Source organism: Calliphora vicina, chromosome 3, assembly GCF_958450345.1.
Source record: "Calliphora vicina chromosome 3, idCalVici1.1, whole genome shotgun sequence".
NCBI classification, from domain to species: Eukaryota; Metazoa; Arthropoda; class Insecta; order Diptera; family Calliphoridae; genus Calliphora; species Calliphora vicina.
In genome coordinates, this window is record NC_088782.1 from 37,011,914 (window position 1) to 38,118,327 (window position 1,106,414).

Sequence of the window (1,106,414 nt, forward strand, 5' to 3'; positions counted from 1 at the left end):
AATTTGGTACACTAGTTTCATATAGAAAAGCTAAATATTAAAAATGGTTCATATCGGATAGTCCCTAGGGGTACCTTCCATACAAGGGTCCTTCCAAAATAATGTTGTAACAGTCATACATTCTTAAATGATGCAGAGATCTTATTTAAATTTTGCATATGTTAGTTCCAAGTTCCCAGATATCATACTACAAAGTATGAAGAAAATGGGTCCATATAGTCCACATATAGGTCCCTTTTTGAAAATAGTTTTATCGTTCAAAACTCACATAAAAATAAAATTATAAACAAGTTTTATATAAACCCAAATCTATCTGTTAAGTTTCATAAGGATAAGAGCATAATTGCTCCTATCCCCCATATAAAAAGTAAAAGTAAAAGCCTAAAAGTATGCAAAACCTTTTATTGTAAATATTAATAAAAACAATACGTGATTTTTATCACAAAATTTATAAGATTGTTCAGCGATCACAAAAAGTCGTAGAATTTCTTTACATAAAATGAAAGAAAATATTCCAAACTTTCATTTAGTAGTAGTACTAACACGGAGGTAGACCGAGCTAACTTATTTTTTTTTTTGTAATGAAAACTTGCTCAGATCTCTTAAACTATATATGTAGTTTAAATATTTGTTTCTTTCCTATTAAATTTTAAATACTATATTTTAATAAAAATGTTCTAAAACTATTGGTAGTGTAACCATATTTATTGTATAAACAACTGAAATGTAGTAAACTTTTCATCAGTTTTCGTTGTATAATATTTAGACAACTTTAACACACTCTTTTTTATACAAAATTTTAGTTTTTTCGAAAACAATTCATGGTTTTCTACTAATGAAACATTTCTTTACAGAATTGCATCATTAGATTTCCAAAAAAAAAAAAATGTAAAAAATATACTTTTTGCCAAAACAAATACCACTGTGCGCCGTCTTTTTGGAACCTTCTTCTCCAAATGAGTTGCAATGACATGGGGAATAAAAAGATCACGAATAGTTTGCATGTAGCGTTCGCCATTCACGCTAATGTTAGCACCGCTTTTGGATTTAAAGACAAATGAGCCGAAGACGACTTTGATATGTAAACGCACCAAACATTGATTTTTTCGGGATGCCATGGTGTCTCATAAGGATAGGGTTCTCTCCAAAAATGACAATTCTGCTTGTTTACATACCCCTTAAGCAAGAAATGAGCCTCAACGTTGAAGATGATTTGACTTGACGAATATAAGTTTGGCGAACTGAGCTCGAATTTTGAAAATAAATTTCCACGATTCGTAAACTTTGTTCTGGTGTAAGTGTTTTCTTGGTGATTTGCCAAAGTAAAAAAAGTCAAACACACTTTATTAGTATGACAGCACTGTTTACAGTTAACCCTATCGTAAATTCTATAGAGTGAGTCGAAAATAACTTATACTTGTGTTAAGTTAAATAAAACTTAAACCGTTCAATATAAAAATTCCCAAAAATACGTAAATTTATTCAAATATTGTACAAATTCATAACACATTAACATTTTGGCATATTTATTTATCCACTTTTTCCGTAAGTCCTCCCATTAAAGATTTTATAGTTGCTTTCGTTACCATTCTGGACGAGGTGGTCCACTTACGCTTAAAATCGGCCATGTCCTGGGATAACTTTCCTGTCTACTTTAATTATTTTTTTACAAGAGCCCAATACCTTTCCACAGGCCAAAGTTCTACATTACTGTTTGAAGGGCCTTTTTTCCATAGTGGCATGATGCCAAATCGGGCCAGAAATATGAAGGTACTCTGTGTTGTATTAACAAAGGTTAAATCCGCTTTATATTTCTGTGTTTATCGTGCATGATGTCAAAAATGATTGGCTTCTTTTGCCACAGCTGCAAATGGCTTGCCACACAAGAAACTTCTTAAACATTACCTCGTCCATCAGTCACATAAAAATTATGACTCTGAACTTGTAAAAAGTCTGCCAGTACATAAGTTTCATCATCAATCAAACAACAGGTGTATTTTTTTTTATAAAATTGACCTCAATTTTTTCGCTCGTTCTTGTGCTTCTGGACCTTTCGGAACTTTATACGACTTCAACCCAGCATTAGCTATGGCTCTGCGTAGAAAAGAATCAGAGCATTTAACTTTACGAGCTGCTTTTCTTTTAGAAGTGTTCGTTGCTATTCAAAAGATTTTTTCGACTTCTGTTGGCTTACCCATATAAGTTAGACCTTCTTTTCTTCCTGATCCAGGTTTTATTTCAATGGTTAAATCTTGCTTATACTGTTTAATGGCTTGTAAAACTTTGTGACAATGAACCTTCAGATCTTTTTTAATTTTTTATAAAGTCCATAGGATTTTTTTTGAAAAGTTTTAAATATTTTTTTCACGTACTTTTTTTGCGGTGACCATATTGACCGAAATAACAGTTGAAAATTAATGATTTAGAAATAATAATATCTGAAAAAAATAAATTTATTTGTTGGATCAAGGATAAGTTTTGGCTGGAATAGTGTGTATACGTTTTTTCCGACTCACTCTTTATATTAAAAAGTGACATAAGGTGAAAAATTTGACCTTTTACCTTCACGATTTAGGGATTAACATTTTCCGATTTTAGTAAAAGTTTCAGAGTATATTTAGAATTATCTGGACTATAATATTCTGAATAAGTTTTGCTTAAAATTCATAAGAGTAAGGAAATAGAGCTCATTCGAGTAAAAATTGCCAAATAATTGGTTTTTCTCGAAAATTTCAAAATTTAAATCGCAGGTACGGAAAAACTATAAGAGATATTTCCATAATTTTTTCACATTTTTATTCCCTATTATATTCTTAATAAATCCCATTGAGATGATCAAAAAAACTCATATACAAGTAAATATGGATATATTTTAACTAAAAATGAGCTTTTATTTTAATATTTATCAAAATATGTTAATTTTGTTCCTACCTTTCTTGTTCTAGTTGCCTGAGGCACGTTAATGGCCTGGCGAATTTTTAATAACTTTAACATTTTTTGACCAATTTCTGTTTTTTATGTCTCATTAGAACGACAATTACGTTCACATTTCTATTCTTTTAAATTAAATTGCAAAAGTAATTTTTTAATGGCAAAATTTTTACAAAAACTGAAAAAAATGCATTTTTCCCCTTGTAAATGCATCTCAAAACTTCGGCGTGCCCAACCGATTTACCTAAAATTTTTTCAGGATGATTTTTTTACTAATGTTCACCAAACTGGAGGGTGAGAATGGCCAAAATCCAACTTTAGTTTATTAAGGGCCACCCTAATGACTACACCATGTAACAAGACTATGCTTGAGGAATTCAAATAGAACTGATTGGTTTACGTTCAATGGGTTCCTGGTACATTAACTAGGTAGAATGACAGCAGTCGAACACACGACACTATTTAGTATTGTCAAAACTTTTGAAATTCCCTGCCACCAAACATAGACTAAGAAAAGTTTCTGCGAATAAATTCTGCATGATATTATAGGACCATTGATAATTTTAAATTAATTTAAATTCGTATATTACATAATTTTTAATTATGTAATATACGAAAGAACTTTACTAATTCAGTGAGCTCCGAAGGATTTAGTTTTTGAGATATACATCAGTAACTGGATAGTAACTATAATGAAATCGAGAGTTATTACTGCACGTTTTGGGTACTGGGAGAAATTGATATATACATCACCAGTTGTATAGTGACAAGGTTGAAATCGATAATTATCACTGCAAGTCTTGGGAACAGCGAAAAGTATAAATAAGTTAGACGTTGGTCCTCTCCAAAGGCAGCTTGTTGTAAACTAGGTTTTCATTGCTTGTGTGGAGGATGTGGTATGCTTCCGGGAATCTTTTTGGTCGTTATAAGCCAAATCGTGACTAATGCCTTAGGAATGATTTGCAACAAGGCAACAGCTAGGAGTTTAACCGACTGAACGTTTCCTATCATTCAGGTTTGAACCTTAAGCTGGATAAGTGAATGTACTAATATTGTCTAATGTATCTTTGGTGGGCCGGAAACATGTTGTGGATAAACTGTAAAAAACTCAGTGATCTGCTGCTCTGGATACTGTAACTCACTCTTTTAACAAAACTCTGATTAGATAACGTCTCTTAAGTATTATGATAGGATGTTCAAAGTTCTTATTCCTGGCATACGAGAATAGATGAAATAAGTTATTATACGCTGATGGTTCTAAGACGAACTGTATGGATAATCTGGTGTTATCGGTGATAAACTAGAGTTAAAATTTCCAATACATCTTCATAATAAAGTTAGTGTCCAAAATATTAAGATATTATAAGTTCTGCCCGAAAGGAAAATTCTTGGGAACACTTGTATCAAGGTCCACAGTCAGTACGGAATTATGTTAAATAAATCTCACACCACATCTTCAAAGTTAGTCAGGTAGTTTAATGATAAGTTGTCCAGCTGTCATGCCCATTCAATTGAGACTATTGAAAACAAAATCTTCAGGCACAATCTTGAGAAGGCGGACATATGTTGGCTTAAAATTAAGTACATATAATGCAGGAAGAGAAGGTGAAATGTGTACCATGTGACAAGCAATTCTTAAATAGGAAAGTAGGTTACTGTAGCAGCTGCCGAAAAATTGGAAACAGTTTTTCACCTTCTCTGTGAATTTTCTGCTCTTGATTTGTTAAGACATAGACATCCTAACGTTCATATGCTGAATGATCTGTAAGAGGTATCGGGAACTAGTCTTTGTGATCTTATTAGATATCTGAATGCAACAGGTTAGATGCTCTAGTGTTCTATTCACTAGCATCCGGTTTTCAACTAGCGTCTAATAGTGAACTGAATTCAACGATGTCATAAAGTGGTGTGGTATTGTCGAAATGTGGTTATATCGATTCTGCATGGTTTATTTTATATTCATCTCTATCAAAACCTTTTTCAGGAATTTTCAGTTTCTTATAAAACTAAAACATTTAATTTAAAACGAATTATTCGAAAATATTTACCATAATTCATATAATTAATATACACAATTGGTATTTAAAGAAGTAATAATAAAATATGAAAAAAACAAACCAAGATTAACATTTCTGAACATTTGCAATAATGCGCATAAAAACCAACAATAACATTAAGTGATCGCAACTAAATATGTGTGTTTATGTGTTTTTTTCGTTTATAAGTGTCAATAACTCTGTAAGTATTAGTGTTAAATTATGAAATAAGCCAAAAACATTGTAGAGTCAATTCTTAAAACGAAAAAAAAACCACCGACCAACATTTGCAAATTGAAGAGCTGCAAAAAAACCATAAAGCTCGCTTGATTAACGTGTAACGCCCCTGGCAAATTTTGGTTGACCAAAAAAATTGACTACAACTACCAGAGACATACATTTGCAGCAAAAAGATCATGTACATAAGTAAAATATATTAATAAAAATATTGAATTTAAATTTCAGCAAAAGATGAGACTGGTTGCACCGGTTGTGTGGTGCTCACATACATACCCAAACGTACTCTACGTGTCTGACTAACTGACAAAACAAATGGCCAACATGTGCATTTATTTCCAAAAAATATTAAATTTTGTAGTTTAATGTTAAGGTAGGCTTATCAAACAATCGAACACAAAAAAATCACCCGAAAAAAAATTAAATAATATTAAACGACAGACTAGACTGGTGGGTAAGTTGAGAAAAAAAAAGTAGCCAACTTAAAATATTTACAACATCTCTTGGTTGCTTGGCTGCTGCTCCAAAACATCGAGATTAACATGGTGAATAAACTGTGTGTTTCAGATGACCTTTGAATATGTATTATTTAATACACACGCTCCCTCACTCACTCACGTAGTGACTTACTCACCTACATACATAGATACTTAAAGTGAGTACACAAGATTTTGAAGTTGCAAGCAAGCATCTGTTTGGTACCAGAATGGTTTTGCAGGGGACTGAATCTGGCGAATATGGTGCTTGTAGAAACATAACCCTATATTGTCTTCTAAGAGCAGCACTTCTTAATGGACAAAGCAATTGATCTTTCTTTTAAAGAGACAAAAGGATAGCTTTCTCTTCAAATAGGATTAAAGGATAATACAATATGATACTACTATTGTGTTTCTTTTTCAAGTATTAATATAGAAATCTTCGCACCTTCTTGGCTTGGAGATCCTATTAACGTCCTGATGTAGCAGCAGAAAATCGCTGATCTTTCGCTACAGTCTTCAAATGACAAAAACAACATGTAAGAGTGCTATATTCGATTTTGATTGAAAACCAAAAATTTGTATAAAAAAAAAAACTTTTGGTAAAAAAATTGTGTTTTGAAAACAAATTTTGACAAAAAAAACAAATTTGGGTTAAAAAATATTTTTCCCGATTTGGACCCGTTGTCGGTCCGATTTTCTTTATCGTTATATACATCGCTGTAAATAGGTTTGAAATGCCTATCATTTGCATATGTACTAGGGTTGTCAATTATTCGAGTTTAATATTAATAGACAGTGCACAGTGGGGCAGAATCAAATTTGTTGGAAATAAATCTGGCATTTCTAAACTTCTGGTTTGTCCGGCATAAAATTTAACGTGGGCGTAGACAAGGAGTATTCGAGTTTAAGTTATTAAAATGGACCCTAGAAATGCTGCAGGGGCTGAAAGTAGGATACCTTAGACATGTAACATATTTAAACACCTGCAATTTTTTGTTTCCCATCGGATTACAAAGATTTAAATACTTTTGGAAAGCGGTCGTCTTGAAAAGACATGCTATTTAGACATGCGTGTGCTATTTATCTCTTATAATTTCCGAGTTATAGCAATTTCAAAATTGAAATTTTAAAATTTTGCAAATTTTTGTTCCGCTTTTTTTTAAATGCAGCCCGTACTTTTGGACCAAATAAATTTGATTTTTTTTAGTTAGACAACTAAATTACCAATAATATGCAAAATACTTCAGAGCAATATCAATTATGGATCAAAAATAAACGATTTTCAATTTAAAAATTAAACAAGTAAGAAGGTATGGTCGGTCATGCCCGACTCTAAGTAAAAGAGCAAAAACATTTTCTTTTAAAATATCAATAATTTATATTCGTGAGTGATTTTCGGAAGTGGGGTTATATGGGAGCTATGATCAATTATGGACCGATCACCTTGAAATTAGGTCGTGTGATTTTTATGTCTTAATGAAAGTTATTTATGTTCAATTTTGTTTATATACCAACATTTTTAGGAGATTTATGCACGTTTAAGTGATTTTCGGAAGCGGGTCTATATGTGAGCTATGACTAATTATGGACCGATCGTAACAAAATTTGTTGACATGAATTTTGTATATATGAAACTTATTTGGAGCGAAATTTGTGTAGATATACATATATATAAATTAAACATTTATGACCGATAAAGTCCAATTTCGAAAGGACATTTGTATGGGGGCTAGGTGAAATAATGGACCGATTTCATCCAGTTTCAATAGGCTTAGTCCTTGGGCCGAAAAAATTATATGTACCAAATTTGATTGAAATAACTTTAAAATTGCGACCTGTACTCTGCGCACAAGGTTTACATGGACAGCCAGCCAGACGGACGGGCGGACATCGTTTAATCGACTCAGAAAGTGATTCTAAGTCGATCGGTATACTTTATGGTGGGTGTTAGACTAATATTTTTGGGCCTTACAAACATCTGCACAAACGCATAATACCCTCCCCACTATGCACAGTGGATCCGCCCATAGGCCAAAAATAAATAAAACGATGACAAAATATTTAGACAAAATGCATAAAAATTGTCTCTTAGATATCCAATCTTTTAAATGGTAAACCGGTTTTTGCTGGAAATCTAACGGGACTTTTTAAAAATAAAATTAAAAGCATGAGCAAATATTCATTTGCAAAGCGCAGCTGAACGCTGGATTTGCAAACGTGCACTTCAAAACGGTCTTGCAATTGCTGTAGTCTACAAAATTAAATTATTTTCAATGAATTTTGAAGTTAAAGGTATTTATTTTATCTTTAGAAAATAATAAAACTAACTTGTGTAGTAATTCTTGTGAAATTAATGTTTTAGTTAACCTATATATTTGTTACGTTTTTGTATAACTTCATTATGTTTACTTAAAGTTTTAGATGTGTTCCCCCAATATTCCCCCGTAGGGTTTTTTCTCATTGTATTTATCAGATTCTTAAGATAATAAAAGTGATGAAGTTAGTTGCGGAAATTTGCGGATGGGCGTGTAATCTTTAATATACTAACTCGCCCCACAGAGGGATGGCTTCATACTTTTTTTTGCAAAAATTATAAGCTGTGGTCGTAGAGCGCTGAAATTTGGCACAGAGAATTATATGGATTAAGTTAAGAAAAAAATAAAATTTTATCAAAATCGTCCACGCCCAACGCCCACTGCCCATGCAATCCAAATAGATTTTTTCGCATAAAATTGTTTATATCCAAGCAAAAGTCTAGAAATTTGGTACATATATTTATTGAAACCAAAAAGGAACTCATGCTGAGTTTCAATAAAATCGGTCACGCCCACCGCCCACGAAACTCATTCATAGATTAGAATTTTTTGGATATTTCGTTTATTATTCGACAAAAAATTTTTAGTTTTCATCCTGTCCCGAAAACAATTATTTTTTTTAATCGAAACAAGACACTCCCACCTTTCATTTTATTAAAAAAAGAGCTTGGGGGAAAGTGGGGCTACATTTTTTTCTCCATGGAAAATCAAAAATACAATAATTATTAGAGACTTATAGATTTGGGCATATCTTCTTAACTGTTATGGTATCCCCATAATTTTTTTTTTATTGATGTGGAAATGTTATATTTTTCAAATATGTTAAAGGTAAATGGTATATAAACCACTGAATTGCGTGAAAATATAAGTAAATTTTTGCTTAACACCCTTGCAAGGACTTTACTAGCATGGACTTTTTTCATCTTTAAACATTTCTCTACAAAACTGCGTCATTTGATTGTTGAAATTAAGTGTTTGAAAAATTGACTTTTTGACACCAAAATCCCTCTGTGCGCCGTCTTATTTTTGCATCGGTACATAAAAATCTGATCCATGGAGCTGAGGTAAGCAAGCATGTAGTAGTGTCAATAGGCGAATTGTCGGAGGAAGATGCTGAAGCGAAAAATAAGCATATAAAACAGTTTAGATTGCAACATACCCGAAAAATATCGCGCATATAACTTTGTATAACTTTTTAATTTAGTTTTTTTTTCAGTGTATAATTCAAATGAATTAAAATGGAATAAAAATTAACTAAAATTGTTTAAAAGAAACGAATTTTCATACTGAAATATTTTATTTCAAAATTCATAAAACAAATCTAAAAGCCAATTAACCCTTGAAAAATCAAAGGGCTACTGTGGCTAAAGTTGTTAATATTTTTTCTAAAAAATTTGCGGACTTTAAGTTTTTCGGGCATGCTATGAGGTGATAAATTTTGAAGACCCTACCTTTTTTAGTTTTGAAGATATTGATTATTGACCGCTTGTTCATATAAGGGAAACCACTGTGCTATGGTGGTGTAGGGTATAAAAAATAGTAGATTTTTGCTGTTTTTGGGCGAAAAGGTGACTTAACTCTTTTTCTATTAAAAAAAAAACTTTCTTTAAGAAACAACTTTATGTTTTTCTGTTAGGTATTTTTACGGAGAATATTTTTGTATATCATTCAAATATGTCTCCCCTAAGCCTTTCGGAATTTGACATATTTTTTATTAAAATTTTAATTTTGGGCCACATTTTTACGGAAAATATTTTTGTATATCATTCAAATATGTCTCCCCTAAGCCTTTCGGAATTTGACATATTTTTTATCAAAATTTTAATTTTGGGCCACATGTTCTAAAATCCCAAAGCTGGGATTAGAAAACGGAAAGCAGCCTTGGAAACCTTGTTAAGTTCCATATTTATCCCAAAAGTATTTTCCCAGCCCCAAAGGAAATGTGGACCCTATGGGCAAAATTGTAAAAAATACCATTTTTGAGATTTTCGCTTCAATCTTTAGGAATTGAGGGATTCTCTTTGAATTTTTGACAACTTTTTTTTGCACTTTGTTATTTAGAATGACAAATTTAAAAATCATTGAAAATTTCTTTGAGTTTTGTTAATAAATAAAGATTTTATTACATATTACATATTTATTGAGTTTCTAAAACTTAAATTTGTATCAAAATTTTAATAGGTTTGCAAATATTAGTAACAATTTGATCCACATTTATTCCGAGCTAATTTTTTTGTTTAAATAGGTTAATTTTTGGTCTTCCAAAAAAAAATTCAAGTCAATAAATCAATTACATAGATTCAAAAATATACCACTTTAAAACTCCGTCATTGCTTTTTCATCGGATCGGACCTGCCGTTCAGAAATGCCGTTATCATGTTCCTGTAACGAATGCCTCTCAGTCGCTGCAATTTCGGCCCCATCTTCAAAAAAGTAAGGCCCAATCACGCCGCCTCACTGTGGTTTCAAATCAAAATCTAGGTGGAAAAAATTATTTGGCGCTCTTTTTATATAGAATTGGTGTATCCGATTCCAAAAAAAATTTTCAAAAGATCAATATAAACTTTTTTTCAAGTTACAATAGGGTCTAGATATATAAGTATCATTAATAAAAAAACAAGTAAGAATCTTCTATACCCTTCACCAAATTATACTTTAAAATAAATTTTTAGGTAAACAATATTTAATTTTTTTTTGAATTGTTTTTTCCAAATTTTTTTTAAAAAAAATTATTTTTTTAGTTTTTAAATTTTTTTTAATAAAATTTATGACAAAAAAATGTATTGATGAAAAAAAAATCGGGTTAAAAAATATTTTTCCCGATTTTGACCCAATGTAGGTCCAACTTACTATAGCCTTATCTACATCGTTGCAATGAACTTTGAAATATCTATCATTAGATATCCATATTGTCAATATTAATGACTTAGTAATCCAGATATAGATCAAAAATAGGTCAAAAATCGAGGTTGTCCCGGTTTTTTGCTCATATCTCCGTTATTTATGGACCGATTTTGCTGATTTTAAATAGCAAACTTCTCGAAAGCATGTCTGACAGAATTATTATAGATTTGGATCCCGAAGATATCTGGGGTCTTCAGAAAATTGGTTTCAACAGACAGACGGACAGACGGACAGACAGACGGACAGACGGATATGGCTTAATCGACTCCGCTATCTATAAGGATCCAGAATATATATATATACTTTATAGGGTCGGAAATGAAAAATGACCATAATCGACACCAGACAGTTGCTCGTTATGTGTGCATTTGTTTCTTATGGATTGCTTGAGGATGTTCTTAGCCCAAAATTGTTTGTATTCACGAAGCCATTCAGATGGAAATTCGCTTCATCAGAGAGATGACTTTTTTCGGAAAATTTGCATTACCCATTGAACGAATTTCTGGCGCTTTCCATGGTCTGCTGGTTTAAGCTCCTGAGTAAGCTGAATTTTGTACGAATGAAGGGCGAATTATTTTATCAAAATTCGTTGCGTACTGCTTCGTGAAATTTTAAGTTGTAGAGAACGATGCTGAATTGATGTTTTCGGCGACACTCTCTTTTACAGCAACAGCAATGTTTTCCGGTACGTTGACTGACAGGAGTCTTAGTGCCCTTAACCGCTCCAGTTTCTTTAAATTTGTTGACCACTCTTCGAATCGTTGACACATTAAGTGCACTTTCTCGACAGAAAATTCTTTGAAGTTTGCAAGCGATCTCAGCACAACTTTTAAAATTTTTTTAATAATTTTTCATATTATAGGTAAACAAAACTGAGTATGCGTGGCTTTTTTCTTATATCCCATCCATTTGTGGGCCGATTTTCCCGATTTTTAATATCAGGACTTTACCCGATATACTGACCATATTTGACAGACTGACATAGCTATATCGACTCCGATATATGTAAGGATCAATAATATATATACTATGTTTAACATGTCTTTAGTCGGCTTTCTCATTATAACACTTTAATTTGAATTTCTACTCAAGTGATATTTCTTCGTGCAGACACTTTACCGCCTTTTCAAAACACCATCTGCCTGAAACACTTTAATGCATTTGCAGACACAGAGTATAGAAGTCACAAAAAAGGCTTAAACGATTTAAACCTGCAGTAGCCGTGTCCAGTGAGGTTATGACAGAAACTAACGAACAAAAAAAAACATAGACCAACAAAATAAAAAAATCCAAAAAAAAAACATTAAAAGAATAATATTTTTTGGCTATTCGTTGTTTGTATTTTATGTCACATAAATCATTTGAAAATAAGAAAAAAATTATTTTTTTTCTACTTCTACGTGATTAAGATGATGAGCATGATGCTATTAGCTGGAATATTTCTTCAAGTTTAAATACGAAATAAAGTTTAGCTGTAGACTGGTGTGGTGGTCGTTCTTGTTGTTGTGGGAGGCAACGGTTTGGGGGTGGTGGTGGTGATGATGATGATACGAGTATTATTGTCGTTGTAGCATTTTAAATGTTATCATAATTATTGTTGCTACCAGCATTAACTTTATGTACGTCTAATTGCCAAATACTGGATACAGTGGAACCTGCCTTGAGAAAGTCCAATGTGGCAAGAGCTGTGTGACACATAGCGCCATCCTGTTGAAATTTCCGTTTGTGTTTCTGAATCAGATAATTAGTTAGCTTTTATCGGCAAACAACTTGCAACATGTGTAATTCTCATAGGCTCCACTGTAGCAACTCTTGACTGATAAAATTTTTACTTTTTTTTCTTCTGATTATTAGTGGTGGTGGTGGTTGTGGTGTTTGGACTAAGTATGTCTAGAGATGAGTAGGTTGCTGCTTGTCACCACAATCATCATAATTCCAATGACATGCACTTAAAATCCATACAACATAGTATAAGTAGAAGCTCATACATATATAATTGCCTACTTACCATATTTGTATAAAATTTTCATTCATCTATTCAGCGAATTGCATTAAAATCTAATACGTATCGATTAATATTGCAAAAAAAGAAACAGCAGCAACAAAATAAAATAAAATAATTATTATATTATTAAAACTAAAGAAAAATTAAGCAGCGTCATGATTTGTAAGAAGTACTAAGTATTGTTGTACTTACAATAAACATTTGTTTGAATTAATTAATTTTTCTTTAATTAAAATGTTTATTTATTTATTTTGTTTGATAAAGATTTCATAATATTGTGTTGTGGTGATTGGTGGCTGTATTTTTGTTAAAATACTCAAATTATTACATAATCCCAGATCTTTTGTTCCAAAAGAAAATACATACAGATTTGTTTGTTTGTTAGTCTTAAATTTATGATGATGGCTACAAGCAAAAACTATTCTAAATTTTGTTTTTAATTTACATAAATTAATTTTTATTATTTTTAAATTTTAATTTTTTTTTTATTTCAAAAATCTAACTATACTTTTATCTAAATGTATGTTTATGTATGTAGAGGTGTTTATAACTTGTTTTATTTGATTTGAACGCTTCTTTATTTAGAAGGTTTTTATAATTTTTGGCATTTTTTCTGCTCATTTTGTTTGAGTCTTTGGCTTTAAAACAAAAGATTTAAGACACAAAAAACTTGTTTCGAAGTTTTTTCTACAAGAAACAATGGACAGTGGGGTCAGTCGAAAAAAGTGGTAATTAATCTGAATGTTTTAAATTACTGGACAGATTGCAAGATGATGTATGAACGATGATGTATTGACTTTAATAAGCTGAAATTTTTTGACTACTCTGTTGGAATATAGGGGACATAAAGGGTGTACAAATATGGATAGAATTCAAAGAATGAAACTTTGTTATAAAGCAAGTGAGAAAGTAAAAAAAAATCCTATTAATTTCACTAGAATATTTCCTATAGTTTTAAAGATATAAAAGTCAAAATTTTGAAATTTGCGTTCTTAACCTTGAAATTATTTTACTTTTCGCAAATATCTTCGATAGCGGTTGGTCCAATATTTTTCTAAAAGTATACATATTCTTATTTTTACTTAATTTTATAATAGCACGTCAACAATTTTTTTCCAATATCTCAATCCGACTAGTCGTGTCAAATAATCAAATTCAAAATTTTTATATAAGTTTGAAAAAAAAATTTACAAAAATGTCGTTAATTGTTTTCAATATTTCGCTTAGATTTTTTTAACAAAATTTTAATATTTTTACATACAGTGAACCTCAAAAGTGAGTATACACCACAAAATATTTAATTTTTTAAGATAAAGAAAATCCTAAACTTTATCCATCGATTAAAATTTAAACGTTTAGGTTAGATGGAGATTGGGCAGAATAATAGAAAAATAAAGATTTAAGTCGGACTATATTGATTTTCATGATCTTAAAAAAATCAAAAAAATCTCTGGCGTTTACTCACTTTTGAGGCTGTGTATATGTATGTATTTGATAAGAAATGGCATCAGAAATAGAGATGCTAATCGGGACTGATTTTTTAAAATCCCGGGGTTCGGGATTTTCGGGAAATCTAAAATCCCGAAAATTATAAGAAAGAAACGTAAAATTAAATTTTTTATTAGACACTAAAATGCATACTATGGTTTCATCTGCCATTCTAGAACGAATTTAATTTCCGTCATATGCTGCTGCCGAAAAACATCTTTCACATTCCATCTTTCACACTGGCAAAACCGTTTGCAAATACTTATAAAAAATCTGCAAGTATTTTCCACTTGTTCCTTCAGAAATTAAATGATCTATTTCTTATCAAAGTTACAAATCTACATTATAATTTGGTTTCGTTATTGTTATTTGGGCTTCTTACATTTATTAATAATATCTTTTAGCCTTTGAGCAATCGAAATATTTTTATTTTGTTCGAGCTCCTCAACTGAGATAAAATCAATTTCGTTTGAAGATGATTTAAATTGAGTTTTGTTAGATAACTTACAATAAAAACGTGTTGAATTGATTTTCCAGAGCTCCAATCAAGGAAAACCAAAAATAACGCTTTCCTTTATTTACTATGTTGTAGCAGGAGTTGAGCTTTAAAACTTTGCTGAACATCACTTTACGATATTCGGGCATGTAGAATGTCAAAATGCATGAAGAAGGCACACAAAAATACAAATTTTCCCTATTTATTTATGATTTTCGGGATTAGGAAAATCCCGGTATTTAAAATTAAAAAATCTCGGGCTTCGGGATTTAAGAAATCCCGAAAAACCCAGGATTTTCGGGAACGGGATTCCCCGTTTAGCATCTCTAATCAGAAATGAGTAATAAGAACATTTTCAAACGATATAGACATTCACCCTAATTCAGCTTATGGTCAAAAATAGTGAATTGTTTAAAAAAAATTCTAAGTTTATCATTAAATTAATTAAATTTCAGAACTATTGGGTGTATAACTTAAAACATGTTTTTAACAATATATGTGTATTCATTATTATGCCATTGTTAGCTATGACCTTTTCCCATCTTTCTGGCAAAATATTGTTACGTTTTTACCTTTTACATAAATAAACCGTATTCCTTTAATTGCAAATAAAAGTAGTTTAAAATTGTAATATATCTTTATTTTTTCAAATTTACAGATCAATACAAATAGTCACTTTCTTTTAATGTACACACTTATATTACACACTTTATAATGTACAAGTATACACTGGTAATACAGTTGCTGTTACTTCTACCAGCTTCTATTATTTATACACAGTGTCATATTCTAGAAGCTACATGAATTATCTAACGGACAAAACAAGAAGGTTACACTTCCACAGCTTTCGCCAGCCTTAAGCTGAATTCACCCATGAGTTTCTGAAACATTTTTTTTTTTTGAGAGAGATTTCAAACTACATATAAAAAAAAAAATGTTCCGAACAAAAAATTTTTCAGAAACTCATGGGTGAATTCAGCTTTAATGTTCATGTTAGCAGCTTTGACAGTTAATGTTGGCAGCACTGTGCTACCAAGTATATTCTTATGAAAATGTATACAAATGCTGTTGGATGTGGAAACCAGTGTTAAAATCGTTAAATTCAAAGTGATAGTGCAATTTCGTAACAATATGGATTTCGCGCCAAAAGAACTACTCATCTTTTGAAACCAAGAAAGAATCAAGCCAATATCGAATACTCTGTTCGAAAGTGAAGCATATCCCGGAGGGATCGTTCAGCATCGTTCGAAACAAATAGTAGCCGAACGGGCCAAGGTCTAGCCTATATGGCGGGCGAGGCAAAACTTCCCAACCACTTCTTTCTAAATAGTTTTTAACACGTATTACATCATGTGGAATAGCTTTGTCATGATGGAATAATTAGGCTTCATGTCTGGATTCTGAGCGTCTTTCAGCCAATTCTTTCTTTAAAACAATCAGTTGCGTCCGGTACATGTTCCCTGTGATGGTATGGTCAGCTATTAGCATCTAATATTAGGTATCTCTTGATACCACCAAAAACAGAGCATTACTTAAGCGCCATGGATATTTGGCTTTGGTGTCGACTCTGCTGATTGGCCGGATGTAAGTAATGATTTGACAAGTAATGATTTGCTGCAAAAATGATTTTCTTTTATAGCGTTTAAGACGGATTTCGGACATGCAAAGTCTCTCGGTTTCAATTCGTATGATACCCGACTTCCCTACTTTTGGATTCATCCAGCTACTCGCAAACGTTTTGAAATTGCTGCTTGAGTAGCTCCCAATGATTTAGCAAGCTCTTTTGAGTTTGTCAACAATCTTCATGGATTTGGCTGGTCTTGGCGATCTTTGTCTTTCTTGCAAAGATCACCACTTCTGAATCGAACAAATAATCTCTCGCACGTTGAAACCGATGGAACACATTTACCATAAGCTTTGGTGAGCAATCGATGTGCTTCAGCGACACTTTTTTTTCAAATTAAAGAAGTAAAGCAAAACTTCCCGCATATGACGCTTTGTTGACATACAATTCGACATTATCTACGGTTTTTGTTTTCACTTAAACGTTCAATAACTAAGTGAAAATAAATTACCGAAAAACAAAAACCGTGTTCAAAAGATACGCCATTTATTGTAAATCCCCTATTATTAAATCATACTCCCAATATTTTCAGTGCGCTTCTAAATATGTATTGACCCGTCAATAAGTCCGTGACTTTTTGAATAAAAAATTATTTTATTTTTTAACATAGTCTCTCTTGACACTTTGTCCAACGTTAAAACGGATAAACAAATTCCCTTCCAAAAAATAAGATTTGTTGTGGTCATCAAAATAAGTATTTGTTTCTGAGATGATTTCATCGTTGGAGTCAAATATCTCTCCGCAGAGCCATTTCTTCTGGTTTTGGAAGCAATGCTAAATGCGAAGAATAGGGCGGATGAGGGAGCAATTCGTAGCCTACAAGTTACGCAGTAGTCTGCTATCAATGGCTGTCAAACACAAACTAAATGACACAGGAAAGCGGTATTTTTGGTTTTCCTTGAAAATCCTGGGAAATCAGTTTTTCAAAATTTTTTTCGTAAGTTATCTAACAAAACTCAATTAAAAATTGTATGAGGATAGAGTTTTGCTACAAAACTTACGAAAAAATGATGAAAACCTGATTTTCCAGAGTTCCACTCAAGGAAAACCAAAAATACCGCTTTCCTTTACTGGAGTTGAGCTTAACAACCTTGCTGAACATCACTTTGTGATATTCGGACATTTAGATGGTCAAAATTCATGAAAAAGGCAAAAAAAATTACAATATTCCCTTCCAATCGATATATCTCGAAAACGCCGGGACTACCATTTCTCGCACTGTGTAATTTTTCACGACTAAGGCGATTGAGATAAAAAAGCCAAAAAACTTTTTAATTATTATTTTCGAATTCAGTGGAATTAAGAGGATATTTTTAGAAACATATTTGGACAACCACTACCGATGATGATGTAAAGGTTGGTAGAAAGATTTGGGTTCACATAAAACGTTATGTACAATTTCATCACGATGTTCAAGGGGAACTTAGTATTTGGACTTGGCACAAATGTTGACCGATTTTCGCCATACTTTACAATATAATTTCAGAGTACTTAGAAGTAATTTGTGCAAAATTGTCTGCCGCATAATCAACATATTTATAACAGCTCAAACAGTATTCCGGGAGGTAATTTGTATGGGGCTTAGGTGAAATCATGGACCGATTTTGCACATTTTCAATACCAAACAAACCTTATCAACAGAGAGTATTGTATTTTCAATAGATAGCTAGATCGTCTTACAATTTCACAAGGATCCAGAATATATGAGGAGCCGCAGAACAAAAAAGGTACTATTTTGAAAATTTAAAAATTTTGAGAAATTGATTTTTTCCAGAAGATTTCAACCCAAATATTATAAAAATACCAAAAAATCAATTTGTAAAAAAAATTTGAAAAAGTACCTTTTTAATGCGGCTCCTCATATATACTTTTTTGGGTCTGCGAAGAATATTTCGATGTGTTACAAACGGAATGACAACGGAATGACTCCGACTTAAATCGGACCAGTATTTTAGAAAATTTTTCGCTATATACCACTGTGCAATGTAAACTTTCCAGAAATTTTGTTTTAAGAAACAAAATTTATAACAAACTAGTATGGCTTTATTAAATAAACATAAAACCATATGAAATTGTTATTAAATACCAAAAATGATTATTTTATTGGCTTTGTTTTTCATAATAATTCTCGTAATTATTTTAGTATTAATTTTAATTAAATATAAATTTAAATAATTTGTATATTTTAAGCTTATTATATAAATAGTATTATTATGACACCTACAATTAGTTGAAAAGAAATAATCATAAATTATGAGCAAATTCTGCATATTTCATAAATTGCTTTTGTATTTAATATGTATTTGCCATTTAAACACGAACTTTTTCAAAACAAAAAACTTAAATGGAAGTCATGACTTGAGGTAATTGAAGTACTAGCTGATGGTATTTAGTAGTTATCCATCAACACTTGTTAATTTTCTTTAGACTTAAACTTATTTAGTTGGTCATTAAGTTAATCCCCAACAGTGGCTAATTAATATGGTTGTCATTTGTTGCGGAATTATTTGATTTATGAATGAAGAAGAAATATATTGTATAGTTTTTTTTAATAAATCTTAAGTTTCAATAAAAAGTTTTAGAAAATTAAACAAAATTGCTAATTTAAAGTGATTACTGCATCCATTGCAAAAAAAAAACATTTAAAACCTCCAAATTTTTCTTAAACTACATAGCGCCTGATCTTTTCGGCCACTGCTACTAGCCTTGTATGTTAAGCTATTCATTACTTTTTTTGTTTTTTTTTTCTTTATTAAGAAACACATTTCAAGCACGCTTCTTTTGTCCGAAAAGTGTTAATTTGGCCGTAATAAAACATTAGATTTCAATTATAACTTTTTTTATATTTTTCGTTAACAATTTACGACCTGTGAATAAATAATAAACATTTTTGTTATTTGTTATATTGCCTTTTAGGATGTCATTTAACAATCTTAATAAAATTCAAACATTTCAAAACTCATCATCTTTTGTGACCACAATTTTGATTATTTATTGCTTAAATAATAAGTAAATTTCATTAACACTTTATTTATAATTTTATATACATTTTTTTGTAATTAAATATAAATATTTCTAAATCGTTAATAATTGTCATGTGTGTAGCTGTTATATAATTTTACATTCAATCTGAAGAGGAACTTTATTGTCCAAAGGAATGAGTGAATACTTGTCATCTTACTATTGTTCTAAAAGCTGTATTTAATGTTTATGGAACGAGTTATTTTTGTTTACCTTACAAAGTAGTGATTAAAATTAATTAAATACATCAAAATGAATTATTAGTTTTGTGTACATATTTCTTTGATTAAAACTTGTTTGAAATAAACAGTTATTGAAAGCGAGAGTAAAAGCATTATTACGTACCCAAAATTGTTAGACACTTCACCTTTTTATACTCTTCGCTATGAGTGGTAAGTAGATACATCTATAAGTTAATCATTCCGTTTGAATTTCTACAATTTAATTTCTACAAAATGTATATATATTCCGGAAATTATACGGATGTCGATATAACGGTGTCGGTCTAAAAGTATTTCTTTATGGTAGGGTTGAAATACGTTTTCCAAAGACTCCAGATATCCTATGGACCTACACACGCTGTATCACTAAATCAGATATATTCATGATAATATTAGTATTGACAATCAGCCAAATAGTTTAAAATATGGCTGAAAAAACCCTTACTACCTTGATTTATTTACATATTTTTCAATATATCTCAAATACTAAGTTCTGTATTTAGCATTGCGTTTTTTTTTTGGAAATAATTCGGTATCTCGGGCAATGTTAGAGTTATTGCTACGAAATATCACATGGTTGGAGCTGAGGTATTTTCGAGTTGAATAACGTTTGTTCAGCTTCGTAGCACTGGTAGGGGCCAGTGCGTAGCCCCTCAAAGTTCATCAGCTCATACTTTTTTTCCCAAAAAAGCCCATATATTTTTTCCTTTGTAGAAAAAAATTTTCTTCGGGACTATATACAATTTTTATATGATCCGGAAATAGAACCCAGACCTATCAAACTTTGCCAATTTAAAAAACAGCAAGTATATTCACCAAATTATACATCAAAATACAAATTTTAAATATTTTTAGGTAAACAAAATTAATTTTTTTCCAAGTTGTTTTTTTAATTTTTTGGAAAAAAAAAATTTTTCGAATAGTTATATTAATTTTTTTTTTAAATTTTAAAAAAAAATTTATTTTTTTTTACCAAAAAAAAAATTCGGTTTAAAAAATATTTTTTTCGATTGAGAAAATAATTCTCAAAAATTCATTTTTTTTTCTGAGTTTTTTGGTATATTAAAAATTTGACAGTAGTCAAATTTTTATAAAACATTTCGACTAAAATTATTTTTTATCGTTCAAAAAAATTCGAACATTTTTTATTTTGTTTTTCTTAGTATAAAGTGTTTTTAAAAAGTCCGTGAAAAGATTAGTGCCAACTTTTTGCCACAACTTCAAAAAAAAAACGCATTTTAAAATAAATAGGTCTAAATTCACAATTTTTACCTAAATTTTATGTATTATAGAGTAATAATGTTAAAGTAATGTTACAAGCGATATGAAATAATATTAATATCTTAAATTCAATTAAAGAAATATTGAAAATTTGTTATATGGAAGTAAAATTGGGCACCACATCTTAACCAGAGTGCGCTAATATTATATAATTTTAAGCAAGATAAGGTAATATGTAATATCCACCTATTTTTGTTACTTATCTCTCTCAATATTTTTCTTATGGATTATTTATGTATTCAAAATCAACAACAATCAAAAAATTCATAGAATCTTATCATTTTGTAATATATTTTTGTGCACTGCATTGCCGACTACTGCATTACCAAAAGAGAACACTACAACATGAAGTTAATTACTGTGAGTTATGTATTTGTAAGATTAGTGTGCATAACAAATGCAGATTTTCATGATTTTTAGATCAATTATGTAGTCAAAACTAAAAATTATATTTTTGGCATATATGGTTGGTAGGCGTGTCCTTGGTCCGATTTTTTCCAAAAATTTAATTTTTATTGCCATACCAAATTTCAAAGCTCTATGACAACTCCTTCTATTTTTGTCCCATCGTTATATGAGGACAAAGCACTGTGCGTCGTTGCAAAGTTGCAATATCTATCATTAGATATCCATATTGTCTATATTAATGACTTAGTAATCTAGATATAGGTCAAAAATCGAGGTTGTCCTGGTTTTTTCTTCATATCTTGAATTTGAATAGGAAACTTCTCGGAAGCATGTCTGACAGAATTATTGAAGATTGGGATCCCGAAGATATCTGCGGTCTTCAGAAAATTGATTTCAACAGACAGACAGACGGACATGGCTTAATCGACTCCGCTATCTAAAAGGATCCAGAATATATATACTTTATAGGGTCGGAAAATTATATTGTGGAAATTACAAACGGAATGACAAACTTATATATACCCTTCTCACAAAGGTGAAGGGTATAAATATCGGTTTGAGTAAAAAATTCTAAATAGGCAAATCACCGATCCATGAAAGAGCTCCATATTTGTATAAATATATATGCTTCTTAAATAATTACAAGGTTTTTTTACTATTACACGGCAAATAACGTCACAATAGGTACTTTTCAAAAACTATTCAGTTTTTAGAACACATTTTCCCATTTTAGGAAAATAAAAAATCTCAAAGGTTATAATGCTATCGATTTAAGAACAGTTCAAAATTTCGTTATGATTTTGTTAACCCCCTGGTTATACCTGATAAATTTTTATCATGATAAACTTCAAAATGGTTGTCTAGATAAAAAGTTATCAGTCTCCATTTATTATTATTATTGCTTCGTTATGATACAATTTTTAGTGCTTTTGCTTAGACAACTTTGTCTTGATAACAAATGTCATTTATTGTTATGATGAATATTTGTCAAGTATAGACAGCGGGTAACCGTTAAAATTTTACATTAATTCAAATTTTATATTTTTTTTCATGGATAATCATGAATGCATGCATTTTTTTATTACAATAAAATATCAATCTACAAGTAATAAGGTTTTTACCGATACCAAATACTTATATGGAGTTCGTAGTAATATAGGATTGAAGAGTGGGTAATGTGTGTTAACCTATTGGATATTTATTTGGAATATTAGAGGGTGGGTCAATAAGAGCAACACTGCTCCTGTAAACAGGCATCTGTCAATTGACTCCTGTCAAAATTTTAACAAGCTGCGTTATTTAGGTGTTCTCATGTAGCAATTATGTTTCGTTGGAGTCCATATAGTTATTTTTAGTTAAATAACGGTATTCATAAAGTTACAAGTACAAAACGTCATAAGTATTTTCTGTTAAACTCGATTTTTATCGAGTATTCGACTCTTTTAGTTAATCGACCTTTTTTTGACCAACAAGTCAATTTCGATTTTTCGAATTTCGATATTTTTAAAAAAAGGTCCCATTTTGGAAAAAAGTTCGATTTTGCCAAAAAAAAATCAAAAATTGTATGTCTTGAGTTACAAAATATTTATTTCGATAGATATCCCACCCGCATCCCACTAAGCGACCAAAAACCTCTTAAAGGATGGGCCCTTAGGTACATTTTGAAAAAAGTAAGAGTTCGCCAAAAAAAAAAAGTCAAAAATTGTATGCCTTGAGTTACAAAATATTTATTATGATAGATATCCCACCCGCACCCCACTAAGCGACCAAAAGGGTCTTCAAGGAAAAAACCTAAGCTTTCTTTTGAGCAAAAAAAATAATAAAAAAAAAAAATTTGAAAAAAATAGTCAACAAAGTTTTTGATTTTGCAATAAAAATAAAAAATTTTATATTTTGAGTTACAAAACATTTGTTTGATAAATATCCAAGCTCCAAGTGGGATGCCCACTAAGCGACCAAAAGGGTCTTTAAGAAAAATATCTAAGCTTTCTTTTAAGAAAAAGAATAAAAAAGGACCCATTTTGAAAAAAAGTCAAAAAAATTTTTGATTTAGGAAAAAAAATGTCAAAATTTTTTTATTTTTAATTTTTATTTTCGAAAGATTAAAGAAATAGATATTTAAACTATTTGGGACACATTTTGCTAAGAACATTAGGTAATAAGTTACATGGATGAGAAAAACAGCTGCTTGGCCAAATTGTCAAATTTTTACCCCATCTAACTCAGAGAGTTCTCCATCGATTTTGTTGAAAAATTCTGTCTACTATCCAATAGAACTAACCTTGGTGGAAATTTCATCCCGGAAGACATCGAATTCAAAAGTTGGTTGACTTGACATGAAATCCCCCATAAATAAAACATTTTTAAAATACATTCCAAAACAAGCTTATGATTTTTTGAAACTGAATTATTCAATACATTTGCTGATAAAAGTGCCTAATCGAAGTGCCCGAGAATAAAATAGAGTTGCTATATGAGAACCCCTGCACATTTTTGGTGTATTGATTCCTTTTAGTACATTTCATAAGATTATAGCGAAAAGATACAAATAATTCCAAAAAAAAAATTACAAATTTTATCATATTATATTTAAATAGTATGTCAGCTTTTAAGTAGTTTCACCACAACGTGCATTGTTTAGAAATATAATTCGGAATTGTTTTCATAGTCAATAAATTATTTTGAAATTGTAGATTAAAACCAAAACAGGCAGCTTTGATATGAATTCTCCCTAAATCTATTAATGGATAAGAGATTTTTATTAGTTAGACAAACATTTTCTTGAGAAACTATAAATAGTGTTTATAAATTTTATTGGAGCAATAAAAACAAGTTATTTGTTTATAAATTTATTTTGTCGCATATGATTTACCATGGGAAAATAAGAATAAACCTTGATAAAAAATGCTGCAGAAGGCCAAGAAAGACGCATTTCAATAACTCAGTTTTGCTGATAAACATAGACAGACCTTCTAATACCATAAATTTCTTGACAATTGGTAATGAAAATATTACCTGTTTCTCAACAGAACTCTATACAAAACCTGTGAAACTGAAAAAAAACAACTTAAATAATAAACTATTGATTATATTTATTAAAACTCTTATTAAGTAGCGAATTCATTTATCTATGATCTCTCTCTTAAATTGAAAATAAAAAAAAACTAACACTTGTTGCACATTTTTTTGTTGTTTTCACACAAAATACAAACTAAACATTTCAATGTATTTTATTTTCCCTCCTCTATAAAACTGAAGAACTTTTTAGCTGCAAAATTTACGTTTTTTTATAAATATTTATTGACCACAAACATTGTTAAAATGCTATTAGAGTAAAAATTTTAGCAAAAAAAAACAACATAATAATAATTTGAATATTTATTTATAAATTTTGCAAACAAGTACAGCCACAATTGCCAGAGCTTTGGGTTTAAAATACATTTTAATCAATTAACACATGCGGACAAGTGACCTTTACAAAAACTAATAATAATTGAAACTAGTATCGGTGGATTCATAGATATATTCATACAAAACTACTAATATATAACTACTAATCAAACATGTGAGTAAGTACCACCAATAAATTCCCATCGTAAGCAGTGTCTGCCATGTCCATATGGTGCTGTCATTGCAATTTATACAGATACAGATTGAAAATGACAGTGAAGATGATGAAACTGCGTTTAATTTTCTCACAGAGCTTAAATTACATTGGAGCCACCTACGTTAGTCACCATTTCTTTGCTGTTGCGCCTGCGCAGAGTGTTGTTTCATTCATTTCTCGACTCTTACGCTTGCCTCTTCTCTTTGAATGCAAATCGATTGAAATGTATTTCAATTGAATTTTTAATTGTTGCTTTTTTATATTGACAAAATAGTATAGTTTTATATAAAGCTTTAAAAGAATGAGATGGTTCAGGGGGTTTATAATGTTTTTCAATAAATATATGGACAGAATATCTGTTAATGGTTATTTCAATTTGTCAATTTGATTTTCCTTCAATTCTACTAAACACTTAAAAAACCATTAGTTTTTTTTATCATCTTATCTAATTTAGAGCTACTTTTAATAAACAGCTATTGTATCTTCTTACAATCGATAACGAACAAAAGTCATTAACATTTTTAACTTTATGGTTTTCTATTGACATTTGCTGCTGAGTAACCTGACAGCCAAAACTAACATATTATTAACTATTAATAATTGTCATTATGTTATTTATTTAAGAAAAACAACATTTTTTCTAATTACCCAGAAGTTATCAAAAACTATAGATAGCATTTGTGTATTTATTACAAACGCTACCTACCATTGTTATAAACTTAATATACTTTCCTAATTGCTAATAAATAAAGTCTTAAATAATTAAGCAAATTAATGAAAAAAAAAATTTATAAAATAATTTGTAATGTAAACAAATACAAAGTTAACATATTTATTTAATTTGTTTTGGTTGTCGCTTTTTGTTATTATAATAACAATACACAGATTCAAATACAGATGCCCAGATACAGATAGATGTAAACAAACAATCAAACAAAAATATTAACATTTAAGTGCATATGCAAATAGCAATCGTAATAATACAACAAGTTAGGGAGCAGAGGTGGTCAAACCCTAACCAAGTGATACCCTACACCAGTTGCGATAAAGATATACCAGCAGTTAAGCAAGTTAACAATGTATCCATTATAGACAGTAATTGCCACTAATGTCTGACCACCTGGCTGACTCCAATTTATATATTTTGGGTTATTTGAGGTACATATGCTCTTTGTAGCGCAGAGAGGAGTCAATTGGTAACTTTATACATTCCAGGTAATCTAGCTTGAAGACAATAGCCACTTAAGTGTATCTAAGTAATCTAGAGAGTAGTTACTTTAAACGTTTATTTTGCACTGCACTTTAGAAAAAAGTTATTTTACCCAAAATATGTTATCTTTTGGGAAAGTGTCGGAGCAAGGTTTGTTTACAAGCAATATGATATTAGACTATCTATGAGATATCCTTTTAGGGTCCTTTTAACGTTTTTGAGGTCAATTAGCAGTCGTCAATATTAAAATTAATAGTTATGTAGCTTATCAAGTAACTAGTTAGTTAGCTCGTAAGGTTACCTTATAGAACTTGAAAAGCGACCTAATGGGGGTTGTAGGCCTAGGTGAGGACATACTAAAACCGTTTTCAAAGATTTTGAAACACCCTCAAAATTTTGAGATATTTTTAAAAAACTGTTTTTGGGTAGGTCGTAGTACTTTAGTACCTCTATTTCACACATTTTTAGACCGATTTCAAAATTTTAAACAATTATGGATAGACAAAGAAGCTTTGCATAAAATGTATATCGAAAAAATTGCGTAAGTTTTTATAAAAAGTTTCGCTTTATTTTTTTTAATAATTTTTCAAATTCAACAATGTTATTTTAATTTTTTTCTATAAAAACCTATTCTTTTTTGCACAGTGTTTTAAAGACAACTTTATATGGGAAAAAATGAGATATTACTTGTTAATTTCGGTTTATATTTGCAAAAGTTTTTAAACTTTTTTGAAAAAAGTTCGAAAAATTTACCTTGTAAATTAAAAATTTTACAAATATTTGTTTTCTACAGTTTTTTGTTTTTTTTTATTCATATGCGCTGGGAGAGAAAATACTAAAAATGGTGTTAATTAAAAGTTGAATAACTTTTATAATTTTAATCTGATTTGAATAATTAAAACCATGTTTTATTAAGAACTAAATTTCCTATATATGTTGGTATAAAATTGTATAAACTTTCATATCAAAATAAGTAATGAAAAGCGACTAAAATCAAAAAAGTTGATAAATTTTGTTTTTCTTTTAGATATTCTTAAGAAAAACAATACTTATAACTTACAAATGTATAAAAAACTGCACGCAATTTTGAAGCGTAATCAGTTTTCTTTCCAAACCCGTTAACTAATTTAAAGTCAGACAAAAACTGACTGAGTTACAGATCGATAAGTTGACGAACATCACTGATAACGGTTTTTTCAGAATAACTTCTGAATTTTAAATTTTTTTATGTACTCAGCAAGACCTATACCCACGCTAGGGCGTTTTCCAAGTTTTTTCCCGACCTTTTTTGATTCCGGGAATCGGGAAATTTTTTTCTACATTCCCGGGTACCAGGCTATTCCCGAAATATATAATGATACAGTAAATTAGGAATATTATAGCCAAATTTCATATAAAAACTTGCTGTTATAATTATTAAATATCAGGGCTTCGAATTAATTAATTCACTAAAATCTTAATCCGTAATTAAAGAATGTCAGCCTTTCATTCCATAAATCCATTTCTAAAATTTAAATTTTTAGATTCATTCCAAAGCCTTTGTTTAAACTGAATTAATTTTAAAGTTAATTAATAACTGAATTTATTCAAACTTTGAATGATTAAATTTTTGTTAAATCAAATCATTTACAAAATTAATTGAACAATTGTCTTAAGCCTTTTTGAACTAGATTTGCATTGAAGAAAGATTTAATCATTTAATAAATTTTTTAAGCTATTTTGTTATGGATTTGAAGAAGAAATTTAAAGAAATTAGAATGATTCAATAAGAAATAAATTCTATAAATAATGAATTCACCTTTTAAATTTTCATACGAAAAACCCCAAATAAATAATAATACGCCGAGATATAAGCAAAATACTGCAAACAACTTTTCACTGTTTTTTGGTTAAAAAAATAGAGTTCTATCTTGTTTTCTATGTATTTTCGTCAGTTTTTAATTCCCGGGATTCGGGTAGTGAAAAATTAGCAAAATTCCCGGGAAATTTGTACCGGGAATTCCCGGGATAAAACCCTAGACACATAGTAACAAAATTTGGTGACATGAATTTCGTATATATAAAACTTATTTGGAGCGTAATTTGTGGAGATACATATAAAAATTAAACATTTTTGACCGTAAAGTCCAATTTTGGAAGGACATTTGTATGGGGCCTAGGAGAAATAATGGATCGATTTCAGCCAGTTTCAATAGGCTTGGTCCTTGGGCCGAAATATCTTCAAAATTGCGACCTGTACTCTGCGCACAAGGTTTACATTGACAGCCAGCCAGTCGACCAGCCAGACGGACGGACATCGTTTAATCGACTCAGAAAGTGATTCTAAGTCGATCAGTATTAGACTAATATTTTTGGGTGTTACAAACATCTGCACAAACGCATTATACCCTCTCCACTGTGGTGGTGTAGGGTATAATAACTAGTCACGTAGCTATATGTAACTAGTTGCCACCCTAAATTGATATCCCGAAGATATCAATTTGATCATGGCTTAGTACCATCTTGTTAAACATTTAGAATCTAACTATGTACTAAACGTAATAGTACATATATGTACTATGTATATATGTAGTTTAGTACATATATGTACTAAACTACCGCTAGTATGCGAAAAGCATCTAAACAGAATTGGCCACTAGACAGTTTTTTGGGTGCTAGGGACCGTTTCTAGTCCCACTTTATTGACACATTAAAATTGTTCGTATAAGAAAAGAAGCGTACAATCTTTTAGGTTAATATAAGTCGAACGGGGCAAGTTCTGGACTATAAGGCGGACGAGGCAAAACTTTTTCTCGAAAATCGCAAAATTTATATAGCAGGTACGGAAAAACTATAGGAGGTATTGACATAATTTTTTTCCTATTATGTTGTAAATAAATCCCCATGTGATGATCAAAAAATTCTGAAATTTGTTTAACAAAATTTTTAAAAATTGTTGGTTATAACTACGAATAGGTTAACTGTATCCTATGAAGATAAAAACTCATATACAAGTAAATATGGATATATTTTAAGTAAGAATAAACTTTTGTTTTAAAATTTCTCAAAATATGTTAATTTTGTTCCTACATTTCTTGTTCTAGTGGCCTGAGACCGCTAATGGCCTGGCGATCTTTTTAAAAACTTTAACATTTTTTAACCAATTTTTGTCTTTTATATCACATTAGAACGACAATTACATGCACATTTCGATTCTTTTAAATTAAATTGCAAAAGTAATTATTTAATGGCAAACATTTTAAAAAACTGAAAAGAATTAATTTTTTCCCCTTGCACCTCAAAACTAAATCGAAAGTCGACACGGGTTGCCCTTCTTAGAACAAGCTAAACATTTTTATGGTGGTATTTTAGGTCATTACGAAAGTTTTCAGCTTGTACCGTTTCAACAATTCAAAAAATTTAATTCTAAGGGACACTCTATTGACCACGTTGCAAGAAACATTTGTTAAAATGAAATGTCCTAGTAAGATGATTTCCCATTTCTGCGATCAGTACGAACAAAAATTGTTAATTCAAACAGTAAAGCTTTTAAACAATACATCTGTTGATTTGTATCTTCTATGAGCATAGTGCAGTAAGTAAGTAAGTTCACTATAAAATGTCTTGCGGAATGAAACTTCTGTTGTACCAGCAATTTATAAATCACATCCACAATAGCATATTGTATATAAAAATGTAATATATAACCAAAGGCGCGGATCCTGATCAACCATTTTAGATCCCCTGGATCCGCGATAATTCCGATGGCGAAAATAGGAACCAATACTGATTTCGCATTCGAGCTCCATTAGTAGATAAATAAAACTCAGCTGTTGGACTAAAACATATTGAATAGTTTGGAATGCTCTAATTGATCGGGTTAGTATTTATAAAAACTGTATTACAAATTCGACTTATCAGAATCTAGCACTTTAAGCGTCTGCCTGCTACTCAACGACTGTAAAGCTGCAGTTGTCGGTGCTGCCAGTGTGGCTACAGATGATCATCTTAATGATAATAATGTGTTCATGTTGGCAAAGTTTAGTTTTGATGATGATGTTATTAACAGTTGAAATGTTGTCGTTATTGTTAAAAGTATTTCTGTATGCAATGATCCAATCATCTGGGTAAGTAGTTGGTAGAGTAACTACATCGCTGCTAGTGGTTGTAGTAGTAGTCGTAGGGGTATAGTGTAGTTTTACACTTCTTATATAAATTTCTATATAACGCGTTTATACATTTTTATTTCGGTATTGTTACTTTGTTTTCAATTTAATATGTAGTTTTCGTTATTGTTGCTGTATTTTCGAACGAATATGCCATGGACATCAAGTGCGTTAAATTGATAATCAGGTTTTATAATAAATTATCACAAATTTGACAATTTATATTTTTGTGTTAAGCACACACAATGAAAAAAAAAGTGAATTTTAACTTTTCAAGATCAAAGACAATCAATAAATGCTACACCAGACTGAACATCGGCTTCATCAGTAACATCACAATATTGTTGGGTTGACGCAGTAGGCCTCTCAAATACATCTGTGTACATTTACATGTCATGTCAAGTAAAAAATTCTTGTTTCAATATTAATTAGCAAACAAGACAGACAGACAGACCGACTTAGTATGTCATAATACGAGTTTAAGCCTCTCAACAAATACAGGTCCAGATAAGAATTTTTAGTTAAATTTGTTTTGTTTTTTTTTATTTACTTGACCACAATGACATGACGTAAGTAAAAAAAAATTAACATTGTAAATTTTTGATTTAAGCATAATAAAATACTTTGTTTACTCTTGTGTCTAAATTAATCTTTGTGGTGTCTTTCATTTCTGATCCATAATGATTTTAATGTCATTGAATTGACCATAATTTTGACCTGATTATTTATTCGGTTCTTTTGTTTTTTTTTTTTTTGCTGTTTTGTGAATATCATGGTGCTGTACCCAAATATTTGCTGCTGTTCGTACTCGTATTTATTCATTACCAATATTACAAAATTTATTATTATTGTTTTATTATTTATTAATATTCTTTGAAAATGCCAAATCATCTTTCTGTGGTATTATGCAATATTGAAGAATAGCAATTAACATTAATAACATTACAAAGTATATGTCTTCGTACATATTATATGCATTGTTTGGCGTAAAATCTTAAAAGTTCATTACCATTTAGGGGAGTTTCATATTTTGTCGTAGTAGATGATTAGCTGTCTAGTAGGATTCAAAAAACGTTTTTTTTTATATTGTAAATAAAAACTTATGAAATTTTATTGATATTCAAAAAACCTGGGCAGTTAAAGGTTAAAAATTTGCTCGTGAAAGTGTTAAAGTTGATTCCCAACTCCTTTGGAAACTAAAAATAAATATTTTTTAATTATCCTAATTCGCAAAAGTAAATCCCAAAATCAATATTTTGAAGTTAGATTTAAAAATGTCAAACCCTTATGAAATACGACTTTTTTTCCACAAATATTTAGGACTAATTTCAAAATATTGATATTAAAACAGGAATATTGAAGTATCTTCTTTAGTGTTTATAAACCGGTTACCAGGTTAACCGAAAAATTGGTTTTCTTCGAAATCTCGGTTTTTTGCGAACCAGTTAATTTGTAATGTTGATTTTCGGTTAACCGGTTTATCCGGTTTTTATCACTCGGTTAACCGGATTTTAAAATTTGGAACTAAAATTAATAAATCTCATGTTTTTGTGCATTTTTAATATTCATTGTATACTCATTATTGGTCTGATTTGAATCCTAAACTGCTGATTTACAATACAGACCTCTTTAGAATAATATTTTTAAGAATTACAATGATTCTAAATACACAGAAAAAAGTTTCAACATAAATATTATGAAGGCTTGAAAAATATAATTTCAATTTCATTTTTATTTTTATGTTGTTCAAAAATGTTTGAAATTTTTCATGGAAAATTTTTAGATTTTTTATGATTTTCAGCTACAAAATGATATAAAAAGCGCGAAAATGATTAAATTGATTTAAGAGGATGAAATACGTTTATATTTATGAATGTTTTATTATGTTTAATGATAATTTTTAAGTTTCAGATATTCTCCTTTTTTTCTTAAAATATTGGCCAATATATGGCTATTATGCAAATATTCTTGCACTAATTCATTATATAATACAATTATAATGCAATTTATTAAAAAAATTAAGTGAAAAAAGCAAAAATTTCCGTCATGTAAAATTTTATAATATTTATGAACATGTTCTTATTTTGAATGAAATAAGTTTGGGAAAAAAAAGTCAAGTTCGATTAATAATATTTATTACAAAATTCATTCCAATTATGAATTTCTTTTTTCTGTGTAGTAGAGGACGATGAGTTTACTTTAAAAACTTTTTCAGAATAAATTGCACATAATGAAACTACTAAAAATTAAATTCCGCATAATTCTAGAAGTTAAGCTAAATCTTAATAATGATTCATTAAAAACTTAGTGATGATTTTACAAAACGTTGAATTGAATTTGATGTACGTACCTTCTTTCAATAAATTTTACTTCATTAGTGTGTTTAGTTCTGAAAATTTTATTTTATTATTCATTTTGTTAGCTTAGTGTACAAAGTCCTTTTCAGAAATATTACAGGAGAGACAAAAAATGTTCTAAAATCCATGATTTGAAATATTTTTGAAATCTGATAATGGAGTTTTATTATTTGGTATAATGTATAATGACAAATAATCAAAGCTAAGAAGAAGTGCGTTTGCATCTTATAGGTCCTTTTTTTTGGGACTTGTGATATTTTCTGTTTCATATCAGAAAGTCGAGGTGATAATAAATTTTAAAATTTTCAAATATTTAATTAAAAAATTCATTTACATTTTTTGGTTGAAATTTAATGAATAAATCAATAATTAAAACAAGTATTGTATATTTAGTAACACATTTATACTCAATTCCATTTGACTTAGTGACCTTTTGTGTATTTATAGTTATTTAATATTAACCATTCCTGACTACTAAAAACTACAAATTTTAAAGATGTATACTTTATAGGACATTTTATGTTTTCTACACATATATGACGGTTAACTGGTTTTTTCGAAGTCGTTTAACTGAAAAACCGGTTTTTTAAAAAAGGCAAAATTTCGGTTAACCGACAAACCGGTTTTTTATTAACACTAATCTTCGTCAACTGTGTAGAGAGTAATTAAAAATTTGAGAGAGATTGGAGAGAGGTGATGCTAAAGACACAATATCAATGTCGATGCATCAATTTTGCATCGCAGACAAAAACTACAATTTTAAGAAGCCTATTGTTGCACAGTGGGGTGGATCGGAAAAATCTAATAATATATCTGTATCTTCTAAACAACTGTTCCAATAGCAAAATGATATATAAACGAATAGTGCAGAAGGACATAGAAGAATAGTGCAGAAGGACACACCCTGTTATATTACAAAGTGAAATACACAGTGTCAAAGTGGACTAGCTCAGGTTTGCAAAACTTTGTAGAGCTCAGAACTTGTACAAATATAGACAGATTTCAATGAATTTTACTTTGATAAAGCGAAATAAAGTAGCTGTCTCTTATATTTTGAAAGATATTTAAATTTAAAATTTTCGTTATTTGCCTATACTTTATTTTGTTTTTCCCAAATATAATCGGTAATAGTTGTCCAAAATGTTTTCTAAAAATATCCTTTTATTTCTAATAAACCCCAAACTAAAGCGTAAACATTTTTTTATAATATTCCAATTGTTAACGTCAACAATCAAGTCAAACATTTTGAAATCAGATTGAAAAACGCATAAATTTTGTCAAAGATTTAAAAAAAATTTTGAATTTTTACATATTTGATAAGAAGCCTCAAAAATTACGAATAAAAAATTTGTAAATCGAAATAAACGTGCACCTCACTTCATGTGATAGTCGAAATCAATGATTTTTATACCCTACACCACCATAGTGGGGAGGGTATTATGCGTTTGTGCAGATGTTTGTAACGCCCAAAAACAGTAAAAGTATGCCGATCGACTTAGAATCACTTTCTGAGTCGATTAAACGTTGTCCGTCCGTTCGTCCGTCTGGCTGGTTGGCTGGCTGTTCATGTAAACCTTGTGCGCAGAGTACAGGTCGCAATTTTTAAGATATTTCGATCAAATTTGGTACATATTATTTTTCCGCCCAAGGACGGAGCCTATTGAAACTGGCCGAAATCGGATCATTATTTCACCTAGACCCCATACAAATGTCGGTCCGAAATTGGACTTTATCGGTCATAAATGTTTAATTTATAAATGTTTCTCCACAAATTGCGCTCCAAATACGTTTTATATATACAAAATTCATGTCACCAAATTTTGTTACGATCGGTCCATAATTAGTCATAGCTCCCATATAGACCCGCTTCCGAAAATCACTTTAACGTGCATAAATCGCTTAAAAATGTTGGTATACTCACAAAATTCAACACAGTAAACTTTCATATAGACACAAATCACACGACCTAATTTCATGGTGATCGGTCCATAATTGGTCATAGCTCCCATATAAGGCCCACTTCCAAAAATCACTCAAAAATATAAATTATTGAAATTTTAAAAGAAAAATGTTTTTGCTCTTTTACTTAGTGTAGGGTATTATAAATTAAATAATTCTGACCATATAATCACTACAAATTTTATTTTAAATTGTTTGTTATTCGGGAGTGATTTTCGGATGTGGGCCTTATATGAAGATATGACCAATTATAAACCGATTGACATCAAATTGGATAGCGTGATTTCTTTCTATATGACCTATTTGTGTTGAATTTGATGTAGTTACCAACATTTTTAAGAGATATAAATCTTCGTTGAAGTGATTTTTGAAGTGGACTTTATATGGGAGCTATGGCTCATTATTAATTGAACCGCAAACAGTTTTAAATAGGTTTTTTCCTTTTATATAAAACTTATTTGTGATATACCTTCAATAATCAGATATTTATGACAAAACTTTCTATTTCGGTAGGAGATTTGTACGGGGAAATTTTAAATAATAGACCGATTGCAAAGAGTTTCAATATTCTTCGTCCTTTCCCATGTATGTTCCAAATTTTATCGAAATATCTTCAAAATTGCCACCTGTACTTTTCCTATAACGTTCTTATGGGCAGACAGACAGACGGTCGGACGAACGGACAACGTTCAGAAATTAATTCTGAGTCAATCCGTATACTTTAAAGTGATTTGACTTCTTTAATTTGAAAAAAAGTGTCCAACAAAGCTTATGGTTTTAACATGCGAGATATGGTTTGTGCGGTTCAGAAGTGGTGATTTTGACACGGGAGACAAATATCGTCCAGGCCAGCCAAACATGTTTGAAGACCAAGAATTGGAGGCATTACTCCATGAAGATTGTTGTCAAACTCAACAAGAGCTTGCAAAATCATTGGGAGCTACTCAAGAAACAATTTTAAAACGTCTGTAAGCAGCAGAATTCATCAAAAAGCTTGAAAATTGGATACCACACGAATTGAAGCTGGTAGACCCTCAAAAACGATTTTGTATGCCTAAATGCTGCTTGAACGCTATAAAAAAATCATTTTCGTACCGAATCATTACTTGCGATGAAAAATGGATGCATTACAATAACCCGAACCATAAGAGATCGTATGTGAAGCCCGGCTAACTAGCCGAATCGACATTAAAGCCAAATATCCATGGCCCTAAGGTAATTCTCAGTATTTATGAGGTGCTGAAATATGAAAACACCATCACAGGGAACCTGTACCGAACGAAACTGATTGGTTTGAAGAGAGCCCAGAATATGCGGCCAGGCTGTTAAAAACTATTTAGAAAGAAGTGGTTGGAAAGTTTCGTCTCAACCGCTTCATAGTCCCGTCCGACTACTCTGGGATACGCTTTAATTCAGAACAGAGTATTTGAAATTGCCTTGATTCGTTCTTGGACTCAAAAGATGAACAGTACTTTTGGCTCGGAATCCATATGTTGCAAACAAAATGGGAAACGGTCATAGCTAACAATGACCAATACTTTGAGTAAATTTTGTACAAATGTTTCAAAATCAAAGCAAAAAATTAGAAATTAGAATAAATAATTTATTTTGCTGATTATTTCCCTATCTTTTAACTGACGTTAGCTGATACAATGAACTAGTGTAGAAAAATATAATGATGGGGATACTTAGAGAAAAGTATTGCCTTTCTGATGTTATAATTCTTTTTTCCATAATCTATTGTTTTATTTTTGATTTTCAGCCAATCTTCTCCATTTAGTTGCTTAAAATTACACAGCAAAACCATAATTTTCGATATTTTAAACTATTTATGTTCAATTACATATTTAATAAAAATTTGATTGAAATCAACAATTAATTCCACTTAATTAAACAACTGTTCAAGAAGTGTCAAATACCATGATTAATTGATTTTTTATTTATAAAACAATTTAAAAATAAATTTAAATTTATTAACTACCAAAAAATCAAATAATAATTTTTTTTGTTTAAGGTGTTTAAGCCGTAATTAAATAGGCTCACGACATTTGATATCTGAAACTCACGAAAAAACAATTTAAAAACAAATTATTTTTCTTTGTTTAACAATTTAACTAGCTATGTTTTTATTTAATAAATAAAATGCCCAATTAATTAAATATGCCAATTTTAACAAAAAACAAATAAATACAACAAACAAATCTATTTTATGGACATTTCAACATTTAAAAGATTTCTTAGAAATAAATAATAATAAACAAGAATTAAAGCACAAAAACTTGTAATTCTTTAATTATTTAAATTAAGAGCTTTGATTATAGATTTCTTATTTGTTTTATTATATTATAATAATTTAATAAAAACTTATTTTTAAACCTTGAGCGCATAAGAATCTTAATTATAAAATCACTCCTTTGAAATGAATGTGAAATATTAAGCAGGATGTGGAGTTCCAAAGGTGTGTTGTTTGATAATGACAGCTGTCAAATTTATGATCATTCACAAATAATTTGCATACATTCGATTCGGCCATATTTATGAAATATTCATAACTGTTTTTGTAAAGAACAACAAATACACACACACGTTTTTATCTACGTCAAACTATTGTCGTATTTATTTTATTGCCGAAATGTGTTTGTGTTCAGTTTTTGCAGTAGGTAGCTTTGACCGTAATTGATGGGAAGTTGAGGGGAAATATTGGGTGGAGACTTGAGACTAAGGCGGTTTTATTTCAGTCCAGTTTTTCTTTTATTCTAAATTCTAAGTCCTCTGTACAACTGTAACTGTAGAAGCAACTTATTCGTAAAATTCTTATACATCAGAAGTATTCAAATTTCTCTCACAATAACACCCTCTGCGGTTAAATTTGACCTATTTACAAGCAGTTTTCTGTAAGCTTAGAGCTTCCTCTTTAGATATTTCAAATGTTATAAAAATCGGATCAATAGTTCAGAGTTCCTATTTGAAAACAACTCACTATGCCTTTGTTTTCCCACAAATTCATTACTCTCAGTCCATTGCTACTCTCAATGAACTCGTTTATGGGCTCTAGTATTAACATTTTCCCCTTCATCATTAACAGTGGTAAGAAATTATGTTTTTATCTCTGTTAAGGAACAAAAAAATTCCTAATTTTAAACTATTCAAAAAAGCTGGCAATATGTTTTATACTAAACTTAATTTTTTTGTTGTTTATTGTGTGGTTTTCTTCAACATTTTTATGATAAATTATTCAATATAATTCTTTTAAAAGGCAATAACAAAAAAACATTATGCAAATATTACGCATATTAAGAAAAAAAAAAACCAAATAAATAAAATAAAAATAACTTAAAATCCACAAAAAGATCACCAAAAAAAAAGAACGATCTTTTAACTAAAAATAAAACTTGTTCTTTTCTTTCATTCAGCCAGCCAAAATCAACCAACTAAAACATATGAAAAAACTAGCGAACACTAATCATGTTTTATGTTGATTTGTAGCCTCTTTTTTCTGCCTTAAACTGACGATCTTCATCAACATCATCAAGCCTGAAGATGGAACTGTTGGCTGGTGATGTAGGTAGACACGTTTTTAATTTTTTTTTTTTTATTATTCTTCAGATTTTAGTCGTTTTGTAGCATTTAGTTATTTGGATACTGGTTCTACACCAACATTTTATAGATTTTTAAATATATTATATTATTTAGTTTTTTTTTTATTTATAAATCTATTGTTTTATACAAATAAAAACAAAAAGAAAAAACGAACAGAGAAACAATCACGATTTCAATTTTGAGGGCATTCATCGTTTACCATTTAAAGTAAAAGTAATCGTTCACAAAGTAAAAGTTGTAGAACAATTGTTAAGATTTTTAATGGATTCGATCGATAGTTAAACAAAAATACTAGATCATTCGCTTATAAAATTGAAACAGCTGCATTAGTTAGAATAAAGCATATGCAGATACAATTTTAGCAAAATAGATACATAATTTTAAAACACAAAGTCGCAAACAGTAGAAGATTTTGTGTAGACTTTTTGGGTTCTGATTATAAATAATAAACCAGCTTTTCCATCCAAAGTATTCACGTTTATTAGAAATGTTGTACACGTTAGTCCAGAACTAACTGGATATTTGAGGCAAAAAATAACCTTTAGAGAAAAATTTTACTTTTCCATGTCTGAGCTTCATATCCCTGCCAAATCGTCCAACTAAATAATTAATAACTGCGTAAATATGGCAATTTGAATGAAATTATACTCAATCTGTGATCACTCATATTTTCTACCAAAAATCGATTTTTAATATAAAAAACTCAAATATCTTAAATCGTTAATATCTTCGTAAATACCGCGATATGAAGGAAAATAAGTTAATTCTAATCAAAAATCGAATTTTATTATAAAAAACTTAAATATCAAAAATAAATTTTTAATATAAAAAACTCAAATATCTTAAATCGCTAGTATCTTCGTAAATACTGCGATTTCAAGGAAAATAAGCTCAATCTGTGATCACTCATAATTTATATCAAAAATCGATTTTTAATATAAAAAACTCAAATATGTTAAATCGTTAATATCTCTGTAAATACTGCGATTTCAAGGAAAATAAGCTCAATCTGTGATCACTCATATTTTATACCAAAAATCGATTAAAACTCAAATATCTTAAATCGTTTATATCTTCGTAAATACTGCGATTTCGATTAAAACTCAAATATCTTAAATCGTTTATATCTTCGTAAATACTGCGATTTCAAGGAAAATAAGCTCAATCTGTGATCACTCATATTTTATACCAAAAATCGATTAAAACTCAAATATCTTAAATCGTTTATATCTTCGTAAATACTGCGATTTCGATTAAAACTCAAATATCTTAAATCGTTAATATCTTCGTAAATACTGCGATTTTAAGGAAAACAAGCTCAATCTGTGATCACTCATATTTTATATCAAAAATTGATTTTTAATATAAAAACTCAAATATCTTAAATCGCTAATATCTTCGTAAATACTGCGATTTCAAGGAAAATAAGCTCAATCTGTGATCACTCATATTTTATACCAAAAATCGATTTTTAATATAAAAAATTCAAATATCTTAAATCGTTAATATCTTCATAAATACTGCGATTTCAAGGAAAATAAGCTCAATCTGTGATCACTCATATTTTATACCAAAAATCGATTTTTAATATAAAAAAATTCAAATATCTTAAATCGTTAATATCTTCGTAAATACAGCGATTTCAAGGAAAATAAGCTCAATCTATGATCACTCATATTTTATACCAAAAATCGATTTTTAATATAAAAAAATTCAAATATCTTAAATCGTTAATATCTTCGTAAATACAGCGATTTCAAGGAAAATAAGCTCAATCTGTGATCACTCATATTTTATATCAAAAATCGATTTTTAATATAAAAACTAAAATATCTTAAACCGTTAATATCTTCGTAAATACTGCGATTTCAAGGAAAACAAGCTCAGTCTGTGATCACTCATATTCTATATCAAAAATCTATTTTTAATTTAAAAAACTCAAATATCTTAAATCGTTAATATCTTCGTAAATACTGCGATTTCAAGGAAAATAAGCTCAATCTGTGATCACTCATATTTTATATCAAAAAATGATTTTTAATACAAAAAACGATTTCAAGGAAAATAAGCTCAATCTGTGATAACTCATATTTTATACCAAAAACCGATTTTTAATATTAAAACTCAAATATCTTAAATCGTTAATATCTTCGTAAATACTGCGATTTCAAGGAAAACAAGCACAATTTGTGATCACTCATATTTTATATCAAAAATCAATTTTTAATATAAAAACTCAAATATCTTAAATCGCTAATATCTTCGTAAATACTGCGATTTCAAGGAAAATAAGCTCAATCTGTGATCACTCATATTTTATACCAAAAATCGATTTTTAATATAAAAAAATTCAAATATCTTAAATCGTTAATATCTTCGTAAATACTATGATTTAAAGGAAAATAAGCTCAATCTGTGATCACTCATATTTTATACCAAAAATCGATTTTCAGTATAAAAAAATTCAAATATCTTAAATCGTTAATATCTTCGTAAATACAGCGATTTCAAGGAAAATAAGCTCAATCTGTGATCACTCGTATTTTATACCAAAAATAGATTTTCAGTATAAAAACTCAAATATCTTAAATCGTTAATATCTTCGTAAATACTGTGATTTCAAGGAAAACAAGCTCAATCTGTGATCACTCGTACTTTATACCAAAAATCGATTTTTAATATAAAAAACTCAAATATCTTAAATCGTCAATATCTTCGTAAATACTGCGATTTCAAGGAAAATAAACTCAATCCGTGATTACTCATATTTTATATCTAAAATTAATTTTTAATAATAAGTTCAATCTGTGATCACTCGTATTTTATACCAAAAATCGATTTTCAGTATAAAAAGTAAAAGTATAATATCTTCGTAAATCTTAATTTTTTATATCAAAAATCGATTTTTAATATAAAAACTTAAATATCTTAAATCGTTAATATCTTCGTAAATATTGCGATTTCAAGGAAAATAAGCTCAATCTGTGATCACTCGTATTTTATACCGAAAATCTATTTTTAATATGAAAAACTCAAATATCTTAAATCGTTAGTATCTTCGTAAATACTGCGATTTCAAGGAAAATAAGCTCAATCTGTGATCACTCATAATTTATATCAAAAATCGATTTTTAATATAAAAACTCAAATATGTTAAATCGTTAATATCTTCGTAAATACTGCGATTTTAAGGAAAATAAGCTCATTCTGTGATCACTGATATTTCATACCAAGAATGGATTTTTAAAATAAAAAAGTCAAATGTCTAAATCGCAAATATCTTCGTAAATACAGCGATTTCAAGGAAAATAAGCTCAATCTGTGATCACTCATATTTTATATCAAAAATCGATTTTTAATATAAAAACTCAAATATCTTAAACCGTTAATATCTTCGTAAATACTGCGATTTCAAGGAAAGTAAGCTCAATCTGTGATCACTCACATTTTATATCAAAAATCGATTTTTAATATAAAAAACTCAAATATTTTAAATCGTTAATATCTTCGTAAATACTGCGATTTCAAGGAAAATAAGCTCAATCTGTGATCACTCATATTCTATATCAAAAATCGATTTTTAATTTAAAAAACTCAAATATCTTAAATCGTTAATATCTTCGTAAATACTGCGATTTCAAGGAAAATAAGCTCAATCTGTGATCAATCGTATTTTATACCAAAAATCGATTTTTAATATAAAAACTCAAATATCTTAAATCGTTAATATCTTCGTAAATACTGCGATTTCAAAGAAAACAAGCTCAATCTGTTTTCGATCGATTTCTAATATAAAAAACCCAAAGATCTTAAATCGTAAATATATACGTAAATACTGCGATTTCAAGGAAAGTAAGCTCAATCTGTGATCAATCGTATTTTATACCAAAAATCGATTTTTAATATAAAAACTCAAATATCTTAGAAAGATAACATAAGCAGTAAATACTGCGATTTCAAGGAAAATAAGCTCAAGCTGTGATCACTCGTATGTTATACTAAAAATCGAATTTTAATATAAAAACTCAAATATCTTAAATCGTTAATATCTTCGTAAATACTGCGATTTCAAGGAAAATAAGCTCAATCTGTGATCACTCGTATTTTATACCAAAAATTGATTTTTAATATAAAAAACTCAAATATCTTAAATCGTTAGTATCTTCGTAAATACTGCGATTTCAAGGAAAATAAGCTCAATCTGTGATCACTCATATTTTATATCAAAAATTGATTTTTAATATAAAAAACTCAAATATCTTAAATCGTTAGTATCTTCGTAAATACTGCGATTTCAAGGAAAATAAGCTCAATCTGTGATCACTCATATTTTATATCAAAAATCGATTTTTAATATAAAAACTCAAATATCTTAAATCGTTAATATCTTCGTAAATACTGCGATTTCAAGGGAAATAAGCTCAATCTGTGATCACTCATATTTTATACCAAAAATCGATTTTTAATATAAAAACTTAAAAATCTTAAATCGTTAATATCTTCGTAAATACTGCGATTTCAAGGGAGATAAGCTCAATCAGTGATCACTCATATTTTATACCAAAAATCGAATTTTAATATAAAAAACTCAAAAATCTTAAATCGTTAATATCTTCGTAAATACTACGATTTCAAGGAAAATAAGCTCAATCTGTAATCACTCGTATTTTATACTAAAAATAGAATTTTAATATAAAAAACTCAAAAATCTTAAATCGTTAATATCTTCGTAAATACTGTGATTTCAAGGGAGATAAGCTCAATCAGTGATCACTCATATTTTATATCTAAAATTAATTTTTAATAACTCGTATTTTATACCAAAAATCGATTTTCAGTATAAAAAGTAAAAGTATAATATCTTCGTAAATCTTAATTTTTTATATCAAAAATCGATTTTTAATATAAAAAAACTCAAATATCTTAAATCGTTAATATCTTCGTAAATATTGCGATTTCAAGGAAAATAAGCTCAATCTGTGATCACTCGTATTTTATACCGAAAATCTATTTTTAATATAAAAAACTCAAATATCTTAAATCGTTAATATCTTCATAAATACTGCGATTTCAAGGAAAATAAGCTCAATCTGTGATCACTCATAATTTATATCAAAAATCGATTTTCAATATAAAAAACTCAAATATCTTAAATCGTTAATATCTTCGTAAATACTGCGAATTCAAGGAAAACAAGCTCAATCTGTGATCACTCATATTTTATATCAAAAATCGATTTTTAATATAAAAACTCAAATATCTTAAATCGTTAATATCTTCGTAAATACTGCGATTTCAAGGAAACAAGCTCAGTCTGTGATCACTCATATTTTATATCAAAAATCGATTTTTAATATAAAAAACTCAAATATTTTAAATCGTGAATATCTTTGTAAATACTGCGATTTTAAGGAAAATAAGCTCAATCTGTGATCACTCATATTCTATATCAAAAATCGATTTTTAATTTAAAAAACTCAAATATCTTAAATCGTTAATATCTTCGTAAATACTGCGATTTCAAGGAAAACAAGCTCAGTCTGTGATCGCTCATATTTTATATCAAAAATCGATTTTTAATATAAAAAACTCAAATATTTTAAATCGTGAATATCTTTTAAATACTGCGATTTCAAGGAAAACAAGCTCAATCTGTGATCACTCATATTTTATATCAAAAATCGATTTTTAATATAAAAACTCAAATATCTTAAATCGCTAATATCTTCGTAAATACTGCGATTTCAAGGAAAATAAGCTCAATCTGTGATCACTCATATATTATACCAAAAATCGATTTTTAATATAAAAAAATTCAAATATCTTAAATCTTTAATATCTTCGTAAATACTGCGATTTAAAGGAAAATAAGCTCAATCTGTGATCACTCATAATTTATATCAAAAATCTATTTTTAATATAAAAACTCAAATATGTGAAAACGTTAATATCTTCGTAAATACTGCGATTTTAAGGAAAATAAGCTCATTCTGTGATCACTGATATTTCATACCAAGAATGGATTTTTAAAATAAAAAAGTCAAATGTCTAAATCGCAAATACTGCGATTTCAAGGAAAATAAGCTCAATCTGTGATCACTCATATTTTATATCAAAAATCGATTTTTAATATAAAAAAATTCAAATATCTTAAATCTTTAATATCTTCGTAAATACTGCGATTTAAAGGAAAATAAGCTCAATCAGTGATCAATCATAATTTATATCAAAAATCGATTTTTAATATAAAAACTCAAATATCTTAAATCGTTAATATCTTCGTAAATATTGCGATTTCAAGGAAAATAAGCTCATTCTGTGATCACTCATATTTTATACTAAAAATCGAATTTTATTATAAAAAACTCAAATATCTTAAATCGTTAATATCTTCGTAAATACTGCGATTTCAAGGAAAATAAGCTCAATCTGTGATCACTCAATTTTATACCAAAAAAAATCGATTTTCAGTATAAAAAACTCAAATATCTTAAATCGTCAATATCTTCGTAAATACTGCGATTTTATGGAAAATAAGCTCGTTCTTTGTTTACCCAAAAAAACGATTACTATTAAAAAATAAACACAACTTTGTAAATAATGCGATTTGAATGCAAATAAGCTAAAATTTCATGTAATGCAAAGGAGTATTCAGGAGTAAAAAAAATCAATGATTTTAATATATTCTTAAATCTCTTCATTAGGTGGAAAATATGCCTTCGTATGCAAATAATTGAAAAGTCAATTAAAAAGATGGAAAAGTTTATGATGTTATTTAGCGGTCTGTTTCTCGATATCGTAATCGAACGAACGTTTGTGACATACTACTAACTTTAGTATCTTTATTTTTCGTTCGAGATCGTGGATCATGCCATGTATTTATATAAATATACTTATCGCTCTACAAGAATATCTAAAAAACAATTTCACTTAAATAACAAATAATCTGACTTTTCAAAATATTTTTTTCGTTTCGCTCTGAACAAAATACTCTTGCAATTTTAGTTCTTAAAATATTATATAATTAAGTAGAAAAGAAATACTTAAATTTTATTTAAATACTAGAAATGAAATAGTGATCTAATTTGTTTTATACTCTCATTTAATTATGTTTTACTCTTTTTATGAAGACATAATTAAAAAAACATAAACTTTTTATACCCCACAGCACCAAAGATGAGGGAATTATTCAAACATTGAATTTATAAACGCAATATTTGTATATAATTCTTTATCTAGCTTTAAACTTAAAGAATAATTAATGTTTTTTGTTTATATATATATTTCAGATAACAAGGTCTTTCAGGATTTCCAGTATTTAAAATTTTGTTGGAAAGGCAGCTAAACTTATGGCTGCAATAACAGGTTGGTCATTAAATAAATTCAAATTATTTATGGATAAACTGAAATAGAAGAATTAATTAACATTTATCAAACGGAAATATTTAGAATACAAAGAAAATAATACATTTTTAATTGTTAATTCCTACCTTTTAGCAGGTTTTGGTTCTGTCGTTTAATTAACAGACCATCAATATTTAAATTGTTTTATTTGATTTTTTTTTTTTTTTTGTTAAAATTTCAATTTGTGTTTTTATTATTTTGCTTGACTACTTGCCTGTGTACTGGTGATTATTCTAACTGTTCTTGCTTTAATTATTAATTTTGGTTCCTGTTTTATTTATTGATCCACCAATAAACGGTATATCAATGGACTTGTTTATAAAATAAATAATTTTTATGACATAAATTTTATGAGACAAAGAATCGAATTTTGTTAATGTATTGTTTCATAATTATAGCAGCTTTACTGAAATGTAGGAAAAAAGTAAAATTTATTAAGAAATACTTATCATTTCATCTAAATTAATTTTATTGTAATGTCTACAATTGTAGGCAAACCAATTTTCAGTAATGGTCCTTCGGCCATGTAAAAAAAATAATTGAAGATATCGAAACAGTGTTCGGGTTCAGCATATTTTGAAATATTCAAATACCTGTTTGGCACATAATGATGCCGATTAAACTATAATAAATCCATCTCCATCAATGGTCCTTCGGTCTTGTAGTTGAATGCATATAGTGTAAGAGTGAGACAAACTTACGGCTGCAAAATCTCTAGTTTATTCGAAGTTTTTTTTTTAATGGATCATTTTGGGAAATTTATATAAACTTGACACTAAGGCAAAGAGAAATTGTTTACATTCGAATACTTACCTAATGAAAGGCGTAAAAATCGTCAGTTTTTCTCATTAAAATACTTTAATTAAACGGAATATTTGTTACCAAAAAATACTATTTTATAAGCTAAAAGGTTTATCAAAAATATTCTGACATAAAGGTCATTGAAACTTAATACAATACAACTGAAACATTGCCCTTATGTCCTTCTAAAAACAATACACAAGTCTTAAACATGCTAAATTCAACAGCGGAAATACTTAAACAGTATTAAGTATAGGTAAATTAAACCATAGTAAAAAAAATCATATTTGTTTAAAGTTAAACTTTAAAAACTATATTTTACATACAGGATTTTTTCACAGGCTAAAATCTCAAATGAAGAAATACTACAAAAAAAACGAAAATATATGAAATTAAATAAACAAAATATCTTACACACGTGTTAATGATCTTGGAGGTCATCACGATTTTAAACCAGTTCCACAGAATAACAATTATGTAATGGAAACTGTGGGATTTAATCACACATCTTGCATGGAAAAGAAAAAAATCGGAAATACAATGAATACAACTTCCAAGAGAGCAGACAGTCAGGGTACGATCTCAACAAATTCACAAATATCTTTAATTCAGCCACTACTTTGTAGTATAAAAGTTTGTATATGAGATTAATGATTTGTGTGAGATCAATTGTACAAGGAGACCTCATGGGATGCCTGCTCTGTTTTTGTTGATTCTAGCTTGCAGTAGCTATAATTTTTAATTCATTAAAACTACCCAAAAATATATAGTTGTTAGACGTTCACAATAAATACAATCATTTATACATATTTCAACATACATTTAGATTAAGATTTATAACAAAGTCGTTGAACTTCCTATACTCTAACTCATTCAACTAACTACTTAAATACCGCAGCATCATTTCATCCAAATTGTTAAGTTGTATAGAAAAACATAAATTATAACACAATAACTAAATGAATTGAAAAATTTACATATAAATGGAAATTTATCAAATGAACAAGAAAATAAATTGTAGTATTTTATTGTAGCCCTACAGTTGGTATTTAGATAATAATAGAGGTTTGTTGCATACAATAACAATCCCATAACGAGCAATAACTCTTTCTTAACACCTAGGAAATTTCAACATATTATGTAAACGATTCTAAATTATCGATTTGCATTAAAAATTGAAAATCCACTATATTGTCGGTGAAGATCATTTTTGCTGTTAGGGGTCGATATTTTTATCCAGCAGCCATACAAATGGAGATCTTAAACAGATGCCGGCCAAATTACCCTAAGAAAATTCGCTTATAAACAGCGGGTAGAAATTCATATGAAAAATAAACCAATCTTTGACCATAATTTGCGGTAAATATTTATTGGGCGAGGACATTTTTTGAAATACGTCAGCTTAGAAAACGCTTGACTGTGCAGAGATCTAAATCAATCACCCTTATCGTGGTTGGCGTAAACGTCTTATGCTATGTTCACACTTTATTAATTTTAAACTTTTTAATTATGAAATTGTGAACATTGATGAATTATTTAAGGTTTTTTAAGGAAAAAAAAAACTTCTGTCAAAATTTATTTATCGGTACTACACTAGAAGGTGGCCGATGCTACATCATCATCAGTTTGAGGTATGTTCAGTTGATCCTACGTGATTAATGAAGTGATTAAGATTTAATCATGTCAATTTGAAGTGATTAACAAATCATTTAAATGTATGGATAACCATCTCGATTTTGAAGTGATTAGAGCTTAATCACGTTTGAGATGATTAACTCTGCAAATGTGAACATAGTATTACACCTACGACAGTTTAGTACTGGATTAATGAAACAGTTTGAATTTTATCTTTAATCTATTACGAAACTGTCGTAGGCGTAAGACGTTTACGTCAACCACGATAAGGGTGAATATGATCATTAGATCATTAGTGTAATGTAAAATGTCATGACTTTTTGCTTCGAAAAAGTAGAATTTTGTGCCAACAAAGCGATATAAGCGGGAATGCAGCTTGACGTTATAAAAGAAAATCATTTTCGTACCGAATCATTACTTGCGTTGAAAAATTGATCCATTACGATAACCCGAAGCGTAAGAAATCGTATGTGAACCCCGGCCTACCAACCGAATCGACACTAAAGCCAAATATCCATGGCACTAAGGTAATGCTCATTATTTGGTGGGACCAAAAGTGTTCTATCTATATGAGCTGCTGACCATCACAGGAACCCTTAATGGAACTCAACTGATTCATTTGAAGCGATCGTTGGCCGAAAAAGGCCCAGAATATGCGATCAGGCATGTAATAATAATAACAATGATACCAATATTTCATATGGTTCCTATTCGAGATATATAAAAAAATTAGGACCATTTTATACTTGATCCAGCTCACCAAATACTAGGGTATTCAATTAATCGGGATTCTGGTTTAATCGGTTAATCGAGCAAATAATTAATCGAGGTTTAGATTTATTCGGTTAATTTAAAATTATTCGATTAACCGAATAATTTCTATTTTAATTTTAAATTGAAAATACAACAACGAATTTTGTGTACAAAAACATAAAAACCAGCAAATAGGGTATTTGAGATAATTTTTGTAAACATAACGCCTATTTGCTGCAACAACGTCATAACTCAAAATCCGAGTTTTTTGAACTGAGTAATACAAAATATGCGCCGTTCTATAATATTTCATATAGTTTTATCAGTTTTCAAAAAATTCAATTTTTTTTGTGTAAGAGTGTTTTTTTTTTGTTGTAAACATCAAAATTAAAATTTATGTGTTCTCGTATATTTGATAAGTAAAAATTTGAGTTAAATACAGATTTGAAAGATATTAACATCTACTATTTATATTTCTGAAATCGCATGATTTGTTGAAAACTTATTTAAGAAATAGTAAAAAACGTTTTTCTCGAAACGACTTTTTTTGAATTATGACATTGTTGCAGCAAATGAGCGATGTATGAGTTTTTTAGGGTTTTAGTGAGATCTTCTGAAATAATCTTTAATAAAAAGAATATAATTTTAAGATGTTTTTCTTTAGATTTAATAAAACTTTTCTTGGAAAAGTTGGAGAAATCAAATGCATGATAAAGAATATTCCTTTTTGGATTGTTTTAGATTTTGATTAATTAATCATTAGTGAATGAACGACATTATTCTTGACAGGTTGTTGTAGAGTCTTCTTTCACTGATGGATCTGATGTTTCTGTGGGAGCAAAGCATTGTACTCAGGTCATATTTCTAGCCTTTGTAAGAAATCTGGGTATTGTGATACTGTAAGAGTGCGGTTTTGGATCTATGAGTGCTTTTCGAGCGTCTATCGAGAGTAAAAAAGGGACTCCACTTGATCAATGCTAATTTGAAGGTTTTCAAGGATAGAATAGGGTGGAGCCATCCGAATTTTTAAACTCGGAGCATAAGGCCATCTGGTTTTGAACATTCCCACCGAATTTTCAAAAGAATTCAGTACAGTTGTTACATTTTCAGTACTTTTGACATGAAATGATAAAATTTTCAAAGTATTTTTTTACAAATGTTCATCCTGATCTATCAAAATAAAAATTGTTTAATTTCCAGAGATCACCTTCTTCAATTTAATAACTATGTTGTCATGTTGAACAGTTTGTTCAAAATTTTTTCTGGATTGCCGCATAATCAACATTTGTATGGGAGCTAGGTGAAATCATGCAACCATATTGCTCATTTTTAATATCAAACAATCCTTATCAACAAAGAGTATTTGTGGAAAATTTCATCCAGCAATCTTTTTTTGTTTGGACCATATCGTGTTTTCAACAGACGGACGGGCATAGCTCGATCGTCTTAGCATCTTATGAGGACCCAGAATATATATACCTTTGTGGATCTGCGATAAATATTTCGATGTGTTACAAACGGAATAACAAAATCAATATGCGCACATCTTTTTTGATGATCAAAATAAAAACAAATAATTAATGTTTTCTCATGATTCCATTATGACATGTGTAGCTGATATTCTAGTCTATACCTACCAAAATTATTTTGAATTTGCAATGAAATCTTATCGTTTTTACTTTTTAATGTTGTACGCATTTATATTTATTTTGATTTAGCATTTCCTATATAAAAAGTGTGTGTATTTTTAACTTAAATGATTTAATTTTTTATAAAGTTTATACTAATGTTCATTTTAACCTTATAAAATAAAAACCAAAGAAACAAAGACAACTACCATGATTACGGATCGCAGCAAGATTTACAAAGAAGCAGCTGAAGATCATCATCAGCAGCTTCTTCGGAAATGAAGAAGATGAAAAAGAAGGTGATGAAGTTGTCAACCACTTTATGATAAATTATGTCAAGCATAGCAAAAAAAATTTAGCAAAGCTAATAATGGTATGACAGTAATCAGTTTTATACCGCAATTATGTCTCAAATAACAAAATCATCTCAGCACGATCATACACTAATACTCAGGTTTAAATGTTGCACTGATACAAAATCATTCATAAATAATTTTCTGCTTTTGAAAGGTTTCCTTCCTTCCTCTACTACCTTTATAATCGTACAACATTTGTTGGCATTTTATGAAAATTTAACATTTCCGGCCCAAAAGTACATAAATACATAATATCATGAATGAAATACACGCAAAATAAGAAAAATTGTGGAATTAGTTACGGCTTGAGTTATTTGTGCAAATAAATTATCTGTACAATTCAAACCATTTTTGAAATCTCATTAGTTCCGTGTATTTTTAAAATAGTTCTAAAATAATCATTTATTTATATTATACGAGTATGTGTTTTTAATACATACTTTTCTTGTTTGTTTTCATTTAATATCTCATATTTTTATTTTTTGGCAAAAATATTTGAAAAATGTTTATTTTTGGTAATTTGTATGTTAATTTTCTCATAGCTTTTGTGGTCTTCAAAAACCGGAAGGAGGACTATTGTTTTTTTTTCGTTTAATAATTTTATGCAGTAGTATTCACCTATTACTGACATTTTCTGGTTTTCATTTGAATAGGAAATAGTAGACATGATTTTGTTAAGAAATCATAAATTAATTTCCATTTATGATTTCTTAACAAAATCATAATAAAGTGATTAAAATCAACATTTACTTCAGATTTCGATCTATTAAATCCTTGAAGTTCTTTTTCTAATAAATCTTAATGTATTGTTATCCGTATATTTAAAAGCTTTAATATTACAAGGTTCCTAATTAGCTCTAAATATATGAGAACACCTTTGTATATATGTCTTGATGCTTTTATTATTACTTGTTCTCAACAGTTTTATTATTCTAGAGTTAGTGTGTTACAGATCTTCCAATACTTTTAAAAACCACTCTCCAAATCTAGTAATCAAGGTAACGCATTTCAAAATATTTCAGCATATGTTACAGTAGAGCGGACACTTTGAAAATCATCCCTTACATGACTACTATTTTCATCCAATCAATTTCAAAACTAACTTGCAACAGGCTATGATCTTGATCCACATAAGAATATATGTTCCATCTGTCCGAACTCCCAATCAATATAACGATTGTTTCGACCTATTCCTCATACGACGACTCTCAATAATTAGATGTACTATTATCTTAGAATTGCCAAATATTCAAGGTTACACATTCAATTCTGTCTGACTGTTAAGTACATTACGGAATTTGAAAAGTCTAGAATCATATCAAAATAAAGACCAAAATTCATCTCATGAATTTGATATCTTCTAATGAGGAGTTTTAACACCATTCTCCTTAATTTAACATATATCTTTGCAGTAAATAATACTTTCCCAGCTTTAACCTTAGTATTCGTTGATTAGCACCTACCCACTAAAGATTGTGGCTTCTTTTTGACACATTTTAGAAATACTTAAAAATTTATTTTCATGTACATACTTCGATAAAAAGGCTTTTTATATTCTGAAATATAAGGGAATAAAGAAATTTCTGTTGCTACTCCCACCAAACTTTATGTGAACATTCCCGATCGACTATGGCAAATGGTTCGACAAATGTTCATCTTCAGTTTCGAAAGTTCGAGGACAACATTTGTCTTATCGGTCTGCTTCCTTTGAAATATTTTTTACCACAGACCTGTCTTGTATCTTTGGGATATGTTTGTTAATGGGCGAAATTACTAATAGAGTATTCGACGAGATAAGCGCTTCGGCTTTCGGCTGGCGAGATAAATTCTTCAACTCTCATGGGCTTACAATCCGACAAGATTAATGCTTCGGTCGTCTAACGACTAATTATCTGTAAATATAGTTATGGATGCAATCCGAGGAGATAAATTATTCAGCTTTTGTCAGCTAACTACAACTTATTGACCATGACTAGGTAATGAGTACAATCCGACGAGATAAATGCTTCGGCTCTCGTCGGCTTACAACATAGTGAACTATGAAAGAAGCTTAACTGGGTATTTATTCAATCTTCAATTGAAGATAAACTGGAACAACATAAATAACTATAACTATAGCTATAGCTATGCTGGGATTTCATATGGAACTACGAATTAAGCTGAACTGGGACTTTATTAAGATCATTAATTAAACCTAAACTGGGAATACATTGAGATGTTAAATTTAAGCTAAACTGCAACTTTATTATTTTAGGAACATTATTGTTCACCATTGCGAAATTTCGCAAATTTACTATAAAGGGACTACATAGGGAACTTCAAATGAAGCTAAACTGGGACTTTATCTTCATTTAAAAGCTCGGATCAGATAAGGATCTATTATTAAATCAATAATGAAATTACATAGGGAACTATGATTGAAAATATACTGGGACTATATCGACCCCTTTGCGCGAAATTATCGTATGTTACAAAAACCAAATTTTACGGGAGAGAGTTATTATTATTAAATTTCTTTGCTTTAGCTAGTATCATCAATACCAAATTTTAAATGCGATACAATAACCGATTTAGTAAATTAAATTTCACATACAATAAAATTAACTTAGTAATATTTCCATAAATACAGCGAATATTGGTATATAAAATTTTACTAAGTAAAAATGTAACATACGATAATTTCGCGCAAAGGGGTCGATATAATGAAGTACGAATGATTATTAACTGAGACTAATAGAGAACTATACAGAGAAGACTGTTTCGATTGTGATAATCTAATCTTAATCATTTAGTATTAATGAAACATTTGTACAATATTTATTTATACAAAGTATTGGCCATTATTAGCTATAAACTTATCCCATCTTTCTGGCAACATATGGATTCCGAGACAAAAGATCTGCTCATCTTTTGAGGCCAAGAACGAGTCAAGGCGAATTCGGATACTCTGTTCTGAAGTAGAGCGTATTGTGCATCGATCGAAATAAATATCGCTTTAAACGAATCAGTTGCATTCGGTACAGGTTCTCTGTGATAATCTGGTCCTTTTGGTCTCACCAAATACAGAGCATTACCTTAGCGCCATGGATATTTGGCTGTGGTATCGATTCGGCTGGTTGCCGGGCTTCATTACGATCTCTGAAATAGAGAAACAGATCGAACTCCTTTTTTCGATTCAATGCCTAGGAATTATCCTAAACCTATCAGATATTCCAGCAATTTTGTTTAGTTTAGTAATATTGTTTAATATTACCCTCGGAATTTAGCAAAGGTGTATGGAAGGCTAAATTCTAACTGAATATATAACATTAAAGGCAAATTGAAAATTGTACGTTGCCCTATTGTCTAGAAGAGGTCAATAAATATTTATTCTGAAACTTTTTATAATACATACATATCTAATTTGAATCAACATCTGATAAATATATCGAAAACATCAAAATAACTTAACCCATTCTAACAACCTGTACAAAAAATATTTCTGAAAAATTTCACATAAATTTATTCATATTTATTTTGCAATAAATAAAATCAAAAATAATCAAAAAAAAAAAAACTTCCTGTTCATATCCACATTTCAATCTTAAATTCTAGAAAATACAACACCCATTGTTAGTTTTGACAAGAATCGATCTAAATTTAAATGTTTTATTTTGTTTTTCCAGTTTTTCTGTTTAACTATAAAATCATTATTATTGCTGTTTTATTTAAAGATTAGAATCTGTAATTTATTTTAAACACTAAAACTATTTAAAGATGAATTTTAATTTGAAATAATCAAATAAAAAAAACAAAAATAAAAACCGGTATAATTTAAAACACGCAGCACAAAAAAAAAATAAACCAAAAGACATTCTTACTATTTTCGTCATTGTTGTGGATTTAATAGTTATCAAGGTTGTCTTATTAGCCGTTGTGGGGACCAACCCAAAACTAAAAAAAAAAAAACAGTTTAAGAAAATAGAAATAATGAACATACTTACAACGAGTATAATAAGTATTAAGCATTTAATGATAAGAAATCATTTCGCTTTGCAGCATTAAAACAATTAAGTAATAAATTAAATAATAAAACGAATTTGAAGTTATCTTTCTTTGAAGAAGTCTTTGTATTGAATTATTTGCAAATGACATTTTTTAGTTGGGGGTTTTTATGTGAGCGCAAAATTTCAAAGAGTTTTGTATTGAAAAAGACCGAATCGAATTTAATGGTACCTTATAAATAACTATATTGATTTGATTCTTTAGTATTGAATTGAAGGTTAAAATATTTCGCTGGGTTCCCGAATTGAATCTTGGTATTCGTTTCCTTCAGAATGAAGGAAATAATATATCTTGTTCGCTCCTTCGAAGTTTGAAAAGTCGAGCTGAAATTATTTTAAGCTTTATGCAAAAGTCTTCTAACTTAATTTAGAACTTTCGCACGATGAAATCAAATAACTGTTCTCTTACCAAACTGCTTCCAAGTAAGCACTATTTTTGCTGCGATATTAATGCACGTTTCTTCATATAATCTTGCTGTGAATTTTTTACAGCAAAATTAATTCAAATTTATTATTCTAGTTCACATTAAACATTATTTATATTTCAACTTCATAATAACCATTTATAAATAAAAATTTAATGACAATTATGTATGTACGTCATTTGTATGTCAGTTGTAAAACACTCTTTAAGGTGTGGCATCTCGACTGCAATAAATATTCAATATGTATGTAGGGTATCCATGAAAACCTGACCAATAAAAATGATTTAAGCTAGAAAGAAAAAAAGACATTGGTAACAATACTAAATAAGTATTTAAGGCAAAATTAACTAGCATATAATCATATTTTCGTATAAGATACATTGGCTTAATTGAAATTTTATGAAAATTACTTGTCCGATTTTTTCACATCTTCTAAACTTGTTTCATGATTTCTAGATACTAAATAATAGACGAAAACCATGCTCACCTCGAAAGTAACCAATTTGTTGATTTTACCCCAAAAAAAATAATAGAAACGAAAAAGTAGAAAAAAAGCAGAAACACAATAACAATATATAGACATAAATAAACTAAGGCAGTTGATAAAAGTCTTCTAGTTTGTTCACAATAAATTTATTATGCACATACTGTGCGACAAGGAATATTTGAAACAGAAGAGAACAAATCATTATAACCAAGTCCTAACAAGTAAAAGTGCTATCCAGCTGTCATTCGAATATTCGAAGAAAAAAATTATTATTATTCGAATGAATACAATTTTTACAGTTTAAAATAAAAACTTATTCGATTAATGATTGTCGAATAATCGAATACTCGAGCAAATAAAAATATCTCACCATTAATTCATAATGTTAATCAAAATTGCTCATCATTGAAAAATTTTCTAGAAATTAATATTTCAATAGATTTTGAATTAAATTTTGTTGCAACAAAAAAACCTTGTGAATAATATAGATCTGAGAAAGGATAAAGTATCTGTAATATAATAATAATGATTTTGCCAATAATGATATACAATTAAGATATAATTAGTAGGGTATTCATTCGACTAATGATGGTTCGATTAATCGAATAATTTCTTACAAATAATTTAAAAATAGCCATTTTCGAATAATGAATAATTCGAACAATTTTATGTAGAATAATCGAATAAAACGAATAAATGTTCATATATATTTAAATTTATTAAATTGCTTAAAATTTCTCATAATTCCAAATTTAATTCAGTAATAATGACTCACAAAAATTGTATTGTTTCTGAAATTCGACAAATAACTATAATAAGACAAAAGGACTTTCGATCACTGTAGAGTGTTCCGATAGCTCCTTCTATAAATATATAAATATATAAATATTACTGCAAGAAGTTACAATTCTAAAAACAAATCTTTCAAAATGTTTAACTTAGGACTTGAACCAATGAAAGTAAAAGGTACAGAATAAAATAATTGTTATTTAGCTGGCTAAATATTAGAAGAATCGCAATTGATAATCAAAATATTAACTTAGATTAAAGTGGAGTTGAATGTGATGGAGAATGTGATTTTGAAACGGTCGTCTAAAGTGATATTAAGGATGACATTTATAATGATTACATTGAAATAGATGAAGGCCATGATCTAAAAATATATGTATATAAGTGATGTTATTAACCGCGTACGTAAGTGTTGCAAAATATTTAATAAATCGAATGATAAACACAAATATTGCAAACTAATGTTTTGTTGCAAGAATAGCATGGAGTTCGTCTTATACATGATTTTGAACATCGTTGAACATCTTTGTCTAACATGATAATAAACTTTTTGCGTATTTGTAAATGCGTTAATCATGCACTGCCTGACTTCAAATTTGCCACGTTCACTGACAATGATATCAAACTTTGGACAGATTCCCTTTATTGTGTAATTCCCCAAGACCACTTAAGTAATGATTCGGCAACGTTAATAGAGCTTGATGTATAATACAATTTGTTATAAATAATTTAAAAATAATGAATAATTAATTTACTAAATAATTAGTTACTCAATTTAAAACCCGAATTAATGAACGACCTAAAAAAGTTCTTAAAACGTTTATATTGTATTTGAATTCAGGATCATGTCCAACTAGCTCACATTTTTTAAAGCATAGCTCCAAAACGGAAGATGAAGGGATTGCTAGTCAATTGTTTTGTAGATTGTTCGGGAGTTAATCTGATCAGAATATTTCTGTTGAAATTTTAATGATGGACTTTGTTTTCCAATTTTTTTTAACATTATCAATACTTGAATTGTTAACTTTAACGTTATTTTTTGTTTTTCTTTAACAATAAAATATTAAAAAACAGACATCAAAACTTCATTCTTTACTTTTCTAAAAAAATTTAAATTATTCGAATAATTCGATTAATTTTAAACGTGTGATCGAATTATTCGAAGAAGTTAATATCTCTTATTCGAATTATTCGTTTTATTCGAACAAGAGAAAAATCGAATAATTCGAATACCCTAATAATTAGTAAACTATTTTCTTGAAAATTGTTTTTAAATTGTTTATATTTTATAGGTCTAGGTGAAATCATGGACCGATGTTGCACATTTTCAATACCAAACAAACCTAATCAACAGAGAGTGTTTGTGGAGAATTTCAGCCCGCTAACTCCTTTCAGTTGGGCCGTATCGTGATTTCAACAGACAGACAGACGGATGGACACAGCCAGTTTGTCTTAAAATCTTATGAGGAGCCAAACTATATATACTAATGTGGGACTGCGACAAATATTTTGATGTGTGGTTATAAAAATTAAAATGTTAACGCTTGTAACTATTACGAGTTAACGTGGGACCGATTTTAAAATGGCGGATTTCAAGGAAATTTTGTTTTCGATCACATACTTTTTACACTTCTAACTGCCATTGCACCCCACACCATCACCGAGCACCACCGTGTTTCACTATTGCTTTTAGATGCTTTAATTGCAACGCTGTTTTTTTCTTTTCGTCACACAAAACATCTTCCATCTGACCCAAAAATATTAAATTTACTTTCATCAGTAAAAGTAACTGTTTTCCAGAAGTCGTCTGATTTATTTATATATTTTTTGGTATAATCTGAACCTTGTTTTATATTCAGTGGTGGCTCGGTGATGGTGTGGGGTGCAATGGCAGTTGGAAGTATGGGAAATCTTATGTTTGGGGAAAGTATGATGGACAAATTTTGTTATTTGAATATTTTAAAAGAAAATTAAAAAACTATCACCACTAATTTGGTCATACAAGACGACTATCAGTTCTTGCACGACAACCACCCAAAGCCCACATCTATGGTTGTGTGAGAATGGTTCCTCTACAACGTTAAGGAAGTGGTGCCTCACCCTCCCCAAAGCCCAGATTTAAACCACATAGAACATATATGAGTTATTTTGGAGAAAAAATTCGCCACCTTATAAAAATTAATAAGCAAATGCTGAAAGATGTCATCGTTCAGGAATGATGGAATATTGGTTCAGAAACTACAGAAAAACTGGCTTTATCGATTAAACATCACTTAGGATACGTAATTGCTACTAAACGACACCATATTCAATATTAAGGACATCATACATCATCATAATATGCATTTTATAAATAGGTATGTATGTAAATTTTTTTTATAGGGTACGGACAATTTTTTGAGTTAATGTTTTGAAATATTTTTAATTTTTTGTTAAAAATAAATGTGAACTTTTTTTATTTTACTTATAATTGGCAATTTTTATAATAACTTATTGGACTTTTAAATACCATTTACTTTGTTCGAATCGAGTAAATATTTTTTGAATTATAATCAAATATATTTTCAGCTGTATGGGGTACGGACAATTGTTTGAGTCAGTGTATGTCAGACACCGTCTGAAGAAACCCCAGCACCTAAAAGTTTCCTTCACAACATCGAATATTTTACGATTCCAATGGACGTCACACTGTATTCACGTACCTAGAATCCAAAGGTTATCTGAAACTCCAACAGTATCGTTACCCATACGAAGAATTGATTGTGGTGAAATCTCAAGAAGTTTTATCGAATCATCCATATTCATTCTTGAGAGTTTAATTTAAGAAAGTGTTAGTCTATGGTCAAATGAATAGGAGTGGCAGATATTACTGTCACCCGCGAAAGAATAAATTGAAAATTAAAAAAGGACAGAACCCTGAGGGACTCCAGAGCAGTACGTCCACGAAGGAAACTAGAATTAAAACGAGAAAATTCTACCCCGAAACCGAACGAGATAAATTTCGAAACTAGTCCTTTATGCCACACCCGGGCAAATGTTTTCGAAATGTCGAGTGAAAAATGGTCAAATAAATATGAGTTACAGATATTACTGTCATTTGAAGTGATTGTTAGTAAATCATTCATGAAAATCAAAAACAAAAGGGAAGGAGAAGGAACAGAGCCCTGGGATACTCCAGAGCAATATGAAGTTCTCGGAGCAAACTCCATCTATTATTACCCTTATAGTGCGTCCACAAAGGAAACTGGAAATAAAACGAGAAAATTCTTCCCCGACACCCAACGAGATCAATTGCGAAACTAGTCCTTTATGCCACACCCGGTAAAATGCTTTCGAATTGTCGAGTTCGACTACCTTACTCTCTCCCATGCGGTTTATTGATAGGCACCATTGTTCTGAAAAAAACGCCATTAGGTCCCCAGTTAAATGACTACTGTGAAAGCTATATTTTATGTCATTCAGAAGTCTATTCGATTCCAAATAATCGAGAGCGACGCAAGATTGATGGGGTCGCCTTTTTTGGGTATTGGCTGGACGTTGGCAACAATCCAACAATGGGGAAAAATCCCAAATTGATATGAAAGACATAGAAAGTCTAATTGACATGTATATCACTTCTAAGGGATCTGTGAAAACTAATTCAAATATTTCTATGCTACGCCTACGTAACATTTCATGTCTATCGAATCAGCCAGTTAGAAACAGCAGATTCAATTCCAAATTATTTTGATTCTGCATCACTGTGCAACGTATACAAAGTTATATTCACTCAAGAATTGAAATCTAAGTCAAAGTTTATGCCTAGAAGTCCACAACCACTAATGCATTATTTTAGAAGATAGTTTATTACTGCATCAGCGAAATTCAGCCACATTTAAGTAAATTGGTCATGGAACATTTCAGCAAAAGATTGCCACCCATTGTGTGTAGATCATTTGCCAGATCCTTTTTACTTTATGATTCAATAAAAAATAACAAGAGTTAAGGAAAATATCACAGATATATTTAATAATATATTTAATAATATCACGGTTTCAGCTGGTTTACATACCAGCTGAAACCGTGACCACAACTTTTAATTTTATTCACAAAAGATAAGATAGATAATTCGTAGTAATTAGCTATATCATGCACGTTTGACTAGTGGAAAAATAAGATATATATATATATTATATATCAACGTATAGGAAATTGTGTCTTCTTTTCAAAAATGTATACAATTTTTAAAAATTAAAAAAGTTATTAAAGAAGTCTCTTTGTAAAAATGTGGGAAAAATGTTAAAATGTTATTAGGCGATATTTGCTTGATCTTTTGTTTATAACATCAAAAGTTGTAAACAGATTTTAATCATTTAGAGCTTGTTTTGTTTGGAGTTAGGGAAAATATCACAGATCTATTTAATTATATATTTAATAATATCACGCTTTCAGCTGATATGTAACTTCATATATCTTCTCTGTATAAATTATAACCTCTCACCCTATAAAAATTCTTTCATGTGATCGTTTTTAAAACCCGTGTTTTGATAAACTTGTTTACATTTTTTTCCAACTAATTAATTGCTTTGTTTAAACTTGTACAGCATTTAAGCCATAGACGATCATCATTAGATGACATCGACAAATTTATTTTACTACTTTATCTATAACGCAGCCACTTCTTTGACTCCTGCAGAGCAGACTGAGCTGATGCCTTCAAACTTGGCTTAAAAAGCGCAAAATTTCAAAGAGTTTTGTATTGAAAAAGACCGAATCGAATTTAATGGTACCTTATAAATAACTATATTGATTTGATTCTTTAGTATTGAATTGAAGGTTAAAATATTTCGCTGGGTTCCCGAATTGAATCTTGGTATTCGTTTCCTTCAGAATGAAGGAAATAATATATCTTGTTCGCTCCTTCGAAGTTTGAAAAGTCGAGCTGAAATTATTTTAAGCTTTATGCAAAAGTCTTCTAACTTAATTTAGAACTTTCGCACGATGAAATCAAATAACTGTTCTCTTACCAAACTGCTTCCAAGTAAGCACTATTTTTGCTGCGATATTAATGCACGTTTCTTCATATAATCTTGCTGTGAATTTTTTACAGCAAAATTAATTCAAATTTATTATTCTAGTTCACATTAAACATTATTTATATTTCAACTTCATAATAACCATTTATAAATAAAAATTTAATGACAATTATGTATGTACGTCATTTGTATGTCAGTTGTAAAACACTCTTTAAGGTGTGGCATCTCGACTGCAATAAATATTCAATATGTATGTAGGGTATCCATGAAAACCTGACCAATAAAAATGATTTAAGCTAGAAAGAAAAAAAGACATTGGTAACAATACTAAATAAGTATTTAAGGCAAAATTAACTAGCATATAATCATATTTTCGTATAAGATACATTGGCTTAATTGAAATTTTATGAAAATTACTTGTCCGATTTTTTCACATCTTCTAAACTTGTTTCATGATTTCTAGATACTAAATAATAGACGAAAACCATGCTCACCTCGAAAGTAACCAATTTGTTGATTTTACCCCAAAAAAAATAATAGAAACGAAAAAGTAGAAAAAAAGCAGAAACACAATAACAATATATAGACATAAATAAACTAAGGCAGTTGATAAAAGTCTTCTAGTTTGTTCACAATAAATTTATTATGCACATACTGTGCGACAAGGAATATTTGAAACAGAAGAGAACAAATCATTATAACCAAGTCCTAACAAGTAAAAGTGCTATCCAGCTGTCATTCGAATATTCGAAGAAAAAAATTATTATTATTCGAATGAATACAATTTTTACAGTTTAAAATAAAAACTTATTCGATTAATGATTGTCGAATAATCGAATACTCGAGCAAATAAAAATATCTCACCATTAATTCATAATGTTAATCAAAATTGCTCATCATTGAAAAATTTTCTAGAAATTAATATTTCAATAGATTTTGAATTAAATTTTGTTGCAACAAAAAAACCTTGTGAATAATATAGATCTGAGAAAGGATAAAGTATCTGTAATATAATAATAATGATTTTGCCAATAATGATATACAATTAAGATATAATTAGTAGGGTATTCATTCGACTAATGATGGTTCGATTAATCGAATAATTTCTTACAAATAATTTAAAAATAGCCATTTTCGAATAATGAATAATTCGAACAATTTTATGTAGAATAATCGAATAAAACGAATAAATGTTCATATATATTTAAATTTATTAAATTGCTTAAAATTTCTCATAATTCCAAATTTAATTCAGTAATAATGACTCACAAAAATTGTATTGTTTCTGAAATTCGACAAATAACTATAATAAGACAAAAGGACTTTCGATCACTGTAGAGTGTTCCGATAGCTCCTTCTATAAATATATAAATATATAAATATTACTGCAAGAAGTTACAATTCTAAAAACAAATCTTTCAAAATGTTTAACTTAGGACTTGAACCAATGAAAGTAAAAGGTACAGAATAAAATAATTGTTATTTAGCTGGCTAAATATTAGAAGAATCGCAATTGATAATCAAAATATTAACTTAGATTAAAGTGGAGTTGAATGTGATGGAGAATGTGATTTTGAAACGGTCGTCTAAAGTGATATTAAGGATGACATTTATAATGATTACATTGAAATAGATGAAGGCCATGATCTAAAAATATATGTATATAAGTGATGTTATTAACCGCGTACGTAAGTGTTGCAAAATATTTAATAAATCGAATGATAAACACAAATATTGCAAACTAATGTTTTGTTGCAAGAATAGCATGGAGTTCGTCTTATACATGATTTTGAACATCGTTGAACATCTTTGTCTAACATGATAATAAACTTTTTGCGTATTTGTAAATGCGTTAATCATGCACTGCCTGACTTCAAATTTGCCACGTTCACTGACAATGATATCAAACTTTGGACAGATTCCCTTTATTGTGTAATTCCCCAAGACCACTTAAGTAATGATTCGGCAACGTTAATAGAGCTTGATGTATAATACAATTTGTTATAAATAATTTAAAAATAATGAATAATTAATTTACTAAATAATTAGTTACTCAATTTAAAACCCGAATTAATGAACGACCTAAAAAAGTTCTTAAAACGTTTATATTGTATTTGAATTCAGGATCATGTCCAACTAGCTCACATTTTTTAAAGCATAGCTCCAAAACGGAAGATGAAGGGATTGCTAGTCAATTGTTTTGTAGATTGTTCGGGAGTTAATCTGATCAGAATATTTCTGTTGAAATTTTAATGATGGACTTTGTTTTCCAATTTTTTTTAACATTATCAATACTTGAATTGTTAACTTTAACGTTATTTTTTGTTTTTCTTTAACAATAAAATATTAAAAAACAGACATCAAAACTTCATTCTTTACTTTTCTAAAAAAATTTAAATTATTCGAATAATTCGATTAATTTTAAACGTGTGATCGAATTATTCGAAGAAGTTAATATCTCTTATTCGAATTATTCGTTTTATTCGAACAAGAGAAAAATCGAATAATTCGAATACCCTAATAATTAGTAAACTATTTTCTTGAAAATTGTTTTTAAATTGTTTATATTTTATAGGTCTAGGTGAAATCATGGACCGATGTTGCACATTTTCAATACCAAACAAACCTAATCAACAGAGAGTGTTTGTGGAGAATTTCAGCCCGCTAACTCCTTTCAGTTGGGCCGTATCGTGATTTCAACAGACAGACAGACGGATGGACACAGCCAGTTTGTCTTAAAATCTTATGAGGAGCCAAACTATATATACTAATGTGGGACTGCGACAAATATTTTGATGTGTGGTTATAAAAATTAAAATGTTAACGCTTGTAACTATTACGAGTTAACGTGGGACCGATTTTAAAATGGCGGATTTCAAGGAAATTTTGTTTTCGATCACATACTTTTTACACTTCTAACTGCCATTGCACCCCACACCATCACCGAGCACCACCGTGTTTCACTATTGCTTTTAGATGCTTTAATTGCAACGCTGTTTTTTTCTTTTCGTCACACAAAACATCTTCCATCTGACCCAAAAATATTAAATTTACTTTCATCAGTAAAAGTAACTGTTTTCCAGAAGTCGTCTGATTTATTTATATATTTTTTGGTATAATCTGAACCTTGTTTTATATTCAGTGGTGGCTCGGTGATGGTGTGGGGTGCAATGGCAGTTGGAAGTATGGGAAATCTTATGTTTGGGGAAAGTATGATGGACAAATTTTGTTATTTGAATATTTTAAAAGAAAATTAAAAAACTATCACCACTAATTTGGTCATACAAGACGACTATCAGTTCTTGCACGACAACCACCCAAAGCCCACATCTATGGTTGTGTGAGAATGGTTCCTCTACAACGTTAAGGAAGTGGTGCCTCACCCTCCCCAAAGCCCAGATTTAAACCACATAGAACATATATGAGTTATTTTGGAGAAAAAATTCGCCACCTTATAAAAATTAATAAGCAAATGCTGAAAGATGTCATCGTTCAGGAATGATGGAATATTGGTTCAGAAACTACAGAAAAACTGGCTTTATCGATTAAACATCACTTAGGATACGTAATTGCTACTAAACGACACCATATTCAATATTAAGGACATCATACATCATCATAATATGCATTTTATAAATAGGTATGTATGTAAATTTTTTTTATAGGGTACGGACAATTTTTTGAGTTAATGTTTTGAAATATTTTTAATTTTTTGTTAAAAATAAATGTGAACTTTTTTTATTTTACTTATAATTGGCAATTTTTATAATAACTTATTGGACTTTTAAATACCATTTACTTTGTTCGAATCGAGTAAATATTTTTTGAATTATAATCAAATATATTTTCAGCTGTATGGGGTACGGACAATTGTTTGAGTCAGTGTATGTCAGACACCGTCTGAAGAAACCCCAGCACCTAAAAGTTTCCTTCACAACATCGAATATTTTACGATTCCAATGGACGTCACACTGTATTCACGTACCTAGAATCCAAAGGTTATCTGAAACTCCAACAGTATCGTTACCCATACGAAGAATTGATTGTGGTGAAATCTCAAGAAGTTTTATCGAATCATCCATATTCATTCTTGAGAGTTTAATTTAAGAAAGTGTTAGTCTATGGTCAAATGAATAGGAGTGGCAGATATTACTGTCACCCGCGAAAGAATAAATTGAAAATTAAAAAAGGACAGAACCCTGAGGGACTCCAGAGCAGTACGTCCACGAAGGAAACTAGAATTAAAACGAGAAAATTCTACCCCGAAACCGAACGAGATAAATTTCGAAACTAGTCCTTTATGCCACACCCGGGCAAATGTTTTCGAAATGTCGAGTGAAAAATGGTCAAATAAATATGAGTTACAGATATTACTGTCATTTGAAGTGATTGTTAGTAAATCATTCATGAAAATCAAAAACAAAAGGGAAGGAGAAGGAACAGAGCCCTGGGATACTCCAGAGCAATATGAAGTTCTCGGAGCAAACTCCATCTATTATTACCCTTATAGTGCGTCCACAAAGGAAACTGGAAATAAAACGAGAAAATTCTTCCCCGACACCCAACGAGATCAATTGCGAAACTAGTCCTTTATGCCACACCCGGTAAAATGCTTTCGAATTGTCGAGTTCGACTACCTTACTCTCTCCCATGCGGTTTATTGATAGGCACCATTGTTCTGAAAAAAACGCCATTAGGTCCCCAGTTAAATGACTACTGTGAAAGCTATATTTTATGTCATTCAGAAGTCTATTCGATTCCAAATAATCGAGAGCGACGCAAGATTGATGGGGTCGCCTTTTTTGGGTATTGGCTGGACGTTGGCAACAATCCAACAATGGGGAAAAATCCCAAATTGATATGAAAGACATAGAAAGTCTAATTGACATGTATATCACTTCTAAGGGATCTGTGAAAACTAATTCAAATATTTCTATGCTACGCCTACGTAACATTTCATGTCTATCGAATCAGCCAGTTAGAAACAGCAGATTCAATTCCAAATTATTTTGATTCTGCATCACTGTGCAACGTATACAAAGTTATATTCACTCAAGAATTGAAATCTAAGTCAAAGTTTATGCCTAGAAGTCCACAACCACTAATGCATTATTTTAGAAGATAGTTTATTACTGCATCAGCGAAATTCAGCCACATTTAAGTAAATTGGTCATGGAACATTTCAGCAAAAGATTGCCACCCATTGTGTGTAGATCATTTGCCAGATCCTTTTTACTTTATGATTCAATAAAAAATAACAAGAGTTAAGGAAAATATCACAGATATATTTAATAATATATTTAATAATATCACGGTTTCAGCTGGTTTACATACCAGCTGAAACCGTGACCACAACTTTTAATTTTATTCACAAAAGATAAGATAGATAATTCGTAGTAATTAGCTATATCATGCACGTTTGACTAGTGGAAAAATAAGATATATATATATATTATATATCAACGTATAGGAAATTGTGTCTTCTTTTCAAAAATGTATACAATTTTTAAAAATTAAAAAAGTTATTAAAGAAGTCTCTTTGTAAAAATGTGGGAAAAATGTTAAAATGTTATTAGGCGATATTTGCTTGATCTTTTGTTTATAACATCAAAAGTTGTAAACAGATTTTAATCATTTAGAGCTTGTTTTGTTTGGAGTTAGGGAAAATATCACAGATCTATTTAATTATATATTTAATAATATCACGCTTTCAGCTGATATGTAACTTCATATATCTTCTCTGTATAAATTATAACCTCTCACCCTATAAAAATTCTTTCATGTGATCGTTTTTAAAACCCGTGTTTTGATAAACTTGTTTACATTTTTTTCCAACTAATTAATTGCTTTGTTTAAACTTGTACAGCATTTAAGCCATAGACGATCATCATTAGATGACATCGACAAATTTATTTTACTACTTTATCTATAACGCAGCCACTTCTTTGACTCCTGCAGAGCAGACTGAGCTGATGCCTTCAAACTTGGCTTAAAAAAAAAACTTCAAATGAAATTGAAACTTATGCATTGTATGTATGTAGGTGCGTGGGTAAAAAAAAACTACAACTTGTAGCGAACAATAAAAAACTCAATTCATTCATTCATTTTTAAGATCATGCTGTGTGTGGTGGAGTGTGTGTTTTACTTCTTCTGCAAATCCATAAATGTTCAATCAATAAATAAACATCACGATCACTAGCATTTTAATGGATTATGTTAATAATAACTTATCAAAAGAAGTAGAGACATAAAAAAAAAACTAATGTCTATAAAAACAAACACCAACAGTTACCACAACCATACCAACGTCATTACTTAATTAGTTTGAAACAAGCTATTTTATGTTGTTTTTTTTAATTTATTTTTTATGCTGAATTTTCAAATCAATTCGACACAAAATAGTTCTTATTAATATTCAATCTCTTAAAGACGTGTATCGTTCAATGCTCTTTAAATGGTTTTTGTACAAATGTATGTTAAATTTAAAAACTGATGATGCTTGAGAGATCATGTATGCAAAATAAAGCAAAAATCCTTTTGAAAAGTGTTTATTTTAAGATTTTTAACCATCAAATCTGGGTTAATGTTCTTATGTTTTAAACATTTGTATATTTTATTTAACATTTTGCAGAAGTTGATTTGTCAATGAAAGATGAGAGACTGAATTTGAATTCAAATCCATAACATTTTTTACAGCGGCTCAATAAATTGTGGAGCTTGAAAGGTGATCTTGAAAAAAATAAAAAACATTTGGAATAGATCACGCCCATGCTTTAAATTAAAGTTAGGCCATTTAAAATGAGATCAAAAAAATTATTTCTTACTGAACATATGCAGCGGGTAAGGGACATTACAATATTCATGTCATGTTCAATCACACGACCTAATTTGAAATTAGAAATTTCATGACGATCGGTCCATAATTGCTCCCATATAATGAACACTTCCGAAAATCACTCATTTTAAAATAATAATGATAAATGCAAATGAGTCTCAAAGTTTTGTTGCAATCTATTTTACTGCATATTGCTGAAAGAATTGCTGAGATTCAAAAAGACGTTTTTCTAGCTGTAATGGACGAAAAATTTTCATCATGGTTTTCGAGTTTTTAAAATTAACCCCCCTCTAAACAATCCATCCAAGAAGACCCCTGACCTCCCCACCCCCTGGAAAAGAGGATAACATCATGACAAAGGTCAGGCAGCTCGCCACCACCCCCTGGGAAAAAAGGTAGGAATCAAAGTATTAAATTAGCAAGGTTCCTCACCACTACACCATATACACAGAGGGTGTTGTTTCTAGGCAACGACAGATGGCAACACCATTATCCTAGACCAGCTACAGCAGACCAATCATCTACTTAGTTGGAACAACATCCGATTAACGAAACTGACACAAGGCAATAATAACAATTGGCTGGATCTTATGGCAACATCCTACATGTATCCTTGGACCCGCTACAGCAGACCAATCACCTACTTGGCAGGAACAACAACCGCTTATCGAAACTGATACAAAAATAACAACAGTCTGGTTCTACATGAAGCGGCACGATACTCCAATAACAAGGAGTGCAATCTTACATGGAGCGAAAAACAACTCCAAACAAATCGTATAAGATGGAAGATGCTTTGTGGAAGCCAAATGCTCCCAAGAGGGGTAATGGAGAGAGAAAAAAATGGAAGCGTAGAAGGCAAATTTTTTAAGCTCCGAATTAATATTAAGCTGTCGATACTGCAGATTCATTAATATCCATATGAATTTTAAATAAGCGCTTACAGAAGTGGAAACGTTCCACACTTCCACCTGAGGTAATTGAACTATTATGTTGCAGTGAACCCATGGAAAAATTTCACCTTAGCCACCAAGACGATGAAATTGAAGAGGACCTTTCTGATTTAAATATACAAAATTAATTAGATTTAAGCAATTACTAAATGTTTTATTATAATTAAAATAAATGAATGAATACAATGTATTATGTTTGCATTAATGGTTGCAAGAGAGTTAATTTTAGGTCTTTAGTGGGTTAAATTACATTTTTTAATAGAGTTATTCTTACTTATGAAATTCCTTCAGGTTTTGATTTGAATATCATGATTTTGTAGTCGTTATTAATTTTGCACAGAAAAAGTGGTAGTGCATGGGAGGCAAATCCACCCAACTGTCCAGAACTTCGGCCTGTGAAAACGTATTGGCTTAAAGAAGACAGGAAAGGTATCCCAGAACCTGTTCGATTTTAAACGTTAGTGAACCACCTCGTCCAAATAGGTAACGGAAGCAACTACAAAATCTTTAATGGGAGGATTTCCAGAAAAAGTGGATAATCTGACAATATTTTAATGTTTAATGAATTTGTTCTAAGTTTTGTTTAACTTAATTATTTAATATTTTAATATTTTAATGTTTAATGAATTTGTTCTACGTTTTGTTTAACTTAATACAAGTATGGTGATAAGGTTATATGATTTTGGATTATATTGAATATAAATTATTAAAGAGAGTAACGGTTTTAAGAATCAATATTTATATTCATATTAATAATTATTATTTGTAATAAATTGTTATTATTATTATTTTATTATTGAAGCGTTAAACAAATAAAACCCATTTAAATAATTATATAAAAAACAATAGAAGATCCAACAAAACTTGTTACCTAAATTCAAAAAGGCTAATATGATTGTACATCTGTGATGTGCTTTAATAAGAGTAAAGTTCTAATTAAATCTAAAATTAAAGATAAATAATAACATTTATAATTTTATTGTTTTTCAATTGTTTTTATTTACCCATAGATTGCTAAAGAAATAAGTCTAAACTTGAAAGTGATGCAATTTCTAAAATTAACATTCATTGCATATAAATTAATGCAATTACTTCTATTTGTTTTTAAGTAATAAAAATCCCAAATAAAATTTCTAAACTCGTTCTAAATAATTTCAGCTCTTAAACGGGTGCAAATGGTAATGATTTGAACTAATGATATAGCAACATTTTTAAAATCCCTCCTTTGGAATAGCATTAAGATTTGTTAGTACTAAACTGTAAAATTATTTTCGAAAAACTATGCATTATTTTCATTGCTATATTTTGTCAAGAGTATTTAAAAACCGAAAACGAAAACATTTTTCTTTAATAAAAATGAAACATTCAGGTTTGATCTCAAATTGAGACTGATTTTAAATCAAACTCCTTCCGGAATTTCAAACATTTGATAATAATTCACAAATAATTTGAGAATAATAAGTTTCTCAACTACTCTCAATTTAATAAGTAACTTGATTTTCAACTTATTCTCCAATGTATTTCAAATGTGGATTGCAACTTAGTGTGAAATATTAATTTAATAAAACATGTTTCTTTTAGATTTTGTAATGTTCAGCACAATTATGTTTGGTGTTTTTAGGCTTTAATCTTTGATATATACATAAAATTTATGGGTAATGTATTCTCAATAACATATCGATATCTTTTTGAGAAAATATGCTCATGTTGTATGTCATAGGAGAGACATTTCAAAGCAGAGTCAGAAAGAATACAAATTATATAGAGATCAGGCATTATATCAGAGCTTTGAAGCAATATAAGTCCAAAATATAAATTTCCAATATATTCAAATGATTAATATTAAATTTTAATGTAAATTTTCGCCCCATCATTAATTCTTTATTGTTCTCTTCTTTTCGACCTCCACCATAGTAAAACTTTCAACTTAATATCTCCTCTATGTTCCGAGATATTGAACTTTGAAAATGATATCAACAAGGCCAACAGCTACTAACAACGCTCCTTATAGCTACATACAAAACGCTATATATCTTAATTTCCAGCAAAGGTAGAACCTTTAAATTTGGAGTACTAAAAGCAATTAAGATGGGCTATCGAGCAGTCTTTTCAGAAAAGTGCTACAGCTAATAGTTTCCGAAAACGAAAGGTGTTTATGATAAATTCCTCAAATACTTGAAGTGGGCGTGGCAGTGGGCGGTAAAAGTAAAGTCTGTGTTGATGTCCTGATTTCAACCTATACTATGGTGCGACTTCTAGCTTATTATCTCTACTGGTTTATGAGATATTAAGCATTGTCAATAATAGTTAGCAGGAATCCACCTACTATTTAATTATGTTCTCCTGGTGTTCTACAAAAATTTGTAATTATTGTTTTTTCAAAAATATTAGTTTTCTTATAGCTCCATTCGGATCATTATGTCGTTGGTTATAGCTTAGCTAGGATACTGTAATTTTGCACGCTTGGAGAAATTAAGATGGACTATCGAACAGCATTTTAAGGAAAGTGCCACGCCCCTTAGGTTTTATGATTTTAAAGGCGTAAATAGCATGTTATTAAAATTTTAATAGTGGACATGGCAATTGACATTAAAAATACAAGCTTTATTATTCTCCTCTTTTCGACCTCCACCGTAGTGAAACTTTCAACTTAATATCTGGTATAATTTCCGAGATATTGAACTTTTTAAATGATATTAACATGGTCAACAGCTACTAACAACGCTCCTTATAGCTACATATAAAACGCTATATATCTTCATGTCCAGCAAAGGTAGAACCTTTAAATTTGAAGTACTAAAGGCAATTAAGATGGGCTATCGATCAGTATTTTCAGAAAAGTGCCACGCCCAATAGTTTCCGAAAACGAACGGCGTATATGATAAATTCCTCAAATTCTTGAAGTGGGCGTGGCAGTGGACGGTAAAAGTAAAGTTGATGTTGAAGTCCCGATTTCAGCCTATACTATGGCGCGACTTCCAGCTTATTATTTCTACTAGTTTCTGAGATATTAAGCGTTGAATATAATAGTTAGCAGGAATCCACCTACTATTTATTTATTTATTTATTTATTTAAAAACTTAATAATAATTAATTACTATAAAGTTAGAGTTAGAGCACTAGCTACCTAGGCCATCAGCTCTTACCTACTATTTAATTATGTTCTCCTGGTGTTCTACAAAAATATGTAAATATTGTTTTTTTTCAAAAATATTAGTTTTCTTAAGCTCTACATTCAGATCATTATATCGTTGGTTCTCTCTCAGCTAGGATACTGAAATTTTGTACGCTAGGAGATATTAAGATGGTCTATCGAGCAGCATTTTAAGCAAAGTGCCACGCCCCTTAGGTTTTATGATTTTAAGGCGTAAATAGCATGTTATTAAAATTTTAATAGTGGACATGACAATCGACATTAAATGTATCATCTTTATTGTTCTCCTCTTTTCGACCTCCACCGTAGTGCAACTTTCAACTTAATATCTCCTCTACGTTCCGAGATATTGAAATTTTTAAATGATATCAACAAGGTCAACAGCTACTAACAACGCTCCTTATGGCTACATATAAAACGCTATATATCTTCATGTCCAGCAAAGGTAGAACCTTTAAATTTGGAGTACTAAAAGCAATTAAGATGAGCTATTGAGCACTATTTTCGAATCATTTTTATCAAAGTGCCACACCCCTTAGTTTTTATGATTTTAAGGCGTAAATAGCATGTTATTAAAATTTTAATAGTGGACAAGACAATGGACATTAAAAGTATAAAATTTATTGTTCTCCTCTTTTCGACCTCCACCATAGTGAAACCTTCAACTTAATATCTTCTCTACGTTCCGAGATATTGAACTTTGAAAATGATATTAACAAGGTCAACAGCTACTAACAACGCTCCTTATAGCTACATACAAAACGCTATATATCTTAATTTCCAGCAAAGGTAGAACCTTTAAATTTGGAGTACTAAAAGCAATTAAGATGGGCTATAGAGCAGTCTTTTCAGAAAAGTGCCGCAGCTAATAGTTTACGAAAACAAACGGTGTTTATGATATATTCCTCAAATACTTGAAGTGGGCGTGGCAGTGGGCGGTAAAAGTAAAGTCTATATTGAAGTCCTGATTTCAACCTATACTATGGTGCTACTTCCAGCTTATTATCTCTACAGGTTTCTGAGATATTAAGCGTTGAAAATAATAGTTAGCAGGAATCCACCTACTATTTAATTATGTTCTCCTGGTGTTGTACAAAAATATGTAAATATTGTTTTTTCAAAAATATTAGTTTTCTTATAGCTCCATTCGGATCTTTATGTCGTTGATTCTAGCTTAGCCAGAATACTGAAATTTTGTACGCTAGGAGAAATTAAGATGGACTATCGAGCAGCATTTTAAGGAAAGTGCCACGCCCCTTAGGTTTTATGATTTTAAGGCGTAAATAGCATGTTATTAAAAATTTAATAGTGGACATAGCAATTGACATTAAAAATATAAGATTTATTATTCTCCTCTTTTCGACCTCCATCGTAGTGCAACTTTCAACTTAATATCTGCTCCACGTTCCGAGATATTGAACTTTGAAAATGATATTAACAAGGTCAACAGCTACTAACAACGCTCCTTATAGCTACATACAAAACGCTATATATCTTAATTTCCAGCAAAGGTAGAACATTTAAATTTGGAGTACTAAAAGTAATTAAAGTGGGCTATCGAGCAGTATTTTCAGAATATTTTAAGCAAAGTGCCACACCCCTTAGGTTTTATGATTTTAAGGCGTAAATAGCATATTATTAAAATGTTAATAGTGGACATGGTAATTGACATTAAAAATAAAAGCTTGATTGTTCTGCTCTTTTCGACGTCCACCGTAGTCCAACTTTCAACATAATATCTCGTCTACGTTCCGAGATATTGACCGTTTTAAATGATATTAACAAGGTCAACAGCTACTAACAACGCTCCTTATAGCTATATATAAAACGCTATATATCTTCATGTCCAGCAAAGGTAGAAAATTTAAATTTGGAGTACTAAAAGGAATTAAGATGGGCTATCGAGCAGTATTTTCAGAAAAGTGCCACAGCTAATAGTTTCCGAAAACGAAAGGTGTTTATGATAAATTCCACAAACACTTGAAGTGGGCGTGGCAGTGGGCGGTAAAAGTAAAGTCTGTGTTAAAGTCCTGATTTCAGCCTATACTATGGTGCTACTTCTAGCTTATTATCTCTACTGGTTTCTGAGATATTAAGCATTGAAAATAATAGTTAGCAGGAATCCACCTACTATTAAATTATGTTCTCCTGGTGTTCTACAAAAATATGTAAATATTGTTTTTTCAAAAATATTAGTTTTCTTAAAGCTATATTCGGATCATTATGTCCTTGGTTCTAGCTTAGCTAGAATACTGAAATTTTGTACGCTAGGAGAAATTAAGATGGACTATCGAGCAGCATTTTAAGGAAAGTGCCACGCCCCTTAGGTTTTATGATTTTAAGGCGTAAATAGCATGTTATTAAAATTTTAATAGTGGACATGGCAATTGACATTAAAAATACAAGCTTTATTATTCTCCTCTTTTCGACCTCCACCGTAGTGAAACTTTCAACTTAATATCTCCTCTATGTTCCGAGATATTGAACTTTGAAAATTATATCAACAAGGTCAACAGCTACTAACAACGCTCCTTATAGCTACATATAAAACGCTATATATCTTCATGTCCAGCAAAGGTAGAACCTTCAAATTTGGAGTACTAAAAGCACTTAAGATGGGCTATCGAGCAGTATTTTCAGAAAAGTGCCATAGCTAACAGTTTCCGAAAACGGAAGGTGTTTATGATAAATTCCTCAAATACTTGAAGTGGGCGTGGCAGTGGGCGGTAAAAGTAAAGTCTATGTTTAAGTCCTGATTTCAACCTACACTATGGTGCAACTTCCAGCTCATTACCTCTATTAGTTTCTGAGATATTAAGGGTTGAATATAATAGTTAGCAGGAATCCACCTACTATTTAATTATGTTCTCCTGGTGTTCTACAAAAATATGTGAATATTGTTTTTTCAAAAATATTAGTTTTCTTAAGCTCTACATTCAGATCATTATATCGTTGGTTCTAGCATAGCTAGGTAAATGAAATTTTGTACGCTAGGAGAAATTAAGATGGACTATCGAGCAGCATTTTAAGCAAAGTGCCACGCCCCTTAGGTTTTATGATTTTAAGGCGTAAATAGCAGGTTATTAAATTTTTAATAGTGGACATGGCAACGGACATTAAAAGTATAAGCTTTATTGTTCTCCTCTTTTCGACCTTCACCTTAGTGCAACTTTCAACTTAATATCTTCTCTACGTTCCGAGATATTGAACTTTGAAAATGATATTAACAATGTCAACAGCTACTAACAACGCTTCTTATAGCTACATGTAAAACGCTATATATCTTCATGTTCAGCAAAGGTAGAACCTTTAAATTTGTAGTATTTAAAGCAGTTAAGATGGGCTATCAAGCAGTATTTTCAGAAAAGTGCCACGCCTAATAGTTTCCGAAAACGAAAGGTGTTTATGATAAATACTTGAAGTGGGCGGTAAAAGTCAAGTCTATGTTGAAGTCCTGATTTCCTGAAGTCCACGATGTTCTTTTCAAAATGAGTTACGACATAACCCCCTGGTCTATAAATTCAGCAAAGTCCGAAGTTATTTTCCCTGAATAAATGAAAAATTAACAAACTGCTTTTAATAATTTTTTTTGTTTATTTATTTCTTAATCAATTAGAGAACAATAAATTCTCTGCCATTACTATAGATAATTATATCTTTGTTTTTTTTTGTGGATTTTTAAATCTAAATAATTTGGTTGCTAATAAAATATTTAAATTTGAAAACTATTTACACAAACTTACTAACAAAATACAATTACAAAATATAACATGCACTTTAAAGCCTAAAAACTATGTATAATAATAATAATTATAATTACTATAATAAACTACAAATAATATTAAATTAAAATCATAATAAATGCTTAATACAAACAGAAAAAGAAAAGAACTAGTACAAATGAATGATGTAAGTATTGCGAACAAAAATACAAATAATTCGAATTAAATAATGAGGGTATTCAACATACAAAAAACAAATTTATGGCAATTTTTGTAAGTTGCTGTTGAAGTTTACTTTTTTCTACTTTATAATAATTGAATTTATAATTTTTCAATTAAAAATATTCGCTGCAGTTGCTATAGTTTATTTTGAGATTATTTAAAACTATTTACACTAAGAATGATTTAAATTATTTTCGTTTAATTAAATTACATGTTTAAATTTTACAATTTCCATTTTTTCTATGAAAATAAAGTCTTTTTTTTAATGTAAAGAATATTTGGGAATGTACTTATAGCTGATTTTGTTTATTTGGATATATCGGCAAATAATTAAGGCTTATGATCGTTTTTTTGTTTAACCATTTAAGACAGTCTCTTTAAATGTGAATATTTAACATACTTTTAGGGTTAAGTTTTTTTATAATTTAATTCGTTTGCCTTAATTATTCATTTTTTACTTATGTATTTACAATTTAAATAGAGAAAAATCACTAGATTCGTTGTGGTTTGCTTTCTTGTTTCTAAGATCACAATTCCGTTGAATATTCTTGAGGATTCATGGAGAATTTACGCCAACATATATGATCACCATTGACATCGGCCGCTGAGGGTGTGGGCTTTGAAACATTACGATTACTTTCCATTTTGCCCGAACTGGACGAACGTTTAACATAGTTGTTGGCATTGCCATGCGATCCACTGGATCTGGCCATGGGATTGCGGGTGGGAGCATACGATATGGATTCATTTGAGGGTGTTATTTCAATGCGTGTAGCATGTTGTCCCTCTTCCGAGGATAAACGTCTAATATAGACAATTTCTCGATGTTTGGTGGTCTCAGGATTGGTATTGCGCAATTCTACTTGACTACTGTGATGCTGAAGTCTTTGTGGTGGCTGTGGTTGTTGTGGCTGTGGCAGTTGGTTTCCCGTACGCGGTTGACTGCGCGATCTATGCGACTGTCTTACCGGTTTATTGTTTGGTTCACTGCTATGAAATGGCACAAATTGCTGTGAAATTCCTGGAAACTTATCGACACTAATGTCTTCTTCTATGGCCGAGTCACCAAATACCGAACCACTGTAGTTGGGCGAACTATTGCCAGGTGTTGAGGATTTCCAATTATGTTGATTGTTAGTGCTGCCTGGTACTACAACCCCACCACCGCCACCTCCATTGGCATATTTATTCGTTGTGGAGTATTGGCCCTTTTTAATGGAGTGTGTATAGTCTCTGGTGCCGCGTCTTCTCAAAGTGAAATCTCTTTGTCCGGTATCTTGGCACACGGAACGCCATTGTTTCCAGGCATGTCTAGCCAAAGGATCGGCTGGACCCCATTCTTTTGCAGATTTAGAGGCCTCACAAATCATGCCAAAGAAATTGTACTCCACTTGTCTGAATATTTGTATACAAGCTATAAATAAAATAACAAATAGCACAAATAATATGGGAGCCCATCTTGGCATAATACTGGCCAATACATCAAACTCATCATCATCAGAACACCACCACACCAAGACACCCGTCAATATGGCGGGACAGAGACACCACAAACCCAGCCAGATTTTATAAATAGGTCTGCCTATTGAAAATTCCAGATCTGTATAGATATTCTTCACGCCATATATCCAAGTCACCGCTATGAGTTCAAACACCAAAGCTGTTATCACCATAGTACCCACTATGCGGGAATCCAATAGTCTAGCTATATAGAATTTTGGAGCAGATAGTGAAATTATAGATGCCACTAAGCCCACCAAACTCATAACATAATTTGGATGGCGAGGCACTAATCTGGTGCTGGTATAAATTCCCACCACTATGGTTATAAAACAGGAAATCACCACCAAAACATAGATCATGGAAGGTATTAATTTCACCCACAATTCATAATAGGGTTTATCGTATAGTATGCGATCGTATATCGTGGTCAAAGGTTTCAATTCCTCTATCATATGGGCACCATTGGCCGAATGATCAAATTGTATCATAAATAATGTTACTGCAATGGCATTTATCAGCAGATTAAAGCATAAATACACCACGGAAGTCCTTACAGCATCGCCTTTATACAGAAACTTTCCCGTAATCATGGGTAAAACTCCGAAACCACAATTTAAGGCAAATATTACTTGCATTAGAGCACTAAACCATAGATTACTTTCGTATAGATATTCCATGGTAAAGCCATACAGGGGAGGAAAATAGGGTGTAGGTTTGTCCAGAGAATTATGTATCTCCCAGCCGGTAACACAGCACAGCAGCAGAAAACCCAGTAGACCGAAAATGAATAGAACTCTGCGAAGTACACGGCCATTGTGAGTACTGGAAAAGGAAATAAAAAAATATTTGTTATAATATCTGGCAAAACAAAGGATTTAACAAAAACATACCACAGCATCACCACCGCCCATAAACCAATCAAGCCAATCGATAATAAACCAAAAAATAGTGGATTTTCCCAGAATGGTGTTAGAAAAGTTTTCTCCATACATTCCTGGCCACTTATATTGCTCAGGGCATAACCATCCTGTAAGAGAAATAGCTTAATTATAATATAAACTGACTTAAGATGATTTTCAATAAGTTTTATACATACCGCTGCCAGTCTTAAATTACCCAGACACTCTCTAAAGGGAAAACTGTTGAATGAAAACATGCCAATGTAGGCTAAGGCCATAACAGCCTGCAGAGAAACCCATACCGTGGAGACCCAAGATGCAAAACGACTAACAATGCAGGCTCCTGAAAAGAAAACAATAATTTAGTAAAGTCAACCCATCATCATATCAGCCCAATTATGAAAAAAATTCTCCGGGAGATTTTTCCTTTTTCCTTTTCTCATTTTTCCTATTCAAATTCTATGTTAAAAAAAAGAAAAGGGAAAAACTCCAAGGGAATTTTTTTCATAAGTGAAATCAATTTTCTGTAATAAACTTAAAATAACTATATTTAAATACATATACTATTTATTTGTTTAAAATTTTTATAAAATTTGCCGGTCACTGCAAATTAATTTCTATTTTTAGAAACAATTTTCGTTGAAAAATCTTTCTAAATAATTTTCTTTTTTTCTATTTCAGAAATATAACGGAATTAATACTGCTTTCAGTAACCAAAAAAGCTAATAACCTTTAGAGGACTCAATCAAACAAATCAAATAAATTTCTGGGCTCCAAATTTCAGAAATATAACGGAATTAATACTGCTTTCAGTAACCTTTAGAGGACTCAATCAAATAAATTTCTGGCCTCCAAAATTCATGAATTCCAAAGAACACTAATTTTAAACCTTGGGTATTCCGATTTTGACAATATTCAGTTTAAACATTTTAATTTGTATTTTTTTAAATTTCAAAATTTAGAAAATTTACTTGGGCTGGTGTCGGATTTGATTCATTTAATGTGCATTTTTAGACTACATAATTTAAAAAATGCATTCAGAATGCATTAGGACTGTAAGTTCTAATATTTTTATTAATTTTTTATATTTACCACCAACTATTTTCTCTAAAAGTGTAAAGAAGACATCAGTATCTCTCAAATAAATCTTAAATTAATAAAATCGACATTAGCTTCAAAAGATTTGAACATTTAAAATAATAACTAATTTTTTTATTTTTGCAAAGATTGAAATCCCGAATAAAATCAGGAGTTTTTCGAAATTAAAAAAAATCCAAATGACATTAAAGAGAATGTGTTTTCGAATATGACCAAAATTGGAAGACCCAAGATATATGAATTTTAGTTTTGAATTTATTATTTTTAAGACATTTATGCTCGTTAAAGTAATTTTTGGAAGTGGGTCTTATATGTGAGCTAATTTCTGCATATATTAAACATATTTGAAATTTGTGTTCTTTGAAATTTAAGTCCTATTTCGGGAGGATATTTATATGGAGGCAATGTGAAATATTGCACCGATTTTAAACAATCTTTGTACAGAAAAAAACTAATGCACCAAATGTTAAAGAAATATTTTACAAATTATACAGGTCGCCTTCCAGATGCATGAATGGACATCGTTAAATTAACTGAGAAAGCGATTCTGTATACATTGATTCTGTAAACATCACTATCAATATGAATGACGATCTATAAACATTTCCATCAGTTTTTAAGTATTGAATGTTAAAGCTGCTACCATTAACATTGAAGCTGCTAAAACCTTTAGAAATAGAACATTCTAATTTTGTCCGTTAATTCAAGAAACTGCTGGAAGATGGCACTATGTATAAATAGTAGAGCGGGTTGCAGTCAGTTTATCATATACGCTGTTAGAATAAACATCAACTGTATTATCAGTGTATTATTGGACGTTAAAGAGTATGTATTTTAAAGTGTGATTATTTAAACTTTTGTGTTTAATTAGGTTTATTTAAAAGAAATAAACCACGGTTTTTAAAAGGTAAAAACGTAACAATTTATAAATATGCATGTTATTGAAATTAAAAAGATGTTAATTAACCAAAAATTAATTATATTAAATAATTGTTATGTTAGGAATGGTTTATGAAATGAATTGAATGAAAGATTTAATTGAAAGTTTAATTAAGATTTTAGGGAATTAAGCTTAAATTGAAATAATTAATTCAAATCTTTTCTTGTATGTCCCTGTATGATCATAATTTTATAAATAAAAATATTATTAAATATTGAGATTTTATTTTTAATAGTTATTTTACAAGTTTAACTAAAACAAGTAAGAGAGCTAAATTCGGCTGTGCCGAATCTTATATACCCTTCACCAAATTATACTTCAAAATACAAATTCTAAATATTTTTAGGTAAACAAAATTTTTAATTTTTTGGAAAAAAAATTTTCGAATTGTTATTTAAATTTAAATTTTTTTTTTTTTTTGGTGAAATAAAATTCGTGTTAAAAATTTTTTTTCGTTTCAAAGGTCTTTGAAATATCTATCATTACATATCCATATTGTCTATAGTAATGACTTAGTAATCCAGATATAGGTCAAAAATCGAGGTTGTCCTGGTTTTTTCCTCATATCTCAGCCAATTGTGGACCGATTTTGCTGATTTTAAATAGAAAACTTCTCGAAAGCATGTCTGACAGAATTATTGAAGATTTGGGTCGCAAAGATATCTGGGGTTTTCAGAAAATTGATTTCAACAGACAGACATACGGACATAGCTTAATCGACTCCACTATCTATAAGGATGCACAATATATATACTTTATAGGGTCGGAAATTTATATAAACTTCTCACGAAGGTGAAGGGTATAAAAATGGATTTTTCTACATTTATGAGTATGAGTCAGTAAACCGTATCTTAGTTGAAATACATATAAAACAAGTAAGAGTGCTATATTCGGCTGTGCCGAATCTTATATACCCTTCACCAAATTATACTTCAAAATTTTAAATATTTTTAGGTAAACAAAATTTATTTTTTTTCCAGTTGTTTTTTGAATTTTTTGGAAAAAAAATTTTTCGATTGTTATTAAATTTTTTTTTTTAAATTTAAAATTTTTTTTTTTTAAATTTTAAAATTTTTTTTTTTTAAATTTTAAAATTTTTTTTTTATTTTTTAAATTTTTTTTTTTTAAAAAAAAATTCGGGTTCAAAATGTTTTTTCCCGATTTTGACCCATTGTAGGTCCAACTTACTATGGTCTTATATACGTCGTTGCAAATGTCTTTGAAATATCTATCATTAGATATCCATATTGTCTATATTAATGTCTTAGTAATCCAGATATAGGTAAAAAAATAGGTCAAAAATCGAGGTTGTCTTGGTTTTTTCCTCATATCTCAGCCATTTGTGGACCGATTTTGCTGATTTTAAATAGCAAAATTCTCGAAAGCATGTCTGACAGAATTATTGAAGATTTGGATCCCGAAGATATCTGGGGTCTTCAGAAAACTGATTTCAACAGACAGACAGACAGACGGACAGACAGACAGACAGACAGACAGACAGACAGACAGACAGACAGACAGACAGACAGACAGACAGACAGACAGACAGACAGACAGACAGACAGACAGACAGACAGACAGACAGACAGACAGACAGACAGACAGACAGACAGACAGACAGACAGACAGACAGACAGACAGACAGACAGACAGACAGACAGACAGACAGACAGACAGACAGACAGACAGACAGACAGACAGACAGACGGACATGGCTTAATCGACTCCGCTATCTATAAGGATCCAGAATATATATACTTTATAGGGTCGGAAATGAAAAATGTAGAAATTACAAACGGAATGACAAACTTATATATACCCTTCTCACGAAGGTGAAGGGTATAATAATGAATTTTATAATGTAAAAAAATAATTAAAAATAATTTTGCCCTAGACAATTTTCAAACATTTTATAATTTTCTGTTAACTTCTTTATTTTTTTTACCGTATTTCATTGATAAATGAAAATTAACACTACGCTACCGCCAAAGGCATCAATTTGTTTTATTTAAATACAAAGCCAAAGTCGTCTATGTTTTTTATTAAATAATTTAATTTATGAATAAATTTTAGTTAAACAATTTTAATTATTTAAACATTTGAATTTATTGTAGTCTAGTGTATTTAACGGGCTTTTACACACATATACTATATAGTATTATGCATGTGTTAGTGTTTTTAACGTTACTAAAACACAGTTATAAAATGTGTAACATACTTTAAGGCGCAACGCAATTAAACAGTTTAATTATGTGGCAACATTTGTATTCTGTTTATGTAGATTTAATATGAATGAATTGTTTTATTTGTTTACTTACCTTTAAATATTGGCGATGACCTCCAGGTGTGGGCAGCTCCTTGTCCCAAAAATTGACCCACCGATATCTCCAACAGCACAATGGGTAAACCGACTAGAAATAATAGTATTAAATATGGAATCAAATACGCCAAACCGTATTTATCCATTTCACGGGGAAAACGCACAACATTGGCGTAGGTGACATTTAGGCAGATGCACAGTACTAGACCACGAAATATCGAACATTTTGTCTATAATTAAAAAAAAATATAAAAAAATTAAATAAACATATAGTTGAGGAATAAATTAAATATATAAAAATGTAATAAAGACTTATAACTTAATTAAGGCCAAATGTTTTAAAACATTATTTCTTATATAAAAAGTGTCAATGCCAATTTATAAAAAACACAATTCTAAAGTATATTTAAACATTTAACATTAAAAAAAATAATAATTTACAATATCAGAAATATAGCAAAATCTGTTTTAAATATTTTGATAAAAAATATTTAATATGAAAGACACAACTTGATTTCCTATAGTTTACAAAGAAAAACCTTTCCAATTTCTCTTGTGTTACACAAAAAAAAATGTGATTAATCTAATAGATCTCAATTAGTCACGTGAGGTCAAAGAAATTAAATTTGCAAGCTTAAAACTTAACTAAATGCTTTGTTCACATTAAATTAAAAAAAAAAGAATAACAAAATTGTGGTATAAATAAATTTAGTCATTAGAGAAAATGAAACACACAAAAAAACATAATGTTGCTACATTAACCCAGTTTAAACCTACAAGAAATTGATGAAAATGTTAAAATAAAATCTCACAAAAAAATCATAACAATAATGAAAACAACAATTAGTCAACTTTTACATACGGAAGTTCAAAAGTAAAACACTTTCAATCAAGTCAGCCAGAAATCAAATTAAAAGAAGCAAAAAGACTTTAATGCTTGCTATTTTAAGTAAAAGTAGTTTAAATAATCGAGCATTTAGTTTTAGCACAAAAAAAAACACAAAGTACTGAAAGTACTTGCACCAATTTTTAATGCCTTCAAACAAATTGTAATAAATATTAACAGCAATGAGAAAAACAAAGTAATAATTTCTCGTTTAATTGCCGTGTAAAAAAAGGTGAAATTTGTTTTGTGCTAAAATAACAAAAAGAAAAAAATTTAGCACCAAAAGTTTAAAGAAATAAAAATTTTTAAAATAACAATAAATATTTATAACAATAAATACATTTATGATATAAAAGAAAAACCTAAATAAATATGAGAGTATTTTTAAGCAAACAAAATGTTCATTACAGATGATACTTTTAGCAGTTAATGAAATTAAATCATATTTTAAGTAAATAATTTGTTTCATTAGTTTTGACCTCATTTTGTATAATATGTATTTATGATTATTTCAATTTGAATGTTTTTCTGCAACAATGATATAATAGATTTTTCTTAACCCTTTCACGACCATAATACTATTTGGATAAAAGTAATCATTTTGACTATTTAATGTGAATCAGTTAGCGGCAAAAAAACATATTTTGAAATTAAAACAAAAAAATGTTTAACGGATTTGCAACATGAATAATGATTTTATAACTTTTTTGTAACAAAAATGCATTTACCAGGCCGAATATATATCGCAATATAAAATTTAAAAAATCAATTTTACTATTAAAAACATTTTTGCACAATTCTTGAATACAGTATAAATATAAAACTGTAAATTTTCAAAGACAATAAAAAATAAATGCTATAACCAACCTTATTTGAATCTAAACACATTAATAAGAGACACTTTTACGAACTAATTAAAATGGCACCCATTCTTTTTTTCTTTGTTTAGTTATTCAATATTTTAATTTTGGGACACCGGTGTCCCCGTGGACATCAAAGGGTTAAATGCCGTAAATTGTTTGTTTATTTATTAATACATTCGATGAACAAGGAAATTGATGATTATTTTCTGCCATAAACTATTATAAAAATAAAATATGCATTTATTACATAAAAGTCTTATACAAATACATACTTATGTGATGGAAATATTATATTCTTCAAAATTGTAGCCCCGATGATAAATATCAATTAATTTATTATAATCTAGTCAACAAATGTGATAAAAATGTAAGGAAAAGTATCAAATTGGAATTTTAACAACACACAAAACGTAAGCAATAAATTCATCACAACCTTTTTCGGTTTCAAAATCGATTTCTATCACATACTTGAAAATTTTTTGTTTAAGCTATGGACGACAGGCTTCAAATTATTATAGTGAGTTACTGAGTGTCAAATTCCCAGGAAAAACTTAATATCAAATTGAGAATGTTTCAAAATTAAAACCTTTCTCAAATGTTAAACGTTTTAACCTGACAACAACAGATTTCTCAACAAAAAGAAAACATTTGAGGTTTAGAATTTTAATTCAATTATATTCAAATCCGCATCAAACACTGACACGTTGTGGATGCATTTGTTTTTCGACAATCACTTGTCTGTTGTGAGTTAAAAGCTTCTCGAGATTAATATCGATAAATTGTTGTAGATGGTATCCCATTATACGAGCTCCGTTCTTTATGCTACTCTATTCCTTATTTTTCGAAATTAATCACCCCTATCATGAAAAACATGTGAAATTTATGTTCCCATGAAATAAACATTTCCCTCGAAGGTAAAATTGCGATCGTGATATTCCCCTGAACTTTTCATTCACAATTGTTGATTTTGTTCATAACAGCTGTTTATTGTTTACAAAATTCCATTTAAAAATTCCCCAACATGGGGAATTTTTTCACGTGAACAAAAAATGGGAAAAAGGGAATATATTTCATGTGAAATATTGATTCGCGATAAGGGTGAATAATATTGAACTTCAATCATATCTTATTCTGTTGCAGATAACAGCAACATTTGTCATTAGTATTCATTCAATTATAAGCCAAGTTGGAGATTGGGGCAATGCATTGCAATGAGGAAAGACATGAACTATTCGCTTAATCAGGGTCTTTTGGCAATACCTGAAGGGGTCGTGAGAATAATATAAAGAAGCTCAAGAAGAACCTCGGTTCTTTTAAATGATGTAGGATCATCTGCTCGTCTTGCTATTCACATCACCTATGTATATCCATCCCATAATGGAATACAAGATACATGAGATATCGGTGACAGTAGGGTATTAAACTTCTTTGAGTAAATCTGCACTACTTTCGTAATGCAGTGGAATGTGTTTTGCTGAAATTAGGGGAACTTGTTTCTTTTCAACAATAAGTCATCCATTTGTGGACTAAATACATGCAAAAGTCTTTCCTGTCACTATCTATGTAGGGTAGATCAAATCGAATGTCCTCCAAACCATTAATCTATTTAATTTAGTTCCTAGACAATTTCGATCTTTCTGAGAACATATGGATTCCGCGCCAAAAGTACTGGTAATCTTTTAAGGTCAAGAACAAATCAAGCCAATATCGGATACTCTGTTCCACAGTGAAGCGTATCCCAGAGAGAGCGTTCTGCATCGATCGAAATAAATAGTATTCGCACGGGGCAAGATCTGGACTAAAGGGCGGGTGAAGGAAAACATTCCAACCACTTCTTTCTAAATAGTTTTTAACAGCACCATGGATATTTGGCTTTGGTGTCGATTCGGAAGGTTGATCGGCCTTCACATACGATCTCTTACGCATCGGGTTATCGTAATCGATTCATTTTTCATCGCAAGTAATGATAGCGTTTAAGCAGCATTTGGGACAGCATATGACGCTTTGTTGGTACAAAATTCGACAATTTGGAAGAAAAAATGTCTTTGTTGTATACACTATAATGTTCAATAACTAAGTGAGAATAAATGACTGATATGTACCCTTCAAAATTACACATACAGTTATTAAAGACAGAAACCGCTTTCAAAAGATACGCCATCTGTTGTGAATCAATTGGGGTATTCACACGGTGTGCTATCAATTCATATTGTCATAATGTATTAAAGTTTTACAATATTTTTAAATATTGTTTTTCCTCAAAGAAAAAAGTCCTAAACTAATAAGACTTTTTATGCTGTGACACAATTAAACAGTGTAAATCTAAGTCGAAAGGTAAAAACTATTCATCGAGCACTTGCAACGACATGTATAACGCCATAGTAAGTCGGACCTACAATAGTTAAAAATTTGTTAACCGGCTTTTTTTACAACAAAAAAATTTTCATAACATTTTTTTAAAAATAAATTTAAAAAAAATTTTGCATAAAACTTTTTTCACTAAAAAATTAAAAACTATTTTTTTTAATTTGAAAATGAAAATTATAAGAAAATTTTTAATTTTTTTTTTAAATTTTGTTTACCTAAAAGTATTTTAAATGATAATTTGGGGAAGGGTATAAGATTACTTGTTTCACTTGTTTTGGCATTTTTATTAAAAATAATTATAATTTTTTTTTTTTTTTATCAGCTGACTCAAATTTGAAATAGCACACAAACTTATGAGGGTTGCTCACAGCAGTCATATTTGTTCGTGTTATTATTTTATGGCATACGACATTACATTTTAAAACCTTAATAGTAACGGATTTAAATTAATGAAAATTTTGAATGATTCAATAAGGAATTAATTCTATAAAGAACAAATTCAGTACATTTGAAATACAAAGGAATTAAATCTATGAATTAATTCGTAATGAATTCATTAGCGTAATGGTTAAGAGATAAAATTCAATTTGAGTTTCAGTTTAATACAGTTTTTTTTTTTAAAAATGTTGTTATATAATTTAGAAAAGTGTTATTGCCGAATGTTAGAGTACTAATAATTTCACTTATATTAGCGAACAATGTAAAATATAAAACATAGACAAGTAAACATATAATTACAGTTCATTAAACTTGAAAAGAAAAATTAAAATTATTAACAATACATAATACAATCTCTTACAAAAACCGCACTACCACAAAACACTTCCCATTTCTTGGCAGATACGAGAGTTTGAAAAATATTCACTGCCACAACCACTCATATTCATTCATAATTATATTTGTAGCTACAGATAAAGTGGTATGTGCAAAAAAAAAGGTGTTAATTAATAATTTAACTTAATAATTAACAAAATTTTAAATAAATAACGAAATAATTTGTGATTTATTAGGAATTTCTTAGAGCTAGAGTTAGTTAGAGAGAATCAGACTTACTTTGCGATAATAACGAAATGGCACATCCTCGTGTACAACATAAAGATAATCTGCTAAATACTTTGTTGTGGGTATTTCCATTTTAGGACAGATTTTATAACGTTTAATATCAGTGGAGCATAAAAAATTGTCATTTTCTTGCATTTGGTTATTGGATATTGAATGTTCTCTGCGATTTCTAATGATTATAATAATTTATTTAAACAGCCAGCCAAATAATTTATGAAAGAAAAAACTTAAGAATTTGTCTGGTAAATACAAATTCTGTTATATTCAAAGTTGTTTTCTTCTTTTCTCTTTTCAATCTTTCTGTTTGAGTTTTCGCTTTATTTATGCAAAAAAAGTTTGATTTATTTGGTTTTCTTTCGTAACAGCATTTTTTTTGTTTTAATTTTACATTATTTTTTCTTATTTATTAAAGATAAATATTGCTGTTTGTTTTTATTTTTATTTTTCTACATCTATTGAGTAAAGATTTCGAAGCATTTCTTTGCAAGAAAATGAGAAAAAAAAATAAATAAAATTGTTGCTAATTAACGCCTGCACATTCACATTTGAGAAACCGGAAATATTTTTGATAAACTTTAGGTTTTTAGTTTTAATGAATATTTTAATTTAAAATTTATGTTTTTTTTGTTTGTTTTTGGGTTTATTGCTGGTTTTTTATTTAAATTTTATTTCAACCGGATGTTTTGACTTTTTTTTTGCTTAAAACACTTTACTTTTTTTCTTATCTACCAATATACAATATTAAGTATATATTTTATATGTTTTTTCCCATTATGTTTTATTACTGTTCAATCATCATTAATTAAAGAAAGAAAAAAAAACGAAATTTGGTAAATTTTTAAATGTTTTAAGTTTGAATTTGTTTTAAAAAAGCAGAACATTGATATATTTTATACCTCAGGGGTTTATACTTTCTTAACCATTTGATCAAATATCAGCAATTAACAAATCAGCAGGTTGTCATTTAATCACACCCAAGCAAAAAAGAATTTATTACTATAATTTAGAGTCTTTTACGTGTAGGCTTTTACTATTCATTTAAATAAAATATAAATTATTTTTTAATAAAAATATTCAACCTGAAACCTTCGAAGAAGCCCCACTTATGTTGCCCCAGTATTTTTGGTCAACAACAAGAATAAAGGTTAAAGGTTGAAATATTGCCCCCACTAAAACATAAGACAAATTTAGCATTCGAGAAACCATATTTAGCATTACTGGTTTAAGCCAAACCTGGAGATCACTGCATCAAAGGAACCCAAATTGTCTGCCCTTTCGAACCCACCCATTATCAGCTTATTATATACCGAGTCAGCATTAAATGATGATGATTTGTCACCAGAAATACAAAACCAAACATTTGAAATTAATATTATTTTCTGTTGATATCAAACGCAATTCTCAAAGGTTTCTCAAACCGAAACAGTTGGCAGAATTTCATGTTCGAACTGAATTTTAAGTTGATTTAAATTTTTTTTTTCCAATTTTGTATTCTGAAATGATTCTCAAATCTAATGATTCTCTTATCAAATATTATTCTCAAAGCCAAAACAAATCTCACTTATGACCGTATTTTCAACAAATAGATAGCTACGGTGTCAAATACCCAGTAGATAAATTTACATAAAAGGTAACTTAACATTAATTTAAAATCAATCATTCCTATCATGCATACTTTTCCTCCCGAAATGTCTTCCCTTTCCCTATATTTTCAATAGTGAAAAATTATTCGTGCTAAAATAAAATTCCTCTTATCGTGAATGGTTTTTTCCCATTAATTTATTCACATTATTTTTATACCCTTCACAGTCGTGAGAAGGGTATAGTATATAAGTTTGTCATTCCGTTTGTAATTTCCACAATATAATTTTCCGACCCTATAAAGTATATATATTCTGGATCCTTATAGATGGCGGAGTCGATTAAGCCATGTCCGTCTGTCTGTCTATTGAAATCAATTTTCTGAAGACCCCAGATATCTTCGGGATCCAAATCTTCAATAATTCTGTCAGACATGCTTTCAAGATGTTTCCTATATAAAATCAGCAAAATCGGTCCACAAATGGCTGAGATATGAGGAAAAAACCAGGACAACCTCGATTTGTGACCTATATCTGGATTACTAAGTCATTAATATAGACAATATGGATATCTAATGATAGATATTTCAATGACCTTTGAAACGACGTATGTATATAAGACACTAGTAAGTTGGACCTACAATGGGTCAAAATCGGAAAAAAAATTTAACACGAATTTTTTTTTACCAAAAAATTAAAAAACCAAAAAAAAATTTTAAAATTTAAAAAAAAAATTTCCAAAAAACTACTTTGGAAAAAAAATAAATTTTGTTTACCTAAAAATATTTTAAATTTGTATTTTGAAGTATAACTTGGTGAAGGGTATATAAGATTCGGCACAGCCGAATATAGCTCTCTTACTTGTTGCTGTATAAGTTCTTCTTATAATTCGAATATTAAAGTTTACAAAATTTATTTTAAGAGCTGAAATATTGCTCAACAATACAATGTATTGGGTAATTCCAGGGGTTCAGAAGCGTCCCGTAAACATCGACGAACAATTCGCTGGTGTTTGCTTTCCTCCTCTTGCAATAAAATTATTCTTTCGATTCTAAACATTTTGTACACTTTAATTTGTTGTAATTCTTTTGTTTTGTTGGGATTCCAAAAAGTAGCCGAATTATTTTACTGCATAAAAGTTAAATAGATTAAAAAAAATACTTTTTTACATTCTAAACGCCGTAGCAGAGATTCCCTAGATTCCCTCAGATATCAGAATCGAGGAAAATTATGAAAGATCACCACCACACTAAAGAAGTTATATTCTAAATAGTATCTAACATTTTTTAATTGGAATTTGAGCTCCTTTTTCTCAAATTAAAACATTTATCACCTAAACCCTTGAGAATAAATTCCACTTTCAAATCATTCTCAAATGTTTGACTTTTAAAAAGGTTACTGCTTTCAAATCATTCTCAATATGATAGCAAACCTGACCGCTTTCTGGGAAACTAAATTTGTGTTTATTTAAGTTTCTTTATTACTTAAACATTTACAGCCTGGCCCAAGATATCGAAAGAAAAATGAGTCGAAAAAATGTTTATGAAAAACACTCTGTTTTTAAAATTCTTTCGAATAGTTTTCATACAAATTTGTTCGAATCGTTTTCCACAGTGATTTTCGTAAAGTGGCAAAAATATATTTTAATTTTTTCTATAACCAAGGTGCCAATTACTGTGCTTTCCAAAATAACAGGTTTCGAACTGGTTCTTGTACGAACCCATTTTTATAGACTTAATTTGTCTAATAAATCAGCATCATATACAAAAATCTATGATTTATTTCCTGTATTTAACTTAAAGGTCATTTCTGAAACACCACAATCAAATTAGATTAAAAAAAACTTGGACAACAGACTGCTTTTATAGCGATTTAAAAATTTTTCAGTATTCAAAACGAATAACTTTTTTTGAACGATCAACTTTGAATGTTTGCGAATAAGTAGAACGATTATGAAGATCTTGCAATATCAGTTCTTATCAGGATCTTATGATCAGAAGAAGCAATATAGGAGAACTTTCAGGAAATTCTTACTAAAGTGACCGTCTTGCACAAATGGTTTCTGAAAATGTAACCCAAAATCGATATGAACAAAATTTGAACACACTGTTGTAATAAAAAATCATGTCATAAAATCTGAATTCCACCCACAGGGACTTAAAAGTGACATTGGTAAAGGAAGAGTTCCAGAGAGTCCGTCAGAAATATATTGTAAAACCCGATCCAGGATCCGTAGAGCAGATCTACCACCCCGCTAAGAAGAGTGCCAGTTAACCATGAAGGCTCTCTTGTTGAAGAGCAAATAGTTTTAATTTTAGTTATAAGATTTAAATACTTATTGTAAGGTCGATAAAAGACAGATTCAATAAATAAATGAAGCATTTTAAAAAAAAAATATTCTATTTAATTCCTGTGAAAATATTCCCGAATTTTTCATATATCTATGAAAACTTTTCACTGAAAACAATACACAGATCATCTGAGGCAAATGCTTTGTAAGCTGAAGGATTTGAGAGGCGATATTTTCATAGTTTCTCTTCGATCTTATAAAAGATATTCCAATATCGACTTCCAAACTTTTACAGTAGATAGCGGCCATCTATAGAATTATCTGTCATTTATTCTGTTTTTGGAGGGATATAGCGCTCAACAACACTTGAAAATGATAATTTTTTTTATCAAAATGGGTGTTCTTTTCGGTTAACGTTCCGAGAGCTTCGCCCATTTCTGGATGAATGCATACATCAACAAAAAACATTGTTATCCACTTCTGTTGGCCTGAATTGGATGTGACCACTAACGATATGTGGTTTCAACATGACAGTGCTACGTGCCACACAGCTCACGCTACATTTGAGATTCTACACGCACGATTTGGGGGCATCTCATTAGACCTTTTCTTATGAGGGTTTCTTGAGTCGCAGGTCTATGCTAATATGCCACAAACCACAGCGGTCCTCAAAGTTAACAAATTCAACCTGATTTTTGCCCCAGAGTCATGAAAATTTGACAGTTCGAATGCCAACCACACAGCGAAGCGATATTATATTCCATACATAATGGCAACATACGAATGGCATCAAACAAATAAAAAATGTCGGTGATAGAAACGCTTAATGAAAAACCCTTTATATTTTACCTAAATTTTCCTAACTTATTTGAAGTCTGAAGTTGTTTTAAAAATATATGTACATATATTTATTAACATTTCTTGGCGATAGCCTTCAATGCGCATTACTTTTTCACAGAAAAGAGTGATTGACACAAATGATTGGCGGAGTCGTACAGTTGTTTTGAAGTTCTACATTTATTTTTCCATCGCCCACACACAATTCAAAGCCTCATTAAATTTACTGTTTATACAGAACTAGTAATTTATACTTTGAAGATTATTTTTAAATATACTTAGAAATTCATCACTTTAAAACTTGATTTCCAAACTGAGACATCAATTTATCAAACATTCGTTAGTTAAATAAAATTTTTATGACATTTTGCATAACAAACAGTATTTTTTGAACGACAATAATTTCCTTACTACAAGTTGTCGCTTATTTAGCACAATATTTGCAACATTTTATTTGTATATTTATTAACGAATTTCAAATGAACTGAATAAAATTACAATTCAAAGTCAAGAACGTGTTGATAAATTTCAAACGAAATAACAAAATAAATAAAAAAAGCATTTGCACAATAACTTGAATATTTTGCAATATTTTAGGAAATTATTAAATATTTAACATAAAAAATAAACTGCATTATTATTTTATTGTCAACAAAAATACAATATCACTTTTTAAATTTTAAATATGTTATTTTTCTTTGTTTTAATTTTTAAATATCAAAAGATTAAAATTTGCATAAGAAAACGTTAATCTTGAGTTATTTTCTGGTTTCAAATAAATTCATTTTGATTTAAAAAAATAGCACACACAATATGGATATAATTGAAAAAAATTTATATATGTACGTCTCTAATTTTATAAGGACTGAATAAGTCAAATTATAGCAGGAAGTTATAAAAAATCAAGAAAAGTGATTGAAAATTAAATTAAATATGAATTTACAGCCTAACTTCATATTCTCAAATTTCGAGGACTCTAACGATAAAATTTTTAATAAACTCCGTCTAATGACGTAAAGGCTCATTTGTCGGGATATTTATTTCAGTTTTAGCAAAAATTCGCTTATTTAGCATTTATGTTTGCATTAAGTAATAATATATTGGTCTTGCAATATAGACTTCCTAACTTTGACAGTTAATAGCGGACATATTATTTAAGCTCCATTTGTCGAATATGCTGTCATTTGTTCAGTTTGTTTTGCCAAATCACCATGGACGGATATAGCGTTTAACAACACATGCAAATGAAACAAGTAAGAGAGCTATATTCGGCTGTGCCGAATCTTATATACCCTTCACCAAATTATACTTCAAAATAAAAACAAAATTTATTTTTATTTCTAAAGTTGTTTTTTTAATTTTTTGGAAAAAAAATTTTTTTGAATTGTTATTTAAAATTTTTTAAAAAAAAATTTTGGTTTTTTAAAATTTTTTTTGTTAAAAAAAAAATTCGGGTTAAAAAATATTTTTTCCGATTTTGACCCATTGTGGGTCCAACTTACTATGGTCTTATATACGTCGTTGCAAAGGTCTTTGAAATATCTATCATTAGATATCCATATTGTCTATATTAATGACTTAGTAATCCAGATATACATAGGTCAAAATATTTTAAAAATCAAGGTTGTCCTGGTTTTTTCCTTATATCTCAGCCATTTGTGGACCGATGTTGCTGATTTTAAATAGGAAACTTGTCTGGCAGAATAATTTATGATTTGGATCCCGAAGATATCTGGGGTCTTCAGAATATTGATTTCAACAGACGGACAGATGGACATGTCTTAATCGACTCCGCTATCTATAAGGATACACAATATATATAAAATTATATTGTGGAAATTACAAACGGAATGACAAACTTATATACTATACCCTTCTCACGAAGGTGAAGGGTATAAAAATTGTTTTATCAAAATTGGTGTTCCGTTCGGGCAACGTTGAGAGCGCTTCGCTTATTTTATGGTCGTCATAATCGTTTTAACAAGAGGACTATGCGCAGAGTAACAATGAACTAACACTGTACGATTATGAAACGCAAGATCTACCGAAAACATTGCCACTGACCATGAGAGTGTCACAAGAACTCGGACTTTCGCAGATCACAACTTGGCGAATTTTGCGTCGTGACTTGTGTCTGCAACCGTACAAAATATAACTGGCCCAGGAGCTGAAGTTAAACGACCATAAATAACAAGGTATGTTCACTGATTGGGCTGGAAACTCACCCTAATTTTCATTCAAAAAAATCATCTTCAGCGTTGAGGCCGACCAAAAGTATTGAATTTGGAACGATACCAATCCACATAAGACCTAAGAGCGTCCAATGCATCCCGAAAAGTCAATGTTTGGTGTGGATTTTTGGCTGGCTGGTCCATATTTCCTTGAGAACGAATCGAACGAAAACGGCGACGCTATAGGTCGAATATTACCAATTTCTTTTGGTCTGAATTGGATGATGTGGAAACCAACGATATGTTGTTTCAACAGGCGTAGCTACACACAGCTCATGCCACATTGGACATTCTACACGAGCGATTTGAGAGCATGGTCATCTCACGAACAGGTGATGTGGACAGGCCAATAAAACGTGCGATTTGACCCCGTTAGACTTTTTTTTAAGTTGTAGGTCTATGCTAATAAGCCACAAAACCCAACGGACCTCAAAGCTAACATAACCCATGTCATCGGTTAAATTAAGCCTGAATTATGAGGTAGAGTGATTAAGACATTCGATATTACCAACAAATTTGTGATTTGTAGGTCTTACTAGAAAGATAATTCAATATATATTACGTTTCCGTCATAATTTAATGAGATAATCAATAAATTCACAACAACGTTATTCCAAAAAGTCCAAATTTTTCTCTTGAAAACCAATTTTTAAATATCAGGGGTGGAATTAACACATGATCGAGCAAAATTTTTTAGAATTTTCGCTATCGCGATTATTTTTCTATAAGAAATATTATTCTATAACGAATGCGGCCCCAAATCCAGTGAATCAAGGGTTAGCATGGTTGCATTGCACTCTATTGAATTGAAAATTTTAATTTTTTCAAGAAATCATGAAAATGTTTTTACCCATTTCACTCATCTCAGTCCTTAAAACTCTTTATAAAAATCGAAAGTGGAAAAATACACTGAAATCGCCAAAAGCACTATATAATTTCTTTCATTAATGTTGATTTGTGGTTGATTTTTTTTTTTCATATAAAATCGATGACGCATCTTGGAGATGTTTATTTGTATTTTCTTTGATTGATGTAAAACTTGTTGGTTTGATTTTTATATTTTTGTTTTGTTTTATTTTATTTTTATTAACTAATAATATTTGTTGCTGTTATTTTTTTGTTTTTACAAATATTTTTCAATTTACGTTTTCGAAATAGCGCGTAAGTAAACTCATGACATTTTGAACTCGATTAAAAAAATGTAAAAAAACACCATGGCTACGCAATGTAACGCCTCAGACACTTTAACACTTTAATACATATAGGATACAGCGAAAATAAACCGCAAGTGCACAACGAACGATAAGAAACGCTGGCGCGTTTACAATTGCGCAGTGTGCAGCAGACTGACTAACGGGCTCCAAGAAAAAATTGTACTTGATATTCGTAGTTTAAACTTTAAAGAAATTCTTGAGCAAGAGTAAAATTTAACCAAATAACTAGCAACAACAACAACAACAACAAAATACACTAAATTGGGTGTCAGAGCAACAACAACAACATCAGCCCAAAGTAGCAACAATTTAACAAACTTTTAAGTTAAACTTGCTTAACACGTCTTTAATGCTTTTTGTTGGCCGCAACAATGTGTACTATTTTTTTGTTTTTGTTTAAATTTAATTTTATTTTCTTTCTTCTACCTTTCTTTTAAAAACTTTTCTTCTTTCTCTTAATTTTTTTATTGTGCTTCACTATTTTTTGGTTGCTTTAATTATAACTTTTTCACAATTTCTTTCTCAAACTTTGACGTCAATCAATTTGAACGTAATAATTCCGGTAAATTTACGTTTATTTGTTTAATTTATTAAAATGTTAGTATGTAGTTGAATTTAACAAAAGGCCCCGTACGATCAGACCAACACACGCTCTCTTTAATGCAAAACTAAATGTGCGTTTGAAAGCAACCAGAGCCCCAAGTCTAGGATTTGATGAAAAACAAACAAAAACACAATCAGCAGCTCCAGCAAAAACAACAGCAGCAACAATGAAAACAATCATATCGAATCACATCACATCAAACACAAATCTAACACACCACCAACAACCAACAAATGCCAAAACGTTGTAAACACTGAGCTAGCTTTGTTTTTGTTGAGCCAACAACAACAACAACAAAAATAACAGCATTCTCAAACCGTGTTTTGTTTTTGTTTTAATTCGCGCTCCACTCGCGCACTCACTCACCAACCATCATCAGTTTAACACTTTTTTCGTTGATCGTGTTGGCGTTTGTTGAAAACTCATTCATTCAGTTCGTTCGTTCGTTCACATTTACCTGAGTGCGCTTTGTTGTAAAGAAAAAGAGTACTTTTGAGCTTTGTTTTTGTTGTTATCTTATGTTTTTGTTTATATCTGTACTTAAAATATCTAATGTTTTGCCTTTAACAAAATGCTATTAATTGTACAGTGGTGGCAAAAACAATGGAACACTAAGTTATTTACATATCAGAAATCATTCTATATAGAGTTTCGTGTACAGTTTTAAACGAAACCAAAACCGAGATTCGTCAATTATTCTTTGTTTTATCAAACTGGATGTTCTGTTAACCTATTACTCCTTATTCATATCTTTTCTTCTCTATCTGACCCTCTTTTATTACTATTTTCAGGAAACACAAAAGGGTCTACTGTTAGGACCCAAGTAAGCTGCTCTTTTTCCTGTCTCTACCATACGACTGCCTATTAACCTAACCTAACTAGCCCATGTGACGATACTCATTCACATGAGATGCAAGATCATTCAACGCATCCCGAAAATGTCACAGTTTGGTGTGGATTTTGAGCTGGCAGCGTTATCGGTCCATATTAAGAATGTCGAATGTCGTATTAAGAATGTCGTTCAGGTCAACTTCTTTTGACCTGAATTGGATGATATGGACACGAAAGACATGACGGAAGTACGTGCCATGCAGCTCATGTTACATTGGACATTCTGTAAGAGCGATTTGTGGGCATGGACATCTCACGTGGAGATGATCTGAACTGGCCACCGAGATCGTGCGATTTGACCCCTATACACTTTTTCTTGTGGAATTTTCTTAAGTCTCAGGTCTATGCGAATAAGCCACAAAGCACAGCGGCCATCAAAGCCTACATAACATACGCCAAGTCATTGAAAATTTGTAATTTGTAAAAAATCTGCTATCATTTTCTCTATTCTTTCGCCAAAAAATACAGTTGTATCCGTACAGTTGTTTCATTGTAATGTATTGAAAATAAAATAGTTTTTTGCTTCTACTGAACATTTTAATATTTTGAGTTGACGCTCTTTAGAGGAAGCAGTGCGATATGTTCATCGGTTAAATAACCGATGCCGCCAAAACAACTATGGCCACAACAGACTTTCAACATAAGCTCTCCATTATTCAAAACTCCTTTATATCTATCTTTTCGGATAATAAAGCATCTGAATATTAGAAAAAATTACAACTTTTATTAAACACCAGATTACGGGGAGTTGGATCTCGCATGTAAGCAATCAAGTAGAATCGATTTGGTTCCGTTTTAACACACCACTCAATGAGATTGATGTACTAGATCAATACTAGATGCTAGTGAAAAGAATACTAGATCCAAGCAGTAGCATTGAAGTATTTAGTAAGGTCACCAATCAAGTTCCCGACACCTTAGATAGATCGGTCAGAATGACAGATAAGATGAAAAACTGTTTCCTCTTTTCAACAAGCCAGGCAGTTCTTTGACAGACAATAAATGGAAAGGAGAGTCCAAGTCTGCCTGGAGGCTTACCGATTGTTCAATGACTTTTTAACACTGCCATTATACTTAAATTTCCACCTGGAATCTATTCAAGAGTTTTACAGTATGTCTAATGACCACGTTTTTTTTTTATCGGTCCAAGTGGTATTGCTACAGTAACCGCACATGGGATATTTAAGACTGATATCTAAGGATCTGGCTAATTCACCCGTTATTACTTCTATAAACATGAACCATACTAGGGTAATGAAAGACTGGATGTGAACTTTGTCTGGAATTACTCACAAAAGCCATAAGACCCTGGTATAAAAATCATTTCAGCAATGAGGAGATGTATTGGCTAACTGGGCCTCTGCTACTCCGCTAATTGTTCCTGAGCTTATTGTAATATAAAGTGGACATCAATCGAATCACTGATTTGAAATATTGAGTTGCTGGCTACGATGAAAATTTCTGTTGACTCTCAGACATGAGTGAGTCTGCTATTTGAACACTACCGCAGTGAAAGTCATAGGACCAGTTTTAAACATAACAGAAATATTACCCTGAAGTAAATAAAAAAAAAAAAATTTTTAAATATCAAATAATCTATGAAGGCTACATCCTCAAATCCAAACACTAAAATAAGTTAATAAAATAACTCAATCAATCTTAACGACAAGATCCAATTCCGATTAAGTATGGAATAAAATATCCGACAAATGGCTATCAAAAAAGAACGTTTTTGGAATGGTAGCCCAGGGGTCCAACGAGTACTTAAAATTATGTTCGACAACACAAATTTAAAAAAAAACAAGTAAGAAAGTATGATCGGTCAAGCCCGACCATATAATATCCTACACTAAGTAAAAGAGCAAAAACATTTTTCTTTTAAAATTTCAATAATTTATATTTTTGAGTGATTTTCGGAATTGGGCCTTATATGGGGGCTATGACCAATTATGGACCGATCACCATGAAATTAGGTCGTGTGATTTATGTCTATATTAAAGTTAACTATGTTGAATTTTGTGTGTATACCAACATTTTGAAGCGATTTATGCAAGTTTAAGTGATTTTCGGAACCGGGTCTATATGGGAGCTATGTCTAATTATGGACCGATCGTAACAAAATTTGGTGACATGAATTTTGTGTATATAAAACTTATTTGGAGCGGAATTTGTGGAGATACATATATAAATTAAACATTTATGACCGATAAAGTCCAATTTCGGGAGGACATTTGTATGGAGGCTAGGTGAAATAATGGACTGATTTCAGTATCAATAGGCTTGGTCCTTGAGCCGAAAAAGTGCTATGTACCAAATTTCATCGAAATATCTTCAAAATTGCGACCTGTATTCTGCGCACAAGGTTTACATGGACAGTAAGCCAACCAGCCAGACGGACGGACGTCGTTTAGTCGACTCAGAAAGTGATTCTAAGTGTTAGACTAATATTTTTGGGCGTTACAAACATCTGCACAAATGCATTATACCCTCCCCACTATAGTGGTGTAGGGTATAACAAGTAAGAGAGCTATATTCGACTGTGCCGAATATTATATACCCTTCACCAAATTATACATCAAAATAAAAGTTTTAAATATTTTTAGGTAAAAAAAATTATTTTTTTTGCAGTTTTTTTTAATTTTTTGGAAAAAAAATTTTCGATTTTTTTTTTTTGTTTTTTAATATTTTTTTGGTGAAAACAAAATCGGGTTAAAAAATATTTTTTCCTATTTTGACCCATTGTAGGTCCAACTTACTATGGTTTTATATACGTCATTGCAAAGGTCTTTGAAATATCTATCATTAGATATCCATATTGTCTATATTAATGACTTAGTAATCCAGATATAGGTAAAAAATCGACGTTGTCCTGGTTTTTTCCTCATATCTCAGCCATTTGTGGACCGATTTTGCTGATTTTAAATAGCAAACTTCTCGAAAGCAAGTCTGACAGAATTATTGAAGATTTGGATCATGAAGACATCTGTGGTCTTCAAAAAATTGGTTTCAACAGACAGACATACGGACATAGCTTAATCCACTCCGCTATCTATAAGGATCCAGAATATATATACTTTATAGGGTCGGAAATGAAAAATGTAGAAATTACAAACGGAATGACAAACTTATATGTATGTATATACCCTTCTCACGATGGTGAAGGGTATAAAAATTAAATATTGTTGAGTCTAAATTTCATAGAGCTATGATAAAATATAGAAGCTTTGTTTCTATTATTTTAGACCTCACTGTAACAAAACAATAATAAAACGCCAAAGAGTCTAAAGTAGCTGTATGATAAAAAAAAAATGGCTTTGTTTCTGCTCTGCAAATTATTATGATTTTTTTCTTGTTTTTGTTTTTTTTTCTTTTGAGCGCTCTTTAATTTTTACACTCTACAAGAGTCAGTATTAAATACTCAGCTTAGAAGTTCATGTAAATGATTCATGCAAACAATATGTTGTATCAAGAAAATAATTTTATATTAAAAAAAGTTTCCATGGATAGCTATTTCCAGGGATAGCTATTAGAAATTTAGAATTCATGTAACAAATATTTTTTATTTTTTCTTAAGCTTTTTTCGGGATTTGGAATAGAGTTTCTTTACTAAATATGATAAGAACAACTAAATCGTTCGATTACCAAACAGTATTTGCTGTGGGAGTAATTTGAATTGTTTAATTTCTTAGGTCAAATGTATAAGATAGGTGTGGGGCATCTTCTATTCGTTGTTGCTTATTTTCATTATATATGCCACAATATTCATTCATTACCCTTTAGTGATTATTTTCTAATGTCTTCTTTTTCTTATATTGTTATCATATTTTTTTATAGTTTCATGTTTCTATTTACAGTGTTGGCTTAAAGTTAACGCGCACTTATTTACTTTTTGTTTTCATTGTTTCGCATTTAATGACCATCACACATTTTTAAGGCGTTGAAACATTATGACTCTCTAAAAGAAAACAATATATTCATGCTGAGTTAGATGTTCATATACATAAGTAGCAATACATAAGTTGTAGTAGATATGTAAGTAAATAACTTAGATACATATTACAGATACTTTTATAGCTATAATTTCGTTACAATTCGTTGAGTTTTCTTGTTGATTTTACAAGTGCATTCATTATATACGAGTACACTTTGTAGGAAAAACATCTGATATGATTCATATTGTTGTATGCAACATTAATAACATGTAGCACTGTTTTGTTATACAAAAATTTAGCTTTTATCACAAAGTATAAAAATATAAGCTGTTTTGTAAAATTTTGCAAAACAAAAGTTTGAAAGTGAAGAATTTTATAAAATTTTTAAGGCACTGCGGTTCTATAGAATTAGTAAAACTTTCAAAATATTAATTGCAGATATTTAACAGAGCCATAAATAAACTTTTTGAAACTCGTTGTTATGTTGGACCGTATAATACCCTATACCAGCTGTATTTATAGAGAATTTTTTTTCCCCCTGTTTAGGTCCATAGGTAGCAAACCGTTCAAAATTCAAGGAAATTTAACTACAAAAATGTACCTAAGATCTCAATAAAGAACTTTCTAGAACATATGAACCTCCTAGGAATAATTCTTAGCACCGCACAGAGGGATGGCTTCATACAGTTTTTTGCAAAAATTATAAGGAGGGGTCGCACACTGGTTCAAGGGCGGCATTAATTAATTTTTTTCATGTCTTCTGATCTACCTGATTTTTTCACAATTTGTAATAAACAATCTAATTATCATGTACCAAAAATATTAGGCTTATATCTTTATTACTTTTTTGCCCACAGACATTCAAAGGTGACCTAAGTGACTGCGTTTGAAATGACCGTATTATATATGCTACCTTTTATCGCTTCATGCTGTTAAAATATTCTTGCAATGACACTATAATGATTTTTTTTATAGAATTGGATGTTATAAATGATATATATGCAAATAAAAAAAATTTTGAAAATTAAAAAAAAAAATTTTTTACTACTATAAATTGTCCAAAAATATTTATTTTCTCCAACTTCTATGGATTGTACCTATTGATCTCCAACGACCTCTAGCCCGAGACTTATATCGAATTAAAGCCTGAAGTCTCAGCTAACGATTTATTAAAAATTCAGCTGCCCGTTTTTGCCCCTAAGCAATTCCGGTACAAAAAACAAAAAAAAAGTTAGGAAAAATTTGCTTCACAAGCATGTTATTGGGCATGCAATAACAGCTTTTTTTTTAAAAATAATTCGGTATCTCGGGAACTATTGGAGATATTATTATGAAATTTTACATGGTTGGAGCTGAGGTGTTTTCGAGTTGATTCGTAGTTGTTCAGCTTCCTACGGGTAACGGGGGCCACTATGTGGCCCCTCAAATTTGGTCACCTCGGATCTAAAATTTTTAAAAAAATCGACAAAAATCCATTTATGATCCGAATAAGCTGAAATTTAAAATATAAATAGTACTTGAGAAGATCTACTAAAAATACGCTTAGATTTGTAGGTTATATATATATATTTTGAAGAGATATTTAGGTTTATTGATTTATTTTTTTTAATTTTGCTCGATCTTGTTTTGGTTTTTTAGATATGGCGGGCCAACGGAGGGTCGAAATTTTTTTTAACAGCGTCAGCCATATTGGCGATAAAATTCTAAATAAAATAAAAACAACTTGGAGACAGTTATGTCATCCCTATAAAAAGTTACATGCATCCAAAGTTAGAAAATGTAAAAACTAAAAAAAAATTATAATATGGTGATTTTCCATGAAGAAAAATATAAATTTGAATTAATGTAAAATTTAAACGGTTAAAGATATCATAACAAAATTTGGAACTGATATAGACCCAAATGTCCTTAAATCAATGGCATTATAATTTTTGACATTTTTTATTTTCAAATACCGAAATTCCTGAAACGGGGAAAATGTGTTCCAAAAACTCAGTTTTTTTTAGAAAACTGCCTACTGTGACGTTATTTACCGTGTGATAGTAAAAAAAACTCTGCAAGTATTTAAGAAACATATAGGGCTATACAAATAGGGGGCCATTTCAAGGATCGATGCTTTGCCTTTTTAAAATTTTTTACTCAAACCAAAAATTTTTTTTTTAAATTGGCCAAGTTTGGATAGTTCTATGGAGTGTTATGTTCGTTTAAGTGAGCCAAATTTTAGTTTACACGCTTTTCCATTAAGTTCTCTTTCCGGATCATATACAAATTCTATATAGTTTCGAAGAAAATTTGTTTCTACAAAAGAAAAAATATAGGCACTTTTTTGGTAAAAAACGTAAAAAATACGGACTTTTTACATGTTCCAAATTTGGATGAGTGTAAGTTTTTATAGGGACGACATGACTCGTAGCAAGTTGTTTGTATTTTATTTAGAATTTTATCGCCAATATAGCTGATTTTGTAAAAAAAAATTTCGACCATCCGTTGGCCCGCCATAACTAAAAAACCAAAAAAAGATCGAGCAAAATTAAAAAAATAAATCAATAAACCTTAATATCTCTTCAACTAATAGAGATAACCTACATGTGTAAACGTATTTTTAGTAGATCTTCTTAAGGACTATTTATATTTTAAATTTTAGCTCATTCGGATCATAAATGGATTTTTGGCGATTTTTTTAAAAATTTAAGACCCGAGGTGACCAACTTTGAGGGGCCACGTACTGGCCCCCATTACCCCTAGGAAGCTGAACAACTGCAAATCAACTCGAAAACACCTCAGCTCCAATCATGTGAAATTTCGTAATAATATCTCTAATAGTTCCCGAGATACCGAATTATTGCCAAAAAAATACGTTTCTGAACCACTGTGGGTCGTAGAGCGCTGAAATTTGGCAAATAAAATTTTATCACAATCGACCACGCCCAACGACCACGATCCAAGTAAAAGTCTAGAAATTTGGTACATATATTTTCTGAAACAAAAGAAGAACGTATGCTAAGTTTTATTAAAATCGGCCATGCCCACCGCATACCGCCCATGCAATCCAAATGCAATACATTTTTGTGCAAAAATTATAAGGAGTGGTCGTAGAGCATTGAAATTTGGCACCGAGAATTATATGGACTAAATTAAAAAAAAAATTTAATTTTATCAAAATCGTCCACGCCCACTGCCGATACAATCCAAATCATTTTTTTCGCATAAAATTGTTTATATCCAAGGCAAAGTTTAGAAATTTGGTACATACATTTATTGAAACAAAAAAGAAACGCATGCCGAGTTTCAATAAAATCGGTCACGCCCACCGCCCACGAAACCCATACATAGATAAGAATTTTTTTGATATTTCGTATATTATTCGACAAAAAATGTTAATTTTTTTCATTCTGTACCGAAAACTTCCGAAAACTATTTTTTTTAATAGAAACAAGACACTTCAACCTTTCATTTTATTAAAAAAAACAGCTTAGCTCGGGGGAAGTGGGATACATTTTTTTTCATGGAAAATCAAAAATAATATAATTTTTAGAGACTTATAGATTTGGGCATATCTTCTTAACAGTTATCCCCATAATTTTTTTTATTTATGGAGAAATGTTATATTTTTTTAGGAAAATTATACATATATAAACCTCTGAATTGCGTGAAAATATAAGTAAATTTTTCCTTAACGCCCTTACATGGACTTTACTTCAATTTTTTAAAAATAAAATTAAATTTTTCTTAAAACTATAAGTGTACATTTCATCTTTAAACATTTCTCTACAAAACAACATCATTTGATTTTTGAAATTGAGTGTTTGAAAAATTTACTTTTTGACACCAAAATCCCTCTGTGCACCGGTACCGCGAAATAGCTCCCAAATGAAATAACTCCCCACGATATTTCGTATATTATTCGACAAAAAATGTTAATTTTTTTCATTCTGTACCGAAAACTTCCGAAAACTATTTTTTTTTAATAGAAACAAGACACTTCAACCTTTCATTTTATTAAAAAAAAACAGCTTAGCTCGGGGGAAGTGGGATACATTTTTTTTATGGAAAATCAAAAATAATATAATTTTTAGAGACTTATAGATTTGGGCATATCTTCTTAACAGTTATCCCCATAATTTTTTTTATTTATGGAGAAATGTTATATTTTTTTAGGAAAATTATATATAAACCTCTGAATTGCGTGAAAATATAAGTAAATTTTTCCTTAACGCCCTTACATGGACTTTACTTCAATTTTTTAAAAATAAAATTAAATTTTTCTTAAAACTATAAGTGTACATTTCATATTTAAACATTTCTCTACAAAACAACATCATTTGATTTTTGAAATTGAGTGTTTGAAAAATTTACTTTTTGACACCAAAATCCCTCTGTGCACCGGTACCGCGAAATAGCTCCCAAATGAAATAACTCCCCACGAAAAGATGAAATAACACCCAAAAAATTTTTCATACAACTTAGGACTTATTTCATTATGAAACAACTCCTAACGCATAGGGAGTTATTTCATAATTTTTTGTTGGGAGTTATTTCATAATGCAATAACTCCCAATGAAACAACTCCCAATGAAATTTTTGTTGGGTTTTATTTAATTTTATTTTGGTAATTAGGAGTTATTTCACTGTATTGGGAGTTGTTTCATTTTTGTTGGGTTCTACTTTGCAAAAGCAGAACCAATAAATATCAAAAACTGGCTTCACTCAGAAAATTTTTTTGCATTGTCGAAGGCCGAAGCAATTTATTTATGTAATCTAAAAAAAGGAAAGTTTTACTCCTCTGGGGTGTATCAAAAACTGGCTTCGCTCAGAAAAGTTTTTTGCATTGCCGGCCTTTGGCCGGTCGCTAAGGTTTTCCCCTCTGGGGTGTATCAAAAACCGGCTTCGCTCAGAAAAAATCCTTTTTAAATTGTCGGCCTTTGTCAGGTTGCAACGATTTCTTAATCTGGTGCGAAATGAAAATCAGCTTTCTGAAATATTATAAAACCTTTCTGCAATGCAAAAAACTTTTCAGAGCGAAGCCAGTTTTTGATACACCCCAGAGGAGTAAAATTTTCCTTTTTTAGATTACATAAATAAATTGCTTCGGATTGGGAATTATTTCTATTGGGATTTATTTCATTGCGAGTTATTTCGCTTTTTTGGGAGTAATATTTTTAAAATTATGAAACCGCCGAATATTGGGAGTAATTTCATTTTACCTTTTGGTAGTTATTTCATTTTTCAAGTTTGGGAATTATTTCATTTTTGATGGGAATTATTTCATAGGGAGTTATTTCATTGGGAGTTATTTCATTTGGGAGCTATTTCACGGTACCCTGTGCACCGTTTAGGTAGTAAGAAAAAACTAAAGGAATTAAGTGTTTTGGGCCATAAACTATTAAATTATTATAAACTAAAGCATACTTCTAGTCAGCTTTATTTTGCGATTTTTATCTTGAAGATGAAGTTTTTTTGAGTTTAGATGACAAGGGCTACAACTTTGCCTCAGAGAGTAAATCAAAATTCCGAACAGTTTGCAAGAAATTATCATATTTTTCACAAAAATTACACCGAGGCCCCAAATCTTCTTTTATAACTGGTGTCCGTATATGGTTATATTTCCATGACTTAAAAAATTAAACAGAAATCGTTAGCGTTAAAACTTTTTACAAAAAATTTTCGATTCAATTGTGAATAGTAGAATTTGAACAAATATTCGGATTATGCCAAAAAATTCGGGTTTGGCCAGTGATCGGTATTCGTGAAAAATTTAGCCAATTACCCAAACCCAAACATCTATAAAGAATAAAATTGGATTATGAAATTGAAAGAAAAAAATATATATTTTTTATTCTTCACCCAAAAAAAAGGGCGATCACATATGTTCCCACGTTTTTAGTTGATATTTTTGACCCGCCATTTTATTGCTATTTTTTCGTATTTTATTTTTTTGCCACAAATGTCTATGGTTTATTTCATTTTTTTTTTTAAGTTTATATGTTTTTTGATTTGACCATTTTTTGAAATCGGTTTAAATTCTCTCACTCTCAATTAAGGGACATCATGTATTCCAGAAAGTGTTACAAGCATGTGTAGTTGTGTTTAGTTACGCCTTCTGGTCTATACTACAACATCTTAGTGACTGAGAAGAGATGATTCTTTTTATATATATCTTCATTTTGGATGTTTTTTTTTAATATTATATTCCATATACAAAGCCGGGACATGTAAATTGAGTTTTTTCCATTGTAGTTCTTTAAATTATATTCAAGTAGTTGGTTGCAATTATTTGTTTAATCATTTTTGACGAAAGTTTTAAGTTCATTATTTTAACACAATTTATAAGGGGATGTGCTACAACCCATTGTCAAAGTGGAACATCAGACCGCCGTACTGATGTTTCACTGGAAACTTGTATTTATATCGTGTAATGAATGGAAAAAGCATAAGGGAATTCGTTGTTATGGTTGCAGATGCAGTTGAATAGAGATTTAGGACATTTTTTTAAATAAGCTCTAGGGTGGGTGGAATTGTGCAGGTCATCTGTGTTTGTCTGGCTGTAAATAGGAAATGCATTTAGAATGCGGAAGAAGATGTTATGTAAATGCAAGCTCATACCTAAAAGCTTTTATTACTCGTGTGCGTGTAGTTCAAGCACACTAGCACACATTTCACTATTTTAAGGTTGTACAAAAGAAAGCTTTCTGTTATAACAACAAGGATGCTGCAGCTATCAATGAAAAATGCAAATTGTTTTTTGAGGAAATTCAACTGCACAAATAAGCTTTCACAGATATCTGTATATTTAAGGGTTGTTAAACTTAAGGGTTGCAGGTGTATTTTTGCAAAATAAAATAAACAAATTAAATTTTAAATTACTTAATAAATGTCAGCAGAATTAAGTAATTAATAAAATAATTGTAATGTAAATTGAAAAAAATAACAAACTATATAGTTTTCTAACTGAGCGAAAACTATTTTGTTTATGTAGGAGTTGAACCTGGTAACTAAGGATTAAAAATGCTGAATTCATGTAACTGAAAAAGAAGTCTAAGTTGTAAATAAATATTTATATAATTGGTCAATTCACAAGGTCTCTTATCAAGTCATATTGTCATAATGTCCTAATATTTCACAATGGTTTTTATGGCCTTTCAAGCTAAAAATGTCCTAAAATAATACTACTCTGATGCTATGTTTATTGTGTTATCGTTACCAACCAGCAGAGAAATGCGCCAAATCCCTAAGTGTCGGTTAAGCCGAGCTACCGAGTCTTGATATATTAGGACATTATGACTGATAAGAGACCTTGTGAATTGACCAAATATATAAGAAGGAAACAAAAATTTTCTACTACTTATGTATAGGATTTTACGCATTCCAAATATGTTAAAACTTGGTAGAAATGGATAGCATGGTGATTTGGCAAAACAAACTGAATAAATGACAGATGCAGCTTCAACAATATGGCCGCTATCAACTGTCAAAATTCGCTATCTACTGCCACTTTATAAGAAATTTTGAAAACTAATATTTTTACGATTTTTTAGATATAATTTAGAAAAAGTAATATAAAATTATGTATTATAATATACCAAAAGACTGTAATATATTTTGTTGGGTGTATGACTTAAAACTGAGTTTTAAAAGTGGCATATTTTTGAATCTAATTGAGATATTGGCTTGAAATTTTTTTTGTAAGACCAAAAATTTACTTATCTAAACAAAAAACAAGTAAGAGAGCTATATTCGGCTGTGCCGAATCTTATATACCCTTCACCAAATTCTACTTAAAAATATTACTTTTTTTAAATATTTTTATTTAAACAAAATCAAAAATTGTTTTTAATGTTTTAAAATTTTTTTAAAAAAAGTTTTTTCAAATTTTTTTTTTTAAATTTCTTTAATTAATTTTTTTGGAAAAAGATTTTATGACAAAAAAAAAATTTTGATGAAAAAAAAATTCGGGTTAAAAATATTTTTTTTCGATTTTACGGTCTTATATACGTCGTTGCAAAGGTCTTTGAAATATCTATCATTAGATATCCATATTTTCTATATCAATGACTTAGTAATCCAGATATAGGTCAAAAATAGGTCAAAAATCGAGGTTGTCCTAGTTTTTTCCTTATATCTCAGCCATTTGTGGACCGATTCTCTCGATTTTAAATAGCGACCGAGCCGGAAGAATTTCGGAGATATTGATGTATGAATCGTATATGTAAGTTATTTGGGGGCTTCGGAAAGTTGATTTCAACACACAGACAGACAGACGGACATGGCTATATGATTCCGCTATCTATAACGATCCAGAATATATATACCTTATCGGGTCGCAAATGAAAAATGTGGAAATTACAAACGGAATGACAAACTTATATATACCCTTGCCACTCATGGTGAAGGGTATAAAAATAGTTTGAAATAAATGTGGATCAAATTTTCCTAATATTTGCATCCTTCAGAAACTCAATAAACTCAAATAATATGTAATAAAATCTTTATTTATTAAAAAAAACTCAATGAAATTTTCAACGTCTTTTAAATTTGTCATTATAAATAATAAAGTGGAATAAAACTTGTCAAAAAGGTCAAAAAGAATCCCGGAATTCATAAAAATTGAAGCGAAAATTCAAAAAAATTATATTTTTTTACAATTTCGTCCATAGGTTCACACATTTGCTTTGGGACTGGGAAAATACTTTGGGGATAAATAGGGAACACATCAAGGTTTCCAAAGCTGCTTCCCGTTTTGTGATCCCAGCTTTTGGATTGTAGAACATGTGAAATTTTTATAAAAAATAGGTCAAATTCTGAAGGGCGTAGGGGAGAAATATAGAAACATAAAATTGTTATATGTTCTTAAAGAAAGTTTTTTTTAATAAATTAAAATGTGCAAAAATCTACTATTTTTTTAATTTTTTATATTGAAAATCGTTTATTTTTGGATCCACAATGGATATTGCTCTTTTGGAGTCCATTCAGTCCAAAACTACGCACTATATTTTTAAAAAAAGCGGATCAAGGTATGGCAAAATTTTAAAATTTCAATTTTGAAATGCGTATAACTCGGAAATTATAAAAGATAAATAGCACACACAAGCATGTTTTTCAAGATCTAGCTATATCGCCATCCCTGGAGCATTTGTAGGGTCAATTTAAATAACTTAAACTCGCATACTCCTTGGTTACGCCCACGTCAAATTTTACCCCGATCGGCCCAGCCGTTAAGAAATACCAGAATTATTTCCAAAAAATTTCGATTCTGCCGCACTGTGCTGTGATGATTTTGACACGGAAGACAAATATCGCCCAGGCCAGCCAAAAAAGTTTGAAGACCAAGAATTGGGGGCATTACTCCATGAAGATTGTTGTCAAACTGAACAAGATCTCGCAAAATAATTGAGAGATACTCAAGCAGCAATTTCAAAATTATTTCAAAACGTTTGTGAGCAGAATAATTCATCCAAAAGCATGGAAATTGGGTATCATAAAAATTAAAGCCGAAAGACCTTGAAATATATTTTGCATGTGCGAAATGATGTTTAACCCTATAAAGAATCATTACTTGCGATGAAAAATGGAGCCATTGAGAAAACCCGAAACGTAAGTGAAGCCCGGCTAACCAGCTGAATTGAGAACAAAGCCAAATATCCATGGCGCTAAAGTAAAATGATCTGTATTTGGTGGGAGCAAAAGGGTCATATCTATTATGAGCTGCTGAAATCGGGCTAGACCATCACATGTTTGAGAATTTTTGCTTCACTCGCCTTATAGTCCAGACCTTGCTTCGTACGACTACTATTTGTTTCGGTCGATGCAGAACAGATTATCCGAAATTGCCTTTTTCCGTTCTTGGCCTTAATAGATAAACAGTTTTTTTGAGGCGGAAAGATGGGAAAAAGGTCATATCTAACAATGGCCAATACTTTGAATAAATTCATATTGTACAAATGTTTCAAAATAAAACCTAACATTTGAAAAAATTTCGCATTTTTAATCAATTTCTTACGTAATAATCCTTCTTAAGTACAAATTTATCAAAAAATATAAGAATTCCAATTCCAATTTTGAGCATTTTTCCCAACAGTACAAACTAAATTTTATGAAAACAAAATGCAAAAATTAAGGACATGAAATTCGAGATATCCGTCATCAAAGGACTGTAATCATCCAATTATCCTATTTTTGATAAAACTGTTATACATTAGAATAAAAAACGTTCAATGATTAATATTAGGCTAAGTTTATAAAAATATACACAAAAACGTAAATACATTTTTCTCAAATATATTCCTAAATTTCAATTATGTATCTCGAGAACACTCCATGTACGCATTCTGGATTTTATATTTCATACTAAAGTAAATTTTTTGGAAAATGGAAGATGTCTATTATGAGATATTCTTTGTCTAAGAACAAGTTATGTTAAGTAATGTTCAGATTAGAAACAGATTTCTTTAATAAAACTTGCAGATCTACGATTAATTAACTTTATTTCAGGTGTAAATGAAATAACTTTGAATCTATATATTCTGGAGAACTTTAATTTCTATGTATACCAAATATTATCGAATTCGAAGTTTCAAGAAGTAATTTTTTTCAGTTCATCCCATATATAGAAATAACTGCAAGAAACTATTATTTAATAGAACGCTAGATAGAACACATGAAAACTTAAAGAACATAAAAATAACTTTTATATCAAAAGAAATAAAATTTTAAAGATCTATAGACATGCAAGAGTTTGCTGACTCTCTAATTAAGTACAAGTAGGAGGTATTTACTTAAAAAAACGAAAAACATACACATTTCATTTTTGTATTTTTAATTATAATGATGGGTACGTTGTGTTTTTCTTAAGCTGCAAACTACAGTTAGAAATGGCTTGTTTAAACATTAGTTAACTTAACGCCATGCGGCAAAAAAAAAAGAGCAAAATTACATCAAATATTTAAGGCCCACTGTAATTGATTTTGAGGCTTCAGATTTTTGTAGAAATTACTCTCCGTTTAAACCTTATATTGTGTAACTTGCTTATATGCGTTTTTTTTCATTTGTTTGTTGCCAACATCGGCAAACAGCGGAAACATAAAATGTTCAAATTAACAAATACGGACTTGGAGTTTAAAACGCAAAAAAAAAATAAAAAAAAATTGTAAAGTACTCGTAAGCATGATTAAATACTTTTCTTTAAACATATAAGCATATTTTTATTATATTAATTAAATAATTTGTTTTGTTTGTATTTTAAAGAAAACTTTTTTTGTTTGGTTTAATAAAACAAATACTTTTTTTTAACATAAAGAGCTATTTTCAGCTTTTAACAGTTTAATGCAGAGGCGGTTCACACACTCACAATATACATACAACACATTAGAGGGCTGCTGCAGAAATTTTACAGTTTTCTAAAAAGAAAACTATTAAATACTACACTCAGTACAAATATAAAATATTCACACAGTTTTTTATTATAAATGATTGTAAATTTTATGACGTTAACAAAAAGTTACTATATTTTTAATAATATAGTTATTTAAGTAATTATAACAATATTTATAGAAACAAAGTTAAAAATATAAACGATTTTTAGTAACTTCGAATTTTCGAACATAATTTCGAAATTGTTCTTAAGAAAATCACAACATTTTTATTTAAAATTACAACATTTTTTTTTAAACATTTTATTATAGAGTTTTGTAAGTTTTTATTATAAATATTATAAAATTTTATTATATGTTCAAAATTTCGAAATTAGTTTTTATCACAAAAATTACTCAATTTTAAATAATTTATGTATTTAATTAATTTTATTGGAAGTTCTAAAGAAATTTTAAACATTTTTAATAATTTCGAATTTTCGAACTTATTTTCGAAAGTTGTTTTAACACTGAAAATCATGAAATTTTAATAACACTTATTTATTATGTTTTGTAAGTTTTTATTATAAATTTTATAAAATTTTACAATTTAAAAGACAAGTACGAAATTCGAACTTAATTTCGATATTCAATTTTAACTAAAAATTGCCCTATTATAAATAATTTATTTATTATGTTTTGTAAGTTTTTATTTTTTTTTTTAATTTCATAAAATTTTACAATTTACAAGACAAGTACGAAATTTGAACTTAATTTCGATATTCGATTTTAACTAAAAATTGCCCTATTTTAAATAATTTGTGTACTTATGTAATTATAACAATGTTTATAGAAACAATTTTAATGATTTTTAGTAAATTTCGAACTTATTTTTTCTACTTTGTTTAGAGCAACAAATTTAAACACTTTTATTGATTTTTATTAAGTACGAATTTTCGAATTTTAGAAAATTAATAAAATTTTCTTTAAACTCTTGTTTATGGTGTTTTGCTAGTTTTTATTATACATTTTTACAATTTAACACATGTTCGAAAATTCGAACTTAATTTGAAAATTAGTTTTTAAGCTAAACCAAACAAATTTCAAATAATTTTTTCACAATAGAGTAGAAATTTTGGTAATTTCGAAAATTCGAACTTAATTTCGAAATTTCTTTTATGCCAAAAACCACACAATTTATTTTAAAAGTAAATTTTTACTATAAATTTTTGAAATTTTATATTTTAACACTTTTTCGAAAATTAAAAAATTATTAAATTTTAAATAATCTTGCTAAATTTATTAAAAGTTCTAAAGAAATTGTAAAACATTATAAGATTTTTAGTAATTTCGAAAATTCGAACTTAACTTTCTTTTTATACCCTTCACCTTCGTGAGAAGGGTATATATAAGTTTGTCATTCCGTTTGTAATTTCTACATTTTTCATTTCCGACCCTATAAAGTATATATATTCTGGATCCTTATAGATAGCTGTCTGTCTGTCTGTGTGTCTGTTGAAATCAATTTTCTGAAGACCCCAGATATCTTCGGGATCCAAATCTTCAATAATTCTGTCAGACATGCTTTCGAGAATTTTCATAGTAGCATAGTAAGATGGACCTACAATGGGACAAAATCGGAACCGAATTTTTTTTTTCACCAAAAAAATTTAAAAAACAAAAAAAAATTTTAAAATTTAAAAAAATTAAAAATTTAAAAGAAAAAATTAAAATTTTAAAAAAAAAATTAAAAAATTTAAAATAACAATCGAAAAAATTTTTTTTCCAAAAAATGAAAAAAACAACTGGAAAAAAAATTTAATTTTGTTTACCTAAAAATATTTAAAATTTTGAAGTATAATTTGGTGAAGGGTATATAAGATTCGGCTCAGCCGAATATAGCACTCTTACTTGTTATATTTTATAAGGTTTTATAATAAATTAAAATTTTTACTAACTTTAAATAAATTTCGAAATTTGATTTTATCGCAAAAATATCAAAATAATTCAGGTATTTTAACTAATTTTATTATTAGTTCTAAAGAAATTGTAAAAATTTAAAGGGTTTTTATTATTTTCGATAATTCGAACTTAATTTCGAAATTAGTTTTATACTGGAAAAATACCAACTTCTATTTTTAAGAACTTTCTTATAAAGTTTTATAAGGTTTTATTATTAATTTTAAGAAATTTAAAAATTTTAACACATGTTCTATAATTCTGATTTAATTTCGAAATTTGTTTGTATTGCTAAAATTACAAAATTTCAAATAATTCAGGTATTTTAAGTAATTTTATTATTAGTTCTAAAGAAATTGTTAAAATTTGCTTGGTTTTTGGTAATTTCGAACTAAATTTCGAAATTCGCTTTATGACGAAAACCACACAATTTTATTTTAAAAACCTACTTAGAGCCAGTTTTTGACTTCGTATTTAAATATGAATTATATTTAAGTTCTATTTAAATGCGAAAATGAGTTTCTCAGTGCTTTTTTAAATGATACTTAAATGGCCGACGTTGGTCATTTAAATTCTATTTAAGTTTCATAAACGACCATATGTTTTTGACAGCTGACTTTTGTTGTTTGGTTTTTTTTTCACTCTATTGTAGTAAAAAAAAAAACAAACAACAGCGTCTTGCTAAAAAAAGCGTCTTGCAAAAACTACAATTCCGATGCGGGGCAATTGGAGCTTCTTTTGTGCATTTTCCTACCAATAATTTTATTGTTTAATAAACTTTTATTTCTTATTGGGCAAAATGTATCAATTTTTGTTTTGGTTGAACAGCTGTTTTAAGCAAAACTATCGATAAATTTTTGATATTTAGTAGTGCTACCATACTTTTATCTTATTTAAATAAGACAAATTATGTAGCACTGAAAAACTCAAACTGTATTTAAATACAACTTAATTTTAAGTTAAAATTAACTAAATACGTATTTAAATAACAAGTCAAAAACTGGGCATTATTGTGTTTTGTAAGTTTTTACTATAAATTTTTGAATTTTATAATTTCAACACATTTTCGAAAATTCGAACTTAATTTTTAAATTCAGTTTCTAACTAAAATTATTGAATTTTAAATAATCCTGGTTTTCATTAAATTTATAAAAATTGTAAAATTGACTAGGTTTTTAGTAATTTCGAAAATTCGAACTTAATTTCGAAATTCGTTTTATGCCAGAAAACTACTAAATTTTATATTTAAAACACGTATTTATTGTGTTCAATATGTTTCAATTTGAACATATGTTCGAAATTAGTTTTCATCTAAAAATTAACAAAATGTCAAAAAAATTCAGGTATTCAAGTAATTTTATTATAATTTCTAATGGAATTTTTAAAATTTACCTGCTTTTAGTAATATCCAAAATTCGAACTCAATTTCTAAATTCCATTAAATTTTATTTTAAAAATTCCAAATTACACAGCCGGAATAATTCATAAATTAGGAGATAAAACGTTATTGAGTAGGATCAAAAATATTAATTTCTACCCCTTTTACTCCTAAATTTGTAACGTTTTTATTTAATTTCTAAATTAATGAGATAATCTACTTATATATTGTAAATATGCATTTTTAATGCAATCTATCAATATATTGAACAGTTCATTGCGCATTATTTCAAAAGCAGCGGAAATTTGAAATAGTTTATTTGAGAACTGTAACTGTTATTATTAAAATCTTAAATTATTAGTTGCTCCAACATGTACCATTCACTTTTAATATGATATGCAAACCAAATAAAAATAAAAAACAGATACATATTATTAAAGCCAGATACAGATACATAGCCAAATTAGTACTTATCATAGATACGCAAGTACAAATACACAGAGATACTAAAATATATTAAATTACATGATGTAATAATAGTTTCGATATGGCTCAAAAAATAATTCTTTTTATCTATTTAACAATGCTTTTTTTCTCACTCATGACCAATAATGGTCAAACGGTTCAAAAGTTTATTTAAACGTTTCTTATTAATTGTATCAATTGAAATTATGCACCACAATTGTTTTTGACTTTATCTTAAGTAGTTTTAGCTGTTTATGGGCTAAATAACGTTTATCTACTTACTATTATTTTTTTAAGTTTTCAGTTTTTTGAACTCCTTAAGGTATTTATAGACGGCAATACTGAGTATTAACACTTTTCAAATTTAAAATATTATTGAAATCTTTAGGTATGTCAAGAAATCGTTTCGAAAAATACATTTCTTGTTTACGATAGTATTATAAATATTTTATTTGTTTGTTGATTGATATTTTTCTTCTAACTTTATTTTTATTTTATATTTTCTTTACATTTTTGTTTGCCTTATTTGTTTTTATAAACACATACCCGATACATATGAAAATAAAAAGTTTTTGAATTGTTTTAAACAAATTTTCAATACCGACCAAGGCGTATTAACAAGGTGAGTGCATAAAATCAGCTGATTCTAAATTCGCCGTAATTTAATGTAGACTATATGTCAAACTTTGTTTATGTTTACATTTTTTATTTTAAAAAAAGCAAGCGAGTATTGTAATTTAAAAAAATAAACAAATATTTTCTGATATTTAACATTTAAAAAATTGCTGTGAAAATTAAAAATAAAAAAATAATTTGTGAAATTTTGTGAAAATAAATAAATTTAATATTTAAAAGTGCAATTTAACAATTTAAATAAAAAATGCGCAGCTGCTGGCTATGTAAAAAAAAAGTGGAACGGGGAAATGGGACATTTTTTAATGTTCCCAAGGATGAGAAGAGGCGGTCAAAATGGGGTGAAATTTGTAAAATGCAATTCACACCAAATGCACGGATTTGCATTGACCATTTTTCATCCAAGCAAATTATAACGTCGGGCCGCAATCGTTATCTTCTGCCCAATGCAGAACCAATTGTACCGAATCAAAACAAACGACTTCAAACTAAAATTTTAATTCGCTTTTATTTTGTTTATATTTTAATTCGCCTTGATTTTGACATATTGTCTACATTTGAACAAAAACAAAATGCCTGTTGTTTTTGCCTTGTTGTATTTGTTGCCGGGACGCACTCACCTTGTTAATTCGCCTTGATACCGACCGTAAATCAAAAAAATCATTTGTATTTTTTGAAAATCTAATACAAATTTTGTTTAGACGATGAAATTGTATTATGATACTTGAGTTTTTGACAAATATTAATACTCAGTATCGCCGTCTACAAATACCTTTAGCAGTTCTCTGGAGTAAATACTTTTGTTAGCTATTATAGCTTTAAGCTTAAATATTATATGGTTTATCTGTTTACATGTTGATGACTATTTATGGCCAGTTGTTGCCAAAAAAAAATATTATTTCTATATAAAAATTGGTAATGAATTCTAAATCGGCTATCTAATAAATTTTATAATACTTTTATGTGTTATGAATTTTAAAATTAAGTTTGCCAAAAGTTTGTTTTTTATTGTAATTAATGTTAAATTTCCTATTTATAAAAATTATGTAGACATATTAAATAATTATGACCCACCATAATTTAATTTGTTATGAAAGAATAATTCTTTTTGTCAAAATCAATGAAGGAATAAAACGTGACAAAATACACTTGTAATATTTTTGAAATTTTGTTATGAAATTGTGTGCGAGTCATGTAAAAAATGTCCCACAACAAAAATAACAAAAGAACATTTTTTAAGTACGCACAGTGGGGCAGAATCGAAATTTTTTTGGAAATAAATCTGGCATTTCTAAAAAGCTGTTCTCATCAGAATAAAATTTGACGTGGGCGTAACCAAGAAGTATTCGAGTTTAAGTTATTAAAATGGGTCGTACAAATGCTGCAGGGGCGACGCTGTAGGGGCTCAAAGTAGGGTACCTTCGACAAGCAAAATTTTAAAACACGAGTCATTTTTTGTTTCCCATCCGATTTCAAAGATTTTTGTAATTTTGGAAAGCTTGCGTGTGCTATTTATCTCTTGTAATATCCGAGTTATAGGCATTTCAAAATTAAAATTTTAAAATTTTGCCATACCTTGCTCCGCTTTTTTAAAAATATAAAGCGTACTTTTGGACCGAATGGAGTCGAAAATTTTGTTTGTTAGTTAGACAACTAAAATACCAATAATATACAACAGATTTCAGAGCAATATCAATTATGAATCGAAAAATAAACATTTTTCAATTTAAAAATTCAAAAAATAGTAGATTTTTGCTGTTTTTTGGGCGAAAAGGTGACATAACTATTTTTTTATAAAAAAACTTTCTTTAAGAACATATAACAATTTTATGTGTTTCTTTAAGGTATCTATACCGAGAAAATTTTGGTATAAAAAATATGTTATATTTTTCAAATATGTCGGCATTACGCACTTGGGAAATTGACCTTATTTTTATCAAAATTTCAATATTGGGCCACATGTTCTAAAATTCTAAAGCTGGGATCAGAAAACGGAAAGCAGCTTTGGAAACGTTGATATGTTCCCTATTTATCCCTAAAGTATTTTCCCAGTCCCGAAGGAACTGTGGACCCTATGGGCAAAATTGTAAAAAATACCATTTTTGGGATTTTCGCTGCAATTTGTAGGAATTTGACCTTTTGAGGTTTTTTAATAAATAAAGAGTTTATTACATATTTATTGAGTTTCTAAAACTAAAATTTGTATAAAAATGTTAATAAAATTTAAAATATTAGAACCAATTTGATCCACATTTATGCATTAAACACATTCAAGACAGCAGGCTACCAACTTCAATCTGTCAAAAATAAAATGCACACGTTTATATGGAGACGATTATTTTAACGACAGCACAGCTACACGGCCACACGACTACTCATGCCGATGTAGCCGAATTAGGCTAATTTCTATTTTTGTCAACTACAAAACAGAAATAGTGTTGCTAATATAATAAGAAAATGTAAATCAAATTAGTGCTTAAAAGAATATAATTTTTTACTTAATTAAGAGAAGTTTCTGATAACCATATTGAAATAAATTAATAAAAGGTACATAATTAATTATAACCATATATATATTTTTACTCAAAATAATTGTTTTAGTCTTAATTACTTTGGAATTTTGTACGGTTATGTTTTATTAAAGTGGTACCACTGAATTATAAATCAGCTGTTTACTTTGTAGCTGTCATCTTTAAAATAATTCAGTAGCTGCCACACGACTACAACTGTAACCAGCAGAATTTGTGTTCGTGTAGTCGTGTAGCCTGTTGTCTTGAATGTGTTTAATGCATTATTCCGAACTAATTTCTTTTGAAAAAAATGTCAAGTCAATATCTCAATTAGATTCAAAAATATGCCACTTTTAAAACTCAGTCTTTCAAAAGTATTGCACAAATATATTGCAAGAAATATAAGATTAAGATTGAAAACAATTTTTGGTTAAAACAAGTAAGAAAGTATTGTCGGGCTTGACCAAGTAAATGAGCAAAATCATTTTTCTTTTAAAATTTCAATAATTTATTTTCGTGAATGATTTTCGGAAGAGTGATATGATGGGAGCTATGACCAATTATTAACCGATCTTCATGGTGATTAGATCATATTATTTATGTCTATATGAAAGTTATTTGTGTTTAATTTTTGTGTATAACAACATTTTAAGAGATTTATGATCGTTATAGATATTGTGGGCCTTATATGGGAGCTATGACTCATTTTGGACCGATCGCCATTAAATTTGGTTGTGTTATTTATGTCTATATGAAAGTTATTTGTGTTGAATTTTATGTATATACCAACATTCTTAAGAGATTTATACTCGTTAAAGTTATTTTTGGAAGTGGGCCTTATATGGAAGTAATGAGCAATTATGGACCGATCGCCATTAAATTTGGTCGTGTTATTTATGTCTATATTAAAGTTATTTATGTTGAATTTTATGTGTATTCCAACATTTTTAGGAGATTTATGCACGTTGAAGTGATTTTCGGAAGCGGGTCTTATATGGGAGCTATGACTAATTATGGACCGATCATAATAAAATTTGGTGACATGAATTGCGTATATATAAAACTTATTTGGAGCAAAATTTGTGATGATGCCTAGGTGAAATAATGGACTGATTTCTGCCAGTTTCAATAGGATCCGTCCTTGGGCTGAAAAAATTATATGTACCAAATTTTATCGAAATAACAAACATCTGCATAAACGCATAATACCGTCCCCACTATGGTAGTGTAGGGTATAATAAAATTTTTTAAAAAAAAAAGTTTTATGAAAAAAAAATTCTGTTAAAAAATTACTTTTTGAAGAAATAAAATCGTGTGAAAAAATACTTTTAAATCAGATTTTGATTCATTGCCGATTCGAATTTCTATGTCGTTGGAAGGGTCTTTGAAATGTCTTGCATTTTATATCCGGTATGTACATAGACAATATGTACATACCGGAAAATTATTTGATTTTTAAGATAATACAAATTATTAGAGTCCTACCTTAACCTTCTTTTTTAGCAACCGAACCAGCACTATAACCGATATATTGATATATCAGTCAATTTGTAAGTTATTTGGGGTCTTCTGAAAGTTGATTTCAACAGACACACGGCCATGGCTATATATTTTCCTTATTATTTATGTATTTACCACTCATGGTAATAAAGGATATAATAATATTCTAAAGAAAAAAACTATATTTTTTTATTTAATTGCAAACTAGAGTAGATTTTGGTACACACTTTATAATAAATATGTAAGTTTTGGACAAATAATATAAGTAATCATATAAATAGGCTAAAGTTTTAGTTTTTTACTTGCAAAAATTTTGAATTTATTTTTGAAAACGGCTTGCCTTGTCCCCCGATTACGAAATAAAATATGTTCTTTTGTTTAAAGAATTTTCTATAAAAATTTATTACATCATTTAGCCTAAAACTTTATATATTTTTGTTTACATTTAAACTAAACTTAATAACAAATAAATAAAATCCACGATTTGATAATATTTTGCACAGTTATTCAAAAACAAAACACAAAACACTTTATTTAATATAAACGTTTCTTTTCTTTATGATTATTTTCACAAAAACCTTTTTTGAATAAGAATATCATGACTAGTCTTTTCTAATTTCTTTTAATTTACATAATTCCTAAACAAAAAAAGAAAGGTTTTCATAATGAAAGAAACCTCTTTTCATCATTAGACTTTCAATGCAACAAATGGCCCATTCATATTGAAATGAAAAGTGTTTGTTAATTAGAAAGTGATTTTAATGTTAAAAAAAAAACTTTAAAACAAAAACACAATATTCAGCGATAAGTTATTTTATGAATTATAATTATTACTCGCATTAAAGTTTTATTACCAAATAAAATTTTTAGCTCGTAATTGAATATTGTTTAATGAAAAGCAAATGAAAAAAAATAAACAAACTTCAATAAGAAAAGAATTGGAAAAAATGTTAATAAATGCATACAATAAAATTATAATAAGTAAATATGAAAAATGTACTGGGTAAATGATACAATTGGGCCTTAATTAAGTATTATAAACATATAAATTTAATTGCACCCTATACCAAAAATATAAAAAGACTGGGGCCCTAGTTCCATTCTTTCTGAAAACTTTAATTCATCGGTTAGATTCACATTACCGCAAATAAATATTTATGTACAAGAGCTAGAAAACAAAAGTCTAAACCAGTGCTAGCCAGGAAGAGAACATTTTATGCACTTTATCTAGCCAGCTATTTATTGTGATTATTGTTTCTTATTTGATAATGTTTTAGAACTTCGTTGACATTCATGTTGTTTACATGTAAATGACTAATCATTTTCGGCCTCTGTTAGCTATGATAGCCGACCTCTGGTCTAAACATAAACTGTAATGAAACCATTAGATTTTAAGATTCATTTCAATTAATGATTTAAAAAACATGCAAGTTTCATTTCGATCTCTTTTTAAACACTTAATAGGTTAAACAAAGTTCAAATTCTCATGTTATAACAAGCAAATAGAGACTTAATTTATCAATTCCTTTTAAACTTTATGACCGATTACAGGGCGTAAGGTATCATACAATTGGTTTCTGACTGAATATATTTGTGTTTTGTATTATTTTTTTGTTTTAACTTGAAAAAGAAGCCAATCAAAATAGCCATAATTCAACAGAAAACAATATAGAAGTAAAAAATAAAAAAATAATTCCATTACAGCATGTAGTCAGTGGACGTACTTACATATGACTTGTTACTTACTACTACTCTTAAGTATTATACTATAATACCCCATGGTTAGTTTTTCAGTTATATGAGTAGATATCAACACGGGCGTGAAGGCAAAAAAAGTAAATAGAAAATACCAAAAAAAAAAAGATTTCAATTTCATTAAAGAAATGTATGTATGATGATTTCAACATTACAAATAATATGTAAAATACTTCTGTTGGAAGTAAAATAAATAAAATAAAAATAAAACTCACATGAAATGATTACACTCGTAAATACAAGAGAGCTTCAAAAGAAAATGTATTAAAATGTTGGTTGTCCCTTTCACTAAGTAGCGAAAAGCATAATTTAAGAAAGTATGAGTGTCTGAATTTGTGTAATTTTCATGGAGCCCCCCGAAGAAGCAGCTTAATGTTGACCAAAGATCTTATAGTTAATTGTATCATGTATGAAATTTAAAACCATTGACGAATACATCATACATCGCTACCAACATATAAAGGTGATTTATTATATTAGGGTGGCACATACATACATATTTACATGAAAAGTTTTCAATAATAAGTAAATTAGGTAGAGCCAGATTATGTTCTTTTTCACCCTAAATGTATTCAATATTCTTTTGGAACCTGATTTTTTCAGTTTATTTTAAGATGTCTTAATAGCTAACCACCAAAACCAAAGATGTTCGGACGATTTACTCCACATTGTGATTTAATTATACCCTTCACCTTCGTGAGAAGGGTATATATAAGTTTGTCATTCGGTTTGTAATTTCCACTATATAATTTTCCGATCCTATAAAGTATATATATTCTGGATCCTTATAGATAGCTAAGTCGATTAAACCATGTCCGTCTGTCTGTTGAAATCTGAAGACCCCAGATATGTTCGGGTTCCAAATCTTCAATAATTCTGTCAAACATGCTTTCGAGAAGTTTCCTATTGAAAATCAGTAAAATCGGTCCATAAATGGCTGATATATGAGGAAAAAACCGGGACAACCTCGATTTGTATATATTTTTGACCTATATCTGGATAACTAAGTCATTAATATAGACAATATGGATATCTAATGATAGATATTTCAACGGGTCAAAATCGAAAAAAATATTTTTTAACCTGTATTTTTTTTCACCAAAAAAAAAATAAAAAACAAATTTTTTAAAATGGGTCAAAATCGGAAAAAATATTTTTTAAGCCGAATTTTTTTTTTCACCAAAAGTTTTTTTTCGCTAAATATTAAAAAAAAATTTTAAATTTAAAAAAATAAAATTTTAATATAATTAAAAATAACAATCCAAAAAATTGAAGATTTTCTGTAGAAAATATATTTATATTGAAGATATTATATGAAGATATATATACTGAATATTTTCTATGGAAGATACTGTTATACTGATGATAAAATTATCTATAGAAAATACTGTTATATAAAATATTTTCTACAGAATATTGTTATATAGAAGATTTTCTATAGAAAATACTGTAATAAGCTAAATTTTCTATAGAAAATACAGTGGAGTCGGGATAGAGTGAACTAATTAATGCAAGGCCTGTTCACTTTATCCAATAAATTCACTTTATCGAGACTGAAAAAATTATAAAATATTCATAAAATTTTATGTCAAAAATGTACATTTTATTAAATTTTTATAAAGGAACAAATACATCATTAATGGTTGCTTGTTTTCTGTATGTACTTTTGGCATTTTGTACTGCTAAATCACGAAATTTGTAAAACTGAGATATTTGCATAATCATTAGTATTGTGCTCGCCCAGTCAATGGCTTTTTCAAAAATTTTAACAGCTTGAGTTGCTGCTTTATAACCTTAAAGCCAGCCTGCGCTTGCATTGATACCTCCTGATCGTGTAACTGCTCGTCTATTTTTTTTTTTTATTTTGCCTTAAGCATTTCTCCACTGACAGGCAAATTTTTACATCGCTGCTTTAAAAGTCAATGATGGAGTATTATTTCGACACTTTTATTGTGGCATAGAATTCCACTTTGTATTTTTTTAATGCCACATATTGTGGACTTTTCTACACCAAATTTATTTGCTAGAAATGTAACCCCCACTCCATTGTCCATATCTTTTATTGTTTCTTGCTAAACTTTTATAGAAAGAATTTTTTTTGGTTTATATAGCAATACAAAAAGTAGAGTCAAAAAAAGTCAAAAATCTCAGAAAAACCAAAACAAAAATAACGGTGTTGTATTCAAAATGTGTGTAAAAAAATAATGAAACTTAGTTTAAGTGGTACAAAAATACTAATGAGAGTCAAAACTGCCTGTAGACAAAAAATAACAAATAAAAACTTTTGATTTTAAATTTTTTGCAAAAATAAACTAAATTTCACTCTATAGAAGTAGGCGATGTTCACTCTTTGGAGTCTCCAGTGTACAAATTTGTGTGTTCATACTATTCAGTAGGTCATATTATCAAGTGTTCATTCTAACCCGACTCCACTGTATTGTTAAACCGAAGATTTTCTATAGAAAATACTATTTTATAGAAGGTTTTTTTATAGAAATAAAATATTGTTATTCCGATGATTTTCTTTAGAAAATAAAGTTTCTATAGAAAATACTGTTATACATAAGATTTTTCTAGAAAAAATTATGTTAAATTGAAGATTTTCGATATAAAAAACTTATAACACAAATTTTTTATACAAAACACAGTTACACATTTTTATACCCTTCACCATGACTATAGCAAGAATATATAGCACTGGTTCCTCTAAAGATAGTCAACTCAAAATTTAAAAATGTTCAGTAAAAAAAAAAGTTTTTTTTTAATACATTACAATGAAATTTGAAGACGGATACAACTGTATTCTTTGGCAAAAGAGTAGAGAAAATGATAGCAGATTTTTACAGTGGGTAGATATGACCACTGTACATTGATTTCTTGCAAAAAGTGAAAATTTAAAAATTTTGATTTGAAGCTTTTTAGAGGAACCAGTGCGATATATAAATTTGTTATTCCTACATTTTTCATTTGCGACCCCACAACGTATATATATTCTGGATCGTTATAGATAGCGAAGTCGATATAGCCATGTCCGTCTGTATGTTGAAATCAACTTTCTGTATCCCACAAATAACTTACATAAGTACATGATTCATACATCAACATATCGGGAATTTTCCCGGCTCGGTGGATATTTAACATCGGCTCACAAATGGCTGACACATAAGAAAAAAAACCAGGACAACCTCGATTTTTGACCTATTTTTGATCTATATCTGGATTAATAAGTCATTAATAAAGACAATATGGACATCCAATAATAGATAATTCGAAGACCTTTGCAACGGCGTATATAAGGCCAAAGAAACTTGGACCAACAATGGGCCAAAATCTGAAACCCCGATTCACCAAAACAAATTTAAAAATAAAAAATGTTGGCATACATTTTTTTTCGCTATTGTTTAATTTTTTTTAATTTATTTACCTCAAAATATTTAAAATTTTTATTTTAAAGTATAAGATTCTGCAATATTGTTGTTCAATATAAAATGGTTAGCTATAGCAGCAAATCATTCTGAGTACATAGGAATTTGTAAATTAGTCTTTATACTTAAAATACTGAAAATTGTTTGAAAGTCTTGGGAGTATCCTGGTACTTTTAAATATGAAATAGTATAAAAATAATTACCATCGTATCAACTTTATCATTCCTGATAGAAAACAAACAAAATATGTAGTACTTTAGCTTTAGAGAATTTTCGGATTCAATGAATTGAAATCATGCCAAAAGAATATTCAAACTAGAAAAATTCAAATAAATAAAACTGTGTTAGATTCATTAATTAACATGACATTTTTCATTACTTTTCTGAATTACATAATTTAACTATTTTACGTTTATAAGCAAGTACTTTTTTGGTAAATATGTACAGTTATTATCAGGGAAACCAGAAATATGCTCTATAAAAAAGCACTTTAAGCGTTTTAAATATGCAGTTAAAACTTTAAAATATGCTCTTAAAATTTAAAAAATAAACTTTTACATAATTTTTAACTGAAAAATATACTTTTATTTAAAAAATTCAATACAATTCATTTCTAAAAAGGTAAAGTAACATAAAATAAACAAAAATAACATGAACTAAAACAAGTATGTATAACAAAAAATAAATACAAAATAAAAACAATAAGCTATGAAAAGGCCTCGAGAGGTATTTTTTGATGATATTTTATATAAATATAAAGTCACTTCTTCAATAAATTACAAAATATTGACTAAAATTTTCAAATAAAAATCGTTGTCTATATGATCTGAAAACATTTTTATACATAGAAAATTTTCTTTCGACATCAACTGATGTTATAGGAGCAAATTTAAAAGACAATGGCCCATAATCATAGTCAAACACTAAAGTCGGTTCTTTTTAAAAACAACTTTAAAATAAAAACCTGCTTTTTATTAATTTGCAACCATAGTCAAAATTAAAGTATGTTTTAAATTGAATCGACTTTAACTGGGTGCCACCGCAAATGTAGAAAATGTTTTCATACAATATACAACAAAAAACAGACAAGTGGCAACGCTGAACAGCTGACATACAAAATTAAAAAAAAATCCAAAAAACGTAAACAATAAAAGTAACCGGGACATCTAAAGAAAGAAATTTGTTTGTTGTGGAAAAATGGAAAAGATAAGATTAATATCATAATTAGGATATTTTGGTACTAATTTTATTGATAACTGTTCAATAATTGCAAAATCTCTACCAATATCTTGTAACTTAAACATTTTTTACTTTGTGACGAACTTTTTTACTCGGCGAAGAACAGCTGATGCTGTTGTTAAACGAGTTAAAAACAACTTCAGCTAGTTTTATATTTAGAGTCGACTTCAGCGTCAGAAGTATACTTTAACTTGTCTATGATAGACCTAAAGTCCACTCTTAAGTAAAGTCGAGTTTAATTCTCTTAAAATGTACTTTATTTTTGACTATGATTATGGGCCAATATGTATTTCTTTAACACTTAAGTTTGAATTACGGTTAAGTTTGAATTAGAACTAAAATTTGATATTTAGATGGTGCATATTTTATATTAAAAAAAGCCATCTATTTTTCAATTTTGAATTTTATACAATGGAAGTAAAAACCTGTAACACAACAGCGAAAAATAAGTAAGACAAAATTTGTTTTTAATAAAGTCAAAATATGTTATTAAACAGTAAAATATGTTCTCAAAACGCAAAAATATGACATAAATATACTCTTAAAACAAATATATGCAAAAATATGCATTTAAGGGTAAAATATGCAAAAATATGCACTAACAAATCGATGCCAAAATTCTTAAATAGTTCTGAAACGTGTAAATATCTTATCCATGCGCTCATTAGACTCACCAGAAAAAACATGCATTTGCATATTTTGGTTTCCCTGGTTATTGTATTAGTAAAATGTCTAATCGTGTAGGGTGTCAGGGTATGAGTTTATTGCTATCCAGCAGTTAAGCAAGTAGTCAATATATCCTTTATGCACAATAATTGTCACTAATGTCTAATCACTTGGCTGACTCAACAATTGAAAAGTCAGTTGATTACTTTATACATCCCATGTAACCTAGCGCTAAGTCAACTGTCACTTTAGTGTCTCTAAGTAAACTAGAGTGTAGTCACTTTAAACGATTATTGTGTGCTGTTAGGTAGCTAGTAAGGTAACGGACTCAATGTGAATGTGAATCAAATAAGCTGACTGAATACTTTGAACCGGCTATTAGACAGCCTCACTGTAATCAAAAAGGGTCAATTACAGTTAAGTTAAAGGGTCAATTACAGGGTTAGGAGATGCACATGCTAAAATAACTAATCACGCATATAGTTATGCAACTAGTTGTCACCCTAAGTGATGGGTGAAATCACTGCTAGAACTGCTGGGTTAGTTTTTAATATTTTGTTGTTAGAACTACAACTATTGTACAATACGAAGAACTCACTCTTTACAAATATTTTTATTTGTTAATACTCGTACTTAGTTTATGTATAAATGTACATATGTGTGTATCTATGTAAGTATATTGTTCTTATTTTTGTATGTATTCAAGTAATATTATATTAACGTTGCCATTGTTAATTGTTGTTAATGTTGTTTTTTTTTAATATATTTTTTGTTGAATTCTCTACCTTGTCATTTTTCACACTCTAATTTTTTGCAAATATTTTTTGTCTGTACTGGTATTTAATATAAAGTTTAGTGTTTTTTTTCAGTATTTTTTTTAACAAATAAAATTTCAAAATTATTTCCTTTTTCTATTAATTAAAGTTAACAACGAGTAAGAAAAAATTCAATTAAAGCAAAACATATACAAAGTATTTGACCAACTTAATGATGATTGTCAACTTTAAAGGTGTAGAAAAATTATAAAAAAATACATATAAAAACATTATGAATAGATTTGAAAAACTTTTGTTATGAAATCTTTTTTTTTATTGTATTTCTGCGAATCACAATGAATGGTAATTTTATTATTTTATGAATAAAAAGTATTAAATTGTTGTTTTGTTTAGTCATACTATTGCCACTCACTTTCTCTAGAATTGAGGAAAAAATCACACATACAAAAGCGGTAATTATTAAATGAATGGTAAATGGAATTTAAATTAAATATTTATTTAAATAGAAATAAAAATTACCAAACCTTTGAGTTAACAGTTGTAACTTCTAAAACCTTAACATAAAACAATTGCTTCAAAAATTTCTGATTTAAAACTGATATTATGATTAACAAATCCAAAATATTGCAGTTTAGTGGCTCAATTTAAGCCTATTTTGAAATAAACTAAATTAACTTCGTTTTGCACAATAATGAATTTTTGAAAAAACACATTTATTAAGTTATAAAAATGCAAATATTTTGCAAAACTATTTTTATTTCAAGGTATCAACATTCAAGGTTGGCTTAAAAATTTCTACTTTATAATGTAATTTACTATTCTAATACGTTTGTAAGTAAAACTAACAAAACTTTTACTTTCTTTAGTTCTATATAAGCCACCATAATTATTCAAATAAATAATGAAAAATTCAATATTTATTTTGAAAATGTCTCATTGAAATTCCATAAACATAACTTATAAACCAAAAACTTTGATTAGTATGCTTAATATAGATATTTCTTGAAATAGTTGTCATCTGCTTATTGACCGAATTAAAAATTAAAAAAAAAAAAAAAAAAAAAAAACTTTAAAATGTCTGCATAAACAAACGAATGAATAAACACACAGACAGGCCACTTAATAAAAGCGTAAAAATAAATAAAATAACTACGAAAATACTACAGCACACCATAAACCTGTTGCGTATTTGTCACACTAATCATTACGACAGACAGACATTTAAACAAACAGACTGGCCGATATTAAACAAACTCTTGCTTATTTTATGTAGGTACCTTTGCTAGCTAGTACCCACTCAAGAAAAATACCTAAAAATAATGCAGATATCAGAATGTTCACCAACACTACGTGTAATAATTGAATTTGACGTCATTATTTACATACTTTAAAGTTAAATTGAGTTAAATTGTTTGTTGTAGTTATTGCGATAACATCGACACACCAACATTGAATTTAACATTTAAGATATTTACTGGATTTTAGTTTTTATTTTTTTTAAAAAAAAGAGAGCAACTTTTAAAGCTGTTAAAATAAAAACCGGCAAATGCTGTTAACTCAGCTTCAGGCGAGCAAAAAATATGTGAACAACACCATTTAAGGTTTATTAAACTAAAGCAAAAAACTTAAAAGCTAAAAATTGAAATTGACTTTGAAATTGAACATGTTTAATTTTATATACCATAAAATGTCTAAATATTATTATTAACTTGTTGCTTATTTTCCTGTTATATGAAATTAGAAAATTATTATGTTATTTTTTTCATTAAATATAGCAACGAAACGAATAATTTCGATCTAAAAAATGAATTATTGAACCGTGACTCTTCTGAATTCGTTAATATTTTGAATACATGTTTTCCATGGCCTTGCAAAATTTAAAGTTTTTCAGAATTTTGAAATTCGCTTTAGTTTGGTTTTTATATAGGTTCAAAATTCATATTTTTTAATATAAATATTGAGTCGGAAAAAACATATACACACTATTCCAGCCAAAACTTATCCTTGATCCAACAAATTATTTTTTTTTTTCAGATATTATCATTTCTAAATCATTAATTTTCAACTGTTATTTCGGTCAATATGGTCAACGCAAAAAAAGTACGTGAAAAAAATATTTAAAACTTTTCAAAAAAAATCCTATGGACTTTATAAAAAATTAAAAAATATCTGAAGGTTCATTGTCACACTGTTTTACAAGCCATTAAACAGTATAAGCAAGACTTGACCATTGAAATAAAACCTGGATCAGGAAGAAAAGAAGGTCTAACTTATAGGGGGGTCAGACGGCATGTATTGCTTGTGTACTGGGACATGTATTCGATACATATGGAATTCCATGTGTATGTCAAAATTCACGTTATACATACGATTCATAATTTCCACGTTCAAACGTACATATGTAATTGCATGTGACATAACCTCTATTAGTTTATATGTTTGTTGTTTTTAACAATATATTTATTTAAAACATTTTTAAATAACAATAAATATATTTAATGCAATGAAACTTATTTTGTTATGATTTTTCTTTACTCTTTTTTGTTTTGTTTTTTTTTTTTTATTTTGCACTCACACAGTGTTGTATTTCAAAATACAACACTGTTATACACACGAAAATAGAACATGCTCTAATTGCCAAAAATGTCACGAGTAATACACATGTATTTTACATACACAAAGTTTCATATGGATCACACGGTATGTATATGTTTACATGTGGAAAATGTCCCAATAAATGGCACAAGCAATACATGCCGTCTGACCCCCCTTTTATATGGGTAAGCCAACAGAAGTCGAAAAAATCTTTTGAATAGCAACGAACACTTCTAAAAGAAAAGCAGCTCATAAAGTTAAATGCTCTGATTCTTTTCTACGCAGAGCCATAGCTAATGCTGGGTTGAAGTCGTATAAAGTTCCGAAAGGTCCAGAAGCAAAAGAACGAGCGAAAAAATTGAGGTAAATTTTATAAAAAAAAAATACACCTGTTGTTTGATTGATGATGAAACTTATGTACTGGCAGACTTTTTACAAGTTCCGAGTCAAAATTTGTATGTGGCTTATGGACGAGGTAATGTTTAAGAACAATACCGGACTAAAAAACAAACAAAATTCCCCAAGAAGTTTCTTGTGTGAAAAGCCATTTGCAGTTTTGATATCAAGCACGATAAACAAATAAATATAAAACGACTTTAGCCTTTTTTTAATACAGCACAGAGTGCCTTCATATTTCTGGCCCGATTTGGCATCATGCCACTAAGACCCTTCAAACAGTAATGTAAATTTTTTACCACGGGAGGCAAATTCACCAAACTGCCTAGAACCAGTGTTTAAAAAGCTACGATAACTAACAAATTTTTAACTGTTGCTACAACTACTGCTTCAAAAAAGTGTATGTAGCGGTAGCAGTAGCATTTGTCTTTTTTCGTTTTCTTGTTTTTTTAAAACTACTGCTACCTTCAAAATATAAAACTCTTAACAGAGCAGTAGTAATAAAACATGAATTGTAAATGGAGTAGTAGCATAAAAATACAATTCATTGCTACTGCTCTATATCGAGTTTTAATTTTTAAGGTAGCAGTAAAGTAGCAGTTGATGCAGCAGTTAAGGTAGCAATAAAAGTAGTCAAAAAAGAAAATCTTCAGTCATAACACCAAAATTGACAGAATTAAACACTGTGTGTTGTTTTTGTTTTGAGAGAGTTTGAAAGAATTATTCGATTTTATTCGTCTCAGATGTTCGTGTTGCTAACAGAAAGATCGTGTTTTCTGTGTGTATAACAAAAAAGCCGAACTTTTGTTTACAACACGACTAACATACATAAATATACATTCACAACAACAACACATAATATACTTTTTTGGCTGAAGATTTTTATTTTTGACTTATTTTATTGCTACCTCAACTGCTACTTAGCTGCTACTTCAACTGCTACTTAACTGCTACTTCTTCTACTACCTCAACTGCTACTTCTATTACTACTAAATTTTAAAAGTAGCAGAATTAATAAAAAACTAATGACTGCTACATCAAAACTTTTTCTTTTTAAGGTAGCAATATAAAGTAAATTACTCTGCTACTTTTAAATTTTTCTTTTATTAGTACTACTACAACTACTGCTACCAAAATGTGAAGGTAGCAGTAGTAGTAGTAATTATTGACTCCGAGTTTTTATTAATTTTTTAACTAGACTACTTGTGTTTTTTCGTTGCTACTGCTACTTGTAGTCTAGTTTTTTAAACACTGCCTAGAACTTTGGCCTGTGGAAAGGTATTGGGATCTTGTAAAAAAAGAATTAAAGTAGACAGGAAAGGTATCCCAGGACATGGCCGATTTTAAGCATAAGTGGACCACCTCGTCCAGAATGGTAACGAAAGCAACTATAAAATCTTTAATGGGAGGACTTACGGAAAAAGTGGATAAATTTATAAATACCGGGTAATATGCCAAAATGTTAATGTGTTATGAATTTGTACAATATTTGAATAAATTTACGTATTTTTGGGAATTTTTATATTGAACGGTTTAAGTTTTATTTAACTTAACACAAGTATAAGTTATTTTCGACTCACTCTTTATATACCATAATTAGTCATAGCTTCCTTCCACTTCCTAAATCACTTTAACAAGAATAAATCTTTTAAATATGTCAGCTTCCACATAGAATTCAACCACACGACCTATTGGTTGTATGACTTACAAATACGGGATGTTATAAAATGGTTAGCTTTTATTTTTAAACATGTGTACAACATAAATTTATTCAAAGCAGATATTATCATTTCTAAATCATTAATTTTCAACTGTTATTTCGGTCAATATGGTCAACGCAAAAAAAGTACGTGAAAAAAATATTTAAAACTTTTCAAAAAAAATCCTATGGACTTTATAAAAAATTAAAAAATATCTGAAGGTTCATTGTCACACTGTTTTACAAGCCATTAAACAGTATAAGCAAGACTTGACCATTGAAATAAAACCTGGATCAGGAAGAAAAGAAGGTCTAACTTATAGGGCGGTCAGACGGCATGTATTACTTGTGTATTGGGACATGTATTCGATACATATGGAATTCCATGTGTATGTCAAAATTCACGTTATACATACGATTCATAATTTCCACGTTCAAACGTACATATGTAATTGCATGTGACATAACCTCTATTAGTTTATATGTTTGTTGTTTTTAACAATATATTTATTTAAAACATTTTTAAATAACAATAAATATATTTAATGCAATGAAACTTATTTTGTTATGATTTTTCTTTACTCTTTTTTGTTTTGTTTTTTTTATTTTGCACTCACACAGTGTTGTATTTCAAAATACAACACTGTTATACACACGAAAATAGAACATGCTCTAATTGCCAAAAATGTCACGAGTAATACACATGTATTTTACATACACAAAGTTTCATTTGGATCACACGGTATGTATATGTTTACATGTGGAAAATGTCCCAATACATGGCACAAAGCACAAGCAATACATGCCGTCTGACCCCCCTTTTATATGGGTAAGCCAACAGAAGTCGAAAAAATCTTTTGAATAGCAACGAACACTTCTAAAAGAAAAGCAGCTCATAAAGTTAAATGCTCTGATTCTTTTCTACGCATAGCCATAGCTAATGCTGGGTTGAAGTCGTATAAAGTTCCGAAAGGTCCAAAAGCAAAAGAACGAGCGAAAAAATTGAGGTCAATTTTATAAAAAAAAAATATACCTGTTGTTTGATTGATGATGAAACTTATGTACTGGCAGACTTTTTACAAGTTCCGAGTCAAAATTTTTATGTGGCTGATGGACGAGTTTAAATGTTTAAGAACAATACCGGACAAAAAAACAAACAAAATTCCCCAAGAAGTTTCTTGTGTGAAAAGCCATTTGCAGTTTTGATATCAAGCACGATAAACACAGAAATATAAAACGACTTTAGCCTTTTTTAATACAGCCAGAGTGCCTTCATATTTTTGGCCCGATTTGGCATTATGCCACTATGCAAAAAAAGACCCTTCAAACATTAATGTAAATTTTGTACCACGGGAGGCAAATTCACCAAACTGGCCAGAACTTTGGCTTGAGGAAAGGTATTGGGCTCTTGTAAAAAAAGAATTAAAGTAGACAGGAAAGTTAATCCAGGACATGGCCGATTTTAAGCGTAAGTGGACCACCTCGTCCAGAATGGTAACGAAAGCAACTATAAAATCTTTAATGGGAGGACTTACGGAAAAAGTGGATAAATTTATAAATTCCGAGTAATATGCCAAAATGTTAATGTGTTATGGATTTGTACAATATTTGAATAAATTTACGTATTTTTGGGAATTTTTATATTGAACGGTTTAAGTTTTATTTAACTTAACACAAGTATAAGTTATTTTCGACTCACTCTTTATATACCATAATTATTCATAGCTTCCTTCCACTTCCTAAATCACTTTAACAAGCATAAATCATTTAAATATGCCAGCTTCCACATAGAATTCAACCACACGATCTATTGGTTGTATGACTTAGAAATACGGGATGTTATAAAATGGTTAGCTTTTATTTTTAAACATGTGTACAACATAAATTTATTCAAAGTATTGGCCATTGTTATCTATGACCTTTTTCCATCTTTCTGGCAACAAATGGATTCCGTGCCAAAAGAACTGCTCATCCTCTGAGGCCAAGAACGAATCAAGCCAATTTCGAATACTCTGTTCTGAAGTAAAGTGTATCCTTGAGAGAGCGTTCTGAATCGATCGAAACAAATAGTAGTCGGACGAGGAACAGTCTGGACTATAAAGCGGGTGAGGCAAAATTTCCCAACCACTTCTATCTAAATAGTTTTTCAACAGTTATAGCAACATGTGGCCGTGCGTTGTCCTGATGGAATATTAGGTTTTCATGTCTGGCATGTCCCAAATATTCTGGGCGTTTTTCGGCCAATGCTCGCTTCAAACGAATCACTTGCCAGCAGCTCATAATAGATAGAACCCGTTTTGCTTCCACCTTTGGTTTTGCTTTGGTATCGTTATGGCTGATTGACCGGGCTCTACATACGATCTTTTACCCTCCGGGTTGTCGTAATGGATCCATTTTTCACCGCAAGTAATGATTCGGTGGAAAAATTATTTTCTTTTATAGCGTTGAACCAGAATTTCAGACATGCAAAATCGTATTTCAAGGTCTCTTGGTTTCAATTCGTATTTCCTCCCTTTGAATGAATCCTGCTAATCGCAAACGTTTTGAAATTGCTGCTTGAGTAGCTAACTCCCAATGATTTAGCAAACTCTTGTCGAGTTTGACAATAATCTTCATGAAGTAATGCCGCCAATTGTTGTTCTTCAAACTTTTTTGGTTGATCTGGGCGATCTTTGTCTTCCATGTCAAAATCATCACTTCTGAACAGCAAAAAAACATCTCTCGCACGTTGAAACCGATGGAACACATTCACTATAAGCTTTGGAGAGCAATCTGTGAAATTCAGCGACATTTTTTTTCAAATTAGAGAAATAAAGCAAAACTTCCTGCATATGACTAATCTTTCGTACAAAATTTTACATTTTCGATGCAAAAAATTAATGTTCAATAAATAAGAAAGAATAAATAACAGATATGTACCTTTCAAAATGACATATAAGTTATTAAAAACAAAATCCGCGTTCAAAAGATACGCCATCTATTGTAAATCCCGTATTTTTAACTCATACATCCAATATGAAAATTATTTTTTGAAAAATATATTTGGGGGATTCAAACGGTCTCCTATTAGGTCGTATTGTCATAATGTCATAAAATATATTTTTAGTTTAAACTAATTTTTGTTGGGTTTCAAACAACAAAGTTGTGAACTAATAAGTTTTTTTGAACTATGTCTATTAGTTTGTTATATAATAACACTTTTTTTGTTTGCAGCTCAACAAGAATTTTTTAAACTAAAAAAATATTTTACGACATTATGACAATACGACATAATAGCAGACCGTTTGAATCCCTCAATTGAAATAATTGTATAAACCATTTAAAAGTTATATACAATTGAAATTGAACGATTTAATAATAACATTCTGATATAAAATTTGAACCTCGATAAAAGACAAACCAAAACGAATTAAAAATTGTTAAGCAACTCCAAATTTTGTATGACCGTAACGATTCTATATACCAAGTTTTAACAACTTTGGAACATGTAAGAACCGATGCCTTGTCGAAAATTTCTGTATCCTCCCTATGCATAAAATATTATCGACAACAACGTAGTTTCTTAGCTCATTTGATTTTTTGAATATTATTAATATTTCAACTGCTGACTATAGGTTTTGTTTGTGTTCAATTACCGTAACAATACTTTTTTTTATTAAATATTAATTTAGTATTTTTTTCCAACAATAAAGTTGAATTGTTTGTTCCCTCCTTATAATTACGATTTGCATGCAAAAACAAAAATCAAAAGGCTTAAGCAACAAACTTGATTTTCTTTAAATCACTTGTATTTATGCACGTTGGTGGTGCTTTTTGTTTGTTTGTTTGTTGCGGCGATTTAATCTAAAATGAATGTAATTAAATTAACATTTTAGCAGCAAAAAATATTTTTACATTTTTTTAAAACATTTTAATAGTATTAATTTTAGTTGAAAATCATTGCAATTAAATATACTTCAATAGTGAGTGAAGTGACTCTTAAATATTTGAAAGCCACCAAAAGTGGTGGGTTTAATTACTGTTTAGCCTAAAGGTATGCTTTACAAAATATAATTATAAGTTATTATGAAGTTATGGTGAGTTGAAATAACAATATCAGGAATGGAAAAGCTGATAAGATTGTATTTTTTTTTTTTTGATACTATTTCATATTCAATTGTACCGCAGTATTTCTGCGACTCTTGATACTTTCAAGTATTTTAAGTATTTGAAATGACAAGATGAAATGTAAGTTTAAATGGTTGTAAATAATATAAAACATATTGCCAATTTATCATTACTTAGTCGTCTGAAAAATAATTATGTTTCAGTGAACAATACTCAAAAATTTATCAGCCCAATTTTTTTTTCATAATTGGGCTGTATAATTGCAATGAACATACAGATTAAAATAACCATTATTGTAGTGTAGATGTGTTAATCCCTTAAAAATAGTTTAAATAACCTCTGAGAACAAAAATAATCAATTTTAAAACTAAAAAATTTGCAAATATTCGTATTTTTTTCGAAGAAAAAGTTTTTTAAGAAACTTATAATGTACTAGAGTAACCCTACAATAATTTATTGGGTGTATGACTTAAAAATGCGGGATTTACAATAGATGGCGTATCTTTTGAAGGCGATTTTTGTTTTTAATAACTTATATGTCATTTTGAAGGGTACATATCTGTCAGTTATTCTCACTTAGTTATTGAATATTACAGTGTAAAAAACAAAGTTTTTTTTGCTTCGAAAATGTCGAATTTTGTACCAACAAAGCGTCATATGCGGGAAGTTTCGCTTTACATCTTTAATTTGAAAAAAAATGTGCCGCTGAAGCACAACGATTGCTCACCAAAGCTTATGATGAATGTGTTCAATAGGTTTCAACGTGCGAGAGGTGGTTTATTCGGTTCAGAAGTGGTGATTTTGTCACGGCAGACAAATATTGCCAGCCAAAAACGTTTGAATACCAAGAATTGAATGCATTTCTCTATGACGATTGTTGTTAAACTCAACAAAAGCATGTAAAATCATTGGCAGCTACTCAATCAGCTATTTCAAAACGTTTGCGAGCAGCAATATTCATACAAATGCAGGGAAATTGAAAACCATACGAATTGAAGCCAAGTCAAGTCCTTGAAATACGATATTGCATGTCCGAAATGATGCTTGAACATTATAAAAGAAAATCACTTTTGCACCGATGAAAAATGGATCCATACAATAATCCGAAGCGTAAGAGATCATATGAGAAGTCCGGCCAACCAGCCGAATCGACACCAAAGTCAAATTTCCATGGTGCTAAGATAAAGCTCAGAGCATTTGGTGGGAGCAAAAGGGTTATATCTATTATAATCTGCTGAAATCTGACCAAACCATCACAGGGAACCTGTACCAAACTCAACTGATTCGTTTGAATCCAAAAAAAACGCCCAGAATATGCTTCCAGACATGGAACCGTAATATTCCATTATAACAACACTCGGCCACATATTGCAATACCAGTTGAAAAGTATTAAGAATGAAGTGGTTGAGATGTTTTGCCTCATCTGCTTTATAGTCCAGACCGTGCATCTCCCGACTACTATTTGTTTCGATCGATGCAGAACGCTCTCTCTCTCCCTGGGATATGCTTCTCTTTGGAACAGAGCATCCGCAATTTAGTTTGATTTGTTCTTGGCCTCATGAAGATGAGCAGTTCTTTTGGCTCGGAATCCATATGTTGCCAGAAAGATGGGAAAATGTCATAGCTAACAATGGCAAATACTTTGAATAAATTTATATTGTACAATTGTTTCAAAATAAAAGCTAAACATTTTAAAAAATTACACATTTTTAAGTCATACACCTAATATATCTGTAGATATGGGGAAACCCCACCATCACAAAAGTGTGATTAGATATTTTTCGATGTTTTTTTTTTTTCTAAACCATCAGTGAAAGTAGGCCTTTCCAACGCCTGTATTGTTTTGTAAATCGGTTGAGGGTTTCTCGAGTTATAAAATGACGAATATTGCACAACTTATTATACCCTTCAACATGAATTTTTTTTTTCAACATTTTTTTTTTCTCACAAATTATTTTTCCTAATTTTTTTTTTTTAAATTAAACAAAAATTATTTTAAAAAAAATTTGGAAACTATTTTTTAAAAAAAAATTTGGAAAAAAAAATTTTAAAAAAAATTTAAAACAATTTAAAAAAAAATTAATAAAATTTTAATTTTGTTAAATAAAAGTATTTAAAAACAAGTAAGAAAGTATGGTCGCTCAAGCCCGACCATATAATACCCTACACCAAGTAAATGAGTAAAAATATTTTTCTTTTAAAATTTCAATAATTTATATTTTTGAGTGATTTTCGGAAGTGGGCCTTATATGGGAGTTATGACCAATTATGGACCGATCACCATAAAATTAGGTCGTGTGATTTATGTCTATATTAAAGTTAACTATGTTGAATTTTGTGTGTTTACCAACATTTTTAAGCGATTTATGCACGTTAAAGTGATTTTCGGAAGCGGGTCTATATGGGAGCTATGACTAATTATGGACCGATCGTAACAAAATTTGGTGACATGAATTTTGTATATATAAAACTTATTTGGAGCGAAATTTGTGTAGATACATAGATAAATTAAACATTTATGACCGATAAAGTCCAATTTCGAGGGGACATTTGTATTGGAGCTAGGTGAAATAATGGACCGATTTCAGCCAGTTTCAATAGGCTTGGTCCTTGGGCCGAAAAAGTAATATGTACCAAATTTGATTGAAATATCTTCAAAATTGCGACCTGTACTCTGCGCACAAGGTTTACATGGACAGCCAGCCAACCAGACGGACGGACGGACGGACGGACGGACATCGTTTAATCGACTCAGAAAGTGATTCTAAGTCGATCGGTATACTTTAAGGTGGGTGTTAGACTAATATTTTTGGGTGTTACAAACATCTGCACAAACGCATAATACCCTCCCCACTATGGTGGTGTAGGGTATAAAAATATTTTTAAGTATAATTTGGTGAAGTATATCTACAGAGTTCTTTAAAACTTCTTTCCATTATGAATTTTCAGCTTTGGGAGTTAAAATCAAAATTTCAACATCCTTTTCTAAAGAGTCACTGTAACTATTATCTGTTTTACAACATGGAAATATGAATATTAAAGTAAAATTTTTGGTAGTTACTTCATGTGTTACAAAGTAATGAATGGTACTTATTATTTTCATTATTTCAAATAAATAATAATGAATTGCTGGTAATGACCTAATAAAGTGCTTAACTATATCATTACTTTATGAGTAACTAATTTTCTGAACTAATTGTAAGTACATTTGTAAGCGAGACCCATTAATTAAAATTAATTTCAAATCGTCAACAAAAATAACTAGTGTTTCAGTCAAATAATAAGTAGTTATGCCTTGGCTATAGTAATACTTGCTGGCTTAGGCAAGTAGAGTTTTTGCTGAGTATTTTTAAGAGTATTTATTTTAAATTCAAAAACAATCAAGAAATAATCAATTCATATAGTATTTTCTAAAAAGTGGTTTCAATTATTACTTAACCAGCGAGTTCCAAAACATACTTGTTTTGAACACAAAAAAATAAAAAATCATTCATAAAAACGTTGCTAAACTAGTCAAATATCAAACAAAAAACAAATAGAAAACTTCTTTAGAAACATATTAATTTTAAAGCCAACCAAAAAAAACCAACGAAATTAAGACTAAATTCAAGTTAAATGTGATTATGATTGTAGGTTAACAGGTTTAAATGCAATTAGTGTTTAAAAAAATATATAATATAATTTGGTTTATGAGATAAAAAAATCTTTCACAAAAAAATACTAGTTCTAATAATAAAATTAAGGGGTTTCACATAAAATATTTTAGTAGTGATCTAAACTGTCTACCACAACTGCCATTAACCACAATTGTAACAAAAACTTGGTAATAAAACAGAGTTCCTAAAGAAATATTCGTATTTATGTACGTCAGTAAAATAAATAAAATAAACAAAATAATTTAATAAAACAATAGACATTTAATTGAAGTTTATGTACGGCTGATTGTATCTATTTAATATAACTACTGTGTCTACAGTGGCTCTATTGTATTTAAATACATTATGAACACACACACTTTATGGATGTTTCTATGTAAATTAAACTCAATATCATAGAAATACAGATTGTTTTTATTTAATTTTTTATTATTTTATTTTTTTTTATTTTAACAACGACTTTGACTTTGAACATCAAGTGTGAAAATACAAGTGCAATGAAAAGGGAAGTAAGTAAATACACAAGTAAGTATTTAATATGTTTAAATATTTTATTTATATTTTTCTGCGTTTGCAAAACATTCATAACAATTTGCGGTAAACTTGAAAACAATAAAACATTACAAACAATATGTGTAAACTATTTATACTCTTAATAGAAATAGTATAAACAAAAATCAAACAAAATAATTGCACGCTACACTGCAATTTATAGCAGTATTAGAAAGGCATTGGAATTGGAACAAATCGTCTTACCCCCACTGACAATACAAAGTTTACATTAAAGAATTAGGTCAATACCTCTCGGAATTATTTGGCATATATGCGATTTGACTTAAGGATTTGGGGATGTACAAAATTTGTTTCGGGCTCAAGGCCAAATTTTTAAATATTTGTTATTTATCATTAAAATACTCCAAAATGTTATGTATTTATCCTTTGACTTTAAAGAAACATCAGAAAACTATTTATTTAGAAATAGAAATTATATTGGGAGAAAAAAATATGGAAATTTTAACCCTTTTATGACCTTGGAACCAAAATTACGCATACAAATTTTAGCCAATTTTGACACCAAATTAATTAAGGGCAGATCCATGTAAAAGCGGACAGCAGTCGGATTTACCGACTGCAAGTAAGAGTGCTATATTCGGCTGTGCCGACTCTTATATACCCTTCACCAAATTATACTTCAAAATAAAAATTTTAAATATTTTTAGGTAAACAAAATTTATTTTTTTTCAAAAGTTGTTTTCTTCATTTTTTGGAAAAAAAAATTTTCTAATTGTTATTTTAAATTTTAAAAAAAATTCTTTTTTTTAAATTTTAAATTTTGTTTTTTAATTTTTTTTTTTTGGTGAAAAAAAATTCGGGTTCAAAATTTTTTTTTCCGATTTTGACCCATTGTAGGTCCAACTTACTATGGTCTTATATACGTCGTTGCAAATGTCTTCGAAATATCTATCATTAGAAAAATAGGTAAAAAATCGAGGTTGTCCTGGTTTTTTCCTCATATATCAGCCATTTGTGGACCGATTTTGCTGATTTTAAATAGCAAACTTCTCGAAAGCATGTCTGACAGAATTATTGAAGATTTGGATCCCGATGATATCTGGAGTCTTCAGAAAATTGATTTCAACAGACGGACAGATAGACAGACAGACGGACATGGCTTCTATAAGGATCCAGAATATATATACTTTATAGGGTCGGAAATGAAAAATGTAGAAATTACAAACGGAATGACAAACTTATATATACCCTTCTCACGAAGGTGAAGGGTATAAAAATGAAGATGTCAAATCCGAAAACAGCAGTCTTCTGTCCGTTTTGATATGGATTCTCCCTTAAGTAAATTATTTTCTTTTTAAAAAAATCCATGATTAAAGTTTTATATTAAATTTAATGACCATAAAGAACATTAACGGCCATTTTCACAATGTACGATTAAAAGTTAACGTGAACTTTAACCGCAAGTTAGGCTAATATGAATTTCACAATGTACGATTAATTCTTAACTGACACTATTTAACAATAAAGTTGCTGTTAAATATAACCGAATAAATTTCGCCGGTTAGCATCTTAATTGTAAGAAATATAATAAAATAACATGGAAAAACATTTATATTTTTGTAATATTTATAATTTTTAAAAGTGTAAAGCGAAGAAAAGTAAATTTTGCACGGGGTGATCCATATACCACACGGATATTGCACTTACAAACCAAACAACAAATGTGCACATTTCCTTGTTGGTTTTCAGTAATTGTTGTTCAGTTTGTTCTGTAAATTTTACAGTTAAGTACCTTAATATTTTTGAGTTTTATGCGTTTTTTTATTATACCACTAAGAAAACACAAATTATTATTTTTTATGCCGTCTTTTAGACAATTTTTTATATTTCAATCTTTCATTACACTATTTTTCGTAAACAAATGTATGCATTATTGCCATACTTTCTACTGAATGCTTTGGTTAAGTAATCAAATGATGGTGAAACGTAAATCGGTAACCGTTGGTTAAATGGTCCCCGTTAAACAAACCGACAGTTAGTTAATTTTCCGGTTAAAATGAAATAATCGTACATTGTGAAAATGGCCGTAAAGGGTTAAAATTAACTAATATTTAATATTTATGCCTACTAGAATATTTACGAGGGGGGGAGTATTGACCCCGCAACTTTTGAAAGGGCAACACTGCTCCTGTGAACAGGCATCTATCAGTTAACGCCTGTCAAAATTTTAACAAGCTGCGTCATTTAATATGTGTTTGACTGCCATTGATAGCAGACTTTCTCGTGCCTTGAAGAGAAATTGAAAAAAAGTGAAATTCGTCTGTTTAATAAGCATTAATTTTTGAGAAATAAACCCTCACTGAAATAAAGATAAATACTGTGAAAAATCTACACCATCTTTTTCAATGGTAAAAAAATGCTTTATTGAATTTCGTTGTTGCCGTACAAGGACGGAAGATTCCGAACGTTCTGGACGCCCAGTTAAGTCTCTACACTCGAAACAATTGAACAAAAATTACAATATGGTGTTGGCCGATCGGAGATTGAAAGTGCGAGAGGTTGTCGAGAATTTTTGAAAATATGAACGTATAGTGTAAACAAAAAAGTTTTTTTACTTCGAAAATGTCGAATTTTGTACCAACGAATCGTCATATGCGGGATGTTTTGCTTCACTTCATTAATTAGAAAAAAAGTGCCACTGAAGCCCACCGATTTATCTCAGAAGCTTATGGTGAATGTATTACATCGGTTTCAACGTCCGAGAGATGGTTTGTGCGGTTCAGAAGTTGTGATTTTGACACGGAAGACAAAGATCGCCCAGGCGAACAAAAAAAGTTTGAAGACCAAGAATTGTAGGCATTTCTCCATGAAGATTGTTGTCAAACTCAACAAGAGCTTGCAAAATCATTGGGGTACTCAGGCAGCATTTTTAGTAGGAAATTGGGTTTCATACGAATTGAAGCCGAGAGAACTTGAGAGACGATTTTGCATGTCGGAAATGATGCTTGAACGCTATAAAAGAAAAGCATTTTTGCACAGAATTATTATTTGCGATGAGAAATGGATTCATTACGATAACGATAAGCGTAAGAGATCGTATCGACATCAAAGCCAAATATCCATGGCGCTAAGGTAATTCTCTGTATTTGGTGGGAGCAACAGGGTCCTAACTAATATGAGCTGGTGAAATCTGACCAGACCATCACGGGGAAACTGTACCGAATGCAACTGATTCGTTTGAAGCTATATTTGTCCAAAAAACACCCAGAATATGCGACCAGACATGAAAACATCATGACAACGCTAGGCCAGATGTTACAATACCTGAAGTGGTTGGGAATTTTTGCCCCACCAGCCTTATACTCCACACCTTACCCCGTCCAACTACTACTTGTTTAAATTGATGCAGAACGCTATATCTCTGGGAAATGCTTCACTTCAGAACAGAGTATCCAAAATTAGCTTGAGTCGTTCTCGACCTCAAAAGATGAGCTTTTGGCTCGGAATCCATATGTTGCGAGAAAGATGGGGAAAATGTCATATCTAACTTTGAATAAATTTATGGTGACAAATGTTTCAAAATAAAAGCTAAACATTTGAAAAAATCTCGCCTAATCTCATGGCGATCGGTCCAACATCACTAGCTCATTTACTGAGTGTAGGGTATTAAATGGTTGGGCTTGATCGAACATACATTCATACTAGTTTTATTGTAGCACAGTGTAATTATTAATTTCTTAATACAATTAGAGGTTTTCATAGCCGTTGTTAGCCATAATTTAACCTTTTTTTTAAATATTTCAAACATGTTGTAGATCAACATATGCACGAGTACAAACAATTGTACAATTATTTGTTTAACAACCAAAAGATATACTTATTTATTAGGTATCTATTTACAAATTGCCATTAAGAAATAAATACATACGGTAAAAGCAATGAAGCTGATAATTTTCTGTTGTATTTTTATTTCTTGAGCTGTATGTATTTGATCAACAACCAAACACACATTTTTCTTTGTAATAATTTCAATTTCATTTACCCACAAAATTGTGTAAATTAGCCATTGAATCGATTGATTGCGCATATTTGAACTAGTAATTAAGATAAATTTACCAGAAATCAGCAGTAATGAATACAAACAAAATAAAACTGGGTGTTTTACTTTTAAAAAAAGTATCAAGTTCTTTTCTCATTTAACAAAATATTGTGCAAAATTTTTAACAATTTTAGGTTAGCAAAAAAAATACTATGACCCGGTTTCTTTATGTTTTACCTAAAAAAAACAACCTTGTACAAAATATTGTTTATGTTGTATTTATTACCATTAAATATTAATGTTCATTTAAAATAACAAGTGTAATTTTATTTTAGATTTAATAAAAATTTCATGTTGTCTTTTTACGCATCATTGTTTATTTAATTGCATCATTTTCTTTTCGGTAGCTTCATTTATTTCTAAGATATTTGTTTGTTTATGTTGGGGACGACGACACAGAGCGACAAAAATAAAACTGTCACAACAATATGTCAATCAAATGTCAAAACAATTTATTAAAGTTATTGCAAGTTATTACGAAAAGAAACATAAAATCTGAATCTAGTAGTAGTTGTAGTACCTAATTTATACAATTTATTTAAACAAATAAAACCCAAAATGAACAACAACAACAATGCGAACAAAAATATTCAATTTGTTTGTTAATTGAATAATTTAAATTATTTGCCAGCCAGACTGTATCAAAAAAACCCGTACATACATTTGAGAAACGCTTTTAAATAGATGACAGTTTATTACCACAGCATTAGGGGTATTCAAAGTAAAATCATGACTTGTCGATCAGCTGTTTTGCTAAACCTACTGATGTCGCTTTTGACTGCTACAAAACTTCAAATATTGAACCGTTATTCATTTTAGTTCTCATTGATCAGCTGTTCTGCTAATGTTGGTGATGTCGCTTCAAACTGATACTTCAAATATTGAACTTCAATGTGTTTCAGTCGACGATCGTTAGTGAAAAAAAAATTTCAAATCCTTGAACTAAAATGTACTCTAGAATTGTTTCATTTAAAACCCGTACTGCGTTGAATTGTAATAATATACTTGTCGCTAAACACTACTACAATACATGAGACGTCGAGTTCGAGTTCGAACCAAGCTTGAGCGAAAACTAGCTGATCCCGCAATAGAGTGTCAATAGAACTCAGTCAAAAGCCCTACATGTAGTTTACTAAGTAAGTAGTGATATCTCCCATTCGTCAATTTGGAACTAGTGCAATGGGGTGCGCAGAATTAATAACAAATATATAATGTGAAACTAGTGCGCAAAAGTTATGGGTAATGTTAAATTTTTTAAGTCATTCACCCAATAAATTAGGCTATTGTCGATCGAATTTCTAAGACACCACGCTGAAAAGGTCTTCAAAATAAATTTACTTGGTAACCGCGATATAGGAAAAACTATGTCAAAAATCTAGGTTTTCAGCCACTTATGGATCAATTTAGTTGATTGATATCTGATATATTTTTATCGCATGTGGGTCCGTTGGATATCTGGTGACTTCGGAAAAGGTACTTCAACCAACAACCAATCAAAATGTTTAACGAAAAATTAAATTAAAAAAAAATTAAGATAAATCCGAAAAATTGTGGAGAATTTATCAAATCTTTGTAATAGTAATCAAATCTCGATCGATATGTGAAACTAGTGCTTAAAAATTAATGGGTAATATTAAAATATTCTACATCCCCCTTAATACCACTTTAATTCCAAGTCCATATATATGTATTCATTGTCAATATACTTGTAATATATTGCTTTTATATCGTGCTGATATAATTTATACATTTTAATTGAGTGTAATTGGAGTGTGGACTTGATGTCTGTTTGGCTACTTAAGTAAAACTTTTGTTAATACAAATTGAAAAAAAAAATAAACAGTTGTTCTTGGGGTGAATTTACAAATGAAATGACTGAATGAATGAATGACAATAGAAATAATTAATTGATTGTAATAAATTACATGACTCTATTAAAATGTAATGCAGTTTTATGCACATTTTCCCACACTCAAGATGCATTTAGAGAAATTTGAATATAAAAAAAGTTTTAAACTTATAAACAATTTTTTTTTATTTATTTTAATGCTATTTGAGAAGTCTTTTAAAAGAAAAGTCTCAGGAAAACTTTAAGGCCCAACTATAATATGCATACACTAGTTTAAGTCAGCTTAAGCAACTGTTCGAATACATATAAAACGTAGATGACAAACAATAATGTACTTAAGAGAGTTTCGTCCAGTTTCGTCAAATTTTATTTGCTTAAGCAAAGAGCGAAGCTGGTCGCACATTCCGTAAGTTTGTTTATTGTATACAAAGAAAATAAAGAAAAAATGAAAAGGATGAAGAAAATTAATTTATTTTCATAAAATAATAAGAAATACGTATTTTTTTAATTACGTCTTGCACATAAATGTGCAAATTAATTTGTTTTAAATGTACATAAGTACATTATGGCCACCTAAAAGTTTCTTCGGATTTTCTTACGCATTTGACAGTCTTTTCGTTCGGTTTTGACATTAACTTAAGCTAGGTTATGCACATTATAGTTAGGCCTTTAGTCCCGTGACATGTGAAACAAATTAAATTAATTGCCCAATTCACAACTGGTGTTGTAGCGTTGTATCGTTGTATGTCGTAATTTTTTTATTAATGTTTTGTTTTTGTTTCGAAAAATTTGTTTGAAAAATATTTACGACATACAACGCTACAACACTACAACATCAATTGTGAATTGGGCAAATATAATTTATTGACAAGCTTTGTGACTAGTGCCTGCGGGAAATTGGTGTCAATTGTTTTTAAGCAGAGGTTGGCACTCTTGGCCACCAGTGTTAGAACTAAAACTGGTCCCCCCATCACGTTAAAATATTCAGAAGTTTTGTGTTAGGGCTATTATAATATTTAAAAGTAAAACAAGATCGTTTGGGTTAGATCAGTGACACTGTCAGAAATTAATTGTTAGAACTAGAACCCCGGAAGGATCAGTCACATAACTAGATCTGTATCAGTTCCCTTCCCCTAGGAATTGTAAATATCCAAAACAGAACAGATAAGTTTGGTATACATTTACTTTCTTATAAAGTTTGGATCTAGAACCGATCCCCATTTCATAGCAAATTGTTACAGAGAAGTTTTGAGTTAGTTCCCTTCATCCTAAGGGTATTATAATATTCAAAACAGAGCTATGAATTAATTAACTCAATTTAAGTTTTGTGTTAGTTCCACTTCCCTGTGTTATTTCCACAATTCGAAGCTCTGATATTTAATAATTATAACACTAAGTTTTTATATGAAATTTGGCTATAATATTCCCAAATTTCATATAAAAACTTAGTGTATATATTTTGGGAATAGCCGGGTACCCGGGAATATAGAAAAATTTCCCGATTCCCGGGAATCAAAAAAGGTCGGGAAATTAAAAACCCTACCTACAATGGGTCAAAATCGGGAAAAATATTTTTTAACCCAAATTTTTTTTCATCAAAAATTCTTTTTGGTAAAAAAAAAATTTTAAAATTTAAAAAAAAAAGAAAATTTGGAAAAAACCTTTTTAAAAAATAATTTGAAAAAAAATTAAACAATTTAAAAAAAATTTATTTTTTTAAAATAAAAATATTTAAGAAAAAAATATTTTTAAGTATAAATTGGTGAAGGGTATATAAGATTCGGCACAGCCGAATATAGTTCTCTTACTTGTTGGAACTAAAACCGATTCCCATTATTAAGGAAATAGTTACAGAGAAGTTTAGTCCTTCTAAGGGTATTATAAAAATCCAAACAGAGTTAATTAATTAAATTTAAGCTTCACAAAAATTTTAATTCAGAATTAAAACCTAACAAAACAAATTATTTAGCTTTTTTTAAATAGAATTTGTGCATAATGAAATTAATTAACCCTTGAATGGTTCACTTTTTGATAATTTAAAACTAATATAAATTGAGTGAAAATCTTTTTTCCTCATTTAGTTTTGTTCATTTACAAAATGAATTCAAAAAAATTAACTTAAGCCTAAATTGATTTGAATTGAAGAATATTTAATCATTCAGTACATATTTAAAGCTATTTACTAATAAGGAATTAATTCTATTAAGAATGAATGCTCAAAGGAATGAATTTAATAAAGAATTAATTCTCAAAGAAATGAATTCAATATATTTGAAGTACAACAAAATAAAGCCTGTGAATTAACTCGTAAAGAATTTAATAACGGAATGGTCAAGATATACAATTTAATTTCATTTTGAAAATAGAATTTAGAATTAATTCATTCGAACAAAATATATATGTTGTAGTTCCCTTTTCCCTAGGCATTTTAGAGCTTCAAACTTATGAGACACTTTCAGTTTCCCCTTCAGGAAAACCGCTTGATTATAACGGTAACCTGTAACAAATTAAGTCTTAAAACTATAACCCCCGAAGGACCAGGAATTTTAGAGCTTCCAGTTTCCCCCGTAGGAATTGTACAGCCTCAAACATATGAGAGACTTTATTATGAAAGTATTCACAATATCATTTTCATCTGAGTATTTGTGTTTAATTAAAAAAATTTCAAACAATTTTAAATTAAAAAAGAAATAAATTTTTTAAAGTTTTGAAATCCTCTTCTCTACTATTAGCAATGGTGTAATTTAAATAACACACACCACAGATTAGTTTCAATATATTATAAAAAAATAGCATGTTAAAACTTACCTGTTGATTTGATTCATCATCCGTAGCTGATAACAATTTAACCGTGCTGCCGTTGGCCAAATTAAAACTACTATTGACCGACAAATGCTGCTTCATGGGCGAAACACCAATGCGTGAAAAATTATGAAAATCACTGCCGGCGCCCACATCTTGACTATGATAATCCGAATGAATATCGTTAAGTGTATTATTGCTACCACTAATGGTAGTAATACCACTGGAACTAATGCGTCCTGAAGTGGCTGTTGTACGACCACTTATGGTGCCCACACCGCCGCTGCCGCCACCACCCACATCTCGAATGCCAGCACCACGACCAACAACACCGTTAGTGCTCATCAATTCGGTGGTCGTTATATTCGATATATAACTGCGTGTAGTTTGTGGCGAGGGTGTTATAGGTGGCACCATACTACCACCACTCATGCTGCCACCACCTTCTGCTCTGCGGCGCATATTAACCCAAGACAAACGATGCTCCTGTTTGCGATCCAAAGTCGTATTATTGCTGGCATATGGATCTTTTGTGGTGGAATTGTGGCCCATTACATAAATACTGGTGGCTGTTGAATCGCTGCGCATGCGCATTTGTTCCATTGGTTGTGAGGATGGTGGTGGTGTGGGCGGTGTGGGTAACGTTGACGGCGTTTTGCCTGCTGCGTACATTTTATTTAAATGTTGTTTTCTTTGTGCCGTTGTGGCTTTCAGCTGCTGCAAATGTTCATCAAGTGCTTCGTCACTTGTTCGGGTCTTAAACGATGGATTCATGATGTTGATGTTAATGTTAATGATGGGAGCAAAAACTGTTCAAATATACTCGCTTTATCAAAACATTTGTTTTTTTGTAAATCTGTAAAGAAATGATAAAACAAAAAGCCCAGTTATGAATAAAATATTGTTAATTAAATACACAATTCCGAAAAATGAATCACAATGGAATTATTAATACAGGCTAGCAGGTTCTAACTGACACACAGCCACAGTTTAACATCATACAAAAAGGTGTTCGGGGAAAAAGGTGGTTTTTGAACTGTTTTGAAATTCTTAAAATTGTTTTAGCGATAAAGAAAAAATAAACACCAAATCAGTGGCTTTATTGTTCCATTGAATTTTAAATGAATCACATAATCACAAATGTTCATGATAAATTGACAATGATAAATAGCGGGCATCGTACAAATAGAATTTTAATTAATACAAACCAACAACAAAACCTACATAAACATTAAATGTCAGAGAATTTTTCAAAACATTGAATTTTATATAATAGAAGAGTATTGTCAAATTAAAGCAGCATCTCTCTAATAGGGCTGTTAAGAACAACATAGAAATGTTAATGATCCCAGGCAGATATTTTGCATGCAAACAATAGTATTATATAACGGTTCCACATATGTACTATGAAATAGACCTGTTAAATCAAACTTTGATTGATAAAATACTATAATATTACGGGGAATTTGTGTTAATTGTTTTAAATTTACTAGTGCCGAGACAGGTCTTGTCTTATTATGGCAAAAAGTAAACAATTTATCAACAATTTTGTGACTCGTATAATAGTATATAGACAAAACAAAAGGTGTATCATTTCGATTCGGTTGTAAAATAATAATATATATTGACCATAGCCCCACATATAGTTCACTTAATAAACTAACTAAAATACTAATTATATAATAAAATGGGATAATGTTTTGGTCAAGAAATTTAATTCCCACCGCCACACAGAGGGATGGCTTCATACATTTTTTTGCAAACATTATAAGGAGTGGTCGTAGAGCGCTGAAATTTGGTACCGATAATTATATGGACCAAACTAAGGCAAAATTAAATTTTATCAAAATCGACTACGCCCACTGCCCATACAATCCAAATAGATTTTTTCGCATAAAATTTTTTCTATCCAAGTAAAAGTCTAGAAATTTGGTACATATATTTTCTGAAACAAAAGAAGAACGTATGCTAAGTTTTATTAAAATCGGCCATGCCCACCGCATACCGCCCATGCAATCTAAATGCAATAAATTTTTGTGCAAAAATTATAAGCAGTGGTCGTAGAGCATTGAAATTTGGCACCGAGAATTATATTCACTAAATTAAGAAAAAAAATAAAATTTTATCAAAATCGACCACGCCCTCTGCCCATACAATCCAAATTGATTTGTTCGCATAAAATTGTTTATATCCAAGCAAAAGTCTAGAAATTTGGTACATACATTTATTGATACAAAAAAGGAACGCATGCCGAGTTTCGATTAAATCGGTCACGTCCACCGCCCACGAAACCCATACATAGATAAGAATTTTTTGGATATTTCGTTTGTTATTCGACAAAAAATATGAAGTTTTTTTTCTTTTAATCGAAACAAGACAATCCCACCTTTCATTTTATTAAAAAAACAGCTTGGGGGAAAGTGGGGCAACATTTTTTTTCCGCCATGGAAAATCAAAAATAAAATAATTTTTAGAGGCTTATAAATATGGCCATATCTTCTTAACGGTTTATGATAGCCCCATAATTTATTTTTTGTATTTATGGAGAAATGCTATATTTTTCGAATATGTTAAAGTTAAATGGTATTATTAGGAAAATTATACATAAATAAACCACTGAATTGTGTGAAAATCGAAGTAAATTTTTGCTTAAAAAAAAAAAAATTCTTAAAACTATTAAAACTAGTGTACATTTCATCTTTAAACATTTATCTACAAAACTGCATCATTTGATTTTTGAAATTAAGTGTTTGAAAAATTGACTTTTTGACACCAAAATCCCTCTGTGTTAATAAACTAACCACCTCATTCCATAAAAACCTTTATCTGTATTTTTATTATACCCTTCGCCATGAGTGGCAAGGGTATATATAAGTTTGTCATTCCGTTTGTAATTTCATTTGCGACCCCACAAAGTATATATATTCTGGATCGTTATAGATAGCGAATTCGATATAGCCATGTCCGTCTGTCCGTATGTATGTTGAAATCAACTTTCCGTAGCCCCCAAATAACTTACATACATAATTCATACATCAATGTATCAGAAATTATTCCGGCTCGGTTGCTATTTAAAATCGGCAAAATCGATTCGATCTACAAATGGCAGAGATATAAGGAAAAAACCGGGACAACCTCGAATAATATAGACAATATGGATTGATTTGATATTTCAGTATATTGCAACGATGTATATAAGTTGGACCTACAATGGATCAAAATCGGGAAAAATATTTTTTTACCCGAATTTTTTTTTTCATCAACAGATTTTTTTGTCTAAATTCTTTTTCAAAAAAAATTAAAAAAATAATTTTTAAAAAACTTTTTAGAAAAACTTTAAAATTTTTTTTTTTTTTGGATTATAAACATATACACATAAAACCGTGGCCGAAAGAGTTAAAACTTAAGCACAAAAACTTAAAAAACCCTGGAGCCCTTGGTACTAGTTCTGCATCGGCAAATGTGTGGTTACAAATAAAATATCATTGATTACCCACCAACCTACTTCCAAGCACTTTTAACTGGTGCATGTCTTTACCTGGAAGTCAATTGATATTGTTTTTAATTTATTACAAACAATTAATTTAGTCATTGTCATTTCATTTGCAAAATTCACCCCAACAACAATTATTAATTTTATTCATACTTGAATTAATAAAAAAATTCTACTTAAGTAGACAAACAGACATCAAGTTCACTACAGTTAGACTCAATTAAAATTTATTAATTATTACAAGACAATTTGAAAGCACAGAAGAGAATACAGGAGGATTCATAATAATAATATTAACGTATCTGCGGTATCGAGCCTTCGCTAGTTATTCACTAATCTACTTGCCAGGCTTTTGATTAGCGAATTTAAAGCAGAGATGACACTAACAAGTTATTTATGAAATAGCTAGAGAATGGTGGTGCTGAAAAAAATACAAGATCGTCTCCAATTCAAACTAGAAATATTTACACATAGAGCGGAAAGTATAAAAACTCCAACACTTAGGTGTATGACAACTGAGTTAGGTCTTTTATAGAAGAGTTTTCGATCTATATGTCCACAGATTACTGTTTTATTCATTGAGCTATTTGATGATTAATTGGTCATCGTTCTCATCCACTTAATGTTGATTATGGTGATGAAAAGTAATGCATTATATAAGTAATACGTAACAGGCATCATTGTAAATCTACAGTAAGACCAATGAATGTTTCGTTATTGCTATTACAAAGCTATATATTTTAAGCTGATAGTTATAACTCTAGATAATTTTATTTCTTTTAGGCCTGTTTCACTAAAATTTTAAAATGTATTTTTTGTTTTCAAAATAAGAAAGAAAATGTTTGTTTCCATTTACTAAAACAGTACATACATTTTACTACCAAAAAATATGGTTTCAAATCATTGTTTAAAGTTCAACCAAGTGCAGCAAGGTTCTTATTAAAAAAAAAACAAAAAACAATTGTTTAATATTTAAATGGCTTAAATAAATATTATTTAAACAGTTGCTTTTCAATACAATATGAAAACAGCTGTTGAATATATAAAATCTTTAAATAAATATTAAAGTTTCTTTTTATTTACAAACTGTAGACAGTGACAAATCTTAAAAAATACTGATAAAACAGGGAAATTATATATAGAACATGAGTCAACAGGTTGATACATATAATGGAAAGTTTTAAAGTATTTTCATTTCCTTTCTAGATATTTACACTATAATGATTTGTAACAACTAAAGACAAGTTGGGCCTACTAAAACTAAGAGTCAAATGTGTCTGAACTTATCATTGACATCATCATCTCAGCAAGCCAAACCTGTGCCTGAAATTTTTGTACGAAGGTCTTCCAAGTTCCATGTTCTATTTAAGTCGACCACAGGTTGAAAAACAATTGACACAAATTTCCAGCAGGGCTATTAAAAAGTTTTATTTAACTTAATGAGGAAGTAAGAATTGTTTTTATACCACGCCTACTTTTATTTCAACAGTGAATCTGATATATTTGTATTTTTTATCGTTTATGCTTTTAACAAAATTCTTTGCTTAAATAATTTTTAAAATACTTATTTATCTGCCTGTTATGGTTTAAACCCATTACTTTAAATCTTCAACTAAAGTTACGCATTAAATTAAATGGCTTGCAAACCTTAAATAGAACTAATTAAGAAAACAAGATTGCAAATTAATGAGACTACAAAAATACATGTGTATAAATATGCCTAATCAATTAACAATGACCAAAACTGGCCACAAATCATTTAGTTTAAATAGTTTTTAATGGGTTTTTTATTTTCAATTTCAACTGAAATCAATTTAAATGATTGTTTTACAAATTGCAAAGAATTTATTTATTTGTTTGAATATTTTGTTAATTTTTGTTTTATTTATGTTTGTGTATTAAGTTTCCCAAGAAGTGAATAAATGGATGAGATATAAATTGTGTCATATTTGTAGTGTACTGAGAGAAATAAATATATGGCAGAATGAAAACAAATCGCGTAAGTATATAAAATGGTAATTTCGTTTGTATATTCAAAATATATTCATTTGCGATCATACAAAGAATATTTATTCTAGATTCTTATATTCTATTTAAATCAAAATTCCGCAGATCCCAGATAATATCTGTGGTACCCAAATTCTGTATTAAACTTTAGGCAATAGTTCGAGAATTTTATTATTGAAGATCAGCAATATATGTCCATAAATGGCTAAGATATGATCAAAAAACCTACGACTACATCCAGGAAAATCAAAACTTGTACCATGTACTTATTTCGAAGAGTGTATTTACTGTATTATACATAAATATATTTTTGTATTTTATGATAAAAAAGGTAAAAACAATTTGTGTTGTTCTTTCTACATCTACAAAAAATTAAATGATAATTTATTTGTATGACATTAATTACACAGAATTTTGATAAGTGATAAGATATGTACGCACTCATCTTTAAACATTTGAGATAAAAACAAAGTGTAGGTAGGTATTTTTTATAAAAATATAAATAATTTGTTTAAAATTTTTCAAAAGTAAATACTTTTACCCACCAAAAACTTACATTACAAAGTTATGAGTTACTTTTCACTACTTACATGGTGATTTCATTGAGTTATTTATTTTTTAAGAGATTAAAACAACAGATTGATTGAAGAAAACATTTTACAATCAATTTGGATTCGATTTGAATTAACAAAAATTAAATAATTCATGGATTATTATGAATTAATTCTGAATTTCGTAAACAAGTACTTGTATATTAGAAAATATGCCAGGCGTTACTAAATTACTTCTAAGTAATGCAGATGGTATGAATTATTCATTGAAAATTTAGTTGTTCCGTAATTGCAAGTCATTACCAAGTTTTTGCTTATAATTAATAGCAAATTACTGAAGATTTTAAAATAAATTATCTATAACTTTACCTTAACATATCTACTCTATTTCATGTTTCCAGCTACACTATTATAAAAAATTCAAAAAGTACCAGTCGAAGAACAAAAAAGTACCATTAGTTCTCCCCATGTTTGATTCTAACTTCATTGTGATGCACATCAGCTACCTTTCATGTCAATAAGTTTAATAATTTATTGTATAATATTCTAAAAATACCATTAGCAGAAAAAGTACCAATTTCCCTTTTCACTCTTGAACACCCATCAAGTTTGAATTTTCAAAATACTCCATTTTGCGGAAATTTTTTGTGAGAAACTATTCAAATTAGCCTGATTATCTATAAAGGGTGTGTGAAAATTAGACCTTCAGTTTAATGACATAAAATTATATAATTATTAAAGCCAATTGGATGAATATTAAAAATGTTGTTCTCTCTATTATTTCAAGTTTTATGTCGATTAGTTTAATAATTTATAATATTCAAAAAGCACCGTTAGGACAAAAAAGTACCAATTTCCCTTTTCACTCCTGAACACCTGTCAAGTTTGAATTTTTAAAATACTGCACTTTGTGGAAAGTTGATGTAATACAATAACGATTCGAAAATGTATTTATATTTTAAAAAAGTACCAAACTGGTTACCCGGATTTCTCTACAAGATATTTGAGTTTTTATACTACAAATCGATTTTTGATATAAAATATGAGTGTTTGCAGATTGAGCTTATTTGCCTTAAAATCTAAGTATTGATTTCAAGGAAAATAAGCTCAAAATATTAACGATTTAAGATATTTCAGTTTTTTATAGTTTATAAAAAAAATCGATTTTTAGTATAAAATATGATTAATTACAGGTTGAGTTTATTTTTCCTAAAATCACAGTACATACTTACGAGGTTGTTGACGATTTAAAATATTTGAGTTTTTATACTAAAACTCGAAAATCGATATGAGTGATCACATATTGAGCTTATTTTTCCTAAAATCACAGTATTTTGAGATTTTATTTTTTTTTATTTATGAGTAATCACACTCGAGTTCTAAATAGCACCCTGTTAGTCAATGTTTAAAATTTTATCAAAATTTCGAATAAAATGTGTTTTGCCCCCATTTTTAACCCTTTTTGGTACATTTTTGTTCCCATTGAAATGACAAAAATTTTATTTAAATGAATTTTAGTACATTAGTGGAAGTTCATAATAAAATATTCATAAATCTATGTCAATTTATAGAAAAACATTATTTTAAGAAAAAAAAGTACCACAAATAAATAATATTTTTACCCCTTAATTGTACGAATTTCCAAAAAGTACCAAACAGATGTTTGTAATTAGAAATAAAGAATGGAATTTGAAATATATTTTCATGTTTATTGGTTTAAAAGATGCATGGGTTAGCAAAAAAGGACCAAAATATAATTTTTTTTAACCCGTTTTCTTCGTTTTGTAATTGAAGCCTTCAAATATCCAAAAATCCCTTCTTTTAAGGATCTACAGTGGGAGAGGTATAGTCCAAATTACTAGGTTAAAAGTCTCCTACATATAAAATATTGAAATATTGAATATTCTGTATAATGACAAATTTTGTCTCAATTTCCTCAAGAACATATGGACATTAGTTTATTAAAAAAAATTTAAACAAATATATTGAGGAACAACTGCTAAATACCATATGTGGCATAGCACACGTTTAATAGTACAATAACCTGGCACAATTGGAACGTTCCATAAACACTTTTGAATTTTTTTTGTTTTACATTTATATTAACACACACCTTTAAGTATACAAATTCATAAAACTATGAGTTTGTCAATGTTTTCAAGAAAGTTTCCAAGAATTTTTTGTTTATAAAATTTGGACTGAAACAATACAGCAACACTTACTGACCTTATTTAACCCCTAAATGTCTAAACTTAACCGAGTGTAACATACTTTTTTTCTTATTCAATTGAATAACTGCTGAAATTACACCAGCCAGCCAGACCTTTTTCATATTGAAATTTTCGAAGTGACAGCAGAAGTCAACAATTTTAGGGAAACCAACAACCAGCAGATTCTAGTTATGTTTAGGTTGGTTTTAATGTATGTGCGAATGTTGTGTGGAAAGGGTGGGACAATAAGAAATGTGTTAACAGAATTCATTTGATTCTGTAATATCAAAAAAATATATATTTTTAATAACCTTTTCCATGAAATTCTATAATCTATTTGTAATTTCAAGATATTTTTTCTATAATCTATTTGTAATTTCCAGGTATTTTCCGAAGCCCCCAGATATCCTATTGAAATATTCATGTTATCTCGGATAATAATTTCTGTACACAGATAACATGTATGTATAGCAAATGAAAGGTACTTCAAAGACATTTACTAGAGTGAGGCTTTTTTAGGATGGCGCTTATTTTGCACTTTTCGGATTGCTCCCAGGGTCTAAAATTGTTCTCCGTCATAATTTAAGCAAGATCTTATAACGTTTAGACTAGAGTTTCCAAAAAACGAAGAAACTGAAAACAACGGTCTCGGTTTTGAAAAATTGAAAACCGGTCGGTCTAGCTTTTAGGCTAGTTTAATATATATGCGGATCTAAAATGCTCTTTTTATAGGTTAGGTCTGCTTTTTCAATTCAAATTGATCTTTTTGGAAATTAAATTATAACATATTGGGTGTATGACTTAAAAATGCGGGATTTACAATAGATGACGCACAGTGGTTTTCCCTAATTAATTTGCCACGTAAAAAACATAAGGTAGACATGTTATATATCAATGGATAGTAGATTTTGTCTACTTTTCAATAATGTATATAACTTTTGACAATTAAAAAATTCATGGAATACTTTTTTGAAAAATATGACAAAAAAATGCTTTTTATTGAGTTTTTGCATAGATACACATTTTTTAAATTATAATAACATTTTTATTTATGAATATTTTTTAATGAAATTTTACACTTATATAGATTTTTTTATTGAAAATGGAAAAATAAAAACAAATTTTGAAATTTGTAATCACGAATCCCGCAATTCCCAAAAAAGTATTGAAAAATTCCAAAAATGGGATATTTTCGTTTTTTGGCTATAATATCCACACCAGGGGCGGGGTTATCGGAACCCTTTACAAAATAATTAAGAACATATTGGGCCATCTAAAATGGGTTACTATATTTTGATATTGAATATGCGGTTTGAGAATTTTTGCCCTAAAATTGAATTTTACATAAAAAATAGGCGTTTTTGATGGACTTGGTCCCCTGGGTATCAAAAATTATAAATTTTTTTTTCATTTAAAATATTTGACGTTAATTTAGCTTTTCAAAAAGTATAAATTCATTATACATCCTCTTAGAAATTTTTTAGATAACTGAAAAAGAATAAAAGTACTTTTTTCTCAAAAAAATAGCGAAAATTCGCCTTTTTTAATTTTTTTTAATTCAAATGCATGTAACTTTGGACTCAGTCCTGGTTTTTAAACAATTCTTCCTTTATTTGATATATACATCTGTTGTGAATCCTATAAAAGAAAAATGGAGAAAATCGGTAAATATTTGGAACCGCGGTCATCAAAAAACTGGAGTAGGGTGGGTAAAAAAGTTGAAAATTTAATTTTCAAATGCGGAAATCTCCTAAGCTGTAAGAGATAATTGATAGCTACGACGAGAAGATTCTATATATGCAATTTTTAAAATTGACCATACCCGAGGTGACCTACTTTGGGGACCCTTGGCCCAGCTCTTGGTGGGCTCATGAGGCCCATATTCAAAACTTAAACTCGACAACACTTCCCTTAACTTAAACTCGACAACATTACGATAACCCGAATCGCAAAGTCAAATATCCATAGCACTTAAATAATGCTCTGAATTTTTTGGGATCAAAAGAGTCCTATCTATTATGAGCAGCTGAAATCTGATCAGATCATCACAGGGAACTTGTACAGAATGTAACTGATTCATTTGAAGCGAACATTGGCCCAGAATAAGCGGCCAGACATGAAACTGTAATATTCCATCATGACAACGCTCGGCCGCATGTTGCAATAACTATTAAAAATTATTTAGAATAAAGTGGTTGGGAAGTTCTGCCTCCCCCGCTTCATAATCCAGACTGTGCCCCCTCTGTTTACTATTTGTTTCGATCGATGCAGAACGATCTCATTGGGATACGCTTCACTTTGGATTGATTCATTCTTGGCCTTAAAAGTTGAGCAATTCTTTTGACTCAGAATCCATATGTTGCCAGAGAGGTGGGAAAAGGTCATAGCTAACAATGGCCAATACTTTGAATATATTTATATTGTACAAATATTTCAAAATAAAAGCTAAAAAAAATTAAAAAATCCCGCATTTCACATCGCAATGCAAAATAGTGCATTTGGCAAGTTACATGTTTCTATTCTGTAGCACAGTGTTATTAATTAACAAACTCTGAAACATTTGGTTAATTCACAAGGTCTCCTGTCATGTCATATTGTCAAAATGGTTTGAACATTTTGTTATTGCCTGTCAAGGAAAAAATGTCCTTAAATAATACTACTCTGTATGCTATGTTTATTGTGTTATCGTAACGAACCAGAGACCTGCGCCAAATGCCTAAGAGCCGGTTAAGCCAAGCCTCCGAGTCGTGAAATGTTAGAGACCTTGTGAATCGACCAATTGTGTACATATTAGTTAAATTTTGTTATAATCAGAACACTTTTAAAGTTTTAGCTGCTTCTTTTGTAATACCCTTTATTTCCCACAAGCAACTTAATGAGCTTCTTCATTTTTAATTTTCTTTTTTTTTTATACTTTAACAAACATAAATAACTTTTTACAATACACTCTCGCCTAAATACAGACTTTAGAGCTCTTCACAACATTAATAAACGACTTCATATCCCGACAACTGATGTTTCTGATGAAAACAAGAAAAGAAAAATAAAAACAGCAGAATGAAACAAAAGCTAAAAGTGTTTTAAAAATAGAGAAAGAAGTTTTAACAAGTCCAAGTGCAACCGTGCATAAAACTAATGATGATTATTAATGAAATGTTTTCTTTTAGACCATTTTCATAGCATTTTCGTTCATTACAATGGTGTTTATCAACATGCGCCAGTGGCTGGTAACCAGCAACAAGTTCATGGCGTAAACTTTTGAGAAACGCTTATAAAAAAATAAATTAAAATATTGTGTTTACTTGAGAATATAACATCAAATATATTCTGCTGGTAGTATTAGATATAATTCTGAAAATGTTTGCAAATTTTAAAAGTAATTTAAATGTAGGCATTTAAACCATATTTACTATCACTCTAACCAAACATTAAACATTAGTGTTCACCAAAAAAAATGAAAAGCAAACTTTGTACGAAAATTACTGTTGGTAAATATTAATAAAACTATTTCTAAAGCTACGTATACACTGTTGTCATATTCTTACAATATTGTCAGAAAATGTTCAATAAATGGTTAACACCCAAATGTTTCAACATAATTATGTTAAGTTCTCATGGTTGTGTTAACCATTTTCTGAGCATGTTCCTGACAATCTGACAACCGTGTGTACGTAGCTTAATATTATGGCCAGCTGTCAAACTTATATGTATATAAACTTAAACTACGTGTACACTGTTGTCAGATCTTACAACGTTGTCAGAAAAATGTTCAATAAATGGTTAACAACCATATGTTTCAACATAAGTTCACATGGTTGTGTTAACCATATTCTGACAACGTGTAAACGTGCCTTTATCACTGAAGAGTATAAAACGAAACAATTCCGTACGGAATTTTTTGTTTTCTTCATACCTTTGTGTAGCAGTCTAATACTGGATATTGTTCCCATGTGTACAGAATTTAAGTGCGTAATTTAAAATAAGTAATGTTAAGATTTAAACTAATATATTTTTTTATTATTGTACAGATATTCTCATCTCCTTCCGCCCCTGAGTGTAACTAACATTAGCACCTTAATTAAAATTATTTTTCGTTCATGCTGAAAAAACATCCGCTGTTGAATGTTTATCGTTAGAATGAAAAGTTATATAATAAAAATAATAGTAATAATGCTAAATTCACAGAAGCTGTGGCAATTAGACAGACAACACACTCACAGAAATTATAGCGATCATTTAGGATCATTATAAAATTATAGCACGTAATTATGAATGATGTCAACTACAGCAGCTATAATTTTGCAAATATTTTTTTTATTTTTTTGTAAATAATAAATATTACTTTTTAGTAATTAATTTTGAATATAGAGAAGAAACAAATTAGAAATGCGGAATTTTTTTCAAATTTTTAGCTTTTATTTTGAAACATTTGTATTGGCCATTGTTAGCTATCCCATCTTTCTGGCAACATATGGATTCCGTGCCAAAATAACTGCTCACCTTTTGAGGCCAAGCGAGAATCAAGCCAATATCGGATACTCTGTTCCAAAGTGAAGCGTATCCCAGAGAGAGTGTTCCTTTCCAAACTGCGAAGCGTTTTGCTTGTCTGCAGATACACCCATAAGTCTCTGGCGGGAATCGAACCCGCAACCCTCAGATTAATAGTTCAGCACACTATCGACTGGTCTATCGGGGCACCCTGCATCGATCGAAACAAATTGTAGTCGAACGGGGCACGGTCTGGACTATAAAGCGGGTGAGGCAAAACTTTCCAACCACTTCATTTTAAATACTTTTAAAAGGTATTGCAACATGTGGCCGATCGTTGTTCTGATGGAATATTACGGCTGCATGTCTGGCGGCATATTCTGGGCGTTTTTTGGCCAATGCTCGTTTCAAACGAATCAGTGGCGTTCTGTACAGGTTCCGTGTGATGGTCTGGTCACATTTCTGCAGCTCATTATAGATAGGACCCTTTTGCTGCCACCAAATATAGATAATTATATAGCGCCACGGATTTTTGGCTTTGGTGTCGATTCGGCTGGTTGGCCGGGCTTCACATACGATATCTTACTCTTCGGGTTATCGTAATAAATCTTTTTTTCATCGCAAGTAATGATTCGGTACAAAAATTATTTTCTTTTATAGCGTTCAAGCATTACATCGGACATGCAAAATCGTTCAAAGTCTTTCAAGGTCGTTCGGCTTCAATTCGTATGGTATCCATTTCATCCAAAAGCAGGATGAATCCTACTGCTCACAAAAGTTTTGAAATTTGCAGCTTGATTTACTGCCAATGATTTTGCAAGTTCTTATTGAGTTTTACAAAACTCTTCATAGAGTAATCCCTCCAATTCTAGGACCTCAAACATTTTTGGCTGGCCTGGGCGATCTTTGTCTTCCGTGTCAAAATCACCACTTCTGAACCGCACAAATCATCTATCGCACATTGAAACCGATGGAACACATCCATCATAATCTTCGGTGAGCAATTGGTGATGGCTTGGCCAACGTCACTCTCAAAGAAATATGGACCGATGATGCCGCCAACCCAAAATCCACATTAAACAGTGACGAGAAAAAGTCGCATATCAAGTCCACGTGAGATGACCATGCCCCCAAATTTCACTTGCAGAATCACTTGCTTGGTCAACTTCGCTCTCAAAGAATTATGGACTGATGATGCCGCCAGCCCAAAATCCACATTAAAAAGTGACTATTACGGGATGTATTGGACGCTCTTGGATCGAAAATTTTGTTTGTTGACGTACCCATTCATCCAGAAATGGGCCTTATAGCAGAAGATGATTTTTTAATGAAAATTAGGGTCAGTTTCCAACTGCTTCAGGGCCCATTTTGATAAAAAAGTTTTATCATTTACACGTGTTGTTGAACGCTATACCCGGCCATGGAGATATGTCAAAATAAACTAAATAAATGACAGCCAATTCGACAGATGAAACTTCAACAATATGGGCGTTAACAAAGTTCGGAACTTCCTAGTGGACGACCCTTTATAAGACTAAAATTATAAAAATTGGACAACTAATTACAAAGATATGCCTAAAAATATATTTCTTTGATTATTCTTCGAAATATAAGGAAACATGGTCCCACTCTGAAGTTTTTATGAGTTTTATGAGGCTTATAATTGAGGAATATCTTTTGAAAATTGGACGATATCTTTTTTGAGATATCATTTGTTCAGGGATAATTTTTTAAATAATTATCCTGTGTGCAAAACAAAAATATTTTTAAGAAAATATATTGAAACTAGGGTGCATATACATTATTATGAGTCCAATATAGTAGAAAATTGGATAAACGGTTAATAAGTTAAAAAGTTATATACAATTGAAATTGAGCGATTTTACATCATTCTTATATAAAATATAAACTTTGAATCTCGATAAAAGACAAAGCAAAGCGACTTTAAATAACCATTGTAGCAAGTTTTAATAAATTTGGAACGGAGCGTTGTTTAAAATGTCCCTTTTCTTGCTATAATATTTTAACTATTGTGAATGTTAGGGTTTTTAATGTTCTCACATTCACAATCATTCACAATTTTCTGATATTTTGGGATATGTTAGTACTAGATATCAGATTAAAATTCTGAGTTATGCCATTTTAAATAGTTAATTATATTTTGGAAATTTAAGTTAGTTTGCAAATTATTGTTTTGGAAATTTAGTTTAAAAATAATAATTTGACAATTTTACAATTTGCAAATGTAATGAATAGGGCTATTAAACATCATCATATACTGTGACTTGTAGAGCTATTTAAATGTTTTTTTCAATATCAAATACATTAATTTTTTTTTAATTTCTCTCAGTGTAAAATGCATACAACTTTTTTTTAAAATATTTTTCTGTAAACAACAATAAAAAAAGTAACGATGATGCATTTAAACAACCAAATAGTACATTAAAATAGCGTGCATCCAATTGCCATTGTTTCGAATTAACATTTTTTCCATTACAAATTTTATTTCGCACCACATTGTTCGTATATTTTTAAAAAATAATTTAAACTTGACCCGGTAACTTTTAATTACGATGTCAAAAAGTGAAAAAAACAATATATTATTTGAGTTTTATTGTATATTACAGCAAATAGATGAGAAAAAGAAGATGAACAAATTGAAATAGAACAAAAGACAATGTGCCAGTGTCAGCAAAAGCCGCTTTATTATTAATGCCTTTCATTGCTAGTTAATCGCTATTTGTTTAATTAATTTAATTAAGAATTTCTTTGGCTGTTATATTCCATAGCTATTTCTTAAAGCTTTATTTATAATAAGTTGTTTATTTTTAGTGCTAATGAATTATTCAAACAGCTTGACATTTGACAGATGACAGACACCCTTCGTTTAAAAAGAAGATGATGAAGAAGATGTGACATGACAATTAATTAAGTTTTCTTATAAGAAATTTTGTTATTTTAAAATGCGCAAAAATACTAAATTCTATTAACATTTTCCCACATCTCTTTAGATAGTTGTTTTATAATTGCTTCTGTTAAAAATTATTAGAGCTGAAAATTTAGCTTGAACAATTTGTGTATGAAGAAAATTGAAAACAAAAAAGAGTTTTAATTGGCAATTTGCAGTGTAAACAACATAAACTCACACACAAATAATGTCTGGAAAACGGTCATCTTTAAAAGCATTTGAAATCTTAAGTATAAACATACTTGATTAAAGAGGAATTTAATAATATTCGTTAGCAAAACTTGTTTCTAATCCTTAAACTAAAAGTTGTTGAAAGTTCATAATAAAATTGTTCAAGTTTTTTCTCAACCCCCTCAATAGTTTTAAATTTACATATTTACTACCATTTTTTACTTAAGACCCCATTGTGAATCGCGCTTAAAATCGTGAATTACTGACTTTCGCATTAGTCAACCGAAAACAATGCCTATTCAAGCCATCAAATTATTCCTTTACGAAAATAAGAAATCGGTTTTAATTTAAATATGTATTAAATAATAAATTTAGCAAAATAATTTAAATTTACCAACAATACAATATTATTATGTATCTTTATTCTTATTTAAATTTTCCAATAATTTGCGGACCCATTCATAAACGTTTATTGTAATCATAGAAAATTTCAATACAACAAATTCATCTTCTAAACCTTTGTTAACTTTAATATTTGTTTATAAATAAGACTGTTAAAATAAACAAACATAAATTATAAGATACTTTCTTTTTAACGTCATTATTATGCAAACTGAAATTAAAAACAATGATCAGATTTTGACGAATAAATAGCTAGATGATAGTATTTTCTGTAAAGAAGCCTAGCATAATTATTACTAGATAATTATATTTATCAAAGGAATAAAACAGTTAATACCATAAACCTATGATCTCATTCAAAATTTATATTTTTCATCGGTGCAAAAATTATTTTCTTTTGTATCATTTCGAACATGCAAAATCGTCTTATTTCTTAGATCTTATTTCTATTTGGTCCACATTGATGATATTTGGCTGTTGTAAAATATTGTTTTCAATATTTTGATTACATTTAGTATCAATAAATGTAAGACTAAATCATTCCAAAGTGAAATGAGAGTAGACTAGCCTGCAATACAAACACAATAAACTACCAGATACATTTGATCTAAAATTAATTGCAATTCTTTGAAATATGACGATAACTGGATTATATTAAGTCTGAGTCAATGATTCACTTTTGGAATTATCTCAAAATAATTATTGGCATAATTTGTTTTAGACTTCAACAAATACTTCAACCGCAATACTGTATTGATCAAATTAAACTTTACGATTCGAAACAAAATATGTACAATAATTCAAAATAACCTCAAAGAGTAATACATATACACAAATATTTCTATAGAAAAAACTTTTATACACTCATTTTTATATAGAAAAACTATTATACACACATTTTTCTATAGAAAAAACAGTTATACACACATTTTTCTATAGAAAAAACAGTTATACACACATTTTTCTATAGAAAAAACAGTTATACACACATTTTTCTATAGAAAAAACAGTTATACACACATTTTTCTATAGAAAAAACTGTTATACACACATTTTTCTATAGAAAAAACTGTTATACACACATTTTTCTATAGAAAAAACTGTTATACACACATTTTTCTATAGAAAAAACTGTTATACACACATTTTTCTATAGAAAAAACTGTTATACACACATTTTTCTATAGAAAAAACTGTTATACACACATTTTTCTATAGAAAAAACTGTTATACACACATTTTTCTATAGAAAAAACTGTTATACACACATTTTTCTATAGAAAAAACTGTTATACACACATTTTTCTATAGAAAAAACTGTTATACACACATTTTTCTATAGAAAAAACTGTTATACACACATTTTTCTATAGAAAAAACTGTTATACACACATTTTTCTATAGAAAAAACTGTTATACACACATTTTTCTATAGAAAAAACTGTTATACACACATTTTTCTATAGAAAAAACTGTTAAACACACATTTTTCTATAGAAAAAACTGTTATACACACATTTTTCTATAGAAAAAACTGTTATACACACATTTTTCTATAGAAAAAACTGTTATACACACATTTTTCTATAGAAAAAACTGTTATACACACATTTTTCTATAGAAAAAACTGTTATACACACATTTTTCTATAGAAAAAACTGTTAAACACACATTTTTCTATAGAAAAAACAGTTATACACACATTTTTCTATAGAAAAAACAGTTATACATACATTTTTCTATAGAAAAAACAGTTATACACACATTTTTCTATAGAAAAAACAGTTATACACACATTTTTCTATAGAAAAAACAGTTATACACACACTTTTCTATAGAAAAAACAGTTATACACACATTTTTCTATAGAAAAAACAGTTATACACACATTTTTCTATAGAAAAAACAGTTATACACACATTTTTCTATAGAAAAAACAGTTATACACACATTTTTCTATAGAAAAAACAGTTATACACACATTTTTCTATAGAAAAAACAGTTATACACACATTTTTCTATAAAAAACAGTTTTTCTATAGAAAATACTGTTATATGTATTTATATTTCTTATAAAGTAAATTAAAGCTTCCTTAAATTTGGAAACCTCGCCGGAAATGATTGGTTCTTATTTAATTTAGCTTACCACTTGGATTTTAAATAAATATCAGCACAGTAAGCTGTTTACTTTTATTTTGAATTTCTGTAGCTTTAAATTTTTATTTTATTTTTTTTTCATTCAAATTATATTCAATTTTAATTTTAGTATATTCTTTTCTTTCTTTTGTTTAATTTTATTTGTTAAAATTTCATTATATCCACTTCATTCTTTTCTGAAGTATTGTATGTATTTCATAATAATACTTGAATTTAATTCACATACACTTAATGAAGAGAAGACACAGGGCACAATAAATATTTTTATGGGTACATTTTGGCGTATTCCTGGAAACCGATATTCGTTTGGTATGTAGTTTGGTTGTATGTTGTTATGGATGGGTATTAAACAAAATCATTCACCATTAATTATATTAACTCGTATTACGTTATTCGTATTTGATTTATTTATTTACATATGACATTTTTTGTATTTAATTATTTTATTTTTAAATTTTTCTACCGGTTACAAAATTTTTTGCATTTCTCAAAACCGTTTCAGAAATAGAACTGAAAACAAGTCGATAAATTTCCAGCAACATCACCTGCAAAACAACCTCTTGATGAAAACTGCTACTACCGACGACTTAAACAAAAACTACCTGCTCATGAGCCGAATCAAATAATGAACGATAAATAATGAAGAGAATAATGAATGAAATATTAATAGAGTAAAACAGTAAGAGAAAAACTGATAAAGAGGAAGAGAAAAAAGTTAGTATATTGCAAATCAGGTATGGGAGATTGGTTATTTTGAAAAATGGTACTAAAATGTTATCAAAAAAGTACTTCACAGAGTTTAAAAGTTTCTATACTAAAACTAAACTGTTATACGCAAATCTTTCTATAGACAAAACTGTTATACACAAACTTTTCTATAAAAAAAACTGCTATATACAAATTTATCTATAGAAAAAACTGTTATACAATAAGTTTTCTATATAAAAAACTGTTATACACAAATTTTGCTATAGAAAAACTCTCATACACAAATTTTGCTATAGAAAAACTGTCATACACAAATTTTGATATAGAAAAACTGTTATTCACAAATTTTTCCATAGAAAAAACAGATTTTTCTATGAAAAAAACTGTTATACACATATTTTTCTATAGAAAAAACAGTTATACACTAATTTTTCTGTAGACAAAACTGTTATACACATGTTTTTCTGTAGAAAAAAACTGTTTTTCCGTAGTAAAAACTCTTATACACAAATTTTTCTTTAGAAAATACTATTACACACAATTTTTTCTGTATAAAAAACTGCCATCCATGCCATCGGTCAAAACTGTTATACACAAATTTTTCTATAAAAAAACTGTTATACACAAATTTTTGATACAAAAAAGCTGTTATACACAAATTTTTCTATAGAACAAAACTGTTATACACAAATTTTTCTATGGAAAAACTGTTATACACACATTTTTTATAGAACAAAACTGTTATACACAAATTTTTCTATAGAACAAAACTGTTATATACAAATTTTTCTATAGAACAAAACTGTTATATACAAATTTTTCTATAGAACAAAACTGTTATACACAAATTTTTCTATAGAACAAAACTGTTATACACAAATTTTTCTATAGAACAAAACTGTTATACACAAATTTTTCTATAGAACAAAACTGTTATACACAAATTTTTCTATAGAACAAAACTGTTATACACAAATTTTTCTATAGAACAAAACTGTTATACACAAATTTTTCTATAGAACAAAACTGTTATACACAAATTTTTCTATAGAACAAAACTGTTATACACAAATTTTTCTATAGAACAAAACTGTTATACACAAATTTTTCTATAGAACAAAACTGTTATACACAAATTTTTCTATAGAACAAAACTGTTATACACAAATTTTTCTATAGAACAAAACTGTTATACACAAATTTTTCTATAGAAAAACTGTTATACACAAGTTTTTCTATAGAAAAAACTGTTATTATATACTAATTTTTCTTTAGAAACAACTGTTATTTAAAATTTTTCACTTGAAATTTTTCAAAAGAAATTCTGTTATACCCAAAGTTGTTTATTAAAACCATATTTTATAAAAAAAAATCTGTGAAAAATATTGTCATATACAAAAATTATACAAAACTGACAATTGTATGAAAAAGTACCACGGTGCTTTTTAACATGAAGTAGTATCAAAAAAAAATACGATCTTATCAAGTTTCCCATGCCTGATGTAAGTGTAAATAACGTTTGTTATTCTCATGTTTTGTCTCATTGTTTGTTTTTTTTTTTTTGTTCATAACTGATGAAGTTATAGGTTAAATTATTTTAAATTAATTCTGCGTTGTTTTTCATCATTTTGTTTTGTTTTTTTGGTTCTACTGTGTTTCATTTCATTAACACTCGCAGAACACTTTCATGGTTTCGTTATTACTTCTGCTTTTCTTTATCGTTTACTTCAAATATAGGTATATTTTTCAACGTTTTTGTTTTGTTTATATCGTTTACAGACCCTATTGTAATCGTATGAATGCGCAAAAGAAGTCGTTTAAAACGCAACGTCAGTTAAATTGTGTCTGGATGGGAGTTGAGTTGTTCTGTCTTATTTGTTTGTTCTTTTGTTCAGGGGCAAACGACCACAAGACTAGCAGACTGACGGCTGTTAGACGAAAAGACGGACGAATGAATGACTGAACGGACCGGCGGAGAGACAGTTAATCGTCAACAGAAAATAACGTCTGTTTATTCAAACCTGAGTAAAATGCCGGTTGGTTGTATGTGGTAAACGGAAACAAATGTCGTAACGTCTTCAAATTTATTTATTTTTTTATTTATTATGTGGCTAAAAAAAGAAACACTAGTGCCGAACATTGCGAGGGTTAAGAACATTTACTTTCTCACAGTAATAACAAACAATAGGTACATGCATCAAAATGTAACAACCAGATCCAAGTAAGATATAAAACCTTATAATCTAGACCACGAAACATTCATAGATTAGGAATTTAATTTGATTAATCTGTTATACAAGGAAACAAATTCAACCAAATTTTACTGCTGAATATTTGTCTTCCCATTTAACTGTAGGATAATCCAAATTTAAACTGAATTCCTAGATTAACACCAATGATCGTTTGAAAGAAATTCATGTTACAAATGTCTAAATCACCCTATCAGTTGAGTCTCAGATCACTAGAATAGGAAATACATGGGAAATGATCTCCATTATATATATATTTTGAAAACTTCATCAGGGTCTTCCAAGACAGACTTTACAGTTGGTAACGGCCATATTGTTGAAGCTACATCTGTCGCTGTAATTTATTCAGTTTGATTTGCCAAATCACTATGGACGGATATAGCGTTCAACAACACGTGCAAATGATAAGAATTATTAAAATGACTGTTCGGGCAACGTTCCGCGCGCTTCACCAATTTTACGGTGAGGCACATTTCTAAATGTTTGGTACGACAGCAAAAAAAAATCGAATTTGGGACGATATCAATCCCCATGAGATCCAACAGCGTCCAAAGCATCCCGAAAAAGTCATTGTTTGGTGTAGATTTTGGGCTGGCGGCGTCATCGGCCCATACTTTTTTAATAACGGCAATGGCAAGAACATCATCGTCAACGGCGAGCGCTATAGCTCTTTGATTACCAACTTCATTTGGCCTGATGATATGTGTTTTTAATAGGACGGCACTGCGTCTCACACAGCTCATGCCACATTGGATATTCTGCACAAGCTATTTGAGGGCATGGTCCTCAACACACGTTGAGGTGATGTGAACTGGAAACCGATATCGTGCGATTTGACACCATTAGGCTTTTTCTTGTGGGGTATTCTTAACTCGCAGCCTTATGCGAATAAGCCGCAAACCACAGCGGCCCTTAAAGCCAACATAACCCATGCCATCGGTCAAATTCAGCCTTATTTAAGTGCAGATTCATGGAAAATTGGACATTGCGAATGAAAGCCACCCAACAAAACCAGAAGTGGTGATTTGAAGCCCAGGCCATCAAAAAAGTTTGAAGACCAAGAATTAGAGGCATTACTCCATGAAGATTGTTTTCAAACTCAACAAAAGCTATTCATTGGGAGCTATTCAAGCAGCAATTTCAAAACGTTTGTGAGCAGCAGGATTCATCCAAAAGCAGGGAAATGGGGTACCATACGAATTGAAGCTGAGAGTGCTTGAAATACGATTTTGTATGTCTGAAATTATGCTTGAAGGCTATAAAATAAAATAATTTTTACACCGAATCTTTACTTGCGTTGAAAAATGGATCCATTACGATAGCCCAAAGCTTAAGAGATCGTATGTGAAGCCCAGCCAACCAGCCGAAACGACACCAAAGCCAAATATCCATGGCGCTAAGATAATTCTCAGTACTTGGTGGGACCAAAAGAATCCTATCTATTATGAGCTGCTGAAATCTGACCAGACCATTAAGGGAACATGTACCGAACGCAAATGATTCGTTTGAAGCGAGCATTGCCCGATAATCGCCCAGAATGAAGTGGTTGGGATGTTTTGCCTCACTAGATTTTTAAATATTAATCGGTGAGTGGAGTTTCTCCCTGGTATGATCATTTGTCCAGTTGTCATCGGACGTTATTTTCAGGGTACCCATATGTAACACAGTTTCTATGACTTGCGAGCGATGCAGAACCATTATCATCGAGTTTTTATAAATTAATGAATTGAGACTGAACTAACTGTACACACAGCTCACTCCACAATTGATACATTTCCGAGTCGTTTAATGTCTTCTTTTGGCGATATGTAGTGATCGTCAAGGTCGCCCTATGATAATGCTTCAGACATTTTTCTTTTGAGATTTTTTAAGTCACGGGTCTATGTGAACATATCTTCCAAAATAACGTCACCTCTAAACAACGTTATCGAAATAATCCAAATTAGCGTTACTGTTTCGAATCGTTAGCTTATTTAAAAAGGAATGTTTTGCAGTTACCTCATTCGGAGTGGAAAGAGTTCTTTAAAAATAGCTTTATATGTGAAACACTTTGATATTTACTGATACATTGATAATCTTTATGAAGAGTATTTTAAAAGCAATTTCGATCATTTACATCTGAGTTGAACAATATAGATATGTTCAGCCCGAGTACTTGATCTCTAATAAGGATATGTAAGTCTTATTACCCTTCTTATATACCCTTCACCAAATTATACTTCAAAATAAAAATATTAAATATTTTTGGGTAAAAAAAAAAAAATTTTTTTTTCGAATTGTTTTTTAAAATTTTGGTTTGTTTTTTCAATTTTTTTTTTTAATATTTAGCGAAAAAAAAAACTTTCGGTGAAAAAAAAATTCGGGTTAAAAAATATTTTTTTCCGATTTTGACCTATTGTAAGTCCAACTTACTATGGTCTTATATACAAAGGTCTTTGAAATATCTATCATTAGATATCCATAGTCTGCTTTTACACAGGGCAAGTTTTCTTGCGCAAGTCTAGAGTTTATAGGAGAGAGAGGCAAGAAGAAAGAAGAGGGGTACAAACTTGCTTGTACTGGCAAGTCTCTTCAATTCTCTTTTGTTTTCTCATTTTTACTATGGCGTCTATTAGGTTTTGACATATAAAATTGAACACAGACTTGCTGTGTGTAAACAGTCGAGCAAGTTTAAAAGGGCATCGAAGAGACTTGCTTCAAGTAAACTTGCTGTGTGTAAAAGCAGACATATTGTCTATATTAATGACTTAGTAATCCTGATATAGGTCAAAAATAGGTAAAAAGTCGAGGTTGTCCTGGTTTTCCGATTTTCTCGATTTTAAATTGCAACCGAGCCGGAAGAATTCCAGAGATATTGGTATGAATCGTGAATGTAAGTTATTTGGGGGGCTTCGGAAAGTTGATTTCAACAGACAGACGGCCATGGCTTAATCACTTCGCTATCTATAAGGATCCAGAATATATATACTTTACAAACGAAGGTGAAGGAAATTTGTTTCAACAAAATTTAACATTATTTTCAGGAAGATTTGCAAAGAAAAAATATGTATGTTAAGAACTGAACTTTAGGAATTTAAATAACATAACATAACAATATATAATTTAATAAAGTGTTTATTTTGCTGACTTTAACATCATCTCTTCACACATTTAATTATATAAGATTTTATCAAACCATAATTTCCTCTCAATCGAAAAAACACATGTGTGAAAAATTAAAAAAAAATTATATATAATTTTTTATTCATTATAAGACAACAAAATCTTGACCCAGTGATAATGTTGTATTGAAAATATGCGGATATTAATAATTAAATAAAAGCAAATAAGTATAAAATAAATAAAGATATACAAAGCAAATGAGAATTAAAAACTAATCACAAGAAATACACTTCTAATATTAACGTGTGATTAGTTAAAAGATGAATGAATAACTGACTAACTGACTGTCTATTAATTTCTGAAGAGATTTATGTATTTCAATAGACGTGAATGTGCATACGAACAAACAGTAAAACCAAGATATTTAAATTATTTACATAAACAATTTGTTATTATCTATTTATTAAGTTAAAAAATTTCATTTTTTTTATTTGTCTAATGTTTTAGTGCAAAAATAATGATTATTTGTATTTAAAAAATTTAAATACCTAAACATTTGTTTAATATATCTGTTTGTACTCTATACAATAACCTTGATTTTAAACAAAATAATTATACGATTTATTCGCAAAAACACATAAATAGATAGATACACGATCGCACACGGTGAAAACAATTGAGTTGCAATTAAAAAACACCTTGTTTTATGCTGTTGCACAATGCAACATCTTTGATTTATAACTGATAAATGTGGTAAAGATGTTCTTCATGATTTAGGATGTGAAGCGTATAGGTATGAATAAGTAAGTATTATTTTTGTTTAATGATGAAATCCAAAAAAAGTCTATGTAATTTAAATATTAAAATAAAGATTCCATGCTTATTCACAGCATGCGGATGTAATTTAATGAAGTAATAAGAAAGAATATGTAAACGGTTATATTAAAAAAAGGAAGAGTAAACCAAATTATACTTTATATAAACATTATTGGGTGTATGACTTAAAAATGCGGGATTTTTCCAAATTTTTAGCTTTAATTTTGAAATATTTTAACAATATAAATTTATTCAAAGTATTGACCATTGTTAGCTATGAACTTTTCCCATCTGTCTGGCAACATATGGATTACGAGCCAAAAGAACTGCTCATATACTCTGATCCAAAGTGAAGCGTATCCCAGAGAGAGCGTTCTGCATCGATCGGAACAAATAGTATTCCGACGGGGCAAGATCTGGACTATAAGGCGGGTGAGGCAAAACTTCCCAACCATTTCATTCTAAATGCTTTTTAACAGGTATTACAACATGTGGCCGAATGTTGTCATTATGGAATATTACGGTTTCATGTCTGGCCGCATATTCTGGGTGTTTTTCAGCCAATGCTCGCTTCAAAAGGATCAGTTGCGTTCGAAACGGGTTCCCTGTGATCGTCTGGCCAGATTTCAGCAGCTCATAATAGATAGAACCCTTTTGGTCCCACCAAATACAGAGCATTACCTTAGCGCCATGGATATTTGGCTTTTATTTTCGATTCATCTGGTTGGCCGGGCTTCTCATATGATCTCTTAGGCTTCGAGTTATTTTAATGGATCCATTTTTCATCACAAGTAATGATTCGGTGCAAAATTGATTTTCTTTTATAGCGTTAAAGCATAATTTCGGACATGCAAAATCGCCTTTCAATGTTTCTCGGCTTCATTTCGTATGGTACCAAATTGTCCTACTTTTGGATGAATCCTGCTGCTTGCAAACGTTTTGAAATTGATCCTTGAGTAGCTCCCAATGATTTTGCAAGCTATTGTTGAGTTTTACAACAGTCTTCATGAAATAATACCTCCAATTCTTAGTCTTTTTTGTCTAGCCTGGGCGATCTTTGTCTTCCGTGTCAAAAACACCACTTCTAAATCATACAAACCATCTCTCGCACATTGAAACCGATGAAACACATTCACCATAAGCTTCGGTGAGCAATCTGTGTGCTTCATCAGCTCTTTTTTTCAAATTAAAGGAGTAAAGCAAAACTTCCCGCATATGACGCTTTGTTGGCACAAAATTGTTGAATTTGGGACGATATCATTACACATGACATCCTAGAGCGGCCAATGCATCCCGAACTATTCATTGTTTGGTGTAGATTAAGGGCTGGCGGCGTCATCGGTCCATATTTCTTTGAGAACGATGTTGGCCAAGCCATCACCGTCAAGGGCAAGCTCTATAGGTCGCTGATTTTCAACTTCTTTTGTCCTGAATTGGAATGGACATTCTACACAAGCGATTTGAATGCATGATCATCTCACTTGGAGATGATGTGAACTGGCCACCGAGATCGTGCGATTCGACCCCGTTAGACTTTTTCTTTTGGGGTTTTCTAAAGTCGAAAGTCTATGCCAATAAGCCACAAACCATAGCCGCCCTCAAAGCCATCATAACCCATGCCATTGGTCAAATTCCTCCTGATTTATGCGCCAGAGTCATGAAATATTGAAAATTTCAGATGCGATCTTAGACACACTTTGTTTTGTTTGAATTTAAAGATAGGAAATGCTTAGTGAAAGGCTTAAGAACTAAGTGTGAAATACAAACAAATAATACCATAAATCCCAACAAAGAAAAAAACCAACACAATAATAAAACTCCATATAAAAAAATATAATTATGAATACAGAAAACGAACAAAAAGAATTAATTCTCTTTGAAAATTACGCAAATTTAGTATAAATAAAATCGGAAATCCCCAGATAATGAGCACAACAGGTATGACGAATTGAAGGTATTAAAACAATTGAATTCCTTAGAAAACAGATTTAACGAATTTGTTGGTATGAAGAGAAAGAAATTAAAACAAACACAAAGGATTTATTATATATATGCAATGTTTTTTTTTTGTTGTGTTTTAGTCTTGTTATTTGAACAAATCACACGCATATTTTTATGGTTTTATCGTTTTGGATTTCCTGCAACCTTTGAGTCATACAAGTAGCACCACTAAAAATACTAAAAAAAAATGAAATTAGATACAGGTAGAAATGCAAAGAATGTGAAAGATATCAAACAGGGAAGATTAAGTTCTATTGAAGTTCATGTCCAACCATTAATCATATTTAATTAACTATTAGGCAATAAATTCTCATGTGTTTTAAATTTATATTAGTAAAAATATAGTTGTTTAATTAATATTTTAAATTATTAATAGAAAATTAAAAAATGCTTTCAAAAAATTTAATTAGCTTGTTTAAATTATAGCTCAGATTAGTACTTTAGTTAGGTTTTAATTTCACTTCAGTGCTTATAAAAGATGAATTCGTCGCGTGCTTCCTCGTTTCGGTGATCAGAATTGGCCTCCAGATAATGAGATTTAACATTAAGTATTTGATTTCTGTTAATGGGGTTATTTGAAATCAGAGGTCTGTGCCAACAAGCCCAAATCCACAGAGCATTGAAAAAGGAAAATCAAAGAAATTCCCACTGAAGGACATTTTATCCATGTGCTATTCCAAACATAATCATGTTAAATCAAAATGGGTTAAAAACGCGTAACAAAAAATCTTAATTCTATAATTTCTTCCAAATTTTATATTTATGCAATATACAATATAAATCTTATAATAAATCCATATCAGGGGGTCGATTCTGGTTCTGTGAAACGGTGAAATGAAAAGTTTTTCCATATTTTCATAGAGTTTCTGATTCTCGTTTAGTGAAAAAATTATAAATAAATTCAAATTTTTCATATGAAAAGAAAAAGTTGAATAAAACAAATTGAAAACGGGAATCGCAATTTGTGTAATTGTGAAATGATAATATACATAAGTGTGTTCGCGTACTTTCCAGTAAGAATTATCCAGTAACTTTAATTTAGAGCGTAAAAATACATTTAATCTCAATCTAAAAAAATATCCAAAAAGTACGCGAACAACAATTTGTAAAAATAAATTGTATTTTATTATAAATCAATTTTAAACGTTTGTTTTCTGTTATTTTACTTCTTTTCTTGCAAGACTTATAAATTGTATTAATTTTCAACTTTTTTGTTTTGTTTACATTTGCAACAATTTGTTTTAAACATATTTTTCATGTTGATATTGTTTACTGGACAAAAAATGTCCAGTAAAAATTATCATGTTCTCTATCTACGAACTGACACTTTTAACACTCTCTGCTCTCTCGTTACAAGTGAGAAAAAACGGAATCCTGTAACTTCCAGTGATAATTTGTACAAATTATTACAAATTATCAAGTACGCGAACACAACTAATATGAAAAGTTCTTATGAAAACGAAAATGAAAAGTTTTTTTCATTTCACCGTTTCACAGAACCAGAATCGACCCCACGTAAATTAAAGAAATTTCCCGCAAGTTTTTTATAAAATACAGAATAAATTCGTCACAAATATTAAAATATTTTTTATTAAATTTATTTTAAAACCAGATCTACACCTGGTATTATAAGCATCTAAATGCCATTTACATGTCGTGTGAATGGTATTTCAAAGGTCTTTCCAACGAGAAACAAATGTATTATTTAGTGAATTGTAGTACCCAGCAAGAACTTAGTAACGACATGTCAATACTGAGTGGGTGTATGACATTTATACAATATAAATTTATTCAAAGTATTGGCCATTGTTAGCTATCACCTTTCCCCATCTTTCTGACAACATATTAGCGATTTAACTAATTTTTCTACAATTCTTATTTTTTCTCAATATATATTAAAGCAGAATGCTATTGGTTGCAGTATACTTCCACTTGTCATTAAGTTCTAAATTAAACGTCAAGAGTCGTAAATACTTCTTTTTCGGCTAGATACAAATCCAACTTTCAAGGTGTACTTCGCTGTAATACTCCTACTTCTCATTATTGGTAAGAATCCATCTTTCAAATAATTGAATAAATAATTAGAAAATTCCTAATCCTTTTGTTTTTATTCATTCCTCTTCTTTTCATATTGTTTGTTATATTATTCTAAGTACAAAATCTAGACGATTTTGTTTCGGCTCAGAGAGTTTGAACATCTTATCCAATTATCCAGCCTTTCCCTCTGCTATTTTTTTAGGCCAAAAACGAATCAAGCCAATATGGGATACTCTGTTCCAAAGTAAAGCGTATCACAGAGAGAGCGTTCTGCATCGATCGACACAAATAGTATTCGGACCATGCAAGGTTTGGACTATAAAACGGGTGAGGCAAAACTTCCCAACCACTTCATTCTAAATAGTTTTTAACAGGTATTGCAACATGTGGCCGAGTGTTTTCATGATAGAATAGCATTTTTCGGTCAATGCTCGCTTCAAATGAATCAATTGCGTTCGGTTAAGGTTCCTTGTGATGGTCTGGCCAGATTTCAGCAGCTCATAATATATATGAACCTTTTGGTCTCACCAAATACAGAGCATTACCTTAGCGCCATGGATATTTGGCTTTGGTATCGATTCGGCTGGTTGGCCTGGCCTGTGATCTCTTACGCTTCGGGTTATCGTAATGGATCAATTTTTCATCGCAAGTAATGATTCGGTGCAAAAATGATTTTCTTTTATAGCGTTCAAGCAGCATTTCAGACATACAAAATCGTCTTTCAATGTTTCTCGGCTTCAATTCCTATGGTACCCAAGTTCCACGCTTTTGGATGAATGCTGCTGCTCGAAAACTTTTTGAAATTGCTGCTCTTGTTGAGTTTGACAACAATCTTCAAGGGGTAATTCCTCCAATTCTTGGTCTTCAAAATTTGTTGGCTGACCAAGGCGATCATTGTCTTCCGTGTCAAAAACACCACTTCATAACCGCACAAGTCATTTCATTCTCGTTGAAACCTATAGAACACATTCACCAGCGGTACTTTTTTCAAATTAAAGACATAAAGCAAAACCTCCTGCATATGAAGCTTTGTTGGCACAAAATTTGACAGTTTCGATGCAAAAAAACGTTGTTGTTTCCACTATAATGTTCAATAACTAATTGAGAATAAATGACAGATATGTATCCTACAAAATTACATATAAATAAGTTATTAAAAACAAAAACCGCGTTAAAAAGATAGGCCATTTATTTTAAATCCCGCATTTTGAAGTCAATTTTGAAGTCAATGAAGACAATTTTGTATATAATATTTTATCATAGAAAATTCTCTGTATAACTTTTAATCAATAGAACATTTTCTATGGAGAATTGTCTGTATAACAGTTTCATCGATAAGCTATATTCTGTATAACAGTTTGAATAAAGGTTTCACTTATATAAGATTGTGTGTATTTATATAGAAATGTTTTTGTATAATAGTTATTTCTATAGACAATTTCGTATATAACATTTTATCACAGAAGATTTTCTGTATATCAGTTTATTCTATACAAAATTATTTGTATAACAGTTTTTCTATCAAACGTTATGTGTATTACAGTTATTTCTATTGAAAATTTTCAGTATAACAGTTTCTTTTATGGAACTTTTTGTTTATGGGAATTTTTTCTACCAAAAATTTCTGTGAAACTGTTTTCTATAGTTTCTAATTCAGTCTATAAAGAATATTTCTACCGAAAATTTTATGTAAAACAATATTTTCTATAGAAAATATTGTTTTTGCTAGCAAATTGAATAAAATCTGTTTAAACTGGCGAAAAATGTTACCAAGTTTTTTTTATAATTTAATTTTATGACCAAGAAAACAGTTTAACATTTAAAAACCACCATTAATTGAGTACAATGCTGATGAAGAACATTAAGTCCGCAACTGAGATACAGCTTTCAACATTTCTTTTTTTTTTTACATTTAAAAAAATAAAATTACACTTTGTATAGAGTTCTAGATACGAGAACTACTAGTTTTAAAGCAGCGAAACATTTAAAGAGTTTGTTCTTAAATTGCACCACTTTCCATACAAGTTTTTTTCTTTTTTTTCTTCTACGTTTTTTCCATTTTAATAAGTTTTACGTGATTTTCTTCTTCATTCCAACGACTTACAAGTCTAATTGTAACTTCTTTTTTTTATGTGTTCTTTTACGTTTTGTGAAATTACTTTTATGTAGATGGTATTTAAGAGCACTTATTTGGTGGAGTTGGTAAGTTTTGGTAACATTAGCTAACGTACATATGGACAAGAGGAAGAAGAATTCTAATACATACATTTGAGTTTACGTAAATACATATGTATGTATGTATGTATGTTTTTTGTTGCAAATTTATCCAGTTCATTATTAGTTACTCGTAGTAACGCCTGCAGTCTTAGAACGTGAACGAGTTGTTAACTGCAAAAACAAAGAAGAAAAAATCTCAACACAATTTCCAAAGAATTTTTTGCAAAAACATGTTTATTTTTTAAAGCCTGAGAAGAAATCAACAAATCTGGCCAATAAAGTCCGATTAAGTGATGCGGTACATGTATCATGAACATAAAAAACGAAGCTTTAAAAATATCGAGACTTTCTACTAATCAATAAGTATCAGTATATGTTTGTGAATTAAGGACTCAATACCGATTCAAAACTAAAAGCTTTCTCTATTCACTAGAAATATGCTGCAAAAACTTAACAAAATACTTTTCAACGACTACTACATACGCTCTGCATTACTTAGAAGTAGTGTAATAATGACATCTTTATTATTGAATTATAAAGTACACTCCTGTGTCATGGAAAATGAAAAAGTTCATGTGGCAAATGACTTCCAAGCTTTTACAGGCACATACACTTTTGTCGAAATATTACATGACCATTTTGCATAAATATTATCTTTGACTTCAGTCCTCCAATGAAAGGATGGATGTTGGCTTTGTTGGCATAGACCTTTAAATTCAAATAAAGCTATAAAAAGAAATTCAATAGTACTAAATCACACGATCTAGGAGGCCAATTCTGATCAGCCAAACGAGAGAATAAAAATAAATGTATCATGCTGTAATCATCAATATCATACAATTTTGGGCAAAACGAACTCTGGTGTCATGTTGCCATATCGAGCAACATTTCCTGTTTGACATTTTCGAAAGTGTGTGATCCAATGATGCTTACAGCATAAAATCCGCACCAAACATTGACACCTTTTAGATGCCAACAATTTTCGAAAATCGCATGCGGGTTTGATTGGAACGTCAAAACTTTCATTACTTTTGAAATATTGTTCAACTGTGAAAACGCGTTATTTATTCGTGTAATGCTCGTTTTTTTACTATACCTTAACTGTCAGCTGTCAAACAATTTTTAGGTTGGCAACACTTTACTATACACACAGCTGCAAATATAAATTTTGGGAACCCATTAAAAAGTATTTAATGAATCATTTGTGGAATTAAAAATAGTTTGTTTCTTTTAAATGTTCAAACTTGGAGGCATTTAATTTAAACATTTTGTTCGAAACGACTGCGATTTGAATAAATTTTTTAATAGTCTGTTCTATTCTGACTTAAATCAGCAATCATCGTTTGAATTTATATCCAAAGTTGTCAATGTTGTGGTACTTTGAGTAGAATAATACAAAATTCAGCGTATATTTGAGCATTGAGAATTTATTTAATTTAAAAAAATTGCTTGACAAAAATTTGTATACCATAAAGTTTAAGGCATAAACAATTATTTTTTAAACCGTATTTGCAACCATATGGAAATTTTCCTGCCAAAGACCTAACTCAATTGTCAAAAACCTAAGTGGTGAGAATGTATAAGTGAAAAAAACTGATCCAAAATAAATTCAAAATATAAGCTAAACAGTTCTTAACTCTTAGAAGTGATGGCTTTCCACCCTATTAGGATTAGATCTACCAAAATTCCAAAATTTACCCATTTTTTCCAAATTTCCATGAGCCCCTTTTTAACAAAATGTTAAATTTCACTATTTTCAAAATCATATAACTCCGATCTGAAATAAATTCTGAATATGCGCTAAAGTGTTATATTTCTCTGAAGTCATAGATCTAGCACAATTCCAAAATTTACCCATTTTTTACAAATTTCAAAATCTTATAACTCTGATATGAAATAAATTCAGAATATAAGTTCTAAACTCCCTAAAGTGATGGCTTTCCACCCTATTAGATCTAGCACAAGTCCAAAATTTAACCATTTTTTTTAATTCCCATTTTTAACAAAATGTAAAATTTCACTATTTTCAAAATCATATAACTCCGATCGAAATAAATTCTGTATATAAGCTAAACAGTTCTGAAATGTCGGAAGTCATATCTTTCCACCCTATTAGAACTACATCCAGCTCAATTCCAAAATTTGCCCATTTTTTTCAAATTTCCATGTGCCCTTTTTAACGAATTGTTAAATTTCACTATTTTCAAAATCGTATAACTCCGATCTGAAATAAATTCTGAATATACGCTAAACAGTTCTGAACTCTCTGAAGTGATGGCTATCCACCCTATTAGGATTAGATCTAGCAAAATTCCAAAATTTTGCATTTTTTTCCAAATTTCATGTGCTCCTTTTTTAACAAAATCTAAAATTTCACAATTTTCAAAATCATATAACACCGATCTAAAATAAATTCTGAATATAAGCTAAACAGTTCTTAACTCTCTGAAGTGATAGCTTTCCACCCTAATAGGACTAGATTTAACACAATTCCAAAATTTATCCAATTTTTCCAAATTTCCAGTGCCCCTTTTTTAACAAAATATTTAATTTCACAATTTTCAAGATCATATAAGTCCGATCAGAAATAAATTCTGATTATAGGCTGAACAGTTCTTAACTCTCTGAAGTTATAGCTTCCATCCTATTAGAACTAGATCTAGCACAGTTCCAAAATTTACCCATTTTTCCAAATTTCCATGTGGCCGTTTTTTAACAAAACGTAAAATTTAACTATTTTCAAAATCATATAAGTCTGATCAAAAATAAATTCTGAATATAAGCTAAACACTTCTTAACTCTCTGAAGTAGTGACTTTCCATCCTATTAGGACTAGAGCTATCACAATTCCAAAATTTACCCATTTTTTTCAAAATTTCCATTTGTCTCTTTTTTAACAAAATGTAAAATTTCACAATTTTCAAAATCATATAACTCCAATCTGTAATAAATTCTGAATATCCGAAAAAGTATTTTGAAATCTTTGAAATCAAAGCTTTCCAGTATTCCAAAGGTCACTGAATGGAACCATAGTAGTGGGATATGTGAAATAATTTGGGATTCCAATAAATTTGAGATTAATTTTGAGAATACCATTTCCTTATAGTGTCATATCCGAGCCTATTTTCTAATTTACATAATGGCCACAAATCCTCTCCAGATTTATTTTTTTTAAAAAACTCAAATTTATTGTAATCCTGATCTTAAGATCGGTTCAAATATCCATCTATTATTTCAAATCGATTTTTTTTAATATTTTTTTTTATTCTGAAAATATGTATTTCAAATATTATGACTCTTAAGTTACTTAACAGTGCTCTTTTCGCTGCAAAATGGCCTGTGCTAAAAATGTGGTTTATGTCTGTGCTACATAGTTCAATTTAAATTTATCTTCATACACATCCATGTTACTTGTTATAGAGTATTTTACTCATTGTTGGGTTTGATCATCTTCAATTTTCCTACTAGTTTTGCCATAAAATTTTCCTTATTTTAATGCCAAACTAACATACATTCATCACATACAGCCACAACATTCAAACTCATACAAAACACTTAAGAAACTTACAAATACAATCATTTATATCTAGGTTTTTTAGTTTATCTTTAAGTTATGTATTGTTAAGAGTTGATTTTTTATTTATAAAATTTCACTTGTTACATTTTTTATAGGAAATATATGTAAAAGAAACATTCATTTAGTAGTTTGTAAATTATTCTTTCGTTTTTCATTAACCATTAGTTTATACATATTTGTTTGTAAATGAAAAAAATCTTCATGAGAACATTTTTGAAATTGAATTCAATTTGTTTTTGTTTTTTATAATTAAATATTAACATTGTTTTTGTGGGGCCTTACGGTAATTACAATAAAAATATAAGCTTGCATTTTCAAATTATAAAAACAAAAGTAAGTGCATTAAACTAATTAAAGTAAATGAATTCATAAATTCAATTAAAATTGAACCTATGACATTCAATTAGAGAATTGTGTCAGGTTCCAGTATTTTAGAGATAAACTTTACTTCTACTAACAAACAATTAAAATCCATTACACCAATTCCAACCTTATTTTAGCAAAATTGAATGAAATAAACATTTAGTTACACAACAATTACATGACATATCAGTTTGTTCTATTCATTCTGCATTCGAAACATGTCACATTCAAATTTCAATTTGCCTACAAATTGATTGAAAACAAACAATTTTATAATTTTTGTACGTGTAAAATTAATTGCACAAATTCAAAATTGAATTTTATGCATTTTTTAATTCTATTTCATTGTTTGTAGCTTTCGATTTAGCTTACTTTCGCAATTTTTTGCAATATTTAATGACGTCGCGAAAAAAAAATCACGTAATTTTAGACGATTTGTATTTATTTATAAACCAAACAAATCTTTCTACAAATACTTAAATAAAAACTATATAATTTGTTTTCCAGCTGTATTAACATTCGCATTCATCACATACGTATTTAATAGGGTGGTCCTTATTTTAATCTTGTCCTTATTTTTGACAGATATGTATATCGATCGCCAACGAAACGCACTGTAAATATCAAAATGAACGGTGGACCTATCATTGGAATTGTCCATAAAGTGCGAATTACTATCGAATTGAAATCTTGCACAAATTTTGCAACACCCTTTATATATCCTGCCCAGTTAATTTTAATTTGCTTTCAAATCAATATCATTCATTGAACCTGTGAAGGTGGCTGGCCACAAGGGCATGCAATACAATGACTTTTAACTGATTATAAATTATTGAAACTAGAATAAAACTTAAAATAAATACCCAGTAACTGAATGAGAAAACTAGATAATGAAAACAAAACAAAACAAAAAAATAATAAACTTTAACGATCGCCAAAAAAAAACATTGATCTTCATTTAAAACTACACTAGTAGTGCAGCACATAAACACTCGTGCATAATGAAGAAGAAAATACTATAGTAGAATGGCAAAACAAAAAAAAAACAACAAACAATTCACCAAAATAAAACTGGTTGAACATGTTTAAGGGAATCGTCACAAAATAAGTAGAGAAAAAATTGCAGTTATAACAAATCCAACAACAACAAAAAAACAATAACAACAGTAGACCCAGTGATGACAATTTCGTTAATTTTAATCTAAATAAACTATATTTCGTTTGCGGGGGAGCAAAAATTCTGAGGAACTGAATTCATTCGCCTACAACTTTTTTATTATGGCCCAGGCATTTTGGAGACATTTGGTGGATATTTTTTATTGCGGTCAATGAGTATATTGTGTTAAAGTCGATCCTGCGTAATGTGTCTTTGCTAAATCGGTCCCAAATATTTTATAATTTGAAATATTTTGCCACTCCCGTATCTGATAAAGCTTTCTTCATGGTATAGTTTGTTGAGGTGTGTCTGCGGTCTTTGTCGAGCTGGTATCTCCAAACTAGGACGACATTTTCCTCAGCGTTCAAAATGGTTCTGTATCCGATTTCAGTCATAGTGTCATTTATTGTTTTTTGACTTGGATGTTTAATGTTTTTTGTCCTGGAAAATACCACCACACCATAATATTGCCTTATTTGTGTACTTGTGGTCCAGTCTATTTAAAGAGAACAGTATTCCATTTCAATTTCGACCAGTTTAAATATTCTTTGACAAATTCTGATTTCTTATGAAATTCTAAGACGAAAGGAGCTAGTTGGCTCACAAGTACTCTATGTTGTTTGGTATTGAAAATGGGCAATATCGGTCCATGATTTCACCTATCCCTCATACAAATGTCCCCCCGGAATACTGTTTGAACAGTCATAAATATGTTGATTATGTGGCAATTATGATCAAATTTTGGAACAATTAGTTCTAAGTACATACTCTGAAATTATACTAATTATGGCGAAAATCGGGCAACATTTGTTCCTAGTCCCCAAACAAGGCCACCTCAGAACATTAAGAATGGTTACAGCCGAATATAACACTCTTACTTGTTATACCCTTCACCTTCGTGAGAAGGGTATATATAAGTTTGTCATTCCATTTGTAATTTCCACAATATAATTTCCCGACCCTATAAAGTATATACATTCTGGATCCTTATAGCGGAGTCGATTAAGTCATGTCCGTCAGTCTGTCAACTTTCAGAAGCCCCCAAATAACTTACATACACGATTCATACATCAATATCTCCGGAATTCTTCCGGCTCGGTTGATATTTAAAATCGGTCCACAAATGGCAGCCATATAAGGAAAAAACAGGACAACCTCGGTTTTTGACCCATTTTTTGACCTATATCTGGATTACTAAGTCATTAATATACACAATATGGACTTCCAATAATAGATATTTCAAAGACCTTTGCAACGACGTATTTAAGACCATAATAATTTGGACCTACAATGGGTCAAAATCGGAAAATATATTTTTTAACCCGAATTTTTTTTTCGCCAAAAGTTTTTTTTCGCTAAATATTAAAAAAAAAATAAAAAATACAAAAAAAAAAATTTTTAAATTTAAAAAAAAAAAAAAAAACAATTGGAAAATTTTTTTTTCAAAAAATGAAAACCACAAAACTTTGGAAAAAAAGTTTTTGTTTACCTAAAAATTTTTATTTTGAAGTATAATTTGGTGAAGAGTATATAAGATTCGGCTCAGCCGAATATAACACTCTTACTTACTTACACATTATTTTTGCCCTGCAGCCAGCGTTGCCGCTTTGGTCCAATTGGACCAAAATTGGTAGTTTCAAGTTAACAAATTGACTTTTGGTAGTTTGGTTGGTTTGTTCCGATATTTGTCGTATTTTGGTAGGCTACGATATTTCTGAATACATAAGTATTTTTAAGAACAAAATAATTAAAATAATAACGAAAGAACTACTTATATTAAGCCAAAATAATAAAACTACATATTTGCAAAATATGAAGATATTATTTTCTTAAATATTTAGTTTAGTCAGGTAAATGTGTATTTGTTTAGTAGTGTTGAGTTCAAAAAATGACAAAGGGCTCTCAATTACTTAAACGAGTTTTATGCTCGTTTAAGTAATTTTCGGAAGAGGGCCTTATATGGGAGCTATGGTCAATTATGAATTGAATTTTTAGGTGTAATTTATTTGTAAAAATGTTATTTAATATCTATATAAATCAAGCATTTATGACGGATAATGTCTTATTTCTGGAGGACATTTATATGGGGGCTATATGAAATACATGGACAACCAGCTAGACAGACGCATGGAAGGTCATCGTTAAATCGACTCAAAAATAAAATCTCGAAAACTGAACGATTTTAACATATTTATGATTGTAGTGTTATTAAATATCTTTCTTAATCTGGGTAATTTTATAGCAGCAATAATATAATTTTTAGTTAACTATTAATTTTGAAACGAATCAATATAGCATTTCTCAAATATTTTAAATTTGGTAGGTTTTGGTAGTTTTTAATTAGAAATTTGGTAGGAAAATTATTTTATGAGTGGCAACGCTGCCTGCAGCTAACAATTCGAGAACTAATTTCCAATTAAAGATTCGGGGAGTCATTTTTGACAATTTCTTAAATTCTCTTGTCTTGGAATAGTTTTACGAAGCCTTCCTGTTCAGCGTTTTTTTTTTTTTTTTTTTTTTTAAATTGGTCAAGTTTGGATAGTTCTGAAGTTCCTTAAATGAACCAAATTTAATTTTCTTTTATTCATAATTTATACGAACACTAGCCACATTTGAGAGTTTAGTGCCTTATTATCACCGATAATGTCCAAAATGGACTCTGAAGCACCGGCCTAGAGAGTTGTATTCCCTTTTTGGAACGGATTTAAGTAAGAAAATCAGATGCTATACCATTTTAAAGAACCAAGTCACTCACTTGAATGCTTCTTTCAACACTTGAAAAATATGTTTAGTCCAATGGACATTACACTGTATTCCGATGACCAAAACTTCTGATTCCTTAATAACCTCAAATTGTCAGTTAAAAAGACATCTCATAGACAGTCCAAAAAACGATTGCTTGTAAACTAACCTTCCTACGACAACACTCCAATAGATTACTTCTGGTAGTTAACATAACTACATTCTAAAGTGTAGTACAAAATAAAAGTTTAAAGTGACTACACTATAGGTTACTTAGAGACACTAAAATGACAATTGACTTCACGCTAGGCTACAAATAAACTGTATGAGAATTATATCAACACAATTTGTATAAAACCAGTTTTTATGAATTACTCACAAAAAAGTGCAGTACAAAATAAACGTTTAAAGTGACTATTTCTTATTGACACTTAGGTGACAATTGTCTTCCCGCTAGATTACATCGGATATATAAAGTAACCAGTTGACTTCTATCTGCACTACAAAGATCACATATATATGAATTGGAGTCAGCCAAGTGAACAGACATTGGAGACAATTACTGTTAATAAGGGATACATTGACTTAACTGATGGGATGTTGTCTCAGCAATTTATTGGCCGATTTTGCTAATTTTTAATTTCAAAATTCACATAGACAGTTTTTGATTTATTTATTTACACTAAATGTTAATCGATACCGAAAATGTAAAAAAACAAGAGTTTACAACACTACATGTATTTAAATTTAAAAATATGCATATTATATCCATTTGTACCTACATAGTAAGTAAATACATACATACTTATATAAATATATATGTATGTATGTATGTATGTAGATCTGTATAGATAGGTGCATATGTACTTACAATATCTGGTTTGATTCTGTTTTTGTGTTTTCTCCTCTTCTTATCATTCGTTAAACCAGGAAGCAAACTTAAGAAGCTCAATGTTGTCCTGGAGTCACATACTCGTACACAGATTCACCGCAACAGAAGAAAAAAACACGAAATGTACACTAAAGAATTTGAATGAATATATTGTACATATACTAACAACAATTTATTTTGCTGATTTATAATATTAACTTTGCTTTAAATAACAAATTATTTTTACTTTTTTATTATCGGACACAATTTTTTGCACTTGTTTTCTTTTACACACTTCCCATATTCTTAATTATTTTTAAGTAAAACTTCATAATGTGTTTAACATATATTTTTTAAAGACTTGATACAGCTATTAACCAAATTATTTTTTATTATTACATTCAAGTTGTTTTTTTTTAGTGCGCGCGCGTTATTCGTTTATTATTTTATCCGAATTTGCATACTTCTCGTTCAAACATTTAGAATTGCACTGAAGCGAAAATCAGAAAGTACACTTCAAGAGAAATTAAACTGAAGAGAGTTTTACAAAGAAAATAAAATTTTTGTAAGAGAAATGAGTCTCTTTTTTATTGATACTGTGAAGAATTGCCAGACTTGGGAATTTGTCACAAAATTTGGGGATATTAAAATTATTTTGGAGACAGACATTTAAATTCACTGCGAGATGTTAAGTTTTTCCTAATTAATTTGCCACGTAAAAAACATAAAGTAGACATGTTATATATCAATGGATAGGGGATTTTGTCTATTTTTCAAAAATATATGTATATAACTTTTGACAATTATAAAATTCATGGAATACTTGTTTGAAAAATATGACAAAATATGATTTTTATTGAGTTTTTGTGAAGATACAAATTTTTAAAATTTTAGGGGTTGGCTCACTAAATGCGAACGAACATTTTCTTTCTTATTTAGTGAGGCAGGCCCTAAATTGAAATTTTATTTATGAATATTTTTTTAATAAAATTTTACAATTATATAAATTTTTGTATTAAAAATGCAAAAATAAAAATATATTTTGAAATTTGTCATCAGAAATCCCTCAATTCTCCAAAAAGTTTTGAAATATCCCAAAAATTAGATTTTTTTAGTTTTTTGGTTTTAATATTCTCTTTATAAAATAATTAAGAACATACTGGGCCGTCTAAAATGGGTTACTATATTTAGATATCGACTATACGATTTGAGAATTTTTGCCCAAAAATTGAATTTTCTATAAATAAAAAACAGTTTTTTGGATGGACCTGGTCCACTCGATAACAAACAGTTTTTCATTTCAAATATTTTGTGTAAAGTTAGTAAAGATTTCAAATATAAATTCCTTATACATCTTCTTAGAAATTTTTTCTATGTAATTTTTGAAATCTGAACTTCCTCTTTGCGCATATCAAATTTCATTCAAATCGGTCTAACCCTTTAGATGTTACAGATTTATTTCCCTTTCATACACCAATATCTCCGGAATTCTTCCAGCGCGGTTGCTATTTAAAATCGAGAAAATCGGTCCAAAAATGGCTGAGATATAATGAAAAAAACAGGACATTGAATTTTACTAAGTCATTAATATAGACAATATGGATATCTAATGATAGATATTTCAACCTTTGCAACGACGTATATAAGACCATAGTAAGTTGGACCTACAATTGGTTAAAATCGGAAAAAATATTTTTTAACCCGAATTTTTTTTTCAACCAAATGTCCTTTTTTCGCTAAATATTTAAAAAAAATTTGAAAAACAAAAAATAAAATTTAAAAAAAAAAAAAACAATTCGTAAAAAAAATTTCCAAAAAATTAAAAAAAAATAAATTTTGTTTACCTAAAAATTTATTTATTTTGAATTATAATTTGGTGAAGGGTATATAAGATTCGGCAAAAAATTCAAATAACTCCCAAAAGTTTACCGTTATTAGAGTTATTGATTCTGAGTGAAATAACGCAAAATTTATTCTCGGTCACGCCTACTTTTGGGTGGGCGGGGCTATTAAGTTTCATAATATTTTGAACATTAAAACCCTAAAAACCAAAAAAAAAATTTCGTTCTTTGACTCAGAATCAAAAATTCTAATAACGGTGACATTTTGGACGTGATAGGAAATGTTGCTAAACCCGAATTAAGTGATGTTGTTTTAATTTTTTTTAGTGTGAATTTATTTTTTTAACAAATATATTTCATTACTTTTAACTTACAAATACAGCTTTCTACGAAAGAAATTTAATTTGAATTCCTGTATGTAGACTTTATGGGCTACTGTATAATTTATGGGGCCACAAATGATAGATGTAGATATTACAAACGGAATGACAAACTTATATATACCCTGCCAAAAAAATGTTGTTTTGATATATTGGGAGTATGATTTACAAATGCGGGATATACAAGAGGTGGCGTATCTTTTGAACACGTTTTTTGTTTTTAATAACTTATATGTCATTTTGAAGGGAACATATCTGTCATTTATTCTCAGTTAGTTATTGAACATTAACGCCTTGTGGACCAAGGCTTTAAATAGTTGAAAAAGTTTTATTTTTTTATGAAATATTGAAAATAGGGACTTCAGGAAATTATTTACAAAATTTTAACATTGTGAAGTACCGGCAAGGTACCGAAAGGGACCTGCAAGGATCCGAAAGGGAACTGGTACCGTTGGGTCAGCATCAGCCAAAAGATAAAAAAACTCATTGATTTTTTTTCTCATTTTTCCTATTAAAATTCAATGGGAAAAAACTCTCGGGGAATTGTTTATTCATAATTGAGCTGATACTCAGTTACTACAATAATAAGTATATATTAGAGTGACAATCAGTTGTATGGAAAAAATGTTTTGTGCCGGGTGGAATATGACACTAGGCCTAAAAGTTAAGTGCTGAAAATTTGAGCCAAATCGGACAACGATTTCTGGAATAAATAGGTGAAACTCGTTAACTTTCTGCATTGTTTTCTAGAAATATGTAGATTTATTTATATTAATGAATATTACAATAAAAAAAATTGGAAATTGACCCTGTATCTCCTTTTGGTCAAAAACTGTATTATCGCCAAAATTCGAAACAAATTTTTCAGTTTTTGTAAAAATTTTGCTACTAAATAAATACTTTTGCAATTAAATGCAAAAGAATCGAAATGTGTACGTAATTATCGTTGTAATGAGATATAAATGACAAAATTTGGTTAAAAAATTTTAAAGTTATTACAAATTCGCCAGACCATTAACGTGTCTCAGGCCACTTGAACAAGAAATTTAGGAAAAAAAATTAACATATTTCGAGAAACATTAAAATAAAAGCTAATTTTTATTTCAAACATATCCGTATTTACTTGTGTATGAGCTTTTGTCTTGACCAAAAAAAAAATATTTTTTTTAACGGCTGTTTCGAATCTCCATTTTCAAATTTTTAAAAATTTTGTTAAACAAATTTCGGAATTTTTTGAATAAAAATATGAAAAAAATTATGTCAATTCCTCTTAAAGTTTTTCCGTACCTGCGATTTAAATTTTGCGATTTTCAAGAAAAACTAATTTTTTGTCCATATTTTGGTGAATGAGCCCAATTTCCTTACTGTTGTAAATTTTAAGTAAAACCTATTCACAGTATTATAGTCCTGATAATTTTAAATATGATCTGAAAGTTTTACTATAATCGGAAAACGTTAACCTTTAAATCTTGAAGGTCAAAGGTCAAATTTTTCAATATTTGGAATTTTCAATTAAAAGATAGCGAAATGTTATATATTTTTGGGCCGATTTTAATGAAACCAGAGTCTAGTATATATGTATGTTTTCCATGTAAAAAATTTAAATTTTTTACGATGATGTACAAAGTAAGTGTAAATGCGTATGTCCTCCTGCACAATTCGTTCATACATAATTTTGCAATCGGATTAAAAATTTAGAAGATACAGATTTATTATCACTTTTTTCCGATCAAAGTCCCTCGAATAATATATAGGTAAACTTATGCAATTTTTCAAGTGTACAAAGAACGAGATAAGAAAATATCACTTTCTACAGTTAAAATCGGCTGCGAAAAGTAGCATTATTTTTCATTTAAATAAAATATTATTTCTTAATTTCATCAGTCTACTACAGAAGAATTTAATTAAGATATAATGATATGTAATTAATAAAATTAAAGATTAATGATAAAAATCAACTTCAAAAATATTTCGTTTTAGAACTGTGTTTTTATTTTAAAATGTTACAAACATAGAGAAATACACATAGAGGGGAAACTAGAAAAAAACTGAAACTAAAAATTACTCAAAATAATCACACATACGAATGTTGTTTTTGTTTTATCACATAGTTTTTTTAACAATACATTCTCACCATTTAGGTTTTTGACAACTGAGTTAGGTCTATGACAGCTGAGTTTCCGATCTGTTTCAAACCTAGTACAAATACAACTTGATAAACATCAAAATAAAATCCATGTTTTTCGGTGCTAGTGAAATGTGACATAATTTGATCTCTAATAATAGTTGAGAATAGAAAAAAATAAATAATCATTTATACACAGTTACTAAAGTATATGTACGATCGACTTTTTTGGGTATTTTTTAAAAAATCTATATATTTAAAAATACAAGGCGTGACTCTTGTATTTTTAAATATATATGTAAATTTAAAAAAAGGCCCAAAAAGTCGATCGTACATATATTTCAGTAACTGTGTGTATAAGGATATCGGCGACGCCTATTTATATTTGTACATATTTGTTTGTCTATACATCGGATACTAAGTTCTGTACCAGCAAAAAATAGTTCTCATTCGTATGCAAAAAATGCTTCTATGATAGCTACTTCCTGTAAAACTTACAGAAATGCAGCAATGATGCACTAATGTAAGGTAGACTTTTGCGATTTTTTTAAGCGGCTCATATCGAAAAAAAATCATGTCTTATAAATGCGCAATAGTATTTTTTTTTAATTCTAAAATAAAACAAGTAAGAAAGTATGGTCGGTCAAACCCGAACATATAATAAGAGAGCAAAAACATTTTTCTTTTAAAATTTGAATAATTTATATTTTTGAGTGATTTTCGGAAGTGGGCCTTATATGGGGGCTATGACCAATTATGGACCGATCACCATGAAATTAGGTCGTGTGATTTATGTCTATATGAAAGTTATTTATGGTGAATTTTGTGTGTATGCCAAAAAATTTAAGCGATTTATGCACGTTAAAGTGATTTTCGGAAGCGGGTCTATATGGGAGCTATGACTAATTATGGACCGATCGTAACAAAATTTGGTGACATGAATTTTGTATATATAGAACTTATTTGGAGCGAAATTTGTGTAGATACATATATAAATTAAACATTTATGACCGATAAAGTCCAATTTCGAGATTACATTTGTATGGGGGCTAGGTGAAATAATGGACCGATTTCAATAGGCTTCGTCCTTGGGCCGAAAAAATTATATGTACCAAATTTTATCGAAATATCTTTAAAATTGCGACCTGTACTCTGCGCACAAGGTGTACATGGACAGCCAGACGGACGGGCGGACGTACATCGTTTAATCGACTCAGAAAGTGATTCTAAGTCGATCGGTATACTTTAAGGTGGGTGTTAGACTAATATTTTTGGGTGTTACAAACATCTGCACGAACGCATTAAACCCTTCCCACTATGGTGGTGTAGGGTATAATTATTGATACTACGAATGTTTTAAAATCTATAAGTTTATTTAAAATTATAAAAGTTGATAACAATTGTCTTAAACAGGGAATCCCCTTTGTTGAAGGAAAAGTTAGCTTGTGATTATTTTGTTTATTGTGATGAATCCATATAAACAACTGATAAGAAATTGAAATTCTGCACATTAAAAATAATGCACACAAATGCATTACATATTTTCATTCAATCACCCTCTAAAATAAATAATTAATTTTAAAAAAAACAAGTAAGAGTGCCATATTCGGCTGTGCCGAATCTTATATACCCTTCACCAAATTATACTTCAAAATTTTAAATATTTTTAGGTAAACAAAATGTAATTTTTTTTCCAGTTGTTTTTTTCATTTTTTGGAAAAAAAAAATTTTCGATTGTTATTTTAATTTTTTTAAATTAAAATTTTTTTTTTTAAATTTAAAATTTTTTTTTTTTAAATTTTAAAAAAAAAATTTGCGGTTTTTTAAATTTTTTTTTTTGAAAAACAAATTCGGGTTAAACATTTTTTTCCCGATTTTGACCCATTGTAGGTCCAACTTACTATGGTCTTATATACATACGTCGTTGCAAATGTCTTTGAAATATCTATCATTAGATATCCATATTGTCTATATTAATGTCTTAGTAATCCAGATATATGTACAGTGGTGGCCACCAATTTAAGACATATACTTGAATTTTTTTCATCAATTGAATTTTAAGTGCGATAGAGCCAAAATAAAAGGACCTCTAAGGGTATGAAAAAGCAACCGCGTTACATAACTTTTTTTGTAAATTTTAACTTTCTAAATGAAAAAGCGACATAAAAGTATATAAAATGTATATTAAAAATCATATTGATGTTAATAAAGCAAATAAAAACAAAGAGCTGCTGTGCTGAATTGTTTATTTTATTTTCCATCTGTTTGTGCTTTGGCATTTTATACTTAGGTTTAACTCACCAATGATGCTCAGTTAAACCTAGATTATATAGCATATAAACAATAAGTGAGAAACACAATTTTTAGTTTAATTTAGGTTTAAGCGAAGAATGTAGATTATCTCTATCCCAGAAACTAGCTCTAAGGGTAGCTAAATAAATAAATGTTGAAATCTTTTTAATGGTGGTTTCTATCAAAAAGTGTTTAAAAATAAACTAAAATATGTTTATGAACATGTTTATAATACCGATTATAGAGTACAAAATAGAAACCAAAAGATTCAGTATAAAAGAGCAGAGCTTTATAAGGTAATCAATCAGTAGTCCAGCACCACTTCAACAATTTAAACGATTAAAGATTAAACGATTTAACTTGGTATGAGCGCGTTTCAATACTTTGTTATAATTTTGCTATTCAACTTGATATACCTTGATAACACACTAAGCTATGTATCCAAGGAAATGCAATTGGTAATCGAGAAGAAAAAAATTAAGGTTGGCTATCGATTTAAAACGGTAAAACTAATTATTTCGTTAACGGTATTTCGACATATTTCGGTAACGGCATTTTAATGACAACGGTAATTTCATCCCGAATGAAATTCTTTAAAAAATTAAAAAAAAAACAAAAATAGATTGATAAACTTGGTATCATAGATAAATACAAATAGATCGGAAACTCTCCTGTCAGTGACCTAACTCAGTTGTTAAAAATCTGTTTCAAAAAACTATGTGAAAACAAAAACAGCATTCTATGTGTGTGATTGTTTTGAATAATTTTTTGATCGTGTTTTTTTCTAGTTTCCGCTCTGAAATCAAAAATTTTTATACCCTTCAGCTTCGTGAGAAGGGTATATATAAGTTTGTCATTCCGTTTGTAATTTCTACATTTTTCATTTCCGACCCTATAAAGTATATATATTCTGGATCCTTATAGATAGCGGAGTCGATTAAGCCATGTCCGTCTGTCTGTCTGTCTGTCTGTCCGTCTGTCTGTCTGTCTGTCTGTTGAAATCAGTTTTCTGAAGACCCCAGATATCTTCGGGATCCAAATCTTCAATAATTCTGTCAGACATGCTTTCGAGAATTTTGCTATTTAAAATCAGCAAAATCGGTCCACAAATGGCTGAGATATGAGAAAAAAACCAAGACAACCTCGATTTTTTACCTATTTTTGACCTATATCTGGATTACTAAGACATTAATATAGACAATATGGATATCTAATGATAGATATTTCAAAGACATTTGCAACGACGTATATAAGACCATAGTAAGTTGGACCTACAATGGGTCAAAATCGGGAAAAAAAATTTTAACCCGAATTTTTTTATTTCAAAAAAAAAAAATTTAAAAAACCAAAAAAAAAATTTTAAAAATTTAAAAAAAAAAAATTTTAAATTTAAAAAAAAAAAATTAAATTTAAAAAAAAAAAATTTAAATTTAAAAAAAAAAAAAATTAAAATAACAATCGAAAATTTTTTTTTCCAAAAAATGAAAAAAAACAACTAAAAAAAATTAAATTTTGTTTACCTAAAAATATTTTCAATTTTTAAGTATAATTTGGTGAAGGGTATATAAGATTCGGCACAGCCGAATATAGCACTCTTACTTGTTATTTTTATAATTACAAATTATTTATAGAATATCGGTAATGGTATTTACGATAATATGTATATGTAACGGTAATTGCAGTTATTTCGGTAACGATATCCAACCTTAAAGAAACAAAATAATAAATGGATACTTAATCTAACTACTTATGCACATTTTAGGAAGGCTCTGGACTTGATTCTGATTTAATAACTTTAAACAATAATTTTCAATTAAATTCAAATCTTGATATCAATTTCATAAGGTAAATATTTCAACACTATTTAACATTGTAAAAATTCAAAGCAAATGTTCATATTTTTAGCCAGTTGGAAAAGGCAGTGGATTCTATGTTAATCACTCACATTGATTTATTGGAAAAAAGACTACAAAACTATAATGAGGCATTTTTTGAAAGAAACATTAAGACCTACATACAAAAAGGTTTGTACCTACAGATAAAATGAACAAAACAAAAGCAAGTAAGAGAGTTTAATTCGTCTGTTCCGAATCTTATGTGCCCACGTTCATACAGGTATTAATTTGGTTCGTCCGATTTGGTTAATTTTATATTTTCTGTTAATAGAATTTATTTAATTGTTATAGTGGTAAGTCTGAATATTCATAGTTTTTCATATATTTTGATCAAAAACTTTAATTAATTTTAAACTCGAACGTATTTGGACGGCATTTGGTTCAAAAATGTTTTTTGGTTGGACCGATTTTGTCCATTTTCAATACCAAATATTCAACGGAGAATATTTGAGACAACTTTCATCCTCCTAGAGGGATTAAATTCAGCATTAGTCAGTTCCAAATATGTACTCCTAAATTATAACTCAACATTTGAAGAATTTCATACTGAGTAGTTTTATTGATGCCCGTCCCGCTGTTCATGTAATCATTGTTATCAAACCAAATTCGTGCAGGGGTTCGCATGTAGCAATTCAAAACATCATAATTGTATTGTTTTTAAACTGATTTCAAAACCATCTTCTAAACAAACCATTTCTTTTTGTAATTTTAACTTGAAAATAATCATAATTATAGAAATTCGGGATGTTAATGAATTACCAAATGATGACAATGAAATCAATTGGTAATTACAAAAAAATCGACAATACTTATACCTAAATCTTAATATGCTTATATATATTTTTAATATACATACATACACAAACAGTTCAGATGATCGTTTGCCTGAAAGCTGCTTCGAAGTGAAAGAGTGTCGCAACTCTATATTCACCCTAATGATAGAAAAATATAGCGATAAACCATTTTACGCAGCATGTGATTTGGAGACCTTAAACAGCGGTTGGACAATAATACAAAAACGTCAGGATGGCTCCGAAAATTTCTTTCGCAATTGGACGGATTATGTCAAGGGGTTTGGTAAAATGGATGGAGAATTCTTTATAGGCTTAGAAAAACTGCATGCCTTAACCACATTTGGACCGCCGCAAGAACTATACATTATAATGGATGATTATGAGGGAACAAGAAAATATGCCAGATACGAAGAATTTAAAGTAGGAGCGGAAAGTGAAGAATTTAAATTGAATGTGGCTAAGTATTCTGGTACTGCCGGTGATAGCTTAAGTTGGCACAACGACTGTACATTTTCGACCAGAGATTTTGGCAAGAAAACCGATTGTGCTCAAGGTTATAGAGGAGGTTGGTGGTATAACAACTGTTTTAATAGGTTAGTTTCATTCATTTTAGATATTTATTGCATTTAATCAATTGTAAATCATAGCAACCTTAATGGCAAGTATTTATTTGGCAAATATCCCAAAACGAAATATGGCCAAGGAGTTGTATGGTCTGAATTTCGTGGCTACGAGTATTCTCTGAAATTTGTACAAATGATGATACGACCCAGACAGTCGGATGACTAAAAGTTGATTATTTTGGGAAATTTATGTTACTTTCTTTTACTTTATTTGTTTAATATCAATAAATAAATGTCTAAGATTTCTTATACATACAATAAAAGTATACATATCTGTACGTTTTATTCATTTAGTTGGAGGATTAATGGGAACGTGCTATATCTGAAAAGAAATTTAAAATATCTTGTATATTAAATTCTAAACTAATCATCGAACCGGCATAGCACTTTTGTATGCGCTCTTCTAGGAATTTGTATTGTACAATGAATTCCTCTTGCATGGCATGCCATACCACCTGCAAGAGGTTCTCCTCTTCGCACAAATGTTTCTCCACTTTTTTATAAAGATTTTCCAAACCCTTTTTCACTTCACGCGCCGGATATTGACTGATAACTTTGCGCAATTCCTGCTTGGAAAAAGCCATCTGATAACTAATTTCAGTTTCCTTGACGCCCTGGGCAATTTTCTGCTGAACACCTTCAAAGAACAGCTAAACGTTGAAAATGTATAATGATAGCATTTGTTTCAGTTTAAGATAATTGATTTCAAAACTTACATTTAGTTTTTCCAATGGTCTGCCAAAGTACTGTATAACATAATTCGTTAAGGCTTCGTTGTAACGCGACTTGGCCTCTTTCTTCAACTCATCCAAACTGGGCACTTTTAAACGGGCCAACAGCGAGTACATGTGATGATAATTTTCCATGCGCACTACTTGTTGTGGTGTTTTTATATAATCCTTAGCATGTGTATTGATGCCCTCGAATATGGCATTTATCAATTGTATATACTTTTCACCGTCTGTGCGCCGTGTTGATTTCCTAAAGAAATCCTCTGTCGTTTGTGAGAAGTACTCGAAATTCTCCACATACGGTAATATGCCGCATTTCGAACGTTTGGGCATTTTTGCATCACGTATCGATTGTAATTGTTGCTGCATGAAACGATCGAAATTACGTTTGACATGAACTAATACGGATGCGAAGGTCATGCTTAAAAAGGAATGTGTATCTTGGGCGGACATAACATGTTGATTTAAACGTTCCAATACATAAAGAGAATAGCTGAATGAGAAATGAATTAAATGAACATAGATTATATACAGTGGTTGACAAAACAATGAAAACTTTTCCAGATATTTCATTAGTGGCCTAAAATCTGAAATAATTTTTTAAAAAATTTTAACATTTTTGTAGTATTTTATTTGTATACTTTTATTAACATAATTTAACAAAAAACAAAGGACATAATTAATTAAATTCTAAACATGAGAAAACAAAATTAAAAGATTTCTTTATTACGGCATTGACAAAACAATGGAAACTTAGGTATTATTTTAACAAATATAGTCTAAACTTTGCAATAACTCAATATTTTTTATAACTGCTACACATCGACGATGCATTGAACCAATTAAAGAGTCAATGGTCTTATTTGAAATATTTTGCCATTGCCTTATAACCGCCTCCGATAAATCTTCCTTCATGGCGTAATTTTGCGTCCTTATTTTACGATCTACAATTTCCCATAGATTTTCTAAGGGATTGAGATCTGGCGATTGGGCATGCCACTTATAAACACGTACCTCGTTGGATTGTAACCACTCGGTTACAACCCTAGAGGTGTGTTTCGGATCGTTGTCGTGTTGGAATCTCCAAACTAGGGGCATATTTTCCTCAGCGTATGGATACATAACATCGTTTAATATGGTTCTGTATCCTATACCTGTCATGGTATCTTTTATAATATGAATTGGGCCCATACCTTGCCCTGAAAAACATCCCCATACCATAATATTGCCACCGCCAAACTTTACAGTCTTATTTGTGTACTTTGGATCTAATCCTTTTCCCTTTGGTCGTCTTACAAATGTTCTCCCAATTGTATTTGGATTCGTCGGAAAAGAGGACAGTATTCCATTTCTGTATCGACCAGTTTAAATGATCCCTGGCAAATTGTAAACGAGCAGAACTGTTCTTTTTAGAAATGAGTGATTTTTTCAAAGGACGATAGCAACCAAGACCAGCCTCATTTGTCCTGCGACTAACTGTTCTGGTACTTATTTCTAATTTTAGGATATTAACAACCTCTCGAGGAGTTATTTTTGGGAATTTCTTGAAATCTCTCGCTATTAAATTATCTTGTCTAGGAGTAGTCTTACGAGGTTTACCACCTAAATGTTGAGCTTTTACAGAACCGGTCTCACGAAATATCTTTATAATTTTTGAAACTGCTGATTTATTTATTGAATATTTGTCACATATACTTTTTTGTTTTAAACCAGCTTTAAAATCGTTAATTATTTTATTTTTTAAGTCTTCACAAATCTAAACTTTAGCCATTTTCGTTAACTTTGAAAAAAAGCAATTATGCGAAAAACTTAGAAAAAGAAATTGTGAAAAATTACCAGAATTTTAAAATAAAATAATTGTAAACAGGATGCTTTTACACCGTTCATTTAAATATTATTTTCGTTTTACACTTCTTCCTTGCAGAAGTTTAAAAGTTTCCATTGTTTTGTCAGTAGCGAAATAGTGAATATTTTTAATTTTGTTCCCTTTTTTCAAAATATAATTAATTATGTTGTTTGTTTTTCAGTTAATTTATATAAATAAAACTATACAAGTAAAATACTAAAAAAAAAATTATTTTAAAAAAATATTTTAAATTTTGGTCTACATATGGAATATTTGGAAAAGTTTCCATTGTTTTATCAACCACTGTATATTGTGATTAGTGTTTATAAACCGGTTAACCGAAAAACCGGTTTTTCTTCGAAATCTCGGTTTTTTGCGAACCGGATAATTTAAAATGTTGATTTTCGGTTAACCGGTTTATCCGGTTTTTATCACTCGGTTAACCGGTTTTTAAAATTTAGGTTTAAAATTAAGAAATCTCATGGTTTTGTGCATTTTTTATATTCATTGTACAAACATTATTGTTCTGATTTGAAACCTAAACTGCTGATTTACAATATAAACCTATTTAGATTGATATTTTTAAGAATTACAATGATTCTAAATAGTAGAGGACGATGAGTTTACTTAAAAACTTTTTCAGAATAAATTGCACATAATCAAACTATAAAAATTAAATTCCGCAGAATTCTAGAAGTTAAGCAAAATCTTAATAATGATTCATTATAAACTTAATGATGATTTTACCAAACGTCAAGTTGAATTTGATGTGCATACCTTCTTTCAATCAATTTGACTTCATTAGTGTGTTTTGTTCTTAAAATTTAATTTTATTATTCATTTCGTTAGCTTAGTGTACAAAGTCCTTTTCAGAAATAACAACGTTCCAAAATCCATAATTTGAAATATTTTGGAATCGGATAATGGAGTTTTATTAATTATTTGGTATGATTTATAATGACAAATAATCACAGCTAAGAAGAAGTGCGTTTGCATCTTATAGGTCCTTTTTTGGGACTTGCTACATTTTCTGTTCCATATCAGAAAAATTTAATGAATAAACCAATAATTAAAACAAGTATATTATATATTTAGTAACATATTTATACTCAATTCCACTTGACTGAGATAATAATTTTGAAATTTTTACAAAATAAAATGGACTTAGCGCTTTTGTATATTCATAGGTATTTAATATTAACCATTCCTGACTACTAAAAACTACAAATTTTAAAGCTGTATATACTTTATTGGACATTTTATGTTTTCTACATATATATGACGGTTAACCGGTTTAACCGGTTTTTTCGATGTCGGTTAACCGAAAAACCGGTTTTCTAAAAAAGCCCAATTTTCGGTTAACCGACAAACCGGTTTTTTAAAAAGTCGGTTTTTTATAAACACTAATTGTGATTCATTATTTAGTACATAGTTTAATTAGAAGGAAATTTAAGCTAATTTTAATAGGAAATTCAGCAGTGACAAAGTTAAGTAATTAACGTACTGATAGAAATTGCACTCACAACAATTGTAAAAAACAGCAAGACATCGTTTTCGTACTCAAAATGTCTAAAGAATTTAATGCTACTGTCGGTTATTTTTGTGTGAAACTGTCAGTTTAACTATTAGTTAAAACATAACCAGGCTTCGTGTTACTGGGGGTAAGCCCCATGACAACTGTCAATTTGGTTTATTTTAACCAAATTACTAATAATTGCTAATATTAAAATAGAAATATTTGTATTGTGTACTTACAAGCAATCAAATCGTTCAAAGCTTTGTATGAAATTAATAAGTTCCTGTTCCAGACAGCCGAACAAAGCATTCATTAGTTTGCGAACCTCTTCATTTATTTGACGATCAATTTTCTTTTGGGGAAATTGTGCTACAATGAAAAGAAATTTAAAGAAACAAGTTAGACACACTCAATGCCTAAATATATTAATTTAGCTTACAGCTAGTATAACTCATATACTTGAAGATAATTTCGGAGAAAAATAATGAGCTCAGTTTTTATCAGTTTATTTTCACGTATGTGTCATAAATTAATGAAATATTTCGTAAAAAGTGGAGTATACAACAAAAAACTTAGAATATTTCCTGCATGACTTTGGAAATTTTTACACTAATCGATGTAGAATTGTAAGCACTGCATCATCATTGAACCAATTTTTTTTACCCAATTTTTATACCCATCACCATCATTTAAGTTTGTCATTCCGTTTGTAATTTCTACATTTTTCATTTGCGACCCCACAAAGTATATATATTCTGGATCGTTATAGATAGCGCAGTCGATATAGTCGACATGTCCGTCTGACTGTCTGTATGTTGAAATCAACTTTCCGCATCCCCCAAATAACTTACATTCATGATTCATACATCAATATATCCGCAATACACCCAGTTCGGTTCCTATTTAAAATCGAAAAAATCGTCCTACAAATGGCTGAGATATAATGAAAACCCCATTTTTTTTATCTATATCTGTATTACAAAGTCATTAATATATACAATATGGATATCTAATGATTGATATTTCAAAGTCCATTGCAACGAGGTATAACGTTATAGTAGTCAGATCAAATTCGGGAAACATTTTTTTTTAAACCCGATTTTTTCACTAAATTATACTTAAAAAATTAAACATTTAAAATTTTTTTTTTAATTTATACTATTTTATAGTAAAAAAAAATTTATGAAAAAAATTTTTTTTTTTAAATTAAAAAAAATTAAATATTTACAATTTTAATTTTCAAGTATAATTTGGTGAAGGATATACTTGTTTTTATATAAATTTCTGAAGCTTTAAATTAAATTTTCCAAAAAAAAATTTTGGTATAAGGAAATTTAAAAAAAAAATGTTTTTCACTAAAAATTAAAAACAAAAAAATAAAAATTGAAAAAACAATTTTGATAAAAAAAAATTTAAATATTTAGGGTCATTATTACAACTTGCCTTTAAGTTCCTAATAGTAAAAGTTAACTTTAAACAATAAAAAAAGTTACCCTTAAAATTAACTTTTACTATTACGAACTTAAAGGCAAGTTGTAATAATGACCCTTAAAATTACATACCAAATGTATTATTTGGTGTATATAAAAGATTCGACACAGCCGAATATTTCTTATAACTCTCTTACTTGTTTTTTTATAAATTCTTGACGCTTTAAATAACTTTGAGACGTCGATATATACTTTATGGACCGCAAATGAAAAATGTGTAAATAACAAACGGAATGACAAACTTATAAATACCCTTACAAAAATAATAAAAAAAAAACATAGAAACCTACCATCTCCTGCTCCAGTGACCGATGAAGGTGACAGTAACAAAGATTGTGACATGTCAACACTCTTTTCCATCACATCTAAATTAGCGCTCTTTGCGGTGGGACTTATAACATCCATTTGAAAGAAATTAATACAGAATTTTTGTTCTTGCAGGGCAATTGGTTCCAATTCGGCTAAAACTTTTTCCAAAACTGCATCGAAACGTTCACGATCCGCTGAATCTACCCCAGGGCCCCACTGATCTCTATTCACGCCCAGAGTACCGTGGGGTACAGACGAAACCGCAGCTTTCTTAGAAGCGGAAGATGTGGAAACATCTAAATCTTCTCGGGAATTGCGTAATTTTTCCGAAATTTGTTTTTTAGCCTTTAAAAAAACAAATTTAATAACACACACTATATAACAAGGCAATAAATAAATATACCAATGTGAAAAAATTCCTTATATCACGATCATAAATTTTACTTAAGGATTTTGTGTAAACCGCCGTTAGACCATCATATTTAGTACGATCCATGGCCTTTATCCAATGCATTAATTCCGTATAGGGTGTTAGTTCATGATGTACAGACGAATGATTCGGCAACACCAGCTCGGTGCTCGACAGCGGCATATCTCCAATTTCATTGGACAAATGTATGAAAAGACAATTTAAATGCTTTATCACAGGCACTAAGAAACTCTTCTTCCAGTTTTCGAAACGTTTCATTTGATCTCGTACAGCCACCAGGCGCTGCAGCGAAGGATCAATATCACTATTTAAGGCGTGTTGTAAAGTCTGAGCAGCTACTATTGCTGCTTTGCGGCCTTCAGGCGTTTTCAAATCGGGTGCTTGCAATATTTGCTGATAGGAGACGGGAAAATCTAACTGGGACTGATCCAAGTCATACATACAACAGTATTATATATAATTTTTAAAAGTTTATTTATAATTTACTTACAATAATTTGACTTAATTCTTCCTTAAGCTTGATATTGTTATTATTGGCAATTTTAATCATGGCATTTTTGCCACCAATTTTTTCCATGGTCTCTTTAACGTGTCCCAAAATTTCCTCATATGAATCTAAGCGTTCTTCAAACTTGTCAGCTTCACCAATGGCTTTATCGATGTGTTGCATTAACATCATTACTTGCTTTTCGGAAGCTAACACAGATTGCATATTTGCCTGAAAGTACAGAGAGTTATTGTGAAGGTTAAAAAATACTAAATAAAATATGTATATTTTAATTCTTTGATTTATTTGAAGAATTGAATTTACTTCAGGCAAATCCTTTTCACTGGAGTTTGGTAAATAAATATACAAAACACAAGTTGTGTGCACTTATATGCAAAATGCTCTTAATATGTTATGGTTTTTTAGCTTGACTACTTTAAATTTTGTATGCATATTTAAAATATTTACCACTTACCCCATCTAAATCGTGTAATTCTTTCGACAACTTCTCAATTAACAATTCAGCATCTTTTACAGCGTAATCACATTCATTGAAGAGTTTTGACAACTCAGTGGCCTCCTTATCGGTCAATGCGGTAAATTCTGTAAATTCCATTTCTTCTTCGTCTTCGGTTTCAGCACCATTTTTCCGTAGTTCATCACGGCCGATGCCGTCTCGTACTGCTGAAGTTCCTCTTATACTGTCGCGACCACTTCCATCCATACCCATTAATTTTTCTGGCGATTTATCCAACAGCCAAGCTGGTGGTATATTGCGAAATTCTGCTTTTGCTCCCCGCGCATATTTATGGATTTGCTTGTACAAAACTGCTATGAAGTTTTGTCGTTCGTGCAAATTAAGAGCATACCATTTGTACAGTTTTTCCACCTGTACATCGAATTCATGAATATCGAACTGTTCACTGCGACCGTCCACCCATTTGATTTCATCCAATTGCCAAATACGTTTCTTTTTGTAATCACCATCTTTCTGTTCGGTCTGTTTGACCAGGCACACTGTAACTTGGGGTACAGGAGGCGGTGTCGTGGCAACACACAGATAGCAGGCCCGTTTCTTTTTGAAAGTTTTAGTTACCGTCACCACCGAAAGCAATCGTTCGCCGCACCCATTAAAAAGTTCCTTTTGCAGAACATGTTTAATGTTGGCCAAAGAGCCAATCGATAACATTTTATGTTGTATATGTTTTATTATTTAATATTTCTCAATTTGTTTACTATTAAAATATTTATGTATTAGCGACTTAAAAAAGAAACTGAATTTACGCCTCCAAGCAAAAATATGTGATAAATCATTGAAGAAAAAAAAAATATTTTCTGTTGTCAAAATGTCAGCTGTTTTTCTAACGCCAAGCTGCCATACATTTATTCGTATATAATAATAAGCAGAAATGGAATTTTTTGGGATATAATACATTTTGTGCATAATTTAGTATTAGTATTCGAAGAAAAAATTATTCGAATAATCAAGGAAATTTTTTTTTTAATTCTAATGAATGAAAAATTTTCAAACCGGACTACAGAATTAAATATACCTTTAATCCTTCTAAAACTTATTGAGCTAGTGCCTGAGTAAATCTCAAGATTTTAATGAGCCATATTATACCTAATACGTATTGGCAAATGCAGGTTAGACGAGTATATCTTACGAAAAATACCAACCACCTTACAGTACAATACATCAATGTGATAGTCAAAGGAATGTTTACTATGCAAGTATACTCCAAGACACTTTAAATGATCAACCAGTTCTACACCAATATTATTCAATACAATTTCAGGAAAAAAACGGGCAGTTAGCCCAAACCAAAATTTCTAAAAGATTTATGCTCGTTAAAGTGATTATGATCATATGGGAGCTATGACTAATTATGGACCGATCATCATAAAATTAAGTGACAAGACTTTCTTCAAAATTACGACCTGTACCTTGACCCCTGTCACATTAGGCAATTTAGTTGCCTAATGTGACAAAACTAAGAATGAAAGTTACAAAAATACTAAGGTGTGTCAAAATTGTCGTTGTTTATCGAAACATACAAATAATATTGTTACTAAATTCGTACCGACAATGGGTCAAAATCGGAATTTATATTCCTTACTTATATTTTCATGCATTTATGAAGCACTCTACCTCAAAAATAAAATCTCATGAAAAATTATAATATTTTTAAAGTACATATTTATTTTTTATTCCTTTTATATATACATATAAAAACTACATACCTTTATTTCAATATTATTAATTTCATTATTATTTAAATTAGAATACAGAGGAATACAAATTATTATGAATAAAATAAGAAAAAGAAATATTGTAAATTACTATCAATATGTATATACTATGAATTTTGTATTATGTTTTTTAATTAATAATACATTTTAAATTTTTATAAATTATACATACACGTATAATTTAGCAAAATTCTGAATATTTTATAATTTGTAAATGTATTATTAATTAAATTATTTAAATTACCATGGTAAAAAATATTAAAATTTATATTTTGTTAGAAAATTTTAAAAAAATGTATGTTTTATACAGTAAAAAATGCAAAGAAAAACAAATAAACATTTTTTTTATGAATTATCTAAAATGGTGGTGTATTGTTCATTAGTTTCCAAATACAGTAAGTCTGGATTTTCGCCCAACTCGAGGCTACCATGAGCTAGCAAGGGCTTATTGTTGACTGTTCTGGGCCACTTACGTTTTGGATTTGAATGGGTTAACATGTGACTCTTGAGATTGGTTGACTGGGCAAAACACTTGTGGCAACCTTCGACCGGACAGTGGTAAGGTCGATCGCCCGTATGTATTCGAACGTGGGTACGCAAGTTGAAGTCAAGGGAAAACCTTTTGCCACAACCTTCAAATGTACACTCAAACGGTTTTTCTCCCGTATGTACCAATTGATGACGTTTTAATTTTGAACTTTCTACGAATGATTTGCCACACTCAGCACACACATGAACTCGTGGACCATGTGTGGCGGAGTGTTTACGCATGGCTGAATGATTGCGAAACTCTTTATTGCAGTTTCGAAATGTACAGCGAACAACTGTTACAGTCCCTGAAGCAGCTGCAACTGTAGTATAGGGTGGTGCAGACGCAGATGTTGTTGCTGAGTTTGTATTTAGAGCAGTTTGAGACGTACCACAGAACGATTTTTTTATGTTTGTACTCATTGCCTTCCTCGAAGGCATGCTTTTCAGTTTGACCGAAGACTCCACTGCTGGAAACGGCTGCTGACATATTAATGTGTTGCTGAAGACAGTTGGAGCATGAATAAAACTGTCTTGTAAGTCTGCTTCCGTGTTTTGATCATCGGCTAATTGATATGGGTCTTGATTTGAACTAAAGTCATTTGATGTAGAGCTTAAAAAAGCCTCCTCAGTTTCAATATTTTCAATAATACTCTCGTTAGCCGTCTCCACTTCTTCGACAATGTCGCCCGTAAATGGATCGGGAACTAAAACATATTCCGCCGGTGATAGACCGTCATGCATGTGTAAATTACTACTAGATTCGGCCATTAAAAGTTGATTGACACGTTGCTCCTCCAATTCCAATTCACTCGATCGCAACATTTCATTAGATTCTAAGGATGTTGACTCATTTTTCATTGCGACATGATCGAGCTCATTCCCAATATTATCCTCATTATCTTCTTCATCTTCCGAATTTAGAGCAGACCATAAGGTAACATTGAATTCATCTTGTGTAATGCGTATGAGCACATTTGTTTGTTTCCAGCGTTTTGTTGTTTGTGATTTTTTTAATTTTTCATTCATTCTTTCTTTTCGTTCCTTATTTGTTTTACACGTATAATTAGGGTCGTCAGACTTTTCCTGTTTGATCACCAGAGGATTACTGTTGTCAAAGTGTTCCATTTTAATGTGACTTGCTGCTATCAGGTGGTTGGACGATATATCAAACTAATTATTTACAAAATTTAATTGAGCTGTAACATATTCCTCAAACAATTAGTTGGCATCCGAAGAGTCTGGTAATATTTCGTCTTAAGCCGCTTCAATTGCTTATATGCTAAGCATAAGATAATCGAATATATATATCTGTGTATTTTGTATTTAATACACTTTTTGTTTATTTGTTTGTGAACACCCAGTATATATTGTATCAATTTATTTTAAACGACAAAAACCAAATAATAATAAGAAAAGTAGTATTTAGAAGTAGGTTTTCTAAAAAAAAAAGAAAAATAGAACTGAAAAACGTAAATTACTTATTTTTTTTCGCGAAAACTATAAATTTGCTGCTGACATTAGGAAAATTTTTTTGTATTTTTTAATCTTCTTCTCAATAACTGACATTCACATTACATTGATAGCACGGAAACCAATACATTTCACAAACTCAAAATAAAAGCGTAGTAAAATTAACAACAACAATCCTTTTTAATATTTGATACAATAACCCCCTGTCTATACCTGATAAATTTTTATCATGATAAACTTCAAAATGGTTGTCAAGATAAAAAATTATTAGGTATAGTCTCCATTTATTGGTATTATTGCTTCGTTATGACAAAATTGTTAGTGCTTTTTCTCAGACAACTTTGTCTTGACAACAAACGTCATTAATTGTTATGATAAATATTTGTCAAATATAAACAGGGGCTAATACAAGGGATTTTGTAAATTGAACAATTATGTTTCATGGTCTGCTTGATCAATAAACTTGGAAATATGTAATTATTAACTCAACTATCAAATTTTTTTTCCAAACACCATATGTTCACGTGTAGACGTTAGAAACATTTATTTGCACATATATTTCGAAATAATTGCAAACTGTTTTTGAAGGAATGTTGAACATAAACTGTTAAATTTTCTTTTTACTTTTAAAATAGTGTTTTTAAAGTTGAAAACAATGATCCGCTATTCGGCCGAAGTTATTTCTTACACTGTGTCTACAACTGATATGAAATGCTTAACATTAACATGGTAAGACACATCATGTTAGCGTTTTTTCTCATATTTTAACATGGGTTGTTAAACAATGTATTTTAACAACTCTTTTGTAACATGAAATTACGTTTAAGCTTGACAGTAGTCATTTTGTTCAAAAATAATGAAATATGTATCTTAATATTAATATGAGTACGTTACTTTCAAGTTTTAATACATTCACACTTTTCCATGCCTGGAATGAAATTTGCTGTGAATGAGCAACCAGTGTTGCCTTTTTAGAGTTTTATAGAATTAATTTTCGATAATAAAATTTTCAAAATCATATATTTGATCACAATCGTATCATAAAAGCATTGATTCCGAAGTTAATCATAGGTTTAATAACTTTAAACGTTCACGAAGGTCAAAATACAATGCAGATTAATTAAATTACACATTTGCCTTCAACGCCAAAGTTTCATATTAGTTATGGTATTTACTGACGACAATACTGAGTATTAATATTTGTCAAAAACTTATGTATCATAATATGTACAATTCCATAGTTTAAACCAAAGTATACCGTTTAAACAAAAATTGTATTAGATTTTCAAAAAATACAAATACGGTCGGTATCCATAATTTTTTTAAAACAATTCAAAAGCTTTTTATTTTCATAAGTATCGGGTAGCTATTTATAAATACAAATAAGGCAAACCTATATAAAGTCTGCAGAAAAACATCAACAATTAACCAAAAAATTTCAATACTACCATGTAGTATCAACATTTCATTATGATTATGAAATTATAATACAAGTTTAAATAACTCGTAGTACGATTTGTATAAAACTAGGCCAAAAAATTGATGCTTTAACTTTAAGGGTCATTTAATTTTAACTAAAAATCTTTATATATTTAATCAGTTCAAAGAATCTGAAATATTTCAGATTTTTCAATGACTTTAATAAGTGCTTTTAAAAAATGTAACTTTGTTGTTTACATATTTTTATAGGAAAATTTTCAATATTTAAAGTGGATTTAATGTTTAAAATTTATTTAAAAAATGTTTCCGGAATTCATTTAAAAACTCCTCTACAACACATATCAAAATTGATATACGCCGTTATACTCCAAAGTTGACTTGTACAATGTACTTTGTTTTTATATCATTTTATCATGATATAAAAACAAACGGAATTTATTAGGGATAGTTGTAGATAGCGGAGTCGATATAGCCTTTCCGAAGCCCCTAAATAACGTTTATAATTGATATATCAACATATATATCCACTATAGTCCCGCACAGGTTACTATTTAAATTCGGAAAAATCGTCACGCAAATGGCTGAGATATAAACAAAAAACCAACACTACCTCGATTTTTGAACTATTTTTTGTATCTATATCTGGATTACTAAGTCATTAACATAGACGATATGAATATCCAATAATAAACCATTCCAACGACGTATAAAAGCCAAAGAAATTCCGGTCAAAATCGAGAAAAATATTTTTTAACCCCAATTTATTTTATTATCCACCAAATATTCTTTTTTCAGCAAAAAAACATTTTTTTCACCCACAAATTGTTTAAATCTTAAAGAATACATTGGATTCGGCACAGCCGAAAATACCTGTCCTTACATGTCTTTTCATAGATTGATTAAGCACTCTATTCGAAAAATAAAATCTGATGAAAAACTATCATTAAAGTACATATTTATTTTTTATTCCTTTTATATATACATATACAAACTACATACCTTTATTTCAATATTATTAATTTCATTGATCCATATTAATTAAATTAGAATACAGAGGAATACAAATTATTATGAACAAAATAAGAAAAAGAAATATTGTAAATTACTATCAATCTGTATATACTATGTATTTTGTAATAAAATTTAGTTTTTTTTAAATTATTAATTTAATTAATAATACATTTCCAAATTATACAAATTTTAAATTTTGCTAAATTATACATGGTAAAAAATATTAAAATTTATAATTTTTTTAAAATTTTAAAAAAATATATGCTAAAAACTTTTTGTTTTTCGATATCTTTACAGTTCTATACACACAGTAAAAAAAATTGCAAAGAAAAACAAAAAAAAACGTTTATGAATTATCTAAAATGGGGCCGTATTGTTCATTAGTTTCCAAATACACCAAATCAGGATTTTCGCCCAACTCGAGGCGACCATAACGAGCTAGCAAGGGCTTATTGTTGACTGGCCTGGGCCACTTACGTTTAGGTTTTGAATGGGTCAACATGTGACTCTTGAGATTGGTTGACTGGGCAAAACACTTGTGGCAACCTTCGACCGGACAGTGGTAGGGTCGATCGCCCGTATGTATTCGAACGTGGGTACGCAAGTTGAAATCAAGGGAAAACCTTTTGCCACAACCTTCAAAAGTACACTCAAACGGTTTTTCTCCCGTATGTACCAATTGATGCCGTTTTAATTTTGAACTTTCTACGAATGATTTACCACACTCAGCACAAACATGACCTCGTGGACCATGTGTAGCGGAGTGTTTACGCATGGCTGAATGATTGCGAAACTCTTTATTACAGTTTCGAAATGTACAGCGAAAAACTGTTACAGTCCCTGAAGCAGCAGCAGCTGTAGTATAGGGAGGTGCAGGCGCAGATGTTGTTGCTGAGTTTGTATTTAGAGCTGTGTGAGACGTACCACAGGGAGATTTTTTTACAGACGCATTCATTGTATTTCTCGTAGGTATACTTTTCAGTTTGACCGTAGACTCTACTGCTGGTGACGGCTGCGGACATATTAATGTGTTGCTGAAGACAGTTGGAGCATGTATAAAACTGTCTTGGAATTCGGCTTCCGTTCTTTGTTCATCAGCTAACTGACCTGGGTCTTGATTTGAACTAAAATCATTTGATTTAGTGCTTAACAGAGTCTCTTCGGTTTTTATATTTTCAATAATACTCTCGTTAGCCGTCTCCACTTCTTCTTCAACAATGTCGCCAGTAAATGGATCGGGAACTATAACATATTCCGCCGGTGATAGACCCTCATGTACATGTACCTTACTACTAGATTCGTTCATTAAAAGCCGATTGACACGTTGCTCCTCCAATTCCAATTCTCTCGATCTCAACAACATTTCATTAGATTCTAAGGATGTTGCCTCCGTTTTCATTGCGACATGATCGAGCTCACTCCCAATATTATCCTCATGATCTTCTTCGTCTTCCGAATTTAGTGCAGACCACAAGGTAACATTGAATTCATCTTGTGTAATGCGTATGGGCACTTTTGTTTGTTTCCAGCGTTTTGTTGTTTGTGATTTTTTTAATTTTTCATTCAAACGCATCTTTTCTTTTCTTTCCTTATTTGTTTTACACGTATAATTGGGGTCGTCAGACTTCTCCTGTTTGATCACCAGTGGATTACTGTTGTCCAAGTGTTCCATTTTAATATGACTTGTTGCCATCAGGTGGTTGGACGATATATCAAACTGATTAGTTTCCAAATTTAATTGAGCTGTAACATATTCATCAAACACTTCATTGGCATCCGAAGAGTCTGGTAATATTTCTTCAGTTCCCTGCACGACACATTCGGCCGTATATGCTGCTAGGGAGTCTGTTGATGACGAACTTGAAGGTTGCATTATTATTTGTGGCGGCATCGATTCAGGAACTGCATAGTATTGTATACTATCACCGGATATAAAGAATTCCCCCCGATCTACAACTATGTTACCCTCTTCATCACATTCATCGATGATTTCCTCTATGAGAAAACTTTCGCCAACCGTACAGCTGCCAATTTGCTCGTCCAAGTCCGTAGAATACGGCTGTTCTATTATCGTGGTACTAGTTGGTAAGATATGTGTGAAATACAAAGGTGAAGTTGTAGCACTATGTGATACAGGCATTGCGGCCGATGCCAATGACAAATTATTCACAATGGGTGCCGAGCTACCAGAGCCCAGGGCAAAATTGTGGCCATTCATCATTGTTTCCTTAAAAAAGAAAAACAAACTTTTTTAACTTTACTTTCCTACACTTTAGTTAATTTTTTACTGTTATTTACAATTTCCTTTGTTTTTATTTTTCACTTTTTCGTTTGCAGACTCGTTGCTAGAACGTCTGTCTCTGTATTTTTGAGGCTGCGACACAAGCGACCTTTCACTTAATTTCTTGGATTTTTGCTATAATTGTAAAATTAACACAACTTTCTGGTTTGTTTACATTTTATAAAAATGTAAATATTTTGAAAAAAGCCGGTAAAATATGGCGGAATTGTATTTTCCAAAATGGCTCTTCGATATATTTTTTATTTTTTCCTGTATATTATCTCTTCTTCACACTAAATGCCAAAATGCTAATTGGTGGGGGTTTTTTGATTAAATAATCCATTGTGAATGTGTTTACGAAGACAAAATCAGCTGTTTCAAACAGAGATGGGGTTTTAAAAGTTATATTTAGTGCCAAATTGATGTATAAAAAGTTCCAAAATGGGAGCGAATTTATAATTTTTGTTTCGCTTTTTGGTTTTAACAACTGTCAAAACTTGTTTTTACCCCCTGTCTATACCTGATAAATTTTTGTCATGATAAACGTCAAAATGTTTATCAAGATAAAAAAATATCAGGTATAGTCTACATTTATTAGTATTATTGCTTCGTTATGACAAAATTGTTAGTGCTTTTGCTCAGACAACTTTGTCTTGACAACAAACGTCATTAATTGTTATGATAAATATTTGTCAAGTATAGACAGACATTATTTGTAAACTAATAAGACAATACAGAAATCAAGAACAAAATACAGGCACAGTTCCTGAACCAAGGATCTATAAATCATTAACTTATGTACCTGGTTTATCAGAATGATTAGAAAGATCAAATATATTTGATAAAAAGAATTATAAAATGGCTCATAAAATGCATAATACAGTAGGAAAATTATTTAGCAAAACAAAAGATAGAATACATAAGTTAGATATGTCGAATGTAGTTTATAAAATTCCATGCAATGGAAACAATAATGAAACATGTAATAAAGTTTATATAGGTACAACAAAAAATAAACTTAAAACTAGAATAGCAGGACACAAATCAGATCAAAAATACAGAGACATTTCATCACAAAAAACAGCATTTGAAAATAATTGGAATAGTTTTGAATACAGAAAATAATTATAAACGTCGTTATATGTTAGAAATGTTACAAATTATAAATGTACCAACAAATCTAAGAATTAATTTTAAGGCAGATACAGATAATGTTGCTCAAAACTACAGACACTTAGTTTATAAAAACGGAAACAGAAGTTAAATATTTTTTTTTTGTTCTAAATATTTTTTGAATATTTTTTGTTTGTGTAATATTTAAAATTTTTTAATTTTGACAATTTTATTGAAATATTGAAAAAACAATTTGTTATTATAATTAATTTATTAAACTATTTTCCTGATGATGCTACACAAAGAGTAGCGAAATATTGAAAATAAATAAATATAATTATTTATAAAAATAGTGACCTCAAGCTTAAATAAAAATAAATAAAATTCAAAATATTTATTGTTTACATAAATAAGTAAAGCCCTCACTATTCAATTATCTACATTATATTAAGTTTAAATACTTATTTGTTTAATTTTTCATTTTGGTTTCTTGACATTTGTTAAGACCAATCGTTGTTTTTGTAAAACTGACACCACCGTGTATGAATTCGCCTTGAGTGCCATTATTACTTTTCAGAAAATAAAAATAAATTGGATCCCTATTTTATATACATATGGGCAATTCCACGAGAATGACAACCACTACTGAAAGAACAAAAACCATTGAAACTTTTTTTCAAGATGATATGAATAGTAGAAAACGCTAAAATGTTACTATCAGCCCAATTTCTCATTTTTCCTATTCAAATTCAATGGGGAAAAACTCCCGTGGAACCAACATCCGCGAAATTATTTATTCATAATTGGGCTGTATATGAAAGTATTTGATTCTGATTGTTTTTTTGTTTATTGAAACCGAATATATATTTTTTTCGATGATTTCGAAATTCGAATGATTTTCTCTTCGAATAGAATTACACAATAACCCCCCAAAATTGTTCTTACCTGGTATCCGGCAAAACTATTTATTTAGACACTTTTCGAAAAATGCAGAAATGCCAAAATAGTCATGACATTATCTTAGTGCCATTCTAAACGTAATAGTACCAAAAATTGACATAATTGTGCAACAAATCCCATCACTGGTTCGAATTATATGTCATTCACAATAACAAACTTTAACAAAGAACAAGTTGGCGTATTTACAAAAAATATAAACTTATTTATTGTGAAGAGCGAAAGCGGTGTTTTAATTAGAATTGAATTTATAATAAAATCTAAAATTTATTGATATAATGTCTGCAATAAAATCAGAGTACACTTATTGGCAAGATGCAGGGTAAGTAGTGAATAATTCACGAAAAAAATTTTTGGAACTTGGTCTTAAATCTTAGCTTAAACCTATGATACAAAAAATACATGATAGCGCATTCATGTTATGAAAATTTTATGTTTCTGCGCATCTACTTCACAGTAGTAAACAAGGCGAATTTATTTTAGATGGAGTCAGTCAAACAGTTGATTACTTTTTTTTCGCTTGTTTGGTTCTAGTCTCTATCAAAGCTTGTTTTTATATTTTAATATCTACATTTTCTATACTTATTAGGGTGATCGGCTCGGTTTTTAACAACCGGTTATAACCGGTTTTTTTGGTCAGGTCGGTTTCGGTTTTTTTGAAAAGCTCACATTTCGAATATCGAAGAAACCGAGTTATTCTCCTCGAATAGTCGGTTTTTTCTAAAAGTGTGTTTTCATGAGTTTTAGTGTATTAAAAACTTAAAAAACATTCAAAATTCAAAAAACTTTTTTAAAATAAATACTCTTAACTATTTTAGAAGACTTTTTATATTTAGACAAATGTCACAAGTGATCTGGAATGCCTGAAAACTTGCTCAATGCATTGTTATGTATATGTTCTACAAGTACACTGAGTGAAAGATCATTTTCAATGTCTAGTTTTATAAAAAGAAAAGAAAAACTGTGTTTTATTCCTAAGAGATTATTTTAACCTTCATAAGTTCTTCAAATGTACTGACGTTAACGATCTTCAGGTCAAATTTGACCCAAATAGAAAATAATTTTTTTTTGCGAATTTAAACAAAAAAAATCTAAAGAAGTTGTTGCCATTTCAAATTAAATAAATTAAATTTTTAGAAAAAATTAAATTTTAAATTCAAAATGGCCAAAATTGGGAAGAACTTATGAAGGATAAGAAAAACATAGCTTTGGTACAGCAAGTATGATGAAAAATTCAAGAGTTTTGATCCAGGTCAAATATGCCCAAAGACTTTAAGTCCAAAGAAGTTTATAGATATTTTTTGCCAATTTGAACCGAATACCTTGTGAACGTTAAAAGAAGTAACCAAAATTGTTTTTATCACTATTATTTAAATACCACTTATATTTAAGTAAAAATTAACTAAATACGTATTTAAATACGAAGTCAAAAACTGGGCATAAGTTATGTCCCCACTATTTTGTTTATACCTATCTATTTCAATGTAAAAATTATTATTATAGCATACATCAGGGCACACTAAGAAGGTGACAGCGATGAAACTGCTGATTATTTTTTTTATTCAGTTTGAACTGTCAATTCACTTGTGGTTGTTGTGGCGAAAAATACAACAAACCCAAAAGCAAAAACAACAACAGGCTACTTTGACAGTTCACCTACCTATTAACAAAAACAAAGTACCTGTTGTTTTTGTATTGTTGTATTTGTTGTAGGGATGCAGTCACCTTTCTAAGTGTGCTGGCATACATAATAAAATCAAGAAAATCGGCCCAAAAAGCCAGCTGACCAAAGTAAATTAATAAAGTAGACTCAGTAGAACAGCTGACTATTTTTTTTACTTTGGTCTAAACTGTCAATTCACTTGTGGTTGTTGTGGCGAAAAATACAACAAGCTCAAAAGCAAAAACAACAACAGGCAACTTTGACAGCTCAGACCTTAAACCAAAAACAAAATTGCTTGTGGTTTTTGTAAATGTTGTATTTGTTGTAGTACTGTCGCTACTTTATTAATTTACTTTGGGCACTGCTACACGTTCAATATATTTATATTAGCGGTATTCACAATGTGGCCTAGTAAAAAACAGAAAAGCAATTTATTGACAAACATTTCAATTTCTAATGTATTTTGTTTTTATTTTTTGATATTGTGCTGTTTTACTACATTACCAGGCCAAGTACTCTACATTGTGAATACCGCTATTGTGATATTTGTACTCAGAAATTAAACCAATGCAATGAATGCTTTAATTAAGATGTAAGGATATCAAAAAAAGTTAATTTATTATTGATTTATCAATAAAATTATTTTTAATACAGTTCGAAATTGAATATAATTTTATTGCTTGACTTTATAGGCGGCCTTTGGCCGGTTGCACATCTTCAATACTAAAATGCTACAAGTTTTTTCTCTACTTAAATATCGAAATTTTACCGTATTAGAAATATATGTAGATTATATGCAGAAAAAGTAGTCGAAAATTACCAACATCCAATAATACGCTAATGTACAATTCATTGATCCTTCAACTGAATATTAATCACTTCAGGTTTAGTAGTTGTAATTTTTCTACTTTTTTCATCGATATACTTATAGTTACATATATTTCTAAACATATTGCTTTCAAATTCATGAAATTAAATGCTTTGTAACATTTGTTTTTCTTCCGAAGGCGATCTGAAAAAATTACGAAACTTCTGGATATCGGATTATTAGCCGACTGCAAGTTTGTTGTGGGACCAGAAGACGCAACGGCTGAAACAATAATAGGTCATAAAGTAATGTTTATTTTGGAATCGCCAGTATTAGAACGAATGCTAACAGGCAACTTTGTCGAAGCAGAAAAAGACAAAGAAATACGCATTACTGATGTGGACCCGAACGACTTTAAAAACTTCCGTTATTTGGTTTACAATAATGATTCATCAAATCTTTCAAAGTTTACTTTTGAAGAAATTATGAATTTGTATCGTGTATCCGACAAATATATGAGCCTATCAATTTGTCAAAAATGCATAAATTTTTTGAAATCGTCATTAAAAGGTTTACCTTTAGATCGATTAATAACATTATTCGATTTCGCATGTGGCCTAGAGGACAAACATTTACAAGCTGCTATTGAGATGGTAATTGATTTTCGATGGTCGATTGTAGTAGGGACGTAACGAAAATATCGGTTTAGCGAATGTAAATTCAAATATGTATTCAAAATTAGAAAAAAAGAATTAAAATTAATTTGGCATACATGTAATTTCGGGTATTATGTATATTTTTTGAATTGTTTTATGTTCGTTTATTAATACATTAGTTACGTCCCTACACTATCAGCCCAATTATAAATAAAAATTCCCCGGGAGTTTTTTCACTTTTCTCATTTTTCCTATTCAAATTCAATGGTAAAAAACTCCCGGGGAATAAACTCCCGCGGAATTTTTTATTCATAATTGGGCTGTATATATATATAGTGTTAAGTTTACATAGGTACTTTTATTTATTTTGGAGCACTTTTAAATTGTATGTACAGTTGTGAACACGAAAATAGCAGTACCACAGGGTTTTTTTCTTGGAAATGGCGTACATTTAATTTTTGTAAAAATAATAATAATATAGGCTCTTGTATATGACAATATGTATTTTTTTTTATCAACATTGAAATAACAGTGCTGGATTATAGAGTGGAAACTTTCCTGTCACAGACCTAACTCAGTTGTCAAAAACCTAAGTGGTGAGCATGTATTAGTAAAAAAAAACAATGTGAAAACAAAAACAACACTCGTATGTGTAACTTTTTTGAGTAATTTTTTTGGATTGAGTTTTTTTCTAGTTTCCCCTCTATGTATATTTTCTCTATGGCTGGATTATTGAATTCATTTGTTTTATTTTTTTTAAGAAGTCAAAGAGTAAAGTTCAATTTAGTTAAATATTGTTGAATTGGTTGTATATTTAATGTTAAATAATGTTCTATTTTCGATAAATCCTGTTTTATTCTGTCTGCGCAATACATTGCTTAACGAACATTTTAATGTTAAGAAAATAAGGAAATTCTTTTCAGATATACAACTCAAAATAAAAAATTTAAAATATTGACTGCAAAAGGAAAACTATACCTCAGAACTATCCTAATATCGTCAGAATCATCAAATGTAATCCATTTAATATGTCAAGCAAATAAAAACAGAATTAAATTTAGAAGTTAGCGATATGACTAAGAATATTTCTAGATGAAAACATCGAAGATCGAAGTCCAAGAAGTCCATTGCGCAAAAAGCACAATATTTTGTAAATTGACGGATCAAAACTTGTTTTATTTGGAAGTTCAGGGTGTAGGCAATATATTCGACATCAGCTTGTCGAACACAGTACAATGTAAAAACAGTTAAAATATTTAAAAATTAGTGGTACCTACTTCTATTATCTTGTTCGCAACTGTACATAGTATTAATTACATATCGTCGTATCATTAAACAATTAGATATTGATTTTATTATTCACTATATTTATGTATATATTCACTAAATTTGTCATTCCATTTGTAATTGCCATATTTTTTTATTTGCGGCCCCATAAAGTATTCTGGTTCGTTATAGATAGCGCAGTCGATGTAGCCATGTCTGTTGAAATCAACTTTCTGAAGACCCCAAATAATTTACAAACATGATACATCAATATGGCCATAAATGGCTGACATATAAGCAAAAATGTGAGTAAATCGATTTTTTTTACCTATTTTAAAAAAAAAGTTCACCAACATTTGTTTTTTTCACCAAACATTATTTATAAATCTTTTTACACAGAAAAAAGAAATTCATAATTTGGAATGAATTTTTTAATAAATATTATTAATCGAACATGCTTTTTTTCCAAACTTTTTTCATTCAGAATAAGAACTTGTTCATAAATATTATAAAATTGTACATGACGCAAATTTTTGTTTTTTTTACGTAAATTTAATAATATTTTATAATAAATTGCATTATAATTATATTATATAATGAATTAGTTAAAAAATGTGTGCATAATAGCCATATATTGACCAATATTTTAAGATAAATCAACAATATCTGAAACTTAAAAAATACCATTAAACAAAATAAAACATCCATAAACATAAAAGCATCTCATCGTCTTAAAACAATTTAATCAATTTCGCGCATATTATCTTTTTTTGTAGCTGAAATCATAAAAAAATAAAAAAATTGAACAACATAAAAATATACATACATACATAAATGAAATTGAAATTATATTTTCAAGCCTTTTAGATTTAATATGAAAAAAATCATACTATTATTTATAAATGTTATGAATTGAAATCAATAAAATCAAATTATAATATTTTTGTTGAAACTTTTTTCTATGCACATATAAATACGAAGTAGAGTGGTCAAACCGGTTTTCGAATTATTCGAAAAACCGGTTATTTTCCAATTTTCCGGTTTTTTAAACCGGTTTTTACAAAAGGACGGTTTTCGAATTATTCGACAAACCGGTTTTTTTGTCTCGAATTATTCGACAAAATCGAATATTTTTTTTAATTTATTTTAAGATTCTGCGATTACTTTTAATAATTAGCGATTACTTTAAACAACACTTTTCATCTAAATGTGTGTTATGATTTCATGTTGAAAGCCATTAACAAGTTATACATCAAGGACTAGGTGCAGTCGAGCGTCATTGTCATTATTTCTGGCCCATTTTTGTTTTTTACCTTCGAAAATTTTGCGTCTCGTTCTGGCGCGTGTTTGATTTAGCTTCGTATAACGGTTCCTGTTCTACGTAGGTTATACCAACCGCGTGTCTTTTAAATTGGTGGATATCATAAAAAGTCATTGATACTGTACCACTGCCATTGCCACTACTGATTTTAATAACAAGGTTTAATCGTTCCAGCTTCCTATACGTAGATATAGGTTCAATAGTGACTCAGAAAATTTAGAAGCTCAGCTCAGTTTAACAATAAAAGATCTTCGAAATCCATACAAAAAAACTAGTATTGCAACAACTAGCGATTTATTTTATTTATTTATTTTATTTCTTTTAATATATTAATAATGTTTACATTTGTCTTATATATATTAAAGAGTTTAGAAACTTTGTTTCTTTTCTGCTTAGTAGTTAAATCTGAATTTTGTGAGCTTTTAGTAATTATTTAATATACAATAGGAAAGAAAAAAATTTACAAAAACCTTTATGAAACAGTGGTTTTAGGATAAAATGTTATACTAGAGTATATTGAGTATAGGATTATGACTAGAGTTCATTTATGTGTAAATATTGAGAGTATTGACATCTTCTGTTGAAATTTAGTGTTAATCTATTTAAAACCAGATTTTGATTACTTTGACAAATTTTAAAAAGTTTAAAAAAAGTAAATCTTTTATAGGTACAATGCTGTTACTTTTTTAATCAAAAATAAATTGAGGAATCGTGTGTCCTCAAATTATTTAAATTGTATTATCTTCTTGAAATATTATTTTAAAAAATACAACTAACTATTAGTATGTGTTAATATTATATTAATATACATACATATATCATTTCTTTTGATTTAAAATATTAAACAAATTTAAAGTGGTGTTAAAAGTTAAGTTAAAAAAAGTTAATGATTTTTTAATTAGTTTTAATAAAAAAAATATTTAAGCTTAATTTATACCTCAATTCATAAATTGACAAAAAATTTAAAAACCGGTTTCTGATTGAAAAAACCGGTAAAAATTACGCTTTTTCGAATTATTCGAAAACCGGTTTTTGGAATATGTCGAATATTTGATCACTCTAATCCGAAGATAAAAACGGCTGTCTATCATTAATCTAAGAATAATTGCTTGTCTTGATTAATTTTTGATTGCGAGATTTAAGAGAAGTACTTAAAATATATTGTAGAAGATGTATTGGGGAAAAATTGTTGGTGAAACAATATTTAAGGTGAAACAATATTTTGTGGATAAAAAACGCTGCTGAAAAAAAAAATATTTTTGGTGAAAAAAAATTTGGTAAAAAAAAATAGTTCAACAAATCGAGGTAGCATCCGAACCAGGGCTATACCCGATTTATTGATGTGTCAATCATGTTTGTATGTTATTTGGGGTCTTCGAAAATTTGATTTTAACAGACATGGCTATATCGACTCCGCTATATACATATGTATAACGATAGTCGAACTCTAGAAATTAATTCTATAAACAATGAATTCAATACCATGGAATTAAATCTAAGAATTAATTTGTAGCGAATTATTTAATGGAATGGTTGAGTGTAGGGATGTGCGAATAATCAAAAATTCTGATTAATCAATTAATCGATTGAGGCCAAGAACGAATCAAGCCGAAATTGATACTCTGTTCTGAAGTGAAGCATAGACCGTGGTCGAGCGTTGTCATGATGGAATATTACGAATTCATGTCTGGCCGCATATTCGGTGCGTCATTTTTCATCGCAATTAATAATAAAAAATATTATTTTGATTTGTGCAAATTGGATCTGTTTCAAAAATGAAAGTGTGCTCAAATTGTTTAAAATAAAGTGTAAAAAATAGAATTTTAAAGAAAATTTGAATTTCGTTTACATTTCTCTCAAGTGTGTTGAATTCACACGGTTCCCATATATGTATGTGAGAGAGTAATTTTAAAAAAATGAAAGTCGAACACTTGTTATACTTTGCTTTGAAAAATCAAAATTATTCAACAATAAATATGATTAATCGAATAATTGATTTATCAGTTAGATTAATCGCACATCCCTATTTCAGAGATAAAATTTTCTTTGATTTAAGAATTAATACTTTCGAACCTGTTTATAATGCGTATTAATTATATTTTTTTTTAGTGTATTTCTAATTGCCGAGAAGTTTTAATGGGCGATAAACTTAATGAATTGTCTTCGAAAGTATTTTACGACTATGTCCTTTTTGTAAGTAAATTGCCTACGCCTCCAAAACCTATTATTATATTCAATGCAATTGATTCATATTTTAAACATAACCGTTTAATGGGAAAGTATGAGAATGAAACCAACATGGATAAGAATGCGGACTTGAAAGACAAGAATGATGTAGATAATATTCATTCATTTAAAAGAATGCTTTTAAATTTAGTAAAATTTGATGCAATGTTGCCTGAGGAGTTTATTTCTGGAACAGAACAATCTGACTTACTTGAAGCTCAAATCAAGTTTGATATACTTTCCTCTTTGTGTACTCAAGATGTTGAAGAACCGCAAGATATGCCTCTTAATTACGGTTTTTAGTTTCAAGTTAAAAAATTTACTTTTGGTAGTTTGGTTGGTTTGTCCCGATGTTTGTCGGATTTTGCTAAGCTACGATAATTCTGAAATCATTAGAGCAAAATAATAAAAAATTGTATAATGTCAAAATAATAAAATTGTTTGCAAAATATGAATATATGAGAAGCATTATTTTAAATATTTAGATAAGTGTGGTAAATATATACATACGTAGTATTTAGTAGTGTTCGATTTAAAAATGTCAAAGGACTCACCAAACTCTTCTTTTTTAATAATCTTTATTTGCAGCTGTTTCTAGATTTCAGTTTCATTTGAAGCTGTCAATTTAGCACTTCAATTCTTTTAAAATTATAGTACATATAATAGCGGTATTCACAATGTAGAGTACTTGGCCTAGTAAAAAAGCTGAAAAGCTATTTATTGACAAAAATTAAAATTTCTATTGTATTTTGTTTTTATTTTTTTGATATTGTGCTCTTTTACTACATTACCAGGCCAAGTACTCTACATTGTGAATACCGCTAATGTAAATTGTGTGCAGCCTTGTTGAAAGAAATTGTACAGTGGTTTAGAAACTTTGCAATAATGCAATAAATCTAAACAATTTCTGCCGTTTTCGATTTTTCAGGATTTTTTTTAAACAAAAAAATTAGCTATTTTCACGTAAAAAATATATTTTTTTTGCTTGAATTTGTTATTGCAACTCCAAAACTACTAAGCCGATTGAAACGCAGTATACATATATGTGAAAAATGTGTACATAGCATGGGGAAAATGTTTTCAATATTTATTCAATCGAAAGAAGAACATTAACTACTCAATTTTATGTATATCAAACAAATAAGTTAAATTTTGTGAAAATGAGCAAATTCACTTATTTGTGAATAAATTCGAAAATAATCAATCGATTTGTATAATCGATATCTCAATTTGTTGCTTTTATATGCGGCTTTGCGATAAAGCAATAAACCTGAAAAATTTCTGCCGTTTTCGATTTTTCATGAGTTATTTAAAACACAAAATATATTTTTTGTTTCAATTTGATAATATAACTCCGAAACTACTGATCCGATTAAAATGGAATATATAAACAGATTAAATGCTATGTAAATTTGAACTTTTCCAAGTTTACTTCAATAATATCGGTCTAACGCTTTTTGAGTTATCATGAATTATGTGAAGAAACATCTAACAAAATTCAAAATTTTAGAAAAAAAAATTTTTTTAAAAAATCTATCCATAGAATTAAAAAATTTTACCATTTTTGTACTACTGGAACAACAATACATCAAAATTGTGTAGTGGTTTAAAAAGCCTCCGACATTTTTTTGATTTTGTTGCCCTGTGTTATTTATTTTTTTTAATTTAGCTCGATTATTTTGTTTTTTTATATATGGCGAGCATTCGAAGGTTCGAATTTTTTTTTCAAAATAAGCTATATTGGCGATAAAATTCTAAATAAAATAAAAACAACTTGCTAACATTTAAATAGTTTAAAAATTTCAACTTTTGGAATTGAAATTATTTTATAATACTTGAAATACTAATACTTTAAAAAAATTAAAACAATATTAATAATTATATAATTTATTTACATTTTCTTCATTAACAAAACTTCAGGCAAATAAATATTCTTCAATTTAACATCAACAAAATGTTCGTGCCTACACTTCAATATGGTTGTTTTGGAATTAAAATCATTTTTTTGAAAATTCAATTGTAATTTATCAGTCAGCACCTTGATATTGTAGTATTTACAATCTTCATAAAGTTCATTGTAGTTGGCATGCGCAGTAAGACGTAGTACGAATTCAACTGGTACTAAGAGTTGTTTACTGCTGTAAGCATTTGAAAATATCTCGTAAAGATTTCTAAAAATAAAAAAATATACAGAAATTATTATAAAGCAGCAAAATCTCTTGAACTATGCATGTACCTTCTTAGAATAGGTAATTTTAATGAGCCAATTGCACACAGTATATGAGGAAGTGTTTGAAGACCAGTTAAAACGCGATAGTAGTTACCTTGCATGTAGCTCAAAGATATTTTAAACACCAAAGAAAATAGTGTGTTAGATCTGCAAAAGAAATAGTTTTGGAAAAGTTATCATTCTGTAGCATGTAACATTAAATACCTACCTTATTTCCTCAGGCAAGGTGAGGCACCTCTTTAACGCATCCAATGAGCCTAAATTGAATATTTGATATAAAGCTTCCAGAAAAGCGCGATTATATATATCAATTAGTTTTAAATCATCGAGAGATATTTCATCGTAACATACTAATGCCCTTTTTAGGCACTCTTGTAGATGTTGTTCACATATTTTGGGATCGAAATTATCAACGGCTTCCTCACACAACTTATATCGACTGTAGCTTAGAAACATTATCATGGGCTGTAATAGCTTAATAGTCTGCTTTGCATTATAATTTTGCATAACAATCTCTTGTCGTACTGCTCTTAAACGGTCGAATATAAAATCGTAAACGTGATTAAATGATTTCCGTTTATCCAGTACAATGCTGTAAATATGTAAGTCAATAATATATAAAGTTTTTATAATAAATTTGTAATTTTTGGTAAAGAGTCCTACCGAATATTCGGTTTCTGTTTCGGATACATTTTTTTCAAACATAAAATAATTATTACATACTATGTATTTGATTTTCTTCTTTTTGGGAGATATTTAAATTCGAATTTTTTAACATAATCAGCCCAATCGTAAATAAAAAATCCGCGGAGGTTTTTCCCCTTCCTAATTTTTACTATTTAAATTCAGTGTTAAAAATGGGAAAAGAGAAAAACCTCCCGCTGGTTTTAATTCATGATTGGGCTGAATATATTGAGTTGTCACCAGGTGTTTAGAGGAAACAGTGCGATGATCTGTGGTCATATGGAAGAGTAGAGAAGTCGAAATAAGGGCGAATTTATAGAGAAAAATTCTATATTTACCAATACTTTGTTAAAAACATGTACGTTTGATGTCTAATAAATTTAATACCAATATGTTATGTTACAGATTTTTTTGTAAAAAACAATAAAAAAAAATACGTAATGTGAATATGTACTTCCAATTTTTGACGTTTCGCTGTTCTTCCATACGGACACAAACCAAATAATTTTATTATGTACATACGTTAGAATTATAATTGATTCCTAAAATCTTACTTACTCCTTTAACAAATATTCTGTGCAACGTTGTAAGCATCTTTCGGTTCTCATATCCTTTGACTTAGGTGTTTTTATACCTGCTGCAGATCGGGCAAAACACTTAACCAACGTACCAGGTACATGTTTTTGGCCATTTTTATATTCAAAGAAATTTAATAGTTTTTCGCGGGTTCTTCTACAAAGACATTTTTTAAACACATTGTATACACAAAATATTCAACTTACAATTTAAACTCAGCTTCAGGACAAAAGTCCTCACAAACACCTTGCACAAAATTCGGCATTGTTATGTGGGAAATGCAAAAAATAACACAACAAAATTTTTGCAATTCACAATAGTTCATAAAGAAATTTTGTTTAATAAATCACAGTAGTATATTTAAAAAGATGCCATATTTTATATATATTGGACGTTTAACCCTAATATTGTCAACACAATTGGCATGCAACTTACCAATTTTAAAGCTGGAATGAATCTGGGTATAAATCAAGATCAGCGAAACAGCTTGCATTTTTATAATTTCTTTGGTGTTGATAGCTCTCATAATTAGAAGCACAAAAACGTTAATATTTTTCCCTGCTCTCTTTTAGTTTAAGAGTTATATGAATTTAAAGTCAATACATATAATAGTATATTTCTCATATATTTGGAAAACAAACTGATCGTTATGGGTATCATTGAATAGTGCTTCACAATACCTTTAATACGATATATAATATGGTACAGTTTATTAATATTGTGAACCAAAAATTCCTTTTTGATTTTATATGACAGTACTTCAGAAAATTTTGATATACAGAAAAAGTGATTTTAGCGAAGCCGGTGTTCGATACACCCCAGAACTAAAAGTCCCTTCACCCGGCCGAAGGCCGTCAATACAGAAAATGTGAATATTAACAGAAAAAAAATTATGAAAATAAAAACTGTTACGCGGATCTTGATTTGTTCCTAAATCTGCAGTTTAAAAATTATAATAAACAATTTGTTGAGACATGTACTTTAAAAACTTAACATCTAAGACAAGATACAGTGTACTCTATCTTTGTGGGCACCTCTCTAAAGCGGACACGTCCCATAAACGGATACTTTATTAAAAAAAGCATAAGAGTTTTTGTTATGATTTTGACCTATTGGTTAAATTTTTACAAGAGTTTTTAATGCGTAATTTCGGTTTTTTCAATTTATTCAATAAACTAAACCGTTTTTGAGTTACGTGAATATATGTTGTGCAACCTCCTCCATTTTCGAAATAACGGTATATCTCGAAAATACGAGCTGACCTAAAAAAAACGGTTAGCACCACTGAATTCAGCGTACCCGAATAAGTTTAATCCACTGGATGCCCCGCTTGACAGTTTTTACAACTAGCACAGTGTAATCAATAACAATTATGTTAATATTTGTTACAATCGTTAAAATTAAGTACTTGAATTGGTAAAACTCAAAATAAATTCGTTTCGATAATTTGTATTGAAAACGACAGAAAATATACCAATTTGGAGTCTAATTAAAATATTTAAAGCAGTCAGTGAATTAAATCCGATTTTGGTATTAATATTCTCTTATTTGTAATAACTTATTGTGAATGATATGGCATCCACTTCCTCATGACATTTACCGTTTGTTTATAAGATGTCAGCTGATTGTTTTTTTTTTCATAATATTTTTGTGTTGTTTACAATAATTGCAGTTTAATAGTTTCTGTTTATAAAAAAAACAATAATTTTAATATTTTAAAATTATAAATAATAATAAAAACAAATTACTAACATATTAATGTAATAATCTAATTAATTATATTGAGAGGTAAGCTAATCAGTGATCGCCCTCTGAAATATTCTCAAAAATATCAAAACTTATATAATACAAGTTATTTCTTCTAAGGATGCTGTTGAAAAACTTTTTTATAAATGGACTAAAGACCCCGTCACTAATATTACTGCAGAAATCGATTGCTTTGCCAAGATTGTTCCTACACGAACGTTGTCTAAGCACAGAATTAGCGGCCGCTTTAAGGCCATTCTATTTTGCCGTACATCCCGATCTCTTTGGTCAGTATCCCGAACAGCGTTCTGTCAATGAAGATTCATTAAAACAATTAAGTTCGCACATGCAAATGCTGTATGAACGTAAATACCATGCTTTACGTGAAAAGAAAACATTGCAATTTTATATACGCGAAGAGAATGTAGAAGAACGTAACAAGTTTAAGTTAATAAAAATTACTTTGGACAATCGTTCACAAGATCCTAAAAAGATCATACAGGAATTGTTGGAATTGTGTAATTTATCCACCGATTATATAAAAAGTGTTAAAAGTACAATAGTTAAACCTGGTCAAGGAACCCCTTATGGAAGTGGTACAATGGGATTTAAACCGGCCCAAGATTATACGTATGGATCGGAATTTGCAGGATTTGAACAGGCATATTATAAGGTAAATTTAATATTTATTTAATATGGAATATATTAATATGGAACACCAAAAATATGCAGGGGGTCCATTCTCCATTTCCATAAAGTTCGGAAATACTTATATCTTTTATCGATCTCTTCGTTTAGTACTTTCTTATTAGCAAATGTAGTGAAATAACGATTTTCTTAAAGTTACAACTTAAATCATAAGTATTTTGTTTTGGAATTGACTTTAAAGATATATGCTTTAACTTTCAAACAGAAGATACTTTTTAAAAATCAGTTGGAAGATGGCTGTGTTACAGTATTTAAACTAATTTTAATTTTTTCACGCTCTAGTATATCATGGCAGTAAAATATCGTGTTCTTATTTTAGTGAAAAAACAATCAAAAGTAGCTTTCTAAAACATGAAAATAAATAAAAATAAACTCAATTAAAAAATTAATCAGTTATGTTAATTTTGGTGAAACATATATTTCTAATTTTTCCTATTCTTTTCATATAAATCAGTAATGCGCAGCCCATACCACAATTGTGGAAAATAAAATCACACGTATTCTTATGCTCTTACATTTTAGTAGTCGTTGTCCACTCAACGAGACAACTAGGAATACGCATGAGCACTGGTGTATGACTTTTTCTTTATTTTTTCAGTTTTTGTATTTGTGTGTTTGTCGGTGCACTGAATAAAATAAAGAATTGAATGTGTTGGTGAGAGTAAGTGTATTGGTGAGAGGATTTATTTTTGCGAACCTCTGATATAAATGATTGTGTGCTCTTTTCCTTAAACTTCTTTTTTTCACTAAAACAAAGTGATCGAAAAATGTATTTCCGTACTCTATGAACTCAAATAAGAATTGCTACATGAGAACCCATGCCAAATTGTTCAAATATATGTACATTAGGGATATAACTATTGACAATTTTTGCAAATATGCTAATTGGCATAGCATATTCGTATAGAATATTAAAAAATATAAAAAACCACGGTATTATTTTTTCGCGGTTGTTAAAAAAGTTCACGAACCAAACGCAATAAAATTTTTTCAATTATTTTGAAAAACTATATATTTTATTTTAATAATAACTGCGGACATACTTCAAAAGATAATTTTTAAATAAGGGAAGTATCCCTCATACTTGCAAAAAAAAAAAATGAAATTATTTATATAATTTTTCAGAGAAAAAAAAATTTGGTTTATTTTAGAAATTGGATGTTTTTGATTCCAAATGACCTAAAAAAATGATTTTCATTACTTATACAACATTGGCCATCACGTGGTGGTATGCCAAAAATATCGCCAAAATTAGTTATATGCCTAATGTACATACGCTTGAAAACAATCTAATTCAAAAACATTCAAACATGTAATACAATTTTTCGACTTTTACTTGTAAATAATAATTAATATATTCAAATATACGTATACAAATTTCAAAACAATATTTAACTGAAATATACACTTTTTATTTACAAAGGCCAAAGAAGAAATCAAAAAACCTCTCGATACATGGATTACCGATAATGCAGTATTGGCTAAAACTCGTTCCAAAGAACTAGAATCACTTAAAGCGGATGTATTTAAACTACAAAAAGTTCTTATTGAGAATTTAGGCTTAAAAGATGCACGCTACGATTGCGGTTGGAATTTTGAACATTATCGTGGTTGCCTTAAGACTCTTGAGCGGCTCGCCACCATGCACGAAGAACACATGAAACATTTAAAAGGACGCGTTGTTGTTTTTGCACCCTTTACAGGCATTAGTTTAGAGGGTCATGTCATGCTCTTCACCGGTGATGTTCTAAACAATTGGATTGAGTTCATTAGAAACATTCCTAAACACGATGCTTTCCTCAAGAAAATACCGATATACGAAAATACGCTTTCTCGGGTCTTAAGACAGATAAAAATTGGTCGGCGCAAGTTTATGCCCAAACAACAGGCTGTTGAATATGCTGGCCATCTAATGAAGGTGACAACGACACTGGGCGACTATTTGAGTGTAAAGAAATTTCCAAAATCTTGGCCAAATTCACTGCAGGAATACGAAATAGTTATTGAATCCGAAGCGGGGCCTCTGATGGTAAGTCCGACGGGACAACTGATAGCACCCGCTACATGTCCCGGTTTTATGTTAGTAGATTTTATAACTTCTAATTTAGACGAGGCCAAAAAGCGTAACAAAAAATACCAGGAGGAGAAACATATAGAACGAGACTTGACCAAAAAGTGTATTCAACAATTGTGTCTAAAATCATTGACAAAAGACGATTCTGTGACACCTGAGAAAATGATAGAATCATTAAAGGCTCTACTCAACTACAATTCCGAATTGTTTAAAGATTTGGAGTTGCATATAACAAATTATTACACCGTTTTAACAGATGGTATAGTTTGTATACCATGGGACTTTGATAAACGGTAGTATTTAATATAGTTGTAGTAGATATATTTTCAAGTTTAGTTTAATTTAGTTACGCGTTCCTGGTCCTATATTTTTATTATCTTGTTTGCTTTATGTTTGTGTATTTTCTTTTTAGAATCATTAAGCAAGTTTTAAAATTACAAAAAAAATAAAGAAATATTTATATACAGTGACAGTGTATACTAGAAAGAAGTCTTTTGCTTTTAAATGATATTAATTTTCGTTTTTAAATCCTGTTAGTTTTGATATTATGGAACCTGAAAGTAGGAAGTATACATAAAATAAGCTGCGAGTCACTGTAGATAAGAAATTATACACATTTCAATTAATTTTTTTTTTTTTTTTAATTTTCCTAATAAAAAATTACATGACAAAAAAGTTTAGACAGGGGTTCAAGTGTTTAGACAGGGACGAAGTGGTTCGATTTAGGTGAATCATGATTTTTTACATTAGCGTGTCTTTGGAGATCATGTTTATGAGGGTATTTAAACATACGGCTCATCATTCGAATGATTGTATAGAACCAATACAAGTTCGAGGAATCGACTATATTTTTTCATTGGTGTAAGACATGTTTTGTTATACATATTCATTGCGGAAGATATTTTTAAATATTTTCGAAAAAAGTCAAATGCACAATAGATATTAATAACAAAACAAAATTAAACATAAGTATATTTATTTCTATATTAAATCTAAAAACACTTCAATCTCAAATAATTTAAAATAAAAGTGAAATATTTTAATTCCCGTAACATAAACTAAAATTACATTTTAATTTAATCGAATTTATTAGAATGAATTGTAATATTGTTTAAAAGTCTTGAAAATTACATGCACTTTGAATTACATCAACATTTTTGCTGGGTTATTATAAATAACACCATAGATATTTGATTTCAATTATTTTTTAAAACTATGAAATAATTCTACAATGTGCTGTAACTAAATATTAAGAATTATTGAAATTTTTTTTGACAATATTCAAAAATCTAGTTATTCGTGTTTTTTTTTGCTTATGTATATCTGATAGTTTGATAAAACATTTTGATCCGTATTCTATTAAAATATAGTAAATATCATCGTTTTTAAGCATTATAGTTAAAAAGAATATTTCGTTTTACTTCATAAAATTGGCGAAACATTGTAAACTTTTAAGAAAACGATATTTCCTGTAATTGAAAATATGTTTTGATAATTTCTTTTTGGAATTTTATTCGCACAATAAGTTTTCTATATTGTAGTAAAAATTGCTGGTCAAGATTTTCAAAAATGTAAAACCAAAAATAATAAACGATTTTTGTAGTATGGTCGACAACAAGTAATAAAACTTCTGAAATATTTAATAATAATACTTGTGAATAGATTTAAATTACGTTTAATAATACATATATTTGATTTTAATTTGTTATGTTTTTATCATATTTCATTAAAGACAAATTTAAAACTAAGATAAATTGTGTTAATAAATAATTAATTTATTAACACAATTTCTTTTAACTATGTATGTAATTAAAATCAATTGCCCAACTAAACAACATCACTACAATCTTCCAATAACCATAAACATTCATTTTGTTTTGTATAAAAATCCTTAGATGGTCTTGTATACGAATATTTTTCCATATTACTCCAGTAGGCCGAATCACCACCACAAATATAAACGTTTTTGGTTGAATCTTGAATAGTGGCATAATTTCCATGAAATTTAATAAACCAAGAACTCGCCTCTGTCTGACTATACAGATTTTTCGTTATTTTCGAAATACTTGTGTTACTACTGCTATTATTAATATTATTAGCTAAGGGGGTATTCTTTGAAGTAGTATCTTGCAAATGTAAATAACGCCCCCAATATGGACTGCGCAAGGTATACAGATCATTGCCTAAACGATCAATCTCAAATGCGGCTTTCTTGCGATTTATAGGATTAATATTTTTTGCTATGAAATTTGTGCACATCAAATACGTTTGTGGACATTCATATAAATAGTAATTAGTTGTGATATTCCGAAGACACAGCTTTTGGGCAGCAAATATATTGCCCATGGATAATGGTAATAGTTTGGATGATATTTGACGTTGTGTTATCGAAATGTTTACAAAATCTGGTCGGGCTATTAACATTTCTAGGTTTTCGTAAATTCTATAAGGTGTAACTTCATTGCGATTCTTTAAATACTCCAAATAGGTGATATGATTATAAACAGCCTCCTGGGTTTGAGCATCGAAATCTAATAGATCTTCCGTTATCAGCCATTCATGTTCTATGCCATCCAGTTGCAAAAATACTCGAGGTATTGTTGTTTGATACAAATTATCCAGTTGCTTTAACTCCGCCAATAGCATTCTTATTGTTGAATTGTGTATAAAGTAACTTTGTAATATTTGAGCACTGTATTGCACTATTGATGTTTGTATTTCATGGCGTAGTCTTATTAACTTGTCACTTGTAAAGTTTTTCATAATACTTTCTAAATCTTTGTATAGTTCGATATATATAAATGGATTCGATTTGTTGTGATCAGTGTTCAATTCCTGCCATATTATTTCATATACAATTTCATGCACCGTTAGATTATTTGCTGCTGTTGCCATTTCTTGTAAAATATACTTCACATTCAAATTTGTGCTAAGGATTGTTTTAAATAAATATGTCAGCGATGTTTCAAATTCCTTTGCATCGATATTATTTTCAGTATTCAGTGGCTGAGAGTCCTCTAGGCGATTTAAAATAATATTCACTTCAATGTCACTCAGATTCAAGGACTTCAAAGAGCCATTAATAAGATTTACTATATTGGTAAAGTTGTTGGCAGGATCATTGAAATATCCTATATTCTGCAGGTATGCTGAAACATCCGTTGGTATAGATGTGGTGGCTGCACTTGCTGTTGAAACAACTAAACTTAGAAGTAGCGTTTTTAACCACCACATTTTCGTAAAATTTCTTATTGAATGTTCGAACGTATTCACAATTCTTTGGGTTTTATATTCTAACTTTACACTATTTGCAATATTTACAGTTCTTTGTAAATACTGGATCTTGGGTTCTTATCATAGTTGGTGCATATCTGTTTGTATTTACCAAATTTAATATCCAATATCCAACACAAAGGAAATATAATATTGACTCACTATTAATTTGTATGCCGTTGAACAAATAAATATGTGTAAGATATAGTAGCAATTACATATTATTATTTGCAAAATGTACACAGAGGAAAAAAACTGTTAGAAAAAGGGTCACATAGAGACAAGGCGTAATTGTCAAAAACCTAACTCTGGCAACAACAAAATACATGTTACTTTGGAACGTTTGAAGACCTCGCCCTTGCGTGTCGCTGAAGAAAGAGGTCCATACTGGGGTATCATAGTTGAATAGAGAACGACCGATTTCTTTGTATGTCTCTTGGAACATGATCCTCGTACCATCGAGAGCTTTTAGGCACTTCTTTCACTAGGAGTTGTTTTTCACCGTGGTGATATGTGTGCCTTCGATCGATATTTTTCAAATCTGTTAATGCGTTTTGTTTACTTAAATATATACATATGATTTAAAATGATTAATAAATACATTTTAGAAAGGAGTGGTAGCTAAAATTAACTTATTTTATTACATAATAACGTAATTATACTCAATTCTATATGACTAACATAAGGATGAAATAAAACGTTTACATACCACGGTGAAACAATGAAAACACGAAATGATTATGCAAACAGTGTATATTTATTCTAATGTTTTGTATTCAAATCCTAATTTTTGTACATTTTTGTACAATCTGATATAGTGCCACCAATAAACAGAGGTACGGACATTGATACATCGTCTTCGAAATTTCTACTGACCCTGAATATACATATATACTTTTGAGGGTATTCGATGAATATTTCGATGTGTTACAAATGGAATAACCAATCTTATTACCTATCACCAAATTATACTTCAAAATACAAATTTTAATATTTTTAGGTAAACAAAATTTATTTTTTTCCAGTTCTTTTTTTCATTTTTTGGAAAAAAATTTTCGAATTATTTAAAAAATTTTTTTAAATTTAAGAATCTTTTTTTTTTGGTAAAAAAAAATTGGTTTAAAAAATCCGATTTTGGCCCATTGTAAGTCCAACTTACTTATATACGTCGTTGCAAAGGTCTTTGAAATATTTATCTATTTAATGATAGATGTTCTCTATTGTCTAATGATTTAGTAATACAGATATCGAGCCATTTTGCTGATTTTAAATAGGAAACTTCTCGAAAGCATGTCTGACAGAATTATTGAAGATTTGGATCCCGAAGATATCTGGGGTCTTCAGAAAATTGATTTCAACAGACAGACGGACATGGCTTAATCGACTCCGCTATCTATAAGGATCCAGAATATATATACTTTATAGGGTCGGAAATGACAATCTCATAACCTCACGAAGTGTATAAATAAAAAATGCACATTAACACAAAAACAAACTGCCAGCTCTGTCTGTTTGTATTGATGCTCTAAATCATAGCATACTTTAAGGTGAAAATAAACGTAAATAATTTGTAACGCCCTAGAGTATGTGATAAATTGCCAAATAAATTATAATATAACAGGGCGACTCATATAATGGAATTTTGTAAAATAAAGTTGGTTTCTGCTCATTCTGATAGCCTGGTATTACATGAAAATTTTACAGAATTACTTTTTCATTCAAGCTCATAGCACCGACACAAACCACATGAATATATGAAATTTAAACCGGAATCCATTAATTAAACTCAAATATTTAATTTTTCAAAATATGTATATTTTTATTATAATAATTTGTTGATATTTTTTTTTTAAATTAAATTATAAACATAAATAATAAACATTTATTATAAAATAGACTTATTACAAATTGTATAAATCTTCTTCTTTGATTGGAAAAAAAGGGATAGATAAAAAAACATAAAACAATGTGTACAAAATGTTATTAATTTTGAAACAATAAAAAATATTTATTTCTTTTTCAATAATTTGCCATAAAAATGTAACTTAATTTAAAGTGATCTACACAACAGAGCTGTAAATGAATCATTCTTTTTTGATTTTAATTCATTATGAATTAGCTAAATTTTGAATTAATTCATTGAATTGAAAAAATGAATTGAATGAAATTTGAATCAATTCAAACGAATTAGCAAAAATGAATTTCAATTCATTTTCAATTCAAATGAATTTGTAAAATGAGTTGCAATTCATTTACAATTCATTTGAATTGAATTGATTTTGAATTAATTCAAATGAATTAGAAAAAAGAATTAGCAATTCAAATGAATGATTCAAAAATGTGTTGCAATCAATCAAATTCAAGAGCAGATCTCTAGGGGGAATGAAAGATTTCTCCTACCAAAATGAAAATATCCAGTACAAAAATTGAAAAGCTTTGTCCTGTATACGCGCCTGATCAATGAAAACATGGTGTTTGGAGTTTATTTCTTCAAGAAGAACTGATTTTTATTTTGAAACACACTGAACGACAAAACATATTTAATATTCAAGAAGCAATTAATAATTTTTGAAATTTTGTGACCCACGACCACCCAACAACAAACTTTTTGCTAATATTTATATTATATTTATTTCAAAAAAATAAAACTATCTTCCAAAAATAATCAAAAATCAGGAAAAATAACAATGTATGTAGTTCAAAACACAATTGAGTTTCATAAATAAGGCTAATTAGATTTAATTAGAATGCATCATTCACCTTAAACAACAATAGCTTTTCAAAATTATCATCTGAAAGAAATCCACGTTTAGGGATGTTTAGAATAGAGGCGTACGAAAATAATCTTTCAACACCAGCTGACGATGGTAACGGCGCATTATATTTAAAGGAAGACTTTTTAACCGTCGATTAATTATACTGCATACTTAATGACATTGAAGAATCTGCTAAATATGCTGCGAATTTCGCGTCGGAGTTGGAAATGAATTGCTAATTTTTTTTCTAATTCGTTTGAATTAATTCAAAATCAATTCAATTCAAATGAATTGTAAATGAATTGAATTAATTCAAAATCAATTCAATTCATTTGAATTGGAAACGAATTGCAATTCATTTTTACCAAATTCATTTGAATTAATTCAAAATCAATTCAATTCATTTGAATTGGAAACGAATTGCAATTCATTTTTACCAAATTCATTTGAATTGACTCAAATTTCATTCAATTCATTTTTTTGTGTGAATGATTCGCGAATTAATTCAAAAATGATTGATTCATTTACAGCTCTGCTACACAAGACTTTATGTAAATTGTATGTATATAAAAAAGAATACAATAACTGACTTAAATTACAGATTTCTTGTTTAATTTTCTTCTTTTAATTATTTATAATAATAACAATTTGTAAAAACAAGAAAAAAAGTAGCTAAACTTTTACAAATACAATAATTAACTGATTTTCAAAATATTTGTTTGTTATTATGATTTTTATTTTTTACATTATTTTGTGTAAAAGTTTAAAAATACTAAAAAAATAATAATAAAAAAAAATAAATAAGTTAATTCGCGTTAAACGTGATTTTACTTTGCCGTTAAGCAATAATGATATTAATTAATAAAATATTTATATTTATAAAAAAAAACAAGACAATTTTTTTTTAAAAATCAACTTATCAATTAATTATAAAAATATATGTATGTGTATATATAAAGTAATTGTATAAAAATATTATTAATAATATAAAACAAAACAAAGAGTGTATGTATTCTTCTTCAATGCCTTTTAATTGTTGTTGTTATTGTTGTTTGATTTTAAGCAATACTCATAGATTGATTGATTATTTACTGTCCCTTTTTGGAAAAGATTTCGTTTTCCTTATCGTTGATTGTTCTTCTTATTGAGGTGTTTGGCTTGATCTTCGTTTATCCTTTTCCTTTTCTTTCTCCTTATCGCCACCTTTGCGGCCAAATATTCTAAATACACCACTGCGACGATCTTCTTTAGATTTGCTGCCCTTAACGCCCGATACCGATGATATGGACTGAGCTTCACTTTCACTGGAACTTTCGGCTGAAACACGTGACAAATTTATTGAGTCGGGCTGTAATGACACTGGTCGATTGGATTCAAAGCGAGTGGTACCCCAACCTATGATTCAATTGTATAAATATAAATTAAATTATTATTTTATATTATTTCTTTAAGCGTTACGCTTTCAAAACTTTTTACATGCATTTATTTTAGTTTAAGCTAAAAGAAAAGCTAAATATGCTCTGAAATCTTGTAGAATTTTGCCTCATAGATATCTCTATTTAAAAGCAGACACAATTAATAAACAAATGTTAAAATGTTGCCATTGTGATATCAAAAATCTTAGTACAGAATTAAAAATTCATTCAATTCCCAATAAATCAAATTCTTAGCCTCATAACAAAACAAATTCTTTGAATAGAATTCATTCAATTTGAATTAATTCATAATGAAATAAATTGATAATAAAATTTATTCAACATTTGTTTGTTTACATTTTTGTTAATTCAAATCTAATCCAAATTGAATGAAAATATTCAATTCCCCTTATTCATAATCAATTTTTAATTTGATAAAAGGTTTATAAAACAAAATTTGTTTTATAAACCTGTAACAAATTTAAAAATTGATTATGAATAAGGCCTAATATATATATAATTGAAAAAAAAAAAATCAAATTAGTTATATTTTGTAATGGGTTTGAATTAAAGGTAACTTGAATGAGTCAATAAATAATTTATTCACCGAGGAATGAGTTCTCAAAGTAATGAATTCAATACGTTTGAAAAATTGTAATGAATTATTTAAGGGAATGGTTGAGATATAAAATTCGATCGAATTTAAAGTATTAAAGTAATGAGCATACGAATTGATTCGTATGAATTCTTTAATGAAATCGTTTATTCTTTCGTTACTGGATTTCACACAATTCCAGAAAAACCACTTAGAATCACAATGTGCTTAATTTTAGATTAACTAATCTAATTATTAATTGATATTGGATCTTCAAGCTAAAATCCTGACCTTAATACATCATAATTCAAATCATTATCAATTCCACAAATTCAGAGCATATTTTTTTTTAAAGTGAACTTAATTATTAGTAAAATTGAATTACTTTGTAAGCTTGTACGAAAATAGGATCGATTTATTTTAGAAGCTTTTAATAAATATCCTGGAAATATTTTTTTCAAAACCAAAATTATAGAAAGCATGCATAAAAATAAACAAACATATTCATAAAGAAAATATTAAGAAATGCACCGTCACCAAACATATTCCAAAAATATTAATAAAATAAGTAAATAAAAGTAACAGTTAGTAAAGAAAATAAAATAAAAACAATCGCATTCTCATATTTAGTGTAGTTTCAGCAAGTGGCTAAACTCTGTAAAAATTTGTATGAATACGATTGCAAATGAATGCTGAGAACTTTTGATAAATCAAACCAAAGTGGAGTAAGATGAAAATATTATGAATTTTGAATTATATTGTTGTTAATTTGTTAAAAGTTCTCAGTTTGTAATTAATGATGTTTTAGATTTTGAACCAATACCCTCATTATTATGATGATTGTTATTATTATTGATGACACTCATGTAACTTGGATTATTAATGGAATTATTTTCAGTGCTATTCGAGTTGGTTGTAAAATGCCACACTGTACGACTATGTTGCGAGGAGGATGATGATGGTGGTGATGCTGTTGTGGATGTGGATGTTGTGGTAGAAATTTGTTGATAAGATGTTGTTGTGGTTGTAAGACTATTGTTATTACTATTATAGTTATTGACTGGTTGGTGATGTTTACCATTGTTACTATTGTTACTGCTGTTGCTACGGGTAATGAGTACACTGTTTGTAATGGGACTATTGCTGCCCATGCTGGAATTCGAACTGGTCGAAATGGTTGAATGTACAGTACGCTTTGTTGTAGTTACTGCAGGTAACTGCTGTTGCAGGCCCGTAGCAGTTTCCATTTCAATGAATTTTGTTACCAAATCGGAACGACCACCAGTGGCACTGTGGCTACTACTGGCGGTACTATTGCCTCCTAAACTAGATCTGGGAGCTGCAATTATTTTGTGCTGATGCTGTTGTTGTTGTTGCTGCTGCTGTTGTACTCTCATATAATTTGCCTGAGGTTCATTGGCATGTTGTCCTGTAGCGGCAGCAGCCGCATTAAAAGCATTTATACGTTGTTGCACTTGAGCCTGATGCTGGTGATGGTTAGTATGATGCTGGCCAGCAGCAGCTGTAGCATCAGCTACTCTGGCTAATGGTGGCATTGTCGTTGGTAAAGGTGGAGGATTTTCTATACAGTAGGTTGTTGTTATGTAATATGATTTTTTTTTTGATTGTTTGTTTTTGGTTTGGAAATTGAAATGATATAATGAATGGTTGGTTGTAACGTTTATTGTTTTATATGTATGCATATATATAATAATAATAATAAAAAGGGGACTTGGACAGGGAATGTAAGGACAAAAACACATTTATGATATAGTTTTCTTTATAACAAAACATGACTGACGACTACACACTTTTGGGACATTGTACAACATAAGTACATACATATACAATATTTATTAACGAGCAAAATTTCATTCGAAAGCCTTACCTGATTGTCTAGCCTCACTATTGCGTTTTAAAACTACGACATTGTCATCATTTGAACCATTTGGTAATCGCGGCATACTGCCTCCAATAATATCTGAACCATATTCTAAAAAAAAATATACAAATAAATACTATATGATTTGTTTAAGATTAAAAATGGGTCTTACCCATACTGGTACGCATGACAACTAAATTGTCTGTACTTTGACGATTGGGTACTGGTGGAGGTGCACCTCTAGGTGGAATGGGTGGCTTGTGTTCAAATCCTACAGATCCGGTTGGCGAAGACGGGGAAGGAGGTTGCTATAAAATGATAAAAAACATATATTAAACATTTGTACAAGTAAGCGTGTTATATCCGGCAGAGCCGAAAATTTGTTTGACCGATTTTGACGCACGTCTGTCCGAATTTCTATGGCGTTATATACGTCGTTGGAAAAATCTTTGAGATGTGTATCATTTTTATGTGGCACAAATATTTTATTAAATTCCAAACTTACCTGTTGTTGTTGCATTTGTTTTTGTAAAAAGTTCATTTGTGGCGTAGCAGTTGAGCTTACTGAAATGCTGCTAGTCATAGAATTAGTACGGGATGCAGCACGTCTTTGTGAATCAGGTGATGAAGTACGAGAGCTAACTGGTGATTCTACACTTTGACCACTGGCTACTTTAATATCAGGGAAGCTGTTTGATTGTTGCTGTGGATAAAAACATTCATCATTTATAGAAAACAAAACTATCTAAAGAAAATGAAATCAAACTATACCTTCATGGATTCATCATAACTTAACAACTGTAGATTTGGTGGTAGACTAGCGTGGAATGATATTTTACGAACCCAATCGTTCATAATTTCCAATGAGGGTGCCTCGAACAAGAATTCTGAACCATCGGGTAATTTTAATCTGAATACGTATTTCTTCTTGGTATAATCTTCGGCACGTTCACATTTCGCGCCCAGAATGTTAACGGGTGCATTGGCGGTCTTTTGTTGCAAGAAATCATTTTCATCCTTGAAGAAGCACACCAGCTGGCCGCACAATACGGTATGGAATTGTTTCCAAGAGCGTACCGGTGCCTTTTTGCCGCCCGACTGTAGACCGTGTTTTCTCTCAAGCATACCTTGGATTTCTACAGGTGGCAAATCGAAACCTTCACCTTTCTGATTTTTACGGAATGATTGAGCGCGACGGCGTGTTGTAAATGATGGTGTACGTTTTGGTTGTTTTTGTTGGACTTTCATGGACTCGGCACGCTTGACATTTTGATCGGAGCCACGTCTCAAACGATCGCCAAAGATGTTGGACGAAGAACTCTTCTGTAAACCGTATTGATCGTCATCGTAGGCGGACACAGGTCTCAAAGGAGATTGTGTGTTCTGGTTGGGTGTATTGTTGGCTGAGCTGGCAGTAACAGTTACCATGGGACTCGAGAATATTGGAGTCTTCTCTTGGTTGTTGGCATTATTTCTATTTTCCATTTGTTTTTCAGCGCGTCTTCTTTCGTCATTCAGACGTTGCAGTTCTTTCTGCTTCAACATTTCTAGACGTTCCTTCTCCAAACGTTCCTTTTCCTTAAGTTTGGCCAATTTTTCGCTTTCAACTTGTTTGCGGAATCTCTGTTCTAGCAATGTTATACGTTTGATGGCTTGGAATTTCTCCTCTTGAGCTTCTACGGTCTTTTCGAAATCAGAGTGGCGTCTCAGCAGATCTTCAACTTGTGGTATTGAGTCACCGACTTTGGTATCCTTAAGCAAAGGCTCCCTGCTGACTATCCAATTTTCCAAGATATCAGCATCCTTTAAGAACATCTGAGTGTCCAAATTAAGTTCATAGATTTCCTTACGCTGCTGCAAAGTATGTTCCAATAGTTCGTGTCTTTGTTGTAGAACATGGATTTTCTCTTCGATTTCATGAGCCAGGAAGTGTTTTTCTCTAATTAGTTTTTCACCCTTGGCTTGGAATTTGGCAAAGGTTTCATCTCTTGCTCGTATCTCAGCTAGATGCTCTTTGATACTGGCCAACAGAGACTCGGCACCGGCTACAGTGTTTGCCAAATCAGGAGCCGTGATCTTGGCCAACATTTCATTGATCCAGGCTATTAAATCACGATATTCGTCAAAGTATGACTGCAATTGTTCGGCTTGTTGTAGTTTTTCCTTGCGTACATTTGATTTTTCTGTTACATCTGCCCAAGCTTCAATGGTCTCATCACGCTTGACTTCAATGTGTTCCTTAGCATCAGGATAGATTTCAGCCAAGTTATTAGCTTCGTTCATTACTGAATTGACTTGTTCGCGTATGGCCTCTAGTTCAGTTTCGAATACCAAATGCTTGCGATTCAAAGCCTGAATACTTTCTAAATCTTGGCCATAATCTTCGGATATTAAATTGGCTTCCTTTTCGTTAATTAAAGAAATAGTTTCATCGGCGACACGATCATAGACATGCACCTGTTTGGCACCATCTAAAGCATCTTTACGTGCCGATACCAGATCCTTAAGTTCATCCCACAATTGCTTGGTTTCATCACGTTTGGTCTTGATTGATGTTCTATAGGGATTGTTTTCCTTAATTAATTCATCACCCTTCTCCAAATGAGCCTTAACTCTGCCTTCGTTGGCCGTAAGATTAGAGACAAAAGTCTCGAATACCAATATCAGTTGCTCAACATGTTCAACATCTTCACCATAGTCTTCGGAAGCAGTAACAGCCATTTGGTCATTAATCCATTCATGTAGATCTTCAGTTTCACGCAAATACTCAAACAATAGTTTGCTTTCCTGGAGACGCACTTCACGGTCCTTGGCCAAACGTTGAAGTTCTTCATATTGACTATTAACAGAATCTTGTTTTGATTTAATGTTGGCACTATCAAAGTGATTGCGTTCCACCAAATTCGAAGCTAGTTTATTGACCTTTTCAATTGATGGCTTGAACGATTGCAATTCACGTTGTAAAACTTCCAGTTTCTTTTGATGCGACTGAACCGACAACTCATCTTTGCCATAGTCGGAAGACACAACAATTGGTCTCTTTTCTCTGATCCAGGATTCGGCTTCATTAGCTTCTACATAGAACATCTGTGATTCGACGGCATCCAAAAGTCTTAAACGGCGTATACTGCATAGTTCGCGTAGATTTACCAATTTGCTCTTAATGCGGTCACACTTGTATTGTATCTGTTCCAAAGCAAAGTGGTTATCGCGTATCATTTGATCTCCTCGCTGTAGCAAGGACTGTATCAATGGCTCTTGGGATAATAGTTCAGCTTCTAAGGCTTGATGTTTCTTTTGCAGTGTTTGGACGGCAGTCAAGGAGGTGCCTAAATCTTCAGAGCCGGCTATAGCTTCTTTTTCGCTCAGCCACTGTAGTTCGTCTTCGGCATCACGAAGGAATTGTTGCAGACTGAATGAGTCTTCCAAGTTCTCCCTTCTTATACCTAAGGGTTCGTGTAAAGTGTGATAGCGTTTTATTGTTGACATGGCACGCTCATGAATGTCATCTTTAAGGAAATGATCGGCTTGGAAGAATTCCTCATCTTGTTGTTTAATCAGTTCAGCTAATTCAGCATGATGAGCTACATCGGCCTCTAGGCGTTCATGTTTCTTAATTAGATTCGTAACTGCAGCCAAATCTTTGCCATAATCCTCATTTGATAAATGTGACTCAACTTCATCCATCCAATTGTTGAATTCGTCCACACTGCGATTGAAGGTGAGAGCTTCATAGGCTTGATTCAATTTGTCATTCTTTTCTTTAGAAGCTGACTTCAATTTCAACCAATCTGCCTCTAACATTTCCAACTGTTGGGCAATTTCATCCTTGGCATAGTGATCGTTCTTAATCAAACGTTCTCCTTCCTTGATCACATCTTGAACTCTGGAAGCATTGTTGAGCAGTTCACTGTCAAAAGCATTATGTTTTTGTAATTTGCTTTGCAAATTGCTGGGTTCTCTGTAGTTTTCGTCCATGGCTACCTGCATTTTTTGCACTAACCAACGATCGATTTCGTATAGACTTCTTAGGAATTCTTGAAGTTGTAGTGACTGTTGCAATCTTTGTTTTCGCTCCTGGGAAGAGTTATTTAGTTTTTCTTTCCTTCTCACCACATAAGCTAACTTTTCTCTTATGACATCAGCTCCATTGGGATCACCTTCCAGTATCGACTTGGCAAACTTTTCCAAGTCCGTTACATTGTCGGAATCCAAGAGTTTTTCGAAAGCTTCGTGCTTCTTTAAGAGTCTTTCGACAGCAGTGTATGAATCACCCAAATCATCATTGTTAAGGAAGGCCTCTTTGTTGGCCAACCATATTTCGACTTGTTCCACTTGAGCCTTGAACAATTGCAACTGATGGGCTTCTGTCAAATCCTTGGCTCTTTGACTCCAGGCTTCGTGAAGATTTTGATGTAAATCCTCCAATATTTTCAAATGTTGTTTGGCTCTGTCGGATTTATCGTTGTCCGATAATTGTTCACCCTGAAGTTTCAAGTCTTTGAAGGCTTTGTCACGACCATCAATTTCAACTTTTCTTTCTTGATGCAATTCCAATTGAGTTTCGCAATCGTTAATGGTCATTGGTGTGGGAGCGGCATTCATTTTCTTAATCATATCATTTACCCAAAGCTCCAGTTCACGTACATCGGACACAAATTTGTGAACCAAGTAAGCTTCATTAAGAAGTTTACGTCTTTTGACGGCCAAGTCTTGTAATTGCTTCCAGGAGAGTGAGAGTTCATCTAATTTTTGAGCAATATCCATGGCTCTTTCGGGATACTTATTTTGCAGAGTACGAGCATTTTGTTCGTGTTCGGATATTTTCTGCTTGACAGCGGACATATCACGTTCCAAGGCATCTTCGCGACGTATTAAGGTCTCGACAGCAGCTAAATCACGACCAGTGTCTTCAGAACTCATGGCTAATGCTTTCTCGGCTATACGTTCAGCGGTGTCTTCGACATCCCTATTGAATACATGGATTTCATTTGCTCCACCCAATAAAGCGCGATAGGCATTCAAAGCTCCCTGTAGTTGGCGCCATTTATTGTTAAAATCACGTCTACGTTTGTCAATGTTGGCAGATTCTGCAGGTACCTGGCCTTGATTAATCAATTTGTCAGCCAGATTATTGATATGCTTCACTCTCTGATCATCTACTCTCATATCAGAGTCAACGTCATCTAATTTACGCATTAGGGCATTGCAGTGTTCCAAATCACGACCAGTGTCGCTAGCTTGAACCATCATTTCTTTGTCTCTTATCCAGGCTTCAATCTTGTCTAACTGATTATTAAATTCCAAGATGTCTTGAGCCTCTTCTAAACCACGACCACGGTTGTCTAACTCATCCAAAAGACTCTTCCATGCTGATAGCACACGATCAATGGCTTGCTTGATTTCGGGTGAGGATTCATGTTGTTTGGAGAGGAGAATTAATCCCTTTTCTTGAATTTCCTTAATACGACCCTGATTAGCAGCCACTTCAGCTTGGAAGGCTTGGTGTTTTTGCAATTTCTTTATCTTTTCATCGAGATTTGAAACTTCGTTATAGTTGCCTGCATCAGCTTCCAATTTCTTTATCTTCTCATTAATCCACGATTCAGCTTCAGCACAATCTCTAACAAATTGGGCATAGAGTAGAGCATCTTCAAGTTTATAACGCCTAACAGCACAAAGATCTTTGACCTTTTGACGTCTAGCTAAGACACCCTGCAAAATAGTTTGAATATTTGCACTGTCATAGTGTCTTTGCTCGATAAGCTTACGACCGTGTTCTTGCAACAGTGCAACCTTATCTTCTTGGGTTTGTATGAGTCTTTCGAATTCATCATGTTTTTTGATTTGATTTTGTACATCTTCAACGGTTTGGCCGAAATCGGAACTAGATAAGGCAGCCTGTTGGGAACTGGATAGATTATCAATTTGCTTGGCATCACGCAAGAAGCAGAACAGATCGATTTTCTGTTCCAACATTATTTTCTTTTTGTTCCAGGCTGTGTGTAATTTGGCGCGTTCATCTAACATAGCTGAGCATTTCTCTTCAACTTCTGCGGCGGCATAGTGGCCGGTCTGGACCATGGAATCACTTAGCTCATTGAGGAGACGGAACTTATCTTCGCGTGCTTCAATTTCACCATAAATGGCATCATGCTGAATTTTAAGAGCTGTAGCACCGGCAGCATCACTGACGTGCTCTTCAGCCTGCAAGGCTGCGCGCAAGTTAGATGACCAAGACATAATATCCCTGACATCGGTAAGGAATGTTTGTAGATCATAACTGGCAGCTAAGCGATCACCTCTAGCACCGGAACGTTCCTTCAAATCATTCCAGGCAGCCACCACCTTGTCTTGCTGTTGGGCAATAGCAGCGGCATTGGAGGGATATTTAGCTTGAAGGCGTACCGAATCTTCAACAAGAACTTGCAATTGAGCTTCCAAAGCTACCAAATCGTTTTCAAAGCCCTCATGTTTACGTGTCAACGCCAAAGCAGAGTTCAAATCTTTACCTAATTCGGTAGAAAGAGCAGCATTTTTGTCTTGAATACGGAATAAGGCTTCAGCTACATCACGATGGAAACGATGAATTTCACCAGCAGCATGTAATTTTTGTTCTCTTAAGTTCAGTAACTTAAGGAGATTTTCCCAAGACATGTGTAATTGTTCCTGTCTCTTTTCGACGTCTGGTGCATAAGGACTTTCGGTATCAATTAGTTTTTTAGCTAACACTTCGCACTGCACTACACGATCAGCTCCTACTTCTACGCGGTGTTTAAGATCATCGAATTTGTTTTGCAACAATTGTAAATGTTCGTAATCTTGGCCATAATCCTCGGAAGAAGCCACCTGTTCTTGCTCTTTAATCCATTGTTCAACTTCATCTGATTCGATGAAATATTCGTGCATGTACAAGCTCTCCATTAGGCGAAGTTGTCGTTGAGATGCCAACTTATGCAGCGACTTTAGCATTTTTTCTATCAATTGCTGTTTGGCCGATAAGATTTTACTGTCTGGATGTTGGGCTGCTACCATAGCAGCACAATTATGACCCATTTCTGTAACAATTCCAGTGTAGGTGTCTAACTCCAACTCAATTGTTTTGTGCTTGGTTAAGAGTTTAGCGGCAGAATCACGGTCGCGTCCATATTCGGTAGATCTGAGAGCATTCTGTTTCTCTCCCAACCATGCTTCAATTTCACTGGCATCATAGAGGTACTGTTGAGCCTTCAACGACATATCCAACTTCTTACCACGTTCATTGGTGTTATATTCCAAATCGTTCCAGGAATCTTCAAGCTTGGTGCACAGATCTTTTACATTTTCTTTTTCGGGATGATTTTGCTGTACCAAGGCCTGGCCAGCTAATAGAGCCTTGTTGATCATGGGCTGGTGACCTTTAATTTCAGCTTCTAACTTCTTGTGTTTCTTGGATAAAGTTTGGGCTTGATGAAGGTTTTGACCCAGTTCCTTGGACTTGGCAGCGGGCAAATGATCGTTGATCCATTGGAATTCATTGTCCAGTTCAAAGACAAACTTGTGATAGTTAAGACTTTCCTCAAGTTCATCACGTCTCTTTTGCATAGGATCTCCTAGCAATTTGAATCTATTTTGTATATCCTTGGATTCACCTTTAATGTTGTCGGCGTTAAAGTGACCTTCATGAGCCATTTCTTCGCCGGAATTAACCAATTCATCGACCTTTTGCTCCCACACTGTGATTTCGGATTCCAACAGTTGGTGTTTGTTAATGAGGTCTTTACAACTTCTTAAGTCATTGCCCACATCCTTACTCTTCAATGCAGCATCCAATTCTCCCACTTTCTTCTTGGCGTCTTCAATAGCTCTGTTATGTTCACGCTGAGAAGCTGCCTGTTCCAGTTTGCGACCCTTATCTTCTGACAAGATCAAAAGGTCTTTCCATTTCTTGTTCAAGTCGCTAACACGTTTTTCCACTTCTGGTTTACGGTTGTTGGCAGCAACCAATTGCTCACTATCCTTGTTAATGTTGCGCAATTGACCTTCGTTGGCTCGGAGTTCGCGCTCAAAAGCTTTGTGTTTTTGTAATTTACGTGGCAGGTTGCTTAGATCGCGATAGTTCTCATCACCAGCTATTTTCGTTTTGTCTTTCAGCCAGGCATCCAAGTCATCGGCTTCAGCGGCAAATTTGTGGAAGTCCTTAGAGGCTTGCAAAGAGCGTTTGCGCTCAAAGGCCTTATCCTTAACAGCCTTGCGTTTAGCCAAAACTTGGTTGCGACGATCGTCAATGCTGTAATGTAAATACAAAAATTTAGAAACGCTTCAAATTACTTAGCACTAATAAAAAAAACACTTACTATTTGTCATCATAATGTTTGTTGGCGATTAATTTATCGGCATTATCAGAGAAACCTTTAAGAATTTTATCCTGGGCCATCAAACTCTTCTCAAAGTCCAAATGACGTTTTAAAATGGCTTCCACTTCATCTAAAGAGTTCTGTAATAAAATATGTTTTATATTAATGTGTTCGTATAGGGATTATAATTTATCATCTTACTCCTAAGTTGTTATATTCCAAGAAAGCTTCATGACTCTTCGTGGTGGCATCGATTTTGTCGGCTTCACGATTGAAAATTTGCAATTCCACACATTGTTGTAACCATTTTTGTTTTTCCAACCATCCTCTATGAATGGCATCTTGTTCGGCCTTTAGGCGATCAATGATCTTGACAGTTTCTTGCATATTGGGTTTACCATCTGACAATTGTTTGCCCAAATCGATGACTTCGTCAAATTCATTTTCATGTGCTTTAATGTCATCTCCCAAATCGTTGTGTTGTTTCAACAGCTTGTTGGCAGTTTCCACATCTCTGGCTGGTTCATCAGAGTTCAACTGATCCTTAACGGAATCAATCCAGGCCAATAAGGTCTTGGCACTGTTGTTGAAAATCTGTTGACCCACAGCACTTTCTATACGCGCCCGCAATTCACTGCTCTTATTGTGAACTTGACCCCACATATCTTGTACGTCTTGCTGGCGAGCTGTCACATTATCTCTTTCGGCTGGATAGGCGTTTTTCACTGAATTACCCAGGTAATTGACGCGGTTAACTTTTTCTTCGATGGGTGCTAATTCGCGTTCCATATTTTGATGGCGTCTTTGCAAGGCCTGTACGGTTTTCAGATCCGGACTTATTACAGCCGTATCCAACTGCAACATTTTTTCGCTCATCCATACTTTGGCCTCATCACAGGTACGATTAAATAACTCTACACTAGATGCTCCTTCTAAGCTCTTTTCCTTTTGGACCTTGGCGTTGTTAAGTCTCTGCCAGATTTGGTGGATTTGTTTTTGACGCGCTATTATCTTGTCCAATTGGGAATGACCCTGTCGGCGGAATGTATCCACAGCCGAATCGATTTCTTCAATGCGTTTCGAAGCAGCTGAAAGATCTGTCAAGAACTTTTCGAATTTACGTTTGGCATTCTCAACACCTTCACCACCCTCATCGGATTTAATCATACGTTCTTTCTCCTTCATCCACTTCTCGAAGTCATCGCATTCGCGATAGAAACCAAAAAGATGTATTGAATCTTCCAAGAGAGCATGGCGTTTTTGGGCCGTGTCCTGCAATTCGTCGTAGGTAGCGTTAATGCGCTTTTGTCTCTTCTCCACACTGTCGGAATTTTCATTAATACTGTTGACGGAAGTGCGACGTTTGACCAAAGGTTTAGGTGTAGCGACGGTGGGTTTTACACGTTTAACCGGCACTACCTGGCGTACCAAAATGGTCTTCTTGACTTTTTGCAAAGCTTTCACCTTCTCAGCCTTGGGCACTATACAGGTAACAGGGCGTGGCTCGATTTCTCGTACATAATTGGCGGGTACGAAACCTTCATGGCCATTCTCTTTGCGCACACACCACCAATCGTCATTGGTTTTGGATTTCAGAAGCATTACTTCGCCCTTTTCCATTTTCATGCCTTGACCTTCGAAGGGGAACATGGACCTGACGTGAGGTAACATTTTCGTTTCGGTTACCTTGCGATGCTCCAATTTCTCCACCCACTCATCTTCCCAAACTTCTTTGGGTACTAAGCGCGTTTCATTAACCCATTCCTCTTGCTGTTGTTGTTCGATTTCGGGCATTTCTGGCTCATTAGCCGATAACTCCAAAGTACAAATACCAGCTTTGATTAGTTTATCGGCTTGTTGGTTTAGATTTAGTATATCTCCCGAATAGGCATTCAATTCACCCTGAAGATCACGGTGCCTTTGCAATAAAGCCTGAGCTGAAGGTTCGTCATTGCCATAGTCTTTGGAATTGACTAAGGCCATCTTTTCATTTAACCAAGATTCGGCCTCGTTGGCATCTGTATAGAATTGGTAAGCTTCGGCAGCATCTTCCAGTTGTCTGCGACGCATTTCAACCAGTTCTTCCAATGCCTTCCAATGATCATCTAAACTATCGATTCTTGATTTAATTTCCGATGATCTGGGATGCTTGTCCGCTATCAAACGTTTACCAGCATCTGACATTTGTTGTGATTTTGACTTGCGGGATTTAATTTCATCTTCCAAAGCCTTGTGTTTCTGCTGCAAAGACAAGACAGCTCTTAAATCTTTGGCGGTAATGCCAGTTTTACATATACGCTGTTTGTCCACCAGCCAACCCTCCTCGTTATCATAATCTTCCATGAAATGATGGAAATTACGGGCTTCTTCCAAGCAAGCTCTGCGCTTGGCACACAACTCCTGCAAAACCTTGTAGGCCTCCTCCAATTCAGCTAGTTTTTTAGCAAGTACCGCGGCGTCTTTGTGTTCGGAATTTCTAAATGGCAAGGCCTGTCTGGTAAAACGTTTAATCGTTTCACCATACGTATTCACTTGTAGTTCCTGCAACGAGTGGGCCTGCAATAATTCCTCAACTCCCAGCAAATGTGGTCCCACATCTTCGGATCTAAATTGTATTTGCAATTCACGTATGGACTCTGTGGTGCTGGCAATTTCACGCAGCAAATTCATTAAAGTGCTCATTTGTGACAAATTCAAACGTTGATTCTCCAAGAGTTCCAACAATTTACGCCATTTATCCATTACCTCAGTTTCTCGCTTTTTCACCCTCTCCTTGCCGTGATAATTCTCACGCTCCAACTCATCAGCCATGGCAGTCAAGTCATTGAAACGTTCAACTCTGGCCAAGATATCGGCCGAAATTGCTTCATGCTTTTTAAGCGTGGCATCAACTTGCTTCAAATAGCGCGGATCCGACAGGACCTGTATCATTTCCTTTAAATAACCTTCACGCAAGACTGACTTCTTTTCGAATTTATAATTCAACTGCTCTAATTTCTCTTGACGCAACAGTTCTTCTCTTAGCGCTACTTCACGATGATGCTCAGCATATTCCAGCAATTGCCACGCCTTCTCAATATCGTTAACGAGTTGGCCTTCTTGAGGATTGTAGGGTGGCTGATTCAAAGCTTTCAATAAGGTGTTGATGGTAAAGTATAAGGCTTCAATTTCACTGCGTTCTTTATATCTGCAAGTAAGATTGAAATTGACAATAAATCATACTGACGTTTTAAAATTTAAATTAATCTCTATCCCATTTTTAATTGAAATTTAAAACCATAGATAACTTCACATTGATCGGAAACTCTCCTGCCAAAGACCTAACTCAGTTGTCAAAAACATAAGTTGAGGTTAGGTCTTTGTCATGAGAATTTTCCAAATTTCAATTTGAAATTCATTTGGAATTTTCTCAGGGCCCCATTTTATAAAACGAAACGACAAACGTTAAAATAAAATTCTATAGATAATATTCAAGTTTCAAACCCTTTTCCCAGTATTCTTCATACAAATTGCTTACGTTTCTGAACGCTTCGTTTTTCAATTTCATATGGAATTTTCTCAGGGCCTCATTTTATAAAACGAAACGTTAAACGTTAAACAAATTTTTTATTGTAAAATATTCAAGTTTCAAACCCATTTCCCAGTATTCTTCATACAAATTGCTTACGTTTCTGAACGCTTCATTTTACAAAATGAGGCCCTCAATTTCTATGAAAAATGGTGTAGTTTTCACGTCGATTAATTTATAAAAAAAAAACAACTACTACTTACTTTGGAGGCTTTTCTATGGTTCTGTATTCCTTAAATGCCAAAAGTTCCTTTTGAATGCCTTCCAATGAATTGGGAAAATCGCGCTGTTGCAATTCCAATGTCTTTTGTTTAATCCAACTTAGTAAATTTGTGGTTAAACGTTCGTAGTAAATTTTCTTACGATCAGCATCCATTAATTGACCCACAATCTGTAATTAAATGTAAATTGTATAAATTAGCTTGTTAGTTTTTTGTTAATAAACGAAACAATTTTAATTTATTGTAATTCATTAGTAAGTAATTTATTGTTATTAATTTAATAATGAAAAAGAAAACAAGAGAAATATGTATATGGTTATTTGTCTTCTTAAATAGACCGGAACTATTAATGCAAATTATTTTATGATACGAATATATTCATACAACTGCAAGCCATTTCAATTGAATGATTGTGGAGGTAAATTATGATCATCAATCATATGTACAGGCATTGTTGAATTTTACACCATTTTACATTAAATCAGATATATGAAACGAAACGGTGTAATATAACTCTAGGAATGTGTTTAAAGAAATATGTAGAAGAAAAGACAGCCTCTGACTTACATTTGCAATACGTTTTCCACTCTTCTGTTCATTCTTCATGCGTGCAAAGGTGTGATAATAAGAGGCCACATAGGTCAAGATTGATTTCTCATCAGGACGTGCTGAATCAATATCTTCAGCATCCAATAAACTATAAATTAAATAAAATTAAAATTTTTTTATTAACAAAAGAAACTTCTACTTTTGAGTTCAATTATAATTTACCTTGGTATGCCCAAATCATTGGCAGCCGTATCGAAGGCATGATTCAAATTATCAATATTTGAATTTTTCGAATTAACAATTGTGCTGTATTCAAACAAATCGGGACGGTGTGAGTGTATTAAAGCATTGAAACCCAAACCAGAACGCCACGAGGAGGTGAAATCTTGTATATTAACACCGGGATAACCATGAGTTTTACGCTGACACCACAACAATAAAGCATCTTTGGCAGAACGTTTTTCGGACGATTCATTTTCTTCGTCGACATCAATTTCAATTTCTTGAATTTGAAATCGTAAAATGATTGTCCAAATAAGACCTAATATTAAGCGGGGATTACCATCGACTATATCTTCGGCGCCAATGGATTCTAAACGGACCTGAAAAGTAGAAAAATAAAATATTTAATATGTTTTGCTGGAATGAATGTTAAATATTTGAGAAATAAGAAACACTTTATATTGGTAGCTCCTAAGCCATAGGAAATTTTTTACACATAGAAAACTGATTCGTAATAGCAACTGAATTTGTTGCCAATCGAATGATTCCGTTCCACACATTGAATTTTTCGGTTCTGCCAATAGAAAGTCATTTGATAAAGAAGAATTTCGGTTGAAGCAATCAAACTTTTGTTACCCCTTCTAAAGTTTTGTAACCACAACTCAATCATTCGATTGGCAACAAATGCGGTTGCTATAACGAATTTGTTTTCTCTGTGTATAGTCTGTAAGACATTTTTGAAATTATACACAGTGAGAGCTGAGGTGGTTCTGAGTTGATTTGTATTAAAATGGGGGCTAGTGGGCGCCAACACCCCCCCAAAAAAAAAACACTTCATCAACTTTGGCGGCAATTACAAAATGTCTATAAAATTAGCATGATTTGAAATGAAACAATTGAAATATTTAAAACAACAGCGCTGTTAAATTATAATGTTGGTGAGTGAAAAAAAAGAAAACCCTCATTTGCACATCTCTACTAAATACATTTCAGATTTTCTTAAAAACGTTTTCAAAACGCCAAAGCATTTAGTTGTCTTTTAAGTTTTAACAATGATACATTATTTCAGTCATATACTAACTAGTATTCGCCGTACAAAGCAATTAAAAGTCATTGAACTAACGTCTAGCATTTTAATAAGTAATTAACACCTCATTATAGGTATAAATACACAACTGAATGTATAAATTTGTTTATTGTAAAGTCTTAAAAATACAAGTGGCAACTCATAATGTTTCAGAAAAATGCGGCATTTAAAGATTAACGGAGCCATCAATCAGGTGAAAATATTCCGACCATATTTTGTACAAAATTTTCGAAATGTGGCCGTTAAACTTTCATTATTTGAAATTGAGTAATTGTTTGGCAATGAAGTTGTTCTCCCGTATAATGCTTCATTTAGGTCTCCACGTAGCAATTTTTATTCCTAAAACGTCTGACAACTGAACTGACAGCTTATTGCTTAGCAATAATTGCTCAAGCAATCAGTAAATATTACTACATGGAGACCTAGAGTAACACTAAATTGTCAGCTGTCAAACGGTTTTTGGTTGGCAACACTTTACTGTACAAATCTTGCGTGAATTTTTAGAATTTAAATCATTTCATAATAATATCCTTAGAATTAGAATTATAGAATGCGTTCTGTAAGAAAAACTATTTTTATTCCTACATGTCTGAAAATATCTATAATTCTTCCCGTTATTTAACAATTTCTCCAATTATTAAAATGATTTGGTTAATATCATAATTGAAATGAAGTAAAATACATAAATAGTTTCTCAATAAAATCTAAATTACTGAATCAGAACTTCGAATTAATTAATTCAATTCAAATGTATTCACTAAAATCTTAATTCAGAATTAAAAAAAACATAGGGCCTCATTTTACAGAACGACAAACGTTAAATACATTTTGTATGGAAAATATTCAAGCTTCAAACCCTTTAACCAGTATTCTTCATACAAATTGCTTACGTTTACAAACGTTTCGTTTTATAAAATGAGGCTCTTAATTCTTTAGTTTCATTCAAATATTTTTTTTTGAAAAGAATTCATTCATTGTTGAATTAATTCAGAATCAAATTCATTCATCCTTTAAATGTTAAAAGTTTTCTTAATTCAAACCTGAGTAAATTAAAATATTTATTCTTCATTTAGGGTCTCATTTTGTAAAACGAAACGTTCAGAAACGTAAGCAATTTGTATGAAGAATACTGGGAAAAAGGTTTGAAACTTGAATATTTTCCATAAAAATTTTTTTTAACGTTTGTCGTTTCGTTTTATAAAATGAGGCCCTTAATTTGTTTTGTATTAAATTTTTAAACATTTTCAAAATTAATAGATTTGAATTGAAGAAAAATGATTCAGTAAGAAATTAATTAAATAAAGTATTAATTCTCAAAGGAATGAATTCAATTTAATTATATGTTTGAAGTACTAAGGATTTAAGCTTATTAACCCCTATCGGCAAAACATGTGAAATTTATGTTCCCATGAAATATCCATTTCCCTCGAAGAGAAAATTGCAACGGTAATATTTCCATGAACTTTTCATTCACAATAGTTGATTTTGTTCGTAACAGATGTTTATTGTTTACAAAAATTCATCTAAAACTTTCACAAGGAGAATTTTTTCACGTGTTGATGATCAAGAAATGGGAAAAGGGAATCTAAATTTATTCAACGTACTGCAATTTTTGTATCCCTTCCAAAAAATAAGATTTGTCGAGGTCATCAAAATAGGTATTTGTGTGAGAGAGGATTTCATCGTTGGAGTCAAATTTGTTTTCGCCGAGTCATTTCTTTAGGTTTGGAAACAAGAAATAGTCACAATCCGAAGAATAGGACAGTTGAGGGAGCATTTCGTAGCCTAATTCATGGATTTTTGTAGTGGAAACTGCTCATGTGAGCACGATTGCGTTTGTGGTCGATTGTGAGCAAACCATCATGTAAAAAGCTTTCTCATGCCCGAGTGATTATTCAAAATTTCAACCACTGAGCCATGTGAGATGCCTATGGCTAACACAATATCTCGCACTTTCAAACTCCTATTGGCCAACACCATATCGTGAATTTTTTCTATTGTTTAGGGTGTAGAGACCTCAACTGGGCGTACAGAAAGTTCGGCATCTTCCGTGCTTGTAAGGCCACAATGAAATTCGTTCAACCACCATTGAAATTGATAGAGCAGAGTTCCAATAATATTTATTAAGCTTAGTCTTGTTTTGTGTGATTTTTTTTCCGCAAAAAAAAATGCTAAATCACCCCTATCGTGAAAAACAAATCCATTTCCCTCGAAGGGAAAATTGCTATCGTGATATTCCCCTGAACTTTTCATTCACAATAGTTGATTTTGTTCGTAACAGCTGTTTATTCATCCCTATCGTGAAAAACATGTGAAATGTATGTTCCCATGAAATATCCATTTCCCTCGAAGGGAAAATTGCTATCGTGATATTCCCCTTAACTTTTCATTCACAATAGTTGATTTTGTTCGTAACAGCTGTTTATTGTTTACAAAATTCCATCTAAAAATTTCCCATATTTTTATTTATTATTATAAATTTTTTAACGTGAATAAAGTTCATGAACGAAAAATGGGAAAAGGGAACACATTTCATGTGAAATATTCATTTGCGATAGGAGTGAATGAATGAAAACACGAAATTCCCTTTTTTAATTTTTTGCTGAAGTCACGCTTTAGTCTGCTATCAATGGCTGTCAAACACAAAATAAATGACGCAGCTTGTTTAAATTTTGACAGGAATCAGCTGACAAATGCGTGTTGACAGGAGAAGTGCTCTCCTTTCAATTAAGAGGTGGGAATTTCAACTATTGGAATACATTTAAAAACCCTTAATCAACTTGAAAGCCGAAAATATTCTAGGTCAATAAATATGATTTTATCATGGCTACAACTGTTGAAATAGATTTAAAAACATTAAATCAAATTCAAAACCACATTGACAGTTTATTTTTCAAATTAACTACCTATTTACTTCTGCATTGGATGTATCCATATGATTACAAAATATTTGTTTTCAAATTTTAAAAGATAGCTAAGTATTTGGAGAAGTAAAGTAAAGTATTTTACAGGATCGCAAAGTGTGTTCGGTCGGAAAAAAGAAATAATAAATCTGTATTTCCTAAACAACTGATTCTATTGCTAAATAATGTACAAACGACTGGTACAGGAGGACATAAGCTTTTCAGACCATGTTTATACATTATTTATTATTTACAATGAAAAATTACTAAAGTATTTATTATTTTTCGATCTTTTGCTGGCAAAAACAAACATGTCCAATTGTTTTTTTTTCTTCTGTGGACAATTAGTTATCTTTTTTTTCATGTTTCTTTTACGATTAAAACATGATTCCCACAATCATTTTCATGTGTACGTTATTAAAAGCTTTTGAAATTGTTTTTCATACAAATGAGCAAGTACAATATTTGCAAAATCTTATCTTTATGATGGGTTTAACTTTAGTGAACAAAAATAACAATTTACTCAATAAGCTAAATATTTGAATTGTATGCGAAAATATGTAACCATATGTGGAAATATGACAAGTATATATTTAATACTTGTATATAAACAATATACTATTTATACATATGGGCATTTCCACCCAAAAGTCCATCCAGACCAAGATGTATTAACAAGGTAACAGCGTAACTACAACAATTACAACAATACAAGAACAATAGTCATTTTTGTCTATGTAAAACCATGTAAACTATGAAAAAAAAATTCACAAAAACGCACTTTTATAAATGAAATAGTTTTTTTTAACACTTTTAAATATAAAATAATATTTTTAATCTTATAACAAATTTAAAAATGTTTGTAAATAAGTTTTTGACATTTCACAAGACAAAACATGAGTAGAGCAAAAAATAGTCAGCTGGCTTTAAGCTGCCACCTGGTTAAATATGCCTTGACCAGACCGAAAAATTAAAAGTTAATCAATTCAAATCATAATTCGCTCCAAATAAGTTATATATATACGGAAGTCATGTCACGTAATTTTATGATGATCGGTGCATAATTAGTCATAGCCCCCATATAAGTCCCGCTTCCGAAAATCATCATAAATCTCTTAAAAATGTTGGTATCCACATAAAATTCAACAGAAATAAGTTTCATATAGACATAAATTACGCGACCTAATTTCATGGCGATCGGTTCATAATTGATCATAGCTCCCATCTAACGCCAACTTCCGAAAATCATTTACGAAATAAATTATTGAAATTTAAAAAAAATGGTCATGCTTGACCGACCATATATAATATTTTGTCGAACAAATGTCACGTCATAATGGAAATGCCCATATGCAGTTAAAATATGTCTATTTAATAAATATTTGTGTTATCTTATGATTAAAAGTTATTTATAGCGTTACGTCTTAAAAAGGAATTTGTAAAAAATAAACCATGAAATAGTAAAGTGTTTAGTTTAAATCCATGACAAATGGACAGTTATAAAAAATGTTAAAGATGAAATGAAAATTAATTAAAAATTTCCTGGAATTTTTGCAAAGTTCGAAATCTTACAATTGCTAAATAAACTACCATTTATTATACAGTATAGATTAATAGATGACAACTTAAGCTTTCAGAATATTGTTTAAAGAGAAGTTAAATTTGAACATAAAATCCACACAAGACCAGACATGAAAACTATTTAAAAAGAAGTGGTTGGTATATTTTGCCTCACACCTTTATAGTCCAGACCTTGCCCAGTCCAACTACTATTTGTTTTGATAAATGCAGAACGTTCTATCTGGGATACGTTTCATTTTGGAACAGAGTTTTTGATAATGGCTTGATTCGTTATTGGCCTCAAATGGTGAACAGTTATTTATACTGTACAAATGTTTAAAAAAATCATGCATTTTTAAGGCATACAACCAATAATTGACTTAAAAACTTCAATAAACATTTGTATTTTAACAAATTTCCAAAATTATTTAAAGCCACAGCATAGAATTTTAATAATTTAAATGTATATTTATCTAGTCTAATATATAGTGCATGTCTGGAAACCATTATATCTTCTATACAAACATATTTCAGAAATGAAATGAAAAAAACAAGTGATCATTAAATATGATCCATCATTATGTTAGTATGACGACGTCGACGTCTGCATTGCAACCAGCCAGTTTTGGATGGTTTGCACTCATAGAAATTACAGACAGACATACTTGCTTGCCACTTTCACTTTTCTTGCCATTACATTGTTGGAAAAAAGTGCAATTTATTACTTGTATGTATTATTATTATTATTATTACTATTATTTTTCTCTCTCTTAATAAAATAAACAAAGACGGTGTTGAAGAGGTGGAGTTTTACAACAAAAAAAAAATAATAATAATAAAGTAACAGTCAGCTAAAAATATATAAACATTCTTTTACTTTTTATTTAATTTTTTGTTTTACTGCTTTTTGCCACAGTTTTGAGTTTAATTAATTACGTGAATTTAATGTGAAATGATTGTATGATAGGATGAGTATTTGTTTTTGTTGGAAAATAACACAATAGTATTGTAAAATAAAAATACATCTCGGTTTTAAGTTAAAGCTTTGTGTTGTATAGTTAATTAGATTTTAACAGCAGGTTGAACTGATGTGGTTTTTTTTTTTAAAAACATTTACACCCATAATAAAATATTGGTAAATTAAATAAAAATAAAAAAAACATGTCGTAAATTAAAAGGCAATAACAGTTTTGATAGATTTCCTTAGTTAAATTTCTATGTTAGAATATATTAAGTAAATTAATACTCTACAGACTATAAAAACTACACAGCTATAAAATATATTAAGTAGCAATTTTAATAAAGTGTTCAAAACTTCTTTAATTTTTTAAAAGCTAAATTTAATAACTGTATGCTACACCAAAAATATACTGGGGTTCTCATACAACAATTCTGTTTTATTGAAGTCCATAGAGTTCGGAAATACTAATCTAAATTTTTTTTCGTTTACTTCGTTTAGTACTAATTTTATTAAAAATACTTCAAAACATCAGAACAACGTTGGTTTGAAATTGATTTAAAAATTATTTCTTTTATTTAAAAGAAGACATATGTTTTAGTTTTCAAATAGAAGAAACTCTGCATTTTTACAAATCTTTCTCTGTTTAAAATGTAACAAGTAAAAGGGCTATTTAACTAAAAATATTTTTTGTAAATATTTTTTTGGAAAATGAACTTATAACAAAAAAAAATTTGTGATGAAAAAAAAATTCGGGTTAAAAAATATTTCTCCCGATTTTTACCCATTGTAGGTCCAACTTCCTATAGCTTTATATACATCGTTGCAATGGACTTTGAAATATCTATCATTAGATATCCATATTGTCTATATTAATGGCTTAGTAATTCAGATATAGATCAAAAATAGGGCAAAAATCGAGGTTGTCCCGGTTTTTTCCTTATATCTCAGCCATTTGTGGGGCGATTTTATAGCAACCGAGCCGGAAGAATTTCCGATATATTGATGTATGAATCATATATGTATGTAAGTTATTTGGGGACTACGGAAAGTTGATTTCAACATACAGACGGACATACGGACATGGCTATATCGTTTTCGCTATCTATAACGATCCGGAATATATGTATATACTTTGTGAGGTCGCAAATACAAATGTAAAAATTTACAAACGGAATGACCTGCCACTCATGGTGAATCATATCTGTTATACAAAAGAAACAATTTTAAAATTAGTTTCTAAAGAACATATTTATGATGTTTTGAAGTTGTAACTATAAGAATACCGTTAATTCAATAAAATGAAGTGATCGAGTTTGTTTTGTCAAATTCATGATGATTTAGCAAAACCAATTGAATAGATGACAGCCAATTCGACGGATGTGGCTTCAACAATATGACAGCTATGAACTGTCAAAGTTTGGAAGTCACTAATAGAAGACCCTATGATTCTTCATTGAATCAATAAAGATTACAAAATAGCTTAATCAAATTTATTGAATGATTAAATTTTTTATCAATTCAAATATATTACAAAAAGGCTTTAATAAATTTATTATTAATTATTTAAAAAAAAAAATTATGAAGAAAAATATTTGAATTCAATTCGGATTAGATTTGAATAACAAAATTAACAACAAGTTTGAAAAATATTTTCAAATATTTCGAAATTTCATATAGAAAGTATATTATTTTGACCGGGCTTAAACTATTTAAAAACAGGACAATAACAATTTTCAAACATAATAAATTAAGGGCAAAGATTTAGTTCCACATTTTATAAAACGAAAAAAATTCAAGTTTCAAAATGTTTCCCAGTATTGTTCAGGCACATTTTTAAACGACATTTCGAAAATGTCATCAATCTTTTGTCATTGCGTTTGTAATTTCTACATTCTCCCGGCTTGGTTGCTATTTAAAATCGAGATAATCAGCCCACAAATTGCTGAAATTTTAGAGAAAAACCAGGACAACCCCGATTTTTGTTCTAAAACTGAAACTAATTATTCGATTTTCACAAAGAAATAATTTTAAATGTACACTTATTTATAGACTATGAAAATGTTCAAAACATTTGACTCATTTGACGGGTTGAAATACATTATTTCAAGTGGATGTTAATTACTAAATTTAGTTGCGAGTGTAAGTAAAATAAATGTTAGTAGCTACTAGACAAGCAACTTAAAAACTTAGTCTAAGCTAAAATAACACTGCAATAATAAGTAAGTAATGAAAGTACTACACCATTTCCAATAATATTTCAGAAATTTCCTATTATATTGGGTGTAAAAATGCGTAAATTTTTAAAATTTTTAGCTTTTATTTTGGAACATTTGCACAATATATGATTTTTCCATCTTTCAGGCAACATAATTCCGATCCAAAATAACTGCTCATCTGTTGAGGCTAAGATCGAATCAATCCAATTTCTGATACTCTGTTCCAAAGTGAAGAGTAAACCAGAGAGAGCATTATGCATCGATCGAAATAAATAGTAGTCGGACGGGGCAAGGTCTGGACTAGGGTTCCTAATTTCCCGGACTTTTTTCTTTCCCGGCAGGAAATTAAAAAATCATTTCATTCCCGGGAATTCTCGGGAATTTTTTAACACAAAATTAACCAAAAACCAGAAATTATTTTCGAATAAATTGACTTATAATTGTATCAGGGTTTTAAATGAAGTATAAAATAACTATATTTGGTTGTACAATGTTGGTCTAGGGTTACTAATTTAATAGTTGCACTTTATCGGTATTGTCACAGTCGTAGTTTTAATCAGTATAAAATCAATAAATTCTTTATTTTATTAAAAAACTTAAGAATTTCGACTATGTTAAATCTGTAAAATATGCTTAGTTAGGACATTTTTAATATCTGATTGTAGATAAACAAATTTGAACCACTATTATTGTTATTATTTTCTCTAAATATGAATAATATTCATTGAATATCCCTAAAAGTTGTAATGTTAGGCATCTTAATAATTTCTTTAAGAGCATAAACTTTAAATTAGATTCATTCTTAATAACCAAATTTTTCTTGGCCATCGAAACGAATCTGAAAATTGTAACTTTTAGAAGAAAACTTATGAAGAAATTCCCGTAAATTCCCGAAAATTTTTCCCGCGTAGGAACCCTAGTCTGGACTATAAGACGGATGATGCAACTTCTTTGTGAATAGTTTTTAACAGGTATTGCAACATATGGCCGAGCTCTGTCTGATGGACTATTACGGTATCATGTCTGGCCTCATATTCTGGTTGTTTTTCGGCCAATGCTCGCTTGAAACGAATCAGTTGGGTTCGCTACAGGTTCCCTTTGATGGTATGGTCAGATTTCAGAAGCTCATAATATATAGGACCCTTTAGCTCCCACCAAATACAGAGAATAACCTTAGCGCTATGAATATTTGCCTTTGGTGTCGATTCGGCCAGTTGGCCGGTCTTCACATACGATCTCTTATGCTTATGCTTCTGGCTATCGTAATTGATTGATTTTTCATCGCATGTAATGATTCGGTGCAAAAATGATTTGCTTTTCTATCGTTGAAACAGTATTTCGGACATGTGAACTATTTCATGGCTTCTCGTCTTCAACTCGTATGGTACCCAATTTCCTGGCTTTTGGATGAATTCTGCTGCTCGCAAACGTTTTGAAATTGCTGCTTGAGTAGCTCCCAATGATTTTGCAAGCTCTTGTTGAGTTTGAGAACAATCTTCATGGAGTAATGCTTGTAATTCTTGATCTTCAAACTTTTATGGCTGGTCTGGGCGATCTTAGCATTCCGTGCCAAAATCATCACTTCTGAACCGCACAAACCATTTCTCGCACATTGAAACCGATAAAACACATTCACCATAAGCTTCGGTGAGCAATCGGTGTGCTTCAGTGGCACATTTTTTCAAATTAAAGAAGTAAAGCAAAACTTCCTGGATATGACGCTTTGTTGGCACATTTTCGAAGAAAAAAAAACTTTGTTGCTTCACTATAATGTTCAATAACTAAGCGAGAATAAATGACAGATATATACCCTTCAAAATGACATTTCTATTGTAAATCCCCAATTTTTTATTTGTATTTTAGAATTTTGAAAATATCTAAAATACAAAATTGTAAATTAGAATAAGAAATTTCTAATATAGGAGTAATTAGAAATTTCAGAAATGGAATGGTAAAATGGAATTTTCTGAAATTCAATTAGAAACTTCTAAAATACAATTGGATATGGTGTATAAATACACATGAGTTTCGAATGTATGTCTGAATTTATGTACAATGTATGATGTAGGTATGTATAAAGAAAATTACAAGTAACTGAGAAAAGTTAAGAGGAAAAGGAAATCAAATAAAGAGATAGATGGAAAAAAAAAACAAAGCAGCAAAACTTAAAACTATGTCACACGCCAACCTATAGAAATGCAAACAAACTAACAATAACAACATCATCATCATCACCAACATACATGGTAATTTTTCAATGAAAAACAAAAGGAAAAAGTTTTTCATTTTGATTTTCCTCTAACAAAAACAACACCAACTAAAACCCAAATTACTCAGAAGCCTGTAAAGTGTTGATGAAGTGATTAGAAAAGACAATTTCTTGTTGGTTTTTGCCTTAATCATCAGTTTAAATTAAAACAAAAAAATGCTGTTGTTACTGGGTTTTATTTCTCCTATTTTTTTTACTGCAAATTTAAATTATTTAACTATAAATCTTTATACAAATAAAAATATCTAAAAACATATACAAATTACGGGTATTTGTACGGTGACTGAACTCTTGACAATTAATGCGTTGCGTTATTTTTAGTTTAGTTTAGCTGGTTTTAGTTTTATTTTTTTATAAATTTTTCTAATCTTTTCCTAATTCTTTGCCATTTTTCTGCTGTTGTGTATCTTGTTTTATTAAACAATTTTCGTAACGGTGACATCTAAAACCAAGAGATGTGTATGCGCATGCGTACGTACGTACAATCCATGAAACTGAATATGTAAGAGGAATGAATACACTCGTATGTGCCAGGTCTTTTCAAAAACTCTAAACAAGTCTTTCACGTACAAATGGCCGTAAATAACTGCTGGGATGGACGGCCATTCTCTTTAACTATTCGAATTTAAAATTTGTATTTCTTTATGCTTTGAAAAGAATACAATTATCTGTTAGATAAACAGTTTTCTTCTACATTATGTTTCTAACATGTAAAATGATTATGTACATTCAGTTAGTTGCAGATTGATTTAAAGAAAAATATTCCCACAGAAGTTGTATTACATTCGATTCTTTCATGTATTCAAAAGGCAAGAATATTTACTTTAGGGAAAAGCATGGAAATATTACATGCGAAATATACAATTGGTCATTTCACAAGGTCTCCCCCTCCTATATGTCATATTGTCAAAATGTCCTAATATTTTACAATGGTTTGAAAATGTTGTTATTGCCTTTCAAGCAAAAAAATGTCCTAAAACAATACTACTCTGTATGCAATGCCTTATTGTGTTATCGTAACTAACCAGCAGATACCTGTGCCGAAAGCCTAAAAGTCGGTTAAGCCGAGCCGCCGAGTCGTGAAATATGACTTAAAAATGCTGGATTTATAATAGATGGCGTATCTTTTGAAAGCTGTTTTTGCTTTTAATAACTTTAATAATCATTTTGAAGGGTACATATCTGTCATTTATTCTCACTTGTTCAATAGAACATTATAGTGTAAACAACAATGTTTTTTTTTACTTCAAAAATGTCGAATTTTGTACCAACAAAGCGTCATATGTGGGAAGTTTTGCTTTTCTTCTTCAATTTTAAAAAAAGTGTCGCTGAAGCACACCTCTTGCTCACCATAGCTTATTGTGAATATGTTCCATCTGTTTCAAGGATCGAGAGATGGTTTGTTCGGTTTAGAAGTGGTGATTTTGAAACGACTAAAAAAGATCACCCAGGCCAGCCAAAAAAAGTTTGAAGACCAAGAATTGGAGGCATTACTCTATGAAGATTGTGGTAATGCTCTGTATTTGGTGAGAGCAAAATGATCCTATCTATTATGAGCTGCTGAAATCTGGTAAGACCACCACATGGAACTTTTACCGAATGCAACTGATTCGTTTGAAGTGAGCATTGGACGAAAAACGCCCAAAATATGGGGCCAGACATGAAATCGTAATATTCCATCATGATAACGATCGCCCACATGTTACATACCTGTTAAAATTTATTTAGAATGAACATGGAAAATTTTGCCTCACTCACCTAGAACTAGAATGTCCAAAAAAACCGGAAAATTTAAAAAACCGGTTTCCGGTTTAACCGAAAAAGTGTGTTCTTTTTAAAAAAATCGGTTTCGATTATTGTCTTTAAAAAAAACGGTTAAGCGGTTTCGGTTTTTGTCTTCAAAAAAAAAAAAACGGTTAAACGGAAAAGTGAAAAAAATCGAAACTGACTTGATTCGTTCTTGGCCTCAAAATTTGATCAGTTCCTTTGGCACGGAATCCATATGTTGCCAGAAAGATGGGAAAAGGTCATAGCTAGCAATGGCCAATGCTTTGAATAAATTTATATTGTACAAATGTTTCAAAATAAAAGCGAAACAATATAAAAAATCCCTAATTTTTAAGCCAAACACCCAATAAATAATGTAAAAAATAAATTTTGTAAAGTTTATATACATTTTTGACATAATGTAAAATATGTAAATTATGTAAAATTAGTATTGACACTCTTTTGACTAATATGGAAATAATGTATAAAAAAATTTAAAAGTTTATATATTTTTTTTATTACAAAACGTCAAATATTTAAATTATGTAAAAAAAATCGTTCTTTACAGATTTTACACATTTTTTATATAATGTAAAATATGTATAAAATTAAGTTTAAACCATATTTCCATATTGTCAAATAGGTAAAAAAAAATAGTTTGTCATAATGAAAACTGTAAATAATGTTTAAAACTGTGTTTACATTCTTTATACTAAGTTTACATTTGTAAATAAATTTCTAGACTTTTTACATAATGTAAAATATGTAAAATTGATAATTACACATTTTGTACTTATTTTACATACATGTGTAAATAATTTAAAAAATCAATTTTGTAATGTTTTCGTTTATTTTTTGCAAAATGTAAAGAATGCAAAAAGTAATTTCAAATGATTTTACACAATGTCAAATATTTAAATTATATACAAAATTTTTTTGAAGATTTTTACATAATGTAAAATGTGTGGAAAATTTAGTTTAAACAATATTTCCATAGTGTCAAATAGGTAAAAAAAATATAGTTTAACAATATGACAACTGTAAATAATGTCTAAAACTGTGTTGACACTATTTATACTAAGTTTACATATTGGCAATTCCATATCATCGTACGTGACATTTGTACGCCTATAGAGTGGAATAGATTTTGCAAAAATAAGAGTATCTGAAAAATAATTTGATCCCTTGATCTTTATGATCCCTTCAGAAGGTACTATATTTTAAAATAATAAAAAGTTCTTTCGAAATATTGTTGTCCAAAATATTGAGCGAAATAAGGGTATATCGTACGTGACATAAAACGGAACTCATTTTGAGGTACATGTAGAAATATGCGAAAATATTCGAATCGTGAGAGGCGTTATGTTTTCTTTTAATTTCTTACACTAAACGAAATATTTTTCCTTTACAATCCGTCATATTTAAATAAAAACAATCTTTGGATGATTTTATAATAAATAAAATTTAATATCGTACGTGACATACCGTACGTGACAGATTTTTTTCTTATAATAAAACAATATATATTCTGTAAATATATGTATACAAAAACTAAAAAAAATGAATAGAAAATATACATTCGGTTTCAATAAACAATTTGACAGTAGCAAAAAAACAATCAGAGTCAAATTCATTTCATACTACAAGCTAATTGGGAGCCTAGTTTTCGCCGCAATTTTATCCTAAAACATTAAAAAATTATATATAATCAGTTTAAACTATTATTTTTGTCTTTAAAATGTTGTAATATGATCTAAATACTTATAGTAACATTTTATTATTTTCTTCTATTCAAATCATCTTGAAAAAAAGTTTCAAGGGTTTTTGTGTTTTCAGTCGTGGTAGCGATTCTTGTGGAATTGCCCATATGTAAATGATTTAAAAAAATAAATTTTGCAAAGTTTTCGTATATTTTGCCAAAATATACGAAAAAGAATGCAAAAAGTAATTTCAAATGATTTTACACAATGTCATATAGTTTTTTACAAAATGTAAAGTATGTAAAAAGTAATTTTAACAGATGTTTACACAATGTCAAAACTGTAAATTATATAAAAGTAAGTCGTTTTAAAGCTATAATAAATAACTTATGAAAATATTTGTTTCTACACTTTCTGTACTAATTTTACATAATGTAATATTTTTATTTTACATTTTTTACATAATGTAAAATATGTAAATATGTTGGCATAATGTAAAATTTGCACTAATTTTACAATACAAATGCAAACATTTTAAAAAAAATTTTAAGTTTTTATACATTGTTGACATAATGTAGAATATGTAGATAAATTGTGTTAAATTCGTATTATCACAATTTTCACTAATTTCGCACATTATTTGTTAAAAACAGTAATTTTAAAATGTTTTCATATATTCTTTACATAAAGTAAAGTATGTAAATTATATAAAATTAATGTTTACACACTTTAGGCGAATTCTACATAATGTAGAAAATAATTTTGTAAAGTTTTTACACATTTTTTTTACATTATGTAAATTTCTTAAAATATTCTACATGTCAAATATGCAGCAAATAAAACCCGTTTGTTTTAATTTAAAAAAAAGATTCGTATAAAAAAAACTTATTTTAAATATTTCCAAATTTATTTGTCCACCAGTTAGCACAACACTGCTTGCTCTATATGCTACACACTTCATAGAATCTCTAACAACAACAATTTGTAAAAAGGGTACTTGACAAGAGTAAAATAAAATTTACTCTTTAGAAATGCAGCAGTTTTTTTTTGTTTCATTTTTATTGAAATGATAAAAAGAAAAGTAAGAAATAAATAAATCTATTTAAATACCTTGGTATGCAAGAATGCCAGACTCTTGTTAACATTTTCTATTTTATGTACACGCATGCGTCCATTATTAGGTTTTCCCAGCTTTTCACCTGATATAATTTCAAGTAATTTCAGCAATTTGACACCATCCGCTAAATCTGTGAAAAGGTCTTCGACCTCCATTTTTGCCTAGATAAAACAAAAATGAAAAAGAAAGACACATAGTTAGAATAAGAATAAATCATGAAATCTGATCAAATTTTTCTTTCTCTTTTTATTTGTTTGAATTTGCATTTCCGTTATTTTGTATTCTATTATTGTTGTTTTACTTACTTTTACAAGAAATGAATTCATCCATTTTGTAAAGGTTTTCTTTTGTATGTGTAAACGTTCTTCTTGTAGGGTTTTAATTCGTTCATTTTCGAATTTCATAATACCATCGCGTTGTGTCATGTTGGCTGTATTACGGCTGGTTTGTGTCTGTAATGAATAACCGCCCGGCTCATATTGTGATGCTGGAAAATATGAAAAAGAAATAAAATATTAAAGATTGGCAAAAATTAATTAATTTTTCATTATCGCAAACTGATATTTTAATAGAGATATTATAAGAAAACAAAACAGCTTTTTGTAATTATGTTGAGCCCTAACTGCTAAAATAACTTAAGTGCAAATCATAGACATTTACTATATTAAAACTTATTTCCAACTACATTCCTTCAATATTCTTATAATATAATATCATTAGTGAAACAACAAATTTCACATACAAAATAAATGGTAGTGAGGTAATATTCTATTTGTTTGTAAATTTAGCGATAAATTTCAAAAAAAAATATGTGACATACAAACATTTCTATGTAATTCAAAATGACTAAATATGTTTGTTTTCTTTCAAGTTACCAAGTACATTCAATTTCAAGGTCCACACACAAACAAGGGGTTTCTAAATGTATTTTTCTTTTGGAAATTGTATTAAAAATACTCTATTTCTTATCACCACAACAAATTAAGCATTTTTTTAAGGTTTTTCTATGCACTGATTACAATGTGGAATTTTTAAAATTAAAAAAAAACACACACAAAAAATATGTATTTAGGTAATAAAAATCAAAAAGATAAAATAAACAGGGGACTTAAATAACATATTCGCATTAATCAAAATGATTTAACGAAAAGGAATGCAATTTAAGATTACTAAGAACAAATATTATAAAGTACTTAATAATTGATTTATTTATAAAAAAATTAGAAAATTTGAGGGAAGATTTTGTAAATTCCAAAAATACAGAAGCTTAAAATTGGCAGTTAAACGAACCCAGCAAAAACATATTTTGCAATGTAATGAGTTAAAATGCTAATAAATTCACTCTTTACTGCTTATACATTGGCTTTTTAAGTCATTATTTTAACACGGTGATGTCATTGGAGCCAAGTACTTACCACGTTCGCTCACAAATAGGGACTTAAATAAGTAATCTATTACATATTGTCTTTGAAAAATTATTCTTCATTTATTTAGCAAGAGATTAAAAAACAAGTAATAGAGCTATATTCGGCTGTGCCGAATCTTAGATACCCTTCACCAAATTATACTTCAAAATATTTTTAGGTAAACAAAATTAAAATTTTTTTTTTTAATAAAAAAGTATTTTTAATTTTTTTTTTCGAAATTGTTTTTTAATTTTTTTTTTTTAAGTTTTTCTCAAATTTTTTTTTAAATTTTTAAATTTTTTTTTAATATTTAAAAAAATGTTGATGAATAAAAAATTCGGGTTAAAAAATATTTTTCCCGTTTTTGACCCATGGTAAGTCCAACTTACTATAGCTTTATATACATCGTTGCAATGGACTTTAAAATATCTACCATTAGATATCCATATTGTCTATATTAATGACTTAGTAATCCAGATATAGATAAAACAAGTAAGAGTGCTATATTCGGCTGTGCCGAATCTTATATACCCTTCACCAAATTATACTTCAAAATTTTAAATATTTTTAGGTAAACAAAACTTAATTTTTTTCCAGTTGTCAAAAATCGAGGTTGTCTTGGTTTTTTCCTCATATCTCAGCCATTTGTGGACCGATTTTGCTGATTTTAAATAGCAAAATTCTCGAAAGCATGTCTGACAGAATTATTGATGATTTGGATCCCGAAGATATCTGGGGTCTTCAGAAAATTGATTTCAACAGACAGACGGACAGACAGACAGACGAGCTTAATCGACTCCGCTATATATAAGGATCCAGAATATATATACTTTATAGGTTCGGAAATGAAAAATGTAGAAATTACAAACGGAATGACAAACTTATATATACCCTTGCCACTAATGGTGAAGGGTATAAAAAAGGCCAAAAATCTAGGTTTTCCCGGATTTGTGGGTCGATTTTGTCGATTTTAAATAGCAACCGAGCCGCAAGAATTCCCGACATATTGATGTATGTAAGTTATTTGGGGACTACGGAAAGTTGATTTCAACATTAGACGGACATGGCTATATCTACTACGCTATATATAACGATCCAGAATATGGGGGGTCGCAAATGAAAAATGTAGAAATTACAAACGGAATGACAAACTTATATATACCCTTGCCACTCATGGTGAAGGGTATAATAATGAACAAATATTTTAATCAATTTAACAAAAATGTAATCCTTCATAGGTTTATAAAGATTTAATTATGAATTTGGTAAAAAACTAATATCTAATTAAATGTCAGTCATTACCAAATTACTTCTAAGTAATGCAGTTTTGAAAGTAAGTTATTCAGTAATTGCGAGTTATTACCAAGTTTTTGCTGGGAACCTTCTACAATTTAAAATATATTGGATTTCAAACAATAAACAAACTCTGTTATTTGCTTTGAAAATAAAAATCTTTAGATTTGTTTGTCACATAATTTGTAATACAACAATGTTTGTATTTCAAGGATTCCAAAAATACGGAAGCTTGAATTTGATTTGTTAAATGAATCCAACAAAAAAGTTTCATAACTTTAGAAAATTTAAAAAAAAATATTGTTTTTCATATAATAATCTCCCAATAAGCATTTTTACTGGAATTCAAGTTGAAAGCAAGTGTAATTTAAGCCTTGAATTATAGTCAAGCAATTGAATTACAGTTGTATTACATTTTATTTCAATAGCATTCTCCATTAAAAAGGAAACATAAGTTTGATTTAAAAATTCAAATCTTAAGCTGGCTATTTAAATAGTTATTTCAAGAAGTGCCTGTGCTAGGGAATGCCCCTGAACTATTGATTTCAACTATATTTCAAAATGAACACTGTTTACGGAATAGCTATAGATTTGAGATGTGTGTGTCCAGGATGAAATTAATAAAATCTACATTACACAGATACAGTCTGATAGCTAGTCCAAAGTAGATGGCAATATATTTACTGGTTATAATGAGCATGCTAGCTGCCTATTTAAATAATTGTTTTAAAAAGTATCTGTGCTAGGAGGAATCTAATTTATCAATCTTAAAATAAGAGCAGTAAACACAATCGTATACCAGGCGTAAAGAGACAGGTTAATGTTGATCCTTAGTAGTTAATTGAGCTACAAATTGAAGGATTGTTTTCCAGAATTATCACTATCCAAACTGAAGTGTTTTCTAAAACCTTGCACTTAAAATTAGTAATTATACCCACCATCAAAATATTGGTCGTAGAACCAAAAAGTCCGTCTGTTGAAAACATGATATGAACCAAACGAAGGATGATAACTGGCTGATATTTTCCACAAATACACTCTGTTGATAATGTTTGTTTGGTATTGAAAATGGGCAATATCGCTCCGTGATATCCCCGGCAGAACATATACTAATGTCCCCCCGGAAAACTGTTTGAGCAGTCATAAATGTATTGATTATGAGGCCAACCTAATAAAATGAGTTCAGAGTACTGAAATTCTGTAAAGTATGGCGAAAATCGGGAAACATTTGTTTCTAATTCCCATACATGGTCCCTCTCAGAAAATGTCTTGAAGATTCATAATTGTTTTATAATAATTATTTTTTATTATCACATATTGATGGTGGGTCTAACCCCCAGTAACACGAAGTCTGGTTATGTGTTAACTAATAGTTATACTGACAGTTTTCATACAAAAATAATTTTAACCGACAATATAACTATTAGTTAACGCCTAACCAGACTTCATGTTAATGGGGGTAATAAGTATATTCGGTTCTGACGAATATAACACTCTTACTTTTTTTTTTTAATATTTTTGCATTTCAAAGTTCATTCCCTATGACATTGTGTTGATTTTGTTTTTAATAAATAAAACTAATTTTATATAAACTTATTTATATTGATGACGAATTCTTTGATTTTTAAACCTGCTCGTATCAATTTATTAATTTTGAAATTGCTCTATTTCACATTGAAATTTTACACGAAATTGTTTGTACTATCAGTAAAATTATCTAATCTTTCAATATGTATTTATTTTACACTTTACACTGTTTTAATCAAACAAATATATAGAAAAAGAAAACAAAGTAAAAAAAAAACAATTATTAAATCAAAGTGTTAAAAATAACAGGTGATTAACCCCAAATAAACTTGACAAATTGTAACGAAAATCTGTGAAAATGTGTTGAGCTATTTATATAATGTAACACGCTTTTGTAATTAGAACCCTAGTGCTTAATTTTTTTCAATTTAAAAAGAAATTTAAATTGAAAGCAAATGTTTATAGGTTCTAAGATGAGTGTGTAAGTGTCCAAGAACATTTCATCCCGTTAATAAACACAATCGTACAAAACATTTATTGTGGAGACATCAAATTGTAATTCTCAATTTTGACCCATTGTCGGTCCGAATTTTTATACGTCGTTGGAAAGGTGTTTGAAATGTCTATCATTAGATATATATTGGATTGAGTTGTGTCACTTTTGAACTGGGTGTGCGATACATATGTACTTTATTTTGACAGTGTTTATTCGTATGCTCTCATTTTGAGACACAAATTTTCTCATATTTCAATTTTGCCATATTTTTTGACAGCTCCTTTGCTTGAAGTTGTAATCGTGTTCTGTTTCATTATTACTATGCCATTTCTGTTGAGAAGGTTATTATTATTTTCAAATATTTATTAAATCACGCTCAAACGTTTGACATTTGAACAAGAGTATGATTTTGAAATGAAACCCAATTTTCTCTGGTTGAGTCTTATGGGAGTTGTGGGAATTTAGAGACCATGAAAAACAAGTTGTATATTTTTTAAGCAAAAAAAAAAAATATTTTCGTATTACAAACAATGAATAGGCAGCTAGCAAGCCAAAGAGCTAATTGTCTCATTGCAACCAGTAAATACATTGCCATATACTTTGGACTAGTTATCAGACTGTTTCTTTGTAATGTAGGATTTATTAACTTAATCCTAGGACACGCACATCTCAAATCTGTAGCTTATTCCTTAAAAATGGTTAATTTTCGAAGGCAATCCAAACTATTGATTTAGCAAACAATTAGATTTTAAGGAGAGATTTAGATCAATGTTAGTCAATATTCTATACAGTAAACAAGGAGCATAAATGGAATTAGACATTTTTATTGTTTTATTCTTTAAATACTTAAGTATTTTCTCTCTTTCTTTAAAGTTCTACACATAGATAAATACATATAGATCTCCTGTCAAAGACCTAACTCAATTGTCAAAAACCTAAGTGGTGAGAATGTATTAGTAAAACAAATTATGTGAAAGCAACACTCGTATGTGATTTTAATTTTGTTTGAGTTTTTTCTAGTTTCCGCTCTATGTTTCTCTATGGTTCTACTGAGAATTCAAAGCATGTATTTTAAATTTAAATAATTTGGAATTTTTCTTTAAGATTGTGGTTTTAATTTCAATAAAAGCGTAACAAATTTGTATTTATAGAACTTTAGTTGCGGCAAAACACTTTTACCGAGTATTATACAAAACAAATACCGCTGATAATGTTAATTAAAAACTTTGTGTTAAAAGTAAATATTTAATAAACATTTTCAAACAATAATTAGGAATATTACTCATTAATTTTGTATACTTTAAAGGCAGCTGCAAATAATAACATTTTTAAATTAACAGACATAATTTGAATATTTCAATTAAAAAGAATAATAAGAAACACAGCTTAAAAAGGGAGTGTAGAAATATAGATAGAATAGATTCTTAATAATGAATACAATCAAAAATTTCATAAAATGTTGCCTTAGGTCTTTGACAGCCTCATGCCATAGATAAATACACATAGATTGGAAAATCTCCTGTCAAAAAGCTAACTCAATTGTCAGAAACTTAAGTGGTGAGAATGTAAGGTAAAGAAAACTATGTGAAAACAAAAACAACACTCGTACATGTAATTATTTTGAGTAATTTTTTTGTTTGAGTTTTTTCTAGTATCCGCTCTATGTATATTTCTCTATGCCTGATTCATAGAGAAATACACATAGAGTGGAAACTAGAAAAAAAACTCAAAATACAAAATTACTCAAAATAATCAAAATTGTTTACTTATACATTCTCACCACTTAGGTTTTTGACAACTGAGTTAGGTCTTTGACAGCAGAGTTTCCGATATAATTTTAAAATGTTTGTATGAAAATATTTTCAAATATTTTTGGAATGTTTTTCATACAAAAAATTTTAAAATTATCTTCCTGTCGTGTTTCTGAATCAGGTTCTAGTTTATTTTTAAAAATATATTTAATTTGATTCTATGTATAAAGATAGTTACAACTTTATAACGGAAATTCTAGTTTATTATTAAATTTAATTAATGATGACTTAATTATTAAAATTTCTCACACAATGTTTACATAAATGTACGTAAAACTATAACATATTTATCAAATGTCTTGCGTAAAAAGCTGAAGCAGCAGCAAAAGCAGTAAAATGAAATTACTACTTTAAAATTGAAATTGAAATGAAATTAAAAACACAAACATTTAAACACCAATTCTTGCGTAATAAAAAAAAATAAATAAAAAAGATAAGAGCCAGTATTTTTATATGTATTTTAATTTACACTTTATATAAAATTTAATTCATAAATTTGTGTATGGAAAAAATGAAATATTGTCACATGGCTACACAGTTGAACATGAAAAAAAACCTATTGCTGTTTAATAAATAATGGATGTGGTTTATATTAGACAAGGCTGTTATTTAAATGGAATTACCCTAAAACTCCAGAGTTGTTCTGTTGCCAATATATTCCCCAATATTTTTGATGATTCCGAAGTTATCACTTCAGAAACTAAACCATTTTTTTACTCGTGTAAAAAGTTGTTAAAAAATAACAAAAAAGCTTTTGCAGGCTGCAATATTCTATTCTTAAATTTTAAAATTCAGACATCTTTTCTCAGAGAATACTCTGCAATAACATAATCTCTAAAAACTGTTCAATTTCAACTAGGGTTAGGTTCACAGGAATATTATTTTATTGTCTCGTAATCGTAATAAAAATGACTCGAAATAATTTGTATTCAAATCATTCCAAATTATTTTTTAAACAGAGTGTTTTTTATTAAAATTATTTCGATTCACTTTAATTTTGACATCGAGGATCAGTCACTTTGTCTTCAAACCTTTGTTTTAGAGAGGTAACTAGAAAAAAACTCAAACAAAAAATTACTCAAAAAATAGAGTGTTGTTATTGTTTACACATAGTTTTTTTTAACTAATACATTATCATAACTTAGGTTTTTTGACAACTGAGTTAGGTCTTTGATAGGAGAGTTTCCGAGATATAGGTATTTACCTATGATTTAAATCATTCCATGATATTTGTTAAACCATTGTTTTAAACAGTTTAAAGTTTAAACTTAGTTTAAAGTATAAAGAAAATCTCTCTCTTTAGTACATTTAGCTGTAAAGAGATGATTAATGAAATATCGAGGTTACTTTGTCCTCAAACCTTGGTTTTAAAAAGTTTATAGTTTAAACTTTGTTTTAAGTAAAATAAGTTTTAACAAGTAAGAGAGCTATATTCGGCTGTGCCGAATCTTATATACCCTTTACCAAATTATAATTCAAAATAAAAATTTTAAATATTTTTAGGTAAACAAAATTTTTTTCCAAAGTTGTTTTTTTCTTTTTTTGGAAAAAATTTTTTTTTTAATTATTTTTTTTTTAAATTTTAAAATTTTATTTTTTAAATTTTAAAGAAAATTTTTTTGTTTTTTTCAATTTTTTTTTTCGGAAAAAAAATTCGGGTTGAAAAATATTTTTTACGATTTCGACCCATTGTAGGTCCAACTTACTATGGTCTTATATAGTCGTTGCAATGGTCTTTGGAATATCTATCATTAGATATCCATATTGCCTATATTAATGACTTAGTAATCCAGATATAGGACCAAAATAGGTCAAAATTCGAGGTTTAAATTTTAATTTTTTTATTTTTTTTTAATTTTAAATCAAATTTTTTTTTTGGTGAAAAAAAAATTCCGGTTAAAAAATATTTTTTACACTTTTGATCCATTGTAGGTCCAACTTACTATGGTCTTATATACGTTGTTGCAAAGGTCTTTGAAATATCTATCATTAGATATCCATATTGTCTATATTAATGACTTGTTTTTTCCTGGTTTTTTCCTCATATCTCAACCATTTGTGGACCGATTTTGATGATTTTATTATTGAAGATTTGGATCCCGAAGATATCTGGGGTCTTCAGAAAATTAATTTCAACAAACAGACAGACGGACATGGCTTAATCGACTCCGCTATCTATAAGGATCCAGCATTATAGGGTCGGAAAATTATATTGTGGAAATTACAAACGGAATGACAAACTTATATATACCCTTCTCACGAAGGTAAAGGCTAAAAAACCACTGATAATTTAAAGTAACCCTCTCTCTCGCTCTTTACTCCATTTAGCAAAGAGTTGTGTCAAGAAAGAAGCATCCACTTTATCTTCAAACCTTGGTTTTAAAAAATGTATAGTTTAAACTTAGTTTTAAGTATAAAGAAGTTTCAACAATCACTGATAAATTAAGCTTAGTCTCTTTCTTTACACCATTTACAGATATGTTTCATAAAAAGATCAAGAAACAGTCAGTTTGTCTTGAAATCTTGGTTTTAAACAGTTTATAGTTTAAACTTTGTTTAAAGAAAAATTAAGAGTAAACAAACACTGATAAATTAAACTTATTATCTCTCTCTTTTTCTCCTTAACCTATTTAGCTGTGAAAGATCGAGGTTTGACTTCAAACCTTGGTTTTAAAAAGTTTATAGTTTAACTTTGTTTTAAGTATAAAAAAAATTATACCACCACTATTATATTAAGCTTACTCTCTTTCTTTACACCATTTAAAGATATGTTTCATAAAAAGATCAAGGAACAGTCAGTTTGTCTTCAAACCTTGGTTTAAAACAGTTTATAGTTTAAACTTAGTTTTAAGAAAAAATAAGTTAAATTAAAGTAACTCTCTCCCTCTCTCTCTTTACTCCATTTAGCTGTAAAGAGAGGTTTCATAAAAGTTTGAGAAACATTCACTTTGTCTTCAAACTTAGGTTTTAAAAAGTTTATAGTTTAAACTTAGTTTTAAGTATAAAGAACCACTGATAACTTAAGCTTACTATATTTCTTTACACCATTTAAAAATATGTTTCATAAAAACATCAATGAACAGTCAGTTTGTTTTCAAACCTTGGTTTAAAACTGATAAATTAAGCTTACTCTCTCTATCATTCTCTCCTTAGCCCATTTAGCTGTAAAGAGATGATTCATGAGAGATTGCGCACAAATTTGCACAAACTAATGAAATATCTTAAATGATGATTAATTTTGTATTGAATTTACTTAATATTATACTATTTGTATGATGTTTCTACAGTTTGTTAACTTAAAACCTTTGCACCATAGGTCATAGTTTGCAAATTGATCATTTTACTTTCAAATATCTACTATAAGGCAAGGTGAGTTAGGTTATTATTAAGATAATATATTTGTTTCACATCATTTTAACGTACCCAATGATTGACGATCATATGATATATAACGTTTATATTCATGTCTACTGAAATTCGAACGCATTTTGTCTAAAATTTTATTTACAATTCAAATTCAAAAAGACATTGATATTTTTCTTAAAATTCTTTGGGGAATCACTTTTCTTTTTCGGATTTTCTTCGTTATGTATTTATTATTTTCGTTTTTCTTTAATTCGCACAATTTTCTTATTTTTTTTTGTTCGTTCTTAACTGCCCGTACACCGATTAGCCACTGACGATCTTTAGATTTCTATAGAAATTTTAACGATTAAAGCTTTTTTTTGCTACTATTTGGTTGGTATTGGTAAGTGTATGTGTTTTTTGAGTCCCCCACCGCAGAAGTTCACACTCATACACTTTCATGCTAGAAATGTTGGAAAAAGTATGAAAATATTTAATATACGTAAATAGTACCAATAACATATACATAAATGTAAGTGTTTGTAGTAGGGGTGTAAAAGTTGGTACTTTTTTTGGTACTTTTGCAAATGCACAAAGTAGTTTTCAGAGCTACTAAAAAAATAACAAAAACTATTAGTACTTTAAACTGTTAAAAAGTACTTTTTTATAGACTTTAACTTTTACAGCTACAACACCAAAGTTTGAACCTCATCCGCCTGGCCAAAGGACAGAAATGTCCAAAAATCTTATCAAATATAAATAAGGACATGAAGAACATGTATAAAAGTACCTGGATATTAAGATGTAAAATGTTATGATCCTTCACGAAACTTCTCTATTGATATTTATATCCCCCAAAAGTACTATTTTTTTAATCATATTTAGAACCATTGCTACTCATTTGTATTAGTATGTGAAATAGCCTGAACTTATCTATAAACCATAATTAAGATATTGTTTAATATTATTTTTATTTCATTTCATTTTGTTGTTCAAAATTATTTTTATTTGCACTTTTAGAAAAAAACCACTAAAAGTTAAGTAAATATTTTTGTGGTGTTGTGTTTTTTGCTTTTGCATTAAGTACCCAAGTTTAATTTGGAGCAAAAACCTTAATTTTACTCTCTCTCTCTCTGTGTATCCATTAAAGAGAGAATTTGTTTATAATTTGTTTTATTTTTTATCATATCCATCATGGTTATTGATAAGTACCTACAGTGACAACGCAACAATAAAATAAAATGGAAATTAAAAACAGCACAAAACTATTTTATCATTTACGTACTATAATTTTATCTTATCTACAAATGTACTCACATTTGTATTGACTTAAAGCTTTAAACGCAATTTAACTAGATACTGTGGCACTTCATTAAATAAGAGATATTTAAGATATTGTATTGTACAATAAAACAAAAACAAAAGTTTAATAAAAATAAGTAAAAGTTATGAAATTATTATTATTGAAAAATCTGCAGAAAATACCTCATAAATTGAGGTAGTTAAGCAAATAATATCTGCAGTTATTTTAAATTTAAAGACTGTTTAATAACGTATTTTAAAATTCTTAACTTCTGTACCTCGTTTCTATAACCTGCAAGAAGTTTTCGAATCGATAGCATTTTAAAAATGTTAGGAGGTGTTTAGTTTTTAACAGGATGAATTATTGGGATTTACAATAGATGGCGTATCTTTTGAACACGGTTTTTGTTTTTAATAACTTGTATGTCATTTTGAAGGGTATTTATTAGGGTATTCGAATTATTCGATTTTTCTCTTGTTCGAATAAAACGAATAATTCGAATAAGAGATTTTAACTTGTCCGAATAATTCGATTACACGTTTAAAATTAATCGAATTATTCGAATAATTAAAATATAATAATTAATCAAAAATAAAGTTTTGATGTCGGTTTTTTATTATTTTATTGTTAAAGAAAAACAAAAAATAACGTTAAAGTTAACAATTCCATTATTAATTTTTCAACAGAAATATTCTGATCAGATTAACACCCGAACAATCTACAAAACAACTAGCACTAGCAAACCCATTAGTTTCCGTTTTGGAGCTATGCTTTAAAAAGCTAGTTGGACATGATCTTCAGGATACAAATACAATATAAACGTATTAAGAACTTTTTTATGTCGTTCATTAATTCGAGTTTTAAATTGAGTAACTAATTCTTTTTTTTTTCATTGTCAGTGAACGTGGTTAATTTTAAATCAGGCATTGCATGATTGACGCATTTACAAATACGCAAAAAGTTTATTTCCATGTTAGACAAAGATGTTCAACGATATTCAAAATCATGTATAAGACGAACTCAATGCTTTTCTTGCAATAAAACGTTAGTTTGCAATATTTGTGTTTATCATTCGAATTATTAAATATTTTGCAACACTTAAGTACGCGGTTAATAACATCACTTATATACATATATTTTAAGATCATGACCTTCATCTATTTCAATGTAATCATTGTAAATGTCATCCTCAATATCACTTTCGACGACCGTTTCAAAATCACATTCTCCATCACATTCAACACCACTTTAATCTAACTTAATATTTTGATTATTAATTGCGATTTCTCTAAATAACAAATATTTTATTTCGTACTTTTTATTTTCATTGGTTCAAGTCATAAGTTAACAATTTTGAAAGATTTGTTTTGCAACTTCTTGCAGTAATATTTATATATTTATAGAAGGAGCTATCGGAACACTCATCTACAGTGATCGAAAGTCCCTTTGTCTTTAGTTATTTGTCGAATTTCAGAAACACTACAATTTGTGTGAGTCATTATTACTTTTTTAAATTTGAAATTATGAAAAATTTTAAGCAATTTAATAAATTTAAATATATATGAACATTTATTCGTTTTATTCGATTATTCTACATAAAATTGTTCGAATTATTCGTTATTCGAAAATGGCCATTTTTAAATTGTTCGAATAATTATTCGTAAGAAATTATTCGATTAATCGAACGATCATTAGTCGAATGAATACCCTAGTATTTATCTGTAATTTATTCTCACTTAGTTATTGAACATTATAGTGCAAAAACATGGATTTTTTTTGCATCGAAAATGCTGGAAGTTTTGCTTTACTTCTTTAATTTGAAATAAGTGCCGCTGAATCACACCGATTTCTCACCAATGCTTATGGTGAATGTGTTCCATCGGTTGCGAGAGTTGGTTTGTGCGGTTCAGAAGACAAGGAAGGACAGCCACAAATGTTTGAAGACCAAGTATTGGAGGCATTACTCCATGAAGATTGTTGTCAAACTCAACAAGAGCTTGCAAAATCATTGTGAGCTACTCAATCAGCAATTTAAAAACGTTTACAAGCAGCAGAATTCATCCAAAAGCAGGGAAATTGGGTACCATACGAATTGAAGCCGTGAGACTTTGAAAGACGATTTTGCATATCCGAAATGATGTTTGAATGATATAAAAGAAAATTATTTTCGCACCGAATCATTACCTGCGATGATAAATGGCAAAATATCCATGGCGCTAAGGTAATGCTCTGTATTTGTTGGGAGCAAAAAGGGTCCTATCTATTATGAGCCATTGAAATCCGGCCAAACCATCACAGGAAACCTGTACGGAAAGCAACTGATTCGTTTGAAGCAAGCATTGGCGAAAAGTGCCCAGAATATGCGCCCAGACATGAATCCGTAATGTTCCATCATGACAACGGTCGGCCACATGTTGCAATACCTGTTAAAAAGTATTTGGAATAAAGTGGTTGGGAAGTTTTGTCTTACCCGTCTTATAGTCTAGAGTCTAGACCTTGCCCCATCCGATTACTATTGGTTTAGATCGATGCAGAATGCTCTCTCTGGGATATGCTTCATTTCAGAACAGAGTATCCGAAATTGGATTGATTCGTTCTTGGCATTCATATGTTGCCAAAAAGATGGGAAAAGGTCATAACAAACAATGGCCAATACTAAAAATTTAAAAAAATCCTGGATTTTTAAGTCAGATCTCAAAGTTTAAGTATGGCTGAGCCATTTTACGAGAGGAAAACTAGCCATTAACGTTCTACCGAACTTCTACGATAACTAATTGGATATTTGATCTGTGAAGATACAGGAGATTCGTGAATGGGTACAATTTACGGACATGTCTGAATTCTGAGCTCCATTTCGACTACTGGGTACCAGTCTCCGATCGACTTGAAGGATCAATTGGCTACCATAAAGAGATGAACTTTTGTTTTGGCTATCGATTATCTGTAAATGAGATAATTCAATGCAGATTCTATTCACATACTCCATCACTCAAATAATGCGTTGCTACAGAATGCAACAGACAGTAAAATTCCTTAATGAGGTTTTAGTAGATAAGGTTCACTCTCTTTGCAACGACTAATGGAAAAAAATATTGTTTGTGGAAACCAAATCTGTTGCCAAACGAATGATCCCGTTGTACATACAGAACTGTTAGGTTCGGTTCATAAAGAAAACCACCAACATTTTAATCACTCAATCTAAAATTTTGCAGCCAAAAATGTTAAATTCGGTCATTAAGGCTGAATCGTTCGATTCAAATTCGGTTGCCACAACGCATATGTTTTCTCTATATAGATTCAATGATTGTCCCAATCAATCTTCGCCAAAAGGTAGCAACATGAAATTTGGACTATAGGTCCCCTCTGTCTATGTAGATCCATTAAGAAGATAGAATTTAGGGGGAGAAAATGGGTAAATAAACCATATATCTTCTAAACTAATAAAATACAAACAAAATTTTCAATGCATCTTTATCTACATAAAAAGTGTTCGGTACTTTTGAGAAATTCAAACATTTTGGGGGGAGAAAACGGCTAAAAACTATATTTTGGTACTTTTTTAGAACCCTTTGATTATATTGAACTAATAAACATAGAAATAAATTTTAATTCATATTCTTTACTCCTTAAACAAATACCAAATATAAATTTGGTACTTTTTGAAAATTCGTACCCTTAACGGGTAAACAATTGTATTTATTTTTGATAAATTTTTCATAAAGTGATAATAAATGTATTAGAATAAAATTTGTATCTTCTCAATGTGGACAAAAAAGTACCAAAAAAAGGGGTAAAAGCGGGACAATACATTTTATCTGAAATTATAAAATTTTAAATAGTGGCTCCTCCAATCATTCAGTTAAAATGTTAGATTGGGCCAAATCCGTATAATCAGTTTGTTACTCATTTTATTGAGAAAATTAATGCAGGCAATAATCGTTTGAGACATATTTGTGTCACTAAAAAATTCGCCAAAATGGAACATTTTAATATGTCAAAAAAAAAACTGGACGGGCGTTCCAAAGAGAAAATAAAATTAGTAATATTTCTCCTAATGGTACTTTTTTAATATTTTAAATTATTTAACATACTTTTTTAGTTCTGTACATTAACTTAAAGCCACATATGAGGAGCCGCAGAACAAAAGGTACTTTTTCGCACATTTCAAATTTTTTGGAAAATAAGTTTTATTTATTTTGCCCCCTTAAAAAACTGCATGAACCTGGAAATGGTACATCTAACTGCCATAACTCACCACATTAAATTTTTCGTTTTATACTAGTGTTGTACGTTTTATTAAGTACACATTTTTTTAGAACCCATTTACTTAGTAAAAAAAATAAAAAAATTTTGATTGTTGATGACTTGATTGTTTCAGAAGATTTCAACCCAAATATTATAAAAATACCAAAAAACAATTTTTGATAAGATGCGAAATAGTACATTTTGTTCTGCGGCTCCTCATATATGTTTCATTTGAAAAATCGATTTTTAGTTAAAAATAAAGTGATCACAGATTATCATCCTTATTACATTTGAACCACTAGTTACCGACATCTGGCCACGTTTATGTTTCATTTAATTTTCATATGAAAAAATCTATTTTAGGTTGATAATATAAGTGATCACAGATTATCATCCTTATTACATTTGAACCACTCTTATAGCCAGTTTTATGTTTTAATTAATTTTCTTTTGAAAAATCGATTTTGTGTTGAAAATTAAGTGATCACAGATTGTCGTGCTTTTGCCATTTGGACCACAATTTACCGACATCTAGCCAGGTTTCAGTTCATTTTAATTTTGCTACGATTGTGCGGCGAAGCGCTCAGAAGAAAATATAAACAAAAATACATGATATTTTTTCTATCGACAGGAAAATTAAAAAAAAGAACCATAAAACACAATGCTGTACACAAGTAGGATTCATTCCCCTGAGAGAAGATTGAATTTAAAACATAAATTGCCTATATTTGATTACCAAAATCATTTCAATTTCATTGTAAATTTAAAATATAACACGAACATTTCACTTTCACTTAAATAACTTTGTACAGCTGCTGCAGCTCCTCAAATAACATAAACTTCCGTTTTTATCTATTCCATGTAACATCCTTTTCAGCAGCTACATAATGCACTTAAATAAATGTATTTTTGTACAATATTTTTTTAAATAATCAGTACAGTTTTGATCCTGTTTTACACATGTGGCTACGGCATTAGAAATGTTTAGATTTTTAACAACTAAATGTGAGAATGAACTGGCACCCGTTCGGTAAACGCAATGAAAGACAATTTTATTTTTAGTTATAAAATCTGCATCTGTTTAAAATGTAAAGAACAATTGCAGGCTATCTAATAAAATGAAAAATAATATAAAAAAAAAATAAACAAAAACAAAAACCCAACATGTGTAAAAATGTGTAAAATAGTACTTGATGTAGATGTAAACAAGATGCAATGCAATCCAATGTAATGCCTAGATACGCAAGCAATTCAATTTTTAAATAGCGCAAGTGCAGCGACCTTTAGGAGGTGTTTGTGTTGTCTTTGTCTCCTTCATGGCTAGATTTTCATTAGCATAATGAACTTGATACGACTACGTACGTATTTTAGTATGAGTACTTATTTTTAGGAACATTTTCTTTTTTTTTTGTTTCATGCCTGCCTGCACCCTGATTCTGATTCTTTTCCAAGAAGCCATGGAACATAAAAGAAAAACTATTTTTAGTCAAGTAGAAAACTGTATGTAGTTTGGTTTGATTTTTTTGTATTTCATAAATAACGGGTCTGCTTTAGATTAAACTTGTTGCAAGTATGTATGTGGATGATGGGTAAGTCGTAAAATATATACATATTTTCCTATGGACTCAAAGAGACAAACAAAAAAAAACTACCATGCTGGGGGCCTGCTATACAGCACTTTTTAAAGTAATTAAAATAAATGTACTTGTGTGTACACAAAAGATCATTTCATGTAAACTTAATTGCTCTTTAAATACATTTACAGGAAAGTAAAGAAATTTTATAAAGTTTGGAAAATTAAAGAAAAATATTAAAATATTTCTTTGTCTAACTTGAATTTTTTGAAATCCGAAAGATTCGATCATACATTTTTATTTATTTTACAAGAGATGGCGTATCTTTTGAGCGCGGTTATGGTTTTTAATAAATTATATGTCATTTTGAAGTGTACATATCTGTCATTTATTCTCACTTAATTATTGAACAATAGGGCTACAACTTTTTGCAAATATCAAAATGGCCCTAGCATACTTAGTCGGATAGACCATTGAAAGTTATTTAAAACATGTAAGAAAGTATGGTCAGTCAAACCCGACCATTTTATACCCTACACTAAGTAAATGAGCAAACACATTTTTCTTTCAAAATATCAATTGATATTCGTGTGTGATTTTCGGAAGTGGGCCTTATATGGGAGCTATGACCAATTTTGGACCGATCACAATGAAATAAGATCGTGTGATTTATGTATGTGTCTATGAAAGTTATTTATGTTGAATTTTGTGTTTATACCAACATTTTTAAGAGATTTATGCACGTTAAAGTGATTTTCGTAACAAAATTTGGTGACATGAATTTTGTATATATAAAATTTATTTGGAGAGGAATTTGGTGGAGATTCATATATAAATTAAACATTTATGACCGCTAAAGTCCAATTTCGGGAGGACATTTGTATGGGGGCTAGGTGAAATAATGAACCGATTTCAGCCAATTTCAATAGGTTTGGTCCTTGGGCCGAACAAATAATATGTACCAAATTTGATCGAAATATCTTCAAAATTGCGACCTGTACATTGCGCACAAGTTTTACATGAACAGACGGACGAACATCGTTTAATCGACTCAGAAAGTGATTCTAAGTCGATCGGTATACTTTAAGGTGGGTGTTAGACTAATATTTTTGGGCGTTACAAAGCGTATGGTGAATGTGTTTCACCGGTTTCAATGTGCGAGAAAAGATTTGTTCGGTTCAGAAGTGGTGATCTTGACACGGAAGACAAAGATCGCCCAGGCCACCCAAAAGATTGAAGATTGTTGTCAAACTCAATAAGAGCTTGCAAAATCATAAGAAGCTACTCAATCAGCAATTTCAAATCATTTGCAAGCAGCAGGATTTATCCAAAAGCAGGGAAATTGGATACCATACTAATTGAAACTGAGAGACCTTGAAAGACGATTTTGTATGTCTGAAATGCTGCTTCATCGCTATAAAAGAAAATCATTTTTGCACCCAATCATTACTTGCAATGAAACATGGATCCATTCCGATAACCCGAAGCGTAACCAAAGCCAAATATCCATGGGGCTAAGGTAATTCTCAGTATTTGGTAGGAGCAAAAGGGTCCTATTTATTATGAGCTGCTAAACTCTGACCAGACCATCATAGGGATCCTGTACCGAACGCTCGATTCGTTTGAATAGAGAATTGACCGAAAAATGCCCACAGACATGAAACCGTTATATTCCTTCATGACAACGCTCGGCCACATGTTGCGATACCTCTTAAAATATATTTCGAATAAAATGGTTAGGAAGTTTTTCCTCACCCGCTTAATAGTCCAGGCAGTGCCCCGTTCTACTACTATTTGTTTCGATCAGTGCAGAACGCTCCGTCTGTGGGAATTTTCTTTTAGATGGTAATATATTGAAATAGACAACCAGTTGGCAACCAGGTTTTTCTTCCCCCAAACTAAAATTGTTCAGCCTCAAGACAAAAAATCGGTCATTAAGACATGAACTAAAACAGGTAAAGCTACGTTTCCGCATACACCGTAATCGGCACTGAAAACGAAATTCCATACATTTGCACCGAAAAAAAGTTCGTTTCAGAAATCGGCAACGAAAATTGGGAATGAAACGGCACCGATCAGTAACGAAAAATCTGTCATTTGGGGCCGGAACGAAAACAACTTCAAGTGGGTTGTTTTGTGCTGTAGGAACGAAATTATTTTAATTATTTTTTTATTTAAAATTTAAAGAAAATCAAAATGAATAAAAAAAATAAATTTTCTTTATTGGAAGAGGAAATAATAATAGATTTTGTCAAAAATAATGAAATTCTATTTAATGTGAGACATCCGAAATTAAAAAAATAATTTCTTTTCTGTTTTATGCCGCAACGCACCCAACTGAAACGAAAACAATTCAGAAACGAGACGGTGACGGAACCGATTACGGTGTATGCGGAATTCCAGCTTAAGAGTGATATATTCTGCTGTACGGAATCTTATATATCCTTCACCAAAGTGTGCTTTAAGAAAAATATTAAAAATTATTTTTGTTAAAAAAAAAAAATTTGGTGAAAAAAAATTTGTATGAAAAAAAATTTTGGTGAAAAAATATTTTTTTTTAAATTGAAAATTTTTTTTTTAAAAACATACTGAAAAAATCTTTGTTAAAAACGAAGATTATATTCACCATGTAGTAGTGGCGGTTAAAAACGAATTTGGGTGAAAAATAGGTATATTTTTTTCACTTATTTTTCACCCAAATTAGTTTGTCAACAACATTTTTTTCACCATGTAGTAGTCGCGGTTTTTTGCTTACATCTCAGCCATTTATGTGACATTTTAATAGTAATTTAAGTTGGACTATAGCGGATATATTGATGTATCAATCATGTATGTAAGTAATTTGGAGGTTTCGAAAAGTTGATTTCAACATAAGGATAACGATCCAGAATATAAGTACTTTACATGGCTTTAAATTGAAATAAAACTCAGAAAAACGTTTTTAATATTCATCCAATTGGCTTTATTAGATCATTTTTGGCATTAATATTGAAATATGATTTCGGGCACGTGACCGCCATGGCTAGGCTGTATTTTGGCAATAATCTGTCGATTATTCGCTTTCAAGTTCTCGATCGTTTCTGGTTTTATGTATAGACCTGGTTCTTTACATATCCCAGAGAAAGTAATCTAATCACATGAACGAGGTGACCAGTTGAAATTATTCGTTCTTGAAATTATTCATTTGCCAAATGTTTCTCTCAGTAAATTGATTTGTTCCCCCATTTCCAAAATGCACTGCTGAAGTACTTAACCAAAGTGTTAATTTACCAATTCACTTAACGTATGTATTCAACATATTTGTTATAGTGTATCGTAGCATTATTTATCTTCACATTGACGTAGTAAATACATATTGTTAAGCAGGTGTGTTTGTATTCGTGAAAATTGGACAAAGTCAAGCCATACCCAAAACAGGGTGAGGTGAGTCTGTAACCTTGACTAAAAGTCACTTAATTTATTTATTTCATTGTACTAACATTATAACCTAGTTTAAAAAACTATGACCAACAAAGATGTACTCGTCAACTGAACAGGCAACTAGAATAAAGTGGGGTTTCAATAGGAAACTTAAATAATATTGTTCAAGGTCAAATATAGAATAAACTGTATTTAATCTTAATGGTTTTCAAAACCTGATGCTTTGTACATCAAATTTTCTTAAAATCATTCTTACAAAATCGAACATAACTTCGAATCTATACAATATATTGTCAATCGCATACAGAGAGGCCGAAGATCTTATCGTTGACAGTAGAGTATTCAAAAAGTTTTCGGATACATTTCTGTATCTGTACTTTTATATAACCACCACCAAAAAGATGGGGTGTATATTCTGGATCCTTATAAAATTCTATGTCCGTCCGTCTGTTGAAGGCCTGAAATTTTTCACAAAATATTTGCTGTTGATCAGAGATGTTTGGTATTGAAAATGGGCGAAATCGCTCAAGTAGAAACAGAGTTAGGGGACAAAATGTGAGACAACCTCCATAAAAAATTGATATTTTTTAAATTTTTTTTTGCAATTTTCTATAAATATATTGTAGATACAATATTGAACACACATTATGTATTCCTAAGATAAAATTTTGTCCAAAAAAAAGAAAATTTTAAAATTATTTAAAAAAAAACAAGCAAGAGAACTATATTCGGCTGTGCCGAATCTTATATACAGTTCACCAAATTATACTTCAAAATAAAAATTTTAAATATTTTTAGGTAAACAAAATTGAAATTTTTTTTCAAAAAGTGTTTTTTTTTTAATTTTTTGCAAAAAAATTTTTTTTCGAATTCTTTTTTTTTAATTTTTTAATTTTAAATTTTTTTTTGGTTTTTTTCAATTTTTTTTATACATATTTAGCGAAAAAAAACTTTTGGTAAAAAAAAATTCGGGTTAAAAAATACTTTTTCCGATTTTGACCCATTGTAGGTCCAACTTACCTTTGCAACGTCTTATACACGTCGTTGCAAAGGTCTTTAAAATATCTATCATCAGATATCCATATTGTCTATAGTAATGACTTAGTAATCCAGATATAGACCAAAAATAAGTAAAAAATCGAGGTTGTCCTGGTTTTTTTCTTATATCTCAGCCATTTGTGGACCGATTTTCTCGAACCGAGCCGGAAGAATTCCGGAGATATTGATGTATGATTTCAACAGACAGACAGACGGACATGGCTTAATCGACTCCGCTATCTATAAGGATCCAGAATATATATACTTTATAGGGTCGGAAAATTATATTGTGGAAATTACAAACGGAATGACAAACTTATATACAACCTTCTCACGAAGGTGAAGGGTATAAAAAAATTTCGAAAAAACTTTTTTAAAAAAAATTAAAAAACAATTTGGAAAAAAAAACAATTTAAATTTTGTTTAACTAAAAATATTAACAAAAAATTATTTTAAAGTATAATTTGGTGAAGGGTATAAAAGATTTGGCACATCCGAATATAGCTCTCTTACTTGTTTTTTTATATTTTATTTTTGTTTGAGAATGCATTTCTTTATTTGAAATAATGTTTGCACGGCAAAAAGCAGCTAAAATATGGCAATCACTTTCTCCATTATTTTAATTTCGCCATATTGAAAGAGAGAGATACAAACGCAATTTATATTTTGTAGTACAGTATATTTTGTTTTTGGTCTAAATAAAAAGCTATGGCAACGTTGTAAAAGTAACAAAGACAAACATTCACAATAGTGAACATATTCACAATAGTCAATGATTAAAACGTTTCTTATCAATGTGGGATACAGTCGTTCAAACGGAATAGCTGAAATAATCTGAGGAAGAGATTCTCAGATGATCGATTTAATTTTAGATTAGAAGACTTGTATGTTGCCCAAAATCTTTCATAAACGATGGTATTTTAATAAAACTCAACACAAATTAGTTTTGCACAAATTACACTACCAAATTTCATATGTATTGGTCCACAATTTGTCCTAGCTCCTATGTTTGTTCTTATATGTATCTGGTGTTGATTATATGTAATATCATTTAGGTAAAATAACAAATTTAAATCAACTTTTTTTTGTCACCAATTGTAGCTTCATTACCTTTATAAAATTTACGATTTAGCGGCAGTTATTAAACAAACAAAAAAAACCGATTAATTTCTTATCAATTTAATAACAACAAAAGAAAACAAATAATAACGATAACAGACTTTTTTATGGGCCCCTCAAATTATGCTTTAATAATTGTGGATAAAGAATTTTTAGACGGTTTAATAAAAACCAAATGAGGGTTAAAAAAAGCAAACGATCATAAATTAAATATTTAATTAGCAAAAAAAAAATAAATAACATGAAGTGAAATTAAGAAGGCATATTTAAAAGCAACAAAAAGTAAACAAATCAAATATTTCTAAAATATTTAACAAATATAGAAAGAAATTTGGGGTAAACAGCTAAGAGAACTAAATACAGTTGAGTAGGGTTATAACGAATGTCCCGGTAATAAATGAAATATGGTTTATAGTTCAAACATTTTCAGCCCCATTTAATCTTTTGGAGGTCCCTGGTCCATTGTTCGATTACAATCGACATACAGTTTTAAGTTTTTAATCCTTAATTTCCTAATTTTATATTATTCCTCTGTTTGTACAAATGTTAATATAGCTTTAAATTTAATAGTACTCACTAAATTTTTTATATCATTCTTGAACAGTTTAAAATCAATATTTACCTAAAAAGAGAATAAAAAGAAATATTAATTAATTTGAAATTAAGAAGTAATAATTAATTATTTATACATATTTTTCATAGTTTTTTTTGGGGGGTGGCGGTTGTTTCTGATACTTATTTGATAAATAGTTGCCCTTTTAGAGAGTTAGAGTTAGTTGCCATTTTATTTCTAAATTCTTTGTGTAACAATAGAAGTAACAATAGAAGTAATGAAACTGAGTTTTACTTCTTGAGTTGCTGATTATAAAAATATTTGCAGGTACTTTTTAAATACGTATTAACATAGTTCCACCCCCTGTGGTTACATGCGGTATTTTAAAAACATCTATTGGATTTTAAATTTTATTAAACTATTTACATATAAATTGTATTATAATCAAGTTTAGTAATAGCTATTAACACAGTATTATAAATAATCTATAATAATTTATTCAAAATTAATATTTTAGCATAATTTTTAATCATAATATGCAGAATTTATAGCCTTAAATTTTGTATCGGGAATTCATGAATTTTTTTTTTTGTAGAGTTAGGCCTAAACTTATTCAAGGGATATACAGAATTAGCACATAAACAAAGAGTTAAGTTGTGAAATCTTGGGTTCCTCTCTATGATTTTTTCATACATACATTGTTTTACAATCGAACATCAATCCATCCCACTCCTAACGCTCCCATTTTCACTCACGGAGATGTCAATTTTGACACCCCTCTAATTCAACAGAGTAGTTAAAAGTAACATTTTCTGAAAGCTTTGATCCTACTCTATTATTTTTATATACATTTGTTCAATTCACTACCAATTTATTAAGAATATATGGAACAAAATACAAAATGTAAAGATCTTTCATCATATTACAAAGTGGGCGTGGCTAATATTAAAAAAAAGTTAGGATTTTATTTTGAAACCTGTTATATAATTTATAATATGCAGGGATTTGAAATATGAAATAATATGAAAATAAATTGCATTTCAACTAAGACTATGTTTGAAGATGGACTCAGACATAAAGACCAATAACTGAAGTTCAACTTATACTACTTGAATATTGAAGTAGACTACATAAATGACTACGATTAAAGCTCAACTTAGAATAAATAAAGACCTACCATTAAAGCTTAATTGAGACAATGATTAATGTGGGACATAGATGGCCTACGATTGAAGCTCAACTTAGGTTAACATAGACTGCATAAAGATCTATGATTGAAACTTAACATAGACTATGATTGAAGCTGGAGTTATAATAAATAAACCTACGATTAAAACTCATAGATTGGAACTTAACATAGACTATGATTGAAGCTGGACTTGCAGTACATAAACTTAAGTTAACATAGACTGCATAAAGATCAATGATTGAAACTCAACATAGACTATGATTGAAGCTGGACTTTGATTACAAAAATACCTACGATTAAAGCTCAAATTAGACCTAATAAAGATCTATTATTGAAACTCAAAATAAATGCCTACGATTGACGATCATCTTAGAGTATAGACTACATTAAGATCTACGATTGAGAGTCAACTTAGACTATGATTAAAGCTGCAGTTATATACAAAGAACTAGAATTAAAGCTCAACTTAGACTGCATAAACCCATACGATGGAAGCTTATACTTGACTAAATACTAATACTGAAACTCAGTCTGATTTGACTGTATAAAGCCTACAACTGAAGCTCAATTAAGAATAAATAAAGACCTATCGAGAGTACAAATAAGTACGATTAAAGCTCAATATGGTCTACCTAAGATGTGCGATTATAGATCCAATTAGATTATGATAGAAGCTGTAGTTAGACTACATAAAGACCAACGATTGAATCCCAGCTTATACAAGGTGGCGCAAAAGTAATCCTCCTATCAGAAAATGCTATAAATTTTGCGATTGGCTCCTAATGTCAGTTCTGTTTTGACATTTGTGTAGTAAACACATGCGAAATACACGTTAATAAACAATGTTACGCTACACTGCTCCAGAACGCGGAATATTGCTGACTATTTATTTGACCAATAATCGGTCGGTTTTTTCATCAAAAATAATCATGAGTAAATAAGCTAAATTTACACTTCTTGGGCACTGAAAATCCGCGTGTAACCCACGAGAAACCATTACACCCGCTCAAAGCCACTGTATGGTGTGCTGTTTTCGCTGGAGGAGTCATCGGACCTTTTTTCTTCGAAGACGTCGCGGGCCAAACGGTTACTGTGAATGGTGAGCGCTACAGAGCAATGATCAACGAGTTCTTTTTGCCGCTACTTGATGAATTGGGATTGGAAAACATGTGGTTCCAACAGGACGGTGCAACGGCACACACTGCACGTGCCACAACCGATATGCTGAAGGATACATTTCCCGGGCGCCTAATCTCCCGTTTTGGCGATTTGCACTGGCCAGCAAGATCGCCTGATTTGACCGCTCCAGACTTCTTTTTGTGGGGCTTTTTGAAGTCGCGGGTTTACATATGTCAACAAGCCTCAGACTCTTGCAGCTCTTAAAGACAAGAATGTCAAGAATGTGAGGACCTATCACCGGAAGTTTTGGCCAAAGTGATGGAAAATGCCATAAAAAGGGCTCAAATGACATGACACATGACATCATATTCTCGACTTGATGTAAAAAAAATTAAAAGACCAAATAAAAATAATCCACAAGAAGAATCAAAGTTTTTAATTTTTTTTTTTAATTACGCCACCTTGTACTACAAAAACCCCTACGACTGAAGCTAAAATTCGATTTATACAATCAACCCGAATCCATATTTCACATGAAAAAATTATGTTGTGAAATTTGTAGATGGAATTTTGTAAACAATAAACAGCTGTTACAAACATAATCAACTATTGTGAATGAAAAGTTCATGGGAATATCACGATAGCAATTTTCCCGTCGAGCAATAAAAATTACACATCTGTGTAATTTTTTGAGTCATGGAAATATAACCATATACGGACACCACTACGTGATAAAAGACCAAATTTTTGGGGACCCATAAAAAAACGTGCATGACTTTGGGCAAAACTGGGAGGGAAACACGGGTCTTTCATAGTGGTGTCCGTATATGGTTATTTTTTTCGTGTCGCACTGTGTTATTGACCAGCAAAACTTAGGGCCTGATTCAGAAACACGAAATGAAAAAATTTTCAAAAATTATTTAAAAACTAAATAATTTTCATACAAAAATTTGAAAATTGATTTCTTTTCGTGTTTTTGAATCAGGCACTTAAATTTGTGTAATGTGAGCATTGACAAAACAGTTTAATAGCTAACATTTCAGATTTATTAAAAACTGGTTGACCGCCCGTTTCAAGTTTCTTCAAGTTTCTCCAACCCACCTGCACCTGCCTGTTCTTATTTATTTGCAAATAAAATATCTAAATTTGTACTGCATACTTTAAGGATTTTTTTATTACAGTTGACTGGACTCAAAAAAGCCGGTTTTAGCCGTAATTTTTTAATATTTTTTCTTTACAAACCATCTCCTGAAAATTTCGAATCGAATAAAAAAAAATCAGCCAAATCGCTCCAGCCGTTCTCACGTGATGACATTACATTACATAGATGGAGCATTACACGAGAGAGCAACAGTTTTCGATTATTTGAGCACAATTATACTAAGAAACGAAGCTCTTTACTGCTCTTGCCGGCTTTGTTGATCCTTAAACATTTATGGGGTTATTTGAATTCAAAGGTCTATGACAACAAACTTTCATAGAAATTTATACATTATTTAAAAGAAATACTTAACATATCAATACCACAAACTTCAAATCCTTCATGAAATGACTGCTTGAGGATTCTTTAAGTGGGCGAACTTGGAAAGTATTTTCAAAATTCTAATAATAAAAACTGATTATCATTCAAATGTATATTTAAACTTTAAATTAAAAGTCAAAACAAATTACTTAAAACAAATTTAAATAAGAATTTATTAAAACAATTATTCAAATCAAAAACAATTTAAATCTTAAACATTCCACAATTGTCTAGAGTTTTATGGTTTTATTATTAAATAGTTAAATAAATATATTTAATGGGTATTTTAAGTAAGTATGAAATTTATGTGGAGAACAAACAAACAATTTAAATAAAACTCCAAAAAAGATGGAAATCTAAAATTAAAAAAAAATAAAATTTAATAAGAGATGAGGTAATTTATATGTTTTTGATTACAGATTTTGTTTGAAATAATTTACAATTTAAACACAATTTATAAAAAAAAAAACATAAAAAATAATTGAATTTTTATATGTTGTGTTTTGAATCTTTAATTGGTTTTTAAATTATGTTTTTTTTAGAACATCTCTCCACATATAATCAAATATGTATTAAGTTTTTTTTTATATTTAACCGATAATTTATTTAAAATGCATAGTCTAATAAATTGACATGACATTTATGACGATTTTATGCTAAATAATATTCAATTGAATATTTATTTTGAAAATATTTTAGCCAAATTCGAATGTAAAACAGTTTTTACAAGCCATAATTAATGTCTGACGTTAGCTTAACAGTTGTTGCTTGGCCTATTTGGCCAATGAGATTCAGAAAAACATGTTCTTCTCTGTTGCTACTGAATGATCAGAATGATCATCTATTTTAAATAATTTTTGTTGGCCATTTTTGTTAAGCGTTTTAAGATAATATGCATATTAATTTAGATCTTATCTTTAATTTAGAACAATAGAAATTCTTTTTGTGAATGAATAAAGCATAAAGAAGTTTCTTTCTTTCTTTAGTTATTGGTAAAGAAATAAATTTAAAAACGGATACGATGAGTTAAATCTATTTGTATTTATTGTTTTTCAATCAAACATAGATCTCTCTGCGATCGTTCGAATTTTTACGCTCGTAGTAAAATTTGGAGCTCATATTAGACAAATAAATCCTACTACTGAATCTTAGTCTTCATAAAGACCTGAAACTGGTTGAAACTCAACTCAATCTAAATAAGGACCTACAATTTAAACTCTGATTTGAACGTATAAAGCCTAGAATTGAAGCTAAACTTAAAATAAATAAAGACCTGCGATTGAGAGTACAAAAAAGTACGAATAAAACTCAACTTGTACTACCTAAGAACTAAGATTTGAGTTCAAATTAGGCTATGATTAAGCTGTAGTTAGACTACATAAAGACGATTGAATCTCAGCTTCTACACCTACGACTGAAGATGAAATTCGACTGAATTTCAACTTATTCTCAATCTATAAAGATCAAAATATGCCGCCATTTGAGCTGTGGATGATTAACAGGTTAAAACAGGTTAATTCAAAATGGAACATTACACGAGATATCTCTGCCTCTAATCCCACAGGGTTGTTAAAAGTTTAATTTCGAACGAAACGAAAGCTTAGGTCCTACTCTATGATTTTACATACATTGTTTTGCACAGATCAACCCATTCTAAATTAATCGCTGCCACTGTGCCTCATTAACCGCCTGGTTAAATAAAGTTTAACGCAATCACAGCTCGTTAATCAAGAAATTCTTTTTGTGAATGAATATATAAAGAAGTTTCTTTCTTTCTTTAGTTTTTGGTAAAAATTTTAGTTAATTAATCAAACCAATTATGAATAAAAAATTTCCCGGGAGAAAAATAAGAAAAGGGAAAAAACCTCTGGTAATTTTTATTCATAATTGGGTTGAATAAGAAATAAATTTAAAAACGGATACGATGACCTAAATCTATTTGAATTTATTCTTGTGTAATCGAACATAAACCCATCGATCTGCGATCGTTAAAATTTTTACAATCGTAGTATTAAATTTTTACACCCTATAGCTCTCTCTCTCTCTCTAAGCCCACAGGGTTGATAAAAGTTGAATTTCACGAAAGCTTAGGTCCTATTATATGACTTTTATTGGGTGTATAACTTAAAAATGCGGGATTTTTTAAAATGTTTAGCTTTTATTTTGAAACATTTGTAAACCATAAAATTTATTCAAAATATTGGCCATTGTTAGCTCTTCCCTGGCAAAATATTGTTACCAAATTGTACTTGAATTCAAATATAACGATTTTAACGGCTGATTTAAAGTTGCATAAAGCTATTTGAAAGCAGTGCCTCTCAAACTGTAACATATCTGTGGGCATTATTAATATTAAATAAAAGCTTTGAGTTGATCATTGATCGTAAGTATGGCAATGCTGAATGTTTGCTGCGACTCGTATATTCGAATTCGAATATACGAGCTTTGACAGTTAAAGAACATTGTAGAAAGTTCACCAGAGATGGCGTGTGCTCTAGGCTTCGAAAATACGAGCTCTGACAGTTAAAAAACAATCTAGAGTACAGATGGCAGTGTTATAAATAGTGGCAGAGGTTGCAGTCGTTAGTGAGTTTATCAGAAACGCTATTTGAATAAACATCAACTGAGTGCCTTAAAGTGTGCTGTATTTTTCAAGTGAATTCGTGTACATTATAAAGTGTGTCTGTATTTCTGCGAATTTATAAACGTGTATAAAAAACACTGAGTGACTATTTAATTCTGTTGTTGTAATAAAGAGTTGTTACAATTTCAAACTACTAAACGGCTTTTATTTGCAATCAGAAGTATCCGGTTTATTTAAAGGAAATAAACCAACGTTTTGAAAAGTTTAAAACGTAATAATATGGATTCCGAGTCAAAAGAACTGCTCATCTTTTGAGGCCAAGAACGCATCAAATCAATTTCGGATACTCTGTGAATCGTATTCCAGAGAGAGCGTTCTGCATCGATCAAAACAAATAGTATTCGGACGGGACAAGATGTATTGCATAAGGCGGGAAAGGTGAAACTTTCAAATCACTTCATTATAAATAGTTTCTAACAGGTATTGCAACATGTAGCCGAGTTTTGTCATGATGGAATATTCAAATGAATCAGTTGCATTCGGTACATGTTCCCTGTAATGCTCTGGCCAGATTTCAGCAGCTCTTAATAAATAGGACCCTTGTGCTCCCACCAAATACAGAGAATTACCTTAGCACCATGGATATTTGGATTTGGTGTCGATTCGGCTGGTTGACCTGGCTTCACGTACGATCTCTTACTCTTCGGGTTATCGTAACGGTTTCATTTGTCAATGCATGTAATGATTCGGTGCAAAAATGATTTTCTTTTATAGCGTTCAAACATCATTTTGGACATGCAAAATAGTCGTCCAAGGTGTCTAGACTTCAATACGTGGATATTGGATATTTGGCTTTGGTATCGATTCGGCTGGTTGGCAGGGCTTCACATACGATCTCTGGATCCATTTTTCATCGCAAGTAATGATTCGGTGCAAAAATGATTTTCTTTTATTGCGTTCAAACATTATTTTGGACATCCAAATTCGTCCTCTAGGTCTAGACTTTAATTCGTATGGTACCCAATTTCCCTGCTTTTGGATGAATCCTGCTGCTCGAAAACGTTTTGAAATTGATGCTTGAGTAGCTCTCAATGATTTTCTAAGCTCTTGTTGAGTTTTACAACAATCTTCATGGTGAATGGCTCCAATTCTTGGTCTGTAATCTTTTTTGGCTGGTCTGGGCGATATTTGTCTTCCGTGACAAAATCATCACTTCTGAACCGAACAAACCATTTCTCGCAAGTTGGAACCGATGAAACACATTCCCCATAAACTTTGGTGAGCAATCGGTGTGTTTCAGCGGAACTTTTTTATACCCTTCACCTTCGTGAGAAGTTTGTAATTTCCACAATATAATTTTCCGTCCCTATAATGTAGTATATATATTCTGGATCCTTATAGATAGCGGAGTCGATTAAGCCATGTCCGTCTGTCTGTCTGTCCGTCTGTCTATTGAAATCAATTTTCTGAAGACCCCAGATATCTTCAGGATCCAATTCTTCAATAATTCTGTCAGACATGCTTTCGAGAAGTTTCCCATTAAAAATCAGCAAAATCGGTCCACAAATGGCTGAGATGTGAGGAAAAAACCAGGAGAACCTCGATTTTTGACCTATATCTGGATTACTAAGTCATTAATATAGACAATATGGATATCTAATGATAGATATTTCAAAGACCTTTGCAACGACGTGTATAACACCATAGTAAAATATTTTTTAACCCGATTTTTTTTCACCAAAAAAAATTTAAAAAACTAATATTTTTTTTATAAAATTTAAATAAATTTTAAATTAAAAAAAAATTTAAGTTTAAAAAAAAATAATTTAAAATAAAAAAATTTAAATAAATAAATTTTAAATTAAAAAAAAAAAATTTAATTTAACAAAAAAATAATTTAAAATTTAAAAAAAAAATAATTTAAAATAAAAAATGTTTAAAATTTAAAAAAAAAATTTTAAAATTTTAAATGACAATTCGAAAAAAATTGTTTTCCAAAAAATTAAAAAAAATATTTTGAAAAAATAAATTTTGTTTACCTAAAAATATTTAAAATTTGTATTTTGAAGTATAATTTGGTGAAGGATATATAAGATTCGGCACAGCCGAATATAGCTCTCTTACTTGTTTCAAATTAAAGAAGTAAAGCAAAACTTCCCGCATATGACGCTTTATTGTTTACACTATAATCTTCAATAACTAGATAATTTAGAATTTTTACGTTCGGAGTGTTTAATATTGACACCCTATAGCTCTCTGCCTCTAATCCCACATTGTTGTAAAAACTCTATGACTTTTACATACATTGGTTTTCATTCGAAGATCAACCCACCTTAAACTAATCGCTCCCACTGTGCCTCATTAACCGCTTGGTTAAATAAAGTTTAACACAATCACAGCTTCTTAATCAAGCCCAAATAACAGCAGGCCAAATGTTTGTTTTCTTTACTCTTAATGAATTTTTGATAAACGTTATTTTATTTTTTATTAATTTCAAAATTGTTTAAATATTTTTATTAAAAAGAAGAAAAAAAAAACAAAGAAAAGATATATAAACAAAAAAAACTGTGCCAAAACTAAGATCATTAATTTAAAATTTTGTTTGTATCTCTTTTCTTAGAGGAGATTCATTAATTTCTTTGAATTTAAACAAATATGTTGATTATTTTTTTTTATTAATTATTGAAATAAAAACACACATTGTTAAAGGCAACCAATTCTTTATTGCTAATAATTAAATACAGAAGTACTGCTGACAATGGATTTTGTTGCCCTCTAGGGTATTGAAATTTTATTTCTAACAATTATTAATCTAAACATTATTTTTTTAGGAACATCTTTTATTTCTCTATAACTTTTTTTGTAGCCTTTGCAATTTATGGGGGAATTATTAATCATTAAGCAAATTTGTGTGTTTGAGTATTAATATTTTGTTGTTTTAAATATTCATGTACTGAGTCATTATATTTGTTTGAATTTTTATTATTTGTCAATGTATTTTTAGTATCTAACGGATATTTTAAATTAACGGAAATATATTAGTTATCTTTCTCCCTAGAATAATGAGTTATTTGCGTTTGTTTTTTAATTATTTATTTTGATTTGAAGTTGGTTGGAGTTTGTTGCTCGTAAAGTGTGAAAATGTTGGGAAATTATTGACAGAGAATAATGACAAATTCGCTGTGCATACATTTATAATTACTTTGTTTAAATATTGTTCCCACGGCAATTGTATAATTCGCTAATCAACCGATCTTCCTTTACAAATATTTTACTTGGCTACAAATATTGAGGTTAACTGAAAGAATTGAAATAACTCTGTGCTGTATCAAAAAAAATACTGGCTTATTTGGATCTGGTTTGGAGAACTATTTAAAAAAATAATCCCAACATTTGCAGTTATAGTTCAAAACAACAATAATAACAAAATCTTCGTTGTTCCGAATTAGTTGTCCCCCAAATCTTATCTACAATGTCAAACACATCTTTAACACAAAAAAACAAAACTTGTCTCAAAATTTATTATATAATAAATAATAAACTCTTTAATTTGTGGCGTTAAGTAAACTGTGATGGATAAAACGACAAGATACCCATGACATCATCATTATAAAACCTAAATTACTTCTATAAAGAAATTGTTAAGAAGAATACACACCAAGTTTAAAGAAATTATTATTTATTTCGCAAAAAAATCAAAAAAAAATATTCAATGGTAACTCCCTACCGAAATTTATTTTTTTCTATTTATTTGAATGCAAACAATAACAACCAACAACTTAACGAACGATACAATAAAAAACAAATTTAAAGTATTCACAATTTTATGACATCATCTTAACGTACATTTTTTTTTTATTTCCAATTTCATTTTAACCATTGATCACTGTTTGGTGAGTGAATGAGTGAGTGACTGACTGACTGAGTTAGGGGGAGGGGGAAATAAAGCTGGGCTACATTATACTAGAGTTATAAAGTCAGTGATGTCAATTAAATATAATTATAAAGTCTTGATGTTAAATTTCTTTATTAATGCCAAAAAACTTGATTTTTATTTACATATATTGGGTGTACGACTTAAAAATGCCGGATTTTTCAAACTTTTATTTTGAAGCATTTGGCAATATTAATTTATTCAAAGTATTGGCCATTGTTAGCTATGACCTTTTCCCATCTTTCATATGGACATATGGATTCCGACCCAAAAGAACTATTAATATTTTGAGGACAAAAACGAATCAATCCAATATCAGATACCCTGTTAAAGTGGAGCGTATCCCAGAGTACAGATCTAGTCGGACGGGACAAGATCTGTACTATAAAGTGGGTGAGCTAAAACTTCCCAAACACTTCATCTAGCTATATATATAAAAATGAAATGGTCCATGTATGTAATGTCATCACGTGAGAACGGGTGGAGCGATTTGGCTGATTTTTATACCCTTCACCATGAGTGGCAAGGGTTTTGTCATTCCGTTTGTAATTTCCACATTTTTCATTTCCATAAAGTATATATATTCTGGATCGTTATAGATAGCGGAAGATAGTCCGTCTGTCCGTCTGTGTGTTGAAATCAACTTTCCGAAGCCCCCAAATAACTTACATACACGATTCATACATCAATATCTCCGAAATTCTACCGGCTCGGTCGCTATTTAAAATCGAGAAATGGCTGAGATATAAGGAAAAAACTAGGACAATCTCGATTTTTGACCTATATCTGGATTACTAAGTCATTAATATAGACAATATGGATACTAGGGTGGCTCTTAATAAACGAAAGTTGGATTTTGGCCATTCTCACCCTCCAGTTTGGTGAACATTAGTAAAAAAATCATCCTGAAAAAATTTTAGGTAAATCGGTTGGGGTTAAGACGTGCCGCAAGCCCTCTGAAGTTTTGAGATGCATTTACAAGGGGAAAAAATGAATTTTTTTCAGTTTTTGTAAAAATTTTGCCATTAAAAAATTACTTTTGCAATTTAATTTAAAAGAATCGAAATGTGTACGTAATTGTCGTTCTAATGAGACATAAAAAACAGAAATTGGTCAAAAAATGTTAAAGTTATTAAAAATTCGCCAGGCCATTAACGTGTCTCAGGCAACTAGAATAAGAAAGGTAAGAACAAAATTAACATATTTTGATAAATATTAAAATTAAAGCTCATTTTTACTTAAAATATGTCCACATTTACTTGTATATGAGTTTTTGTCTTCGTAGGATACCGCTAACCTATTCTTAGGTATGAACAAAAAAATAAATTTTTTTTAACGGCAGTTTCAAAACTCCATTTTTAAAATTTTAAGAATTTTGTTAAACAAATTTCAGAATTTTTTGATCATCTCATTGGGATTTATTAAGAATATAATAGGGAATAAAAATGTGAAAAAATTATGAAAATATCTCTTATAGTTTTTCCCTACCTGGGATTTAAATTTTGAAATTTTCGAGAAAAACCAATTATTTGGCAATTTTTAGGCGAATGAGCTCTATTTCCTAACTCTTATGAATTTTAAGCAAAACTTATACAGAATATTATAGTCCAGATAATTCTAAATATACTCTGAAACTTTTACTAAAATCGGAAAACGTTAACCCTTAAATCCTGAAGGTCAAAGGTCAAATTTTTCAATATTTGATTTTTTTACTAATGTTCACCAAACTGGAGGTTGAGAATGGCCAAAATCCAACTTTCGTTGATTAAGGTCCACCCTAATGGATACCTAATGATAGATATTTCAAAGACCTTTGCAACGACGTATATAAGACCATAGTAAGTTGGACATACAATGGGTCAAAATCGGAAAAAAATATTTTTTAACCCGAATTTTGTTTTTCATCAAAAATTTTTTTTTTGTCATAAATTCTTTTTCAAAAAAAAATTATTCAAAAAAATTAAAAAAAAAAAAATTTGAAAAAACTTTTTTTAAAAAAAATTAAAAAACAATTTGGAAAAAAAAATTTTAAAACATTAAAAAAAAATTTGATTTTGTTTAAATAAAAATATTTAAAAAAAATAATATTTTTAAGTATAATTTGGTGAAGGGTATATAAGATTCGGCACAGCCGAATATAGCTCTCTTACTTGTTTTTATTCGATTCGAAATTTTCAGGAGATGGTTTGCAAAGAAAAAAATTCAAAAATTCCGGATAAAACTAGGAAATTCTTTTTTTTTGTGAGTCCAGTCAACTGTAATAAAAAAGCTGCCTAAAGTATGCAGTACAAATTTAGATATTTTATTTGCAAATAAATAAGAACAGGCTGGTGTGAACTTGAAGAACTAACATTAGTAAATGCTACTAGTTTTAAATAGTTTTTAACAGGTATTGCAACATGTGGCCGAGCTTTGTAATGATGGAATATTATGGTTTCATGTCTGGCCAATATTCGCTTCAAATGAATCAGTTGCGTTCGCTACGGGTTCTCTGTGATGGAATGGTCCGATTTCAGCAGCTCTTAATAGATTCTACCCTTTTGCTCCCTCCAAATACAGAGCATTGCCTTAACGCCTTGGATATTTGGCGTTTTGGCTGGTACGCGGGGCTTCATGTACGATATCTTCTCATCGGGTTATCGTAATGGATTCATTTTAAATCGCAAGTAATGATTCAGTGCACAAATCATGTTCTTTTATAGCGTTGAATCATCATTTCAGACATGCAAAATAGTCGTTCAAGGTCTCTCGACTTCAGTTCGTGGATATTGGATATTTCGCTTTGGTATCGATTCGGCTGGTTGGCAGGGCTTCACATATGATCTCTAACGCTTTGGATTATCGTAATGGATACATTTTTTATTGCAAGTAAATTCGATTCAAAAATGATTTTCTTTTATAGCGTTCAAACATCAATTCGGACATGCAAAATCTTCCTTTTAAGATCTCTCGGCTTCAATTCATATGGTACCCAATTTCCTTGCTTTTGGATGAATCCTGATGCTCGCACACTTTTTGAAATTGCTGCTTGAGTAGCTCCCAATGATTTAGCAAACTTTTGTTGAGTTTGACAACAATCTTCATGCAGTAATGCTTCCAATTCTTGGTCTTCAATCTTTTTTGGCAGGCCTGGGTGATCTTTGTCTTCCGTATCAAAATCACCACTTTTTAACCGCACAAACCATCTCTGGCACTTTGAAACCGATGGATTACCTTCACCATAAGCTTTGCTGAGCAATCTGTGTACTTCAGCGGCACTTTTTTTCAAATTACAGAAGTAAAGCAAAACTTCTCGCATATGACGCTTTGTTGGCACAAAATACTACATTTTCGAAGCAAAAAAAACTTTGCTGTTTACCCTCTAATGTTCATAAACTAAGTGAGAATAAATGACAGAAAAGGTCTCTTATAATGTCATATAAGTTATTAAATACAAAAACCACGTTAAAAATATACGCCACCTATTGTAAATTCTGCATTTTTAAGTCATACTCCCTATAAAGGGTAACATTTTGGGGAATATAAATGAAAAATTATTCCAAAACTTGTATATTATTGACCTTCCGAAGTAAACCAATTTTCTCTAATCACACAGCTGCTTTCCAAAAATTAATACCCGTTTTTATACCCTACACCACCATAGTGGGGAGGGTATTATGCGTTTGTGCAGATGTTTGTAACGCCCAAATATATTGGTCTAACACCCACCTTAAAGTATACCGATCGACTTAGAATCACTTTGTGAGTCGATTAAACGATGTCCGTCCGTCCGTCCGTCTGGTCGGCTGGCTGACCATGTAAACCTTGTGCGCAGAGTACAGGTCGCAATTTTGAAGATATTTCGATCAAATTTGATACATGGGACCCAGGGACCAAGCCTATTGAAACTGGCTGAAATCGGTCCATTATTTCACCTAGCCCCCATACAAATGTCCTTCCGAAATTGGACTTTATCGGTCATAAATGTTTAATTTATAAATGTATCTCCACAAATTACGCTCCAAATAAGTTTTATATATACAAAATTCATGTCACCAAATTTTGTTACGATCGGTCCATAATTAGTCATAGCTGCCATATAGACCCGCTTCCGAAAATCACTTTAACGTGCACAAATCGCTTAAAAATGTCGGTATACTCACAAAATTCAACATAGTAAACTTTCATAGAGACATAAATCACACGACCTAATTTCATGGTGATCGGTCCATAATTGGTCATAGCCCCCATATAAGGCCCACTTCCGAAAATCACTCAAAAATACAAATTATTGAAATTTTAAAAGAAAAATGTTTTTGCTCTTTTACTTAGTGTAGGGTATTATATGGTCGGGCTAGACCGACCATACTTTCTTACTTGTTTATGTCCCAATATGTTCTTAAATATTTAGCAAAGGGAACTTTTCGACCCGACCTTGGTACCGTCAATAGAGACAAAAATCGAATTGTAAGTCTATAACAAAGATTTTATGACATTTTAAAAATTTATAATAGATTTTTAAATTCTTAACAATTGTATACATTTTTGAAAAGAATATCTCATCTTTTCCACTAGTCAAACTTATAGATTTCAAATCAACAACATACAGAAAATTTGCTGAATATTGTAGTTTTGTAATTTGTTTTATGTCACTGCATTGCCGACTACTGCATTACCAAACAATGAAGAAAACTACAAACTGCGAGTTATGGTTTTTGAAGCCATTTAGGAGACTAGTGGAAAAGATAATTTATAAATATTATATATCAAAGTGTTGGAAATTGTGTCTTCTTTTCAAAAATGTTTAAAATTTTTAAAAATTAAAAAATTTATAGAAGACTTTTTACAAAAATATGGGGAAAAACTCGCTAAATTGTTATCACTAATTATTACTAAATTACTATTATTATTCTGTTGTTGTATTTTTTTTTATATTTTTTACTTTAGTTACTCTTATGAATAAATAGTAAAACCATAAAAATCTGGGTGCTACGCATGCGTTGAGTTCAGCAATTTGTATTCGTTAGTTTTTTGTTTTTTGCGGGAGGTACACAGCGCCGCCGTTGCTCTTAGTAATTTGTTAATAAAACTTTTATTGTTGCTGTTTGTCGGTCGTTATACTTTGTTTTGCCATTGTTGTTGCTGTTGCCCTTTTCAACGAGCTACTGGATTAATTTAAATAAAAATATAAAGTTTCTTGAAATTTGTTTGTAGGCGCGTTTTATTTTGAACAGATTTTATTAGCACTCATTTTTTTATGGATATTTTTTTCGTACTTCAAAAAATTAAATGACAATACTCAAGTAACCACTCGTGATTTAGAAATGGGCAAACAAAAGGGAATAACGTGACCAAGGGTGTAGGTTTTTAACAATACTGAGGAGGAACCAGACTGAGCTAAAGAAAATGAGTTTCTTCCTTACTCCCGTCTTGACGAGTGGAAGGAAATTTATGTCCGCACATAAATTTGTCACGTTTGGACACCTCTTGTCAATGTTATGTTCCTGTCCACACCAGACAAATTTATTACATTTAAGCAGACCATTTAAAGTAGTATAAATTTGTTGTTATAACTTCTTAAGAATCAATTATTTAAATCGAAACTCTTAGCAAATCGTCAATTATTTCAATTTCCCCTAATAGTTGGTCATGTCAAGCCTTAAGCAATTGATCACGCTCAAGTTTAACAAGTATGGTAAACATTTATAAACTAAATCGTGCCTTTTCAATTGTTATGGAACAAAAAAAAATAGTTTGATAATAAAAACAAAACGCTTTAAATGAATCATAATAGATTTTTTTGATTTTAAAAATATTTAATGGACTTATACGTACAAATGAATGAATGGACACATTGAACTTGTCCATTCAAAATTTTTAGGCGTTATTTTTAATTAATTTTTTAATTGTTTTGTTAATTGCTGTTAAAGAAAATTCTCAATTTGGCGCCTATTAAAAATAATTTAAAAAAATTTAAAACATAAATTCAAATAAAGCTTAAAAATTTTGTTGCAGATTTAAGCTTTTAAATTAAAAATTTCGAAATTTTTTGGTCTAACCCAACATACATACACCCGCATTTGCTAAATATTTATTTGTTGTGTGATTATTTTGTTTAACAATTTGTTAAGGTTTGTTTTGTTTGAGATTTAAAATGTATTTCTTTTTGTGTCGTTTTTGTTTAGCTTTTGGGCTTAAACTGTCAAATAGTTTTAAAACAGTGATTTATTCTTCTTTCTTTTAGTTTCACTGGTTTGTATTTTATTTAATGATGATATCATTATTATATTTCTTTTTTGTTTAAAACAAAAAAAAAAACAGCACAAATGCCGTCAAATAACTGGTGTTGTTAAAAATAGATATAAATCATATTGTCTCAAAAGGTCGTTGTCAATATCTGGTCCTACTTTAGACATTTTTAAGGGAAAGTTTTCATAACAAATTCACAATATTTTCAATCCTAGTTATATTGAAAAATAATTGACTAATTACATAAAGGTTATTCATGAAATTTACTAAAAAAATACCTTTTATACTAAAAATTTTCTAAAGAAAAGACTGCTATATTTAATATTTTCTATACACAAGATTTCTTATAAACAATATTGTTATACACAAAAACTGTTATACACAAAATGTTCTATAGAAAATACTGTTATACACAAAATTTTCCATATAAAAATCTGTTATACACACAATTTTCTATAAAAAAAACTGTTATACACAAAATTTTCTATAAAAACACTGTTATACACAAAATTTTCTATAGAAAAAACTGTTATACACAAAATTTTCTATAGAAAAAACTGTTATACACAAAATTTTCTATAGAAAAAACTGTTATACACAAAATTTTCTATAGAAAACACTGTTATACACAAAATTTTCCATATAAAAATCTGTTATACACACAATTTTCTATAAAAACACTGTTATACACAAAATTTTCTATAGAAAAAACTGTTATACACAAAATTTTCTATAGAAAAAACTGTTATACACAAAATTTTCTATAGAAAAAACTGTTATACACAAAATTTTCTATAGAAAACACTGTTATACACAAAATTTTCTATAGAAAAAACTGTTATACACAAAATTTTCTATAGAAAAAACTGTTATACACAAAATTTTCTATAAAAACACTGTTATACACAAAATTTTCTATAAAAATCTGTTATACACACAATTTTCTATAAAAATCTGTTATACACACAATTTTCTATAAAAACACTGTTATACACACAATTTTCTATAAAAACACTGTTATACACACAATTTTCTATAAAAACACTGTTATACACAAATTTTTCTATAGAAAAAACTGTTATACACAAATTTTTCTACAGAAAAAACTGTTATACACAAATTTTTCTATAGAAAAAACTGTTATACACAAATTTTTCTATAGAAAAAACTGTTATACACAAATTTTTCTATAGAAAAAACTGTTATAGACAAATTTTTCTATAGAAAAAACTGTTATAGACAAATTTTTCTATAGAAAAAACTGTTATAGACAAATTTTTCTATAGAAAAAACTGTTATAGACAAATTTTTCTATAGAAAAAACTGTTATACACAAATTTTTCTATAGAAAAAACTGTTATACACAATATTTTCTATAGAAAAAACTGTTATACACAAAATTTTCTATAGAAAAAACTGTTATACACAAAATTTTCTATAGAAAAAACTGTTATACACAAAATTTTCTATTGAAAAAACTGTTATACACAAAATTTTCTATAGAAAAAACTGTTATACACAAAATTTTCTATAGAAAAAACTGTTATACACAAAATTTTCTATAGAAAAAACTGTTATACACAATATTTTCTATAGAAAAAACCGTTATACACAAAATTTTCTATAGAAAAAACTGTTATACACAAAATTTTCTACAGAAAAAACTGTTATACAAAAAATTTTCTATAAAAAAAACTGTTATACACAAAATTTTCTATTGAAAAAACTGTTATACACAAAATTTTCTATAGAAAAAACTGTTATACACAAAATTTTCTATAGAAAATTTTATGTATAACAGTTTTACACACAATTTTCTATAAAAAAACTGTTATACACACAATTTTCTATAAAAACACTGTTATACACAAATTTTCTATAGAAAAAACTGTTATACACAATATTTTCTATATAAAAATCTTTTATACACACAAAAATCTTTTATACAAAAATTTTTTGTGTTATACACAAAATTTACTATAGAAAAAACTGTCATACACAGAATTCTCTATAGAAAAAAGTGTTATACATTAAATTTTCTATAGTAAATAGTGTTATATACAACATTTTCTATAGAGAATAGTGTTATACACAACATTTTCTATGAAAGGAAACAAACTTTTTAACAAAATATTGTTTTATACACAAACTTTTCTATGAAAAATAGAAAATAAATGGAAATAAATCTGTAATTTCTAAACGTATACTGTGATTTTAATAAAATATACTTCAAATTTGTTTAATCTAGCAGTTTTGTAATATATTTTTGGTCACTGCATTACCAACTACAGTGAGACCTCGATTATCCGTAATGGTCGGGACCGGGAGCATTCTGGATAATTAATTTTCCCGGTTAATTGAGTACCAAATTTTGAGTAGGTTTTTAATACATATAGTTTTTCGATAATGACATTTAAAGCTTCATATTGCACTCTGATCCATCGGTTGGATCAAAGTCGTCCAATCCAGTACACTTACAATTTTTGACAAATCTAACTACTTAAATGCTTTTGTTTAGGAAAAAATTAAATTGTAGCAATTCAATCAAACCTAGTACTAAATATAATACAATAGTACTAAATTTTACATCTCTGAACAAAATGTAAACAAAACAAACAAAAACAAATCAATTAGAAAATGTCATGTCAACATCAGACAAACACTTGCATGCATATAAATCAAACAATTAATAAAAACAACTTTTCTCTCTGTTCACCTTTTAATCAATTACAAAGAAATTATTAAATAAATGCAAATTATATGTCAAATTGGAAATCTTTTAAAGGAATTGCACTGAAATTAATTAAATAATTATATTATTTAATTATTTTATTTCTCTATAAAAATCTGCTTTGTAAATTAGTTTAAAAAAATATAACTTTGAGCATACCCATTTACAATAAAATCCAATTGATGCCTTTTAAGTATTTAATATAAGATTGACAATTACCTGTAAAGAAAGAGAAAGAAAATAAAATTTATTAAAAAACTTTTCTAAAATTCAACTTTTAATACTTCAATTCTTTATTATGTATATTAATTTAAAATTCATAACATTAAGCTTAAAACTATTAATAAATTATTAACTAACCACATTTGTTGGAAATTTAACCAAAAACAAATATAAATAAATCTATAAATAATTAAACTATTAGCCATACATTTTAAATATTAATAAAAATTTAACACTTTATAAATGCGGTTTAAATAAATATCGATTTCATAATAACTTAAGCAAAAATATAGAAATAAATATTTAAATTTAACCGACAACTTGCATAAATAAGTTGGCAGTCAGTTACTACTATTTTAATTTATAGAAAAAAATTATCAAAACGACAAAAACTAACAAAAATATTTAACAAATATGGTTAAAACATGACAATTGAGGCTATAAATTAATATTATGGAATGTTTAAAAAACAAACGTGGTTCATATAGAGGCAAAAACACATGCATATTAAGTACTACACTCAAAAAATAGTGTAAAAAACTATTAAAACTAATATAGATAGAAATATTTAAAAGGGCTACTTCAATTTAAACACTGATTTAAACTCGAGTTTTGTTAAACTTATTTGCAATATGATACAAGTTAAAACAAAACATCTGTAATTTAGATTTTCAATTAGCAAAGAAAAAGCAAAGTGGTTCGATTTTGTTTATTTGAACCTTTATTTAAACATTTCACATGAAATCTATTAAATATATTCAACATTAATTAAAATTTCTTATAGAATTAAATTGTTCCTATTACTTACATTATTTCTTGAGTGTTTGTGAACCATAGATTATTTAATAAAATTCCATTATTTAATAAAAAAAATTTTAAATTTTATTGTATTTATTGTTGCACATGATGTAATATTTATAATATTCAATAAGTAAATTGTTTGTGTTTGGTAAATTCGTTACAGAATAATAATAAAAAAAATTTGTTTAATAAAGTTTAATAAAGCTTAACGAATTTTGCCTTCAAAATAAATTTTACACCAAATAATTGTAATAATTAATTAATAAAAACAACATAATTTATAGTTATTTATGATTATTTAAAAATTTCTTTAAATTGTTTTTAATTTAAGAATGTTTAAAAAACTAACAAAGAAATGGTAAAAATTTAGAACAGTTGTTAGAAACATAATAGTCCCCCGACTTATGAAAAGAGGCCTAATCAGTTAACTGGCCGTCATGGGATAAAAATTATTAAAGCCATTAATTAATTGCAAACCGGGATTGTATCTAATTATTTAATAACTCCAAGCTACCAAATAAACGTAATTGAAATATTGTAGGTTGTAGGCATGTTTGAGTTTTTGAGATTTTGAAAATATCCTTAAAATATGAAGTTAGTTTCAATATTGACGATTGATCAGAAATGACTTTACGCACTTAACGAATCCTAGCAGTATTTTCAAAATTGATTTTAAATACTTAAAAAGTTATGAGGAAAGAATACATATGAGTTTTTCTTATAAAATAAAGGATGTCCCACAATGTATGACAGATTTTAATTAAATGAATTAATAGAAAATAGAAAACTTTCCCTTTCATCGATCGGGTATATATGAACACGAGAGACAGGCATGATAGATTACACAGAAAAAACTATTTCTTAAACCGTTTCAATTCAAATATTTGTCACATATTGAACTGGTTTCAATTATTTCATAATTAAATCAAGTATTCATTTGCTCAAAAACAAAATTTCTTGATATTTTCTATTGAATTTTGAGTTTTGAATTTGATTATTTTGACAATTGAATATACAATTTTCGTTATTGGTTGAATTTCAAAAAAACTGTTATACACAAATTTTTCTATAGAAAAAACTGTTATAGACAAATTTTTTTATAGAAAAAACTGTTATAGACAAATTTTTCTATAGAAAAAACTGTGATACACAAATTTTTCTATAGAAAGAACTGTTATACACAAATTTTTCTATAGAAAAAAATGTTATACACAAATTTTTCTATAGAAAAAACTGTTATACACAAATTTTTCTATAGAAAAAACTGTTATACACAAATTTTTCTATAGAAAAAACTGTTATACACAAATTTTTCTATAGAAAAACTGTTGTACACAATTTTTACTACAGAAGAAGAAACTGTTATACACAAATTTTTCTATAGAAAAAACTGTTATACACAAATTTTTCTATAGAAAAAACTGTTATACACAAATTTTTCTATAGAAGAAACTGTTATACACAAATTTTTCTATAGAAGAACTGTTATACACAATTTTTTCTATAGAAAAAACTGTTATATACAAATTTTTCTATAGAAGAAACTGTTATACACAAATTTTTCTATAGAAGAACTGTTATACAATATTTTTTCTATAGAAAAAACTGTTATATACAAATTTTTCTATAGAAGAAATAACAGTTTCTAATTTTTAATTTTTTCTATAGAAAAACTGTTATACTAAAACTATTATACATAAATTTTTCTATAGAAAAAACTGTTATACATACATTTTTTATAGAAAAACTGTTGTACACAATTTTTACTACAGAAGAAGAAACTGTTATACACAAATTTTTCTATAGAAAAAACTGTTATACACAAATTTTTCTATAGAAAAAACTGTTATACACAAATTTTTCTATAGAAAAAACTGTTATACACAAATTTTTCTATAGAAAAAACTGTTATACACAAATTTTTCTATAGAAAAAACTGTTATACACAAATTTTTCTATAGAAAAAACTGTTATACACAAATTTTTCTATAGAAAAAACTGTTATACACAAATTTTTCTATAGAAAAAACTATTATACACAAATTTTTCTATAGAAAAATTTTGTGTTATACACAAAAAACTATTCTACAACAATTTTTCTATAGTAATAACAAATTTTGTATATAAACAAATTGTTATAATAGTTTTTTCAACATGAAACAGTATCAGAAGAAGTACGATCGTATCAACTTTTTCATGAGCTATAAACATTCAGAACAGAAACGAATATAGAACTCTTAATTATATTACCTAAAATCGGTAAATTTGTATAATGTTGAAATGATTTTAATTAATAAATACTTCTCATTAATAAAGTATGCCATTAAAACTTTCAAATACCTATACACATTTGAAACTCAATCTATCACTAAACTACAGCGATTAATTACACGTAATTGAAAATAAATTAAACCAAAATAATATTGATAAAATTTTTAAATTTACTACCTACAATTATCACACATTTTGCTTAAAAAAAACAACGATTCAATTTTAATTAAAATGTAGCACACAAACAATTATTTGACAAAAGAAATACGACAAAAAAAGTGACAATAAGAATAAAATGACGGCATGGCAATAGCAGCATACAATCAGAAACGCAAAAAAAAGAACACGACAACAAAACACGTATTGAAATCAACAAATTACTATGGCAACATTGAATAATGATGATGTTTTATTGTTGTTGTTGTTTATTTTGGTATTGGTATTGTTGTCAAATCTTACTTAATGTTTTTGTTTGTTTTGTTTGTACATACTCTTCTTCAATTACACTTACAAACACACTCACTTGTACTTAAACAGTACTAGACAATTTCTCACTAATGTCAGTTAAATGATGAGAACAAAATTCCCCCCACCACAATTTTTTATAGACAGAGATATGTTGTCATTATATTTGTTCTATTATGTTGTTGCAAGAATAAGAACTTAAACAAGATCAGACGCATTTTCCATTGAACCCAATTCAATTGAAAATAAAAAAAAACTGTCAATTGTTATTTTTCATTTTATCAGAACAAGTTACACTTATTTTACATTTCATAAGATAGAGATAAGAGAAAATTCAATTTTAATTTCCAAATACAAAAAAAAATATTTCTTACAAATCACGAACTTAAACACAAATCTATTAAATGAATAAAAATCAAAGTGAAATTACTATTTATGAGTAATAGTGTAAAAAGGCAGAGAGAAAAAATAAAGAAAACGCTTAACAAATAAATTAAATTGGAAACAATTTACAGTGGGTTACATTGAATATTAATTGGATTGTCAAAGTAAGACAACAAATTGAGTTCGAGCCTAACAAAAACAAAAAGTGCGTAATGAAAACCAACAACATCAGTCAGTTAGTCAGTGGCCCTGTAAAAGAATTAGAATTTTGTTGTTTGGTTGGGAAACCCTTTAAAGCAAATATTTCAAGAATTTAATGGAAATTAAGTAAAAGCATTTTAAATTAACTGAGTTTTTTTTGTTTAATGCTAACGGGTATTAATAAAATATGTAGATACAAGTAGTTGGTGTTAAAATATTGCACCTGATAAGGTTGTTTGATGGCTTGCTAGCTAGTGTAATGCACGTGAGTGAATTTTTTTTTTTTGGGCTGACTGACACTTGTTTGTATCAAAAATGCAAAAGAGGGACTATGTGAATATCTTATGTGTAATTTTAGTTACAAAAAGTTATTTAAAATTTGCATCACGTGTCCATTAGGGTCATAACATTTTAATTATTTTTTGCAAATATCAAATTATGTATTCCCTAGGCGAGTGGCTATATAAAAAAGAATCTGATAATTGATACACTTTTTGTGAGTTTAATAAAAGTGTAGCGCTTAAAAGACTTTGAAGTTAGGAATATAAATATGTATGTATATGACGAGGAAACTTCTAATCCATATCTGGAAACCTTCCAATGAAAAATGTTACCAACATAGAGAAATACATATAGAGCGGAAACTAAAAAAAAAACTCAAAGAAACAAATTACTCAAAAATCACACCTACGAGTAGTAGGTTCATAGAGAAAATATATATAGAATGGAAACTCTCCTGTCAAAGACCTAACTCAGTTGTCAAAACCCTATGCATTAGTAAAAAAAAACTATTTGAAAACTAAAACAAAACTCGTCTGTGTAACTTTTTTTGTTTGAGTTTTTTTTAGTTATCTCTCTATGTATATTTTCTTTATGGTTAGGTTTTTCACAACTGAGTTAGGTCTTTGACAGGAGAGTTTCACCTTTGTGAGAAGGGTATATATAAGTTTGTCATTTCTACATTTTTCATTTCCGACCCTATAAAGTATATATATTCTGGATCCTTATAGATAGCGGAGCCATGTCCGTCTGTCTGTTGAAATCAATTTTCTGAAGACCCCAGATATCTTCGCGATTAAAATCTTCAATAATTCTGCCAGACATGCTTTCGAGAAGTTTGCTATTTAAAATCAGCAAAATCGGTCCACAAATGGCTAATTTATGAGGAAAAAACCAGTACAACCTCGGTTTTTGACTTATTTTTGACCTATATCTGGATTACTAAGTCATTAATATAGACAATATGGATATCTAATGATAGATATTTCAAAAACCTTTGCAATGAATTATATAAAACCATAGTAAGTTGGACCTACAATGGGTCAAAATCGGAAAAATATTTGTTAACCCGATTTTTTTTCACCAAAAGATTTCTTTCGCTAAATATTAAAAAAAAATATTAAATTTAAAAAAAACAAAAAAAAAATTAAATTTAAAAAAAAAAACAAAAAAAAAATTTTTCCAAAAAATTAAAAAACTGCAAAAAAAAATAAATTTTGTTTTTATTTAGAAGTATAATTTATACTTTAGGTATATATATAGAGCTATATTCGGCGCAGTCTTACTTGTTTACTATATACTTGACGCTTTTTTTCACTTCTAAAATGACAACACTGTCAGATACTCTACACTGTTCGAAAGTGACGCGTTCAGCATCGATCAAAACAAATAGTAGTCGGAAGGGGAACGAGCTGGACTGTAAAGCGGCTGAGGCAAAACTTCCCAACCACTTCTTTCTAAATAGATTTAAACAAGTATTGCAAAATGTGCCCGAGCGTTGTCATGATGGAATATTACGGTTTCATGTTTGGCCGCATATTCTGGAGGTTATTCGCAAATGCTCGCTTCAAACGAATCGGTTGCGATCGGTATAGGTTCCCTATGATGGTCTGGTCAGATTTCAGCAGCTCATAATAGGAACCTTTTTCTACAACTAAATACAGAGCATTACCTTAGCGATATGGGTATTTGGCTTTGGTGTCCATTCGCCTGGTCGGCCAGTCTTTTCATACGATCTCTTATGCTTCAGGTTGGATCCATTTTGCATCGCAAGTTATTATTCGGTGCAAAAATTATTTTCTTTTATAGCGTTGAAGCATCATTTCCGACATGTAAAATCATATTTCAAGGTCTCTCGGCTTCAATTCGTATGGTACACAGAGACTTGCACCGAACGGCTGTAAGCTGAGCCAAGCCGCCGATAAATTTTCAAAGCCGTCGCCGCCGAATTTTTTTATGATAAAAGTTCCTTAGTAATTTCATAAAATTTTCAGAATTTCACTTTTTAAATTCATCAACAAACATTTGAGTTTGTTGATGAAAGGGGAAAGAGGAATGGGAAAGGGTACTCTGTTTCATGTACATGAAGTTTTTGGTGAGTATGTCATCCACATTTATTCGTTCATATTAGTTCTGTACAGAAATGTCAAAGAACTGAAAGCAAAAACTTCACTGTGTGGACACGAATGGAGTTTCAAAGGAATTTCAAAATGTTTTGCAGCAAATGTTTCACTTAGAATTTGAATAGTTACTGTTTGGTCGGCTGACATCCGGCTAGCCGCCGCCAACCTTTTTTGGAGTCTGCCGCCGCCGAGAAATTTAGTCGGTGCAGGTCTCTGATGGTACCCAATATCTCTTCTTTTGGATGAATCCTGCTGCTCGCAAAGCAGTATTTCAATTGCTGCTTGAGTAGCTCCCAATGATTTTGCAAGCTCTTGTAAAAAACTAAAACAAAACTTCCCACATATGTATGTATGACTCTTTGTTGGTACAAAATTCGACATTTTCGAAGCAAAATAAACTCTCGTGTTTCTCCCACAAGCCATACACCCCGTGAAATAATTCAAACACTACATGATACATTTCCTATTTGTACTCTCGCTACTTTTATTGATTGTGTGAGAGAAACAAAAGGAAAAGTGGTTACACCATAGAATATCCTTTAAATTGCCAACCTATTCCCTGATAAAATCTAGTATGTTACAGCCAGCAACACTCCCAAGTACATCTAGAAATCGAGTACCTAGCCATTTAGAATTCCAAATTAGTGTTTTGGTTTCCTATGCATCCAGTTTAGACCAAAAAGCCTTGGACACTTGACAATTCGTCCTACTATTCCATGATTGGTTGGTGAAGTCTCGTAATCTTTCAAATATTAGCCTGTAGTTGTGACAAATAGTATGTCTTACTCCTCGGTCCCTAATAGTAAGCCATGTCTGTCCAGTTCATCTGCTATCTCATTTCAATGTATGTTAGAGTGTCCTGGTATCCAACACAATCTGATTGTGTAGTGTGCTAATAACTCTTCATGAGCTCTCCTGCAGTTCTCCAATGTGCTAGAAGGTTAGGTTAGGTTACGTGGGTTGCTCGCAATTTAGCGAATTCACTCGGGGGCCGTGAAATACTTAGAAATACTATTTCCTTATGCTGAAAATTCGTACATAAAGTGAGAATAGTTTCCCTCCCTAATTTCGTTGACTATGTGATTCCTGTGGTACCCGTGGGAACCATCCGGTACTTCTAATAAATCTGATCATATTTACTAGTGACACATCTCTGAGACAGTCCAAATCATGGAAAAGAGCTCTACCAAGATGTAGTAGTCTATGCTCTTGTAAGGCTGGACATTCACATATAAGGTGCTGTACCGATTCCTCCTCCTCTTCATCTAAACAACTTCTACAATAGCTATAACATGGGTAGCCCATACGTTCCGACATATGTCCAATCATACAGTGCCCAGTAATTATACCCGTAAGAAGCCTAATCGAATTCCTGCTAAGATACAAAAGAGTCCTAGTTCTATCCTCTGTCAGATTGGGCCAGAGCATTCTGGATATTCTACAAGTGATGATATTTGACCACCTGAGTTCCGTCTCGCTCAAAGCCCATTCATTCATCTATCAATTTCGATACTGTCACCAGGGGAGTGTGAATATCCCTTTGCGCTAGAGATACATCCAGGGACGAACCGTTGGTTGCGCACTCATCAGATACTTCATTTCCCCGGATGCCCTCGTGTCCTGGAACCCAAATCAACTTGACGTGATGTTATGTCAGTTGTGCCAGTGATTTGATACAATTGAGAAGACATTTCGACCTGATCACGTTGGAGTTAAGAGCCTTGATAGATGCAAGGCTGTCCATGTAGATATGTATAGTCGAATTTTCGAGATTCAGTTCCCGGATTCTTCTCGCGGCTGTATCGATGGCATAAATCTCTGCCTGGAAAACCGTGCAGGTATCGGGTAATCGAATAGACATCAAAAGGTCCAGCTCATCTGAGAAGATTTTCGAGCCCGTGCCTCTTCGCGGCCCAATCATCCCTTGTCGGTATTCTGATCTTACTGTGCTAGAACGTATTATATGACATTTTAAACCCTAAATGTCACCAGACTGTCTACATAAATTGTCACTAAAGACCCCTCTGTGATGTGAGATTTTATCAACTCCGTGATTTTTCAGATCACGAAGATCTCTGCCTGGAAGAGGATGTTTGCATTCGTCTAATATCGTTGTCAATGATAAAAATCCCGACCCCTGTACCAGAGTCCATTTTGTTATACTAATATTGCTATCTACAAGTGGGACACTGAGAGTAATTACATGAAGCCTTAAGGAAATGTCATAAGTTTGACAGTACTGTAATTACACTTTGGCTTTTTCAACATTTCAAGCTTAGACTTTCGATGTGACTTATGTAATTAATATTTAATTTAAATGGTTCCTATCATTTAGCTCTTAACTGTAGGTGTAAAGATTAGTAATTGATTTTAAAATTAGCATACAAATCTGTTTTCACATTTTTTTGTTTAAGACCGTAGATAATCACATTCAAATGACTCATACTAAATGGGTAGTTAGTATTCGCAATAACAAAACGTTTAAACTTGGAAGTCACTCAGTTAGCCAATAAAATATTTAGAGAAATTTTAAACAAAAATTTCGCTCTTTTGACAAGACGAGTAAAGAAAAGAAGATTATTTGAATTTGAAACAATTTACTCAAGTGGTATGTTGTTTGTGTTTTTTTTAATGTCAATATCATATTTTAAGCTGTTTTTTTTTGGTGAATTTTATATGAATTTAAGCAATTCAAACATGTTTTGCATATTGATTAAGCTAAAATTTAAACTTAAGACAGAATGGAAAAAAAGTATCAAAACCTTTTTCAAGAAATTCTTAACCACGTGTTTGTAGTTCATTACTTTTTTTAAAAAAAAAAAGCCTCTCCTATAAAAAAACCTCCATATTATTATTAATTTTTTCCATATTTTAGTTGTTTTTTTTGTTCTTCTTTTTTTAATAAAGTCTGATGTCAGCATTGTGTAAATATTTATCTGTTTTTTATTTCTGTTCTTAAAGCAAACAACACAAAATAACGTACAAATTAAAAAAATTTATTAAAAAAAACTAAAGAAAATATTTAATAAACTGTTTTAATTTGACGCTTATTGGAATATTTTTGCATTGTTTAAGAGTTATACAAAAACAAAAAAAAAGTTCTCATAACCAGATGCAGTCAATGGAGAGAATTTAATTAAAAACCCTGAGAAAAACGAGGCAGCTATGATCGGTTAAAACGAATTTAAAAGATGCTATTCTGAAATATTATTGAAATATAGATTAGAAGCTTATTTTTATTATTATTCCGATGAATTAAGTCCAGACTTAATAAAATAATGGAAATCCCATAGAAGTTAGACCATCTGGTAACTCCTCTGATATAAGCAACAATTAAACTCCATTTAAAACTGATTAGTTAAACTTGAATCAAATCATATATCACAGCTGATCTTAATAAATAAAAATTCAGTTTAAAACTAAATTTTACCACAATTTTATAAAACATTAACAGCTTTTACAGTTCCCAATTTTTTTTTTTTACTACTTTGACCCACATTTGATAAGATAAACTTAATATACCTCCATTTTGTTTTACTGCTATTGAAATATATTTGCATACAGCAACAGCAAATTTAATGCAAAAACTAATAATTATTTATTTAACCAGTAAAAAAATTCAGAATTCAAAAACAAACAATTCAAGCGAAAAGATTCATAAATTTGGATAAAAAGAACATTTAATATTCAATGAAGTGTAAATTGTTTGCAATATTGAGTACATACATACATTAATTACCATTGTAAACAAATAATTTATTTTGCATTAAAAATGCATTTTGGCAAAACCGTAAAGGTGTTTTTAACATGTTTTTTTTTGCTAAATAAATAAACCGAAACTCGAACTTTGAATTTGAGGAAAAAACCTTCTAAAAATTTAAATAAACAACATACAATTTTCAAATTTGTGAACAATTTAATCTGAATTCAATTAGTTATGAAGTGATCCTATACAGAGAAAACCGATTCGTAGTAGCAACCAAATTTGTTGCCAGAATGAACTTTCTGCCTTGGTGACCAAATTTTATAGTTGTGGCTACAAAATTTAATAAGGGATAACCAAAATATGGTTGCTAAAACCGAAATTCTTGCCTAATAACTGATTTTCTGTTATTAGAACCGAACAATTCTATGTGTGCAACCGAATCATTCGATTGGCTACAAATTCGGTTGCCACTACGAATCTGTTTTCTCTGTGTAAAAGCGATCAGTTAGCGTACATGTATATCCCAGCAGTTCTTGATAACTGTCACGAACTAGTGATTTTACCTAGCACTTAGTTACATAACTAGTTAACTGACTAGTTATTTTAACACGTGCATGTCCTAAGCTCCCCCTAATTTACCATTTTTGCTTACAATGAGACTGTCTGATAGCTGGTCCAAAGAAGTCAACTCACTGGATTCACATACCGGTTACATAGAGTCAGTTACCTTACTAGCTACCAAACAGGCTACTTGATTTGCTACATAATCAGTTATTTTTACATGTAAGGCGGCTGCTCATTGACCTGAAAAAGTCAGTTAAAAAGACATCTCATAAACAGCCCAATAACTCTCCAATAGATTACTTCTGGAGAGTAAAACAATTGGTTTCTAAAGTGCAGAACAAAATAAACGTCTAGATTACTTAGATGCACTTAAGTGGCTATTGTCCTAACGCTAGATTACCTGGGCTGTATAAAGTAACCAGTTGACTTCTCTCTACACTACAAAGAGCACATACGTATCAAATGACCTAAAATATTTTAATTGAAGTCAGCCTATTTTTGCTATCAATTCAAGAATAAACTTCTTGGTTTAAGACTTGCATTTATTCTCAATAATTCAGTCATGCGTACATTTCAAGAATAAATAGGTTAAGAATTTCTGACCTCTATTCACCTGCGAGTGTTGTTATGGCGAGGCTGATATTGTCGATGATGATTGTGATTTCTGACCATATTTCTGTCTGTTATTGACCATATTCCTGTCCAGAATTCTGGTCATTTACTGACCATAATTCTATCTAGAATTCTGGCCAGTTACTGACCATAATTCTGTCTAGAATTCCGGCCAGTTACTGACCATAATGCTGTCTAGAATTCTGGCCAGTTACTGACCATAATTCTGTTTAGAATTCCGGTCAGTTACTGAACATATTTCTGTCTGGAACTCTGGTCAGTTACTGAACATATTTCTGTCTGGAATTCTGGTCAGTTACTGAACATATTTCTATCTAGAATTCTGGCCAGTTACTGACCACATTTCTGTCTAGAATTCTGGCCAGTTACTGACCATAATTCTGTCTAGAATTCCGGCCAGTTACTGAACATATTTCTGTCTAGAATTCCGGTCAGTTACTGAACATATTTCTGTCTGGAACTCTGGTCAGTTACTGAACATATTTCTGTCTAGAATTCTGGTCAGTTATTGACCATATTTCTGTTTAGCATTCTGGTAACTTACCGAACATATTGCTGTCTAGAATTCTGGCCAGATACCGAACATATTTCTGTCTAGAATTCTGGTCAGTTACCGAACATATTTCTGTCTAGAATTCTGGTCACTTACTGAACATATTTCTGTCAAGAATTCTGGTCAGTTACAGAACATATTTCTGTCCAGAATTCTGGTCACTTACCGAACATATTTCTATCTAGAATTCTAGTCAGTTACTGAACATATTTCTGTCTAGAATTCTGGTCAGTTACTGAACATATTTCTGTCTAGACTTCTGTTAGTTATTGACCATATTTCTGTTTAGAATTCTGGTCACTTACCGAACATATTGCTGTCTAGAATTCTGGACAGTTACTGACCATATTTTTGTCAAGAATTCTGGTCAGTTACTGACGATATTTCTGTCAAGAATTCTGGTCAATTACTGACGATATTTCTGTCAAGAATTCTGGCCAGTTACTGAAGATATTTCTGTCAAGAATTCTGGCCAGTTACTGACCATATTTATGTCAAGAATTCTGGTCAGTTACTGAACATATTTCTGTCTAGACTTCTGTTAGTTATTGACCATATTTCTGTTTAGAATTCTGGTCACTTACCGAACATATTGCTGTCTAGAATTCTGGCCAGTTACTGAACATATTTCTGTCTATAATTCTAGTCAGTTACTGAACATATTTCTGTATAGAATTCTGTTAGTTATTGACCATATTTCTGTATAGAATTCTGGTCATTTATTGACCATATTTCAGTCTAGAACTCTGGTCAGTTACTGAATATATTTCTGTCTAGAATTCTGATCAGTTACTGACCATATTTCTGGTATTTTATTCAGTTACTGCCCATATTCCTGTTTCAGTTATTGACCATATTTCTGTCTAAAATTATGTTCAGTTTATGTTTCTATCAGTTATTGTTCACATTTCCGTCCAGATTTATGTTCAGTTACTGAATATATTATGTATTTCTGTCAGTAACTGAACATATTTCCATTTGATATTATGGTAAGTTACCGACCATATTTCTGTCTAAAATTATGGTGTAGATTAGTGACATAAAATCCAATATTTTGCAAACCAATTATCTATAACATCTTAACCAATCTATAAATATAAAAATAATTTCTCCTTAAAACGCTTTAAGAAAATTAATTAATAAACTGAAAAAATAAAAATAAACTGAAATTGAGCAATTAATCAACTAATACATGTCAATGAAATCACACTCTTAAAATGAGACAACAAGTTTCACACTAAAAATAAATTAATTTCAAAATGATGAGTAAGATTTTTCAAAAAAACTAATAAAAAAATTGTTGTCTATAAATTTGTTTGTATTAAAAAAATAAAGAAACAACATTGGCCTTTTTTTCAATTTGTATTAAATAAACAACTGATAAGAAAAAATAAACTTTAGTTTTCATTACATATTTCAATTCTTGGTATTTAAACTTAGTTTAAACTTTATATTTGTATTAAAACGGGAACAAATATGTCAACAAAAACCATAAAAATTTTGCTTAAAAACGGAAACTAGTACAAAAATATATAACGAACATTTTACGGTCTGTGTCTTACTGAACTAAATACTTAAATAATGACATTAAATTTTTTATCAATTTTTGCCTGTCAATTGATTATTAACGATTTATACAGTTGTTTAGAAATAAATGTCAAAGTGATTATGGTTTTCTTGTGTTCAAAAATAATAATGATGAATTAACAATTATTTATTAAGTATAAAAAAAATTAAATTGATAAGAGAATAATTGAAATAAATATGTAACAATTAAGTTTAGAAAATGTTTTATTATATTTACGAATAATAATTCATAACTTTTTCTTTCACATGGTAAACGATTTTGTACATTACCCCCTGTCTATACTTGACAAATAATTATCATAACAATTAATGACGTTTGTTGTCAAGACAAAGTTGTCTCAGCAAAAGCACTAGCAATTTTGTCATAACAAAGTAATAATACTAATAAATGGAGACTATACCTGATAATTTTTTATCTAGACAACCATTTAGAAGTTTATCATGACAAAAATTTATCAGGTATAGACATGGGGTTAGATTAAAAATTGAGAGAATTGGGAATAATTCAGGAGGTGTTAGTAGAGTTTTATATTGACGCAGTTGCAAACAGCAGTCAATTAATTGAATTAAAATGTAACAAAATGTTTTGGGATTGCTATTTTGAAACCTATTACCGGATGTTAACTAAATACAATAGAATTCAGACACATGTTAATGCCACCCCAGAGTACCTTAACAAAAAGTAAATTAATTTACACAACATTTTTAAACAAAAAGTGTTTTCCAAACACAAAGATGAAGCCATATTAAATACAACTGAAATATACAAACATTCACTAGCGTATGTTAATACATAGTCCATGATTCCTTTGCCACCACCACCTCCTACCTCTACCACACCAAGTGTGTGTGGGGGAACCGTTCGGTTAATGACAAAACCCAGACCACATTCTAGTGGTTAAAGGCAAATGATTTGTGTGTGTCCAAAGTGGTGTGCAAGTGTGTTGCAGCACGTTATTGTCTTTTCTTTCAGAGATTATACTTGTATTCTTCGCCACCAACTCGGCCATCACCATCGTTATCGACAACATCATCCTCGCCATCACAACACTCGTAGGTGAATAGAGGTCAGAAATTCTTAACCTATTCTTGTAGTTAATGTACGCATGAGTGAATTATTGAGAATGAATGATAGAGGTCTTAAACAAAAAAAGTTCATTCTTGAATTGATAGCAAAAAAAATTTAATACTATTCAAAGCAGCAAGAAATAGGAATATTGCAATGAAATCGATAATCAAAAGAGCGTAACTAATTATAATAGAAAGAAAATAAAAGAACTATTTTATGTTTAGAAAAGGTTAAACTTTTGCTAAAATAAAACACAATTCTAAAAAACGACTATCATGTTCACATCAATCATATTATGATGGCCACACCCCATTTTCTGTTTTTTGTTTTCTCCAAGAAGTATGATTAATCTCTTAATTTTAGTTAGAAGTGTGATCAATAACTCACCATAACGCTCTACAGAACATATTGCTAGGAAGAAATATGGTTAGTAACTAAACATAATTCTAGACATAAACATGTTCAGTAACAGAACATATTTCTAGATTGAAACTGCACATAAGTCTAGACAAAAATATGGCCAGTACCTAGATATAATGCTAGACATAAATATGTTCAGTAAGACGGCATAATTCTAGACATAAATATGGCTTACAACTTAGTACAAGTTCAGATACAAATATGGCCATAATTCTAGACATAAATATGTTCAGTAACAAAACATAATTCTAGACAAAAAATTGCCAGTAGCTGAACATAATGCTAGACAGAAATATGGTCAGTAACTGAACATAATTCTAGACATAAATAAGGCCAGTCGCTGAACATAATGCTAGACATAAATATGGCTATAACTTAGTACAAGTTCAGACAGAAATATGGGCATAATTCTAGACATAAATATGTTCAGCAACAAAACATAATTCTGGACAAAAAATTGCCAGTAGCTGAACATAATGCTAGACAGAAATATGGAAAGTAACTGACCTGAATTCTTGACAAAAAAATTGCCAAAAGCTGAACATAATACTAGACAGAAATATGGTCAGTAACTGACCAGAATACTACACAGAAATATGGTCAGTAACTGACCAGAATACTAGACAGAAATATGGTCAGTAACTGACCAGAATACTAGACAGAAATATGGTCAGTAACTGACCAGAATTCTTGACAGAAATATGCTCAGTAACTTACCAGAATTCTTGACAGAAACATGGACAGTAACTGACCAGAATTCTTGACAGAAATATGGTCAGTAACTGACCAGAATTCTTGACAGAAATATGCTCAGTAACTGACCAGAATTCTTGACAGAAATATGCTCAGTAACTGACCAGATTTCTTGACAGAAATATGCTCAGTAACTGACCAGATTTCTTGACAGAAATATGTGGAGTAACTGACCAGAATTCTGGACAGAAATATGGTCAGTAACTGACCTTGAATTCTTGACAGAAATATGGTCAGTAATTGACCAGATTTCTTGACAGGAATATGGTCAGTAATTGACCAGATTTCTTGACAGGAATATGGTCAGTAACTGACCAGAATTCTTGACAGGAATATGGTCAGTAACTGACCAGAATTCTTGACAGGAATATGGTCAGTAACTGATCAGAATTCTTGACAGGAATATGGTCAGTAACTGACCAGAATTCTTGACAGGAATATGGTCAGTAACTGACCAGAATTCTTGACAGGAATATGGTCAGTAACTGACCAGAATTCTTGACAGGAATATGGTCAGTAACTGACCAGAATTCTTGACAGGAATATGGTCAGTAACTGACCAGAATTCTTGACAGAAATATGGTCAGTAATTGACCAGTATTCTAGACAGAAATATGGTCAGTAATTGACCAGAATTCTTGACAGAAATATGGTCAGGAATTGACCAGAATTCTTGACAGAAATATGGTCAGTAACTGACCATATTAGCCAGACAGAAGTATAGTCTGCAATTAACCACAACTCTGGACAGAAATATGGTAAGTATCTGACAATAATTTTAAACAGTAAAATTGCCAGTATCTGACCATAATTCCAGACAGAAATATGGCCTGTATCTGAACAGAAATATGGCCAAAGAATCGCGATCAATTGTCTATTATAACACGTTAATAACTTGATAATAAGCCCGCTTCATTAATAACATTAATTAATATTCAAAGATTTATTTTTTTGTATAAATTAACATTTCAAATTATAAATGTAAATGTAAAAACTCATGAGAATTTGTCTACTTCAATATAGCAAAATAGCTTGTAAGTTTAAAACAAATATTTTAGAGATTGAATAGCAACAAATGTAAAGTGAAATGATTTAATTCCCATGACAAAATTTATTAAGTTTAGTTCATTACGTTTATTTAAAATTATGATCTATCTCTAAGGTTAATTACAACTAAATTCTTGTCATGTACTATGTAGTTATGACTCATTCTAAAGTTATTACGACTAAATTGTTATTAAACCGAGTTTGTAACACAAATATAAAATTGTAAAATGCAAGTGTCAGCAGAGTAGAATAAAAAAAAAATAAAAAAAGAGCGAAATAAATACAATTAACCACAGCTTCAATCAAGTATTTACTACGTAATAACCAGAACCGGTACAGAACGACTAAGGAATTCATTCATAGTAGGGCTATTCACAACTGAAGTTGTATGATTGCAAAAATATTTTAAGCCACAACATAATACAATAATAACCATAAGTAAATTTAGACAATTCACTTTAAATTATACAATCTTTAAACTTTTTTAAATTTCGCTTCTTTTAAATCTCTGTCTAAAACAAACTAAAGCATGTTTAAATTCAAAATTGCAATTGTTTGTATTTTTTATTTGTTTTTAAATTAAATTAGTATTTCACAATTAAATTGAAATGCCTTGTAAAAAAATTACAAGTGAACAAAAGAAGAAATTTAACAAACGATTTTTTTGTTACGGCTGACTAAACCGATTGTAATTTACACAGATAAAAAAAAGTAACCACGTATCTGGGTTTTAGGGTAAATATTTACATGTTATTTTATAATAAACAATTGGTCAATTCACAAGGTCTCTATCAGTCTTATTGTCATAATGTCCTAATATCTCACAACTCGGCAGCTCGGCTTAACCGACTCTTAGGCATTCGGCGCAGGTCTCTGCTGGATGGTTACGATAGCACAATAAATATAGCATACAGAGTAGTATTATTTTAGGACATTTTTTGCTTGAAAACAATAAAAACCATTGTGAAATATTAGGACATTATGACAATATGACATGATAAGAGACCTTGTGAATTGACCAGATAATATGAGGCGCCGCAGAACAAAAGGTACTTTTTTGAAAATTTAAAAATTTCGGAAAATTGATTTTTTCTAGAAGATTTCAACCCAAATATTATAAAAATAACAAAAAATCAACTTCTAAAAAAATTCGAAAAAGGTACTTTTCTGCGGCTCCTCATATGTTGATAAAAAGTACATATTGTACTAAACAAATTATCTGTATTATAAGCGAATTGTTGGTCAAACTTCTCATTGAATGAATGCGTATTATTTGTCCCGTGACTTTTCAAAAGTAGAGCAATCGTAAAGGAGTCAATTTCCCTTCTAGAAAAACAACATTATGGATTAAAAATCTATATTTAATACTAATTAAAATAACTTTAATTTTGTTTGGTACAATGTTGGCAACTTAGCTTAAAATAAATGCATATTTGTAATATCCCTGCAGTTCATTGAACTAGTTCCGCTACGTCGAATTAGTTAGCCACTGAGAACTACTACTAGTGAATTTTCAACCCATAGGCAACGTTATTGACTGCTGAATTTAACATGGGAATTTCATTGCTGGCGGCCGATTGGCACACTCTGCATAACACTTCACTATTAAATTGAGTAGTCTTCTGCATTAAATTAATTTATCAGAGAGCGAAGTTGAACTCATAAACTTTCGTTTTCTAGTCAAATGCTCTAACCACCAAGTTTGCCAATTTAGCCATTTTCCGGTTAGATCTGAGCTCGATTTGTGTTCACTTAAATTTTTCACATAAAATCGATTTTTCGTATGAAAAAACTCAAAAATCTAAAATCTTCAATAACGCAAGTAAATAAGAGTTTAATTAAGAAAAGAAATTCGATCTGTATTCACTCATATTTCTGAATCAAAATCAATTTTTCATTTAGATTTTTCGAATTTCACTACATTTTTCACAAATAAAAGAATATTTTCAAACAAATGCCAAAGAAACCTTTTTAAACTGCCGCTTGAAAAGCTGTACAAAAACAAAATTCCTAAGAATTTAAAAAAACAAATTTTTAAAAATGATTTGATATCGGAGAATAATATTTTGATTTCATGAAAACAGGCTGTGAATCGGTTTTTAAATGAAATGCATTGGGGCTTTAGCTTGAATTATTGTATTTATATGTGCCCAGAAATATTATAAAATATATAAAAAAAATAGATCTGTAACTTCTAAACGCTTAGTCCGATGTCAATGAAATTTGACATGCGCAAAGAGGAAGTGTTGTCGAGTTTAAGTTTGGACCTCAGGGGTGAGGCCAAGGGTCCCCAAAGTAAGACATGTATGGGTATGTTACATTTTTAAAACGATTATATTTCTTCGGTTGGACTCTGATTTCATAAAAATTACATTCAAAGAATATCCTAGTCGAGCACTATAAAAACCCTCGTCGTAGTAGCTACCAATTATCTCTTATAATTTAGGAGATATTCGCTTTTTAAAATTAAATTTTCAATATTTTTACCCACCCTACTACAGTTTTTGGATAATAGCGGGTCCAAATAGTTCCCGATTTTATCCATAATCTTTTCAAGTTATCTAAAAAATTTCTAAGAAGATGTATAAGGAATTTATACTTTCTGAAAAGCTAACTTTACTTGGAATATTCAAAATGAAAAAAAAAACAAGTAAGAGAGCTATGTTCGGCTGTGCCGAATCTTATATACCCTTCACCAAATTATACTTTAAAATAATTTTTTTTAAATATTTTTAGGTAAACAAAATTTAATTTTTTTTTAATTGTTTTTCAAATTTTTTAAGTTTTTTTTCCAAATTTATTAAAAAAAATTTTTTTTAAATTATTTTTTTTTGGGAAAAAAAAATGTATGACAAAAAAAAATTTTTGATGAAAAAAAAATTCGGGTTAAAAAATATTTTTCCCGATTTTGACCCATTGTAGGTCCAACTTACTTACTATAGCCTTATCTACATCGTTGCCATGGACTTTGAAATATCTATCATTAGATATCCATATTGTCTATATTAATGACTTAGTAATCCAGATATAGATCAAAAATAGGTCAAAAATCGAGGTTGTCCCGGTTATTTATGGACCGATTTTGCTGATTTTAAATAGCAAACTTCTCGAAAGCATGTCTGACAGAATTATTCAAGATTTGGATCCCGAAGATATCTGGGGTCTTCAGAAAATTGATTTCAACAGACAGACGGACATGGCTTAATCGACTCCGCTATCTATAAGGATCCAGAATATATATACTTTATAGGGTTGGAAATGAAAAATGTAGAAATTACAAACGGAATGACAAACTTATATATACCCTTCTCACGAAGGTGAAGGGTATAAAAATAACATTTTTAATACCGAGGTGTCGAGAGTTCTATTCAAAAAACGCATATTTTTTGTGTAAAATTCAATTTTAGGGCAAAAATTCTCAAATCGCATAGTGGAAAACAAAATATAGTAAATCAATTTAGATGGCCAAATATTATCTTAATTATTTTGTAAAGGGTTCCGATAACAACGCCCCAGGTATGACAAAAAAAAACTAAAAAATCCCATTTTTGAGATTTTAATTCTGTTTTTTTAAAAATTTGTCGTTCCGTTTGTAATTTCTACATTTTTCATTTGCGACCCCACAAATTATATATGTATATTCTGGATAGCTATAGATATCGTCTGTCCCTCTGTATGTTGAAATCATCTTTCCGTAGGCCCCAAATAACTTACATACATACATAATTCATACAGCAATATATCGGGACTTCATCCAGCTCGGTTGCTATTTAAAATCGACAAAATCGGCCCACAAATGGCTGAGATATAAGGAAAGAACCGGGACAACCTCGATTTTTGGCTGATTTTGTATATATATATCTGGATTACTAAGTCATTAATATAGACAATATGGATATTTCAATGTCCTTTGCAACGACGTATATAAGGCCATATTAAGTTGGACCTACAATTGGTCAAAATCGTAAAAAAAAATTTTAACCCGAATTTTTATTCAACAAAAAATTTTTTTGTCATGATTTTTTTTCACTAATAAATTTAAAAATTTAAGAAAAAACAATTTTGAAAAAAAAAAAAAAAAATTAATTTTGTTTACTAAAAATTAAAAAAAAAATTAAAAAACAATTTAAAAAAAAAATTTAAATTTGTAAAGGGTATAAAGATTCGGCCGTATATAGCTCTCTTACTTGTTATACCCTTCACCTTCGTGAGAAGGGTATATATAAGTTTGTCATTCCATTTGTAATTTCTACATTTTTCATTTCAGACCCTATAAAGTATATATATTCTGGATCCTTATAGATAGCGGAGTCGATTAAGCCATGTCCGTCTGTCTGTCTGTCCGTCTGTCTGTTGAAATCAGTTTTCTGAAGACCCCAGATATCTTCGGGATCCAAATCTTCAATAATTCTGTCAGACATGCTTTCGAGAATTTTGCTATTTAAAATCAGCAAAATCGGTCCACAAATGGCTGAGATATGAGGAAAAAACCAAGACAACCTCGATTTTTTACCTATTTTTGACCTATATCTGGATTACTAAGACATTAATATAGACAATATGGATATCTAATGATAGATATTTCAAAGACATTTGCAACGACGTATATAAGACCATAGTAAGTTGGACCTACAATGGGTCAAAATCGGGAAACAATTTTTAACCCGAATTTTTTTTTTTCAAAAAAAAAAATTTCAAAAACCAAAAAAAAAAAATTTTCCAAAAAATGAAAAAAACAACTAAAAAAAAATTAAATTTTGTTTACCTAAAAATATTTAAAATTTTGAAGTATAATTTGGTGAAGGGTATATAAGATTCGGCACAGCCGAATATAGCACTCTTACTTGTTTTTTACTCAAAATTATTTATTTAAAAAACTTAAGACGAATGTCTGAATATTGTTTATTACTGAATATTACTGGCGAAATGGAATTCGCCACAGCGAATTCATTTGTTTTGCAATGGTAATACAGCTAGTGTAAGGTTTTCAATTGTCACTTTTCACTATTTCAAAATATTGGTGTTTCCTATCCCATAAAAACAATATGTATATCGTTAGCTTATTGTGCAAACTTGCTAAGTCCCATTTTCGAAATTTTATAGAATTTTCTAAACTTTATTGTTTCCTAAAAAATACTTATACTTACAAATTTAGAAGTTCAGTTCTTAGCTTATTTTTTGAAAACAATATTTACCTGTAAAGAAAAAGAATAATTAATGGTTATTTATTTAAAATTTAATAAATAAAGAATTAAGTGTGAATATTTGTTGTGACTGTATTGAAATAGAAATAAGAGTCTGATTTTGAAATACCACCGGAAAACAATATTCAAATTTTTGGAATGAAAAGCACTCAGTTTTGAAATAATTTTTTAGGGTTTTTCATGCAAAAATTTGAAAATAGTTTTCCGATCGTGTTAGTTAATCAGGTAGATTTAATAACTTAAATTGACCAAAATTTAAAGAAAACGTAAACAAACTTTTTCAAAAAGTCAAAATATGATCTTAAGTAGAAAATATGAAAAAATCAATGCCAAAATTCGTTAAATCTTCTGAAACGTCCTACAGTTCCGAACATATGTATAAGAAAAAAACATGCATTTGCATGATTCGGGTCTCCAGATTTTTGAATTTTAATATTGAAGAGTTTCCTTAGCATATGAATTGTATTATAACTTTTATTCACATCGTAATTAAAGCTGTCCTTAAAATACCAATGCCGAAATCAGCTAAAATAACGATACCGCTAAAAGGTCTAAATGAAAATTATCCAAAAATTGTCTTGCAATTATAGATTTTGTTTTCGATAATTTCAAAAATGCAGTTTTTAAAACAACAAAATATTTTTAATTTCAATTTAACAAAAAAAGAAACAAATTTTAAATATTGTGAAGGCAAAACAACAACTCACAGTTGTTTTTGGCCTTGATTTAAACAATTAAATTGATTTTTATTGTTTTGCAAACAAAAAAAAAATTAACTTTATGATCTTTCTTTTTCCGCTCTCTCTCGCTCTCGCTTAACCCCACTGCCAAAAACAAGCTCTTTAAAACCGGCTTAAATATTAAAAAATAATAATAAAATGTTTGCAAAAATTTCAAAAAAATATATTCGAACTTGTTTTGATGAATTTGGCTTTAAAGTTTGTAGAAAAAAAAAAACAAATAAACAGAAATTTTAGACATAATTGCAAGGCGATTATAAGTTGACGTTTAAACACAAAATCAAACAAAAAAAAAAATGAGTAGAAAATGAAACTAACGGCCTGAATTAAACAAAATTAATAGAGGTACACTGGTATAAACAACATTTGAGACACGAAACAATCTATAAAATACAACAGAATAAATAAAAGAAAAGCATTTGTGAACAGAAAAAATATAAAAACCGAAAACCAAATATAGAAACTGGTAATGTAAACATTCCACGCTCAAGAGAAAAAATACTTACAAACAACAACAAAAAATGGAGGGAAAATGGTGTTAAACATTTAAATATGCAGCCAATAAGTTCTTTTTATAGAAAACCAGATCTTTAAGATACTCGTAATACAACAGAGATACAAATGTATCTAAATATCTATACAAACATATTTACTAGTAGCTAAAAGTAAGTCTATGAAAGTATCTGTATCTATCTGTGTGTAAGTTGAAGTATGAACTTTTTTTAAAACTACAACAACTAGCTTTAAATGACGTTAGATTTTTATTTTTATTTATATTAATATGTATTTTTTTTTGTTGGCTGGTTTGTTTGTTTGGCTATTTTGTGGTAATAGACACGAAATTCAAAAGCAAAGCAAAATATAAAAACTGGGTAACTTGTAGCAAAAAAAAAAAAGTAATACAAATAAAAACAAAAACAATATTGCTTGTAGAAACTATACTCCAGCCAAAGTAAAACATCTAGAGAGCTTTGACTGCCCCCAGGTCTTAGTTAACAGCACTTTAAAGACCATGTAACGAAAACCGTCTAGAAGACAAAACATGACTCGAACAAAATTCATTAACTTGTTTTCTATGACCGACCCAACTAGCGCACCAACCAACCAGCAAGACGAAAACGATGATGGGAAAGGTATAGACACACAATTTAACATAAAAATAAATAAAGTTTAAAGAATTTTGTATTTGAAATTTATTAATTATACACGAAAGTTTTAAATCTAAAGTATTTAGAAAAGTTATGAATGATCTAGATATTATTATTTTGTAAAGGGTTTAGGGTTATACATTAGTCTACCAGTCCGTAAAATAATTCACAACTGTTCCAGAATTAGTCAATGTTCTTCGAAGCTGGCTAGAACCTTTTAGAACTTTATAATACTCCGGTAAATTTCCTTTTTGTTTTAAGTTTGCTAATGTAGCCCAATTTATAAAAAAGGAAAATTCTAATTACCCCGAAAATTATCACCCAAAACGAATTTGTTCTGCAGTTTCAAAAGTTATGAAGGTACAAGAAATATTTAGAGTCCAACATAGATTTCTTAATTAGGAAAAATATTCCAGGAATTTCGGGGAATATCTTTTTTATTGGCTTAAAAATTCGGAATTTACAATAGATGATCTTTTGAACTTGGATTTAATTTTTAATAACTTATATGTCGCTTTGAAGGATACATATCTGTCATTTATTCTCACTTAGTTGTTGAACATTATAGTGTAAACAACAACATATTTTTTGCTTCGAAAATGTCGAATTTTGTGCCAGCAATGCGACATACAAGGGAAGTTTTGCTTTACTTCAAAGATCGCCCAGCCAAAGAAGTTTGAAGACCCAGAATTGTCAGCATTACTCCAAGAAGAATGTTGTAAAATTCAATAAGAGATTGCTAAATCATTGGGAGCTAGTCAAGCAGCAATTTCAAAAAGTTTGCGAGCAGCCGGATTCATCCACAAGCAGGGAAATTGGGTACCATACTAATTGAAGCTGAGTGACCTTGAAAAACCAAATGAAGCTTGAACGCTTTAAAAGAAAATGATTTTTGCGCCTATTACGATAACCCGAAGCGTAAGCCAATAATTCTCTGTATTTGGTGGGACCAAAAGGGTCCCAACTATTATGAGCTGCTGAAATCTATCCAGACCATCACAGGGAACCTGTACCGAACCCAACTTATTCGTTTGAACCGAGTATTGACCGAAAAAAGCCCAGAATAAGAGGCCAGCCATGAAACCATAATATTCCATCATGACAACGCTCTGCCTCATTTTGCAATATCTGTTAAAAACTATTTAGAAAGAAGTGGTTGGGAAGTGATATTGAAATTTTTCATCCAAAAGCTGGGAAATTAGGTAACATACGAATTAAAAACGAGAGACCTTGAAAGACAATTTTGCATGTCCGTAATGCTGCTTGAACGCTACAAAAATGATACACACCAGAGAAGAAAACCATAGCGCCCGGCCAAAGGCCGGCAATGCAAAAAACTTTTCTGAGCGAAGCTAGTTTTTGATACACCCCAGAGGAGTAAAACTTTCCTTTTTTTAGATTACATAAATAAATTGCTTCGGCCTTCGGCAATGCAAAAAACTTTTCTGAGTGAAGCCAGTTTTTGATATTTATGGGTTCTGCTTTTGCAACAAATATGAAATAACTCCCAATACAGTGAAATAACTCCTAATTACCAAAATAAAATGAAATAAAACCCAACAAAAATTTCATTGGGAGTTATTGCATTATGAAATAACTCCCAACAAAAAATTATGAAATAACTCCCTATGCGTTAGGAGTTGTTTCATAATGAAATAAGTCCTAAGTTGTATGAAAAATTTGTTGGGTGTTATTTCATCTTTTCGTGGGGAGTTATTTCATTTGGGAGCTATTTCACGGTACCACGCTTCACTTCCGAACAGAGTATCCGAAATTGAATTGATTCTTTCCTGGCCTCAAAAGATGAGCAGTTCTTTCGGCTCGGAATCCATATCTTGCCAGAAAGTTGAAACAAATGTTTCAAAATAAAAGCTAACAAATTTTAAAAAATCCCAATTTTTTATGTTATACACCTAACCTAATAGGAAAAACTTCCCATGAATTTCGGGGAATATTTTTTTTTAGAAAATCTCGGAAAATGTTTATCGGAAAATTTCGGGAATTTCTATAGAAGCTTTCTTCTCATATAAAAATTTAACAGATTCGTTGTGATTTATTGGCAATCGATTATAAGAGGAGAATTTTGGATAAAAAAAATCATTTTATTTTTCAACATAGTCTCCTTTGAGCTCTATACTATTTTTTTTATCCCTTCCAAAAAATAAGATTTGTCGAGATCATAAAAATAGGTAATTGTTTGTGAGATGGTTTCCTCGTTGGAGTCAAATCTCTTACCGTCGAGACATTTCTTCAGGTTTGGAAACAAGAAATAGTCATTCCGTGCTAAATCCGGTGAATAGGGTGGAAGAGGGAGCATTTCGTAGCAAAATTCTTGGATTTTTGCCATGGAAACTACACATGTGTGTACCCGATTGTGAGCAAACGAGCTTTTTCATACCCAAGTGATCATTCAAAATTGAAACCACTGAGCCATGTTAGATGCCTATGGCTTCCACAAGCTCTTGCACTTTCAATCCCCAATCGGCCAACACCATATCGTGAAATTTTCTATTGTTTCGGGTCAAGAGACCTGAGCTTGGCTTCCAGAACGTTCGGCTTCTTGAGTGCTCGTACAGCCACAACGAAATTCACTAAACCACTTTTTTACCATTGTAATTTATGGTTCAGAGTTCCCATAGTATTTATCAAGCTTAGTCTTGGTTTAAGTTATGGTTTTTTCCGCCAAAAAATAATGCTTAATGAGCAGACGAAATTCAATTTTTTCCAATTTCTGCTCAAGTCATAGAGAAACATAGAGCGAAAACTAGAAAAAAAACTCAAACAAAAAAATTACTCAAAATAATCACACATACGAGTGTTGTTTTTGTTTTCACATAGTTTTTTCTACTAATACATTCTCACCACTTAGGTTTCTGACAACTAAGATAGGTCTTTGACAGCAGAGTTTCCGCTCTATGTCTACTCTATGCCTCAAGTCACGCGATAGTTTGCTGTAAATGGCTGTCAAACACAAACTAAATGACGCATCTTGTTCAAATTTTGACAGGAGTCAACTGACAGATGCCTGCTGACAGGAGCAGTATTGCTCTTTCAGTTAAGAACCGGGAAATTCAAAAAGTTTCGAACTTATTAACCCATTCTCCTATGATTCTATTATATTTGTAGATTTTTTCGATACTTCTTAAAGGAATTGTTGAAAAGATTAACATTAAAACTTGTAAGATATTCGTATTTATTGAAATTTTATATAAGAAATTTATGGTGAAAAAATATTTATAAAAAAACTTAAACAAAAAAACAAGTAAGAGAGGTATATTCGGCTGTGTCGAATCTTTACACCCTTCACCATATTATACTTTAAAATAAATTTGTGTAAAAATTTTAAGTAAAAAAAATTAAATTTATTTTCTCAAAATAATTTTTTTTTTTAGAAATTTTTTTAAAAAAAAATTTTAATTTAAAATTTTTTTAATTTAAATTTTTTTTTTCTTTTTGAAAAAGAATTTATGAAAAAAAAATTTTGGATTACAAAATATTTTTCCCGATTTTGACCCATTGTAGGTCCAACTTACTATTGTTGCAAAGGTCTTTGAAATATCTATCATTAGCTATCCATATTGTCTATATTGTTGACTTAGTAATCCAGATATAGATCAAAACTTGGCCAAAAATCGAGGTTTTCCTGGTTTCTCCTTATATCTCAGCCATTTGTGGGCCGATTTTGTCGATAACAACCGAGCCGGAAGAATTCCCGATATATTGATGTATGAATCATGTATGTATGTTATTTGGGGGCTAAGGAAATTTGATTTCAACATACAGACGGACATGGCTATATCGACTTCGCTATCTATAACGATCCAATATATAATACTTTGTGGGGCAATTTCATCTTGCCATTCATGGTGAAGAGTATAAAAATTGATAAAAAAAATTTTCTTGAACACATTTTGGGTGGAAAAATATTTTTTTTTTAAGAAATTGTGAAAAAAGTTGAAAAAAAATTTGGTGGACAAAAATTTACAGCCTGGCCCACGATTTCGAAAGAAAAACGATTCGAACTATTCGAAAGAATTTTAAAAACTGAGTGTTTTTCATAAAAATTTTTTCGATTCGTTTGTCTTTCGACATCGTGGGCCAGGCTGTTAGTTTTTTTAAAGTCATTTGTGAATCGAATTTCTCGACTTTAAATTGCAAAATAAGATGGACTAAAGCGTATATATTGATGGATCAATCATGTCTGAAAGTTATTTGAGGGCTTCGAAAATTATACTTTAAAGGGTCGCAAATGAAAAATACAGAAATGGTTTTCTTTCGAAAAGAATTGCGAATTTTTGTCCAGATTTAACTTAGTCTGAAAATACTTTCTGAAATTTTTTAACATAAATATAAACATTATTAAATTTTAACCGATTATTTGAAAAATTGTATTGGTTTTTAGCTTAATTTAATATTACCAAGCTGTTACTGACCTTTTTATTTAGAAAATCCAAAATTTTTCCATTAAAAATAAGAAAACTTTCACTATTTTGTGTGTTTTTTTTAACGGTTTAAGTTCTTAGTCCATCATTAACACTTTATATGTTAAAAAAAATCAACCTGTTTTTCTTTCTAAAAACAAAAAAACTTATAGATTTTTAAACGTTTTTGGTTAGAAAACTAAACACTAACAACATTAAATCCCATTAAGAATTAAATGGAAAAAGAATTAGGGTCAATGAAAATTTTGTTTAACTACAAAAATCAACCAAAAAGAAGAAAAAGAAAATACAGAAGCCCACAATAACAATAAAAACGAATGCAATAACAGAGGTAGCTAAAGGTGGCAGTAGTAAAACAACCTAAAAACAACAGCAAACTCAGCAACTTGTTGCATAATCTGGTTGTAATGAAACGAGAATGAAATGAAAAAAAAAACAAACAAATTGAGAAAACCCTTTTCCAGATAAAAAAAAACACATAAAATACTTGATTCAGCAAACTGTGCTACAATAGATTTAAATGGCCATTAAATATTTAAAAATAATACAAAATCCCCATTACTCTTGCTACGTTTATGATTATAGTAATTATTTTATTACATATATTTTTTAATTTTTTATTACTATTTAGTAAATTTAGTTGCCATTATCATTTGTACAAGTGTAGCTCTCAAGAAGAAACAAAGTTATAAAAAATGATCATAATAATTGATCATAAAATAAAAGATAACACCATTTCCCTAAAGAAATAGTAGAACTTCAAATATCTTTGTAATATTCTACAGATATTAAAAAGGTTTCGGGTTTGTGGCTTATTTGCATAGAGCTGCGACTTAAGAAAAGCCCACTAGAAAAAGTGTAATTGGGTCAAATCACACGATATTGGTGGCCAGTTCACATCACCTCCAAGTTAAAGGAGATGACCATGCCCTCAATTAGCTTGTACCAATTCGGTTGTCACAGTGAACCTGTTTTGTCAGTGATAAAAACTACTAAAACAAAAAGAAAGTGTTTTACTTTCCCTATATCTGCCAGAATTAATCACTTCCAGGGAAGCAATAAAGTAAGTGAATTCATTTCTGTGGTAGAAACCTTATTTAAAGAGATCTTAACTTTCATTTCTTAAAAATTATGCTTTTGCAAGAATATAAAAGATTGGATACAGTGTTAAAAATCGCTTGATCTTCTCAAAAAGCCCGTAAACATTTTTATTAAGCAACAGTGTATCATAAAAATTGGCATACATTTTGTAAAATGTAATTAAACTAGGGAAGGATGTCATAAAAAGATACTTACCGTAAAAATAAGATTGTTATGGATATTAAACGTGTCCTTGGTTGAAGGAGAATATTTCAGAATGTCTTTATTTTCTAGTTACATGGGTCCAAATTTGTTCTACAATATCTTAAACCAAGGATGGTCACCAATTCGAAGTGCTAAAAAGGCGAAGGTAACGCAAACATAGATTGTTTCGGTAATGGTATTTAATATCACTGGGTGGCGCGCATCTGAAATGTCCAATTTTCCTGTGGCGCATAAATCAGGCTTAATATGACAGATGGTATGAATGATGTTGGCTTTGAGGGCTGCTAGGGTTTGTGGCTTATTGGCATAGACCTGCGACTTAGAATCCCCCACAAGAAAAAGTCTAACGGGGTCTTCACATTAACTCCACGTGAGTTGACCATGCCCTCAAATCGCTGGTGCAGAAAGTCCAATTCATCTAGAAATGGGCCTCACCATAAAATGAAAGAAATGCTCGGAACGTTGCCCGAACAACACATCTGTTTTGATACAACAATTTTATGATTTGCATATATATATTCGTCCTAATGATTTGGCAAAACAAACTGAATAAATGACAGCCAATTCGACAGATGTAGCTTCAACAATATGGCCGCTATCAACTGTCAAAGTGCGCAAGTCCCTATTGGGAGACACTTTATAAAAGTCTAACTTTGAACATTTAGGTCAAATCGGGTAATGTTTACAAGTACCGCTCTGAAGTTTAGAAATGCGTTTACGAGGGGACAAATTAGATTTTTCGTAATTTATATCAAAAAATAAAAAAATCGGATTTTCGTTTTTTTCCATTTCACATGTGAAAGAATTTTACTTGTTTTGGCAACAAGACTATTTTCTCCTTTGCAAAACAACTAATAGTTCTGCTATGGATTTTTGTTTAACTGGCATAAAAATTTCCAAAAGCAGCACCTCAAAAATTCCCATTTCAATATTTTTAAAATTTTTGTTAAATAAATTCTCAAAGCTTAGACATTACTCTTAACTATATAACAGAATTTAAATTTAAAAGAATAAGATCAATATCTATTATAGTTTTGCCGTACCATCGAATTGAACTCTAAGGATTTCGGTAAAAACTAAAATAAATGGAAGGTTCTAGAAATAGAGCATTCTAGTTTTGTCCGTTAGATAATTCTGTGTATATAAATAGTACAGCAAGTTAGACTTAACATCAACTGTATTACCAGCGTGTTTTTAAAGTGTGTAATATAAGAGTGTGTATTAAAATAGAGTGACTATTTAAATTATTGAGTAAATTTAAAGAGTTGTTACAAATTTTAAACTACTGATCGCTTTTATTTGCAATTAAAAGAATACGGTTTATTTAAAGGAAATAAACCACCGTTTTTAAAAGGTAAAAACTTAACAGTATTATTAGAAAGGCAATTTTATACTGGGAAAGACTCTATCTACCTATATTGGAAGCTAAAGAATAAGACCTAGTAATTTTATGGGCAGATCTAATAGACATTTCACTCAGTACAAACTAAACTACATAATAATCCATTAAATAAATAATTATTGACCCCAAATACAAACAATTTGCAGCAGCAGCCCTTCTCCTCCTCTCACATACTTAGCTAAACGTAAAACGTGTAATCCCATTTATATTCTACTCTATAACAAACTAAAGGTTTAAGAGCCCGACATTAACGCATATTACGGTAATGGATTTAAAGACTTTTTTGACACACAAAACAAACAGACAGACAGTAATAAATATGTAATAAAAAAAACGACATAAAAATAACGAAAAAAGTATACAAAATACATGAAATTGTTGAGAAAATAATAAAAATAAATTCAGCTGAAACTCAATAATTGCATTGAGCAAAAAGAGGCCACAGGTGTGTTAAAATTTAAAACCATGGCGATCACTAAACATTTAACGGATGTGAAACTTTACTTCTAAGCAAATGAGAGGGGAGACTGCCTAAAAACATACATCTGTATGTTTATATTTGTTTATATTATAAGCAGATGCACATAAATTTTGAAATACTACTACTTGCAATACTAAACATTAAATTTTGAAATGTTTATTTTATTTTGCTTAAAAATCTTTGAATTTGTATTGTATTGTAATGCATAGAGTATTGATTTAGAACTTTCAAAATTTTAAAGAACTTAACTTAACAGAACTGGCATCATCATTGACATCTGCTTTTGAAAATAAAACTTAAGGCTCGTTAAAGTTTAAAACATAAAATAATAAAAAACATTAAATAAACAAATACTACATGGTGCACTGTAAACATAATTAATTTAATTTAAGGGCTGTGTTTCGTTTTTGTTTTCTTCATTGTTTTATTTGATTTTGTGCAACGTAAGATTTTAAATAACTCCTACACATGATTTTAGTTATTTTTGTATAAAGGCGAAGATGGAATATTTTGAAAAGTTGGAATAAGACGTTTCATATTTCAAGCACAGGAGGAAATAAATAAGCCGAACAGTCATTTCGTCTGTACCGAATCTTATATATCCTTCACTTTTGTAGAAAAAGACAATATTTGTAGATACAACATTAAATTGACTACAGTTGCCGCTAAGCTACCGTTAATATACCCTTTAAGCTCTAAAAAGCTTAAAAAGTCATTACCGAAATAAATAACTAATGTTACCAATAAAATAATTTCAAGTTTGGCTACTGTTACAATTCGCCGTCACTCATGCGAATGCCAGACCTCAAATAAAGGCGAATTAAAAAAGGTGACAGCTTCGCAAAAATTTAGTCACATTCATTAATCTCGCCGTACAAATTTTAAGGCTTATATGAAAAAAATAAATGAATTCGCCGTGTTGTTATTTTTGCTTTGGTATAATTGTTGCCGATATTCTTATTGAATTCGCCTTGACTACACTGTGCAACAAATTTAGGCTCAGCTTCTTCAGTTTCAATAATTCAAATGTGAAATAAAGTAAGAATTGTGAACAAAGTTGCGTTGAATTAAATTTTTGTTAGCCATTTTTTCATTATGAAAAGAATTATTTGGTGTATGACTTAAAAATGAGGGATTTACAATAGATTGCGTATCTTTTGAACTCGGTTTTTGATTTAAATAACTTATATGTCATTTTGAAGGGTACATATCTGCTATTTATTCTCATTTAGTTATTGAACATTAACAACAAAGTTTTCTATGCGTCGAAAATGTCGAATTTTGTACCAACGAATCGTCATATGCGGTAAGTTTTGCCACTGTAACTAGGGTTCCTAATTTCCCGGACTTTTTTCTTTCCCGGGAGGTAGTTGAAAAATCGTTTCATTCCCGGGAATTCCCGGGAATTTTTTAACACTAAATTAAACCAAAAACCAGAAATTTTTTTTCGAATAAAGTATAAAATAAATGTTGGTCCAGCATAGGGTTTCTGATTTAATAGTGTCATTTCATCGGCATTGTCGCATTCGTAGTTTTAATCAGTATAAAATCCATAAATTCTTTGTATAATTAAACAACTTATGAATTTCGACTATGTTAAATCTATAAAACATGCGTAGATAGAGACATTTTTCATATCTGATTGTAGATAAACAGATTTGAACCACTATTATTGTTATTACTTTCTCTAAATATGAATAATATTCATTGAATATCCCTAAAAGTTAGGCATCTTTATAATTCCTTTAAGAGTATAAACTTTGAATTATATTCATTCTTAATAACCAATTTTTTCAGCTGTGGCTTAAGTTGAGTGGAAAAAAATCGGTTATTTCAACAGTAATACTTCTTTGCCAACTGACTACCTCTAAATCTATGGATATAATGAAATGATTCAATTAGCAACAAATTTGGCCATCGAAACGAATCTGAAAATTGTAACTTTTAGAAGAAAAATTATGAAGAAATTCCCGAAAATTCCCGACAAACATTTCCCGAAAATTATCAGAAAAATATTCCCGGGAATTCCCCGTAAATTTTTCCCGCGTAGGAACCCTAACTGTAACACACCGATTGCTCGCCGATGCTTATGTGTTCCATCGATTTCAACGTACGAGAGACGGTTTGTTCAGTTCAGAAGTTGGGATTTTGACACGGGAGACAAAGATTGCCCAGACCAGCCAAACAAGTTTGGAAACCATGAATTGGATACATTAGATTAGGTTACGTAGGTTGCTCGCATGTTAGCGAGTTCACTCGGAAGCCTTGTGGACCATTGTGGTAGCCTTAGAATTACTATTCCCTTATGCTGAGAATTCATACATAAAGGGAGAATAATTTCCCTCCCTAATTTCGTTGACTATGTGATTCCTGTGGTCTCCGTGAGAACCAGCCGGTACTTCTAATAAATCTGATCATATTTGCTAGTGACACATCTCTAAGACAGTCCAGATTATGGATAAGAGCTCTATCAAGATATAGTAGTTTATGGTTTTGTAAGGCTGGGCAGTCACATAGAAGGTGTTGTACCGATTCCTAATCATCCAAGAGTCTTGGTCCTATTATCTGTAAGAGTGGGCCAGAGCAATCTGTATATTCTACAAGTGATGATATTTGGCCACCTGTCCATTTCGATACGGTCACCAAGGAAGTGTGAATATCCCTTTGCGCAAGAGTTACCTCTAGGGACGACAAATTGGATGCGCATTCATCAGATACTTCATTACCCCGGATTCCCTTATGTCCTGGGACCCATATCAACTCGACGTGATGTTGTATCAGTTGTGCCAGTTATTCGATGCAATTGAGAAGACATTTCGACTTAATAACGTTGGAGTTAAGAGCCTTGATTGATGCAAGGCTGTCTAAGTAGATATGTATAGTTAAATTTTCGAGATCCACTTCTCTGATTCTTCTCGCCGCTGTATTATGCATCGATACAGCGGCCTCGAAAACCGTGCAGGTATCGGGTAATCGAAAAGACAACAAAAGGTCCAGATCATCGGTGAAAATTGCCGAGCCTGAGCCTCTTTCTGTCTTTGAACCATCAGTGTAGATGTATATCACATCGTTTTAGGACAGTGTTCGCAGTCCAATCATCCCTTGTCGGTATTCTGATCCTAAAAGTCCTATAAAAATTATAGGCATTACTCCATAAAGATTGTTGTCAAACTCAACAAGAGCTTGCGGAATCATTGGGAGCAATTTCAAAATGTTTGCGAGCAGCAGGAAATTGGGAACCGTACGCATTGAAGCCCAGAAAGACGATTTTGCATGTCCGAAATGATGTTTCAACGCTATAAAAGAAAATAATTTTTGCACCGAATCATTACTTGCGATGAAAAAGGATCAAATTCCATGACGCTAAGGTAATGTTCTGTATTTGGTGGGAGCAAAAGGGTGCTAGCTATTATGAGTTTCCGAAATCTGACCAGACCATCATATGGAACCGAACGCATCTGATTCGTTTGAAGCGAGCATTTGCCGAAAACGCCCGGAATATGCCGCCAGACATGAAACCGTAATATACCATCATGACAACTCTCGACCACATTATGCAATACGTGTTGAAAACTATTTAGAATGAAGTGATTGGGAAGTTTTGCCTCACCCGACTTATAGTCCAGACCATGACCCGTCTGACTACTATTAGTTTCAATCGATGCAGAACGCTCTATCTGGGATACGCTTCACTTTAAAACAGAGTATCCGAAATTGGATTGATTCGTTGTTGGCCTCAAAAGATGAGCAGTTTCTTTGGCTTGGAATCCATTTGTTTGTCAGAAAGATGGGAAAAGGTTATAGCTAACAATGGCCAATACTTTGAATAAATTTATATTTTACAAATGTTTAAAAATAAAAACTAAACATTTAAAAAAAACCCCGTATTTTTCAGTCATACTCCAAATAAAACAAAATATTTATTAATTGATTAAAGTACAATTGGGTCAAATTATTGTCCTATTAGAACCGGGAAGCCTTAAAATCGTATAATACTTTAAAACAAACAGGAGTGATTTTCCAGGTTTTAAAGAATTTAAAAATTCTACTGTTTTTTAGGCTGAATAATCTTTATTTAATCATAATTTTTAAATTCATTAGAGTAAATCATATAATTACACTTGTAGCTAAACAAAACATGACTATAATTAATTGTTTAACCACATCACTGACCACAGGTGGTAATGGCAGTGGTCAAGATTATGTTTTTATTATATTTAATTTCTTATTTTGGTCATTTCTTTAACAAGTTTTTTATTAAATGTTTTTTTTTTTGAACAAAAATACAAGTGCACGATTAAAGCTGCCAAGTAGTTTATGTTCATCAACAATGTACTTTTATAGACAGCCATCACTATTACACTTGATTGTGTCAAGTGAAAGGCGCGGCTTTGAGCTTTTTTTATGGCGCGTGAACAGTTTTCTTAAATTCCCTAAACTGAAGTCTTAGTTTTTTTATTTACGGTATTTTCTATTTTTGATTGATGATATTTTGAATATATTTTTTTTGTTTTCTTTTTGTTCATGGCTTCTTACTTTATGGCAGCAGCAGTGCATATGAGAAATTAAAAATAAAATTATTTTAAACATTCAATGCAGCATTTAATTTCACTTCTCTGCTGCATTAAAATTATAAATAAATAAGTAACGAAAACGTACATAAATATTTATGTATTTTTTTTGTTTTCAAAATAAAAGAGAAGTTAAGTAAAAGTGTTGAAACAAATTGTATCAGGTGCACTTAACAAATTCTAAAGTATTTTTTTTATGGAACGAACTTTTAAAAAGCTTAGCAAATGAAGCATTTGCCAACTAGAGCTAATTTTTCATAATAACTTTTTATCTAAACTATCTTAAAGTAGTTTTAAAAAGTATTCCAGAAATATGACAGATTTAATATTCCTTTGGGATTTTAAAATCAAAATCTTCCGCATGTTTCACAAAGTTCTACCGGAACCTAATGTTTAAAAGGAAACCTGAAACGCTGGGGAATGAACTCAAAATCATAAAGATGAACACTCAGCCAGCATAGCATAGTCACGTTTCTTTTAATCTGGAAAAGAATTCGTTAATTTGACTTTAATTTCTGTGTTATTGAATTTCATTTAATTTTTCTTTTTTTTTTAAATCATTACAATTCAATGTTTCAACAAGTGATTTCTGTTTTCATGCTTAAGCATGATGTTGTTGGCTGGTGCATGGCCAAATTTTGTGCTGCACCAGAGTCCATGTAACCAAAGAAGTTTTACAAGGTTAAAATATAGAGGAATTTTAGGTGGCTCTTGAAACAAAATTAAATTAAAACTCTTAATGTTGAAGTCATCATCATCATCATTATTATTATTATTGTTTACAATGAAGATCATTGCGATCATCATGATGATATTGTATGTTATTGAGAGTTTTCTTTCAACAAGCAAAAGTGAAACATAAATATACAACAACTACATAACTATATATAAATACAATGTAAATACAAAAAAGCAATCCAAAGAATTGAATTAAATTTAACCCGCCATTATTAAAGGCAACAAAAAAAACTACAATAAAACAATAACAGCGAAAAGAAAACTTTACAAATTAAAACAAAAGATCACAACAAGGCCAATAATGCAACATGGAAACAACTACAATTACCAGGATTGCCACACATTTTTCTGAGCTGTCCACAAATGGCCGGGAAAATATTCAAAATTTCACTAATAAGATTATTTCATTCAAAAAAATAAAAAAAAAAATCAGTAAAAAATTTGTAAAATGAAAATAAAATATTGATAATACCTATTAAATTATACCCATCATATCTTGGGAATATTTTCAAAATCCCCATATTATTTTCAAAATCCCTTTGCCTTTGCCACAAATCCCCACAACTGGCAAGCCTGACAACTACTATAGAGGCAACAAATTGAAAACGGCATCATGAGAGTCGTCTACAAATAATAATAAACAATTTTTTATGCCGCCTTAAAAATGCCTTCCTACATTACTGTCCGACTGTTTAGATTACTGCCTAGCATCGATGTTTTGAGTTGGTGGAATGGTTGGATGCCTGCCGCCTGGTTATTTAGCTTGATGTTTATGTTTCTTGGCTGGCAATTTTACACGGTGCTACAGTGAAAAATACTAGGTAAGTGCAGGGACTGGTTGAATATTTTTTTATCTACCTATAGGGAGGATCCATGTGAAAGCGGACAGCAGTCGGATTTACCATCTCCGATTTTAATGAAATTTACCATATACATTATATATCCAGTATATATGGAAACTCATTCCGATGTAAAAATATCGCGACTTGAAAATTGAAAAATTTATTAAAATTGTCTAAAATTATATGCACATCATCAGCATAATTTTTGACTCCATTTTAAAGCCAGAGATATTGGCCCATAATCATAGTCAAACACTAAAGTCGGTTCTTTTTAAAAACAACTTTAAATTAAAAACCCACTTTATATTATTTCCCAACTATAGTCAAAATTAAAGTATGTTTTAAATTGAACCGACTTTAACTGGGTGTCACATGTAGAAAATGTTTTCATACAATATACAAGGAAATACAGACAAGTGGCACCGCTGAACAGCTGACATAGAAAATTAAAACAAAAACCAAAAAAGGTAAACAATAAAAGTAACCGGGAAAACTAAAGAAAAAAAGTTTTTTGTGGTGGAAAAATGGAAAAGATAACATTAGTATCATATTTAGAATATTTTGATACTAATTTTATTGATAACTGTTCAATAATTGCAAAATCTCTCCCAAATTCTTGTAACTTAATTTTTTTTACTTTTTGCCGAACTTTTTTACATGGCGAAGAACAGCTGATGCTGTTGTTAAATGAGTTAATAACAGCTTCAGCTTGTTTTATATTTACAGTCGACTTTAACGTCAAAAATATACTTTAACTTGTCTATGGTAGACCTAAAGTCCACTCTTAAGTAAAGACGACTTTATTTCTATTAAAATATACTTTATTTCTGACTATGATTATGGGCCATTGTCTTTAAAATGGTGTGAATAAAATTGTTTACTTCCAAAATGTTAAAGGTAAATTTTCGGAGTATATTTCAATGTAAAAAATATCAAAGATCGCGGTGTTAAAAATTAATAAAGAACACGGTATGAGGACAATTAAACTCTCTACTATATTCGTGCAAAATAATTTCGATGGAGACTCGATTAGTTCAGGAGTTATAAAGATAAACGTTATTAAAAGTACGTTTTTTCATAGAAATTCATATAAAAATTAAAGCACCTGTGTCTTAACATATAAATTGAAATTGATTCTATTTGCATAAATTTTATATGAATTTGTATGAAAAAATGTACTTTTAATAACGTTTATCTTTATAACTCCTGAACTAATCGAGTCTCCATCGAAATTATTTTGCACGATCTTTGATATGTTTTATATTGAAATATATACTCCGAAAATTGACCTTTAACTTTTTGGAAGTAAACAATTTTATTCACACCATTTTAAGGACAATATCTTTGCCTTTAAAATGCAATAACAAATTATGTTGGACTTTGAGTAGTTTCAATGTTATGGCCAATTATGTGTATATAATTTTAGACAATTTTAACAAATTTTTCAATTTTCAAATCACGATATTTTTGAAATGGGGTTTCCGATGAAAAAGTCATAAATATGTGTGGTAAATTTCATTAAAATCAAAGGTTTCAAATCCGAAAATAGCAGTTTTCTGTCCTATTTGATATGGATCCTCCCATATTTCAAATTTTGAAAATACTCTAATAAAATTTAGAGCAGTGTTCGGTACTCATAAATACCGTCAGCCGAACATGTTCGTTTATTTATTGTAAACAACACGAATGTAAAAAAAATTCCTAAAAATTATCAATTAAGAAACGAATATTAATATTACTTGCAGATTAGATTACAACAAAGAAATCCTTATTCCATGATCTTTTTATGACGACCACTGATTTAGAGTGGCCAATTTTGGATAATCTGTTCTGAGATGAAACGTATCCCAGAGTGAGCGTTATGCATAGATCGAAACAAATAATAGTCGGACGGTGCAAGGTTTAGAGTTAAAGAATCCTAAAATTCGACATTTTCGAAGCAAAACAAAGTTTCTTGTTACACCCTTCACCTTCGTAAGAAGGGTATATATAAGTTTGTCATTCCGTTTGTAATTTCTACATTTTTCATTTTCGACCCTATAAAGTATATGGGGGATTTAACGTCAAGTGAACCAACTTTTAAAATCGATGTCTTCCGATCGGGATGAAATTTGGTCATCTATCTATCTATCAAAATAAATATTTTGTAACTCAAGACATACAATTTTTATGTTAAAACATTTATCGAAAGTGTCGAAAGAAGCATTCAAGTGCCTTGGTTTTCTAAAACGGTGTAAGAAATACTTCACTCCATCTGATCTCCTTACTATTTACACCACTTATATCCGACCTAAAATGGAATACAACTCTCATGTGTGGGCCGGTGCTTCGAAGTCTATTTTGGAGTTACTCGACCGCGTACAGGAGAGGGCGAAGATGCTTATCCGTGACAGTAGGGTATCCGGCTCTATTGACTCACTGGAACATCGTCGCAATGTGGGTTGGGTTTCACTGTTCTACCGATACTACAATGGTATGTGCTCTGCTGAAATTAGGGAACTTGTTCCCGAAACCCGTAGTTTTTTACGCAACACACGCTCTTCGGCAAGGGCACATCAATTTGTTGTCGACTGGACAGTAGATCGCACAACACATTACAGGGAAAATTCGTTCTTTAGCCGTACTGTCCGTATGTGGAATAAGCTTCCTCCTGAAGTATTTCCTGTCACTTTCAATATAGGAAATTTCAAATCAAATGTCCACAAACACTACTCCCTTTATCCTCCCTCCTATAACCTATTTTCCTAGTTCCAACACAATGCTTTGCATGAATAGGGGTCATCCCCTGAGTGCTGGTCCAAGAAAAAAAAAGTAAATTTTCAAAATTTTCTTGACGATATTATTACTTTTGTTATATTGTAGGTAGCACAGTGTTATTGTTGTTCTTGACTTGTTTAAACTTTACAATTTATTTAGTAAATATCTCTTTTTAAGCACCCTACATAATGTGGTTTTAAATTTCCTTTGTCATCATCTTTTATCAGAAAGTAAAAGAACACAGCTGTGCTTTCCTAACATTTATTTTCTTAAACAAAAGGCTTTTAATATCAAATAACTTAACAACAAACTGATCTTCCCCCTTCTGCCTTCCTTAAACCCTGAGAAATTATAATTTTCTAAAAAAAAATATGTTCCAACTTACCTTTAACAGCTTCGTAGTATCCCAAATCCAGCGTGAATGATTTTTATTTAACCACCAAGAAAGAAAATCAAGAAGGAAATTGAAAACTCCTTTAGTTTTCAAAACACAACGCAACTCGCTACTCTCCTTTACCGCCCTTTTGCGTCGTACTTTTCGTTCAAACTTTTCTGGACAGGACAATACAAAATTTCTCAATATTGAAATTTTGCTGATCTGGTAGAACTAGTTTTTCTCTTACAACAACCGAAATTCCAAAAAAAAAAGTAAAGAACAAATTTTTCCTTTTTGTTGTTATTAAATAGGTAGGTAGAAGAAAACGATGACGTTTAAGTTAAACTTTATTGTTGCCGTTTTCTCTGTGTTTGTTTTTTTTCGATTCTTCTCCTCTGGTGAAAAGTTCAAATACAAATTTAGCAACACAAATTTTTTGTTGAACTTTTATTTGTTGCTGCTAATAACGATGTTGTTGTTTTTGGTTTTTCTAAAATTCCAGGTGATGCTGCTGATGATGATGGTGGTGTTTAGAAGGAAGAGCTATAAAAACGGAAAATAAACAGGGAGAGTAAGAGAGAGAAAAAATTAGTAAATATGAACAAAGCAATCAAAATAAAACACAAAACTTTAAATCAAGGTAAGAAAATTATAAAATTAAAATTATTTTTTGCTGCTTAAGTTCTAGTTTTAATTTCAATCTGTAGTTGAAATTTTTTTTAATATTTAGCTGTAAAACTTGTTAAGTTTAATTATGAATTTAATACAGTCCTGTTCTTGTTGTTGCTTTTTTTAATTTTTGAAGTTTTACAATGTTGTTTTGGTTTTACAATAACATCAACAATAAAAAAAATCACCTACTTACTGCCGAGTTTTTACGAACAAATTAACGAACCCAGAGCAACAAATTAACAGAAACAACAAAAACTGTTATTGTTTTTGCTGCTGCAATATGTAGTGAACAGTGGTATGAAATACAAAAATACCCTACTTGCTATTTCTGCATACTTTTCAATCACTTTTCAATGATATCAAGGGTGTATCAAAATTTACGCATGATTTGAATTGAAGAGAAACCACGGTCTTTTACTTTAGATTGTTATTATACCATTATCCTTCGTGAGAATGGTATACATATATAAATTTGTCATTCCGTTTGTAATTTCCACAATATAATTTTCCGACCCTATAAAGTATATATTCTGGATCCTTCTGTTGAAATCAATTTTCTGAAGATCCCAGATATCTTCAGGATCCAAATCTTCAATAATTCTGTCAGAAGTTTCCTATTTAAAATCATCAAAATCGGTCCACACATAGCTGAGATATGAGGAAAAAACCAGGACAACCTCGATTTTTGACCTATTTTTGACCTATATCTGGATTACAAAGTCATTAATATAGACAATATGGATATCTAATGATAGATATTTCAAAGACATTTGCAACGACGTATATAAGACCATAGTAAGTTGGACCTACAATGGGTCAAAATCGTAAAAAAATATTTTTTAACAAGAATTTTTTTTTTCACCAAGAAAAAAAAAATATTTTGTTTTTAAATTTAAATTTCCGATTTCACACGATCTAGGTGGACTATTCTTAGAAGCATTTGTTTTTCGAAAATCACATGTGAGTTCTATGTGGTTCACAAATTTTGCCCAAAGCTGTGGCAGCCAAACTTTCATTATTTTTTAAATACTGTTCAAACGTTTTTACAAACCCTAAACTGTCAGCTGTCAAACTGTTTTTATTTTTGAAATCCTAGGTCTTTATGTAGTCTAAGTTTAGCTTTAATCCTAAGTATCTATGTAGTCTAAGTTTTGTTTTAATCGTAGGTCTTTATATAGTCTATGTTTAGTTTTAATCATAGGTCTTAATGTAGCCCAAGTTTAGCTTTAATCGCATGTTCAGCTTTAATAGTAGGTCTTTATGTAAGCTAAGTTTAGCTTTAATCGTAGATCTTTATGTAGTCAAAGTTCAGTTTTAATAGTAGTAAAAGTTTAGCTTTAATCGTAGGTTATTATGTAGCCTAAGTTTAGCTTTAATCGTAGGTATTTGTGTAGCCTAAGCATAGCTTTAATCGTATTTCTTTATGTAGCCTAATTTGGAATTCAGTAGTAGGGTTTATGCAGTCTAATTTCAACTTCAATCGTTGATATTTATGTAGTCTAAGTTTAGCTTTAATTGTAGATCTTTATATAGTCTGAGGTTAGCTTCAATTATAGAACTTTATATAGTCTAAGTTAAGTCCTGACTCAATCATAGTCTAAGTGAGCCTCAATCTCAGCTATTTATGTAGTCTAAGTTGAGCTTTAATCATGGATATTTTAGTAGTATAAGTACAGCTTCAATTGTAGATCTTTAAGTAGTCCAACTTGACCTTTGGTCTTCATGTAGCTTATGTCGTGATTTAATCATAGTCTGAACTTCCAACCCTATCTATTCTTTTGCAGATGAGAGCTCCATCTGATCTCCTTACTATTTACACCACTTATATCCGACCCAAAATGGAATACAACTCTCATATATGGGCTGGAGCTTCAAAGTTTATTTTGAAGTTACTCGAGCGCGTACAGAAGAGGGCGAAGATGCTCATCGGTGACAGTAGGGTATACAGGGGTATACAGGGTAGGGTATACAGCTCTATTGACTCACTGGGTAATCGTCGTAATGTGTGTTGTGTTTCACTGTTCCATCGGTACTAAAATGGTATGTGCTCTGCTGAAATTAGGAAACTTGTTCCTGAAACCCGTAGTTTTTTTTCGAAATTTTTTTCGCAAATTCTTCGGCATAGGCGCACCAAATCGTCGTCGACTGGACAGTGGATCGTACAACAAATTAAGGGAAAATTCGTTCTTTATCCGTACTGCGTGTATTTGGAATAAGCTTCCTGATGAATTCTTTCCTGTCACTCAATATAGGAAAATTTAAATTAAAATTCATGGCCACAAACACTACACCTCTGTTCTCGCTACCATAACCATATTTTTTTGTTTTTGTTTTCCACACTTTTGTTTTGACACTTGTCATCGAAATTTGGACATTTTGGAAATTTGGATAAAAAGATTGCAGAAAATTACACATAACAATTTCAAATCAATAACAGCCTAAGAAAATATGGGCTAAAGAAAGTCTCTCCAAGAAAAGACTATCATATGACACCAATTACAATCTGAAGTAAATTTTTCACAATTAAAGTTCTGTCTAAAAGTAAAATTATTTTTAAATTGATTAAATATGATTCAAAATTTGTATTTCAAAATCTTTAAAATCCTAAAAGAATAATAATTGATATTTAACAAATTTGAACTTTGAACTAAAATCCGAATGTAATTCTGGTTATCCAGCATTATCTATTTATAAAACTTGGATTAATTTTCATAAACAAAATTCCATTTCATTTTACTAAACCATCCATCCCACTGTTCAAAAGAGTTATAAAGAAAAGAGAGCAACATAAAGAGAGTTTGGGCACCCAGCATTTTTATTCAGTTTGACTTTGGGTGCAGAGAATTCTCGTTAACTAGAAAATGTTGCAACAAGAAGTTGTAGCTAAAAAGCTCGACTTGGCTTTGTGACTTTGTTGACCTTAATTTACAAACAAGGTACAAATCAATATTGTTTAAACCCAAAAAAAAAATAAACAGCAAAAGAACTTAAAACTTGTTTATTTACGAAAACATACTAGAGTTATTTTGTAAAAGTTTTCAGTTGAATTTTAGTGACAGCAAGATGACGTCGTTATTTGTTACAATATAAATAAATGTTTCGTTGTTAATTGTTTTTATATTTAAATGTTTATTTTTAAAAGAAAATTTTGTTTGTGTTTTACTTTCACATTAATTGTTACAGTTACAGTGGAGTCATTCAGTCAGTCAGTCACACATCAATTAACGTGAATAATTTTTATTTTTTAAATGAATTTGTGTGACTGACAATTTGTCCCTCTTTTGGATGTTTATGGAAATTGATGTGACTTTTATTTAAGCAATATTTGTTTTCGAATGTTTAATGTTTATTAGGGAAAGGAAATTTTATTGATTTTTGGTTTATTAACAAAATTCAAAGACATTTTGGTAAAAATATTTATTTATTATTGTAGTAAAATAGAATCATAATTTTATCGATTTTTTATTGCGCTAAATTAATTGATATAAAATATTGAGGTTTATTGTAAAACTATAACAAGTTTTGTAATGAAATGTTAGACAAATTCTATGCAATTATGAAAATGTTGAAACAAAAATTTATAAGTTTGATAAAATTGATTTTCATTTTAATAAAAAATTAATTTAGCCAAATTTTTTATTATTATTTGATTAGCATTGAAATATTAGTTAATTTAACAACACCATTAAATTTGTTTGAGATTTTTTTATTGTTTTAAATGAATTGTATTGGTTTATGGGTTTTTAATTATTTATTACACCCGTAAAATTTTGGAACAACTTTATTATTACTCTTAATTACAAACAGAAATTATTTAAAGATAAAATGAATTCTGTGTAATCAATGAAACCGTAAGGAATATTAACTAACTTTTTTTAGATTAAAAAAAACATTCAAAGCCTCATTTTACAAAACGAAACGACAACCGTTTGAAGAAATATGTATGAATAAAATTTAATTTTCATACCAGTATTCTAGTATTTTTTCATAAAAATATCTTACATTTGAAAAAGATTCAAATTGATCAACTATTTAACGAAATAATAAAATAAATTGCTACTCCTTTTAATCCTTATCTTAATTAGCAAAAATGCATTGCTATATTTTATGATGTTGTTTGGTTGCCTTTACAAAAGTCATGCACGATCAAATAAAAATTTACTCAAAATAGTAGTTACGCTTAGTTCATCAAATATTTGCACGATCTGTAAATATTATTGAAATTTTAGCATCAAATTTTTATATTAGTGGATTCACACACGTCGAGTTTACTTGAGCAAGTCTTGATTTTATAGAAGGGAGAGGAAGAAAAAGAGGAACATTTTTCCAATCGCCTCTCCTCTCTCTTCTATAAACTCAAGACTAGCTCAAGTAAACTTGACGTGTGTGAACCAGCGTTTAGTTTTTATTATTTAATTTGCCAAAGTGAATTTTTAAATTGTTTGCAAATTCATTCTGTGAATTATGTTTTCCAAAGCACCAATATACCAGATATAGTCATGTGAATTTTGATATTGAAAATCTCAAAAATCGCCTCCTAAATACCTGACAGTTAATTGATAAAAATGAAAACATTTTGTAAATGTTGAGACCAAATTTGGTCCTTTGGTCTAAGTTCGGTAAAAGGAATATACAACTGTATTCCATTGGGGAAAAAAAATTCGAAAATTCAACATAAAATGAATTAAATTTTAAAGGAGATTTGAAGGACATCATTTAATATTGGAAAAATTGTCTATGTAGAAATAATCTCTGTAATATTGGGTGTATGGCATAAAAATGCGGGATTTACAATCACCCCTATCGGCAATAAAATGTTAAATTTTGTTCCCATGAAATATCCATTTCCCTCGAAGGCAAAATTGCTATCGTGATATTCCCATGAACTTTTCATTCACAATAGTTAATTTTGTTCGTAACAGCTGTTTATTGTTTACAAAATTCTATCTAAAAATTGCACAACAAGGGGAATGTTTTCACGTGAACAAAGTTGAACGAAAAAAGGAAAATATTTCATGTGGAAAATATTGATTCGCGATAAGAGTGAATGAATGAAGTATCTTTTGTTTTTGTTTTTAATAACTTCCCAATAAGCATTTGTACTGGCATTCAAGTTGAAATCAAGTGTAATTCAAGCCTTGAATTATAGTCAAGCAGTTGAATTTCAGCTGTATTACTTCAATTTAAATAGCATTCTCCAGTAAAACCATATGTTTTTTGTTTGAAAAATATTTAATTTGTTCCACTATTTTTCAAGTTTAAATGCATTACAATTACATTTGCATTCAAGTCAAATTCCAACAAAATGTTCAAGTGCTTGAATTTTTGGGTTTCTAGCGCTTATTGGGTTATATGTCATTTTGAAGGGTCAGATATGTGTCATTTATTCTCACTTAGCTATTGAACAAAGTTTTTTTTGCTTCGAAAATGAAGAATTTTGTGCCAACAAAGCGTCATATGCGGGAAGTTTTGCTTTAATTCTATAATTTGAAAAAAATTTAAAATTAAAGAAGTAAAGCACACTGATTCCTCACCAAAGCTTATGGTGGATGTGTTCCATCGGTTTCAATGTGCGAGAGATGGTTTGTGCGCTTCCGAAGTACTGATTTTGACACGGAATACAAAGATCACCCAGGCCAGCCTAAACAAGTTTGAAGACCATGAATATTACTCCATGAAAATTGTTGTCAAACTCAACAAGAGCTTGCGAAATCATTGGGAGCTACTCAATCAGCAATTTCAAAACGTTTGCAAGAAGCAGGATTCATCCAAAAGCAGGGAAATTGAGTACCATACGAATTAAAGCTGAGAGACTTTGAAAGACGATTTTGGTTGTCTAAAATGTTGCTTTTACGCTATAAAAGAAATAATTTTTGCACCAAATCATTACTTGCGATGAAAAATGGATCCATTACAATAACCCGAAGCGTAAGAGATCGTATGTGAAGCCGAATCGACACCAAAGCCAAATATCCATGACGCTAAGGTAATGCTCTGTATTTGATGGGTTCAAACGGTTCCTATATATTATTAGCTACTGAAATCTAACCAGATCATCACAGGGAACCTGTACCGAACGCAACTGATTCGTTTGAAGCAAACATTGGCTGAAAAACTTCCAGAATATGCGGTCAGATATGAAACCGTAATATTCCATCATGGCAACGCTCGGCCTCATGTTGCAATACCTGTTAAAAACTATTTATAATCCAGATCTTGCACTATTCGACTACTCTTTGTTTCGATCGATCCGCATCTCTTCAGAACAGAGTATCCGAAATTGGCTTGATTTATTCATGGCCTCAAAAGCTGAACAGTTCTTTTGGCTCCGAATCCATATGTTGTCATAAATATGGAAAAAGGGCATAGCTAACAATGGCCAATACGTTGTATAAATTTATATTGTACAAATGTTTCAAAATAAAATCTAAAAAAAGCCAAATTTTTGAGTTATACACCCAATATATCTGGATTACTTAGTCATTAACACAGACAATATGAATATCTAATGATATACATTTCAAAAACGGACAATGGGTCAAATATTTTTTAACCCAATTTTTTTTTTAGCAAAAATTTTTTTCGTTGTAATTTTGACCAAAAAAAAATTTTTTTTACCCACATTTATTTTTTTTCTCATCCAAAAAATAGTTTTTTATTTATCTTAAAGTATTCTTTGGTGAATGATATACAAGGCGGATCCAGAGGGGGTGAAATAGGAAATTCCCCCCCCCCAAAACCGAAAAGTTTTCATATAAAAAAAGGAATAAAAGAAAAATGTAGAACAAATTTTAATTTCCCCCCCCCAAATGGTTGACCAGGATCCACGCCTGATATAAGGTCATAGCTCCCTTAATTGTGGTTTAATAAATTTGAATACAATCTGTCATAAATTGTGGCCGATATTGTGAAAAAGCCGGACCATGGCAGGGAGAAAATTTGAATAATAAATAACGATAAATAGCACATACAACCATGCTTCAATCAAAATTTTTAAACGAATAAATAAATTTTGCTGACCATCTTGGCTAATTTTGAGGCATCACATATCCCTTACCAAGGGATATGTAGGGTCCGTCATTTAAACTTACAGTGACGGACAATACAATAGAATCACTACATATGAATTCGATTAAAGCGGTAAAACTACAAAATTTGATTTCAAAATTTAAAATTTGTTCATTATAGGTATATTAATGCTCATAACGTAAACAATAAATAGAAAAAAATAAAATAAAAAAATAAAACATTCTTATGTTAAAAACGATGTCAAATCTAAAAGACTAAATAAAATATGCGACATTCAAATAGAATCAATCAGTCTTAAAATGATTAAAAATAAAAAATCATCATAAGAATTCGTTGTTTTCTTAATATTTTGTTGCATATCAATTATTTCTAATAACAGCATCAAATCTTTTGGGGATTGAATTTAACAAACTTTCGCATGTAGATCGGGAAATTGCATACCATATTTCCTGAATTTTCTGCCAAAGTTCTTCCTTGTTTTTCAATTTTTCAGGTCCGAGTTTGTCTTTTACTATTTTCCATAGGATTTAAGTCTGGTTATTGAGACCTGATGTGTGCTTTGGGTCATTATCTTGCTGGAAGAGCCATTTTAAGGGCATATTGCATTCTGCATGTGGCTTTATAACATTCTCCAAAATATTTACATACAAGTGCTTATCCATATTTTCTTTAATCCAATAAATTGTACCAACGCAATACCAAGAAAAGCATCCCCATATAATAATATTTCCCCAACCATGTTTAAACGTTTTTGGTTTTTGCCATTTTTTGGACGTCTAACCCATGTCTTATCATCACTACCAATTAAATTAATGGTCGTTTCGTCCGTCCACAACACATTTTGCCACTTTTTTATATTTTCTGGCCCAAACCAATCTTTATGATTGCTCCTGATTTTAAATGAAATATTGGTAGTGATTCTATTGTAATGTCCGTAACTGTAAATACTCCTCTGCTACTCATATGTGAAATTTCATGAGAATCGGATTAGCCTATTAGAAAAGACAGACATATTTCCCAAATATTTTGATTTTGTATATGTCCCTTAAATAACTGTTTTTATAAAATAAAATAGTTGTCAAGATAAAAAATGATCAGCTATAGTCTCCATTTATTATTATTGTAGTATTATTGCTTCGTTATGGCAAAATTGTTAGTTAGTGCTATTGCTCAAACAACTTTGTCTTGACAACAAAAGTGATTTATTGTTATGATAAATATTTGTCAAGTGTAGACAGGGGGTTACAGAATAATATAATTATATTCTGGTGAGTTTATAGAATCAATAAAATAGCGAATTTGTTTAATATGTACTATTTATAGGGACTTAAATATTTATATTTTTAATATCGATTAGTTGCGGATTTTGATCTTGCTAGCATTTGGTCAAATGAATTGGAATATCAGGGATATTATCAGTTAGTTTATTCTAGTAAGTAAACATTCTAACTGGAACTTTGGAAACTTGGATTTTGAGATATAGAATCTATGCACTCGACTATAGTGTATTATTTTAGTATCGAATTTTATTCGATATAGATTTTTTTAAAACTTTGGAATTTTTACAAAAAAATTTTAAAAAAAAAAATATTTTTCACTCAATATTTTAATGTTTTCCAAATTTGTCAAAATTTATTATAAAAGATCTTTTTTTCAAATTTGTTATTTTTAATTTAAAAAATAAATATAAAATTTCTCATATTTTTTTTTTTATTCTATCCAAATTTGAATTTAAACTAAAAAATATTATTTAATAATTATGTTTTTTTTTAACTTTTGCAGAGTTCAGCATAATTTCACAATTTTATTTCATTATTTAAATATTTTCTATATAATTCCAGCAAGTTTTTAAGCAAAAATGTTCAAACATTTTTCGCTGTATACTAAAATTTTAACTTAAGCTCTGCAAAATATTTATTCTAGTTGACGTTTTTTTAAATATTAAGGAATAAAAAATTAGTCGAATTTTTTGAAAAAAATATATTTTTCATTATAAATTTGAATAAAATGAAATTCAAATTATTCAATTTTTTAAAAATAGGTATCATTTATTTTTGCACAATAATTTTCTATATTTTTTTTTGTTTAAAAATTTCTTTATTTCAACTACCTTTTCATCATTTTAGTTTATTTGTTTTTATTTTATAATTATTTTTTTTTTATAAATTTAAGCGTTTCTTTTCACAAAACAAAAAATTCACTTTTTATTTCGTGTTTATTTTTTTCCTTCAATTATTTCGAATTTCTCTTTACTTGGCTGGCATAAATTTTGTAATTGATTTTTTCTTGTTTTTTAGATTTTAGTTAAAACGCGTTTTTATTATTTTTATTTTTTTTAATTTTCGTTTCTCTTGTCCGTATTTCAAATCGAATTGAATAGAGAAGAAAACAAGATTTGGTTGTAGCACCGAGTGCTGTTTATGGTTAACTGATTTGTTGTGATTGTCAGTCAGTCAGACTTTTGCCACGATTTGAATTCAATTCCCCACCACTACTACTAACTAACTAACACACACACGCTCTTAAGCAACATCAGTATTGTTTTTCTTGTTTGTTTTACTTTATGGATTTATTTCTGCGTTTTGAAAAATGTTGTCGATTTTTTGCGGTCTTCTCTCTCCGGGTTTTAAAAAAGAAGCAACATCATTTAGTAGTTCTCTAATTAAAGAGAGATGGATAGAGAGAGTGAGTAAACAGGGGGGGGGCTGCCAGATGTTGTTACTCATACACTGAATATTACATTTTGAAAAACTGACCTCAGTCTTTTACTATTAATGATGCATATCGACTGAGTCTTTATAATATCCTGCACCTGGAACTTTCACCTATTGTAGAAGAACAAGAGGCGAGATATTGGATTCTATTCATTATCACCCTTATTTCTTCGGTACTCTGTCAGAATTCGAATACAAAGAAGCTAGAAAAACAGCGAGGACACACATTTAGTTCAGAGCTTACATATGGTTCATTTTAGTTCTAGTTAGAACTAGTTCATTTAGTGCAAGTAATTGAATCGTTCAGTTCGTTCTTGAACTACCCAAGTCTAGTATATATAAGCTTGTCATTCCGTTTGTAATTTCCACATTATTCTTGGCGTAACGTCGAGTTCCAATTTTCAAACAGTCCACACAAAAAATCAGGCTGTATTTCGGAAATAACGTATCGAATATTCGCTTCCAAGTGCTAGATATGGTTTCTGTTTTATCTGCATAGACCTGGGACTTTACATATCCCCAAAATAATCTAATGGCGTCAAATAACATGAATGAGGTCCATTTAGTTCGCCATATATTTCTCTCAGTAAATTAATAGAATCGCGCGCTGTGTGACATGTGGCGCCATCCTGAAGAAACCATATATCTGCAATACTAATGTCTTCCAACTGAGGTACGAAAAAGTTAATAAGCGTGACTCTATACCGCTCAACGTTGACTGTAACGTTCTGACCATCGATATTTGTGAAGACATATGGACGAATGATTCCATCTTTTCTGGATGTTAGGTGTTTTGACCATGGATTTGGGTTATCATCACTCCATTTAACCAAAAGTGTACTTCATCACAGAGCAAATTTTTCAAATGAAATTGAAAATTTAACCATGATTTTCAAAACAAATTTGAACAATTTGCAAACGTTGCTCTTGCATTAGTCTATTCATGATAAACTGCCAGACCAAACTTACCTCTCAAAAACCGTGAACTGTTGAATTAGCTGTAACAGGAAACAGTGCTGCCGATTTTAAGTTCTCCGTCTCAAAAAAACACCCTTTATATATATTATGTATCGTTATAGACAGCGGAGACTATATACATAACTATATCCTTCAGTACGTTGAAATCAACTTTCAGAAGTCCCCAAAAGTATATCTCATCTCCTTTTGAACTCTCATCGTATGTAGATTATAATAACATATATAGTCCAGTTGGAAATCTTCTCAGAACTTCCAATAGTATTTTCGTTTCATCATATTAAATGTTTTTCTAGTCTAACTAAGCATTTTCAGCAGTTATTCTTGCTAGTTCTTCCGCATTTTCATTGTCTTCATATCCAATATGTTTTGGTTCTTAGATATGTGTTACTTTTCAAGCTGCTTTTTGAGACTTCTAACCGATAGAATACGTGTTTGTCCTGGCTGGATGTTAATTTTTATTTATTTTTATTTCTCTAAGATCAGTTACACTAGTGGACAATCTCAGATCTCATACTATGTCACCTCTGGTTGCTGTTGTAACAGCTCTGCTTTTTTCGAAGAAAAAACTTTCGGTTGATGCAGCTATCGCTATGTTGATAATCTTTGGCCAAATGAGACTCGGATCGTTCCGGAGCGAAGATGCAATTGTCATGGTAACGATTCATCTCTGGTCATTAATTATGCTTGTAACTCTAGTAAGTAAACACAAATTAGGATAATGATCTTTAGATAACACCAGATACCGTGATAGTCGGGTTTGTCATAGAATCCAATCATTGTCGGAAACGGATTGGAAAACGACAAAAACGATACATTTGACTTATGAAATCCAATCTAATTTTTTTGTTTAATCGATAAAGAATTTAATTCTAGATTGAATATAAAACCGAAAACTTTCGATTTCACGAGACCAATGTACTTTTTCTGTCATTTTGAAAACCGATTCCGACAACGATTGGATTCTATGACAACCCAGAGTGCCTTTGTTTCATTTTCCCTAAAGAATTAACGACGACATTAGTGTTAAAACTTTGAGGTTAAACTTCCTCTTAAGTAATCCACATGTCATATAGAAGTAGGATTGTTAGTACAGCTATATATGTGGAGGACACACTGAGAGCCCTATGCCCTATGGAGCCCTACGGGGAACCAGAAGGCCTGAAGTCTGTTTCCCAATTCCGAACTTTTATTGCTATCCTCGTACAAGTTTTGTCAGTTGTTGAAGATGGGTCTTCTGAAAACTGTTTCATCAATATTTTTTCTTAAATATGATTCCTAGATATTAATGATATTTGAAATTATCCAATAAGTTACCTCAAGCTCGCGGAATATTCGTAATCATAGGTTCTGATAATCCAAGTATCCTCACGAAGAGACAATGCATCCGATCAACTCACAGCATATTGCGCCATTTATGATGGAGTTCTCATTGGATTTGAACAGGCGCAGATTCAGGGGGAAATGAAATTTCCCATCCCAAAAAGTTTTAATTGAAAAAAGTAAAAAAAGAAAAGTGAAAATAAAATTTACTTTATTCTCCCACCCCCAATGGTTGACCTGGATCCTTGCCTAGCTTTGGACAATTATGTGGTTCAAAAACTACACACACAGCTTTTGTCATTTTAAAATGTGCATTTCTGAGCCTCATAATGTCTTGTTTTGGTGATTTATAGTAGCCGACAAGATCGCTCGGGTTTTTTTAGCGAGATGATTCAATCGCATATCGTATAGCACCAGATAGGAGAACATCCAAAATTTCGATAGTACATTTTAGATACTATAATTGTGTACTAAGCATATTTTCTTGGCTTATAGAGGCTCTTTGACATTTGATGACGGCCATATTTTTTAAGCTACACCTGTCGAATTGGCTGTAATTTATTCTGTTTGTTTTTTAAATCACCTTGGACCGATACAGCGTTCAACAACACGTGCAAATGATAAAATTGTTTTATCAAAATGGATGTTCCGTTTGTCTTTCATCAAAAAATCTGGAAGAATGGGTACATCAACAAATAAAATTGTAGAATTTGGGACGATACCAATTCACATGAGATCCAAGAGCGTCCAATGCCTCATGTGTAGACCTGCGCTGGCGGTCCTTATTTCTTTCAGAACTATATGTTGATGATTACCAGCTTCTTTTGAATTGGATGCTATGGACTCCAACGGTATGTGGTTTCAACAGGATAGCGCTACGTGCACTAGCGATTTAAGGACATGGTCATCTCGCGTAAAGATGATGAGAACTCGCCACCGAGATCATGAGATTTGACCCCGTTAGACTTTTTCTTGTGGAGTTTTCTTAAGTGACATCTCTATGCGAATAAGCCACAAACCACAGCCACTCTCAAAGCCAACGTAACCCATGCCATCGGTTAAATTCTGCCTGATTTATGCGCCAGATTCGTGGAAAATTGTACACATCGGAGGTAGACTGGGTGGACATTTGCACGATGTTATATTCCATACATAATGACATGGATAGGCCTTTCAAACGAATAAAAAATGTCGATGATATCTCACACACACTTTGTTTTATTTAAATTTAAAGATAGGAAGCGCTTAATGAATGACTAGAGTATCCAAAACCTTTGTTTCATCTTTGTAAACGGTTTTTTTAACTTTTCGCTTTTTTGACAAACCGGTTTTTGTAAGCCGGTAAACCGGTTTTAATGAAATATATTTTCTAAAGCTCATTCAAACATATTTATGAAACACTTTGATACCATTTTTAAAAATATTGATTTATTTTATAGAAAATTATAGTATTTGACAATATTTCGTAAAAGATATAAAATAATTGCATAAATATAGAGCCTTAAGATTTCAAAAATGCTAAATTTCCGAAGATTTAGTAAACAATTCTTAACACATTTCCTATAATAAAAATAAATTTAAGGAGACCTTTTTGACATTAAATAAAAATAATATAAACCGGTTAACCGGTTTTTTAAGACAAAAACAGAAACCGTTTAACCGTTTTTTAAAAGACAATAATCAAAACCGGTTTTTGCAAAAACGCACCTTTTCGGTTAAACCGGTTTTTTAAATTTGCCGGTTTTTTGACACTCTATGAAAGACCCATTATTTTAGAATGAGACTTTATTAATCCATAAGTACTGTGTTGTAAACTTATTGGCAAAATATACTAGATGATTTTTGTTCAACCAGAATCTTTTGATTTGACTTAATTTTTGTGCAGTTATCAAGATTTTGCTACATAAATACAATTAACTACAAATTAAAAAAAAATAACTTAAAAGGACCATATTTTCCAAATTGGCTTATTTAGCAAATCTGGTAGCTCTGTGTGTGATAGAAACTGTTAAAATCTCTCACTCTCCAACACAGACTCTTTTGGAATAAATGTCTCTCACCAATACTAGCCTAGTAGCTACTTACTAGCACAGCACTAACTTTAACATCGCTGTGGCTTTTTGCTTGTTTTGTTTTTGTTGTAAAATCATTTTGTTTTTGGCTTTTGCTTTATGTGTGTTTGTTTTTATTTGTTTTTTGATTTTCTATTTGGAACTTTACTTGATGATGACTAGGGTTTTAAATGTGGTGCTGCTGCTGTTGTTGTTGTTGTTCTCTTAGTGCGGCGTTGCTTATTTCTTACTTTTTTTCATACAAACTTAACACAAATACAGACAACAACAAACTGGTTTACAAAATATACAACAGCAGCAACAGCACCAACAACTACAAAATCTACAACATTCCTAAAGTTTTATTTAGCTGCTTGCGCTGCTTTTTTTTAGTAAGTCAGCAAGAAAAAAAAAATGGTAGTATAAGATCATTTTCTAGTTTTAAATCGCATAAATTTACCAAGAAATCAAAAATTCTTTCACTTTTGTTGTTACACAAGTTAAAATTAAACTAAATTACTAAAATTATACAATATTTTAAGCTGTTTTAATTTAAATTGACACTCACACTCACTTCTTCATTCACTTGTTGTTTGGTTTGTTTGTGGCACAAATTTAGCAAATTGCAATATTTTTGTGTATTTGCATGTGGTAATTGTATCCTCTTTTCCGTTTAATAACTTTTTTTGTTATTTTTTGCGTATTTTGTTTATTCACTTGTTTTTATTTATTAATTTCTTTTTTCACAAAGCGGTTTTTGTGTAATATATATTTTTTTCATAATAGTTTTTTACTAGTGTTGGTTTTTTTCTTACTTTTTTTAGCTTATTCTTTTTCTTTTAGTAAATTTGATTCTCCGCGTTCATGTCCACTCGTTTTAAAACACAACTCTCAACTGAATCTCGAAAACGGTTTTGAAAATATTTTTCCAACTTGGGTTTTCGTTGTTGTTGCTTTTTACTTGTTGCTCATTTTCTATTTAGCTCTCAGTGTTTATTTATCTCTCTATGCCTGGTTTACTTACTTTTTTAATCAGTGCTGCCACATAAATTTTACATCATGTCCCCAATCTGACTGATAATCGTTTGAAATGTCCCCAATTAATTTCAAAATTGAATTCCTTAATTTATCTCCAAAATTTTATAATTATGAAATTTCATATTTATTTCTATTGCTTCTTACTAAATTTTATTACTTTATTGAAGTTTAACAAAATGTTTATGGTTTATTTTGATTGTATTAAATATTTTTAATATACATACATATTTTTGTGTTTTGATAAATTACACAGCAAGTGTTCGATTTTTATACCCTTCACCATAGGGTATATATAAGTTTGTCATTCGAATTTTGACCTATTTTTGACCCATATCTGGATTACTAAATCATTAATATAGACAATATGGATACCTAATGATAAATATTTCAAAGGCCTGTGCAACGACGTATATAAGACCATAGTAAGTTGGACCTACAATGGGTCAAAAACAGAAAAAATATTTTTAACCCGAATTTTTTTTTTCACAAAAAAATTTTTTTCACTAAATATTAAAAAAAAAAAAATTTAAAACAATTCGAACATTTTTTTCCAAAAAATTAAAAAAACAACTTTGGAAAAAAAATTAATTTTGTTTCCCTAAAAATATTTTAAATTTTTATTTTGAAGTTTAATTGGGAGAAGGGTATATAAGACTCGACACAGCCGAATATAGCTCTCTTACTTGTTTTTAATAATTTACGCAAATGAAAATATAATTGTATAGTAATTTTATTAGTTACTCTCAAATTTACAAAACAAACAATTAAGTAGCCACTCCTATTCTTATACAAATACAATATTTTAGTCTTTACATAGTCCTATTTTAGCTTCAATCGTAGGTTCTTTATGTTAAAATTTTAGCTTCAATCGCAGCTCCTTATATAGCTCAATTTCAATCGTATCTCCTTATATAGTCCAATATTAGCTTCAATCGAAGGCCTTTAAGTATGTAGTACAATTTTGCTTTAATCATAGGTATTTTATAGTCCAATTTTTGCTTCAATCGTAGGTCATTTATAAGTCAATATTAGCTTCAATCGTAGGTTTTTAAGTAGTACAATTATGCTACAATCGTAGATCATTTATAAGTAAATTTTAGCTTCAATTGTAGGTCCTTCATAGTCCAATTTTAGCATCAATCGTAGGTCATTTATAATCCAATTTTTTCATAGACCATTTTAGTCCAATTTTAGCTTTAACCGAATATTCTTATTTAGTCCAATTTCAGAATCAATCATAGGTCCTTATGTAGTCCAATTTTAGCTTTAACTAAAGGTTCTTATTTAGTACAATTTCAGCATCAGTCATAGTTCCTATGTAGTCCAATTTGGGCTTCAATCGTAGGTCCTTTATAGTCCAATTTTACCATCGTGGGTAGTCCCCATTTTTATCCACTCAATGTTCTTCTTTCATTCCACTCAACATTTATTCGGTTCCAGCTTTGACTGCTACTTGTTTGTGTTTTTTGTTTTTTATACGGATAAAAAGTGAATCGTTCTTAATTCTCAAATACATAGTTTGCAAAAAAAGAAACTCTGTTGCTGCAATTGATTTATTTATTGCGCGGCATGCATGTTTTTATTTTATACCGACGAAACAAACTATGGTAGCTAGCGTCAGCAAAGACAGACGGATAACTGTTTTTTATTGCAATTTTTTTCCAGAACGTTTTTTTAAAAAGAAAAAATCATGTTTTTAGAGAAAAACAAAATTAAGAAAAAAGTGTGTTTGGTTTTTAGTTCTCTTAGAAAAACCGTTTTGAAAGAAACCACAAAAATCGTTATTTGAAAGAAACTCCATTACCAACACCAGAATTGCGCAGACGAAAATAACATTGTATTGATAAACCTGCATTATCTGTGGTGAGAAACGTTATAATCGACTCAACCGTATAACTGCGTTATCTTTTAAATATATTAACTGCATACCGGTGTTGCCGACAAAACTGTTTAACCTGCATAACTGAAAACTTGATGGTTCATGACTCTGCTGCCAGAAAAAAAATTAAAGGTGGAGGAACTGTTTTTCTGATGGTTCATGATTCTACTGCATGAAAAAAATATAAATAATTTAAAGGTTGAGGAACTGTTTTTCGGATTTTAAACTCTGGCTCACGTAGATTAAAACCATTTTTTTTAACCAGGAATGGGAAGGATCGAAACAGGGGTAAGTCACCTCCCATACAAATTATATAGTTATTTCTAAATATCTTGAGAAATATTATTACGAAATTCTTCAAACTTTGTTTGAAAAGCTCTCTTATCATTTGGATTATACATTACATTACATTGTTTATCCGAAAATGGTCGGGATTAGATTTGTGGGTTTGGCACCTCCCATACGTAGTTAATAATTAATATATAATATTAATAAACTTTTTAAAATAATCAGAATTGTATTAGTGGGCGTGGTACCTTCCACACAAAGTAAATAGAAATTTCGAATACTTTCATATAATAGTGAAAGTCTTCAAACTTTACACGATTCAATTTCTTATCACTGTTTGAGGTTTGACCAAAAATGCGAGGGATTGGAAAAATGTGAGGTGAGTATACAAAGAAAGAAAATAGTTACATATTTCTAATTATCTGTAGAACTATAAATGGAAGATTATTCAAACTTAGTTCAAATAGTTCTCTTATCATTTATAGACTGACGGAAAATGTTCGGAATTGCATTTATTTTTTTTAAATTCATTAAACTTTTTTATTTTAGTACGAATTGTATTGAATTAAAATTTAGTTTTTAGAATGACAAAACCGAAAGCGGATTTTATTAAAAACACAAACTAATTAGACCCTTAAGGCTGGGTTAGCCGACTGTTGATGGAATGTAACCGTAATGACTTAACTTAACACTTTAGTGTGATTATAGCACATTAAAAATGTGTAACTAGAATTTGATATTGTTACGAAATTGTACTTGAATTCAAATATAACGATTTAATGGCTGATTTAAAAGTAGCCTAATGCTTTCAAATAGCAGTGCCCAAACTTTAACATATCTGTGGGCATTATTAACATTGAATAAAAGCTTTCAGTTGACCATTGATCGTAAGTTGGCAACGCTGTTTGCTGCGACCGTATATTCGAATTCGAATATTCAGTTAAAGATCATTGTAGAAAGTACACCACAGATGGCGTATGTATTAGAAACCTCTAGACAGTTAAAGAGAAATCTAGGGTGCAGATGGCAGTGTTACAAATAGTGACAGAGGTTGCAGTCGTGAGAGAGTTTATCAGAGACGCTATTCGAATAAACATCAACTGAGTGCCTTAAAGTGTGCTGTATTTTTCAAGTGAATTCGTGTACATTATAAAGTGTCCGTATTTCTGCGAATTAATAAACGTGTATAAAAAACACTGAGTGACTATTTAATTCTGTGGTTGTTGTACATTTTAAATAAACAAAGAGTTGTTACAATTTTTAAACTACTAAACGGCTTTTATTTGCAATCAAAAGTATCCAGTTTATTTAAAGGAAATAAACAAACGTTTTGAAAAGGTTAAAACGTAACAATATACAAATCCACACAAATTATTTTTTAGCGGTTGAAAGTTGAATATAAAACCAATATTGTATGCTATTTTACAAAAAATAAGTATTTTAGCAATTTAATTGCTTTTGAAAATCAATGCTGTTAGCAGTTGTCAAGTAAGAAACAAAACGAAATTCAGTTTCTAACAGGTTGAGGCGTTACAGTTACGTTACATTTTATAAATATAACTGCCCTAAGTACTTCACGCACAACAAAAACGACCAGCTGTTCCTTTAAGGATACATTACGATCGGCTAACCCTTTCTCAATACAACTTCGCATAAGCAAAACACAAAACAGCTGATTCGTTACGGAACGAAACTTTCAAACTAATTTTGCCTTTTGCCACACAACGTTAACGTTACGTTCCAGTAATTGGTTTTTCAAAATTTAGTGTTGGTAACATATTTTTCTAGCACACAATCAATCAACTCTGTAACTACTTGTAACGATTTTTTTTAAACAATTTTTAAATAAATAAATAGAATACAAATTTATTATTATATTCATATGTATGTATATTCTAATAATAATTATGTTATTAAGAATTTAATATTAGTTTATTAACTTATAAAAATATTCCTGTCTTAATTCTATACCTCTTTAAGCAACTGTGTGTTATTGAATAATTTTATGTTGGTAGTGCCGTCATAATGACCAACATTACCACAGAACAGTTGTAAAAACAGAGTAATATTAAATTTTATTCGACCTTTTGGATCATTTAAGCAGCAACATGAGCAAAACTATTTTTTATATTAGTTTTTTTGAAGTGAGAAATGAGGGGTCTTCAAACCTAACAAACCCATAAGAAATACAAGGTGTGTGTATTAAGTTTGATGTAAGCCGGATGAACCGTATTATTTCTACTACTACTTTTTTTTGCAACTCTGGGTGGTTTTTAGCTAAAATAACTAACTGTGTGTATTTCAGTTTCTCACACACACAATCAGTTGAGCTCGCGATGTGGAAAAGAAAAAGTCGGGCGTGGAAGTCAAGTTAAAATAAATTTTACTAGAAAGAAAAAAAATTCAACTTGAAACTTAATTTTTCTTTTACACAAGAAAATCAAATAGAAACCAATTATTTTATTGAAAATATATTTAAATAAATATTTCGCCAATAGGAAAATATGTGTTTGGTAGAGTGAAAAATAAGTATTAACAACAAATAAAAGGTGAAGTTTTTGTGAGTGTGTGTCAGTCCAATCGTCTTCCAAATAAAGTGACGTGACGGGAAAAATAATAAAAGAAAAAATCACAGAACGGAGAATTTTTTTCTTAATAGCTCTCTATTACTCCTCTGCTAAGTTCTTTTGGCAAAATTTTCAGTTATCTACCAATTGAAAAAAAAGATAAAGAAAAGCTAGAAAGAAAATAACAAATTAAGAGAAAAGTTTTAATAATTTAAAAGAACGGCCGGTTAAAAACATCAAGTTATTTAACTTGTTGTTAAAAAATAATGTAATTAAATTAAAATTTAAAAAAAGTAAAAAATAAAGGAACACATGAGAGGGAACAACCCTTTTATTATGCTGAACATCCAGTAGTTCTAAAGGAAAAGAAAAACAAAGATAAAAAAGAGTAGCAAAAGCAAGAGGAGATAAAATATAAAGTGTTGAAGATGAAAAAAAGTGCAGAATATTTAAAAAGAATTTGTTTAAAGTGCAAAAAATTCAATGTTTGTTAAGGGATTATAGATTTTATTTTTTAATTTTTTTAACTTAAAAAACTTTTATTTATTGTTTTTTTATCTATTTCTTTTTGCAGTTTTAGTGAATGTGCATAAATAATGTGTATAAATGAATACACTAAACAAAATCTAAAGAAATAATTTATACAGCATCCAATTTATGCCAATAATTAAAATAAATACAAAAAAAAGTGTTAATAAGTGAGAGGTGGAGAAGAAATAAATAATAACAATTTACAAAGATTTTTTTGAACTTTTTTGTGTTAAAAAGGCAAAAAATTAAAGTAACAAAAAATAGCAAATCAAAATGGCGCACCAGCAGCAACTTGCCTCGGTGAATTGTTCATTGGATGATATCGATTTAGCTGCTTTAAGGGTAATTTATTATTTTTTCTGTTTTTTTACAACAATTTAAATTAAATACTTTACTCTATCTAGCTCCTTACAAATTAAATTTAACCATTTGCATTAATCATATCTTAAAACAACAACAACAAAAACGAAAACATAAAATATGGGGGAACAAGAAAATATGTAATTAGAAATCAAAAATTAACAAGAAAATTGATATGACTTCCATTCATCAAAATTTCCTTTGTTAACTTGTCTTCTTTCTTCGTCGTGTTATTTCTTTCTTTGCTGCTTGCTGCTCTTCTAGCGGTGTGTTGTTTTTGTGTGTTTTTTTTCTGGTTCTATGTATGAGAGTAGTTTGCCGTATCTGTGAGTGTTGGTGTTTGTGTGTTTTGTTGTTTTTATGTTTTCTCTCTGTTTCATTTTCTTTTGGGATTTTTCTGTGTGCGTTTTTGTGTTTGTGTTTTTTTGTTGTATATTTTGTGCGATGATGTTGGGGTTCTACGCCCTCTTTGTGCTTCTTTGTGTTATTTAGAGTTGCCAAATCCCTATGTAAATCTCATTTGCATGCAATTTTCAGTGCATGGAAAGGAATTTCTTTGAATTAAAGTAGAAAAACTACTTAATGAATGTTTTTTTTATAGTGTGGGTAGTTTTAAATTGAATTTAAACCTGTTTAGGTTGTCTTTTAGTTTAAAATCTGACAGGAATTTATTAATAAAGTTGTTGGATTTATAATTATTTCTATGAATTTCTTTATAATATTAATATTGAACTTCAATAACAAGGATTATTAGTTTAAGGTCATAAGTTAATATGGGTAGCAATATGCAGGTATATAGAAAATACAGTATGCTTAGATGGGTATGTTTTTTCCTACTTCCTGAATCCTATTAGATACACAATTTTACCTACTTTTTGGGAAATACATTCATGCGGGAATATTCAATTGGGAAAAACAATTATAACCCATGAAATAGGTATAATAGTTATGTACATCTGTAAAGTCATTATAGATCTAATTCAAAGATTGCAAATTTAAAATAGTTTTGTGATTGGCATCAGTTTTTCCAAAATATGTTATTTAATATGAAAAATAAAAAGGTCAGAACATTAAATATTTGAGGGTTTAAATTGACAAATTATGAATTGTCATAAAAATTAAATTCTCCCATGTTTCAACAAATTTTTTAGTAAAAATTCACCTTCGTAATTTCCACAATATAATTTTCCGACCCTATAAAGTATATATATTCTGGATCCTTATAGATAGCGTAGTCGATTAAGCCATGTCCTAAGCCCCCAAATCAATACATCAATATCTCTGGACTTCTTCCGGCTCGGTTGCTATTTAAAATCGAGAAAATCGGTCCACAAATTGCTGAGATATAAGGAAAAAACCAGCCTATGACCTCTATCTGGATTACTAAGTCATTAATATAGACAATATGGATATCTAATGATAGATATTTCAAAGACCTTTGCGACCATAGTAAGTTAGACCTACAATGGGTCAAAATCGGAAAAACAAATTTTTTAACCCGAATTTAAAAAAAAAAAAAAAATTAAAAAACAAAAAACATTTTTTAAAATTTAAAAAAAAAAATTAAAAAACAATTCGAAAAAAAAAATTTCCCAAAAAATTAAAAAACTACTTTGGAAAAAAAAATTAATTTTGTTTACTTAAAAATATTTAAAATTTTTATTTTGAAGTATAATTTGGTGAAGGGTATATAAGATTCGGCACAGCCGAATATAGCTCTCTTACTTGTTTAAAAAAACAGTTATGTTTCGCAAAATTGTTTTAATGGAAAGCACGAATTTAAAAGATTTTACTTTAATTTTTATTATTTCGATCATAAACTTTAATGAAAAGCAAACTATGTATTTTAAATAAAATGGGTCGTGGAAAACACAACAGAGCGGAAAAACGCAAAATAATCAAAAAACTAATAGAGAAGTCTTATAGAGAAGTTGCTCGATTGGTTGGGTGTTCTAACAAAATGATTCACAACGCAATTAATTACAAAGAAAAGGCTGAAAGTCGTGGAAGAAAACGATTCGCGAGGTCGCCAAAAGTCTGATCCGCGAGAGCAAAAAAGATCTTTTCAAAGCTGCAGACGAACTAAAAAAGGGACCTTAACCCTCTAACCCACAAACTTTAAAAAGCTAAAAAAAGGTTGTCGATTAAGTTATGTTAGGGTAATTGCGACCCAACAAACTCAGAACAGCCACCAGAAACTAATTTGCAAATTATATTTTGGAACTAGGTGCAAAAAGGTGAAGAGTGCCTCAGGGCACTGTTGCCGGTTTAGGTTTAAAAAACAATAAGAAGTAAATTTTAATTACGATTTTATTGAAAAACTAATGAAAAAGATACAAAAAGTAAGAAAATATTTTTTACTTTGTACGATGATACTCATAAAAACTATTTTTGGCCTTTGAGAAGCATAAATGAAGATCGCATTTTGAGCAAACACACTGTGTTTGCGTTCTCTTCCACCTTTTTTGTCTAATATGAACCGATATTGTCATAACGGACGTCATTAACTGGATGTTTCGCCAACTTTTGAACTTCCTGGCTGTGGATCTTCTTATGGAGTACCAACTGATCATGAGTCAAGGTTGATCATCTGTCATTCCTATCATTTTTTTATATAACAAAAAAGTAAAAAACTATGAAATATAACATGCCGATAAATTTAGCCGCAACAGTGCCTTGAGTTTTTGCATTCTCAACACAGTTTTTGTTAATTATTTAACATTTACAAATGCATAGACTGAAAGAAGAATATCTTACCTTTTAAAAAAATATTTCGAATAGATCGGGCAACTTTGATTTAAAAAAAAAAAAATCACACACAAAATTTGTTCAGACAGAACAAAAACTAAAAGTCAGCATGCATTTCGACCTTCGCGAAAAATCTTAACAAATCTGTAACTAAAATCTCCGTTAAATTAAAAAAAAAAAACTATAATTACTTTTTGAGATAATTGGTGTTTTGTAATGCATGACTTGAGGCACTCTTGCGGGTTTTTCCTATTCAAATTCAATGTGAAAAACTTCCCGGGGAATTTTTTATTCATGATTGGGCTAAATATAACCGAGACAGCACAAGCAGTTCACACATGTCTTAGAGAACATAATTTAAAAGCGTGCAGTTTAAGAAAGGCCCCTCTTTTAAACGAAAAACATATCTTTAAGCGCATGAAGTTCGCAAAGGGACATATAAATTGGCCAGTCCAAAAGTGGAAGAATGTTTTATGTACAGATGAGAGCTTTACTCTTGTTATGTTTGGTGCAAAAGGTTGTCGCTCATACGTCACACGTCCTCAAAACTGAAGTTATGACTTTGAAGCGGAAGACAAAGATCGCCCAATCTGTGGGATCTACTCAATCTGCAATTTCAAAACATTTGCAAGAAGTATGATTCATCCAAATGCACTGCAATTGAGTAACATACGAATTGAAGATGAGAGACCTTGAAAGACGATTTTGTATGTCTCAACTCAAGCCTGAACTCTATAAAAGAAAATCATATTTTCAACGAATCGTTAAAAAAAACACCCATTACCATAAACGGAAGTGTAAGAGATCGTATGTGAAGGCCGGCTAATAAGCCAAATCGAGGGAAATTTCCTTTCCCCCCAAGGGCTTCAATTTCAAAAAAGTACCAAACAAATGTCTACTAATTTCTTAAGTAGATAAATAGAAATTTTGAATGTTTTTGATATCTTTAATAAGTTATGAGGTTAACGAATTTACCCATTTATAACCCCTAAACCTTCGAATTTCAAAGTGGATCTAAATAGGGAATCCCAATTTCATGTCTTTACCGTTTGGTATTTGGGCTGGACGTGCCTAACATGCTTAAAGTAATATGTAACTGTAAAAGTAAATTTTAATTCACTAATAACCAGCTAAATTGTTAGACTAACAACAAAATAGTGTGACTGGACAGTTGTTGAAAGTAATTAAAATAACATTAGGCTATTTTTAAAATGGACAAAACCCTTACTTTACTAATCTCCTCAAAATGTTGAGGAGATATTACTAAATACTTTTTTTAATTTCTGCTTTAAAACAACAAATATTTATTAAAATCGATTACACATATTTAACACATAGGAGGGAGGTTATTTTTCAAAAAGAATTTAATTTAAAACAATGACAACATAAAACTTTAATCTCTTTAAAGCACCACAAACAACAGAAAATACATAAATACTCTCACTCGCCAGTACACTTGCACATCCATTCACATGCAATGTTAATACAACTCCTCATAATTTCTTAACGAAATAAAAGTAGCAGTAAAGAGGCCTTCCTAAAGGCCTTATTTTGCAGAAATTATTGCACTCAGCCTCAATGCAACAACTACTACTCGTATGCTAGAGCGCTAATAGAAGCCCTACTAGAAAGACTTCCTTTGAAGGCTTGTAATGTAACCTGCCTGCTAATGCTTTAAAAAAGAGGTTTATTTAGGAAAATTTTGCTAATAACATCGTGGAAATGTCCGACAAAGCTTCGCTGGATGGCGTGCATCCGAAATATACAATTTCCCATGACTCTGGCACAAAGACGCCGATAAATTTTAAAAGCCGAAATTTGTTCGGCTTGATAATAGCCGCCGTTTCTGATAAAAGTTCCTTAGTAATTTTCGGAATTTTACTTTTTAAATTTTTTGTTATTTAGAATTTGAGTAGCTATTCATTAGTTGGCTGACAATCGGCTTTTAGCCGAACCCTAACTTTGTTGGAGTCAGCCGCCGCCGGGAAATTTAGTCGGCGCAGATCTCTGCTCTGGCATATAAATGAAGCTGAATTTGAACGATGTTATAGGTTATGTTGGCTTTATGGGCCGCTGTTGTTTGTTGAATTTTCTTCTGCAAAAAAGCCAAATAGCACGAACTCGATGGCCATGCCCACAAATCCCTCGTGCAGGATAAGCATAGGTTATGTTGCCTTTAAGGGCCGCTGTTGTTTGTGGCTTATTTGCAGAAGAAAAGTCTAACGGGGTTAAACAGCACAATCTCGGTGGCCAATTCATATCACCTCCACTTGACATGACCATGCCCACAAATCGCTTGGGCAGAATAAGCTTTGTGTTACGTAGCGCCATGCTCTTGAAACCACATATCGTTGGTGTCTATATCATCTAATTCAGGACAAAAGAAGTTGACCTATTGACGACGATGGCCTGGGCAAAGTCTTTCTCTAGAACATGTTCTGAAAGAAGGCAGATTGTAATTAATATTGGATCTAAATAGTTATTTAGGCCTACAAAGTGAAGCCCTAACAATATTTCTCCCGCTGGTTATTAGAGAGTGGTTGGTTGGTTGAATGGTGGTATGTAGTGATGGGGGGTGTAAAATAAAAATAACAGGAAATTTTCTAAAAGGTTGAAACATGATTTTCTTCTACTGGTATGTGTAGTCCTATGTATAGAAGCATGTGTTTCTATTTGTACATATCTGTATATCCAAATGGGGTGTTTACAGGTCATAGAGGAAAAAGAATCGTTTTAATGAAATATGAGATGTTTTTGCTTTCCTTCTTCTTGTTGTTGTTGTTTTTGTTGCTTGCCAAACAAAAGTAAACAGCTCTAACAACAAAACAATAACCGCAACAATAAGCTTAAGTAAAACGAACAAGGCGCAGAAGAAAATGAATGAAAAGAAGGAGAACTGAATATAAAAAAAGTGGCAACAAAATAAGCCAGACAATTATGTGACCGGCCGGTGGGGTAAAATAATATAATAAAATATAAAGAAAAGAAGATCAAGAACAAAATGTATAGCAAATAAACAAATTGCATTTATAATATAAAAATTTTAATATGATAAAAGGGATTTGCTAATATAATAACTGACAAATGTTGGATTTATTGTTTGATTTTGTATTAAATTTCGAATAATTTACTAGTGAGAATAAATAAATATTTCTATAACATGTTGTTAAGAGTTTTAAAAGATTTAAATTTAAGGGAGAGAATACAAATGTGAGATAATTTTTTTTTTTAATCAGCGATGGGAAATTCATTGGAATTGTAATGTTTTGTTAATATAGCTGAGTCCAAAAATATGTTTGTTACTGATAAATTATAAAATAAAATTAAGTTTAGTATTGAGTATTAGGAATTATTTTGATCCCAAATCTGATCACTTGAAGGTGGAAATACCTTAAAATTTAAGATCTGCTTACAATTATCTTCTCATTTTCTATCAATTAATTAAAAAAGTTAATGAATGTTTTTCAGTCGAACGCAAAAATGAGAGTGGAGAAGGAGAGCATTGTCTATTATAACTTGAAGAGGGTCAAAAATATCTAAAGTATTATTTAACTATTTGCGGTTTAGTGGTCACTTTACTAACCACCTTTTCTATAGTCTTTAAAACATTGTTTATTGGAATCTATTCGCATTTTGCTAAACAATTACACTTTTTGAAGTCATCGGTTATTGTTTTTTTTAAAAAACTTTGGCGTCAGCGAGCTCTGGTTAGATTAATATATAATTTGAAAATATTGTAAACCGCAGTTTTTTTAAGAGACTTTCACGCTTTCAATAAAAAAAGCACAGAGTGTTTATTGTTCATCGAATTCAGAGTTACTTTGCTATATCGTTTGTTTACTCAGAAAATTTAAACAAAATGATTAGATTTCAAAGAAATTTATACGCTACGAAAATTTGTATCATAATTATTTTTAATATCAACCGCAACTGTGGTTAGTAAACTAACCATCCCACTCCACAAAACACCTTGTAATGGGGTGTCTGTTTTAGGTTTTGAATTATTTTTTCTTACTTTTTATAAAAAACTGAACTGATTAAAGCAAAAATGCAATTGTTTTGATTTTAAACATATAAACATAAAACCGATAAATATTAAAAACAATTTTAAGAAAAAAAAATTTTTCTTTTTTTAAAAATTTAAAAAAAAAACTGGTGAAAAATAAAATTTGGTAAAAAAAAATATAATACGACTGCATATGTCGAATTTCTGAAATAATTTTGGAATTTGAGAAAAGAAAAAAATACAATTTTGAAAAAGTCACTTTTATGATGAACTTCAGGCAATGATTTTGGAAAAATATGGAATTGCACACGTAACACACTATATAGGGAGGGTAGTCCACAGGGTTCTAAATGCAACTGTGGAAGTCGAATTTCTGAAATAATTTTGGAATTTGAGAAAAACAGTTTTAAAAAAAAACCAATTTTGTAAAAAGTAACTTTTATGATGAACTTCAGGCGACGATTTTGGATAAATATGGAATTGCACACGTAACACACTATATAGGGAGGGTAGTCCAAAGGGTCCTAAATGAAACTGCAAAAGTCGAATTTCTGAAATAATTTTGGAATTTGAGAAAAACTGTTTTTAAAAAAAGTAAATTTGGAAAAAATCACTTTTATGATGAACTTCAGGCAATGATTTTGGAAAAATATGGAATTGCACACGTAACACACTATATAGAGAGGGTAGTCCAAAGGGTCCTGAATGCGACTGTAGAAGTGGAATTTCTAAAATAATTTTGGAATTTGAGAAAAAAAGTTTTAAAAAAAAATCAATTTTGAAAAAGTCACTTTTATGATGAACTCTCATGATGAATGATTTTGGAAAAATATGGAATTGCACACGTAACACACTATATAGGGAGGGTAGTCAAAAGGGTCCTAAATGCAACTGTAGAAGTGGAATTTCTAAAATAATTTTGGAATTTGAGAAAAAAAGTTAAAAAAAAAAATGAATTTTGTAAAAGTAACTTTTATGATGAAATTCAGGCAATGATTTTGGAAAAATATGGAATTGCACACGTAACACACTGTATAGGGAGGGTAGTCCAAAGGGTTCTAAGTGCAACTGTAAAAGTCGAATTTCTAAAATAATTTGGGATTTGAGAAAAAAAAGTTTAAAAAAAAAAAATCAATTTTGTAAAAGTAACTTTTATAATGAACTTCACCGACGATTTTGGAAAAAATATGGAATTGCACACGTAACACACTATATAGGGAGGGTAGTCCAAAGGGTTCTAAGTGCAACTGTAAAAGTCGAATTTCTAAAATTATTTGGGATTTGAGAAAAACTGTTTTTAAAAAAAAGTCAAATTTGTAAAAGCAACTTTTATGATGAACTTCAGGCAATGATTTTGGAAAAATATGGAATTGCACACGTAACACACTGTATAGGGAGGGTATTCCAAAGGGTTCTAAATGCAACTGTGGAAGTCGAATTTCTGAAATAATTTTGGAATTTGAGAAAAACTGTTTTTAAAAAAAGTCTATTTTTTGAGTTTGACAACAATCTTCATGGAGTTATGCTTCCAATTCTTGGTTTGCAAACTTGTTTGGCTGGCCTGGGCGATCTTTGTTTTCTGTGTTAAAATAACCACTTCTGAACCGTACAAATCGTAACCACTTTTTACTACAAATTTTTTGACGTGTTTACTCTTACAAGTATTTTGTAAGATCAAACAGCATCAAATAAAATAAAACTAAATTTTTGGTTTTAAATCATCCTAAGTAAAAGAATGTTTTCAAATAAATAAAAGTATTCAAATATATTTTATTTAGTGGTTACGTCTTTTTCGTCAAATATTTGTCATGTATGACCCTACCCCCTAGAAATGGGTTCAAAAGATACGCCAGCAATCCCGCAATATTTCTTGATTTTTGACAAAGTCCAGTTTTTTACAAAAAATAAATTAACAAAAAACTTTTTTCATACAAAATATTTTTTCGTTAGAAAAAGTTTTTCAAGAAAAATTGATTTTTTTCATAAAAAATCTTTATCAAAAACTCATCTTTCCATCCCTGTTTTGTGGCAACATAAGATGAGTTAGTGAACGTGTTTGTTCATGAATAAGTAGAGTTGAATGAGGGGGGGATGGTAGATGACGATGTGCATTGAAAGTGAATTTGTCAATGAAGCTTTTGTTGTTGTTGTTTGTGTGTTTTATGTCCAGGCAATTGTCAGTCAAAATAAAACAAAAATATATGTTTACATTATCGATTTTTTATTCTTTTATTTTTGTGTTTTTTTTCGAAGTTTTATTTCTTTTCATTTTCGTTTATATTTTTTGTATAAAATCACTTTTGCTTTAAAGGAAAAAAATAAAATTTTTTTGTGACCACACCTTTTCTTTTATACTTAAACGCTAAGAAGGCCTTATTTAATAAAAAAAACTCATATCATTAAAAATAAAAATACATAATGATACAAAAATGAAGAAAAAGCGAGAAAAAAACTGAAAAGCTCATAAAAAGTAATCACTTTAAGGATTGCCTAATTAATTATTTTGGGTGAAATTTGTTCAGTAAATGAGGAAATAATTAACATTAAATATTTGAAATGGGAGTTTATAATTTGTAATATCAGAAAAGAAAAAAGAGAAAATTGAGGGGATGCAGGTATTATAGAAATGGATTAAAGTTACAAAAATAGTTATAAGTGAAAATGTTAAAAAATAACTATATTTAACAATAAATATTAACCGGATTTAAATACAAAAATTTTAAAGTTGAAAAGAAAGTTTTTCAACACATTTCCTATTATCAAAGTTATATAAATCTGATTTTCAAAATGTTGTTCAAAACAACCAAGAACTGTCAAATCAGCTGTCACAGATAACAATGCTGTAAATTTGAAGTTCCCGCTGCTAAAAAGAATACGCTTTGCACATTAGATCTTCTTCATTCCCAGTGTATGAAAATTATGCCTCTTTTTGGTTGAAAGAAAAGTTTTACACGAAAAAAAGGGCGGCTAAAGCAAACCGATTGCTCACCAAAGCTTATGATGAATGTATTTCATCCGTTTCAATGTGCGAGAAGTGGTGATTTTGACACCGAAGGCCCAAATAAGTTTGAAGACCAAGAATTGTAGGCTTTACTCCATGAAGATTGTTGTCAAACTCAACAAGAGCTTGCAAAATCATTGTGAGCTACTCAAGCAGCAATTTCAAAGCGTTTGCGAGCAGCAGGATTTAGCCAAAAGCAGGGGAATTGGGTACCATTCGATTGTAACCAAGAGACCTTGAAAGACAATTTTTTTTATGTAGGAAATGCTGCTTGAACTCTATAAATGAAAATGTTTTTGTACCGAGTCATTACTTGCGATGATAAATGGATATATTACCATAACCCGAAACGTAAGAGATCGTATATGAAGCCCAACCAACCAGCCTAATCGAAACCAAATGCTCATTTTACCGCCTCATCAATCATGCACAAACTGCGCAATAGGAACAAGGTCCTCAAGGCACTAGCCGGCAGTACTTGCGGTAGTTAGTCCCCTTTTACAATGCAGAAATTGAAAGGCAGACAGACGAAGATTGTTGGCGGGGGGTTGAAGAGCTAGATTGTGTAGTACACGACATCTGTACTAGACATTTTTTGTTTCTCTTCTCCACTCTTCGCAATTTTCATGTTGTTGCTTCATATCATTTTTCTCACATCAATGTTTAAATGCATTTCACAATGCAAATATTCATACGCATCAACAACGAAAAAGAAAGAAAAAAGGAAACGACAGATTTCTGTCTGTCTATTAATTTCGCGGTTGTAAAAGGTTTAGGCAAGTTCAAAAGAGAATGAGAAAAATGTCTGCCTTTCAATTTCTGCATTGTAAAAGGGGACTTACCTACAAGAGGATTGACCACTGACCAACTATGCTGCTCCTGTAAAGTCGCTTTCTGATATCAGTGAAGAAATATATTCAAAGTTGTCAATGACTTTCTCAGGCTCCTTTAAATTACCTCCGAACATCACCTTCACGAAGAAACCAAGGTTCTACCGGTCAAGGTCAACATCATGTTGACGCAACAGTTCCTTCTGGGATATCACCGGAGAAGTCATTAAAAGCTCAACATCACACAGTTGGAGTCTACGCCGAGGCATGTCAGACAGGACCTACGCAAATACGAGGAGAGCAGAGGCAGGATCCATTTGATCGCCGCAGCTTTGGACGACATGTACAGAGACGCCATTAATTCCGCGATAGCAGGATACCGAATGAATGTCGTACTTGAAGGTCGCCCAAAAACCGATAGCAGACACCGAGAAGATTCTGCAACTGTGCAGACCACCCTACTTCACTACGCCCTACGGATTTATGGACTCATCCATTCGAAGTAGCACAACTCCTTGGACTTGAACAACATGCAGAAGCCCCTGATTGAATATTGAAAAAATTGTTTATGCTGCTGTTACAACAACAACACCAAAGTCAATTATCCATGGCGCTAAGAAAATGCTCTGTATTCGGTGGTACCAAGAGTGTCCTATCTATTATGAGCTGCTGAAATCTAGCCAGACCATTACAGGGAGCCTGTTTGAAGCGAACAATGACCGAAAAACGCCAAGAATATGCGGGCATACATGAAATTGTAATATTCCATCATGACAACACTCGGCCACATGTTGCAATACCTCGAAAAAATTATTTAGAAAGATGTGGTTGGGAAGTTTTGCCTCACCCGCTTTATAGTACAAACTTTGGACCGTCCGCCAACTATTTGTTTCGATCGAGGCAGAACTCTCTCTCTGGGATATGCTGCACTTTAGAACAGAGTACAGGATATTGACTTGATTTGTTCTTGGCCTCTAAAGCTGAGCAGTTCTTTTGACTCGGAATCCATATGTTGTGTGAAAGATGCGAAAAGGTCATAGCTAACAAAAAGGTGAGAAGCCCTTTTCCCCATCACCCAGCTTTTAAGCTAAACATTTGTGGTCCTTCGAACCGGATTTGAACCAGTGACCTATAGATTGGAATGGAATTCCTTTGTTTTATTTTCCTATTCCTTTCTTTGCATATCCAAATTAAATTATTCTGAGTAACAAAATATTCATATTTTGTTTTGGCTCAATGAGTTTATAAGTTTCCAATCCTCCAGTTTTTTCATCTCCAACTATCATTGAGCTAAACACCGGCCATTAAATAGTTCTGCTTATAAGGGGAAAGAGAGCGGTAATGTGTTAAATTTTTACCCAAAACTGGCAACTCTTCCCTTTGGCTTTACTAACATTATTTTTTTTTATTTACGAGTATTTTTTGTAAATTATACATGACTAACGGTTTATTATTACTATTTACTAATTTCAAATCTTTTATTTATTATTTCGTCGTAATGCATTTGCATTTGTTAACTAACTACAAACATACATGACTTCATAACTACAAAACTGCTGTCTCCTATAACTTCCACTTCCTTTGCCCCCAAAAGAAACCCAACACTTTTAGCAGTGAATTGATTTTTGTTGTCTTTCTATGGCTGTATTCGTATGTTAAATATCAACAATAGAATAGAGATACATTCAAAGTGAAAAAACTAATAAACACTTTAACAAATTGTGTTGCTTTTTTTTTAAAACAAAATTAACAAAACCTATACGTAAGTCTATTTAAATATTCGAATTTTCTGCCCACATAGACTAGCAGGCAGACAGACGAACGTAGCGTTAGAGAAATATAGATTTTTATTTTCATGTTTGAAGTGGTTTGTAATAGTTAAACTCATATTAGGTAGTACATGTTGTGTTTGTGTGCTAAACATTAAACGTATTTACATGCAAGCAACTAGTCAGCGAATTAGTCAATTGGTGAGACGGTCGACGGCTTGCAGTCGCACCAAACAAACCATCAACCAGTCATACAAACACTCTATTAACTCCAACAACCCAGCAGTTTTACAAGTAGTTAATGTAACTCTTTTAGTAAGTCAAGTCTTAGTACTGACTTAGGCTGACTGCAATCTATATATTTTTTGAGTAATTTGCAAAAGTGAATTCAAGTGGTTACTTTATACATCCCAGGTAATATATCGTATAGCCAATTGTCCCTTTAGTGTCTCTAAGTAATCTAGAGTGTAGTGACCTTAAACTTTATTTGTACAAATAGTATCCCTTTTCTTAGCTGTCATCAATTTATATATTTTTGGGTAATTTTAAACATACGTGTTCTTTTTAATACAAAGATATGTAAATTGGTTACTTTATTTATCTGAGGTAATCTAAAGGGTAGATAATTCGCATTTTACTGTCTCTTCGTAATCTAAAGTGTAGTGACTATAAACATTATTTGTACTAAACTGTGGAAAGTAGCCCACCAGAATTTAACTATTCGGGAGCGGGTATTATGATTAAGTTTCCTCTTGTAATCCGCAGTTTAGCCTTAGAAATCTATTTAGGTTTCGTCTAGGTTTCGAACATGTTAAAATACCTAGTTGCATTGCTAATTCTGTAACCAGTCGTAACTATAAATCACTAGTTGGGAACAGTTACCCAAAACGGTTGGGAAACTTTACTTGAATAATGACATAAATCTACCATTGTTTACAATTTAAAATTAAATTGTTACTTTACTTTACAACGTACTGCCACGGCAACAACGGCAACGACAACATACAACAATTTCTAATAATAATTATTGTCGTATTTTCATTGTTACCTTTATAATAATTTTAGCCAATAATTGTTTTAAAGTAATTGCCATAAAAGAAATTATTTTCAATGTTGTAATAGTTGCATACCTGTGTAATTTCTACAATAAACATTTCCAACCCTTTAAAGTATAAATATAAAAGAGCTTTATGGATAGGGGAATCGATAGATATCTATCTACCTATCTGTGTGTTGTAGGTATTTCCAAACCCCCTGATAAAATTAGCAATTTGGATCAGTTAATTGCTGAGTTATAAGCTAAAACCCTCAAGAACCTCGATTTTATAACCATAATTTAAACAACTAGGGGATGTCCACAAGATGGACTCTGGTTGTCGATGAACTACTGGAAGAACTTAACAACTTTGGATTCCGCACATATGTTTACCAAGACGACTTAATAATTTCTATTAATGGGTGGGATGACGTAACGATATCGTATAGGATGGTGACTGCTCTGAATATAACCACCATTCGGTGCTTGGAAATAGGGTTAACCCACAACCCAGCCATTTACCAAACGGAGAGTTATTAGACTCATAGAGCCTGAATGGTTCACCTATAGGGTTTTCTAAATAGGTAAAATATCTTGGGGTTACACTTGATAGGACCCTTACTTGGAATTGTCACCTATCCTGCACTATCAAAAAGCAATATGCCTGCCTTGGGGGTTACAACCGAAAATGATTTACTGGTATTTTATTACAGTGATGAGGTGGAATAAAGTGGAACAGATGACTACGAGATCATTACTTGAAAATCATCTATATTTATATTAATGTGTCCATGAGGACCTGCCCCACTCATGCTCTGGGTGCAGTCGTACACATCCCACTCTTACATATATGGATAATGGAGGAATCCTATAGGAGTGCATGCAGATTACCAGAATATCCGGTGTAATGTCGGGTGGTTGGGCACATTCGTATTCTAGGCATCTTTGGGAATGACTAGGATCATTGCAGTATCAGGCTATATGTCAGCAACTTTGGTGTTACATGCGAAGTTTAGGGTCCTTACACCAGAAAGGGATGAGTGGATAAATCAGACATGGTGGCAGGATAATGCCGATCAAGTGTGGTTTACCGAAACAGACTAATGGTGACACTGGGGCTGGTATTTATCTGCCCAATTTTCAAAGGAATATCCCAATGGATACATTCCCACCAATATTTCAGGCGGAGATTTACGCAATCCTTATATTCTCTAATAAATGTTTAAGAATGATATTAAGGAATACTACGATATTTGTTATGTCGCATAACCATGCTGCCCTTAGAGACTTATGAAGTGATGTCTGATGTTGTTATGGACTGCTGGTAATGAATTGATTGTGCTGAATGTCTGGCCAATAGGCCGTTCGATTCTCGATCATAGTTCCTGAACCGTTCCTTGACATCCTACGTGGATGCACTATGTAACGTATTCCTTCTTGAGTTGAATCGGAATTTGCCCGATTTTGGGGTAATTTACCAGGACTTAGTCAGTCTAAACGGTTCATTACTCTGTCCAAACGTAGATCTCAATTGTTGCTGTCGCTCGTAAAGGATGTTGTTATGGACTGCTGGACATGGCAGGATACCTGGCCATGCTGGGAATGAAATGATTGTCTGGCTAATAGGGCTGCCCGACTCTCGTTAATAGGTCTTGGACCGTTCTCCCACGTGGATGTACTATGTAACGTATTCGTTCTTGGGTTGAATCGGAATTTGCTCGATTTTAGGGTAATTTACAAGGCTTAAGACAGTCTAAAGGGTTCACTACCCTTTGAGGATTCTCACAAAAGCAGACATATTTGCTAAATATGTCCCAAATACGCGGGAGATATTTGCAAATTCGTAAGGACGTAACGAATTACGTCGAAACATATTTAACTCGGCGTATTTAACTTCACACACATGCGTAGATCCCAGTCGTTGCTTTCGCCCGGTATGGGTGACTTGAGAATACTTAATGGATTATTCAACGGACACTGTGGTTTAAGATCACCAATTTATTTAAGGTAATTTTGAAAATGAACAGTGCAGGTTTTGTGAACTTCATGCTGATCTGAACATGTTCTGATCTGAACATGTTCACCAAAACAAACATTTAAATAGAACTTTATTTTTTTGTTTTACTCAACAACTGTCTTGCGATTAACTCTCTAAGTTTTTTGTCTCTATGATTCCTGATTTTCTAAATTCATTTGAGATAGATGCGATCTTGAATGTTGTGAGCATGGCTTGAATTTATAGAAGAGAGAGGAGAGGTTATTCTTTTCTCTTCTATAAACTCAAGTAAACTTGACGTGTGTGAACCAGTACTATAATTAATTGAGCTCCAAATGTTTTTCATTTATGACGAAGTTTACGATGAATTGCGTTTACATTTCCCTGCATCTTTAGGGATAACATTGTCGTTCAATTGCTCAACAGCATCGTTAAGACATAAGTCAAATGCAGTCTTCATACTCAAGACTGTTCGTCTATCAAAATAAGAACTCTACGTTCTATGCCAACCAGCAACTCGCTTGATTGTCAGAAACTCTGTCTGAACGATGCACTGATATGCAATTCCTTCTATTATGCTGATACTGAGATCCAACAAAATACGATTTTTCTTCACAAAGACAATATCTAAAAATCTCACACATGTCGAGGCAAATGAGCGTCTTTTAAAGATCTCAATACCTCCTTTTGATGTAAATAAACATTCTTTATCTTCTAAAGATAAAGATATGGTAAAACCTCATATTTTGGAGCAGTCTTGTTCAGAATGAATAAAAAACTTGGAATAGTTTTTCAAATGCTTGAATTTTTATTCATCATGGGCAGATTTTTAAAAACATAATCATCTTTTGTGACAAATATTGACATAAAAAGATTGAATTTCTGGAAACAAAAGACAAATATAACTATGATTTCTAACATTTCTTAAGCTTTAAAATATCCGTTTTGAGATTCTAACTGATTAACAATTAACAAAAGTATTAGCATGTGACAGCAATGAAATGCTGAAATTCCAATTGAAATTAATATTCCATCACCTAACGCAACTCTTTTAGAATGTTAAAACTTTGTTTCTTTAGAAATAATGCTATCTAAATATGTTTATCTCTTCATCAAATAGAAGATATACTCAACAGAATATTACTTCATCATTTGCAGTTAAAAAAAAAAGAATACAATGAACAAATTTATATATGGCGTCGAGTGTGCAACAACATTTGATAAGGAATTCAATCAAGCCGAAAATAAACGCTAAAATTGTTAAACATAACCAAACAAATAATAATAATAAAATAAACAAAATATATAACTTCAAAATAAGTTTTTATTGTTTTTTATCTATTTAATAATACTTTGGCAGACAAACAATAAAAAGCTTTTTTTCCCTACACTTTGTAGTACTTGGGTAAACAAGAAGTGCGACATTTATAGGTATTTTTGGTACCAAAAAAATCACCTAAAAATTTTATGATAACACAACAATGGGAGCAGAAATAACAAGAACAAATAAAGTTTAGCAATTTAGTAATGAAGAACAGTGGGTTGGAATATTAGAATTTGTGAATATATATAAAAAAAACCTAAGGAGATATTCTTTTTAAAACATTTGGTCAAATGTTGGATAGTAACAGTACTGAACTGCGGTAACCAACAGTTCTAGGAGACTGTACCGAACTAGTGATTTTAACTATTATTTAGGGTGACAACTAGTTACATAACTTGCTCAGTGAATAGGTATTTTAACACTTGCATGTCTTAAGCATTGGTCCAATTGACCCTTTTGGCTTACAATGAGACCGTCCAATAGCTGGTCCAAAGTAGACAACACATTGGATTCAAATACCGGTTACATAGAGTCAGTCACCTCACTAGCTACCTAACTGGCTACTTGATCAGCTACATAACCAGTTATTTTAAGAGATATACAGTGACGGACATTACAATAGAATCACTATCAATATTTCATTTAAAACCAGGAGCAATCATAAGGATTGGTGTGGGCCAGAAAACATAAAAAACTGGCAAAATGTGTTGTGGACGGACGAAACGACCATTAATTTAATTGGTAGTGATGATAAGACATGGGTTAGACGTCCAAAAAATGGCAAAAACCAAAAACGTTTAAACATGGTTGGGGAAATATTATTATATGGGGATACTTTTCTATGTATTAGCACTTGTATGTAAAATGGCTCTTCCAGCAAGATAATGACCCAAAGCACACGTCAGGTCTTGCCAAAAAAATGGTTTTTATATAAAAAAATTCATGTTATGGAATGGCCGTCTCAATAACCAGACTTAAATCCTATGGAAAACAGTAAAAGACAAACTCGGACCTGAAAAATTGAAAAACAAGGATGAACTTTGGCAGAAAATTCAGGAAATATGGTATGCAATTTCCCGATCTACATGCGAAAGTTTGTTAAATTCAATACCCAACAGATTTGATGCTGTTATTATAAATAATTGATATGCAACAATATATTAAGAAACCAACGAATTCTTATGATGATTTTTTATTTTTAATAATTTTAAGACTGATTGATTCTATTTGAATGTCGCATATTTTATTTAGTCTTTTAGATTTGACATCGTTTTTAACATAAGAATGTGTTATTTTTTATTTTATTTTTTTCTATTTATTGTTTACGTTATGAGCATTAATATATAATGAACAAATTTTAAATTTTGAAATCAAATTTTGTAGTTTTACCGCTTTAATTGAATTCATATGTTGTGATTCTATTGTATTGTCAGTCACTGTAAGTGCTAATTGAGCTCAGTCAAAATCACATCTCATAGACAGTCCAATAAACGATTGTATGTAAACAAACCTTCTTCCTACAACTCCTTAATAGATTACTTCTGGTGGGTAAAGTGCAAAAAGTTTAAAGTGGCTACACTCTAGATTACTTAGAGACACTTAGGTGACAATTGACTTCACGCTAGATTACCTGGGATGTATAAAGTAACCAATTGACTTATTCACTTTTATGTTTTTTTTTTTATTTCATTTATTATTTATTTTTTCCACTGTGCAAGTAGGTGCTCTATATTTAACTGAATAAATATGTATGTTAAGGGTTTGGTAATAAATATTTTTTTATGTGTGTGAAGATAAATTCGTATTTAACTAGCACAGACAAAAACCACATTTTTTAACATTGCTCATTTTACAGTCAACAGAGCACTGTTAATCACTTAACAGTCTTGATAACTGAATTATAATACAAAAATACGTCTGAAATAGGTATCAGAAATAATTTCAGAAACAATTTCAGAAATATAAAAAATTAAAAAAAACTATTTCAGATGTTTCTTTTATAATAATATTAAAAAAGACAATTTGAAAAAAGTCACTTTTATGATGAAGTTCAGGCGACGAATTTGGAAAAATATGGAGTTGCACACGTAACCCACTATATACGAATGGTAGTCCAATGGGTCCTAAATGCGACTGCATAAGTCGAATTTCTGAAATAATTTTGGAATTTGAGAAAAACAGTTTTTAAAAAAAGTGTATTTTGAAAAAAGTCACTTTTATGATGAAGTTCAGGCGACGAATTTGGAAAAATATGGAGTTGCACACGTAACCCACTATATACGAATGGTAGTCCAATGGGTCCTAAATGCGACTGCATAAGTCGAATTTCTGAAATAATTTTGGAATTTGAGAAAAACAGTTTTTAAAAAAAGTCTATTTTGAAAAAAGTCACTTTTATGATGAACTTCAGGCGACGAATTTGGAAAAATATGGAGTTGCACACGTAACCCACTATATACGAATGGTAGTCCAATGGGTCCTAAATGCGACTGCATAAGTCGAATTTCTGAAATAATTTTGGAATTTGAGAAAAACAGTTTTTAAAAAAGTCTATTTTGAAAAAAGTCACTTTTATGATGAACTTCAGGCGACGAATTTGGAAAAATATGGAGTTGCACACGTAACCCACTATATACGAATGGTAGTCCAATGGGTCCTAAATGCGACTGCATAAGTCGAATTTCTGAAATAATTTTGGAATTTGAGAAAAACAGTTTTTAAAAAAAGTATATTTTGAAAAAAGTCACTTTTATGATGAACTTCAGGCGACGAATTTGGAAAAATATGGAGTTGCACACGTAACCCACTATATACGAATGGTAGTCCAATGGGTCCTAAATGCGACTGCATAAGTCGAATTTCTGAAATAATTTTGGAATTTGAGAAAAACAGTTTTTAAAAAAAGTCTATTTTGAAAAAAGTCACTTTTATGATGAACTTCAGGCGACGAATTTGGAAAAATATGGAGTTGCACACGTAACCCACTATATACGAATGGTAGTCCAATGGGTCCTAAATGCGACTGCATAAGTCGAATTTCTGAAATAATTTTGGAATTTGAGAAAAACAGTTTTTAAAAAAAGTCTATTTTGAAAAAAGTCACTTTTATGATGAACTTCAGGCGACGAATTTGGAAAAATATGGAGTTGCACACGTAACCCACTATATACGAATGGTAGTCCAATGGGTCCTAAATGCGACTGCATAAGTCGAATTTCTGAAATAATTTTGGAATTTGAGAAAAACAGTTTTTAAAAAAGTCTATTTTGAAAAAAGTCACTTTTATGATGAACTTCAGGCGACGAATTTGGAAAAATATGGAGTTGCACACGTAACCCACTATATACGAATGGTAGTCCAATGGGTCCTAAATGCGACTGCATAAGTCGAATTTCTGAAATAATTTTGGAATTTGAGAAAAACAGTTTTTAAAAAAAGTCTATTTTGAAAAAAGTCACTTTTATGATGAACTTCAGGCGACGAATTTGGAAAAATATGGAGTTGCACACGTAACCCACTATATACGAATGGTAGTCCAATGGGTCCTAAATGCGACTGCATAAGTCGAATTTCTGAAATAATTTTGGAATTTGAGAAAAACAGTTTTTAAAAAAAGTCTATTTTGAAAAAAGTCACTTTTATGATGAACTTCAGGCGACGAATTTGGAAAAATATGGAGTTGCACACGTAACCCACTATATACGAATGGTAGTCCAATGGGTCCTAAATGCGACTGCATAAGTCGAATTTCTGAAATAATTTTGGAATTTGAGAAAAACAGTTTTTAAAAAAAGTCTATTTTGAAAAAAGTCACTTTTATGATGAACTTCAGGCGACGAATTTGGAAAAATATGGAGTTGCACACGTAACCCACTATATACGAATGGTAGTCCAATGGGTCCTAAATGCGACTGCATAAGTCGAATTTCTGAAATAATTTTGGAATTTGAGAAAAACAGACTTATGCAGTCGCATTTAGGACCCATTGGACTACCATTCGTATATAGTGGGTTACGTGTGCAACTCCATATTTTTCCAAATTCGTCGCCTGAAGTTCATCATAAAAGTGACTTTTTTCAAAATAGACTTTTTTAAAAACTGTTTTTCTCAAATTCCAAAATTATTTCAGAAATTCGACTTATGCAGTCGCATTTAGGACCCATTGGACTACCATTCGTATATAGTGGGTTACGTGTGCAACTCCATATTTTTCCAAATTCGTCGCCTGAAGTTCATCATAAAAGTGACTTTTTTCAAAATAGACTTTTTTTAAAAACTGTTTTTCTCAAATTCCAAAATTATTTCAGAAATTCGACTTATGCAGTCGCATTTAGGACCCATTGGACTACCATTCGTATATAGTGGGTTACGTGTGCAACTCCATATTTTTCCAAATTCGTCGCCTGAAGTTCATCATAAAAGTGACTTTTTTCAAAATAGACTTTTTTTAAAAACTGTTTTTCTCAAATTCCAAAATTATTTCAGAAATTCGACTTATGCAGTCGCATTTAGGACCCATTGGACTACCATTCGTATATAGTGGGTTACGTGTGCAACTCCATATTTTTCCAAATTCGTCGCCTGAAGTTCATCATAAAAGTGACTTTTTTCAAAATAGACTTTTTTAAAAACTGTTTTTCTCAAATTCCAAAATTATTTCAGAAATTCGACTTATGCAGTCGCATTTAGGACCCATTGGACTACCATTCGTATATAGTGGGTTACGTGTGCAACTCCATATTTTTCCAAATTCGTCGCCTGAAGTTCATCATAAAAGTGACTTTTTTCAAAATAGACTTTTTTAAAAACTGTTTTTCTCAAATTCCAAAATTATTTCAGAAATTCGACTTATGCAGTCGCATTTAGGACCCATTGGACTACCATTCGTATATAGTGGGTTACGTGTGCAACTCCATATTTTTCCAAATTCGTCGCCTGAAGTTCATCATAAAAGTGACTTTTTTCAAAATAGACTTTTTTTAAAAACTGTTTTTCTCAAATTCCAAAATTATTTCAGAAATTCGACTTATGCAGTCGCATTTAGGACCCATTGGACTACCATTCGTATATAGTGGGTTACGTGTGCAACTCCATATTTTTCCAAATTCGTCGCCTGAAGTTCATCATAAAAGTGACTTTTTTCAAAATAGACTTTTTTTAAAAACTGTTTTTCTCAAATTCCAAAATTATTTCAGAAATTCGACTTATGCAGTCGCATTTAGGACCCATTGGACTACCATTCGTATATAGTGGGTTACGTGTGCAACTCCATATTTTTCCAAATTCGTCGCCTGAAGTTCATCATAAAAGTGACTTTTTTCAAAATAGACTTTTTTTAAAAACTGTTTTTCTCAAATTCCAAAATTATTTCAGAAATTCGACTTATGCAGTCGCATTTAGGACCCATTGGACTACCATTCGTATATAGTGGGTTACGTGTGCAACTCCATATTTTTCCAAATTCGTCGCCTGAAGTTCATCATAAAAGTGACTTTTTTCAAAATAGACTTTTTTAAAAACTGTTTTTCTCAAATTCCAAAATTATTTCAGAAATTCGACTTATGCAGTCGCATTTAGGACCCATTGGACTACCATTCGTATATAGTGGGTTACGTGTGCAACTCCATATTTTTCCAAATTCGTCGCCTGAAGTTCATCATAAAAGTGACTTTTTTCAAAATAGACTTTTTTTTAAAAACTGTTTTTCTCAAATTCCAAAATTATTTCAGAAATTCGACTTATGCAGTCGCATTTAGGACCCATTGGACTACCATTCGTATATAGTGGGTTACGTGTGCAACTCCATATTTTTCCAAATTCGTCGCCTGAAGTTCATCATAAAAGTGACTTTTTTCAAAATAGACTTTTTTTAAAAACGGTTTTTCTCAAATTCCAAAATTATTTCAGAAATTCGACTTATGCAGTCGCATTTAGGACCCATTGGACTACCATTCGTATATAGTGGGTTACGTGTGCAACTCCATATTTTTCCAAATTCGTCGCCTGAAGTTCATCATAAAAGTGACTTTTTTCAAAATAGACTTATTTTAAAAACTGTTTTTCTCAAATTCCAAAATTATTTCAGAAATTCGACTTATGCAGTCGCATTTAGGACCCATTGGACTACCATTCGTATATAGTGGGTTACGTGTGCAACTCCATATTTTTCCAAATTCGTCGCCTGAACTTCATCATAAAAGTGACTTTTTTCAAAATGTTTTTTTTTTTTAATATTATTATAAAAAAAACATCTGAAATATTTTTTTTAATTTTTTATATTTCTGAAATTGTTTCTGAAATTATTTCTGATACCTATTTCAGACGTATTTTTGTATTATAATTCAATTATCAAGACTGTTAAGTGATTAACAGTGCTCCGTTGACTGTAAAATGAGCAATGTTAAAAAATGTGGTTTTTGTCTGTGCTAGTTAAATACGAATTTATCTTCACACACATTATTTTTTTGATAATGACAAAACTAGTAATTATAATGATGACATAAATAGTACAAAATCATATTTTTGTAGTTATTTATGTCTAAGGATTACGTCACTAAACAAAGGTAACCTAAAACAAGTAAGAAAGTGTGGTCGGTCAAGCCCGTTTAATAATACCCCACACTAAGTAAAAGAGCAAAAACATTTTTCTTTTAAAATTTCAATAATTTATATTCTTGAGTGATTTTCGGAAGTGGGCCTTATATGGGGGCTATGACCAATTATGGACCGATCACCATGAAATTAGGTCGTGTGATTTATGTCTATATGAATGTCTATGTTGAATTTTGTGAGTCTACCAACATTTTTAAGCGATTTATGCACGTTAAAGTGATTTTCGGTAGCGGGTCTATATGGGAGCTATGACTAATTATGGACCGATCGTAACAAAATTTGGTGACATGAATTTTGTATATATAAAACTTATTTGGTGCGCAATTTGTGGAGAAACATTTATAAATTAAACATTTATGACCGATAAAGTCCAATTTCGGAAGGACATTTGTATGGGGGCTAGGTGAAATAATGGACCGATTTCAGCCAGTTTCAATAGGCTTGGTCCCTGAGCCGAAAAAATAATATGTACCAAATTTGATAGAAATATCTCAAAATTGCGACCTGTACTCTGCGCACAAGGTTTACATGGACAGCCAGCCAGCCAATCAGACGGACGGACGGACGGACGGACGGACATCGTTTAATCGACTCAGAAAGTGATTCTAAGTCGATCGCTATACTTTAAGGTGGGTGTTAGACTAATATTTTTGAGAGTTACAAACATCTGCACAAACGCATAATACCCTCCCCACTATGGTGGTGTAGGGTATAAATAGATGAATAAAAGTTTTCTGAATAAAAAGTGACAACTCCAAGACAAGATAATTTAATAACAAGAGGTGGTTATTAATCACCCCTACCGCGAATCAATATTTCTCATGAGATATGGTCCCTTTTCCCATTTTTCCTTCATAAACTTTGTTCACATGAAAAAATTCCCATGTTGTGAAATTTTTAGATGGAATTTTGTAAACAATAAACAGCTGTTACGAACAAAATCAACTATTGTGAATGAAAAGTTTAGGGGAATATCACGATAGCAATTTTACCTTCGAGGGAAATGGATATTTCATGGGAACATAAATTTCACATGTTTTTCACGATAGAGGTGAATAATTGAAAATTAAAAATTAGGAAAAAATTAGGCTGGTCTTGGTTGCTTTAGCCCCGCGAAAAAAGTCTCTTACTTCTGAAAAAAACGTACTGCCAAAGAACATTTCAACTGGTCGAGACAGAAATGGAGTACTGTTCTCTTATCGGATGAATTCAAATGAAATTTAAGTGGCCGAAAGGAAAGAGACTGGACTCCAAGTAAAGATGTAATGGGATCAAGGTATGAGTTTCATTCATATCATAAAAAATATTATGACTGGAATCAGAAACAGTTCCATTTTAAACGATGTTTACGCTGAGGAAAATATGCTCCTAGTTTGGGGATTCCAGTACGAAAATGACCCCAAACACACGTGTAGGGTTGAACCCGAGTGGTTACAATCCCATGAGGTATGAGTTTTCAAATGGCCAGTCCAATCGCCAGATCACAATACAATAAGAAACCTATGGGAAATTGTAGATCGCAAAACACTGACTCAAAATTATACAACGATGAAAGATTTATCAGATGCGGTTATAAAAGAATGGGAAAATATTTATAAGGAGACGATTTATTATTTATATGAATGCATCATTGCTGTGAAGCACTAATGAAAAACAAACGATATCCAACAAAATAGTGAATCACTAATGGGGTCAGAATAATTTTGGAATCCTTAGTTTCCATTGTTTGCTTTTTTTTAGAATTTAATTAAGTTCTAATTATTTGTCTTCCAATAGGGACTTCTGAACTTTGAAAGTTGATAGCGGCCATATTGTTAAAGTTTTATCAGTTGAATTGGCTGTCATTTATTCAGTTTGTTTTGCCAAACCACCATAGACGGATATAGCGTTCAACAACATATGCAAATGTTCTGTTCGGACTCTTCTTCCATTTTACGGTGCGGTCCATTTCTGGATGAATGGCTACGTCAACAAACAAACAAACATGTTCGAACTGGGAACGATACCAAACCACATAAGATGCAAGAGCGTGCAATTCTAATCAAAAAAGTCACTGTTTGTTGTGGATTTTTGGCTGGCTGCGTCATGGGTCCAGATTTCTTTGAGAACGACGGTGGTCAGGCCATCACCGTGAACGGCGAATCCTATAAGTCAATGATTATAAACTTATTTTAGCCTGAATTGGATTATTCACGAGTGATTTGAGGGCATGGTCATCTCGCGTTGAGCTGATGTAAACTAGCCACCGAGATCTAATGATTTGATCCCGTTAGGCTTTTTCTTGTGGGGGTTTCTTAAGTCACAGGTTTATGCGAATAAGCCACAAACTACAGCGGCCCTCAAAGCCAATATAAACCATGATATCGGTAAAATTAATTCTGATTTATGCGCCAGAATAAAAATATTCCCTTTAAACCCATAATTAACAAAGTCATTTTGTATGTATCTAACTTCCTACGGAAATATTTTTCACAATTATTTCAAGTAAATTTCCTTTTCAACCCCTTCAAAATGTCAACACTCAATTACATAGTTAAAAAGACTTTTAGTTTATTTTCTTTAAAAATTTCCTTCAATTTACACCTTAAATGCAACCAGGTCTGCTTTAACTCGCATAATAGTTTATTAAATGGCTGTTAAATATCCAGGAAATGTTTTATTTTTCTTTTCTAATGTGAATATAAAAGCAATAAACAAATGGCTTTAATTTTTAAGGAATTACTCATAAGAATACAGACATCATCGTCATCATCAAATACCTACTAAGTTGTTATATTTATCCCAACTCCAGCAACAAAAAAACAATACAAAACCCAGGCAACTTATCCCACAAACAACAATAACAACTACATATTAACCAAAACTAACAACATATGTTTACCTTCTGTTCCTTAATCTTATAAACTATTTTTATTCTTTTTTGTTTCCACTGTAGACAATAATAATTTAAAATGTGTTTGTTTGTATGTATGTTTGAATGTGTGTTGTTTATTTTGTTGTGACATACATAACGGTAACAAAGAAATGAAAACCCCCAACAACAATAAAAGCAAGAATATCTACCAAAGAAAATATAAACAAACCAACAAACAAACAACAATACGTCAATGTGAAACTTAACGCAATAAAACCAACAACCACAATCACAATAACAAATAAAACAACAACAAACACAAGTACATATTTTAAATCCACTTTTACTCATTTCTTTTCTTTCGTCTTGTATTTATATTTTTTTTTGTTTGTTTCTCCTATTTTGAATGAATTTCCTTATTTGTCAGTTTAATTCCACCCGCAAAATGACGTTTGATATTATTGTAAAAGAAAAGAGTTTAAATTACAGTCTGTGTAATTATATTAAAGGGAATGCAACAAATTTTAAAAACTTATATTATATTTTTAATTGGAAATGGGTTGTAGTCAAATTTAAAGATTTTTGTCAGAAGTAATCAGTTCATATTTTGTTTAGGAATGAAAAATGACCTTCAATTACTATGAGATGTACGAAGATTCTATCTTTCATTTTTCTTCAAAGACTTTTAACATATTGGAGGGAGTATTATTTCGAACTGACCGAAAAGAGATGTCTACCATTTATGAAGAAAACGCGCCATTTGTAGCATCTCCAAAGGTTCTAGAAAGCACTTAACATGCTGAATATCTTTTTCGTAGAATATTTTAATCCTAAAATGTCCTTTTTGAAAGAATTTTTTGGATTTCATCGAAAGCTTATGGTGAATGTGTTCCATCGGTTTCAACGTGCGAGAGCTATTTAGAAGTAGTGATTTTGACATGAAGACAACGATCGCACAGACCAGCCAAAAAAGTTTGAAGACCAAGAATTGAAGGCATTACTGCATGAAGATTGTTGTCAAACTGAGTGACTTTGAAAGATGATTTTGCATTTCTGAAATATAGCTTGAACGCTACAAAAGAAAATAATTTTTGCACCGAATCATTACTTGCGATGAAAAATAAATCCATTACTATACCAGGAAGCGTAGGAGATCGTGCGAGAAGCACGGCCTACCAGCCTAATCAACAGGTAACCTGTATCGAACGCAACTGATTCGTTTGAAGCCGAATATGCGGACAGACATGAAACCGTAATATTTGATCATGACAACGCTCCACCAAATGTTGCAATACCTGTTAAAAAGTATTTAGAATGAAGTGGTTGGGAAATTTTGCCTCACTCACTTTATAGTCCAGACCTTGCCCCGTCTGACTACTATTTGTTTTGATCGATGTAGAACGCTCACTCTGGAATACGCTTCAATATTGGATTGATTCGTTCTTGGCCCTAAAAGATGAGCAGCTGTTTTGCCTCGGAATTCATATGTTGACAGAAAGATGGGAAAAGGTCAAAGCTAACAATGGCCAATTTCGGTATAACGAACGATTTGTTATATCGAGATTTATTTTTTTGAATATATTTTCAGCGGTGTGACATTAGGTGACATGACTATCGTATACAATTTGTTCGTCTTTTGTAGTTTTTATTAATTGTTCTTTGGTAGGTTGACTTGAGGCATTGCCAAGGAATAATGAAGACTTCTCTGAAAGGGATAGATGTCGTTCTTAAAATGATTCTACCATTAAAAATATTCATTATTTCACTGAAGATAATTTAAAATAACACAAATGCTAATATCAGTTTTGAGAATAATAGCAGGAGTTAGATTGTGCTCAACTATCGACTATGGTCGAGTAATCAACAATTAAAATCCTTATCCAGAAGGGGATATACGTCATTCTTTAGAGATAAATGATTATTTGAGCCATTCTCGATAGCTGGATATGATATAATAGTCAATGTTAAAAATTTGATCCTTTGTTTTATTATTCTCAACATTCGGTTAATCGATTACAAAATTGTTGAAATGTTCGTTATAAGTGAACTAATTTTTACCAAGGCGGTTCACGTTTACGAGTTTGTTCACGTTATCGAATGCTAAAATTAAATGATAAACAAGTATTTTAAAACTATTTTATTAATTTTTAATAACAAAAAATACATTTATGCAATAATTTAGTTCACTTTGTATTTGATAAAAAAATAAATTTCTTATGAAATAACAAAAAAAAAAAATACAATTGTTTTTGGTTGAAGATAAATAAATTTAAAATGTTTTTACAGCATTTGTGTAAAATTCGACTCTATGCAGATACTAAAAGACTTATTTCATCTTTTAAAGATAAAATTTTAATAGAATCTAGCAAGTTTGTCTGTTTTCCACCGAGCACTCTTCTCCAATGATTACACGTATGTTTTATCTGGTAGCTGCTTCCAGTACAAACCGGATTCGTCAGCATTATAAAGTTGATTTTAAACGGGTCAATATGTTGTAGCTGAGCCGAAAGCTTTTATTCAGAAATTTTGAGGAAAATTGGCTTAAATTTTTGAAGCCAGCAATCGCTGGCATTAAAACCACGATCAGTTTCTTTAATTTGTTGTTGAATTTCTAAAGCTTTTGCTTTTAGCATCATTCCGCTTACCGGCATTTTTTGTTTCGCATCTAAGGAACCATTTGTACAGAGCTTTTTTCCATTTTCGGAAGTTCAGATGTACGTAATGTTTTACGCTTTCCGGTACCATAAAGAGTATTATTTACACGATTTGTTATTTTCTGTTTTTTCTTTTTAATGGAACATACTGTTGATTTAGCAACACCATATTTTCTTGCCAAACCACTGACACTATAAATAACCCTTTTGCAATAATTCAAGTATATTTACTTTATCTTTCAAAGATATCACTTTCGGTTTTTTAATGAAATTTTCATGAATAAGAAATTTTAACAACTTTCAACATTTACGTAGCGATGTCAAGAACAACTAACATACTTTGTCACTCAATTCGGGGATTTAATGAAAAAAAAAAAAAAAGTGTTTACGTTTTAGAGCTTCCAGATTTTGTTCACGTTTTAGAATAGTCTATATAAAAATAAATTTGTTCACGTTTCTGAGACGTTCACACTTTCGAATGTTCACGTTTTCGCGAGTTCACTGTATAAGGAAGTTAATGTTAAAAATGCAGTTGAACTTTATATCGGATTTTCGTTAAAGTGAGATTCGTTATACCGGGATTTGCCTGTACATACTTTGAATAAATTTATATTGTACAAATGCTAAAAATTTGGAAAAATTCTGCATTTTTAAGTCTTACAGCCAATAGTTAAATATTTGAAAAAGTTTCCATTGTATTGTCTACCACTGTACGCTCATATTTCGAAATATAATTAATAACTTTCGCATAATTTCGGTACCTTTTATTATTTTTCCTTATAACCCTAATTAAATGTTCTACAGTGTGGGTAAATATTAATGCATGGGTACTTAAATATTTTTTGTAAATAGTACTATTGTACTAGTAGTAGTAGTTGGTATTAAATATTTACAATTGTATGAATGTATTTGTATTTTTCTTCACACTTTGTGCTACTGATGATGATGACGATGTTGTTGTTGTAGTTGTTTTTAGTAGTTTTTTTTGCTTATAATAGATTTTCCTTTTGATGTTGTTGTAGTAGTTGCTGTTCATTTTTTAGTACATATTTCTTTTCATTTGTTTTTTTTTGTTGTAGTTAGTGCATATTTGCTTTTTATACTTAGTACCTTTTGCAATAGGAGCAGTAGTTGTTGTAGTTGTTTGTGTGTGCACTTGTTGAAATACATAAATACGGTTTTTTTTACTCTCGTGTAATGCTGCTGCTTCTTCTTGTAGTTTTTCCAAAATAATGTCATTGCACTCACTACACAGCTACACTCATTTGCTCGCTCACTTAATGTTTGTGTGTTTTCGTTTTTTTTTTTTTTTTTGTATTTAAAGATGAAAAACAAAACAAACAAAAAAACAATAGACGACACTTGTGTGTCTGCTTTGTTTTTCAATATTTTTGTTTATGTTGTTGTTGTAGTTGTTGTATATTTTTCGTCAGGATGTTTATTGTATCGTCATCATCGCCATCTCTATTTCCATTTCCATGCATTGTCGTCGTATTTCTATATTTTTATATAGTAATTTTTTCTTCTTCTATATATTTTTGATAATGATGTCAGGGCGTAGCCCTTTTTTTGTTTAGTAGTTTTGTTCTTGTTGTTGTCTATTTGTTAATAGTTTTGTTGCTGTTCTATTAATAGATGTTTTACTTTTTGTATTTTTCCTTAATAGTTTCCATTTTTTTAAATTAATTTAGTCTTCATTATATCCATAATTACTTTATAATTAATGTTGTGTGTTTTTTTTTAAATAAATTTTAAACATATTTTCTTTTTTGCTTTTATCTTTTTTAGGATCCTGCTGGTATTTTTGAATTAATCGAAGTTGTTGGCAATGGCACTTATGGTCAAGTCTATAAGGTAAGCAAAGATTTTAATTATAAATGAATAAAAATAAAAAAAAATATAAAAATAAACTAAGGAAACTTAATGAAACTTTAAAAAATTAATATTTAGTTAAGTTTTTTAAAATTGTGCCAATATAATAGTGATTACAAATCGATTTAAATTAAGAGGATTAATTTGGAAAAGCAAATGATATAGAGCTGTTATCACAGTCAACTTAAATATGTATCTCTTGAACTAAAAAGAGATAGATATTTTCAAGTATGTACTACCAATCCACCTTTGATGAAACCGTTCTGAACTAGTTCTTTATGTAATGATTTTTGCTTGATATTCTCATTTTCGGAAGTATATACTTTTACTTGAAAGAACTTGAAAGACGATTTTGCATGTCCGAAATAAAGCTTGAACGCTATAAAAGAAAATTATTTTTGCACCAATTCATTACTTGCGATGAAAAATGGATCCATTACAATAACCCGAAGCTTAAGAGATCTTATGTGAAGCCCGTCCAACCAGCCGAATGGATACCAAAGCCAAATATCCATGGCGCTGAGGTAATGATCTGTATTTGGTGAGACCAAAAGGGTCCTATCTAGAGATGCCAAACGGGGAATCCCGTTCCCGAAAATCCCGGGGTTAACGGGATTTCTTAAATCCCGAAGCCCGGGATTTTCGAGATTTTCCAAATCCCGTTTTTTAGGGGAAATTGTAATTTTTGTGTGCCTTTTTCATGCATTTTGACATTCTACACGCCCGAATATCGCAAAGTGACGTTCAGCAAAGTTGTTAATCGCAACTCCTGTTAGAACATAGCTAATAAAGGAAAGCGGTATTTTTGGTTTTCCTAGAGTGGGGCTCTGGAAAATCAATTCTTCACTATTTTTTGTAAATTATCTAACAAAACTCAATTTAAATCCTCTTCAAACGAAATTGATTTTATCACAGATGAGGAGCTCGAACAAAATGAAAATATTTCCATTGCTCAAAGGCTAAAAGATATTATTAATAAATGTAAAAGCCCCCAAATAACAATAACGAAACCAAGTTATACACCCCTATCGGCAATAACATGTGAAATTTTGTTCCCATGAAATATTCATTTCCCTCGAAGGGAAAATTGATATCGGGAATATCACGATGAACTTTACATTCACAATAGTTGATTTTGTTTGTAACAGCTGTTTATTGTTTACAAAATTCCATCTAAAAATTTCACAACAAGGGGAATTTTTTCACGTGAACAAAGTTTATGAACGAAAAATGGGAAAAAAAAGTTTATGAACGAAAAATGGGAGCATATTTCATGTGAAATATTGATTCGCGATAGGTGTGATAATGTAGATTTGCAACTTGCAAAAGAAATAGATCACTTTATTTCTGAAGGAACAAGAGGGAAATATTTGCAGATTTGTTATACAGTGACGGCCAATACAATAGAATCACTACATTTGAATTCGATTAAAGCGGTAAAACTACAAAATTTCATTTCAAAATTTAAAATTTGTTCATTATATATTAATGCTCATAACGTAAACAATAAATAGAAAAAAATAAAATAAAAAAATAACACATCTTATGTTAAAAACGATGTCAAATCTAAAAGACTAAATAAAATATGCGACATTCAAATAGAATCAATCAGTCTTAAAATGATTAAAAATAAAAAATCATCATAAGAATTCGTTGTTTTCTTAATATTTTGTTGCATATCAATTATTTCTAATAACAGCATCAAATCTTTTGGGGATTGAATTTAACAAACTTTCGCATGTAGATCGGGAAATTGCATACCATATTTCCTGAATTTTCTGCCAAAGTTCTTCCTTGTTTTTAAATTTTTCAGGTCCGAGTTTGTCTTTTACTATTTTCCATAGGATTTAAGTCTGGTTATTGAGACGGCCATTCCATAACATGAAATTTGTTATATAAAAAACATTTTTTGGCAAGACCAGACGTGTGCTTTGGGTCATTATCTTGCTGGAAGAGCCATTTTAAGGGCATATTCCATTCTGCATGTGGCTTTATAACATTCTCCAAAATATTTACATACAAGTGCTTATCCATATTTTCTTTAATCCAATAAATTGGACCAACGCAATACCAAGAAAAGCATCCCCATATAATAATATTTCCCCAACCATGTTTAAACGTTTGTGGTTTTTGCCATTTTTTGGACGTCTAACCCATGTCTTATCATCACTACCAATTAAATTAATGGTCGTTTCGTCCGTCCACTACACATTTTGCCACTTTTTTATATTTTCTGGCCCACATCAATCCTTATGATTGCTCCTGGTTTTAAATGAAATATTGGTAGTGATTCTATTGTAATGTACGTCACTGTAAGTATTTGCAAACGGTTTTGCCAATGTGAAAGATGTTTTTCGGCAGCAGCATATATCGGAGCAGCATTGTGTCTAATAAAAATTAATTGCTAAATAAAAAATTTACTTTCAATTGTAAAGACATAATTATGTACGTTTATTTCTTATAATTTTCGGGATTTTAGATTTCCCGAAAATCCCGAAACCACGGGTCGGGATTTCGGGATTTTTTTACCAAATCCCGATCCCCTGGATTTTCAAAAATCAATCCCGATTAGCATCTCTAGTCCTATCTATTATGAGCTGCTGAAATCTGGCCAAGACCATCACAGGGAACCTGTACCAAACGCAACTAATTCGTTTGAAGAGAGCATTGACCGAAAAACACCCGCCTACTATTTGTTTCGATCGATGCAGAACGCTCTCTTTGAGATACGCTTCAGTTTGGAACAGGGTAAACGATATTGTCTTGATTCGTTCTTGGCCTCAAAAGGAGAGCAGTTCTTTTGGCTCAGAATCCATATATTGCCAGAAAGTTGGGAAAAGCTCATAGAAGTCTCCTACCGTTCGCTTAATCACTGTGCGCCAGTGCGATATTCCTGAGGCAGTTCAGGGATTACAGAGGCATTTACATAGAATATGATGAAACGATTGCTCTTCTTCATAGTCCAGATAACTTACGTTGTTACGTGGGTTACGTTTACGTTTTTGGTAATACGATCAAGCATACAGTGTCCAGTAAGTAAAGCTATAAGAAGTCTAATCGAATTTCTAAAGGACAGCCTGAAGAGTATTGGTTCTTTGCCATGCCAGTGTATTTTCGATATTCTGCAAGTACTAATTGTAAACAATCTAAGTTCTGTCTCTCTAAAAGACCATTCATCAATCATATTCGATATCGCAATTGCGATTAAATGCTCCACAATTTCGTCAAAAATGTCATTTCCTAGGATACACTCATTCCTGTGTTCAGGGAATAAATGCAATTGAGAAGATATTTCAACCTTATTACATTCTAATTGAATCGTTTATTTCAAAAACCAGTCAAGCAACAAAAAAATCTAAAATTGAGTTATTGCTTGATTACTATTTTGTAAAGGTAAATGGATCGTTTAATGCATATCAAATAAATACTGCCCCCCTATATGGTGAAGCAAAGCCAAGGAATCCGTGCTTAGTGCAGAAAGATGTCAACTGAAAATACTTGATTGGTTTCTGCTTATGTAATACAACAACCTAAGTAATTTTTAGGTTGCTAGAAACCAAAGTAAATTAATAAAGTAGCGACAGTACTAGAACAAATACAACATTTACAAAAACCACAAGCAGTTTTGTTTTTGGTTTAAGGTCTGAGCTGTCAAAGTTGCCTGTTGTTGTTTTTGGGCTTGTTGTATTTTTCGCCACAACAACCACAAGTGAAATGACAGTTCAGACCAAAGTAAAAAAAATAGTCAGCTGTTCTACTGAGTCTACTTTATTAATTTACTTTGCTAGAAACTTTTCCTTGATTTACTCAAAATCAATAATTTGTTGCTTGACTGGTTTTTGAAATAAACGATTCAATTGAGAGCGTAGTTATCGAAATTTATTTCTCAAATTCTTCAAAACCTCGAGGCTGCTGGTTGTTTTAAATTTCCGTATGGAAAACGTTGTAAGTGTCGGATCAGAGAGCAAGTTGATCAGAGAAAATTACTCGGGTCAATAATCGCCCAATAACTCAATTTTAGATTGTTTGTTGCTTGACTGGTTTTTGAAATAAACAATTCAATTAGAATGTAATAAGGTTGAAATGTTTTCATTGGGTCGACACAAATTTAAAAACTCTGCAACCATATTTCCAATTTTTAATGTGCTCCTTACATTACGAATTAGTTTCTCCATCTATTCAGCAGATTTGGTTCCCAGCTACTATTATATGTTAACAAACTTGGAAATATGGTTTAAATAGAAAAAGTACTTTGAAAATTGTCTCAAACTTAATGGAAAGCGTCTCAAGAATCAATAAAGCTAACTTTGTTGCTAAATATTAGTCAAAGCTTAATGTAAAGGTTCTGTTGAGTCTTAAATTCACATTGTAAAGGATCTTGGACACAAATCCCCCCAGGGTTTGTGAATATCTATTGTGTTACAAAGCTTTTGTTTTAATCAATATATAATGTTCATTATCAAGCAGACACACACGATTTTCTAAACTAACAATAATCCTCTTTCATCTCATATTCAAACACCCTCTATTAATTAAAACCGCACTAATTGGACTTCACTGCACTGCACTGAACATTCGAATGGAAAACAAATTAAACTTGACATTTAAAATAATTTCAGTGAAGCATCAACCAACAACCATCAACTGTTGTGTTGTGCTCTCAACTATAATTATTTCAATTCTTACATTAAATCGACGAAGATGAGGTGGAGAAGTAGGAGGATGAGGAGGAGGAGGAGGAGAGAAAGAATAACGAGGGAAATGAGGTTATAAGAACAAGTCAAAATTTTTAAATGGAAAAACTGTTTGGGTTGATGATGTTGGTTGTACTTCATTCATCCTGACCCCCACAAAGTGCGCGTGTGTATTTTGGGATTCTTTTTTTGTATTTTTTTTACAAGAAGACTGACTCACAGCAGCAGCAGCATCATCAGCAATAACAACTACAATAAATAAACTAAAAACGCATGTTTAAATGACAACCATAAAAAAAGCAAATACACACAGCAAGAGAAATTTTGTGAAGACAGACAGACAGACGTTTAGACGTGCTGATGAATATGGTTGGTTAGTTGGTTGGGTGTTCTGCAGTTCATTGGTTGGGATGTTGGTTACACAAAACTTTAACATACAATTTAAAAGATAAGAACGTTACATTATTAACAACTACAAGGAATTTTTTTTAATAATTACATTTTCTTTTGAAAATTTGGCTTGGGAAAACTTTGTTCAACAAATACATAATAAGAAGACAAGAAAATGAGGTAAAATTCAATTAAACAATATATCTATACTAGACCTTGTTTATTTGTTATTTTAGTCTCTGACTTTTGTTTGTTATCATTAGAATTAGGCAGGAGTTGTAGACTGTTATCATTTGCTTCCCACCGCTTAAGTTTTAGGTTGCATCTTCAACAAACAAAGAACTATTAACAAAAACATCGTCTATTTTTAAAGTTGTATATAACACCACTCCATACTTGAAACAGCCCGAATATACAAAGAAACACTGACAATAGCAAATGATATGACCCAGCAAACACAAATGGTACTTTTTTTCAAGCGATTCTTTAAAAAAAACAATAACTATTTTATTAGTATAAAGTATAAAGTGGATTTATGACAAGGTCTTGTGTCTTAACAAAGATAGTCAAGTGATTTTGTATTACATATTACGAATGAAAGGTACCTTTTCCAAAAACGTTAATATTTTAAAAGTCCTTTTTCAAAACAATATTTTTTTTCCAAAAGTATAATTTTATAAAATGACTTTTAGGAAAAAATCGTAAATAAGTTTCCTCTCACGAACTTAAAAAGTTACTTTTTTGAAATGTACATTTTTTTTAAAAAAAGTACATTTCGAAGTAATATTTTTTTAGTACTTTTTTTTTAAAAAAAATAAAATTTTTGAAATACATTTTTTTTCTTTTTGGAAAATGTAATTACTTTTCTAAAAAATGTTATTTTTTTTTTTTGAAAAAGTACAAATTAGTAACGTTCCTTCTGAAAAATAATTATTTTGTAAACAAAATTGGAAAATAACTATTTCAAAAAAAACTATTTTATAAAAAAAAATTCTAAAGTACTTTTTTTATGAAAATATTTTTTAAAGTACTTTTTTATGAAAAATAACTGTTTAATCGAAAATATTTTAGTTTTAAAAAATCCCTTTATAAAAATATTTTTAATATTTTTTTTTAATATTCTCTAATAATTACATTTTTAAATAGTTTCAAAAAAGTACCCTTTTGAAAATAATTTCGAACAAGTAAGAGAGCTATATTCGGCTGTGCCGAATCTTATATACCCTTCACCAAATTATACTTTAAAATAAAAATTTTAAATCTTTTTAGGTAAACAAAATTTAAATTTTTTTCCAGTTGTTTTTTCGAAATAATTTTTTAAATTTAAAATTTTTTTTTGAATTTTATATATTTTTTTTAATTTTAAAAAAAAAATTTTTTTAGTTTTTAATTTTTTTTTTTTTTAATATTTAGTAAAAAAAAATTTTGGTAAAAAAAAAATTCGGGTTAAAAAATATTTTTTCCGATTTTGACCCATTGTAGGTCCAACTTACTATGGTATTATATACGTCGTTGCAAAGGTCTTTGAAATATCTATCATTAGATATCCATATTGTCTATATTAATGACTTAGCAATCCAGATATGAGTCAAAAATAGATAAAAAATCAAGGCTGTTCTGGTTTTTTCCTTATATCTCAGCCATTTGTTCGATTTTAAATAGCAACCGAGCCGGAAGAATTTCGGAGATATTGATGTATCATTCGTGTATGTAAGTTATTTGGGGGCTTCAGAAAGTTGATTTCAACACAGACGGACATGGCTATATCGACTCCGCTATCTATAACGATTCAGAATATATATACTTTGTGGGGTCGCAAATGAAAAATGTAGAAATTACAAACTTATATACATATACCCTTGCCACTCATGGTGAAGGGTATAAAAAGGTAACTTTTTTGAAAAAATATTTTTTTTAAAATAATTTTGAAAAGAACCCTTTTAAAAGACTTTTGAAAAACTACCTTTTTGAAATAATTTTGAAAAAGTTCGTTTCTGAAATTCTGTTAAATTATATTTTAAAGTTTTATTAAAAAAGTAATATCCTTAAAAAATGTTAAATTTTTTAATATGCTTTTAAAAAGGTACTTTTTGTAATATATCCTTTTAAAAAAGTACCTTTGAAAAATGCTTTTGAAAAATAACCTTTTTCAAATTCTGTTAAAGTATCTTTATTAGGCCCTAATTTTGTAAATCACGTCACCAAAGTGGTATTTATGTTTGGAAAATGCTTTTGAAAAAGAACCTTTTTAAAATACTTTCGAAAAACTACCTTTTTGAAATACTTTTGCAAAGCTATCTTTTTGAAATATTTTTGAAAAAGTACTTTTACTTTTGAAAAAAGTACCTTTCTGAAATTCTGTTAAATTATATTTTTAAAGTTCTATTAAAAAATTTTCCTTTTTTTAAAAAGGTACTTTTTGTAATACATCCTTTTAAAAAAGTACTTTTTTGAAATACTTTTGAAAAATAACCTTTTTCAAATTCTGTTAAAGTATCTTTATTAGGCCCTAATTTTGTAAATCACGTCACCAAAGTGATATTTATGTGGAAAGCAAAAACTAAATTTAAAAAATTAAAATTTATTTTTGTTTTAAATACAAAATTTTCAAATTCTGTTCTGTTTAAAATTTGTATGTAAAACAAAACTAATTTTTGAAATTTTGTTTTTGCTTTCTATTATAAAAGGATATTCTTTTAAAGAAAGTACCATTTTTGAAATACTTTTAAAATTTAAAATTTTTAAAATTCTGAAAAATTCTAAAATTTATTAAAATTTTTAAAGAAGTAATATTCCTTTAAAATAGTTTTGAAAAATTAACTTTTTGAAATAATTTTGAAAAAGTACTTTTTTTTTAATATTTTAGAAAAAGTTCATTTTTAAAAAAATATAAAATAAAATGTTTAAAAAATATATTTTTTAAAATTCTATTAAAAAGTTACATGTTTGAAGTACATTTGAAAAGGCAACTTTCTGAAATACTTTTAAAAAAGTACCTGTTTGAAGTACATTGTCTAAAAAGTAATAACCTTTAAAAAAGCTACCATTTTTAAAATACTTTTGAAAAATTACCTTTTTGAAATAATTTTGAAAAAGTACTTTTTTATAATATTTATTAAAATGTTTAAAAAGTATATTTTTTAAAATTCTATTAAAAAAGTATTTTTTGAATGGTACCTCCTTGAAATACTTTTAAAAAAGTACCTTTTTAAAATTCTATTAATAAGTATATTTTTTAAAAATATATTTAAAAGGTATCTACTTTAAAATTGTTTTAAAAAAGTATCCTTTTCGAAGTTCTATTAAATTAAATAAAGTTCTTTTAAATTAAAAAAAAAAAAAAATTAAATCAAATAATAATTGAAAAATACACTTTGAAATTCATTGACAAAAATAACTTTTATTAAAGAAGTAAAAAAATCATTGACGAAAATAAAAAAAAAAATAACTTTTATTAAAGAAGCTAAATTTTATTAAAAAAGTACCTTTTTAAAATTTTATTAAAAAAGTACCTTTTTAAAATTTTATTAAAAAAGTACCTTTTTAAAATTTTATTAAAAAAGTACCTTTTTAAAATTTTATTAAAAAAGTGCCTTTTTAAAATTTTATTAAAAAAGTACCTTTTATATAATTTTATTAAAAAAGTACATTTTTAAAATTTTATTAAAAAAGTACCTTTTTAAAATTTTATTAAAAAAGTACCTTTTTAAAATTTTATTAAAAAGGTTTATTAAAATTTTATTAAAAAGGTACCTTTTTAAAATTTAATTAAAATAATAAAATTTTAAAAAGGTACTTTTAAAATTTTATTAAAAAGGTACCTTTTTAAAATTTTATTAAAAAGGTAACTTTTTAAAATTTTATTAAAAAGTACCCTTTTAAAATTTTATTAAAAAAAAGTTTGGAATTATTTTAAATTTAAAAAAAAATCTTTGAAAATTATATTTTCGCTTAAAAAGTTTCTTTACCTTTGTAAAAAGTACTTTTTTTAGCTTGAACCAATAGTTGATCAACATTTATTGTCAGAAATAAATAAGATAACCAGGGCAACCAAAATTATGCAATATCATATTTTTTGCTGTGCGTCGTATAAACGTATGAGTTAGTTATTTATCCGTTTCAGACAATTTTAAGAATTTTGCCATCGATTTGTTAGTGCATATTTTTGCATATTTTGCTCTTTACAGCATATTTTATCATATTTTGCTTTTTATAGCATATTTTGGCATATTTAGCTCATAACTGCATATTTTTGTTGCATATTTTCTTTTTTTAATTATTTTGTTTTCTTAATATAATTTTATTGTTTGCATTGTAATTTTTCATTTCTATATTTTACTATTTTTCAGTGTCCAATGATAATTGGCCTAAGTTACTTAAAGAAAAAATTAGAATACCCATAATCGCCTTATCTTCATTGAATTTTGGTGGATTTAAGGGAGCTTAATTTCCGTATATTTGAATTAAATTAAAAAAATACAAACACAAATATCAACATTTAACAAATAATAAAAAATACGTAAAAAATGTACCCAGTAAGCACCAAAGTCCCAAAAATTCAAGCACTTGAACATTTTGTTATAATTTGACTTGAATGTAAAAATAATTATGTTTTAAACTTGAAAAATATTTGAAAAATTAAATATTTTTCAAACAAAAAACATATGGCTTACATTTATATTTCCTTTTTACTGGATAATGATATTGAGATAAAGTGTAATACAACTGCAATTCAATTGTATTTCAAAGACCTTTACCATGTCGTATATAAAGCCAAAGCATGTCGGACCTACAATTGGTCAAAATCGGGAAGAATATTTGTTCACCAAAAAATTGTTTTTAAAAAATTAATTTTAACAAAGTTCGTCATTCCGTTTGTAATTTCCACAATATAATTTTCCGACCCTATAAAATATATATATTCTGGATCCTTATAGATAGCGGAGTCGATTAAGCCAAAAATGTCTGTCTGTCTGCCTGTCCGTCTGTCTGTTGAAATCAATTTTCTGAAGGCCCCAGATATCTTCGGGATTCAAATCTTCAATAATTCTGTCCTACATGCATTCGAGAAGTTTCCTATTTAAAATCAGCAAAATCGGTCCACAAATGGCTGAGATATGAGAAAAAACCAGGACAACTTCGATTTTTGACCTATTTTTGACTTATATCTGGATTACTAAGTCATTAATATAGACAATATGGATATCTAATGATAGATATTTCAAAGTCCATTGCAACGATGTATATATAAGGCTATAGTAAGTTGGACCTACAATGAGTCAAAATCGGGAAAAATATTTTTTAAACCGATTTTTTTTTTCATTAAAAAATTTTTTTAAATTAAAAAAAAAATAATTATGAAAAACTTTATAAAAAAAAATTAAAAAACAAATTCGAAAAAAAAAATTTTTAAAAAAAATAAATTTTGTTTACCTAAAAATATTAAAAAAATTGATTTTAAAGTATAATTTGGTGAAGGGTATATAAGATTCGGCACAGCCGAATATAGCTTTCTTACTTGTTTTTTTTTATCTATGTATAACTTTAATGTAGACAATATGGATATCTGATCATTGATATTTCAAAGACCTTTCCAACGACGTATATAACGCTATAGAAATTCGGAGCTACAATGGATCAAATCGGGAAAAATATTTTTTAACCCGAAGTTTTTTCACCAAAAAAAATATTTTTGTCCTAATTAAAACTAATTAAAAACGACAAATTAAAAAAATTTAATTTAGTAGTAATTTTTTTTTAAAAAAAATGTTGAAAAAAAAATTTTAAATTTTTATTTTAAAGGATAATTTGTTGAAGGGTATATAAGATTCGACACAGCCGAATATCTTACTTGTTTTTGGTTGAATTTATTTTCTGTACAGAAATTATTTTAAATTTGTTTCTCTCAATCTTCAACTTCTTTGTAACAACATGTCAAACGTAACACAGCCGGTGGATTAAACTTCTCGTGGCTGCTGCTGGCGGTTTATTTTTATTTTTTCTAATATATTATTTTTCTTCTATTTTTAAAAATTTGTTTTTTTTACATACATAGGTTTATATTTATTTACACGCTAATAGTAGTTGGGCAAGTTGTCAGTTTGAGATACTAAAACTTCAAAAAAAAAAAACCAACTACGCCAACAATAACGTAAAACAAACGTATGCGAATTAAGAAAAAAAAAAAACATGAAACCACCACAATGATAGCGATGACGGCAAACGTTTCTTTCTGGTTTGGCATGACGAAAATATATAAGTGTTTGGGTATATTTGTATAACCCAACAGTTCTGTATTATTGTTCCCAACTAGTGATTTTACCTATCAGCACTGGGTACAGCCCTACATAGAATACAATGACTAGACTCTCCAATAGATTACTTCTGGTTGGGTAAAATAACAACTTTTTGAAGTGCCGATCCAGAAATATTGAAAGTGGCTACACTGTAGATTACTTAGAGTCACTAAAGAAGTTACAATTTACTTAACTTTAGATTAACAGGGATGTATAAATTAACCAATTTATTTCCCTTCGCACACTATTAAAAAGAAGAAATAGTGCTATATTTTTCTTGGTAAAACAGTTTGGTGAAAAAAAAAAATTTGGTGAAAACATCGAGGCTGTTGCCGATTTTCTAGGTTGTGTGTGGGCCGATTTTCTAACAATCTAAGATGGACTACAGCGGATATATTGATGTATCAATCTTGTATATAAGTACTTTATGGGGTCGCAAATGAAAAATGTGGAAATTACAAACGGAATGACAAACGTGCTACTCTGTTGAAGGGTATAATAATTGGGATACATTGAGTACTTGCAAATCTGCCGGGTTTTCACCGATTACTCATACATAAAGTAGTTTGCGAGTACTACTTGCGGTACCTCATATGACTTTGTAGTACAAACAAAGACGACAGCGACATCGAAAACATCGACTACTACTCATTCATGGCATAGAGTGGGTTTATTGAAAGAATTACTTACGATTGAAGTACACAACACAACTGTTTGACTCGAAATAGATGGAAATTTCATAAAGCATGTGTAATATGTATTCATATGGTGCTAAAGCAGTTGCACAGTGGTCAGGAAAATATTAAAGATCAAATAAACAAAAGTTTTATAATCCCTACGAAATGAAAGCCAATTGGATGGTGAGCTATTTATCGAATATTTGGAAAGTTTTCATGGTATTGTCTGGCTTTTGCTCCACGGTTCAGTTTTGTCTTTCTTACAAACATAAATAAAATAAATTTATCCATAATTGTTTCTATTTGCGTCCGAAATAGCTAAACAAGATGATCATATTTTATGTATTTTTTTAACGAGTTACTCTGCAACCCAATGCATGTATTTTATTGAAATTTTTATGTAAATGTAGCTGAATTTCGTTAATCCAGCCTTGAATTTCCTCCATCAATGCATGAGCTGTTGGCATAGATCTTTGAGTTTGAATAACCCCATTAAAATGAGAAAACTGTTAAATCTGACGATCTAGGGGGCCAATTCTGATCCCTGGAACGGGAGAGTTTACGATCAGGAAATGTCTAATGCAGTAATTGAATTGAAACCACATGTCGTCTGCAGCAATATCCTCCAATTTAGGCAGAAAGAATTGTGTTATCATGTTATCATGGAGCAATAACCAGCCTCATTATACCCTACACCACCATAGTGGGGAGGATATTATGCGTTTTTGCAGATGTTTGTAACGCCCAAAAATATTAGTCTAACACACACCTTAAAGTATACTGATCGACTTAGAATCACTTTCTGAGTCGATTAAACGATTTCCGTCCGTCTGGTCGGCTGGCTGTCCATGTAAACCTTGTGCGCAGAGTATAGGTCGCAATTTTGAAGATATTTCGATCAAGTTATTTTTTCGCCCCAAGGACGTAGCCTATTGAATCTGGCTGAAATCGGTCAATTATTACACCTAGCCCCCATACAAATGTCCTTCCGAAATTGGACTTTATCGGTCATAAATGTTTAGTTTATAAATGTATCTCCACAAATTGCGCTCCAAATAAGTTTTATATATGGGGGATTTCATGTCAAGTGAACCAACTTTTGAAATCGATGTCTTCCGATCGGGATGAAATTTGCACCAAGGTTAGCTCTATTGGATAGTAACTCAGACACAATTTTTCAACAACATCGGTCGAGAACTCTCTGAGTTATAGGGGGTAAAATTTTGACAATTTGGTCAAACAGGGGTTTTTTCTTATCCATGTAACTTATTACCTATTGTTCTTAGCAAAATGTGTTCCAAATAGTATAGATAGCTATTTCTTCGATCTTTCGAAAAAAAATATTTAAAAAAAAAAATAAAAAATTTTTAATATTTTTTTTCCGAAATCAAAAACTTTTTTGACTTTTTTTTAAAATACGCTATTTTTTTTTATTTTTTTTTTTTTCTTAAAATAAAGTTTAGATATTTTCCTTGAACACCTACTTGGTCGCTTAGTGGGATGCGAGTGGGATATCTATCAAAATAAATATTTTGTAACTCAAAACATAAAATTTTTTACTTTTTTTGCAAAATCAAAAACTTTGTTGACTTTTTTTTTTTCAAAATGGACCCTTTTTTAATCTTTTTTTTTAGGTCAAACAAAAGCTTAGATATTATCCTTGAAGACCCTTTTGGTCGCTTAGTGGGATGCGAGTGGGATATCTATCAAAATAAATATTTTTTAACTCAAGACTTACAATTTTTGACTTTTTTTTTTTCCAAAAACGATTTTTTTTCCAAATGGGCCCTTTTTTTAAAATTTTTTTTGTAGTCAAAAGAAAGCTTAGGTCCATTCCTTTAAGATATTTTTAGTCCCTTAGTGGGATGCGAGTGGGATATCTATCAAAATAAATGTTTTAACACAAAAATTGTATGTCTTGAGTTACAAAACATTTATTTTGATATATATCCCACTCGCATCCCACTAAGCGATCAAAACCATCTTAAAGGAATAGGCCTAAGCTTTCTTTATAGCAAAAAAAAAATTACAAAAAGGGCCCATTTTAAAAAAAAGTCAAAAAAGTTTTTGATTTTGCCAAAAAATCAAAAATTGTATATCTTGAGTTACAAAATATTTATTTTGATAGATATCCCACTCGTATCCCACTAAGGGACCTAAAATATCTTAAAGGAATGGACCTAAGCTTTCTTTTGACTAAAAAAAAATTTTTAAAAAAGGGCCCATTTTGAAAAAAAATTCGAATTTGCAAAAAAAAAGTCAATAATTGAATGTCTTGAGTTACAACATTTTTATTTTAATAGATATCCTACTCACATCTTCCTAAGTGACAAAATAGGTCTTAAAGGAAAAGACCTAAGCTTTCTTTTGAGCAAAAAAAATTTTTAAAAAAAAGTCCCATATTGGAAAAAAATTTCGATTTTGCAAAAAAAAATTAAAAAATTGTATGTCTTGCGTTACAAAATATTTATTTTGATAGATATCCCACTCGCATCCCACTAAGGGACTAAAAATATCTTAAAGGAATGGACCTAGGCTTTCTTTTGAGCAAAAAAAAAAAATTAAAAAAGGGCCCATATTGGAAAAAAATTTTGATTTTGCAAAAAAAAATTAAAAAATTGTATGTCTTGCGTTACAAAATATTTATTTTGATAGATATCCTACTCGCATCCCACTAAGGGACTAAAAATATCTTAAAGGAATGGACCTAAGCTTTCTTTTGACTACAAAAAAAAATTTAAAAAAAGGGCCCATTTGGAAAAAAAAATCGTATTTGCAAAAAAAAAAGTCAAAAATTGTAAGTCTTGAGTTAAAAAATATTTATTTTGATAGATATCCCACTCGCATCCCACTAAGCGACCAAAAGGGTCTTCAAGGATAATATCTAAGCTTTTGTTTGACCTAAAAAAAAAGATTAAAAAAGGGTCCATTTTGAAAAAAAAAGTCAACAAAGTTTTTGATTTTGCAAAAAAAGTCAAAAATTTTATGTTTTGAGTTACAAAATATTTATTTTGATAGATATCCCACTCGCATCCCACTAAGCGACCAAGTAGGTGTTCAAGGAAAATATCTAAACTTTATTTTAAGAAAAAAAAAAAAATAAAAAAAAATAGCGTATTTTAAAAAAAAGTCAAAAAAGTTTTTGATTTCGGAAAAAAAATATTAAAAATTTTTTATTTTTTTTTTTTAATATTTTTTTTCGAAAGATCGAAGAAATAGCTATCTATACTATTTGGAACACATTTTGCTAAGAACAATAGGTAATAAGTTACATGGATAAGAAAAAACCCCTGTTTGACCAAATTGTCAAAATTTTACCCCCTATAACTCAGAGAGTTCTCGACCGATGTTGTTGAAAAATTGTGTCTGAGTTACTATCCAATAGAGCTAACCTTGGTGCAAATTTCATCCCGATCGGAAGACATCGATTTCAAAAGTTGGTTCACTTGACATGAAATCCCCCATATACAAAATTCATGTCACCAAATTTTGTAACGATCGGTCCATAATTAGTCATAGCTCCCATATAGACCCGCTTCCAAAAATCACTTTAACGTGCATAAATCTCTTAAAAATTTTGGTATACTCACGACCTAATTTCATGGTGATCGGTCCATAATTGGTCATAGTCCCCATATAAGGCCCACTTCGGAAAATCACTCAAAAATATAAATTATTGAAATTTTAAAAGAAAAATGTTTTTGCTCTTTTACTTAGTGTAGGGTATTATATGGTCGGGCTTGACCGAGAATTGAGGTATATTAAATTATTTTTATAGCCTTTGCCATGAGTGGCTAGGGTATTTATAAGTTTGTCATTCCGTTTGTAATTTCTACATTTTTCATTTGCGACCCCACAAATTATATATATTCTGGATCGTTATAGATAGCGAAGTCGATATAGCCATGTCCGTCTGTTGAAATCAACTTTCCGTGGCCCCCAAATAACTTACATACATGATTCATACATCAATATCTTCCAGCTCGGTTGCAATTTAAAATCGACAAAATCGGCCCACAAATGGCTGAGATATAAGGAAAAAACCGGGACAACCTCGATTTTTGCCCTATTTTTTTATCTATATCTGGATTACTAAGTTATTAATATGGATGGATATCTAAAGATAGATATTTTAAAATCCATTGCAACGATGTATATAAGGCTATAGTAAGTTAGACCTACAATGGGTCAAAATCGGGAAAAATATTTTTTTAATTTTTTTTCATCAAAAAAAATTTATTTTTTTTGTCATAAATTCTTTTTCCCGAAATTTTTTTTTTAAAAATTGAAAAAAAAAAATGGAAAAACTTTTTTTTAAATAAAAATTAAAAAACAATTTGGAAAAAAAAAATAATTTCGTTTAAATAAAAATATTTAAAAAAATAAAATTTTTAAGTATAATTTGGTGAAGGGTATATAAGATTCGGCACAGCCAAATATAGCTCTCTTACTTATTGTATTAAAATTATTGAAAGTAATCGCATAAAATCTTAAAATAAATTTTAAAAAATATTCGATTTTGTCGAATATTTCGAGACAAAAAAACCGGTTTGTCGAATAACTCGAAAACCGTCCTTTTGTAAAAACCGGTTTAAAAAAGACCGAAAATTGAAAAAAAACCGGTTTTTCGAATAATTCGAAAACCGGTTTGACAACTCTAGTGCTTAGGTAGCCGTCCAAAGCCTTTTGTCTTGTACAGCTCATGTGGGTCCATTGATGGTTCCCTGAGGAGTAGAAAAGAAAGGAGAGAAGAGAGAGATAAGTAAAAGAAGAAGCTGTAAGTTAAGTGAGAGTAGAGTTAACAAGAGAAAATATAGATAGAAGTCAGAGGTGTTAGAGGAGAGAAGTATTCAAAGTGCGCAAACAATCATGCGATAGTTATGGGGCCACTATGAGGAGCCATTTGCATGATCGGTTTTATTAGCCACCTACTTTTCCTAATAAAGGAGCAAAGAAGCAATACTTTCACCACAAAATAAACAATAGCGAAGAATGACAAAATGAAATGTCGAAACTTGTAAATAAAAACATTTTAAACTAATTTTTTGTGCGATGCGAAAGCGCAATAAAGGGTACCAATTGTACCATTTTTCTTTCGCATCGCAATAGAGAGTAACCCCCCTGGCAAGCAGATCACCCAATACCGGACAATCGCAAAAGAAGCGTCATATGATCACTTCATCCTCATTTTGAAAACTCCGGAAGAAGTTGTGGTGAGGCATCCCAAGTCTTGCAGCATGATTATCGAAAGTGCAATGCCCGTTGATCATCGCCACCATATTCGTATTCGTTGTAAACGAAGTAGCGTTTATCATCTTGGTAATGGCACAAGTGGATTTATTACCCCTGCTTGTTTGGGCAAGGTCATAATATGGATTATATATTCATTGCTTACACGTCGACTGCTGATTGCTACATAGGAGGCTTCTATTTCCGTCAAGTTATCAGCAATACAATTGCCTTCATTACACACGTCAGTACAACTGTTGAATGTCTCGCCATCTCATTTAAGGATGCCCGGCATTCCTGGACTGTATTTGATGGTGTATGTCAGTATATATACGAATATCCCTAACAGATATTCTGTAATATCTTAGCCAGTTGGCCGCTCACATATTGTCCGATACCTCGGCCTAAATTCTTATCCCAAATACCAGAATGTAGACCCCTTTTTTAGACCCATCCGTATAAATGAATAGCCACATTAAACCAAGGGAGGGGCCGTCAGACTCCGTACTGGACGAGATTGAAAAATCAGGGGCTGTCAAATTCCATACTGGACGGGATTGAAAAACCGAAGTTCCTCAGGAAAAAAGGCCTCTCAATACCCTTTCAAAGAGTATACGGTTAGAGGCCCATACCCTTCCACCGAACAGATGCCCCCTAGAATAATATTGGTTTACTAACCGTGTCAACTAGACAGTTCATGTTCCAGGGTCTAATACCCCATGTCCTGCCTATAGACCTTTTCCAGCCATACATAGCCGTCATGGACTTAGATACTCTTGTCGCAGCTTTGAGTTTACGCTTAAGAAAATGCTTCATAGATTAGGACAAAGAAAAAACGAGAAAACATTGTTAAACTATCAGCCCAATTATGAGTAAAAATTCCCCGGGATTTTTTTCCCTTTTCTTATTTTTAACATTGAATTTTAATAGGAAAAATGGGAAAAAACTCCCGGGAAATTTTTATTTATAATGGGGCAGATAGTTTAACAATGTTCTCTGGTTTTTTCATATTTTTAAGCCAAAACTCTTTCAATTCGTATAGAATTGCATCCCATGATGTTACTACACGCAGAGAAAAAATATAGTTGGGCATGGTTACTGAAACCATTTCAATATTGTTACAAGTTTTTTAACTATATTATAGTCACAGTAACCATTTACATGATTGTGGTAACCATAATATGGTTAATTTACGATTCACATGATTGTATCAACCATATATATGGTTACAGTAAACTAATATATGTTTGTGACAACCATTCATATGATGAAGGACTTATCATATTATGTTGCTCTCAGCTTAAAGCTTATCATAATCTGAGAACAACATATTATGATAAAATTATTCATCATAAATAAGGTTGCCACAAACATATATTTGTTTACTGTACTGTAATAGCCACATTAAACCAAGGTAGGGACCATCATCGGATTCCATACTGGACGGGATTGAAAAACCAAAGTTCCTCAGGAAAAAAGGTCTCTCAATACCCTTTCAAAGAGTATACGGTTAGAGGCCCTATTCATACACTTCCACCGAACAGATGCCCAATAGAATAATATTGGTTTACTAACCGTGTCAACTAGACAGTTCATGTTCCAGGGTCTAATACCCCATGTCCTGCCTATAGACTTTTTCCAGCCATACATAGCCGTCATGACCTTAGATACTTTTGCCGCAGTTTTGAGTTTACGCTTAAGAAAACATTGTTAAACTATCAGCCCAATTATGAGTAAAAATTCCCCGGGAGTTTTTTCCGTTTTCTTATTTTTAACATTGAATTTGAATAGGAAAAATGTGAAAAAACTCCCGGGGAATTTTTATTCATAATTGGGCTGTTCTCTCGTTTTTTCACATTTTTTAGCACAAACTCTTTCTATTGCATCGGTTGATGTTACTATATTGTTGTCAACCTAAAACAGAACATTATTTGAGACATTTTCTGACGTTTAAAAGGAATGACAAACTTGTACTGAAAATGTAGGTCTGAATTCCTAAGAAAATGTTCCGTGGGATACATTAAGTGATGGCAACTATAAAATAAAATGAACTACTTAGAAAATAAAAGACTTAAAAACTTGACAAAACACACATGAAAATAACACTGAAATGACAACTAAATGTGATAAATTGACACTCTTTAAACAAGCAATTTGACAGACAACTACGCCAAGGGAGAGTTAGACAAATACTTCAACCAATAGTCAGTCAAACACTATTTTTTTAAAATAATGTCCAGAAGTATATCGTTAACATGTGTGAGCAAGCCATATAGAAGGTAGTAGCAGTATTATTTGGTGGAGTTACAAAACTGTTAAATTTAAATATTAATGCAGTATATAGTATTAAGAAAAGTACACTACATGAAACGTACATATTGAGTTAGGTTGAGTTATCCCAGAGCTACTGTTATTCATAACTGAATTATATTTTGCATTCTTTATATTTAAATTTCTCTCCTGAAGCTTATTTATAAAATTCGCGAATAAAAAAGAAATATTCGCGAATAAAATTCTCTTACGAGAATATTATATTCGAGCATTCTGGGTGCCCTGGTTTTTACTCATTTTATAAATGTTTGTTGATTGTTGACACTTTAAAAAATTGTGTAATAATATAAAACAATAAGAGCAACCTTCTTAGTATATATTTTTTTTATTATATAATGTTTTTTTTATTTAACAGTTTGCAAGAATGTTTTATTTTTAATGTATGGGCTTGAATTAAGGTGCGAATTCATTGGTTTTTATTTTTATACAACCATAAAAGGCAAAAAATAAAAGACATTGACATGAGTACACAAAATCAGCTTAAACAACAAAAATTTCTATATTTAAACGTAATACGTAGCAATGTAATTAAACAAATACTATTTAAAATTTTGTTTTTAACATTTGTTTTTACTTTAACTATTCCGGTTTAGATGGTTTTTGAATTTGTACAAACTTTTAATTACATCATTTTTACTTTTTTTAAATAAGTGTTGGTATCAAAATAATTTGAATTCTTTTTTTTTCTTTAAATATAATAAATATAAATGTCACTTTGTTGTAGAGCACTGGGGGATTTGATAAATATTTGATTTAAACACGTGTTTTATATTTATTTTTGTTTTTGAAATAAAATTTATTGGTGTTATAGCCAAAAGGAACATTGATGGATTGATCCCGGAAGGCTGTTGTTTGTTGTTTACTTAGATTCATGTGTAATTGAATTTCAAATACTCAAAATGCCGCCGCACACACTTGTCAATTGAATGTTTTTTAAACCAGTTTAATATGTTTTAGGAAAATAATGATTTATTAAGTTAAAGAAATTCGTGTAAAGCTTTAAATAATACTTAATTTTACTGTAACACACACAAATTTTGATAGAAAAAAACTGTTATACACAGAATTTTCCATAGAAAAAACTGTTATACAGAAAATTTTTATATAGAAAAACTGTTATACAGAAAATTTTCTATAGAAAAATTGTTATACATACAATTTTTGATAGAAAAACTTTAATACACAAAATTTTCGATTATTTTCTATACTGTTATACAAAATGTGAAAAATTAGAAAAACTGTTATACACAGAATTCTCCAGAGAAAAAACTGTTATACAGAAAATTTTCTATAGAAAAATTGTTTTACACACAATTTTCTCTTGGAAAAACAGTTATTCACCAAATTTTTGAATTTTCCATAGTAAAAACTGTTATACAGAAAATTTTCTATAGAAAAATTGTTATACACACAATTTTTTATGGAAAAACTTTAACACACAAAATTTTCGATTGTTTTCTATTCTGTTATATACAAAAATTTCTATAGAAAAACTGTTATACACAGAATTCTCCAGAGAAAAAACTGTTATACAGAAAATTTTCTATAGAAAAATTGTTATACACACAATTTTTGATAGAAAAACTTTAACACACAAAATTTTCGATTATTTTCTATACTGTTATACAAAATGTTCTATAGAAAAACTGTTATACACAGAATTATCCAGAGAAAAAACTGTTATACAGAAAATTTTCTATAGGAAAATTGTTTTACACACAATTTTCTTTTGAAAAAACAGTTATTCACCAAATGTTTGAATTTTCCATAGTAAAAACTGTTATACAGAACATTTTCTATAGAAAAAGTGTTATACACACAATTTTTTATGGAAAAAATTTAACACACAAAATTTTCGATTGTTTTCTATATTGTTATATATAAAATTTTCTATAGAAAAACTGTTATACACAGAATTCTCCAGAGAAAAAACTGTTATACAGACAATTTTCTATAGGAAAATTGTTTTACACACAATTTTCTCTTGAAAAAATAGTTATTCACCAAATGTTTGAATTTTCCATAGAAAAAACTGTTATACAGAAAATTTTCAATAGAAAATTTGTTATACACACAATTTTTTATGGAAAAACTTTAACACACAAAATTTTCGATTGTTTTCTATTCTGTTATATACAAAAATTTCTATAGAAAAACTGTTATACACAGAAATCTCCAGAGAAAAAACTGTTATACAGAGAATTTTCTATAGGAAAATTGTTTTACACACAATTTTCTCTTGAAAAAACAGATATTCACCAAATGTTTGATAAAAATAACTAAATTTTCTATAGAAAAAACTGTTATACATAAAACTTTCGATAGAAAAATTATAATATTTCTATATGAAAACTGTTATACACACAATTTTTTTTATAGAAAAACTTTTACATACAAAATGTTCGATTGATATAGACAATTTTCTATAGAAATAACGGTTATATACTAAATTTTCTATAAAAAAACTGTTATATAGGAAGTTTACCAAAACTGTTATACACAATTTTTTTTATAGAACAGTAATTATGCACAAAATGTTTGATAAAAAACACAATTCTCAATAGATAAAAACTATTATACACAAAACTTTCGATAGAAAAAACAGTTATACACAAAATATTCTATAAAAAACTGTTATACACAGACAATTTTCTATAGAAACAACTCTAATATCTATAGAAAAACTGTTATACAGAAAATTTACCACAAAAAGCTGTTATACACACAATTTTCTATAGAAAAAACTGTTATATACAAAATATTTAATAAAAAAACACAATTTTCTATAGAAAAACTTTTATACATTTAATTTAAAACCCTTTTACAGAAATTTTTCTATAAAAAAACTGTTATACAGACAATTTCCTATTAAATAACCATACTGTATACACAAAATTTTCGTACATGGAGCAGCTAGACTTCCAAACACAAAACAACAATCGAACATGACGGTTCGATTACCACACAAGGTATTTTTTTTCTGTGGCTATGTATGTAAGTGCATTTGTAAGCGAGAGGCATGAATTTTTATCAAATCGCGAACTAAAACAATTAAGAGAGCTATGTATATTCGGATGTGCCAAATCTTATCAGCGTAGAAAAATTCTCCTAACAGAGATTTATATTGATTATAGCGTATACCAATACTTTCTCTCGTTTTTGCTAAAAAATTTATTGCTATTGATTTTCTTGATATTCCAATGTCCCGTTCTGGTATCTAAATATAAATTATTATCAGTACTCCAGATGCTGAACAGTTTAATTGCAAAATGTAGTGGCTTTAACTAAAAAGATTACTGTATGTAATTACACTACCCTTTTATTTTAATTTTCAAAGTGTGTCGCGTTCGCTATTTTAAATGCATCTTTTACAAAAACAATTGTTTTTTTCTTTATTTTAACATGCATATTTAGATGAAAATGCATGAATAAAAGGAGATCCACTAAAACTTACGACATGAAGTGCAATGGAAATTGGAAAAAAATATCAAGCTGTTAAAAGCAAAAAGAATAACAATACTTATTGTGTAAGGCAGAAAAGAGTGATGCACAGTGGGGCAGAATCGAAATTTTTTGAAAATAAATCTGGCATTTCTAAACGACTGGTCCGATCGGTACGGTATAAAATTTGAATTGGGCGTAGACAAGGAGTATTCGAATTTAAGTTATTAAAATGTGCTCTACAAAAATATAGCACTTTTTCGTACTAAAATTTTTTTATAAATTTTCTTAATATTTTATTCAACACAAATCATTGGTTCTGACTTTTAGTATGAAAAAGTGCAATTTTTTTGAAGGACGGAGTTTTAAAGTGGGATATTTTTGAATTTAATTGAGATATTGACTTGAAATTTTTTTTGTAAGACCAAACATTAACTTGTCTAAACAAAACAATATAGCTCGGAATAAATGTGGATCAAATTGTTCCTAATATTTGCAATCCTATTAAAATGTTGATATAAATTTTAGTTTTAGAAACTCAATGAATGAAATATGTAACAAAATCTTTATTTATTAACGAAACTCAATGAAATTTTCAGCGTTTTTTAAGTTTCTCATTCTAAATAACAAGCTGTAAAAAAACTTGTCAAAAGGTCAAAGGGAATCCCGCAATTCCTAAAAATTTAAGCGAAAATCCCAAAAATGGTATTTTTTACAATTTTGCCTATAGGGTGCACATTTCCTGCGGGGCTGGGAAAATACTTTAGGGATAAATAGGGAACACATCAGGGTTTCCAAAGCTGCTTTCCGTTTTCTGATCCCAGCTTTGGGATTTTAGAACATGTGGCCCAAAGTTGAAATTTTGATAAGAAAATAGATCAATTTCCAAAGGGCGTAGGACCGACATGTTCGAAAAGTAGGACATGTTTTTTATACCAAAATGTTCTCCGTAAAGAAACTTTATAGAAAAACATAAAATTCTTATATGTTCTTAAAGAAAGTTGTTTTTTAATAAAAAAAAAAGAGTTAAGTCACCTTTTCGTCCAAAAAACAGAAAAAATATACTATTTTTTGAATTTTTAAATTGAAAATCAGTTATTTTTGGATTAGTAATTGATTGGTAACTTAGTTGTCTAACTAACAAAAAAAATTCGAGTCAATTCGGTCCAAAAGTGCGCCCTATGTTTTTAAAAAAAGCGGACCAAGGTATGGCAAAATTTTAAAATTTCAATTTTGAAATGCCTATAACTAGGAAATTATAAGAGATAAATAGCACACGCAAGCATGTTTTTTCAAGACCTAGCTTTCCAAAAATATAAAATTCTTTGAAATCGGATGGGAAACAAAAAAATGGCACGTGTTTAAAAATTTTACATGTCGAAGGTACCCTAATTTGAGCCACCATAGCGCCGCCCCTGTAGCATTTGTAGGGCCCATTTTAATAACTTAAACTCGAATACTCCTTGGCTACGCCCAATTCAAATTTTATCACGATCGAAATGCCAGAAAAAAGTATTTAAAACAAAACTGATTAAATTGTTAAGATTAATTTGAAAAAAATAAAAACGTATTTTAAAATAATGAAACAAAATTTTAAATTTTATTTGAATTCTATTAGTTTCATGATACTAAACTTCACATAATAAGCAACTTTATGGGTTTAAAAACGACTTTTGTGGTTAGGCTGAATATTTATAAAAATCAATTGTTTATAGCTTAATTTTTGAATTTGATAATAATTTTTTTGTTTTCTATTTTTTATTTGCAGGTATGTTTTTCTAAATGTTTAATTGGTATGTAGTAAATTGAAATTCAATACATTTTATTTAAAACAAAACTGATAAAATTGTTTAGATTAATTTGAAAAAAGGGTATTTTATTAAGCGCTTAATATCTTTAAATTTAATAAAACAAAGTGTTTGTGATATATCATCGACATTTTTTATTCGTTTGAAAGGCCTATCGATGCCATTTTGTATGGAATATAACATCAAGCAAATATCAGCCGCGACTTCGCTAGTTGGCGAGCATTCGAAATATTATAAATTCCCTGACTATGGCCCATAAATCAGGCTGAATTTGACTGATGGCATAGTTTTTGTTGACTTTGAGAGATGCTGTGGTTTGTGGCTTATTCCCATAGACCTGTGACTTAAGAATGAAACAATCCAACGAGTTCAAATCGCACGATCTCGGTAGCTAGTTCACATCACCTCAACGTGAGATGACCATGCCCTCAAAACGCTCGTGTTGAATGCCCAAGGTGGCACACAGTCACTTTTTCGGGATGTATAGAACGCTCTGGGGATCCCATGTGGATTGATATCGTCCCAAATTCGACAATTTAGTTTGTTGACGTATCCGTTCATCCAGAAATAGGCCTCACCGTAAAATGGGCGAAACGCTCGAAACAAAATGGCCGCTATCAAGTGTTAAAGTGCGGAAGAAACTCTCCCACTGAGTTTAACTTACAAAATTTATTAATCAAATTTCAATTAAATTAGCTGATAAGCTTTAAAATCAAAAAAAAAACGTTAAAGAAATTAGCCATATCGGTGACTAACCGTCAATGTGTTGCGTTGTGGTAATACCAATTAATTCTTAACCAAAATGAGAAGCTACAATAAAAATATTTTATAAATTTGTATGAAACGAATACATTTATGAGATAAATATGGCCACAGGGTATAATGGGTGTAAATTCCAGGTAAACAAAAGCAAAGCTAAACAAAAAAAAAAACAAAATTTAAACTTAAAATTTAATAAAAAATAATGAATTCTCCTTTAATAACAAAACCTGATTTCTGTTAACACCAGCACTCACTCACTCGCTCATTTATTCATAACGAAGATTTTTGAAATAAAAAAAACAGAATTTGCTATTTAGCATGAGAAAAATAAGCAAAAACAACAATAAACCAGACAACGAACTGAACTGGTCCCTCCATTCCACTCCAACCACACCAAACCATTGAACCACAATCATCAGACAGACAACCCTGCAATGGTCTTTATTGTAAAACATATAGAATTTGTCATCTTTATGAGATGATGACTAAACTTGACCAGCAGATGAAAATTAATATTTTATTAGCATGAAAAGCTTCTTCCACAAAATTAGTTTAAATACAAATAATACTGGGCTACAAGTATTTCATTTATCTTGATTCAAACTGTAAATTACTAGCTGCTCTCACATCCATAAATTTTCAATATTCAATTATTGTTTTTTTTTTGTTATAAAACTCGCTTTTAAAATTTCTTTAAACAAGGTGTCGTCATTCATGTCTAAAAGCAATTTCCATCAAAGTGGTCTGTCAGAAAGATGGCTAACTAAGTAAATGATTGACTCTTTATTTATTTTTATTATTTGTGTTAATTATTTTCCATTTTATCAAATTAATTAGAAAATAAAACAACAGGCGTTACTGCAAAGAAAAAAAAATTATTAATAAACAGGGTTGACAACTAACTGGTTTCATTCAAATAACACAGATTTTTTTAGCGGTTTATTTCAAATATGAATTGTGTGTTGATCAATAAATACATATTGTTTAAATGTGTGTAAATCTGTAGCTATACCCAGCAGTTAAGCAAGTAGTCATTGTTTCCTTTATAGACAGTAATTGTCATTAATACCTGATCACTAATGGCTAACTGCAATTGATATAGCTTGGGTCATTTGTCATACGATCTTTGTAGTGCAAATAGAAGTCAATTGGTTACTTTATATATCCCAGGTAGCCTAACATGACGTCAATTGCCACTTAAGTGTCTCCAAGTAATGTAGAGTGTGGCCACCTTAAACGTTTATTTTGTACTACACTTTTTTTGTGAGTAATTCTATTGTAGTTTTATACAAATTGTGTTGATATAATTCTCATACAGTTTGTTTAATTACTGCCATTCCATGAATTCAGTTGTCACTTAAGTGTATCTAAGTAATCTAGAATGTAGTCACTTTACACATTTATTTTGTTCTGCACTTTAAAAGTAGTTATTTTAACCACCAGAGGTAATCTATTGGAGTGTTGTCAGAGGAATGTTTGTCTACAAGTAATCGGTTATTGGACTGTCTATGAGATGCCTTTTCAAATGACTGTTTGAGGTCAACCAGCAGCCGTTTATGTTAAAATAACTAGTTAAGTAGCTGATCAAGTAACCAGTTAGGTAGCTAGTTACCTCTATGTAACCGGTATGTGAATCCAATGCGTTGACTACTTTGGTCCAGCTATCGGACAGTCTCATTGTAATCCAAAATGCTCAATCGACTCCCTGTTTAGGACATGTACGAGTTAAAATAACCCTAAATGATCGTTAAAATAACCCTAAATAGAACTGCTGGGTAGGTATTCAAAGATAAAGGACTATAAATACAGACTCAATTAATTTGAATTAAGAACTTTGTTGATGAAAATCAAACTTTCTAATATCCTGTTTCCGATTCCCTCTCTAGAGTAATCTATAAGTAACTTCTCTCAGTGTGATATTATATTCTTTGCATACAAGCTATTTATTTTAACGGATGTAATATGTAGTCTGCCCCTTATGGTCCTTCTATGCCTAGAGAAGACATTGTCAGTTTGACAGAGACATTGCAACCCTTTCACCATCGTTCTGGCAACATATGGATTCTGAGCCAAAAGAACTGCTCATCTTTTGAGGCCAAGAACGAATATCGAATACTCTGTTCCAAAGAGAAGCGTATCCCAGAGAGCAAGTTCTGCTTCGACCGAAACAGATAGTAGTCGGACGCGGGCACGGTCTGTACTATAAAGCGGGTGAGGCAAAACTTCCCAACCACTTCTTTCTAAATACATTTTGAAAGGTATTGCAAGATGTGGCCGAGCGTTGTCATGATGGAATATTTCATGTCTGGCAGCATATTCTGGGTGTTTTTCAGCAGCTCTTAATAGATATCACCCTTTTGCTCCCATCAAATACAGAAAATTACTTTAGCTTCATGGATATTTGGCTTTGGTATCGATTCGGCTGCTTGGCCAGGCTTCACATACGATTTCTAAAGCTTCGGGTTATCGTAATGGATCCATTTTTCATCGCAAGTAGTTTATATTTGATTTTAGACATGCAAAATCGTATTTCTCAGCTTCAATTCGTATGGTACCCAATTTCCCTGCTTTTCGTTGAATCCCTCTGCTCCTAAACGTTTTGAAATTGATGCTTGAGTAGCTCCCAATGATTTGCAAGCTCTTGTAGAGTTTGACAACAATCTTCATGGAGTAATGCCTCCAATTCTGGGTCTTAAAATTTTTTTGGTTGTTTGGTTAAAGTTATTAAAAACAAAAACCGCCTTCAAAAGATACATCATCTTTTGTAAATCCCGCATTTTTTCTTTACGGAGAACATTTTGGTATAAGAAACATGTTCTATTTTTCGAACATGTCGGCCCTACGCCCTATGGAAAATGACCTATTTTTTTCTCAAAATTTCAACTTTGGGCCACATGTTCTAAAATCCCAAAGCTGGGATCAGAAAACGAAAAGCAGCTTTGGAAACCCTGATGTGTTCTCTATTTATCTCTAAAGTATTTTCCCAGCCCCGAAGGAAATGTGGACCCTATAGGCAAAATTGTAAAAAAATTCCATTTTTGGGATTTTCGCTCCAATTTTTAGGAATTGCGGGATTCCCTTTGACCTTTTGACAAGTTTTTTTAATAACTTAAACTCGAATACTCCTTGGCTACGCCCAATTCAAATTTTATCACGATCGGACCAGCCGTTTAGAAATGCCAGATTTATTTCCAAAAAATTTCGATTCTGCCCCACTGTGCGTTGTTAGAACAACAATTGTTCACACTGCTATGTCTGACATCAAACATCATCTCCATAGAAAAGACCTCCATTTAGAAAAAAAAAATGTAAAGAAAACTATGAACTTGAACATCATCGACACGTTTTCCCCACAGCAAAGAACATTAACAAATTTATGTCCGTAATTTTTTTACAATTAGTTTTTGTACGCAAAAACGACAGATGAAAACTTATTAATTAGCATCATCAATATAAACAACAATAAATCTTTATATTCTAACAAAAAACTTTAAATGAATCAAAATTAAATTGAAACAAAACTTTTTGTTGAAACGCTATCAGCGATTAATTTACAACAAACAGATCTTAATATTATTGAATTTTACTACAAACTGAAACAAAATATAACATCGTTAAAGGAAAAAATAAAAAATAAAATAAAAAATAACGGTGAAAAGAGAAATTATGCAAAACAAATTCAGCGTTTATTTTGATAAAAACTTTTCCATTAACACACATCAAATATTTAGGTATCTTTGTATCTACGACTGAATTGAGTATCTACTTATAATATAATTTTTAATACAATTTCAATTTGAAATTCTTGTTAACTTTTTAATTTTATTTTACAAGTTCTTAATGCCTGGCATTTTTTTGTTTTTATTTGTTTATACAAATACTATCATTATTCACTATGAGAGAAAAATAAGTATAAGAAATAAATGAATATTGATAGAATAACAACAATCAACTGGTTTCTAAAGTAAAATAAAAAAATATAAAATAAAATGCAAATACTGGTTCTTATCTGTTCTGTTCTTTAAACAAAATAAACAAAACAAAAAAGAAAGAAATGAAATGAAACAAAAAAAACGCAATTGTTAGAAAATATTGAAATAGTGAAATAAATTACAAGAAAACCCATATCATTAGCTTAATGTGCAAATGAGCTAAGTACCTTTTTACAAATTTTTTAGGAGACACAGAAATCATTATAAAATCTTGGGTTTTAAATATTTTTGGAATCTGTAAATTCAGTTTTATTACTTATTATACGTGATTTATAATAATAATAAAAAAACACAGTTTAGAATAAGTGAGTTATCGACTTATAATTAAATTTTTGGGACTTAGCACATTTCTATACAAATGTTTCATTATTTTTATCGTTTTAACTCTTAAAAGTCGGTGAACAAATCAAGGTATTCGCGGTTTTTTGCTTATGTCTCAGCCATTTGTGGGACAATTTTGATAGCAATCTAAGTTGCACTATCTAAAGCCATCAGCGCAAAAGTGGTGTAAGTTACCCCTATTAGTCTCATTTATAAGTTATTTGGTGGTTTCGAAAAGTTGATTTCAACATTCAGAGGAATAGAATATATATATTTTATGGGGTCGCAAAAAAATAATAAAAAATGTGGAACTTACAAACTTATAAATGGTGTTTTTTTTAATAGAGAAACACATTTTTTATATCCATCTAATTGTGTTTATTAATTAGATAATTTTATCAAATTAATGTTTAAATATGATTTTGATTATGAGTCTGCCAAGGCTAGCGCATACGTGGCGTAATCTGGAGGTCCAATTTTCACACACCCTTCGCAATAAATCAGGAAGCAACGAATATTCGCTTCCAAGTGCTCGATCGTTTCTAGTTTATCTGCATATACCTGGGACTTTACATATCCCCAGAGGAAACACGATAGCGGGTCAATAAGTCCGTGACTTTTTGGATGAAACAGGTTTATGGATAAAAAAAATCATTTTATTATTGAACATAGACTACCTTGAGCTCTATACACATTGTTCAACGTTTCTCCAATTAGTTTATATTTTCCCAAGAATATGACTTGTCGATGTCAGCAAAATAGACATTTGATGACCGATTCACCCCGAGAAACCCACTGTTTTGACTGATGTTTAGTCTTTGGTGTGTTGGATCCAAGTTTCGTCTACAATTACGAAAAGGCTCAAAAGGTCTTGGATATTGCAGTTGAATAATGCCAAACACAACTGATAAGTTGTCACACGATTGCGTTTGTGGTCTTGTGTTAAGCTTTCTTATACAAATTGAAACCACTGAGCCATATGAGCTGCCTATGGCTTTTAAAATCTCTCGCACTTTTAATCTCCATCGGCCAATAGCATATCTTTATTTTTTTCAATTGTTTCGGGTGTAGAGACCTCAACTGGGCGTCCAGATCGTTCGGCATCTTATGTTCTTGTACGGCCACAACGAAATTCCACAATCACCTTTTTTACCATTTAAAATTGATGGTGAAGAGTTCCCAAAAAAAATCAAACCAATTCCGGATACTCTGTTCAGAAGTGAAGCGTATCACAGAGATAAATCTAAACAAATAGTATACGGACGGGGTTAGGCGAAACTTCCCAACCTCCCCCTTTTAATAATTTTTAAAAGGTATTGCAACATGTGGCCGACCGTTTTGGGCTCACTAAATAAAGTGTATTGCCTTAGCGCCATGGATATTTGGCTTTGGTGTCGATTCGACTGGTTGGCCGGGCTATACATATGATCTCTTTCCCTTCGGGTTATCGTAATGCATCCATTTTTCATCGCACGTATTGATTCGGTGTAAAAATTATCATTTCGGACATGCAAAATCGTGTTTCAAGGTCTCTCGGCTTCAATTCGTATCTCCCAATGATTTCACAAGCTCTTGTTGAGTTTGATAACAATCTTCACGGAGCAATGCCTCCAATTCTTGGTCTTCAATCTTTTTTTGGCTGACCTGGGCTATCTTTGTTTTCCAGTGTCAAAATCACCACTTCTGAACCCAACAAACCATCTCTCGCACGTTGAAACCGATGAAACACATTCGCCACATTTTTTCAAATTAAAGAAGTAAAGCAAAACTTCTCGCATATGACGCTTTTTTCGCACGAAATAGCAAAAAAAAAATTCCTAGTTTACACTAAAATGTTCAATAACTAAAGCTGGCCACACACGGAATGAGTTGTTCGCCTGATTTGTGATTGAAAATTTTCAATTATTTGTGATTTTGTTCACGCACAGCCCCATTAACAAGTAACAAGACGTCGAACACGAACAAATCGGACTCACAAATCATCCGTGTGTGGCCAGCTTAACTGAGATTAAATAACAGTTAGGTATCCTTCAAAATGACATATAAGTTATTGAAAACAAAAACCGCGTTCAAAACATACGCCATCTATTGTAAATCCCGCATACACCCAATAGTTGAAAATTCTTTGATTTGAAAAAGTATTTGTTTTAGGTTTGTCATGAATTTTTGTGGAAATCATAGCTCTGGTTATCTGTAAACCTTTCAAGTTGTTAAAATTTCACTACAATGAAATTCAATTGTAGAATAAATTTGATTTCAATGAAATTCAATTGTGGAATAAATTGTATTTCCTTTCTACTTGCCAAATATTATATCTCTTTCTAAATAAAGTAAGTAAGTAAATATACAATAAAATGAATCACCACACTCTAGTTTATATTTGTTTAACCTACATACAAATGTTTATTACGAGTATTAAGTTCTTGGGTTGTTAAATACAAACTATGGGTATAAATTTATAATAAAATAAAATAATAAATTTCATTGAAAATCTATATAGATAGATAGACTGACTTTCTTTCTTTGTGCTGAAATTTATACAATATTATTACTTTTTGTCATTTAAAATGTCTGTCTGTCTGTCTGTCTGTATACTTTGACTAATAAATACACAATAATTTTTGTTTAAATATTTATTTAATTCTCTGATTGCCATGTAATTGAAACTTGCTTTATCAGCGAAATTAGATAAACATCTGCTGGCTACAATAATTTATTTTTAAACAAATTAGTCTGACATTTTTTCTTTCTACCTTTATGAATAATACAGTAGATACATACAATTATTTTTGAATTTCTTTTGAATTTCAAATATTTATTTTTTCACGACCTAAATTTGTTTGTATTTGCTTAGATTTGTATCAATATTTTTATTTTATTTTTTTTTATTAATTAAACAGGGTTTTTTCTTGAAAATGTTTTAGAAAACACCTACATGATTCACATGAAACATAAATCAATAAACAAACAAACAAAAAAATATTAAATACAAAAATTATGATTTGAAACTTGTTCTTTGAATTGGCTGAAATACAAAATTTGTATTAATTTGAATTGAAGCATAAAAATAATATGAATAGTTGACTGAAACAGGATTATTGAAAACAAAATTATTATAATTTATTAGGTAATATAATAGTTTTGTTTTAAAACCATTTGTGGCGAAGAGGTTTAAAATTAGTTGCGCCCAAAACCTGATTGAATTCAATAACCCAAATATCTAAATTTACTGACAACGCCAACTGCAATGTCAAAAAAAATATTTATTTTTTGTCATACTTGAGACAGACAGAACGGTCTGGGTTTAAACCTGATAAAATGTGAATAGGTTAGCTGTACTAGAATATATAAGATATTAGGATCCAAACCATCACGCTTGGATGATATGACTTGTACTAAGTGTAGAGTCTAGCCGGTATTTTCATTACTAGAGTAGATTTAGTTTTCTTTTATGGCTACATCAAATGCATATCCAAGAAGATTGGCCTAATCCAACAAATAATAATTGTGTTATTTTCATTTGATTTCAAGGGTTTCTCAAACCTAAACAAAGGTTTGAAATTCACATTTCAAATCGATTTGAGATAGATCTGTAAACAAAACAAGTTTTAACAATGGTATCTCCTTAATTTGATATTAAATTATATTCAAACCTTAAGACTGATTAGTATTGAGAAGCGGTTACCATTCTCAAAGGTTTGAGAAACGGTTGGATATAAATCAACTGAGGTTTATTTGAGAATAAATATGTTTCTCAAATGGAAAATATATTCGATAACAATGTATTGAAATTTATTTGAAGAAGCATGTTTAAGTTTGAGAATTCGTTAGTATTCTCAAAGATTTGAGAAAGGATTTGATTTCAAATCATCGGATAATTGAGTATGCATGTATTTCTGTAATGGAAAATAAGCTTCACTCAAACTCAAAGTTTTAACAAATCATTCTTATACGTTTGAAATTTGAGAATGTGTTTCATTTTGAAATATTCTAAATTTTGAAAAAAAAAAAAATAAAAAAAATTTGAAAACCTGAATTTTATATCAAATATTATTCTCAAATCATTCTCAAACCTAAAGTTTGATTTGGTTCTAATTTTCAAAGTTTTGAGAAAAGGATGTTGATTTCAAACGATAAGAAAATAAAAATAATACTCAAATATTTGAGCTATACTCAAGCTCAAATATTTAATAAACTATTCTTAAACTGTTGAAATTTGAGAAAGTATTTAATTTCAAATTATTCTCAATTTGTTTTCAAACCGATATCAAACCTTAGCTGGGATGACTAAGTAGCCACAGGAAGTCCTTGATTCTATTCAATATCTAGTTTCATTTCTGGAAAGTCAAATTACATATACTTCCGAATAAATTTCTATAAATCCTTGGAGATTAGCATGATTAGGAGGGATGGCGTCTCGAAAAATTCGAAAAGGTACCAGAATCGTAAGACACAAATACCAGACTTTGGTACATTTATCTTAGGACGAAAACTAACCAGAACCGAACCAGAAGTTCCTGAATCCGGTACATCTGATCTAAAGATAAAAAGTATCAGAATCTAAAGACAAAAAGTACCAGAATCTGTACATTTTATCTAAAGACAAAAAAGTACCAGGGTCTGGTACATTTTATCTGAAGACAAAAAAGTACCAGGGTCTGGTACATTTTATCTAAAGTACCAGAATCTGGTACATTTTATCTAAAGACAAAAAGGTACCAGAATCTGGTACATTTTATCTAAAGACAAAAAAGTACCAGAATCTGCTGCATTTTATCTAAAGACAAAAAGTACCAGAATCTGGTACATTTTATCTAAAGACAAAAAGTACCAGAATCTGGTACATTTTATATAAAGACAAAAAGTACCAGAATCTGTACATTTTATCTAAAGAGAAAAAAGTACCAGGGTCTGGTACATTTTATCTGAAGACAAAAGGTACCAGAATCTAAATTATCTAAAGACAAAAAGGTACCGGAATCTGGTACATTTTATCTAAAGACAAAAAGTACCAGAATCTCGAACATTTTATCCAAATACAAAAAGTACCAGAATCTGGTACCATTTACCTTAAAAGACAAAAAGTACCAGAATCTGTTAAATTTTATCTAAAGACAAAAAGTACCAGAATCTGCTGCATTTTATCTAAAGACAAAAAGTACCAGAATCTGCTGCATTTTATCTAAAGACAAAAAGTACCAGAATCTGGTACATTTTATCTAAAGACAAAAAGTACCAGAATCCGGTACATTTTATCTAAAGACAAAAAAGTACCAGGGTCTGGTACATTTTATCTGGAGACAAAAGGTACCAGAATCTAAATTATCTAAAGACAAAAATGTACCGGAATCTGGTACATTTTATCTAAAGACAAAAAGTACCAGAATCTGCTGCATTTTATCTAAAGACAAAAAGTACCAGAATCTGGTACATTTTATCTAAAGACAAAAAGTACCAGAATCTCGAACATTTTATCCAAATACAAAAAGTACCAGAATCTGGTACATTTTATCTAAAATCAAAAAGTACCAGAATCTGTTAAATTTTATTTTTTAAAGACAAAAAGTACCACGATCTTGTACATTTTATCAAAGGACAAAAATGACCAGAATCTATTAAGTTTTATCTAAAGACAAAAGGGTACTAGAATCTGGTACATTTTATCTAAAGACAAAAAGTACCAGAATCTGGTACATTTTATCTAAACACAAAAAGTACCAGAATCTGGTACATTTTATCTAATGACAAAAAGTACCAGAATTTGCTGGTACTGAATGTAAAAATGTAATGATTTTTACAAAGTTAACCCCATTTGCACAGTTTGCTACTAATCGCTTAAGGTTATCTTTAGAACTTACATATTTGTATAATACAATTTTTCATTTAAATTAATTGTATTAATTATATGATGGTCAGGCGTTACCAAATTTAATGGCTCATAATTTTTAATTTTTATTTGAAAAATGTTATTTATTTGTCCCTTTTTTGCATGTAACCCTCAATTAGAATTTATAATTAACCCGCATTTCATTATATACAAATACCATTATTTCTCTATTTTAAAGAAGACATCAAACATTTTATGTGTTATTTAAAAAGTATTTAGAGAAATAACAATAAACCAACCTCAAAATTACAAAGAATAATGTAATCCATCATTAAATATTTTAAATAATAAAAATAAATGGACACATTTTCCTTTAATTACAAAAATCTAATCCTATAAAAACTAATTAATAAATAGAAATGTTAAAAATGATAAATAAGACTAAACAATTAAATAATTAAAAATTGTGTGTAATTTCATGCTAACAACTAATAAATCATTTAAATTAACTTGAAAAGAAAATTTTCTATAAATTAAAATGTGAAAAAAGTCATTGAAGTAGGAGTAAGCAACTATTTCATTTCTCATGTATTTTTTTATTTCTTCAATTCCATTGTCATCATATTAATATGTATTATATATTTTTCTTTTATTTTTTGTTATTCATTTTCTTTTTTAAAAATATATTTAAAACAAACAAAAGAAAATTTAACTGATTATGCAGTATTTTTTTTTATTTTATTTACTTTTTATTATTGCTTTTTGCTTTCGTATTTTAAACAATTTTATATAAGTTGCAATATTATTAATTTTTTTTTTATTATTTCTTTACATTGTTTACATTGAAATTAGTCAACTGTGCAAATATGAAATGTGTACATTTTACAAAAGTTTAATACAATTATTTCGAATATACTTATGTAGAAATTATTTTATTAAAAAAACTAAAGAAATTAATTATACCCAGTAAGAAATTTTCTGATGAGAGTTGTCAGTCATTGTCACACTGTTTGCTGTATGATTTAACAGAATTTGGTACTTTTTTCTCTATAGATAACATGTGTAAGATTATGGTACTTTTGGTCTCTAGATAAATGTATCAGATTCTGGTACTTTTTGTCTTTAGATGAAATGTACCTGATTTTGGTACCTTTCGTCTTTAAATAAAATGTAACAGATTCTGGTACTTTTTGTCTTTAGATAGAATGTACCCAGATTCTGGTACTTTTTGTCTTTCGTTAAAATGTACCAGATACTGGTCATTTTTGTCTTTAGATAAAATTTCTTGTACTTTTTGTCTTTAGTTAAAATGTACCAGATTCTGGTACTTTATTGTCTTTAGATAAAATTTAACAGATTCTGGTACTTTTTGTCTTTAAATAAAAATGTACAAAATTCTGGTACTTTTTGTCTTTAAATAAAAATGTACAAAATTCTGGTACTTTTTTCCTATAGATAAAATGTACCATATTCTGGTACTTTTTGTCTTTAGATAAAATGTAAAAAATACTGGTACTTTTTGTCTCTAGATAAAATGTGGTACTTTTTGTCTTTAGATAAAATGTACCAATTTCTGTACTTTTTGCCTATAGTTAAATTACCAAATTCTGGTACTTTTTTTTCTAGTAATTTTTGTCTTTAGATAAATGTACCAGATTCTGGTACTTTTTCTCTTTTGATAAAATAAACCAGATTCTGGTACTTTTTGTCTTTAGTTAAAATGTACCAGATACTGGTCATATTTGTCTTTAGATAAAATTTCTTGTACTTTTTGTCTTTAGTTAAAATGTAGCAGATTCTGGTACTTTATTGTTTTTAGATAAAATTTAACAGATTCTGGTACTTTTTGTCTTTAAATAAAAATGTACCAGATTCTGGTACTTTTTGTCTTTAGATAAAGTGTAAAAAATTCTGGTACTTTTTGTCTCTAGATAAAATGTACCAGATTCTGGTACTTTTTGTCTTTAGATAAAATGTACCAAATTCTGGTACTTTTTTGTCTTCAGATAAAATAAACCAGATTCTGGTACTTTTTGTATTTAAATAAAGATGAAATGAAACAGATTCTGGTACTTTTTGTTTTTATATAAAATGTACGAGATTTTGGTACTTTTAGGCTTCGCCTAGATGAAATATAACATACTCTGGTACTTTTTGTCATTAGATAAAATGTATCAGATTCTGGTACTTTTTCTCTTTAGATGAAATGAACCAGATTCTGGTACTTTTTGTCTTTAGATAAAATGTAAAAAAAATCTGGTACTGGTACTGTACATCTGGTCTCTAGATGAAATGTACCAAATTCGATACCTTTTTCCTATAGTTAAATTGACCAAATTCTCGTACTTTTTTTGTCTTTAGATAAATGTACCAGATTCTGGTACTTTTTCTCTTTTGATATAATAAAGCAGATTCTGATACTTTTTGTCTTTAAATAGAATTTAGCAGATTGTGGTACTTTTTGTATTTAAATAAAGTTTAACAGATTCTGGTATTTTTTGTCTTTAAATAAAGATGAAATGAAACAGATTCTGGTACTTTTTGTTTTTATATAAAATCTACGAGATTTTGGTACTTTTAGGCTTTGCTTAGATAAAATATAACATACTCTGGTACTTTTTGTCATTAGATAAAATGTATCAGAATCTGGTACTTTTGTCTTTAGATAAAATCTATCAGATTTTGGAATTTTTTTATTTTTAGATAAAATGCACCAGATTCTGGTACTTTTTATTATACCCTTCACCATGAGTGGCAAGGGTATATATAAGTTTGTTATTCCGTTTGTAATTTCTACATTTGTCATTTGCGACCCCACAAAGTATATATATTCTGGATCGTTATAGATAGCGGAGTCAATATAGCCATGTCCATCTGTGAAATCAAGCCCTTCCGAAGCCCCCAAATAACTTACGATTCATACATCAATATCTCCGAAATTCTTCCGGCTCAGTTGCTATTTAAAATCGAGAAAATCGGTCCACAAATGGCTGAGATATAAGGAAAAAACCACGACAACCTCGATTTTTGACCCATATCTGGATTACTAAGTCATTAATATAGACAATATGGATATCTAATGATAGATATTTCAAAGACCTTTGCAATGACGTATATAATACCATAGTAAGTTGGACCTGCAATGGCTCAAAATCGGAAGAAAAAAATGTTTAACCCGAATTTTTTTTCACCAAAAATTTTTTTTCACTAAATATTAAAAAAATTTAAAAATTAAAATTTTTTTTTAAAATTAAAAAAAAATAATTTTTTAAAATTTAAAAATTAAATTTTTTTAAAATTTAAAAAAAAAACAATATTGAAAAAAACTGGAAAAAAAATTTAAATTTTGTTGGCCTAAAAATATTTAAAATTTGTATTTTAAAGTATAATTTGGTGAAGGGTATATAGCTCTCTTATTTATTTGAAATGTTGCACTTCTTTAGATAAAATGTACCTAATTCTGGTACCTTTTTCATTGTAGAAATTAACCAAATTCTGGTACCTATGTAAAATGTGTGAGATTTTGGTACCTTTAAATAAAATGTGCCAGATTCTGGTCCATTTTCTCTGCTCTTTGGCTTTACTAGAATGACATTATATCAGATTGCTGGTCTATAAGATCTTGACATACGTTATTTGCAGGCTGCCATCAATTCTAAGCTGATAACTTTCCCTTTAAATAACTTTTAACACAGCTTGCTGTTCTTCTTTTCCAGCTGGGTTTGGTAGATACAGCTGAATATTTTTTTTTAATTAAATATATTGATTATTATCACCCGAAACTGTTGCGGTATGCTGATGTTGGCTATTTTTAGAAGAACTTGACCTAGACCCACATTTGAGTAACGTTATTTTGTTTTTTTTTACAAAAAACAAACAAACGAGTTAAACGCAAATCACTGGAAATTTATTATAATTGCAGACGTTGTAAATCATTTTTTAAAACAGAATTTAATTTGATTACATTTTTAAAGAAATGGCTGATGTAAATACTTTTGTATGTTGTGAAAAATTTAACAAAGAATTAAATAAACAAAATATCAATTTTATATCTTTAAAGGCTGGAATTTCGAAATAATTTCCAGGTGGTGGTGTAATTGTGTAATTCGATTTGAAAATAATGCTTTGGAAAATGTTTTCTTTCGAATTGAATTACAAAATAATAACCCCCAGGTTTGTATGGGGAATTGAAATGTTGAAAGATCTAATTTTCCCAAAATAAGATTTTATTTTCCTTATATCTCTAAATCAGTGGTCGGCATAAACAGAAAATGACTCATTAGTGCAATAAATGTAATGATTTTGTTTTTCATGCTTAATCTAAAATTTTTCTTCGTTTTGATAATTCTAACGAGTTTAGCTCACATAGGTGTTCGGCCTCTGTTATCTCTGAATGCCGACCACTGCTCTAAATTCGTGTAGCAAGCAATTTTCACTACTTTAAGTACCAGAATTTTCCAAATTTGTTATTGGTTCTTTTTTTCTATCTAAATACATATTTCTGCTGATTAAACGAGTGTTTTTGCGTGTGTGTGTGCATTAAGTTGAGTAAATATGTATTTTGTGGAGCCAAATTAACACTTTTATTATAATGAGTTTTTGGCTGCACATGCTGCTGCTGACTGTGTTGGCGCAATCAGCACTATTTTATGTTGCATTATGATGTAATCGAAATGGGAAAAACTATAAAAATAAATAAATAAAATAAATTTAATTATTTATCTAAAAAAAAAAACTGAGATAAAAAACAAACTGTGTGATTTACAAAACTAAACCAGGCGACCAACAGCAAGCAGCATTACGAATAATGGAACTACTGAATAACATAAATGGATGATGAATGAACGATCCAAAGACTAACGACCGAAAGACTAAACGTACGAATGTATCAACCATTAGCCCATTTAAAAGATATAATAAATATGTATATATTTACATGTACTTTGCTGCTGTTGATAGTTTTTCTGCTGCCTGCCCAATGACCCAGTTTAGCTTTCATTTTCATTACTTTAATTTCAAAGCTTTAGAGGCAACATTTTATTTTGTTATAACCTCCACCTCGTTAGAGGTGATGATGATGGAGTGCATGTACAGACGGTTCAAGAAGATTTATTAGAGGGTTGGTAACATATAAAGATGAACTGGAAATTTAATTATTTCCAACTAATTCTTTGAACTCTAAGTTGTCCGACAAATTATCCGGTGTAATGAACTTTGAACCAACTTTTTGAAATATTGAGTGAGAAATTTCTGGTCCTTGACAGATATTTAATCAAATGTTAGCTGGTGAAGATTATCAGCCCAATTATGAATAAAAATTCCCCGGGAGTTTTTTCCCTTTTCCCATTTTTCCTATTTAAATTCAATGGGAAAAAACTCCCGGGGAACAAACTCCCGGGGAATTTTTTATTCATAATTGGGCTGTATACACATCAATTATAATATTTCTCCTAGCTGTTCTGGGCCATTTCCCATTGAATTAGACTTTTCTGGAAACATCTCTAAATTCAATTGGAATTTTCTGGAAACTTCTCCAAGTTCAATTGGAATTTTCGGAAATACAATGGAAAATGGTGTAGTCCTAGGAGGAAGTCACTGGATTACAAAAGAACACTTAGATTCGTATTGTCGTGCTCTTTCAGAATATATATCCGTCATAAAATAAAACTCATTTGAGGAGTTTTATTTTTTCGTCATAAAATAAAAGTAATTTGAGGAGTTTTATTTTTCTGGTCATAAAATAAAAATCATTTGAGGAGTTTTATTTTTTCCGTCAGAAAATAAAACTCATTTGAGGAGTTTTATTTTTTCGTCATAAAATAAAACTCATTTGAGGAGTTTTATTTTTCTCGTCATAAAATAAAAATCATTTGAGGAGTTTTATTTTTTCCGTCATAAAATAAAAGTCATTTGAGGAGTTTTATTTTTTCCGTCAGAAAATAAAACTCTTTTTTGTTTATTTTCTACCCTTTTACAGTATCTTTCTTTATTGAGTCTATCTGATATAATGTTTGAAGTAATTTATTTGTTTCAGAAAAAGAAACAATTTAATAATAGTAATCAAACAATAACAAATTTAAATCCCACTTGATTTTATTTTAATGACAATTTATTCAATTGCAATGGGGCAAGGAGCATTACAAATTGTAAATTGTAAAATGAGTTTTATTTTCGGACGAGATAAATAAAACTCCTCAAATGACTTTTATTTTATGACGGGAAAAATAAAACTCCTCAAATTACATTTATTTTATGACGGGAAAAATAAAACTCCTCAAATGAGTTTTATTTTATGACGGAAAAAATAAAACTCCTCAAATGAGTTTTATTTTATGACGAAAAAATAAAACTCCTCAAATGACTTTTATTTTATGACGGGAAAAATAAAATTCCTCAAATGAGTTTTATTTTATGACGAAAAAATAAAACTCCTCAAATTACTTTTATTTTATGACGGAAAAAATAAAACTCCTAAAATGACTTTTATTTTATGACGAAAAAATAAAACTCCTCAAATGACTTTTATTTTATGACGAAAAAATAAAACTCCTCAAATGAGTTTTTTTATGACGGCTATTCAAAACTCTTTTTTTTAAGAGTTTCATGCGAACTTTTATTTTTAAGTAGAATAATAACTGTTTTAGATGAAGTTTTATTTTTAAAGTTACAAAATAACTGTTATAAAATAAATTTTGATATAATTACAGTCCCTGGTTTAAAGTGACTATATCCTAGATTACTTAGATACACTAAAGTGGCAATTGACTTCACAATAGATTACCTGGAATGTATAAAGTAAACAGTTTCAAGTACTATTGAAAATCAACTAGTTATGTCCATCTGACATTTAACTAAATGTACGGGAAAGGTTGTCATGTAAAAAAAAGTCGGCTTTCCAACTGGCTACCAAAAGTTACAAAATCTTGCTCGGTAGGGCTCACAAAATTCCACCAGACTCCAAAATTCTTAAATATGATTTCATTATATTCTTTTTTTTATAAACCACCCAAACAATTTACATGCAACACACCGTCATTGTCGTCGTCGTCATCATCATCAACAACATTGTCGTCATTTACATATAGAAACATTTTTTGAGGGCAGTTTTTTTTCTACTTTTCTTGTTTAAATTTCAAGTATATTTTTTTGGATTCTTTAGACTATTTGGAATTTAGCATTGCTGTGTGCATTTTGTTTATATGAAAAAGTTTTTTTTTTTTTTTTATTTTTAATGGAGAAGAAGAACAATTTAATCTTTTAGGTTAATTAACAAATTTTCAACAATATATATTGAGTAAGTTTATATACAAATATTACAGAAAGCAAACAAAAAAAAATAAAACAACAACCAGCTAAGTATAATAAATAAAGTGTATTTTAAACAAATTAAATAAAGTTTTTTTTACCACTTTCGTTGCATGCAACTCAAATATAAATTGTAGTTGGTTGGAACCCCACTGAGTTTTCTTTCTTTTATTTTTTGTTATTTAATGCCTGTGTAAATAATTCAATTACTTTTCGACACGAAATTTAGAACAATTTGAAAGAAATTTATTAAAAATTAGAAAAACAGATAAATAGTTTTAGCTACTTTTTAATGAGCTTAATAAGAATTTAAGAAATTGCAACATTATTGAAATAACAAATAAATAAATCTAACATTTAGGTAATTGCAATACAAACCATTAAACCATGAAATTTTTGAAACAATTTTGAAAATTTTATGGGGGAAAAAATAAGATTCTTTATTAGGAATCACAAGTTGTAGAATTGGGCAAGAAATTGTTTGTCTGTTATTGACCGGGGGATACTTGTTTTTGGAAAGGTAATTGTATTTATAATACTAAGACATTACTAAACAATATCTGGCTCCAGGAGAAATTTGATTGTTCCCAAAATTTATTTTAAAATGGGTTTTTTGGGAGAAAATTTTAATCTGCCATCAGCGCAATTTTCGTTTTTACTATTTTTTGACGCTAAAACAAAGATTATTTGTTAAAATAGTATGATCAAGTCCACATTTATATGTTGTGCTGTATTATTTACTCGGCTGAGGTGTTCGGAATGGGGATCAGTGAGTGGACCCTCAATGTCACACATTTAAAAAAAAATCGCCAAAAAGCCATTTATGATCCGAATGAGCTGAAATTTAAAATATTGATAGTCCTTGAGAAGATCTACAAAAATATGCTTTTATCTGTAGGTATCTCTTTTAGTTCAAGAGATATTTAAGTTTAATTTTTTTTTAAATTTTGCTCGATCTTTTTTTGTTTTTTATATATGATGGGCCTACGAAAGGCCGAAATTTGTTTTTTATATACAAAGTATATTTGCGATAAAATTCTAAAGAAAATAAAATCAACCTGATAACAATTATTTCGTCGCTTTAAAAAGTTGTAGCACCTTTTTATATATTTCAACTTTGTATGCGTGTGTTTTTTAAGTTTTTTTCCAAAAAAGTCCCCATATTTTTTCTTTTATAAAAAACTAATTTTCTTCGTGTCTATATACATTTTTTTATGATCTGGAAAGAGAACTTAATGCAAAAACGTATAAAGTAAAATTTGACTAACTTAAGCGGACATTGAACCCCCCAGGCCTATCCAAACTTGGCCAATTTTGAAACAAAATTTTAGGTTTGAGTAAAAAATTCTAAAAACGCAAAGCACCGATCCTCAAAAGCTCGTCATATTTGTATAGCCCTATATATTGTTTATATACATACATAACGTTTTTACTATCATACTGTAAATAACGTCAAAGTGGGCTATTTTCTAAAAAAAACCCAGTTTTTGGAACACATTTTCCCCGTTTTAGGAATTTCGATATTTGACAACAAAGAATGGCAACATTAGTAATGCCATTGGCTTAAGAACATTTAGATCTATATTACTTCCAAATTTTATTGTGATGTCTGTAACTGTTCAAATTTTACATTAATTCAAAGTTTTTATTTTTCTTGATTGAAAATCACCATTTTATAATATTGTTAGTTTTTAAGGTAAAATACATCCGAAAAAACACAAAATTAATTCATTTCACTAAAATGTCAATCTCCAAGTCATAAGGTTTCCACCGATATCAAAAAATTATATAAAAAGCTTATATTTACTCTTCAGAATCTCCACAAACCTTGCGCACTTTCAAAAATTTTGATGTTTTTTCATATCTTGCATCAAGCCGGTCTTGCGTGATCAAGATTGGATAAAGTGATGCGTCCGGATCATACCGATAATTATTTGCCCATTCTTCGTTATTCCAGCACAATGGAGAAGTATATACTCGAACCTACATTTTTAACAAAAAATTTTTGTTTTAGAGTCAAAAAATAGTAAAAAACTAAAATTTTTAAGCTACAAAGTGATTTTTGACAGCTATTTAGAATGCCTAGATATGTTCGGATTGCATTGATATGTTCACAAGAGTTATTCAGATTTACCGGAGCTACAACTTTGCAAAATATTGTTATTGAAGTTATTCTAAAAAAAGTAAAAAAAAAAAATTTTTCTTCCTACAAAAGTGCACGAAAAAGCTATTTTTTGGAAACAAATTTTAACAAAATTTATTTGGCGGACTCTTAGCTATATTATTGCCATATAAAGTTAAGCCGTATCACAAAGTCTGAATTAGCAGTTAACTAAAAACTGATGACACCTTTTTTAGAGGCCCCACTGATTTTCAGAAACTTTGGGGGCCCATAAAAAAAAAATCGGTCACCAAAATGGACAAACTGAGTATAGGGTTTTACCACCCTTTGGTAGTAGAGTCGAACCTATACTGTCATGATCTTGTGTTTTTCCAAAAGTCTTCATTTGTTGCATAATGTAATCAAATGTTTGTTAAATGACCATTCATCAATCATATTAGATATCGGAAGCAATAACATCGGAAGCACCACAACTTCAACCAAGGACGTGCCGTTTGTTGGAAATTCGTCATTAATTTAATTTCCTCGGATACACTCATGTCCTGTGTTTAGGGAATAAATGCAATTGAGAAGATATTTCAACCTTATTTCATTCTATTGGGTGTATGGCTAAAAATTCGGGATTTCTTCAAATTTTTATCATGTATTTTGAAACATTTTTACAATATAAATTCATTCATATATGGAGTCCAAGCCAAAGGAACTGCACATCTTTGGAGGCCAAAAACGAATCAAGCTAATTTCGGATACTCTGTTCCAAAGTGAAGCGTAGACCAGAGAGAGCGTTCTGCATCGATCGAAGCAAATAGTAGTTAGGTTAGTTAAGGTCTTCAGGTAGCCATTGAAAACCTTAGTCTCGTACAGCTCACTTGGGTTCATTGATGGATCGCTTTGTGGTACCTGAGAAGATGGAAAATAAAGTAGAGAATTTCTTCTCTAAGTAAAAGAAGAGCGAAATCTATAGGTTGAGTGAGAGTAAATTTGGCAAGAGAAAACATAGATAGAAATTGGAGGAGTTAGAGGAGATAAGAATTCAAATAACGACGCAGACCATCATGCGATAGTTGTCGGGTCCCTATGAGCTGAAATTTGCATAATCGGTCTTATCAACCACCTGTTTTTCCTAATAAAGGCGTCTATGCACATTAATTCCTTACCAGATAACCCGGAGAGATTATTAAAGAATCTCTCGCCTAAAAGCCTGGCACGTAAATCATACAGTGCCGGAGAATTATATGTAAAAGAAAAGTGTAAGATGGTCTCTTCCTCCTCCTCATTCTGACAACTCCTGCAGATGTCGTGGTGAGTCAGCCCAAATCTTGCAGCGAGGGTAACGAAAGTGCAATGCCCGGTGATCATCGCCACCATATTGCTAAGTCGTATTCGTTGTAAGCGAAGTAGATACGACATGTGTTTACAGTCATACGGAGGACATATCATCTTCGTAATGGCACAGTTGGATTCATTACCTCTTCTTGTTTGGAAAAGTTCGTAATACGCATTATTTATCCGTTGCTTACAAGTCGCTAGCGGAATTCCACATAGGCAGTCTATTTCATCTTCCGACATCGAGGCTCCTATTCCCGCCAAGTTATCAGCCTTACCATTGCCTTCGTTATCCCTGTGTCCACGTAACCAAGTGAGTACAACTGTTGAATGTCTCGCCATTACATTTACTTATCAGGGATTTGATTTAATGTCAGTATATAATACTAATATCACCACCAGATATCCTGTAATATTTAGCCAATTGGCCGCTCTCCTAATGGCCGATACCTCGGCCTGAATAATACTACATCCATTTGGGTGTATAAAAGACATTCTTATCCCAAATTGAGGAATGTAGACAACTCCGCCCACTCTATCCCCTTTTTTTAACCTATCCGTATAGATGGATAACCCCATTGAATCAAGTGGGGACCGTAAGCAGGTTCTATACTTAATGGGATTGAGAAACCGAAGATCCTCAGGAAAAAGGTTTTACAAATAGTAGTCGGACGGGGCACGGTCTGGACTATAAAGGTGGTGAGGAAAAACTCCCCAACAACTCCTTTTTAACAGGTATTGCAACTTGTGGCCTAGCGATGTCATGATGGAATATTACGGTTACATATCTGGCATATTCTGGTCATTTTTTGGACAATGCTCGCTTCAAACGAAGCAGTTGCGTTCGGTACAGGTTCCCTGTGATGGTCTGGTCAGATTTCTGAAGCTCCCACCAAATAAGGAGCATTACCTTAGCGCCATGGATATTTGACCTTGGTGACGATTTGTCTGGTTGGCCGGGCTTCACATACGATCTCTGACGCTTCCGTTCTCATCGCAAGTAACGATTCGATGCAAAAATGATTTTCTTTTATAGCGATCAACCATAATTTCGGTCATCCAAAATCGTTTTTCAAGATCTCTCAGCTTCAATTCGTATGGTACCCAATTACCCTGCTTTTTATGAATCCTGCTGCTCGCAAACGTTTTGAAATTGCTGCTTGAGTAGCTGCCAATGATTTAGCAAGCTTTTGTTGAGTTTTACAACAATCTTCATGGAGTAATGCCTCCAAGGTCTTCAAACTTTTTTGGCTGATTTTGGAGATCTTTGTCTTCCGTGTCAAAATCACCATTTCTGAACCGCACAAACCATCTCACGCAAGTTGAAGCCGATGAAACACATTCACCATAAGATTCGGTGAGCAATTGGTGTTCTTACCGGCACCTTTTTCCAAGTTAAAGAAGTAAAGCAAAACTTCCCGCATATGACGCTTTGTTGAGACAAAATTCTAAATTTTCGAAGCAAATAAAACTTTGTTGTTTACATTATAATGCTCAATAACTAATTGAGAATAAATGACAGAAATGAACCCTTCAAAATGACATATAAGTTATTAAAAAACAAAAATCACGTTCAAAAGATATTTTATCTGTTGTAAATCCACCAATCTAAGCCAGCCATTACTAAACAACTTCGAAGTAATGCTAACGGTATGTAGTAGTCATTACAAATTATGTTAATCAGTAAAGACATGACATTACCAAGTAATTGATTGAAAGAGGGTCTTTGTGATTTCGTTTGTTTTATTATTGATTAATTAAAATGTAATTTACTTGTTATCTGATTTGGATTTAGCCACAACAGCTGGCTAAAAGTCTTGATTTTCCTCTATGAACATAAAGAAAGCTTAATTATGGATCATTAAAACGAGTTTGATTAACATTATTTTAAATACAAATAATTAGACAGAATAAATTAATAAAAATTATTCAAATTTGTGTAGCTGACTGGCTGACTGACGCCTGCATAAAATATGGTCAAACCACATTAATTTTATTTATAACGCGCTTCGATTCAATCAATGACTGGACAAACAGACATTTTGACACATTTTTTTTTCATTTTCTTTGAAAACTAAATCAATGGTTTTGAAAAAAAACTTACATTTTAAAGCCATAAGTTAGAAACAAAAAACTTGTTATAAATATAAATTTAAATAAAAAAGCAAATAATTATAGAGTAGTAGTAATAATAATAAAAAAAAGAACTTGTTCCTACTCCTACATAAAAAAAAAACTATTGAAATAATAAAAATTCATAAATGTGAGAAAATAAAAAAAAACCGCTTAAAGTGAACTAAATTCACACATGGCGGCCAGTAATTATAAAAAATATTTAAATAAATATTAAAAACAAGAAGTTTAAAACACAGCAATATTAAAACAAACTGTTTTTAAACCTTTTTATTATTTGTTATTTGTCAATGTCAAAATATTTTTTTTTTTTTTTAATTTTTTTTAAATGCTAAAATTTATTTTAATAAAAACAACCTTTGCATCCAAAAATAAAACAATTATTACGCAAATTTATTTAACAAACAAAAAAATAATAATAAAGTTTTAAAAATAAAATCACATCACATCACAGCAACTACACAAATTAAAACCATGTATTGAAGTCATTGACATGACATGATAATAAAACTGTATGAACAAAAAACGAATCAACAAAATTATTATTAAAAAAATAAAGAAGAGATGGAAACAAATGTTTACAATCTGTATAAAAAGTATTTTATTCATATATATAACAATCCGCCATAGCCAAGCAACATATGAACAAAAAATACAATGAAGTATAATGAAAAAAATCATATAAATTTATTAAAAAATTAAAAAAAACATTAATTGTAGACATTGAAAACTACAAACAGGCTGTTGTTTAAACAAAATGTTAACAGTTTTGCAAAGAAATTTGGTACTTTTTTACATTTAGTACGCCATTAAAAGTTGTATACATTTTGGGTTTCTTTGTAAGGTTTGGAGACCTCAGGAAAATCAATTAAATTCTTTGTTTCATCGATAGCAAGGGATTATTCACTTCTTATACATTGGCAGTTTAACTCATTATTTTAATCGGGTAATTACAATTCACTTCTACAAATAGAGACTTAAATAAATCATTACATTGATAAACTGATAGAACTGGTTACTTGGAAGGGCTACAGTAACTCATTGATTGCAAGGACTTACCAAAGCCGTTATCTGTAAAAACGAAACATTGAGTTCCTAAGCACAGTGGGGCAGAATCGAAATTTTTTAGAAATAAATCTGGCATTTCTAAACCGCTGGTCCGATCGGTATTCGAGGAGTTGTGCAATATTGTGAAAAAGTGCCATATTTTTGAAGGGCGGAGTTTTAAAGTGGCATATTTTTGAATCTAATTGAGATATTGACTTGAAATTTTTTTTGTAAGACCAAAAATTAACTTATCTAAACAAAAAAATATAGTTCGGAATAAATGTGGATCAAATTGTTCCTAATATTTGCAATCCTATTAAAATTTTGATACAAATTTTAGTTTTAGAAACTCAATGAATATGTAATATGTAATAAAATCTTTATTTATTAACGAAACTCAATGAAATTTTCAGTGTTTTTTTAAGTTTCTTATTCTAAATAACAAGGTGTAAAAAAACTTGTCAAAAGGTCAAAGGGAATCCCGCAATTCCTAAAAATTGGAGCGAAAATCCCAAAAATGGTATTTTTTACAATTTTGTCTATAGGGTCCAAATTTCTTTCGGGGCTGGGAAAATACTTTAGGGATAAATAGGGAACACATCAGGGTTTCCAAAGCTGCTTTCCGTTTTCTGATCCCAGCTTTGGGATTTTAGAACATGTGGCCCAAAGTTGAAATTTTGATAAAAAAAATAGGTCAATTTCCAAAGGGCGTGTTCGAAAAATAGGACATGTTTTTTATACCAAAATGTTCTCCGTAAAGAAACTTTATAGAAAAACATAAAATTGTTATATGTTCTTAAAGAACGTTGTTTTTTAATAAAAAAAAGGGTTATGTCACCTTTTTGTCCAAAAAACAGCAAAAATATACTATTTTTTGAATTTTTAAATAGAAAATCTGTTATTTTTGGATTCGTAATTGATATTGCTCTGAAATTTTTGGTATGTTGTTGGTAATTTAGTTGTCTAACTAACAAAAAAAATTCAAGTCCATTCGGTACAAAAGTGCGCCCTATATTTTTAAAAAAGCGGACCAAGGTATGGCAAAATTTTAAAATTTCAATTTTGAAATGCCTATAACTAGAAAATTATAAGAGATAAACACTCAAGCATGTGCGCTTTCCAAAAATATAAAATTCTTTGAAAACGGATGGGAAACAAAAAAATGGCACGTGTTTAAAAATTTTACATGTCGAAGGTACCCTACTTTGAGCCCCCATAGCGCCCCTGGATTATTTGTAGGGCCCATTTTAATAACTTAAACTCGAATACTCCTTGGCTACGCCCAATTCAATTTTATCCCGATCGGACCAGCCGTTTAGAAATGCCAGATTTATTTCCAAACAATTTCGATTCTGCCACACTGTGCTACGGTAGAATACCGACAATGACGGGCTAGTTTTACACTTCGGATAAATGTAACGAAGTATAGAGAGTAAACTGTCCCTCGTGTTTGACGACAACATATGTACTTATGCTTAAAATATTCTTAACTAAATGAGAATTGTATTGATTCGTTGGAATAACACGTTACAATACATTACTCTGAGCTAAGAATTTGATATACTAATGCTGATGCCTAATAATATATTAGCTTGTAATCCAACCATTATTAAACCACTTCCATGTAATGCAGATGGTATGCACAAGTTGCTATCAAAATAATTATCAAATTATTGGCTGTATGACTTAAAAATTCAGGTTTCACAATAGATGGCGTATCTTTTGAAGGGTACATATCTGTCAATTATTCTCACTTTATTATTGGACATTATAGTGTAAACAATAAAGTTTTTTTTAATTTCGAAAATTTAGAATTTTGTACCAACAAAGCGTCATATGCGGGAAGTTTTGCTTTACTTCTTTAATTTGAAAAAAAGAGTGGCGCCGAAGCACACCCAATGCTCACTGAAGCTTATGGTGAATGTGATCTATCGGTTTCAACGTGCTAGAGATGGATTGTCAGGTTCACAAGTGGTGATTTTGACTCGAAGACAAAGATCTCGCAGGCCAGCCAAAAAAGTTTGAATACCAAGATTTGGAAGCATTACTTCATGAAGGTTGTTGTCAAAGTCAACACAGCTTGCAAATTCATAGGGAGCTACTCAAGCAGCAATTTTCAAACGTTTGCGAGCAGCAGAATTTTCACAAAAGTAGGGAAATAGGGTATAATACGAATTGAAGCTGAGACCTTGAAAGAGGATTTTGTAGGTCTGAAATGCTGCTTGAACTCTATAAAAGAAAATCATTTTTACAACGAATCGTTACTAGCGGTGAAAATTGGTTCAATTAGGATAGCCCGAAGCGAAAGAGATCGTATAAAAAGTCCGGCCAACCAGCCGAAAGCCAAATATCCATGGCACTATGGTAATGCACTGTATTTGGTTGGACCAAAAGGGCCCTATCTATTATGAGCTGCTAAAAACTGGCCAGACCATCACAGGGAACCTGTACCGAACGCAACTGATTCGTTTGAAGCGAGCATTGGCCGAAAAACGTCCAGAATATGCGGCCAGACATGAAACCACAATATTCCATTATGACAACGCTGCAATACCTGCTAAAAAGTATTTAGAATGAATTGGTTTGGAAGTTTTGCCTCTCTCACTTAATAGGCCAGACCGTGGCCCGTCCGACTTATATTTTTTTTTTTTTGATCGATGCAGAACTCTCTCTCTGGAATACGCTTCACTTTACAACAGATTATCCGAATTGTCTTGAGTTGTTCTTGTCCTCAAAAGATGAGCAGTTCTTTTGGCGCGGAAACTATATATCCTGCCAGAAAGATGGCAAACGGTCATAGCTAACAATGGCCAATACTTTGAATAAATGATGACAGATTCCAAAAATTCCTCAGGAGCGGCGCTGAGGGGTTTAAACTCGCTACTTCGATCGACATGAAATTTGACATAGGCGTAACAAAGGATATTCGTGTTAAAGTTATGATGACGGCTCCCACAAAGCCCCTCAGAAGCAGCACTGTGGGGTGTCAAATTATTTTATTTCATACATGTTGCAACATTTTTAAACGCTTGTAAATTCTAACTCACCGATTGACATGAAATTTGAGAAAGGATTAGCAGAGGTTTTAGATTTGATGACAGACAGCACAAACCGCTCAGTATCGGGAGTGTGGGGTTTCAAAGTAGAAGTCAAATCTCTTTCCGCCGAGCCATTTCTTCAGGTTTGGAAGCAAGAAATTGTCATTCGGGGCTATATCCGGAGAATTGGGCGGATGAAGGAGCTATTCGTAGCCTAATTCATGGATTTTTGTCATGGAAACTGCACATGTGTGTACCCTTGTTTTGTCCTGAGTAAAAATAACTTTCTTCTTGGTTAAATGCGATTGTTTTTTTTTTCAAATCCTAATTAAATCGACTCAATAAGTTGGATTAATATTCGCCATTGATTAATTGTCCTTTTGAAGGTAGTCAATGTGGATTATAATGAGTGCATCCCAAAAAACGGTCGACATGACTTTATTGGCGGACAAACCCACCTTTACCTTCTGTAGCACCGATTCACCACGAGAATTGGTTGGGTCTCTGGTTTGTTGTGGTGAATCCACGTTTCGTCCAAAGTTATGAAACTGCGCAAAAACTCATGCAATTGCGGTCGATTGTGACCAAACGCGGCATTCATATTGTGGAAACCTTTCTCATACCAAGTTATAATTCAAAATTGAAACCACTGAGCCATTTGAGATACCTATGACTTCCACAATCTCTCGCACTTTCAATCTCCGATCGGCCAACACCACATCGTGAATTTTGTCAATTGTTTCGGGTGTAGAAACCCGAAACATCTTACGTTCTTGTACTGCCACAAATTTAATAAACCACTTTTTTACCATTGAAATTGATGGTGCAGAGTTCCCATAGTATTTATAAAGCTCAGTCTTGGTTTGAGTGATTGTTTTTTGCATTTTTTCCTTAAGTCACGCGGTAGTCTGCTGTCAAACACAAACTAAATGACGCAGCTTGTTTAAATTGTGGCAGTAGTCAATTGCTTGTTGACAGGAGCAGTATTGACATTTCAGTTAAGAGCCGGGAAATTCAAAAAGTCACGGACCTTATTGATCCATCCTCGTAAGTATCTATGAGAAGAAACATGTTTCATTGACAAACTGAATTTGTTGTGAATCATTCATTTCCACGACAGCCGGTTCTACGTACAGGAATGACCCGAAGATCTTCGGCCAAGGGCTGTCAACACAGTAACAACAACAACAACTATACAACTACATATTGGCGAATCATTCAATTGGTTACCACAATGAATTGAGTTTCTCTGTGTTTATAACAAATTAGAAGCCAGTCATTACTAAACTCCTTCCAAGTATGTTAATCAGTATTTGGTACCAAAACATATTTAAAAAGTAGCAAATTCACAAATTTTCCTCATTTAAACTCCTGTAGCATGTAAAAAGAGACAAAACGAAAACAAATCAAATAAAATCATTAACAAAAATTCATTCAACACTTTTATAGTAACAGCCAGCCAGTCTGCCTAAAAAAAAACGAATACGAGGGTAATCATTTATGGTTATTAATCCTACAACCACCCACCTAGCAGCACCACGCCATCATCATCATATTGCCAGTGTAATGTGAATGTGGTGAGAAGGGGGGGGGGGAGGTGAGGATGTGTATCAACAACCAGCAAACAAATCTTTTGTAAAGTCTACATTTGTTTTGTCTGACAATCAAATCATTCAACCAGCCACTCAGTCATCCAAGACATCATCACCACACCACCACCACCACCGCCTAACGAACCAACCCATTTTTTGTTTTTATTTTAAACGAAATAAATTTTCATCCATATGTTCACATTTTGAAATGTTTTGCGGATTTTTTTTTGTCTGTTGCTTTGTTTTCAGGCCAATCACTACTATCATAAACTCAAAAAAAAATATATTAAATTATATATCAAAGTAATAAATAATAAATAAAGTTGTATTTACATTATTATTATTAATACATATTATTATTGTGAATAATAATTTGTTATTTCGCACGTTATTTTTTGTTGTTCCAAAAATATTTTAAATTTGATTTATTTACAAGACACAGAAGCAAAAAAAGAAGTTCAATGACATGCCAATTTTCGTTAACAGTCCTTAAAAATAATGTATTCTTGTTTAGTTTATTAATTATAGGGTTTTGTCTGTTTCTTTTTTTATATTTTTAACAAGTGTGGAATTTTTAATTGAATTTGTGGTTCAAATAGCTTTGCAATCATAAAATTGCTAGTGGTTTGCTGTATTTTTTGCGGTATTTATCAATCAAATGATGATTTGAAATGGGTATTAAAAACAACAGGGGTGAAATAAATAGCACATGTATTCAAATAAACAATAATAGTTGGATTTAGTCGAGATATTTTAATTGATTTCACTTAAATAGAAAAAAATATTGAGAAATTTAGGAAACAAACAAAAAATTTCAAAATCTTTCTATATTTTTTAAAATTCCATCCATTAATAATTAAAATTTTTGGTAAAAAAGGCTAAAAATTTAAATTTCTCTATCAGAACTCGCACTGTTAAAGGTAATGACTACGGACCATGATAGACAAACATCCTATCTAAATATTCCAGCAAGACTCATCTGCCCATCTTCTCCCATTTCCAAGAAAATTAGATTCATCCTCCCAAGAAATTTAAATTTCCGAAAAATTTAAATTTCTCTATCAGAACACGCCTGTTAAAGGTTATGACCCCGGATCATAATAGACCAACACCCTTCCTAAATATTCCAGCAAGATTCATTCGCCCATCTTCTCCCAATTTCCAGGAATTATAAGTCAATTTTAAAAATTCCGAAAATATATAAAAATATGTTTGACATTTATGATTTGACTTAGTTTTTGGAAAAAGCGGGAGATTAGTTCCCGTTTCCATTGTGAGTGGTCGATTTGGTCCAACCGTGTGATTATTATTCCATTTTGATTACACCTACCTAGATTTCCAATGTTTAACAGTGCTATGTTAGCCTTTAAACAGAACTCTGTTTACTCAACTGGTTTGTGTCTAGATAGCGGAATCGATATCGGCATGTCCGTCTGTGTGTTGAAATCAACTTTCCGAAGCCCCCAAATAACTTACATACACGATTCATACATCAATATCTCCAAAATTCTTCCGGCTCGGTCGCTATTTAAAATCGAGAAAATCGGTCCACAAATGGCTGAGATATAAGGAAAAAAATAGGACAACCTCGATTTTTGACCTATTTTTTACCTATATCTGGATTACTAAATCATTAATATAGAAAATATGGATATCTAATGATAGATATTTCAAAGACCTTTGCAACGACGTATATAAGACCATACAATGGATCAAAATCGGAAAAAAATATTTTTTAACCCAAATTTTTTTTTCATCAAAAATTTTTTTTTTGTCATAAATTCTTTTTCCAAAAAAATTAGTTAAAGAAATTTAAAAAAAAACTTTTTTTAAAAAAAATTTTTTAAAAAATTTTAAAACATTAAAAAAATTTTCATTTTGTTTAAATAAAAATATTTAAAAAAAAATATTTTTAAGTATAATTTGGTGAAGGGTATATAAGATTCGGCACAGCCGAATATAGCTCTCTTACTTGTTTTGGCCGGTGTTGTTTTTGAACATTGCCTCTTCCATAAGCCACATCATAATCTTGTGAAAAGTCTGCCAGTACATAAGTTGAATTTCATTATCCATCACACAAAAAAAAATATTTTTTATAAAATTTGACCTCAAATTTTCCGCTCATTCTTTTGCTTCTAAGTTCTTACCGCATTGCGATCCGGAACTTAATACGACTTCAACCCAGCATTAGCTTTGGCTCTGTGCACAAGGAATCAGAGCATTTAAGTTTACGAGCTGTTTTTCTGATAGAAGTGTTCGGTACTCAACGAAAGTGTTGTTCGACTTCTTTTGCCTTACCAATATCTGTTTGAAATTTTTTTTTCTTCCTGATCCTGGTTCCATCTCATATTTCTTATACTGTTTAATGGCTTTGGAAACAGTTTGACGATGAACCTTCAGAATGAAGGTTCAAATTCTCTACAATTAGGAACAATATTATTAACTATAATTAACTATAAAATATCATTAAAAGTTAGGCTGAATATCATTCATTTATGTATATATTTTTTATTATTTTGAATATGATTTTAATTATTTTATTTGCTTTTCTATTTGCAGGTATGTTTCTACCATCAACATGAAATAATTAATTAAAATTAAATTGATAAGTTGGTATGTAATTAAATAATTAGTTAAATTGTTCAAAATTATCAAAAATAACTTCCTAGCTGAACGCATTTTCATCACTTCAGAAGTAGACATCTACAAAAACTTCTATTTTCTATGCTCAGCTCATTTCTGATCTCTTGTTCTCACATCTCACACTTGGAAGCACGAAAACTAAAGGAAACCATTCAGTATCGATTGAGAATTTACTACACAAGCTCTCTCAAACCAAACAATAGGAAATTTATTGGATTTTGCAAAAATATTTGTAAAATAAATCTGAATAATTCATGTTAATTTTTAAGAATAAATCGAAGAAATTGAAATTCAATTTGCCAAACATGTCTAAGTACACACGAATTAACAGTGAAACCGCAAACGGATCTTTATATCAGTTATGGTTCCTTAGGTCGTTAACAGTTACTTGGATAACTGTGGAAGTGCTAGAGCTAATACATGCAATGTAAATACGGCCATTTGTGACTTATGCTTTTATTAGCCTAAAACCAAGCGATCGAAATATCGTTATTATGGTTGATCTCTAAATAACTTGCTGATCGTATGGTCTTGTTATACACTTCACCTTCGTGAGAAGGGTATATATAAGTTTGTCATTCCGTTTGTAATTTCCACAATATAATTTTCCGACCCTATAAAGTATATATATTCTGGATCCTTATAGATAGCGGAGTCGATTAAGCCATGTCCGTCTGTCTGTCTGTTGAAATCAATTTTCTGAAGATCCCAGATATCTTCGGGATCCAAATCTACATTTTGATCGTCATTGAAACCATCCTTGAACCTGCGAGAATGAAATTTATGCTACCATAAACTGAGCGACAGGTGAACATTTTTCATTTATCATTGTTTGTGATAGCCGTTCTCGAATGTTTGTTTGTTTCTGGCATTTCTAAATGGCTTATACGATTGTCATGAAATTTGAGATCAAGTTTTGACGACAAACCCCACAAATCCCCCAGTAGCAGCTATATGGGGTCACAGAGTAGGGCTCCTCAGTAAAGCAAAATTCTTTAAACGGTTGCAAATTGTAAGGCAAAAGTCATTATTTAATTAACCACCCTCTGCCCTACACAAGACCTGATTATTGTATGTTGAGCTCCCAGTTGAAAGCTGGGTTGTATCTGTTTTGTTCTAGCTTTTGTTTTCTCCCTTACAATTGATCGATCGGTTATTCCCTTACACAACTGCTTCTAAGAAGCGCTTTTTACTAAGTGCATGAAAAATTTTTTTTTTCTTTCTTAAGTGCATCGAAAATAAACTCAATTTTTAACTGGGAAATTACTAATTTAAAGAGCTGTCATTTCAATGTTTCCTGTTTGAATCATTCTCTCAAATAATCGAACGAATGACCTATAACACCCATGACAATGACCAACCAAACCAAAAAATACATTTACAGCGCAATGCAATCGAAAAATCCATAGATTCTAGACTTCAAATTGGACACAAACTGGATAGAAGAAAATACAAGCAAAAATTAATCAATTTAATCAAAAATATCTTGACTTCAAAATGAAAGAAAAATGTCGCTTCACTGGGGAAAAATGTCACAAAAAGGGTCAATGGATCATAAAATATGTGCAGCAGTAACAACTACTACTGAGTGCAGCACAACAAAGTATGTAACAAATTACAAGACTTAAAGAATGAGATCAGTTAAACTAGACATAATGACAGACAGGCAGACAGACAGACATAAAGACAGACAGACAGACATAAAGACAGACAGACATAAAGACAGACAGACATAAAGACAGACAGACATAAAGACAGACAGACATAAAGACAGACAGACAGACATAAAGACAGACAGATAGACATAAAGACAGACAGACAGATAGACATAAAGACAGACAGATAGACATAAAGACAGACAGACAGATAGACAGATAGACATAAAGACATAAAGACATAAAGACATAAAGACATAAAGACAGACAGACAGACAGACAGACAGACAGACAGACAGACAGACAGACAAACAGACAGACAGACAGACAGACAGACAGACAGACAGACATAAAGATAGACAGACAGACATAAAGACAGACATACATAAAGACAGACAGACAGACAGACAGACAGACAGACAGACAGACAGACAGACAGACAGACAGACAGAAAGACTATTTTGTGTGAAGAGGCAGAAAGAAACTCCGTGAATTTTATATAAGATGCGCAGTTGAATTTGATAAATGTTTTAGATTAACAGTTGGTAGTATTTCGAGCCCTAACTGAACTGATCACAGTCCTTCCTTTAACTCTCGCCTACACCAGAAAACCACAACGAGCAAAAAAAAAACACACAGAATTTAATAAAATGAAATAAAATTATTTATTGCAGGCATTTAAACAAACATTAAATTAATCAGACATAAAAAAATCTCCAAGCAACCACTAGAAACAGTTGGTTGGCTGGACGGACTATCGAGTTCAGCCAGCATCTCTTATTGTAATTTTGTATTTTTTTTTTCTGAAAATGTTTTATAATGGTGAAGGGTACTTAAGGAAGTCTTTAGACTATAAATAAATACAAAAACTACACTTACACAATAACTACAATAAATAAATGAATTTTTATTAAAAACATGATCATGAGCAAGATCATCATCATTGAAATTTAAACGTTGTCGTGATCATTATACCTATGAAATCAACCAATAAGAACTATGTTTTACTGTTGCAGTAGACGTCATTTTTAAAATATTATTTATTCAAATTTGTTTATTTAGTTTTGTTGTTAAAGTTTTTGTTTTTTGTAAAGAAATGTAAAACATTCAAAATTAAAACGTTTTAATTCAACTGAAATTTACTTTCTCTATTCGTGTTTGAATATTAAATATTCATTAATTATTTATGAATACGAATATTTTCAAATTTGTTTTTTTGTTGTTTGTTATTTGCTAGATAATCGCATCTAACAAAAAAAAATTACATCAAAAATTTATAAAAAAAAATCTGCATTTATTAAAATTCTTTGGAAAAAAGTTTAAACAAGTTTTTTTTATAGTTTGAGTGATATTTTTGCAAGTGTTTTTTTGGAAATTTTTTAAAATGAACAGAAATTTTAATAATGAAAAACATAGTTTGTTAGTTTACGAGGGAGGAATTCCAAGTAAACGAAACCAGCACCTTCGAAGTTGGAAATAAATCTAGCATTTCTAAGTGGCTGACCTGAGTGACATGACATTTTACATAGGAGTATCAGAGGAATTTTGACGATGGACTATAAAAAAAAATTCCTCAGGAGCGGCGTTGAGGGGTCTTAAAGTTCAGACATGTTTATGACATTTTTAAATGTTTTTTTATACCCTTCACCTTCGTGAGAAGGGTATATATAAGTTTGTCATTCCGTTTGTAATTTCTACATTTTTCATTTCCGACCCTATAAAGTATATATATTCTGGATCCTTATAGATAGCTAAGTCGATTAAGCCATGTCCGTCTGTTAGTCTGTTGAAATGAATTTTCTGAAGACCCCAGATATCTTCGGGATCCAAATCTTCAATAATTCTGTCAGACATGCTTTCGAGATGTTTGCTATTTAAAATCAGCAAAATCGGTCCATAAATAACGCAGATATGAGCAAAAAAAACCGGGACAACCTCGATTTTTGACCTATTTTTGATCTATATAAGGATTACTAAGTTTTAAAAAAAAAAAAAATTTTAAATTTTTTTTAAAGAAATTTCGAATAAAAAAATTTTGAAAAACAATTAAATTTTGTTTACCTAAAAATATTTAAAAAATTTATTTTAAAGTATAATTTGGTGAAGGGTATATAAGATTCGAATAAGATTTGGAATTTCCAAATGAAAAATTGCGAAATGTTATATATTTTAGCTTCGATTTTAATGAGACTTGAGTCAAATATACCTTAAGCTATAACATTTACAATAACAGTGCAAAACTTAAATTAACACTTAATAGCACTTGGGGTCAATATTACCCTCAACTTTTAAAATTACGAAAAACACAGTCAAAAACAGATACACTGGCCGAAGTTCTGGACAGTTGGGTGGATTTGCCACCCGTAGTAAAAAATTTACATTATTGTTTGAATACCACTCTTTTCCATAGTGGCATGATGCCAGTTCGGGTCAGAAATATGAAGGCACTCTTTCCTGTTTTAAGAAAGGTAAAATCCTTTTCTGTAGACACTCCTTTTGTACACAAATTCTTGGTGAATTTTGTTTATTTTTTGAACGGTATTGTTCTTGAATATTGCCTGGTCCATCAGCCACATAAAAATCTTGTTCCGGAAGTTGTGAAAAGTCTGCCATAAGTACATAAGTTTCATCATCCATCACACAACAGGTATATTTTTTTCATAAAATTTGACCTCAATTTGTTCGCTCGTTCTTTTGCTTTTAAGTTCTTTACCGAATTGTGATCTGGAACTTTCTGAACTGTATACGACCTAGCATTAGCTTTGACTCTCTGCACAAACGAATCAGAGCATTTAACTTTACGAGCTGTTTTTCAGATAGAAGTGTTCGTTGCCCTTCGAAAGAGTTGTTCGACATGTTTTGCCTTACCAATATCTTCTTTTCTTCCTGCTCCAGGTTTTCTTTAATGTTTAAGTCATCCTTATACTGTTTAAGCTACGTTTCCGCATACATCGTAATCGGCACCGAAAACGAAATTCCATACATTTGCACCGAAAAAAAGTTCGTTTCAGAAATCGGCAACGAAAATTGGAAACGAAACGGCACCGATCAGTAACGAAAAACCTGTCATTTGGGGCCGGAACGAAAACAACTTCAAGTAGGTTGTTTTCGGTGCTGTAGGAACGAAATTATTTAAATTATTTTTTTATTTTAAATTTAAAGAAAATCAAAATGAATAAAAAAATTAATTTTCTTTATTCGAAGAGGAAAAACTAATAGATTTTGTCAAAAATAATGTGCGACATCCAAAATTAAAAAATAATTTCGTTTCTGTTTTATGCCGTATGCGGAAACGTAGCTTTACTGTTTGAATTTACAATTTTGGTTCGTTTTTGGATCGCAGAAAAGGGAAATCTTACTAGGACATTTCATTAGAACAAATGTTTCTTGTAACGTGGTCAAGTGAGCTTTTCCAGATAAAATGATTAATGCGCAAAAATGTGTGGTTGTCAACAATTAGTTTCCTAACTTCATCTGATCATATAACCTCTGGTAACGGTAGGACATCGTTTAATATACTTGAATGCATCGTTCAACTGAAAAGAAAACAATTCAGAAACGAGACGGTGACGAACACCAACGTTTTTCAGTTTCAGTTACGGTATATTCGGAAACCCTGCTTTAATGGCCTTTGGAACTGTGTGACGAGGAACCTTCAGATCTTTTGCTATGTTTTGGAAAGTCTATATAGGATTTTGTTGAAAAGTTTCAATTATTTTTTCACATACTTTTTTTCGCTGTCCATTTTGAAAATTAATAATTTAGAAAGGTTAATATCTGAGATATTTTTAAAGCTAACGTGATTAAAAAAACAAGTAATAGAGCTATATTCTGCTGTGCCGAATCTTATATACCCTTCACCAAATTATACTTTAAAATAAAAATTTTAAATATTTTTAGGTAAATAAAATTTATTTTTTTTCCAAAGTTGATTTTTTCATTTTTGAAACAAAAAAAAAATTTCGAATTGTTTTTTTTAAATTTTTTTAAATTTAAAAAAAAATTAGATTTAAAAATTTTTGTTTTTTTTTAATATTTAGCAAAAAAAACTTTTGGTGAAAAAAAAATTCGGGTTAAATTTTTTTTCCAATTTTGACCCATTGTAGGTCCAACTTACTATGGTCTTATATACGTCGTTGCAAAGATCTTTGAAATATCTATCATTAGGTATCTATATTGCCTATATTAATGACTTAGTAATCCAGATATAGGTAAAAAATCGAGGTTGTCCTGGATTTTCCCTTATATCTCAGCCATTTGTGGACCGATTTTAAATAGTAACCGAGCCGGCAGAATTCTGGAGATATTGATGTATGAATCGTTATTTGGGGGCTTCGGAGAGTTGATTTCAACAGACAGACGGACGGACGGACATGGCTTAATCGACTCCGCTATCTATAAGGATCCAGAATATATATACTTTATAGGTTCGGAAAATTATATTCTGGAAATTACAAACGGAATGGCGAACTTATATACATATACCCTTCTCACGAAGGTGAAGGGTATAATGATAATAATTTGGACCAATGATAAGTTTTGGATGGAATAGCTTTTTCTGACTCAGAAAGATAATCATACACCCATAGTTTTGATTTATAATAATAGTTTTTTTCAAATAACTGATATGTAAAAGTATGTGTGTTATGTTGTAGGCAAATTTTTTAGATCGACCCTCGTAAAGCACATTTGTTTACTAACAGCATAACAATTTCGGTTAAATTGAGTGACTGGTTTTTCAGTTTCAACATTATTTGGTGAGTCACAGCAGCATTCCTATGAATTGGTACAAAAACAACACAAAATATATGAGTTTTTTTTTATTCTTAAAACTGCTAAACTTAAAAAGAAAAAAAAAACAGCCAATGAATACATTTATCAATATGGAAGTCGATGTGTGAGAGTAATTCAAGTGTATTTAGTTCCTACAACAAGTCAACAGGCCTCTAAATATACAGACATTCAACTAAACGTCCATGCTGACTGGCAATCCAACAGTCAGTCAGCAACAGCTGCTGACGAACTGCTAAAAACATTAATTGGAATGACTAATTTATTTCTTGTTGTTCATTTCAGTTAATAGCTATCTCTAGTTAATAAAACATTTTCTTGTTTTATATTTATTTGTTTAAACTTAAGCAAAATATTGATTTTTTAATTGAAATCATAATTAAAATAAAATGTTTTAATGTTAAAAAAAAAACATAAAAACCAACAAAAAAGCAAAAACACTACAAGTGTTAACAAATATTTAAGAGTTTTATTTTATTTATGTTAAGTTTTTATTGTTTTCTTAATGTTTGCGTTTTTTTTTTGGTATTTTGGCGTTTAACTTGAAACTCATTTCATGTCATGTTTGTTTTTATTGTCGCTTTTTTAAACCTTGAATTTTAAAACTTTGTCTAAATGCGTAAACATTTGAATTTATTTAATAAAATATGTATTTTTAAATATTTAATGTGTGTAAATATTTAGTTGAATATAATATAAATAGTTTAGCTTTTATATATTTTGAAAGTGATATGAGAGATAGTTTACAGAATGCTATTAATATATTTATCTATGATTGAATTTAATCATGTTAATTAAAATTTAACTGTATGTTTTATTTATGCAAAAATGGCTTTAAAAATTTGCAATCAATATTTTTAGTTTTAAACTGAATAATTAATTGAGAGAAATTGCTTTAAATTAATTAACGGTAATAAAGAAATTAAAAGCTAAACAAGACAAGTTTTATTTTAGAAACATTAAATTCTTTGACAAATATAATCGGGATTTGTAAACAAGTTAAATGAAAATACATATGAACCTTGGAAAAATGTAAATCACATAAAAATATAGTGACACATATTTTTATTTTTACTTTTTCAAAATTAAAAATAAACCCAAATTTACATATTCCATTCGGAATATGAATAAACTATTTAGGTATTTAAGGTTTTATAAAATCAAAACTTTAAAATTCTTTTTAATAAATAAACACTACAACAAGAAATTTCAGTCTTAAACCAGGAAAACGGTTATATATGAAGCCTTTATTTCAAAAACCAGTCAAGCAACAAAAAAATTCTAAATTAAGTTTATGCTTGATTACTGTTTTGTAAAGGCAAATGCATCGTTTAATGCAAAAAAGAATTAAATACTGCCCCCTATTATACTGAAGCAAAGCTTGACTTCTTTCTGCACTAAACATGGATTTCTTGGCTATGCTTCAGCATAATAGGGGGCCAGTATTTAATTATTTTTTGCATTAAACGATGCATTTACCTTTAAAAAACAGTAATCAAGAAATAACTCAATTTTGGATTTTTTTGTTGCTTGACTGGTTTTTGAAACAAAGGATTCATAAAGCACTTGATGGGAATATTTTTCATTGGCCTACAACGGAAGCAGAATGCATTGTAGAACGAGTGTATGATGACGAATAGAGATTTCAGAACAAATATATATTGGGGATTTTATGTAAACTTTTGAAATCGATGTTCCAAAGTTAGTTCTATTGGATAGTAATTCAGACACAATTTTTCAACAAGATTGGTCAAGATCTCTCTGAGTTAGATGGGAACAAAATTTTACATTTTGGTCAAATTTGTGTTTTTTTTTCTCATCCAGGTAACTTTTATTACCTATTGTTCTTAGCAAAATATAAAATATGTTTTTTTTTCTTTCCGTCTTTCGGAAAAAAAAATAAAAAATTTTGACTTTTTTTCAAAAGAAAGCTTAGGTCTTTTCCTTGAAGATCTTTTTGGTCGCTTAGTGGGACTTGAGTGAAGTTCCTAATAAAATTAGAATATTTCGTATGAAATTTACAATAGTTGGTGGTTGTTTGTTTCAGAAACCAGACAAGTCCAAACTTTATATTATTATTTAAATATATTGTTACGTTTTAACCTTTTCAAAACTCTGGTTTATTTCCTTTAAATAAACCGGATAATTTTGATTGCAAATAAAAGCCGTTTAGTAGTTTGAAAATTGTAACAACTCTTTATTTATTTAAAATGTACAACAACCACAGAATTAAATAGTCACTCAATGTTTTTTTGATACACGTTTATAAATTCTCAGAAATACAGACACTTTATAATGTACACGAATTCACTTGAAAAATACAGCACAATTTAAGGCACTCAGTTGATGTTTATTCGAATAGCTTCTCTGATAAACTGACTAACGACTGCAACCTCTGCCACTATATATAACAATGCCATCTGCACTCTAGATTTCTCTTTAACTGTCTAGAGGTTTCTAATACATACGCCATCTGTGGTGTACTTTCTACAATCTTCTTTAACTGAATATACGAATTCGAATATACGGTCGCATCAAACAGCGTTGCCAACTTACTATCAATGGTCAACTGAAAGCTTTTATTCAATGTTAATAATGCTATGTTACAGTTTGCTATTACGGCACTGTTATTTGAAAGCATTAGGCTACTTTTAAATCAGCCGTTAAAATCGTTATATTTGAATTCAAGTACGTAACAATATGTTAATATAGATAAACAAAGTTTTGTGTTTATCAAACAGTTAAACTTTCAGAAGAAAAATATCAATTTTGTAAAAAAAATTTTAAGTTTGCTAGAAAGTTTTCTTTGATTTACTTAAAATCAACAATTTGTTGCTTAACTGGTTTTTGTAATAAACGATTCATATAAAGATTGGAAGGGGTTTGTACTATAAGAAGTACACGGAGACCCATATGATGCATTGTGATACCCTTTAGAAATATATCAGGTGTGAACTTGCTGTGAAGAGAAGAAATGAAACCGAAGAGAAAATAAGTTAGGTGATATAAAGAGAATTAAAGTGAAAACCTCATTCCAAAAAGCACAGGAAATAAGTATAGACTGGGATTCTCAGAGTCCTGTTACCTAAAATAGTCAGCGTATTCCCCTTATAAAGCCTAATAGATTATCTAGATCTAGCTATATCCACCAGTTCATTATGAAATCTTTCCCAAAGCCATTTTTGCCTGAAAGTGTGTAATCTACAACAGTTACACAGAATATGTTCCACTATTTCTAGTTCCTTAATATCCTCGTACATTCTACGGAAGTCCCAATAAAAATGAAGGCTCCAATCGGTTATCACTCCTACTTAAGACCTGAGACTTTCCCTATCCAACCCAATTAGTATTCGGGTTGTCTTTTCATCCAACTTTGACTAAATAACCCTGACACCCTGCAGTCCGTACTACACCAGGATTGGTTCGTAGAATCCAGGAATCTTTCGAAGTAGTGGCATATATGAGGTTCAACCTCCCAGTCCCTATTAATATAGTCCAGATCCGAACCATGTCTCGCCAGATCATTTGCTATCTCATTTCCCTGTATGATACAGTGCCCTGGTACCCAACACAATCTGATTATGTTTAGATCCAATAACGCTTATAGAGCCCTATAAGCTACAGTTACAGACAGTCCTCAGTGCTGCCTGACTATGTACATAAATTGTCCCTACATATCCCTCTGTCTCATATCAAATCCGTGGCTTTCCAGATCGCTAGGATCTCTGACTGAAAGATGCTGCATTCGTCTGAGTGTCTGTAGAATACTGTGATGTCCTCATCTACTACATAAACTCCGGTTCTAGTGCCAGATTCCATCATGGAAGCGAACGTTTAACAATCCAAACTCTTTACAGATCTTCTAAGTACCAACAATTTTGTGAAATAATGTAAAAAAACGTTCAGGAATGTTTGATTTAAAATTTATTGCAATTCTTTGAAAAACCTTTCAGCAAGATGGCTGCCGCATTTGCTCACAATCAGTTGCACAAAAGGCTACACACATGAGCAGTTTCCATGGAAAGAATCCATGAATTAGGCGCCCTCTTCCGCCCTTAGCCCCGAGTGACTATTTCTTGTTTCCAAACCTGAAGATTTTCGCCGAAATCATCTCACAAAAAATACCTATTCCTCGACCTTTACAAATCTTATTTTTTAGAAATGAAAAAACAATTGGAGAAATGTTGGACAGAGTACAAAAGAGACTAAGTTAAAAAAAGTACTGACTTTTTGACCCAACCGCATAGCACGACAGGTCAATTAACTAGTCCATTCAAGTTATCGCCAAACTTTGATTTCAATAAATCGCTCGTCATCCTGTTGTAACCACATCTCGTCCGGATCAATGTCATTCATATTCTCAGATAAAGAATCACTGATCATGGTGCGGTAATGATCTCCATTGATCGTAATGCGAGCTCCGGCTTTATTTTTGAAGAAATAAGGTCCGATGATGCCACCAATGTGTAAACCACACCAAATGGTGCATTTTTCTGTATGTAATGGACCATGTAGGGTCTGTTTCGGATTGGTCTCACTCCATATACGGCAATTTTGTTTATTAACAAACCCGTTAAGCCATAAAAATCATAAAGTCATCTGAAATTTACGCGAATCGTTGACTGATTTTCAAAGTAAATTTTGATAATTTGGTAGCGTTGTTCAAGCGTCAATCTATTCATGATAATTTGCCAGAGCATTCTGATAATAAATGTCAAAAAGTGAGCGCAGTATGACAGTTCGTTTGTTATTTGACGCTTTCGTAAGTTCTATCGGGCTTTAAAATCTATTAAAAACAAGAATTTTAAATATTTGCATGTTTGTGATAATTTATTGTGCCATTTATTAAACCTAACAACTTACACTGAAAAGCCATTTAAAGATTTCAAAGGATAATTTTATTTTTTCCGTTTTATTAAGCCCACTAACATGAATTTACACTGAGTCATTCCCGGAAATGCCTTTAAACATGCACTTCACCACAAGTATTTTTTTTATTTTATTTCAGACGACGTTTTTTTTTGTTGTAGTTGTTGTTGTATTACATCTAATTAATAAAGTATGTTGTTGTTTTTTTGTTGCTGTTAAAGTAATTTTTGTTAAAAACATGTGACTACATTTGTGAGGTTATTTTAATTAAAGTGGGAACACAAAGAAATTTTTACTGTTTAATTTTAGAGTATAAAATAAGAAATGATTTTTAACTTATAAGACCTGGTATCAGTTAAAGGTAATATAAACTAAAACCCCCTTCAATTCACCAATATACTGCCAATAAATAAAGTAAATAACACTGTCCAACAAATTGAGACTTTTTGATTGAAACAGAATAGCGACCCTATAATTCTGAAAGGGCATGTTGAGTAGAGCATTTTTGTAGAATAAACTTATAGACCAGCTGGTCTGAATTTTTTTTACAATGGGTCAATGTTTTCATTTTTGATCGAAGGGAGCAGTATACTAACTGAAAAAAATGTTATAAGTTAATGACTAAGAGAATTCTTATTATCAGAGTTGTATTGTGGAATTTTATGGGGATCATTTTTGTGGAAGATCTTAACCCTCTTGATCCTCTCCTTGGGGGTCAATTTGACCCTATTTTCGAGAAAATGAAAAAAGTCCTTTCAAAAAGGACATTAAAGGATTCAAATATTCTACGATAATTTTTGCCGGAAAATTTCAGTGGGTGTCACCAAAGATACCAAAGATGTAGATAAAGCATGCCCTTTCAGAATTATAGGGTCGCTATTCTGTCCCAAAAATGCTGTTGGACAGTGTAATTAAGGGCCTGATTCAGAAACAACACCGGAAAACCATTTGAAAATATTTGTATGAAAATCATTCAGTTTTCAAATAATGTTTGAGTAGTTTTCATACAAAAATATTAAAATTTTTTTCGTTCTCTAATTATTTTCCATATTTATCAGGCCTTTGAGTTTAAAAAAAAAAACTTTTTTGAATACATTCTTTAAATTAAAGAAAACAAGTCATGTACTCAGTCGCACATCTTTTCCAGCTGGTTGATGGTGTGGTGTGGTGGTCGGTCGCTGTTAATAATTCAAGTTATTTATTATTTTATTATTATTTATAGCTGATATTGAAAACTCACACTATCTGCACACAAATAAATATCTAATTCTACTACGTCACTTGTATTTTTATAGATATTTACTTCCAATAATACAAATTTAATTATGGTGTTTTTGTTGTTGTTGTTATTCTTTCTTGTTGTGGAATTTCTTATTGTTTTATAAATAATAATCATGCAATAGAAGCAAAGTATAAAAGAAGATTTCATTCATACAATATCTCTCTCATTCATTCATGAATACATACGTTCATTTATTAATTAATTTATTGTTTAATTATAAATTTGCTGCAATGAATGAACTTGTTTTTTTCTTAAAAATAAAGGGTATTTTTAAGATCGATAGAACGATGAAATCAATGATATTGTAAAAAATAAATTTTAATTAACAAAATTTTTTTATTCGAAATATCAATACATGGGGCATTATCATTTGAAAATTATGTCGGGTGTATGATCACCGCGGTTGTTCTTGACGAATCACATTCTGGACGTCAAATTTTGGGCCACTTTTTCTAGCATTGCTGTCGTATGTCACGAATAATACGAACGATGTTGGCCTCCAAGTCATCAATTGATTATCAGCATAAACCAGTGATTCCACGTATCAAATCGCACGACCTTGGAGGCCAATTGAAAGGTCCAATTCTCGAAATCAAGTAATTCCCAAATTTTGACTTTAATAAATCGATGGTTGCGGTCGCCGTATGTCACATAGCGACATTCTGGGAATCAATGTCATTCATATTTTCAACGATCTCCACTGATCGTGACGCGGGCTCCGGCTTCATTTTTGAAGAAATAAGGTCCGATGATGGCACCAGCGTGTAAATCACACCAAACAGTGCATTTTTCAGGATGTAATGGAGTCTGTAGGGTCTGTTGTTTATTGGTATCACTCCATATGCGGCAATTTTGTGTATTAACAAATCCATTTGCGATAAAACAATTGTCTATAAGTTGCGCAAATCGATGACTGATTTTCGAAGTAAATTTTAATAATTTGGTAGCGTTGTTCAAGCGTCAATCTATTCATGATGATTTGCCTGAATTTACTGCATATGGAGTGACACCAATCAACAACAGACCCCACAGACTCCATTACATCTTGAAAAATGCTCTGTTAGGTGTGGTTTACACGCTGGTGCCATCGTCGGACCTTATTTCTTCAAAAATTAAGCCGGAGCCCGCGTCACGATCAATGGAGATCGTTGAAAATATGAATGACATTGATTCCCAGAATGTCGCTATGTGACATACGACGACCGCAACCATTTTAACGATACCAATCCATATGAGATCCAAGAGCAGCGTCCAATGCATCCCGAAAAAGTCACTGTTTGGTGTAGATTTTGGGCTGGCGTCGTCATTGGTCCATGTTACTTTGAGAACGACGTTGGCCAGGCCATCACCGTGAACGTCGAGCGCTATAGGTAGATGGTTACCACCATCTTTTGGTCTGAATTAGAAGGCGCTACGTGCCACACAGCTCATGCCACATTGAATAATCTGCACGAGCGATTTGAGGACAAGGTTATCTCACGTTGAGGTTATGTGAACCTGCCATTGAGATCGTGCGATTCGACCCCGTTAAACTTTTTCTTGTGGGGTTTTCAGCAGTCCTCTACATAACCCATGCCATCTGTCAAATTCAGCCTGATTTAGGCCCCGGAGTCATGGTAAACTGTTCATTTCTGATGCAAAAAATTAAAAAGTGCAACATTTTTGAAGGACAGAGATTTAAAGTGACATATTTTGGAATCTAATTGAGATATTTGGGGTATTCACACGGTCTACTATTTAGTCATATGTATTGTCATAATGTCCTAATAAATTATGATAGTTTAAACAAATTTTTGTTGCGTTTCAAATAAATAAGTTCTAAACTAATAACACTATTTGAGCTATGTTTATTGTTTTGTCATAAAATAATACTTTTTTTTGTTTAAAACACAACAACAACTATTATAATATATTAGGACATTATGACAATATGACTAATAGCAGACCATGTGAATACCCCAATTGACTTGAAATTGTTTGTAAGACCAAAAATTAACTTATCTAAACAAAATAAAAATTAGTTCGGAATAAATAATATTTGCAATCCTATTAAAATTTTGATACAAATTTTGGTTCTAGAAACTCAATAAATATATAATTGGGGTATTCACACGGTCTACTATTTGGTCATATTGTCATAATGCCCTAATATATTATGATAGTTTTAACAAATTTTTGTTGTGTTCTAAACTAATAAGACTATTTGAACTATGTTTATTGTGTTGTCATAAAATAATACTTTTTAAAACACAACAACAACTATTATAATATATTAGGACATTATGATAATATGACTAATAGCAGACCATGTGAATACCCCAAATATGTAATAAAATCTTTATTTATTAACAAAACTTAATGAAGTTTTTAATGTTTTTTTAAATTTTCCATTCTAAATAACAAAGTGTAAAAATACTTGTCAAAATGAATCCCGCAATTCCTAAAAATTGGAGCAAAAATCCCAAAAAAAATTATTTTTTACAATTTTACCCATAAGGACCAAATTTCCTTCGGGGCTGGGAAAATACGTTGCGGATAAATAGGGAACACCTCAAGGTATCCAAAGTTATTTACCGTTTTCTGATCCCAGCTTTGGGATTTTAGAACATGTGGCCCAAAGTTGAAAATTTGATAAAAAAATAGCTCAAATTCCGAAGGATGTAGGGTCGACATATTCGAAATATAGGACTAGTTTTTTTATACCAAAATATTCTCCGTAAAGAAACCTTACAGAAAAACATAAAATTGTTATATGAAAATATGTACAAATTTGTCAAAGGAGGCAAGGTTTGTGGAACTTCTGAGGAGTAAATAAAGGCTTTTTATATAAGTATTTGATACTGTTGAAAACATTAGGACTTGAGGATTAATATTTTAGTAAAATTAAATAATTTTATAAAATTTTGGCACTTTATTTACCTTAAAAACTAAAAAAAAATATAATATTGTGATTTTCCACGAATAAAAATATAAAATTTGACTTAATGTAAAATTTTAACAGTTAAAGATATTATAACAAGATTTGGAATCAATATAGACTCAAATGTCCTTAAATCAATGGCATTAGAATTTTTGACATTTTATATTTTCAAATACGGAAATTCCTAAAACGGGGAAAAGGTGTTCCAAAAACTGAGTTTTTTCAGAAAAGTGCCTACTGTAACGTTATTTACCGTGTGATAGTAAAAATACTTAGTAAGTATTTAAGAAACATATGGGGTTATACATGAATGGAGGTTTTTCGTGGATCCGTGCTTTGCCTTTTTAGAATTCTTTACTCAAACCGAAATTTTTTTTTAAAAGTTGGCCAAGTTTGGATAGGTCTGGGGGGTGATATGTCCGCTAAAGTGAGCCAAATTTTTCTTTACACGCTTTTGCATTAAGTTATCTTTCCGGATCATATAAAAATTCTATTTAGTCCTGAAGAAAATTTTTTTCTACAAAAGAAAAAATAAATGGGCTTTTTTGGGAAAAAACTTAAAAAATACGGCCGTTTTTAAAAGTTCCAATTTTGGATGTGTATAACTTTATAGGGAACAGATAACTGTTAGCAAGTTTTTTTTATTTTATTTATAATTTTATTGCCAATATAGCTGATATTTTAAAAATTAATTTGGACCCTCCGTAGGTCCGCCATATTTAAAAATACATAAAAAGAGCGAGGAAAATTCAAAAAATAAATCAATAAACCTGAATATCTCTTCAACTAATAGAGATAACCTACACTTGTAAGCGTATTTTTTGTAGACCTTCTCAAGGACTATTTATTTCAGTTCATTCGGATCATAAATGAATTTTTTGGCGATTTTTTTAAAAAATTTGAGACCAACTTTGAGGGGCTACGCACTGGCCCCCATTACCGCTAGGAAGCTGAACAAACATAAATCAACTCGAAAACACCTCAGCTCAAACCATGTGAATTTCGCAACAATATATCCCATAATTCTCAAGATACCGAATTATTTCCAAAAAAAAGTTTCTAAACTACTGTTCACCATAGCGCCGCCAGTGGATCATTCAGTGGTCATAAAGAGAACATAAAATATGGATTAAAATAACTAATAAAACTTTTTTTTTCTCTCTTGTAAACTGACCTGCTATTGAGATGATGCAAGATGATGTTAACAAAATTTAAACTCAAATCAATGCTCATATACATCATTTTTAATTAAAATCTAGACTATGATTTTTATAATTTTCACTTAATTAAAATTAAAGCTTTTCTTAAACTCTGCCATAACAAATTTTGAAGGCAATTTTTTTCAAACTGGTAAAGTTGGCCGGAGGTCTTTTTTCTTCCACATTTCACAAAATAACACAAACTGTAACGAAAAGTGTATTTTAATTGATTTGAAGATAAAATCATAAAAAAAACTCAGTGTGACAATTAAACAAGTTTAAAAGAATATTAAACAGACATGGTTTTTTTGAAAGCAAAGTTAAGCTTTAAAGTAAAGTTTAACTTTCTAGCTGTTGTAAATAGCCTTTACCCTAATAATTTTGTAAACAAATTCATATCAGTTGCTTGTCTATGATTTATTTTCTAGAGCACTTAACTTTCTCATCTATATTTTTATTATATATAAAAATTATAACAAAAAAAAAAGAGACTAAACAACACAAATTATTTACATGACTATATCAGATGCGAACGACTAGTAAGTACCCAACTCCTCATACGAATATCATACATACTTACTCTTACTCTTCTGATGCAGATGATGATGATGATGACAGTGGTGTAATTTTATTAAGATTTTTTTTTTTACATATTTTTGCAACAATCTGTTTAAGATTCAGCCATCATAAATTTACTTACATCTAGTGAGACAGACAGACAGACAGTAGCAATAGCAGATAGTGGTGTTTGAGACTTGGAGCAGCATTGTTTATGTTGATGAAGCTTGTGAGAAGCTTTTAACAAGAGTAACTAACGTTTCATTATTACATACTTACTACTATTATTTGCTTAAACATATTTTTAGTTTATAATTTTTCAAATACCTGTGTGTTGTATACTTGAGATAATTTTAAATTGTTGTGTTGAAATATGTGTCGGCAACATTGAGCTGCCTGCCGGCTGGCTGGCTGGCAATGACGCCAGAGTGGTAGTAGGAGAAGTGAACCTCTATTCGATTAATGCATTTTAATTAAATATGAAATTGATTTTTTTTGTTCGATATTTAAAACTTTTCTTTTTACATCAAAAGTAAACTTTAAATTCATACATATTTGTTTGGAGATTATGGATTTAGGCATGTATAAGCCGGAAACTAAGCATCATTTGCCTCTAAGAAAGTTTCAAGTCAAGACAAAATCTTACAAAAAATTGTTCATGCGTCTCTTTGGGAAAATTGTACATGATAACACCTGTGAACAGTGGAATTAGTTGTAGAAAATATGAAAATTACAGAGAAGGATCTCAACTGAGAAAATGATACTTCAAACCATTCCGATTAAATAATGTATGATCTGCAGGGCTTAGAAAGATTTTACACAAGCAGTGCTGAAATGAGATGAAACGTTAATAATTTCAATAGTAGCCTAAATATCCATGGCGCTAAGGTAATGCTCTGTATTTGGTGCAACTAAAAGGGTCCTATCTATTATGAGCTGCTGAAATCTGGCCAGACCATCACAGAGAATTTTTACCGAACACAACTGATTCGTTGAAGCGAGCATTGGCCGAAAATCGTCCAGAATAAAAACTGTAATATTCCATCATGACATGTTGCAATCGCAGTTAATACATTTTTATTACATTTTTCAAATCGAAATTTCTCAAATACCAAGATTATTTCAGATATCCCACTACTACAGTCCCAACAAGTCCCTCTTGGACCACCATTTCTATATCGTGTAGTATGTGAACCATTCACCAAATTCCTAAAATGGTCACAAATCCTCTTCAGAAAATTTTTCAGAAAAATTAAATTTTTCAAATCTAAATTTCTCAAATCCCAAGATTATTTTAGATATCCCACTATTACAGTTCCAACAAGAGCCCCTTGGACCAACATTTCTATATACTATAGTATGCGAACCATTCACCCAGTTCCTAAAATGGTCACTAATCCTCTCCAGCAATATTACATTTTTCAAATCGAAATTTCTCAAATCTCAAGATTATTTCAGATATTCCACTATTACAGTTCCAACAAGTACCTCTTGGACCACCATTTCTATATAGAGTAGTGTGTGAACCATTCACCAAGTTTCCAAAATGGTCACTAATCTACTCCAGCAATATTAAATGTTTCTAATTTAAATTTCTCAAATTCCAAGACTATTTCATATATCCCACTACTACAGTCCCAACAAGTCCCTCTTGGACCACCATTTCTATATCGTGTAGTATGTGAACCATTCACCAAATTCCCAAAATGGTCACAAATCCTCTCCAGAAAATTTTTCAAAAAAATAAAAATTTTCAAATCTAAATTTCTCAAATCCCAAGATTATTTTAGATATCCCACTATTACAGTTCCAACATGTGCCCCTTGGACCAATATCTCTATATAGTGTAGTATGCGATCCATTCACCCAGTTCTCAAAATGGTCACTAAACCTCTCCAGCCATATTAAATTTTTCAATTCGAAATTTCTCAAATCCCAAGCCTATTTCAGATATCTCTCTACTACAGTTTCAACAAATACCCAATGGACCACCCTTTCTATATAGTGTAGTATGTGAACCATTCACCCTATTTCCAAAATGGTCACAAATCCTCTCCAGAAAATTTCTCAGAAAAATTTCAGTTTTCAAATCTAAATTTCTCAAATCCCAAGATTATTTCAGATATCCCACTATTACAGTTCCAACAAGTGCTCATTGGACCAACACTTCTATATAGTGTATTATGTGAACCATTCACCCATCCAAAAATGGTCACTAATCCTCTCCAGCAATATTAAATTTTTCAAATCGAAATTTCTCAAATCCCAAGACTATTTCAGATATCTCTCTACTACAGTTTCAACAAATACCCCTTGGACCACCATTTCTATATAGTGTAGTATGTGAACCATTCACCCAATTCCCAAAATGGTCACAAATCCTCTCCAGAAAATTTCTCAGAAAAATTAAATTTTTAAAATCTAAATTTCTCAAATCGCAAATCATTTCAGATATCCCACTATTACTGTTCCAATAAGTAATCCTTGGACCACCACTTCTATATAGTGTATTATGTGAACCATTCACCCAGTTTCCAAAATGGTCACAAATCCTCTCAAGCTTTTTTTTTTTAAAAAAAAACTAAAATTTATTTGAATTCCTATATTATATCCTACTATTATTTCACGCCAGAAATTTATTTTTTTATAGTTCTAAAATTAATTGTTAACGTCACTCTGTAAAATTGCACCTTCTTGTGTTATTTTTCTCATACACACTGTGCTAGTTAACTTTGTTGTTAATTTAAAAAATGTTTTCAATTTATTATCAATTTAATCTTAATCTTCAAAACCACTTCAAAGATATACATATTTTCTTTTAAAAAGAAAAACATGTTTCATTTATAACAGTTTTTCTAACGCATTCTTTTTTGATTATTATTACTTAGACATAGTCTTATTTGCAATTGAGTTGTCTTGTGATCATTGTCTAAATGTTTTGCAATATTTACTGGTTATTTTTTTAATATTTCAACTAAAAAGTTATAGATTGATTGAAAGAAAAACCAGCTTCCTTGACAGTTGTTATTGATGTGGTGATGATAATGTATATATGTGGTCTTCCATTAAAGAGCTGTTTGTTTTGGAAGCAGTTGCTAAAGTTGGCATTAATTAAAACAGATTTATGTGTTGAAGAGTTATGAAAATTTGAAATATGAGCATGATGTTGAAACAGGATTAAATGGTGGTCAGTAAAACAAGACAAGCAGTGTAATTTAGCGGTTCTTGTTAAAATGCTATTTAAATAAAGATAAAACTCAAGTGTATAGAATATATTATAAAGAAACTATAGAAGGAAATATTAATACTCATTAGTTTCTATAAAAACTAAAGAGCGTTTAAACTTAACCATGTAATAGTTAATGACATTATGTACCAACTTGTATCTCTATATAAAAGTATACCTTCTAATTGCTTTTTAAACATTTCATTAATTTATCATCATCCGTTTGTTCATGATTCCAGGGTCGTCACACAAAAACTGGTCAATTGGCTGCCATAAAGGTGATGGATGTCACCGAAGACGAGGAGGAAGAAATCAAATTAGAAATAAACGTTTTAAAAAAATACTCAAATCATCGTAATATTGCCACATATTATGGTGCTTTCATTAAGAAATCACCGCCCGGCAAAGACGACCAACTGTGGTTGGTCATGGAATATTGTGGTGCCGGTTCGGTAACCGATCTAGTTAAGTCAACAAAAGGACAAAGTCTCAAAGAAGAATGGATTGCATACATCTGCCGTGAAATACTGCGCGGTCTCGCCTATTTGCATTCGAACAAAGTTATACATCGTGATATTAAAGGACAAAATGTTTTACTCACCGATAATGCCGAAGTTAAGCTCGTAGATTTCGGTGTCTCCGCACAATTGGATCGTACAATAGGACGAAGGAATACGTTCATTGGCACCCCGTATTGGATGGCACCCGAGGTTATAGCCTGCGATGAGAATCCCGAGGCCACCTACGACAATCGTTCAGATTTATGGTCATTGGGTATAACGGCCTTGGAAATGGCCGAATCACAGCCACCGCTGTGTGATCTGCATCCCATGAGAGCACTGTTCTTGATACCACGTAATTCACCGCCCCGCTTGAAATCGAATCGAAAGTGGTCGAAGAAATTTCAGAGTTTTATAGACACGGTACTTGGTAAGTTACACAATTATCGAAATTAAAATAATAAATCGAAATTTATATAACGGTTTAATTTTTAGTGAAAGATTATCATCAGAGGCCTTATACAGAACAGTTGCTAAAGCATGCCTTCATTAAGGATCAGCCCACAGATCGTCAAGTTCGCATACAATTGAAGGATCACATCGATCGCTGTAAAAAACGCAAACAAGAAAAGGAACGCGAAGACTATCGCTACTCGGGCTCGGATAACGATGATGACGAACCACAAATTGCTGGTGAACCAAGTTCAATTATACAAGCACCCGGTGATACATTGCGTCGTAATTTCCAACAAATTCAAGAGGGTCGTATTGCGGCCGAACAACAACAGCAGCAACAGCAAATGGCTGCGGTGGCGGCTGCTCAAGCGGCCGCTCAGGCTCAACAGCAGGCGCAGGCCCAGGCTCAACAACCACAGGCCAATCGTAATCAGAAACCACCATCGGTAAGTGTTGCTTAACAAAAAATCCCTTATTCTATATTCTAACTCCTTATTATTATTTTTTAATACAGCGTGATCAACGTCAACAAATTGAAGAGCCAGGACCACCATCACGTCCTGCCCTACCACAACGTTTAATTGTCGTACCAGATCCTCCACATGCCAATCGACCATTGCCCCCCACACCCAAAGCATCCGAACCAACTGCCCAAACCCCGCAACAACAGCAACGTAATTCACAAAACAATTTCAAGCCATCGGTATGTATTGTCTGCTTTTGAAACAATAATAACTTAAAAAAATATACAAAACATTTTATTTAAAAATCATTGTAATGTTTAACATTGTGTATGTGTGAACGCCCCCCTTCAACCCCTCGCCATATAGTAACCCCCGCCCACTTAAAATTCATTTGCATTATATTGTACAGAAATAATATTAATATCAATAAAACAACAAATATATAAATAAATAATTAAAAATAAAAACGACATGATTAAGATAAACTTCCTGTAAACATGAAATCATTAAGAATTAATACAGTGAGTGACAAAAGAATGGAGTTTCTTTGTTGTAAATTTAATTGGTTTTTAAAAAGTAGTTTCCGAACCTACGACTGAAATCTGACTAATCCGTCGCCTGTCATGATCGTTTTTGGTATTTTGATGGAACTCAATGTCATGTTGATTAAACCCTCCCTTCTTGAATGTCATTTGATCAGTCATCCTATCTATAACATCAGTTTTAGTGTCCAACGAGACATGGCAGGAAAGACTTCGTATACGAGGAAACGAAGATCCTCTCCGTCATGTCACTCAATGTGATATTGATAAAGTCGTTCCTCCTTGAATGTCATTGGATCGGTCATTCTTACTACAACATCATACCGTTGCAGTTTCTCTCAATGCATGTCAGGAAAGCCTTCGAAACATTGTATACGAGGTAACGAAGGTTCTCTCTGTTATGAAAATTAATGTCATGTTGATAAAGCCGTTCCTCCTTGAATTTCATTGGATTAGTCATCCTAGCTACAATAACAAAGAGTTGCAGTGTCCCACTAGACATGTAAGGAAAGACTTCGTATGCGAGGAAACGAAGGTTCTCTCTATCATGGAACCCAATGTCAATGCCGATCCTGCTTGTATTTCATTGGATCATTAATCCTAACTACAACATCATAGAATTGCAGTGTCCACCGAGACGTATTTCTGTGATGGATATTATTATCAAGTTGATAAAGCATTTGCTCCTTGGATGTCATTGGATCAGTAAATACCTTGGCCTTGAACTTAATCCGATGCTCGATTTATAGTTTTATCCGACAAATATGACATCAATTTCAAGTAGATTTGTCCTACAGGCATCGTATACGAGCCAGGTTGACATCGCGATAACACAGGTGGATTCTGTGCAGTCTCATATAGTCTTTGCTCTACAGCAATTTTTGCAATGGAAATACCAGAAAAGCGATCAATGGCCACCTCAGCCATCATGGATCCCCTTTTGGCCAATTCGTCTGCTATACAATATACTCGGTATTCCTCGGTTAACCGGAAGAGCAGTGTAGAAGTTAGGTAGCCTGAAGTAGGATTTTTTCCCATAATTCTCAATAAAAGAAACCACCAACGACCCTAGTACCCCTTTCAGAGACGTCAGTATAAACCCTTAAGACATCGTCAAGGGGTAGAGTCCGCGCTGCCATATATCCCTGTTCAGAATTATAATATGGAATTGCAAGTTCAAAAATTGTTTTGCGATGCAGGAGTCGACATTGCTATGGATGTACCCATAGTAATTCAGTATCTTAAAGTGTCCAACATTCAGTCTCACAGCACAGTTGAGAGACATTTGCAACACCATCAAATCAACTGGTAGCCAGTTTAAAATAGTAAAGCTTAAGAAGAAGTAGACTTTACAGCGCCTGCAATCAGTATCACAATAGTCCTTAGAACTCGTTCAACGGCCTTCCGGTGAGAAGCATTCTCCAAGGCATGTCACCACATCAGTGGTTAGCAGGCAGCAGCATAAAAGAGACAGCAAAGAGGGCAGCTGACTTGGGTCCAAACAGTACGTCCCCTTTGTGTTAAACCACACCACTACTCCATAGAACAAAATGAGTTTAACAATTGCTTTGAAGATCCAATTGATACCCTTCGAGCTAAGGCCTTGTTAATCCTGTTCTGAATGTTCAGGTTCCGGGATAACGATGCCAAGGTACTTTGCATTATCCCTGATATCAAGACTGATTCCATTCAGTCTAGGTGATCTAAAGTCATCGATCTGGTACCTCCTAGTGTAGAGAACCAGTTCCGTCTTTTGGGGGTCCACTTGACTCCACTCACTCAGCATACGCGACTTTTTTGGTCCTTCTGCTATCCATTTCGACCAGCAAGGTATTCATAGCTATGTTCCACAGAAGAAGCAATAGTCGAACATATGACTCTGAAACCGAGTACCTTTTCGATTAATCGGCGTATACATAGATCAATTCCAAGACGCTCCATTGCGGTTAGGATAGCATCGGCTCTAACCCTCTAACACTAAAAACTTCAACGTTTACAATGCCGATGACATTAGAGTAAATTAGAAAAATGCGGTTTGTATCAGATTACGCCTAAAATTATGCTCGATTTGGGCCTTAAAACACCAGCTTCCGATACAAAGTTGTAAACATTTTTATAGCTTTTGTTTGAGGTATCAGCCTTTGGCCAAAGAAACTCGAATAATTCCGATTTTTAGAATCAATTTTGTGTTCGCTTCAATGCAAGTAATCTGTAAATATCACTAACGAAGTCTTCGACAATACTCTTCAGGTTCTGGACAACGGAAGGAAAGATCAATCTTTCTATCCTAGTTGATGTGGTTCAAATTCCAACTGTGAGTAACCCAATCACTCTGAGTTTGTTTCAGGACGTATTTTATGTTCAGTTCATTGCATCCTAGTTCATGAATCATTGTAGCATTACGGTGCTTAGAATCAGTGTCGTGTTCGTGAAGTGACTATCACTAACGAAGTCATCGATAATACTCTACAGCTTCTGGCCAAAGAAGGTAAAGCTCAATCTTTGTATCCTAGTTGATGGACTCCAAATTCCAACTGTGATTAAACCGAAAACTTTGGTTTTGTTTCAGGCCTAATTATACTCTTCAGAAGGGTATATATGTATAAGTTTGTCATTCCGTTTGTAATTTCTACATTTTTCATTTCCGACCCTATAAAGTATATATATTCTGGATCCTTATAGATATCTGTTGAAATCAATTTTCTGAAGACCCCAGATATCTTCGGGATCCAAATCTTCAATAATTCTGTCAGGCATGCTTTCGAGAAGTTTGCTATTTAAAATCAGCAAAATCGGTCCATAAATAACGGAGATATGAGCAAAAAACCGGGACAACCTCGATTTTTGACTTATTTTTGATCTATATATGGATTACTAAGTCATTAATATAGACAATATGGATATCTAATGATAGATATTTCAAAGTCCATTGCAACGATGTAGATAAGGCTATAGTAAGTTGGACCTACAATGGGTCAAAATCGGGAAAAATATTTTTTAACCCGAATTTTTTTTTATCCAAAAATTTTTTGTCATAATTTTTTTAAAAAATAAAATTTAAAAAAAAAATTAAAAATTTAAAAAAAAAAATAAAAACTAAAAAAAAAAATTTGAAATTTTTTAAAAAAAAATTGGAAAAAACTTTTTTTTAAAAAACAATTTCAAAAAAAAAATTTAAAAACAATTCAAAAAAAAATAAATTTTGTTTACCTAAAAATATTTAAAAAAATTTATTTTAAAGTATCATTTGGTGAAGTTATATAAGATTCGGCACATCCGAATATAGATCTCTTACTTGTTTTATGCTCAGTTCGTTGCATCCTACTCGTTTAATCATTGGATCATTACGATGATTATAATCAGTGTCGGTTGTAAAATTGTGGAACAAAATCAACAAAAAATTGTTTGCTCTCAAAATCTTAAAGAACAACTTAAAAACTCCATTGTTTAATCATTCGCTAACTACATCTGTCGACTCATCATCATTTGTATATATTCTATTATATTCATAAATCATGTCATACGTCTCGTGCTCTCTTTCAGTAATTGTAACAATTCATTTCCAATAAAACTATATATAATTATACAATAATATTTTAAATACATGTAATCATATATTTTTTAGTTTATTTGCGTCCCCTTTTTGTACTATTATGCCATTAAGTATTTGTTATATTTTATTTAGATTTGTTTCACTTGAGTTATAATTTTGTTTCTTTCTTTCTATTAATTTTATTTTCATGTTAAAACCAATTAAATTATGATGTGTTGTTGTGGCCCTCCCCCGTAACTCCAAATATATCTATCTATATTTATATCCATCATTATCGTCATCATTTTATGAACAATCAAAATAAAAATAATTTTAAAAAATAAAACAAACAAACATCACATTGTCCAACAAATTGCAAAAAAAATATTAAATAAATATTTGACAAAAACAAACAACTCCACCACCAAAACTACTCCCACACACAATTAAACAATTGAATTATTGAAAAAATTAAAAAAAAAAACATTGAAACATTTTAAAACACTGTATAAAAAAACTAAAAATACACAGTTACCACCAAGGAGACCTGAGGTATGTTATTTTGTTTTTATTATTTATATTTTTTATTGAATTTTTGATTTCGTTTTTCTTATTTACTATTATATGTTTGGAAACAAGAGTTATTTCTTTCCTTATATATTTACTTTTATATATATTGTATGTATGATTTTTTCAACTATAAACTTTTTTTCTCCATATGCCTTAAGTTGTTATTTTCTCCTATATCTATAGATAAATAGGGTGAACAAATCGAAATAGGCAAATGTTTATTATTAAATCAAATAATTTTAAAACTTTGAACTTTTAAATTTTAAATTTCTATAGAATTTTATTTTAACCTTTTAAAAACTGTGATATTTCCCAGGCACGTTCCGTTTTAGTATCATCAAATTGTTATCTGCTTAAATTTATTATTAAGGTTATTCATTTCAAAAAAATGGAAAACTCTGAACTCTGGAACACTCTGATTTTTTTTACAATTTTACGCAACAAAAACTTGAAAAAAATTCCACAAAAAAAATACAACTTTTTTTGATTTTTTTTTCTTGTTTTTGTTTTTTAAAAGTGTAAAAAAATCAGAGTGTAATTTTCCAGTTTTTGAAATGAATACCCCCATTGAAATTTGCTGTTAAATATTGAAATTTCTATATGATTGTCTAGAATTTTTAGTAAACCCATTCCAAAATTGATGACCTTCTCATGAATGCATCCTATCTGCAATATTTCTATTAATAAATTTCAGGTTATCTCTCCTGTTCTGTAAATAGAGTGAATTTAAAAATGAGCGATTTCCAAAACTATAGTGGAATAGTCGAACATATTGTTACGTTTTTACCTTTTAAAAACGTTGTTTATTTCCTTTAAATAAACCGGATACTTTTGATTGCAAATAAAAAGCAATTTAGTAGTTTAAAATTGCAACAACTTTTTATTTATTTAAAACTTGACCGCCCCGGCTTCGCCCGGTAGCATTTACTAATGTTAGTTCGTCAAGTTTCTCCAACCCTGTCTGTTCTTATTTATTTGCAAATAAAATATCTAAATTTGTACTGCATACTTTAGGGGCTTTTTGATTACAATTGACTGGACTCAAAATTTTTTTTTATTTACAAACCATCTCCTGAAAATTTCGAATCGAATAAAAAAAAAATCAGCCAAATCGCTCCAGCCGTTCTCACGTGATGACATTACATACATGGACCATTTCATTTTTATATTATAGAAGAAGAAGAAGATGTACAAAAACAATTTAATAAGTCACTCAGTGTTTTTATATACGTTTTGAAATTCGCAGAAATACACACACTTTATAATGTACAAGTATACACTGGCAATGCAGTTGTTTTCTTTACTTAACGATATTTCAAATTAGACTCACTCGCTTTGTATTCTCACTGCCAATTTATATGCGCTGCATTACCATCTAGAAAGCTATATTTCTACAATGATCTTCAAACTAGAATACTCGAATTCTACAGCTTTCGCTGTTAATCATTAATCATTTAGTATTGCCATACTTGCAAACAATGCTCAACTTAAAAAGCTTTTATTCAGCAATGTTTACAATACCCACAGACATGTTAAAGTTTGAGAGGCACTGCTGTTTGAGAGGCATTATACAATTTTAAACCGACCGTTAAAACAGTTACAGTGACGGACATTACAATAGAATCACTACCAATATTTCATTTAAAACCAGGAGCAATCATAAGGATTGGTTTGGGCCAGAAAATATAAAAAAGTGGCCAAATGTGTAGTGGACGGACGAAACGACCATTAATTTAATTGGTAGTGATGATAAGACATGGGTTAGACGTCCAAAAAATGGCAAAAACCAAAAACGTTTAAACATGGTTGGGGAAATATTATTATATGGGGATGCTTTTCTTGGTATTGCGTTGGTTCAATTTATTGGATTAAAGAAAATATGGATAAGCTCTTGTATGTAAATATTTTGGAGAATGTTATAAAGCCACATGCAGAATGGAATATGCCCTTAAAATGGCTCTTCCAGCAAGATAATGACCCAAAGCACACGTCAGGTCTTGCCAAAAAATGTTTTTTATATAACAAAATTCATGTTATGGAATGGCCGTCTCAATAACCAGACTTAAATCCTATGGAAAATAGTAAAAGACAAACTCGGACCTGAAAAATCGAAAAACAAGGAAGAACTTTGGCAGAAAATTCAGGAAATATGGTATGCAATTTCCCGATCTACATGCGAAACTTTGTTAAATTCAATCCCCAAAAGATTTGATGCTGTTATTAGAAATAATTGATAAGCAACAAAATATTAAGAAAACAACGAATTCTTATGATGATTTTTTATTTTTAATCATTTTAAGACTGATTGATTCTATTTGAATGTCGCATATTTTATTTAGTCTTTTAGATTTGACATCGTTTTTAACATAAGAATGTGTTATTTTTTTATTTTGATTTTTTCTATTTATTGTTTGCGTTATGAGCATTAATATATAATGAGCAAATTTTAAATTTTGAAATCAAATTTTGTAGTTTTACCGCTTTAATCGAATTCATATGTAGTGATTCTATTGTATTGTCCGTCACTGTATATTGAAATTCAAGTACAATTTCGTAACAATATTCACCCCTATCGGCAATAACATGTGAAATTTTGATCCCATAAAATATCCATTTACCTCGAAGTGAAAATTGCTATCGTAAATTCCCATGAACTTTTCATTCACAATAGTTAATTTTGTTCGTAACAGCTGTTTATTGTTTATAAAATTCCATCTAAAAATTTCAAAACAAAGGAAATTTTTTCACGTGAAGAAAGTTGATGAACGAAAAAAGGAAAAGGGAAAATAATTCATGTGAAATATTGATTCGCGATAGGGGTGATTTTGTTCTCTAAATCGAGTGATTTTGTACATTGATACAGGTATTTTTACACGAAAGTAAAACGAGTAAATCATGCGGATTCGATTTACAGAACACTAAAATATGTGAATTCGTTTCAAGACGAACGTTACTCGTATTCGATTTACAGAACAGGGGATATATCCAGCTTGAATTTCAACAAAATACTTATCTTAAAAGTCAGAAGATGTCTTCAGTTTCTGTCTATTTATTTTCTTTTCTAATTTTTATTTTGTTCACCCTATTTATCTATATACGTATTTTTTTACATCTTACCTTTTTGCTTGTACACAAACAAAAACAAAAAACAAAATCACTTCTGATTCCTTTAATGCCATCTATATAACACAAATCACTGACACATCAATACTCTACCATAATTCACTTTACTCTTTGAGATTTACACAAATAATAATATAAAAAAAAAACATTGAACAACTTTTTCCTATCACTACTACCTCGAACTTACCCCCCACTCCTTTGGAGGTTATTTGTTATGTTGTAACACTTCTACATCTAATATTAGTTGAGTGTATGGAAAATACGTGGGTTGTTTGAGTTAAGTTTAACAGCAGGATAGTACCACCAATTTGTCTAGGTAGAAATCGAAAAACCTTGACCGAGCAACTATAACCATTCCTGTTCTTAGAATCGGTTCATTTCACTGCATGTATTCTGCACTTGCACGAAGATGTTAAGGCTAAGGCTTTGCGTCGTAGTTGATGGGTTCTAAATTCTAACTGTGAATAGCCCCAACACTTTGAGGGTCACCTTTAACAGCCTTTTCACTGCTCGCCTTATGCATCTACAAGCCACCACAAATTGTGAAGCAGAAATAGCGCTTTAAAGGCGATAGCCGGCGTCACTTAAGACTTGGGCTTTATGGCTACCTACAAGACGATGGATAGGTCAGAGGTAACAAAACATATGCAAATATCCTTTGAACTCCATCTACACGAGAAAACGATTGTCGTTAGGGTCATGCAATACTATGTCATGTTGATAAAGCTATTCCACAAGACATGGATTCAGTCATCCCAACTGCTACATCATACAGTTGAAGTTTATCACGAGACAACGTTATTAATGGTATTAGCATATCAGAAGAGAATAGAGTATAGTAACGATAGACACAGAGAATATCCTGTCTTGGAAACAAATTTGACCTGTTGTACTCAAATCAACTGCTTCGACAACAGTATTTCAGATTGATCGATAGATGTATGGACTATTTCAATAAAAGTAGCACAATTTCGTGTCCTAGATCTCAATACAAAACCCTTGGATTGCAAAATTTTATAGACTTTAGCTGTTATAGCAATTTTCTCACTCTAAAAGAGGTACCTCCAAACATGAATTTTAAAATTGAGACGCCATCAATTACGTGATTATTAAAAACTGACTGAATTTCGCATTTGGAAGACGGCTACATCCCATAGCAGACACAGAGGAGATCCTGACTTGAAAACAGGCTTAATGCCTAATTTACCTACCAACATAAAGCATGATGTCCACAAAATTTATCATGTTCACGGCCAGGTTCCCCATGCCACCTAAATCAACTGCTAGGACAACACTAATACAGCTTGTTCGATGGATGTATGGACCATCCCAGTAAAAGTAGCATAATTTCGTGGCCTTGATCTCACTACAGAACCCATGGATTCGGAAGTCTGATCGATTCGATGTTAATGTGTTCTAAAAAAGTAATTTCTTTAATCCGCGCGATAAGAGGTCACATTGTCTTCATGGGGAATATTTCGTTGAGCGAAAGAAGGTCATGACTAGGAAATCCGGTGAACCAAAAGTTCAAGCAAGTGTAAATCACTTCCAAACATTTAAAAGATGTAACGAAGGTTCTTGTTTCCTTGTGACATACCATCTGTTCTTCTTGGGATGAGATCAGCAGTTGATGGGGACATATCAGGAAAGACCTTCGCATATACGAAGATAATAGTATTTGTCGAATCCATTGAATTGCAGCTCGTACACGGCAGATCAATTTCACATTAATTTGCCGATCATTATGATCTTCTAACAGATGTAATTTAATTCTTTGAATCAATCAACAGTTCGATCCTTTTTCAAGCAAAGAAATCTTTGTAAAGAAATTAAATTCCAATCACTTACATTGCGATCTTACAGTGTGACCTCTTGCACATTCTCGATATTTTTTGATAACACAAAACTTTCATGAAATTCATGCTTAAGAGAAAGATGATCAGATTGAATTCCGAAACTCGGAGAACCATATGTACATGTAAGTTTGCAAATCTTTTCGTGACAGGGTCATTCTGGAGCGAAGAACCGTCTGAAGAAGCTTGTAGTTTAATCTCCAGCTCATCATCGATGTTTTCTTTCACAACAACCTTTTCGAAATTAATTCTGGAGCGAAAATGTGAAAAATTACTTTTTTTTTTACCAAATGGGGTCTTTTTTTCAAATCATAATAAATCGACCCAATCACCCCTATCGGCAATAACATGTGAAATTTTGTTCCCATGAAATATTCATTTCCCTCGAAGGGAAAATTGATATCGGGAATATCACGATGAACTTTACATTCACAATAGTTGATTTTGTTCATAACAGCTGTTTATTGTTTACAAAATTCCATCTAAAAATTTCACAACAAGGGGAATTTTTTCACGTGAACAAAGTTGATGAACGAAAAAAGGAAAAGGGAAAATATTTCATGTGAAATATTGATTCGCGATAGGGGTGAATAAGTTGGCATAATATTCGCCATTGATTGTTTTACCCCTGTGAATTATACATGCCAAAAAACGGCCGCCATGACTTTATTGACTTACAAACCCTACTTGGCCTTCTATGGCACCGATTCAGCCCGAAAAACCCATTGGTTTTACAGCTTTTTGGTCTCTGGTGTGTTGTGGTGAATCAACAACACTGTTATTAAACAGCGCAAAAACTCATTTGCGAAAAGCTTTCGCATTCATACCCAAGTGATCATTCAAAATTGAAACCATTGGGCCATATGAGTTGCCTATGGCATCCACAATCTATCGCACTTTCAATATCCGATCGGAAAACACCATATCGTGAATTTTTGCAATTGTTTGGGGTGTATAGACCTCAACTGGGTGTCCAGAACGTTCGGCATATTCCGTGCTTGTACGCCAACAACGAAATTCAGTAAACCACTTTTTTACCATTTAAAATTGATGGTTCCCATAGTATTTATCAAGCTTAGCCTTGCATTGATTGATGGTTTTTTTCCACAAAAAACCATGCTTATTGGGCACACGAAATTCGCCTTTTTCCATTTTCTCCTCATTCACGCGCTATTCTGCTATCAATGGCTGTCAAACACAAACTAAATAACGCAGCTTGTTTTGAAATTTGACAGGAGTCAACTGGCAGATGCTTGTTGACAGAATCAATGTTTCCCCTTCAGTTATGAGGCGGGGAATTCAAAAAGTCACGGACTTATTGACCAGACCACGTTTATTTGACGTTTCTATCTCAACAAAATTGTGAAATATAGCAAAACACAAGAAGTTACCCTTGTACCAAACAGTTATTTCAGCAACTATGATTAGGATCCTCAAACATTCCACTTTAGCTCCTTAATTCTCCAGATATTCTTCAAATTATTGCTATAGATTTTACAAACTTATCAAACAACCCACGTTTTCAATACTACACAATTTGGCCAAACACAAGAAAAACTTTCAAAACTACATCCAATAACTATCACACCAGAGATTGAAAAAAATAAAAGAAACACAACAGGATTGCATTATTTTCTGTATGCTCGTCTTTATTATTTTTATTCAACATTCTTTAAGTTTTTCTTTTTTTGGTACAAATCCTACATCCAACCTCTACCCTTCCCCCTCCTCTTCACCCCTTAACAATATAATAAATGCTTTTTCCATATGTATATGTGTGCGTTGCGTTTGTGTTCTTGTATTAGTAGTTGTATTAGAGTGAACTTTCTTGCTACTTACTTTAACCAACATATAATAACCTTTAATCCCCAGTAAACTTTAATAAAATATTAAAAAATTTTTATTGAAAAAATTTAAATTTTTAAAACTAATAAAATTTACATCTTAATACTACTATTCACAGTATTTATTAATAACTAATGTTTGCTAATGTTTTAAAAGTTGGCAAATAATAAATATTGTTTAAGTGATTTCGAAATTTACATCAATGGCTGTTAATGTAGTTAAAATGGATTGAAGAAGTTTCTGGAATAAGCCGGAAAATTTCAAAACTCTCAAAAAAGATCACTTTAAAACGCGATCAAAGCTTTCTCAAATCATTTTCAATTTGAAACAAAACAACAAACTTTACAATCTAACATTAACTAACCGGTATTTATAATGTTCAACAATTTTGGTAAAACATTGATGATTTTACATTTAAATTTGACTTCCAAAATGTTGTCTGGTAAGTCACATGATTTAGCAGACAACATTTTGGAAGTCCGTTCAGTTGATATTGAACCTATATAAAAATATTCTGTCTAAATTTTCCTACATTCAAATTTGACTTCCAAAATGTTGTCTGGTAAGTAATGTACTCCAGTTCGGTTGATATCAAACCTGCATAAAAATCTTCCGTCTGTGCTTTCATTTTACTCGTTATACAATGTAGAATTTATTTTATTACTGGACGCTCCAGGCATCTGAGCTATATATCAAACTCAATTACTGAACAAGTTACCAGGAAGTAGTTAAAGCATCAACACAATATAATGCGGGGAGAAATGATTTAAGTTGCAAAGTAATACTTACAGAAGCTAAGTGATGTTTATGTGTCTGTAACTTACAGTCGATCCATGGACAGTCGATTTGAACATAACAAAATTAAGTTCTCTGTATTCCGAACCAAAACCTTATTCTTTCATTTAACTATGTCTACCAAGCCATTGATATTCAATATTTTACCATTTAAAATTGTAACAAAAAAAGAAATACAAACAACAAACAAAAGCCTTAATAAATTAATTTAACAACTAATTTGTTTTTCTTTTGAATATTCTACTCATATAGTACGTACATGTTGCTTTGTTTATGAAATACATACTTAAAATGAGAATTTTACTAACCCATTTTAACCAACTACATATAAATAATTAAGCAACTAATGCTGCTGCCTGCTTCCAGTTAATTATAAAAATTACTAAATATTCAATGTTGTTAATGCAAATCAATCAAATTCAAATTAAAAATTCTAAAATTTTTTTTTTTAAATTTATAATATTGTTGACAACACTCTAATGCTACTTTTACTATTTTTTACATTTTAATGTAAACTTTTTTTTTTTTGAAAAAATCAAAACAACACCTTGCAATTGAAATTGGCGATCAATCAAAAAAATCAAAACTACAAATTAAAAAAAAAACACAACTTTAAACTTCACCTCTTCCCCTCAATATAAACGAAATCACCAACAATCAACCAACCACACCACACCAATTGAAATCGTATCCTCCAACAATATTTTGTTTTGTTTTTTCTTTATAATTTAAACAACGACACTCATAAAACCCCAAAACACTTGTTGAACATTGAAAACCTCTCCATGGCCATACATTTTTATATATTGTTTTTGAATCACCACCAACCAACCAACCATCATCATCACTACCAACCACAATTCCAAAACAATACCAATCACATCCCATCATACAAAATACAAAAAAAAAATATGTAAAAAAAAACATTAGGATTTGGATATGATAGCAGCACAATTAAATGAATTGGGCGTCTCTCAACAGCCACAACCACAGACAGCATCTTCATCCTCTGGCGGTGGAGGCGGTGTTTCATCATCATTTGGCCAACAACAACAAGCTCAACCGGAAGCACCACCACGCAGTAATCGCCAATCTGGACCACCGTCATCTGCCTCGGGTTCGGGCAAACCGGCTGCCCCTCTACCCTCATCAGCGGCTAATAATCATCATGTTGCTGTTTCGAATCCTTTGGATCCCTTGGATAGCAGCGATTCGGATAGTGAGCCCGATGAGCCAAACGATCATAGACGCAATGATGGCACGCTATTGGCAAGTGATCCACCAAAACCACTGTAAGTAAAAGATTCTTTAAATTAAATTATGGGCGTATTGAAATTAAAAATGTTGGCTAAAACTTAAAGTTGCCAGGATCAGAATATAAATGATTTAATTACTTAGGAAGACAGGTGAAAACTCTCTAGAACAGAACTGGAACAGAACTAGAACAGAACTAGAACAGAACTAGAACAGAACTAGAACAGAACTAGAACAGAACTAGAACAGAACTAGAACAGAACTAGAACAGAACTAGAACAGAACTAGAACAGAACTAGAACAGAACTAGAACAGAACTAGAACAGAACTAGAACAGAACTAGAACAGAACTAGAACAGAACTAGAACAGAACTAGAACAGAACTAGAACAGAACTAGAACAGAACTAGAACAGAACTAGAACAGAACTAGAACAGAACTAGAACAGAACTAGAACAGAACTAGAACAGAACTAGAACAGAACTAGAACAGAACTAGAACAGAACTAGAACAGAACTAGAACAGAACTAGAACAGAACTAGAACAGAACTAGAACAGAACTAGAACAGAACTAGAACAGAACTAGAACAGAACTAGAACAGAACTAGAACAGAACTAGAACAGAACTAGAACAGAACTAGAACAGAACTAGAACAGAACTAGAACAGAACTAGAACAGAACTAGAACAGAACTAGAACAGAACTAGAACAGAACTAGAACAGAACTAGAACAGAACTAGAACAGAACTAGAACAGAACTAGAACAGAACTAGAACAGAACTAGAACAGAACTAGAACAGAACTAGAACAGAACTAGAACAGAACTAGAACAGAACTAGAACAGAACTAGAACAGAACTAGAACAGAACTAGAACAGAACTAGAACAGAACTAGAACAGAACTAGAACAGAACTAGAACAGAACTAGAACAGAACTAGAACAGAACTAGAACAGAACTAGAACAGAACTAGAACAGAACTAGAACAGAACTAGAACAGAACTGGAACTAGAACATAACTGGAACTAGAACAGAACTAGAACAAGAACAAGAACAGATCAAAACTAGAACACAAACGAACTATGTAAAGGATTTATTAATATTTAATTTAAAAATTCTGGATACTTTTTTTGTTATTGTTGCCGCACTAGGTTTTCTTTTGTCAAAGCTGTTCCTAGCAAAAAATATCCATTTAATTCAGCTTTTTGAATTTTGAATTTTTGTTAGTTCAGGAACGATTTTACTTAGCTTTACAAGGTTTTTGCATGATTTAGTAAATAAAAAGATAATAATTTTTTTTGTTTTAATCATTAAATTAAATAACTTTGTTGCATCCTGATTTAGATTATTTATTAATTTAAATTTATTTTCCTCTCTCTTCCCTTTAAAATTTCGTTTTCGGTTTAATTTTAATGAATGAATTCGATTTTGAATTCTTTGTTTTCTTGCTTTTTTTTCATAATTTTAAACATTTTTAATTTTATTTACGTTTATTTGTCATGATTGTCATGATAATTTTTCTGTTGCTTTTGATTTGTTTAAACAATAGTCCTGAATTTTCATATAGGCCTGGCCTGGTGCCAGTTTCAGAGGATTCAACCACACCCATGACACATGGCAGCGGTGGACCACCAAATCGTCCATTGCCACCTACACCCGATGATGATGATCAGGCTGGTGATCGTACTTTGATTATGAAAAGGGTAAGTACTGAATTTATATCCAATAAATTATTTTGTAATATTTTTAGAGAAGTACTTTTATATGTATTTCAAACATAAAAATCTCTATTTAGGTATTGACTGAGTTTTAGAATTTTAGCAACCATTTTTAAGAACAAAATTTGAACAAATTAGAAAAAGTCTCCAAAATTGTTTGTGGTTTAGTAAATGTTTTTTTAAAAAAAAAGAAATTGGTGATTTTTTTATTATTATAGATTTAGAGAATTGTTTTGTTTAAATAAATAATTAATAAAAAAAACATGTAGTAAACAAGGTGTGGTTTGAATTTAAATCAAATTCTATTTAACAATTTTAGAATTTTCTTTATTTAATTTAATAATTTTCAAAATTTTAACTAAAATGATTAAACAAAAAGTTTGTTTTATAGAAATAATAACAAATCAACAAATTTAAATAAAAAATTGTAATTTATTGTATAAAATTAAAATTAAATACAAATTTTTAGCATCTGTAAAATTTGTTTATAGAAAAAAAAATAAAATAAAAAAACAACCAAACCAGGTTTAGGGTTTTTATTCAAATAATTAATTATTGTAATGAATTTACCAGAAACAAACAAAATTATTAATAATAAGTGGTTGCGGTTCTTTTAAATAATTTATATCTTTTTTTTATTGAGTTAAAAAAATTAAACAAAATTTATTTGTATAACAGAGTTACTAGATTTTAGTTTATAATTTCCTTATTTGTTTTCTTAATGACATTTTGCAATTATTTTTCGTGAATTTTCTTTTTATATTTAGTTCTTTTTTTCAAATTTATTTGTTTTACCATTTCATAAGTGTTTAGCAAAAACATATTTATATAATTTATAGAAAAACGTTTAACTGCATATATTTTTTTATAATTTTGCACTAATATTTATTATTTTAAAATATACTTTATTAGTGTATAATGCATTTTTATATAATGCACTTATGATACAAATTATATCATATTCGTTACATACATATTTAAATACCTACATATATATTTGTATATATTCATTAAAATATATATCAAATTATTTATCTATCAATATTTAAAATTGATAATCAAATATTTAAAATATTATTTATCTCATCGTTTTCATAAAATTTAAAAAAAAAATCAATAAATTGTCCATTTCGCCGAGAATGAAATTCATGAAAAATATGCAAAATATTTAGAGTTACAAATTTACTACAACTTCTTTTTCCTCTTTAGAGATAAGACCATCTTTCATTATTCTACGTAATAGAGAACTAAAAAAATTGGGAGAGAAATGCCAGGAATTGTGTGTGTGTGAGTACATTCAAAGTTCTGTTCCAGTTCAGGGGGGTTACTGCGTAACTCAATTCGAATACGAAAATGTTCGAAAATGTGTGTTAAATGCATTGTAATTCGAAAAGATTTTCTTTCGAATCGAATTAGGGAGTAACCCTAACCCCCCAGTTCTAGTTCTCTTTTAGTTCTGTTCTAGTTCTGTTCTAGTTCTGTTCTAGTTCTGTTCTAGTTCTGTTCTAGTTCTGTTCTAGTTCTGTTCTAGTTCTGTTCTAGTTCTGTTCTAGTTCTGTTCTAGTTCTGTTCTAGTTCTGTTCTAGTTCTGTTCTAGTTCTGTTCTAGTTCTGTTCTAGTTCTGTTCTAGTTCTGTTCTAGTTCTGTTCTAGTTCTGTTCTAGTTCTGTTCTAGTTCTGTTCTAGTTCTGTTCTAGTTCTGTTCTAGTTCTGTTCTAGTTCTGTTCTAGTTCTGTTCTAGTTCTGTTCTAGTTCTGTTCTAGTTCTGTTCTAGTTCTGTTCTAGTTCTGTTCTAGTTCTGTTCTAGTTCTGTTCTAGTTCTGTTCTAGTTCTGTTCTAGTTCTGTTCTAGTTCTGTTCTAGTTCTGTTCTAGTTCTGTTCTAGTTCTGTTCTAGTTCTGTTCTAGTTCTGTTCTAGTTCTGTTCTAGTTCTGTTCTAGTTCTGTTCTAGTTCTGTTCTAGTTCTGTTCTAGTTCTGTTCTAGTTCTGTTCTAGTTCTGTTCTAGTTCTGTTCTAGTTCTGTTCTAGTTCTGTTCTAGTTCTGTTCTAGTTCTGTTCTAGTTCTAGTTCTGTTCTAGTTCTGTTCTAGTTCTGTTCTAGTTCTGTTCTAGTTCTGTTCTAGTTCTGTTCTAGTTCTGTTCTAGTTCTGTTCTAGTTCTGTTCTAGTTCTGTTCTAGTTCTGTTCTAGTTCTGTTCTAGTTCTGTTCTAGTTCTGTTCTAGTTCTGTTCTAGTTCTGTTCTAGTTCTGTTCTAGTTCTGTTCTAGTTCTGTTCTAGTTCTGTTCTAGTTCTGTTCTAGTTCTGTTCTAGTTCTGTTCTAGTTCTGTTCTAGTTCTGTTCTAGTTCTGTTCTAGTTCTGTTCTAGTTCTGTTCTAGTTCTGTTCTAGTTCTGTTCTAGTTCTGTTCTAGTTCTGTTCTAGTTCTGTTCTAGTTCTGTTCTAGTTCTGTTCTAGTTCTGTTCTAGTTCTGTTCTAGTTCTGTTCTAGTTCTGTTCTAGTTCTGTTCTAGTTCTGTTCTAGTTCTGTTCTAGTTCTGTTCTAGTTCTGTTCTAGTTCTGTTCTAGTTCTGTTCTAGTTCTGTTCTAGTTCTGTTCTAGTTCTGTTCTAGTTCTGTTCTAGTTCTGTTCTAGTTCTGTTCTAGTTCTGTTCTAGTTCTGTTCTAGTTCTGTTCTGTTCTAGTTCTGTTCTAGTTCTGTTCTAGTTCTGTTCTAGTTCTGTTCTAGTTCCGTTCTAGGAGCAGAACTTAAGTAAAAATCCGTGTCGAACAATTTCTTAATAATTTTGAACCTTTAAGGTTGTCTAATAGCTATATTTTAAAAAACCAAAAATGTTTGTCAATATTTTCTATGTTACTGAAATATTTAACTGGTTTCCAAAAACATTTCTTTAAGAAACATTTAAATTTTAGCGTTTTACTCCGACTTTTGAGCTCACACAACCACAATTCTTAATATCTCTTTTAGTATATTCTCTCTCTCGTAATCTTTCACTCATTCTGTTCTCTTCTAAAATTTCATAATATCTTGTCTTGCTGTATTTTTTTTTAACTAAAAATATTCATACAATTAATATTCCTCCCTTCCCCTTTATACAAATGTATTCAAAATCCTAACAAACAAATAAAAAATCAAACAAACATCCTATAGAAACTCGAAAATCAAAATCGTTTACAAAAATCTGCATCGACATCGTGTGCCAATCGGCCCAAAGATAAATTACGCGATGAGGCATTATTGCGGGAATGGGATATTGAGAAATTCTTTCCGAAAAAAGTGGGTGGTGGCGTAGACGGAATGCCCACTGGGGTGGCCAGTCTAACAAGAGGTTTGAGTAACTCCAATAGTAGTACCTTGAAAGCGGACTCCAAGTTGCAAAGATGCAGTATGGCAGAAATGTCAACCAGACAAAAGCAACAGCAACAACAGCAGCAACAACAAACACAACAGACACCAAAAGGTTTTCAACCATTGAAAACCACAAATCAACAAACCAAAGAACAGCAACCACAGCGTGCTTCCGTGATTGGATCTAATCTAAATAACAAGTCAACAAATGGAACTACCAACAACATAAACAATAATAATAATAATAGTAATAAGTCTTCTAACAACAACTCCTCTTCTTCATCATCTACCACATCCTCATCAACGTCTTCCTCGCCTTCATCGACTACTTCACCCAGTAGTAATAATGCCTTAACAAAAAGTGCCACCAATGCCACACACAAACGGCAAGAGTCTGACTCAAAATTGCCACAAAACTTTATACGCGGTTTCCGTCGCGAAAATTCGGATTTCTTCCCTCTTACCAAGAGACACTCAGCCGTGCTGGTCAATACAAGTCTGTTGCAGCAACAGCAGCAACAACAATTACAGTCTTCCACAACGGCAGCACAAAAGCAGCCCTTCGGATCGGCCTCACAGAGAGCCAGTTCCATAATACAGCGCAATAGTATTTTCAAAAATGATTTAAACAAACCAAAAGATTCTGCCAACAACAAATCAGTGCCAAAAACCGCCACCACCAACACGACAGCAACAACAGCTGCTGCTGCTCCTAACAAAACTAGCTGGACTAGTAATTTAACTGGTAAAAATTTAGATTTCTTACGTCCACGTCGCGAAAAGACTGAATCTGTTATAGTTTTACACAATTCTGCCGTCAGACAACAATTATTCGCCCAACAATTGGTACAACAACAGCAGCAACAGTCGCAGCTACAACAGCAGCAGGTAAACATTGCTTCTTCTACTTCTTCCTCTTGTACTACTACTACTACTTCAATATTACAAAACTAAAAAAAACCAAAAATTTAATTTAAAAAAAGAAAAATTAAAATCAAACAAATTTTCTATTTTAAACTCTCATACCCATGCAACATAAATAAATACTTAGTTTCCCTCTATGTCTCTCTCTCTCTCTCACACACAGACTGTCTCTCTTTTTCTGTAACTGTCTAAACTCTTCCTTTACTCCTTATTATCACAAGCATACATAACTAGTTACTCCTCGTATATTGTCTAAAATATAACAAACAACAACAAAACTTGTAAAATTTTCATTTTGAAAATCCCATTAAATTCATAAATTGTCTCCTCTACCAAAAATATCCTTGAAAATGTATGTATTGTGTCCCCACCAAACAAACCACTATAAACTGTTTTGTATTAGCAACTTTCAAACTACCAACCTACAACCAGCTACCAACAACTATCAACTCTACTACTACTTACCATACTACCTACTTACCCCCATCATAATCTACCTATCTATCTATCTATCTAGCAAAACCAACAATTTAACAATATGCTGCATACAACATTAGAAAACCAACTACATTTATACAAACAGACATATAGTAGTACTAGTTACTAGTTGCTATTATTAGAATTTGCTTTTTAAAACCACAATAGAAATTCAAAATCAACTAAACCAAAATATTGCTGCTGCTTAAATAAACTGATTTGATAGTAAATACAATTTGTATAGGATTGAGAGTGTGTTTTTGCGTATTTTCTATGTAACAATGACAGTGTAACATGAAGGTGTAACAGTGTATTATTACATTTTGTAACCCACTAATTCTGCTCCCCTCATCTTTAAAAAGGTGTGTATTTATTAAGAATATTGAAAACAGTATGGCCCACAACCGAAACAAGAATTTAATTAAACAATTATTAAATATTTAGGGTATTCACACGGCAGTCATAAAGTCATATGTCATAAAATAATAACACGAAAAAATATTACTGATGTGAGCAACCCTTAATGTGCTATTTGAAATTTGAGTCGAAAAACAATTCTAAATATCTATATACAGTTACGAACAAGAAAATAGCAGTACCACTAGGAAATTTTTTTGAAACGGCATACAACGTCTTTAAAAATGTTAAACTTAAAATTTTGTTTATACCCATAATCGGTCAATCCTGTAAATTTTTTGTGATGTAATCTTTTTGTAAAAATAATGATAACTTTGGAAATAAAGGCTCTTATATCTGACAATATGTATTTTTTTATTAACATTGAAATAGCAGTGCCGGATTATTGAATTCATTTTTTTGAATTTTTTTTTAAAGAAGTCAATTATTTTTTAAGTTTAAAGTACAATTTAGTTAAATATGCTGAATTTATTGTATATTTAATATTAAAAACAGTTCTTTTTTATATAATTCCTGTTTTAGTGGCTCGCGCAATACATTGCACTATTGCTTAGGGAAAATTAATTTTAAAGTTAAAAAAATAAGGAAAATCTTTTCCACATATTCAACTTTATATCAAACGCTATTGAATAGAAAGAAAAAAATAAAAAAAGGGACTGCAAACGGAAAATATCGTCAGAATCATCAAATGCAATCCATTTAATCTGTCAAGCAAATAAAAACCGAATGAAATTTAGAAGTTAATGGTATGACAGTAAAGAGGTGATTTCTAGATGCAAACTTCACAGAACGAAGTCCAAGAAAAAAGCCACTATTAACAAAAATACATAGTGGTACTCGTTTGGAGTACGCTGAATGCCGACTGGTTTGCAAGCAAATATCGCAATATTTTGTGAACTGGCGGGTCTAAACTGGTTTTATTTGGAAGTTCAGGCTGTAGTCAATATATTCGACATCCATCCTCTTCTGTATGTCAAACACAGTACACTGTGAACAAAGTTAAAATATTTCAAAATTTCGTGGTACTGCTATTATCTTGTTCGCAACGTATATGAAAATGAAATTGTCCATGTATGTAATGGCATCACGTGAGAACGGCTGGAGCGATTTGGCTTTTTTTATTCGATTCGAAATTTTCAGGAGATGGTTTGTAAAGAAAAAAAAAAATTTAAATTCCGTGTAAAACTCGGAATTTTTTTTTTGAGTCCAGTCAACTGTAATAAAAATGCTCCCTAAAGTATGCAGTATAAATTTAGATATTTTAGTTGCAAATAAATAAGAACAGGCAGGTGTATGTGGGTTGATGAAACTTGAAGAACTAACATTTGTAAATGCTACCGCGCGAAGACGGGGCGGGGCGGTCAAAAAGTTTTTAATAAAAATGTCAAAAACAAGTAAGAGAGCTATATTCTGATATGCCGAATCTTATGTACCCTTCACCAAATTAAATTTTTTAAATTTTAAAAATTTATAAAAAAACTTATATATTTTCACCTTCGTTAGCAGGGTATATATAAGTTTGTCATTCCATTTGTAATTTCTACATTTTTCATTTGCGACCCCACAAAGTATATATATTCTGGATCCTTGTATATAGCGGAGTCGATTAAGCCATGTATGCAACTTTCCGAAGCCCCCAACATTAATATTATTGTCTATATATGGTTTTCTAATGATAGATATTTCAAAGACCTTTGCAACGACGTATATAAGACCATAGTCAGTTGGACCTACAATGGGTCAAAATCGGAAAAAATATTTTTTAACCCGATTTTTTTTCACCAAAAGTTTTTAGTTCGCAAAATATTAAAAAAAAAACATTTCGAAATTTTTTTTTTCCAAAAAATGAAAAAACTTTGGAAAAAAAATTAATTTTGTTTACCTAAAAATATTTAAAATTTTTATTTTATGAAGTATAATTTGGTGATGGGTATATAAGATTAGGCACAGCCGAAATTAGCTCTCTTACTTGTTATACCCTTCACCTTCGTGAGAAGGATATATATCCGTTTGTAATTTCTACATTTTTCTTTTCCGACCCTATAAAGCATATATATTCTGGATCCTTATAGATAGCGGAGTCGATTAAGCCATGTCCGTCTGTCTGTTGAAATCAATTTTCTGAAGACCCCAGATATCTTCGGGATCCAAATCTTCAATAATTCTGTCAGACATGCTTTCGAGAATTTTGCTATTTAAAATCAGCAAAATCGGTCCACAAATGGCTGAGATATGAGGAAAAAACCAGGACAACCTCAATTTTTGACCTATATCTGGATTACTAAGACATTAATATAGACCATATGGATATCTAATGATTGTTTTTTTTATTTTCATTTCAACATTTTTAAAAAAGTTTTTTTTTAATTTTTAAAAAAAAATATTTTTAAAATTTTAATGAAACTATAAATTTTTTTGTTGCTGAAAAAATAATTTTCGCGATTTTCACCCATTGTATATCATTACTATGGCGTTATATACGTCGTTGCTCGATGAACAGTTTTCCTTTCGACTTAGATTTACACTGTTTAGTTATAGTGGTGTAAAAGTATTAAGTATTTGGATACTCAGTACTAAATACTGTCTATTTTTCCCGGTACTCAATACCAAAATATAAATACTCAATACTTTCAGAGATATATTTTTGAGTTCAATAAGGGAAAAACATCAATATTTTTCGGTGAAAAAATGCAACTCTTTTTTTGAAGTAAGCATTTTTATACCATACTCCGCTATAATGGGGAGTACATCACCCACCTTAAGGTATACCGATCGACAAAATCACTTTCTGAGTCGACTAAATGATGTCCGTCCTTCCGTCTGGCAGTCCATACAAAACTTGTAAAAGTCGCAATTTTGAAGATATTTCAGTCAAATTTGGCACATACATATTTATCGGCCCAAGGACGAAGCGGTCCATAATTGCTCATAACAAAAATTATTGAAATTCTAGTGTATGTTATTATATGGTCGGTCTTGGCCGACTATACTTTCCTACTTGTTAAATGTTAAATTCAGATTGAAAAAGTATAGAGTAGTACCGAGTAGCCAAACAAATGTATTGAGTAGTCAAAAGTACAGACATTTTACAACACTATTTAGTTATGACAAAACAATAAACACAGCATAAAACGTATTATTATTATTATTTATGACAATATGACATGATAGCACACCGTGTGAATACCCCCAATTAAGTTACTTTTAACAATTTTCTTAATTACATTTCTTGGATTTAATGCAACAAATAATTGATTTTTTTCTAACAAAGTGCGACTAAGACAAAGGAGCTGTTGTCTCAATTACAATTTTGTATTGACAACTGTACAATATTTTTCCTTAACTTAATTGTTCCTTAACAAAATGGCAAAATCTTGCTGTAAATCATCCTTGTGAGAGAGCGTTCTACATCGATCGAAACAAATAGTAGTCTGACGGGGTAAGGTCTAAACCAGGTATGGCAAATGGAATTTAAAAATTGTACCAATCAGAAATTGTACTTTTTCAACTGTAATTGTACCAAAACTAGGGTTCCTCCACGGAAATTTTTTTCCCGAGAATATTTTTTGTGAAATTTCGGGATTTTTTTAAAGTTACAATGAACAAATGAACAGTTGTAATGAATAAATTTGGATCGATTCCATTACATACATTCATTCTTTTGGTTCTAGCAACAGATATTCAGATGACAATGAAGCATCGTAGTTTAAATTATCCTTTTTTAGCCACAGCAGAAAAATTCTGTCATTAAGAATTACAAATTCTATGGATATTCATATTAAATAGAAAATAATGGCAATAATAATGGCTTAAATTTGTTTATATACTTTTTGGCTTGAAAAACACTTAAAATTACGAGTGTGACAAGACTAGTCAAATGTCGCTATTTCTTCTTTATTTCAAAAATAAGTATAATTTTAAAAGTTTTATTGTTGATATTTTGGTATAATCGATTGAGAACATAAATTCGTAAATTGGTTTAAATATATTAACTGTGAAATTTTCAAATTGTACCAAATGAGTCATTGGTGTACCATTGTTCTTTTTAAGATCAAATTGTGCCAAAAAAAGTACAATTGTACCAATTTTGCCATCCCTTGTCTAAACTATAAGGCGGGTGAGGCAAAACATCCCAACCACTTCTTTCTAAATAGTTTTTAACAGGTATTGCAACATGTGGCCGAACGTTGTCCTGATGGAATATTACGATTTGTGGACGATTTTTTGGCAAATGTTGGCTTCCTAACGAATTAGTTGCGTTCGGAACAGAAAAGAGAACTTGTATTTAATTTCTATCTCGACCAGTTTAACTGTTCTTTAACAAATTACGAGCAGTATTCTGGGTTCTAATAAGATTCTTAGACGATATAGCTATGTCTGTCCGTCCGTCTGTCTGTTGAAAACACAATAGGGCCCAAATAAAAGGAGCTAGACAGCTGAAATTTTACACAAATACTCTCTGTTGATAAGGTTTGTTTGGTATTGAAAATTATGGACATTTAGTTCTAAGTAAACTGGACATAGCTAGACCATCTAAGAATTTCATAAGGGTCCAGAATATCTTTTAAAATTCTAGCGCGTTCTTTAAAATAGTCTTTACAGTCATTACAAACTCCACTCCTCTGTTACACTGTTACTGCTTTTGAAAATTAAAAAAAAACATGCTCTTAATTTATATTTTGCAAAAAAAATAAATAAAATTTAAATTACAACCTTAAAAAATCTAACAACGCTTCTACAGTAAAAAACAAACAAACAAAATAATAATAATAATATTTAATTGCTATGTATTTGCATATAATTTGTTAATAATAACTCATTTACAACATTTCGTTAACATGTAATTTAGTTTTGTAAATTTTTGTATAGTTTTAATTTAATTAAAAACATTAACACATATCCAACCATCCACCATCACTTGTTATTTTTTTTTTGTAAAATTTTTTGTTAATAATATTCAACTAAAAAAAAACTGTCAACAAAAAATCACCAATTATTTTGAATTATTTGTTTTATTATCCAAAAATAAAAGCACGTTGCATTGTTTATTCTTTATGTTATTTTTTTGTCAATAATTTAGATGCATTTACAAATTATTTTTGTTGTATATAAAAATAAAAATTGTTATTTTTCATTTATTTCTAATGTTTTATTTTATTTGTATGTTTTACATTTAAGTTTATGTATTTTTTTATTAAATTTATGGTATTTTTTAAAAGCATGCTTTTTGTCACCTGTTTTTGTTTTTATTTGAAAATCTCTTTTACTCTTATTCACTCTTTTTTTTTCATTTTGTAATTTTTGGTTTTCTTTTCATTTTGTATGTCACCCTCAAACAAAAAAAAAAAAAGAACCTCTGCCATTTTGTAAAATTTTAAATACAAAATAACAGTCATTACTGCCATATTTATTATTAATTAATTCAACTAATTGCACTTTAGTTGTTTGTATTCTTACGTATTGCTAATAAATACAATAAATTTATTCATTTAATTTCCTTTTACTCTTCTCTAAGAGCTAAATTTTCATTAACAGTTTTTTGTTCTAAAAATTTATTCATATTTAGATTTAAGTTTTTAGGCTAATAACAATATTAGGTGTTTTTTTTTTGTTGGTACCCTCCCGTACTAATAAATAAAAATGGATGCTAATGAGAGTTTTAGAATAGTATTTGGAAATATAAATATTTTTAGGGTTTAAGATTAAGTTATGAATTATTGATTGATTTAAAAAATTCAACAAATTAATGAAAACATTTTAATATAAATTACGTCTTATTTTTAAAAGGGAATAAAAGAGGAAGTTGTTAAAAATAACTTCCTAACCCCAATTTTCTCAATCTCTGGTGACAGTTCTCATACAAAAAAAAATGTTAATTGGAGGTTTATCGTTACGAAAAACGATAACCAGATATTGAGAAAATGAGGGTAAGAGTAGCAAAAATTAAGCAATTTTTTATACTTTAAAAGTTGAAGTTTTTAAATTATACCACAAACTATTGAATTTGTCTAAGATTTTCGTAGGAAAACCAGAATATAATACTTTATTTTTACAGTTGTTTGACTGATTTAGATCAACCACTACAATTCCTGAATACTATTGGGTGGGCGTATGACTTAAAAATGCGAGATTTTTTAAAATTTTTAGCTTTTATTTTGAAACATTTGTACAATATAAATTTATTCAAAGTATTGGCCATTGTTAGCTATGACCTTTTCCCATCTTTGTGGAAACATATGGATTCCGAGCCAAAAGAACTACTCATATTTTGAAGCCAATAACGAATCAAGCCAATATCGGATACTCTGCTCCAAAGTAAAGCGTATCCCAGAGAGCGGGTTCTACATCCATCGAAACAAATCGAAAAGTAGTCAAACGGGGCAATGTTTGGACTATAAATCGGATGAGGCAAAACTTCCCAACTATTTACTTCTTTCTATATAATTTTTAACAGGTATTGCAAAATGTTGCCTGGGCGTTTTTCGGCCAATGCTGGCTTGAAACAAATCGTTCGGTTCCCTGTGATGGTCTGGTCTGATTTCGGCAGATCATAATAGATAGGACCGTTTTGCTCCCAGCAAATACACAGAATTAGCTTAGTCCCATGGATATTTAACTTTGGTGTTGAGTCGGCTGGTTGGCCGGGCTTCACATACAATCTCTTACGCTTCGGGTTGTCGTAATTGATACATTTTTCATTGATTCGGTGCAAAAATAATTTCCATTTATAGCGTTCAGGCATCATTTTGGAGATGCAAAATCCAGTTTCAAGTTCTCTCGGCTTGAATACGTTGTTACCCAATTTCCCTACTTTTGGATGAATCCTGCAGCTCGCAAATGTTTTGGAATTGTTGATTGAGTAGCTCCCAATGAGTTTGACAATAAACTTCATGGAGTAATGCCTAGTCGATTTTTGTCTTCCGTTATTCTAAGATATTTATACATTTAAGACAGTTTTTGTCACTGAATTAACCCAAGCAAACTTGGTCTATTTTGGATGTTAAGCAGTTCTGATCCTAATTTCTGGATGAATGGCTACTTCAACAAACAAAATTTTCGAATTTGGGACGATATTCATCTACATGAGATCCCTAAAAAGTCATTGTTCGGTATGGGTTTTGGGCTGGCGTCACCATCGGCCCATATTTCATTGAGAACTACGTAGGTCAGGCCAACGCCGTCAACGGCAAGCGCTATAGGTCGATGATTACCAACTTCTTTTGTCCTTAATTGGATGATATACACACCAACGACATGTTGGTGGTTACTGGCTACACACAGCTCATGTCCCATCGGACATTCTGCATAAGCGATTTGAGGGCATAGTCGTCTCACGTGAAGGTAATTTTTCTTGTGTGGTATCTGTTCTATGCCAATAAGCCACAAACCACAGCGCTCCTCAAAGCCAACATAACCCATGTCATCGGTCAAATCCAGACTGATTTATGACCCAGAGTCAGGAAAATTGAACATTTCGGATTCCGTCACCCAGCGAAGCCGCGACGAACATTTCTAAGAGGTTATATCCCAATTAAATTGACATCGAAAGAACATTAAAACGAATAATAAATGTCGATGTTAGAAAGGAGCGCTTAATGAAAGACCCTTTAGATACGAGCCCGATGAACTTATAAAAATGCGACCGTAGGTTGGTCCGTCACATATAGGGTTTCTACTCGGGAAAAATTTCTCGGGAATTTCCGGAAATATTTTCCAAGAAATTGCGGGAATATTTTTGCGGGAAATTTCGAGAATTTCATTATACGCATTAGTAGTTTGGTTTTTATACCCTTCGCCATGAATGGCAAGGGTATACATTTTTCATTTGCGACCCCACAAAGTGTATATATATTGTGGATCGTTATAGATAGCGGAGTCGATATAGCCATGTCCGTTTGTGTGTTGAAATCAACATTCCGAAGCCCCCAAATAACTTACATACACGATTCACATCAATATCTCCGAAATTGCTATTTAAAATCGAGAAAATCGGTCCACAAATGACTGAGATATAAGGAAAAAACCAGAACAACCTCGATTTTTGACCTATTTTTGATCTCGACAAATCTTATACATATTTATATAAGATTCATGAGAAGGGTATATATAAGTTTGTCATTCCGTTTGTAATTTCTACATTTTTCATTTCCGACCCTTATAGATAGCGGAGTCGATTAAGCCAGTTCCGTCTGTCTGTCCGTCTGTCTGTTGAAATCAACTTTCCGAAGCCCCCAAATAACTTACATACACGATTTATACATCAATATCTCCGAAATTCTTCCGGCTCGGTTGCTATTTAAATCGAGAAAATCGGTCCACAAATGACTGAGATATAAGATAAGATATACCAGAACAACCTCGATTTTTAACCTATTTTTGACCCGGAGTCGATATAGCCATGTCCGTCTGTATGTTGCAATCAACTTTCCGTATCCCCAAATAACTTACATACACGATTCATACATCACTATATCCGGAATTCTTTCGGCTCGGTTGCTAATCGACAAAATCGACCCACAAATGGCTGAGATATAAGGAAAAAACCGGGATAACCTCTATTTTTATACCCTTCACCATGAGTGGCAAGGGTATATATAAGTTTGTCATTCCGTTTGTAATTTCCACATTTTTCATTTGCGACCCCATAAAGTGTATATATTCTGGATCGTTATAGATAACAGAATCGATATAGCCATGTCCGTTTGGCCTATTTTTGACCTATATCTGGATTACTAAGTCATTAATATAGACAATATGGATATCTAATGATAGATATTTCAAAGACCTGTGCAACGACGTATATAAGACCATAGTAAGTTGGACCTACAATGGGTGAAAATCGGAAAAATTTTAACCCGAATTTTTTTTTTCACTAAATATTTAAAAAAAAATTTAAAACTAAAAAAAAATTATTTTTAAAAACTAAAAACAATTTTTTTTTTAAATTTAAAAAAAATTTACAAAATAAAAAAAAAAAATTTTAAATTTAAAAAAAAATTAGAAATTAAAAAAAAATAAAAAAACAACTTGAAAAAAAATTTAAATTTTGTTTACCTAAAAATATTTAAAATTTTTTATTTTAAATTATAATTTGGTGAAGGGTATATAAGATTCGGCATAGCCGACCCGAGGTCCCAATGCCAACTACGAACCTATGTAAATACAAATCTGTGTGTTTAGAATTTTTCACACATAATTCAGTAATTTATGAACCGATTTTCTGATTTTCAATAGCAATATATTCGGAAGAATATCTATGTATCAACTACGTAAATCTATGTTCTTTGTATTAAAGTAGGTTTTAATAAAAATCATTTTCGTAACGTATTTTTTCATATAAAAGATAAAAATAAAATTTTTTAAAAACACATTATTGACATGAAATGAATTCCAAATTATTTAATAGTTATAGTATAATAAAATCATAGAAAACATACATATTAAGCTTTAGATTACATCTTCATTTATGCTAAACTAAAAAAAACATCTTCAATATTTTTCGATATTTCACCAATTTCTCATGGTTTTCCAGGTTCAACATAAAGCTTTTTATAAACCCTAACAAAACTATAGACTAATATATACATATGTGTGCTTTTTCTATACTAAAGCTTTAAGCTTAAGCTATAACTTAAATCATCTAAGCTTTCTATAAATGTACAAAATTGTTTTAAAGCTTTTGTTTTCTACTTTTTGGCCAACAACTACATTTTATTTGTATGTAATTGTAAATAAACTTAAACTCTTTATACCAAAAAATTTTGTAAAATATTGTGGTTTAAATAATTTTGTTTGAATTAAAGAATTTTAATTATTTTTACGGTTTTTGTGTAAACTGAAAGTTGTTGTAGATTCAATGATGTTGAATGATGATGATGATGCAATTGATTTACCTGCTGTGTCGTTTTTTTTTTTAATTAATAATAAACATTTGTAATTGCAAATATCTTCTATCTAATTGTTTTATGTAAATTATAAGCTTTAAAACAAATTTTGTATAATTATGCCAAAATAAATAAAACTGATTACTTTTTGTAAACGTACTCGTTCGTTCCTAGCTATGTCTTGCCTATATTTTGGGGTAATTTTTTGTATTTTATTTAGATTTTAAGTAATTTTTGTTGAGTGTTTGTATGTGTTTTTCTCAGTAGGAAAAACAGGAAGATTTTTTTTTTCTTTTTATATTTGATTTTTATTAGAATATAAGTTTGTGTTTTCATTTTATATAATAAATGTGTTGAATTAAAGGTATATTGTGCATTTTAAAATCATTGAGAGAGGAAAGAAAACTTAAGCTCATTGGCATTCATTGTAACAATAAATAAAAATTAAGACGATTTTGAAATGGTGATGATTTTAATGCGAATTCAGGAAGAAATGTTTTTTGTATTTGGAAGAATAATAAATAAAAGGCGATAAAAATACACTGCTATCGGCAATAACATGTGAAATTTTGTTCCCCATGAAATATCCATTTCCCACGAAGGGAAAATTGCTATCGTGATATTCCCCTGAACTTTTCATTCACAATAGTTAATTTTGTTCGTAACAGCTGTTTATTGTTTACAAAATTCCATCTAAAAATTTCACAACAAGGGGAATTTTTTCATGTGAACAAAGTTGATGAACGAAAAAAGGAAAAGGGAAAATATTTCATGTGGAATATTGATTCGCGATAGGGGTGATAGTAAAATACTGATTTTTAGTAAGTTTTTGAAATGAACTTTCAAAATTTTGAAGTTTTGTATCATAAACCTCTGATTAATTTAAATTTCCTTTACTTGTTCTAGTTTTTTTAACCAACCAAATATGTGGCCGCAAAATTAAAAACTTCAAAAGGTTGTCAGTTCAAAATTGCCCTGAAAACAAAATGGCGGTGGCAGTCAATTCATACGTACTAAATTTCAATAATTTCCCTGGTCCCTGATCTATAAATTATAGATCAATTAACAATATTCTTATAAATATTTAAACAGCTACTATTTTGAGATTTAAACACACAATTTCGATTGACTAAAAGCCCTTTTAAAATATAACATACCATTTCCCCTTGAATCCGCATTAAAACATCATCATAATAACTAAGCATCAGGTGTTTTTCTCCATTCACTACTATTAATAAAAAAAGTTGTATTAAAACAAACCTTTTTTTCTCCTGCCCATTTCAAAAATCATATATTTTTTTATTTGCAAAAACAAAATAATTTATTGAAATCATATTCCTGTATTTTTCTTTCTTTTTTTTTATTTAAATTTAGAATCGTAATACCGAAAATCTTGGTACACCCGGTACCCGTACCAGCAGTGTTTTGCCCGATTTGCTTAGTCAAGCCTCACCAGCAACACCACCACGTCACGACAAATCATCCAGTGAGGAGGTAAGTGATACGAGTTTATTTCGTTTATACATATTTTTTTTCCTTTAAATTTTTCCAAATTGTTTTTTTTATTTATTTTGTTTCATTAAAATAATTTAATTAATTTAGTTTGAGAAAATAAAACATAATTTTTTTGAGATTTTTTTTTTTGTTAAAAGAATATAATTTTAGTTAAGCGCTTTGTTTTGTTTTTTTCTGTCGAATTGTTTATTGTTTATTTTATTAATTTTTGTTTTATTTTTTATAAACAAATCGTTGTCTTTTGCCCAAACAATTTGTTTAAATGTGTTATGGCCATTAATTTATTCCTTTTCCCCAGCATACATATTTCTTTTAAATTAAAATATTTCAAATACTTTCCAATATTTGTTGTAGTTTTATTAATAAATAAAGTAAGACAACAACACACAGTTTTTTATGAAATTATTAAATATTAAATAAAATAAAATTTTACCGCCTAAAAGATTTTTTTATTTGTTAACTACACCATTTCCAATTAATTTTTAAATAAATTGTTTATAGCAATTTTAGTGATAGCAAAATATTTCCAGAATTTTCAATACAAAATTTTTAGTTATCGCTGAATACTTATAGAAACTTTTAGATATCGAAAAATTTGTGTAGAAAATTCTAGTTTAGATACATTTTCTATAGTTGATGGGTCAAAAAGTTCGTAACTTTTTGAATGAAACACAGGTTTTTGGATAAAAAATTATTTTAAGCTCTTCTTTGAGCTCTATGCACTTTGTCTAACGTTTCTCCAATTTTTTTATCCCTTCCAAAAAATAAGATTTATCGAGGTCATCAAAATAGGTTTTTTGTGAGATGATTTCATCGTTGGAATCAAATCTCTTTCCGCCAAGATATTTTTTCAGGTTTAGAAACAAGAAATAATATTTCTCATATCCAAATGATCATTAGCCATTTGACACCTTAGCCATTTGAGATGATTTTTTGCGTCCAGAACGTTCGGCATCTTCCGTCCTTGAACGGCCACAACGAAATTCAGTAAACCACTCTTTATACACTTCACCATGAGTGGCAAAGTATATAAATTCTGGGTCGTTATAGATAGCGAAGTCGATATAGCCATGCCGTCTGTTTGTTGAAATCAACTTTCCGTAGCCCCCAAATAACTTACAAACATGATTGATACATCAATATATCGAAAATTCTTCCGGCTCGGTTGCTATTTAAAATAGAGAAAATCGGCCCACAAAAAGGAAAACACCGTGGCAACCTCGATTTTTGGCCTATTTTTGATCTATATCTGGATTACTAAGTCATTAATATAGACAATATAATGATAGATATTTCAAAGTCCATTGCAATGATGTATATAAGGCTATAGTAATTTGGATCTGCATTGGGTCAAAATCGGGAAAAATATTTTTTAATCCGATTTTTTTTTTACCAAAAAAATTTTTTTCACTAATAAATTAAAAATATTTTTCTTAAAAAAATTAAAAAAAATTGTTATTTTTTTTTTTTTTTTTTAAAAAATTTTGAAATTTTTTTTTTTAATTTTCCAAAAAAATATTTTACATTTTTATTTTAAAGTATAATTTGGTGAAGGGTATACAAGATTCGCCACAGGCGAATTCCATAGTATTTGCCAAGCTTAGGATTAGTTTGAGTGATGTTTTTTCCGCCAAAAATAATGATCAGACGAAATTCACTTTTTTCCGATTTCTCCTAAAGTCACCAGGTAGTCTGCCATCAATTGCTGTCAAACGCATCTTCAAATTTTGCCAGATGCCTGTTGACAGGAATAGTGTTGTCCTTTCAGTTAAATTCCAAAACTTTCTACTGAAACTGTGTTATCGAAATCATTTCTTATAGAAACCTTTAGGTATCGATAAATTTTCTACAGAAACATTTAGTTTTTGATAAATTTTCTACAGAAACATTTAGTTTTTGATAAATTTTCTATGGAAACTTTTAGTTATGGATAAATGTTTTATGAAAATTTGTACTTTCGATAAATTCTCCTAGGAAAACTTTATTTATCGAATAACTTTTTATAGAAACATTTTGTTTTCGATACATTTTTATAGCAAATTTTATTTATCGATCAATTTTCTATAGAAATTTATAGATATGTATATAAATTTCCTATGGAAATTTTAATTTATCGATTAATTTCTTATAGATTTGTTTATTTTATCGATAATTTTTTTATAGAAATTTCAACTAATAGTTATACATACAAATTTTAATTATCGATAAATTTTCTATAAAACTGTAAGTTATCGATAAACTTTCTATAAAAATTTATTTTTTATCAATAAACTTTCTATAAAAATTTATTTTTATCGATAAATTTTCTATAAAACTGCAAGTTATCGATAAACTTTCTATAATAATTTTTAGGTATCGATAAACTTTCTATAAAAATTTATAGTTATCGATAAATTTTCTATAAAAATAAATTTTCATCATATAACATTTTTATTCTATAAAATATGTTTGTTATCGATAAGTTTTCCTTAAAAATTTTAAAGTTATCGATACGTTTTCTATAAAATTTATATCTATCAATAAAAATTATATTAAAAATTTTTTGTTATCGATAAATTTTCTATAAAAATTCATTGTTACCGATTAATTATTTATAAAACTTCATCGTTATCGAAAAAATTAAAAAAAATATATTACAATTATTTGTTAATATAAACTTGTCTATAAAAATGTGTTGTTATCGATAAATTATGTATATTCATTTTTAATTATCGGTATATATATATTCAAGATCGTTGTAGATAGCAGAGTCGATATAGTCATATCCGTCTATCTGTTGAAATCAACTTTCCGAAGCACCCAAATAACTTACATACATGATTGATACATCAATATATCAACTATAGTCCCGGTTCGGTTGCTATTTAAATTCGGGTACACATTTTTATTGTGATCGATAAAATTTGTAGTGAAATTTTTTTTATTTGCTCTAACTTGGAAATGGTGTAGAAATGATTTTGCAAAGTTGTCAGTTCATAAGAGCTGTCATCTCAAATCAAACTCAACATGATTTATATTTATTATTTTAGGCTTTTAATTAAATATTTATAAAAAAAATAAATCAAATTAAATGCTTCTCTTTTGTTTTTTTATTTTTATTAATTTCAAATGTATTTTAAGTGCTGTGTTGATTTGTCTCTTTATTTTTATGTAGTCATTTTTAGTTTATATTTGTTTTTTTTTAATAATTCATTGTCCTAATCATCATAATAATTTATCATAAACATTTTTGTTTTGCTTTTATTATATGTTATTGTTTTATTTGTTTGTACTAAAAAAAAATACAATAAATTCAAAAGCAAATTCACCATACATACATATTTAAGAAAAGAAAAATAAAACATCAAAACAGCTCCAACACGAAACAAAAATGGCCTCAGTTTAATTACAAATAATTAAAAATAAAAAAAATTAAAAAATTAATTGAAATATTCCAATTTGACAAGAATAAGTACACACTACTAAATAAAATATAAACACACATTTGTGACTAATTTTTTAATTTTGTATTACACTTGATGGTGGTGTGGATTTTTATTTGAAAAGATTTATGGCGAAAATTTCTTTAGAGAAGAAGACAACTTTTTAAGAAATTTTTAATTTGTTTTAGATTTAGTTTTTTTTTGTTAGTTAGTCTCAAGTAATTTAAGTGGATTAAATTGAACTGGGTTAAAGGTGAAATAATATTTTATATTGTTTTTTATAGCTTTCACCATGAGTTTTAAGGGTATAATAAGTTTTAACGATATAATACCATGTCTGTTGAAATCAACTTTCCGAAGCACCTAAATACTTACATACATACATGATTGATATATTAATATATCCGATATAGTTCTGGTTCGGTTGCTATTTAGGAAAACCGGGCCACAAATGTGTTTCTGGCAACATATGCACCCATATCCGCAATACCATGTGAAATTTGCATTTCCTTCGAAAGAAAAATTGCTATCGTGATATTCCCATGAACTTTTCATTCACAATAGTTGATTTTGTTCGTAACAGCTGTTTATTGTTTACAAAATTTCACAACATGGGGAATTTTTTTCACGTGAACAAAGTCGATGAACGAAAAATGGGAAAATGGAACATATTTCATGTGAAATATTTATTCACGGTAGGGGTTCACCTTTTGAGCCCAAGAACTAAACAAGCTAATTTTGGATACTCTGTTCGAAAGTAAAGGGCATCCCTGAGAGAGCATTCTGAATTGATCGAAACAAATAGTAATCGGGGGGAACAAGTTCTGGCCGAGCGTTGTCATGATGGAATATTACGGTTTCATATATGACCGCATATTCGGGGCGTTTTTCGGCCAATGATCGCTTCAAAAGAATCAGTTGCGTTCGGTGCAGGTTCGCTGTGATGGCCTGACCAGATTTCAGTAGCTCATAATAGATAGGATTCTTTTGGTCTCACCAAATACAGAGTATTACCTTAGTGCCACGGATATTAGGCTTTGGTGTCGATTCGACTGGTTGACCGGGCTTCACATACGATCTCTTACGCTTCGGGTTATCGTAATTGGCCCTTTTTTCAACGCAAGTAATGATTCGGTGCAAAAATTATTTTCTTTTGTAGCGTTCAAGCAGCATTTCAGAAATACAAAATCGTCTTTCAAGGTCTCTCTCAGCTTCAATTCGTATAGTACCCAATTTCCCTGCTTTTGGATTAATCCTGCTGCTTGTAAACGTTTTGATATTGCTGAGTTTTACAACAATCTTCAAGGCGTAATGCCACCAATTCTTGGTCTTCAAACTTTTTTGGATGGAACCTATTCATCATAAGCTTTGGTGAGAAATCGGTGTGCTTCAGCGTCATTTTATTTCAAAGAAGATGAAGTAAAGCAAAACTTCCCGCATGACGCTTTGTTGGCACAAAGTTCGGACATTCTCGTAGCAAAAAAACTTTGCCGTTTACGCTATAATGTCTAATGACTAAATGAGAATAAATGACGTTCAAAAGATACGTAGTCTATTGTAAATCCCGCATTCTCCCTATATATATTTTTGAAATTGGGATCATATCGCACGCAACATAACATCGTAAATGGCAAAATTCGTTCGTATGTATTGTTCCTTACTCATAGTCTAGACTGGCAATAAATTCATTATATTATCTCCAGTGAAGACGAATCATTTTCGTAACTGGCAATAATTGTCAATAGTTTTTCTTTCAATTGCTAATTTGGTTTGACATTTCAAAAAAACAGACGCTAAAATTTACTTCATTTAAATTGTGTGTTAACATAAATACGTTTTCCCATAGCCTTAACCCTAGGTCTTCACGTAGCAATATGTTATGCCGCAATTGTCAAATTTGATTGCGTCCATAAAATTTTCGATGTGTACACCGCAATTGCCATATGTAGCAATCCATTGCGCAACTATTGCTCCGATTGATCCAGCAATTATTGATAAGCAATAAGCTGTCAGTTCAGTTGACATTAATGTAAAATTTCGTTCTATGATTCGTTGTGGTTAATGCAAAAAAACAACGAAATTAGTGGAAAAATTCTTAAACACAAAAATATGAGCAAAATACACCTTAGTTTTTCATACAACTTCTCGCGTTGAAAATTTTGTATTTGTGACGAACGTTTTCTTCACCTAACGCCCTGTCTATACTTGACAAATTTTTATCATGATAAACGTCAAAATGGTTGTCAAGATTAAAAATTATCAGGTATAGTCTCCATTTATTAGTATTATTGCTTCGTTATGACAAAATTGTTAGTCTTGGCAACAAATGTCATTTATTGTTATGATAAATATTTGTCAAGTATAGATAGGGGGTAAAGCAATCAGCAATCGCTGTGCTGTTGTTCTGTATTGAATTGCTACGTGGAGACCTAGGTTAACATAAGTAAAGCAATAATAAATATTGTTCCGTTATTCTGCCGGCATTATGGCTTTATTGCCAACATATTTATTGCTAGTCTAGTCGGGGGTTTAGTTCTTAATCTGCATTTCAACAAAATATCATGCCGGAATTGGTTTAGGTATGTTTTAAAACCTAAACGATGTATGTTCAATAATGCATCATTATTTTACCATAAAATATAAAAACTCCAGACTCTGATTTAAAGTAAATCTGTTGATCAAGCAAACTTAATTTAAAACAATAATGACCTTACCAGTTCATAGCCACTTTAATTACTGAGTTTTTTGTTTTCAACTTTTATTTTTGTGTGTATAATTCAGTTTAATGTTACAACAATGTTTTAATAGTTTTAATTAATTTGAATTTTAGGTTTAGTTTTGTTTGTAGCTTATTATTTTTTTCAATTAAAAATATTTGTTTATCTTGCCATTACAATCGTAGTTGAATTAGTATTTCCTTTTAGTTAGCAATAAATTTAGTTGATTTTTTAAATTAAATTATGATTATTTTCGCTTGAATTTAAATTTTATTTAAAAAGTTAAAGTTAATTTTAGTTAAATATAAAATTACTATATTGTTTGTATTTTTTTTTTAAATTTATTTTGTATTTTGATAACCAACCATATATTTTATAAATATTTTTCTTCATATATTATATATCATTGTGCTTTGTCTTTCCGCGACGTTTTGTTTTCTGTGAGCTGATGGCCACTACGATTAAAATGAATATTGAATATGTAGGCAAAATTACCAAATGCAATAATAGTAAGTATCAAATCAATCAAATCAATTCATTTCTCAAAACCTCTCATCAATATTATGCAAAAATCAAATAAAAAAAAAAAAAAAACCAAATCAATTCTAATTTTTTTTCTGTTGTAAATTAATATCAAACTCATTGATTACAATTAAATAAAAATTAGTTTTAAAAACTCAAAACTGTAATATTTGCTATTTTCAGTTAGTTTAAATACTCTCTCGTACATTTTATGTAAAAACTGTTTTATGTATAAAATATCAAATCCATATTATGTAAATTCATTTTGTATCTCTTTCACACTCTCACTCACTGTCTGTATATCTCTTTGTAACTATCTCTCTCTCGCTCTGTGTGTGTGTTTGTTGTGTGTAAATCACATTAAAGTTCTATGTTTTTTAAATCAATCGTAAAATTTTCATTACTGCTAAAATATTTAATTTATTATTTACTATTTTTTGTTGTTGTGTATTGTAAATTACAAACTCCTTCAATATCATTTCTCTATATAATATATTTTGTTGTTGTTGTTTTTAATTTACATTTTATTTTGTTCATATTTGTGTGTAAATTTAAATAATTTGTTTTTATGTGTAAATATTTCATGTACATACATACATTTTTTAAAATCATGTTTGTTTTATCGATGTTTAATTTGTTTTCTAAAGCCCACTTGTTGTTTGGCATTTGTCACGAAAAAAATAAGTGACAAAATCAGTTGGAAATATCATGTCCCTGCTGACATTTCATATCCGCCCACCTGTGCTAATTTAGTAAAACATATTACCAACTTGTGACATTTAATCAAATTTATGAAAATGTCAAAGGGTGTTATTATTAGTTTGTATATGTTTGCAGTTCAAAAAAGTCAACAATTATGTGTTATTTCCAACTAATAAATGAACTATTAATATTGTATAAGTTTCTATGTAGGTTTTTTTTAAACTGTGTCATTTTTTAGATTTTAAATCCATTAATAATGTTCGTTAATAGTAATAAAATTATTTATTTTATAAGTAGTTTTTAAATCATAAACTGTAATTTAAGCTTTTTATCGGAGCTACAAACTATCTTCAAAGAAAATTTAAAAATACAGTAGATTTATAATCAAAATTTCACTACATTCCCTCAAATTATATAAATTTTATTGCACCATATTTCCAATTGAAATTCTGACATTTTCAATTGAATTAATCAAATTTCCAATTGAATTTCTCAAATTTCCAATTATATTTCAGCTATTTCGAATTATATTTCAAAATTTTCTACAATTTCAGAAATTTCTATTTGTATTTCTATAAGAAATTTCTGACAATAGATAGAATTGGAAAATTCTGAAATGCAAATCCAGAATTCGAAAATACAAATAGAAAATTTTGAAATTTTGGTTGTATAACTTAAAAATACGAGATGTTTTTTCAAAATTTTAGCTTTTATTTTGAAACATTTTTACATTATAAATGTATTCAAAGTATTGGCCATTGTTAGCTATGACCTTTTCCCATCTTTCTGGCAACATATGGATTTCACGCCAAAAGAACTACTCTTCTTAAGGCCAAGAACGAATCAAGCCAATTTCGGATACTCTGTTTTTAAGTGAAGCGTATCCCAGACGAGGCAAAGTCTGAACTAAAAGGCGGGTGAAGCAAACCTTCACAACCACTTCTTTCTAAACAGTTTTTAACGGATATTGCAACATGTGGCGTTGTAATAATTGAATATTACGGTTTCATGTCTGACCGCATATTCTGGATGTTTTATGGCCAATGCTCAAACGTACAGGTTCCCTGTGATGTTCTGGTCAGATTTCAGTTCATAATAGATAGGACCCTTTTGCTCATATCAAATACAGATCATTACCTTAGCGCCATGGATATTTGACTTTGGTGTCGATTCGGCTGGTTGGCAGGGCTTCACATACGATCTCTTACGCTTCGGGTTTGATAGCGAGTAATGATTCCGTGCACAAATGATTTTCTTTTATAGCATTCAAGCAGCATTTTGGAAGAACAGCTCATCTTTAGATTCCAAGGACGAATCAAGCCAATTTCGGATACTCTGCTCTAAGTTGAAGCGTATCCCAGAGGGCAAGGTCTGAACTATAAACCTTCCCAACCACTTCCTTCTAAATACTTTTTAACAGGTATTTCAAAATGTGGCCGAGCCTTCTCATGATGGGCCGCATATTCTGGCAGTTTTTTTGGACAATGCTCGTTTCAAACGAATCAGTTGCGTTCGGTACAGTTTTCCTGTGATGGTCTGACCAGATTTCAGCAGCTCATAGTAGAGAGGACCCATTTGCTCCCACCAAATACAGAGAATTACCTTTGCTTTGGAGTCGATTAGTCTGGTTGGTCGGGCTTCACATACAATCTCTTATGCTTCGGGTTATCGTAATGAATCCATTTTTCAACCATGTAAAGATTCGTTGAAAACTTATTTTCGAGCCGAGTCATACACGGCAACCGCATGCATGTTACAACAACTCAATCCATATCCATAAAGTATATATATTCTGGAACATTATAGATAGCGGAATCGATATAACCATGTCCGTCTGCCCATCTACTTTCCGTAGTCTCCAAATAACTTACATACATGATTCATATATCAATATATCCGCTATAGTTCGAGAAAATCGGCCCACAAATAACCGAGATAAAGTCTACCTCGATTATTGACCTATTTTTGATCTGTATCAGGATTGCTAAGTCATTAATATAGACAATATGGATATCTAACGATAGATATTTCAAACACTTTTTATACCCTTCACCATGAGTGGCAAGGGTATATATAAGTTTGTCATTCCGTTTGTAATTTCTACATTTTTCATTTGCGACCCTAGAAAGTATATATATTCTGGATCTTTATAGATAGCGAAGTCGATATAGCCATGTCCATCTATCAGTCTGTATGTTGAAATCAACTTTCCATAGCCCCCAAATAACTTACATACATGATTCATGATTCAAATCGGTCCACAAATGGCTGAGAAATAAGGAAAAAACCGTGACAACCTCGATTTTTGGCCTATTTTTTATCTATATCTGGATTACTAAGTCATAAATATAGATATTTCAAAGTCCATTGCAACGATGTATGTAAATTGGACCTACAATGGGTCAAAATCGGGAAAAATATTTTTTAATCCGAATTTTTTTTTCATCAAAATAATTTGCTAAAAAAAAAATTTTAAAAATTTAAAAAAACTTTTTTAAAAAATAAATTTTGAAAAAAATATTTTTTTTTAAAATTTTTAAAATATAAAATTTATTATAAAGTATAATTTGGTGAAGGGTATATAAAATTTTTTCACCAAAAATTTTTTTTTTTAAATTAAAAAAAATTTTACCAAAAAATATTTTTAATCTTTATTTTAAAGTATAATGATATTATGTGAGATTTCCACAGAAGTATTGAGTTTATTTTCTTTAGGTAGCCAAAATCGAAAACTATGCCAAATTAAATTTTTAATTGAATGAAATATATTAATACATTTAAATTTTGAAATTCTTCATTATTCAGATTAGTAGTTTATGCTTCATCAAACATATTTAAAATAGTGAAATTCTAAACATAATCCACATATTTACACTTAGAAATATGACATTAAACTTATACATATATTTCTAGATTTATACACAATTCTATAGTTTGTCTCTAACATATAACCAGCAAACACAAACATCAACAACAATATTAATATAACAAATAAATTGAAATTCTAACAATTTTATAAATAATACAATAAATAGTTACCTTAAAAATTTTTATATAAATTAAACACAAATATATTACACTCTTCTTTTTTTATTTGTAATATCTTTTAAATTATTCTACAATATAATAAGAATAATTCATAGCGAAGAAAATAAAAAAAAACTTTTAAATGCACTCGATTTTTTTATAAAAGTGCCGTATTTTTCAGTTTAAAATTTTTACAGCTTCTTTTTTATGTTTCATGGCGTCTGGGAAAGACTAATCACATTTTATTTATTTACATATATTTTGTTTTTTTTTTTGTAATAGAACTTTTAGTATTAAAAATTAAATAATAAATAATTTTACTAACAATTTATTTCCTTATCCTTCTATTTAAGTAAACATTTTAAATTAAAACAATTTTATAGCGAGATATAATGTAGTATTTTTTTTACCTAGAATTGGAAGTTGGGCATGCTAATTTTTATATAACTGTATGAAATACTCGAGTAAAGTTTTCTAATTATTCATACTCGTGTTATTATTAATAATAATAAAAAGGTTTATGTATTTATAAAACAAAAGTTATTGTATATTATTAATAATTAATTAGAAACTAATCCCTGATCTTTAAATAATTAAGTCAAAATCTGTTTTAAATTAAGAAAATATCCATTTAAAATATTAAATTTCAGTAAAAATAAGATAATTTTTAAAAATTTTCCACTAAGGTCCATGAATTTTGGTATTTTTAAGGAAAATGTTGAATATTTAATTTCATTCCAGTGATTCACATTTTGTTTCTAATTCGTTAATAAATGTTCATTATTTTTTCTATCATTGATTTCTCGAATTTCGTCCAAAACTATTTTCCAATTTTTGATAATCACCCCACCCCTATCGGCAATAACATGTGACATTTTGTTCCCATGAAATATCCATTTCCCTCGAAGGGAAAATTGCTATCATGATATTCCCCAACTTTTCATTCACAATAGTTGATTTTGTTCGTAACAGCGGTTTATTGTTTATAAAATTCCATCTAAAAATTTCACAACATGGGGAATTTTTTCACGTGAACAAAGTTTATAAACAAAAAATGGGAAAAGGGAACATATTTCATGTGAAATATTGTTTCGCGATAGGAGTGAATATTTCTTCTCAGCCGTTAAAAATAAAAGATTTCTAATAATCTATTTAAATAAACTAAAAATTTTATATTATTTCAATTGAAAACGAGCACCAAACAGTCATCGTTTTCGAAATGTTTTGAGGTCTCCAGTTCCAGACGAAAAACTCATGAATATTAAATTTTAAAAATTGTATATTATTCCAATCTTATTAGACTTTATGTTAAAAGAACTCTAAAATAAATATTGTTATATTTTAACAAATACAGATTTTGACTTAATAAAATCAGATCAAGGGATTCTTTCTCCATGTAATATAGCTATTATTAATACTTATAATCATTGTAAATTCTACTCAATTTTTTTGTAACAATTAAACTTATTTAATGTTATTTTCTCTTCCTTTCTTCTTTTCTTGTTTTTTTTTATTATTTTGTTCCACGCAATATCCAGTATCAAGCGGCCATCAACTCATCAGTGCATTCCACACCCTCGAAATCGTTTATTGGCGGTGTTACGAACAATTCACCCCAATCGACAATTTCGTTGAATTCTTCGTCGTCAAGACAAAATAGCCCAAAGAATTCAATATCAAAGACACGTTCGTCTAGTAGTATTACTAATCTCTTACATAAATCTGCTTCTTCCTCTTCCAATACATCATCGGCTGCTTTGCCCGTACCCCCCTATGCGCTACAACAGAAGCAACGCAGTTTTCTTACATTTGGTTTTGGTGCTGGCGGTTCGGGTCCCTCGAGACGTGAGTCACATGTCAATGTTAATGTAACACCCACATCGCACGAAGCGTCCAGTGATACGCCCGAAATACGCAAATATAAGAAACGTTTCAATTCGGAGATATTGTGTGCCGCTTTGTGGGGTGTTAATCTGTTGATTGGTACCGAGAATGGTTTAATGTTGTTGGATCGTTCGGGCCAAGGAAAGGTGAGTTTAAAAAAGTGAAACTTTTAGAAAAATTGTTTAATAATAATGAGTTTTTTCCAAAAGGTCTATCAATTAATATCACGTCGTCGCTTCCAGCAAATGGAAGTTTTAGAAGGACAAAATATTTTAGTTACCATATCGGGTAAAAAGAATCGTGTACGTGTGTACTATTTATCCTGGCTGAAATCGAAAATTTTAAGAACTGATGGTCTATCAGATGTAAGTTGTACAAGTTTAATTTAATAGCCAGCATTTATTGAATTTGTTTATTGTTTTATTTTATTGCAGCAAGTTGAACGTCGCAATGGTTGGATAAATGTTGGTGATTTACAAGGTGCTGTACATTTTAAAATTGTTAAATATGAAAGGATTAAGTTCCTAGTGATTGCATTAAAAGACTCTATAGAAATTTATGCCTGGGCTCCCAAACCATATCATAAATTTATGGCATTTAAGGTAAGAATTGAAAAGAATATCATTCAGATTTATATAAGTAACACAGTGATACAAACAAGATTGAAGTATAAATACCTGGAAAGTGATAATATTTTTCTGTTAGGTGTTGTTGAGTACAGCAAGAATCTGCTTTTGAAATCACAACTAATTGTTCTGAAATTGTTAATTAAATAATTCAGTCTACATTACGGAATTTTTCTTTGGAATTACGGAATTTTTCATTGTGAATTTTCGTTATTCTTCTATTTTTTTATTTATTACAAATTACAACGAATATCTTACCCCCTGTCTATACCTGATAAATTTGCATCATGATTAGGGTTTTTAATTTCCCGAACTATTTTGATTCCCGGGAATCGGTAAAATTTGTCTCTACATTACCGGGTATCCGGCTATTCCCGAAATATATAATAATACTGTAACCTATGAATATTATAGCAAAATTTCATATAAAAACTTAGTGTTATAATCATTATATATAGAGCTTTGTAGTAATTAATTAAATTTGAGCTGATTTCACTAAAATCTTAATACGTATTTAAAAAATGACTGCCTTCCATTTCATAAATCCATTCCCTATATCTAATTCTTTAGCTTCCTTCAAAAGCTTCATTCGGTGAACAGAATTTATTCAAACTTTGAATGATTAAATTTTTGTTGATTCAAATCTACTACAAATTGAGTTAAAATGTTTTTTCTTCATTCAGTTTTATTTAGCTTTTAATCACTTTCAAAATGAATTGAAAAAAATTCTTAAGTCTTTTAGTAAAAGCAATGAATTCAATACATTTAACTGAATAGTTAAGAGATAAAATTTATGTTGATCTCGAAAATTTCCAAACTATTGGATTCAAAGGTGAATTTTTATAATACAACATCTGCAAAACCCTCTCATGTTACCAAGGACTATTGCTGTGTTTCCTTTCAAGGCCAAAATCAATTTTATACTTGGAAATACCAAATGGTGTGCCGCCATCAAAAGTAGGGGCCTTTGTTCTACTAGTGTTTTCTGGAATAATTCGAGCCGGTCAATCTTGGCATTGAAGATTATTCATTTTTATTTCTAGATTGTGCAGTTTTCCATATGCTTTTTTAAATGTTCATTCGAAAAACCCAAATAAATAAGAATAATAATAAGTGGTCAATTATTGAAGAGATATAAACGAAAAATTTAAAAAAAAAAACTTTTTACTTTTTTTTAAAAAAAAAAAAAGAATAGAGTTCTAACTTGTTTTCTTTGTAGTTTCGTCAGTTTTTAATTCCCGGGAATCCCGACTAAAAATCCCGGGAATCGGGTAGTGAAAAATTGGTAAAATTCCCGGGAAATTTGTCCCGGGAATTCCCGGGATAAAAAACCCTTATCATGATAAACGTCAAAATGGGTGTTAAGAAAAAAAATCTCAGGTATAGTCTCCATTTATTAGTATTATTGCTTCGTTATGACAAAATTGTTAGTGCTTTTGCACAGACAACTTTGTCTTGACAACAAACGTTATTAATTGTTATGCTAAAAATTGATCACGTATAGACAGGGTGTTATCTGTGCAGAATTAAGGCAAATTTTCCGGTGAATTCTCGGGAATTCCACGGAAAATTTTACCGCTTAAGAACCTTAATTGTTAATATAAAATTGCTTCTTTTCAATCGTTTAATGAATCCAGTGGAGTATAACTATATCATTCCTTATTTAATTTCTCTCTCCCACAGAATTTCGGTGAATTGGAACATCGTCCTCTGTTAGTTGATCTAACCATTGAAGATCAATCTAGACTGAAGGTTATTTATGGCTCTGCTGAAGGCTTCCATGCCGTCGATTTAGATTCTGCAGAAGTATACGATATTTATCTTCCTAAGCATGTAAGTATTCCAAAAAAAAGATCCCTGAAATTATTTAATTGTATTTCCTTTTTTTAAAATCAGACTCAGGGTGCAATCATTCCTCATTGTATTGTGGCTCTTCCAAATTCAAACGGTATGCAGTTATTATTATGCTATGACAACGAAGGTGTTTATGTCAATACAGTGGGACGTGTATCTAAAAATATAGTGCTACAAGTGAGTTTAATTCTTTTACAAATATCCAGTGCCTGTCACACATTCCGTTCGGAATCGTTTCAATTCCGATCGATTTTGTTTTGGTTTCTTCAATTTCCGTTTAGTTTTGTTAATTTCCAAAAGAGTTAATAATATATTGGGTGTATGATTTAAAAATGCGGTACATATCTGTCATTTATTCTCGCTTAGTTATTGAACATTATTGTGTAAAAACAAAGTTTTTTTTTGCTCCGAAAATATCGGATTTTGTGCCAATAAATCGTTATATGCGGGAGAAGTGCCGCTCAAGCACACCAATTGCTTTCCGAAGATTATGATGAATGTGTTCCATCAGTTTCAACGTTCGAGAGATGGTTTGTTCGTTTCAGAAGTGTTGAAACGAAATATCGCAAATATCGCCCAGGCCAGCCAAAAAAGTTTGAAGACCAAGAATTGCAGGCATTACTCGATGAAGATTGTTCTAAAACTCAAGAAAAGCTTTCAAAATCATTGGGAGCTACTTAAGCAGCATTTTCGAAACGTTTGCGAGCAGCAGGATTCATACGACTTCAAGGCAACAGATCTTGAAAGAGGATTCTGCATGTCCGAAATGATGTTCAGAAGCTATAAAAGAATATAAGTTTTGCAACGAATCTTTACTTGGATGAAAAATGGATCCATTACGATAACCCGAAGCATAAGAGACGAATCGACTCCAAAGCAAAATATCCATGGCTCTAAGGTAATTCTCTGTATTTGGTGGGAGCAAATGGGTGCTATCTACTATGAGCTGCTGAAATCTGGTCAGACCATCACAGGAAAACTGTACCGAACGCAACTGATCCGTTTGAAACGTGTATTGGCCAAAAAAACTCCCAGAATATGCGGCCAGACATGAAACTGTAATATTCCATCATGAGAAGGCTCGGCCACATTTTGAAATACCTGTTAAAAAGTATTTAGAATGAAGGGGTTGGAAAGGTTTGCCTCACCCGCTTTATAGACCAGACCTTGGCCTCTGGGCAGAGTATTCGAAATTTACTTGATTCGTCCTTGTCCTCTAAAGATAAGCTGTTCTTTTGGCTCGAAATCAATATGTTGCCAAAAAGATGGGAAAAGGTCATAGCTAAGAATGGACAATAGTTTGAATAAATTTATGTTGTACAAATGTTTCAAAATAAAAGCTAAACATTTTAAAGAATCCCTAAGTTTTTAGTCATACACCCAATAATAATTCAGTATTTTCGAATTTAATTGAGTAAAGTTTTGTGTATTAAAACCATAGAGAAAATATACATAGAGCGGAATGGAATTCTGTGAAATGGGGATATTTCAAGCAAAAAAAATACTAAAAATTGTTTCTTGGGTTTTTGTTTTTCTAGTGGGGAGAAATGCCAACATCGGTAGCATACATAGGAACTGGACAAATTATGGGCTGGGGCAATAAAGCAATAGAGGTAAATATTTCATTACTTTTGCTATATTTTTTATTAAATAAATTAATCATTTAATATTTTCGTTCTCTTTACTACAGATCCGTTCTGTTGAAACAGGCCATTTGGATGGTGTATTCATGCATAAAAAAGCACAACGTTTGAAATTTTTATGCGAACGCAATGACAAGGTATTCTTCAGCAGTGCCAAAGGTGCTTCATCGTGTCAAATCTACTTCATGACTCTCAATAAACCGGGTATGGCGAATTGGTAACAAATATGGTCCATAGATCAAACTATGAAAAAACAACAACAATAACAGTAATTTCATATTCGTAAGCAGTAATTAGAATGAATGAATTGAATTCGCTATTTAAACAACAACAAAATAATAAAAATTGTGAAAAAGTTTTGTAAAGCTGAAAGTCTCCCAAAAACCAAGCTAACAAACACACAACACATAAATTACTGCTTCATTTATCTATGGATCGAGGCAAACTTAAGGAGAGACAGAAAATGTTTTTTTTATATATTACCCCCCCCCCAAAAAAAAGTAAATTATTTCTTTTCCTTTTTTTACATATGCATATATAATATAAACGAGTAACAACAAAAAAAAACACAATTTGATGATAATGATTTTTGAAAATTTCAAATCATTTAATTATTTTATATCAATTATTATAATTTTTTTTTAGAAATTAAAAAAAAATCACCTAGTTTAAGATTGATGAAACAAAACAAAAAACACAGAAATAAAAAACCATTTATATTCATTTATAAACGTGAAATGAAAGCAAAAAACATATGAAAAATTAAAAAAGCATAATGAAAATATTCTATTTAACAAAAAGAAAAATATATTAGATTTTGCAATATATATATGAAAAGAAAAAAAACAAAAGATAGCAAAGCAAGAAAGTATAGAAAAACAACACAGCTCATTTCGTTGAAAACATACAAAAAGTTTTGAATAAATGAAAACAAAAGAAGTATCTATTATACCCCAGAATTAAAACCAGGTTTATAAAACTATATATATATATAAAATAATAATAATGATAAAAACAACAAAACAAACAATGGTGTATTAATTAGTTTATAACAAAATAAATATGCAATAATTTAAAACAAAAGAAAATTAAATGAAATGAAAACAATTTTATGAACACTCAAAAACCACACAATTAAAATCAATCAACAGCAATTATAATAATAAAAAATTTACAACAAATGAAAAAAAACATTAATTATACATTATGTAAATTAAGTTGTTAACAGAGTTTTAAGTAATAAACAAGAGAAAATATAATTTGTAAACGTTTTGGAACTCAACTTTTAAAAAAAAATATTTTTAAATTTTAAAGCTATTTACTTACTAGCTTGTTAAGAAATGATATAAATCATTGGTAGGCAAATAGAGGCATTTAATTTGTGTGCATGTATTGGTAAAAAATAAAATATCCGCAACAACATCAAGCAACTGAATGAAATGTGTATATATCTATTACTCTCTTTTGTTCACATTCGGGTTTTGTACGTGTAAATTGACGAAAATCATCGTAACCTGAAAAATATGGGTCAAAATCAACGTTATGGCTGAACAATTTTAGTTAAGATAATGAAAATTTGGTTATTTAAATCGTAATTTTTCTGTGACAACTGATTTTCAGTTGCTAGTATCTATTGATATAATCGAATTATTCGATTTTCAGCAAAACAAAATTAATCTATAAATATTGTACCTTTAATTCCCGAAATTTCTCAACAAAAAATATTCTCGGGAATTCTCGCGAAAATTTTAGCGATTACGACTTCTAGTTCAAACTCTGGTTAAGATCAAATAATATGTTTATTGGAATTTTTCTCGATATTCAATCAATTTGGAATAGATTTCAATTAACAAATTAATCATGGAAATCATTGCATAATAAATTAATGCCACAATGAATGAATTATCAAATAGTACATACAGGCCTGTCACACATTTTGTTCGGAATGGTTTCAATTCCATAGTTTTTATTCCGATCGATTTCGTTTTAGGTTCTTCAGATTCCGTGAAACTTATTAATTCAAAAAATATTTAATAATTCTATATTTCTGATTTTAATTTGACAACGTTTTTAATTTTAAAACAAAAGTGAAATTTTTGGTACAGAAACTGATTAAAAATTTTAGATAAATAAATAATTACAAAGAAATATCAATTCTACTTTGAAAACTGAAAGTGGTTTCATTCCGAAAGAAATTCGTTCGTTTTACTTTTTCTGAAGAAGCAAAATGCGGAATTAATTCCGCTTTCGATCGGAATGGAATTCTGTGGCAGGCCTGATAAACACATTTCAATAAAACTAATAAATTACTTTTATGGAATTTTTAATTCTGAAATAGGATTTTAGTGAATTGTGCTGATTTTGAATTATTTCTAGCGAATCTCTGTAATGTAATTCATTCGATAGTTATATATTAAACATTTTGAAACATTTTGTTTCAGTTTAATTGTTGGCAAAATGGCTGGAAGCATAAAGACGACACGTAATTGTCAAAAATCCAAGTCTGTTGTCAAAAACCTAACTTTGGCATCAACAAAAAATACATGTTAGACTGGACTGATTTCCAAGTATTTTATGGTTGTATCAGTCATATGTTTTGTTTGTCAAAACGGAGTGTCTCATCTCTATATATAATTCTCTATGGCTGAGAGGTTATTCTGTAACTAGATTTAAAAAATAAATTTCTATTAATACAAAATGTTCATTCGAATTTTTAAAAGCAAGTGATAACATTAATAAGAAAAGGACTCTCGCTAGAATGTCCGCACTTTCGAATTCAATGAAAGTTATTATTCGAAACGTGTATTTTGAATTTCGAATTGCGTTACAACCTCCTTCCCGTATTTAAGAGTATGGCAAAGTTATGAGACAAATAATAGAGAGAATTTGAAATTTAATTCTAAAATCTCTAAATTTCCATATGGTCAAACAATTCAGCTAAAATTAAGGCATATTAAAGCTCAATATGTGTCTCCAATTTGGAATATACTTGTAAAATTTTTAAAAAAAAATTCCCCGGGAGTTTTTCCCTTTTCTAACATAGAATTTGAATAGGAAAAACACCGGTGGATTTTTTTTTTCATAATTGTGCTGACTGTTTCAAGAAGAATTTGGGTGGGTTCGTAAATGCAGTAAATTTGTGCGTCACTAATGCAACGACCTGCAATCTGTTGCAACAGAAAACTAAATGATTAAAAAACGTTTGACGTAAACAAATGGTGGCATATATGTTTTTTCGAACGCATTTACCCTTTATTTCTAAACATTTTTGGGTCTTCAAATAATAATTTTAATAAACTAGAGTTTACAAATGTGAACTTACTTTTTTAATACTTTCGAAATGATATTATCATCCTTTCATTTAGACAAATAGGGATTTCGAAAATTATTTTAATAAACAAATGTTTAAACAAAAGAGACTGGACTGATTTTCAATCAAAACTTTTCGAAAATGCTTAAAATTAAATCGTTTTAAATACGAATAGCCGAATTGATGTTTTGCAAAGTACTCGAAAGTAAAACGAGTAAATCATGTGGATTAGATTTACAGAACACAAAAATATCTGAATTTGTTTAAAAACGAAATTGTTACTCGGCTTTGATTTACAGAACAGAGGGGTATATATATTGATGAAAGGTGAATTCCAAACTCAGAATTTTAGAAAAACACTTCTAGAAAAAACGAGTTATTGAATAAAATATTTCTTGAAATATGAATTGATTTGGATTCTATTTTAATTTTTAACTTGTACTTTTAAAACACGGTAATAAATTAGGTACAATTAACTGACTTAACCATATGATGACAATTTGTTGACTGGAAACAATCACATTGAGACATGAAAAACCTCGCGAAATGCTCTTCGAATCAGCTATCATTCACATTGATACTGGGATTTAATAACTCGAAACTATAGACGTAGTTTTTATATAAAATATTAACGGAAATATTGAAGAGTTTTACGAAATAACGACTTTTTGCATAATAAAATATTAAAAACAAAATCATTTATATAAATTCTTATCTTAAAAATTAGACACTTCCACTCGATCATTGACAAGTTTTACTCTCAAAACTATACTCGGAAATATAAAATTCTTTTATCAAAATTATTTTTAGAAAATCTAACGAATAGGTTACAAAACTATCAAAATCTCCCCTGTTTATATATTCGAAACTCTGTTAATAACTTAAATTATTAAAAAAAAACCAATCCTAATATTAAAAGAAAAAAAAACATGAAATTTGTAAAGAAAACCAACTGCTTCAACTCACTTTTTCATATAAATATTTTATAAAAAAAAATCGCTCACTGCTTAATTTTAGACACTTAAAAAACAAAAGTAAATCACTCGTATAGAAAGTATTTTAATAATTCTACATTTATTTATGTTGTGTGCGTTCAGTTTTGTGTATAATTGTTTTTTATTAAAAAGAAAACTCTAATTTTTTTTCTTCTATAGTGCTAAAAAAAAGTAAAGTTTGACTTTAGTTTAAAACTCTATTTAAATCTTTTTTGTTTTTCTTTTTATTACCTAAATATTTTATACAACTTTTAATTTAAAATTTTCTCTTTTATTAACTATTTAAAACATAATAAAAAAGCATTTAACGTTTTTTGTTTTTAAATAATAGAAAAACCCATTAATTAATATCATAAATGTTTAGCTAAAATAAAATAAAAACAACTCTAAGTTATTAAAAATATTTTGTTTAAAATTAAAACAAAAATTCTTATCATTTATTTAATAAGTTCAAAAATAAAAGGAAAAATTCAAAATTTTTTAAAATTAAAAATATGTATGTTCAATTATTTAAAATGAATTATTAAATTTACTAATTTTTGTTTAAATTTTGTTCTATCATTAATTTTAACTTGTATTTTTTTATTAAACCTAACTATAATTGTATAATTTTTTTCTATTAACCAATTTTAAAAAAAAATATTTAAAAAAATCTATATAAAAAGCCATTTGTATAAACATAAGTGATAAATATTTACAAAAAATCACAATTTTTGTTCATTTATTATTATAAAAAAAAAGAAAATCCTTCATTAAAGTAAAAATAATTACAAAAATCATTTAAGCAAAAAATAAAAAAATAAAAACAAATATATATGTAATTGCAAATGAAAACCAGAAAAAAATCAGTAAATATTTTAATTATTAAGCCACACTATACACACACAAACCCCTTCCTTCCCCCCATAAAATCCAAAATCATAAAACATTTATAAAAAAAAACCAACAACCCCCCAACATACATTTATATATTAATAATAAAAGAAACATAAAAAAATAAAATTTATAAATACAACATAAAATAAATTAATAAAAAAGAATGAAAAACAAACAACAACAACAAAAGAAGAATGAATTAAATTTTGAAGTAAATAAAAATACAATTTATATATATCTAAAAACAATAAAGGACATTTTTTTATAAAAAAAAGGAAAACATTATTTGGAAAATGATTAAAAGGAATCCTTATTTCTAAACTAGTGACCGGCACTCATTGGTTATTTTAGGATTATATTTCGTTTTCAGTGACTTTACTTATTGAAGATAGACCACACATTTAGAGTTTCTTTTACAATATTTAACTTTGAAACTATCTACTTACTTAATTTTAAATTTTTTGGCATAATATTTTACCGTCTCAATCCATATTTATAAAGAATACATTTCTCTAAATGTTTCTATTCTACCTTTTCAAGTTGAAATTGAGAAAAACTAAAATTCAGAATAGCAAATTAATAATGAGAAAAAACCAATTGAAATTAAGAAATCCAATTTGATATTGAGAAAAAAACAATTGAAATTAAGATTAATATTAAAACACATATTGAATTTTTTTTATTTTGAAACATTTCTACAATATATATTTATTCAAAGTATTGGCCATACTTAGTTATGACCATTTCCCATCTTTCTGGCAACATATGGATTCGGAGCCAAAAGAACTGCTCATCTTTTGAGGCCAATAACGAATCAAGCCAATTTCGAATACTCTGTTCCAAAGTGAGACGTAACTCAGATGGGCGGGGGGGGCATGGTGTGGACTACAAAGGGGGTGAGGCAAAACTTCCCAACCACTTCTTTCTAAATACTTTTGAACAGGTATTGCAACATGTGGCCGAACGTTGCGTTCGGTACAGGTTCCTTGTATGGTCAGATTTCAGCAGCTTTTTTACCTTAGCGCCATGAATATTTAACTTTGGTGTTGATTCGGCTGATTGGCCGGGCATCACATATGATCTCTTACGCTTCGGGTTAATGTAATTGATCCATTTTTCATGGCAAGTAGTGATTAGGTGCAAAAACGATTTTCTTTAATAACGGACATTCAATATCTTTCAAGGTCTCTCAGCTTCAATTCGTATGGTACCCAATTTCCCTGCTTTTGGATTGAGTAGCTCCCATTGATTTAGCAAGTTCTTGTTGAGTTTAACAACAATCTTCATGGAGTAATGCCTCCAATTCTTGGTGTTCAAACTTTTTTTTGCCGGTGTGCTCCAATTTATATTGTGGGAATTAAGCAAACGGAATGTCAAACTTATATATACCATTCTCACGAAGGTAAAGGGTATAAAAATCACACATACGAGTGCTGGGTAATTCTATCAAAATTAAAATCTTCGAATGGCATATTCGATACGAAAATTAAATTGTACTGTGTAACTCTTTCGAATACCTTGTGGATACGAATTTTACTAAACCATTCTCATCTAATAGGTTTTCGACAAATGTAACTCATTTGACAGTAGAGTTTCGATCTATGTGTATTTATCTATATTTTAAAGTCCCTGGCTTAAAATAATAGTTCTCAAAACATAGTATGTATGTAAAAAATAAAATTGTTAAATATTTTATTAAATTGTATGTTTACAATGTTAAGCATAAATGATAAACTAAGAACACGTTTTTAGTAGGTAGTAAATAAGATTAAGTAACTAAAATGAATACGTTTGTTAGAAAACAAAAGAAAGTAGTAACTGCAATCAAGTAGCACATCTATTGAGATTTCAATTCTTCCCTCTTACGCTGCAATTGACATTTTTGATAAATCAAATCACTGTGATCGGTGGACCAACCAAAATACATGTAGGCCGTTAACATAATTGCCAACAAGAGACGATCCAAAGTCATCAGATTTGTGGCCCAGAAAATGACAGCGAAACCCACAAATGATGGATGTCTGATGTGATTGAATAAATGTCTTAATTCAAAGGATTTGTATGCCAAGGGTTGAGCATAAGATTTCATGTCATAATAAGCCTGGTAAAATGAAATGAAAGTTACTAAAATTTGTGTGTATATATTTGAAATATGCATACCTGTTTAATACCCAATATCTTGGGTAAATCCATAATCATACTGCCACCACATATTACCAGCCAGGCTACAGCATGTAGTAAAACAAATGACCACCATAGCCATTTATTTGTCTCGACCTCAACTTGCCATAGTATAATGGAGGAAGCCGTTAACCAGTTCTTCATTAAATACTAAAAATAATAATAAAAATTATTCAAAACATTTGCCCAGTTTGTTTGTGGCTTTATTGTTTTGTTTATTCTTACGCACATGTAAACATAACGATGATGTCAGACTATAAATAGCCCGTTCGGCAGAGGCCAAACCAATACTTTGCATAAGTTTCTTTACCAAGGATGATTTCATGAAGCTGTGTTGAAATATGAATAAGATCAAATACAGAGTATTGAACACCATGGGCCCATAAGCGGTTTCCAAACGTGATTGATTGTCCAATAGATTGAAGACCCATGTATAGATTTTAGATGTTCTGCGGGGCGCCGACAAAAAGTGGACCAAATGTGTTACTACATATAAAGTGTAAACAAAGGATGACATGGCTGCCAGCAATACAATATATTGCTTTATTGATGCCATTTCTTATTGTTGTTAAAAGTATTTTAAATAAATAATATAGTTTTTTTGTTGTAAAATTCCAATGTTGAATAAACAAACTACTGCTGCGAAATGATAGCACAGCTAAAGGCGAATTGATACATGAATTCGCCTTGGAACAACTTTAGAACAGTGTTGTTGTTGTCGTTCAGTAGAATATTTAAATAGTATTGCCAGGTGAAAAAATATATATATAATATTGCCATATGTTATGGGGATGTCGGTAAATTAACAGAAAATGCAATTTAAATCTTTTTATCAAACAACCCAACACCAAAGTATTTGGAAGAAATCAAGATACCAGTATTAGTTTATATTTTCATAAATTGTTTTCTGTTAGTATTCACTTTTTAGTTTTACTTCGCTAAAATCACTTTTTCTGTATATCAAAATTTTTCAAAGTTCATATAAATTCAAAAAGGAATTTTTGGTTCACTTTGTTAACAAACAGTACCTTTTCTATATATCATAAAAAAGGTATTTAAAAACACAATTCAATGATACCCATAATGATTTCTAAATCTATGTGAAATTTACTATAATTTAAATTCCTATAACTTCTAGCCTAAGAGAGAGTTTTTGCGCTTATAATGATAAGAGCTATCAATACGATTTTGAATATGGAATAAATTGTTTTGGTGCAAAAAGAATTGGGTAAAAATTAATTTTTTGGAAAACAAAATAAATGTTTTAATTCATTATGCATGCAGCTCAGATTACCCAAAGGCTCAAGAACAAAATAAATACTACTATTTTTTGCAACATTATGTTATTTTTTTTTAAAGATATCAACTTGACGTGAATGCGAATTGAGAAGAAGAAGATATTTGTGTTTATTTCTTATTGAAGAAAGGCGCATAAAAATGCAATTCTGTAATTTCTGTGCTAAAAATAGTGAACAAGTTAAGGAAATTAACGAAAATAAAGTGAAAATTGGTAGTAATGTGATGAAAATACAAAATTTATTATATGTATTTCAAAGTGATATTGTAAAAGTAAGTTGAATACCAAAATGTATGACTGCTTCATAATAAAATAAATTGTATTTTCAAACACAGTTTCTGCTGGTCAACAAGGAGGACCCTCTAATATGCCTAAATTGTTTAAAACAACTAAAAAAGTGCTATGAATTTGTGCAACAAATAAAGGAGTCAGAAAACAAATTGAATCGTGGCAAAGAAATCAAAACGGAACATGATTATTTTGAGACGACAAGGAATGTGGAGGAAAATGAAACGGCAACAGAAAAAGTAACGGTAAATTGTGAGAGGCTCAATAATTATGCGACCACAGAAATGTTTAAATCTAACTTCAAATTTAAACCGATTTTACCAAAAGCAGAGTCTAACGAAATAGTTAAACAATTAGATAAATCCTTGAGTCCCAAAACGCGTTTATATAAATGTTTAATGTGTGCCGAATCATTTAAATCTTTTAAACATTTAAATGAACATGAACAAGAATTTTGTAAAAATAAATTTGTAAAAGATTTTCACATTTGCAAGTACTGTCATAAGTGTTTCGCTAAAGAACTGTCTTTAAGTGCACATGTGTCTTTAAAACATTCAAAAGGAGAATTTATGTGTTGCCTGTGCCAAGATAAAGCGTATGCCGGTAAAGGATATCTCGCTCGTCATATAGAAAAGGTTCATCTACATGAGAGTTTACATTATTTTTGTGGAGAATGCGAAGAACTCGTTTGTATGTCAATGCTAGAAGAATTACGTGAACACTTGTTGTGTAAACATGCTTCAGAGACTGCAAACTCGGCAGTGGAGGATCCAACCCAGGCAGCATTAAATGACGAGGATATGGATTTAGAAATGCATGAAGAATTCTTAGATGAGTTTTTATTGGCTCACACTAATGAAAATTCATTTCAATTTTCCGAATGCTGGGAAGCTTTGGACTTGCACCTTCCCGATATGTTGCAAGCAAGTGCAGCTAATCTCCATAATGTGCCTGAATTTAAAGAAGCATTTGCATGTCCTAAATGTTTTGAACAATTTAAAAATCCCCAACCTTTACTAAAACATTTGGCCGATGTGCATAACTTACCAGTATTAATATGCCGTGTATGCAGTAAATGCTTTACCTCTTTTCAAGATTTTAAAAGGCACAAGTTACAAAAATGCCTACAAAACTCCAGTCTTCATCCTCTTTTGCTGGAGTGTCCTTATTGTAGTAAATCTTTTAAAAATGCCATTAATCTCAAGCAACATTTACGCATTGTCCACTGCCAATTGAAGCGTCACATTTGCCAGTTGTGTGATAAACAGTTCTCAACATTGGATCATTTAAAGAAACATGTCTTGAGTCAACATCAAAACGAACGTAAACATGTGTGTACGGTTTGTGATAAAAGTTTTACCCAATTGGGTCATTTGAAACAACATTTGGCCATACATACCACGGGTAAAACGTTTCAGTGTTCGGTGTGTAAATTAAAGTTTTGGCGTAAAATCGATTTGGAAAGACATCGTCACAAGAATCTGGTGTCGGAGGTGTGTGGTGGAAAATAGGGTGAGTTTTTCATATTCTTTATAAATACATTTCATACAGATCTATAATGGAGCTATATTTCTATCTAATATGTCCAACGATCTTGTTTCATCATCATGAACGGTACAGTTTTATTTGTTAGTTGAATTAAAGTCACAAATTGTTGGTATTGTGTTGTGTTATATGTGGCAGGGTTGATATGACCATGTATGTCTGTCTTTTAAAATCAACTTTCCGAAGACCCACAAATAATTTACAAACATTATTGATACTTCAATATATCGGTTATGGTCCTGGTTCGGTTTCTATTTAAAATCAGGAAAATCGGTTCACAAATGACTGAGATATAAATAAAAAAACACGACTACCTTGATTTTTGATCTATATCCTAAAACATTTTTAAGCGGATTTGTTTTTACAAAAAATTTTTTTCACCGAAATTTTTTTAACAATTTTTTTTTCTAATCTTTATCATAAATTATACTTTGTTGAATAATCTATAAGATTCGTCATTATTTTTCAATATTAAACAATTTTTTGTTTAAGTTTCAATATTAGTCCAAATTTTGCACAAATATATCGAATAGTAACCCGATTATGATCCCCATCCGATACAGAAATCAGTTCGACATACACAATTTGTTTTAATAGTTCTAATCTAAATAAATATTTTATTAGAATGTAATTAAAATTCTCTGAATTAAAAACAAAATTATTTTTTCAAAAACTTTTGCAAGCATTTACAAATTCTAAGGGCAGCATCTTGTAGTTTAGCCTTCTCATGAAATGCTATAGACAATCTGAAGCAGTTTGAAGCCCCTCCAGCACTAGCAGAAAATCTTGAACCAGGAATAAAGAATATTTTCTCCTCTGCCATGCAAACTTTTAAAAATTCCACGGCACTACAATCAGCCGGCAAAGAGACCCATATAAAATAACCACCACTAGGGGCTAAGGAACTGCAGCCTTGGGGTAATTCTCTAGTTAATACCTCACTGGTAGCTAGCATGCGTTCTTTATAGGCATCATACATACATTGTATGTGTTGTTGACCCAAATTTAATTCAAATAAACTGGCTACAATGCCCGAAGTATAATTGTTTAAACAGCCGCCACTATTTGCCAAGCCACTAAAAGATAATTTTTAATTTTTTGTAATAAATATGAAATATAATTAATTTTCTTTTAACTTACCTTGCATCTATTAAAGTTTTTATCCTTTTCGGCATCTCCAACCATCCGAGTCTTACGCCAGGCCCCAATATTTTCGAAAAACTTCCATTAGATATAACATTACCTCTAAATTCCTTATCTTCTCTATTATCATATGCCAATAATCTCTTAGGTGCTTCATTATCTTTATAATACAAAATATTATAGACATCATCACACGTAATAAGGAAATCATATTGACGAGCCATTTTGATTAAACCTTCACATACTTGTTGCGAGAATAATATGCCTGTAGGATTGTGATAGGTGGGTATTGTATAATACATGCCCCAGAATTCTTTATTTTTCGATTTAAATTGTTTTTCCTTAACTAATTTTTCCAGCAAAGGCAAATCAACACCATCTTCATTTAGTTTGACGGGTATTATATTGAGTGTATGGAATTGTTTAATAGTATCCAAAGCAATCATATATGTTACTTCATCCACAAAAATGTAACCATTGAAATCGATTAGAGTGGATAGGATGACATGAAGGCCTTGTGTGGCGCCACTGGTTATAAAGAGATCTTCACTAAAGTAGAAAACAAATAATCATTATTTCAATATTATATAAATGTATTATTTTCTGTTAAACCTACCTTTTCACTTCACTTTTATACATTTCGGTAAAATATTTGGCAACTGCAGATCTTGCCTCATAGGTGCCACTAGTGGGTCCATATTGAAATAACAATGAGGAATTATTTTCCTTTTCAATTTTCTGTAATTCATAAAACTAAGTTGTAATTCAGTTTCATTTAAACACATTTCTATGTATAAACTTACCAAACGATGTTCTGTGGCCTTTGTAAATATCTCACTACAATTTTGCAATAAATCGGTGCCGGGTGCTCCGACACCCAAATTTAAAATATTTGATTCGTAAACATTCCATTCACTGCCATCGAACAGATGTTTCAGCATACGTTCATCATTCGCTAAAGACATTTTTATTCCTTATTTGGTTCTTAAGTGTTTGAATAGATTTTGCTTACTAAATGATTTCTAGCTATTAACTATATATATTGATATAGTCGTCTCTTAGCCCTTGTGATTTTAAAATATGTTAAGAGTGTTTTTTAATCAGCAAAACGTAATAATTAACAAAATTGTTTATAATGATAACAATTTATATACATTCATATGTACGTCCGTAGCTATGTATGTATGTACTGTGTACTTACATGCGATTATGTTTAATTGTTGAGATTTTTTTTATAATGAATTAGCATGTTTAACAATGTGAACTTTGTTTTATTGGCACTTTGGGGGATGGTTTTTAATAAGTTTAAATTTGATAGTATTTAAGATAGTGTTAAGATAAAAAACATCATTAAAAATATTGAAATAGGAACAATAATAATTTTTGAGTGTAAAGATTATTTTAATATTTTTATATGTTGTCAATTCATGCGGAATGTTTTGTTTATTTTGGGAACTACTCTAGGTTTGATCACTTCGCAGTAGTATTGAATAGGTAACATATTAAAGTGTTAATAACTTCTGGCTTTTTATGAAAAAATTTTATGAAAAATCATATTTGGTGAAAAAAAAATTGGTTAAAAAAATACAAATGTATTAATAGTGTATATTTCAGGTATTACTGTTACTGCTAAGTAATATTGTTATTTTGGCCTCTATGGCTTTATGTTACATGTTTTGAAATAAATAAATTGAAAATATTTTTACCAACATGGCCCATTTTAGGTCCGAATTTCTATGGCGTTATACAGGTCGATGTTACTTAGTAATCCAGAAATAGATAAAAAAAATGTTAAAAATTGGCAAAACAATGGAAACATAGGTTTCAGTTTTACAAAAATTGCCTGGCCCTTTGAGTGACTCAGTATTTGGTTGTATATTCTTTGTTTTATTACTGCTTCAAAGTGAGAATGCATTGAACCAATCGTCTCCTTTGAAATGTTTACCATTCCATTGTAACCGCATCAGACACAGCTGCCTTTGTGGTAAAATTTTAAGTCCGTATTTTGCGATTGGTTTATAAAAAACTTACCTCATTGGATTGTAGCCTCTACGTTACAATCTAGAAGTGTGTTTTGAATCATTCAATTCAAGTGATAGTATCATTTATGATAAGAAATAAACCCATATCTTGTCCTGAAAAATAGCCCCAAACCATAATATTGCCACCGACTAACTTGTCTGTATTATTTGTTTACTCAAGGTCCAGTATATTTCACTTCCACGGTCTTACAAATGTTCACTGTCTCTTTTTTTAGAAATAACAGATTTTTTGCCCTGCGGCTAACAGTTCGAGAACTAATTTTAGATTACTGATCACATCCCGTGGAGTATTTTTTTAGAATATCATAAACTGTCTTGCTGTTAAATTAATTTGTCTAGGAGTATTTTTGCGAAGTATTACGAATTTGTTTATCATTATAGATAGCTATTTCCATGTGTATGTTCAAATTAACTTTCCGAAGATCCCAAATAATTTACATACATGATTGATACATCAAAATAATCGCTACAGTCCCGGTTCGGTTGTTATTTAAATTTGTGAAAATCCATGACTATATCGATTTTTGACCTATTTTTAGATATCCATAGATAATATGGATATCGAATGATAGACATTTTAAAGACCTTTCCAACGACGTATATAATGCTATAGAAATTCGGAGCAACAATGTATCAAAATCGGGAATAATAATTTTATCACAATTTTTTTTCACCATAAAATTTGTTTCTGTTTAAAAAACAGTTTTTCACCAAAAAGTAGTTTTCAACCAAATTTTTAAACAAAAATGTACATAGCTTCTAAAGTATTAGAACATACATTTTTACGTCGTTATTATCAGTGAACAAATTTTATAAATCTGAATTAAAGTGTGTAATTTAAGCAATTTTGATATCCTTCACCATGAGTGGCAAGTTTGTCATTCCGTTTGCAATTTCTAAATTTTTCATTTCCGATAACATAAATAATATATATTCTGGATCGTTATAGATAGCGGAGTAGATATAGCCATTGTCCATCTGTATGTTGAAATCAATTTTCCGTAGCCCCCAAATATATCTGCTATAGTCCCGGTTCGGACTTGATCTAAATATGGATTACTAAGTCAATACAATAATACATACAAACAATATGGATATCTAATGATAAATAATTTCAAAGACCTTCCCAACGACGTATATAAAGCCATAGCAATTCGGATATATAAAGGGTCAAAATCGGAAAAAATATTTTATTATTTTTTTATCACTAATGAAATTTTCCAGAAAAAAAAAATTAAAAATTTTTTCAACAAAAAATATTTTCTAATTGTTTTAAACTATACTTTGGTGAAGTGTATATAAGATTCGGCACAGCCGAATATAGTTCTCTTATTCCATGCTATATTAAAAGTTCTTTTATGCATATTTTATACCAATTCAAATATTTAATCCAAACATACTTCTCAACCAATTTTGTTTTAATTTGAAACGCACCTACTGTATGTTTTACAAAGCTCTGGCAGTATTATGATATTTTGGGTTCATGTTTAACAATCTGGCACAATCCAAAAGTGTTATCAACACTATTGTGAATGACAAAGAATTAAAGTGAAAATAAATCAAGATTCTTTTTAACATAAAGAAAATAAACAAAAAAATAAATATAATAAAATATGGCTACTAATGATAATTCCAACAATAATACAGCCTCTAGTCAAACACCAGCCACTAATAGAGAAACTCCAAATAAACAGGCACAAACGGCCCATAATGTTTTACTGGATTCACCCATACGTGGGCCAACTCTCTCAACCAGCACTTCCAGTTTTGAGGCCTTAGATCCCCATGATCCAAATCTAAGTAAATTGGCCAATAAAACGTTCCGCAAGACAGAGGAATATATAACAAATGAATTGCAAGCTCCCCTAGAAGATTATCAATTACTGGAAAATATGAATCGTGCCACTATTACAAAGTACTCAGATATGAGACAAATATCGGAAAATCTAAGCATATCGACAGCCGAATTAAGTCAAAAGTTTCTGGCCTTAGTGAGTTTTAACAATATTCAATTTTAAATATATATATATTATGTATTTTATCGAACTTAACTTAATTTTAGAAACCTTTAATGCAACAAATTGATGAAATTTCTGATACTGTGGATAAACTAGAAGCGGCTGCTTATAAACTTGATGCCTACTCTATTGCTTTAGAAAACCGTGTTAAAACTGTTTTGCAACGAAAAAACAATATGTAAAATTTCATATAAAAGATTACTATTTATTAAGATATTAAACATACATTTGCATATTTATTCAGCCAAGTATTAATTTAAATATTATGGCCACTATATTTAGAAATATCAACGGAACTGTAAAGTAAAACAAACAAATATATTATTAAATTAATTGATTAATTTTAATTAAACGTTTAACTTACTCTTGGCTACTGTACGAATGGATCTGATTAAATTTAAGATTTGACCCTTGGCGGTGGGTTGTCCAAATTCCTGATTCATCTGTTGAACACCCAAGCCAACTACAAAAAATGACATACCAAATGTTATCATGTATGATAGTGCCTTAATTGGGGAGATTACTTACTTTTGGCTAAGAAACGTTCTTCATGCAATACACATACTGCATTCAAACATAAAAGGGAAGCTTCAATCAATGTCCATAAAGTAAACATTTTTGTTAATTAAGTTTTGTTTAAATTTCGGCAAATCGTCAAGGAACAGAACACTATTTTACTGATGACGTTTATTTTTGAGACCGTGAGTGAGTCAATCAGCTGTTGATTGTCAAATTTTGCATCATTCACAATATAAACAAATACAAGGTTGCATTTAAATATTTCGAATGCAACGTTGCTTAAATTGCCTGTAGGAAATAGAAGGAAGATGACAAAAATTCAAAGAGCAACTGGAAACGTTTTAATTAGAAAGATAGATACGAACAGAGACTGAAAATAAAGGATTCACTTTCATTTTGTGTTATATCACTGAGGGAGAGATTTATTAGGGGACATTTTGGGTTATTTTCGGTCTCTGGATATGATGAATGTTAAACTATATAGCTGAATTCTTACAGCAATTCTTTAAATACATTTTTGGTTTCATCTATGATCACTTCTTTTTATTATCGAGATCACGAAAAAATAACTTGAATCTGTGAACTTTGTTGTACTTTTTATATTAAAAATCTATTTTTTATATCGAAGATACTATGATAATATGGGGAATATATTATGAAGGTTATATTTTAAATCACTTAATTTCTCTTTAAGAAATTTTATTTTAAAAATTGTTTTTATTTTTCAAAATTTTTTATTTTTTTTAAAGCGTTTTGCGTTTAAAATAATGGAAAATTTTTCTTTTCATAAGATTTTGTAACGACAAATTTTAATTTTAAACCGAAAATAAAATCATGTTTGCCAATTTGAAATTCTATTATTTTCTGAATATTATTATTTTTATATTTTGCACTTTTACACATATTAGCAATTTTTCTAAATTGTCGGACAACTTGTGTCATCTTCATCCGCTCTTAGAATAAGTATAAAGAATGTACCGCTTCTTGGTACCGGCTGTTGAGCTAGAAATGCACCTTTATCAATTAAATTATCAAATAAATCCGTTATATATGAACGTTTTTCATCTTCTGTGGGATTTAGAGCTTCATCTGGGTCTTTGGGCTGCAAATATTTATATTACAATAAAATGCAATAAATTTTCTTTACCAATAATTAAAATCCCATACCAATAATTTTTTCAAATCCTTCAATGGGCCACTAAAATCTTTTGGTATTTTATTAAATGGATCCGTACGAAATACATTAATAGCCGCCTCTTGATTGCTAACAAAATGTTTCATAAAACGATTTCTTAATTTTCTTTCGTCTAATGATGATTTTGAATTATTCAATTTTGTTAACCATTCCGTTATAAGATATTTTTCACGATAATTATAGACGAACATAAAGCCTTCAAGTTTCCGCAGTAATTCGTTAAATTCATTGTCTAATTTTTCAATTTCTTTAGCTGTATCGGGCATGGTTAGAATTTAGAATAATAATTTTAATTTCAATAATGACAATAAATTTATAATTATAATTTGTGCCAAAGTATATTTATACAAGTACATGCAACTCTACAACAAATCAACAATAAAAGAAACAACATTCATTTTGTTTGTGTAAAAACTTGTGAGATTGTCAAAAACTGTTGACAATTTTTCCACAAATTTCACTCACGTTGCCCATTTAATCGGGTCTTTTCGCACATAGAATAAGTCCTCACTGCCACTGGTACATTTTTTTGCATAATGAATAAAAACATATTTTTAAATTATTATTCTTGCTTTTATTATAGAAATTTTTCAAAATTATTTTTTTTTGATTAATATTTTCAAATACAAACAAATTTAAAAATATAAACAAACATAGAAAGAAAAACAAAAAAAAGTAAAAAAATTTGACAATCTCACAAGTATTTACAAAGGAACAAAAAATGAACAGCTGATCACTTGCATGTACTTGTATAAATATACTTTGATTTGTGCAATTGTATTTAAATTTGAACAGGGCGTTTCTAACGATAAGTAGTTATAATAAAATAATTCAATTTTGAATATACATAGTTATAATTGAATTTAACAAGGTGACAGCAGGGTCGAATTAAAGCAAATTGAGGCAAATTTTATTGGTTTTTATACCAATCACCATGAGTGGAAAGGGTATATATAAGTTTGTCATTCCGTTTGTAATTTCTACATTTTCCATTTGCGACCCCACAAAGTATATACATATGTATATTCTGGATCGTTATATACAGTGATTGACAAAATAATGGAAACTTTTCCAAATATTCCATATGTAGCACAAAATTAAAATATTTTTTTAAAATGCAATTTTTTTTTTTAATATTTTACTTGTATAGTTTTATTTATATAAATTAACTGAAAAATAAACAACATAATTAATTATACTCTGAAAAAAGGGAACAAAATTAAAAATATGCACTATTTCACTGCTGACAAAACTTTTAAACTTCTGCAAGAAACAAGTGTAAAACGAAAATAATATTTAAAAGAACGATGTAAAAAGCATCCTGTTTACAGTTATTTTATTTTTAAATTCTGTTAATTTTTCACAATTTCATTTTCTAAGTTTTTCGCATAATTGATTTTTTTCAAAGTTAACGAAAATGGCTAAAGTTAGGATTTGTGAAGACTTAAAAAATAAAATAATTAACGATTTTAAAGCTGGTTTAAAACAAAAAAGTATCTGTGACAAATATTCAATAAATAAATCAGCAGTTTCAAAAATTATAACGAAATTTCGTGAGACCGGTTCTGTAAAAACTCAACATTTAGGTGGAAGACCTCGTAAGACTACTCCTAGACAAGATAATTTAATAGCGAGAGAGTTCAAGAAATTCCCAAAAATAACTCCTCGAGAGGTTGTTAATTGCCTAAAATTAGAAATAAGTACCCGAACAGTTAGTCGCAGGGCAAATGAGGCTGGTCTTGGTTGCTATCATCATGGGAAAAAACCACTCATTTCTAAAAAGAACCTTTCTGCTCGTCTATAATCAGGGATCACTTAAACTGGTCGATACAGAAATGGAATACTGTCCTCTTTTCCGACGAATCCAAATACAATTTAAGAGGCAGTGATGGGAGAACATTTGTAAGACGACCAAATGGAAAAAGATTGGATCCAAAGTACACAAATAAGACTGTAAAGTTTGGCGGTGGCAATATTATGGTATGGGGATGTTTTTCAGGGCAAGGTATGGGCCCAATTCATATTATAAAAGATACAATGGCAGGTATAGGATACAGAACCATATTAAACGATGTTATGTATCCATACGCTGGGGAAAATATGCCCCTAGTTTGGAGCTTCCAACACGACAACGACCCGAAACACACCTCTAGGGTTGTAACCGAGTGGTTACAATCCAACGAGGTACGTGTTTTGAAGTGGCCTGCCCAATCGCCAGATCTCAATCCCATAGAAAATCTATGGGAAATTGTAGATCGTAAAATAAGGACCCAAAATTACACCAGGAAGGAAGATTTATCGGATGCGGTTATAAGGGAATGGCAAAATATTCCAAAGGAGACCATTGACTCTTTAATTGGTTCAATGCATCGTCGATGTGTAGTAGTTATAAAAAATAAGGGATACCCAACAAGTTATTGCAAAGTTTAGAACATATTTGTTAAAATAATACCTAAGTTTCCATTGTTTTGTCAATGCCGTAATAAAGAAATCTTTTAATTTTGTTTTCTCATTTTAGAATTTAATTAATTATGTCCTTTGTTAAATTAAGTTAACAAAAGTATACAAATAAAAAACTACAAAAATGTTGAAATTTTTTAAAAAATTATTTCAGATTTTAGGCCACTAATGAAATATTTGGAAAAGTTTCCATTGTTTTGTCAACCACTGTATATAGCGAAGTCGATATTGCCATGTTCGTCTGTCTGTCTATCCGCCTGTCCATCTGTATGTTGAAATCAACTTTCCGTAGCCCCCAAATAACATACAAACATGATCCTGGCTCGGTTGCTATTTAAAATCCCGATTTTTGGCCTATTTTTGATCTATATGTGTATTACTAGTCATTAATATAGACAATATGGTTATCTAATGATAGATATTTCAAAGTCCATTGCAACGATCTATATAAGGCTATAGTAATTTGGATCAAAATCGGGAAAAATATTTTTAACTCGAATTTTTTTTTAAAAAAATTTTCTTTAACTACTAAATTTAAAAAAAAAAAATTGAAAAAACGATTTTGAAAAATTTTTTTTTTTTTAAATATTTTAAATTTGTATTTTAAAGTATAATTTGGTGAAGAGTATATAAGATTCGGCATAGACGAATATACACTTGTTTTCAACATTAATTTGTTATTCTGAATTTAAATTTGTATGTTCTCAATATTAATTTGGAATTCTTAATTTCATTTAGTTTTTACTGAATATTTTTTATCTATATCGATTTTTAGTTTAACTAAGAAAAGCAACTTGGTAATCACGAACAGATTTTTGATCTATGATCACTCATATTATTAGTATTTTATTACAAAATGTATAGTTTATCGAAAAACTCCAAAAATCTATAAGCGTCAATAAGTTGGTAAAAATTGAGAAAATTATCTCCTTTACTCTATAGTTTTAGCCATTTTTCCAAAGTAAAACAAAACCGATTGTGTATAAATTGTCTTTATTTTTAAACAAAATTCTTTCGTGTTTGATTTTTTTTATAATATAATTTAATACATATTATATAATACATACAATTCTTAGTATTAATAACATGGCAATATATTGAGAATTTGAATGAAATTCAAAATGCCTTATAAATATAAATAAAATAATTATAACAACTTAAAAACTAAGTTGAACTTAAAAAATGTATTGTATTGTATATAATTTCGTTACAAGGGGACCCTTAAAGAATGTGTGATTTTAATATTTTCTCCTACTATTTTCTATATATTTTTTTAGTATTTTAGTTTATTTGCAATAGAAATCATTGTCAGGTAATTCAGGTTTTACCAATTTTATCACAATTCAAAATATATATCACAAACTTCTTTAAACATACAATACGTAAATTAATAATTATTAATAATATTAAAAAATTAACATTTATTTAATGACTTGAATTCGTTTTTTTTTATTATTTTTTTTGGCCCCATCTTAATAGCATAATTTTCGATTTTTTATATGTGTAATACTTAATGAAATATGAATTTTAAATTTTATTAAGGATATTCACATTAATCATATGTAATTAAGTATGAGTACCCCTATTTCGTTTTTTTTGATTTTCCGTAATTTGTTGTTTATAGTGGAATGTTAAATATAACATTATGATCAATTTTTTTTATACATGCAAAACTAAATAATAAATTATAATGTAAATTAAATAAAGTTGGTTGGTTTATTGTGTTGCAAATGATTTTAATGTACAAATGTTGCCACAATTTCAGCTAATGATGTATATGTACCAATAACTAATCCCAGTATGCCAACAATGATTAAAAAGAAGTTACCTAGAAAAGTTGGGAAAAAGAGCAAAGATAAATATTAATAATAACTAGGTTTATTAGTTATGTATTGGGTAAGGTCAGTAGTTACAATAATTCTTTAATGTTTTACATAATTTGCAACATGTAAAGTCATTAATCATATTAAGAGTTCATAACTTTTTATATGAAATTAATTTTCTCTTTACCCAAATTACAAATTACATCTATTCAAATACTTACTGAACAATAACCACACTTTGGCCACTCCATGGGTAGTATACCAATGAGTACAAATTTGTATGAGTGCTGGAAATGCTAAACCTAATGCTGATAGGCAAAGAGCACCAAATAATGAAATAAATAATTCTAAATTTGGTATGGCCACCGCTAATAAAACTGTAGATAAAAATCAAAATATAAAGCGTTAAAAAGTTTATTTCAAACATTCCTTCTTCACAAATTAACTTACATGTCACCAACACTAATGCTGTGCGCACTGTATATTCCCAGAAAATTTTACTACGCTGTGGTCCCAATTTTGTTGCCACATATTCATTCCATGTGATATCGATGGCAACATAGCAAGCTAAACCATGTGTTATGAAAATAGCAAATGCCAACATAGCCTTGACACATTGAGCCAAACTGTTTTTAAAGCAGAGGAGAGATTAACTTGATAAATAATTTTTTGCTTTTTTTTAAGGACTTTACTTACATATCTTTGGAGGGTAAATTTAATGTGATTGAACCTTCAATTTCATCACCATAATTAAGATAACCAAACAAACCCATGCCCACATAAAGGAAGACAATTAATATCATAGACACATTTAGGACACCACAGGATCCACCAAATTTTTTGGGTGTCTTCATTTCGTTCTCCAGGGGTAAAATTACACCAATAGCTGAAAGGGATTGATTTAAATAAAATTAATTATATCCATAGTTGTTTAAGGAGTGCTAACGCAGATTTTTCTTAATAATTTTTTCATTTTTGAGAAATATGGCAGATTCAATACTTGTTCGAGTTTTTAAAATCAGTTGATTTTTTAGTTCCTAAAGCTACGTTTCCGCATACGGTGTATGCGGGAACGTAGCTTAAAGAAAGAAAAATACTAGTGCACATGTTTCAAGGAATATGTTTCCAAAAATATAAAGACCTAATAATTGAGAGGAAATTTGAAAACGATAAAATAAAATTAAGGTCACAACAAAACATTTCTAGGGAAAGGAGATCTGAGTATATTAACATTCTGAAGCTTATACACGCTGAGTTAATCCTAATGTTCAGATAACTATACAAATTGCTCAAGAAGCATAGGTCAAAAATATACTGAAGATTTTCAATTTTGATAAATGCTGGCCAGTATCAACTCCGTCGACCAAGATTGTTGATGACTACGAAACATGGAAAGTAGAGAATGTTGGATGAATTCTGTATTTAATGCACTACACTTGATTTTGCATATTGTGTTGGTTACATGTCTAGGAACATGTCCAACAGAATTTTTGGAACAGAAAAGCGACTTAATAATTCTGATTTTTTTTCAAAGTTTTAATTTTTTGGTCGTTGTTGTAAGATAATGTCTGAGAGAATTCTTTTTGTCAGAGTTATATTGTGGAATTTTATGAGGATAATTTTTCTGGAAGATCTTAACTCTCTATGGGTAAATTTTAGAGTTTCCAAAAAACCCAAGAATTTCAAAACCGCGGTTTCGGTTTTAAAAAATTGAAAACCGATCGGTTTCGGTTTATTTTCGGTTTTGTGATAATTTATTAAATATTACTTGTTATAGAAACAAAATCAGTTGATAATATAGGAAATGCTATATAAATTTAAAATTCAAACTTGACGTGTGTTCAAAAAGATGAAGAAAAATTGGTAATTTTTCATTTAATAACACCTTTTTAATATATTAAATTGCAAAAATCAATAATAGAAGGCTCAATGGTATTAATGGTACTTTTTGAGATTTCTATAATATTGAAGCAGGATTTCAAACTTATACTTTTTGAATATTTTATAATAAACCTAAAAATTAGACAAATACATATTTTTATACCCTTCGCCATGAGTGGCAAGGGTTTGTCATTCCGTTTGTAATTTCTATATTTTTTATATATATATTCTGGATCGTTATATATAGCGAAGTCGAGATATAGCCATATCCGTCTGTATGTTGAAATCAACTTTCCTAAAATAACTTACATCCATGATTCATACATCAATATGTCAGGAATTCTTCCGGCTCGGTTGCTATTTAAAATCGACAAAATCGTCCCACAAATGGCAGAGATATAAGGAAAAAACCGGGAAAACCTATATTTTTGGCCTATTTTTGATTTATATCTGGATTACTAACTCATTAATATAGACAATATGGATATCTAATGATAGATATTTTAAAGTCCATTGCAACGATGTATATAAAGCTATAGAAAGTTGAACCCACAATCGGGAAAAATTTTTTAACCCGATTTTTTTTCATCAAACATTTTTTTGTCATAAATTATTTTTCCAAAAAAAAAATTTTTTAAAAATTAAAAAACAATTTCCAAAAGAAAAAAAATTTTTAAAAAATTTAAATTTTGTTTACGTAAAAATATTTAAAAAACAATTATTTTTAAGTATAATTTGGTGAAGGGTATCTAAGATTCGGCACAGACGAATATACATAGCTCTCTTACTTGTTTTACATCGATATGTTTTTAGAGAAATTGGTTAAATCATTGGATGAAAAAGTTGGTTTTTCATTTCAAAATTTTGAATTTTTCTACTGAAAATAGATTAAAAGTAAAAACTGAAGAATAATTGTCGGTTTCGGTCGGTCGGGTTTAACCGAGGTTTCGGTTAAACCCGAACACAAAACTCTAGTAAATTTTACCCTTTTTACGAGAAAATCAAAAAAAAATCCTTTCAAAAAGGTTAAAATATTAAAAGTTTACCCAAAAGAGAGGATCTAGAGGGTTAACCAAAATATGATCAAATAATCGTTTGTTGTTTTGCGGCATTATTTTTTCAACTGGCCACAATAAACCCAAATGTTTACACTAAAAATTGCCATAAAAATAATTTTCTTTTATTCCTAAAATATCAACCCGTATCAGCGTCTTCTTAGTAATATTTAGAATCAAGTCATTACATTAAAACACGAAAGGAATGGTAAACAAAATAATGAAACCAATATTCTGACAGACTTTTTCGGCCAAGATTCTTATATTACAGTAGAAAATATTGTTACGAAATTGCTTTATACATTTTAATTTAACGGTCTGTAACGGTTGCTTGCAACATTCATCACGTTTATAAACATTTCCATCAGTAAAAACTGTTATTAACATTGTTTATAAGTATGACAACATTAACTGTGAATCAGCTTTAAAAGCTCCAGGTGATCATTATGGAAATAGAACAATCGAGTTTTTTTCATCAGATTATTTAAGAGACTTCTAGACGATGGCGCTGTGTATATAAATAGTAACATCGAGTTGTGAGTCAGTCAGTGTATTTTTTAAAGTGTGTAATATAAGTGGGTGTATTAAAATAGAGTGACTATTTAAAGTTTAAATTGTTGTGTAGATTTTAATAAATAAAGAGTTGTTAAAATTTTTAAAACTACTGGTCTCTTTTATTTGCAATTAAAAGAACCCGGTTTACTTTAAGGAAATAAACCACCGCTTTTTTATTTAAAACTAAAAACGTAACAATATCATTGACATCGGAGATATCAAATCCAACTGATGTCCGCTTTGACGTTAATTAAGCGATTGAAGTTTTCTTTTTAACATTTTGGGTGTACAAGTTGTTTTTGATTCATGTCGTTTATAAATATTTGCAATATAGCAACAATATGTAGACTTATTGGATTTGATACATCACTACATATAACTGAGAGTCAAAAACCTAAGTCTGTTGTAATTCATGAGAATGAATTGCAATGTATTTTGTTATTGTATATGTGAAAACAATTTTGACATTTCTCTCTCTTCCCCTTCTATGTATTTATTCTCACTATCTTCATTCCCATTCATAATTTTATTCAAAAACATTAGTAAAATTTTAATTGTTAGCCAGTTTAAAGAAGTCTCAAAATGCTAAACTGGTCCATTAATTTGCATAGTTAATTTTTTTCTTCTCATAAGCATTTTTGTTATAAATTTTACAAGACTTACCCTCCAAAGCAAACAGCACAGTGCCAAAGAACAATGGAAAACCACTTGCGGGAGCAAAAGCCTCTTTATTCTCGGTTGAAACGGGTTCACGGAAAATATAATAGCAAATAATGCCAAAGGAGACCAAGGTTATGGCATTAGCCAGCGTAGAGAAAGGAGCCAAATATTTAAGATTTCTAATCCAATTAACTAGAATTAATGGTAACAATATAATGACCATACACAAACGTACATCCACGGGTGTTTCAAGATAATAATCCGCCACAGACTTAATATTCGAAGAGACGAAAACCACATAAACACAACAGGTACCCAATTGATAAATCAATAGAAACGTATTCACCACATGACCGATATAAGGAGCAAATTTCTTAAATAACGAGGGACCCTCGCCCATTGCTATTTCAGCCACTTTGGGATAAGTCATGCTGGGTATCTGGTAAAGAAAATTTAGTTTATGAAATCAAAAGAAAAATATTTAGTAAATTTGGGGTATGCTTACCTTTTTTCGGCGACATAATTCATATTCAGCCTTGACCAGCTGATGTATACAATAGGTGCAAATGAAGCCAATAATTATGGTGCCTATAGTGCCCGTGACATAACCGGAATTTTTAAAAGCATTTGGCATAGCCAATATGCCTGTACCCAAGGAGCCCTTAAGCAAATGAAACAGAGTCTCAGAGTTGCTAAATTAATTTGAAGAAATGTTTTTTTATAACATCAATACAATTAAAATAATGTAAATAAAAATAAACTTACGTGGTGGGATGTTCTACTTCTCGATGATCATATGGAATGTAATCATCTGCATGGGCTACCACATATTTGTCACCTTTCTCTGTCAATTCCAATGAATATTTTTTGGGAGTTTTATCCGAGACATCGTTGACGTATGCCGGATTATTATGGCCATTTTTACTCATTATCGTTTCTGGTATCAGTTGAACAAAGTCCTTCAACAAAACACGTCAACACTCTTTGATTTAACTTTTTCAAATATTCACCTCAAACACATTCACCTGCAGAGATGACAAAAAGAAAAGAGAAAGAAGAGAAAATAAGCAAAATGCAACTGCAACTGCATACAAAAACAAAAATATTGTATTTAAAATATAAAACATTAAATAATTAAAATATTTTTACTGAGTTTGTTCTTTTTTTGTACAATTAAATTATAAATAAAAATTTTAGATTTTTTTTCTAAACTACCGCATCACATCATTCATTTAGAATTCATTATAGTCTCTATTTAGTACATCAAGCGATTCTGTCTTGTACTTTCTTGAGCGTTTAGGAACTGAAAAAATGCAAAAGAAAAAAGCAACACACGCTGATGTCTTGTATTTTCAAAATCAAAAAATACCAAAATGAATTGCGAAAAGCAAAGCAAACTAAATGTCTTCTCTAATATTTATTGCATGAATGTATTCAGCATAAAAAAGAAATAACCAACTAGCTAACAGAGTGCCCGCCCGTCCTCTCTTCTTTCCGCCTGTCAATTTGTCTGACGTAGTGCATGAGAATGCACTTCTTGTTTAGTGTCACAATTTTACAATTTTACAGTGTCAATATCAATGCGGTTGCTGGCCAACGATCTCTACTGTTGCTTTGGCAAGTGAAAATTTACCCAGTACCCTGTTAGCCTAAAAAATAATTTTTACTTTACAAAATTTTCTTTTCATTTCTTTTTGCTGTCTACTCGTTTCAGACGAGACAAGACAATGCCAATGCTGTAGTTTGGCACGTGTTTAATTTATGTAGGTGCAGTGTTTCCTAAAATTTAGTTGTGTCTTTTTTCTTAAACAGAGGCTTTTGAAATGGTAATGATATTAATGATAATTCTTAAGATTGTTCATTTAACTCTTAAAAAACTTATCCTTTAGGAAGGGATCTTGGAAAGGCCCGCAAATATTAAATTTTTCTTTCTCATCTATTCAATTGCAATCTTGGCTGCGTTGTCGTTGGTGCGTCTGAAAACATGGAAAATCCTACACAATGTACAATTGATGATCTGGATACGTATTGGAGTTTCACCTGCTCTTTCACACAGCTCTTGGTTTGAGATAACCTTCGGCCAAAATATCTTAAGCTGTTTTCGAAAAGAGCGATACAGGATTCATAGCCATACAACAGGACGGAACGCACGTTAGATGAAAAGAGGTGGTGTTTCACCTGCTCTTTCCCACAGGTCTCTGTTTGAGATAACAGTCGGCCAAAATATCTTGTGCTGTTTTCGAAACGAGCGACAACAGGACGGAACGCACTTTAGATGAAAATGAATTTGGGGTAATTTCTAAACTTTTTGCAGTGCCCCAAATGCTTGGTTTGCCTTTTAGATGCGCGAGCCGCCTGATGCTGAAATGAAACTACCCAGATAACTAGCCAGATATACGATTGGATACCTTCAAGATCTACTTTGTATATTTGGAACATTTGGGAGTTGATGGTATTTAAACGCAAGACTATGGTCTTTGCTACCTTAACATGTAAACTAGCATCTTTGAATGAGTGGGCTAGGTGACAAAGGTCGACGGCATAATCGAGATCTTTGAGGCGTCCAGTTAGGCCCCAAATCGTTAGAATGCTTGTTGCCTTAACTTCAAGTTCTGTATTGAACAGCAATGGAGATAAAATACAGCCTTGTCGTACACAACACTTCCGTGTTGAATCCCGGTATAAGACACGGATTAGATCAACGAGTTCATGTGGATCTGCTTTGCACTGTAGCGCTTGTCAAATAGCCTGCTGGTTTAGAGAATCGAAGGCTTTAGCAAAGTCTATAAATTTGCAATATAGAGGGGAACGCCATTCCACCGATTGTTGGACAATAATACTAAGGCTGCTTACGTGATCCGTGCATGAGTGATGTTCCCTAAAACCAGCCTGCTCAGAACGAAGTTGGGAAGACAGTGAGGAGGATAATCTGTCATGAAGGATATCCGCCCCTTCAATTTCGATATTCCGTCTGCATAATTTGAGAGATAATGCAGATTTAATATTCCTTGGTGTTTCTAAAATCGGTGGGTTTCGGAGAGGAAAATTCAAAATCATCTGAATTAAACTTAAATATGACGGATGTTAAACTGTTCAATAAGGAATGATTGATTTGAAATCTGGAACAAGTGAACTGCATAAACATTCGGCAAATTCGGAATTGTGCCACTAAAGAAAAAGCACATAGGAATGGAAAATAAATAAATAGTTGAAAATAAATAGTCCAAAAACAGTTTGGGTCGCTCACACTACGATCAATTTAAAGATATAAAACCATGATAATAAGCAACCTAACGAAGACTGGAATAGTGACAAAAATCAATTAAAGTTATAAATTAGAGTAGACTGACTACTAGTGCGAGAAATGTCATCGTTAGCTTTAGCTTATAGAGGTTAATTCGAAATAAATTTAAAAAAAATCATAACATACATGTTTACCGACGCATTCCTACTTTTGTGAGTTAAAAAATTAAGAAAATATCATAGTTTGAAGATGAAAAAGAACTGTGTATCGTAAATCGGTCTTAGAAGTTACATTAAGCTTCCAAAAATATTATCAGCCTAACTACAAAAGCCTTAAAGTCGATTTTAAGTCCATAGACTATTATTTTAAATTTCGTACCATAAAACAAATTTCAAATATATGCAATTTAAAATGTTGTTTTATTATTTTTAAAAAAAGCTTTTTGTTTTGAACTTTTAATTTTTTGAAATTTATTTTATTTTTTTAAATTTCTTTCATAGTTAGGGTGTATAATTTTGAAAAAATAAAGGAATAAATAATGAATAAATAAACTCAACACTCGGGTTGACTACTATTTATTCATAAAATTGGGCACCCGAATGATCATTAAACCTAGATGCAAATCCTCTATGGATTAGAAATAGTGAATCAGCTCAATTTAGACATAGGCTAAAGTCATCTTCATTTTATTTCGTTTAAAAAATCTAAGCGAATTTTATTTTAACTCTTTCGCTTTATTGTTAAGAATCACTGTCATAATCCTCAAAATTGTCTGTATTTAATTTATAAGACAGTGATTTATGAACATTATCCACGAATGTATCTCGAAAAGAAAATGTTTTATTTCGAGTGTTACTTAATTGTTGGCACAAAGCAATTGTGTTTCATTTGATTTGTTTAATTTTGCCATTGTTCTTTAGACAACACTCTACGAAATATTAATAGGGTTTCATAAAAACATAAGAAAGTTAATATTTTAAGTAATGACCTTGACGTTGATGATTAATTTAGAAACATTAAAAATAAAGTTTAAGGAAAAATTACTCATAAGACATTTACAAATAAATTTATTAAACAAAAAATACTTAAAATTGTGTTGTTTGTAATGCAGATACACGATTTCAAATTTATTTACATGTAAATGTATTTGTATATTTACATATAAGATTAAATGAATACTCTTCACGATATAATATGACATGTAATTGCATAATTCGTTATTTTAACTATGATATATTTGTATTAAAGTAAAATTTATTTTACAGTTTTCGTTTTTATTTATTAAAACTTTTCGGTTTTGAGGGATTTCCTTTCACCCATGGATCCGCGTCTGTCGTAGCTCCCATATAAGATCCACTTTCAAGAATAATTATAATAGCCATAACTCTCTTGAAATTATCATAGACGAAATTGAACCAAAATTAGCCTAAAATACTAATACTTCGTTCCCATATTAGATATTGAAATATTCTGGGTCCTTGTACAATTCTAAGATGATCGAGCTATATACATCCGTTCTTCTGTTGAAGACACTATGGCACTGTGGTTCCAAATCATAATCTAGGTGGACAAAATTATTTGGCGCTCTTTTTATATAGAATTGGTATCTCCGATTCCAAAAAAAATGTTTAGAAGATCAATATAAACTTTTTTCAAGATACAGTAGGGTCTAGATATACATATAAAAATTGTTAATAAAAAATTAAAAAAAACAAGTTTTCATGTGTTTCTGAAACTAAATTTTTAAAAAGATCTGTATTTACTATATTTCAAGTTACAGTAGGGTCTAGATATATAAAAATCAATAATAAATAAAGAAATATTTCTAAAAATTCCATTCCGTAAAAATTAAAAAAAAGTATTTCGGCGGGTGCTGGCGGCTACAATTTTTTTTACAAAGATATTCCCCAGAAGTTTTTTTAAATGATGTATATAGTCATTGGACGGGCTTCGACGGTCTTTGTTTTTGGCAAGCTATATAACATTCTTAGAAAAAAAAATATCAGTATATTTGAGTTCCAAGTTGAAAGGACTATAACAGGAAAATGGAGAGGCCCATAAATATAAGATATACACTTATATGTCAATGTTTATCTATGTTTTGAAGTATGAATTTCTATATGGTAAAACAATTGAGATATATCTAATTTAGTAAAGCAGTAAAATATTAAAAAAAATTAACGAAAATATGATTCAAAATTTGTTGAACTTCTGGCGCTTCTGTCGAGAAAACGAAATGTGCAATTGAAAAACCCATTTGTATTGGAGGAGAGCAGATTGTCAGCTTCCGAAATAACTTAGTTTTTCCAAATTCTGAAGATACCAATTTTCATAATTTTGTCCACCTTGATTTTTATTTGGAACCACAGTGCATGGAAAGAAATAGGGAGATGAAAATTAACCGAAATATTATTTTAGTTTTCTATTTATGACCAATGATGTTGACAATTTTAGTTTTTAAGATTCCAATCTTACGAAATATTCGTTGTTGATCAGAAAATGTATTGAAATGGGCAAAATTGGTCCAACCAAAAATTTTAGAACAAAATTTTAGTCCGTCATTAAAACATGTAAGTTCTAAACAAGGAGACCTAGAAATAATTTGGCTCAAATAGTTATTGCTAATTGACATTTCCAAATATGAACAAAATAAGTGATGGGTCAAAATATATGAAAAACTTTGATCGAACTTATCACTACACCCGATTTTGTTAATTTTATATATTTTCCAGATAAATGTTTTTATCTACAAAAATCGGTATTCTTATTATGTTGGTGGTGGGTATATAAGATGCGGCACAGCCGAATATAATGTCATTGGCAACTTTTAAAATAAATTTTCTGTTCACATGTATCTTCATGTCTATCAAATATTGAACAATCGAATTATTCAGTTGTGCCTGCAACATTTTAGATGGTGGGGTGCCAATAAGTTGTTTGGTTCAATCATAATTCAGAAAAATCTTTGCACAGCGAATCTGTTTTTTAGATTTTTTGGTGAACTCCTCCAAGTAGTACCAAATTCATTCTAGGTAGCCGAATTAAAAATGTCCTGGACATTTATCCCTTTTAAAACAAGTAAGAAAGCTCTATTCGGCTGTGCCGAATCTTATATACCCTTCACCAAATTATACTTCAAAATAATAATTTTAAATATTTTTAGGTAAACAAAAATTATTTTTTTTCTAGTTGTTTCTTAATTTTTTGGAAAATTTTTTTTTTTAAATTTTAAATTTTTTTTTGTTTTTTTAATATTTAGCGAAAAAAAAATTTTGGTGAAAAAAAAAATTTGGGTTAAAAAATAATTTTTCCGATTTTGATCCATTGTAGGTCCAACTTACTATGGTCTTATATACGTCAAAGGTCTTTGAAATATCTATCATTAGATATCCATATTGTCTATATTAATGACTTAGTAATCCAGATATAGGTCAAAAATAGGTCAAAAATCGAGGTTGTCCTAGTTTTTTCCTTATATCTCAGCCATTTGTGGACCGATTTTAAATAGCGACCGAGCCGGAAGAATTTCGGAGATATTGATGTATGAATCGTGTATGTAAGTTATTTGGGGGCTTCGGAAAGTTGATTTCAACACACAGACGGACAGACAGACAGACGGAACTGGCTTAATCGACTCCGCTATCTATAAGGATCCAGAATATATATACTTTATAGGGTCGGAAATGAAAAATGTAGAAATTACAAACTTATATGAAGGGTATAAAAATAATATTTGTTGAGGTCATAAAAATTGTTATTTTTTGTGAGATGATTTCATCGATGGAGTCAACTCACTATCCTCCGAGCCATTTCTTCAGGTTCGGAAACAAAAAATATTTACATGGGTCTAAATCCGGATAATAGGGCGGAAGAGGGAGCACTTCGTAGCTTAATTCATGGAAAATTCATATGTTTGCACCCGATTGTGTGAAAACACGACAGCCATATCTTGCGGAAAGCTTTCTCATACCCAAGTGATCATTCAAAATTGAAACCACTGAGTCATCTATGATGCCTATGGCTACACAATCTCCCGCACTTTCAATCTCCGATCGTTCAATACGTTATGGAGAATTTTTGTAATGGTTTCGGGTTTAGAGACCTCAACTGGGCGTCCACAACGAAATTCAGTAATCCACCTTTTTCATTGAAATTTATGGTGTAGAGTTTCCATAGTACTTATCAAGCTTAGCATTGGTTTGACTGAGGGTTTTTTCTGCAAAAAATAATGCTTAATGAGCACACAAAATTCACTTTTTTCCAATTTCTCCTCAAGTCAAGTCATGAGGTAGTCTGCTATCAATGGCTGTCAAACACAAACTAAATGACGCAGCTTGTTCATATTTTGACAGGAGTCAACTGACAGATGCCTGTTGACAGGAGCAGTGTTGCTCTTTCACTGAAGAGGCGGTAAACTAAAAAAGACACTAGTATATTAAATGCGACACTCTTACGTGTTGGCTTTGAGTTTATTATCTGTTCCTGATTTTCAAGAAATTATTAAGTCGTCGTTGGCAACTTTTTAAAAAAAAATTCTTGTTACATGTAACTTTAGCTTCTTATCCTTCAAATATTGAGCAGTGATCGCAAGGCAAAAGGATGTAAATTTGATCGCTAACAAATTTTGCCGTAAACAATCGAATTGACAGACAGCTTCATGTCCAAATTTTTCAGTTGTGCCTGCAACATTTTAGATGGGGTACAAATATTTGGTTGCTTCAATCGTAATTCAGCTTTACGAGTTGAGCTTTCTATGATACAATTGGAAAAATCTGTGCACACAATTGAATCATTCGATTGGCACAGTAAATCTGTGTTGTATATACTTGTATTTTGGTGAACTATTCCGATAGGTATCGGATGGGAAACAATTTTCATCCAATAGATTTTGGATTCGAGTATCACCTACACAGAATAGAAAGATGTATCTTAATTGACATTTTTAATTTGAATTCCAATGATATTGAGTAGTGTTTTTCACAATTTTTATGATCTTATAAACCTACCGATTTTAAAAACTAGAATATATGAGTATTTTCAGATCCAGAAAGATTAGTTCTTCTTATTGTCAAAAGAAATATGTTTTACAACTTTTATTGACATAAGTTGAGGAACAAGATAATTCTCCCTGAATCTTGTTGGCACAAACAAATGTATTGGTTTGTTGCAAAAACAATAATTTTCTGATTGTATTTTTGATGTACAATCTACAATTTGTTTCTCATTTGATATTTTTAACGAGTTTCGTTCACATTCTCCTTAAATGCATATGATGTAATCGATTTGTTGCCCCCTGTTGGCTATGACTGCCAACCACCGATTTAAATAATAAAAATTTATTTATTCACTCTGTACAAATCTATTTTAAGATTTAATCTTATATTAATAGCGAGCAGTGTAAATCTTATTATGATCCCGTTTGTACGAGTGCTTTTGTTTTTGTCTAACTATATTCATTCGTATTTAGTCACCATTAATAGATTTTAGTATGCAGGAAACAAACTATTAAACTCAGTACGTATGTTACACATAAACTTTTTTTGTTTGACGAAAATGTGTGCTTTTTTGTTTTGTTTTGTTGTTGCAGATTTTATTGTACTAGATTAAATAGATTTGTGTAAAATACAAAACTGATCGCTCAAGCGAGTCAATGTCAAGTTCAATTTCAGTTCTTTCACACATTTTGTTGTGGTTTATGGTGTTTTTTCAAAGAAGGGTTAACAATGTATTTGACGTTTATTTAAAAAAAAACCAAAACTATTATTTATGTGTCTGCTAGATCAGTAAAAAATATAGTACTTATTTATTTATTACATATTTGTCTGTTTAGTAGAGGGTTGATAATTTGTATTGTAAACTAATGAATTTATAAAATAAATAAAACAATTTTAATAAAATCATAAATTATCATTGTCATCATTAGGGTAATTACATGTTTAATATTCAAAATAATTTAAATTTTTTCTACTTGATCAGCAAAGACATGTTTGCTGCTGCTGATAATTTTTTTTGTTTGTTTGTTTGCTTTTCGTTTTTATTTTTAGTAATCGTTTTATTTAACGCCAACACAAAATTCTACAATTTTAAATAGTCGATTTTATTTTGTTTTTTTTTCTTAATTTTTGTTATTTAAATTATGATTTATTTATTTATCTTTTGGCAAACACAAACTAAAAATTTTACATTATTGTAATGGCATTTTCATTTTTGTAAAACGTGATAGAATGTTTAGAACCTCCAACAAATGAATTCACATTTTAACACGAATCGTTGTGTTAAAATTGTCACAAGTATTGTTTTTTTTTACAAATTAATTTATTTTAGAAAAATTTGCACGGGAATTTTATGAATACCACCCACTATGTTATGGTGGTAGGGTGGTAAATTTAAATGTTAGTTTTGCGATAAAACAGTCTTCGAATTGATGACTGATTTTCCAAGTAAATTTCAATATTGTCTATGTAATCAAGATATAGGTACAAAATAGAGGTAGTCACCGATTTTCCTGATTTTAAATAGCAACCAAACCAGGACTATTACCGATATATCTAACAATCATGTGTGTAAGTTATTTGGGGGCTTTGGAAAGTTGATTTCAACAGATAGATGGACATGGATATATCGACTATATAACGATCCAGAATATATATATATACTTTATGGGATAGTATATTCCCTCACCACTCATGGTAAAAGGTAGACAAATTTGACCTGTAAGCAGCTATTTTCTGTGCTGTTAATGATTCATCGAATTCAGCTGAAGGCGTTGGGTAATCCGTCGTAAATAAACCATGTTGCAAAGATCTCCAACAAATGATATACATATATATATATCAACATTATTAAAGACAAATCGGTTCAAAAGAAACATCATAACCTGATGTCGCCAATAGAGAATTCTTTATATATCATGGAAAACACTCGTGTTTCCTTTGCAATTTCCAAATGCTCTTGGAGACTCTTCTCAAATAAAGGCTAAGCTTGATAAATAATATGGGAACTCTGAACCATCAGTTTCAATGGTAAAAAATTGGTTTACTGAATTTTGTTGTGGCCGTACAAGCAAGGAAGATTCCGAACGTGCCGAAAACACGATATGGTGTTGGCCGATCGGAGATTGAAAGTGTGAGAGATTGTGGAAACCATAGGCATCTCACTTGGCTAAGTGGTTTCTTGCTTTCCGCAAGTAGTATTTCTACTACTTTTTTTTTAAAAAAGTAGTATTTCTACTACTTTAAAAAAAAAAAATAGTATTCTACTCCTTTTTAAAAAAAGCAGTAATTCTACTCCTTTTTTTTAAATTTTTTTTTTAAAAAAAGTAGTATTTCTACTCCTTTTTTTTCAAAAAGTAATATTTCTGCTCCTATTCTTTAAAAAAGTAGTATTTCTGCTCGTTTTTTTTTTTAAAAAAGTAGTATTTCTACTCCTTTTTCAAAAAAGTAGTATTTCTACTAATTTTTTTAAAAGAAGTCGTATTTCTACTCCTTTTTTTTAAAAAAAAGTAGTATTTCTACTCCTTTTTTTAAAAAAGTAGTATTTCTACACCTTTTTTAAAAAAAGTAGTATTTCTACTCCTTTTTTTAAAAAAGTAGTATTTCTACTTTTTTTTAAAAAAGGAGTAGAAATAAAGGAGCAGAAATACTATTTTTTTTAAAAAAAAGGAGCAGAAACACTACTTTTTTTAAAAAAAAAGTAGTAGAAATACTACTTTTTTTTTAAAAAAAATAGTGTTTCTACTCCTTTTTAAAATAAGTAGTATTTCTACTTCTTTTTTTTTAAAAAAAGTAGTGTTTCTGCTCCTTTTTTTTTTAAAAAAAGTAGTATTTCTGCTCCTTTTTTTTAAAAGTAGTATTTCTACACCTTTTTTAAAAAAGTAATATTTCTACTCCTTTTTTAAAAAAAAATAGTTTTTCTACCCCTTTTCCAAAAAAGTAGTATTTCTACTCCTTTTTTTAAAAAAAGTAGTATTTCTAATTAATTTTGTTACTAAATTACCTGCCCTCTTTATTTCGCGTTCACTTCTTGGTGCTATATGCATTAACCATAATTTGTTAGTTTAAATTCTATAATTTAATTAATTTTTAACTAAATTTTATAGCAGCAATTCAATTTTGACTGCATTTCATTTAGACAAATTAAAAAAAAAACTGTTTCATAATTAATAAACTATTTTTTTTTTTTATTAATTTTAATATACAATTCAAGGAAAACAAGATAGACACACCAAAATATTTCAAACCACTAACCTACACACCACAGACACATTAATACTATTTTTAATGCACATTGAAATTGAATTATAAAAGTTAAAGAGTTTCGGATATCAAACGATTTATTTAGTTGTATGAAGAAACACAACACAAGGTCATTGAACGAGAACATTGATCTTTAATATTATTTATAAAAGAATCTGGTATGAGTTTCTAAATAAATAAAGTCGCGCGACTTCTAAATTTTTTTTTTTGTTGTTCTTGAGTTACTACTATGTATTTATAAAGTGATTTCAATTACTTGAAACGGTGCTGCTTTATTTGGTTATTAATTCACGTGTTAATTTTTTTTTTAATTTCAAAAAAGTTTGAAATAAATATTTGTTGACTTTAATTTTTTTGTGTAGAAGATTTAAGAAATTAAATGGAAAAAATGTAATACATTTTAAAAATTGATTTATTATGTCAAGGTTATAATTGCTGAAAGAGTCTTTTGTTTGGGTACTGTTATTTTACATTTACTATAACAAAACTGTCGTTGAAATAATTATAGCTGAACTGAAAAAATATTTATAGTTTAACAAATATTTAGCAATAAATACTTTGTAATTTATTTGTATATAAATTACTGTTAATTACCTTGCAATTTATTTATATATAGATTACTGTTCTTATACAGGACAGTGTAATTTCGAATTTAATTTTCGAAAACTGTTATACTAGTTTATTTTCCATACTATCACAATTTTGCTGTGAAACGCTAGATAAAAGCGAGACTCATCTCTGATAGATCCTAAAGGCATTGTAGAAAATGTGACCCAAATAATCGGTATATCTTGCTGACAGGATCATACATTAGCAGAAAGCGTCTCCTTCTCATCCTCATTCTGACAACTTCTGCAGTACTCATTGAATATGAGGTTCTCTCTCTTATCACTGATATGAGAATCCTGTGCTGTTATTATACTCTTCACCATGAAGCATACGTATATGTTTGTCATTCTGTTTGTAATTTCTACATTTGCGACCCCTTTACTTATATATATTCTGGATCGTTGTTTTGTTGTAGCATATTTAATCTGGTGGTTCAGCATAAAGTTCAAGTCCAAGGAATTGTGCTACTTCGACGGGATTAGTCCATAAATCCACTGGACGTAGTGAAGTAGGGCTGGCTGGACAGTCAAATTAGGACTCTGACCACATGCTGGGCATAAATACGCGACAGAATCTTCTCGGTGTCTGCTAACGGTGGTGGCGACCTCCAAGTATGACATTCATATGGTATCTAGCTACCGCGAAATTGAATGTTGTTCAAAGCTGTCATATACCAGCTGTGATCAAATGGATCCTGCACATAACTCTGCATGCTCTCCTCGTATATACGTAGGTCCTGTCTGAGACTCCAACTGTGTGATGTCGAAGTTTGGATGACTTCTACGGCGACATCCCAGAAGGAACTGTTGCGTCAACATGGCGCTGTGTTCCTTGACCGGTAGAACCTCAGTTTCCTCGTGAAGGTGGTGTTCGGAGGTAATTTGAAGGCAGCCTGTGACGGTCCTTAAGTATCACTCAACGAAGGCGACCACACTGGATCACCATAGTTGACCACTGATCGACCAATCGTCTTGTAGGTAGCTGGCAAAGTCTCTTAGTCCATACCATAAGTGCTGCCGGCTAGTGCCTTGAAGACCTTGTTGCTATTTCGCAGTGGCGGGTGCTGACTATCAAAAGTGACACCCAAGATTTTCGGTGGTTCATTGTCGGAATTTGTACGCCGTCGATGCCTAAGTTAATTTTTATCTCCTTCGTCCAGGTGGTGAAGAGTGTTGCCTATGACTTCGTTAGAGATAACTGCTGATTATGTACAGTGAAGAATTTATGGATTTCGTTGAGATAACCATTTACATTCCACAAAGTTCATCCACGTTGTGAGATGTCTCCACGATAGTGCTGTCGTCTGATAGGTAGAGTTTAGAGAGGCAGAAGCAAAACAGGAGCGACGACAGGACTCCGCCTTGAGGTACTCCTTGTTTAACTATACTGGGTTTTGAGCATTTGTCTCTAAACTCTACGAAAGAATGCCCGCCACTCATATAGTTCATTATCCATCTCTTCGTATTGTTGGTCATTGTGGACTGCAGGATGTCCTGGAAGAGTGTGGCGTGACTGACAACGTCGAAGGCCTTCGACAAGTCAAGTATCACTAGGACAGTCCGTTCACATAGCCTCTGCTGATTTAAGCCCTGTGCTGTTCATCTTACAGAATCTATTCTGGATCATTATACATAACGGATACAATATAACTATGTCCGCCTGAAATCTTTTTTTCGAAGCCCCCATTAATATACATTAATATATACGCTATAGTCCTGATGCGGTTGCTATTTAAAATCGGGAAAATCGGTCTTTAAATGGCTGAGATATAAGCAAAAAAACACGACTATCTCGATTTTTTACCAAGTTTTGACCTAAATCACGATTACTTAGTCATGTACATAGACAACAAGGATATAAAATAAGAAGCATTTCCAACGACGAGTATAACATCATAGGAATTCGGTCCGACAATGGGACAAAACCGGGAATATATTTTTTATCCTGATTTTTTTTTTTTATCAACCAACAAATTTTTTTAAACCAAAAAAAATTCATCAACATTTTTTTCAATCTTGAATTTTTTTTCATCAATAATTGTTTTTAATTTTGTTGTCCATCTTGTATAAAATTAATTTCGATTTAACAATTTACATTATAAAGCTTAGTACTCTGTTCAAAATTTCGTTCGAAGTGTTGTCAAACTACATATGAAATATTTGGAATGAAATATTTGCGAAATAATTTCACCAGATGGTCGGTGATCTCATTATCCATATCCAACCCATGCTTTGCCAATTCGTCCGTAATATTGTTTCTTGAACATCTGCATGTCCCAGAATCAATTCCAACTTAACATTCGAATGTCTAGCATATCTATGCCAACAAAGATGTATAAACACCCCCATTAGATCTGACTGCAGCCATCAGTAAATATATAGCCTATTGTATCCATACTGCTCTACATAAAACCCTACCAAGTCTATCTTCCCTAGCAGAGTTCAAGAGGGATGAACCCAATATCACATGGCTTCGGTTTACAAAAATTCTGATTTTCAAAACCGGTTAGTGTGGGAACGCATTATCAACAAATCATATATTTGTTTATAACTATAAAACGTTAAAAATTGTTTTTTATAATTCGATAACAAATTTAATAAAAAATCAAAAATTTTATGACTGAAAAAACTGTAGATTATTTATGTGTATTATAATTGTTGCTATTTTTGTCTACAACATAACACAAGTTTAATATGTTTTATTACCTCTTTTATTATTATGCGAAAGATAAAATAATTGAAATAAAGTTTGAAATCAATGTTTAAGATAAACGAAACGGCCGTGGAAACTATTCAGAAAAATATACAATAGATTTATGTTTAGATAAACTTAATAAATTTATTTAAAATTTTGCAATGAAGCATCTGTTGTATAGCAAATTCGGAAGTTATAAAAATTTTAATTATATGTCTGCCTTCTTAACAGTATTTTGACTTCAGTAGAAGGTTTTATGGCCCATATACTAAATTTTTTTAACTTAAAAATACCATAGAAAAATACAAATCACATAAATAAAGAAATTTAAAACAAATTGAAATAATGAAGTTATTAAGGTTGACCATTAAGAATGGTTAATAAATTAATCAAACAATCAAATAAAACAAAATATTAATTTTAATATAAATATTTATTCATGGCACGAACTAATACTCAGAACATGTTAATGTTTGGTTAACAATGACATTAACACATGATTTGCTGGGCTATGAACCGGCTTTTTATATTCATATATTTGATTTAATATGTTTTATTCAAAAATAAAAACAATTTTGGTAATTCAAGTTTAAAGAATTGTTTTCAAGAACTTTGATATTGTTATAATACAAAAGTATAATTTAAATTAAAGTTTTGTTAGAGATTGTCATGGATTATTTGTTTGCTCTATAGAGTCATCTGTCTTTATTTACAGTTCTTAGTATGAACTGAAAAATATAAATTTTTATATGTTGTTTCTAATCTGCAATATTGTAATAAATTGCAATATTTTTAAGCGCATTATAACTGAATCAAATGCTGTATGAAAACATTTAAATGAAATGAATATTTAAGTATTAAAAAAACAGCTTCTACTTATAGTAGATCTTCACTTATTTAACAGATTTTAATTTTAACATTATTAAGCTTAAAGACATAGCATCATTTTTAATTTATTTAAAATTAAACAAATTAATATTAATATTTGAAATCTATACGAGAGGACTAATCACACCACTGAATCTTTTTGTTTTTGCAAATGAAAAAGTTTTTTTTTGAGTTTTTTTAATCTCAATGTTTTGGTTGTGAATGAAGTTTTTTTATGCACATGTTTATTTATGTTCAGATTAAGAAAATGTAAACTAACATTTCACTATATTTTGTTCCACAGTATTATATTATAGCATTCGTTCTTTACCTCTTCATTTCCTCCTAGAAATGAGAAAGGAGGAGTTAAGCCTCCTAAATATTGGGTGCAGATATACGATATTATAACACAGAAACCCAAACTTAAGCACCATTTTTAATTATATTAAATAAAATTGTTTATCACTATTTTACTAAGTATGTATTGCATGAACTAACAACAAGTATTTATAGAAATGTATCTTCAATCTACAAAATAATATTTATTAAATTGCGCCAGCAAAAAAATTGTCTCATCACAAAATCAGTTCGTGTGACCATTTTTTTTTAATAATCAATCATTTTTTAATTAAAAAAAAATTATACATATTAATTAACTACAATAAATAAACGTTATTTAATCAAACTTAATAAAATCAAGTAAGAGAACTTATATGTATATGCCGAATCTTATATACCCTTCACCAAATTATACTTCAAAATACAAATTTTAAATATTTTTTAAAAAAAAATATTTTTTTTTCCAAAGTTGTTTTTTTAATTTTTTGTTAAAAATGTTATTTTAATTTTTTTTTTAAATTTAAAATTTTTTGTTTTTAATTTTTTTTTTGGTGAAAAAAAATTCGGTTTAAAATTTTTTTTCCGATTTTGACCCTTTGTAAGTCCAATTTGCTATGGTCATATATACGTCGTTGCAAAGGTCTTTGAAATATCTATCATTAGATATACATATTGTCTATATTAATGACTTAGTAATCCAGATATATGTAGGTAAAAAAATAGGTCAAAAATCGAGGTTGTCCTGGTTTTTTCCTCATATCTCAGCCATTTGTGGACCGATTTTGCTGATTTTAAATAGCAAACTTCTCGAAAGCATGTCTGACAGAATTATGGAAGATTTGTATCCCGAAGATATCTGGGGTCTTCAGAAAATTGATTTCAACAGACAGATAGACAGACAGACGGACATGGCTTAATCGACTCCACTATCTATAAGGATCCAGAATATATATACTTTATAGGGTCGGAAATGAAAAATGTAGAAATTACAAACGGAATGACAAACTTATATATACCCTTCTCACGAAGGTGAAGGGTATAACAAGTAAGAAAGCTATATTTGGCTGTGCCGAATTTAAAATACCCTTCACCAAATTATATTTTAAAATAACAATTTTAAATATTTTGAAGTAAACAAAATTAATTTTTTTTCTCAAAATTGTTGTTTAAATTTTTTTTTCAATTTTTTTTTTTAATTTTTAAAAACTTTTTAGTAAAAAAAAAATTTGGATAAAAAAAAAAATTCAGGTAAAAAAATATTTTTTCCGATTTTGGCCGATTGTAGGTCCAACTTACTATGGTCTTAAATACGTCATTGCAAAGGACTTTGAAATATCTATCATTAGACATCCATATTTTCTATATTAATGACTTAGTAATCCAGATATAGGTACAAAATAGGTCAAAAATCGAGGTTGTCCTGGTATTTTCTTTATATCTCAGCCATTTTAAATAGCAAGCGAATCGGGCCTATAGCGGATATATTGATGTATTTTATTTTATTTATTTTTATTTTTGCTTTACTTCTTTAATTTGAAAAAATGACGCTGAGGCACACCGATTGCTCACCGAAGCTTATGGTGAATGCGTTTCAACGTGCAAGAGATGGTTTGTTCGGTTCAAAAGTGGTGATTTTGACACGGAAGACAAAAATTGCCCAGGCCAGCTAAGAAAGTTTGAAGACAAAGGTTTGGAAGCATTACTCCATGAAGATTGTTGACAAACTCAGCAAGAACTTGAAAAATAATTGGAAGCTACTCAATCAGTAATTTCAAAACGTTTGTGGGCAGCAGGATTCACCCAAAAGCATGGAAATTGGGTACCGTGCAAATTAAAGCTAAAAAACACGATTTTGCATGTCCGAAATAATGCTTCAACGATATAAAAGAAAATCATTTTTGCACCGAATCATTATTTGCGATGAAAAATACAAAATACAAAAGCCCAAAATTACACCAAAGCCAAATATCCATGGCGCTAAGGTAATTCTCTGTATTTGGTGGGAGCAAATGGGTCCTATTATGAGCTCCAGAAATCAGACCATACCATAACAGGGTACCTGCACCGAACGCAACTGATTCGTTTGAAGATTGCATTGGCCTAAAAATGATCAGTATATGCGGCCAGACATTAAACCGTAATATTCCTTCATGACAAAGCTCGGCCACATTATGCAATACCTGTTAAAAACTATTTAGAAAGAAGTGGTTGGGAAGTTTTGTCTTACCCGCCTTATAGTCCAGACCTTGTCCCGTCGGCCTATTATTTGTTTCGATCGATGCAGAATGCTCTCTCTGGGATACGCATCATTTCATATAAGAGTATCCGAAATTGGCTAGATTCGTTCTTGGCTTCAATAGGTGAGCAGTTCTTTTGGTGCGGAATCCATATGTTGCCAGAAAGATTGGAAATGGTCATAGCTGATAAAGGCCAACTTTGAATAAATTTATATTGCACAAATGTTTCCAAATAGAAGCTAAAAATTTAAAAAATCCCGCATTTTTTAAGTTATACACCAATATTTATAAAAGTTATAGAGATATTTATTTTAGGCCGATTTTTTGATTTGACGAACCTTCATTGGGTAGCACAATTTTGTATAAATATGAATATTTCTAATAAAATTTCAAATCAAATAGAAAAGAGTTTAATAGAGTTATATGGTCCCTATAAAGAATTCCACGCATCCAAATTAGGAACATCTAAAATAAGTCATATTTTTAATATTTTTTTCCAAAAAATAGGTCTTCATATAATTTCTCATACAGATAAAATTCTTCGGACTCGTATATATTTCTGAAAGGAAACTTATCGTAAATGCGTGTAAATAAAAATGTTGTAGGCCCAAGTTGTGCATTTTTGAAGGACCTTGCATTAGACTCCATTACAACTTTAAATCCGTGTAAATACAAATCAACTCAAAAACACTTCAGCTCTGACTGTTTTAAATTTCATTAAGATTTCTCAAAATAAAAATCTTATAAACCACTGTACAACATAACACTTCCAAACTGAACTGAATAATTGATAGTCCCCCCTCCAGAATTCTGTAACACATTAGAAAAGCAAACAAAAGTCAAAAACAACTGAAAGTGTCATCAAACTTAATAAAATAAATTAAATAACATGAGTTTTGTGGCCACTAAAATATTACAATAATTTATTTAAAAGACGCTGAGCGAACAGTTTAAAACAGTTTTAATGTATGCTTCCGTTTCCGTTGATATTTGAATTTTGATGAATTTAAATTTTATTTATTATTTCACTTTGCATTTGTTTGCAAAATACTTTTTAAAGAATTTTATAGTTAATAATAGTAGATATTTAAACTAATAATTAAAAGTAATTTGAACAAAAACCAAAATTACCTACAATTTTCTAGTTTAGTTGTTTAGTTTTCTTTGAATGCAACTTTGTCTTAAGACTAGATCAAGCCAGTTTTAACCAAAATTGTTAGTTTCTTTAACGTATTTTTCTCTTCTTGTTGTTGATGTTGGTTGCTGTTATTGCTGTCGCCTTTGTTGCTGCTGCTGCTTTAAAATTGTTAAGATTAAATTAACAGTTTCTTTTTTTTCACAATTTTTCTTGCAACTTTTTTTTATAAATTATTTGAAATCTCTATGCAATTTTTCTATTAGCACTTTGGCTTCTTCTTTAATAAAATATTTGGTTGTACAATATTTCGTATGACGTTTATTGGACAGTTATTAACAAGTTTAATATTTATTTTGATTTTTAGCATCAAATATTGTTATTATTTTTCACTTTTTCTAAAATATTTGTATATTTTTTTTTACACTTTGTATTTAATTTACTTTTAAACGTTTTTCTTTTAGACCACAACTATTTATGTTTTATTTTTTTATTTTGCTTTCAAAAAGGTAACAAACGTTGTTATATTATGTATTTTATATTTATATTTAGTTTTATAAATTTATCACTTTGTAATGCACGTATTGACCGTGCGTTAACGACTAAATCTGTATACGGTATGCGCCATCAGTTTTAAGCTCTGAATGAAACTCGCAAAAATATCAACAATAGCAACAGCAACAATAACAACAACAACAAAACGCAAAAAAATAATACAATAACAACAAACAGTAATAAATCTGTAGTTAGTTTTAGTATGTTACTTTACTTATTTAATGTACGAGCAGTTACTTACTTATTTATTTATTTATGTCGTTAGTTACGATCAACAGTAACAACATCAGTCAAACAGTAGTTTCTCACCTCTCAGCAGTGACAGCAGTAGCAGGCAGCAGTGTAGTCAATCTCAGTTTTGGCTGAGTAAAGTTTAGAGCTTAATTTTTTTGTTTACACCCTACTGTACGCACAATTTTATTCTAGTGCTCTAGTATGTTTGTAACGCTCAATACAGTCTATATCATTGGTAGGCAAATAGAGGCATTTAATTTGTGTGCCTCTAGCAACTCAATGAAATGTGTGTATTTTTACGCTCTATTACGCTCTTTTGTTCACATTCGGGTTGTTTGACGAAAATCATCGTAACCTGAACAATATGAACGCCTAACATGGGTCTATATACAAAACAATGGAAACTTTTCCAAATATTTCATTAGTGGCCTAAAATCTGAAATAATTTTTTAAAAAATTTTAACATTTTTGTAGTATTTTATTTGTATACTTTTATTAACTTAATTTAACAAAAAACAAAGGACATAATTAATTAAATTCTAAAAATGAGAAAACAAAATTAAAAGATTTCTTTATTACGGCATTGACAAAACAATGGAAACTTAGGTATTATTTTAACAAATATGGTCTAAACTTTGCAATAACTCAATATTTTGTTGGGTATCCCTTATTTTTTATAACTGCTACACATCGACGATGCATTGAACCAATTAAAGAGTCAATGGTCTCCTTTGAAATATTTTGCCATTCACTTATAACCGCATCCGATAAATCTTCCTTCCTGGTGTAATTTTGGGTCCTTATTTTACAATCTACAATTTCCCATAGATTTTCTATGGAATTGAGATCTGGCGATTGGGCAGATCAAAACACGTACCTCGTTGGATTGTAACCACTCGGTTACAACCCTAGAGGTGTGTTTCGGGTCGTTGTCGTGTTGGAATCTCCAAACTAGGGGCTTATTTTCCTCAGTGTATGGATACATAACATCGTTTAATATGGTTCTTTAACCTATACCTGTCATGTTATCTTTTATAATATGAATTGGGCCCATACCTTGCCCTGAAAAACATCCCCATACCATAATATTGCCACCGCCAAACTTTACAGTCTTATTTGTGTACTTTGGATCTAATCTTTTTCCCTTTGGTCGTCTAACAAATGTTCTCCCATCACTGCCTCTTAAATTGTATTTGGATTCGTCGGAAACGAGGACAGTATTCCATTTCTGTATCGACCTGTTTAAATGATCCCTGGCAAATTGTAGACAAGCAGAACGGTTCTTTTTAGAAATGAGTGTTTTTTTCACATGACGATAGCAACCAAGACCAGCCTCATTTACCCTGCGACTAACTGTTCGGGTACTTATTTCTAATTTTAGGCTATTAACAACCTCACGAGGAGTTATTTTTGGGAATTTCTTGAACTCTTTCGCTAGGAGTAGAGTAGTCTTGTCTAGGAGTAGTCTTACGAGGTCTTCCACCTAAATGTTGAGTGTTTACAGAACCGGTATCACGAAATTTCTTTATAATTTTTGAAACTGCAGATTTATTTACTGAATATTTGTCACAGATACATTTTTTGTTTTAAACCAGCTTTAAAATCGTTAATTATTTTATTTTTTAAGTCTTCACAAATCTTAACTTTAGCCATTTTCGTTAACTTTGAAAAAAAGCAATTATGCGACAAACTTAGAAAAAGAAATTGTGAAAAATTACCAGAATTTAAAAATAAAATAAAATAACTGTAAACAGGATGCTTTTTACATTGTTCTTTTAAATATTATTTTCGTTTTACACTTGTTTCTTGCAAAAGTTTAAAAGTTTCCATTGTTTTGTCAGCAGAGAAACAGTGAATATTTTTAATTTTGTTCCCTTTTTTCAGAATATAATTAGTTATGTTGTTTGTTTTTCAATTAATTTATATAAATAAAACTATACAAGTAAAATACTAAAAAAAATTGTATTTTAACAAAATATTTTAAATTTTGGGCTACATATGGAATATTTGGAAAAGTTTCCATTGTTTTGTCAACCACTGTATATAAAAATGAAATGGTCCGTGTATGTAATGTCATCACGTGAGCGATTTGTCTGATATTTTTTTATTCGATTCGAAATTTTCAGTTTGTAGAGAAAAAAAAATTCAAAATTCCGGGTAAAACTCGGAATTTTTTATTTTTTTGAGTCCAGTCAACTATAATAAAAAAGCTCCCTAAAGTATGCAGTACAAATTTAGATATTTTATTTGCAAATAAATAAGAACAGGCAGGCTTATGTGGGTTGGAGAAACTTGAAGAACTAACATTAGTAAATGCTACCGGTCAACTAGTTTTTAATAAAACTTAACATTTTTTCACATTTTAAGTTTATTCCCATTTTTTTACGCGAGATTTTTTTTAAAATGTTTAGCTTTTATTTGGAAACATTGTACAGAATAAATTTATTCAAAGTATTGGCCATTGTTAGCTATGACCTTTTCCCTTCATTCTGGGATTTTGGATATATGGATTCCGCGCAAAAAGAAGTGTTCATCTTTTGAGGCCAATAACTAATCATGCCAATTTCGGAGGTCTATATTCGGCTGTGCCGAATCTTTTCACCAAGTTATACTTTAAAATAAAAATTTTAAATTTTTTTAGGTAAACAATTTTTTTTTCCAAAATAAAATTTTAAATATTTTTAGGTAAACAAAATTTTTTCCTAAATTTGTTTTTTCATTTTTTTGTAAAAAAAAATTTTCGAATTGTTTTTTAAAATTTTTTTTTTTATTTTTTCAATTTTTTTTTTAATATTTAGCAAAAAAAATGGTCTTATATACGCCGTTGCAAAGGTCTTTGAAATATCTATCATTAGATATTCATATTGTCTATATTAATGACTTAGTAATCCAGATATATGTAGGTCAAAAATAGGCCAAAAATCGAGGTTGTCCTGGTTTTTTCCTTATATCTCAGCAATTTGTGGACCGATTTTAAATAGCAACCGAGCCGGAAGAATTTGATATTGATGTATGATTCGTGTATGAAAGTTATTTGGGGGCTTCGGAAAGTTGATTTCAACAGACAGACGGACATGGCTTAATCGACTCCGCTATTTATAAGGATCCAGAATATATATACTTTATAGGGTCGAAAAATTATATTATGGAAATTACAATAGGAATAACAAACATTTAATATATAAGTATACCATTCTTACGAAGGTGAAGGGTATAAAAATAAATAATAGTCGGACGGGGCAAGGTCTGGACTATCAGGCGGGTGAGGCCAAACTTCCCAAACACTTCTTTCTTAATAGTTTTTAACGGGTATTGCAACATGTGGCCTAGCGTTGTATGTCCGCATATTCTGGGCACGTTGAAACCGATGAAACACATTTACCATAAGCTGCGGTAGACAATCGTTGTGCTTCAGCGGCACATTTTTTCAAATTAAAGATATAAAGCAATAACTCTGAGAATAAATGACAGATATGGATCCTTCAAAAGGACAAATAAGTTATTAAAAACAAAAAACGCGTTCAAAATATACGCCATATGTGGTAAATCCCGCATTTTTAAGTCTTACACCCAATAAATCTAGCGTTCTTGGGAATACTTTCTCATTTTTCTATAGCCCAATATCTATATACAAAACGGCCATTTAGTTGGATTTGATTTTGGTTGCACAAAATGTACATTATTTAGAGGGAAATGAACTTTATCAACACTAGTCATGTGACTAGTACGAACCGGTTCTAGTTGTAACTTTAGTGTAAAGGATCTGTAAATTTCACAAGACTTTGCCTGGACCAATGTGGCACATCTCATATATAATCTCAAAGAACTTGGTTACAACAAATTGGTCTAGTTAATCCCAGGAGTTCTAGGAGAATATGCCGAACTAGTGATATTACACTTGCATGTCCTAAACGTGTGTGTGTATAGGGTATTTTTTGATCGTGCTTGATCGTTTTTAACTTTCTTACTAGTTTTTTTTTTTTTTAGTTTGTTGCTTGCTGTTTTGGCAAAAACAAAAAGTTGAATATAAATCTGTGGCTGCGTTATTTATTTTTTTTTTGTCATTTGCTCTCTAACATTTTGAGATTTTTTTCTATTTTGATTTGTTTCGTTTGAGTTGACGAGTTTCAATTTAGAATCGTTGACGAAAGAAACAAACCAAAAAAATAAAAAAATTGGATTTGTTGTGATTTAATTTTGTTTGTTTATTTGCAATTTTGTGTACAAATTATGTTTCATATACACTGAGAAAATCTTTTAATTTGGATAAGAAAATTTGAAAACTAAAAGTTCAGATAAGCAACTGATGTTCTCGGATGGATTGCGAAAGTTGATACGATCCTTTCGTTTCGAAAAAAAACATAAGTATGCTTTTACATTAGACAAAATCGAATTACAAAAAAACCTCCCATTTGATTAACTTCCGAAGGTTTTAAAACTCATATGACTATCAGCCACAATCAAATTTACAATTCAGCTCAATAATTTCTCCATGTGTGGGCGATCTTTAATTTAATATGATAAAATATCATTTACATGTTGATGTGTTTTTCAACTCAGAGATAATGATTGAAAATAAAAATCACACATTTGTAAATTGTTTTGTTTTTTTTTACATAAAAGATTTTCAGAAAATATAATAAAAACAAAAAACATTGTAATAAGCATTTGATTGTGATGGCGTAAATTTTGTCATTTCATTTGATAATTTTGGGTGTCTAATTTTTTGTTAGGCAATTTTCTTTGATTATACTATGTATATGCACGAGTATTTCTATGTTAAATTTATTTATTTTCACTTTTTTTTATTAAAGTACCATTGAAATTAATGTAAATTTTGACACTTTTTTGTGTTAATAATTGCAATTAGAGTTTGATCATTATTACAATGTTTTTTCTGATAGCTGTATTATATAATACAAGTTGAATAAATAATATATAATTGGCTGTATGACTTTAAAAATGATGGAATTTTTTTTAAATTTTTAGCTTTTATTTTGAAACATTTGTATAATATTCATTTATTCAAAGTATTGGCCAATGTAAGCTATGACCTTTTCGCATATTTCTGGCAACATATGTATTCCAAGCCAAAAGAACTGCTCAAATTTTGAAGCCAAAAACGAATCAAGCCAATATCGGCTACTCTGTTCCACAGCGTATCCCAGAGAGAACGTTCTGCTTCGATCGATACAAATATTAGTCGAACCGCGCAAGGTCTAGAATATAAAGACGGTGAGGCAAAACTTCTCAACCACTTCATCCTAAACAGTTTTTGCCATGATGGAATATTACGGTTTCATGTCTGGCCACATATTCTGGTCGGGCTTCACATACGATCTCTTATGCGTCGGGTTGTCGTAATGGATCAATTTTTCATCGCAAGTAATGATTCAGTGCAAAAATTATATTATTTATAGCGTTCAAGCATTATTTCGGACATGCAAAATCGTCTTTCGAGATCTCTCCGCTTCAATTCGTATTTCCCTGCTTTTGGATGAATCGTGCTGCTCTCAAACGTTTTGAAATTGATGCTTGAGTAGGTCCCAATGATCTTGCACGCTCTTGTTTAGTTTTACAACAATCTTCTTGGTCTTCAAACTTTTTTTGGCTGACCTGGGCGATCTTTGTCTTCCCTGTCAAAATCTCCATTTCTGAACAGCACAAACCATCTCTCGCACATTGAAACCGATGGAACACATTCACCATAAGCTTTAGTGAGCAATCCGTGTACTTCAGCGGCACTTTTTTCAAATTAAAAAAGTAAAGCAAAACTTCCCACAAAATTCGACATCTTCGAAGCAAAAAAAAACTTTGTTGTTTACACTATAATGTTCAATAACTAAGTGAGAATAAATGACATATATGTACCCTTCAAAATGACATATATATTCTGGATCCTTATGATATTCTAAGACGATCTAGCTATGTCCGTCTGTCTGTCTATCTGTTGAAAACACGATAGAGTCCAAAACGAAAGAACGTAGCTTGTTGAAATGGCCAATATCGGTCCATGATTTCACCTAGCCCCCTTTTAAATGTCCCCCCGGAATACTGCTTGAGCGGTCATAAACATGTTGATTATGCGGCAATCCTGATACAATTTAGCACAAATTAGTTATAAGTATTCTGAAATAATACTGTAAAGTATGACGAAAATTGAACAACATTTGTGTCTAGTCCCCATACAAGGACCCCCTCAGACAATGACTTGAAGATACATAATTGTCTTATAATAATGAATATCGTGATGAAATGGTACATAAACTAGTTTTATATGGATCTAAATCTTTTGTGAGGATCGGTTCACAAGTCGAAGAATAATTTATTTCACACAGAAACAAAACTTTCAAAAAATTTTCATAATTTATCACGAAAATAACTTTTAAATTCTTCCTCAATTTAATAAAAAAAACCTAAAATAAAAAAACGTGAACAAATAAATATTTATTAACTGCAAGTACATGTATATGAGAGAGTATTTAAACTGGTATTTTTTTTTTCATAAATTTTTTGTTTTAAGTTTGTTAATACAAAAATAAACGAAATGTATAACTATTACCCGATATGGCATTTTAAAGTTACTTTATTCAAGTCATGCCAAATTATATGGTTTGTTTTTACTGGTACTTAATTCAGTTTGGTTTTTTTTTTTTTTGTTTAAAAATTCTTGTTTTCTTACTCCCAAAATATTGTTGGACAGCTTTTTTTCATTGTTTGCAATAAAGAGCAAAAATCTACAATGAATTATTATGATGTTTGGACAACCTGAAGAAACTTTCTTTTATTGTAATGATGAGAATTACTCTTGAAAGATGTAACAGAAAATTGTTTTAACTGGAAAAAAAATCTTTAAATCATGAATGAAATTATAACCATACAATTTAAGAAAGGGATTTTTAAATAATTTAAGTGGTTTAAGCAGGACAAAATCAATTCTTTGTCAATAGTGAAAGATCCTATGGTTTTCATTACTCTATCATCATTCAGTAGGATATTTTGTATATTAAACCCTGCAAAATGCAACTCCTAATGAAGCGAAACATGATTTCTCTATCGGGCCTTGAATATTTCATATTTACATTTGAAATGAACTCAAATAGATATCATTAGAAGGACATCCTTCACAATAGTTCGAAAAAAATATTGGAAAAATTGGGTGTATGAATTAAAAATTCGAGATTATTGAACATTTTTCGTTTTTATTTTGAAACATTTGTACAAAACATTTGTACATTGTTCGTGCCATCTTTCTGGCATGAATCAAGCTAATTTCGGATACTCAGTTCTAAAGTGAACCGTATTCCAGAGAGAGCGTTTTGCATTGATCAAAACAAACAGTATTCGGACGGGACTAGGTCAGTACTATAAGGTGGGTGAAGCAAGACTTAACAACCACTTCTTTCTAAATAATTTTTAACAGGTATTTCAATATGTGGCCAAGCGTTAGCATGATGGAATATTACGGTTTCATGTCTGGCCGCATATTCTGGACGTTTTTCGGAAAAATTATCGCTACAAAGGAATCAGTTGCGTTCGGTACAGGTTTTCTGTGATGGTCAGATTTTAGCAACTCATAATAGATAGGACCCTTTTGCTCCCACCAAATACAGAGCATTACCTAAGCGCCATGTATATTTGGCTTTGGTATCCATTCAGATGGTTGGCTGGGCTTCACATACGATCTCTTACGTTTTTGGTTATCGTAATGGATCCATTTTTCATCGCAAGTAATGTTTCGGCGTTCAAACATCATTTCGGACATGCAAAATCGTTTTTCAAGCTCTCGGCTTCAATTCGTATGTTACGCAATTTCCCTGCTTTTGGATGAATCCTACTGCTCGCAAATGTCTTGAAATTGCTGCTCCCAATGATTTTGCAAGCTCTTGTTGAGTTTTATAACAATCTTCATGGAGTAATGCCTGCAGTTCTGAGCCATCAAATTTTTTTGGCTGGCCTGGACGATCTTTGTTTTCCGTGTCAAAATTACCACTTCTGAACTGCACAAACCATCTCTCGCACATTGAAACCGATGATAATAAATGTAAGTTATGTATGAATTAAGTCTCTCGGCACGTGTCAAGAAATGGACCAATTTAGAATTTCTTTGCATTTCAAGGAAATGTGTGTAATAAATCATAGACAAAATGGCGATTGTGGGTTGTTTATTTTATGAACTTGTGTAGCCATGGCAAATCCATCTATTAATTTTCAAAATTTAAATATTTTTTGACGTCATAATCACATAAACATTTAAAACTATTTTTTTTTGTGCGAAAAAAAGCAACCACAATCGCGAAATACTATAAAAAACAGTGTTAATGTTTTATTATAACAAAATAAAAAAATGTGTAATTAGATCTATTTACACACAAACATACATAATTTATTCACTACATTATATTTAAATTCTATAAGTATTCAATCGAAATATAAAAAAATAAAACATTTTACTATGATACAAATTTCAAACAATAATTCTAGATGACAACGATGATGACGTCCACTGAAACATTTCAAATGAATACCAATTACTTGCGATTAGTTATTTATTAATTTATTTTATGACTAATACATGTATTAATTGTAAGTACATACATATTTTAATGTACGAGCACTGGATTGTTTGTACATAAATTCATATTAAGTTTTCTATAAAATAGATTTCAAAGAATTGTTATAAACAAAAGGAAATAAAATTTGTTGTCTTGGTGTTTATCCAAGAATTTTATTAATATTAAGTTAGAGATACTAACCACAATAAATTAAATATATTCTTGCTATAGGCATTAATGATTTATAAATGAAGGGTATTTCATTATCTTTAAAATTAAATAAAACAAAGTTTGTGAAATGGAAAGGCCTATCGATGCCATTATATATGGAATATAACATCGTGCGTATTTTCGCCGCGGCTTCGCTTCCATGACTATGGCGCATAAATCTGGCTGAATTTGACCGATGGCATGGGTTATGTTGGCTTTAGGGCAGCTGTTTTTTTGTGGCTTATTCACATAGACCTGAATATTCCTCTGTTGGATTAGTCGGCTTACTTAATTGATTTTCGGAATTTTGATTTCCATCGATATAGTATATGGAGGATTTCATGTCAAGTGTACCAATTCTTGAATGAACTCTCTGGGTTAGAGGGGGTAAAATTTGACATTTTGTCCAAACATGTGTTTTTCTCATCCATGTAACTTATTACGTATTTTTCTTAGCAAAAGTTTTGAAAGCTATTTCTTTTTTTTAATTATTTTTTTCGAAAGATTGAAGAAATAGCTATCTAAACAATTGGGGCACATTTTGCTAAGAAAAGACATCGATTTAAAAAGTTCACTTGACATGAAATATATAGATGGATATCCTTAAGAAGTTTCAAATATACTTTATTTATAGAGTTACAACTTAATATTATTATATAAAATATGAAACATTGTGATTTGTTTTATGAAAAGATTTCACACAGTCTGATGGAAGTTTTATAGGTATCAGCTTATAAATAACATTGTAAATTAATATTTAACACCTTTATTAAAAAAAATAATTTTAACACAAAACCATTAATTGCGTAAATATTATCAGACGTAAATTAAATTCTCATAAACAAATTAATCGTAAGTATGACTAATCCATACAGGTGGAAAAAATTGGAAAACAAATTATAACACATGTGATTATTTTGGGGGAAAAATGTATTATCTATTCTAAATTAATTAGTAACTCTCAAAATGTTGATCCTTAACCTGGATCGTTATAGATAGCGTAGTCGATATAGCCATGTCTGTTTGTCTGTCTGGATGTATGTTGACATCAACTTTCTGTAGATATAATCTGGAAAATCGGCCAACAAATGGCTGAGATATAAGCAAAAAACCATGACTACTTCGATTTTTTCACCAACATTTTTTAAATTAAAATTTTTTTTTCACCCAAAAATTTTTTTCAAAATCAGCTTAAATCGTTAGTGTGTTGCTCAGAGGGCTGGCTTCATACATTTTTCGACAAAAATTATAAGGAGTGGTCGTAGACCACTGAAATTTGGCACCGAGAATTATATGGACCAAACTAAGAAAAAATCCAAGTAAAAGTCTAGAAATTTGGTGCATATATTTTTTGAAGTTTCAATAAAATCGGCCATGCCCACCGCCCACGAAACCCATACATAGATAAGAATTTTTTTGATATTTCGTTTATTATTCGACAAAACATTTTAAGTTTTCATCCTGTTCCGAAAACTTCCGAAAACTATTTTTTCTTTTAATCGAAACAAAACACTCCCAACTTTCATTTTATTAAAGAAACAGCTTGGGGGAAAGTGGGGCTACATTTTTTTTCTCCATGGAAAATCAAAAATAAAATAATTTTTAGAGACTTATAGATTTGGGCATATCGTCTTCACGATTTATGATATCCCCATAATTTTTTTTTTTATTTATGGAGAAATGTTATATTTTTCAAATATGTTGAAGGTAAATGGCATTATTAGGAAAGTTATACATATATAACCACTGAATTGCGTGAAAATATAAGTAAATTTTTGCTTAACACCCTTGCATGGACTTTACTTAAATTTTTTAAAAATAAAATAAAATTTTTCTTAAAACTATAAGTGTACATTTCATCTTTAAACATTTCTCTACAAAACTGCATCATTTGATTTTTAAAATTGAGTGTTTGAAAAATTGACTTTTTGACACCAAAATCCCTCTGTGTGTTGCCTTCTCCAAACTCAATTGGATATTAGAAGATTGCCAGTGTTAATTATTCAAGATTGTTATTCGAAACTGTCTTTGTAATAAAAAATAAGTAACGACTGCAAGCGATTTGTGTTATTAGTCTCTAATAAATAGATTTGTATCAGAAGTAAATAATTGTTTACATCTTCCTTTAAAAATTTATTCTATGTTTATACCCTACACCACCATAGTGGGGAGGGTATTATGCGTTTGTGCAGATGTTTGTAACGCCCAAAAATATTAGTCTAACACCCACCTTAAAGTATACCGATCGACTTAGAATCACTTTCTGAGTCGATTAAACGATGTCCGTCCGTCCGTCCGTCTGGTTGGCTGTCCATGTAAACCTTGTGCGCAGAGTACAGGTCGCAATTTTGAAGATATTTCGATCAAATTTGGTACATATTATTTCTTCGGCCCAAGGATCAAGCCTATTGAAACTGGCTGAAATCGCTCCATTATTTCACCTAGCCCCCATACAAATGTCCTTCCGAAATTGGACTTTATCGGTCATAAATGTTTAATTTATAAATGTATCTCCACAAATTGCGCTCCAAATAAGTTTTATATATACAAAATTCATATCACCAAATTTTGTTACGATCGGTCCATAATTAGTCATAGCTCCCATATAGACCCGCTTCCGAAAATCACTTTAACGTGTATAAATCGCTTAAAAATTTTGGTATACTCACAAAATTCAACATAGTAAACTTTCATATAGACACAAATCACACGACCTAATTTCATGGTGATCGGTCCATAATTGGTCATAGCCCCCATATAAGGTCCACTTCCGAAAATCACTCAAAAATATAAATTATTGAAATTTTAAAAGAAAAATGTTTTTGCTCTTTTACTTAGTGTAGGGTATTATAAGGTCGGGCTTGACCGACTATACTTTCTTACTTGTTTTCCTTTATAAAACCATTGGTTAACAACCAAATTTTGAACGACTACTGTCCGAATCAATATTATTGGCATAATCAGTTAGAACTATAATTTTCTTAATTTAGAACAGTGGTAGGTATAAGAGAATACGGAAAATGAATTACAGCAACTTAACATAATTAATTCTCAGTAATACAACTTATATTAGAATATTGCTGTTAATAATTCCCAAATAGTCTATGTGAATTTTAATATATGACATCTAAGTTCCTTTCTACTTATACTTTGCTCCCGGGTAACAAAGTATAAGTAGACGAGGCCATAGTTCTTACTTCGTAGTAACACCGTAGTTAAAATCTGTAGCCGAAGCATTTATCTCGTCGGATTGTTCTCATTAGCTACACCATTTCCAACAGTAATTTGGAAAAAAAAACTATTGTAAATGAGATTTTTCATTTGATATTCAGGAAAGCTCAATTTTAAATTAGATTATTCATGTGATATTCAGAAAAAAACAATTAATAATGGGAATTTTCATCTGAAATTCGGAAAAGAACAATTGATAATGAGAATTATCATTTATAATTCGGAAAAAACATTTGAAATTCAGAATTTTAATTTATAATTTGGAAAAAAACAATTGATAATGAGAATTTTCATTTATAATTCAGAAAAGAAAAAAATTTAAATGGGAATTTTCATTTAAAATACGGCGAAAAACAATTCAATTAAAAATGAGATGTTTCGTTTGAAATCCAAAAAATCCCTCCTATTCCATATTTCACAACTTTCATAAGAATGTCGTACGCATATTTTTGTTGTCGATTTAACATTGGAACGTTTGTTCGAACTGATTCACTTAAGGCATCGCAATCACATTGTTTTTAGCGTTTCAATTGTTCTTTTCCGAATTTCAAATAAAAGTTCTCATTTTAAATTTTTCCCTCCCGAATTATAAATGAAAATTCTCATAATCAATTGTTCTTTTCCGAATTTCAAATAAAAATTCTCATTTTCAATTTTTCTTTTCCGAATTATAAATGAAAATTCTCATTTTCAATTGTGAATATCAAATGAAAAATCCTAATTGTAATTGATCTTTTCTGAATTGAATTGAAAAGTTCTTATTTTCAATTAAAAAAGTTGCCAATAAGTTGTCGGCCTGACTTTGTTGTCCGAAAGACCCGAATATTTCGATTGTTTCTTGGTCAAGATTTTTTGATGTTCAAATATTCATGTATAATGTAATGAAGCCGCTCAGTTGAGAAGGTACAGCCTCAGCATCTTTCTTTCTTTCATATGGGAGTATATATCCATCAATATATCCATTAATTTCTGGTAAACAAATTATTATAAATATAAATACCGAATGATGAATAGTGTGGGTGAAATATTAAGAGTGTCATTGGTTTAAATAGTTTTAAATGGATGGTAATATTTTATATATCACCACATCAAAGATCGGTCTATCCTTATAACAAAAAACACAAGCAAATTTGAGGAAGGTTTTTGCAAAGGAACAATATATCTAAAGAACATCTCCAACTGTGCTAAATATAAATCATTGAACGTGTTTACGATTTTTTCCTCTAGAACATTTCTGCTAAAGGTAACTTAATTCTTTCTACGTATGAGTTTCGCCTGTGGTTTAAAAATTAAACATTTCCAAAATAAATAATTCAAAATCTTATTTTTTTTAGCAAAACGTAATTTCTTTGGAAAAAATATAGCTGATTTTAACTATATTATACATTTATAAAACATTAAATTTTATTCGCAGGAATAAAAAAACCCCAAAAAATAAACGTATTAAAATTATTTTTTTTTAAAACTTATGTATAAAAATCACGTAAACCGATTGTATAAATTGAATTTATGTCACTTAAAATGTCAACTACACCCACAAAAATTATTTAATCAAACAAAATTACCCCCACAATTGAATACAATGCCAAATTTTGTAGGAAATTTTATGAGAAAAATATAAAATTATGCGTAAGTTAATAATTTCAATTTCGTTTTTTGCAGATTCATAACCTTTTAACAAAAATTGTATACAAAAATACTGCAAAGTGTGGCATCATAATCGCAATCATCATAATCTACATATCTACTGTATTATAATAATAATGAGGTGAGTTTATCTTTCAACTATTCCATACTATATGTATGTATAATTCGACTGTATCAGTTTGGTTTATAAAGAACAATTCATACTAAAGTAATCATTCAATTAAGATACAAAAAAAGCTTAACTTTTTTAAAGTGACCAGTTTAAAATTATAGTCACAAGAGTTTTATTTGTTTAAAAGAATTTAAACTTTAAATATCCAGCTCAATACCTTTTTATTTAGTTTAATTGTTACCACTTAATTGGTTTAGTTTCCGTAAAAGTCAGTATAACACAATTCCCTGAACAATTTTGCAATAGTGGGGACTTAATTTCATGGGTCTTCCAATAGCGACTTCCGAACTTTGACAGTTGATAGCGTCCATATTGTTGAAGCTACATCTGTCGAATCTATGTCTCTAAAAATTACTTTCCCCCAAGCTGTTTCTTTAATAAAATGAAAGTTGGGAGTGTCTTGTTTGGATTAAAAGAAAAAGTAGTTTTCGGAACAGGATGAAAACTTAACATTTTTTGTCGAATAGTAAACGAAATATCAAAAAATTCTATGTATGGGTTTCGTGGGCGGTGGGCATGGCCGATTTTATTGAAACTCGGCATACGTTCTTCTTTGTACCAAATTTCTAGAATTTTACTTGGATAGGAACAATTTTATGCGAAAAAATCCATTTGGACTGTATGGGCGTTGGGCGTGGTCGATTTTGATAAAATTTTATTTTTTTCTTAGTTTGGTCCCTATAATTCTCTGTGCCAAATTACAGCGCTCTACGACCACTCCTTATAACTTTTTCCAAAAAATGTATGAAGCCATCCCTCTGTGCAACGTTCCGCGCTCTTCGTCCATTTTACGTCCGCTATAATCGTCCTACTAAGAGGAATATTCGTAGAGTGGTGGATAATTTTTTTTAAATTGGACTCCACTGGTTCAGTAAACAATGAACCAATACCCGTACGATGACGAAACGAAAGATCTGCCGAAAAAATTGCCACTGTCCGTGAGAGTATGCAGGAGAATCTGAAGTAGTGGATTTCGCGTCGCTCACAAGAACTCGCCCTTTTGCAGACCAAAACTTGTCGAATTTTGTGTTCGTGACCCATACAAAACTCAACTCACGCAGAAGCTAAAGGTGAGCGCCCATGTATTCGCTGAATGGGCCCTGGAACACATATAAACTGACCCTAATTTTCATTAAAATATCATCTTTCGCTTGTTTTTTTTTGGGTTAACATCGCTTTCACTTTAGTTGAGATGATCCCTAATTAATCATAAATAACTTTCCTATGGTCGCCTTAACATGATCACACCATTTTTCATTCGTTTACTGTACTAAGTATACATAAGTTCTCAAATTTCCTTTATTCAAATACGAATTAATAAAAAGTAACAGTTTCTCATACGTTTTTCTGGTTTGGTTGTCTGACTGATTTATTTTTTTTGTGACACAAAAAGTCAATAAACTTTCATCTCTACGTTCGCGCAAATACGATTAAAGGTCAGTTATATTTTCTAAATTCTCTCCAAACGTTAAAAATATTTGAAATTCTTTAGATTGTTTTTCCGGTTAAAATAATATTAATTTTTAGCTAAAAGTTGCGTGTGTTCATCATCTGTCATCAGATTAAATCTTTTCTTGTTTAATGTTTATTAATGTTGATTAAATGAAATTTAAAGGTGAGAACTGTTGTTTTATTTATTAACTATTTATTGTGATACAAGTAATTGATAAATTTTAATTACCCTGAATATGATGGAGTGTTTAGTTAATTGGTGATATGACAAACTTGAATGTGACATTTCATATATATAATTCTGAAAACAAACCCAGCAATTTTAGGATACTGTCCCGAACTAGTGATTTTACTTATCATTTGGGGTGACAACTAGTTACACAACTAGCTACAAGTCCTAAGCAGGGGGTCAATTGACCCTGTTGGATTACAATGAGTTTGTCTGATAGCTGGACCAAAGTAGTCAACGCATTGGATGAACTTACTTACCTTACCAGCTACATAACTGGTTACTTGATCAGCTACATTATTATTTATTTTAACATGTACGGCTGCTAATTGGCCTCAAATAGTCAGTTAAATAACCTTCCTTCGACAACTCTCCAATAAATTATGGTGGGTAAAATAACTACTTTCTAATATGCAAAACAAACGTTTAAAATGACTACAGTCTAGATTACTTAGATACACTTAAGTGACAATTGACTTCACTCTAGATTACCAGGGCTATATAATGTAAACAATTGACTTTTCTCTGCACTACAAAGAGCACATACTTGTCGAAAGACACAAAATATATAAATTGGAGTCAGCCAAGTGATCAGACGTTAGAGACAGTTGCTGTCTCTAAGGGATACATTTACTAATTGCTTAACTACTGGGGAAGCTTTATTATAAATGAGTAATATACATAATTTTAGTTTCAGAAAATATTGAATAATTCTAGATTCTTGTAATTCTTTATTATTTAAACAAATTTTCAATTACTTAACCTTGATTGCTTTGTAGCTATATGAAAATAAATTTTAGTTTAGTTTTATTTTTCACTTAATTACATTTAAATAAAATATGTAATTTTTTTTTTGAAAAACATTTAAATAATTTAGAGGTGGTTTAACGTTATTTTATGTCTGTAAGCAATTGTCAGGTTTATTTCCGTGTTTTTTTTTTTTTTGTCAAATCACTAATTTATGTATAACAATTATTTAAATTGTTAATTATAATGTTTATGTCATTTTACTTTTCGGTGACAACTGGAAACATCAACTAGAGCTTCAAGCTCATACAATGTGTGAACTTGTAATTGATTACAGTAATAATAATAAAAATTGTTTAGAATTTTCTAAAGAAAAAAACTGTGAATTAAAAAAAACAGCAAATATTGTTGTGTTGTTTAATATTTTTAATTTAAAAAATATTTTTGAAATGGCGAAGGTAACCTTAGTTACAAAGTTATGTATTTAATAATACTAGCATCGCCTGGTGGCCGAAATTCTACCACATTTAAAACGCTTTTTACCACTTTTATGGAAAGAATTTTTAATTATTTTTTTATATTGTGCACATCTAGAGAAAAAAAAACGTTTTAAACCATATATCGAGCCATTACCGCCAAATTATCGTAAGCGACATTTTTAAAATTTTTATTTTATTGCAGAATATCAAAATTGTTAATAACATCAAAAATATAGTGGGTAAGATTTTATTGTAAGTCATTTTTTTATTTTACAGTAAACAAATTTTATCGTAAGCGACACACAGTGGTATAGAAAAAAAGAGGGAAATAAATCTGTAACTTCTAAATGGTTAGATTGGTTTGAATGAAATTTCACATGCGCAAAGAAGAAGTGTTGTCGAGTTTAAGTTTTGAACATGAAACTCATGGGTCCACCAGGGGCGCGACCAAGGGCCCTCAAATTATGACATCTCGGGTATGTTACATTTTTAAAACGATATTATTTCTTGGTTTGAGTTCCGATTTCAATAAAATTATACATATAGAATCTTCACATCGTCGTAGCTATCAATGTCGCCGTTTACACATGCAGATTTTCCTCGCATGAAAGTTTACTTTATAGGCAAGAGAGGCAAGAGGCATAGAAAGGGGTACACACTCTGATTTACTTGCAATTCGTTTTGTGTTTTCGTTCGTAATACCTACATACACACAAACATGCACATTAATGTACAAACTGTCTGCAATAAAAATCTTTGTGTGTAAACGCGAATGCAAGTTTAAAGAAGAATAATAAAATCTTATGCGCGAAAAATCTTACAGTGTAAATGGGGACAATTATCTATTATATCTTTGGAGTAGGGTTTGGGGTTTCCCGGATAATTTAATTTCCCGGGAAACGGGAATGAAAAATTTCATTTCCCGGGAATACCGGGAATGTTTTTTCAGAAAAATAAGTAAAAAAGAAAATTATTTTATAAAATTGATTCATTTTATTTAAAAAAAGAAAAACAATACATTACAATTTAATTGTACCCACATAAAACCAAAAAAAAGTTTGATAAAATATTTAGAGATCACTTGTTACTATAAAATTAAATATTAGCAGTATTCATGATATATTAGAGTAAAAGAGCAATTAAGTGTCACAAAATTTTATAAATAGTGAACATATCTTTATAATTCGATGTCGATTAATATGTTAATGTGATTTTTAATGCACTTTTTCGATTCTTTCTTTTGATTTTTCTGTTATATTTTTTTTTTTATATTAGATATACATATTTTAAAATTAAATTAAATTCATTTCAAAACAAAAATATGAAATTCAATATTTCTGCTAAACTGCTCTTTTGCTACTTTGCTATAGAAAGTACTCTACATTGTGAATACCGCTATTATATAATTTTTTTAAAAATTAATTTGTCAAAATTACTAATGCATTTAATAAGTCATTCGACGAGAAAACTCTTTCGCTTTAAACATGTATTGGCTTTATCATTATAAAGACAATCAAAATGTATTCTCCGGTTGCTACTTGCTTCAAATAAATCTAATTCCCTCTTAAAACTTTCAGCATTTGATTTTAAATGTTTAGGGCTTTCCTTTTCAATATTGATTGAATATTCTAATTGGTTTTTAAAATTTTGCTCTATTTGTATTTCGGAAACCTCATCATCAATGCTTTGAACAGATGAGAGAACATTGTGGTCAAATAGACGTTCATACATTTGCTGTCCATAAATTTTTAACATTGTGTTTTTATATTATAATTTATTTTATATACGATTTCTCAAAAAACGGTTCATTCAATTAAATTAAACCTAAATTAATTTAATTGAATGAACCGTTTTTTGAGAAATCGTAGAATTTTTAGATAACTGCTGTTCATAAAGAGTTTTCATTATAGCATCACCTATCAGAAAAATGGTTTCATTTCGGCTTAATGCTTCTACTGTATCCTTAATGGTGTTTAAAACCTCCACTAATATTTGGAACAAGCCATTCATCAAACATATATGTCAGTTATATTAAAGTTTTTTTTAATTAATTTCAAATTTCCCGGGAAAAAAAATTTAATTTCCCGGGAATTCCCGACAATAATTTTACGGGAATTCCCGGAGCCCAAACCCTACTTGGGACATATTCGCATTTGAAAATTTCTGAAAGCTTAGTTTTCATAAAATATTTTAAAGGAAAACAAATTTCAAAATTGTTGTTACCGAGGGGACCAGGTCCTTTCAAAAAACACCTAATTTTTATGTAAAATAAAACTTTAGGGCAAAAATTCTCAAATCGCGTATCCGATGTCAAAATATAGTAACCGATTATAGGTGGCTCAATATGTTTCTAATTATTTTGTAAAGGATCCCGATAACCCCGACCCTGGTATGGATATTATAGCGAAAATCTAAAAATTACCATTTTTCAACACTTTTTTGAGAATTGTGGAATTGCTGATAATAAATTTCAAAATTCGTTTTTATTTTTCCATTTTAAATAGAATAATCTACATAACTGTGAAATTTCATTAAAAACTATTTATCAAGGCGTATTTAACAAAGTGACAGCAGTGGCGAATTGAAATAAATACAGGCGAATTCACTTATTTTTATATATAGAGTTTGGTATTCGGGCGTACGGGTGAATATTTTTTATATATGTAGTTTGACATTATCGCGTTCTATTTCTATAATCAGCTGTGCTGCCGATGGCACCTTATTAAATGCACCTTGTTATTTATAAATAAAAATCTAATTTCAAATCGAAAAAATGTTATCTATGCAAAAATTCAATAAAAAAACATTTTTTGTCATATTTTTCTATAAGTATTATTCCATAAATTTTTAATTGTCAAAAGTTATGAATATTTTTGAAAAGTAGACAAATAGCTTGAACGAAATTATATTATATCGCATCAGAACATTTTTAATTCTATGTATAAATTTCAAAATAATCAAAAAAACCTTATCCTGTAAAATTTGTGTTTTGTCGTTTACGATAATTTGGCGCTAATGGCTCGATATCAATATTGGTGGACAATAACATACTTAAAAGTATACCACAAAAAAACGTGTGGCCTATTTATATATAAGATTCTATGTTATTCGACCTATTATTTTGTAAATTTAATATTCAATAATCAAGACGGTATTTTCGATTACTTGGGTTTGGAATAATTGACAGAAATTTATCAAAGAGTATATATTACAGATGAGCAATATTTTAATATTAATCATCAAATTGCCTAATGAGAATGGGGTCTAAGTAACATATCAGTTCTCTACAAATGTTTTGTATTAGCTTAATTCTGTTATTTTCCTAATCTTTTATTAACAGTCGTTTTTAAATCAGCAAATATTTGTTTTTGAAAGCATTTAAGAAAGTAGTTAATGTATCCCTTATATACAGTAATTGTCATTAATATCAGATCACTTGGCTAACTAGAATTAATATATTTTGGGTCATTTGGCACGTATGTGCCCTTTCTAGTGTAGAGAAAAGTCAATTGTTTACTTTATACATCCCAGGTAATCTAGAGTGAAGTCAATTGTCACTTAAGTGCCTCTAAGTAATCTAGAGTGTAGTCAATTTAAACGCTTTGTGAGTAATTCGTACAAACAGGTTTTATATAATTCTCATACAGTTTATTTTCTGTTTACTTTACTGACTTCCCATATAACCTAGCGTGAAGTCAATTGTCACTTTAGTATCTCTAAGTAGTGTTGTCACTTTAAACGTTTATTTTGTAGTGCACTTTAGAAAGAAGTTATTTTACCCAATAGAAATTGTCGGAGGAAGTTTTGTTTAAAAGCTATCGGTTATTGGACTGTCTATGAAATGTCTTGTATATTCTTCTTAAAAATCTGGTTATTTTGCTTAACATAGACAAAACGTGATCACGGTCACTGTTTAAAAGAACAGTGATATATAAATCACGTTAACTGAGAACAAAGTTCTTAAAAAATCACTGGATCGCTCATCTCTATCACACAATTCAATCCCAAATAGAATCGGCAAAAATTATAAAAATCTGTGTCTTCAGAATAAATAAAATAAAATATTTTTCAACTCTATACAATAAAGAATTCCCTTTCACGTTTAGTTTTAAGAATTAAAATCATATCTAGTCTTCTATATTACATGCATTCTACAAATTGTAATCGTGAATTTTAGAATATATTGGTTCATTAATCGATTCAAGTTTTAAAATAACTTATACAGAGATGTTTTTTACAGCCATTTTTATTTTTCTCCATTAATGCCCGTAACTTCAACAAATAGATATCTACGGTATAAAATAGCCAGCAGATAAATTTACCTAAAAGGTAACTTCACATTAATTTCAAATCAATATCTACGGGTAAAAATTACCAAATATTTTTACTCCATAAGTAACTAAGCCCTGATAGATATCTATTTGTTGAAATTACGGGCATAAATCTGCAAATTTAGATTTTTTTAAAGCGCCCTCGATTTTTGGATAATGTTTGCCTTAAGCAAACATCTTGGATATGTCTCAGCGAAATGTATTTAAACAAATTTTTAAAACATCAGTATGTTTCCCCGCTCCAACGTTTCCACAGTGTTTTGTGTCTATCTTAGACCGTTTTTACTAATGTAAATTGGTCGAACAAAATTTGAAAATTTTGTTAAATTTTCATGTAGTCCTTAACTAATAACTTGGATTCTGAAATTAACATGCAATTATTTACTATTTTGTCAAAATCGTAAACACTTAAGAAATAATGAACAATTAATGTCAATTTAAATTAAGATTTATTTCATATTAGGAACTTGCTTAAATTAAAAACAAAATTACAAAATTTTAATTAAACTCTAATTTAAAGAATTAAACGAAAATTGTGGATTCAATAGTTTATGCTGAGAAAACGGCACTAAGGGCGGTGGGGTTCTTTGCCGCTTAGAAACCTTATTTACCATTGTTGTCCCCTCTGTAGTTATTGAACTGCTATTATTATCACTTATAGTAGGGCTATTGGGTAATACCAGATTAGGTCTTATCGGTTGAGTAAAACGTATATTTGTATTGGGTAGATTAGACGAAATATTTTCTGTGCTAGATCTTCTAGAAGGATACCGTGGCCGGGGTTGGGATGTAATTGGAGGCGTCATATAATTGGCATGTTCGAAACGTCTATTATAATATGCAATATATTCTCGTAATTTACGTATTCTTTCGCGTTCATGTGCAATATGACGCACGATTGAATCGTCCAACTTAGTATAACCTTGAATTTCACTTTCTACTCTCTTATTCTCCTCTGCATTCGAGCGGCAGAGGTGCTCGACCAGACGTCGCTCTTGTACATAATGAAATTTCATCTTTTTTTGGTAGTCCTGATACTGTTTCATGGGACTGACAAAGTACTCAGCCATAGATCTTGGCATTTCCTTATTGACGGCTACGGCTGTGAATGGACGCTTACAAATACAGCAATTGTCTTGTACGCAATCATTGCAGAGTATGTGGCCACAACGTGATATAAAGAGTTGCATAGAAGTTTCGAATTTTCGACGACGAAAACAATGATTGCAATAAAAATGAAACATTTTTGCAAGTTAATTTTAATTTTTAGACTTCAGCTTAAATGTTGTTGCTTGTCTGCTCGTGATACTAAAGAAATAACGGTTTTTTTATGAGTCATTGTTACCGTATTGTTTGAAAAGCACTGAAGAATTCAGTGTTGCCGGAAATCATCTGTTGTTGGGTTCCTAGTTTACCGGACTGTTATAATTCTCGATAAATATTAAGCAAATCTGTTCTTTCATGGGGAGGGTATTATGCGTTCGTGCTGATGTTTGTAACGCCCAAATCTAGCTTACAAAATATTAAAAAAAGAAAATAAAAATTAATTATAGACAAACGGACATTTTCCTGTTTATCTCTTCAGCTAATTCAATATAAAATAAACGATAAAACCAATATTGGGAATTCATTTACATACCTAAATCACAAAAATCGTAATTATCTTCTAAAATAATTATTCGATATCAAATGTTTTGATATCATTGAATTGCAAAGGTCTTTGAGATATCCTTATAGATAACGGAGTCGATTAAGCCATGTCCGTCTGTCTGTTGAAATCAACTTTCCGAAGCCCCCAAATAACTTACATACATGATTCATACATCAATATCTCCGGAATTCTTCCGGCTCGGTTACTATTTAAAATCGAGAAAATCGGTCCACACAACCTCGATTTTTGACCTATATCTGGATTACTAAGACATTAATATAGACAATATGGATATCTATGGACCTTTGCAACGACGTATATAAACCATTGTAAGTTGGACCTAAAATGGGTCAAAATCGGAAAAAATATTTTTTAACACGAATTTTTTTTTTCGCTAAATATTAAAAAAAACAAGTAAGAGAGCTATATTCGGCCGTGCCGAATCTTATATACCCTTCACCAAATTATAATTTAAATTTTAGGTTAACAAAATTAAAATTTTTTTCCAGTTGTTTTTTCGAAATTGATTTTTTAATTTTTTTTAATTTCAATTTTTTTTTTTAAATTTAAATTTTTTTTTTATAATTTATTACAAAAATTAATGAAAAAAGTTTTTGTTGAAAAAAAAAATTCGGGTTATTATATTTGGGGGCTACGGAAAGTTGATTTTAACACACAGATGGACAGACGGACATGGCTATATCGACTCCGCTATCTATAACGATCCAGAATATATATACTTTGTGGGGTCGCAAATGAAAAATGTAGAAATTACAAACTTAATTATACCCTTGCCACTCATGGTGAAGGGTATAAAAATTTAAAAAAGAAATAAAAAATTTAAAAAAACATTTTTTTTTTAAAAAAATGAAAAAAACAACTTTGGAAAAAAATTAATTTTGTTTACCTAAAAATATTTAAAATTTTGGCATAAATCATTATTAGCGAAACAGCTTGCATTTTTATAAATTTTTTTGAAGCACAATACGTTAACATTTTTGCCTGCTCTCTCTTAGTTTAAGAGTTATAGAAATTTAAAGTCAATTGAATAGTGCTTCACAATATCTTAATGGTATAGATTTGTTCCAAAATTTTAGTTTTGAAGTATAATTTGGTGAAGGGTATATAAGATTCGGCTCTTATTTGTTAAATCATCAAATATAAGACCAAATTTAAAAATTAAAATTTAGTAAAACAAAATTTGAAAATTTTGTTATTTTGTCAAAATCATAAACACTTAAGAAATAATGAACAATTAATGTGAAGATTTATTTAATATTTCATATCAGGAACTTGCTTAAATTAAAAACTAAATTACAAAATTTTAATTAAACTTTAATTTAAAGAATTAAATGAAAATTGTGGATTCAATAGTTTATGCTGAGAAAACGGCACTAAGGGCGGTGGGGTTCTTTGCTGCTTAGAAACCTTCTTTACCATTATTGTCCCCTCTGTAGTTATTGAACTGCTATTATTATCACTTATAGTAGGGCTATTGGGTAATACCAGATTAGGTCTTATCGGTTGAGTAAAACGTATATTTGTGTTGGGTGGATAAAATGAAACCTTTTCTGGGCTATGTCTTCGAGATGGATAACGTGGCCGGGGTTGGGATGTAATTGGAGGCGTCATATAATTGGCATGTTCGAAACGTCTATTATAATATGCAATATATTCTCGTAATTTACGTATTCTTTCGCGTTCATGTGCAATATGACGCACGATTGAATCATCCAACTTAGTATAACCTTGAATTTCACTTTCTACTCTCTTATTCTCCTCTGCATTCGTGCGGGACATGTGCTCGACCAGACGTTGCTCTTGATCATTATGAAATTTCATCTTTTTTTTGTAGTCCTGATACTGTTTCATGGGACTGACAAAGTACTCAGCCATAGATGTTGGCATGTCCTTATTGACGGCTACAGCTGTGAACGGACGCTTACAAATACTGCAGTTGTCTTGTACGCAATCATTGCAGAGAATGTGGCCACAACGTGATATAAAGAGTTCCATAGATGTTTCGTATTTTCGACGACGAAAACAATGATTGCAATAAAACTGAAACATTTTTGCAAGTTAATTTTAATTTTTAGACTTCAGCTTAAATGTTGTTGCTTGTCTGCTCGTGATATTAAAGAAATAACGGTTTTTTTATGAGTCATTGTTACCGTATTTTTTGAAAAGCAATGAAGCATTCAATGTTGCCGGAAATCGTCTGTTGTTGCGTTTCTAGTTTACCGGACTGTTTTAGTTCCCGGGAAATATAAAAAAAATTTGTTTATTACCGGTACCTTTACCCTTACAAGACCATAGTGGGGAGGGTATTGGTGCATTGCGGCAATCGTATGATCCTACCTTTAGTCTTAAATGTAAATAAATATTAAAAGTTAAGGGTAGCAAAATATTAAAAAAAAATTATTGCAGATAAACGGACATTTTCCTGTTTATCTCTTCATATAATTCAATGTAAAATAATCGATAAAACCAATATTGGGATCTGATTTATATCCCTAAATCACAAAAATTGTAATTATCTTTTAAAATAATTAAATTCTGAGCCGTTTAGGTTGGCATGTTTAAACTCAATATTGTAACTAATACATACTTCAATTGTTACAACCTGCGTTAAAAAAATATTATTATTAACCCTCATTAACACAAAGTTAAATAATAGTTATACTGATTCAAACCATTTTAAATGATATCAAAACACATCAGGAATAAAAATAACCAATTTGGCTATAAATAACCGAAACGGCAACGCTGGTTCGGCGAATTTATATATGAATTCGCCTTGCGCTGGTTATATGATTGTCTCTCTCACACAGTGTATAAAATGAAATGTTAAGTAACATATCAGATCTCTTAAAATTTTTTTGTCTTTGCTTAATAAAATCCACATTTTTCAATTGGTGTTCCTTCCCATTTATTAAAAAATCTACTTTATTAAACATCTTTCGAGAGATTTGTTAAATTCTTTTGTTTTTAAGCGAATTTTTATGTAAAATATTTTATGAGGTAATACTTACAAGTACCTGCAATAAATATTTAGTTGCAATGAAACACAATTACTAATTTTAAAATCTTTCTCACGACACAGACAACCGGTTCCGGAGATTCATTACCCATAATTATTTATTAGCTTATATTCAAGTGTTTAATTATATGCATTTTGAAATAATTTTAATATTAGATCAAAAAAATTAAATTTTACTTAGAACAATAAGAAAAATAGACTGCAAATGTTTTTCTCAAATTACACTAGTTTACAAGGTTTTTGCTCATGAATTGAAACATATGGGGATGTATGTATTTAGGTCTTCCAACTTCGGAAAAAATATTTAAAAAAATCCTGGACGTCAAACTTTTGAGATATTTCTTAAAAACGAAACATATAAAAATGTACATTAAATTAGGACAAAAAAATTAAAAGTGAAGTGTTTTAATCTTTTGTTTATAATTATTTTCATTTGTCTCCCTCACGAGACTCCAACAGTAGTCTCCTAGCATATTCTGATTCCAAAAACCTTGATAATTAATATCGAAAAACTTCAAATCTTGATGGGAATGCTCTCCATGTTCGTCACTCAAGTGTCCGAGGTTTTCCGGGATAAAATCCACATGAGAATGTAAATAGTGAATTTTGAGGGACATATTTACGCCCATCAGTTCAAAATTATGTAATAAATTCGCAACAATATCACTGTAATTTTGACTTTTATTATTCCCCAAATATTCTTGAACAACAGGTTTAAAAGAATTCCATGCTGCTTTTTCAACATCGGTTAATAGACACTCAAATTTGGTATCACCCAAAATTTTTCTTATTTGAGGACCCACAAATATCCCTTCTTTTAATTTAGCCAAAGAAAGACTCGGGAACACACTGCATAAATATTGAAATGCTGGTTTTGTCTTATCTAAAGCTTTTACGAAATTTTTTAAAGTAAATAAGCATTTTGCAGTGTTTGTGTTATAGGAAAACCTCGATTTGACTGAATAATTTTTCCGAAAATAAAACAAAAATGGTCTGGGTTTATTTTACATTTTCTATAAGATATTTTAAAATAGTTTTTACTTTAGAGTTTTGTACTTAATAGCGATTTATTAACGTTTCTCTACAGGAAAGATGTCCTTTTAAACAGTATTTATTTTTTTCTCGTTAATTTTTGTTGGAATTTGTCAAAATAATACAAGTCTGAAAGTATCTGGTAGCTTCTCCAGAGTGTTGAGTACCCAAAAACGATGTAAATACTTAAATACCACAATTAGGTACACTACAGTATGCATTAGTATTACTCAGGGCAGGTGAAAAATAAAAACCCATATATCTCAAAATTTTGACTTATAGGTGGGAAACAAAAAATGTTCAATTAACTAGCGTCCGTAGCTCTTCTCAAAAATATAAGTTTCATTCTATGAGCAAACAAAAATGTTTGATTTGTAAACTTGTGTTATTATAGAATTAACTGCACAGTAGCAGGGATGGAAAATTCAGTACAAAACTAGGAATTAATTTTGATTAATTCGATTAGCGTGTTTATAATTTCGTTATTAGCCATGTTATGACTAAGATATACGTCGTTTCGGTTGCCGAGCCATTTCTCCGGTCCACATTTTTTTACGAATTTTGATACCTAACTAAGAACATAGTTAAATTTTTTAAATTTAATAAAAAAATTTCCCTTACAATTTTTCTAAATATCTGTGACATTTATTTCACTTGACATAGTGTCGCAGAATAATCTCTGTAATAATTGAGGGGATTGAAACGGCTTGCTATTAATTCATATTGTCATAATGTCCTAATATTTTATGATAGTTTAAACAAATTGTACTTTAAACAAAAAAGTTCTAAACTAATAAGACTTTTTGAACTACATATGGGCAATTCCATATCATCGTACGTGACATTTGTACGCCCATAGAGTGGAATAGATTTTGCAAAAATAAGAGTATCTGAAAAATAATTTGGTCTTTATGTTCCATTCAGAGGGTACTATATTTTAAAATAATAAAAAGTTCTTTCGAAATATTGTTGTCCAAAATATTGATCGAAATATATCGCACGTGACATAAAACGGAAATCATTTTGAGGTACATGTAGAAATATGATCTAAATACTTTCACATAGCAACATTTTATTATTTTCTTCTATTCAAATCATCTTGAAAAAAAGTTTCAAAGGTTTTTGTGTTTTCAGTCGTGGCAGCGATTCTCGTGGAATTGCCCATATGTCATAAAACAATTTTTTTAAACCAGGAATTGTGTGTGGGTTTTTAAAATTCAATTTCTGAAATATTCTACTTAAAAGTTTCATATTTTTGGACTCGTATAAATCATTGATTTGAAAATATTGTCATCTGATCGAAAATAGAATTTTTTAAAAAATACATCATATTTAGACAAAAATTGTAAATTTGGAAAATTCAATAAGAGGCTTTTACGTCTTGGTGCACTTTTTGATAGAAAATCTAATGGTGGCAACAAATATACGATTTAGGAAAAAATTTATGCGCGGCTGGTTTTGTGATAGTTGAAATTTTTAAAACATCAACATTTTCTCAACTTTATAATTACATGTCTTTAAATCAGGGAAAGGCAACCTATACTATTGCATTTTACGATTGTATTAGTTATACACTCTCTCCGCTCTCACCACGAAACGGTGTTGCCAGTAAACTTTCGTCGCTTTTCCCCAATTAAAAATGTAAAATCTCATATTGTTCATCATACATCTTTAAATGTTGGGACATATTTTTTTTCACTGGCAACGCTGATTCTTAAATTGTGCGATAAAAAACGATACACAACCTGCTTGTTTGAGTTCTCAAGCTAGACTGATTAAAAGTTGTTTATTTCTCTACAATGCGTGTGCACACGTACGTAAGAGAAGAGTAAATGAAAAACGCGGCGCCCATGTTTTGCCTTTCCCTGCTTTAAATTATTAGTTTAGATGTTTTCGGAGAAAAGCTACTTGTTATTTGAATACAAAAATAATAATTCAATGAACTCCAAACTGTTTAGAGGTATTAGGTTTGAGAAGTACTGTTTAGTCAATTCATAAACCCTATTTATATTAGTTTGTAAATCATGATGTGTGTTTATAGTTTGAGATCGTCCACAAGTCAAATATTTAATAGTTTATAACTAATGAACATTTTGAATAGGTTTAGAATAATTATAAATTTTAATTTTATTTTGAAAGCAATCAAATAAATATACCTTATTATATTTCGTACTTATTTAATTCTAATTTTTTTAAAACTTTAAGTATGTATAAAAGTTTCACAATTGCAATCACATTTGTGAATCCTATTTAAATGTTATAATTTTATAACACTTTTATACACAACAAACTATAATAACACATTCCAAATTTATGAAACTACCTACACTAATCTGTTATAATAAATTTATTTTTAGTAAATTCAAACACCTTTCATAATATTCTAGCCAATCTCTAAACCTCTCATATAACAGTGTATGCCTTTAATGAGTATAACATTTATAATAAATTATAGCACAATATTCTGCGCATGTTCAATATTTGTTGCAGAGCGACATTTTTAAATTATCTAACATTTTATGTTTGGAAATTTTTAACAGTTAAAAAAAAAACAAGTGGTTGTTATTCTTTTATTGAGACGATTTAATAAGGAGCAGTTTGCTATTCTCGTGTGAAAGTGCAAGACTTCCGCATTATTACATCTTAAATAAAGATTGTTAATTAAGATTGACATTTATTTAAAATTTACCTTTTAGTTTGTAGTTCAAGAAGTAAAAACATTAGTTTCAATGAAATGTTTAACCCCCACTGGCAATAAAATAAAGTATTTATCAGAATCTTGTCTTTTATTTAGTGTTTATTTTTGCTACAACTAACTAAGTTTGTCATTCCGTTTGTAATTTCCACAATATAATTTTCCGACCCTATAAAGTATATACATATATTCTGGATCCTTATAGATAGCGGAGTCGATTAACCCATGTCCGTCTGTCTGTCTGTCTGTCTGTCTGTCTGTTGAAATCAATTTTCTGAAGACCCCTGATATCTTCGGAATCCGAATCATCAATAATTCTGTCAGACATGCTTTCGAGAAGTTACCTATTTAAAATCAGCAAAATCGGTCCACAAATGGCTGAGATATGAGGAAAAAACCAGGACAACCTTGATTTTTGACCTATATCTGGATTACTAAGTCATTAATATAGACAATAATAATGATAGATATTTCAAAGACCTTTGTAAGTTGGACCTACAAAAAAAAATTTAAAAAACAAAATTTTTTTTTTAAATTTAAAAAAAAAATTAAGATTTAAAAAAAAAAAAATTTAAATAACAATTCGAAAAATTTATCTACTGGCAGACTTTTCACAACTTGGCAAAAGAAGCCAATCATTTTTGAAATCAGACACGATAAACACAGTAATATTCATTACGGAGTGTCTACAAAAACGGCTTTTACCTTTGTGAAGCAGCAAAGAGTGTCTTCATATTTTTGCCCCGATTTGGCATCATGTCACTATTGAAAAAGACCTTTGAATGGTATTATAAAAGAATTATAGAACACAGGAAAGGTTTCCCAGGACATGGGCCCTTATTATGAATATGTAAATGTATTATATGAAAGGAGGAACAAAGCTTTTAGAAATTTAGCACTTCAGTTTATAAAACAGTTTAAAAATAAATCCGAAAAGCGCTATACTCTCCCCCTAGATCCTACATCATATCAGAGGTTATCTACTCGATTAAGATCTGGACTCGGTGGGGGCCATATTAACATCACTACCAGCTGCTTCGTGATGTGTGCCCACTGAACAAACACGGCATTCTGATTCTGATCCATTCTATGTGGTATCTTGAAGGTTATTCAAAAACACCCCAAACCATTATAGAACCACAGGATTTGACTCCTGCTTTGTTTTTTCCCATCTGAACCAAACTGGTTAAATTTTGATTGATACACTCCAGATCTAATTATTTCCAGTAACAAAATGTCTTATTAATGTGTATAAGATGATCGTTTTGGTGTATCCATAGCGGACGGTGGGCAATTCCGCGACTTTTTGAATTTCGCGGCTCTTAATTAAAAGGACAATACTGCTCCTGTCAACAGGCATCTGTCAGTCGATTCTGCACCATCAATTTCAATGGTAAACAAGTGGATTACTGAATTTCGTTGTGGCCGTACAATGTTTCCAAATGTCTCGGCGGAAAGAGATTTGACTCCAACGATTAAAAAAAAAATACATATTTTGATGACCTCAAGAAATCTTATTTTTTTGGAAGGGATAATAAAAATTGGAGAAACGTTGGACAAAGTGCACAGACTATGTTGAAAAATAAAATAATTATGATAAGACAAACATTTTATTATCATTATTAGTAGCATAAAATATATTATTGCGATCCAATGAAATCATATTATGATCCAAAGTAATTTTTGGGAATACACAAATTAGTTTTAAACATGTAAGAGAGCTATATTCGGCTGTGCCGAATCTCATATACCCTTCACCAAATTATACTTCAAAATAAAAATTTCAAATATTTTTAGGTAAACAAAAATATTTTTTTTTGCACTTTTTAAATTTTTTGGAAATAAAAATTTTCGAATTGTTTTTTAAAATTTTGGAATTTTTTTTTTGTTTTTTTATTTTTTTTAATATTTAGCGAAAAAACCTTTAGTAAAAAACAGGTTAAAAAATATTATAAACAAATTTTTTAAATTTTATTTTTTTTTTTAATTTAAAATTTTTTTTTGTTTTTTCATTTATTTTTAAATATTTAGCGAAATAAACTTTCGGGTTAAAAATATTTTTTCCGATTTTGACCCATTGTAGGTCCAACTAACTATGGTTTTATATACGTCATTGCAAAGGTCTTTGCAATATCTATCATTAGATATCCATATTGTCTATATTAATGGTTTAGTAATCCAGACATAGGTCAAAAATTGAGGTTGTCCTGGTTTTTTCATCATATCTCAGCCATTTGTGGGCAGATTTTGCTCATTTTAAATAGAAAGCATGTCTGACAGAATTATTGAAGATTTGAATCCCAAAGATATCTGGGGTCTTCAGAAAATTGATTTCAACAGACAGACGGACACGGCTTAATCGACTCCGCTATCTATAAGGATCCAGAATATATATACTTTATAGGGTCGGAAATGAAAAATATACAAATTACAAACGGAATGACAAACTTATATATACCCTTCTCACGAAGGTGAAGGGTATAAAAATGCTAAAAAATTTCCAATTGAAATTTGTTGTTGTTAGCTTTAGGAAAGCTAAAGAAAACTAACAAAACTATAGAACAAATGTAGGTATTTGGTATCAAACTTACGCCAATTTCGCCTAACAACCCTGTCCGATTTCAATTGTTTACAAAGTAAACGTTAACATTTTAAACGATGGATTTTTACATAGGAAAATTAGAAATTTAAATTGATTAATTTTATTACTTTACTTTCCTGTATCAAATATTATAGACAAAATTATATTAGACAAAATTGTGCCACCAATTTGTGAATATAGTGTAAAATATTACAACTATAAAGTCAAAATTGCTGCACACTATATATCAAGGCGTATTAACAAGGTGAGTGCATAAAATCAGCTGTTTCTTAATTCGCTGTGGTTTTATGTACACTATATGTCAAACTTTGTTTATGTTTACATTTGTTATTGTAAATAACATAGTAATATTTTAATTCGCCTTGATTTTGACATTTACCGTACATTTTAACAAAAACAAATTGCCTGTTGTTTTTGCATTGTTGTATTTGTTGCCGGGACGCACTCACCTTGTTAATACGCCTTGCTATATATTTTTAAGAATACCTGAATAAAAAAACTTGTCAAAAATTTTTTTTCATAATATAAAATTTATTAGTATTTTTTTTTTGTACAAAAATATTATACAAATTTTTAAAGCGGCACTCATTACGTTTATGAGTTTTTCGAGCATACAGCAGCAGTCTACTTCTTTTTGCTTAAAGTACGTTGTTTCTCAGCATGTTCGACCACCTTTTCGTCGACATACAGACCCTTGCGGCGTCTAACGCTGTCCATATAGACCTTGGCACGATTTGCTGAATCGGCCTTTTCACCAAAATGCATGAATTCCTCTTCCGTTGTAGGAACCCAAAATGGATCAATATCAATAACCTAAAAAAAAGAAAACAAAAATACATAAGTAAATAAATAGATTAGTATAATCATTTTACAGTTAACAATAACAGATAAATAATGTCAAAATAAGGATTAAAAAATGAATTTAAAGGACATGACGCCTTCAAGGAAATATGACAGAGGTTTTTTCTTCTGTCTTTTCAATATTTAACAGCATGACATTAAAATGATGTCAGGCAAGAGAGACGGAGGGAGAGACATTGACAGTCATAGAGTTTTAATATTTCCAAAGCAATATTAATGAAATAGTGTGAAGATATTAAATAAAATTTTCAATGGAAATACTCTCGATAGTTAGCTACACTAAACAATAGATCCTTGCATTTATTGTTTGTTGAAAAGGTTTATTTTTAAGAGACGAAATCACAGTTTGCGGTATTTATCTTTTGCGCCTGCTTACAGAGGATTTGGCAACTTTTCAAGTGTTTCTTTCAAGTACCTTCCATTGTCTAACAATCATCATGGGATGTAAAATGTACGTGATTTTCTATTTCTTTTTCGTTTTTGTTATTGTTCTCTTTAACAGGATTTCTATTGCCAGCATGTTTCCTCCTCACGAACGAATGGCGTTTATTAGTAAGCAATATTCTCCTTTTTTTTGTTGAATTGTAACGAATTGTTGTTTTATTCATTGTTAAAATGGAAGGTGTTTTTTTTTCTCATTTCATTTGTTATTCATTAAATTTTCATGTTTCTTTTGTTAGCTTGCATTTTTCCAAAAGACCAACAAATGCATATTAAATGAAGGACCAACATCATTGTTTTCCCGCTTTGTTTTGTTTGTTTTATGTGTAGAATTCACAGGATGTGTGCACTTGAGTATTTGCGTGATAAAACACGCAGTTAAAAGCAGTGGGTTGTATTTTCACAATAAAATTCCTATTTCCAATTTTATGGCGTTTGTTTTGTTGTCTTTTTCTTGAATGGTTTGTGTTATTTTTTTGTTTGTATCTTTTTGAAGACATCTTAAAGTGCGCTTTGAAAAATTTAATGAATTTATGAAATATTCCTTTGCTGTATACAGTAAGTGAGTAAGTACTTGAATTGAAGTGAAGTATCTTTTATTATTGTGATGATATTTTTAAACAATGTATTAAAATGTACACATTGCTAAAATTTTATCAGCATGATGTCAAAAGTAAATGTTGAACATTTGGGTACAGTGCGTTATAAAAGTCAACAAACACTGATATGAAATTAGCTACATACAATTTTTAATAAAAAAATATTTAAAATTAACAATTTTATGCAAGAGCAAAAATGTTTCATTATTTTTCTCTTCCTATATCAAGCTCTGTTGAAATACTTATAAAATAAACAAATAAACATTTTGATGAAAAATCGACAATCTGAACTTTGACCCCGTGCAAGATTAAATGATTAAACTTTGCCAATTTGGTCAAATCTTCAATATATATTTCCTTAAAAGTGGGTCATTCTGATTTTTTTAAACTTGAAAAAGACTAAGGCCAGTTTTCTCAATGTATCGACTAACTGCCTGTTACTAAATGTCGACATAAATTTATTAGGCCGATAAACTGTCCGTTAACAATTTTGGTTTTCTCAATATACCGACAAAAAACATTATTTTTAGATGGCAATACCTCTCAAAATAGATGTGAAAGTTGGAAACCCTGCCTTCAAGTGACAACATGTTTACATAAATCAGCTGTTTAATATGGCCATCGACAGCCGAAAACATTTGAAAAATTCATTATCCTGCATGTAGTTAGGCCTGGCATAATAAACTCTTTCAGCATTCATTTGGAACTCATGTTTTTCGAGTTCATCCTCCATCAAATTAAATAAAATTTATTTAATTTCGTTTACAAAAACACAAACACATAAAAACTATGAACAGCAGTCAGCTGATTGAATTTATCTGTACGATAAATAATTGGTAGATGAGGTCGGGTTAGCTTAATGAGAAAACGGCCCTGTGGTCGTATAGAAAAACTAGGTAACTCCACGTTTTGTGAAAATTGAGGTAACACCAAAAATAGAATGTGCGTTTCATATATTATCACTCTGTCAGAACCAAATTTTGATATAGTTTCTCATTTAAAAGTTATTTTTATGTAAAAACTTGCTAACTTCATGCATTTTTTAAAAAAAACAAGGCAACTCCATAGTTTCTTAAAACAAAACAAAAAAAAAAATTGAGTTTAAAACGACGTTGTTTCTAAAACTAAGAGGGAAAGATCGAAATAGAATAAATTCGAATATTATAGTGTAAACAACAAAGTTTTTTGCTTCAAAAATTGTGTGTCAACAAAGCGTCATATGCGGAAAGTTCTGCTTTACTTCTTTAATTTGAAAAAAGTGCCGCTGAAGCACACCGAAGCTTATGGTGAATGTGTTTCATCGATTTCAACGTGCGAGAGATGGATTGTGCGGTTCAGAAGTGGTGATTTTGGATGCATTACTCAATGAAGAATGTTTTCATACAAATAGAAGCTGAGAAATGCATCTTGAACGCTATAAAAGAAAATAATTTTTGCACCTAATCATTACTTGCGATGAAAAATGGATCCATTACAATAAACCAAAGCGTATGAGATCGTATATGAGGCCCGGCAAACTAGCAGAATCAACACCAAAGCCAAATATCCATGGCGCTCTGGTAATGCTCTGTATTTGGTGGAACCAAAACGGTCCTATCTATTAGTTATGAGCTGCTGAAATCTGGCCAGACAGGGAACCTGTATCAAAGCGAGCATTGTCCGAAAAACGCTCAGAATATGCGGCCAGACATGAAACCGTAATTTCCTATTATGACAACGCTCGGCCACATGTTGCAATACCTGTTAAAAAGTATTTAGAATAAAGGGGTTTCGACGTTTTGCCTCACCCGCTTTATAGTCCAGATCATGCCCCGTCCGACTACTATTTGTTTCGATCGAAACAGAACGCTCTCTCTGGGATACGCTTCACTTTGGAACAGAGTATCCGATTCGTTGTTGGCCTCAAAAGATGAGCAGTTCTTTTGGCTCGGAATCCATATGTTGCTACAAAGATGGGAAAAAGTAATAGCTAACAATGGCCAATACTTTGACTAAATGGATATTGTACAAATGTTTCAAAATAAAAGCTAAAAATTTAAAAAAAAATTCCGCATTTTTAAGCACTACTTTCAATAAATTTATATTGTACAAATGTTTCAAAAGAAAAGCTAAAAATTCAAAAAGTCACGGACTTATTGACCCGCTCTCGTAATGTTGATAAGTTTAATCCGCTGAAATCGAACGGAATAAGACTGAAAGCTGCGGATAGTGCTAAGTATCTTGGTATTATTCTGGACAGGAGACTATCCTGGAATCTGAACATCCTCAAAGTGGCCATAAATTGCATGGAGCATGGTTTCTATCGGAAAATCTATGAACGTGTTCTTAGGATTACTGCTATTCTGATAACAGAAGCGGAGAGGTCATCGCCATCGAAAGCACTATGCTAAGCTGATTACCCTTGATACAAACTTATATGATCGTTGTCGATACTCAAACTTATCCACACATAATGAAAGGTATGTTACGTTTTTATTTACAATAACAGCCGTAACTGTAGGAGGTTGCTTAAATTGGATGGTCAAATAACACCACTTGGACTATTGCGAGGCCGACATGACCCCTGATATGATTGGACTTATTGGTTTCCTTCGCGAACAGATCAAATTGCTGGTATCAACTTGTATCGATCTGTGATCGATCTGATACGAGTAACTTAAAATATTCTTAATGGAATAATAACTTGGTAATATTCGGATCAAATATTGTCATTTAATACGAAAAACTTAAAAAAATTGGATATCGTCAGTAGCTTTTAATAAATAAAAAAAGAAGATCGATCTGAGATCACACATATTTCTGACCTTGTAAAATTTAGACAAATTGGTCCAGAAATGTTAAATCTCACATAAAATTTAAAATGTTTTGGAGCATGAATTACAAGAAAATTAAAAAAACACCTATTCCATAGGCAAATGAAAAACATAAACGAATTATCAATATTTGAGTATTGTGTTGCATAATCCTAACTACTTGTAACATCATCGTCTATAGGGCATGGAAAGACACCAGTATGTCTGCCATTTATCAGACAAAAATAACAACAACTACAACACCATAAATGCGAACTCAGAGCAAAATTGACTGTATAAGAAATAAACAAAAATATATAAAAAAAAATGAAAAAAATAAATAAATGTACAATATTTATACCTAAAAATGAATGTATGTATGAATATTTGTTATATCTGTATCTCATTGTTTGTCAGTTTGTACGAGTAGTATCTTTAACGAATTTCTTCTGCGAACTTTTTATTATGAAGTTTTATTTACTGCGCAATTTCTAGAGAATCCTTCTTCTTCATCTTCATCATCTACACAACAGCTGCCAGTTTCAAAATTTTCTCTTTTTTTTTTGCTTTAGCTGATTTTGTTTTTTGTGCTAAAGTTTTTTTTTATACAGTGGTCTTGCGATTGTGTGTGAATGTGTGTGCAGAAAACATTATTTTTAAATTAACATAACCATCCGAAATTCTATACACTTCCAGTGAAGTCCTTTTCACACACACTGTGCTCCCAGTATCACTGTCTGAATTTGTCTGTATTCGGAACAAAACAAAAAATGCAAAACAACAACCAACATCAGAGAGCAAACAAAAAATGAAACGAAAACAAAAACTGAAACTAAAAAAAATCTTAAAGATCGTTATCATTGTAGCTTGTTTACACGCGCATAAAACACAACAATCACTGTCAAATGAACATACCAGAACCATGCCAAGGAACCAACCACCACACCATGCATGCATGCAGTAGATAGATGTTGGCTGGTGGAAGAGTTCTCCACACAAACACACACATGCTTCGATACAAAAATTATACCTGCAAACAAATATTGGCTGAGCATGAATTCGCATTCGCATCACCACCACATCATCCATCCACATCTTCGAGTTAAAAATCTGTTGTTGTTTGTTTGCTTTCTTGGATTTTGTTTTTGTATAATTTTTTTTGTTTGGTTTTTGGTGATGCGTACAAATGAGCACTACAGTTTTACACCTTTTGGAAGAAAAAGGGTTTCTTAGCAAAAGAAACTCTACATAAAAAACATAAATAAAGGCAACGAAACATAGTTGGTTTTTTTCCTCGCTTTGCCAAAAATACGTTTATTTTCTTGTTAATTATACGCATATCATGCAGAGTTGTAGGCGAATTTAAGAATACCCTATATATGGCTCACAAAAGAACTACAGGTCGCCTTACCCTTGTCATTTCCCTAGCCGCAATTGCTACATTTATGCCCGCTTTTTAATAAGGAAGGTCCAGCCTTTTGTGGGTGTCTCCACATCTGACAAAGATTGTTCAATTTCGATGCTGTCTACCGCCTTTGCGTTTAATAGATTCCTTCAGTGCTATCTTACGATTGAGAAATCTTGTACCTTATATAAGATCATCACTAAAAATATCGTTGATATTGATATTGAGAATTACCCTTTGGATACACAATATCCTTCTTTAGTTCTTCACTATACTTAAAGGTTTGTCTTTGAACTATATTTCCTTTTCATAGAAAGACTATACGGATATTTTCTTCATCTTGTCGTTGACGTCAATCAACAATCTTTTTAAAAACTGGTTCCACAAATCATCTATGATTCTGGCATAGCAAATTTTGAGAGAATATCCTGAGTATCATATCCATCGCATACGAATTTGTTGTTGGGGTGACAGGACTGCTGTCGACGAAAGTTCTTCCCTGTGGGAAAAAAATGTGGCCGTATTAACAATATATGGACAAATGAAATTCGGATCGTTCCGGAACGAAGGACCAATTGTCGTGAGAACGCTGACGAATAGAGTTATCTGACAAATTTTTGGATAAAAATGCTGTATGGAGTCTGCATTGAGTTACTGGAGTGTATTTTGTGGATCATATGTATGTGAATCATATTAAGACGGAACTGGCACTTTTCACAAGGAGGTATAAAATTTAAAACCCCAAAATTAAATGAAATCAGACTGAATATTACGAATAGTAATAAGTATCTATAGTACACACAGTAGTAACCGAATTTGTAGCCAATCGAATGATTCTGCCTTTGTGTCCGAATTATACAGTTGTGATTACAAAATTTTAGAAGGAGTAACAACAGTTTCTGTTGATGTAACCAAAGATTGCTATGTGTGCAACCGAATCATTCGATTGTAAACAAATTCGTTTGCTACTACGAATCTGTTAACTCTATGACAGGAATCTCAACATCTCAAATAGGATAAATTGGCCCAATTTGTCCTTATATTTATGCAACAGAGCAATTAGTGCAAATGATTCCGAATGGATATTTAAAGTTGAAACTGTCTTATAGGATGTAGTGTGAGTGGAATGTTGCCGTTGCACATGTTGTTAGGACTACTAATATTATGATAACAAAATCGCTGCAGTCCACGCCTTCGAAATAACATTTTCCTATGCTAAGCTGGTTACCAGGCGGATTTCATGGCGATACAAATGACCCTCAATTTAATGGTAGAGGCATATGATCTGATAAAAGAATACTGAGCCGGAGCAATTGTTTAGCGAATTCATTGGCCAGTATGAGGGGCGGTGATATGACTGGCCCATTCTCTGACATTGTTCTTGGACTTTGAAATGGCTAGTCCAACGGTCAAATGTACTATAGCGAGGTTAACATGTCCCGTAAATAATGTTAGCAGGTCGGGATTATTGTTTATATTGATTATTGAAAATTGCAGATATAAACTATTAGAGGACACCGCACATGGTACTTACGATATGGGGCAAGTTCTACTGTTCAACGACTATTGTATAAATTGTCACAATGAAGAAAATATATCTTCTAGTCTGTCATTGCATAGTCTTGGTTAATACGAGATAGCGTATATTTATAGGTCACATCCATCTACTTATTCATCTGTGAATGTGGTGGGTTTGGCATGAAAACAACACGCGTCAATTGATGGACTATTGTAGCAGTTGTCACAATGAGGAAGATACGATATTTCTTCTAGTCTGTCAATGTATGGGCTTGGCTAATATGAGGGAGAGTATATTTGGCTTAGATTGAACTGAGTATGAAGCTCAGATCAATTTACTTATTCATTAAAGGTTTAGCGGTATTTCACGTCCCCATGGCTGGGTATTGGTTAAAGTTTTCAACTAGCAATAATCGCATCTCGGTAGAACCTCATTGGTTGCGATATCGCCTCGATAGTGTGCTGAACTATTAATCTGAGGGTTGCGGGTTCGATTCCCGCCAGAAACTCTGAGTGTAACTGCAGACAAGCAAAACGCTTCGCAGTTTGTGTTTGTTTAAAAAAAAAAAATCATGGACTTGCTATTAGACACTGACTTCTTTGTAAATGTTTTCTAATCCAAAACCAACAATGGAATGCTCCATTAGATATTTGTAAAAAATACTACTCCGTGTTATGCAGTTAGAACATATCCTTGATGGTCGTTAACTTCTAACTTAATAAATATCTACTCCATTTCCAGAAAAATTTAGTGTCTCTAGTAAGGTACTTTAAATGCACTGACTTCTAAATCTTGTACCAAATTAGTCTTTCAAAAATGTTATTCTAAGCATGAAGCTAATATATTGAATATTCCGATACGGTGTTTTCCGATATCCTGTAGCTATTGTTTCTGCAGATTTCTTTGCATCAATTTATGATATTCAACGACAACTAATAATAGATATATGATTTTTGGATGTCCCAATTATCCTTGCAGTCTAAAGAATATAAAAATTGTATCTATTCCCGAAACTATTACAACTTAGCAAGTACAATTCTATAATTCTCCAACGAGTGTCGCCTCCCCAAAACCCATTTTTAAAGGATACACATCATACTAAACGCAATACATACTACTCCTCTTCTAATTAACACTTATTTTAATGAATCCTCTTACCACAACCACCGCACCACACAATGTAGTGTAAATTTTTAAACCAAATACAAAAACAACAATGCAATTCCTACAAAAAAAAAAAACAAAAAAACTTAAATACACCTCAAAAATGAAGAAAAAAATAAACAAAATGAAAAGAAAGAGAGACAAAAAAGTATACAAAACGTGACATAAACAGATTAGGGAATGAACAAAAATAAACAACAAAAACCAGAAAAAACAAAAAAAAAACTCAGGCACGTTGTTGTTGTCGTGATTTCAAGTGTAATTTACGCAGCAGTAGCTACCGAAATACGCTTGAGATTATTATCGCACCGCGCTCAAGTGCGGAGCGATGTCATTTTTACAAAAGCAAGATTTGAGGGTTACCAAGGCTGGTTTATTTAATTTAAGTTAAGTAAAGCCCAGAAAATTATATTGCTCGATTAGAGTGATTTACCAGACTTAGATATAATAAATTTTCTTTGGGCAGTGTTGAGTCCAAACAATGCAGATTTGCATGGTATACGATGATACCCCTGACTAGGTCGCGCAAATCCAAGAGGCTAGAAAGTTTCTTAGCTGCATTGTATCTCAATAAATAAGAGTAATTAGCATCATAAGTCTGAGCCTGTTAAGGGCTGCACAAAAGATCATGTGGCCTCACAAATAATAACAGTATGAATAAAAAGTACTTGTCGATGACCAACGTTGGTCGGATAGTACAAGGCAATCACTACAGATAATTAATTTAAAGTGTGTTAACTATGTGGCCTTCATTCTTGCGGTGCAAAATGATACATTATTGGCTGTTCCTGATTGTTTCACCAGACTTCTGACAAACAGATAGTGGTCTAGCATTCCAACATATCCTATTTCCCGATGAACAAGTCCGAACAAGTTTTATAGTTCGCCTTGAAAAATTTGTCAAATGCCACAATTTTAAGTATGAAACTAAAAATATTTCCGTACTATTTATCATATCATCTCTGGACTCTAACAAAGCAGAATTGCTACATGAGAACATCTAGGGTTTTCGTTGACATTTTTATCACTGTGTTACGAAGGCGGGTCAATAAGTGCATGACTTTTTGAATTCAGCCTTTTAATTGAAAGGGCAACACTGCTCCTGTCAACAGGCATCTGTCAGTTGAATCCTGTCAAAATTTTAAACAAGCTGTGGTCATTTAGTTTGTTTGACAGCCATTGATAGTAGACTACCGCGTGAATGGAGGAAAAAAGGGAATTTCGTGTGCTCATTAAGCATTACCATCACTCAAACCAAGGCTAAGCTTAATAAATACTATGGGAACTCTGCTTCAGCAATTTCAATGATAAAATAGCGGTTTACTGAATTTCGTTGAGGTCGACTAAACACGGAAGATGCCTATTACCGTTCTACACCCGAAACAATTGAAAAAATTCACGATATGGTGTTGGGAAATCGGAGATTGAAAGTGCAAGAAATTGTGGAAGCCATAGGCATCTTACATACCTAAGTGTTTTAAATTTTTAATGATCGCATGGGTATGGCAATCGATCACAAACGCAATCGTGTGACAACTTCGCAGGAGTGTTTGGCGTTGTTCAACCGCAATATGGACGAAACGTGGATTCACCACAACACAACATTGGGTTTCTCGGGGTGAATCGGCGCCAAAGAAAGACAATGTGGGATTGTCAGCCAATAAAGTCATGGCGACTGTTTTTTGGGATGCACTCGGTATAATCCCCATTGACTACCTTCAAAAAGGTAAAACTAACAATGGCGAATATTATGTCAACTTATTCGGTCGATTTAATGAGCTTTTGATAAAAAACGACCGCTTTTGTGCCAGAAAAAATAAATTTTCCACCAAGACAATGCAATGATACATGAATTAGACTACGAACTGCATCCTCATACGGCATATTCTACGGATTTATTCCCGATTGACTATTTCCTGTTTCGAAACCTGAAGAAACGGATCAGCGAAAAGAGATTTGACTCCAACGATGAAATTCTCTCACAAACAAATAACTATATTGATGATCTCGACAAATCTTATTTTTTGGACGAGATAAATAAATTGGAGAAACGTTGGACAAGGTGTAGAAAGCTCAAAGGAGGCTATGTTGAAAAATAGAATGATTTTTTTATCCAAAAACCTGTGTTTCATTCAAAAAGTCGCGGACTAATTGAAACGTCCTCGTATTTATAGAATATCGGTAACGGTATTTAGAGGCAACTTGGTAACAGTAGCTTACCGGTAACGGTAGCCAAACATGTGTTTGACCGAATATTATGTCAGTATAATTTTCGTTGAGGCCCATTTTATGTAAACAATCCCATTAAAATCTGGCTTTAACATGAACATGGCAACTCCGTTAACAACTTCCACTCTGTATGCACTTTAAATTCAACATAAAAGAAACACAAGAAAAAACAAATACAGGTGAGATTATGAAAAGAATGCATAAATACCAACAACAACAACAACTACTACAAAAATATGAGGGAATATTGACAAAAACAACAACCAACAGACAACAACAAAATGAGGATTTATGATAAACAGGGTGCTTTGTGTTGTTTGTGTTTGTGTACGAGTGTTATTAACAAAAAATAATAATAAAATTAAGAAGAACACGAAAAAAACAACAACCATCATAAAGAATAATAATAATATTGAATAAATATTTGAATTGCATTGTTTTTCAGTTATTTGTGGTTTTGTGGGTTGGCTGTTGTTGTTTACAACTAGAAGAGCAGAAAAAAACTACATATTTATTTAAATTTTAATGTTTATTTAGAAAAACAAAAAAATGAAATTGCTTGTATGGCAAACATACGTTGCTCTGCCTCCCACATGTACATATTTATGCATTTATATCCGTATGAAGGAAGCATTTTATCTGATTTATTTGTTATTTGCTGTTGTTGCTGCTGCTGTTTTCATTTTCTTAGTTCCATTTGATGTTTATTGTTCTTGTTGTTGTTTCTTTTACCTGGCCTGGTTTGTATGCAAAACCAATCTCTAAACCACATCTATCCATCCATCCGTCCACTACTGCTGCTATCCAGACACACTGTGTACCGAGTACATATATGTGGACTACTCTACAATCATGTACACATGGAACGCGCGCGCGTTAATAAACATATAACCGCGTTTATGGCATTAACCAAAAACAACAACAGGAGCAGCAACAACAACAACATCAACATAAAATAAACATAAAGAAACAAATACAACAGCAATAAGAGACGAAAAAAACCAACCAACAAAAAAAAACATCAAACTAACGTTATGACTCCATGATAAGAGTACGTCGCACAGTGGCGCATTTTCTACGAGAAAACTTAAAAATATTTTATGATTTTAGATGAAACAGAAACTCAATCAAACGAACGACCAAATTTTTAACATTCATACTAATATCAATTATATCAAAAAATCGTCAATCGCTAATGAACGGTGAGCATCCCCGAAGGGAAAAGGAGCGAATCAAGCCAATATCGGATACTCTGTTCCAAAATGTTCTGCATCGATCGAAACAAATAGTAGTCGGACGGGACACGGTCTGGACTATAAAGAAACTTCGCAACCACTTCATTCTAAATACTTTTTAACAGGTACACAGAGAAAACAGATTCATAGTAGCAACCGAATTCCTTGCCAATCGAATGATTCGGTTGCAAACATAGAATTTTTCAGTTCTGTCAACAAAAAATCAGTTGATAAAGAAGAATTTCGGTTGAAGCAACCGATATTTTGTTACCCCTTCTAAAATTGTGTAGCCACAACTGTAAAAGTCGGTAACTAAGGTACACAGAGAAAACAGATTCGTGATAGCAACCGAATTTGTTGCCAATGGAATGGAAACACTCTACACTGTCTGTTACTCATTTGTCCGAATTGCATTTGTGAGATTTTTAAAAATGTTGAAAAGTTAACTTCTGGAAATTTATAGATTCTCTGATGGATATTTGGACAAATATATGATGTTAAGGTATCATGGTACTAATTAAATTTAAATTCTGTAGGCACAGATCTGTCTCAAATACTTTGTAGGTTATGTCGGTATATTTTAATATTCAGAGATGTTTTTAGGATTCTAAAAGGAATAGAAAAATTCTCTTAAGGTTTTTTTTCTTATATAAAGAGTGGGCAAATATGGGAATGTGATGTCGGTCAAATGTCCACCTCTAGAATATCAGCATATGCCCGTTCTTTTCAATAAATTATTGCCCATAGTTTACAAAAGTGTTTCGCTTATTTCGCAGCATGAAATTTTATCTCTCAGAACATCATTTGTTTGCAGTTTATTCTCGTGAACCTGTCTTTTCAAATGGCCCCTGAGTAATATAGATCCCCGGCGTTAAATCACAAGAACGAGGCGGCCAATTGGCAATGCCAAATCGTGCCAATTCACAACCGTTCGCCGCACACAATGATCGGTTGGCTTTATACAACATGAACATGAAGTATGCAGCTCTTTATGTAAAATGCTGCGTAAATTGCCACTCGTGATGCTCAATTGTTACGATTGATGTTTCAGGCTCATTCTCAACTTCGAATTTAGCGATTAAATTACGCACAGTGGTCTCCAGGAAAAGGTGCTCGAATATTACAATATTTTCAATATTAAAATTCGGTATTCATAAGTTTAGAGTTGCATGGGTAAAATTTCTAAAGTTTGTACCAAGTAAATGTCAAAGAATGACAACTCAGTACCTCAAATTGACCCACTTGTTACCAACCATTTATGGACTAATTTTACGTATTTTCAATAGAAAATATGTATTATCTAAGGTCTACGAAAAAACTTTCATCCAACACAATGACAGGCGAATATCCTTAAATGCTTCTTATAGAGTCGCAAATGGTTTGTGGTAGCATTTCCTAAAATTATGACACAGTGCGACGGCAGATTTATGTTGTGCTTTATCCACAAAAAAACTAAAAATCAAAACAACAACTAAAAAAAAAAACTTCAAAACTCAACAGTAGCAGCAGCAGTAACAACAACAATGTTGCAACAACTAAATAACTAACAACAATATGAGCAAGTGACTGACTGACTGAATGACTGGCTGGTTAAATCGCTAGCTGGGGCACTGTCGACGACTCATACTGGGTAGGCCAGAGTAACACCAGTAGCAAACATGGCAGGCATGGCATACAAAACGAAATGCTGATGACGATGACGACGCTGACTTCTATTCAACATTGTAAAGACTAGTAGCTGGGTATGGTTAGTTTGTTTGTTTGTTGGCTTGTTTGTTTGTATGTAGATAAGGTAAGGTACATATGGTGGCATAAAGTAAACTATTCGTAGTAAGAAGGTAAGGTACGTTACGATATGAACGTATTGTGTTTGTGTGTACGTTCCCCGTATGTTGGAAAAGTTAAGCCAAAGTTAAAGTTAAATAAAAAACCACACAAAACTCGCGCTTACCGCACAATCTCATAATCATCTACAACAATACAAACAAACGTTCGTACGTACCACTGCCACCAACACCACAACAACATCCAGCCAGCACTGCCTGCAACATAAACATCTGAAAATACACGACAACAGCAATAGCAATCATAACAGCTTCTTATTTACCTTTACTTCACTTCAGCCACCACCACCACAACAACAACAACAACAAAAAGCTCAAATAAATGGAAATAAAAAGAAAGAAATACAACTAAACATGATCATGCGGTCTTAACATATACACATGCAGAATTTCCCATTGGCTGAGAGAAAAAGTAATTTCTAAGAAGGAACTCAGATCCTGTGTGGTGGAATGACATGAGCTTGATCTAGCTTTAAGGAATACATTAATGAACATTAAAAACTTGTTTTAAAACTTATGCATTTGTCGTTGAGAAATTGTTATTTATATGGGGAAGTTACGGATCCAATACTTCTTAGATGGAACACTTCTGAACTGGTTCTATATTTAATAACTTTCGCTGCAAATTATTACTTTTGCAACTACTTTTATGTAAGTGATCTTCAATTGATACTTTCGTTGGTGTTTTTATCCAAAAAGTGCCGCCGAAGCACATCGATTGCTCAACGAAGCTTATGGTGAATGTGTTTCATCGGTTTCAAGGAGGGAGAGATGGTTTGTACGGCTCAGGAGTGGCGATTTTAACACGGAAGACAAAGATCGCCCAGACCAGCCAAAAATGTTTGAAGACTAAGACTAAGAGCTACTCAATCACCAATTTCAAAACGTTTGCAAGCAGCAGGATTCATCCAAAAAGAAAAAAATTGGGTACCATACGAATTGAAGCAGAGAGACCTGGAAAGACGATTTTGTATGTCTGAAATGCTGCTTGAACGCTATAAAAGAAAATAATTTTTGCATCGAATCATTACTTGCGGTGAAAAATGGATCCATTACGATAACCCGAAGCGTAAGAGATCGTATCTGAAGCCCGTCGAACCAGCCGAATTGAAACCAAAACAAAATATCTATGACTCAAAAGTAATGCTCTGTATTTGGTGGGTCCGGCCAGCCACGAAACAGTAATATTCTATCATAAAAACGCTCGGCCACATGTTGCAATACATGTTAAAAAGTATTTAGAATGAAGTGGTTGCGAAGTTTTGCCTCACCCGCTTTATAATCCAGACATTGTCCCATCCGACTACTATTTATTTAGATCGAAGCAGAATGCTGTCTCTCTGGGATACTCTTCACTTCAGAACAGTGTATCCGAAGTTGGCTTAATTCGTTCTTGGCCTCAAAAGATGAGAAGTTCCTTTAGCGCGAAATACATATGCTGACAGCAAGATGGGAAAAAGTAATAGTTAACAATAGTTCATTTCAATGACCGCTCATTTTAGTTCATAGTTCAAAAATGAACTAGGTAGCTCTTCTAGTTCAATCGCTCTTTTTGACTTTTGAACTACATATTTATAAAAGACCAAGAAACGAGTAATACATGTCTTCTTATAATAAAATATTAAAATTGTCTCTCTGTTCTGAACTAAAACAACAGACATGATACTAGAGCTAAAATGCTCCTTGGGTTTTTAATTTGCTGTCAGTTGCCGTATAATACTGAGAATCTATCCATTATGACCCTTATTTTTTCGTCATTATGTCAGAATTCGTATAAAAAGAAGCAGGAAAAGCTACGAAAACACACGTTAAGTTAAGAGCGCACATATGAACCATTTTAGTTTATAGTTCAATACTGAACTAAGTGAGCATATGATTTGAACTAGTTCATTTAGTTCAAATAATGGAATCGTTCAATTGAACTAGTTCGTTCATGAACTACCCAAGTCTAGTTAACAATGGACAATAATTTGAATAAATTTATATTCTACAAATGTTTCAAAATAAAATATAAAAATGTTTAAATATACCGCATTTCTAAGTCATACACCAATATTAAAAGATCCGGAATATGATCGTTATAGTGTCCGTCTGTCTGTTGAAATGAACTTACCGAAGCCCCAAATATCTTACATCATAATTTATGCGTCAATATATTCGCTATAGACCCAGTTCGGTTGCTATTTAAATTCGGGAAAATCAGCACACAAATGGCCGACATATAAGAAAAAAACCACGAGGACCTCGATTTTTTTTTTGTCAAAGGATCTTCCAATAGGTAAAACCGAATTTTTACAGTTGATAGCGGATATATTGTTGAAGCTACATCTGTCGTATTGGCTGTCATTTATTCAGTTTGTTTTACCAAATCACCATGGACGGATATGGCATTAAACAACACATGCAAATGATGAAATTTTTTTTTTCAAAATGTGTATTTTGTTCGGGCAAACTTCCGCGGGATTCGTCCATTTACGTTAACAAACAAAATTGTCAAATTTGGGACGATACCAATCCATATGAATTCCAAGAGCTCCCAATGCATTGCAAAAAAGTCACAGTCAACGGCGAGCGCTTCAACCAAAGAAATCGAATTTTAAGAAAACCATGTAAAATAACAATCCCTTTCGAAATTTCTATTTTCCTAAACCAATATTCAATATTTATTTTCATGCCTGTCTCATCTACCTACCATGCACGTACGTACGAGTATAATTCGAGCGCAACACGGTAGTCGAAAATCTTTAAAGTTTAAACCATGTAGATGAAATAAATTGAAAAGCAACAACAACAAAAACTACAATAATAAAATTAAACAACAACTTAAAATGGTTTAAATGTGTTTTGTTGCTCTTTTTGGAGCGTTAAATAAAATCGGAATGAATGTTTTTCCCCAATTGTTGCTGTTGTGTTCGTTGGTCATTTTCGTTAAGAGGATCATTGTCATCATCTGCATTTTAGTATTTATGCGTTTGATACCTCTGCTGTAGTAGCATTTAAATATTTGCTGATGCTGTAGGCTGTTGCTACTGTTAGTTCTACCAGTTTTGCTGATTTTTTTTTTTATTCGTTTTTGCTTCTTCATTGTGCCCATCTGTGGTTTGCATTTCAAATTATTGCAGGGCTTAAGTGCAGGTGGCAGAAATTTTAAACAACAAAAACTTTAGAGTGGCCAGTAAAGCGATGTGGGAGCTTTTGAGGATTCAAAATATTTGTCTCTGAAGTTCTTTATTATTTTTTTTTATTTTTAAAAAGTATTGAAAGTATTGATGAACATTTTGGAAATTAGGTGATATTTTACCGAACCCAAAAATAATATGTCAAAACTAGACGGTTGATAAAAAGGTTAACATATATTTCCCATAATAATTTCATCATGTCATATTTGTCTTTATAAAAATATATGAGAGGAAACCTGAAATAATTAATCTAAAGGGATATAAAACTCTGCCAAGTGGGATTCATACGCGACGAGTTAAAGATTAAAGTTCAAATGGTTGCAGATTTTATGGCTTTGACGATCGTTGAGCTCAAAAAGGTACAAGCTTCTCAGATAAATAATTTTTTTTTAAACTTTCAATGCTGTAAACTTGGGTTGTGGCAGGGAATGACCCCCCCGATCTTTTCTACATTGAAATTGACAGGAAATCCTTCAGCAGGAAGTTTGTTCGCTGTTTGGCCGGGCGTCACATACGATCTCTTCGGGTGGCCGTAAGTCCCATTTTTCTCATTCTCTTTTGAACTTTGGCTAAACCTTTTACAATCGCGAAATTAATAGACAGGCAGACATTTTTTGTTTCCTTTTTTCGTTCTTTTTCGCAGTATGAATATTTACATTGTCAAATGCATTTAAACATTGATGTGAGAAAAATGATATGAAGCAACAACATTAAAACTGCGAAAAGTGGAGAAGAAAATCAAAAAATATCTAGTACAGATAGTCGTGTACTACACACTCTACCTCCTCAACCCCTCACCCACAAACTTCGTCTGTCTGCCTTTCAATTTCTGCATTGTAAAAGGCGACTAATGGATCCATTTTTCATCGCAAGTAATGATTCGGTGAATCATTTTGGATATTCAAAATCGTCTTTCGAGGTCTCTCGGCTTCAATTCGCATGATACCCAATTTCCTGCTTTTAAATAAATACTGCTGCTCGCAAAAGTTTTGAAATTGCTGCTTGAGAAGCTCCCAATGATTTAGCAAGATCTTTGTTGTGTTTGACAACAATCTTCTTGGAGTTATGCCTCCAATCCTTGGTCTTCGAACTTTATTGGCTGGCCTTGAACCAAACAAACAATCTCTCGTATGTTGAAACCGATGCAACAAATTCACCAGAAGCCTTGACAAGCAATGGATGTGCTTCAGCGACACTTTTTTTCAAACTAAAGTAGTAAAGCCAAACTTTCCGCATGTCACGCAATGTTGGCACAAAATTCAACATTAAAACAAGTTTATTTACTCGAAAGCAAATCATGTGGATTCGATTTACAGAACACCAAAATATGTGAATGCGTTTAAAAACGAAGTCGTTCCTGGGATTCGATTTACAAAACAGGTGTGTTTGTTTCATTCATTTAGATACTATTTATTAAAGAATTTAGGTTTTCGGACTCATTTTCTTTTGAAAGCTTAGGTTTTTTTTACAATAACGAAACGTAGGCTGTTAATTAATCAGATCACTTGAAAACTGGTCACCCCATTAAAAACAGAACAAATAATTTATCATAATGAAATATGAGAAGTTTTTTTTAAAAATTATAATTAAAAACGAGAAATTTACTCTGCCCAGATTTCATGTCTAAGGTTACTTAGAGCCTGAAACTAACCAACTCTATACATATGTAGACATACAAACATACACGTACTAAACATAGACTCATACCTAAAGGATACACAATGACGGCTGGCTGGCAGAGCCTGAATATAAAAAAAATATAATATGATCATCATGAACACTTGTTGACCATTTGGCACTTGAGGAAAAAAAAAACAAAGATGAGTTCAAGCAGCAGGCACAGGTTAGAGAGTATAGATTACAAATTTCAGACAAGTGGTTAAACCCAAAAAATTATAAAAAAAACACATGAAATAAAATTGAACAGATTTGCAAACAAATCAGATTGCGTTTATTTTTTGTGTTTGTTCATAGTGTTTTTAATTTTAACCAAAATTTGGTTGTTTTGTCTGTCCAGCTGTCTGTCTGAAGAGTTAAGAAGAAAAGAAAAAAAAACGAAAAAAGGTAGACAATAAGTTTTTACTAGGCATGAACGTACTTCAACAATTAAGTGCAACAGACACTGCAATAACATGTGTCAACTCCTCTTCAATTTTACTTTTTATGTTGTTTTTGTTGCCATTGTTGTTTGCTGATGCATTTGGCTACACTGTTAAATAAGTTTTACTACTACAACTCGTGTGCTATCTGGCCAAAGTATAAAAATATGTATTGCACAACAAAATTGCATGACAATGCACAGTAGGGCAGATGGAAAAATAAATTTTATTACATTAAACGTGAAAATTATAAAGTTCAAATATTAATAAAGTAAGAATTAAGATTTCGCAAGATTGTCTGTATTAATATTGAAATTACTCGAAGTTTTCAAAAGAGAGAAGTGTAAAATTTAAATGCAGGTTAAGCTAGAATATGTTAAAGTTGACATTTACTATACTTCAAAGTTATAGGATGATTGTACGGATTGGATGAATTGGCCCATTGTAGTCAAACTACATGCATTTACTAGTATCTGTAGTATTATATCCATGTTTAAATGTATGTATAATAAATTTATTTATGTGTGTTTGATTATAGTGTATTTTTTCAATGTTTTTAAAACACGTGACAACTCCACCTACACATGGTTGATGGTATTTTTTTTGTTATTTTGGTTGTAACCAGCGTAAACATCAACAACAACACCAACAATTATTGTTGTTATTGTTTCATTAAAACACTCACAGTTTGTTTGTTCTTCTTACATTTCTCCATAATTTCGACTGTAAACACATGTTGTTGTAGTAGTTGTTGTTGTTGTTGCTGTTTCATGTTGTTGTGTTCAAATGAGCATATAACTGTTTTAATTGTCAAAAGTAACTACAGTATTTAGCTGTCAAAGTGATAGTGTGACGTATGTTTTTTTTTCTTTTTTTTAATTTTCTTTCTGACACTGGCTTGTGCTTCTTTTTCTTTTGCTTACTCGTGTAACTTCACAGTAAATGTTTATTAAAATGTGGTTTTGTTAAGTTAATTATGCTGTAGGCATATTCACTCAAGTCTACTATCGTTGTTGTTATTGTTGTTACATTTACATAATTAAGGATAATCACAGTGTCAGTGCTAAGTTCTTATACAGACATTTGTACTTTTGCAGACATATTTGTACATATAAGTTTGTCATTCCGTTTGTAATTTCCGCAATATAATTTTCCGACCCTATGAAGTATATACACATATTCTGGATCCTTATAGATAGCGGAGTCGATTAAGCCATGTCCGTCTGTCTGTCTGTCGGTCGGTCCACAAATGGCGGAGATATAAGCAAAAAACCAGGACAACCTCGATTTTTTACCTATATCTGGATTACTAAGTCATTAATATAGCCAATATGGATATCTAATGATAGATATTTCAAAGACCTTTGCAACGACGTATATAAGACCATTCCGGACAAAAATAAATAACTTCTTTATTTATTCATACAAATTATTGAAATTTGGAATTTGTATTAAGAATAACATAGCCGATCGATCGATAAATATTTCGATGTTCAAATACAGTATTAGATGTAATTTACACTTAACCTCTAATAGCCTCTTTTAATTTTTTCTAACCTTTCAAACTTTTTTTTAATTTAGTTTCTATAGATTTAAAACTAGTTCCTAATCACTTCATCTTCTATATACATATATAAAAATGAAATGGTCCATGTATGTAATGTCATCACGTGAGAACGGCTGGGCGATTTGGCTGATTTTTATACCCTACACCACCATAGTGGGGAGGGTATTATGCGTTTGTGCAGATGTTTGTAACGCCCAAAAATATTAGTCTAACACCCACCTTAAAGTATACCGATCGACTTAGAATCACTTTTTGAGTCGATGTCCGTCCGTCCGTCCGTCTGGTTGGCTGGCTGGCTGTCCATGTAAACCTTGTGCGCAGAGTACAGGTCGCAATTTTGAAGATATTTCGATCAAATTTGGTACATATTATTTTTTCGGCTCAAGGACCAAGCCTATTGAAACTGGCTGAAATCGGTCCACTTTTTCACCTAGCCCCCATACAAATGTCCTCCCGAAATTGGACTTTATCGGTCATAAATGTTTAATTTATATATGTATCTCCACAAATTCCGCTCCAAATAAGTTTTATATACACAAAATTCATGTCACCAAATTTTGTTACGATCGGTCCATAATTAAAATTCAACATAGTTAACTTTAATATAGACATAAATCACACGACCTAATTTCATGGTGATCGGTTCATAATTGGTCATAGCCCCCATATGACCCCACTTCCGAAAATCACTCAAAAATATAAATTATTGAAATTTTAAAAGAAAATTTTGTTTTGCTCTTTTACTTAGTGTAGGGTATTATATGGTCGGGCTTGACCGACCATACTTTCTTACTTGTTTTTTTATTCGATTCGAAATTTTCAGGAGTCCAGTCAACTGTAATAAAAAAGCTCCCTAAAGTATGCAGAATTAACATTAGTAAATGCTACCGGGCGAAGCCGGGGCAACTAGTATATACACATCTGCTCAAAATAATAGATACACCTAATTGGAAAAAATTTAAATGGCGGTAACATTGAAAATTTCCTCGCAAGCGTTAAGAATACATCATATTATTAAAATTTCTATCTGGCAATGTCATGTCAGTCAAAAATCTGGCAACTATTTGCTTTCATGTTGATTTTTAAAAACGAATTTATTTGAATTACAAAAAATTATTTGCTCATAAAAATAGATACACATCAGTAATTTGTAATTTGTTTATATACAATTTTTTTTTTGTGCAATTTTTTGTTCCTATTTACGTGAAACAGTAAGTATAATTTAAATTTTAGCAACAATTTTATAAAAAATAGGACTCTTTTGAAGAAAATGGGGCGAAATCATCATTGTACCGAAGATGAGAAAAAAATTGTTCAAACGATGAGAAATCAAGGAAAATCATTACGGGAAATAGCAAAGAGCATAGGAAGATCTTTACATTTTGTCCAAAATGCTTTATCTAAAAAACAAAAAAGAGAAACTCGCGGTAGACCAAAGAAAACCAGTCCAGAAACATATCATCGAAAGCTATTTCTGCGGAGCTATGTAACGAAATCAGTCCACAAACAGTTCGTCGTCGTCTTTTACAAGCTAAATTGCCGGGAAGAATTGCCAGAAAAGTGCCACTAATGCGCCAAAAAAATATCAAGACAAGATTAGAATTTGATAAAGAGCACTTACAATGGTCCGGGTGTGAAGGCGAAAAAAAATGGAGAAATATTTTATGGAGCGACGAAACAAAAATAAATTTGTTTGGAAACGACTGCCAAAGAAATGTACGCCGACCAAAAGGAAAAGAATTCCACGTTAAATTTACAAAAAAGACGGTAAATCATGGCGGGGGAAACATAATGGTTTGGGGTTGCTTTTCATGGAATGGTGTTGGTCCGATATTCCGAATAGAAGATACCATGAATGCTAGTGGGTATAGAGACATATTGGAAAACGTAATGCTTCCATATGCATCGGAAAATATGCCATTAATATGGACATTCCAGCAGGACAACGACCCAAAACATAGTTCAAGATTAGTTAAAAACTGGTTCTTGGAGAATAACGTACCTGTTTTAAGCTGGCCCAGCCAATCCCCTGATTTAAACCCAATAGAAAACTTGTGGAGTGAATTAAAGATAAGGCTTTCGAAGGAAGTTTTCAAAAATAAAGACGATTTATGGGAGAAAACGCAAAAAATATGGTACGAGATTCCATTGGAGAAGTGTCAGAACTTGATATCCAGTATGCCCAGAAGAGTGGAGAACTGAATTTTTTTTATAATTTTACAATATACCATTATTTTTTTTCGTTTTTAAAAAATAAATTTTGGTGTATCTATTATTTTGAGCAGATGTGTATATAAAAATGAAATGGTCCATGTATGTAATGTCATCACGTGAGAACGGCTAGAGAGATTTGGCTGATTTTTAGGATATGGTTTGTAAAGAAAAAAAATTTAAAAAATACGGCTAAAACCGGGTTCTTTATATTTTATTTGCAAATAAATAAGAACAGGCAGGGTTGGAGAAACTTGAGGAACTAACATTAGTAAATGCTACCCTGCGAAGCCGGGGCGGTCAACTAGTTTTATATAAAAACAACACGTAAAAACTCCGTAATAACCACGTGGAATGGTTAACTGCTAAGTGTTTTATTAAAACATGTGCTAATTTGAAAAAAAAACTTTAAAATGACAAGAAAAAACCTTTGACTTTACAGCTCTATAAATAACCATATAGTTACTTTATAGCCAAAATAGTTATGATACTGTATATTCTGAAGTGTTAAGAAAAATTTACCATCAAAATTTTATAAAAATTATAAAAACAAAACAAAACATTTTGGCCGGATTTTACCACAGTCAAAATCGGAAAGTTTAAGTATTTTTATTTAATCCATAAAGATGTTAATCAATTTGCTTAAACTGTGATCAGCCTAAATTTGTTTGCATTCAAGTCCATTATATAGTGGGTTGTGTGCGTTTGAGCGATGCGCAACGAGTTTGTAACTTCATTTCAAAAGAGTGTAGGACAGGTGGTGGGGTGTTATATTTTACTTGCAAATGACAGCAACAATAAAAACAACAACAAACCAGCAGCGTATGAGTAGATAAATTCTGTAGGCTGTAAGTGTTTTTTTGATTGTCATTCTGTTTTTGTCACTTTTGTCTGATTTACATTTAATTTGAAATCATTGTATTATTATTACATTTGTTTTTGTGTGTGTGAACAGATTTAGTTTTAAATTAACTGAGTTGACACCAATAAATCAAATTAAAAAACAAAAATTAAATTAATTATGGTTTGAAACAGTAAAACCAAATCAAGATCTCTTTCAGCTAATTTATGTATTGGTTTAATGAACAATATAATGCAGTTAAAATATGTAAGTTAATCTTATGTGAATACGTAAGTCTAGCAAATTAATTGAATTTGTAACAATAATGTTCTAAAAATGTCAAAGTTTTTAAATCACATTTTTGTTTAACTTTATACGCTTAAGATTAATTACTTTGATTTGTGGCATAAAATGTGTGTTTTTTTTAATTTTCAAAAAGATTTGCTTTGTCTGAGGCAAACCTTATGCAGTTAAACATTTGTCTTATAAGAGTAAAAAACTGATTAGTTTTCATTGTATTACCAAATATGTACAGCATAATCTACCGGTATTATTTAATTAACTAGCATTTTAATTAAATGTCATTAAACTAGTTTTTCTATTTAGAAAAACTACAAAAATGAAACATTTTCTAATCTACACGTAATTCGAAAATTCTCTGTACCGACAATTGTCAATAGTACTCAACATGCAGGAATGTGCAAACTTATTGACGTTGGAAATTTAAAAAATGGGGTGCATTAATAAATTTATGAATGGTTAAATAGTCAAATCCAACATAAGTTGTAAAAGCACAAAATATTTCAAATCAATTTTTTAATATTTTTCTGAAAAAAAATGATAATAAAAACAGGATCATTTCTGCTCAAAATAAGGCTTTAAACATTAAACAAAACTGTATAAAGATCAAACGAATTTGACTTGCCGATTCTTTATGGGTTTTTGATTCATCCGCCTAAAATTACTCATTTTAAGATTACTACAAATTCCAGTAGTTTTTACTGTTATAATGAATCGAATAATCGTTAGAAATTATTCGAATAATATTTTATTCGCTAACATTTTTTTTTTACAAAATTTATAATTTAGAGAATACTATTGTATGTTATACCATTTTATATTATATTTAAATGAAATTTTAACAGTTTTTACTTATATTTTCCCACGAATAATTGGCAGAAATTATTCGACTAAAATTTTATTTGCCTTAAAATTACTTCAAAATATTGGATTTTTCCCTTTACAAGAATTATCCAAAATTAATTTTTCAGTCGAATAGTTTTTCGATTATTCGTTCTTTTAAAATTATTCGAATAAAATCTTATCAATTTCGAGCAGTTTTTACTGTTATAATGAAACGAATAATAGTTAGAAATTATTCGAATAATATTTTATTCGCTACTACTATTGTAATACCATTTAATATTATATTTAAATGAAATTTTAGCAGTTTTTACTTATATTTTTCCACGAATAATCGGAAGAAATTATTCGAATAAAATTTTATTTGCCTTAAAATTACTTCAAAATATTGAATTTTCCCCTTATTTAATTAACGTTTACAAGAATTTTCCAAAATTCATTTTCCAGTCGAGTAATTTTTCGATTATTCGTTCTCTTAAAATTAGTCGTATTAAATTGTATTCGCTAAAACGTAATCAGTTTAAAATTTGTATTCAAATTATTCCAATAATTTTTTATTCTATGAAATTTATCACACAAACTTGTTATTGAAAATTTCTAGGAAGTAAAGATATATTTAAATGTATTTATCTTGAGAGGAATCTTCCAAATTATTCGAATAATTTTTTTATTCGCTTTGAAATCTAAAGAAAATGTAATATCTTACAACTTTTAAATTGTATTTGCTAAAACGTAATAATTTTAAAATTACCTCAATTACGAGAAGTTTTTACTGTAATAGTAAAACGAATAATCGATAGAAACTATTCGAATAAATTGCTTTATTTTTGTTTTTTCAAAATTATGGTTTTTTTTTAGCCGTTTTTTAACATTTTAAATAAGTATTTTAAATTTATTTCCAATTTGAAAGATGTTTCGATTATTCGTACTTTTCAAATTATTCGAATAATTTTTTATTCGCTAAAATTTTTCACACAAACTTATGATTTAAAATTTCTACGAAGTAAATATGTTTTCAAATGTATTTATCTTGAGAGGAATCTTCCGAATTATTCGAATAATTTTTTTATTCGCTTTGAAATCTAAAGAAAATGCAATATCTTACAACTTTTAGTGAAACAAATTACTTTAAAGAATTTTTGGGATGAATAATAGTCGAATAATCGTAGGAATAATTTTTATTCGTTAATAAATTTTTGCCAAAAATATAAATTTTCATAAAAAATTATTTTTCTAAGCAAGCGTATATCATTAAACATGGTTAAAAATTAATTTTTAAACCGATTAATTAAATTATTTTATTCGAATGATTTTTTATTCGCTTGGAAATCTAAATATAATGCGATTTTATAGATGTGTATGACGATTTCGAAAGATAAAGCTTTAGATTTTCAAACATTTCCCAGATTATGATAGGAGGCCATTGTTTTGTGATTGCGAGAGACAAAGTCTTCATTAGTACCCACATCAATCGAATTAATGCTGCCGAGATAAGTGCCAACAAGTTTTCAACTAATTATCCTAAAGATCTTTGGCCAAATGCTTAAAAATATCAGAGAGTGTCATAACATTTTGTATGGCTAAGTTGACAGAAGAGGTTCAATAGTTGTCAACATTGTTGGTGACAACCTGCTGCACTTTTCCTAATGATCTTTGGCCAAATGTGTTAAGAAGTGTCTTTCCTTAACTTGGCTGCTGCAAGTTAAATAAACCAAAACATCTAATACATAAAATAGGTTGGTTACTTCTGTTAAAAAAAAATTTCGAAAAATTGAAAAAAAAAAAAAAACTTAGAAAAAAACATAAAACAACACAAGATAATGGCCGGAAGTTTTCTCATTATAACAAGAGACTACATCAGACAAACTGACAAAAAAAAATAACACACACACAACTAACAACAAATACGAAACAAATACTGAAAAAAATGATTGATAGTTGCCAATACAATGAAAATTGAAAACAAATTCATTTGAAAACCAAAAAATAAACACAAAAAACAAACAAAAAACGCTAAAGTCCACACTGAGATTTAGTAACAACAATAAACAATTTTAAAAATTCAACAGGAAATCACCAAACGAACACTAACCATATTCACAAGGTCATTTTTTAAAAACAACAACAAAAACTTTCATACACGACCTTTTTTATTGAAAACAAAAAAAACATAAACTTTTCTCCACCAAAAAAAAAAACCGAACAATAAAAAGGTACATTTTAGCAACATTATTTTTTTTTGTTGTTCATTCATTTAGCAACAACATGCAACAATATTGTTTTCATTTAATTTAAACTTGCCTCCATGTTTAACAAGACCCAGTAGAATCTGCAACTGCAGGAAACGAAATAAAAATCTGAACAACACCACAACTGAACAACTGTTGCTGGCTAAGTTTAACTTTTGTTTTTGTAAGACTTCCTCCACGTATTTTTTCCTTAACATTTTTATTTTTATTCCTGGCTTGAATTAATGCAAAAACCGAAAACCAATGGCAAGAATTGGGGAGAAAACCATTCACTGGCAATTGATTGATACAACTGCAACAACGAAAAAGCCACAATATCCCGAGACACACGTTGTTTTCAACCACAAAACCTCAAATAACTGACTATGCGAAAGAGTATTGCTGTAGGTACGACGTATAACAACAGGTATGCTGTTAAAAGGAGGGAGCATGAAGAAAGGATCATTGATTTCTGTTAGATGGTATTTTTAAATACCAATAAACTCTTGTGAATTTAAGAGTTGTCGCTTGAAATTTTTAAATTTGATATTTACATTGAAGAATTTTTTAATATTTTGGGGAGTAATTTAAGGTTCCTGACTCTCATTATTTTTGCACTCATCTTACTCTTTCTATTAATGAATTATTCTCATATTGCTGCTTCCGTGGCGCATGAACTTTTGGTAAATTTTTCGTCTTTCGTAAATCTTTCAATATCTGGTAAGACAAATTCGTCTTGATTTTTGTTCTGGGAATTTTGAAAAAGTACTTTATTGGATGCGGGAAATTCGTTCCACCTTGATTCAGAAGCTTTTACAAGAAAATGAATCAATTAGCTCAAACATTTTCAATTGCATTTAATTTAGCAACACAGGGGAGGGGCTATTTTTCGAATATATGAAATTAAAAAGGTAGTTGGTTTTCGATATTTATCGTTTCACTCTTACCAAAGTTTCATAAGATCAAACTAATTTTGGCCAAAACTTAAGTATTTTATAATCAATAATGATGTACTAAATTGCGAATATCTTTAATTGTGTTTGCATTAAAATCCTCCAGATAGTGAGTTGTGTAGTTTTGCAAATAATGAAAGTTATTTTTTTTTGACCAACACTCATGCAACAAGGAAATAGGATATGAGAGGGAGGAATGAGGGAATAGTTCCTAATTTCAGCTGAACACATTTCAAAGAGCTGTGATAAGCCCTTCTTGACCTTCAATCAACTTAAACATTGAGTCTAGCGAATGTTGAAATCAACTTTATTTGCACGACCACATTCAGAGCTAGTTCACATCTTTTGCTGAATTAGTTCAGTTTTTAACTATGAACTAAAATGATTTAAATGGACGTTCTGAACTCTTGTTGTTTTTCATGTTTCTTTTTATACTAATTCTGACAGAATCCGTCTGACAGCTACCGAAATGCATTATAGTTCTGAACAGACAGAAAACTTTAGTAGTTTTTTTATAAGAAATTTTTAAATATTTGGGGGATTTCATGTCAAGTGGACCAACTTTTGAAATCGATGTCTTCGGTATGAAATTTGCCAATTTGCGCCAAGGTTATTATTGGATAGTAATCAAGAACTCTCTGTGTTGTAGGGGGTCAAAATTTGATACTCGCCATTTATTTTGATATATATGCTCGCATTCCACTAAGAGACCAAAATAATTATAAAGGAATTGACATAAGATTCCTTTTGGGAAAAAAATAAACATTTATTTTGATAGATATTCCACTCAGCGACAAAAAAGCTATTAAAGGAAAAGACCTTTCTTTTAAGAAAAAAGTTCCCATTTTTTTGATTTTGGAAAAAAAAATGTTATTTTTTCGAAAGATTGGAGAAATAGCTATCTAAACTATTTGGGATACATTTTGCTAAGAACAATAGATAATAAGTTACATGGATGAGAAAAAACACCTGTCTTGACCCCCTCTAACCCAGTGGGTTCTTAACCGATCTTGTTGAAAAATGTCTGAATTACTATACCATAGAAGACATCGATTCCAAAAGTTGGTTCACTTGACATGAAATCCCCCATTAATATTATTATCTATCACATAAGCATTCGTTTCTTGTTCTTCTACAAAAAAGTAGTTCGAAAAGAGCGGTCGTTGAATTGAACTATTAAACTCAAGTCTATTACCTCATCTCCCACAGAATCGGTATATAATTGAATGAATATGGATGATAAATGTTGCTATCATTTGCAAAATAATAGATAGGTTACGGTTGGAAGTTTGACGTAAAAGTTCATTTAGAAAACTGAGGAATAGAGTAGGAGAATGAACAGAGGCTTGGGATACCACTAAATTAATTTTGAACTCGTTTGATGACATTCCATCTACAACAACTGGTAGAGTTCGATTTTTGAAAAAGCTTGACATAAATCGAGATGAGTTATTATCAACACCAAAATTTCAGTTATTATCAACACCATTAGTGTTGATAAAAGTGCTGCATGAAATCTATATGAGTCACTACTTTACTTTCGCCCAAAACGATGAATATATCGACAGCAGGAAGGCTAGCAAGTTTTCCGTAGAGTGTCCTATATTTTAAAAAGAGCTTTATCAGATACGGGATATTTGGTCCATCTTGATGCATAAGCTTGTACCTGGAAAATATAGTATCACGTAATTGTCACGTGATATTGGTTTGAACGTTCTTACATATTGTTACGAAATTGTATTTGAATTCAAATATAACTGTTTCTACTCAACAACATTTCTATTTCTAAGTTAACATAAGTGTGGACATTATTAACATATCTGTGGATATTGTTAACATAGCTGTGAAACATACAACATTGAGTAAAAGCTTTGAGTGGATCATTGTTAAAATAGGACTTTCATGAAGCTGCTGGAAGGAAGATATGTGCTATGTATAAATAGTGGCAGCGCTTGCAGTAAGTCAATCATATGTACTGTTAGAGTTAACATCAAACGTATTCTTGTACAAATATGTAATTTATAAACGTGTAATTCACAACAATAAAAAGGAAACAAACCATCGTTTCTAAAAGGTAAAAACGTAAGAATAAGCTGATCCATCGTTTTCGATAATCATTTAGTAAAATTCGTCCTTCATAAATATTATAAAATCTGCATAGGAATTTTGGGGAAAACTTTGCGTGTCACGTTTGTCAGTTGGATTTGGCTTTACAGTGAATTTCCAAATTTATTGCTACCACTGCCCTCAAACAAAAGTAACCATGTTTTCTCCAAACCATCGAAGATGTAAATGGAAAATAGGAAATGGAAATTGAATGTTTGTTGTATTAGATATGAAACCGCTTCAAATAACATGATCGTCTCTAGTTTTGTCAAAGTTGTTAGAATTTAGATATGCTGCAATTCCAAGAAATATTAGGTTGCAGTCGTTATCCTTACTATTAAATTTTCAAATATCTGTTTCAACCATTTTGAGTTTGTCTTAGGAAATTATGAAAAAGAGTTTTTAGAGAGATATTGGCTACCTAGCTCTTCAAACATAAGAAACTTGATGGCGACTGAAAACAAATCGCTTCTAAAAATTTTGTAAATTTATAAACCTTTGTAATTTTGATTATTTTTGCATTAATATAAAAATAAATTATCAACCTTCAAAATTACGTCAATATGTAAAGTTCTTTGGTTTTCTTATAACCGATCGTGTAATTGTTGTGCACTGCAACATAAGAAAGTACTAAAATAATTGCATATACTTACCAATTGTACCTACTTATTTCTTAAAATGAAAAATGTTTGTTTAAAGAGACAAACAAAATTAAACCATCTAAACTCACCTCCCAATGACTGAACATTAGCTGGGGACATGCCAGGCCAGATGTTTGTTTGCGTATTTCTTGGGCAAAGTTGAACGACTCAATTACTGGCAATATGGCCATGACGGAAAAGTTGCCAGAGCCCTGAGTCAAATCACCAGATAAAATCTTGCCATGACGTCTACCAATGACAGCATACATTTTGCCTAAAACCAGAAAACCATAAATTATTTGCATTAATACTCGTACTTCGTACTCATTCATACTCATAATGTTTTATATTAAATTCATAATTTAATGACCATAAGAGAATACAAAATATGTATGTAAATTTAAATAAATTGTTAATCTATACCTTGGAGTCATTCATATTGATTGCTTGCTAACTAAGCCACAAACTCCATTCCCTACATAGATCTTATATTCATACATATTTGAAATCTTAATGTTTAATCTAGTGTAATAATTTATTAAGTCGTTGATTATTTTGTTTCTTAACTAATTGATTTTTGTAAATTTACATTGACAACAATGACAAGGAGGGAAAAGCAAAGGGGCAAACAAAACAACAATTTTATGTTGTCTGCTTTATAGTTAAGAAGAAGAGTGTCTTTTTGAGTTGATTTGTTGTTGTCGTTGTTCATTTTGTTGTCCTTCCGTTCGTGTATTTATTTGATTTGTAGTGTTTTTTGTTTTTTATTTTGTTCGTTACTTTTTATATCCGTTCAAAGATTTTGTTTATTGATTGTCTAAAGTATCTTCTGTTTTTGTTTTTGTTAAATGTTACCTTTAACTAGATGTGTTTTTTTTTATCTTGAATTAAACAGTGGAGTAAAATAAGTAGGGTATTCGAATTCGAATAAGAGATTTTAACTTGTTCGAATAATTCGATCACATGTTTAAAATTAATCGAATTATTCGAATAATTTAAATTTTTTTAAAAAAAGTAAAGAATGAAGTTTTGATGTCGGTTTTTTAATATTTTATTGTTAAATAAAAACAAAAAATAACGTTACAGTTAACAATTCAAGTATTGATAATGTTAAAAAACATTCGAAAACAAAGTCCATCATTAAATTTTAAACAGAAATATTCTGATCAGATTAAATCCCGAACAATCTATAAAACAATTGACTAGCAAACCCTTTATTTTCCGTTTTGGAGCTATGCTTTAAACAATTTGAGCTAGTTGGTCCTGAATTCAAATACAATATTCATTAATTTGGGTTTTAAATTGAGTAACTAATTCTTTAGTAAATTAATTATTCACTATTTCTAAATTATTTATAACAAGCCCTCAAGCTCTATCAACATTGCCGAATATTTGCTTAATAAAGTGGTCTTTTTACACAATAAAGGGAATCTGTCCAAAGTGGCTAATTTAAAGTCAGGTAGTGCATGATTGGCGCATTTACAAATACGCAAAAAGTTTATTACCATGTTAGACAAAGATGTTTTTGCAACAAAACGTTAGTTTGCAATATTTGTGTTTATCATTCGATTTATTAAATATTTGGCAACACTAACTTACGCGATTAATAACATCACTTATATACATATATTTTAAGATCATTTCAATGTAATCATTATAAATGTCATCCTCAATATCACTTTCGACGACCGTTTCAAAATCACATTCTCCATCACATTCAACTCCACTTTAATCTAAGTTAAAATTTTGATTATTAATTGCGATTCTTCTAATATTTCGCAAGCTAAATAACAAATATTTTATTGCGTACCTTTTATTTTCATTGGTTCAAGTCCTAAGTTAAAAATTTTGAAAGATTTGTTTTTAGAATTGTAACTTCGTGCAGTAATATTTACATATTTATAGAAGGAGCTATTGGAACACTCATCTACAGTGATCGAAAAACTGCCTTTATCTTTAGTTATTTGTCGAATTTCAGAAACAATACAATTATTACTTATTTAAATTTGAAATTATGAAAAATTTTAAGAAATTTTATAAATTTAAATATATATGAACATTTATTCGTTTTATTCGATTATTCTACATAAAATTGTTCGAATTATTTGTTATTCGAAAATTGCCATTTTTAAATTGTTCGAATAATTATTCGTAGGAAATTATTCGATTAATCGAACGATCATTGGTCGAATGAATACCCTAAAAATGAGGTATAAAAAATATTTTTTAGAAATAATTCTATTTATTGTAAACTTATATAAATCCCTTAATCATTAACATTTTGTAATTAGTTATTAATAAATTTAACCACTTTATTGCCATTAAATACAATTAAATTTTCGAAAAATTCTACAGCATTATATTGAATATTTATTTCATTTCGCAATCGGCCTCACTGTGCTGTGATGTCAATGATAATTATGATGATGTGTGTTGTTATTGTATTTTAAATTGATGTAGTTTTTGTTGTTGTTATTATTGACCATTCCATACCATCTTATGCATATAATCGTTTTCTATCGTGTTTCGTATTTTATTACTGTTGTTTGTGTACTTAGTTGTTCTTGCTGTTTGTTATTGGCTTGATGTTGGTTGGTGTTGTAACGTTTCATTTCATACATTTTACTTGTCAACATTTACTTAGGAGACAGAACAGTTTGCTGGTGTTGTTGTTGCTGCTATTATTGGTTATTTATTTTTATACATCGTTTAGACCGGAAACTAATTCCTGTTGCTGCTTGTGGCAATTTTCTCTTGTTCTCTCTATATTTTTTTTCTTTGTTATTTGTTGTCTTGACTGACTATCTGACTCTATTGACTTGTTTGGTTAAAAGATAAATCCAAACATGTGAAGAAGAACGAACAACTTTAAGCAACAACAAACATCATTGAATGAAAATTTATCAATGTTGGGTTGGATTGCTTATGTGTTGCACCATAATTGATATTTTCAATGAGATTAAATATCAATGCAAAATTAAATTAATAAATGGTACCAACAAAATTAAAATCTTTGTACTTTTTAGTTTAATTATTGGTTTATAATAAATAAAAAAGAAAAATAAATGAAGCTAATCTATAATAATTTTACAGTATTCCATGTAAAATCGATTTTTATCCCTGAATTCACATTTGCGAAATTAACATGAACGCAAAGAAGAATTCTTCAGATTTCATTAAATTTTTTAATGAAGATAATGATGATGTTGCTTAATGTCGATAATGATGACGTTTATTTTACCTGTTATTTTTTCCTTTTAGTAAAATTTTTATTTTTTATCTTTAAATTTGTGAAGAACTTTTTTCCTTTTTTAAGTTTTTTTTTTTAAGATTCAAACTTTGTTGTATGTAGATTTTGTTGAGTTGTTGTTTTTATAAATGCAAATATGTTTGTAGTCATGAAAGTATCTGTGTCAGGGATGAAAATATTTGTACAATTATAATTAAAATCAAAAAGTACCATTAAATCATTTTTCACCTATAATAACTCTTTTCGTTTAATGGTTTTATTCCAGCAACGACAATTGTAATATCCAACGACAATTGTAATATTTTTAAAGCAAGGCATGAATAATAATTCTAAAATTCTTTCCAGTGATTATTTTTAATACATTTAAATTAGAGCGAATAACAAAGTAATCCATATACAGTGGTGGTCAAAACATATGCAACTAGCAACAGAATTTTACAAAAGTTGTTTAAACTAGTTTTAAAGTAAAACAAAATATTCATGTGCTTGTAATATTTTTTTATTAATGCTTTAAAAATGAGAATATAAACTTTAATTCAGAATTGTTTGCATTGTAAAGAAAAAAATTGAAAAAAACTACGTATGGGTTGATATTGCAACAAATTGCTTCGAAAACATTTATGTCTATAAAACTTAATATTTCGTGGCAAATCCTATATTTTTAATGACGGCCTTACATCGGCAAGGCAGTTAAGCTATCAATTTGGCAATAAAATTAACAGGAATAGCGTTCCAAGCATCTACCAATCCTTGAAATATAATATCTGAATTAGTGCAATTTTCGGCATCGATTCTTTGATTAACGATTTCCTAAAGGTTCTCAATCGGGTTTAGATCTGGTAATTGTGGTGGCCATTCCATTACCGAAACTCTTTCTTGTGCTAACCACGATTTAACAACATGTGAAGAGTGCTTGGGGTCGATATCATGCTGGATAGCTCATCGAAGAGGCATATTATCCTCAGCATTTGGAAGCATTACTCTTTCCAAGATGTCTCTATAGATAAATGCATCCATTGTTTCATTATTTTTGAGCAATGGACCAACTCTAGCAGCTAAAAAACAACCCCCATACCATTTCGTTGCATCCTGCATGCTTCACCGACGTTTTTCATACGCGCAAAAAACCGCTTATATCAAAATGTAATCAAAAGAAACGTTTAAAGTTTGCTAAGGAGCATTTAAATTGGTCAGAAAACAAATGGACGACGGTCCTATTTATCGACGAATCCGAATTTAATATCATCGGAAGTGATTTCATGTGTTACGTAAAACGACCAGTCCGTCTGTCTTTTGAAATCAACTTCCCGAAGCCCCCAAATAACTTACATACACGATTCATACATCAATATCTCCGGAATTCTTCCGTCTCTGTTGTTATTTAAAATCGTCAAAAACGTTCCATAAATGACTGAGATATAAGGAAAAAATCGGGATAACCTCGATTTTTGATTTATATCTGGATTACTAAGTCATTAATATAGACAATATGGATATCTAATGATAGATATATCAAAGACCTTTGCTACGACGAATATAAGACCATAGTAAGTTGCATATACAATGGGCCAAAATCGGAAAAAATATTTTTTAACCCGAATTTTTTTCTCATCAAAAAAATTTAAAAAAAAATTAAAATTTAAAATTTTTTTTTTAATTTAAAAAACAATTCGAAACATTTTTTTTTTCCAAAAAATGAAAAAAAAATATTGGAAACAAATTTTTGTTTACCTAAAAATATTTAAAATTTTTATTTTGAAGTATAATTTGGTGAAGGGTATATATGATTCGGCACAGCCGAATATAGCTCTCTTACTTGTTTTTTTTAGTGGATATAAGCGGTATTTAATGAAATACTTGGTACCCGCTCACAAAGTGTATGGTCATTTAGTTTAAATTCGGTCATCTTAAATAAATGTCTGGCCGCATATTCCGGTAAATACTCGCATCAAGCGAATCATTGTTCCCTGTGATGTTCTGGTCAGATTTCAGCTGCTCATAATATATATGACCCTTTTTCTACCACCAAATACAGAGAATAACCTTAGCGCTTATATATTTGGCTTTGGTTTCGATTCGGCTTGTTGGCAAGGCTTCACATACGATCTCTTTCGCTTCGGATTAGGGTAATGGATCCAGTTTACATCGCAAGTAATGATTCGGTGCAAATGATGATTTTCTTTTATAGCGTTTAAGCATCATTTCGTACATGCAAAATCGTCTTTCAAGGTCTCTCGGCTTCAATTCGCTTTTGGATGAATTCAATTTCCCTGCTTTTGCTCCCAACCGTTTTGAAATTGCTGCTTGAGTAGCTCCCAATGATTTTACAAGCTCTTCTTGAGTTTTATTACAATTTTTATGGAATAATGTCTACAATTCCTGGACTTCAAATTCTTTTGGGTGGCCTGGGCGATCTTTATCTTACGTGCCAAATCACCACTTCCGAACCGCACAAACCATCTCTCCTAAGAAATTCTAAATCATTCATTGAATGTATTAAATCATTGTCTTTCATTCAAAGTATTTTTGTGTGCCATCAACAATTCCAGTTTTTAGTTTTTCTGTACTCAATCCTGGAAACTTTCTTGGAAGGAGAGCAGTTTTAGGCATTAGCTTCACATACTGCTTCATAAGTTGCAATTTAATGTGTAATAGAGGCAAAATGATCTTATCTCTGGAAAGCAAAGGCGGACTTTTAACATTTTATTTTCCAACTGTCATGTTTTCTCTCACAGGTCTGTCTTTCTTGATCCAATGCTCCTGTTTTACTCTGCGATTATCAATGTGGTTTTTCCGTTCTGTCCAAATCATAGGTACACCAAACTTTACCGCTTTCCCACTTTCTTAAATGTTCATTACACACTTTACGCACAATGTTTGGAGTCCACGGCTTATTTAGAGACTTAATCTCTATCTTAAAGTAATTGAAATACGAATTTCTCACTAAGTTATATTTCGGTTATTGTGACAACTTTTTCGCGATGATGACATGTTAAATCAATTTAGTTATAGAAATGTACATACAAAATTACGAAACGGGCACACGAATTTACTTATGACAGTCAATATTCAAAATTGAAGGTAGATGATCCTAAATATACATTATTGGTATTATCAATGCACACCTTATTCAAATCACTAAAGGAATCTCGGTACCAACATGTTTTTCGTGTAATATAAAATATATTGATATTTAAATTTGCTGTTGGAACAATTTAGCTCGATAAAGTAAACTAAGCGGACAAAAGTACCAAAAACACTATTAAAAATTGTACAATTTACAATTTTTATTCGGTTTCGCTGATCTGTGTAGATTTGTGAATAATTCTGAAAAAGCGTACTTATAAGGCGCGAGCGCGCGCTTTTTCTCGTTCTTTAATTTATTTCATTTTTTTTTTTGTATTTTTATCTTTATGTACAAAAAGTACGTACTGGCTGTTGTATGGAGATGATGTTGTTGACGACGACGATGATGTTGTTGATGGCTTCAATGGATCAACAAACATACATTCACTCGTATCTGACCGATTGTGTGAATGTGTGTAAGTTGGTGCGCACGCGCTTTAAGCACACGCCAAAATTTTTTTTTTTTATATTTTTTGAAAAATAAAACGTTTTGTGACCATCGTCAGTCAGTCAGCGTCGTCATCTTGTTTCTGTTTCTGGTTCTCCTTTTATTGTTTTTCTCTTATTTTTCTTTTCATACATTTCTTTCTTATTTATGTTGACGTACTCATTTTGAATATTTAAATAGAGAATTTTGTTTGTTTGTTTGCATTTGCATGTTTAAGTTAAGTTTTGTTGGTGGAAAAAATACAAAAACAAAAAAAGATAAACATAAAATATGAATTAATTGGAATTTTTCTTTAATTTGTGTTGTTGGTATCTCAAGGTAGGCAGCGTATGATGATCGTACTTAAGAAGGTCATTGCAGTGTAGGGTGTTCCATAAATACATAATATGTAGTTGTAAGTTTAAAGACTCAGATAGTGTGCAAAGTTAATGATTTGTTTTATGTAAACATTTAAATTCTAATACTAAAGCTAACTAATCAATACATATTTTTCTCATATACTTTCAGATCATTGAAATCGCCATGACTTCAGCCCTCAGTTACTGCAGTTGGAAATGAAAAGGAAGGAAGGATGCTTTACACGATTTTTAACATTTAATATAGTGTCTATTTGCAATAAATATATTTAAATTTTTTGTCATTATAAATATGAAATAAATTCGAATTACCTGGCCCAGAACACATTTAATATTATTTGTTTATAAATTATTTCATATGTAGCGCTATATATTCCAAGCTGTTTCACTTAGCAGAACGAAACTCATTCCATTAGATAGAATGGAACATGGGCTTTCAGATAAACTACTCTCTTCTCTTCTTAGGCCGAGCTGACTGTATAAAAATAGCTCCTTTATTGCATAAACGCTTATAAAATTGTAAGCGTTATCTAGATGTGAAAAGCTGTAATGCCGGATTATAGCTAATATTTTTCTATGTATCCTGTATCAAGTTTCAAGTCCGTAATTCTATAAACTTAGAAGTTATAAGCAATTAACCAAAAAAGTCAATCATAAAAACCAAAAATAAAAATTCAACAAAATTTTTCACATTTTTTTGTGAAATACCAGGCTATCAGAATCCAGCAGAAAGCAAATGTTCAATAAATATTTTTAGTTTTAATGCAATAACACCTTAACGGCCTAATATATCTAGATGGAACTTTTTCCATAAGCTAGCTTAGAATATGAGCTATTTAATGAACTTTAGATTTACCGCCCATTGCCACGCCCACTACTTTAAAAATACAAACTTAAAAACAATTCTTTATAACATAATTTCTGTACTTCTGATATAAAAAATTATCATGCCATGACAAAGCTCGTAATTTCCTCTGTTAATGACCCAAATTTCATAGCAATCGGTTAAAGAACTCAGGAGTTACAAGGTTTAAATGTAAGGGATCGCAAGCGCTTAACCATTAAAAAAATAGCTTAGACACTATTTCACATTAATTGTTCGTAATCCTAAGCTAATAAATTTAGCTGAACGAAACCTTTGCTATAATACAGAATGAAAAACGGGCTATCTGATTAACACCTTTTTTGCTTTCCACAGTGGCGCCAAATCTATATAAATAGCTTCTTTATTACAAAAACGCTTATAAAATTGTAAGCGTTATCGTGATGTGAAAAGCTGTAATGCCAGATTATAGCTAATATTTGTCTTGTATCCTGTTTCAAGTTTCATGCCCACAAATCTATAAAATCGGAAGTTATAAGCAACTTAACAAAAAAGTCATGAAAACTAAAAAAATTCAACAAAAATGTTTCCCATTTTTTTGAGAAACACCAGGCTATCAGAACCCAGCAGAAAGCAAATGTTCAATAAATATTTTTAGTTTTAATGCAATAACTTCTTAACGCTTTAAAATATCTAGATGGAAATTTTTCCATAAGGTAGCTTAGAACATGAGCTATTTAATAGGCTATAGATTTACCGCCCACTGCCACGCCCACTACTTCAAAAATATATTATTTAAATACAATTGGTTATAACTTCCCTTCTATACTTTTGATGTAAATATTAATGATATTAGCATGGTATGAGAAAGCAGACAATCTCATCTGTCAATGAGCAAAATTTTATAGCAATCGGTCAACAAATCCAGAAGTTACAAAGGTTTTAATGTAAGAGTTGGCAAGCGTTAAACCATTGAGAAATAGCTTATAAATTATTTCATATTTATCGCTATATATTCAATGCTGTTTCATTTAGCAGAACGAAACTCATTCCATTAGATAGAATAGAACATGGGCTTTCAGATAAACTACGTTTTTGTTTTCTTCGGTAACTTTGACCTTATAAAAATAGCTTCTTTATTACAAAAACGCTTATAAAATTTTAAGCGTTATCCAGATTATAGCTAATATTTTCTATGTATCCCGTATGAAGTTTCATGACCATAAATCTATAAACTTGGAAGTTATAAGCAACTTAACAAAAAAGTCATAAAGCCAAAAAAAGCGAAAAAACAAATTCAAAAATTTTCTCATATTACCAGGCCAACAGAATCAAGTAGGAAGTAAAGTTCTAATAATTATTTTAGTTTCAATGCAATAACTTCTTAACGTCTTAAAATATCTAGATGGAACTTTTTCCATAAGCTAGCTTAGAACATGAGCTATTTAATGAACTTTAGATTTACCGCCCATTGCCACGCCCACTACTTTAAAAATACAACCTTAAATACAATTATTTATAACATCATTTCTGTACTTGTGATATAAAAAATTATCATGCCATGAGAAAGCTCGTGATTTCCTCTGTCAATGCCCTAAATTTCATAGCAATCGGTTAAAGAACTAAGGAGTTACAAGGTTAAATGTAAGTGATCGCAAGCGTTTAACCATTAAAAAAATAGTTTAGAAACTATTTCACATTAATTGTTCGAAATCCTAAGCTAATAAATTTAGATGAACGAAACCTTTGCCATAAGACAGAATGCAAAACTGGCTATCTGATTGACTCCTTTTTTGCTTTCCACAGTGGCCCCAAATCAATATAAATAGCTTCTTTATTACAAAAACGCTTATAAAATTGTAAGCGTTATCCAGATGCGAAAAACTGTAATGTCAGATTATAGGTAATATTTGCCTTGTATCCTGTTTCAAGTTTCGTGCCCATAAATCTATAAACTCGGAAGTTATAAGCAACTTAACAAAAAAGTCATAAAACCAAAAAAAGCGAAAAAACAAATTCAAAAATTTTCTCGGATTACCAGGCCAACAGAATCAAGTAGGAAGTAAAGTTCTAATAATTATTTTAGTTTTAATGCAATAACTTCTTAACGTCTTAAAATATCTAGATGGAACTTTTTCCATAAGCTAGCTTAGAACATGAGCTATTTAATGAATTTTAGATTTACCGCCCACAGCCACGCCCACTACCTCAAAAATATATGATTTAACAACAATTGCTTATAACTTCCCTTCTATACTATTGATGTAAATATTAATAATATTAACATGGCATAAGAAAGCAGACGACATAATGAGCAAAATTTTATAACAATCGATAAACAATTCCAGGAGTTACAAAGGTTTTAAAGTAAGACTTAACAAGCGTTAAACCATTGAGAAATAGCTTAGAAATTATTTAATATTTATCGCTATATATTCAAAGCTGTTTCACTTAGCCAAACGAAACTCATTCCATTATATAGAATGGAACATGGGCTTTCAGATAAACTACATTTTTGTTTCCTTCGTTCACGTAGACTGTATCAAAATAGCTCCTTTATTGTAAAAATGCTTATAACATTGTAAGCGTTATGTATATGAGAAAAGCTGTAACGTCAGATTATAGCTAATATTTTTCCATAAATCCTATATAAGTTTTATGCCGATAAATCTATAAACTCGGAAGTTAACAAAAAAGTCGTAATGCCAAAAAAAAGCTAGAAAAAAATTCAAAAAATTTCTCTGATTACCAGGTCAACAGAATCAAGTAGCAAGTAAAGTTTTAATATATATATTAGTTTTAATGCAATAACTTCTTAACGCCTTAAAATATCAAGATGGAACTTTTTCCATAAGCTAGCTTAGAGCACGAGCTATTTAAAGAACTTTGGCTTCACCGCCCACTGCCACGCCCACTACTTCAAAAATATATGATTTGAAAACAATTGCTTATAACTTCCCTTCTATAGTACTGATGTAAATATTAATGATATTAGCATGGCATGAGAAAGCAGACAACCTCATCTGTCAGTGAGTAAAATTTTATAGAAATCCGTCAATAATTCCAGGAGTTAGAAGGTTTTAAAGTAAGAGGTGGTAAGCGTTAAAACATTGAGAAATAGCTTATAAATTATTTCATATGTATCGCTATATATTCAATGCTGTTTCATTTAGCAGAACGAAACTCATTCCATTAGATAGAATAGAACATGGGCTTTCAGATAAACTACGTTTTTGTTTTCTTCGGTAACTTTGACCTTATAAAAATAGCTTCTTTATTACAAAAACGCTTATAAAATTTTAAGCGTTATCCAGATGTGAAAAGCTGTAATGCCAGATTATAGCTAATATTTTCCATGTATCCTGTATGAAGTTTCATGACCATAAATCTATAAACTTGGAAGTTATAAGCAACTTAACAAAAAAGTCATAAAGCCAAAAAAAATATCTAAAAAATTTCACAAATTTTCTCGGATTACCAGGCCAACAGAATCAAGTAGGAAGTAAAGTTTTAATAAATATTTTAGATTTAATGCAATAACTTCTTAACGCCTTAAAATATTTAGATGGAACTTTTTCAATAAGCTAGCTTAGAACATGAGCTATTTAATGAATTTTAGATTTACCACCCACTGCCACGCCCACTACTTCAAAAAGATGTAATTTGAATGCAATTGCTTATAACTTCCCTTCTAAACTATTGATGTAAATATTAATGATATTATTATGGCATGATAAAGTGGACAACCTTATCTGTCAATGAGTAAAATTTTATAGCAATCGGTGTACAATTCCTGGAGTTACAAAAGTTTTAATATAAGACCTAACAAGCGTTAAACCATTGTGAAATAGCGTATAAATTATTTCATATTTATCGCTATATATTCAAAGCTGTTAGCATTTAGCAGAACGAAACTCATTCCATTAGATAGAAGGGAATATGGTCTTTCAGATAAATTACTTTTTTGTTTTCTTCGGTAACGTTGACCTTATAAAAATAGCTTCTTTATTACAAAAACGCTTATAAAATTTAAGCGTTATCCAGATGTGACAAGCTGTAATGCCAGATTGTAGCTAATATTTTTCTGGTATCCTGTTTCAAGTTTCATGCCCATAAATCTATAAACTTGGAAGTTATAAGCAACTTAACAAAAAAGTCGTAAAGCTAAAAAAATTAATTAAAAAATTTTCTCGGATTACCAGGCCAACAGAATGAAGTAGGAAGTAAAGTTCTAATAAATATTCCAGTTTTAATGCAATAACTTCTTAACGGCCTAACATATCTAGATGGAACTTTTTCCATAAGGTAGCTTGGATTATTACCTATTTCATGAACATTAGATTTACCGCCCACTGCCACGCCTACTATTTCTAAAATGTACAATTTAAATACAATTGCTTATAACTTCCCTTCTAAATATACCATTGATGTAAATATTAATGATATTAGCATGGTATGAGAAACCAGACAATCTTATCTGTCAATGAGCAGATTATAGCTAATATTTTTCCATAAATCCTATATAAGTTTTATGCCGATAAATCTATAAACTCGGAAGTTAACAAAAAAGTCGTAATGCCAAAAAAAAGCTAGAAAAAAATTCAAAAAATTTCTCTGATTACCAGGTCAACAGAATCAAGTAGCAAGTAAAGTTTTAATATATATATTAGTTTTAATGCAATAACTTCTTAACGCCTTAAAATATCAAGATGGAACTTTTTCCATAAGCTAGCTTAGAGCACGAGCTATTTAAAGAACTTTGGCTTCACCGCCCACTGCCACGCCCACTACTTCAAAAATATATGATTTGAAAACAATTGCTTATAACTTCCCTTCTATAGTACTGATGTAAATATTAATGATATTAGCATGGCATGAGAAAGCAGACAACCTCATCTGTCAGTGAGTAAAATTTTATAGAAATCCGTCAATAATTCCAGGAGTTAGAAGGTTTTAAAGTAAGAGGTGGTAAGCGTTAAAACATTGAGAAATAGCTTATAAATTATTTCATATGTATCGCTATATATTCAATGCTGTTTCATTTAGCAGAACGAAACTCATTCCATTAGATAGAATAGAACATGGGCTTTCAGATAAACTACGTTTTTGTTTTCTTCGGTAACTTTGACCTTATAAAAATAGCTTCTTTATTACAAAAACGCTTATAAAATTTTAAGCGTTATCCAGATGTGAAAAGCTGTAATGCCAGATTATAGCTAATATTTTCCATGTATCCTGTATGAAGTTTCATGACCATAAATCTATAAACTTGGAAGTTATAAGCAACTTAACAAAAAAGTCATAAAGCCAAAAAAAATATCTAAAAAATTTCACAAATTTTCTCGGATTACCAGGCCAACAGAATCAAGTAGGAAGTAAAGTTTTAATAAATATTTTAGATTTAATGCAATAACTTCTTAACGCCTTAAAATATTTAGATGGAACTTTTTCAATAAGCTAGCTTAGAACATGAGCTATTTAATGAATTTTAGATTTACCACCCACTGCCACGCCCACTACTTCAAAAAGATGTAATTTGAATGCAATTGCTTATAACTTCCCTTCTAAACTATTGATGTAAATATTAATGATATTATTATGGCATGATAAAGTGGACAACCTTATCTGTCAATGAGTAAAATTTTATAGCAATCGGTGTACAATTCCTGGAGTTACAAAAGTTTTAATATAAGACCTAACAAGCGTTAAACCATTGTGAAATAGCGTATAAATTATTTCATATTTATCGCTATATATTCAAAGCTGTTAGCATTTAGCAGAACGAAACTCATTCCATTAGATAGAAGGGAATATGGTCTTTCAGATAAATTACTTTTTTGTTTTCTTCGGTAACGTTGACCTTATAAAAATAGCTTCTTTATTACAAAAACGCTTATAAAATTTAAGCGTTATCCAGATGTGACAAGCTGTAATGCCAGATTGTAGCTAATATTTTTCTGGTATCCTGTTTCAAGTTTCATGCCCATAAATCTATAAACTTGGAAGTTATAAGCAACTTAACAAAAAAGTCGTAAAGCTAAAAAAATTAATTAAAAAATTTTCTCGGATTACCAGGCCAACAGAATGAAGTAGGAAGTAAAGTTCTAATAAATATTCCAGTTTTAATGCAATAACTTCTTAACGGCCTAACATATCTAGATGGAACTTTTTCCATAAGGTAGCTTGGATTATTACCTATTTCATGAACATTAGATTTACCGCCCACTGCCACGCCTACTATTTCTAAAATGTACAATTTAAATACAATTGCTTATAACTTCCCTTCTAAATATACCATTGATGTAAATATTAATGATATTAGCATGGTATGAGAAACCAGACAATCTTATCTGTCAATGAGCAACATTTTATAGCAATCGATCAACAAATCCAAACGCTTATAAAATCTTAAGCGTTATCTCTATGTGAAAAGCTGTAATGCCAGAATTAATTGAGCTTTTGATATAAACTCAGTGCTATACTTACCGTAATACCGTTTTCGTATGTATGTAAATGCTTATCAATTACATACTTACCTTTTACCTTAACATTACTAAAAATATATAACATATCATGTGAAAGCCGACCACTTTCTTCATTACTTCAGCTTGTGCCATTGATTTTTGGAACTTCTCTAGAAGCATAAGGACACTACAGCACTGTACAAAATTTTAACACCTTTTTTGTCCAAAATTCAAAATTTAAATTATTAGAAAATTTAATGTAACAGAATTATAACAAATTAAATATTGCGTTACGTTACTTTATGGGCTTCTAAATGAGTCAGTAGGGTTTTTTCGAATAAGTAGTCTTCATAGACTTTTAACCAGTGTTTTAAAAGAAGTATAAAATGACTATATTGGGTTGTCCAGTTAATTGAATTTTTTAGTTTTTATCGGTATAAAATTAATTAATTCTATTATTTTATTAAAAAACTTAAGTGTTAGATCTGGAAAACATGCGGCGAAATTTTTCAAATCAGATTGTAGATAAGTAATCAAATTTAAACAACTATTATTGTTACTATTTTCTGTAAATATGCATATCCTTAGAAGTTTTAATGATACACAGAAAGTATTATTGCTTAAATATTGCCAAACAATCGCTTGTCTAATTTTGTTTTCTACAAATATTTGTATAGATTTTATTAATGTTTCTGTTTGATTTTTATTTTAATACGACACTTGGTATAAAATAAGAAAACAAGCATTTATCATGCGCATCTTACTCACATTCGGTAATTTCGTTTGCAAGTGTGTTTTTATCATGAGTTGATATAATTCTCATTTGGTTAAAAAAAAACAAATTTTAATAAGTAGTTTTGTTTTTGTCTAAGGCTTTGCAAAAATATGTTAATGTATGATAAAAATCTAAAAACATTAAACCATTGTTTAATGTTTTTAGATTTTTATTGCTTTTTCTTTCTTTATTTTCTTTTTTGTGTTTTTTTTCTTCTTTATTTTCCTATTTTTGTTGTCTTTTTTATTTTTACATTTTTTTATTGTTTCTAACCAATTTTGATTAAAAATATTTTTTTGGACCTGACAAAACTATTACAGTTTTAAAGAACTTTTTGTTTGAAATTTGTTGTAAATTCAAACAATTTTTTTTAGTTAATTTCAATTTTTTTTTCAATTAAATTTTTGCAAAATTTCTTGTTTGAATTTACAAATTTTGTGATAGGTCCTAATTCAAACAAAATTCTGTCTGATTGAGCAAATTTCTTGATTGAATTTAATTCTTTCTGTGTAGGCATCTCAATAATTCCTTTAGGAATTTTAAATTTGAGTTAAATTTATTCTTAATGACCGATTGTAGTTGAGTGACAACTCAAAAATCGAAAAAATATCTATGGGTATAACAAACTTATATGATTAGCAACAAATTTGGTTATTTAATCATCTCAACAAAAAGGGAAGTTTATTCCGAATCGAACAATTCTTTAGAACTTTCTTCGATCAATGTCTTTAATGGGTCGCTGACGAATCTAATTAGAAATGTGAGTATAATAGTATGACTGTCGTATGTTTCATTAAGTGTGGGGTATCTAAAAATGTTAAATATTCGACATATTCTAAAAACCGGTTTTGGAATAATTCGAAGAAGCGTAATTTTGATAGAAAAAACCGGTTTTCGGTTTTTTCTATCAAAAACCGGTTCGAATAACCGGTTTTTAGCCTTTTTGTCAATTTAAGAATTGAGGTATATTAAATTATTTTTTACCCTTCGCCAAGTGTGGCAAATCGACAAAATCGGCCCACAAATGGCTGAGATATAAGGAAAAAACTGGGACAACCTCGATTTTTGATCTATATCTGGATTAATAAGTTATTAATATAGACAATATGGATATCTAATGATAGATATTTCAAAGTCCATTGCAACGATGTATATAAGGCTATACTAAGATGGAGCTACAATGGGTAAAATTCGGGAAAAATATGTTTTTTATTTTTTTTTCATGAAACATTTTTTTTGTCATACATTATTTTTCCCGAAAATTTTTTTTTTTAAATTAAAAAAAAATTAAAAAAACTTTTTTAAAACAAATTAATAAACAATTTGAAAAAAAAACAATTTAAAACAAATAAATTTTGTTTAAATAAAAATATTTAAAAAAAATAATATTTTTAAGTATAATTCGGTGATATAAGATTCGGCACAGCCGAATAAAATCTTAAAATAAATTTTAAATAATATTCGATTTTGTCGAATAATTCGAGACAAAAAAACCGGTTTGTCGATTAACTCGAAACCCGTCCTTTTGTAAAAACCGGTTTAAAAAAAACGGAAAATTGGAAAAAACCGGTTTTTCGAATAATTCGAAACCCGGTTTGACAAATCTAGGGGTATCACAATGTATCTGGGAGTCTCTGAAAGATCTCATTAATTTCCATATAATGTTCCATATAACCTAAATATTAATTCTAAGAGGATTTCGAGGCATTTCCCCAGATGAAATCATCTTCAGTTAAAATGGCAACACTGCTTAATTAAAACAAACACCTTAAAGATCTCATACACAGCCAGCAATCACAACAGCAACAACAATTTTGAAGCGAGTCAACGAAGGAAAAACACTTGCACACCGTAACGACTGCAACCAACAGCAGCAGCGCAAAAAAAGATGCTGTGAACTTCAAAAATACTTCATTCATAAGTAGCAGCAAATTTTTAAACACACACACACAAACGCACAAACATATCCACACAGATACTAAATGAAGATACATAGCTTCTAGAAAAATGCAACTTCAAACTTAAACAAACATTTTCAAAAACGATGTATCTGTGTGTAAACTGACTAATACCATTACTACAAACTAAAAGAGAACTCAAACTAAGCTAAGAGAGTATGAATATGGAAAAAGAGATATTAATACAAAAGAGAACTTTTTAAGATAAATACCAATACCAAAGCAATTAGAGTTTTAAAAAAGTATTGGTTTTCATTCAAGTTTTTTTGTTTTTCTTTCAATCAGCCAGGGAACAAACACAGATACTACACACACACACACCCATACAAACGCACTTGCACAAACCGTAAAGAGTAAATTAAATTGTTGTTGTTGTTGGTATTTTTCAAATTGAGTATCTATGAGCCTATGTAGTAGGTTTATATCTCTGAGTGTGTGTAAGTATGGATGTGTGTGAGTTTAACACAAAATAAAAAATATTCTGTAAAAATCTCAATACATTTTTGTTGATGCGATCAGTTTTAAAAGTAACGTCATATGAGTTGGTAGTAAAATACCAAAACGTGGTAATAAAAACAACAACGGCAACAACGTCAAAACCGAAAACGTGTTCTATTAACGCATCTAGACGTGTTTTTCCTACTCTAACGATTGAGTCTGTTGTTTTCCAGTGTAAAATTTTTTAAACAACAAAAAAAAAAAAATAAAAACGTAAATGTAAATATTTATTAGATATTTAATGAAAATTACACATTCCTGGCCGCAAACAAGAAAATAAATATAAAAAAAAATAAAATCGAAATAAACAAAACAAAAAAAAAACGCCAAAGTTAATAAATTTATTTACAACTTGTTTATTTGCCCCGTCTCTTGTTGCTGTGTGTAACTAACTAAATAATAACTCTCTGCTGCCTCTTAAACGGTTGGCTCTGGCTGTATTAGTAGAGACAAACAACAACTGCAAAAATAATATATAAAATAAGAAAAACAAAAAAAAAAAGAAAAATATAAATAAAAAAACAATAAATATCAGTATTTGTTGTTTTTGGATGTTGTGTTTAATGAATGAAATTTTTGTGTTTTTTTCACGTTTTTATGAATGAATTTGTTATTTAAACAAAAAAACAACAAAAACAAAAATCTTCTACATATAAAGTGAGCTGAACAACAATAATAACAACATCCAGCCATTTCAACTGTAGCAAACCAACCAACCACCAACAACAACAATAATAATTTTAAAACAAGTTGTTGTATTTAATAGTGTTTTTTTTAAATGAATCAAAAAAAAATAATTTTTGATTGAAACGAAAATATATCAAAAGTGTGCTTTTTGTATCAAATACGAAAAAAAATTGGTTAAAGAAACCTGATTTAAGTGAAAATATTTATGATTTTTTTTTAATTTTCTATGAAATTTTTGGGGTAAATAACGATTTTTAATAACATTTAAGTGATAAATTATAAAATTTACTTTATTAAAGCTTTTTAATAAATTACATTTTTTATAACAAAGAAAAAACTACCAATAGAATAAACATTTTATGAAAAATAAAAACAATTGTTTAAACAAATATTGATATCGTAAATTATTGTCATTTAAAAATTTTCAAAATAGATAGGACCCTAGAAACGGTTGATTTTATATTTAAAATAATAAAAAAAACTATTTCTACTATATATTGAACATACACGATCATTAATTAAAATTAAATTTATTTAGCAGCCTTGAATATTAAGTCCTGTGATCAATAATTAAAGATCGTGAGTCAATATGATCCACAGAATTTATTTAATAATCCACAGAATAAAGCTTTTTAATATCGTTACACCGTAGTACTTCTATACAGATTACAGTATTCAATATTTCTTCAAAATGAGACCTAAAATTATCTAAGTTCATTAGAGCGCAATATTATGAGAATTTAGCAAATGTATGGTAAATCATAAGAAAATATCCCTTTAAATTTAGAGCAAGTCTCTTGCCCAAAACAATCAACACTCAAAAATTTTTTTTCATTAATCTGACTTTACCTCTGACATCTATAAACACAAGAGATTTGCGCACATAAATTCCCTAATGTGAAAGGGGTCTAAGCAAATTATTTTTAGTGCTTTTCTGTTTGCCTTGGTGAAGCCCTTTAGATTATTATTAGCATACATAAAGGACCTGTAAGCTTTCCCTGAAACACTAAATAAACCTTCACTAGTTTTTAATTTCTTATTCGGCCTGTCACACATTTTTTCGGAATGGTTACAATTCAATAGATTTTATTCCGATCGTGCAATTTATTAATAAAAAAATATTGAATAATTTTGTATTTCTGATTTATTATATTAAAACAAAAGTGAAAATCGAAAATGGTTTTTTATTATGAAAGAATTTTTCGTTTTACTTTTTCTGAAGAAAATAAATGCGGAATTAATTCCTCTTTCGATCGGAGTAGAATGCTGTGACTGTGTATTTTTTTTTTAATTTTCTCAAAAATAAGTGTTTTCAAAAATGTTGAAAATATTTCGATGATTATTACATGAAAAATCCGATAAGATTGTAAAAAGTGTTCAGAAATAGAATACAAAGTCCTGGGGAAACTGTTTTTTTTCAGGCTGAATCCGAAATGCACCTAATATTCAGCCTAGTGCTCACTTTTCAAATGCCCTGTAGCACTCCCTTTATATGTTGGACTCTATGTGTTTGGGTTTCGGTATTCGGCCACATTTTTCCCGAAACCCGAAAACCTAATACGAAACTAAACACTCATTCAAACTTTAGAATACACATACAGATTTTCAAATTTAATTTACAATTTTTTTTCAATGAAAATTAATCAGATCAAATACTTGGTCAGGATTCGAACCTACAACAGACTAGTACTCTGGCAATTGATTTCTAGATTTAGGTGCTGAAGATAAAATTGCACAAATTCAGCAATTGCTTTTAAACAATCTAATATATTTTGATTTTTTAGCTATAAAATGAAACGTTAGTATGAATATTAATTATTTCAAACAATTGAATATTAAATTAGTAAATTATTTAGACTAGAGTTCATTAGATTATTTTCATTGGAAAGAAAATCTTTATTTATTAAATTTTCATAATTTCAAAAGAATACACAAAATGTTAATTTAATTATTTAGATACACGAGATTAGCACACTTCCGTGTCGATATTAGGGTCACTTGTAAAAAATAATCTATTTAACTCACAATTTTAGAGAAATACAATACAATAAAGGACTTATTTGAAGCTTTCTTCATTTGGTTCAAAGTAAAATAATATTTAATCATAAAAGTTCTACAAAAATCATAAAATGTTAGTTCCAACATTTTTTAAAATTTTTCATTCAGTTACAATATGCGCCAATATATAATTTACATATATTTTAACTTACACCAATCAGGGTCGATTCTGGTTCTGTGAAACGGTGAAATGAAAAAAAAAACTTTTCGTTTTCATAAGAACTTTTCATATTATCATTTCACAATTACACAAATTGCGATTTCCGTTCTTCAATTTGTTTTATTCAACTTTTTCTTTTCATATGAAAACATTTGAATTTATTCATTTTTTCACTAAACGAGAATCAGAAACTCTATGAAAAAACTTTTCATTTCACCGTTTCACAGAACCAGAATCGATCCCCAGATCAGACATTTTATCAGGACTCGAACCTGCAATCGTAATAGTGATTAGCGATTTATTTGTATATTAACCATTGGTTATTAATAGGGAGAGATACGTTGATATGATCGTACATATTTTGATACTATTTCGCATTCAAAAGTACCGTAGTATACTCTTTACATACCTTCAGTATTTTTTATAAGCATGTCCGTTCATGTCGTAACAATTTTATTTTCTTTTAATTTCGCCCTGACAAATCCCCGGATTTTTGTATAATTGAATTCTGAAAAGGGAATCAAAATGTTTTCTTTTACAAAATTTAAGGATATTCCATAAGATTGAATGTAGTCTGAAAAACTCAATGAAAACTCATAAAGCAAACTAATATCGTCTAAAAAGTTGATAATACGATAATACATTTCAAAAGCGGTAGAAATAATAAATTAAAACAAACGATATAATAAATTGACAAAAATTTACGATAAAACGATAAAAAAGTAAAAAAAAAGATTCATAAAACAAGCTACTACAGTCAAACTATAAATTAAAAAAATACGATAAGTTATATTCTAAGATAACAAATATTTAATATCGTATTTCTTTAATATGTGAACATTTCTCATTTAAGCAAAAAACTTTTCTATAAAATAAAAAAAAATTACAAAAACATTAATAACATAAAAACTAATATCGTAAAATTTTAAATCATATAAAATATACGATAAAATAAAAAAAATTACAAATAAATGTCAGAATATTAAAAAAAGTATTAAAAACAGTTACAAAACTATTATAATATCGTAATTACTTAATTAATTAAACAAGAAACTGGCATATAAAACCGCAAAAATATTTATATGCAACATTTTCAATATAATATCGTAAAAACTCGAATAACTTAAAATCACAAACATTTACGATAAAAAGGGCCAAAACTAAATAAAAAATGTAACAACATAAATAAATCAAAACAATTAGGGAAATACAAAATTATTTCAATAACGTAACTTTATTTTATTTACAGGATTTCCTCGCTAAAACAAGAAAATCAACAAAAACTCAATATACAAAAAATATATTAAAAATTTTAAACACTTACAATAAAAAAAATAGTTTTTTAAAATAAAAATTAAAAATCGACAGTTACTGTAACCATACAAAAGAAATTAAACAAAATTTAATGAAAAAATCTACAAAAAATTATCAAAAATTTAATTTCATAAATTTTATTGTAAAATAATTAAATAATTAAAATAACAATTCCAAAACCAAACTTGCAACAAATCTATTTAAAGTTCCAAAAAAAAAAAAAAATAATCAACAACATTGTGAATGTAAAAACAAACGTACGAAATCTCGACACGATTTAAAGTTTAATTTCGAAAATCAAATAAAACAAAGATAAATAACGTTTTGTAGTATTTTTTTTATTTTATGGCTGTAAGTTTAAATGAAAAATAAAACACTAAAAAAGCAAAAAATAAACATTAGAACAATTAACATTATAAATAAATAAATAGAAAACAAACAAAAAAAATTAACAAATACCACTACAAAAGAAACAAAAAAGCTCAAGGTGTACAACTATAAATAACAACAACAAAAAACAATAACTGCATACAAACAACAGCAACATAAAATAAAGTTAAATAAAACAAACAACAAACACATTTAACTAAAAGTGTCAATTATACACTTCACTAGAAATTGCTGTAATAGTGGATTTTTTTCTTAACAACAACAACAAAAAAACAATAGAAAAATCAAATAACCAATAACAAAAAACAAAATGTTAATATCAACGGTGTTTATTGTTGCAACACATCTCATAAATGTCTGTTATAGCACGCGCCTGCCATTGGAAGTCTATGAATTAACGCCCAGCAACAATAACAACAACAACCCAGCAGGTGTCACAGCAACAGATTTAAAACATAAAAATCTAGAATATTCCACCATTAATTCCCCAGCAGCAGCATCGTCATCATCTTCCGATTCCACTAACTATTTTAAGCAACATGCTAGCTCATCGTTAAATGATCCTCATCATCCTCCCGAACAAGTAGATCTAAAGATTTTATCTTCGAAAGAGCACACACAAACTCAACTATCCAATCAATTGGATCGTAGGAGATCAAGGCAAATGTTAGATCTTCTCAAGTCGCATCATGATTTAACAGGAAATTACAATAAATTGCATACGCTGCAAATGCAATTGCCCACAACAACAAGTACAACGCATGCTAGTGGCGTAAGTGGTGGTGGTAATGGTGCTGCATCAACTAATGTGGCCCATCATAATGGCAAGGATGTGCGCATATTATATCAAGTTGGTGTAAGTATTAAAATTTGTATTAAATCTTAAATGCTTCTAATATGTTTGTTTAGAAGAAAAATATGATTTTTTTTCAGAAAAATATGATTTTTTTCAGAAAAATGGTATTTTTTTTAAAAAAGACTTTTCAGGATATGCAAAACCAGTTTATTTTTTATATTATAGACATTTGAACACGATGTGCTTATGAAAACTTCGGAATCTGTAGATATATTTAGGATGAATTACCAATAGAGCAAATATAATTTTTTGTACAAAACTTACTTTTTGCACACATGACTTTATTGAGAGTTTTCTGAATATTTCACTTATTGTTTGCAAATATGTCATTCTAGGGATAGTATCATTAAGAGCTAGTTTCTTACTTCTCAGTTAAACGTAGCTTAACATGCTGTTATATCCATTTGTAAGTCAAAAAATACATTCATATCTGTCATTAGTTATTGAACATTATCTGTCATTAGTTATTGAACAAAAATGTGGAATTTTGTGCCAACATAGCGTCATATGCGGGAAGTTTTGCTTTACTTCTTTAATTTGAAAAAAAAAACTGCCGGTGAATCATATCGATTGCTTACCAAAACTTAAGGTGTGTTTCATCGGTTTCAATGTGCGAGACATGATTTGTTTGATTCAAAACATCTCAGACCAGGCCAAGCCAAATTGAAGACCAAGAATTGGAGGCATTACTCTATGAAGATTGTTGTCAACAAGAACTTGCAAAATCATTGGCAGCTACTCAAGCAGCAATTTCATAACGTTTGCAGGCAATAGGATTCATCCAAAAGCAGAGATATTGGGTCAAAAACGAATTGAAGCCGATAGACCTTGAAATGTAATTTTGCATGCTCGAAATGATGTTTTAACGCTATAAAAGGATCTATTACGATTACCCGAAACGTAAGAGGTCGTATGTGAAGCCTGGCCAACCAGCCGAATCGACCAAATTGAACCAAATCCAATTATCCTATGGTGCTAAGGTATTTTGCTCCCACCAAAGCTGCTGAAATCTGACCAGACCAAAACAGGGAACTGTAAACCCAAATTTTCATCGCCAAAAATGTTTGAAAATTGCCACGAATAGAAAATCATTCTAATTTTTATGCTTCCCTCTAAAAAAAGTATCTGCCGCAATAAGAATTCGTTTCTTGTCACAATAATATTTTTATTTAGGCAATACTTTGGAAGACATATTTTCCTACTGCTGTGTTTGCTGGGTATTTTGCTTTTTTTTTGTTGCCATTTTGATATGTATTATACAATATGAAATTTTGTAATTTTCAATAAAATTGCCATTAATTTATTTGCAGACTGTCTCTTCACTCCCCCAAACCACATTACGCTATTTATTTCTTTTCGTTTTTTTCTTTTTCATCTTTAAAAATATAACGTAATATGGTTTTTCAAAACACGATTATTTAATTTAAAATTGTAATAAGAAAAAAAAAATACAACTTTGACCCTTTGATCTTAATTTTTCTTCTTATTTTTTTTTGTTTTAGCAAATTTATTACAATTATTGTTTTTAATAATTTTCTAGCACTATGGGTACGTACAAATGTATGTATGTAGAAATGTATGAAAAGTGACGTAGTACAAGTACAAAGAAAAGAAAATAGAACAATATTTTTCAATAAAATAATTGACTCAACAACTAAAAACAATAAAGACGATTTAAGAATGAAAACCTATTGATAGACAAAATTGTATATACGCAATATGCATATATGTCTCAGTACGTTTTAGAAAATTTGCAATTGAGAAGAGAAAAAAATCAAATGCAATCAATTTAGGCCAAATGCAATTATTACATAAAAATTTAAATGCATTTTTTAATGGAAATTTATTAGGTATTTAGTAAGTAGTTGAATAAGTAGAGAAAACAAATGAGTTATTTTTAGGAAAGCAATTGGCAAAATGAAAACTATTTATAGTTCAACTTTAGATTTTACTGTTTAAACCGCATTCTTTTTATCGTTTTAAAGTGTTTGGGAAGATTTAACAAAACTAAAAAAAGTAGTTAATTTAAACCAGCTTTTTGAAATTTGTCATTATTTTCTGAAGGCTATGATCTGAATCATCGCGAATATTCTATACTTGCTTGCTGTAATATAAGTATATTTGTTAATCTTTTTCAAAACCAATTAAAAAACATGATTTTCTTTACAATAATCTTTTTTTATATTTTATTTTGCTAAACTTTGAATGAAATGCTAAAACGTGACTTTCAGCTAAATAGAAAAACATAGCAAAAAATAATCTCGTTGTAAAATAGTATTTAAAACAAATCATGTACTTAATAATTTATAAATATTTACATAATCTATAGCTATATATTAAACACACATACTATATCTAGTAAATGTAAGTATATATTCATTTATATGAACACATTAACTTACGTCTACATTGATTTTTCTTTACTATTTTATTTTTTTGCTGCGATATACTATTTTTTACACCTGATTTATCAAGTCAAGTAAATAATGTTCGACTGAAAATAAAAACAAAGAAAAAAAACTAAATATTGCACATTTATTTTACTTGCATTGGTTTTTAATGCAACCCACGCAAAATGCAACAAAAAAAACACAACAGAAATTATAAAAAGTAAAAAAAATGTATACAGTCACTCCTTTAAAATTAGTTACACTTGTAATTTAAATCATTATTTAACACAATAAGAGTTACAGGTGAAAACTTGGAACAAGTAAACAGGGTTGTCGCCAAATTGTTTATCAGAAATCATCCAAATCCGACGATTTTGAATTTGTTGAGAATTTTTCATTTTTTTTTGAGGTTAGAATAATTTTTGCTTAATAACTTTACTACTAATAAAACAATCTCGATAATTTTTTAGCAGCAGAAGCTTAATACTTGAATATAACTAAAAATGCAAAAATATATTAGTCAACTGAATAAGAAAACGGAAAAATTTTAAACACAAATTTTGAGGTTAAAAACGATTTTTTTTAAATTTCTCTATAACGGCTAAAATTGAAACATACCCATTAAAGTAAATGAAAAAATTAAAATAACACACATTTATAAAGAATTTATGTTTAAAATTAAGACATTTTTGAGGTTACACACGATTTTCTTAAAAATCTATAATTTTTCTAGGTTAGTATCGTTTTTGCTTAATAACTTTACGACTAATAAAACAATCTCGATAATTTTTTAGCAGCAGAAGCTTAATACTTAAATATAACTAAAAATGCAAAAATATATTAGTCAACTGAATAACAAAACGGAAAAATTTGGAAACACAAATTTTGAGGTTAAAAACGATTTTTTTAAAAATTCTCTATAACGGCTAAATTTGAAACATACCCATTAAAGTAAATGAAAAAATTAAAATAACACACATTTATAAAGAATTTAAGTTTAAAATTAAGACATTTTTGAGGTTACACACGATTTTTTTTTAAATCCAAAATTTTTCTAGGTTAGTACCGTTTTTGCTTAATAACTCTACGTCAAATAAACCATTCTTGTTAATTTTTTAACTGCAGAAGCTTAAGACTTGAATATAACTAAAAATTCAAAAATATCTTAGTCAGCTGAATAAGATAACGGAAAAATCTGTAAACACAAATTTTGAGGTTAAAAACGATTTTTTTCCATTAAATTCTCTATAATAGCTCAACTTGAAACATACTCATTAAAATAAATGACAAAAATAAAATATCACACATTTATCAAGAATTTGAGTTTAAAATTAAGAAATTTGTTCTTCTTTTTTTGAGGTTGTACACGATTTTCTTAAAAATCAAAAATTTGTCTAGGTTAGTACAGTTTTTACTTAATAACATTACCACTAATTAACAAATCTCGTTAAGTTTTTACTAGCAGAAGCTTAAGACTTAAATATAACTAAAAATGCAAAAATATGTTAGTCAGTTGAATAAGTAAACGGAAAAATCGGTAAACACAAATTTTGAGGTTAAAAACGATTTTTTTAAATTTTCTCTATAACGCCTCAATTTGAAATATATTCATACTAAAATAAATGAAAATATAAAAATATCAAACATTTATCAAGAATTTGAGTTTAAAATTAAGAAATTTTTCCTTCTTTTTTTGAGGTTGTACACGATTTTCTTAAAAATGAAAAATTTGTCTATGTTAGTACAGTTTTTACTTAATAACTTTACGACTAATTAACATCTAAAAATGTTAAAAAAATTAGTCTGAAAATTGAAAAATTTTTAAACAAAAAATTTGAGGTTAAAAACGATTTTTCTTTAATTTATCTTTAAATTGTCTATAAACGCTCAATTAAAAACAAACTCATTAAAATAAATAAAAATATTAAAATATTACACCTTTATCAAGATTATAAGATCAAAATTAGGAAATGTTTCCTTATTTTTTTGAGGTTATACACGATTTCTTTAAAAATCTAAAATTTGTCTCGGTTATTACTTAATAACTTTATGACTAAAAAAACAATCTTGTTAATTTTTCTACCAGTAAAAGCTTAAGACTTAATAAATATAAAAATAGAAAATGGACAAATTTTTAAACAAAAATTTTGAGTTTCAAAACTATTTTTATTTTGGATCATATTAAATAAAAAATTAAATATGAAAAAAAATAAATATCACAAATTTACTTCTTTTTTCGAGGTTATATAGGTTTTTTTTTGAAACCGATTGAACACATTCACCATAAGCTTTGGTGAGCAATCGTTGAGCTTCAGCGGCACTTTTTTTCAAATTAAAGAAGTAAAGCAAAACTTCCCGCATATGATGCTTGTTGGTACAAAAAACTTTGCTGGGATCATTAGATTGCTATCTCTAGACGATTATTATAGTCTATTATTTTAGCAATATATGCATGATTGTATTGTATATTTATACTTATTTTTTGCAAACAAAACAGCAAATCTGTTTAATGTTTTATTGAAAAACTAACCATTCATTGATATTGTCTATAATTAAAAGCAATAAAAAGTTCTATTGATCGGTTTGCAAACCAACCACATGGAGATTTTATTTACAGCATTTAATTTTAAATGATATTTGTGGTAGTTTTCAACATTTTTCTTTTTTCTTCCACAAAACATTAATTTTTCAATATTTTTCTTTCCGTTTTTTTTTTTTTTTGCGTATTGAATGAAATGGAACATACGCAATATTTTTTCTACAAACAAACAAAATTTTTTTCATCATATGTATAGCAGAAAATGTTTAAAACGTTTAACTAGAAACAACAAACAACCAACCAACCAAACGTAAAATTTAAAATTAAAAATTTTTCACATTTTGAAAAAAAATTCTCATATAAATAGTTTGGCATATAAAATTCAGTTTTAATTGAAATTCATTTAAATTTTGAAAAAATATTTGAATTTTTTTGTTTTATTTTCTGGTGGTTTTATGATGTTGATTTTGATTGGGTATGATTTTATTTGATTAAATTCCCACCAAATAAAAAAAAATTATTGTCGTCTATTTTTAGTTTAGTTTATTATTAAAAAAAACATCAGCAGCTATAACAATAACAACACCAAAACAAGAAACTAAATTAATGATTTATTTATTTTAAAAAACAACATTCCAGAGGTTGTTTTTATAGTTAATTTTTTTTTATTTCACTTTTTTCTTTATTAAACAAAAATATTTACTTTAACAGTGTTTGGTTGAATAGGGAAGGACAGTTATATGTTTAAATGTTTTCAGAACAAAAGAATTAAATTTAAGTTTGTTTTATTATAATTAAAATTTGTTTTCGCGAGAACTATTTATTTTCTGGTCGTTCGCGAATGATTGCGTCTTATGTTCTGGTAAATAACCGGTTTTGGCAGATCACTTTTTTAGGTTGCATTTGCTCGAACTGTGGTCGTTAAATTTTCACTATTTTTTCAATATTGTTCAACAATGAAAACGCTTTGTTCTCTCGTGTACGTCTCTATATTTTCTAAACCTAAACTGTCAGCTGACAAACTGTTTTAACTCTTGTTGACAACACTATACTGCATTTAAAAAGCAGTACACTTGAAAAAGGTAGTAAGTAAATTTACAACTTTTTCTTAAACAGAGTAAATTGGAAAAATGTTTAGAAAATCTTTAATGTAAAAAGGTATGACATTTTAAAAAATAGTAGAACATTAAATTTATTACCTTTTCAATTGAACAGCAATATTTTTAAATAAATTTTGGAATATATATACATATTTTTATAGCATTTCTAAAAAAAAGTAGTTTTTACGCAAAAGGATGCACTTTAAAAAAGTAGTAAATTTAGTACTTTTTCTTTTCTGTTGCAATATTTGGAAAATGATTAGAAAAATATGTATTAAAATAACATTTCAATGCTAAATACTTCATAGAAGTACAAAAAGTATGAAATTAAAAAAAGTAGTAGAAGAATAAAAATAGTAGATTTATCAATTATAGAGTACAATTTTGTAAAATTTTGAAAAAACTCTAAGATTACAATAATATTTCTTTTAAAAGTTAAATTTTACAAAAAAGTATGCATAAAATTTCTCGAAAATCTTGTATTAAAATAAAATTTTAATGTAAAATATTTTATTTAAAAAAATTATGAAATTTAAAAAAGTAGTAGAACAATAAATTAAGTATATTTTCAATTGAAGAGCAATATTTGGTATATTTTTGGGAATAAAACTCTTTTGAAATAGCATTTCTAAGAAAAAGTATTTTTTTTAATCTATCCAAAGGTAGTAAATAGTACTTTTTCTTCATAGAAGTAAAAAATAAGAAATTTAAAAAAGTAGTAAATCAATGAATTTACAGCATTTTCAATTAAAGAGCAATATTTGGTAAATTGTTTTGGAATATATCTTTTTTAAAATAGTATTTCTAAAAAAAAAAATAATTTTAAGCAAAAGTATGCACTTGAAAAAAGGTAGTAAATCTATCCAAAGGTAGTAAATTTAGTACTTTTTCATATATAGAGGAATTTTTTGAAAGAAATTCTTCATAGAAGTAAAATAAGTAAGAAATTTAAAAAAGTAGTAAATCAATAAGTAGTAAATAAATCAATTTGGTATTTTTTGCAATATACATATCTTTTTAAACTAGCATTTCAAAAAAAAATATTTTTACGCAAAAGTCTGCACTTGAAAAAAGGTAGTAAATTTAGTACTTATACTTTTAGAGAGAAATATTTGGAAATTTTATAGAAAATCTTGTACAGAAATAACATGAAATAATTTATAGAATACAAAAATAATAAAATTAAAAAAATTTAGTAGAACAATTAAAATAGTACCTTTCAATTATTGATTAAAATTTTGTGAAAATTTTAGAACATCTATCATTTTTTAAAAAATTTAATTTTACAAAAAATTATGAACTTTAAAAAAGGTGGTAAATTTAGTACTTTTTCTTTTAGGTTGCAAAATTTGCACAATTTTTAGAAAATTTTGTACTGAAATATTTAAAATTAAGTATTAGAATTAGTAGCTTTTTAATTAAAGAGCAATATTTATAGTTAAAAAGTATTAAATTAAAAAATGTACTAGAACAATAAAATTCATCCATATTTTTTAAATTCTAAAAAAGAACGCTCCATATACATACTAAGTATAATCTTTATAGTCCCTCCAAAATGGGTTAAATACACTTCCAACGGATGTTCACTAAGACAAAAAAAAAAATAAAGAACATGCTTGAGTTTTTTTTTGTTGTTTTCTCTCGCTCTCCATGCTAAAGATTTTTTTCTCAATATTCATTCAATACATTACCAAGGCATACAAACTTACCACACTTACTACATAGTACATACATACTTTACTTTACTATACTTACTTACAATAGTACATGTATGTTTATATGTAAGTAGGTACACATATGTCTGTAAGTAAATATGTTTAATATTATTTAGCAAAACTAGTTTCTCCACTTATAAATGCCAGAGTATAAATAAATAAGTTTGTATAGAAGTTATTATTGTTTTACTTCTCTTATTTCTTTAAGAATTAAGAAGAAAAAAAAAAGTACTAGATACTACATACAAGTGTGTATGAGTGTATCTATGTAAGTATGAATGTTGGTACTATGACAGCAGCGGCAAATAACACAACCAACAACAATGAAGAAAACGGCATGCGCGCATGCTTAGTATTTGTTAGTTTTGTTTTCTTTTAAGAAGTCTTATAAAAACCAATCAATATCAAATAGACAGACAGACGGACGGACGGACAGACGTCCCAACATGAATATATTGACTGAGTTAATAATAACAGCAACAACAATAACAACAACAACAACATTAGCACCACAAACTTCTACTACTACTATGACTACTATGTACTTGCAACAACAGCAACAGTGTCGCAATGTTTTTTTTAGTTTTTTTCGCCATTATAAATTATTATTATTGTAAAAAAAATTGCTTCAATTTTTTTCCTCGATATTTGTCTACTTGTTGTTGCTGTTGTTGTTTGCCAGCTATTACTTCTATTATTATTTATTTGCAATATGAGACATGAACAGCAACAATAACAACTACAACAACAAATTGCTGCAAAAACTTAATTCGTATTGATAAAAAAGAGAAGAAATAAAAAAACAAACTGAATTGAACGGAAATGTACGCGCCAGTTAAGTGTTCAATCGGTGAAAATTATGTTGACGCTCTAATGAGTTGTATTTCACATACTGCAATACATAGTATTTCTACTAGCCACTACATACTACTTTTTTTCAAACTTAACCTGTTTTTTGTTAGTTTAAAATAAAAATCTAGAGCTTTCTTGATTTTTTTTCAAATTTCCCAATAAAAGGGAAATAGAAAACATATAGAAAACTAAAATTAAACATTTTGAAAAAATAGTAGAATACAAAATTTAGTAACTTTTCATTTATGTTGCTCACATTTTAGTGAACATTTTTAGCATAATAAAAACAATTTTAAGAAAAATAATGCTTTTAAAAAAGGTAATTTAGTACCTTTTCTTTAATAGAGTAAAAATAGTAGTAAAAAAAGTAGTAAATCAATAAATTGACAACATTTTCAATAAAACAGCAATATTTGGTATTTTTTGCAATATACATATCTTTTATAAAATAGCATTTTTAAAAAAATTATTTTTTAGCAAAAGTATGCACTTGAAAAATGTAGTAAATTTAGTACTTTTATATTCGTAGTATATTTAGTACATTTTCTTGAATAGAATAAAAATAGTAGTAAAACGGAAAATTTAGTACCTTTTTTTTTTAAAAAAAATATATTTGTGAATTCATATTTCACAAAAAAAAAAAAAACAATTTTAAAATTTATTGTAAAATTGTGTTTTTTTATATATAAGCATATTTTCTGTTTTACTACTATTTTTACGTAACATACTATTTTACTCGTGGAACCATTTTTTTTACAAAATTTCACTCTATTAAAGATAAGGTACTAAATTACTGCCTTTTTAAAATCATTTTTTTCTGTTAAAGTTATTCAAAAATAGCTGTTCTTTATTGCAATTTTAAAAAAGTAGTAAAATACAAAAATTTAATACTTTTTAATGCAATATTTCTCAATTTTTTTTTAAAATATTTTACTGAAATAGCACTTAAATACTAAATAAAAGTAGTAGAACATTAAAAATAGTAACTTTTTAAAAAAGGTAATAAATTCAGACTTTTTGTTTTGGGAAGCAATATTTATTTGTTAATTTTATAGAATGTAAACTACTAAAATAGCTTTTCAATACAAAAGTTCAATACTTCATAGAAGTAAAAGGTACGAAATTTAAAAAAAGTAGTAAATTAATAAATTTTTTACCTTTAAAGAACAATATTTGTTCTGGCATTTCCATAAAAATATAAATTTTACCAAAAAATATGAAATTTCAAAAAGGTAGTAAATTTAGTACTTTCTCATTTAGGGAGCAATATTTTTAAATTGCCATAAGCACTTCATAGAAGTAAAAACAAAAATTTTTCTAATTTATTTTAAGAATTTAATTTAACCATAAATGGAATTAAAAAAAGTAGTGAAATAATAAAAAAAAAAAATTTTGGAATAGAATTTTGTAAAATTTTTTTTATAAAAATTAAATTTTACAAAAAAAAAAAAAAATTCCAAATTCAGAAATGTTTAGGAAAATTTGACAAATTTTTAAAAAATCTATTACTGAAGCTTTTTATTTTTTTTTTTTAAACTTTCTCTTTTAAAGAACAATTATTGTAAATTTTCTGAAAATATTGTACTAAAACAACATTGCAATGCTAAATACTACATTGTAAAGTAAAAAAAAATATGAAATAAAAAAAGTAGTAGAACAATAAAAAAAGTACCATTTTAAATAATTGAGTAAAATTTTGCCAAAAGCTTTGAAAATCTATCATTGAAGTAATATTACTTTTAAAAACAAAATTTTTCAAAAAAGTAAGTCATTTCAAAAAGGTAGTAAATTTGGTACTTTTTGTTTAGTCTTTAATATTTGAAAAAAATCTACAACGTCTTTTGAGGAAATAATATTTTATTAAAAAAAATTCTTCGTAGAAGTAAACAAATTTATGAATCTATTTAAAACAAGTAAGAAAGTATGATCGGTCAAGCCCGACCATATAATACCCTACACTAAGTAAAAGAGCAAAAACATTTTTCTTTTAAAATTTCAAAAATTTATATTTTTGAGTGAGTTTCGGAAGTGGACCTTATATGGGGGCTATGACCAATTATGGACCGATCACCATGAAATTAGGTCGTGTGATTTATGACTAAATTAAAGTTAACTATGTTGAATTTTGTGTGTATACCAACATTTTTAAGCGATTTATGCACGTTAAAGTGATTTTCGGAAGCGGGTCTATATGGGAGCTATGACTAATTATGGACCGATCGTAACAAAATTTGGTGACATGAATTTGTGGAGATACATATATAAATTAAACATTTATGACCGATAAAGTCCAATTTTGGAAAGACATTTGTATGGGGGCTAGGTGAAATAATGGACCGATTTCAGCCAGTTTCAATAGGCTTGGTCCTTGAGCCGAAAAAATAATATGTACCAAATTTCATCAAAATATCTTCGAAATTGCAACCTGTACTCTGCGCACAAGGTTTACATGGACAGCCGCCAGCCAGCCAGCCGACCAGACGGACGGACGGACGGACATCGTTTAATCGACTCAGAAAGTGATTCTAAGTCGATCGGTATACTTAAAGGTGGGTGTTAGACTAATATTTTTGGGCGTTACAAACATCTGCACAAACGCATTATACCCTCCCCACTATGGTGGTAAATTAAGTATGTTTTCTATCTGCCAAAATTTCAATAAAATTCTATTTTAAATTTATATTTTCACCCAAAATTCGGGTATGGCATTGCTGGCTTTTGCCGAAAATTTTCATGGCCCTTTCGATGATGCTCTTGTTGGCACAGAACTTTGACATCAAATAGTCTCACAAAAAGAAATCCAATGATGTTAAATCACACGATCAAGTCGGACAAGTGTTTCATTGCATAAGATGATTTTTGCTCTAAACTTTGTCCGCCAAATTCTCTGTAATCATTTTCCAATATCTAGCATTAGTAACAGTCACAGCTTGAACGCCTTTATGTTCGAGGATGTATGGTCCTATGATGTCTCCAGCCCCAAAATCCGCTTCAAACTATGGCCTCGAAACTTTCATTATTTTTGAAATATCAATGAAAACGTAATGCTACTGACCCTAAATTTTCTGCTGTAAAAATGTTTTTTAAGTGCTTTACAAATAGAGACTAATTCAAAACTTGTGTAAATTTTGGCACTTTCCACAGCAAATAGAAGTTTTTACTGAAATCATAATTTATAACCAAATTCGTTCATATTACTGCCAGCAACACCTAAATAATTTTTAGCAAAACATACAACATATTGCTGGCTTGGCAACGAATGGTGACACAAATTAAATGCTTGTTCTATAGAGCGAATGTGTTGTATTTTTTTAAATGAATTTTTGTAAATACTTTTACATGTGTTTAATTTAAAGTCTATTAAAATTATTTGCCAAATAACGTCATCACATCACATCAGCTGTAGCAGCAACGCATCATCATCTACAACACATTACAACAAGTGTTAACAAACTTCTCTCGCGCTTGATCATCACACTGACAGATCATCATAATGATCATTATGTGGAAATGATACATAAAATTTGTTTTATTTTATTTTACTGCAAGCAGCTCATGAATGAGTAAGTGTGTGTTTCCATACACCATTTCACTTTAGTGCTGTAATCGTCAGAACATTTGAGATCAGTTTGTTTTAATTTCAGTTGCTTGATGATGAGGAGGCATACATATTTTCCAAATAAACATTTTAACCCCAATGCTGGTTGAGGAATGTATGAATGGATGGATGGATGACTGTGTATTCATATTTATGACTAAATTTTAGTTGTATGTTGGCTGCTCTGTGCAGCATTTATATCATAATGATCATTATCATATTCAGCAATTTGTTCGTTGGGTGCTTGCTGCCACTGATCATGCGGCTGCTGCTGTTGTTGTATGTAGTTTTTGTGTAGTAAATGACTGATGCCAAGGTTAAGTGAAAGATCAATTTAATTATAACGGAAGTGATAATAATCTTTATGAAAACGAAGAGTGATGAATGAAATGAACTGAAACATATAATCAAATTGTGATATACATATGTATGTATGTAGAAAGATTAAAAAAACTACAGATAAAGAATTGTACCAGAGACTTCTGATAAATTGGGTGGTGCTGTTGATGTAATTTAAACGGAATTAAGGAAATACATATAACTAATTATTGATAGATGTGTTATTAGAGGGAAAAACCCAGCAAGATTTATGAATGCTAACAAATTTCATATGAATCAAGCAATTAAGTTCAAAAGGTTCAATCAATTAAAAAAAACCCAAAATAAAAAAAAAATCTATTTTTTCAAATTTTACATACATACATACATAGATATTTTTCCAGTTACAAGACTTTTAAGTTTGCACACAAACTTGATATTAGTAATATTAGTTATAATTTATTTCATTCATAATTTTATTCAATTCTTTAAATTATCAATTATATTTCATCTTAAATTTTATGAAATTTTATTTATCATATTATATTTCAAATTAACAGGGTCTTTTGCGTCAGAAATTTGATTTGTAATATATTTATTGACCTTTTTTATATGAATTTGTAATGGAAGTCAAAGTAGACAATTGTTGTTTTTATTTTTATTAAAGAAACAAGGTTGGGCATATTGTTTTTCGAGGAAAAATGTTCAATTGTTTATTGGCATAAATTATCTAGTATTGGTTGTTTTTTTTTAATTTAAATTACAAATGTATGTATTGGAAAAAAAATAATCATGTAGTTCTAGTGTCTGACACTTATTGATGGGTTTTCTTCAAAAAAAAAAAAAAAACTAAGTAAAATACTAGGAATTTTGTTGAGTTTATAAAGTGTTATTAGACATTTTGTAAGCATTATAAAGTTGTTATTGATTGGTGTTTGTAAAAAAAATTTTATATTAACTCATATTTTTAAAAAACATTTTCATTTTATAAATTTTCACAATTAGGAAAAATAAGTACTATTTTAGATTCTTTTATACCCTACACCACCATAGTGGGGAGGGTATAATGCGTTTGTGCAGATGTTTCTAACGCCCAAAAATATTAGTCTAACACCCACCTTAAAGTATACCGTCCGTCCGTCTGGTCGGCTGGCTGGCTGTCCATGTAAACCTTGTGCGCAGAGTACAGGTCGCAATTTTGAAGATATTTAGATCAAATTTGGTACATATTATTTTTTTCGGCTCAAGGACCAAGCCTATTGAAACTGGCTGAAATCGGTCCATTATTTCACATAGCCCCCATACAAATGTCCACCCGAAATTGGACTTTATCGGTCATAAATATTTAATTTATATATGTATCTCCACAAATTCCGCTCCAAATAAGTTTTATATACACAAAATTCATGTCACCAAATTTTGTTACGATCGGTCCATAATTAGTCATAGACCCGCTTCCGCATAGTTAACTTTAATATAGACATAAATCACACGTCCTAATTTCATGGTGATCGGTCCATAATTGGTCATAGCCCCCATATAAAGCAAACTTCCGAAAATCACTCAAAAATATAAATTATTGACATTTTAAAAGAAAAATGTTTTTGTTCTTTTACTTAGTGTAGGGTCGGGCTTGACCGATCATACTTTCTTACTTGTTTTTTAATTTCATTAATAACAAGTAAGAGAGCTATATTCGGCTGTGCCGAATCTTATATACTCTTCACCAAATTATACTTCAAAATACAAATTTTAAATGTTTTTAGGTAAACAAAATTTATTTTTTACATTTTTTGTTAAACATTTTTTTTTTCGAATTTTTATTTAAATTGAATTTTTTTTTTAAATTTTAATTTTTTTTAAATTATAAATTTTTTTTTTAAATTTTAAAAAAAATTTTTGTTTTTTTTTTTTTTGGTGAAAAAAAATCGGTATAAAAAATATTTTTTCCGATTTTGTCCCATTGTAGGTCCAACTGACTATGGTCTTATATACGTCATAGCAAAAGTCTTTGAAATATCTATCATTAGATATCCATATTGTCTATATTAATGACTTAGTAATCCAGATATAGGTCAAAAAACCTCGATTTTCCTGGTTTTTTCCTCATATCTCAGCCATTTGTGGACCGATTTTGCTGATTTTAAATAGGAAATAAGAATTATTGAAGATTTGGATCCCAATGATATCTGGAGTCTTCAGAAAATTGATTTCAACAGACAGATAGACGGACATGGCTTAATCGAAAAGGATCTGGAATATATATACTTTATAGGGTCGGAAAATTATATTGTGGAAATTACAAACGGAATGACAAACTTATATATACCCTTCTCACGAAGGTGAAGGATATAATTATTCCCTTACATTTACTTAATGATTCAATACAAAAATATCCATTACAAGAAATAAAATATTTTTTTCTTTTGCCAATACACTTTAAAGCATGGTAGGCGTTCATATTGTTCAGGTTACGATGATTTTCGTCAAACAACCCGAATGTGAACAAAAGAGCGTAAAAATACACATTCATTTGCTTGATGTTGTTGCGAATATTTTATTTTTTACCCAAACATGCACACAAATTAAATGCTTTAAAGTCATTTTCGGATGATTATTTATGAACCTGTCATCAATTAATTTAGTTGCATGATTTCTATAAACATATACGAAAGTTTTTTTTCCTATTAATCTGAATACTAATATTTGTACAAGATTTATGCTCGATAAAAGGGTTTCGAACAGATCGTTACAAAATTCAGCAGCAAAAAAAAAAAGATAACATGGGATAAATTATAACATGTTGTGTACATTATTTCTCATTCATAAACTGGTCAGCTATTAATTCTGATCTTAGTGCTTAAAACATTCGATTTGTTTATAGGTAAATAACCGATCATGTCTGTTCTCTGGTAGCTACGATTAGCATCCAGGTTTAGATTATTATTTTTTACAGCCAAAATGTTTGATGATAATTAAATGATTTAAATGCTGAGCTCTGGTTCAGGATTTAAATTTATTAAAATTGTGCTCATATTAGAGCGATTATATTAAATTATAAAATTGAAATGTAAATTACAATCTTTATCTGACACAAATGACTTACATATTTGTATTGAATAAATCTAGTTGCTAATATTTGTCAAATGAATTTCCGAAAAACACTTTAACGTTTTTCGGAAATGGGTCTAGGTAGCTATGACTAATTATGAGCCGATCGTAACAAAATTGATCAGCAAAATATTGATGGGATAAATTATATCATGTTGTGTACTTTCTTTTTCTTTCATAACCTGGTCAGCTGATCTTTGTGTTTCCTATAGAATTTTTACCACATTCGTGCGGTTTGCAGGTAATTAACCGATCGTGTTAGCCTCTAAGTTATTTTAGATCGGCTTTATCGAATTGGGAAAGTCTATATTCATACTCACCGACTACAAATACATCTAAGTTTATAAAACGAATCGTTTTCAAACGTAAGAAATTTGAAATAATAAATATTGGGAAAAGGTTTGAGACTTGAATATTTTCCTTCGATTTTTTTTAAATAGTCGTCTTTAAGGATTTATTATAGGCGAAGTTTAAAAATTTTAATTTTTTTTTCAAGACCTCAACCAGGTTTAAGTTAAACTATGTATTGTGATTATTAAATAAGTAAAATTAACAATCACAACCCCTTGACTCACTATACAACTGAAAATATTTGTTTACTCTTAAATGTTCTACTTCTTGAACATAACAAAATGGGAGAAAAACTACAATAAGAAACAGAATTTCTATAATTTTTTTTTTTTTACAACAACTCCAATCAAGTGTAAAAATTGTTGTTTTTTTATTATATTTTACTAAAAAAACATAAGAAAAAAGCTACAATAATATATTTTCTCCCCTCTTGCTGAGCTTAGCGGGGTTTTTACTCATCCATTGATTCATTCATTCAGTCACTCACTCATTTATTCATTCATTCATAAAAACGAACAATCAACATTTATTTTTTTACTATTTCATTCATTAAAGTTTTACTCGTTTAAAAGAAGATGAAGAAAAAAAAAACGGAAAAAATAAACTGTTTCGAAAATTATTGAAAGAATAAAAAAAAAAATTGTTTATGTTTCCAAATCATTTGTTTAGACATGAATTTAAATACCGGAACTTTATGTTTAACGTTTTTAAGCATGAGAGAAACTATATTTATTCTAAATACTCTAAATATATACATATGTATCTAGATATAAGTATTTTAGATTTTTAACCAGTTGAAAGAAAGAAGAAACATATTTGAAAGATTTACAAGTCCGCGTGTGTTTAAATATGACATTCCATTCCATATGTTTTAAAATAAAATAAACTTTTTTTGGGGTGTAGTTTCCTATAGGGGACGTTATTAGAGCTTAATTTGTTTAGAAGTAGCATTTGTATTATCATTCATTCATTCATTTGTTTATTTATTTATTTATCTGTTGCTTAATGTTGTGGGACGTCGAGAAAGAGGGTTCAAGAATTTGTAAGAATTTTCAAACAATTTGTTTATTATTATTAATGCTTTCCATATACCATTTATTAATGGCTTTCAAATTATTTGTTTGTTTTGTAGTTTTTTAAATTGTTTGTTCTTGTTGCCGTTTGCTAATGTGGCCATTAGTTTGTTTTAGAGATAAGCGGCATGGCAATATAAAGTATGTAGTATTTTTAAGGCAATGATTCATTTTAAAACAAAAAATAAAACAATTATTTTAAAGGCAAATGATCTTTGTTTTGAAAATATAATTAAATAAAATTATTGGCATATGTAAAGAGTTGGATGGCCTAAAATTTGGTAGAAATAAAAATGTGTCTCTCTTGCAATACCCGGGTGAGCCAGTTTGTTAGTTGACGGCATGCGCAGACCAATAGATATTGAGACTATTGATCCTGTTACAGGATCTTCTTTGTATGTATAATGAGGAGTGAGATCGAAATAGTATTAACACACATTTTTCTTTAAAACTTTTAACACTAGTGTTGTTTGATTTTTTTTTTTATCAAGTTACCTTTGAAAAGTATGTCAGTTATTATGTTTAATGTCAATTATGTATATTTCTTGTTAATCTAATTAAAATGAGTGATGAGAAAAAGTTGCCTGCTAAAATTATGAAATATTTTCAACAAAACCCAACTTGGTCCTACAAAAAGTTGGCCAAACAATTAAAGGTCTGCCGTCAAACTGATTCCAATGTTATTAAACAGTATCGGGAGATAGAAACCCTGATTCAGGTAGAAGGGATGGTCCACATGATGTTTCTAAAGCCAATAAATAGAAAGCATTTTCAAAAGATCTTCTACGACATCCAGTAGGAAAGCAGTCCGATTAGCTCAGTACTCGGACTATTTGGTACGAAAAGTTAAAGCCAATGCAGGTTTAAAAATATACAAGACTCAAAAAGTTCTGACAGGAACTCTGCTAAAAATTAAGAGGCAAAAGACAGAGCACGGAAATTGAAGTCAAATTTTATAAAAAAAAACAAGTAAGAAAGTATGGTCGGTCAAGCCCGACCATATAATACCCTACACTAAGTAAAAGAGTAAAAACATTTTTCTTTTAAAATTTCAATAATTAGTATTTTTGAGTGATTTTCGGAAGTGGGCCTTATATGGGGGCTATGAACAATTATAGACCGATTGTGATTTTTGTCTATATTAAAGTTTACTATGTTGAATTTTGTGAGTATACCAACATTTTTAAGCGATTTATGTACGTTAAAGTGATTTTCGGAAGCGGGTCTATATGGGAGCTATGACTAATTATGGACCGATCGTAACAACATTTGGTGACATGAATTTTGTATACATAAAACTTATTTGGAGCGAAATTTGTGTAGATACATATATAAATTAAACATTTATGACCGATAAAGCCCAATTTCGGAAGGACATTTGTATGGGGGCTAGGTGATATAATAGACCGATTTCAGCCAGTTTCAATAGGTTTGGTCCTTGGACCGAAAAAATAATATGTACCAAAATATCTTCAAAATTGCGAACTGTACTCCGCGCACAAGGTTTACATGGACAGCCAGCCAGCCGACCAGACGGACGGACATCGTATAATCGACTCAGAAAGTGATTCTAAGTCTACTTTAAGGTGGGTGTTAGACTAATATTTTTGGGTGTTACAAACATCTGCATAAACGCATAATACCCTCCCCACAATGGTGGTGCAGGGTATAAATATATATCTGCTGCATAATGGATGACGAAACGTATGTTCTGGAAAATTTTTTGCAGTTTCTGGGTCAATATTTTTATGTAGCTGAAGCTGTTGTAGAAAAGTTTAGAACCCAAAATCCGAAAATTTCCCCAAAAAATTCTTGGAATGGCAAGCAATATGCAGATGCGGTAAAAGAAGCCAAACATTTGTTACAAAGGGCTCTATAAATACTGAACTTTACATCAAGGAATATTTACAAAAGATGAAGCTTCCATTCATAAGACTTCTTAATGTGTCCACTTATTTTTGACCTGATTTGATATCCTGTCACTATGATAAGCAAGGTCTTGAGTGGTATAAAAACAATAATGTGGTATTTGTACCAAGAGAGGCAAATCCTCCAAACTGCCTAAAGATAAGGCCAGTGGAGATATATTGGGTTCTTGTTAAAAGTGAAGCTCAAGAAGAAAGCTCAAAAAGGTGTCCAAAAGTGTGGTAGATTTTAAACGTTCGTACAAAGTAACAGAAATCACTATTGATTAGTTATAGTTCTAATAATATTTTATTTCTATCAAATAAAAAAAATCAAAACTGTAGGTTTAGTGGTTTCTTTTCTATTAACATTTATGTATGTTAAGATTTTTTCGATCTCACTCCTTAGACAACTTCCAAGTATGATATTTGTGAGTTTTTCTGCGATCTAGTAATTCATGAATATTTTTTAAAGCGTTCTGATCCAATGAACCTACGGAGATCGTCTCTAACATGCCTCGGGTGATACTCCTATTGTATAATAATGTAGTTTCCAGGATCAACTATACCTTCAATATGACATTATGTTCCTTCACTAATTTCCTCGTACATACGATCGTGCTAACTGGAGTTGGAAGACTCCAACTCCAGGAGTTTCCTGCCCCAGATTATTCTGTTTAAAATCTTCAGTAAAAACCGATTCTTCAGTTCTATGCCAAACTATTAGCACCTCAAAGGGTTAATATCTTTTCCAAAACTCTACTTTGCTTTGAAAAATCTAGTTTTTTTTCAACAAAAAATAGCAACAAAAAAAATTGTAATTGTAAAAATTCATTTCCTTATTTCCTAAGATTTCTTTCATTCAGCAGCATCACCAGGCTAGAAAGAAGAAAAAACTCACAACAAAATTACACATTTTTGCCGTAGAAGTGTAGAAACTATGCTAGATATTTCTCTTTAACATTATTAAATAGTTTTTTTTTTGTTTGTTGTAAATGCTCGTTGTTTTTGTTGATGTCGTTGTTGTTGTTGTTGATGTTGTCTATTTCGTTCGTTGTTGCCTGGCTACATTTGGCTTTACGCTCAAGTTTGTTTTAACGGAAACATTCCATAACCACTTTTGTAAACAAAACAAGAAATCCCATTCATAAAAATTGCAACAGCCAGATACCTACATACAAACAAACAAACATATAAATGTATAAATAAATGTTAGTGAGTGAGTGTGTGTGTAGCAACAGAGGAAAGTAATCAGCAACAGAGCAACATTTCAGCCTGAACAAACGAACGACAAGAAAATAAGAAAAAAAAAACATTGAAGGAACTGGTTAATACTCGTGCCCCTATAATGACACAGTGCAAGACAATAACAGCGACAAACAAACGACAGCAGCAGCAACAACAACAAAAGACCACAGCATGCCTTAGAGAATAACTATTTATACTCGTACTACAGCAGCAACAGCACCACCAGAACATGATTGTAGTAGCCACTTGAATGCTTTGCTGCATTAACTATTTCACTAAACAACAACAACACACAGCAACAAAATGCTGATTGGTTTTAGTTGACTTTTTTATGTTTTAGTTTAAGCCAAGGCTGGTTAAAAACCAAACCAGCTACATACATCAGACTCACACATAAACAATGTTAACAACAGCCACAGAGACTGCTGCAACCAACAACAACAACAACGACGATAACCACAACGACAACAACACAAATCTCTTGTTTGATCGTCACAATTAATGATCTTGCCACATCCTCAACGGAAAAAAGCAATTCATTGATAACAATTTTTATATTGAGTTTGGTTGCTGCTGCTGTTTTGGATGTGCTTTTGATTTTTTTTGTCTTCCAACTTCTGCTAACGCTTCTATGTGCGAATTGTGTAAACAGTGTTGTTAATTGAAAAAAGAACTTCCCAGGAAGCTAAATTGTAGCAGAATTTAGTCACTATTATGTTAAGAATATTTGTCAGGTTCTTAAAAATTAAATTTAACCCTAGAAAAAATATACTAGTTCCATAATTAAGGAGTGACATCGAAAAATTTAAGCACTTGAACATTTGACTTGAATGTTTCCTTTTTACTGTAATTCAATTGCTTGACTATAGCTCAAGGCTTGATTTACACTTGCTTTCAACTTGAATTCCAGTAAAAATCCTTATTGGAACAGTTTTTATTTTTTTTTTTTGATTGAAATTATTATTCTTTTTTTTAGAGATTTCTGTAACTTTGTTCGAACAGAGGAACGGAGATGGGCTCCGTTTAAAATCTACCACACTTTTGGACACCTTTTTGAGCTCTTTAAATTCTTTTTTAACAAGAGCCCAATATGTCTTCGCTGGTCTTAGCTCCAAGCAGTTTGGAGGATTTGCCTCTCGGTAGAAATACCAAATTATTGATCTTGTATCGCTCAAGACCTTGCTTACCATAGTGATAGGATGCCAAATCAGGCCAAAAATAAGTGGACACATTACGAAGTCTTATGAATGAAAGCATCCTTTTTGTAACGCATTGCTTGATGTAAATTTCGGTATTTATAGAGCCCTTTTGTAACAAATGTTTGGCATTTGGGAAAATTTTCTGCTTTTGGGTCCTAAACTTTTCTACAACATTCCCTCGAGCATCAGCAACATACATGAAAATATTGACCCGGAAGCTGCGACAAATCTTCCAGAACATACGTTTCGTCATCCATTATGCAGCAGATATATTTTTTTGACTTCAACTTCCGTGCTCTGTCTTTGGCGTCTAAATTTTTAGCAGAGTTCCTATTAGGAACTTTTTGAGTCTTGTATGTTTTTAAACCTGCATTGGCTTTAACTTTTCGTACCAAATAGTCCGTGTACTAAGCCAACCGGGCTGCTTTCCTACCGGATGTGTTGGGAGCTCTTTTGAAAATGCTTTCCATTTATTGGCTTTAAAAACATCATGTGGACCTTTTCTTCTACCTGTACCAGGTTTTCTATCAACGGACAAGTTCTACCGATACTTTTTAATAACATTGGATTCAGTTTGACGGCAAACATTTGATTGTTTGGCCAACTTTTTGTAGGACCAAGTTGAGTTTTGTTGAAAATATTTAATAATTTTAGTACGCACTTTTTTCTGGTCACACATTTTAATTAGAATAACAACAAATGAACACAATTGACATTAAACGTAATAACTGACATAATTTTCAAATGTAACTTGAAAAAAACAAATAATATTTGGGTTAAAAGTTTTAAGGTTTTTTCGATCTCACTCCTTAGTTCCATAATTACTTTGCAAAAACTTGAGTTGGATTTACTGAATATAATATACTGACTACTAGATACCGTCTGCATTACCTAGAGGTAGTATAATAATGTTTTGTTTATTAGCTGATATTTAAGCACTTAAATAAGGACTCAACTTGATTTACAGAGAATCAATATAAATCTTATTTAAATAACAATAGTTTACGCATAAATACAGTCGAACATCATTTCTAACAAACTGCTTCTAATGCGATTTGATCAATTTGATTTTACACAATCAATATTGTTATTATACCCTTCACCTTCGTGAGAAGGGTATATATAAGTTTGTCATTCCGTTTGTAATTTCTACATTTTTCATTTCCGACCCTATAAAGTATATATATTCTGGATCCTTATAGATAGCGGAGACGATTAAGCCATGTCCGTCTGTCTGTCTGTTGAAATCAATTTTCTGAAGACCCCAGATATCTTCGGGATCCAAATCTTCAATAATTCTGTCAGACATGCTTTCGAGAAGTTTGTTATTTAAAATCAGCAAAATCGGTCCATAAATAACGGATATATGAGCAAAAAACCGGGGCAACCTCGATTTTTGACCCATTTTTGATCTATATCTGGATTACTAAGTCATTAATATAGACAATATGGATATCTAATGATAGATATTTCAAAGTCCATTGCAACGATGTAGATAAAGCTATAGTAAGTTGGACCTACAATGGGTCAAAATCGGGAACAATATTTTTTAGCCCGAATTTTTTTTTCATCAAACAATTTTTTTTGTCATCCTTATTTTTTCAAAAAAAATTTGGAAAAACAATAAAAAAAATTAAATTTTGTTTACCTAAAAATATCTAAAAAAAATTTATTTTAAAGTATAATTTGGTGAAGGGTATATAAGATTCGGCACACCCGAATACAGCTCTCTTACTTGTTTTAACTGCAGTATTGTGGAAAAATCGCTGGATTAGCAACAAGTTTACTAACCACCAGTATTCTGTGAAAATGTACGTATACAGTATGTATTTTAAATCGGAACTTGAAACTTTGAAAGTTTCACATACTTAAAAGATTACACATTTGAAATATTCGTAAAAAAGCCACGAAACGAATGAGAGGAGGAAGTATTCCCCAGGCTCGTAAAATGTTAAAATTAATAAAAAACAGAACACTATGAAAGGAATTTGTACTAAACCATAAGAATCTTTATGGAGTAGAGCAGTGATCGGCCGTCATAAACAGCAGTCGCTAAACGCGATCGTTTGTTCAGATGTACTACCTATGGCGAGTTTGAATAAAACTCGTTAATGGAAACAAATTGGAGATTGCACAATAAGAAAATTCGTTTAACAAAACATTACAATACATTGGCAATGTGGCATATTCTGTTTGTAACGATCACTGGTATAAACTTCGTCCCATTTTAAGAAATTTATAAAAAAAATCTAAAATTTTTGCAAATATTTGTAAAATACTGAATTTTTTCTAGAGTTAACTTCCTCTGACGCATCGGTAAGTGTTTCAACAATTGTTGTTTATTTGCCATTTTAACAGCAACAATAAAAAAACATATACAAATCCACTTTTTAACAAAAAACCTAAAAATCTGTTGTTGTTAACTTAAGAAAATGTTTGAAATGAAACAAAAAACGAAAAAAAAAAACGTAAAATAAATGCCAAACATTAAAACGCGCCAATATCTGGCAGATGTCGCCTTTTAAGAGTTAAACTTACCAAAACATATACAAGGCAACAACAACAATTTGATAATGTTGGTTGTTGGCTGCATTTGCAACAGCAAAAAGTAATATAAACAAATCATGAATGAAATCGTGAACATTAAACCAGAGAATGCATGGCATGGACAGACAGACAGACAGACGTACGAGGGGACCTACCGACCAACCAACCGACCCATGTTGAGATGAACAATAATTGAATGAAACAAAAATATTTAACAACAACACAAGACTTGTTTTCAAGTACATTTTGTTGTTGTTGTTGTTGCTGGTTTTTGTAGCACAAAAACTTTACAAAAAAAAAAAAAAAAATTGTTTAAAAGTTCAAAACATAAACATTTTGTGTAATAATGATGTTGCTTGATGATCATTAAATGTTGCTGCTGCACTTGATGATCATTGTGAATGAAAAATCAGTGGAACTGCAAGAAAATTGTTGCATGTATTTATTGTACATATTTAGAATGTGAAACATTTTGTTGATCGTAATGATGCTTACAAAACATTTAATTGTGTCTAAAAAGAATCTAAGTGACGGCGATAATGGTGATGCTGATGCTGATGACGACGGCGTCGACGATGTTTTGCCCTTTGTGCTCAAAACATGGTAACAGTTTTTAAAGGAATTAATTTGTTACAGGGAAAAATCTGTAGAAATGTATTTTTTACTTTTGAGATTTAGATTAAATTCAAGAAAATAGTTACTTTCAGTAAATGATTTAAAAAATTCCTGAAAAAAATTCCATAATTCTCCTAAAACTATTAAGGTAGGATTTGGTGAGGGGTATATAAGATTCGACACAGCCGAATATAGCATTCTTACTTGTTTGAACTTGTAATTTCGTTAAAAATGGGTTAAACATTTAAATAAACAAATGCCGTTTATATAATTGCTGTAATTGCAAATAGCGAACAATTACACGTCTGCCATTTACTACAGATGTTATTGTAAAACACAATAAAATAAAGAAATCAAAATTTTTTTTTAAACAAATAGCGAAAATTAAAAAAAAGTGAGATCGAAAAAACCTTAACGCTCGTTTTTTCTTACAACTTTTATTTGATTAAAAATATAACTACTGCATAATTGATGACGAAACATATGTATGTTCTGGAAAATTTTTTCGCAGCTTCCGGGTTAATATTTATACCCTACACCACCATAGTGGGGAGGGTATAATGCGTTTGTGCAGATGTTTGTAACGCCCAAAATTATTGGTCTAACACCCACCTTAAAGTATACCGATCGACTTAGAATCACTTTCTGAGTCGATTAAACCTTGTGCGCAGAGTACAGGTCGCAATTTTGAAGATATTTCGATCAAATTAGGTACATATAATTTTTTCGGCCCAAGGACGAAGCCTATTGAAACTGGATGAAATCGGTCCATTATTTTACCTAGCCCCCATACAAATGTCCTCTCGAAATTGGACTTTATCGGGCATAAATGTATATATGTATCTACACAAATTTCGCTCCAAATAAGTTTCATATATATAAAATTCATGTCACCAAATTTTGTTACCATCGGTCCATAATTAGTCATAGCTCCCATATAGACCCGCTTCCGAAAATCAATTAAACGTGCATAAATCTCCTAAAAATGTTGGTATACTCACAAAATTCAACATAGTAAGCTTTCATATAGACATAAATCACATGACCTAATTTCAAGGTGATCGGTCCATAATTGGTCATTGCTCCCATATAAGGCCCACTTCCGAAAATCACTCAAAAATATAAATTATTGAAATTTTAAAAGAAAAATGTTTTTGCTCTTTTACTTAGTGTAGGGTATTATACTTTCATACTTGTTTTATGTTGCTGATGCTCGAGGGAATGTTGTAGAAAAGTTTAGGTCCCAAAAGCAGAACATTTTCCCAAAAAGTTCTTGGTATGCCAAGCAATACGCAATTGCGGCAAAAGAAGCCAAACATTTGTTACATTGGGCTCTGTAAATACCGAAATTTACATCAAGCAATGTGTTACAAAAAAGAATGCTTCCATTCATAAGACTTCTTAATGTGTCCACTTAATTTTGACCTGATTTGGCAATCTGTCACTATAGTAAGCAAGGTCTTGAGTGGTTTTAGATTCTAAAATTTAGAACAATAATGTGGTTTGTACTAAGAGCGGCAAATCCTCCAAACTGCCTGGAGCTAAGGCCTGTGGAGAGATATTGGGCTCTTGTTAAAATAGAATTGAAGAGAATTGAAATTGATTAGAAATATACATAAAAATAATATTTTTTGTAATCAAAACTGTAGGTTTATTGGTTTCTTTTTTATTAACATTTATGTATGTTAAGATTTTTTTTCGATCTCACTCCTTAAACAAAAAACTATTCATACTTGCAATTATGTTGCTGCTTTTAAAAGTCCGTCATAAAATAAAAATAAAAGTTTGATTTAGTCCCTAAAAGGCGAACAGTTTCTAACAAGCAAACAAAATTTAAAACTATTTAATGTTTTACAAACATTTATGCACATAACTTTTTAAGCATTTTTTGCAAATATTTAATGTTTTATGAATGAAAATTTGCTAAAGTTTTGTTTGAATTTCAATTTTTTGTTGCCCCCTTTTTTGTTTTTGCCAAATAACCACTATTTTTTTTACATATACAACTCACACTACCACATGAACATGTTTAAACAGCAAAAAACCGTTTACTTTGTTTTTGTAATTGTTTTGTTTTATTTTTCTCCCCTCCCAAGAGTTAGTGGGGTTTTTTGTTTTTGTTGCTTAATGGTTGTTGTGTTTGCTGCTTTCGTGTGTTTTTCTTCGTTGATTTTTAATTCATCTTTATTGATTCGTTGTACATTCGTGTTTATAATTGTGTGTGATGTTGTTAGTGACGACTTATAAGGGTATTTTTTGTTGTTGTTTTTGCTTGTTGCTGATCGATTGTATACAAAATCATATACGCAAACAATACTATGTACGTGGTATTGTTGTTTTTGTTGTTTTAATATTAAATAAAAAAACTTTAAAAAATTATTTATGAATGGATGCGTAAAAATTGTAGTGTGCATACTAAAAAGCGGCACTTACAGTGTTATTTAAAGGGTAAATTTACTGAATGAAATATTAGTAAGTTAAATTAGATTTTTTCATAAAATCAAATTACATGAATAGGCCGAATATAAAATTAAATGTAATACAAAATTTACAACAGGTCATACAGTTTGAAACACATAAAAATATTTGCTGCAGATCCACATAAATATATATATTCTGGGTCCTCATAAGATGCTAACACGATCTATCTTCTCCCGTCTGTCTGTTGAAAACATCATAGGCCCAAACGAAAGGAGCTAGCTGGGTGAAATTTTCCACAAATACTCTCTGTTGATAAGGTATTTAAAATAGGCCATATCGGTCCATGATTTGAACATCTATAATTGTCTAATCCTAATTATTATCATGATAAAAGGACATAAACAAGTTTTATACCTATGAACCTAAATCTTTCTACCGACTTTTGTGAGGATCGCTCCCCCATATAACCCCTATAGCAGAAAAATAATTTATTGTCACATATTGATGGCTGAATATGCAACTCTTACTGGTTTTTCTATTGAATTTGCTTTAATATTTTCCTAATAAATGTATGGAAGCATTAAAACTATATAAAACAAAAAACATGCTGCTAGAATTTTATTTATAAAAACATAAATTTCTCACCATATTTTCAGTATTTAGTTTTTGTTTGTTTTAAAACTAAACAAACAACATTAACTAATTAACAATCGAAGTGAAACCCAGGAACAGAACAATAACAATAAAACAAGCTAATAATTTTTCACACTTTCAAGTTAATGGTTCTACAATATTTAACACTTTACACTGAAATTATGACTTCCGATCTTAAAATCCAATTAGAAATAGAAATGTACTTAAAAAAAAACAACATCCGCATAGTTTTTGTGGTACTTACAAAGATGTTGAGTAATATTTAACACATAAACATATGAAAAACACTTTAAAGATCAACACAATTATGTTTTTTTTTTCTTTTTGGTGTTCGTAAATCTTACGACTACAAAGAATTTCAAAGATGAAAACTGTAAAAAAATTCACATGAATTTAATGAAAAGAACCTTTAGAAGTAGCTTGGAAAAAAACAAAACTAAAAAGAAAGGGTCAAAGATCTTAAACTTATAGAAAAACTAAGAAGAAAAAAAGAGAAAACAACCATTAGAATGACAATCTATAGATGTCTACTTCCGCATCACTTCCGTTTTGAAACACCAAAAGACTGCGCGCCGGTTAGGAGGAAAAGAAATAGAGATAAAAAAGGTGACTTCGTGATCGAAAAGACAGAAAAAGAAATTGAGCAACAAGTGTGCTAAACATAGAGACAAAAAACTAATGTAATGGTTAGGGGAACAAATGTAATCCTAAGAAATGTTTGTAATAAATTATTCTCAATATCATCAGAAAATGTATTAACGATTCTTTGAACAATAAAAAATTATCAAATTCGATGGAGCCATTTCCACTTACCTAGCCAAACACCTGGACATGGCAGCATGTGTTGCTGAGAATATATTTTAATTAGGAATCTTGGGACTCTGAAATGTCGCTAACGAAAATTTTATAAAAAAATATCGTGAATATTTATTTTTATCTTTGTTGAAAAGATCGTACGACAGATCCATTGACCTAGAGGAAGGATCTGTCATACGATATTTTCAACAAAGTTGAAAATAAATATTCAAGAATTACAATGAGTTAAAATAGAAGAAACATTTGAGAAACTAATAATGAATTTCAAAGCAATTGAATTGAGGTCGCAATTAGAAGTTAAAGGTCTTAGATACAAAGACCTGGAGAGCATTCTAGTACATTTAAAAGGAATAAATAAAGTCATTTTAAGAAGTGGAGATTTTGATGCAGAAGGCCAAGAATTGGAGACATTAATCCATGAAGATTGTTGTAAAACTCAACAAGAGATTGCAAAATCATTGGGAGCTAATCAAGCAGCCATTTCAAACCGTTTTCGAGCACCAAAATTCATCCAAAAGCAGGGAAATTGGCTACCATACGAATTGAAGTCGAGAGACCTTGAAATGTCCGAAATAATGCGAGAAAGCTATAAAAGCAAATAATTTTTGCACCGAATCATTACTTGCGATCAAAAATGGATCCATTACGATGACCCGAAGCGTAAAAGATCGTATGTGAAGTCCGGCCAACCAAACGAATCGAAACCAAAGTCAAATATCCATGGAGCTAAGGTAATTCTCCGTATTTGGTGGGAGCGCTGAAATCTGACCAGACCATCACAGGGAACCTGTACCGTACGCAACAGATTCGTTTGAAGCGAGCATTAGCAGAAAAAATATGCGGCCAGACATGAAACCGTAATATGCCATAGTGACAACGCACGGCCACGTGTATTTAGATTGAAGTGGTTGGGAATTTTTGCCTCAGCCGCCTTATAGCCCAGACCGTGCCCGACTACTACTTGTTTCGATCGATACAGAACGCTCTCTCTGGGTTACGCTTCACTTGGGAACAGAGTATTCGATATTGGCTTGATTCGTTCTTTGCCTCAAAAGATGAGCAGTTCTTTTGGCTCGGAATCCATATGTTGACAGAAAGATGGGAAAGGATAATAGCTAACAAAGGCCAATAATATGAACAAATTTTTATTGTACAAATGTTTCAAAATAAAAGCTAAAAATTTTAAAATATTCCACATTATTAAGTCATACATCCATTAGTTACACCATTTAGTATTAACATTTTAAATCATAATTAAGTTAGTTTTAAAATTGTGTTACTTATGGGTATTTGTCATTTCCCCATTAAGACACAATCATGCCATAGAACAAAACACAATGGCAATACTAATTCAACACAGAACAACATACAAGTTTATGCAATTCATATTTAAGCAATGACGCATGTATGCCATACGTTGAACGGAAGATCAATATTCTTTTTCTTAGATTTGTTTGTTCTAAACTAATGTTGCACCATTAATGATGCATGGTGTGTAATGCACATGCACATCTCTTCTATTCTTTCTATTGTATTGTAGTTTTTTTGTAAAGCATTTATGATTTATTTTTTTCAATATAATTATGCCTCAACGCCTTCTCTAGAGGCGATTTTCAAAAAAAAAATTTTATTTTTTTTTTCTTTACAATTTATTCTTTTGATTGTTTAACATCTTTTTAATAGATTTTGATCTTTTTTTTGTATTGTATTGTTTTGTTTGATTTTATTGTGTTTTTTTGTGTGTGTGGATGATCACTCTCCTCTCAGTTTTGTGGTTTGAATAGAAACAACTGTTGTTGCTGGCTGGTTGGATGTGTGTGGATGGTTGCATTGTTTTGTGGCTCTGTGTGTATTTGTGTAGGTGCCATCTGTTTGTTATCTCTAGTTCCGGTTTTCATTTAAAATGCATCAACTGCATTTTAGGGTCTATTGTTTATAACAAAATTTATGTCATTGATAGGGCCTTGTCAGAATTGAAGTAAAATCTATAAGTTTTAAATGATTTATGTAGAAAACAATAGATGCTGTAACAAAAAAATAAAAGAGAAAGAAAGAAGACAACAACAGATTGCTTATTGAAACAGGTGTTTTAGACGTTTCTCTGTTTACAAATAGAAAATAAAAGTTTTTGGGAAAATTTTGAAAAATAAATCAAAAATGGAAATAATATAAATTTCTTATATTTTAAGAGATTTATAGATTTCTAAACAGATTTTATTGGCTTTAAAGGAGATTTTTTTTAAATACACAGTATTTCGTTGCTTTAAAAAACATTTTTTTAAAAACATTTTGAAATTAAAAACTATTTAACACAAGCAATATTTTGTTGCTCACTTAGTTGTAACCCCCGTAATTTATTTCTAAAGCTAGGGTCACACATGGCAAATATTTGCTCAAAAAAGCGTAACCACTTTTTTTAACACAAATTAGTTTGACGTGTTTATTCCTAGAAGTGGTTTGTAAGATCAAACAGCATCAAATAAAATAAAACTAAATTTTTTGTTTTGAATCATCCTAAGCAAAATATGTTTTTGAAATTAATAAAATAATTCCAATGTATTTCATTTAGTGGTTACGTCTTTTTCGTCAAATATTTGTCATGTGTGACCCTACCTTAAGTTATTAGTTTGGCCTCTGCAATCGAAATTTTTAGTTGTGGTTACAACATTTTTGTTAGACCCACAATAAAATTGTTTGCCTTAGTCATATTACTGAATTTAAATTAAATTGATATGCAATTTATGCAACAAATTCATTAATAAATATGTGATTTTTCTTAGCAGCTTAATAAATGATATTTAAACCACTGATCGGCATAAAGAGAACATGAAATATGGATTAGAATAACATGTTATTATGCACTTTCATTCTTTCTTTGCTGTAATCTGACCAGCTATTTATTCTATTCTATACATTATATTCTGCCGCTGGTGTCGTTGAGTGCCGATCACTGGTGTCAAATACAGTGCACTCGCGATAATATGAACACCCCAAAATATGAACACTTTTTACTTTCATAGGGTACTCTAAAATATGAACTTAATGAACTAAGCTGTTCATATTTTAAAGCTTTTTAAAATATGAACAGCTTATTTTTGTTTTTATACCCTACACCACCATAGTGGGGAGGGTATAATGCGTTTGTGCAGATGTTTGTAACGCCCAAAAATATTAGTCTAACACCCACCTTAAAGTATACCGATCGACTTAGAATCACTTTCGGAGTCGATTAAACGATGTCCATGTAAACTTTGTGCGCAGAGTACAGGTCAGTACATATTATTTTTTCGGCTCAAGGACCAAGCCTATTGAAACTGGCTGAAATCGGTCCATTATTTCACCTAGCCCCCACACAAATGTCCTCCCGAAATTGGACTTTATAGGTCATAAATGTTTAATTTATACATGTATCTCCACAAATTCCGCTCCAAATAAGTTTTATATACACAAAATTCATTTCACCAAATTTTGTTACGATTGGTCCATAATTAGTCATAGCTCCCATATAGACCCGCTTCCGAAAATCACATTAACGTGCATAAATCGCTTAAAAATGTTGGTATATACACAAAATTCAACATAGTTAACTTTAATAAAGACATAAATCACACGACCTAATTTCATGGTGATCGGTCCATAATTGGTCATAGACCCCATATAAGGCCCACTTCCGAAAATCACTCAAAAATTTAAATTATTGAAATTTTAAAAGAAAAATGTTTTTGCTCTTTTACTTAGTGTAGGGTATTTATGGTCGGGCTTGACCGACCATACTTCCTTACTTGTTTTTTAATGTATTTTATCTATCTACACAGAGTTGAAATCTAAATCAACAGGGTAGTGGCTAAATTCTAATTCAACTGCTTAATAATTTTTGGACTTCCTTGAACATGAACAATCTTGCAAAAGTGAACTGGACTGGTTTTAATTAGTTCATATTATCGCGAGTGCACTGTATGTAATTTTTAACACATGTGTAGTTTTGCCATAAATATTTTCCCTAAGTACTCGTATCCTTTCAAATGTATGTGAGGCAACACTTAACAAGTGTATCTAAAAATAAAAACGACACTTCGTTGACAATCGTTTTCTCTACATCATATTCGGTCCCTGGTGGCTTTGAGAGCCGACTACTGGTGTCAAATATATAATTTTCAACACATGTATAGCTTTGCCCTAAGTACTGCTATTATTCCAAATGTTTGTGAGACAACTCCTAACAGGTGTCTCTGAAATAAAAACGACAGACACCATTACTTCGTTGGCAATCCGTTTCTCTACATCATATTCGGTCCCTGGTAACTTTAAGTGCCGACCACTGGTGTTAAATATGTAATTTTCAACTCATGTGAATCATTTGCATTCTTCAAAATATGAAATAAAGACGACTCCATTACTTCGTGGACAATCGTTTTCTCTACATCAAATTCGGTCCATGGTGGCTTTGAGAGCCGACCACTGGTGTCAAATATGTAATTTTCAACACATATGTAGCTTTTTCCATCATTATTTGCACTAAGTATTCGTATCCTTCCTAATGTTTGTGAGGTAACACTTACCAAGTGCCTCTAAAAACAAAACGACACCATTACTTCGTTGACAATAGTTTTCTCTACATCATATTCGGTCCATGGTGGCCTTGAATGCCGACTAATGGTGTCAGATATGTAATTATCAACACATGTGTAGCTTTTGCCATCATTATTTGCCCTAAATACTCGTATTTTTCCATATTTTTGTGAGGCAACTCTTAACAAGTGTCTCTGAAATAAAGACGACACCATTACTTGGTTAACAATCGTTTTCTCTACATCATATTCGTTCCCCGGTGTCGTTGAGTGCCGAACACTGGTGTCAAATATGTAATTTTCAACACATGTGTAGCTTTTGCCATCATTATTTAACCTAAGTACTCGTATCCTTCCAAATGTTTGTGAGGAGGCAACTCTTAACAAGTGTCTCTGAAATAAAGACGACACCATTACTACCTGCTGAGTCTATTACTAGTTAGTAACACTTAAGTATTCTTTATAATTATTGCGTTTTATTTTCTTAGTACAAAAATCTAAATCTGGAATTGATTTTTTACACGCTTGTTTTCCCCGATGCAGCCAACAATCTGTTTTTTAAGGTTGTCATGCATCTGGGACACATGTTCATTCATTCATTCGCTTGAGCTGAGTAGGCGTCTGTAAACGTTAAGATATGTGTGTATTTTCCCATAAAAGGTCGTTAGTTTTTTATTTGTTTATTTATTTTTATGAAGAAAACCAACATAAATTTATGCTTTTAAATGAGACAGTTAGACAAAACGCAACAGATTGTGTGGAAGTATTTTAAAGTGTTTCGGAAGTAGCGGAAGTAAAAGTATGTATGTTCTTAAGAAAAACCAAGACAGACAGTCATGCACATAAATTTTACATGATTTTTTTTTAATGTGTTTGAATCATTGTTATGGGAATACAAACTGACACTTTAGAAAAATGTCATAGAAAGATGTTAAAAAACATAAATTAGGTTTTCTTTCTAAATCAAAAAAAAAAAATTAAACTTGAAATAATGGGCAGGGGAAAATGCTAATTCATTTCAACACGAATTCTTGAAATGTTACCAACCTTTCAATAAAGTTAAAATAAAGCTTGTCTTAGAGTAGAGTATTATTTCAACCCTTTTTTTACATATTTCAATCAATATTTGATTGAAAAATTTCTTTCACCCTCTCGGTTTTATAACAAAAATTCCCACGATACTTTCGAACATGTGTAAAATCATGCTTCTAAGGATAAAGATAAAGACATGTGTATATGTTAATATCCTGTATTTCTTACAAACATTCTATTTATTGAAACATAAAAAAAAGAAAGAAAGAAATACAATGTAAGACTGCATAATAAGCAGCAGCATAATTCTGAAAGAGACAAAGAACAGCCAGGATTTGTGTTTGTTTGTTCAGCAGTTTATTACAAGCCTAAATAAAGTCCTTAGGGAGCAGCAGCAGAGAGTGAGAGCATAAAATTTAAATAAGGATTTTTGCTTAATAATCTCTTAGGGGAAGCAAAATAAACAAAACAAAACACTACAACAAGCAGGTGTGTCAAAATAACAACAAAATACCCAGATTTAAGGACAATAATTTTTAAATTTAGGTCATGTCAGGATAACAGCAAAAACACAGAAGAGTTAAACAATGATTTTAACAAAAAAAAAAAATCACAATAAAGTAAGATTATTTAGTTGTTGTCAACAGGTAGTCCAAATACCAAGCCACTCATTATCATCATTTTATTTACTTCCGGATTTTTTCGTTTTTTTTTTGTTCCTCACACACAAGTGCAAATTAGATAATAATTTGGGTTGTTTAAGCAAGATAAAGGACAGAGATCAAGCAAATTGTTAAGGATAGAATATACTTTTTATAAAGACTGATTTAGTAATACTAAATAAGTCGTTTGAAACTTCCTCATTTCATTTACAAACTCTACTTTTGAAGATTTTTAAATTTGATTCAGCCCTATTCAGGAAAATGTGTATCACGATTTCAAGTCAATAAAATCTATATACTAAGTTTCAAAAAATTTATGGTGGCTGATGAATTTTGCTACATTAAGAAACAGGAATAACTTTTTTTTGTAATGCGTGAAATTCAATCAATCTTTTTGTATTTGAAAGCCCATTGAATTGTTTTAAAAATAGTTTAATTAGTTTTAAAGATAAATGAATTTAAATGTCCTGGTATTTGATGCTTAATAGCAAAAAGTTGCGTAATTCAGCCATAACCGGCTGAGCTATCTTGTTGAAACCACACAGAGTTGAAAGGAATTATCTTTCGGCGTAGTTCCGAATAGAAAATTCTTTTAGCATGCTCAAGTAACGGTCTCCAGTAACCGTAACGTTTTGTCCATTTTGCAATTCCCTCTCATGCTGTATTTATGGATTGGAACCAGTCCATATGCGACAATTTTGTTTGTTTACGTTGTCGTTCAGATCGAAATGAGCCTTATCGGACATCATTGAAAAGCCAATTCAGTTTTCTCTTGGTAGCGGCTTTCATCGGCCACCCCAAAGTGGTTTTGAAACTTTTTTGGAAATAATTCGATATCTTGGGAACTATTGGAGATATTGTTATGAAATTGCACATGGTTTTAGCTGAGGTGTGTTCGAGTTGATTTACGTTGGTTCAGATTCCTAGCGCTAATGGGGGCCAGTGCGTAGCCCCTCAAAATTGGTCACCTCGGGTCACAATTTTTTTTATAAAAAAATCGAATAAGCTGAAATTTTAAATATAAATAGTCCTTGAGAAGATCTACAAAAAATACGCTTACAAGTGTAGGTTACATCCCTCTATTAGTTGAAGAGATATTCAGGTTTATTAATTTATTTTTTTTTAATTTTGCTCGATTTTTTTATGGTTTTTTAGATATGGCGGGCCAAAGGAGGGTCGAAATTTATTTTTAAAATATCAGCTATATTGGCGATAAAATTCTGAATAAAAAAATTTCTAACAGTTATCTCTTGCCTATAAAAAGTTATACGCATCCAAAGTTGAAACTTGTAAAAAGGGCCGTATTCCCCAAAAAAGCCCATATATTTTTTCTTTTTTAGAAAAAAATTTTCTCCGGGACTATATAGAATTGTTATATGATCCGTAAAGATAACTTAATGCTAAAGCGTGTAAAGAAAAATTTGGCTGACTTAAGCAAACTATCACCCCCCAGACATAACCAAACTTGGCAAATTTAAAAAAAAAAATTTCGGTTTAAGTAAAAAATTCTAAAAAGGCAAGGCACCGATCCATGAAAAAGCTCTATATTTGTATAACCCCATATGTTTCTTAAATACTTACTAAGTGTTTTTTACTGTCACTCGGTAAATAACATGACAGTAGACACTTTTCTGACAAAACTCAGTTTTTGGAACACATTTTCCACGTTTTAGGAATTTCGGTATTTGAAAATTAAAAATGTCAAAAATTCTAATGCCATTGATTTAAGGACATTTGAGTCTATATTGTTTCCAAATTTTGTTATGATATCTTTAACACTTAAAATTTTATATTAATTCAAATTTGATATTTTTATTCGTGGATAATCACCATATTATAATTTTTTTAGTTTTTAAGGTATATGAAGTCCCAAAAATTTATAAAATTATTTAATTTTACTAAAATATCAATCTTCAAGTCCTAATGTTTTCAACAATATCAAAAACTTATATCAAAGGCCTTTATTTACTCCACTGAAGATCCACAAACCTTGCCCCCTTTGACAAATTTGTACGTTTTTTCATATAATTCATTGGAAAGACGCCCAGACATGAATCCGTAAAAACTACTTACAATGAAGTGGTTGGGAAGTTTTGCCTTACCCGCTTTATAGTGCAGACTGTGTCCCGTCCCACTACTATTTATTACGATCAATGTAGAACGCTCTCTCTGGGATACTTTTCACTTTGTAACAGAGTATCCGATATAGGCTTGTTTAGTTCTTGTTCTCAAAAGATGAGCAGTTCTTTTGGCTCGGAATCGAAATGTTGCCAGAAAAATGGGAAAAGGTCATAGCTAACAATGGCCAATACTTTGAATAAATTTTTATTGTCAAATTTTTCACAATAAAAGCTGAGTTTACCTGAATTTGTTAAGCAAAATGTTTAATATTGTGGTAATTACACAACCCAAAGTCTGAGAATAAGTGACAGTAGGAATAAGTGTAATTTATGGTTCGATTATGGATGGCAACAGAACTTCAGTTGCGTTGTCAGTTGCCTAAATGATATTACATACGACAACTGGCAGCTATCATTTCTGTTTTCAAATTGGCAACCAGAAATTTGTGGTTGACCTCTGGCAACACAACTGAAGATCGGTTGCCATCCATACTCGATCCGTTAATGTCTCTTTGTTTGGAAAATACGGACCTGCTTCTGCTTATGTAAATGAAACTTAAAATTACTTAAATTTTTGGTTTGCTGGGTTTTGTGTTTAGAATTTTTAACTGAAATCAAGGAAGCTAAAGTAACTGACCTCGGTCCTTATAAATAACACTGTGTGTGTAAGAGATAGAAAAGGAGAGAGAGAGAGCGTGTAGAACAAACATCGTGAGTTGTTTTGACAAAACTCTAAAAATTACTTCCGCTTTTTATATATAACCGACTATTTGTTTTGTATTGTGTGTGTTTTTTTTTGGTAAACTACAGCTGTTTGCTAAAGAATTTCAATACAAATTCCTTTTAGCTCTTAACTACATTTAAGCACTGCACGTTTATCTGCCATTTAAATCCGGAAGTAAAAAGCGGAAGTATTTAGCTGTAAGATATTAAAAAAAAGGTCATAAGGAATAAACAAGAGAGAGAGCAATAACACTCTCTCTCTCTCTTACTATAGAGCTATATTAAGGAAACACACTAAGTAATTATAATACGGAAGTAAATGCAATGCTCTGCATATTTCTTTTTTGTTGGTTTTGTTCAAAAAAGATAAAAATTACTTCCGTTTTGAGCTCAACAATATTCTAGCATATTTCTACTATTTAAAAATAAAGAATTAAATAAATGACACACTCATTTGATCCCTTATTAAAATCACAAAAAAAGGAAGTTTTAAATCGTATTTTTTTTTAGGATTTACCTGGGTCTTATTACACTTTAAGAAACTATTTAATAACCAACACATTTTCAGAGATTTACCAAAGGGGATTACAAATGTTTCAAAGCCATTAAAATAGAGAAAAAAAAATTATGTTAAGTAGACAAACAAGTGTTTTAAGATCGTGAGTGTTTGTTTTAGAGGATTTAGGTACTTCCGATCGTAAATGGATAATTTCCGGACATCCTGTATGGTATTTGAAATCATGTTTTTTTTAGGAAGTTGCAGGAATATATTTTGTGAGTCAGAGTGTAGTTAAAAAAAATGAGTAGGAATTTGAATTTAAAACCGTAATTTACTTATTAAAATGTTTTATATTTTGTTGAAAAGAAGAGACAATTCATATCCATTAATATACAATGTTAAAATTTTCTCATGAAAAAGTATAAAAAATAATGACCATTCTCCTATTTGGCACACCCAGCCATTTCCCAACTTTCATTACTGATTTGCAAACTTTGTAATGACTACAACATACCGTCTGCATTACTAGGAAGTAGTTTCGTAATGTGTGGCTTATAAACTGATATAAAAGTGCTTATTTAATTGTAATCTTCACTAAAATATTTAATTGTCATTTTAGGACAAAGAATCAATATAATTCTCATATAGTTAAGAATATTTTATGCATAAGTAGTTATGATTTCGTTTAAGACTATCCCTTCCTTCCCTCTTTAACCCTTAAAAACTAACAAAATGTCACTGTTTGTCAATTTTTCATAATATTTTGAATGGCCTTAAACTTGAATCAGCAAAAAAAAATTTTTCTTTATAAAAATTTTACAACTTAATTTGTTTCTTGCACCACAACACAAACCAAGTTATAAGTTCATTGGCTCTTAACAAAATTTTGTTTAACTTATATTTATCAAACACAAAAAAAGAATCTCAAATTTCAATCAGAGTTTTAGCTTTTTATAAGGATTTCTGTTAAAAAAAAAGAAAGAAATATTTTAACTAAACATTACATAGTTTAACTTAAAACTAAAAAGAATATGATATAGAAAAAAAAACAAATAACCCCACCTTATGTTAATGTTAACTACAGACAACCTTCATATGAATTTGATATGTTTAGACATAAACTTCAAAAGACAAAACTTAAAGCTAAAGAAAAAATAAATGAAAAACATTCTTTCTCAAAAGACTAAAGTCTCTCAATGTACAATGTATGTGATGTTTTACATGACAACATGACAAGCCAGCCAACGAGTGAAGTGAGTGGGTCAGTCATTCATTCCAAAAAAAAAAAACAGAATTTCTTGGACATGATGTATTAAAGCTTAAATAACCTAATAAAGCTCAAATTACACATGAATTCCCACTAAAACAATGATGAAATGAAGAAAAATGTGAAAAAAAAATGCACAAAAACAAAAAAATAAGCTAAAAGAGACCTTTAAAGAAAAGCAAAAGTAAAGTGTATTTACAAATGCACGTACGAAATGTGTGCATACCAGGGAAAAGGGTGAACCGAACAAAGGAGATTTTTGTGACATAACTTGATTTAAAAAAAACAGATTCTTGCAACATTTAGTATACAAAAGCTTTTCTTTAAAAAGCTTTAAGCTTTCAGAAGTTATTACAAATTACATTTTTAAAGCTTATAAAGCTTAAAACTTAACTAAACTAAAGTATATTATTTCCATTGTAAACTTTAAAAGCTTCAAAGTTTAAAGACTTTTCTCAATAAAAATTGTGTATGTTAATAAAGCTTTACGAATAAATTTATAACAAAATGGGTTTATTATTTATTTCTAAAATAATTTATAACAGCTTTAACCCTAAACTAAAAAACAAAGATTTTTGAAAGCACGATTAACAGTGACAAAATTAAACCAAAACTGAATTTACAACTTTTGTACACAGAGAAAACTGATTGGTAGCAGCTCCGATAGACCAGTCGATAGTGTGCTGAACTATTAATCTGAGGGTTGCGGGTTCGATTCCCGCCAAAGACTCTGGGTGTAACTGCAGACAAGCAAAACGCTTCGCAGTTTGTGTTTGTTTATAAAAAAAAACCGAATTTGTTGTCAATTGAATGATGTGGTTGCACATATAGATTTTATCGGTTTTATCAACAGAAAGTCAGTTGGTAAATAAGAATTTCGGTTGAAGCAACCAAATATTTTTTGTCATTTCTAAAATGTACTCACAACTGTAAAATTCATTCACTACTACAGAATCATGCGATTGGCTACAAATTCGGATGCTACCACTAATCTGTTTTCTCTGTGTATGGAAATTGTCACTAAAAACATTTCTGTTTTAATTCTATCATTGTCATAAAGTTCAGATATTCCACATTTTACATAGAAGTTTTTAAATAAAAGCTACATTTAAAAACTGTAAAGCTTTAAATTTTTAAACGGAAGATACTTTTAAGATTTGAAAGCTTAAATTATTTGAAAAATTAAAAAATACTTTTTTTTAAAAATATTTTTTTTAGATAAAAAAAAGCTTTTTGAAAGCTTTTTTTGAAAGCTATCATGAAAATAAATTATTATTATTTTAAATCTGTCGTACAAAAATTTTAAGCTAAAGCTATACTATTAAAGCTTTTACTATTTCCTAGAAAGCTTTTTTGAAACGTTTTTCTTATTATCCTTAAATATTATTGAATTATGCACCTGGAATTTTAACAAACATTTTTTTTTATTTCAGATTTAAAGTTTTTATAACCTCTTTTAAATAAGTTCCAAAACTAAAATGAATCAACTTTTAATTTATAAAAAATCTTAAATTTTAACAAAAAGCTTTAAGGTTTTACCAGCAATTTTAAAAAAGTTTTTGAAATTTTCGAAACAAAACTCAAATTTGCTAAAGCTTTTAAATTACAAAAGATTAAAACAAATTTTTAGTAAACTTATTAGGCCTTTAAAGTAAAATAATGAACAATATGTCTTTTCATAAAAGCTAGTTTTAAGTAGAATTTTAAAGCTTTTTAACGAAAATAAAATTGTATGCTATGTGCAAATGTTAATGCTCTTATTAATGCTGCAATTTTACTACATTTATACTTATTATGTTTGTTTATTAAGTTTACTTCTTAAAGCTATATTACGTATTGTAATATTTTTAAAAGCTTTATACAAACATGGAACTTATAGAGCTTTTAAATTACAATAGCACAAATAAAATTTTTGAAATAAATCAACAATTTAAAGATAAAAATTAAATTTAACAATTACGAACAAACTAAATCCTAAAGAAAACAGCTTTTAAAGTTCAGAACAAAAATAATTCGCGAACAAGAATTAAGCAAATAATTTGTCTACTTTAATTTAGTTTCTTTATATAATTTTGCAATGCTTTCAAACAATTGGTAGCTAAAAGGTTAAAACACCGATGAATTTTAAACCGTCTTTTAAAGGTTCAAGCTCTTCATATGAAACATAAAGCTTGCGAAAAATCCTTAAATAATAATAAAATCTCAGTAAATGTGATCATAACCTCGATATCGCTGTAAAGTTTGCCTTGAAATTTAAATTTTAAAAGCTTTTATTCCTGGACACCCTAAACTAGATTCTGAATGCAATTTTTGTTTGTTTGTTTCTTGTTTTTTTCTCTACTTTTCTTTCAAACAAATGCAAAAGGTATGCACTTTTGGTATGTTGCAGCATTATATGTAGTATGTATTTTGTATTTTGTATTGTTTTTGTTTATTTGTGATTTTAGTTGTTTATTTGAATCAAATTGTATGCATATCAGGCATAAGAGCATTAAATTGCATTTGGCAACGGTTGGCTTAATGCAAAGAATTTCAAATTTCTTGTCGATTTTTTTTTATTTTTTTTGTATTTCTGTTCACACTACACACAATACTTGACTGCATTTCAACAAATACTTACTTACTGACGACTACACGCTCAAATAGCGCCAAACAAAAACAACAGACAACAGATAAAACTTCCGGTGCTCTGTGCCACACATACTAACATAAGAAAACAAAAATCTTAGGAATTTCTAAGATCAGAAAAACGAACAAAAAAATGTTGCATACTTAAATGTATAGCAGAAATTCCTTTATGTCACATTTACTTTACTATGCTGCTTTTATTGTTATAACTTCAATATTTTTTTTTACAAAGAACTGCAAGTTTATTTAACTAGAAACGGGAGGAAGCCTTTTAATCTTGTTGAAGCTCTTCCTTTGTATTGTTTAAACACGACTTGTTAACTTGAATTTCCGTTTTGTGCAAATACTCTCACTCATTTCTACACATTCATTCATTTACAAAAAAAAGCTTGTTTTTGTTTGCAGAGTGGGGGGAAAGAAAAGCAGGAGTTGTATGTAAATGACAAGAAGAAGTGCAGAATCACGTTTCACTTTTTAAGAGCTGCAATGAACCGTATGTGTATTTTTCCTTTCAATGGAAATTTATAAGTTTATAGAGAAATTTATTATAAGAAAGTGGTTTTAGTTGTCAATTTCAAAAAAAAGGGGGGAAATTTGTTTAAGAAAATGTTTTATTTAAATAAGGGGTAGTAAAATTTAAATGCTTTATTTAAGATAAATATAAGGTTTTAGCAAAATTTTATTTATAATTCTATATTTGGTTAGTTAAAAGCTTTGCTTAAAGAAATTTTGTTTATGAAAATAGTTTTAATGAAAAACCAGCCTTTTTTAGCTTTTCATATTCATAGCTATGAACTGTAAGCTTTTTCAGGAAAATAAAGTTTAAAAAGTTATAAAGCTTTTAAACGAAACTCAAATTATATGTTAAGTTTCAACAATTAAATACTAATTTTAAAAAATGCTTGTTAAAAGCTTTTAAGCTTTAAGCTTAATAAAGTTAAATTAATAATTTTATTGTATTTTTTAAAGGTTTTAACATTGTTTTAAACACAAACTAAAAGCTTCAAAATGAGCTATTAAGTTATAAAGGTCTAACCGCCATTTTCTCAATCTCTGGTTATTTTTTTTATCGTGACGATAAACTGACAGTTTTCATACAAAAAAATGTTAATTGGAGGATTATCGTTACGAAAAACGATAAACAGATATTGAGAAAATGGGATTAAAACTTAAGAGTTTTATTTAGAATAGTGTGGTTTCAGCAAAATTTTATTTATAATTCTAAATTTGGGAATTAAACTTAAAGCTTTTATTTCGTTACTTAAAAACTTTTAAGTAATTTTGTTTCCTTTGGAAGAAAATAAACTTGTTTGTATATTCAATTAGTTTTAATGAAAAACAAGCCTTTTGTAGCTTTTCATATTCATGGCTTTAAAATGTAAGCTTTTTCATGATAATCAAGTTGAAAAATTCATAAAGCTTTTTAACGAAAATCAAATTGTATATGAAGTCTCAACAATAAAATGCTAATTTATTAAAAAGCTTTTTAAAGCTTTAATCGTATTATAGCTTTATGCTTCATAAAATTAAATTAATAAAAAGTTTATTGTATTTTTTAAAGGTTTTAAAATTGTTCAGCTACAAAATGAAATTCTTATTTTACAAAAGCTTTTAGAGCTTTTAAGTTATAAAATTCTAAGTATGGAAATTTTGTTTTGTAACCCTTTTATAAATTTAAAAATTGTGTATGAATATGGGGGTTAAACTTTATTTTAGTAGAACTTTAAGAGTTTTATTTAGAATAAATAGCTTGGTTTCGGCAAAATTATATTTATAATTTGGGAATTTTACTTAATATGAAAATTAAATTGAAAAATAAATAAAGCTTTTTAATGAAAATCAAATTATATATAAAGCTTCATTATTTAAATGCTAATTTTAATAAAGCTTTAATCGTATTATAGCTTTAAAGCTTTATGCTTAATAAAGTTAAATTAATTAAGCTTTTTATACCCTACACCACCATAGTGGGGAGGGTATTATGCGTTTGTGCAGATGTTTGTAACGTCCAAAAATATTAGTCTAGCACCCACCTTAAAGTATACCGATCGACTTAGAATCACTTTCTGAGTCGATTAAACGATGTCCGTCCGTCCGTCCGTCCGTCCGTCTGGTTGGCTGGCTGGCTGTCCATGTAAACCTTGTGCGCAAAGTACAGGTCGCAATTTTGAATATATTTCGATAAAATTTGGTACATATAATTTTTTCGGCCCAGGGACGAACCCTATTGAAACTGGCTGAAATCGGTCCATTATTTCATATAGCCCCCATACAAATGTCCTCCCGAAATTGGACTTTATCGGTCATAAATGTTTATTTATATATGTATCTACACAAATTTCGCTCCAAATAACTTTTATACATACGAAATTCATGTCACCAAATTTTATTACGATCGGTGCATAATTAGTCATAGCTCCCATATAAGACCCGCTTCCGAAAATCACTTTAACGTGCATAAATCGCTTAAAAATGTTGGTATACACACAAAATTCAACATAGTTAACTTTAATATAGACATAAATCACACGACCTAATTTCATGGTGATCGGTCCATAATTGGTCATAGCTCCCATATAAGGCCCACTTCCAAAAATCACTCAAAAATATAAATTATTGATATTTTAAAAGAAAAATATTTTTACTCATTTACTTGGTGTAGGGTATTATATGGTCGGGCTTGACCGACCATACTTTCTTACTTGTTATAATTGTTTTAAATTGTATATCTTTATACAAACTTAAAGCTTTAAAAAGAAAATCTTATTACACAAAAGCTTCTAGAGCTTTTAAATTATAAAAGTCTAACTCCCATATTCATAAACAGTCTTTAAATTTATCAGGGTTTTATTAATTGCTTATGAATATGGGAATTAAAACTTTATTTTAGTAAAACTTTAAGTGTTTTATTTAGTAAAAATTGTGTGGTTTAGCTAAATTTAGGAATTAAACATAAAGCTTTTATGTTGTTAGTTAAAAGCTTTTTATATTTGAAAGCTTTTCTTATACTCAATTTGTTAATAAATTAAAAGAAACTTGTTTCTTAATTAAAAATTAAAGTTTTTTAAATTAAGATCAACAGCTTTCAAACTCTTCATATTCGTAGCTTTAAAATTCATTCTTTTATTGAAAATAAAGTCTTACTTAGAGTAAGTTTTCTGCAAAACATTGTTAGTATTATAACTAAACATTTTTCACACACATAAATCATACAAATTTCAGGAATTTTTATTATACTTAAGCTACTTAAATAAGACATAAATTTCCAATAATTACTAAACAAAACTTAGTTTTTCCTAAACATTCAAATAAATTACATAATTTATCTGAAAATTTTTGTTGTTTAATAATGTTTTTGGGTGCGTGTATTGTTTTGGTGGGTAAAACATTTTAATTTTGACAAAATTCTTTTGTTTTTTTCATAAAATAAAACCGTAATTTTATTTTTTTTGATAAATAAATGAAAGAATATTTGTAAACAATTTTTATTTTTTTACAAGAACAATAATTTTCAAAAAACAAACAACCACAACAAAACCATATTATATGTATAATAAAAAGGGGCACATTCCATTAGATATTAGCTCATCATCATTATCAGCAACATTAAAAACATCAACGAGATCGTCATGATCATGACGATAATAATGATGATCTTGATCATTCAACATTTCTTTAGGTTGCACAGTGGAATATTTTGTGAAATGAAGCTGGTCAATTTGGAATAAATTGCTGGGCAGAGAGTAACATTTATAGTAAATATCAAAGGTTCTTAAATCACATGATCCATTCTGATCATCGAAACGAGAGAGTTCACGATCAATAAAAGTATCATGCAGAAATTGAATTATTTCACGGACTCAAATAACCCTTAAAAAGAAATCCAATCGAAACGTGAGTGTTCACGATCAGGAAATTGATCATAGTTATGTTATTATGTCTCGATATCGAACACCAATAACAGTCACTGATTGATCAGACTCATTTCGAAGCATGATGATGACATCAGACCTAAATTCGCACCAAACAGTTGCAATTTTGACGCTTAACAAAGCCATCAAAGTGAACATAAGCCAAACTTTCGCGATCTCTCGTGTAATGATAAATTTTTTACTAAAATATCTTCTGTCAAAATGTTGTGGTACATTAATTGGACATTCATACTAATAGGTTTTGCGCTAGACATTATTGAGTCCATGACTCAACCAACTTTTCGTACCACTGTACAATGTTACGCTTCTTTTTTTTCAATTTCAACTCTACTACAACAAGAAAATTTGTTATTTCCTCTTTTGATTTTGTTTGTTTGTTAGTGTTGATGCCTGTATATACATATATGAGTATTTAGTTCTTCCTTCATCAATAATTATGCTTCAAATAATAAAGATTATTTTAGTGGTCGCCGTTTGTAAAAGCCAGTGTAGTGAGTGGCTGGGCCCAGTATCAGTATCAAAGCGAATACTAGAGTGATAAAAGTGGTAAACTCATATCAACAGAAGATGTTTAAAGATAAATATTTATATTGGAAAAGAGGAAGATCAGCAGCAAAAGTCACAACAACAAAAAGTTGTATCATTTATCAACACGCACAGGCAGAAAGTAGAGAAAAGACGCATGCAATTTTATACTTGTCGTAATTCATTGATTCATTCTAACTACAAGACGCATCTTTAGAATCGATGAAGAATATCGTATGCTATGGTATGAAGAAGGCCTGCCTGGATGGACATCAAACAACAACATGAATGTTAATGAAAATCGAAGGAAAAAGTTTTTAAAAAAATATATATGCTGTAGTTGTAAACATGGAAGCTGTTTGTTTTTGTTTGGTTGTTGTTGTTTAATATTATTGTCGTCAAAGATTTACTGCAGCATCTTTATGTACAGGTAAAAAAAATGCCGGATATCCGTTGAAAAACTAACCAACAAAAATATGAATTATTAACCAAACGGCAGGAAAATTAAAAAAAAAGAAATGAAAATTAATAGAAAATGTAGGAAAATTACATGTTGTCGGTTTGTTACAACTAACCATGCCATGTCCCCAAAGTTTAACAAACTTTATAGCTAATATTCCGGTTTATTATGAAATTGAGAATGAATTGAAATCAAATCAAACTATTTTACAAATTTAAGAATATTAGTGTTCTCAACAAAAATTATAAACTCCTCTTTGAGAAATGTGTTTATCTCAAACCTTATTCTCAAAGCCATTTCAAATGTGGATTAAAAACAAGTAGGAGATCTATGTTCGGCTGCTTCGACTCTTATATAGACTTCAGCAAATTATACTTCCAAATAAAAATTTTAAATATTTTTAGGTAAACAAAATTATTTTTTTTCCCAAAGTTGTTTTTTCGAATTGTTTTTTTAAAATTTAAAAATTTTTTTTTTAAATTTTAAATATTTAGCGAAAAATACTTTTGGTGAAAGAAAATTCGGGTCACCCAACTTACTATGGTCTTATATACGTCGTTGCAAAGGTCTTTGAAATATCTATCATTAGATATACATATTGTCTATATTAATGACTTAGTAATCCAGATATAGGTAAAAAGTCGAGGTTGTCCTGGTTCTTTCCTCATATCTCAGCAATTTGTGGACCGATTTTCTCGATGTTAAATAGCAACCGAGCCGGAAGAATTCCGGAGATATTGATGTATGAATCTGAAAGTTGATTTCAACAGACGGACAGACAGACGGACATGGCTTAATCGACTCCGCTATCTATAAGGATCCAGAATATATATACATTATAGGGTCGGAAAATTATATTGTGGAAATTACAAACGGAATGACAAACTTATATATACCCTTCTCACGAAGGTGAAGGGTATAACAAGTTGTTCGGCTACTCCGAATCTTATATAGACTTCAATAAAGTATACCTTAAGATAAAGATTGAAAATATTAGTTGTGGAAAAAAAATTAAAAAAAAAAATTTTTTGTTATAAAAAAAATAATTTTTTCGCTTTTTTTTGCTTATATTTCAGCCATATGTAACCCGATTATCCCAAATTTAAATAGCAACCTAAATGCTTGCGTAAACATTTAATAATAATACCCAATAAGCATTTTTACTGGAATTCCAGTTGAAAGCAAGTGTAATTCAAGCCTTGAATTATAGTCAAGCAATTAAATTACAGTTGTATTACACTTTATTTCAATAGCATTTTTCAGTAAAAAGGAAACATAAATTCAATTAATTTTTCAAGTTTAAAACATAATTACATTCAAGTCAAATTCCAACAAAATGTTCAAGTGCTGGAATTTTTTGGGCTTTGGTGCTTATTGGGTAGTGTTCTTCACAAAACAAAATTAATTTCTCGTTTGTACTTCAAGTGTCCATAAACATAAATCGCATAAGTGATTTCTTATTATCCCAATAAATATAAAAATTTTGACTTGAATTCAAATAGAATTATTTTAAACTTGAGAAATATTCGAAAAAATAATTTTTTTATTGGGATTTCTTTTTAATTTTTAGCTTTTGCTTTGAAATATTTGCACAATATAAAGTTATTAAAAGTATTGGCCATTGTTGGCTCATCTTTCTTTATTCGAGCCAAAGGAACCGCAAATCTTTTGATGCGAAGAACGAATCAAGCCAATTTCGTATACTGTTCTGATGTGAAGTGAAGCGTAACCCACATAGAGCGTTCTGTATCGATCGAAACAAATAGTAGTCGGACGGGGCAAGGTCTGGACTATAAGGCGAGTGAGGCAAAACTATCCCAACCACTTATTTCTAAATAGTTTTTTTGCTCGCTTCAGACGAATCAGTTGCGTTCGATATAGGTTTCCTGTAACACTGTGCAACAGTGCTAAATATTAAAGTGCATGAAAAAGCTAGTTTTTGGAAAAAAAAAATTTAACAAAATTTATTTGGCGGGCTCTTAGCTATATTATTGCCGTATAAAGTTAAGCCGTATCACAAAGTCTGAATTAGCTGTTAACCAAAAACTGATGACACCTTTTTTAGAGGCCCCACTGATTTTCAGAAACTTTGGGGGCCTATAAAAAAAAAATCGGTCACCAAAATGGACAAACTGAGTATAGGGTTTTACTACCCTATAGAGTCGAACCAATATAGTCATGATCGTGTGTTTTTCCAAAAGTCTTCATTTGTTGCATAGTGTAATTGTCTAGCCAGATTTTTGCTGTTCATAATACATAGGACCCTTTTGTTCCCACCAAATCCAGATCATTATCTTAGCGCCATGGATATTTGGCTTAGGTGATGATTCGGCTGTTTGGCAGGTGTACACATACGATCTCTTACGCTTCGGGTTATCGTAATGGATCCATTTTTCATCGAAAGTATTGATTTGGTGCAAAATTATTTTCTTTTATAGCGTTCAAGCTGCATTTTAGACCTACAAAATCGTCTTTCAAGGTCTCTCAGCTTCAATTCGCATGGTATCCAATTTCCCTGCTTTGGGATGAATCCTGCTGCCCGCAATCATTTTGAAATTGCTGCTTGAATAGCTCCCAATGATTTTGCAAGCACTAGTTAAGTTTGACAAACAATCTTCATGGAGTAATGCCTTCAATTCTTGGTCTTCAAACTTGTTTGACTTGTTTGGGCGATCTTTGTCTTCCGTGTGAAAATCACCACTTCTGAAATACACAAACCATCTCTCACACATTGAAACCGATTCAACACATTCACCATAAGCTTTGACCCACCCGACCTGAGTTTCGAAAATAAAGATTATTCACTAAAATAAAGAAATTTCGAAATAAAAATGTTCGAGAAAACATCAAAAATTTCCAAAAAATTTGAATCCTCGATAATTTCGAAACAAAAATGTTCGAGAAATTATCTATACTTCAAAATTTCTCGAAGGTTCGTTAAACAAAAAAAAACTGAGCGACAGATGAGCTTTGGGATACATTTCATTATCGACAGCCGTGGTCAAGTGGGGAAGAGCAATCGGAGTGCTTCAACTGAACTTTTTTTCAAATTAAATAAGTAAAGCAAAATTTCCCGCATATGAAGCTTTGTACCAACCTTCAATTAAAAGAAACGCGAACTTTAATCAAACTAAAGAGAATTTCGAAATTATGGAGAACTTTAAATTGTATACGAAATATTATCGAATTCAGAAGAGTAAAAAGGTTCAACAACATTTTATAGATTAACGAAATAAAAATTTTCAAATTTCCAGTTTAGTTAATGTGCTGAAAATTGTATCCTTTAATAAAATTATATTTAAATGACGTTATTTTAAATCATTTTTATTATTATTTCATTTATTTTATGATTCTTTTTTTGTGTGTTTCCTTTAAAACAAATTTGTCTGGTACGTGATGATGATGGACTTTTATATGAATTTATATAAAATATTTTGTTTTTAACTTTCATCTGTCTGTTTTACTCTCTGGTCAACTTAAGTGCCATTAATGGAATTAATGCAAACACCAGTAGTAGTAGTGGTCTACAGCAGCAGCAGTAGTATTAAAGAAATGACTGTATGTAGTATGTAGCAAGCAGCAGCACAATTTAAGCTACCGGTGTTACGTCTCAAATCATATAATGACCATCATTAACATATGCCCTCGAAAAGAATTGTGGGACAGACAGATGGACGGACGGACGGACAGTAAGTCATTCCAAAGCAACAGTAGCAACAGAAGAAAACATAATTTATTTATAAATATTTTTGGTTTGTTTTTTCTTACTTTTTTTAAAGAAGTTTTTTTTGGAATTTTTATGATTTCTTTTTAGTTTTGTATTGTTGTAGCTTTTAACGTTTTACAGTGACCAAAATAATGTTGTTGTTTGTTAATTTACTGGAGTTTTTTTTTTAGGTATTTTGGGTCGTTTTTATTTTTAAAACTTCTTATAGTTTTTTTGATTTTGCTGTTGTTGTGGTCATAAAATTTTAAACACAATAAAATTAAGAAAGAAAGAAAACATCATCAAATACCAGACACTTTTCAATTTAATACACAATCAATATACAGGCATCAACACTTAATCTTTATATATGTTGGCTGGATGGCTGGAAGCATGGCTGGATGGATGAATGGACAGATAAATAAATATTTAAATGGTCGAGTGAATGAATGAATTGGTTTTAGAATGTTGTACCATACAGTATAAAGATACTACTTGAAAATGTTTTAAAGGGAATTTAGTATGAGGTTTCTTTGATTTTTAGAAGAGTTGAATTTGTGTTTCTTTTTTAGATTTTTGAAATCAAATTAAACCCCTTTTTTCTATCAAGTGATTATTTTTTGTGTTGATTTCTATATTTTAAATGTATTTTTTTTTAGTTTTGTAGGGGTAGAAAACCTTTTTTAAACATAATTTGTGTCGACACATTGTTAATCTAGTACTGCTTTTTCAGGTTAATGTTACTCTAACTGGCTTTCCGAAAACTTAAAATCGTATTTGAGTGATTTTTGTTGCAAGTATGTAAATTTTTAAGGAGATTTCATTCAAATATGATCCTGTTTTAAACAGAAAAAATCCAATTTTTGGAATTATGAAAAGTTTTTTTGGGTATAGTGGGATTCTCAATAACAAATCTCAATTTTGTGTTCACTATTAAACCTCATTAAAAAAGATTAATAGAAAAATTTAAGAAATTTTAATTTTCAAAAAAAAAAATCAGTTAAAATTTTTGTTTTCATATTTTGGTAAAAATTCTGCTATTAATTTTATAATTCTTGAAAATTTTAAAAATTTTTGAAAAGAAGATACAATTTGCAACATTTTGATATATAATATGTATATCTAAAGTTTTCCACTAGTCTCAAATACATAAATCGCAGGAATGGTAATGCAGTAGACGGCAATGCAGTGCTCAAAAATATATTACAAAACGGCAAGATTCTGCACATTTTCTGTATGTTGTTGATTTTTAAAGTTCATAAACTATTATAATAATGTATATTGCATGTTCTCTTTATGCCAACCACTGATTTCCATTAAGAAATAAGTTTAATTTTTAAATATGCCAGCTGGCAGAATCTAAGTCAAATAACATTTTTAGAGGAATATAGAGAGTCTTAAGGAAATTTTAACATGTATCATGGTGATGAGCGACCACTGTGCCTTATCATTTCAATTTACACAAAAAATGCAAAGTTTTATTTACTAAAAACCATTTGAAGAATGACTGCTTTGTACCAAACAAAATATCTTCAGATCTTCAATTTCCCATGTGTCACATTTTATGGCAAATTCAATTTAAAGTTTAAACATTTTAACTCATAATTCCTTTTAATAACAAATTTCCTAACCCCTCTATGTTGCCTTGTCTTTTCAGGACTCTGAAGATGATCTACCCATTTGTGCGCCCAATGCCGTCTGCTCGAAAATCGATCTATACGAAACACCCTGGATAGAGCGTCAGTGTCGTTGTCCCTCCATCAATCGGGCACCCGAAATAGTCATACATCATCATCACAAGGACTCACATTCGCACAACAATCACAATTCCGAGAAATATCACAGTTACTATGAACACACGAAAATTCTCCATCAAAATAAACATTTGCTCTTAGATGCTGCCGGCTTTGGGGCGGATAAAAAATATGATAACCTACACTTGAAGAAATTAATGCATAAATTAGGGGCTGTTTATGAGGATGACATAAATTTACCCTCGGACTATGTGCTGCATGAAGAAAACTCAGCCTTGGCTAGCAATGAGGAGGGTGGCTCTTTGTTGTATTCAGATGATATTAATGATAATGCTTTTCCTCATTTGGCCATGAAGAGACAGCAGCAGCAGCAACATTTGTATAGCAATTCAGCTCATATGAGACATTCGGGGCATATGGGTCATCAGGAGAAACTGACGTATATTGGCGGCTGTCCCAGTGGTTTGGGGGTGGAAGATGGCCATACGATTGCCGACAAGACCAGACATTATAAATTGTGTCAGCCTGTTCATCGGCTGCCGGTGTGTAGGTAAGTTTTGTAGTTTTTGTTTCGAATTTGGTCATTTTTATTTATGTATTTCTTTTTTTTGTAGACATTTTCGTGATTACACTTGGACTTTGACTACATCGGCGGAAGTGAATTCAACGGAGCAGATTGTTCACTGTCGCTGTCCTAAAAATTCAGTGACATATTTAACGAAACGAGAGCCCTTGGATGATGGCAATTCGGGTTATAAATATTTGTTTGCGTGTTCTCCATTAACGGTAAGTTGAAAAATAGGAAGTAGAAAGTACTCTTTTTAATTATATTCTTCAAAAGTACTTTTTCTAAAAAGTAAATTTTTTAAAAAAGTACTTTTTTAAGAAATTATAATTTTTAAAAAGATACTTATAAAAAAAAAATTTTTAAATATTTTTTCTTAAAAATTTATTTTCAAAAAGGTACTTTTCAAATAAATTTTAGTTTTTAAAAAATATTGATTATATATTTTTAAAAAAGGTACCATTAAAAATACCTTTTATTTAAAAAAGTACCTTTTTTTAAAAAAATGAACTTTAATTTATAAAAAAGTACCTTTTTTTAAAAAAATGAACTTTAATTTATAAAAAAGTACCTTTTATTTAAAAAGTACCTTTTATTTAAAAAGTACCTTTTATTTAAAAAAGTACCTTTTATTTAAAAAAGTACCTTTTATTTAAAAAAGTACCTTTTATTTAAAAAAGTATCTTTTATTTAAAAAAGTACATTTTATTTAAAAAAGTACCTTTTATTTAAAAAGTACCTTTAATTTAAAAAAAGTACCTATTATGTAAAAAGTACTTTTTATTTAAAAGTATCTTTTATTTAAAAAAGTACTTTTTATTTAAAAAAGTACCTTTTATTTAAAAAAAGTACCTTTTAATTAAAAAAGTACGTTTTATTTAAAAAAGTACGTTTTATTTAAAATAGTACCTTTTATTTAAAAAAGTACCTTTTATTTAAAAAAGTACCTTTTATTTAAAAAAGTACCTTTTATTTAAAAAAGTACCTTTTATTTAAAAAAGTAACTTTTATTTAAAAAAGTACCTTTTATTTAAAAAGTACCTTCTATTTTAAAAGTACCTTCTATTTAAAAAGTACCTTTTATGTAAAAAGTACCTTTTAATTAAGAAAGTACGTTTTATTTAAAAAAGTACGTTTTATTTAAAATTTATTTAAAAAAGTACCTTTTATTTAAAAAAGTACCTTTTATTTAAAAAAGTACCTTTTATTTAAAAAAGTATCTTTTATTTTAAAAAGGTACCTTTTCAAAATATTTGTTTAAAAAAAAGAAATAATTTTATAAAAAAGTACCTTTAAAAATATATTTTTTTTTAAGTAGCTTTAAAACCTATTATAAAATTTATTTACCTTTTAAGAAAATATTGAAAAAAAAAAATCCATAAAAGTACTTTTTCAACACAATTTTCAAATTCCATAAAAATCTAAACTTAATTCATTGTTGTTTAAATTAAATTAATTTAACATTATTTTCTCTGATTCCTTTACAGCGCCTGAGATGTCAACGCAAACAACCTTGTAAATTATTTACAGTAAGAAAACGTCAAGAGTTCATTGACGAGGTCAACATCAATGCCTTGTGTCAGTGTCCCAAGGGTCATCATTGTCCCAGTCATCATACGCAGTCCGGTGTTATAGCCGGTGAAACATTTTTGGAAGACAATATCCAAACCTATTCCGGCTACTGTATGGTCAACGATTGATTCCAAAACAAAAACAAAAAGAATTTCCAATATTTTGTAAAAATTTTAACACATACACACACACACCCACACCCACAAAAAAATCCAAAATAAACTTCTTTGTTGTCATAGACATTCGTTAAGTTTTAAGTTTATGATTTAAGTTACAAAAACATTTCAAGAAAACTATTAACAAATTTCAAAAAACAAGAAAAAATTATTTAAATTATTTTGAACAGGTTCAAAATATTTGTTTAAGTTTTATTTTATTTTTTATTTAATTTTTTATTAAATACTAATTTAATGTTTTATTTAATGACTGAGCCGCCAATTGAGTCTCATCCTAAAAGCAAAAGAAATTGAATGAAATGAAATTAATTTACAAAACAACACTACTATATTAATAATTGTAAACAACCAAATTTCTATTTAATAAGTCTTATTTTATAATTGTAATCTATTTTTATTATATTTTGTATTAATATTTAAGATTCATTCACCAACAAAGTCTTTTTTAAGGAAACCAACAAAAAAATATTTATTAAAATTTGTAAATATTATCTATTAACATTATAAATTATAGATTCTTTTTTAAATATAATATTAATAAACACAACAACAAACAAATGTATGTACAATATAATATAATATAATATAATAACTTAACATTTAGCTGTAGCCAACCAACAACAAAATAATTATAATAATAATAAAAAGAGAACAAACGAAAAATTTAAAAAAAAAAACAAAATAAAAATAAAAAAATCAACTCCACGAGTGCCAAAATCTTTATGTAAATCAAACAAAAGTTTTTAATATTAAAATGTAAAAATGTTGCCATTAAAAACTTCTTTCGCAATTTAATTTAAAAGAATAGAAATGTGTACGTAATTGTCGTTCTAATGAGACATAAAAAACAGAAATTGGTCAAAAAATTATAAAGTTATTAAAAATTCGCCAGGCCATTAACGTGTTTCAGGCAACTAGAACAAGAAATGTAGGAACAAAATTTACATATTTTGATAAATATTAAAATAAAAGCTGATTTTTACTTAAAATATATCCATATTTACTTCTATATGAGTCTTTGGTCATACGCAGGTATGACCAAAAAAATATTTTTTTTTAACGGCAGTTTCAAAACTCCATTTTCAAATTTTTAAAAATTTTGTTAAACAAATTTCAGAATTTGTTGATCATCTCATTGGTATTTATTGAGAATATAATAGGGAATAAAACTATGAAAAAATTAAGAAAATATCTCATATAGTTTTTCCGTACCTGCGATTTAAATTTTGAAATTTTCGAGAAAAATTAATTATTTGGTAATTTTTTGGCGAATGAGCTCTATTTCCTTACTGATTTATAGTCCAGATAATTCTTAATATACTCTGTTTGGAAAATTGGAAAACGTTAAACCTTAAATCCTAAAGGTCAAAGGTCAAATTTTTCAATAGGTTAACAACGGTATCCTACGAAAACAAAAACTCATGTATTGATGACATTGATTTTTCAATTGATTCAAAAATTCAATTTTTCAATAGGTTAACAACGGCATCCTACGAAAAAAAAACTCATGTATTGATGACATTGATAAAACATATTGAAAATCAAGAAAATCGGTCCACAAATGACTGAGATATAAGGAAAAAACCAGACAACCTCGATTTTTTACCTATATCTGGATTACTAAGTCATTAATATAGGCAATATGGATATCTAATGATACATATTTCCAATGGGTCAAAATCGGAAAAAAATATTTTTTAACCCGAATTTTTTTTTCACCAAAAGTTTTTTTTTCGCTAAATATTAAACAAAAAATTGAAAAAACAAACAAAAATTTTTAAAATTTAAAAAAAAACATTTCGAAAACAAAATTTTTCCAAAAAATTAAAAAAAACAATAATAAATTTTGTTTACATAAAAATATTTAAAATTTTTATTTTGTAGTATAATTTGGTGAAGGTATATAAAATTCGGCACAGCCGAATATAGCTCTCTTACTTGTTTTTTTTTTAATTTTGTAGGCCCCCAAGTTAGGCAACTTAGAGGTTAATAACTCAAAAATACCTCCTACGTTCACGAGCTATAATAACTTACATTGCAAAAAAGAATTATATCACTGAAAAGTAACACTGTTCTCTATGTAAGTCCATCATTATATTTTTCAATACTAGTTTCACTAGATCGAAAAAAGTGGTAATAAATCTAAATCTTCTAAACTGATCTGATTGCAAAATGATGTAAGAAAATTAAATCTGTGGCCATCATTTTGGAATTCAAGGTGAAATACATGGTGTCAACGTCGACCACCTGTGGTCCATTAGTAAATCAAATGGTCAAAACATATATTAATATTGTTACGAAATTGCATTATCAATTTGAATTTAACGGTCTTTAACCGTTTGCTTGCAACATTCATCATGTTTATAAACTTTTCAATCAGTAGAAATTGTGTCTATAAACAATTTTTAAATGTTTAAAAGGTTTATAAATCAAAATTGCCATACATAACTTGTTTTATAAACCTTTAATAAATAAAAAAGCTTTTTATGAATTTTAAAACGCAATTTAAATAATGCATAAATGTTTAAACATTCGCTTTGTGTTTAAAAAACATTTCTACGTAACATGTCACTTACAACTTTCATTTTAAATCCCATAAAGCACTGTATAAAAATGTTTTTCGCTTTTCTGCCAGCGCCTTAGGGTATGCTAAAGTTTTTAAACCTTACATTAATACCCACAACTAAGATGGATGTTGTCTGCACTAAGCAGCTGAGAATTATCGTAACAAAAACAGGAAACATAAAAAGAGATCGTAAAATATACTCATGAAAAAGAAAAAATCAAAAATATGTAGTATTTTATTAAAGTTTAACAACAATAGTTTAATAAAAACGTATATGAAATCATTGAAGTGAATAAATTTGCTTGGTTAATCTTGTAAAAAGAAAAATTATCACTTTAGGGTTAATGAATGCAAACAAGTGAGAATAATGTTTTAAAAAATTAAAAACTTTGTTTAATATATGTACTACATACATAATTGTGTTTAAATATTTTTGCTAAAAAATGGGAAGAGATTAAACAAAAATGTGACTATTTTTTCAGTTTGTCTGTTTGTTTTAATTTTAGTTTAAATGTTACAAAAAAGCCCTACATATAACGGAATGCTTTTAGTAGTTATGTTTAAAATTGTTTCTATTTGTTATGAGAAGAAAAGAAGCAGTGAAAAAATCAGTTATAGTTGAGAAAAAAACATAGATATGGGATGATAAATTATTTTAAACTAAAACTGAGAAAAAATATCTTTATGTGAAAATTGTTAAATAATTTCATATTTTTACAAATATAGTAATAGCAAAGTAAAACAAATGAAATGTGAACATTTTTTTAGAATTAATTGAAAAAATAAAGAAATGTGAAAACCTCTGCTTTAATTTTAACTTTAGGGCAGTAAAATTATCATTGTTTAACAAAATTTCTTTTTCAATTTTCCTAAATAAGATTTGGAAAGTATTTAAGAATATCCCTAATATTATTTCTCTTTAATAAAACCTACACCAAAAATTTTAAATAATTTTTATTTTCATCAAAACTTCAAAAATGTCTTTCATTATTTCCATACAATTAAAATGATAAACGATTTTACAAATCTGTTAAATGCGGCTGCCAGTCACTCTCTTACACCTTCATATTTAAATCATTACAATTTTATGCGCTTTTCAAATATATTTATTACCAACAAAATATCTTAAACAAAAAAACATACAAATGCCATTCAGTTGCTGAAACATGTCTAGTCATGGCCATAGGCTGCTAAGATCACATTCATGATATGAATATTTGAGGAAGATGATGATCGTGCAACTGCTGCTGAGCCTGCTTGAATACAGTGTATAAGCGAATTCTTTGATTTTAATCGATATTTAAGTAATTTATTTTTTTTAATGAAATTGAACATGACAGACAGACAATCAACTTAATAAACACAAAACAATAGATAAATTGTTTGCAAGATCGAAACAGTAATGTTTGATTGTGTCTGAAATGTCATAGTAATTTCTTTAATAAGAAATGAAGCATAAAAAGAAATAAACAAATTAGATGAAGTCACATTCGGATAAGAACAGAATTTTTGGTGATTTTTTTTTAAATTTTGTAGGCGCGAAGTGAGTAATTCAAAATAGCTCAATACTGACTATGTGAAATTTCATTAATATATCTCCTACAGTGCGTTGGGGCATAATAACTTACATTGCAAAAATAAATTATATCACTGGAGTTAACACTTTTCTCTTTGTAAACCCATCATTATATTTTTCGACACTAGTTTCTAGATCGAAAAAAAGTGGTACTAAATCCTCTAAACTACTAGTCTAATTGCCAAATTAATGTATGAACGAATCGTAGAGGAAGCCATAGGCTTTAAGAAAATTTAATTTGGGTCATTCGGTTAGAATCCGGGGGGTTGTCAAAGTCGACAACCTTCGCTGTGGATTGAAAAATTCAAATACACAAATAAATATTCAAACTATTGTACTTTTTTTTAAAAAACATTTTTAGAAAAATTAAACTTTTCTTAGAAAAATTTCAATTGAGTTCAAATATTTCTTAAGGGATCATAAAATTCAATAATTACCTAATGATTAAAGCGACGGGATGTATAAATTCCCAAAAAGTTGATGAAATTACCAAAATACATGCAAAAATTCATTATATTGTTACGAAATTGTACTTGAATTCAAATATAACGATTTTAAGGGCTGATTTAAAAGTTGCATAATGCTTTCAAATAACAGTGCTGTAATAGCAAACTGTAACATATTTGTGGGTATTATTAAATAAAAGCTTTCAGTTGATTTGATCGTAAGTTGGCAACGCTGTATTCGAATTCGAATATTCAGTTAAAGAACATTGTAGAAAGTACACCACAGATGGCGTATGTATTAGTAAGATCTAGAATATTCGAATTTTGACTGTTAAAGAACAATCTAGAGTGCAGATGGCAGTGTTATAAATAGTGGCAGAGGTTGCAGTCGTTAGTGAGTTTATCAGAGACGCTTTTCGAATAAACATCAACTGAGTGCCTTAAAGTGTGTTGTGTTTTCCAAGTAAATTCGTGTACATTATAAATTGTGTCTGTATTTCTGCGAATTTATAAACGAGTATAAAAAACACTGAGTGACTATTTAATTCTGTTGTTGTTCATTTGAAATAAATAAAGAGTTGTTACAATTTTCAAACTACTAAATGGCTTTTATTTGCAATCAAAAGTATCCGGTTTATTTAAAGGAAATAAACCAAACGTTTTGAAAAGGTTAAAACGTAACAATATTAACAAACACAATTTAGCTAAGACACAATAAGCATGTAAGCGCAGACACAATACAGTGTTAAATAGATGATATTCATCAAGATTTAAAAAGCAAATCATTTTACATTTTGTCAAGTAGAGCTTAAATTTCAAAAATGGACTGTTACTTTTGTGAACTAAGAAATCAGCAGTCATAGTGATCATCAACTTACTGAATATATATTAAATGTGTTTATAAATGTCATTTATTTTTAAAGACAATTAGCTAAGAAAAAAAAAAAAGAAAGTAAGCCGAGACGTAATATAGTTTACATAGATAATTTTCGACATGATTTTTAGCAAATCATTTGATTTCCATGAGTTAAAACGCACTAGGGGTGGTATGTCAAACAGCTTTTGTTATTATTATTAAATTTTAATATAAAATTATAAGCAACAATTTAACACATACCATTTTTTGTAGTAAAATTAGTTCGCTGTTATAGAATTTCATGTGATCACTTGACTTACCTAAAAATAAAAGAAAGAAAATTATTAAGATTTCAATTAAAAATTGTTTAAACTAATTAATAGGGGGCGAATTTTCATGCATTTATTATTGGAAAATGTGCGCCTAAAATATGCTTCAAAAAAATATGACCTACAAATTTAAAAAATATGCACTTATATTTTAGTGCGGAAACATAAAATAATTAACTATGATTCGCGCAATGTCCAAAAAATACACAACAGTGTTCCCAACAGTTAGGACTCTTTAAATTATACCAGGAATTGAATCGATGAATATATTAATTAATCTTGGTATAAATGAATGTCAATATATTGATCGTGATGTAAAGAGGCATCCATATATTGTGGGTAATTTGACACGTATGTGCTATTACTTTATACAACCCATGTAATCTAGCGTAAAGACAATTGTCACTTAAGTGTCTCTAAGTAATCTATAGTGTAGTCACTTTAAATTTGTTACACTGCATTTGTGTCTAAGTTATCCAAAAGAGTCAATTAATCCCCAGCTTACGATATGCTAGTCACGTAACTAGTTATGTAACCGGTTGTCACCCTAAAGGATAAGAAAATCACTAGTTCAGGACAGTCTTCTATTACTGCTGGGAATTAACTGTAAGGAGCGGTAACTGTGTATGTGGAGTTAAAAAAATCTTTCGATAACGAAATCTCTTATTAATCGGAATTGCAATGAAAACAATTATGAATGTTTTCGATACATTTAATGAATTTTTGATACTTCTAAACTTTTTTGAAGCAAAATCAAATGATAGTTGTCAATTGTTGATAGAGAAATGAAGATCTTAATGCCAGTTTCTCGATGTCGAAAGAAGTAAGTCTATAATATTTAATGCTATTTCTATAACAAATTCGACAAACAACTTTTTGTCCAGCCAATACACACAGCCTCAAAAGTGAGTAAACACCCAAAGACTTAAATCTATTTTTCACAACCGAATCTATTATTCAACTCAATTTCCAACAAACCGAATCATTAAAATTTTAATCGATGAATAAATTTTAGGATTTTTATTATCGTAAAAAAAATCAAATATTTTTTGGTGTATACTCACTTTTGAGGCTCACAGTATATTGCCCATTGTCGACAAAAATTATATTTTTATTAAAAACTTGCATTTAGAAGTAAAATATTACAAAATATGCAAAAATATGCACTAATAAATCGAGGCCATTTTACAGCAAAATGTGCGATTCGTATAGATGATTGTATTTAGACGTTCCAGAAAAAAACATGCATTTGCATATAAATCCGACCCCTACTAATTAATAATCACCCCTATCGCGAATCAACATTTCACATGAAATATGTTCACTTTTCCTTTTTTCGTTCATCAACTTTGTTCACGTGAAAAAAATTCCCCTTGTTGTGAAATTTTTAGATGGAATTTTGTAAACAATAAACAGCTGTTACGAACAAAATCAACTATTGTGAATGTAAAGTTCATCATGATATTCCCGATAGCAATTTTCCCTTCGAGGGAAATGAATATTTCATGGGAACAAAATTTCACATGTTATTGCCGATAGGGGTGAATAAAATCATGGACAAAAACCATTAAATATTTTAGGAGTTTACAGGATGTTTCTTAAAATATTAGAATAAGATTTATTATATTTCTCGATTTAAGGTTAAAATTTGCGTAAAATTCTAATTAAAATTGTTCTTATTTCTATACCTTCACCATGAGAGATTTTTTCCATCTATTTTTCACCCAACATTTGTTTTCAACAAAAAGTTTTTTCAGCGAAATCGTTGTAAAAATATTTTTCACCTAATTTTTTCACAATAGTTTTTAATATATTTCTTAAATTATACTTTGGTGAATAGGGTTATGTATGAAATAGCACATCGTAAAAATGGTATCCACGACTTTGTTGGCACATACGCTCTCTTTTGTTTGAAACTGACCATGACCATTTTGAAAAAATAATAACCCCCATAAAAGAAATCAAATGGTGTTAAACCAGACTATTTAGCGATCCAATTCTCATCAACGAAATGACTGATTACTCAAATAGGATGTTTCAAGGAAAGTTTAAAAACAAATCGATTACTCGAATAATAGAAAAATTTAAAATTTTTAATCGACCAAAATTTTAAAAATAAATCGATTACTCAAATAATACCAAAATTTATTCGACCAAAATTAAACTTAAATAATTGACAACCCTAGTTATGACACAATTATCATTACAAATAAACATAAATGTCAGTCTTATCTCTCACAACAATATTGCCTTTCCATTTACCTTCTCATTAAATAAATCCTCCTTATTACAATAATAATAATAATAATCATACGCCCGCATGACGTGTTCCCACAAAACTTTACCTGTCTCAAATCAGTTTCAATTAATAACGTTTGACTAATTTTCAGCATAAATTTAAGAGAAGCAAGCGAACAATTCATTTGTTAGACATATTGAAAACATTATTATTTATGCATCTGCAAATCGTATAAATATTTTAAACTTTGTGGGTTAGACAACAATAAGTTTATGATCCTTAACTAAGAACATTTTTGTAGAAATTTAAAGGGGGTTTTTTTTAAGACCGATAGAACTTATGCAAGGGTTAACAGACAAACGAACTGTCATACTGTGCTCACTTTTTTTACTTTAACAAGTAAGAGAGCTATATTCGGCTGTGCCGAATCTTATAGACCCTTATACTTCAAAATAAAAATTTTAAATGTTTTATTTTTTTTTTCAATTTTTTGGAAAAAAAAATTTCGAATGGTTTTTTCAAAATTTTAAAATCTTTTTGTTTTTTAAATTTTTTTTAATAAAAAATATTATTTCCGATTTTGACCCATTGTAGGTCCAACTTACTATGGTCTTATATACGTCGTTGCAAAGGTCTTTGAAATATCTATCATTAGATTCCACATATTGTCAATATTAATGATTTAGTAATCCAGATATAGGTAAAAAATAGGTCAAAAATCGAGGTTGTCCTGGTTCCCTTATATCTCAGCCATTTGTGAACCGATTTTCTCGATTTTAAATAGCAACCGAGCCGGAAGAATTCCGGAGATATTGATGTATGAATCGTGTATGTAAGTTATTTGGGGGCTTCGGAAAGTTGATTTCAACAGACAGACGAATATGGCTTAATCGACTCAGCTATCTATAAGGATCCAGAATAGATATACTTTATAGGGTCGGAAAATTATATTGTGGAAATTACAAACGGAATGACGAACTTATATATACCATTCTCACGAAGGTGAAGGGTATAAAAATCAGTCATCGTTTCGCGTTACTTATAGACGTCTTTGTGATTTTTATGGCACCCATAATCGCCCATCTGAGCAAGCCATCCGTCGAACAGTGGATAGATTTCATACCATTAAATGACGCAATAACACCAACACGTCGAAGGAATGTGCATACTGAAGATAATATCGTCATTGTGAACTCAAATGTGCAACAAGATCGTCGGTCACAGCAATTGGGGATCTTTTGCGCAAAGATTTTGGGTTACACCCTTATAAAATCCAGCTGGTGCAGGAATTGAAGCCACTAGACCATCTAGAGCCGATTGGGTTCAGGGGCAGTTCAGCGATGAGGCTCATTTTTGGCTTCAGGGGTTTGTTAATAAACAAAATTGCTGTATATGGAGTGAGACCAATCCACAACAGACAATACATCGAAAAAAATCAATGGAGATAGTTTTTTGTTTGAAAATATGGATGACATTGATCAGGGCGATAGGTTGGGACTACATGCCATACGGTGATCGCAACCATCGATTTATTGAAATCAAAATTTGGCGATTACTGGATTTCGAAAATTACATCTGTAAATTGGGCTCCAGGGTCGCGCGATTTGACAACTCTCGATTATTTCCTGTGGGGCCATGTGAAGTCACTGGTTTGTGCTGATAAACAAGCAGCATTTGACATTGTTCGTGTTATTCAGCCAGCAATACTCGAAAATCGGAGAAGCAATACTCGAAGAACTGCCGCGGTGGCCATATACCCGAAATGATTATCATATCTTAATGGCATGATCTTGCGAATAAAAAATTTACTTTTTTGTGTTATTTTTTTCAATTTCAAGTGCAACTGGGCTTAAAAAAATACCCTTTATTAGTTCACACTCGACTGCACTTTGTAACAATTGGAATACAACTTTGGAAATTCATTGATGTGGTTAAAGCCAGTATTTGTGAGCAGGCAGAATATTAAAGGATGAAATAAGAATATTTTAAAATAAAACAATGAACAGACAGCATTATTAATATCATAGGCGAACATTGGAGGCTACTACAAAGGAGTGGTGGCGTTATGTAATGTTTAAACTGCTTGCCTACAAAACCAAGTATCCCAGGTTCGATCTCTGGCAGAGGATGAACAATTTCCATCATGGTTTCTAGTTTTTAGAATTAAATTGACTTCAACCCCCCTCCAAACAATCCATCCAAGAACTCTTCGTGAAGCATATAAGATCGATGTCCTGAGATGAAATGATAATGGCGAACTTATCACTGGAAATGGCGACAATAGTGGAGTTGGACTCATAATATCAAAGAAAATCAGAAACTTCCTTCAAACATGGAAGCCTACATAATTAGACTTGGTTCAAGAGCAGAGTAAGATATATCACCAAAACACATTTTTACTGAGGACAACGAAGTTGAAAACATGCAGCCCCCAGTACAAGCGATAGGAGGCCATCAGGATGTTAAGAAATAACAGGTCACAGTGGGGCAAAATCGAAATTTTTTGAAAATAAATCTGGCATTTCTAAACGGCTGCTCCGATCGGGATAAAATTTTACGTGGGCGTAGCCAAGGAGTATTCGAGTTTAAGTTATTAAAATGGGCCCAGGGGCGGCGCTATGGGAGCTCTAAGTAGGGTACCTTCGACATATAAAATTTTTAAACACGTGCCATTTTTTCGTTTCCCATCCGATTTCAAAGAATTTTATATTTTTGGAAAGCGATAGGTCTTTGAAAAACATGCTTGCGTATGCTATTTATCTGTAATAATTTCCGAGTTATAGGCATTTCAAAATTGAAATTTTAAAATTTTGTCATACCTTGATCCGCTTTTTTAAAAATATAGGGCGCACTTTTGGACCGAATGCACTCGAATTTTTTTTGTTAGTTAGACAACTAAATTACCAATAATATACAAAAGATTTCAGAGCAATATCAATTACGAATCCAAAAATAACCGATTTTTAATTTAAAAATTAAAAAAATAGTAGATTTTTGCTGTTTTTTGGACAAAAAGGTGACTTAACTCTTTTTTTTATTAAAAAACAACTTTCTTTAAGAACATATAAGAACAATTTTATGTTTTTCTATAAAGTTTCTTTACGGAGAACATTTTAGTAAAAAAACATGTCCCATTTTTTGAACATGTCGGCTCTACGCCCTTCGAAAATTTACCTATTTTTTTTATCATAATTCCAACTTTGGGCCTATTTATCGCATACTCCTCGGCTATGCCCATGTCAAATTTTATACCGGTCTGATCGGTTTAGCCGTTTAGAAATGCCAGAATTATTTCCAAAAAATTTCGATTCTGCCCCACTGAGCAGCGAAGATGGAATACCAGCTGAAATTTTTCATGTTGACATCGAAACCACAACTGAACTTCTGCGATCAAAGCTATGCGAATTAATAACAATGCCAACCAGTTAAATACGTGGATAGCTATCTACACGCAGAGAAAAAATATAGTTGGACATGGTTACTGTAACCATTTCAATATTGTTACAAGTTTTTTAACTATATTATAGTCACAGTAACCATTTACATGATTGTGGTAACCATAATATGGTTAATTTACGATTCACATGATTTTATCAACCATATATATGGTTACAGGAAACAAATATATGTTCGGAAGACTACAACCAGTATGGAGAAGCTCACAAATATCCAGACGAACCAAGATTAGAATATTCAACGCATGTGTAAAGTCTACTCTGATGTACGGAAGTGAAACCTGATAAGTATCGAAAACCATCACACAAAAGCTACAGGTATTCATCAACAATTGCCTCAGAATCATATGCAGAATATGCTGGCCTAGCAACATTAGCAACGCGGATCTCTGGAATCTTACCAACGAGGAACCCATACCAATACAGACAAAATGGAGGTGGATCGGTCATAATACCAGAAAGTATCCTGACAGTATAACAAGGATGGCGCTAGAGTGGAATCCTCAAGGCTCAAGAAGCCGCGGTCGGCCAAAGAATATATGGAGACGCAGTACTATTACACTGCAATCTTATATGGGAATCCCCGAAAACAACTGCAACAGAATAAATGCCAAGCTATGCAGTATAGTGGAAATCTATGGTTATTTTTCTTTTAAAAAGTAAATTCTAAAAACTTCCTTTGATTTTCATCCAAATATCTTAACAAGCCTAGTAACGTTTTTAAATTCAAGACTATTTTTAAATTTAGTAGTATAGCTGGCTATTGCAATTGTAAAAAACATAAAATTGGCCTTGTATTGTGGCCATAATAATCTTAATGTTGAAATCTTTTAAAAATCTGCTAATAACACAATTAAGCCATCACATCACATCACATCATGATTGTTTATGTTGCCACAATTTATTGAGCAAAAAGATACGACAACACAAAGCAACAATAAAGCGCGCCACAAAACATGCAAAAAACCACTAGCAACAAACATTGGCAAACAAAAAACCAGGGTTTTTAGTGGACTTTTTAGAAAGAAAAATTAAACCACAAGATACAATTTTTTTTTTTTTTTGGCTGCCAAAGACGATTTTCTTTTTATAACAAAAACGCACTTCCATGCCTTCCATATATACATTCATCCATCCATTCGTTCATTCATTCATTGGCTTGCTTTTATTTATTTATTTTGTTGGATCTGGCCAAACATCGAACCAACCAGCAGCATTTGCTTAATCAAGGCTCTAAAAATGGTCATGAAAATAACAACTTGAAAACAAAAAAAAAAAGATTACAGACTCCATCAAATAATTTATTTTTCTTCTTTGTATTCAATGGTTTTTTTTTGTGTTTTTTTTTTTCTGCCAGATTTTCCTCAGCTGTGTTTTTGTTCGAACAGACAAAAGGTTGATTTTATTTATTTTAAAAGAAAGTTAATTACTTTTACACCAAAGCATTATAAACAATAGAGTTTTTTTTTTTTGTCTGTTTCTTTCAGTCTTTCTATTAATCGCGTCTTTTTTTCTTGTTTGTTTGTTGCAATTGAAGTTGTTTCTTTTATAATCAAATTTTATTCAGCCATAATGAAACCAATGAGTTTGAGTTTTATTTTTTTTTTTTGCATGATTTTGTTTGGTTTTTCATGGAAAATTGCATTAAGATTTTATGGTTTTTCATTGTTTATTTAATGCAACTAATATCCGCGGGCTGTTGGCGGAAAAAAATTCATGTTAAATAGTTGTGGTGAAGGAGTGCAAATGATTTTTGAAAGATCCAAAGAAGTTGTATGGAAAATGGAGGTCTTCAGGTCTTCTTCTTAGGTGAGTGAAATAATAAAGTTTAAAGCTGCAAACCAGCGTTAATGTCTTGGCTTTCAATATTTTACATTATTTGTCTTTTATTTTAAAACCCGATTCAAAACCGAAAAAAAAGATAACGCTTAAGCTAATTTAAATTATTTCTGTAACGTCATTTTAATTTCATCCTGAATTAAATTACACTGTGCGAGTTGAAAAAACTGTCAAGCAGGGCACCCGGTGGGTTAAACTAATTCGGGTACGCTGAATTTAGTGGTGCAAACTGTTTTTTTTAGGTTAGCTCGTATTTTCGAGATATACCGTTATTTCGAAAATGGATGAGGTTGCATAACATATGTATATTCGCGGAACTCAAAAACGGCTTAGTTTATGGAATAAAACCGAAATTCCGCAATAGAATTATCTTTAATTATGCACAGTGTTATTAAAAACATTTATTATTTTGAAAGTAAATTTCCAATTAGGCCTAAGTTCATCTTTATTATATATAAAAAGTTCGAATAATTACCAAAAATCTATAAATAAAATAACATTTATTTGTATTTAAAATTTGGTTGATTTCATTAAACTCAATTATTGTAATCTAAAATTTGTATTTTACTAATTTAAATTATTTATACAATAGAATAACGGTAACGTTATTTAGAGGTAACTGTATTTACGATTATATCGGTTATTATTACAGTTATTTCGGTAACGGTAGCCAACCTTGCTATTATCGAAGACATTTAGCCAAGACACAATAAGCCACTAAGCGAAGACACAATGTAGTAAGGCAAAGAATACTCTTCGACATGATTTATAATATAGAAGAAATCAGGACTATTTCATTCATTATTTAGCGAATTTCCGTGAAGAAATATTTCAAAATTCGAACGGTTAAGATAAGATAATGAAATTGGGAACTCTTATAGATCGAAAGGTATTTTAATCAATTGATTGATAACTTTTCTCATTTTCCTTATAGAGCCCTACACAACACCATCATTATTGAGCAATCAAGTGATTGTGCAATTAAGCTAGAAGCACAAAATACACCAGCTTGCTGGTACAATATTAATTTTTTCACAAAAATTATGTGGAAAAGGTTGTAATGAATAATGATAAACGAAAACTAAAACATGAGCAAAAAAACCTGTTTGGATGAAGAATTGACTAGAAAATAAAGGAGAACTAGGACATACTAAACTTCTAAACGAAAATGATGATGGTACATTTTCCTTCACTGGAACATTCCTGATCTTCAAAAAATTGAGTTTATCGTAATACCACAACAAAGACTGACATAAAACATCATATGTTCCTGCAGCATTCGAAAAACGTTGATTTTTTACCACTTTGTGTTTATTTGCCTTTTTTAATTGTTCTACCATTTTATTGTAGCATTGTTTGAGTCGATTAAACGATGTCCGTCCGTCTGGTCGGCTGGCTGGCTGTCCATGTAAACCTTGTGCGCAGAGTACAGGTCGCAATTTTGAAGATATTCCGATGAAATTTGGTACATATTATTTTTTCGGCTCAATGACCAAGCCTATTGAAACTGGCTGAAATCGGTCCATTATTTCACCTAGCCCCCATACAAATGTCCTCCCGAAATTGGACTTTATCGGTCATAAATGTTTAATTTATATATGTATCTCCACAAATTTCGCTTTAAATAAGTTTTATATACACAAAATTCATGTCACCAAATTTTGTTACGATCGGTCCATAATTAGTCATAGCTCCCATATAGACCCGCTTCCGAAAATCACTTTAACGTGCATAAATCGCTTAAAAATTTTGGTATACACACAAAATTCAACATAGTTAACTTTAATATAGACATAAATCACACGACCTAATTTCATGGTGATCGGTCCATAATTGGTCATAGCCCCCATATAAGGTCCACTTCCGAAAATCACTCAAAAATATAAATTATTGAAATTTTAAAAGAAAAATGTTTTTGCTCTTTTACTTAGTGTAGGGTATTATATGGTCGGGCTTGACCGACCATACTTCCTTACTTGTTTTAATTCAAGATTTGAGTATTCCAGCAGCTGGTACAATCACACCACAAGCTCATATACGGTCAATCAGCTTGCACAATTACTTGATTGCACAATCATTATGGGCCCTATTACTAAAATACCGAAATTCCTAAATTTTTGTTATTGGGATTAAAAATGCGGGATTTTTTCAAATGTTTAGCTATTATTTTGAAACATTTGAACAATATAAAATTATTCAAAGTATTGGCCATTGTTAGCTATGACCTTTTCCCATCTTTCTGACAACATATGGATTCCGAGCCAAAAGAACTACTCATCATTTGAGGCCAAAAACGAATCAAGCCAATTTCGGATACTCTGTTTTGAAGTGAAGCGTATCACAGAGAGAGCTTTCTGCAACGATCGAAACAAATAGTGTTCGAATGGGGCACAGTCTGGACTATATAGCGAGTGAGGCAACATTTTTCAACTACTTCTTTCTAAATAGTTTTTAATAGGTATTGCAACATGTGGCTGAGCGTTGTCATGATGGAATATTACGGTTTCATTTCTGGCCGCATATTCAGGGTGTTTTTCAGCCTATGCTCGTTTCAAACGAATCAGTTCGGCTCCCACCAAATGCAGAAAATTACCTTAGCGCCATGGATATTTGACTTTGGTGTCGATTCGGCTGGTTGGCCGGACTTCACATACGATCTCTTACGCTTCGGGTTGTCGTAATGATTCGGTGCAAAAATGATTTTCTTTTATAGCTTTCAAGCAGCATTTCAGACATACGAAATCGTCTTTCAAGGACTCTGGTCTTCAATTCGTATGGTACCCAATTTCCCTGCTTTTAGATGAATCCTGCTGTTCGCAAATGTTTCGAAATTGCTGCTTGAGGAGCTCCCAATGAGTTTGAAAGCTCTTGTTCAGTTTTACAACAATGTTCATGGAATAATGCTTCCAATTCTTGGTCTTCAAAATTTGTTGGCTGGTCTGGGCGATGTCTTCCGTATAAAAATTACCACTTCTGAACCCAACAAACTATCTTTATCATGTTGAAAACGATGGAACACATTCACCATAAGCTTTGGTGAGCTATCGATGTGCTTTATCGGAACTTTTTTCCAAATTATAGAAGTGAAGCAAAACTTCCCGCACGAAATTCGACATTTTCGAAGCAAAAAAAAACTTTGTTGTTTACACTATAATGTGAAATAACTGAGTGAGAATAAATGACAGATATGTACCCTTCAAAATGACATATAAGTTATTAAAAACAAAACACCGCATTTTTTAGGTCGAACATTTTTCAATTTACTTTCAAATTAATAAACAATGTAAGCGTGGTCAGGAAAAATATAGAGTTGTATGCGGGAGGAAGGGCATCGATATTATAAGTATGTGTTGTTTTGAGAGAAAATATAAATATTTTCAAAAGACCAAAAAAAATATCCTTCGTTTTTTAATGGCCCATCTTACGAACAGTTATCACTATACCCAATATATTTTGAGAGACTTCCTAAAAGAAACCAAGGTTTATTTTGAGGTTGGTAACAAAATCATTTTTTTCTGTAAGTCTGCCTAATGTACATATACCAAATATAATGGAATTTAGAAGAGTAAAGCTTCAAATATGTTGGTTGAATTTTTTCGTTTAGTTCCTATTATGAATTTTCAGTGGAATGTTTGTAAAAACTGTATTTGCATCCATAAACTTAATCATTGTCACATTAATTCAGCAAATCAAATCAAAGAAAAAATTAAAACACTTGAAAAATCATTAAAAATTTTGTGGAAAAACAAATAAAATCGTGAAATTATACTCAAACACAACAATAGTCAAGAGGAGCAAAACAACAATTGTCATTTGAAATTCAAAAAATCAAATATGCAGTAAATATCTGTATGTGAGTGGGTAAATGCGTGAAAAGAAAAACAACAAAATAGACAACACTACAATGTTAAATAGTGAAAGTTCAATTGAGGCTGTTAAGTAGAGTTTTTTTTATTTTATTCAACAACATCAAAACAAAACAAAAAAAAAATTGAGAAACAACTCTACGGTTGCATCTTCTCGTTAAGTAGGCACGTTTTTTTGTCTTGCTAAAGTGCTTAAAGGTACAACGACAAACAACAATCATGCAGCAACATACAATTTAAAAGTCCCACAAACAAACAAACACAACAACAATTTTAATTTCTTGTACTTAGTTTTTCCCTGTTTTTCTTTTATTTTTAGTTCATGTTGTTTGTTTGTTTTTTTTTTTTGGTGTTGTTGTCATTAGTTGTGGCTGTTAAAATTGTATTACAATCGAAAGTGTAAGTTGTAAGAGTGTGTGATTTTCTAATTAAATGTAATATGGTAATTATTACAACACCAACAACAACTAACCAACCATTTAGACAACAACAAATACACAAATAGTTAAATACTCGAGGAGTAGTTCAGCATGTAAACAAACAAACAAACAACAATAAAAGTGAACAAACAACAAGAAAATTAAACTAAAAGTTTAATTTGCATTAAAATTAGACAAGAGTTTGAAAATTGTTATTAAGGAAAATTAAATAATAAAACAATGGTGGTTCTGTCACGTTTACAGCAAAAACATTTCTAGTCAAATATTTATACTTCAGGCTTCAGTCGCACAGTGGGTTGAATAACTGAAACAAATGGTAATGAATTTTTAACTTTTGAACTATGTAAACTTCTTGTTTTGATGGTAAGCTAAAACGAAGAAATTTTGGGTTTTAAATTAAAAAATATTGAAGTCTTGCCTTCAAAAATGCAGAAACAATTAATTAAAAGTTTATCGCTAAGCAAAATATCGCGCATTTTTTAAATTCCATTCATTTGTGTTTCCACGAGACTTAGTGAACCCTTCTATAGTTGTTATTTCCCTTACGGTCTTCTTTTAAGTGTCTTTTATAATTGCACAGAGAAAATAGATTCGTAGTAGCAACCGAATTTCTTGCCAATCGAATGATTCTTAGCGACATCATTTTACAGTTTTAGCTACAAACTTTCAAAAGTGGTAACAAAAGTTTGGTTGCTTCTACCGAAATTCTTCTTTATCAACTGATTTTCTGTTGCTAGAACCGAAAAATTCTATGTGTGCAACCGAATCATTCAATTGGCAACAAATTCGGATGCTATTACGAAACTGTTTTCTCTGTGTGACTTATATTCCTATAAAAGATTTTAATTTTATTTCACAAGAACAAATAGCTTGAGAAATTAGGAACTTTTTGGGATTTTGTGGAAGTTGGACTCATGGGTCGATTATGGATGGCAACCGAACTTCAGTTGCGTTGTAAGTTGCCTAAATGGTATTACAGATGGTAACTGGCAGCACCATTTTCTGTTGCCAAATGGGAACCAGAAATTTGTGGCTGCCCACTGGCAACGCAACTGAAGTTCGGTTGCCATCCATAATCGACACATTAATTATCAGTTTATAATGATCTGAAGTAATTCCACTGGTGTTAAGGATCCATGGTGTGCAGCCTTTGAAGAATGGTGGATCGAATATACGCATTCCCAAGGTAGCTGAGAGGAAGAGATAGCAGCCCAAGTTTGCTGAGGTAAGCTTGGAGGTCTCTTTAAATGAGATGTTGGACACTAGGTTCGTCATAAAACGACTCTACTTGGAGTTATCATTGAACGAGTTATTAAAGATAAACCTTAAGGAGAAAATTACTCAAGAGGTGTACAGGAAAATTGTCCGCCTTGCCCTTGGAAGACATCTAGATAATAATTCAGGGTCAGAGTCGTAGAAAGAGGCCTCTTGGAGATATCGACAAGTTATACGAGAGGAACCTTAAGTAGAATAACTTAAGTTGTCTGCCTTCAATGTAGATGTAGTGTGAGATGTAGATGTACATTTGTACGCCTGGCAAGTAGGTTCCATTTCCACTAATAATCCGCGCATTTTCAGGCAAATTACGTAAAATTATAAAAAAAATGTTCAAACAATTTTGTTCGGTTAACTGTTCGAATAATTCACAATTGCCGATTTTCAAATAACAAATAATCCGATTAATTTGTGTCGATTTTATATGCTTAGAAATTCTAAAAAAAGAATTGAGATATTGGATATTCTTTATCATGCCTTACTTTCAATTTCTCCAATGTCTACAATCAGCGAGAGAGTTTTTTCCAAGTTAGGTTTTATTAAAACTAAAGAAAATTATTAGTTTTTTGTTTGAGTTGTAATGTTTTGTTTAAATAAGTACACAAAATTCGTGATTAAATTTCAATTTAAAATTTTAATAGAAATTATTCGGTTAATCAAATAATTTAAAATTAACCGATTATTAACCGATTAAATCTAAACCGCGATTAATTATTTGATCGATTTACCGATTAAACCAGAAACTCGATTAATTGAATAATCGGTTTAATCGGGATATCCAAAATTGACTACATATGACAGATTCGAAAGAAACTATTTACTTTCTACGGGAGGTCCATAGATCCAATTCCGACCATTTTCAGCCGAACTATGTAAAATGATAAGAGAGCTATTGGGACAAAGTTTGAATAATCTTGCAATTATAGTTCTCAATATATTTAGAAATAACTATTTACTTATAGTACTTCGGATATTCGAAAATAACTATTTACTTTGTATGATCCACGCCCACTAATCCTCTTCCGCCTATTTTCAGCGCACAATGGTACCGAAATAAATTCAGCGAAGTTTTGCGGCTTTCACAATTATAGTTCACCAGATATTTCATAATAACTATATACTTTTTATGGGAAGTGCCACACCCACTTGAAATTTCAAAAGAAAAAGTATCCTATTGTTCCTTACAGGTATAGTGGAGCATGCAGTCAACATTTCAAGAGGATCGGTCCAGTGGTTTAGGCTCCTATAAGTCACAGACACAGATAAGTCTTCTAACTATATATATATAGTTAGAAGAAGAAGAAGATATATCAATAACATTAATATTCTATAGAAAACTTATCGATAATCTTGATTTTCTATAAAAAAAATATCGATAACTTCAAATTAAAAAAGAAAATTTATCGATATCTTTATTTCTCTATACACAAATTTTCGATAGCTTTAAAGAAAATGTATCGATTCTGAACAAAATTTATCGATAACATACATTTTATATAGAAAACTTATCGATAACTAAAATTTTCACATAAAAAATTATGGAGAATCAAAATTCAAATCAAATTCTATTTAGCTAGAAGCTTTTTGCCTATATTCCAATCGTTACATTTTAGAGACCATAAAATCTTTGATAAATTTCATAGAAATTTTAGATACAATAGCCGAATATTACTGTTCTAACACGATTTAACCAAATTATCTAATTACAATTAATTAATAATGTAAAACACTTAACATTTTTTTTTTTTGATAACTATTTTTAAATTTAATTAGTCCAATTTCGTTTCAGCATTCCATTTCCTTAACCTAAAAATAACAACTTCATCAATTTAATTTGAATTCATATTTTCTTAAAGAATGTAAGTAATTTCAGTTTTTAGCAATAAACTTTTTCTCTTAGATATTTTATGGCCAACAACAAATTTCGCCCCTTTATCACGTGAACATATAATTTGTCTTAATATTTTTTTTTTATTTTTTTAGAATTTTTTATGGCAACCATATAAATTGTGTCCTACATACCAGACAGCAAAATTACTTAGTTCCGCTTAATTTAGTACAAAACTAAAAAAAAAACAAAAGAAAACAAAATTGTATAACTATGAAATTGTTGTTTAAAGACAGAACAAATCTTTTCACTATTAACAGATTATAACGATAATTTAGTTAAAGAATTTATGAAAAAAAAGATTGCTAGTATAATTATTAGGGTAGCATCGCCAAATGGAATCTGAAATCGAAGCGGATTTGTCATTCAATGACTTTAAACTGTTTAGCTTTTATTTTGAAATATTTGTACAACATAACTATAATCAAAGTATTCGCCATTGTTTGGTGCTCATCTTTTGAGGGCAAGAACGAATCAAGCCAATTTCGGATACTCTGTTCACGGTCTGGACTATAAAGCGGATGAGGCAAAACTTTCCAAACACTTAATTGTAAATATTTTTGAACAGGTATTGCAACATGTGGCCGACCGTTGTCATGAAGGAATATTACGGTTTCATGTTACTGGTAGTTTTTCGGTCAATGCTCGCTTCAAACGTATCAGTTGCGTTCAGTACAGGTTCCCTGTAATGTTCATTAGCTCATAATATATAGGATCCTTTTGACCCCACCAAATACAGAGAATTACCTTAGCGCCATGGATATTTGGCTTTGGTGTTAATATTCAGCTGGTTACCAAGCTTCACATACAATCTGTTACGCTTCGGGTTTCAAGGTCTCTCGGCTTCAATTCGTATGGTACCCAATTTCCCTGCTTTTGGATGAATCCTGTTGCTCGCAAACGTTTTGAAATTGCTGCTTGAGTAGCTCCCAATGATTTTGCAAGCTCTCTCTAACCTCATTATAAATAGTGAAGTGTTATTAGCATTTTAACCCATTACTTGGTAGTGCAATTGTATTCTGTATGATTTGTGTATCACCCTAATTTAAAGAAAAACAAATCTTAGCAAGATTCCCTTTGGTGAATGTGTCTTTTACTTCAATCAAATTTACCATAATTAATGATGATGAACATTTGCTTATACAAACTCGTACACAAATATTTGTTTGTAAATATTTAACTAAAAAAACATTTCTTTAGCCACAAATACTTGGATGGTTAAATCACTAATATTGGCCATAATAGAGAAATTAACGGTTAAAAACAATAGTTTTTAAGTTTTAAATTTTTGTATATTTTGCATAGTTAGGAAAACAATAGACTTATGCAGATTAATTTAACAAAAAACTTATTAATAATAATTATATGATTACATGATTTTTAAGCAGATTCATATTCATATTCATCTAAATATGATATGTTTAAACTAAAGATTAATTATAAATAATGAATAATGCTTTTATTATACAATTTTTTAGTGTTATTTAGCTAATGAATAAATAGCCGCCAGTAACACTTTTGATGGCTTCAAACTGTTTTATTTGTTCAGTTAGTTGGTGTTTTGGTTTGAAGTTTCTAGTACAGGAAGTGAAATTTTTAAAAATTTCTCAAAAAAATTCTCATGAATAAATTTAATTATAATATAATTACAAATTTATTAGTGCAGCTATCTTTCTTTCTTTTTGTTTGGTGGCTATAAAGAATTGAATTTCTTTGTTTTTTTATACATTTTTCTCCTCCGTGATTACATGAAAGTGAATTTAAATTTAAGTATTTTTTTCTTTTGTTTTTTTTTTTCTTTTTTTACCTTAGATGAAGTAATAAAATGTTTAAAATAAAGGTTTTTGTTTAGTCATCTATTTTTTTTTTTAAATATAAAAACACTTTTACTTATTTGGGAAAAATCTTGTAATTAAAAGAAAGTAAATTTTTTTAAGATTTTATTACTTTTAGATAATTGAAAACACATAAAATAATTATTGTAATTTGAATACAAAAAAAATCGTATCATGTTACTATAAAACATTGATTAGTGAGAAGATAAAAATGTTTGGAAACAAAAAAAATTAATTTAGATTAGTGGCAAACGCATACACACTTATTTTGGTCTAGCATAGATGAGAGCCGTGAGAGAAAGAAACAAAATCAAACACTAAATAAAGGCACCATTCTGCGTTGAACAAATACATTATGGTGATCAAGGATCGCATTGTTGTGACACTTGATATAATAGTCCACTGTAAATTTGAGTCAAATAGGTTAATTTTCCCTACTGTCTTATAAGCTCTCAAGTTTTAAAATGCATTTGCAAGGGTAACAATTTATTTTTTTCAGTTTTTTGCGAAAATTTTTTATTAAATAGAAAATTTTGTATTTTCTATTGATAATTTAGTTTACTGAAGAAAATGTATCGATAACTTTAATTTTCCATATATGTTTCTATAGAACAATATCGGTAACTTTGTTTTTACGGAAAATGTATGTATTACTTTAATTTTATATACAACCCTATTATGAATAAAAATTCCCCGGGAGTTTTTTCCCTTTTTGTCATTTTCCCCATTCAAATTCAATGGGAAAAAACTTCCGGGGAATTTTTTATTCATAATTGGGCTGATAGAAAATATATCCATATTATAGCAAATTTTTAGATAACTCTAATTATCTATAAACAATTTATCGATAACTTTATGTTATTACAAAAAAATTTATAGGTGACTTTTATTTCCTACAGCAAATTTATCGATAACTTAATATATTTGATGATAATTAATCGATAACATAAATGTTCAATAGAAAATTTATCGATAACTTTTTTATAATGGATAGCTTTAATTTTCTTTAGAAAATTTATCGATAACTTTAATTTTCTATAGAAAATTTATCGATTAATTTAATTTTCAATGGAGAATTTAGCGATAACTTTAGTTTTCCATAGAAAATTTATCGTTAACTTAATTTTTTTAAAGAAATTTGTTCGATAACTTTAATTTTCTATCGAAAATATATCGATAACATAAAACTTATATGGATTTATTAATTGATAACTGTAATTTTCTATAGAATATTTATCGATTACTTTGATTTTCTATCGAAAATATTTCGATATGTACCTTTAGATTTTTATAGAAAAATTATCGATAACTTTAATTTTCTCAGAAAATTTATCGATAACTTTAGTTTTTTGTAGAAAATATATCGACAACTTAAATTTTTCTATACAGTTTTCGATAACTTTAGTTTTTAATAGAAAATTTTTCAATAACTTCAATTTTTTATTAAAAATTGCTCGTAAACTTAAATTTTCAGCAGAATGTTTATAGCCAACTTAAATTTATTGATAAATTTAATTTTCAATTTATCGATAACTAAGTGTTTCTAGTTATCAGTAACTTTGTTTCTTAGGGAAATGTATCTATATCTTTAATTTTCTATAGAGAATTTTAAATCAATTTATGTGTTTCTACAAAAAAAATATCGATAACATAAATATTCGATTGAAAATTAATCGATAACTTAAATCAATAAATAGAAAATTAAAATTGAATATAATTTTTTATGAAAAATTTAACGATTAATTAAATTTAACGATAACTTTAGTTTTCCGTAGAAAATTTATTGATAACTGAAGTTTTATACACAATTTTTTCGATAACTTTAATTTTCTATCGAAAATATATCGATAACATAATATTTATATGGAATATTGATCGTTAACTAAAATTTTTGTAAAAATATTTATCGATTAGTTTGATTTTATATCGAAAATATTTCGATACCTCCAGATTTCTATGGAAAATTTATCGATAACTTTAATTTTCACAGAAAATTTAGCGATAACTATAATTTTCACAGAAAATTTATCGATAACTTTAATTTTCACAGAAAATTTATCGATAACTTTAATTTTCACAGAAAATTTATCGATAACTTATTTCTTTTTTGTAGAAAATATAACAATAACTTAAATTTTTCTGTACAGATATCGATAACTTTAGTTATCAGAAAATTGTTCGAAAACTTTAATTTTCTATAGAAGACTTATCGATAACTTTAATTTTCTGTAGGCAACTTATTGATAACTTTAACTTTATATAGAAAATTTATCGATAACTTTAATTTCTTATAGAAAATGTATCGATAACTTTAATTTTCTGTAGAAAATTTTTCAATAACATTAAAAATTCTGTTTCTTTTTTTTAAAAAATTAACAAAAAAAATAAATTTCTATAACAAATTTATCGATAACTCAGAATCGAAATCCATACAGAATTATCCATATAAAAATATAAAATGGAATATTACGGTTTTATGCAGCATATTCTGAGCGTTGTTTGGCAAATGCTCGCTTCAAACGAATCAGTTGCGTTCGGTACAGGTTTCCTATGATGGTTTGGCCAGATTTCAGCAGCTCATAATAGCTAGGTCCCTTTTGGTCCCACCAAATACAAAGCATTACCTTAGCGACATGGATATTCGGCTGGTTGGTTGGGATCTTACGCTTCGGGTTATCGTAATGGCTACATTTTTCATTGGAATTCAAACATCATTTCCGACAAGCAAAATTGTCTTTCAAGGTATCTCAGCTTCAATTCGTATGGTACCCAATTTCCCTGCATTTCGATGAATCCTGCTGCTTACAAACGTTTTGAAATTGCTGCTTAAGTAGCTCCCAATGATTTTGAAAGCTATTCTTGGGTTTTACAATAATTTTCAGATTTTCAGAGATTTTTAAATCTTCCGTGTCAAAATCTCCACTTCTTTACCGATGAAACACATTCTCCGTAAGCTTTGGTGAGCAATCGGTGTGATACAGCGGCACTTTTTTCCAAATTAAAGAAGTAAAGCAAAACTTCCCGCATATGACGCTTTTAGTGTAAAAACGTTGTGTTTACACTAAAATGTTTAATAACTAAGTGAGAATAAATGCCAGATATCTACCCTTCATAATGACATATTGTTATTAATATAAGTTATTAAAAACAAAAACCGCGTTCAAAAGGTATGCCGTCTTTTGTAAATCACGCATTTTAAAGTCATAGGTTTTTCTTTTAGAATTTGTAAAAAGGTTTACCATATTTTTGCAGTATACATTTTCAAAAATAGATGATGTCCACAAATCAATTGATGAGTTTTTTTTATCTGCAGCCTCGTATAATTTATTTTCTTTTAATGTATGGTATTTAATGTTAATTTTATGATATGTATTTTATTACTAAAAATGCTAATTTATTACAAATTCTGTTAAAATTGTTAACAATGTTGTTTATTTTTAATTAAATGATACCAAACTCTATTTTATTTGTTTTTATATATCTAAATAAAATCGAAAGTGTTTGTATTATTATAATACAAATTAAAACAGAGAAAAAAACTAATAGAAATAAAATATGCCAAGCAAATTGAAATTTAAAACACTTTTACTTAAAAATTAAAATAAACACAACAGCTCAAAAGTGATATAATCAGTCAATGATATTAATTTAAAACGATTTTAATGCCTTAAATCGTTTAAACGCAAAATCAAGTAAAGAAAAGACACCATGATCATATGATCATCATATACATTTACACCAACTTTTTTCGCCAAAAGCCTTAAACTTATAGAGATGGTTGCTTGAAAAGCAACAAAGTGAGAGACTTAAAAACATTTTTAAGTGATTAAAAAATCCACAAAAATTATTAACAACTTTCATTCGAAACTAAAAAAAAAAAACTTAAACAAGAGACACCTATAGACAGAAATAAAGATGATGTTTGGCTTAATTATATAGAAAAAAAAATAAAAAGAAAAAATTGTAAAAATAATAAGACAAATTAAGAGAAAGAAAAACATTTCAGACACAGCCAATTCCAAGTGGTTTTAATGATTATGGCTGTGATCATAGTCATATCATTATCATGAGACTGACTGATGATCGTGGCGGTGTCGGTTTGCTACCTGAATTTATAGCCTAAAACTATGCTAGGGAAGTGACAGGGTGACCAAATATTTAAGAAACAAGGTTTAAAATTAAAAAAAACTCTTAATTAAGGTTATTAGAAGGTAGAAATGTAACAACAAAGCGATAGTTGAACAATGAAAATAAATTTTATTGATTTATTGAAAATAAACTTTAAATGAATCTTTAAATCCTGAAGACATTTTCCATTACAATGAGTAAACATTTATTTGCAAAAGCATTCACCGAACCTTTTTCTTGCTGTAACCAACATGTTTTTCTTATCTATTTTTAAAATTTCACTCTCACTTTCCTTAATTTGCCAAAATTTCGCCCAAAAATTTTTTGTATTTTAATATTTAAACACTTCTTTGAAAGAGATTTTGTTAATCTGTTTGTTTTGTACGCTTTAGTGAATCTGTTTATTTTGACAAATTTAAAAGGCCAACAAAGCTTTCAAAGAAACACCTTTACTAAACCGCTTAACAATGGCTGTGCGTAACAAAATACATTATTTAGATGTTGATCATCTAAAATGATTTCATTTTACAAGCCATCAAAATGGGACACCTTGTTTTTTCACCCTCAAAAAAAAGGTGTTAGAAAATAACAATATAACAATAATAATACTTTGCCATTTTTTTATAATCACTCTTTTTGTTTTTTAGAAAGTAACAACTAGAAATATTTAATTTTTTTCGCCAAGATTATGTGTGAAAATTCATTTTAAGAAATTTATATTAAAAAAAAAATAAACTTAATTAATGACTTGGCAATCAATCAAGCGTAATATCTTCATTATTAGCTTTTTATTATTATTGTTTAACGAAACTTTTTTTCCAAAAATAAAAAAAGTACTTCTTAGCGAATCACATTATCATCACTTTAAAAGTAGAAGTATAAGAATATTTTGTTATTTTTAGGAATTCGTCTCAAAATTATTGAACTCGTTTATTCCAAAAACCAGTCAAGTAACAAAAAATCGTAAATTGAGTTATTGGACGATTAATATTTTGTAAAGGCAATAATTTAATGTTTATAATATATATATAATATAATAATAGTTTAATGCTAAACAATTAAATACTGCCCCCCCCCCCCATTAAGGTGAAGCAACGCCGAGAAATCCGTGTTTACTGCAGAAAGAAGACAAATGATATATTTTATACTAAGGACTGAGATCGAAAAATTCTTAACTAAGCTTACAGTTTTGATTTTTATTTTATTTAATTGAAATTATTATTACACAGAAAAAAATGGTAAGAGTTATTAAGTAATTGAAAAAAATTGTTTGAAATATGATTTTAATTTTCAATAATTTTTTAATTCAATATGTTGTTTTAATACTCATATCAACAATATCTTTTAGATATGTATTAACAATTTCAGTTGTTAAAGTTCAATAGGAATACTATATTGAAAGTAACAAATATAAATGTGTCAATAAAATAAAAATATTCACATTTTTTTCTTTCATAAAAAATATGTTTTCTTTTATAAATGATAAAGAAATTGGAGTATTCTAGATGGTAAGTTGAATCTATAACTATTATATAGTAATAGGCAAAAAATGGACATCGATTTCATATACAAAACTTTTTTTCACAGGATTTAAGTGGACTCTTTTCATCATCAAATGCATCGAGTGTGGAAGGAACAATCTGTATAACCATTCGTGAATGGGAATATTGATAATAGTAATGGTTCTAAAGTGAGAACATGGATGATGGATAAAGGTGAGAATATGCATGATTTAACTTTATATATGGGTCATTTCATGTCAAGTGAACCAACTTTTGAAATCGATGTCTTCCGATCGGGATGAAATTTGCACCAAGGTTAGTTCTATTGGATAGTAACTCAGACACAATTTTTCAACAAGATCGGTCTAGAACTCTCTGAGTTATAGGGGGTCAAATTTTGACATTTTGGTCAAACAGGTATTTTTTCTTATCAATGTAACTTATTACCTATTGTTCTTAGCAAAATGTGTCCCAAATAGTTTAGATAGCTCTTTCTTCAATCTTTCGAAAAAAATATTTTAAAAAAAAATAAAAAAATGTTTCCGAAATCAAAAACTTTCTTGACTTTTTTTTAAAATGGGCCCTTTTTTTCTTAAAATAAAGCTTAGATATTTTCCTTGAACACATATTTGGTCGCTTAGTGGGATGCGAGTGGGATATCTATCAAAATAAATATTTTTTAACTCAAGACTTACAATTTTTTTACTTTTTTTTGCAAATACGAATTTTTTTTCAAAATGGGCCCTTTTTTAAACATTTTTTTAGTTAAAAGAAAGCTTAGGTCCATTCCTTTAAGATATTTTTAGTCCCTTAGTGGGATGCGAGTGGGATATCTATCAAAATAAATATTTTATAACTCAAGAAATACAATTTTTGACTTTTTTTTTGCAAAATCGATTTTTTCTAATATGAGACTCTTTTTATAATTTTTTTTTGCTCAAAAGAAAGCTTAGTTCTTTACCTTTATGTCTGTATGAAAATTATTTATGTTGAATTTGGTGTATATACCGACATTTTTAAGAGATTTATGCACGTTAAAGTGATTTTCGGAAGCGGGTCTATATGGGAGCTGTGACTAATTATGGACCGATCGTAACAAAATTTGGTGACATGAATTTTGTATATATAAAACCTATTTGGAGTGAAATTTGTGTAGATACATATATAAATTAAACATTTCTGAACGATAAAGTCCAATTTCGAGAGGACATTTGTATGGGGGCTAGGTGAAATAATGAACGGATTTCAGCCAGTTTCAATAGGCTTCGTCCTTGGGCCGAAAAAATAATATGTATGTAAGTAATTTGATCGAAATATCTTCAAAATTGCGACCTGTACTCTGCGCACAAGGTTTACATGGACAGCCAGCCAGCCAGCCAACCAGACGGACGGACATCGTTTAATCGACTCAGAAAGTGATTCTAAGTCGATCGGTGTTAGACTAATATTTTTAGGCGTTACAAACATCTGCACAAACGCATTATACCCTCCCCACTATGGTGGTGTAGGGTATAAAAATCAAATAATACTTGGGTTAAAAGTTTCAATGAAAAACGTGTGTTAAGGTTTTTTCGATCTCAGTTCAAAAATACATGCATGATTTGAATTTGCCGCCATTTCTGCAGTAAAGTGTTGCCTACCAAAAAACAGTTTGACAGCTGACATTGTTGAACAATATTTCAAAAATAAGGTAAGTTTGGCGGCAACAGTTCCAAAATTTCATACAAAATGCTATTGGAATATTAATTTAACTTCGTTAATGGTGAAGAGAGTAATTGAAAATTTTATGGAGATAGGATCAATGGATGAACCTAAAAACACAGTGGTTGTCCAAAAAAAATTCCTGAATTAAACTAGTTTTTTTTTCACAAATAAAATAATTATGACAGCATATACATTAATGCCATTTAAAGTAATTTTAAGTAAAGTTCAATATACTGTTTTTTTTAGAAAAACAAACAATAAATATAGTAAATTTAAACATAATAAGAAAAAAATTAATAAAAAATATTTTATTTTCTAAATTTTGCAGCTTTAAAGAAAAAGTTAAGACTTCTTTTATTTTCATAATTTTTAATCGCCCCTTTAGGGTGTGTAAACATCGTTTTTTTCTCATTTTATTTGCGCTGTAACAATTTGCTTCATGTATTTTTAGTTTTAGTTTTCATTGTGGTCTCTATTGTTATTAGATGCTGCTTAGATTAAATGCCAGCTTTTGTTAAACAATTTATTGTTTATGATATTTAAGAGGCTAAAAAGTATAATACATTCATTCATGGGTTCAATCATTAGTTTAACAAAAAAAAAAATAATGAAAACCAAAACACACAAAATTTAGCAGATCTCGTAACTTTCTATTTTAAGCAGATTTTTTTTTATATTTTTAATTTTTGTAAATAAACTTTTGCCGATTCTTAAGTGTTATTTTTAGTTTCATGTTTTTTTTTTATATGTTTTTCCTGTTGTTGAACTTTTTATCTTTCAGATGGTTGGTTTGATGGTTCATCGTTCTTGTTGTTATAAGACCCATTAACAATAATCATTTTAGTATTTGATTATTTGTTTAAGAAAAACTTTCATTTGTTCCCGGAAATTGAAATTAGTTACTTTACATACCACACACCCATAAACAACAGAAACTAAATTAACTACATAAGTACTACAAGCAGGAAGAAGTTTTGGCATGAATTTGTAACCTACTAACATTATTTTGGGCAAAAAGTAAGCAAAAGTTTTTGGTTTTCTATATAGGACTTAGGTGATTTAAAAAGGCGCTTCTTAGTAAATCACTTATGGAATTTATCTATCTATATATATAAAAATGAAATGGACCATGTATGTAATGGCATCACGTGAGAACAATTGGAGCGATTTGGCTTTTTTTTTTTTATTCGATGCGAAATTTTCAGGAGATGATGTAAAACTCGGAATTTTTTTTTTGAGTCCAGTCAACTTTTATAAAAAAAGCTCCCTAAAGTATGCAGTACAAATTTAGATATTTTATTTGCAAATAAATAAGAACAGGCAGGTGTATGTGGGTTGGAGAAACTTGAAGAACTAACATTATTAAATGCTTCTGGGCGAAGCCGGGCTGGTCAACTAGTTTTTAATAATTTCCAAAACAGACAACACAAATCTATTCCCCACCAACTAATTCTTCAAAAAATACTTATGAATAATTCAATTTTTTTGTATTTTATAGGACTAGGATGATTTACAAAGACGCTTTAAATATTTGAAGTACTTCTTAGGGTATCACTTTATCAAGACTTCAATAGGTAGCAATAAAATTTCAAAGTTTTATGGAAGTTGTCTTTAACAACATCAAAAATAGACAATATTCCCCACTTAATGATTTTTTTGCATAATATTTCAAAATGTCTATTAATGAAACAGTTTAATTAGCATGTCAAGTGTTACCTAACGTTGACCGAATCCATCATGTGTATTTTCCCAAGAGAAGAGCCAATACACTGGCCAATAGTTTTAAACAAATAACGAATAGTTTGTGATAATGAGTTTGTTGTTAAACTTAACGATAGCTCATTAAATAAAATCATGTATTTATTTAAAGAAAGCAGTTATTTGCAAAACTTAAGGCAAACAATTTAATTTGTTTATTTAAAATAAGACACAAAAGCTAAAAACATGTTAAAATAAAAAGCTGTTTGTGAGGGCAAGAATTTTAAATATTTAAGAAAGGCACAAAATTTTCTTTTGAAATTGCACTGGAAATAAGCAGAAAGGGTCTTAAAAGATTTTGTAAAGGTAAATTAGTCCCAAAAATGTTAGACCTTTGACTTCAAATACTCCATAAAAAGATCCAGTGGAGTTAATTCACTCTAATTCTGATCATCATACACGACCATAAAATCCCGTCCATATCAATATAATTCAAATTAGGCAGACAGAAAACTCATTCCTTGACCAGTCTCATTTTTAAAGAAGTATGATCCAATGATGCCTCATTATACCCTTCACCTTCGTGAGAAGGGTATATATAAGTTTGTCATTCCGTTTGTAATTTCCACAATATTATTTTCCGACCTTATAAAGTATATATCGAGCCCTTAGCGCCATAGAATTAAAAATGTTATGATGCGATATAATATAATTTCGTTCAAGCTATTTGCTTATTTTTCAAAAATATTTATAACTTTTGACAATTAAAAATTCATGGAATACTTTATTGAAGAATATGACAAAAAATGTTTTTTATTGAATTTTTGCATAGATACAAATTTTTCGAATTGAAATAAAATTGTTATTTATGAATAGTTTTTAATGAAATTTCACTAATATGTAGATTTTTCTATTCAAAATGTAAAAATAAAAACGAATTTTGAAATTTATTATCAGCAATGCCGCAATTCCCAAAAAAGTATTGAAAAAATCCAAAAATGGGAATTTTTAGTTTTTTTGCTATTATATCCATACGAGGGTCGGGATAATCGGAAGCCTTTACAAAATAATTAGAAACATATTAGGCCACCTAAAATTGGTTACTATATTTTGATATCAAATATTCGATTTTAGAATTTTTGCCCTAAAATTTAATTTTACAATAAAAATAGGTGTTTTTTGAATGGACCTGGTTTCCTCGGTAACAAAAATTTTTGAATTTTTTTTCATTTAAAATATTTTATGAAAACTTAGCTTTCAGAAAGTATATATTCCTTGTACATCTTCTTAAAATTTTTTTGCTGGAGTTTGGTGGTTTTTTATAGCGATCGATGAGAAGATTATATGTGTGTAATTGTTTTGAAATCGGAAAAACGAATGAATTAGATCGTTTTAAAAATATAACATGCCCGAGGTGTCCTACTTTGAGGATCCTTGGTCGCGATTAAGCCATGTCAGTCTGTCTGTCTGTCTGTCTGTCTGTCTGTTGAAATCAATTTTCTGAAGACCCCAGATATCTTCGGGATAATTCTGAAGTTTCCTATTTAAGATATGAGGAAAAAACCAGGACAACCTCGATTTTTGACCTATATCTGGATTACTAAGTCATTAATGGATTACTAAGTCATTAATGGATTACTAAGTCATTAATATAGACAATATGATATCGAATGATAGATATTTCAAAGACCTTTGCAACGACGTATATAAGACCTAAAATTGGTCAAAATCGGAAAAAATATTTTTTAACACGAATTTTTTTTTTACCAAAAAAATTATTTTAAAATTTAAAATAACAATTCGAAAAATTTTTTTTTTCAAAAAATTTAAAAAAAACAACTTTGGATAAAAAAATAAATTTTGTTTACCTAAAAATATTTCAAATTTGTATTTTGAAGTATAATTTGGTGAAGGGTATATAAGATGCGGCACAGCCGAATATAGCTCTCTTACTTGTTTTTGAATGATTTGGATCGCAACATGATCTTCCACTGGTAGATGTTTAATAATCCATTCAACGAACTGTCTTCGCTGTACATGATCATTAGGCATTAGGTCTTGTAGCAAATGAATTATAGAGACAGAGATCTACAGTAGAGAACTTTTTGAAATTTGCTATTCTTGTTCCTGGACATCAACCAAAAGCCACCAACACCCAGCCGCATTGCTTCAATATTGACATTTGAACGGCTTGATTTTGAAAGACTAATCGGTGCCCCGATAGATTAGACCAGGGCACACTTAGAAAGGTGACTGCATCACTACAACAATACAAAAACAACAGGTACTTTGTTTTTGTTAAAAGGTAGGTGAACTGTCTATGTTGCCTGTTGTTGTTTTTGCTTTTGGGTTTGTTGTATTTTTCGCCACAACAACCACAAGTGAATTGACAGTTCAAACTGAATAAAACAAATAATCAGCTGTTTCATCGCAGTCACCTTTCTAAGTGTGGCCTGGACTAGACGATAGTGTGCCTGGCTATGAATCAGAAGGTTGCGGGGTCAATTCTCTTCAGGGACTCTAGAAGTATCGCAGTCTGTGTTTGATTAAAAAAAATAGTGTTTTTAGCATCACCGATTGATACAATCTTCCTGAATTTTTCAATTCAGAGATACACATTGTGGATGCATTTATTTTCCGACAATCACGAATATGGCACTTTTGATGATTAACAAAGCAAATTGCAATTGTGATTCATCGCTAAGGATGACTTGAGTCGCAAAGTCAGGCTCCACTTCTGGATGTACAATAATTCATTCAACTATCTTTGCTGTTCATGGTCTTCAGTTCTTGTGTCAATTGAATTTTGTAAGCCTGGAAATACAGCTCTTAAATGCTTGTCCACAAAGACGATAAGATGTTCCAGAAATTCCACCAGCATTCTTAAGTACATCTTCGATATTGAAAAGTTCAACGGCTTGTTTTTGGACGACGAGGTTGTTTAGCAGCACCAATAGATCCAATATCACTGAATTATTCAATTACTCTTTTCACAGCTGACGCAGTTAAATCAATAACCCGATAATTCCTTAAATAAAGGGTCTTACAATAGGGACTTCTGAACTTTGACAGTTGATAGCGGTCATATTGTTGAAACTACATCTGTCGAATTCGCTGTAATTTATTCAATTCAATTGTTGAACGCTATATCACCATGGATGGATATAGCATTCAACAACACGTGCAAATTATCTGCGTGCTTCGGTGAGGCACATTTGCGACGATACCAATCGATATGAGATCCAAGAGCGTCAAATGCATCCCGAAGTAGTCACTGTTTGGTGTGATCAACAGCGTGTGCTATAGGTCGATGATTAGCAACTTCTTTTGGCCTGAATTGGATGACACGTAGTTTCAATATGACGGCGCTACGTGACAGTCAGCTTATGCCACATTGGACATTTTGCACGAGCGATTTGAGGCATGGTCATCCCACGTGGAGGTGATGTGAACTGGCCACTAAGACTGGCCGTTAGATTTTTTCTTGTGGGGTTTTCTTAAGTCTCAGGTCTATGCGAATAAGCCGCAAAACACTCCGGCCCTCAAAACCTCCATAACCCTTGCTACCTGTAAAATTCTGACTGATTTATGCGCCAGAGTAATGGAATACTGGACATTTCGGATGAGCGACACCCAGCGAATCATCATGAAATACCATTTATATAATAGATTACAAATCGGACATTACTATACTACTTAATTCAAGTTTTTTTGGCTCAGTATTCCAAATTCTACTTTGGAAATAGGTTTTTGTTGGGAACAAACAAATACACAAAACTCTCTGTCTAATACTAGATTTGAAATTACTGTGGTCAGATGTATGATCTTGATTATGAAGGCACTAATTTATGTTCCAGATTTCCCCACAATAAGGTATCCTTATGGACGATAGTTTTGAAACGATGTCCTTTAAATGTTTATTTTGGGATAAGACACTTTCAAGGTAGGAAGCTAAAATGAATATTTTATATGCAGTTTAATCAACTTTGAAAATAGTCAAATAATTTTAAATGATTTCAATATGTTTACAGTTTCAGTTCTCTTTTACAAATAAATGCTTTGTTTTTCTACAGATTGTGCTGCTTCTGTTTTTATTTTTTCTTATTCCAGAGTAATTTACACTTTCTGTAAATGGCATCAAGCATTTCAGCAAAAATTAGAATCCACAAAAAACCAACAGGCATTTTTGTTGTTCAACAAAAAACAAAGCAAATGTGTCAAAGTGTCACACGCACACAAAGTTTCATCAATCGAAACTTTTAGTTTTGGTTCTATGCAGTTTTTTTCTCTTTACTTCTCTCTACTGATTTGGCCAAAATACAAACTCTTCAACTGACCCAATGAACTATATATGGCATGGCGTGGCTTAGTGTGATTGTGGTACATGGATAATGTCATTTTAAACTCAAAGGCTTTGTTTGCAACAAATAACAGAAACAAGAAAAACTTAGTTTGATGTTGAAAAAAAACAATAGAGCAGGGGGTCCCAAATAGGTTTGAGAAGCAGGCAGCTTTAATATATAAAATTGATTATGAAATTTTATTGGAAATATGAAATATCACCTAAGTAAACAATGACATGTTCTTCTGTTTAACTTACTTTTTATGTAATGCACACTACATATTGTCTTCCTGTTCATGAAGTTATTTAGTAATGACTGGCTTTTCATCTGATCTACATATTAGTGTATTCGATTTTCAGTTCACAGCCTTACAAAGAATAATTCCCATTTAGTTAAGAATATTTAAAACATAAATAGTTAAGTTTAAGTCAAAGGCTTGAAGCACTTTACGATTTGCCCATCATCTTATAAAGATTTGAATTTAATAGTATTAAATGATAAAGTGCACAGTATAGGGTTATGTATGGAATAGCCATGGGCCTTCAATCGAAATTTCCATTGCCATTTTGGATAAATATGACTGAATTTCGTTGATGCCGTGTTGAGTTTCCTCATCCAATAAAAATAAATGCAATGATGTTAAATCACACGATCTAGGCCAATTGAGATCGTCGAAACGAGAGAGTTCAGAACCTGGAATAGTCTTATTTATATAGTAATTGAATGGTTTCAAAGGAAGTATAGCATGTTACACTGTCTTCCTAAAACAACATGTTATCTACATGAATATAATCAAATTTAGACCGACAGATCACTATTATCATGTCGTTATATCGAACATCGGTAACATTTACTGCTTGATCAGTTTCATTTACAACAAGTAAGAGAGCTATATTCGGCTGTGCCGAATCTTATATACCCTTCACCAAATTATACTTCAAAATACAAATTTGAAATATTTTTAGGTAAACAAAATTTATTTTTTCCAAAGTTGTTTTTTTAATTTTTTGGAAAAAAATTTTTTTCGAATTGTTATTTTAAATTTAAATTTTTTTTTTATTTAAATTAAAAAAAATGTTTGGTTTTTTAAATTTTTTTGGGTGAAAAAAAATCGGATTAATAAATATTTTTCCCGATTTTGACCCACTATAGGTCCAACTTACTAAAGCCTAGCCTATACATCGTTGCAAAGGTCTTTGAAATATCTATCATTAGATATCCATATTGTCTATATTAATGACTTAGTAATCCAGATATAGGTCAAAAATCGAGGTTTTCCTGGGTTTTATCTCATATCTCAGCTGTTTGTGAACCGATTCTGCTGATTTTAAACAGGAAACTTCTCGAAAGTATGTCTGACAGAATTATTGAAGATTTGGATCCCGAAGATATCTGGGGTCTTCAGAAAATTGATTTCAACAGCCATCTATAAGGATCCAGAATATATATACTTTATAGGGAAAATTATATTGTGGAAATTACAAACGGAATGACAAACTTATATATATACCCTTCTCACGAAGGTGAAGGGTATAAAAAAGTACGGTCTAATGATGTGTCCAGCCCAATCTGTGATATGTTGTGGAGGCTTTGTTTTTCGACAATCACACTTGGGCTGTCTGAACAAGTAACAAAGCAATCAAGTTAAAAATGTGATTCTTCGCTTCGGATGATTTTGCACGACAAATCGGCATCGACATATTGATATTCAATAATCCTTTAAAACCTTCTTTGATGTGCCTGGTCATTATCAGTTGAACTTTGAACGTAAGGAGACGCAATAATTCGGTAAGTATACGCTGTAGGGAGCTTCTTTAAATTCACAATTCTTCCATCAACATCCATCCTGCATTTGAACAACTTCATTTTGAACGACCCCTGCATCACCAATAAATCCTATCTCCACAAACTTTTCAATTATTCTCTTTCAAGTTGAAAAAGTGGAACAACAGTCATTGTATCTGCAGTATAATCTTCGAAGAGGTGTGATTTAATGATGCAACCAGCTCAAAATCCGTATTAAGCTGTGACATATTGTGGTCATCAAGGTGATTTTGCTCCAAAAATCAGCATCCACATGTTTATGTTCAATGCTCCATTCAATGAACTCATCGCTGTTCATGGTCATTAGGCTTTAGTTCTTGGGTCAATTGAACTTTTTAAGCATGGAGATGCAGATCTTGAGTAAGTTGACAAGGAGATTGCCAAGAACTATCATATAGGGTGACAACTAGTTACATAACTAGCTACGTGACTTCAAGACCTAGAAGCCAATTGACCCTTTTGAATTATGATGAGACTATCTGATAGCTGGACCAAATTAGTCTACTCATTGGATTCACATACCGATTAAAAGAGTCAGTTACCTTACTCGCTACTTGATCAGCTACATAACTAGTTATTTCAACATGTACGGGTGCTAATTAACCTCAAACAGTCAGTTAAAAATACATCTCATAGACAGTCCAATAACCGATTGCTTGTAAACAAACCTTCTTCCGACAACTTTCCAATAGATTACTTCTGATGGGTAAAATAACTACTTTCTAAAGTGCAGTACAAAATATACTTTAAAGTGACTACATTATAGATTACTTAGAGATACTAAAGAGACAATTGACTTCATGTTAGGTTACAATGGATATCAGTATACTTAAGCAAATAGAAAATAAACTGTATTAACTTAAAAAAAGTGGAGTACAAAATAAACATTTAAAGTGACTACATTCTTGATTACTAAGAGATACTTAAGGGACAATTGTCTTCACGCTTAATTACATGGGATGTACAAAGTAAACAATTGACTTATATCTCCATTACAAAGAACACAACTTGTCAAATGAGCCAAAATATATAAATTGGAGTTAGCCAAGTGATCATACATTAATGACAATTAATGTCTATAAGGGATACACTGATTGCTGAGATGCAATTCTTGTTCCTGGACTTTCACCAACATACTCATGCACTGCTTAGATATTGACATTTGACCAGTGTGTTTAGCATCAGCAATTGATTCAATCTGCCTGAATTTCTCAGTAATTCTCTTCACAGTTGACAAAGTTAAATCCATATTCCACCATATTTTGTACGAAATTTTGGAACTGTGACCGGCAACTTTCGTGCTCCATTTTTACTAATCCTAAACTGTCTGTCAGGTGTCATATAGTTTTTTGTTGTGTGCAACACTTTACTGCATAAATGGCGTCGAATTGAAGTCTGAAGTGAATTTTATGTCATGTTTTATTAGCATTTTAACGATTAATCGAATAATTTCTTACGAATAACTATTCGAACAATTTAAAAATGGCCATTTTCGAATAACAAATAATTCGAATTTTATGTAGAATATCGAATAAAACTAATAAATGTTCATTTATATTTAAATTATTAAATTGCTTAAAATTTTTCATAATGCCAAATTTAAATAAGTAATAATGACTCACGAAAATTGTATTGTTTCTAAAATTCGACATTCGAATTAAAGACAAAGGGACTTTCGATCACTGTAGATGAGTGTTCCGATAGCTCCTTTTATAAATATATAAATATTACTGCAAGAAGTTACAATTCTAAAAACAAATCTTTCAAAATTTGTAACTTAGGACTTGAACCAATGAAAATAAAAGGTAAGGAATAAAATATTTGTTATTTAGCTGGCGAAATATTAGAAGAATCGCAATTAATAATCAAAATATTAACTTAGATTAAAGTAGAGTTGAATGTGACGGAGAAAGTGATTTTGAAACGGTCATCGAAAGTGATATTGAGGATGACATTTATAATGATTACATTGAATTAGATGAAGGCCATGATCTTAAATAGACACAAATATATGGAGTTCGTCTTATACATGATTTTGAACATCGTTGAACATCTTTGTATAACATGGTAATAAACTTTTTGCGTATTTGCACTGCCTGACTTCAAATTAGCCACGTTTACTGACAATGTTATCAAATTTTGGACAGATTCCCTTTATTGTGTAATTCCCCAAGGCCACTTTATTAAGCAAAGATACGGCAACGTTGATAGAGCTTGATGTATAATACAATTTGTTATAAATTATTTAGAAATAGTGAATAATTAATTTACTAAAGCTTTATTTACTCAATTTAAAACCCGAATTAATGAACGACATAAAAAAATTCTTAATACTTTTATATTGTATTTGAATTCAGCTCCAAAACGGAAACTGAAGGGTTTGCTAGTCAATTGTTTTGTAGATTGTTCGTTATTTTTTGTTTTTCTTTAACAATAAAATATTAAACAAGTAAGAGTGCTATATTCGGCTGTGCCGAATCTTATATACCCTTCACCAAATTATACTTAAAAATTGTAAATATTTTTAGGTAAACAAAATTTAATTTTCTTTTAGTTGTTTTTTTCATTTTTTGGAAAAAAAAATTTTCGATTGTTATTTTTTTTTTTTAAATTTTAAAAATTTTTTTGTTGGTTTTTTAATTTTTTTTTTGAAAAAAAAAAATTCGGGTTAAAATTTTTTTTCCCGATTTTGACCCATTGTAGGTCCAACTTATTATGGTCTTATATACGTCGTTGCAAATGTCTTTGAAATATCTATCATTAGATATCCATATTGTCTATATTAATGTCTTAGTAATCCAGATATAGGTCAAAAATCGAGGTTGTCTTGGTTTTTCCCTCATATCTCAGCCATTTGTGGACCGATTTTGCTGATTTTAAATAGCAAAATTCTCGAAAGCATGTCTGACAGAATTATTGAAGATTTGAATCCCGAAGATATCTGGGGTCTTCAGAAAACTGATTTCAACAGACAGACAGACAGACGGACATGGCTTAATCGACTCCTTAATCGACATGGCTTAAGGATCCAGAATATATATACTTTATAGGGTCGGAAATGAAAAATGTAGAAATTACAAACGGAATATATACCCTTCTCACGAAGGTGAAGGGTATAAAAACAGACATCAAAACTTCATACTTGACTTTTTTAAAAAAAATTAAATTATTCGAATAATTCGATTAATTTTAAACGTGTGATCGAATTATTCGAATTATTCGTTTTATTCGAACTAGAGAAAAATCGAATAATTCGATTACCCTAATTTTAACACATTACTAGGTAATGAAAGTGGCTACATGCAAATGTTGTAATAAGAAGAAAACATTTTTTTGATATTTTATAAGGAATAACTATAAATAAAAGTTGTGTTTTATTTCATTAAAAAAAAAAACCATATCAGATCATTAAAATTGATATTGTAGCAAAAACATCCCATAATTTTCTATGGCAAAATGTCACCAATGTCTTCTACATTTGTTTAGACAGATTTAAAGTGTTTAAATATTAAATAAAAACCTTTTTTGCCTATTGTGTGAACTAAATAAAGAATTTCTAAAGTTGCTCTAACACTTTAAACCAACCAACCCAACCAACTACAAATAAAAGGTGAGAATGGTGTGACCCAATAAAACTGCGGTTTTCTATTTACAATTTTCGCTTAAAGAGCTTCTCTCTAGATGGCAATAAAATTACACAGTTTTTCTGGTAAATTTCTATTTTTATACCAAATTCAGTTACACTTTTACTGGGAAATTAATAGAAAATTTCAAAATTATAAGCTAAATAAACATAAAAAGAAATTTAAACATAAACTAAAATATTGTATTGTATTGTGTGAATTATTAATTTTCTACACTGTTTTTTTATAAACTTCTTAAATGACTTAAACATTTTAAAGTACTTAAATGTAAGTCTGGAGTAGTTTTAAATCAACCATCTTAACAAGGGCCTGCTGTAGTCTCTGTAAAGTCTCACCACAAAATATTTTTGTGTCTGCCTCAGTTAAATGTTAGAAAATATGTATTTTTTTTTTCTTCTTAATAAAATTTCTTTATTATTTATTATGTTCATTATTTAAATCATTTTCATCTTTAACATCTTCAACCAATTGATGTGATGGCGATGATCATCATCAAAGTCATTATTAAAATTTTTCGTTATTTACGAAGAAGAAAAAGTGTATAAATGAAAGTGTTTTTCATGACCTGATTTTTTTGTCTGATTTTTTTCTTCCACAAAAAAATTGTTTTTTTCTTATTGCTGTTTTTTTTTGTGTTTCGTTCGGTTTGCTACAACAACAATTGAAGTGGTGGCAAAAAAAAAATTACAGATACATTTCCATCCATGTTGATTCATTCAATAAACGAACAAAAATTAAGAAATGTTAACAAAAGTCGAGAATTTTATAGAGTGTAGCAGGAAGAATTGTTATTTTCAGCTTCTTTTGAATTGTTACATATGTAGGTACTAGTCGTAGTTTTAGATTAGGGTAACGATTATAGATCACTTAACTGACTAAATGTGTTAAAAGTTGATAACTTAGCAACGAATTTTATAAATTCTGAAGAAAACAAAAGTAAAAAAATTAAATTGTAGAAACTGGGATTGTATCCCTTCTTGGCCTTAAATTTATTCCTAGTTTTCATATCAGAAACTTTTTGAACTTTGAATGTTAATAACTAAACGTTAACCTTCACAAGAAACTATTCAAATCTTAACAAGTAAGGGAACTATATTCTGCTGTGACGAATCTTTTATACACCAAACGCAACTTAAAATTTTTTTTTCAAGATTGTTTTTTTTTTTAATTTTTTTGTTAAAAAAAAATTTTTTTTGGTAAAAAAAAATTCGGGTTAAAAAATATTTTTCCCGATTTTGACACATTATAGGTCCAAATTACTATAGCCTCCCGATATATTGATGTATCAATCATGTTTGTAAGTTATTTGGGGGCTATGGAAAGTTGATTTCAACATACAGACGGACATGGCTATATCGACTTCGCTATCTATAACGATCCAGAATAATATACTTTGTAGGGTCGCAAATGAAAAATGTAGAAATTACAAACCGAATGACAAACTTATATATACCCTTGCCACTCATGGTGAAGGGTATAAAAATGCAGGATTTACAATAGATGTCCTAGCTTTTAAACGAGGTTCCCGTTTTCAATAACTTATATGCCATTTTGAACAGTACATATCTGTTCATTTATTCTCACTTATTTATTGCAAATTACAGTGCTTCGAAAATGTCGAATTTTGTTCCAACAATGCATCATATGCGGGAAGTTTTGCTTTACTTCTTTAATTTGATAAAAAGTGCAGCTGAAGCACACTGATTGCTCAACAAACCTTATGACGAATGTGTTCCATTGGTTTGTTCGGTCCAGGCCAGTCAAAAAAGTTTGAAGACCAAGAATTGCAGCCATTACTCCATGTAGATTAATGTCAAACTCAACAAGAGCTTGCAAACGCATTGGGAGCTACTCAATCCGCAACTTCAAAACTATTGAAAGCAGCAGGATTCAACAAAAAACCGGGAAATTAGGTAATATACGAATTGAAGCCGAGAGACCTTGAAAAACAATTTTGCATGGCCGAAATGATGCTTGGACGCTATAAAAGAAAATCATTACTTGCGATGAAAAATGGATCCATTACGATAACCCGAAGCGTAAGAGATCGTATGTGAAGCCCGACCAAACAGCCGAATCTATACCAAAGCCAAATATTCATGGCTTTGTATTTGGTGGTACCAAAAGAGTCCAATTAATTATGATCTGCAGAAATCTGACCTGACCATTACAGAAAATCTGTACAGAACGCAACTGATTCGTTTGAAGCGAGCATTGACCGAAAAACGCCCAGACATGAAACCGCAATCAAACCATCATGACAATGCTAGGCCACATATTGCAATACCTGTTAAAAACTATTGAGAAAGAAGTGGTTGGGAAGTTTTGCCTCACGCTCCTTATAGTCCAGACCTTGCTCCGTCCGATTACTATTTGTTTCGATCGAATAAGAACGCTCTCTCTGGGAGACGCTTCACTTTGGAACACTGTTTTTGACCTCAAATGAAGAGCAGTTCTTTTGGCTCGGAATCCATATGTTGCCAGAAAGATTGGAGGAAAGGATCATAGCTAACAATGGCCAATACTTTGAATAAATTTATATTCTACAAATGTTTAAAAATAAAAATTAAAAATTTGAAAAAATCTCGCATTTTTAAGTCATACAACCAATATAATTTGCATATTAAAACACTTTTAATGCTTTTTTTTTGCAGATTTAAATTTAGTTAAATAAAGGGTGTTTTTTAAGCCCGATATAACTTGAAATTTTCAAAAATAATCACAACAATGTTTATATTCGAATGATCGTGGTGCGGTAACGATCTCCATTGACCGTAACACGAGCTCGGCTTCATTTTTGAAGAAATAAGGTCCGATGAAGCCACCAGTGTGTAAACCGCACCAAACGGTGCATTAGAGTCTGTAGGGTCAGTTGTGGATTGGTCTGACATATTCGGCCATTTTGTTTGTTAATAAACCCGTTAAGCCAAAAATTATCCTCATCGCAGAACACAATTTTGCGATAAAACAGTCGTCTATAACTTACGCGAACCGAATGCTGATTTGCAAAGGAAATTTGGTAGCGTTGTTCAAGCATCAATCTGTTCATAATGATTTGCCAGAGTATACTGATCATATCTGTCAAAATATGAGCACAGTATGACAGTTCGTTTGACAGCTAATCACTTCAGAAGTTCAATCGGGCTTAAAAATACCCTTTATTAAGGAGTGAGATTGAAAAAACCTTAATATACGTTTTTCTTTAAAACTTTTAACACAAGTATTATTTTTTTATCAATTATGTTTAATGTCATTCATGTTCATTTGTTGTTCATCTGATTAAAATGAGTGACGAGACAAAAGTGCGTACTAAAATTATTAAATATTTTCAACAAACCCCAACTTGGTCCTACAAAAAGTTGGCTAAACAATCAAAGGTCTGCCGTCAAACTGATTCCAATGTTATTAAACAGTACCGAGAGAACTTATCCGTTGATAGTAAACCTGGTTCATGTAGAAGGAATGATCCACATGACGTTTCTAAAGCCAATAAATAGAAAACATTTTCAAAAGAGCTTCCAACACATCCGATAGGAAAGCAGCCCGGTTAGCTCAGTATTCGCACTATTTGCTACGAAAAGTTAAAGCCAATGCAGGTTTAAAAACATACAAGGCTCAAAAAGTTTCCGGCAGAAACTCTGCTAAAAATTTAGAGCCCAAAGACAAAGCACGGAAATTGAAGACAAATATAAAAAAAAATATACCTGCTGCATAATGTATGACGAAACGTATGTTTTGGAAATTTTTTTGCAGCTTCCGGATCAATATTTTTATGTTGCAGATGCTCAAGGGAATGTTGAAGAAAAGTTTAGGGCCCAAAAGCAAAAAATGTTCCAAAAAAGTTCTTGGTAGGGAAAGCAATATGCAGTTGCGGCAAAATAAGCCAAACATTTGTTCAAAGGCTCTATAAACACCGAAATTTACATTAAGAAATGTTTACAAAAGAGGATGATTCCATTCATAAGACTTTTTAATGTGTCCACTTATTTTTGACCTGACTTGGCATCCAGTCACTATGGTAAGCAAGGTCTTGAGTGGTTTTAGAACAATAATGTTGTATTTGTACCAAGAGAGGCAAATCCTCCAAACTGCCTGGAGCTAAGACCAGTGGAGAGATATTGGGAGAGATATATGTTAAAAGAGAATTGATGAGCACAAAAAAGGGTTTGGAAGGGTTTCCGGAAAAGGTTTACAAATTCATCACTAGTGATTAGAACTATAAAAATAATATTTTTTGTAAGTTGTAATGATAATTTCAATCCAATAAAAAAAATCAAAATTCTAGGTTTAGTTATGTATTTTAAGAATTTTTCGATCGCACTCCTTATAAAGCTAAGTTTCCGCATACACCGTAATCGGCACCGAAAACGAAATTCCATACATTTGCACCGAAAAAAAGTTCGTTTCAGAAATCGGCAACGAAAATTGGGAACGAACGGCACGGATTAATAACGAAAACCTGTCATTTGGGGCCGGAACGAAAACAACTTCAAGTAGGTTGTTTTCGGTGCTGTAGCAACGAAATTATTTTAATTATTTTTTTATTTAAAATTTAAAGAAAATCAAAAATGAATAAAAAAAATAAATTTTATTTATTGGAAGAGGAAAAAATAACAGATTTTGTCAAAAATAATGAAATTCTATTTAATGTACGACATCCAAAATTAAAAAAAACACACACTTAAGCGAAGACACCATACAGTGCTGCATAGAAACTGTTCGAAATTATTTAAAGTAAATCAAATTAAAAGTTTGACCCCCATTTTATCAATATCTGGTTATCGTTTTTCTTAACGATAACACTTTTTTGTATGAGAACTGTCAGTTTATCGTCACGATAAAAAATAACCAGTGATTGAGAAAATGGGGGGTGGGAATATTTAAATTATCCCAATAACATATCTGCTGAAAATACCCTATTTCTCCCAACATTGGTACAATTATAAGACAACAACCTTTTTATTTCGCATGTTTGCAGTACTTTTGTTTGAATTTTGGAGATACAACTCAAAAAAAAACAAAAAAACAAAATAAAATAAAAGTTCACATCGTAAGTACAAGAAAACTTTTTAACCGACCAAAAATCGTTTTGGTTGGTGTTGTATTTTTCCCTGACCATGTTTAGTATTCAAAGTTGTTGTAGTTATTTTTTGGTTAATACTGGCTGTTGTTGTTGTTATAGCAGCATACCCACGTTCTTAATTACCTTTTAAAATACACAAATTTTTCGCTTGGTTTTGTTACAAGTTTAAAAAAGTCAATGTGCATTTTGTAGGTTTTTTTTGTGGTTGTTCTTTTTTTTTCTTCTTTCTTTGTTGCTGCTTCCTTTCCTATTAACGTATCTGTTGGTTTGTTTAAGAATTTGTATCTGTTGAATTTGATTTAATCTTTTGCATGCATTCATTCATTCAGTCTTATTCTTTTGGTTTTATGTCGCACTGTTTCTATTTACATGTCTCTACTTTTGGTGGCAGTTGACATAGGTTTGTGTGACTTTTGTCTTTATAGAAGTTAATTACATTCTAAATGTTGTGGCAGTGACTAGTTTTTTTTAGTTTAGAGTGACAATTGTTAGTGTTGCTGAAGTTTTGGCGGCCAATACCCGGTGGAAAATTCAAAGTTTCAAAATATAGAACGGTAACTGTAACGGTATCGTAATTTCAGTTATTTCCGTATAGGTATTTTAAGGATATTGGTTGAAGAGCTAAAAGGTATTTCAGCCATTCTTGCTATAATTGCATTTCGGTCATCACCAATTTCCTACCGGCCTTGTTAACCACAATTAACTTTTTCATTGTCATTTATCGTCTCTGGTCCATCTTCAAACACCAGCCAGCCCTTTTTGCAACTGACTTTCTACTCATTCCATCATATTCTTTAAAACTTAATGCGAAAGTATAAAAAATTAAACCACAATTTTTTTCCTCAACTTGTCACGCTTATTTTTTTTAAATTTTATAACAAATTCCTTTTTTTTTTTTTTGCAACAAAAATCATAAATTTTATTATTTATCAAGATTATGTGGCTGTCTTTTTGTCTATTCACAAAAATAAATGTAAAAAAAATGACTAGTTGTTTGTTTGCTACTAGCTGTCTGTCTGTCCGAATGAATGAAAGAATTGGGTCTACTAAAATAAATTTATGAATTTCGAAGTGGTTTTAAAGCGTGTTTTTGGGAGCGCTAGCGTTTTATCAGCAGCAGCAAATTTAAACAAAAGTATTCTATCAAATTCATAACTGTCATGGGATTTGTTTTATTTTTAGTTTATTTTTATTTAGATTGTGTGCAAAACTTCTTTTTGTTTTTATTAATTTAGAATTTTTTTATGTTATAAAAACAAAATATAAATTAAATTTGTGCTAAGATTTGGCCTTTAAGTTTTAACTGCTATTTGGAATTATTTTAGAAATTAATGCAAACTGTCATATGTGAAAATCTGCACAAGAAATATTAAATTGCTCCAATTAAACTTTTTATGAGCTAAAATCCAATGGAAGAAAAGAAAAAGGTAACAAGCTTTTTCTTAATAAATTATTCTGACAATGAATAGATACATTTAAGAAATATCAGATTTTATAATCTTTCTATGGCTCGGAAATTATAACAGCTATTTATTTCTTATAAGTTTCGAGCTATAGGCATTTCAATATTGAAATTTTCAAATTTCCGCTTTTTTAAAAATATAGGGAGTACTTTTGAACCGAAAGGACTCGAATTCTTTTGTTAATTAGACAACCAAGTTACCAATAATATACAAAAGATTTCAGAGCAATATTAATTATGGATCCAAAAATTAACGATTTTCAATTTAAAAAATCGAAAATAAAAGATTTTTGCTGCTTTTTGGGCGAAAAGGTGACTCTTTTTTTTATTAAAAAAAAACTTTCTTTAGGAATATATAGCAATTTTATGTTTTTCTATAAGGTATCTTTACGGAGAAAATTTTGGTATAAAAAACAAATATAATTTTTTGAATATGACTCCCCTACGCCCATCGGAATTTTACCTATTTTTTTTATAAAAATTTCAACTTTGGGTCACATGTTCTAAAATCTGAAAGCAGGGATCAGAAAATGAAAGTAGATTTGGAAATCCGGATGTGTTCCCTATATATCACCAAAGTATTTTCCCAGCCTCGAAGGAAATGTGGACTCTATGGGCAAAATTGTAAAAATATCGTTTTTGGGATTTCGCTCCAATTTTTAGGAATTGCGGAATTACCTTTGACCTTTTGACAAGTTTTTTTACACTTTGTTATTTAGAATGGTAAATTTAAAAAACCTGAAAAATTTTTTTACAACTTTGTGGGGTCGCAAATGAAAAATGTAGAAATTACAAACGGAATGACAATCTTATATATTCAGATTTCCGGAATCTTATATACCCTTCACCAAAGTATGCTTTAAGCTAAATATTAAAAACTATTTACGGTAAAAAAAAAATGCTCCCTAGGTAGCTCCAACTTTCGCCTTCCATAAATTTTAGCTTAATAAACTTGTACTTGCGTGTGTACAAACTTAAACAACGCACTTATTAATATTTCATAAATGTGTAACATAAAACTTTTCATTTCCAACATAAAGTAAGAAAAAAAATTTAACATTTGTAAAATGACAGCAGCAAGTGGAATATAGTGCTGCTGCAAGTGCTGCCACAAGTAATAATAAACTCAAGGACCTCATGTTGAGCTCAGCTCAGGTCACAAATTAAATAAATAAATGAAATAGTTTGTGGTTACACAAAAGACAAGTTGCATTTTTATTTTGAAGTGGTTGAATTTCAACATTAATGAATTCAGTAGTAGTCCTTACTGACCAACAGACTAAAATAAATAGCATTGTAAAATGTGATTTCGTTTAAAGTTTAATCAAATTCGTGAAATTTTTGATAATTCAACGCGATTAAAAAGCTGGAATATGCGCTCATTTTCCGATAATAAAACATACTTTTGTAGGGTGTAAATGGTGCCCTATCCTCGACACGTCTAAATGAGTCTTTTATGGGCCCCTATTCTGATCAGTTTCCACTCAGTTTTGAATCATTCCTGAGTAGTTTTTAGTCGAATCAGTTTTTAATCAGTAACTAAAATATAGTATTGTAAAATGTGATTTCGTTGGTGTTTTCTCATCATGCTCGATGGTATTTACAAAAATATTTCAAGGCGTGAGTTTGATAATTTTGTCGGGTGAAGAGAATAATTTTTGTTTTCTAAACATGCCTACATTACTGCAATTAAAGTTGTATCCGATATTGACATTTTTAAATACACTTTCAGTAAAAATAAAAATTAAATAGAATCACCGCTATTGATGTTGACACCACAAAAATAAAATGCATGATTGACGGGTCATCCAGCAAGTGCACATCAAATCATCAAATTACACGTACACGAAAGTGACATCAAGCATTTTGATGGGTTCAATGTCTTTGAGCCAGGAGCGGATTCAGGGGGGTTTAAAAAAATTTTATTTTTTAGTGAAAAAAAAATTTTAAGAAAAACTGTTTTTTAAATTTAAATTTATTAGAGAATTTTATGATTTTTTTTTGTTTTTTAATATTTAGCGAAAAAAAACTTTTGGTGAAAAAAAATTCGGGCTATTTGTGTACCGATTTTCTCGATTTTAAACAGCAACCGAGCCGGAAGAATGAATCGTGTAAGTTATTTGGAAGCTCCAGAATGTTGAATTCAACAGACAGACTCACGAAGGTGAAGGGTATAAAAATCGAGGTTGTCCTGGCTTGTTTCTTATATTCAGCCATTTGTGGGCCGATTTTATCGATTTTCAATATCGGATATACTGATGTATGAATCATGTATGAATGTTATTTGGGAAAGTTGATTTAAACATACATACGGACAGGTATATTTTGACTTTGCTATCTATAAGGATCCAGAATATATATTATTTGTGGGGTCGCAAATGAAATTTATGTTTAATTCAACATCATATTAATGGATGCCACATATTACTTACTTCAAAATAAACAATTATTCTATTATGACAGGTATTTCTTTTTGGCTGTACTAAATTCCCATCGTTTAGAAAAAGAAAAAAATCAAAAATAAATTTCCATTTAAATTAACTTCAACATTTTCACTTTAGGAAATCAAAAGACTAAGAACAAAGCCAGAGAGTGATGACAACAATAGCAAATAGCTGTTGATTATGATGATGCACTCGAGAAGCAGCAATTAATGGACATGAAAAATGTTGAGCTTTTGCAATTAAATGTAAAATTAAAGAACAATTAAGAGATGACAACGATGAAAAAAAAATCCACAAATAACATCATTAGCCAGTACAACACACATCATCATATAAAAACATAGATACAAACTTGAATGTAGCTAGGAAATAAATGTAGTAGAAAACAATTTCCGACATTAAAAAAAGATTAACAAACTGTGATGATGAATTTGAAAAGCACTACATGGCACTAAATATATAAAATAAATTGTTGGAATTTAGCAGCTCTTCCTTAAGAAGCTGCTAAATTCTAAAAAAAAAATATAAAAGAGAAAAATTTTTATTCAGTTGAGAAAAATGTTCGAGAGAAAACTATTTCAATATAAATATGTTAAAAACTAGAACTAGTTCTGCAAAAGGGTTAGTTAATTATACAAGATTAAACCCTTACAGAGAATTTGCAATAATATAAAAGAGAAATCAAATATTTTTGTTCAGATGTTAGAAAATGATCGATAAAAAAGAGAACATCTTTTAATCGCAATTGAACTTGTTCCGCAAAAGAGTTAGTGAATTACACAAGATCACAGATAGAATTCTGAATAATATAAAAGAAAAATCCAAAAATTGTTATTCAGATGTCAAAAACGATCGACAGAAAATAGAAGATCTCTTAATCTAAACCAATTGAACTAGTTCCGCAAAAGAGTTAATGAATTTTACAAGATTACACCCTCAGAGAGAATTCGGAATATATTTTCTATACCAACAATTGATTGGTAATACTTTAATTTTTAAATAATCGAAAGGGACATTACTAGAATCCAGCTAAAAGCTGGAATAAATTGTTATTGTAGAACCCATATTTGAGTGAAAAGAGATATTTGAGTAAAAAATTTCATTGACATTTCTCTCTTCTTCCCTTCTATGTATTTATTCTATGCATTTGACTTTTGAACCTGAGAATAATTTTGAATTGCTCTTAGATTTTTATTAAATGTCAGCTCTTTAACTGGTCTCTATGTGAGAATTATTTAATATGTTACAAACCCCTTAACTAATTTAAACTACTTACTTCATCACTTGCTAGTGTGCATAAAAAGTATGCACTCTCGTATTTTCATAATTTCATGCTGGGCACATTTCCATGAAAGGCGCTGCTTTTTATAATGTGTTTGTTATTAAATTTTGCAGAGGGGCGCAAAAAAAAAATCACATTAAAAAAAAGATTTTCTACCAACCAACCATCTAAAACAAACAACATGGAATTGCATTTGAAATTTTGCAGAAGAAAAAAAAATCCAAAAGGGACCAAGGCAGACACGATTGCTGCTGCAGTTGGTTTGATGTTTAGTTGATGGAATGCCGACAGCAAAGTATTTAAAGGAATGAGTTCTAAAATATCAAGAAATCAAACGGTAATAGTATAGAGAAGACAGTGACTTAAAAAGTAAGTTGTAATTGTAATAATTGGATCCACAAAGCAACGAACTTTTAAAGCATTTTTGCAATATTTTTATTGTTGCTTGGCAACACTTTATTGCTCAAATGATGGCAAATTAAATTTATTCATTATTGCAGGTCAAAGGTCACAAAAAATTTCACTTTTTATACCCTTCACCATGAGTGGCAAGGATAAGTTTGTCATTTCGTTTGTAATTTCAACATTTTTCATTTGCGCCCCACAAAGTTTATACATTAGGGTGGCCCCAAAATTAAAGTTGCTAATGTTCCCGACTAAAATTAAAATTTGATTCATTCTAATATTACGTTACATGATGTTTATGATCAAGAAATTTCATATATTTATTTGAATAAATTCTATGAAAAAATTAAAAAAAAACTAAAATTTTGTCGAAAATTTTTAAAATTTTTAAATTAAAATTTTTTTTTTAAATTTCTAATAACCAATTGAATGCGTCTCTCAAAAACCTTTCATATGATACCAAATTTACATATACTTCCTTTGGAAGAAATAGGGTAAAAATGTAAAAAACCTCAAAAAAGCACCTTTTTATGTTTTGATCCAGCTCCACAAATATTGACCCTAGGACGAAAAAAATTCAAAACGTAGTATTAGAATGAATCAAATTTTCATTTTAGGCGGGAACATCGATACCTTATTTTTAATATACATATATTCCGGATCGTTATAGATAGCAAAGTCGATATAGCCATGTCCGTCTGTCTGTCTGTATGTTGAAATCAACTTTCCGTAGCCCCCAAATAACTTAGAAACATGATTGACACATCAATATATCAAGAATTCTCCCGGCTCGGTTGCTATTTATAATCGAGAAAATCGTTTCACAAATGGCTGGGATATAAGGAAAAAATCGGGACAACCTCGATTTTTGGCCTATTTTTGATTTATATCTGGATTACTAAGTTATTCATATAGACAATATGGATATCTACTGATAGATATTTCAAAGTCCATTACAACGATGTATATACGGCTATTGTAATTTGGACCTACAATGGTTCAAAATCGTGAAAAATATTTTCATAACCCGAATTTTTGGTTTTACAAAAAGAACTTTTTGTAATCCATTTTTATCACTAAAAAATTTTTTATGTCAAAAAAAAAATTATTATGTTCAAATCAACTTTCGGTAGCCCCCAAATAACATAGAAACATGTTTGATACATCAATATATCGGAAATTCTCCCGGCTCGGTTGCTCTTTAAAATCGAGAAAATCTAGATTTTTGACGTATTTTTGATATAAATCTGGATTACTAAGTCATTAATATAGACAATATAGATATCTAATGATAAATATTTAAAAGTCCATTGCAACGATTTATATAAGTAATTTGGACCTACAATGGGTCAAAATCGGAAAAAATATTTTTTAACCCGAATTTTTTGTTTTACCAAAAAAAAATTTTTCTAATCCATTTTTATCACTAAAAATTTTTAAAAAATTTAAAAATTTTGAAAAAAAAAAATATTTTTAAAAAATTTTTAAACAACTTTTTTTTTATGTCATATTCGTTCAAATATGTTCAAATCAACTTTCGGTACACCCCAAATAACTTAGAAACATGTTTGATACATCAATATATGGGGAATTCTCCCGGCTCGGTTGCTCTTTAAAATCGAGAAAATCTCGATTTTTGATCTAGATCTGGATTACTAAGTCATTAATATAGACAATATAATATATGCAACGATTTATATAAGGCTATAGTAATTTTGACCTACAATGGGTCAAAATCGGGAAACATATTTTTTAACCCATTTTTTTCTTTATCAAAAGAATGTTTTTCACTGATAAATTTAAAAAATTATTTTTAAAATTTTGAAAAAAAAAATATTATTTAAAATTTAAATGACATATTGTAAAGTATAATTTGTTTTATTTTAAATTGTTTCAAAAATGTGTTTTATATTTTTCTCATCAATAAGTCTGGAAAACATATATTTTTTACATTAAAATCAGATAAAAGATCATTAGTAGCAAAAAGTTGAAAAGAAGACTTTTAAAAAATCGAATAAAGTCGAAACGACAACTTTTTGTTTCAACAAAGATTTTATTCCTTTAAAACACTGCCAGCAATAGTACATGGTGTTTACATCAAAAAAATAATAATGAAAGAAAGTTATGGCATGTAAATGATGCGCTTTTGTGTAACTATTTTCTTCAACTATTTTTTTTTATATACAGCTTTGCAATTATGAATGTTTTTTTCAGTCTTTTATTTTTGTCTTCATCTCCACTTTATTTCATCATTCCATTTCTACTTCCATCATCATTCCTGGCTGAAGGCAAGCGAGATTTTTCAGCAGCATTTAGCGTGATAAACTCTAGGGCTAAATAAAAATTAAAAAGAAAGAAAAAAACAGCTATGAACTCAAAAAATATTTGAGACATCAATCAAACAAAGGGGTGGAAGGGGAAGCCAAAGTGACAAAGCAACAGCAACCATAATGTGTCACTTTGTTAGGGACGGCAAAGGGGACAAAGCCGCTAGTAACTGCCAGTGACACACTGCAAAAGGCTCTGGCTGGCTGTCCCGTTTTTTTCTCTTTCTTATTCACACAATTACAAATTAATTTTAATGTAGTTTTTGCAGTTTGCCTTCTTCGGGCTTAAAGTCCAAGTATTTGTGTTAATGAATAAACTTTGCTAAGGAAAATAAGCAAAATGCAGATGTAATTAAGGTCTTAACACATACAAATTTCTTGGCTTCTTTCTATTCTTTTAAATTAAACGTGGCGCCTTTGGTAGCTTTAATTGAAATGAAATGTTTTGTTTTTAGCACAAATAATGTCAGAGTAAAACTATATGGCATGAGTAATTTATTATTAATAGGTATTAAAATTTAAGTTTTAAATTAAGATAAAAATGTTTAAAGCAAATTAATGATTGAAGAAAATGAGTTAGAATAATGTTCAAGGACAAAAGTCATTAAGTACCTTGAGGCTTAACGAATTTAAAAACAAGTCATTGTAATCAAAAAGGATCAATTGACCCCCTGCTTAGGACATGCACGTGTTAAAATAACTAGTCACGTAGCTATTGAAGTAACTAGTTCCCACCCTAAATGATGGGTCTAATATAGAGTATCTAAAACCGAAACCGAAAACCGGTCAACCGGTTTTTTCAGTTGAAAGTTGAAACTGAATGTGCCTCTTTTAAATGACTTAAAAGTAAGCAGTTATATAACAGATAATAAATGAGTCATTATACGACTACTCTTATGTAATGCAGACGGTAAGTAGCAGTCATTGAGAAATAAGTTATTGAATAATTTGCAAGTTATTATCTAATTTTTTGCAGGGAATACTTACATATCTATGAAATGTATTTATGTTTATTAATCATTGGCAAACACTTACCTGAAAAGAGAAATAAAATATGTTTGAATTACTGTGAGTTCAATGAAAAAAATGATTTGTTTATTTAGAACTTTATATTAAAACAAGTAAGAGAGCTATATTCAGCTGTGCCGAATCTTATATACCCTTCACCAAATTATACTACAAAATAAACATTTTAAATATTTTTAGGCAAACAAAATGCATGATACCCTACACCACCATAGTGGGGAGGGTATCATGCGTTTGTGCAGATGTTTGTAACGCCCAAAAATATTAGTCTAACACCCACCTTAAAGTATACCGATCGACTTAGAATCACTTTCTGAGTCGATTAAACGATGTCCGTCCGTCCGTCTGGTTGGCTGGCTGGCTGTCCATGTAAACCTTGTGCGCAGAGTACAGGTCGCAATTTTGAAGATATTTCGATAAAATTTGGTACATATTACTTTTTCGGCCCAAGGACCAAGCCTATTGAAACTGGCTGAAATCGGTCCATTATTTCACCTAGCCCCCATACAAAGTTAACTCGAAATTGCACTTTATCGGTCATAAATGTCTAATTTATCTATGTATCTACACAAATTTCGCTCCAAATAAGTTTTATATATACATGTCACCAAATTTCATGTCATGTCATGTTCATGTCACCAAATTTTGTTACGATCGGTCCATAATTAGTCATAGCTCCCATATAGACCCGCTTCCGAAAATCACTTTAACGTGCATAAATCGCTTAAAAATGTTGGTAAACACACAAAGTTCAATATAGTTAACTTTAATATAGACATAAATCACACGACCTAATTTCATGGTGATCGGTCCATAATTGGTCATAGCCCCAATATAACCCCACTTCCGAAAATCACTCAAAAATATAAATTATTGAAATTTTTGGTTTTTATTTTTTTTTTTAATATTTAGCGAAAAAAACGTTTGATGAAAAAAAAATCGGGTTAAAAAATATTTTTTCCGATTTTGACCCATTGTAGGTCCAACTTACTATGGTATCATTATATATCCATATATATATCTATCATTAGATAGAAATGAAAAATGTAGAAATTATAAACGGAATGAAAAACTTATATATACAATTGAAGGGTATAAAAACAAAGGAAGTATACCCATTACCATGAGTTTGTCATTCCGTTTGTAATTTCTACATTTTTCATTTGCGACTCTAGGAAGTATATATATTCTGGATCATTATAGAAAGCGGATTCGATACAGACATGTCCGTATGTATATTCAAATTAACTTTCCGTAGCCACCAAATGACTTTCATATATAGTACATGATTCACACATCAATATATCAGTTATAGTGCCGGTTCGGTTGCTATTTAAAATCGAGAAAATTGGTCTACAAATGTCTGAGATATAAGGAAAAACCACGACAACCTCGATTTTTGACCTATTTTTTTTTATCTATATCTAGATTAATAAGTCATTAATATAGACAATATGGATATCTAATATTAGATATTTCAAAGACCTTTGCAACGCCATTTTAAGTCGGACCTATAATGGGTCGAAATCGGGAAAAATATTTTTTAACCAAAATTTTTTCAGCGAACATTTTTTTTTGCCATAACACTAATAAATTTAAAAAAATATATATTTTTAAATTTTTTTAAAAAATTTCAAAATTAAAACAAATTTTTTTTTTATATTTTTTTATTAAACTTATACGTGTTGAATTCTATATCAATATTTAAATCAGGAGTACTTATTTATGGACCAATTTTAACCTTATTTAACAATATAATGATGAGATGTAGACAACAAATATGTGCCTAATTTTATCCTGATTGTAGGGTATTTAACGTATTAATGAACTGAATATAATAGACTCGGTCCTTGGTCCTAAACATAAATTTTTAAATTTTCGTGAGACCTAAATAAATGCAAAAATATTTAAAAAAAAATAATAAAATGGGTGCTGCAGCTAACATAGAAATTCATAAAAAAGCATGTTGCCTATATAACAACATTTTTATGAATGTAAATAACAGTGCTAGGTAAATTCTCAGCGAGTTGTTAAGTTTTCTCTAATTTGTTTGCCAAATAAAAAACATAAGCTAGACATGTTATATATCAATGGATAGAGGATTTTGTCTACTTTTCAAAAATGTATATAACTTTTGACAATTAAAAAATTCATGGAATACTTTTTTGAAAAATATGACAAAAAATGCTTTTTATTAAGTTTTTCATAGATACAAATTTTTTAAATTATAATAACATTTTTATTTATGTATATTTTTTAATGAAATTTTACACTTATATAGATTTTTTTATTGAAAATGGAAAAATAAAAACAAATTTTGAAATTTGTAATCACGAATCCCGCAATTCCCAAAAAAGTATTGAAAAATTCCAAAAATGGGATATTTTCGTTTTTTTGGCTATAATATCCACACCAGGGGCGGGGTTATCGGAACCCTTTACAAAATAATTAAGAACATATTGGGCCATCTAAAATGGGTTACTATATTTTGATATTGACTATGCGATTTGAGAATTTTTGTCCTAAAGTTGAATTTTACATAAAAAATAGGCGTTTTTTGAATGGACTTGGTCCCCTGGGTATAAAAAATTATAATTTTTTTTTCATTTAGAATATTTGACGTTAATTTAGCTTTTCAAAAAGTATAAATTCATTATACATCCTCTTAGAAATTTTTTAGATAACTGAAAAAGAATAAAAGTAGTTTTTTCTCAAAAAAATAGCGAAAAATCGCCTTTTTTATTTTTTTTAAATTCAAATGCATGTAACTTTGGACTCAGTCATGGTTTTTAAACAATTATTTGATATATACATCTGTTGTTAATCCTATAAAAGAAAATCGGTAAATATTTGGAACCGCGGTCATCAAAAAACTGGAGTAGGGTGGGTAAAAATGTTGGAAATTTAATTTTCAAATGCGGATATCTCCTAAGCTATAAGAGATAATTGATAGCTACGACGAGAAGATTCTATATTTGTATTTTTTTTGAAATCGAAACACAAACGAAGAAATGGTATTATTTTTAAAATTGACCATACCCGAGGTGTCCTACTTTGGGGACCCTTGGCCCAGCTCCTGGTGGGCTCATGAGGCCCAGATTCAAAACTTAAACTTCATTCAAATCGAAGTAATTTCATTCAAATCGAAGTAAGTGGGGGTTATTGGTCTTATTTCTTTAGAAATATAAAGCAGGTTATAATATTTCATAATTTCTTTTACATAATCACCTTCGTCATTATCATTATCATGCTCATCATCATTGTCTATTCTTTACTTTTAATTATGAACAACAATGTTGAATTGCTTCAAGGCAACAGCAACAGAATCGTATATAAAAAAGTCTATGGATGTGTGTGATGTTGTTTGTATCCGTCCAACAACAATAAAATGTTACGGTTTATATTGTCATGTTATTTAATTAAATGTTTTACTTGGTGATGGTGTTGCTTGCTGTTCAAGTAAATACGAGTATGACAGACGGACGGACAGACAGACATTAAATAAAAAGATAAACACTTTTAGTTGTTACTGTTTAACTGCATGACTAACTGGCAACATTTGCTGCTATTATTTGAGTGTAGTTTTATGTTGTTGTGGTTCATTTCAAATTGTCTTGATGTCATGTTATGCCATCCATCCAGCCACACATCCATCTATTCCATTTCATTTTATTTATTTTTAACAATTGGCCATTAAATAACCAATTCGTTTCTTCGTTTGTCCATTTCCTTATGGTTTTAAATCAAAACTTTATAATTTCTTTTATATATTCCCACTTAATTTTCAATTCTTTGACGTTTCTTTTTCATCTACTGAGTCTGGCTTTTGTTATTATATTTTATTGTTGTCATGTATGATGTCACAAAATAACAGTTATTTGTCACCTTCATCATCACTCTCAGGTGTAATATTGCAAGTTGTTGTGTATTTTTCTACATTTTTTCGGAATTTTAAGATTCGGTTATGATATTTTGTTTAAATACGAGTACTTAATAATTTTATTACGACAGGTATGAGTTGTAGCGATGTTTTTATACGTTTACCGAAATTACTTGTTCTTAAAGTCAATAGACTCTAGTGTGTAACTGCCGCACACAACCAGTTTAAATTTAATTATGAAATTGTTTAAATAACAAGCCATTTAATAGGTAGTAAGTATGTTTTTACTTTAGAGGTTGACAAACCTTTTTAAGACATCTTTAGTTTATTTTTACTTCGAAAGCGGTTCTTCATGTTACATCATTAGAAAATAAGTAAAACAAGTTCAGGAATCTGTGGAATATTTGTGCAATGTTTAAAAATCTAACAAAATCAGTCTGGTGGCAGCTAGAACTGCTTTCCATTTTAACTATATTTCGATCGTGAGTATTCCCAATAAACTTTAAGGAAGAATAAGTTCTCATCCACAGAGGCCTAGACAACACACTTCAATACATTTCTATTGTTGTTAATAAATCAGTGGTCGGCACTCATAGCCACCAAGGACCGAACGCGATCGACTGTAGTAGCCTAAATTTTTTATGACATTTTTGTTATTCAATTAAGAGGGATATAAATCAATTAAGATGGTAAACGCAATTAAACGAGAATTTCATTGTATGCCACAGTGGGTCAGAATCAATTTTTTTTGGAAATAAATCTGGCATTTCTGGCTGGTTCGATCAGGATAAAATTTGACGTGGGCGTAGCTAAGTATTCTAGTTTAAGTTAATAAAATGGGAACGACGGAGTTTTAAAGTGGCATATTTTTTAATCTAATTGAGATATTGACTTAAATTTTTTTTGTAAGACCAAAAATTAACTTATCTAAATAAAAAAATTGGATCGAAATAAATGTAGATCAAATGTTGATTTTTTAACATTGTCAATACTTGAATTGTTAACTTTAACTTTAACGTTATTTTTTGTTTTTCTTTAACAAATAAAATATTAAAAAAAACTGCATCAGAACTTCATTCTTTACTTTTTAAAAAAAAATAAATTATTCGAATAATTCATTTAATTTTAAACGTGTGATCGAATTATTCGAACAAGTTAACCCTCTAATGCCCAAGCATACCCAAGGCACTCATAGCAAAAATGCCAATAAATTCAAATATAACTGATTTTACATTTCAAAAACTCATGTAATAGTTGCTAAAAAACGCACTTAAATTATTTTAAAAAACTTTCAAAGTTTTTGAACTGAAATATCAGTTTAATTTGCATTTATTGGCATTTTACGATGAGTGCCTTTAGGCATGCTTAAGCAATAGAGGGTTAAAATCTCTAATTGTAATTATTCGTTTTATTCGAACAAGAGAAAAATCGAATAATTCGAAGTTACTATATTTTGATATCGGCTTTATTGACTTTACATATAAACAAGTAACAGAGCTATACTAAATATTTTTAAGTAAACAAAATAAATTTTTTTTTTCAAAATTTTTTTAAAAAAAAATTTTAAATTTTTTCCATGTTTTTTTTAAAAATTATTTAATTTTTTTAAATTTATTAGTGAAAAAAATGTATGAGAAACAAATTTTGTTGCTGAAAAAAAATTCGGGTTAAAAATATTTTTCCCTATTTTCACCCATTGCAGGTCCAATTTACTATATATACTTCGTAGCAGTGGACTTTGAAATATCTATCAGTAGATATCCATATTGTCTATATTAATGACTTAGTAATCCAAATATAGGCCAAAAATCGATGATGTCCCGTTGTTCCCATTTGCCATTTGTCGGTCGATTTTCTCGATTTTAAATAGCAACCGAGCTAGTAAAATTCCCGATATATTGATGTATCAATCATGGATGTAAGTTATTTGGGGGCTACGGAAAGTGGATTTCAACATACAGACAGACATGGCTATATCGACTCCGTTATCTAAAACGATCCAGAAAATATATACTTTATGGGGTCGCAATTTAGAAATAACAAACGGAATGACGAATATATATTCTTGCCACACATGGTGAAGTGATAAAAATAGGAATTTTTTTCATTTAAAATATTTAACTTTAGCTTTTCAAAAAGTATAAATTCTTTATACATCTTCTCAGAAATTTTTTGATATAACTTAAAAAGCTAAAAAATATATTTTCCCAAAAAACTAGCGAAAATAGTTTTTTTTAAACATTTTTTAAATTCAAATGCTTATAACTTTGGACTAAAGCATTATTTTTTAACAATTATTATTTTATTTTACACATACGTTTGTTGTCTGTCCAATAAATAGTAAGAAAATCGGGAATTATTTGGACCCGCTGTTGTTAAACACATGGAGTAAGGTGAGTAATAATTTTAACATTTTATTTTCAAATGCGAATATCTCCTTTTTTTGTAGTGCTCGACGAGGAGATTCTATATATAGGATCGTCTTAAAAATTTAACATATCGGAGGTGTCGAAATTTGGGGACCCCTGGCCGAGCCCCTGGTTGGCCCATGATGTCCAAATTAAAAACTTGAACTCGACACCACTTTCTCTTTACGCATGTGCAATTTCATTCAAACCAGACTCACCGTTCAAAAGCTAAAGATTTATTTACCTCTTTTTATACCCTTCACCATGAGTGGCAAGGGTATATGTATATAAGTTTGTCATTTCGTTTGTAATTTCTACATTTTTCATTTCCGACCCTATAAAGTATATATATTCTGGATCCTTATAGATAGCGGAGTCGATTAAGCTATTGTCCGTCTGTCTGTTGAAATCAATTTTCTGAAGACCCCAGATATCTTCGGGATCCAAATCTTCAATAATTCTGTCAGACATGCTTTCGAGAATTTTGCTATTTAAAATCAGCAAAATCGGTCCACAAATGGCTGAGATATGAGAAAAAAACCAAGACAACCTAGATTTTTTACCTATATCTGGATTACTAAGACATTAATATAGACAATATGGATAGACCATAATAAGATGGACCTACAATGGGTCAAAATCGGAAAAAAAATTTTTACCCAAAATTTTTTTTCACAAAAAATTTAAAAAACAAAAAAAAAAAATTTAAAATTTAAAAAAAAAATTTAAAATAACAATCGAACAATTTTTTTTTCCAAAAAATGAAAAAAAACAACTGGAAAAAAAAATAAATTTTGTTTACCTAAAAATATTTAAAATTTTGAAGTATAATTTTGAAACTGATGTCTGTTGAAATCAGTTTTCTGAAGACCCCAGATATCTTCGGGATCCAAATCTTCAATAATTCTGTCAGACATGCTTTCGAGAATTTTGCTATTTAAAATCAGCAAAATCGGTCCACAAATGGCTGAGATATGAGGAAAAAACCAAGACAACCTCGATTTTTGACCAATTTTTGACCTATATCTGGATTACTAAGACATTAATATAGACAATATGGATATCTAATGATAGATATTTCAAAGACATTTGCACGACGTATATAAGACCATATTAAGTTGGACCTACAATGGGTCAAAATCGGGAAAAAAAATTTTTAACCCGAATTTTTTTTTCAAAAAAAAAAAATTTAAAAAACCAAAAAAAAATTTTTAAAATTTAAAAAAAAAAAAAATTTAAATTTAAAAAAAAAAATTTAAAATAAATTTTTTTCCAAAAAATGAAAAAAAACAACTAAAAAAAAATTTTTAACCCGAATTTTTTTTTCAAAAAAAAAAAATTTAAAAAACCAAAAAAAAATTTTTAAAATTTAAAAAAAAAAAAATTTAAAATAAATTTTTTTCCAAAAAATGAAAAAAAAACAACTAAAAAAAAATTAAATTTTGTTTACCTAAAAATATTTAAAATTTTGAAGTATAATTTGGTGAAGGGTATATAAGATTCGGCACAGCCGAATATAGCACTCTTACTTGTTTTTCTATACCACTGTGTGCCGACCCACAGTGGGACAGAATCCAAATTTTTTGGAAATAAATCGGGCATTTCTAAATGACTGGTCCGCTCGGGATAAAATTTGACGCGAAATGGGAACGACGGAGTTTTAAAGTGGCATATTTTTTAATCTAATTGAAAAATTGATTTAAAATTTGTTTTGTAAGACAAAAAATGAACTCATCTAAACAAAAAAAATGAGTTCGAAATAAATGTAGAATAAATGTTGTTGCTAATATTTGCTAATAAAGTGTAAAAAAACTAGTCAAAAGTTCAATGGGAATCCCGAAATTTCTAAAAATTGGAGCAATAATCCCAAAAATTATGTTTTTTATTTTGGGGATAAATAGGGAACACATTAAGGTTTCCAAAGCTGCTTTCCGTTTTCTGATTCCAGCTTTGGTATTTTAGAACATGTTATCGAAATTTTGATAAAAAAATAGGTCAAATTCCGAATATTCTCCGTAAAGATACTTTACAGAAAAAGATAAAATTGTTTTATGTTCTTATCGAAAGTTTTTTTTCGCCCCAAAAAAAAAACAGCAAAAATCTACTATTTATTGAATTTTTAAATTGAAAATCGTTTATTTTTAGATCCATAATCGATCCATAATATTATTGGTAATTTAGTTGCCTAATTAACAAAATAAATACGAGTCCATTCGGTCCAGAAGTAAGCCTTATATTTTTAAAAAAGCGGAGCAAGGTATGGTTAAATTTTAAAATTTAAATTTTGAAATGCCTATAACTGGGCAAGATCTAGCTGAGCGCTTTATAAAAATCTTTGAAATCGGATGGGAAACAAAGAAATTACACGTTTTTAAAAATACTTTGACCCTGCAACATTACAAAACATTTACCAATGTGTTATTTTCTTTTTATGCCGATCACTGCTATTGATATACACACTATCTTGTTATTTCTTTCAATTTTACAAATTCTATAAATACATTTTGCTAAGTACAACATACTTTTCTATTTGCATTTTCCATATAATTAACCATTTAAAGCAAAAAACAACAAAAATAATAAAAAATAATTTCTACAATCTATTGATAGATTTTATTCCTGAATGTTTGGTTGGCTCTTGTTAAACCAGCAAAACCATTTGAATGCAAAACAACAACAAAAAAAGAAAAATAATCCAATAACTTTCAACATGTGTTTAATGTTGCACATTCTTCTTGTAGCCGTTCTTGTTTGAAATTTAATTTGTAAAGCAGTTATATAATCAATTTAGAGAAGAAAAAAAACTTAAAGCAAATAAGTATCATAAAAACATTGTGAAAAAGAAAAATCATAAAAAATAGTAACCAACAGTTTTACATGTTGTAAATAGTTTGTAGTTGGACTTGAAACTGTGCAACACTTAAACCTAAATTACGACTTGTTCTATCTACCACCATTTAACAGCCACAAGTTGCCTGTTTCTAATGCAATTTTCTACAAGCAACACAAATACTTTAAGTCATTGATAAATATGCAAGTAATTTAAAAATAGTTTTTTTTTTTTTTTTGAAGGAAATATTTGGTATTTTGTGCAAAAAAATACAAACAAAATAAAATCATTCGTTTGAACTAAAGGGTCTTACAATTGGAATTTCTGAACTTTGACAGTTGATAACGGCCATATTGTTGAAACTACAGCTGTCGAATTGACATTTAGTCAGTTTATTTTGCCAAATCACCATGGACGGATATATAAGTAGTTCAACAACACGAGAAAATGATAAATTTTTTTTATCTTTTGTCAAAGTTTTCCAGGAAATTTCGTTGAATTTCCTCCTGTGAGGTTGTGAGGTTATTGGCATAGATCTTTCTCGCAATTTAGGCTGAAAGATCTCTGTTATCATGTCGCGATATCAAGCACTATTTAGAAAAAAAGTGGAAATAAATCTGTAATTTCTAAACGGATAGTCCGATTTTGATTTTAATAACACTGTACAACACAAAAAAAAATTACAAGGTCAGACCAATAAATTTTGATAGAGAAGACAATAAAAAAAGACACGTGTATCGGCGTTTTGAAAGTTTACATCTGAATTTCATTTGAGGGGGGGAGTTAAAGTTTCCCAACTCTGGCACATTATTATTGTTAATCGGCATAAGAAACCATATGATCCTTACATTATAGGTATAAAATGTGTTCAGCAAATTTATGTAAAATGTTACGGAGAACATTTTTGTAGAATATGTTAACCCTCTAAATCCTCAAGGTATGGGTCTTTTTTGTCCTTCTTTTAAAAATGAGCAAAAACCACCATTAAAACAGGGATTTAAGGGGTTAAAATGTTCCGCAAAAATATTATCCGTGAAATTTTACTATAAGTCCCTGAATACACCAAAACGGAAAATTCAACCGGAGAGTCAGAAATAAGACATAACAAAAGAGAGCCTAGGCTTAATTTCGCATTTATTAAGAATTTTATTTTAAAGTACCCCAAAGATTTAGCATGAAAAAAAATAGTTCAAATTTAACTAATATCTCTATTATTTTACCTTCGGAATCAAATTCGAAATTCTCACAATACACAAAAATTGTTGGAAATAAATCTGTCATTGCAGGTACCCTACTTTGAGCTCCCATAGCGCCGCACCTGGAGAATATATAAGGCCCCTTTTAATAACTTAAACTCGAATACTCCTTGGCTACGCTCGCGTCAAATTTTATCCCGAGCGGACCAGCCGTTTAGAAATGCCAGATTTATTTCCAAAAAATTTTAAATTTTTTTTTTTTAAATTTTAATTTTTTTTTTTGTTTTTTCAATTTTTTTTGTGAATTTTTTTCCGATTTTGACCCATTGTAGGTCCAACCTACTATGGTCTTATACAAGTCGTTGCAAATGTCTTTGAAATAAATATCTATCATTAGATATCCATATTGCCTATATTAATGTCTTAGTAATCCAGATATAGGTCAAAAATAGGTCAAAAATTGAGGTTGTCTTGGTTTTTTCCTCATATCTCAGCCATTTGTGGACCGCTTTTGCTTATTTAAATGAATTTTTAAAATGATCCTATTTTTTCCTACTTATATAGAATCTTCTCGTCGAGCACTACAAACAAAGGAGATATTCGCATTTGAAAATAAAATGTTTAACATTTTTACCCACCTTACTCCATGTGTTTAATAACAGCGGGTCCAAATAATTCCCGATTTTCTTAATTTTTTATTGGACAAACAACAAATGTATGTGTTAAATAAAAAATAATTGTTAAAAAATAAAGCTTAAGTCCAAAGTTATAAGCATTTGAATTTAAACAATTTTAAATATTTTTAGGTAAACAAATTTTTTTTTTCAAAGTTGTTTTTTTAATTTTTTGTTAAAAATGTTTTTTTTTAAAATTTTAGAAATTTTTGTTTTAAAGTTTTTAAATTTAAAAAAAAAAAATTTTTTGGTAAAAAAAAAATTCGGTTTAAAAAATATTTTTCCTATTTTGACCCATTGTAGGTCCAAGTTACTATGGTCTTATATACGTCGTTGCAAATGTCTTTGAAATATCTATCATTAGATATCCATATTGTCTATATTAATGTCTTAGTAATCCAGATATAGGTCAAAAATAGGTTAAAAATCGAGGTTGTTTTGGTTTTTTCCTCATATCTCAGCCACTTGTGGACCGATTTTGCTGATTTTAAATAGCAAAATTCTCGAAAGCATGTCTGACAGAATTATTGAAGATTTGGATCCTGAAGATATCTGTGGTCTTCAGAAAATTGATTTCAACAGACAGACAGACGGACATGGCTTAATCTACTCCGCTATCTATAAGGATCCAGAATATATATACTTTATAGGGTCGGAAATGAAAAATGTAGAAATTACAAAGGGAATGACAAACTTATATATACCCTTCTCACGAAGGTGAAGGGTATAAAAAGAGGGAAATAAATCTGTAACTTCTGAACGGTGAGTCTGGTTTGAATGAAATTCCACATGCGTAAAGAGAAAGTGGTGTCGAGTTCAAGTTTTGAATTTGGACATTATGGGCCAACCAGGGGTCTCCAAAGATTGACACCTCTGATATGTTAAATTTTTATTTCTTCCTACTTATATAGAATGTAGGAGATATTCGCATTTGCAAATAAAATTTTCAACATTTATGCCCACCTTACTCCATGTGTTTAATAACAGCGGGTCCAAATAATTCCCGATTTTCTTAATTTTTATTGGACAAACAACAAACGTATGTGTTAAATAAAATAATAATTGTTAAAAAATAATGTCTTAGTCCAAAGTTATAAGCATTTGAATTTAAAAAATTTTTAAAAAAGCTAGTTTTTTGGGAAAATACAGTGGTTGACAAAACAATGAAACTTTTCCAAATATTTCATTAGTGGCCTAAAATCTGAAATAATATTTTAAAAAAATTTAACATTTTTGTAGTATTTTATTTGTACACTTTTATTAACTTAATTTAACAAAAAACAAAGGACATAATTAATTAAATTCTAAAAATGAGATAACAAAATTAAAAGATTTCTTTATTACGGCATTGACAAAACAATGGAAACTTAGGTATTATTTTAACAAATATGGTCTTATCTTTGCAATAACTAAATATTTTGTTGGGTATCCCTTATTTTTTATAACTGCTACACATCGACGATGCATTGAACCAATTAAAGAGTCAATGGTCTCCTTTGAAATATTTTGCCATTCCCTTATAACCGCCTCCGATAAATCTTCCTTCCTGGTGTAATTTTGAGTCCTTATTTTGCGATCTACAATTTCCCATAGATTTTCTATGGGATTGAGATCTGGCGATTGGGCAGGCCACTTCAAAACACGTACCTCGTTGGATTGTAACCACTCGGTTACAACCCTAGAGGTGTGTTTCGGGTCGTTGTCGTGATGGAATCTCCAAACTATGGGCATATTTTCCTCAGCGTATGGATACATAACATCGTTTAATATGGTTCTGCATCCTATACCTGTCATGGTATCTTTTATAATATGAATTGGGCCCATAACTTGCCTTGAAAAACATCCCCATACCATAATATTGCCACCGCCAAACTTTACAGTCTTATTTGTGTTCTTTGGATCTAATCTTTTTCCCTTTGGTCGTCTTACAAATGTTCTCCCATCACTGCCTCTTATATTGTATTTGGATTCGTCGGAAAAGAGGACAGTATTCCATTTCTGTATCGACCAGTTTAAATGATCCCTGGCAAATTGTAGATGAGCAGAACGGTTCTTTTTAGAAATGAGTGGTTTTTTCACAGGACGATAGCAACCAAGACCAGCCTCATCTGCCCTGCGACTAACTGTTCGGGTACTTATTTCTAATTTTAGGCTATTAACAACCTCTCGAGGAGTTATTTTTTGGAATTTCTTGAACTCTCTCGCTATTAAATTATCTTGTCTAGGAGTAGTCTTACGAGGTCTTCCACCTAAATGTTGAGTTTTTACAGAACCGGTCTCACGAAATTGCTTTATAATTTTAGAAAGTGCTGATTTATTTATTGAACATTTGTCACAGATACTTTTTTGTTTTAAACCAGCTTTAAAATCGTTAATTATTTTATTTTTTAAGTCTTCACAAATCTTAACATTAGCCATTTTCGTTAACTTTGAAAAAAAGCAATTATGCGAAAAACTTAGAAAAAGAAATTGTGAAAAATTACCAACTTCTTTCTTGCAGAAGTTTAGATGTAGCGAAATAGTGAATATTTTTAATTTTGTTCCCTTTTTTCACAATATAATTAATTATGTTGTTTGTTTTTTAGTTAATACTAAAAAAAAAAAAATTATTTTAAAAAAATATTTTGAATTTTGGGCTACATATGGAATATTTGGAAAAGTTTCCATTGTTTTGTCAACCACTGTATATTTTTTTAGCTTTTTAAGTTATCTCAAAAAATTTCTGAGATGATGTATAAGAAATTTATACTTTTTGAAAGGCTAAAGTTAAATATTTTAAATGAAAAAAAATTTTCAAAAATTTTGATACAGAGGGGACCAGGTCCAACCAAAAAAAATGCATATTTTTATACACTTCACCATGTGTGGCAAGAATATATATAAGTTTGTCATTCCATTTGTAATTCCTACATTGCGACCCCACAAAGTATATATTTTCTGGATCGTTATAGATAGCGGAGTCGATATAGCCAATTCCGTATGTATGCTAAAATCCACTTTCCGTAGCCCCCAAATAACTTACATACATGATTGATACATCAATATGTCGGGAATTTTACCGGCTGGGTTACTAATTAAAATCGAGAAAATCGGCCGACAAATGGCTGAGATATAAGGAACAACGGGACAACATAGATTTTTGGCCTATTATTGCTCTATATCTAGATTACTAAGCCATTAATATAGAACAGTTGCAAAGACCATTGCAACGATGTATATATAGTATAACTTAGACCTACAATGGGTCAAAATCGGGAAAAATATTTTTAACCCGAATTTTTTTTCAGCAACAAAATTTTTTTTGTCATACATTTTCTTCACTAATAAATTTAAAAAATTAAAAAAATTTAAAAAAACTGGAAAAAATTTTAAATTTTTTTAAAAAAAAATTATTTTGTTTCCTTTAAATATTTAAAACTTGTATTTAATTAAAGTATAATTTGGTGAAGGGTATATAAGATTCGGCACAGCCGAATACAGCTCTCTTTCATTGTTTATATGTAAAGTTCAATTTTAGGGTAAAAATTCTCTAATCGCATAGTCGATATCAAAATATAGTAACCCATTTTAGATTGCCCATTATGTTAATTATTTTGTAAAGAGTTTACATGTGAAATTTCATTACAGATTTATTTTCCTCTGTTTTTTTTCTATTCCATTGCGAGGCATAGTTTCTTAGGAGAGAATTTTCAATATGGGGGCACATTTTTTTGTACAAATATTCAAACTTGCTTCTGTTACAAAACAAGTACATAAAACTAGATTATATGTGTATTTGTCATTTACAATTCAAGTGACATTCCTAATGGTGCTTTAAAACATGGAAAAATAGTTGTGATAGAAAACTATCATCAATAAGAATTCTACGAAAATCACAAGAGTCCAATCACTTGCAAATCTTTTGCAATGATTTGAATGTTAATTGGAAATAGACAAAAACTAAAAACAGATTTTTAATTTATAATTGAGAAATGAAAAGTTGACCAAAGGGAAAACAATTTTCCTCATTTAAAGTTTAAACAACAATTTTCAATTGATTACTAAGAAAACCATAAACTTGTGAAAATATTTTCTAATTATTTACAGAGCTTATTGTGACCTTCCTCTTTTTTTTTGTAACTAAAATTACTAAAATATAGCAAAGAAATGAAGAAGAAAAAAAAGTAGCAATTTGCTGGAAATCATACTTTCTTTTCTGCCAAATAATTTTCACATACTTTTGACATCAATTCACCTCAATTTAGCACCAAAAGCTGCAAACAGCAGCAGCAAATGAAACAAAAACAAAAAAAAACTGATTGATATGAAATTGAAATAAAAAGTGGTTGCAAATGATAAATTGACTGATGATGATTTGAGGAAGAGAGGGGAGAACGAGCAGCACTGTAATAAATGCAATGGTATGTCAAATTAATGGTAAAAATTGCTCATTTGGAAATTGATGTCATTGTGGTTGGTTTTTCTTTTTTTTTTTTTGTTGCTAATTTTTCTCAATCAAAGTCTTCACTTCAAGGCCCTTGCTTAGTGGTTAAAAGCCCCCCCCCCCTTTCATGCTGCTAGGCAACTGCAACTCATTATGAATTTTCTCCTTTTTATGGCAAAATTATGTTGGCTGTTTTTTCGTTGCATTTTATTTCGTGAAATCAACACCTCATAAATCAGTAAAAAAATAACTGTTAGTTGATTTTAATGTTGGTGTTAGCCTGGCAGTCAGTTGTAATGACGAACAAATGAAGATGCAACAAACATTGAAGTGGTGTCTCACAAAAACGCAGCAACAGCAGCTCTGGAAACAAACCACACTGTTTTTTTTTCTAACCTTTTTTTATCATAAACGTAGTGCAAAATTGAAATGAGAAAAAAAGGAGGAAATTTTATGGGTGTTACAGTGGGCATAGCTATAGAGAAAAGTGAAAAAATAAAGAAGTCTCAGTTATAACCTGATCTGAGTTATTGATTGCGATTTTTGTTTGTTAATTGATAACACAGGTCAACAGCAGATTTGAAAAAACTAAGATTTTGTGAAAATGAGCGAATTAACTTAATTGCGAATAAATTGGAAAATAATCAATCGATTTTTACGATCGACATCTCATTTTGTTCCTGTTACATGTGGCTTTGTGATAAAGCAATAAATTTGAATAATTTTGACCGTTTTCGATTTTTCATGATTTTTTTAAAACAAAAAAATTTAATATTTTCACTTAAAAATTTATTTTTTGCTTCAATTTGTTTTATAACTCCATTGAGCCGATTGAAATGCAATATATATATGAAAATGTGTACATAACATGGGGAAAATGCTTTCAAAATTGAATCATTCAAAAGAAGAACATTAACTGCTCAATTTTATGTATATCAAACAAAAAACTAAAATTTTGTGAAAATGAGCTAATTCACTTAATTGTGAATTAGTTCGTAAAGAATCAATAAATTTTTCTGATCGATATCTCGTTTTGTTGCTATTACATATGGCTTTGCGATAAAGCTATAAATTTGAACAATTTTGACCGTTTTCGATTTTTCATGATTTTTTTAAAACTAAAAAATTTAATATTTTCACTTAAAAAATTTATTTTTTGCTTCAATTTGTTATTATAACTTCGAAACTACTGAGCCGATTGAAACGCAATATATATATGAAAATTTGTACATAACATGGGGAAAATGTTTTCAAAATTCAATCAATCGAAAGAAGAACATTAACTGCTGAATTTTATGTATATCAAACAAAAAACTAAAATGTTGTGAAAATGAGCTAATTCACTTAATTGTGAATTAGTTCGTAAAGAATCAATAAATTTTTCTGATCAATATCTCATTTTGTATGCTATTACATGTGGCTTTGCGATAAAGCAATAAATTTGAACAATTTTGACCGTTTTCGATTTTTCATGATTTTTTAAAACAAAAAAATTTAATATTTTTACTTAAAAAATATATTTTTTCTTCAATTTGTTATTATAACTCCGAAACTACTGAGCCGATTGAAACGCTATATATAAATGGATTTAAGGTTTTGCAAATCTTAACTTTTTTAAGTTTATTTTAATAACATCGGACTAACTCTTTTTGAGTTATTATTAATTGTGTGGAGACGCAATTAATTTTTTTTTAAACCTCTCTATAGAATTTAAAATTTGGACCATATTTGTACGACTGGAACCACAATACATCAAAATTGTGTAGTGGTTTAAAAAGCCTCTAAAATTTATTTCGATTTTGTTGCCTTGTATGAATTCCGTTGACATGGATTACTCTTTAGAGTCTATGAGTGCCGACCACTGATTTAGATATATTTTTTTCATTGAGACCCTCTGAGTCCAATTCAGTGCTACATATTTGAAAGAATGAAGCTATCATCTCCATAACAAAAACTTGAACAAATTTGTCTTCAATTTAAATTTGTTCATTCTTTCAACCCACGGTTTTTGTTGAACATAACGTTTTTTCATGTTTTTTTTTTCTTTATCATGAGAATCAAATAAGTATTTTGACTAACTTCAGTAAAAGTATCATAAAATTAAAACAACAGAAATACACAGCCACAACATAAATATTATAAAGATGATGAATAAATAATAATAGAAGAGAGAGAGAGAAAAAAAAGAAACAATCATGCGAAATAAGAAATTAATCAAACGTGAAGTTAGTCTGTTTATAATATAATAAATACAGAGTTTTTTTTCAAAATTAATTTTTCTATTTTTTTTATTATTCGAACTTAATAAATGTCTGTCTGGTGGCTGTTGTGTGTGTGATTAAAATCCGACGAGAGTGAGGTGAGCTAAAATGAAGTGAAGTGTAGTAAAGTGACGATGATCATTATAATTATTTTGCGGCTTTGGATTGAAGAAGAAGATGATGATGATGACGATCAAATGTCAAATACAATAAAATCTATATAAAATATTTTCCTTTTTTTGTACATATGTGGAAGAAATGTCTGTTCGAATGTGTTTGCATGTAGTTACCAACATGCCATAATAAAACCATTGACCCACTTAACATGATTAACCAAAATAGTAGGAAAAAAAGAAACACTGACAACAACAAAACACTATTAAACAGACGTGCAAAATAGATATCTAGAGAAAAAAAATAACCAGAAAACAACAAGGGACTGGAAAAAATAATAAATAGAAATAGAAAAATTCACACGTTTAGATGCCATACTTCGCAAATTTAAATAAATAAAAATTAAAACCAAAAAAAAAACCTTCAGTAATCATTTGTTGACAATGATAATAATGTTGGCTGTAGTTGTATTTCCAACTCTTACATTTTCATCTTTAAATCATAATATTGTAATAGACTCATAAAGCTAAAATACATTCAAATATTCAAGTATTGAATTCAATTACAAGTAAATTCCTGTCTTTTGCTTTTTTCCATTGGTTTGTTTCGCACGCAAAATCTTCAATTGTTTAATAAATTGAATGATTGATTAATCATGGGAATTGAATTTGATTCGTCACATTATCACCTAAATACTGATTATGTGAAATTTATTTGGAAATATATACGAGTAATATTATTATTGTTATTGTGGAGAATATACTTGCAGGCGGCATTTTATAAAAGATCAACAAAACAAAAACTAAGTTAAAAAATTCACAGTCTTTTGAGATTTGATGAGTGGCATTTTTCATTTCATTTATAGATAGCGGATTCGATATAGAGATGTCTGTCTGTATGTTGAAATCGACTTTACGAAACCCCCAAATAACTTTCATACATCAATATATCCGCTATAGTTCCGGTTCGGTAGCTATTTAAAATCGACAAAATCGGCTGACAAATGGCTGAGATATAAGCAAAACACCACGAATACCTCGTCCTATTATTTTATTTATAACACAGGTAAACACCAAAAAAAGGCACCACCATATAGATTTGATGCATCATGGTAAAATTTTTTAATTCTATGGATAGATTTTTTTTAAAATATTTCTTTTCTGAAATTGTGAATAATTTATGATAACTCAAAAAGGGTTAGTTAGTCTGATATTATTGAAGTAAACTCAGAAAAGTTCAAATTTACATAACTTTCAATCTGTTTATATATTGCGTTTTAATCCATTCAGTAGTTTCGGAGTTATAATAACAAATTGAAGCATGTAACGTGGATAAGTATTTAGCTACTTTCCCGTACATATTAATATAAAATAATAAATTTAATCATAAGTATCTATATAATTTCCCCGTACATAGTAATAAAATAAAATTTAATAAGTAATAATAATAATTAATTTCATAATAAACCATTTAAATTATAAGTTCATTTAGTGGGAACATCATCACAACATGCTGTCTAGTGTGAACATACATATAAATATATTAATTTGTTTGAGAATGAAAACATATCACCTAATAATTCCCATCTAGTTTATACAAATTTGTGTATAAGTAACAAAAGTTTACACATTGTGGGGGCGGTTCATACGAGACAGAATTTGCCAACCACTTTGATATTAATGTATCAAAGTAGACTGACATAGTTCGGTCAATCCATTTTTCCTTTTCGGGACTCGGACATAGTTCGAGTACCGATAATACATTTTATCAGCGACTTCGGTCGACTGTTCAATACAGGGGCTTCGGTCCACTGTTCAAGACAGAGGCTTGTTCCGACTGTTCAATACAGAGACTTCGGTCGACTGTTCAATACAGAGACTTCGGTCGACTGTTCAATACAGAGACTTCGGTCATCTGTTCAATACAGAGGCTTTGGCCGACTGTTCAATACAGAGACTTCGGTCTTCTGTTCAATACAGATACTTCGGTCGGCTGTTCCATACAGAGGCTTCGGCCAACTGTTCAATACAGAGACTTCGGTCGACTGTTCAATACAGAGGCTTCGGCCAACTGTTCAATACAGAGACTTCGATCTTCTGTTCAATACAGAGACTTCGGTCGGCTGTTCCATACAGAGGCTTCGGCCAACTGTTCAATACAGAGACTTCGGTCGACTGTTCAATACAGAGGCTTCGGCCAACTGTTCAATACAGAGACTTCGGTCGTCTGTTCAATACAGGGGCTTCGGCCAACTGTTCAAGACAGAGGCTTCGGCCAACTGTTCAATACAGCGACTTTGGTCGACTGTTCAATACAGAGGCTTCGGCCAACTGTTCAATACAGGGGCTTCGGCCAACTGTTCAAGACAGAGGTTTCGGCCAACTGTTCAATACAGAGACTTTGGTCGACTGTTCAATACAGAGGCTTCGGCCAACTGTTCAATACAGAGACTTCGGTCGACTGTTCAATACAGAGACTTCGGTCGACTGTTCAATACAGGAGGTTTGGCTAACTGTTCCCCTAATTAAGTGCATTTTACTTGTATTATAGATTAAGTATCTAAAATATTATAGTTTTAGTTATCATCCGATCCTGTACCAACGAACCGCATCACCAGAAACCCGTAACAACCGCTTGCGACAAACTGTCCAGTTAGTGAGTCGTATCAATACATCGTACCGCCGACGATTATTGAAATCCCGAAGAATCCGAAATACATCTCACCAGAACCGCCCACACCCGAACGTAGAATCATTACCAGAAATCCGACAACATCCGAAGTTATTATCGTAGCTGTTCGTAATTCGTTATATATAAACACTTATTATATATTAACTATATTAAATATTAAACAATAAAGAAAGATATTATCGACCCTGGAAAGGGTAAATCAATTGTGTTATCACTTAAGGTTTGTGGATCCGTAAGTTTACCCTGGACTCGACTGAACTACCCTAGCCGACGACAAATCCACGTTATAAGCAAAAAATATATTTTATATATGAAAATATTAAATTTTTTTGTTTTAAAAAAATCATGAAAAATCGGAAACGGCACAAATTGTTCAGATTTATTGCTTTATCGCAAAGCCACATGTAATAGGAACTAAATGAGATATTGACCATAAAATTTGAATTATTCACAATTAAGTGAAAGTGAATTTATTCACAATTAAGTGAATTCGCTCATTTTCACAAAATTTAACTTTTTTGTTTGATATACATAAAATTGAGTATTTAATGTTCTTCTTTCGATTGATTGAATTTTGAAAACATTTTCCCCATGCTATGTACAAATTTCCACATGTATATTGCTTTTTATTCGGCTTCGTAGTTTCGGAGTTATAATAACAAATTGAAGCAAAAAATAAATATAAAATTTTTTTGTTTGAAAAAAATCATGAAAAATCGAAAACGTGGAACCACAATACATACATCAAAATTGTGTAGTGGTTTAAAAGCCTCTAACATTTTTTTTTCGTTTTTGTTGCCCTGCAGGGCCCTGTGTAATTGGTTAATTCACAAGGTCTCTTATCACTCATAATGTCTTAATATATCATGACTCTTAGGCATTCGACGCAGGTCTCTGCTAATTGGTTACTATTACACAATAAAAATAGCATACAGAGTAGTATTATTTTAGAAATTTTTTTGCTTGAAAAGCCATAAAAAACATTGTGAAATATTAGAACATTATGACAATATGACATGATAGGAGACCTTGTGAATTGACCAAATATATCTGTATTAATAAGTCAATATGGATATCTAATGATAGATATTGCAAAGACCTTTCCAACGACGTATATAATGTTATAGTAATTCGGACCTACAATGGGTCAAAATCGGGAAAATATTTTTAACCGGAATTGTTTTCAATAATAATTTTTTTTTTTACAAAAAAATATTTTCATTGATATTGTTACGAAATTGTACTTGAATTCAAATATAACGATTTTAAGGGCTGATTTAAAAGTAGCATAATGCTTTCAAATAACAGTGATGTAATAGCAAACTGTAACATATCTGTGGGCATTATTATCAGTTGATTTGATCGTAGGTTGGCAACGCTGTTTGCTGCGACCGTATATTCGAATTCGAATATTCAGTTAAAGAACATTGTAGAATGTACACCACAGATGGCGTATGTATTAGTAAGATCTAAAATATTCGAATTTTGAAAGTTAAAGAACAATCTAGAGTGCAGATGGCAGTGTTATAAATAGTGGCAGAGGTTGCAGTCGTGAGTCAGTTTATCAGAGACGCTATTCAAATAAACATCAACCGAGTGCCTTAAAGTGTGCTGTGTTTTTTTCAATTGAATTCGTGTACAAACGTGTATAAAAAAAACACTGAGTGACTATTTAATTCTGTTGTTGTACATTTTAAATAAATAAAGAGTTGTTACAATTTTCAAACTACTAAACGGCTTTTATTTGCAATCAAAAGTATTCGGTTTATTCAAAGGAAATAAACCAAACGTTTTGAAATATGAATACAGGAGTTATCGAAATGAAAACTCATACAGACATAGTTGAGGTGTTTTTGAGTAGAATGGTGACTTTTATATAATATATGGTCCATATATTAATAAAACATGTTTCTCCTATTTGTAACCCTTCCAAAAAAAAATAAGATTTGTCGCGGTTATATCTCTTGAGTCATATCTCTTGAGGTTTGAAAACAAGAATTATTCACTCGTGGCTAAATCCGGGGAATAGGGCAGATGAGAGATCAATTCGTAGCAAAATTCATGGACTTTGGCCATGAAAACTACACCTGTGTGAACCCTTGCATTATCCTGGTGAATAATAACTTCTTTCTTGGCCAAATGCATCCATTTATTTTTCAAATCCTCATTAAATCGAACCAATAAATTGCGATAATATTCGCCATTGATTGTTAGTCAATGTGGATTATACCGTGTGCATCCCATAACACAGTCGCCATGACTTTATTGGCTGGCAAACCTATCTTGGCCTTCTTTGGCACCGATTCAAAATGCTGATTGGTCTCTGGTGTGTTGTGGTGGATCCACATTTCGTCCACGGTTAAGAAATGGTGCAAAAGCTTGTCCATATGGCGGTTGAATAACGCCAAACACTCCTGCAAACATGGCGTAATGATTATAAGGCGTATGCGTTACGACAACGAATACAACAATACAAAAACAAATAACTTTTTTTAGTGTCAAAAACAGCTGGTTAATGTATACAAATTACAGGAAAAAAAATGTTGACAAGATGAAAGTTGTAAACAAACTCGAGCAAAAAATAATCAGCTGTTTGATTAATGTCACCTTGTATATCATTACACCATGCCTGCGAAGTTGTCACACGATTGCATTTGTGGATCTAGTGGAAGCTTTATCATACTCAAGTGATCATTTAAAATTGAAACTACTGAGCCGATCGGCCAACACCATATCATGAATTTTTTCATTTGTTTCGGGTGTAGAGACCTCAGCTGGGCGTCCAGAACGTTCGGCATATTCTGTGCTTGTTCGGCCACAACAAAATTCAGTAAACCACTTTTTTACCATTGAAATTGATGGTGCAGAATTCCTATAGTATTTGTAAAGCTTAGCCTTGGTTTGGCTGATGGTTTTTTTCCGCAAAAAATTCGAAAACACGAAATTCTCTATTTTCTAATTTCTCCTCATGTCACGAGGTAGTCTGCTACAATGTCTGTCAAACACAAACTAAATGACTCAGCTTGTTGAAATTCTGACGGTAGTCAACTGACAAATGCATGTTGACAGGAGCAATGTTGCTTTTTCAGTTAAGAGGCGGAAATTGTTAAGAGGCGGAAATCGCCAAGAACGAATCAAGTCAATTTCTCAGAGAGAGCGATTACATCGATCGAAACAAATCGAAGTCGGACGGGGCAAGGCCTGGACTATAAGGCTTCTCAACCACTTCTTTCTAAATACTTTTTAACAGGTATTCATGTCTCGCTTCAATCGCATCAGTTACATTCGGTACAGGTTACCTGTGATGGTCTGACCAGCATTCAGCAGCTTATAATAGATAGGAGCCTTTTGCTCAGACCAAATACAGATAATTACTTTAGCGCCATGAATATTTGGCTTTGGTGTCGATTCGGCTGTTTCGGCCATTTTTGAACGGAACATATCTGTCATTTATTCTCACTTAGTTATTGAACATTTTAGTGTAAACAATAATGGTTTTTTTGCTTCGAGCGATAGTTAGTGCGCATACGATCTCTTACGCTTCGAGTTAGCGTAATTGATTCATTTTTCATCGCAAATAATGATTCCGTTCAAAAATTATTTGCTTTTAAAGCGTTCAAGCAGCATTTCGGACATGCAAAATCATCTTTCAATATCGATTTCAATTCGTATGGTACCCAATTTCCATGATTTTGGATGAATTCTGCTGCTCTTAACGTTTTGAAATAGCTCCCAATGATTTTGCAAGATCTTGTTGAGTTTGATAACAATCATCATGGAGAAACGCCTCCAATTCTTGGCCTTCAAACTTTTTTGGCTGGCCTGGACGATCTTTGTCTTCCGTGGAAAATTAACCCCTTCTGAACCGTACTAACTATCTCTCAAAGCAAAAAAAAAAAAACTTTATGAAAATAAATAACAGATATTTTACCTTCAAAATGACATACATATAAGTTATTTAAGACAAAAACCGCATTCAAAAGATATGCCATCTATTGTGAATCCAGCATTTTTATTATGTAGTCTAAAGTGGGTATAATTACCCTTAAAATTCATTTTAAATGAATCCTAATAAGCATCAAATCCTCAAAAAATTGGGAATAAAATCCCAATAATCATTTTTACTGAAATTGGAGTTGAAATCAAGTGTAATTCAAGGCTTGAATTATAGTCAAGCAATTGAATTATAGTTGTATTACACTTTATTGAAATTGTTTGAAATTTAAAATGATAGAAATGGAATTTCTTTGCTAGAATTCATGATATACTAGATTTTTGTGAGAACTGATATTTTCCAAATTAAAACAGGATTAACGTAGACTATATTTGAGCAAAAGGAAGTGCAATAATTTAATCAACTATGTGAACGTACTTTTAGCAGCATTAATGCATTTTTCGCAATAACCATTAGCATCTTAAATCATTAAAACACACCAGCAAAATTTCAATTAAAATCCTCTAAATTTCAATGACATTTCTAAAACTTCCGAAAGAACATGTCTTCAATACTCAAACCAACCGCTCACCGCAATTAATTCAATAAAAAACAATATAAAAAAAAACAAAATTATAATGAATTATTGTGGTTGTAATACTTGTTCTTGTATCAGTGGCCAAGATAAGAAAACGTTGTATAATGATCGTGTATCAAACGATCAAACAAATCTCAAACACAAGATCTCCACTAAAGATCATTATCATGGCAAAAGAGTAACCATGTGCAGAGCCTGTTTAAACACTGGGGCAATAAGAGTGGTTCTATTTGTATTTGTATTTTTTTTGTTTTATTTTATTTTATGATTTACCACCGTTAGATACACTGTCACTATTAGAAATATTTCATATTTACCCAGATGTTTTCAGGTTGTTCTGGTCTTGTGTTGGGGAAAATGAGTCTTTAAAGAGTTGGTTGTATAAATATGTATTTTAAAATGGTCATTAGATGACTTCTGTAGAAGAAATGTTTAAATTTAGATGCTGGTGAAATGCCAGTTGAAAATGGAGGCAAGAAGAACTCGTAATAATCCAGCAAACAAAAAGCACTTCCATAGATGAGAAATATAAGTAGAATTGCTGTAAAATAGCATTGGATGAAATGATTGAATTTAATATAGAGTTTGTATAGAAAGCTTGTTTCCGATTAATTAATTACTAATCAAAAAAGAGGAACAACCATTCCTCCATTGTTGATTCTGTTTTGTAGGTTTCTTTGGAAGTTTTTTTTTTGCTGGGATGCTTGTCCAGTCTGTCCAGTTGGTTGCCTAATACAACAGGTTCATTTAAAATATGTATACATTCATATTTGACACACTCTCCTCCCTGACTCTATTTTTAACAACACTCTGCCTGCCTGCCTGCTGCCTTGTGTTGCAAATATGACAATTACTAATACGTGATCAGTTTTGTTTGTAGATAAAAATAAATTGCACTGGTGGAATTGAATTTAGAAAGAAACACAAAAAAAAAAACGAAGTGTGTATAATAATTTGTCATTTGCATGATTATTGACCATCTAACAATGTGAACGGATCATTAATAAAACGACAACTAGAAAATAAAACAGAAAAAAAATAAAACTACAGAAAATAATGTTTAATATTTTGTGGCACATTTGTAATGATGATGATGATACACATCGCCATTATTATCATCTGCCTACTCCAACAAGTTGGCAAGTGTCAGTAGACCGGCGTAATGAATCAGTCATTAAAATTGACTGACATAAAACCGGCTACACCAACCATATAACAAAACAAGTCTTTACACGAGAAACGCATTGGAAAATGTGACAGGGGGTTGTATTTTCACAACACACTTTGTTGTGTTTTTTGTTTAACACATTCTTTTGTTTTCAACAAGTCCAAACTATTTTTTTAAAAATTATCATCACTTGCATGATATAATTATAGTCACCGTAATTATTTCATTTATTTTTATTCTTTTCATGTTTTATATTTGTATAATTATGTATGTATGTATGTATGTGGTCGAAGGGCCTGTGATGGACTAACTTGGGTGGAGGAGGTTGTGTTAATGGATAAAGCCAAATAATTACCAATTAGCTTACTTTGTAATGTCATTTCAATACCGCCTGTGATACCTAGAAGTAGTTTTTTAATGGTTGACTTTGAATCTGATATAAGGGGGTTTTCATTAAGCGCTTCCTATCTTCAAATTTAATTAAAACAAGTAAGAGAGTTATATTCGACTGTGCTGAATTTTATATACCCTTCACCAAATTATACTTTAAAATAAAAATTTTTAAAAATTATTTTTTTTATTAATTGAAAAAAAAAATTCCATTTTTTTTTTAATTTATGAAAAAACAATTTTTTTTAGTGAATAAAAAATTGGGTTAATACATATTTTTCCCGATTTTGAAAGGTCCGATTTGCTATGGACTTATTTATATACGCCGTTGCAAAGGCCTTTGGAATATCTATCACTAAATATCCATATATTAATGACTTAGTAATCCAGATATAGATCAAAAATAGGTCAAAAATCGAGGTTGTCCATTTTAAATTGCAAACGAACCGGGTCAATAGCGGATATATTGGTCTAAGTATGTTATTTGGGGGCTACGGAAAGTTGATTTCAACATATAGACGGACAGAAGGACATGGTTATATTGAATCCGCTATCTATAACGATCTAGAATATATATACTTTGTGGGGTCGCAAATGACAAAGTGCGTGCGAGATATCACTAGGAATATAACATCGTGTAAAAGTCCGCCGTGGCTTCAATGGGTGGTGCGCAATCTAAATATCCAAGTTTCCAATGACTCTGGCACATAAATCGGACTGAATTTGACCAATGGCATGGGTTATGTTGGCTTTAACAACCACAAAAACCCCACAAGAATGGGATCAACACGATCTCGATGCCCAGTTCACATCACTTCCACGTGAGATGACCATGCCCTCAAATCGCTCGTGGAGAATGTCCAATGTGGCATGAGATGTGTGGAAATTAACGACGTCATGTTAAAACCACCTGACATTAATGTCCAAATCAACTTCAGGCCGAAAGAAGTTGGTAATCATCGACCTATAGAGCTCGCCGTTGACAATGATTACTTCGCCAACGTAGTTCTCAAAGATGACGCCGCCAGCCCAAAATCCTCACCAAACAGTGACATTTTCGGGAGGTATCGTTCCAAATTCGACACTATTTTTCCAGAAATGGGATACACCGTAAAATCAGTGAACGCTAAATATTCGGTGTATGACTTAAAATGCGTGACTTTTTCAAATGTTTAGCATTTATTTTGAAACATTTGTACAATATAAATTTATTCAAAGTATTGGCCATTGTTAGCTAAGACCTTTTCCCATCTTTCTGACAATTGTTCATCTTTTGAGACCAAGAACGAATCAAGCTAATGTCGGATACTCTGTTCCAAAGTGAGATTTGTGCATTCATCGAAAGAAAGAGTCGCTGGACGGTGCAGTACTGGACTATAAAGCGGATGGGATAACACATCCCAACCACTCTGTTCTAAATAGTTTTTAACAGGTACATATGGCGGAGCGTTGTTATGATGGTTTTATACCTGGCTGCATATTCTGGTCGTTTTTGCTCGCTTCAAACGAATCAGTTGCGTTCGGCACAGGTTATTTCAGCAGCTCATAATAGATATGACCCTTTTGCTCCCATTAAATACAGAGAATTACCTTAGCGCCATGAATATTTGGCTTTGGTATCGATTCGGCTGATTGGCCGAACATCATATACGATCTCTTACGCCTCGGGTTATTGTAATACATCCATTTTTCATCAAAAGTAATGATTCAGTGCAAAAATTATTTTCTTTTATAGCGTTCAAGCAGCATTTCACAGATCAAAATCGTCTTTCAAAGTCGCTCAGCTTCAATTCGTATGGTACGCAATTTCCTTGCTTTTAGATGATTACTGCTGCTCGCAAACGTTTTGAAATTCTTGGTCTTCGAAATCTAAAGAAGATATTTTCGAAAATAATCTAGCAAATGAAAGATCACTTAATCAGTTAAATTAGTTCTGCTAATGATTTTGTGTTACAAAAACGTGCGTATTCACTCGACTACAATGTATTTGAAAACAAAATAATATAATTTGTTTATATTAACAGCAAAACAAGACAATTTGTTTAAAATGCGTACGAATAAAGTGAAAATAAAAACGCATTATAAATGTACATGCGTTCAATATAAAAAAAAAAACTATAACAATTCGTCATACTTTCCGTTACAAGTTGTTGACTATTATAATGAAGATCGGAAATAATTGGGCAAGAACCAAAACAAAAGGTTATCATAAGCAACTAAAAGTGAAAAAGCTAAAACGGCCAACTATTTGATCTTGGCAAGTAAGAGTAAAACATTGATCGATTTAATAACAATTTCTACTAATAAAAAATGGGAGTAGATTATTTTTATCTCTTATGAACCTAATATTGTGCATTCCAGTATTTATTAGTACTAAATACAAGTATCACACAAATAGTTGCATATTTGATTTAAAAAAAAAAAAAATCAGACCACAGGGTAAGCGAATTGCATGAATTGCAGTGATCGTGCATAATGAATGCAATTCTAAATGCCATCCTACATTGTAAATGACTGAAATTCTACAACCGGAAATTAACACTTGTTGAAGTATCAGTACGCATACAACACACGCACTTGCACACAAACACTTTCACACGCTTAGACACAGATACAGCGGACAATCACTCAATGGTGACAGTTGTAATATAAAATATTCGTTACAAAAATATTTAAAAGAAATGTGTTGTGATTTCTGTAAAAACCAAAACAATTATAATATTTATTGTTGTACTTAAATTTATTTCTATTATAATTTTTCATTATATTATTGTTGTTGTTGTTTTATTTAGATCTTATTAACGCTTTTTATGTGTCTTTCATTTTATTACTTTTAATTACATGTAATTTTTCTTTGTAATGAAAGAATTTCAGCTGCTATTTTTTTCTGTTTTGGTGGCAACGCTGTTGTTTTTCGTTGGTTTCATGTGACTTTTTTGAGGTTGTTGTTGTTTTTTTATTTTTATTATTTCAAGTTTTAAATTATTTTCCTAACGGCTTTAATTGTTTTGAGATTGTACAAAAGAGTCGTATGTGTGGAGTTTTATTTTTGGTGTAGAGTCATGATTAAATAAATAGCACTCTTAAATATCTATTATTCAAAGTTATCAATTAAAATACTTGTAACCAAGCTATATACTTAAATAAAAGCATATCCACATTAATCAAATGATGTATGCTTTTCAAACCACCCACAATTGAAGCGAACACATGTTTTTTTTTTAAAAAAAAAACATAATTTCTTTATTAGAACCCACGGATAAAGGGAAAATGTGGATTTATGATAAACTATGATTGAAGCCAAAATATGGCCTTATAACAACATACGATTGAAGCCCAAATGGGCTTTAAGAACCTACTAAATTGATGGTGTCTAAAGGCACTAGTTAAACCGGAGGGCTAAGCTACCCCTCTTGTGAAAGACTTTTTTAAAAATCTTACAACTCTTTAAAATTTTTTTTCCAGAAGAAATTTCACCATTAACAAGTAAGGGAGCTATATTCGGCTGTGACGAATCTTATATACCCTTCACCAAATTATACATTAAAATAATTAATATTTTTTTTTTAAATATATTCAGGTAAACAAAATTTATTTTTTTTTTTAATTTTTTTCGAAATTGTTTTTTTATTTTTTTGAAAAAGTTTTTTTTTCCATTTTTTTTTAATTTTTTTAATTGTTTTTTTTTTTAATTTTAAATGAAATATCTATCATTAGATATCCATATTGTCTATATTAATGACTTAGAGCCAGTTTTTGACTTCGTATTTAAATACGGGGGAATATTTTTTATGTATGTAGTTTGACATTTGTGCGAGCTATTTCTATAATCAGCTGTGCTGCCGATGGCACCTTATTAACACGATATAGATATAGATCAAAAATAGGTCAAAAATCGAGGTTGTCTAGGTTTTTTCCTTATATCTCAGCCATTTGTGGGCCGATTTCTCGGAAGAATTCTCGATATATTGATGTATGAATCATGTATGTAAGTAATTTGGGGCTACGGAAAGTTGATTTCAATATACAGACGGATAGACGGAAATGGCTATATCGCAAATGAAAAATGTAGAAATTATAAACGGAATGACAAACTTATATACACTGGTGGACAAAATTCACCGCCATTTCCCCTTTAGGATGTATAAAGGACCGCCACGCTACGTTTTTGTAAATTAGGTTAAGTTAAAAAGACTTGTTCTAACTGAAGTATAATTATAATGAATTATTGTTTTGGTTGAAAAAATAAAATTGTGTGTTTCAATTATATTTATAACGTGGTAGTCCAAAAAGGTGGTGACTTTTGTCCATCAGTGTATATGCTTGCAACTCATGGTGAAGGGTACAAAAATATGTGCTTAATTAGAAGAAAGAATAAATATTATTCAGCAACTCTTTAAATTCATTAAATTCAGACCCTCCTTCACTGTACATAGGGAGTATGTCTTAAAAATTCGGGATTCACAATAGATGGCGCATCTTTTGAACGCGGATTTTGTTTTTAATAACTTGTATGTCATTTATTCTCACTTAGTTATTGAATATTAAAGTGTAAACAACAAAGAATTTTTTGCTTCGAAAATGTCAAATTTTGTACAAACGAATCGTCATATGCGGGAAGTTTTGCTTTACTTCTTTAATTTAAAGAAAGTGCCGCTGAAGCAGACCGATTGCTCACCGAACCTAGTGGTGAATGTGTTCCATAAGTTTCAATGTGCGAGAGATTGTTTGTGCGGTTCAAAAGTGGTGATTTTGACACGGAAGACAAAGACCTCCCAGGCCCCTACATAAAGATTGTTGTCAAACTTAAAAACAGCTTGCAAAATTATTGGGATCTACTCAAGCAGAAATGTTTTCAAGCTGCAGAATTCATCTAAAAGCAGAGAAATTGGGTATCATACGAATTGAAGATGAGAGACCTTGAAAGACTATTTTGTATGTCTGAAATGCTGCCTGAAAGCTATAAAAGAAAATCATTGCTTTCGATGAAGTATGGATCTATTACGATAACCCGAAGCGTAAGAGATGGTATGTGAAGCCGGTGAAGGTAATGCTTTGTAGGAAGGACCAAAAGGGTCCTATCTATTATGATCTACAAAGACCATCACAGGGAACCTCTACCGAACGCAACTGAAACATTTGAACCGAGCATTGCCCGAAAAATGCCCACATTATGCGGCCAGGCATTAAACCGTAATATTCCATCATGGAGACGTTAGGCCACATGTTACAAAACCTGTTGAAAACTATTTAGAAAAAATAAGTGATAGGGAAGTTTTGCCTCACCCGCCTTACAGTCGAGACCTTGCCCCATTCCGACTACTATGTGTTTCGATCGATGCAGAACGATCTCTCTGGGATACGTTTCACTTCACGACATAGTATCCGAAATTGGCTTGATTCGTTCTTGGCCTTAAAAGATCGTACACATCGTGCCCAGTCCGACTGCTATTTCTTTGATGAATGCAGAACTGTCTTTCTGGAACAGAGTATTCGATATTTCCTTGATTCGTTCTTGGCCTCAAAAGATGAGCAGTTCAGTTGGCTCGGAATCCTTATGTTGCCAGAAATATGTGAAAAGGTCATAGCTAGCAATGACCAATACTTTGAATAAATTAAAAATTCCCCATCCAATAGCTTTACAACGACCTACGACATAAGCTAAATTTTGGCCTTATATATAACAATTACAATTAAAGCTAAATTGTTGTCTTATAACGACCTACGATAAATTATGGATTTATAACGACTACAATCGCAAAGTTGTTGTACAGTCGCTAAGTTGTGGTTTTATAATTATCTCAGATTCAAGCTAAATTATGACTTTAGGATCTACTAAATGGTGACTTTATAACGACCTACGATTGAAACTAAATTGTGGTTTTATAAAGACTTCCGATAGAAGCTAAATTGTGGCTTTATAACGCGCTACGATTGAAATCAAATTTTTTTCTTTATAACGTCCTCCGATTGATGCTAAATTGAGGGTTTAGGACCTACTGAATTTTGGCCATATAACGATCTATGATGGAAGTGGTCTTATAACAACTTAGATTGATAAGTTATCGATTTGGAATGACATACAATTGAAGCTAAGGAACTACAAAATCCTGTAATTTTAACGACCTAAGATTAAAGCTTAATTGTGACTTTATAAAGACTTCCGATAGTAGCTAAATTGTGTCTTTATAAAGTCGTCAGATTGATGCTAAATTGTGGTATTAAGAACTACTAAATTGCGGCTTTTTAAGGAACTACGATTGAAGTTTAATTGTGGCTTTATAATGACTTACGATTGAAGCTTAATTATGGCTTAATAACGCCCAACGACAAAAGGCAAATTGTGGATTTATATCGACCTACGATTGAAGCTTAATTTGGATAATGATCTACGATTGAAGTTTCATTCTGGCCTTATAAGAACGTAAGATTCAACATTAATACCTTTAATTTCAACAATTATGGTGTTTTCTTTTCTGGCATAAATGCTGCATTTATTCTGCCTTTACTCTTCTTTGTGTTCTTTTCTGAAAAAAAAATGTAGTTTGGTCGTGTTCTTTTCTAATAATGTTACCCTAAAACCCTGAATATATGCTACATGTTTCACCCTCAATTTTATCAAAGGGTTAGAAATGCAGCACTTTCTTTGTAAGCAAAAAGTATAGTTTTTTAATATTTAGTAGCTACATAAAAGAAAATTGCATAAATGGTAATGATTTTGTTCTATTGTGATCGTTAAAAATGCAACACATTATGAGGGTATGGGTAACATTTAATAAATGGTACACAATATATAGGCAACATTTTGTGTCAGAAAAGAAAACACCATTAGATATCTACGGTGTAAAATACCCAGCAGATAAATTTACCTAAAAGTCAACTTGACATTAATTTCAAATCAATATCTACGTGTAAAAATTACCAAATATTTTTACTCCATAAGTAACTAAGCACTAATAGATATCCATTTGTTGAAATTACGGGCATAAGTCCGACTCAATAGAAGATACTTTTAAATCTGAATGGCTTAATTATAAACTATGGCCAGAAGTACTTTACTTGCAACTGTGCTATTTATCTGGCCCTGGCTGCTTGAAAGATTTCAAATGTATCTTAAGTAGTTGTAAATCGCGTGAGTATGTGTCTTATATTTTTAGCTTATTTTGTGGTTATGTGGTGTCCCTTGAAATGATTTAAGTGTTACGAGTATTTCTCTTTTTATGTAATTTTTCCAAAGTTCTTTCAACAAGTTGTGTATTTTTTTGTTTTGGTTTCTGTTATTTTACTTCTATGGGTCATAAAAATTTAGGTTGTTGCACCGTTTTTTTCGCCTTAAGCATACTAGTCGTCGTATGTTAATTGTTTATGTTTTTTTTTATTTATTTTTTGGTTTTCGTAATTTATAACCAAAAAAAAAATAAAAAAAATATTGTTTTGGGAAAAACAAGTATGACGACTGAAAGAAAGTTCAATGACATGACATTTTCGGTTGTTAAATAGTTGAAGGTAATTGTACTTGAAGTGATTTAAAGGAATGAAATATGATTTAATTTTATTTAGAATTTTTAGGGTCTTAATTGACATGAAATGTATTGTACTCATATGTAATATGTAGGTTTTGTTGTGCTTTTTCTGTTGCATGCTTGGTTTTTTTGTTATTTAATAATTACAGTTATTGCTGCTGCTTTTTTTCGAAATTTTCAATTTCAAGTTTAAAATGCTGTAAGCGGTTTTCTGGCTTTGTATTCTTTCTAACATGTTTCTTTTCTTTTACAACATTTCTACAAACTAACAAGAAGTCATTGCTTGCTATGTTGTGTGTTTCGAGATTTGAGGAGGATGTGAATGTTGCATGCATCTAATTCTAATATGATGCAAATGTATGCAGCAAATAGCAATTATAGTTAAGATTTTTTGGTATAAACTGACTCGTTTGTCATAAACAATGTAAATAGTTTGGGGGGCTTTCTAAAAATGTTGAGAGCAGCAATAAAGCTGGAAATAAAATAAAATTGAAAAACACTTGAGTTTGAGTGTAAAGTGTTGAAATATTGAAAAATTCACCTGCTTTAAGTAAGGAAATTTATTTGGTTTTCAAAATTCATTTTAAATGCCAAGATTTATATTGACATACATACGTTTGTTTGGCAAAATTAAGCAAATTTGCAAGAAAATTTAAAAATTATAAATGCAATTTGTTTAATGAATTTTAATTTATTTAATAGTTAATACTGGCTATTGTTGGATAATGAAGACATTTTCACAGTTTTTAAGTTTTAAATTGAATCTGTTAACTTTTCAAAATAACATGATTATAAACATACAGTGTATGAAATCTATTTGTAATTGGGGTCTCAGAACAGTTCTTTTCTACAGAATATAATATAAATTTATTTTCATCAAGAACTCAAAACGAAACGATTGAAGCTACATTGCACAGTGGGGCAGAATCGAAATTTTTTGGAAATAAATCTGGCATTTCTAAACGGCTGGTCCGATCGGGATAAAATTTGAGTTGGGTGTAGCCAAGGAGTATTCGAGTTTAAGTTATTAAAATGGGCCCTACAAATAATCCAGGGGCGGCGCTATGGGGGCTCAAAATAGGGTACCTTCGACACGTAAAATTTTTAAACACGTGCCATTTTTTTGTTTCCCATCCGATTTCAAAGAATTTTATATTTTTGGAAAGCGCTCGGCTAGATCTTGAAAAAACATGCGTGTGCTATTTATCTCTTATAATTTTCTAGTTATAGGCATTTCAAAATTGAAATTTTAAAATTTTGCCATACCTTGGTCCGCTTTTTTAAAAATATAGGGGCGCACTTAGACAACTAAATTACCAACAACATACAAAAGATTTCTGAGCAATATCAATTACGAATCCAAAAATAAACGATTTTCAATTTAAAAATTAAAAAAAATAGTATATTTTTGCTGTTTTTTTGCACAAAAAGGTGACTTAACTCTTTTTTTTTATTAAAAAACAACTTTCTTTAAGAACGTATAACAATTTTATGTTTTTATATAAAGTTTCTTTACGGAGAACATTTTGGTATAAAAAACATGTCCTATTTTTCGAACATGTCGGCCCTACGTCCTTTAGATATTGACCTATTTTTTTATCAAAATTTCAACTTTGGGCCACATGTTCTAAAATCCCAAAGCAGGGATCAGAAAACGTAAAGCAGCTTTGGAAACCCTGATATGTTCCCTATTTATGCTTAAATTATTTTCTCAGTCCCGAAGGAAATGTGGACTCTATAGGCAAAATTGTAAAAAATATCATTTTTGGGAATTTTGCTGCTATTTTTTAGGAATTGCGGGATTCCCTTTGACCTTTTTATACACCTTGTTATTTAGAATGACAAACTTAAAAAACTCTGAAAATTTCATTGAGTTTCGTTAATAAATAAAGATTTTATTATATACTAGCTGACCCGACAGACGCCAAGTTACTAGCGATTTTAGATATTTTAAGTTTTTAAATAAAAAATCGAATTTTGGTCAGAAATATGAGCGATCACAGATCGATTTGCTTTTCTTGATTAAACGCTTATTTGCCAAGATAATCGATTTTTGGCAAGAAATATGAATGATCACAGATCGAGCTCCTTTTCTTGATTAAACGCTTATTTGCCAAGTTATTAGCGAATTTAGATATTTTGAGTTTTTATATAAAAAAACGATTTTTTGGCCAGAAATATGAGCGATCACAGATCGAGCTCCTTTTCTTGATAAAACGGTTATTGGCCAAGTTTAGCGAATTTAGATATTTTGAGTTTTTATATAAACAAATCGATTTTGTTAAGTAATATGAGTGATCACAGATCGATCTCTTTTTCTTGATTAAACGCTTGTTGGCCAAGTTATTATCGATTTAAGCTATTTTGATTTTTTATATAAGTAATCGAATTTTGGTCTGAAATATGATTGACAGACCGATGTATTTTGCAGATGTATTTAATAATATGATGCAAATGTATGCAGCAAATAGCAATTATAGTTAAGATTTTTTGGTATAAACTGACTCGTTTGTCATAAACAATGTAAATAGTTTGGGGGGCTTTCTAAAAATGTTGAGAGCAGATGTATTTAATAAGTGGGCATATTAATGGGCGTTTACAGTTTTTATTTATGTAAAAACTTTTGCGGACCGGTCCAGGCGTCCTGTGATTTTAAATATGTCAAAAAAAATTGGCGTGGTCAGTAAAAACTTAATTTGGATTACTATGATCATTTAAACAAAAAATTAGCCAAATCGTAGCCGTTTTAGATAAATCGAAAAAAGTGGGCGTAAAAGTAGGCATGGTCAATTTTTCATTTGTAAAACAATTTGATCCACATTCATTCCGAGCTATATTTTTTTGTTTAGATAAGTTAATAAGAGTGCTATATTCGGCTGTGCCGAATCTTATATACCCTTCACCAAATTATACTTCAAAATTTTAAATATTTTTAGGTAAACAAAATTTAATTTTTTTTTCGTTGTTTTTTTAATTTTTTTTAAAATTTTTTTTTTCGATTGTTATTTTAAATTTGTTTTTTTTTTAAATTTAAAATATTTTTTTTTTTAATTTTTAAAATTTTTTTTTTTTTAATTTTAAAACAATTTTTTTGTTTTTTAAATTTTTCATTTTTGAAAAAAAAAATTCGGGTGTTTCTTTCCGATTTTGACCCATTGTAGGTCCAACTTACTATGGTCTTATATACGTCGTTGCAAATGTCTTTGAAATATCTATCATTAGATATCCATATTGTCTATATTAATGTCTTAGTAATCCAGATATAGGTCAAAAATCGAGGTTGTCTTGGTTTTTTCCTCATATCTCAGCCATTTGTGGACCGATTTTGCTGATTTTAAATAGTAAAATTCTCGAAAGCATGTCTGACAGAATTATTGAAGATTTGGATCCCGAAGATATCTGGGGTCTTCAGAAAATTGATTTCAACAGACAGACGGACAGACAGACAGACGGACATGGCTTAATCGACTCCGCTATCTATAAGGATCCAGAATATATATATATATACCTTATAGGGTCGGAAATGAAAAATGTAGAAATTACAAACGGAATGACAAACTTATATATACCCTTCTCACGAAGGTGAAGGGTATAAAAATGTGTATAAATTTTCTTAATGTGACCGAGTCAGAACCAGTGACTTGTGTTGAATAAAATATTAAGAAAATTTTGACCGCGATCTACGATTGAAGGATTATAACAACCTATGATAGAAGCTGAAATGTGTCCTTATAGCGACCTACGATTGGAGGTAGATTGTACCTTTTAACGACCTACAATTGAAGCTAAATTGTGGCTTAAGTGCCTACTATATCCGTGCTTTATAACGACCTATGATTGAAGCTCAATTATTACTTAAGGACCTACTAAATTATCGATTTATAACGACCTATAATTGAATTAAATTGTAGCTTTATAACGAAGTACAATTGAAGCTAAGAAAAACTCAAAAAAGAATCACTTAATCTTCTCTGTTTTGCATTGAATTCATTCAGTATTAAAAGAAAAACACAAATACCCCTTAAGGTGCAGCATAAAAATTTTATTAATGCTTTACATACAACAAAAAAATACTTCACTTGTTTTCTAGCAGTTAAAGCAAAAAGAATTTGTTTGTTGCAACATTGTTGCCATAATCTTGATAAGTAAAACTCTTGTTTTTTCTACTTCTTTTATATTTTTGTTAATCATTTTCTATTGAAAGCAATTTATAATGGCAACAAGCAAGGAAAGTATTGTTGCGTTAAAAAGAAAAAAATATTACAAAAAAGTTTTAACATGCAATGCAGAAGAAATAAAAGTAATTGATATAGAAACATTATGATTGTGACAACCAATATTTAATGGGAGTTAGGAAAACAACAGGAACATTTTTGAAAACAAAAATTATTAGTTAATAATTGAATGCTACAATTTCAAAGACGGCAGCAGAATATTTCTACTTTTTGTTTATAATGTTCGGCTGTGTCAACATTATAAGCAAAACAGCTTTAATCAAGTATTCTTCTTACTATGAAGATTCATATTATTGAAATATTTGACAAAATGATTAACCAGAGACCGGAAATAACTCGCCTATTTATCGAAGACTAATGTCACTTATTTTTAGTTGAAAAAAATAAAATAACTGTTATTTACATTGATTTTGTTTAAAGTACATATCGTTAGCTTAGCGTGCAAATGAGCCAAGTCCATTTTCACAAATTTTACAGGAGACACAGAAGATTTTCCAATGATTGGAGCTAAATTGCCGTTTTATAAAGACCTAAAGTTGAAGCCAAAGATTGACTTAAGGACTTTTGAAATTGTGGCTTTAGAAAGACCCGCGAGTAAAGCTAAATTGTGGCTTAACGACCTACGATTAAGGGCCTATGATATAAGACCTAAATTGTGTGTGATTGGTTCTAAATTGTGGCTTTATAACTACCTATGATTGAAGCTAAATATGGCTTAATTAGCTTCTAAATTGAGGCTTTATAAAAACCTACAATTGAAGCCAAAGTTTGACTTAAGGACTTACTAAATTATGGCTTTAGAAAGACCTACGATAAAAGCTTTATTATGACCGCACTTTTGGACCGAATGGACTTGAATTTTTTTTGTTAGTTAGACAACTAAATTACCAAGAACATACAAACGATTTCAGAGCAATATCGATTACGAATCCAAAAATAACCGATTTTCAATTTAAAAATTCAAAAAATAGTATATTTTTGCTGTTTTTTGGACAAAAAGGTGACTTAACTCTTTTTTTTATTAAAAAACAACTTTCTTTAGGAACATATAAGAATTTTATGTTTTTCTATAAAGTTTCTTTACGGAAAACATTTTGGTAAAAAACATGTCCTATTTTTCGAACATGTCGGCCCTATGACCTTTGGAAATTGACCTATTTTTTATCAAAATTTCATCTTTGGGCCACATGTTCTAAAATCCCAAAGCTAGGATCAGAAAACGGAAAGCAGTTTTGGAAACCCTGATGTGTTCCCTATTTATCCCTATAGTATTTTCCCAGCCCCGAGAGAAATGTGGACCCTATAGGCAAAATTGTAAAAAATATCATTTTTGGGATTTTCGCTCTAATTTTTAGGAATAGATAAGTTAATTTTTGGTCTTACAAAAAAAATGTCAAGTCATTAGATTCAAAAATATGCCACTTTAAACTCCGTCCTTCAAAAATATTGCACTTTTTCATACTAAGATTTTTTTATAAATTTTCTTAATATTTTATTCTACACAAATCACTGGTTCTGACTCAGTCGTCACATTAAGAAAATTTATACAAATTTTTTAGTATGAAAAAGTGCAATATTTTTGATGGACGGAGTTTTAAAGTGCCATATTTTTGAATCTAATTGAGATATTGACTTGAAATTTTTTTTGGAAGACCAAAAATTAACTTATCTAAACAAAAAAATATAGCTCAGAATAAATGTGGATCAAATTGTTCCTAATATTTGATCTGGCCGAGCGCTTTCCAAAAATATTAAATTCTTTGAAATCGGATGGGAAACAAAAAAATGGCACGTGTTTAAAAATTTTACATGTCGAAGGTACCCTACTTTGAGCCCCCATAGCCCCCCGCCCCTGGATTATTTGTAGGGCTCATTTTAATAACTTAAACTCGATTACTTCTTGGCTACGCCCAGTTCAAATTTTATCCCGATTGGACCAGCCGTTTGGAAATGCCAGATTTATTTCCAAAAAATTTTGATTCTGCCCCACTGTGCGACCTACAGTTGAAGGTAAATTGAGGTATTAAAATTGCCTAAATTGAGGCTTCAGAACGACCCACAGTGGGGCAGAATCAACAAAAATTTTCTTTTATAAATTTTCTTAATATTTTATTCAACAAGAAGTCAATGGTTCCTACTTAATCACATATAAAATGAAAAAGCGCAATATTTTTGATTCTAATTAAGATATTAAATTGGAATTTTTTTTTAGACCAAAAATTAACTTATCTAAACAAAAAAAATGTCTTCGGAATAAATGAGCATCAAATTGTTCCTAATATTTGCAATCATATTAAAATTTTGATAAAAATTTTTGTTTTAGAAACTAAATTAATATGTAATATCTAATGAAATCTTTATTTATTAACAAAACTCAATGAAATTTTCAGCGTTTTTTAAATTTGTCATTCTAAATAACAAAGTGTAAAAAAAACTTGTCAAAAGGTCAAAGGTAATCCCGCAATTCCTAAAAATTGGAACGAAAATTCCAAAAATGGTACTTTTTACAATTTTGTCTATATATTTTAGGGTTAAATAGGGAACACATCAGGGTTTCCAAAGCAGCTTCCCGTTTTCTGATCCCAGCTTTGGGATTTTAGAACATGTGGCCCAAAGTTGAAATTTGAATAAAAAATAGGTCAATTTCTAAAGGGCGTAGGGCCGACATGTTCGAAAAATAGGACATGTTTTTTATACCCAAATGTTCTCCGTAAAGAAACTTTATAGAAAAACATAAAATTGTTATCTGTTCTTAAAGAAAGTTGTTTTTTAATAAAAACAAGTAAGAGTGCTATATTCGGCTGTGCCGAATCTTATATACCCTTCACCAAATTATACTTAAAAGTTTTAAATATTTTTAGGTAAACAAAATAAATTTTTTTTTTCCAGTTGTTTTTTTCATTTTTTGGAAAAAAAATTTTTTCGATTGTTATTTAAAATTTTTTTTTTCTTTTTTCAATTTTTTTTTTGTGAAAAAAAAATTCCGGTTAAAATTTTTTTTCCGATTTTGACCCATTCTTAGTCCAACTTACTATGGTCTTATATACGTCGTTGCAAATGTCTTGGAAATATCTATCATTAGCTATCCATATTGTCTATATTAATGTCTTAGTAATCCAGATATAGGTCAAAAATCTAGGTTGTCTTGGTTTTTTCCTCATATCTCAGCCATTTGTGGACCGATTTTGCTGATTTTAAATAGCAAAATTCTCGAAAGCCTGTCTGACAGAATTATTGAAGATTTGGATCCCGAAGATATCTGGGGTCTTCAGAAAATTGATTTCAACAGACAGACGGACAGACAGACGAACGGACATGGCTTAATCGACTATCTATAAGGATCCAGAATATATATACTTTATAGGGTCGGAAATGAAAAATGTAGAAATTACAAACGGAATGACAAACTTATATATACCCTTCTCACGAAGGTGAAGGGTATAAAAAGCGGACCAAGGTATGGCAAAATTTTAAAATTTCAATTTTGAAATGCCTATAACTAGGAAATTATAAGAGAGCATACAAAATTTTACATGTCGAAGGTACCTTACTTTGAGCCCCCATAGCGCCGCCCCTGGAGCATTTGTAGGGCCCATTTTAATAACTTAAACTGACCTTGTCAAAAGGTCAAAGGGAATCCCTCAATTGATTGAATTTGAATTGGCTACGCCCAATTCAAATTTTATCCCGATCGGACCAGCCGTTTAGAAATACCAGATTTATTTCCAAAAAATGTCGATTCTACCCCACTGTGCAACGTTGTATAATTTCAGAATTATCAAATATTTGTTTAAAAAATTTATGATTTATGTATTTTGGTTAAAAATTGGTGCTATTATTATTTAAACTAAGAATTTTTGAATGTTTTTTGTGTGTTTCGTGCAAGATTTGTGAAAAGGAACTTATCTCGTTTGCACACTAAGCTACCAATATGTAGTTAAACTTATCATTTTACAACTTAGTACAATAAAATCTTGTTACATTTATTACCCTTAATATTAGCTAAATTAAATTACTGCTTACTTTTTTTACAACCTAGACAATTACTAATTATCTACGCTAATAAAATGTTGTTTTCTAGCTGCATGCAGATTATATTTAAATTGAAGTGTGTTTTCTTCTTTAACGTCAACTTCAACGATTTCTTTAAAACACATAAAATTCGCTTTCAATTTATTTATTAGAAGCTCGCTGTTTTTTTTTCTTCTCTTTTCTTATTTTTAATTTATGATTCTTGGTGTCTTGTTGTGTGCATCTAAATTTGATTATTTTTACTTTCTAAAGACTTTTGTGAAACTTTTGTTGTGTTTTTTTTTTGTAGCAACCTTTAACAACAATAAACCATTGTTGTAATAAATGCATTAGAGTATTGTTGTGTTTTTTTTATAGTTTTATTTGTTTCAGTTTTATGATTCATCATCTATCGCCTTTAAATACAAAAAAAAGAGATCATGATCTTCATTTGGGTGCATCAAAAAGTCATTATTATTAGCCAAAGTGTTTAGAGAGCTGGCACTCTAAGTATAAGGAAAATCAAACTAAATCTAGGTATTTTTTTAAAAAAAAGATTTGAATGAAGACAAAAATTAAGATGGTATTTGGTGTACCCTACACTAAATTGAAAGTGTAGTGATTTACTGATTTACTTTCAAGAAGTAAGAGAGCCGTTCACCAAACTATATAAATATTTTTCCCGATTTTGACCCATTGTAAAGCCCGAACTACTATGGCGTTAAATACGTCCTTGGAAAGGTCTTTGAAATGACTAGTAATCCAGATATATATTAAAAATAGGTAGTTGTGGTTTTTGCTTATGTATATCTCAGTGATATCCCAGCCAGTTTAATCCACCCAGAAAGTGGTTCTGAGCCGATCGGTATTCTTCAAGCTGGATGTTGTTGGACTTATGTATATTTTTGGTGTAGGGTATAAAACAAAACAAACAACTGCAACTTTGCAACGAACTTGAACTTTAAAAATTTGTTTTTGCTCATCATCAGCTTGAATATACAATCAGATTTTTTATATTTTTTTTTTTGCTTAAATAGACTTTATATGAAACTGTTATTGTTGTTGCTGTTGTAGTTGGTTTTTGTAATAATGTAACAAATGCTGGCAGTAATTTACTTAGATGGTATTTGAAGTTTTTTGTTGCTGCTTTTGGTTTGCCATACAAAAAGATCTCAAACGAATTATTCAAGCCAGATTTTAAATTGCAACATTTGCATCATTTCTTGTTGTAGTTGTTGTTGTTGTGCATGGACAGGCAACAACAACGAAAAACTACCAACTAGTGGTATGTAGCTTTTTGTTGCTTGTTGTTTTCTTTTTCATTGCTAAACAAAAATCTTTACTTTTTATGGCACTTTATGGGTTGAGCTTTACTTATCATTAGATTTTTAAAATTGAGATGAATACAAGAGAAACAAAATTTCATAAAAAAGAAATTTTAAGAAAAATATTTGAAAAAAATAGCTAAAAATACCCTACAGTGCAATACTCTAACATGACTAGAAAAGGTTCCCTGGTCTTTTATGTAGAGTGCAGCCCATTTTTTTATTATTTCTTCAGATCGTTCAAATGTGCTAAGTCCCTTTTCACATATTTTACAGGGGACACAAAAATCTTTCGAAAATCCTTTGTTTTAAATATTTGGTCAATTCACAAGGTCTCTTATCAGTCATATTGTCATAATGTCTTAACCCTCCGTTAGATGCAATCATTTTCAATCGAGACTAATCGCAATGTATCAAATTGATATCAATAAATAAAAGGCGCATCTGAAAATAATCTCATCACTTTTTATTTCGAAAACATAAAAACAATATTAAATTCAAAGTATTTAAAATAGTAATAAAAATAAAATTGCAGTAAAAATATAGTTTTATCAAAAAATAGCTTAAAATTTATTGTGCTTAAAAAATTTACAATAACAAAATGTTTGCCTGTATCAACCAGATCAGTTGCGACTAACGGAGAGTATATCACGACTCGGCGGCTCAGCTTAACCGACTCTTATGCATTCGGTGCAGGTTTCTGCTGGTTGGTTACGATAACACAATAAACATAGCATACAGAGTAGTAATATTTTAGGACATTTTTTGCTTGAAAATCAATAAAAACAATTGTGAAATATTAGGACATTATGACAATATGACATGATAAGATACCTTGTGAATTGACCAATTGTTGAAATCTGTTAATACAGTTTTAGTACTTATTTGGTATGATTTATAATGATAAATAATCACAGTTTAGAAGAAATAGGACTTGAAACTTTTTCTATTTTGTATATTTTACTGGACTTAACTATATTCTTAATTTTTATTGCGTTAACACTTTTATTTGATTTAAAGTTTCTATTGCCAATAAAGTTGTTCTCAAAAGGCAATGGAGCAACTTTTTCGATATACTACTGATATAGAGATATATCAAGATGATAATTAATTTTAAAATTATCCAACATTTCCTTAAAATATTTATGATAACCGTTTATTCAGTATAATGTGACTGATTCAGAACCAATGACTTGTGTTGAATAAAATATTAAGAACATTTATACAAATTTTTTAGTATGGAAAAGTGCCATATTTTTGATAGACGGAGTTTTAAAGTGGCATATTTTTGAATCGAATTGAGATATTGACTTGAAATTTCTTTTGTAAGACCATAAATTAACTTATCTAAACAATATAGCTCGGAATAAATGTGAATCAAATTGTTCCTAATATTTGCAATCCTATTAAAATTTTGATATAAATTTTATTTTTAGAAACTCAATGAATATGTAATAAAATCTTTTTTTAATAACGAAACTCAATGAAATTTTTAACGATTTTTATGTATGTCATTATAAATAACAAGGTTTAACAAAACTTGTCAAAAGGTCAAAGGCAATCCCGCAATTACTAAAAATTGGAGAGAAAATCCCAAAAATTTTATTTTTTTAAATTTTGCCTATAGGGTGCACATTTCCTTCGGGGCTGGGAAAATACTTTGGCCATAAATAGGGAACACATCAAGGTTTCCAAAGCTGCTTTTTGTTTTCTGATCCCAGCTTTAGGATTTTAGAACATGTGGCCCAAAGTTGAATTTTTGATAAAAAATAGGTCAAATTCCGAAGGGCGTAGGGGCGACATATTTGATAAATTTTACATGTTTTTTATACCAAAATGTTCTCCGTAAAGATACCTTACAGAAAAACATAAAATTGTTATATGTTCTTAAAGGAAGTTTTTTTTAATAAAAAAAGAGTTAAGTCACCTTTTCGCCGAAAAAACAGCAAAAATCTACTATTTTTTATACCCTACACCACCATAGTGGGGAGGGTGTTATGCGTTTATGCAGATGTTTGTAACGCCCAAAAATATTAGTCTAACACCCACTTTAAAGTATACCGATCGACTTAGAATCACTTTCTGAGTCGATTAAACGATGTCCATCCGTCTGGTTGGTCGGCTGGCTGTCCATATAAACTATGTGCGCAGAGTACAGGTCGCAATTTTGAAGATATTTCGATCAAATTTGGTACATATTATTTTTTCTGCCCAAGGACGAAGCCTATTGAAACTGGCTGAAATCGGTCCATTATTTCACCTAGCCCCCATACAAATGTCCTTCCGAATTTGGAATTTTTCGGTCATAAATGTTTAATTTATATATGCATGTCCACAAATTCCGCTCCAAATAAGTTTTATATATACAAAATTCATGTCAACAAATTTTGTTACGATCGGTCCATAATTAGTCATATCTCCCATATAGACCCGCTTCCGAAAATCACTTTTACGTGCATAAATCGCTTAAAAATTTTGGTATACACACAAAATTTAACATAATTAACTTTAATATAGACATAAATCACACGACCTAATTTCATGGTGATCGCTCCATAATTGGTCATAGCTCCCATATAAGGCCCACTTCCGAAAATCACTCAAAAATATATATTATTGAAATTTTAAAAGAAAAATGTGTTTGCTGTTTTACTTAGTGTAGGGTATTGACCGACCATACTTTCTTACTTGTTTAATATTTAAATTGAAAATCGTTTATTTTTGGATCCATAATAGATATTGACCTCAAATCGTTTGTATATTATTACTAATTTAGTTGTCTAACTAACAAATTCGAGTCCATTCAGTCCAAAATTACGCCCAATATTTTTAAAAGAGCCGGCCAAGGTATGGTCAAATTTTAAAATTTAAATTTTTAAATGCCTATAACTCGCAAATTAGAAGAGTTAAATAGCACACTAATGTTTTTTGAAGACATAGCCGAGCGCTTTTCAAAAATATTAAAATCTTTGAAATCGGATGGGAAACATAAAAATGGCACGTGTTTAAAAAGTGTACATGCCCTACTTTGAGCCCCCATATCCCCTGGAGCATTTGTATGACCCATTTTAATAACTTAAACTCGAATGCTCCTTGGCTACTCCCGATCGGACCAGCCGTTTAGAAATGCCAGATTTTTTTCCAAAAAATTTCGATTCTACCCCACTGTGGTACGTGACATTTGTACGTCTATAGAGTGGAATAGATTTTGCAAAAATAAGAGTTTCTAAAAAATAATTTGTTCTTTATGCTCCATCCAGAGGGAATAAATTTTAAAAAAATAATAAGTTCTTTCGCATCATTGTTGTCCAAAATATCGAGCGAAATAAGGGTATATCGTACGTGACATAAAACGAAAGTAATTTTGAGGTAAATTTTCGAATTGTGAGAGGCGTTATGTTTTCTTTTAATTTCTTTCACTAAACCAAATATTTTTCCTTTACAATCCGTTATATTTAAATAAAAACAATCTTTGGATGATTTTATAATAAACAAAATTTAATATCGTACGTGACATACCGTGACAGATTTTTCTCTTATAGCTAAACAATATATGAGGAGCCGCAGAACAAAACGTACTTTTTCGAATTTTTTGAAATTTTCAAAAAAGTACCTTTTGTTCTGCGGCTCCTCATATAGTCTGTAAATATCGTTATATATATAATTCTTCTGTACGTGTGTTAGTAAATAAACTCCTCCTTAACGGCTGGGCCGATTTCGATGAAATTTGTTGTGTGTGTTTGAGTGGGTCCCTGGATGGTTTAGATTCACAATTGACCTATATAGGAACAATGGGCATGGCACCTCCCATACAAAGTAAAAATTTATTATTGCATATGTGGAGTACTATTATAGTGGGAGTCTTCAAACTTTGTGTGAGCTATGGCAGAACAACGTTTGCCGGGACAGCTAGTATGTATATAAAAACTAAAAAAAAACAAGTAAGGAAGTATGAGCGGTCAAGCCCGACCATATAATACCCTACACTAAGTAAAAGAGAAAAAACTTTTTTCTTTTAAAATTTCAATCATTTATACTTTTGAGTGATTTTCGGAAGTGGTCCTTATATGGGGGCTATGACCAATTATGGGCTGATCACCATGAAATTAGGTCGTGTGATTTATGTCTATATTAAAGTTAACTATGTTGAATTTTGTGTGAATACCAAAATTTTTAAGCGATTTATGCACGTTAAAGTGATTTTCGGAAGCGGGTCTATATGGGAGCTATGACTAATTATGGACCGATCGTAACAAAATTTGGTGACATGAATTGTGTGTATATAAAACTTATTTGGAGCGGAATTTGTGGAGAGACATATATAAATTTAACATTTATGACCAATAAAGTCCAATTTCGGGAGGACATTTGTATGGGGGCTAGGTGAAATAATGGACCGATTTCAGCCAGTTTCAATAGGCTTGGTCCTTGAGCCGAAAAAATAATATATACTAAATTTCATCGAAATATCGACAATCGACTCAGTAAGTGATTCTAAGTATATCGGTATACTTTAAGATGGGTGTTAGACTAATATTTTTGGGCGTTACAAACATTTGCACAATCGCATTATACCTTCCCCACTATGGTGGTGTAGGGTATAATAATAGAAAATATATATTCGGTTTCAATAAACAATTTAATAATAGCAAAAAAAAAACAATCAGAGTCAAAGTATTTACTTTTGAATCTCCTTATTAGGCAAGTCTTAATTTTGATATTTGAAATGTCCTCCCCCTGATTCCTTGTTTTATTCTTAAGAAAGTCCTACTTCTAAAAAAATGTAGGGTAGCAAAATTTCATGTTTTCAACCCAAACACATTTATACTTGTTGTTTGCTGAGATATTTTTCAAAATATTTTTTTCTTTTTTACACAAAAGTTGTTGTAATACCATTATTGACTGCCTTGTGGCATTTTATAAAATTTTCCGTTGTTGTTTTGTGTATTTGAATGAATTTGTGGCATTTGTATTCCTGATTTCTATAAAACTTATACTTGTTTGCCACATTCTCTCAATCGTTTCATTTGCTTACATCTTGATCTTTTTTGGGAACTCTGGTGGTAATTTTTGTATAAATGCTAAATTGTTACTAATGTCGGTTGCATCCTCCAAATTTAAAAAAAAAACATATTCAACATTTGAACACATGTATTTAAGAAGCCGCCTCAAAAGAAATTCGCTGTAACCATCCACAGGCAACCTAGTACAAGCGAGTACTATTACAAATATTTGTGTCTCTGTGGTAAAAATGTATATTTTTTCAAAGTTTGTTCTCTAGTGAAGTAATTGATGCCAATAGTAAGAAGTAGTAGTGTGGCAGAAATAAATGTGGTAGAAGTTAGGCATAGTTTTAGTACGAAATGGTAGTAAGTAGCAACAGCAGCAGTAGCCGTAGTAGTAGGTAGCATCTTTTAATTCGATTTCTTTTTTTTGCATTTTCTGCCCCATTGAAAAATGTCTAAATATTCGTAGAGTTGGTGAGAATCTATATTTACTTTGGCTGTACACACCGATAAACCGTACTTTAAACATGCAACATAAATATGAGTACTTTTAAACATTTGATCGTAAAGTATGTTGCTGTAGTAAGTACGAGGTATCATAAAGTTAAATGTAAATTTAGTTTAAAATGTGGTTGGAAATTATGTCGATGTTCTTAAGCTCATGTTTAGTATTCTACTTTTCAGCTGAGAATTCATTCAATGAACAGTTGGAATGGATTTTAAAGTTTACATAGGATTGCATATTTTTTTTGTTCTTTTTTTTATACTAAAAAATGCATACATAATTCGTAATTAGTAATTTATAGGCTTTATATAACAGAATTGCATCAGATAAAACTAGAGTCTCTAAATTTCGACTTCAAAGTTCTCATAAGTTATATAATTGGGTGTATGACTTAAAAATGGCGTATCTTTTGGACGCTGTATTCGTTATTAATAACTAATATGTCATTTTGAAGGGTACATATCAGCCATTTATCCTCACTTAGTTATTGAACATTAAAGTGTAAACAAAAATTTTTTTTTGCTTCGAAAATGTCGAATTTTGTGCCAAAAAAGCCCCATATGCGGGAAATTTTGCTTTACTTCTTTGATTTGAAAAAAAGTACGGCAGAAGCACACCGATTGCTCTCCGAAGCTTATGGTGAATGTGTTTCATCGGTTTCAACGTGCGAGAGATCGTTTGTTCGGTTCAGAAGTGGTGATTTTGACACGGAAAACAAAGATTGCCCAGGCCAGCCAAAAAAAAGTTTGAAAACCAAGAATTGGAGCCATTACTCCATGAAGATTGTTTGACAAAATCAACAAGAGCTTGCAAAATGCTTGGGAGCTACTCAAGCAGCAATTTATAAATGTTTGCGAGCTGCATGATTCATCAAAAAAAGGGAAATTGGGTACCATACGAATTGAAGCCGAGAGAACTTGAAAGACGATTTTGCATGTCCGGAATGATGCTTGAACGCTATAAAGAAAAAAAGTTGTTCCCCGAATCATTACTCGCAATGAAAAATGGCTCTCCATCACGTACGTGAAGCCCGGCCAACCTGCCGAATCGCCAAATATCCACGGCGCTAAGGTAATACTATGTATTTGATGGGAGCAAAAAGGACAGACCATCCCAAATAACCTGTACCGAATGCAACTGATTCGTTTGAAGCGAACATTAATATTCCATCATGACAACGCTCGGCCACATGTTGCAATACCTCTTAAAAACTATTTAGTGGTTGGGAAGTTTTGCCTCAGCCGTTTAGTCCAGACTGTGCCACCTCCGACTACTATACGTTATGCTCGATGCAGAACACTCTCTTTGGGATACGCTTCACTTGTCACTAATCTTCTCCAGAAAATTTATCAAAAAAAAAAAAAAAAAATTTTTCAAATTGAAATTTCTCAAATCCCAATATTATTTCAGTTATCCCACTATTACAGTTCCAACAAGTGCTACTTGGACCAACACTTCTATATAGTGTAGTATGCGAACCATTCACCCAGTTTCCAAAATGGTGACGAAACCTCTCGATCTTTTTTTTTCAAAAAATTCCAATTTATTTAGATTCCAAGATTATTTCAGATATCCCACTATTACAATTCCAATAAGTACCCCTTGAACCAACACTTCTAAACAGTGTAGCATTGGAACCATTCACAAAATTCCCAAAATGGTCACTAATCTTCTCCAGAAATTTTTTCAAAAAATTTACATTTTTCAAATCTAAATTTATCAAATCCCAGATTATATCAGATATTCCACTATTACAGTTACAATAAGTGCTCCTTGGATGAACACTTCTATATAGTGTATTATGCGAACCATTCACCCAACTCCCAAAATGGTCACTAATCCTCACCAGAATTTTTTTCAAAAAAATACAATTTTTCAAAGAGAAATTTCTCAAATATCAAAACTATTTCAGATATCCCACTATTACAGTTCCAACAAGTACCCCTTGGACCAACATTTCTATATAGTGTAGTATCCGAACCATTCACCCAATTCCCAAAATGGTCACTAATCCTCTCTAGAAATTTTTTCAAAAAAATACAATTTTTCAAATCGAAATTTCTCAAATCTCTTAATTATTTCACATATCAGACTACGACAGTTCTAACAAGTACCTCTTAGACCACCATTTCTATATATTGCAGTATGCGAACCATTCACACAAAATGGTTCAGACAATTTTTGAAAAAAATTACATTTTTTAAATCTAAATTTCTAAAATCCCAAGGTTATTTCAGATATCCCACTATTACAGTTCCAACAAGTACTCCTTGGAACAACATTTCTATATAGTGAAGTATGTGAATCATTCACCCAGTTTCCAAAATGGTCACTAGTCCTCTCCAGAAAATTTTTCAAAAAAATACAATTTTTCAAATCGAAATTTCTCAAATCCCAAGACTATTTCAGACCTTTCAACGATGCATATAACGCCATAGATTTCGTATCGACAATGCGTCTAAGGAAAAATTATTTCTACTCCGAGTTTTCTTTTCCCAAAAATCATTTTTCTAATTTTTTGGAAACAAATTTTGCCCCAAAATGTTTTATGTCGTTTAGAATCAAATATTATGTCACGGAATAATATAATAATTATTTAAAAATAACTACTTTTTTTATTATATTTCTTTTCATTAAAGTTCATTTAATGAACTATATAAAATCATACATAAAAGTAAACTACACTAATTAAGTCATTTCTTTTCTTATAATCCCTAAAACAAGCTCAAGATTAATTTGAAAAAAAAAACAAACGTATAAAAGTTCAAAAGTTTTCTCCAGCTAAAGACAAAAAACTCAAGTAATAATAGCGTGCAACAAGTAGCAGGCAATTTTTTATAAAACTTAGATGTTGAGGGGTTTTTAGAAAATAAAACAAAAATAAATTAAAATAAAAATAAAAATTTTCCCACATTATGAGAAAAAAAAGCTTATAAATTCGAATAAAATTGAAATAAAAAAAAAATAACAATAATCTAGCAAAAGGTTAAAAACTCTAACAATTAAGCTCAAATCTAATAAAAGAAATACTAAAGTAAAATAAATATAATAATAGAATTAACAACTTTAGAATAAAGTTTAGACTTAAGTACCCCTTAGAGTGCATTCGACTGTCTGTCTTTCTAAACTAAAATACAAGAAAATACATTGTATTATTGTAGAGAAAGAAGCAATTCAATGGCTGATGGGTGGAAAGAATATAAGAAACGGTAACTTAATAGATTAAAGCTAGTTGTTACATGCTTTTTATATTTAAACAACATGATTTCTTTTCTATTATTATGCTTCTTTTTTTGGTTCACTGTTGTATTGTGTTATTAATCAAATTATAAAAGATATTAATAAACAAATGAAAAATGAACTTGAAATGAACCGCAGTAACGAAATTGTATTGGGAAAACAACCTTTATAATTTATGTGTGTAATTATAGATACATTAATGAACTAATAATTTTGAATTGAATTGAAAATTATAGATAATTTATTAACGTCTTCAAACTTTAATCAACCAGGTACCTTTGAGTAATGAGTACTTCCAAAAAAGAGGCAATTAAGTAAGTAGTATCAAAAAATACTCAACACTTGTATATCAGCTGTGGTAAATCAAATAGGGGGAATTCAAAAATCCAAACAATGAATAAAATGGAAAACATTGCTTTTTTGAGATTCTCAGCAGTTCTAGGAGACCGTCCCGAACACGCATACCCTAAGCAGGGGCTCAATTGAGCCGTTTTATACCCTTCACCATGAGTTGCAAGGCTATATATAAGTTTGTCATTCCGTTTCTAATTTCTACATTTTTCATTTGCTACCCCACAAAGTAATATAGGGATCGTTATAGATAGAGATGTCGATATAGCCATGTCCGTCTGTATGTTGAAATCAACTTTCCGTAGCCCCAAATAACTTACAAACATGATTCATACATCAATATATCGGAAATTCTTCCGCCTAGGTTGCTATTTAAAATCGGCTGAGATATATGAGGACCGGGACAACCTCGATTTTTGACCTATTTTTTATATATATCTGGATTACTAAGTCATTACTATAGACAATATAGATATCTAATGATAGATATTTCAAAGTCCATTGCAACGATGTATATAAGGCTATAATAGTATGTTGGACCTATAATGGGTCAAAACGAGAAAAATATTTTTTAACCCGAATTTTTTTTTTTCATCAAACATTTTTTTTGTCACTAATTCTTTTGGTGGGTAAAATAACTACTTTCTAAAGTGACCACACTATAGGTTACTTAGTGACACTAAAGGGACAATTGAATTCATACTAGGTTGCATGAGATGTATGTATACTTAAGCGAAAAGAAAATAAACTGTATTAGAATTATATCAACACAATTTGTTTGTACGAATTACTCACAAAAAGATGCAGTACAAAATACATGTTGAAAGTGACTACACTCTACATTACCTAGAGACACTTTAGTAACAATTGTCTTCACGCTAGATTATATGGGATATTTTAAGTAACAAATTGAATTCTCTGTGCGCTACAGAGAACACATTCGTGTCAAATTACGCAAAGTATTGGTGTATGACTTAAAAATGCTAGATTTTTAAAATTTTCAATATAAATTGATTCAAAGTATTGTCCATTGTTAGCAATGACCTTTTAACATCGTTCTGGCAACATATGGAGTCAAAAGAACTGCTCATCTTTTGAGACCAAGAACGAATCATTCCAATATCGGATACTCTGTTCCAAAATGAAGCGTATCCCAGAGAGAGCGTTCTTATTCGATAGAAACAAATAGTGGTCGGACGGCCTATAGGTCTGGAATATAAGGTGTGTGAGTCAAAACTACCCAACCACTTAATTTGAAATAGTTTTTAACAGTTATAGCAATATGTGGCCGAGCGTTGTCATGATGGAATATTACGATTTCATGTCTGGCCGCATACTCTGGGTGTTTTGCGGTCAATGCTCGCTTCAAAAGAATCAGTTGCATTCGGTACAGGTTCCCTGTGATGGTCTGGCCAAATTTCAGCAGCTCATAATAGACCATTTTGGTCCCATCAAATACAGAGCATTACCTTAGCGCCACGGATATTTGGATTTGGTGTCGATTCGGCTGGTTAACCCGGCTTCACATACGATCTCTTAAACTTGGGATTATAGTAATGGATCCATTTTTCATCGCAAGTAATGATTCTGTGCCAAAATTAATGTCTTTTAAAACGTTCAAGCATTATTTCAGACATACAAAATCATCTCTCAAGGTCTCTCAGCTTCAATTTGTATGGTACCCAATTTCCCTGCATTTGGATGAATCCTGATGCTCGAAAACGTTTTGAAATTGCTGTTTGAGTGGCTTCCAATGATGTTTGTAACCTCTTGTTGAGTTTTACAACAATCTCCTCCAATTCTTGGTCTTCAAACTTTTTTGGTTGGACTGGGCGATATTTGTCTTCCGTGTCAAAATAATCAATTCTGAACTGCACACACCAACTCTCGAATGTTGAAACCGATGGAACACATTCACCATAAGATTTGGTGAGCAATGGGTGACAAATTAAAGAAGTAAAGCAAAACTTCCCTTATATGACGCTTTGTTGGCAAATTCGACAAAATTCGACATTTTGTTATTTTTGAGGGAATCACAAGGGTCACAGGATTGGGTAGTGTATGGAGTAGCATATCGGGCCAATGATCTCAACGACTTTGCCAAATTCTTTTGTCAACTTTTCCATGATCATTTTGAATAAACGTGGCTGAATTTCATTGATGCAGAGTGGAAATGTTTCCTTTAAAACACGGATGATTGTGGGTTTGTTGAAATGGACATTTGCCTTCAAATAACACCATAAGCCAATGGTGTTAATTCAGTGAACCAAGGGGACAATTTTGATCAACGAGTGGAGAGAATACACGACAAGGAAATGTTTCACATGCATTTTTTAAAGGGCATGTGGAGACGTCTTGTGTAAACCAGATCAATATCATCTAATTTAGGCAGAAAGTAGTCAGTTATCATGTCAAAAAAAGTCACTGCTTGAGCAGCTTATGGTCTAATGATACCACCAGCACAAAATCCATATAAAACAGTGACAAGTTGTGGACGATTAACAAACTCGTCATAGTGAAAATGAGCGTTAAAGCTTAAAATGATTTTGCTCGAACAGCGGCCGACAAACTTTCATTATTTTATAATAAAAAAAATTTAATATAGCCTAGGAACTTCCTCAAAACTTAGTTCCACTTTGGGCCCTCTGAATAAGGAAGTCAAACAAAAAGAAAACAACAGCAAATATTTACAGCAAACTCATAAAAGCGTAATAAAACACTAACAGCAACAATAACAGTAGTAAGAACAACAACTACTAGCAAACAACAATAACAACAACGGTAGCTGCAAGAAAATCAAACTATTGGCTAAAGGAGATACAGCAACCCATTTTACAAGACAACTATTACAAAAACAACAACAACAAACAAAAGCCACACCAAGCTGAGGTGTAAATAAACTAGAAACGAACAAAACATCAGACCTACGAACAATTTTTATTCTCAAACACTTCCTTCCACATGCAGTCAAAGAAAGACTCGCTTTTTCTAAAGACTGCAGATAGCCAAGCGCGCTGTAACAGATGGGCCAACAAAGAATGTAGATGCGAACAAGTCAAAGAAGCTAGAAGTTGAAGTTGGAATTGAACATGTAAATACAAACAACAACAAAAAACAAATATTGTACATAAGAAGTTAAAAAACAATTTTATGCTCAACTAGTTAATTTTTAAGAAAAAAATAATATGGTTTCTTGGACAATAGATACAGACTTTATAAAGCAGTACATTCTTATTATTATGGATCATAGGGAATTATATTAATCTTACAAAAATTCGAAAATGTCGATTTTTGTACCAACAAAGCGTCAAATGCGGGAAGTTTCGCGCTACTTCTTTAATTTGAAAAAAGTGCCGCTGAAGCACACCGATTGCTCAACGAAGCTTATGGTGATTGTGTTTTATCGGTTTCAAAGTGCGAGAGATGGTTTGTTCGGTTCAGAAGTGGTGATTTTGACACGGAAGTCTAAGATGACCTAAGCCAGCAAAAAAAAAGTTTGAAGACCATGAATCGGAGGCATTACTCCATGAAGATTGTTGTCAAACTTAACAAGAGCTTGCAAAATAACTAGGAGCTTCTCCAGCAGCAATTTCAAAACAATTGCGAGCAGCTGGATTCATCCCAAAGCAAGGAAATTGGGTACCACACGAATTGAAGCTGAGAGACATTAAATGACGATTTTACATGTCTGAAATGATGTTTGAACGTTATAAAAGAAAATCAGTTTTGCACCGAATCATTACTTGCAATGAATAATGGATCCATTACGAAAACCAGAAGTGTAAGAGATCGTATGTGAAGCCCATCCAACCAGGCGAATCGACACCAAAACCAAATATCCATGGCGCTAAGGTGATGCTCTGGATTTGTTATGAGCTGCTGAAATCTGATTAGACCATCACAGGGAAAATGTACCGAAAAGCGATTATTTGTCAGACATGAAATCGTAATATTCCATTATGACAACGCTAGGCCACATGTTGCAGTACCTGTTAAAAACTATTTAGAAAGAAGTGGCTGGGAAGTTTTACCTCATCCGCCTTAGAGTCGAAACCTTGACCCGTCCGACTACTATTTGTTTGGATCGATGAAGAACGCTCTCCCTGGGATACGCTTCAATTCAGAACAGAGCATCCGAAATTGGATTGATTCGTTCCTCAAAAGTTGAGCATTTCTTTTTTCTCAAAATGCATATGTTGACAGAAAGATGGGGAAAGAACATATCTAACAATGGCCAATACTTTATATAAATATATATTGTATAAATGTTTCAAAATAAAAGATACAAATTTTAAAATATCTCGCATTTTTAAGTCATACACCCAATAACTAATGTAAACATTCATATTTGTCTGTTTAAATGGTTGAAATTTATATAAAATGTACAAAATTTAATGGAAATTGGATTATTTACATGGTGTCAACAATATGTTCCTATTAAAAAAAATAATGTTTCAGAGACTCAGTGGTAGAAAACATTTTTATTACGAATCTAAGCAATTTCTTAGATTGTGAAAACATTGCTTACATTATGCAAATAGTGTCAAGTTTTATTTTATATTGACAAGGTTTAGATTTACATAAAATCTACAAAATGCAAAGTAAATATATTGTTTACACAGTGTCAAGAAAATGTAAACAATAATCAAATAAAAAATGTAAAAGTTTATTAATTTTTTAAAAGAAACATTGAGTAAAAGACAAATTTATTACAAAATTTTGCAATAGTTTACATCATGTAAACATTGTGTACTCAAGGTAAATAATGGGTTATTTTTGTTAAATAAATATTTTTATTGAAAACAGATTTTTAAAACATTTAGTAATAATTTACCTCCTATAAATATTGTTTACACTAAGTAGATACTTATTTACACTATGTCAATAACTACTTATTTAAGAAAAATAAGCATTTTTCGGTTTGCTACACATTGTAAAATGTTACTGCAGCAGGTTTTACATTTTTTACATGTTATCTACATCAGGTAAACAATTGATTTTATTCTTAATTACATATTTTACATGGATTTTAATCTTTAAACACTAAATTACAAATTAATTGAATTGTGTTTACATTGTTGACATAAGTAAACAATATGTAAGTAATGGAAAAAATATGTAATATCAATTGTAATACTATAAATCATTGAAACTATTTAAAATTTCTGACAAAATCAATTGTTTACCTAAGGTCAACAATATGTAAATAATGAAAACAAGTTTTATTTTCTGTTTAAATGTTTGAAGTTTATATAAAATGTACAAAATTTAAAGTAAATCAATTGTTTACATATAGTCAACAATATGTAAAAATTAAAAAAGAAGGAAAAATTAAAAATTTATTTTTTTAACCTTCGCTTTACCAAAGGTTTTTTATGTACGTGGTTTACCAATACCCACCCGGGTGATACTGCACTTCTATACATATATCCGATGAACAAAATTTTAAAAAATATAAAAAACCTTATAAAAAGTTTAAAATGTTTTTATTAAATTATATAGAACTCTAAAATTTGTTCATTGAGTCTAAATTTTATTTAAATCTAAACAAAACGAAAAAAATATTAAGCTAACAAAAACCGAGTGGTCACCCGGGTGGGTATTGGTAAAGCGAAGGTTAAAGAAATTTTGAAAAAAATTCTGAAAAAACAATTAGCAATAGTTTATTTATCCGAATCAACACTATGTAAATAATTGGTAATTTGTGTAAAATAAGTTTTTCCTGCTTAACACATACTGCAGTCAAATTTTTATTGTTTACCTATTGTCTAGATAAGGTAAACAATTGATTTTCTTTGTAATTACATATTTTTTATAGTTTCTAAACTTCGTAGCCTAAATTTCAACTTAATTAATTTATGTTTACACTAGCTTGACCCGGTGCGCTTCGCTACCCCTGTCGTAGTAAAATAAAAAATATATAGCCATTGACGCTTCTCAGTAAGGATCTATCTACGTTCCAAATTTCAATAAAATCGGTTCAGCCGTTTAGGCGTGATGCTCAAACAAATAAACAAACCAACAAACAAACTTACAAAGACATTTATATATTTATATAGATTGTTTACATATGCCAACAATATGTTAATAAAAGAAAAAAGTTGCAATTTCAATTGCAAAACATTACTATAGCAGAATTTACATCATTTACATATTATCTACATCAGGTAAACAATTGATTTTATTCTTAATTACATATTTTACATGGATTTTAACCTTTAAACTTAAAATTGCAAATTAATTGAATCATATTTACATTGTTGACATATGTAAACAATATGTAAATAATAGAAAAATTGTGTAATTGCAATTGTAATATTACAAATCTTTGAAACCCTTTGAAATTTCTGACAATCTTCATTGTTTACCTAATGTCAACATTATGTAAATAATGTAATAAAGCTTTGTTATACCCTTCACCATGAGTGGCAAGGGTATATATAAGTTTATCATTTCGTTTGTAATTTCTACATTTTTCATTCTGGATCGTTATAGATAGCGAAGTCGATATAGCCCCCAAATAACTGACATTCATGATTCATACATCAATATATCGGGAATTCTTCCGGCACGGTTTTACCCAAAAACATTTTTTGTAATATATTTTTTCACTAAAAAATTCAAAAAAAATTTCCGCCAACATTTTTTTTTAAATTTTGAAAAAGCATTTTTTTATGTCATATCCGTCTGTATGTTCAAGTCAAATTTCGGTAGCCCCCAAATAACTTAGAAAAATGTTTGATACATCAATATATCGGCAATACTCCCGGCTCGGTTGCTCAAATAGCTGAGATATAAGGAAAAAACCGGGACAACCTTGATTTTTGGCCTATTTTTGATCTAGATATGGATTACTAAGTCATTAATATACACAATATGGATATCTAATGATAAATATGGGCATTTCCACCGAAAGGTCCACCGAGACCAGAAAATTAAAAGTGTTTGAAACACTTTGTTTTATCCCACTTTCATAGGGAAACAATCAAATTGAAATAATGTAAAGAAATTTTCATAATTTTATTCATAACCCATTTCGAGATATTCGAATGCAAAATCGACCAAGGGCCACTTTTCTGATTTGAATATTTATAATGCACATTTTGTTTTGATACAAGTTCTTAAAGAGCGACATTATGCATTGACTTTGATATTTAAAATCTTCCTGAGGGTACAAAGAGTCAAAATAGGATGCATAAGAGACTATGCTATTTCAAATAACTGTAAGTTTTTGCTTTGCATTATCACATATTTCGATGTCCCGTGCGACATTGAAAAACAACATTTGGTATCAGAGCGTTGAAAGTACATGCAGAAAGATTATCAAATATTGAGTCCAAACAGAAAAAGCTCAATTAAAATAAAAGAAAAAATTGAATATTTATGATTTTGGTACTCATATAAAGTTGGTCCCGTGCGAAATCGTAAGTGTGAAATTTTAAAATTTTAAAATTATTTTTTCTTACATAAATGAAATAAATCATGTAAATTTGCACAACATCACATAAATATGGTAAAATATATCTTCTGCCTCCTGATCAGATTGAAAAGCCTTCTTTGTTATATAATTTAGACAAAAAATGGAGACAAGTGAAAAGCATTCCAGGTATAGCCCAGTTGGACTATTTTTGTTGCAATGGGCAAGAAGGAAAAGCGGAGAGAACTGTGTATTCTGGAAAAAATATCCGTTTGATATTCCTGAAACTACTTTGATTTAAATTTATTTTTTTATTGTATTTACTGATATACAATGCTTTGCCCCATGTCTATACTTGATACATTTTTTGAATGATAAACGTCAAAATGGTTGTCAAGATAAAAAATTATATTTTTTTAGTGTTATTGCTTCGTTATGACAAAATTTTTAGTGTTTTTGCTCAGACAACTTTGTTTTGAAAACAAACGTCATTTATTGTTATGATAAATATTTGTCAAGTGTAGACAAGGGCTTATTCGTACTACATATTTTTCTTACGTTTTTAGTATGTTGATATTATATTGAAATAAATACATTGAATGCTTCTGTTAATTTAAAAACATTAATGCTAAGCTTGTTTACATATTATTTCGTAAAAAAGCAACAGAAACTAAATTAATATCATGATGGAAAAAATGTCCCGTGCGACTGTGATCAAAATTAATTTTAAAAAAAAAGTATAACAAATTTTTGCGTAAAATAAAAACCATTTTTAACAGACATCAATGCACAATATTCTAAAATTAGTCACATTGAAATTGCCTCTGGAAATATTGAAATATTGCCTCTGGTTTCGCTGAAAATTGGCGTTCGAATGGTTGGCCGCGAAATTGACTTCTGTATTTGTCCCTTGCGAATGCCTCGGTTTTTTACCATTATTTGGAAAAAGAAAACTTGCTCAAAATCAAACTTAGCACCAATTATAGGGCTAATTAAGAGCTATAAATTAACCCCCATATGCATAAACAGTTTATAAATTTATCAAAGGTTTATAAAACAAAATTTCCATACAAAATCTGTTTCATAAACCTTTGTTAAACTAAAAATTCTATTTATTTTGACTTATTTTTCACTTTAAATGTGTACGAATGTCGCGTGCGATATAATGGAATTGCCCATATGTAAAAGTCCATTGCAACGATGTATACAAGGCTATAGTAAGTTGGACCTACAAATGGAAAAATATTTTTAACCTGAATTTTTTTTCATGAAAAAATTTTTTTTGTCTTAAATTCTTTTTTTTAAATTTAAAAAAAAAAAATTTAAAACTTTTTCAAAAACAATTTGGGAAAATATTTTTTTTTTAAATTTTTAAAAACAATTTAAAAGAAAATTTGAAAAACAATTTAAAAAAAAAAATAATTTTAAGTATAATTTGGTGAAGGGTATATAAGATTCGACACAGCCGAATATAGCTCTCTTTGTTTTTAATTTCTATGAAATAAACAAAATGAAATGAAAATCGATACCGATGAAAATCAATTGTTTACATAGTGTGAACAATGCGTAAATCATTAAAATAGCTACAGTTTCAGGTTTAAAAGCATAAATAAGGGTAAACTATTGAAATTTCAGGGAAAACGAATTGTTTGCATAAAGTTTACATTAAGTAAATGAAGAAAACAAAATTGTTTCTATAAAAAAATCTGACATTTTCATAAAGCATTTAATTTTTGCTATTCAAATTCTATGTTAAAAAAACGAAAAGGGAAAAAACTCCCATTGGGCTGATTTTGTATTTTCTGGTATTATTTTCTGCTCGGTTTAGGGCATTCAAAATTCTCTAATAACCAACAAAATTACCTCTAGTTGGCTACACAAAATTGCAACATTTCCCAGAACTTGTATTAAAAGTATAAAAACAACCGTTTAAATAAAAACAAATTAAGAGATCTTCCACATAAAGAGCATAACAAAGAGTTAACTATCACTTAAGAGCATAATAACTCTGGCAAAACATAAGAGAACAAAGAAAGTGCGGCGCAACTAGAGGGACAAACCAAAGAAAGTTGTACAACAACATGATCGAAACGATCAAAGCGACTACACATTACTAGCAACAAGTATGATAGAAATTATTGTGAGCTATTTTGGTTTGGCTTAAACCTGCTTTTTGGACAACAACATGAACTTGGGAAAAATCTAAAGAAATGAAACAACAACACAAAATGAAACACAATTATTGTGTTTTTAGTGAGTTGGGTGTTTAAAACCAGGTTGGAGGAAAAATTTTTAAAAGACGCTGCAAAATCTAAACATAAAACATTTGTACCACGGCGGTGCTACTAGTTACAAGTCCAGCGGTTGTAAAAGAACTAAAACATAGAAAAAAAAAGTTTGCGGGATTTGAAATATAGAAAAAAATTTACAAAACACAAAAAAAGATTAAGAAAAATATACAAAAAAAAAAGATTGAAACGTTAACGGTTCGTAAATTGGCTAAAACTAAAACTTGAACTTTCTTCTTCAACTAAAAAAAAAAATCTTGTTTTGTTTTTGTCTCTAGTTGAAGTTGTTTTAATGTTTAAACGTGAGTTGGATTAAATTCAGTTTTTTCTTTCTTCATTTAAAACCGAGTGTAAAGTGGTTAGAGTATACAAAATAGAAAAAAGTATATAAAAAAAGGAAAAAAATAAGAAAAATCTTGCTACAAAAAAAATATAGAAAAAGAATATCCAAAGAGATTAGTTACTGGCACGACGTTTTAGACTTAAAAAAAACAGTTAGATGACATTCATTTTACCACAAAAAAATTACAGAATTTGAAAAATAATACCTGAAAAGGAAGAAAACAAAATAAACAAAAAGAATTTATAAAAAAATATTTTCTAAAAAAAAAGAATTATATTGAGATAAAGTGTGTTGAAGTAAAGTCAAAAAAGAAAATTTAAAAGCAACATGGGTTACAACTTTAGAGTGGGTTTGCTGTTATTAACTTTTGCGGGGCTGTATTGCCTAAGCGAGGCCAACAACAGCCATAATTATCCTGGTGTCATAGAACTGGTGGGCTATAGCAATCGGCGAGCACGCACCTATTATGCCCCCAGCGAAGACAAACCTACAGCAGCTCCAGCAGCGGCCAAAATGCAGGCTGACATTGAAACGGTCAAGCAAAATATTGAAAAATACAATAAACTTTTGACTTTGGATACGAAAAATCTGCCTGAATCCCAAAAGGATATGTTGGAGAGAATTGTGGAGAGAGTGGCCCGACTTAAGGAATCTTTGGATATTTCAGAACAGGTTAAGGAGAAGACAAATGCCACCAAGTCTTTGCCAACAAAAGAAACTGAGTCAGAGGCCAAGGAAAATACTGAGGAAGAGGAAAATTCCACTTTGATACCCACGGCCATGCCCACAAGCTTCCAGGAGACGGAGGAGGAGGATAAAACCGAACCCACTTTGGTGTTGGATGAAACCACTTTGCTGCAATTGCAAAGCTCTATGGATAAATTGGCGGCAGCTCAAGCGGCCGTTACCTCACAGGCCACACAAATGCGAGAATTTCCCACCACCACCGAAATGATGCCCGAGGAAAATTTACAGGAAGATGAACAAGAAACAACCGAAAGCCCGGATTCTGCAGAGGAATATGAAGGCACCACCTATGAACCCTCCACCGATACCACAGACCCTGCTGAACAATTTGTAGCTGCCCGATCCAATAACAATTTAGCCGGCATAACAGCCGCCTCCGATGAAGCCGAAACTATGGCCACCTTAAGCACCACCATTGGCAGTCAAAGAACCCTAACCACCAGTGGCAAAATCTCAAAAACTCGTGCCACCAAAAGGCCTCATCATGCAGCCAACAAAAATACCAACAATTCGAAAAGACGTCCTTCCACTTCCTCTTCCGCCTACAATAAAAATAGCAATACCAAACAAAAGGTAACCACCAATTCGGGTGTAACACAACCCTCGTTACAGCAATATCAAAAGATATCACAGAAACCACAATACATTCAACAACAGCCGGCTGCTGCACAATACGGCCAACCACAGCCCAGTCTGCAACAAGGCTATCAATCTCAGCCACCCAAAAGTGTATCACCTTCCAGCATATCTTTGGATAAATATAATGGCGGTGGTTCGTCTGCTGCGCCCGCTAATGTGGCTGCCTCGTATGGCATTAATCCTCTGCCCTCCAACTCAGCAGCCGCCACCTCATTGCCCGTTAATACATATGGCTCGCCAGCGTTAGCATCATCATCGTTGTCGTCCGCTGCTGCAAGTGCCAGCCAAGATTTAGTTTACGATCCCCAAGTTAATGCCTCAGCCATAATTGATAGTTTAAATAATAATGCTCGTGAGGAATACTATCAGCAGAAACAATCACTAACAACGGGAGTGGTTACAAAAGATAAGGTAAGTTACAGTTTTTTAATAAACTTGGAAAAAAAAAAACAGTTTAAAATGAAAAGTATTATTTACATGAAAACATGTTAATAGAGGAAAAAACATGGAATGAAAAATAAGGAATTTATTCAAGGCTAAATTAAAAAAAGGAAAAATATTATTTTAAAAATTCAATGTTTAAGAATTTTTTGACAAATTTCGGAGATGTTGAAATTCATCAAAATTAAATTTGAGTAAAATTACCCAGCTACATCTTAGTGATGACTTACAATTACACTTAATTTTAAATGACTTATAGATTCGATTACTATCTGCATTACGTAGAAGTAGTGTAATAATGACTTATTTGTTAGTTGCTAACTTCTTGTTTGTTGCACTTAAAGACACACAGGAATAATTGTAACGTGTTATACAAACAATGTAATTCTCATTTAGTTAACAATTGCTTATGCATAAATTGTTCTGTTTTTGCCAAAAGGGGCAGGGATCAGTTGCCATTTTGAATGTTTAAAACCAGGCGTCAGCTGATCCGTTACCACATTATATCGTAGAAACTTATAGCACATTTCAATATTTATACTGATAACAGTTTATGTAAGTCCTTACTAACAATTAGTGGATTCACAAGGTATCCTACATGTCATATTTTCATAATGTTGTAATATTTCACGACTCGGTAGCTCGGCTTATCTGGCTCTTAGCCGTTCGGCGCGGTTCTCTGCTGGCTGGTTATGACAGCAAATAAATTTAAATTCACAAAACTTTTTGAAATACATGATTTATACGGTTGTCATTGCAGAATATATTTGGGGTATTCACACGGTCTGCTATTAGTCATAATGTCCTAATATATTATAATAGTTGTTGTATTTTAAACAAAAAAAAAAGTAAGGAAATGTAAGAAAAGATAAATCACGGTTTATTGTTGGTGTTTTGTTTAAGCTTTGATATTTTTACAAATAAAGCTTGAGTGTCTGTAATTCTCAAACACTCTATAGTTTTATTTGTAATATATCTTTAGTTTTTCTATAGCCTTTTGGGAAAAGGTTTCCTGATGATCTGGCCTAAGCAACCAGTGAAATGCGCATAGGAACTAGCTTATCCCCCAACAATAAATTTCAGTGAATTTATCAAATTAAAAATTGGGAATTTAGCATAAAACAATTTTACTATAAAAAAAAGTTTTATTTTATAATTTTATAACAAACATAGTTCAAATAGTCTTATTAGTTTAGAACTTTTTTGTTTGAAACATAACAAAAATTTTATTAAACTATTAAAATATATTAGGACATTATGACAATATGACCAAATAGTAGACCGTGTGAATACCCCAAAAATAATAAGGTTGAAACGAAAAATGCTAGTTTTAAATAGATTCCTTTTTTTTACTCGGGAATAAAGAACAGAATTTTAAATATTGTGAATAATATTAATTTCACGAATTATTTAATTAATTACAAACACATTATTCGTGTGTTTTTATATCCTTCACCGTGAGTGACAAAGTTTATCATTCCGTTTGTAATTTCTACATTTTTTACATTCGATTTGTAAGACCAAAATTTTTTGATATTGTGCCATCGATTGCTACTATATATTCTGGATCGTTATAGATAGGGGAGTCGATCTAACCATGTTGAAATCAACTTTCAGTATCCACCAAATAACTTACATACATGATTCACACATCAATGTTTAGGGAATTCTCCCAGCTCGGTTGCTATTTATAATCGACACAATCGACTGAGACTACTTCTATTTTTTTTTATCTATATCTGGATTACTAAGTCATTGATATAGACAATATAGATATTCAATAATAGATATTTCAAAGACCTTTTGCAATGAAGTATAAAGGCCAAAGTCGAACCTGCATTGGATCAAAATCGAGAAAAATATTTTTTTTTTCACCAAACAAAATTTGTTTGTTATAAAATTTGTTCACTAATAAACTTAATTTCTTTTTAAAAAAAAAATTATTCCATAAAATAGTTTTGCTAATAAATTCTATAGCTGTAGTTAGATTTAAATGTGTATTAAGAAATACGATTTAATTACATGACAAATTTATTTATAAAAAAAAATATTTTTTTTTCGGGATATTTGAGGGATTCAAACGGTCTGGTATTAAGTCATATTATCATAATGTCCTAATATATTATGATAGTTTAAACAAATTTTTTTGTTGTGCATTTTTATACCCTTCACCTTCGTGAGAAGGGTGTATATAAGTTTGACATTCCGTTTGTAATTTCCACAATATAATTTCCCGACCCTATAAAGTATATATCTAGATCCTTATAAATAGCGGAGTCGATTAAGCCATGTCCGTCTGTCTGTCCGTCTGTTGAAATCAATTTTCTGAAGACCTTCGATATCTTCGGGATCCAAATCTTCAATAATTCTGTCAGACATGCTTTCGAGAAGTTTCCCATTTAAAATCCGCAAAATCGGTCCACAAATGGCTGAGATATGAGGAAAAAAACAGGATAACCTCGATTTTTTACCTATATCTGGATTACTTAGTCATTAATATAGACAATATGGATATCTAATGTTAGATATTTCAAAGACCTTTGCAACGACGTATATAAGACCATAGTAAGTTGGACCTATAATGGGTCAAAATTGGAAAAAATATTTTTTAACCCGAATTTTTTTTTTCACCAAAATAAAAATTTAAAAAACAAAAAATTTTTTTTAACTTGCAAAAAAGAAAAAATTTAAAATTACAAAAAAAAATTAAATTAAAAAAAAAAATTTAAATAATTTAAAAAAAAAAATTCACAATAAATTAAAAAAAAATAATATTTGGTCAATTCACAAGGTCTCTTACCATGTCATATTGTCATAATGTCGTAATATTTCACAATGTTTTTTATTGCTTTACAAGCAAAACATGTCCTAAAATAATACCACTCTGTATGCTATATTTATTGTGTTATCGTAACCAACCAGCAGAGACTCAGATTGCTATTTAAAATCAAGAAGATCGGTCCTTAAATGACTGAGATATATGCAAAAAACCATAACTACCTCGATTTCTTTACCTTTTTTTCACAAAGTTTTTTCGCCAGAAATTTTTTCCAACATAAATTGTTTTCACCTAAACGCCAAAAAAGCTGGGTTTCCGCATACACCGTAATCGGCACCGATAACGAAAACTGAAACTGAAAAACGTTTGTCGTTGGTTCGTCACCGTCTCGTTTCTGAATTGTTTTCGTTTCAGTTGGGTGCGTTGCGGCATAAAACAGAAACGAAAATATTTTTTTTTGATTTTGGATGTCGCTCATTAAATAGAATTTCATTATTTTTGACAAAATTTATTCACCCCTATCGCGAATCAATATTTCACATGAAATATTTTCCCTTTTCCTTTTTTCGTTCATCAACTTTGTTCACGTGAAAAAATTCCCCTTGTTGTGAAATTTTTAGATGGAATTTTGTAAACAATAAACAGCTGCTACGAACAAAATCAACTATTGTGAATGTAAAGTTCATCGTGATATTCCCGATATCAATTTTCCCTTCGAGGGAAATAGATATTTCATGGGAACAAAATGTCACATGTTATTGCCGATAGGGGTGATTATTTTTTCCACTTCCAATAAAGAAAATTTATTTTTTTTATTCATTTTGATGTTCTTTAAATTTGAAATAAAAAAATAATTAAAATAATTTCGTTCCTACAGCACCGAAAACAACATACTTGAAGTTGTTTTCGTTCCGGCCCCAAATGACAGGTTTTTCGTTACTGATCGGTGCCGTTTCGTTCCCAATTTTCTTTGCCGATTTCTGAAACGAACTTTATTTCGGTGCAAATGTATGGAATTTCGTTTTGGGTGCCGATTCCGGTGTATGCGGAAACGTAGCTTAACCCGATTTTCTCACCTATTTTCACAAACATTTTTTTCGCCAGGAATTTGTTTCAACCTAATTTCTTTTCGCCTAAAACAATTTTTAATATTTATCGTAAAATATACGTTGATGAATGGTATATAAGATTCGGTCCAGCCAAATATATGTAGCTCTCTTACTTGGTTTAAGAAAGTTTGTATTCAATTTCGTTAGATAGTTAAATGTTAATTGTTAATTTTTCAAAAAAACTTAAACCGTATTACAATTTTAAAATTATCACCTTATGTCAGTTTATTGAATGATGACAATTTTATATTCTTGTAAGTATTTTTAACTTTTTTGCTACTTCCACAATTTTTTTTTTAAATTTTTTTAAAAATAAACTGCTCTTGTTGTAACATTAATATGGAATATTCTATAGATGACAATTGGTTGTTAATAAAAAAATCATTTGCTACCAACAGCAGCAATAACAACAACAACATGCAACACACAACAACAACAGCAAACACTTATGACGGTTGAATGGTTGAATGCTTAAATACTCTGCTGTTGATGCTTTAGATTCCTAGTGTTGCATGGTTGGTTTATCACCATCGTTGAAAGCATGAGTATGCAACAGTTTTTTTTATTATTTTGTAGCAGCAGCTTTATTTTATTTGCCATGGCAATTGCTGATTGTTGCACATAGTAAAAGGAAAAAATTGTATTTTTTTTGTTGTTGTTTTAATGGAAAACAAGTGGCGTTTGCTGCCATACGTTTCAAAAAAACAATTTTTACTTTTCCGTTCGAATTGTATAGTAGTTATGGGGCAGGCAGGCAGCAGAGGTTGAGGCCGATGTTGAGTTGTGGAAGATGATGGCTAGAGAGTTTATGAATGTATGCTTGAATTTTTGTTACAACTATGTACAGCTCAAGGTGTTCTAATAACTTTGGTAACCAAAATCGAACAAAAAAAAAAACGAACCATATAGATAGATTTTTTAACGGTGGATTTATGGTGGAGATTTGTTTTTATTGCTCTTGTTATTTTCTGTATTTCATTGCTAGTCAAGGATAATTGTATTAATGTTTTCTTTTTTTTCAACTGTTTTCGTTGCTTAAATTGTGCTAATCTTCCAACTTTGTTGTTACGTTTTTAATGGTTGCCTGTTAAAGTTGTATGGAAATTTGTTGCTCTTAAAATCATTTGTTTTGTATTTGTTGGATAATTTAAAAGCTTTAGAGTGTTTTCGTTTTGTGATTTAGTTTAGCTTTCGAAAGCGTTAATCTTAACAAACTATTTTAAAGATTATTGTTAGCTGCTGCTTAAGAAAATAAATGAGAACTTTAAATTTTAAATAACGGATTAGATATTTGGTGTGGAATTTCAAGGAGAAATTATTTTCAATACAATTTTGTTTTTAAAAAAAGTGTGTACAGATCAGGAATGTAAAATTTACTGTTTTACAGAACTTGATTTATAAAAAAAAACTGTAATATAGACATGTTTTTAATAGAAACAAATTTTTATACTGATAATTTTCGAAAAAAAGCTATTATACACCGAATTTTCTTATAGAGAAAACTGTTATACATACAATTTTTATAGAACAAACTGTAATACTGGCAAGTTTCAATAGAAAAAATGTCATACTGAGAGATTTCTATAGAAAAATATTATACAAAAAAAATTTTCCATAGAAAAACTGTTATACTGTCCAGTGTCCATAGAAAAAAATTTGTATAGTTTTCTATACAAAAAATTTCATTCAAACAATTCAAGAAAAAAACAAGCAATTTACCATAGAGAAAACTGTTATACAGAAAATGTTCGATTAAAAAAAAGTGTTATACATGCAATATTCCATAGACAATTTTTTTCTAAAGAAGGAACCGTTGTACGGAAAGTTTTCTATAGAAAAAAACTGTTATACGGCATGTTTTCTGTTATACAGAAAATTTTTCATAGAAAAACTGCTATACTGTCAAGTTTTCATAGAAAAAGTTATACAATTTTCTATAGAAAAGATTTTATTCAAAAAAATTTGTTATACAAAAAATGTTGGATTAAAAAAAACTGTTATACATGAAATTTTCCATAGAAAAATGTTTTCTATAGAAGAAACTGTTATAATTTTTAATAAAAAAAAATTATTCAGAGAAACTTTTATAGAAAAAAATGTTATACAGACAATTTTCTATAGAAAAACTGTTATACTGTCAAGTTCCCATAGAAAAAATGGTATACAGTTTTCTATAGAAAGAACTTTATTCAAACTGTTTTTTTTATAGAAAAAAAGAAGCAATTTTCCATAGAAACAACTTTTATACAGAAAATGTTAGATTAAAATAAACTGTTATACATGCAATTTTTTATAGAAAAATTTTTTCTATAGAAGGAACCGTTATACAGGCAAGTTCCATAGAAAAAATGTTACACAGAGAGACTTTTATATAGAAAAATGTTATACCGACAACTTTCTATAAAAAAAACTGTTATACTGTCGAGTTTCCATAGAAAAAAATGGTATAAAGTTTTCTATAGAAAAAACTGTATCCAAACTGTTTTTTTATAGAAAAAAACAAGTAATTTCCCTTTGAAAAAAACTGTTATACAGCAAATGTTTAATAAACAAACTGTTATACATGAAATCTTTCAGAGAAAAAAAGTTTTCTGCACATTGAACAGTTATACAGAAACTGTTCTATAGAAAAAAATGTTATACAGACAGTTTTTATAGAAAAATCTGTTATACTTGCAAGTTTTCTATAGAAAACAGTTTTTTATAAAAAAAATTATGACACAGACAGCTCTTTATAAAATAAACTGTTATACAAGAGCGGGTCAATAAGTCCGTTACTTTTTTGGATAAAAAAATCTTTTTATTTTTCAACATAGTCTCCTTTCAGCTCTATACATTTTGTTCAATGCTTCTCCAATTAGGTTAATCCCTTCCAAAAAATAAGATTGGACATTAAATCAGGTACTTGTATGGAAAAAAGAAACCAAAAAAAATCACTCGGTGCTAAATCCGGTGAATATTAGCCTAATTCATGGATGTTTGCCATGGAAACTTCACATGTCTGCACCCTTTGAATTGTCCTGGTGGAAAATAACTTTTTTCTTGACCAAATTTTCCTTGAAATCCTCATTAAATTGACCCAATAAGTTGCCATAATATTCGCCATTGATTGTTTTGCCCTTTTGATGGTAGTCAATGTGGATTATAACCCACCTTGGTATTCTTTGGCTCCGATTCACCCTGAGAAACCCACTGCTTTGACTGCTGTTTGGTCTCTGGTGTGTTGTGATGGATCCACGTTTCGTACACGGCTACGGATCGTCGCAAAAACTCGTCCACATTACTGTTGCACAAAGCAAAACACTCCTGCAAAAGCTTTCTGATTCCCAAGCGATCATTCAAAATTGAAACCATTGAGCCATGTGAGATGCCTATGGCTTCCACAACATATCGCACTATCAATCTCCGATCGGCCAACACCATATCGCGATTTTTTTCAATTGTTTTGTGTGTAGCGAACTCAACTGACAGTCCAGAACGTTCAGCATCTTCCGTACTTGTGCGGCCACAACGAAATTCAGTAAATCACTTTTTTACCATTGAAATTGATGGTGCATAGTTTCCATAGTATTTATCGAGCTTAGTCTCAGTTTGAGTGATGTTTTTTCAGCAAAAAATAATGCTTAATCAGCAGTTCACTTTTTTCCCTTTTCTCCCCAACTCACGCGGTAGTCTGCAATGGTTGTCAAATTCAAATTCAAAAAGTCACGGACTTATTAAAAAATGGTTAACTAAAAATCTATGTAATTAAACATTTCAGCAATATTCAACTTTAAAGTCATCTATTTTTGGGCTACATTTAAGTGGAAGTGGGAGTAAAATGGTTACCAGTATTGCAAAAATACTGCACAAAAACTGTTACCACCTTTACATTTGCTATCAAAAGATGTAACAACGTAACAAAATCCATTGCGATATGTTATCATGAATTCCAGAAGAAATCACAAGCAAACTGAACTTGGGTCTTTCGATTTTAACCATATTCGGTTAAAATAGTTATCTAAATTCAAAACTTACATATAAAATAGTTAAAATTTGGAAGGGCCTAGGTAAAACGCTATTAGTATATTTAAGACGTTTTCTATTTTTAAAGCTTTCAAAAATATATAAAAGCATTATAAGTTCCCTCAGAAACTTTTTTAGTAGGAATCAAAGAGTAATAAAGAGCGAAACCACAAAAAATGCGCAAGCGTTTAAAATCAAGTGCTTTGCCGAATCTACACTTAAATATACTTTAAGAAAATTTTGAAAATAAAAAAAATTCAGAGAAAAAAACTTGGGGCGAAAATAAATTTTGAAAAAAGATTTTGGTGAAAAAAATTATGGTTTTAAAAAAGTTTGGTGAAAAAAATGTTTGTTGAATAAAAAAAATTGGTGATAAAAAAGTTTTTATGAAAAAAAATTTGTTGAAAAAGAATTGGATGAAAAAATCGAGGTAGTCTTATATCTCGGCCATTTTTCTCTGCCGATTTTAAATAGCATTCTATGTTGAAATATAACGGATATATTGATGTATCCATCATGTATGTAATTTATTTAGGGTGTTTGGAAATTGGATTTCAACATACAATATCAATAATAATATTTAATATTAAATTTGTGTAGAAAAGTGTTGCCAAACAAAAAAGGAAGAAATCTATGTAAATTTTTGAACACGTTTTATATGCAATTTTTGTATTTTTTGTTATTTACTACTTTAGTTAGTAGCTTAAATCATTAACCATAAGATCAAGTGAACATAATTTAAAAAGTATTATTGATTTAGAAAAAAATAGAGTCTCCTCAACATTGTATCAGTTACAATATCTACCCCACCATACAACCCGTTTCACAACCTCAAAATAACCTGATCCATTGAAAGAGACACCGTGCATTTCTCCAACACCCATTTTATGAATGCATAATTCATGCAATTATTTTTCACAATTGGCTTGTGTAATTTTCTATGAAAATATTTCCCATACATTTTGTTTAACAATTACAATTATATTTTGGCGATTTGGTTAAGATTTGAAAAAGAACCAGCCCCAAAATCATATGAAAAATATCATGTTTAATTCATAAGAGAAATGTTTAAAGCCCACAAAAATAAGAAAATTTTATTTATTAAAAAATAAAAAAAAAAACAAGAAAATTGCCTTTAAAAGCTTACAATTGATTTTCATGATTTCTGTTTTAGGAATTTAATAACTCAATTTTCTTTTAAGTTTTTCTTTTCGTTTTTGTTAGTTTTTGTAAGATAAAAATTTATAAATTTTAAACATGTATTCGCCTACATTTTATGGCAAATTTGTTACTACTGACCTATAAATTGTATGCCAGGCCGCCGCACCGCATTATTATTATTGAAAACAAGCTGTTTTTTTTTCGTCTTCAATAATGCCAGTTGCATGCCACATAATTCTGTGTTTCTGTTAAAATAACAATTGTTTGTATGATTTTTTTCAACTTGTATGGTTAGACGTTAGTTATTTATTTTATAAACAAAAATTGACTTCTTGTAACTATTTTTGGTTTGAACTGAAGTGAATTGTATTGTATTGCAGTGTAGAAATGAAAAAAAAACGTTTTGAAAAAATGAGGAACAAAACAAAAAAAAAAGCACGCAAAGAATAGACAACTGACAAGTCAGACGACAATTTCTTTGGAAATGTGTTAAGAGAAGAGGCATGTACGCTTTAAGAACAGATTGATACCCTACTGAAAAAATGTACTAAAGGAAGGTTATTGAGTTATTATTGTAACAGCTTTTAATAAAGCTTTTTATGCAGCATTCCTTAATAAACTTTTCATTTAGTTTTCCGTATTGAAGGCCTATTTAATAAGCTTTGTATAAAGCTTGTTTTAATAAAGCTTTATATGTCTCCAAATAAGCTTTTAATAAAGATTTTCTAGTAAGCTTTAAATAAAGATTTTCTAGTAAGCTTTAAATAAATTTAATAAACTTTCAATAAATCATATTTAATTAGCTTTCGGTAAATCTTAGCATATAAAATAAGCTTTTAATAAAGCTTATAAAATAAGCTTTTAAAAAGCTTTTATTAAAGCTTATAAAATAAGCTTTTAATAAAGCTTATAAAATAAACTTTTAATAAAGCTTATAAAATAAGCTTTTAATAAAGCTTATAAAATAAGCTTTTAATAAAGCTTATAAAATAAGCTTTTAATAAAGCTTTTAAAATAATCTTTTAGTAAAGCTTATAAAATAAGCTTTAATTAAAGCTTATAAAATATGCTTTTAATAAAGCTTTTAAAATAATCTTTTAATAAAGCTTCTAAAATAAGCTCTTAATAAAGCTTATAAAATAATCTCTTAATAAAGCTTATAAAATAAGCTTTTAATAAAGCTTGTAAAATAATCTTTTAATAAAGCTTATAAAATAAGCTCTTAATAAAGCTTATAAAATAAGCTCTTAATAAAGCTTATAAAATAAGCTTTTCATAAAGCTTACAAAATAAGCTTTTAATAAAGTTTACAAAATAAGCTTTTAATAAAGCTAATAAAATAAGCTTTTAATAAAGCTCATAAAATAAGCTTTTAATAAATCCTTATAAAATAAGCTTTTATTAAATCCTTTAAAATAAGCTTTTAATAAGTTTATAAAATACGATTCTAAGAAACATATAAAATAAGCTTATCAAGTGAGACATTAATAAAGCTTTTAATAAATATTGTCATAAAAATGTTCAATATTTTTTAATAAAGCTTATCGTATAAGCTTTTAATAACGCTTATAGTATTAGGTTTTAATAAAGCTTATCGTATAAGCTTTTAATAAATTAATGAATTCTATTACAATAAAAGCTTTTGAATGAAGCTAAGGAATGAGATGATGGGAATGGATTTTTGTAATGAATGTCTGATAGTTTTAATGCCGAACTAAGATTTTAGTGAATTAAGCTCAGATTGAATTAATTAATTCGAAGCTCTGTTCTGCTTTAAGATTTTGCAATATAAAGCTTTATTAAAAAGTATCCTTCATTCAAATAGGGTATGCAATCTAGTCGTTTTATTTACAAAAATATCAAGCCTTTACAAAGTGAACAAATACATGATGACAGTTCACATTATAGTAGCTTCAGTTGTTGTTGTCATGTCTTGTTTTTTTTTTCAATATCACTTTAAAATTGTTTATAAAATATTGATATTGTGGCTGGCCAATGGTCTTTAGGCCAATAATAATTGCGGCATTTCTTAGGTTGGAGACAAACATTAAATTGAAAATTTTCAATAAGCTCGCACTTGAGGAAGATGAGAAAAAAAACCTCTAATCCACTCATTCTAGTACTTTATTATTATATAGAGGATGACGAAAATAATTGTGATGAGGCTGATTGAGAATGATGACAAGATCCCAGCAACAGCAGGCTTTTACGAAAAGCTTAAACACAAACAAAATAAAAAAAAAAACTTTAGCAGGTTTATTTTCTTTCTATTTTTACTCACGTTCATTAGTAAGAAAATCATGATTCTGAAGAGGTATTTGGTTGCTTGTTTAGACGTTTGGCTGACACAAATATTTAGCACTTACCTGAAAATAAAAATAAAAAAATAAAGAGATGGAGTTATAAATAAAGCTTAGAAACAAACAGAAGAATATAGATTTTGTTAATTAATTGATAAATTGTATAAAAGAAGCCGTTAGGAAAGAAGACTGTTATTGAGTTTGAAAAAAAAATCTAAAACCCCATATGTTATGACTTGGCTAAATAATTGACACGATCATTAATAATGATGTGGATGAATGAATGAACTTTTATAAATATAAGTGCGGTTTTTAAGATTTGACTAATAGCTTTTGTACAGGAGGAGACGTTTTAATATTTTTACGCTTTTTTAGTGTTAAAAATAGTTATGTAATTAATTTGTTAATTAATGGTGTAGAAAATTGTTACAGAAAATGTATAATTCATGTTTAGAAAACCATGATTTAAGCTAAGATTGGCCTTTTAATAAAGATTTCCATAAAGTTTAAGAATGTTCAGTAAATAGTGTCTAACAAGTTTTTGATGAGGCTTATTAATGAGCTTTCCAAAAGGCTTATAAATATTTCAAGCTTTCAATAAAACTAGTTTAATAAGGTTTCCAAATACATAGTTTATTTATAAAGCTTTCCATAAAGTTTATTTATCAAGCTTATTATTAAAAACATTCTATAAAGCTAATGTTCAACGATATAGAGCTTATTTGCTAAGCTTTATATAAAGCTTGTTCTCTAAGCTTTCTTTAAAGCCTTTTTCTAAGCTTTCCATAAAGCTTATTTTCTCAGCCTTTTATAAAGCTTATATTGTATGCCTTCAATAAAGCTTATTTGCTAAGCTTTCCATAAAGCTTATTTCCTAAGCATTCAATAAAGCTTATTTTATAAGCTTTCAATAAAGCTTATTTGCTAAGCTTTCCATAAAGCTTATTTTATAAGCTTTCTATAAAGCTTATTTGCTAAGCTTTCTATAAAGCTTATTTGCTAAGCTTTATATAAAGCTTATGTTCTAAGCTTTCTATACTGCTTATTTGCTAAGCTTTCTATACTGCTTATTTTCTAAGCTTTCTATAAAGCTTATTTTCTAAGCTTTCTATAAAGCTTATTTTCTAAGCTTTGCATAAAAATATTTTGTAATAGCTTTCCATAAAATGAATTTATTTAAGCTTATTTCATAAGCTTCTAGTAAAGTTTATTTCTTAAGCATTCAACAAAGCTTACATAGAAAGCTTTACGTGTCAACTAAATAATCTTTGTATTTAATAGCATTTCCATGAAACATATTTATTAAGTTTTCCGTAAAGTTCATTTAATAAAATTTATTTTAAAAGCTCTCCATCTCTCCCATTAAGAAGCTTGAAGAACAACTTCTGTATTTTTGTAAAAGCTCTTTTTAAAATAAAATCGGTAGCCCCTACTAAAAATTATCAGAAAATGATATCATCAAATGTAAAATGATTTGTTTGACTATCTTATTAACAGTTAATAAACAAAAAATGTTATAAAATTTTATTGTTTATTTCTAATACATTTTAAATTGTTAGTGATTTAAAATGTTAATTTGCTTAGCATGTCTCCATCTAACTGTTTTTTAAAAAAGCAAAATTTTTATTTTTTGCACTACTGACACAGTTTATTTGTTTTTTACTTTCTGGCTTCTACATATTTATTTATACTTCTCTAATTTATTTTCAAATACTGTATTTAACTCATAAATATTCTAAAAATGAAAAAATACAAACAAATCCCAAATTAAACAATAGTCAATCTTTCATTATCAGTTATACAAACATTCAGTCATATTAACGTTCTTTCTCTCTCAATTTGCTGTCTACATAAATCATGCAATGGAATTTGACTGACTTATTTACAAATTCTCGTATCGTGGCCAATTGACAACCAGTTTAAACTTCACCTGTCTGTCTGTCTTTCTGTCTCATCCCAAATGAAAATATTAGTTTAAAGTGGCTTAAAAATTGTTAAATAGAATGAATACAAGAGCACATAAATTGGCTGGAATTGAAAGCAGAATTATGTAAAATATTTTAACGGTTTTAAGGCATAAATTAACGAATAGATAGATTAAAAAAACAGTTCTCTATTTGTGGTATTTGTTTAAGGTTTTTTTTCAGGTATTTTTCTTAGTTTGTGGGTTAGAGTGTGAGAAAAAAAATAAACTTAAAAAAATATATTTAATTAAGACAGAATCAGAATTGAATAATGTTAATTTGTTGCATAGAAATGTTTATAGTTTTATAGGTTACAGCTGCTTATTTGATGTGTTAATTGAAAAAAACTTATAGATACTTTTTTAAGAGAAATTTCAATCTAACCGAAATAAAACTTTATTTGAAAATCACTAGAACTGAACTAGAACTGAACTAGAACTGAACTAGAACTGAACTAGAACTGAACTAGAACTGAACTAGAACTGAACTAGAACTGAACTAGAACTGAACTAGAACTGAACTAGAACTGAACTAGAACTGAACTAGAACTGAACTAGAACTGAACTAGAACTGAACTAGAACTGAACTAGAGCTGAACTAGAGCTGAACTAGAACTGAACTAGAACTGAACTAGAACTGAACTAGAACTGAACTAGAACTGAACTAGAACTGAACTAGAGCTGAACTAGAACTGAACTAGAACTGAACTAGAACTAGAACTGAGAGGACAATTGATTGCCAGAAACTTTGAAGATTTAAAAATCTCTTAGGGTCAAATAAGTGACTTTTTTGGCATTACAAAAGGCGTTTGTTGCGAAAGTAAACATCTATGCTGTGCGGATATAGATATGACGATGAAATTGTCTAATAAGTATTACAATTTTTCCTGCAATCCTCGCAAATTCATATTAAAACAATTTTAAACAAAGAATATAATAAAAAAAATGTTCCTTAATAGTTTTTTAGCTTTAAGCCATTTTCCTTTCATACTTGTTTCACTTAAAAATTATGGCAAAAACAAAAAAACTAAAGTAATTTCTCAAGGAAAACAAACCATGACTGGACTTTGAAATAAAGTCCAAAAAACCCAACCCTCTAAAAATGCAAGAAAAATCTGAAAATATTTAACTATAAAGTTTATTGGTCTGTCACTAATAGTTGGTTAAAGTAGAAGAATATTTGCTTGTATGAAAAGGAGGAGGTCGTTCTATTATTTTAAATCAAAAACACTGCGCGCTCTCTCTCGCCCAGCTTTCGACGGTCTGTAAATCATTTATTCTTCTAAGGAGTGAGATCGAAAAATTCTTAACACACGTTTTTCATTACATTTTTTAACCCAAGTATTATTTGAATTTTTTTTTGATCAAGTTACCTTTGAAAAACATGTCAGTTATTATGTGTAATGTCAATTATATTAATTTTTTTGTTAATCTGATTAAAATGAGTGACCAGAAAAAAGTGCGTACTGAAATTATTAAATATTTTCAACAAAACCCAACTTGGTCTTACAAAAAGTTGGCCAAGCATACAAAGGTCTGCCGTCAAACTGTTTCCAATGTTATTAAACAGTACCGGGAGAACTTGTCAGTTGATAGAAAACCTGGTTCAGGTAGAAGGAATGGTCCACATGATGTTTCTAAAGCCAAAAAAATAGAACGCATTTTCAAAAGAGCTCCCAACACATCCGGTAGGAAAGCAGCCCGGTTAGCTCAGTGCTCGGACTATTTGGTACGAAAAGTTAAAGCTAATGCAGGTTTAAAAACATACAAGGCTCAAAAAGTTCCTGACAGGAACGCTACTAAAAATTTAGAGGCCAAAAACAGAGCACGGAAATTGAAGTCAAGTTTTATAAAAAAATATTCTTGCTGCATAATGGATGACGAAACGTATGTTCTGGCAGATTTTTCGCAACTTCCAGGTCAAAAATTTTATGTTGCTGATGCTCGAGGGAATGTTGAAGAAAAGTTTAGGACCCAAAAGCAGACAAAATTTCCCAGAAAGTTCTTGGTATGGCAAGCAATATGCAGTTGCGGCAAAAGAAGCCACTCATTTGTTACAACGGGCTCTATAAATACCGAAATTTACATCAAGGAATGTTTACAAAAAAGGCTGCTTCCATTCATAAGACTTCATAATGTGTCCACTTATTTTTGGCCTGACTTGGCATCCTGTCACTATGGCAAACAAGCCCTTGAGTGGTACAAGAACAATAATGTGGTATTTGTACCAAGAGAGGCAAATCCTCCAAACTGCCCGGAGCTAAGGCCAGTGGAGAGATATTGGGCTCTTGTTAAAAGAGAATTGAAGAGTACAAAAAAGGTGTCCAAAAGTGTGGTAGATTTTAAACGGAGATGGACTACATGTTCGAGCAAAGTGACAGAAAGCACTATAAAAACGTTAATGGAAGGGTTTCCGAAAAAGGTTCAAAATTTCATCACTAGTGATTAAAACTATAAAAATAATTTTTTTTGTAAATTGTAATAATAATTTCAATCAAATAAAAAAAAAATTAAAGCTGTAAGTTTAGTGGTTTCTTTTTTATAAACATATATGTATGTTAAGAATTTTTCGATCTCACTCCTTAATAGTGTTTAACAAAAAAAAAATGAAAAGAAAAAAACTGTGGTGTAAGACAAAAGAAAAAGAAACATGTTTTCATCTTTTCATCTTAAAGCTGCAGGGGGAATTGTGTCTAACTAAATTATGATTATAATTTAATTCTATTCTATGCTGTTCTATTTTATTTTTACTCGGTTTTTTTTTTCTTTCAAACAAGAATGCAATGATTTCATATTGTTTTTTATCTGTTAAACTAGAAAAAGTATTATTTTCATTGTGTTTTTTATTTTATTTTAGCTTTAAAATACAATTTTCTTTTATTCTTTGGCCATTTAAATCGTCTTATTGTTGTGGCTGGCTGGCTGTTTGATGCTGCCTTAGCGGCTGCTGTTATTTTAAAGCCATAAATCTATAATTATGGAAATTTTATTCATGTTTGTGTTGTTTCAGTTCTAGGTTTGCTTTTGTTTTATTCTATTTTCTTGTATTTAACAAGTTAATTTATGATTTTTTCTAAAATTAACAGTTAATTATTTGTTTTATTGTATTTGAAGAACAATGATTATCTGTAAAAGAATGAAAAAATGTTAATAATAACATTTAAAAGCTTGGTTTTTACAGGTCTTCTCTTTGGAGCTTTTTTATGGTTGAGAGAAAAATTAAACATAAATTTCAATTAAACTCTATTTAATACAAGTAGTTAAGTTTTTGTTTGAATTTCAAAACAAGTTGACATAATTAAAGTCGAAAGTTTTGTTGGCGGCGTCAAAGTGCAACAGGTGTTGGTGAAAGCGATTGCTGCTAAGAGAGAACCGGCTTTGATCATGTAATCTCCAAAGTTTTATCGATTTCAATAAACATTTTGAAGATTATCAGAACTTGGTCAATGTTAGATTGAATTAAAGCGGGTTCACTCAAATTTTCCAAAAAGTGATTTGTTTAATTGCTAAGCAGGCCTGGGAGATCATGCACCACAAAAGCGTTATTTTGGCCTGATTTAGCCAGTTATCATTATTAAAGGGACATGATTGAATGTAATATAACTTGTAGGCAATCATAGCCACCACAGTTCTATATACATAAATTGAATACCATACTCCTCACTTGTGTTGCAACACTGAGAATCACTTAAAAAAATAAATATTTTATAGACTTTTCCATCATCATATCTATTCTCGCACAGCTTCGATGCTTACTACTGCAACAAGCGATTTTTGTAATGCCCGACAAAGTCAGATCACCGGTCCGATCACGGCTAGATCCTTTTATATTCAATGTTGTATTTGAAAGTTCTATATTGTCGATTTTAGTTCAGTTCTAGATCAGTTTTAGTTTAGTTCAGTTCTAGTTCAGTTCTAGTTCAGTTCTAGTTCAGTTCTAGTTCAGTTCTAGTTCAGTTCTAGTTCAGTTCTAGTTCAGTTCTAGTTCAGTTCTAGTTCAGTTCTAGTTCAGTTCTAGTTCAGTTCTAGTTCAGTTCTAGTTCAGTTCTAGTTCAGTTCTAGTTCAGTTCTAGTTCAGTTCTAGTTCAGTTCTAGTTCAGTTCTAGTTCAGTTCTAGTTCAGTTCTAGTTCAGTTCTAGTTCAGTTCTAGTTCAGTTCTAGTTCAGTTCTAGTTCAGTTCTAGTTCAGTTCTAGTTCAGTTCTAGTTCAGTTCTAGTTCAGTTCTAGTTCAGTTCTAGTTCAGTTCTAGTTCAGTTCTAGTTCAGTTCTAGTTCAGTTCTAGTTCAGTTCTAGTTCAGTTCTAGTTCAGTTCTAGTTCAGTTCTAGTTCAGTTCTAGTTCAGTTCTAGTTCAGTTCTAGTTCAGTTCTAGTTCAGTTCTAGTTCAGTTCTAGTTCAGTTCTAGTTCAGTTCTAGTTCAGTTCTAGTTCAGTTCTAGTTCAGTTCTAGTTCAGTTCTAGTTCAGTTCTAGTTCAGTTCTAGTTCAGTTCTAGTTCAGTTCTAGTTCAGTTCTAGTTCAGTTCTAGTTCAGTTCTAGTTCAGTTCTAGTTCAGTTCTAGTTCAGTTCTAGTTCTAGTTCAGTTCTAGTTCAGTTCTAGTTCAGTTCTAGTTCAGTTCTAGTTTAGTTCTAGTTCAGATCAGAACCACTTTCTAAGTCAATTACTCATTAAATGTGAGTCATTACAAAAATCAAACTTTATATAACTTGTGATAAATTTAACGTAACGAAAACATCTGTATTAATCCTCTTACATAGTTCCCATAAACAACATTTTTTTCCCACAGAAATTACGTTTTAATATAACCTTCGGTATACATCAAGACTTTAAGCAAACGAACTCTCCAACATTAATCTTAAAATATTTAGACCATAAAATTTGTAGCGTTTATGATTAAAATCAAAATAGAGCAAAAAAAAAAGAACAACATTAAAAGAAAATATACATTTGCTGCAAAAGACTTATTTAAACTGATTTGTAAACTAATTTTACAAACGTGAAAAGAATTTTGCAGCCACAAAAAAAAATTTCAAAATAAAAATATCTCTAGACTTGATATGCAAAAGTAGCAAGTAAATACAACTTAAGTCAATCTTTCTATTTAAAGTAACAAGCACATGGACACATGAAGACAGACAGACGGACAGACACCAGGAGTTGCTGGTATAAATAGATTTTTTGTACATGGATTTAAACAAGTGAAATGCTGTTAAACCATATTCGATTTGAAATTGTTTTATTGCTCAACACCCTACAAATTTGGACGATAATGTGGGAAAATATGCAAATTTTGTTAAAGTGTTAAACAATTTTAACTTAAATATTTTACATGTTACATGTAAAATTGTTTAGTAGTTCCAAGACTGATAGATTTGGAATCCTTTTAAAATATTTTATTAAGAAGTACATTCCCTTTTTTGTAAGATATATATTAATGATGTCTTTTTAGAATGTTCTTATAAATGACTTCTAAGGAACACTAAAATAAGCTGTTAGCATGTTGTAGATCCTACTTAAAGTCGACCTTTAGCTACTATCACAAATTTGCATACTACTTACATTGTTGCTATACTTCGTGTTACTTGCAACTCTTGTTATTATTCCCTTAAAAAACTGAAAATTGTTGTTCAAAAAAGTACAATACCTACAAAACCAAAACAAATGTTACCGGTACAATTGAACAAGTTTTCAAAACAATATTTTTCTCATTTCATTTTGATTCTAATACTGTTTTGTACCAACAAACAAGACAGTAACAGGCAGCCGCAGTAAAAACTGAAAGAAAAAGATCTTGATTTTTTAACCTAGAAAATCAATAAAGCATGAATTGAAAGTAAAACATGTGTTGTTGGTGCTGCTGCTGTTGCCAGTAAAAAAGGAAGCAACATGTTGGGTTGTCAACAACAACAGTCATAATAATATGACCAATAAAAAATATCTAAAAAAAAATTGTAGCAATAGAAACAACAACGACATTTTTATTATTGAATAAATCCCCAACATTATTTGTTTAATAAGAAATTTAACAAATATTATGAAATTGATATCGACATTAAATTGTCAATTGAAATTCATTGCATACAACTTACAGACCGGTTGACAAGTTTAAGATATAAGAAGCCTTATTTTGTATATTTGTTGGAAATTCCGAGAAAAATATTCAAACAAGAAAAATAACTGTCATATTAATATATTCAATAATTTAATGCCAGAGAATTTTAAACTTCTTAAATCACTAGAAAAAAAAATTAAATCATATATTTCCTAGACAAAGAAGACACTCTAGAGTCTAGAGTCTAGACTCTAGAGTCTAGAGAAAACTTTTTAGTCAAGACACTTTTCATAGAGAAAACATTTTATCGAAGACACTTTTCCTGTTTTCCTAGCGAAAACTGTCATAAAAATACTGTTTTCCAAAAGAAAAGTGTCTTACAAAGATTATTCTCCTAGAGAAAACTGTCTGTGAAAGACTGTTTTTGTATAGAAAACTGTCTGCGAAAGACTGTTTTTGTATAGAAAACTGTCTGTGAAAGACTGTTTTTGTATAGAAAACTGTCTGTGAAAGACTGTTTTTGTATAGAAAACTGTCTGTGAAAGACTGTTTTTGTATAGAAAACTGTCTGTGAAAGACTGTTTTTGTATAGAAAACTGTCTGTGAAAGACTGTTTTTGTATAGAAAACTGTCTGTGAAAGACTGTTTTTGTATAGAAAACTGTCTGTGAAAGACTGTTTTTGTATAGAAAACTGTGTGTGAAAGACTGTTTTTGTATAGAAAACTGTCTGTGAAAGACTGTTTTTGTATAGAAAACTGTCTGTGAAAGACTGTTTTTGTATAGAAAACTGTCTGTGAAAGACTGTTTTTGTATAGAAAACTGTGTGTGAAAGACTGTTTTTGTATAGAAAACTGTCTGTGAAAGACTGTTTTTGTATAGAAAACTGTCTGTGAAAGACTGTTTTTGTATAGAAAACTGTCTGTGAAAGACTGTTTTTGTATAGAAAACTGTCTGTGAAAGACTGTTTTTGTATAGAAAACTGTCTGTGAAAGACTGTTTTTGTATAGAAAACTGTCTGTGAAAGACTGTTTTTGTATAGAAAACTGTGTGTGAAAGACTGTTTTTGTATAGAAAACTGTCTGTGAAAGACTGTTTTTGTATAGAAAACTGTCTGTGAAAGACTGTTTTTGTATAGAAAACTGTCTGTGAAAGACTGTTTTTGTATAGAAAACTGTCTGTGAAAGACTGTTTTTGTATAGAAAACTGTCTGTGAAAGACTGTTTTTGTATAGAAAACTGTCTGTGAAAAACTGTTTTTGTATAGAAAACTGTCTGTGAAAGACTGTTTTTGTATAGAAAACTGTCTGTGAAAGACTGTTTTTGTATAGAAAACTGTCTGTGAAAGACTGTTTTTGTATAGAAAACTGTCTGTGAAAGACTGTTTTTGTATAGAAAACTGTCTGTGAAAGACTGTTTTTGTATAGAAAACTGTCTGTGAAAGACTGTTTTTCTATAGGAAAACATATTGTTTTTTATCTGTTAAACTAGAAAAAGTATTATTTTCATTGTGTTTTTTATTTTATTTCAAAACTGTCTTGAAAAGACTGTTTTCCTATAGAAAACTGTATTTGTAAAGACTGTTTTCCCATATAGAAAACTGTCTTTTTAATACTTTTTTTTATTTTCTTGCTGAGTGTTAATGAATTTGTTTAACTTTTTCTTTATAACTATTAACTCTTACATAATTTTGAAGGCTTTCAAAAATGAAATGCAACCAATAGCTGTGTTTAAGAGTAACTTAAGATTAACATGTAAACATTTTCATAATAAAAAAAATCTGCATTGTTAAATGCATAATGATGGCCAATTGTTATTATTTGTGTTCATTATTTAGCACTTAGCTGTTAAATGTTAAACAATTGCAACAATTTACATGCAACAGTGATTTTCTTTAACATGAGAAACGGTTTATTATTTAAAAGGCGTTTGAATGATTTTTGTGTTGTAACATATACAAATTAATAAGTTTCTTTATTAAAATAATTAATTTGAAATTTATTAATTTATTTAATACTTCCACATATTCTTAAATAGAAATTTTCACTTTTATTCAAAAGTAGAGAGAAAATTTTCCAGCGGAAATCTAATCAATCAAGCAGAAACCTTTAAGATAATTTTTAGCTTTTGTGTTCCCTGTTTGTTGTTTTCTTTCTTTATAATTTACTAAGAAAATGTTTTTATTATCTAGATTTATTTATTTAAAATGCTTTCTTTTCTTTGGTTTTATTGTAAGTAGATTTTATGGTTAAAGCAGCCTTAATAATCTTTATAAAATGGACTAGTACGTACATTAGTAGCTATGTCCATCCGTCTGTCCGTCCGTCTCTCCATCTATTGTTAAACTCATTTGCATTGTGGTTAATTTCTAGTTCAATGCCAACCATAGACACTTTTCAAAATTATTTTTTTCTTTTCTTAATCTGCATTTTATGAACTATTTTATATGCATGTTTTGGTTTGTATTTTCCCTTAAGGTTAATTTCGATTTTCTTTTCGATTGTTGGCCTTAATGGCCAATCATGTTGTTTTGTTTAGGAAGAAATGAAAAAATAACTATTTTTAGTGGTTTCATCTAAACAAACATTTCAAACACGAAACAAAGACCATAAACTGGGCTTTTAGTTCAAACAAACAACTTTAAATCGTTTGTTTCTTTTCTTGTTGGCTTGTTGCAAGATTTTGAAAACCCCAAAGAGTTAAAATAACATATTTAGTTATCTAGTTTAGAAAATTATAATTGAGTGAGGAAATTTTTTTAGAAAATCATAAAGGTGAAAGAAATGAAAGTAAAATTGATGGGGAATGAAACCAAAAGGAGATTCGTATAATTAGAATGTATTGCAACAACTGACTTTGACGAATGTGAAATGATCTCATTTAAATTTTAAGTGATTAAGGTTGGTATGTCAAATATTTCTTTTGGAAATAGTTTTCTCTAGGAAAACTATATTTGAAAGAAACTATTAGCTAAGTAGTTTTTAAGATAACTAAGACAATTCAATGAGCAATCAGTTTAGTTCATTTTTCAAAAATAAACTAGTTCAAATGCTCACTTCTTAAAACTGCTTTTCAAAATCTCAGCTTTTATTTTGAAACATTTCTTCAATATAAATTTATTCCAAGTATTAATCTTTGTTAGCTATCCTCCTGGCAACATATGGATTCCGAGCCAAAAGAACTGCTCATCTGTTGAGGCCAAGAACGAATCAAGCCAATATCGGATACTCTGTTCCAAAATGAAGCATATGCCAGAGAGAGCGTTCTGCATCGATCGAAACAAATAATGGTCGGATAGAGCACGGTCTGGACTATAAAGCGGGCGGGGCAAAACTTCCCAACCACTTCATTCTAAGTACTTTTTAATATATATTGCAACATGTCGCCGAGCGTCTGGCCAATGCTCGCTTCAAACGAATCAGTTGTGTTCGGTACAGGTTCCTTGTAATGGCCTAGTCAGATTTCAGTAGCTCATAATAGAGAGGACAATCGATATATTGAACTAGTTCATTGGTTTACCCCATCCATGTTTATTAAAATAATTTTTCCAACAAAATTCTTTGAACATTTTAAATTTTGAGAAACATTTTTAGTGACTGAAATACTAATATTTTATAATTTTGAATTCTGCTCTTAGTAAATTTAGTAATTTAAGCATAAATTGAATTAATTAATTCGAAGCTCTTATAAGCTCATAACGTTATGTATAGATTTTATATTTTCTAAATATTGCATATTCATTGCATTTTCGAAGGACCAATTTTTTTTATTTAAAAATACAATAATTTAAAATAAACTACTGTTTTATTAGAAGTCTAATTTATTATATAATAGAAACATAATTTTTTTTTTAAAGTCATGGTTCGTAGGACCACATGTTTTATAATGAATTATTTTAATATATTTTTAAATAATATAAATAATAAATTTTTCTCTATTTGTTTTCTTTTCAGGTATGTTGATGCAAAACAATTATAAATTTGGTTTAGCAAGTAAGTTGAAATTATTAAGGAATTTTTTAATATTGTAGTTAACAAAGAAATCAGTTCAATATTAAATCATGTTGGTAAGAATCCTTATAACAGGTAATATTAGTTAAAAAATGCTCAATGTCTAAGAAATCGATAACTCTGAGGAGTCATTATTTATTCAATTCTTCACCATGTGTAATGTCTACATTTTTCATTTGTATTTACATATGGGGAATTTAAAATCGATGTCTTCCGATTTCAACAAGATCGGTCAAGAACTTTCGGAGTTAGAGGGGGTAAAAATTTGACATTTTGGCCAAACATGTGATTTTTCTCATTCATGTAACTTATTACCTATTGTTCTTAGCAAAATTGGTTCCAAAATAGTTTAGATAGCTATTTCTTCAATCTTTCGAAAAAAAATATTTAAAAAAAAAATAAAATTTTTTTTATATTTTTTTTTCCAAAATCAAAAACTTTTTTGATTTTTTTTCAAAATGGGCTCTTTTTTTCTTGAAATAATGACCGTAGTTTCAACAAATAGATATCTATTAGTGCTTAGTTACTTATGGAGTAAAAATATTTGGTAATTTTAACCCGTAGATATTGATTTGAAATCAATGTCAAGTTACCGTTTAGGTAAATTTATCTAATGGTTATTTTACACCGTAGATACCTATTTGTTGAAATTACGGGCATAAAGCTTATATATTTTCCTTGAGGACCTATTTGGTCGCTTAGTGGGATGCGAGTACGATATCTATCAAAAAAACTGTTTTGTAACTCAAAATATGCAATTTTTTACTTTTTTTCCAAAATCAAGAACTTTGTTGACTTTTTTTTCGAAATGGGCCCTTTTTTTTTGCTCAACAGAAAGCTCAGATATTTTCCTTGAAGACCTATTTAGTCGCTTAGTGGGATATCTATCAAAATAAATGTTTTGTAACTCAAAATATGCAATTTTTGATTTTTTTTGCAAAATTTAACTTTTTTTTAAAATGGGCCCTTTTTTATTTTTTTTTCTCAAAAGAAAGCTTGGGTCTATTCCTTTAAGACCTATTTGGTTGCTTAGTGGGATGCGAGTGGTATATATAGCAAAATAAATGTTTTGTAACTCAAAATATGCAATTTTTGATTTTTTTTTTTGCCAAAATTTAATTTTTTTTCCATTTTAATTTATTTTTTGCTCAAATGAAAGCTTAGGTCCATTCCTTTAAGAGCTTTTCGGTCTCTTAGTGGGATGCGAGTGGTATAGTATCAAAATAAATATTTTGTAACTCAAGACATACAATTTTTGTGTATATTATTGTAAATAGAATTTTTTGGCATATTTTTATTGGAACAAAAGATCTTTTCTACCAAAAAAAAAATATCTTTTAAACAAAAATTATTTCTTATCAAGTATTTTTTTCTCAAAATTTTATTTATTTTTCAAAAATATTGTTACGTTTTAACCTTTTCAAAACGTTGGTTTATTTCCTTTAAATAAACCGGATACTTTTGATTGCAAATAAAAGCTGTTTAGTAGTTTGAAAATTGTAACAACTCTTTATTTATTTAAAATGTACAACAACAGAATTAAATAGTCACTCAATATTTTTTATATTCGCAGAAATACAGACACACTTTCTAATGTACACGAATTCACTTGAAAAACACAGCACTCAGTTGATGTTTGTTCGAAAAGCGTCACTCTCGACTGCAACCTCTGCCACTATTTATAACACTGCCATCTGCACTCTAGATTTCTCTTTAACTGTCTAGAAGTTTCTAATACATACGCCATCTGTGGTGTACTTTCTACAATGTTCTTTAACTGAATATTCGAATACGAATATACGGTCGCAGCAAACAGCGTTGCCAACTTACGATCAATGGTCAACTGAAAGCTTTTATTCAATGTTAATAATGCCCACAGATATGCTACAGTTTGCTATTACAGCACTGCTATTTGAAAGCATTATGCTACTTTTAAATCAGCCGTGTTAAAATCGTTATATTTGAATTCAAGTACAATTTCGTAACAATATTTTAGCCTATAAAGTATATATATTCTGGATCCTTATAGATAGCGGAGTCGATTAAGCCATATCCGTCTATCCGTCTGTCTGTTGAATTTCCGAAGCCCCCAAATAACTTACATACACGATTCATGCATCAACATCTCCGGAATTCTTCCGGCTCGGTTGCTATTTAAAATCGAGAAAATCTGTTCACAAATGGCTGAGATAAAAAAATACCAGGACAAACTCGATATTTGACCTATTTTTGACCTATATCTGGATTACTAAGTCATTAATATAGACAATATGGATATCTAATGATAGATATTTCAAATACCTTTGCAACGATGTATATAAGACCATATTATATTGTACCTAAAATGGGTCAAAATCAGAAAAAATAAATTGTAACACCAAAAGTTTTTTTTGCTAAATATTAAAAAAAAAATTTTTAAAAAACAATTCGAAATTTTTTTTTTTTCAAAAAATGAAAAAAACAGCTTTAGAAAAAAATATAAATTTTGTTTACCTAAAAATATTTAAAATTTTTATTCTGAAGTATAATTTGGTGAAGATTCTTCACAAGCTCTCTTACTTGTTTCTGTATTAAATTGTTAAAATCTGCGGCTATAAAGATTCAAAATAAGGTGGGGAATAAATGCTACCTACCTTTAAGATTTTCTTAAATTATACAGTCTTTGTATAACTATAGTCACTTGTGTTTTTTTTTTCAATTTGTATTGTATTTTCTTGTATAAAACAATTAAACATTATTTTAAACTTTCACTCTTCCACTAGATAAAATTCTATTTTTATCATTACTTGCCAATTGCACATGCACTCTCACCTGACACAACTGCGCCACTACTACAAGTAGATAGAAAAAAATATGAAAAAAAAAATCACACAAAAATAATTGAAAGTTAAATGAAACATTTGCACGTAAATCCAGCAGGGAAACGCATAAACGTGAATTATTGTAGCTACTATGTTTTTCTTTTTTTTTAGAAAGGTGGGTGGGTAGTTGGTTCACATCCTAAGGAGTGTCATTTATGGGGAAAACATAAAAAAAAGGTAGCTAAAATACTAGACAGAAAGTTGTAAAAAGCTATTTGAGGGCATTAATAACAGGAAAACATAGAAAATTGCTAGATGTAAGACATGTAAGTCAATTTTCCAGAAAAAAAACTGACTTGTAATTACAAAATAACATAAATTTTAGTGACAACAATTTACCGTTTGCATAACTTAAGAAGTCGAATATTGATTTATTTATTTATTCTGTGATAAGTTTCTTTATTAGTAATTTTCATGACTTCATCATGTTTCACCGATAAAACCTTTTGTGAGTTCTAACGATCAATGAGTTATTAAAGTCATTACTTGTAACTACTTTTAGAGATATCAAAGTAATGACTTATTAATAAGCGATTGTGGTAATTACTTGTAACCATTGCCATAACCATATTAAAATATTGCAAAATTAATTTGAAATAAATTTTAATCAATATGTTATGATTATTTCTTTTAATTCTTATTTTCAAATGTTAAATATATTTTCTTAATAAATATTCTTTTGAAAACAAAATATTGAACCAAAAAAATGTTTCTTGATTAACCCTTTAATGCATATTGTTGCCAATTGTCTACCTTCCAGTTCCAATTAATTTTAGACGAATATAACCTTGATACTAATTGAGAAAAATCAAATGGACTACGAAAAGTTTCAGTTAAAGAAATTCTACATCAAACTAAAGCAAAACTAAATATAATAAATAAAAATCAATATTTGATAATTTGTAGAAAAATAAAAGTAAAAATCATGCATTTAAGGGTTAAAGGATATCTCAAAAAATTTCTTCATTTTTCTAAAGATTTTCCTGAATTATAAGACATTTTATGTTTAACAACACACACAAAATTTAGAGTAAGACCATGATAGGATCTCGAGATAATAAACATTTAGTCAATATGCCATCAATTACTAAACTACTTCTAAGTAATGAGACGGTATGTAAAGGGTGTTTTTAAAGCCCCATAGAAATACGCATGAAATGGGAGTTTGTCCGTCTAGTACATGGACAATTTTGTGCAATGATCTTAGTCTATCAGCCCAATTATGAAGAAAAAATTCCCCGGGAGTTTTTTCCCTTTTGGTTTTTTAACATAGAATTTGAATAGGAAAAATGAGAAAAGGGAAAAAACTCCCGGCGAATTTTTTTCATAATTGGGCTGATAGTAAGATAAGTTGTTTTTTCGCCGATTTTGTTCAGCGATGAGGCTAATTTTTGGATCATGTGGTTTATTAATAAACAAAATTGCCGCATATGTAGTGAGACCAATTCACAACAGATCCTACAGACTCCATTACATCCAGACAAATTCACCGTTTGGTGCGGTTTACACGCTGCACAGTGGTATGAGAAAAAAAAGAGGGAAATAAATCTGTAACTTCTAAACCCTTAGTCCGATTTAAATGAAATTTCACAAGCGCAAAGACGAACTGTAGTTTATGAATTTGGACCTCATGAGCCCACCAGGAGCGGTACCAGGGGTCCCCAAATTAGGACACCTTGGGTATGTTCAATTTTAAAAATTATCATATTTCTTCGTTTGTGTTCCGATTTCAAAAAAATTACACATATAGAATCTTCTTGCCGAGCACTACATAAAACGTCAATTATCTCTTATAGCTCAGGATTCGCATTTGAAAATTAAAATTTCAAAATTTTTACCCAATCTACTCCAGTTTTTTGATGAACGCGGTTCCAAATATTTCCCGATTTTCTCCATTATATATAATTAACAACTGATGTATATATCAAATAAAGAAAGAATTGTTTAAAAATCAGGACTGAGTTTAAATTTACAACCATTTAAATTTAAAAGAATTAAAAAAGCTATTTTTCGCTATTTTTTTTTTTTTTTTTGGAAAAAAGTACTTTTATTCTTTTTAAGTTATCTAAAAAATTTCTAAGAGGATGTATAATGAATTTGTACTTTTTGAAAAGCAAACTTTACATCAAATATTTTAAATGAAAAAAAGTTATAATTTTTGATACCGAGTGGACCAGGTCCATTCAAAAAATGCCAATTTTTTATATGTAAAATTCAAATTTAGGGCAAAAATTCTCAAATCGCACAGTCGATATAAAAATATAGTAATCTATTTTAGATGGCCCAGTATGTTCTTAATTATTTCGTAAAGGGTTCCGATAACACCGCCCCTGGTATGGATATTATAGCCAAAAAACGAAAATATGCCATTTTTGGAATTTTTTAATACTTTTTTGGGAATTGCGGGATTCCTGATTATAAATTTCAAAATTTGTTTTTCTTTTTCTATTTTCAATAAAAAAATTTATATAAGTGTAATATTTCATTAAAAATATTCATAAATAAAAATTTTATTTCAACGTTTGAACAGTTATATCTTCTGAATCAAAAATCTCTCGTCTTACTTTTCGGAGAATTATAATGTTAATGTAAATTTGGAATTAAGTATTATCATACATACGTCTAATTAATCAGCCAAACATTACTAAACTACTTCTAAGTAATGACTTTGTATATATGAAACTGCGGTACATTATGATACCTTTCATACCTTTCGGACATTTGAAAATGTCAAAAATAGTTTTTCTTTAAAAATTCTTACTGAAAGTACGAATGATATTTCGGTACTACATTATTGCATTACTAATTTTGTACAGCTGACATATGACAAAATATCAGAAAGTGTCATTAGGCTCTCGAATTAATTCGTTGCAATTTACTGTCGTAACTATTTGAAAACCCTAACTTTTAGTATAAAAGCCATATCAAATGGGCACACAACTCGGCAGCAGTCAAGGGTTAAATTAAGCAATTTTCATTAAATAATTTCCATTGTCCCCACATCAATTGTGTGGACAACTACAGCTCGTACAATCCAAGCAAATGCAGATGATGTTCAATGTGTTGTGTTGTGTTGAATTGTATTGTGTTGCTTCCTGTTGTTCTACTCATAGATTTGTCTTGTTAAATTTAAATTGCTAATCACTGATTTAACATTCAGCATACATGTATTTTATTTTAGTTTATTTTAAACAACACAAATACTCCGAATGTTGCATATGTTTGTTTGTTTGCCTCGGCATATGCAACATGCATATTATTTTCAGAGATGCTGTGTGTTTTTTTACTTGATGTTTTTGGCATCTTTGTCATCCATATGATGGGGGTTTTTCGTTTGGACATACATAGATGCAGGCTGCATATACAATTTCTCTGGAGTGTTTTCTTTGTACATTTCTGATGATGATGCTGCTTGCTGCCTTAGCCTAGCTACTCCTGCTTGTTTATTTTTTAAAAAAAAAAAAGAAATCCTAGTATTTTTTCTCATAAATAATATTTTTATTTTAGAATTTCATACATACCAGAAGAAAAACATCATGTAGTATGCATACCTTCAGCTGGTAAGTGACTGCGGTTGAAAATGGTCTTTAGGGGTCAGATGGTATCTCATAAATGTTAAATTTTATGCGCACATTCTATTCGTACTTTAAACAAACCAAAAAAACGAAGCAAAACTTTGCATTTTTCATAACTAAAGTTATTTTTTTGTGGCCATTTCTTGTTTGCAAATAAAGAAATCTATAGTCCAGTTGCTGGTTGCATGACCAATTGGAGGAATAGCTATTGCAAAAGAATGAAATGTTGGGGGAGTTTATTTAAAAAGGCTTAAAATCATGTTCTAACATGATCCAAATTCAAGGCATCTCACTTAAAAGTTGATAAGAATGTGACATTATCGATTAACCTGATTTGTAATTACTACTGCATACATTCTCATTACTTAGAAGTAGTTTAGTAATGAAAGACCTATTAATTAGACGTACATATGTATGAAAATATTCAATTTCCAACTCTCATTTAAGAACAAGCAGTTATGTTTTCTACTACACACCGTCTCATTACTTGGAAGTAATTTAGTAATCGATAGCTTAATAACACAGGTCAACAGCAAAAAAAGGCTTCACTAACCACTATATATACAGATTTGATGCATCATTTGTTAAAATTACATGTAAAATTTACACTCAAAGTACACGCTTGTACGCACATACAATTTTCTGAACATAAGCGAATTCACTTAATTGTGAATAAATTCGAAAATAATTCATCGATTTTTATGATCGATACCTCATTTTGTTGCTATTATATGTGGCTTTGCAATTAAGCAATAAATCTAAACAATTTCTGCCGTTTTTTAAAAACAAAAAAAATTTAATATTTTCACGTAAAAAATATATTTTTTTGTTTGAATTTGTTATTATAACTCCGAAACTACTGAGCCGATTGAAACGCAATATATATGTGAAAATTTATACATAGCATGGGGAAAATGTTTTCAATATTCAATCAATCGAAAGAAGAATACTAACTACTCAGTTTTATGTATATCAAACAAAAAAGTAAAATTTTGTGAAAATGAGTGAATTCACTTAATTGTGAATAAATTCGAAAATAATTCTTCGATTTGTATGATCGATAACTCATTTTGTTTCTATTACATGTGGCTTTGCAATAAAGTAATAAATCTAAACAATTTCTACCGTTTTCTATTTTTCATGATTTTTTTAAAAAAAAAAATTAACTATTTTCACGTCAAAAATTTAATTTTTTGCTTGAATTTGTTATTATAACTCCAAAACTACTGAGCCGATTGAAACACAATATATATGTGAAATTTTATACATAGCATGGGGAAAATGTTTTCAATATTCAATCAATGGAAAGAAGAACATTATCTACTCAATTTTATGTATATCAAACAAAAAAATTAAATTTTGTGAAAATGAGTGAATTCACTTAATTGTGAATAAATTCGAAAATAATTCTTCGATTTGTATGATCGATACCTCATTTTGTTCCAATTACATATGGCTTTGCAATAAAACAATAAATCTAAACAATTTCTGCCGTTTTCGATTTTTTATGATTTTTTTAAAACAAAAAAATTTGCTATTTTGATGAGGTAAAAAAAGTAAAATTTTGTGAAAATGAGTGAATTCACTTAATTGTGAATAAATTCGAAAAGAATCAATCGATTTGTATGATCGATACCTCATTTTGTTCCTATTACATGTGGCTTTGTAATAAATTAATAAATCTAAACAATTTCTGCCGTTTTCGATTTTTCATGATTTTTTAAAACAAAAAAATTGCTATTTTCACGTAAAAAATATATTTTTTTGCTTGAATTTGTTATTATAACTCCGAAACTACTGAGCCGATTGAAACACAATAATATGTGAAATTTTATACATAGCATGGGGAAAATATTTTCAATATTCAATCAATCGAAAGAATAATATTAACTACTCAATTTTATGTATATCAAACAAAAAAGTAAAATTTTGTGAAAATGAGTGAATTCACTTAATTGTGAATAAATTCGAAAATGATCAATCGATTTATATGATCGATATCTCATTTTGTTGTTATTATATGCGGCTTTGCAATAAACCAATAAATCTAAACAATTTCTACCGTTTTCTATTTTTCATGATTTTTTTAAACAAAAAAATTTTCACGTAAAAAATATATATTTTTGCTTGAATTTGTTATTATAACTCCGAAGCTACTGAGCCGATTAAAATGCAATATATTAACAGATTAAAGGCTATGTAAATTTGAACTTTTCTAAGTATACTTCAATAATTTCGGTTTAACCCTTTTCGAGTTATCATAAATTATGTGGAGAAACATCTAACAAAATTCACAATTTAAAAAAAAAACTCTATCCATAGAATTAAAAAACTTTACCATTTTTGTACTTAGGTAAACACAATGCATCAAAATTGTGTAGTGGTTTAAAATGCCTTCAAATTTTTTTTCGATTTTGTTGCCCTGTGTAATTAGACATATGGGCAATTCCATATCATCGTACGTGACATTTGTACGCCTATAGAGTGGAATAGATTTTGCAAAAATAAGAGTATCTGAAAAATAATTTGGTCTTTATGTTCCATTCAGAGGGTACTATATTTTAAAATAATAAAAAGTTCTTTCGAAACGGAACTTATTTTGAGGTACATGTAGAAACATGCGAAAATATTCGAATCGTTTGTTTTCTATTAATAAAAAAAATAAAGCATAAAAACAATCAGTTGTCTTTTACTTCAAGAATTCTCTCCTTTAATTCCCTAAATCGAAATGCGACTACATAAATAGCAATACATATTTGTTTATTCAGTTAGTTTCTATATTATTTCTCTCTCAAAGATTTTCTTTTAAAAATTACAAAACTTTACTAGCAAGTAGCGCTTTTCTTCTTTTCAAATTCAATTTATATAAAAAAATAGATAAAATAAAATAAAAAGACTCAAAGAAGCTCTTAGGAGCACCACCATCACCAACCACCACCACACACATTTTAAAGAAACGCCATCAATCAAATTGTTATTTGTAAAGTTTATAACAATGTTGTTTTCTTAACGATTTAAAAAGTTAAAAAAAGAAAATATTTATACAAAAGAAAATAAAAGACACTTAGAAAGGTAGATGATGATGATGATGATAGTCAGCTATGATAGTTTATGATACAATAAATTTTCATTTCAATTTCAATGTTTTTATTTTTATTTTTTTGTTTGCCGCATTTACGATTTTATCTTATGGCAATGGAAAGCGAATTTGTAGTGAAAATTTTGTAATGAATTGAGGTAAGTATCAAGGGAAATTAGACAAAATTGTTTGGAGAATTAAAGTCAAGTTAAATGTTTTACATTTTATGGATCGCTACGTCCTTCTTCAGCACTCTTCGGTTCTACATAATGTACAATCGTAAATATCAATTAATCTAATCTGCTTAGGACTTTTCACTATGTATACCAGAAAATTTCTATATGTATAGAAATTATGTGTCGGATATGATAGAACAGGAACATACATATTTTTCTGAGGGGATCATACATGGGGATTAGGGGCAAATTTTGTTCGAATTTCGACATCTTTATATTATAATTTCAGAGTATTTAGAACTGATTTGTACAAAATTGTATCAGGATTGCCGCATAATCAACATATTTATGAATGTTCAAACAGTATTTGTTACAGGGGGAACATTTGTATGGGGGCTAAGTGAAATTATGGACCGACATTGCCCAAAGTATTTATGGAAAATTTCAAACAGCTAGCTCAGGTAGTTTGGCACTATCGTGTTTTCGACGTGTTTATATTTCGCATCAAGCTTTTGTAATTTTATGATTTTTTTAAATTTTTTTTCTAATTTTTATAACAAAACCTTCCGGTTTAATTTATTAAAACAATTAATTAGTCTCGCATTTTAATTGAATAATTATGTCTGCTAAATTTTACAAAAAAATTATGGCAAATAATTAATTAAGCTGCTATTTTCATAGCTTTTTTCTAGCAATTATTTTCACACAAAATATATTTATGTGAAAAGTTTTGCCTTAATTACCATTAAAATAATGACCAAATAATGTTGTTTTTTTTTGGTTTAAAAAGCCAAATAGATAAATAAAGGAAAAACCTCTTGTATGATACAAAGTTGCCTGGCTTTGTAGCTTCATGTTTTTACTAAGTAAAGACTATGGGTCTAAAGAACTCCAGACGAAAGGAGTAATTAAGAACAAAAATACATGAAGAAAACAGCAAATATAAAGATAAACTTGTAAAATAACTTAAGCAGAGGTTCCCACTAAGTTTTTAAAAAAAAATCGTATTAAAAACAAGTAAGAGAGCTATATTCGACTGTGCCGAATCTTATATACCCTTCACCAAATTATACTTCAAAATAAAAAATTTAAATATTTTTAAGTGAACAAAATTTTATTTTTCAGTTTTTTTCATTTTTTTGAAAAAATTTTTTCAAATTGTTTTTTTTTAAATTTAAATTTTTTTTTTTTTTTTAATTTTAAAAATTTTTTTTTGTTTTTTAAATTATTTTTTGTTGAAAAAAAAAATCGGGTTAAAAAATATTTTTTCCGATTTTGACCCATTGTAGGTCCAACTTACTATGGTCGTTGCAAAGGTTTTTGAAATATCTATTCATTAGATATCCATATTGTCTATATTAATGACTTAGTAATCCAGATTTAGGTCCAAAATAGGTCAAAAATCGAGTTTGTCCTGGTTTTTTCCTTATATCTCAGCCATTTGTGGACCGATTTTGCTAATTTTAAATAGCAAACTTCTCGAAAGCATGTCTGACAGAATTATTGAAGATTTGGATCCCGAAGATATCAGGGGTCTTCAGAAAATTGATTTCAACAGACAAACAGACGGACATGGCTTAATCGACTCTGCTATCTATAAGGATCCAGAATAAATATACTTTATAGGGTCGGAAATGAAAAATATAGAAATTACAAACGGAATGACAAACTTATATATTCCCTTCTCACGAAGGTGAAGGGTATAAAAACTAAAAGTTAATTCTATCCCTAAGGAGCTACATGCTTATGCAGGTTTATTATAAAGTTATTTTCAAAATCTTTGAGGATCCCTTTTTCTGCATATTGTGGGAAACACTTTATTGAACTTTGTAGTGCTGCTGCTGCTGCTAGTTGGGTACTTTAAGGAAAGTAATGTTATTCTGTTTTTCTTTTAATCTACACTTTGAAGGATGATGATTTAAGTTTTAAGAGCAAATGAATTAAGATCTCTTAGGTTTTACTTCATAAAATACGAACGTACTTTGTAACATGAAAATATGTGGGATATTTCATAGAAATATAAACAGAATCATAATTTCCTTTTTTTTAAAAACAAACACAAACTGCGAAGAGTTTTGCTTGTCTGCAGTTATACCCAGAGTCTCTGGTGGGAATCGAACCCGCAACCCTCAGATTAATAGTTCAGCACACTATCAACCGGTATATCGGGTCAATCCTCACAAAGCCCCGAACAAATATTAAATTTCAATGCAACACTGATTTGTATTAAGCTGTTTGTGTTAGTGTTTTGATGTCTATTCTTTAAATCGGAAGTAGTTTTCATATTGTACTGAAAGAATGACTTCTTAGAAGTTCTTTTCATGCATATTCTATAAATCGGAAGTAGTGCTCTTATTGTAGTGAAAGAATGACTTCTTAGAAGTTATATTTATATTATTGCTTACATATTGATTTAAAAATATGATAATTTTATAAATTTTGTTTTAGAATCTCCATTTATTAAACGAAACGTAAGAAATTTGTCTGTAGAATATCAGGAAAATGTTTGAAAATGAGGAATTACTTCAAATTTCCCTCTAGACATATTTTTCAATTGATATTTTTCGACCTCATTAAAAATAACTTCCAAGGAATAACAAAAATTGCTCTATTCATACTTTGAACAAATATTTTGTTGCCCATGAAATACCCCTTACATTTCCCTTTAACTACATGCTTCAGACCAAAAGTATGAAGTTTCTTCTTTATAATTTTTTTTTTTTCAAGTTCCCTATTTTCGTTTGGACATTGAAAACTGATGATGTACTAGTTTATCATGATGTTGTTTTGCCACTATTTGCTGTAATTGTAAATAGTTGCTGGTTAATTTTTTTTTTTTTTAAAGGAATTCAGTTTTAATGGACAACTAAATATAGTTGCAATACAGACAAAAAACAGATATTTTTACCAGCCATTGGTTTACATGAAGGGTTTTAACTCATCATAATGACTTAAAGGATTAAAATCATCACTTGTGTTCTTTATAATGGTTCGTTGTTGGTTGGGTGCCCTGCTCTAAATAGATTAACTGCCAACCAAAGCTTAGCCAGAGCTGCAGTGAAAACTGCTGAAAAAGTATTAGTAAGAGAATGAGAAAAAAGTGTTTAAATATTGTAGTGGTGGCTTAAATCATCATTAAGCTTTAACATGTAATGAACTTGCATGTAATTTTTGGAGTGGAGTTGTTAACTAAAGTGGGAGAAGTATACCAATAAGACCGGCTGATAGCTGGTCCAAAGTAGTCAACGCACTGGATTCAAAAAAACAAACCTTCATCCAATAGATTACTTCTGGTGAGTAAAATACTACTTTCTCAAGTGCAGTACAAAATAAATGTTCAAAGTGATTACACTCTAGATTACTTAGAGACACTTAAGTGACAATTGACTTCATGTGATACTCAGAGTAACCAACTGGGATACTCAGAGTAACCAATTGACTTCTCTCTGCACTACAAAGAGCACATACCAGTCTTATGACCCAAAATATGACAATTGGAGTCAGCTTAGTGGCCAGGCACTAGTGACAATTACATTGCAATTACCAATGCATTGAGCAGTAACCACTATTAATTTTGAAAATAATTATGCAAAACAGGTTGTCTCACATTATGGTTTGTAACTTTTTTTCTACTTTATCGATTTCTCAGAAAATCAATACCCAATTGCTTAGGATATTAATAAATGTTGTGGAAAAAGATTATTTATTTCAGACTTTGAACACAACTATGTTTCAGAACGACATACATACATATGCATCAAACTACATGGACTTAGAGTTTAATAAGGCCCTATGAGTAGTACAGGCAACGATGAATTTATGTTGGGAACTATAGAAAAATTTATTTAATTTTTATTAAACTGAAGAAAACATTTCAAGACGTAATTAAATTCAAATTAAAAGTGGAATACTTCTCTTAAAATAATAGGGGGTTTCAAGAAATTGTGTTATTTCAAACAGGCTTTAGTTTTCAAATCAATTAATAAAAACAAAAGTAACAGGACTATGCCAAATTTTATTTACCCTTCACCAAATTCTACTTTAAAATAAAAATTTTTAATATTTTTAGGTTAGAAAATCTAAAATTTTTTTATTCAAAATTTTTTAGCGAACAAAATTGTATGACATAAAATATTTTTTACATTTTTTTCTTTATTTAAGACAAAAAAAATAATTATAAGAAACTAATTTTTTTTGATGAAAAAAAAATTGGGGCTAAAAATTATTTTTCTCGATTTTGACCAATTTGGTCTTATATACGCCGTTGCAAAGGTCTTTGAAATATCTATTACTAGTTGATCGCCCCGGATTCGCCCGGTAGCATTTACTTATGTTAGTTCTTCAAGTTTCTCCAACCCACGCACACCAACCTGTTCTTATTTGCAAATAAAATATCTATTTGTATTGCATACTTTAGGGAGCTTTTTTATTACAGTTGACTGGACTCACAAAAAAAAAAAATTTCCGAGTATTACCCGGAATTTTTTAATTTTTTTTCTTTACAAAACATCTCCTGAAAATTTCGAATCGAATAAAAAAAAAATAAGCCAAATTGCTCCAGCCGTTCTCACGTGATGACATTACATACATGGACCATTTCATTTTTATATATATAGATAGATTGGATATCCATATTGTCTATATTAATGACTTAGTAATCCAGATATAAATCAAAAATAGGTCAAAAATCGAGGTTGTCCTGGTTTTTTCCTTATATCTCAGCCATTTGTGGGCCGATTATGTAGAATTTAAACCGAGTCGGAAGAATTCCCAATATATTAATGTATGAATCATGTATGTACGTTATTTGGGGGCTACGGAGAGATTCGAATTGTGTACCAACAAAGCGTCATAGGCTGGAAGTTTCGCTTTACTTCTTTAATTTCCCAAAAAAAAACAAATATTTTTTTTTGCAGTTTTTCATTTTTTGGAAAAAAAATTTTCGGATTTTTTTTAAATTTTTTTTTTTGTTTTTTGAATTTTTTTTTAATTTTTAGCGAAAAAAACTTTTGGTGAAAAAAAAATCGGGTTAAAAACTATTTTCCCGATTTTGACGCATTGTAGGTCCAACCTACTATAGTTTTATATACATCGTTGCAATGGACTTTGAAATATCTATCATTAGATATTCATATTGTCTATATTAATGACTTAGTAATCCTGATATAGGTAAAAAATAGGTCAAAAATCGAAGTTGTCCTGGTTTTTTCCTCATATCTCAGCCATTTGTGGACCGATTTTGCTGATTTTAAATAGCAAACTTCTCGAAGGCATGTCTGACAGAATTATTGAAGATTTGGATCCCGAAGATATCTGGGGTCTTCAGAAAATTGATTTCAACAAACAGACAGACGGACATGGCTTAATCGACTCCGATATCTATAAGGATCCAGAATATATATACTTTATAGGGTGGGAAATGAAATATGTAGAAATTACAAACGGAATGACAAACTTATATATACCCTTCTCACGAAGGTGAAGTGTATAAAAAGTGTAGCTGAAGCACTCCGATTGCTCACCAAATCTTATTTTGAACGTGTTCCATCGGTATCAACATGCCAGAGATGGTTTGTGCGGTTCAGAAGCGGTGATTTTAATAAAGATCGCCCAGGCCAACCAAAAAAGTTTGAATACCAAGGATTGCAGGCATGAATATTACTGTAAAACTAAACCAAAGCTTGCAGAATCATTTTGAGGATTCATCCAAAAGTAAGGAGGTTGGGTACCACACAAATTGAAGCCGACAGACCTTGAAATACGATTTTGCATATCCCAAATGATGCGGATCATTACTTTCATTGAAAAATGGATCAACTACGATAACTGTAAGCGTAAGAGATCGTATGTGAAGCCCGGCCAACCAGTTGAATCAACACCAAAGCCAAATATCCAAGGTACTAAGGTAATGCACTGTATTTGGTGGGACCAAAAGGATCCTATCTATTATGAACTGCTAAAATCTGACGCAAATGATTCGTTTGAAGCGAGTGTTGCCAAAAAATGCCCTGAATATGCGGTCAGACATGAAACCGTAATATTCCATTATGACATAGCTCCGCCACATGTTACAATAGCTGTTAAAAAGTATTTAGAATGAAGTGATTGAGAAGATTTGCCTCACTCGCTTTATAATCCAGACCTTGCCTCAACCGACTACTATTTGTTTCGATCTATGGAGATCTATGTTTTCTCTGGGATACACTTCACTTTGGAATAGAGTATTCGATACTGGCTTGATTCGTTCTTGTCCTCAAAAAATGAGCAGTTCTTTTCGCTCTGAATCCATATGTTGCCAGAAAGATGGGAAAAGGTCATAGCTAATAATGGCCAATACTTTGAATAAATTTATATTGTACAAATGTTTCAAAATAAAAGCTAAACATTTGAAAAAATCTCCTAATAAGTCATACAGCCAATAATACAATTATGAATGTGCAAGTCACTTTCTGAGGGGGACCTTGTATGGGGACTAGGGACAAATGTTGTGCTAAATTTTGTCGGGATTGACGCATAATCAAAATATTTATGGTTGCTCAAACAGTATTCGGGGAGACATTTGTATGGGGGCTAGATGGAATAATGGACCGATATTGCTCATTTTCAATACCAAACAAACCTAATCATCAGAGAGTATTAGTGGACATTTTGAGGCAGCTATTTCCTTTCGTTTGAGTCCTATCGTGTTTTCAACAGACAGATCGCTTTACAGTATTGTGAGGACCCTGAATATATAAACTAATGTGGATCTGCGACAAATTTTCTGAAGTGTTACAAACGGAATGACATATTTTTTGATGGTGAATATAAAAACTTAAAATTTTTCAAACATTTGTCCTGGTGTTGGCTAAGATTGAGGCATAAATTACACCTCTCTCGCAACTAACCTATTATTTCAACAAAAGTCTCTAACAAGAACCTAAATGATTGTCAGCTTAAAGATTAAAACCATGTTAAAGAGCACAAGACCAGCCAGCCAGCCAGCATGTTAATGAAAAAGGGCGTTGAGCATTTCAACAAACCTTCTGCCATTAAAACAAAAATAGTTATGTACTTTTTAGCATTTAAACAAGAATTTAGCTGGAGATATTTGTACAACATACTACAGCAGACAATAGAGTTGTTAACAAGAATGACACTATACTCCAGGGACAGGAGGAACATGCACTGAATTTCTGTTGTGATGTGTTTTTAACAAGGGGGAGAAGACTCACATAATTCTTAAGATTAATTTAAGTTATATGAGATTTAAGTTATATGAGAAAAAAAATCAAATAATGAACGACTTATGTTAAAGCTTAAATTGTTTGGTACTAATTAAGGTTTTTTAATAAATTACTTACAGACATTTTTATTGTTTTAAGAAATATTAAGCTTACCTGAAAATAAAAAGAGAAATACAAATTATTAAAAGTTATTAAAAAAATGTGTATAAATAAAGGATCAAAATGATTAAATTAAAAAGAATAAAGGATTTAAAAATGTACTCAAAGAGTTAAGTGGGATTAGAGATTATTTCGAGGACGTAATTTTGACCTGAGTGTGTTTCCCACAAATAGAGGGACAAAGTTCGATAGTATATATTTCCAGGAGTAACACACGGAAAGTAAAATCCATGTTAAACCTCGTGAAAGTTTACATTTTTGCTATGATCCTTCTGGCAAATTTCTATTAAGAGTTCTTAAAAAATTCCTATTTTTATTACATTTTTATTCTTTAAAGTCTATTGCGAAAACAAATTCTAAAAGTCATTACAATTGATTGAATTTTTTGTCTGTACAAACTCTTCAATTTGTTACGACAATAATGGCCATTTGTGGCACACAAATTCCACCACGTACTTGCAACATACAAAACAGATTTAGTTTACAACACTTAATCATAGTATTAAATTTCACTGTGTTAGATTTTTTCCAAAGCTTGTTAAAAACAAATTCAATATTTGAATTTTAATAAAGAACAACAAAATACATAAAACAAACTAAAAAGATTAATGGCCAGATAAAATTTCCAAAATAAATGGTACTTGCAAATAAATTGACACATATAATATAAATGTTGCATAGAAATGTACTGTACAGAGCATGATATTAAAGAAAATAGTTAAAATTTGAACAAGATTGAACATGTTTCTATTAAAATTCGAATTTTGTGAATTTTGATAACTTTTCTAAACAACAAAATACCTAGGTTGGCTACCGTTACGTTACAGTTAGTACCCAAATACCGTTACCAAAATAAGTATTGAGAGTATGACTTAAAAATGCGAAATTTTTTCAAATTTTTAGCTTTAATTTTTAAACATTTGTACAATATAAATTTATTCAAAGTATTGGCCATTATTAGCTATGAAATTTTCCCATCTTTCTGGCAACATATCGTTCCGATCTAAAGGAACTGCTCATCTTTTGAAGCCAATATCGGATACTGTGTTCTAAAGTAAAGCGTATCCCAGAGAGAGCGTTCTGTATCGATCGGAACAAATAGTAGTCGGACGGAGCACGATCTGAACTATAAATCGGTTGAGCAAAACTTCATTCTAAATAGTTTTTAGCAGGTATTGCAACATGTGGCCGAGTGTTGTCATAATGAAATATTACGGTTTCATGTCCGGCGTTTTTCGGTCAATGCTCTATTCAAAAGTATCAGTTACGTTCGGTACCGGCTCCCTGTGATGGTCTGGCCAGATAGGCCCTTTTGGTCCCACCAAATACAGAGCATTACCTTAGCGCCATGAATATTTGGCTCTGGTATCGATTCGACTGGTTGGCCGGACTTCATATACGATATCTTACGCTTCGGGTTATCCTGATGGATCCATTTTTCATCGCAAGTAATGATTCGGTGCAAAAAATATTATCTTTTATACCGTTCAAGCATCATTTCGGACATGCAAAATCGTCTTTCAAAGTCACTCGACTAGAATTCGTAAGGTACCCAATTTCCCTGCTCATCTTTTGAGGCCAACAACGAATCAAGCCAATATCGGATACTCTATTGCAAAGTGAAGCGTATCCCAGAAAGAGCGTTCTGCATCGTTCGAAACAAATAGTATTAGGATGGGGCATGGTCTGGACTATAAAGCGGGTGATGCAAAACTTCGTAACCGCTTCATTCTAAATACTGTTTAACAGCTACTGCAACATGAGGCCGAGCGTTGTCATGATGGAATATTAGGGTTTCACATCTTGCAGCATATTCTGGGCGTTTTTCGACAAATGCTCTCTTCAAACGAATCAGTTGTGTTCGGTTCAGGTTTCCTGCGATGGTCTGGCCAGATTTTAGCAGCTCATAATAGATAGGACTCTTTTGATCCCACCAAATACAGATAATTACCTTAGCGCCTTGCATATTTGACTTTGGTGTCGATTCGGCTGGTAGGCTGGGCTTCACATACGATTTCTTACGCTTCAGGTTATCATAATGGATCCATTTTTTATCGCAAGTAATGATGCGGTGCAAAAATTATTTTCTTTTATATAGTTCAGATATACAAAATCGTCATTCAAGGTCTCTCGGCTTCAATTCGTATGGTACCCAATTTCCTTGCATTTGGATGATTCCTGATGCTTGCAAACGTTTTGAAATAGCTGCTTGAGTAGCATCCAATGATTTTGCAAGCTCTTGTTGAGTTTTAAGAAGTAATGCCTCTTTTTTGGCTGGCATGAACGATCTTTTATCTTCTTTGTGAACAATCGGTATGCTTCAGCGGCACTTTTTTCAAATTAAAGAAGTAAAGCCAAACTTCCCGCATATGACGCTTTGTTGGTACAAAATGTTCGATGTGAATTTAATCAGTCACACCGAAAAAGCATCAAAAAACGTTATCGTTACCGAAACAATTCAAATTACCGTTACCTTTTCAAATCGTTAGTCAAACTAGGTTTAAATATTTTTCTAACCACCTTTTCTATCGTCTCTAAAACATAGTTTATTGGCATCTATTGACAATTAAATTTTTTGAAATCATCGTTTACGCGTTTACACGCATTCGTTTGTTTTGGTCAGAAATTTTTGTCGAAATGTTTAGCTTTCGAACAAATTTATACACAACGAACATTTGTATCACAATTATTTTTAATGCCAACCGCCATGGTGGTTAACAAACTAACCACCCCATTCAATAAAAATCATGCAATGGGGTGGTTTGTTTATCATTTTTTCTTATTTTTCATAACAAACTGACCTAAATTAATGTAAAACTGCAATTGTTTTGATTGTTAATATTTAAAAACTAATGCAAACATTAAATTTATACCCTTTTTATCCAATAAAAAACTGACAAACATAATTAGCCAGCTAAAGGTATCTATCACTCGTAAAAGTACAAAACCATTTAAGATTATTGCATAGTTTCCACACTGTCTGTCTATCTGTCCGTCCTTACATTTATTCCATAACATGATTTTTTAATTTTAATTATGATTGATTTACGGTAAAACTATATAATAATTTCAATTTGTAACAATATTTTCAATTAAAATTCTCTCAGCATTCTTTCTTTCTTACTTTCATGTTAACTTTAAACTTGAAGCAAGCAATATTAGCCGTTAAGAGAAATACGAGAAATAACAGACAGCTGCTACGTATACAAAGATGAGATACTTTAACTAAAAGATACAGATACACTTAAGTGTTTTAGATACACGTATTTTTCTACATGATTGATTTCATACTTTATCAGTTTCTTTTTTACCACCACAATCATTATCTTTGTGGTTGTATCTCAGAGTGTTTGAGTTTCATTTTATAATTTTTCTTTAATTTTCTCTAATGTTTTGTAAACGATTTTCTTTGTGTGTTTCATTAACATATTAATGGTTGGGTTCTAACACCTTCGGGCTATTCCTGTTATTGTTCTTGGAATCATTGTTGGATAATAGATTATAACTTTTGTAAAGATCACTAATTAATGTTGAAAAGAAATGTTTAAAACTGTTTAAATTGTTATATTATGTTCTTGTTAAGGTTAATTACAAAACAGTTAAAAATCTAATCAGTTTAAATTAAAAATCTTTTTAGAAGACAACAGCAGAAATAATGATTAATCAAAGAATTCATATAAGCAGTACTTTGTTAAAAAGTGTAACAGAAATATCAATTCTATGTTCTGTAACAATGAAATCGTTTTTAGAGAAATTCAAGCAGTTGAACATTTTGTTGGAATTTGACTTGAATTCAAATGTAATTATGGTTTAAACTTGAAAAATTAAATATTTTTCAAACAAAAAACAAATGTCTTGAATTTATCTTTTCTTTTTACTGGAGAATGCTATTGAAATAAAGTATAAAACTGCAATTCAATTGCTTGACTATAATTCAAGGCTTGAATACACTTGTTTTCAACTTGAATTCCAGTGAAAATGCTTATTGGGCCATATATAACATCTTTATATTTAAATCTTTAAAAAAATGCATAAAAATGTTTAGAAATATTTAACTTGCAACTGCAATTTAATTTTACATTTCTTTTTGTATAACAGTTACCATTTTCAACGTTTACTTGCAAAGGCATTTAAAAACTCTGGCAAATGTTAGAAATTGTAAGAATTTCTTTTTACAAACTAAAAGAATACCAACAGAGACTTAATTTTTCTTGGTAATCTTTAAACAGAATTTAATGATTTCATAATTAGCCGGAAATATTAAATAAAATTGAAATTAATCTTAATTTCCTTTAAAAGAGAAAGAAGAAAGAAAAGAACTCTTGTTATTTCCTGCTAATGACAATTAATAAAATCTAATCATTGCTATAACATCTTAATCTCTAAGAAAATATACTTTATTGCTAGTTTATTTATATTATATTTACAATGAGAAAAAGTGTTTATCATGCTGCAGCCCTGTAAAGCAGTGATAGGCATAAAGAGAATATCTAACTTAAATTATAACAAAATGTTACAAACATTCTGTCTCTGTTGTAATCTGGCCAGCTTTTTATTACTTATTTGATCATTTCTCTGAATTCGATAGCCGATCATGTTCGGCCTCTGGTGGCTATGCATACCGACCACTGTTTTAATCAAATGGAAAACTATATTAAGACTTCTTGATGGTTTACTATTCCTGATGAAATTCTTATAGATGCATTATGTGTTTGTTATATAATTTGTTTTCATCACTGAAATTATACGCACAGAATGTGTGTGTCTTGTTCATTCTTGTGATCACAATTAATGTTGCATTAAAAATGAAATTAAACGAAAATTATTTAAGGCACTCAGCACGACAGACAAATCATTTTCAACATGAAATAATGCCATCAATTTTAACGATAATGATGATTTTATTTTCAAAATGTAATGCAGTGAGAAAATTGTTGTAATGAAAAGGAAATAAATGGGTAGAAAAAAAGTGGAATTTTGTTGTGGCAGGTGGTGAAAAATTTGTTAAAGGGTTAAAATTTTGTTAAGAAAAGGGGAAGTAAGACAACTATTCGACTAGATAAAGAAAGACGATTGAAGCTAGAATTCAACTAGATACAGAACCACGATTGAAACTAGAATTCAACTAGATAAAGAACCACGATTAAAGCTAGAATTAAACTAGATAAAGAACCACGATTGAAGCTAGATAAAGAAGCATTATTGAAGCTAGAATTCAACTAGATAAAGAACCACGATTGAAGCTAGATAAAGAAGCATTATTGAAGCTAGAATTCAACTAGATAAAGAACCACGATTAAAGCTAGAATTAAACTAGATAAAGAACCACGATTGAAGCTAGATAAAGAAGCATTATTGAAGCTAGAATTCAACTAGATAAAGAACCACGATTAAAGCTAGAATTAAACTAGATAAAGAACCAAGATTAAGAATTCAGCTAGATAAAGAACCATGATTGAAGCTAGAATTCAGCTAGATAAAGAACGATGATTGAAGCTAGAATTCAACTAGATAAAGAACCAAGACTGAAGCTAGAATTCAACTTGATAAAGAACCAACATTAAAGCTATAATTCAGCTAGACAAAGAAGCATGATTGAAGCTAGAATTCAACTAGATAAAGCACCAAGATTGAAGCTAGAATTCAGCTAGATAAAGAACCACGATTGAAGCTAGAATTCAGCTAGATAAAGAACCAAGATTGAAGCTAGAATTCAACTAGATAAAGAACCACGATTAAAGCTAGAATTAAACTAGATAAAGAACCTCGATTGAAGTTAGAATTCAGCTAGATAAAGAACCACGATTGAAGCTAGATAAAGAAGCATTATTGAAGCTAGAATTCAAATAGATAAAGAACCATGATTGAAGCTAGAATTCAACTAGATAAAGAACCAAGATTAAAGCTAGAATTAAACTAGATAAAGAACCAAGATTGGAGCTAGAATTCAACTAGATAAAGAACCAAGATTGAAGCTAGAATTCAACTAGATAAAAAAGCACGATTGAAGCTAGAATTCAACTAGATAAAGAACCATGATTGAAGCTAGATAATGAAGCATTATTGAAGCTAGAATTCAGCTAGATAAAGAACGATGATTGAAGCTAAAATTCAACTAGATAAAGAACCAAGATTGAAGCTAGAATTCAACTAGATAAAGAACCAAGATTGAAGCTAGAATTCAACTAGATAAAGAACCAAGATTGAAGCTAGAATTCAACTAGTTAAAGAAGCACGATTGAAGCTAGAATTCAGCTAGATAAAGAACGATGATTGAAGCTAAAATTCAACTAGATAAAGAACCAAGATTGAAGCTAGAATTCAACTAGATAAAGAACCAAGATTAAAGCTAGAATTCAACTAGATAAAGAACCAAGATTGAAGCTAGAATTCAACTAGATAAAGAACAAAGATTGAAGCTAGAATTCAACTAGATAAAGAAGCACGATTGAAGCTAGAATTCAACTAGATAAAGAACCATGATTGAAGCTAGATAATGAAGCATTATTGAAGCTAGAATTAAGCTAGATAAAGAACGATGATTGAAGCTAAAATTCAACTAGATAAAGAACCAAGATTGAAGCTAGAATTCAACTAGATAAAGAACCAAGATTAAAGCTAGAATTCAACTAGATAAAGAACCAAGATTGAAGCTAGAATTCAACTAGATAAAGAACCAAGATTGAAGCTAGAATTCAACTAGTTAAAGAACCATGATTGAAGCTAGAATTCAACTAGATAAAGAACCAAGATTGGAGCTAGAATTCAACTAGATAAAGAAGCACGATTGAAGCTAGAATTCAACTAGATAAAGAACCATGATTGAAGCTAGATAAAGAAGCATTATTGAAGCTAGAATTCAGCTAAATAAAGAAGCACGATTGAAGCTAGAATTCAACTAGATAAAGAACCACAATTGAAGCTAGATAAAGAAGCATTATTGAAGCTAGAATTCAGCTAGATAAAGAACGATGATTGAAGCTAAAATTCAGCTAGAAAAAGAACGATGATTGAAGCTAGAATTCAACTAGATAAAGAACCAAGATTAAAGCTAGAATTCAAACAGATAAAGAACCATGATTGAAGCTAGAATTCAACTAGATAAAGAACCAAGATTGAAGCTAGAATTCAACTAGATAAAGAACCAAGATTGAAGCTAGAATTCAACTAGATAAAGAAGCACGATTGAAGCTAGAATTCAACTAGATAAAGAACCATGATTGAAGCTAGATAAAGAAGCATTATTGAAGCTAGAATTCAGCTAAATAAAGAAGCACGATTGAAGCTAGAATTCAACTAGATAAAGAACCACAATTGAAGCTAGATAAAGAAGCATTATTGAAGCTAGAATTCAGCTAGATAAAGAACGATGATTGAAGCTAGAATTCAACTAGATAAAGAACGATGATTGAAGCTAGAATTCAACTAGATAAAGAACCAAGATTAAAGCTAGAATTCAAACAGATAAAGAACCATGATTGAAGCTAGAATTCAACTAGATAAAGAACCAAGATTGAAGCTAGAATTCAGCTAGATAAAGAACGATGATTAAAGCTAGAATTCAACTAGATAAAGAACCAAGATTAAAGCTAGAATTCAACTAGATAAAGAACCAAGATTGAAGCTAGAATTCAACTAGATAAAGAACCATGGTTGAAGCTAGAATTGGACTGTACAAAGAAGAACGATTGAAGCTAGAATTAAACTATATAATAAACCACAATTGTTGCTACAATACTGATATCAGTCCCTGAGCTAAACTTCCCTTTTTCCACCAAAGATTTTTGAACTTTCTATCAACACAAGTGTTTATATTCTAGTATCTCTCTCTCTCTATATATGCGTGCCTTTATGGTTTATTATGATGATTTTTTACAATATTATTATTATTTTTGTTATTTATTTCAGTTTTTAACTGAAAACCGTTTAACATTTCCCTTGTCATAATCATTAGAGGCATTAACATTGTCGTAATTTTCCAATGACTGAAGAATGAATGAATGCATATAGTTTTATTGTTAAGTGAATAGAAAATTTTCGTTATTGTGTAGATGGTTCCATAATTAACTCATAGTTAAGTGCTGAAGATAAGTTAATAGAAAGGGAAACCCCACACAGAGGGAAACAGCTACGTTTAAATAAAAGTGTAAAACAAAATATATAACAGAGGGGGGTTACAAAACCAATTAAATGTAATAAAAATGTATTTAAATAATGAAAAATTACTAGAGAAAATAATGGAAATTGCTGTTGGAATTAATCATTACTAACAATATAAATTAAGTGATGAAAATAACAAAAGTTTTTCTATACATTTTTAAATTGCTAAAAAAAAGTTGGCACAACATAATAATTCAACTGATATCTTAATATATAGATCTATAGATTTCATTTATAGATTTAATTTATAAATATTTGTATATTTTGTTGTGTAAATATAATAGTTCTGAACATTCCAATTCCAACAAAGATAAAATTCCAAAGAAACATCTGCTGCAATAAAATACTTTTGTTAAAAGTCTTTCAAAACCTGTAGTTACAAAATCCGTAGGAGTGAATTATTAATTTGTTTCCTACATTTCTGTTTCTGTTTCTATTTCTTTTATACTAAATATAACCCCAAAGTAAAGAAACTTAAAAAAATTATATATTATTAAAAAGAAAATAACAGAATTCAAACAAAAAACTATCACATGCACTCATGTCTTTATGAAGTGGGCGGTAATGCTGGTTTTTGCTGCTGCCACTAACGCTACTTACTACCAATTGTTGCTTGTAACTTCTAACCATTTCTAGCATATCTCTAGTGTTCCAGCAGAGCAGCATTACGGTTTCTAGAGCTTCCACAAAAAAAAAAATAACAAAAATAATTATGAAATTTTTCATGGTACATGAAAGCAAAAAATTATCTAGCAAAATAGTGAAAGTTTTTCTTTTTTTCTTCCTCTGCCATTTCTTAAAAGAAAACTCAATTGTATTGAAATTATTTATTAAGAAAAACTAAAAACACAAAACCATGTTAAACAATTGAAAATTAATCAATTTTTTTTTCTTTCTTTCTTTTTATTTATTTGCAGGTAAGCATCATAAGAATTCTATGGAATTTTCAACAGAGAAAAAAATATTTATGTTTTCAAAACAACCATAAATTACCACCTTTTCAATGAGCAAAAGAAGATGAATTTCGTTGAAGTTTACCGGAAAAGAAAACTATTGTATGTAAAATTATTGAAAAGAAAATAGAAATTTGGTTAAAGGTATGTACTTTATGTTTAAAGAGAAATAGGTACAATGCTGAACTTTGTTTAACCGCAAAAAGTACAAGGAAGTTGTTGTGGAGAAAATTTAAAGATGTTAAGGTGTGCTAGATGAACAAATATTTGAAAGATACTTCAGGCATTTAATGATATGAAAACAATATGTGAAAGAAATTACAGCTTCAATTGTGGTTCTTTATATAATCTAATGCTAGCTTCAATTTGTGTTCTTTGCATTCTCCAATTCAGGATTAATTCGTGGTTTAATTCTAGCTCAATTGTGGTCAAATTCTAGCTTTAATCGTATTCCAATTCTAGATTCAATCGTGATGCAATTGTAGCTCAATCGTGGTCAAATTCTAGTTCTAATCGTAATCTAATTCTACAGTCAATCGCAGTCCAATCTTGGTTTAATTCTAGCATTCAATTGTGGTTCTTCATTTAGTCGAATTTTAGCTTCAATCGTGGTCCAATTCTAGGCTCAGTCGTGGTTCACTCGCGATCCAATTATAGCTTAAATTCTTGCTTTAATCATGATCAACTTCTAGCACCGATTGTGATTCTTTATATATAGTTCAATTTTAGCATCAATCGTGGTCCAGTTGTAAATTAGATTATGGTTCTATTCTAGTTGCAATCGTGGTACAATTCTAGCTTCAATCGTGGTCCAATTCTACCTTTAATCGTGGTTAAATTTTTGCTCAATCATGGTCCAGTACTAGATTATATAGTGGTCCAATTATAGTTTCCTTCGTGGTTCAGTCGTGATCCAATTATAGCTTCTATTATGGTCCACTTCCGGCACCAATCGCGATTCTTTATATAGTCAAATTCTAGCATCAATCGCGCTGCCATTCTAGATTCAATCGCGATTCTTTCTAAGTTCAATCCTAGTCCAATTCTAACTTCATTCGTGGTCCAATTCTAAATTCAATCGCGGTTCAATTCTATCATTAATCGTGGTCAAATTCTAGCTTCAATCATAGTCCACTTCTAGGCTCAATCGTAGTCCAATTATAGCTTAAATCCAGTTCCAATCATGATCTAATTTACCTACAGTTGTAGTCCAATTCTATCTCCAATCTTTGTTCAATTCTAGCTCCAATCATGGTCCACTTATAGCTCCAATCGTGTTTCTAGTTGAATTCTAGCTAAAATCGTGTTTCATTATCTAGTTGAATTCTAACTTCAATCGTGGATATTTATCTAGTTGAGTTCTAGTTTCAATCGTGGATATTTATCTAGTTGACTTCTAGCTTTATGACCGTAATTTCAAACACTAGATATCTACGGTGTAAAATACCCAGTAGATAAAGTTACCTAAAAGGTAACTTGACATTAATTTCAAATCAATATCTACGGTTAAAAATTACCAAATATTTTTACTCCATAAGCAACTAAGCACTGATAGATATCTACTTGTTGAAATTACGGGCATTAATCATGATTCCTTAACTAGTTGATTTCTAGCTTCAATCCTGGTTCTTTATCAATGAATTCTAGCTTCAATCGTGGTTCCTTATCTAGTTGAATTCTAGCTTCAATCTTGGTTCTTTATCAATAAATTCTAGCTTCAATCGTGGTTCCTTATCTAGTTGAATTATAGATTCAATCGTGGCTCCTTATCAATGAATTCAAGCTTCAATCGTGCTTCCTTATCTAGTTAAATTCTAGCTTCAATCGTGCTTCTTTATCAAGTTGAATTCTAACTTCAATTCTAGTTTTAATCGTGGTGCTTAATCTAGTTGAATTCTAGCTTGAATCGTTCTTTTTCTAGTTGAATTCTAGCTTGAATCGTGCTTCAATATTGGTTCTTTATCTAGTTGAATTTTAGCTTCAGAAATGGTTCTTTATCTAGTTGAATTCTAGCTTCAATCGTGGCTCCTTATCAATGAATTCAAGCTTCAATCGTGGTTCCTTATCTAGTTAAATTCTAGCTTCAATCGAGCTTCTTTAACTACTTAAATTCTAGCTTCAATCTTGGTTCTTTATCAATGAATTCAAGCTTCAATTGTGGTTCCTTATCTAGTTGAATTCTAGCTTCAATCGTGGCTCCTTATGAATGAATTCAAGCTTCAATCGTGCTTCTTTATCTAGTTTAATTCTAGCTTCAATCGAGCTTCTTTTACTACTTGAATTCTAGCTTCAATCTTGGTTCTTTATTAATGAATTCAAGCTTCAATCGTGGTTCCTTATCTAGTTGAATTCTAGCTTCAATCTTGGTTCTTTATCAATGAATTCAAGCTTCAATCGTCGTTCCTTATCTAGTTGAATTCTAGCTTCAATCGTGGCTCCTTATCAATGAATTCAAGCTTCAATCGTGGTTCCTTATCTAGTTAAATTCTAGCTTCAATCGAGCTTCTTTAACTACTTGAATTCTAGCTTCAATCTTGGTTCTTTATCAATGAATTCAAGCTTCAATCGTGGTTCCTTATCTAGTTGAATTCTAGCTTCAATCGTGGCTCCTTATCAATGAATTCAAGCTTCAATCGTGCTTCTTTATCTAGTTTAATTCTAGCTCCAATCGTGGTTCTTTATCTAGTTGAATTCTAGCTTCAATCGCGCTTCAATCGTGGTTCCTTATCTAGTTGAATTCTAGCTTCAATCGCGCTTCAATCGTGGTTCCTTATCTAGTCGAATTCTAGCTTCAATCTTGGTTCTTTATCAATGAATTCAAGCTTCAATCGTGGTTCCTTATCTAGTTGAATTCTAGCTTCAATCGTGGTTCTATATCTAGTTGATTTCAATTGTGGTTCCTTATCTAGTTGAATTCTAGCTTCAATCTTGGTTCTTTATCAATAAATTCTAGCTTCAATCGTGGTTCCTTATCTAGTTGAATTCTAGATTCAATCGTGGCTCCTTATCAATGAATTCAAGCTTCAATCGTGGTTCTTTATCTAGTTGAATTCTAGATTCAATCGCGCTTCAATCGTGGTTCTTTATCTAGTTGATTTCTAGTTTCAATCGTGGTTCCTTATCTAGTTGAATTCTAGCTTTAATCGTGGCTCCTTATCAATGAATTCAAGCTTCAATCGTGGTTCCTTATCTAGTTAAATTCTAGCTTCAATCGGGCTTCTTTAACTACTTGAATTCTAGCTTCAATATTGGTTCTTTATTAATGAATTCTAGCTTCAATCGTGGCTCCTTATCAATGAATTCATGCTATAATCGTGGTTCCTTATCTAGTTAAATTCTAGATTCAATCGTGCTTCTTTAACTAGTTAAATTCTAACTTCAATTCTAGCTTCTATAGTGGTTCTTTATCTAGTTAAATTCTAGCTTCAATCGCGCTTCTTTATCTAGTTTAATTCTAGCTCCAATCGTAGATAAAGAATCTAGTTGAATTCTAGCTGCAATCGTGGTTCTTTATCTAGTTGAATTCTAGCTTGAATCGTGCTTCTTTATCTAGTTGAGTTTTGGCTTAAATCCAGGTCCTTTATCTAGTTGAATTCTATCTTTAATCATGCTTCTTTATCTAGTTGAATTCTAGCTTGAATCGTGGTTCTTTATCTAGTTGAATTCCAACTTAAGTCGTGCTTCTTTATCTATTTGAATTCTAGCTTCACTCCCATAGTGCAAGCATTTCATTTCTATTTATTTTACTCACAAAACTTTAAATTCATTTCATTATTAATATTACGATATTGTGCTCAATTTTCTGAACTAGTTTAAAACCAGTAAGTAGCATGACCAACATCATCTCCTAAACTCTAGTACACCAACATAATCATTCTCAATTGCCACAGTCTTGTATATATATGAGGCCCCTTACTTTTCCTATAGCAAGAGCTGTGGTCGTGCATCTTATTGTGGCAAGTCTTCGTGTTTGGCAACACAAAAACTAGCAGTAAATGAAAAGTAACTTAAAATGCGTGTTGTCATAATAGAAATGTAGCAACACTACAAAAACTCAAGTACATAATGTTGCATGCCACACTACACTATGTGGAAATTAGAAACAAGTAAAGAAATTCAGCATATTATTGCCTAGAAAGAAGAAAATAAATGCGGCCATGTTGCAGCCAACACAAATATTTTCAAACGACAAGATTTGATAATATCTCATACATAAATAAACAAGAAATAAACAATCTTTTTTTTTCGTGCTGTCTATGTGTTAACAACTTTGCAACAAAATAAACAGCAATAATAACCAACACCTAAAGTGTGCAACTTGAGTGACATGTAATTGGCGAGATTATTAGTGCAACATTTCAAATGTTACACATGTTGGTGTTGTTTTTTTAGGACTTATCTCACTTTGGAAATGTTGATATGTATAGCAAGTTTTTATAGAATTTGTTTTGCAAAGAAGTTCTTAAGAAGTTTTTGAGTACAGCTGCAAACGACCTGCTAAATATAGTATAGTAAATCTCAATTGTAGCAAAAACAGCAATTATTTTTTAGTTAATAAATTTCCAAACAAAAACATTTATCAACTCCTAAGCCTAAAAATACACTGACTCAAAACATAATTTAGTCTTAACTGACCAAGAAAGATACATTATCCAATTTGCAATGAAAAAAAAACTCAAATAACAAATTTTAAACTAAATAGAAAACGCGTTTTCTTATCAAGTTTTTTTTTCCACAAATTCTCCATCTAGCTTAATGTAATCAAATGTCATCTCAAATAGACAGACTCACAATCACAAAAAAAAAATTTAAAACCAGAAAAAAATCAAGAAAAAAGTGTGGCATAATTGTATGTTTCTATAAAGACAACTGTAGCAAGTTGCATTACTTCTAGCCTCAGCTACCACCATCATCCCAGACAAGTTTTATCAATTTGTCCATGACAACATGGACACAAAACATTCCATTATTTTGTCAGAGTAAATGCAGGCCGGCTGTATGACATCAATGGAATCTAGTTTATTATTTATTTTCTATAAAAGAAATACATATATATATTTAGAAATAAATTCTAGTATATGGAGCAGCATTATATTGCCATAAATGTCATTTATTATATTATTTATTTATGGTTTTATTTTTATGTTTGCTATTTGTTTGCCTCGCTATCATATTAATGTTTACAAATTGTATATTTTTCGACAATTTATATGATTTATTATGTGTTTTAAATACAAATTTCTTGTAAATATTATTTAAACATGTTATTTTTGTGTGATGAATATGCAGTATAATGAAATTATTATCACTCATACGTAATGTGGTATTTAAATCAATTAATTTACATTAATTATACGTTGGGCAGGGCAATTGCATATGTAGAACATTGATTATAGCTTGTTATTGGTTATTTTAAATTAATTGAATTAAGTTATTATTAAAGGCAATTTGATTTAAATATTAAATAGCACGGATATAAATAGGATAAGTATAAATAAATAACTCTATAAGTTTTTTTATTTCGAAAAGTTTGACATGACACAGAAAAAAGTTCGTACCATCAGTCCCACTATGTGGAAAACTCGATCGACATTATAGAAATTGAAATAGTACCAAAAGTGATCAAAATAACTATTAAGTCTTGAAGTGAACCAATATAAATAGGAAAGTACCAATAAATAAGTTCTTCTTTATAAGTACAATCGAATGATTGGGTTGTACACATAGAATTGTTTGGTTCTTGTAACAGAATTGTGCTTCTTATCTAGTTTAATACTAGCTTCAATCGTGGTTCCTTATCTAGTTGAATTCTAGCTTCAATCGTGCATCTTTATCTAGTTGAATTCTAGCTTCAATCGCGGTTCTTTATCTAGTTAAATTCTACCTTCAATCGTGGTTTTTAAACTAGTTGAATTCCAGCTTCAATCGTGGATCTTTAGTAGTACTTTCTCTGTGTATTACTTCATTCAGGAGCGTATGTGTGTAATTACATGTTTCTTAGTTCCTATTTTTAAAATATTTAAAAAGTGTCCTTAAAAAAACACCCCTTTGAAAATTCACACGTACTATGTTCATAATTTCATGTTTCCAAAAAAAATTCTTTCATTAATTTAAAAAATCCATTAAAATTAAAAAAGTACCTCTCATGGATAAAAAGTATCATTATTTCTGGCCACTTAAAATCCGTACGCACTATAGTAATCATAACAAATCTCCCAGTTATCAAAATGGAAAAATATTTACATATGTTTTTAACAACAAATCTACAGCTTTTCTACAATGAATTGCAAGTCATTATGCTTAGTTTTAAAAAGTGTAGACACAATTGGTCAATTCACAAGGTAAAAGAGATCAGTCATATTGTCATAATGTCCTAATATATCATGACTCGGCAGCTCGGCTTAACCGACTCTTAGGCATTCGGCACAGGTCTCAGCTGGTTGGTTACGATAACAAAATAAACATAGCATACAGAATAGTATTATTTTAGGACCAAATAGTATGAATTGACCAAATAGAAAAAGAAGCTAGTGATAAAATTGTGCACAAATATCTAGAAAATCCGACTTTGTCGTGTTAAAAAATAGCCAAAATCTAATTTTTGGCAGATATCAGGTCAGAAATTTTACATCTCGGCAGTTCGAGGTTGTGTGATCTTTAAATATGAATACGTAAAATTAAACAAAAATATTAATTTGGCAGGCAATCCGCAGCTGCTGTTCGAAGAGTCAAGATTTTCAGAAATGTTTTTAAAGAATTTTCAGAATTATATATAAAAAGATAGTTGGGAAAAGCGATTGTTGTCATTTATAAGACATCACACATCTGATACAAAGTTTTAGTCAAGTTGACATTACTCAAATACAACTATGAAGTGGTATAATGAGAATAATATTGATGTTATAGCAAAACACATCAATTAAACAAATTGAGCAATCGAGATATATTGGGCAATTGCTAAACGTAAATTGAAAAAGAGTGCAGGTGGATTCTTACTTCATTAAATTTCGTATGTAGATATGTAATTTCTTGTTCCTTGGTTCATAATTATAAAAAATTTAAAAAGTACTACTGGAAAAAAGTACCATAAATTCCACCTTTTGTAGGCTCACACTTTTCTAAGAATCATATGTTTCTAATTTTATGTTTCAATTTTTATTGCTAGAAAATCAAAAAGTACTATTTGAAAAAGTAGCATAAATTCCACTCTTCATTTACTAAGCTAAATTTAATGTTTTTAGCTTAATTGTTATAAAGAATCATAAAATGCAATTGGTAAAAACAAAAAGTACTAATTACTACAATGGTACTGTTTCAGAAAAGTACTGAAAATTATGCTTTGTGAACTTTCAGTTTACTCAGGATCAAACAATGATACTTTTATTAGATTGTATAAAAAAGTACCAAAAAAGTCTCGCTTTTTGTCATTTCACTTCAATCTTTATCATATATTGGCATAATTTCATGTCTCTCAGTTCAATATTATAAAAAAATTAAAAAAGTACTTTTGTAAAAAGTACCATAAAATCAATGTTTGTTGATTTTCATTTCGCTCAGAATCATGTGAATATTATTTCATGCTTCTATGTTCAGTGTTATAAAAAATTTAAAAAGTACCGCTTGAAAAAAGTACTATTGGGAAAACGGAAACTAAGAGTGCCTTGGAGCTTTCCCATTTCATTTAAAATTATGTAAGTTTTATTTTTGATGTTTCTAGCTTTAATAAGATAAAAGTACCATCAGAAAAAAGATCAGTCCACTTTTGTCTGATTTTAACTTCATAGAGAAACATAAATGCTTATGTTGATTAATTTAAAATATCAAGAAAGTAAGATTGGAAAAAACTACCAATTTGAATACTCAAAATAATAAGTTTTGTCGTAAGTGTTTCTAAAATGTGATAATTTGCTTAGAAAAAAGAATGTTTTGATTGGCTTCCAAACAGTGCTCTGGTATTTTTGTTTGACTGAGTGAAAAATTTTATTGTCATTGCCTTTTCATTTTAGAATAAAATTAATTGTATAGGTTTTTTCCATTTTGGTTAATTTTTTATCCCTCTTGAAATAACAAAATTTTTAGAAAAATAAATGACGTATAATTAGAAACAAAATATATTAATAAAAAAGTACCAAAAAAGGGAAAAATTTGCACCATTTTAAAAATAGATTTTTAAAAAGTACCAATGCATGACATTTTTTGATTAAAAATAAATACATGTTTGTTTATTTAAAAGTTGCAAATGGTAGCAAATTAAATCAAATTAACGTTTTTGTCAGTTTTCACCTCTTAAACAGTAAAATTCACAAAACCAGTCTATTCTTTTTATAAGACTTTGAAATAAAGCTTTTTAAACATATTTCTTTCGGCTTTTATTGAGTTAAGTCAAACAAATTTACTTGTTTTTTATGCCTTAATCGACTATTGTAGCAGTTGACAATGGAGCAATTCTTTGTTTGTATGTTTTGTTATCTTCCTGTTGATTTTGTTTTTTAGATACAAATCGACTAAAGTAAATGAACTATGTCATATCGTGTGCAGTGTTTATTTGAATTGATATTTCTCATTTAAAGTTAGATGATATAAAGTTACCAGTTTTACTCCAAACAAGCTGTATTTTTAAAAATCTCTGGACTTGATAATAAATCTCACTCGTATGTTTTGTCTTGAAAATCTGTTTCCAAATTCGATTACTACATTATAACAGCTTCTTTTAATAAAATGTGCTATAAAACACCCAAAAAGATTTAAGAAATTATTAAAATTATGTGTGAAAGTGCTTCAAAAATTATAGTAAATTGCCACTATCCCAAAAAAAAAACAACAACATATAATTATATAATTATGTATTCCATGATTACTTTTATTTTTTGCAAAAAAAAATCATAATAAAAATGAAAGCGAATAATTATACAAACAAAAAACTAAATTTTTATACAAAAAAAAGATGATGATGATGATGAGAGTTTAATGATTATCCAAGTAATGATATTGTAGTAGAAAAAAAAGATAAGAACTTTCTTTAAAAACAACCGACATTAAAATTCAAATCATACAAACACAAAAAAGTTATATGAATACGAAATGAGTAGAGGAGTGTTGTTAACAAATGTTGGAAAGAAATAGTTGCTAGTGGCTAGATACAGATACAGATATTGCAGTTCTTGACTTAAGCCTACAATCGAGAGTAGATATAATCTTAAAAAAAAACATTGCAGTTTACTTTCATTAGAGATGTAGAGTAGATAAACTTAGTTTATCTACAGTTTAACGAACAGGTTAACATTTGCTGTTCCGCAAATGTTTAGAAAATGTGGGAATAAAAACTAATCCACAGGAAATAATTCTAGTAATAATTGTTTTTGTAACATAACCCAGCAAAAACTTGCTATTGTCTTGTCATTACTAATTACAAGCCTTTTAATGATTGCTACATAACGAATGCATTACTTAGAAGTAGTTTTGTGATAAGAGTGTTTTTTTTTTAAATTGGCAGCATTGTTTTCTGTGACAGCTGATTTGACAGTTCTCTGTTTGTTTTGAGTTTAATTTGGTCTGGCAATTTATCAAAAATAGACTCGTAACTTATTATGGTCATTAAGAATGCTAGCTCCTGTTTCTGTTTTCAAGTTCAGTATTTCTGAATTTTTTCTGTCGTTTTATTTTTGGAAAAAATTGTGCTCGTTCTTCGCTCTTTTGTTCAAAACTGGTTTACATTTGAGGCAAAATAAGATTAATAACAAAAATATTTCTCTAAATATGATTTCTTTAAATTAGAACCTATATTATGATACCAAAAAACACAAATAAGTAAAAAGGGACAAACAAAGTGGGCAACATTTGTTTGTCAAAAACGAAAATGTCATACGATTGACAAATAATACCTTATTTACCCCACAGATTTCATTAACAAACTAAAGAAAATCTTCTTTAATCAATGACCTCTTTGGAAAGATAATTTCCATACAATATTTACCACACCCAACCATGTTTTTTTTTCAAAATTATGACAAGCCTTTGACATCAATTTGACGCACCTTGTTGCTAAAAATATTCCACTCAAAAAAATCTACAATTTCTTTTACAAATGTAAATAAATAAATGTATAAAGGATTTCTTCACAACACAATGTTTATTTATTATTGAATTTAAATTTTTCTTAAATAATATGAAGAAAAACTCTTAAAATTTGTAAACAAAATACTAAAATTAAGTACATACTTGGAAAAAAAACCAGCAATAATTATTATAAAACTTGAAATCTCTCATGACTTTAGCAGTGACCTCGTGTCTTTTAGGTAGACAAACTTTGCTAATAGTTTTTCGCTTTTTATTTCAAACAATATTAGACTTCACTTTTCGTGTTTTTTACAAAAACTTTTTACGTTTTTGTTAAGGTGATTTACACTTTAGTAACACACTGTGTACTTGTATTGAGCATATTGAGGAGCTTGACACACAATTCAAGTACGTACGAGCAACGAGCAACAAACTAAAATTTGGTGGCACTAAAAAAAACGGTTGCAAAAAGAAGTCAACAAAATGATTGGAATAAAAAAAGAACCAGTGAGAGACCAAATTAACACACATAAATTTGCTGCATACTTAAAGGGAACATTTTAATAGCAGCAGCAACAGACATTTTACGAAAAGAAAAAAACTATTTTATCATCATTATTAGTGGCAAATAACAGCATACATGGCATCCATCGAAAGTTGCAAGATGCACGCTACTTTAAGCAATAGCGAACTATTCATTGAAATCCTAGCAAAAAAGGAACATCCAAAAAAGCGCAAATGTAACAGAATTAATAATTCGCAAGTGCTTTGATCTCATATACCCTTCACCAAAATGTACTTTAAAATACAAATTTTAAATATTTTTAAGAAAACAAAATTTAAAATTTTTTTTTTTAAATTGTTTTTGTATTTTTTTCCAACTTTTTTTTTTAATTTTATTAAAATTTTTTAAATTTTTTTTACTTTTATTAAAATTTTTTATTTTTTTTTAATTTAAAAAAAAAAAAATTTTTAATTTATTAGTAAAAAAAATTTGTGACAAAAAATTTTTTTTGGTAAAAAAAATTCGGGTTAAAAAATAGTTTTCCCGATTTTGACCCATTGTAGGTCCAAATTATATACATCGTTGCAATGGACTTTGAAATATCTATCATTAGATATCCACATTGTCTACATTAATGACTTAGTAATCTAGATATAGATCAAAAATAGGCCAAAAATCGAGGTTGTCCCGGTTTTTCACTTATATCTCAGCCATTTATGGACCGATTTTCTCGATTTTAATTGCAACAGAGCCGGGAGAATTACCGATATATTGCTGTATCAATCATGTTTGTAAGATATTTGGGGGCTACAGAAAGTTGATGGCTATATCGGCTTCGCTATCTATAACGATTCAGAATATATATATTTTGAGGGAACAAAGGAATGACAAACTTATATATATATACCTTTGCCGCTCATGGTGAAGGGTATAAAAACTAACTGTATTAGGTATAAGACTATTTATGTCTGATGAACAACATCCGTGATAATATCTCTAAAATAAGGCTAAGCTGCCCACATTCCGACGATGTTCTAAAGTATCAATAAACTGGGTAACAGTTTCATCCCCCATAATATGAACTCTTTGAACCAGTTTCACCAGCTCAAGACTTGACCTTTCAGCTCCGGCCCATATGTGGGAATTATATTCCATTTTTGGACGAATGAAGCTAGTGTATATACGAAGTAGGTCGGAAGGGGAGAAATATGTCCGACAACGTCTCAAGGAACACAAACACCTAAAAGTTTCCTTCGCGAAATCAAATATATGACGATTCCAAAGGACGTCACACTGTATCTCCTACCTAAAGGTTATCTGAGACTCCAACAGTTTCGTTACCTATGCGATGAATTGATTGTGGTGAAATCTCAAGATGTTTGTGTGTCAATAGGCAACACTGAATTTTGAGTGCGTTGAAATTAACTCGGTTCAATACTCTCCATCTAGAGACTGTTATAGGGTCACGATTAGAGATGCCAAACAGGGAATCCCGTTCCCGAAAATCCCGGGGTTTTCGGGATTTCTTGAATCCCGATGACCGGGATTTTTTATTTTTAAATCCCGGGGTTTTCGGGATTTTCCAAATCCCGTTTTTCATAAAAAATAATGGATTTTTTTATGAAAAAACGTATAGCAGAAATTAATTGCTAAATAAAAAATTGTCTTTCAATTGTAAAGACATAATTATGTACGTTTCTTTTTTATAATTTTTGGTATTTTAGATTTCCCGAAAATCCCGAACCCCGGGATCTTCAAAATTCAGTCCCGATTAGCATCTCTAGTCACGATTTATTGAGTCATCCATACATTCTTGAGAGTTAAATCTCAGAAATTGTTGATCTATGGTCAACAATTATTACAATATCAACAGATATTACTGTCATCCGCGAAAGAGTAAATTTGAATTGAAAAGAACAGAGCCCAGGGGGACTGCAGAGGTCAATATGATGTCCTCGGAGCAAACCCCAACTGTTACTACCCTTATAGTACGTCCACGAAGAAATAAAACGGAAAAATTCTACCCCCACACCGAACGAGATCAATTTCGAAACTAATCCACCATGCCACACCAAATGCTTTCGAAATGTCAAGTGCGAATAACATACTCTATCCCATGAGGTGTATTGATTCGCACCACTGTTCTGAAAGAAACGTCTACTGCGGAAGCCATATTGTGTGTTATTCAGAAGTCTATTCGATTGCAAATAATTGAAAAGGTGATAGAATAACATGCTCCATAACCTTCGAGAGCGCCGAACAAATTCCGATTGGCCGATAATTATCCGGATTGGTGGGATCGCCTGTTTTGGGGATTCCAACAATGGCTAAAAATCCCAGATTGATATGAGTCGTAGAAAAGGTTCCTAAGTGGACGAGCCAGCAAAGCGGAACATTTTTTTAAAACAAGTGCTAAAATTGAGTCCGGATAGAACTTTCATAACTGCACGAGTTCTGAAGAATATTTTAGGCATAGTAAAAGGTACATTAGGTATCATGAATTTGATGAGACAATTTTTGCCAAAAGGTTTGCTTTTTCATTAGCTTCCTTAACAATACAATCACCCGTAAGAAGAGGAGGAATACCGATGTTGTTCCGAATACTTTTACAAAAGATCAGAACCTTTTGCGATGGAGTATTCTCGTACACTCATTACGTGCCTGTCTACGAAGTTGATCAGTTAGGGGATTTTTATTTCTCTACGCCACATTTTCTAAATGTCTGGTTATTTTTTACGATAAACGATAACCAGAGATTGAGATTAAGCGTATCGCAGAGAGAGCGTTCTGTATCGATCGAATCAAATAGTAGTCGGACGGGGCAAGGTCTGGACTATAAGGTGGATGAAGAAAAACTTCCCAACCACTTCATTATAAATAGTTTTTAACAGGTGTTATGATAAAATATTACGGATTCCCTGATATGATCTGGCCAGATTTCAACAGCTCATAATATATAGAACCCTTTGAGTCCCACCAAATACAGAGCATTACCTTAGCACCACGGATATTTGGCTTTGGTGTCGATTCGGCTGGTTAGCCGCACTTCACGTACGATCTCTTACTCTTCAGTTTATAGTAATGAATCCATTTTTCATCGCAAATAATGATTTCAAGCAAAAAGTAGCATTTCAGACATACAAAATCTTCTATCAAGGTCTCTCGGCTTCAATTCGTATGGTACCCAATTTCCCTGCTTTTGGATGAATCCTGCTGCTCGAAAATATTTTGAAATTGCTGCTTTATTAGCTCCCAATGATTTTGCAAGCTTTTGTTGAGTTTTACAACAATCTTCATGGAGTAATGCCTCCAATTCATGGTCTTCAAACTTCTTTGACAGGCCTGGGTTATTTTTGTCTTCCATGTCAAAATCATCATTTCTGAACCGCACAAATCTCTTGCAAGTTGAAACCGATTAAACACATTCACCATAAGCTTCGGTGAGCAATCAGTGGGCTTCAGTGTCACTTTTTTTCAAAATTAATGAAGTAAAGCAAAACTTCCCGCATATGACGCTTTCCAAATATTGCAAATATTACATTCAGATCTTTCAGAGTACAAAAACCTCACTTTTCAGTCAATCACAATTCTTCACTTTACTTCTTTAAACTTTTTCACTATCCTATTGACTACAGTTTTATTTTATAAGCAAATACAAAAAAAAAACTTACAAATTTACACAAAGTTCCAGGAGAAAACAGCACGAATTGCATATTAAAATAAGAAAAAATCATCATCACTCCTACACTACCCCACACTCTATATACCTCTTGCAACTACCACATTTTGCAGAGCACAGAACTATGTACAAACATCAGAAGGTTAAAGTTCAGCCCCTTATAAGAAAACGAAGACGTTAGGTTAGGTTAGTACGAGTAAGTAGTTGCCACAAAATGTTCAACTAGTTTTATTTTTTTTTTCCTCATTTTGTTCATTTTTAACGATGCCACTCACTCACTTACTGTGTTTTGTATACTCTAGTGGAAAATGTTTATGCACATTTTTTTTTTGTTTAAACCAAACAAAAAACGACGTTTTAAAAGATTTTTATTTTTATGATAGACAAAAATAGCAAAGAATCGTGTCTTGATTTTAGTGTAATGATATTAAGGCAACATTACGAGAGAGAGAAACGTATAGAAAATGTGTGTTCGAAACTGCAACTTTAAGGAAATTTGGTAAAAAATTAAAAGCAAACAAAATGATCGTATTTCTAAATTCATTAAGTAGCAGCTACAGCGAAACACAAAATAAATGCTACAATAAATGCAGCTTAGAACAATTTCAATTAAATCTATTTAATAAAAACTTTCGCCAAAATTCAGTATTTTTGTAGTACTAGTAGTGGTGCAAGTAGTATGTATTTGTGCAAGTGTGAACTTGTACTTGCATGTTGAACTATTTGCTATTTATAACAATTCTTGTTTTCTTCAATACAATTTTCTCTATTGTCTTAAGCAATTTGTATTTAATTCCATTAAATAAATCAACCTTTATTTTGTAAATTTATTTCACACAAACACAATAAACGTTTTGAAAATACCCAGGTGAAATTCATTGAAGAAAAAACTAACATACATAACACTCATGTTAATCGATATTATAACTAATTTATTAGTTAAATACTAATTTCTCTTAATACACAATAAATAAATATTGAATACGAGTGCAAATTATATAAATATAAAGACAAATGCGAAGACAAAAGCTTAGTTGTGTTTCTTTGTAACATTTAATTAATTGCATTAAATATAAATAAATAATAATGAACGGCTGGCTAAATTGATTTTCGTCTGTGGAAGAGAAAGCCAATCACAACAATCATATCAATATTAAATTTTCGCAAAATAGAAATCATTATTATACATATTTATTATTTCAAATTATATTCAATAACTAAATATCTTAACAACTCAGATTAACCCAAAAAACTCTAAATACTGTTACAAAATAAACGTCAAAATATCAATTATGTCAAAAAAAAAACAATAGTCTTTTTCATTCAATATCTTTTGTATTGAATAAAAACATATGTTTTCAATATTTTATGTATGTAAGTTTTTTTTTGCCAATATAATGGATTGATTTGATTACAAAACATGCAAAAAAATGATTTGTATTGTTGTCTTGTATCTGTTTTACTTATTTTACGTTTTGTTTGAACAATAGCTGGATGAATCAGCTTTTTATACCCTTCAACACGAGTGGCTAATAAATGCCGGTCATTCCGTTTGAAATTTCTACATTTTAAGTTTGAGACCCCATAAAGTAAATATATTCTGGATCGTTATAGATATAGCCATGTCTGTTGAAATGAACTTTCCGAAGCCCCCAAATAACTTCCATACATGATTGATACATCAATATATCCTCTATAGTTCAACATAGGTTACTATTTTTTTTTTTTTTCAATTTTATTTTTTATTTATTGTATCTTCATTCATAAACTAACAACAAGTACTTCAAATCTTATATCTAATAATTATAATTTAATTAGTCCAGCCAGTGCCGGACGAAAAATTGTTTATTCATTTTACTATTTAAAATCGAGAAAATCGGCCCACAAATGGCTGAGATATGAGCAAATTTGCCACAATTTTTTCAACAAAAAATTTTTTTTAGTTTTTAATATTAGTGAAGGGTATATAAGATTCGGCACAGACGAATATAGCAATCTTACTTGTTTTAAATCGCAACGTTTTTGGGTAATCTTTATTTTTATAAAACTCTAGTATTGGCTGTTTTCAAAGAGTTAATAACTAAGTGAATGGACTTACTCAACTATTCATTATCATCCAGACCAAATACATGATTTTGACTGTAGTTTGCTCTCCCGCCAAATACGATGGACTTTTTGGAGAATAGAATGTTTAAGGATAAAAACATTTACTGTTTATATCTTGTAAACTAATCAGAATTGATGTACAATTGAATTTACAATATATTCAACTAATCCAAACAAAAGAGCAGTAAAAACGGCAGAAAACTTATGATTTAATAAATTTGGAATAATGAGAAATGAGATTATATTCTTCTCTTATTCAAAAATAATCAATTGATAATTCGAACTTTTGTGTTTTTTTCTACCTTTTATTGTATTTTTCTTATATTTCACCCAGTATGACTTCAAAATGCGGGATTTACAATAGATGGCATATCTTTTGATTGCGGTTTTTGTTTTTAATAACTTATATGTCATTTTGAAGGATACATATCTGTCATCTATTCTCACTTAGTTATTGAACATTTTAATTTAAACAACAAAACTTTTTTAACTTCGAAAATGTCGAATTTTGTACCAACAAAGCGTCATATGCTGGAAGTTTTGCTTTACTTCTTTAATTTCAAAAAAGTGCCGCTGAAGCACACCGATTTCTCAACGAAGCTTATGGTGGATGTGTTCCATTGGTTTCAGAAGTGTTTTCAGTGGTGTGAGGTTCAGAAGTGGTGATTTTAACATGGAAGATAAAAATCGGCCAGGCCAGCCAAAAACAGTTTGAAGTCCAAGAATTCGAGGCTTTACTCCATGAAGATTATTGTCAAACTCAGTAAGAGCTTTCAGAATCATTGCGTGCTACTCAAGCAGCAATTTCAAAACGTTTGAGAGCAGCGGATACCAGGGATACCTTGAAAGACGATTTTGAATGTACGAAATTATGTTTGAACGCTATGAAATAAAATCGTTTATGCATCGAATCATTACTTGCGATGAAAAATTGCTCCAATACGATAACATCGTAAGAGATCGTATGTGGAGCCCGGTCAACCAGCCGAATCGACACCAAAGTCAATTCGGGTCCTATCTGACCAGACCAAGCATTGTCCGAAAAAACGCCCAGAATATGCGGCCAGACATGAAACCGTATTATTCCATCATGACAACGCTCGGCCATAAGTTTCAATACCTGTCAAAAATATTTAGAATGAAGACGTTGGGAAGTTTTACCTCACCCGTCTTACAGGCCAGACCGTACCCCGTTCGACTATTATTTCTTTCGATTGATGAAGAATGCTTCACTTCAGAACAAAGTATCCGAAATTGGCGTGATTCATTCTTGACCTCAAAAGATGAGCAGTTCTTTTGGCTCGGAATCCATATGTTGCCAGAAAGATAGGTAAAGGTCATAACTCACAATGGCCAATACTTTATAATAAATTTATATTGTTCAAGTGTTTCAAAATAAAAGCTAAAAATTTTAAAAAATCCCGCATTTTTAAGTCATGCTCCCAATAAAATCACTAAACAAAATTTAATATTCACTCACTGGGTAAAGTAAAAAAATAATCTTAAGTGAGTTTTGTCCACAACATTCTAGTTTAAATCTTTAAAATCCATCCGCAGATTTTAAATTAAAGACCAAAAACAGCTAATTAATAGTTTCAAGTAAATTCATTATCTGCTAAAAAAAAATCTACCATTCATTCATGTCAGTGCATGATTGGAATGTACCGAATCAATGAAAAGGAAAGAACATTCATTATAATTCAACCCTGTATTAAATTCATTGTTGATGATGATTTTATTGATTTTATAACTTTTGATTACATATACTACTTTTTTAAGTTGTGTTGGGAATAGAATACGGAAGTGGCTAAAAATAACTTCCAAAGTACCGCAAAATATGCATTATATTGAACTTTTGTAGTTTTCCAAAGAACTATTTATAGGGCTGTGCTAACCCATTATCCCTTACTGTTACTACTTATTTCCACTTAAGGCAAAAATACCTTATCATGTCTTCCCACAAACATTAAAATTGTAAAATTAATCCCCGATTTAAAGCGAAAAAATAATAGTATTATTGTTGACATTTTGTATAAAAATAAATCTACTTGCCACAAATAATACATTGAGCATTTTATCATACAGCCAAAATAACCATGAGGCAACCGTCAACGAGTTCATAAATAATTTAACTCTTGCAAAAGTCAAAAAATCAGTCAAACATATTTTCGTTCACACACACAAGAGTGATTAACCTTCGCTTTACCAATACCCACCCGGGTGACCACATCGATTTTATTGGTTTAATATTTTTTTAATTTCGTTTCGATTTAAATGAAATTTGTACTCACTGAACAAATTCTAGAGTTCTATAGAATTTAATAGAACCATTTTAAACTTTTTATAAGTTTTTTTAAATTTTTTAAAATTACGTTCGTCGCATATATTTATAGAAGTGTAGTGTCACCCGGGTGGGTATTGGTAAACCATGTACATAAAAAACCTTTGGTAAAGCGAAGGTTAAAGAAAATATGTTTGAAAACAATTTCCAATTATAAGGTGAAACTGCGATTTAAATAAAACGCTTACAACCAATATTCATAAAAATAAAATTGAAATAAAAATTGTAATGGAATTATTAAATTTAAATGTAAATTTTTTTACTTTTTCTTTTTCATTTGCAGAAACCCATAACTGGTGCAAAACCCACAAAATATCACTATTATCCACACAATCAACACATTTATTTATTGCCCGAATGTGCCATACAACAGGTCTGTAATGCAGTATATGTGCGCTTAAATTACACCCAACCTCTGTGTGCCTGTCCATCGAGGTAAGTTTTCCAAACAAAAGGAATGACCATAAAGCAACCAACCAAACAAACTAACAAATGTTATATAGTAAAGGAATAGAAATCCATGCAATATAAATGACCAAAGAAAAACTATTAAGGAAAAGTTACAATAATATAAGAGTTCAGGCAAAATTTGACTTATTTTTATAATATTACTGTAGACATCCAGGGGTTTTGTTTGGACCCCCTTAAAGGTTTTAAATTATTGTAAAATTTTAAAAGAAATTTCTTTAAACTTTATTTTAAAAAATTATATTGGGTTTTTATCAAATCCAAATGTTGCCTGAACTGTTGTGTTAACAATAACCACAAGTTTACTACATAAACTTTTATTTATTTGAAGATTTCAGCTAGTTTTTTTTTAGTATTTGTTTGCAGCTCTTAAAGATTTAAATCATTCAAACCAAATCCATACATTCATCCATCCATTCATTCATTCATTCACTTAAACATCACCGTCAGTCATCATGGGATGTTAAAGTATCTTATAACCACAAATACCCTACATGATTATCTTAAGGTATTGAGTACAATAAGAAAATATAAAAATTAAATGTTGGATTTTGTATGCAAAAAGAATTACGAGGTAACGTTCCTACTACAACTGGATTTGTGCTTCAAAACGACCCGAGTCCAACTCGTCAAAAAATTGTCAACTCAGCGATCTTTCCCAATGAAAGATCTTTCGACAACAGTGGAACTGTTTCAATAACACCATCGGGATAGACTCCCATCCTCACTATTTGAATCAAAATTGTCAAATTGTTATATTTTTAATTAAGTTATTGGGTGTATGACTTCAAAATGAGGGATTTTATAAAATTTTAACTTTTGTTTTGTAACTTTTTAACAATATATTTCTTGAAAGTATTGGCCATTGCTAGCTATGACCTTTTCCCATCTTTCTGGCAACGTATGGATTCCGAGCCAAAAGAACTGCTCATCTTTAAAGGTCAAAAACGAATCAAGCTAATTTCGGATACTCTGTTTCAAAGTGAAGCGTATCCCCGAGATAGCGGTCTGCATTAATCGAAACAAATAGTAGTCGGACGAGGCACGGTCGGATCTAAAAACTTTTTAACAGGTATTGCAACATGTGGCCTAACGAGGGATTTTCGGCCAATGCTCGCTTCAAATATATTGCGTTCGGTACAGGTTACCTGTGATTGTCGGGCCAGATTTCCTCAGCTCATAATAGATAGGAGCCTTTTGAAAATACAGAGCATTACCCTAGCGCCATTTATAGTTGGCTTTGGCGTCGATTCGGCTCGTTGACCGATCTTCACATACGATCTCTTATGCTTCGGGTTATTGTAATGGATCTAATTTTCATCGCAAGTAATGATTCGGTGCAAAAATGATTTTCTTTTATAGCGTTCAAACATCAATTCGGACATGCATAATTGTTTTTCAAGGTCTCTCAGCTTCAATTCGTATGGTACCCAATTTCAGTGCTTTTGAATGAATGCAGCTGCTCGCAATCGTTTTGAAATTGCTGCTGGAGTAGCTCCCAATGATTTTGCAAGCTCTTGTTGAGTTTGACAACAATCTTCATGGAGTAATGCATCCAATTCTTGGTCTTCAAACTTTTTTGGCTGGCAAAATCTCCACAAAAAAAATTCGAGTTTTACCCGGAATTTTCGAATTTTTTTTCAAACCATCTCCTGAAAATTTCGAATCGAATAAAAAAAAATCAGCCGTTCTCACGTGATGCCATTACATACATGGACCATTTCATTTTTATATATATAGAAGATAAGGTGATTGGCTTCTTCATACTCACACACACACTAGTTACCTTTGTGTCCACTCGTAGTGTAAGTGGTGGTATCTTGGTTTGTTTGAGAGAACAACTTTCAGACGATTCAATAAATAAAAAAAAACTGAAAGTAGAGTGGCTCAATTGGGCCACATTGACCCATTATGATACCTCTGGCTATAAATTCTACCACTGTCGTCCTCCTAACCTAACCCAAACAGGGGGACCATTTTAAAAACTTCTGTTCTCATTTAATAAATACGATTTGACACTTTGAAAACAGTAACTTTTAATTTAAATTTGGCATTAGGTTAGGTTATACAGGGAGACTTGAAAATGTCAGCTTCATTGGAGAATAGTTACATCAGAAAAGTTATCAGGAATGAAATAAGATCAAAATCAACATACACCCATTAGATTCACAAATAAAGGTATCGGTCCCCCTGATTTGCATCCTTATAGATCCATCAGATCGTGCTTAGTGAAGCCAGCATTACAGCTAACAAATTGAGTGGCCGGATCTGTTCTCAACCCTAGAGACCAGCTAGACTAGGCCCTGTGGATCAATTATAACTCACAATAAAAGCTAAATTAAGCATTAAGCTTTTAAAAGTATTTGTCTCAACAGGAATAAGAAAAGTGACTCAGACTAGTCATTCGGGAATAGCGACCGATTAGAGTTCAAACACTATTTAAGAAAGGGGCATGTCACTTTAAAATAGCGTGAGCCTAACCTTTTAAACACTTTCTGTCCAGGAACTATTGGGTGTATGACTTAAAAATGTGTGATTTACAATAGATCGCGTATCTTTTGAACGCAGTTTTTCACCGAAAGTATTACGATGAGAAATGGATCCAAAACGATAACCCGAAGCATAAGAGATTGTATGTGAAGCTCGGCCAACCAGCCGAAACTACACTAAATGCAAATATCCATGGTTCTACTTATTATGAACTGCTGAAATCTGACCAGACCCTTATGAACCTGTAGCGAACGCAACTGATTCGTTTGAATCCAGCATTGACCGAAAAACACCCAGAATATGAGGCAAGACATGAAACCGTAATAAATATTTCATCATGAAAACCCTCGGCCAAATGTTGCAATTAACTGTTAAAAAGTATTTAGAATGAAGTGGTTGGGATATTTTGCCTCACCCGCTTTATAGTCCAGACCGTGCCCCATCCGACTACTATTTGTTTCGATCGATGCAGAACGCTCTCTCTGGGATACGTTTCACTTTGGAACAGGGTATCCTATATTGACTTGATTCGAACTTGGCCAAAAAAGATAGGCAGTTCATTAGGCTCCAGTTCCGTATCTTTAATATTGTGAAATTTAGTTTCTATTCCCTCCAATAAAACACCTAATCATTATTACATCTATAGGGTATTTCCTAATACACCATTATCCAATACCAACACCGTCCGACTACTATTTGTTTCGATCGATGCAGAACGCTCTCTCTGGGATACGTTTCACTTTGGAACAGGGTATCCGATATTGACTTGATTCGAACTTGGCCAAAAAAGATAGGCAGTTCATTAGGCTCCAGTTCCGTATCTTTAATATTGTGAAATTTAGTTTCTATTCCCTCCAATAAAACACCTAATCTTTATTACATCTATAGGGTATTCCATAAGACACCATTATCCAATACCAACATTTCACCCAGAGTTTATCATTTCGATTAGACACTAGCATACATCAAATTGAAAGTCTTATGATGCTGGTTTTTAATAGTGATGGTTTTACCACACAATGATGTGAACACTTGTGCAACCAACTAAGAAAGGATACTTTAACCCAGTTGGATGTACAACTGACTACATTTGGAAGTAGAAAGAAAAAAATGGATAGATGGATGGATGGATGAATGTACTACTACAATAGCTAGAGAAATAGACAAGTAAATGTATGTGAATGTAATAGGTTTTTAGATGCTTGTCTTGAGTTTAGAATACTAAACTTTAACATAGCCACAATACTTGTACCTGCCACATGTTTGGTAGTCCCAGTTAAATTTGTACAGAAAAATGTTCCTTAATAGTTAAATGATTTAATATTTGCGTGTTTAACTCACTTCACTTTATTTCCATTTGTATTTATTTAAGTGTATTTTTGCTTTCACTACTTAATTTAGATATCGTGATCCCTGCTCAGCCAGTCTAAATGAAGATGATCAACACACCACAAAATTAGTAGGAGATGGCAAGAAAAAGGTAAGTTTTTTTTTGATTCAAAAGAAGAGAATATAAAAAAAAACACGTTCTAATCTCTAATCAAATATCACATACAACAATTACATTTGAAATAAAACTGTCAGTTTGTTTGGTACAGCATTATTTAGTATCTTTTTCGTTTATATTTAAACTTTAATATAGTCTTGCACCTTATTTTTCTGGCCGGGTTTTTTGTTTGTGTCTTTAAACCATTTAGTTAATAAACAAAACTGTCAGTTTATTTACAAAAATGGCAAAATATCTTAATCTTGTTGGGAAATAAATTGAAATTGAAGAATGTAAACAGTTGCATAGCAAAGAATTGTGGGTTAAAAACTATTATGGATTTTTTATAATCTATGTGTAAAGAACAAACTTGTATAAAGATTGACTTAAAGAAACCAAATTTGGTGGAATCTTTAAGTGTCACAAGTGTTTGGGGATTTGTTTGACCTAAAATTTACTAATACGGATTAAAAGTGATAGATATTCTTTACAATGAGAAAAATATAGATACCAATCTGCAGATAAAGAAAAGCTTAAAATATGTACGTTAATATCCAAATGATAATAGAAACATCGAAGAATATTACTTTTCCACTGTGATCCATCCACACCATTTTAATTTCAAAGCCACTTAGCTAAGACACATTAAGCATGTAAGCGAATGTGTCTTTGCTTACTAGCTTAATATGTTTTATTACATCAATAATTTTTGACATTACCTGCAGCAAATCAAAGTCTGACTGATTTAAACTCAAATTTAAATTGAATTGTAGGATATTAGATTTTTGGATATTAGATTTATAATGGCGCAAAAAATATAAAATCTGACAGGTATTTGATGCTTTTCAGCCGATAAGGGGAATAAAAAGTGCGCTTTATATATCGCTTTTCATATACTTCTTGAAATATTCTAATTTTTTTAGCATTGCGAAATATTTTCTAATTTGTCAACGCATATTTTTGGGAGTTTGTTAAGAAATAGTTAATTCGTTTTAATCTAGGATTCTTTATAAAAGAGTTCGTTATAGCAGATGTTTTTTTGTATGAAAATGATTACTAAAATGTTGCCAATTTAAAATATGTACCCAGTTTTACTGTATCACATTTTTGTTGCTTCAAGGGACTACAAAAATGAGACCAGATTAGGACAAATGCTTTTTATTCTGAATTCCTCGAGTCACACTAAAATGAAATATCAGGGTGATATTTAAAACATAAGCTTGAAGAGGCAGAAAATTTAAAACCTGTAAATAACTTGGTACTATTATTAAACTTTATTTATTTATAGATTATGTCACTAAATATGTCACTACAAAATGGTCCAAAATGTTTTTCATACTGGTTTCTTTTGAAAAATGTTGTAGTATTTATACTTTTAAATATTATAAATTCTTTAGTTTATATTTATTCAATATTTAAAAAAAAATCACCAAAAATTTGCTTAGTTTTCAAGTTATTAGAAAAATTATAAAATTTGTGCTACTAGACGTATGATTAATATTAATTCAGCTATAAATGACTTTAAAGGGAGATAACTGCTACATTTTTTAACATATTAAACTGAAATTAAGCCTATATATCTCTGACAGTTTTCTCTAAAGATTTATTTTATATTTAAATGATTTTTAAAAATATTTCTAAACAAAAATCGCCTCCAAAAGTAAAAACTGAAATAAGCAATTTAAAATAATTATGAAAAATTTTCATTTATTAACAAATTGTATAAAAATAATTTTGGAAGATTTACATTGAAGATGAATTTTGATAGAAAAATTAAAAATTTCATGTGCGAATATCATCATGCACAAATTTTCAAAATTGTTCCATGACATATCCTTTGTATTGTATTAATTAGTTTATAATTACACTGTGCAATATGTACAAACTGTCGGGTTAAACTAATTCGAGTACGTTGAACCGTTTTTTAAGGCCCAACTATAATATGCATACACTAGCTTAAGTCAGCTTAAGCAACTGTGCGAATACATATAAAATGTATGTGACAAACTATAATGTACTTAAGAGAGTTTCGTCAAGTTTCGTCAAATTTTATTTGCTTAAGCAAAGTGCGAAGCTGGTCGCACATTCCGTACGGAATCAGCTGTTTGTTTATTTTATACAAAGAAAATAGAAAAATAAATGAAAAGGATGAAGAAAATTAATTTATTTTGATAAAATAATAAGAAATACGTATTTTTTTAATTGCATGTTGCACATAAATGTGCAAATGGAGCTAAATTGTTTTGAATGCACGTAAGTACATTATGGTCATCTAAAAGTTTCTTCGGATTTCCTTAAGCATTTGACAGACTTTTCGTTCGGTTATGACATTACCTTAAGCTAGCTTATGCATATTATAGTTCGGCCTTTAGGTTAGCTCTTGTTTTCGAGATATACCGTTATTTCGAAGATGGAGGAGGTTGTACAACATATATTCGCGTAACTCTAAAATGGTTTAGCTTATTGAATAAACACAAAAAACCGAAATTCCGCAATAAAATTACCTTTAAGCAAGACTGAATCTTCGCAGTCGTTATAGAAATATATTTTTTTTTTCCAAAACAAAAATAATTTTTTAGCAAAATTTCAAAATTTTTGTTTTTTAAAACGGCATAAAAAATTGGAAAATGCAGATATGCTGTTAATTTACATCTACGCACATAGAAAACAAAGTCACAAACAAAACAAGCCCTAAAAGATTAAAATTTGTCCAATTAGTTTATGGAACATTTTCACATTTGGCGTAATTTCGAATCTATTAAAAAACAAGTAAGAGTGCTATATTCGGCTGTGCCGAATCTTATATACCCTTCACCAAATTATACTTCAAAATTTTAAATATTTTAAGGTAAACAAAATTTAATTTTTTTTCCAGTTGTTTTTTTCATTTTTTGGAAAAAAAATTTTTTCGATTGTTATTTTAAATTTTTTTTTTTTTTAAATTTTAAATTTTTTTTTGTGAAAAAAAAATTCGGGTTAAAATTTTTTTTTTCGATTTTGAACCATTGTAGGTCCAACTTTCTATGGTCTTATATACGTCGTTGCAAATGTCTTTGAAATATCTATCATTAGATATCCATATTGTCTATATTAATGTCTTAGTAATCCAGATATAGGTCAAAAGTCGAGGTTGTCTCAGCCATTTGTGGACCGATTTTGCTGATTTTAAATAGCAAAATTCTCGAAAGCATGTCTGACAGAATTAGATATCCATATATGTATACCCTTCTCACGACGGTGAAGGGTATAAAAAAACATAAATTTGTGCTACTAAACGTATGATTAATATTAATTAAGCTATCAAATGCTAAAAACTACTAAAACTCCTCAAAATGTTAAAATTCTTAACTGAAATTAGTCGTATATATATCTGAATGGTTTCTCTACACATTTTCTATATATAAAGAAGTTGTAAAGATATTTATTTACAAAAACCACCTCCAAAAGAGGGATTTAATGGTACCTTTTTGCTTCCGATTGTACTTTTTTAATTTTCTATGTTAATGAAATTAGGCACCGAATGAATGACAACGAGGAATAGGGATTGATACCTTTTTATAACTTCCAATGGTACTTTTTATTGTTCTAAAGTTGTGAAGTACCTACAAAACGGGTCTTTTGGTACCTCTTCTTGTAGTACCTTTTTAATTTTATATATTAATGAACCTCGAAACATAAAATTATTCACATAATATTCGGAATGGGAGAATGCACTAGGGGGAGTTAATGGCCTTTTTCATTTATTCCCCTGGTACTTTTTGACTCTCCTAAATATGTACTTTTTCTAGAGTGAAGTAAGCATCCACAGAAAAAGAACCATTAAGTACATTTTATGCTCTCTAATAATACGTTTTTAATTGCCTATATAAAAATTAGGCACATAATATTCAGAATGAGAACGAGTTAATGGCTCTTTTTATGACTTCCAATGGTACTTAAGTACCAGCATAGGGGGGAATAATGGTATCTTTTCTTTTATCTAATGGTACATTTTTAATTTTCTATCGAAACATAAAATTAGGTACATAATATTCGGAATGAGAGAACACACAAAGGATGGGGAGTTAATGGTAATTTCATGTATTCCAATAGTATTTTTTGACTCGTCTAAAACTGTACTTTTATGGATACTTTTTATACGTTTTCATGGTACTTTTAAGTGTTTATATGCTAATGAACACCATCTTATCACACAACCCTCGCTCTAAACTAAATTGTCTATTAACTGCAAATTATTTGCCACTTGGTAATCAAGCAAATCTAGTCGCTATTAATTAGAAATCATAAGCGGAAATCATGAAAATAGCACGGAAATATACAGATGTTCACAATTTGTTCTGATATCACAAAAAAACCACAAAAGATGATGCCTACACACAGCTGGCTGGCTGACTGGCTGTTAGACAGTTGCATGTTCGTTCGAAAGCCAGAAATTAATTTCGAAATAATATGTTGCACTTTAAGAAGCTGCACTAAGGATTAAGATTGATTGTTTTTGAAAACTGAAAAGCCTTTTTAGACACATAAGTAAAGAATCTGGAAACACTTTATTTTGTAGGTAACCAGTAGCAAATGATGTAAAAATGTATTAAAGAAACACAACTCAGAAATGCAGAAAATAATAATAAAGAAAGATGGCAGAAGGCTTCATTCATTCCAAACAAGTAGGAAATTATCGAATGAACACGTCTTGTCTTGCCATCAAACATGGTTTAGACCAAGTCTTAACTAAACTAAGACTTTGGATTTAAACATATTTTTTTTTTTTCATTTTTTATTTCCATTTTTCTATTAAATTGCTATTTGGTAACAAAGCAAAAAAAAAATGTGATTATAGTGGTTTTAATACTTTGAACTAAAATGAAAAATTTTAAGAAAAAACTATAAACAGCAGAAACAACAAGACCATTTTTATGTACAACAAAAGTGATCTTTTGTAACAAGCATGTAATTGAGAAGATGACGACGACGACGATGAATTCAAAACAGCAAAAAGCTAAAAAAAAAAATAATAATAGAAAAAAATTCTTTATTACTACATTTGAAATTGATGTTGGACTCGAAATGTTCTTTTATTCAGTAAATGGAGATAGATGGATGTAACAAATGTTACGACTTCCAAATAGAATTATGTATCAAAGTATGGAATAACTCTCACAAACATACACTCAAGGTAATTTAAATAAGGGTTTGATTTTCTTTCAGTTTCCCTATTATATTTTTACTAATACCCATTTTATATAGATTATTGGTTCATTTGTAAATGAATTAGCTACTTTACATATCCCAGATAATCTAATATAGAGTCAAATGTCGCTTTAATACCCCTAAGTAATCGAGAGTGTAGTCAGTTATATTTTTCCCTTTAGGAAGTACATAGTTAATTTACTCACAAGTCAAAATAATGATGAAACGTGTTTGTGATTTTGAATTTCGACTGTTTTTCCATGACAAACATATGCAAAATGACACAATTGTAAACTATTATTTTGCAATTTCATCGACGAAATTTGCTTTCTACAATTGACAACGATGCACATCGAGGGATAATTTGGCACCAACTTCGAAAGGAACATCTGAATGACCTTGTGTATACTGAATATATTGTCCTACTATCCAAAGCATACAATGGCATGCAAAGCATCCAGAACAGCTAGACATTACAGTCTAAAGATTAATGATACCAAGTCCAAGGGGATGAATTTTATTACTCTCCATCTATATCCATTCACTTAATATGGTCAATTTATCGAATCGGTGAACAAATTCTTTTAAATTTTACCAGATGACGATGCAAGAACTGAAATTCCTTACAGTATGAAAAAGGCAAAAGCTGCATTTGCAAGTTCCTACAAAATTAGACCCTTCAATCAAATAAGTACCAGGACAAAACTGCGTATTATTAAAGGTAACGATAATACGTTACTATTATATGGATGCAAAATTGAAAGCAAGCCTTAATCAATAGATCGCTAAGTAATATTTTACTAACTTGGTGACCAAACAAAAGGATATCAAATGTCCAATTATACCAAAGATGTTATTTAAAGCCTATAGAGCGGTTGAAGGAAGTAGAAATGAATTTCACATATTCTACGCAAACCTGTTAATGACATCTGCAGAGAAGTATTAAACTGTAATCTCCAAAGAGGTTGAAGGAGCGGTAGGCTTCGAGACTGGAGACGAATTCTGGAGGATGTTCTGGGCGGGCAAGCTAATGTGGCGCCGTAATATAAAGGATATATCAAGGTTGCTGACAGTATTAACGGGGCACTGGATGATAGGCAAACATGCAAGTCGCCTTAGACTGCTCTTTAACGACCATTATCGTAGCTGCAAGGACAGGGAAAAAGAGGAAACGATATTGCACCTTCTCTGCGAATGCCAAGCCCTAAGGCACAGATTCCTGTCAAGAGGCTCAGATTCCTGGGCATATACATACTAACCAAACTTGGTTAGGTATCTGGGTCTAGATTTAATGACCTATTGAGATATCTCACGGCTACAGGTTGGGTCTAATAACTTCTACATTTTAGTATTCATTACGATAGATATGACACTACATCTGATGAGTGGTGTGGTCTTGTCAAAACGGGATCTTTCAACTCTACTTGACAGGTCGCGCGCTAGGAACTAACACGTTAACCAACCAACCAGTGCTTTCACTTACGTTATTGGGAACAAAATACTTGATTTTCCATGCACATCAGCAAAAAAAAACTCTTCAAACTACTTGATTTGCTGCTACACTGCATTGTGTCTTCGCTACGTTCATTATTGTGTCTTAGCTAAATATCTGCGAAAATAAAATCGAGTTTATCAGTCAATCACATAGATTATTGTATTAGAGTATTCCTAAGTTGTTTGGTGGCTTCGAAAGTTAATTTAAAAAATAGACAGTCGAACTATGGTGGTTTATATTGGGTGCCCCTATAGACTAGACAATAGTGTGCTGGACTATCAATCCAAGGGTTGCGGGTTCGATTCCTGCCAGAGATCCTGGGTGTTTCTGCAGACAAGCAAAACGCTTCGCAGTTTATGTTTGTTTAAAAAAAAAAAAAAATAAGAAATTTAGGATAATATTTGAACTTCCCCTAATTAAACCTCCCTGACTATGTTCAATACAACTTACAATGCTTTAGCATATATTTTTTTCTCTCTTGATGTTGTGTGTTATGGAATGATGGCGATAGTTTTACGAGTTTGTACCACTTCTTAGACCGAAAACTTTTATTGTATTAAAAGGTTACACAGTGGTAGGTATTACAGTTTATAGTTACTTTTCTTTTTTTTTCTAACATTTTTTAATAAAAAAAACTCTAGTTTTTTTGCAAATAGAAAAAAGAAAAACATGTGAAAAATATTGCTTACGAGTGAATGTACACTGGTAGATCTGAAGATGACTCGTTACAACAATAATGATGTTGATGATGATGATCAGGATTCTGTTGCCGAGTAGCTAGTTGTTGTTTTTGCAGTTATAGATTAAACAACAATAGTTGAAACGAATGTTGTTACTCATGTCTAAAACTGAATTAAGTTATAAAATGTTTTAATGGCCAAGAAAGAAAAAATCATTGTTAGAAATGCTGAATAAAGCAGAACATAACGAAACATCATAGAAACTAAAAGAAAACATGACTTTATAGGGTCAAAATGAAGCAATGTCTGATGTGAAAAATTTATATAATTTCTTAATTCGCTAAAAAACACACACATGTTCGTTTGTTCCTGCTAAAGTGCTAGTACGGTGAGTCAAAGAGTTACTTTGATTTAAGCGAAAAAAAAAACAAAAAACAAAACCATCAAAGTCATTTAATGTTGCAGCAAACGACTATAATTTACTCAAAAAAAAGTGCTAGAGTAAAAGAAAAAAAATTAGATGTGGTAAAAAATGTTAAGGAAGTTGAAATTATTTTAAATTTTTATTATGTAAAAATGATCTAAGTAATAGTGCAAGTTAAGCAGCAGTTATTATGTATTTAAGAATACATAAACAAGTTATGTTAACATTACTCTGTGGCTTGTTTTGTTATAGATTATATCAGGTAACTCATTTAAATACTTATGACATGTTCACACTATGAACAAATGTACGTGTTTAAAGAAGTTGTTTATAAAATATAAACAGTATCGTGTTCACATTACTAATGCTTTATCAGCTTAAAATCAGCTGTATTTTTCATAGCAAGGCTCTTCCACTGCCTTACAAAAAATTAACATATAAAATATTTTTGTTAAAACAAGTGCGAGTAGAAAAATTTAGTTTAGCTCTTAAACATGAATTTTGGAAACCATATTCTTAATATGATTAAATTCGAAGTTGTTTTCTTATTAAAAATACGCAATAATACTTCCTTATTTTAAATAAATTGATCAGAGATACTTTCAACCATAGCGAAATATATATCGGAAGCTAGAAAAAACCTCAAACAACAAAATTACTCAAAATAATCACACATAAGGACTAAGATCGAAAAAATCGTAACTTACAGTTTTGATTTTATTTTATTGAAATTATATACAACTTACAAAAAATATTATTTTTATAGCTCTAATCAATAGTGATGAATTAATGAACCTTTTCCGGAAACCCTTCCATTAAGGTTTTTTATTGAGATTTATGTCACTTTGTTCGAACAGGTAGTCCATCTCCGTTTAAAATCGACCACACTTTTGGACAACTTTTTTGTGCTCTTCAATTCTCTTTTAACAAGAGCCCAATATCTCTCCTGGCCTTAGCTCCAGGCTTGGAGGATTTGCATCTCTTGATACAAATACCACATTATTGTTCTTGCACCACTCAAGACCTTTCTTATAGTGACATGAGGCCAAATCAGGCCAAAAATAAGTGAACACTTTAAGAAGCCTTATGTATAGAAGCATTTCTTGATGTAAATTTCGGTATTTATAGAGAGAGACCTTTGTAACAAACTGCATATTGCTTGCCAAGAACTTTTTGAGAAAATTTACAGCTTTTGGGTCCAAAACTTTTCTACAACATGACCCGGAAGCTGCGAAAAATTTCCCAGAACATATGTTTTGTCATCCATTATGCAGTAGGTATATTCTTTGTATAAAATTTGGCTTCAATTTCCGTGCTCTGCCTATGGCCTCTAAATTGTTAGCAGAGTTTCTGTCAGGAACTTTTCGAGCCTTGTATGTTTTTAAACCTGCTTTGGCTTCAACTTTTTTTTACCAAATAGTCCGAGTACTGAGCTAACCGAACTGCTTTCCTACCGGATGTGTTGGGAGCTCTTTTGAAAATTCTTTCTATTTATTGGTTTTAGAAACATCATGTGGACCATTCCCCCTACCTGAACCAGGTTTTCTATCAAAGGACAAGTTCTCCCAATACTGTTTAATAACATTGGAAACAGTTTGTCGAAAGACCTTTGATTGTTTGGCCAACTTTTTGTAGGACCAAGTTGGGTTTTGTTGAAAATATTTAATAATTTTAGTACGCACTTTTTTCTCGTCACTCATTTTAATCAGATATTAACAACAAATGAACATAATTGACATTAACCTTCGCTTTACCAAAGGTTTTTTTATGTACATGGTTTACCAATACCCACCCGGGTGACACTACACTTTTATAAATATATGCGACGAATGAAATTTTAAAAAATTTAAAAAACCTTATAAAAAGTTTAAAATGTTTCTATTAAATTCTATAGAACCTTAAAATTTGTTCAGTGAGTATAAATTTCATTTAAATCGAAACAAAATTAAAAAAAATATTAAATCAATAAAAACGATGTGGTCACCCGGGTGGGTATTGGTAAAGCGAAGGTTAAACGTAATAACTGGGCTAAACGTTGGAATGAAAAACGTGTGTAAAGGTATTTTCGATCTTAGTCCTTACGAGTGTTGTCATTGTTTTTTTACTAATAGATTCTCACCACTTTGGTTTTTGACAACTGATTTAGGTTTTTGACAACAGGGTTTCCGATCCATGTGTATTTATCTATGGATTCAACATTTTGGTTTTATGCGACGTCAAATGTATGAATATTTCATATTTAGACCTTAATAAAAAGAATTTAAATATTAAACTAACCGTGCAATTCCATTTACGTGATTTAGCCAAAACACTTGATTTGCTCAAATCCAGGGAATTTTCCAACACTCTATTGTGTCTTCACTTACTTGCTTATAGTGTCTTAGCTAAATATCTTTGAAAATAAAATGTATATTAATAAAGCACTATCAAATCAAATTTCATTGGCAGTTGTTGTTGTAACAGTTCTGCTGTAATCAAAAATTCATCTCTGAGGAAAACCTAACGGTTGCTGGTTTTTTGGCCGAGTGAGAATCCGAATGATCGAGAGCGAAGATCCTATTGTCGTTGGAACGTCATTGAAACGTTCAAATAACGAGCACTGGTAATTATAAACAAATCTCGCTAGATATTTCAAATGACAGGTCAAACCTTCTCAAATGTTAGTAAGAGAAACGTTCACATAAATTTGGATGGTTAAAATATTGCCCATTGTTAGCAATGACCTTTTCCCATCTTTCTGGCAACATATGAATTCCGAGCCAAAAGAACTGTTCATCTTTTGAGGCCAAGAACGAATTAAGCCAATATCGAATACTCTGTTCCTAACTGAAGCGTATACCAGATAGAGCGTTCTGTTTCGATCGAAACAAATAGCATTGGCCGATGTTTTTCGGCTAATGCTCGCTTCAAACGAATCAGTTGCGTTCGATACAGGTTCCCTGTGATGGTCTGGCCAGATTTCAGCAGCTCATAATAGATAGGACCCTTTTGGTCCCACCAAATACAGAGCTTTGCATTAGCGCCATTCACTTACGATCTGTTACGCTTCGGGTTTTCGTATTGGATCCATTTTGCAGCGTTCAAACATCATTTCGGAAATGCAAATCGCCTTTCAAGGTCTCTCAGTTTCAATTCGTAAGGTATGTACCTGCTTTTGGATGAATCCTGCTGCTTGCAAATGTTCTGAAATTGTTGCTTGAATAGTTCCCTCAATCTTTCAATCTTTCACCCCTATTGCGAATCAATATTTCAAATGAAATATGTTGCCTTTTCCCATTTCTCGTTCATCAACTTTGTTCACGTGAAAAAATTTCCAATGTTGTGAAATTTGTAGATGGAATTTTGTAAACAATAAGCAGCTGTTACGAACAAAATCAACTATTGTGAATGAAAAGTTCATGGGAATATCACAATAGCAATTTTCCCTTCGATGGAAATGAATATTTATTTCATGGGAAAAAAATTTTACAAGTTATTGTCGATGGGGGTGTTTGTCATCCCACTTTTTGTGTGACTTTTGACTTCCCTGTCAAAATCACCACTTCTGAACTGAAAAACCCACTTCTCGCACATTGAAACCGATGGAATACATTCACAGTAAGCTTTGGTGAGCAATCGGCGTGCTCCAGTGACACTTTGCTTTCAAATTAAAGAAGTAAAGCAAAAAAAATCTTTATTGTTTACATTATAATGTTCAACAACTAAGTGAGAATCTTGAAAAGAAACGATCGGAATTTCCAAACTCTACTAATTAGATCGTTCTACACCAGTGATACCATATCTCCAATTATACCTATTAGTCGCAGTATTTAAAATAAATTAAAGAAATATGCAAGTATTTTAAATTATGTAAACCAAAACCTACAAAACAAAAACTCATCAGAATCTCCTCCAAAGCATTAGTCTGACATAAACATAAACTTAAAAACCGTTATCATGTTGATCGCAAAAATACGAAAATTATATAGTGTCTGTGCTATGGTTTTCGGAAAAATTGCTTTCAAATTAATTATATGGCTAAAAGCCATAATAGACACATAAAATAGACTACTGAAAGCAAAACAAGAACAGAAAAAAATGTCTTAAAACCAAAAACAATATACTGTTACTTTAGTTTCAAAATGAATAGTCTAACGGACAGAGGGGTAACTTAAAAACAAAAAACATGTATGTTTAAATAAATGGCTCAGAATGTAGACATAAAGACAGACAGCTATACTTACGTAGTTAGTCAAGACGATGGGCAATTTGTTAAGCTATTAATGACAATTCAAAGTCTACCGTTTGTCAAATTGAGTCTACTGAATGTGAAACAACAGTATCAACCCCACAACAACAACAACAACAAAAAAAGAAGAACAAAATGACCTCAAGCCAAAATAAAGCAAAATAGACTAAAATCTAAATAAAAAATCAAAACATTTTGCAAAAGAAACTAGTAGCTAGCTACAACAACTAAAAATGTGAATACTGCTTGGTATTCAATGTTTTTTTTTTTGTCTTGCAAAGATAAATGGATATGTTAGAATCTTTAGGTAATGAAAGGTTTTTATAAGATCTTTAGACATTTCTCTATTTTTGTTGTTTTTGTGTTGCGCTTAAATCGTGAATAGCGGTATTTTAATGACATAAAAGGATTCGACTTCAAAATGCGTCAGTTACTTGAAATGAAATTAAATGACGGTCATTATCAAAACGTGATCTTACATGATGAGACATAAGTTGCAAAAACATGTTCTTCTTTTTTATCCGATTCAAATTGGTGATAATGGCAAAATTATCAAATGAAATCTAAAATGTTTGGCATTTTAGAGCTTAATTTTAAGTTTGCCAAATGTCATGTTAAATTTAGCTTAATGGAGTTTAATTGAAAAGCATAATTTTAATTTTTGGTTGCGATTCGCAATTACTTACATAGATGTTGAAACATTATTGATAATAGCTTTTAGTTTGGGTATACAACAGCAGAAGGATCGCACTAATGTTGAGTTTTGGAAAAATCGGCGAGATGCAAATGCATCTAGTAAATGTTTGAGAGTTTCAGATTCAGTATTTTTGGGAGATTTACAAAATTTAGTTTGTACGCAATACTTCTAATACACAAATAATGGTGTAGTATTCGAAGTCGATCATTTTGCATTGATCTTGTGCCATGCAAATGTTTGCGAAGAACCATAAAACCATTTGATTCAAACTACTTTATGCGCTAACTAGTTTTTAAAAAACTTGAAGCAAATATGGAATTAAGTTCTCAACATGAATTTACACACCATTACAGTGTTCATCCCCTGCCACCGCGGTGCACCGTATATTGCAGGTTTTTCGCATTCAGTTGCGATCTTTGAATGTTCCTGTATTTAATTATGCGTGTAAACTAGTAGAGACAAAAACCACATTTTGTAACAAAGCTTATTTTGTATTTAACATTGCACTGTTAATTATTTAACAGAGATAGTACTTTAGACGTAATGGGCGAGAATGGAAAACAATTGAGGAGTGATACTTTAGAAGGTCAACAATAGTGAAACGAGTAAAATTTTTATGGAATATGTAAATTTGGATGGCAAAAAATAAATTCTTCATGGTACATATAACGCACTATATAGGTTTTGTAGGCCAGGGGTCCCTAATGGAGCACTAATAGTGGTTTAGCTGAAATAATTTTGAAATTCGAGAAAAAAAATTATTTTCAAAAAATAAGATTTTGAAAAAAAAAAATGAAGATCAGTGATGAAAATTAACATTTTTGGAATGGTATACTTAATACACTATATAGGTTTGGTAGCTTAGGGAGTCCTTAATGTAGCACTAATAGTGGCTTAGCTGAAATATTTTTTTAATTTAAAAGAATATGATATTTGATAAAAATTCTTTAGAGGATCAGTAATGAAAATCAGAAAAAACTTATTTTTGGAATGGTATACGTTATACATATATAGGTTTGGTGGTAGTCCTTAATGGATCACTAATAGTGGGTTGCTGAAATAATTTTGGAATTTAAAAAAATTTAATTTGAAAAAATATTTTTTAGAGGATCAGTAGTCAAAATGCACATTTTTGAAATGGTTCTTGTAATTCACTTTATAGGGTTGGTGCCCCAGGTGATCCCTAATGGAGCACTAATAGTGGAATAACTGAAATAATTATGGAATTTGAGAAAATTTAATGTGAAAAAAATTATTATTGAAAACATTTTTAGATGATCAGTGATGAAAATAGAAATTTTTGGAATAATACACATAATACACCAAATAGATTTGGTATCCTATGGGGTTATTAATAGAATACTAAGAGCTGAAACAATTTTGAAATTCGAGAAAATTTAATTTGAAAAAAAAAAGGTTTTTTAGAAAATATTCTTTAGAGGATCAGTAGTCAAAATTAGCATTTTTGGAATGGTCATGTAATACATAACCTGAGGTTCGTACCCCAGGGGCATTAATAATGGGATAACTGAAATAATAATGGATTTTGTGAAAATTGAATGTGAAAAAAAATTGGGTTTTTTAAAAAATTCTTTAGAAGATCGATCAGTGGTGAAAATGTATTTTTTTGGAATGGTACACATAATACACCAAATAGATCTGGTATCCCAGGGATTTCTTATAGTACAATTTTGGAATTTGAGAAAATTATTTTGATAAAAAGATTTCTAGAAAATATTCTTTAGAGGATCAGTATTCTAAATGGACATTTTTGAAATGGTACATGCAATACACTATATATGGTTGGTACCCCAGAGGATCCCTAATCTAACACAAATAGGGGGATAACTGAAATAATTATGGAATTTGAGAAAATTGTATGTGAAAAAAATGATTATTGCAAAAGAATTTAGAGGATCAGTGGTGAAAATAGACATTTTATGGAATGGTAGACGTAACACACTATATATAGCCTTGGTTGCCAATGGGTGATGCCTAATGAAGCGCTAACAGTGAGAAGAACATTTTATTTCACACATTTTTTTTTTTAAAAATTCTTTCATTCTGTAGTCAATATGAATAGTTTTGGAATACCAACATTTTATTATGACTACAGTAGCATTAAGATCTTCCAGCATTGAGTTCAAATCCATTTAAAAACCAATGAAAATTAAATATTGTTACGAAATTGTAATCGAACAGTTTCTAACGGCTGGTTTCAAGTTGTTTCACAACATTTCTATTTCTGGAGACTACTAATTTTGGACAATCTGGTTTACCGGCCGATTAACAGCAATTAATATAACTTTGGACATTATTAATATAGCTGTGGAACATACAACATTGAATAAAAGCTTTGATTTGATCATTGTAGAAATAGAACTTTCATGAAGCTACTGAAAGGAAGATGGCGCCGTGTATAAATAATTGCAGCGGTTGCTGTCGGTGTTTATTGGATCATAGGCGTTATTAGAATTAACATCAACTTCATTACCAGTTTATTCTTATACATTTTACATGATTTTTTTAATAGATGTTTCAGTTGCTAAATTAGTTTATTCTTATTTACCATTACAGGCAATAACTTTGGCTAAAACATGTGAAGCAACCACAGAAATGAGAGAATGCCGTTCACCCAAAGACTGGTCTTTGTTGGCTTTACAAAATACTCGTACGGGCAAGTCACATTATTTGGTTATATGCAGATGTCCAGATCACTTTAAAATGGGTAAGTAAACTATATAAATACAATCAACGAATTATCAACAAAGTTTTTGAACAAATCCAAAATAAAATGGAATTTTAGGTCAAATTAAGAAGTGCAGAATTAGATAAAAGGGAATTTGCATGGAATCTTAAATTAATAATTTTGTTTCTTCTTTCTTTACAGAGGGTCCCATGGCTCATGATCAACCCACATACGCCAGCGTACCCGGTATACGTGTATTCGGTATGATGTGTGTTAAACCTGGCTATTCCATACGCAAACCCTCGGCTCAACCACCCAAACGCTATCAATTGCAAAAACCTTTCTATAGACCAGGCTCACAAACTGCCTTTGGCCAAAGCAACCTTGGTAATAACAAAGATGCCTACGGCAGACCTTCATATGGTAGCAGTTCCTCCTCACAAAGTTCCCAAAGCGCCTCTTCTTCCTCAAACTTTAATGCAGCCCCTAGCAATAACTATCACGGAGCATCCGATTCATATCAAACGCAACAAGGAAATTATCAATATTTAAATAGACCCGAGAGCATATCGTCTGCTTCCTTCAACAGCAACAACAATAACTATAATAATAGACCCGAACCGGTTTCTATAAATAATTTCCCAGGCGCTGGCTATGGCCGTAATAATGAACGTGAAGGTGATGCCCCCATAGAGGCTGCCACCGAGGTGGATAATAAACTATTGATCAATACCTCAACACAGGCGGCCGAAGAGGCCAATACCACCTTAAGTGAAGACACTACCAAGACGGAGGAGTTGAAACGTGAAAAGAGATCGTTAAGTGAAAATACCATTGATCCCGATGATGATGTACCCGAATTTCCCTGGGATCGTGTTATAGAATTTGAGAAAACCGTAGTCTGGGATTAAGTACAGATCAAATGAAAAACTATAAAAAGCAACTAACAGGGGTGTAGGTAGAATTTATAAATCTAAAAATAGAAATTTCCAAGTAATTTTTAGGGGTTAACAAAGGATTTTTTTTTTTAAATAAAAAACCTTAAAATTTAAAATTTGTAATATTAAAAGAAAACAAAATAACTGTGACTGAATTTAAACAAAATGCAAATCAAATCAATTTCATTTAGTAATTTTTGTTTGTTTATAAGAAATTTGTCGACAGATTTCATTATAAGTTAAAAAAAAATCATCATATTTATAAATAATAAAAAAAACAATATTAATTTAATTTAAAATTTTAAGTTAATTTTAAGTTATTTAAAAACATGATCAAAGAAAAATATTACAACGAATTAATTAAATAATTGCAATATTTACCATAATATTATTATAATATTATTTAATTAATTTGTTTTTATTTTTCGTTTTTGCATTTTAACGTCGTCGTATTTAAACAATCATTAAAAAACACATATTATATTATATAGTAATTTAATATAATTAGAGCTATTTATTTTTAACAATTGAAAAAACAAAAAAAACAAGAAGTAAAAGTAATTTATAGAAAACTGAAATTAATAAATTTATTGATTTTAAATTAAAATATTGATTTATATGTGAAATCAATCCACTATTTGATTCAAATAATTTGTACACACAAAAATTGTGTGTTTATTTTTTTCTTTAAATAATAAGCGGCATTTACTAGACTTTAAATTAATTAATTTTATAGATAAATAATAAAAAATAATAATGATAATAATATTTATACAATATATTTATATTTAATATCGAATAAACTAAACGAAATCATGTAATAATTGCATTTGCAAAATTTTATTGTAATAAAATTTATATTTATACGAACATTTTTTTAATAAAAATAAATCTTTAGAAAAATATTTTCGAAACAATTGTTGTTATTTGCAAATACGCTCATTTGAATCAAGTGGTTCATAACTCCATAAAAATAAATTTCGAGTTAAATTGCTTTTAATTATTGAAGTGATTTTATAAGACTAACTTTGATTCAAAGCATTTTTTCAAAAAGTTAAACCAAATATATGGTGGTTGACAAAACAATCGAAATTTTTCTATCGTCTCGAACGCGACATTCATACGCTTTTGATATGAAAAAATAAAGAAATCTGAAGAATTTATTTTTCTTATCTACATTTTTCGATAGCAAATTTGTTTAGTGAAAAAATAGGATTTGTCAATTAGATGTTTCCAAAACATTTTAAATGAAAATGGTATCCCGAACGCTACAAAAAATAGAATTAGTTTTCGACTGCCTCTAGAAAATGTAAAAATCAGCGAATTGGAACATAATTTATGACTTAAATATGCGGAATTTACAATAGATGGCGTATCTTTTGAATACGATTGTTCTTTTTAACAACATGTATGTCATTTTGAAGGGTACATATCTGTCATTTATTCTCACTTAGTTATTGAACATTAGTGTAAACAACACTATAATGTTACGAATATTGTGCCAACAAAGCGTCATATGCGGGAAGTTTTGCTTTACTTTGAAAAAAAGTGCCGCTGAAGGACACCGATTGCTAACCGAAGCTTATGGTGAATGTGTTCTATCGGTTTCAACGTGCGAGAGATGGTTTGTGCGGTTCAGAAGTCGTGATTTTGACACGGAAGACAAAGATCACCCGGGCCAGCCAAAAAAAGTTTGAAGGCCAAGAATTGGGTGCATTACTCCATGAAGATTGTTGACAAACTCATCAAGAGCATGCAAAATCATTTTTGCATACTTGCAATGAAAAATGGATCCATTATGATAATCCGAAGTGTAAGAGATCATACGTGAAACTCGGACAACCAGCAACGAAAATTTGGTACTTTGGTTCTTCTCGAAATATATATTAAACAATAGTGGGGATAGTATACAACCATGGCGGACACCTCTCGATATTAAAAGGCTTTCCGACAGTACTCCTCTAACCTCGATTTGTACTAATGGTTATAAATATGGATTTTAATCAATCTTACGTATATTGGCCTGAGTCGTAAATATTGTTAAACTACGTTTTATTTAACAATATATTTTCTATGGAATTGAGATCTGGGCATGGGGCAGGCCACTTCGAAACACGTATGTTTCTCATTAGATTGTAACTAATAGATCTGTATTCAATTCCAGTCATTTAGAATCTTTTATGATATGAATTGAACCCAAATCTGGTCATGAAAAATAGTAATACACCATCGTCAATTTGTGTACTTGAGATCCAGTCTCTTTCCCTTAGGTCGTCTTATTGTTATCCTATCACTGCATTTTAAATTGTATTTGGATGCATTCGAAAAATTCTGCCTCGGCCAGTTTAAATGTCCTTTGGCAAATTGTGTACGAACAGCACGGTTTTTTTAGCAATAAGTAGTGGCCTAGTTCAGACCGAAACCGAACCTAACCTAATATTCGGCCAACAAATCAATATTCGGCATAATCCGAAACAAACCATCTTAAATTGTGTACTTCATTAATCTTGTTTTTTCATATTCAAATGATAAATTTATTTGAGTGAACAGTTTTTAAACTATGCTTAGTCATTTTACAATAAAAAATACGCTTTTGTCTTCTATTAATTATATTCAAAATATGTTTCTACTTTAAAATTCCATAATTCGTGCAAATTTTGACAGAATATTGGTATTAGGCCTATTTTTGGCATAATCCGAAAGCGAATATTCAGTCGGACTTTCGCTATTTTCCAATTTTAGATTATTGATAATCTCCCGGGGAGTAATTTTTGAGAATTTCTGAAACTCTTGTTTCAGAAATTTTATTGTTCGAATAAAAATACAATCATTTCTTTATTGAAATAAAATAAATATTGAAATGAGATAAAGCAAGACGCGTCGTTTTTTTATGTCCTTTGTTTGAAATTAACATATAGATTGAGAAGGCGTAAATCCCACTTTGAATTATAAAAAAAAATATCCCAGATAACATTTAAAATATTCGAAACTTACCCATAACTTCAGCATTTACCACTATATTACAGCTGTACATAGGACTGACTAAACGTTGCGGTTGATTTTGGAAAGCTTGACGACAGGCTTCTTTAGAAGCGGTTAAAACTTGACCTGCAAATAAATATAAACAAAAATTAATAATTTAAGCTAAAATTCAATTTAAATCAATAACTCACCCGAAAACGGACCATATGCCTTTGAATTCAACTCATCTGAAGCCTCAACAGACCACTCCAGAACCACAAAACAAACACCTTGCATGGGCTCTTCACACAAAGGACCAGCCGAGGTGGTCAATTGAAAACCATTAACAAAGGAACTATTATAATCACGTCTAACGTCTGATTTTTTAGTTGCCTCCATATCTTCGCAAGAATTTACTAAAGGCCACCAAAAACTAGGATGCTCATAATCGCTTAAGTTAAGCAATATATTAGAACCGCAATGACGAGGCCCCATGGACCATATACGCTCAATTAACTCTTCGTTAGAGAGTGTGGTTAAGCCATTCGTATCGAAGTCTTTAAAAGCCGTCGAAAGTTGCGACTTTATTTGCTGTAACAATTGTTTGGATTTTTCCGATACATTAGAGGATTTGGCAGTACTGGAAAATTCCTTAATAAAGGCTTGATATTTTTCTATTATATCTACTACAGCTTGAGGCAAAGGCAAGGCTATAACTTTAAGTGTGCACAATTTATTAAGCGTTGGCATGGTGACAATTTTCTTAGAAATATCTTTATCTTCGGAAGTTTTTACTATGGCCTCATTGACCATATCGAATGTAGCTGCTGGCACTATGGTCTCACGGAATGATACAATAGGTTTGGAGACATTTACTTTAATTTTGGCATAACTTTCTTCCAAATCATGAACACATTTCTCAACATGAACTTCTCCCAAAGTTGTGATGACATGTTCTCCCGTTGGCTCTACCGATACCTGTACACAAGCATCGGCTTGATTGAGCAGTTTAAGTCCTTTAACGAGTTTAGGCATTTCGGAAGGATTTACCGGTTCTATGGCTACACGGAATATCGGTGTGGCCATGACACTAAGTTCACTAAAGGAGGTGCAATACATGGTGTTGCTTAAGGTGCTGGTTTTAGCAATATCTTGTTCTAGGCCTCCTATGCCCACTATATTACCCGCCGGCACTTCATCCAGAGCCTGTAATTCACCGCCCATGAATAGATATAAATCACCAATAGTGACCTCACTTATGTAGGGCGAATCCAAGGAAAGGGAACTATTTAAAGAAAAGGGAAAGAAAATTTTAATTATGTTTATTATACAGATTTCAAATTGTCACACTCACTCTTTATTTCTGGGATCGTGTTTAGGTGCCAGATTATACAATTTCATGCCTTTTTTCAGTGTACCACTAAAGATTCGGGCAAAGGCCACAAATACATATTCAGGCCTTTCTTCTTCCTCCTTTTTATCTAAGGCCTTTTGTTTTTCATCCTCCTCTTGTTTCTGCTTTTCTTCAGTAGACATTTGTTCTACTCCAGTCGTAATGCGTTCCACCTCCGTTTGAGTTTGAGCTGCCAACTGTTTGCGTTCTTCAATACGTTTGCGAACTTCATCACGTCTGGACTGTAGCTCTTGATCGGTTAAACGTTTTGGTTTATTTTGTGGCAGTTGTTTTATATGTACTGGTGTCATTTTCGAAACAAACACTATAATATTTTCAGATTGAGCATCACATTTTCTGAAGACGTCTTTTAGAGCCAACGATTCGCTGGCATAAGTATTTAAATCGACATTTTCAGGATAGAGCAGACGTTGAGCTCTGTCTTCGTTTATACTATTTGGAGCCGGCACATGTTTTACCACCATCTCCAAAATTGTGCGATCAATGGGTAGCCATTGACCCAAGACGGTTCTTATTTGGGCTTTAGGATCGCCAATCCGTAAATCACGAGCTAACAGTTTAATGCCCAGTTTTTCGGCGATAACTATTTGTAATGTAATGAAAATGAAATACATTAGTATTTTGAAATCATTTAGAAGTTAAGATGAGATTATTTTCTATCAAAATGGAAATATCCTTCGGCTTAACTGTCATTTATCTCAAGAACATTTTATCGTTATGGAGACAGAATTAGAAATCGATTGATATAAAAAAACCTCAAATGTCTTAAATCGTTAATTTTATAAATCTTAAAATTTCAAACAAAAACAAACTATTTTAAATAACGTCCGATTGGACTAATATTTAAGGATCTACACGCCGATTTTAGGTTTTTCATATAAATATCTATTTTTGGTGGAAAATATAAGTGATCACAGATAATCGTCCTTTTATCGATTAAACTAATATTTAAGGATCTGCAGCCGTTTTTAGGTTTTTCATATAAAAATCTATTTTTGAAGGAAAATATAAGTGATCACAGATAATCGTCCTTTTATCGATTGGACTAATATTTAAAGATCTACAGCCGATTTTAGGTTTTTCATATAAATCTCGATTTTTGGTGGAAAATATAAGTGATCACAGATAATCGTCCTTTTATCGATTGGACTAATATTTAAGGATCTACAGCCGATTTTAGATTTTTCATATAGAAATCGAATTTTGGTGGAAAATATAAGTGATCACAGATAATCGTCCTTTTATCGATTGGACTAATATTTAAGGATCTACAACCGATTTTAAGTTCTTCATATAAATATCGTTATCGTTAAGTTATCACAGATAACCGCCCTCTTTTCGATTGGACTTGGACTTAAGGGTTTTCATATAAATTATAATTAGGGGGCGGATTTTCATGCATTTATTATTGGAAAATATGCGCCTAAAATATGCTTCAAAAAAATCAAAATATGACCTAAAAATTTAAAAAATATGCACTTATATTTTTGAGCAGAAACATAAAATAATTAAGTATGGATTTCGAAATGTCTTAAAAATACACAACACTGTTGCCAGCAGTTAAAATTCTTTAAATTATACTAGGAATTAAACAATTAAAGTTTTAAAACTATTTTTAACATAACTTTTCTTCTAAAAAATTATGGATATTTATATTACTTGTAATATCTTGGTATAAATACATGTTTAAAGCCAAGAGCTCTATATTGTGACTTTCCCTTTAAAATCATCAATATTTTGATCGTGCTGTAAAGTAGCATCCAACCTTAATGTATATCTCGTCAATTGGTTAATTTATACATCCCATGTAATCTAGCATAAAGACAATTGTCACATAAGTGTCTCAATGTAATCTATAGTGTAGAGACTTTAAACGTTAAGTGTGTAGTGTATTTGTCTCTAAGTTATCCAAAATCACTAGTTTACGACAGTCTCGTAGAACTGCTTGGAAATGACTGTCAGGAGCGGTTACTGTGTAGGTAAAGTTACAAAATCTTTCGATAACGAAATCTCTTATAAATGAAAACAAATATGAATGTTTTCGACACATTTAATGAATTTTTGATACTTAAAAAAACTAAACTTTTTTGAAGAAAAATGTTTTGAAATGATAATTTGCAATTACTGACTTCTAATTTTCAATCGACTAACTTCTTTCTCGATGTCGAAAGAAGTTAGTCAATAAAATTTACTGCTATTTCTATAACAAATTCAACAAAAAAAATTTTGTCGAAACATGTATTGCCCATTAACGACAAAAAATTATATTTTTATTAAAAATTGGCATAATATGCATATAAATATGCATTTTGAAGTAAAATATAAAAAAATATGCATTATCAATAAAATATTGAAAAATATGCACTAACAAATCGATGCCATTTTGCAGCAAAATGTGCGATTCGGATAGATAATTAGTCTACATTGTATTTGGACGTTCGAGAAAAAACATGCATTTGCATATAAATCCGCCCCCTAGTTAGAATCGTCTTTCTTTCGATCGAACTAATGTTTAAGGTTCTACGAGAAATTTATCCGGAACATTCTCTCCCTACTGATCCTACTCGTATAAACATTGGGACATTTATGCCACTAATTACTGGAAAAATATTTGATGCATTAGGCATTTTAAAAGATGATACTAATCAATTGATTAAGGTTGTCTATGAAACTCTTTAAATAGCAACCAATCCGGGACTATATCCGATAAATTGATGGAACAATCATTTATTTGGTAAGTTGTAAAGTTAGTAATTTATTATATTTGAAAGTCCTTATTCATATCACTTTTTAAATTTATCAAAGGTTTATAAAACAAATTTTATGGGATTATTAGTTCTGTAGATTTCAATAAACTCATATTTATAATTTAAAATGATTTATACAATTTACATTTACAATTATAACGGTAGCGGTATTTTAGCGGTAAAGGTTATTACAATTATTTCGAATTTATTATATACAAATACTAAATAAAATATATTTTTATAATTTATTTTGTACATATTTAATTTTTTCAATAAATGTAAAATATATCAATTACTTGTCAAAATATCAATGAAACTGATACAAATTTAATTTAATTGAAACAAAGCTAACGGTTGCTTTGAATGATGCGTTGCCAACTAGATATACTAGTAAACAGCTGTGTTTTGTTTATCAAAGTAACAACAATAACAATGCTATCGATTATTTTCAGATATGACATCACTAACGATAATACACAAGCTCGAAGGGGTGAGAAAATGAAACAGCTGACGATTGACTCATGTTTTGTAAATATATCCGCAAAAAATACTGGACAACAAAAACGAAACAACATCATAAAATGCTTAAATATGTCGTATACAATACAGGAAAAAATTGGAATTATTGATCTATTACAAACGGAAAGAAATAACATCTCCATTTTATATCAACTGGCCAAAAGTGTAACCAAAAATGCTATAGACGTGCCCACGGAGTTAGGTGAGTTAATAATGAATTTTTTTTAGTAAATTTATAAAGAATGTAATTCCTTATAGATGCCTTGGATAGTATATTTCTGCACATACCGGATTGCACAACACTTTTAAGCAAACGGCTGATAACCAAGGAAATTATCTTCAGATATTTACATAAAAAGAAAGTGCCGCTAACCGCGGACTTTACCAAAACCCAACTGGTTAAAAGACTTATAGATTATTGGTATCAGAGTTATGCCTCAATGCACACACAAAATGGTTGTACTGCTGTAACAAACTACAATTCAAATCAACAAAATACAATTTCCACAAATGACCATTTATCGTCAGCTGCTACGTCTACACATTTACAAGAACCCTCTGAATTTCCCATACACTTGTTGGCTCGCAAATTTTCCGAATGGTTTTTCGAGAATTATAACAAAAATACTTTAAAATTAAACGACTTTTGGTTGGATGCTTCATTACTATTGCAAATAACCGCCAATGATGGTATAGACGAACATATGTGTAATGATTCAGAAAGTATATTGCAAACACTTGTGGAAACCCGTGAACGTTTTGGTTTTTATTTTAATCCCAATCTTACACATGCTGGCGTACAGGGTCGTATGGATGTGCATGGTTTGGTTTTGGTATTGACCTGTGGTACGCTACACACTGAAAAGGATTGCGTTGGTGTATTTGAGTGTGTATTTGGGCTTTTAAGAGATCCATTTGCCGAGAATAATTGGAAAACGAAAAATATAAAATGTATTCTACGCAGTAAAGGAGCACCAGTTATGCCTTCGCTGGAAGAAAGTGACACTTTAAAGGAGGCTTTGGAATTACCTGTGCCGCAAGGTGAATTGACATAATAGCTTAAAATCTCTATAAACTTCTGTATAAACATTACTCTATTTAAGTAAATAAATGAAAAGTGAAAAATATAATAAAATTAAATTTCTGAGGTTAGAAAAAATAAATTTTCTAAAAAAATTATCTATGTTTATTTTATTAATTTATGAATATTTTTGTTCAAAATTCTACAAAAATCAAGGTTTAGGTATTTATTGGTCTATATTCTATAGATTATCGCTTTGGATATTAAAATTGGTTTAGCACAAAGGTTCGAAAGAATTAATTCTTAAATAAATGTTCGAAATCAAATTAAACTGTATTCTATAAAGAATTCTATTAAAGCTTTCAGTAAGAATTTACAAAAAAATATAAATTTCTTAGTACTGAAAACAGATTGAAACATACTGAAAACAGTCAGCCATCGACATTTAAATGCAATGCAAATTTTCAACATTTAACTGATTGTAACTTTAAGAAATTAATTATTAGTAACCTAAGATTTTAGATTCACATGGTCTACAGATATAAGCCACAGACTTTTCTTATTTCGAAACCCAAATTATATACAATCCATCTGAATTCTGTTTCAACGATACTCCAAACTTGTTAATGTTTCTCATAGGCCACTGTTCTTGACGCAATATGTGTGTATTTTATAAAATACTGCCGTAAAGCCTATATAAAGCCTTTTTGTCTAATTGATTTTAAATAAATTTAATTTCAAATAAGAATTCTACAAAATAACAGAACTACAGAACTTTTCTAATAAGATTTTTTTAACCAAAAATGTTACTCTTTCCCTTACCTGGTATTTTATCTTTATCCTTGCGCACAGCAATGGTGTCATACAAACTCCAAATGTTTTCCAATACAAACTGTACAAACATAGGCTTCTTAGCCTTCTCTTGGGCACCAGCAATGGCACATTTCTTCTTAGCATTGTAGAAAAAATCACCCCACAACACCTGTTCCAAGTCTTCGGCAGACATTTCCAATTTCTCGGCATAAGTGGCAGCAAAATCTTTGACACCAAAAGCCCAACCATCATAGGCTGAGCAGAATACAACATTACCCAATGCTGGAGAAAAATACAAATTTGAATCATCACTGTCTTCCAAAGCGGATTCATAATTATCCTTATGCGTAATATCCTCTTTGCCTAAGACATCCGAAGCAAATATGCCGCCCAAAACGGCATTGACTTGTTCCAGTACTTGTGTAATATGAAAATAGGCATCCAAAGGTGTCATTTGTTTCTCCATAATAAGACGATCGATTTTATTTAAAACCAATACTGGTTTTAATTGCTCCACATAAACTTGTTGCAAACAGGCTCTAGTCTGTGGGCATACACCTTCAACAACATCTACCACAACAATGGCGCCATCACACAATCTCACCGCCGTAGAAACTTCACTGGAGAAGTCAACATGCCCAGGTGAATCTATTAAATTCACCAGAAAGTTCTTATGATCAGCTACACTTTGATAGAACAACGAAATACTACTGCTCTTCATGGTTATACCACGCTCCTGTTCATCTTCACGATTATCCAAATAACGTAATTTTCCCGCCATGCGTTGGGAGATAATTCCATTACTGGCCACTAGCGAGTCGGCCAACGTAGTTTTGCCATGATCAACATGAGCCAATATACAAATATTGCGCACGCGTTCGATATTTTTTTGTAAATTTACTAAATCCTCGGTATCGACGATTGGCATTTTTAAAAACGTTTATTTTAACACTTATTTAAGGATAAAAGGAAATACAAAAACACTCACGAAAAAAGGCGCGAAACTAATAAACAAACGTCTTCAACGGACGCGAATTGTAAACTTAAAACACAAACTTTACTTATAGTCTGATTGTACGTACCGCACGTGTGAAACTGTTTTGTTTACGACTGTTCATGAAATTATATTGTATCAGCTGTTTTTTGTTTATATTGTGAAATTGAATCTAATTGGTAATCATTCACAATGAACTGTAAACAAAACTCGTGGGAACAGATTTTTCATTGCTGTTAAGTTGATAAACTGTTATTTTCAAAATATATAATTGTTTATTGTCCTGTTTATATAAAGACATAGGAAATAATTTTCATTATATATTCAAAATTTCTTGAACTCTGTCGAAGAAAATTTTTTAACCAAAGTAGTTTTTATTTGTTTTACAAATAATTTACAAGAGTACTATCTATGGATTTACGAAAAATCCTGATTATATAATAATAGGATAATTATTTGAAAGGATGAAAACATAAATAAATTACTATGCGAATGGTCTTATTTAAGTACTTGATTTTTTAACATGCTAACATTAGAGTTGGCTAAGCAAAGACGCTACTTTTATGGCGGGACTGATTTATTGGATTTAATTTTAAATACATTTTTTTATTAATTTTACTATCTGTGATAAATATTCAAATAATAAGTAGACCATATTGAAAATCACAAAATGCCTGCTCGAAATTTTACCACGAAGGAAGCTTTATCAGATTACTGTTTAAAGGGAATGTGAAAGTATTTAAAAGGAAATGATTCATTATTTAATTGGTTCAATTCATCGTCTTTGTGAAGCAGTACTACAAAACAAGTTATATCCAACAAAATACTGAATGACTAAATGGGCCACTCAGTTTTTCTAATATTATAACCAAAGTTTCTATTGTTTTGCCAATGTCATAATAATGAATACTTTTTAGTTTGTTTTCTATTTTTAAGGCCTTATTCATAAACAATTTTTAAATTTAAACAACGTTTTAAAATCAAATTTTGTATGGATATTTTGCTTTTGTGGCTCCACAATATCAGTCAAACACCTTCTCTCGACTTGTCCCTATCTAAGTAGTCTTCAATTCAAATACCTATCAAACAATTGTCTCAATCTTCTTAAGGAAACATCAAATGATAACATCAACGCTATTTTTAACTACATTTTAAAAATAAATAAAAAAATCTAATTCGTACTTAATATAATTAGCTGATAGCCTTCGTTGCTCTCGCTAACTTTTTAATATTAGTCTTATATTAATATAAGTTTTAATATCATGTAAATAAATAAATAAAATAATAATTTTTTATGAATATGGGGGTTAGTATTTAATTAATAATGTTCTTATGTATTATAGTTAATATAATTTCTACAAAAATGTAAGGTTTTTTTATTTAGAATGCTATCCTATATGTTGTGGTGTATGGTACGAGTATCTTGAATTATACGTTTTTTTACCAGAAAAGTCTGTTGTCAAAAAGCTAAATCATGAAAATGTATTAGTTAAAAAAATTATAAAAACAAAAGCTAATCTGTAATTATCTTTTATTTTTTTAATTAATTTCTTGTTAATTTTCTCAATTTGTTTTCTTCCCACTCAAGCACTTTTGATTACATGAAACAGCTGTTGTGTTCATTCACAATAGTTTGACATTTTCTAATTGGACACAAGACATCTCTGCTCATAGATGACGTTTATCTGCATTTAGTCACTTCTTTCCATCGAAATTGTCCACGTTTTCGAAAGCTATTTTGTGCAATTGGTGTGTGTGCGAGGAATAAGTAAACAAAATGACTTCGTTAACTCCCGAACAGAAAAAGGAATTGATCACCCGTAACCTGCAAGAAACTTTGGGTGAAGATAAACTCAATGCCGTACTTAAGGAACGTGATTTGAAAATCTATTGGGGTACTGCCACCACCGGTAAACCTCATGTGGCCTATTTTGTGCCCATGTCGAAAATTGCTGACTTTTTGAAAGCAGGATGTGAGGTAAGACTTTAAATTTCAGAATATTTTTTAAAATCGGTTAATCTATTACCAGTTAGTCCTTGTACACAGCATTTAGGGTTATTTTAATTTTAAGATATTAATCATTGTTGGTATTTTGAAGCAATTAATTAACACATTTGTAGGTACACACTATTGAATGTGGCACTACAATTGTAAACAAATGCTTTATTTCTAGGAATTTAAGAAAGTAAATAAGTAAACATAATACGCAGAATTAACATAAAAGTTATTGTTTAGTTTATTCGTAAATCAATAAAATATCTGCAAAGGAAATACCAAATTTCAAATGCGTAACCAATTCGCAATTTGTTTCGAATACTTTGGTGTACTAAAAGGTGGGTATTATGCGATGATTTTGGGCGCTACAATCAACAGCACAAGTAACATTTTTGAATAAAATGCATGTTAATTTATTACCTTTAGAGAAGAACTTTATTATTAGTAATTTTATGAATGGACCTTGATCATTTAAATTATATTTTCTGAGATTTCATTTCTAATAAGAATTGTTATATTTAATTTGAATACTTGGTGTACTAAAAGGTGAGTGAGTGAACGCTACAATCAACAGCATAAGAAATCCTTTTGAAGAAATTTAATGTTAATTTGTTACCTTTACCTATGAACTTTATTACTAGTTATTTTAGGATAGGACCGATTTTGCGATCTTGATCATTTAAATTCTATTTTCTGAAATTTAATTTCTAATAGAAGTGTGTATTTTTCATTTCAAGGTCACCATTCTTTTTGCCGATCTTCATGCTTATTTGGATAATATGAAAGCACCATGGACTCTCTTGCAATTACGTACCCAATACTATGAAGCCGTCATTAAAGCCATGCTGTCGTCCATTGGTGTTCCTCTAGATAAATTGAAATTCGTAAAGGGTACCGACTACCAACTCTCCAAGGAATACACTCTAGATGTTTACAAACTAAGTTCAGTGGTTACGCAACACGATGCCAGAAAGGCAGGTGCTGAAGTTGTTAAACAAGTTGAATATCCTCTCCTATCCGGTTTACTCTATCCCGGTTTGCAAGCCTTGGATGAGGAATACCTCAAAGTTGATGCTCAATTTGGTGGCGTCGATCAAAGAAAAATCTTTACATTCTCTGAGAAATATTTGCCCCAGTTGGGCTATGAGAAACGTATACATTTCATGAATCCTATGGTTCCTGGTTTGGCTGGTGGTAAGATGTCTTCTTCAGAAGAAGATTCTAAGATTGATCTGTTGGATTCGCCCTCCAATGTCAAGAAGAAGTTGAAGAAGGCTTTCTGTGAACCCGGCAATATCGCTGACAATGGTTTGCTGTCATTCGTCAAACATGTGTTGTTCTCCTTGTTCAAAGATGGTGAAGGTTTTGAAATACATCGTGCGGCTGAAAATGGTGGCGACGTTACATTCAATAATTTTGCTGATTTAGAGCAGTATTTTGCTGATCAAAAATTGCATCCTGCTGATCTTAAAGCATCTGTAGAGAAATATATCAATAAATTACTGGAACCAATTAGAAAAGCTTTCGAAACACCAGAATTACAGTAAGTAGTAATGGAATTTATGTATTAATATAAATGTTACATCTAATTCTTTATTTTGTTACATTTTTAGAAAACTCAGTGCTGCTGCTTATCCACCACCAGCTAAAATTAAAGGTGGCAATGCCGCCAATGCTGCAGCTCCCGAGGAAGAGGGACCCCACCGCTTGGATATACGTGTGGGCAAGGTGATTGAGGTACAGCGTCATCCTGATGCTGATACTTTGTATGTCTTAAAGATTGACTTGGCTGAAGCTGAACCCCGTACTATTATCAGTGGTTTGGTGAAATTTGTTACCGTCGAAGAACTCGACCAACGTTTGGTAGCTGTTTTGTGTAATCTCAAGCCCTCCAAAATGCGTGGTATTCTGTCCGAAGGCATGGTTTTATGTACTTCAAAGTAAGTTCTTTTTATTATTGTAGTTACTTTGAAAAAGCTAAATTTATTTTTATTTGTAGTGAGGATCATACTGTGGTAGAGCCCATTATTGTTCCTGCCAATGCAGCTGCTGGTAGCCGTTTGGCCTTTGAAGGCTACAGTGGCCAACCTGATGAACAATTGAATCCCAAAAAGAAAGTTTGGGAAAAACTTTCGGCTGACTTCAAGACAAATGGCGAGGGTGTGGCTGTATGGAAGGATAATTTCTTATTGACTCCTGAAGGCGAAAAACTTTCCAGCAAATTAGCCAATTGTTGCATTAAATAGATGATTTTAGTAACGCGATATTATGAACAAAGGCATTTAGTTTATTTACCACATTCTTTTATTTATTTAAAACGCCTCTTATGAAACACATTTTGATATTTGTTTTTTTTTTTGTTTATTTTTTTTATTTTTGGTGTGAACGGCTTAAAGTTTAAACACAATAAATTATAACTGCCTCAACATTTAAACTTTACAATTTTAGCGTTTTATTTACAAATTAACTTACTAATGAAGTAACATTACGCTGCATTTTCAGCTTTTTTGGTTTCACTTGTTTTAGTTCCATTTTCTAAAACATCTTTTAATCTTTGTACTACTACTTGTTGTCCCAAGATTTCCATCATTTCGGCTACGCCTGGTCCTTCCTAAAATTAGATATAAGTATTTTGACAACTATTATTTCATTGTAAACATTATTGTCACTCACTTTTAAACCACTTAAAGCTGATCGTAAACATTTCATTAGAACTGGGAATTTTATATTTTCCTGTTTACTAAAATCTTTTAAAACGTTATTCAAATTATCCTTATTAAACTCAGCCTTTGTTATGATTTTAACTAGGGTTTCAAGTTGATCTGCAAAATAAATATATTTTAAATATATAGATATTGAAACATTTTTAATTTATTACCTGTAGTTAAATCCTTTTGATTGAAATTTGTAGGTTTGACCCATAGGAAACTTAATTTTGGCGATGTTAAATCTTTAACGAAAGTTAAACGCTGAGCTGACCATTGCAAAACACTTCTTATATGATTGGTATTTAAATCTAGGTTCGATCTAAAATAAAACATAAATATACTCTTAAAGATTTGGTAATTTTTTATCATATTTTAAATCATAGTGAATGGGAAAAGGGAAAAATTTCCAGCGGAATTGTTACTCATAATAGGTCTGATATATTTAAGTTCCATTAAATGTATTTATATTTTTGTTTTTTTCTAAATATAAAAAAGTATTTAGTATTGTTATGTATTGATCTGGTTAAAATTTCAGTTTGATTTAAGTCAACTCGATTTTTTTCTTTTTGTTTCATTCTACTTTAAAAATTATAACAACTTAAAATACTTACTCATTGGGATATGTTTCCTTGATTAAATTTGTAACATTCTCCACTAGCGCCGTTTTGGAAGTCTCCGATTCTAATAATTTAATGATATGCAAACGATTGAAATCATCCAATACTAGGGGATTTAATCGGCTAGGATGAGAATTTACTTTTTCAATATTAAACTAAAGGCAAAAAAAAAGAATTTATAAAAAACCTATTTTTAAAAATATTTTACTAGTACAAACCTTTTCTGAAAGTTCTGACATACTATACACCTTTGGTTTACTAAACTGTTCATGGGGAAAGCCACCACCAGCTGAGACCACGTAATTAACCAGAGACGTAGGGAAATAACCTTTATCTCTACCAAAGTAATATTAACATTAAGCTAAAGTTTCAATATGTCATATGTTGGCAAAACTTACCTAAAATGTTTAATACCAATATCACCCTGACGTTTACTTAACTTTGTGCCATCGGCATTGACTAAAAGCGGTAAATGACCAAATTTAGGTGGTTGCCAACCAAAGGCTCTAAAAATTACTAAAATTAGTTTTTAAGCATGATGTAGATAAAAATTAGTTTTCTTACTTATATAATAACAAGTGCTTTGTGGTAGAAATTTGCCACTCAACGCCACGAAAAACATGTGTCACAGCCATTAAATGATCATCCACCACATTAGCAAAATGATAAGTGGGAAACTGGTCAGTTTTAATTATAACAGGATCTCCCTCATTGTCACTTACATTGTGATGAACAGAGCCATAAATTAAATCGTTAATAGGTTCCTCGTAATCGTCGAGTTTGAAGCGTATACAAAAGGGAGTTTGTTTGGCCAAATGTTCATTGATTTGTTTCTCTGTAAGATGGCGACATTTATTATCATATTTGGGTATTTGACGAGCTCGAACAGCTTCTTTGCGTAGCAGGTCCAAACGGCGTTCAGTGCAAAAACAGCGATAGGCAGTACCATTGTCCAATAAGGTTTTCACTGAATCACTAAAAATTATTAATTTTATTCGTTTTGTTGTTTTTAAATAAAATTCTTATACTTACAGGTATATTTTAGTCCTTTGACTTTGTATATAAGGACCATAATTACCACCAAATTTACCAGGACCTTCATCTATATCTATACCAGCCCATTGTAAATCTTCTATTAAAGCTTCCATGGCACCGGGCACTAAACGTGTTTGATCAGTGTCTTCTATACGCAGTAAAAATTTACCATTTTGATTTTTAGCATATAAATAGTTGTACAATGCTGTACGTAGACCTCCTAAATGTAAATAACCTGCAATGGAATTTATTATTTCAGTTAATTATGTTTTAAAGTAATACAATAACATACCAGTAGGACTTGGAGCAAAACGCACTCTTACTTCGGATGAGGAAAGTCTTTTAATAATAAAAATATGTGGGGAGCTTTTATTTATAATTCTTTTTATCAAATGCATTTTTAGTTATAACTTTTATTTATAGTTTGTTATATTGTCTAGGTTTTATTAAAATTTCTTCTATTTGCACTTTTTGAAATTAACCTTATTTTTTGTTTACATTATACAGCTGACATAATATCTGACTGGGAACAGTTAATTGTGAGTATATGTTGATTCACAATAGTCATATCAATGTGAATTAAACAATTTTGAGCAAGCAATCAATATTAATTGCGACAAATTTTTATTTTATGAAAAATCATTTGTAAATATTTCCCGAAATCTAAGGTACTGCTGCATTGTATTATTAAAAACAAGTATAACAAATTATGTTTTCGAAATTTTTTTTGGTTAAGTTTAATATAGTGTTCTCGATTTTGACCCATTATCAGAGAAGTTTTGGGATTAATTAATTAAATTTGAGATTAATTCATTAAAATCTTAATTCAGAATTAAAAAATGTCAGCCATTCTTTACTGAAATACATCCCCAAAATTTTATATTTAGCTTCATTTAAAGCTTTTTTAATTTCTATAGATATATAAGTTGGTGGAAAGATGTTTTTATTTATTAAAACTAAAAACGTATCAATTTCGAATTTGTGTCCAAAATTAAAAAATTAAAATTTCACTCTAATACGTTATATATTTTTAGACAATTTAACGACTAAAGTACACTACTGACTATTGTGAATTATAATTTATTTTCATTCACAAACAATAGTTACAATAACATGGTATATTATTAAATCACAATGCATGCTTTGTTTACAAATTGTAAAAAACAAAACAGAAGTAATTTTCCCGGGTTTTATGTTTATTTCACAATTTTGATAAGAATTTGTCCAAGATTCCATGAAAAGGCCTGTAGCCATGAATAATGGCTTTGAAGAATGGGTAAATAGTTGTTATTCACTCAAAAATCATGATTATCATATAAATTATTTAACATTTAGGGCGGTTATATGGACGCCAAAATTACCAAACTGGAGGAACAGTTTAGTGCAGCCAGTAATCCCTATAAGAAAACTGATATATTTGCGGGTATATCCATATTTGTCAATGGCCACACCGATCCGTCGGCCGATGAACTTAAACGTATTATGATGATACATGGAGGTATTTTCCATCATTATGAGAGGTCACACACTACTTACATTATCGCCTCCAATTTACCCGATGTTAAGGTTCGCAACATGAATACCAGCAAAATTATAAGTCCTCAGTGGGTGGTGGATTGTATAAAGGAAGAAAAAATCATAGATTATACTAAATATTTGTTGTATACAAATCAAAAGAAATCCCAACCCAGTATTAGTTTTATTATGAAGAAAAAAGAGGAGCCGAATGTAAGTGTGATAAGTAATACAAATGAGGTGGACAAGCAATTGCAAGATAATTTGAAAAGTATAAATACTGGTTTACAAGATTTAAATGCTAAAATGAGGCAAAGTTTACCTACATCAGCGGATAGCACAATTTCAAAAAAAGATGTTTCTTTAAATGCTAGTTCTGCAAATTCTTCGAATGTGGCTCGTACAGCTGTTGATCCCAAATTTCTAAGTGAATTTTATAATAATTCACGTTTACATCATATAGCCACTTTAGGTGCTGGATTTAAACAATATGTTAGTGAGTTACGGGAACAGCATGGCTCGAATGGTTTCCCTGCAAGGCAGGACTTGAAAAAACGTTTACAATTGAACAATGTTGCTGAAGTTGAACCATTCAAAATGTCACGCCAGAAATCTTGTGTCATGCATATTGATATGGATTGTTTTTTCGTTTCGGTTGGTTTGCGAACACATCCCCATTTAAAAGGCCATCCGGTGGCTGTAACACATTCTAAAGGTATGACTTGAAATGTTTGAATAAGAAAAATTTTTGAAATTGTTTATTTCATTTGCTCCCAATAGGTGGCTCGTCGGCCACCGAAGTACCCGTTCATCCTAATGCTGATCGACATGCCGAAATGGAATTATTTGCCAAACGCTTTGAGCAACATCTGCACAATAACATTCTCTCTGATAAAGTGCGTGGTGGTTTCGAAAATAAAATGTCTCTATCAGAAATTGCATGTGCATCGTATGAAGCTCGTGCCAAAGGTATACGCAATGGCATGTTTGTGGGCCAAGCTCTGAAACTGTGTCCAGAACTTAAGACCATACAATATGATTTTGAGGGTTACAGGGAAGTGGCCTTTACCTTATACAATACTATTGCCCAGTATACTTTAAATATAGAAGCTGTTAGTTGCGATGAAATGTTTGTGGATTTAACAGAAGTTTTAGAGGAGCTAAAGGTGGATGTAATGGATTTCGTAAAGTCCATACGAGAAGAAGTAAGGGAGAAAACACAGTGTCCTTGTTCGGCGGGTATAGGAGCAAATAAGTAAGGTTCTTTTAAAGATTTTTAAAAATGTATTCTAATTGCTGAATTTTCTGGTAGATTACAAGCCAGAATGGCCACCAAGAAAGCCAAACCCGATGGCCAATATTATTTACAATGCGAAAATGTGGAGGCGTATATGTCGGAAATACCCATACAAGATTTGCCCGGAGTAGGCAGTAGTACGGCCTATACTTTAAAAGATGCCAATCTAATTACTTGTGGTGATTTACAGAAAGCAACATTGCCGCGTTTACAAATGTTGTTGGGTAAAAAATTCGGTGAAACTTTGTATCAATTTTGTCGGGGCATTGATCAAAGAGGTTTAACTTATGGTCAAATACGTAAATCTGTTTCGGCAGAGGTCAATTACGGCATACGTTTCAAAACCTATGCTGAATTGGAAACCTTTCTCAAACAATTGTGTGAAGAAGTGCACAATCGCTTGAAGGATATTAAGAGAAAAACAAAATGCGTTACTCTTAAACTAATGGTAAGAGCCAAAGAAGCACCTGTTGAAACTTCAAAATTCATGGGTCACGGCGTGTGTGACCATATTACCAAATCGGTGTCTTTATCGGAGTTTACTAATGATTTAGAAACAATAACACGTTGCATATTAACAACCATGAAGGCTTTAAATTTGCCACCTCATGAACTGAGAGGCATAGGAATACAGTTAACGAAATTAGATGATCCTACGGAACAGCAGGAAAAACCCAAAGAGAATATAATAAAGAATATGTTTTCTAAGGTAAAGGAAAAACAAAAAGAAGCTAAAGCACAAGATAATAAAACAGAAGACAAAGTATTTAAAGAGCCAGCAATAAAAACTGACATGTTGAATAGCGATCAACAGCGTAATAAAAGTCCTGAAGCTAAGAAAAGTCCTGATGCCATGAAAACTGTAGGAACCAAACGGGGACGTCCAAAAGCTGCTGGCAGTAATAAGGAGTCCAAAATCAAGCCCAATATAATGGGTATGTTAAAAACGGCAGCAGCCAAACAGGCACAACAAAGTACAAATAACAATGAACAAGATATACCAGAGGATATAGATCCTGAAGTATTTAATGCTTTACCTTTGGATATAAGAGAGGAAATTCTAAGAGAAAGAAGAAAAGCAACTAATAAGACGAACAAACCAGATATAGATAAAAAACCAGCTGCGAATAAAAACACAAATCAAAGTTTATTAAACGAAAGTGATTTCTTACCCTCCACATCAAAGGCTGCCCAACAAAAACGACACAAGAAGTTACAACAAAAAACTGAAACAAATCAAGAGCAAACTATGGATGTTGATCCAGAGTTTTTGGCCGCTCTACCACCTGAGTTGAGAGCTGAAATTGAACAACAACTTCAATTGCAAAAACAATCTAGGGAACATGAACAAAGTTATAGACCAGTAACTCCCCCGCCCAGTGATAATCATTATACGGTAACAAAGCAGAATAATCAAAATTCCTTAGCAGCAAGTGATATAAGTTCCGATAATATTTTCACCCAAAACAATTGTATAGAATTACTTTTGTCCTGGCTGCAAAGCTGTGATGTACCTGAAAACTATGATGTAGACTTAATGTGCTGCAATGCTCGAGAATTAGTAAGAGCGAAAGAGTTGGATAAACTATATGAGTCTCTGTTGTATTTGGGTCGCTTGATAAAACAACAGAAATATTCCGAAAATGATTGTTGTTGGCATTTGGCTTTTAAGATGATATTGGAAGCAGTACAAATGGAAATGCTGGAAGTTTATGATGGCAGGAAGTTGTATATGCCAGTGAAATTGAAATGTGATAAATGTAAATTTTAAAAAGGCAATAAAAATTAAAATTTTTACCACTACACCATTATCTGTTGTTTTTCAGAAGTTTCTAATTGTATTCTAATTGTATTTCGGAAATGTCTAAGATACCTAAAGTAAAACTGTTAATAACTTTAGAACTGTTAGCCAGATTTTTATCATTTTTTATATCATATTAGAAATCAGTCACTTATCAAAAAAAAACATTCTGCTACAAAAACTTCAAATGCCTTATGGTGGAACTTACAAATTGTTTTTAAACACAAACAAAGCTTATGAAAGCAATATTTATTTGTCGCTCCTAAAAGTATACTTTGAAAATAATACGATATTTTTAAGAAACATTTTATGGTATCATTTAGGGATATGTATTTTAAATTAACCTTGCTTAAAGGATATTGTTTAAGATTTGTTGGTTCAATATCCTGTTTCCAAAAGAAAATAATTTTTAATTCATAATCACATAAATCTATTGTAAAATAAAAAATATCCGAATTTCTATATTTTCGATATCAGTTATTAACAGAACTAAATTGTTCTCCTTCTTTTATCATAATGACTGACCTTGCAAGATTCAAATTTATTTAAAATCAAGAAAAAAATTTCCAACTTTTTTTTTCACTCATAATTAAAAGATTTATTTTTAAAACAATATTAATCTTTATATGCAAGAAAAACATCTGCTTTTCTGGTATCCAAGGAAACAAATGAAAGCAAAAAGAAAAAAAAAATGTCTAACTAAAATCATCATCAATCTCCAGCAGCTTGTTATCTCTGTTGTATTTTGAACATAAAATATCATCATCATTCATTTATTATTAAATGCATTGTCGCCTCTTAAAGCCACCTTTGATAGTTTGTGATGATCATGAAAGATGTTATTGTAGATATGTATATGTATGTAGTTACTTATACGCTTGTATGTTTGTAGATAGTTAGGTAGTTGTCTTGTTACGATCAACTTACTCTTTATATGAAAACTTATTTAAAGGTTTTTGTAATTAGTTTTATCACGCCACATCAAACGGAAGTAAGCCCACATTTAACGCAGTCTCCCAAACTTGTATGATAAATACAATTTGCATGCATATTCATATGTTTATATGTATGTGCTTGTGTGGTGCTTCAAAACTAATAGGAAAATGATAAATCGTTTAAGTTATTATGGTCTTTTGAATTTATTTTTGTTATTTTTCCTCCTTTTTAATAAGTAAAACAAGTTTATTAGGAAAAGGCGTAGCAGTTTATAATGTCAAGTAATAAAATCTATATTAAAATAAACAACTTGGAATAACCTAAAAGTCGGTAAATAGTGGTCCAAATGGAAAAACACAATAACACAGGTCTACAATGATTAAATTATTTTACAGTTTAGATGCTTAATTTTTTAGATTTTCAACAATGACTGTCCTTGGTATCCTTGCACAGTGGTTTAGAAACTTTTTTTTTTAAATAATTCGGTATCTGGGGAACTATTGGAACTGAGGTGTTTTCGAGTCGATTAACGTTTGTTCAGCTTCCTAGCGCCAATGGGGCCCGTGCGTAGCCCCTCAATGTTGGTCACCTCGGGTCACAATTTTTTTTAAAAAAATCGCCAATTATAACGTAAAAAATACGGCTTTTTTTACAAGTTCCAAATTTGGATGCGTATAACTTTTTATAGCGAGATAACTGTAGCAAGTTCCTTTTATTTTATTTAGAATTTTATCGCGAATATAGCTGATATTTTAAAAATAAATTTCGACCCTCTTTAGGCCCGCCATATCTAAAAAACTATAAAAAGATCGAGCAAAATTAAAAAAAAACAAGTAAGAGAGCTATATTCGGCTTTGCCGAATCTTATATACCCTTCACCAAATTATACTTTAAAATAAATTTTTTAAATATTTTTAGGTAAACAAAATTTAATTTTTTTTAATTGTTTTCCAAATTTTTTTTTTGAAATTATTTTTTAATTTTTTTTAAAAAAAGTTTTTTCCAAATTTTTTAAAAAAAAAAATTTTTAATTTTTTTTTTAGTTTTTAAATTTTGAAAAAAAAATTCGGGTTAAAAAATATTTTTCACGATTCTGACCTATTGTACAGTGGTGGCCACCAATTTAAGACAAATACTTGAATTTTTTTCATCAACTAAATTTTAAGTGCGATAGAGCCAAAATAAAAGGACCTCTAAGGGTATGAAATTTATTATTAATGTTTCTAGTTTCTGAAAAATGTTTGGAAAAATCGGTAAAACATATATGGACAAAGATATGTGGAAATACGTTGACCCACATCAGCGAACATCCGCTGTTAATAACATGATATGACCGAAACTAATGTAACTAAAAATACGAAATTTGGTCCGAATATTTTATAATAACAAAATTATAATGATATAAATGTGAGAAAATATGTTTATTTAAAAAAAAAATTTTGGTCAAATTGTAGAAAAATTGTATGTGTTCATGGTGAATATGTACGAATTGACACAGTCGAATAAAACACACTTGTGTGTTAAAACAGTCCTCATACATACATATTTGTGGAAATATTTGAAAAAATAATTGACAATTACATGGAATTTAGCAAACATTTTTTGTCTTAAATTCCTGGCCACCACTGTAGGTCCAACTTACTATAGCCTTATCTACATCGCTGCAATGGACTTTGAAATATCTATCATTAGATATCCATATTGTCTATATTAATGACTTAGTATTCCAGATATAGATAAAAAATAGGTCAAAAATCGAGGTTGTCTTGGTTTTTTGCTCATATCTCCGTTATTTATGGACCGATTTTGTTGATTTTAAATAGCAAACTTCTCGAAAGCATGTCTGACAGAATTATTGAAGATTTGGATCCCGAAGATATCTGGGGTCTTCAGAAAATTGATTTCAACAGACAGACGGACATGGCTTAATCGACTCCGCTATCTATAAGGATCTAGAATGGATATACTTTATAGGGTCGGAAATGAAAAATGTAGAAATTACAAACGGAATGACAAACTTATATATACCCTTCTCACGAAGGTGAAGGGTATAATAAATCAATAAATCTTAATATCTTTTCAACTAATAGAGATAACCATCACTTTGTAGATCTTCTCAAGGACTATTTATGTTTAAAATTTCAGCTCATTCGGATCATAAATGGATTTATGTCGATTTTTTTAAAAAAAATTTGAGACCCGAGTTGACCAACTTTGAGGGACTACGCACTGGCCCCCATCGACTCGAAAACACCTCAGCTCAAACCATGTGAAATTTCGTAACAATATCTCCAATAGTTCCACAGATACCGAATTATTTCCAAAAAAAAGTTTCTAAAGCACTGTGGCTTGGTGTGATACTCCTTGGTATCTACCTTCAAACAAATCTTATCAACAGAGATTATTTTGACGAAAACTTCAGCAGGTAGCTCCATTTGTTTGGGCCCAGTCTTGTTTTCGACAGACAGACGGACGACAGCTAGATCATCCTAGAATCTTTTGAGGACCCAGAATGTATATACTTTTTAATTCTACGGCCAATATTTCGATATGTTACAAACGGAATGACAAAATCAATATACCCCTTATCTTTTTTGATGGTGGGATGATCATCTGTGATCACATAGATTTTCAACAAAAAAATAGATTTTGCTTATGAAAATGAACTGAAACATATACTATAAGTCGGTAAACTTAAGTGATTCCATTTGGACCACTATTTACAGACTTAAAGGCACGTTTATGCTTCAGTTAATTTCATATGTAAAATCAATTTTTGGTTGAAAATATAAGTGATCATGCATTATCATACTTTTTACACTTGGATCATATTTATTTCCGATTTGTAGTCACGATGATGAATCAGTCAGTCACTCAGTAACGTTACCCTTTCATATGTATAGCTTGCAATCTGGTCACTTTAAGCATGTAAAATATGAACCATTTAAAAATTCAATCTTTAAACAAAATTTCACTCATAATATTTAAAAAAAAAAAATAAAAAATTCCTGCACAAAATGCGTTTATTAATGAATGACATACATGATCGACATCCTGCTAATAAATTTTACATAAAATAATTTTTTCTCTCGTTTATTTAGTAATTTACAAGACACCTGTGCTCACCATACTTGTTTTGTACTAAATAGTAAAATACATAAGTATTTTCTTTCCATGCCTACAAAATCCACAGGATATAATATTAATTTAAATTTTTGTATATTACGACAACAACAGCAACAACAACAACAACTGCGGAGACAACAGCACAATTAAAAAGTCGTTCAATCTAAAAAGTGACTTTAAGACAAGCGAAGCTCCCGGTTAAGAAGTGAATTACAAAAATCTGGTACAACAAAAAAAAACAGGATGTTTTAGCAAAAAGTCAATACAATTAAATACTAAAACTATGACGACGTGGACGATGACTACGAAGATGATGATATTGACGATATTAAAATGATGGGGATGTTGAAAATGATTTTAATTACATGCAGTTTCCCCCATTGAGTGTGATATTTTTTTGTGTGTTGAAATTTGTTCAATGAATTAAATCGAACTAAAGTAAAAATTATTTTAAAAAGTAGTATAAATAATAAATTACACATACAAATGTTGGTATATTTGTATGAGTAGTAGTATTTTTGTCCCCCCTTTCTGGTTTCAAAAGAGTACGAAAACATAAATTTTAAATCACAATTATTTGTCTGGAAATTAATTCGTGTTATAAACAAGAGCTACTGGCTTTAATTGCTGTGAGTGTGGAGAAAAAGTATTGCCAGGCAGCTAAAATACTTGAAAATTATGGGATTTGAAGTGTATGAAATGTAAAGTGTCATTAATACGACACAAAACTTGTATTATCAACTGAGGGAGCCAATTCCACTTTTAAATTTCTTGCAATTTCCAACAAAGATTTAAAATTTTTGACAAGTTACAGTCACTTTTTAGTGCCAGTGGTGGATCATAAAGTAAATTTCTTGTACGGATCGTAGATCATATTATAGTCCGTTTATAATTAATGGAATGTCAAATTAGTGTCATTTTCTGAGGCCAGTCATAGGTGATCTTATTATAAATTTTTGTTTCAAATCGTAAGTCATATTATAAACGAAAGTCATATTAAATTGCTGTTGCCAAACGCAGTTCATATTATAGTAAATTTATGATGCCAATCGTATATTATATCACAGCCAATTTCTGGTGTCAATCGTAAGTTATATTGTAGTCAATTTATAGTACCAATTAAAGGTCGTATTACAATAAATTGCAGGTACTAGTTATATCGCTGGCTTAACATGCAAAGACTTACTTTAAAATTTTACAGGAGAGACAAAAAACATTCAAAATTTTTTTTTGCATAAATAATTTTGAATTCTGTAAACGCAATTTTTTTGTATTTTTCTTTGTTTATTATGTGCGTAAAAGCATAATGATAAAATAAGTATTTGCCGAGATAAAAGGTTTTTTGGACTTAGAGCCTTTTCTATTGGTATTTTTCTTAGAACTTGTCTTTCATTTCTTATTTACTACTTTTTTTACCCTTCACCATGAGTGGCAAGGGTATATATAAGTTTGTCATTCAGTTTGTAATTTCTACATTTTTCATTTGCGACCCCACAAAGATCGTTATAGATAGCGAAGTCGATATAGCCATGTCCGTCTGTCAGTCTGTATGTTGAAATCAACTTTCTGTAGCCCAAATAACTTACATACGTAAATCATACATCAGTATATCGGGAATTCTTCCTTGTTATTAAAAATCGACAACATCGGTCCACAAATGGCTGAGATATAAGGAAAATACCAGGACAACCTCGCTTTTTGGCCTATTTTTGTTCTATATCTGGATTACTAAGTCATTAATATAGACAATATGGGTATCTAATAGGGTATTCGAATTATTCGATTTTTCTCTTGTTCGAATAAAACGAATAATTCGAATAAGAGATTTTAACTTGTTCGAATAATTCGATCACACGTTTAAAATTAATCGAATTATTCGAATAATTTAAATTTTTTTAAAAAAGTAAAGAATGAAGTTTTGATTTCGGGTTTTTAATATTGTTAAGGAAAAACAAAAAATATCGTTAAAGTTAACCATTGAAGTATTGATAATGTTAAAAAACATTCGAATCTACAAAACAATTGACTAGCAACCCTTTAGTTTCCGTTTTGGAGCTATGCTTTAAAAAATTTGAGCTAGTTGGACATGATCCTGAATTCAAATACAATATAAACGTATTAAGAACTTTTATATGTCGTTCATTAATTCGGGTTTTAAATTGAGTAACTAATTCTTTAGAAAATTAATTATTTACTATTTCTAAATTATTTATAACAAATTGTATTATTCATCAAGCTCTATCAATGTTGCCGAATCTTTGCTTAATAAAGTGGCCTTGGGTAATTACACAATAAAGGGAATCTGTCCAAAGTTTGATATCATTGTCAGTGAACGTGGCTAACTTGAAGTCAGGCGGTGCATGATTGACGCATTTACAAATACGCAAAAAGTTAATTACCATGTTAGACAAAGATGTCCAACGATGTTTAATATCATGTATAAGACGAACTCCATGCTTTTCTTGCAACAAAACGTTAGTTTACAATAATTGTGTTTATCATTCGATTTATTAAATATTTTGCGGTTAATAACATCACTTATATACATATATTTTAAGATCATGGCCTTCATCTATTTCAATGTAATCATTATAAATGTCATCCTCAATATCACTTTCGACGACGGTTTCAAAATCACATTCTCCATCACATTCAACTCCACTTTAATCTAAGTTAATATTTTGATTATTAATTGCGATTCTTCCAATATTTCGCCAGCTAAATAATAAATATTTTATTCCGTACCTTTTATTTTCATTGGTTCAAGTCCTAAGTTAAAAATGTTGAAAGATTTGTTTTTAGAATTGTTACTTCTTGCAGTTATATTTATATATATAGAAGGAGCTATCGGAACACTCATCTGCAGTGATCGAAAGTCCATTTGTCTTTAGTTATTTGTCGAATTTCAGAAACAATACAATTTATGTGAGTCATTATTACTTATTTAAATTTGAAAGTATGAGAAAATTTTAAGCAATTTAATAAATTTAAATATATATGAACATTTATTCGTTTTATTCGATTATTCTACATAAAATTGTTCGAATTATTCGTTATTCGAAAATGGCCATTTTTAAATTGTTCGAATAATTATTCGTAAGAAATTATTCGATTAATCGAACGATCATTAGTCGAATGAACACCCTAGTATCTAATGATAGATATTTCAAAGTCCATTGCAACGATGTATATAAGGCTATAGTAATTTGGACCTATAACGGGTCAAAATCGGAAAAATATATTTTAACCCGAATTTTTTTTTTCATCAAAAAATTTTTTTGTCATACATTTTTTTTCCAAAAAAAACATTTAAAAAAAATATTTGGAAAAAAGTTGTTTAAAACGGGTAAATTAGATTCGGCACAGCCAAATATAGCTCTCCTACTTCACTAATAATTTAAAAAATTTAAAAAAAAAAATTTGGAATTATTTTTTTTAAATTTTAAAAAACAATTTCGATAAATTGGACAAAGCGCTTTTGTTCATCACTACAAAACAACAACAAAAAGCGAGATAACTCTAATTTTTTTTCTTTGTAATCAATGTATTTTTACTTATTGTATATTACTGCATTAAAATCTCAATTTCTAAAAAAAGTGGACTTAGAGCCTTTACATGTTAAGCCAGCGATATGTCATATTAACGACAATTTCTGGTTACAATATGAGGTCATATTATAGTCAAACTCTGATGTCAATCGTAGGTTATATTATAGTAAATTATATCGTAAATTTCTGCTACTGTAGGTCACATTAAAGTCAATTTTTGGTACCAACCACAGGTCTTATAATAACTTTCAGGGGTCAATCGTAGGTAAGATTTTAGTAAATTTCTGGTAATAATCGTAAGTCATATTATATTAAATTTCTGGTACTAATTGGAGGTCTTATTACAATAAATTTCTGGTGCTAATCGTAGTTCACACTATAATCAATTTATGGTGGTAATCGTAGATCAAACATGTACATTTCTGATGCCAGTCGTAGGTCATATTATAGTAAATTTCTGGTGCCAATTATAGGTCATATTATAGTTAATTCTGGTAGCAATCGTAAGTCCCATTATAGTTAATTTCTAGTGCCAATCGTAGGTCACATTATAGTAAATTTCTAGTGCCAATCATGGGTCATTTCTGGTGATAATCATAGGTATTATTATAGTAAATTTCTGGTGCCAATCGTAGGTCACATTATAGCCAATTTCTGTTGCCAATCATGGGTCAATTCTGGTGCCAATCATAGGTCATTTCTGGTGCCAATCGTAGGTCATATTATAGTGAATTTCTGGTATCAATCGAAGGTCATATTATAGTCAATTTCTGGTGCCAATCATAGGTCAATTCTGGTGCCAATCGTAGGTCACATTATAATTAATTTGTGGTGCCAATCGTAGGTCACATTATAGTCAACATCTGGTGCCAAATTTATGTCACATTATAGTAAATTTTCGGTGGCAATAATGGGTCAATTCTGGAGCCAATCATGGGTATTATTATATTAAATTTCTAGTGCCAATCATGGGTCAATTCGTAGGTCACATTATAGTGAATTTCTGGTGCCAATCGTAGGCCACATTATAGAACATTTTTGGTGCCAATCATGGGTCAATTCTGGTGCCAATCGTAGGTCACATTATAGTAAATTTCTGCTGCCAATCATGGATCAATTCTTTTGCCAATCATAGGTCTTATTATAGTAAATGTCTGGTACCAATCATAGGTCTTATATAGTCAATTTTTGGTGGTAATCGTAGATCAAACTAGTAAATTTCTGATGCCAATCGTAGGTCACATTATAGTCAATTTCTGGTGCCAATTATAGGTCATATTATAGTTAATTCTGGTACCAATCCTAAATCATATTATAGTAAATTTCTGCCAATTCTACAATTTTTGACAACTTATTGTACACAATTTTTATACCCTACACCACCATAGTGGGGAGGGTATTATGCGTTTGTGCAGATGTTTGTAACGCCCAAAAATATTAGTCTAACACCCACCTTAAAGTATACCGATCGACTTAGAATCACTTTCTGAGTCGATTAAACGATGTCCGTCCGTCCGTCCGTCTGGTTGGCTGGCTGGCTGGCTGTCCATGTAAACCTTGTGCGCAGAGTACAGGTCGCAATTTTGAAGATATTTCGATCAAATTTGGCCCAAGGACCAAGCCTATTGAAACTGGCTGAAATCGGTCCATTATTTCACCTAGCCCCCATACAAATGTCCCCTCGATATTGGACTTTATCGGTCATAAATGTTTAATTTATCTATGTATCTACACAAATTTCGCTCCAAATAAGTTTTATATATACAAAATTCATGTCACCAAATTTTGTTACGATCGGTCCATAATTAGTCATAGCTCCCATATAGACCCGCTTCCGAAAATCACTTTAACGTGCATAAATCGCTTAAAAATGTTGGTATACACACAAAATTCAACATAGTTAACTTTAATATAGACATAAATCACACGACCTAATTTTATGGTGATCGGTCCATAATTGGTCATAGCTCCCATATAAGGCCCACTTCCGAAAATCACTCACGAATATAAATTATTGATATTTTAAAAGAAAAATATTTTTACTCATTTACTTGGTGTAGGGTATTATATGGTCGGGCTTGACCGACCATACTTTCTTACTTGTTTAAAGTGAGTATCTTTAAGCTCTGTGTTCTCTGTAAAGGTACATTGAAATTGTGCAAATATCTGACAGCGTAGCCAAGATTTTTGGCTAATGTTTATTTTATCTTACATGCTTTGTGTAAGAGCAAACATAATTTTCAATGGAAACTTACAATAAATTTAAAAATATTGCTGGCATCCCTGCTAAAATTAAAATTATGACAAGAACATAAGGGATAGAACTACCTACTAATACCTGTTGATCTACATCACTTCCTCTCAACTAGTTCCCAAACACTAACAAACATCTAGATATAAAAACTTTTAAATACACTCTAGTGTTATATATACATACATATATGTATGTGGCATCTAAAATTGCTCCACCCATTAAAAAGTGCAAATTATTAGTTGATAGTTCCGCCAGGTGCTAGGTGCTATTATTATTAGTATTGTTATTATTTGTATTTTTTTGTTGTTGTTGTTTTGTTTCTCACAAGAGTGGTGAAACATTAATACACTGACTTACACCCAGTCACATGATGATCATCATGGTGATGATGCCCCAAAACAAGTTCCAACTCTTACGGAGATTTTTTTTTAAGGTCCCACAGTTTATCCATAAAATAACCTTCATTTAAGCCTTTTATTACACAAAAAGGAATATTTTATGTATAAAGTTATCATCGGCCACATCAACTTCTTGATCATTGGCAGCAGGAGCAGCTAACAACATCTTTTGAGGTTGTATTATGTATTTTTCGCCCTATTGATGAAGACTATTAATTACTAGTGCCTAGTTTTTTTTCCATATTTTTTTTTTGTTTGTTCCTTTTGCAGTAGAGTTTTTATATGAGTGTAGAATTTGTTGTTCTTTTAAGTAATTTGATGATCATTTATTGTTGTCTTGTAATTAATTCACAATATTTTTTTATTTCTACAATTCCTTGCTGATGATTGCACACCTGCCAGATGCTTGCCTGAAGTTCAACTCCCCAAACTATGTTGTTGCAGAACATCTGGGTTTTGTTTGTGGAGAATTGATTTTATGTTGTTGAAATTTAAGCATTAAAAGGGTTTATAATTTATTAAGTTTTTATGCATGAGGATGGAATATTGAGAGTAAAGTTAGGCATTAAGTATTTTTGGTTTTTGTTTGACTATAGTTTTATTTAAATACAGTAATCATCAGTATTATTTGATTTGTTTAGTGAATCTGTTAGAAAGGAAAGCTTAGTTCACAATGGCAAACATGACTTCTTTGTGTTGAGTTTAGTTCCAAATTATTGAAAAAGCATTGTTAGTGGAAGATAGATTTATAGTTTATAGCTGGATAGGAAATTGACAATTTTACATTAGGAGTTTTCAATAATATAAAATCTTCCCTACAAGACCTTGTCCTAGACCAATCAACTATTAGGTTTATAATGAACCTTTTACACTACACTATCATTCGTTCTGAAAAGGACATCCAAAGCCTTAACGGCAATGTATGTCTGCAGGAACGCCATAGGCATGTATTGGGATAATAGACCCCAGTATGTTAATTGGCTATTTGAGACGGTCACGAAGCCGATATTATTTTATAGAGTCTCTGTATGATGGAAGGCACTAGACAAAGACTCAATTTGCATTATATTCGAGATGGTTTTAAGTCGTTCTTGGCTCCTGATAACAGGAGCCAAGAACGACTGCAACAATGTCGCCCATTACAATATTAAACTGGATCCCTGTGGATCTAATGACCAGAAAAATGGCATTAACTACGTCTTTCAGGCTAAATGCGATTGGTGTATGGAAGTATACAGAATCTTCCAGCTAATATTGATTATGGCCCTTCCCATCAGGGATCTTGGGTTTCTCTATTCCATACACAATGGAATCATTGGATGAATCTTCACATACTACAACAAGGGGAAGGGAGATTGAGTTGGCGTAGGTGTCTAGCTTCAGGAATACGGAATTCGGTTATCTTTCAGAATTTCAAATGAATGTAGTATTATTCAAGCCGAAATATCGGCCATTAAAAGGGCGGCTAACTGTCTAAGTTATAACAAGATATTAGGCAGGGATATTCGTAAAAACACTGATAAAATCTCTGATAGGTGTGTATTAGGGTGGCCCTTAATAAACGAAAGTTGGATTTTGGCCATTCTCACCCCCCAGTTTGGTGAACATTAGCAAAAAAATCATCCTGAAAAAATTTTAGGTAAATCGGTTGGGGTTAAGACGTGCCGCAAGCCCTCTGAAGTTTTGAGATGCATTTACAAGGGGAAAAAATGCATTTTTTTCAGTTTTTGTAAAAATTTTGCCATTAAAAAATTACTTTTGTAATTTAATTTAAAAGAATCGAAATGTGTACGTAATTGTCGTTCTAATGAGACATAAAAAACAGAAATCGGTCAAAAAATTTTAAAGTTATTAAAAATTCGCCAGGCCATTAACGTGTCTCAGGCCACTAGAACATGAAATGTAGGAACAAAATTAACATATTTTGAGAAATATTAAAATAAAAGCTCATTTTTACTTAAAATATGTCCATATTTACTTGTATATGAGTTTTTGTCTTCGTAGGATACCGTTAACCTATTCTTAGGTATGAACAAAAAAAATTAATTTTTTTAACGGCAGTTTCAAAACTCCATTTTCAAATTTTTAAAAATTTTGTTAAACAAATTTCAGAATTTTTTGATCATCTCATTGGGATTTATTAAGAGTATAATAGGGAATTAAATCGTGAAAAAATTATGAAAATATCTCTTATAGTTTTTCCGTACCTGCGATTTAAATTTTGAAATTTTCGAGAAAAACCAATTATTTGGCAATTTTTAGGCCAATGAGCTCTATTTTCTTACTCTTATGAATTTTAAGCAAAACTTAATTAGAATATTATAGTCCAGATAATTCTAAATATACTCTGAAACTTTTACTAAAATCAAAAAACGTTAACCCTTAAATCGTGAAGGTCAAAGGTCAAATTTTTCAATATTTGGAATTTCTCTTGGAAAGATTTTGAAATGTTCGAAATGTTGTATATTTTTGGGCCGATTTTGATGAAATTTAACAAAAATATAACACAAAGCCTAGTATTTACAAGAGCAGCAGAAAAATTAAAATTAACCCTATATAGCACTTGGTGTTAAAATGACCCCAAACTTCTAAAACCATAAAAAATTATGATTTTAAAAGTTTGGTGTCATTTTAACCCCAAGTGCCATTAAGCGTTAATTTCCATTCTTGTACTGTTATTATAAACCCTAGAGTTTATGTTATATTTTTGTTAAATTTCATCAAAATCGGCCCAAAAATATACAACATTTCGATCATTTCGAAATCTTTCCAAGAGAAATTCCAAATATTGAAAAATTTTACCTTTGACCTTCACGATTTAAGGGTTAACGTCTTCCGATTTTAGTAGAAGTTTCAGAGTATATTTTGAATTATCTGGACTATAATATTCTGAATAGGTTTTACTTAAAATTCATAAGAGTAAGGAAATAGAGCTCATTGGCCTAAAAATTGCCAAATAATTGGTTTTTCTCGAAAATTTCAAAATTTAAATCGCAGGTACGGAAAAACTATAAGAGATATTTTCATAATTTTTTCACATTTTTATTCCCTATTATACTCTTAAAAAATCCCAATGAGATGATCAAAAAATTCTGAAATTTGTTTAACAAAATTTTTAAAAATTTGAAAATGGAGTTTTGAAACTGCCGTTAAAAAAATTAAATTTTTTTGTTCATACCTAAGAATAGGTTAACGGTATCCTACGAAGACAAAAACTCATATACAAGTAAATATGGACATATTTTAAGTAAAAATGAGCTTTTATTTTAATATTTCTCAAAATATGTTAATTTTGTTCCTACATTTCATGTTCTAGTGGCCTGAGACAAGTTAATGGCCTGGCGAATTTTTAATAACTTTAACATTTTTTGACCGATTTCTGTTTTTTATGTCTCATTAGAACGACAATTACGTACACATTTCGATTCTTTTAAATTAAATTACAAAAGTAATTTTTTAATGGCAAAATTTTTACAAAAACTGAAAAAAATGCATTTTTTCCCCTTGTAAATGCATCTCAAAACTTCAGAGGGCTTGCGGCACGTCTTAACCCCAACCGATTTACCTAAAATTTTTTCAGGATGATTTTTTTGCTAATGTTCACCAAACTGGAGGGTGAGAATGGCCAAAATCCAACTTTCGTTTATTAAGGGCCACCCTAGTGTGTATACAACATCGAACATAGTCCAGGTATGCCGGGCATCCTTAAATAGGATGGCGAGACATTCAACAGTCGTACTCATGTGGCTACGTGGACATGGATATACTTTTGGGCAACTGTGTTGCTGATGATTTGGCGAAAAAAGCCGCCATGATGCCGGAACATAGACTTGCTATGTGGGATTCCGTTATCTAAATGCAAGCAGCAAATTAGTAATTTTTACTATGAGCTCGCATAGACAAGATGGGGAGGCGAATCCACCTGTACGATTACCAGAATGATATAGCCCCGACTAAACCGAGGGCGGACAGCAAATCTTGTTGGCAATCACGCTCACAATTAAGCAACGTAGTGGCGGTGATAACCGGACACTGCACATTTGGCAACCATGCGAAGAGACTTGGCCAGCCCTATAACGACTTCTGTAGAAGTTGTCAAAATGAAAAGAAGGATGAGACAATTTTTCATCTTGTTTGTCATTGCATCTCTGACATCTTCAATATTAATAAAATTTCCAAAGGGTTCCTCAAATCAATGACTTTCTCATCGGAACAATTTGTTAAAAATCTCTAAAATTATACACACATTATTGTCCATAACTTTGAAACTACTCAAATACAAACATAATTTTTGACTCCATTTTAAAACCAAAGATATTGTACAGGAATTTATATGAAAAACGTACTTTTTTACAAGTCGCCATCGACATTTTTTGCACGAATATAGAAGAAAGTTTAGGCTGTCCTTTGTTCAATGGACAAAAATCAAAAACAAGATCATGTCTTTGATGTTAATGAAATTTATATTTTTCAATAGACAACTAAATAACTCATTCGTGTAAAAAATACTTTTTTATAAATATCTATTTTTCTCTCCCCTAGAGGTCGCTAAAGTTAGTACATTTTCAACATCATTTTTTTGGAGAAAAATATATTTTTTTATGGTTAACTAAAATCATTGTTAAAAATTCGTTTTAAAAGATATAAACTAACGATTGGCTGCAAATGAAAGAATATGAATGTGAAATTATGGAAAATTACAGTTTTTGTCAAAAAAGGTTTAACAGTTTAATCTGCGCATTTTTTAATAATTAAATTTTTTTTTTCATTGTAAGCCTGAAATTCTAAAACTTTGTTGGAATATTTGTAAAATATATGTTAATCTTTTTTGATTGTGTTTTACTATAAAATAGCCTTAAGCATTATCTATAAGAAAATGTAATCAGTAGTTGTCCTTTCGTATGAAAACTATTAAAATTTTGTTTTTGTTTAAATGTATAAATTACCATTTCGTAAATTTTCAATTTGATGGTTTGGGGAAATAGCTCCAGATTTTTGGTTTTTTATAAAATAATACCGTTTTTTTCTTTTAAATAACTAAGAAATATTGCGTTATTTAACAAAAGTAGTTTAATGGAATAAAGTGTTGTATGTTTTTTTGCTGAAATAAAAAAAAATTCTAAAGTTTGATTTAATTTTGAAAACAAACATGTTAATCAATTTAAATTTTTCTTTAATTTTATCTAATGCCTATCTCTTATTTATTATAATGTGAAATCACTAATTGTCCGTTTTGACTAGAACTTAAAAAAAAATAGTTTTTGATGGCACCCATAAATTGACTGATATGGGGAACATATAGGATATATTACGTATGTGGTAAATTTCATTAAAATCGGAAATGGTGAATCCGACTACTGTACGCTTTTACATGGATCCTCCCCTAATTTGTTAATCCAACCTAATTTCTGGTGCCAATCATAGATCATAGTCCTTTCAAGATACCAATTGTAGGATATAGTCAAATTGGGGCGCCAATCGAAGGCCATATTATAGTGAATTTCTGTAGCTAAATATAGTTCATATTATGGTGCCAATCGTAGACCATATTATAGCCAATTTCTGGTGCCAATCATGAGTATATTGTAGTGAATTTCTGTTACCAATTGAAGATCATATTAAAGAGAATTGTGATATCAATCATAGATCACTATTTATTTCTTAAATGAGCTGCATATTTTTTTCCCCCCAAGGAAAGTTCTTACAATATTTTTTTTTTCTATTCAGCAAAATGTGCTGCATTCAACTGACTAAATATTGTGTGTGTCTTAACTCTTTTGTTTAGTCAATAACAAAACCTAGAACATTTTGTAAGCTTTCTTTGATCCACCGATAAAGAAGTACATACTTCTAAGCATTTAACAACTTAAAATTTTACCATAAATTCATCATGTTTCCCTTTTTAACAATGCGTTGGTGCAGGCAGAACTCCAACCATTGTTGTGCCACCATTGTTGATAAAAAAAACGCTGTTGTAGAGCTGTTAATCCAAATGGCGCCATTCAGTGTTTTGTTCAGTTTTTATGTAAATTAACACTTAGGCCTTTTAAGTTTAAGTAAAACTTGCTAAAACAAAAAGTGTAAAACAAGCAAAAAATTGCTAAAAGTGTTTATGGGAACACACCTCGTTTTATTTGCAAATTTTCTCGTATTTGTGCAACATTCTTAAGAAGTTTTTTTTTATTAATTTTTGTTTGTTTTGTTTTACTTTGTTGTGTTCTTGTGTTGTTTTTCAATATATTTAACACTTAAAATACCTTGTATTATTAACACTTGTATGTTTTTTTTTTGTTATGCTGTTATCGATTCCTGTTAAAATGTCTTGTGAACTTTAAAAAATGTTGGAGTACGATGAATTTTGTTTTATTTTTGCGCTAAAAAGATTTACATGAACACGTTTTTATGATAGTATTTACGAGTAATAATAAAAAAATACTGAATAAAAATAAATTGTGTTTAAATTCCATGAATGAAAAATAAAACAGCTACAGTTAAAAAGTGTTAAAATTAGAAAAATCTGAAGAAACGTTTAATTCAGAATTCTATTTCTGGAAAACTTATTTTTGTCTTGCTATGAACAAGAATTCATTTTCAAAAGAAAATATATATTTAATTGCTAAATTCTATTAAATCAGTTGGTATTCCTACAACTTCTAAGAATTTCAAATAAAATACATCCTAGACTTACCTTATTGGTTGTGTTTCCAATTCCCAATCAACATATTAACACCTGTTTATAATTAAATTTAGTTAATTTCAAAAGAATTCCACAGCCTATTTTTTCCTCTTTACATTTGAAATCGCATTAAAACTACGCTTTTGACAAACGCTTGTGGTCGTGGTCGTTTGTATGTGATTCCTCTACTTTTTTCATCTGTATTCTATTTGTCTAAACGTACCGCCTGCAGCTGCAACCCATGCATACTTCATCTGCACTATGTATTGCTAGAAAGAAATTGTTCTTGCGGCAAAAGGAGGAACGTACAACAATTGCAAAACATAAAAATAGATGCCCAGGCACAGATGTCTCTGTGTATAGAGTTGGCAAAAAGCTTTATTTTTCCTAGAATAAATAAAATAGCAAGAAAAAAAAAATTTTTAGAAAAAAAATGATAATAATAAAACCCTTTTTTAGAAATAGTTGTTATATTTTTATATAGTAGAAGATCGCTAGAGAAAGAGGCAAAAAAAATAAACAATTTAAATTGCAGCTGCGTGAATTGTTTGTCTAAAAGTCTGGCAAGTTAGTAGAGGTTGGCCCACGCACTTGTCTGGCCAAGATGTTTTGTTGCTGTTAAACTTAGACACAATGGATTACAACGACTCTGCAAACACATTCAAACAATTAAATTTATAGAGAATCGTGTGGTATTAAGAGAATTTTTCAATGCCCTACAATTGGTTGTATTGGATGGGAAAGGGGTTTGAATAAAAACAAGTAAGAGAGCTATATTCGGCTGTGCCGAATCTTATAACCCTTCACCAAATTATACTTTAAAAAAAATTTTTTTAAATATTTTTAGGTAAACAAAATTTAATTTTTTTTTAATTGTTTTTTTTTGAAATTGTTTTTTAATTTTTTTTAAAAAAAGTTTTTTCCAAATTTTTTTTTGGAAAAAAAATGTATGACAAAAAAAATTTTTTGATGAAAAAAAAATTCGGGTTAAAAAATATTTTTCCCGATTTTGACCCATTGTAGGTCCAACTTACTATAGCCTTATCTACATCGTTGCAATGGACTTTGAAATATCTATCATTATATATCCATATTGTCTATATTAATGACTTATTAATCCAGATATAGATCAAAAATAGGTCAAAAATCGAGGTTGTCCCGGTTTTTTGCTCATATCTCCGTTATTTATGGACCGATTTTGCTGATTTTAAATAGCAAACTTCTCGAAAGCATGTCTGACAGAAGATGTGGATCCCGAAAATATCTGGGGTCTTCAGAAAATTGATTTCAACAGACAGACAGACGGACATGGCTTAATCGACTCCGCTATCTATAAGGATCCAGAAATGAAAAATGTAGAAATTACAAACGGAATGACAATCTTATATATACCCTTCTCACGAAGGTGAAGGGTATAAAAAGAAACCCTTCTAGTGTAGACTCTAGAGTAGACTTTTGTTTACACCAAGTCCCAAAAAATATTAAATAAATCAAAAATGGCGATTTTTGCCCATTGGGATTGCATTTAGTGTGAGACTAGTAAATAGCTTATACAGTATATTCAAAATATACTACACCTTTTTCAATTGAAAATGAGAACTTTTCAATTCAATTCGGAAAAGATCAATGAATTGAGACATTCAGAAAATCCCAGAATTTTTTAATTTCAAATTCGGAAAAGAAAAATCGAAAATGAGAATTTTCATTTAAAATTCGGAAAAGAACAATTGAAATTTAGAATTTTTACTTTAAATTCAGCTGAAAATGAGAAATTTCATTTGATATTTTGTCCAAATTCTGATTTTTAAAAATTTTGTATTTCTTTAAAACTTTAAATTAAATATTTCTCTTAAAATTCTCATTTTCATTTATTTGTTTCTCATTTTCAAATTTTTTTTTTATGAATTTCAAAAGAAAATTCTTATTTTCAATTAGGAATTTCTGAATTCAAATTTTTCTTTTCCGAATTTCAAAAGAAAATTCTCATATCACAAATTAAACACATTTTTATACCCACCATTAACAAATATGGGCGGTATATAGATTTTGTCATTCCGTTTGAAATAAATCGAAATATTCTTCGCACACCCACAAATGTATAAGGACTGTCACAGAATTCCATTTCGATCGAAAGTGGAATTAGTTCCGTAATTCGCTTCTTCAGAAAAAGTAACACGAGAATTTCTTTCGGAATGAAACTTCTTTCAGTTTTCAAAGTAGAATTGATATTTCTTTTTAATTATTTGTTTTTCGAAATTTTTTAATCAATTTCTGTACCAAACACTTCACTTTTGTTTCAATATTGGGGGAATTTTCAAATTTTTAGCATTTATTTTGAAACATCTTTCTGGCAACATATGGATTCCGAACCAAAACAACTTTTGAGGCCTTGAACGAATCAAGTCAATATCGGATACTCTGTTCTGAAGTGAAGCATATCTAAGAGAGAGCGTTCTGCATCGATCGAAAGGGTAAAGGCAAAACTTCCCAAACACTTCTTTCTAAATAGTTTTCAAAACAGGTATCGCAACATGTGGTCGAGCGTTGTTATGATGGAATATTACGGTTTCATGTCTGGCCGCATATTCTGGACGTTTTTCGTCCAATGCTCGCTTCAAACGACTCAGTTGCGTTCGGTGATGATCTGGTCAGATTTCAGCAGCTCCTAAACACAGAGCATATCCTTAGCGACATGAATGTCTGGCTTTGGTGTCGATTCGGCTGGTTTACATGCGATCTATTACTCTTCGGCTTGTCGTAATGGATCAATTATTCAACGCAAGTAATGATTCGGCGCAAAAATGATTTTCTTGTATAACGTTGATGCATCAATTCGGAAATGCAACATCGTCTTTCAAGGTCTCTCAGCTTCAATTCGTATGGTAACCAATTTCCCTGCTTTTGGATGAATCCTGCTGCTTGCAAATGTTTTTAAATTGCTGGTTGAGTAGCTCCCCATGATTTTGCAAGCTCTTGTTGAGTTTGCCAGCAATCTTAATGGGGTAATGCCTCCAATTCTTGTTGGTCTTCAAACATTTTTGGCTGGTCTGGGCGATCATTGTATTCCGTATCAAAATCACAACTTCTGAACCGCAAAACGTTGAAACGTATGGAACACATTAACCATAAGCTTCGGTGTGCTTCAGCGGCATTTTTTTTTTCAAATTGAAGAAGTAAAGCAAAACTTCCCCCATATGACGATGCGTTGGTACAAAATCGCAAAAAATTTGCTGTTTATACTGTAATGTTCAACAACTAAGTGAGTATAAATGACTGATATGTACAATTCAAAATGACATATAAGTTCAAATGATACGCCATCTATTGTAAACCCCACACTTTTAAGACATACATCCAATAATTTAAAATCGGTTATTTTTGGACAAGTAAAAAATATTGCCTTGAAACATTTCTCATATGATTTTTGTATTTATTGTTTAACTATTGGGAACAAATGATGACATTTCCTGTCAATCGGATCAGTTAGTTAGAAATGGCAGATTTAATTCCAAAATATTTTGAGTAGTCTACACTAGAGAAGTTTACACTATACTAGTCTACACAGGATAGCTCATCACTTCAGTCCCCAAATGCCGCCCTTAATTTGTATTTATTTTAAATTAAACTAAAAAAGAAAACTGCAAGCAAACGGCTGCCAACTAAAGCCGGGATTTTTGTGCTGAGATAAAACTGAAAATAAGCCACAGGAATTAACTATGGCACTAAGACTGTCTCAGACTTTGGTCTATGAGTCGTCGCTCTATGCCCATAAAGAAAATCTGTAGTTGATACATGTGTGTACCAGTAATTCACTTTATTCCTTCCTTGCTGAATGGCTGGCTGGCAAACGTGGTGGATTATGGATGAATTATGTGTGTAGGCTGGTTCTTCTTACAATTCTAGCAATTTATGTTAAAGTAACATGTTGCAAAGTGAATCTTTTTTTTGTGTGTTTCATTTAATTCTTTTTTTTTTTTGTTGCGATTTTCTAATTATATGCCACATGGATTGTGTAGTGGTATTTTTTTTTGTTTGTATATATTTTGTAATCTTAACAAGGTAAAAAATTCTTAAAACTTTTGTTGCTGTTGATGTTTTTCATGAACTTTAAAGTGTGCTTTTGTAAGTCGAAATATGTGTCGGTGTTTGTGCTGCTATTAACATTGATGACTTTATTTAAGAAAATTAAAATTTGGTTTTAAATAAATATTGGGGGATTTAATTGAAACTCCTGCTTTAGATTAGGATTTTCAGATAGTGTTTAATCGGTTATACTCAAAATAAAACAAGTAAGAAAGTATAGTCAACAATAATTTTTTTCATGTGTGATTTTCGGAAGTAGGTCTTATATGGGGGCTATGAATAATCATGGACGGATTGTTATGAAATTAAGACGCTTTATTATTACCGTAGATACAAATCATAGCTGTGTTCAATTTTATTTGGATAAGAGATTTTTTATATGGGTGCTATGACCAATTATAGACCAATCGCCTGGAAATTAGGTCGCGTGATTTATTAGGTGTATGAATTAAAACTGTTGGATTTTGTTAAATTTTTAAAGATTTGTACAATATAAATTTATTCAAAGTATTGGCCATCGTTCAATACTTTGAATCTTTCAGGTAACATATGGATTATGCCAAGAACGAATCAAGCCAATTTTTGAAGTGAAGCGTATTCCAGAAAGAGTGTTCTGCATCGATCGAAATAAATAGTAGTCGGACGGGACACGGTCTAGACTATAAAGCGGGTGAGGCATTAATAATACTTTTTAATAGGTATTGCAACATGTGGCCGTGAGTTGTCATGATGAAATATTACTGTTTCATATTCTGGGCGTGCTGCCTTCGAACGAATCAGTTGCATTCGTTAGAGGTTACCTGTGATGGTCTGCTCAGATTTAAGCAGCTCGTAACCACCAAATACAGAGTATTACCTTAGCGCCATGGATATTTCGCTTCGGTTTATTGTGATGGATGATTCGGTGCAAAAGTAATTTCTTATTTAACTCTCGGCTTCAATTCGTATGGTACCCAATTTCCCTGCTTTTGGATGAATCCTGCTGCTCGCAAACACTTTGAAATTACTGCTTGAGTAGCTTCCAATAATTTTGCATGCTCTTGTTGAGTTTGACAACAATCTTCATGTAGTAATGCCTTAGCCCCTAATTTTGTAAATCACGTCACAAAGTGATATTTATTTGGAAAGCTAAAACAAAATTTCAAAAATTTTAAAAATTTGTTTTTGTTTTATATACAAATTCTTAACAGAACAAACGCACCAAAATTCAAGCGTTGACTTGCCTTTCATAATTTGAAAATTTTGTATATAAAACAAAAACAAATTTTTAAAGTTTTTGAAATTTTGTTTTTGCTTTCCATATAAATATCACTTTGTGACGTGATTTACAAAATTAGGGCCTTAAATTCTTGGTTTTCAAACTTTTTTGGCTGATCACCACTTTGGAACACATTCAACAAAAGCTTTGGCGTGCAATCGGTGTGATTCATTAAAAAATTCATATAATATTAAAGAAGATGACGACATCTATTTTAAATCCCGCAATTTTAAGTCATACACCCAATACTAATATAATTAATTTCGAACACATCATAATATCTAAAACTGTTGTCCATTTTGGTAACCCAGCATTGGGATTTAGAATATTTAGACTAAGTTCAAAAATTCGTTTAAAAAATGGGTTAGAATGGGTTAATCTAGGCGTTTTCTATTTTAAAGCTATCATTGTTGAAATACCTTTCAAATAAGTATAAAATCATTATAAGTTCCTTAAGAAACTTATTTTCTAGGAATCAAAGAGTACAGCGGATTAAATGAGAAAATTCAAATATTTTTCAATTTTAAAAACGATTACTTTTGGACCCTTTTTGAAATTCGAATTTTAAGGGGGTAAAACCGGGTAAAATCGTCATCTCTATATCTCTGGAACTAATAAAGTTAGCACTAAATGTAGAAATTAATCAAAATTAATGCAAAAATTAAGTGGACAGGTGTGTGGTACTTTTTGATTTTTATACTTTATACGGGCGAAACCAAAGTTTTAGTACTTTTTTTGTATTCCATATCCAAGAAATTTAATTTAAATGGTATTGTAGTCCTTCTAAAAAAATCAAATAGATTTTGTCAGTTTTTAGAAATTTTAACGTATAAGGGGTTAAATTGATCCCTCTTTTTGGTACTTTTTATACATTAATATGGTATAAAAATGTTTATTATAAAAACTGTCTATTGATGAAGAATTTTTAGCATAGTAGCACACGCTGGGTATCCACTAGGGTATTGAATTATTCGGGTTTCTGATTTAATCGGTTAATCGAGCAAATAATTAATCGAGGTTTAGATTTAATCAGTTAATAATCGGTTAATTTTAAATTATTCGATTAACCGAATAAATTCCATTTTAATTTCAAATTGAAAAGAAAAACAAAGAATTTTGTGTACAAAAACATAAGCATTTTGTTAATAAAAAGAACAAAAACATAAAAAACATAACATTTTAACAAAACCATAAATAAAATGTGAGTTTTTCTTGGATTTTAGGGAGATCTTCTGAAATAATCTTTTAAAAAATAATTGGGGGATTCAAACGGTCTCCTATTAAGTCATATTGTCATAATGTCCTAATATATTTTTTTAGTTTAAACAAATTTTTGTTGTGTTTAAATTTGTTTAAACTAAAAAAATATATTAGGACATTATGACAATATGACTTAATAGGAGACCGTTTGAATACCCCAAATATAATTTAAATTATTTCATTTTAAATGACTTTTTTTAGTTTTAAAAAAACTTGTCTTGAAAAAACTCTCTCACTGATTGTAGTATATCCAATTTCTTAGTTCTTTTTTTAGTTTTTTCTAAGCATATAGAATCCTCCATCATACCATGGGAGTCCTTTTTGGATTTTCTTAGATTTTTAATACTTTAATAGTTTCTTTAAGTTGTGATAAAAGACTCCTTTCTGTAATGTCTTCAGTTTCGTCGATTACCACATCGTCCTCCGACTCATTAGGACAAAGTTCATCATAGAATATTCTAGAAAGAAGGATCATTTCCAAATTCCTTTTCGTACTATACTTCTAAAAACTATTGCTAGAAGGGAATGTTTACGAGTTATGAAATAAAATTTATGTGTTTAAAACTATATTTCTATATAAAATGCAAAAAAAATAAATTTCGGTTAATCGGTTAATCGACACAAATTAATCAGTTTATTGTTATTTGAAAATCGTCAATTTTGAATTATTCGAACAGTTAACTGACCAAAATTAATCGGTTAACCGATTTACGGTTAATCGATTGAATACCCTAGTATCCACTAGTGTTTAATGAATTTGTACAATATTTGAATAAATTTACGTATTTTTGAGAATTTATTTAACTTAATACAAGTATAAGTTTTTTTTGGCTCACTCTTTATGCCAAAAATATTCTGAAAGCTTTAAAGTAATGCTGTAATTTTTGTAGGTTTGTTTAGTTATTATAGAAATTGTAAAATTTATTTTACATTCATCTTTTTTTAGATACAAAATTTTGAATTTCTTTGCATGTTCATTTCCTAACTCTTTCGTTTTTGTAGTACGAATATTTATAAATACTCGTATATTTCTAGGTTTTTACACGTTATAAAACTCAAAAAATATTTTATATTAAACATAATATATAGCTACATGTTATGTTTATTAGTATTTTAGGATATTTTTTTAATTATCAAGTAATTTGACACTTATAAAAGATTTTTTTCATTCAATCTTATTCAACACAGTAGTAGATAGTAAAAAATTCGAAATAAAAAATTGCCTAAAAAAGCCAAATAATGTCATTATAGAATATGATATGGGCTGCTGTCTTGTCTTAATTTTTTTCTTGCCTTATTAACTTGCTAAAATAATATTAAATAACTAAAGCTAATTTATTTATGACATGCAGACAAAATTATGTCTGCAGGTGCTAAGGACTACCAAAATGTTTTTGATTTTCATATAATTTTTTTCTTATAATTTTATGCTTGTGTTAACAGCACACACATAATTTTTGAGGGACCTAAGAAATTATGAAAAAAAAAAATCATAAAAGTTTATTAAAAATCAATAACGATAAGACAGATATCGAAAACAACATATTGCATGATGTCTTCATTAGTTTAAAATTAAAAAAAAAGAAAAAATTTCAAAAAAATCAAGTTTTTGCTCCTTGTTTTATTGGTAATAGTGCGTGCTATTGAAATGTTACTTTTTTCTCTCTCTTAAACACAAAATCCTTTATATCATATTATTATTATTATTTAACGATATTGTGTGTACTATAGAATAAAGCCATATTCTTGGAGGTATTTTTAATTATCTTTATTTATTTCTCATTAGTTTTCATGAAAAAAAAATGTACTAAATTCCCTTTTTTTTGTTTTGGGAAGCAACCGAATATTTTTTTCTTAATGCCAAAAGGCTTTAATTGTTGGTTTCAGTTTATGTTCGGTTACAGCCTCTTGCAAAAAGTTTACAAAAAATGAAAAATAATGTTAGTAAATAAAAATTAAAGAATAAAGAGTAGAAAATGATGTGAAATTAAAGAGGAGTAAACCTTCATTTGAGCGATTTTGGTGCATGCTTGAGCACGTGTAACTAAGTGTAATGAAACTTAATGCCTTTTCAGTCCTTAGTTGGCCTTAAACCAAAAAATAATTAAACAGAAACTGTAATTTGGGTTGTGGCAGCCGTATGTGTTATATTTGCATGCAATTACGGTAATAAATAAAAATGCAATGATAAATAATAGGAAGGACAGCTAAGAGCATGAATAAAACCTCCATTGTAAATTGTAATCTTATAAACTACACCAGTGTAATTGATTCTACTGTAGGTTACTCTAGTGTAGACTACTTTACAGCATAATACCCTAGTGTAGACTTCTCTACTATGAACGTGTACTCTCTCTTTGCGGACACCTCTCTAAAGCGCACACGTACCATAAACGGACACTTATTTGAGTCCCAAAAAAATTATTTGGAATTATTTTCTACTCTCAATAGCGGACACCACTAAGTCCTACCATGGCTTAGACTGCTCTAGTTTACAGTTCTTTACTATAAATGAATTTATTTAGTGTAAATTTCTCTATTTTGGACTACCATAACTTCGACTACTCGAATGTAAACTACCCAAGTGTAGGCTACTCTAGTGTAGGGTACTTCCAGTTTATACTAATCTAGAGTAAACTACTCTTGTGTACAATGATATAGAGTACGCTACTTTAGAGTACACTACTCTAGTTTACACTATTCTAAAGTAGACTACTCTAATATTTACTATTCTAGTGTAGACTACTCTAGTGTAAACTAATCTAGTGAATTAAAATATTATGGAAATAAATCGGCCATTTATAACTGGCTCATTCGATTGACATGAAATTTAGTTTTTGACAATAAATCGTAATAAATCCTCAGTAGCGGCGCTGTGGTATCTCACAGTAGGGCACCTCAGACAAGAACAATTTTCCTGTTATTTGCATAATAAACACAAAAATCTTATGAGAAAAGCCTCGAAGCAATATAAAGAGCCCAAAAGTAATCTTTTTTAAAATTGAAAAAATTTTGAATTTTCTCATTTAATCCGCTGTACTCTTTGATTACTAGAAAATAAGCTTCTTAAGGAACTTATAATGTTTTTATACTTATTTGAAAGGTACCTCAACAATGATAGCTTTAAAATAGAAAACGTCTAGATTAACCCATTCTAACCCATTTTTTAAACTAAATTTTGAACTTATTCTAAGTGTTCTAAGTTCCAATGATGGGATACCAAAACGGACAACAGTTTTAGATATTATGATGTGTTCGAAGTTAATTATATTATTATTGGGTACATGACTTAAAAATGCGGGACTTAAAATAGATGTCTTCATCTTCTTTAATTTTATAAAAAAGTGCCACTGTAGCACACCGATTGCTAGCCAAAGCTTATGGTGAATGTGTTCCATCGGTTTCAACTTGCGAGAGATGGTTTGTTCGGTTCAGAAGTGGTGATTTTTACACGGAAGACAAAGATCGCCCAGATCAGCCAAAAAAGATTTAAGACCAAGAATTGGAGGCATTACTTTATGAAGATTCTACATTAAGATTATTGTCAATCTCAACAAGAGCTTGCAAAATCATTGGGAGCTACTCAAGCAGCAATTTCAAAACGTTTACGAGCAGCAGGATTCATCCAAAAGCAGGGAAATTGCGTACCATACGAAATGAAGTCGGGAGACATTGAAAGACAATTTTTCATGTCCGAAAAGATGCTTGAACGTTATAAAAGAAAATCATTTTTCACCGAATCATTACTTGGGATGAAAAATTGATGTATTACAATAACCCGAAGCGTAAGAAATCGTATGTGAAGCTAGGCCAACCAGCCGAATCGACACTAAATGTCCATGGCGCTAAGGTAATACTCTGTATTTTTTGGGACCAAAAGGGTCCTATCTATTATGAGCTGCTGAAATCTGGCCGGACCACCACAGGGAACCTGTACCGAATGCAACTGATTTGTTTGAAGCGAGCATTGACCGAAAAACGCCATGAATATGCGGCCAGACATGAAACTGTTATATTCCATCATGACAAAGCTCGGTAAAAAAGTATTTAGAATGAAGTGCTTGGGAAGTTTAGATTCACCGTTATTATAGTCCAAACCTTGCCCCGTCCGACTTGTTTCTAACAGAACGCCCTATCTGGGATACGCTATACTTTGAAACATAGTATCCGATATTAGCTTGATTCGTTGTTGGCCTCAAAAGGTGAACAGTTCTTTTAGCTCGGAATCCATATGTTGCCTCAAAGATGGGAAAAGGTCATGGTCAACGATGGTCAATACTTTGAATAAATTTATATTGTACAAATGTTTCAAAATAAAATCTTGAAATTTTAAGAAATCTCGAATTTTTAAGAAAAAGCCTAAACATAGTAATATTATGGGCCCTTTCGAATTTAACCCATTTTTTAAACAAAATTTTGAACTAATTTAGACTAAAGCCCCAATTTCTCAATCGCTGGTTATATTTTATCGTGACGATAGACAATTACATTATTATTTTACCAGCCCGGGCTCTTTAAGATCAATACACACTGTCCAACGTTTCTAAATTTGTATCCCATCCAAAAAATAAGATTTTGTCATGGTTGATGACCTTGGTATAGGTATTTTTTGAAAGAGTCTAAATCCGAATCAGGAAGCAATTCATAGCCTAATTATGAGGTCGTTTTTTTTTTTTTTTTAAATCTTCATTAAATTGATTCAATATGTTTGAAGGTAGTAAATGTGGAGTATACCGCGTGTATCTCAAAAAACGGTCGCCATGACTTTATTGGCTGTTTTGGTAGATTCACGTTTCGTCCACGGTTGCGGTTGAACAATGCCAAACAGTATTGCGAAGTTGTCATACGATTGTGATGTAAAAATAATTCTTAATGAGCACACGAAATTATATCCATTTTCTCCTCAAGTCGCGCGGTAGTCTGCTATCAATGGCTGTCAAACAAAAACTAAATGACGCAGCATGCTTAAATTTTGACAGGAGTTAACAGAAATATGCCTTTTGACAGGAGCTGTGTTAACCTTTCAGTTAAGAGACGTGAAATTCAAAAAGTCACGGACTATCAAAGGCAAATATCCTAAAATTGACAAATAACGCAAAATACTCCAGTGTCGACAATTATAGTCATAGAATTACCTTATGATTCTAGTCATAGTCTGCTTTTACACATAGCAAGTTTACTTGAAGCAAGTCTCTTCGATTTCCTTTTAAACTTGCTCGACTGTTTACACACAGCAAGTCTGTGTTCAATTTTGTATGTCAAAACCTTATAGGCGACATAGTGAAAATGAGAAAACAAAGGAGAATTCAGGAGAGTGGCAAGTCTCAAGCAAGTGTGTACCCCTCTTCTTTCTTCTTGCCTCTCTCTCCTATAAACTCTTGCACAAGAAAACTTGCCCTGTGTATAAAAGCAGACTTGCGCAAGAAAACTTGCGCTGTGTAAAAGCAGACATAGAGAAACAATTCTAGTTTTCTGTTTTAAGTGACAATTTGAACTGACAGGACACTTTATTTTTTTAGTTTGTATTTTAATTTGGAAAAATGAAATCGTTCTTTATAAAATTATGGATCATTTGTTGTGTACTAAAATCAAATAATGCCAACACTACCATAACGCCTTTATATAGAGATGAATTGCCACTAATTAATAAAACAAAATCTACAGCTGATTATATGTATTATATAGCGGGAGGCAATCGGGTGCCTTCAACACTAAAACTAATCAATTATATGGTTTCAATTCGTACACGCAATCCGCAAAGATATTTTGGAGACAATCATTTTTGTGCGGGCACTATTATATCTAAGAAGGCAGTGTTGACCTCGGCCCATTGTGTTATGGAGTAAATATTAAACTATTTGTTAATAATTTAACAAAAACATTTATCTTTTTAAATTCCAGTAAGAGACGTGTTTTAACCAGAGCCCGCCGTTTACTTTTAGTGGCTGGTACACCAAATCGTTTAGTGCCCGTCGAGACCACTGTGCAATTTCCCGCCAAAAGTCTTACGGCCAATACGAATTTCATACGTAACAATGAAAATGATATTGCCATAATTCATTTAAAACATGAAATTCCCGAGGATAATGAAAATATCAAAATTATTAAAATGCCCAGCGGTCCGCCAATTTATGATACAAATTGTACGATTATAGGTTGGGGGCGCATGATAAGGGTAAATTATTATTGTTATTAATATTGTAATTTAAGGGTAGTTTAAGGTTTTGTTTTTGTTTGTCCTTAGAAAGGTCCTTTGGCCGCAATACCATTACATGTCAACGTTAGACTATATCATCCCGGGGAATGTAAACATTTTCTAGGCGAACATTATCATGAGGGTATTTTATGTGCTGGCGATAGTTTGCATTATGATGAGGATCCTTGTCGTGGCGACAGTGGAGGCCCTTTGATTTGTAATGATGAATTAACGGGTGTTATTTCATGGACCACGGGCTGTGGTAGTGATCGTTTGCCAAGTTTGTATACAGATGTCTGGTATAATAGGCAGTGGATTGAGAAACATTTAAATGCTGCTTTGAGAGGTGGTATTAAAACTCATTTAATTTTAGTTGTTAGCCTAGTTTTATTGATGTAATTTCCCAATAAACATGAAAATAAATTAGAATGTTATTGATCTATTGCATTTTAAGATCATGTATTATTTTAGAATACCTTCCCTTATCCCAAAACGTTTAAATGTTACTTTTAAATCTTTCTTTTTTTTCTCGCTGCAAGTCTCCTTCAATCTCTCAAGTTTGTGTTGTGGCAATTAAGAAAAAGTTTTATTTAAATTATTTGTAACTCAAACGGTTGTATGTACTCGTTCGTACCTTAAAGGCAATTTGGTTTTAACGTTTATAAAATACCGTTTATCAAGGCTTAAAGCAAGACCTTTTAAGCCTTTATCTTTCTTTTTATATATTGCTAAGTTTGTCCGTTTATTACCACCACCAATTGTTAATGGGGCTGGCATTTAGCCATGGCTAATTTCTGCGTGTTTTTAAGTCATTAATTAAAACAAAATGTGTAATTTTTTTTTTGTATTTAACATCAGCAAAAAGATGTTTTTTTTTTTTTGTTTTATTAAAGTTTTCTTTGTAGTTAAGCATTAAATATGATTGGAGTGTTGCACTTTTTCCCAAACAATTAAGAAATATGTTTTGGTTATAAATAGTATTTGTGTGTTTCTTAAGATTTCTTTAATCGAAATACATTTGTTTTAATAAGTCATTTAAATATGGGTCCGGTGATGTTACGATGAAGACTACTCTTCTGTAGCAATTTTTTATTGAAATTTTGTTGACGATAGACTGACTGTTCTGCTGTAAACCACTCTACACTGTACAATGTACAGTACAGACTAATGTACTGTATACTACTGTACTGTAGATTACAGTACTGTAGGCTATTGTACTGTAGACTACTGTACTGTAGACTACTGTACTGTAGACTACTGTACTGTAGACTACTGTACTGTAGACTACTGTACTGTAGACTACTGTACTGTAGACTACTGTACTGTAGACTACTGTACTGTAGACTACTGTACTGTAGACTACTGTACTGTAGACTACTGTACTGTAGACTACTGTACTGTAGGCTACCGTACTGTAGACTACTGTACTGTAGACTACTGTACTGTAGACTACTGTACTGTAGACTACTGTACTGTAGACTACTGAATTGTAGACTACTGTACTGTAGATTACTTTAGAGTATACTACTGTACTGTAGACTACTGTATTGTAGACTACTGTACTGTAGACTACTGTACTGTAGACTGCTGACTAATGTACTGTAAACTACTGTACTGTATACTACTAACTACTGTACCGTAGACTACTGTACTGAAGACTACTGTACTGTAGACTACTGTACTGTAGACTACTGTACAGTAGACTACTGTACTGTAGACTATTGCACTGTAGACTATTGTACTGTAGACTACTGTACTGTAGACTACTGTACTGTAGACTACTGTAATGTAGACTACTGTAATGTAGACTTCTGTACTGAAGACTTCTGTAATGTAGACTAGTGTACTGTAAACTACTGCACCGTACACTTTAAATTATCTACAAACATTCAGCTTACTGTATTGTAGACTACTGTACTGTAGACTACTGTACTGTAGACTACTGTACTGTAGACTACTGTACTGTAGACTGCTGACTAATGTACTGTAGACTGCTGACTAATGTACTGTAAACTACTGTACTGTATACTACTAACTACTGTACCGTAGACTACTGTACCGAAGACTACTGTACTGTAGACTACTGAACTGTAGACTAATGTACTGTAAACTACTGTACTGTATACTACTAACAACTGTACCGTAGACTACTGTACTGAAGACTACTGTACTGTAGACTACTGTACTGTAGACTATTGTACTGTAGACTACTGTACTGTAGACTACTGTACTGTAGACTACTGTACTGTAGACTACTGTACTGTAGACTACTGTACTGTAGACTATTGTACTGTAGACTACTGTACTGTAGACTACTGTACTGTAGACTATTGTAATGTAGACTACTGTAATGTAGACTTCTGTACTGAAGACTACTGCACTGTAGACTACTGTACTGTAGACTGCTGCACTGTAGACTACTGTACTGTAGACTACTGTATTGTAGACTACTGTACTGTATACTGCTCTACTGTAGACTACTGTACTGTAGACTACTGTACTGAAGACTTCTGTAATGTAGACTAGTGTACTGTAAACTACTGCACCGTACACTTTAAATTATCTACAAACATTCAGCTTAACATACCCTCCATTCGAAAGTAGCGCATGCCTAAGAAAAAAGCCTCAACATTAAGCTGATGAAGAAGATGCTACAGCTTCTCTCTTAGTGGGTGTCACCTGGCTTATATTTAGTCATAAATTATAATTAATTTGTATGTTTGCCATTGTATTTGCTGCAGATTAAACATTTTACATCTCCGGACATCTGCAGGTTACCTTCTTTTTTTTGAGGTAAGATCAATAGTGTTTTAATCAATTATTATTTAAAGGGAGTCGTCGTATTGTAACATTTCGCAATTATTGTATGTACTTGCAAGCAACAACATTGTATCATTCTGCATTACAAGTACATAAATATTCTTAAACGTTTTATACTTTTAGTTGAGCGGCTTCTTTTTGGTTTTTAAAAATACGTTGTGTTTGTGTAACTCTTTCTGTAAACTGTCATTGCATGTGTCTTTTAAATAAAAATTGTCTGGATTTTTGATAATTCGGTATTCTTTTGAATGCTGATTTTGTAAAGGCTTCTCCTGTTCAGTTAAGTTTGTAATATTGTTTTAAATTAATAACAAACTGCATACGTTTCCCTTTTTTTCCTGTACTTTTGCAAAAATATTCAATATTTAGTGCAACAAGCAGCTTGTTAGCTGCCTCTTTTTGTTTTCTTTTATTTTTGTTCCTTTTGATGTCATTGTCATTTAAAAAAGAAGTGATGTTGTACTTGCCAATGACATAGAACACTTAATTGATTTATTACATTTAATATAAATAAGGACTTTGTTTTGAGATATCAATGCAATGATGGATCTGGTCGTCTTTAACTTCTAGAAGAGCCCAGAACAAATCCTTGTCCTTGTAAGCAACTAAGAAGACTTACGACCTCCGACCCCTCGGGGCAGATGGACACCGGGCAATGATATTATAACACCCGTTATGATATTAGATAGTGTGAGCAACGTTACATCTGTTTGAGCCTACCTCACTTATTCGGGGAATAGGGTCAATCAGATTAGTGATTAAGATTCCAGGAAGCCTACACCAACCACGAACTATACAGAAAATGCAAAATTGAGCCTATCCGAATTAGTCTACTGTGTAGAGTAGTCTACTGTGTAGAGTAGTCTACTGTAGAGTAGTCTACTGTGTAGAGTAGTCTACTGTAGAGTAGTCTACTGTGTAGAGTAGTCTACTGTAGAGTAGTCTACTGTGTAGAGTAGTCTACTGTAGAGTAGTCTACTGTGTAGAGTAGTCTACTGTAGAGTAGTCTACTGTAGAGTAGTCTACTGTGTAGAGTAGTCTACTGTAGAGTAGTCTACTGTAGAGTAGTCTACTGTAGAGTAGTCTACTGTAGAGTAGTCTACTGTGTAGAGTAGTCTACTGTAGAGTAGTCTGCTGTAGAGTAGTCTACTGTAGAGTAGTCTACTGTAGAGTAGTCTACTGTAGAGTAGTCTACTGTAGAGTAGTCTACTGTAGAGTAGTCTACTGTAGAGTAGTCTACTGTAGAGTAGTCTACTGTAGAGTAGTCTACTGTAGAGTAGTCTACTGTAGAGTAGTCTACTGTAGAGTAGTCTACTGTAGAGTAGTCTACTGTAGAGTAGTCTACTGTAGAGTAGTCTACTGTAGAGTAGTCTACTGTAGAGTAGTCTACTGTAGAGTAGTCTACTGTAGAGTAGTCTACTGTAGAGTAGTCTACTGTAGAGTAGTCTACTGTAGAGTAGTCTACTGTAGAGTAGTCTACTGTAGAGTAGTCTACTGTAGAGTAGTCTACTGTAGAGTAGTCTACTGTAGAGTAGTCTACTGTAGAGTAGTCTACTGTAGAGTAGTCTACTGTAGAGTAGTCTACTGTAGAGTAGTCTACTGTTTAGTAGTCTGGTGTACAGTAGCCAACTGGACAGCAGTTTATTATTCTCCAAAATTGCCAATATTTATCTAGTAGAGAAGCAAAATTTTCTCTTTAACCCACGCCTCTGCTACTCTGCTCGCTCATTATTAAAATCGTCTGGGATTTTGGTAGTCAAGAGGGAGTTGTAGTAAACTAGAAATTGTATTTATTGCAAACACTGCTGCACTATTCTTGCACTTACCACCACTTTATAACAAGAAATTGCAAGCAATTGCAGCAGAACCTAGAGATACAGACAGACAATTCTAAAGTTTATAATGTGTTGATGGTGTTGTGGTTCTCGTTATATTCTCATATTGCAGCGCGCAATTTAAACAGACAAAACAGTGAAAATGTTAAAGGAAGAAGAATCGTATTGAATACAAAACATCTTCAACTGACTATTCGTAATCACGTTTTAGTATTTTTCCTTCTTTAAAATATAAGAAAATTTCAAAAAATAAACCAACAACAATTTAGTAGGCAGTGTTGGAAGGAATAGTTAAGAACGTCGTTTATTTTGTCTGGGCTTTATTTTTGTTATTTTTTTTGTTGCACAGCGCCATTGTGGGTTGATGTTGTTGGCTGGATAGTTTTCGTAAGAGTCTGAATTTGCTGCGTAGTACAATGTTATAGGTTGTATTGGATGTTCTGTGTATGTTGTTGGTGTGTTTGGTTGTAGAGTGAGAACTTTGTTGGCTTTCAGTTGTTAAATAAAATGATGCAGGTGTTCTTCAGACTTTTAGGCGCCATTGTAATAGGAATCATTTTTATATAGAATTCTATAGATGATCATTTTTTATTTTGTGTTCGTATGTTTGTGGTTTTGTTGCAGTTGTTGTTTTGAGTAAACAATTTAAAGAAAATTATACAACCTACTCAATGACCATATTTGGCATGATGTTTACAAAAAAATATAAATAAAAATTATATAAAATAAAACGGGAATAAAGAATTTTTAGACATTCTTTTATTTTTGAGCCACTAGTGGTGAAATTAAAATTGACAGTAATTCTTTAAAAGAAGATAACTACGCGTTAAAGAAAAATAAGATGTCATAATACTGTTACTCTTTTACCTTTTAAAAACGTTGGTTTATTAAAAGTAGTTTAATAAGTTAAAATTGTAACAACTCTTTATTTATTTAAATTTACACAACTATTTAAATAGACACTCTCTTTTAATACACATACTTTAAAAACACACTTTATAATGTCCAAGAATACACTGATAATACAATTGATGTTAATTCTAACACAATTTATATACTCGGTGCCATCTTCTAGTAGCTTCATGAATTATCTATCTAACGGACAAAACTAGAATGTTATATTTCGAGAGTTTTTAGCAGATCTAATGTTAATGTTAGCAGCTTTAACAGTTAATGCTGTCATACCCACAAACAATGTTAATAACAGCTTGTTTCGAACACTAAAAATGTTTATAAACATGATGAATGTTGCAATTTCGTAATAATACTTTGAAAAATTAATATTGAATCGTAAGACATATTAAGAAAAGTATATATACAATAGATAGTGCCCTAATAAGTAATTTTTCACCTGTTTTTAAAATTGTTATAACATGGAACATATCTTTATTTCCTTTCCAAAATTGAATCAATATTTCCAACGCCCTGAAATCTTGTCACGTTAAACAAATCTTAAAATAATTAATTTTTCGCCATTCTTATCTTTTTATGTTATTGAACGCCTTTAGAATCCTTAAATTTATACCAAATAACAATTTTTTTAAAGTTTCCAAAAAATTGTATTCAATAATATTACGTGTCAAGATAAAGCGTTTGTTATTAACACCCTTTTCCCCAAAAAAAAATAAGAAGTGTTCTCATGAATACTTTAAAAAACAACCAAACCAAATGGTGTTAATAACCAAAGAAACCACGAAAGAAATTTACCAAAAAAAAACCCAATATCAAATTCAACACTTTTAACAAAAGATCATTTACACATTTCACATTTAATATTTGCTGCATGCTGTAGCTAAAAAACGCATATGCCTTTTTCCTAAAATTAAAAAAAAACGAATTAATTTTTAATCCATTTTAAAAAATCTTGCCTACAAAAAAACCCAACATTTAAAAGCTTTTGCGTGTTATTAAGCAAAAAAAAAATTCACATCCTTTATTTGATATTTTATTAATAAATAACACCCTAAAAATGTTAGAGAATCCGATCAAAAAACGCACAATGAACGCGTTAAAGAACATGAAATTTTATTTATTAAAAACAAGACCATGTCATTTTAAGCCAACAACAGCCAACAGGAAGATTTTAAAGGAATATTTCCAAATGATATTGATAACTTTGGAAATGTTCTTAATGTGTTTTTCTTGATTCTATAGAATCAAATTGAAATGCGTGATTTAGCAAATATTCAGGTGTTTCGATTTTACCAATAATAAATAAGAAAACAAACAAATTTTGTCTTATCGGCGCCACACCCTGCTGCGTTAGACATTTAGTTTTAATAAATACGAGTATGAATGTATCTTTTTCGTTAAATAAATAAAAAGGATATTTTTGATTATTGATTAAAAAAATGTTCAAGTATTTCAGCCAAAATTCATTCCTACTACATTTGGAAGCCCTTCTGTATTAGATAAAGAACTGATGCTGAACGCAACTCAAATGGATGCTCAGAAAGTTAGAGGAAATATTAATAAGTACTTGCGTTGTCATTCGAATAATCGAGGAAACATTTTATTTTTATTCGAAAGAATAAATCTTTGCAATTTAGAACTAAATTATTCGATTAATAGTAGACGATTAATCGAATAAATTTATTATCAAGTTAAAATTAAACAAGCAAAGCTACTTTACCGCATACACCGAAACGAAAACGAAATTCCATACATTTGCACCGAAAAAAAGTTCGTTTCAGAAATCGGCAACGAAAATTGGGAACGAAACAGCACCGTTCAGTAACGAAAAAGCTGTCATTTGGGGCCGGAACTAAAACAACTTCAAGTATGTTGTTTTCGGTGCTGCAGGAACGAAATTACATATTTTAATTATTTTTTTATTTCAAATTTAAAGAAAATCAAAATGAATAAAAAAATGTATTTTCTTTATTGGAAGAGGAAAAAATAATAGATTTTGTCAAAAATGATGAAATTCTATTTAATGTGCTACATCCAAAATTAAAAAATAATTTCGTTTCTGTTTTATGCCGCAACGCACCCAACTGAAACGAAAACAATTCAGAAACGAGACGGTGACGAACACCAACGTTTTTCAGTTTCAGTTTTCGTTATCGGCGCCGATTACGGTGTATGAGAAAACCCAGCATAAGAGACCTATATTCGGTTGTGCCGAATCTTATATACCATTCACCAAATTATACTTTAAAATGCAAAATTTTTAGGTAAACAATACCTTAAAATTTTTTTATTCAAAATTGTTTTTGAAAATTTAAAAAAAAATGTTTTTTTTACAAATTTTTTTTCCGTGTTTTTTTAAAAAAAATGTTGTAAAAAAAATTCGTGTTAAAAAATATTTTTCGCGATTTTGACCTGTTGTAGGTCCACATTACTATAGCCTTATCTACATAGTTGCAATGGACTTTGAAATATCTATCATTAGATATCCATATTGTCTATTTTAATGACTTAGTAATCCAGATATACATCAAACATAGGCCAAAAAACGAGGTTGTCACGGTTTTCTCAATTTTAAATAGCAGCCGAGCCGGAAGAATTCCCGATATATTGATATATACAGAATATATATACTTTGTGGGGTCATGGCGAAAGTATAAAAATTATAAACATTTACTCAAGCATAAGACAGTTAAAATTTGACATTAAGGGTAATGACATTTCTTGCGAAACTATTTATGACGTATGAGTAATAATAATTAATCGTAACAAGTATACTCATGAATAATATGATGCTTTTATTATTTCTTGGGACCATATCGAGCCCTTAGCGCCAAATTATCGTAAGCGACATTTTTAAAATTTTTGTTTTATTGCAGAAATTAAAATTTTATGGACCGACTGATGTTTTAGCGTTCTCAGAATATCATAATTGTTAATAACATCAAAAATGTAGGGGGTAAGATTTTATCGTAAGTCAACGTTTATATTTTACTTAAACGAATTTTATCGTAAGCGACACACAGTGGTATAGAAAAACAAGTAAGAAAGTATGGTCGGTCAAGCCCGACCCTACACTAAAAAGAGCAAAAACATTTTTCTTTTAAAATTTCAATAATTTATATTTTTGAGTGATTTTCGAAGGTGGGCCTAACATGGGAGCTATGACCAATTATGGACCGATCACCATGTAATTATGTCGTGTGATTTATGTCTATATTAAAGTTAGCTATCTTGAATTTTGTGTGTATACCAACATTTTTAAGCGATTTATGCACGTAAAAGTGATTTTCGGAAGTGGGCCTTATATGGGAGCTATGGCCAATTATGGACCGATCACCATGAAATTAGTACGTGTGATTTATGTCTATATTCAAGTTAAATATGTTGAATTGTGTGTGTATACTAACATTTTTGAGAGATTTATGCACGTTAAAGTGATTTTCGGAAGCGGGTCTATATGGGAGCTATGACTAATTATGGACCTATCGTAACAAAATTTGGTGACATGAATTTTGTGTATACAAAACTTATTTGGAGCGGAATTTGTGTAGATACATATATAAATTAAACATTTATGACCGATAAAGTTCAATTTTGGAAGGACATTTGTATGGGGGCTAGGTGAAATAATGGACCGATTTCAGCCAGTTTCAATAGGCTTGGTCCTTGGGCCGAAAAAATAATATGTACCAAATTTGATCGAAATATCTTCAAAATTGCGACCTGTACTCTGCGCACAAATTTTACATGGACAGCCAGCCAGCCGACCAGACGGACGGACGGACATCGTTTTAGACTAATATTTGTTACACTAATAATGGGTGTTAGACTAATATTTTTGGGCGTTACAAACATCTGCACAAACGCATAATACCCTCCCCACTATGGTGGTGTAGGGTATAAAAAGAGGGATATAAATTTTTAACTTCTAAATGGTTACATTGGTTTGAATGAAATTTCACGTGCTCAAAGAAGAAGTGTTGTCGAGTTTAAGTTTTGAACGTGGACCTCATGGGCCCACCAGGGGCGCGACCAAGGACCCTCAAAGTAGGACACCTCGGGTATGTTACATTTTTAAAACGATATTATTTCTTGGTTTGAGTTCCGATTTCAAAACCATTATACATGTATGTGTCAAATAGAAAAAGAACTGTTTAAAAATAATGACTAAGTCCAAAGTTATATGCATTTGAATTTAAAAAATTTTAAAATGCCGATTTTTCGCTAATTTTTTGGAAAAAAAAACTTTTTTCTTTTTAAGTTATCGCAAAAAATTTCTAAGAGGATGTATAAGGAACTTATACTTTCTGAAAGCTAAGTTTTCATAAAATATTTTAAATGAAAAAAAAAAATTAAAAATGTTTGTTACCGAGAGGACCAGGTCCATTCAAAAAATTCCTATTTTTTGTGTAAAATTAAACTTTTCGATATCAAAATATAATAACCGATTTTAGATGGCCCAATATGCTTTTAATTATTTTGTAAAGGATTCCGATAACCCCGACCCTGGTATGGATATTATAGCCAAAAAACTAAAAATTACCATTTTTGGAATTTGCAGGATTGCTGATAATAAATTTCAAAATTCGTTTTTATTTTTCCATTTTAAATAGAAAATTTTACATAACTGTGAAATTTCATTAAAAGCTATTCATAAATAAATATTTTATTTCAATTCGAAAAATTTGTATCTATGCAAAAATTCAATAAAAAATATTTTTTGTCATATTTTTCAATAAAGTATTCCATGAATTTTTAATTGTCAAAAATTATAAATAATTTTGAAAAATAGCTTGAACGAAATTATAATATATCGCATCATAAAATTTTTAATTCTATGTATAAATTTCAAAATAATCGAAAAAACCTTCTCCTGTAAAATTTGTGTTTTGTCGCTTACGAAAATGTCTTGTGCCATAATTTACCAACAGCGAATTGGAAAATTTTAAAACAGTAATTTGAGTTGGTGGTAAATGATCGCCTATCTGCCGAAATCACTCGAAAAGTGTAAACAGTTTGTACAAATATAGTACAAAGATATTGTGATTTGAAGTTATCTCAAGAGTGAAGTCCATACCAACAAGGTAATAGCAATTTATAAGCCGAATAGGGGATATTGAGGAGCTCGAGAACCAATTATACAAAGATGTAAATAAATCAATAAAAAGAGAGTGAATGTTTACCGTAGTTGCCTTGGCTTTTAGGCATTATTATCTTTCACACAGAATTGTAAGTCGAATTTTCGACTTTTTTCGTTTTTGTTTTTGGATTTTATTAAATTTTTGAAAAGACGATTTTTGTTGTATATAAAATGTCCGTTTCTGTCGACTTTTTATCTTATCTTAATGCAAAAACAAGTAATAGAGCTTCACCAAATTATACTTTAAAATAAAAATTTTAAATATTTTTAGGTAAAGAAAATTAATTTTTTGTTTCAAAATTTTTTTTTTTTAAATTTTATAATTTTTTTTTTCAAAATTTTAAAAAAAAATGTATTTATTTATGAACAAAATGTATGACAAAGAATTTTATTGTGTTGAAAAAATATTTTTCCCGATTTTGACCCTTTGTAGGTCCAACTTATATACGTCGATTCAAATGCCAAAAAATCGAGGTTGTCCTGGTTTTTTCCTTATATCTCAGCCATTTGTGGGCCGATTTTCTCGAGGCTTCGGAAAATTGATTTCAACATACAGATGGCCAGACGGACATGGCTATATCGACTCCGATATCTATAATGATCCAGAATGATTCTGAGTCGATCGCTATACTTTTAGTTGTGTGTTAGAATAATATTTTTGAGCTTTACAAATATCAGCACATACGCATAATACCCTCCAAACTATGATGGTGTAGGGTATAATAATTATTCTTTTACAGCTTTGTAAAGTAGTCATTGTAAAGAGAGCTAGTGATTATCAAGTTTTCTTTTTACCTAGCAACAAGTTAATTTTTTACATATTTATATATTTATAAAGACATTTGTGTTTGAAACAACAACTAAATTGAAATTTAATTAACTCTTCCCATATTATTATTAATAATAAATTAATAATATTTCAATTAGATTTTCCCCTCAGTAAAAGCAGCAGTGTGTCAAGTTATTTTTCTTATACATTACATATGTTTGAGCAAAAATCTTAAAAGTCAACTAAAATAAAACTTGTTTGTCTTTTTCTGGTGCTAAATAAAACAATACAAGAAAAAAGCATCGTACTTAATTTTTACTCGATAGTTTATGGCAATTAATTTAAAATTTATTTAATGAAATATTGCCATAATGATTGGTTCGTTAAATGGACATCATTATCAAGTCACGTTTTTGACACTTAATGTGAATGTTAAACTTAATCACATAAAAGAGTATAAAAATATTATTTAATGATCTGTATACGAGTATTTTTTCACTCGTAAACGAAAATGAGAAATAATATTTAAAAAGTATTTTTTTAAATGGGAGGGAAGTATGACAAAGAGTTAATATAAGAGTGGCTTTTAAAAAGTTATGGATTTCTAGGTAACTTTTGAATATATTTAGAAAGCATATTGCAAAAGTAAAATACTTCTTTCACATTAGAATTAGTAGAACAACTAGTTCTACCCATTGCATAATATTGCGCTAGTTCCAGAATGTTCTACTTCAATCAATGATTTTCTTTTGAAATTCTTACCTTTGAACTAGTTCAATAGAATCCATTTGTATTTATGTTCTTGAACCAATTATTTAATCAATGGGTAGGATTTAAACCTTGTTTTAATCCCACTGTTGACATTTTCCTATCTAACTCCACAGTATTAATTTTATACCCAAAAAAACAAAATCAATTTCATACATAAAATTTTTAATGATTTCAAATAATTTAGACCCTCTGGAAACATAATTATAAACCGCAGAAAAACACCTTGCTTGAAAAAAAAGCAACCAGACAGCTATTAAATCCGAAATTTAAGTGTGGGTAGTCAAGAATATCATTTACCTTTCTCTTGATGTTCTTTTCTTATTAAATATCTTTTAAAACTAAAGGCTTAAAAACAAATAAAGTTTAAAAGAACCATTAATTATATTTCATACTTAATTAAGGCAAATTTAAAATAATGACTTTGAAATGAGATCATAAATGTGGAAGATGCGACTCGAAAACAGTCTCCTTCATATCACAAAGATTATTAATATTGTTACGATTAGGGGCAACATGCTGTTAAAAGATTTAATGGTCAAATATCTTTTCTTTTTTTTTTTGAGGAAGACAGAAACACAGTCTTAAAAATTTGATGTCATTTGCAAAATTATTCTGTCTGTTTTGCGAATCTTTTTATGACTTTAAAGTGCGAATTTATATTGGATAGTAAAAAAACCATTTATAAAATTATCAAAATGAAAAAAATATTAACAAAACAACCAAATGCAGGTGTTTGTAAGTGATCGGTGGCGAACAGCTTCCAGAAAGTTTTGTAATGACATTTGTTAAGATTTTGAGTTTCTGTTTTAAATTTCATTTAACAAAGTAAGGAAATATTATAAATATTTAAGAATTAAAAATGAAACACTCACTCGTATGCAGTGAGAAAGGAAAGAAATAGAACTGAATTGTAAAGGATCTTAAGAGTAAAAACTCAATGAGGTCGGCGACAGCACAGTTAAATGTTCTGAGAATAAACTGAATGATTAGAGTTAAACCTCCCTTATTTTTCTTCAATTCAAATCTATTACAAACTAGCTGAACCCGGTCCGCGTAACTGGCTCTTAGAAAACATTTGCTTCATATTGCATCTGAATCTCGATTTTAATATACATTGTCGGACAAAACTAAAGCACAGAATCCCCCTCACCTCACTTCGCTTCCGAAACACTTATTATCTGATGCCGGCGGATGAGGTGCACATTAGGGTGGCCCTTAATAAACGAAAGTTGGATTTTGGCCATTTCACCTCCCAGTTTGGTGAACGTTAGTAAAAAAATCATCCTGAAAAATATTTAGGTAAATCGGTTGGGGTTAAGACGTGCCGTGCCGCAAGCCCTTTGAATTTTTTAGGTGCATTTACTAGGGGAAAAAATGCATTCTTTTCAGTTTTTGTAAAAATGTTGCCATTAAAAAATTACTTGTGCAATTTAATTTAAAAGAATAGAAATGTGTACATAATTGTCGTTCTATTGAGACATAAAAAACCGAAATTGGTCAAAAAATTTTAAAGTTATTAAAAATTCGCCAGGCCATTAACGTGTCTCAGGCAACTAGAACAAGAAATGTATGAACAAAATTAACATATTTTGATAAATATTAAAATAAATGCTCATTTTTACTTAAAATATATCCATATTTACTTGTATATGAGTTTTTGTCTTCGTAGGATACCGCTAACCTATTCGCAGGTATGACCAAAAAAATAAAAAATTTCAACGGCAATTCCAAACTCCATTTTCAAATTTTTAAAAATTTTGTTAAACAAATTTCAGAATTTTGTGATCACCTCATTGGGATTTATGGAGAATATAATAGGGAATAAAAATCTGAAAAAACTATGAAAATATCTCTTATAGTTTTTCCGTACCTGCGATTTAAATTTGAAATTTTGAAATTTTCGAAAAAACCAATTATTTGGCCATTTTTTGGAGAATGATCTCTATTTCCTTACTGTTATGAATTTTAAGTAAAACTTATTCAGAATATTATAGTCCAGATAATTCCAAATATACTCTGAAAGTTTTACTAAAATTGGAAAACGTTAAAACTTAAATCGTGAAGGTCGTCAATGGTAAAATTTTTCAATATTTTGAATTTCTCTTGGAAAGATAGCGAAATGTTGTATATTTTTGGGACAATTTTGATGAAACTTAAGAAAAATATAACACAAAGCCTAGTATTTGCAAGCACAGCAGACAAATTAAAATTAACCCTATATACCACTTGGGGTTAAAATTACCCAAAACTTCTAAAACCATAAAAAAATTATATTTTAAAAGTTTGGGGTCATTTTAACTCCAAGTGCCATTAAGGTTTAATTTCCATTCTTGTGCTGTTATTATAAACCCTAGAGAACTGGAACTGGAGCCGCTTGAACTAAAATGGTAAGTCGTTGGAAATCATCGTTACGCGCGGAATCAGCACGAGTTCGCCTTTGAATCTACCACCAATAACACAAAGCAACAAAATCGAAAAAATTTGGAGGCTTTTTAAACCACTACACAATTTTGATGTACTGTGTACTGTACTGTTTCCAGTGTACAAATATGGTACAAATTTTTTTTCTTTTTAATTTTTTTTTTCTAAAATTGTGAATTTTTTTAGATGGTTCTTCGCATAATTTATGATAACTCAAAAACGGTCCAAAATTACACACTTGTACACTCATACAATTTTCTGAAAATAAGCGTGAATTCTTTTGAATAGTTGTGAATAAATTCGAAAATAATCCATCGATTTTTGTGATCGATATCTCATTTTGTTCCTATTACATGTGGCTTTGCGATAAAGTAACAAATCTAAACAATTTCTGCCGTTTTCGATTTTTCATGATTTTTTTAAAACAAAAAAAAATTGGATATTTTCACATAAAAAATATATTTTTTGCTTCAATTTGTTATTATAACTCGGAAACTGAACCGATTAAAACGCAATATATTAACAGATTAAAGGTTATGTAAATTTTAACTGTTCTAAGTTACTTCAATAGTTTCGGACTAACCCTTTTTGAGTTATCATAAATTATGTGGAGAAACATCTAAAAAAAATTCTCAATTTTAAAAAATTTTATCTATAGAATTCAAAAATTTTACCATTTTTTTACTTAGATAACCATAATGCATCAAATCTATATAGTGTTTAGTGAAGCATTTTTTTGCTGTTGACCTGTGTAATTGTTGCCTCAATTAAATTTGGTGAACATTTTTTAAAGGTCAATCTTGGTTCTGATGCTTAATTTTGGTACGTTTAAGTTGTGGAGATGCATTATCGGTGATCCATCCTTCAATGTTAATACCTCTGATGGCATTCCGGCTGGTTCCAATGAATTGAAAAATTCAATGGGATAATTGACGGCTTGCTCTTCGTTCATTACTGTGTCAATCGATTTGTATTTCATTGTTTCGCCAGGCAGTTTCAATTGAATTTGCTCATTGAGCTTGTTAACATCATCATTTTTTGGTGGCAAAATTGTACGTTCCCACAGCCAATGCGAATGTGTGTAAGACTTGGGAATACCTTGTCGACAAGGGCTTAAAGCTGGGTTTCCGCATACACCGTAATCGGCGCCGATAACGAAAACTGAAACTGAAAAACGTGCCAGGATCAATTTGAATTTTTCCATTTTCGATGTCCAATTTGCTTTTGCTGCAATGGTATTGCAGCAAATGCACACGCATGTTCGTCGATAGCGTTCGGCATTTGTAGCTTCATTTCCAGTGTAATAAATTTGAAGGAACTTGGCATCATCATTGGGAAGCGGGAGCAATGATCCAATTCTGTGCTACATTTGGCATTGAACTTTAAAGGTGGCCAGGAATCCGACATTGTTTATGATATTACCCAGCAGTAAAGAGGCCTTCCTAAATGCCACATTTTGCAGACACAAGGACTTCTAGCCGCATTGCAAAATCATTTCAATTTTACACGCCGTGTCATTGCGAGCCAAGGCCTTACATAGTCGCTGCTGTTAGAGGGCTCAGAGAAGGCTACTGGTAGCCCACAAGCAATTTATTGTTGTAAATTTGCAAAGAGAGTTAATCAAAGAGATGCAGAGTATTTTATTTTTTGATGTATTTTCATATATCCACTTGTTATTAGAAGGGGATTCATAGGGCTTCTTGAAGACCTTCTAAGAATGAGTATCCGATCTTTTAGAATGAGTAAGTATGCCTGTTAGAAAGCCTACAAACTGAAGTCCTATAATTTTTTTCCGCTGGGTAGTTGCCCCGAAGGACGTTATTTGAAATCATGAGTTGTACTTCCTGATATTTTGAAGGAAGTGCTTGGGAATCGTAGTGACGCCGGAAATGTAACTTAGAAGCGGCTCAATAATTGGTGGCAGAACAACTTTACCGTTCGAACAGCACATTCCCGGTAATAATTTCAGAGCGCTGCAATGTAAGCAAAGTCCTTATTATTATCCTTATTGTAATGATAATAAGGACAAATTGCATGTCTTGAGTTACAAAACATTTATTTTGATATATATCCTCTCATCCCACTAAGCGACCAAATAGGTCTTAAAGGAAAAAACCTAAGCTTTCTTTTGAGCAAAAAAAATTAAACAAGTAAGAGTCCTATATTCGGCTGTGCCGAATCTTATATACCCTTCACCAAATTATACTTCAAAATTTTAAATATTTTTAGGTAAACAAAATTTAATTTTTTTTCCAGTTGTTTTTTTTTCATTTTTTGGAAAAAAAATTTTTTCGATTGTTATTTTAAATTTTTAAATTAAAATTTTTTTTTGTTTTTTTATCAATTTTTTTGTGAATAAAAAAATTCGGGTTAAAATTTTTTTTCCGATTTTGACCCATTGTAGGTCCAACTTACTATGGTCATATATACGTCGTTGCAAATGTCTTTGAATTATCTATCATTAGATATCCATATTGTCTATATTAATGTCTTAGTAATCCAGATATAGGTAAAAAATAGGTCAAAAATCGAGGTTGTATTGGTTTTTTCCTCATATCTCAGCCATTTGTGGACCGATTTTGCTGATTTTAAATAGCAAAATTCTCGAAAGCATGTCTGACAGAATTATTGAAGATTTGGATCCCGAAGATATCTGGGATCTTCAGAAAATTGATTTCAACAGACAGACAAACAGACAGACAGACAGACGGACATGGCTTAATCGACTCCGCTATCTATAAGGATCCAGAATATATATACTTTATAGGGTCGGAAATTAAAAATGTAGAAATTACAAACGGAATGACAAACTTATATAGAGTAACTTTGGGTATTGTGGACTATGCGTCTAATGTGGACCAGTGTCTTTTTTCAGAAACTATTGAAGGTATGATAAAACTGATTTGTCGTACATTTTACAATTTGTTTGAAACAACAATTACACATTTGCTTTCATGAGTTATTGATATGTTGACTTTTTATTCTTGTATTGAAATTAATGCGACAGCTCAACATTTTTTTCGGCTCAAGTAAGAAACAAAATTTGGTACAGTTACTTGGTAGAATTTAATGTTTGGTTGTTTTATATAGTTAAAGTGGACACGTAGTTTTGCATATATTTGGTAAGAATTTAAGCACATTTAGATTATTAGGTAAAAATAACTTTTTACCACTGTAACCCAAGTTCGTGTAATGTGGACCACTTAAATTACTTGATTATGTACTACTGGTCCATATTACCCGACAATAACTATGTACTTTGTAAGCAATCTATCTAAGCCACGAACGGGACTTTTTAGTTTGTATTAATAAAAATATATTGAAATTAAATTTTTTAATCATTCATGATTAGCTGGTTCATGAATTTTATGTATTAAATACTAGTCCACATTAGCCTCATATAGTGGTCCATATTACCCTTCAATTTTTTTAATGCTGATTTTTGGGTTCCTTACAATATTTTCACATAAATTTTTTATCCTTTAACGGAAAAAATATTCAACTGCAAAAACCATTAGAGAACACATTAGCTAATTTATTGCTTCACAACTCTTTTAATATCCATATATATTGTGGCCAAAATTTAGAAAAAACAAAACGGTAGTCCACATTACCCGAAGTTACTCTATACCCTTCTCACGAAGGTGAAGGGTATAAAAAGAGCCCATTTTGGATAAAAAAAAGTTCGATTTTGAAAAAAAAATCAAAAATTGTATGTCTTGATTTACAAAATATTTATTTTGATAGATATCCCACTCGCATCCCACTGAGCGACCAAAAGGGGGCTTCAAGTAAAATATCTAAGGTTTCTGCTAAGCAAAAAAAAATAAATTAAAAAAGGTACATTTTGAAAAAAAAAAGTCAACAAATTTTTTGATTTTGCAAACAAAAAGTCAAAAATTTTATGTTTTGAGCTACAAAACATTTATTTTGATAGATATTCAACTCGCATCTCACTAAGCGACCAAATAAGTCCTCAAGGAAAATGTCTGAACTTGCTTTTGAGAAGAAAAAAGGGCTTATTTTGAAAACAAAAATCAAAAATGATTTTGATTTCGGAAAAAAAATTTACAAAATTTTTTTTTTTTTTTTTGCAAATATTGAAGAAATCTAAACTATTTGATAAACATTTTCTTAAGAACAGTAGGTAATAAAGTTACATGGATGAGAAAAAACACCTGCTTGGCCAAAATGTCAAATTTTGACCGCCTCTAACTCAGAGGGTTCCCCACCGATCTTGTTGAAAAATTATGTCTGAATTAATATCTAATGGAACTAACTTTGGTGCAAATTTCATTCCGACATCGATTTTAAAAGTTTGTTCACTTGACATCCCCCATATATAAATAGAAAATCTAAAAACTCTATTTAGAAATAATTTATCACCTTCCTCTTCCAAACAATCCTCGTACATTTGCAAATTTGTTTGCGCAATTTTTCTTTATTCATTTTTTGCCATTAATACATTTTATTAATGTGTTAATATTTTGGTTATTTGTAAAATGTGAAACTACTCCATCATATATTTACAATTTATTTCTTTAGTTTGCAAATATTTCAAATAAAATCTGTGGAGCTCACGTTTTTGACCCCTTAAACTGAACTTTTACAAAATACTTTGTATTGAATTATGTTCTGTTTAATGTTTAATGTGAGTTCTTTCATACGAAAAAAAGGTGTTTTTCATAACAAGTTTGAACTTTTAATGCAAGTGCTTACAAGTTCAGAAATACATTTGTTATAACATTTGATATTCAAAGGGGAGGGAGGGTAAGTATGCCAATTAAATAAAGTCTAATAAAAATTGGGTCAATATGTAATTATGATAAATGCCATAATGATTTTGTGAAGTTAGAAAAAAAATTGTAAAATAGTTTAATTTTGGAATTTCCAAAAAAATTTAGAAATTAATTTTTGAAATCCCAATTTGTTTTAAAGCAGAAACTTGCTGCTTTATGTTTAGCATAAATTCAATTTGTTTATTAATGTCTTTAAAAAAAAACATTTTAAATATTCTCTAAACTTCATCAACGTAGGTCAAACCCTAAAATATGTTAAAAAGTTCATCAAATTAACTTTAACTATATTACGAAATTTGTAATGTTTTTTGTTTCTTTTATTTTGAGCTCTCATTTTTTTTCTATCTTTAAGTTTATGTCGGCTTTTAACAAACGAATAAATTTTTATATTACAATATATATTGGTTTTTGATGACAAAACAATGTCGTTATTGTTCTTTTCTTATTTTTTTTTTGTATTAATAATATTAAAAACATTACTTGCATACATGCTGTATTTACTTGCATGCAAGCCACGAGTACATTTTATTGTTGTATTTTTTTTTTGGTTAAAACAATAGTATGTTGTTACTTGCAACTTTTGTGTCTTTCAATATGAAATACTGTATGAATGGGAGGTTTGTTTTGTTTGTCTTGTTTGCATATGTTGTTTCAGTTGTTCTTTTTGGCATGTAATTGTTTTAAATAAATGACCATGATATAGCCTGCAACTAATTAATTTGCCATTTGTGTCCCATTAGTGTAATTGTCTGTCAATTATAATAACACACACACATTTAAGCTGCACATATGTAAACTTTAAGACACACCAAACAAACTACTTGTTACGTAAAAAAACAACCCAAACAGTGCATAATCTAGTGCAGCGTATGCATATAAGTAGGTAACTATAGCGATAATGTTGATGAAAAGGACAGTGACGTCGATAAATATGCAGTTGAACAAAAGTACTGCTTGGTTTATTAGATGTTAAATGAAAATTAATAGTTAGTAGGAACAGGCCAGTGATTATTGCAGATGTAAACGACTTAATAAAACTCTACAATCATTAGAGAATTTTGAAAATTAAGATTTGGCATTATTTCAGTAACGCTATTTGTTAATATTACGGTTAAGATATTTTAGAGACAGAAAAATTCTAGCTGATTGAAAATGTTCGACAAGTCTTAACAAATTTACATATCGTCACGTTAAATGCAAACGGACATAACTACACAAAAATTCAAAAACGAGTTTATGATTGATTACACTATGCAACAAATGAAGACTTTTGGAAAAACACAAGATCATGACAGTATAGGTTCGACTCTACTACCAAAGGGTAGTAAAACCATATACTCAGTTTGTCCATTTTGGTGACCGATTTTTTTTTATGGGCCCCCATAAAAAAATCAGTGGGGCCTCTAAAAAAGGTGTCATCAGTTTTTGGTTAACAGCTAATTCAGACTTTGTGATACGGCTTAACTTTATATGGCAATAATATAGCTAAGAGTCCGCCAAATAAATTTTGTTAAAATTTGTTTCCAAAAAATAGCTTTTTCGTGCACTTTTGTTGAAAAAAAAAAGGAAGAAAAATTTGTTTTTACTTTTTTTAGAATAACTTCCAGGGACTCCTAATTTTTCAATAACAATATTTTGCAAAGTTGTAGCTACGGTAAATTTGAATAACTCTTGTGAACATATCAATGCAATCCGAACATATCTAGGCATTCTAAATAGCTGTCAAAAATCACTTACAAATTTTAGTTTTTTACTATTTTTTGACTCTAAAACAAAATTTTTTTGTTAAAAATGTATTTTCGAGTGTATACTTCTCTATTGTGCTGGAATAACGAAGAATGGGCAAATCATTATCGGTATGATCCGAGCGCATCACTTTATCAAATCTTGATCACGCAAGACCGGCTTGATGCAAGATATGAAAAAACATTAAAATTTTTGAAAGTGGGCATGGTTTGTGGAGCTTCTGAAGAGTAAATATAAGCTTTTTATATAAGTTTGTGATATCGATGGAAACCTTATGACTTGTAGATTGACATTTTAGTGTAATGAATTAATTTTGGTTTTTTTTCGGACGTATTTTACCTTAAAAACTAACAATATTATAAAATGGTGATTTTCCATCAAGAAAAATAAAAACTTTGAATTAATGTAAAATTTGAACAGTTACAGACATCACAACAAAATTTGGAAGTAATATAGATTTAAATGTTCTTAAGTCAATGGCATCACTAATGTTGCTATTCTTTGTTTTCCAAACATCGAAATTCCTAAAACGGGGAAAATGTGTTCCAAAAACTGAGTTTTTTTAAGAAAATAGCCCACTTTGACGTTATTTACAGGTACAATGTCCGCTTAAGTTAGTCAAATTTTACTTTATACGTTTTTGCATTAAGTTCTCTTTCCAGATCATAAAAAAATTTATATAGCCACGAAGAAAATTAGTTTTTTATAAAAGAAAAAATATGGGGACTTTTTTGCGAAAAAACTTAAAAAACACACGCATACATGTGTTGCAAATAAATAGTAAGAAGTGGTTTATGATTACTCCTAATCCCCATACAAATTTCTTCCCTGAATATTGCTGTATGATACATAAATGCCTATAGAATAGCTGTATATATACAAAATTTGGTATTGAAAATAGACAAAATCTGATTATAAAAAAATTTACAAAAATCGTTGTCAATTTATATTGACAACGATTTTCTTGTTTACCCAACGATGGTGGGTAAACAAGATTCAGCACAGCCGAATATAACACTATTACTTGTGTTAATTATTAAAAAACAAGTAAGTAAGTATGGTCGGTCAAGCCCGACCATATAATACCCTACACTAAGTAAAAGAGAAAAAACATTTTTCTTTTAAAAATTCAATAATTTATATTTTTGAGTGATTTTCGAAGGTGGGACTAACATGGGAGCTATGACCCATTATGGACCGATCACCATGTAATTATGTCGTGTGATTTATGTCTATATTAAAGTTAGCTATGTTGAATTTTGTGTGTATACCAACATTTTTAAGCGATTTATGTACGTTAAAGTGATTTTCGGAAGTGGGCCTTATATGGGAGCTATGACCAATTATGGACCGATTACCATGAAATTAGTACGTGTGATTTACGTCTATATTCAAGTTAAATATGTTGAAGTTTGTGTGTATACTAACATTTTTGAGAGATTTATGCACGTTAAAGTGATTTTCGGAAGCGGGTCTATATGGGAGCTATGACTAATTTTGGACCGATCGTAACAAAATTCGGTGACATGAATTTTGTGTATACAAAACTTATTTGGAGCGGAATTTGTGTAGATACATACATATATAAATTAAACATTTATGACCGATAAAGTCCAATTTCGGAAGGACATTTATATGGGGGCTAGGTGAAATAATGGACCGATTTTAGTTAGTTTCAATAGGCTTGGTCCTTGGGCCGAAAAAAATATGTACCAAATTTGATCGAAATATCTTCAAAATTGCGACCTGTACTCTGCGCACAAGGTTTACATGGACAACCAGCCAGCCAGCCGACCGACCAGACGGAGGGACGGACATCGTTTAATCGACTTAGAAAGTGATTCTAAGTCGATCGGTATACTTTAAGGTGGGTGTTAGACTAATATTTTTGGACGTTACAAACATCTGCACAAACGCATAATATCCTCCCCACTATGGTGTTGTAGGGTATAAAAAGTAAACAAATTTATTGATTCATAAACTTAAAATAACATTCCCAACACCCAACTTCAAGTGCCAACTGTAGTTAAACAATTTAAAGGGTATAATTATAAATTACAAAATACAGTGAAAAACTTAAAACCTCGCACACATTTAATAATAACCAAGTGTCTTAATTGCTTAACCGTCCGTCCGTCAGTCAGTCCCATACACATAATAAATTATCCAGTTTTGTCAATGTTTTCTTTTTATTTTATTTTTTTTTTTTTGCTATTTTTAATAGCCGTAGTAGTTTTTTTCCTTTGTATTTAATTTACAATTTATACAAAATTGTTTAAAAAAACACATTAACTCAACACCATGAGATCCCATTAAACATGTTTAATGCATGCATAAGCATGTCTGCTTGTTCATATGTGCAAATGAATGAATGTGTTTTTCCTGATTTAAATGTGAAATAATAATAATTTAAGGCGCCTTGCTGTTAAGCAAAATGGTTATATTTATATATTCAAACATACAAGTGTGTATGGCAACAAATCTAAATTAAAATTCTAGCTGAATCTATAATTTAAATAAATAGCGGCTGTCAAACACTCCACGGAGATTGTGATAAGGAGACATATAAAATAAAGAACTATTATTTTAAACAAAATCCTACAATTTCTGCTAAATTTAATTTTTAAAAAAAGGTTTATTACTCCCCCTAATCAAAATATTCACAGTGTTAACTAAAATTTGTTTATGTATGTTAAACAAGTTAACTGTTTTATATATTATTAGATCATGATTACAATGATTTGCAATAAACAAAACGAAACTAACTACTGCATAATTATTAGCATTTTCTTATTTCATTTTATATATTTTTTCTCATTTTATTTAATTTTATTTTTTTTTGCTTGCTATAATTTTGAATTTGGGGGTGTGCCGCAAAAATGTCGATCAACATGTCAACAACATTTTTGTAGCATTAATATTTACATACTACACCATTTACCATAATATGCATTTATATGCATGAATATGCATTTTGAATTTCAATGCAACTCACATACTGCTGCCATACTTTGTAATCATTGGATATTAAATTATAAAATACAAGTGTATTTAAGTTAAAAATTATATATATGTATGTAGATAGTAACGAGATAAGTATGATTATTTACTACAAGTTCAAATTGAAAATGGAGCATGAAATTGTTTTGATAATTAAGATATTTGCAAAAGGAGTATCCCACATGCCAAAAACGTACATACAAACAGTCAGTCAAAGGCAATTTAAATAAATTTACATTTTTTAATTATTTTGTTAACGATTTAATAGTTCTGTTTTTAATCTTTAAGGAAACAAAAGTCTTAAGCAACGAACTTGCTAAGACTAAGAAGAAGTATTTTAAATCGTCAATAATTGTATAAAGACAGAGTAAAAAAAACTTATACACACTATTCCATCCATAAATTATACTCTGCTACAAAATGACACTTTTTGTCAGAACTTGAAAAACGACATAATGGAGGTTATAGGCCTAGGTAAGGACATACTGAAACCGTTCTCAAAGATTTTGAAACACACTCAAAATTTTGAATTATTTTGAAAAAACTGTTTCAGGGTAGGTTACGACCTACCCTACTTTATTAACTCTAACTCACGCATTTTTAAACCGATTTCAAAATTTTAAACAATTGTGGATAGACATAGAATAAAGCTTTCCTTTATGTAGGCATAAAATGTATATTCCAAGAAATTGTTTAAGGCCCTAATTTTGTAAATCACGTCACCAAAGTGATATTTATATGGAAAGCAAAAACAAAATTTCAAACATTTTCAAAATTTGTTTTTGTTTTATATACAAAATTTTCAAATTATGAAAGGCACATCAACGCTTAAATTTTGGTGCGTTTGTTCTGTTAAGAATTTGTATATAAAACAAAACAAATTTTTAAAATTTTTGAAATTTTGTTTTTGCTTTCCATATAAATATCACTTTGTGACGTGATTTACAAAATTAGGGCCTAAGTTTTTATAAAAAGTTTATTTTTTTTTGGAATTTTTTAAATTCAACAATAGTTATTTTTAATTTTTTTTATGAAAGGCAATTTTTTTTGCAGTGTTTTAAAAACAATTTTATATAGACAAAAACGTGACATTACTTATTAAAATCGTTTTATATTTGCAAAAGTTATTAAACTATTTCGAAAAAAGTTAAAAAAAAATATCTTGTAATTAAAAGTTTTACAAATATTTTTATACCCTTCACCTTCGTGAGAAGGGTATATATAAGTTTGTCATTCCGTTTGTAATTTCTACATTTTTCATTTCCGACCCTATCTGGATCCTTATAAATAGCGGAGTCGATTAAGCCATGTCCGTCTGTCTGTCCGTCTGTCTGTCTGTCTGTTGAAATGAATTTTCTGAAGGCCCCAGAAATCTCCGGGATCCAAATCTTCAACAATTCTGTCAGACATACTTTCATGAATTTTGCTATTTAAAATCAGCAAAATCCGTCCATAAATAACGGAGATATGAACAAAAATCCGAGACAACCTCTGAAAATTTCATCAAAAAACACAATGTATTGCATGCTTTGACAAAAAAGCAACAAAACGTATGTTTGGATGTGCATGCTTTGCGTATTTTGTTTTTTTTTTGTGTTTTGTTTCTTTTGGCGTTGTTGTTGTTTTTTATACAACTAAACGTTTGTTTGGTTGTGCATGCTTTGCGTATTTTGTTTTTCTTTTTGTGTTTTGTTTCTTTTGGCGTTGTTGTTGTTTTTTATACAATTAAACGTATGTTTGGATGTGTGTTGGTTTCATTGCCTTTAGTATTTTGTTTTTTCTTTTGGTGTTTTGTTTCGTTTGGCGTTGTTGTTGTTTTTTGTGTTCTTGATATATTTAGGATGCTGTACGCTGAAAGTGGGCAATGTACATACATATATACTAATTATAAAAAATAATAATGCATCCACAACAAAGGTGAAGGGTATATAAGATTTGGCATAGCCGAATATTGCACTCTTACTTGTTTTTGTATAGTTTTTTGTTTTTTTTTATTCATATGCGCTGTGGGAGAAAATACTAAAAAAAAGGTATTAATGAAAAGTTGAATAACTTTTACAGTTTTCATCCGATTTGAAAAATTAAAACCATGTCTTGTTAAGAACTAAATTTCCTTTATACATTGATATACATTTTTATAAGCTTTCGGTTTTTTTATAATAACTTCTGAAAAATTTTTGAAATTTTGTTTTTGCTTTCCATATAAATATCACTTTGTGACGTGATTTACAAAATTAGGGCCTAAGTTTTTATAAAAAGTATAATTTTTTTTTGGAATTTTTTAAATTCAACAATAGTTATTTTGTGTTTCTGAAATTTTTTGACACAATTTGTAATGTACTCAGCAATACCTATAACCCACTCAAGGTCGTTTTCCAAGTTTTTATTTCATCGTAGCACCGTGTTATACTTGGTCCAACAAATTATTAACTTTTTAATCCCGTTAGCTTGCCTACAAAACCAAGCATCCCAGGTTCGATCCCTGGCAGAGGACGAACAATTTTCATCATGGTTTTCGAGTTTTTAAAATTAGAGTAAGTTCGGGTAATGTGGTATAGCTGTTTTTCTCTAAAACTAAGAGCATAGGAGTAGCGGTACCAAGCTTAAGAGTTTTATGATTCTAGAATCACGTTTTTTAAACTTTATTAATTTAATTTTAAAGTCAAATGGGAATATTTTGCTATTGAAGAACATATGTAACAATATAGTATATTTAGTGTATATGTTTAAATTTATAATAATTTCATTAAACCACGTGGTCGGCTAATGTGGTATATATAGCTAAAGAATTTCAAGCAAATAATATGCCAAAGAAATGTGAAGTATAAAAATGGGCAGCGGAAGATTTGAAGAACGCTATCTGAGCTATTAGAAACAACAAATGGAATTTTTTTCGCATCAGTCATTCTGCGAAGCGAAGAATGTATTGAGGAGCTTCTGGTAAGCTTGGTCAGCCGCTAACTTTAACCGCATCCATTAAAGATGATTTAAATAAAACGCAACTCATTTACAAATTAAAATACTATGTATCGGTTATGCGGTTTGGTATACAATATAGTCAAATAAAAAATAGGTATACCACATTACCCGAACCTACTCTAACCCCCCTCTAAACAATCCATCCAAGAAGAAGTTCGCAAAGGAACATCAAAATTGGCCAGCCCACAAGTAGAAGAATATTTTATGTATAGATGAGAGTAAAGTAGTTAAGTTTGGTGGAAATGGTTCTCGCTCATACGTCATACGTCCTCAAAACTCGAATACAAGGGTTTTTTTGGGGGGTAGTGCTATTTTTTTCGCAACTGTAGACATGTTTTTTTTTTAGCTTTCCTAAATTTAAATTGCCACTTACCAACTGTGTATAATTGACAAGTACTTACGGGTATCATAACAATAAATGACGTTTGTTGTCAAGACAAAGTTGTCTGAACAAAAGCACTGACAATTTTGTCATAACGAAGCAATAATACTAATAAATGGAGTCTGAACCTGATAATTTTTTATCTTGACAACCATTTTGACGTTTATCATAACAAAAATGTATCAAGTATATACATTAGGGTGGAGCTATTTTGATTTTTTTTAGTAATCGCTTTGGAATACCAGTTAAAAGTTGCTTTTTGAACTCCTAAATATACACAAACAATTTCATTTGGTGGATCCTATATATAGAGGTGCACCCACATCATTATAATAATACAAAAATAAATGGCTCTAGATAACGGGAGGAGTTGAAGTCCACATGCCCTCCTTATGTCTAGTAGCCTTGGATATCCTCTATCAGTAAAAAAAAAACAACCAAGTGATTAGGCCCACTTTCCTAAGCTACAAGTACGATTTTGTGGATTAGTTATAAAAATACCGACTTCGGTATATGTTGGTTGTAAAACGTATGAAATATGAATTTAGTTTTTCAAGTAAAAATGTGTTTTTTATTTAATTATTGGATAAATTATATTGACATAAAAATACATAAAAATATTTATATTCAACATAAACTAAAGTTTATAAAGTATAAGGTTGTTTAATGACCGTATGAAAAATACGCAATTTTTTGATTTTCAATTGTGTTGGGGCACCTCAAAACATCAAAATAGGTAAGTAATTTTTCGTACGTTTAACTTACTCATTAAAAGGCAACTTTATATCGCTATTCCATTGAAAACAAAAAACCAAAAAAAAATTTCATACATTATCGCTCCACCTTAATATGTAATTTAGTAAAGCAGTAAAAATATTAAAAAAAATTAACGAAAATATAATTCTAAATTTTTTGAACTACTTCTTTCGAGAAAACGAAATGTCCAATTGAAACCCCCATTTGTATTGGAGGAGATTGTCAGCTTCCGAAAAAACTTCGATTTTCCAAATTCTGAAGATACAGATTTTTATAATTTTGTTCACCTACATTTTGATTTGGAACCACATTGATATGATGCTATGTTGGCACAAAATTTTACATTTTCGAAGCAAAAACAAACTTATCCCACATTTTTAGTCATACACCCAATAATAAATTCAGAACGGGTAGGCCCCGAAGCTTTGTCGAAAATGTATCTATGTTTTCTCTCTTCTAGCATAATGCAGACGCTTCTCTTTAGAAATGTGTCTAAAGAAGTCGATTTTCTATAAAAAAAAGTGTCTAAAGAAGATGCTTATCTATAGAAATGTGTCTAAAGATGATACTTTTATATAGAAATTTGCTTCATAAAGACACTTTACTATAGAAATTTTGTCTCATAAAGACTCTTGTCCTATAAACCCACTTTTTATATAGAAATTTTTCTCATAAAGTGACTTTTCTATAGAAGAGTATCTCATTAAGACAATTTTCTATAGAATATTTTCTAATAAAGACACTTTTTTATATAATAGAATATAAAAGAGTATCTCACAAATACACTCTTCTATAGAATAGTGTCTCACAAAGCGGAATGTATAAAGAAGACATTTTTCTATAGCAAATATTCTACAGAAGAGAATTTTCTATAGAAATGTGTCTGTAGAATAAACCTTTCTATGGAAATTTATCTAAAGGAGATAAAACTGAAAACTCAACACATAACAACATTTTGAATTTATTTACACACATTTTAACTCCCCTCAAAATCAAAATATTTGTGTATCCAGTCAATTACTCTTAGGCAGGTTTCAGCCTTTAGCTCTCAACTAATTTAAAAATACACAATTTTAAGCCCTAAACCCAAGTTAAGGATCTTATTCATAGTTTTAGCCACAATTATCTTTTAACATTCATCTGAAGATTTACTTTATTTCTTAGCAGTTTTGGTACAAAATAAACTATTTTTGTACAAGAGTGTCGAAAAATTGCTGCCGTTTGTAATTGTTGTAAACTGACAATTAATTAATTCATTGTAATTTTTCACTGTTGACAATGCCACAACATACCAAACATTTTACAATGCAAGTAGTTGCAAAAAAAAAAAACTAAAATGAGATACGGCAACATGCATGCCACTGCAACAACATGTACAAAATTACATGCAGCAGCAGCAGCATCAGCAACAACAACTTTTAAAAGCCTTTGGCTAAATGGTCGTCAGCAACCAGCAACCAGCAACTAGCAACATCCAAGTTTAACTCTAAGTCTGTGTTACTTTGGTGAATTTATCGCTTTTTTTACCATATCGAATTGAATGCTACAAGTATTACACTTTTGGCTTGTACACCAACCACCAAACAGAAGAAACAAAAACCAAAAACGAATATAAACAGATTGTAAAGTTTAATGCCTTGCGCAGTGGCAGTGGCAACAAACTGTGGCAATTGAGGCATTTAAGGCAACTGTTTAATTGCGGTACCATATTAGTTAAAGTTAAAGACGTAATAGGTACCTTAAAGTAATGGGGTGATAAACGGCGGGGGTAAAACAAAACCAAAAACCAAACCAAACAAAAGCCATATACTATAGTTACAGATTGTTTGTTAACTTGTCAAAAGATTTCTAGTGGCTGTGCAGTTAATGCAAAATCACATCTATTGTTGCCACAAACAATAGTCCACTAATAAACAACTGTGCGGCAAGTGCTGAGTTTTATTTTAGACAAATTTCTTTGCTGCTTAAAAATTTACATGGTTTCATAAAGTTTTTTTCAATTTCTTGTTTTTTTTTTGGCTTCTCTGGTGCTTAATTTAATTTTAATCATTGGTTTTAAATCTTAATTCATGCTAAGCAAGTAGTTAATCATTTACTTGCGGTGTATGTTTAAATGTAACTGAAAAATGTTTGAATGACAGATAGACAGACAGACAGTTGTTGGACGGACAGTTGCTTTGAAATGTGACTGCGTTTCGTGTAATTTAAATGTAAATCTTTGTAACGATGAAAAATTGTTTACATTCATCAAAACAAATCACAAAATCGTAAAACATTCATGTTCCAACACGCACATGATTATAAGCTTTTTTATAACAAACGCATCACAGTGGGACTAAAGACTGTTTTTAATATAGAAATCGGTCTACAAGAAATGTGTCTCCAAAGAAAAGTGCTCAAGGAGCCACTGTCTCAAGAAGACACTTTTCTATAGAAATGTGTCTCAAGCAGACACTTTTCTATAGAAATGTGTCTCAGGCAGACACTTTTCTATAGAAATGTGTCTCAGGCAGACACTTTTCTATAGAAATGTGTCTCAGGCAGACACTTTTCTATAGAAATGTGTCTCAGGCAGACACTTTTCTATAGAAATGTGTCTCAAGCAGACACTTTTCTATAGAAATGTGTCTCAAGCAGACACTTTTCTATAGGAATGTGTCTCAAGCAGACACTTTTCTATAGAAATGTGTCTCAAGCAGACACTTTTCTATAGAAATGTGTCTCAAGCAGACACTTTTCTATAGAAATGTGTCTCAAGCAGACACTTTTCTATAGAAATGTGTCTCAAGCAGACACTTTTCTATAGAAATGTGTCTCAAGCAGACACTTTTCTATAGAAATGTGTCTCAAGCAGACACTTTTCTATAGAAATGTGTCTCAAGCAGACACTTTTCTATAGAAATGTGTCTCAAGCAGACACTTTTCTATAGAAATGTGTCTCAAGCAGACACTTTTCTATAGAAATGTGTCTCAAGCAGACACTTTTCTATAGAAATGTGTCTCAAGCAGAGACTTTTCTATAGAAATGTGTCTCAAGCAGACACTTTTCTATAGAAATGTGTCTCAAGCAGACACTTTTATATAGAAATGTGTCTCAAGCAGACACTTTTCTATAGAAATGTGTCTCAAGCAGACACTTTTCTATAGAAATGTGTCTCAAGCAGACACTTTTCTATAGAAATGTGTCTCAAGCAGACACTTTTCTATAGAAATGTGTCTCAAGCACAGACTTTTCTATAGAAATGTGTCTCAAGCAGAGACTTTTCTATAGAAATGTGTCTCAAGCAGACACTTTTCTATAGAAATGTGTCTCAAGCAGACACTTTTCTATAGAAATGTGTCTCAAGCAGAGACTTTTCTATAGAAATGTGTCTCAAGCAGAGACTTTTCTATAGAAATGTGTCTCAAGCAGAGACTTTTCTATAGAAATGTGTCTCAAGCAGAGACTTTTCTATAGAAATGTGTCTCAAGCACAGACTTTTCTATAGAAATGTGTCTCAAGCAGAGACTTTTCTATAGAAATGTGTCTCAAGCAGAGACTTTTCTATAGAAATGTGTCTCAAGCAGAGACTTTTCTATAGAAATGTGTCTCAAGCAGAGACTTTTCTATAGAAATGTGTCTCAAGCAGAGACTTTTCTATAGAAATGTGTCTCAAGCAGACACTTTTCTATAGAAATGTGTCTCAAGCAGACACTTTTCTATAGAAATGTGTCTCAAGCAGACACTTTTCTATAGAAATGTGTCTCAAGCAGACACTTTTCTATAGAAATGTGTCTCAAGCAGACACTTTTCTATAGAAATGTGTCTCAAGCAGACACTTTTCTATAGAAATGTGTCTCAAGCAGACACTTTTCTATAGAAATGTGTCTCAAGCAGAGACTTTTCTATAGAAATGTGTCTCAAGCAGACACTTTTCCAAAGAAGACACTTTTTTTTATAGAAATGTGTCTAAAGAAGACACTTTTCCATAAAAATGTATGTAAAGAAGACACTTTTCCATAAAAATGTATGTAAAGAAGACACTTTTCTATAGAAATGTGTGTAAAGAAGACACTTTTCTATAGAAATGTTTGTAAAGAAGACACTTTTCTATATAGAAAGGTGTCTAAAGATGACCTTTTTCCACAATATCCCACTGTGCATGTTATGTACATTTATCTTTAAGTATGAGTACGAATATAAATCTTTTATTTAATTTTTTTTCCACTTTCGTTTGTGTTTCAGACATTTTTTTCATGGTTGGCAGTTAAACTTTGTATAAGGTGCTGATGACTAAGCTACAGGCAATTTTTTATTTCCAACTAACTTCGTTTTTTTTATTGTTCATTTTACACAAAATCATAAAATAAATAAAAGAAAAAAAATTAACAATCAATTTTATACAAGACACCTTTTGTGTTGCATGTGCAAATAAAATTAATTATACGCCACCATCACATCTCATATAGTAGTAGTACGAGTGAAATAAATGTAAAATAAATCTATATAAAATGTGTCATAATTGAGAGGAGTTGAAGACGAATTGAAGGTACTCTATATTGTGGTACATAAAAAAGATTTTTTTAAATTCCAAGGAATAAATAAAGGTTTGTTGTGTTTTCTGTTCTTTCCGTATAAAGAGAATCAGCATCGTTGTGGCAGCTAAAACCAATTCGCTACACAGCCCTCTACTGCTGACTGTAGTTCCCTAAAGTGCTAATTTCAAATTCAATATAAACTCATGATATATGACTTTAATGCATTTTTATGCTTGTTACCAAAACTGCTGATAAGACTGAAACCAAATTATTTATGTTTTATTTCTTTACTTTATGTGTGAATGTTCTTCGATCTTGTATGTTTTTCACCCAAAACATTTTTATCAATGATGTTTGCAACCACTTTACAAACAGTCTTGAGACTTTTAAATTCTCTTTTGTATTGATTTAAACTTGGTTTAAAGTACTTTATTTATTTATTTGTTTATTTATTGATGTGATTTATGTTTTAACACCAATTTGATTGAAATTCAATTTTTGCCAGTTACGTTGTTTGTATTTTGCAAAACACATATGGGTATGTAGTATATGGGGTGTAAGAATTAAATTTTTAACAAAAAATAATCAAATAAAATTTATGACTTGGATAAATAATGGTAAGAAGCCAAAAAAAATTACTTTTAAAAATTAAACTTTGTTAAAAAAATTAACAAAAAAAAAACATAATTTATGTATAAATGCCAAAAATAAAGCGAAATTATTAAAATGAAATTTGTCTTTCGCTTTAAATATGCGCCTCCCTACTGCACTCATTAACACCTTGTAAATTCTATTATTTTTTTGTTCTTTCCTTTAAAAAAAATGCGTTCAAACTATTTTGTTTTATCAGATATTTACACACGCAAATTAAACAGCTTAATAAAAAAAATGTTTAAAATAAAAGTAATGCAAAACGAATTCAATAACATTTAAGAACATAGCAAAGGTGGGTCCATTGTCTGTCTTTTATTATTTTACAATGATTTTTTTAACACTCATGTCGTCGTATTTCTGTTTCTGGTTCTTTTTGTGTTGCTTTTCATTCTGTTACATACAATATTTAATTATCTCTACAAGTCTGTGTTTTACGTTTTTTTTTTGCGTTGAGTATATAAAATAAATTACAAAATTGTGTAAAGTGTTTAAATAGTTTTTAATTTTATGTGTTTATTGTTACACTCAAGAGAAAATGAGTTACAAACTGTTACTAGAAATTTGATTCATATAGAATTGCAGGAAATCTGAACCGGTTCATATAGAAAAGCATGAGATATAAACCGGTTCATATAGAATAGCATGAATCGGTTGATATGAAAAGCTAGAAAATTGAAACGGTTCATATAGAATAGCATGAAATGCAAATCGGCTCATCGTTGATTGGTGTTTTAAGCTTAAGTGGAAGCAACTATAAAATCTTTAACAAGAGGATTTCCGGAAAAAGTGTATAAATTTATAAATATGACAATATTTTAATGTTTAATAAATTTCTACAATATTTGAATAAATTTACATATTTTTGATAATTTTTATATTGGACGGTTCAAGTTTTATTTAACTTGAAACAAGTATAAGTTTTTTCTGACTTAATCTTTATGAAACACATGAAAACCTATTTTATGTTGCAAATAAAGTGATCAAAGATTATCATCCTTTTTCCATTTGGACCACTATTATATGAAAATTTGCAAACAAAGTGATCGCTGATAATCTATCCATATTTATAGCCTTGTTTATGTTCATTTTCATATGAAAAATCGATTTTGGGTTGAAAATATAAGTGATCACAGACTGTCATTGGACCACTATTTACCGACATATATTTTAGTACATCTTCAAAAAAAAAAAAATAAATTAATTTTAGGTTCAAAATTAAGTGATCACAGATTATAATCGTTTTTCCATTTCTGTAGACTTATAGCAAAAATCGGTGGTCTTTCTGTTGGTGGACAGGAAAGAGGAGCTCTTGCTTTTCCAATAACCCTGTCTCTCCGATAATACTGGTAGTAATATCAAAAATGAATTATGAGCTAAACACAAAAAGCTACAAGCTAGTGCAAGTGATCTTGTCATATAAGATTAGATGCGAAATAAAACTATCAACATACATATATTGCATTTATTTTCAACCAAAAATCAATTTAATTAAACTAAACGTGGCTATAAGGCGGTTAATAAATGGAAAAAATAAGATTATCTGTGATCACATATATTTGTAGGGAAAAATAGATTTTTCAAATGAAAATTAACTGAAACATAAAACTTGCTATAAGTTCCTCATGATATGAAATTCAAAAGGTAGCAGTGACAAATATAACATACAGCATTTAGTCGACATTTTTGCGTTAAGTTTATATTCCTAGAAGCATTATAGAGTAATAGCCCTGACAGAGTAATAGCCCTGACACAAATTTTCTGAAAATCAGTTGGGCCTCTAAAAATGGTGTCATCAGTTTTTGGTTAACAGCTAATTCAGACTTTGTGATACGGCTTAACTTTATATGGCAATTATATAGCTAAGATTCCTCCAAATAAATTTTGTTAAATTTTTTTTCCAAAAAATAGCTTTTTCGTGCACTTTTTTAGAAAAAATATAAGAAGAAAATTTTTTTTTTTACTTTTTTTAGAATAACTTCCAGGGTCTCCTAATTTTTCACTAACAATATTTAGCAAAGTTGTAGCTACGGTAAAGTTGAACAACTCTTGAGAACATATCAATGTATTCTGAATGTGTCTAGTCACTCTAAATACCACATAAAGATCACTTTGTACCTTAACAATTATCGTTTTTAGTATTTTTTTACGCTAAAACAAAGATTTTTTGTTAAAATAGTATGATCAAGTCCACACTTCTATGTTGTACTGTATTATTTACTTGGCTGAGGTGTTCGGAATGGGGATCAGTGAGTGGACCCTCAATGTCACACATTTAAAAAAAAATCGCCAAAAAGCCATTTATGATCCGAATGAGCTGAAATTTAAAATGTAGATAGTCCTTGTGAAATTTTGCTCGATCTTTTTTTTTGTATTTTATATATTATAAGCCTACGAAAGGTCGAAATTTGTTTTTTATATACGACGTATATTTGTGATAAAATTCTAAAGAAAATAAAATAAACCTGATAACAATTATTTCGTCCCTATAAAAGGTCACACGCATCCAAAGTTGAAGCATCATTTTATATATTTAAACTTTGTACGCGTGTGTTTTTTTAAGTTTTTTCCCAAAAAAGTCCCCATATTTTTTCTTTTATAAAAAACTAATATTCTTCGTGGCTATATACTTGGCCAATTTTGAAACAAAATTTTAGGTTTGAGTAAAAAATTCTAAAAACGCAAAGCACGGATCCTCAAAATCTCGTCATATTTGTATAGCCCTGTATGTTGTTTATATACATACAAAACTTTTTTACTATCATGCTGTAAATAACGTCGAAGTGGGCTATTTTCTAAAAAAAAAAAATAAGTTTTTGGAATACATTTTCCCCGTTTTAGGAATTTCGATGTTTGAAAACAAAGAATGGAAACATTAGTCACATTAGTCATTGACTTAAGAACATTTAGATCTATATTACTTCCAAATTTTATTGTGATATCTGTTCAAATTATACATTAATTCAAAGTTTTTATTTTTCTTGATGGAAAATCACCATTTTATAATATTGTTAGTTTTTAAGGTAAAATACATCGGAAAAAACACAAAATTATTCATTTCACTAACATGTCAATCTCCAAGTCATAAGGTTTCCACCGATATCAAAAACTTATACAAAAAGCTTATATTTACTCTTCAGAAGCTCCACAAACCTTGCCCACTTCCAAAATTTTAATGTTTTTTCATATCTTGCATCAAGCCGGTCTTGCGTGATCAAGATTGGATAAAGTGATGCGCCCGGATCATACCGATAATGATTTGCACATTCTTCGTTATTCCAGTACAATAGAGAAGTATACACTCGAACATACAATTTTAACAAAAAATTTTTGTTTTAGAGCCAAAAAATAGTAAAAAACTAAAATTTTTAAGCTACAAAGTGGTTTTTGACAGCTATTTAGAATGCCTAGATATGTTTGGATTGCATTGATATGTTCACAAGCTACAACTTTGCAAACTATTGTTATTGAAAAATTAGGAGTCCCTGGAAGTTATCTAAAAAAAGTAAAAAAAAAAATTTTTCATCCTATTATTTTTCAACAAAAGTCCACGAAAAAGCTTTCTTTTGGAAAAAAATTTTAACAAAATATATTTGGCGGACTCTTAGCTATATTATTGCCATATAAAGTTAAGCCGTATCACAAAGTCTGAATTATCTGTTAACCAAAAACTGATGATACCTTTTTTAGACGCCCCACTGAGTTTCAGAAACTTTGGGGGCCCATAAAAAAAAATCGGTCACCAAAATGGACAAACTCAGTATAAGGTTTTACTACCCTTTGGTAGTAGAGTCAAACCTGTACTGTCATGATCTTGTGTTTTTCCAAGTCTTCATTTGTTGCATAGTGTTATGAATAAAAATTCCCCGGGAGTTTTTTCCCATTAAATTTTAATAGGAAAAATGGGAAAAGGAAAAAACTCCCGAAGAATTTTTATTCATAATTGGGCTGCATATGTCAATTTATAGAAAAACACATTTTATAAAAAAAAGTACCGAATTTCAAAAAAGTATCAAATTAATATTTTGCATTTTATTGATAAGTAAAGAATATGATGAAACATTTCTGAATCCAGAAGTAATTACTCTGTTTTAACTAGTTATTTGTTTCTCCAACTAACACTCTACCCTCGAGTGTAATCAGCCACAGCTCGTTTAATAGTCAAATACCAAAAAAAAAAAAAGAGGAGGTCCAAAACGAACTTGTAGTCAATACGTTTTTGACTGGCAACTACATGAACACTTGGCTGCCTGCAATAAAGTGTTGATAATATTTTAAGTTAATTTTTTTACTTCTTCCCATTTAAGACTTTAATCATTTAGATTTATTTCATCTCAGAACATAAATCTTGCATACAAAATAAGGCAAATATTTGCTTTAGCCCAAAAAAAAAATTGTTATTTCTTCGTATTATAATTTATGAGTTGTTTGTTATAGAATCAGGTGCAAAATAAATATTTTTATTGGCCAAAGTTAAAAAACATACAGAAATTTGATATCGTACGAAGAAGAGTAAGTTAAATTTTATAATGCCAACAATTTCCTGTCTCAAATGAAGACGTCGTTTTATGTTTAGTCCAGCCTTTAAAGAATTTCCAGTCACACACTCTCGGCAGACATTCATTCATCCATTCACATTAATTGGAAACATCTTCATCATCATTGAGGAGTAGTATTGGTAGGTATTAAGTAGCTATAGCTTTTAAGTTGTGGTATTTTTGTCTTAGGCTTCATTTATTTCTTTAACATCTCATATTTTATCTTGTTTCTACAATTCATTTAATATTTCCTTCCTTAGGCCAAATTTTGGCATTGTTTCTGAGTTGTGTTGTTTTTTTTTTCTTATTATTTATCTTATCTTAATAATAATTTTATGTTTTTTTAAGAGCTTTTGTTTCTGTATGTCTCAGGTGCTGGCAAATTCTTTCGATTTTGAAAATTACTTACGCATTGATTGAATTTGCCTTTGGCCAGATTGAAGCAAAAAAAAAATTAATTTTGGTAGCATATTTTTTATTGTTGATGCCAACATTTCTAATGACTGGTTAATGAAATATTAAATTGTGTTTCCTTTTGGCAATATTCATACTGGGTATATTCATATGAGCATGTCTGATGATTGCCACATGTTGCAAGTTGCCACAAATGTATGGTAGATTATGCAAATTGATAATTATTGAAATTGAATGTTTGAAACATCAAATTTGAAATGAAATAGAAGGTCTACTGGTTCAAAAACGCAATTATTTTACTTATTAAAGGATAATAACGATCATAAAATTGATCATGTTGATGTTGGTATGGAATATAATCTTATATGACAAGATCACTTGTAGTAGCTCTTAGCCTTTGGTGTTTAACCCATAAATCCTTTTTGATATTACTACCAGGGTTATCGAAAAGCCGGGGTTATTGGAAAAACAAGATCTCTTCTTCCCTGACAATCATCTGGAGGACGAAGAATCCTAGACAATTACAACCTCTCATATGCACTGTTTGGTGTGGAATTATGTGTGCTAGAATTATCGGTCCACATTAAAATAAGAAAAAGTGGTAAGGCTAGAATCATGAAATTTTAACAATGGATTCCTCCCTCCCCAACACGATCCACTAAGAAGGGATTTTTGGAAATTCGAACGTTTAGGGGGTAAAAAAGGGTAAATCCGGTAATCTTATATCTTCAAAACTAATAAAGATACAAAAAAAATTGAAATTGCATGTTACTCCATTTAAAAAATAAGCTGACAGGTGTTTCGTACTTTTTCGAAATTCGAACCTTTTAGGGGAGAAAACGGGTAAAAACTGTATTTTGGTACTTTTTTGGCACCCTATGTATCTTTTAAACCAATACACATAGAAAAAAATTTAAATCGTATTCTTTACTTATCAAAAAATAAAAAATATAAGTTTGGTACTTTTTGGAAATTCGAACCCTTAAGGTATAAAAATTGTGTTTATTTTTGGTACTTTTTCATAAAATATGTTTTTCTATAATTATAATTTGATATAGACATTATTTATTATATTTTACTATGAGCTTCCACCACGATACAGAAAACTATTTTAATAATATTTTACCACCGCAATGGGGATAAAAAAGGTACCAAAAAGGGGATAAAATCTGGAAAATACATTTTATTGCAAATTATTAAGCCGATTTTGATAATTTTTTTAACATTGGTTCTTTGATTCATACAAAAATTAACTAACAGGTTGTTATTTGGAATTTGAGTGCCATGGTGTATTTTAGGCCAAATCCGGGTAAACAGTTTGGTACTTTTTTTAAAACATATTTATTATTGGGCACATTAACACAGATTTTAATCGATTGAGACACGTCTGTAGCATAAAAAACTTTTGCAAAATGAAATAATATTAAATTTCAGACTTGAGGGGTGTTCAAGGACGAAAAGGGAAATTGGTACTTTTCTGCTAATGGTACCTCTTTAATATTTTAAATTATTTCACTTATCGACATTAAAGTTAGCTGATATGTATCTGAGTGAAGTTAGTGTTAGAAATAAGGTATTATATTTAAGTAACAAAATGTGAGAACTGAACTATATGAATATTATATGAAAATTCAAGCGGATACTTCATGGTACTTTTTTTTATTATAATGGTACTTTTTTTAATTTTGTATAACAACGGACTTAGAAACATGAAATTAAGCATACACGGTGCTAAGTCAGTGAGAATTCTAGGGGGAGACTTTTTGGTACTTTTTCTCTATTCGATGGTACTTTTTGTAATTTCTTCATCAATGAACCTAGAAACATGAAATAAAGCTTATATGGACCGGAGTGAGTGGGAATCAACAAGTGCCTGATTTTTGGTAATTTTTGTATATTGTAGCGGTACTTTTTGAATTTTCTGTAATAATGGACATAAAAATATGAAATTAATCGTATATGTTCTAAAGTGAGTGAGAATTCTAGGGGGAGACTTTTTGGTACTTTTTCTTTATTCGAATGGTACTTTTTGTAATTTCTTCACCAATTAACCTAAAACCATGAAATTAAGCTTATATGGGAGTGAGTGGGAAACCACAAGTGGGGGCTTTTTGGTACTTTTTACATATTCTCTTTTTGAATTTTCTATAATAATGGACATAGAAATATGAAATTAGGCGTCTATGGTCCCAAGTGAGTGAAAATTCAAGGCCATACATAGTTGATAATATAGGAAAGGCTATACAAATTTAAAATTCAAACTTACGAGTTATGGTTTAGTGAATGCGAATTCAAAAGTGATAATCAATGGTACTATTTGTTTATTGCAATGGTACTTTTTGAATATTTTATAATAAACCTAAAAATTTTAAATTGCGCACACATGATTCTGAATGACTTTGAATTCACAAAAGGTGACTTTAGTGGTAACTTTCTTTTGCATTTTCTATAATAATGGACCCAGAAATATGAAATTAGACATTTGCAATTAGATTCACAAAGGGAGACTTAATAGTACTATTTCATTCTTCTAATTGGGGTGGCGAAGCGCACCGGGTCAGCTAATATTTAATAAAATCTTTATTTATTAACAAAACTCATTGAAATTTTTAACGTTTTTTAAGTTTGTCATTCTAAATAACAAAGTGTTAAAAAAACTTGCCAAAAGGTCAAAGGGAATCCCATAGGGTCCATATTTCCTTCGGGGCTGGGAAAATACTTTAGGGATAAATACAGAACACCTCAAGGTTTCTAAATCAGCTTTCCGTTTTCTGATCCCAGCTTTGGGATTTTAGAACATGTGGCCCAAAGTTGAAATTTTGATAAAAAAATAGGTCAATTTCCAAAGGGCGTAGGGCCGACATGTTCGAAAAATAGGACATGTTTTTTATACCAAAATGTTCTCCGTAAAGAAACTTTATAGAAAAACATAAAATTGTTATATGTTCTTAAAAAAAATTGTTTTTAATAAAAAAAGAGTTAAGTCACCTTTTTGTCCATTTGGAATTTTTGGAATTTTTAAATTGAAAATCGGTTATTTTTGGATTCGTAATTGATATTGCTCTGAAATCTTATGTATGTTGTTGGTAATTTAGTTGTCTATTCGTGCGTCCTATATTTTTAAAAAAGCGAACCAAGGTATGGCAAAATTTTAAAATTTAAATTTTGAAATGCCTATAACTAGGAAATTATAAGAGATAAATAGCACACGCAAGATCTAGCCGAGCGCTTTCCAAAAATATAAAATTCTTTGAAATCGGATGGGAAACAAAGAAATGGCACGTGTTTAAAAATTTTAAATGTCGAAGGTACCCTACTTTGAGCACCCATAACATTTGTAGGGCCCATTTTAAACTCGAATACTCCTTGGTACGCCCAATTCAAATTTTATCCCGATCGGACCAGTCGTTTAGAAATGCCAGATTTATTTCCAAAAAATTTCGATTCTGCCCCACTGTGCAGTGGTTTAGAAACATTTTTTTTTGGAAATAATTCGGTATCTTGGGAACTATTGGAGATATTGTTACGAAATTGCACATGGTTTGAGCTGAGGTGTTTTTAAGTTGATTTACGTTTGTTCAGATTCCTAACGCTAATGGGGGCCAGTGCGTAGCCCTTCAAAGTTGGTCACCTCGGGTCTAAATTTTTTTAAAAAAATCGCCAGAAATCCATTTATGATCCGAATGAACTGAAATATAATATAAATAGTCCTTGAGAAGATCTACAAAAAATACTCTTACAAGTGTAGATTATCTCTATTAGTTGAAGAGATATTGAGGTTTATTGATTTATTTTTTTTTAATTTTGTCCTATCTTTTTATGGTTTCTTAGATATGGCGGGCCTACGGAGGGTCGAAATTTATTTTTAAAATATCAGCTATATTCGCTATAAAATTCTAAATAAAATAAAATAAAAGAAACTTGCTAACAGTTATCACCTCCCTATAAAAAGTTATATACATCCAAATTTGGAACTTGTAAAAAGGGCCGTATTTTTTACGTTTTTTCGCAAAAAAGCCCATATATTTTTTCTTTTGTAGAAAAAAATTTTCTTCAAGACTATATAGAATTTTTATATGATCCGGAAAGATAACTTAATGAAAACGCGTGTAAAGAAAAATTTGGCTTATTTAAGCGGACATACCACCCCCCCCCCGACCTATCCAAACTTGGCCAATTTAAAAAAAAAATTCGGTTTGAGTAAAAAATTCTAAAAAGGCAAAGCACTTATCCACGTAAAAGCACCATATTTGTATAAGCCCATATGTTTCTTAAATACTTACACGGTAAATAACGTCACAGTGGGCACTTTTCTGACAAAACTCAGTTTTTGGAACACATTTTCCCCGTTCTAGGAATTTTGGTAATTGAAAATAAAGAATGTCAAAAATTCTAATGCCATTGATTTAAGGACATTTGGGTCTATATTTGTTCCAAATTTTGTTATGATATCTTTAACTGTTAAAATTGTACATTAATTCAAATTTTATATTTTTATTCGTGGAAAATCACCATATTATAATTTTTTTAGTTTTTAAGGTAAACGAAGTCCCAAAATTTTATAAAATTATTTAGTTTTACTAAATTATCAATCCTCAAGTCATAATGTTTTCAACAATATCAAATACTTATATAAAAGACCTTTATTTACTCCTCAGAAGTTCCGCAAACCTTGCACCCTTTGACAAATTTGTACGTTTTTTCATATAATGCGTGCAAATTCTGTTAAGTGACTATCAGCCCAATTATGAATAAAAATTCCCCGGGAGTTTTTTCCCTTTTCTCATTTTTCCTATTCAAATTCAATGGGAAAAAACTCCCGGGGAACATATCAAAATTTACATTTGATATGTTCGTAACAATATCTCCAATAGTTCCCAAGATACCGAATTATTTCCAAAAAAAAAAGTTTCTAAACCACTGTGCATTCGAGTTTAGAAATGCCACTTTAATTTCCAAAAAATTTTGATTCTGCCCATTTTGCCCATCCTGTAGATATCGATAGATTGTAACGATAATTGATTCTTGATTGATACGATAATACGTATAATGGGTCATAGAGAATATCATGGAAATTGAAACGGAATACAGAATAGATTAAAATGTGAATAGATCTTTGTTTACGATGATGCAGTCGGAAACCTAAAATCTTGTTCAAAATGTCTTGGCTCTGAATTGGCACATGTGTGGCCGAGACTTAAGTCATTGTGTTCTAATATTCTATTGCAAATAAAAAGTTTATTTAATCACGTATAAAAACATTTTCATGGTCAGTCTTTGACTTTAAGTCGTAAATAATTTTAAATCAGTTTCAGCTGACTATTTTTCTTCATCTTCACATCCTTTTCATTCTTTTGGCTGGCTTCTCTTATACAATCTCCGACAAATGAGTTGCATAGCAACACGTTTTCAGTTCTTAAGCTTGTCATGTTGGTTTGAAAACAAAAATCCTTTGATGTTTTTAAACATTCTGTTTTCCGAAAAAAAGCTAAGAAAACCAAAACTAATTAATATTCAACTCAGGATTGGCGGCTGTCAGCAATTAGTACAAAAACAAATTTTGCAAATGTTCTACAAAACAAAAAACGTACATATGTTAGTATTTGAAAATATTTTCAAAAAAGTAGTTTTTTTATATAAAAACAGAGCAGAAAATATGTGTGCTATTTGATATTGAAAATTGCTAGCTATCTGTAAACTTTGATTTTAGTTTTTGTTAGAAACAACGACATTAATCAACATTTTAATTAAACTATGTGTGACTTTAGCGTTTTAATATTTGTAACAAGTAAACAGCGTTTAATATGCAGATGTTGGTGTTAATTTAAAAATATATTTTAATTAATTTATTAATTAAAAACTATCCTAACTATGGACAGTATAAATATGCATATGTTTAAGTTTTAAATACATATATTGCTATAGATATTTAGCTTTAATGTTTAGAATTTTATCTATTTTAATTTAAATATAATCTTAATTAAAATGTTCATTTGAAAAGGAATGAAACTATTTAAATCAATATAAATTAATAGTGAGATGCTGTTTAATGAAAAGATAAGTAAGTGACCTCGATTATAGATAAAGTTGTTAGATAGAAATCAGTGCTGTTTTGCTTAATTAGTTAAAGGAGTAATGTAAAATTAAAAAAAAAGAAAACTCATTTTAATTAAACATGATTACATTTTTTACTTAACGGGCTAATTTTAACGAACATTTATTTCAACCTTATATTTTCTTCGAAAATAGAATGTTAGTTTGGTCATCTTAACAGTTAACAAAATCAGACATCAGAATTGTTCAGTTCTTTTTTTAACTTCAACCTATAGATGAAATCATCCTTAAATATTACTTATATATTAGCCCAATCGAAAAAGGGACGATTATCTGTGATCACTTATATTTTAAACCAAAAATCGACATTTATATGAAAAACCTAAAATCGGTTGTAGATCCTTAAATATTAGCCCAATCGAAAAAGGGACGATTATCTGTGATCACTTATATTTTAAACCAAAAATCGATATTTATATGAAAAACCTAAAATCGGCTGTAGATCCTTAAATATTAGTTCAATCGATAAAAGGACGATTATATGTGATCACTTATATTTTCCACCAAAAATCGATATTTATATGATCTGTGATCACTTATATTTTCCTTCAAAAATAGATTTTTATATGAAAAACCTAAAAACGGCTGTAGATCCTTAAATATTAGTTTAATCGATAAAAGGACGATTATCTGTGATCACTTATATTTTCCACCAAAAATAGATATTTATATGAAAAACCTAAAATCGGCATGTAGATCCTTAAATATTAGTCCAATCGATAAAAGGACGATTATCTGTGATCACTTATATTTTAAACCAAAAATCGACATTTATATGAAAAACCTAAAATCGGTTGTAGATCCTTAAATATTAGCCCAATCGAAAAAGGGACGATTATCTGTGATCACTTATATTTTAAACCAAAAATCGATATTTATATGAAAAACCTAAAATCGGCTGTAGATCCTTAAATATTAGTTCAATCGATAAAAGGACGATTATATGTGATCACTTATATTTTCCACCAAAAATCGATATTTATATGATCTGTGATCACTTATATTTTCCTTCAAAAATAGATTTTTATATGAAAAACCTAAAAACGGCTGTAGATCCTTAAATATTAGTTTAATCGATAAAAGGACGATTATCTGTGATCACTTATATTTTCCACCAAAAATAGATATTTATATGAAAAACCTAAAATCGGCATGTAGATCCTTAAATATTAGTCCAATCGATAAAAGGACGATTATCTGTGATCACTTATATTTTCCACCAAAAATCGATATTTATATGAAAAACCTAAAATCGACTGTAGATCCTTAAATATAAGTCCAATCGATTTCTATATGAAAACCCTAAAATCGGCTGTAGATCCTTAAATATAAGTCCAATCGATAAAAGGACGATTATCTGTAATCACATATATTTTCCACCAAAAATCAGTTTTTATATGAAAAACCAAAAATCGGCTGTAGATCCTTAAATACTAATCCAATCGAAAAAAGGACGATTATCTGTGATCACTTATATTTTCCACCAAAAATCGATATTTATATGAAAAACCTAAAATCGGCTGTAGATCCTTAAATATTAGTCCAATCGATAAAAGGACGATTATCTGTGATCACTTATAATTTCCATCAAAAATTGATTTTTATATGAAAAACGTAAAATCGGCTGTAGATCCTTAAATACAAGTCCAATCGCAAAAAGGATGATTATCTGTGATCACTTATATTTTCAACCAAAAATCGAATCGTCCAATCGATAAAAGGACGATTATCTGTAATCACTTATATTTTCTACAAAAAATCGATTTCAAATCGAAACCAATCGCAAAAAGGAGATTATCTGTGATCACTTATATTTTCTACCAAAAATCAATTTTTATATGAAAAACTTTAAATCATCTGCAGATCCTTAAATATTAGACCAATCGAAAAAAGGACGATTATCTGCGATCACTTATATTTTCAATTTTGATATGAAAAACCTAAAATCGGCTGTAGATCCTTAAATATTAGTCCAAAGGAAGATTATCTGTCTGTGATCACCTATATTTTCAACCAAAAATCGATTTTTATATGAAAAACCTAAAATCGGCTGTAAATCCTTAAATATTAGTCCAATCGCAAAAAGGACAATTATCTGTGATCACTTATATTTTCCACCAAAAATCGATTTTTATATGAAAAACCTAAAATCGGCTGTAGATTCTTAAATACAAGTCCAAGCGCAAAAAGGACGATTATCTGTGATCACTTATATTTTCAAGCAAAAATCGATTTTTATATGAAAAACCTAAAATCGGCTGTAAATCCTTAAATATTAGTCCAATCGATAAAATGACGATTATCTGTGATCACTTATATTTTCAACCAAAAATCGATTTTTATATGAAAAACCTAAAATCGGCTGTAATCCTTAACTATTGTCCAATCGAAAAAAGGACTATTATCTGTGATCACTTATATTTTCCACTAAAAATCGATTTTATATGAAAAAATCGATTTTTATATGAAAAACCTAAAATCGGCTGTAATCCTTAAATATTAGTCCAATCGCAAAAAGGACGATTATCTGTGATCTGTGTACTTTCCACCAAAAATCGATATATATATGAAAAACCTAAAATCGGTTGTAGATCCTTAAATATTAGTCCAATCGAAAAAAGGACGATTATCTGTGATCACTTATATTTTCCTCCAAAAATCGATTTTTATATGAAAAACCTAAAATCGGTTGTAGATCCTTAAATATTAGTCCAATCGAAAAAAGGACGATTATCTGTGATCACTTATATTTTCAACAAAAAATCAATTTTTATATGAAAAGCCTAAAATCGACTGTAGATCCTTAAATATTAGCCCAATCGAAAAAAGGACGATTATCTGTGATCACTTATATTTTCCACCAAAAATCGTTATTTATATGAAAAACCTAAAATCGGCTGTAAATCCTTAAATATTAGTCCAATCGAAAAAAGGACTATTATCTGTGATCACTTATATTTTCCACTAAAAATCGATTTTATATGAAAAAATAGATTTTTATATGAAAAACCTAAAATCGGCTGTAAATCCATAAATATTAGTTCAATCGAAAAAAGGACGATTATCTGTGATCACTTATATTTTTTTTTTGTTTAAATTTGTTTCTATTGTTTCAAAGATTTATCAATTTCATTCATTCCAGGAAAACTCTTCATCGTCATATCCAGCAATTAATCCTCTTTTATAACATACTGACTAAAATTCCATAGTTTTTGTTACTCCTTTTTACTAATCAAATAATGAAATAAACATTAAAACTAATTTATAACACTTACATTTAAAATACCTCACTAATTAATAGACCTAAGCCAAAAGTAACTGCATGTAGAAGTCACTAAAACTTAAACTCCATAAAGAGATGGACAGCAGTATTTTTACAAGTGGTGATAATCATCATCATCATCATGGAATATGAAGCTGAAGCTGAAACAAGGCAGCCAAGTAAAGTAAAGTAATACCATAAATAGTCAAGTTAATACAAATATCATTAATACTAAATTATATGCCATATAAGAATAGAACAAACACAAGACTGTTACAACATTTTTAGTTATCGGAATTACGAGTACAGATGAGGCAGTCCAAAGGAAAGACAGGCAGACAGACAGAATGATGGACGGACAAGACGTCTTATGAATGTTTCGTTTTTAATAATTCCCTGGGCTTTTAACACAACATTAACAATTCCTACAATAACATTATCTCAAAAAAGAAGACGCACAAACAAACAAACAAAACAATGAGTTGCATGTTGCAACATTTATGCAATAATGGCCAAAGTGACCATTTATGGTGTGACCATGGCTTAACAATGAATAGTTAAATGTTGTTTGTTTTGTATTTTCAAGAACAGCACAGACGACCGACCAACCGACAACCTAACAACAAGTGTTTAAAGATGGTTTAAGTGACTGTTGGGAAAATTAAAGTTTTCCAAATGTTAAAAGAATGAGAAAGGAAGCCGGTATTAGTTATTGTAGATTAGAACGTGTATCTATGTACGTGCATGTTAGTTGTTTGAGCATGAATTACAATGACCACAAATGGAAAGTAAAAGTTTGGAAAAACTATTATTTTTTCTGTTTTTTTTTTCCTTTGCAAATAAATATTATATCATGTTTGCAACATGTGTTGCAGACAGAATTTAAACGACTCCTTTACCTTAAGTTGCAGGTTATTCTATTGGGTTTGCTTAAAACAATAATTTTTTTTGTTATTGTCAGGAGGAGGATCCAGGTGCGGATCTTGATAAGAGTTGTCATTTATGTAGACGATTTTTGTATAGAAATTAAAATTCATATATAATTTATTGTTTGTTTAATCAATAAAGTATGTGGCCGTTCTATGTTTTTCGGTGCATCAAACGAATAAAAATTATTGTTATTTTTTTGCAAAAAAAAATAGGAAATTAAACTTTGATGGAGTACTAACTATAAAGCAAAACTAGTTAGTAGAATTCGACCAAATATGATTCTGTTTATGCTATTTATTGGCCTTGTATTAGTATCAGTTTGGTTTTGATCTTAAACCAAATCATCTGTGAGGATCATCGCAGTTCTCAAAAGGAGAATGGGAAAGGTTGCTTTCTTTGAATTGTATTTTACTATAGAACTGCTTGTTTCTTCGAAAAACGATCGGGTTTTTTTGTTCTAGGTTTCGTGGTATCTTCAATCTTCTTCTTAGTCTGCAATTACAGACGCAATTATAGTCAATCTTAACTACGGTTTGTACAATCCGATCAGTTTGTCTTTCAATCGTCTAACGACTTGTTATTGATGACAATAATTTGTGGATGTAATCAGTTGAGATTAATGCCTCGGCTCTCAAACTATTTGTTATTGCCAAAATAAGATAAATGCTTCGGTCCTCGGACGGTTAATGACTTGATATTGGGAATAATAAAACTTTCCTACACCAAAAATATGCAGGGTTTCTGATGTAGCAATTCTGTTCTATTGGAATCCATAGTATTCGAAAATACTTAAGTTTTTCTCGATCACTTGGTAGCAAATGTAGTGAAATATCAATATTAATAAAGTTACAACTTCAAAAAATCATACACAGGAAAACAGATTTTGTTGCCAATCGAATTTGTTGCCAATCGAATGATTCTACCTTAGTGACCGAATTTCACAGTTGTGGCTACAAAAGTTTAGAAGAGGTAACAACAGTTTGGTTGCTTCAACCGAAATTCTTCTTTATCAACTGACTTTCTGTTGGTAGAACCTAAAAATTCTATGTTGCCAACCGAATCATTCGATTGGCAACAAATTCGGTTGCTAATACGAATCTGTTTTCTCTGTGTAAGTATGTTGTTTTGAAAGTGTTTTTAAAATGGTTTCTTGCAATTAAAAGATATATGAATTAATCCAAAAGAATATGATACGTTTTTCGGCTCTCAACCGGCAAACAACTGGTCCCATACCCAGGAGCAAAATATAAGAAGATCGGTCCTTCAATTCTTGCTTGAACAAAACCATCTTTCCTTGTCAAAAAGTCCGTGCCTTTTTGAATGAAACATAGGTTTTGGGATAAAAATTATTTTTTTTTTCAACATAATCTCCTTTGAGCTGTATGCACTTTATTCAACGTTTCTCAATTTTTTTATCCCTTCGAAAAAATAAGATTTGACAAGGTCATCAAAATATGTATTTTTGTGAGATGATTTCATCGTTGGAGTCAAATCTCTTTCTGCCGAGACATTTTTTAGGTTTGGAAACAAGAAATAGTCACTGTGGACTAAATCCGTAGAATATGGCAGAAGAGGAATCATTTCATAGCCTAATTCATGGATTTTTGCTATTGAAACTGCATGCAATCACGAGAGAGCAATCACGTCAGCCAATCTCGCGGAAAGCTTTGAGGGTGCTGTGGCTTAATTGGTTAGCGCGTTTGATCATTAAGCATGATATGGTATTTGTGGCCTGGGTTCGATTCCCAGCCGCTGCCAATCAACAAACAACATCAGTTTATAATAATTATAAGTTTACTAATAACTAATATTTATCACAGCGCCCTCCTTCGGTGGTATAACACTAAAACACCAACGAAGTAAAATAATTAAATAAAGGTTGTTGGCTTGACTAAAATGCGCCAGAGGCGCTGCAACCTGCACTAATAACAAATATAACGCGCAATTGCAGAGTTGTATTTTAAAAAGCTTTTCTCCTCCTTTCACCACCTTTTCTTCTACACTCTATCCCCTTTCCAAATAAAGTAACACAAATATATATAGGCATATTAATTGCCTGAGTGTTACTTCTCTTTTTTAAAAAAAAAAAAAAAGTGTTCAACTTAATTGAAACCACTGGGCCATTTTGATCGGCCAACAAGATATCGTGAATTTTTATAGTTGTTTCTGGTGTATAGACCTTAACTGGGTGTCCAGAACGTTCGGAATCTTCCGTGCATGGCCACATTGAAATTAAAAAAAAAACAAACACTTTTTTACCACTGAAATTGATGGTGCAAAGTTCACATTTGCCCCCATACGAATGTTTTTCCAATATTGGTTTAGAATAATGAAACCTTGCTGTTCTCCAGATAGGGTTTTAAGATTGTCATTGAACGATAAGAAATAGAGTAAATCACTCCCTGGTTACTTTCAACAATAATGGACCAATTTCAGCCAGTTTCAATAGGCTTCGTCCTTGGGCCAAAAAAATGTTATGTTCCAAATTTTATCGAAATATCTTCAAAATTGGAACCTGTTAGAAGGTTTACATGGACTTCCAGCGAGACGGACGGATGGACGGATGGACGTATGGACGGACATCGTTTAATCGACTCACAAAGTGATTCTGAGCTGACCGGTATACTTTAAGGTTGTTGTTAGACAGCACAAACACATAATACCCTCTATACTATGGTGGTGTAGGGTAAAAAAACATTTGTCCAACTTTAACAAAAACCATTTTAAAAAACTTATGACCCATCGTTCATTTAACATTCACCCTGAACTTTATTAATCTAGCACTTAAATTACAAACCACATAACTCAAGTATTTTCCTAAACCATTCTTAATACCAGTACTATTATTATCAACCAAAAAAAAAATACAAAACATTAATTGACAACAATAAATTAAAGCCAACAACAACCGCAAAAAAATCTTGATTAATCTTCATTCACTTAAAATAATCCATAGACCATTAATTATACAAGTACATAAACATAACCTATGATTTTAATCGCCAGGCATATGTCGCTTACTTTTCGTTTATTATTATTATTATTGTTTTTTCTGTTTTTTTTTGGCTTAAACTACTAAACATGATTCAACTCGTTTTGCAGATAATTGGCTAACGAACAAGCGACATGTACTTAATGTCTTAAACACACGACGCGTTGCTTTTTTAACGACTCTCAACACACAATTCGCAATTCCGGCTTATCCAGACAATGGCAAAATGTAACCTCTTCTCTTAGTTAAGCACCTACCGTTAAGGTAAACTTTTTTTTTGCTTTACAGACCCAGGACTACTAACAAACATCAAAGTTTTCTAAAAAAAAAAACTATGGCTTAAATGTCTTTAGAAGAAAACAGGAAAAGACAGCAGGAGTTAGAATGTCGCAGGTATTAGTTTTCTTGATTTTTGGTTGTAGAAAAATCTTGTTGAAAATTTAACAAAACTAAACATTAAGTCAACTCTGCTTAAGTCTATCTTAGCACTGACAGTTTGACAATGCAGCCAACGAAACGAACCAAACAAACAGCCAGTTAAAAAGATCCTACTCAAAAACCTTTAAAGTCAGAACAGTCGTCAGCCAGCCAGGCCAACAAACAAACAAACTAGAAATGTTTATGAAATCCGCAATCACACTTTTAAAAACTTCTAGGAATTGAAAAGGGCTGCTTTTAACACATTTGAAAATGAAAAAAAAAACAATATATTTATAAGTAAAAGTTAACTATTTAGGAGGGTTATTTGTAGGAAATGTTTGAACTAAAACAATTAAACACAAGTTGTTGAGAACTTTTCCATATAGCCCTCGCATTTCGGCTATAATCGTTAGTTGTTACTTAGACTTTTATGAATACGAGTATTTAAATTGTTTCCCAGGAATTAACAATTTCAAATCACGTTTTGTAAATACTTTCATGTGCCAAACATCCTTTTGGCTGGCTCCCTCCTGGCACCACTTCTTCTACAATTGAGTACGAGTACAACATATAAAGTTGCAAAATTAACTTTAAAATATATTTAAGTTTCTGTGCTGTTTGGTTAAAACTTTAATAGTAAGTAGATGTCGTGGTATAAGTTATTTTTCCTGCTACAAGTATTTAAAATATAAATTTCTTTCTTGGTTTTTTGGCTTTTTTTATTTTTGATTAACCAACTCAGATAATGTTGACAGTTTCATGCTTCCTCTGTTAGCTACTGTTTGGTTTGGTATCGTGCTTTGAAGATGGAAAATATAAATTCAACAGAAACTTAATACGTTATAATAATGTTTAAGGTTATTAGAGAATCACTTAACCGCAAGTAGTAGCAAAGTTCACAATTAATTTTGAGGTTAAACGCCAGCTAGTAGAGGTTTAAGTAAACTGGAGGTATTGGATTTCTAAATATCCTATTGAAAGAAGCCACAGTTTTGCAAACTGTCTGTACTTCGTATAAACTAGGGATGCAAATTCCGATGCAAATTTCAATTTTTCCATTTCCCATCTTTCTTGCAACATATGGATTCCGAGCCAAAGAACTACTCATCTTTTCAGGCCAATAACGAATCAAGCCAATATCGGATACTCTGTTCCAAAATAAAGCGTATCCCAGAGATAGCGTTCTGCTTCGATCGAAACAAATAGTATTCGGATGGGACAAGGTCTGCACTATATAGCAAGACTCCTTTATTTCTCCTACTCTATTCCTTATTTTTCTAAACGACCTTTTATGTCAAACTTATAACCCTATTTATTCTTTTACAGATGACAGCAACATTTGCCATTCATATTCATTCAATTACAGACCAAGCCTTTCGTAGATTGGGGCAATGAGACAAAACGTGTATGAATAGGGTCGCTTTCAACACTCGCAAGACTCAATGTTGCATGTTGACACAAAAACGAACGATAGAACATGTCGCTTCATCTGTTGTTGTTGTTGTTGTAGCAGCTGTGATTGCTGAGTTGACAGCCCTTGGACGAGTGAACTCGGGTCATTACGGTGCATAGAACCGGCTGTCGTGGGAATGTTTCATCTGTATTTATGGGTGGTGTAAATATTGTGGAATCACACGCTCTTAAGTTCTGGGCATGAGAATACAATGTGATGTCCGCTGGTCTAAACTCATTTTTCAAGTGTCGAACGAAGCATTCAAGTGTCTCGGATTTCTAATCTCCTCACTCCCATGTATGGGCAGGTGCTTCAAAGTCTATTTTGAAGCTTGTCGACCGCATACGGAAGAGGGCGAAGGAGATTGTTGGTGACAGTAGTGTATCCAACTCTATTGATTCGCTGGAGCACCGTCGCAATGTGGGCTGCGTTTCACTATTCTATCGCTACTACAATGGAGTGTGTTCTGATGAAATTATTGAACTTATTGTGGAACAAACTTCCCGCTTAAGAGTTTCCTGTCATTTTAAATGTAGGAAGGTTCAAATCGAATGTCCACACAATGCTTTTCATGAGAAGGGGTCATTCCCTGAGTGCTGGTACATCAGTTGTGTTCGGTAGAGATTCCCTGTGATGGTCTGGCCAGACTTCAGCAGCTCATAATATGGAAGACCCTTTTGGTCCCACCAAATACCTTAACTCCAAAGATATTTGGCTTTGGTGTCGATTCGGCACGACCATTTGTTTCAGGTTATCGTAATTCGGTGCAAAAATTATTTTCATTTCAGACATACAAAATCGTCTTTCAAAGTCTCTCAGCTACAATTCGTATGGTACCCAATTTCCCTGCTTTTGGATGAATTCTGCAGCTTGCAAACGTTTTGAAATTGCTGCTTGAGTAGCTCACAGATTTTATAATCTCTTGTTGAGTTTTACAACAATCTTTATGGAGTAATGCCGCCAATTATTGGTATTCGAACCACATCTGAACCGCACAAACCTCTCACAATCTCTCGCAAACTTCACCAGACGATAGATTGTCTCACTAATCGAAGGTATAACAGGAGCCAAGCAGTAGCTAATCGCACTGGTGCACTACCAACAAACAATGATGCACTGACGCAAAGATGGAGAGAGCATTTCGAAGAAATTAGGAACGTCATCGTAAATAAAGCTACTGAATACAACGAAAGATACAATAGCAGTCCTATAGGAAATAGCTTGAGAATATCATGCAACCCTTCCAGTCTAAATGAGATAAAAGAGGCCATAGTAAAATTAAGAAATAATAAGACATCAGGCGAAGATTCAATACCAGCCAAAATGCTGACATCAAAACCTCAGCTGATCTTCTACAACGTCACATCACATCAGACTGGGAGGAGAGAGGCTGACTTCAACTTGGAAAAAGGTATAATTGGCTTACATCGAAATCTCAGCTGAACTTCTACAGTCTCACATCAGACTGGGAGGAAGAGAGGCTGCCTTCAACTTGGAAAGAAAGGCATAATTGTAAAGTTACGATTTGTGGCGATTTGAAAGATTGCAACAACTGAAGAAGAATTACTCTGTTTAACACCATATACAAGATATTGGTAGTCATAGTACAGGGAAGAATCCAAAACAAAAATAGAGAACAATCTACGAGATGAACAGGCAGAAGCCAAATAGAAGCTGTATATACTCTACGCATTATATAGATTTCGGAATCTATAGAATGGCGAGATAGCCTTCGATACCATCAGACGAACTGACATATGGAAGACATGAAGTAGGAAAGGAGTACTCCAGAAAATAATTCGAATCATCAGAGCTATGTACGAGGATGCAGAACACTCAGTTCTTCACAACGGGAAAATCATTCAACCATTTCATACTAACGCTAGAGTAAAACAAGGATGCCCTTTACCAGCTCAACTGTTCACCATCGTGCTGGATAATATAATGAGCGAAGAATTTGAGCGATTTTACACCATTCATTTATAAAATTGTAACTTTGAGCCTCGACAATTTAAGAAATTTGAATTTTTTTACCATAAATAACCTGTGTACCTAGTTTTAACAAATTTGGAACCGGTAAGGTCCAATACCGTATCGAAAATTTTTATTTCCTTCCAACTCTCAATTCATATAAAAACAAATGTTTGCCACCAGATTTACTTTAGAGAAAAGTCAAATGAATAATTGCATGTCAATTACACAAAAACTTATATTAAAATAAATATTGAATTGATTGTTGCCAGCCAGGCTGCTTATCTTCCGCATACAAAATACAGCAGTTCTCTCTATAAACTAAACAACGTATGTGGTAATTTAACAATAACAACAAAAACATACAAACATAAATAAATATACAATTTATCCGATTGAAAATTTTAATTCAAACCATAAATAACAAATTAAAATTCGTTTTTAGCAAATGCGATAAAGAAATATTCAAAGCAAACACACACTACAAAAAAAACAGCTTAAGGCTTCCGAAATCTAGATCAATTGTAAAGAACCCCCCAATCTCAAGTTGTTACAAATTTGTCGAATAAGTGTAGTTACGAGCATGAATAAATGAAGTGAAGTGAAGTGCAGTGAATGAAAGAATGAGTGAGTGACTGTATGTTGGTGTGTGGCATGCCACACACACCAATATACATACACTCAAACACATGATACACTCATTGATATTTGGCAGTGATTTCATTTGTTATTATTGTCATTAAATTGCAACATTATGAACAAACAGTTGCACTTTTGGTTACAAACAACAAAAAAAAATAAGACTCTCGACACGCCTTCATTGCAATTGATATGAATCATATATAAATTCATAAAAAATAATAAATAAATATTGAAAATTATTAGAAACGTTTGTTATTCCATTCATGCATCCATACATACTCATATATTGATTAGAGTTTTATGACAGAGTCTTTTTTGATTGTATTATAATGATTTTGAAATACCCTAGACTAAACATTCTTAATTGGTTATTGTTCAAAATTTCGGCATTTAGTAGCAATAGGTCCCTTTTTATGGAAATTTCATGTTTCTAGAACTATTAAGTTAGAAACGTCAAAAAGTACCTTTAAATGTAAGAAAAAGTACCCATTTCCTGATATTGTCCCGTCTGGCTTGAATTTCTAGATGCCATTATTAAGATAGTAACAAAGAACCAAATGAATTGCTATTCTCTTCCCCTCCATGGTGAGGTTCCAAAGAAAAGGAAGAGGGATTTGTGTGATACTGCGAAAAGTATGGCAAAAGAGGGACCAATTTTTACCCATAATGTAATGTTATCATTTTTTTAAAAAAATTTTGAATCTTTTATTCAAAGTAAGCATTTAAGTTTTAAAACATTGCTCACAAAAATAATCCCGATTCTTCTATTGGGTGTATGACTACAAACTTTAAAAACAAAAATTATTTTGTTTTTAATAACTTATATGTCATTTTGAAGGGCACATATCTTCCATTTACTCTCAATTAGTTATTGAACATTATAGTGTAAACAACTAAGCTTTTTTTATCCGATTTTGTCGAATTGTGTCCCAACAAAGCGTCATATGTGGGAAGTTTTGCTTTACTTCATTAATTTGAAAGAAAGTGCCGCTGAAGCACACCGATTTCTCACAAAAGCTTATGGTGAATGTGTTTCATCGGTTTCAACGTGCGAGAGATGGTTCAGAAGTTGTGATTTTGACACGGAAGACAAAGATCGCCCAGGCGAGACAAAAAAGTTTGAAAACCATACGAATTGAAGCCGAGAGACCTTGAAAGACGATTTTGTATGTCCGAAATTATGTGTATCATTGCTTGTGATGAAAAATAGATCCATTACGATAACCCGAGATCGTACGTGAAAGCCCGGTCAACCAGCCGAATCGACACCAAAGCCAAATTTCCATGGCTCTAAGGTAATTCTCGGTATTTGGTGAGAGCAAAAGGGACCAGACGAAGTGAGCAATGGCCGAAAAATGCCCAGAATATGCGGTCAGACATGAAACCGTAATATTCCATCATGACAAAACTCGACCACATGTTGGTATCCCTGTTAAAATCTATTTAAAATGAAGTGATTGGAAAGTTTTGCCTCACCCGCTTTATAGTCCAGACCTTGCCCCATCCGACTACTATTTGTTTCGATGCAGAACGCTCTCTCTGGGATACGGTTTACTTCAGAACAGAGTATCCGAAATTGGCTTGATTCGTACTTGAACCCAAAGATGATCAGTTCTTTTGGCTCGGAATCCATATGTTGCCAATATTTTTAAATAAATTTATTTTATACAAATGTTTCAAAAAATTCAGCATTTTTAAGTCTTACACCCAATACTTAGAGCCATTCCACGTGCTTAGTCGAGTAGCAAGCCTGTCGAGCTTCAAAAATCGTGAAATGATGATGTTTCGATGTTAGTGTTGGCAAAATATCTTGACGCTGTCTCTCTTGTAATGTTATCATAACTCAGAGTATTTCGCAGCTGAAGTACGAAAATGTGAACTCAGTGTCAATGACGATAAAATTAATCTTGTATTGTTTACGAAAATGTACGAGATTCACGTTTTTTCTACTTCTTAGATTAAATAGTGCTGAACTCAATCTATCCGGCAGTATCTGATGGTTATTCTGTACTCAAAACTGTCGTGAAATCTATTAACGAAAAGTTAAGATTCCAAATTTTCAACTACGTGAACACCCGGCGCATTATCGTTGAGCAATGAAGTGGATGACTCGTTTATACATGTGATTCATTGCTTTCGAAAAAGCCTTCGATACATTAAACCATAGAGCGGTCTGGGGTGCACTGAAATGTAAAGGAGTGCATACAATGGAGCTAGTTGTCGGATCATGCACGGGAGATATTATTTCCAGCAATGGTGGAGCAAGTGATGATATAGATCCCGCAACACAAAAGGTAGAGCATCGTTTTCTAAACGCACCAAACTCAAAATATTTCACGCTAGTGTAATATCCGTTGTTCTGTGTGGGTCCGAAGCAAGACACGCTACCACTAAGGAAATAAATGCACTCCAAGTGTTCGACGACATTAATGGAATTGGATTGGACACACGTTGAGGAAGCCACCAGACAATTTCACACGATCGGCGCTTGATTGAAACCAGATAGCAGGGTAGCCGAAGAAAGGAATACCTGCTAATATATGAAGGAGACTGCTTGAAGCTGAGGAATTAGCAGAAGGTCGTACATATCGCAAATTTAACGCTTCAGCATTAGATAAACCAAATTTTAACTTGTTTGTTGAGGACCTATATTCCATCTAGGAACTATGGGAATCAAATGACTGTCTCGAAATCAAACCTTTACCAGTTTTCAACATATGAGCAATGTTTTTGTAGGTATTTTTCATATTAGTATATCCGTATTCTCTTATGGATATACTCTCCTAAAGAGAAACTCTGCTCGCTGTTGCTAAGATTGATCACCTAGTCGATGTATCGCCCTCATACTGCAATCTCTATATTCCTCGGAATCTATATCATTCTGAGTAATCCAGATGATCTTTGTGTACCACATACTCAACTGCAAGTCATGTAGTCAAAATATGACAGTCAACGATCAGGGGTAATGACCATAATTCCGCTCGATCAATTACAATGACCTTAAATGTGATTATAAGGAATAGTCGGAGAAACAATGGGACAACCTATTGTACAGAATCAATCCGAGAGAAACGACTGAATGACTTTGCTCGATCTGGATTTGAAAGGAGTCGAGGAAGCAATGAGACAACCTATTGTACGGGAACAATCTGAGATAAACGACTAAATGACTTTGCTCGAGATTGATTTAAAGGAGTCGAGGAAGCAATGAGACAACCTATTGTAGCAACGAGACAACCTATTGTACGGGGACAATCTGAGATAAACGACTGAATGACTTAGCTCGAGCTTGATTTGAAAGCAGTCGAGGAAGCAATGAGACAACCAACTGTACAAGATCAATCCGAGATAAACAACTGAAAGATTTAGCTCGAGCTTGATTTGAAAGGAGTCGAGGAAGCAATTAGACAACCTATTGTACAATATCAATCCGAGATAAACGACTGAATGACTTAGCTTGAGCTTGATTTGAAAGGAGTCGAGGAAGCAACGAGACAACCAATTGTACAAGATCAATCCGAGATAAACGACTGAATGACTTTGCTCGAGCTTGATTTGAAAGGAGTCGAGGAAGCAATGAGACAACCTATTGTACATGATTAATCCGAGATAAAGGACTGAATGACTTTGCTCGATCAGGATTTGAAAGGAGTCGAGGAAACAATGAGACAACCAATTGTACAAGATCAATCCGAGATAAACGACTGAATGACTTTGCTCGATCTGGATTTGAAAGGAGTCGAGGAAGCAATGAGACAACCTATTATACGGGAACAATCTGAGATAAACGACTGAATGACTTAGCTCGAGCTTGATTTGAAAGGAGTCGAGGAAACAATGAGACAACCTATTGTACAAGATCAATCCGAGATAAACGACTGAATGACTTTGCTCGAACTTGAATTGAAAGGAGTCGAGGAAACAATTAGACAAGGTTAGGTTAGGTTCCATGGGCTGCTGCTCCTCAAGCATCTCACTTCAAATCTGATCCCATTGTGATACCCAGGGGGTAGACATCAGGGTATTTACAATACTTCCGTTGCCTCCAAATTAAACCAGCCAGATTCCCGGTAGAGTAGATTCGTTTAAGACTCAACCTTGATAGCTCGTCCAAGCATGATAGGAATGGAAATCCGAGGATGCGTTCCCTCAGGTTTGTAAGAGCCGGACATTGGCAGAAAAGATGATACACAGTCTCTTCCTCTTCTTCATTATGGCAGCTTCTACAGTAATCATTGTACCGTAGGCCTAATCTTCTAGCATGTGTCCCGATAAAGGAGACAATTAGCCTTATTTGCTCACGACGGTATTCTACAAGTAGATTCGTCCTGTTGGCATCATATACGGGCCAAGTCGACCTCGCTGTAGCACAGGAAGGTTCATTAGTCCACCTGTTTTGTGCAGTCTCATATAGTTTCTGCTGAACAACCATCTTGCATTTAACAAGGGAAATACCAGAAAAGGGATCGATTGCCTCCTCACTCATCATTGCACCCCTTTTGGCCAAATCATCTGCTATACAATTACCCTGATTTCCATCGTGAAACAATTAGACAACCTATTGTACGGGTTCAATCTGAGATAAACGACTGAATGACTTTGCTCGAGCTTGATTTGAAAGGAGTCGAGGAAGCAATGAGACAACCCATTATATGGGAACAATCTGAGATAAACGACTGAATGACTTTGCTCGAGCTTGATTTGAAAGGAGTCGAGGAAGCGAAGAGACAACCTATTGTACAGAATCAATCCGAGAGAAATGACTGAATGACTTTGCTCGATCTGGATTTGAAAGGAGTCGAGGAAGCAATGATACAACCTATTATACGGGAAGAATCTGAGATAAACGACTGAATGACTTAGCTCGAGTTTGATTTGAAAGGAGTCGAGGAAACAATGTGGCAACCTATTGTACGGGAACAATCTGAGGTAATCGACTAAATGACTTCGAGCTTGATTTTGTTTGGAGCCTTTACTTGGTATTTTGAGGTATCTGTGAGGGTTCTTTGCGATAATCTACAGACCATTTAATACAGGAAACATATTTCATGGTCAATTTTAAACATAAGTACTTAACATAAGTACTTCACTGAACTATTTTTTTTTATTAATTTAAGTGCTGGTTCATACACGTCCAGTTTACTTGAGCAAGTCGTCAGGTTGTTGATGAGAGAGAAGAGGAGATTGGAAAGATTTTCCTCTCTCTTCTATAAATTCAAAACTTGCTCAAGTAAACTTGACGTGTGTGAACCAGCCCTAATATATATTTTAATCGAGGGGCGGGAAGAGATCAGTGTCCTACATTCAAGAGTGTTAAGTAACTCCAAACAAATTGCATTAGTGCAATGAATTTTGTAATTGAAGACCACAAGTATAGAGCTCTACAACTTCGTTTACTTACCCTCAAAAAAAGAACTTCAACTTATTTTCCATTATGATTTAGTGACAAATCCATGTATACGAATCATTTACCATATAACAGTACGGTTAGTATGTTTGAATATCTCATAGATTATGGTAAACTTTGTTGATTGAACAAGCATATGTGTGGCACTATCAAGATAAATCAATTGCATTTTTTTATATTCTCCGCTTTTTTATATTTAATTTTTTGCAAAATTGTTGTTTTTTATTTGTAGTATATTTTGTTTCGCTGAAAACTGAATTGCAAATATCTATGTATCTAGTTATATGTATTTTGCTCAGTCGTTTGTATTGTACATTTGATTATCTATTGATGGTGGTAGTTCAAATGACAATCAATTTAAGTTCATATGTCTGGTGAGTTCAATAAAATAAACTATGTATTGGCATATCTGTGTGTATGGTCTTTTGTAGTGAGTTTAAATCGTGACAGAAAACTTAAAACAATTTGGAGGAGTGTCAAATTGAATGTCACCTAAGTATTAAATACCCGTTTGTTTATGAAAAAAAAAGTATGAACAAAAAAACAAATCTTATTGTTAAGAGCGGTGTATAAATCATTTAATAATTTGACTTTATGTCAACAAAATACCATGACATAGGAGAAAGGATATTTTTGTATTTATGAAAAAATTCAAAATTGTTTTAAATTTAAATAAATATCAATTAAAGGTTAGATACAAAATCATTCCAAATATTTAATAACATGCCAATGCATGTCTTTCATTATAACAAAATATTTCAAATCGAAAGAGGATTAAATGATTTTAAATTAAAATCTGTTGCAGGCTACAAATACATAAAACGAAAACGAAATGAAGAGTGTAGAAAAAATTAATGGTTTTACATTTACGGAAATTATAAAATAATTTGTAACTGCTACGTTTTTTCTTCATACATTTCGTGGCTCTTTAAACATTTATTTTATTTTTTTTTTATTTTTTTTTTCATTGCCTTAAGTCAACTTACAAGATTTTAACAAGTTGCTACAATTTATGGCAACTGTTCCCGTTTATTATGGCCTAAAGTAAGAACAAAGTAAGACAAAATATAAAGAAAGAAAAAAACATTGCAAATCAGAGAGAATGTTCAAACACTTTAAAGCATTTTTATACTTGAATGTCACATATGTTGAGTTGTAGTCTGTGTTCTGTTCTGTGAAAAACATGTTAAATAATCAATTGCCATAAATTCCAGCATTTAAGCAAAAAAATGGTAAGTAACAAAAAATTCAAGAGTAAGTACTTCTCGTATTAGGTCCTTAGATGGTTGTCCGTTTGGCTGGTTATGAGAAGGCCCACAGGGTTTTAATAAGCCAACAAGGAGTAACATTTATCGATTTCTACGTGGAGCTCTCTTTCCAGCCTTATATACGTGCAACAATCAAAGTTATAATAATAATATTGCAACTTATTTGAACATATTGTGGCGCATCATTATCTCAATGTCCAAGTAAAAGTCCAATGATGGGGAGCAGAGTACCTTAAATACTCATACATTATAAAATAAATATAAAAACGGCCAGAAAGCAATGATGCTGAGGACGCCAATGAGTAGAAGTAGCAGTAAGAAAAAGTAGGATGAAGTAAAAGAAGCTGACAATGAAGCTAAATATATACAATTGTTAAACACGTGCAGAGCGCAGCTGCGCCTGTGTCTTTTTTATTATTGTTGTTTTTCATATGCTCATATTAAACATAGAAGTACTTGTATGTTTGTTTGTACGTTTATTTTTTTCAGCTCAGATGTACGAGTATATAGTTTAAGTTTTGTGAACTGATTGTCTTGGGTACTCATCGTTGAGATTCAAGTGTCCTGCAGCATAATGTGCTTAATAAACCATGAATCACTGTCGTTTCTTGTGGTCGGTTTGAATCAATGACTGGTATGACATTGTCATGATATTTAGTTAGGAGCGTAGTGGGAAATAATTGGGAAAGGGGAAGGAATCGTTAACGTCTACAGATCTGTGACATGCTCAAGCACCGCAAGAGGTAATCCTAAGACACCACCAACTGCTAACTCTTGGGTGCTGCAAAGTCTTGAGTGTAATGTTCTGCGGAACGATGACACCATTAACATTTTTTAAGGAGTTCCTACTACAATTGGATCTTCGCTTCGGAACGACCCGAGTCTCACTCGGCCAAAGATTGTGAACTCAGCGAAGTATGTATCAACCGGAAGCTTTTTTTCCCCTAGAGAAGAACTTTCGAAGAAATAATACCTCGTTACAAGAACAACATCTGATGAGACAAAGCATTCATTAGCCACAACACAATGAAATATAGCGCCCTTTCTCTTGATTACAGTTGAGGCAGACAATTTGGATGAGCTTCATAATTTATATTTTCCAGCTGTGCAAAGACACCCACCCGATGAATAATCTCCCGCTCTTGAGGAATTTTACTCATTCACATGATTCGAGTATCAGACTGTTGTTCCGAACTCTAGTTGTTAGCGAACCAATTTGACGAATTTATCTAGCTCGTCTGATATTAGCCCAATCCTAGTCATATCAACTACTTATCATAATGACCATGAAGGTTCATCTACTCTAAATCCAACATCAGTATCATGGATAGTGGAAGCACACTCCCCCATGTTAAGGGGACTTTTATTTGGAACATGAAATCCCTTCTCTCGAAACATGTGACAGACCATGGGGAAAATTCGAATGAGCCAACAACATAATCCAACTGAATACACACCCAAACAATGCTAATCTCCTTCGCTTGGGGGATTTTAATCATTGTAAAGATTCGAGTACCAGAGTATCGCTATGAAATCTGGCCTAGTTTTTAGGATACTACTCCCTTATACATATCATCACTCACCAAATGAATGAGTCCAGTTCTGGGGGACTTAAATGTGAAACATGAACCTTGGCAGAGGAATCGTTTTATAGATCAGTGATCGTTAGTGTTCTTGTCTGATTAACCATTTATCATAATCATCGACTGGATTGAACAATTAATTCATTGACTTTCTATAGCTTATGTGCATTAGTTAGAAGCAAGCAGACAGATTAAACAAAATTCCTAACCATACGTTCAATAATCACTCACTAAACCTTAATATCAACTGGTTTATAAAAGAGAAGAAGAGATGGTTACATAAATTGTTTCATTCTCGAGGGACTGCAAACAACTCGGAAGTCCCTGCTGAACCTTAATATCAACCGGATTATAATCGAACAAAAGAGTGATGATTACAGTTGCGATCTAGTTCGCGGATATCACCTTCCAGAAAAAGTCTGAAAGTTTCTTTCGTAAACCCGAGAATCTGCATATGCAATGTCCGGAAAACGGATTGAATAATCGTGACCCGGAAATCACTACAGTCAAGGTGAATCTTACAATACATCTCATCCAACAGTAGTGAAGACTTGTTGCTATCTTCTCCAGACGCTGATTCCTCTCTGATCGTACATGGATTAAATTAGAAGAGGTCATCTGAAACGTCAATCCTTAGCAGAGTTGTATCGTAAGTTATCTGAAGAAGGCTGATAGTAAATGTTTGGAAAATGGGTCAATAAATCCAGTTGGATAATTCGAGTCAGGATGAATATGTTGTCAACAGACGCAAAGAATTAAGGCTTTTGTTCTCCAATTGCAAATTCTCTATATACTAGCAGATCATAACCAGCATCGATTTTGTAATGTATGCAGCATTAATTGATGCATTAAATAAATGAATTCCCTGAAGAAACCTAATATGTAATGTCCGGAAAATGGCTCAGTCAATTCGGTTGGATTAATATCAACAGACTCCCGAACACTTTATGATATTCTTCTAAAAACGCAGGTTTTCTATCTAGAAGCAGCGCATCACCAGCATGGATTCTGTAATATGTACATCATTTACCACAATATTCAACCTGATCGTACATGGATTAAATTAGAAGAGCCCATTTAAAACGCCGATCCTCGAGGAGAATTGGATCGTGAGTTATCAGAAGAAGCCGATTAATCTTGTTGGATTATTCAGACTCGGAAAACATGCGATAGAAATCGACCCCTGAGGAAAATTGGATCGTAAGTTATTTGAGTTCTCTACCTGGTGTATCTTAGAATTATGATATTCCTGCCCTGGATGAAAAATCCAGCCACTATTCTTATTTAACTATACAATCCTAACTTGCGTGAGACTCCACAAGGAGTGGAACTTTATCATAATGGCGAGAGACCACAATATTGTCTATAAAAACCTTAATTTCACTACCTATAGTTGATTTATAGACAGATCCAGTAGAATAAGCTATTTATCCTCCATGCATATCCAGATATACATAGATACGCTGTCCATTTGTTGGTCTCAAAAACGACCCTCTCTTCCTCCACGCCCTTGACTACTCCAGCCAAAAGCTAAAATAAAATCAAAAGCCAAACAAAAAAAAAATGATGATACAAAATATAACGTACACTTGGCTCCTCGTTATTCAGCACATGTCGCGCCAAAGACCGTCATTGCTTATTGGGAAATGTGTCCGTGTGCGACAAAAGACACACACAACATTGATTTTGTCACGAAGCGTACACCGAACAACACTTAAATGGAAATTTTTTTTTTTTTGTTGAAACAAAAAGTTACAAAAACTACAGCGACTATAATAATAAAAAAAAAATACAAAATAAAAATATTGTACAAGCGGTTTCTCAATAATCAAAGGAGTTGGTTGTTTGTACGCAGTAAAAATAACCATCATCATCATCGCCGTTGTTGCTGCAGTCGTAGTCATGATCGGACATGCTTTAAATAGGGTTTGCTATATGCCGTGTAGGTGGAAGATGTCAATTAGAAAATAATGTGGCGATTCCTTTCTAACCTAACGACATTAGTATTGAAAGCTTTCTGGGTTTTAAGAAAGGAAATGTGTAAAGCTTTTAATTAACCGATCAAGTACTTGTGAAATTAATTAAAATAAATATTTCTACTTCTAGGTTTAAAAATAATTTGCTGTTTAATAACAAGGATTTCCATTAATTCCTTGTTTATAAAAAAAATCAACAAATATATCCCCACACATTGTTTAATGAAACCCCTAATAACGACTGTAATCAAATACAAATGAAGCAGGGCCAACGAAAAAAAATACCTTAAAGAAACGTTAAGTAAGTGGTGGCTGTGATAAAGGGCTTCTCGCTTGTTTTCATACATTATTGTTTAAATGAAAATTAAACATAAAAAATGGCAACGACAACAAAAAAAAACAATCTCAGCCTCTCTCAAAAAAATGTTTAACAACGAGTTTCCCTACTTAAAACGTAAAACTTTTTATTCATTACGAATGTTTGTATGGGCTGTATTGGATTTATAACTACTAGTACCCAGTAAGAAATCGAATACTGAAGATAATTTCTTTAGAAAAACCCTTAATATTTCAGTTATATGCAACTGTAATCCGCCCGGTTTAAATATGAAATATGAAAAGGAATATTGATCTGTATTGTACAGATGACTACTGAATGCCAAGTCAAAAGTTAAACTAGTCAGTCCCCTCGGTATAGTTTATCAGTGATTTTCAATTTGAATTCCTGATATATTCCAAGTTTGGCAAGACAGATAATGTTCCAGCGTTTCTTCCTTCTCTTCACACGCTCTACAGATCGTTCGGTAGATATACCCAAATGATACTTAAGCTCTGTATGCCCACTTAATTCATTAACTAGTCTTCTGTGTGTTGGTCTATTTAGGTTCGGAATATCCATTATTTAAACTCCCTTCCTCCCCTCATGCTCTATCGTTAGATATACCCATACGATCCAGATGAGACTTTACCTGTGTATGCCCGGTTAATATTATTAACTTGTCTTCTGAGTGTTGGTCTATTTAGGTTCAGAATCTCATAAGTATTGACTTGGTTTGGGTTTCCCCATAATGTGTTGGTCATTCTACCGACAGTAGAGTTCTGTCAGTTTCTGACATAAAAAGTTCTGAATTTTCCTCTGATCAATATATCGAAGTCATCTGCATCATATATCAGTAAATATAGTTAGAGTATTTAAGCCTAGATCAAATAATCTTTCAATACGGTATAAAACTTCCTGTAGAACTGTTTCAATCGATCTACTTTTTATAAAGTTTGTACATGCCCAACTAGGATCTTTACCAGAAATTTCCTAATGGGTACTTGTTTGTATGGATGTGTGTATTTACAAATGTGTAGGCTCTTCATGCAAGTGTTTTTTAAGTACTTTACGCTCAAAAGACCCATCAACATTCTCAGGTGCGCCAAGTGTTTTTTGTTTGTGATTTTTTGTTTTTGTTTTTAACTTATTTATTTATATTTTTGTTATTGTTGTTTGTTGCTATAGCTGTTGCCAAAGTTAAGACCTTAAGATTCTTGTGGGTTTTTGTGTGTTTGTTCGTCTTCATATTTCGTTCGCATTTAGTTTGTTTCATTATTTACAGCCTCCACGCATGCTTGTTGCATTAAAGCCCGACCAACCACCAAGTTGTCGCATCTTTAATGTTTATTTGTTGCATTGTACTCATCATCGTCATCATCATCCATATCCACATTCACATCCTTCATTGTCTACACGAGGAGTATATTAAAAATATATGTTTTCCTACATACATATAGTATGTTGCCTACATTGTCATCATCATCATCATTCTCCCCTCTCTAACCGCATCGAAATTGTTCACATATCAGCGTTTGTTATTCATTATATTGATCTGTTGCAGAGGTGCCTGGCTGCCTGCCTCTTCATATTATTATTTTTATTACTTTCTCAAGTCAAGGACACAAATTCTTGGTAAACTTTTATTTCTGGTACCACATTTTGTGGCAAAACAACTTGGTAAAAAAAAATTATATTCTCACGATCTTTTTATGGTCAACACATAATAAATAAGTTACGATTCTGTTTTATTTAGTTTGGTTTTGGTCTTCTTTATTTATTTATGTACCTGATTGCAGCAAGTACTTACTACTATAGTTAAGTACTTGTTGCAAGTTGCTTTTAGGAGTCTATACGATTATTTAATTTACACATTTCTTAACCATATTTAGTAGGTGGAGAGCATTAAGTGTAGTCGATAGTAACTAGTCGTTGGACTAGAGGTAGTTGGAGAAATAATGTATGTAATTTCAAATTGGTTTCTATTTAAATGAATTAAAAGCAGAGGTAATAAGGAATAGAACAATATTATACTTAACATTCGTTGAATATTTGAAAAATTGTTATAACTCACAATTCCTAAATTCTAATTTCAAGTAAATAAGTGACATTATAGCTAAATTATATCCATTAATACAAAAAGTACCCTTTGCAAATTAAAATACAAATAGAAAATAGCTTCCAAATATAAGGAATACAACAAACTACTACATCTTACTGAATTTGCTAAATATCATATGCAACACTGTAGTGTGTCTTCGCTTACGGTGTCTTAGCTAAATGTCTATGGAAATGTAATGGCATAAAATATCACTGCATAATAATAAGAAAATATAGCAAAAACAACAGGTAAAATTTTAGAGTTTGATTTTAGAATTTGTTTTACTCTAAATGATAATAAGTAAGCAAAGAAGTAAACATCTATCTATGACCTATTCCCATCTTTCTGGCAACCTATGGATTCCGAGACAAATGAACTGGTCATCTTTTGAGACCAATAACGAATCAAGCAAATTTCGCATACTCTGTTCCAAAGTGAAGCGTATCCCAGAGATAGCATTCTGTATCGATCGAAACAAATAGTATTGGGATGGGGCAAGGTCTGGAGGCAAAACTTCCCAACCACTTCATTCTAATTATGTTTTAACAGGTATTGCAACATGTGGCCGAACGTTGTCATCATGGAATATTACGGTTTCATGGCTGGGTGCATATTCTGGGCGTTTTTCGGCAAATGCTCGCTTCAAACGAATCAGTTGCGTTCGGTACAGTTTAATTGGCCAGATTCTAGCAGCTCATAAGGTAAGGTAAGGTTTCCAGGCAGCCACGAAATGAAGAAAAAGAAGAGCAGCTCACATGGGTCCAAGCAATGGTCCCTTTGTGTTACCTGAAAGTAGAAGAAAACAGAAGAAAGAGGGACCTATATAAGTGAAAAGAGAGAAGGAGAATATTGAAGAAGTTAAGAAGAAGATGTCTGAAGAAAGAGAGAGGGAGGAGATCTTAAAAGTTACATGCCCATGAGTCGGCGGTTATTAGGTCATTCTAAAGAGATACCCGTGTCTGGTCTTTTTAACCAATTACTAATTCCTATAAAGGCATTAATGCCCTAAAGCCTCATATTCGAGAGCTCAGAAAGACTATTTAGGGAACGATGTCCCAGAAACCTTAGGCGTAGATCTCCTAATGCCGGACAATGACAAAGAAGATGAAAAATAGTCTCATCCTCCTCCTCGTTTTGACAACTTCTGCAGAAGTCGTGGTATGGCAAACCAAGTCTCCTAGCGTGGTTACCAAAGGTGCAGTGTCCAGTTATGACCGCCACTACACCACTCAATTGTGAGCGTGTAAAGCCAATAAGATGTGTTGTTCGTCCACGATTCAGTCGGGGCCATATCGTCCTGATTATAGTGCATGTGTGTTCACAACTCCATCTTGCCTGAGCGAGCTCATAGTAGATAACGGGATTCCACGCCTTTTTCGCCAGATCATCAGCAACACAGTTGCCCGTAGTATCCCCGTGTACCCGTACCCACTTGAGTACGACTGTTGAATGTCTCGCCATCCTGTTTAAGGATGCCCGGCATTCCTGGACTAAATTAGATGTTGTGTATACACCTGTTAGAGATTTTATATCGGCCTTACTGTCAGTATATATACGAATATCCCTGTCTGATATCTTGTTATAACTAAGCCAGTTAGCCGCCCTTTTGATGGCTGATATTTCAGCCTGAATAATGCTACATTCCAAATGGCTCATAATAGATAGGTCCCTTTTGCTTCAATCAAATACAGAGCATTACCTTATCGCCAAGGATATTTGGCATTGGTGTCGATTCGACTGGTTGGCCGGCACAATCTCTTACGTTTCGGGTTATAGTAATGGATCAATTTTTCATCACAAGTAATTATTTTCTTTAACAGCGTTCAAACAAAGTCGTCTTTCAAGGTCTCTCCACTTCAATTCGTATGGTACCCAATTTCTCTAATTTTGGTTGAACCCTGCTGCTCGCAGGAATTATGCCTTGGAATTAATTCGTAATGAATTCTTACTGGAATGGTTAAGAGTTAATTATTAATTGGTTAATTTGATTTTGAAACCACAAAATGCGGAATTAATTCCACTTTCGATGTAAATAGAATTCTGTGACAGGAAGGATTATCTCTGTTGTCTAGAGTTCTTTTCTGGAGAAAACTTCGAATTTATACATGAGATTTATCCGGGGCGAAGATCATTTAATTGAGGTGAATGAACAAACTCGTAATTTAAACACCAATCATTCGGTTTTTTAGCGTTTTACCAGTATTAACTCCTAAAGCCAATCAAGTTTCGCAAGGTTTAAAACAACTATGTGAAAGAATGGTCCTGTTGATCATTAGAGAACTTTCTTTTATTACCCCAGCTGAAGATTTCATTGGACTGCGAAATGTAGATGAGATATACGAAAGAAAGCGCCACCGTAGAAGAGCCAGACTCCGGGGGAAACTCCGATTGGAGGAAGACCTAAACATTCTTGGAGAATCCAACTGGAAGCATATCTCATAAAAACGAAGTTTCTTAAACATGCCAAGCTCAACAATTTGATGTAGATCAGTTAGAGAACTTTCTTTTATTATCCCTGCTGAAGAGTTCGTTGGACAAAATATCGCAGGCGCTCTAGCACAAAAGGTGGATGATATAGACGAAGGAAAGCGCAACCGGCAAAATGCAAGACTCCGGTTGAAAGACTATTTGAAGGAAATCCTAAACATTCTTGGAGAATCCAACTGAAGGCATCTTGTCAATATCAACAATTGGTTGTAGAGCAGTTAGGGAACTTTCTGCTATTATCCCTGCTGAAGTGTTAATTGGTTCGTTAAAAAAAAGATCGCAGACGCTCTACCACGAAAGATGGATGAGATACACGAAGGAAGGAATGACCATTTGAAGGAAATCCTAAACATTCTTGGATAATCCAACTGAAAGCATCTTGCATAAGATCGGAACGCATGAAGTGAGTTAGGGAACTTTCTTCTATTATCCCCTCTAAAGAATTCATTGCAGACCCTCTACCACGAAATGTGGATTAGATATACGATTGAGAGCGCAACCAGTGAAGAGCTAAACTCTGTTGGAAAGACCAATTGGTAGGAGACCTGAAAATTCTTGGAGACTCCAACTGGAAACAGCTCTCATTGAAGTGCATGAAGAACGATTTTAAACATGCTTAGATCAACAATAGGTTGTAGAACAGTGGTCGTCACTGATACTAACCAAGAGCCGAATATGATCGTTAATTTACCTGTAAACCGAGGTTTAATGCCTCGATTGCATTGGCTGGGGTTGTTGGAAGAAAGAGGGCTGACGTTACACAAAGAAAAGTGGATTACCTGTAACTTTCTTCTATTATCCCCTCTAAAGAATTCATTGCAGACCCTCTACCACGAAATGTGGATTAGATATACGATTGAGAGCGCAACCCAGACTCGGGTGGAAATAAAAATTGAATGAAGACCTGAAGCTGCTTGCACAATCAAGCTGGAAGCAGCTCTAATAAGATCGTAGCACATGAAGAACGATTTTTAAACATGCCAACATGTCGTGGTCGGCACTCACAGCCACCAGGGGAATTAAAATAAGTCAATAATCTGATTTTTTGAGGCGAGGCTGTTTGAGTTATTTTTTCTTCTAAGTATTTTTTGGTGTATTTTTACCAAAATCAACTTTCGAGTGTAGCTTAAAACAAATCATATAAATTCTACCAAAAAAAAACTTAGTTTTACCCAAAATTATATGGTTTCTTTTTATTATGAGTCAAACACGAACATTGGCAAATATAATTTGCAGGTGAAAACTACAAAGAGAAAAAGGACACCTCATTTCAAAAGTGTTGGAACACACTCAAAACTGATGAATCGAAAACAAACTTAAAATTATACATAATCTTAAACATAATTCAAAATTAAACAAAATGGAGCAAAAACAAAAAAATAAGAAATATTGAGGCAAGTGGTAAAAGTGTTGTCTTGCAACACTTTAACACAAAATACCATGAAATTCCAAGAAGAACACAACTTAAGTATAAACCAACATGAGCTTAAGTCCTTAATAAAACAAACCGACAATTCGCCACTGTACTGTAATTAACGGATTTATAAAATACGAACAAGGTGTTACTTGTTGTTTGGGATGTTTTCTGCTGCTGCTTAAGCATTTATTAGAGCAAACAAGATGGGGCAGGCCGGGACAAGCTGGCGAACATGCCAAACTTCAATATAATTACTAATGATAATTTGAAATACCTTTTTTAAGCTCGTTGTAAGAGTCTTTCAGCCTCCTTTAGCAAAAGGGATTTAATTTGATTTAAGTATTACTTTTGCCTCAACATCCTGTGTAGTTTTGCTTCTTTAGTGTTAATTTGTCCAACTGGAAATGAGATTGAAATTGCAGTATAGGGATTATATAAATGCGTCTGGATTACTTGCTTGTTTTCCTAAAAGGTTATTGAGCAAAAGCAATGATTTTAACACATGATGTATGAGCTTTAATGTATAATTAAGATTCCGATTAGTATAGAACTTCAATTTAAGCAGGTGAATTTTGATAATGTGTGATAAATAGTGTGAAGAAAAGGGAAGAAGGTTAAGGCAGATTATAGAGAGTTCAAACGTTTAAAGTTGCAGATTATTTTTCATTCTTCTAATTCTTTATTTCACGAACAAAATTCTTAGTCACTCTTTTAATAACTCTTATCTTTGCATAGTTTATGTCTATTATGTCTAAATAATTTGTAATAATTAAGAAATATTTTAAAAATGTTTTAAACAACCTACACTCCACTCCATTCATTCATTCATTCACTCACTTTAAACCCAAGACAGTTTGGAAAAAAAAAACACAAATTCATTCCAACATGTTGTGATTTCGTTTAATTTATAATTTCAGTTGATACTGAGCTCTGCACAGCCGTATATTATTTTTATTTTTATTAGATTTGTTTTTATATTTTTGTCGCCTGTGCACGGGGTGTCATATTTATGTGTGTAAATTAATAATGATCATTAAGGTGTGCTTTAAATAAACTACATGTCATTATTAGTGTTTCATTTACACTTTAACACTAACGTTAACAATTTTCAACTTTTTTTTTTGCTCAACTTTGTTCATTTTCATGCAACTAACAAAAAAAAAATACTGCATTATCGCACAATTGAAAACGCAAATGGTAGTGGCAAATTAAAGTTACCACGTGTGGGTAGATGAATACCAGTGAATAGTGACAACAATAATAACAATAACAACGACAGCAGCAACAAACAAAAGCTATATTATTTACTAATACATAAATCACTTGGAAAAATTTAAAAAAAAAATACTAATGATTCCATTGAAGAGGGAAAACATACGGAATATGTATTACAATCATCAACTGTTTTAGTTATTTCCTCAAGAGTTTTGTTCAATAGCTGTTTTAGACTTCTAGTTTTCGCGATATAAACAATTCCAATTTTTCTTACACTCTTCTAAACCATAGACACCCAACAAGAATGTCAAGGAAACTCTTTAGATCAGACAATTATGAATTTAACCCTTTGATGCATATTGTTGCCAACTGTCTACATTCCAGTTCCACTTAATTTTAGACGAATATAAGCTTGATACTAATTCCGAAAAATCAAATGGAGTACGAAAAGTTTCAGCTAAAGAAATCAAACTAAAGCTAAAGGAAATTTAATAAATAAAAATCAACTAAATATTTGATACTTTATAGAAAAATAAAAGTAAAAATCTTATATATTTAATATATTTATGTATTAGGTATATTTTTGATAAATAAATAAATAAATAAATAAAATAAATAAAAGTAAAAATCATGCATTTAAGGGTTAACGGTCTGTAACGGCTGCTTGCAACATTCAGCATGTTTATAAACATTTCCAGTGCTCGAAACATCTACTTATCAACAATGTTGATAACACGCTATTATTAACATTGTTTGTAAGTATAACATTATTAACTGTTAATGCTGCTAGCATTAACATACCTGCTAAAAGCTCTAGAAATAGAACATTCTAGTTTTGTCCATTAAGATAATTCATGAAACTACTAGAAGATGGCACTGTGTATATATGTAAATAGTAGCAGCGGGTTGCAGTCGGTTAGTGTATTGTAGGCGCTGCACAGTGGTATGAGAATAAAAAAGAGGGAAATAAATCTGTAACTTCTAAACCCTTACTCCGATTTGAATGAAATTTCACATGCGCAAAGAGGAAGTCGAGTCTAAGTTTTGAATTTGGACCTCATGAGCCACCAGGAGCGGGGTCAGGGGTTCCCAAAGTAGGACACCTCGGGTATGTTCAATTTTTAAAATGATCCTATTTATTCGTCTGTGTTCCGATTTAAAAAAACTTACACATATATAATCTCCTCGTCGAGCACTACATAAAACCTCGTCGTAGCTATCAATTATCTCTTATAGCTTAGGAGATATTCGCATTTGAAAATTAAATTTTCAACATTTTTACCCACCCTACTCCAGTTTTTTGGTGACCGCGGTTCCAAATATTCCCCGATTTTATCCATTTTTCTTTTATAGGATTAACAATAGATGTATATATTAAATAAAGAAAGAAGTGTTTAAAAATCATGACTGAGACTAAAGTTACATGCATTTGAATTTAAAAAAATTAAAAAAGGCGATTTTTCTCAATTTTTTGGGGAAAAAGGTACTTTTATTCTTTTAAAGTTATCCAAAAAATTTCTAAGAGGATGTTTAATGAATTTGTACTTTTTGAAAAGCTAACTATACGTCAAATATTTTAAATGTAAAAAACATTTATAATTTTTGATACCGACGGGAGCAGGTCCATTCAAAAAATGCTTATTTTTTATGTAAAATTCAACTTTAGTGCAAAAATTCTCAAATCGCATATTCGATATCAAAATATAGTAACCTATTTTAGATGGCCCAATAAGTTCTTAATTATTTTGTAAAGGGTTCCGATAACCAAGCCCCTGGTATGGATATTATAGCCAAAAAATTTCCATTTTTGGGATTTTTCAAGATTTTTTTAGGAATTGCGGGATTCCTGATTACAAATTTCAAAATTTGTTTTCATTTTTGCATTTTAAATAGAAAAATCTACATAACTGTGAAATTTCATTAAAAAATATTCATAAATAAAAATTTTATTTCAATTTGAAAAATTTGTCTCTATGCAAAATTCAACAAAAAGCATTTTTTGTCATATTTTTTAAAAAAGTATTCCATGAATTTTTTAATTGTCAAAAGTTATATACATTTTTGAAAAATAGACAAAATCCTCTATCCATTGATATATAACATGTCTACCTTATGTTTTTTACGTGTCAAATAAATTAGGGAAAACTAAACAACTCGCTGAGAATTTACCTAGCACTGTTATTTACATTCATAAAAATGTTGTTATGTAGGCAACATGCTTTTTTATGAATTTCTATGTTAGGTAAATTCATGGAATACTTTTTTGAAAAATATGACAAAAAATACTTTTTATTGAATTTTGCATAGATACAAATTTTTCAAATTGAAATAAAATTTTTATTTATGAATATTTTTTAATAAAATTTCACAGTTATGTAGATTTTTCTATTCAAAATGGAAAAATAAAAACAAATTTTGAAATTTGTTATCAAGTATCACGCAATTCCCAAAAAAAATCTTGAAAAATCCCAAAAATGAGATTTTTTCGTTTTTTGGCTACAATATCCATACCAGGGCGGGGTTATCGGAACCCTTTACAAAATAATTAAGAACTTATTGGGCCATCTAAAATAGGTTACTATATTTTGATATCGAGTATGCGATTTGAGAATTTTTGCCCTAATTTTGAATTTTACATAAAAAATAGGCAGTTTTTGAATGGACCTGATGGTCGGTATCAAAAATTATAAATGTTTTTTACATTTAAAATATTTGGCGTAAAGTTAGCTTTTCAAAAAGTACAAATTCATTATACATCCTCTTAGAAATTTTTTAGATAACTTAAAAAGAATAAAAGTACTTTTTTCCCAAAAAAATAGCGAATCGCCTTTTTTAATTTTTTTAAATTCAAATGAATACAACTTTGGACTCAGCCATAATTTCTTTCTTTATTTGATACATAGATCTATTGTTAATTCTATAAAAGAAAAATGGATAAAATCGGGGAATATTTGGAGCCGCGGTGACCAAAAAGCTGGTGGGTAAAAATGTTGAAAATTAAATTTTCAAATGCGAATATCTCCTAAGCTATAAGAGATAATTGATAGCTACGAGGAGGTTTTATGTAGTACTCGACGAGGAGATTCTATATGTGTAATCGTAACACAAACGAAGAAATAGGATCATTTTAAAAATTGAACATACCCGAGGTGTCCTACTTTGGGAACCCCTGGTCCCGCTCCTGGTGGGCTCATGAGGTCCAAATTCAAAACTTAAATTCGACTACACTACCTCTTTGCGCATGTGAAATTTCATTCAAATCGGCGTAAGGGTTTAGAAGTTACAGATTTATTTCCATATTTTTTTATTCTCATACCACTGTGCGTCGTTGCAACGGTCTTTGAAATATCTATCATTAAATTAAAAAATTAAAATTGTCAATATTAATTAATGACTTTGAAATCCCAATATATATCAAAATAGGAAAAAAATCGAGGTTGTGCGGTTTTTTTCCTTATATCTCAGCCATTTGTGAGCTGATTTTCTCGAAATTTGCGTGAGATCAATAACTCGAGTTTGAATTTTTGTGTAGTTACATCCGTTTGCAATTAAGGTGACAAAATACTTTGTCGGGGTCGCAATTGAAAAAAAAAAATAGAAATTACAACCGAAATGACAATCTAATATACTATTATTGTTACTTGTTTTAAAGTATACTTTGGTGAAGTGTGCATATAGCTCTCTTACTTGTTTTTAAATCACAATCGGCTAAAATTGTCATTAAAAAATCTACTTTTATTAAGAAACATTAATGTGTTTCCTTAATTTCATTATTTATTCTTTAATCACCATAATACGACAATTGTATTATTAAACAATTGACTACAAATAATAATCTTAATTTCATGGATTAAACCAATTTGAAATTGAATACTTAAAATAATTTCAAATTTAAACCAAAAAAAAAAAACACTGAAGACCGAAACCAAAATAATTTCAGTCATGTTTTTTAGAGACGTAATTTTGTTTCCCATGACCTCGAAATAAAGGAGTAATTTCAGTAGACAAATTGAGGTTTGAAACTAAAACGAAACTACTGCCACCACAACGACTTGGCAGAGTTGTATTACACATGCAATACAGCACAAAAAAAAAATAAAAAATCAATTACAATAACAATGGGCTAAAATAACAGCGAAACCAACAAAAGCAACAACGTGATTTTGAAATTAAATTAAACCATAAATAGCTCAGATTCAACTCTAGCTAAGACTATGTATATCTAGCTTAGAGCAGCATGAGTAGTAACTAAATAATAATAAGTACATGCTACTAAACTACTGCCATTTTTTGTGGTATTTTTTTGTTTTTCCCTCAATTCTGTTACTTGTACTTGCAAATCAATGAAAATTATCGTTATGACTTGAAAATGTTGTTAAATTGTTTTGTTGCATGTAACATTTTTTTTGTTGTTATGTTTTGCTTCACTTGCTGTTCATTATTTTCAAGACGACACAATTTTTATTTTTTTATGCTTTGTGGTTTTGGTGTTGTCATTTTAAGTTGGGTGTAAATTGCCCAGCTTTTAGTTAAAATATTCATAATTTAAATTTATTAAACTTCAGTTTGTTACACAAATCTGTGGTAATGAAAGCCATAAATATTGTTCATGATCATCACCATCATCATCATTGTTGAAATGATGGTGTTTGGTGGGTTTTTTTTTTGATTGTTCATGTTGTTTTAATTAAATAATAATTTGCTGATATTTAAAACCGTTTTTCGTGATTTTTATTAATTAATAAGGCCTCAAGCTATAATTTTATTTAAGTATTTCGCTTAAATTGAATTTCCATTTCACACAGTGAGACGATACAACAAAACAAAAAAAAAACAGCAGCTAGAATAATTAATGGCAGGTGTTTGAGAGACTAAAAGTTAAACGAATAAATTGAAAATTTAATCAAGTTTCGATTTAAACAATTTAAACATATTAGATTCAGGAAAAATGTAATACGACAAAGAGAATTTATAAGTAAAGATTATAGGGACGAAACGAATGTTCAAAGTTCATATTCACACCTATCGTGAAAAACATGTGAAATTTGTGTTCCCACGAAATATCCATTTCCCTCGAAGGGAAAATTGCTATCGTGATATTCGCCTAAACTTTTCATTCACAATAGTTAATCTTTCACAATAGTAACAGCTGTTTATTGTTTACAAAATTTCATCTAAAAATTTCACAACATGGGGAATTTTTTCACGTGAACAAAGTTTATGAACGAAAAATGGGAAATGGGAACATATCTCATGTGAAATATTGATTTGCGATAGGGGTGATTACCTAAAGCAGACATCGGCAGAGAGTAAAATTGCCTTTGCACACTAACACCACTTAGCGTTTTTTGAGTAGCGCTCTCTGGCATTCAGTGCACTGATACAAAGGTTTGTAAGAATGATTTCTTTTAATTTTTTTTGCCAATTACATACGTGTGAAAGAAAATAAAACCAGAGAGCTCTTAAGGTGGCTCTTTGCCGATGTCTGACCTAAAGTGCAAAATATCTAAAGTAAAACTGTTAATAACTTCAGAACCGTTAGTCGGATTTGATAATTTTTAATCTTATGGGTGAAAAAAGGAAATTTAACCCCTCCTTCAAAACCGAGAATTTTTAATATAAACAAGAGAGCTATATTCGGCTGTGCCGAATCTTATATACCCTTCACCAAATTATACTTAAAAATATTTTTTTTTTAAATATTTTATTTAAACAAAATGATATTTTTTTTTTAATGTTTTAAAATTTTTTAAAAAAATTTTTTTTTCCAAATAGTTTTTTAATTTTTTTTAAAAAAAGTTTTATCAAAATTTTTTTTTTTAAATTTCTTTAATTATTTTTTTTGGAAAAAGAATTTATGACAAAAAAAAATTTTTTATGAAAAAAAAATTCGGGTTAAAAAATATTTTTTTCCGATTTTGACCCATTGTATGTCCAAATTACTTTGGTCTTATATACGTCGTTGCAAAGGTCTTTGAAATATCTATCATTATATATCCATATTGTCTATATCCAGATATAGGTGAAAAATAGGTCAAAAATCGAGGTTGTCCTAGTTTTTTCCTTATATCTCAGCCATTTGTGGACCGATTTTCTCGATTTTAAATAGCGACCGAGCCGGAAGAATTTCGGAGATAATGATGTATGGATCGTGTATGTAAGTTATTTGGGGGCTTTGGAAAGTTGATTTCAACACACAGACGGACATGGCTATATCGATTCCGCTATCTATAACGATCCAGAATATATACTTTATGGGGTCGCAAATGAAAAATGTGGAAATTACAAACGGAATGACAAACTTATATATAACCTTGCCACTCATGGTGAAGGGTGTAAAAAAGAAAAAAAAGAAAAATGTAAAATAAATTTTACTTTTAGAAATGCGTTTTCCACTAAAACTGGATATAGAACAGAAAATCGTCCATGAACAGTGGATATATCAAAAAAATTCATCTTCCATAGATTTTTCTTAAATATGAGCCATTGCACGATTAAAATGGAGCTAGAGATAATTGAAATTTAGGGATTACAAGATTTTAAAACGATCTAGCTATGTATGTTTCTTGTAAACATAATAGGGCCCAAATGAAAGGAGCTAACTGGCTGAAAAGTTCCACAAATACTCTATTTTGATAAGGTATTGAAAATGGGCAATGAAGGTCCAGATAAAGCATCAAAATCTAAGCAGTACACAAGAATTATTTTCAAACCCTTTTGCTTAATTACCAAAAGTTCTCAAGTTTTAATGTGATCACTAGGGGGCGGATTTTCATGCATTTATTATTGGAAAATATGCGCCTAAAATATGCTTCAAAAAAATCAAAATATGACCTAAAAATTTAAGAAATATGCACTTATATTTTTGTGCAGAAACATAAAATAATTAAGTATGGATTTCGAAATGTCCAAAAAATACACAACACTGTTGCCAGCAGTTAGAACTCTTTAAATTATACCAGGAATTAAACAATTAAAGTTCTAAAACCATTTTTAAAATAACTTTTCTTCTGAAAAAACGATGGATATTTATATTAATTGTAATATCTTGGTATGAATACTTGTTTAAAGCTTCAATATTGTGACTTTCTTTTTAAAATCATCAATATTTTGATCATGCTGTAAAGTAGCATCCAACCTTAATTTTTATCTCGTAATAACCCAGCAATTAAACAATTAGTAAATGGACCATTATAGACGGAAATTGTTAATAATGTCTGATCACTTGGCTGACTCCAATTTATATATTTTGACGTGCTATTTGTACTGCAGAGAGAAGTCAATTGGTTACTTTATACATCCCATGTAATCTAGCATAAAGACAATTGCCGCATAAGTGTCTCTATGTAATCTATAGTGTAGGGACTTTAAACGTTAATTGTGTAGTGCATTTGTCTCTAAGTTATCCAAAATCACTAGTTTACGACAGTCTCGTAGAACTGCTTGGGAATGACTGTCAGGAGCAGTTACTGTGTAGGTGAAGTTACAAAATCTTTCGATAACGAAATCTCTTATAAATCGAATTTGCAATGAGAACAAATATGAATGTTTTCGACACATTTAATGGATTTTTAATACTTAAAAAAAACTAAACTTTTTTGAAGAAAAATGTTTTGAAATGATAATTTTCAACTACTGATAGAGAATTTTTAATTCCAGTTTCTCGATATCGAAAAAAGTTAGTCGATAAAATTTACTGCTATTTCTATGACAAATTCTACAAAAAAATGTTTGTCGAAACAATGTATTGCCCATTAAGGACAAAAAATTATATTTTTATTAAAAATTGCCATAATATGCATATTAATATGCATTTTGAGGTAAAATATAACAAAATATGCATTATCAATAAAATATGCACTAACAAATCGATGCCATTTTGCAGCAAAATGTGCGATTCGGATAAATAATTAGTGTACATTGTATTTGGACGTTCGAAAAAAAACATGCATTTGCATATAAATCCGCCCCCTAGTGATCACATAATCATTGCCAAGTTCGTTGATTAAATCTTTTGTTTTGTATGCTTTTTGTATTCCCAAACACATGAAATTTGAAACTTTCCGACTACTTTTAAAAAGTCTTCAAATTCCTAGAAAATTAGGTTAAGGATATTAATAATTCTAGTGTGAGAAATAAATTGAATTCATCAAACCCAAACAAAAAAAAAAAACAGGAAATTTCATTTAACACTTCCACGAAACAACTAAATAAATAAATCAAATAAACAATCACCAGCAAAACAAAAAACCCCAAACAATAATATTTATTTTTATGCTGGTAACAACAACAAAACAATTGCAGCTTGAATCATTTTTGTTTTACGAATTTATTAGAAAGATTTAGTTTGTTCCCACACAATAAGCTGGCTGGCTGCCCTTTTTTAAGTGATCTCTGCAATTGTGCTTTAAAATCAAAAGGGACTACTGCAAATATAGCTTCAAATTGTTTTTAGACAATACACTGTATAGAGCTAAGCTTTCGCTTTATTTAAAGCCAGTTAGATCGTTGTTGTATACAATAGTTCTTCAAGTAAATAAAATAAGCAAGTGGCATCATCACCGTCAGTCAACCTTTTGTGATCATGATCACGATTTTCCTAGAATGATTAACAGTAGTGAATTTAGTGTTTTTTTTTTTGTCTGCCTTTGTCATTAGATTTCATCTTTTATTTTCCTTTTTCGAGTTTAAACTTTATTTTGCTAATAATTATATCCTAAAATGTAGACAGTGGGCTAGGTAAGGATAAGATTTGCTTAAATAAGAAACAATTGTTTTCGGGATTTTTTTCTCCAATTTTTAGCTTTTATTTTTAAAAATTTCTTAAACGTATTTTTCTGGAAACATATAGATTCCGAGACAATGATAGATAGATTTGAAGGGGTGTGTAGTATGGAAGTACACTTCCACTCGAAGACCCATAGGATCCTTTGTGAAACCCTTTAGAAATATAACCTGGTGTGAACTTAATGTGTAGAAATGAAATTGGAGAGAAAAACAAATATGTCAGGCACCATAAATATGAATAAAGTGAAAAATCCAGTGCAAAGAAAAATAAAAAAAGGAAGAAGGACAGGATATACATAAATATAAACTGGGATTCACAGAGTCCCGTTATCTAAAAAAAATAGCAAGTCTATTCCCCTTATAAAGCTTAATAGATTTCCTAGATCATATCTAGCTATATCCCTTAGTACATCATTGAATATTTAACCGATTTTTGCCTAAGACTAGGGTTCCTAATTTCCCGGACTTTTTTCTTTCCCGGGAGGAAATTAAAAAATCGTTTCATTCCCGGGAATTCTCGAGAATTTTTTAACACTAAATTAACAAAAACCAGAAATTATTTTCGAATAAATTGACTTAACAATATTTGGTTGTACAATGTTGTTCCAACCCCTATAAGGCTAGAACGGAAAAATTCTATGGTTGTAATAGAATAATTCAATTAGCAACAAATTTGGCCTTCTAAACGAGTCTGAAAATTGCAACTTTTAGAAGAAAACTTATGAAGAAATTCCCGAAAATTAACAAAAAAATATTCCCGAGAAATTTTTCTCGCGTAGGAACCCTACCTAAGACCCTTTAGTCTAGGTCAGTTACACATAATATGTTACACTGTTTCTAGTTCCTCAATATCCTCGCACAACCTACAGAAGTCCTGTGCGTCCATATCTCATTTACCAATGAAGGCTCCAATTGTGCCGTGCCCGGTTATCACTCCTACTAAAGACCTGAGACTTTTCCTATCCAACTCAATTAGTACTCTGATTGCGTTTGCATCCAACTTTGGGCAAATAGCCCTGGACACCCTGCAATTCGTCCTACTACAACAAAATTGGTTCGTATAGTCCCGAAATCATTCGAAGATCAACCTATAATAGTGGCATATATGAGGTTTAACCTCCGTCCCTCATTACCCTGTATGTTACAGTGCTTTGGTACTTAACGCAATCTGATTGTTTATATAATTCCATTAATGCTTCTAGTGCCTTCTTACAGTTCAGCTCGAGTGTACCATATGTCATTTCAAAGTCCTCAGTGCCGCCTGACTATCTACATAAATTGTCACTACAGACCCATGTGTGACGTATGCCCTTATCAAGTCCGTGGCTTTCCAGATCCCTAGAATCTCTTCCTGCATTCGTCTAGAAGTCTGTATGACACTTTGATATCCTCATCTAATACATAAACTCCGGCTCCCGTGCCAGATTCCATTTTGGAACCTTCAGTGAAAACTGCACTCCTTTCAGCTGTTCAGATCCTATCCACTCGTACCTATTTGGAAACACAATTGGAGGTAAAATACCGAAGTCTTAAGGCGTTACCCTATGGTCCGAAATCCCAGTAAGGATGCTAACCTAATAATCCTTAACTTACTGTCAAATTGAGGACCATGTGGCAAGTGTGGCAGATAGGAACTTGCTTAGACTCTTTGAGTCTTCTCTGGTAAGACCAAAGTGAGTAGGTCACACAATAATTTTGTACAAACAACTCGCAGAGAATATACCTAACATAGAAATTCATAAAGAAGCATGTTGCCTACATAACAACATTTTTATGAATGTAAATAACAGTGCTAGGTAAATTATCTGCGAGTTGTTAAGTTTTCCTTAATTAATTTGCCACGTAAAAAACATAAGGTATAAGACATGTTATATATCAACGGATAGAGAATTTTATCTACTTTTCAACAATGTATATAACTTTTGACAATTAAAAAATCCATGGAATACTTTTTTGAAAAATATAACAAAAAATGCTTTTTATTGAGTTTTTGCATAGATACAAATTTTTCAAATTGAAATTAAATTTTTATTTATAAATATTTTTTAATGAAATTTTACACTTATATAGATTTTTTTATTGAAAGTGGAAAAATAGAAACAAATTTTGAAATTTGTAATCAGGAATCCCGCAATTCCCAAAAAAGCATTGAAAAATTCTAAAAATGGGATATTTTTGTTTTTTGGCTATAATATCCATACCAGGGGCGGGGTTATCGGAACCCTTTACAAAATAATTAAGAACATATTGGCCCATCTAAAATGGGTTACTATATTTTGATATCGACTATGAGATTTGAGAATTTTTGCCCTAAAGTTGAATTTTACAGAAAAAATACGCGTTTTTTGAATGGACCTGGTCCGCTCGTTATTAAAAATTATAAATTTTTTTTCATTTAAAATATTTGGCGTAAAATTAGCTTTTCAAAAAGTACAAATTCAGTATACATCCTTTTAAAAATTTTTTATATAACATAAAAAAAGTACTTTTTTTTAAATTCAAATGCATGTAACTTTGGACTTAAGGTAGGGTCACACATGACAAATATTTGACGAAAAAGACGTAACCACTAAATAAAATACATTTGAATTCTTTTATTCATTTTAAAAACTTATTTTACTTAGGATGATGCAAAACAAAACATTTAGTTTTATTTTATTTGATGCTGTTTGATCTTACAAATCACTCGTAAGGGTAAACAAACACGTCAAACAAATTTGTGCTAAAAAAAGTGGTTACGCTTTTTTGAGCAAATATTTGCCATGTGTGACCCTACCTTTAGTCATGTTTTTAAACCATTCATTCTTTATTTGATATATAGATCTGTTGTTAATCCTATAAAAGAAAAATGGAGAAAATCGGGAAATATTTGGAACCGCGGTCATCAAAAAACTGGAGTAGGGTGGGTAAAAATGTTGAAAATTTAATTTTCAAATGCGAATATATACTTAGCTATAAGAGATAATTGATAGCTGCGACGAGGTTTTCTGTAGTGCTCGATGTGAAGATTCTATATATGTAATTTTTTGGAAATCGGTACACAAACGAATAAATAGGATCTTTTTTAAAATTGACCATACCCGAGGTGTCCTACTTTGGGGACCTCTGGCCCAGCTCCTGGTGGGTTCATGAGGTCCAGATTCAAAACTTAAACTCGAAAGCACTTCCTCTTTGCGCATGTGAAATTTCATTCAAATCGGACTAAGTTACAGATTTATTTCCGTCTTTTTTTTTTCTCATACCACTGTGCGGCAGAACTAAGGCCAATTCCGAGCCAAAAGAACTGCTCATCTTTTGAGGCTAAGAACGAATCAAGCCAATTTCGGATACTCTGTTCCAGAGAGAGCGTTCTGCATTAATCGAAACAAAAGGTAGTCGGACGGGGCACGGTCTGGACTATAAAGCGGGTGATGCAAAACTTCCTTCTAAATAGTTTTTAACATATGGTCGAGCGTTGTCATATTAGGGTTTCATCTCTAGCCGTATATTTTGGAATTGCTGCTTGAAGCTATAGCTTCGAATGATTTGAGTTTCACAACAATCTTTATGGAGTAATACCTCCAATTCATGGTCTTCAAACTTGTTTAGCTGTCCTGGGCGATCTTTGTCTTTTCTGTCAAAATCACTACTTCAAACCATTTCTCGCATGTTGGAACTGATGGAACACATTCACCATAAGCTTTGGTAAGTGATCGGTGTGCTTCAGCGACACTTCTTTTCAAATTAAAAAAGTAAAGCAGAACTTCCGGCATATGACGCTTTGTTAGCACAAAATTCGACATTTCGAAGGTCTGCATTTTTTGGGAGCAAAAGGGTCCTATCTATTATGAGCTACAGAAATCTGGCCAGACCATCTCATGGAACCTGTACCGAACGCTGATTTGGCGAAAAAAGTCTATAAAAAAAAAATCATTTTTGCAACCGAACCATTACTTGCGATAAAAAAGGATCCATAGCGATATCCCGAAACGAAAGATGTATTTGGTGAGACCAAAAGGTATTAGAGAATAAAGTAGTCGGGAAGTTTTGCCTCATCCGCTTTATAGTTCATACCGTGCCCCGTCAGACTACCTTTTGTTTCGATTGATGCAGAACGCTCTCTCTAGGATACGCTTCACTTTGGAACAGAGTATCCGAAATTGGCTTGATTCGTTCATGGCCTCAAAAGATGAGCAGTTCTTTTGGCTCGGAATCCATATGTTGCCAGAAAGATGGGAAATAGTCAAAGCTAACAATGGCCAATACTTTTTTTTAAAAAAAATAAAGAAATTTTACCAAAAGTTACCTTAAAAACTGTTTGTATTAAAAATCATTAAAACTTGTGCAAGTTTCATAGAACCTAAATTTTTGCACAAGTGCTTTTTAGAACATGAATTTCATTTTCATATTTTTATAAAAAAAACTAGAATTATTTTAATAATTCAACTTGTTTTTTATATCAGCTAAGATTACAACTAAAGAAGAGCAATTTTAATATAAAAACCAAAAAAAGGAACTTAATAATTATTCACGTATATGCGTGATCTTGAAATTACGTTGAGACACGTTTTATATAACCAGAAAAATAAGTACAAGTATTAACGCTATTGACCTATGATCTGTAATGATCCATCTTATACAATCTTTTCTGCACTTTTTCTTACTTTAAATACCGCAACAAACACAACAACTCCAGGTATTTACACTGGTTGTGAACCAAAAAAAAATATTGAAAAATAAGAAGAAAAAAATATCAAAAACTTGTAAAACTTTTTAAACATGATCAGAAATCTCTTCATTGATCTGCACTGCACAATTTAAATGTATGAACGCGGTTATTGTACAATAAAGTTCAATACATTTACTTCTACTTCGTCTTCTACATCATTATTTTTGAGTTTTTGCTTTTCATTTTTTTTTGCATTTTTTTTAAGTAGAAATGATGGTCCATAAAAATCTGTAAACATTACATGGCTGGATTGTTTTGTGAGCATGATGGAGATGATGATGATGATGGTGGTGGGGATCATCATCATCATAGCCAGCCAAAAGATCAACACCACTTAAATAATTTTATGATGTAGATGTCGAAGACGACCAAGAGGCCAGATCATACTCGTTCGTTTGTACCTTTCGTATTTACAACTGCAACTAAATAACCCAAAAAGAGTGAACAATTCAATTTTCCAGGCATGCAGCAGCAGCATCAACAACATTCAACAAAGGTTCACCTTGGGAAACTTACAACAAAAGATTCAGTCAGATTTATGGTAATAAAATTGCACCAGGTTATTGTTGTTAAAACAAATTTTGCGAAATAAACCAACATACACAGTAATAAAATTGTTAACAAACAACAACTACAACAAACTAAATATGAATACAATCAGAAGAAAAAAAGAGAAAGATTCAAATTGCACGTCTGGTGAAGATGCTAAAAAAAATCAAGAATGGTGTGTGGGTCAGGCAGTAGTAAAGAGAGGTACTATACGGCATTTAATATTGATTACTTGGACTTAATATTTTTAATATTTTCCATTATAAAAATAGCCTTAGTTTTAGTGCTGATCTGTAAGATGAAACAGTTTCCTTCTATATTTCAGTAGTTCCTTTTAGATCACTAGAAATTCAGATAATGATCGATGATCGATTTACGAGAAATTTGCTTGACATGTTACATACTTCTAAATAAACTCAAAATGACCTTTAGCTCACTATAATGTGGGATATTACTATTTTGAATTTATACGATAACAAACAAAGAAACCGAAAGCATAACGAATAAGTCAAATAATTACAAGATCAATAAAATTGTAGTTGATGATGAGGGAAACTTACCCCCCATAGGGAAAAATCTTAAAAAAAAACATTAAATAAATATATTTCCAAATCCAGTAAACCGTCTAATATGTTTTATGATTTAAATATGATTTAAAAATACTTAATTTTAAGCTGTATATATAATAAGTACAAACAAGTAGCTCTCTAGTAGCCAATTTACTTATAACATCTGTCATTCCGTTTTATATTAAAGCATCTAAACAACAAAAGAACTACTGCAACCAACAGTAGTAGTGACCTTCTCACTAACCTCACATACGGAACATCTGAATAAAACTGTGTTTTTTCCTATTGGCCATATTGTAGCAAAACTAAATAGCAACTGTTCCAACGGCAGCCGCCAACAGATATTAAAATCTTCAATCATCATTCTAAACAATGAGATGCCAATAATTCTCCAAAAGATCATACACACACACACACTCATTCACTCACTGGAAAAGCAAAAACCTTTCATTTACCAAATCAATCATTAAGAATTCAACTGATCTTTGTTCACATACTCACTCGTACTAACTAACCAACTGATCTGTGGAAGATGTTGATGATGGTGATCATCATCATCATCAGCATAAACACAACTGAAGAGAACTGAACAGAACGAGCCACCAAAAAAAAAAAATGAAAACTGAACAGAAGAAAAAAAAAACCGATACAACGATTTACAACAAACGTCTGGTAAAACATTAAACATAAATGATCTTGCCGAAAGGTCATTGTGATCATTTCCGCATGATTACAAATCAACAGATATAAAATGTGTTGTAGTGTGGCAAACAATATAAGATGCAAAATGGACATCACACTATATTTTTATTTGTACTTACAATGGCAAGGGGCTTAGATCTCGGAATATTTACACCAACCATCTGAAGTTTTGACACATGTGATCGCATACAGATATCGTAAAAATATCATCATTATATTAATCTTTCATAAGTGACAATTGTTAACAAAAAACTGAAACACAGCGGAAATTTTTTCCTTTATATACCCTTCACCATAAGTGGCAAGGGTATTGTCATTTCGTTTTTAATTTCTACATTTTTCATTTGCGACCCCACAAAGTATATATGTATATTCTGGATAGTTATAGATAGCGAAGTCGATATAGCCATGTCCGTCTGTATGTTGAAATCAACTTCCCATAGCCCCCAAATAACTTATATACATGATTCATACATCAATATATCGAGAATTCTTCCAGCTCGATTGATATTTAAAATCTACAAAATCGGTCCATAAATGGCTGAGATATAAGGGAAAAAACGGGATAACCCCGATTTTTGCCCTATTTTTCATCTATATCTGGATTACTAAGTCATTAATATAGACGATATGGATATCCAATGATAGATATTTCGAAGTCCTTTATAAGGCTATAGTAAGTTGGACCTACAATAGATCAAAATCGGGAAAAATATTTTTTTAACACGAATTTTTTTTTTCACAAAAAAATTTTTTTTATCATAAATTTTTTTTTCAAATGAGGGATTCAAACGGTCTTCTATTAGGTCGTATTGTCATAATGTCGTAAAATATTATTTTAGATTAAACAAATTTTTGTTGTGTTTCAAACAAAAAAGTTCTAAACTAATAAGACTTTTTGAGCTATGTTTATTGTTTTGTCTTAAAATAACACTTTTGTTGTTTGCAGCTCAACAACAATTTGTTTAAACTAAAATAATATTTTACGACATTATGACAATACGACCTAATAGTAGAACGTTTAAATAGCCCAAATAAATTAAAAAAAAAAAATTTTAAAAAAAGTTTTTTAATATAAATTAAAAAACAAATTTCGAAAATAAAAAAAAAAATCAATAAATTAAAAAAAAAATTTGGAAAAAAATTTTATAAATAAATAAAAAAAACAATTTTGAAAAAAAAAATTAAATTTAGTTTACCTAAAAATATTTAAAAATTTTATTTTAAAGTATAATTTGGATATACATAGCTCTCTTACTTGTTTATATTAAAACTATTCGGTTTTGGGGGGCGGGTTTCTTTCCCCTACCCCTGAATCCGCGTCTGCCTTAAGGCTTGCTATAGACACTTCGTTCCACAAGACCCCGTTGAAGATCAATAGCAAAGAATATGCTCAGAGCTCTTATCGAGCATCTCATTGCATTTTCGGCAATACATTGTCCAAATACACCACGATCAGTCGAGCGATAGTAACTCGCGGTACTTTCCCCTAGACAACGAAATAAACCATTGGTAGGCAAAAAGAGGCATTTAATTCGTGTGCTCTTTTAGGTAAAAAATAAAATATCCACAACAGCATCAAGAAACTGAATTAATTGTGTGTATTTTTACGCTCTTTTGTTCACATTCGGGTTGTTTGACGAAAATCATCGTAACCTGAACAATATGAACGCCTACCATGGAAATAAACCGTTGACCCTCGGACCCCTGATATTCTGACCCATTGGATATGTAATGCAGAGTCAATCCAAAAAAGAAATATAGTCAATAATAACGCCCGACCATTCCTTGAACCCATCCTAGCTGTTCGACATCTCAAACATATATAAAAACCTCAAACTCCTCCGCAAATATGGGCAAAGCACCAAACCAAATCATTATTTTAATGCTACAAAGCCAGATCCTAGATATGTTCACTTTCGACTTTTCAACGAATTTGTAATTCCTGTTAAACATCGGAAATGGTAAAATATTTATGGTGAGATACCCTAGGTAAGTTTACGTGGGTTGGGCGTATGTCCAATTATACAGTGCCCAGTAAGAAGCCTAATCGAATTCCTACCAAGAGCCAATAGAGTCTTGGTACTTTCTCTCGACAGATAGGAACAGAGCATTCTGGATATTCTATAGTGATAATAGTAGAACACCTGATTTTAGTCTCTTCCAACGCTCATTCATCACTCAAACGCGTCTTTCAAATGTTCTACCAATTCTTCGTCTTCATTATCTAAACAACTTCTGCAGTGATTGTGACAAATGAACGTTCCGACGTATTGACTAATTGAATTCCTACCAAGAGCCAAAAGAGTATTGGTACTTTCTCTCGACAGATAGGGCCAGAGAATTCTGGATATTCTTCAAGTGTTAATAGTAGACCACCTGATTTCAGTCTCTTCTTCGCCCACTCGTCTCTCAAACGCCCTCAAATGTTCTACCAATTCTTCCTCTTCATCATCTAAACAACTTCTGCAGTGATTGTGACATATGAACATACGTTCCGACGAATGCCCAATCATACAGTGCCTAGTAAGGAGCCTAATCAGCTCTTTAGAAATTTTCTCCTGTAATATGAGTTTTACATGAAAAAATAATAATCGCTCTTCCAAGTTTAGACGTCTTTGTAACTCCTGTGATCCCCCTTAGAACCAACAGGAACATCAGACAAATTTGATCATGAAATAGAACTGTAACAAGACATCTTTGGCTACGCCCCTACAGATGGTGTGTTCAGCATCTAAACAACTTCTGCAGTGATCATAATCATCACAATCATACAGTGCCCAGTAAGAAGCCTAATCGAATTTCAAGAGACAAGAGAGTCTTGGTACTTTCTTTCGTCAGATAGGGTCAGAGCATTCTGGATATTCTACAAGTGGTAATAGTAGACCACCTGATTTCAGTCTCTTCTTCGCCCATTCGTCTCTCAAATGTTTTACCAATTCTTCCTCATCATCATCTAAACAACGTTCCGATATATTTCCAATCATACAGTGCCCAGTAAGGAGCCTAATCGGATTCCTACGAAGAGCGAGGAGAGTCTTGGTACTTTCTCTCGTCAGATAGTGCCAGAGCATTCTGCATATTCTACAAGTGGCAATAGTAGACCACCTGATTTCAGCATCTTCTAACGCCCATTCCTCTCTCAAATACGATATCGAAGATAAGGGGGTTTGTACAAGTGTTAAGTTTAAGGACGCCCCGTTTTTCGAGCACACATTAGCGATTTTTTTTTCCCGGAAACTATATTAGCTTGACAAAGTGTTGTCTAACTTGGGCCAGTGTTGAAATTAAATCGAGATGATATTTCGACCTTATTAAGATGGCTAGCTTTGATTAATGCAAGGCTGTCCACCACATTTTCAAACAGACTGCAAACCTAATATTACGACCTTATTAAGATGGCGTTGAGAGCTTTGATTGATGAAAGGCTGTCCACCACATTTTCAATCAGACTGGAAATCCGCATATGCTCCACAAGATTTTTTTATACCGGCAATACCCGGTAGCCTAGTCATACTCTTTCTTTACCAAAAAATGTAGAACAGATCCTCGTGGACCCAGTAATAGAATCACAAATAAAGCGATCTAACTTTTCAAGCAAAAGAGTTAAAGGGGTAATTATAAATGTTATTAACTGAATTTAAACTAATTCTTAAGTTACTCTCCCGAACAACAACCTTTTGGAAACAGTTTTTTTTTTTAAATGGAAATCTATCATTATTGACATTTTAAAATATGAATTTATCCTCATTTAAACCTTTCCACTGATTTAGTCTCCGAAGACAGATGAGGGAGAAAAACGAACCCTGAACACCAAAATTGAAGAAGTGAATAGAACAGATTCATACATCACGAAGCTCGCACAACTATTTTATAAATTAATTAACAATTTAAACGACTATATTTAACCTAAGCTGACCCTGTAACCCAAAAAGCTTCTTTAATGTGGAAATATTCATTATTGTAACATATTGGACCTTATTAGAGAATTTTATTCTTTCATATACCATATTCCCCAGATTTGATCTCCAGTGACATGTGAGGAAATATAAAAAGAACTCTAAAGGAACACCAGAATTCAGTAAAAGTCTCTGGATGAAAACTTAATCTTCACATTGGTAAACACGAAGTCAATCTCGTAACAACTAAATTAAAATACGAAATATTAGAAATCTCTCTGGAAAATGTCAAGCTCCCCGGATTTTACAGCCCCCACAAATCGATAATGTTTATTTAAAAACCTTATTCTTTACAATTAACACTCGCCTTTAAAGTTCCTAGTTTCTTAACATATTTTTCCCACTGTTGATCCATGCAGTAAGTACTAAAGTACTCTTCAATGCAAAATACATACGTTATAAATACGAATATACTTACAACAACTACGCTATTTTCTTAATGCCTAAAACTATAAAGCAACAACAACTGTTTTATACACTGACATTGCACTGATCTGTAAGTCTAAGTCTTGAAACTCACATGTAGTACTTACATATTGAACTCTCTAAGACATGCGGGTACGAACTAGCGTACATTCACAAACAAACAATAATTTTCAATGATCATCTTTAATACAACAAAAAAAATAGAAAAAATAAGCAAAAAACCCAATAAAACACATGCAATACAAATGATTTTTATTCGCTTAAATTTTCCAAAGCAATAGAGCATGAATGTTCTTTTTAAATTCAAATTTAACTGATTTCTTTGGATAAACTAATACACAGACGACAGACACATGATCATGGATACATTCATTCATATTTATATGTAGTGTATAGCATTTGGCGCACCTCCATGCCATTATTGTTGTAATTGTATCATAAAAATATTTATTATTAACATTATTAAATTACATTTACAACATCGTTATTGGACTTCGTTTAAGAAAACGTCTCGTGCAGTTTATTTTTAAATTTTCAACTTCGTCGTTTTTTGAGAACAGAAATCAAGCAGATATTTATTTATTTAAGTTTCAAAACGAATCTACGACTTCGTAAAATTTAAAAACAGATATTCTCAGAGTATATAATAATGAAATTGGCATGACAATGGAATCTCTGAGTGATCATAAAATGTATAAACTCAATTGCAAGTTGCATAGAGAGATATGATCTTTATGAGTTTAAAAAGCTCTCTTGAAAAAAATGGAGCATTGAGGAGAATATTAAATTTCCTTATAAGGGAACACATCTCTCCTAAAAAAGGGGAGCTTAAGGAGAACAAATTTATAAGGAGAATGAAAATAGAGGTTTAATCCCCAAGTGGAGAAGATTAATTCTCCTTATGAGGGAACACCTCTCTCCTAAAAAAGTGGAGCTTGAGGGGAACAAATTTATAAGGAGAACGAAAAACAGAGGCTTAAAAAAATCCCCCAAGAGGAGGAGATTAATTCTCCTTATGGGGGAAAAATCTCTCTAAAATAGGGGAGCTCTATATATATAATAGAATGAAAATAGAGGTTTAAAAAAATCCCCAAATGGAGAAGATTAATTCTCCTTATGAGGGAATACCTCTCTCCTAAAAAGGGGAGCTTGAGGAGAACAAATTTATAAGGAGAACGAAAAACAGAGGCTTAAAAAAATCCCCCAAGAGGAGGAGATTAATTCTCCTTATGGGGGAAAAATCTCTCTAAAATAGGGGAGCTCATTATATAGGGATTTTGCAATGTTTAACAGGGGAAGCTCAAAAATATCCCCAAAAAGAGAGGATTAAATCTCTAAATCGAAACAAAAGTCTTTTGAAAAAAGGAGAACATAAGAAAGGGGACTGCAGTTTTAAGGAGATCTGAATTTGTTATGAGAGAAAATATGTAGAAAGTCAGAGGAATAAGGGAATTTATAAGCACAATTGCAATATAACAAAGGAGAAGCTTTAAGTAACTCCAAAAAGAATGTCTTAAATCTCCTCCTGAGGAAATATTTTTCTAAAAATGGGGAGCTATGCGATTTTTTCAATGGGAAGCTCAGAAATGTCCCAAAGAGGAGAAGGGAACTTTATTCATATAAAGGGGAACCTAAAATATGAGACTTTTTCCAGTGGAGAAGCTTAAAAATATAACCAAAAGGAGAAAATTAAATTTTTGAATCAAGAAAAATCTCTCTTGCAATGAAGGGATTAAATCATAAATGATCAAACTCCTCAAATAGGAGAAGATTAAATCTACTTGTAAAAGATATCGCAATCTACTAAAGTAGAAGCAAGAGGTAAAAGGTCGATAAGGTAAAACTAAGAGGGCTTAGGAAAAATATGTAATAGCTACTAAAGAGCAGCCTGAAATATTCGCAGTTAGGGGCGAAAGGCTATAAGAAAATAAAATAGATGCTGAAGACTAAAGAGAAGGCTGAATTATCTGATGATTGAATCGAAGAAGGCTGAAGAGAAGTAGTATGCATAGGCTGCCCAAGAGAAATGTAAAATATCTGACGTTAGGATTAAAAAGTTAGAATAAAATCTATGGGATAGTATAAAAACTAACCAAGAGAAAGCTGTATCTGAATTCCTAAGGATAAAATAAATTGGAAGCTGGAACCAAAAAGGAATAGGAAAAAGGAGTTGTAAATACTGCCCAAGAAAAGGATAAGACCGAGAAGTTAGAAGAAAATAAATTTGAAATTGAATTGAAGATGGTGGAAGTAAAAATAATGTAAAGGCTGACCAAGAAAAAATTTAAATATCTGAGGTTACGATTGAAAAGTTAGAAGAAAGGAAACTGGAAACTAAAGCCATTAAAGTTGAACAAAAATATAGAAAACTGAAAGATCTGAAGTTAATGCAGAAGGATTAGAAAGAAATAAATTGAAAGCTGAGCCCAAAATTAGGAAACATTTTTAAAGGCTGCACAAAAGAAAGCTGAAATACTCGATTTTAAGGCCATGAAGTTAGAGAAATAGAAACTTGAAATCGAATCGAAAATGATTGAAGACAAAGTAGATAAGAACCTGGAAATTGAAGCCATGAAAGCTGAAGAAAAATATATAAAGGATGCCCAAGACAAAACTTAAATATCTGAAGTAAAGGAAGAAAGAAAATAAACCGAAAAAGTTCAAGGAAAATCTGTAAAGGCTGCACAAGAAAACACTGAAATATCCGAGATTAAGACCGAGAAGTTAGAAGAAAAGAAATGTAAAAATTCGAATCGAAAGAAAAAGAAGAAAAGGCTGAAAAGTTAGAAAAAATAGAAAAAATAGAAAGAAAGAAATTTAAAGCGGAGCCCAAAATTAGGAAACATTTTTAAAGGCTGCACAAAAGAAAGCTGAAATACTCGATTTTAAGGCCAAGAAGTTAGAGAAATAGAAACTTGAAAACGAATCGAAAATGACTGAACACAAAGTAGATAAGAATTTGGAAATTGAAGCCATGAAAGCTGAAGAAAAATATATAAAGGGTGCCCAAGACAAAACTTAAATATCTTAAGTAAAGGGAGAAAGAAAATGAACCGAAAATGTTCAAGGAAAATCTGTAAAGCCTGCACAAGAGAAATCTAAAATATCCGAGATTAAGACCGAGAAGTTAGAAGAAAAGAAATATAAAAATTCGAATCGAAAGAAAAAGATAAGGCTGAAAAGTTAGAAAAAAATAGAACTGGATGTCGACGATAATAAATATGAAGAAAAGTGTCTAAATTGAATTAAAATCTGATATATATGAGCTTAAAGCCGAGGAGTAAGAGAAAAATTAATTAACTTTATAATTTATATTTGATTAATAAACACAATTACAATAGAAGTTAAAAAATATCCTCCAGATGAGAATATTAAACCTTCAGACTAAGAAAACCACCACATTTATGAGGAAAATATACCGAAAGTGGAGAAGATTTAATACCCTTCTAGGAAAAATAAATGAGAGCAGAAAAAGAGAACTGCATTGAAGATCCAATAATTAAAAATATCCTAAAGAGGAGAGGATAAAATCTACAGAACAAGAAAACCCCTGCATAATGAACAAATATACCGTAATGGAAAAGATTTAATCCCCTTCTAAGTAAAATTAAAGGGATTAGAAAAAGGAGAACTGCATTGGAGAATCCCCAAAAGAGGAGAATTACCAAAAGGGGATCATCAAATAAGGGAATTCATTTTATAAGGAGAAGAATGGTTTGTACAAGAATTCAGGCTTCAGATATCCCCAAGAGGAGAATTTACTCTAGTTTTAAACGGCATTAAAATTGAGGGGTTTATTAGGAGTATAATGTCGGTTATGTTTGTATATGATCCCAAAAGGGGTTCATATAGGGAATATTTAAGGGGTATATTGGGACTTTTTTGAAAGAGCTTAAAACTACACAGCGAATATTGCTTAAAATGAGAACTTTAAGTACCAAAAGATCCAAAAAAGAGCAAATATAGATATCAAAGATCAATCTCAACTTTTGATAGCTAATTGAGAAAATACAATTTTAAAATAAAATTTTGATCTTGAATTTAAGATTTAAGAATTTAATATTAAATGAAAAGAACGTAATTTTTCAAACATTTGAATTTGTGTTCTTGTTTTCCTAAAACTCTCAAATGGTAAAATTAAGGCATTAGTTAAACCATAGTGAAGTTATTTAAGAATCGTTTAGCGTTTCAAATTAAAAACATTTTCAAACATTTTAAAATTAATAAAAAAAAAATATATTTTCAGCAATTCCGAATCGAACGAAATTTTACATTTCGATATAATTTTACCCACAGAATGGAGCTAAAACCATTAAAAATTACTGGAATTTTTGTAGAAAACAGAAGAATATATCATATGAAGACAGCTGGTAACTGAAATGAGATAAGATAATGATGACAAACAAGATCAGAATCGTTGAAACAGTAATTTGACATCATTATTTTATGTTGAAACTTCTAAATTAAAGAGACATCCTGTGATCATGATAATTGCTTCCTTCAAAGATAAATTCCCTTTTTTAAAACTTTTGAAACATGTCATGATACTAAGAAGGAATATAATTCTAACTTTAGTGATCTCAAAATATCCCAAAAGGCACAATCTTAATATCATATGAATGAATTGATTAGTAATTCAATACAATATAACGAAACTAACAATCATACTTTACCCACCCCTTAAATTTTATAAAACTTCCCAACAAATATTTTCCCCTTAATTAAAACTAATAAAAACCCCTCATACATAAACAGAGTAGGCAGAAAAAAACCCAATTCATACCCCTACTTCAAAAGTCTACACAAATATGAAAACGGGATATTTTTGCAAAACCCCTTATAAAAATACCTCTTTTCCAATTCACAAAATACAAACTTCAGGGGTGGCTTTATTATTATAATACCTATAAATGGGAAATTTTTTAAACCTTTTCAGATCGTTAACCAAGTCTCTTTAAAAGGGGGTTATAAATTTTGTTATTAACTAGAGAAAGAGAAAAGAGCAAAATGAGTGTGCAAATATTGGTGAGTGATAGTGTGTCTGAAATCCAACACGTGTTTGGCATTTGTAATGCTTTATTTGTTTACAGTTACAGTTCGTTTAGGGGGTGTGGGAACTTTTTATTGTAGTTTAAGAGGGCTGATATTGAGACAATGCCTTTTGGCAAATAAAAGAACTGTCAAATAAATGTAACGAACAATAGATTTGAAACAGCGTTAAAAGTTAATTAGGAAAAAAGTGAAGAATTTGTTGGCAAATGGACATACATATTTTAATAGATGGATGAGAGCATTTAGCTATAAAGCCGCCTAATGTTGTGTAAATAAAAATTGTATTTTAATGAAAAAAAGGTCATTGACAGAGCTATGAATTAATTCAAAATTTAAAAATATTAGCAATTCCCAACAAAACAAATTATTTCGCTTTATTCAAATGCTTTTAGTTGAATATAATTCGTGCATTATTAAATTAGTTCATACTGGAATCAATTCATAAAATAATTTATTCAACCTTGATTTATTAAACTTTTATTAATTCAATCAAATCCAAATTGAATATTTTTTCCAGAATGGTATGTATTTTCTAGTATGCTCTATCTACTATTTATCTATTTCAATCTCAGCCATTAAGCGTAAATAGAATTCTATAAATCGGCTTTTTGTTGAAAAAATTCGTTGCACAAAATTCTTCGAAAGGTTTTCTGGAAAATTCGTCGAAAACTTTACCCTAGACAACTTTTCTATGTATCAAATTTGTCTATATAATATAAGAACTGGTCAAAAAGTGTTCTATAAAAATCTAAATGGAAACCTTGCAATGGAAAATTAAGTTTGGCTAAGCTACCGTTACCTTTTAAATACCCTTTATATCGTAAATATAGTTGGCTCTTAATACCGTTACCGCTATTCTATAAATTATAAAAATAGACATTTTTAAATTCAAGAATTGTGTTTATTGAAATCTTCAAAATTTTAAATGTAAAACTAATAACAATTTCAGCTTATTTGAAATTTTTAATTATTTAAATTACCGTTATCATTAACATACCGTTACCGAAATAATCGAAATTTATCCATTTCTAATTGGTGGGCAAAACTCGTAGATAACGTTTGTATCAAAAACAAAAGGAAAATTTTCTGTAAAAGTCTCGAAGAACAATATATAATTGAAACTTCATCGAAAATGTTTTACAAAAGAACTCGTCGAAATCACAACGAAAACATTTCTATAAAAACTGAAAACATTTGTAGTTTTTCATACGTCGAAAATTGTCTACAAAAAATTAGTCGACTTTTTTATACCCTTCATCTTCGTGAGAAGGGTATATATAAGTTTGTCATTCCGTTTGTAATTTCCACAATATAATTTTCCAATCCTATAAAGTATATATATTCTGGATCCTTATCCGGCTGTCTGTCTGTTGAAATCAGCTTTCCGAAGCCGCCAAATAACTTACATACACGATTCATACATCAATATCTCTGGAATTCTTCCGGCTCGGTTGCTATCGAGAAAATCGATCCACAAATGGCTGATAAATAAGGAAAAACCCAGGACAACCTCGATTTTTGAATATTTTTGACCTATATCTGGATTACTAAGTCATTAATATAGACAATATGGATATCTAATGATAGAAAAAAAATATTTTTTGCCGTATATAAGACGTATAAGTTGGACGTATACAGTGGATCAAAATCGGCAAAAAAATATTTTTTAACCCGAATTTTTTTTCACCATGAGTTTTTTTTCGTTACATATTAAAAAAAATAAAAAAATAAAAATTTAAAAAACAATTCTAAAATTTTTTTTCCCAAAAAAATTAAAAAAAAATTTTGTTTACCTAAAAATATTTAAAAAATTTATTTTGAAGTATAATTTGGTGAAGGGTATATAAGATTCGGCACAGTCGAATATAGCTCTCTTACTTGTTTCTATTGAAAATTCGACGAACATTTTTCGATATAAAATTCATCAAACAATTTGTTATAAAAAACTCGCCATTTATTTAAACTTGAAAATTTAATTTGTCAAAAGGTTTTAAAAAGGCTTGATTTCATTGTACTTTTAATATTGGTGGATAAGCCGACTTTTCATAAAAGTTGTAAAGACGACATTTCAAAAAAGTCGACAATTCGACTTTTTAATAATTTTAAAATTTGTCGACAATTCAAAAAGTCACTATTTTAAAAAAGTCTAAAAATCGAGTTTTTGATGTGTTTATATAAATTTGTCTTAATATTTCACAAAGTCTTAAAATTGCCGTTATCTTCAAAATTTTTAAGTTCATCAAACAGCAGACTTTTAATTTAAGTCGAAAAATTTTTAATTCATTTTTCATTTATTTTTCATAAACTGGAAATAGTCACATTGTCAAAAATTCTAATAGTTACAACTACGAGTATTTAACCCAAGAGTAGACATTAAACACTACCCTAGCTTTGATATCAATGCGGATGGTAGAGAGCAGATACATTATCTAGCCAAAGCTGGATCTACTTTCAATATTGTAGATGAGACACCGTATTCAGATTGCTAAAAATAACAGACGTAAAATAGATACGTGTATAAAATGTGCTTCGAATACAAATCGTAAAGCTTTTGAATAGAAATTGAAAGGACGTTACTAAGTAGAAATTTAACAGATCATTGAATGATCGCTTGACATGTATGCAAACTTGATCAGTTATTATCGCAGCTAATACGAAAAGAGTTTTTCAACAATGCAAATTCATATATTTTGATGAGATTCGTTCAATCAGAAATAACAATATTTATCAGTATCAGAAAAATGTTAGACTCGATTTTTTAGAAAATATTTTTGCATATTTTGGTTTTACTGCCACTTTTCTCTTAAAATCCTGTGTTCGCGAATGAGCGGATCTTTAACGATCTATTGTACCAATATTTTCGTTATAAATTTAGGACTTTAAATTTTTAATTGGCACAAAGACAACATATGTTTATGTTTATTAACAATGTCTTGGCAACATATTCAATATTATAGCATATCAATACAATTGTTCAAGAGCTCTTGGATCATTAATACAAGTATTATAAATGAAATCATACAACAAATAATACTCGTATTCCTGCCTCCTTAGTGAAGTGTATAGCAAAAACTATGAGAAATCTTTTCATTAAACATTACAATTAATTGCAAAACAATTGAGGTTGAAAATAAACAGCGACACATTCACTTTAAATTATCAGTAGTAGTACTAAAGCTGAAATTGCCATTGATCTTAAACTTCCACACAAAATACAAGAAACCACTAAAGAAAAAACTAAAAATTGTTTAAATGAAAATGGTCCTAAAATTGTATTACTTTTTATTGTTGCTTCTTTCTTTTATTATACGACTGACATAAAAAGTGTGATGGTGCGAGGCTGTCATATTATTAATAAATTAAACAAAATTGATGATTTCAATTAAGAAACATGTTGCTAATAAACACACAGCTACATTCAGATCCACACATTCATTCATTTATACAATTTAAACTAGTATTGGAGAAGCTGCCTCAGCTTTATACAATATAAGTAGTCATTGAGAGACGACTTGGTTGGTTGGTTGGTTGAATATTCTACTATAAAAATATGTTGAAAATAAAACAAGTAGTTGTTGGTTTGGATAACACTCAAAGAAAGCGAGAATTGTTGAAAATTGAATCACAGCCATTAAATGTTGAGGCGATTAAAAACATCGGTAAAGAAGTGATCCAAAGTTTGCGAAAAGAAATCCTCAGTCACAGCATCAAAGAGAAGCAGTGGCAAATTTTAAATTAACAGCAGCTACTACTACTACTACTACTGCTGCTCATGGTGTACGAGTATTTGTAGCTGAAAGCAAAAACAAAACAAAGAAAAAAATCTTAAACAGAAGCATATGCAGCTGCTACTTAGCTTAGCCGGGCTGCTGGTTTTGTGTTTAAGGGGTTGGGTTAGTCTCGATTAGGGAAACTTGAATTTGGGATTTTTTGTTTTTAATAACTTAAGTCATTTTGAAGGGAACATATCTGTCATTTATTCCGACTTAGTTATTGAACATTATAGTGTATACAACAAATGGCTTCAAAATGTCAAAGTGTCATATTCGGGAAGTTTTGCTTTACTTCTTCAATTTGAAACACAGTGCCACTGAAGCACACCGATTGCTCACCAAAGAAGACAAAGATCGCCTAGAAAATCCAAAAAACTTTGAAGACCATTACTCCATGAGGATTGTTGTCAAACTAAACAAGAGCTTGCTAAATCATTGGAAGTTACTCAAGCAGCAATTTCAAAACGTTTGAGAGCAGCAGGATTCATCCAAAAGCAATTACATATCTGTCTTTTATTCTCACTTAGTTATTGAACATTATGGTGTAAACAAAAATGTTTCTCTTTGTGCGGGAAGTTTTGTTTTACTTCTTTTAATTTGAAAAAAGTGTCGCTGAAGCACACCGATTGCTCACCAAAGCTTATGATGAATCTGTTGCATCGGTTTCAACATGAGAGAGATGATTTGTGCGGTTCAGAAGTGGTGATTGTGAAACGGAAGGCAAAGAACACACAGGCCAGCTAAAAAAGATTGAAGGCCAAGAATTGGAAGCATTACTCAATGAAGATTGTTGCCAAACTCAACAAAAGCTTGCAAGTAATCAGCAATTTCAAAATGTTTGCAAGCAGGATTCACCCAAAAGCAAGGAAATTGGGTACCATACGAATTGCAGCCGAGTGACCTTGAAAGACGATTTTGCATGTCCAAAATTATGCTTGAACGCTATGAAAGAAAATCATGTTTGCATCGAATCATTACTTGCGATGACAAAAACGATAACCCGAAGCGTAAGAGATCGTATGTGAAGCTCAGCCAACCAACCGAATCGACAGCAAAGCCAAATTTCCAAGGCGCTAAGGTAATGATCTGTATTTGGTGGGATTAAAAGGGTAGGAACCAAAAGGGTCTATGAAATCTGTCCAGACCATCACAGGGAACTTGTACCGAACGCAATTGATTCGTTTGAAGCCAGCAACCCAGGATATGCGGCCCTACATGAAACCATAATATTCCATCATGACAATATTAGCCCACATGTTTCAATACCTGTTAAAAACAACTGTTACGTTTTTACCTTTTAAAAACGGTGGTTTATTTCATTTAAATAAACCTAATTCTTTGATTGCTAATAAACGTAGTTTAGTAGTTTAAAATTGTAACAACTCTGACTGACTGCCACTTTCTGTTACACAGTGTCATCTTCCAGCAGTTTCATTAATTATCTATATAACGGACAAAACTAGAATGTTCTAATTCTAGAGCCTCACTCGCCTTATAGTCCAGACCTTGCCACGTCGGAATACAATTTGTTTGATCGATGCAGAATGTCCTCTCTGGGATACGCTTCACTTTGGCACAGAGTATCTGATATATGCTAATTCTAATTCTTTGATTGCTAATAAACGTAGTTTAGTAGTTTAAAATTGTAACAACTCTGACTGACTGCCACTTTCTGTTACACAGTGTCATCTTCCAGCAGTTTCATTAATTATCTATATAACGGACAAAACTAGAATGTTCTAATTCTAGAGCCTCACTCGCCTTATAGTCCAGACCTTGCCACGTCGGAATACAATTTGTTTGATCGATGCAGAATGTCCTCTCTGGGATACGCTTCACTTTGGCACAGAGTATCTGATATATGCTTGATTCGTTCTTGCCCTAAAAAGATGAGCAGTTGCTAGAAATATGGGAAAAGGCGATAGCTAACAAAGGCTAATACTTTGAATAAATTTATATTGTACAAATGTTTCAAAATAATAGTTAAAAATTTCAAAAAAAAATCCCGCAATTTTATGTCATACAGACAATAGAATTATTTAGTAATTTGTTTAAATGAATACCTTATAAGCCTCATACAAATTCACCAAAACAGTTTTTGCCTTTCTTCAATATTCCATCTACATCGAATTTTATTTGAACTTAGCATTGAATTGTCCATGAGTTATCGAATTATTTCCAAATAAAAAGTAGCTAAACCACTGTTAGCCATTTTATTTTCAGACATTTAGCTAAGACACAATTAGCAAATAAGCGAAGACACAATACAGTGTCGCACATAGAATTGTCGGTATGATTGACAGCAAATCAAAAACTTTAAAGTGATTTTTCTCATGTGATGTACGGAAAATCATAAAGAACAAATAAGAGTTAGTATATTATGGCTGCTCAAACAATATTCCGGGTACCCATTTGTATGGGGGCTAAGAGAATTCATGGACCGATATTGAGCATTTTTAATACCAAACAAACCTTGTCAAGAGAGAGACTTATGGAGAGATTTATGGAACATTTCAGCCAACTAGCTCCTTTCGTTTGGGCCCTATCATGTTTTCAACAGACAGACAGACAGACAGACAGACAGACAGACAGACAGACAGACAGACAGACGGACGACCATAGCTAGATCGTCTTAGAATCTTATGAGGACCCAGAATATATAAAATTTTTGGTTCTACAACCAATATTTCGATATGTTAAAAACGGAATTTGTTGGTGGTTATAAAAACACTTAATTTGAATAATTCCAGGTATCCTAACCCCCTTAAGTTAACTAAAAATTTAATAATAATAAAAAAAAGGTGGCAATTTCTTGGTTAGTTGATAGTTGATGAGTTTTATTTTTTTTTTCTGCATCTTACTTTATTCCCTCAATTCTTAACTCCAGCTACCAATATAAAATGTATTTTTATGATTCTTCTCTGCTCATTTGATGGTGCTGTTGATGTTGTGCTAAATTAGGTGATTTTCAAATTGGCAAAACATGTTTAAACATGTCAAAAATCTCACTAAAGTAGATTCTTTTTAATGTTTGAAGTTTTTTTTTTTTTTTTTTTGTTTGTTGTGTTTTTACTTCCATTAATTTTTTTAAATCAAAAAACACACTACCTTTTTTGATGCGGCTTAATTTGTGAATATCTTTTATTATTTTTTGGGTGAAGGTTTTTGATTTTTAGAGTCATTTGTTGTTTTTTTTTTAGGTTTTGAAATTTTTGACAATTAAGAAAAAACAACACTAAGAATTTTGGCAGCTGCAATTTTAATTTGGTTTGGGGATAATGGATGAGCTTTTAAGGGACACATTATTAGCGTTGAAACATCAATTTCATACGTTTTTAAAAGGTGTCATTTAAAATGCAATATATTAAGGTATTTAAAATTAAAACTTTTCAAAGTGGCTAATAATCACTTAAGCTATCATCTTTTTGATCTAAAAATATTACTAACAATTTAGAAGATACAAATTTCAAGAGCAATTAAAATATCAGATTATTTTAACTTTAATTTGGTCAATATTATGTAGAAATCATAACAAAACTTTTAATTTTGTTATGGAGTTTATAAAAAATTAATTTTTCCTTAAAAAAAATACAAATGATCGTAAAGATCTTAAAATTTATTTCCTCTCCTCAAGGGTTAATCTGCACAAAAATGTATGTGGGTTGTTTTTTTTTTTGGCATAAACAAATACGCGCCTCAGCATTTCAACATTTTCACATTTTACTGATTGTTGCTACAAGTATAATTCAAGCTTAAAGAATGTTAATTATGAAATTATTAAGCAGATGTTTCACGTAAATCTGTCGTTATCATCAAAGAGAAATATTTGCCATTTTTTTAAAACTTTTGTTTGGTTGGCCGAAAAATAAGAAACACAACACAATCAAACTTGACATGAAATTCCAGTTCATAATCAAAATTTTAAACCCAGAATTAAATCACTTTTAAGTTTCCCAAAAAAAAAAAAAACAAAAAACAAACTTAAAATGATATTATAACAAGCAAAAAGAGACTCATTTTCGAAAACAGAATTTTCTCAGTCACACACAATTCAAGTATTCCCACCAAATGATGGCGTGTGAAAATAATTTCAAAAATTTTTATTTAAATTTCTTTCACTCACATATCAAGAGTTAAGTTTTGTGTGTGTTTTAAGCGTGTTTCCGTATATATGGTTTAAATGAGAGGGATATGAAGGCCGAATTAAAACCCACAATCCAAAATACATACAAATTAATAAGTAATTGCCTGTTGACGACTGACTACTGTTTACTTTTTTATTTCATTTTCTTGTTGTTTCAAAAACGAGCCTCTAAAAGCAAAAAATAACACCGCAGCTGAATCCCAGCTGAGTTTTATATTAATTAATTGTTATCGTGGTTTTATATATTGAAACTTTGTATTTGCAGGAATTTTAAATAATACAGAGTTCATTATTAAACATCACACCAACACACTTGTCTCTAGGAGAATTTAAATAAAATCATCAGCCCTATTCCTAAGAAAATAAGTTTAAATGAGCTAATTTGGGATATGTTAAATATTAAAGAATTATGTATGGGTGTATGACTTAAAAATGTGGGATTTTTTACTTTCATTTTGGAACATTTGTACAATATAAATTTATTCAAAGTATATTGGCCATTGTTAGCTATTACCTCTTCCCATCTTTCTGGCAACATATGGATCCCAAGCCGAAAGAACTGCTCATATTTTGAGGCAAAGAACGAATCAAGCCAATATCAGATACTCTTTTCCAAAGCGTATCCCAGAGAGAGCGATCTGTTTCGTTCAAAACTAATAGTAGTCAGACGGGGCAAGGACTAGGCTATAAATCGTGTGAGGCAAAACTTACTAACTACTTATTTCTAAATACTTTTTAAAAGGTATTGCAACATGTGTCCGAAAATTGTCATGATGGAATATTACAGTTTCATGTCTGACCGCATATTCTGGGCGTTTTTTGGTCAATGTTCGTTACAAGCGAATCAGTTGTGTTCGGTACAGGTTTCCTGTGAGGGTCTCGCCAGATTTCAGCAGCTCATAATATATAGGACCCTTGTGCTCCCATCAAATACATATCATTACCTTAGCGCCATGGATATTTGGCTTTGATGTCGGTTCGGCTGGTTGACGATTTTGCATGTCCGAAAAAAAATAATTTTTGCAACGAATCATTAGTTGCGTTGAAAAATGGATTCATTACAATAACCCGAAGAGTAAGAGATCATACGTGAAGCCGGGCCAACCAGCCGAAAGGACACCAAAGCCAAATATTCATGGCGCAAAGGTAATGCTCTATATTTGGTCGGACCAAAAGGGTTCTTATCTATTATGAGCTGCTGAAATCTGATCATCACAGGGAACCTGAACCGAACGCAACTGATTCGTTTGAAGCGAGCATTGATCGTAAAAACGCCGAGAATATGCGGCTAGACATGAAACCGTAATATTCCATCATGACAACGCTAGGCCACATGTTGCAATACCTGTTAAAAACTATTTAGAAAGAAGTGGTTGGGAAATTTTGACTCACCCGCCTTATAATCCAGAGCTTGCCCCGTTCGAATACTATTTGTTTTGATCAATGCAGAACGCTCTCTCTCTCTGAGATATACTTCACTTATGAACAGTGAAAATACACTTCACTTATGAACAGAGTATTGACGATTCGTTCTTGGCCTCAAAAGATGAGCAGTTCTTTTGGCGCGGAATACATATGTTGCCAGAAAATTGGGAAAAGATCTGGCCAATACTTTGAATAAATTTATATTGTACAAATGTTTCAAAATAAAAGCAACAATTTTTATACCCTTCACCTTCGTGAGAAGGGTATATATAAGTTTGTCATTCCGTTTGTAATTTCTACATTTTTCATTTCCGACCCTATAAAGTATATATGTATATTCTGGATCCTTATAGATAGCGGAGTCGATTAAGCCATGTCCGTCTGTCTGTCTGTCCGTCTGTCTGTTGAAATCAATTTTCTGAAGACCCCAGATATCTTCGGCATCCAAATCTTCAATAATTCTGTCAGACATGCTTTCGAGAAGTTTGCTATTTAAAATTAGCAAAATCGGTCCATAAATAACGGAGATATGAGCAAAAAACCGGGACAACCTCGATTTTTTACCTATATCTGGATTACAAAGTCATTAATATAGACAATATGGATATCTAATGATAGATATTTCAAAGTCCATTGCAACGATGTAGATAAGGCTTTAGTAAGTTGGACCTATAATGGGTCAAAATCGGGAAAAATATTTTTTAACCCGAATTTTTTTTTCAACAAAAAATTTTTTTGTCATAAATTTTTTTTCCAAAAAAAATAAAAATTTTTAAAAAAATTTGGAAAAAACTTTCTTTAAAATAAAATTTAAAAAAAAAAAAAATTGAAAAACGATTAAAAAAACAAATTAAATTTTGTTTACCTAAAAATATTTAAACAAATTTATTTTAAAGTATAATTTGGTGAAGGGTTATAAGATTCGGCACAGCCGAATATAGCTCTCTTACTTGTTAAAAAATCCCTTATTTTTAAATCATACACCCAATAATATCTTTCTAGCAAAATAAACTTTAAGAATCTAAAGAACGTATTTATGACATTTTGAAGTTGTAACTTTAAGAAGTGATCGAGAAAAACGATAAGTATTTCCGTAATCTATGGACTCCAACAACACAGAATTTCTATATGAGAACCCTTGCGTAATTATCTTGCCTAAACGTCCTAGATTTTTTAACAGATCACTATAAGGTTCGGATGAAACTTTTTCTTAAAAAAGATACGTTAAAGCAAAAATGTCCCTCGAAAATTTCGTTACTTTCAATAGAAAACGTATATAATACCATAAATATGTGGAATTTCCACACATTATAGAAGGATTCTCTAGACAGAAGGACCATGTCTACAAAGAAAGCTGGAAAACATTAAGTTTTAAGGAAAGCCAAGCATTAAAGTTTAAAAAAATCTCCCTTTAGTAAGCAAAACTATGACTAAATTACAAAAGTACTACAGCAACAATTTAAAACACAATTTCCCTAAATAGGCCATATTAGTCTTTTTCACTCCTTCACATGTTGCTTTTTGTTCATATTTCACAATATTTATGCCAATTATCGTCGTGCGTCGTGATTGTTATTACGAGTATAAAAAAAAGGAATTTCAACAAAATTAACCCCCATTTAGCCATTCAGTCAGTCACTCATTCATGCATTCATTCATTCACTTGAAAATGTTGTGAGAATACAAAAGAATGGAATTCGTAGACGTAGAGATGGCCAGCAAAAAAAAAAACTTCACCCTCATACTTGCTACACATTTGTACGTTTGCCACGATTATCATCGCGGGTTTTTTTTTTTTTGTTACTTTTGTTCTCATACAACACGCAGCAAATGTTTTGGTTCTCGTGTGATTTTTATTTATTTCATAATGTTCCGATGAGAAACAAATTATGATGGCATTTCACATTACGCTGGATGGTCATTTCATGTGAAATATTTCAATTAGATGTCTCTCGCTGGGTAAATAAAGAAAATTTAGTAAAAATATGATCAAAAGCAAATCTTGGCATTTAAGAAATGTTTCGAACAACGACAGTATTTTGGCTGAGCTCAAAGGGAAAGCATAACGAATAAATATTTAGTCCCAATTTATACTGAGGAAACAAACTTAAACAGATTTATTTATTACAAATGGAATTGCTCGAATGTATTGATTGATTTGTCAAAAACAATGAAAAATAAAATGTGTTAACATCAACTAAGTTCTGACTATTGGTTTATCCAAATCTACTAAGAAACTACTCTTCCACAAATCATTACTTCATCGAAAATCGTATTTCAACTCCCTTAATATTTGTTCATAAACATTCCCACATAGATAACACAAACATACCACCAACATCTGTGCCCGTTCCTATGTGAAAATACTGTTTTATCAAAACAAACCGTCAGTTACTTACACCAAAGACAACCCATAACCCCAATAATACTCTTTCATATTTTAAAAAACAAAAATCACAATAACTGTATAAAACCAAGTGGCAAACAATCATTAAAGGGCTTTATTAAATGATACATTCCCACAAGCACGTGACAAGCGATATTTACGCGTGTCTAGCTGACGAAAAGTGCACCCCTAAATATTTGAAACAAATACTTATTGTTTAAGCCAAAAAGGCTTACAATAATATTACTGCGCCTTATCACAAATACATGATAAATACGAATGACGATGATCGAGCGCATGTGAAATTAAATTAAATGAAAACACAGGTGTGACTTCTAACCAGCACACAATTTTTATTGTTTAGGGGTGGCAATGAAAGATAGTGAGAGAGGAAATTTGGAATATTGGCAGAAGTTATTGTCACCACAGTCTGTTTAAGATTGATGGCTCTTTAATAATGTCGATATGATAAATTTTTAATGTGAAAAGATTAACTGAGTTAAAATGGAATAAAGATTTTTAATAAGCCTTTGACAATATTAGAACAATATCGGAAAATATTAATATTTGTTAAAATGGAAGGCCGCAATTGGAGGCATTACTCCATGAAGATTGTTTCCAAACTCAACAAGAAGTTGCAAAATCATCAGGAGCTACTCAAACACCAATTTCAAAATGTTTACGAGCAGCAGGATTCATCCAAAAGCAGGGAAATTGGGAACCATAGGAATTGAAGAAGAGAGACCTTAAAAGACGAATGTCCGAAATAATCTTTTTTGCTCCGAATCATTACTTGCGATGAAAAATAGATCCATTACGAGAGAACGTACGTGAAGCCCCCGGTCAACCTGCCGGATCGATACTAAAGGTGAGACCAAACGGGTCCTATCTATTATGAGCTGCTGAAATCTGGGCAGACCATCACAGGGAACCTATACCGAACACAACTGATACGTTTGAAGCGAACACTGGCCGAAGAACGCACAGAATAAGCAGTCAGATATGAAATTGTAATATTTCATCGTGACAACACTCGGCCACATGTTAAAAACTATTTAGAAAGAAGTGGTTGGGAATTTTTGCCTCACCCGCCTTATAGTCCAAACCTTACCCCATTCGATTACAATTTGTTTCGATCGATGCAGAACGTACTCTCTGGGATACGCTTCACCTTAAAATATGAGAAGTTCTTTTGGCTCGCAACATGGATTCCGCTAATTTTTAGGTCAAGAACGAATCAAGCCAATATCGGATACTCTATTCCCAAGTACAACGTATCCCAGAGAGAGCGTTCTGCATCGATCGAAACAAATTGTAGTCGAACGGGGCAAGGTCTGGACTATAAACCGGGTGAGGCAAAACTTCCCAACCACTTCATTCTAAATACTTTATACTTCTGTACAGGTTCCCTGTGATGGTCTGGTCAGATTTCAGCTGCTCATAACATATAGGACCCATTTGATCCCACCAAATGCTGATAATTATCTTAGCGCCATGAATATTTGAATTTGGTGTTGATTCGGCTAGTTGGCCGGGCTTCACATACGATCTCTTACGATTCGGGTTATCGTAATGAATCCATTTTTCAATACAAGTAATGATTCGGTGCAAAAATTATTTTCATTTTATATATACAAAATTGGCCTCTGAGCTTTAACTCGTATGGTACCCAATTTTCCTGCTTTTGGATGAATCCTGCTACTTGCAAACTTTTGGAAATTGTTGATGGAGTAGCTCCAAATGATGTGGCAAGCTCTTTTTGAGTTTCAGGTTCCCTGTGGTTGTCTGGTCAGATTTCAGCAGATCTTAATAGATAGGACCTTTTTGGTCCCACCAAATAAAGACCATTCCTTAGCGCCATGGATATTTGAATTTGGTGTCGATTCGGCTGGTTGGCCGGGCTTCATATATGATCTTTTACGCTTCCGGTTATCGTAATGGATCCATTTTCATCACAAGTAATGATTCGGTGCAAAAATGACTTTCTTTTATAGCGTTCAAACTTAATTTCGGATATTCAAAATCGTCTTTCAAGGCCTCTCGGCTTCAATTCGTATGGTACCCAATTACGCTGCTTTTGGGTGAATCCTGCTCTTGCAAACTTTTGGAAATTGTTGATTGAGTAGCTCCCAATGGTTTGGCAAGCTCTTGTTGAGTTTCAGGTTTCCTGTGATTGTCTGGTCAGATTTCAGCAGATCACAATAGATAGGCCTCTTTTGGTCTCACCCAATACAGAGCATTACCTTAGCGCCATGGATATTTGGTTTTGGTGTCGATTCTGCTGGTTGGTCGGGCTTCGGGTTATCCCCATGAATCCAATTTTCATCGCCAATAATGATTTTGTTTTATAGCGTTGAAACAGCATTTCAGACATACAAAATCTCCTCTCAGCTTCAATTCGTATGATAACCAATTTCCAAATTCCCCATTTTAATGAATCCTGCAGCTTGCAAACGTTTAAAAATTGCTGATTGAAAGGCTCCCAATGATTTTGCAAGCTCTTGTTGAGTTTGACAACAATCTTCATGGAGTAATGCCTGCAATTCTTGGTCTTCAAACATTTATGCGGATCGTTCCGGATTTAAGCTCCGGAACGACATGAGCCAAAGATTATCAACCAGTGAAAGCTGATCAGCCGAACTTTGTTCCCCAGAAATGAACTCTCAAGAACAATGGAATTGTTACAAAAACAGATAAAGCAACATGATCTGTTGTGCGTTTGTGTGTTAAAATATAACATTGAGTCTTACGTACAATAAAATCTCTATATTTGCATAAACCCATTCAGAGATTGTTTGATTAATCCTATCATTAATTGTTGCGCTTATCTCCACCAGACTTAGACTTAAGTTGAATAGATACGAATGACAAATGTAACAAATAACCGAAAAGTATATGAATTGGAGTCAGTCAAATAAAAATTACTGTATAAAAGCTATACTTTGACTTCTGGGAATAGTTTAACTTTTAATGAAACGCTATGGAACTTTGATCCACTATCTCTTAAATCTACAAACTGTGATATTTTAGTTTCATTTTGCATCAGTGTAAGCTGCTGGACATCCAAATTAACTAATATTTTTAAACATCTAGAAATATGTATATGATAATAATGTTAGGTTTAAAAAAAAAAGATTCATGCTTCTGAAATACTAGCAAGAGAAGGCATAAAATTCGTGAGTACTGTTGCTATGAATTCCAGAACTTTCAAAAGTTCAAATTCTACGCCATTGTTATCATGGACATGAGTTGAAAGGTGGTAAATAAAAGGAGAGAGATCAGTCTGTATGCATTTATGAATTTCTTGTGTTTTTTTGCAACTTAACTTGGCGTTAACAATTTTGGTCCGACAATGATCAAACGATTGAATGTGTTATTCATGAAACAAGTCAATAAATCGACTCAAAATACGATTGATCTTATTTATTTGAAAAAGCCTGACAAGGTGGTTAATTCAAATGGTGGTGAATAAAAGAAGAGAAATGATTTTCTTGCCTTCGTTAACAATTGTGGCTTGTCATCGTCTCTGATATGTTAGTGATATGCATAAAACAAGTCAATAAATCACCTGAAAATACGATTGATCTTATTTTTTGGAAGAAAAAAACCAAGGTCTTGAGGTGTCCTTATAATTTAAGCTCAAAATGAAGCTGGTTTCAGCTTTTACATTTTACAATCACGTTAGTAATTCCAATAGAAAATGCTTATTATTAATACCAGTAAAATTGACATTTAACCAAACAACTCCCAGATGTCTTAACATGTAACTATTAGACTACATCACTTAATTTAACTATTTAACAACATCATGCCTTATTAATAATTGCTTCTCCATTAGAGGCAATCGAATTCACATTAAATAATCACACCGGATGCTGAGGAGTTTGGGTGCCATAAAATACTTGTTGTAAGATTAATAACAACAAGTGAAACAAGTGCTACATACATACATATGATCACTAGGCTGACGACAACAAGTTATTGTTGCTGGTTGCTGCTGCTGTAACACAGACTCTAAATATGTTGTTGAGCCTGCTGCTGCTGATCATTATGATGTCGATCGATGCGTGTCGTTTGATAGACACCCATCCGGCCGGTGTCATAAACCTGCTGTTCAAATTTAAATGTGTGTGAGCTGAATTTAACGCGTTTAGTTCAGATTTGTGTTTTTTTTTCTCCAATTTTTTGATGCCAGTTTTCTATGACGTTTTTCATTTTAAGTGCTCTGCTTTTTTGTTGGATTTATTTTATTATTATTTTTTTTTTTAATTTTTTCTGTTTGAGCGGCATTTTTTCAGGGGGACACAACAGCGATTAACGAAATATTTCAAATGCACCTGTGCTTCTAAGTGTTTAACCAGTTTTCCCTCCGTCGCACAGTGGGGTCAATCGGAAAGAAAGTGGTAATCAATTTGGATCTTCAAAACTACTGGTGCGATTGAAAAATTATGTATAAACGAATCAAAGAGGAGGACATAGGCTTTAAGAAAATTGAATTTGTAACCACCTTGTTATTTGAACCACCCTTTTAAAATACAAGCTGAGATACAGGCTCTTAAATTTGACCACATCTGCTTAGGAAGAATGAATCAAACCAATATCGGGTACTCTATTCCAAAGTGAAGCGCATCCCAGAGAGAGCGTTCTTCATCAATGGAAACAAATAGTAGTCGCACGGGGCAAGGTCTGTACTATAACGCGAGTGAGGCAAAACATCCCAACCACTTTCTTCTAAATAGTTTTTAAGAGGTATTGCAACATGTGGCCTCGCGTTGTCATGATGGAATATTACGGTTTCATTCTGGGCGTTTTTCGGCCAATGTTCGCTTCGTAAGTATCAGTTGTGTTCGGTGCAGGTTCCCTGTGATGGTCTGGCTAGATTTCAGCAGCTCATAATAGATAGAACGCTTCTGTTCCCACCAAATACAGAGCATTACCTTAGTGCTATGGATATTTTGCTTTGGTGTCGATTCGGCTGGTTTGCCGGGCTTCAAGTACGAACTCTTACTCTCCGGGTTTCGTAATGGACCCATTTCTCATTTTAAGATTCTGTACAAAAATTATATTTTTCAGACACAAAATAGTCTTTCCAGGTCTCTCAGCTTCAATTCGTATGGTACCCAATTTAAATTCTTTTGGATGAATCCTGCTGCTGGCAAATGTTTTGAAATTGCTGATTGATTAACTCCCAATGAATTTGCAAGCTCTTGTTGAGTTTTACAACAATATTCATGGAGTAATGTCTCCAATTCTTGGTCTTCAAACTTTTTTGGCTGACCTGGGCGATCTTTGTCTTCCGTGTGAAAATCACCACTCCTGAACCAAACAAAACAACTTTTCTTTGGACCAGCACTCAGGGGATGACCCCTACTCATTCAAAGCATTGTGTTGGAACTAGGAAAATAGGTTATGGGAGGGAGGATGGAGGGAGTAGTGTTTGAGGATAGTTGATTTGAATTTTCCTCTATTGAAAGTGTCTTCCGTGTGAAAATCACCACTCCTGAACCAAACAAAACAACTTTTCTTTGGACCAGCACTCAGGGGATGACCCCTACTAATTCAAAGCATTGTGTTGGAACTAGGAAAATAGGTTATGGGAGGGAGGATGGAGGGAGTAGTGTTTGAGGATAGTTGATTTGAATTTTCCTCTATTGAAAGTGACAGCAAAGAATTCCGGATGAAGCTTATGTGCGGGCAGTACATCTAAAGAACGAATTTTCCCTGTAGTGTGTTGTGCGATCCACTGTCCAGTCGCCAACGAATTGATGAGCCCTTGAACGCATGTGTTCGGTAAAAAACTACGGGTTTCGGGAACAAGTTCACTAATTTCCGCAGAGCTCATAACATTGTAGTATCGGTATATGGAGTGAGGTATTTCCTACAGCGTTTTAGAACACCAAGGCACTTGAATGCTTCTTTCGACTCTTGAAAAATGTGTTTTGTCCAGCGGACAACTCACTGAATACTCATGCCTGAAACATCAAGAGCTTCTGATTCCTTAATATGGTCTATTGTGCGTTTCTTTTGCGTGTTAACATACAACATTGAGTCTTGCGTCAACCCCATTCAGAGATTGTCACAAGATCTTGGTTAACCCTCCGACGGTTGAGTACCAAATGCTCTTATACGAAGTACAGGGTCCACAGGAACCTTTAGGGAATTTTATATGAAAACGCATTGGGGAAAAAGGTCCCCAGGGACCTTTTCAGATTTAAACACATTTAAATCTCAATAGAAACTAAACTATTGGTCGGATCGCTTTGATTTTTTTTTAAAGATTCTAGATAAAATTTCCTTGGAATACATTTGGGGGCCGGGTATACTTCCCATGGACCATCAAGGAGTAATTTCAGTTTGAAAATGAAAAAAGGTCCCCAGTGACCTCCTCACCCGACGGAGGGTTAAGCGTATTATTCATGTTTTGCCGCAATCTCCGACAGGCTTGGGGTAAATTGAATGAATATTTAAAAGTAACAGTCGATAATTGTTAAGAGACAAATTGATTTTATGCGAAAAACAATAGCATAAATTAACACAAAATGAAAGTCCATTTATTTAAAATATTTATTTTTTTTTATTTGGAAATGTTACTGTCATCTGCAAAAGAGTAGATAGGGTTGGATGTTTGACGTAGAAGGACGTTTAGAAAGATAAGAAATAGAGTAGGAGAAAGGACAGAGACTTCAGAAGGATGAACCGCGTTCAGAAGATACACCATTTATTGAGAATCCCTCCCTCTTCTACGATTCGTTCATACATATCATTTTACAATAGATCCAGTAGTTTAGAAGATTCAGATTTATTACCCACTTCTTTTTTTTGGATCGACCCCACTGTACGTTGCCAATAAGAAATGGTGGTTGCCAACGTGATTGTATGGTTGACTAGTCAATTGGTTTGTGACTTTTTTTTTTTTTTTGTTGCAATTTTCAGCTCATTTTTTTCTTAATTTTTTGGTCAACATCAGCAGTTCTGCAATGATTTGTTAAGTTAGTGGGTTTCTGGTGTTGCGTTGTGTTAGCAGGAATGAGTGTGTGTGTGAGTTGTTACTCTAGCTTCCATAATTTAATGTTCATACGAGTACAAACGGCAAGGTTGTTTTTCATCGACTACCCCAACAGCTATAACAAGCATCAATTGATAAATTGGCAACTAATGCAGCTGCAACTAAATAAATAAATACACTTGTTTGTGCACTTATACAAACTAGCATGAATGTATGTATCGTATCTATGTATGTTTAAATACAATCTATAACGTATATTATGCTAGTCCAAGTAGGCCCGCCACCCAACTAAACACTGCTCTTAAAGACTCCCCTTTTCCCTGGCCATAGATAAATAAATACTCAATAAAATACTACAACTACTATTATTATTACTGCTGCTGTTGCTGTTAGTATAGTGACTAATATCTTTGACTAGCCAACTAGTTAATAAGCAAAGCAAGTGAGTGAGCGAGCTGGCTTGGCTTGGCCTGGCTGGCAAACATAGACATGTGAATTTATGATAAACAACAAAATCACTGTCAGTTGATACCTCCTAACTACCACACAACAAAACTATTTGCACCTGTCGCCACAAATGCACCCAATTGCCACAATAAACACTTGCATACACTTCTTGCTACATGAATATAATAGCAAACAACAATAATAACAACAACTATGTACTTATACATAAATATGTATGGTAAAGCTCCCCTCTCAATATGCTGCACAAACACCAACCAACCACCACCACAATTTTTCCACATTTTGGTTTCCTAATTTATATGGATTCCTTATTACGAGAGTATCAACAAACCAACCAACAACTTGTTTCATCATTATCTATGAAGAAAACCTATTACGTTATTTTTTTTCCTTTTTTTCCTTCCTCAACATTTTTCTTTTATAGTTTTTATTTAAGGAGGGGAGTTGTTGTTTTGTTACAGCCTTAAAGGATGATGATCCTAGTTGAAACATCTGTCCGCAACATCTGCCAGTTACTGTACAGATTTAGAAAATTCTCTGATACAAATGCAAAATATTCATAAGAAACCCCACAAAAACTTGTTGAGGAAAATATTAAAGCGGGAGCAGGGAATGAGTGCTGATTCGAGTGTAAAACGTGGTAATTACATTTTGATTTAGAAAAATTGTAATCAAATATTGCAACAGGTGCAATGTTTTTAAACATTGAGGGAATAGAAATCACAGGATTTGAATTTTAATATGAAATAAATGTAACGGTCATTTAAGTTTAAAATGTTGTGGAATTTGAATTGAAATTGATAATCTTATTATGTCATGATTCATGAGTCTCCGGAGATGTGAGCCTTACTTAAAACCAATAAGAGTGTTATATTCTGCTATGTCAAATCTTGTATACCCACCATCAATATGTAGTTTTGGTCTTCTATGGGGACTTGATCATTTATAGTCCGAACTGTACAGAATATGATAATGAGTCGAAATTATGATAATCTTCTTTATATATATAATTCTTCTGTACGTGTGTTAGTAACTAAACTCCTCCTTAACGGCTGGGCCGATTTCGATGAAAGTTGTTGTGTGTGTTTGAGTGGGTCCCTGGATGGTTTAGATTCACAATTGACCTATATAGAAACAATGGGCATGGCACCTCCCATACAAAGTAAAAATTTATTATTGCACATGTGGAGTACAATTATAGTGGGAGTCATCAAACTTTGTGTGTGCTATGGCAGAACAACGTTTGCCGGGACAGCTAGTATCATTATATATAATTTATTTATTGACAATAAATTATTTTTCTGATATAAAGGTTATATGGGGGTAGGGTCAATTTTGAACCGATCCTAAATTGGTAGAACAATTAAGTTGTATATAAGATATTAAGTTGTATATGAACTTAATGTCCAACCTCAACACGATATTAATTATTATAAGACAATGTTCAAGTAATTTTCTGAGGGGGACTTTGTATGGGAATTGTCCTCCTCGGGGGGTCAACCGATAGTAACCGATATTGCCTGATTTTCGCCATACTTTACAGTATAATATCAGAGTACTAATCAACATATTTATAGCTACTCAAACAGTATAAATCATGGAGCCAAACAAACTTAATCAATAGAGAGTATTTGTGTTTTCAAAAGACAGACGGATGGACCGGTCATATAATCTTATAAGGACCCAGAATATATATACCTCTTGGTTCTACCACCAAAACGGAATGACAAAATCAATATACCACCATAGAATCTCCTCGTTAAGCACTACAAAAAACATCGTCGTAGCTATCAATGACTTATAGCTTAGGAGATATTCGCATTTGAAAATTAAATTTCCAATATTTTTACTCACCCACCGACTCCAATTTTTGACATATTTTAAATGAAAAAAAAAAATATTCATATTTTTAACACCACCGAGGAGACCAGGTCCATCCAAAAAACGCCAATTTTTTATGTAAAATTTAAATTTAGTCGATATCAAAATATAGTAACCGATTTTATATGGCCCTATATGTTCTTAATTGTTTTGTAAAGGGTTCCGATAATCCCGACCCTGATTGGATATTATAGCCCAAAAAGTTAAAAATCCCATTTTTGGCATTTTTCAAAACTTTTTTGGGAATTGAATTCAAAATTTAAACTCGACATGTAAAATTTCATTGAAATCGGACTAAACGTTTAGAAGTTACTGGTGTATTTCCATCGTTAACCAAACATAGAAAAATTGTATTAAACAATTTTTTTTTCCAAATTGTTTTTTATGACAAACATTTTTTTTGGTGAAAAAGAAATTAAAAAATATTTTTCCCGATTTTGACCCATTGTAGGTCTAACTTATTATAGCCTTATTATCATTGCAATGGACTTTGAGATATCTATCATTAGATATCCATATTGTCAATATCAATGACTTAGTAATCTAAATATAGATCAAAAATAGGGCTTGTCCCGGTTCCTTATATCTCATTCATTTGTGGACCGATTTTAAATAGCAACCGAGCCGGAAGAATTCCCGATATGTTATACATACATATATACTTTGTGCAAATGAAAAATGTAGAAATTTCAAACGGAATGACAAACTTATACATATACCCTTGCCACTCATGGCAAAGGAATTAAAAACAAGTAAGAGAGCTATATTCGGCTGTGCCGAATCTTATATACCCTTCACCAAATTATACTTCAAAATACAAATTTTAAATATTTTTAGGTAAACAAAATTATTTTTTTTTTTCAAAAGTTGTTTTTTCATTTTTGTTGAGAAAAAAAGTTTCGAATTGTTATTTTAAATTTTTTTTTAAAATTTTAAAATTTTTTTTTAAATTTAAAAAAAATTTTTTTTATTTTTTTAAAAAAAAAATCGGGTTAAAAAATATTTTTTCCGATTTTGACCCATTGTAGGTCCAACTTACTATGTCTTATATACGTCGTTGCAAAGGTCTATGAAATATCTATCATTAGATATCCATATAGTCTATATTGATGACTTAGTAATCCAGATATACGTCAAAAATCGAGGTTGTCCTGGTTTTTTCCTCATATCTCAGCCATTTGTGGACCGATTTTGCTGATTTTAAATAGGAAACTTCTCGAAAGCATGTCTGACAGAATTATTGAAGATTTGGATCCCGAAGACATACAGACAGACAGACGGACATGGCTTAATCGACTCCGCTATCTATAAGGATCCAGAATATATATACTTTATAGGGTCGGAAAAATATAATGTGGAAATTATAAACGGAATGACAAACTTATATATTCCCTTCGCACGAAGGTGAAGGACATTTCACTCATATAACTATGAGGCGAATTTTCATGCATTTATAAATAAAATTATGCTCCTAAAATGTTTGAAAGAGATTTGTTAAACAAATCAGTTACTAACACGAAAAACAACAAAATACATTAACACTGTTCTCTTTGGTGGATTTCATTATTCAATAATTTTTTTTTCATAATCAATTTTTAGGCGCATAATTTTATTTATACATGCATAAACTAATATGTTATGTAAAAGAACGAATGTTGATTTCAACAGACAGACGTTCATCGCCATATCGACTCCGTTGTCTATTACAATAATCTACAATATATCAATTATTCGAGTTTTCTTTACGAATTGTACAATCGAACTGAATTTATCAACTCTGACATAGGAGCATACACTTACGCTACTGGTTGAAGAATTTGCTAAAATGTGTAAACCAAGAGGAATAAAGGTTGATGTCACAAATAAGTGGGTTCACTATTTAAAGTACTTAAAATGTAATAACAGATTATTTACTTTTTACACTTCACCATGAGTGGCAAGGGTATATATATATGTCTTTCATTCTGTTTGTAATTTCTACATTTTTCATTTAACATAAAATCTATCCATCGATTAAAATATAAAAGTTTCGGTTTGTTGGATATTAGGCTGAATAATAGATTCGGTTTAGATGAATAATAGATTTAAATCGGACTATAATAATTTTCATGATCTTAACAAAATCAAAAATTTTACTGGTTTTGAGGATGTGTGTATATTCTGGATCGTTGAAATGAACTATTCGTAAAGCCCAAATAACTTACATACATGATTCATACATCAATCTATCCGCTACGGGCTCGGTTCGGTTGCTATTTAAAATCGGTTGCTATGTCAGCCACAAATGCCAGGAAAACCTCGATTTTTAACCTATTTTTTTATCTATATCTTGATTACTCAGTTAATAATATAGACAATATGGATATCTAATGATAGATGATTCAAAGACTTTCGCAACGGCGTATATAACGCCATAGTAAGTCGGACATACAATGGGTCAAAATCGGGATAAAAAAGTTTTCACCAAAAAAATGTTTCACTAATAAAATTCCATAAAATTTTTTTCACTAAAAAAATATTTAAAAAAAAAATTAATTTTATTTTCCAAAAAATATTTAAAATTATTATTTTAAAGTATAATTTGTTGAAGGGTATGTAAGATTCGGCAATGCCGACTATAGCTCTTGTTATACCCTTCACCTTCTTGAGAAGGGTATATATAAGTTTGTCATTCCGTTTGTAATTTCTACA

At 30.5% G+C, this 1,106,414-nt stretch overlaps 28 protein-coding genes and 1 non-coding gene across 42 annotated transcripts; 12 read left to right on the forward strand and 17 right to left on the reverse strand.

The window, feature by feature from the left end:
* Positions 1-76,173: 76,173 nt before the first annotated feature.
* On the reverse strand, positions 76,174-191,856 carry blot (bloated tubules). Of its 2 annotated transcripts, XM_065506509.1 has the most exons (6): positions 191,718-191,856; positions 151,438-152,287; positions 83,305-83,536; positions 79,146-79,291; positions 78,940-79,076; positions 76,174-78,871 (listed from the first exon to the last, which is right to left on the reverse strand). In XM_065506509.1, exons 2-6 carry the CDS (start codon positions 152,203-152,205, stop codon positions 77,074-77,076), a joined length of 3,081 nt encoding a protein of 1,026 aa, XP_065362581.1. In that variant the 5' UTR covers positions 152,206-152,287; positions 191,718-191,856; the 3' UTR covers positions 76,174-77,073. The 2 variants fall into 2 exon arrangements, with proteins under 2 accessions (XP_065362581.1, XP_065362582.1); XM_065506510.1 differs by lacking the exons at positions 151,438-152,287; positions 191,718-191,856 and adding an exon at positions 88,476-88,663.
* A 6,815-nt stretch (positions 191,857-198,671) lies between these two features.
* Positions 198,672-201,933, forward strand: LOC135953128 (ficolin-2-like). Its single transcript, XM_065502817.1, has 6 exons — positions 198,672-198,813; positions 200,118-200,200; positions 200,261-200,379; positions 200,986-201,034; positions 201,119-201,637; positions 201,692-201,933. Exons 1-6 carry the CDS (start codon positions 198,721-198,723, stop codon positions 201,831-201,833), a joined length of 1,005 nt encoding a protein of 334 aa, XP_065358889.1. The 5' UTR covers positions 198,672-198,720; the 3' UTR covers positions 201,834-201,933.
* Sec3 (exocyst complex component Sec3) lies at positions 201,841-209,772 on the reverse strand. The gene is made up of 7 exons (XM_065502816.1): positions 208,952-209,772; positions 208,480-208,707; positions 207,963-208,412; positions 207,541-207,904; positions 206,000-206,129; positions 202,384-202,891; positions 201,841-202,317 (listed from the first exon to the last, which is right to left on the reverse strand). Exons 1-7 carry the CDS (start codon positions 209,663-209,665, stop codon positions 201,970-201,972), a joined length of 2,742 nt encoding a protein of 913 aa, XP_065358888.1. The 5' UTR covers positions 209,666-209,772; the 3' UTR covers positions 201,841-201,969.
* An 889-nt stretch (positions 209,773-210,661) lies between these two features.
* Positions 210,662-212,783, reverse strand: LOC135955131 (polycomb protein PHO-like). Its single transcript, XM_065505438.1, has one exon. It carries the CDS (start codon positions 212,383-212,385, stop codon positions 211,075-211,077), a length of 1,311 nt encoding a protein of 436 aa, XP_065361510.1. The 5' UTR covers positions 212,386-212,783; the 3' UTR covers positions 210,662-211,074.
* Positions 212,784-215,108: 2,325 nt separating this feature from the next.
* On the reverse strand, positions 215,109-217,774 carry phol (pleiohomeotic like). Its single transcript, XM_065504747.1, has one exon. It carries the CDS (start codon positions 217,400-217,402, stop codon positions 215,528-215,530), a length of 1,875 nt encoding a protein of 624 aa, XP_065360819.1. The 5' UTR covers positions 217,403-217,774; the 3' UTR covers positions 215,109-215,527.
* A 1,959-nt stretch (positions 217,775-219,733) lies between these two features.
* On the forward strand, positions 219,734-227,927 carry LOC135955111 (uncharacterized). Its single transcript, XM_065505413.1, has 3 exons — positions 219,734-219,854; positions 222,203-222,656; positions 227,356-227,927. Exons 1-3 carry the CDS (start codon positions 219,811-219,813, stop codon positions 227,773-227,775), a joined length of 918 nt encoding a protein of 305 aa, XP_065361485.1. The 5' UTR covers positions 219,734-219,810; the 3' UTR covers positions 227,776-227,927.
* Positions 227,928-229,341: 1,414 nt separating this feature from the next.
* On the reverse strand, positions 229,342-231,279 carry LOC135953983 (SAC3 domain-containing protein 1). The gene is made up of 5 exons (XM_065504026.1): positions 231,169-231,279; positions 230,945-231,118; positions 229,911-230,294; positions 229,709-229,849; positions 229,342-229,643 (listed from the first exon to the last, which is right to left on the reverse strand). Exons 1-5 carry the CDS (start codon positions 231,225-231,227, stop codon positions 229,364-229,366), a joined length of 1,038 nt encoding a protein of 345 aa, XP_065360098.1. The 5' UTR covers positions 231,228-231,279; the 3' UTR covers positions 229,342-229,363.
* LOC135953982 (T-cell activation inhibitor, mitochondrial) lies at positions 230,174-235,979 on the forward strand. Of its 2 annotated transcripts, none has more exons than XM_065504023.1 (3): positions 230,174-230,304; positions 232,829-233,381; positions 234,840-235,979. In XM_065504023.1, coding segments are annotated over exons 1-3 (1,503 nt in total). In that variant the 5' UTR covers positions 230,174-230,302; the 3' UTR covers positions 235,788-235,979. The 2 variants fall into 2 exon arrangements, with proteins under 2 accessions (XP_065360095.1, XP_065360096.1); XM_065504024.1 differs by lacking the exon at positions 230,174-230,304 and adding an exon at positions 232,618-232,750.
* Positions 235,980-237,159: 1,180 nt separating this feature from the next.
* On the reverse strand, positions 237,160-238,757 carry LOC135954447 (uncharacterized). Its single transcript, XM_065504621.1, has one exon. It carries the CDS (start codon positions 238,722-238,724, stop codon positions 237,318-237,320), a length of 1,407 nt encoding a protein of 468 aa, XP_065360693.1. The 5' UTR covers positions 238,725-238,757; the 3' UTR covers positions 237,160-237,317.
* Positions 238,758-240,556: 1,799 nt separating this feature from the next.
* On the reverse strand, positions 240,557-373,063 carry kst (spectrin beta chain, non-erythrocytic 5 kst). Of its 5 annotated transcripts, none has more exons than XM_065504714.1 (15): positions 372,747-373,063; positions 357,418-357,951; positions 274,193-274,374; positions 273,881-274,048; positions 258,308-258,687; positions 258,104-258,233; positions 257,519-257,706; positions 253,949-256,934; positions 253,748-253,887; positions 246,183-253,680; positions 245,917-246,114; positions 245,584-245,719; positions 245,418-245,522; positions 244,608-245,111; positions 240,557-242,914 (listed from the first exon to the last, which is right to left on the reverse strand). In XM_065504714.1, the coding sequence occupies exons 3-15, from the start codon at positions 274,310-274,312 to the stop codon at positions 242,661-242,663; spliced, it is 12,807 nt and encodes a 4,268-aa protein (XP_065360786.1). In that variant the 5' UTR covers positions 274,313-274,374; positions 357,418-357,951; positions 372,747-373,063; the 3' UTR covers positions 240,557-242,660. The 5 variants fall into 5 exon arrangements, with proteins under 5 accessions (XP_065360786.1, XP_065360785.1, XP_065360787.1 ...); XM_065504713.1 differs by having other exon boundaries at positions 372,741-373,063; XM_065504715.1 differs by lacking the exon at positions 372,747-373,063 and adding an exon at positions 367,220-367,406.
* Positions 373,064-377,691: 4,628 nt separating this feature from the next.
* msn (serine/threonine-protein kinase msn) lies at positions 377,692-537,644 on the forward strand. 6 transcript variants are annotated; one of them, XM_065504414.1, is made up of 18 exons: positions 377,692-377,926; positions 378,519-378,817; positions 409,454-409,519; positions 487,251-487,941; positions 488,007-488,413; positions 488,482-488,670; positions 493,037-493,057; positions 501,622-501,983; positions 503,510-503,645; positions 506,803-507,888; positions 520,077-520,196; positions 532,146-532,637; positions 532,701-532,856; positions 532,926-533,093; positions 534,801-534,950; positions 535,014-535,148; positions 536,510-536,584; positions 536,662-537,644. In XM_065504414.1, the coding sequence occupies exons 2-18, from the start codon at positions 378,749-378,751 to the stop codon at positions 536,833-536,835; spliced, it is 4,497 nt and encodes a 1,498-aa protein (XP_065360486.1). In that variant the 5' UTR covers positions 377,692-377,926; positions 378,519-378,748; the 3' UTR covers positions 536,836-537,644. The 6 variants fall into 6 exon arrangements, with proteins under 6 accessions (XP_065360486.1, XP_065360489.1, XP_065360487.1 ...); XM_065504417.1 differs by having other exon boundaries at positions 532,395-532,637; XM_065504415.1 differs by having other exon boundaries at positions 501,673-501,983.
* A 5,813-nt stretch (positions 537,645-543,457) lies between these two features.
* Positions 543,458-544,610, reverse strand: LOC135953661 (nurim homolog). Its single transcript, XM_065503628.1, has 3 exons — positions 544,206-544,610; positions 543,956-544,126; positions 543,458-543,896 (listed from the first exon to the last, which is right to left on the reverse strand). The coding sequence occupies exons 1-3, from the start codon at positions 544,530-544,532 to the stop codon at positions 543,633-543,635; spliced, it is 762 nt and encodes a 253-aa protein (XP_065359700.1). The 5' UTR covers positions 544,533-544,610; the 3' UTR covers positions 543,458-543,632.
* An 803-nt stretch (positions 544,611-545,413) lies between these two features.
* Positions 545,414-653,270, forward strand: LOC135953298 (oocyte zinc finger protein XlCOF7.1-like). Its single transcript, XM_065503117.1, has 4 exons — positions 545,414-545,545; positions 545,609-547,073; positions 596,285-596,390; positions 653,088-653,270. Exons 1-2 carry the CDS (start codon positions 545,414-545,416, stop codon positions 547,070-547,072), a joined length of 1,596 nt encoding a protein of 531 aa, XP_065359189.1. The 3' UTR covers position 547,073; positions 596,285-596,390; positions 653,088-653,270.
* Positions 547,691-549,393, reverse strand: LOC135953622 (2-aminoadipate transaminase). Its single transcript, XM_065503580.1, has 4 exons — positions 549,053-549,393; positions 548,866-548,987; positions 548,247-548,798; positions 547,691-548,182 (listed from the first exon to the last, which is right to left on the reverse strand). The coding sequence occupies exons 1-4, from the start codon at positions 549,212-549,214 to the stop codon at positions 547,765-547,767; spliced, it is 1,254 nt and encodes a 417-aa protein (XP_065359652.1). The 5' UTR covers positions 549,215-549,393; the 3' UTR covers positions 547,691-547,764.
* Positions 551,887-552,530, forward strand: Blos2 (biogenesis of lysosome-related organelles complex 1 subunit 2). Its single transcript, XM_065503857.1, has 2 exons — positions 551,887-552,282; positions 552,354-552,530. The coding sequence occupies exons 1-2, from the start codon at positions 551,905-551,907 to the stop codon at positions 552,489-552,491; spliced, it is 516 nt and encodes a 171-aa protein (XP_065359929.1). The 5' UTR covers positions 551,887-551,904; the 3' UTR covers positions 552,492-552,530.
* On the reverse strand, positions 552,489-552,996 carry LOC135953846 (immediate early response 3-interacting protein 1). The gene is made up of 3 exons (XM_065503859.1): positions 552,838-552,996; positions 552,674-552,772; positions 552,489-552,605 (listed from the first exon to the last, which is right to left on the reverse strand). The coding sequence occupies exons 1-3, from the start codon at positions 552,923-552,925 to the stop codon at positions 552,550-552,552; spliced, it is 243 nt and encodes an 80-aa protein (XP_065359931.1). The 5' UTR covers positions 552,926-552,996; the 3' UTR covers positions 552,489-552,549.
* On the reverse strand, positions 553,589-554,357 carry LOC135955971 (uncharacterized). Its single transcript, XM_065506421.1, has 2 exons — positions 553,996-554,357; positions 553,589-553,930 (listed from the first exon to the last, which is right to left on the reverse strand). Exons 1-2 carry the CDS (start codon positions 554,287-554,289, stop codon positions 553,745-553,747), a joined length of 480 nt encoding a protein of 159 aa, XP_065362493.1. The 5' UTR covers positions 554,290-554,357; the 3' UTR covers positions 553,589-553,744.
* On the reverse strand, positions 557,460-582,371 carry LOC135954715 (proton-coupled amino acid transporter-like protein CG1139). Of its 2 annotated transcripts, none has more exons than XM_065504936.1 (8): positions 581,834-582,371; positions 563,223-563,482; positions 562,963-563,149; positions 562,461-562,896; positions 559,003-559,192; positions 558,757-558,932; positions 558,528-558,683; positions 557,460-558,311 (listed from the first exon to the last, which is right to left on the reverse strand). In XM_065504936.1, exons 2-8 carry the CDS (start codon positions 563,384-563,386, stop codon positions 558,220-558,222), a joined length of 1,401 nt encoding a protein of 466 aa, XP_065361008.1. In that variant the 5' UTR covers positions 563,387-563,482; positions 581,834-582,371; the 3' UTR covers positions 557,460-558,219. The 2 variants fall into 2 exon arrangements, with proteins under 2 accessions (XP_065361008.1, XP_065361007.1); XM_065504935.1 differs by having other exon boundaries at positions 581,838-582,370.
* Positions 604,189-604,923, reverse strand: LOC135955400 (RING finger protein nenya-like). Its single transcript, XM_065505751.1, has one exon. The coding sequence runs from the start codon at positions 604,921-604,923 to the stop codon at positions 604,189-604,191; it is 735 nt and encodes a 244-aa protein (XP_065361823.1).
* LOC135955401 (RING finger protein narya-like) lies at positions 606,666-607,400 on the reverse strand. The gene has a single exon (XM_065505752.1). The coding sequence runs from the start codon at positions 607,398-607,400 to the stop codon at positions 606,666-606,668; it is 735 nt and encodes a 244-aa protein (XP_065361824.1).
* LOC135953297 (elongation factor-like GTPase 1) lies at positions 615,210-943,229 on the reverse strand. The gene is made up of 6 exons (XM_065503116.1): positions 942,195-943,229; positions 937,026-937,668; positions 935,884-936,956; positions 935,705-935,818; positions 645,846-646,030; positions 615,210-615,512 (listed from the first exon to the last, which is right to left on the reverse strand). Exons 1-6 carry the CDS (start codon positions 943,111-943,113, stop codon positions 615,324-615,326), a joined length of 3,123 nt encoding a protein of 1,040 aa, XP_065359188.1. The 5' UTR covers positions 943,114-943,229; the 3' UTR covers positions 615,210-615,323.
* Positions 622,648-622,779, reverse strand: LOC135956105 (U4 spliceosomal RNA). The gene has a single exon (XR_010576345.1). It is a non-coding gene; the product is annotated as a U4 spliceosomal RNA (small nuclear RNA).
* aos (argos) lies at positions 663,413-723,582 on the forward strand. 2 transcript variants are annotated; one of them, XM_065504775.1, is made up of 5 exons: positions 663,413-664,381; positions 667,609-668,919; positions 721,150-721,796; positions 721,861-722,032; positions 723,299-723,582. In XM_065504775.1, exons 2-5 carry the CDS (start codon positions 668,374-668,376, stop codon positions 723,509-723,511), a joined length of 1,578 nt encoding a protein of 525 aa, XP_065360847.1. In that variant the 5' UTR covers positions 663,413-664,381; positions 667,609-668,373; the 3' UTR covers positions 723,512-723,582. The 2 variants fall into 2 exon arrangements, with proteins under 2 accessions (XP_065360847.1, XP_065360848.1); XM_065504776.1 differs by having other exon boundaries at positions 663,413-663,673.
* Positions 842,180-932,717, forward strand: dsx-c73A (doublesex cognate 73A). Its single transcript, XM_065505471.1, has 5 exons — positions 842,180-843,649; positions 912,212-912,363; positions 916,288-916,366; positions 931,661-931,811; positions 931,974-932,717. Exons 1-5 carry the CDS (start codon positions 842,180-842,182, stop codon positions 932,681-932,683), a joined length of 2,562 nt encoding a protein of 853 aa, XP_065361543.1. The 3' UTR covers positions 932,684-932,717.
* Positions 940,360-941,530, forward strand: LOC135953299 (uncharacterized protein C3orf38 homolog). The gene is made up of 2 exons (XM_065503118.1): positions 940,360-940,553; positions 940,610-941,530. The coding sequence occupies exons 1-2, from the start codon at positions 940,424-940,426 to the stop codon at positions 941,404-941,406; spliced, it is 927 nt and encodes a 308-aa protein (XP_065359190.1). The 5' UTR covers positions 940,360-940,423; the 3' UTR covers positions 941,407-941,530.
* A 1,616-nt stretch (positions 943,230-944,845) lies between the features above and the next one.
* TyrRS (Tyrosyl-tRNA synthetase) lies at positions 944,846-947,617 on the forward strand. The gene is made up of 4 exons (XM_065502844.1): positions 944,846-945,157; positions 945,913-946,718; positions 946,789-947,115; positions 947,175-947,617. The coding sequence occupies exons 1-4, from the start codon at positions 944,957-944,959 to the stop codon at positions 947,419-947,421; spliced, it is 1,581 nt and encodes a 526-aa protein (XP_065358916.1). The 5' UTR covers positions 944,846-944,956; the 3' UTR covers positions 947,422-947,617.
* Positions 947,524-949,935, reverse strand: GluRS-m (putative glutamate--tRNA ligase, mitochondrial). The gene is made up of 9 exons (XM_065502845.1): positions 949,828-949,935; positions 949,533-949,770; positions 949,065-949,475; positions 948,899-949,006; positions 948,719-948,836; positions 948,495-948,655; positions 948,054-948,202; positions 947,849-947,997; positions 947,524-947,786 (listed from the first exon to the last, which is right to left on the reverse strand). Exons 1-9 carry the CDS (start codon positions 949,931-949,933, stop codon positions 947,661-947,663), a joined length of 1,566 nt encoding a protein of 521 aa, XP_065358917.1. The 5' UTR covers positions 949,934-949,935; the 3' UTR covers positions 947,524-947,660.
* Positions 949,936-950,690: 755 nt separating this feature from the next.
* On the forward strand, positions 950,691-954,136 carry Rev1 (Rev1 DNA directed polymerase). Its single transcript, XM_065506148.1, has 4 exons — positions 950,691-950,811; positions 950,871-951,765; positions 951,831-952,305; positions 952,363-954,136. Exons 1-4 carry the CDS (start codon positions 950,770-950,772, stop codon positions 954,116-954,118), a joined length of 3,168 nt encoding a protein of 1,055 aa, XP_065362220.1. The 5' UTR covers positions 950,691-950,769; the 3' UTR covers positions 954,119-954,136.
* A 29,084-nt stretch (positions 954,137-983,220) lies between these two features.
* Positions 983,221-984,341, forward strand: LOC135955953 (trypsin-like). The gene is made up of 3 exons (XM_065506387.1): positions 983,221-983,529; positions 983,589-983,862; positions 983,932-984,341. Exons 1-3 carry the CDS (start codon positions 983,228-983,230, stop codon positions 984,280-984,282), a joined length of 927 nt encoding a protein of 308 aa, XP_065362459.1. The 5' UTR covers positions 983,221-983,227; the 3' UTR covers positions 984,283-984,341.
* The last annotated feature ends 122,073 nt before the right edge of the window (positions 984,342-1,106,414 follow it).

What these genes read in the sequence shown, in the direction of transcription:
- blot (XM_065506509.1), bottom strand. Translation starts at nt 152,205, where the DNA reads ATGAATCCATCGTTTAAGACCCGAACAAGTGACGAAGCACTTGATGAA. An exon ending in GTAATTTAAGACTGGCAGCG is followed by an intron (nt 79,077 to 79,145) that starts GTATGTATAAAA and finishes TTTCTCTTACAG; the next exon opens with GATGGTTATGCCCTGAGCAA. An exon ending in TGGGCGGTGGTGATGCTGTG is followed by an intron (nt 78,872 to 78,939) that starts GTATGTTTTTGT and finishes TTCCTTTTCCAG; the next exon opens with TACTCACAATGGCCGTGTAC.
- LOC135953128 (XM_065502817.1), top strand. Translation starts at nt 198,721, where the DNA reads ATGAGCGCGTTTCAATACTTTGTTATAATTTTGCTATTCAACTTGATA. An exon ending in TATCCAAGGAAATGCAATTG is followed by an intron (nt 198,814 to 200,117) that starts GTAATCGAGAAG and finishes TGCACATTTTAG; the next exon opens with GAAGGCTCTGGACTTGATTC. An exon ending in GATGACAATGAAATCAATTG is followed by an intron (nt 201,035 to 201,118) that starts GTAATTACAAAA and finishes ATACACAAACAG; the next exon opens with TTCAGATGATCGTTTGCCTG.
- Sec3 (XM_065502816.1), bottom strand. Translation starts at nt 209,665, where the DNA reads ATGTTATCGATTGGCTCTTTGGCCAACATTAAACATGTTCTGCAAAAG. An exon ending in TAAGGAATTTTTTCACATTG is followed by an intron (nt 207,905 to 207,962) that starts GTATATTTATTT and finishes GTTTTTTTAAAG; the next exon opens with GCTAAAAAACAAATTTCGGA. An exon ending in GACCATTGGAAAAACTAAAT is followed by an intron (nt 202,318 to 202,383) that starts GTAAGTTTTGAA and finishes TTCAACGTTTAG; the next exon opens with CTGTTCTTTGAAGGTGTTCA.
- LOC135955131 (XM_065505438.1), bottom strand. Translation starts at nt 212,385, where the DNA reads ATGGAACACTTTGACAACAGTAATCCTCTGGTGATCAAACAGGAAAAG.
- phol (XM_065504747.1), bottom strand. Translation starts at nt 217,402, where the DNA reads ATGATGAATGGCCACAATTTTGCCCTGGGCTCTGGTAGCTCGGCACCC.
- LOC135955111 (XM_065505413.1), top strand. Translation starts at nt 219,811, where the DNA reads ATGTCTGCAATAAAATCAGAGTACACTTATTGGCAAGATGCAGG. An exon ending in ACTTATTGGCAAGATGCAGG is followed by an intron (nt 219,855 to 222,202) that starts GTAAGTAGTGAA and finishes TTTCTTCCGAAG; the next exon opens with GCGATCTGAAAAAATTACGA. An exon ending in TACAAGCTGCTATTGAGATG is followed by an intron (nt 222,657 to 227,355) that starts GTAATTGATTTT and finishes ATTTTTTTTTAG; the next exon opens with TGTATTTCTAATTGCCGAGA.
- LOC135953982 (XM_065504023.1), top strand. An exon ending in TTGAACAGGCATATTATAAG is followed by an intron (nt 233,382 to 234,839) that starts GTAAATTTAATA and finishes TTATTTACAAAG; the next exon opens with GCCAAAGAAGAAATCAAAAA.
- LOC135953983 (XM_065504026.1), bottom strand. Translation starts at nt 231,227, where the DNA reads ATGCCGAATTTTGTGCAAGGTGTTTGTGAGGACTTTTGTCCTGAAGCT. An exon ending in ACAGAATATTTGTTAAAGGA is followed by an intron (nt 230,295 to 230,944) that starts GTAAGTAAGATT and finishes ACATATTTACAG; the next exon opens with CATTGTACTGGATAAACGGA. An exon ending in AAATTACCTATTCTAAGAAG is followed by an intron (nt 229,644 to 229,708) that starts GTACATGCATAG and finishes TTTTATTTTTAG; the next exon opens with AAATCTTTACGAGATATTTT.
- LOC135954447 (XM_065504621.1), bottom strand. Translation starts at nt 238,724, where the DNA reads ATGTGGTGGTTAAAAACGCTACTTCTAAGTTTAGTTGTTTCAACAGCA.
- kst (XM_065504712.1), bottom strand. Translation starts at nt 283,907, where the DNA reads ATGCGTTCGAATTTCAGTAGACATGAATATAAACGTTATATATCATAT. An exon ending in TGGCATTCTTGCATACCAAG is followed by an intron (nt 258,688 to 273,880) that starts GTATTTAAATAG and finishes TCTACTTTTCAG; the next exon opens with GTCCGTTTAGAATCCATTGG. An exon ending in GTTATGATGAATCCATGAAG is followed by an intron (nt 246,115 to 246,182) that starts GTATAGTTTGAT and finishes TTTTATCCACAG; the next exon opens with CAACAATCAAACAGCTTCCC.
- msn (XM_065504414.1), top strand. Translation starts at nt 378,749, where the DNA reads ATGGCGCACCAGCAGCAACTTGCCTCGGTGAATTGTTCATTGGATGAT. An exon ending in AAAACAATTTCAAGCCATCG is followed by an intron (nt 488,671 to 493,036) that starts GTATGTATTGTC and finishes AAAAATACACAG; the next exon opens with TTACCACCAAGGAGACCTGA. An exon ending in ATAAATTTATGGCATTTAAG is followed by an intron (nt 533,094 to 534,800) that starts GTAAGAATTGAA and finishes TCTCTCCCACAG; the next exon opens with AATTTCGGTGAATTGGAACA.
- LOC135953661 (XM_065503628.1), bottom strand. Translation starts at nt 544,532, where the DNA reads ATGGCATCAATAAAGCAATATATTGTATTGCTGGCAGCCATGTCATCC. An exon ending in CATCATCGTTATGTTTACAT is followed by an intron (nt 544,127 to 544,205) that starts GTGCGTAAGAAT and finishes TATTATTTTTAG; the next exon opens with TATTTAATGAAGAACTGGTT. An exon ending in AGATATTGGGTATTAAACAG is followed by an intron (nt 543,897 to 543,955) that starts GTATGCATATTT and finishes TCATTTTACCAG; the next exon opens with GCTTATTATGACATGAAATC.
- LOC135953298 (XM_065503117.1), top strand. Translation starts at nt 545,414, where the DNA reads ATGCAATTCTGTAATTTCTGTGCTAAAAATAGTGAACAAGTTAAGGAA. An exon ending in TTCAAAGTGATATTGTAAAA is followed by an intron (nt 545,546 to 545,608) that starts GTAAGTTGAATA and finishes TTTCAAACACAG; the next exon opens with TTTCTGCTGGTCAACAAGGA.
- LOC135953622 (XM_065503580.1), bottom strand. Translation starts at nt 549,214, where the DNA reads ATGTCTTTAGCGAATGATGAACGTATGCTGAAACATCTGTTCGATGGC. An exon ending in AGGCCACAGAACATCGTTTG is followed by an intron (nt 548,988 to 549,052) that starts GTAAGTTTATAC and finishes TATGAATTACAG; the next exon opens with AAAATTGAAAAGGAAAATAA. An exon ending in AAAACTTTAATAGATGCAAG is followed by an intron (nt 548,183 to 548,246) that starts GTAAGTTAAAAG and finishes ATTATCTTTTAG; the next exon opens with TGGCTTGGCAAATAGTGGCG.
- Blos2 (XM_065503857.1), top strand. Translation starts at nt 551,905, where the DNA reads ATGGCTACTAATGATAATTCCAACAATAATACAGCCTCTAGTCAAACA. An exon ending in GTCAAAAGTTTCTGGCCTTA is followed by an intron (nt 552,283 to 552,353) that starts GTGAGTTTTAAC and finishes ACTTAATTTTAG; the next exon opens with AAACCTTTAATGCAACAAAT.
- LOC135953846 (XM_065503859.1), bottom strand. Translation starts at nt 552,925, where the DNA reads ATGTTTACTTTATGGACATTGATTGAAGCTTCCCTTTTATGTTTGAAT. An exon ending in AGAACGTTTCTTAGCCAAAA is followed by an intron (nt 552,773 to 552,837) that starts GTAAGTAATCTC and finishes CATTTTTTGTAG; the next exon opens with TTGGCTTGGGTGTTCAACAG. An exon ending in CATTCGTACAGTAGCCAAGA is followed by an intron (nt 552,606 to 552,673) that starts GTAAGTTAAACG and finishes TTTACTTTACAG; the next exon opens with TTCCGTTGATATTTCTAAAT.
- LOC135955971 (XM_065506421.1), bottom strand. Translation starts at nt 554,289, where the DNA reads ATGCCCGATACAGCTAAAGAAATTGAAAAATTAGACAATGAATTTAAC. An exon ending in AGGATTTGAAAAAATTATTG is followed by an intron (nt 553,931 to 553,995) that starts GTATGGGATTTT and finishes AAATATTTGCAG; the next exon opens with CCCAAAGACCCAGATGAAGC.
- LOC135954715 (XM_065504936.1), bottom strand. Translation starts at nt 563,386, where the DNA reads ATGAGTAAAAATGGCCATAATAATCCGGCATACGTCAACGATGTCTCG. An exon ending in TGTGCTGTTTGCTTTGGAGG is followed by an intron (nt 559,193 to 562,460) that starts GTAAGTCTTGTA and finishes AATCCCTTTCAG; the next exon opens with CTATTGGTGTAATTTTACCC. An exon ending in CAAAGTGTGGTTATTGTTCA is followed by an intron (nt 558,312 to 558,527) that starts GTAAGTATTTGA and finishes CAACTTTTCTAG; the next exon opens with GTAACTTCTTTTTAATCATT.
- LOC135955400 (XM_065505751.1), bottom strand. Translation starts at nt 604,923, where the DNA reads ATGTTTCATTTTTATTGCAATCATTGTTTTCGTCGTCGAAAATTCGAA.
- LOC135955401 (XM_065505752.1), bottom strand. Translation starts at nt 607,400, where the DNA reads ATGTTTCAGTTTTATTGCAATCATTGTTTTCGTCGTCGAAAATACGAA.
- aos (XM_065504775.1), top strand. Translation starts at nt 668,374, where the DNA reads ATGTTAATATCAACGGTGTTTATTGTTGCAACACATCTCATAAATGTC. An exon ending in GCATATTATATCAAGTTGGT is followed by an intron (nt 668,920 to 721,149) that starts GTAAGTATTAAA and finishes TTGTCTTTTCAG; the next exon opens with GACTCTGAAGATGATCTACC. An exon ending in CATCGGCTGCCGGTGTGTAG is followed by an intron (nt 721,797 to 721,860) that starts GTAAGTTTTGTA and finishes TTTTTTTTGTAG; the next exon opens with ACATTTTCGTGATTACACTT.
- dsx-c73A (XM_065505471.1), top strand. Translation starts at nt 842,180, where the DNA reads ATGGGTTACAACTTTAGAGTGGGTTTGCTGTTATTAACTTTTGCGGGG. An exon ending in TAGGAGATGGCAAGAAAAAG is followed by an intron (nt 916,367 to 931,660) that starts GTAAGTTTTTTT and finishes TTACCATTACAG; the next exon opens with GCAATAACTTTGGCTAAAAC. An exon ending in TCCAGATCACTTTAAAATGG is followed by an intron (nt 931,812 to 931,973) that starts GTAAGTAAACTA and finishes CTTTCTTTACAG; the next exon opens with AGGGTCCCATGGCTCATGAT.
- LOC135953299 (XM_065503118.1), top strand. Translation starts at nt 940,424, where the DNA reads ATGTCGTATACAATACAGGAAAAAATTGGAATTATTGATCTATTACAA. An exon ending in AGACGTGCCCACGGAGTTAG is followed by an intron (nt 940,554 to 940,609) that starts GTGAGTTAATAA and finishes AATTCCTTATAG; the next exon opens with ATGCCTTGGATAGTATATTT.
- LOC135953297 (XM_065503116.1), bottom strand. Translation starts at nt 943,113, where the DNA reads ATGCCAATCGTCGATACCGAGGATTTAGTAAATTTACAAAAAAATATC. An exon ending in GGTAAATGCTGAAGTTATGG is followed by an intron (nt 646,031 to 935,704) that starts GTAAGTTTCGAA and finishes TTCTGGTTTTAG; the next exon opens with GCAAAATGTATGCTGTCATT. An exon ending in TAATGTTCAGTCATTGGGAG is followed by an intron (nt 615,513 to 645,845) that starts GTGAGTTTAGAT and finishes TCTTTTTTTTAG; the next exon opens with GTTATTGATATTGATCCATT.
- TyrRS (XM_065502844.1), top strand. Translation starts at nt 944,957, where the DNA reads ATGACTTCGTTAACTCCCGAACAGAAAAAGGAATTGATCACCCGTAAC. An exon ending in TTTTGAAAGCAGGATGTGAG is followed by an intron (nt 945,158 to 945,912) that starts GTAAGACTTTAA and finishes TTTCATTTCAAG; the next exon opens with GTCACCATTCTTTTTGCCGA. An exon ending in ATGGTTTTATGTACTTCAAA is followed by an intron (nt 947,116 to 947,174) that starts GTAAGTTCTTTT and finishes TTTTATTTGTAG; the next exon opens with TGAGGATCATACTGTGGTAG.
- GluRS-m (XM_065502845.1), bottom strand. Translation starts at nt 949,933, where the DNA reads ATGCATTTGATAAAAAGAATTATAAATAAAAGCTCCCCACATATTTTT. An exon ending in ATTGGTATTAAACATTTTAG is followed by an intron (nt 948,837 to 948,898) that starts GTAAGTTTTGCC and finishes TTACTTTGGTAG; the next exon opens with AGATAAAGGTTATTTCCCTA. An exon ending in TGTCAGAACTTTCAGAAAAG is followed by an intron (nt 948,656 to 948,718) that starts GTTTGTACTAGT and finishes TTTTGCCTTTAG; the next exon opens with TTTAATATTGAAAAAGTAAA.
- Rev1 (XM_065506148.1), top strand. Translation starts at nt 950,770, where the DNA reads ATGAAAAGGCCTGTAGCCATGAATAATGGCTTTGAAGAATGG. An exon ending in GGCTGTAACACATTCTAAAG is followed by an intron (nt 951,766 to 951,830) that starts GTATGACTTGAA and finishes TGCTCCCAATAG; the next exon opens with GTGGCTCGTCGGCCACCGAA. An exon ending in GCGGGTATAGGAGCAAATAA is followed by an intron (nt 952,306 to 952,362) that starts GTAAGGTTCTTT and finishes ATTTTCTGGTAG; the next exon opens with ATTACAAGCCAGAATGGCCA.
- LOC135955953 (XM_065506387.1), top strand. Translation starts at nt 983,228, where the DNA reads ATGAAATCGTTCTTTATAAAATTATGGATCATTTGTTGTGTACTAAAA. An exon ending in TCGGCCCATTGTGTTATGGA is followed by an intron (nt 983,530 to 983,588) that starts GTAAATATTAAA and finishes TTTAAATTCCAG; the next exon opens with TAAGAGACGTGTTTTAACCA. An exon ending in GTTGGGGGCGCATGATAAGG is followed by an intron (nt 983,863 to 983,931) that starts GTAAATTATTAT and finishes GTTTGTCCTTAG; the next exon opens with AAAGGTCCTTTGGCCGCAAT.